This window comes from Apis cerana, linkage group LG7 (genome assembly GCF_029169275.1).
Source record: "Apis cerana isolate GH-2021 linkage group LG7, AcerK_1.0, whole genome shotgun sequence".
NCBI lineage: Eukaryota > Metazoa > Arthropoda > Insecta > Hymenoptera > Apidae > Apis > Apis cerana.
In genome coordinates, this window is record NC_083858.1 from 6,422,202 (window position 1) to 7,575,634 (window position 1,153,433).

General features: G+C 24.2%; 19 protein-coding genes and 9 long non-coding RNA genes across 80 annotated transcripts in view; 17 read left to right on the plus strand and 11 right to left on the minus strand.

Annotated features, from left to right (window-relative positions):
• The window catches only part of LOC107993192 (forkhead box protein O), a 342,583-nt gene extending 302,388 nt beyond the window's left edge, over positions 1-40,195 (minus strand). For 2 of the 4 annotated variants that reach the window (XR_009830489.1, XM_062076958.1), the window contains exons 1-2: positions 40,002-40,148; positions 38,414-38,933 (exon numbers count right to left, since the gene is read on the minus strand). Coding sequence is in view for 1 of the 4 variants with exons in the window: in XM_062076958.1 (XP_061932942.1) it covers positions 38,414-38,872 (459 nt within the window). In the remaining 3 variants the exon portion in view is untranslated. Of the gene's footprint in view, positions 1-38,413; positions 38,934-40,001 lie in introns of all 4 variants that reach the window. The other 2 variants (XR_009830491.1, XR_009830490.1) reach the window with 2 other exon arrangements.
• On the minus strand, positions 32,740-35,640 carry LOC133666399 (uncharacterized). Of its 2 annotated transcripts, none has more exons than XM_062076959.1 (2): positions 34,107-34,631; positions 32,740-33,488 (listed from the first exon to the last, which is right to left on the minus strand). In XM_062076959.1, exons 1-2 carry the CDS (start codon positions 34,112-34,114, stop codon positions 33,152-33,154), a joined length of 345 nt encoding a protein of 114 aa, XP_061932943.1. In that variant the 5' UTR covers positions 34,115-34,631; the 3' UTR covers positions 32,740-33,151. The 2 variants fall into 2 exon arrangements, 1 of the variants encoding a protein (XP_061932943.1); XR_009830492.1 differs by having other exon boundaries at positions 33,357-33,496; positions 34,107-35,640.
• A 15,175-nt stretch (positions 40,196-55,370) lies between the features above and the next one.
• On the minus strand, positions 55,371-411,346 carry LOC107993215 (CCR4-NOT transcription complex subunit 6-like). Of its 3 annotated transcripts, none has more exons than XM_062076962.1 (8): positions 410,954-411,346; positions 88,063-88,131; positions 74,432-74,744; positions 69,930-70,081; positions 64,862-65,092; positions 63,912-64,089; positions 63,679-63,818; positions 55,371-63,563 (listed from the first exon to the last, which is right to left on the minus strand). In XM_062076962.1, exons 3-8 carry the CDS (start codon positions 74,728-74,730, stop codon positions 63,487-63,489), a joined length of 1,077 nt encoding a protein of 358 aa, XP_061932946.1. In that variant the 5' UTR covers positions 74,731-74,744; positions 88,063-88,131; positions 410,954-411,346; the 3' UTR covers positions 55,371-63,486. The 3 variants fall into 3 exon arrangements, with proteins under 3 accessions (XP_061932946.1, XP_061932944.1, XP_061932945.1); XM_062076960.1 differs by lacking the exon at positions 410,954-411,346 and adding an exon at positions 152,896-152,993; XM_062076961.1 differs by lacking the exon at positions 410,954-411,346 and adding an exon at positions 89,047-89,188.
• On the plus strand, positions 55,381-56,385 carry LOC107993159 (small ribosomal subunit protein uS3m). The gene is made up of 3 exons (XM_017049429.3): positions 55,381-55,519; positions 55,610-55,787; positions 55,948-56,385. The coding sequence occupies exons 1-3, from the start codon at positions 55,496-55,498 to the stop codon at positions 56,235-56,237; spliced, it is 492 nt and encodes a 163-aa protein (XP_016904918.1). The 5' UTR covers positions 55,381-55,495; the 3' UTR covers positions 56,238-56,385.
• LOC107993216 (protein YIPF5) lies at positions 66,680-68,386 on the minus strand. The gene is made up of 2 exons (XM_017049532.3): positions 68,065-68,386; positions 66,680-67,952 (listed from the first exon to the last, which is right to left on the minus strand). The coding sequence occupies exons 1-2, from the start codon at positions 68,252-68,254 to the stop codon at positions 67,393-67,395; spliced, it is 750 nt and encodes a 249-aa protein (XP_016905021.1). The 5' UTR covers positions 68,255-68,386; the 3' UTR covers positions 66,680-67,392.
• On the plus strand, positions 233,491-243,834 carry LOC107993166 (uncharacterized). Its single transcript, XM_062077413.1, has 5 exons — positions 233,491-233,580; positions 241,055-241,216; positions 241,821-241,944; positions 242,033-242,159; positions 243,527-243,834. Exons 1-5 carry the CDS (start codon positions 233,491-233,493, stop codon positions 243,738-243,740), a joined length of 717 nt encoding a protein of 238 aa, XP_061933397.1. The 3' UTR covers positions 243,741-243,834.
• On the minus strand, positions 253,838-841,116 carry LOC107993170 (CCR4-NOT transcription complex subunit 6). Of its 23 annotated transcripts, none has more exons than XM_062076966.1 (5): positions 840,933-841,116; positions 839,559-839,874; positions 839,111-839,286; positions 565,962-566,030; positions 478,837-478,859 (listed from the first exon to the last, which is right to left on the minus strand). In XM_062076966.1, the coding sequence occupies exons 2-5, from the start codon at positions 839,864-839,866 to the stop codon at positions 478,852-478,854; spliced, it is 561 nt and encodes a 186-aa protein (XP_061932950.1). In that variant the 5' UTR covers positions 839,867-839,874; positions 840,933-841,116; the 3' UTR covers positions 478,837-478,851. The 23 variants fall into 23 exon arrangements, 21 of the variants coding, with proteins under 21 accessions (XP_061932960.1, XP_061932951.1, XP_061932956.1 ...); XR_009830494.1 differs by lacking the exon at positions 478,837-478,859 and adding an exon at positions 628,273-628,354 and having other exon boundaries at positions 565,550-566,030; XR_009830495.1 differs by lacking the exons at positions 478,837-478,859; positions 565,962-566,030 and adding exons at positions 605,856-606,774; positions 628,273-628,354.
• On the plus strand, positions 278,863-279,294 carry LOC133666375 (uncharacterized). The gene has a single exon (XM_062076922.1). It carries the CDS (start codon positions 278,863-278,865, stop codon positions 279,292-279,294), a length of 432 nt encoding a protein of 143 aa, XP_061932906.1.
• Positions 282,458-282,889, plus strand: LOC133666373 (uncharacterized). Its single transcript, XM_062076915.1, has one exon. It carries the CDS (start codon positions 282,458-282,460, stop codon positions 282,887-282,889), a length of 432 nt encoding a protein of 143 aa, XP_061932899.1.
• On the minus strand, positions 456,947-459,753 carry LOC114576900 (uncharacterized). Its single transcript, XR_003696430.2, has 2 exons — positions 459,122-459,753; positions 456,947-457,324 (listed from the first exon to the last, which is right to left on the minus strand). It is a non-coding gene; the product is annotated as an uncharacterized LOC114576900 (long non-coding RNA).
• Positions 583,572-593,158, minus strand: LOC133666404 (uncharacterized). 2 transcript variants are annotated; one of them, XR_009830502.1, is made up of 2 exons: positions 590,056-593,158; positions 583,572-584,294 (listed from the first exon to the last, which is right to left on the minus strand). It is a non-coding gene; the product is annotated as an uncharacterized LOC133666404 (long non-coding RNA). The 2 variants fall into 2 exon arrangements; XR_009830501.1 differs by lacking the exon at positions 583,572-584,294 and adding an exon at positions 589,486-589,922.
• Positions 584,288-588,953, plus strand: LOC107993172 (uncharacterized). The gene is made up of 3 exons (XR_001765052.3): positions 584,288-584,424; positions 585,950-586,092; positions 588,130-588,953. It is a non-coding gene; the product is annotated as an uncharacterized LOC107993172 (long non-coding RNA).
• Positions 670,587-671,576, plus strand: LOC107993173 (uncharacterized). The gene is made up of 3 exons (XR_001765053.3): positions 670,587-671,053; positions 671,133-671,296; positions 671,461-671,576. It is a non-coding gene; the product is annotated as an uncharacterized LOC107993173 (long non-coding RNA).
• LOC133666402 (uncharacterized) lies at positions 679,343-682,214 on the plus strand. Its single transcript, XR_009830499.1, has 3 exons — positions 679,343-680,112; positions 680,191-680,294; positions 681,155-682,214. It is a non-coding gene; the product is annotated as an uncharacterized LOC133666402 (long non-coding RNA).
• Positions 746,640-753,456, minus strand: LOC107993169 (uncharacterized). Its single transcript, XM_017049439.3, has one exon. The coding sequence runs from the start codon at positions 752,995-752,997 to the stop codon at positions 750,988-750,990; it is 2,010 nt and encodes a 669-aa protein (XP_016904928.2). The 5' UTR covers positions 752,998-753,456; the 3' UTR covers positions 746,640-750,987.
• LOC133666377 (uncharacterized) lies at positions 765,644-766,576 on the plus strand. The gene has a single exon (XM_062076923.1). It carries the CDS (start codon positions 765,700-765,702, stop codon positions 766,138-766,140), a length of 441 nt encoding a protein of 146 aa, XP_061932907.1. The 5' UTR covers positions 765,644-765,699; the 3' UTR covers positions 766,141-766,576.
• On the plus strand, positions 774,442-776,930 carry LOC114576898 (uncharacterized). Its single transcript, XR_009830497.1, has 2 exons — positions 774,442-774,788; positions 775,543-776,930. It is a non-coding gene; the product is annotated as an uncharacterized LOC114576898 (long non-coding RNA).
• LOC133666401 (uncharacterized) lies at positions 793,462-795,008 on the plus strand. Its single transcript, XR_009830498.1, has 2 exons — positions 793,462-793,727; positions 793,806-795,008. It is a non-coding gene; the product is annotated as an uncharacterized LOC133666401 (long non-coding RNA).
• LOC133666403 (uncharacterized) lies at positions 835,063-837,992 on the plus strand. The gene is made up of 3 exons (XR_009830500.1): positions 835,063-835,982; positions 836,479-836,624; positions 837,472-837,992. It is a non-coding gene; the product is annotated as an uncharacterized LOC133666403 (long non-coding RNA).
• Positions 841,117-841,199: 83 nt separating the features above from the next.
• On the plus strand, positions 841,200-847,532 carry LOC107993209 (MATH and LRR domain-containing protein PFE0570w). Of its 2 annotated transcripts, none has more exons than XM_017049521.3 (5): positions 841,200-841,636; positions 841,715-843,502; positions 843,576-843,784; positions 843,845-843,973; positions 844,083-847,532. In XM_017049521.3, the coding sequence occupies exons 1-5, from the start codon at positions 841,615-841,617 to the stop codon at positions 845,988-845,990; spliced, it is 4,056 nt and encodes a 1,351-aa protein (XP_016905010.2). In that variant the 5' UTR covers positions 841,200-841,614; the 3' UTR covers positions 845,991-847,532. The 2 variants fall into 2 exon arrangements, with proteins under 2 accessions (XP_016905010.2, XP_016905011.2); XM_017049522.3 differs by having other exon boundaries at positions 843,603-843,784.
• On the minus strand, positions 846,354-847,383 carry LOC107995198 (U1 small nuclear ribonucleoprotein C). Its single transcript, XM_017052554.3, has one exon. It carries the CDS (start codon positions 847,381-847,383, stop codon positions 846,871-846,873), a length of 513 nt encoding a protein of 170 aa, XP_016908043.1. The 3' UTR covers positions 846,354-846,870.
• A 5,236-nt stretch (positions 847,533-852,768) lies between the features above and the next one.
• Positions 852,769-1,104,597, plus strand: LOC107993186 (acetylcholine receptor subunit alpha-like). Of its 14 annotated transcripts, none has more exons than XM_028664489.2 (12): positions 852,830-852,944; positions 861,032-861,320; positions 939,948-939,992; positions 951,712-951,821; positions 995,203-995,383; positions 1,036,270-1,036,385; positions 1,037,294-1,037,462; positions 1,056,185-1,056,321; positions 1,091,487-1,091,633; positions 1,092,177-1,092,335; positions 1,095,301-1,095,550; positions 1,096,518-1,104,597. In XM_028664489.2, the coding sequence occupies exons 2-12, from the start codon at positions 861,117-861,119 to the stop codon at positions 1,096,707-1,096,709; spliced, it is 1,710 nt and encodes a 569-aa protein (XP_028520290.1). In that variant the 5' UTR covers positions 852,830-852,944; positions 861,032-861,116; the 3' UTR covers positions 1,096,710-1,104,597. The 14 variants fall into 14 exon arrangements, with proteins under 14 accessions (XP_028520296.2, XP_028520290.1, XP_016904969.1 ...); XM_017049480.3 differs by having other exon boundaries at positions 852,862-852,949; XM_062076983.1 differs by lacking the exon at positions 852,830-852,944 and adding an exon at positions 852,983-853,728.
• Positions 967,799-972,496, plus strand: LOC107993188 (uncharacterized). Its single transcript, XM_062076987.1, has 5 exons — positions 967,799-968,183; positions 969,392-969,462; positions 969,536-969,915; positions 971,812-972,197; positions 972,353-972,496. The coding sequence occupies exons 1-4, from the start codon at positions 967,982-967,984 to the stop codon at positions 972,029-972,031; spliced, it is 873 nt and encodes a 290-aa protein (XP_061932971.1). The 5' UTR covers positions 967,799-967,981; the 3' UTR covers positions 972,032-972,197; positions 972,353-972,496.
• LOC133666405 (uncharacterized) lies at positions 972,239-989,583 on the minus strand. Of its 2 annotated transcripts, none has more exons than XR_009830504.1 (2): positions 989,535-989,583; positions 972,239-974,786 (listed from the first exon to the last, which is right to left on the minus strand). It is a non-coding gene; the product is annotated as an uncharacterized LOC133666405 (long non-coding RNA). The 2 variants fall into 2 exon arrangements; XR_009830503.1 differs by having other exon boundaries at positions 972,239-974,794; positions 989,535-989,573.
• An 860-nt stretch (positions 1,104,598-1,105,457) lies between the features above and the next one.
• LOC107993193 (thyrotropin-releasing hormone-degrading ectoenzyme) lies at positions 1,105,458-1,127,979 on the minus strand. 6 transcript variants are annotated; one of them, XM_017049494.3, is made up of 17 exons: positions 1,127,717-1,127,978; positions 1,121,778-1,121,965; positions 1,119,823-1,120,150; positions 1,118,610-1,119,021; positions 1,116,435-1,116,590; positions 1,115,323-1,115,634; positions 1,114,336-1,114,513; positions 1,114,110-1,114,257; positions 1,113,398-1,113,479; positions 1,112,168-1,112,342; positions 1,110,611-1,110,797; positions 1,110,244-1,110,521; positions 1,109,581-1,109,759; positions 1,109,315-1,109,482; positions 1,107,641-1,107,781; positions 1,107,484-1,107,565; positions 1,105,458-1,106,108 (listed from the first exon to the last, which is right to left on the minus strand). In XM_017049494.3, exons 1-17 carry the CDS (start codon positions 1,127,763-1,127,765, stop codon positions 1,105,938-1,105,940), a joined length of 3,234 nt encoding a protein of 1,077 aa, XP_016904983.1. In that variant the 5' UTR covers positions 1,127,766-1,127,978; the 3' UTR covers positions 1,105,458-1,105,937. The 6 variants fall into 6 exon arrangements, with proteins under 6 accessions (XP_016904983.1, XP_016904982.1, XP_061932961.1 ...); XM_017049493.3 differs by having other exon boundaries at positions 1,116,435-1,116,593; positions 1,127,717-1,127,977; XM_062076977.1 differs by lacking the exons at positions 1,110,244-1,110,521; positions 1,110,611-1,110,797 and having other exon boundaries at positions 1,127,717-1,127,979.
• An 88-nt stretch (positions 1,127,980-1,128,067) lies between these two features.
• On the plus strand, positions 1,128,068-1,140,013 carry LOC107993198 (aminopeptidase N). The gene is made up of 15 exons (XM_017049503.3): positions 1,128,068-1,129,536; positions 1,129,720-1,129,801; positions 1,130,155-1,130,417; positions 1,131,509-1,131,715; positions 1,131,783-1,131,938; positions 1,132,523-1,132,852; positions 1,134,266-1,134,416; positions 1,134,479-1,134,605; positions 1,135,198-1,135,288; positions 1,135,919-1,136,102; positions 1,137,407-1,137,614; positions 1,137,751-1,138,028; positions 1,138,167-1,138,366; positions 1,138,764-1,138,940; positions 1,139,096-1,140,013. Exons 1-15 carry the CDS (start codon positions 1,129,502-1,129,504, stop codon positions 1,139,526-1,139,528), a joined length of 2,922 nt encoding a protein of 973 aa, XP_016904992.1. The 5' UTR covers positions 1,128,068-1,129,501; the 3' UTR covers positions 1,139,529-1,140,013.
• Positions 1,140,014-1,143,024: 3,011 nt separating this feature from the next.
• Positions 1,143,025-1,150,740, plus strand: LOC107993218 (uncharacterized). Of its 4 annotated transcripts, none has more exons than XM_062076989.1 (5): positions 1,143,025-1,143,321; positions 1,143,447-1,143,628; positions 1,145,344-1,145,502; positions 1,146,511-1,146,739; positions 1,146,845-1,150,740. In XM_062076989.1, the coding sequence occupies exons 2-5, from the start codon at positions 1,143,452-1,143,454 to the stop codon at positions 1,148,326-1,148,328; spliced, it is 2,049 nt and encodes a 682-aa protein (XP_061932973.1). In that variant the 5' UTR covers positions 1,143,025-1,143,321; positions 1,143,447-1,143,451; the 3' UTR covers positions 1,148,329-1,150,740. The 4 variants fall into 4 exon arrangements, with proteins under 4 accessions (XP_061932973.1, XP_061932974.1, XP_061932972.1 ...); XM_062076990.1 differs by having other exon boundaries at positions 1,146,848-1,150,740; XM_062076988.1 differs by having other exon boundaries at positions 1,146,511-1,150,740.
• A 1,914-nt stretch (positions 1,150,741-1,152,654) lies between these two features.
• Positions 1,152,655-1,153,433, plus strand: part of LOC107993200 (acidic leucine-rich nuclear phosphoprotein 32 family member A) — an 8,638-nt gene continuing 7,859 nt past the window's right edge. Inside the window, exon 1 of the mRNA XM_062076993.1 lies at positions 1,152,655-1,153,005. Coding sequence (XP_061932977.1) covers positions 1,152,958-1,153,005 — 48 coding nt within the window. The 5' untranslated portion in view covers positions 1,152,655-1,152,957. The remainder of the gene's footprint in view (positions 1,153,006-1,153,433) is intronic.

A 1,153,433-nucleotide genomic window follows, 5' to 3' on the forward strand; every position in this document is an offset into this window, starting at 1 on the left:
TACAAGTTATTTGAAATTATTATCTTACGAGATTCACTTCGTATAATCAAATTATAAAAATGTAAATGATTCGGTGAAAAAAAAAATTTGATTAAAAGTAAATAAATACGAAAAATTCTTTAATCTTTTTCTTCCTCGCGGATTCATTCCATAGATTAGCTTATGACAATATGATTCACATTTGCAATTCTATTTCATTAGTTAACAAGATTTAACATATTATTAATAAAAAATTTTATCTTAATGCTCGTTGTCAAAAAAATTATGATTTTTAGATATAAAATAAAATAAAATAAAGTTTCTCTTGTTTGCCTATTGTTTGTTTAATATGGTTATATTAATTATCGATTTAATAGATGTGATATACTTCTTCGAATACATAATACATAATCAAAATATGAAAATATCTTTCTCTTTAAATTATTCCAATACTTTGAAACATGCAAGTTAGGAAAATTTCAACTCATAACCGCATGATTTTGATTTTCATACTTCAAGATTATAATTTTGATAATTAACTTAAAATTATATAAGAATAAATTAATTTAAAAGTATTTGTATAATTTTTTGTATTTTTATTGATTTTAGATTATGATTATAATTTAAAATTATAATTAAAAATATTTTTTTATTTAACTTACAAAAATGAATTTTTTCCATTTTTAAATTCCTGTGGCAACGTTGCCATCGTAATATATTTACGTACGATATTTATGTTGTATGTAACATATGTATTTTCAAATTCGACAAAATATGAATATACAATATTTATAAATACACAGTGTTTCCGAAATATTAAAAACAACCTCAAGTATTTTGCAAATAAGTCAAAGTTATTTTATTAAAAATGAAATAATAAAAATTCTAAGAAAATATTTTAATTAATTGTAAATTATATTTTATCATATAAATAATAAAATATATAAAAACTGATTAAATTAATTAAAAAAAAATCATAAAATACATATACACATTATGAAACAATTAAATTAAACAATTTTTAAATATGAATTAATAATATATCTAATATATGTCGGATATCTATCTAAGACTAATATCTAATATATTATATCTAATATCTATATCTAATATTATTTAAATTTGTAAGATGTGCTAGTTTAAATATATACATATATGACTCATTTAATGATAGTGCATCATCTGAATAATTGAAATTCGAATAATTAATATTCTATTACATGTAAATATAATCCATTTCGATTATTATTCTGAAAAAATAAAATTATAAAAATTCTAAAAAGAAATTTTTTATAGTGAAAAAAATGAGAAAATTTTTTTATTAATATCTCAATAAATTAGTAGAATTCATCCCATAGTAATATCATTTAAACAGAATTTGAGTATAGAAAAATAATATCTATTTATATTTTCAATCTATTATTATAACAATGATTGTTATAACAATTTTTAAGTAAGTAACAATATTTAAGTATTGATTTAAAAGAATATGATAAATTTTTAATATTAATTACAATTACAACAATTTTTAATAATTAAAAAACAATTATATTGTTCAATTTTTATTATCATTATTTTACTATTATCATTATTTTACTATGCATAATAATAATTGAAAAAATTATTTGCAATTTTCAATTATTTATATATGAAAATTATATGTCTATTTAATTTTTCACTATAAATAATGTTGATTTAATTTTATTTTAATAACTTATAATAATTTTTTGCAACTTTTAATATAATATTATTTTGAACATATTTCTAACATATTTAAAGTTTTTTTTTTGTTAAAAAATTTATATTAAATAAATAGACTTAAAATTTTAGATATTAATTGAATGAATAATCGATATTGAACGATAATTTTTTATTTTTTATAAATTACAAATTTTTTATTTTTTTGAATTATCAATTCTTATTATTAAATTATATAAATAAAATAATATTCTCCCTTTTTATTAAATTTTTAGTATACGAAAATAAAATATAAATAATTTTATTTTTATCCATTGTTAATAAAAAAAATATAAATATAACAAGAAATGTTAGAGCAATGATATTGCATTTTTACATATACAGAGTGTTAATAAACATTAATAAATAATCTTTAAAAGATTAAAACAAACATAAAAATTAATATACAAAAATCTTAATTAAGACTCATTAATTATATTAATTATATTAATTATATATTAAATTATAATAAATTGAAGTTTTCATTCGTAGACGAAGCAAGATAAATAGATCGTTTTATTTCTATTATCATAATTCTATTCTTATCTTACTCTATCTAATATGAATTTAAATTAATTTAATAAATAAGTTTCAAGCATTTTCGTATATTAACTTTTACATTTATTTTGGTTTCTAAAATTAACTCTTCAAAAGTACTTCAAGAATTTATTAACATCTAGTATTTGAGCAGAAAATGTATCATATATATATCAATAATTTAAAAAAAATTAAATATAAAATATTATAAAATTGTTTTAAATTAATTTAGCACAAATATATATAAAAATAAATTAAATAATTATTCACTATTCAAGTTAAGTTAAAATTTCTTGAATATAAATGTTTTTTTTTAAATCATTTTAAAATTATAATTTTAAAATATTTAAATTTGAAACGAAAAATAAATCTAAAGAAAAGAAATTAATTCTTCACAATAAAATCAATTATTTACCAAAAAGCATATTATCATCAATGTAAGTTTCAAAATTCTAAATATATTAAGCAGGGTATTGTTTGCTATATAAATATTTTAGTTTTAATATTCGTACTTATTTTGTTTTAATTATAATCTAATTCTATTATAGGATAGAAATAACAAATCATGTTCAATCTACTAATATATCTATCTTAACAAGCTCAAAATAGAAATTATTATTATAAAAAAATTGAAGAAACAAATTTATGCACAATATAATGTGAACATATATATAATATACAATTAAAAAATAAAATAATTAATGAAATAAACTTATGAACAAAATACAAAAAATATTTAATTTCATTTAAAGTCATTTAAATTGAGTATCACATCTTTGATTTGAAATAAAACGTGAACTATTTAAAAAATCTTTTATCGTTAATTATAAAATACAATATTTAATATTGAAAAATGATTTTCTTGACTTTGTTTACGAACTCAAATCTTATTTAATTTTTCAATACATATTTTCAATTACATATATAACAATGGTTTTATTTCACTTTTGTTCAATGATGATTGTAATATTTTTTTTCAATCAATAAATTTTAGATTATTGACATAAACTTATAAGATGGCATTATATGCTAGAAATTTAAAAAAACAATAGCATTAAAGAAAAGCAATTCAACAAATATTTTATAAAGAGAAGATCCTTAACATCATTAACATAATTAATTTAACTGATTTGAACGTTAGATACTTTTCAGAAAGTTTTTTAAAAAATAAAAAAAAAATAAACATATTTCGAGTTCGTTAAGATCAAAGAAAGGTATGTATATTACCACTGCTAAGTATACACGTATATACGTAACCTGAGATGCAACTTCATTAATTATTTTCCGCAGTTTGAAATTATAATCAGTTCAGTAATAATCCACCAACTTGCCGCGAATTCGAACGCAAAGCGCAAAACACGGTTACGGTTATAACGGGAAAAGGAAAGTTCAGTGACGCTTAAGCGAAACCGAATAAATTGCGGCTCGGCTAGAGAGGGATGTACCTATTGTTCAATTTTGAGACAAGAGAAAAACACAACAACATGTAGGACGTGCATGCTGTACGTTACACATGTCGCAAGAAAACAGAGTCATTGGCGTGACATATGAGACGATATCGAAACAGAAATGCCTAATAGAAATATAGCGCCCTTCTTTTAGATCACTTCCCTTCAATAGATACTATTCCAATATGTTTCTGTTTGACAAACACGCGCATAACACGCATCTTATGGATGCCTTTCATCTCATTGTTCAATATAATTATTAGTATTATTATATAATCAGTAGATATTTGAACATTAAGAAATCATGCGTAACGTAAGACTATAAGAAATTAATAACATGAACAGGAAATTCTTGTTTTTTTAAACTTTCACATTTTATATATATTTTTAATTATTGAGTAACTCATAAATGAAAATTTTATATTTTTTTATTAAAAAATTTTATTAAAACTTCAATTAGATCGTCATTACTTGATATATTTTCTAACGATTTACATTATAAATCTACAATTTTATTGACAAGTCCTTTTTTCACAATAATTTTATTGATTAATTGATAATATCTATTAGTAAAACTATAAAATAAATTTCAATTCGAATTTTACTTGAAATGAATAAAAAATATTCAATTTCTGTAATTAATTTGTAATAATGTAATTAATTTTCATTTAAATAATATAAATAATATTATATTTTAGATAGGACACGCAAAAATCATTTTTTCCAAATTCATTTGATTTCCTTTATAAATTCTATCAATCTTCAAACAAATATTGCATACCATTTTATTTTAAAAAATACTTGTTTTTAATGAAAACGTAATTGATTTTTCCCTTCACTTGTAATAAACAATAAGAATCTTCATTGATATTTCTAATTACAAAGTTCGCATATTTATCGAATTCGCGAAATCATATGTTAATAATCGTCACAAAATCATCACGTGAAATAGAAAAACAAATATGTTGAAATATAAATACATTCAAAAATAAAACCTTTAGAACTTTTCGACAATACTTTTCGTTAATAGAAGAATATATTTCTAAGAGTAAAAATTATTTTTTGATAATCATTCTTAAAGTGCACATTTATAAAAAATATCCTTAAAAGTTTTATTTTCAAATATATTTATACTTTAAGCATAAGTCATAGTAGCATTCAAAAATTAGACAAATGCATTTGAAAATAAAATTCTCGAAAGTAATTTTTCATTAATTGACATTGCATTGTAAATTATTCTCGGACAGTCACTTTCAATGAAATGTTTTTTGCAAAAAATATTCTTTAAAATTTTATTCTCGCATGTAAAGAAGAGACAGAATGAAATTTTTATTTTATTTTATTTATATTTGTTTATATTAATAATACAACGGTAAAATTAAATACTTTCGAAAATTTTATTCTCAAATAATTTATAAATAATTTATAAATAATTTAAAAAAATTAAAATCTAGCTTTATCATTAGAAAAGTTAATTATCTAACATTACATCATTCATTTTTTATAGATTTACTTATTTTATTTTCTTTTTTTAAAAAAATATTTTTTTTAATAAATTAATTACATCGAAAGGAATATTTATGAATAAGATAATATAATAAAATAAAATAATATTAACATTGTAAGAATTAATATTTATTTATATCGATTTATTTATACTTTTTATTTTTTCATATTTTGATATGAATAAACGAGTAAATATAGTTGGCGTGTGTTGCGAGGTGACGAGAAGAAAAGCGATGAGAAACAATTTAAAAACAGTTTGAAATGAAAGGCCGTAGAAAAGTTGAATTTATAATTAAATTTATAATAAACGATATTCTTTATTTTTAAAATAATCCTACAATATTAATCTTTTAACTTTTCATAAAAAAGTAATAAAATTACAATGTTATTAAGTTTTATCCTAAATTATATTTATATCATAATCTTGTTAGAATATTTGTAACAAAATTTACATTAAATTTAAAGGACAAAAATGATTCTTAGATTTAAAAATAAAGAGAATTTTTTAATAAAAAATACAACATAATCTTAAAATTAATTAAAACATCTTAGTTAATAATAAAACAAAAAATCAAGTTTAAATCTTTAAATTTTGATTAAGCGAAATTAAACTTGGACGGAAACGTCCCATTCATAAATATGTCATTGAAATTGAAAACCTAACTTATAGAGTTACTACATTAAAGAAACTGTAGCTGACGTTTCACGTTATTACACTTAAAGAAATATCAAATATAATCAAATATAGTAATTAAGAAACAAATTAAAGATTGTTCGAATTTCATAAAATCTTAATAGATTAAAGTAGATAAAAAATTTTAATTGAAAGATGAAATGAATTGAAAAAATCATTTATTAGATTTCAAAGTTTCAGCTTGAAGTTACACACAATTGGATATATTTTATGTTAACTACAAAATATACTTTCATAAAAAATCATTTTACAGTTCCTTTCAAATATCTCTTTCATCTTTTATATTTGTTACACTAATGGCATAACCTAATTAATTTCCGACTACATATATACGATTTCATTGTATGATTATATATGTATGACAACATTCTTGCATTCTAAAAATTAATGATTTTGCAAAAGTCCACTTTTTCAAATCATTCAAATTTTTCAATCACAAATCTGCGATTTGAAGAACAAATTAATTCCAATTTCAAACATTCAACGACGAATACCACACATTGTTGCATCGTACGTATTATCACTTTAGACACGATCATAGAATATTCTCTGTCTCTTAACGCTGTCTTGCGTTGGTTGGCATCTAATTGTCGGAATGTGGTGTAATTCTAAGACAGTTTCCCTCGTCGCGCAAAATAACTTCATAAATCGCACAAATTCCTTTGTATCGTTTCACCCTCACGGCCAGACGACGAAACATCGCTAATTTGCCGGGATGCGTGTAATACTCGGACGTAAAGCGTGACGCGGCATTCGAAAGTACTCGGTCGACCTTATCGGCCCCACCCCCACCACAGTGGCGCATAAAATGCCGCTCGATGGGCTCGTCGTTTATTTTTGGAACACGCTCGACCTCTCTCGGACTCGGTCCCCTTACTTTTCTGTACTCGCATCGTCGAAAATAGCTTGGCGCAAGGTGGGTATACGCGAAAAAGAAACGGGAATCAAAAGTGAGCCCCCGCACCTTTGCATCTTGAAGAGAATCTCACCGACAAGGTTTTGGCCTCTTTTATGGGCACGATATCGAGCGCGCGACACGCGGCCCGTTTCTCGATTCAGATTTTAACTTTTAGCCCTTTAATTCCATATCCTTAACACGAATATTATTAAATATATATATATTGTCATTTAATTGTTCATTTTTATTATTGTTTTTTATGAATTCAAAAAATTATAGTATTTTATATGATCTTATATCAAAATTATATCAAATTATATTAAAATAATTGAATTTAGTAAATTATAATATATACATATACATATACATAATATATACAATATTACATATAGTTTTTTGTCAATATTACATTTAGTTCTTTGTCAGCTATAGTTTATTATACAAAAATTTAATATTTTAATTTTAACAGAAAAAAATATAAGCGTTAAAGAGTTAAAATTCAATTATGCATTAATATAACATATTTATTTTTCTATTGATATATAATTATATTATATTTGATTTAATAATTATAATCATAAAAGAAATTTAACAAGATTTGTTATTTTGTTATTTAATATCTCTTCTTTCGTTATTTATTCAAATTAATGATTACTACATTCTAAAAATTTATATAATATTTATAAAACTAAATATTTATTGCACACAAATAATATAACAATCTATAATATAGAATTGGTAATTGATTTTGGATCAATTATATTTTAATTGTATTATTTTTTGAAAATTCATATTCATATTTAATGATAAAATTGCAAGCAAATTTTTTCCAAATTTTCAAACTTGTTTTTAAAACACTGATTTCGTTCGATCTAATGATTATTTAAAAGAATTTAAAAATTTGAAATCATGCTTCACAAAATTGATTATGATGATTATTGTAATTGTATTCTTATTCTCAATTGTTCTTATTGTAAAGAAAATGTATTTTACACATTTTTTTTAAAAATTTTCATTATTGTGATTAATATATTATAATGTATAAAATAATAATCTTATTAAATAGCATAAAAAATTTTAAAAACACATATTTCCTATTTTGATCTGTAGTTTATACGCATACATTATAAATATTGATATTTAGTTAAAAAATTGAAAAAAAATCAAAATTTTCAATATATTGTATAAAAAAAATAAATATTTCTCATTCAAAAACACAATATAAAAAAAAATTTTTTTTTCATGTAATCTAGTTTCGAAGATATTAAAAAAATGTTTTCAATCCTTAACTTTGTGACTGATTTTATCGCTTTAAAATACATATCAACTGATAAAAAAAACAAATGTCAAATATTTTTTTAAGAATTATTTCTTCTAAATAAATTTTATTAAAATCGGCGTATCATTTCGATAATATTTCTTTGTAATGATTGCATAACATTTGTATTATTTCATTGCTTCTTTCATTGGTCTTTTAATAGATTAATTCATTTCAATAAATGAGTTCGTATTAGCATTCATAAATATCGGGATTACTAATTTTATCGAAATATAAATTAATTTATAAATTAGTAAAAGTAATACGTAAGTATTAAGTATTTTTTTATAGAATAAACAAAGAATAAGTTTAAATTATTTATCAAGGATTATTATTTATCAATAATACAAGAATATCAATAATATAATATTAAAGTATAATATATTTTAATTAATAATATAATTGATAATTATAATTTATAATAAATAAATATCAATTATATTATATTGATTATTATACTCAACTCGAATTAGAGTGTTATATTTGATTAATATTAGAGTAATCAAGTAATTAATAGAGTATAATCAAGAATCAAATCTTTAAAAATTTTTAATAATTTATAAATATTATAATTTCAATAATTTATGAAAATAAATATAATCACTATTTTAATTAATTTTTTGTATTTCATAATTCAATTTATTTAGAAATTATAAAGAATTTGAAATTTAATAACTTCAATGAATCTAATAATTATAAATGATAATTACAAATTTATTACATATATTATACTATTCTATTGCACGTATATAAAGTAATAATTTTTTTTAAATAGATTCATTTTAAAATTAGTTTCTCTTAAAATTAACAAATTATTCTGATAAAAACAATTAAAAATTAAAATTTGTACGAAAATCAAAATATTATTTACTTGAAAATCAAAATATTTACTTCAAATATTCAATAAAATAATACTTCTCAATTTATACAGGACAAAAATCAATATTATACATAAAAGATATTTAATTTTTTGTTATATTGGTTAATTGTCAAATATATTATTTAAATTTATTAAGTAATTAAATTAATTTAAATAATTAACTATTATTTCGTATTTAATATTTTTTTTAATAATTATAACTCCTATTCTTCGTTATAATTTTTCTTATTTAAAAATACCTATAGAGCGTATTTTTACTAAAACAAAAATTTATTAAACATTCTATTTCTTTAACTATTTTTAAATCAGCATTGTAAAATATTTATATACTTTTCTTTCTTTTGTTTATTCTATCTTATTTTCTGTATTTTTATGCATGTGTTCTATGCGTTCTATTGTAACTACTCTCGAAATCCTATTATTCTATTATTACACTATTTTATTTATAAAATCTTACACCTAATCTGAAGGAAATAGATGAATAGGTCGTAATTTGATTCATACGACAGATCAACTCATGTATTTTAAATGTAAATATCCGTTGTAAAAATGCGACTGTTTATATTATTTGAAACTTCCAAAATATAAACGAATTAAATATCTTAATCAATTCTTATTGACATTAAATTATAATAATATTAAAACTTAAAATCCATATGATAAATTCTATTAATATTTCCTCATTTATTATAATGATTATGATTAAAAATATAATGTGAAACAAGAATCGTATGAAACAAGAATCGAATATTTTATTTTATTTGAAAAAGTTCAAAAGCATTTCTTGCAAAGTTTATATAGCATTGATACATTTTATTATATATTAAATTTAATTGATGTACTTGCGTTTCTAATAACTTTATCCAATTAAATTTTTCTGAATATATAATAGAATATATATCGATTATACATATTTACGAATATAATAATACTATTTATATAACATAACACGATAATTTTACAATGAATTGTGCACTCAGATAACAGCAGAAATGTGAATTTTTATACGACGCGACCGCAATTGAAATTGTCATCCATTATCTACCATATACCCAATATTGAGGACATATGAATTTTTATGACGATGATATGTGAGATTGATGATATGTGTCTTGCGATTACAATAATCACACTTATAACGGTGAATACGAAATATAAGTATACAACACTAAAGATAATTAAAGCATGGTAATTTTATTTTATATGAAAGCCAAGATATAAAATGAATACATATTATATGCATAGTTTTATTTCATAATTTAAAAAAAAAATGCTATTATCATATTATTATAATTAATTAATTAAATTCATATATGTTTAATTTCTTTTGACTTGATAAATTTTGGCTTAATTGACTTAATAAAAAATTTTATTATAAAAAATATTTATTTTAGAATACATTCAAAATAATTATGTTGGTCCATAGAATATCAAAGTTTTTAAATATAAGATTAAAAAATTAAAAATTACTTTATTTTAAGAACCGACTTTTATTTAATTATCGCAACGATAAAAAATTATTTAGAGAAGATCTGTGGTGAAGAAAAAGTTATCGCTGCTCTAAATGATAAATATCAATTTTTTATCAACGAGGATTTTATTCTCCTTTCACAGGTTGGTTTTATCAAAGAGCTTATACATGAACATATACATATATTTATTATATATATATACTTGTATATACTTGTATTTATTATATATATATATATATATATATGTATGCAACATATTAAAATATTCAAAAAATCGATTCTAAAAAATCAAAAAATTGATATGTGAAAATGTTAATGAGACTTATTTATTAAATTATAAATAATTCAATTCGCATTTCGATAAAGTGACATAGAGATAGAATAAGATAGCTGTATCAGCGGCTATTTCATTCTATGCTCTGTCTCGCTTCATTTAATGTAAATTTAATATTTCTGTAATTTGATAATAATGAATTCTCTAAAGTATTCACTTTGTATCTACATATATTAAAAATATCAGCATCATATTCTTAAAAAGCTTGTGATAATGCATTAAATATTTAAAATATATAATAATAAATATATAATAATAATATTGTAATAAATATAATATTATATATATTTTAAATATTTATCACAATTTAATGCATTATTAATGCAACCTATAATATAATTTTATTTATTATATCTACAATAAATAAAATATTTTCATTTTAGTAATGTTGTATTTAATTATTTGTTTTAATTATATCTTTTTAATTGTAAATTTAAGATCATTTTTTTTATTTTTTAAGAAAATATTGTTGTTATTTAAATATATTTTTGCTTATTCTATTATATATATTTATTAATTTTTCATTTGTATAATAATGTATAATACTATATTGTTTTCAAATAATCGTTTTTCTATAATATTTTATAATATATCAAAATATTTTTTTAATAATAATAGAAAGATAATTTTATTCGTAAAAATAGAAATTATATAAAATGAAATTTTTCTGAAATAAAATGAATTTGTAATAATTCATTAAATTTATTATATGTATGATAATTATAATGCAATCAATATTTCTTTAATTAATTAATATTTTTTTTATCTTTTACTATATATATACTATATAATTTTACTATATTTTACTATATATATATATACTATATAGTTTTTAAAAATTTTGATATCACTAATTGTAAGAATTTTATGTTCCCATAAGTTCACGCTTACATGTATAAAAAATGCGATTCCTCAATAATTCAGAAATAAAAGTTTTAAATTAATTTCCATAAAATCCAATTGAACACTTGTGATCGGATTTGATGACAAGAAAATCCGATTATGATTAAATCGAATAAAACACTTTTTAAATATTATAAAATGTTTATAGCAGTATATTATAAATTTTATAAGATAAAATTGAATATTTAGTGCATAATATTCTGATTAGAGATTGTTATTAAAAATAAAAAAAATACAAAACATTAAAACAACATAAAAAGCATTAAAAAATATGAAAAATATGAAGGCATTCTTAATTTTATCTATATTCGTTTTTTAATCTTACTTTGTAATAATAAAATCGTATTTTATAAAAAACCGTATTAATTTATAAAATATAAAATTTATTAGCAAAACTTTATAAAAACAATATAAAATACTTGATTATAATAAAAAATAAAAAAATACTATAATTTAAAAAGAAAAATTGATTAAATTACAATTAATATTTTACATTATTTTACATTATATTATAATTGACGAATATATACTTTTTTTTTGAATGTATATAAATATCCAACTTTTTTTTAAATATTTATAATTATAATAAAGAATAATAAATAATTATAAATATTTATAATATTTATAATAATTATTTATTTATTTTTAAATAAATATTAACAAAAAATATGATTGTATTATTCAATAATTCAAAATATAATAATAAACAATTGATTTAATAAAATTTATAAATCATTTAATAAAAATTTTACAAAACACATATATTAACAATTTCCAAATTTAATTTTCTTCATAAAAAATTTGTATTTTATTTATATTATTTCAATTCAAATTTATTTTCTTTTCAAGAATACTGCATATAAGATTATATATGATTTAGAATAAAATCTAGATAGTTATATTAATATAAATAAATAATAATAGTTATTTATTTTCTTAATAAGAAATAAATATCATTTGAAACTCGTGATTTATGGAACATTAATTTCATATCATTTCGCTCATAACTTAATTTTATAGTATCATCCATATTTCGCAAAACTCAGGAGACTAATATTTATCTATAAAGTTTTTTAGAGAATCATAATATTTTTTAACAAAGTATCTGTTAATTTTCTCGCGGTCAATACGTGAAATATTCTCCCAAATGCACACATGCTTTTCTTCCGTTCCGTTGAACGAAGTCATCTGAGTTTATGTAATTACGCGTATTGATATATTGATATAAACATCGAAACATTGGGTGAGTGGAATGCTGTAACTTGTTTACGGAATGAAATTATGTGAATGTCCATTCATTGATCGACAATATTATTGCGCGCGTATAAGCGCACTCGAGTCTCACGTTACGAAATAAATTACGTTTGCCCTACCATATATGGAATATGGTTATTTTCAAACTCGTTATAACGGAACTCCTATATAAAACATAAAAAGAGGAAGAAAAAAAATGAAAGAAAACAAACAATCGCATTCAATTTTATTTGCAACAATTGATACACAATTGAGTTTTAAACGTTTTCAATAAAAAAAAAAAACACATGTATAATAATCCCGTAAATTCATTTTTTAATGTTATATCAAATAGATATTAAATCTTTATTTAAATCTTATTTTAGAAATGAAAAAGTAATCTAAAAACATTTTATAAAAAGATAAAATCTTCAATTGATTATGAAATATCATTGAATATGCATTGTCTTATACATTTCTTAAAAATTCAATGATGCATTTTCAAAAATTTAATTTAGAATTATAGATACTAAAAAAAAATTATATAGTCTTATAATTCTAGTTAATTTGCAATACAATAAAAATGTGAGTATTCTGTTAGGAATGATGAAAAACGTCAAATATAGAATTAAAAACTGTTTCTACAATCGAACGATTCGAACGAATCTTATCTCGAATGAAGATCATCAGACGGAAATAAGGAAGGAGAAACTTTCACAACATGTCCATTCGAGGAATAATGCGAAATCTAATTATCACGCGCTTCGTGTCACCGCGACAGTCAAACGTTTTTCTCTATGTCTCGAAGTACGTATCGCGAGCATCGATCAAACCACCAACGTGGATTATCTTCGCAACGACGACGACGCTCCGATACTTAGCCTTTTCAGCCAATGAATCCCCTCCATCCCCTCCTTTCCTGTTTAAATTCTACGATCGCGAATGTAATCGTTGCGCAAACCGATGAAGTGATAATTCGCAATTACGCATGCATGATCGACAGTCCACGAAGGAGAATCGCTTATACCGCTCACGGATCATAGGTTATCATTATAACTCTGCTCTAACGCGCAGTAGAAGTCGGGCCGCATTTATCAAGAAATATTAAAATGCTACGCGTACTTGGAATGCTTCGGTGGTATATGTTGCGCGAAAGAACTGGAAAAATATTTTTCCAAGCTACTTCTGTGACTTTATGTTGATCGATCTTTCAAAACTTCTCATTGTACGTAACGCTTTAACCATAACGGGTTTCTTGCTTGAAAATCTAATGATTTTGAATACAAAAAAAAAGATTGGTTATGCTGAAAATGAAATTTTACTTTTTATTATCGCGAAAATAAGACAATTGTTATTTTTTTCTGTCATTTAGAAATGAATGAAAAGTATAACATTTTTCTGATAAAGTTTTGTGATTTCTACTTTCTCTTTTATCTTTCTTGAAAAAATTTTAATTAAAAAGTATATAGGAAAGATTGATAAATAAATTACCAAAATTAATTTATATTTCTAAAAAGTTATATTCTATATTATTCATGTTCTAAAAATTATACGAAAATGTAATAAAATTCAATATGATGCTCCATATTAATGACAATCTTTAAGACCAACTATTTACTCATATTCAGTCCACGAGCTTGTCTTTCGTTACGCATTCAAGGAAACAATCAGGATCTTCGATCAGTCGACGTAACAAGTTCTTCAATCAATTAGAATAACCTGCCAATACTGGGCATAGACTTGAAAATAATTAAATCGTTCTCAATTAAGTTGTGCAAGCTATAGAAATGTTGAAAAATTAATCAATCTATAGAGTGTTTGTATCATTAATCAATATTTTTATAGAAAATATTAAATGTTAGAAAAAATTATAGAAATGTTTTAATCATCAATATACCATATATCAATTTTTTATATTTGCAACATTTTTCGAAAAAAAAATTTAATTTCTTTAATTTCTTAAGTGAAATATTTCATATATTTTGAGTATTTTGCATTAATGTAGTTTATTTTTTATTATTATTTACAATTAAAGTATTACTTTTAAAATATAAAACTGATTATAAATAGAAATTTCTTCTTCGAGCTAGGACATGAAATAAATATAATTTTTTATTCTTAACTATGGTAACAATAAAATTATGTTTTGTGAATTGAATTCTAAATTAAATACAGATATTTAAAAAATCTTAAATATTTCTTAATTATATAATTATTTGATTTATTTATTTTAAAGTATAAATGTTTAAAGTATAAACTTTTATATTAAAATACAATTCTAGCCTATGAAAAAATACGAAGAAAATAAATTCTTTTATTTTCTTATAGATCAATTAATAACACACAAATAAATTTATTTTAATTCATATGTTTTTATATGACATAAAAAATATATAGCATTTTATTTAAAAAATTGAAAATTATTTTTATTTCTCAAAAAATATTAAAAATATAAAAAATTAATATATATTATATTATATTCATTTTTAAAAGACTATAAAATTTGTTCTTCTATGATTTTTTTTAATTATTAATTATTTTGCTATTATTAATCTATTATTAAGAGAAAAATACTGACTAATAATATGAATAATCTGTAAATATATTAATTTTTTCATTTGAATTAATATATAATTAAAAACAAAAGAAAAACAATTTTTATATTTTATTTAAATATGACAATATATCATATATATCAGACAATATATCAGATATAATAAAAATGATCTTACAAATATATTTTTGTTCAAATATAAAATTTCATTTTCTGGATTTGTTGAAGACAAAGGTATATTCATACATATATATATTGGAATTTATACAATAAAAATTTATTAATCTTCTTCTATTTATAAATTCTTATTTAAATTATAAAAAATCATTCAATTTAGTATACTTAATTAACGATTTCTTTACATACGATTTCAAATACATACTAATTAAAATTCCATTTTAATAAATAGAACTTAAATACATATTATATATATTTTTCTATTATACTCTAATAACTAAATATTGTCATGAAAATATTCATTCTCCATTCTTTTTAAGTTTTTAATAATAATGAAAATTCATAAAATTCATAATAAGAAGTAAGATATATTGGATGAAAAAGATACAAAAATAAGATAAAATAAGATTTTTGCTGATAAAAACTAAACTTTCAAATGATTCACTTGTATTTATTACGAATTTGCAATCACCGTATGATTAACGATTCTCAAAACGGCCGCTGCAGTTCAATTAGAACCCCGGGAAAGCACGTCTTTTCGCGAGCATCATCTTTACATAACAGTTTCGAAACAGTCACATCGTAGCGTGTATCGGACCCCGCCTATCTACATCTACATCTGAACGTTGTTAAAAAGTATAGAACGATTATGCAAGCAAGCGACCATACGGTACGCCACATTTATGAGCTTAGCTAAGTTTAGAGAGCCGCGATATGCCCGCACCGCCACCGCCACCTTCTTCCCGCGTTCCCGACACTTGTTGGATAACGAAATGACGAAAGCTGTATGCCGACGAGTCTCGGCGAGCGATGCCGAAAACGACCGAGCATGCGCATGAGACTAATGACGATCACGAGTTCTCGGGTGGGAGAGGAGACCGCGAAAAGAGCGGGAAAGCGGTACCACGTTCGAGCGGGGATCATGCTACGCTTTTGAAAATCTTATGGATCACTGCGTTGTCGTACACGTGCGAGTAAAACACATGTCTTAACGCTTAGTAAATCGATTGATATCATATATATTGTCGAGTGTTGTTGAACAAAAAGTCTAGGAAGAAATCGGTAAGAATGATGTAGCAAGAGATGAATTATTTAGAACGATAACAAGAAATCACATGGTTGATATGTATCATAACCGGTATGGAATATGTCAAAGGATCGACAATTTATACATGGTCAGTCGAGCAGCGTGCCATTTAATCATAATGGCATGCTATCCGTTGTAAAATATCCTTTCAGGTTTTGACGTAAACGTGTAATTAAAGAACACTGAGCAACTGCCGTTTGAGAGAGGATGAAAATGCGTAGAGATAGTTCATGATTAGAAATTGTGTTCGAATCAAAAACTTAATAATTCTCGTTGTTTTTCAATAAATAAGTAAGAATAAATGATCTTTTAAAATAATTTTACAGCTTCGTACGAAGCAACAGTGGTATTTGTAATTAATTAGATAACTGTACGAAAAGTTTATTAGAAACAACATTTTAAATATTTCGTAATTTTATTGTATTACTTTCATTAATTACGCTTGTTAATTTATTAGAAAGCTGGTCTTTGTATTTTATGTCTGTTATAATACAAGTCAACATATTTTCATAATCTTCGTAACAAAAATTAATACAAAATAGATAATTTATCTCTTAATCTAAAAGATTAAATATTCATTTTATTTCATCATCGAAAACCGTTAATTTTATGTATAAATCATTTTATACAATAAGTTTTCTAAAAATCTCTTATATTTCTTGTGCAATTTTATATCTACTTTTATGTATCATTAGTTTAAAAGATTAAAAGATTAAATATTTTTACTTCATCGTTGAAAAGCATTAATTTTATATATAAATTATCTCATATAATATACAATAATCTTTTATGGAAATCTTTTATAATATATCCTGTGCAAATTTATATCTATTTTTATGTATCATTTTCTTGTTATTCGATAACATTAATATCTTAAAATATGAAACTAATAAAAAAAATGGATATCATAAATGACAAAAACGGTAAACAAATGACATCAAAAATTTCCAAACGAATATGATTATTAAAATATAATGAAAAACGAATTGTTACGGAAACATTTTCAAACTACAATGCAATTCACCTTCGATAAATTCAACGCGGTCGAAAACATAGTCAAACAGTTGAAAAGTTGAAACTCGTGTAAAATTATGATACGAATAAAATTACAGCAACATTTTCTTTGACATTTTCACATTTCCGCGCATTTATTTCTCCCGCAACATTCTAATAAAGCCACACTCCCGCAAGTTAATTATACATATATTATATACGGAGAGAGAAACACGTGTCTCTCGTTTCCCGCGTAAAACAAACTACTCGCCCTGAGGGTACTGAACATTAATTAGGATAAAAACCATTCGACATGGAAAGTTCCTGTATTCATGGAAAACTCTGCCTCGTCATGATCGATATCACCTACGTTAACAACCCGTACCTGCCATCTGTGGTTACGAAACAACGAAATAAATGCCGCGTGGTTTTCTACGTTACAACTTTCAATCCTCCTACCAATTAAATAATTTTAAGCTCGTTTATAGCTAAGTATGCACAGTGAGTTGCTAAATTTAAAAGAGCCATTTCAAATTATGCAAATTGTATCAATATATATGATATATTGCAAAATAACATTTATCCATAATGATGTTTTTTTTATTTGTTATCATTTAATTACGAAGAAAATTATGATTACGATAATTTTATGAATGTTTCAAAAATTTTAAATATATATATTTTGAAAAGTATAGTCTGTGAAAAAATAAGAAATATTTGCATAAAAAGTTTTTAGAAATAAAAATATTAACAATGGTAACATTTGAATTATCAATCTATATATTTTATATCTTAAGTATATATTGTTTTAGAAAAATTGATTTATTTTTCTAAATTACAAAAAAATCTACCTAATATTTAATTCTAATCTAATATTTATCATATTGATGAACTTGATAATTTTAATATTAATTAAATATTCTTACGAAATTTCATATGTGTGATTTTAAAGATCAAAACAAATTCGATTGAGATTTATTTATTAACTTATTTATTAAATTAGATGAAACGAAGCAAAAACAAAGCGCAATCATATAATAGAAGAGATCATATAGAGATAGAACAATATTTTTTTCTATCGTTTTATTTAATGCAAAAGTTAATATACAAAATAATTGATATATTTTGTTTAATTATTTATAATTTAATAAATATTTAATCCAAAGTAAATTTTTTGTAAATTAACTTTTGTATTTGTTTTTCTAAAGTCAATATTCTAAAGCGTAAAAGAATTTTGTACGTGATGAATCGCATGGTAGACGTACACGTGCCTAGTACACGTGGCGGATGAAAGACAATGCCGAAGCATGGGAATGGTCGACAATCGCGGATCGGTTCTTGGAAGAGATAGGGCGGCATCATCGGAGGAAAAGGATTAAACCAAGAGATCGATTATTAGTAGTTGCGATTTGCAAACTATGTGAACGTGAGAAGAAATCTCAGAATAATTTTCTATTACATAAAGAATATATTATATCCCATGAATATATTATACATCTATATTATTCATAAGCAAAAATCATTATAGATACAGCGGAAATGATAGATATGTATGTCAAAGTATAAAAAATAAATATAAAAAACGAATATGATAATATAATATATAATATAATAATAATATAAAAATATAATAATATACAATAATTATAATATTGCATATAATATAAAAATGTAATGATATAATATATTAATAACAATAAAAAGCCATACCATTGTAGAATATAATTTATTAATGAACCGCAATGTTTGAAAGGTTAAATTCAAATATTTCAAGAAGCTCAAGGCCTACGAGATTAGAGTTTACATATACATAAACTCAAGAGACATAGATTCTTTCTTTGAACGATCTTCAGTCAGTGATCGATCATTTAAAAATGTATTTCGTCAAAAATTCATATAATGTCAAAAATTAATTAAGAACGATCAGCTTCCGAAAGAACAAAAATGTCCGAAGAAGCACGTGGTGAATTATCCACGATCACACATACAAATGTGTGTGTGTGTGTGTGTGCACGCGCGTATGCGTGTACGCGTTGAGACAGTAGTGTCTTTGCTTTTCCCCTCCGGCCACTTTGTGGTTGACTTTGACCCCAAGCAGGCGGACGAGCGCGATCGGTGACAAGAGGAGCGTATAATGATGTACGGGACGAGCTGGTATATACACAACCAAGCGCGTCGATGGTAGCAGCGTGCGCGTACGCGTGGCGAGCTAACCAGTCGGTGGAATTGCGACGTGAGCAGAGAGTTTGGTCGTGCCCCTCTCGTCACACGCGACGATTGGTCTACTTCTCTTCTGTGCCTGCTGCTACCACTCGGCATACTACGCACCATTACAGTCTTGACAAACAATCCGCGTCTTAGCACGAATAGCTCGTCCCCGGCTGAATGGTAATCGCGGATCAAGCCAATTATAGATCAATCCACCGTGGATTGAAATATATTTCGAATGGAGTATTATAAATAATCATTATTTTGCTGGAAATTTTAAGGGATAATAGTTTTGATAAATAGAGAAATCGTCAACTATTTAATAACGATAAATCTTTTTTGAATTTTTGCTTGGAAGAAATAATTCTCTTTCTAATTACTAGAAACTTATCAATAAACGAAATAATATTATATTCGTACTTTTATACTCATAGTTATGTTTTTAAAATTGCTTTGAAAATCAGAATTTTTTTCTTCTTTAAGACCTTCTCTTTATCTATTTTAAAACGAATAGTTCGTTCAAAACATCTATATAGACAATAGTTATGTATTTTTTACGTTTACACTTTGTCGAGGATAAAGTCGATTTGCGTAACCTAGATTGATGTTTAGTCACATGTTATTATGCCCTTCTAATGCGATTAACTTGCTTCGTGACCATGGATCGAAACGTTTGAGGTAATCATTAGATATCAATCGCGTTCGACATCGAAAAACTTATCTACACGGCTAATCCATAGCATATCTTTGCGATTATATATTTGCATCGATTAGAGACTTCCGTTTCCCGATATAATACAATAACGATATGAAAAAATCTTATCAGAGATATTCGTACATCGATATATAAGATATATAATATAAGATATATGTTTATATATTCACGAATCGATTAGAAATCTTAAGACATAAATAGTACGTTTTAATAATAAATAAAAATAAAGAAAAGAAGAAAATAAAGAAATTTGTGCAATTTTTTATAAAAACTATTCGTGAAAGTGTATATCGGATCGAAAGATGAATACGCGTTAAATTAAGATAGTGAGCGTTGTAGCCGTAGTTGATGAGAATCGATGTTTGTCAGACCGATATAAATTATATTTTGTACGACGCACGACAATCTTACGATAAGCGCACAGACGATGGAATATCAACGCGTTATTATGATATTTGTACAGTTGTCTTAACCACATAATATGCAAAATATCGAAAGAACGGTCCTATCATCATGGCCATTTGTTCGAAGTTGATTAATTTTTCTCTACTTTTGACAATGCCAAAAAAGTTTCTCGATACGTGATCAATAATATGTGAAAGAAATCGATTCATCAATTGCATTCATATATGCATATCTTTTTGTTTTGCGAACAACATCCATGTACATTCGCGACAGAGAGGGAGCAAGAAACGCTTTAAACGAAGTTCACACAGATAAGAACGCAGCAATATCGGATGGTTACGCGTATATATATGTTTTACACAACAGACGAAAGTGGCGGGAGTTTATATTCGATTTCCAGTTTCACGAATCTTCCATCCGTCCCTGATAAGAACATTCCGATAGGCAAAGCGCTTGTGCTCGGATAACAGTCTTTTTCTTTTTTTTTTTTTTTTTTGGAAATTCAATCAAATATGTGTAATTTGATTCCTTCTAATCACTGTATACGATAAATTTAAATAAGATACGAAGAAATTAAATTAAAGACAAAAAACATAAAGATATATAATTTATTATGCAATAAAAAGAAACATTTGTGGTGGTTTCCCTTTTTTTTTAAGAAATTTTATATGATTTTTAATTCCAGTTTTTTATACATGCACATGTATAAGAATATTTAAATGCAGAATTAAATTACACTGCAATAAAATACAATACACTGTGATGATAAATTATTTAGTATATTTTTAATTTATTGTTTCTTTCGCTTTAAAAAAGAACGAAATATATATTGAGATAAAAGAGATCGAAGTTTAAGATTTTATATCTTTGTACTTACATAAGTATATAATGTAATGTGGAAAATTGCTTTTTATTAAGAACAATTATTTATTCCATTTTATACTTAATTTTATCGATTTAAAATTATCATATTATACAAGATTTATCGTCTATATTGGCATATAATGAATCACAGAAATATTCAGACGTTGAATGAACTTTGAATTCTATGTTCTGTATCTAGAGTAAATATATTTACTCTTCTTTTTTCGATTATATTTATGTTATTTTATATATATTTCTTTTAATATTTAAATAATTTTTACTAATTAAGTTAAATGTTTTTTTATTTTTTGCCATTTCATATTATATGCTATATTTCAATATACTAACTGTATATTGTAAACAATTTTTTTTACATTGTATATATTTTTCTATAAATAACGCATAGAAATCAAACTGTAACCAATGTAGGAATATTTTTATTGTCCACTATATATTTTGAAATCAAATATTTAATATCACATGTATCAAATATATCAAAAGATTATTTCTTTTATTATTTTTTATTTATATTTTTTTTTATAAATATCAAAATATTAAATATATTTTTAAATAAAATTTTGTAATTATATGGATTTAGATATCATTAAATAACATGAAATTTAATATATATATATATATATATATATATATTGAACTTAATTAATCACACCGTTTTGAAGTTAAGGTATTCTTAGCAGATTTCTATTTAAATGAGGGTAAATATAAAAAAATATTGCATATATTACATTAATATTACATATATGCTTATGATCATTTTTCATTTAAAATTCAAAAAAATTTAGATGTCACAAATATAAGTTGAAAAAGTTGAAAATTTATAAATATGGAGATATTAAAATTGAAAGAAATTGTGCTAATTTGAAAAAAATATCTAATGATAATCGCAAGATCTTGGACATTGTAAAATGTATATAATTCATAAATATGAAAAAAGATACTGTAGAATCATATCAATAGTAATCCTTTGAAGATTTTAAACTAATATAGAATTGCATCTTCAACAATTAATACGAGATTTTAAAATATATTTTTAATGATATTCAATTAAAGATTTTAAAAATAATATAGAAATTATATTATTGCTTATGTTAATATATGTTAATGTACGCATAAATAATACAAATAAAATGCTATAGAAATAAATTTTATAGCCATCTCTATATTTATATATTTAAGAAATCAGTAGAATATTATAAGCAATTAATTAATAAAATAAATAAATTAAAAATTAAATATACAAATATTTCTTAATCATTTTACGAATGATTATCTTACAATGAGTATCTTACAATGTGTGCTATTAAATATATTAGAAAAATATATATAACAAAAATAACAGTTTACTCACAATTAATACTAAATATAGAAAATAAATGTACATTTCACATTTCATATATTCTTTGTGCATTGTACATTGTCTATATAATTAATAAATAACAACAAGAATAAATTCGATTTCATCTTAGAGAAATCATCATAATCTAAATTATATGTTCTCACGTTATGAACATTTAGATTTTATACTTGCACTTCTTGGAGTATGCAGAATGTCTCGCAGAAACGCTCATCAGGTTCGTATATCATTTACGTGTAATTCTAGTAGACATCAAGTCCTGCACAGTCTCATTCTACTACGTATGCCGGTCAGCGTAGTGTTACGTGGTCTGCTAGAAAAAGTCTTCAATCTTTTTCTATAAAGATTTATTATAAAAATATAAAACGTTAATAAAAATTCATTACAGTCAAGTTTTGAAAAATCATTCTATCTAAAAATAAATAAAATATTGTCACTTTTTAATTTTGATTTTCGTAATTGGAGATTATTGATGATTAAAAGAAAAACTTGATAATTTTTGTAGTTTTCTATGTTATCTATTGACTAAAAGAAAATGCTTTGGACTTTGATTTGTAAAAATTGAAAAATTAGAAAACTTGACGTGTTTCAAGATATGAAGTAACTAAACTGATAGAAAGCTAAATAGATTAACTTTACTCTCTAAAGAATTCTAAATTGTTAAAGTCTAAATTTCTTTATGCAAAAATTGCATGGAATCAGTAATACTTTCTAAGAATTTTTTTAAAATTTAATATTTTAAATGTATACACTTATAATAATTAAAAACGACGCTAAAATCAATATTGAAGAATTTTATTAAATATCTTTGAATCTTAAAATAATTTAAACAATTTACATGAAAAAAATTTCACAAGAAATATTAAGTATTGAATGAAGAAAAATTACATACCGTTTTACGTTACCATTTCTAAAGATTAAAATTTTAGTGCTAAAATAGTTAGTGTTTAATTTTTTAGAAATTCGATATCAAGTCTCAACGAAATTACTTTGATTTTTGTGTGATTAACTATTTTAATCATAAAAGAAAATAACTCTGCAAATCGAATTTTCCTTTAAAAATAAAGAAATATCATTCAAATTTTTCTTTTATGATCTTTGATTAAAATAAATGAAATATTTTTTCTTCAAATGGATCAGTAATATATTCTGTCTATTTTAAAATAATTTTTGCATATCATATATATCACAAATTATATTTAAATTTATATAAATAATATATATTTATATTATAATATGTATTACATATTATGTTTGTTATATCATGAGTATTACATATTTATTTTAATTTATTATTAGTTATATTATTGCTATATTATTTTTCATTATTTTATTCTAATATATCATATTAGATATATATATTATATTGAATCATCATTCTGATTAAATTAATTCAATACAAAATTTATGAAATATTCTGAATAAGAATAAACTTGCCATAAATATATGTAGATCGATAACGATTATTAGAATTTCTGCCAACAAACATCAAATTAACATGAATGCTGTTACGACATGATGCAATGATCAATACGTTATTTTCCACTAATCAAAATTTTTTCTACATTCAATCATTTTAGGACATGCAAGTTTGTAATAATCTTGACCAATGAGTTATCTTCGGGAATAAATTTATGATAATTCAACAATGACGAAAAAAAAATCTCGGTTAAATGATGGCAAATTTCATTGAGGAAATTCTTTTCCGTCATCCAAAGTTTTTTCCACAAGTTTTTCCGTAATATCACACTAATGAATAAAAATGAATGAAGAAAATTAATCATCAAACGATGATGTTCCCCTTCCATCTTTAAATAATATCGATGACATAAATTCCATGGGATTTTACGTAATACGTAAATACGTAATTTATTCATCAAAGATTGCGTAACAAGATTCACCAGAAGCTGCTTACTTTCCCAAGAAATCCTTGTTATCGAATTCTCTCGTGTTAAACATTACATTAGTAGATATTGTTAGAATACTTTAAGTTTTTCAACATTTATTAATTACTGAGATATCATCAAAAGAAAGGAATGTTTTTATAAAGATTTTTTTGAAATGAATTCATTAATACTAGAATTCCTTGAACCATCGAAGAATTCATTAAACTAGAGATAACTATTACTATATATCTTACTATTACGCATATACTTTGTCCAGAATACCAGTAAATTGTCAATTATAATTACATTTGCAAAAAAGAGATGCAAAAACAGCTGTACCTGTCTTGCATAGATGTTTCAAATGCGTTCCAAGTTTTTTCAGCCATAAGTCAATTATTAGGTTCAAGATCGTGCTTCTCGAGTATAGTTACGTCATATTTCAATGATATAGCAAGCGGGTGTATGTGCGTACAAGCAACGAAAATATTGTTGCTACAAATTTATGCGAAACATTGTTGCTACAGGTTTGTATGAAACATTATAACTTGCCGCAAAAAAGAGAAAAATGAAGTTCTCCGTGCCAGAGATAGCAAGAAGGACGAACCGAAAGCAGGGAGGAGGAGGAACGTCCGAGAATGTAGGGACAATCCGGTCGAGCGAGAAAGAGGGACGCGAAAACGAATCGAGAGGAATGAAGAGGAGGCGAGAAGCTGTAGCAGAGAAGGGCGACTAAATAGCACGCGAGGTCAGTGCCTCGAATCGGAGATCGGGCCCAATCAGTTTCAAGCAGATAAAACTCGTGTCGTAGTTTCAACCGAGGTCTTTGCTTAATGAACAACGTCGTTCCATATTAATTTTCATATTAAACGTTCTAATGATCCTTCAGACATGATGGGAACGGAAATGAAATTGATTGTTCTCAAAGATGAAATTGAATCGATATTGATGCTTGATTTGAACCTTTGATGTAATAAATAATAAAAAGAAATGAAAAATAATTAATTATTGTAACGAACTTTTAACTTTCCTTTTTCTTTTTTGCGTTCTTTGATAAACACTATCAGTATTTTCATATCTCAACATTTATTATCAAAATATTTTAAACAGATATATTCTCCTTGTACGTTTTGCAAATATATATCGTTCGTTTGCCGTAATAACGACGTAACTAAAAATTTGTAATTATTGGAGCAGAAAAAATTGTTGTTGCTTTCTATTGATAAATTTCCTGTAAGTGAATTTCCAATTTGACGTTTTAATATATTCTTATATATCAAACATGTTTCTAACAATTCTTGACAATATAATTTTCTCTAAATTCGTAAATTTTAGTTACATCAATATTGGAAATATAATATGATAAACTTTACATATTTTTCATTATTTAACCAAATGATTTTTGATTATAGATATATTATAATATGATAATAATGCAAAATTAATATATTAAATGAAAATAATATTTATAATAACAAAGAATACAATTTTAATTATCAAAATAAAATACAAAATAATAAAAAACATTAGTATTAAAAAAAAAATATGTAGTATCATATCTATTACAAAATTATTTACATAATTACTTATATTGAAAAACTTATATAATTTAACAATTAAAAATATATAGAATTTTTATATATATACTTATTTAAACAAACTTCTTCTGATTTCTATTTATTGAAAAGATTAAAGTAAATAAAAAAAAATAATTATTTAAATATTCGCGTCTCTCTAACAAAGATTTTACCATACAGTTGTCTACAGAAAATTGTGATAATGAATAATATTCGCGAGACAAACGTTTTTCTTACGCAAGGTAGGCATCGTTTACCTGACACGCGTGTATGTACGTATTAAGCAGAAGAAATTTGCATGCAATCATTCGAAGGCTTCCGCATTTTTCACCACGTGTCTCTGTTTCCTGGATCTCTGTATAGAGCTGGCTCTATCAAGAAATCCCGCTAACAACTCTTTTCTTCTTTATTTCTCTTCACATGTCTCTCTTTTCATTCTTGCTTACGAATACGTTCTGATCAAGGCCGTTTCCCAGTATACACGCTGGAAAAACTGCCTCCGCTCACCGCGCGATTTTTCATTTATTATATCTCAGCCGACAGCAACGGAACACTCGTTGCCTCTCGTAACCGACGCAGAAAACCTGGCCGAGGCTTTTATCGCGAAGAAACGCTTTATTAGATGCTTAGCCAACGAGCGTATAAGGGGTGCGTGGTATTCTTGTAACAACATTGAGATAAACCGCGACACAGACGCAACGCGGTGGCGGCGTCAACAGTGCCACTCGCACCGTGCAACGTTGTGTCGCTCATCCGTGTGCACCTTCGCCTCAACGTCGCCTCTATATGTGTCTGTCCGCGAAGCGCAACATACGTAACGAATGTGCGATACTCATTAGGAGAGTCAAGGGTATGTTACGTGAAGAGTGCGGTTATGCTCCGTGTCTGACATTACGTCACTGAATGTGCATCTGTCGGTGAACATGCAACACACGGCCGAGTATAGCACGAAGAACGTGCAAGCGCCACCGAAACGCGATACCAAGTTAGTCGGTTGAAAGGGAAAACGTTTCTTTCGCTTTTTTCCCGAGCGTTGCTCGATTTTCATCGCGAACACGACTACGCATTACGCGGCTACCGTAACACCCTTCGCGTTATAACTGCATGGTATTAAGTGCATGCTTCGTTTTTTTACCTTTATGAAACTAAAAAGAAGCGGGAAAATAATATCGTGTCGATTTTTAGGAACTGATTTTTAGAAATTGAACGATTCAATCAACTTTTTTCTTTTTTGAAAAAAAGGAAGAATATTATATTTTTAATTTTCGTTCAATAGTTTTAATTTCTTTTTTTTTAAATATTCTGTTTAGCATAATTATTACACAATTGAATGTTATTTATAATTACTCGTATATTATGAAGAATATGCTTATATACTGAAATTCAATGTGTAATGATTGATATTAGATTAACTATGAATCTTGAGATAGAAAATTAAATTAATTATACAATTTTTATACAAATAAATCATTCGATTTTTTTTATTTGTCGAAATTGAATAATTTTCAAGCGAATAATGATATAGATAAAGAAATAATGATAAAGAAGTAAAACAATTAAAGATAATGAATATAAATATATCTAATGTTGATTATCATAAGAATTTAAAATCTTAAAGATAATTAATATTTATCTAATATTTTAAACTTAATGAATAAATTTTTAAATTATTCTTATTTATCTACATGAAATGTTTATTGAAATTTATATATAAGTATAGCTTTTAATACATTTTAATTTAAAATACGAATTTCGTAACGAAATTAAATTATAAACGATTTATATTTAATATTATTATTTAAATTTATAAAATCATTCTTTGAATGTTATTTTTATCAGTCAATAATAAATTTTATCTTTAAATGCATTTTATGCAATTGTGTTATTAATTAAAATGAAACTTTTTTACAATAAAAATATAATATTAAATATACATATGTAGTTAAATCATTGGAAAGTAGTTAGAAAGTGTAACGAAGCTGATTATACGAGATATCAATAAAACGACAATTGTAAATATCAAACTATACATTCGAAACTTTCAAACGCAATAGAAATCTTGACCATTTAAAAAAAAAAACTTTTCTTTAGTAATTTGTCTTTTGCTTTCTATATTCTTTATATGTGAAATTCAAAATAAAAGAAGATACATATTATTTTGTTAAGCCGGATTAAATTTGAGCATAGATTCAGCTATTTTACAGATAAAAAATAACTACATCACACACGAAACGAAATAATACTTTTCAACAAAACTTACAAAAAAACTTATACAAAGAAAGATAATAACTCGTATCGAACTATATTTCATAAATAAAAATTTAACTTCATCATATAATGAAATAACAAATATAAGAAAGATAACAAATTGTATAATAATTTATAAAATGATTATTACAATATTTAACAATAAAAAAGAAAAGTCAGACGTCAAAATATAACGGACGTTCCCAATCGAGCCCGGCACTTTTATGATATCACGCGAATCTCTGATGTCGCGTTTCAAATGACGTAAGCGTCTGTGGAGTTTCTTGATTACTCGATGGAATATTTTAATTACCCTCTGCCCACGTGTCGCAAAGTCCTTCGCTTTCAGATTTCGTGTCTTCGAATTTATACTAACGACGATTCACCAACAATAGGTAAAAACCTTACAAGACATTATTAATTCTCACTCGTTCTGCGAAAATTAATCATGATTTTAATGTGGAGATAACAAGGACAAAATTACATCCGATTCTACTAATCGCGCGATTTTCACGTAATACCCGTGAAACGTCAAGTTCTTAGTGAAACACAGTCACGTAAGAACTAATGTTTACTCTCGTGTTCTCTCTTTGAATGTAAAATTCTTACCGATTAATTACACGTCACGCATCCGAAACGCCCCCTTTGTAGATATTGTTCCGCGAACGCCATCTAAGCACCGGTACCGAAACGATAATTGAACTTATTCGAGGGTGACTCGCAAAAGGAATATACACAAATAAGCAAAGCAAAAACCTGTCGCACCTTTCAGAGTGCGACCCGAGAAAATCGCCTGGGGCGAGAAATTTTACGAGAGAAAGGTGAACCGTCATTGGATCGAGTGAGGCTGTAAACTGTGGCCGGTATGATTCTGTCGCAATTTACGGCAAGTGGAAATCGCAGCCTTGCTCCAGGCAAGGTAAATAGAGTGTCGACTACCGCGGTCAGTGAACACCGACAGCTGACGAGACGCATTTCAGAAACGGAAGAGAAATAATACTTGCATATGCACTTACTTCCTCTTATCGACCGCGACTTTCCTCTCGCTGCGTGATACTTCGACGGTTTCGAAGGTATGCTCTGAGCTGCTAAACAGGAAAGACAACGGGAAAACGAACCATGATTCGCGACGCGTTACGAAACCAATGCTTTTTGGTTACTATAAAATTTATTGTCGCTAAATATAAAACAGCCGACCTACTATCGCCGTCGTCGCATTTCCTCGAGGGTTCGCGTTACAACCGTCGCGATCCTCCACCGAAAAGATATCTAATCGAGAACATTTTTAAACCTTTGATACAAGTTGAATAACATGATTTTGAATCAATTTTAATTATATGAAAATAATTTTCTTGAGAATTTTTGGAACTGGTCAAGTAATTTTTCAAATAAGTGTACTTAACGTGGATTTGTATATTATTATTTCAAGTGGAAGAAAAAGCAAGAAAAAACGTGATATCTAAGAATTCGTATTTTTATTATATTTGTCACCAATAAAAAATTCTAAAAGATTTGTACATATTTATTTATTTATTTACAATCAGTTTTGTTTAATTAGAGAATTGAACTTATTTTTCAATAATTATGTTTAATATTCATAAATATATTTTCAATAATTACAACTAGAAAATAAAAACTAATTATCTTTTTAATAGAAAGACATAACAATATATAATATATAGAATATAAAAGAAAGCTTTCAGTACATTGTCATAGATATTTCTTAAGGTAATTAAAAAACAAATGTGGATTTTTTTGCATAATATTCGACTGCACAGATAGTTAGTAATCAACTCTTGCAGTGTTTAAGATTTACAAGCTGTCAAATGGTAAGCATAAATTTCTCACTTTAAATGTTAAGTACAATACGTACGGACTAACTCTATGAGTTTGTCAATTTCTTTTCAACAACAAGCAAAAGACGAAAGAACGAGTAAACTTTCTCAGAATTATGTTGATTAAAAATGGTCTCTGTCCGGTTCAGCGATCGAAGCAGGTGGAAAAATGAACGATAGAAAAAATCGGTGGAAGCTTCTACCGGTCCTGATGGAAGTGGGCCCGAAAGTAGGCGGAGGGAGAGATGACCTCAAGATGATGATATCGGCAACATGGTCGTCGCAGGGTCGTATATAGAGATGGCGGTGGGAGAAAGAGAGGGCAAGATCGTCAGCGAGAAGAAGAAAAGAGATCGACAAGGGAGATGCGGCAACGACGCCAGTGTTGCCTCGTGCAAAAATAACGTGGAAAGCCTGCTTTAAACTCATGTCAGCCGACCGCGCTCACTCGAAATATACACAGCGCGCGCGTTTCGTGTTTCTATTAAATCATTTTTAAATCTCATTGAACAGCAGACGATTCGGAAAATTCACATTAATTGTTCTATGGTTCGTTAATGAAGATTATATACACCATGCGGCCAAAACGACGCAGATGGCCGCATAACTGCTTCGTTCCGCGGCCGCGTTTGCGTACACACTGTAAATGGACGCCACGTGAACCGACGCTTTCAAGATCGTTCGGTAAATCTTTGCTTCGAACTTGCTAGATTATTTTTAGATGAATGAATTTGGGGATAAAATCTGTTTACAATCCTTCGTTGAGGAGAATGCATTATCCAGTGAAAGCGAGAACTTAGTTTTGCGGGAACTTCTTGTTGATACGCTTAAGTAGTCACTTTATTTCACATATGCGTAACAACATTTCTGGGAAAATTGGTGTAAATAGCTCTTGCGAGAATTAGATTTTCACGTATTAGAAATCTAAATGAACCGTGTGTTTGAAGATGGAGTGTAAATAAAAAGTATGTATCATTTAAACATTTCTGTGTTTTTTAAGTAAAAAAAAAAGAAAATGGCAAATACAAAAAAATAAAATTTTAATTATAATTATATCAAATAGTAGCAAAATTATATAAATTAACTTCTATTAAAAAAAGTTTTAAACACGATTAGTAATAGAAAAAAGAATAAAAATATGAGATATTCTTTGTATTTTACTATTTAAAAAGTCTCAAAATAGCTACAAATAAATAAATCAAATGAATAATTTTAGAAAATTTTTTATGCAAAAATACTATATGAACATAAATATTATGAATCTTAAAAATTTGTATTTTTGCTTTTTCTAAATTAAAATAAAATCAGATAAGTAACAATTCAAGTAATAATATGATAGTTTCAGTGTTTTATTTAAAAAAAATAAATCATAAAACTACAGAAAATATTAATTCAATATTATATTTCCAGATTTTTCTTTCTTTCTTCAGATTGTTCTGATAATAATATATATCGAATAATTGAAATCCATTTTTATTAAAATTATTAAAATTATACTATATTATTATTAATTAATAAATTATTTTTTAATAAATATAAAATATATATATATAATTATTTTATTTTAACTCTAATTTATAATTTTATTATCTTTCTTTTATTATTTATATATAGGAATTAAAATATATTTTCAAACCGCTATTAGTATTCTGAAACTATGATTATTTTACGATATATATTTAATGTACTTATTTTCTTTTGTAAATCGCAAAATAAATCTAAATAAATTTCATTATATATATTTTTAAAAATTTCCTATTACAACGGAAATATCTATTATAATATCTATTAAACAATATATATTTTTAAAAATTTCCTATTACAACGGAAATATCTATTATAATATCTATTAAACAAAACGTTAATGAAAAACGATGATTAATGTAAAAGGTTATGATTTTCATTTTTACTTAAGTTTTGAATATTATTAAAAATCTCATTACTATATACACACACACACACACACATATACATAGAAACGTTAGTGTCTCATATTTTTATCCTATCTCATATTCTTTCTCCTCGAATTCGATTCACTTTTCACTTTAAAACAAAATCCGACAAATTTTTATAATCGCCGAAGTATCGTCTTGGAATTTTTTATTGCTTCACGAACGCAAAAGATTTATGTGAAAGACAGATGGTACTCTTGAACACCATTTTAAACGGCATAAAATCCAGACAGTGTATCGACGAAATGAGGGACCGTGGTAAAAGAATAGCACGTTCGAGGATACCGGAGATTCTCAGACGGTGTCAGCGCACTGTTACAGATCGTTAGAACACGACCGTCTAATCGTTATGAAAGAACACTGTGTTCAGTGCTTTGTAATAACGGGTATAACTTGCTGTAACTAAAGTACTAAAAACAGATGAACGTGAGCAAGACCTTTGCTGGTTTCTCGGCTCTCGAAGTTTCTTCGTACGGATCCAACAGCTTTGAGAAATCGGGCTTAGTCCGAAGCCAATATTGCTTAAGGGCTTTTTGCGTTTCGAACGAAACCACGAAGATTTTTTTCTCGTTTTCCTGTTTCTGTAATATCCGACAGGTACTTGTATTCTTTCTGGATATCCTTGATTGCTTTCGGGCTTCAAGGTTGAATTTTCAATCAAAATCTTTAACCCAATCCTGGAAATCTTAGCAATAATTCACGAATAAATTAACCAAATAAAAATAATTATATTATAGAAATACTAATATAGCATCGAATATGAAAATAATTAAATTAATAAAATAGGAAAATAAACTTATAGAAAAAGATTTGTTCTCTTTTATGAAATAAAGATCTGTATCTATCCTAAATAATTAACAAAATCAACTGTTTTAATCCTTCTCTAAAATGTACTCACAATATAATTTTTATAATTTTAATAAATCTAATAAAATTCGACAAATTCAAATAATCTAAAATTTTTATAAAATTTAATGCAAAACAGATACACTAATCTAAAAATAATTGGATCATATACATTCAAACACAATAAGCTTAAAATTAATGATATTAATCAAGAACATACCAATACTATCTAAGAATTATTATGTAAAATTCATTCTTTAACATTTTATGATTAATATTTAATATTTTATGTACTAATATTTAATTCATTCGTAAATACATATATACTAATAAAATATATATTAAAAAGTACGGAAATTATAAAAATGAAATGGAAATCACTGAAATTATGAAATAATAATTCTACAATAGAAACTCTGTTAAGATATTGATAATGTACAGTAACAAACCTGAACATTTATATTTCATATGACTAAGAGCAGTAATAGAAGAGATGAATATTTAGACGTTATTATACGATACGATATTCAGCGTCTATAACGCTCGAGCGTGTCGTGAATGCTACTGAAGAATGATATTTGCACGCATACGGATAAATGGCTGCGATATTAGTATCTGTTGAAGCATTACGCGAACGTGTCGCAGCGTGCATCTGGAACTCCTAATTTCATTGGCTGAATTCAAAGATTAGAGAGATTTAAATATGTTAAACCTCCATATTAAAATATGAGAACTGTATTTAAATCTAATAGAAATTAATCAAGATGACTCATTGAAAAATATTTGTTAAACATAGAAATTTTCCAAAACGCTTTATTACAATTATAATACAAGAATTTTAAAGAATTGTAATTTTTTTTCAATAATTCTCGATTTATTTAATAAAAATATTGTCGTAAAGATTTTATTATCTTATCTATAGCAAATTTAAACAAGAGATTAAAAAATAAATATTATATGATAATTATAAAATTAATCTTAATAATATACAATGAAGAAAATTAAACGAGCCATTGTTTCCAGAAAGATTTATACATAAATAGAATATTATGAATCAGGCATTTAATAATTTAACTATATAATAAGTAAGTATATAATATTCATAACATATTATTTTTTTAATAAAAAGTTTTTTTTAGATAAAAGAAATATATATTTGCTAAATACTAAATTATCAAAAATTTTATTTTCTGAAAGTGAAATATATAAATTAATGAAAAATATACGGTTAATTGAATTCAAATATTTTCTTCTTTTTTTTTATATATATATATAGAAATCAAATTAAAAATCTCTCGTAATTCTGTACAGAAAGCAAAAGCTTTCTTTGTTTTGACAAATGGAGTAAACGATGCGACGGGCATTAAACGTTAAATTGTTAGGTCTCAATCTCAGAACTACGGGCATCGTACACAATAGTTATGCACGTCGCAGATAATACGACTATCCTCGTTTATTTATACTCTCACTCACACGCGACCAGACGTGCGTAGAAAACACCACGCCGGAGATACAGATATTTGTACACAGCCACCACGTGATTACACTGTTTCGCGCCTTGCATCTGAACTTTGCAGCTGCACTAAACAAATTTTTCGCAATCGACTTCTCATTTCTTTATTACTTTCTGAACCTTGAAAACTAAAGTTTACATGAAGTACCTTTTATTTTATACATTGTTCCTTCGAAGAAAGTTGAATATATTGACATTTATGTTTGTGACATACTTTTACATATATTTTCGCAAAACATACTAATAAGTCCTTGGGAAATTTCTTGCGAAAAAAAAAATTTTTCGCGAAAAAATTTTATAATATTTTATATTATTTTCTTATTCTCTTATTATAATCACTTTTTTAATATGAATATTTTTTATATAGAATTATAGAAAGAAATTTTTTTTAAATTATTTGAAAAAATATTTTTTATATTTAATTAATTACAAAACTTAAGAAAACAAAATATTATTGAAATTTGTATTAATTAATATTTTATCTTTTTTTCGAGTTTCTTATTTTATTTAAATTGAAAATCGTGCAATAACTTAATCTTTATTTTATTCTTGGCTTATCTTTATTTAATTCTAAGAATCTAAATTGATTATATATCAATATATTATTATTAATTTTATTTGCTGTAATATTCATTCTTATAAATTTTTTCCAATTAGTAAATTGTACAGTATCTTAAATAACATTATTTATAAAAAAAAATTCATTTTTTTATTTAATTTTTAGTTACATAAATATTCTAAATAAATATATTCTATTACAATTTATATCATTCAGAATATTTCTAAATCAACCAGTTGCATATTTCATGATAAAAAAAATTTACGTTTTTTTAAATCAAAGAAAAAATTTTTACAACTCACCAAACATTCATTACTTTTTTTCATATACTATTTCCCCAATACTCATACTGTTTACTGCAAACAAACATGTTTCAAATTTTATCAATCGCTTCATATCTGTTTGATGAACTTCTATAATTCCGAAAAAAAAAAGAAATAATATCAAAATCCGTCAATTGTTGCGTTATACGTGAATATCTGTATCTCGTTGAATATTATTCCAGAAATCGGTACGATAACCACTAACAAAGCATCGCTGTTTACCGGGAGGCGTTTTATTTCCCTCGATTTCAGAACAACTCGCAAAAGTGGTCCGCTTTGAGGGAAAAGTACACCACCGCGGGAAAAGTTAACTTCGCCAACTGTTAAACCGCGTAAATCGATAGTATGCTTTTTTTAAATTCCGATTAACGGAGATGATGCACGCGTGTCGTTAGAAATCAAACCGCGGCTAATATACATATGAAAAGACTGCGCGCATATACGGTTAACCACTATCAAGATCTTGCTCGCGATTTTCACGTTCGTTATTTCTGGTAAATTCGAACGGGAATTTCAATTCTCGAACGTCGAGAAAGTAACTATGTGAAATTTCTATCTGCAAGCCGCATTTTCCATGTAAGAGGGCCACGGATAAATACATTTTACCCAAACGGATTCGATTGTGAAAAGAAACGATAGAAGTCGTAAGAAGGAACGTATGGAAATGAGACGGATAAAACTTAAACGCGAAAACCTGTTCCTTTATTCTATACTTACTTTTTTACATACCGCGAATATTTTCTATCCGTCGTATATATTATACGTACCTACATAAGTACGCGCCGAAAAATCTAAAACGCCTCGCTGGCGCCTTTCTCTTTCTCTCTCTCTCTTTCTCGCTTTCTCTTTTTCTATCACTCGTATTCATGGTCAACGTTTCGGCGATGACGAGAGACACGAGCCGTAGCGAATCTCGTTAGGAATATCGAAACCAGTCTCGAGCGTGACTACGCAACGTAGAAATGTAAAACGCGGAAAATCGTTATCTGATTGGCTATGAAAATTAAAAGTTTAATATCGATAGTCTGTGTAAGATGGAGCAGTTTCTAATTAACAATTATAGTAAGTATATTTTAATGTAAAATATACAATTTTGAAAATACAAAGACAAAAATTTTATATCTTATAAGAAAATTTATTTAATTCAAAAATTCTAATTTTAATAAAAATATATTGAGTACATAATTATGATTGAGAACATAATTACTTATACCTGGAATATTTATATATATATAAATAATAGATAGATCGAAATCTCTTTGAAATAATCAATGTTCGAATTTTCAGCATTTTGTCAAGTTTTGAATACAATTTGATGAAAAATTTGTTAATAATAAAATAGTCAAATTCTGTATTTCGTAATCTAAAATTTTGCCCTATTTTACATTAAAGTTTTCAAAAATTAAAAAAATATTGCGTTGATTTTCTTCAATGATATTTTTTTAAAAAATTGTTTCATAAAATATAGAATTTCATAAAATGAATAATTATTTTTTAATTTTTTTTATCAAAATGTACTTTAAGGAAATCAAAATTTCAATCTGTTTTTTATAATTAATATTTGATAAGAAATAAAGCTAAATTTTAAATTACAAAATATTCAAAATTTAATATTCTATCTTAACAAAAATTCCTAAATTAAATTATATACAAAATATGAAAAGATATCGAAACTGAGAATTTATTTTATTCTTACAAAAAAAATGTATATAAATTTTCATTAAAATTAAAATTTTTAAATGAAATTTTTGGAAATATAAAAATTTTTTCATTTATTGTATTTTATATTATTTTTAATAAAATTTAATCAAAAACGCTATAATCTTATTTAATATTCAAAACAGAATAATTTTGTTTTCGTTTCAACAAATATAAAAATTGTCACTTCAATACATAATAGATTATAAACACTGTTTACAAAAAATAATCGATGTATGATTGATTGAAAATAATGCATAATTCTTGTCAAATATACATATTTTTTTTTTGTAATTTTTTTTTGTAGTCATCGTATAACAAAATACTCTAATGAATATATATTAAGTGTATAAAAGTATAAAATATTTAATTATAAAACGTAATAACTTTATGCTATAAAAGTTTTTATTATATTATTTAACATATAAACTAACGAAAATATTTTATTTAGTATTCGAAGTATCTTGATAAACGCGCATGAGTATTACATAAGATTAGCGCGGGAACGCGAAAACGGAGAAAAGGGCAGATTATGTTATGTACAAAAATAATATATTGATATCAAATTTATGTTTAAAAATTTACGTATCAAAAATAATAAGAAAGGATATTATAAAAGGATTATTATAAAATCAAAAAAAATATATATATATATAAACTAACCTTCCATCCGGCGCTACTGTTGCTTTCTCCCTTCTCCCTGAAGTATGGAATATTCTGCATCATCCATTCGTAGATCTGAGACAAAGTCAACCGTTCATCTGGAGCACTAGTAATGGCTTGAGTAATGAGATCTGCATAACTGTGATTTCCCCAGGCATTCCGTCGGGAGGAATTCTTCTTGACCGGAAGCAGGCCGGTACCTTGGCCGAGAGAACCATGTTGAGGCGGCGTGCCACTTTCAACATCTTCGACGCCCTCTTTTCGAACCGATACGTTCGGCTTCTTATTTCCCTCGATATATTCCTCCGGACTTGGCAGCGGCCACGTGTGCGATCGTGCTCTGGTCTGAGGCTCGAACCCACTCTCAAGATCGTATGGTACCCCCTGCTGTGGTTGCAACCCGGTCTTTGACCCTGACGCAGAAACCGGCACCGAGTCCATCATGTTCGTTTCCTCCATGTAATCCACTTTGACCGCGAGCACCTCGAAAGGTGCTGTCCCTTTGCAAATATCACGCTGCCTAGCGACAAACCACGGAAAAAATATCCGTAACAGTTGATAACCGTATTGCGATTGAAATTTTTAATATTGCCAACACTAATTTCTACAAATTAACAGTACCACGTCGATAATAATAAATTAAAAACAGAAACTCGGATCACTTTTTGTCGTGTTATATTCGCGTTTGTCACTTAATTTTTTTATGACCCACGACTATGAACGAATAGTATTTATATGATATCGTGCACACAGTAACAAAGATATCACTTTGAAAAAATGAAACGGAGATGAACTGTAAAGAAAAGCAGAGTATCGCGGATCACTCGAATCGAACTCTCCCGCAGCTGGCAGCGGACCGACCGAGAATACGCTACGCTGTGCTTACGTTGTTCTGCGTGTCACGAGTGAGCGAGAAAGAAACAGAGAAAGAGAACGAGTGCGAGAGAGATATACAGTGACAAGAGAAGGGGCAGACCACGTGGTCAAACTCACTGTTTACAAGCCGCGCCGTCGGTCACGTGGCCATGTTTTGATAAAGAACTTGGCCCACTGCGAGGAGAGAATCTTCGACTTTGTTGTTTCGCGGTTTCTTCGCGGCAAACTTTCGCAAAATCTTTTGGAGTATCGAAAGTATGTTCGTGTTGTATCGTTTTTCGTGCACAATTTTGTTCGGAGTTTATCGAGAAAATTTCACCGATTGAAAAAGCAATTAATAATATTATTTTCGTCTCTACTCCAAAATGACTATATTTTTTTCTATTTTTCATGGATATTTTCTGAATATCTTTCTATTTTTCTAGTCTTTACCAAAGTAAATATTTTCAATGCTTATTACTCCACGTGTTTTTTTTTTCAAAATCAAGTAAATTGAGTTGATCCAATAATGGCAGACACTTTAATCTAGAGTTTTTTATATTTTTTATAATGACACGATCAAATTTATATAAACAACTTTATTTTAAACTGATAATGCAATTAACAACTGACATATATGCTGTAGATATATTTTAAACTTATTTTCTCATTATACACACGCACTTGTGAGTATTACAGTAATCAAACTATCTTCTTCTCAAATACAACTTACCGGCAATGCAGCGCGGCGAATACTGACGAATTCTTCTGGCCGGCAGTAGGAACTGACCGAGTAAAACTGAAGTTGCGTGAAGTGAATTCGTTGGCGTCTGCCTCCGCGCATTCGAGAGGGACGAAGATAAGATGACAAGCAACGATACGAGTCGGATAGAGAAAGATAATGGAGAAGCGAGCGAGATAAACTGATCAAACGTCCTAACGTGAGAGAGAGAAAATAAGAGGGAGTTCGCGACATAGCGAACAAGCGATCTGGTGGGTGGTTCGTTGGCATGGAAGGGGTAACAGAAAAGGTGGGGGATGAAGCAACGCAGTTGGAGCAAAGGAGAAAAACGTGACAAGCGAGCGAGCTAGGTAGCAAAGAGGTTAGCGGAACACAAGAGGGAGAAAGAGACAATGATCCGGAATAAACTGGATAAAGAGAAGAGGGAAAGAGACAAGCTGATGAAGGGAGGGAATCTGCGAGGGCAACGTGGTCGGTTAGATCGGAAAGATGGGCGGGGAAAGGGGTATATTATACCCCAGGGCCAGATATACTTACTGTTCTCCATATAGTAGCGTGGAGAGGGAATTCGCACGCGGCCACCTACCCCATGCTGATGAGCGTTCAATTCTCTTCTCTCTTTTACAATTTTTGAATAATTTCATTGCACATAATGATCAAATCTTTTCAAATCTTATTTGAGTTTCGTAACAAAAAATGAAATAAATTTGATAACCTACGCAAATTCAATTTAATATATTTTGAGATATGATATATATATATATATATAAAATAAAATTATATAAATTAAAGTAAATTAAGAAAAAATAAATAGTAAAAAAATTGCAAATTCATATTAAATAGATTAAAATCTTGCTTTTTATATAAGTTTTTAAAATAAATATAACAAATAAAAAATTCTATTTTGAATTTTTAAATTATTTAATTCTTTATAAAATATGTATTTAAATAAATAATTTAAATAAATATAATTTTTATATTTTTTTGTTTATCTTATAATTATTTCAATAAATATTTGTGAAGAAAATTATAAGAGAAGCCAAAATTACTGGCTAATTAAAATTTTTTATTATAAAAACAAAATTTTAATTTTTCAAAAAATCACTAATATTAAATAAAATCGATTTTATATGTATATTATAGAAAAAAATTATAAATTTGACATTTTTACTAAAATTATTTTTTACTTAATATCTCTATTTTTCTCTCGTATCTATAATTTTCATCTTGAGCGACGATATTAATAACTTTAATGCTCTTATTGATTTTTTTTGTAATTTCTAGGCTTGGAAACTTTTTTTCTTTGAAAAACTATTTTAATGCCTTCCAGCCTTTAAGATTTAAGATCTTCGATATTCTTTAAAACTACTCTCTTTCTTTTCAAAATCTTTGAAGTTTTTCACATGTACAAACACAAATTACAATAACAATTAAACTTATATAAAATTTTTTATTCTTTTTTGTATTTAATGATTTGAATTTAGCATTAAATTGTATCATAACTAATAGAAAAAAAACTTGGGCACATTAATATACTAAGTTTTATATTTGAATCAATTTCGTAGCTTATTTACCTCATAAAAATATACCGAACTTTTAATATTCTACATACAACCTTTTATGGTTTCATAGATTTCAACGCCAGCAACATGAAACAAAGATGTAGTAGATTGAAGTTTCCATGATAATTCAACGCAAAATACATAAAGAATTATAATGAAATAAATTGATTAGTTGAATTGATTAAAGTTTTAAATTCTTTATTAAAAATATATAAAAATACATAAAAATTCTTTTTTGATATTTAACTAAATTTTATTATATTAACAATAATAAAAATTATTTAATATTATTTTTAAAATAGTTATTATTTTACAATTATTATATTGTTATTATTAATAATAATAATAGTAATTCTATTTTGATAGATTATTAAAATAGACAATATTAAAATTATAAAATTTAACATATTTTGTTTTAAAATAAAAAAATAGTATAAAATTATATTATTTCAAACTTTTCTGATTTATACACCTGTAAAAGTTCTTGAAATATAATAAGATAATTAATGTTATTACATTAAATTATATTAATGTTATGTTGGTATATTAATATTTTAATAATATTAAATTAAATATAAAATGTTATAATATTTATATATTAGTATATAAAAAGATTATATTAAAAATAAATATATGCAAGACAATAAAAATTCTAATCAAATAATTTAATAATAATCAATATATAATTTTTTTAAGAAAAATATAAAAAATTTAAAATTCATGTAAAATTTTTTATACGAACATAATGATTTAAATTACATAAAAAAATAAAATAAAATAAAATAAAGTAAAATAAAATAAAATAAAATAAAAAAAATTTATTATTATTATTAAATTTAAATAATATTTTAAAATGAAAATTATTCTTATAATTGATCGTTTTGTTAAAAAAAAATGTGAAAGTAATTGGGTCATTTTAAACTTTCGTATTGCACGAAATTTTATCGTGTGAAATCGCACATGCGAAGAAAATTAAAGAAAGAAAGGACGTTGGTATCCCTTATCCATTAAATCTACCCGAAAAAGGTGAGGTTAAGCTCATACTATCAATTACGTTACCCCAGTTCTAAAGCTTACTTTACACCAAATTGAATCAAGACGCTCAGGATAAAATATGTTGCGACAATGGATTTACTTTAGAATAAGTCTGCCTATGAGATTAAAAGATTAGTCAATTAGTCATTATTTAATTTTGTTATAAACTAATTGGAGACTTAATAATAATAAGACATATTTTATTAACATCTGATATCATTAAAAGAAATATTTTTTACAATTTAATTTAATTTTAGATATATTATGTCAGCATTTATCAATCTATACATCATCAATATTAAATTTTTAATGGATCGCGAAATGGGAATTGCCTGAACTGCTCCACTATTCGAAATTGCTCGAAACATATCTGAGTTTGAAACACATCCAAACATGCATAATTTTATTTATTTATATAATGTATATAATAACACGAATCCAGAAAATTTTAAAAAATTTATTAATAAATTTATTTAATATGTTCAAATCACAAAACTAATATAATATATTATCATAATAAAGAAATTAAGAAATATTTTATAATAAATAGAAACGAAGAGCCTATAAATATTATTTTAAATATATGATGAATACACCAATAAATAAATTTAGAATGAATAAAAATTGACTTTTTGAATTTTAGAGACTAATAATATTAATATTCGGATAATATAAATGATATAATATAAATATTAAATAATAATATAAATATTTGGATAATTTAAGTTAGATTTTTTAATGTTTAAATTGTCATGTAAATCAGAAATAAACTTTAAAAAAAAATGAGAAATATAATTAAAAAGACAAATATATTGATTTCATCAATGAATGAATATTGTGCAAGTAAATCAATATTCTTAATGATTATTCCTGAATAAACATTATATATTTAATACATAAATAATAAAAAAATCTATTTATTAATTTTATTCATATAATTTTTTATTTCACAAAAAAATTTTTTAAATTTTCGCAATTGAAAAATATTTAAAAAAAATTCTTTAAAAAAATTAAAATTAAAAAAATATTAATTTTATTATTATTATTTTTATATTTTTGTATTATATATTATTTTTATATTTTTTATGTATACTTTAATCTTTATCAATTGTTTTTTTAAATTTTTGTTCATTTTTTTCTTTAAATATTTTTATTTTTTCAATCATTTTTTTTTTCTTTTCATTTGAATTATTTATTTTTTTTCTATCCTTATTTTAATATTTTTAAAGCTTCTCTTTTCTTTGTTTTTCTTTTTCTTAATGGTTGATTATTTTTATTATTTTTTTAATATAATCATATGTTATTTCTATATTTTTTTTTATTACCAATTTTTTAAATGAGTTTACTTATTAATGAAACGTTTACTAAAAATATTACATAATTTTATAAAGACAAAAATAATTTTGATTTTAATTTTTATTAATTTCAAATTTTATTAAATATAAAACCTATAATTTTAGAAAAATATTTGTTTGATAATATTTATATATTATTATGCATTTTAAAAATCTTCTTGTTTTTGTCTATAATTCTTGTCTAATCTGCAATTAAAAACTCATTGATTGTCATTAAAATTTTTTCATGAAAGAAATTTTCACTTAATTCAATAATAAATGCAAATGAGAAAGCAATATTATTAGTGTTTAAGAATAATTAAGCTAGAAAAAATTTTTTCTGTTGTAAAAATTTTCCAAATACAAAATGTTTTCAAATATTATTATCTGACTTTTTCATATCCATAATCGAAAAACAGCATTATAAAATTCAAAATATTTTAATATTTTTAAAACACATAATATAAACAATATCTTGGAAACTGATTGTAGAATTATTTCATATAATATTTCATACAAATTTCTGCCATTTTTATTTTTATTCGTATATTTCTAAACGTTGCAATATTTTTCAGATTATGATACTAGATGTTTTTTCACAATATCTCTAATAATTTACTTTGTTGCACAATAAAATATTATAAAATTTGAAAATTTGATTCAATTGCTAACTATTTGAAAAAAATATGTTTATTTATAAAAGATCTTCCAATAAATTAGAAATCGGAATCATTTAAAAAGAAATTGTGTAGTAAAATAAAATTAAAAAATGTTTAAATAAAAACAAAACAAAATATATAACTATAAACTTATATATAAACTATAAATAAGTTTCTTTAAAATATTTATAGAAAACAGACTAACTTCATCAAATTTAAGATCAAATTAAGATCAGAAAGAAGCTGAAATATAATAAATAAATACGAATATAATAAATAAAGATAATATAAAGAATTTAATAATTTACAATAATAATATACAATAAAGTATTATATCAAAGAAAAAAAGAAATAAATAATTATTAAACAAAAGTTTTGAAATAAATGACATTTAATAATGAAATTTAAAAATATTTTTTAGAAATTTATAGTATATATTTATAGTTATAATATAATAAATTTAGAATTTTTTATTTCAAAAATAAAAAAGAATTGATAAATAATTCGATAAGAAACAAAGCTTTTTATTGTTGTTGCCAATCATGAAAAATATATAAAATATCAAAAAATGATATTATTTTTAAGATTATGGAATTATTACAATATATTTATTTTGCAATCTATGTAATCAAATTCATCTATAGAATAAATCAGTATATTATAAATCATAAGTTATTAAGTAATCATAATCATAGTTATATATTTTTCATTTTAATCAAGAATTCATTCTATCTGTTTTATTTCAAACGAAATAAGTATAATAATTTCTATTATATTCATAGTTATAAAATTTTTTATTATATAAACAAATATATCATATAAATTTTATTATTCTAATAAAAATATGTTTATTTTAATATAATACCAAGTTGATCCTTCTTTTGCTTTAATAGAAATTTAATAAAATAATATTAATATCATTTATTCTTATTTAATTTTATAAAAGTAGAATAATATAAATTATTAATTTCATAAAAATATTAAAACTTTATCAATCAATCCGTTAAAATAATTTTTAATTAATATTAAGAAAATTTTTCTGAATAATTTTGATGTCCAAAAAATTTTAAATGAAATTTTCCTATTCTAAGTCTTATATGTATTAATAATTTTTTTTTTTTAACTTTTTACAAACAAATGTTACAATAGTTCTTTTCTCCAGTTAAGTTAGAGCGACAAGTGAGAATTGTATTTGTTTAATTGACTTTTTTTATTTATTATTAAAGATTTATACTAAAAGGTATATTGATCTCGTTCTTTTTTTTTATATATATTTTTATATATATTCATTAAAAGTTATGCATAGAAAAAAATTCAAATGTAAAATTCAATGTAAAATTCATTTTTGCATTGAATTGATTCTTTCTAAAATCTGTAAATATTCAAATAATATATTCTTCTTATTAATATTAAATTATTAATATTTTATTAAATTTTATTAATATTAAATTATTAAAATATTAATTTTATTAATATTAGCTATCTCTTAAATTCAAAATTTTTATATTTGACAGATTGTTACAAATTCAATTTCAATATTAACTTTTGAAGCATATCTTTTTTTATTGTATGTAATCTATATATAATTCAATTTCTATATATTTCTATATATATTCAATTTTTTAATTTTTTTAAAAAAATATAAAAATATGTATATGATTCTTTCCTAAAAACATTCCTAACATTTTGTGTTTTTTAATATATAAACTATTTTTGAAAATGAAATTTTCTTTATTGCGTGATTATTTTTTTCATGGTATCTCTTTAAAATATTTTATCTAAAGTTATTTTCTTCCTTTTTATTATATTTTATTATATTATATTTTTGTTTAAATTGAGCTTTCCTTCAAGAATTAATATTTAATTTTATAATTTTTTTAATTTACTACAAATAACTCTTGTCATATAAATGATTTTCATTTGTTTCTATTTATTTTTGAACATTTTCATAAATGTACATAATCAATATCTATTATATATATTTATGAAACAATCGTAATTCATGAAAGGCTATGTAAAAAAAGATTTAAATCAGAGTTGCAGAAAATTCTAAACTTTTAGATTTTAACATCGTACTTTGATTTGGAAATAATAAAGAGAGAAAAAATTAAGGAGGAAGTAACACGATTGCTATGCCATCTATCGGGATATATGTGTTAAGATATGTTTTCATATCATAATTCTCTTATGATATGTTATGTTGCAATATCAAAATCAATGCCATGATAATGCAAAAATGACAAAAATCAAAAAATTTATTGTAACCATAAAAATCATAATTTGTTGCATGAAAATATACCTTAATACATGCATCGACAATTGGCGGCGTAGCAATCGCGTTATATTATTTCCTTCAGTTAGTTTTTTTTTGTTCTACTATTCGGATTTACTTTAGGATGTAACTTTAAAAATCTGGAGTCTAACAATTCTGATCGAATCATTGGATAATGAAAAAACAATAAAAATAAATTGTAAAAATTTTAATTATTATATATTTTGATTATCTTACTCTATAGTTAATTCTTAATAATGATTTTATTCTGGTTATTTTAACCATTGAATGTTTCTTAATCATCAGTTTTCTATTTATGATAGACTAAAAATAGTTCTAAAAATCATAAATCATAAAAATCATGATGTTATAGAACTTTTTTTATTCTATTTATGATTTATTATTTTTTTATTAGATACAAAATAATCACATATAATTAAAATTGATTTGTCTTACATCAAAATTATTTTTAATCAATAAAATCCTTGCATTTAATTTAATATATTGAATTATATATCATGCATATTTCTTTTGATGAATCATTGTTGAATGATTGAATTTAATATTGATATCAAATTGTATTATGAATTATCAATTATTATTGAGTTATTAAGATTTATATTAATTTTTATTATATTTAAATTTTTTCTATATAAAAATATTATATGACAATGTAAAGAATATATTTTTTCTTTATATTTTTTTTTCTGAAATATGAGAACAAGTTTTTAAAAATCTTATTAATGATTTTTTTATGGAACTTATATAAGCTAAAATAATAGAATAAAATCTATTAATAGATTTAATCATAATTTATATCAATTTCAATTAATTATCTGAATTTTTAATTATTTCAAATTTCAACATCATAATTAAAAAATATGATTGTATTTTTTCATTTGGTAAAATAGAAATATAATAATTTATTATATAAAAATCATGTAAACTTAAAATTAAATAAAATCTATAATGATCTATAATAATAGTAATAATGAAACTGTAACTTACTTTTCCATCATTTTTTATTTATATTTTATTATAAGATATCAATATATTAATAAAAAGTAGGATTTGCTATTATATTATTGCTGTCGCCAAAACCATTGGATATTATATTAATTATTTTTGTGACAATATTTTCTATGGTTAAATTATTATATTATATATCCGTTAAAAGAAAAAATATATAAAAATATATATAAATATATATAAAACTATATAGTGAATAATAATTGTTTTTATTAAACATTATATACCACTACATATATAAAATGTCAATTATATTTTTTTTTATTAAATTCTTATATTATTTTTAAGAAAATTAATTTATTATTTTTTTTTTTTACCATAGAGACTTATATCTTTGATAAAAGTTTTAATATTTGATATTTTTCTTTATATTTGTACGCATTAAATTAAAAAAAATTGTATTTACTTTTCGTTAAACAAATTGTTTTTAAATAGATTTAAATATTATATATTCAAATAAAATTTTCAAATTATTCATTGTATATTTTAAAATTTTCTGTTTAATGGAAAATTTTGCATATTTCTTTTTTCATAATAAACATTTGTATTTCTTATTTATTTTATGTTCTGATTTTATTAATTAATATAATTTAATATTATATAACTTACTTACTATTATTTAAAATTATTATAATTTATATTTTAATATATAAAATTTACTAATATACAAACTACTGTATATTTATTTATGTATTATTATTTATAATTTTTTTCAATTTTTCTTTTTTACATACAAATTTTATATATTTTTCTGTAAATGATTTTTTCATATTACACATTTCAAGAAATATTTACTTTATAATATATTGATATATAAATTTATATAATTATATAAATATATATATTACTTTATATAATTTAAATAGATTAAGTAATAAATACCATATTAATTTTCACAATAATTCTATTTATTTAATAAAGAAACTTTGAAAAGCAGAGTTGGAAACTTTATGAATAAATACATAATTATCATTCACTAAAACAAATGTATTTTTAATACTTCAGCTATTCAATATTAAAAGATTTTTAAAATAACAATTTTTTAATAGTTTAAAATAAAAAGCTAAATATAATAAACTTTATTAATTAATTAATTTTTAAATTAATTTTTATATTATTTATATACAGAGTTTTATTAATAATACATTTAATATAATAAATATTAAAAAAATATTAATAATTTACTTTATAATAAATAACATTAAATAAACAATAATTCGAAGATGATACTATAAATTTTGAAATTAATAATTTGTAAAATTTATCATAAATGTTATATAAAATAATGAATTTATAATAATTAAAAAAACATTAAAAAATAGCCATTTAGAAATAAAGATAAAAGATATAGAAATAAAAAATTTTTACACATCTTTAAAAAGTATTTAAAGAAGGAATAAAAAATATCTTTATCATTTTTTTAAGAAATGGAAAAGTTCAAAAATTGTGCATCATAATAATATATAATAATAATATAGAAATATAAACAGATATTGTATTATTCTCAATAGTTATTTCGTATTTAGAATCAAAAGAAATATCAGTATAAAAACTGTAAAATATCATTGCGAGAAAGAATCATTTCTTTATATAAAAATAAGTATAGCTATAGAAAAATTATTATATAATAAAATTCTAATTTTTCTACAATATGATATATAATGAAAAGATATAAAAAAAACTTACGTAATAAAAAAAATAACTCACGATCAAAACATCTGATAATGAATGATAATAGATCATAGAAAGAAACAATAAAAAACTCATTTGTTATTGTCTATCAATTAATATTGCGTTTTTATTTATAAATGTTAAACAATAAAAAATATATTCGGCATATCTGTTAAAATAGTCTAAAAAAAACTATTCGTTAATACTAAAAATAGAAAAAAAGAATAAATTTTACTAAAATGTATTTACAGAAATCAATAGAGTTCTAAAAAAAAAAATAATTTTTAGTGATAAATGCAAATTTAATATATTTGAATTTAATAGAAAAATATGAAGAAAATTGTAATGCAACATTTTATTGCAAAATGAGAAAAAATGCATTATTTTTTTATTCGTTATTCGAGATAATTTTTCGTTAACACTGCATTCCAGACTTTAAAGACTTTAAAGAGTCTGAAAGAAATACTTAATTCGGATATTGTTCATAAAAATAAAACAATCTGATTCTAGAGTTTTCAAAAAAAACTCGTGATAATTGTGTTCAAAAATATAACGATTTTCACCAAATCATCAAAAAGATAAAAGCCAAAATAAACAATTATAGATAAAAAAATAAGATTCAAATAGAAACGATTGAATTAATTCTTAAATAATATAATATAGATAATATTTTTTCTGAAAATATATGATAATTTTCAGCCTATTCTCAATAAAGAATATATCAATTGAGAAATGATTTCTAAAACGAGAGATATAATAAGATTCCCAAAGTGAACTCGAGAAAATAAAGCGGTTAAAAAATACTGCCAAAGATCAAAAATTCAAAAATGCTAAAACTTATCTATTACATAGCAACGGATGATTGTCAAAAACTCTTTTTTAATAATAAGATCATTTCTCAATAATAAAAAAAAAAGTAAAATAAAATTAGGATGGATCACCTATGGAGTAAAAACAGCGTCCTTTATAATTTAAAATATATAAGATATTCAAACTTTATGGCTGTAAGATCTATAAAAAAACAAAGAAAGTGTTTATTTAATATCACTGTTTTTTTCTAAATATTGTATATGTTTATATCAGAAAGTCTTTCTTATAAATAATAATTTAAAGCACATCTGAAAATCTCGATTAAATATTATTTCAAGACTTGAAGTAGAAATTGATATAAAGATATTCCAAATTAATAAATTAATTTGAATAGATTATTTATTCAAACAAATTATTGTCGTCAGATTCCTTAATGTTAGAACAATAAGTGAACTATTTTCTAATAAAGTAACTATAATATAACAGAAATTAATCAGAAAGAAAAAATACTTAAATTCTCTTCTAAAAAACAGCATGTGATAGCTTAAATGGTAATAAAAATTGCTGATTTTATCAATTAGTATTACATCAAATATTGTTCTCGATCAGATAGAAAAAAAATTAAACAAATTTAATAATATCATAATGTTTTTTTAAATAAATAATCGTTTTTCTAAATAAATATAAATAATAGATACTAACTAGATAATAACAATAAATAAAAGAATTTATTGTTATTACTTATTGTTATTGTTAATTTGAGTGTTGATTTTTAACTCTGCATAAAACTCTCCTATGCTTGATATTATAAGTGTATTCATAATGGAGTGAAAAAATTAACAATTTGGATTTTCTGAATAGTCAAATATCGATATATTGAGTTAATGTTATATTCATGGGAAATATAATTTTTGATAATATTTTTGATAAATATTAATTTGAATCATAAATATATTAATCTTATGATACAAGATAAATGAATATATAATGTTAGAATTTTTGCAATTTATTGAGATTATGAATCTGAGATTGTTATAAATATATCATACGAATAAATTTAGAAATTTTATAAAGAAACTATAAATATAAGAGAAAAGATATATATATTATATATATATAATATATATATATTATATATGTATATAATAACTTATATACATATATAAGAGAATAAAAAAATTTTCTCTTATTTGATAATAATATGAGCAAGATCATGATATTTTTTTTCGGATCTCATTTACGGAAAATAAAATGTTTCGTGAAATATTGATATCATAGGAGAAAAGTGAATATATTATTGTACGTTGCACATAATTTTTAAAAGAATTTTTAAAAGAATTACAAGATAATTTTTAAAAGAATTTAATACATTTAATAAAGATTAGAAAAAAATCCAAAAAAAGACTTCAACAATGCTTAAAAAGGCCAAAAAAACATGAGAAAACTTATGTTTGCAAGTAAAAGAAAACGGAATCCTATTTTAAAATCATCGAAGAATTTAATCTTATTATTAAATTGAAACGTTCCAAAGAGAGAATTGATGAGTTATTCCATATAAATTTCGAAAAAATCCATTGAAAATTTTTTTCTAAGCATTATAATTTTTGAATAGAGAGACAATAATGTTAACTATAAAAAAATATATAATAATTAAAAAAAGAAAATACTTCAAAGAAAATATTGAGATATATTGCAATCTATTAAATTAATCATAATCATAAAGGAAGATTTGAAATTTTAAACAAAAAAATGAAGCTTTATTAGAATTAGAAAGTTTATAATTTATATTGATTTAATCTTATATATTGACTTTAATCTTTAAAATCAATCAAAGTTACAATATAAATTTTATTTATATAACAACTGAATTATTATATGATATATGATATATAATAAATAAAAGAATTTTATTTTCTTATTAAATGCAATTTTAATTTAAATAAAATAGAGATTTACAATATATTTCATCCAAATAATCTTATAATAGATAATAGATAATAAATAATAAATAATATAATAGTTAGATAATATTTTAGATGCAAATTTATTTAGATACAATATACATATTGCATGTTATTAATGTTTGATGTATAATACATTAAATTTTCTCCATTATAAAAAAATTGAATAGAGAAATCCAGAAATAGCTCTAATTATAAACATTATTTCATAAAAATTATTTCTTTAATAAAAACAATTGCACCAAAATGAGACAAAGATGAAAATATATTAATAAAAAATTGAAGAAAAATTGAAGAAATTGAAGAAAAATTGAATGATCATATATTAATAATTTAAATCGATGACTAATAACTAATAACTTAAATCGATGACATGACATTTGATTACTGCATTAGAATTTGGCTTACAAGCCAAAACCCAAGAAATAAATTGATTAACAAATAGTATATTAGCAATACATATAAAATCGAAATTAATAGCTAAATCACTCAAACAAATCATTGTATTAATCAGTAATTATATATAATAAATTTATGTAATAAATTCACTGTTAAATATCTCAGTATATACATTCAGTCAAATCAATTATTTTATCATGTAAAAACTATGTGTTAAAAGATAATAAAGATTTGTGTTTAATATTAAAGATTATAGTTATTACATCAAGATTCTTTTATATGACTTCAATAGAGACTGTTTTCTTATATGTTGTACATATATGGTATAAAATTTATATATATGTATGAGATTTGCGAGAAAATTGCATATTATCCTGAAAATAGCACTTGAAGTTATATAAGATATCGTATTATTTCTGCTGCTATCCTTTTTACTTTAGAGGATTGTTTCTGGTAGAATTAAAAAACAAAAAAAAAAAAAAAAAAGAATCTGATATCAGATTCTATACAAATATAATTTTTAGCAATTCTATTATTATTTCTCAAATAGAATGAATAGCAAGACAAAATGGCTGCTAGTGAAACTATTATATATAGATATATATAATAATACAGTATATATATATATATATATAAAATTAATTAATAATTAATTAATAATTAATTAATATAATATACAATGTAGAATTGGTTAAAAAGTTAATTTCTTATTAAAATTAAAATTATTAAAATAGTTTGAAATAATTTCATATTAAGTTTATAATTCATACCGAGTTTAATTCTGCAAAAATCATTATACTTATTCATAAAGAATTTAAGCATTCCGTGGATTTAAAGAATTCAAGCACACTATGGATAGATATACCAATATAAATAATATTTATATGTTATATTATATTTATGTAAACAATGAATGAAAAATATTTTGTCACGATTCTGTATGTGGTAGGTAAAATAATCATTGTATATCATCATATATTTTCTCAAACTATTTCATTTCTATATTGAAAACAAAAATGATTTTATAATTCTTGATACTTTCTTCAATAGAAAGATTTTTTTTATCCTATGATGTGATTAGATTTTCTTCTAATCCTTAATATTTGAAATAAATTGAAAAATATAAAAAATAGATGTATTTTTCGTATCTTTTGAATTTTGATCATTTAAATGTTCATCTAATAATTATTTATTTCATTTTATTCGGAAAAATCTATAGAATCATTTCATATCAAGAGCATTGGCACATTGATCTCTTGATTTAAAAAGCAAAAACTGACAGCAAAGCATTGGGTAATGTTAATATATATAGACTAATACTGATTAATTATGTTTAAATAACTTTTTACAATAGTTCAACCGTTATACATTTTAAACATCAATCACTGCATTGTGATATATTTATAAAAATAGTAGATAACTAATAGATATATACTAGCATACATACTGTTATATATACATGTACAAGGATCGAAGCTGTTTTTGCTATACATAATTATTGAAATATCTATTGAAGATTATAAAGTTGAAAAAAACTTAAAATTTTTCGAATAATATTATGTTTCCGTTTTTATATTTTTAAAAAATAAGGAATTAGGTAGGTAAAGAATAGGTAGGAATAGGTAAAATTGGATAGCTATTATTCTACGAAAAATTAATTTTCCAAAATATTTTATTTATTTGTAATTTATTGAAAATAATATTATAATATATAAAAAAAATCACATTGTGATGATATAAAAACGTTTTATTTGTATATCTAAAATAAGTGAGATAATTATGTGAGAAAATACAGGACTTATATATTATATATATATATATATATATTCTATTTTTTTTACAAATATATTTATTTAATCTGTGTTGTCATAAAATTTTAAAATAAGCTACTAAATAATTAGAACAAGAATATATACAATATCCCATATTGTTATTAATACAATATTATATGATTTTATGTAAAAAGTATTAATATATTTAACATCTTTGGAGAATCGATTCTGAAAATTAAAACAATTTAATAAAAGTTTAAACAATTTAAGTTTAAAACAATTTAATAAATTATATATTAAATTTGTCTAACGAAGCGAAAGAGAAATAGAATATAACAGCAGTAAAGCTTCACTTTCTTTTTGTATCATTTTATCTAACGTAAAACTTTATTACAATTAGTATTTAATAAATACAGATAATAAACCAACTTATGTTTATTGGCTTTAACCAACATTTTTATAGTATAATTAGTTATACATCATTATATTTTATACATAACGAATTTTTTTTTTATTTGTTTTAGTTTGTAGAATCGATCTTCCAAAAATATTCCATGATTATATTAAGACTTGATACGATATTTTCAACTTGTTACATGCTTATTAATTCTATGAATGTTGAATCTATCAAAATCAACCAATCAATTAAGATTAAATTAATCAATTTTTACATAATATTTCAAATATTTTACATAATATTTAACTATAAATATATATATTATAGTACATTATATTATATATTATAATATATTATATTATATTATATATTACAATATATTTATAATAAAACAACAATTATAACAAAAATTTTTAGTACTTTTGAATCCATAAAGTTTGTATAAAATTAACACGTAACTTTATTTTAACAGTTTGGTATTACTGTTAGGAATTTATCTTTTGTTATTAAATATATATTATGTAAGAACATATTAAACAATTATTAATTATTTAATTATTACATTGAAAAAAAGTGTAAAAACAATGAATCCAATAACAATACGTTCTGTATGTATTTAATCTAATAAAAATATATATAGATAAGGTACAAGGTAACCTTATCTTTGATTTAAATTAAAAATAACAAATTATTTTCAGATATTAATTAATCAAAATAATATTATAAAGAGATACTTACATATTAGCACAGTACTTAATAAAGTACAATCTGCACGTTATAGATCAAAACCAAAAATGATACAATCACTAACATATGAAATGGCAAATCCTCCAGAATATATTGTTGCTAGAAAATCTTGGAATTCATGGAATACATGTATATAAAATAATTATAATTTTAATTTGTTTTATTAATAGTAATATTTTTAATATTTGATATATGTAAAGTTAAAATCATATGTAAAAATAAAAATCTATATATTGATTTCAAATTTCTTACAAAATACAAAATATAATAAATATATTATTTTTTTTAGCAAATGTAAAAGATGGTAATAGGCCATCAGAAACTGTTATAGAAGATATTTTTATTCGAAATTTTATTGAAGGTACTTGGCATAAATTATTTGTAAGTGAGATAATTATTAAACGACAACATAACATAATTAGGATAGCTGGTATCGTCTTGCGTAAAATACCAGCTATTAGAATGCATTTTCTACTTGGTTATTGTGAGCAATTGTTAAGTTATTGGTTACATTGTCCAGTCAAAATGGAAATAGTAACAATAGCAAATAAAGATGATGTTATATATAAAGTAATATAATTTAATCATTATATAAATATTTGTAAGTTTAGTTTCAATTATTATAAAAAATTATATGCAAATAAAAATAAATCTATAACCATTAATTTATTATAACATGTATACTTTTATTGTACAAGTTGTAATATTAAATATATTCTAAAGGCAACTCTGTGTTGAACCATCATACTTTGATATCATTTAATAATTTTTTTAAATATAATTTTAACAATTTTTATATAGAACTAAAAAATTCATATATTTTATTTTATATGATAATAAGCATGTAATTATTTTACTTTCCCAATATTTTTAATTTATTTTATGTTAGTTAATAAATTGTTACATTCAATCATGACTCAAACGCAGCCCATATACAATCATTGCATTTTCAATAAAAAGTAAATTACATTATTATTTTAAGATAGGTATTTAAATAAAAAGATGTTTAAGTGCAAACTGACAGAGCATTCAAACTTTTATATTATTCTACTAGACACATTCTCTCCTTTAATATGTCTTTACAACTCTTTTCTTCCATTATTCAATCAGGATCGTGTTGCTATATATTTGTACTTTCAATAGATCTTTGATTCAATAGATCTATTTATATAGATATATAGTAATGAGGAATCATTAAAAACTAATTAAATGAAAAAATAAAGTAATATATCTATAATAAATTTATAGTATGTTAAAATAAAAAATAATTATAATTAAATATTTTTATATAAAATTATGAATAGAATTTTAGAATGTATGATTATATTGTACATGATCATACATGATATATTTTAAATAAAAATTATATTAATTTAAAAATATATTTTTAGAAGATATTTAATCATAAAAAACAATTATTAATTAAAAAATTGATTTGAAAAATTTAATAATTACACATTATTATAATTATATTATAAGTTTTCAAAAAAAATTTTATAATTTGTGTGATAAAATTATTTGCAAATTATAATATTGTTTTTTATTATTAGCAAAATAAAATAATAAATTTAATAAAATATTGATTCCAACATTTCCAATATAGCAGGTAAAAAATTTCCAAAAGCATACACGAAATCTGATTGAATTTACAAGATATTAACATTGAAATGTAATTATTTTTATGATGGACGCAAAAGTTTATGTTCCAATGTTTATAATTTTTTATCATGTCTTTATAAAAGTACAGATTGAAATGTGCTGTGCTTGTCTTATTATATTCTAATATAATTCTATTCTTATTTATGGAAGTCAAAAATCGACACTATCACGCAATATTATATAGAATATAATTAATATTGCACTTTGTTCAAGCAAATAAATCACATTCACAAGGCAGTAAAAAACAGAATTATAGAATAATTTATATCAAATTATCTTTGGATTATGTTAGAAAAATTATTTTGTAGTTTGAATTATTATTAACTCTATCATTGTATTATTTCTATCTAATATAATAGAATTATTTGCAAAAACATAATACATGTTAAAAACAACAAGCATATATATATATATATATATATATATATATATATACACATGCTTATGATATTATAATTGATAATGTTACAAATAAATCAATAATTCTATCAATAATTAAAACCTATATCTAAATATAGAATAAAATTTTTTATACGAGATATTATTTTCAAAAGATTAATAATATTTGTTTGATATATTAATATTTAATTTTGATATTTACATTTAATAATTGTAATATGTAGTTAAAAAATCTAGTTAAAAAATTTAATACAAGCAAAATTCAATGGGATAAATATTTTTTTAAAATATATTTTAAAATATAATTCTTTCATTGTATATTTATAACATTTATAATATTATAATAAAATATTTTGAATATCTTGTTTTATTATATGTTTTTTATTATACATAAAATATAATAAATAAATATAATAAACAAAATTAATATAAAATGAAATCTTTTATCCAAAATTATATCGAAATACAATTAAGTGTACATTTACTATACAGAATTTAAAAACTATTTTCTCAAAAATAAAAACTCGTACAAAACTTTATTCTATATTTTTATTCAGTTATATCTTATTATATATATATAATAAATTTATATATATATATAATGACTATAAATATACTGCAAATTATAATATATTGATTTTAATTGATTTAATAAATCATATTGTTTCATAATTGATTCAATTGATTATAAAATACTTATTAAATATTTCAAGATATTAATATCAATTTTTGTATCATTTGTATGAAAATAAAGAAGTATTACATTTTTTTATAAGTAAATAATTATTAAAATGCCTTATTAAAAATGATTTTGGTGTTGTTTAGTATACTATATAGTATAATTACTAAATGCAAATACATTTTTAAATGTTATGTTATATTGTATATATGTATATATGTGTGTGTAATCACAAACTATTTATGTATATGTATATTAATAAATAGGTAATATTATATACTATATTCTGATAATACATAAATTATTATTATTAAATATTATTATAATGTTATAATTTTTTAAATCTATATTTCATTATTTTGACTTAATTTAAAAGCAATATTATTCCATTAATATTGCGTGTATAGTGTCATTTTATATTTATTTATATATCCTTACATTATATAATATGTCAAAAATTACAAAATACAGAAAAGTAAAGACATTGACTACGTATACTTGATTAAATGATTGATAATGTATCAAACATTTCAAATAAAATATTATATTCACATCATACAAGATTGACAATTAACATATTGATCACATAGAAATATTTATTACTTATTCCTAACTAATTAAAACTAATATTGAATTTTCTATGTTAGATGAGCTCAGAAGATTAAAAATTAACATACATAAAAAGATTTATAATTTTTTAAAATATTGGATATATTTTAATCAAAATTTTAATTATTTTTAAATAGATTTATGAAATTAATGATATTAAATTATACGTAAAAATATAATATTTTTCATATAATATCAAGTAAAATTATATTATATTAGTTCGATGAATTCTCATATTATAATTATTTTATTATTTTTCATCTTATTATTCAATGTTTTTTTAATTAATTCTAAACATTCATAACAATTTGAAATATTTTTTTTGTTGCAAAATTTATAAAGAAGTAATACATGGTTTTTATTTTATACAGTGAAATTTTGTTCTAATATAATGAGTATTAATTAAAATCTTAAATATATTATGTTAAAAAATATAGTATCTTAAAATAAAATTAATATGTTATTATTTATATTTTTTATGAATATGGAATGTAAAATGTACGTAAAATGATATAAGTATAAAATGATTAATTTTTTTTATTAATAGCAAAATAATTTTTAATTTATATAATTATTTAACTCATTATGTTTTATAAATATACATTCTTTGTGATCAATATACAATATTTTTCACGGAAAAAAATTAAACATTAATAGTAATTAAATATTAGTTATAACAAAATTTCACATTTATATTATTAAATGAATTGAAAGAAATGAGTTATATTATATATTTTATGAAAAAAAAGAAAATTGTATGTTTAAATTTTTATCTATTAAAAAAAAAATTTTTATTTATTTAAAAGTTTAATTCTATCTAAGTACTCAATTTATTGTCATACTTACATAATCATCTCATTTTGTAAATTATTTATTTATTTTTATCAATTTCTATTTCATCAATTCTATAAATATAAATATAAACAAATATTAACTAAATTCTAAAAGATTATGTATTGAAATAATCTAATTTTAATACATCACTATTTGACTAGAGTTGTACACTTTTTGTTTTAACAGAAGAGACTTTTGTTTGATATTAATGTTTTCATATGTATTCAAATGAAATATATAAAATAATTTTAATCAAATTAATACAAATGTTTATTAACTGTTTTAAATTTTAAACTCCTTATATATTTTTTTATCACATTTTTATCAATTATTAATATTATTACATTTAACTAAATTATAAACATTATATAAACTAAATTATAAACATATATATAAATATATATATATGTATATATTATATATCAGTAATTACAATTTATTAAACATGAATATAATATTTTTAAAAAAATTATTGATATTTATAATATATAAAATATGACATCATATAAATTTTTTTTTGTAATATCATTAAAGAGTAACATTTATATTTCATGAATATTAATTGTTCAAGTAAAAATGAACTATTAAATTTTTATAGAAGAATTCATCGAACTGTTTAAAACATACTGAAGATTTTTGTAAGAGTACTATTTTTTATGTTGAATAAAACTATATACTTTTAAAACAAAAATGACATTATGCTTATTTTTTAAAATGTAGTTCATATTATAATTTATATGAATGCATATCAGCAAAAATATAACAAAAGTATTATTATTCTGAAGAACTTTGATTCTTAATTTGTTATATAATTGTTTAAAATTGTATTGATTTGAATTATATAAATTTTGTAATTAATTATATAATTATATATATTTTGCTATGAATTAGTTAATAAAGTATTTATACTTAATTTTTTAATATTCTTTTTTATTCTTTATATATTAATTTAAATTAATTTATATTGCATATCATTCATTTATTTTGAATAACAAATTTTTTAAGAACCAAAGTATTTCAATTAAAGTACATGGAATATAAGAAATTAAAATATGATATTAATTATAAATCTTTCTGAGCTTTTATTTAACACAGCTATTTTGAATACTATGGCATAGGCTTTATGTTAGCCAAAATGCATGAAAACATGTGTTCATTTACCTAATGCTTTCATCATCATTAAAAGAAATATTACATATCTATTTTATTGATATTTTAAATAAATTACTAATTTTTCTGTTTTGTTTTAATAATTTTATAATAAAATATAATTGTTTATTCACGAATTAAAATATTAATTAAATATCAATTAACTTCATATAAAAGTATATCTTGAAATTTAAATTTTATATTTAAAAATTATACACAGAAATTTTAAAAAATACCTATATATATAAACATGTTATGTATGTATATGAAAACAGTAAAATAATAATTTAAAATAAAATATTTCGAATATTATGCTTTTAAGAAAAATCTATTTTTGAAAATATTAAATATCATAAAAAATATCATATTGATTTTCTTTCACATAGAAGATACAGGTATTTTTTTAATTAAAATATAATTATATGATTTAATATTTAATATCATTTGAAAATTAATACGCATTCAAAAAAATTTTATTTTATTACGAAGAATTTTATATTATTTGACAAAAATAATTTCAGTAATTGTAATGATACATTAGTCGAACAAAAAAATATACAGAGTTTAAAAGTATTGTGAGTACTAACATTTAAAAAAAAATTTGTCTTAAAAAATATTAGCATCAGGTATCATTTACCTCATTAATATTAAGGTAAGTTTTAAAAGCAAATTAAATTCAAGACTTTTTTAATAAGAAAATGAAATTGCAATACAGACCTAAAATTATAAATAATTATCCTAAAATATTTTGTGTATATTTTTCAATTATTATATGTTTATTTGTGAATGCATATACAAATAGAGATTGCCACTTCTATTTTCATTAATTAAAACTATATTGTAATTATCTACTTTATACAACATTTACTACACACATGTCTTTGTTAAACTAATTATGTACTACTTGTATAATTCAGTTGATGTTTGAGATTTTTATCCAACATTAATAGAAGATAAGTGAGAATTATTATTATGAAAATTATACAGTATATCAATAGTGCCGTTTTGTTCATAAGATAGGAACACTAGTCATTATAAATGTTAATAAGTATATAAATACATATAAGTAATCTTAATGAGTATGAAATTAGTGATTTTCGTATACAAGTTTTGTTTTTAATGAAAAAATTAAAATTTCATATGTATATTTATTGATCAATAATTAATTAAAAATAATTTCTATATTTATTTTATAATAATTTTATTTATTGCATATAATATTTTGATATGAAAAAATTTTAATTAAATCTTCTATTGAAAGTCTAATAAAATATTTATAAAATGTTTAAAGAAATTTATTTAGAGCAATAAAATTTATTGTAATATAGTAAATTATATATAGTATATATATGATAAATTATATTCATTATTTATATAAATGACATTGTGTACACTTTCAGTACAGAAACAAATGTTGTATATAAAGTAAAGGAATAAAATTTTAGTAGTATTTTTGCATAAATCATATTAAATAAAAATTATAAATTTTAATTAGTTCATTATTAATAAAGTAATTGTTAATAAAGTAAAAAATTATTATATTTATTATATATATTATAATGCTTATAAATTAAAAATTTAAAGAAAAAAAATATTGGTTTAACTTTATATACATTTAAAGAAAAAAATGTGCAATATGAAGTAACAAAAGAAAATACAAATTTTGCTATACAATTTGCATTAAATGCAACTGAATTAACAAGTAGTAAATTAGTATTGTTATTTATATTAATAACTGGAACTGAATATCTAATGAGTAAATGTCAACTGATTTTCAGAATACTATGAATGATGAACATCATTATATTATTATACTTACAAATACACTCGCTACAATATTATCTATTTCCTTATATAACATTATCATTCTCAATATACGTGGCCAATAAGAACAGATTTGTACTTGCATTGAAATTGTTAAGTTAACTCCAATCACTTCGCACAGCCCAGTATAGTGTGTTTTCATATTTTTTGTTTTTGTTTTGTTTAAAAATACAATTTCTCATTGGATGGCAGCATTCTTATCAAAAAGTTGGCTTGGAGAATGTTGTAATGACATTTAGGAAGAGATTAAGGACTTTCTAGTAGATACTAATTTGTTAATAAATATGTGAAATTGTTCCAATTGTTAATGTGAATATCACAGAGGCTTGATCGGAATATAGTTTTGTAGGAAAATAGGTATCTACATTACGATGATAAAGATTAAAATACTCTTAATATGGGAAAGTTCTTAAAAATGCAATACACTATACATGGGCTAAACGCATTACAACACACCTCCCTTCACCTGGTCATTAGAATTATGTATTCATCAATATCTAATAACTTGTTGAATGTGCGGTAATATGGAGTATTTGTAACATTCGCTATTGAAGTAACTGTCGACTGCGAGTGATATTGCTAGAGCCAGAAGTAAGAGAAAATGTGATGGGGATTTCTTTTTTATTATCATTTAATATTCCCTTATAGTTACTTGGGCCTAGATCGCAGCGGTTGCTACCTGCGTGAAATCAATCCATTGCTTGTTCCTACTGTTGGTGTCATTTCGAGTTCCACTAATAAAGGAAAATGATCTAAAAAAATGTTAATTTGTAATTATAAATATTCAATCTTATGATAAGTTATTAAGTGCATTTTATATATAAGATAAACAAAATTTTTTTTCATTATTTATGAAAAAAACCTTACCAGATGGAACATGTGGATGTGGACAACCAACTACTTTATGTTCTTTAAACCAATCTGCACTTAAAGGACCTAAAAGTCCTAATGGTACCATGCTTTGTTTCGAATAGAAAATGTAATCTATTATACCTTTGAATTCGAATCTATAAAAAAAAAAAAAAAAAAGAAAAAAATTCTTAACTTTTATTTTATATAAAATGAAAAAAATATATTAACATAATATATCAAAAACTTACGTATAATTAGTATAGGGCATAATATCTTCACTATATGCAGATGCAAGTTTAAAAGAATGAGTAAATTCATTAGGTTTATCGCAACCAGAGATCTTTTGTAAGCATGATTTGTAAGCTAAGTCTTTAAAATCACGGTGATCAGCCGCTACTCGTCCCGAAGTAAGAAATTCAATTACACCTAAACAGATTTTTAAATATATAAAAAATATATACATAAAATATAAATATGAAGAAATATGATATATATGATGGTATAATAATAAAAAAAATAATAATAATAAATAATAAAAAAAAATTTTCATATTTAGATATTTTTATATATTTAATAAAACAAATTATATGAAATAATGTTAATATTAAATTTATTGATATTTAAGATAATACTTAATATATTTATAAAATTTTTCAAATATTAATAATTATATACATAAAATAGAACATCTAAAAGATTTCTTGAATAAGTCTTTTTATAATAGAAAAAAATATGTCAAATTAATTTATTTGATTTTCAAAAGAATATAATCTCGATAAGTATAATCTTTTTATAAGTGAAGAATAGTTTTATTTTTTTAAAATTTGAATATGTTTTTGGATTTATTTTCTGATAGATTATCTTTAGATCAACATTATAATTGATATTGAATAATTTATTCATTTTAAAATATAAAAACATTTTATTCGTTTTAAAACATTAGGAACTATAAATAAAATCATAGATTCATAAAAAATTTAAAAGCCAAATTTAAATCATTTAAATTATTTTTTTTATTATTGAAGACAATTTTTAGCCAAATGATGTATTTTAGATGTTCCATATATCAATAATATATATTAAAAGATAATAGATTGTAAATACACACACACACACACACACACACACACACACACACACACACACACACACACATATATATATATTATAAAAAATTAATGAATAGAATATGCTTTACCAGAATCAGGTAAGGAATTGAAATCACCACAAAGTAATAATTGAACATTAGAAGAATCAGGCTTGTGACCAGGTCTGAAAGACTGGCCAGCTTGGTCCAAAATGGAACGTAATTCATTACTGAGCATCATTGTTTGTATTAATTTAACGTCACAAAATTCTGGATCCCAGTGAATGTGTGCTGTGCAAACTAAAATTGGTTGTTGAACTTGTGCTGGATCAGATGGAAGACCTGAAAAATATAAAATTATATATTTTTATTTGAAAAATTTATATATTTATATAAGTAAATAATAGCTGATAATAAATATTTTTTAACATATATAATTAATTATATATGTATATAGAATTAATTATATAACATGACATATTTTAATATTAACATAGTTTGTAATATGATCAGAAATATTGATTATTTCCTAATATTAGCAAAATTTTAAAAAATTTTAGATATATATGATTGAAAAAAAAAGTTATTGATAAAATTCGTCTATCTAGGTAAAAATAAAAATCCACTTGTTTCTTCGTAAAAATATCTTACAGATTCAATAAAAAACGGATGATATTAAATAGTAAAAATAAAATGACTGATTTATCGAAATAAATATAGGTATTCTCATGATAAAGCTGTTGAATTGGCTTATACAAGAATCAATATAATATACATATTAATATGTTTTAAGAGTTCAATTATATAAATGAATTATTTTAATGAAAGAAAAATTGTTAAAAAAAAAACAAATAGTACTCTTATACGTATACTCTTAAGTTTTTGTAATTTATGTATTATATATTAAGAAAAGCGGAATTTAATATCAAAAAAACAATAATTCATCAAAAACATTGTATTTTCGGAATTAAATTCTGATTATTAATTTTAAAAAAATAAAACTATTCTTCACTTATAAAAAAAAATGAATATGTTATGAATATAATATTTTACAAAATTTTTATGGTCAAATAAATATCATTTTCAAATTTTATTTTATTTTTAGATTATCTATATAATAATTATACTTATAATTATACTTTTATTTCATTTATAAAAAATAATTAGTAAAGTTTATTGATTAGTTATTAAGAATCATAGAAACTTTTTTCAATGTTGATTTTAACAATGTCTACAAATTTAAAATTATCATATTTTAATTGTTGAAAAGATATATAGTATTATTATTTTTTTATTGAAAAATGGCAATCAAAAAATAAATATATAAGAATTTTGAAGAGATTTCATATATGATTTTAATTTGTAATAATGAATCATTCGATTAATTATAAAACAATTAATGCTGTATGTATTAATGATAAAAGTCATTATTTTGAATATTTAATTTAATTTTAATAAAATATTAATAAAATAAAATAATATTCCTAATATTAATATTTACATTGATCAAATCTAAATTTTTAAATTCAGTGTTAGTCAATTTTAAATCTATTCAATTTTATTCTAGTCAATTTTAATCTTCTAATATATTAGAATATTTTTCTTCTTGACGTCAAATAATATAATAAAATTGCAATATAATGAGATAAAAAATATATATAGTATTTATAAAAATATGATTTTGAAAAGAATTTTTCATTTTTATATAAGTTTTTAAATAATAGTATAGTGTTCATTATAAGAAATCTTATGACAGAACAAGTAATAGAAATATTTTGAATATTTTTTTTATGATTTCCTTTTTAAATTAATTTTAGTTACTTATTCTTAAAAGAATACAAAAAGAAATTATTAAGAAAATTATTAGTATCTATATGAAACAAAAAAAAAATACATTTAAGGATACTTTTAAAATTAAAATGTTAATAATTTTTTGAATATCAAAATTATTGATTTTATTAAATATTGTAATTACATTCTTTTTATTTTTCTATAAAATAAAAAATTAATTATCAAATTATTTATGATACAAATATTTTTATTATATCAATATTATAAATATTAAAACATGAATGATTATTAAACATATATTTTAAAATTTTTATGAACTTACAAATTAAATTGATAAATAAATAAAAAATATTTTTATATATTTTGTATAAATTCCTGAATATAAAAACATTTACTTTACCAAAATTAAATAATAAAGTATAGATCTTCCTTGTTAATTAATATATCACTTAAACTAATATCTTCTCATATTTTTAAATATTTAATAATTATTAATAATGATTAAATAAAATTTACTTCTTTATATAACTTCTTAAATTTCAATATAAAAATCAATATAATTTAAAAACAAATATTTTTGTAAGAATTAATAAAAAACTTAAAATATGATATATACATTTTAATTGCATTGTCATTATATATAAATCTATATTTATATATTTATAAGAAATGATAATTAAATAACAATTTTAGTTTCCAATATATACTGATTAATACTTATAATTATTTATATTGTATAAATGATATAAACAAATTATTTATATGTATAGTACATATTATATTAAATTATATTACGTATATTTTAAAAAATGAATTTTTTACATAAAAAGTTCTTAAAAATGAATTTTGTTTTAGAATATTATTATTAATGTAAAAACCCCATAAAGTAGACCACAAGGATAAGCAATGAGTAGTCGTTGATTTTCTTCTCCTGACATAGTTGTAAGAAGTCTAGATGCAGAAAGTGTTGACCAAGCAACAGCAAACATAGCAAGAACTAGACCAATTGTAGCCTGTAAAGTTGTGAAAATACTAAGACCAGCAAGAACTACTTCTGGTAATAAACAGTAACCCAATACAGATGCTACAGAAGATAATGTAATATTAGTAGAAGTACTCATTAATGATTGAAGAATATACATAAAAATGCATGAAGTCATTGCTAAACCATAAATATAACCAAAATGTGCTTTTGAACCAGCTAATGTAAGAAATGTAGCAAGTATTAAACAAAATGCTACTGGCCCTGCTAAATCTGAATCTTGAAGTAAATAATTTGCATCATCTATTTGTCCTTTTCTATGAAATGGATTTAATACAGCTAATGTTTTTTGTAATATTCGATCTGGATCTATGCCTAATTCTTCTAAAAGAGGTGGTTCTTCTTCTTCATCTACGAATCCGGTTGATCCTAGAATTTATATATTAAATCTAATAAAAATTATCTAAATAAATGCAATATTTATTTTTTTATGATTGTACAAATTCTGAATTTTTTTTGAAATCATCTTGATAATACCTACCACCAGTATATGCACTTTGTGTAGGATCAAGATAACTTTTTTGCGTGTAAGAAAAATCTCCAGATTGTTGATCATTATATGTTTGAAATTCAAATTGTTGGTTAGGTTGTCCAAAACCAGAGGGATCAAAATTATATTGTCCTTGGGGAGATTGTCCCCAATAATTATCTGTTCCCGTATAACCAGACATTTGTTTGATGTTTTAATTTATATAAATCTATTATTTTTTTCTTAATTTAAACTTGTTTTAATATCCCTTCACCAATCATTCACGTATATTAGGTTAATAAGTAATGACAAATAAGTATTAGTTCTTACATGTGCCACACGATGGCGCGATTTAAAATAAGAATCATAAAAATAAGCAAATAAGAATATATGCAAAATTTCTACATTACCAATCCTAAAAAATTAAATTAATATAAATATTTATTTATTAATAATTTGTATTAATCATTGTGTGTTATTTGAATTTATAACTTTTTTATATTTTATTTAATTATTTAAATTATCATATTATAATAGATAAATTATTTTATTTATTTCTTTTTAGATATTTTTTATATTTAATTATTTTATTCTATTATATATATAATAAAAATTAAATAATAATTATTATATCAGCTATATATCAGAGATAAAAATTTATTATTTATTATAAAATAAATAAGATTTTACATACAAGCAAAATTATTTTATGTATGATTACAATAACGATTAATATTAATATTCAAAATTTAGAATTAAAGAAATGTATTTCATATAAATATATATATATATATATATATATATATATATATATAATATATATGTATAAATATATATATATATATTTTTATACATTTTATTATTATAATTTATAATATATATATATAATATAATATATAATATATGATATAATATATATATGTATAATATGTATATTTTTTTTAATCAACTTATTTTGATATTTAATGAAATATATAGTTTTAAATAGATATGTATATATACACATGTATATATGTATAAGCACACTTTTCATATCAATGATACACGCAAAAGAAAATAAATGCGATAAAAAAAAAAGAAAAATTAAAGATAAATATAAAAATATATTTATTTCTGGATAGATATGTAATGTGTACAAATACATAGCTATTTTATATCATTTTCAGATATTTTTTAATTGCGAGCTAATATGTTCATTAAAAATGGATTGTGTGACATGTACGGATATGTTTACTAGATAGCTATCTGATATAGAATTGGTTTAATATCTATATATAGTTTAATATCTGTATGTCATGAATTATAAGACTTGCTTGAATGTATTTAGTCTACGAACTTGTGTCACTTCATCTTCTTCAGCCACTTTCAAATATACTCTTCGATTTACGCTGATATAAGTATGATTTGCAATTAATTAAGCAATTTTTTCGATATCAAACATCTATCTATTTTGTTGGTTTTACAATTTGAACACTTCTATCATGATAAAAAATGTTATTTGGTATTTAGAATATATTTTCAATTCATTCGAATTATTATAATCTTATAACTATTAAAATAATTATTAAAATAATTGCAATTGCAATGAATTATAAATTCATTTATATGAAAATATTCATTTATTATTTGAAAAATAGAAAAAATCACAATAAAATTATTATAAACTGTTTTTTTTAAAAGCTAAAAAAATATTAAATTTTTTTCTTTTTCTAATCGAATGGTGCAAAGATTTAAGTTACATAGTATATAGCAATAAATTTTTTGAATTTGAGAAGAACAAATTTACTTTTTATTTTTTGTAAACAGAAAATATTAATTTTTTATTATTCGAATCGGTTAAGCTAATTATTAGAAATAAATTTTATAATATTACTTACCGTTATCCCAAGCAGCCTCCTTGGTTCTAAGCAAGGCAGCCAATCCAATATTATCTTTTGGCATGACTCGATTCAACATATTGTCAGAACCTTCCGCATTCGCCATTGCCAATTGGTTAAATTCAACTAAATGCTCTTTTATCAGTGTAAATCTGTTAAAAAAACAAAAAGAAAAAGAAATTTATTAAAAAGATATAAATGTGAAATTATATTTTTATTAAATATATATAAGCAAATATATATAAGCAATAATATATAGTTTTTATCTGATATTTTAGTTAATAAAAATATTAATAATAAAAAATAAATTTAAAAAATAACTTTAAAAAATTATTTATTTATTTATTATTTTAATCTAAAAAATATTCACAAAATTTTACATTAACAAAAATAATTAACAATGAGATTAAGTTGAATCTATGATATATTGTTTTTATACGAATTTTTGAAATGATTAATAAGATTGAATTTCGTTCAGTGAAAAATAAATTTATAATATAATAATTTTGCAATTCGAATACAATAGACAAATGATTTTTATCAGAAAATTTATGAGAAGGCATATCACGTATATCACGTAGAATACAGATTTCTGCTTTTATTATGTGCAGCACGTATAATTGGAAAATATATTCTTTACTGAAACTGTATTACAAGCTATCATTTCTTTTATATCTTTGTGAAAACTCTTAAATAAGATAGAATCAACATTACTCATGATTATTGATATTACATAGATATATTTTTATAAAAGTAGAAATGTACAATGTATAATTTGTATATGTATAATTATATAATATATTTATATAATATATTTGTGAAATTTTCTTGGATAATCGATTTTAGAGATCAAAATGAACATAAAATTTGATATAAATAATAAAAATTTGATATATAAAAATCGATTGAAGTTTATTAATTAAATTATAAATTCTCGGTTACATTGCATTTTAATTTCGTTTTATTTTATCTAAAGCAATAAATCGCTTATAATTATATTATATTATTACTTATAAATAAGTTAATAAACTTATCTGAAATTTTTGTATATCAATTTTTAATATTTAATTCTCAAAGTTAGAAAGAAACTCTAAGATGTTCCGTGAATATTAATATTTTTTATGTGTTCTTATATTTATTTAATATTTTTTAAAAAATAAAAATAATTTTCAATTTTTTAGATAAAATATAATTCTTTGATCTATAGATTCTATTATTTCATATAAAATTGTATAAAATTAATATGTATAAAATTAATGTAGCCAAAATTCATTTTTGAATTAATCTTCTGTTATTTAATCTCCTTTAATTAAATCTTTGTTATTAAATACTGCAACTTTGTTGAAATTTATATAATAGAAGTTATATATTATAACGTTATAATATAGATATTATATAGATAGAGTTGGCAGCAAAAACAAATGAATCTTTTTACGAACTTTTTCTTACATTATTTCCAAATAATATACATATATGTATAATAATATATTTTTTTAATTTTGTTTTTTAATTAAAATTAAAATAACGAAATTGGAAATTTTTTTCAATTAAATTTTTTACATACGTTTTTTATTTTATTTGTAAAAATTTTTATAAAAAATTACATTAATTTTATAAAATTTTACAGAATTTCATTATTAAAATTCAAAGTACTTATATTAATTTTTTCAGATTAAAAAATTAATTTAATTTTGAATAAATGCTAAAAAATTTTTAAATATGAAAAATAAATATTTTGATGTATTTATAAAAATGAATTTAATATATAATATTTTTAAAATCATTTTAAAGATCATTATAAATAAATAATTCCATCTTTATTAAAATTTCAAACAAAATGTAATAATTAAAAGTAAATGATATTTTTAAACGATTTGTTATTAAATAACAACATTATTTATTATAATTAATGTTATTCCTAATGTTATTGAATTACAATAATTATTTTTAATGTTAATCTAAAAGAAAAAATACTAGTAATTAAAATTTATAAATAAAGTTATTAAATTAATTATAAAATATTATTCTAATCATTGTAATATTTTAATATTTAATATTATATTATATTATATTAATATATTATATTATATTAATATTATAATATTTTAATTATTATATTATTATAATATTATAATATTATCTTTTTAGATTTTTAAATTGATTAAATAATTATAATAATAAAATTTGAAGTTAATCAAATATTTAAAACGATGATTTTATAATATACATAATACGGAAGATATATACATTTCAAACAGAATAGAATAAATTGTGGCATCAGGAAGAAAGTACGAACTCGTTAAATAACGGTGGTCTTTCTTGGTCGTCCTTGCAAAGATTAGATTGTTAGTTATATTGGCATCGCATTCATTATGCGATCAGGATTTTGCGGTGAATTAAGTATATAAAATGTCTGACAGTTGCAATGGTTGCGTCGGTCTTTAAAGAAACTCTGCTCTTAGAATCTACGTTAGTGGATATAGTACCTTTCGTTGCACGTTAGTCGTTAACAGAGCCCATTTGTGCAACCAGACCATTTCTGTCTCGTATCTTGTTATCCCCTGAGATGCGAGCGAAGATATCTAATATTTCCACCACTCTCCCTACCTTTCTGTCTTGCGTTACAAAATTTAGAATGAGCTTTATAGAGTTAATACTGACCTACGATATACTTGATACTGAAATTCTATCGTATCGTTATATGAACTCCCAATGAAGTATAATTAAAGAGATTGACTAGATCGTAGCTAATGTGTCATTTGAGAATTTATCAACTCATCGTTCTTTCTTTTTGTTGAAAGACGGTACATTGAAAGAATTGTTAATAAATTCTATTTAATGCAGATAAAATAATTTTATCTAATTTTTTTATAATAGAAAATATATTTCATTATCCAAAGTTGATTATCACGAAGAATATTTTTTAAAATATTCTATTTTAATATAGTATTTCTATAATATTTTATATTAATTAAATTATATACATATATTATTGTTGATGTTAATAAATGTAAACAAATGTAAATAGATAAAGTGAATTTTAGATATACGGAATGTTAACATGTTTGTGAAATATTTTTAAAAGGTTGGTTCAAAAATTTATTTGATATACAGAAATATTAATTGAATTCTAAGTATTTGAAGTTTACAAAGCGAGATATAGATAAAATGAAACTATTCTACTTTCATCATACTGTCGATTCAATATGTCTTTGTCTTATTTTATTTAATGCAAACTTCAACTGTTTATAAATGAGTCTTAAGTACATCATAATATTTTTGTACATCAATTTTTATGTTTATTTTGTCTAGAATCAACCAATAATTTAGGAATATATTAATACATTATATATTCATGAATTTTTCAAACATTTATTGAAATATTTATTTCTTTTCAGTTTATCTTTATTTGTATAATTTTTTGATTAGTTATTTTATTACCAATTAGTAGGAATTATGTATTTAATTTTCTCGAAAATGGAATTTCAAATTAAATAAATATAAATAAATATTTAAATATATCTTAAATACATACATTCATATACATTCATAGCACATTCAGTAAGCATAAATTATAATTTAAATTAAGAGTTTAATAATTTTTCATAAATGATAATAGATCAGATTCAATATAAAATGATAATGTTCTTGAAATTATTATAAAAATCTATAATATATTATATAATTTGGATTTATATTACTTAAATAAATATATAGCATTAATGAAAGAGATGGAATAATTACTAATAATAAACATATAATACTGCATGTAAAGAACTTTTTCTATCTTGAGAAGAAAATGAATAACGAAAAGAAAATGATTTGTTTAAATATTTTGTATATTATGCAATGAAGATTTCAAATAATAATTAAATAAATATTAATAGTGAAATATATTCAAATTATAACAAAGATAATCGTATATATATGTAAGTATAAATATATTGCTTATATAATTTTATATGTTATTAAGTTTATAAATTAATTTTAATTCAGTATTTTTATATTAATCATTTATAATTTTAGTTTGAAAATTAAATATTTCAATTGTATTTAATATTTAACGAGAGAGGAAGGAAGTATTGTGTTGTTAATTACTTCAATTTGTTCAAAATATCAAATTACTATTAACTATTTTAATTCATTGATTCATGACATAAATGGATTAGATTAAACAAAAAATTAGATTCAAAAAAAAATTATTATATATGTATATAAAAAATATAATATATTATATAAAAAAATATCGTGACTAATATGTTGTCATTTTATATTTCTGGAGATCTATTGTTAAAAAAATTTATCGAAATTGATTTTGATTTTGAAATTAAATTAATCAAATAGATATTTTTAATTAATTTTTATATGCATAAGTTATTATATTTCTAAGATAAATTTAAATTAAATTATTATATTATATATAAAAATAATTGGAAAACATTAGAATTAGAATTTAATATCAAAACATAAAATGAATTTTTAAATATATATCTTGAACTTACTTAGCTGTCCTATAAAATATAGCGCAGCCGTCAACGTATTTACGGTCATTTTCCGCCATTGTTTTCGCTCGAGATTTTGGAGAAAAGATCCCATCATAACCATCATGTTTAAGTTCTGGCAGGAAAAAATTATAGAATTGGTCCGTCTCGACCTCCTGCAAGCTGATTATGTCCGCGGCATAATGTCGTATTTCGTCGAGAATTCCTTTCTTTCGATATTCCCAATCAAGCGCCCAACTTGGACAATAACCGTACATCTGTCTTGTCGCGTATTTGTCACACAGTACATTATAACACATTACTGTGAATATACCTGTAACAAAAGACATATAACATATTTATAGATGTGATAAAAGCATTTAATTTATTTAAAATTAAAATTTAATAAAAACAAACAGAAATATTTATCATTATTAACATTACTAACTTTTAATTCCTTTATTTTTTTTTTAATCAGAAATTAAAAAAAAATTATAAAATTTATGTAGTTGTTTATCATATGTAATAATACATTTTTTTTGTTATTATGTTGAACGTTATTAAATTTAGAAATCGCTTTTCTTATATAGAATTTCAATATGAATAACTTGTAACGAATTGATAAAGAAATCAAATTTTTAATAGTTTTATTATAAAATATTAATTTTATTTTTATTTTATATTTTATTTTTTATACTTTTACTAGCCATACTATTCTAATATAATAATTTTTGATATAAATATAGTAATTCTTTATTAAGATCAATTAAAAATTATTCATTAAAATTGTTTATATAATATAATATTCTTTATCTTTGTCAATTCTTAAAATAAATAAAAAATTAAACGAGAAGTTGATGTTCTTCAACTTTATAAGATCAATAAAATAAATTTTATTATTCTATTAGTGAATATATATACATAAATAAGTAAATGAGAAACTGTAATAAATCAGATTTTATTCAGTATCGACAATTGATATAATAATTTGTATATATATAATATTTATAAATCAAGATGTAGATATTACAAATTAAAATCATGTAAATTTTTATACATACGTTTTTATATTTTATTATTTTCTTTAAAATAAAAAATTTACATAAATATATATAAATATAAATATACATATACATATATATTATGTTTAAATATATATATATTAATTATTTATTAAATTATCTATTCATGTATAAGTATGATTTTTATATTCTGATTTTGCAGCTTTATAATAAATTTTTGCTTATTATAAAATATATATATATGTATTATATTAATTATTATATAATTAATTGAAAATATAATTACTATAAATTTCCTCATAAACTTTGTTAATAATCATTTAATAATTATAAAAATATTTATTCAATAACTAATCATCTTAAAAATCAACTTAAAAATCACCATACCAAAATTAATTATTATTCTTTTTTGTATAAACAATTTGACTTGTTTTTATATTTGAGCAAGAGAAAAAAATCTATTCATTTATTATTAATAAATAATATTATTAATGGAATCTATTATTAATAAGGTGGAATCTTTGATTATAACAATTTTAAATAATTTTAATTGAGATTTAATTTTAATTTTAATCCGATTAATTAAGGATCAATTGATATTATTTCTAGCTTATTAAATTTAGATATACGTTTATGTTATTTTAAAAGGATATTAAATGGATTCTTATAATTCCTAATTAGACATCATTTTAAATGATCAAGATTATGAAATAAAATTTAAAACTTTTTAAATATTTTCTTATAGAAAAATTTCTAATCAAATTAAATCATCGTAATTGTATACTTGATGTTAATTTACTAAAATTACTGAAATTAAATATTGAATAAAGAAATATAATTAAATATTAAAAAAAATATTTTTAAATATGAACTTACGAATCAACAATGTTTATAAATTAAAAATTTTCCTTAGAATTGAATATTTAATTATATATTAGAATAGTTAATGAAAAGATAAATAAAAAAAAATTATAATAAAATTACAATAAAAATTATAATAAAAATTAAATAAAATTATCAATAATTTTAAAATAATTATTTAAGATATTATTTAAGATATTTTAAGGAATTTAGAAAATGGTTTAGAAAAATGAATTTAAAAAAGTACATAATCAATGTTTTAATTAAGTAATATTTTAACGTGAATCCAATTGTTATTTCAATTTAAAGGATACAATTGCTTAAATCGATATATATCATTACAATATATATCATTAATGTTGTACCTTTGTTTTCCTTTAGATAGTTTTTATTAAAAAGTAGTCATATTACAAAATAGTGTATATAGACAATAGTGTATATAAGACAGAGCTTATTTTAATGTTCAAAAAAGATAAGATCTCAAAAAATATGGCAAAAGCTCTATAATTATTTTTTAGACATTTTTTTTTGTATTATAATATGATTTTGGAAATTATTAAATAATAAAATTAAGATACATAAAAAGTATTTAAAAGAGCATTTTAGAGATATCTATTAAAAAAATAAAATTTTCAAATTTTTCAATATAAAACTAAACTTTAATTTTAAATGATTTTTTAATCATTACAGTTTTAGAAGCCTTAAAAATTTTAAAGAAATCACAAATAATGAGGTTATTAATCTGCCATGGATTTTTTTTAAATTTATCATTTTAAACATATTCAAAATATTTAGAATATTAAAATCAATATTAAATAATTATATTAAATAATTTCTTATTTAATATGAATAAATTTACAAGAGAAAACAATAAGAGTAAAGTATTTAAATTAATCCAATTAAGATTTTAAAAATTAAAATTATTTTAAAAAAAAATTAAAAATAAAAATATTTATTGAAAGAGAAGATATATTTTTATACTATCTATTATATCATTATATTGTTTAATATGATTACTTTGATTTTTATTATTTACTTTTTGATTTTGTGATGTTATAAATTTATAATCATAATTATTTTTAATTGTAAAAACTATCATGATATATTTATATGTTTTAAAAGAATTAATGAATAGAAATTATAATAATAATAATAATGACCAATGCATATTTTATATATCACAGATATATATGAATAGAAATATGAATAGAAAAAATCATAATAGTATAATATATATATATATATATATAAAATAGTAATAATTTTTTGTATATATTAAGACCGACCGTTGATATACATAAAAAAATATTTAAAATCTTGTCTTCTATAACATATCTAGAAATCATTGAAGAGGAAAATTTTTTTGCAACTTTATCGATTTTATTATTATTATATTTATTATTATATTATATTATTATATTATTTATATATTTTTATTACATTATTTTTATAAAACCACGACGAATTATTAATAAGAAAGATAATCATTTATTTATAATTAAAACATTTTAAACAGCAAAGATTCATATTCAAGAATTGAAGATTTCCCTCTCTTCGAATATAGAATTCTTATTACCTTTTCTTGTAGATAAGAGAGCCTATCGTACCATTTGTAATTATCTGTAATGGATAGTTCGATAGTTTCTTTTAGTTTTACTCTTGCGGAATAAAACTCGACCGATTAAAGATAAAACTTTTTTCACTGTTGTTCATCACATTGATGCGAACAGATTCATAAATCAGGAAAACTATTTTATTATTCCGATATGTTGCAGCTTTCGATCTAGTTTATATAGTTGCAATTGCGGCCAAGTTTTTGATAAAGGAATGCATATATTTTTTGCTTTGAGATTTTAAGTATCTGTTAGCTAACGAAAAAGAATTCGTATTATATGTATCTGGTTTTATCGATCACGTTTGTCTTCAATTCTCATTCTGTGTTTACTTTTATTTATATCGAGTTGCAATGCAACTTTATGATATCATTAACATATCTTTTTTAGATTTAAGTTTTTGGCATAAATAATCATCACGTATAAGAAAATAAATAAGGAGAAATTAAAATAAATATTTTCTTTTTATATAAAAAGTATCAATTATTATATGTATTATTTATTCTCCTTTTTTTTTAAAATAATATAATAATATAGATTAGAAACTTGCAATAATTAATATATTCTATTTTGTATTTGCAAAATATTAGATGATCAATAAAATTCAATTTTTTTTTATGATAGAAAAATATATATAATTTAATAAAAATGTTTTGCAATATATTTTGAAATATAGTATATAAATGCTAGGAAATAAAACTTTTATCTTAATACAGATTGTTTTTTAAATATTTAAAAACTGTTGAGTAAAGTGTTGAAGGAAAATAAATTTTTATGTTACAAAAATTCTCGAATATTTAAGAAATTCAAGTTAAAATAATTAAAATAACAATTTTTTAAAAAAAGTTAAATATTATATTTGATATTTCCTTGAGTTACAATGTTTTAAATAAATATATGTTTAAAATATATTAAAAATTATTTTTCCTAATAATATATGTTTTATTTTTATTTTAAAATTTATCATATTTTTTTTTATTGTTATTTTTCATTCTGTATTGATATTTTCATTGGATGAATTGTTTGCATAAGTTGCATATTGCAACTGCAACTGTACGAAACTTGTTATTTTAATTTAATAACTTAAATGCATACGAATATTTTTACAAATCAAATTTTTCTTTATTTCCTTTATTCAAACATTAAATCATTACATTTTTATTTTTAATATAAAACAAATCATTTTTAGTATGAAATAAATTTTTTATTTTTAATTATATACTTTATTATAAAATCATATTACAATATTTATTGTATATAATATTCATTATATGGATTTAGACTAATTAATTTTTTCCCTTAAGTTAAACAGAATAAAATTATATAATATAGATATAATACTTATTATAATTAATAATTAATTAAAAAATCTAACAGTTATTTTATAATTACTACAGTATCATATTTTTTTAAAAGTTAAAAAATAAAAGATTTTCTAAAAAAAACAGAAGTTAAATTATATCTTGATTAAAAAATATTAATTATGCCATTACTTTATAAAAATATGTATGTATAGATAGCTACTAAGTACTTCACAATTCTATGAACATTGATGAACATAATTAATTTGACGGCTATGATGAATCTTGTTAAATACAAAGATTATTTGAGTATAAAATAGTTAAAAGCATAAATAATATAAAAAATACAAAAAAATGATTTTTTGTTTAATTCGTTAGAATTGAGTTAATATTTTACAAATTTTATTTTTTTTCAATTTATTATTTCATTAATAATAAAAATTCATTTCTTTTCATTTACTTTCTATTTGATTTTATCTGATTTCTATTTGATTGTTCATAGAGATAATGAAACACTCAATTCATATTGAATTATTATTTATTTTGTTTTCAAATTTTTTGACTGTATATTATATATATAAATAAATATTTAAATAAATAAGTAAATATTTGAAATTATTTTCTCATTATATATCAGATCTTCTATTAATATCTTTTATTAATAATTTTTGAAATTAATTAAAAATATTAACATTTATTTATAATTTTATTTAATAAAATTTGCATGAACAAATTTTCTAAGTTAAAAATATTTTGATCTGACTTTTTTTTTAGCTAAAAATTATTTTACTAGTTGATTTAGCAATATAAATACTCGTAGATATATTTTACATAGTTTTATTTTTTTGTAATAATAAATTTTACAAAAAATAAAAATTTTACAAAAATTTTTAAATTTTATAATATTAATAGTAATTTATTTTTTATATTTTGTATTTTATATTTTTATAAGTAATTTTATATTTTATATTTTATAAAAAATTTATTAATTTATTAATTATTATTAATTTTATTATTATAATTTATTAATTATTAATTTATTATAAATTATATTAATTTATATTTATATTTCATTTTATTATCATTTTATTTCATTTTATATATCATTTTATTTATTGTGATAAAATATTATGAAATTAAATATAAAATAATAAAGTTTTCTTTGTCAATAATGAAATTAGATTTAAATAATTAAAAATTCATAAATTCATAAATTTATAAAATTCATAAAATTCATAAAAAATAATTCGTAAATTCGAAGTAGATATTGGATTATTCAATTAATGTTTGAATTTTATTATATTATCTTGCATAATGAAAGCAATTATGAATCAAGTGTGAAATGATTTATTAAATTGTATAAAATACAAATTATTATACATAATAAATTGATTTGGATATATTTAATTTTTATGCTGTAATTTAAAATAATTTATTTATCGAAATAATATTTCTAAGTATAAATAAATATAAAAATAAATAAAATAAATATAGATTAATATAAAATAAATATAAAGATATAAATTACTATAAATATCGAATTTAAATTTTGAAAATAAATGAAAATTATTTGCGGATGCATTTGAAGATCTTATATAAAAATATTATTTTATATTGTAATATAAATGTATTACATTGTAATATTTAACGCTTATATATAATATAAGCGTTATATATAATATGAAATCTTATCTTTAAGCTTTTGAACAAAAAATAAAGATGGCTTACATATGTATATATATATATATATATATATATATATATATATATATATATATATATATAAATTGAAAAAAGAATGATGATTTAAAAATTGAATGTATATTTCTATAACGAATTTTTGATTGAATATGTTCGAATTATATGTATATTTCCATCAACTTTTTGTTTTAATATCTTAATGATTATTTCGAACATAATGAAATTTCTAATCTTGTTATTTATATTATTGTATTCAGTTTTTATTTATTTTTCATTTTTTTTACAAATAAACAACATTTCATTTTTAGCATTCAAATTTTATTATGAGACAACATCATCGATTCGAATATATTAAAAATAGAAACTTTAAAGAAAAATAAAAACAGATTTGAATTTTATATTTAAAAATATATATTTGTAGAGAAACATTGTTGTTTATATAGTCTAATATGTTTATTGAAATTCCTAAATACAGATTATAATTCTTCAAAAATAGATTTCAGTCATTAAATTATCATCATTGTTTTTATTTCGTATTCGATGAAAAGATTTCATGACATAATTTGCATATAAATTATGTAGCTGACAATAACAGCAATGTAAACTATGAAAATGTTTGTAATTCCTTTCATGGTTTAGAAACATTTTCGAAATCATTGATGCCATGATCTGTCTCAATAGTCATCAAAGCCATCTCAAAAAATCTGAACAGATTTATTTAATTTACGTTTTTAATCTATAATCTTCTATTTGCAAGAAGTCAAGAATGTCATTAAAAAGATTTCTAAAAAACAATGATTTCCTAATAGAAAGAACTAATAAAAAATAATCTAAATCAAATAAATTAAGAATATTGAATTTTAATGAAGTTTTAGATTCGCTTTTTCATTGTGTACTCTTTTTTAACATTCATGTTGATAAAACAGATTTTATGCTTATATTTTTATCAAAAATTATCAAAAAATTTTTTTTATTTATACCATTTTTGTTAATTATTTATTATATATAAAAAAATATTTTATTTATTAATTAAATACTAAAATGAAAGAGTATAATATTTCTATATATTTCTATAATATCTTTAATATCTCTAACATATACTATGCATATTATCTTTTTATTTTTAAAATCTCTTGTTAAAATATAAAACAAAATCTGATTTTGTTTTTGTTTACTCAAAAAATTACTGATAATACATTAGATATCAATAATTTAAAATTATTAATAATTTAATTTCTTGTATTATATAATTTATTTAAAAACAATAACAATGATAAATACAATAATAAAGTAACAACAATAATAAAGTTATTAGTAAAAGTTTATGAGATTGAATTAATCATACTGATTGTAACAAAAATGAAAGTGACAATAGTAATGATTACGCGTATAACAATAATTTTAATAAGAGTCTAATTGTGCTGTTATAAACATAGGAATGATAATGATTCATAATTACTTTGTCTACCAAAGAATACATGCAACGACTGCTCGTGTACAGCCTATAATGATTATGATTGTCAGGGTCGTCATGAGAAGTGCAAGAAGTAATTTGCACGGTCCTGCTGGCATAGTCGTTAGTCTCATTCCGCGTTGTTGCACGTACTGACTTATCACGACCAGCAAATTTCAAATAATTCTATGTGTTTCTTCAGGATCAAGATGAAAGATAGGCAAAGATAACGGTATTTTAACAATCAGAGACTTTGAAAAAACCTATTAATTTATTATTATTCGATTAAGACACGAATAAATTGCAATTTATAATTGTATCAACTTTTGTATTAATGAAATGAATAATAATATAATAATATAATGAAATAATAATAAAAATTTAGATAAAATAATAAATAATAATAAAATAAAAAATTTAATCATTACAATACTTAAAATCTTATTAATTATAATATTATTATTATAAGATAAAATTTTATTGGTAAAAATATGTTTTTTTTTATTATCTATTATTATTCCATTTATTTTAAAAATAAAATTAATGACTTTTAAAATTTTCCATTAATATTTTTAAATTCACCAATTAATAAAAATATTTATTATATTGTAATATATGTATATATTATTATATAAATTGATTAGTTAGATCAAATTTTTTATTTCTTCTTTCGTTCTTTCTTTTTTCTTTCTTTTTTTCTTCATATTAATGTTCTTAATCAATCAACTATCTTTTTATAATTTTTTTCTTTTACTATTTATTTCAATCTATATTCAATTTTTCTTATATTTTCACAATCTTCTATTAAACAATTCAAATTTCATTTATTCAATTTATATTTTCTGTTCTTTTTTTTCAGTCAATACTTATTATATTCTTTTATATTTTCACATCTTATTCTCACAATTAATCTTTGACATCTTTTAATAGTTTTATTTGTTAAATATTTCAATCTTTTATTGCTTCTTATAAGTTTATATTTATTATTATATCCTATATTTTTTTATCTTGTCATACGCTTATCATATATTTTGCAATTATATGTTTTCATTTTTTCATTAATTTTTTATGAATGTATATTCTTAATCTTAAGCTCTATCCTTTTTAATTTATTATATATTTTTGTTGTCTTCATTATCTTTTCTTTCAATATTTCTTATCTTTGGTTTTCGTTCTTCCAAATCTTCTATTCATATTATTCTTAATTTTATTCTTAGTTTTTTTTGTCTCATCTAAATTTAATTATCATGTATCTTTGTATTTTTTTTATATTTTTGTTTCTTATTAATTATTATTACTACATTATTTATGTATTGTATATATATTTAATAATACATATTTATAATATATAAAATATTATATTATTATTATAGTTTATTTAATAAATAATAATAAAATTTTAATTTTCATTATATAAAATTTCAATTATCAATCTCTACTTAAATCTCTTCTTCTTAAATGCAAACTCATAATGATTAGTGCAAAACATAAATAGCATTCCTGTCTACTTCTTTCCTAATTTCTTTTATTTTATATTTTTTCATTATTATTTTTCATTTCCTAATATCTCTTTTATTCTTTCTATTAATCTTTTTTTTCTTCCTTTCTTTTTTAAAATTTCTCGTTTCTTTCAGTCTATATTATTAAAAGCAATCCAAAAAGAAGATATTTTATTTTTTTTCTTTTTTATGCCTTTTTTTATTACAAATTGTAAAATATATAGATTATCTATTGTGTATCTAATTTTCTTAAATTCTCTTTTGAGTGTCATTTTAGGATCTTTTTTTTTTATTTCCATCATTAATCTTTCATTCATAATTATTTCGCATAAAGTTTAAAAATTATATTCAATAATATAATTTTTTTATAATTTCTATCATTTTTTCTTTATTTTCACTGTGCTAAAATTTTAATCTTTAATATCTTTCTTATATTTTTTTTGCTTTGTCATCGGATTCTATCTTTTCTTTTATTGTTCCTTCCCCTTTTTTTTATTTTTTTTCTTTTTAGTTCAATAAATAGTAGCAAATAGTTTAACTTTATTTTCTATTTTAAACTTCCTAATCTTCTATTTCGCTATTATATTGTTGTTGTATACATATCTATAACTCTGTTCTCTGTTATATATAAATTGTAAATATATAAATATGTAAATTCTTCTCTATTTTTAATATTTATTCTTTTTATAGACTTTTTTATTTTTCGAAATTTTTCTATCTTATATTTTTTCTTTTTAATTTTTATATTATAAAACATGAAAATAAATTATTAAATGCCATTCTCAATTATTAATTTATTGCTTTATTATATTTTATTTTAATTTCTTTATATCTTTTCTACAATATATAATCCATATGTTCTATGTTTTTTCATTTATCATTATCTCCTTTTATACAATTTTTGTATAATTCTCTTTTTTCTTTCATTTTTCTTTTTTTACTTTCTTCTAATTTTTGTTATAATATTTATTATAATATCTCTTAATTTTTTTTTATCTTTATTGTTGATTGATATTTTCATATATTGCCTTTCAATGGTCTGTTTTTTATCTTTTTCCAATTATTTCTTTCAATTCACGTTTTCTGTCAAAGTCAAATTGGAACTCTTCAATAAATCAAAAAAATTTCTTATCTTTATTTAAATCTACAATGTTTCAAAATAATAATTTTTTCTTATTTTTGGATCTATTCTTTGTTTATCTTCTTTGTTTTTTTTTCTTTTATATTAGATTTTTTAATAATCTATCTTTATTTATATTTATTGATGCTCTTTGCAAATTATATTTACTATAATATAAATTATGATTAATAAATTTTTTTTTCTTTAAAAATGTTTTTTTTCTTTATAATTTTTTTTTATTCTTGCAACAATTGTTTTATTGCTTCTATTATTCTAGTTTAATCTATTTTATAGTTAACTTTCAGTTCCATCTGCATAAACTTTTCCACTTCTTCATACTCCCGCATGTCCAATCTTTTTATCATTATATTCTTCTTTTGTTTTTAATTTTTTAACTTTTCTTATTCATTTTGTTCTTGACTTTTTTCAAATTTTATATTTTCTTTTCTATTTTTTATTGCTCTTGTAAAAGTCTTCCATATTTATTTTATTTGATTTACATATTGTACTTTTTTCTTATGCAAATTTTTAGTACTTATATATATATTTTTTTTATTTATTCTCTCTTTCTTTTAATTCCTTTATCAAGTCATATTTCTTTCTTTCTCTTATCATCTTTATATCATATTATCTTTCTAAGCATATCATTTTCATTTTTTTTTTCTTTTTAATGATTTTATACTTTTCTTTTTGTCTTTTTTATTTTTTCTTTTTTTTTTACTTGTCTTTTTCTTTTGTTCTACAATTCTATTTTACCATCCGAAACTCTTTTTTATCAACATACATTTGATTATTCTGTTTTAATCTTTTATCTTATATCTTTTATTCTATATTTACAATATGTGCCTAAACTTTTCCTAATTTTCTCTTAATAATCCTTTCCTGCTTTTATTTATATTAATACTTATTTAATTGTTCTACACATATATATTACATAAAATCAAATCCGAGTATTTTATTTATACATTTTTTAAATTTAACTTTAAAATGTATATTTTAAGTAAAAAAATTTAGAATTATAATAGATGTTTGTAATTAATTTTTTTTCGTGTAAAATAAAAGTATCATTTATTTTTCAATGAAAACTTTTCTCTTTTCTTTTGAAAAATAATGATAATATGATAAATTAGATTTTAGATTTAGAGAAGAAATTTAAAGAGTTTAATAAATTATACGAAAAGGTTTTAATTATTTTTTTCAATTAATTTTTATAGATTGATAAATGGATTTATGATAGAATTATTATGCTACTTTTATTGACTGATATCGTTGTGATAACAATGTCTATGTTTTCATAAAAATTTAACAGATAAATTGATGTTCTCTCTATATACTGATCTGAAAATTCCTCTATAAAAATCTCGCCAAGAGCCATAAAAATCTTTTGTCTGTTTTTGTTCATGCATATCAAATCTAGGAAGATTTTCATATTTATGAAAAGATTTATGAAAAGATTTATAATTCTATGATCGGTCCAAAAAATTATAGTTTATAATATTTTTATATGTAAGGAATTCGTATGAAGTTCTTAAAAAGTTTTCAATTTAAATGGAATTATGTTTCAATTATAAAAATTATCTAATGAAAGGTCTTATATATTTTCAAATTTTTAAATTAATTGTTTTAATAGAATAAAATAAAAATTTAAGTTTTATTTTGTTCATGTTTATTGCTGTATTTATTTTATTAAGCTATTAAATTGGTGTTTATTTTATTAAATTACTAAAAAATAAAATTTTTTTATGAATTATTAATATTAATTTTTTGAACTTGAATGTTTCAATATTATTATCATAGGTTTTATTTTATTATTTATATAAAAATAAATAAAATATAAAAACAAATATATAAATAAAAATATTTATATCAAAAATTCTTTATTATTAATTTTATTATATATTTATATTATATATTTTATTATATAATTTTATTAAATTAGAAGAAAATAATAAACATTTCTAAGGAGCAAAAATATGAAATATAATTATATAATGAGATGAATTATTTTTAACTCAATGCATATGGAATAAAAAATTGCAATTGTATAATTATTTTTTAATAGCAATATAAATTTGCCTTTAATTCAAAAAATTTTTTAATTTTTTATGTAAGAGATAATTTCTATAAAATTAATTCTTTAATTATTGCAAAATCTTTAAAATTTTAATTTCTAATTTTTTTTTTAAATATATGTGTAAATCTATCATATCTATATCTATCATTCGATTTTTTTGTTTTTATTTTATTTTATTATATTATTATTCATAGTATTTTTTTTAACCTTATATTATAATTTAATTTTATTAATTAATATCTTAAAATAAATATATATAATGATCTTCACAATGTAAATGTGCAAATTTAAAATTTAATAATGAAATAATAATTTTTTTTATTCATTCCATTTACAATTATATATAATTATTTTTATATAAAAAAAATATTATCTTCTGAAAACAAAAAGTAAATTATTAAATATATATTTATAAAATCAATAAATATAATAATTGTTAAATGATTTGTAGTATCTTAAAAAATTTTTATTGATTATATTTAGATATTTTCACAATTTCAAATTTTAATATTTCTATAAAAGATATTTTTTATTCGAGCATTATTAGAAGCCATAAATAATAAATAATAAATAATAAATAATAAATAATAAATAATAAATAATAAATAATAAATAATAAATAATAAATAATAAATAATAAATAATAAATAATAAATAATAAATAATAAATAATAAATAATAAATAATAAATAATAAATAATAATAAATAATAAATAATAATAAAGAATTTTAATCTTATAATTCATTCTATTCTAATAAATAATTGTTTGCAATATTATTTAATATTTATAATAAATCAAATATATAATTATAAATAAATTACGTTTTATAAGAATTAAAAACATTCATATTTCATAGATTTATTTTATTATAGAAATATATTATATATATTAAAATATAGGATAATATTATAGAATATATAATAATGTTTTATTGTATTATTATATTATTATATAATTATTATATAATTATATTACATAATAAATTTATATAATTAAATGCACTTACACGTTGGTCTCGATCTATTCGGTCTTGTCAATGGTATCCATGGTCTCTGAGGTGGATGATTTGCAGTAACTAAAAGAAAAAAATATATATCAATTAATAATATTATAATTAGTATTTAATAAATAATTAATATATTTATATCAATGAATAATGCAATCATAAAAAATAATTTCAATATTATTAAATGCTATTAATAATGATGCTATTAATAAATATTGTAGTCTATTATTAATTATTTTTACTATTGTTTCTAATTTATAATATATCAAAATTTCATGATATATTTTGTAGTTTCAAAAATACAAATTTAAAAATATTATAAAGTATTTATATAAAAATTTTAAAGATAAGAATTCACAAAATTAATCATTAATTTACAATAGAATACAATAATTTTATATTATCATCTTTAAAGATAAGAAACGGTATGTCATAAAAAAATAGTAAAAAAAGTTTTAAATAGTAAACCTTTCAAATATAGGAGAGAGAAATGAAATTTTTCGGAGAATATTGCACATTGTGAAATGACCTATTTTTTGTATTGTAAGGTATTTTTTGTATTGTGTATAGAGTAATAAAATATTCAGAAGATAGAACTGAACGAAATTGTGGAATGTATGAAAATAATAAAGAGTGTTAATGATTTCTCGGAAATGGCGGTAACATCTTTGTGCAATTCACAAATAGCGGTAAATTAGAATGACAGAAGCAAATACATGAAGGTAATCAGAACTAAAAATTGAAAGTTTTAACTCATCTTAGCGATTTTATTCTTAAAAACTGTCGAAAGTGATTTTTTTTCGACTCTTCAATCAATTAGATAGTTGATAGAACGAGTTCGATAGTAATCTTACTGTTGAAGGCCAGTTTAACCGAATTTCTCTCGAGAAACTTTCTTTGATTCTTGACTTGTAATTTGTTCATGTTGCCGCCGTTCGACGCATTTCATTTGTTAAATTCACCATAGATTGTGTCACGACATACCCGCTGTCCTCAACAGAATTCCAACTTCAAGAGCAGTGAACTGGAAATTGGACTTAACTTCCTATTTAGTTTTCACAGGGAGTTTCAGAAGTTCACAAGTATGTAGTAGGATCAATTCCTGAAGGTCTGGAACGTTAGAGAATTCGTTCGTCAAAGAACAACTTTAGTTTTGACAACTTTAGTTTTCTCATTAGTCGTGTGAACATAAACATGAAAAATTTGAAAAATGTTTTTATTACGCATCGATTACAAGCATTGAATGATTTATTTCGTAATTATTTCAATCATTGAAAAATTGTTTTATATTTTATTTTCGCATTCCGCACATTCGGTTTGTAATTATTATTTATGAATTATTAATGATTATTTGATGATTATTATTATTATTGATTATTATTATTATTTATGAATTATTTTGATGATTAGTTCATCAGTTATACATATTATTTAATATCACGATGAGTTTACATCTGATAAGTGAATTGCATACTATCATATATATATATATATATATAGACGAAATTCATTGTAATATTATTGAAATTTATTCTATATATTATCCTTTATAACATATTTCAAATTCATTAAAGTTCGTAGATGAAAAATACATCAACAAGCTCAAAAAAATTATCGATATCATATATTATATCATATATTATTATGAAATATAAAAATTAATTGATCTTTTTAACAATTAGAACTAAAAATCAAATTAGAACTAATATAATCGTTAATTTTCTTGTCTCAAAAAATTTTTTTTCATCTTGTCTTAAACAAATATCACATTCATATTATTTTTGTAATATTTTAATTCTTTGCGTTCGAGACCTTTTGCTTGGTCGAATCAACTCAATACGATACATGTTCGGTGAATTTTTTATAATTAACTTAAAATGATTTCATAAATTATAAAACTTATATTTTAATATTTTATCAATTTTTCAATTTGCATAATTCTTATATACGAAGAATTCAGGAATTTATTCATGAAATATTCATAAAGTGATATTCTAAAGAAATCAAACATAAATAAATATTGTCAAGTTATCGCATCAAACCAAATGCCTGAAAATTACCTCTTGAATATAAAGAGCTAGCATATCCATACATTTATAACATGCAAAAACTTATTTCATTTCACTTGAACTTATTGAATTTCACTCGAACATTTTAAATTATATAATTAAAAAGAAAAATGCGCATAAAAATACATAAGTTTCATATTTGCAAAAATTTATGATACAATAATAAAAATGTATCTTATTAAAATAATGAAAGATTCTGAGTAATGTGTTAAGTACTTAGTATTAAGTAATAATTAAGATAGTAATATATTACAAAATAATTAATTTTTTTCTTTTTTTACTCATTTTTTCTGAAACAAATGATTAATAATAAATTAAATAATAATAATCAGACTATAATTATTTAATTATGATTGATTTTACTTTTTAATTTTTCCATGTCTTTATATTTGATATACATACATCACAATGAATAACATTTTCTTGCTGTTGAGAATGCTATTGAGAAAATTGTTGACTATATTTCTCTAGGATTGAGTAATTTTCTATAGGAATTAATCTATCGTTCAATGGCGTAATATAGTTTATATAACAAATACTATATAATTAACAATTAATATAAAAATGATAAAAAATTGAAGATTAATCGTACTTATATAAATTAAATAGAATAGATAAGCTTATACAACTTAATATTTAATAATGTTGCCTATTCTTAAATATAAATATAGCAACAATTATATAACAAATATATATCCGTATTTCGTGAAATCTTATAAGCTTAATTAAGTTTCTCGGTTTTAAACTGGTTTAATGATATCTATCAAGAACAATGTGGACATAAGTAGAAATGAAAAAAACAACAGTCATCATAATTCACAATACATAATATTTAAGGTGGTTTATTACGATTGCTTATCATGTTACAATTTTTAAGAAAATTGTTTCGGTTGTTCATTTCTGGAAATTCTTATCTTGTACAGATCTAAATGAAGTATGAAAAATAGTACTCTAATTAATGTTCATTTGATCGAAACGAATTTTAATTTAGTGAACCAGAGTCAATTAATGAAGCTTAATTAATTGAGTACACAAATAATATTTTAATTAATTCAATAAATGTCAATAAATCTAATCGATTTTTTAAATATTCCATAATAATTATTAATAAAAACATCGTATTTATAATTTCAATTATGTTAAAGAAACTAAATAATATCGCATTATGCGAACAGATATAGATATATATAAGTGTATATCATACGAAAATTAATGAAATTAATGGCGTAATATAGGATATAACAGTAGATTAAAGCTCTGGTGAAATCAATAATTATATATAATTATGTAACAGAATTATTTATTGTGTCTAATTTTGTTATTTTTAGATTTATTTTTAGATAAATATTTCGTTTATTGTGTATAGCTTAAATTTTTCAATTTTCTTTGAATTGCATTCATAATATTTAAGTAATTTATAATCCTTTTTTCGTTTTTTTAATTAGCAATAATTAGCATTCTAATTAGCAAAAATACTTTTAATTATAATATTGACATATTATTAGATATTAATTTTAATAGTTTTTTAATTCATTTTGTTCACATTATTATTACTATATCTTGTTCAAATTATCATTTAGAAAAATAGATTCAATAAATTATTATCAATTTTTACAATTTTTAAAATTTATTGAAAGTTGTGAAGATTTTTTTCAATAATGAAATAATTTAATTAACATTAACATATTAACATTAATTAAGCATTGTATTTCAGTCAAGATTAATGTATATTTCATTGATGAAATTTGATCATAATTGGTATCATAATTAGATATATTGAATTTCATTAGTTAGCATATTAACATTCTTCGCGAATATATACTTTAATATTACACCATTTATTCATCGAATTGCAGTAATTATGACAAGAGCCAAATCAATTAATAATGTATTAGCAGGGCTATACTAAATGAAAATACATATATATTTAATGAGAAAAGATAATTAAATATCAGTAACATAGAATGCATGATAAGGAATAATGAATTCATTTAATGCTTTGAAAAGATGATAAATTGCAATCGCAATTGAATCAATAAGTATATTTATAGAATAAACACGAATAATATTCAAAATCTATGCATCTTCATACAATTATTCTCCTATTCTTTCTATTTGTATTAAATAGATTTAATAAAATAAATTTAAATCATCTAATATTTTTATTCTAATTTTTATATATTAAATTATTATTGACATTTCTGAATGTACAAATTTTTAGAAAAATGAAAATTAAAATATCTAAAATATATATGAAAGATAAAATATTTAAAATATAAATATGATAAATACATACAAATAATATATATTATTATAATTATTAAATAGATATTAATATTTTAATAATTGATAATTGATAATTTTAAATATTTTAATAATTGATTAATAATTGAATTATTATTGTACAGAAATTTTTTTTATCATCAATATCTAAGGTTATCGCAAAAAAAATTATTGCAAAAAAATTCAATCTCAGAGATAATTACTTTGAAAAAAGATGTAGTTTGTATCGTTTATTTAATTAGGAATACTACAATTAGCACTTGCTCCATTTATATTTATTTTACAGACTATTGATATTTCTTGAATATATGTAACACTTTAATGAAATATGATACATGCATTTATACTCATACACTGTGAGATATGATAGCGAGTTTTTGATGCTCGATTCTAATTTTAAAAAGAGGTGAATTGTGCATCTCTATTTCAATATCATTACATTTCATTATGTTGGTGATATTTTTTATGAAAATGAAACTGATATAAAATATATATATTATATATAATAATTAAAGTTAATTTTAGATAATTTTAGATAGATAATAAAATAGGGATGCAAAAAATTGTGTAAATCAAAATTCATGAAAATATTAATGACAAAAATTTTTTTATTTTAAAATATCACACATATATTCCGTATAATATAGTATAATATAAAATCTTTTAACTAAAGTTACAAAAATTAAATAAATATTTTTATCATTTTGTTATACAAAGTAACGAAGATATTTATATATTTGTCATCGTATTCTTATTTTTCATTTTATGGACTATATTCCTAAACATAAGTGAGAATGAATTATTTCATTGATTTTTTCTCAATCAAGTTTAAAGAATATTAACAAATATAATTATATTATATTCAAAATTATTTTTTTGTATTTTTTGCCTTTTATTATTTTTTGTTAAATTATTTTAACAAAAATAAATTATTTTTTGAATATTTATTTTTAATAGATAGATATTGATATTATATTTATTTATAAATATAATCAATAAGTAGTATGATTTTAACTTCTTTTAACTTAATTTAACTTAATTTAAATAATTATTTACTTAATATTGTAATAGATTAATATTTTTCTTAGTTTTACTTTACAAAAAAAAATGAAATAAATTATTATAGATCATGATTTTTTAAGTTTTTAAAATACACTTGAATTACTTTATTTTCATTAAGCATAATCAACTAGCAGTAATGTCAATCAAACGATAATCGGTTGGCTTATCATCAGTTAGTAGCTAAATCAGAAAAGTTTTTATGTCAAAAAGAAAACGAAGAATCTTTCTTCGCTAAAACTATTGGCAACTAGGATTAGTTTTAAAGTAAGAGTAAGCTTTGGACTCTTCATCTTCTTTCCTTCTTCGTTTGGCAAAATGTTCATCGGTAGATATATCCAGAATGTCTTGATAAACTTTTTACTGTCACCAACTTTTCTTTTCGCTTTCACGATTTCATTCAACAAAATGCGGAAACGTAGAATTTTTTTAAATTCAAAGTTTGTAAAGTAATCTAACTTGAACTAACATGAGATACAAGTTAAATATATAAAAAATACAATACATTTTTATTCAAATTTCCAATATATAGTGTATTTGTTATATTATTTGCTTGTAAGAAATATTTATTTGTAGTTTGTTGATTGATAATATGCAGTATATGTAATTACATATAGATAAATATTTATTTAACATAACATGAATTGTAATTTCACAAAAAAAATAGTTATATTTATAAACTTGTAAATTTAAGTTATATTGAAATATATACTGTAAATATAATTAATAATTATTATATTATCATAATTGAAAAAATATATTTGTATCATATATTCTTAGAGGAAAAATATTGAAATTGTCCTTTATAGATTACACTTACAATTCATATTACTAATTACTATCACATTCTTACTATAAATCATTCTCTACCTATTGCCAATAACGTATTCTACAATTCCTATAGATAAGATTTGCTTTCGCTTGTAAACAAAAAATGAAAATGTTACATGATAACCATTTTGATCGTTTTATTGCAATACCTAAATTTATTAGCAACTAGAATGTTTTTGAAAGCATGATTTGAAACATTTTCTGTATTTAACAAGCGTGAAGATTTTGTCCTTTTGTCAGTGAATTGAACTTGAGCTTAACGAATCCTCGGATGATTCGCTTTCAATGACTCTTATACCATATTTGAGAGATTCTTTTAGATGTTGTGTAAATTAGTTCAAGCCGATTTAACAATTGTAATTTAAAGCCAAATCTAAGCATAAATTCATGTGTAATTATGTACTACTAGTAATATAAGTAGTAAATATTTGAATAATTTAAGTAAATATTTTGGATAATTTTATTTTTCAGTAATTTATATGAAAATAATATCAAATTAAATGATGACAACAGAAAAAAAATTTGAAAAGTTTATTTTTATTAATTTTCTATTTCTTATTCTTTTATTATTTTATGAAAGCAAAAAATAAATAAAAGATATTTTAAAGTTAAAAAATATAATAAAAAAATATAAATTTTGACAGATTTTAAGATTTTAATAATCAATTTTAAAATTATTTATTAATAAAAATTAAAAAATATGATTTATCAGGATTTTTTTTTATAATATATATAATAAGTTAAATTTGCAGAAATAAGTTAATAAATCATATTTAATTATAATTTAATGTGTCTCAAAAAATTCAATAATTATACGAAATTATTTTTATCTTTGATTTTTTTAGATAGGATGGGACTAATATATCAAAAAAATATAAAAAGAATGAAAAAATACATAAAATTTTTTTTCTTTTAGTTTCGTGACACGATACATTGATTTATTTCATCATTCAGTATTTATTTTCTCTGTATTTATTAATTTTTATAATATTTATAAATAAAGATATATAATGTTCTGATATTTGTAAAATTAAATTCAAATTTAAACAAGGAAATTCTTGGAAATTCACCATTTACCATCTGCACTTGTGGTTAAATGCAAATATTTACATGTGCAATTTTAAAGGGGTATATTGGTCTGGTATGTATCATCGACGTAGATCTGATTATTATTTTGAAATGCCGTTCGCTTCAGTTTATACTATTGCTTGCTCCAACGTTCACAAGTTACAATTTCGCACACAATCTAACACCATAAAATTCTATATGTGTTGTAACATAAATTGAATAAAAAAACGAGAATAGTAATAGAAAGGTAAATGTTATATATTGTTATATAGAGAATAAAAAATTATTCGAGTCAAGTCGACTCATATTTCTTTTTACGAAATATTCCAAAATAATATAATTTTACTATTTCTCTGCGAAATATTTTATATTTATAAATAAATTTTAATTAAATCGTATAAAATTACCACTTGTTTCAAGTTTCATAATTAATAATGTGATAACTATTATTCATTAAAATTATTTATTAATTTATTTATAATTTTTATTAATTTATTTATTATTTTTTATTTATTATTGTTTTATTATTTTTCTTTTTCGTTACTAATATTTATTTATTTAACAATTTAATATTTTACAAATACAATTCTTTTTTTTTTTTTTAATAATTCAAAATTATATTTAAGTTTTTTATAGATTAGAATAAATTAAAATAAAAACAATACAAGATAGAAGCAAAATTTTTCTTAAAATATTGATATGATTTCTAATAGCGAAAAAAGTTATCTTCTGTAATATTTAAACTATTAAAATCTAAATCTGACAAATAAATTTTTTAAGATACAACAAACTAATAAATTTATTCAATAATATATAGTAATTGAATTTTTCATTTTATCTTTTATATAATTTAATTTTAGTAATTCAATATAGTGTTTGTTCGAGTAAATTATTTTTCTTTTGATATAAAAATAGGTATTTCGTAATATATACATTTATAATATATATAATATATATATTTTACATAAGAGTTTTAAATAAATTCTATTTTGTTTTTGGTCAGAGATATTTTTTTTTCACTTTGAAAAATTCTTCGACACAAAAAATCATAGGAGTCGAGAAGAATTGTATTGGTAGAAGGTGAGTCCGGAGCGAACCATTTGCATTGAAGTATTGGGAAGGAGGTGGAGAAAGGTTGGCTTTATGCCGTTATATTGTTCCTGGGACCCCTTGACATCGAGCTCCAATGTTTCGCGTGGTGTGAGTTTTTCACAGTTTTGTGCATACACATGTACGTCATCAGATTGTATATGTGAAAATATTCACAGCAAGCACCTTAGTCGGTCCATTTCACCAACAATACCTTCGAAAATCGTATGAGTGCTATACTTCAAACTTGAACGAACCACATATAGTATTGCACTTACCTATCCTCTTGTTGCGTTTGTATATATGAATCTTTGTCATGCTATTATTTATGTAATGTCTATGAATAAAGTGACAAAATAAAAATAAATTTGAAAGTACTTTCCATGTTATAATTCTCATTTTATATCAACAACGAAACTATAATTAATATGTTTATCAAATAAAATATGATTTTATAAACTATTTTTACTAAACATTTCTTTATATTTTTTTATGATATATTTTTTTATATTTTTTAACGATGATATAAATATTATAATGATAAATATTATAATGATAAATTTTTTATAATAATGTACATATTTAGTGCAGTGTGAAATGTCAATATGAAATATTTTATTCTATGTAATAAGAGTTTTATTTATTTATTTTTTTTTAATTTTTAAATAATTTATTTCTTTATTATTTTATTTATATATTCATTAACAATTCAATGCACAATTTATAGATTTTATTTCTATCACTAAAACACATTCTAAATTATCAATTAAAATTACTTAAATTTATAATATATACATGTATATATTATATATGTATATTAAATTCATCATATATATATATATATATATATATATATATATATATATATATATATAATGAGAAAAATTAAAAATTTTTTATCACAACATGAAATATTTCTTTTTATTTAAACAATAGATTTTTTTTATAAAGTATAAGAAACTATTAAATTCTTATTCTCACTTTTTTATATTTACTATATATTTACTATATTATATTTTTTATATTTTATTATAATTATAAAAAATAATTACTATAATTATAAAAAACGAATCTTTTTTTTTATTTTGAAAAACTGGATTGTGATCAAAGAAAGAAATAAATTAAATACATATATTTCATCTTCTTTCAAAAAAAGAAAGTAAATTGCTGATTAATATACATTTATTTACATAATATATTATATATATTTATTTTACATAATATTTATTTATATTTATAAATTATTTATATCAAATTTATTTATATCCTTTTTTTTCTAAGACTTTTTCATTCTCTTTTTTAGTATTTTACAACTATAATTATTTTCATCAGAGTAATTATTATCGATATATGTATATATTGATAATACATATATACCTAAAAGAATAATACATACGGAAAAGAACAACATTTTTTTTATGTATATTTGATGAATTGTTTTGTTTTTGAATTGACGGTTTTTCGTAATTACATCGTAAAGATTATAAGCATCATAGAAAATTGAGTTTATTCAACTCGGAATATCGATTTTCTATTGCAACTGAACATTTTGCATGCAATTTCTTTTTATAAGCATGTATAGTATTCAATCATAGTACATCTTAGGAAAACAGTTTTAAATACGCTAGATCCTTAAGTTATATGCCATAATTGATGCATTGCATTATACTTTTCCATGTTTCTATGCCTTCAGCAAAGAAAATAAATTTTACATTCTTAATATTCGAATGAATATTAAATTAATGATATGTTCTGTACATTTTTTTAATATCATTTAACTTTTTATATATTATAAATCATATATAAGTAATAATTTTTTAATTATAACCACTAACACTGTAATTTTTTAATTGTTTTAAATCTATTTTTTTTTATTACTTTTGTTACCATATATAGTTTTTGTTTCTATAGATTTTATTGTTGTACATATGCTATGCTAAGTAAAATAAAGATTTTTGTGATTTTCTACGCATATCATAATATATATATTTATATAATTATAATTATATATAAAATAGGAAACATATATAAAAAATATTATATATAATATATAATAATATTACATATATATCTATAATACTATAAAATATATATATATATATATATAATGTATTTCTTATTTTTCTAAACATAATTCAGAAATATAACATACAATATAATACAATTGAAAATAAGAAATTGAAATATATTTTATTCGATATGGTATATATAAGAAGAATAAAAAATAATTTGATCATTTTAAATTATTAATCTCATTCAATTTTGATAATAGGAATAAATATTTAAAATAAATAATAATAAAACAATAGGAAGAACTTGTTAATAATTCTTTGCAAGTATTATATAGAGAATTATTGTTCAGCCGATAAAACATAAAACAAAGAAATATGAATTTACTTTCAATAAAAACTATTAGTTTAGAAAATATTTTAATTTGAACTTTAAGAGAAGTATGAAAAAACAAATGTTTTGTGTATTTTCTATTTTTCACATAATATTTTATATTTTATTTTTTTCATATATATGTATATTATTTATATATATAATTATATATATATATATATATAATTCTATTTTCTGTTTTCACTCTTCTTCATAAAAAATTTTTTCAAATTAAACATTTATATAATATATTTTTAATTTTTTTTGTATATAATTTTTTTATATATTTATTTCCAACATGGACCTATGAGAAAAAAATTAAAACACGAATAAAGTAAATAAACAAAACAATAAATAAGAAAAATTAAAATAAAATTATTTTACATGCATTATATGATATATATATATATATATATATATTAAATTTATATTATAATTTATATAAAAAATTAAGATAAAGAAAAATATACTGTTATTATTATCTCTAAGCTATTAGAATATTATTTCATTGATAATTTGAACGATTATATTTCAAAGTTGAAAATGGCCAATGCAAAATTACGATGATTTATGTTGAGGCATGTGTACGCACGGCTGGCGACGTTTTAATCATGAGAACGAATCATGTGCACGTGAGAAAACGTTTCCATTACATACACGAACACTGGCTACTGGTCTTATGATTCAGCACATGCTATCGTAATCGAATGGCAACAAAAATATATGTATTTGCGAAAATGTAAATGGCTACGTCGGCAGTACCATGTCGTATGATCATTAAATGTTACCAGTTAATTAATGAAACCAGGTGGAATTTCTACCCCAGGTTGCTCGTGAAAAATCAATTTAACCTTGATTAAGAAACGAATCAATCTCTGACACTATTTAAATTACTTGTTACTTTACCATTTTTTATTTTCTATTGCATTCTACGAAATTTAAATTGTAAAGTAAATAAAAAGTAATTTGATCGAGAAATTGTAGTTGTCGAAAAAATTTGATAAATATCAGTTATGTAAAATAAAAAATTGCATTTAATTTCTTTAAATCTTACATTAGAGTTAAATTTTATTTCATTAAAAAATTATAAATTTGTAATGCATTTAAATAGATATTAGTTAAATCTTATTTCATTAAAAAATTATAAATTCGTAATAATTTAAATAGATATTTAAAGAGTTAAAAAATAATTAATGCGTTATGGAAAAATTTTAAAAATATAATTTAAAAATTTAAAAAGAGAATTTTATATAAGGAAGAAGAAATACTAACAATATATAAAGCAACAATAATAGCAATTAATACAATTTCTGAATTTTTGAATTAAATATAAATTAAATTCTTACAATTTAATTACAAAATATTTTATGCATGAAATACAATAGTATTATTTTTCATGCTAGTACAATTATCGTTTATTTAATAAATATAGTATTAATAAAGCATATAGTATTAATAAAAATTAATAAAGCATAAAATTGTAAAATTATCTTCCAATTAATCTTTAATAATGTTACGTAGGAAATAAAATTCCATCAAATAAATCATTAACATCAATGTATTATTATACCACCAATTCGTAATATATGTGTAAGTACAATATATACTAACTACTATACATAGATAACATAAACATTATGTTCACGATCATAAAAATTCAGCTTCGTAATTATAACTTGCCTTTATCTTTTATCTGGGTTAGTAAAAATATTATTAACGCGAGATATATTATTCTATCATGTTATTATTACATCATGTTTTTATTTTCATTTATAAATCGAAAGGAAAAGGAAAAATGGAAGAAAGAGAATTGACCGGGAATGCGGGTTTAGTCGCGCGTTTATAAATTACGTACGTGTTAAACATACTACGTGCTACACGGCCATTAAGCATTATCTTGCTGATAATTGCTCGTGAGAAACGAGTTGCCTCAGTAAAGGATCATTCTCTTGATCGCACATAAATTGTACTTCAGATTCGGCACGATCACTGGTCGAACAACATTTGCGTTTATTTATATTTTATTTATTTAGAAAAACATTTTAATTCTTATACATTTAAGCAGGACTAAGGAAATTAGATAAATAAATAGATAAACAAAAATAAGTATTATTTTTTCGAATAATATAATAATGATTTTGTAAATAAATTTTTTTTAAATAATACTTATATAAAGAAATATAATAGAATTAATTATATATATCTGAACTGTTGATTATTCGAATCAAGTTGCAACTGTTGCTGTATAATTATATAATACAACTAATTTTCTTAATATTATGTATATTATTATATATTTTATAGTATGTTCCTTTTTTTTTTATTCATATAAAGGTATTTATATATAATATATGCAATAAATAGATTACGTTTATAATAATTTTGCAATAAATTTATGCAATAAATTTTTATGAAAGAAATTGATTTTAAATAGAGATTTGCTTTATTCAAATATCATAATATATATATATATATATATTGAATATTTTATATTTCTTTATTTTTATAATATTATACTACATTTTAAATTACAGCAATATTTCTGTGACTTTTAATTTTAATAATTATAGAAAGGATAAATATATGCATGTTTCATTATACGAACTGTTTAATTATATTATAATAAACAATTCAATTTTTGGAATTGATTGGGATAATTGATTATAATATTATAATAATTTTATAATATTTTATATAATATTATAATATTATAAATCAATTATTTTAATATTGATTTATAATAATAAAGCTTTATTATAATATTTTAAATCAATTTCAAATAACACAGGATTTTGCAAATAAATTTTTTTTTAAATAATTAATAGACAAATCATATAAATAAATATTTCAAATATTTATTATATTTTAATACTAATTTATATAAATTTTAAAATGGATTGAAATATAAAAAAATAATATTTCAAATAATTTTAATATATTGCAGTTGAGATATTAAAATTACTTAATTATTTTAATTATTATTTGTAAATATCTGAAAATACTGCATAAAAATAATTTATATATATTGCTGATTCATTTCATTTGCTTTAATATATATATATTATCTTTTACTCTTTTCCAGTTAAGTAACAGACGGTTTTCAATAATAAATTTTATGAAACTGGAACATGACATGGATGCAAAGCACTTTCCATTAAATTGCTAATTATTTTATTTTGGTTGCCGCATAAGAAACCTTTTGTTTTTATATCAAATCATAAAAAAAATTGTCACAATTTACATTAAAAAAATATTAATCGATGCATCTACAATTAAGTTAATAGTATATCAAGATAAAGAAAGATTTCAATTTTCTATTAAAATTTATCTTTGTTTATTATATATTTGTTTATGATTCATATTTATTTTATTATATATTATTATATATAATTTTCTTGGAATCAGATTATAAAATTTTTATGATATAATAAATATAAAAAAAATTGTATAAGCATTTTATAATTTTATTATTAATTTATTTTATATTGATAAAAATAAAAACACATAATTCAAACAAATTCTATATTTGATTGAATATTTTATTGTATCTCCTTCATATTTAATTGAACTTATTAAAGAATTAAACGATATGAAACATTAAACTTAACAATTCCGAGTTATACGCTTTAACAGCACAAAAAAAAAAATTAAACGCGTCAATTAGAAGTCGTTAAAAGAAACTTTGTTATTAATCTTCCCTTAATTTAATGGTGAATCGCTTTGCATGAACTGGGTAACATGCAAAATGTAGTGGACTATGCATAGTATCATAATTGCATTGCCCATGAAGGGTTCTTTCAACTTTTTGTAATAGCGCCTCATACATGCACGAGTGACCACTAGTAGCTAAAAAAAGAACATTATCGGTGTTGCGTTATGAATAGGTTATAGTCTAATTTTAATCGTCTACCAGTTCGGTATTAGCATATTCAATCTGTAAGGAAATTACTTCCGATCTTGTTCCATGTTGCGGATACAGTACTTAAGTAGAAGATTAAGTAGAAGGAAGAAAAAGTCGATTATACTAATATGCACTAGCTATACTTCGAGACTTTAAAGGCTAGTGTACGATAAATCATGAAAATAGTCGTTAGTCATAACTCCTAAATCCTGAAGAAAATTATATTTATTAAGAATCAAAAAAAATCATAATATTGTCAAAATTCATAATATTGAAAAAAAAGTAATTTTATAAACAAAATTACAATTAAAAATAACAATTATAATTCTATACGATATATAATTATAATTCTTCGCGATAGCTTCGAATTTCATTGCTTAGTCGTAATCAAGTTTGAAATCTTTAATTTGATGAAATAATTTTTGGTTTTTAAGATGTTCTAATATATGAAAAAATTAATTTTTTCTAATGTTTATTAATTTTTTAAGATTGTTTATAATAGTCAAAAGCAAATCTTAATTAAATCTTAAAATTAAGACTTACATCTTAAATTTTAATGAATATTGTCTTCGATTAATGTTTATTAGTTTTAATTTTTCAAGAGACTTTATCCGCCCATAATAATAATTTATTTATTATGAAATTAGTGAGTTACATCTATTGCAATAAATTAATATTATATACATATATACATATATTTTGAAAGCAATATGAGTAAAAAATGTATATATTTTTTTTTTAGGAAGAGAAAATTGTTTGTGAATTGTTTGTGAATAAAAGAGTTATTAAAAGATTTAACAAACGAATAATTAACAAAATTTCTTGCTCATTTAAGGTTAAGCATTTCCTACATAATGAAATTTATCTCGAGGTTAGTAGAGGCTGATGGATAAGCTGATAGAAGATCAAAACAAGCTAGTGAGTACATATTTTGTACAAAGAGATTTAAAATAATTCCAATTGATCTTGATTTTATTATTGAATCATGAAGATCTTAAAACAAATCTCATCATAAGACAGTTCATAAATCGTAAAGATTTAATCAAATCTTTAAATCTTTAAATTTAAATTATATTTGATTATGATTAGTTAATGAGAAAGCTTATTAAAACAGCTATATTCTTAACTTTTGCTATTATTTATAATTATTATTTGCACATCTTTTTGTACATATGAAAATTTATTGCATTTTTCATTGATTTAATTTTGGCAAATGCTACAATTTTCTGATTAATTATAAATATATTTTTTTTGAGATTTAAGATTAATAAAGCAAAATTTACGATTATAAATCTTTATGATCAAGTTTAAGCAAATTGAAATAAATTGAAATAAATTATTTAAAAATAATTGAATAATAACTTTTCGAATAGTATTTAATTTCAATATGCCATCTAGGTAGATTGTTTTTATTTATTAAAAAAATAAATAAATATGAATATTTTTAATGAAAAATATGATAGAAAAAATTGGAAAATAAATTATTATATTGTTTAAATTCAAAGTTTAATAATTTATTCTAATTTATTCTTATTATTCTTAGAATAAAAGACTCATTTACATAAAATAATAAGTAGTCTTACCATAACTTCAAATTATTTTTTGAATTATTTTAATGAATTACATAGATATTATTACTTCATACGAAATAAAATTATTTTCCTTGCGTTATAAAATAAAAGTAACAAAATATTTTAAATGATTTATTATTTTAGGATTATTATTATTATTATTATTATTTTATTTTAAAAAATACGCTCAAATCTGCAATTTACAAAAAACTATCGATGGATTTTGTAATTTGATGAAAAATTAGGATTAGTAATTATTAATTAGAATTTAACACTTTCTAATCTATTGTAGACCGGGCTTAAATGAAAGGCCTAGTGAATGTGCCGAACATGCCATGAATTCTACATAAATACAGTCACTAAGAGAGAAAGCAAGGGCAGGAAGGTAAGATCAGAAAAAAAGAAAGAAAGAGATGGAAGAGGAGGTGCGTCAGGTGTTATATCCTGTCTTGACGTAATCTAATGGATAGAGGTTAGTTGGGGTGAAGCCAAAACAAGTCCACAACCGCGGGTGGTACGCACATGGAACGCGGAAATGTTAGCTAACGTTTCTCGTTACGGAAAGAGTAATCCTGTTCGCGCTCACTTGGAAAATTTTCCGGACATTTGCATGTTGTTGCGGATAGAATTGTAACTATTTCACTGGTTGAATTTTATATTTAGTAAATAGTAAATATATTAATATTAGAATAAATATAAATATAAATAAATATAAATATAATATTAGAGTAAACATTAAATTATAATCAAATATAAAGTTTAGATTCATAAGTCATAATATAATATATAACAATAATTTATATATAAATGAAATTTTTATATAAAAAAAAAAGAAGATGTCATTAATAAATGGTAAACTGATATACAAGTAAGTAAAATTGTCGAATATGAAATTAAATATAATAATAATTTCATTTTGATATTATAACATATAAAATATAAATATATGTAATACATACATTTTGATGAAAATTGAATAGACTGGAGCATAAAAATTTTAATTTTCTTACCTGAAACAAATAAAAATATATTTTTATTAATTAAATATAACATCATTAAAATAAAAATTAATTTTAATCATATTGATATTTCTTATGAAATAAATATCTTAATTTTAACCATTTTGAAGAAAACACTTTAAATTTCTTAAAAATAAAAAACAAATATTTTTTATAATATTATTAAAAATTATACATAGTATATTTTATTTATAAAATATTTATTTAAAAAATATTTGAAAATAAAATAATTAAAAAAAATAGATAATTTAGGATTTAATGAAGAATGCACATAAAAGATTTATGTCTAATTACATAGAATTTATTAAGTTTAAATACATAAGTGTTTCTTTTGATTTTAAGAATGATAAATGTTCCAAGATTGGTTGATCCTTTTAAGCAGTGACCATTAATGATACATGTTCACCAGCAGTGTTATATTTGACAGATAATTATAGAGTTCAGAATCATAATGTGTATAATTATTAATTGTATCTCTAAGACAAAGATACAATATTAATGTATTAAAAATGTATTAAAAATTAAAAAGACCATATTTCTTAAATAATTTTATTATAAAATAGATAATATTAAGAATTAATTAAGAATTATTATTATATATAATAATGGATATATATAATAATATATATAATAATAATGAAATAGATATAATTTTTAAATTATTTTTCAATAATTATTGTAAAACAGAAAAAATTAATTTCAATTACATATAAGACAAACTCTGAATCATAAAAAATATAAAATTATTAATCATAGAATTGAATAAAGTTCAATTATTTCAAAAACTTTTCTCCAAAACTTCGAGAGAATTAGATAAAGTTCAAAAACTAAAAAGTATCTATTTATAAAATAAAAATATTCTGTTGTATGCCTACGAGATAATTCTTTATTGTTGGATAAAATACAAAAACAAAAGAATATTTCTCACGATTTTTAAATTTACTTTAACTGATATTGAAATATTTAGAATGCTATGATTATATTATTATAATTTCATCTTTTTCTTTAAATAAATCTGATTCAATTAATTTAAATTGTTTTTGAAATTTCAAAACATGTAAAATTTTTTTTGTTCAAATTTTTTTTACTTTAAATTGTTTCAAACAAATTAAAAATCTTGTAAGGAAGAAAAAAATTATATAAAATATCTCTAATCACACATTTATTATAATTGTAGTTAGTATGAATAATATATATCATTATTCAAAAGTTTGGAAACAATAAAAAGTATCAAATAAAAATTATTATATTATATTATATTATATTATATATATAATTATATTATATTATATTATATTATATATAATTAACTTTATATTATATTATATTATATTTATTATATAATATTATATTATATAATATATATATATTAAAAATATAAAAGTTATTGTAAAAGTTACATATAAATTTATTTATAAGAATCAAAATTTTTACTGAATAATAAAAAAACATACATATATTGAAATAAAGATGAAACAAAGATTGAAACAAGAAAAATTCTATATTATGTAGTGTAAGTAAGATATATAATCAATGAAAATAAATAATTTATTTATTTTGAGATTTTTTGAAATAAGGATACAGGTTATTCTATTAAAAATGCATCTAACAAAAACAATATTTTTAATTAATAAAATAAATATTAATTCAATAAATTCTGTTTTTTATTATTTGTTGCCATTAAAAAGATAATTTTTCTTTTATTTTGCTGCAAAAATATCATCAATATAAATCAATTTTCAAATTGAAGATCAAAAATTAAAATAAAAATTTATTATTTCAATAATTAAAAATATATATAATTCAATAATTATTAAATTATATTCTCAATTATATTTTTTGTGTTTTTTTACATTAGTTAAAACAATAATTTTATAAGAATTTTTTTTAATTATCTTAAATATTGTTATAAATTTATAAATGGATCTTCTTCTGTTTTTGCTAGATTCTACATTGTCATTTTCAATTGTTATTTAACATATTAAGGAAATGATCCAATTTATTTATTGTTTGGTTTTCATTTAAAATTCATAAATTGAGTCTCTTTCATCTATTAAAGATATCAATTTTAATACAATTTGAAGATTTTTAGAAAGTACTCAATCTTAAATCAGGATTAAAATTGATCTTAGATCATAGTTTTCGAGATATTGAACTGTTTCCAGTTATATGAAGTAGCGTATAAAAGGAGATATTTTATTCACAGGAAAACACGATAGCCTTAAGGCGTTTCAACTCGATTCTCTGTCGATTAAGGACAAAGGTAGATCATCCAAGAGGAATGAAGGTTTCTTCCTTGAAGTTACATCTAACACAAAGTTTTCAATAATCATTCAACTATATTTATCCAATTAAGTTTAATCACTTTACCATAATCCATTATAACGGCAAAATGATTATGTAAGATATTTCAAAACCGAGATTATAATATCCATGATAAATTACATGATTTAAATTACAAAAAATCTGATATATTAATTCATCAAGATTTAACGATGCATTAATGCAACATTTAATTTTTTTTTCAATGCATATACAATATATAATTATCATATCTATCATATCTATCATAAAAATTTGAATTCGAAAATCGAATTTCAAAAATTTGCTTAATATTTTCTTTATCATTTTTTTTTCTTTTATAAAATAAGAATTGACAAAATTTGTATTATTCATGATACAATTACAAAAATAAATCCCATCACATGGAAATATTTTTTAAAATTCTATTTTATATATTAGTTTCTTATATTATATATTAATATATAATATAAGAAAATATATTATATTATAATATTTATTATTAGATTTTTAAAAAAATTACACTGTTTAATAAATTAGAAATAATTCAAAATCACATAAATGAAATATTTTATTTCAATAAAATTCATGCTAAAAATTTTTTAAATCATAAACATTCATATATATGAATATTGTAATATTTTTAAGTTCATATTGATACATATAGATATTTTCATTGATGAAAAACTATATAAGATACTTTTTTAATAATTGTTGATACAATAATAAAGAATAGATTTTTCGTAAAAAAAATTAGTCGACAAAATTGACAATTTAAAACAAAGTACTTTATGAAAATTTTGAATATACAAATTTTGATATATATTTATGTTCGAACACTATTTCATAAGAAAATTCATAAATTCGAAAATGATTTTAATGAAAATTTTTATGTATATGAAACATAATAGATTACATATAGAAAAATTTTTTCAATTTCTAAATAATTATATTTTGTCTGTCAATATTTATAATAAGATAAATATTATATTTTAAATATTTTGTAATTGAAAATTTTACTTTATATGGCACCATTATTTAAAAAATGAAAAATGTATTGAAACTTTGAGCATTGATTTTATCTTGTTAAACTGATAAAAGAAAAAATTGCTCCATGTATAATTTACTTCGTACTTTGCACAATTATAATTTTATTAAAAATAAAAATAAAAATGAAATTGTTTGTTAAAATTTCATGAAAAAATAAAAAAAAGTTCGAATACTTTCAACACTTTTTTTTCGGTTCACTGTAAGTCGGTCAATTCGATCATAGGAATTCTTTGAATTGGCTGATATTAGGTTAATACTATTTTAATCTTAATCAGATATGCAAGTGGAATGTTTTATGCTGAAGATACCGCGGCAAAAATGTTCTTTTATCGGCAATCTACAACTTCGTTTAATATCTTTTTACTGGGTTTGGAAAGTTCGACCAGAGGGAATCGTTTCGGTCGCTGAATGTGGAAGTTAACGTTTAAATTTCTGTACAGGAAATTTCTTATCTACCCTTTTTAAACTTTGCGTTCATTTGCTATTCGTTGACTAAGAATGACCTGATTTTATCGTTGATAAAAACCTTGAATGACTGCAAATTACCATTCTTTACAGTAACGATTATTAAATAAAAAGGACAAGACAATTACACTAATTTCAATATTTAATTAATAGTAATTTATATAATATATGTAGTATATAGTATGTAGTATATAGTAGTAATTTATATTATATATATATAATATATATATAATATATATTATATTTATAAAATATAATATTAAATAATATAAAATAAAATATAATATTCTTCTTAATGAATTTTTATCATAAAATGATTTAATTCTTTTATTCATAAAATAGTTTAATTATTTTCTGGAAATAGAAATTTAAATTTTTGTAAAAAAATATTTTTATAACAATTTTAATAAAAAGAAAATTAAATAAAATAATAATAAAATATTTTAATAAAATTGATTTTTTTTACATTATATTTTTTGTACATTATTATTTATTATACATATTATTTTTTGTACATTATAAGTAAGGATAAGGTACAAAATTCTACAGATAAAATTATATATTTGTAAAAAATATTGGATCATTCTTTAAAATATATGAATTTTTATATCTATCAATGCCTGTAATTTTTTTGTTTCTGCATCAATTTTGATGAAAATTTTTGTATGTGTATAACTGACATAAATTTGTAAAACGTATTGTTTAACTTTTACATTTTATATTAGATTTTAATCAGATAAAAAAATTGTAAGTGATCTTTTTTCTAAAATTTTTTTTATATATTTTAATAAATTAATGCTTCTCTTATCTTCAAAAAAAAAAAAAAAGAAAAATTCAAATTGTTTGATTCAATTTTAAAAAATTTTATTTAATCATATTATTTTATTATTTTTTTTCAGATCAATAATCAAATATTTTTTGCCAAGAATAATTACAAAATTATTTACATGAAAAATCTGGATATCATTTGAAATAGGACAATTCATAAAAGTAGAATAAAATTTGATTTTTTATACTTTGTTTTTAAGGATAGAATTAAGAATTTTTAAGAATAGAATAGAATTAATAGAATTATTTGAAAATTTATCAATTTATTTAACATAAAAATGGCGAATATCTAATCGAATAAGAATGATTAATCGGAAGAAAATTATTATAGATATCAAAATCAATAAAAATGTGGTATATATTATTTTTATTAAATTGTATTTTTAAATTTAATTTTTAAAAAAAAATAAAGATTCGTATACAAAAAAATCATTTTATATATTCGATTTACTTTTTTTGATGAAAAATCATCGATTTGTAAAATTCGATTTCCAGATTTTTGATAATTTTGTCGATGAAATATATATATTTTTTATTATTCGATATACAGATATTTAAATAATGTATATTTTTATAGGAAATAGATAAAGAAAGTTGGACAAAAATATATTACACTATTAGAAATATAATTCTAAATATAATTCTAAATCTAATTCTATATTTCTTAAATATATTTCTTATTTTACATAATGTGTTTTGCATAACAGATATTTAGTGTACAACTAAACAGAGAAGAAACAAATTAAAATTAGATTAGAAATTGAAATAATTTTATTTTGATAATTGTGATATTAAATGATATTTTTAAGTTTCAGTAGCAAAATATTTGCAATTTATGAATGTATGAATCAATGTCAGATGTTATACGATTTCATACAACATAAATTTGAGTTTGCAATTAACCCACATAGCAGATAAGCACTTGAACGAGACTATAAGGACACCGCGGTTGCGGACTTCGGTCAAGTGAGCTTTCTGTCACGTTGTACCTCGACACTTGTTCACGTTTCGAACATCTATTAAAAACTCTATCCCAAGAAAATTATGCCAAGTTCTTAGATTTTCTGTCTTATACCATGATATAAATCTATTTCTAAAAATTGTGTTTGACTAATTACTAATCTCAAAACTTATACAATTTGATCTTAATCCATGGTTAAACAAAAAATTGATTGCCTTCACAATTTCTAACGAAAATATTTTATAATTGATAATAATGTTAAATCTATTGATTAATTCTTTCCTTATCAATTTTAATAAGTTTAAAATTAAATTTAAAAGACTTCATTTTTTTCCTTTCACATTATTGCCAATCTGCTTTAATTTTTAAGCAAAAAATTTGTGAAATTATAATTCATTGAATTCTACTTATATATTTACATTTATTATGTGTTCATAAGAATGCATATATTATTTTTGACTTCTCAACTGTTTGTATAAATATGATTTAACAGAAAAATTATCATCTATTTAGTTTCCATACTAGTTTAGATATTCTATGAAATCTAATCATAAAAGGAAAAGTGAAAATAAAATATGAACTAATTCCTCTTTCAAAATTATAATAATTTTTTTTATATATATGGAATATTAATATCTTTGAAGGATCGATTCTTTGAAAGACAAAATAAACAAAAAATTTAATATGCAAAAATTAAACCTTATTTATAAAGATATAAGTAATTGAGGTTTGCATTAGAAATAGAGATAAAATGAATGATATCTTCATCATATAGTCGCTTCTATCATTATTGTAAAAAATATTGACATACTCTTTGAAACATGGTAACTTTTTTAATATTGGATTTAATGATTTGAATTGTTTTAAGAAGTTATAAGGATTATTAAATTATGAAAAAATCTTGAAAGTGTCAAAATCATGAAGAAAATAGTGAAGAAATAATGAATAAATTTTCGATTTAAAAAAAAATTTTAAAAATATATTTCTTGTATTATTTGTATACAATACAATGTAAACAAGTTAAAACAATTCATTGAAATCGATTAACATTGCTATAAGCTACAATATAAATTATAGTTATTGAAAATCATTCTTCATAACTTTCAGTTCTAATATCTAAAGATTTTTTAATGCCAGTTACTTATTTCTGTGTCAATCGAAATGAATTATGATAAAATCAAATAAAGATTCTTTACTATATATTATACTTTAGACTATTATATAATATTTTATAATTTTTTTATAATTTAAAATATTATAAAATAATATTATTTAAAATTTGCAATACATAACGATATTTAATCGATTAAATATTTGCAACTTTAATGAAATAAAATTTTAAATAATTTTTCAACTATTATAATTATTTGATAATTATTAATAAAAAATCGCTGCAATATCAACAAGGGAACAAAATTTTTTTCGACCGAAAAAAAAATAAATCATTCAGAAATCTGCAAACAATTTTAACAATTTTTTCGTTGAAATGAAAGCATCACAGGAAGCCATTACATATGTATGTAAATACATGTATGTAGATATAAACGAGAATAAACAGTGAGAATAAAGCCACGATGCAGCTACAACTCGGATTGACCACTAAAATCATAAATTCTCAGTCAGCTCAAAGCTTGATACTCAGGAGAATCACGAGTGCTTCAACCACTCTTGATATTCCCCACGTGCGGACTTCAATATACACCGTGACTTCTCTCTATTAATAATTAGACATATAGAGTTGACTTTGAACAACCTTATTTATTATTGTTTAATAATTATTTATTAATTTCAAATGATCGTTGATAAGTAATACTTTTAGATCAATGTCAAACATAAGAGATTTGCAGAAATAAGAAGAAATATGGTATGAATGAAAATAAGACATTGTATATATTGAATATACTATTGAATAAGACATTATGATTATTTTAAAAATGGAAAATCTTCTTGATGAAATTATACTTGTTTTATAATTACATTGTGATATGTTCAATTTAATTTGAATTATTGTCAGTAGAGAGATATAAGAAATTAATAAAAAATATTTTAATATTTTATATTAATATTTTATTAAAAAATATTTTAATAAAATAAAATTTATAAGCTTTCTCCATCATCAGAATCCAATATATATATATATATAATTATAGGACTATAATTTATAAATATACTTGCAATTAAATAGAAGAATTAAAATAAAAATAAATAAAATAAAATAAAATAATATATGAAAATATTTTTTATTAAAACAAAAGAAAATATATTTTTTTTTGAAAATACCTAAAAATAATATATCATATTATAAATATTGTCATTATATATAAATCAATTATTAAATTAATTGTAATTTTATATTTTAATACTAATTTTTAGTAAACGATACAAAAAACAAATTCAATTTAAATCAATGGATCTGATGATTTGAATTGTCAAATCTCTGCAATTAATAATAAATATACTTAAAATGTTTAAAAACTTATTATTAAAAATATAATTGAATATATAAAAATTTATCATTAATTTAAAAAAATTATATTTAAAAAATTAAAATTATATTAAAAAATTAAATAAAAAGAAAAAAAAATTTTAAAATAAAATTCAAACTTGCAAGAAATAATATAATTATTATAATGAATTACAATATTTAATAAATTATAGAAACTATATATAAAAATTACGATAGATAACAATACATAAATATCATAAAAGCTCCATAAAACGTTCAATAATAGACATAAAAGTTGTTTTGTATTTATTTGTACAAATAATTTATTAAAACAACAAACATATCGAATTCTGATAAATACAATTGATGCTCAGATTTAATCCATTGCCATGAATCGTATTGTTTTTGCGTCATGCTTTATTAGGTCATTCCTGTCCCTCATTCAGTTCTGCATGTGCACAAGGGGTTCCTTTCTACGCTTTTCTTTTTTATCGTTTTTTTTTTACTTTATCGTTTATCTTCCCCAATATTCTCTCTTTTCTCTATCCGATTGTGGCTTTGCTGAGTAGTCGATGCTTCGAATCCGTTTTTTTATACAATGCCTTCGATGGCTATTGTTTTAGTTGAATTTAATTATCTGGTGGACATGAATTGCCCGAGATAATAGGTTGAAATTCATTTTGAATGTATTTCTTTATGTTTCTTGACAAGTTTATTTTGTTTCTAATATGATTGAATTAAAAAAACTTTTATTTATCTTTCAGGATTCCAACATGAATTCATCATAATTGAATATTTTCCATTATTAATTTTTTTAACTTTCAATTCGATAAACTTATTCATAAAAATTTGATTTTATAAAAATTGTAATCTAATTATCAAATTTATTTCAATGATATTTATTATTTTATTATTTTTTTATTTTATAGATTTCTCTATATAGTATTTCATTCATTATCTTTAAAAATTTATATCAAAATAATTGCTATCATCAATTTTAGGAAAGCAACTAAAAGAAACATGCAAAAAAATATTGGTTAAAATATTTTTCTTGAATTATTTAAAAAATATTTTAGGATATTTAAGGGAATTATTGATATTTGAATTATTTTTATTATTTCTGTTTCATATTTTATCCTATATAATTTTATAATTCTGGAAAATCTTGAAAATCTTAGAGATTTCAATATTTTCTAGAATCTTGAAATTTTTCAATATTTTGAAATAATTTCAAGACTCAATCTATTCCGACCGATTTGATTTGATTCGATCTAATTCGATCCAATTCGATCCGATCTCTTCCGACACATGCCAAACATCAAGTTTTCGACATTTTCATTTTTGTATACTTTTATCCATGACATGTAAATATCAGAATTCCCAAAATTTTGAGAATCTGAATTGTATTTTGGAATGAATATTAAAAATGATTGTACAAGTGTTTACAAAAGTGAATGAGTATTTAAAGGTCATTCCAAAATATGTCATTTGAGATATTTTCGAAAAATTGATTTTATTCAAGTATCAAAATTTTTAACAACTTCTCAGATATTTTTAAAAATTATTTCTGTTTTTATCATTTCTTAATTATAATTCTAAAATTTTTTATAAATTCTAATTTACATATTTAATAATATGTTAAGCATTATTTAAAATATTAAACCACATGATGATTGTATATGATATTTAGTAAACTTATAATTATAAATTTTGACGAATATTTATTAAACAGTAAAAAGGAAATCGAATTAGTTAGAACATATGTATGTCGGTAGTACGAGTATTCGAACGTAGGTGTTTACATGCCTCGTCACAGAGTGACGGCGATGCAGCCAGTCGATCCGGTCGTTGGTTCGTACGATTGAAACGCACACTAAGTGGCAACTCGTGGACATTGTAAACGCTTCGAAGCGGCTTAATCAGCCACTGTATATACTGGTATAGCTACACCGACTGTAGACAGTCGGATGCTTGATCGAAGAGTGGAATTCACCTGGCTGGTGAACATGTATTCTCTACGCATAATCAGATTCAATTATTTTTCTCTGTCAACATAATTCTGATTATACAACGAAAAATAATCTTAATAATCTATTAGATAAAATTGATTGATTTCCTATCCTTTATGTTTCAAATTATGCTTCAAGGATATTTCAAGTAACAGAAACGTTTAAATTCCACACAGATTATATTAAAGAATTCATGGCAACTTGTTCGACCGGTTAAACCTTATTTTTATTTGAACTTGAATTGAAATTCAATTCATGTTTGAAATAAATAAGCTGGGTTTATGAAACGAACGTGGTTTTTTTTAGATTAAATTTTTTAAATTTTCTATGCGCATTTATTTTATTATTTTCTTTATTTCTATTTATTGTCCAAGAAAATTTAAATTTGTGAAATTATATTTATTAAATTTCTTAGATTAAAAAATTGTTGAGTTTTTTTTTTCATTTCCTAATAGACACATATAATCTTGAATTCTTACAAGTAACTAATATTGTATTCTAGGTTTTTTCTAAATTACAAAATATATGCATTGCTCTTGCATTTTGATTGCATGGTGAATTGTTTATGATTTACTAACAGAAATATAAAATTCTGTATATATGAATTCGTTCTATTTTATTTTATAAAACAGTAATAAAGATTAAACGTAAAATTTTAAAAATTTACAATGAGAGTTTAATAGTGAGAAAAAAAGAGACAGAAAAATAATATTAAATTTAATATTTAAGAAATTGAAAATAAGAACATATTGATATTAATTATTAGAAAATAATGTAATATGGTCGTCTTTATGTCAAAGATACATAAAAAATGAATGTAATGTTATATTCATTACTATAACTAGAATAATTTCAATTTCAAACAATTTTTTAATCTATTGATTAACAATAATTATATTTTTCCAAGTTAAAACTTAAAACTTTTTATACAAAAAATGTGTAATAACATAATATATTTTTATATTCATATTTTATATTCATATTTATATTTTTATATTCATATTTTATATTCATATTTTTATATTTCTCATAAATAAATTATTATTTTATTAGATCAATCTTTCTCAGTTAATATATTTTAAAACTAATTAAATTTTTGCAGTACATAATTTTTAGAATAAAAATTTATATTTATTTAAAATAATTCTTGTTATGGCTTATTATTTATTTAATATATATTTGAAAAAATAATAAAATGAGTATATAATTATTTTTTTGTTTTTACAAAGAAAATATTTAATAACAATAAAAAATTATTAATTATAAAGTATAATAATCATTTCTGATTTTCTTCTACAATTCTACAATTCTTCTACAAAAATTCTACAATTGAATATAAATTTATTAATATTAAATATTTCCATTGTTTATTTACTTAAATAAAACAAAAATTAAATAAAATATTCATATTTTATGCAATTATCGATATTTATATATAAGTACACATAAAATAGATATATTACATAAAATTAAATTATTTTAAACTGTTTCTTTATATAAAAAATGAAATGGAGATAAAAAATTTCAGATACATTGCGCATCATAAAATGTGATTTACATTGCAAAACCGACCATCATTGGATAATTAGTTATTATGACATTAAGCTTGCATATGTGATCTTTAAGTAAATTTTTATTATGACGTCTGGTATTGTTGACAAAAGTAGTAATTTCATTATCTAATATATTATCTGATGAGAAATACTGCAATGAATCGATAACATTTTATATTATTAAATTTAAACTAATATGTAATAATTAATAATGTAATAATTAATATTAATAATATATTGAACAAGAGATTTTTGAAAAATATAATTTTATTTTATATAAAAATGAAAATCGGAATTTAATTATTTTTTATTTTTTTGTATAAATATACAGTAAATATATTAATAGTATAATAAAAAATATAATATTAATAATATATATAACTTTGAAGTTGTAAAATGATTCTCCAATATCTTCCAAAATAAAAAAAAGATAATTTGTATATTGTATGCTGTAATAATAATTGTTTTATATGTATAGGAATAATAAAAGAAAGTATCAAAAATTGATTAAATAATAATTTTATTATAATTTTCTCATGTATCATTATTAAAAGAAATACAGAAAGATTTATTGAAATATTTTTATCTAAGCAAAAAACAAGTTTATTTTAAATGTCATAATTGATTTGGTTATACATTCAAAAAAAAATATTGAAATACTATGTCTTGAAGAACATTTAATAATAACACTTTGATAACAAGATGAATATATGAAGATACTATTTTGTTGCTATTATTATTTGTTATATATAAGAAAATTTAAAAATATAATTACAATTTAATTTATTATAAGAGAATTTAAAAGTATATTTTTTTTATATCGAAAAATCAAAAATAAAATTTAAAATAAAATTAAATTCTCTATTCATATATAAATAATTTAATACATTTTTTAGCTTTGGTTTTGATATAATTCTTTTAATAATGATACATAAAAAAATGTATTTTTCCCAATTAATTAATTTTTTGATTATTTTTTTTTTTTTTTTTTTGCATTGTTTCTTTTTCTTCTATGTATAAAGTAATTATTATATCAAATGTAATTTTTTTTTAAAGACATTAGATTATTCTATTAATTCATATATACTATTAATATTGAAACATTGTAATATATAAATTATTCTACTTCGTTTCGAGTTATGCGAAATGCATTTGTGAAATAGTAGAGGTTTGAAATAATTTCAAGTGACCTCATATCCATCATTAGTTTCGAGGCTTGCCTCGAGACAAGTTTCATATCTAGTGATGGAAAATTGAGACAAATTTTACCATGTAGCATATAACTACTTTGCAACGCAAAGATTCGAAATAATTCCAAGTGATTTTGACTTTATCATTAGTTGTAAGGTATAACTTGAATCTTGTAAAATATATTTTATTAGATAAGCAAATATGTCATAAATTTTTTACATGTCAGTAACTTATTGAATTTTCAATAGTTTGCCTTTATAGTGATTGAACTTCTCCATTACGATTACCGTTAATAATATATACTTATTATATATATATAAATATATATATACTTATATGTAAAAAAATATTTTAAAATATACATATATATGTTTAGATAATCATGTACAAATTATAGTATTGAAAATTGTATACTTGGATATTCCATAAATTTCTCAATATTAATATTCGTTTTTTAATAATGTTTTTTCAATAACATTTTTGCAAAATAAATATTTTTTAAATATTATAAATAATTATAATATTTAATATTGAATTTTAAATATTTTACATCCATCTAGAATTCAAGTTTTAGATAAACTCGAGGAACTTTAGTGATTCCTTCAAAATCACTTTTTAATCCCGTTGGGAAATCATGTTTCAAAGATAAAATACAAATTGCTGAAATCAATTTCTTCCTTATAAGGTATCTTATCAAAATAGAAAAGTTCCAATCGATTTGTTATCCATAAAATATTCCAATTATTCCCCACGATCGATTCAAGTGGTACAAATCTACTTATCATCATCGTTTAATTGAAATTCGTATTCCACAATCCAGAAATCAAAAAAAGATTTCCAAGAAATTCATCGCGGTTTGTTCTTAGATAGATAACCAATTGAAACGCTCGGGAAACTAATTATACAAGGAATACCAGTTTTCACATCTTGACTAAATCTCTTCGCTTTATTAAATCCTTTTCCCTTTCGAAGAAGGGCATTTCTTATCGATCGAATTTATCTTTCTTTCCATTCCTCTTGCATGGGAAACAGGGACTCGTTAAGGGAGGAGTGACCTACCTAAGAGGCCGACACACGCAGGAGATGCGCCATTCAACCTTCGGTTCACGTTCTGTAATGAGAACATATTACGAGCCGCAATAAAATCTATCGTTATCGCGCGATCCAACGATACGGATATTGGAGAGAGAGGATACTGATGTATCGAGCAACCGATAGAATTGAAAAAAAATTGAAACATATACATAGTCTGTTTCAGTAGAATCTGAAATGTATGCGTGGGGATGCTTTCTTAACAGGATATTCGACGCAATTGAATTTGTTATTCTCAATAAATTTCATAATATATTTAACTTTTTGTCTTAAATCGAGAACGATTAAATTAAAAATGATTAAAATTGATTTGAGAGGAAAGGAGATGAGATTATTTTTATGTTAATTTCTAACATTATTTGGAAAAAGAAATTTTATTATTAAATTTTATTAAGAAAATTTATTTATTTTAATGAAAATTTTTCTATAAATGTAAACCATAATGTATTATATATAGAACAATTTATTTTTCGATGAAAAATCTTCTTGAATATGTGAAATCGATTCTCAAATTTTTACCATTTTTTTCATATTTTGTATGCAATTTCAATTGGAAATACTTTTATAACAAGAAAATAGAGCATTAAAATTATAATATTTTACTTTATCTTATATTACGAAGTTATATTTAAAAAATGAAATAAAATTAAAACTTTAAGGATTAATTTTGCTTTTGAAATGATATTATGAAGTATATAATATTTTTTAATAAAAAATTATTCTCTATGTATATTATAATTTATGTAATTATGATTTATATATTTGAAATGTTTTATATAAAATAGAATTATTGTTATTTTTAATAATATATTTTATTATAATATATTATGTTTATATTGAAGATAAAGATTCATATGAAGATTATCCATGAAGACGTAAGATTAAAATAACGATTTAACAAGAACTATTCACAAAATTATTTAATCAAATTATTTAACATATTTTATTAATAATTTTTTATGCATGAAGAATTTATTCAAAATCTATATTTAGTTAATATTTATTATTATTTTTTATAATCATAATTTAAAGATAAATATACATTCTATAAAGGATCATCTAATGATACGATAGTGATACGATATAGCAGAATATAGATATAGAGAACGTTCTAACTATTGTTTTAGATATCGGATGACGATTCACTTTTATTCAAAATTAAAAATTCTAATTCTCTATGAAATTTATAAAACAAATGATAATTAAACGGAAAATTTATTTAGTGAACAAAGTGCAATCACTAAAGCCACAGGAATCAAAAAGCATAACCAAACTAGAAGACAGATGGAAACTCATGCAGGAAGGAAGGATGAACGTGGTTAGTAGTATGTTTCGAAACTGTTCGGTATAGCACGCATTTCCTCATGCATCTAACTCGGTCAACCAACCAAATGACCAACTAACTCACTAAACAACGAAACCTTCGATCTTCCTGCTCCGTTCGGTCTTTGAAGGATGCTTATTAACTTTCAATGCTGGTAGCTACGTACCGTTGCATTATTGGATTTTGTGCTGGATCAAAAGGATTTTGATGCTTGGAGCCATTTTCAATAGAAGACTGAAGAAGCTTACTCGTTTCCTTATCACTGTTTTATTTAGCAGTAAAGTGAACTTGAAGATGGAAAATTGTAAATAGAGCAATATATACTTAATGCTTTATGTTATGCAACATGAAATTATTAAACAATTAAATAATAAATATAACGATTCGAAAAATTAATCAAATTACTATTTTGCAAAAACATTGATAATTTGATTTTAATAAAAATTTGTATCCATATAAAGTAGAATTATATGTAAAGAATTTTTTTTTTATTGATGCGAAATATCATTAGAATGATAGAAAAATTCCCAAAGCTTCAAGATTTTTTTAAACAATTTTGCATAAAAATTTTTGTTTTTATTTTTATTTTTTGTTTTTAAAAAGTTATAAAGTTAATAAAGTTAAAAAGTTAGAATACTTTTGATATGAACAATTATTATTTCGCATCATTTTAAAATTTCTACATATATATATATATATATATATATATATATAAACTTTAACTTCTTTCATTATATATATATATATTATATATATATATATATAATGAAAGAAGTTAAAGTTTTGATTTCATCTTTTTAAAGTGATATTTTATAAAAAAAAGAAAAAAGAGAATGTTTCGGATATAATTATTTTCTATATATTCATAAAATTTCATCAATAAATTTATTTTATTTTTTTTATTTTTTAAATAATTTTAACTTCAATTCTATAATAATACAAACTTTTCATATAAAAATATGTTTAAGTATTTTATTGTCTAATTGTAAAAACATTCTCAAAAAATATTCTAAACTCGAAAAAATGTAATTTTTTGAGGAGTGATTTTATCTCCTCAAAGATATTAACAAAAAAAAAAGAGAAAAATACTTTAAATAAATATGGAATCTTTTATTAAAATCAAAATTATTGGATTAGATGAATTCCTATATATTTCCCATTATTTCAGTTAACAAATATTAATGTTTAAATTTTAATACATATTTTTATAAAAAAATATTATAAAAAAAAATCTTTCCGTTTTTAATAATAGATAAAATAGAATCTTTAAGGAACTTTTAAAAGATTTATATAGTCCTAAAAATAATTCATGTCATGAATTTCTAATAACATGAAATTTGCTTATTTCAATCTTGCTCTTACTTTTACCTGCTATTACTTTTCAGTTATAAATATCTATATGTTAAAATATTAAAACATGTTATTAAAACAAGATTATTAAATCAATTATTTAATTATTTTTAAAAAATTGCTATTTTAACTTAAATTTATTGAATATTTGAATATTTTTTTAATGTTAAATTTCACCATTATGTATTGTTATATAATACATATTATTTATTGTACAAAAATTGTATACATTAAATGAAAGTTATATTTCTAACTAAAATGAATATTTTAACATATTAAACAATCAAAATTTGATACTAAATATATTTTATTATTTAATTTAATAAAATATTATATTAGTGTTTAAAATAATAAATTTTTTAAAATAATAAATTTTCTTTGTTTAATATTGTTAGTTACTTATAAGTAAATATAAAACAAGAATGAATCTAATGATCATTGATTCTTTAATTATATTTTATTATATATATAAATATAGTGATGATTTTTTATAAGAAAAAAAAAGTAATTTACTTTTAATTAAGAATTTTTTTAAAATTTGCAAATTAATAATAATATTGTATCAAAAAGTTTCAAATGTAACTGTCAATTTTTTTTACAGAGGATTATTTCTTGATATAAAAAAATATCAAACAATACATTGAATTATTGAAAAAAAAATTTTTTTTTTATATATATTATCATATATATTAAAATTATTTAAACAAAATTAGAAAAATGAAAAAAGATAAAAAAGAATGAAGAAGAAAGTGGACAAAAAAAATTCAGATATTTATAATTGTGTATATAAATTAAATATAAAATTTAATATAAATAATAATTATTTATATTTTGGTTTTTGCAATATGCATTGTTGTATCTTTATGTCAGCATAATTAAGAAAAATTTGTTTCAAAATTAAATTCTCATATAATGATATATTTGATAGTTAAAAGAATAATTCAAATATATAGTGATATAAATTAATAATTTAAAAAATTTTATACTTTTCATTGAATTTCTTTTTTAATATATAATAGAATTAAATTTTATAAAGATTATTAGTAAAATTATATATAAAAAAAATAAATAAATATTTTTTTTAATATTTCAAACTATTTTTTACAAATTTGTTTACAAATTTTCAACAAATTTTATCTATGATTTAAAATACTACAAATACTTAACTTTTAATGAAATAATATGATTGTTTATTTAAAAATACAAATAAAATATATATTAAAAAAGCGAAAATAAATTGTATATTTATAATATTATTTAAATTTATATTTAAAAACAAAATTAGATAAAATGTAATGATTAATAATTGAAAATTATCATTAATTGAAAATTATATCATTAATTATGATTTATAATATATTAAAAAAATTTAATCATAATTAATAACATTAAAATGAATTATTAAATTATTGATTAATGAATAAAAAAATAATAAAATCATTATAATCCGAGATCGTAATTAATTCAATAGTCATTAAATATAATATGATTACTTCTAATTATAATTGAATCAATAACTCAATAATAATACTGTAAAATTTTATAATTCAAGTGCAAAATATAATATTTTCTATTTTATAAGAATTATTTTTTTACTTTAAAAACATATAATTTATCATTCAACTAAAATTATAATTATAATTATATTCCTAAAATTAAAAAATTCATTTGAATTAATCCGTTATTCTTTTAATTTCGAATTGGTTTAATTACTCTCATTTTTTTTAAAAATCATATCGTTTTTTCCTTTACATCTTAGTTTCATTAATGAACAACTATACGTAATAATTACAAACTTCATAAATGTTATACAAAATTATTAAATTACCCTCTCATTAATATGATTATTTTCATATATATTCGCTACATACATGTTCAAATATATTCTAAACGTTTATTGTAATACTGGTTACTGACTTTATCCAAAAAACAATCTTATTGCGATAATCAGCAATTCGATTTTATTAATAGAGAAGAACGTATCGACAGCTTCGCGTGTTAATGGATTGTATTCGTGTAGTGGTCGATGTTAAGGATAGTGAGAACCGAAAACCCTTTTGTCTTGTAATCTATTTTCTCGTGGGGGCAGAAGCGTTTAAAGCGGAATCGCGGTGGCCGCGCGACAGCAACCGGTTCCGGGCACGCGGAGGCTGGCATCCGGTCGTTCAGCTCAGTCAGGTGTGCCCGACGAACGCACTAAATCTGCGAGAGTTACGCGGCCGGCGCACAAATAAACGCTCCTGCAGAGATTCATGGAGCAATTCACGGTGACTTGATATTGTTAGGGGCAAGGAATTATCCCGGACCGTGAATACGGAATCGGCGTGCCGTTCATCTGGTGAATCCGCGGTTGGCCAACAACGACTGTGAGAGGTACGCGGCCACGACAATGTTGGTGTTGGTGAATCTTGTAATGGTATTCGAGATGGTTGTAAAGCTGTCCGCTAGTGGTGGACCCACTGTCCACAGACAACGTTCCGAGGACCATCGATATCTCTTGTCCAGAGTAACGTCGAGTGGCCAGCTCGATGGTCGATCGATGAATTACATAGGCTTCTCTCTCTCTCTCTCTCTCTCTCTCTCTCTCTCTCTCTCACCTTCTCACTCTGTTAACTATCACTGCTTAACCGAATCGCTCTTCCTAACCCTCGACCGACACGATCGATTCGATTTGCGAGGCGAGAAACTCTAGTTTCTACCCTCCCTCCTTACCACACCCTAGGGGCTGATCATCGATAAACCTCATCTCCCTTATGTCCTCGAGACGCTCAGCAGAATCTTGGAAATCCGTTGCCTACAGCATTACATGGGGAGGTACAAAAAGGGGGGTGCGATGAAAACGAGAATGTTATTCTCAAGTTGAATGTGCAACAAACGAAAAGCGATAAGAAGTTTGCCGAAGAAATCAAACTTTTCTAAGGATTGAACAGTTTGAAATATTTACTTTTTTATTTATGATCAATTTTATTTTTTCTGTTTTTCTAGGCTTATTTATGGAGATCTAATGAGAAATGTAACTTTGACTTTTGTGTTCTATATTTAGAATAAATATATCTATGGAAAAAAGAAAGATGCTTGTAGTATATTGTACAAAGTATAATATATGAATTGAAATATAGAAAATAAAAGAACTTGTATCTTATTTAATACACACTTTTGTTTAAATATTAAAAAAAATATTGAAAAAATGAATTTTCATATTATAAATATATTATAATATATAACATATACTTAAATTTTCCATACTATATGCAACATAATATTTTATTAAAATATTAAATAATAAATATATCTTTATTCGGTGAAACAAATTTTACTATATTCTTTTTAAAAAATTGCAAATAAATGTTTTAAATTAATAATTGAATAAATGTGTAGAAAAGAGCGTATGTTTGCATTTCATAAAATTTATAGGAAAATATAAAAACAATTCACTAGCAATTAAAAAAACAACTGGTAAGATATTTGAAAAATATTTTTAAAGAAGAAAAATATATTATAGCTGTTTTCTTAATTGCTAAAATAAATAATGATTAATTATTTTTATGTTTTTCTCTATATTTTATGAAATATAATATAGGATACTCTTTATTTAATTGATCAAAAATCAATGAGTTTATTTTTTATATTTCAAGTTAGATTTTGACAAGATTTGAAAGAATTATAATAATAATTTTTTTAATAATTTCTTTCTTTATTAAATGAATCATAGATATTTTTACTACAACCAATAATGAAAAAAATTTATCCAGTATATTATAATAAATGATTCTCAATTTTATTAAGCATCACACAAAAAGATAATATTAGAATTTTTAGAAATAATATAGACACTGAAGATAATAAATATACATTAATATTTTTCACTCATTATATAGTCTATAAGTTGCGAACTTGAGATGATCCATTAAATATTTTAATAGCTATATTATACAAACATATACATGATCTAAATGTTCTTAACGACGTAATGATATTCTAACTATATATGTAAGTCAATTTATGCATAATAATCCATTTAAGTTCCACATGAATATTTTGTTTATAATATCAAAACATATTTTAAATAAAAGTTGAGTGATTTTGACGGGAATACATTTTAATATTATTAATATTTTTGTAAATAAGATGCGTAAAAAGTTTATAAAGATTTTTATTTAATTTTATTTAATTATTGAATGATTAATGTTTTTTTAATCAAGAAAATAAAATATAATAAATAAAATATAATTAAAAAAAAGTAAAAATAAATAATTCTTGTTTTTTTGAAAAATCATTAATTTAGAAGATATTTTAACTTGAGTTTTGTATGAAAACTTGATGAAAGACAAAGAAAGCACAAATATATAAGTATAGTTTTATATCTTATTTTTTCGCACAATAAATTTCAAAAAATTTAAGTTAAAATGTTTTTTTCAAAACTAATGATTTTAATACATAGTTTACATTTTTTTTATGAAAAATAACAAATTGTATCGATCATTGCTAATATTGATATATTAAAAATAATATCATATAAAAATTAAAGATTATTTTTATATCTATCACAATCTCTACACATTGACTACGAAAGAACTAATTATTTTAAATATTTTTTCATTTAAAACATTTTTTTTATATCAAAAATAAATGAAACATTTCAGATAAGATTGGATTATATAATATAATAAATATATTATAATAAAGATTAATAATATAAAACAATATTTTTAACGACGTTTATGATAAAATCTCATATGATTAAATTTCATATATGTATTTTTTTTTAAATAAATCTTAAGTTAAATAAATTGATGTAAGAGTTTTTTGTGATTATTATTAGCTACATTATTAGTCAATATTAAGATAGATTATTAATGAATACAATAAACAAATGAATTTAATATATTAATAAATTAAAAATAAATATATTCAAAAATAAATGGAATATTAAATTACTTTAAATGATAATTCTTCTAAAATTTATGAATTGTAAACAAGATAAATTGTTAACAAGCAATTCTAAATAATCTTTAAATCAATCTAACATATTCAATTCTTTCTAAATATAAAATAAGAATTTTCTTTTAAATACTTAGTAAATTATCTACATACTTTTCTCAGCGTAGCTCATAAAAATTTATACTTGTAAGTTGTACCAATAATATTAAAGAATATATTATATCATATTTTTTTTTAATTTAAAAAACGAAGACAGAAAAATAATAACAGCGATATAGCAACAACATGTCACTCGTTTCGAACCTACTACTAATAGTTATCTCTTATTTATATTGGTTTTCATTGAATGTAGTAATCAATCCTAATTATCACAAAATAATTATCCTAATCATAACAATTGTAAAATATAAATATATATTATTACAAAATGCTAATAAATATATATTATATATTATATATATATTATATATATATATATATATTATATATATTATTACAAGCATTAATATATAATATATAATATATAAGATTATTACAAAAAAGAAAATAATGATGTTAAAATAAATAACTAATAATTTTTAGATAAATACAATGTTAATATAATAACGATACATTCTTAAAAGATTCTAGAAGTCAATAAATTACAAAAATTGATTATTTATTAAATAATTGAAGTTTGTGATTAAATGAAGCGAAATTAAGAATAGAGTATATCAAAGATAGAACGATCTTTTTTCTTCTTGCTATATTATATTAACATTTTGTATAATGTAAGGAAGGAAATAATAAAATAAAAGCTTTCATTTTATAGTATTATGAATGAATCATTATTGAATTATATTATGCCAATTGAATATTTATTTAAAACAATGATAATTTAAAAATAAGTTTCTGTCAATTGTATGATTCAATTTGCGAAAATCTAAACGAAGTAAAGAAGAATTTTAACAATGACAGAATTGTTTGTTAGTTCCAATTATATTTTTTTCCAGGTTTATCATTCCTGAGGTAGGTTTACGGTACGATTAATTCGTAAAAATTCAGTAATAGACGGTATGATTTTTGCTTGACCGAATTATACGGAATCTTGAAGATGAAAGGATTACGATAAAGTCTGAGAAGATATTTTGATTTGGTGTACCGAGCCAAAACTTTAGTCGAAATGTCAATTGAATCGTCTACTTTAAATAAAAGATAGATTCAAGGAAGGATGTAGAAGTGAGGCACGAGGAAAATAAGAAAATAAAAGGAGAAAATACGGTCTGTTAGAAAAGATGGTCTGTTAGTTTCTTCTATGGAGAAGGGAGAGAAGAAATTTTTTTTTAATTATATATCGAGTCGTATTCAAATGGGGTACTGACTAGTAGTAATTGGAGTGGCATAACGAGTAGTTGCTAAAAGAAAAGGCAGAAAACGTTTTCCGCAAATGTTCAAACGATATATATCTACATAATAATACGAATGTTTAAATGCTATCCATTATCGAGAGAGGAAGCTTTATCAATGCCAATATAGACAATTTATCATTTCCACTTTTGATACTTAGTCAGTTATTACTCCATAACTATAATTTTGTAGCAAAAGTTAATTATCCAATACCAAATAATTATATGTATATGTAATAGAAATTAATCATATAATACTTTTAAGAAAAAATAAACATAATTTGTATACGAAGATTGTTGTGCTCTAATAAGCATCAGTTATTAATTCTAGTTTGCAATTAAAAGATACTTCCAAGAAAAATTATGTATCAGATTTTAATAAGTTCGCAAAGTGTATTAAAAAAGTAGCAAATTATTTATGAAATAAAAAAGAAAATCTATTTAAAAAAAATACATATGAACATATATAAAGGATAAAGTACATACATTGTATATAGTTGTGTTTTATAGAATTCTGAAGATCTTAATTATAAAAAAATAATTGAAGAATTCTTATAAAAAATAATATAAATATCAAAATTGGAAAATTTTAATATGATATTAAAAAATATTCTGTATATTGTGTCTATTGTGTATAATTTGGATTTGATTTCATTTTTCAAATAATTTATAATTAAATGATAGAACTGTCAATATGTCGCATATTTTTTTGATGAAAAATATTGTATGTACTAACTCATTCGTTTTTTGAATTTATAATAATTTACTATGTTATATTATTTATATATTAATATAATAATATATTGTATGTTTAATAATATTACTATATTACTATAATGAAATATTTTGTAACAAATATTAAACAAAAGTATTTTCAGTTTATACAATCTTTTTAGAAATAAATAGAATTAACATATACAATGTTTGTTCATAAATTGGCATTCTTTTTTGTAACTGAAAGGTAGTATATGCAAGATTTTTTATATACTATACAATTTATTTTTCGCAGAATTTTATTAATTTTTATAGAATTAATTCGAAAATTTTAATTTTATAAGCATTAATTGTTATATGCATATTATATAATTATATTATATTATAATTAATTATATATTTAAATGAAAATAAAATTTGCTAAATAATTATAAATCAGATGAATCTTTTCTCTTCTAAAAAATATAGTTTTAATTTATATTATTTTCCATAAGAATATCTGAATTATTTTTCATTATTTTTTAAATTATTTTTAAGTTATTTATTTTAATTTCTTAATTTTATTATAATATAAAACAAAAGATTAACATGTACAATATTCAGATATACATAATAATTCGATACAGAAACACATCAATTAGTTTTCGGAATATCATATTTAGAGACAAATTGAAATATGAACTTGATTCGAACAATAGAGTATAGATTATGATTAGATCATATATAGATTATATATGAACAGTATAAAATTTGTTGGATCAATAGTAGGCTTTAGACTTTTGATTGAATTATTGTCACAATTGTTAAAATGTCAATTATTGAAATACCAAAATTTAAATAAAAACATATTTGAAAATTGTTAAAATAATATTTTAAAATATATTTATTATTTTATTTTATTTTGATTTTATTATAATTAATATAAAGATTTAAAAATATATTTTATAAAAATATAAAGATTTGAATTTTAAAAAATCAAATACATAATGTTAAATATTAATTTAAATAAATTTGTTATTTTCTAATCATTGTCTTTTTCTTACTTTGTCTCTTAAAAATAAATTACTATGAATTAATTGAATTTAAAAATTCTTTTATTCAAAATAAATAAATTAAACTTCTATATATTTAGGAAAATTTTATATCTTTTCATATTAATATAATAGAAAGAATTGAACTAATGATTACTATGAGATTTATTTTATATATTGATATATCGTAAATTTGTAAATTGAAAATTTAATATATTGTAATCTGAATTCAAAGAATAATAATTTGAAAGAATATTAATTTGCGAAAAGTATGTGATGAAATATATAATATTCATAAAATTTGGTATAGGTACATATATTTGTAAACTGAACTTAAAGAAAAGAAAAAAAAAAGGATATGCAATATTACATTTAATAAAAATAATGGAATATCTCATAAAGATATATATAATCTCATTGAAATTATCAAAAAAAATTTTTAATAAAAAAGTTTTTTTTAATAATGTATAAATATTTAGTATAAGTATTTTTTATATTGGTAAAATAATGAAAATTTCAAAATCAAATTAATTTTTTGAATAGAACTCTATTTTTTCAATTTTTTTTTACAGAAAAGATATAAGCCATTGGTTCAAAAATCATTTTAATTTAAATTTAATAATATTTTGTATTATTAAAACTCGTGATTGGAAAGACGATAATTGTCTATAATTCTTAATTAGATAATTTTTATAAACACAAAAACAAAACATTTTATTTATTGAATAATCACATTTGTTATTGTTTAATGCATGTTTTGTTTAATTTAAAAAAGTAAAGATCTTAAAATTTTCTTCTCTATTTGACCTGCAAAAGAATAATTTATATTATGATTATGATATTATATTATATTATTATTATTATATATTATTATTGTATATTATATTATATTCATGTGCTCAATATTCATATGAATATTTGCATATAATGATCTTTTCTTAAACAACTTTTGTTAAAACATTTTTTCTGATGATTTCTCTCATGAGATGGCTTTGTATTAAAGGGAAGTATAAAATTTAATAGGGAAAAATCTGTTAAAATACGCAATATATGCAAATGCACAACAATGTCTTGAACTATTAAAATGATACTGTTAAAAAAATGTTATTTTATTATTTAAAAATATCATTTATTCAAGAATGTTAATTTATAAATGGACATATCACATTGATTCATATTATATAAATGTCACTTTAACAAAAATAAATAAAAAAGAAATGCTATAAATCATAAATAAGATTGATTTATTTTGAAGAATATAAATAAAGATAGAATTATAATAAGATTAAACGATTTTTGAACCGATTTTGAGCGATGAATCTTTTATTTGCAATATATTGTACTATATCAAATATGTTAATCAATATATACCAATATATATCATGATAAATGAAGAATGCAAATTTAAATACGATTCATAGTTAATTGTTATTGAACTTTTAAAGAAAATGCATTGTTGGGTTATATATTGTATACATACAGATTATAAAATAATTCGATTATTTTTGCAAATTTTATTTCTGATTTCGAACTTTGTTATATTTGAGAAAATATAACATTGAAAAGGAAATTATATTCATTTCATAAATATTCTAAATTATATTTATTTAATTGTTTTAAATAGCGGTTAAATACATCAAAATTTAATTTTTAATATTAAAAATAAAAAAATTTTAAGAAATATTTGCATCTTAATATTATATCTATATTTAAAAGATAAATAAAATAAAAATTATATTATAAATGAAATAAAATAATATTATTATTTTCAATATTTTTAATCTAAATTGAATATTTAATTTTCTTGCTTTTAATTTAATATATCATTGAACAATTGAATAATATGAATTTCAATTTCTTTATTCAACATTTTTATGTTACTGTTCAATATACCAAAATCAATATTTTTATATATATTGTCGAGACTAAAAAAAAAAAAAAAGAATCAACAAGATTCTTCCACTTAGAAAATTGAAATATTGAACATTCGATTAAATGATGTTGGAAAAAATCAGTTAGGCATACGTATACATCTATGAACTATCAATCCGAAAATTGTTTTGGATACTCACCCAAATTTGTCCAATTTTTTCCAAACTTATTCGAGTTAATATTCAGTAATCGCGTAACTTTAGATATCTTTCACACAACAATATTTGTAATATGAATTTATATGGAATATGTTCAAGAAATATAAGCAAATATATATATATATATACATATATATATATATAATTCATAAAATATAATTCTTTATATACATAACAACTTGCTTCATCAAATTTGTATAATCAATATCGAAATTGTAAAATGATTAATTGAAAGAGATGATAGAGAAGAAAGAATGGACTTCTTCTTGTAATTATTATTGCTTGTAATTATTTCGAGTAAACACATATCTTCATGTTTATATAGGATATTCCATATAAAATTTCGGTATTGCAGCAATGATAAGAATAAAATTATAATTTTTAGTATAATTTTTCGTGATTACATTCAAAGAAAAAATTCAAATATTCGAACCATAATTCAAATTTAATAATTAGATTTGTAATTTGAGCTTTTTATCCCAATAATTACTCTAATAATATTTCAATAATTTTGTTCTTTTACTATTTTTTTCTTTTAATTACATTATGTTACACTTTAATTTAAATAGCTAAAAAATCAAATCATTTATCAAGAAATTAACACTTATTAAATACTGTCATTCATATAAATATAAATTAGAATATATTATTTTCTTGTGGCAGAATACCAATTCTTATATTGAAATTTTACATAGAAATTTTATTCTATAAGTTATAATAATAATTAGTCGATAATAATTATTAAAATGAAAACAATATTCGATCATAAAAGTTTCTTATTAATTTTGGAAAGTAATAATTGGCTAAAGCTAATATTTTGTATTTAAAATCTCTTACTTCCTTTACATCTTACTTTCTCTATAAATTTCATATAGATCGTATATGTACAAATTTATAAAATAATACTTTTCAAATGATCATGACATTGATATTTTGAAAAGATTCTAAGGTTTCTTTATACAATACAAGCATTATGATAGTTGTATGATGAATATCGATTGTATATACAAGATGGAGAATGTTTGAAAGAATCTATTGAGTTTGTATATACGATATCTATATAATCGATATCCATCATATCAGTATAATGATGCTTATATTGCCGTATGAAAGAGACTTTAGTATCTACTTGAAAGCTCTGATCCTATAATATTATCATAACAATGATATTTTTATTCTGATTTTATTGTAGAAAAATTAATGCACCACTTGTCTTGTGTTTGTATTCACTTTTTATTGTATTCTAAATTTTCGATTATATTTTAATAGTATAATCGAATAATATAATATATATATATATATATATATATATATATATATATTTGGAAAACTAGTATTCATCTTAAAATTTATTTGTATTCCCTTCAAAACAACATCTTGCAATTCAAATCACATCTTTCAAATAAATTTATTTTTTTATTTTTTTGTATTATTCGTCGTGAAATTTTTACCTTCTTTCTATTCAAATAACTTTTGGCTTCTGCACGTTAAACGAAAATAGAATGAATGCCATGCTATCGTGTCAAATATACGTCGGGTTGAAAGCGGATAAATAATGGCGGTTTGTACGGGACGAAAGACGAGATTTCAGTGTTTCCAAGTCGAGATGCAACGCGTGTCGGAACGATGCATTACATTTGGTGTCTCGCATCGTCGCGTGAACAATGCAGCTGTGCCATGTTATTCGACGATGCGCTGACTGAAATACTAATATCATTCTTTGGTACATCGTTGTTTACATTACATTGACATGGGATATTTTGTAATGTTAAAATAATACTTGAATTTTAATTTAATATAATGAATTATAATCAAATATTATATTATATAAAATCAATTTAAGTTTAAATTTTAATATTCCAGATTTTTCAAAATTGACAGATTTTTAATAATTTAAATTCAATGGTTAAAATTTTAAAATATTAAATTTCTTTATAATAAAGTATAATTAAAAAGATTTTCTAAAGATAGAAAGTGTTAATATATTTAAGTTTATTCTAGAGATTAAAAAAGATACAAAAATATAGATTAAAATTTATTTATTAAATTACAAATAATTAAAGTTCACATTATATGAAACAAGAGAAATAGAAAGAGGAGTTTTGTTTTCGTTACACTACCTTATTTTATCTTTTTTACTTTACACAAATTTAAATTATTTATGATTAAATTTTAATTGATATTTTTATATATAATTTTTATGTTTTAGGATTTAGAATCAACAAAAATGTTAAATTTATTGATATTCTATAGAAATGCAATAATTTTATTTAAAAATATACTTATTTTTAAATTGTCAATGCTATATTACAACAATTTATTTAGATCTTATTTAAAATTAATTAAATAAACATATTAATTCTGTTTATATAAAATTATATAAATAGAATAAAAATAGAGTAAAGATTATTAATTCATTATCATTTCTGCATAAAAATAATGCAAAAATTACGATATTAAATTTAAATTTTAATATATAAAAATGGATTTATTTTTTCATTATTATAATATTTTAAGCTTCAAATATAATTTTTTTTATTCAATTAATTTAAATATTTAAAAAATCTTTTAAATCTCTATCTCTATCTTTTATTTTTCTATATATATTTTAATGTATTAAATATAGTAGATTGTATGTATATAATTACTTTCAATAAGAAATGTCACAAAGAAATCAGATATTTCAAAATTAATTTTTTTAAGTTTTATTATTATTTTTTACTATTATTCTTTTTTCGTTTTATTTTATATTAAAAATATGATTTATATAGTATATTTTTGATCAATATTTTAATTGTATAAATAAAAAAAATATCTATCGAAACACAATTTTGGCAGATAGTCCGATTTCCGAATAACTTTTCTATAATTTGGAACATTCCAATTTACTTTAGAATGTATAATACCCTGATTTAACATAATCTCAAATGTATTTAACATACATATAACTTGAAAGTGATACTATGCGTTAAAACTACTACTATAATTAACTGAAATACACGGGATAAATATATAACATCAAAATATAGAATGCACATGAACATGTATGGAATACAAAGAAACGGAATTATCATAATTTCAAATGAAATAATTTTTTTGATAAGATATTATTTAAAACTTTTATATAACTTGTAGATTAACTCCTTCTTATTAGTTTGTTGCATATAAAATACTTTTTCCGTAACCGTACATAAGATAAATTTTTCTTATCTTCAATTCATTGTTAATCATATAAAAAAAAAATAAATGTATTGTTATATTATAAAAAATGTTACCAAAATTTATGATATAAATTTCGAATTTTATCAATCATGATTAATTGGTCTAAATCTATTTAAAAACGCAAAAAATTTCATAATAATTGATAAAACATATAAAATATGATATTTGCAAATAAAAAAAAAATCTCATTTGTCGTGTCTTCTTTGCCATTTGATGATACTATCAAATAATTATTTATATATAAATAATTCTTCTTTTCTTTAAGATTGAAAAATTTAAAAAAAATAATTTGAATTTTCCAGAAATTAAATAATATTCAATTATATTCAATAGTACTTAAAAAAATTATTCAACATTGATTTTAATTAAGCGAAGAGAAAGAATCTTTTTTTACGAACCATTGTTATTTTTATTATATTCTTTTGATATCTCTTGTATGTATTTTCTCTTTCTTTTGATAGCATATTTTTCATTTGGCCACAAACTGTTTTTCGCAATTGTTCTCACATTAACATCATTTTAACTAGCTTTGTTAAAAGTCTAAATGTAGTATAAATATATAGATAAACAAAAAAAATAATAAATGAATATGCAACAATTTACACTTATTGTATATTGATATTTATGTTGTATATGTGAAACAGATGTTTGTTATTAAAAATAATATCATTACATTATTTGAAATATTTTATTATTATTAATTCGAAATAGTTACAATATAATTGCTAAGTAAATTTATAATATTTCTAATAAATAAAAAATATAATACACATATTTTTGTAAAAGAATTTTTATAATATCATCCCCTTTCTAAATATAAATTAATAATAAATATATACAAAAAAAAAAAACAAAAAAAAAATTTCAAAAAAAATTAAATGATTTATATATTTATCATGTAATGAATTATTTAAATATATTATATATATTTAAATTATTTGGAAATTGTTATAAATAATCATCTCATTGTATTTCAACACATTTCATACACATAAATATAATCGATTTATCAAGAAAGTTGCAAGTAATATATAAAAGATCGTCGAGCCACTTCTATATGGCAGTATAAAGTTGAAATCATTGCTGATTCAGCAGACCAATTATACACGAGCAAAACATACTACGTTACATATTTATGCGCATAATTGCCTTCCCTACGTATTGCACTTCTCAAATCATTTTCTTCTTTTTACAATTAGTCGTATGTAATCCGATATGCAGATGCACACGCGCATTATCCGCACATTGGAAAGTAAAGAGAGACCGTGGAACAGAGGTGATTCATGGGAAGGTTATGCGATATTAATTGCGTAGTTAAGTGTATAACGACTCGTCAAAATAATAATTGAAATCATGAATTTCTGAAACTTCCGGCCCGGTGATATGTGTATGATATATCATTTATATTTATCTTGATATTAACTTTATGCCTGTGATGTGCATATCGTGCACATACATGGATATATTGCATGGATATGGTAAAATATCTAATCTGGAAATTGCAAAATTTTTTTTTATGGAGGATGTCATAGATATTTTTATTTGCAATTATTTATTAATAGAAAATTTTATTATTTATTCGAATAATATTTTCTTCGAATAAATGGTAACATAAATAAAAAACATAGAAACATTGAAAAACATTAGTGTATAGATATACATTTTCCTTATTATAACAATAACAAACAATAGATTTTATTGGTAATTTTTAATTTATTTAATATAGGAAGAAGCATCTTTATCCATATGTTTTACTGATAAAATTTTTTTACTGATAAAAATTAGCTTTCAAATAATAAATTGTCAATTTATGATTTTCGTGTTGTATCATTATTGCAATGAACAGTGTATATAATATGCATATATTGACAAGAGATCGATATTCATAAAATATCGTTAATTTTCATAGATTTATGAAATATTTATTTGATCGTTTATAAAACAAATTTATCGATAAACCTAATAATCGCATGCATCGTGATTGCATCAAACGCAATCATTCGTAGAAACGGATAAAGATCTTCAACGAATGACCGCATATATGCACAGCATGTATTTTCTTCGAATAAATGACCACAACAGAATGTGATAATAGATGCGAATTCCGTTTACAAACCACAATTTCGTGAATAATTTCCATCGAAAATCCCATAACACCGACATACTGTATTATAATACCGTATTATCTTTGTATAAATATAATCTACAATGCGAATTATCTAATTCTAATGTACTTGTATTAAATCAGACTAGTTTAATTATAAATTATCGGTACGATTCATCAACCGAATTCATACAGAAATATGAATACAAAATAAATTAATAATAAGTTATTCGATTTGTTCCGTCATTTTGATTGTTTAATTTTCAGATTTACAACTAATAACAGGATTAAATATATATTTTAATATATTTATATGTATGTTGATTCTAAAAGCAAACATAAAGTGATATGTAAAAATATTAATTGAAACTTAATTATAATTAATTTAAATTTATATTAGACGAAACGAGAAAAAGATAGAACGATATGCGTAGATGAAACGAGATGGAGATAAAGGCGTTTCACATTATTTTCGTCTTGTTTCATCTAAGGCAAAATTAAATTGTTTATAAGTAATTTAAATCTCAATCGACATTTTTGTATATCAACTTTTGTGTTTAATATTTATTTCAGAATCGACTTTTCAGAATTTACGAATATATTAATATTTTGTATATTGTAAATATTGTAAACTTTTTTATTAGATGATTTTATTGAAATTTTATGTGATTCGAAAAAGTAATAGAAACTTAAATCGAAATAGATCTAAATTTCTCGAAAATATTTCCAAATATTTAACTAAAAAGAAAAGAGATTCTTTCAAATATATATAAGTCTTGATCAAGTCTTAATTAAATATTGAATTTTTTAATTAATAATAAAAATAATTCAACGATAAAATTATTTATTCTAATTATATTATTTTTGTATAATTATTATTTTCAATATTAAAAAATATTATTTAAAATTATCTGTTAACAAATTTTAATTTTAATCTATTAAAGTTGATAATATACATTATACTATACATAATATTATATATATATTAATATAATATACATTATACTATATAATATCAAACTGACAATAATATCGCTGATAGTTCTTTATTTATAATATTGCTTAAATAAAATTACAACATTATTTCAAGAAACTTTTATGTCCATTTAAGTAAATTTTTTAATGATAAATCAATTTAATATTTAATGAAATATCAAAATATGTATTTAAAAATATAAATACTATATTCATTTTAGAAAATGATTCATATCAATAAAGTTCAATTATTTTAATATTTATCTATGTACAATTGAATATCTTTTTATAAATATGTATTTGAATAAATAGAAAAATTATGTTAATATTTGATCTTAATATTATAAATTTCAAATGGCTTGTATATTTATGATAATAAGTTATTCTGTGATATTCTACGTTCAAGAAATATTTCACTCCTGCTTGAATTTAGAAATCAATATAGATTTGTAAATTAAGCAAATGTACTAACACATAAGATAATTTGTTTTCAATTGCTTATATTATACAAATTTAAAGAAATTTTAAATAATAACTATTTTTAACAAATATTTTAACAGAAATATACGTTCAAATGTGAATGAACGTATTGTTTACTAAAAGAATTCATTAAATTTGAATATAAAAAAAATGAATATATGGATATATAAAAGAATAAATAATAAATTATATATTATAATAAATTGGTTTATTTTTGCATTTGCAAAATCAACATTACTTATTATCCAACTCATTGTGTATATATTTATTATGTATATATTTCATATTGTGTTCTACAATATAAATCTTACAAAATTTTTTTAAAATTTCTTGATTTTTATTTTGTCTATTGTATTTAAATCTATTTAATAACATTTACATTAACATAATAATAATAACTTTATTTTATTGTAAACATATATAATATAATAGATTATATTTAAAACAATATTTTCAATAGCAGAATATTATTTCCAAAACTTAAAATTAAACTTTAAAATTTTAATATTCTTTCCGTTTTTCAATATAAATATAACTTTATATTTATATTAGTATAAAACGTATAATATAGTATAATATATATAAAATACAGCAAAATTTTAAATTATATTCCAATAACTTTACTTTATTATTCTATTGTAAAAAATATGTCTAAATGAAATTATATTTAAAAATCGAAAAATTAATGAAAATTTAAATATTGGTTTTATGCAATAAAAGAAATTTTTTTTTCAAAAACGAAATATATATAATATATATAATATATATATATAATAATTTCGTTTATATATGTATAATTTTATATATATATATATATATATATATATATATATATATAATAATTTCGTTTAATAATAATATATATATATATATATAATTCATTACATTATATAAATATATACATTTTCATTAAAATAAAAATTTTCAAGTTAACTGAATTTTTTAATGAATAATTATATAAGTATATTAGTGATTTAATTCTATATTTTCAAATTTATTTTTATTTTTTATTTATTTCATTTGTATAAAATTAATGGCTTAAATTAATAATAAAAATATTATATATTTTATTATACAATTATAATAGTTATTATATTAAATATATTATATAATTAATTAATTCATTATTATATATTTGTATTATATTTTTATGTATATTATACATTATTATATATAATAATCTTATTAATTAAATATTATATATATATTATTAAATAAATATAATTATTTTTATTGTATATTATATTTATTTATTTATTTATTTATTTATTTATTATATATTAATTATATTGATCATTTGATCATTCAATTGATTATTTCATTTTTCTATTAATTTAATAGCATTTAAATTCCATGAAATGATTTATAGAATTAATCTTACTTCTACGAATGTATATTAAATATAATTACTAGTTAGAAATTGTATTGGTATATGTGTATTACATGAAATTAAGATTATGCTTGTGATCTAGCAAGATAATTATTGTAATGCAACGTGCAGTTTGTCAAATGATATGTTTCGTGCAATTTCGTGAAATTCGAGATATCTCAGCAGGAGTTCAAAAAAAAAGACAAAAGAAAGACAATATGAGAACTACAACACGACTATTGTCCTATATTCTACTGATTATTATTTTGATGCTGGTATTTGTCGCGCTTCTGAGAATTTAAAATAAATATTTAATTAATAAACAACAAGAAAGAAATATAGGAATAAAGAAATATATATAAATATTTATGTCATGGAGAACTTTTTTCTAGTTGATTATTAATTCCTTTTAAAATTTATTCTTGTTTTCGTGATAGAAATTTTATTTATTTCTATTACAATTGTATTATAACTGATTTGAAATTAATTTTTACTTGATTGTTTTTCATGAATGATCTTTAAATGTAATTAAATCAGATGTCTTCATGTATCATGAAATTTTTTAATAAATTATATCATCAGAATCAATAATAATTTTATTTTATATTTTATATTATGTACATAAATTATATGGATTTAATTTTTTTTAATGAAATTAAAAATTGTTCAAAAGAATGAAATTAACTTAAAATATTTGTATTTTCATTTTTTTAAATATTTTAATTCATAATATTCACAAGATAAAACAAAATTTTAAACTATAAAATAATTAGGTTTTAATATTTCATTATTTTCATTAAATTTCAGATGAGTATATACAAAATATGAAAAAATTTGGAATTTGATTTTATATACTCAAAGAGATTTTCCATCGACAAATAAATTGTTCTATGCATAATTCTTCATAACTATATATACATTTTTTATATACAATATATACAATTTTCATTAAAATTAGATTTTTAAAATACATAAATTTTCCTATAAATTAACATATGAAAACTTTTATGATTGATTATAGAAATTTTTAAACTCAATTTATTTGAATCAATAGAGAAATAGGAAGAATAAAAATAGAAATAGATTTTGATTTTGATTTACTCTTATTTTTTTTTTGTTTCTTCTTCAATTTATAATAATTATTATTATGAAATTTAGAAATAATTTAGAATCATTATTTATTTGAAATTTTAGAAAAATGGAATAAAATCGTATAAACGATAATTTTTAAAATAATTATCTATAATATAATATATATAATATAATAATTTAATACAAATACAAAAATAAATAAATACAGAAATTTCCTAAAAAAGATAAAATTTAATTTTACGAATAGTAATTTTAATCAGTAGAAGAATAATATTTATTATAAGACTTATTATGTTATAGTTTATTAATTATTATTTTGAATTTTTGATCAATAATTGAATTGAATTGTAAAAATAATAATTTTTTTAGTATTTATATTTATTATATCATATTTATAATATTTATATAATATTATATATAGATTTATTTGAGGAATTATTATACATATATAATATAAATATAAATAATAGTAAAAATAATTAAAAAGTCATTAAATAAAAATTAGGATATTATATATTATATATTATTGTATTTTTATATTTATAATTATACCAGGATTAGAAAGTTATATTTAAAATATAATATTAAAAATTAATTTATTCTAACAATTTATTTTAGATTTGATAATATTAGTTTCTTGCAAATGATTTCAAATTCATCATTGTATGTGTATGTAATCAAATTGCAAAAATTTTAAGATCGACAAATAATTGTAATAAATTGAAAAAAAAAATATATATAAATATATAAATATATATAAATATATATATATATATAAATATATTTTAACCCAAAAAATATATTTAGAATACATATTCTATACCACATATTTTTAATTTCGATCATATCAAACTAAATAAGTGGTAATTTTAAATATTTTGATCACTATATTTCTTAAACATAAATAAATTATTATATAAATAAATTGCCATTGAAATGAATTAATGAATTTTGAAAAAATATTATTCTTTCTTTTATATTTTTAATATTTCTCTCCTCATTTTTTCAATTTATTTCGTAAATGTTACATTGCTGTTAAATAGAATTATGTAACGATTAGTAGATTTAAAAGAGTTTTTAATCTCTCTCTGTATCCAGATCAATTATTGAATTATAGATCTTTCTCTCTATTTTTCTCTTTTCTTATTAATTAGCATTATAATACATGAAAATAATTACACGTACACTTTGGTAACGTAATGTGGATATAATGAATTGTTTTTGAACATAATTGGACTTTCATTATACATATTTCAATCACACATATATTAATATGGAACATGAAGTTCATCATGCAGTAAAATATTTTCCGGTTTTATAAAAGTTTTTATAATTGTACTTAAGATTTTCTATGAGATATAATCACTAATTTATAACTTGTGATTTTAGCTTTTATACTATAATATAATAATAATAATTTAATTTAATAATTTAATAAATATTGATAATATTTTTTAATAATTTTGTTTTTATTGAAAGTAGATTATCAATTATAAATCAATTAAATTTATTTTGTTTTTATTTTATATTTAAATAGTTATTAATTATAGTAATTTCGAAATATTTATAACACATTTGTAAACAAATATTTATAAACACATTTATTCGAATTAAATGAATAATAAAAATTATTTTATTGATAATTCTTTTTAAACATAATAATATCTAAATATCGATAATTTTTATAAGAATACATTGATTAATATTAAAATTATTATATATGTAATTAATATAAAGCTATCTTTTATATAATAAAATTTTCGAATTTCTTGTTCTATCTTTAAAAAAATTTTCGAGTTTCTTGCTAAAAAAAAGAAAGTGGTTTTTAATTTAATAATTTCATTGATTTTTTCCTTTACTTATGTTTAATATTTGATAAAATATATATCTGCCAATATGAAAAATAATAATAATCAAATAAAATCATGATAGAGAAGTAGTATGCATGATAATTTTTGCCATTATTTTATTTTCATGAATCAAATAATGCTAATAACGATTTGCATTGGAAAACATTGGGACAAATCAAAATTTTCATTATTTCTTTTATATTCTCATTAAATGATAGTGTTAAAATTGATACTAGTATCGAATCTATCGATATTAGTGTACAAATTTCGATTCAGTATCAAATTTTTGATATATATTAAAATTTTAGATATCTTTCATTTTAAAAAAATATTAAATTAATATTATTCTGAATCGAAAACATTTTATTTTTTAAATGCTTTGATATTTTATGAAAATTTCGATATTTTACTTTTTTAAATATTATATTATATTTAAAACCAGATACTGATTCAAGCAGAACTCAACAAACTAAATTAGATTTAATTAGATTTAATAAAATTTAAAAATAAAAGCTAAGGAATTAAATAGATATCTTTATAAAATATCAAAGGATCTATATCTTATATTGATAGCTTCATGAAATATTAGACAGTTTTAAATGAATTTGACATCACTTTAAAACATATTAGTATCGAAAAATAACTATACTATACTATACTAAAATGATATATATTAATATTTTATTTAATTTGATATATATTAATATTTTCTATTTTGATATCATAATATTTAAATATCATCAATCTATCAATATCTAATCTATTAATATCTATTAATCCGATTATTATCAGTTTTGCTATAAATATTTAAAATTAAAATTACATAATTCAATATAAAAGCTCTGAATAAAATTATAGATTTTATATGTTCATAATGATTTTTATGACACACTTATAATATTAAAAAAATTAAATCAAAAAAAATTTTCATAAGAGGTCGAAATGACGTCTTTCACTTGATAAAAATATTACTTTATTATTCTTTATTATTCTTTAATTATTATTTTCTTTATTATTTCTAAATATACTTTATTATTCACTTGAAAAATATCTACAGAATTCATGCTATTTGAACGAAAAGAGGTTCGTGATTCGTAGAAATGTTCTAAAAATGTTTAGATTAGATCTAAAAAAAAAAAAATAGTTTCTACCAAACTTAGATTCGTTCTCAGATGATGTTTTACGCGTTGCGGAAATGGGAATTTGCGAGAAAGCGCACATGAAGAAGACGACCGCACATTGTTTTCCATTGGTTCGCAGAAACGATGTGGATGCCATCGAACAATCTAATGAAATGAACATCTCTACCCACAATTCCATTGTATATTGATGCCAAGTAGTATACGAGACCACGCCATGAGTCGTCATTATCGTACATCTTGTCTTCTATCTGTTTTGCATACAAAAAAGTGTGGGCGCATTGTCACGTACATTAAAATGTAAATGAGGAGTACAGTGTAATGACAAGCTTGGTGGTGGATCAAAGTATGATCGGTTTCAGATTTCCACATTATTATCGGTTCATCGATGATTGAATAATGAGATTCAAAAAATACAATGAATGATATTAATATTCAAGCGTCATTATATGTGAGGCGTTATTGATTTATACATTTATTTATAACAGCGAATTAAAGTATTCGTTGAGGTTAGTACAAATATCAATTTTTATCTACACGTTTTTCGCATAATAAGTGATATATCAAATAATGTTGAAATTTAATATTATAAAAATATTTTATTTATTATACAATATCAGCGATAAATTAAATATAGATAAAATACAATTGCTTATTACAGCGAATTCATTTTTACAATTAAATATTTTCTTCATTATTTAATTTATGATACATTGCACGAGAAAAATTATGCGCATTAAATGAATAAAATTTATGTTTTACTAATTATAATAAATTTTTTAATGTAAATTTTTTAAAAAGTAATCAATAACATATAAGATTAAATTTAAATAATATTATTTAGAATAAATAAATAAATAAATATATATATATATAAGAAAAATAAACATAAATTTAATTTTCTATAAATATAAATTATATATATAATTATATAAATATTTATATAATATTATTTAAAATAAATAAATATAAATATATATAGAGAATAGTAATTTTTATTATATTATTATCTGTCAGTCTTTGTGTCCGAATATCAATGAGAATTACTATATTCAATTTCTTAATTTAATACTATAATAGGATATAATAAAATTTCAAATATCATAATTTTGATTGTTCTTATTATTTTTTATTATTATTTTGGTATTTCAGCTTTTATAAATATAACTATATATATATAAAATATTTATTTTCATAGTTATATTGTTCCAGCAAAGAGAATCGAATGCAACAATACGAAAATTTTTAAAAATCTTATAATTTTGGAAATATAAAATGCTGTATAAATATAAAATTCATGGAAGCAAAATCGATTTAATATGAATACAAAATAAGATACAAAAATAATAATTTAAATTTCTATTTATTATCGAAAGAATGAAAAAGAAAAAAAAAATAAATAATATTTTTCTACATATATTTAAATAATTTTGAAAAAAATTTAAATTACATTTGGGAAAAATCAGTTAATTTAAAACCATAAGTTGTATCAAATTATAAAATAAAAATAAATTTCTCAGAATTTCCAAAACTAAACTAAATATATGTATAATAGTATATTCACAATTTTCAACAATTCATGAAAATCGTATTATATTATTATTATTATTATATTAATTATTATTGAAATGAAACGTAATTCGATATTTATTTTAATGTACAATAATTTTGATCACTTAAATTGTTTAATTTTGGATTTCCATAATACATTATGAAAATATATTTATAATTACATCACTATGTGTGCGTATATTCATTATAAATTAATGACATATTAAGTTTCAAAGTTATTAATTAAATATAAATATTAATTCTATTAAATAATAATTAATATTATTTAAATATAAAATATATTAATATTAATATTATTACTATTATTATCTACTATTATAATCTTAATATTGCTCTAAATATTATGAAAAGCATTTTGACTAATTATATTTTCATATAAAACAAATAAATATCTTATTTCATAGTATGTATTTTCATATATATTTATATCTTGCATTCTTTTGAAACTAAAAAATAAAAATAACTTTTGTGATTGTTCAAATGTCTAGAATATTAATTTTGCAAAGTTATTTTACATTTATATAAGTATTTCATTTATATAAGTATTTTTGTATACAATTTTATTTATCGTAAATTAGTTTTTTTTCAAATAAAATTGAAAAAAGTTTAATAAAAAAGTAATGATAATAAAATAAAATGAAAAGATGTAAAAAAAAATTAAAAAAAGCGATAAAATGAAAGAAAGAATTTTAGTAACCGCATAAATGATCCGTATATATTATATTTTAAGAAATGATCAGGATAAAACGACGAAAAGACATTTTGCAAATATGAGTTTTCCACAATTATATAAGTGATGCTTTTCATAAAAACATTCTTGCATATTATGCAATTTCATAACTGTGGATAATGTGTCAAATATTCTTTTTGTAGTTTTATATCTCTGAAAGCTTAAGCCATTCGCAAATTTCATATGTGCCTTCTAAGAATCTTGTTGAGATATTTAAATCAATAATATTGTAATATTGTAATATTGCAATATTAAAAAACACTTGTTTACATTTACTTGGACATATATTTTATTTAAATATATTTTATTTCTTTCTTAAAATATTTATTATATTTAATAATATTTAATTTAATCTTCATTATGATTTTATATATTTTTTAATTTTATGAAAACATAATATAATAATAAATCATATGAATAATATTAAAAACTGTAAATATAATATAATATTAAAAAATGTAAATAAACATTTATGTTAATATATATATATATATATATCTTCTTTTTCTAATTTTATTTATCTTTTTGTAACATTGTATTGTTATCTAAGGTTTAAATGAAGTAAAATTTTAAAGAGTAATTCTACATATTAAAACAAAAATTAAAATTTAATATAAAAAAATGTTCGTTAAAATTTATTTTCCAAAGAATTTAATAAACCTTATAAGCAATTAAATTTTGTATTAGATGAAATGAGTATATATGAGCGTACATCTCGCATATTTTGATACTATATTTTACAGATGGAAATAAAACTGAATCATCGTATAAAAGAAAATTAATAAATGTTTTATTAATAAATTATAATAAAAATACGAAATAAATAGAGTTTTATGATGGCAAGAGCTAATTCATCATGAAAAAATCAAAAAGAAAGAAGAAAATTTTTTCATTTGAAGCTTCGTTTTCGAATAAATCTAATTTGAAAATTTTTTAAATACAAGATAAAATAGCTAATTTTCGATTAAATATAAATGAATTATTGACAATAGATAATTAAAAATTAATTTTTAAGAAAATTAAATTTAAGAACTCATTTAATCGACGTTTTGATTTTATTTTGACTAATTTAATCTCGATTTTCTCATAAATAAATTGATGATGAACAAATTGATTTAAAAAAGAATATTTTATTCTGTATTTTTTTGTTTATTTCTATATATAGACATAATCATCAATCGATAATTTATTCGTATTTATCAAAAATTATCTAATTTATATTTAAGCAATTTTTAAACTTGATTTATTTAAAATAGAAAATTGAAAAAAAATGACAAAAATTATATTCTTTCTTTTTAACTTATTTTTTCTTTTTTCTGAGAAATTTTTTAGAAATCTTTATCTGATTGTACTATTCTATACTATCTTTATAAATATATATATTTCCATTTTAAAGCCTATTTTTGTTACATATTTCTTATCGATATTTATTATAGATTTTATTTTATTGTAATTTTATTTCGTTTCATGCGATAATGTAATGAACTTCTGTTACTTATTATGTTACTTTAGAAGACAAATCAAAACTGAAATTAACTTTAACATTAACATTATGGCTATAACATTATATGTAATAATAATTCTTGTAGATTTACACTCAATTAATTTAAATTTAACCTTAATTTAATTGATAATGAATATATATATAGGTTTATTTAAATTAATATATATAAACGATTAGTGAAAGAAGATCAATAAAATAAAAGTAAAATTGCAAATATAAAAAATTAAAATATAAAAAAAAAAGTTCTGACAGTTCTTTGTTTACCGTGATCTTGTTATATCTCTGAAACAAATGGACAATATATTCGCATGAGAGACTTTTAAAGAGAGTCGTCAGATTCAATGCAATCTGCTACCATTGACACGAGTCTATGAAACTTCAAATTCGTATTTACAGCTATTCATGTATTTCCATCCATGACTATATCGTATACAAGCTAATTACATGTGTACATATTTATTAACTATATTAAATTAATTTAATAATAGTATTAATTAAAAATTACGATATTTATATTTTATTTTCACAGAAATGGTTTTATTATATAATAATATTAAGCAAACAATAGCAGAATTTTATACTATGAGGAATCGATAAAATAATAAAATATCAAATTTTAAAATTAGAATTACTGATTTATAATTTGTGATTATTCGTATATGTTCATATATATTATAAATGATTATAATTAATTTGATATAATAAAAATAAAATGATTTATACAATTATTATTAATCTCAATAAGAATTAAAAATAATTTTTATATTATTATTATATTTTATATTTTACAATTACTATATTTTATATCATATTTTATATACAAAATTAATTATCTTTTTATATGATTATATTATTTCCTTAAATGATTTATCGAATATTTATATATGTTACAATTCATTATTTAGATATAAGTTATTTATATAAGTTTAATGAAAAAATAAATATATTTTTAACAGAAATGCATTTTAAAGTAATTTGAGAAAATTTTTTACAAATGTGCTAAGTTTTACGAAGATAATTTTGTTGCACTCTTTTGTTAGATAAAAAGTTTAAAAAATTAAAGCATAAAAAAAAATATTAGAAAATTTAATGGAATATAATTATTAAAAATCTGTTTTTAACTAAAACCAATTTTTGATACTGACAAGTTTCTTATAAAATTACATTTTTATTGTTTAGAATTATTTGTAATTTTTAGTTTGTATATTTTTAATATTTTAGGTTGTATATTATTAATTATTAATGTAAAAAATTATAAATTTAGAAAAATAAAAAATATCAACAATTAATGAAATTATTAATTAAAAATAAATTTTAATTTTCAGTTTCTAATATATAAATATATATGTAAAGTGAAAGCAATGATTGTTAACAAAATAAAAATCTGAAGAAATGAAAAAATTTCTTAATTCACAAATCATTCTTATTTCTTGCTTCAAAGTTTATATTGTATCTTTCAAGAAATAGATAAAATATATAATCTTAAAGAATTCTTAAATAAATTCCAAGAGTGATTTCAACTATTATTTATTACATACTGTATTGGTAGTTTCGATTATTTATATTAAACATTAAGAAAATTTTATTTTTTTAAATAATAACTATAATATAATTGTATAATTAAATATTATACAAATAAATGTATATATTATATATAAAATTTTAACAAATTTTTAATTTTTGAAATTTTCTAAACTTAAATTCAAAATTAAATCAATTAATAGTATTTAATTCTTTCTCTTATATTAATTATTGTAATAAAATAAATGAAATTGTAAAATTAAAATAAGTTAAAAAATGAAATAAATTTAATAAATATAATTTTACATCGCAATATTGTATTATATAAGCTATTTTAATATAATTATTTTTTATTAACACAGGATAAAATTAACAATTATGATTGCATTTTCAATCCTTAATCGCAATTAATAATTAAATAAAAAATATATACATGTATATAAATTTATATATATTATATAATACAATTATATAATATAGATATGTTATATTTATATATATATACATATATATGTTCAATTTTTATTGTTGATTAATTTCATTTAAAGAATAATTTCAATTTTGATTAAATTAGAATTTAATCATTAATTATAATTAATATTACATTTTCCAATATATTCAATCAATTGAATCAAACAATTAAACCAATCACGATTCTAATCCAATTACACATTTTAATTGATTAATGCTCAATTCTGTGTTTTAAGAATTTCGAATTATAAAAATAATAAATAATTTAAAAATCTTAAAGATATTTTAAAAGATTCTCGAGATCTCTAGTCTTTCATCCTTCTTATTACATATCCTATTATGATTACTGCTATATATATATGAAAAAATCAATCCTGAAATTTTTATTCTCTAACTTTATTCATTTTAATCAAATAAAAAAAGTCATGATTAAAAACATTTATAAAAAAGAAAAAAATAAATAAATGTCTTTCCTAAACCATACAACGAAAAATAAAAAAAAAGAAACAAGAACGATAGTGTTGCATCGATCGAGATTAAACTTATAGCAGCATATACCTACATACATATTAGTTTCATATATATATGGTAGAATCATTCAAAGTTTCTACCAAAGTACGATCACAGCAGATGATTTGACTTGGAAGAACACCCAGGTCGGAAATCAGACAACCTTTTGTATTTCAGTTGTAATGCGAGTTTCGTGAAGGTTGGCGAGTTCTAGTGAATAGAATTGGCACTTGATATCCGTGTTAGCGGAAAAAACTAGAGGTTAATATTTTTTATTCATCGATGATTTTAATATTTAAGCGATTCGTAGATTCATATTGTGAATTGATTATTAATTTTTCGTATTCTTACTCTTTTTGTTAAAATTCTCTCGCATTCTTCGATTATATAAAGATTCGTCACTTTATGTTTGATATATATGATATATTTTGATTTTTGTTATTTACTTTTAATATTAATATATATTAATAACATTAATATATTATAATATATTATTAATGTTATAATATATTATTAATATATTAATAACATTAGTAGATATCATTATAGATATTCGTATCATTGTTTGAATATTTTAATTTTTGTATTTGTAAATTTTGTAACTTCGATATTTCATTTAAATGCTTATTATGTTGTAAAATAATTCATGCTATAAAGATATGAGTTTTCTTTTGTAATATTTAAGAATTATTGCTGATTATTAATTATATATCGTATTATTAATAATACGATATTTATATAAGAAATTATTATAATTAGGAAAAATTTATTATAATTAATAAAATGATTTACATTTTTATTTTATTTAAATTTATTAAATTTATTTTTATACAAAGTATTTATTTTATATAAATATAATCTCTTAAAGAAACAATATTTATATAATAATGTTTATTCAATATAAAAAAAAATTATATATAGTATTAATATTATTTCTATAAATTGATATATATAAATTATATGAAAGTCGATTTGAATTTTTTAAATAGAACTATATTTTTCACCGCATTAATCGATGCAGCTCATTTCCTATATATAAAAAAAAAAAATACTAAGCCATTTTATTTTAAAATTTTAAAATTTTTAGTTTAGGAAATATTTTAACTTAATATTTGTAAAAGTTATATGAAAGACGAAAAAACATGAAGAATCGCAGATATCTTGTCTTTTATATGATAAAGTTTTATAAATTATAGAGTTTATTTCAAGTTATGATAATTCCTAAATTAATGATTTTTTGATATAAATAATTTAAATAATAAATAATAAAAATTATATAATCCAATAAGAAATATAATCTCTATAAGAAATTATTAATATTAATTTTATTAAAATTGTATAATATATATTTCTTCTTATAAACAATTTTTCTAAGAATATTTTTATTACAACATTTTTAAATAATATTTTTATTACACATCATTTCTTCTTTAAAAGATATTTCATTTTATTTAGATAAAATATATACTCTGTATATATATTTATTTTTTGAAATTCTATGAAATTTTATATTTATTATGGAGATTAAAAAAACATATATAGATAAATTAGAGATTAAAATTTTCCTAACATTCACAAGATTAAATATTTTATGATTAAGTTACGTAATAATTATTAAAAAATTTATTGAATTAGTTTTTATTAGAATGAACAAAAAACAAGAAAAATAAATTAAGAGGAAGCGAAATGATTTGTAAAGAAATTACTTCTCCCTTTTCTCTTTTTCTTTTGAATTTTAAAGTTATAAGAAAAGAGAAAATATTTGTATTGACGATTCTAAATGCCGTCTTAAAACTTAAATAAACTGAAAACTTTCTTGCAGTACTAGATTACATAAAAAGTTATTATAGCATATAAAATATTTGCGTACATACACTATCTGTGAATTCTTTACACTAAAATATTTGGTTTCCTCCTAAACGAGGTAAACTAAGAAGGAAGAAACGAAAGGAGAAGCTAAGTAGAAAAGAACACACAATTAAGTTGTTCGAGGTAACAGTTTCCTACTGAAAAGAGAAAATAGCATCAATTTGAATTCGCACACCAAAGAATCAAAAATTTTACTCTCTTCTCTTTTCCTGTGAAAACTGATCAAGCTTTTATAAAAAAAGCTTCTGGAATATGCTTTTCAATTAACAGGATAATTCAAAATTTTACTTTCAATTATCCAAATTGAAACATATAGTGTACCAGGGACAAGTAAGATCTCCTTTTTGACAAGGAGAAAGAGACAACACTATTGACAAACATGTTCCAGAAAGGTCACAATAATGCACACAATTTGTCCACACCTTGTGAGGAGGAGGTGTACGACTGGCATGAACGCACGATAAATCTAGAGTCCTGACCGCAAGTGCCCATTCCAAATCCTCCATAAACTAGCTACAACCTGCAACACAAACAAAGCCCCTGGTATTGATAAGATTACCTACACCAAAGATATTAAAATTACATAGCAAAATTACATTTCATTGCAACTTTACTAAGTCTACAATTATACTTCAAAACGGCATTTTTTTATTCTTTTTTTAAGAAAATAATTTTTCCAAAATCCTGAGAGTATCTGATAATCTTACAAGATTTAATAAACCTAATCAGAAAATCATAAAATATATTATATATTGCAAATAAAATATTTTTTATAAAATGTAAAATATATATAGAGATCTTTTGCCAAGATTATATTTATAATTCTATAAATTCTAAATTATACAGAAGTCACATCTCTGAATCATAAAAAAAACAATGTACATCAAAACAGCATTATGGATTTCGCGTTTAATTTTGCATAGCAAAAAATCTATTATGGAATGAAAACAATAGATTTGTTCATGCATATTTAATTAATACATACTTGCATACTTGAATAATATCTTTTGAATAAACATAAGATGAAATCTTTTGATAATTATTAATATACAATTATTAAAATTATTAGAATCAATTCCAAAAATCTAAATTTATATAATAATGCTTATTCTAAAAATTGATATTCTAACTATTAACAATTCATATTTGAAATTATAGGTGTGATTACATGATAATATAATTGTCAAAATAATTTAGAAATATAATAATGTAACGTTATATTATAAATTTAGTGATTTTTTTTTCTTATAATCATTTCAACAATATAAATTTTTCTTAAAAATTCTGTTAACAGTATTTTTAAAGTACATATATTTTGATTGAATGTTAATTAATTAATAGATAATAGAGTTTAAGAAGAAAACACTGAATAACTGAAAAAAGTATTATCGAAATGTTATTTTTTTCAACCGGAAATTGAAAGTTTTTCTTCACGGAAGCTAAGAGAGCATAGATTTTTCTTGAAAGTGGAAACGAAAATAAAGATAAAAAAAACACTTGACTGAACACTTAAATATGTTACACTATTTTCCTTTTTCTGCCTCCTTGACGATGATTCATAAGAATTTTGCACACATATTATATTTATATCAATGAATATATGTATTTATATATATGTATTTTATTTACAATATTTTTTATATTCATAGTGATCAATTAATAAATCTGTCAATAATTTATTTAGAAATTGTAATATATTGTAATTATAATTACAATTTAATTAATAAATACAATTGTAATATAAATAATAATTTTTGTTTTAATTTTTTTATATTTATCGAATTTTTGTATTTTAATTTTATCGTTATTATAAAAAGGAAAATAAATAAGGAAAAATTTATTTCAACAAAAATTTTTTCATATTTTATTCAAACTTGAGAAATTTTTTTTTTTAGACATAAAGAATATACTAGAATTACATGTATAAAAGATATTTTACGACATCAAATTTTTATAAATGATACATATATAAGTATATATATACTAATATATAATATATACAAATTTCAATAATATATACTAATATACTAATTTCAAAAAATATTTGCATATTCATATTTTAAATGAAGTATCCTTTTATTAAATTCTTTATTTCATTTCTATAATATCAAAATTTTGTTGTATTATAATAAAAAATCAAATCACGTTAAATAAAATAAAATTTAACTTGAATTATTATTCAATTATTTAAATATTATAATAAATGGAATGATGCGTAAATACTATTTATAATCATTATTTTTTCTAATTAAAGTATTTATTAAAGTATTTAAAGTATTTATTGCTTATAAAAAACAAAATAAGAATCATATTCATAGAAAATTGAACAGATATTATCAGAAACTTTTATTTTTAAAGATAATTAAACAAGTTAATTAAAATTTCACGAAAAAGATCTTTAGAGTGGTTTACAAATTTATTTAAACGTTGCATGTTATACATTATAATCATGGAACAAGCAAAGACAAATGTAATTTGCATCATGCGGATTTTCACCGATCTAATCTGATTACATTTCATTATCATATTTCTGAACATCATAATAAATCAGTATACGAAAAACAAATATAAGTTTTGAATTATTTTCAGATTTTATTTTATTTGTGATATATCACAAAATTTTCTTATTTTAAGTCTTTTACATCATTGATTCTCAACAAGACAGTTTCATTAAAAAATATATTCTCTTTTGAGTGATTTTCAGTATGCATGATTTTCTATTCTACGAGTTTCATCTCGGCTCGAAAATATATGAAATTAGATGGCAAGTTTAAAGAGATTAATAGATAATATGTCATTGGCCTGGAAAGACAATGACATAACTGCGAGAGAGATATTTTTCAGAAAATAAAGATAATAATCAATTTTATATAGTTATAAATTATATAATTATATAATTAGTAATATTAATATTATTAAATAAAATTAAATTATTAATAAAATTATGCGATTAAAATTGAAATAATATTATAAATAATTAACAACGGTATTCATTATATTATAATTATTTTCAAATTATGTTATATATATTATTTATGATAATTGATATAATATTGATGTATAAAAATATAATATAATATAAACAAAATGTTGTAATTTCAAGTCGGATCATTTCTATCTAATTCAAGATTATCGAAAGTACCTTTTCTATTTTTAACTAATATTGATGAAAAAATATAATTTAATCTTATGATTCTAAATGAGATAATTATGATCCTACAATTAAATATTTCTACAAAGTCTTTTTTCCTTAAACTGTTTTAAAATTATTTTAATATTGAAACATATTTAATAAAAAAATTTGAATATTTCGTAATAATCTTTTTAATAAAATATTTTATCTATTAAATTACATAAATTATTTTATAATGTCGATGCTCAATATTGATTTTAGTTTTAAATATTTTGGATGCACAATGCTAAATTAAAAAAAGAATCTATAATAAATCTGCTTGCGTAATTTGGAATCTTAACACTAGATTTACAAAACTTGTCAATTTGACAGATTTTCGATTTTGCTTAAAAATTCTGAATATACATATAATATTATTCTTTAAACATTATATATTGGTTTTTAATGATATAATGCAAATATATATTTCTATTCGTTTTCTCTCAAACATTTATATTTTATTATATCTAGATATTGTATATCTATTTTTACGAAAATCCGTCAATTTAACGAATTAATTTATATAGATCATATTTATTACGAAATAATAAAAATAAAATAACAATTAATAACAAAAAACAACATCAAGCAAATGACGATTTAACAATAAATACATAATACAATAATACATAAATACAAAATAATAATCAAACAAGTTGTTTATAATGGTGATATGATAATAAATAATCCCTTCAACGATGAATTTTGCAAAGAAAAGAAATGATTTTTGAAAGTAAATCTGTCTTATTTTATAAAACAAATAGATTTACATGAGAGATAATTTCAACAGTGCGTTTTGTAAAAAAAAAAAAAAATAATAAATGTTATTTGGAAATTTAGCAAAAATTTATTTTTGTAAGTAAAAATTTGAATTTTTCAAAACCTATCCAAAAAAAATATTTTTTATGTTTATATTATTATGGATAAGTCTTAAAAACATGGAATTGATAAAAAAAGAATAATAAAATAAATAAGAAAAATAAAAAGAATAACCAGCATAAATAAAGCTCAATCTGGATCGGATTCTGATATAAACGAATTATGCGAAAGCAAGGAAAAATTTGACAAAATAAAGAAATTGAAGATTCTGACGACAGTGAGAATAAAAATTATCACAATACATACAGTAAAAAAAAAGGAATGAGTATTATTTATGCATATGATTACAGATATTGAAAGCAAAAGTGAAATAAAAGATGCTGATAATGAAAAAAATACTGTGAAAGCAAAATCCCGTTGATAGCCCTTTCGTTTGTTTTATGATTGTTTTTAGATTTAGTAGCCATCAATGCTTAGATTATTATACAAAGAGATCACTAAAGTAAACAAAGTTCAAAAGAATTTTCTCTTTTAATTAGCTGAAAAATTGGGCACTGAATATCACGATGAATAAAATACTAGTTTCAATTCAGTGTCCGGAGTCTAACTATATTTGCATTAAATCTAACAAATATGTATGCGAAAAGTATACATCCAAGATAGAATTTACACGTAAAAAATGTATTAAAGATAATAATAAATAAAAATCTATAGATTTTAAATAAATAATTTACAAAAAATTGCATTTTAACATATTCAAAAAGACGGATTTCAGTAAAAAAAAGCTATATAATCAATATCCATAAATCTAGTGTTAAAAATCCTTAAAGTATTACATATTTTTAGAAAAAATTTTGCAATTCATTTTTGAAAAAAAATTTAAAATTAAATTTTAAGTATTACACTTTTACAATAAATATATATAAATAATTATATATATTTATATATATTTATAAATTATTAATAATTAATTTTCAATGAATTAAAAAAAGAATTACAATAAAACTTTGTTTATATGAACATATTGCGAATATATAAATCTATGTAATTTTTTTTATGGTTCTCTCTCTGATTTTTTGTTAAATTAATAGGAATTTTTTTTAAAATGCACAATAATGTATCAAATATTAAAAATTTTTGGAAACAATTTTGGAAGCATAATAACTAATTAATGTTTAACGAATATAATAAATATAATTTCAAACATATAATTTCAAAGATAAATTTATGTTTTCAATTATGTTATTATGTTAAAAGAATAATTGTTTTAGAGAGAATTTATATAGAAGAATTTATATAGATAATTCAGATAATAATAAACTAAAATAATAATAAATAATAATAAATTAAAATTTAAATAATCAAACACTATTAAAATTTTGTTTATAAATGATTTTTGTTAAAATGATTCGAAATATATATATCAATATTTCAAAAAATAAATATGCAATCAAATAAATAAAAAATATAAATAAATATATACTTTACTATTATAGCGTTCGACTTATGAATTATTAAAAAAATTCGAATATGCTACTGTACTGTCAAATTCCATATTTGTTTAAAAAATACCAGATGTTTCTTGAATAATATCTTTTTATATCTTTTTTTGCATATTATTTCCTTATATAAATTTCTGAAAGTAAAAATTTGAAAATCAACTAATAGTGAGTCTATTTTATTGTATTTATGGATTTGCAAAAATAGCATCTGTTAACACATGAAGCAAACACTTCGAACATTTGGTTTAATTATATATAATTCCAAAATTGAAGTATGATAGTGGTTAAATTAGTGGAATGAAAAAATAATTTTTCAATAAAGAAAACTAAATTCATAAGCTCACAATAAGACTATGATATTCTATGATATTAATTATAATCGATTTTAATAAAATTTTGCAAGTAAAAAAGGAAAAAAAAATCTGAAAATATAGAACATATATTTTTTTTTGCTGTTAATTTCTATGTTCAAGAGATGAGATAATGTTTTAAAGTTGAAAAATTATTAATTAATTAGAATAATTTGAAAACGAATTGTAATAGAAAAAAATAAAAAATATAAAATATAATATAATCTATCGAAATATATCGATATATCGAAAAATTCGATAAATCGAAAAATTTAAATTTTGCAATTATATTAATGTTCTTCCAAATTGATAAACATGTTAATTTATTTTTATGTATGATTCATTCATTATATAATTTATCTCTCGAAGAATTAATATTCGAATATTATTTGAATTATTTTGTCTTAAAATCAATTTATAAAAAAAAATTAATCCTCAATTCATTCAATTTTTACTAGTGTATTAGCTAATATTTCCTACATAACAACAATTGATTATGACAATTAAGAGCAAATTCTTTCACATGTGAGATGCATCGATGAAACGATAAAACGAAGGATTCCAATGTCAGTTGGTATTACTGGTCAGTGAACCAGCGGTTGTTCCATTTGTCGTACAGACGCGTCATCATAAAGTCATATTTCACGACTTATGGTAATTACGATCTACCACCCAGGAGTCACATTCAGCAGCGTGTGCATGCACGTGTATCAGCATGGAAGACTCTTTGTCAAAGACCATGTATATTTATATATGGTCATATATGTGTGTATCAGTTTGTATACGTATGCACAAAATGTATGTACTAATGTGAATGTCGTGTGAAACGATAGAGCGCATGAACCTCGGTCAGGCAGCCAAGCAGCCGCGTATTACGGTTTTCAAGGGACGAATTGTAGCCATTTGTCGGCACAACCGTAATATCAATCTTCAGTATACAGCCCTGACCGCGACACAAATTGTCGCTTCGAATAATAATTATCTGTTGTCTGTTCGAGATGAACGCCATCTTTCCTCTATTGTAAAGTTGTTATGAGACATACAGGTGCTTGGATTTACTTATTTATAAAAAAAAAAATAGCAAATGATAGCATATTTTATTATTTTTCTCTTTATGTATTGTTATTTAGAATGTACATAATATAACCGAACAATGTATGATTTTATGTGAAAAAATAAATTGAAAATATAGAATAAAACTTTTTCAAAGCTTTAGTTTTGAATAAAAAAAAGTTAAAAATTAAATAATGATTAAAATTGATTATTTTTTTATTAGACACAAATGAATTATTAATAAATTACTCTATATAACTAGAAAAAAGAATAAGTAGAATAAAATTTTATCACCTAAGATCTTGTTTTTAAAAAAATTATTGAACGCGTATAATAAAGAAATCATGTAATTTTCAAATTTTTAAATTTATCATTTTTTAAAAAATTACTTAAATAAAAAATATTTATTCTTTATTTTTTGCTAATTTTTATACGTTTTAAATTATTTATTGTAACTTCATTCCTATTTTAGTTTCGTAATCAGAAAATAATTTCATTGTCAATTTTCATTATAAATTTTTCTTTTTAAAATAAAGTTTTGAAAAAATTTTATTCTATGTTTTTGAATTTTTTTATTTGTATTTTTTATCCTTTATCTTTTATCATCTTATCATCTAATGTGTATCATCAGTTATTCTATATATAAATAAATATAATTTAATAATGCATTATACTATTAGAATCTAAATTAGTTTCTAATCTAAAATTTTTAATATTCATTTTTGATTTCAATAATTTTTTTGATAATAAATTTTGGATAATATTTTTATACTTGGAATGTAGATTATTATTTTGATTAAATTTGAAAATTGTTTAAAAACAGAATAAATAATTCATCTAAAGTAAAATAATAATATTTAGATAATTTATTTAGATAATAAATTTCAAAAATTGAGAATAAAATTGTTAAAGTATTTCTTTTTTAAAATCAATTCTTATTGAAAATATTTTTGAAAAAAATTTATTATCTAATGAGATGTAAATATTAATAAGCAATTTTGAATTATTTTAAACTTTTGAAAATCTAAAATATTAAAATTTATTATTAGATCAATTAGAAAACTTATATTCAAAAAATAATAATATAATCTATCTATGCAAAATCTTAGGAAGCGTTTAAATATCCATAAAAATATTATAAAATTAATCAATCTATAAACGTATATAAACATTCGAAAATGTTAAAAAGCATTCGTAATGAATCTTTTTATTAATCTTTTTATTAATAATTTGTTAACATTAAATGGCGTGAATTTCATAATTTATTATTAATTAATCAATTCATTAATTGACAGTTTTCTTTCAATACGTACAAAGAACAAACTTTATTTGAAGTAACAATACTTTTCTGAAACATTTGCAAATATTTATCACTATTTGCATTTATTCGCATTTCTACTGACCGGTCAAATGGCTAGCAAATGTTCATAAACTACTCATGTGGTTAGCAAAGACGCGCTTTTACACATCGAGAACTTCAACCAATGAATAGAAATATAGAGAAGTTGTCTTCAACCTTTTGCACGAAATATTTGTGGCTCGACTAGAGATATTTTGAGAGAAAACGATGTATCAATCAGGTTTATTTGAACTTAACAAACAGTTGTTCACGACAAAGATGAATAATTATATAAGGAAAATTGATATTTATGAAAATTGAAAAAACAAATATTTTACAATATATTTATAAAAAAATTCTTTTTATGTTTTTGAATCGACTCTAAACCTGATCTAAATGAATATTTATCTTTTTTACTATTAATTATTTTAAATAATTTTGTTATGATATTTAATATTGTATTTAAGATATATATTGAATATCAATATTGAAATAATACATTTAGATTCTGGATTTTTATTGAAATATATATTAGTAACAATAACTTTTAAAATAAATTATATTCAAAATTATACGTGTTATTATGGTAACTCTTATATTAAATATCTATTAAAAATAAAATTTGATACTATCAGTTTATATAATAAAATACTTTATATATTTTACTATATAGATTCTTTGAATTATTATATATTTATATATTATTATTAAATATTATATATTATATTATATATTATATATTTATATATTATTTATATATTTAAAATAATTTACACTTAAACATATTTTAAATATAATTATAATAACTATAATAATAATATAATTATATAATATTAAAATAATATAATATATAATAAAATATAATTATAATATTATAAAAATCTTTAAAACAAATTATTAATTCATAGGAATAACAAGAATATAAAAAATATTTTAAACTTTCAAGATTTTATAAATATAAATTTTGTATTTATTTTGGAATTGAATCGATTTCTAATTGTTTATCATTTTAATAATATCACTTGCATATCATTATTCATAATATCTTTATGCTGTAATCTTAATCTTCAATAAAAAATAATGAATAAAGCTTATATTCATAAATCTTATTCACTAGATTTCTATTTTTTCATATTTTATATATTTATTTTTGAGAGATTATCGTTTTTCGATTCAATTGTCATAAAATCAATTATATTAGATATATCAAATATATTTTTGATAATTATTATTTATTATGAATTATTATATATATTTATTAAAATAAAATGTATTTTAATTATTATAGATTTTTTAATATATAAATTCGTTATATTTATATTATTATATATTACTGTATTATTTCCTTTGCTTTCTATTATTTATTCCATCAAATATACTTTTTTCATTATTTATATTATTATTTATGTTATATCATTTATTATAATTAATAATTTTTTTTAATTGTTAAGTTTTATAAAGTGTTAAGCTTTATTTACTAACAATAATTCTTCAAATAGCATATTTCTAAATAAATAGCTAATTTATTTGTGATATAAAATAAAATTATCTGAAAAGTCTATTGATATTATTTATTTATACATTTATTTATTGATTTATGATAATTTATTATTTTTAAATTTACATTTATTCGTAGTTATTAATCCTTTAACATTCTGATTTTTTTAAAATATACGAATTTATTTTTGGAATAAATTCATATTCAGTCATATGTAATCGAAAGTTACTAAAATTCATGCATACGTGACAAATTTTTAAACTAGTTTTTCTGGAAAACGAAGCTTCAAACATAAAATTTTATCCAATATTTTCAACTTATTTTTTCACGTAGAATTCATAGTCGTATCATGAATACCGACACACCCTGTGGCCTATTTCGAATTTTCACACGAAACTCACTCAAATATAAACAATAGGATTTGTACATACAGAATGCCTTATTTGATTTTGACATCTTGATTTTCTATTATTACTCGCGATGAAAAATATTTCATATGAAAATTGGATAACGGAGGAAACATATTATGATATCAATAATTTTTTTAATAAAATAAAGATCATAAGAAGACCAACTCTATTTTTTTGATTTTCCATTTAAAAATTCTTTTTAAATATGTATATATATTTAAAAATTTTTTAATAATCAATTAATGTAGTTCGTATATATTTAAAAATTATGAGTTTAGAAAATATTTCCATTTACAAAATTTATTTTATGAAAAGAACACAAAAACACAAGGAACACAAAAAATAATACTCACTCATGTTTTTTTTTATCTTTCAAATAATAAGTTTTACAAAATTCCAGTTGAAATATCTGCTCATAATTCTCAAGCATATATGGATTAATACTTTTTTATATTGAATATCGATTAATGTATTAAAAAATATATAATTTCATTAAAAAAAAATAAAGTTGATCTTCAGGTAACTTTTACGCATCCATTCGTGAAAAAACTATCAATTACAACTTTTATGCAAAACATTTTTCGCTACGAGTAAAATAATATTGAAATAACAAAGATATCAAAATGAGATAAAAAAATATCCTGTATAAATATTACCAAAGTTTTCGAAATTTAATTTTAATAAAATTTGATTTATAAGCAACGAAACGTTTGCAAATGATATCGATTCAACGATGATTGTATACCAGAAATAAACGACACGAGATTTCGCATCGTTCTTTCCGATCACCGTTTATCCCTTCAGAGAGTTCAATCCCTTCAGAGATCTTGTAAGTCATAGAATGTTGGTGTTACAAGATTGGCCGCTATTGTGCACAAGAGATTTATCGAGACACGTTCCATCCACGCCTTCAAGGAGTCGAAGGGTACCATGGTGTTGTCGTCATTGTCGTCGATGTCAGAAAGTGTATAATTTTTTACTGAATTCGTAACGAATCCACCGCATAGAAATTCAGCCGGTACGATCGGTCAACGATCCGTACGAGTGATATCGAGTGACATCCGGCGTGGTAACGTGCAACGTCATTTGTTACGAGAACGAACGTTCGGCATGTACCACGTCCGATGACAATGAACTCCTTCGGATTGGCTCGAAGGTCCCCGCTGCGCGATCGGTCGTTTACATAGCTCCTACTTGATTTTCCTCGTGTATGGTCCACCGTTTCTCTCTTTCTCCACACGAGAAACGGAAGATGCGGACGAGCCGATTTATCAGTAGAACATGACACTTACCTGGGAGGAGGAAGTGAACGAACGCTGCGCGGTTCATCAACTTGGCGAAAGATGTTAAACTCACCTGAAATCATAAAAATGGAATCGTGAAATAGATATTTCGTGAAAATTTTTTTTTATAATTTTTCTTTTTTTTTGTCGGAAATTTTTATAGAATAATTAATTTTAAGTACGCATTATGAAAATTTTTTGAATGACAATCGAATTGTATAAATTTTTTTCAAGAAATACAAAATATCTAACTTTTTATTTGTATATGTTTTTAATGAGTGTTGCCATTGGTATAAATATGTGCAGTTGTTTTTTGTACGTAAATCAAAAGATCGACATCCACCATCGGAGATTACAATAGCAAACAAAAATATATTCTTTAAAACAAAATAACTTTTTTACAATTGAATGATTTAAATTTTTTTCGACAAAATTATTAGGAGGATTAATTTATTATATGGGTATAATATTTTGAAAAAATGTTGCAATCCGAATCAAGATCATGAAGAAAATAATAAACATTGATTTTTACAATTCTATTATCTGAAAATATGTAATGAAAATTTAAAAGATATATTTAATTTAGATATATTATTATTTATTTATTTATTTATATAAATTTAAAAGATATAGATTTATTTTAATTATATATATATTAATTTAAAATTTTAAAATCAATTTTTGAAATCTGATAATATTGCTAGCTACAAATAAAATAAATAAAAATGATGAAAATAGCAGTTTTTCAGTAATAAATTTTCGTAATAAATCTTATATTTTTCGATCACTGTCATTTTTCTGCATCAAAATTTTGAAATATGAAATTTTTAGCATATATTGCATATAAAATAATATAAATCTACGAAATGAATTTTTTAAATTTTCATAGATTCAGATAAAAAAATTATAAAAAGTAATCTTTACTATTTTTTTCGTAATCAATTAAATTAATTAAATTAAATCAATCAATTAAATTAATTAGTCAAACTAATATTAAAATCATTGAAAATCATAAGATGAAATGCAGAGAAAAAAGTAGATACAGTTTTGATAATGATTGTTCAAATATTATATCATGATATTTTTCTATAGCAATCGTTATTATTTTTATTTTATTTAGTAAAAGTTTTAAATTTTTGTTATAATAAAAGTTTCTATAAATTTATTAAAATGAAATTTATTTTAATTTATTTTATGATTTTTAGATTTTAAAAAAATAAAATTATACTATAATAATCATAGTTTTAATTTATTAATAAAAATTTGAAATATTCTTATTTTTAATCATGATATAATAAGAAAAAACGAAATGACAAATTGTTATAAATATGAAATAATTAATTGATAACTATAAAATTGAAATTTTCCGAAAATTATAAAGATTAAGATAAAGATTAGATAAGATTAATTATAAAGAGTTATAGATATAGTATCTATAGTCATGCCAATGGATTTATAGATTACCATAATTACTATAAATTTAAAAAACCTAATTGTCATATTACAATTATTGCAAATAAAATAAGTTATCTGTCTAATTATACTTATTTTATAATATTTAATATTTTATTATATTTATTAATATTTTGTAATATTTTATAATATTTATTAGATTATTTTATTTTATTTATACATTAATAAAACTTTTTTATTAATGATGTAAGTTTCATAATTTATTTGCTTTAAAACTAAACAAATCAAAAATTTTGTATCAGTCCATAATTTTTATGTTTATGCAACATATTACATATAAAATTCTTCAAATTTTTTTTATTTGATTATTTGATTATTTGATTACTATTTATTATTATTTTTAAACTCTCAACAACAAAAAATAAAATGGATATCTCATATTCATATATATTCTTCTCTTTGCATGATAATCATAATTTTTTTTTGCTATTATTTTCTCTTATTATTTTTCTGATATCATCGTCAAAAACAAGATTTTTAAAGCATTTAAATTAAATGACACATCTACATTGTACGATGCATTATATTTAAACGTAATTCTCTTTGTTACATACAGTATAATGCTTTCTTTCGTGCGAAAGTACCGTTTTCAGTACTTTTGTGGTAATATACTCTTTTTATTTCCTTTTTTGCTATTGAACATTCCCTTTGTATTTCTTTCTATGACAAGTGAAACCGAACAACGTCAGAACGTTGCAGTTTATTTTCAGCAAAAAAAATACAATTTCACAAGATTAAAATAAAATTCAAACATACATTCTAAATTAAAATATTTTATGAATATATAATTATTTATTAAAATAATTTAAATTAGATATATTTATAATTAGATATAATAATTTATATTTTCTAATTAAAAACAAAACATAAAAAAAGATTGAAAAATAAGATAATATTTTACTATAAGTTTCTATTCTCTTTTGTAATATAAAATCTTTTATATTTAAATTTATTTAATTAATAAGACTTCATTAAATTAGTAAAACTTCAGATTATCAAAATAAAAATATTGGAGTTTGCAACAAAAAAAATTTTTACTATATATATATTTATATTTCGTTAATAAATAGCATTTTGTTAATGAAATGATTAAATTTTGAATGTTTTTTTGCTTGTATTTACAAAAATTTTTGCAAAATTTTTTTGATGTTATTTATTCAATATAAAAAGTTGTCTGATATAAGAGCAAAATTCCTTGATTCAAAAATCTGATTTAATATATATACATACATGCTCACATTATATTTAGAAATACATACATATATATTATTATATATTATATCATATATTATTATATATTATATCAATTACTTATACAAAATTCTGCATTATTTATTGATAATATATCTACTTTACTTTTATTGCAAAACTATTATTCTATATTTTGATACAGAATTTCTAATATAAAATTTAGATAATAAAAATATTGAATAAGATTATAAAATTTAAGATAACTAATTTAAACATGTGGTAATATTACAAATGATATTAAGGTAAAAAATCGACTAGTTTAAGATTATTAATAAATTTTTACATCTAGTTACTATGAATTATTAAACCATGTACATGAAATATTATATTTAATAAGTTATTTTTTATAATATAATATATTTTATATAATATATATTATTTATTATAATTGTTTTGTAAATTTACAAAAACTATAAATTTAAAAAATAGCTTCAAAAAAGTAAAATAAATATAGAATTATTTTAATATATTTTTCTTTTTAGACAAGAAGTCATCAAATTTTATATTATATTTATATGTAATTTAGAAAATAAAAAATATAATATGCTTAAAATATTATAATATCAAAATTAATAAATTTAATAAATTTAAATGTAACCCAATTATTTATCATTAGGATTGAAAAAATATAAATCAAAAATTAGATAGTGCAAATAGATAAATACAAATAAATATTTCGAATGATATAGAATTTTATTTTATTTTATAAATTATTTTTTTTTTAAATAATAATTACACGATTATCATAATATTTTAATATTTGAAAACCCGTATAAATATTATTTCGAAATAAAATATTCATATAATAAATAAAATAAAAATAAAAGAATAAAATAAAAAAAAATAACATTTTAAATAAATATTTTTTTATTTTATCATACTATCATACTATCTAAAATCATACTATCATATAATCATACTATTACATAACATAATATATAAAACATAATATATAAAAAAAATTTACTTATGAATAAGAAACGAACAATAGAATCTATTTATTTTTGACAGTTTAAAATAAACGGAAAGAAAATAAATATTTTATTTTTATTATATCGAAAATATAAATAATGAATAGTATTTATGATGTAATATATCTGCAAATAATATTTGTTTAAAAAAATATTTCATTTTTCTAATATTTGATTTAACTTATTTCAAATTTTCTTCAGCTATTTTGACAAAGATTTCATTATAATTTTCAATTAGACCATATACTTAATATATATTAACATAATAGGATATATTTTCATGACATGGGTGCATAGTAGGATTCATGTATCACCTATACGACCTTCTGAACTTTTGCGAGTTGTTTCAAGACTCTAAATGAATACCAGCACGTCTAAGAAAGGCGTGGTCAGGCAATAGTCGAGTCACGATTTATCTCGAGTACGGTCTCAAAAATGATTTTGTACGATATCGTATCTACGTCCATAAGGAAGCAACTTTCTCGTATAACGTGACAGCTAGATCTCTAACAATTATAGGACACATCGAATATCGGTTGATAACTTCACAATCTTACAAAAACTAGCCTGTGTAACCGATAGTTAAGATAAACTATATAAGTATACCTTGTACTGTTTATAACCTTCATTCCTAAATTCATAAAAATTCTCTTAGAATTTTAAAATTTTTGTATCCTTTGCTAATAACACTTTTAATTTTATTATATAATAATATAGATATTATATGATAATTAAGTTAATTAAAAAAATAAATAAATTAAATAAGTAAATAATCTTTCATTTTTAAATTTGTAAAATTTCTCTTAGTGCTTAAAAATTTTTATAAATAATCTTTTATAAAATCTTTACTAATAATATTATTTTTTAAAATATAATTTCAAAAAATAAACTTTAAATTTATTTCTAAATTCAAAATAATAAATAAAATATTATTAATATTATTATTATATTGATAACTTGATTTTTGTCCAAAATAATAGAAAATATGTACATATTATATATGACGAAGATATTATTAAGCAAGTAACAATTGCTAATAAAAATGATTAATCTCATAAATTATTTATATCATATATGTATATGTATACACCAAGACCAAAATTATTGCGCAAAGAAAATGATTATATATGTAATTTATTATTTAAATTATTTATTATCTTAATTGATGTGCATATTAAACATAATATAAGATATATTAAAAATAAGTAGAATAATAAAATACATTAATATAATAAAAATGATTGATATCAATAAAATGAAAAATAATAATAACAATATAATAATAATATAATATAATAACAATAATAAAAAAATTCGTTTCTGTGGATGTATTTTCAATGATGAATTGCTTGAAAGATTAAATCCATATTAATCTTTTATATTTTATATATATATCTATTTTCGAGATAAAATTTCTTCTAAAAATTATTATAATTTTTTCAAAGATATTTCATTGACATTATTATTAAATTATAAATTAGTAACAAATTAATTCTATTAATAAACATATCAATTTCACAGTATGAATTTCACTTACTAATCACAGAGAAATAGTAATATGAAACAATATAACTTCTGAGACAAATTAATGTATGAAATTTAAGAAATTCTCATTCTGTACACAATCGATCACATGGACATTTACTGAATTTATAATTCCAGCTTTTCACTTCAAATTATTTCTGGTATTTAAACGGATATTTAAAATTTATTTTATTATTTGTTATTAAATTTTAAATGTCTTATTTTATACATGTATATCAATTTATCATTTTATTTCTTTTTATGATACAAAAATAAATATAAAATAAACATTACATAAATAATAAAAATACAATAATAATAATAATAAATATAATATATAAAATTAAATGCTCTTTGAGTTGTTATTAAAAAATCAAACTATTTAAACCATTTTATTTTAACTTAGTATTTTGATAATTTTGACATATCTATTCTAATTCTTGAATTTTCTATGAATATTCAATATATAATATTTTTTTGCATTGCACGTGCTATGAGGAAACTTACAAAAAACGATAAACAAAATCGTTACATTACAAATTAATTTGTAGTGAAATTTCATGAATAACCAATTAATATATATATTATAACGAATTAATCATAGTAATTCTTTGAAACTTATTTTATAATAATATATTATATATTATATATATTATAATATATTTAATATATTGTATATAATAATTATTATTATATACAATATTATATTATTTTCAATATAATATTATATTTCTTGATTCTATGATAATCATAAAATAAATTTAAATATATATATAGAAAAATTTTTTTTTGTAAAAACAGAAACAAAAAGTAAACAAAAAGAAATTACAAAATTAATTAACAAAAAAAAAACATTGATAGATGATAAAAATTATTATAGAGAATTATAATTTTTTTTTTTACTTAAATTTTAATCATTATTAAAAATTTTATCATTATATAGAATATTGCAAAATGTTTGTAATACAAAAAAATCGCAGAAAAATTACATATATAATCTAAAAAAATTAAGCATTCTAATTATTTTAATGTTGTATCTTGATATTGTTAAAATCAACTTTTGAATGACTTTCAAAAAAAAAAGTTATTTGTTAAAAAGTATTATTTCTTAAAAAATTATAGACAAATAAACATTAATATTTGTTTAATTTTATATTTTTTTAAATAATTTAATTTGAATTTATTTATATTTATTTATTAATAATAAAAAATGAATGATAATTAAAATCTTTTGAAGGAAATCATTCAAGAGTATATATCAAGATCAAGGTTATTGAAGATACAATGGAGTTTTCCTTATCTATATTCATTATCCTTAGTTATCCAAATATCCTATCCAATATCCAAATATCTTAAAGAAACAAAGATCAATGTCTAAATTTATTTTAAATTACTTTTGTTAAAAAACTTATATGATTTAAACAGTTAAAAATATATGTGAATCTTAAATATTGAAATAAAATATTAATTTTTATTAATTTCTATCTACATAAATAAAATTTAATATAGAAAAAAAGCATTTGTTATATTATCAAAAATAAATCTATTATTTTTCGTCTTAATAAAAAGTTTTATTGTTATAAATTTTTAAATATTAATTCAAAACATAATTCTCTTGTTCTTCTATAATAGAATAATTTCCCATTTATGATCCATTTTTTAAATTCACTTTTAAAAATAATTTATTTGAATTGTATAAAATATTTATTATTATATAAAAATTATTATATAAAAATAATGCATTTATTTTCGGTTTGTCTAATATTATCAAAACATTTTTTTATTCAATTATATATATTTGTTTTCTTGTTAAGCAAACTCTACATAAAATTATATTCTTTTTCACACAATTTTTAATTTTCATTCAAAATATTCTTTTATATAACAAATACTTTATGCATTATTTTAAATAACTATACTATGTGACTCATTATATTTAGATCAAAACCTCAATGTCTTATATTTTTATCTCATTCTTATATTTTCTTTTTTTCTTCAACAAACAATATCACAAATTTTCTTCAACAAACAAAACAAAATCAGTTTTTCTCATTATTTTCTAATTGTAACATAATATTAAGCAACTGCAACATTTTTAAATTAGTCTAGAAATAATGTTTCTCAAGAGTAGCAGAACGAAATATGATGGCAGTACTTATTTCGAGTGTCATCTAAGTGATTAAAAGTATTCAAAAATCGGATATATTCAGTCGAATGAATGCCAGCACGTTTGAAAAAGGTGTGGTCGATCGTATGGCGGCCGGGAGCAGGGTCATGATGATATATCTCGTGTTTGCTACGCTCTCGAAAATGATTTTCCGCGATATCGTCTCGAAGCGCGTGAAGGGAGGTAACGCATGATTAAGAAAGGTGAACACGACAACTTGAAAGAAAAAAGAAACGTGTATTATCCGTTCAACGAATCGAATGATTAGCTGAAAACACGTGGATAAAACAGGAGCGTAATCATAATTCTGACATGGTGAAGAATTTTTATTTTTTTTATATGTTTTAAAAAAATATATATAAAAAAAATAATAAAAAAAATAATAGAATATAGATTAGAAAAAAATTGAAAATGTGAAAAATTGAATTTATTTATATTTTTCATCAAATGTGCAATTTCAATAACTATTATCAGATATGAACGAATTTTGAATAAATATTCAGAAGAATAAAAAATAGTTTAGAAAAGTGAAAGGAGAAAGTTAGATAGAAATTTTTTATTTAGTAAATATAAATATACAATAATGAAATATAAATATAATAATAATATATAAATATAATATAATAATAAAAATAAATAAATATAAATATACAATAATGAAATTAATATAATACATTAAAATAAATATAAATATAATATAACAAATATAGATATGATAAATAAGTAAAAAAAAAAAAAAAGTAAAAAGATAAACTACTATGGTGATATATTTTATGAATTCACCCTTGTTTTCATAATTAATATCAATCAATACTTATGTTGCTTCTTTTATGTACACGATTGTTTTGTTTACGTCGAGCTGATGACTCGAACGCACTGTAGAGAGAACAATTCGCGTCGCACTTGTTCTCTTCTTGCACTTGTATATGTGTACGCTCTTCGGATACTAGTGATTACGTGAAGCAACCGTTACTTCTGCTGCAACCCTGTGCACTATGGATAGTTACGTGCCAGATAGTCGCACATATTCGAGGTGTGTCCGGCTAATATGACTGATTGCAATCTCTCCATGAGAGTAAGGTTAGGTTTGCGACAGCCGGCTGGCAAACTCAGACCAACTCGGTCGGTAACGTAGCAGGCATTTATATACAGATCCACCCATCGAGACTTCTCGTCGTTGTACGCCTGTTGATTCTTCCTCGCTGTTGTCAGTTTCTGAGCAGACATGCTTTAATAAATGGGGTCCACCTGAGGTTACAACCTTCATCAACGAAGATACACCTGATAGCATCGGCAATCTCAACACGCTACCATTACTGAACCGTCTACTGTGCGAATTTTTTATATATATATGCATCTACTATCTATAATATGATGTGTGATCTGTTTTTGGACTCGATAATACGATTGTTCTTGTTTTAATAAATGATTTATACATATATTAATCACAGAAATATCGGATTTTCAATATAATGATGTACAATGATTTTTAAAGCATAATTTGGTATAAAATATAAAAAAAATTGTTTTAAATAAAAAAATTTGATCTGTTTTGAATGAGTTACAAATTACAATATTTATAATCATTATAAAATGTTTTTGTCTCTAAAAGATTAAAATAATCTTGATTTTTTTAAATATCATGATCTATTTTTGGTTTTATAGCATTGTAATTAATATCAAAATGTCAAATTCAACAACTTTATATTATAATTTTTAGATTTTTAAATTTGATTTTTAAAAAATGGATTAGATTTAGAGTTGATAAATTGATAACGATTGATTTAATAGATTTCTATTTGTCCTATATTATAAGGAAATTCATTTTATCAAAAATTTCTGATTTTTCTGAAAGTTTGTATGTGTAAAGTATAATAGATTATTTATATATTATAGATTTTTTGCTAATAAAAAATTTTTTAAAAAAGTGAAATTAAAAAAATTCTAATAAATTTTCAAATTTGATAACAATTTAAAGGATATTTTCACAATAAAATAATAAAGCATTAAAAACATTTAAGAATTAAAAATTTTGCTCTCGTATTATTACAGAGTAATATTTAAAATAAAAATAAAAAAATACTGAAATTTTAAGTGTTGATTTTATCTCCAAAAAAAAAATATTGTGTATGTAATGAACTTCTGTTAAAAAAAAACGTTACATATGTAATTTATTATGTTCTATATATGTATATCTAACCTATATGTAATCTATTAAAAAAGTTTTGCGTTATAAATTCAACAAAATTTCTATCAATTTAATAAAATAATTTCGTTAAATTTTAATTATAATTTTATTGACATTTGACATTTAAAATTATATTTATAATGTATTTGTCAAATAAAATTGATCAATACTTTGCAAAAGATTGTTCTAAAAGTTGTCTATGCAAAAGGTAATATAAAATAATTTTATTAGAATAATAATATTAATCATTTTATTTTTCATATTTGAAAAACATTACTTCTTTTTTTAATATTTTAAGTGATTAATTTCCTACATTTTATATTTTGTCAGAATAAGAAGAGCATTTTAAATTTACATTTTAAACATTTTTGCTTATGTGAATATTTCTCTACAAAATTAATATTTTGAAAGAAAATATCTTCTAAAATAACTAATATTAATTGTATTAAATAAATAAAAATAAAAAGAAATTTTTAAAAAAATGTTTTAACAATTTTTAGCAAATGTTTGTATCTCTTTTTAATAACCATAAATTATCCAACTAATAACTTTTGTAGCTGAGCACATTTTCACATGTTAATAAAATGTATTATCGACCTGGATATAACTTAGACGCTTTGAAATTTTCGCTTATTTACAGTCATACAATTCGATAATTTCAATCATGAAAATCGTGAAATCGATTTTTCTCGATATAAAATTTTAATCACGTTCATTTTTCCAAAACTTACAATGAAATCTATTATATGTATAAATCTATCGAATTATTTTATTTCAACGATTTATTTGACAATTAATTAATTCTATGATTAATTTTATGATTATGATACGTATATAAAATATCAATAGCTGTTCATTGCAATATATTTGCATAATGCCATTATACATATTTTAAAATTTAATAGAAAATTCAAATTTATTCAATTAATAATTATTGTTATATATGTTGCATAAAAATATTGAAAATAATTCTAATAACATTATATTAAAAATTTTTTAAGAAATATATTTGTTAATTAATTATATTAAAAAAATATACTTATAAATAAAAAATCATATGTATTTTAATTTAGTTAGTTTTAGTAAAAAAATAAGAGAATTTTTATTGTAATATATATTATAAAATTATAATTATAAAATTTATATTAATTTGTATCATAATAATTGTTTTATTTAATATTAATTTTTGAATTCATCAGATAATTCATTATTTGGTCATGTCACTGTGATTATTAATACAAATTTATGGTTTTGTGAGATACATAACGTATATTGATGCACCACTTGTTGCTCGTAAGTATTAACAAAATTAAGGTCACTTGAAAATTATAATTTCTAGTATATAATATGTTTAGTTTAAATGTATTATTTCATGATAATTTCTATAAGTATTAAAAATACAAAAAAAAAAAACTAAATGAATATTCTGTAATATTAAAGAAGATAATATCGTAATAATAATATTTTCAATTATCATAAAGAAAATAAAGATTTAAATTCTTATTTTATTATCACAAAAGTAATTTTATATTTTGTTTATATTTATATATAAGTATATTATAATTTATGTTTAATTAATTAATTTTTAATTTATTATTAAAATATAAAGAGATTTGTACAAGATAATTAATATTTTATAATAATATAACTTTCTTGACTTTGTGCAATTTTATTATCATTAAGATAAGTTGCTAATAATATTTTTTTAATTGACTATATCTATAAACAACTAATTTTGATTGTACAATAAATTAACAAGAGTTGAAAAACATTAAAATACTTGAATTATTATTAAGACATTTATATTTATTTAGCTAGATATTTATTAGATATAACAATATATATAAATAATTTATTTATATATTAAATTTTTTCATAATTAATAATATATAATTTATTTATATATTAATTTTTTTTATAATTAATTTATTAAATATATATAATTTATTAAAAAACGAAAACTAAAAAATTAACTTACTATCCTTGATTTTTTCTGCCGAACAATAAACAAAAATATAAATCAAGATTATAAAATTAATATTTAAGTCAAATAAAATCTTGTATAAACAAAAATTTATAGCATATTTTGAATTTACTTTTTTTATAAAACCATATCTATATCTCAGTTATATTATCAATTAAATATACTTTTAGGATTTAATAATGATAATCATAAAACCTAGATTTAGATGATTTAATGTCGAAGATATGTCCATGATTATAACCACTAGGGCAGTATAATTGGATTCGATTGTCTTGAGGATTGGAATATGCAAATCAATTCATATTACTTGATTATATTTCCAGTGACTGCTTCTAGACCATGGAAATATAATGAAAAGTAGAAAGGGAATAACGAATGGAACGTAACAAAAATTACAAAAATGTAATATCTGAATTCAAATTAAATTTAAATTATGAAAAGACCAAAAAGAAAAGCAACAAGTGTTAATGTATATTTGAATTTTCTTCTATAGAGAAAAGATCGTAAAATGAAAAGATATCCGAATCTCAAGCTTCTATTATCTGTTCTTTTATATTATTATTTCTTTCGAATATGTTATAAAAGAAATAATGATAATGATACAATTTTTATTTAATAAAATTATATTAATTATAGATGCTTTTTAAATTCATTAAAAAATATTTTTTATAAATATTTTTATATAAATATATATATTTTTTTTCAATAGAATAAATAAATAAAATAGACATATTATCGATATAAGAAGTATCGAATTAAGAATAACAAAATTTATTTAAAAAACATAATATTTCATGTAGAGCAACCTAATATCTAATATGTAACATGCGAAACAGTAAATGCTTTAATTCAATTTTATTTTCATTCAATTTAAATTAAATATTGTTAAAATCAATAAAAAAAAGTGATATATAAATTATTTATAAATTGGAATCTCTTAAAACTGTACATTATAAACTGTATAATAAAACTCTTGAATTAAAAACTATATTTTTCAAAACAAAAATAAAATTTTTTAAGTTTTTAAATATAAAAAAAGAATTTAAATATTTTGATGAATTATAAGAATTATAAGAATGTTAAGCCAAATTAAAATCAATTAATGAACTAAGTTTTAGAAAAAATATTAAATAGATATAATATGATAATTTTCATATTATTATCTTCTGTTATATTTATTTATTTTTTTTTAAATTATGAATATCAGATAATTTTCCATGCTTTTTGATATATCAGCTTTATTGATTTGCATAACCTAACATTCTTTCTACAATCTTATATATATAAAATAAAAAAAACACTTAAAACAGATCATTTGAACATCTCAATTATTATTGTTAATAAAAAAAAGTATCAAATCTAATATTTATAAATAAATATCAAATGGCATATAATTTGATATAAATAATTTTTTAATAAATTTTTTGATAAGTAAATGTATAAAGATATAAAAAATCAATTTTTTTATATCTTTTTTTAAGTATTTTTTTTTGTATTATCTAATAGAATGTTTTAATGATGGTTCAAAAGTTATTATTCAATGTCAATTCAAAATCAATAAAAATCAACAGTAAGAGAAATTTATTTTGTAAATAAAGAATTAAGAATTTTATTGCTCACATAAAATAAATTAATATTTTTATTTAAAAAATAAAATTTTTCTTCTACGCATTAAAAAATTATTGCCACTTGATATCATGCAAATTTAATCTGACATACATTTTTTTATCACCAATAACAGATAATCTATTTTTCCATCCTATTTCGAGTTATGTTAATAATTTTTTTATCACGAATTAATATTTTTCTAAAATGTGAAACGCTTGACATTAATAGTTTTGACAAATTAAACTTAAAATACCAAATAGATAATGATTTAATTATTTCTTGCTTTTTCTTCTCCAATCAATAGTGTCAATATCAATTCTATGATGAATCATAATTTTATGTTTATAATAAATACATATACTATTTAAAAAATATATATATATATAATTATATATATAAAATATATACCATAATAGATATGACAACATTTCTCGAAACTAAAAAATGAAACTGAGTATTATATTTCTGATAATAATTCCAATTCCGATTTTCCAATTTTAATTTTTGAATCTATATTTTCAAAAAGTTTAAATCGCTTTTCAGATTGATTTTTGATATAATGAAAAGTAAAATTACAAGAATTATATATAAAGGAATATCAGAAAATCAGATCGCAATAAATATCTTAAATTTTTCGAAAATGGATACACTGAATTTTGATATAATTTTTTAACAAATATTTACTATTTTTGAATTTATTATTTTATAAATTAAAGAACAAAAATCATGATCATTTGACATATTTAACATATACGAAATAAATACGAATATATAACATATACGAAATAAATTTTTATATCTAAAAAACGAGAATTATTCCAATATACATAACCTAACTCGAACAAAATGAAATTCAGCTATATATATGTATTCGTGAATACATATAATAAATAGAATACATATATATTTGCATTCAGCAAAAGCTCTCTGACGAGTTCAATTGGAAATTTAATAATAATTCTGGATCATGCAGCATTCTCTACAATTTAGATGATATCGTATCTTCAGAAATATAAAGATTTAATATTAAACATGGAATAGAATCCGGTTTTATGAATTGAAATTGTCACGGTTCGGAAAACTCAATGCAAAGTTAAAAAATATAAACTCACGCTATGTCGTTTTCGCATTCTTCCTTCATTGAATTGATCATCGCTTCCTTCCCAATCCTTGTCCTGCTGTCCTATTTGATTATACGTTTCCACATCGTTATCTGGTAGCTTCTTGCAAGCATTATCTCGGATTATGATGTGTAAATGTAGGTTGGTTACTAAGAAATCTTGATACGATTGAATTTTATGACTAGGTTAATCAAAATTCTCTGGCAACGAAGACGAAAGGACTACATATCATGCTTATATTACTGATTTATTTTTGAGATTACCGATGTATATCCGCAAGCAAGTATTGAAATGACTGTACTTGAGTAATAAGACAGATTTTTTATTATAACAAGATTTTATGCTAGTTCAATGATGTTTCTTTTTTTTTTAACAGAAGATATTAATTTATCAGAAAAAAAATACATGAATAAAAAGAAAATAATAATTGAATTAAAATAAGTATTACTAATTATATACTAATAATAAATTTAATAAAATATATTAATTGTAAAATTGATATTAAAAATGTTTTATTATTGTTGAAAATATTTTGTTACTATTATATTCTTATATGCAATTTTTATATAGAGAAAATAAAAAGTATATAATTTTTTTGTTTTTTTGTTTAGCAAAAATTACATCAAAAACATTTTATATTAACTCTATTCCAAAATTTGCTATTTGAGGTAAACTTATTGAAATATAAAAAAATGTAAATCATTATTTCATATGCTTTAAGCATTTTATTATTTAATTCTATAAGAGAAATAATTTTTTTAAATAAATTTATTTTTAAAGAACTCAATGTAGAAATATATAAAAATTTGATTATTAAAAATTTTGAAGCAAATTAATTTATCTGACATATTATGATGGTATTTTGAAAATTTTTTTTTTTGACAGTGTTTTGGAAAGTAATATATTATTAAACCTTCTTTTTTGATAAAATCAAATTTCGATTAAAATAATAATCAAAAAAGCTTATTATATATATATATAATATTTTCTACAGAAGATATGAAATTATTAAATTGTCAGAAAAAAAAATTGTCAGTTTTTTTTAAGTTTTTGTCATACGAAGCTTATGCAATTAAAGAAAGACTAAAATATGTGAAAATTAATAATGAAAATAAAAAATACATTATTTTTATTAATCCTAAAAGTTCACTTATAACATTTAAAAATATTAAATTGCAAACCCCATTATCAGACAAATTATTAAAAAATATAAAAAATCATTAAAAATAAACAAATTATTGGAATTTTATTTGGATACTCCGAAAATAAAAATTTTATTAAAATTGCGAATCATTAAAAATGATATTTATGAATAAAAATTCAGTTTTATTATTTGATGAAGAGACATCAAGTTATCTTAGATAACTCAGATTACATTAAATTATATTTGATTGATTACATTAATTCTTACATTTTTTCTGCTAAAGAAAAAAGTTAACCAATGTATAATATAAAAAATTTATTCAGTATATTTTATCATAAATTTCAAAATGAAAGAAGAAATATATAAAACAATTGTAATAAAAGATATAATAAAATTATAAATTGCAAAATATTTAGAATTAAGTGTTCTATTATTATATAAAAAGTTATCATATAAAAAAAATTATCAAATAAAATTTTTTAAAATATGAAATTTTATTGACAAAAAAATTGCTCCATATATTATTGCTATTATTGCTCTCTATTTACTATTTGCTTTCATTCAAAATAGAAATATAAATTTCTCTTTAAAATAATGTTTAAATATTTTTGTAAAAAATACTATTCTAGCAGAAAAGACTTGCATTGTACATCAAACTAAAATTTACATGAAAGTAAAATATTATATTGAAATTCGCCATTTTGTTCGCATTATTCAGAAATTTGTTTTTAAAATAATGTTTAAATATTTTTGTAAAATACTGTGCCTAAGAGAAAAAAATCTACATCGTATATAAATTAAATAAAATTTGCATGAAAATTTCAAATCCATTTTTTGATTTCATTCGCTTAGAAATCGTTATTTCTGGATTAAAATACTGAAAGAAGCAGTATGAAAACGTCATCTTATATAGGTCAAGCAATTCAAACTGTGACTATCTTTAAGAAAATATCCAAATACTTTTGTGCAAAATATTGTGTGTATAAGAAAAGATTTCTATCGTGCATCAAACTAAATAAAATTTACATAAAAAGTTCAAATTCATTTCTTTATTCCTTAGAAATCGTCATTTTTGAATTAAAATTTGCATACGAATGAAGAAAGCATCATCCTATATAGGTCAAACAACCACGCGATTGTGAGTTCGACTACCTTTCTTAATGCTTTCCGATGCATGCTGTTTGCCAACCCCGCAGACAAAACCCGCAGGGCAAACTTGGTCGTTGGCACATATTGCATCGTCCGTCGAACTCCTCGCTTTCCTACATTTCATGTGAAAATGTGTATATGTATATACAACACGAGATTTTGTCGGTGCATGCATGTGTACATAAAAATACGAACAAGTGCTCTTCATCGTGTGGCGGAAGGATTTGTCTGTGTGTATCGTGAAGAAAACCACTCAGAAATTCCATAAATTTTTAAAGCATCCTCGTAAAGGCGGACTTTTTCGGAGGCATCGTCGTCGAAGAGAGGAACGAAAAAGAAGAGAGGCGGGGACGGTGACCCGGCGAAAGAATAATTCCTTTGCACTTTAAACCATCGTTCCAGATAGTCTACTGGTTCGTTTTCTTTTCCACTTCCATGTTTCATGGATTTCTTAATATTTAAGCTATGTTCTCTATCGGACGAGCATCGTCAATCTTCGATAAAACTATGGTTACATTAGCAATCTTCTGAATGTTGAATAAATATTCTATTGTGATCCTAAAAGTTTACAAGGAAACATTTAAAGGAAAATTCCATAATGTAATTTGAAGTAAAATAATTTGAATTTTATATACTAATTTTTTATATACTATTTATATTTATATATAATATATATATATATATATATATATATATATATACAAAGCACATTATTTATATATTTATACTTATATACTAATTTTTTTAATTGAAAATGAATTTTAAAGTAAATTTTTAAAAAAATAAATTTCTTGTTTGATACTAGAATATCAAAATGATGAATTTTATATTTTTTATTTTATGATTATTAAAAATGTTTTTAATAAAATTGATAGTTTATTAAATATGTAATTATATATTTATTTTCATGACATTATTTTAATTACAATTATTTATATATAAAATAGATATTCAGATACTACAGCTTTTTCTAATACTGTCATCATTTAAAGAGAAACATTTAGATATTAACATATTAATTTATTATAGTTAATTTTATTAAAAATAATTTTTTCAAGATAGAAAGTAATAATCATAAAATACTATTTGAAATAATTATAATAGAGAATAAAATAATAACAAAATTTTAATTGAAAAATTTCATTTCCTGCTATTTACAATATTCCACAAACTATTGATACACTTGAGAAATTGTAACGAATTTGAGATTTGTGGAGAAATAGCGGCAGTTTCTCGTGAACGACAAAGGTATCTTGTTCCCTGGACAACGAGATGGCACAAAGAGAGCTCAAGACGAAAGAACGAACCATTTCTACGGAACTGTCTGGTAAGTACAAAAGGAGAATCCGAGATTCTCTCCCTTTTACATCGCTGTCTTTTCTGTCGCGGCCTCTTTCTTCTTACCGAGAAAGCATACAGAAAAAGATAGCCAAACCCCGATTTTGTCACTCAGTCACTCGAATACTCTTCACCGATTCCTCGAAGTACAGAGAGCTGTGGTATACCTTAAAAATATCAGTTTCCATCCGAACAGTCGCACCAAGGGGATGGCAAGTCTCACTGTGTCTTTCTTCCGTTTCCTTTTTAAATCGGCGCTTTGTCTTCGTCGCTCTCACGTCACACCAGCCTCCTTAGCCATTTCAATGCGGTGAAAAATTCGCATAGCTACGCGGTTCTATTCCAAAGTTGAAGGGGTCGCACACGTCATTCCGTGTTTTCTGGTTGATGTGACATTTCCACTCGACGTCAAATTTCCTGTCTGTTTCGTAGTATTTTACGCGAATATAACCCGAGTTCCTTTCTTATCCACGGATTTCTTTTATACCGACGAATTTTATGTGTTAAAAATATATATGTAGTAGAATATATATATTTGATTATGCTACTAATTGTTAAGATACTTTTAAAAGAAAAAGCTAAAGAAATGACTGGTAAAATACTAAATCACTTAATGAAGCAAGTCTATTTTTTTAGAGTAATTTTAGTTAAAATAAAATAATAATTTTAATAAAATAACTTTTAACAAAATTATACCTATAAATTTTGTTGGATCCATAAAAGAAAACTATTTTTTAATTAAAATTATATATTGCAATTAAATTTGATGAATACATATATATAATACATATTAATTATATTATATATATTAATATATTAATAATCAATATTTAATTTAATTTGATTTTGTTAATTTAATTACAAATTAATGATTATAATAATTCTAATTCTAATTTTAAGTTATTATTAATCAATAAATTGTTTATATAGATAAAAAAAATTATATATAATACATTTCCCTTAGCATACAGAATTATTAATATTTAATTTGATATACATTTTACAATAATCATATCTAATAATTTCTATTCTAATCTTAATATAATCACATAATCATAAATCTAAATATATAGATTAATACATTAATAAAAAATATGTAGAATATCTTTAAAGGACTAATTAAGTATATAAAGATATATGTTATATCTAATAAATAGATTTACTAATAGTTAATATTTAGTTAATATTTAATATTTAATATTAGCTTAATTAATTTAGTTTTATAACGATATAATATATAATATATAATATAATATAATATACTTTTATAAAGTTGTTAATTTAATTTTATAATATAATATAATAACTTATGATATATATAATGTATAATATATATATAATATACATGAAATATATATATATTTATTTATAATATATAATTTATATGTATAACTTAATACAAATAATAATTAATAATTTACCTTATTAATTAAAATATTTAATTATTATATTTATTTATAATACTTTAAACAAAGAATTGATTAGAATTTTATAAAAAATTTCTAATTAAACAAGAATGTTATAAAAAAATTTCTAATTAAAAAAAAATGTTATAAGAAAATTTTTAATTAATAAAATAATTTTGTACCATATTATATTACATGTTCGTATATTTTATAATATATAAAAATTCATTTAAATTCAATTAAAAACTAATTAACAAAATTAATAATTATAACAATCTAAAAGCTAATCGTTTTAATACTTCAATAAATTATTTTATATTAACATTATTTTATTTTTTTTATAATTTCGTTACAGATACTCTTTAATTATGTTTTAATAAAGAAAATAAAGAATTTGGATAAAAAAATAATCAAAAAAATTAAAAAATACTGAATAATATTAATTATTATTAATTAATAATAAAAAAAGTCGAAAAATATCAAATATTTTACAATAGAATACATTTTCTATTGTATATAATATATATACATTATACATACATATATATATATATATTTTATCATCATTCTTCTAATTCTACATATATTATTAATTGTATTATTAAGTGAATCTATTTCATAACAGCTAAAACAAAGAAAATTTTTAAATTTTTAAATTTTTCGATATGTACCTTTATGGTTACCTGTTTTTCAGGCAATATCTGTAATATTCGACGTTACAACCAACTGTAGTCATATGTTTTGGTCCATGGAGATGGTCAACATGGGATGAGGTTATTCGAAACTTCGATTATATCAGCCATGAGGAAATAACACGTTGAATACGTATTCACCTGAATGCAATCAGCTGGCCATAGTACTATCATGCTATTCTATTTCTACACAGTTTACTTCTTTATTCAGTTTTTGGTAAATTTTACTGGGTTTCTATGAAATTTTTTAAATAATAATATAATATGTTAGAAATATATTGTTCAATGAAATATTTTTGAATATTTTTATATATTTTTTTTATGTATTGTTTTCGAAATAAAATATATTTGATTATTGAGTAAGTATAAAACATTAGTTAATTTTGTGATTAATTTCAAAAGTAAAACGAAATTATAATTACTAGCTAAATTATTAACTATATACTTATTATATATATTATATATATATATATATTACATATATTGTATAGTATATATATATATATTTATACATGTATATTTTATATGTTATTATAATTAATAATTATATAATGTAAATATTTTATTTATTTTGGAATTTAATTAATTTAAAAAGAATAATGATCATCATTGATATTATTGATATTATATTAATTGAATTAAAAAATAATACATGATAATCAATTGATAATGAATTTTTTTGGTTGGGAAAAATTGTAAAAATTATAAACAAAAAATTTCTGTCTTTAAAAATTAATAAATATAATTTATAATCAATTATAATTCTTAAATCATAAAAAAATTTTATCCGTATATAATAAGTTTACTTCATTTAGTTTATACAAGAATATATCAAAATATGTTTAAGTCAATAATTTTAATAAATCATTTATGTTTCATATAATATTATTTTATTATTTTTATTTTATAGATTATACTTTTAAATGTAATCGAAAAAAACAGAAAATACTTTATATAATTTCTTTCTATAAAAAAATTTTTTATTTTACGGTTTACAAAAAATTAAAAATAAAAAATATTTTGTAGAAAATTTAGTTTTAGAATATTGTTACTTTTATTATTATTATTAGTTGCAATATTATTGCATTATATTAGTTGCAATATTATTGCATTATATTAGTTGCATTATTATTATTATTATTATTATTATTATTATTATTATTATTATTATTATTATTATTATTATTAATATTATAAGTTGCAATTTACAATTTGTAATACGTTTCTTATAATAATATTTAAGAAATTTTTATGTTTTTTATATTCAATTCGATATATAAAAATAATAGAGAGTTTAAGTGCATCTTTTATTTTATTTTCTGTTTAAAAAAATATTGTTGTTCTCAAGAAAATAAATTAATTTTCTCTATTGAACTTATATTTATTTTAATACAAATATATGTATATCTAGAAAATCTTTCGTGATAAATTGCGAATATATGATATTCATAAAGAAATCACAACTTTTTATTATAACGAATATACACTTATCATATAAAGGAAATTATCTTTTATTATTTAAATTAAAATTTTAATGAAAAATAGTCGTAAAACGATATTTTAGAATATTATTAAATGAAATGAAAAAATGAAAAATGTTATTTACCTTTGTTTTACAAAATATTATTTTGTAAGAATAAATTTTTTTAATTTATCATATTCTTCTCATGTTCATTAACTTTTGATGTTGTGCTTTGATAATTTTTTTTTTTTTAATAAATTAAAATTATGAATGTTTTATAAGCAATAAAATTTATTCTTCAAAAAAATTAACTGCTATTTGTAATTTTTGTAACATTTCTGTGTTTGACAAGTATATTCAATTCTACTCACAAAAAATGTACATCTCTAAAGTAAAATTAATACAATTTATTTATTAAAATTAATAAAATTAATTAATATAAAATTGCACAATTAATAAATGAAGAATTAATATATATCAGCTAATTATAAGACAAAAATTATCATATATAAAACATTAATTGAAAAACGACAAAAAGAAATAATTATGTACATAACTGAACAAATCATTATAAAGTCACAAATATAAGTAGTACATATATATAAAATATTTTCATTTCATTACAATGAAATATTAAACATATACTATATACAAGATAAATTTACAAGCAAATGCACTCTCTTTAAATCCAATTAAGTTGCAAGTCAACTTCGTCAGTGACTTGGTATCGTATTGCAGAAAAAAGAAATGAACGAGATGAGTAGTCAAGTAAAAAAGAAATATGGTGATATGAGCAAAGAGAAGAAGAGAAAAAGAAAAATATCGATTCGATTTCATTTCTCTTCAGTACATTCCGTACAAGTTCACTCCGTTTGAGCTTTTAATGGTCAGAGTTGGCTTTCGCAATTAAACCAGGACTTGTAACGAGTTCCACTCCCACACGGTGCTAAATAAGTGAATTATTCGCGGAAGACTATGTAGCTATCGTGTGAAGTATGACTACTAGTCAATGCTATAGTAATAAATGAAAGATATTATTAGATCGTAATAGATTGCTCCAATTTATTATTTATGATACTTATAGAAATATTTTTATTTGGAGTTATACTATTATGTCGTTATGTAAAATTTATTTAAATTCTGCCATTTTCCATAAAAAAATTTGATATTTTATGAACATTATAGATATATATGATTAAAATTATTATATATTGTAATAAATACATTTACAATATTGTATTATTAAAATAATAATACATTATATAAATTTATTATATATTATATATTTATATATATGTATTATATGTAATAATAATTAATATATGTAAAAACCAAAACAAATACAAAAACTGATACAAATACTATTGAGTTAAGACTTGTTTATTATTTATAAGTAATTTTATTTTGTATTCGATAAAGCAAGAAATAAAATGAAATATAAAGTAATATAACAGAGATAGAATTATTTTACTTTTTATTTCGCTTTAATTGCTTATAATTTAATAAAGAAATCTCAATCGATATTCTTGTGTATTATATTTTATTTTTGTTTTGAAATTGATTCTTCAATGATGAATATATATAAACATCCTGCACATTTTTATTTCTATAAGAATATTATATTTTATGGAATATTTATTCCATAATTATAAAATAAATTATAAAATTATAAAAAAATTCCATAATAAAAAATTATATATTCATCTTTATTTTCTAATTATTATTATTATTTTTTAATCAAATTTTACATTTGAAATGTTTTTGCGAAAAATAATAAGCAATAAAAACTACAAAAATTATATATGTCTTTATTCTTCAATTATTTATTTTCTTTTTTATTAGATTCTGCATTTGAAGTGTTTTTGTAAAAAATAAAATAATGAAATAAATACCAAAATTAAATGATAAAATTTTTTTATCAAAAATATTATATATGCCAATAGATGTAATATAATTTGTTATTTTTTTAAACAATTTATATTTTTTAATAATAATGTTAAATGATTAAATTATTGGTTACTATATGAATTGAAAAATTTATAAAAATTTCTATTTTATTTTTTATATTTCGATTTTGAAGAAAAATACATCTATACTATTTATTGACAATATATTTCTTAATCTTAAAATATTCTTAATAAAATTCTTAATATAAAACAAAAAAACTTATCACGGAATCACATAAATAAAATATTTTGACAAATATTTCGAAAATACATTTATAACAAATTTATGAAAGTATAGTTTTTTTTTATCCTGAAGTTAATTAAACTTACTTGAAATACTGTCGATTTACATATATTGGGAGCAATCAATTTTGTACGCGGTTAACGAAAAAGAGGGTTACAAAAGGTCGGACCGATAAATCAATTGAATTCCTTCAATTTAATTATCCATGCAAATCGAGTGGAACGAAAACATCAGTTGTATTGAAAACAATGTGAAATCCGGTAAAACAGGCATGCAAAATTGAAATAAACAAACGTTTAATTCACGTTTGGAATAACGAAATTTAAATACTTTGGAAATATAATTTTCTATGTACCAATAAATTATTGATTTATTTAAATTTAATTTTGATTTTCAATTTATTATGGAATTCTTAAAGATAAAAATAATTTTTATAAAATGAACGAATAAATATAATAAATAAATATGATCATTTTTTAAACATAATTTTATAATTGTAAGATATTTTTTTTATTGCAAAATTTTTCATATAAAAAAATGTTTAATTTTTAATGTTCTGTTAAAAATTTCTAGGTAAAATTTCTTACGAATAAAAAAAAATATTTTTTCTGCAATTTATTAGGTTTTACATATACAAAATTTTCATCAAAATCAGAATTATTTGATTAAATGAATTTTCTTATATATAATGATCAGTTTTATGAATCAATATATAATGATTAAATTTGATTTCAAAGATAATCCGATAATGAAGACAATATGTTAATTTGAAAAATAAAATTTAATATTTTTATTATTTAATACTATTATTCAAATTATATATGAATTCTTTGAGATCTTTAATTTTTTTATTCCTTAATAATTAACAAAGGAATTCCTAATAATTAAATAACTAACAAAAAATATTGTTTAATTTTTATGAAATTTTATTTTCTAAAATAAATGTTCGTTAAGCCTATTATCTAAGAATTTAATCACAATTCGTTCGCATAAAAGGAAAAATCAATTCTTTTACTCGAATCATCCATTTAATATAATTTTAATTTATAATTTATAAACAATGGAAGCTATGAAAAATATTTGAAATAGAAATTATATCTTTCTTTTATGTAAAAATCCTGTTAATGATATTAATTTATGTAAAAATTTTTTTGAAAAAAATTTAAATTCCTTCTTCCTTTTTTTCGAAAAAATTTAATTTTTTTCTAATATTAAATATGTAAACATATATTCATTAATTCTTTAATTTAACAATGCATATTAATATATATGATAACAACGAAATAAATATAATTCAAATAAAATAATTTAAAATAATTTAAAAATAAAATTCAAATAATTTGACTTTTTAATAATTTCTATCTCTTTCTCAAAAAATTTTTTATTTTCATAAGAAAATATAGAAGATAAAGAAAAGATTTTTGTTTTTTTTTCCAGAGATAGAACGAGTTATAATGAAATCATAAAACTTAATAAATAAATTATACAAATGATTTGCATAACATTGTTTTCTATTGTTGTTACAAGAGTATTCTTTAACCATTAGTTAGTAACACACATAAATTAATAAATATTTTACACGTTGGATTGATTATACAAGATTTATTACTAGCCATGAAAACAGGTGCAATGCTCATATTTTACAACAAAATTATTAATTATATGTGGATGTTTTCCAAAATAGAATGCATTCACAAGTTATCTATAATAATGATACTCGGATTGATATTTGAATTTTGAATTTCAACTTTGAAATAATTTAAAATTATTTTTTTAGTTTTTCAAATTATGGAGATTCGAATTACTTAATATATAATTCGAATTATTATTAATTTTTATTATTTTAATAACAAATTATTATTTTTTAAAAATCTTGATAAGACTTGTATGATTTAGAAGTTTTGGTAGCTTTATTAATTTTAAGAATATATTTATTAATTTTTATTATACAATACATAATTTTCTTATTTTATAGATAATAGAATAGAAAAAATATAACAAATAAAAAAGAATAATAAAAAAATAATATATGCAAGTCTGTTTTAATATTTCTTTATTTAATATTTGTTATCTTTTTCGATTCTACTATACGATAAATGGTATAGAAATTCTCAAAATTTTTAAAATTATCAAAAGTCCTAATAGACTTATCAAGATTTTCAAAAATTTTAAATTTATTATATTTGAAATGATTCGAATTTTTCGTTAAAGATATATATTTGAAGCAATTTGAAGTATTTCAAACTTCATTTCTAAATCTTAGAAGACTTATCAAGATTTTCTAAAGTTTTATATATGTTACATTTATACAGTTTTATAATATATATATATATATATATATATATATATTCTTCGAGATGTCAAATCCCATTCATTAATTATTCGATTATCCATTTCATGAACATTTAATCTAAACTTAGATATATTTGAGATGAAGTTACTTCAAATATCATTTGAAATAATACTAATTATAATTATATTAATTATATTAAATTAATATAATAAATAAGTAATTATTTTTCATAATTTGAAATTTCTTAAATACTCGCAATTCCATATTTATATATTATGTCTCTTTATATCATCATCATACTTGTATTTTCTATTTGTACAAAATAATACAATTTCGAGTTTATTTTAATAATCATTTGTTTTGACAAATTTGAAATATAGAAATAATTAATTATTTGATATCTTTATTTTTTCAAATGAATTGATATTGTTTATAATTTAAAATTTTATATTGAAAATAATTATATATATTATATATTATATTGAAATAGATTATTTTAAATATTTATTATTTCTTATTATAATTTTAAATATTGTTCAGATATGATTCAACTTTATTACGATATTTATTGTTTTATGAATTTAATAAACTCAACAAAGAAAGCAATAAAAGATGTAATACTTTGTCGATAAACACAATAAAAGCAAACATATGATGGATATTTGCTTTTGTCATATCATATTTGAAAAGAACATAAATTTATCATAAAAAATAATATATAATATTTGTATGAATTCTATGAATTTAGGTTGTTCCAGCTGAACGAGATCATCTTTAAATTAATTAATCATTTCTAAATCTTCATTTATTTTTGATGAAACGAGAAATGTTGGAAATCTAATTTGTTTTAAAAGAATATTATGCAAAAAAAAATTTGTTCGAAAAAAATTTTTTTACAACATTTATGTTTTTTTATAAAAAAATATATAAAAAACTTACTTAGAAAAAAAATTACTTTATATATTATATTAGAAAAAAAAATTATAAATTCATTTATAAATCAGTTTTTATCATTAAATTCATTTAATCAGTTTTTTTATAAATATATGTTATTTAGAAATTAAAAGAAACATTTATTTTAAAAAAATAAAAAACTTGGCACATTTTAATTTTTTTTATTTTAATTGTAAATTAAAAATAAATTAAAAATAAATTCTACATTCAAATCTCTTTTTTTGTAAAAATTCAAAAATGCTTATCTTTTTCTTATATATATTTCTATAAATATATCATCTTACTAATCATGAATTATGACAGTTATGACATTATTAATGATAGTTATTTAATAAGTTATAAAATCAATAATGAATTTTATTAAATATTTTCATTAAATACTTATATTCAATATTTTTATTGAATTAAAAAATATATTTGAGCAATAATATATTTAATATCTCAATATCTCATCAATAAAAAAATTATTGTATATTTTTTCATTAATATGTGCAACAATGCATAATCTTACTTGTATCAATTTTAGAACTTTGACTAACGAATATTAATTTTTTCATTATTTTAAAATTAATTTTTCATTCAATTTATAGAAATTCTCAAAAAATTTTAATATTGCTTTTGGATTTGTTTTTTAAAGTAATCTTATAATTTAACATAAATATATCATATAAACTTATAATTTTAAACAATACCAAATTATTCAATATCATTATTATATATTTATTAGATACATATTTGTAATAGAATTTAATTAAATTTAATAAAATTAAATAAATATTATTTTAATAATATTTTTTTAATAATAATTTATGAATAATAATTTATATCATATATTGGTTGTTTATTACTAGTGTCTATACATAAATATTTATTTATATATTTTTTATATATGAATTCTGTAATCACTGAAACTAGCAAAAAAATAAATATTTCACAAAATAGAAGAATGTGTACAACGAGTTAAAAAAAAAAGTACACCTATTAATCAGTTAGTTTTTATCTTTCATGTTACATGTTGATTTAAATGAGTACTATACATTTATGTATACCATGTAATACAACATATGCATATATGAAAAGAATAAACATTAGAAGGACGACATACGGGATGACATATTTGCATTTAGTGAAACAAAATAGAAACATAAAATTCACTCGATAATACACAGCCCCTTTGTACATTACTTTATATACATAGATGACACTGTTTGATTTAGCTTAATGGAAATTTTGCAAATGCTACGCATTTCATCTTTCTTAAATAAACGTGAATCATTATTATAAATGACATTTCATCGATGTTAAAAATTAATGACTATCAAAGTAATATGAAGAGAAACTTGCTTGACACTGATACTGATTATTAATTTTTCTTCTGTCTATGTTTTTTTGAATCTTATATTGATCTAGTATTTCTTAACATAATTTAATTTAACAATTATATTTTTTTTAATCCAAATTTAAATATTATTATTTTATTATTATCTTTTTATTATATTTTATTAATTTTTCTATTGAAATTTTCTCCGAAATGATAATTCTTGCAGACTTTCTATATATAACAAATATTCTTCTAAATTAAAAAGATAAATTTCTAAATTCAGAAAATGCTTCTAGATTCAAATTCAAAATAATATATATAATATATTATAATTTATATAATATATAAACTTACTTAATTACATAATATTTAATTGCTAATAAATATTAATTTTGAATTATTAATTAAAATTCTTTCGAAAATATAATATAGTCTAAATTGAAATATTCACAGGATATTAATATATTTATAAATCATTTTTAGAGAATTTTTTCTAAAAGTCAAAACAAAAATATTGATTACTACTTATTTTTTATTTATTAATTAAAAATTTATTTATTAATGGTTTTTAAAAACAGTTTATTTATTAAAAAAAAAAAATTAAAAAGTTTATTTCTCATTTCACACTCTTATCGTATTCTAAAACTAAAGCTTCATCTAAAACTTTAAATGTTTATTTATTTTAATTTATTTATTTATATAAATTAAGTTTCTTATAAATAAATCTCAACAGAAATTTTTATGTAACAATATTTGTGTTTAACCTCTAAAATTAATCCTTTGAAAATATCTCACGAATATAATATACTTTATGTATATATCATTCTATATAAAAAATAAGAGTAAAGAATATTACAATATGATTCTACATTTTAAATCAATGAAGATCTGTAAAAAAAAATGCATGCAAAAATTTTGACTTCGAAATTAAACGTCAATTTTTTTTTATTGCATTTCTATTGTATTCTCATCACAACTATAAAAAATAAAAAAAGAATCATAAATTACAACTTAATCATTTTCATAAAAAAACATTAACTTTCCAATAATGTTCGAATTCATTTTATTTATAATTTATTTACATTCTTCGGTCAATTGCAAGAAAAATTTATGTGCTCTCTATTTATATAAAAATTTAATGAAATTTAATAAAATTTTCTTAAATTTTCATATCAATCAATTTGTAATTTCATCGAATTTTACAATAATAAAATACAATTCATAAGAAAAATCTAAGAGAGAATCCCTCGTTTCTAACGCGGCTGTGTTTCCCCGAAATCGACTCGCGTAAACGGCCATGTGCATGCCGGCCGTGTATAATGGCACGCTCCAGGTTCGCGATCCGGTCGGAAGATTATACCACGAAGCCTGCACGATAATCATCTAGATATTGCGTACGTTGCATCCAAATGCCGCGTACATCGGCCAATACGCAGGATCAGATAATTGGCATTCAACTGGTCGGCCATACTCGATGCAATAGCCCGAACCTATCGGGTACGATCTCTCTCTTTAGAAAGTGACTAGACGTAGTCGGCGTACGACAAACATAAAGGGCCAGCGGCACGCACCGTTTCGTTTCAACCGTGCAGAATATCGGCCGAGATAAGGGTTTGCGCATACTTCGATCCTCACTTTGAGCTTTTCATATTGTTTCCTCTCGCGCACCCTCTTTGTATCAGTGGGAATTTTAAATCGACCACGCTGCGATCGAATATTTCCACGCTACTTCGCGCGTCGAACAGGGAATTTCAACGATTCTTGAAAGAGAAATTGCAACGAATTTTCTACATCGTTTGTGCTATCACTTTTTGAAATAGATTTTTGCATTTGTGATGTATGTAAGATGTTAAACTTATCGTTTCAACTTATGGAAACCTATATGAATCAAGTTGAGATTTTAGATTTTTTTACAATTTAACATTTTGTTATAAATAACGTATATCTAATATCAATATTAAAAAATTTTATTAAATACTTTTTAAATATTTAAACAATTTTTAAATAATTTAATATAAAAAATTTTCATTAAAATTTCATAAAGTTATTGCTAAATATATATTTGAAGGATATGTATTCTACTTATAATAAATTCTAATATGACATTTGAAACAGAAAGAGCTTGATTAAGAAATATTTTGATATTATGTATTAGAATAATCTAATTTTTGTTTTATAAACATTTATTTTTCTATGTTTATTTTTGAATATCCTTCTTAATTAATAATTCTCCAATCTTTATTAGCATTGAAATGAAATAATAAAATTCTTTTTATTTTTATTTTAAATTATTAAAATGCAATCAATATATTTTTTAAATCATTAAAAAGTTTATTGTAATTTCATTTTTATTCTTAGCAAATAACATTTTTTATGTATATATAATTTTAAATAAAAAAATTTGGACTAAATTTAGAACAGATTAAAAAAATCAATTATTTCATATAAATTCTTAATTTATTTATATTGTGAATATTGTATATGAATATTTGCTTATTCGAAATAGTAATAAATTTTAAATATAAAACTAAGAAGAAGAAAAAATATTATAATTTATAATAAAAATTTTATTGAAAATTTCAAAGTTTTTGTGGCATTTTATTCTAAAATTTTTGATAGATTTTATTGATAGATTATCTTCTTTTTAGATAGATTATTTTTTTTAAATATTTAGATAAAATCATGTTTATTGTGATATCTAGTAATTGTTTCAACAAATATACAAGAATCAGAAAAAAGATTAAAAAATATGAAATAAAATTCAACTAATCAAATGTTAATTAAAATTTTATTCCAATAAACAAATATAAATGAATACAAATAGAATTCTACTTCTTCTATTTTTATAAAAACGCAATTTGTAATAAGAGAAGCATGGGAACGAAAGCTATAACAAAAACAGGTTTTTCATTGCTTCAAACATGCTTCGAATGATATATCAATTATCACAAAAACTTAACTTATTTTATTTGGCAATTCGTAAATGTTCCTAGTATGCGTACAAATATAAATCATGCACAATTGCTGCATGTGGGTGGATAACTTTAGAGACGCAATAGTACGCCAAATTATTTGCGGTACATCTTGTCTTTGATTTAGTATCACGGTAACTGCCGAGCACATTGTTAACAGCAGGATTTAATGCCAACTGCTGAAACACTAATTATCGCGAGCTCACTGTAACAAGTAATTCCCTATATTTAATGATCTATAGAATGATACGGAGATTGTGTCCTTATTAATCTGCTAGCATGAAAAATTGCATATTTAAAATATGCAACACACATCTGTTATCACTATTTTAAGAGAAATCTTTTGATTATATTTTTAATTATATGAATTTTACACAAAATAAAATCATTCTTCTTAATGTGCATAATTATGTCTGTTGAACACAACAAAATTTTATGAAAATTGATAATCAATATTAGTCCAGAAGACATGTTCCAAAAATATATACATATATTTGCATAGTAGTAAATGTTAATAAATCAAAAAATTCATTATTTTTTATTATTTTATTATTTATTGTTTTATTATTACATTAGCTTTCTAAATATCTATATTATTTATTTTGAATTCATTTAGAAATGAATATATAAATGATCAAATCTTATCAAATTTTCTTTTCATTTGCTTATATTTACTGATTGATTTTTAATATAAAATTTTCAATATTAAAAGTAAAATATAAAAGTTATATCATTTTGTATTAAATTTTCACATTAAACTATATATACATATATTAGATTTGCACAATATCAATTAACAAATAATAAAAAAATTAAAATTTTTCAAAAAAGTTGGAATAAAAATTAATAGAGGAATAGATTATAAAAAACGTAATACTGTGATATAATTTAAAACATTAAAATATTCGTGATTGGTGAAGATAGTTGTTCAAATTAAATTATATATGTAAAATAACTTATTTCATATTTCATACATAAAAACTTTTATAAATAGAAAAATATTATTAGCATTTATGTTTTAATATCAAGAAATAACAAAAAAATATAATAATATTAATAATAATATTAATATAATATTAATAATAATAATATATTAAATATAAATAAATTAAATAGATATAAAGTTATTATTAGAGATAATCTAAAAAATATTATTCTCATATAATTAATAAATTATACTTTTTCATGTAAAATAATAAAAAATCTCAAAATGAAATATCTTAAAAAATAGGATAATAAAAAAAATATTGTAAGTAAATTCAAAATTTTAATTATATTTAATTTATATTTTATTAAACAAATACATCCATAGTTTTCAATAAAATTAAAAAATACAAATTTGTAATGTATTTTCAAAATTGTAATTATTTACATTTTTTCATAATTGTTTTTATTAATAAATTCTATGAATGAACCGCTTGATTTTAATTATTAACTAAATTTAGCTGATTAATTGAAATGATTGAAAAATACATAAATTTAAAAATTCAAGAATGATCTTTAATTTTTAATCTAACCAATTTTCTAACATTACGTTAATTGTTAAATATTTAAATAATGATTGAAAATTAAATAAATTATTTTCATAAGATTTTTGTTAAGCAAAATCATATAACATATTGAAATAATTTTGAAATTATTTTGAAATTTTTGTATATCAATATTATTTCATTATTTTAATTTTAATCATTAATATCATATTAATAAATATTGGATATTAATATTGTCTATAAATTTCCAAATCTGTATAATTTATAATATATGTATTTACAGATTCGAATTTAGAGATTTAAATGAATGCTATAAAACTGAATAATTATTTATAATGTATTTATCTTATTAATTTTAATAACTTTCAAAAATATTAATGTGAAATTTTGAACAAAATTTGCGTAATTGTCACTGAATTTTTCGAAAATATTTGCAAAAATATATTTAATATTAATAAATAAAAAGTAATACAATTTATATTATACTTAAATTATTTCAATGTAATAACTTCAAAATGATGCATTATCAATATTTTTTTGTTTAAATTCTAATTATATAAATTATTATAAATTATTAATATTGTGCATTAAGTTAATGATTATTAATATACACTTGATATTTAATGAAACATGATTAAAATTAAATTATATTTTAATTTCCAATTAATTTTGATTATTGCTTAACTATATTAAAAAAAAATTTTAAATAATATTAATCTAATCTAATTAACTTAATTTGATTTTTCACGAAATCTATGAAATCCATATAATACTATTTCAGAGTGAACAGAAAACAAAAATTTATTTACAAAATTAATTCTTACATAATTAATTAACCTACACAAAAATAACATAAAGATACACATTTCTAAAACACATTTCTCTTTTATCTCAAAATTATTACTCCTCTTTAAGTATTTGAACAATAATAATTATAAAACTCCCAACAATGGCAATTCTTTTAAATCCCAGAAGAAAAGAGTCATATCGATGACGAGTATTCTTTAGATTCATGTGTAGCTTCTAGCTTTTGGTACTTTGTATAAGTTACGAGCTGCTCTGGAAACGTCCATTGAATACCAGTGGTCGAAGACTGTCGGCTGGTACTTTAAGTGGAATTCACGAAGAGATACGCCGATAGCTTTCCTATTCGGCTCGGTGCGGTTCGGTTCGATTCCATTTGAAGGTGATCGCGCGTCACAAGAAGAAAGGCAAAGGGGAGCAAAGGGTGCAAAAGCCAAGGAGAGGAACAGTAGAGAAAAGAAGTACCGACTCGTCACGAGCTACGCAAGTATTTCTCCGCAGAGGGAACCGACTCCTCTCTTTCTCTCGAAGAAGCCCGCTTCTTGGCAACGTACAGGCCGCGTGCACCAGAATTAAGTTGTCGGGGGAGATAGAAACCGAGCTGGCCATGTTATCGCGACACGCGGATCGTGGCATGCGCCCACCACCTGCACCAACAGCAGTGGCGGCCTCGTATCAACTTGTGCGCAACGTTCTCCAAAGAACCGATCTACGCCAACCATCGCGACGTATACGCGCGGTACTTGAAACGTGTTCCTTGAGAATCGAACTACCATCGAAAGATGTTCGCCGGAGATTTCTTTCTCGAAGATTCGAACAGATGATCCGCTTGTGATACGCTTAAGATTTTCGAAAGTCTTAAGGTGGTTTTGTGGCTATTAAATATTAATATTAATATATTTTCTTATCGCTTTGAATCGCTTATCGATGGAATATTCAGATATTATAATTCTATCTTTATTGTCTGCGTAGTGCGTGTGGTTAATATAATTTATAATATTACAGTTTAAGAAATATCATCATTTTTTAATGAAAATGGATTTTAGAGTGTTTTAGAAAGATAAAGTGATACATTTTTAATTTGAATTTTCTGGCTTTTAGTTTTTCGGAAATAAAAGTACGAGATAATGCATCGATTCATTTTAAAAATCGAATTTAACATACATATATATAATCGAAAGAAAATTTCATAGTCATTGTCAAACTATCTACAGATTCTAAAACAAAATTAATTACTCAATCATTATTTCACGAAGAAATATAGAAAAAATTTAAAAAATGATAATATTATTAAGACTAGAAATCATGAAAAAGAAAAAATAAATTTAAATTAATTAAATTAATTTAGAAATTAATTAATAATAAATAAAGATTTTAAAATTTAATCATTTTTAACACATTGAATAATGATATTGTATGAAATATCATGCAAATAAGGAATACATGAAAATAAAAAAATATGTTTTAATAATATATTAAAATAATATTAATTCTTTTTATAATAGTAATGAATGATACTTTTCGCTCGAATTAGTCATTTCTTCCTGTCATTTCTTTGTTATGATTAAGGAAAATCGATAAATAATAGATTTTATTTAAGGTATTATTTCTTGAACTCTCAGGTTTTCTTAAATAAAATATTTAGGTTTTCTAAAAATAAAATATTCATCTTAAAGACATATGTATTTTTAAATCATAAAAAAAGAAGATTATTTATATAGAATTATAATCAAATATTTATCTTATATTATCCTATATTATATATATTTCTATAAATTATACTTTCTAAAATTGCAAATTAATTAGTTCATTAATTAATAATGAATCATATATGAATTTTTCTTCTTCTTAGTTCACGAATTCTTGCAATCGTTTTAAATAATTTATATAAAATAAAAAAAAAGGAAAAAAATAAACTTAAAATAATGCATTTCTAAAGAAAATCGTATAGAATAATTTTTTTTATTTCATCTGGAAGAATTCATTCTTCTACAAGATATTAATATATTTAAGAGATATCTTTGAAAAATTGACTTTAACTAAAATAAATAATTATCTATTAAATTATAATATATATATAAGTTTAAATAAATTTAAATAAATTTTAAATTAAATAAATTTAAGTTTAATATATATAAAGTTAAATATATATAAGTTTATAAGATAAGCAAAGCAAAGACAAAGTAAATCGACGAGTAAATAATTTATGATAGAAATAGAGCTTAATAAATTTAAATTGGTTATAATATAATAAAATCTTAATTGATAGTTTTATATATCAATTTTCGTGTTTAACTTCTAGAATTGATCCTTCAAAGTATTCCACAAATGTAATATATTAACATGTTATATATAATATTAAAATAAATATAATTAGAATTAAAAAACAAAAAAAAAGAAATATTGAATATTCATATTGAACAGATGAATTAAAAATAATGAATTAGATAAAGTTATCTTTTTAATTTAACTACATGTATAATTAACATTTACAAGTGATGAACAACGATAGTCGTTATTCTTAAACAGTAGAATGGAACGCGATTTTATAGTAGATCTTCGAATACTGATAGATCGACTAGCGTTCCTGTCATGGATTAATCGAGCGATAATAACTGTGATGCTGCGTCACGTACCTGTTCTTCAATTCAATAGCACAATCTGATGAATCTCGTCATCCTCTGTCATCTTGTCGTGACACTCACACAATAGAAGTACCAGCACCAGAATTGTACTATCGGAGGTTTACCGATATCACATTGTTATTGCATATTTTAACGATAACAATATATGTACAATATATTGAATTGATTTTTTGAGCTTTCATATATTAAAATTTATTATTCTTTTAAAATATAACTCATTATCTTTATTGGTTTAATCTGAATTAAACTTACTAATTTAGAGTTGTGACTAATTATTGTGACTCGATAAATATTGGTATGTAAAAGATAATTCGATAATATAATAAATAATAATATAATAATAATAACTTTCTTTTTATTGAAATTTATTATTAAAGATGTCATGAGCAATTATTCGTGGATTAACGAAATTTCATTCAGTTTTTGATATATTAATCAACATTTTCTTTCAAGAAGGAATTATTTAATTTTTTGGAAAATATTTATCATAATTCCTATTGTTTTATTATATAATTAATACAAAATATTAATATACTTTTAATATACTTTTCTAAACATAAAAATTGACACTAAAATGTCGATTAAGATTATTAACTTAAGCTTTGTTACATTGTTATCTCTCATAGTTTAATAAATTTAAACTTTAACTGAAATTTTCAACTTTTGTGTTTACTTTAATCTCTAGAATTAATCTTCTAAAAAATTAGATTCTACGAATATATTAATACTATATGTAAGAAACGTTTTTTGAAATTATAACTTCTTTTTTATCATATTTTTGATAATCTCTTATCTTTATTTAATTACAATTTATATATACATATTATACATGAAATTTATAATTTATATTTCAACGAATGTCTGCATCATTCTTGCACGTAATAACTGATACTATGAAACGGTCACGATCCAGTCACTTCAATTACTGTCTTCATTACTTTGCACGCTCGCTCACAGATTGAATGTATTCAAGCAAGAGTGCACTCGAAACTTTCGATGTATTAGTGGATAAAATGGCTCGATAATCAGTAGAGATTTCCGCTCTGGCTCTTTCTTGTCTCTTTCTCTTTCATATTTTCTTTTTCTTTCATCATCTACTATCATTTCTACGCGAAAAAATTTGCTTGAAAAATTTCAATGCATCTGAATTTACTTATTATTGAATTTAAATATATTTTTTAATATAAAGTAATAAATTTCTTCATATACGAGAAATGCATTTATTAACTATTCTTAGAAGATAGATAAGAGAATAAATTATCAAAATAAATTTTTTGATAATTTTTTTTTTAATAAGTTTTCAATAAATTATTAGATAAATTATTAGAATGGTTATTTAAATGAACAAAATGTGTAATTTCAAATTGTAAAATTGTAACTTTTTGAATCATTTAATTAAAAAAAAAGAAATAAAAAAGAAAAGAGATTCAAGTCAATATTTTCAAATTTCAAAGGAGAGAGTTCTACACTTTTCAAGCCAAAAATAAATTGGACTATAAAAATTTCCTTTCAATAAAATTATTTGATATCAGTAATAAAGCAAAAGTTTATTATTATTCATTTATATACTATTCATTTATACATGAGGAGAAAAATATTTAAGTTAATAGTTGATCGGATTAAGTACTTTCTCTTGAATCATAAACCTTCCTGATTATTTAATTATATTATTTTCATACTTTTTCTTGCTTCCGTTGAGTTTATTCCAACTCATTTAATTTCCTGAATTATTATTGATTGCTAGGTATTCGTTTTATGAGATCACCATTTCTATTTTTGACTATAGAGTGATCAACCATAAGTAGTTCTTTTCTATTTTATATTCATAATTTTCATTTGTGCTTTATTTTATTATATTAGTCCTTTATTTTTTTTATATTGTATTTCCTTCTTTTATTTCTCTTTTTTTTTCAATGTGTTCAGCCATTAAATATCTCGAGAACGAATTGTAATCTTGCAATATATATTACTATTTTTTTTTTATGAAATTATTAAATCAATAACTTATATATTTTTCTTCTAAGTAAGAAATTAACTTATAATGACGAAGCAAATAATTAAGTTTTGATTTTTAAATTTTGACAAAATACCATATTATATATTAAATCTGTTAAACTTCTTTTATGATTTAAATAAGTTTTTAAAATTTATTTTTTAAATTGAAACTATCAGTGAAAAGAAGAAAATAGATTGAAAAAATTTCAAATCTAATGAAATAGTTACTGAATTTCATAATAAAAAAATATTTTAAAAAATAGATAACGAACTTCATTGTCGTATTTTATTCAATGTAATATATATGTTATATATATGTAATATATATATGTAATATATATATATATATATATATATATTATATAAATAATATATATAATATATATAATATATATGAATATAAATTTTTTTTGAGATATAAACATTTTTTGTTTGTAATAGAATAATTAATAAATTTTTAAAAACAAAAGAATTTTTTTATAATAACGCATCATCATTATTCTTTATAATTTTTTAATTTATAATTGCTTTAGAATAAGCAATTCAAATAACATTTTATCAAATTTTTAATTTTTTTAATAAGCTGCAATTTTAATATGAAAATTTGCTCTAATACAATACTTATACCTAACAAAAAAAAATTATTGATAGTGTTTATAGTAGATATCTATTCACGTGAACTTTTTAAGTGAATAAAAATGTTTATATTTAAAAAAAAAAGTTATCTTTGAATCACGGATAATTTACTTCGCCAAGATCATTTTTTTCGATACTATATATTTTCGAGTTAATTAATTAAATGAATTCGAATATTTCTCCTAAGATATTTATCTATCAGTAGTAAAATGAATCGTTAACGATTAATTCCACTAAAAGTTTTATTTATTTTTTCATCCTCTTAGAATAGAATATATAACATTATACAAGATTTGACTACCTGTTTCTGAAGCATCCGGTACAACATACACGTGCAATATATGAAATAAGTTAACAAGTTGAATTATTAATAGTTCGATCTTCAGAACAGTTTCAATTTTTAAGTAATGTATCAGCAACATTATAATTTCCTATATTACGTAAAAAAATATATCGAGAGCAATATTAAAAATACGATCCCGTTGTATCCACTGCATCCAAGACACGATTATCACAAGACTCGTTGATAGGTTGCCAGAAGCCTTCAGCAAGAGAAATATCTCAAGATGTCAGATGAAATTCGCGTCGTCGCCTCTCGATGGAGATATATTCGAGCCGTTGGCGATAATTATGTTGCGCTCGATTACATCCTGATTGTTCTATGAATATCAAACCGCGGATAAGCCGTGTTCTCATATCTATCTCGCGACTGTATTACATATATTATACACATCGATTCGATTGCCACTCAACAGCGAGATACTTGCGCGAGTGCTCTTACTTCTACCTCGTTAATTAATTACCAACTTCCTCAAGCGCCTCTTAAGACTTCCCCATTCGTATTTCCTTTAACTACACGTGTCTTATCGAGATTGATTTCATACATGCATGATATTTGCATAAATCGAACAGTCATTAGCGCTTTATTTCTGAACGGATCGCGTGACGATGAGCTACTTATTCATCCATGACTGTAGGAAGGATGAATTTTTCCAGTGTCTGATACAGGTTTCATTTCTATTTATCATTTGGTGAAAAAAAAATCTTTGGCAAAGAATTAGTAACTACTCTTCCTTAATTATTAATTCAGATTTTACTTTTTATTTTCTTGACTATTGAATTATTATCTTAGTCTCATCAGTATTATGATCTGAATCATCTTATCTTATATATCTTTTGTAACAAATCAAAATTGATTCGTTTCTAGATTTTCTTGAAGATTTAAAATTTGCGAAAATTTGGTTTTTGTTTGAATTCAAACATTTAATGAAGTTAATTCGGGAAAGATAATTTTTTTTTGTAAAATGGATAATTTGCATAATTTTGGAAATATTTTTGTTTCATATTCGATCGCTAATTTATTAAAATTTACTAAATACTTCTTTATGTTGCATTTATTTATAATATGTATTTCATCTTTTCAATTTGTGTTGGATATAAATATTTTGTTTATTGAAACTTATAATTTATTTATATAATTATAATATATATATATATATAATTGTAATTTATTTTCAAATTTAATAAATAAGTATCAACTAAAATTCTCATATTAATCTTTATATTTATTTCTATACATAGAATTCTTTAAAAGTGTATTATAAATATATAAATGTGTATAATATATATATAGATAAAAATATATGATATATGCATATACATTGGAACATTCTGGATATATATATATATATATTTATTATCTTATGATCTTCAAAATATTTTTTTTATTTGATATTAATTCATTTTTTTTTTTAATAAAACAACATTTTTAACGAAACATTCAGTTTCACATGTGACGACAATTAAAACAAGTTCACTATAACTGGTTTTATACATATGCGACTGATATATTATGAAAATTAAATGTATTATAGAAAATATCATATAGACACGGATGTAGTATTATAAATTGCTATCAATATTGGAAAACAAAAAATATTTCGTAAAATCTTCACACCATTTCAATAATATTTTATTATTTATAAAATCATGATTACTGATTCATCTGAATATTTTATTTGACATAAAATTATATGATTTATAATCTAATGAAATTGCAACTTTTTAATTTTCTAATTCAATATTAATCAATTTTACAAAGAATTTAGGATACTTAAAAAAAAAAAATTAGAGAATTAAAGAAAATTTGTATATAAATAAAAAATAAATATTGAATATTTCTCAAATCATAATCAAAATCAAATGAAAAGAATTTTTAGAAGAACTTAATTTATAAGCAAAAAAATTTAATATGAAATCAGCATGAAGATATTATATTTCGTTTGTCGAAAATCAAAAATAAATTTTGGTATTAAATCAAAAAAAAAATTGCAACGTATTTGATATAAAATAAAGAAATAACTGAAAAGATATACATAAATCTACATAAGATATACATAAATATATATAAATGTACAATGGAAAGATAAGTAGGAAGGACAGTTGAACTCGACGACGAATTGTCGAAAATTTAAATAATATATATATGAATCTAAAAAAATAGATATATAAAATAATAATAAAAAAAAATTCGAAATAAATTAATATAAATATAAAATTAAATTATTTGAAAGAATAATTTTGCAATTGATATTTAGAAGGAACTCTTTTATATTTTATATTTTTTTTGATAATTGAATTTTATGAACAATGAAAATGTTCAATCAATTATATTATTAAAATTTGAAAAAGTAATTCTTACAATTATAAATTTTTAAAAATATATGCAATGAAGTGGAATAAAAAAATTAAAATTGTTTAATTGTTTATTATTGACTGATAGTAGAAAAAATTTGTATAAAAAATTTTGATACAGAAAATAGTTCCTACAAAATTAATTTTATTGCCACTAACATTTAAATTTTAATATCTTTTATTTTATAATTTTTATATTCATTATATTATTAATTATAATATTTTTTTTCTTAATCTTATGTATGTTAATAATAATATAAAATGATAATTTTCTTTAATTATCTATTATTCTATTTTTAATTCAAATTTCTTTATTTAATATTTACATAAAGAATATTTAATATTGACATAAGAAATAATTTACATTATTTGATGGAAATAAAATTAAATTAAATTATTATAAATTATTAAATAAATTATTTATAAAATTAATAAAAATAATAATATTGAAATAGAAATATTTTAAAAAATTTATTGATTAGATTTAACAGTTTAAATATTATTATAGAAAATAATTTTTACTCACTAATTATAAATAACAAAAAAAAATTTTATGCTCATTTATTTTCTATATTAATAAAATATATTTAAAAAAAAAATATCGTATGAGATGATTTAATTATAAATATAGTTAATATTAAAATAACAAAAAAAAAAAGATATAGACAGAAGAAAAAATGATAATATATTTTATCAGAAACATATTAAATTTATTATTATAAATATATTATATATTTATAGATTTATATATTTACAGTGATTTAACACTATAAAATTATGACTATATTTTTATATAAATTAACTTATAAATAATATGCATATAATACATATAAATCTATGAAGTTAAAAGATCATATATAGAAATTATTTAATTAAATTTTTTATTTTAATAAGAATAGCGATAGAATATCAGGAAAATCCTTATTTTCCAATTTAAATTGGAAAACATTGTTGGCAATATTTTTGTACGTTTTTAAGGGCTAAAAGCTATTAGTTTTAAATGTTCGGTTTGCAATGTTTTTTCAGACAAAATGGAACCCGATAAATTAGATATCCGACTCATATAACGCACACTTTGCCAGAACGTTGTCGAAACGAAGGTACGAGGATGTCAGCGACAGCCACGTTACGGCGGCAACAACGGCAATTCGTTGTTGGAATAAACGATCGGCCGAACCACGGGAAACCCTCGTCGTCGTTTGTCAATGCGAACGACTTATTTACGGTTACTTGAAGGAAGAACACAAGAGAATGAAAGCACGGAGATACAGGCGGAGATACAAGAATTTAAGCACCACCTTCGCCCCGTTACACGCGTCAAACAAAACCGATGATGAGTCTTGAGAACTATTCAAAATATTCGCAGACATGATTCATCTACAATTGCGAAAAGATGGAATTCTTTCATTTTATTTACTATTAGTGAAATATTTATTCTGAGTTGTGGATATTATTGAGATTATTAAAATTAGAAAAATGATCATTTATAAAATCATAATCATTTAAAAAATAACATATAACATATAACATATAACATATAACATATTATTTTATTTATTATGAAAATATTCAAAATATTCAGAAGTATAAATCTTTTATAATTGTGAAAAGATGGAATTCTCTTATTTCGTTTATAAAAGCAAAATATATTATATATGTATGATATTATTGAAATAAAATATTTGAAAAATAATTATAAAAATAATTTATTACTTTTAGTTAAAATATTCTTCAAAAGAAAAATATTATGAATAAAATAATATAAGAGGTATTATTGAAATAAAAATAATCGTGAAAATAATATATTAAATTGTTTGACAATAATTTTCAAATAATTATGTTATTAAATTATTTTTCTTAAAATCGTAATTTTTAAATATTGCAGTTAGGTTTAGATATTTATATATTTCAAAGATATATTACATATTTCCAAAAGAATTTTTAAATTTCAATATTTTAAAATTATTTTGAAGTTATTTTAGAAATAATCAATTTTTGAAAAAATACAAATTGATGAAGTTTAAAATTTTTTTCGTACAAAAAATAAATTAATATATTTCCAATTGAATAATTTATTTTTAGTATTTTGTGGAATAAATAATTTATTATTTATTATGTTATTATTTATTATTTGATAATAATTTTAAAATAAATGAATTTTTGATATTCAGTATCAAATGTTTATTTAATATTATTGCTATTTTTACTAGCACTCTTGTACGCTTATTATGATTATTATTACATTTATTATTCAATATTTATTCTGAATATTATTTTAAAAATAAATTTTCACTTAAAAAATAAATGTTATTTCTTCGAATAATGAAATATCTAATTTATTACTTTCTCAAATATTTTATTTTTTCTCAAGTTTTATTTTGTTTCAATTACTGATTAAACAAAAAATAATTTCAATTGAATTATTTATTAAATAATAATTAACATTAATTAAAATAATTATTTTTAAATCATATTAATATAATTCAATAATCAAATTCGTTTTGGATTTAGCAAATGTGTTATCTAAAAAATGCTATAAAAAATTTTTATGAAATTTTTTCATACAGAAGTCTAATGTATTAATATTTTATATTACTTTTTATTGCATGAATATAATATTATAATAATAGTATTCTAATAAGAATAATAGAATCAAAAATAATTTTTTACGAAAAAATACATCAAAATTGTAAAATAAAATTTTTAAATAAAATAAAATTTCATTTCCTATTAAAAGAAAACAAATGATTTTGGAAATTCATTATCAACACATGCACTAACTATTTTTTTTGATCTAATGAATTGTAGAGTTTGTTATTATTCGTTTTTGTACTTGTAAATGTCAGGAATATTTCTTATCATCGATTTTATCCTTTTTATTGTTATATTTTATTGTTATATATATATATATATATATATATATATATATATAACAAAATAAACAGTAGATTTTGCGTATATTTGATTTAGATTTTTAAACTCATTTTTATTTTTTTTATATCAATTTTGATATTTTATAAAAAAACTTTAAAAAGACTTTATTCTATATTTTCAATTTATTTTTTTCTATCACTCTCGCTATGTATACTGTATAAAATGAAAAAAAAAAGGAAGAAAAGAAAAAATGCAATGATTCATGATAGACAACTCTTCGAAACAGACGATTGCTTTCAATTAAATGTAAAATCTACGAAGAATATCAATTTTATAAAATTAATATTTACGTTTAATTTAAAAACGAAATATGAACATTATCTTTGAAATGACATTTTAGTTACGGAGAAAACCAGATTTCAATGAGACGAGAATGGAACAGGATATTAGGAAATATGAAAACGTTTAAAGCTCTGTACGATATTGAGGGTGATTGCATCGGACTACCTTTGTGGCTAACGCACAAGCTTCACCTCTCGAACGAGCCAACAGTTACGCAACTCGACGATATTGCATCGCATGCATGCCGCTGGAGAATGCAATTGGAAGCCAAAATAGATGCAAATATGGAAACTGTTTGCATCAACCAAACTTTTTACCTTGTACAAAGTTTGGAATGGATATTCGAAAAATAATTATTAACAATTTTAAATGATAGATTTACAATTTTTATGTCTTTATACAAATAAAATAGACAATTATTTGTAAAAGATACTTTTCATCGATTTTGATAACCTTGAAATATGTTATCCATGATTTTGAATCTTCATATATTTCAAGATTTGAAATCTGAAAAATATTCTTTTGTAAATAATTATTTCTCAATGATATCAATTATCTATTATTTATTAATATTAATATGAACGATTTATCAATAGATAATTACTTTACATATAAAAATAAACAAAAAACGTAAAATAAATTTCTCTGTTTTTATTTTTTTTAATCTAACAAAAACTTCAATTTGTAATGAATAAAAGTAAATTGATATTTTTGTAACATTAATTTATATATTTATTTTGATCTCTAGAATATCTTTTCAAAAATGTCTAATAACATATTATACCCAATATAAAATTTATATTATTAATATAAAATATGAAACATATTTACGTGATATGAAAAATATGGATTTGTATAAAAATCTACAATCTAATAATTATATATAAATTTTAAAATGAAATTTCATGTTAAATCGAAAAATATGGTATATTTAAAATACAATATAATATTCTTATAAAAGTCAATTAAATTATAGAAAAAGTCTATTATTTAATTACAATCATTCATATTTATATAATTAATAATAAACTGAAATAAAATCAATATCTGATAATAAAAATCATGTTTTTTCTAGAAATCAATTAAATCTATGAAATGTAAAAAAAAAATAATTATTGGATATTATAAAAAGCTAACAAATCATCAATAATAATTAATATTGAAAATTTTTTTTCTTAATAATAATTTAATAATTTGAATAATTTGAAATAAATTTTAATTGAACAAATAAATGAACATCTCGAAATAAAAAAAAGTTAATTTATTTTAGTTACTATATTTCTAAGTTTTTTCAAAATTAATAATATTTCTTTCATTTTATATGCATAAATGTATAGTAGTTTGTATATCAAGAAAGAACAGACAGTCTATTTTTAATTTACTTATTTATCATATTCCTTACTTATTAAGAAATCGAATATATTCTTCTAATTAAAGATATGAAATACACGATATTTTACTAATTGTATCCATTGTAAATATTTCCATTATTTCAATTAATAACAAAAATATAATTTCCTTTTTTTAAAACATTTGTAATGAAAATTTATATTAAAAATAATATAATTTTTAAATATATATACATTGCATTTTCAAATGTTATTCGTTAAAATAATCAATTTTTGAAATTGACATCTCATTTTCTTTGACTCTTTACATTTTTTATTATATTTTAACATATATGTAAATATAATTATTTGATAATTATTTCAAAATCTATAAATCAAAATTCAATTTAACATTTAATCAATTCGACGATACAATAATGTTAATAGGAAAAAATAATAATGCAAAGTTTTAACTAAAACTTATTAAAAAATTTATTATTATTAAAAAACTTCGTCATAAAATTTTAATAAATTGGTACATGAAACAACTATATAATAAATATGTTTTTTTTAATTATTTATTTATCCATACGATTTGTTGAAATCGAAGATGAATGTAGAAAAAAAATTATAATATAAATACTTCAGCGACATACCTAAAAAAAATTTTTTGTTTAGAGTAAATAAAAAATAAAAATCAAAAAACAAAAAATATTCTATGAATATGTTTTAAATGAATAATTTAGTTTTATTTTGACATCTTTATAAATATCTTCTATTTTGATATCTTATAAATATCTTTATAATAAAATATCAATGAATTTATATTTTTTGATAATAGATAATAATTATGTATAATTATGTTAAAAATGTATTAATAAAGTATTTTCATCATATTATTATATATTATATGTTATATTATATTATATTTTAAATGAAAATAAATATATATTTCTGAATTTTATTACATAAAAATTGAAACATCATAAATATAGAACAAGTTTAATGAATTAATGTTATATCGAATAAAACATTTGAAAAATAATTTTTAAAAAAATTAATAAAATATAATCAATATATTCCATATTTGAAACAGAATGTATTTCCGGATACTTTTTATATATTTAAATATATATATTATATACTTGAACATATATAATAGCTTTAGTTCAAACTCTATGAAATATTATGAATATTTGGATATATGTTAATATTTCAGTTCTGCTATCTTATGGCCATTTGGCTATTTTAAAAATTGTTCTTATCCAAACATTATCCAAACAAATATTTTTATTTCATAAGTATCTCATGAAGGTTTTAGTTATTAAGTTTTCTAAAAAACAAATATAGTATCTCCTGTTATTAATGTGGTTTCACTCGTAATTTTTCATATTATATATAAAAATCATATTTAATAATAGATAATAATACAATAAGAACGATATTTAATGATTAAAGATATCACTTGTTGTTACACTTACAAGAATTATTTATAGAGAAATACATTTTCACCAGATTGTGTATTATTTCTAATAATAAGTATAATTGATATAATTTGAAAAACAAAAGTTTTGCGGCGAAATATATTTCTTATAGATTAAATAAGTTAAAGTGTTATGTGATTGATATATATTTGATAAAAAATAAAAATTTCGATATTTATAAATGAAATTAATCATTAACATTTTCAAATATAAAATTAAAGTTTTTAAAGCTATGCGTGGTGATGTATTAATTCTTTCCATAATAAATTCAGGAACCATAGTATCCTTTTTAATATATCAATATTATTTTATTTTTGAATTTTATTATAATTATACAAATATAGATTCAGGTTTCAAAGAAAATTGTGAATTAAATAGGATATGATGAGTGCTATAAAAAAGTGTAAAAAAAAAATTGAATAGACGAAAATTTATTTTAAATATATATAAATGATTTATATAAACAGAAAAATTAATAAAAAATTAATTGAATTGATTTTTTATAATAATTATTACTTACTTTTGTAAAAATTAAAAAAACGTACTGAAAATTCAATTAAATTTTTTTTTACATTCTTTTATTTTTTATTATAAATAATTTTATTAGTTTACATATATTTTAAATGCAAAAAAAGTAATTTAAATTGTGAATTAGATTTTAAAAAGAAATATAACATTGGGAAAGATATTATATTATATTATATTTTCATCGATCATTCTTCTTTATTCATGTAATTATTTAAGTTTAACAATAATAGAAATATAGGATTAATGAAAAATATAAAGAAGAAAAAAATGATAATTTAAAATACCATCATTGTTTCGTTTTATAATATAAATTTTATATATATATATTATAATGAAATTCTTGAGTTATTAAATTTGGTTATTTATAATTAATTTTTTTAATAACATTATATTAATAAATAAAATGTATTAATATATTATTAATATAAACTTTATTTTTAATTTTAAATAGTTCATTGTTACTTTTTAATTTATTTCATTCCACGTTTCCTTGATCTGATTAAAATTCAACTGGTTAAAATGTTACTTTAATTTCAATTTTGGAAATCAAGTGCAAAAATAAAGAAATTAATTTTTTGAAATATTTAAAACTAAATTATTTAATTATTAATTTTTATTTTATATACATAAAAATTATTTACTAATAATTCCTTCTAGTTCGATTTTTTAAAAAAATATAATAGAATTAAAAATCCAAAATTAATAGCAGAGCATTCTAGTATTAATTAAACGATAATAATAAAATTATTGCTATTAATACAATATTATTATCGTCAAAAGGAATTATCGTTAATCGATAATATCATCGAGCATTAGTATCAATAGCACTATTTCTGTCAACAATGAAAATCTCTCATATTAACTATGATCCATCTCGTGATTAGATAACATCAATAACCAATATATCAAATCAATTGCACTTAACTAATTTGAATTGTAGTGAATTGAAAATCATACATATACATATAGAATGATGTAATTTTTTAATTATTTCAACTATATATGTATTTTAAAAATAGTTAAATTTACGTATACAACAATTATTACAATCAAAATTTTTATTTATTTAAAATAATGATATATTTTATTATACAGAATGTTTCAGAAATATATATAATAATATTTCAAAGGTTATTTTAAATATGAAATTATATATGTATAGAATCAATTAAAATATCGATTAACTTTTAAGACAATATAAGACAAGATAATACAAAATAATAACTGTTCAAGTAAGCTAGTATACATTACAGTAACATATATTAAATATGTTAGAAATATATATATATAAATTTTTAGATATATATTTTAAATATATACCATAACATATATTTAGAATAGCATTTTTTAATATTATTATTTATAAATATTAATAAATATTACTTTTATATATACTTTTTATTTATATTTTATATATATTTACTTTTATAGTAATTTTAATATATTTTCTTAAAATATCTAAAATACATATCAATTGAGAAACATTGATATAAGTTTATCATTAAAATATGAATTATTTATTATTATCTCTTATTATTTAAATAAAAAATAAATCAATTTATAAATATTTATTTTATAATAAATTATAAACAATTTACTTAGATATATTTACATAATACGAAACATAAAACATAATTAAACGCTTTATACTGAAGAGATTTTATTATCAAATTTATAATGCAAACTAAGACACGAATTTTAATTTTTATTTAAAATGCGAACTTGCTATTTTTATGAGAACATCAAATATTACAGCTTAACGTTAACATTAAGTTTGATCTGGGAAAAACAGTGAATGCTTAATGAACATTTAAATGTTTTTCGTTTCTTTTTTAGTAGCAATTGATAATGTGTCACAACCTCGTTCATGAAACAGTGGATACATTATGCAAACAAACATTATTAAATCTGAACAGTTTTTCACTAATGAATTTTCAAAATATATATACATATAATGAACACTTAGAATTTTAAATAATGAACGTGATATTAAATTTTCAATATTTAAATTAAAATAGTTTCTATTATTTGGCATTAACTATTCGATAGCCTTTTTTTATAAAGAATAATAAACTCAATTAAATATATAATAGTTATTAATAAAAGTTATAAAAAAAATTAATTAATTTAGCATTTTCTTTACAATTTCTTTACATTTCTTATTCTTGGAGATCAATAAGTTAGAAATAAAGATAAAATAGAAAGATAGCAGTACGTATACATCAATAAACAATAAAATTTTTCTAAATATGCTTACATAAAGAGTAAATAATATTCAGTCAAAAAAAACATTAAGATTTATAAGTAAAACAAAGTCAAGAAATGTATTTATTATAATCAAATTATAACCGTTATTACGTTATACCGTATATAACCGTTGATTGATTTGATAGTATTAATTTGATTCAATTAGTTTCTATATTTTCATGATTTCTTCCATTTTGTTCATAAAAAGAAAAAAAAATTATTTTTCAATTGAATATAATTCTTTCAGTTTGTTTTTTTAATCAATATAATGCAAAGTTAGGCTTTCCATGGTTTTTATATAATTTTATATTTCCTAGATATTCTTGTAAATATTAATTTTTTTTTTTGAAAATTTTTTACAACATAATTAAACTATTTATCAATCATATTAATTTCTATTTAAATTAATATTTTCATATTATATACCTCTTTTTATTTTCGTCCGTATTTTATCTCATTCCTTCAATAAACTCTATATTAGCAGATTTTAAAAAGAAAAATATAATAATATAGTGAGGAATTATCTCAAGCTCGAGATGATCTTAAGAAGCAAGCAACAAGACTAACTGTCAAAAACAAAAGTCATTTCAGTAACAAGGCGAGAAGTTTGAATATAAATAATATTCGGCCATTCTTTTCTTTTCTAGAATAATATAAAATTTGTATAAAGTACAAATGTACAATTAAAAAAATATTTTTATGAAAATTGCGTCTAATATTAAATATCGTTGATTTGTATGAGATATTATTTTATTAGATAAAGAAAATTAACTTTTATGCTTAAAATATTTTTTTTTTGCTTAAGTTTGATATATATATTAATATTAATATAATTAATATTAATATAATTAATATTAATGAAATAAACAAGATAGCAAACTACTTAACTAATTAAAATTATTTATAAACCATATTATCATTATAAATTCATTCTATGATATACATTCTAGATTATTTTTTTTTCTTTGCTATTAAAATTTTTATAATTGAAATAGAAATAGATTCATAAATAAGAAAAAAAAAAAGAATAAATAATTCTTTTAAGATATAAAGTGTTTCAAGGAGAAATAAAATAACAGAATTAAAATATACACTATTTTCGATGTTGTACAATCACGTCAATTCGAACAATTTCTTGTTATGTATATACATACAAGATACTCTAAGGACCTTCACTACTGATTAATCAGGATTGAAATGAATCTCCTGAGAATGAAACTCTACTAACATTTCGACTAACACTTCCCTAATTAAGACTGCCGAGATTCCTGATTGAACCTTACTGACTGTATACGCTATGATCGCGGAACTTAATTGTTCCGGGGGACCTAACTGTTCCTCGAACCTTCTCCTTGAGGCTAAATAGTTGATCTTTACTCATTGAATCTCTGACTAACAATCAGTCTAACGGAACTTAATTATGCCATGTTAAGTGAATGAATTAAATTGGCTGGGCGAACTGAACTGAAACAATCTTTAACTAATCTTCGCTTTCTCCCATCTCTAGAAGTGGAGAATCCTAGAAAATTACTAATTAGTCTGTTTTCCTAAAACCAATAGAGCAATCCTTCATGAAATCTCTCTCGAGTCCGTTTAAGTATCTATTCTATTGGACAAGTAAATTAGTATTCGTGGAACTAGAAGTTTTAAAACAATAAGTATTTTAACAATTTAGAGATGATTCATGTTTTGAGATATTTAATAATATGAAAATATTTTTTATAATGAAAATATTAAGTAAAAGTATTTTATTCCTATATTTTATTTCTTTTTTGTTATCAATGATGTTTTATATGATTTATGATATCAGAAATTGTAAATTCAATGATTATTATGTAGGATTCTGAGTATAGTAGAACTTTGATTAACTGGTTATTATTTCAATTATCCTGAGCCACGATTATAGAAAAACTCGATAATTCTATCTTCTGTTTACTAATGCCAATAACTTATATCCTATTTTCGAACTTCTATTTTTATAATTAATTTTTTTTTTTCTATTAAATTTTTCTCCATTTGCCTAATTGATAGTTATTAGATAGTTAGAATAATTTTAATAATGTTATTATTAAGTTTAATTCTATATTATTATTCTATATGAAAAAATGCAAAAATAAAAAAATAAAAACAAAAATGTAAAAGAAAACTTGTATAAAAAATATACTTCTAATTTTTCTTCCAGAATTATTTTTTTCGATCTAGTGAATTTTGATTTATCCGGATTTGTCGAGATTTTTATTGTATTTATTGTATATTTTCGCTAATATATTATAAATGATATTGCAATCATTTAGACTTATTATCATATAGACTAGCAGATCTATTATTTCTAAAATAATTATTTCTAAAATATTAAGACTATTCACAATTGTCAATATTTTTCGTGTTTTTAATATGACATTTAATAATAATTTTTATTAAATTAAATTTTATCAAATACAATATTCATATATTTGTTTTCTTCATTTGTTTTTTTTTTTATTACAATCAATTACTAATGTGATAATTTGGAGATTTTTATAATAACAAATAAAGTTTTAAGTAAATTTCATTGTTAATTGTTATTTTATATCGAAAGAATTACTGGAAATATAGTAAAAAATAATTTTAATAAGATATTATGTATGATATTATTTTAATAATATATATGTGTGATATATATTAATAAAAAATTAATAAAATTTATAATTAAATTTCGTTCAAGTTTTTAAATTTTACTAAAAATACAAAAAATTGTGAATGATCTTACTTTTTAGCCAGAAAGGTAAAATTTCTTGTTGTGGAAATGGTATGCTTTCCATTTTTCCCTTACATGCATTCATAAATTGTGCATTCACAAATTGAATCAATAGATACAATCCTCCTTCTTAATGACAAATGCAGGAAAATGAACTTCTCGTAAGCTGCTTAACGTAGTATTACAAAGCAATATAAATCTTTTATGATTTCGGCTAAATATACGGTTGATTGGTTAATTCTATATATCTGAACAAGATGCAATCAATGATGTATCTTTAGATCCATTAAAATTATGCTTTATTTGAAATATGACAAAAATATAAATATAAATGGAATTTTTACATTTGTAGAAATAAGATATAATTATATATTTAGATTATATACAATTATATAATTATGTTCCTTTTAATCAATAACAAGTTAATGAAATCTAGTATGTTAATAAATAAAAAAGTTTACGAATTTAAGTTAAAAAAATTAATTCATTTTTAATAATGTCTCTGATAATTAAACAAAAAATGTTTAACATACATTTTTTTTTAATATATTTAACATATTTTAAGTATTTGATAATTAATAACTCGAAATTTAATATTGTAATATATCAATATGATTTTTATAAATACATTCAGTTTTATTAAATTTTATGAAACGATTGAAGCTTTATTTAATATTGCTTTGTTTCATTAAAATTTTATTATAGATATTCCATTTTTCTTTTGTATAAAGATTAATAATTAACAATATACAATTTTCGTAAGCTCATTCGATTTTATTAAATTTTATCAAACGATTGAAGCTTTATATAAAGCTATTTTATTATATTAAAATTATACCATACTTCATTTTCTTTTTGTATAAAGATTAATTAACAACGATACTTTTCGCACAATCAATATTAATAAATTTTATCAAATATAATACTAAATAATGAAAGCTTTATTTAATTTTGTTTTGTTTGATTAAATATTATCAATTAATTAAAATGTTAAATTCGTCAATATGAAATTTAGAAGTAAAACTGAAAAATTATATAATATTCGATAAAATTTTCTATTTTCTCAAAAACAAAACTATATAAAAAAAATTTATTCTTTTTTTTTATTTATTTTTTCACAAAAAATTATTCTTTATTCAGTTGTACCATAAATAACAGTTAAAATTTTTATGCAAATATAATATACCAAAATATATAAAAATAGATATATGTATATATGCACTTTACAGTTATATGCATATCAAGAATTATTGATTAATGTATATAATAATTCATAAAGAATATTATGAATTGAAAGATATTAAAACTTATTATTAATAAATATTCATTACGGAGTAATTTTATAATATAATTTTAAATTTGATGAATAATCAATAGTTTAATGTATCAATATATACAAGAAATATGTAAATGATATCCTGTAAAAAATATGTAATATTCAAAATATATAAAATAAAATATGTTCTTTTTGAATTTTTAATTGAGAAAACAAATTTCTATTTTGATTCTACTTTTTTATTTTCTAAAAAATGTACACTTATAGTAAATATTTATAATCAAATATTTATAAAAAAATGTTAGCAATTCTATTTTTTTTAATAATTAAACTATTTTCCAACTTTTTGTACTTCAATTTTGACTTTGTTTATTTAAATATTATAATATTAAATTTAATATTAAATATTAAATAGTTAATTATTTAATATACTATGGAAATAAATAGAAAAAAATAAAAATTTAATTAAACTCTTAAAATGTTATATCTAGATCCCAACTTATAAACTTTTTAATTTTGCGATAGCAGATACGATGCATTTGAGATTGACTTATTTCAATCATTAATCAGTGTTCTTGACTATCGTGAATTACTTTGAAAAATTATGAAATAGATGGTAAAATTTACATTTTTTGTTTTACGACTTATTTTTACGAATATTCCTATAATAAAACTATGATATTAATGTCATCTCTATTTTGTTATATATTTAATATATTTAATTTTTTAGCTTATATTTATTATCGAATAATAAAACTTAATCATGCATGATAAATAAACAATTCAGAAATTTTAACTAATATTGAATTAATTAAATTAATTTCATTATTTTTATTTATATTATTATATTTTTATTTATATTATTTATATTATTATTATTTTTTTTTATTATTTCCATTTATGTATTATTATTATTATTTTTTTTTATGAAACTTACCATGTTTGTATTTAAATAATATATCTGATTTTTCTAATTTTGTAATTCAATAATTTCAAAAGAATCAATTAAAAAAAATTATTTAATAACAATTTTGTATTATCAATTTTATTAAAATTTTTAGATAAATAGATTAGAATATTCTTTATAAAATATGAAATGCATAAAACTAACTGTTTAAAATTGATATTAAAAAAAACAAAAAAAACAAAAACTATAATTTCATATATATTTCCATGATTTTGAAATAAAAAATGATACAAAACGATAAATATTTTTATTTATTTTCTAATATTTTTTAACGTTAGATTATTTGTTTTACAAAAGATATAAAAATTTAAATTTTTCAAATATAATATTTTTTAAATAAAAAGTTAAAAAATTAATAATATCTTTCATATAAATACTTTTAAGAATATTTAAAAATAAGAAGAAAATTTATTTATTAATTAATCTGATAATTCTTTCTTAATAGGATAGAATATGCTGGTTAAAAATCTTAATTATTATTTGACCGATATTTCTATTTTTTTATTAGACCAGTATTATTGGAATATAATTTTAAATACAACAAAAGTATTTCATTAAAATGACGTGAATTATAAAAATACCTTTTAAATACTATATGATAAAATTGAAAATATAAAATAATAAATTAAAATAATATTTAATTTTAAAATAATTAATGATTCTTAAATTATGACAAAACCTATCAAATTATCTGCTATTATTATTAAATGTTTAGAAAAACAATTATAATTATTGTAATTATCAAATCATAATTATTCAAATATCAATAATTAGTTAAATTGAAAATAAAATAAAGTAGACCAAAGTAGATCATTATTTAAATATTATTTCGCTTAAAATTTATTTGAAAAATCACGATTTTTTAGATACAATTTATTTTATTTATTATTGCAAAAAATTATCCGTCAATTACAATCAAATTCAATTTTTTGAATTCTCATAAAGATTTGCTCATATTTGATCGCAAATACACATATATATCAATCTATTTTAATTTCTATTTTAATCTATTTTAATTCTAACAATTTGAAAAGTTTTCCCCCATAAATCTAATACAATCTAAGTCGCCCTCTATGTTACCAATCGTTGACATCCTCAAACGCATTGAATGTTTGGTTGGCCGAGTTTTACTTGCAAATTTCATTGTAAGGAAGAAGTGATCGATGAATGACAAAGACGTCTCTTGAACCGTCTTGAGACGCCTTCGATGCTTGATATATACACCCACGTATATTTTTGTGAGTGGCTGTGAAGAACAGTTACATATGATAGAGAAAAAGATTTATGGGTATACGTTCTGTTGATCCGCGCGATATCTCATGGAATATACATAACTATGAATCGATAGATCGATTCTTCTGTTCGATGATCGGTGCAAAGAGTTTTATTGGAAACGATAGTTTATGAAAAGTGTATAATATATATATACCAAAATCTTTCTACCAACATCGTTCACCTCTGTATATTCCGAATAATAGTTCTTTTTTCGATTCTTTTATTCTTGTTATCTCACTTTACATTTATGTACTTGTAAATTCTTTTATTTTTCTTCGTTTCTTTTTGTACTTTATATGATATAATAGAATTGCTAAGTATTTACCAAAAAAGTTTTTTTTCTTTGATATCGATAATCTTAAAATATGTTTAATATTCTGAAAAAATTTTTTTCCTTATATATATTATCATCATTTGGTTTTAGTTTCTAAAATATTTGCAAAAAACTATTGCATGTAACAATGTATGCATCACGACTGGATTAATCCAATAAATTAATCCAAATCTCAATTTGTAAAATATCAATAAACAAGAATCAAATGAAGGGATGAAAGGATCAACGTACACAATGTATATAATAATTTGTATTAATTTATCTAATATTATTAAATTTAAAGTAATCTCGTATAAATGTATCATAAATGTTAAAAGTATCGAATGTATTTTTGTAATTCGAAAAGAAAGTGTAAAATATGTATAAATAAAAGTTATTGAGAATATCAATAATATATTTCAAAGTTATTGGTAAAAAAGATCCATTTATAAATAATTATTTTTTTTATTACTTAAACATCTATTATATTCTAATAATATATTCCAATGTAAATTTTAATAATAAATTTTATTAATAATCGAAAATTCTATTACTGCAAATTATACATTATATATAAATTATTTTCGCAACAATGCTAAATATGCTTGTCATAGCAATGAAAATATAATTTAATTAATAATATATATATTAAAATTTATAATATATTATATATATATATATATATATATATATATATATATATAATAAAAATTCTATTACTGCAAATTATACATTATATATAAATTATTTTCGCAACAATGCTAAATATGCTTGTCATAGCAATGAAAATATAATTTAATTAATAATATATATATTAAAATTTATAATATATTATATATATATATATATATATATATATATATATATATATTATATATATATATATTAAATTATATAATAATAACGAAATTTGCATTTACAAAATACACTATTCTTTAACTGATAATAAAATCACAAATTTTTTTTACATAAATCAAAAATATATATTATAAAAATTATGAAAATAAAGATTAAAAATGTTATCAGAAGCTGGTAAGGTAGGCTGATTTAAATATTCATAACTTGATACTAGATGGTGATGATGTCATGAAACAGAATATGTCTTGAAACAGAACGTGACTAGCGTTTTAATGATAATATTGTCTTTTTTGAAAGTATAGTTAACTTTGAAGATATTTTTTATTATTATCCATCATTCATTTTTATTATAATTTATTTTTATATATATTATATTTTATATAATAAAAATAATAAATTTGAAAAATTTTTTCGTTTTTTCTTTCTTTCTTCTTGTCTTTGTTATAAAGAAACAGATTAATAATTTTTGATAGTATTTTTAATTTATATTGTAATCTTTGTAATATATACTTTCGATTTATATAATATAATTTGAAAATTAAATTCCATTACACCAATTAAATAACGTTTTTTTTTAATGCTAACTATGAAAATGAATTAGAGAAGTAAAATTGAAAATTACTTGCAGAATATATATTCTTTTGCATATTATATTAACAACTATAAACATTACAAATTAATAATTATAAAAACATAAGAATATTATATTGTTCAAAATATATACTTCGTTTCAAATATCTATATTTCATTATCTAAAATATTCTTTTATGAATTGTCTTTTTCTATTAATACATATAATGGAGATTCTATTTGAATTTTTTCTTCGTATTTTTGTTTCTTCAATAAATTTGTCTCTTAAAATGTGAAAATCGCAAAATGGAAATATGGAAATCGTATAAATCGTATTTACGACGTGATCGAAGCAAAAAGAAGCAATTGCCATGTGTTTCGAAGCTTACGATTATAGATATGCGGTACACCTGTGAAATATCGTAGACGATCATGGATTTTTATGGCATTTGTAACGATAAAAAAAAATGTGAAAAAATTTATGATGCAAAAGAAAGTTGCAACATGAACGCGGATTGCTTTCCTTGACGTACAGCCGATAAATTATAAGAAGGATTATTCGCGAATGAGAAAAATGGAGTTTTCGATCTTATAAAGAATTTAGCAACGTGAAATTTTGATTTCATAATCTTCATTTTTAAATATTTAATATGAATAAAAAAATTTGCAAGTTCTGATAACTGTATTATATGAAAAAAATATAAAACACGCGTATAAAATATTTTCCTTCAAATGTTTTGATAAAATAAATTTTTGTTAAAATATTTATAAACCTCGATATTTTATCAATTCATAAAAAAATAGTGTACATGAATAATTAGAAATTTTTAACAATATATATTAGATATAAAAATATTGAAATATATGTTAATAATAAATGCTAAATTATTCCCATCGAATTACAATTTTTATCTAATAACGAATTGTTCTTTATCCTTTATATTTTCCTAAATTTTCTCAAAGAAATTAAAATGAGAAGACATTTTATAAATATATTATCATTATATCATAATTTAATAATGTTTTAATAAGTTAAAGTATTTCATATATACACAGAATCACATATATTATTATTGTTGAACAAATTATGGTAAAATATATATATATATATATATATATATATAAAACATATTATATAAATTGTATAAATTGTATGCAGATCATTTAATTTCAATATTTAATGAGTATATAATTTACATTTAAAACATTAAATATGCGTCAATTGTTTTATATGAAAATGGATATTGTATTTATATCGGAAATTACGAATATATTTCAGCAAACACTTGTTGATATATCCGTTTAAAGACAATATTGATTTTATGGAAAGTTGTTTTTTATTTCATTTTATTATTATTCATATAACAGTGATTGATAAAAGAGATATCGGAAAATACATACAAATGTAAACAATTCAATTTCATTATGAATAATTGAACGAAGAAATCAAAAAAATAAATACGTAAAATAACGTTTCAATAAAGAAATGTATTAAAAATATTTTATGAAATATTATAATATGTTTCGTTATTCATGGTAAGGAAAGGAGGATCTTTTTATAAATAATTATAATTGAGAAAAACTGATTTTCTCCGCGGTAAAAATCCATATTGATCTAAAAAAACTCTTTCAAAACTCATCATAATTTTAAAAGAGATGTGATACCAAAATTCTTCCTAGTTTGCACATATGCCATCGCAAAGACAATAACCAGGATTCTGTATAAGTGCAGCTAATCTTTTCTTACAAAATATTTTTTATTTTTTAAAAAAATATTTAAATATCATACATTCCTTTTATTTTTTAAATGAGAATTTGAGATTATAAATTCTGATATAATTTCCAATTAATTGAAAATTTCTTAAATTATTATTATTATTAATTATTAATTAATATTGCTGATAGCCCGAACACCAAGGATTGCCAAAATCAACGTGTATGTGGTAGAAAAAAATGGGAAACCAATCCTTAATGATATTGATTATAAATATCGAGAAAAGTTTCCAGAACTCAGTATCAAAGAAACGTATTTTGTAATTGTTATGAATAAATTATGTTTAATAAATAAATAAATTATTATAAAAACCGAATTATCTCATTCTCGTAATAGTAATTATAAATTATAAATTCATATCAAAATTATTTAAAAATCATAAAGTTATCTTTTATATTCTATTACGCATTTAATCGCGTAGTAGAATATAAAAAAATTATTCGAATAATTTTATAAATTATCATAAATTATATTAATAATAATATCAATAAACTTCAATTAAAATTTAAATATATGTAGTGAATAACAGTTAAAATCATATAAAAATATAGTTTTATGATAAAAAATGTCAATGATGCCAGGATCAAAAAAATTATGAATATATACCGTAAGTGTATCTACATTTATTATATAATAACATAAAAAATATTTCTATATATATAAAAAATAAAGTTATCATATGAAACATTTTTATGTATTTTTTAGTTGCAATATTCATCGTATTTCTGTGTAATTTATTTAAATGTTACTATTATTATTAAATATTTATTTAAATATCTATTTAATTAAGTAAATCAATTGAACAAAATTCACATTAAAAAAAGTAGAGCAGGAGAAGTTGAATGGATGAGCTCCACCGGAAATTTCAGAAGCAGTACTTTTTATATTTCTATCTTCCTCATTGGTCCATGATTTCTACACGTAGAAAGAATTCGAGCGTCTTTGCTAGCTAGAGAATCGTTCCTTGGAAGTGTAAGACGAATAAGAGGAGGAAGAAAACGAAAATGAAAACGAAAACGAACAAGAGAGGTCCCAGAGGGAGAGTGAGGTGAAAGACCGAGCGAAAAGGTAGCGGTTCATGTCTGAAGCTAATGCATCCGTGGTACAGAACAAAGAGGTTCGGTCAATCTGAATCAGTAACTGGAAAAAGTAAGGAGAACGAAGAAAAGAGCTCCATTGACCCAGTGGCATACTTTCATTTCCATTTTCAACAACATGGATACGTCATCGAGAGAATCCGGCGAAACTCGCACGTGTGACCGCACATACAAATCCATATTGTGCATATGCCTCCACGCCAATAAATATACAAGAATCTGTGCCGCGTACACCCACACCAATTTCCATTCTACGGCCTTTCTTCCCTACTCTTTTGTAAATCATCCACGGGCCAGTGAAATTGTTCTATCGAAATATTCATTGAACGACACTATAGAGAGATACTATTTCGTCTATAGACAGATGCATATAACGATTTTGTAGTAGTGTTATTAATTTTATATAGAAATGAAAAAGAAAGAAAAAATAATTGACGGTGCAATATATTATTTTTCAGGAGATGAAGAAAAATAATTTTATTTAATATAATTAATATAATAATATAATATATATTATATATAATATATAATATATATTATATTAAGGATGAATTATTTCAGAATGAAAATTGAATATTTTTAAACTTGTTAATTGTATAGAAAAAAATTTCAGATAAATAATTTTGAAGAAGATTTGATATAAATGGTTTCTTTATAAATATATTCATGGAATATTTATAGAGATCAAGTTTGACTTTTATAAAAAGGATATTAAACTATTAATATCGAAAAATCATTGATCTGAGATACTTGAACTTGAATTTTATTATATGGAAGAAATATATGAAACAATAATATTTTTATAATGTTCAATAATTATATATTTTAAAATATTTTTTAAACTAATTATTTTTTTAAACATAAATATTTTATTTTTTTTTGTTAGGAATAATTTTATTCTAATTATTCATATTCAATTATATTGAAAATAATTTAATTTTTGTCCGAAATATCTTTCGATATAATTAACAATTTCAAATTTTGCTTTCAGCTTTTATTTTATATTTCACATAGTAAATTTAAAATATTTAAAAAATGTCACGTGCATTATACATGATATTTTATCTAACGCGACAATTTTTTAGGAATTTGAAGCCATAAAAAAAATTTAAACAAAAATTTATCGACTATGCAAATGACAATAAAAATTTCAAATATTTTGTTTTCTTCTAAAATGTTAATTTTCTTTTCTTTATTTCAAATCCATTCCAAATTTCTTCATTAAAAATTATTTTTATATAGTAAGAAATATTATTTGAAAATAAAAAATTAAATTATTGTAAATTACTGAATAAAAATAAAAAAAATTAACAAATATAATAATTTTTAATTTATAATATTTTAAAAAATTTGTCGATCAAATTTAAATTTTATTAATTCTTAATAATATTCGATTGCTTTAAAAATGTACAGATGCCTATTACTTGTTTCTGCATAAAATGATGAAATTTTTATCATGTATGTAATTGACAAATCTACAAAACTTTTTATTATATATTTTTAGATAAAAAAAAATTATAAAAAACGATTTTTATTATTTTTTTCATAATTTTGACTAATTGCAATTGTATTTATTTATTCGTTATCTAAATTAAACGAACTTTAACTTTTCAAAAAAACTAACATAACAACAAACTTTGTTTAGTCCAATTTTAAAAAAATTTAATGGAACAAATTCTTTTTGTCAGGGATTGTGTAGAAGTCATAAATAGAAAGAAAGACTTTTTTCCATATATTTTCTTCTACCCTAGCGAACAGTATATTATAAAATATCTGCCAAATCCCAAGAAAGAAATACTTTCACGTGGAAGCATTTTGTGCAACGTTAGGAAAATTCACTCGGTTGTTTACTCTTTGTATTCATATTGAAGAGACATTTTTTTGAAGTAAAAAGTATCGAAATATTTTCCAAAAATTCAAAAAGAAACCAATTCTTATTCAACTTTGAAAAAGGAAGATCGAGTTTAAGGATAAAGACAGATTTTTTTTTAACAAATCACGACGAGATTATTATTTATGTAATCTCTCATAAATTAAAATTGAATACATAAAGAAGAATCTTTTTTCAATAAAAATACAAGTGTTCAAATGTACAATTCATTCATTTATACAATTACAATATACAATTAATTCATTCATGGAATAAATGAAAACGGTATCACATGATTGCATTTTTTATTAAATTGCAACTAAAATTGTCAAAATATTTTCCTATATGAACAGAGATTACAAAGTATGTATTTTAAAATAAAATAATTATATCTTCAATAAAACAATTGATGAAAATTTTACAGTCATAAATATTACAAGTTTTTATGTCCTTAGAATTATATATCTTAATATTTTAATTCTTTAATAAATATTAAACACATATTAAAAATGACTTAATTAATATGATTAAATTATTGAAAATTTTACAGTCTTGATGTTATGATTATTTTTTTGAAAATTGAATTAAATTAGGATAATACATGTATTTCCAATTATATTTTTTTCGCGATAAAGATGCTTTTTTCAAAATCTGAATATGGAATTTATTATTAAAAATTTTGAATTTTTTTAAATTATAGAATTATTTAACACATATTCATATAATCAAATATAAAAAATATCCTAAATAAAAAACGAAAAATTAATAAAAATGAGATATATTAATAAATGTTTAGATACAATTGACAAAATAGTTACAATTGACAAAATTAAATAATAAATCACATTTGCACTAAACGTAATCTAAACATCACATAACATCACATGGTTATGATTGATGATTAATTTCAAATTAGCCATTTGATTCAATCTCGTGAAATTCGAAATGATAAATTGCAATGGATTAATTTCTAAATTTAAATAAAAATATGTATTCATTAATTATTTATATCTTTTTTTCTTTCTTTTTAAAAAGAAATGCATTTTTTTCAATAATTCTCAAAAAACTTCGACATTTTATAGTTTTCTGTTGTAGAATTCTAAGACAAAGTTTATTCAAGAAAAAATATCTAGAAAGATATAGATCAAAAGAAATTTTCTCAAACTTTTTTCTTTTCGCTTTCATGTCATTTATTTCAAAAATATAATATATAATATATATAATATACAATAATATATATATATATATATATGTATATATATATATATATATATATATATAACATTATATAGATGTATATATATATATATATTGTGTATATATATATATACACAACAAATGTTATTATATTTCTACTTCCTCATATCCTGATAGAGATGGAAATGTAATCAAAAAGTTAAAAGGAAGTTCATATTGCAATCAAACTAAATTGAAATTGCGGTTTTCTCGTTATACCCTTTAAAACTGTTTCGTTATTAATTTTTATGGAACTGATGTCTCGCTTTTGTTGAAGTTACTCTTCAATCATGAAAGCGACTTTATACGAATATACCGTTAAAAGTTTCATCGATATGTTTCGATTTGTTTAAAGAAATATTTATTAATTGGATCTTTCACTTTTTTTGCACTATATCAAAAAGTATATCTATATACTTTCATTTCAAGTATTATAACTTTCATTTTGGTCATAAAATCTTTTAGAAAATTATACATTACATATTATTTTATATGAGAGCTGACAAAGCTTAACTAATAATTTTTTTCTCTTTGCAAAAAATTTTATTTTGACTTTGTTAACGAGTTATTAATAGAAAAACTCTGATCAATCACAAAGTACGTAAACCTGTCGCATCATTTATCGGTAGTATTAGATGTGTCAAATCGTCAAACTCCAACAAATAAATTGAAATAATAATATGTAAAAAAAATAATATGTTAAAGTTAATTACTTTAATATATTATTTTTCATTATTCGTGAATATTACGATATAATTCGATATAATTTTTGTCCAATAAATATTATGTTTGCTTTGACATATTGCTTCGATCCAAAAATTAACAAAATTTTAATGATTAAATTTAAGAATAAAATTACTTTAATAATTTATTATTTAAAGCATCGAATAAATGTAGATAATTATATATATTATATATTAAATACATATTATTTGAATATAAATAAAATTATTATTTGAAATTTTAATTAATTACTTTTTCAACAGATCAATACTTAATTCTGCTTTGATTTGTTTGTTCAAACTCGATAATTCCTTGGTGAAATATACTCAATGTTACCGTGGCGTGATAAATATATATGTTTTGTGATTAATCAATGTTTTTTGTTAATAATTCGTTAATGAAGCTGAAATTTTTGCAAAGGAAAAATTGCTTAAAATCATTACCAATTAGAAATCAAATCATCATCAAAAATCATCAATTAAGTTTTCATTTCTAGAATATTCTATATATATGTATATATGTATAATATACTCCTATAATGTTATACATATATGAATTTTTGTCAAATATATCAAAGTTTAATATATTTTAAAATTCGAGAAAAGTATACATAATTTCATTATTTCAATTATAATAATATATTCTTTAGTATATCAAATTTTTTTTTCTTGAAATAATAAATATTACATAACATTAAATTTACATAAATAACATGATATTACATAACATAAAAATTTGAGAATCATAAAAAGTAAACAAATATAGTTGATATTATATATATTATATTTATAGTAATTTATTCATTAATTATTTAATTTAATTATTGTAACATTACAAAATCTATTTGTCCGTAGTTAATTTCAGTATACATACTTCCTTCATTGCTTTCGAAAGGAATCTCTTCGAATTTAATTCAATGTCATGGAACAACGATCAAAGCTTTCTGTCAAAGTAATAGGCGATTGTTCAGAAGTCACGGGCATATACCGGAAATTCGATTCGAAATTATTGCGCAGAATCCATAGATCGAATTTGATTTTGCTCGAAAACATTTGTCAAATAGAAAAGAATTTTATCAATTAAAAGTTCGATTTTAAAAAATATTTTCGAGGTTGAATAATCTTTTTTACATTTGTATCTTTTTAATGGTTTTAAAAGGAAAATTGAAATATATTCAAATAAATTTTAAATTTGATAAATTATTTTCTTGTCCTTGTAGAGATTTATTATTAACTTTGTATTATACTTTGAAAGAATTAATTTAATTCATAATAATATTTTTAAAATTTTTAAAACTTTTATATGAGAAAATTATGATTTATTGATCATAATTTTTTATATAAATTTTTAAATGATTTTAATTTTTTTCGCGATTCATATAATGGATAATGATCATTCGCGTATGCTCATTCTTATGAAATTCAGAATCGCGATTCCAATTTCATGTATCCTTGATGGTTATTTTGAATCGTGGCGACTGATGAAACATAGAAAGAATGACAACAGTCATATGGTAGCTACAGGAACCATTATAATAAATCGTTCATTCGTAATAGGTTGAACAAGGACAATGTTACAAAATTAGATTCTCAGATGAGAATCTTATGATGCATATGAAATATGATTCACGAGTTGTTTCATAAAAAGATAATAATCAAACGTGTACCGCTTAAATGAATTATATATGCGAATTTTATAAAAGAGAGTTAAAATTATAATTTATTATTATAGAATGTTAATATATTGATGGCATATCTTTGAAAATGGAAGAATCGATTCCAAAGAAGTCAAAATAAAAGTTAGAATAATGAATAAAAATGTAGGTCGAGGTTTATTAAGTAGATTTATTAATAGACAATTGAAATTGCACTAGACGAAGCGATTAGATAGAATAAGATCGCTTTGTCTCCGCTGCATTGTCATTCTATTTCCATTTTCTTTCGTAATAATCATAAATTAATTTAAATTGTAAGTTAATTGAAATTGTTTATAATTTAAATAAACTTCAATCGATATTTTTCGTTTGACTTTTAGACTCAATCTTTAAGAATACAATATATTATTATATTTTTTTATATAGAGTATTAATAGATTCGTGATATTTAAAATATCAATCAGAAGAAATCAAAATATTTTGAAATTGATATGTAAATATCATTTGAATTTTATTTGTTAAATAGTCAATTGAAATTTTAGTTAGCTATTTAACTCTATCTACATTTTATTAATTTAATAAATATATAAAATATTTTTGTTTGTTTTAGTTTTTAGAATCAACATTTAAATTTTATATTCAATATATTGTACATCGAAATTAATATATATATTCGATAAATTTTTCTTTAACAAAAAAATATAACTTACAAATTTATAAAAAATAGAAAAAATTTTAGAAAAATTTATAAAAAATTATAAAATTATAAAAATAATAAAAACTAATATTAGTTCGTGTCAATGCTAAATACAGAAATACAGAAGAATTTGAATTCGTTTCTTTCTCTTCGTTTGTAATATCGCGTTAAAATTCGAACAATTTCTATAAAAACAAGTTACAATCAATGAACTGTCGGTGAAAATGCTTCCTTATCTTCCATCAATATTTTGCAGGAACGATTGGTACGATTGGTCAAGAGGAAATAACATCTTCGACATACAAGCTGAATTGGTAGATCAACGTGGACAAGCCACGACTTGAAATTGTCTTTGTCTCTGGGGAGGTGGCTACGTATACGTGCCAATGGTAAACTGACCCTAGATGTCCATCGTGTCGAGATGAAAAGGCTACGACGGATCTACTTTACTCATGGAGTACCGTTAGATACACCACAACTATCAGAATCTAATCACTGACCAGCATCAAACACTTGGTTTGTTCGACTGCGTCATCCGGTACAAATTGTCGGGAAGATAGGCATCGTTGCCCCAACAGGTCAGCTGATGTAGATATTTGGTTGGAGAACCACGTTTAAATTGGTCCTTGGAATTTTTGCTTCTTAATATTAAAAGTAAAGATAAATATTTTCTATGTAAGAACGAGTTCTAATTAAGTATTAGTACATTGTATCATACAATCATAATTATGCGAATGGATAATTAAGTTTTCTTTTTTATTGATTCTTTTTTATTAATATAATATTAGATTGTGTAATAAAATTATATCTAAGCGTATAGTTATATTTATATTATACAGCTTGTTGCATGTGAAATGGCCAATTCCACAAATATGTAAATCTATTCTAACAATTAAATGTCCTATTAAATTAATAAATTTAAAACTTGCTAATTGAATATAGTTGAAGCTAGTTGAATATAATTTGAATAATATTTTATCGTTTTATTATAAGAAAATAAATTAAAAATAAATATTATAATGAGCTATGCTTTAGTATAGAATATAGCTTTTCTTTTATGAATTTAATTACTGGTGCGTAAAAATTACTCGAAACAGTTATCTTCGAAACAGTTACATTAAAAAAAAATAAACGACTTCCCATTACTGTTAAAAATTTAAATTAGCAAATATAAATATTAAAATAATATTAAAATAAATCAAGCAGTTGTTAATAATAATTACAAATTTTAATTATAATAATTTTAATCTTGTTCTTTAATAGAGACAATAAGATATATTGAATGAATTGAATCAAAATTTGATTAAATTATTGTTTTCAAAAGTATAAATTAAATCTTATTAAGAATTCGATCATTTCAATAACTTAATATATAAAATATGTAATATTTAAATCAATAATTATCAATATTACAAATAATATTATGGAAAATCTTATAAAGAAATTTTTTACGAATTATGTAACAATATATAATATAATATATATTATATAATATATATTGTTCTCTGGATAGATGATTCAAATAATCTCAATATAGAAATAAATAATAAATAAATATAAAAAAAAATAAAAAAGAGTGTGAAAAAATATTTTTACTAAAAATAAGATAAATATAGAGCTGCTTTAATTTTTAATATTTAAGATTTCATATTTGAAAAATTTTCTTTTTTTAAAACTTTGAATTTTGAATATTTAATAATATTTTAAATATTTTATTTTATTTTATTTATATAAAATTTTATTTATATAAAACCAAATAAATTTTTCTAATATTATATATATAGTTTCATCTTTTTTTTTTCTGAATCCAAATACATCGCTAAATATTTTATTGATATTTTTATTAATATGATTTTTATTAATATGAATAAATAAACAAAAATTATATATATTTATTTGAAAATAAAAGAAAAAGAAAAATTTAAAGAAGAAGAATATAAATTTAATTTTCAAGAATATTTTTTAATAATTTTAACTTAATAATAATAATTTTAATTAATTAATAATGTATGATAATATATGATAATTAATAAAATTCATAAATATTACGATATTAATTTTATTATAAAAGGAACTATCTTTTAATATTTTATATTTTAGTATTCAAATGCTTTCATGAATGAATTTATATATCCAAACTTACAAGCACATTATCGATATAAAAAATTCCTTTGATGCAAAATAATTATGATTGATGATAAGTGAAGATAAATTTGAAACATGTTCTCGAATTATCGATGGAAATAAAAATCGAGAAAGTTTATGAACGATGCCTGATCACAGAGATTACAGAGGCGTGAAATTAATTATTTCACGATCTGGTCTTATCGCTCATACCCGCAGACATCTTGAAATGGATGTATGTCTGTAGGCATGTTTCTTATTCTCTTAGGATTCGATCGTTCTACGCGATAGAAGGTATACGATCGAAGGTAAGAAAATAAGCGAGTCTGACCGGGGTGAAGCTGCAACACACGATGAGGGTACGTACACCCAAGATCACGTTGCAATATCTTTGCACTCCTTTATATGTATAACACACGATGTATCTGACAATAACTTGGCCATACTCTACGATTGTAACAGAGTTACATTAAAAGCACAATTCTATGGTCACAATAATTCTTGGTATCGTTTTAAAATTATCTGCACTATATTGTGTGCGAAATGTTATCGATATATTGGTTAATGCACGAAATACATGATACGTGTTACCAATGTTTCACTTGAGGCATTTACTTGAACATTTCGAATATCGAAACTATGGATATGTACAATATAATGATACATGTTTGCAATAAAATATTTTAATATTTTATATTTTGATATTTATATATTGGAATATTATATATTTATATATTGGATATTTATATATTTATATATTGGAATAATAATTTTAATGATATTTTTACTTGTTTAACAATTATTTTAATTGTTATATTTATTATATAATATTTTATATTAATTGTATTAATATTTTATATTATTATATAATATATTGATATAATATATTATAATGAATTAATATAAATTAATTAATATAATGAATTAAAAATATATATAATTAAATACATATAATATATATATATATAAATATTTTTATTTGAAATAAAAATTGTTTGATATATACAGAATAATAAAAAAAAGAATGAATATAAATGATATGAAATAATTTTAAAAGTTTTAAATAAAAAGTAGTAAATATGTATATATAAAATATATATAAAAAAATAATGAAAATAAAAATAAATGTTGAACTTTTTCAGATCTTGTAATTAATATTTATCTATTAATAATATCATAGATATTTAGATATATATGTATAATATATAATATATAATATATAATATTTAGATATATATATATATATATATATATATATATATATATATATATATATATATATAATAAATGACATAATATTTTTAAAATCATCAATTCTAATAATTGTGGATTTAAAAATGGAAGATTGTTTAGTATATTGTTTAGTATATATATATATATATGATCTATATTTTGATATTAGATTATAGATATGTGTTTTAGAATTATAAATTTATATTTAAAAAATGTGTTTTTAATCTATTTCCGTGAATACTGGTATGCCAAATCGTATTGTAGAAAAAGATAATGTATTATCAGATATAATACAATGAAGTTGATGATTAGCACGCGTAATCAGCAGCATGGTAGTTTGGTTCCTGGCAGGTCAGCGATAAGAAAGTATTATAAGGGAACTTTAATGGTTGCTTCGCCTTAATCCGTCCTTGCTACCACGATAAACGATAATAATATCCATTATTGGTAAGTCGAAGAGATAAATGATTATCACTGAGCGTGGACTTACGCGCAAATTAAACTTGCGATTAAAGATATAATCATAGTATCTGTTCTGACCAGTCCTGAAACGCACCAATCCTTTTTACCGAACGCTACTGATTATCTTTGGAATTCATTGTCAGATGGAACATAGATTTAATCAGAAAACAAGCATAAATTATACACGCAAGTATGCACCAAGCCTGAAGTAACTTTTTATATACACAATTTTACATTTATAAGAAACATACTTTTTTTTGAAAGGACTTTATCGGAAATTATTATGGATTATTATCAGATAATATTGATAATAATTATTAATATATATTTATATATTATATAAAGTATATCATAATTATTATATAAGGTAATATTAATTATAGAATATAAAAAGGGCAATCTTTTGTCTTATTGCAGAAAAAATTGTAGGCAAAAATTTTTCATTATTTATAAATTCTATCATCATACCATGTGACTTTTTATCTTTTTTTTTTCATATAATTTGCAATGTGTAATATGTCCTTTTTTTAAAAATAATTCATATACATTATATACAATAATCTTATTAATTTTTATACATTAATTATTTCTTCTATCGTATTGAACAAAAAAATATTACTAAAATCATAAAAAAAATCATGATATTCAAGTTTTTCGAATTATTGAATAATGATCTATATTCAAATACTCAATTGATTTCACACTAATTATCATTATAGCATAATCAATAACAGAATTAAATTTCTTTTGATATTCTGCAATTACATTTATTATACAATAAGTTTCTAATCTTTAAATCAAAATAAATTAAAATAAATATTATTATATATGTACCTATATATACATGAAAAATTATGTCGTCAAAATAAAAAACATCTATTAAAGAGACAAAAAAAATTAATGAATAATAATTGTAAAAAATTATGATTTTTATTTTACTTAGATTTTAATTATTGTTAAATGTATAGAAATTTTGTATCTCATATTTTTTCATTCAATCTTATATTCTTATCATTTTTTCCAATTATTTGAATAATTATCATTTTGAAAAGATTATTTCTGAACATCTATCGATGCTCGTCAAAATAAATATAACAAGATTTAATGTTTTATTCAGAAATCAAAGATTGCCATTGATCTTTCTTAAGCCTAAATATTTCACTATCGATCTGTACTACAGAAAATGAACACTGTCCTGCCCGTTTTTTCATCAAATCGAAATTCATGAGAAACTCTCCACCTTGTTGAATTTTGTATAAAGAACGTAAGAAGAAAATCCGGGACGATGGTGCACGGATTCCGATGCATCTCGCCTACAGCACCAGCGGTTTATCTTTTTACTCGCCCACGGTTCTTCCGTATAAAATAACTTCCAGGTGTGGAGCACGAACGACGCCAGACGAAGATAACGGTATCTGACCCCTACTATCCGCCTTCCTTTGCCACCACTTCTACCTGACCTGATTTTCTGACCCACTGCCAACGGCGCCATCCGTGCTCCCACTTGCAAACATATACAGATTGTATATTCCCTCTTCTAATTGAATTATATCTTTTTACCGGTGAATTGTCATTTCTTTAAATCCGGTTTGCTTCTTTGGTAATTTCTTCCTTTTTTCTTGCTTATAGCACGATACTCGTAATGAAATTGACGAAATTATTTGTTAATTTTTGCTTCTTATTTTTTACTTATTGACTTTAGTTATCAAAACAATCAGTAAATTAAAACGAGATAGTAAATATAAGATATCGTTATTATACTTTGATCATTGGAATTTTGATTATTAAATAAATTTCAATTGTTTTATATTTCATTTTTCATATTCCATAGATTCGTGAAAGGAATATTAAGTATGGTTATATTAGTTTACTCTTATAGATTTTGATTATTGCATAATAGTAAAGAAATACATATATAGACTGTTAAAGATATATACAATAGATAATATATAATTTAATTTAATTTACAGTATCAAAAGAATTTCACTCATATTTTTAAAATTAATAAATATCTGCAGCTAAAATTTTAGATTTTATGTTTTTTCTTGATTTCTTCACAATTTCAAATTATAATTCAATATTATGGTTGAATCATACTGTAATTAGATCATATGTATCTTTTTTTTCAGATTATTAAATAAGACATTAAATAAGTTTTATATTTATAATTATTTTGTGTTATTTGAGTATGCCTCAAAAATAATTTCAATATAATCATTATAGAAATCATTATAGAATTAACAATAGAGTAAGTGCATTATTAAACATTATTATATTAATTATTGTAAAATATCGATTATTTAAAATTTGATTATTTAAATTTATCGATTTATCTCACTTTATCTTAAAGACATATAAAGTAGCATATCTAACAATAGAATATATATATATTCTATACATATATTCTCGGATAATGTCTAAATATAATGCATTTCTCTCACTATATTATTATGTATATATTTTTCTCATAATACATATTTAAAAATTGTTCAAATTTTAATTTTTTCATTTATTAATATATTAATAAATTTTGTTTTTCCTAAATTAAAAAAAAAACTCCTTATTCAAATAAATTTGTTTTCTGAATTGCATAATTCAGATAATTAACATTTTATTTTATTTTCAATATAAATGATCAAAATTTTATTATCACATATGATATTAATTTGAATAACATTGAAGGACATAATATTTGATATTTTCTAAATTTTTTTTTATTAACAAGTCAAATTTCTTTATAATTATTTTTATTAACATATTTATGAATACAATAAAAATAAATATATGTTTAATGTATTTTTTATATTTGAATATAGATATCCGTAACTTGATTGTTCTGTTTTCTGCGAAATGACGTTTTTTTTATTTTTTTAAACAAATGTTTTTTTATTTATTCCGTAGTAGCAGTTTCTTAGAGTTCGTGGAAAATTCCTGAAAAGCATAGTTTCAGAGTTTACGAGTTTTAACCGGTCAAGACTGTTTTTCGAACAACGATTAAGCTGAAATCCAATACTTTTCGTGTAGGATGACTTGACTTCCAAGAAGTAAAAAGCACACTCTTAAACTCGAAACTGAAAAGAAGAAAACTAAGATAGTCAAGTGGCATGCTACCTTTCAACAAACCTGACCAGCCAAACTTTTGCTTTAGTATACTAATCAACGAATAAATCTGTTTTCTCATAAACATAGCTAACAGATATCAATTCGAGAAATTTATTTTTAAGGAATTGCTTAAATAGAATGTTTATCGACATAATTCTGTTTTACCACAAAATTATTGCAAACATAAAACATATCATTTTTTTTCATATGAAAGAATTAGAATTATATAATCAAAAATAAATATTTGGAGTATATTGTCCAATGAACTTTTTTAGAAATTTTTGCTATGTGATATAATATGATATATGATAAATATGAAAGACATTCTTCAAATCACCAGTAAAATAAAAAAAAATAAGATATTTATATTCATTATAATTCACAAAATTAATTCTCAAATGTAAAACTTAAATTAGTTTTTTTTTTGCATCGAATTATGTAAAGTAACTAAAATTTTATCTTTCTTGTTATAGTATAAATATACAAAAGATACTCTAACTTTTAAAACAGTTCAGAAGAATATGCGCCATTAAAAAGATTAATTTTGCACTGGATGAAGTGAAATAAACTGTTGAGGAAAATAAAACTGTCTCGCTATCTTTTTATCTTGTTTTATCTGATGCAAAATTCTTCATAACTTGAAAAATAAGGATTAATATGAATATTTTTGGATATGAATTTTTGTTAATATCAAAAAGTGACTTTACATATTATGCACAAATGGAGTGCCTGAACTAAGGCTACTGCTCGAAAGATCACCTATTACCATAGGACTGTATATTTTTTTAGATTATGAGTTCTGAGCGAACGAATGGTGGTACTTTAACTCTTTGTGGCTAACTGTAATGTGTGGCTAACTGTATTTTGATGTATACTATATCATTGTTGAATTCTATCTGTTTAGTTTTCTATTTCTATTCCAATTCAATTTCAAGACTGTCGCGAGCTTTGGTTTTTCCTCCAATCTTTTTCATATAAAAGTGCATATTAAGAGAGAATTGGAGGAACCAATAGTCGAGTTAGAGAGCGATTTTTAAGGATGGGTGGAGATCCACACCCTCGCGGGGTGGGGATCAGGACCTTTGCGTTCGCTTCCATCACATGGCATGACTCGTGAAGTGGCTGTTGGTATCTTTGTTTAAATTAAAGATCTGGAAAGCGTTAAGAAAACCATGCCCATTCATAAATTATTGTCAGGCTATTAGAAGTACTTGAACTGTTGAAAATAAAAGCCAGGTTACCCGATTGCTTCATAAGTCCATAACAATTTTTGAATTTATTTTAATCTTTAAAATTTCCTTTTAAACTTTTTTCGTTTCAATACTTTGTCTAAGATATCTATGATAAAGAACGATACAATTTATGATTTAATAGAAGACATGATCCAATAATAAGATTCGAAAATTGATCGCCAAAATACCAACTCTAAAATCACTGCAGTTATAATACAAGATCGTGTACTGATCGTTGAATCATTGCGTGTTCGCCATCCGTGATCAGCTTTTGTACGATCTTTTGTCTTAGAAACTTTCGACTTTAGTTTGAACTTCTCGTACTACATTCAGCAAAAGCTCCTTTCCTTTGCCTCTTTCTTCTCTTTCTTTAAGATTACTTTATTCGAAACTTACTTTCCCGACTTAACGACTAACTTTTACCAAGCGACAAAGCTTCTGCATTTTTTAGCTCGTTCAATTCTTTTTTCAATCTCTTTTTCTTTTATTTTTTAAGAAAATAATATTTGAATTATGAGAAATAATAAAGTATTAGAAGAGAAAAACATGTTTTTTAACGATATAGAAAATAATTATCTTCGAATTCGTTTAGAACAATTTAACTACCGAGTATTAATTAATTGATAATAAGACTTTTTTTCACTAACAGACTTTTAGTAACAGAAAATCAATTATTTAGCAATTTATCTCTATCTTTAATATGAATCATTTAATAATATATGTATTATAAAAAGAAATATATAACATTCATTTAATAATGTATCATCGAAAAATGAAAACTGAAAATGGGGTTAGATATGGGTTTAAAGCATTCGATAATTTTGATTTTTTTTATATATTGTCAAAATCATTTTTCTGGGAATATTTAAACAGTTTTGTAACTTTTTAACAAATAAGAAATGACATCAAAAAGGCCACTCAGATGATTATCACGACTTTGATGATATATATCTAACCTAATTTATCTAATATCGAAAAGATTCCTCTTATATATAATTTTTTTTTTTTGATAATTTTTTAATAAATAACGAACTAAAATCTTCTGAAAAACTAAGAAGCTGATCTTGACAACATATGTAAATTTTCTAAATTCTACATTTATTAAAAATGTTATTATGAATTTTTGATTATTTTTGAAAAATAAAAAGTATAGAGATATAAAATTAATGGAAATAAAACATATGACAATCAAAAGATATGTATTAACGAAAAGTAAAAAAGTTTTATTAATAATATACATTAATAAATATATTTGAATTAAATTATTTAAAGCTTTTTTACAAAATTAAAAAAAAAAGAAAAGCTTTATGACAAGTATAAAATAAAGAACATTAAGTTAGAATATATTGCACAGAGAATAAAATATTACTTTATTCTTGCATTCAAGAAATTATCGATATAATTTATGATAATTGAAGTTATTTGAATATATTAATTTGTATTGTAGTATCTAATTTCAGTATACTTACGAAAACACACAATTTCATCCTGTCACCATAATTCTACCGTAAAAAGTTTATTTATTTTTATGAAAATGTACAACAAATTCACAACGAAACAAAGAATTACGTGCTTGAAGATATGATATGCCAAACACAGGTTGTTTTATCTTTTTGCAAAAATACTTTATTTAATTGTTAAGTAATGACTAGGAAACGCTCGTTAATTTGTACAGGTTAGAATCCTATATTATATCATATTCTATCCTTATCACAGTCGTACGTGGCTACGTGGTGTCCTGTGTGTGACAAACGAGTAAGCAACAAAGGAAAAGATACGAACGGTCTTCTTGCACATATTCGTAAATTTCATCCAAAACGTTCTAACCAATATTTGCTTCAGGTAAACAATTTTTTTTCTCTTAAAAATAATCAATTTTATTTAATATTCTTCATTTGAATTATGGCCGATTTGATTGATAATATCATTTTCAGATTTTTATTAATGAAAAAAATAATATACACAAGCGTATTTTTTTAGGTTTTATTATATTTTATTTAAAAAATTTTGTCTTATTTTCAAATTTTTAAAATACCGTATAATAATGTGGTTTAATGGAGCGTATTTTATGGGAGCTTATAAAATTTTTTATTAAAGTTCTACTGAAGTTTATTAAGAATTTTTTCCATTTTTAATATTTTTCTACGAAGCCTTTCAAATATTAACGATTTTTTCACTTCTTTCTTATATTATAATTTTTTCTTATATTTAATTCTTTTGACTAAAAATATTCTTTGTTAAATTTATTTATCATTTATAAATTTAAAATATCGATAGAGACATTCATTAATGTTCTTAATATTAAACTTATTCTTATTGTTTATATTAATGTTTGTAAATAAGAAAGAAGTGTGAAAAGTAATTATTAATGTTATTTGAATAGTAAAATTAAGTACAATTATTAATTATAAACTTATACTCATTATTATATTAATATTTAAACCAGAAAGAAGAGGGGCCAAAAATAACGACCAAAAAAACAGCGTCAAAGATTACAGAACTGCAGTCGTTCGGTAACACAGACAGCAATTCTAAGAAAAGTGAAACAAAAAAAGTTTATGCCACTCGTGGTAATGTTTCTTAAATATGATATAATATCGATCATTTGAATAAATTAGAAGAATATCGAATCACTTACTAGTTAAATCTCTTGTACAGTGGACACATGGAAATCTCATAATGAAAAAAAAATTTGCCCTCGATGTCATAAGGAAGCAATACCGACTCTTCATACTCGAGGAGACAAGTTGACGACTTCTCATATTGGTGCTCTGTGTCTTTTAGGGTAGGTAGAATTATTATTAAATATTATAAATTTCATACAATAATAACAATAATCTTTATATAAATCTTTAATTGGAACCATTAATTTTCAATTATTCTTTTTCATTAAATTATTTTGTTTTTAAATTATTTTTATAAAATCACATTATTCACATTAAAAATATTTCGACGAACTCAGTTAACGAGTTTAAATTTTTACTTGATATGCACGTATGGCGATGATTTGGAATTTAGGGCAGACAGATTTTGGCTGGCGTGCAGGTAACCAACAATTAATTTCACGCTTCCTGTCTGCTCGTTCAGCTTTCCGTGTCAGGATAAAAGATTAATGAGTAACCGCGAAAGCTTCTTCAATTTATTTGCAAATTCATCGTAAATATTCTATAAATAAATGAATTCTATAGAAATGATATAATTTTTGGAAATTTTAATAAATTTCGATAAAAATATAATATCAAAATTTATATTTGAAAAAATTCATTATTGAATTATTACGAATTACAAAAATTGCAAGTAAAAAAAATTTTAACGATGTTTGTATATTTAACGAAATAAAATTTGAGGTAGTAAGATATGAAGCGGAAAGAAAAAAATTAATTTTTAAATATTATATTATAAAATAGTTTCTAGAATAATTTCTGAAGTAAACTTCAGCTTCGGTATAGCGAACTAAAACATGTTAAATTAAATTATATCAACAGAAGCTGCCGTGAACAAACGCATTTATCAATGTCACGAATGTAACTGTTCTGCTTTTCTCGAAATTTTATGGTAGTAAAAATTTGAAAATATATATGAGAAACAAATAAAAATGAGAATAATGCAACTATGCTTCTCAAAAAATTATCATTTTTCCATATATAGTTTATTAAGATTTGTTTCGTTTTTCTATTTTCATTAATTTTTATTAATGAAATATATAAGATTAGATAAATTAAATCTTATATAATTTTAAATATATTGTAATAAAATAATCTCTGATAGAATTTATAGTAATATCAAAATTATTTAAAATAATTCTATAGGAATATAAGATAATTGTTTAGTTTAACTATTCTAAATTTTGAAAATATTTCATTGATTTAGTTTAATCACTCTATGAATATATCAATCATATTTTTTCCTTACTTTCAGTATTTTTGTGTAATAGATATAGCAACAGATTTATTTTGTTTATATTATTTATAAAATTAATACAATTTTTTTATATTTTATAAAAATGAATAAAAATATGATATAAAAATGACAGAAAGATTGTTAAACTAGACATTTATCTAAAAAATAATTAAAATAATTTCTAAAGAAATTTTTTTTTTTTTAATATTTTTAATTTTAAATTTAATTTCATTTATACATAATTCATAATAGATGTTGGCCGCTTTGTTTTGTACCATTGATAATGAAACGTGCGAAGAAAGTTCGTATGTTCTGCCCCCTGTGTGGATACATGTACGGCAATTTTCAATATAAAAACACCGGATTAGCACCATGCAAAACAGATTCCGAGGAATCGCAGACCCGACTTTCATCTCCACCGAGAAGCTTTCGTTTATGTGCAGAAAAAGAAGAACAAAAAAATTGATAAGAATATATTTTGATCGAAAATTCGATTTCGAAATGATATATCCCCCGACATTATAAATAACATTAAATAATATTTTTTTTCTTCTAATAAATCATTATTTATTAATTTATTAATAACATATTTCTATAAAAGAATAAATCATAAAAAATTCATTACATATATTTACAATAATAACATATACATTTCACGTATATGTTATTCATTGTATATGTTAAAATACATGCAAGTTATTTCATCATAATCATTTCTATTTATTTCAAGTAATTAAATTTAATCATTTCAAATAATAGCGTCTCGAATTATAATAGATGAAGTAATTGATAATTATCATTCATGTTTAGTATGTTCATAAAAGTTGATCAATTTTGCAGAAAGATTCAAGATATTTAACAGAGAAAATAGATACGTTCTTGGAAAACTAGAGAAAAATGAAATATTATAATATTAATAAAAAATAAACTATATTGTTTTAATATTTGTCCAAATCATATGTTTTTATTTATTTTAATTATCATATTTTTCAAATTCTGATCATCAAAATCGTGTTTGCAAATAATCAAAAGAATTTTTAAAACAACCAATATTATATTTATTTACAAATATTTCTACAAAATATTAATTATACATAATAAATTATAATATTGACAAAAATTTCTACGAAATATCAATATTAATATTAAGCAATTTATTGTGTGTGTAATAATTATTAAGTAATAAAAAAACTATAGATTATATAGATCACTTTTTACAGATTAATCCAATTCTAAATGAGAATCTAAACATTTCGTTTCTATTCTTTTAATATAAACAAACAATTTGCGACACTATATATCCGCAGCAATTCTATACTTTGTTTACATTCAATTTTTTTGATAATTCATATGAATAGTTTCGTTAATTTGCAGCGTTTCTTGTTCGCTTTCATATTTGGTCAATTTAATCATGAATACAATAATCCAATAAAATCATAAAAAAATTATCTTTATATGTGTTATATATATTATTTAAAATTATATTCTACTATAAGAAAGAGATATTAGGTATATATCTTTATTTATATGCCAAATTTTTCAAATAAATATTTACTTTCATGTTTTATTGATTTGAGAAAAAATGAGACAAAATTTTTAAATTAATTTCATATGAATAAAATCTTTTAATAAAATTGCAAAAATTGCAAAAATTGCAAAAATTAATGAATATTTAATTTCTTGAAATATTTTTATAAGATTGTATTCAATTATGCAATTATATATCATTGTTGTTATTATTGAGATAAAAATGACATTTCTATTATTATTGATATAAAAATGACAATCGAACAAATATAACAGAAAAATTAAAGATAGAAGTAAAAATATATAGACAAATTTTAAAATATTATAGTTAAATAATTGAAAACTTAATACAATAAAATTGAATTATAATGAAATAAATAAATATTATATAATATTATATATAATATAATTACATTACACACACACACACACACATACACACATTTGTAATTATATAATATAATATTATAATAAAATAAATAACTTATAAATTATATAGTATATTTGATGATGTAAATAATGTCGATGATGCAGTAATAGATATATCATGATATATCGCAAATAGCATTTCATATTGTGTACAATGGATGAATTACGTATTGTATAGGTTCAAGTAAGACATCTATCGATTTTAGAAATCAAACATAAAAATTTTGTAAAAATTCGATTAAAGCTAATTTATAAAATTAGAAATAATCGAACTTTATATAAATGAATTCTATTTTTAATTTAGTTCTTTTTTTCTTTAATGTGAAATTTATATTAGATAAAACGAGATGAAGACAGAAGTGAACCCGCGATGTAATAAAGATAAAACTACCTCATTTTATACAAATTTAAATTGCATATTAATTAATAAATAAACATCAACTTTTGTTTTAGTCCTTAGAATCAACTCTCCAAAAATATTTCATGTATATATTAACATCTTGTAAATATATGTTAAAATATGCACGGTGCAATTCATTCATGTATACGGAATCTAAACATTTTCTAGTTATTTATTCTTTATTTAATCTTATTGATGATTTTTATTATTTTTTTTAATTTCATTATATTAAATAAATTTATTCATTAATTATTAATAATCATTATTGTTTATTACTTGAATAATAATTTTTAATTATTTTTAATCAAAACATTCTTTGCTTTCATATCTCAGAATTAAAAATTTTTTCTTATTTAACTGGTCCAAGTTTTATTTCAATTACACTTCATAGAAAATCCTTCTATATTCTTCTTCAATTGTTGTTTGCTCTCCACTTCGTTCCATTTATTTCTTCTTTTCCCAGTTCTTGGCATCGGCATACTTCAGTAAATCTTCGGTATTAAGAATTTGCTCGTAACCTTCATTCTCATAAACTTCTTTCGTTTTATTTTGTACTTTGTTCTTTATATTTTTTTCTTTTTTCATATTTTCTTTTTATCATTTTTTTTATTAATTTACATATTATTTTTATGTTATGTTTTATTATTTTTTTTATTATTAATTTACATAATTATACACTGTCTTTTTTTCTACTCCTTTCTTTATAATAAATAACTCATATTTCCGTATATTGCTTTTAATATTTTATTAAATACTTTATTTTATTCATTTTTTCTCCTATTTTCAAAGATTCTTTTAATTTATTTTTTTTTATACGAATTTTAAAATTTTTTATTTTGGAAGTCATATTCGCAATCTGCATAAAACTGTTGATACAATATTTCTTTTAAACGCTTAATGACTTTCTTCTTACTCTTCTTAGTCGCATCAGCAAGAAATCAACTTGCAATTGTGTCATGGAATACAATGAGCGGATTCTGGTGCTTTTAAAGTGATAATAATGATTCTCCGAGTTATTATAGTATCGTATTTACATTTCGCTTTTTTTAAAGAAAATGACTTATTTATAATGTTATTATATTATATGATAATAAAGAAAAATAAAAACGAATAAGCAATTTATAAATTTATAAATATATTTATATTAACTCTATATATGAGATATACCCATTACACAATGAGAGATAAAAATATTTATATGTCATCTTAAAAAGAAATTCATCTCCTTCGAAAATTTTAATTTTAATAAAAATTTATGTTTTTACACCATATTGATATGATAATTCATTTTTTAACAAAATATCACTTCAAACTGATAAAATCAATTCTCAAAATTGTTAATATTTTTTTCACATTTTAAATATAATTGTTCGAAAATATTTTTATAATAGCATGATAGAATATTATAATATTTTGCTTGCAATATTATAATTATATTTATATTTTAAAATCGAAAATAGATATTTAAACTGTAAGAATTCATTTCATTCTCTCGAAATGATATTCGATAAAGATACAGAATTAATGCAAAAGAGATTTACTTCAAAAAGCATGAATTATCATTACTTGAAGTAACTATATTTTTATAATTACTTTATCCATATTTATATTTTTTTATTCAAAATTATTATTAATAGTGATTACAATAAAACTTAGATAAAAAAATTATATAAATAATACATGCTCTTAAATAATAAGATTGAAAGAAACTAGAACGTACAAAAATGGAATGCTCAACGATTGTTTAATTTTTGTAAGTAAAAATCTTTAGTGATTGTAACTTAGTTTGCTTTCTGCGATACATAGATCTAGAAAGAAGATTCTGTTGAGTAAACTTCTCCGCTTTCGATTTAATCGTTTCTTTGAGTCTTTTTTGATTTTCTTCGTGATTCTTGACTTCAGTATCAAAGAATGAATGCAAGATGCAATATTCGTAATGAAGTTTTGAATCTTTCGTATATATCTTTCGTGCATATATATAAAAATATATACATATACATATATATATATATATATAATTTTTTGAATATTTCTGACAATCAATTTTATTTTTTTTTTTATAAACTTATTTTTCTTGTAAACTATATTATCGATAATGTCTTTAATGTCTTTAATTATTAAAATTAATTTTTTTCTAATAATTTTTTTTAGATTTTATTAAATCTATCGTTAAATATAAATTGATAATTTTTAATTCGAAGAAATTATGAATAAAAAATTAAAATTAAATTTTAATAGGAAAATCTATAAGTTTTCAACGATTAAAATTCAAGATATATTTTTTTATATGTATAATAGATTAAAATATTTGAATACTATTTTATATTAAATTCATATAATTAAAAAATTCTAACTTTGATGAAAATTAGTGTGCATAGTACAACTTTTTTTTAACAAGAAATATCTTTATAAGAATAATCTTTGAATAATCTTTGAAAATAATCTTTGAAATTTTAGAATTTTATCAAATTTTAAATACAAATTTTCTTGAAAATTTTTCAATAAATAGAACAACTAAATTCAATTAAATTCTGAACATTTTTGCTCATATTTGGCATTATTACAAAGTTATATAAGAAAAAGAAAAAAGACAAAAATTGCATTAAAATTTTAAGAATTGATTTCGTTTTCTTAAAATGATATTTCCATAGAAAAATATATAATGTCATTATGTAAATATATATAATTCTATAAAAATATATATCTTAAATATTAAAATTTCAATAAAAATAAAAAATTGTTTGTTAATATTTATCAAAATAAAAAACATTAATATTTTCGTAAACTATTATATTTTATTTATGAAACTACTACTTTTCTACTAAATCTCTCAATTATACAGTATATCAATATATTCTAATATATATTCATGCAATATTTTTGGAGAGTTAATTTTAGACAGCAAAAACAAACAAAAGCTGTTTTATAAAAATTTGTTTATTTATTATAAACAATTTAATCGCGTTACATAAAATGAAATTATTTGACAATAATGTAACAATGAAAACGCAATCTTATTTCTATTTTACTTCGTCTAACGTAAGCTCCTAATAAGCTTTAACTGACTTTATATAAATCATTTTTTGCATTTATTTTTGTTTTTAGAAATGATCTTTCAAGAATATCTTTCAATTTTATTAATACATTAATATCTTATAAATATTATTTTTGCTCACTTCTATACATAAAAATATTATATATCAATTTAGTTTAAATATAGAACAGGATTAAATTAGATTATAACGAGATCCATCGTTGGTACTTATTAAATTACAAATTAGCTATGATAGGTGCATTTGTCTGCAATTTGTACATTACTGTAAAGGTTCTAAGTATATAGCTAAGATTTAACTCGATTCCAAATGGGTGCACATAATCCGTCTGGTACATTTAATGGAGTTAGCCGCATTCTGGTTATGGCAGAATATTATGAATAAGCTTCTCTGTAATATCTTAGCTGCAATTGCTTTGTACAGATATATTTTGCATATAAAGGAATTAAGTATTTAAAATGATGATGATTTCTTGAAGAAGTTTCAGCATAAGTAATTCAGAATACGAAAATAGCGCGATTTAGGTGCAAAATGTAATTTTATCCAATTTTTTAATGTAAATATTTTGTTTGTAGAATTCCAACAAGATAACTTATAAATATTAAATATTGTCAATTGTGTAAAATAGATATCTAATGAACAACGGAAAAAAATTCTCGCGCTTAACTTTACTACGTATAAATAATGATAATAATCTCATCACTGAGAAGCTAAGGAAATTCAAAATTAAGTTTCGCCTATCTTTCTCATCTATATTGCACAATCTCACTGACAATAATGAGCCAATTTCAGTTTAATTAGGCATAGAACAGGTCCTTAGATACAGTCTATGCTTCTGTCTATAGGGAGCTTTGTCGCTTCTTTTTCGTAATCTCTCTACATCGTACTTACTTTTATCGTTTTCTGAGGAATAATAAATTAATTAATATTCTCCTATTTATATAAAACGAATAATTCAAAAAGTTAATAAGATAATAGAATTTAAGTTTTGTTCATTTTTTCTTAAAATTAATAATTAATTTTGTTAATTATTTTATCGAAAATAGAGAAACGCAATCAAGACAAGGTGTAAGATCTCTTCGTCTTCAAGCTCATATTAAATTTTGATATTCAAAACTATAGAGTTTAATTGCAATAAAAAGGTACAATGAATATATAATTGAGAAATCCAGTGCAAGAGAGAGTTATGTCAATGTTGAAAAATTTTCAATGTTGAGATTTTAATTCTGACATCCTTTGGCATCTAATTATTATTGATTTATAATTACGTAGCAAAATTTTTATCTATAATTATATATATAAATGATTGTTTTTCTTATGTATTTTAATTTCTATTCAAGAAAGAGGTTATACGTAAATGTGTTTCTATAAATAATGACAAATTGAAAGATATTCCATATTGCTATTCTACTTGCGTACCAGAATATTTATAAGAAATTTAAATGTAAATTACAAAAAAGCAGTGATAAAGATTATTTTTGGATTATAATTCCTTATCTTATTTAATTTCGAATCAAATATTACTTAATTTCGTTTAAAGTTACTGATTATATACCGATTACCAAAATCTTAGTCAAAAATAATATATAAGATGTTTATTAAAATAGAATTAGAATTCTAGACATCTAATTTAAAGCAAATTTCAAATATTTAGAATTCTTCAACGACGTTTTATTAAATATCGTTTTGATATCTAGAATCCCATATTTTTATAAATACTTTGTATAATGATAAAAATATCAAGTTATTATGAATTATTAATAGTAATAATAGTATTGGAATACAATAATATTTATGATAAAAAACTTTTAAAATTACACGATGATTTTGGATTGAAAATTCATTTATTTTGATTATTTTAGAATTTTAAAATTTTATAAAAACTATATACCGAAATTTTATAATGGAGAATTTCGTATTTGGATATTTGCATATTGTATATTTCTATGTTGCTGAAAATAACAATATAAAAATTTAATTGATATTTGTACACATACAGTGACGTGAGATCAAGAGAAAATAAAATCCGGGACATGTAGCTCGTAGAAATGAGACCATGTTTTTGCTACTTGTTGTAGTGCCTTTTACGAAAGAATTCTATTAGGAAAAAACGTCATAAATTTCACCAACATATTTCAGGATGCGATAAAATGTTGGAGGAAACAACCATTTTGACATTTTCTTGTCACTTCTCTTCGTTCCGTCGTATAAATGCAAATGATTCTCTTTTTTCGTCTCCTCTAAAACTCGAAGTTTTATTCCATTCGAAAATAGTTTCTTTATATTTTTTTTATAAATTTTCAAAATATTGATTCATGTTATCATGTTTTACATTATAAAATTTCAATACAATTTAATAAAAAATTTAAAAAAAAACATGCTTCTATATTTTTATAATATGTATTTTTAAACCTTTTACAATAATATATATAATTATATCGCAAACTTGTAACTTCTATTAAAATATCATCTTTATACTATTCATTATTATAAGAAAAAATATATATATATCGAGGGGAAAAAGTTATTATTGTAAAAATGAAAAACAAAAAACGATACATTTTCTTCTTTACAATAAATAATAGTGGTTTGATAACAATTTTTTTTGTTAATTATGCAAATTATCATGCAATTATCATCATTTTCATAAGCATATGTTATTGAAATTAATAATTAAATTCATTATTAATTATAATTATAATTATAATTAATTTAATAAAATGTTTATTTTTGATTATTTGAATTGTATATTATTTCGTTTTAATATTATATGAATTAATTATTTCATTGCAATTGCACTCATCCTCGTAATGGTTATAAATTAATGTTCATAAATTATTTATTTAATCGTGATTTTTATATTTATTACATTTAACAATGTAATTATTTTATTTATTAATTATTTAAATAAAAAACATTCATATCGAATATTCATAATTGTTAATATAAACAGTAAATAAGTTAACAGATAAAATGATTTGTATAACTTACTGAGAAATAAACTATTTTTGTAATTTTAAAAAAATATTGTTTTTTTTTTACTTCTATCTTTTATCGTACATAATTTTATTAATTTATTTATAATTTAAGCAAAAATTTAGTACAATTCAAATTACGAATTAAATTTTTTGGGAAAAATGTAAAATTAGAAAGCCACATTATTCTGTTCTTTCTCTATTAATAAAATAATTCTTTCATCTTATTTTATTTTATTTTCACATAATAATGAGAATGAATATACATATAGAGATATTACAAGTGTGATAAATATAGAAAAGGTAAGGCTTCCTCTATAATAAACTGCAGATAAAAGTGTCGGTCTCTCAGGTTTAAATTCTACTTTAATGCCCACTTTCAAAACAGTCTTAAGACACCAACAGTTTTTCCAATTTCTTTTATTGTCGAAAGACGGGTTTCGCTGTGAGATAAATGATACGATCATGATAATAGTGAAAAGTATAAAATAGAATCCTGTCTGGAGAAGTGATCTGTAGTTGAAAAACAGTCTTAAACAAAGTCGTTTTAAACAAAGTTTATAATGAACATGATACTTCTGATATATATGTGATATATATAAAAAGTAAAAGTTAAAATTACAAAAAATAATTTTTTTTATAATGAAGAAGAATAATTATGTAGAATAATATTTTTTCTTCCCAAAAGTGGAAAAATGAGTATAATAAGTATAATAAATATAAATAATTTTTGTACAATAAAAATAATAAATTATTGAAGATATTTTAATTTTTATCATCATCTTTTATCTTCATGAATTTTTATTATAATGAATTTCGCTAAAATTCTGTTTAATGAACAAAATATTGTTTAATAATATATATATATATACACATGTATAATAACTAAACATATAATTGTATGAATATGTTGAATAATAATTTTTATAAAAAGATTAAATGCCTTATTAATGTATATTATAAATGTAAAATATACTTCATATTACTATTTTATTATTAATTTATATTACGTTTTCTTTTTAATTCGATTATATTTGTTTAATCTTCGTAATATTCTGAGGTATAAATGTACTTTAAATATATAATGTATAATGTTACATTTTTATCATAATTTCGAAAATAATTTTTTTAAAAAATAAATTTTATACAATCTCCGCTTTATTATCACATATTTTTAGTTCAGAATATAAAGAAATTTAAATATTTCTTTTAAATTAGATAAAAAAAAATGAAGAACCTGAATCTCGACGTCAGACTCGCTAATATTTCCTCTGTGCAATGAATAAAGATAGAAAGTCACGAGACTTACGCATAATATAATCAATTTGTATACGTGGAATATTTTAAAAATATAACCATTTTAAATTTATAGTCGTAGTATGATATTATTTATTCTCTTATCTAATATTTATATGTATGTATTTATATGTATATGTATATTTACTAATGATTATAATAAAAAAAATACTATAGATATAATTATACTTTAATTAGTATTTAACACAATATAAAAAAATCAAAAGAAGTTTATGTATATATATATATATAAAAGAAAAATCGTATATGTGAAAAATTTTTTTTCATCTTTCATTTCTTGATAAAATTCACGACATAACTGTATAAATTAACTACTATTTCATATTATAATGAAAATTCTAATTAAATTTACATTAAAAAATTAAAACTTATGTTTATATAATTCAACATATTGATAACAATAAAATAAAATAGCAAAGAGAAAGTAAAAAAAAACTAAAAATTAGATGATTCGATCACAAATGAAAGAATATAGCGTGTCAAAATATATTTATCTGGCAAGTTATATCATAAGATAATGAAAAACTTATATAAATTAGAATTTACATCTCTAATAATATTACTATAATTTTAATCCTAACAATTAAAAATTTTCCTAATATATAAGATATAAAATAATTAAATTTAATTTTCACTTTATTCTTTTATATTATTAATCTATTGCATTATTATTACCGTAGATTCTTGGAATATTTCAAGATTCTATTTATTTGTAAGTTTTTTTAATTATAATTATAATAAAAACTTAATTATGTTTCATAATCAAAATAGTTTTATTTCATCATTAAATATGAAAGTAAAAAACATTGTGTATTTAAGATTCAATCAATAAAAATTATCTCACCTTCTTTTAATTAATAGCATCCCAATGAAGAGTTCACTTACCTGAAATAAATGAAATAAAAAATTAGAAAATTATGTCTAGAGTTATATCTAGAGTATTTTAATGCAATAATATATTATTAATTAATAATAATTAATATAATTGAAAACATTTATATGGAAAGCAAAATAAATATAAAATTTTTAAAAAAAGAAAGAAAAATCAATTATACAGTTATCTAATTAATTATATATAATTTATTTTTATTAGCTTTTAACTTACTTTTACTTAAATATATAACTAAGAATACATTAGCTAATATGCATATTTTTTATTTAATTGAATTAATTTAGTCAAAATATTGTGAAGTAAACTTTTAAAAAATTAAAACTTGTAAATTCTATCTTTTAATTTATGTAAAATCATTTTCTAAATTTACAAATATTTCCAAATAAATTAATAAAATATAATTTATTAAAATTAAATTAAATTTTATTATTTTAAATTATAACATATCATAAATTACTATAATAATAATGATAATGTAATAATAATAATAAGTATATCTTACTATAATATAAAATAGTATAATAATAAATATATCTTACTATAAATTATAAAAAAATGATATATAGTAAATATGATAAATTGAAAATGTCACATACAGTGTTTATAGTATTTGAAATGTGTAATGCAAAAAAACAAAATATTTCAATTTTGCTATACTTTTCAATTTAATACACTTTCCACAAGAATACCTCAATTCTTTCTTTTTTTAAAGCATCCCTTTTTAAAGCATATTGCTTTCAATATATTACAAAACTCTGAAACAAAGGGTTGGAACACCATTGAATGTTTCTTGGTAAGTAATGACGAAGCCGAAAAGTTAACACAAAGCTTCTACGGTTGTTGACTAGCTAAGCTGGCTTTTTATCGATTCGGCGTCTAGTGTAACGAGTCGACACCGCTTTATGCGAAATAGACGATAGTGGTTGGTTCAACGAAAGGGCGATGAGCTAAGCTTTCTCGTAATTAGTTTCAGGAACGACGAGAACTCCTCGACTAGATTGGCACTGTTTTCAAGTAGCCGAGCAGCCATTGTTCTTTGGAAGACTTGGCGTGAAATGTCGAGAAAATTGCAAACCACCGGAAAAAGAGAAATATAGAAACAGTGAATGGAAACAAATTGGTGACGTGGTAGAATTTCAACGACCAACTTCTCTATAAATATTTATATAAAATGTTAATATATTCTTGAAATTCTTTTGGGAAAATCGATTTTAAAGGACAAAATAAAGATATAAAATGATATACAAAAAATAACAGTTGATGTTTATTTATTAAATTATAAACAATTTAAGTTTAGAATGAAATAGCTCTAGTAGTATCTTCATTATACTACTGTTACACTTTTGTGTTTATTCCTTCCTTTAATGCAAATTATTAATAAATGAGCCTTAACCAATATTTTTATATTATATTATATATTATTTTTATATAATATATAATATGTAATATGTAATATATATTATAATTATATATTATTTTATATAACTTTTTTATTTGTTTTGATTTTTAATAATTTGATACTTTTCAATTATTTATGAAATTTTATTTATAAAATTATTTTTATTAATTAATTAAAATTTATCTTTATTATATAATACATTAATATAATAATAATAATATAATATAATAAAATATCTTTTGAAAATCAATTCTATAAGTAAAAACAAAAATTGATATATAAATATTTTGTTTAAAGCTTATTTATTAAATTATAAACAATTAAAATGAAATTTTATTTTTCTGTTATATCCTGTTTTCGCTTTCATCTAAAGCAAACTTAAATTGCTTATAACTTAATAAATAAATATCAACCGATATTTTTGTTTGTTTAGTTTCTAGAATCAACTTGTTTTGAATCAAGATACTTCATAAATATATTAACACACTGTATAGGAAAATATAATAGTATATATAATTGTATAAAGTGTTAACAATTCATGGGATGTCTTTGAAGAATCGATTCTAGAAATCAACAATTATGAACAAAAATGATAATGAACAAAAATTGATACAAAAATGTCAGTCAAATAATTGAGGCTTATTTATTAAGTTATAAGCAATTAGAATTTCATTTAGATAAATCGAGATAGAGTTAAATCTATTTTACTCGTTTCTAATTTAATACAAATTTCAATTACCTATAACTTGAAATATTTTATACAAAATTATATGTATACAAATTTTTGTGCTTGTTTTAATCTTTAAAATCGATCCTCTAAAGATGTTTGACGAATAATATTAATACTTTATATATGCAAATATCTATATGATCAACTTGTTACACGGTGATCTCTCGACTGTTATTGATAACTCTCTGCTCCTTCGTCATAGAAACTTTGCCACAACTACGCGGACTTGTAACTCTTTCGATCAGGATTTAATACGTGACATGGTTACGTGAATTATCGAGTTTTGATTATGTAACTTTATATTACTCATGGTTACTATCGACACTGTTATTAACTCTTTGAAACTGATGTAATACATTATAATGCTTTGATTAATTATAAAATAAATAATAAAATAAAATAAATAAATATAAAATAAATATAGTATATATAGTAATAATATATATTTCTTATAGCTGAAATTTTTAAATTTTATTAATGTGTGTTCGTTCATTATGCTAAGAAAAAGAAAGGTAAGTGAAAATATTTTTTCGGAAAATATTTTTAGTAATGCTAAGCAGTGATAAGGAAAGCGGAATTTTTTTTTCATTTTCTATAAGAATAAGTCAAACGAACAAAAAAAATGTATTAATAATTGTAATAATAATTGTAATAATTGTTTAATAATAATCCTTCTCTTCGATTTATGAAAATTCAAAAATTCATCTAAATAAATATCTGTGTAAATATCTATTTTTCTATATCTATTTTTTTAAAAGATAATAAAAATTTTTAAATTCCTTTTTATTAATATAAATTATTAATATAAACTGATCATGATTGTTTGTAGAAATCAACAACATATATATAATTAAATTCAATAATAACGATATTAACGATAAAACATATCAATATTATAGATTATTAATTAAATTGGAAAAATTCAGATTAAATTCTGAAGAAATTCAAATATTCTTGCGTTTATTTTTTATTCAAAGTATCGATTCAAATTGATTATTTTTTTAAATAAATGTATTAAAGTCTATCATCTTTCATTTTTCAAAATATATTCATATCTATATTTGTAACTAAGATATATGCATATATATGTTTATGATCATAATGGTTATCATATATACAAAATGTACTAAAAAATGTGAAAACATGGCTTAATTGGGGATTTCTGAAATAATTTTAAATAACATTTTTCTTTGCAAAAATCTTTTTGGCTTTGTTAATGAATTATTAACAAAAAACACTGACCAATCACAAAGCGTCTAAATTAGTGACTATATATTAGTACTGTATCTAATAACATTTCCAATAATCAATTATAACATTTAAAAAATTATTATTGTTATTATATAAAATAACAAAATTGATATGTTTAAAATTCATTTCATTATGCATTATGTAAATTTTTTTAATATAAAAAAAAATTTAATATAATCTTCCTCGATTGTAATTTGATTAATTTTTCATTTACAGTTATAAAAGCTCTTTTATTCTCTAGAGGGATTCAAAATTTCCGAAAGCACTTGTCTAACTAATTTCTTCTACAAATACACATATCCTCTGATCTGACCTGATTTACTGACAAATCTCCAAACAGGACACGTTCTTTCTCTTCCATTTCTTTTTTACTGCATATTTCCTTCCATTCGTTTGTAGAATTGCAACGACCATTCGAAAAACAAATTAACCGCTTATAATTGTAAAACGTATTAACTATATTTGTTTTAAATGTTTTACAATAAAAAAAATTATTTTCATTAATTTGATGTGTAATATATAAATCGTAACGATATGTCGATACAAAATTTGTTCAAAGATCATTTCAAAAAATTGTCATTTTTATCTTTTGCAAATTATCATAATTATTAATAAAAATGCATGTTAAAAGAATAATAAATAGTAATGCAAAGCTATTTTATGCAAACAATATATATATATGTATGTATTATATATTGTCTATTATATATTGTCTATTATATATTCTATATTATATATATATTATATATTATATATTCTCTATTATATATTCTCAATTTCTGATGAAAAAGTTAAATCTTTTTCAACATTTTATCATAATTCTAATAAAATTTAAAAATCAGAATTTAATTGCAGACTAATATATATTAATATATATATATATAATATATTAAATATATGTTTCCTATATGGAAATTAATAATATATATTATAATCATAATACTTATGATTTTCTCTATTTCTTTACTATGAAGTATTTACATATTGTGTAAATGATTCGTATGTGTGATAAACAATTGAGTAAATATATTATATTAAAATATTAGCTATGTATAGATAATAGTGATTGAATCAATGTAATATTTAGATCTCAAAATCCTTCTTGATTTGTTAAGGAATTATGAGAAAATTAAGTGAGAATATTTAAAAAATGAAATAAACTAAGTAAAAAATTAATATAGAAATTAATATAAATGATTAGATATATCAATTGGGTAAAAAATTTATATTATTTAAAATCTTAAAATGTAGTTAATAAATATAATTAATAATTATTAATAAATATCGTTCATATTTTTAAATTTTTTTAAAAATATTGAAAATTACGAACAAAGACTATAAATATTCAAAATTCAAAAGTGATTGGTCGAATCAATAAACCAAAATGACATTTCGCATGATACACAGGCATATATGATTTCCTCGACGATAAAGATATATAAATTCTAAATTCTGTAGCACATCGCATTCTTACATTAACAAGAGCAACATCGAATTCTTCAGATGCTTCCTACTGACTGGAATCTAAGATGGATTTCATTTCTGAAATGCTCTTGAAGGTATTTCAGTTATTTCTTTGCAATTTAGATTCGGAATCTCTATTGCGTGCCACAAGTATAATAAAAATAGACAATATTTGTAAATTAGATAATATTTTAAGGTAAATAGTAAAGCGTTAAATTTGAAAAAAAAGTAGGAATATAGAATTTATAAGAGTAAACACGATATTTGGAAAAAATGCTCTAAGAATATTATTGAAGATATTATTTTTCACTATGAGAACAATAATTTAACTATGAGCTTTCAAAAATGTACTAGAATATAATGTAATAATATTTATTATATTTAATAATGATAGTGTTCAATAAATGATTATTTGTGATAGAAAATAAATAAAATTTTCATTTTTGATTAAATAGTTTTAATATTTGGCGTTAAAAACAATATTAATAATTAACAATATTTTATTTAAATTATTAATAATTTTAAGTCTTTAACATTTCTTTTAAATTATGTATAAGTATTATAATAATATTCATTTAATAATATTTTTTTATATTGTAACAATGTAAGATTAGAAATCCTATTTTTCATTAGTTCCATTTTTATTTTCATTTATTTTTAGTATAATATTGAATCTGAATTTATTCTTCAGATATTAAATAAGTATAAAATATTTTTATCATTTTTATGTAAATTTCATTTTAGATTTATGATTATTCACTAAAAAATTTTAATTAAGTCAAATTTCAATAGTTTTTAATTTAAGCAGTAATTTTAATTTAAATCATTCATTATGAAATATTATATCATTTTATGTTGATTAAAAATATTATGTAGATAGAAGATATACATATCTGTTCAATATTGTAACAATGTTTTTTTATATTTTTATTACTCATTATATATATATATATATAATAATCTTAATCTTATTCATTTAAAAATTATATTAGATCGTTAATTTATCATATTACATTAAAAAGATCATATACATCATATAAGATTATAAATATATGATCGTTTATAATTAAGATATTAAATTAATCTTAAATAATACAGATCTTTGGTTTATATTCGATAAGAGCTAGTACTATAAATTTTAATAACTAGATTCATCAGTTCACTTTCCATAATATAATTCTTGAAGCGAATCAATCTCGCCGAACACGTAGTCTATAAACTTAACTAATGGACTCGTTCCCATTTATCGTATATTGAGTTGCATATGTGCACAGTCTGCTCATAACTTTCGTGATATGGAAACGTGGTTTCGATTTATCGTAAGGGCAGAGAAACTTTATTGTGACATCCGTATTACTCATATATTTGACGAATTATGCCGTTCCACGTCAACTTCCAATGATAGGCAACATGTCTGACGAGTAACTGTATAAGTGAAACGTGAATTAATCATTCAGATATTGGATTATACCGCTCGAACCGTGTCGATTATGTTTCTTTTCGGGATCGTAAATTTCGAATAATTTTATTGATTCCGAGATTCTAATATCATTGATCGTCCGGTAAATTAACCATAACTGATTCTTTCAAATAAATTAAGATTGATTTTTCTGATAATACGATTGAAATGATGCTATATAATGAGATCATTTTTTGAAAAGTTGAAAGGTGTAACTATCGAAATTTGTATCGAAATAACAAAAAAAAAATGTTTTTAAAAATTTTCCATTTATTAATCAAAAATTAACGGAATTATAGTTTAAATTTTTTTTAATTTCTAAATATATTTATTTTTGGAAAAATATATATTCATTTTACTAATGATATATTGATAAATTAATCTTGGTCTAAATTGATTTAAAAATATTTTTGATTGAAGTAAAATGAAGCTTTATTTAATTAAAATAGATTGATTCTGTTTTATATCAATTTATGATTTTAAAATACATATAATATATAAAATACAAAATACATATAATACAAAAAATATGTGTTTGCACAAAAATCTGTAGTCTGTTCGTAAGTAATATTTTTTTTTCCTCTTGACGAGCAAAAGAATATTTCCTTGGATAATTGATATTTCTAATTCTGATTCTACGAATTCTATTTATTTGAAGAATACTATTTAGAAAATTTTTTTAATTAAAATGACAATTTGATTTAAGTTTATATATTAGAATTTTATAATTTATTTCTCAATAAGTAAAGGCAAAAGTGCACTAACAATAATTGAAATAAAACAAACAACGTAAATAACATAATATTTATAAAACCAGAAAATTAAAATTAATTCTAAATTGAATTATATAATTTTAATAATTAAATAAAATTTAAAAAAATTTGTCAAATATAACTGATATGGAAAATATTTCTTTATAATATTCTTCTAAATATTTTTATATACATATAATAAATTCATTTTATATTTGTTCAATTATATAATTCTTTGCATAACTTACATTTAATAGCAATTATCGATATAAAAAAGCATTTAATATATTAATACACGCACATGTTAATACAAGAAAAAAAATGATGAATTGAAATTGTTGAATATCGAACGCTCTTCCGGACTGGTAATTTCAAATTATCCGATGCAGATGTAGCTCGTAAATAAATTGGAACACGCGAAAAGTGACTTCATGATGTATACCAACCAAAGATAAATTATCCACATAACACAATTTCCCAACAAGTATAAACGTGAATAAAATATCGTTTAATCCATAGATATAAATTTCCTGTTGAACTTTGCTATTTGTAAGGATGTATCATTTGGTTATTCATATCGCACGAATAATTGCATATAATTTTTTTTTAAAAAAAGAAACTGCTTTTATTTCGTTAAATTTTTATTTTTATAACATTTGTTTATATACATATATGTTTGTACATGTTTACATATATGTATATTTCTATTATTAAATATATTATGCATAAATATATTATTGATTTCATAAAATGAAATATTTTATAAATTTTGTTTAGAAATATCAAGAATTTTTATTAGTTCTTATTTATATTTTTGAATTTTTTTTTTTAATTAAAAGATCATTTGAAAATGCTAGCATATATGCATAGTGAGAGTTTTTCGATTATTTATATTTAAATCATTGAATATTTTTTTTTTAAATTTTGATATAACAAAATTTTTGAAAAAATATTCTTTCTAGAAGAAATATTTTCATGAATGAATTAATATATTCACTTTAAATTGATTACATTAATGAATATATTTTATAGAATAGAAAATAGAAAAATCTAAATTATCATTGAATATGAAATATTAATATAATAAAACTAATTAAGAAGAATTTTTGAAATTTCTATTATTTTCTCAATATTAAATCACTGATTAAATATGTTTAAAAAAAATTAAATAAACAAAAAAATTTTCTGCATTCTTATATCAAAATCAAATATGTATAAATATAAATTAATACTAATATCTTATTTTATTTTAAATAGAAATAAATAATAATAAAAAAGATTATATATTATATAATGTATATAATGTATTATATATTATACATGTATGTATCTCATGAATGATTTGATATTATGATATATGAAAACATGATGTGGAATCAAATCTCACGACCTGGTTGACGTTATCGATTTGTCTAACCTAGTTATTGTGTCACACGATTCATTGTTCTACGAGTCATTGCATAAATATTTTATACAATATATTCATTTTCATTAAATCAATATTTATTTTTAACAGATTTTGTTTTGAATAAAATTTTATCGCATTTTTAATTCTGTTTTGATTGTTCTTAATTAATTCATTATTACATTTATTTCGAGTAGAATATAAAATTGTTCAATTTAACATTGAAATATATATATTCATGTTATTACTAGCCAGATTTTTTTCTATTAGAAAAAAATGAAAAAGAAAATTGTATTATAATCTTGATCAATATAATGACATATATTACTTTTTTATATTTAAAAAGAAATAGAGATGATCCTTTCAATGTAATATTATATAAATAAACACATGTATGAAAACATGTGTCAAAAGAAATTCGCTTATGTTACACAACAACTTTAAGGTTCCATTAAGAAAAATTAAAATAAAATAAATATTTTGAATAGTTCATTGATTTACAAATATTTCTTATAAATATTTTGTTCTGTTGTGATTTGTTTTTTGTTATTCATTGTCAAAGTTTTTTTCTTTCTCTTTATTTATTTACATTGAATCCGAAAATTCTTCTTGTCATTTAAATTTTTATATCTTATTATCTTTTAATTACATTTCTATATTATCTTTCTTTTTATTGAATAATGGTACACTGCTCGAAAAATGAAATTATTTTATAATAGTTGAAACAGAAATAAAAACTTTAATAGTAAATAATAATAAAAAATAAATAAAATTAAATTTTATCAAAACAAAATCTATTCATAAATATATATTATAAATATATGATATTTCTTATATAATTTATATAATTTATTTTATTTAAGAAATTAAAGATCATTTTCGTTTGCAAAATATAAAAAACTAATATACATATAAAATATTGATCGTGAAAAATTGCAAAACTTTTTTTTCTTTCATTTTTTTTTCTGTTTATAAGAAAAATATTAATAGCTACGATCTAATATTAATGATACGATCATTCAATCTAAAGTTTGATTTTTTTATGTATTAGTATCAATTTGATTGAAATATAAAATTTAAGATTAAAAAAAAAATTAAGATTAAGAAATAAATTATTGAAATTATAGAATTTTTTTATAAAAATTTTTAAAAAAAAATTTTTTTATAATTATAATTAAAAACGTAAAAGAATGTCCTATAATTAAAAACTTACTTGTCATTGATTATAATTAGCTTGAAAATATTTTTTTCAGTCAAAGAATATGATTATAATTAAAACGAAAAAGCAAGGAAGATTTAAATCAGAAATAATTCTAGAATATAAAGAAAATCATTACTAAAATTATTATTATTAAAAATAATTCATTTCATATTGAAAATAATTGAAAATTTTGCAGAAAAGATGATATATCCATATACTTTTTGAATTGTAATATAATAATATAATATTATAATATAATATTATTTATTATGTTAAATGTTATTTTATATATACATATTAATTACAATAATATATACATATTAATTTGATAATGACAAACAATTAAATATATAAAATGATTTTTACATTTTATTAAACAATTAAATAATCAATCTAAACAATCAAATAATCAAAGTATTGTATTTGAATTCTTCTAAAATTTCTTTGAAGAAAAAAAATAAAATTTATAATCTTATGTATAATTATTTTTTTAATCTCATTATTTTCTGTATAATTATATTATAATTAAATATAAAATAATTTTGTTCATTGTAATAAATAAATGCTTTATGAATGATTAAATTGATTAAAAATTAGAATATAGAAAATAATATAAATTTCTATTAATTAAATTTCAGAAAGAAATATTCAATCATTATAATTATATATATATTCACGATATATAAATTCAAAAATTATTTATAAAAAAATATTTGCGCGTATTCCATTTTCAAAACAATTACATGGTCCACTTAAAAATGCCTATATACAGGATATTCGATGCACATGTATCTATACTGAATATGTGATGTTTCAACCAAGTTCTCGTTGATCCTTCATGCACTCTCGATTATGCTTATACGACCTACCAACCCTTTGAAGTGATAAGTGCACCCATGAGACCGTTTTCATGTTTGCAATGTTTACTATCCTCCTATCATTATAAAGCATGGAAATGTTATACATTTCTATTCATATGTATTCATTTAGAAACATAACATTAACAATTTCGACATTTAATTGAAAAAAAAAATCTATTACAATTAAATTCTGTAATATTTATATATTGTTCTAATAAGTAATACATAAGTGATACATAAGATATGAATAACAATGAACATATTTTAAATATTTTAAATACTTTTTTTAATTCTGTAACAAATTTTTCGACAATAATTGGAATATAATTAGTATTTTTTTAATTAATAAAAAATTTTTATAATGTTTTTGAAAATATACAATTTATGCATACAAATAAAAATACACTTACACTTAATAGATTTTTCGAATATAAAATATTTAATTAAGATTTTATACAGAGGAAAGTGTTTGGAGAAAATAGAAAATATATCTAAAAAATGATTTTTAAATTTTTTAGGATAAGACTAAATAAATACAAAGGTTGACACATAAAAATATTTGTTTATCTTTAAAATTACAAACAGTTTAATTTCATCAAATGATATAAAATGATTTTATCTTTGTATTATCTTTTTTATCTAATGTAAAATTAAATTCTTTATAATTAAACTAGAGATTTTTATGGAAATACATATTTTTTATATTATATATGTTTTATACTTTATACTTTATAAATGTAACATAAATATGTTATACATTTTTCTTTTCATATTAATTTTATTAGATTTTTAATATTGATAATAGTTGAATATTATAAACAAATTTAATAATATTTTGAATAAAATTCTGAATTATGATATAATTGAAGATTGAATAAAAAAGAATAGTTCATTCATAGAATAAACAAAAACGATGAACTCTGAATAATATATTAAAGTAATATTGAAATAATATATTTCATTATATCTGTAATTTATTTTTTCGGATAAATAATCATGAAAAAGTATATATAATTTTATGTATAAGTATATAAAAGTATATAAAGTTTTTATATGATTTAAAATCAAATGTGGATATTTTTTTAAAGAATTTATAAATTACATTATTTTAAAATACTTTTTATTTGAAAAATAATCTAGTTTTGAAATAATACAAATATTTCATATAAAAAATAAATATTTAATTATTAACTAATTAAATAATATATTTTTGATATTTAAATTAAATTATTTGTTGTTTGCTTTGATTATTTATTATTTATTATTCTTTATTTGATTTTAATAAAAATAATTGATTTAATATGTATTTAATGTTTATATTATTATTGTTTATTAATTTTATATTATATTGTTTTTTACAGTTTAATATTTATTGTGATTATTATTCGAAAAACAAATTAAAAAATATAAACATTATTTTCTTAAACAATTTTTCAATTTATTGCTTAGTTGACCAAGTAAAGGATATAATACCAATGTAAATATATTATTTAATAAATATTAATTAACATGTTTAAAATAAGATTCATCCAGATTTAATTGCAATGTATATTATAACAAATAAATAAAAAATTATTGATGTATAAATATACATATACATTCTACATAACCATTCTGCATAACATGATATGTTTTCTAGATAGTAGATGCATAAAAATTTACAATCTACATAATTTAAAAAATAATTTTCAACAGATATTTTTGCATACCAAATTTTATATTTTAGGCTGTAATATTTCAATTTTCTACTTTGTTCATGCAAATATTCTATACAGAGAGGATTTATAAGATTCAAAGTATCTAAATCTGATTAATATATGATTATTATGAAATCAGCGATAGTCGAAAGAAAATCGATTTGAAAAGGCACAAAAGTGAATATTATAAAAATTTAATTTTTTTTTTCATACTTTCTATATTACTTAAATTTTTTTTTAAATGTTCGCATGAATACATCTGTAATCTATATATAATTTAGAAAATAATTTTCAACGCATATTTTTCATATCAAATTTCATATTTTAATTCGTGTCATCTCTTTAATTGAACTTTTATTTAATTCCTGACCAAATGTCCAGTACACGGGTAGTCGAGAGAATTTACACGATTCAAAGCATCTAAATCTGAATAATATACGATTATTACGGAATTCGCGGCAATCGAAAGCTAATCGATTCAAAAAGAAAATCCGCGACACGAGCAGACGAACGTAACAGGCAGCAAGTTCAAAGGGCAACGGTAATTGCTCGATTACCATTACCGCATCGTGTATCTCGTATCGAGTTTATGACTTGCGCAAGATTTAGATCCGGAATTCCCACATCCTGGGACACTCAAGTGAGTTAAAGCCAACGCGCTTTAGTTGGGAATTAATGTTGCCGCGTGTTCATCGGTCGCGCGATGCCTTCGCTCATAATTTATCTCGGTTACGGTACGAGTCGTGTTGAGAAGCTGTTTGTAGACCAGACGTAACACGTCGTTCACCAAACAGACAAGAAATTTCAAATTTGTTCGGCAAGGGAGTACAATAAATATTATTTCAACCGCGTGTTCATTCTAGTAATACTGGTTGTATCACCTTTAATGGTTGATATAAATTATGGAGGATGGTAGTTACATAATGGCGGATTAACAGTTGATTAATGGCAGAGTATTATTTTCTACGTGTTCTCAAATTAATGATTAAAACAATTAAAATTGTTATGACATTGTTAATCTTTTAAGCGGTTCTGACTCGATTGAGTTTGTGTGATGGATACGATATTTTTTTTTAATTAATTAAAAAATATTTGCATATTTATATTAGTTAAATAAATTTCACATATTTTTTATTATATATCTATTATTATTTTTTTTTTATTCTAATGTCAAGAAATCTGCCGCTTACTAGTTTTACATTATACATTACATTATTCTTTAGCTTCTTTATTAATTATTAAAATATAAAACATTAGGAAATTGAATAAATAATTCTGATATTGTGAATTAGCAATTCTCTCGAATTTTCGTTTTAACTCTCTTCATTAAATCATCTGAAATCACCGTTAATCGACCGTAATATTTGTTTGGCTTGTTGTAGTACTAATTATTTGCTTCATTTTACTAATTATATGATTCATAAATCTCATAAAATTGTCTACGAATTTTAACAACATCATTTTTTATTAAAAAAGTAGATAACTATACAGTTAATAGGATTATTTATTGCAGCATTTATCATAAATTATTGACATGCAGTAATAAATTCTTATTTAACAAATCTAAAAAAACATGCTACATAATGACCTCATTTTCCTTTTTATTGGCAATAATTTTTAAAAATATTTTACTTTGAATATTTTGTATATTTCTGCATATTATGAGCGATAAGAATTTCTAACTAAAAATTTTTCTTATGACATATTAGATAATGCTAATGTTGATAGCGTTTAAATTTAAAAGTTAATAACTCAGTAATAACTTATGAAAAATATATATATAAATAATGATTTAAATATGTTTCAATATTAGTTACAAAAATATGAAATAAAAAATATAGGATTTTATCTAAAAATTTAATTATAACTTTCATGTTATCTCAATATTCCAATGTTATCTTAAAGGATTATGTATTTTATTAAAACTTAATTTTATTTCATTTCATTTTAGTGTTTAATTTCAATGTTCTTGCAATATTGTATAACTGCATTCACAAGGAATTCACTTAAAATAATCTATATATATATAATAATCTATAATGTATCATAAAATGTTGTATCATATATATATGTATATAATCATTTAACATATGTATATAATCATTTCGAATCATTTACAATCTAAACATTTAGTTTATAGAATTTTCTTGCAAATTTTTATACTTAATATATATAGGTATATTTAAAATATTTAAAATTATAATAAGATTAATATTAAATTATTTTATCGAATATCTTTTACTTTTTAATATCAAAATAACTAAAAATAAAGTTTCATAAGAAACAGTTACTATGAAATATTCCATTTATAGTGGATAGAATATAAATTATTTCTATTGAAGATTTAAATTTTAAAAAAATATGATTTTACTTAAAATGGTCCAAATCTTTTCTTTTTTTCTTATCGAAATATAGATATAAGAAATTACATTTACATCGATTCAAAAATAATGATAAACTATAGAAAATATAAGAAAATTTATCTATATTTTTATAAATTTAAATATATGTATATATATAATAAATATATATTCATTATATAAATTTCTTTGAGAAAATTAAATTATATTTTAATTTGGCTTTACGAATAAAATCAATATTTATTTAGTTTCTATTAAAAATTGTCTTATGTTCTTCTAAATCAGATTAAACTTCATTCTTGTAAATTCGATACATATATATTCTGCAATTTTATTTACCATATTTCATTTCATTTCGATTAATTTATTAACAAATTTTTATTAATCACATGAATATTCTAAAATATAAATTAAATCATTCAATTCAATTTTTCTCATTTTTAAAAAAAAAACGAATTTACTAGTGTCATAATTATTAATTAGTTATCTATGTCATTAGATAAAAAAGATTGAAAATTACCGAGTTAGATTAATAATGAGAACATATTGTATCACGAAAAATGAATTACACGGAATTGAATTACACAGAGAGGAACACAGCATCAATTCATCAATATCTCGATGGATTGTTGACATTCTTTGTACAGATGGTCAGCATCGATTATCTCTTTTCCAAGTGGATGCGAAAATCTTATCAGGATTTGCAAGTTCTTATCTTTCTCCAGAATCGAACAAATCGTCGATTGTATATCACTGGGCGTACACGTATATATATTTTAGAATCCATATTGGCTTTCGCCCCGCCTTGTTTCTCGATCGTGATTCTCACTGAAGAGAAAGAAAGAAAAAAGGGCTGATCATATTTTTACAAAACACGGAATCATTAACCGATGAGAAAAGATCCAAGAGAGGTTGGCCTATTCGCGTAAAAAAAATCGAATGAAGAGAACGTTTTAATCGAACGGATAGTATTACACGCATGATGTCGATAGGGAGGGAAGCGAGAGCAATTATGATGTTAGCCGGCCGATTTATTAAACACGCAATAGCCAGGTATCTCGAATGGTTAATTAGGTTGTCGTCTTTCATGCTACTAATTAAAATCGTGTAAGAAAAATTGAATTTATTCCATCATTCTTGAATTCTTAATAACAAACGATAAATTTTGATTAATTCGTATTAACGTATGGGCTTGAGAACTTGTAATATTTATTTTTAATTGTTAGATGAGGGAATTTTGCGTCAAAAGTGTGTATCTGCTTGTATAATTGAAATCAAATGATGATAAGTATATACTCGAATAGAATAGATGTATCTATTATAAATTCTAAATCTATTATAAATCTATTATAAATTGACAATTAAATGTTTTCTTTTATATTGAAAATATGCGAATTTAATTATTTTTCCTCGATAAAAATTTATACTTGATGAAAACAGAGCAAATACTGTAAATATGAATCAACTATTTTTAAGTATTTTGTTTTATTTTGAAAATGTGCACTTGTTTGCTCGATTATTTTTATAATTTTTCACGATGAAAATACTTGACAAAATTAGAATAAAAACGAAAAAAACAACAATTTACATTTTAAAAAATGATAAATTTATCTAAAGTAGAAATATAAAACATTAGAAAAAAAGTTGTTAATATCTCTATTGAAACATATTATAAAGCTAAATGAATATCGAAGTTAACTTTAAAAAAATTATTATTTTAATTAATTTAATTTAAATTTGTTAAGTGTTCAAATATTTTTTGAAAAATTAGTTCTTATTAAATTTTTAATATTACTTTATTATATGAAGTTAGTTAAATAAGTTGTATATATTTGTACATATTGTAAAATTCTACTAAAATAAATTTAAAATTCATTTCTTTTCAAAATAACGAAGATATAGATTGTTAAAAGTAAGTTAGTATCAGTATCAATTACATTAGTATCCAAATATTTTTATAATTCATTTTATATCTTTATATCTAAATTATCATTATTGAAAAAGTTCAAGATTATAAATTTTCGACGATAAAATATTTGTCAATAAAAATAATTATAAAGATGTTAACAATTTAGAAAAATTTCTTAAAAATAGTAATATCAATGAATAATGCTCTCACCTAATATTATTTTTTAACCGAAAATATGGAATTTTTATGAATAAATAAATAAAAAAGGAAAATAATGTAAAATATTTCCTATCAAATTATTTCTTGTATCGTACTATGTTCAGAAATCGCTCGTAATCGCCTTTATACACGCACACCTAAATCATTACATTAACCATGATTATCGCATCCGCCCATTCCCTTCAATCGCTTCATTAAATGCCATCGTTCGAGAAAACGATACTGAAAATTGTAAAGCCGTTCGATGGATTTTCATGCTCATTTTCTCACGATATTAAAACCACTAACGCAAGTAAACACTTAATAAATACGTATGGGATCTGTCATTACATAAAACCCATTGTTCGGTACAATCATATTTTTCCAGTAATCTATAATTATCGCGTAAATGTTAAATCAGTCCAAACACGAATATTAATCGCTTGAAACCATTGGTTTCGAAACAAAAAGAAAAAAGAATACTTTCAAGATACCGTACGAACATTAACAGGATAATCTAACGTTAATCCGAATGTAGCCAGTTTCGATTCGGCCATTAACGACGCGCCATAATTACTACGAGCGTGCGAATGAATCGAGGGGTCATGCCAGGAAATATCCTCCATTCGTTTCGTTCTACGGTCCGGCGACCAGCAATCAACGAGATTTCGAGGACGATCAATAGCTGTATGGCTGAACGTTCGACGTCGAGGGATTTACTACAGACGTATCATAGTTCATAACGGTACGAAAGGAAGAAAATGTGATGGGGTTAGAGGCGAACCGGAGAATGCGGGAGACCGATTGGTTGAACCTCGGACCGGAAGGGAATCAAGGAGAAAACGGAACGATAGCGTCAACGACAGATGCATCGTGATATGGATGTTATCCGGCTGCATTCTATCTTCCGACATCTTATTATAGCGATGAAGAAGAGAGAGAAAGAGAGAGAGAGAGAGAGAGAGAGAGAGAGAGAGAGAGAGAGAGAGAGAGAGAGAGAGAGAGAGAGAGAGAGAGAGAGAGAGAGAGAGAGAGAGAGAGAGAGAGAGAGAGAGAGAGGTAAAAAGGAAAATAGAATTATATTAACTATTAAGTTTTTTAACAATTTTGTATATAAATATTTTATCTTAGGGAAAAGTTAAATTAGGTTAAAGGAAAAATTAAAAGAATGAATATTTTTCAATGATTTTTTGTTTTTTCTTTGTAGATAGAAAGAATGTGGAGAAAATATAATGAAAAATAGCAAAAAATAATTAATAATTATTGAGATTAAATAGAGCATATCAGAATAATGGAATATTCGAATAAAATGGCGTTGAAAAATATTTTTTTACGAACAAAATGTTATATAACAATTTTATATAAACTTAATAGAAAAAAAATTTTTTTCATTATTACTTTTTTTATTAACAATTTTTTTCTGGCCATTTAAAATAGGATTCAAGATTTGATAATTGTACATAACTCATGCAATCATATAAATCATGATATATACATTACGTACATTACATACAATTTTGTTAATACAACACAATCGGATTTATAATAAAATTTGAAAAACAATTATGTTATATAACAATATATATACAATATAATCTTGAATTATCTATAAATTCTTATATACATTTCTTATAAAACATCTAATCATAATCAAAATATTAATAAAAGATAAAGAATAATTTTTAAAGAAAAATTTATATTTTATTTTCTTTACATAATTATATATATGCGTCAATTTATATATTAATTATTTATTGTTCAAAAAATTCTACTTTAGAAAATTAAATTTTTTTATTATGCATTGCAAACTGTTAGAAAGTTAAAAATTGAAAATATTTATTATTTTTTTAGAAAATTTAATAAATATATTTATTTTGATATATAATTAAAAAATATTCGAATCTATCGTTTACATTATATATCATTATAATAATAATAATAATAAATAATAATAATAATAAATACATTATATAATAATAAAGAAATTTTATCAATTATAATATATTTTTTTTATTTTTTCTTTTTCCTATTTTTCTCTTTAGAATATATTATGTGCTATATTATATATGTTATTATTTTTTTCTGTCTCAGAATTAGAATAAAATATAATTATTCAAGTTTTTATTATATATATATTTGTAGAAATAGAGGATTTTTATTTTTATAGAAATAGAAAAAAATTCCATGTACAAATTTATTTGCCAAAAGGCGGAAAAGTGACAAGATTTTTCACTATATATATATACTTATATATAATTTTATATATGTTGAAATTGTTTAAACTAATGAAATTATTTTTTTTTTATATACGAACTTCTAAAAACTGTGATCTAAGTATATATACTATACAATATACTATACTATACAATACATGATTAATTATGAATGATTAATTAATTAATTTTTATATATATTATTAATTAATTTTATATATATATATATCACATATATCAATTATTCTTTTATATTCATTCTACTTTCAATTAATTAATATCTGTGAAGAAATATAATTTTTCAAAATTTTTATAAATCACATATAAATCGTTAAAACTGATTTTACAATAGAGTTAATTTATCATGTACAAAATTAATAAAAAAAATTAATAAAAAAAAATTTTACAAATATATTTAAAAATTAACAATTTTATTTCATTTTTAATTATATCTTTGCAGTTATTTCATATTAGATTTCTTCTCTTCGTTTTTTTATTCGCAAAGATTGCATTTATCATTAAACATATTTCTACGATTATGAAACAATCTATCTCTTCGGCAGAACTAATTACGTATCGAATGCATCTGATCGAGACAACTTAGTTTGATTAACGGTAATTTAACACCGTTATAAATTATATATTTATCATTTATTACTGAAAATTGTACGATAGATCTATATATTTCGGGATGTTCACTTTAAACAATTAAAATTCAATAAGCATGAATTTGAACCATGAATATGTATTTTCATTTCGGAAAATTGTAATACTAATTGTAGTTCTAAAAGTAATTCTTTTCGATTCAAATTATTATAATTATTATAATTATAGATATTACGAAAAAAATAATCGAAATTAATTGGAGTCATAATTTATACAATATTAAATTGTATAATGAAAATTGATATTTTTTTAAGATTGAAGTTATTATTATTTGCAAGAAAGATTATTACAACTTTTTTATGATTTTTATTTAAAAGAATACTCTTCTCCAATTTTGGCCTTGAAATATATTGTAAAATTCAATATTTTAAATAATTTTTCTGTATATACATTCTTTATTCTTACTTATATTGCTCGTGTTAATTTTTTGAGATATTTGTAAAAAATTGTCAATAACTTCTTAAAAAACTTTATCTATAATTGTAGCAATGTATGTTTTATTTAGCTTTATTAATATTATATAATATTAGTTTCCAATGTTTTACGGCAGTAATTCAAACCTAACTTCACTTTTTGTTTATAATCTATAAATAAGAATCAATGTGGATGAAAACTCTGTGACGTCTATGATAATTTGTATTAAATTTATGTTAGTATTGAATCTAATCTAATCTAATTGTAAATTTATATAAATATGTCACAAACATTATGTAAAAATATCATGTATAATATTTCTATTTATAATTTGAAAAAGAACAAGCGATAATATGATAACATAGGGAAAATATAGGGAATATTGTTCAGAATTATATCATTACTTGTTAACATATTCCAAGATCATCGAAATTGCTGAAAAAAAATTATTTTATAAATAATTACCTTCTTAATAATTTTCTTATTACTTTAAAGTCATTATTTTCGATGATTATATTCTATTTTTAAAATAGATTTCGAATTCTCTACGAATAGAAGAAAGATAACATTAATTTTATATATAATCAATGATGATTTTTCGCAACTTTTTTTGTATAGAAGGATTTTAAGGAAATTATATATATATATATTTATCATATTTTAATTAATTAATAAATGATTTTTTTTTCTTTATAACAATTGTTACCAATTTGCAAGGATTGGAATGAATTATAATTATAATTGATATATTACAATCTTACATCTTCTGAAATGAAATATAAATCAGAGTTACAAATGATTTAATAAAAATCTATCAAATTATATTGTAAGTTCTACTGCACAAAATAATATTAACGAAAAACTTCTATTTAATTGATTCAAACTTCTTGTATCTCTTTCTATTATTCGTATTCTATTATTTAATGTCTAAATCAAGTTAATGAGCAAAGAGTTGAAAATTCGTGAATTTAAATTTGGAAATGAAACAATACACGAGTATATCTACCCTCTTCATTACAATATTCCATTGTCTATGTTTAAATCAAAAAGTGGTGAATAAAGAGTCGAAAAATCGTGCATTCATAAATTTAAATTTGAAAATAGAACAATATACAGGTATACGTACAGCAAATTTCATTTAATGCTTGTGAAAATATATATAACTATTATTAATTTTCGTCCAACTTTTTTGCAAATAAGCGATTCAAAGATAATGATCAAAAAAATACGATTAAATATATTTTGTAAGAAAATCAAAAGATTTTATATTTAAACTTATATATATTATAAAACTTTGGAAAGGAAACTTTCTTAGTTAGAAAAATAAATAATAATTATTTTTCTATTTACAATTAAAAATATGTTTTTTAAAACATATATTTTTTATATAGGATACTTCAAAATTCATGATCTCGAAAAAAAATCAGAAATAACGAAATTGCGTAAGAGGGTTTGTTTTCAAACAAATTAAATCTGAAAATTTTAAAAATACAAATAAAATTAATTAATTCTATATAAACATGAATAAATTGTCGATAAAAAATTATTCTAAATATGAAAATAAAGAAAAAAAACATAAAATACATTTTTTTCCATTTAAAAATTAATTTTTGAAAAATTGAAAATTCATCGATTATACAATTTTTTGAATATATATATTTATATTGATTTTTTTAAAAATAAAAATTTAAACGATAAAATTTTATTTTACATTTGTTGTTTATTTTCACATCAGTAGAATAATCATTTATTAATAATTCATTTGTATCCAATTAAGAATTAGAATTTCATTTATATTTAAGAAAATTCTAAATTTGATTTATTTGAAAATGAAATCTCAAATGAAAAAATTTTATTTTATATTTTCATTTTAGTTTGAGTCATGAAATATAATCTCATTTATCATTACATATTTCCTGTGTATAATAGATTAAATTTTCTATATGTTTTATTATGTTATATGATTTACTATGATTTTAATATATAATATTATAAAATATTAATTTCAGAAACTGCTTATACTCGAAATATTATTTAAAATATTATTTTCTAAAATATATTTCAATAAAATACTTATTTCAAAATAATATATTTATATATTTATATATTTATATATATTTATATATATTTATATATTTATATAAAATGTTATGAAAATAAATATTTGAAATATTATTTAAATACTATTACAAAAAAAATTTATTTGCTAAATCCTGCATCACTTTAAGAAATAAAAAAAAAATTAATTTCTATTTATCTATTATTTATTTCCTCCAGTTCTAATAAATCTATGTATATATATATATGGATAAATATTATGATTATGCGTTCTCTCAGGATATCATTTCCTCTTATTTCTTTTACTTCCATCTATTACTGTGTTTTTTTTCGTAAAATTTCTAGTTCATTATAATATAGTATATTCGTATATATAATGTATATATGCATATATATGCAAAGTACTTTACGAATTAACATCTTACAAGAGCATACAAATAAGCCATTTGGTTACATGTACCAATCTATCTTTTAAAGCTTACTACATCTGTTTTAAATAGTTTCTTCTCTTCTATACGTACAACATTCATGCACGCAACACATTGATGTATACTATAGATGTTGTATTTACTTTCTTTTTTTCGTTATCATGATTGGCCACAGTTATTCTCTCTTCATTTCAATTCAGTTTTTTCTTATTTAATTATTTTTTAACTAATTGGCATTCTAAAAATAATGTAGTCTAAAAATACTAGTATGTAATGTAAAAATTATATGATCTCTATTTTATAATCGTTAATAGCGATTTTATTATATTTTTATACAAGTACTCATTTTTTTACATTATAATGCAAATAATTACAAATAAATGCAAAATAATTAGAGTAAAAAAAAACGAAAATATTATAAATAAAAATTTTTATATATAAAAAGTAATCCTTGACTTTTTAATACATTTTTGTTAAAATTATCACAGTGAATAATATTGTGAAAATTTTACTTAATTATTTTGGTTGGTTTTATTTATTTATTAAAAAATTAATAATTTAACATAATTCAAAATCAATACAAATCATAAAATCAGAAATTAAATTTTTGTTTAATTAAATAATTTATATAATTCTAAGTTTAATTTTTAATCAAAAAGAAAAACTCATGTAATTTAATTGTTAGTCGATTTAATTTTTTAATTTGGTGTAAACGTAACTTAAACTTTTTCGAAGAAAAAAAAAGTTTTTGTTAAATAAATTTTGTTAAAGTTTTTATTAAATAACTTTTTAATGAACGTTAAATAAAATCTGTACAATGTTAATGAAGGTCATGATTAATATATTAAAAAATCATCAAGTTTATAAAATTGGACAATAAAAATTCAATATTACGAAAAAACTTAATTCAACAACAAAAATATAGAAATTTAATATTAATTGTTCCTTATTTTTTTCTTAATCATCATCACAAAAGAATTTGATTTATATACATAATAAATATAATGTAAATAAATAAAATAATAAATTATTACAAATTATATATTTTATTTCATTTATTTTATTTCTTGCAGATAATTAATTGACAATCACTAAAATAAAAGATAAATTAGAAAATGATGAATGAATTTTTGATTGTTGTTTAATTATATATTTAATAAACAATAAATTAATTTCAATTAATATATTTATTTATATTAAAATACTAACTACTAACTTAATTTAAATGAATTACATAACACAATTAAATTATGTTACTATTTTCTTCAAATAATTAATATATCTCCACAATGTTAATCAAAATCAATAATTAAGATATATATCTTTTCTATCTCAAATATATCTTTTAAATGGGCTAAGAATCTTATTTACAATAAATCTCATTTATTTGCATCAATGTAATAGATTTCATAAATAAGCGCTAAAAATAAGAGATGCATTTGAATTTCATCGTTATTTATATATATCGAAATTAAAATTCATTTACAAATGAAAATTTGATACTAATACGATGGATGTATAACATTAGTAATATATTTATGATTATATATATAATGTATACTACTATTAGATTATTTTTATAATCAAAATTTGAAAAAGATATTTAGAAAAAGATATTTCTGATTATTATAGAAATACATGTTAAAATGTACGAAATAAAAAAAAAACATAGAAATAATTAATTTCTTTTTGTAATGTAATTTCTTTCTTTAATGTTCTTTAAATTAGATCAAGCAATAAGATTAAAATGTTAAAATTAAAAAAAAAGATTTAAATAAACAAACTGAATTACAAATAGTATATTACAAGATAGCTTTTACTTTGAAAATGAAAAGTAAAAAAACAATTTAAATATCTCTATTACTTTTTAAAATATGAAACTCATTAGAAAATAAATGAATTTTATATCATATCTATAAATTTTAACAGTAATATTTATAAACAAAGTTCAAACAAATTTTATAATTAATAAATATCTTTAATCATTGGATCTTGACGTATTGACCTTTTATTTATTTATAAATAATATATTTTATATAATTATATTAATATTTAATATTTTATATAATTATATTTATGTTAATATATTTTATATAATAATAATATTTCTCATTTCATAGAGATGTGATAAATAATTAAATAAAATTATTATCTAAAAATACAACAATTTTGTATAATTCAAATGAGAGATGTACTTTACGAATACATCAGAAATGATACAGTGCCATATATGAAAAATAGAAAATTATTTTGACTTATTGATAATTAAAATTATCACATAATATTACAGTTAATTTAAAAATGTGCATAATAAATACAACAATATATAATAATTCATCTATGATAAAATTTTCTGTGAACATATTCTATATATACATAAGGATATCCATTATGTATTAATACTCGAATATGATTGGTCAAAGCGGTAGACCGGAACGAAGCTCCACCCCTTTACCCTTTATGACAAGGGTATATAAACGCCGATTTTTTTACAAAATTGTTAATCGTATTTTTGCATTGATAAAAGCAAAATGGAGTTTTTCAGGAATTTCCTATGTGCTATTGGCGTGCTGGAATCTACTAAGATAGATTTTATTTTTGAACTTCCCTTAGAAGTATCGCAATTAATTCTTCGCCATTTAGATCCAGAATCTCTGTTATGTGCTGCACAAGTATCGCGAAGATGGTTGCGAATTTGTAAATCTGACAAAATTTTGCAACAGACCGCGAGACACCATAAGAGAGAAACGAGCAGAATGAGAAAACAAATTTTTGGAGAAGATTTAACAATTCATTTTTTAAAAAGAATACGGGAATTGAGGAAAGATGGAAACGTGGCATGTACGAGACTCGAAGCAGCTGTTTTGTTTGGGACGAAAGTTGCTTCAAAGATATCACCATCAAGAAATGTAAAAAAAAGTAATTCTGTAGCTATAAGAACTCGAAAATGTATTAGAATGTAATAAAAGTGTAATAAAGTAATAATTGATTTATATTTTATTTAGTTATGGCTATATGTGTATATATGTGTATATATGTGTATAATATGTATATATATATATATATATGTAATGTATATCTAATAACGAGTAAATAAAATTCTTAGTTTAATTATATAATTTTGACATCTTGGTTCCAAGAAAATAAATAAATGTTATGTTGGATATTATATGTTTGGTTTAGTTTGGTTAGATTATATTGATTTTGTTTATTGTATAATTGATTTCATTTCATGTTTTTTTTTCATTTAAACTTCATTTATTGTTAATCGGTTTAAAAATTAAATATGATAATGAGAATGATTACAGTATATTGTACAGTTGTCCCATAAGTTTCTTTCGCATCATATTACGAATGACTTTAACTGGTTATTTTTATATGAATACGCAGACTTGTTTATTAACTATTTATGGCATCGGTTTCTGTCATCCCAGAGCTTTTTTAAGGTACGTTTCGTTAATAATACAGTCTTTTTTAAAATAAAACTTTTTTTACATCATTCAATATGAATAGTCAAAGGAAGTATTTGTGGTATGTTATGCTTTATTGTTTTAAAAAAGATGAATGATTTGTTACTTTGTTAGTACAAATGATAAATTTTCAGACAAGATTTGTAGTGTTTACTGGGAGTGATGCTAAAATTTTTATGATGATCCACAATTGACTTTTAAGAGATTTAGAGATGGCAATTTTGACTTGAAAGATGAAGATCGCAGCGGCTGCCCAGCAACGACGAATACGGACTTTATCAAAGCTATACTCGCTGAAAACCCGCGATATAGTGTCCAAGGAATAATGGATACTATTAATATTTCCAGGAAAACGATAATCATCTAACCAAGATGAGATATATCAATCGATGTGAAGTTTGGGTACCACAGCTATTGACGGAGACTAACATTATGAACGACATCTCTACGAGTGATTTCTTTTTTCTGCAATATAAAAATTTTTTTTTCGAGAGACTTATCATTGGAGATGAGACTTGGATTTTGTATCAGAACGTGTATTGAAAACGCACTTGATTTAAGGACAATAGACTTTCAACTGTTGCGAAGTCTGGACTTCACCTGAAGAAAGTTCTTTTATCTATTTAGTGGGATTGAAAAAATTTAGTCTAGTATGAGCTTCTTTCTTAAGGTAAAACTATCAATTTTATATAATTCAAAATCAATACAAATCATAAAATCAGAAATTAAATTTTTGTTTAATTAAATAATTTATATAATTCTAAGTTTAATTTTTAATCAAAAAGAAAAACTCATGTAATTTAATTGTTAGTCGATTTAATTTTTTAATTTGGTGTAAACGTAACTTAAACTTTTTCGAAGAAAAAAAAAGTTTTTGTTAAATAAATTTTGTTAAAGTTTTTATTAAATAACTTTTTAATGAACGTTAAATAAAATCTGTACAATGTTAATGAAGGTCATGATTAATATATTAAAAAATCATCAAGTTTATAAAATTGGACAATAAAAATTCAATATTACGAAAAAACTTAATTCAACAACAAAAATATAGAAATTTAATATTAATTGTTCCTTATTTTTTTCTTAATCATCATCACAAAAGAATTTGATTTATATACATAATAAATATAATGTAAATAAATAAAATAATAAATTATTACAAATTATATATTTTATTTCATTTATTTTATTTCTTGCAGATAATTAATTGACAATCACTAAAATAAAAGATAAATTAGAAAATGATGAATGAATTTTTGATTGTTGTTTAATTATATATTTAATAAACAATAAATTAATTTCAATTAATATATTTATTTATATTAAAATACTAACTACTAACTTAATTTAAATGAATTACATAACACAATTAAATTATGTTACTATTTTTCTTCAAATAATTAATATATCTCCACAATGTTAATCAAAATCAATAATTAAGATATATATCTTTTCTATCTCAAATATATCTTTTAAATGGGCTAAGAATCTTATTTACAATAAATCTCATTTATTTGCATCAATGTAATAGATTTCATAAATAAGCGCTAAAAATAAGAGATGCATTTGAATTTCATCGTTATTTATATATATCGAAATTAAAATTCATTTACAAATGAAAATTTGATACTAATACGATGGATGTATAACATTAGTAATATATTTATGATTATATATATAATGTATACTACTATTAGATTATTTTTATAATCAAAATTTGAAAAAGATATTTAGAAAAAGATATTTCTGATTATTATAGAAATACATGTTAAAATGTACGAAATAAAAAAAAAACATAGAAATAATTAATTTCTTTTTGTAATGTAATTTCTTTCTTTAATGTTCTTTAAATTAGATCAAGCAATAAGATTAAAATGTTAAAATTAAAAAAAAAGATTTAAATAAACAAACTGAATTACAAATAGTATATTACAAGATAGCTTTTACTTTGAAAATGAAAAGTAAAAACAATTTAAATATCTCTATTACTTTTTAAAATATGAAACTCATTAGAAAATAAATGAATTTTATATCATATCTATAAATTTTAACAGTAATATTTATAAACAAAGTTCAAACAAATTTTATAATTAATAAATATCTTTAATCATTGGATCTTGACGTATTGACCTTTTATTTATTTATAAATAATATATTTTATATAATTATATTAATATTTAATATTTTATATAATTATATTTATGTTAATATATTTTATATAATAATAATATTTCTCATTTCATAGAGATGTGATAAATAATTAAATAAAATTATTATCTAAAAATACAACAATTTTGTATAATTCAAATGAGAGATGTACTTTACGAATACATCAGAAATGATACAGTGCCATATATGAAAAATAGAAAATTATTTTGACTTATTGATAATTAAAATTATCACATAATATTACAGTTAATTTAAAAATGTGCATAATAAATACAACAATATATAATAATTCATCTATGATAAAATTTTCTGTGAACATATTCTATATATACATAAGGATATCCATTATGTATTAATACTCGAATATGATTGGTCAAAGCGGTAGACCGGAACGAAGCTCCACCCCTTTACCCTTTATGACAAGGGTATATAAACGCCGATTTTTTTACAAAATTGTTAATCGTATTTTTGCATTGATAAAAGCAAAATGGAGTTTTTCAGGAATTTCCTATGTGCTATTGGCGTGCTGGAATCTACTAAGATAGATTTTATTTTTGAACTTCCCTTAGAAGTATCGCAATTAATTCTTCGCCATTTAGATCCAGAATCTCTGTTATGTGCTGCACAAGTATCGCGAAGATGGTTGCGAATTTGTAAATCTGACAAAATTTTGCAACAGACCGCGAGACACCATAAGAGAGAAACGAGCAGAATGAGAAAACAAATTTTTGGAGAAGATTTAACAATTCATTTTTTAAAAAGAATACGGGAATTGAGGAAAGATGGAAACGTGGCATGTACGAGACTCGAAGCAGCTGTTTTGTTTGGGACGAAAGTTGCTTCAAAGATATCACCATCAAGAAATGTAAAAAAAAGTAATTCTGTAGCTATAAGAACTCGAAAATGTATTAGAATGTAATAAAAGTGTAATAAAGTAATAATTGATTTATATTTTATTTAGTTATGGCTATATGTGTATATATGTGTATATATGTGTATAATATGTATATATATATATGTAATGTATATCTAATAACGAGTAAATAAAATTCTTAGTTTAATTATATAATTTTGACATCTTGGTTCCAAGAAAATAAATAAATGTTATGTTGGATATTATATGTTTGGTTTAGTTTGGTTAGATTATATTGATTTTGTTTATTGTATAATTGATTTCATTTCATGTTTTTTTTTCATTTAAACTTCATTTATTGTTAATCGGTTTAAAAATTAAATATGATAATGAGAATGATTACAGTATATTGTACAGTTGTCCCATAAGTTTCTTTCGCATCATATTACGAATGACTTTAACTGGTTATTTTTATATGAATACGCAGACTTGTTTATTAACTATTTATGGCATCGGTTTCTGTCATCCCAGAGCTTTTTTAAGGTACGTTTCGTTAATAATACAGTCTTTTTTAAAATAAAACTTTTTTTACATCATTCAATATGAATAGTCAAAGGAAGTATTTGTGGTATGTTATGCTTTATTGTTTTAAAAAAGATGAATGATTTGTTACTTTGTTAGTACAAATGATAAATTTTCAGACAAGATTTGTAGTGTTTACTGGGAGTGATGCTAAAATTTTTATGATGATCCACAATTGACTTTTAAGAGATTTAGAGATGGCAATTTTGACTTGAAAGATGAAGATCGCAGCGGCTGCCCAGCAACGACGAATACGGACTTTATCAAAGCTATACTCGCTGAAAACCCGCGATATAGTGTCCAAGGAATAATGGATACTATTAATATTTCCAGGAAAACGATAATCATCTAACCAAGATGAGATATATCAATCGATGTGAAGTTTGGGTACCACAGCTATTGACGGAGACTAACATTATGAACGACATCTCTACGAGTGATTTCTTTTTTCTGCAATATAAAAATTTTTTTTTCGAGAGACTTATCATTGGAGATGAGACTTGGATTTTGTATCAGAACGTGTATTGAAAACGCACTTGATTTAAGGACAATAGACTTTCAACTGTTGCGAAGTCTGGACTTCACCTGAAGAAAGTTCTTTTATCTATTTAGTGGGATTGAAAAAATTTAGTCTAGTATGAGCTTCTTTCTTAAGGTAAAACTATCAATTTTGAAAAATATTTCAATCAACTTGAAATACGCCATAGTAGAAAAACAGCTAAAATTGGCGAATCGAGGAGGCCATCACAACAATACAAAACCGCATATTGCGTTGATTGTAACTGTTAGAGATTGATTGGGACATTCTATCGTATCTTTTGTATTCCCCAAATTTTGCTCTATCCGATTTCTTGTTTCTATTATTAAAAAAATTCTCTCCATGATAAACGATTCCTAATTCCTAAGCAAAATAAAAAGGCATCTCGAGCAATATTTTGCAAATAAGCCCCAACAGTTTCGGAAAAATGGAATAATAAGACTTCCTAAGAGAGGTGATAAAGCACAGCGAATTATATACAATAAATTAACCTTAAACAACAAATATCATGTATTCACTTCGTATCAAAAAAAAGAAAGAAACTTATGGGACATCCTAATACAATAAATATTATTAATACTTGATCATGATTGCAAATTGAATTCTTGACTTTAAAAATCTAACTTTGTACTTGATTTTAATTTTAAAACTCTGACTTTAAGATTATGTGATCATAAAATTCTTTGATTAAATTCTAACTTTTCTTTCTATATAAGTTTTTTAATAATTCTTTCTTTTTTTAAGAGTTCTTTCTTTTATTATATTCTCAATATAATATTTTTTGAAATAAGCAGTGAGTCATTCTTTTTTAGGAAGAATATAGATAAGTTGATATATTTTGTGGCAAATATCCATTAAATAATAATAATATGGCTTTAGAATTGTCATTTAGAAACTATAAGACATGATTTTATGACGTGATTTTTGAAATATACAAACAGATCATAGTTAAAGACTAAAAGATATTCATTGTTTAATTATATATATAAATTATACTGAACACTCTATCATCTGAGTATTAATATTCATATGATAAAAATAATAAATATTATTTCTCAAAAATAGTAATTTTTATGATTATAAACTTTTTAACTGTGACTTTGTAATATTTGTTATGAATAAATTTATTTTACAATTAAAAACTTTTTAACTTTTATTTTAACAATTATATTGCTAATTATTCGTTTATTCTTAAGTATTAATATTATCTTAAGAATTTTTGAATAAATAATTTAAAATTTAACTTTTATTTAATTAGAATATATATTGATGATAAGAAAAATACATATATAGGAAAAACACAATCACAATAAAAACCAATTGTATTATTTTATTACACAATAGCACATTATATTAGAATTTTTCGAAAAATGGAAAATTGTAAATTTGATTTTTATTTTAGAATTTAAAATCATAATAACATAATTAAGTTTTAGAAAATCAGATATATTCAAAATATTGAAACTAGGATTCAATATCGAACTTTATTTTCAAAAATTAATTTAGTCCTTCTTTGAATTATAGAACAATTTGTGCGATAAGTATCTAGAGTAGCCATGTTTTAACAACATGTAGAATATAAATATTCAATATTTATATAATATAAGATAATTTGTATTATCTATACAAACTATATTGGCATCAATCTGACAAATATAAGTAATTGCACAATTAATTATTAATAAAGGAAATTTAAATTCGTAAAAGAAATCAATTCTTTTATTAATTAGAATTTAATATATTTTAATTAAATAAAATATTAACTATTTCATTAGATCAAAGGTATAATTTAAATAGAATCTTGATAGTATTATCAATATGGATATAATTATCGTAACTTTGATATGATATAAGATATAATATAGGACAAATGTTTCCAATGCAATAATTGATAAATTTGTTTATTTTAAAGTATATATATACTAAAGTGAATATCAGTGGAAGAAAAATATCATTTACGATAAATAAATATTTATTACTCATCGATTGGAATTCTCTTAAAATGCATTTCCATTAAAATATATTTGCTTGTAAATCAAGTACATCAATCAAACGGACATTCTTGTTTTCCATCCACTGCAAATAGTCGCGATTTATGAATGGATAACGATGAAACGACGTGAAATAATTTATAGAATACATGTAGATGTGTGAAATAAAAATATATATTTATATTAATTTATAAGAATCACAATTTTAATATGCAATTTGGATTAATAATGCAATATGAATTAAAATATATAAATAATGAAATAAAATTAAATTAAATTATTATTCAAATAGAAAACATGTATATATGTATATAGATAATATATTCATTTGAAATACTGATTTTAGAGGCTAAAATAAAAATCGATTAAAACTTATTTATTAAGTCATAAGTATATAAATAAATATATTTATTTATATTTATTTATATTTATTTATAAAAATATAAATAAATATAATATATAAATAATATATATAAATAAATATAATAAATATATATAAATATATAAAAATAATAATATATAAATAAATAAATATAAAATATAAATAAATATATAAATACTTATGATTTAACAGAGGTAGATAAAGTGAACCGGTATAAAGTATGAGATAGAATATTGTTTCATTTTATGCAAATTTAAATTGCTTATATCTTAATAAATAAGTATAGTAATAAACAAACATACTTACATATCAACTTTTGTTTTTGTTTTTGTCTTTGTTTGGATTTCTAGAATTAATCTCTAAAGATATCCTATGAAAATATAAATATTCTATTTATATAATGAACATATCCGAGGAAAAATAATGATTTTTGATATTTAATATAAAAAAAAATGAATCAACAAAAGTAATATTCTTATATAAAATAATATTCATAAAAATATATTCCAAAAAGAAAAAAAATTCTACAAAAATAATATCTCTATTCTTGTTAAAAAAAAAACATGAAATATAATAAATATTTGAAAAATTAAAAGAACAAAAAATTTTTTCTTCTCTTCCATTTTATTTTAATAATAAAAATAATAAACACAGCAAAAATTCATACAAATTTATGTGAAAGAGAAATCTTCGATCAATTAAATAACTAGGTATTTTATTTTTTTATGATTTCACGCAGTACCATTAAAGTCATATATATCAGAAGTACTTACAAATATACACATCAAACATCGTTTATTTTGTTAAGTCCTCACCATCTTAGTTCGATGTAATTTCTATCAAAGTATGATAGTCTCGCATCCTCTCGGTGAATAATGGTGAAATCAATTTGCAGATAACGAGATTATGGAGACGTTAAGGTTAATATCTAATCGCTTTTAGACGTACAGCATTCCTTAGAACTAAATAACCTCGTCTAATCGACAATTTCAACTTGCGTGTAGAAACGATTAAAGTTTTATCTTATGTACATATATTTTATTCATTTTACGATCAATTTTCGCTTATATTTTTTTTAAAATAAAATTTTTTAATCAATATTAATGACAATATGTTATAATACGATAATAAAACGATAATATGTTATAATACGATAATACGATAATAATAATAAAGAATATTACATTTTATAAATCATTATTATAAAAAGTTATAAATCGATCCATATTCCATGTTATATTAAGAAAAAGATATCATAAAAATGAAATAACGTTAAAAAAATTAATATTTATTTTTGAAGATGAGCATGTGATTTTTTTATTTTTAATATTTTTTTAATTTTTTTATAAAAATATTATTATAATTTTTCATTTAATCATATTAAAATTTTTTATTGACACAGAAAAATATTGTATCATAAAGTAATTATGTAATATAAAGTAGAAGTATAAAGTAATTATCTTAAACATGAAACATATCTAATTACTTTTTTAAGAATTTGACATTGTATAACATATTCATATTAATATTAATCAAGTTTTCTTTCATCGGTAAATCAAAAAAAAAGTTTTACTTTTGAATTTCATGTAATTAATATAACGATGCTATTAATTTTTTTATATTTACAATATTTTTCGAAAAACATTACTAATTTTCAATTTTTTAAATGAAATGTTGTATATTTTTTCATATGAATATATGTCAACAAAAATTCATCCATGTAGATATTATAAAAAGTTTAAGCAAAGTATAAGCAAAATCTTAAAGTTTAAAAATAAAAAAAAAATATTTTCAATAATTTATATATTAATATGTTTAAAAATAATTCTTGCTAATAAAATTATTCATAATTTTTTTTATTTAATATATACTTATTTAACATAATTATTTGTTACTTATATCAATTTATTACATCTTTTAATTATATTTGTATATTTGCCTTTTTTATAATAATACATTGCATTACTTTTTTCTATTATAATTTGATAATCATGAGTAACAACAAAAAATAACATTGATATTGAACATGTTAAATTTTATCAAAAAAAAATATATCTACTATATATGAAAGCATATTAATATAAAATATTTAAAATTCTTTCACTTCTGATTTTGTAAAACCTTGAAGATCATTGAAAGTTATATAATATAATTAATGAATTTGCTTTTACACATCTTTTTATATGATAAAAAAATGGACAATATTAAAGAAAAATCATATTTGTTTTTTGAAAAACATTATAAATGTGGAAAATTGTTATATGGCAAAATATTGATCTTAAGAGATAGTAAAAAAATTTTCTTTAATAGTTATGAGAAAAATAATGAAACTGATAATCACGTAAATATCTCTATAATCAGAAAATAGATATTTAAAAATATATATCTTTTCATATGTCTTTGTTAATTTTTTATACAAGTTAATAAAAAATAGCTAATGTAAAATTCCAAAGATTTATATGTATTTTTTATATATTACAAATATAAATATTAATATATACTGAATATTAATGCATAATGGAACAAGTCTGATGACATGTTGAACAAATTACAAATAGAAATTTTTTTACATATAAAATAATTAATCTTATACTCTATGATTTGATTACTTGATAACTAGAAATATAAATAAGATGTAAAATACATATACTTAATGCTCAATGTAACATAATATTATGTAACATATACATACTGTATACATACTGTATAATATTACTATCATTTTTTAGTTCGAATAATGCACTTATAAAATTTGAATAATTATTAAAAATTTAAATAATTATTTAAATAATTTTTAATTATTAATATACATCGATCGTTACATACATTTGTTTAGTTTAAATAATATAATTTATCGATTTTAATTATATAAAAAAAAAAAGAAATAACTATATTATTGATTTAGCAGAAGGCAAATACATTCCAAGTAAGTGTTGGATCAAAACACTTTATAAAACATTTATTGCCACTGAGAATTATTGATTTCAAATTGATTCAATTCCAATGAAAACAATGTAAACAATTGCACAAACGGTGGTTATTGTTTTAATTAAGGAAAATTTATATAATACATATTGAACGTAGAATATTAAAAAACATATGGAACAACACCTATAAGCAATATAAAGATAAGAATAATAAAATGAGAATGTAAATTGGCGTGAAGATACGCATACTGACAAATAAAGGGAAACTGTTCAAAGTGGAGGACTATGAGATTTTTAATTAAATCCGAATAACGTTCGTATTATTCCACCCCATTTTATATTCAATATTTACTTTCATCGAGAAAATTACAACGTACAAAAGCAGTTATCTACCACATAATTAACGCGTGTTCGCTGTGTGAAACAGATTACTGAAACTTTTACCTCGTAATAAAGTTCTGAGCGATCCGTTATCGAAACACTAGGGACGAGTTTATTTCTTTTCGAAAGTTAAATTAAAAAAAACTCCGCTAGATGGCACCTTAGTCGGTCAATGGTAAATGGTTCTCTTCGTTATACTTTCTCTCCAAATGATCTATTTTCACTTTTAACTTTCTTTCAGGCTAAAATTATGCAATATATTTCTCATGTTGCCGTTCCTTTGATTAATAAAAAAAAGGATTCGAAAAAAATTTAAATGAAACGGTTCTTTCAACGGAATTACTCACAGCCATTTAAACTTATATCAAGTTCTGATTAATATCTGAAGTTCTTTAAATAACGTAATGGAGCATACTCGCAATCAACTTAGGTTGTATTTAAATTCGAATTCTTTCTAATTTGGAATAATCACAAGAAAATTATAACCTCGATGTTAGCAATTATTCCAACAAAATTACAACCTTAAATAAAGTTCGTAAAATTGTATGATAAAGGCTTGACTCAATTTACATAAATAATTATTATTTACGATACAATATATCTCAAGTTTTCGATTAAAATGTGGATAATATTAATTATATATAATATATTTAATTAAAATATTTCTATAGTGTCAATGCTTAATAATGATAAAGAAATTAAAATTTTATATTTTTAATAATTTTAAATGAGGATATTGAGTGAAATAAAATAAACATTTTTTAATCTAACTACCATAATTACCCATTAAACTATCACAAAATTTATTATTCTATGAAAAGAATAATCAATATATACAATCAATAAATTAAATTTTGATATTTTGTAATTAGAGAATCTAATTATAATTATAATAAACTGAAATCATAATTTCAAAAAAACTCTGTTAAATATAAGTGTGAATTGAAAATTTTTACAAATAATTGAATGAATTTTATTAAATAAAATTTTCAAAATTTTAGAAATTCCAATATTTATGAGATATAATATTATGAGATATTTTTGAGAATAAGATCCAATCTGAATATTGCCGAAATTGATGAATATAATTTTGAATGTATGAAAACACTAATAAATATTTGAAGTTATAAATAATTTTTAATTAAATTTTGAATAGATAAATAAAAAAATAAAAAATTTCATAAATAAATAATTTCAAGTAAACGTTCAATATTTAAAAAATATACAATTTCAATAAAATTTAATAAATACTAATTATATTCGTATCTTTAATAAAATCATAAAATATAATCATACATTAAAGATAAGATATTCATCTATTTCTTGAAATAATGAGTTAGAAAAATTTAAAAATAAAGAATATTTTTAATATATTTTATTTTTACACAAGATATTTGTTCTTTTTTTCTTTGATAATGTAAAAATAATATATAATTATACAAAATTTTATGATATTAATTAAATTGTTCTAAGTCAAATTTTTTTCCTTTATAATTTTTAATAATACATAGTACATATTATTTAAATTTATTTTTTTTATCATAAAATTGAAAAATATTTTATTGATAATATTTAAAAAAATACAATGCTTTTAATTTATATACAGAATTCTTAATAATATTTATAATGATATTGTAAAAAAAAAAGATCAAGATTTTCTTTGTATTCTTTTTTATAATCAAAAGTAAGATTTATTATTAAAAATATTCAAAAAAAATTTACGAAGAATATAGAAGTAAAAATTAATTAATTAAAAAAAATCAAGATGATGATATATGATAAAAAGATTTTTAAGATTCTTATCAATCATTTTTTAAAACCATTAATACTATTTTATTAAAACCATTTTTATTATATATCGATATAAATTGTATAGAATATATTAATAATAAAAATAAAAATATTAAATATAATATTTCAAATAAATAAATTAAAAATCATTATACATAAACGATACACAGCAAAAACTTTAAAAAAATTCTATTATCGAATAAAGACAATATATATTTCAACACATAAATATATATATATATATACATATATAAAAGTACATATCTTTATTTCTTTCTCTTAAAAAACGTATCAGTTCTAATAAAATAACATTTCTCCATCTTCAACTGACTTAATCCCTACGATTCAATTTGCATTTATATCGTATTAATTTAAAGAACGGTGATGGTACAACAAGCTGAATGAGAGAGAGAGAGAGAGAGATATGCCGTTCAAAAAAATCAAGATACAAACCGGTAGACAGAAATAAGAGTATTACAGGGAAAAGAAAGAATGAAATAAAAAAAGAAAGATATTGGATATAATAACGAGGAAGCAGTTTACTCGTTTTGCCGACTTCAATTTCCCGAATTACACCGTGAAAACATCCTGTATTCGTGATCCACGAAACGAGTTAGGGCTTACTTTTTTCCATCTTCTTCCACTATTCCACTATTTTCATTCATTTCCTTTGAAATATATTCCTCACATATCTTTACATCTTCTACATTTGTATTCATTTACATATATCGAAGACGAGAAGTTCACCACAGAATGTCTTGCAAAAGTATGACTGATGTTTCGACAATGCGGACGACCAATGGCCAGCTTTGCCGAGAGATATCTCTCAAAGCGCGAGGATCACACGAAACAACAGTATCAGCATTACGGCAAGCTCGAATGCTTTATGTTTCGCTGAGATAAGCTCGAGACTAAGAAGAATGTTGGCCGCACTTTAGACGTTTGTATTCAAACAAGAGAGTTTACCGGACACACGAAAGAAACACGAGACAACAGAAGTATTCACGTTATACAGAAAGTGATGTAATTGTAGACAAACACGTTAACTTTGAATAACTTTCAATAAGTTTCTTTGACTTTGGTCTTTGACTTCTTGCCGAATGTTCGTAGTAGTTTAGATTTGTATCTAGTATAGTAGTTTAGCTCTATATCGATCTTAATTAATATCGAAATATATATGATTATTGCATAAAATTATATGGAATCTATGATCGAATTTATTTACTCTTTTACGAAATATAAGATTTGTTTTCTAATTATTGTTATTCATTCTAATCAAATTAATTTTTTAATACATCAATATTATTTTTAATATATTTTAATACAAAGTTTTTATTTTTATTAAAGAAGATTTAAACTTTGGAGAATAAAAATTCAATTCGAAAAAGAAAAGAAAAAAAAACTATATTTACGAATACGTATGTGTTCATTATAAAATTTTAGTAAAAATTTACAAAAAATCATCATCTGATAATTCTGTAATGTTAGATCATTACAATGAATTTTATTTGGTATTATTATCAAAAACAGTTTAAATTAAGTATTTTAGTAAATATTTACGAAAAGATATCTTCCAATTTTAATGATCTTTTACTATATTATCAAGATCATCACGTTGAATAATATTTTACTTAATGATTATTCATTGCTCATTAAAAAATTATCAAAAATAGTTTAGGTTATGTTAAGTTAGATTAAGTCGTTTATTAGAAAGTTTTTAATTTAATTTAATCTAACTCAAAACTAATATAAATCATAAAAACACCAATTAATTCTAAGTTTAATTTCACTTCAAAAAATTAAATAATTTTAATTTATTTAACTTATTTAATATATATTTATTTAATTAATATATATCTAATAACTTATTTAATATATTTAATATATATTATTTAATATAACTTATATAACTTATTTAACTATTACTTGATTTAAAGTTTATTGTTAGATATATGATTTATTGTTAGATATATTGTTGATATATTGAATGTACATAAAGAAAAGAAATATGGATAATTATTCTAAATGATTTTTTCTTATCGGCTCGGACTATTTTCAGTTTTTTTCTAATTTTAATAAGAAAAGCTAACTTAATCAGACCGTGCAGTGATATCGAGATTGAGTATCTGACAGAATCGTTATTTCGAATTGTTATTTAAAATACAGTAAAACTATATCTATATGAATCTATTTAAAAGACAAACACATTAACATAACCTGTTCATATAAAAGGAATCCATTTAATTTCTCCATCAACTATGATTTTTCCAATTAATAGGAATTTACATTCATATAGAAAAATTTCAATAAAAATATTTTCTTTAAAATATATAATAATATATTATATTATAATAAATGTAATACATGTAAATTTAATATATAATAAATTAATTTTTTATTTATTTTATAGATCTATATAGAATATATAGATACAATATATTAATTATATTGTATATTGTATTATCATAAAAATGTTCATAAATGAAGTGACATTAATTCAGATAATATAAATTCAGCCCGGATAATCAGATACCATGTAAAATTTCGTTCATATAAATGGAATACCAATATAATGATCAAATCGATATGACAAAACTCCAATAAAATAATAAAATCATGTATTTATATTTCATTTGTCAAAATAAACAAAATTTTCAATCCAAAATTTATGAAATGTACGAAACGATAAATGATATGTAAAAAGTAAAAAATATTTAATCATGCGTAAGATTTCTTAATATCTATTTCTCTCATCAGTATTTTGAAACAATGTGAACAAAGAGAGATTCGTCGGCGCGCGAAGAATAGCCGGTGCGAGGTGGCAACTGCCATATAATTCTCATCAAGGACCCATTGCTTGGAACAGGGGGCATCGTAAACCACACACCGCGGAATCGCAATCAAATTGAAAGCATCCCTCCTCCGACCCTTCAGGTACACATGCAGGATGTACCTTTGACCAGGTTCCATGATGGTGCAGCAACAACAATATGGGGATACGGCTCTGTCCACTGCGAATTACGACACGATAAATCGGTGAAAAGCCAACATTATGACCGCCCCTATGCATTTGTAGAAAGGTTTGTTCCCTTATGTATTATGATGCGTTTATTACATTAACCTTTGTGATATTCGTTGAACGTCATGTATCATTCGCAAATATAAAAATCTTTTTTATATAAAAATTTTAAATTGTTGAATTGAGTATTCAAATAGAGAATTAAAAGAAATTTTTAGTTCTTTTTTTTTTTTAGTTTTGTAATATCAATATTTGTAATTTCGAAATGAGGAATATTTTGTTTCAAAAAAGAAAAATATTTGTATTCGTTATCTTTTGTTCCTTTGTGTTTCTTATCTTTTCAATAAAAAAATAAAGAATAGAGATATTTTATTAAAAAATTATAAGGAAAATATAAAATAATAATAGACTAAATATAATACAAAAACGAATTAGCAATATTTATATAATTTTACTCAAAAATACTGCCAATTATCGTAAATTTATTATGATTATATCAAATGATTTATATTGGCATATTTCTTGCGATAATGCAATAATTCTTCATTAGTTTTCCCTTACTAATTAATTCACAGAAATTTTCGTAATTTATCAAGTAAACATCTTATTTCTTACAATTAAAAATTTTATAGAATCTAATGATCTCGAAAGCCAAACAATTAATCTTTTTCAATTTATTCATCATTGAGGATAACATTCATTTATATAACTATTTTCACGCTTGCACTACATAATTTACATTATTATTTAATTTTTTAACAAGAAATGTTCGTATCTATATTTACATGATTTCTTTTTGATTGTATATTACATAAAATATATCGTCAACTTTTTATAGAAAAAAAAAAAATTTTATAGAAAAAAAAAAAGCCATTTCATATTAATTAATCATCATTATTCGCAAGATCCATTACCCATCTATTATTATTCTATCTATTACATTTCATCTAAAAGAAACATGATTTCTTATCTGTTTTAAGACATTATTATTATTGGATAGTATTTGATTCTGCCTATTCATGGCACTCAGTCATGATACTCGTCGAAACATTGATGTTAATCTAAAGGCAATTTTCGATTCGATGAAAGGCCAAAAAGAGATATAATTGTCTACAAATCTTTTTAACGGAAGTAGCATTTTATATAAGTAATAACGACTTGGCATTTCCCCGTTAAAGAGAGAGCTTGCACACTAGGATGGACACGACGCGGAAGACATCGTTCGGATCGTCGTACAGCTTCGTAACACCCTTGTTTGTGCGTGTCCGTGTGCTGGTGACTAAGATTAAAATGTATGCTTCTCGAATGCGTCGAGAGTCGACTAGTGGCGAGGTCGAGGCCTCCTCATAAATCATTCTTGCTTGAAAATTTCAAGTAGCGCCTAGCAGGAGAGTTTGCTCACGCGAGATCCCTCGTGCTGCTTGCACTTCGATCGATGGCAAGTTGAATATACATACGTATTTTATATGTATATAAAGAGCAACCAAACGATAATGCTAAAAGAGTGAAATAAGGGAGAAAGCCGAGAGACGTATCGACTTTTCAAAAACTTTCAAGATTATGAACATCTTGTCGATATAAACGCAAAAAACATTAGAATGGAAATGTTTACATTGTTATGAATGACTTTTTTTTATTTTATTAAATTATTTCACGAATTATATTTGGAGTTCAAATAAAAAAAAACTTGTTCATATTCTATCTTTAGTTTTATTGTTCTATTTTAATAAAATAAATTATTATGTTATTTAATAAATTGAAAATAATAACGAAATTATTTGAATTCTTTTTCTAATATAACATAATATACTATTGAATGCACGACAGTGACAATTAGTTTCTATATCTTTAGAAAAATAAAAATTATCTAATATTAACCTACAAAATATATTGCAACTTCATTAAAATTTACTAAACTAAAAAAAGAATCTAATTAAATATTTTATTATTTCAAAAGAAGCGAGAGATTCTTTTTCCATCCTACACTACAATTTTTAATCTTTATTTCAATCTCAAACGCTAACATAATTCACTATTAATTTGTGTTCATACATAATTCATACTTTTTAAATCAATTTTCCAATATATATATACACACAACATAAAATGCAAGATTCATCAAATGAATTCATTCGCCATATTCAAAATGTATAGCTCATTTTCTCATTGTACGTCTATATAGTACAGATAGACGTCATACACTTTATATGTGTAACTAATTGGAAAAGATTTGATGTACATATTCATGCACCACTCATAGTTATTTATTTAGCCCCACGTTGCATTTTACATATTACATTAGATCCGCAAGTATAACGTATATCTTAAGCAGTGGAGCGTATCTTCCTTATCTTTCATCATCTTCATTTCTTGCACAGATATTGACAGGGTGCACAAATGGGTCATAGGTCAATCGACATTCGATGCTATGTCCAGTTTATCATGATCTTATGATCTGTATGATGTATACTCTCAATGAAACACATTTATGCGCAATGCGAGATGTTCCTCTTCAGACTTGCGAGTTACGCTTGTCGACACAATACATCCGTGTAAAACGCATAACTTCGTACTTCAACTTATCTTATCATTGATCAATAGAAATATTTAAGAGGCGCAATACCGAGGAATGCAAACGAGCTCTTTAGTTTTTTTACTTCCGCTAAGATTCTAAGGAATGCAATGCTTCAGAAAACATTTTATATGATCTTACTTACTTAGATCGGAGATAGGATGATGTTCGTTTTATGAACTTATATCTATGAAATGAATAAGTTATAATTCTGCGTTAGTAATAATTGACGTATCTGATAATAAAATACAGAATATATTCCTTTTATTTGGTTAAAATAATAAATATAAAAATAATTTTCACTTTTATGCAATTAGATATATTATATTCTATATTTATAAAAATATATATATATATAAAAATATAAAAATATATATATATATATAAAGAAACGATACAAATCAAGCGTTAAAAAAAGCGTGATTATCGAGATATAGAAAAATTCATAAAATTTAAAATTTTTTGAAAATTTTAAATTTAAAATTGGAAATGAAATATTATTAATAGCTTAAAAAAATTCATAAGCATTATGAAATATATATATTATTTCCATTTTGATAGAATAATATTTTTGTTTTTTTTTTCAATATAAATTTTAATTTCATATTGAAAATTTCAATTTTGTATTAAAGTCAAATTTTTGATAAAAATTTTATGTATAAAATGTATATATAAAGTTACATGAAATTTTTTATAGAAATTTCATACATCATATTTTTTGTTTATAAAAAATAAAGAAAAAAATTAAAAAATTATTAAAGTAATATAAATCTTAAATTTACATATTGTCTATTACAATATTAGTTTAAATAGATAAAATTGGAAAATATTGCTTATTAAAGAAAATCTAAAAACAAACTTATATTATAAGTTGTATTAAATTTTTTAATAGATAATTCTTCTTTCTATCTCAATAAAATATAAAATATAAAATATAAAAATTTAATTATTTACAAATAATGTTAAAAAAATAATATTTACTGTTATTGCTTTTCAATATAAAAAATAAATTCTTAATTTTGTTCATTCTAATGAACAAAATCATTTTACGTATATAAAAATATGTATATAAAAAGATATAAAAATAAACTTCTTAAATATATTAAAAATAATAATGATAAGTTACATAATTTTCTAATTCATTTAATTCAATTAAGTTATATAATTTTCTAATTCATTTTTTTTAGAAACATAAAAAATTCTAATTATTCCCTCTTTATTTCTTCATTCTTATTATTTTTTTTAATTTGTTTTACGTCATATCAACTTCTAGAGTTTATTAGCAACATCGTAGAATAAGTAGAAAATGATTATATATTATTTGATTTATCAATTTAATATCCTTTATAAAGTGTCTTTATTTATTAAGTCTTACATTTTCTTGTCTTTTAAGTTGTGTTTAAATGTGTTTCTAATTTGTGTTTATTATGGAAAAAATTGTATTTGATACATTAAAAGATTAAATTCAATAAATATTGTAGAATCACATTTCTCACATTGAGAAATTGACTTTTTTCTGAGTCTGCAAGATGTATTCTGGAATATCCAATTTTTATTCTGGATGGCCACTTGTTTTCTTCTTCTCAATTCGTCTTCTGATCCTCGAAAAAATTATCAGAGATATCCTTGATATGGTTAGAATCCTTTTGTTTCCATTTCTTTTCTTCCCATTGGGAGTCTTCGTTTTTTATTTCGCTTATTAGATCATCCAAATGTAATTTGTATCATTTATTATGGAAATTAGCAGCTTTCTTAGCAGCTTGATCTGCTTTTTCATTGCCAATTATTTCTTTTATGGTCAAGGATCCAGATAAGTTTAATGTGTTACCATTCCCTATGATTTTTTCGTGAATTTCGAAGATTTGAGTTATAATTTCATTTAATTCTGAATTTTTAATAGTCATTGTTGCACTTTTGGAATCAGTGAATGAAGAAGAAAACTATGATTTTTTGATAATCTTTGAACAATTTTAAAAACTTTTAAAAGCTCATTATTTTTTATTATTTTATTAAAAAATCAAGAATTTCCATAAATCTATTTTTTAGATTTTTTAAATATTAAAATGAAAAAAATAAAATTAAAAAAAATTTCGATTTGCTACTTATTTATTATTAAAAAGTTATAAATTATAAATTAAAAGCTGTAAAAATATATGCATTTGTGGAAAATTTAAATATATAAAAATTTACATGTAAATGTGCAAAAAAATATAAAATATATAAAAAAAGATTATGATATTTAAAGAATAGATTTATAAAAAAAACGTGAAAAAAATGAATTTTCATTCGTATTTTTAAATATTTTATTGAAACAATTGTGAATTTCTATATGTCAATTCATTACATTAAAAGTAAAAAATGGAAACAAAATTGATATAACAATATAATATAAATTGATATAAATAATATATATATATATATATATATATATATATATATATATATATATATATATATGGAATCTTTATATTTGTTACTATTCATATTTTTTCAAGAAATCTTTAATATTCATCAAACAATCCGATATTTATTAATAAAAATTTCTCATCGTTTTTACTTTCTTTCATTAACTTCTCAATAAAAGTAAATTTATTCATTTATTTATCGATCTCATTTCAGATTGAAAACAAATTATTTCTTTTCGTTAATTTTTAAAAAATAGTTGATTCTATATTCATCCAATTCGATATTTATCCATTTCTTAAAAATAAATTAATCACGGACAGACGTTTTGTTGTATAATATATACATAATTGATATAACAATACAATATTTCGAACATTCGAATTGCCAATATTACTTCATTATTATATTCCGATATATAAACCGTTCAAGATCTTAGACGCAATTAGAAAAATGAAATTCTTTATATCGACGGTACAATTGAATGCAAGAAGAAAAAAGAAAATCCATTAAAGAGAAGAAAGAAAGCGGGAAGAATGCATCTCGAATCGCACGCAAACAAGAATTTACACAATTGCAGTAAAACGAAGGGATAAGCCAAGTTACGAGGTGGACGTTTCAAATAAAGATGTCCATGCGCGATAAACAGTGGCACCGTCGCGACGCGTTCCACTAAAGATTTCTGGCTTTGGTTTTGATCTCTTTCTATATATATATATCACTTTATTTTCCATCTTACTCGTAGCTCCATCTTTATACTGCTTTTCGATGAAAACGTCTTCGGCACGGAATAGGATTTACGTAGTGAAATACCGGAAGTCCGAGATTTGCGACATTTACTTCACAATGAAAAATTCCAAATCAATCGTGAACGACCGATGAAAATAGACTGGAAAGTATTTACGTTGCGATATAATATTTATATTCTTTAATGGGTTCAGTTCCATTAAAGATTGAAGATTTAATTTGTCATAAAAAGAATTAGTGATTGTTGTTAAAATTTTATTTAAGCAAGATTAATGGCAAGATTACGTATAAAAATGTGAATATTTATATTGTGAATTGTATTTTTATTGTGTTTATATGTAATTGTAAATAAAATTTATAAGTATTACTATTTATAAATTCGATAAAGAGCTAATAACCTAATCTAACTTAATCTTTTAGATCTTAATTTAATATTTCATGTGGATGAAAAAATAAGTGATAAATAAGTGATATATAAAGAAATTAAAGACTTCGATTAATATTCTATTAATTATAAATAATATATAAAATTAAACATTTTTAATAATAAATAAAAAAAAATAATACAAGAAATTTAATTTAATTCTATATTGTATATTGTGATTCTAATATTAAATCATAATTCTATTGCTAAAATGATTACAAAAAACCTAACACTTTATGCTATAATGAATAATCTCGAAAACGTTATTCCAATGTGAAATTGAAAGATATATCAAAAATTAATTTTATTATACTTATCGTAAGTTTTATTATATTTGATAATATAGAATATCTTTGATAATAGAATATTTGATATCAGAATATTTTTATCTTTTTATAATTTTATTATCAATTGATTTATATATTGTGTTTTGAATAAAATTAAATAATATTTCTCGATTCGATATTTCTCAATTTAATTGTAAGAAATAAAATGCTATTCATGACAGAAAATATTCCAATATAAAAGCAAATTGAAATATATAAATTCCACGTAAATATTTTTAATGTAAATAATAACACAAAATATCCTATTTATAATATTTATCCATAAAAAAAATCTTTCATTGCAAAATTTAAATGTAATAAAAATTTTTCATAAAATGTAGAAATATGATATTTTCTTCATTGTTAATTAAATATTTGTGCACGTTTTAACTGTATAAAAATCCAATCTATTTACAAGACAGATATTCAAATATAAAAATGAATAATGAATTATAAAATGTAATAATTTATTACATACGGATTAAGAGTATCCATTCATTCAAGTGAACATTGATTTTGCAAAGTCATTATTTAACTAGCAAAGAATAGAAATACTATCAGGGCATGGTCAGATTTAAACTTGTTACTAACGGTACCAATGATCTACGTATACGTGATACATACAAGAGAGAATCATTTTACATTTAAGGAAGCATACGTTACATAAATGCAAGAAGGAAACCCTCTTGTAACATGACCGAAAAAATGAAAATCTACAAAGATGATATCAAGTTGGTACCTAACATACGAAAAGACACCAAATAGAATTAATGTCTAACGGTAGCTAAGCTTAAACGTGAACTAATGTATTTGTATGTTTTGCAAGAAAAACATCTTGTAAAACAAATATAATATAATATTTCAAGTTTTAATAATGAATTATTTACAATTCAAATGATGTAATAAGAAATTTTATTATTAATTTGATAATCAATGTGATATCTTTATATATGTGGTTACATTAATATTGATATTTGTATTAAAAAATTTTTAATATACCTCTATTTTTTAATTACCTATCTTTTAAACAAAATAAAATTCTAAAATGAAGAATATACACATAAGAATATAGTTTATAGACTTTTATGGAAATATACGTAATTTATATATTTTATATAATTTACATAAATAAATATTTAGTTTATTTTTCTTCTGATATTAATTTGTATAATAATGGAATATTATAAATAAATTTAATTATATTCTGGTTACGATATTATTGAAAATTGAAAAACTATTAAATGATTTATCTATGAATGAGAAGCTTAATATGATACTAAAGCAATATACTGTATGTCTTATAAAATAGTTTCTTTCAAATAAAACCGCGAAAAAATTAGTATAATATAAATATAAATTTTACGTAGTAAATTTATATAATAAAATTATCAATATTTTTCTACTTATATTGTATTTTAAATAATATTTTAAATAATATTTTATACATATTAATTGAATATTTAAACTTTTTCTGTGATATAAAAATCCGTAATCCATACATATAATATTATAGATTTAAATTTTATCCAATATTAATTTTCAGTATAAGTTTAATATTAAAAATACTATAAATACTATAATATCTATATAAATCCTATTTTGCAATTTCTCATATATTCTCAAGTATTAAAATAATATAATTTCTATCAATTATTGATTCGTGCATTAAGAAAATGTAACTATTTTTAAAATGCTTAAAAACTTCTCTACTTGATCATTTTATATATTACGAAGATCCTTTGTTAACTTTGTAATCGAGTCGAAAAGTCAATACGTTCAATAATTGGTTTTATTTCATACGTCATTTATTACAGAAATAACTTATCTGATAATATCCAGGCAAAGTTTCAGTAATTAAAACGATTCACATGATTAAATATCGATCCAATTGTAACTGTATAGCTTTATAAAAAATTATTAACCCCTTCACCTAATCAAATGTAACAATTTTGTATTAATCCATTAATAAAAGGTATATAGCATATATAAAAAACCGATAGCAATTTTGCACATGTAAATTATAGTAATTGTATCTTCTTGATCGTAAAATCATGAAAAATTTGTAATCATTATTATTTATTTTTCTCTTATAATTATCGTAATATGATATTTATATAGAGAATATATTGCAACGTATCTAAGTATAAAAGTTAACCTCTGAAATATAAATTATTTCTTTCTCCATATAAAAAACTAATATACATTCAGTCTTCAGATCGAGTTATTTTAAAGATAGATATTTTCTTAACGAAATGAACCTCTTATCAACCTTTACAAATAGATAACTTAGAAGATTGGACTATATATGATACTGATCCAACACAGTGATCTGTCCCAAAGGTGTGTTCTTTAGTAAATTATACGCGTGTACCAGAAATACGATTGCTCACAACTAAGGAAAGACATCAACTAGCCAAGATAAGGCAACTATCATGTGTGCACGTGTAACAACCTTTCCTAGATGAGTTGTCCTGGGGTGGTAGCTAATTACGCGGAACTGATGAGATCTTCATCGTGGCTCGCATTATCTACTCAGAATCTACCTGCGAAGCTTGTCGCCTTGTGTCAAGGATTCATCTGCCCACGTAAATGTCCTCTACGCTATGCATGAATATGTGCTTCCACTGTGAAATATATTAGAGAAGTTGTTCAACATTGAGTTACTTCTGTTGTATATATTAGATGGAACTCATATTTAATAGAAAGAGTTGTAATATTTATTTGCTTTGAGAATAGAGGACTAATCTGAATACTTATTAATATTAAAATATTGTAAATATTAAAATAAATATTAAAACAAGATATTTTAATTTTTATTTGATTTACTATATATCTATAGTTAATTCTAAAAGCATTCGACCAATAGTATAATTTTGATTTTTATATTTGTTATCTTCAATTATTTTATTATTTTGAATAAATAAATGAATAGGTAAAGTGTATATATATATATTTATAAATGTCGGAAAATATAAATTTTTATAGATTTGATAAATTGTTCTTTAAATATTTTAAAGAAAAGACAAAAGAAATGAATTTTTATGTTACAAAAATATTTATAAAAAAAAACATTTAAATTACTTTTTATTTCTCTTTATTTTATCATTTTATTCTAAAATTTATTATTTTATGTTAATTTTATGAATTATTACAAGATGTAGTTCCATCTTTAATAAAAGATTTGTTATTTTAATTTGATAGAAAAATTTGTAATTTGTTTGAATATTTTTGTAAATTCAAAATAGATATTTTTTCAACTTGATTTGTAAATTGTACCAATATCTCAAAAATGTTATAAATAATCATATATTCAATAAATTTACGATATACTATATACTATATACTATATAAAAAAAATATATGATTCTATTAAAAAGAAAATTGACTATTATACTTTTGTTTAGAAAAGTTACTTGCATCAAATTATATCTTCCTTTAAAATAATTTTCGAAAATAAATTTTTGCAATAATTCGAAAGATAATTGCTTATAATGATTCAAACGAGACACTTTGTGAGAAATACATAAACTAACATAAACTAATAGTTCCAATCTATGTTATTTTCCTTTTTCTATAAAAAAAAAAACTCTGAACAAATACTTTAAACTTTGAGCTTAATTACCACTGAAAGTTGATATTGCAAATCACTTTCGATCGTTGGTTGAAACAACTTTTCGTAATTAACCAAAGAGTACGAAGGATAAATTTCCGAGAGAGAAAAATGCGCAAACAAAACTAGCACAAATTAATACTAATACCCAGGTAGAGAAATTGATAAGCACGGAGCTGAAATTGGAAGTTCAGTCTCGCCTCATCTATCTTAAGATTCTTTCCCAACGAAACGGTTGAACGGCCGCGACTTGCACCTGAAGCATATAATAACCTACGCGCCAGTAATCTCGAAATTACGCGATATTTTAAAATCATATATACGCTTCCAACAACTGGCAAGTGTCATTATGATGCTTTTCCCTGCACCAATATCAACCGCTCCCATTTATTGTACAAGATTATGCACTTTATTATTATCGTTTGAACAACCAGTATAATCCATTCCTCTCCCTATGCCATCTGCTTTCCGGATTGTTGCTCGTGCCGACCGGTATTCCAGCCTCTTCCATGCGGGCGATGAGCGCATAAACATGTTGGCTGAATGGTTTCATTCATTCACCTTTTCCACCTCTCTACGTTTTCTCCCTTCTTTCGCTCTGATCCATTCATTCTATTGCGTTTTTTCCCTCGAAGAACATGCTGATTTCACTTCAAGTTTCGTATTTTAGAATTTTAATGGAATGATGGTTTATTTATATATATCCTTTTTTTTTTAATTTTTATTTTCCTGAAAAATAGAAGAATTTTTTTTGCGTTTTTTTCATGAAGAATTATCTTAGGTTATCAGGCACGCAAAGATATTGGAATACTTGTCATTCTTTGAAAATTTTTGATTTACAAATTCGATTATAAATCAACTTTTTAAAACTTCCACGAATATTAAAATTTTGTACATTTGTACAAAAAAATCCATAAAGTTAATATATAAAAATATCGAATGAGTTTTATTTATTAATATATTATAAGAATTTAAATTTATGTTAAATGAAATAGAGCAAAATGCTGATGATAGAATTTTATTCTATTTTACTTTATCTGTTTGTTTTTTTCTTTCGATTGTATTTAGCATTAATTTAAATTATCATTTATTATTAATTTACCGTTTATTCTAATTTATTTTAACAAATATATATAATAAATATATTTATATATAACAAATTTTATATAATTTCTAGATAGACTTTCTTTATATTTCTCTTTTTCTGACTTTTGTAATGCATATATTTCCGATTTAAAAAGATCTATCAAATTCCACTATCAATTGAATAATTTCCTTATTATAGTTTTCGAGATATTTGCAAAAAATTATTGTTATTAATTTATCAAATTCTTTACGTATCCATGATGCAAACTATCATTAGTTTAGTATCAATAGTTTACATATATATATTATGGCGACTGGTAACAAATATATATATATAACAAAAAATATAATATATATAAATATATATAACAAATATATACAGATAAATTAACATTACTACACTTATCCTTAATATTCTTTAAATAACTTTTGACAAAAATTATGACGATAGATATTAAAAATAAAAAATTAAACAATTCTTATATTGCTATTATTATAATTTTTATTATAATTTCAATCATTCAAAGGTTATCTTATATTTTATTTTTGCATTGTACGGATTTTTTAATGTTTCAAGTTCATTATAAGTTGGAAGTGAGATATTTTAAATCTATTAAAATCAAAATGACAAAGTTTTTTAACCAATTATATATTTTAAAACATACATCATTGTACAATAATGTACAAATGTACATTGTACAATGAAATAGCAGATAAATAACAGCAATTATTTTCCAATCTTTTTTTGATTTTTATATATATGTATATATTACAAAATTAATTATAAAAAATATAAATAATAAATATAAAAATATATGTAACAAAATTAATATATAAAGAGAATGATTACATGTATAGGAAAAAGTTCAAAATATTGATTTAATATATTCAAAAATCATGATTAAACTGATGAAAGATAAGCCTCCTTTCCTAGATAACTTATAAATTACAGTAAAGATAGAGAAAATATTTACACAGCAAAAATTGAATAACTTTGCAAAAAGAAAGGAAGAAAATTAATCTATTTCTATTACCAACATAAAATGCAATGAATAATAAAAACATTAAAAATATTTATGTTGCAAAGATAAAAAAAAAGAATTAACTTAGGACATTACCATTAACAACATGTATAAAACGAAAGAAATAACAAACGTAGAAAGATATCTAGTTTCCGTATATATCTCATGTTTGATACGCTTCTTTTATGACGTATTCCGTTGTCCAATTAAAAACCAGATATATCGGACAGGAAGTGCAAAATGTCTCCTCGAGATCATTCGCCTTTACGTCGATGATATCAACATCGGAAAACACGTTTTCGTTTTAATGAAGCCAATCCTACGCACACATGGTCAGAATTCAGCATTTCGACGAAACTGTATAATAACTTGTGCTACGCCTATGCAGGTATTGAGCGTAAAGATCCGTTTGTTGACATGTACGATGCAACAAGGAGCATAACTTTCGTTATCGCGAATACACGACGATGAATCACGTGGATCGGCGCACAGTTAGTTGTATACGTGGGCACGATACCTATGAGCCGCATCCTCGTGGTACAGATTTATTTCGTTTTCAATCGACCGCACCCGCTTTGTGGTTCTAGAGGTTGAACATTGAAGTTAACTGGAGTCTCGAGGATCGAATTAAAGCCTTCGAGTTGGAGATTTTGTCTTTGTTGAAATTTTCTAATAAAAGAGATAGATGGAAATATAAGATAAAGTGGATAAAGTGAAGAGAAAAAAATGATGAACAAAGAAAGAGAAAAGAGTCTTAATATATTGTTTTAATGTATGTTATGTTATTTTAATATATGGTTATTTTATTTATTTTATTTTGTTAAATATAAAATTAAATTGCTTGTAAATTGAATAATTAAAATAATTGAAGAATAAATTTTAACAGACATTTTTGCATTTATTGTGTTTGTTATAATCTTTAATATTATTCCTTATATTTTTTTAGTTCACTCTATATAGAGATTACAAAAAAATATTGCATACTTAATTAATGATAGATTGTAACAGATAATTATTTGAGTTTTAGAAGTATGATAAAATGATATAAATAATTTTAATAATATAATTTTTTGTTGTTTTTTCTTCTTTTTGTTTTTTAAATTTTCATCAATAAAATCAAATTTTGTAAGAAGTGTTAAATTTTGTTAAAAATAATTGTACATTAAAATCTGCATTATTTCAAATAATACATATAGAAATAAAATATCTTTCTTATTGAGCTTCAAATTATCAAATTTCTTTTTTTTAATACCTTCAAAATAAAAAAACACATTTTGTTTTATTACTTAATATTTCTATGTTTCTACTTCGATGTAATTGTACGTACTATGTGTTCAATTTCAAATAAAATTCTATTTGCATTGCTGGAAATAATGATGGAAAGACGTATATTTACATTGTAAATAGAAATAGTATACAGTTCGAATAATAAAATATTCGAATTGATATTACCATATTTAAATAACGAAAGTTTTACTTATAATCCGAAAAGTTTCCCAATTAATAAATGGATTCTAAAAAGATTCTAGAAGTTCTACTCTAGAAATAATAAAATTAGTCCATTGTTAATACATTTGTTTGTATATCTTATCATTTCAAATTTGATATATAAAAATTAAAACAAGTTTATTTACATTTAGTAAACCATTATTTTTTTTAAGATTTTTCTAGAATTTTTATGAGACCTCGATTGACATTTATTTACAAAATTCAAAAGCATAATAATGAAAATCTTAAAATTTAAAATTGTATAATAACTACTAATATTAGAAATTATTTTAGATTCAAATTTATATTAAGACAACTTATGAGGGAAATACATATAAGAATCGTTCAATATTTTTTTTTAATCTATTTCTATAAAAATAAGGAACAAGTCATTTAAAACAAATGAAATAAGATTAAGTACTTTGGGACTTCAACAATTTCTACTTGATGCATCAATTTAGAATATTGAAATATATAAACGCATATAATATATGTATACAGGATACATCAAATATAATGTTATAAATTATTTTTTCAGAATCTATTTTCAGAATGAAAATATTTATTTTATTATTAATTTCTAATGAAACTTAGCAAATTTTTTGAGGCGAAATAGTATAAAAATTAATTTTTTAACTTTTTTTCTCAAATATAATATTGCATATAATTCTACTATATTTAATCTTCATTAATAAAATAGATCAATGTAAAATCTGTTAAAAAGTGAGGTAAGATTCAATTTATATTAAATGATACAGAAGCTAGTCTTTTAATATGCAACAAATTTTTTTAAGGGAAAATAAAATTATAGCAAATTAATTTTAAAGTTGGATGAATTAAATTAAAATTAAGATTAAAAATAAACGAGATAAGAATTAAATACCAGAAATTTTTCTCTAACATAAGTCTTAAATCTCCAAATCTTTAACTGCATTTCAAGTTTCAATTTTAAATAATTATACGATTTGCGTTCTCTTTTATCGGAACATATACTATTAAATTTAATTCTTTCAAACATTTATTCTGAAATTACTCGGCAGTTTAACTAACGGGTATTTCCCATCGATATATCTTCACTGCTCGAGGCATATCACCAGATAGCAGGTTACGAGACACACAATCTTTTATCCAAGTAGATCCAAGTGTACGTGTGGCATCGGTTCGTCTACACTTTCTATAAGTGGCTCTCTAATATTAGCTTCTCCACGAAAGCTTAATTTGTGGTTCGGTTATCTATCTATCATTTGACTTTTGCTATTGTAAATATGCTCTCGCTTAAAAATTTTAGAATATTTTCATTATTTTTATATATTTTTTATATTTTTTTATTATTATTTATTATTGATATTAATATATTGGGAGATTGTAAATCATAATAGTATCAATTACATGGAAATTATTTATAAGTTTATACTTAGGAATTATAGTTTAAGAAAAGAATAGCTTTTTTATTTTTATATTCTCTGATCTCAGTATTAATTTTAATTTGTAACTAATATATCGAGAAAATTTATTCTAAAAAACTTAAAATGATATAAAATTATAATATTATCATTTTTTATGAATTGAATTTACCACTATGATTCTTATGATTCTTATAAATTTTTTCTTGATGAAATCTAGGTGAATTAATTAATATTAATTATAATTGTTAAAAATAATCTTATAATTCGATTATAAGAATAATTAAAATTAATAACTTTTTATTAGTAGATCTAATAATTCTTGTTTTAGAAATTAATTTTGAAATTATTTTTTGAAAAATAATAATATCGTTAAATATTTATAATAAATATTAGAAAGAATAATACAATGTATAATATTTTTAACACGTAATATATTTATGTAAAATTAATATTAAAAAAAAGCAGATAGATAATAACTATAATATAATACATATTTTTATATTGTTAAAAAATGGAATAAGTAATAGGATAAAAACTGTAAAAATTTTTTTGACTTGTTTATTTATATAATTGTCAAAAAATTCTAATAAAATTGGAAAATTCAATTTCGTTGATTTTATTTTAACTAAAACAAAAAATTTTTTCAGAACAAAATTCTTAATGAATTTTTTAAACTTTTCAAAGATGAATTATTAGTTTATTGAAATCAAACGTAATCAATTCATAACTCTCTTTATAATCATATTATTTAACAAAATCAATTGCTTTTTGTTAATTTGATATGCAATATTGAGAAATTGTAGTGATGTATCAATATTTTATTTAAAAATTTCTATATTCTCAAAAAATTATCATTTTTGTTTGTTGCAACATTACATTGTAACAACATTTTATTAAAAAAAAAATACAATTTAAAATAGAAATTTTGAAAATTTAATTTAATTTAACTTCCATTTTTTGTGACATTAATTATTCTATCTATCTTTCGAATTTCAGCATATATTCAGAATATTTGGAATATGTATTTATATTTTTGTTTAAAAATCTTAAAACATTTTATCTCCATATTTGTTTAGAAAAAATAGAAAAAGAAATAAAAAATCATTGATAGATGTAAATTTGATTTTTTATTTGAAGAAATATTATATTCAAATTATTATATTAACAATATTACCGAGAAACGAATATATTTAAAATTTATAATTTATATTGCATATAAATTATAATATTATAATTAATATTATATAATAATTATATAAAAATATATAAAAATAAAAATGCGTTAAAATTTTATGGAATATTAGAAGATATTCAAGATTTTTAACCGGGAATTTTGAATATGTTAATTATGCATTTTGACATATTTTTGACATATTTATTTGCAAAAAGATTAATAATATTAAACATCAATTTATATTTCAAATAATTTTTATACGAAATTTTTTTTTATATAACATATAATCTATAAGTCATTTGAAATATTTATATTACATAGATTATTCTGTATAATATACTTAAATAATACTCAAATGGAATTTGAACTCGATTTTGCTAACTTTTATTTCAGGTCAATAGAAGATCTGAATACTGTTTCTTTCATTTTTATTATATATATTTCGAGTTGAAATATGCTTTCCAATAACCTTTCGATAACTATAAATGGTTTCGTCAAATAACCCACATATCTTATGCAGTTTATTGCAACACATGTACGTGACGTCGAAATAAAATATTTTTCATAGCAATGTTAGAAAGAAAACTTTCAAAAATTTATTTTTTAAGATTTCATTTTTTAAAATTTTAAAGATTTCAGTTTAGATTATTTAATTTAATTAGTTTTTTTAGAATACTAAAGAATTACATAAAATTATGTATTATAAAAAAATATACAATATTAAATACAGAATATTAATATATTTGTAAAATAAATTTGGAGGAATAATTATAAATCAAATATAAAACTTGATATACAAAAATAATATAATATACAAAAGTAATATAGATTTATTTATTAAATTATAAATCATTGAAGTTTGTATTAAATGAAATAAGACGAAAATAAAATCATCTTATTTTATTTCAATTTGATTTTATATAGTGCTTATAATTTAATAAATGTCAACTGATATATTTATAAATCAACTTTTTGTATTATACTTTTTTTAGTCTCCAAAATTGATATTTTAAAAATATTCTATAATACTTTATACAAAAAGCTATATTGTTTTATTAAATAGAATTCTATTTCACAATATTTCAAAATATTTAAAATTTTTCAAATTTTATTATTTTTTGGATAAACAAATTAGATTTTGTTTTTAGATCTTTTCAAAATTTATATAAAAGATGTTAAAATTTCAAATATTGAAGTACTTTTGAAAATATCTTTGAAAATAAAGAAATGCTAAATAAAATATTTTATTAAAATATCTATTTAGAAAGTCTATTTTTGAATTGAGAGATATTCAAATTGAATCATATCTTAAATCATATCACATTTTAAGAACAATTCAACATAAATTCATATCACTAATTAAGAATTAAAAGCAATATTTTCAAACGATTATTAATATCAAGCATAATTTTATTTATCTTATTATTTATAAATATAATTAGATTTCAAAAAAAGATTAACATCTTATTAACAGAAAAAAAATTTACGAATAAAAAAAACTGTTATTGTAAAAATTTTAATTAACTTTGAATGAATATCATATATGAATATTCATAAGTTGTGATTTGATATAACAAACTATCATTTAAAATTCGATGATTCTTTATTAATTGCAGTTCTATTTATTATTTCACTGAAAACAATTATATTTATCTAGATTATTGTTAATCATTTTATGAAAATAACTGTAAAAATTGTGTCCTAATTCACGAGAAATCGAATGACGAATTATTTGATAAAACGTCTTTACAAAGGAAATACAAAATAGTGTAAAATCATAATGATTACGCTTTTTTTCGTACATGTAATATCTTGTTTCTAAAAAATTTATATAAACGTCAAATATAAAAAAAATATTTGAAAAAACAAAATTGATATTTACAAATCTATTTGACTCATGAAAAAACTAAAAGCATAATGTGCACATTACGAAATATTTAATCTTCATTTAAACATTTATTGCTGCAAATAACAATAATGATCGAAGTAATTACACTCTATACAGATTGCGAAAATTCATGGAAATTCATTTATGGAAAATTTAAATCTAATGATCTATGGCATGTACATTCAACAATATAAAATAAAGTATGTAATAAAAATTCAAATTTGTATTCTATTTGTCAAATATTATCAGAAAAAAAAAATAACATAAAACAAGTAAAATATCTTTATTTATATTCTATTCCATTATATTCTATAGTCATGTTCATAAAAATTTAAATTTGCACGATCATTCATAATTTATTTACACATTTGGATTTTACTTTTACTTTTACTCTTCTTGTCAAATATTGAAATATCAGAAAAAAAAATAAATAAATAAATGGAAAAAAATATTAAATAATTTGTTTAAAAAAATGAAATTAATAATAGACAATTTATTAGTATTTGTTGTATTTGTTGTATATATAACATTAAAAAATCTTATTCATTTATCTATAAATACTAATAAATCTATAAATACTAATAAATATAAACGAATGCTCACGTTTTACTGGTTTATTGAAAATCCCACCTTAAAGAACGAAAAATCGTATATAAGAGAATAAACAAAAAAAAAAAAAGAAGAAAAAAGAGAAAGAAAACAGAGAAGAAAGGAGCGAAAATGGTATTACGTACATTCCGTGGCAAGAAGCGATATCATTGGTGTCATTTGTCTTCACCGGTGAAGAGATTTCACTTTGACTCGTTTTGCTATTCCACCTGCGTCACGAAACTTTCATGTTTATGAAATGGCTCGTCGCGCACGGTAGGAAGCTCAGAAATAACGTAAATCCTAGGGAGCGAAACGAGCCGGAGTTGCAGAGTAGAATGCAAATCTTGCGATGTGCAAGGCGAACCTCGAGCTGAGGTGGATAACCGTGAGGGAGAGCGAACCGTACCGAATCCCTCGTGGCGATATTGAAATCAAAACAACACCCGTAAGACCGGAATTACGGGGCTTGTGCCATGGTTTCAACCATACGCTGACTTGTTGGAAAATTTCTTTGCCTTTCGCCCGATGCAATTCTGACATTTCATGTGCATCCTCGGCCCGCTATCGAAGTGAGAGAAGAATGTTTGCCAAGTTTCGCTTGTTAGATTCGTTTCGAAAGTGTCAGAAGATGTCTGCCTCTGTTCTTAGACAAAATAAAAAAAAAAATTGAATTCAATCTCCATTGTTGAGGAATTAAATAATATTTTCGAACGCATAAATTGTGGCATTTCAAATATAATGAAATATTTCTCTCTTTCTCTAATTCTGATTTAGATAAATCTTTGATTGAAAGTTTTTGATACACATATCCAAAAAAATTATTTATTATTTAAATTATTATTATATATTATTTATTATTGCACATGTATAAATTATTGTACGTATCTCTATAGCTATATGGATTTATTTTATTTTCATTATATCTCTATATTGAATTGATATTAATAAATATCTAAATATAAAAATCTTAAAAATAGTGTCACAAGTGAATTGTATGACATTTTCTAATTCAAAATCACTTTTAAAAAAATTTAATACATTATGCGAAGCTGGTGTTAGCTATCTCATTACATTATAAGATAAATAGATGGTGCGTGAAGAAATGGTTGTTCATACGAATATATAAAATGATGATGTGTGAAGAAAGGACAATCTATATACGATGTATGGAATCTTAATGAAAAAATTTTAAACAAAAAAATCGATAGTTTCATAAAGTTTTCATAAAGTTTCATAAAGTGAAATTTTTTCACATGGAAAGAAAATTTTATACAATATCGATATTTTATGTCATTAATAAAATAAAACTTCTATTCATTTTTATGAAAAAAGTTAACAAATTGAACATTATATTGATTTAGAGTTACATTTTGCAATACGTGTTGCTTTTTGTAATGTAAATAATGTTAGAACAATATTTAGATTCTGCAAACTCAAATTAATCGAAGATTTAGAAGAAAAACATATGTTATAAATGAATTTTTTCATGGAATAATTTATAAAAATCTTTAATAGAATTAGAAGTTAGAAAATGTGCAGAAAAAAGAATGAACAATAATGAGAAACTGGAAGAAAGATATAATTTTTATCATCTTACAATTTTTAATTCATTTTAAAAAATAATTAATTATTTTTATATCTTGTAAAAAATTGATTGAAAACAATAATTTTTATCTATTTTTATATAGACAATAAATTAATTTTTTATCATTTTAAAAAGATATTTATTTTTTAAAGTGGAAAGAGAACATTAACTTTTTCATTACTCTAGTGAATAGTTTTTATGTTTTTTTGATGAAATTTAATGAAATATATCCGTATTCTTTTTCAAAATATCTATTCAATTATGTTCTATCGCTGATATTTTCATAGATTTATTAGAACACGTTTTTTTTTAAAGAACCACTTTTTTGCTCACCAAATCGTTTGTACTTATAAAAGAAATTTAAATCGGTATCCAAATGAAAAATAATTTCAATCAAAAAATAATACAATCATACTTATCAATTTTCACATTTCATAATTTTCAATTTTCAAACGAAGAATTTTTATTCTATTCCGAAAATATCCATGAAACGAAAAAATAACAATATAACATTCGTTGCAACAGAACATCCGTTAATCGACGTGCCTAAACGATTCACTGACACACATATACGCTTTTAATCGTACGATTCACGGATGCGAATGTATTGCGATACGTAAATCCGCAACCTATACAGAGGGGAAGGAGGGAGGAGGGACATTCCTCGATCACGCTTTTGTTGTCCCCATCCGGTAGAAATGATTTGACAGTTGCAGGCCATTTGGCTGATTAGCAGCCACCAGTTATCGACCCTTTGATTGCCGCACAATCCATGCCCTGATTCGTCGATGTGCTTTATTTTCAGGTTTTCGTGGCCGGTGAAATCGCACAGCGTACGGCAATCGTGTTAATTAATCACGATAATCGATAGCCGTGTCTGCGCAGGTTGCACGGTTAGCATCTAACAGCAATAGTTACCTGTTTTATCACCGTATGCTGACAGAGCAAATCGCGATATTCCAACGATCGAATGCACAATTTACAGTGAAATCTCTATCATAGGAATTAATAAATAGATAAGATTGTAAATAAATTTTCGAATAATGGATTGTGGATTTTTCTTAAATGAATTATTTTATATTTTGAAGAAAATAATATTCATAAAGTTGAAATATAACATGAAAAAATAATTTTTGTTATTTTATTATAAGACACAATCTAATAATAAAATTTAAATAATAAATTCATATATTCGTAGATATTATTAATATTTTTTAATCAATGCAAATTCTTGATATCTTGATATGAAATCATTTTCATAAATTATATTTTAATAAAATATTCATTTTTTATATTATATATTTTTTATATTTATTATTTAATTATTTTATGCGCACAGATGATTATTTTAATAAGTGAAGACCAGGCAAATGAAGATAGTATTTATTACGAAATATAAATTATTCCGACGCAATAAAGCACTGATTATTTCATTATTTCGAAGATCGATATAAATTTAACATAATTTATATTCTCATTACGTGAAATGGATAGTTTATTATTATGGTGGACAGATATAATAACACGGTTGTTATTTGTAGAAGATGAGTTCTTAATTTTCTTGATAGCATTGCTTAATTATTGATTATTTATAAATCAATGAAAATGAACTCAAAGTTATTGATTTTATATTTTCAAAAGCGTGTATCATATAAATAATATGCAATTCGATAAACCAGATCGTTAATTTATCAAAGTCTCAAAAATGTATTAATAAATAAATTTTATTCAAAAAAAATAAATTATATTCTCATTTCGTGAAATGGATAGTTTATTATGATAGACAGACACAATAACATAATCAATTATAAGAAATTGATTAAATAATTGACATATTAGATGATATAATATTTTAATTATAGATGAAATATTATTTTAACAAAAAATATCAATTTAGTATGATTTCTTTAATATGATTTTCTTTACTAATAATGATATTTGGATTAAATTTTATTTAAAACTTGAATTAAAAATGAAAGGAATCCATAAATAAATATTTACAATTATATGTTATTTAATATTCAATTAATATTTAGAAAATATCATGTAAAATAAAAAATTCTTTGTAATAATTTTTTTTTCATCTAATTATAAATCGTACAATTTTATTAAATTTGACTATAATATTTAATTTGTAGAATATAATTTTTTTTTAAATTCAAAAAAATTTTTTTCAAATTTAATAAGATAAGATTACGAATTAAAATTGTATAATGAATTATTTATTCTAATATATTTATTTATTTAATTTAACATAACTATTCATTTCAATATATATTTCTTGTATCTTTATAACAATATGTGAATTATTTACATTTTTCAATAATATTATTGTTGTTAAATGAATTAAAATAGATTTAATATTTCTTATTTCTATAATAAAAATAATCAATATCATTATAATCATAACATTTACTTATCATAACATTCATTTATTTCTATATCTAAAACATATTGTTAAGCATTCAGCGACTTATAGATGTAAATATTTTATATATATATATATATATATATGTGAAATGTTAATAATTGAATTTATATATAATTGTATACAATATATTAAGCCTTACACAATACAAAATAATAATTTTTCCCTATTATAAAATCTTATTATTATTATTCCAATAAAATTAATTTAAAAAAGATAGTTTCATATCACAAAACGAATCTAGAATTCATTTAAATTTATTTTGTTATTACATCCTAAATACTAAATCCGTGTTAGATTAAATTTTTTTTTCTTTGTATGAGATATTAGTTTTTCATATAATATAAAATTTCTTCATACATTTTATACTGAATAAATAATATGAGAAAATGTGTAAACATTATTCGTATAAAAATCCGTAGTCCAATTATAACGAATAATTGGACCGATACGTGACATCAAAGATTAATAGATAACTTCAAAGATATATTTATACGACAATTAAATCTCGATATAAGTCGATATTCTGGTCGATAATCTCAACGTTTCTCTTGTTCGCATATAAAAAAGACAGATGATATGATTAAGTTCTTCTATCTCGTAAACATTCCTTACGAGACCAGTAATTAAGTGGCAGATATCGTAATGAAGACATCGTTAATACCTGTGTTCTCGAGCACTGTGTCTTAATTCGTTCTTCACATGAGATTACAGCTCCGTAGCGTTCGCATGTTCTTATATCGATGAATAAATAAAATGGATAATAGAAAACCATCTCAGCTATAATTACCATCAATTTATAAATAATCGATAGATAAGCCATATCATTTTGAAAAATAATTTAGCTAGAACAAGGTAATTTTCATTGGACGAATCATTCATTATACAAAAATTAAAAAGTACTTTGAATGATCATCCAAAGTGATAGATAAAGATTGTTTTCATTTGCATTTCATTTAAAATGAACAAAATAAACCTGTATTTTCGATGAATGGAATGAACAAAATAACATGTGTTGAATAATATAATATGTCAACAAAGTTTAAAAATTCATTTCTATGGAAAGATGAACATTTTTAAAGATATATCGAAATTACGAGTATCTTCTTAATAATGAATTTGAAAATTATCATAAAATAAATTTTCACAAGAAAACATAAATCTACATAAAGAATTAGATTTATCTTAATTAAGTATAAACGATATAATAATAAAAATAAAAATAATTTATATCAATTGATATTTTAAAAACTATGAATCAAATTAATGAATCAAATTCAATCATTGAACAAATATAAAAATTCTAATTTTCATTTTTCATATTCATTATGAATCATTCGCGATAAACATCTAAAATAAAAAAGTATAAATTCGCTTTTCTCATCTTCTATTTTTTCCAATTAAATCGAATACGTATATTTTAAATATTTGCAGCAATATCATTATTTTTTGAGCAATATGCAATTACGTATTGTCAGTTCGTTTAAATAAAAAGGAATAAAATTTAGAAATTTATTTAAATTTAATTAAATATAAAACATAAATGTGATACTGTTTTTCGAATCAAACATGAATATTCGACAATTCGAAGACGAAATGGATAGAACGGAAAGAAGTGCAAAAAAAAAAATATTCACGAGAAATCTTGATACGCATACGCCAATGCGATAAATCGCGAAACATTTTCACCGTTGAATAGAATATATATGATTTATCGCAACAAGATATTAAAGGGATAAAGAGCTTCCGTGATATGGAATCGATCTGCATCCCGATACTTGTTTCACGCGAATTATTTCACGGCACACCTGGTACTTAACCCTTTCATATGAGGAAGATATCTCGCGTCTTAAGTCTTTTAGATGACATTTCTATCCATATAGACGGAGAATTCTTGTTTAATTAAATTAATTTTTGGGAAAAAGTCCATTGGAAAAAAATTTAATTTAAAAATCATTTGATAATTATTTACCTAAAAGTATTTTATTGTGAATAATTCTTTTCGTTACATTTTAATCAATAATCAATAATTAATTTTATAATTTTTGAGATATTTACAAAAAATGATAATTGTTCATTGTTCATGTAAGAGAAATAACCTTGACTTTAATATATATTATCATTTTCAGTAATCTTTCCTCAATTTAATTAGTAAACTTTTTGATCGATATATTTATTAAAAAAATAATTGCTATTATTGATTTTCAAGTATGCACATGCACATGCACATCAACAAAGCGGAGCACAGTGTGATAAATAATAACTAATATTTATTAATATCATTTATCTATAATGAGTTTGAATGTTCCTTGGGATAGATCCTTGGAATTCATCAAAATAACCGATTGAAGTTATGACAACAATATCAGAATAATATTTAATATCTTCTAATTTCGTTATTGTAATTTCAATAAGATCTAAGAATTATATATTTATATATTATATTTTATATTACATCATCGCGTCCCGCGAATGATAATATTCATGGAATGTCTAAAACTAGCATGAATTAGAGTTAAGATGTTTATATAAACAGTAAATAAGCAGCAGTCATATATTGATTGTTAAATATTGTTATGAATACGTAAAATATCTCGAAAAAATCATAAATCAAATTACAAGAAAAAATTCTTAATAACATTGTGTCAAGGTCAAAGTTATCAGATATTCGTTAAAATAAATAATTACGAGTTATTTTTTGCTAATAGGTATTATATTAAGTGACAATCTGAGTAATTGTCATAAAATGTAATTTTTATTCATATTAATATTTTTTTAATGTTTTTGTTTTCTGTCATATATTTCAAAAGAATGCAAAATATTTCGTTTAATTTAAAAAAAATATATATCTGTGATGATGCGATATCATTGAATAATATTCAATAATATTCGATACTTACAATACTTATAAATCAACATATTTTGTAGTTTTTTATTAGTAAAATCATAAATATAAAAATATGTATTTTTCTTTCAAATTCTTATAATTTTTTTGTTATTTTTTATCGAATTATTGAAAATGTTTAATTTTTATATTATCTTTGTAAATTGTTAATCGAACTTGTTATTTTTGTATTATTTATGTAATTTCTTTTATATAAAGTTATTTCAAATTAATAATTTTTTGACCAATTGCTCTATATAATTCTAATTACAAAAGAACAGATTATTGCAATAAACGAGACGAATATCCAGGCCAAAAATTTGGTATTTTTTTTCAACATTCGGACATCTAAATATCTAATGCAGATTTGATATCACGAAAATTCCAATATTGTAATCCAATATTCTTAAGTTCTTTTGCCTTGCACACTTTTTATCGATATGCTTATTATCAAAATGGAAAAGTAATAGAAAATCTAATAGAAATATCTAAAACTAATAGAATGTAATCATTCGAATAGATATATAATAATATAATAATAAAAAAATATATATTTAATTATATGTTATAATTAAAATATATATGTTATAATATATAAAATATATATATTTAAAATATGAATAAATATGTAAAAAAGATAAGGAAGATTAATTACTTCTTTCTTTCTATTGCTAATACATATCAAATTTTTTATTATACAATTTTTATATATAAGTTAATCGATAATGTAATTTATCATGGTAAAATAGATATTAGATAATGTAATTGAAAACGATTTCATGTATTTAAAAATGTATCTAATGTATCTAAATGTATGTAATATCTTATATAATATGTTATTATTTTACAATACTTTAATAAATAATTTTGTTTATAAATTATAGTAAAATCATATTTGTTAGATTAAATAAATCATGTTATCCCTATAAGTTCGCCGTTTTATCCAAGAATCGATTAATAAGAAAAATGATTATATTCATAAATTATTTGTAGATAGATATATTTATATTATTAAAATATGCGAAAATCTTAATATTGTACGAGAAACTTCATTTATTTTTGCTTAGTATCGACAATTTTATCCATTTTTTACTCTATAAATTATTAAAAGATATATATATATATATATTGAAATATATATATATATATTGAAATATTGATTTCAAAATTAACTAGATTTCAATTAAAAAACTTAAACAATTAATCGATTTTTCACAAAAATTGACTTCTTCCAATCAAATCATTCTCTTTTTCGATATTGACTGCAAAAAAAAAAAAATGAAAGAAATCTCGAGAATTATCAGATCTGCGACAGCATGTCCGCAAAACGATTCACTTGGGAATCGATCGTCAAATTGAGTCGATGTACCTTTTCCTCCTCAAGAATAAGCATTTCCAAAATAACGAAAAAAATGAAGAAAATCTCTCTTTTCTCTCGTCTCCGGCAAAACTGGATTCTCCGCCAGATTCAGTTCAATTTACAAGATCTTGAAAAATCAGAGTTGATCGAAGGGAACACGAATTGCCCCAGGTTCATCGAAGAGACAGATCATAAGATTGGAATGGCCTTAAAAGTGTCTTTATACCGTGAATACGACTTAACCGAGATATATTCTTAGAAAAAGAGAGAACGAAAAAGAAAGAAATTAGCAGCATACAAAAAAGTATGAAACGAAACTGGATAAAATATTTGTTTTAAATAGTAAATAATCTTATTTATTTTAAATATCAATAATTTTGAAAATAAAATATTTCAATATTTGATACTATAAGTATTTAACTTATTTACAATAGTATTTGAAAATAATATATTAATTTTGAAGAATATTGAAAATATTTGGATTTTGTCTTGAATTATTTTAAATAATTATTTTAATTCAATATATTTATGAGGATATAATTATTTGAATTCAATACATTTATGAGTATATAAATAATTTTCTAATTTTTCTTTGCATATTGTACATCGAATGCCATATTTACAACTTGTTTCCATCGTATTTATTTATATTTTCATCAATAATAAAACTTTTAAGTTTTAGATCAAAGAGAGATCAAAAAATCGAAAAAATCACATTATAGGATTCAATATAGCAAGATTAAAAAACAGTTTATTTTATTGTCAAATTATTAAAATAAAATATTTCATTTATCAAAATTTTACATGTTTAAAATACAATTTTATTTAAGCTGAACATAATATAAGATATAATTAAAACGTATTTTAAATATATTTAATTCATCCAGTATTGGATTGAAATGTATCTTGATTTGGAAATGGATTTACATAATTGTTTCGACTCTATTTACTTTTCTTATGCCAGAATTGATTTCTTACTAGTTTGAAATTTTTCCACGCGATATTGGATTTTGCAACGAGATGCACGCTAAGAAGTCTGGAATGGACAAAATAGAAGAGAAGAAAGAACTCGTAAAAGGGATGCAAGGATCGCAATATCGGCTGGAAAAACGATTTTGGATATCGTGATTTTGGATCGATCGGTCCTTATAAAGATATATGATATTAGGTGTACTGAGTTATAGATGGCTTGGCTTATCAATAAACCGATTTCGCTCGGTAAAGTGTGTAATCTGTTGCGATATGCGGCAAACACAGAAATCGTTATCGAGAAGAAATTGCGTGTAATGAAACTTCAAAAACCTATTTGCTTTAGAAAAGAACAGATCAAGCCTTTGTGTAAATCTGTTCAATTGGAAAATTTTTAAGAGCTATTATATTAAATAAAATCCAGATGAATCAATTTATCTGTATCCAACCAATAATGATATAAATTTAGTAATTTTTTAAAATAAATTTTTTATTTTTTAAATCAAAGAAATAAAATCGCTAATTATTTACAAGAAATGCTAAAATTATATTAGTAGAATATATAATATTTTTAATATATAAGTATATATAATATATAAGTAATATATAAGTATACTTATAAAATAGAATAATTATAAGTAATATTATATATTTGTAAATAAATATAAATATAATAATAAAATAATCAATAATTGATACTATATATTCGTTTTTTTATAAAAATTTTTTATAAAAATGGAACATTATTTCAAAAAACAAAAACAAGATGATTCATATGATAGTCAAAAATATTTTTAAAAATTCAATTTAAATTAATATTACTCTAGTTTTATGAGAAAATATGTTGATAATAAAATAGATGCATTCATGTACACCATTCTATAGAAAGCCTATTATAAATGAAATTCAATAACAATGCATTAAAAAAAGAATGATTCAGTATTATGACAGAAACAAAAGTATTTTGTATACCAATTTGTTTATTCTGATTTCTAAAATAGATTCTCTAAAAATGTTTTATAAATATATAATATTAATATCCTTCAAATTCTGATTGATTATATATTAATAAGAATAGCATGGAATTTTTTAGATGTTTCTATATGAATATTATCTCTATATGATATGAAAATTCATTTTTAAATTTTTTCTGATATCAATTAATATTTCGTAATTTGAATCTAGAAAACCTGTACTCATATCGCGAAAATAAATATAAATTTGCAGATAAAATTTCTATTTCTATTTCTTTTTTCTATAGATTTTTTTTTTATAAAAATATATTTTACATATTTTTTATATTCTTCAAATAAAATTTAGTTTTTATATAGGATGAGATTTTCATTATTCAACGCTATTCAACTCTTAATTTTCAATATAAAATTTATATGTATAAATTTATTTTTTTTTGTTATCTAAAAATAAATATATATATATATAAATCTATACGTTATGTTGCACAAGTTTAATATCAATGATCATTTCTTTTTTTGTACATTTAGCTTCGTTCTTTTTGCTCTCAATGCTTACAAATTCTACGTGACCAGATGATGAAATGGGTGAATTGTCGTTTCCTTCGCCGAAGAAACGTGTATTCTGCCCTATGGTTACTAACACTATCTTCAACAAAACCTTTATACATATTAGTGAGGAGACCAAAAAGCTAATCGAGTCGTGATACTAATTATACAACACTAATTCCTCTGTTATACATAATGCACAATAAACTATCAGTTTAACTTTTCGCAAAAAGCATCATGAAGAATGGTTAAATATCTTGTATTATTGTGATAGTTAAAAAAAAGTTATTATTAAATTCTTCGATATTAAAGAAAAATATTCAGTAATATAAATAAATGTTTATATTTCTGTTCAAAATTTTAATTATAGTTATTTAAGTATGATTTATTATTATATATTTTTAAAACTTAAGATATTGATCTATATCATTATATAATTTAAAAATATTAAAGATATAAAAGTAAATAATATAAAATTACAAAAATATATAAATACAAATCTTTTTTATAACTATTTATTATTTATTATTATTTATTTATTTCGAAATTATATATTGAAAGTTTTAAATAAAACAGTATTAACAAACAAAAATTATAACAGCTAAAGAAAAAAAACTCAATTTTTGAACATAAATTTATTTATTGTTTTTATGGAAGCGAAACGTGAAAAATGAAAAAAACGAAAAAAATAAAAATACGATCCGTATCGTTTTATGTTATTTGAGACTGATGATTGAAGGAGGATGGAAGGAGACAATATTGAATGATTGGTTCTTGGCATCTTGTGACACGTAGCTACAAACTTCAAATTGCAGAAGTAACTATAATAAAGTTTGACTTACAAAAATAAATTTCAAATTATTGAGGCTATTCTACATTCGAATTATAGAAAAAAATAAAATGACACATCCGAACATGTGTTAAATTCAAATTAAAGTAAATTTTATTTTGATTTATAGAAATCTCAGCAACAAAGTGAAGAAGAATGAACTAATATTAATCTTATAGAGATAAAAATATTCTAGTAGAATTATAAAAACTATAACGATACATAATATCATAAGAGATAAAATTTTTAAATTCTAATAATTAAATTTAAAAAAAAAATAAAATTTTAATTTTAATTTTAATCTTATTTCGAAACAAATTATGATTTTTACTCAAAATTATAAACTTACATGTTTCACGATGAACACGGACAAATCATTAATCTTAAACCATTTCTCCTTTTCAATTGTCGATATCGTATTTCTTAATTACATGTAGAATAAGTTCAAATCGTTCTCAATAATTACGGGGAATTAAGCGCGTTGGTTTACTTCTCACGACCTGTGAAAATTATCCCCTCGATATACCGCAAATTCGGTATAATTATCAAATAACTCGGCTAACCGCTTTTCTATAATGATAGAGCAGGCAAGCTCGTTGCGGCTTACACCGATAGAAAGACGCAAATCTCTTCTCTCCTCTCTCCATCTCGTCTTCCTCTCTATCGGTTTATCCAACCGCCGATACAAAAACCTCTACTTTGCGGGATCGCAAGAGACGCATTTTCTGCTTTCCACTTAAGCACTGACGTTCTCTAAAGAGTTTAATGGGAGCACGGTCAAAGGTTATCCTCCTTTATAATATGTACACATTGCGTTCGAGCGTTAATATACGATTGCATTACATTTGATACTATGAAACCATGGCTCATGCTACTTTATCATGAATTATGAGTCTGGCTTGGCTCAACGATACGAAGAACACTCTATGTTTTCATTGGCGACACGGATCCACGTCACTTCTAGGGGGAAGAGACATGTTTCTTCATTTAAACGGATCCTAGCCCCGGCTGACTAACGCGAATTTATAACGTCTAGAAAAAGCTAGCTATTGAAAAGTGGTGAATGGAGTTGTGTCAACTTATATCATTACGAGTCAATGAAGAATGTTGATTGAACGAATGAAATATATCCAGTATAAAGTAAAATTAAGTGAAAGTATAGCAAGATTATTTAGGAGCAATTGATTTCAAGACTTTTATGGGATACTTTTATGGGATGTATCCTTTGAAAGAAATTGAAGTTATATTAGAAAAATTTGTTAAAAATTGCATTTATGAAAGAAAGTCTATTTAAATTTGTATGCAGATTATTAATAAAAGAATTATTTTATATTTTATAATTCAATATGCAGAAGTATTCACAATATTTAAATCTTAGATTCTAAGATATTGTCTAAGTATTTTCTATATTAAAGAGTAAAATATCTATTCTGTACGTATTTTTTATTTAAAATTAAAATTTTTAAAATTAATTTCTCTGGTTCTATATCGATATAATAATTATTAAATTCACAGATGAATATAAATAAATGAAATAGATAGAATATAAAAAAATTGTAAAAAATATAATATCTTTATATTTGCATGTAAAGATTTATTTATTTTAATTGTTTAATTGAATAAAAATCATTGGAAATTTAATAGGAGACATTAGGAATATTTATTTTATTTTAATTAATTAATATTTAAATGTAATACAATACAATATAATAAATACAATATTTTTTACAATCATTATTTTAATTCGTGCACAAACAACAAATTTCATAGATAAATTACATTATTCAAATAACTATTATCATTTATTATATCAATTTATTTTATTATATTTTTATTATATTTATTATATCAGTTTTGTCAATTTAAATAAAACATAAATATGATTGTGTTAGATAGAAATAAATATATCTATTATTTCAATGTTAAAATTCATAAAATGTTTTTTGCGCGAAAGTTACTTTTCTTATTACAGTCTCACGTCACATATATTATTTGTCAACACGTAGTCGTGCTATACTGCTTTTCCATAAAGTAACATTACATTCAAAATAGTATCTAATATAATATCTAATATAATGAAATTATTAAATCATTCCACATTTGAAAAGTAAAGAAGAACAGAAAATGCAGTATTCAGAAAACATGAATCTAAAATGATAATAAACGAATTGCACATGGAATATCAATTTAAACCGTTTCAATATACTTCATATATACAAATATATTAAATGCATAAATTAATTCTATAGCTTTTTATGTCAAATTTTACTTTTCAAAATATCAAATGTTCGATTAATATATTTGAGATGCATAATAAATATATCATGAAGATTTCTTATTCTATGAATTTCTTTTTCCAAAAAATGTGAGAAATATATATATATGAAAAAGAATTTTTAATATATCCGATTTTTCTTTTGTATAGATAATTAGTACAAATGTTATGGTTTATGTGAACGATCATTTTGAATTTTTTTACATTTTTCATATTTTTACAACTGTTTTTTATACTTATCGAATATCTGCTATTCAAGAACCTTGAATATGTAACCGGTTTCCGATTATCTAGAATTTTGATCATTCAAAGTCTTGATCATCTAGAATTTACATCATTAGGAATACTAATAAACTTGAATTGCTATCGAAAATTATTTTCCATTAAAAGATACTTAAAAAACGCGTTAGATTACTTGATAATAATTTTTGCTGTGAATGCAGGAACGTTAACAAAAAATAATTCTCTGAAAATTTTATTCATAAATGTGTTTATATTCTTATTTTAATCTTCTTTCTTTTAAACTTTTATTTTTATAAATAGTTTTTTTTAATTATTATAACTAATATATTAGATATAATTGTGAATAGATATTAAAAATGTTATAGAAAACGTTATAAAAGAAATCGATTTATCTAATTTGTTTATCTTCTATTTAAATCGAAATCTTATTATATTAAAAGATACATATCAACGAAATTTATTATTTTACACATCTTCAATCCACTTTTCATTTTCCATATTTTCATTTTTAATAAATTTCACGTAAAAAAAAAAGAAATTCTATCTTCAATATAATGAATTTATTGATATTTAAATTTACATTTTCTATCTAGATATTTATAGAGATAAGATAAAAAAATAAACAAGATTTTAATTTTATCGAAATTTTAAAGTTATAGAATAATTCAAATTACAGAGATTAAGTTACATTTTTCTTTAGATACATTCTTGACGAAAACAATTAATATAAAAATTAGTTTGAAACGTTATTACATCATTTCAGTCCCAAAATAATATATAATATAATAAATACGAAAAATGAAAATTTATATTAATCAAATATTAAAATGTTAAATTAATAAAAACAATAATTTATTTTCGAAAAATTATATTAATCTACAAAGATGAATAATATAAATTGACAACTTTAAACTGTCAATTGATTATACAGGCAAAGCACGTTTTCCTCTATTTGACTAGGAAATCGTCCAGTCTGGATTCGACAAGGAAAAATTCTCGCTCTTTTATGTGGAGAAATGTAAATTCTATCGACGAAAAATTCTTAGCGGACGTTTGCGATATTCGTTCGCTTCGTTTCTGTCAAAAGAAACATTCACGATCAGACATGGTTAAGCAGACTACCATGAACTCACACTCTCTGTAACTTGTGCGCACACGTTGCCAACGATCGTCGTTGAACAGGAGAGAAAAAAAAAGAAGAAAAAAAGGGAAAAAAAGGAAAGATTCCGTTTAACTAATAAAAACGAGTGTTTCCTGCAGTCCAGGTTATAATTTGCTCGCTCGAAACATTTATCGACGAACGAGACGCGTGCAACGAACCGGATATCCTGTAAAAAGTAACGTAAAATCGAATGAATTGAAAACGGGAAAGAGGAAAGAAAAGAGAACAAGTCTGGATCAGTTCTGAATAATAATAATATTTGAAATAAGAAATAAAATTATTTTTTCTTCTATTTTAAATAGGACTAATTTGCAATACTAATTTATTTCATATATGTTGTTTAAAATATAATAATACTATTTGAAATAGTTTCGATTTTAGTTTTAATTTTGACTTTAGAAACAAGTATCTTAGTTGTATATTTTTCAATATGAAATTGAAATGATTGATTAAAATTAATATTTTCTTTATTATACATGCAATAATATCTGTATATTATTTTTCCCCAAGCGATGATATGTTAATATTTAAGTTTGTATATTTGAATAATGGATAAATTTACGTAATTCGCATATGTTTATTCATCATTCAGAATATTTTATTTCTCGTATAAATATATTTTTTCTCCTATATCTATTTTCTTAATTAAATTTCCTTGTTAAATAATTGTAAAAAAAAATAAATAAATCAAGCATTTAAAAACACACGAAATATTATATTATACTATTTTAAATTAAAATTAAAAATATTAAAAAATTATTACTTCAATTAATAAATTCATTTAGTATTTAAATATATTCCATTGATATAAGTATTTATTATTATAAATATTAAGTATATTTTTAAAGATTCATTTGTATTCCATTTTAACAAAATTATTTAATAATTTCTTACAAATATTTTACTTGAAATATATTCAGAACTAAATATGTAGACTGAAAAAAACTTAAAATAATTTCATAATCAAATACTTTATTTAATACTTAAATCAAAAGCAAATATTATATTAATAAATATTATTTACTATTCAAATTTTATCGAAAATAAAGCACATAAATTTCAAAAATTAAAAACATTTATTTAATTCATATGTCTATATTCATGTATACATATATATATATATAGAAATCAATCTATAAAATAATGAAAAACACTAGGAAATTATATAGATCTTATATATATATATCTGATATATGTTGCTTTGATTATTCAAATCTCACAACTCACTATTAGATAGTATAATATAATACTATCTAATGTGCTCTATAATTGCCCATTAAATTATTCTTTAACAAATTTGTTAACAAAGCAGAAACGAAAATTTTTATAAAGGAAAAAATTGTTTGAAATTAACACCAACTCAAGTAAACTTAATTCTTGTCGATTGATTTCTAAATCAATTTATGATTTTAATAGATTGTATCATATTATAAAATATTAATATTATATTTCATAATGTTATATTTTTAATAAACTTATCTCAATATAGCATTGAATATAAAAAATATATCTTTATATGATTACTATTTCATGTATAAAAATTTATTCACAAAATTCTATTTCTATTTATCTATCTCAAAAATTTATTTTCTCCAACGCTGCGTGGATGTCAAGAAGAAATCAGTTTGTCGGAAGGGTTGTACAGACGTCGCTTTCTTCGTTCCGTTTGCTGATTACTCGTCACGCAAGGAAGAAGGAAAGAAAATTTATTAACGATAAAAGATACCGATGGGCGTGGATGCGATTCGAAAGGGAAATAAAATGAGGATGAGCAACTTCTCTTCTTCAGCATATTCCCAAGTCTCGATATCAGCGAAGAGAATGGTTATCGCGCTGCGAGGTGTAATTATTATAAATATAAGAAAATGCGAGCTGAGTTATTGCAGCTAGCCACCTTTGTCGTGACTAATAATGCCGCTATATTCAGAGAGATTGCCAACCAATCGAATAATTTATCGATTGACGTTCACTAAGAAATCTTTTTAAGATATATGATCATCAATTGAATGATCTGGCGAAAATAACGAAAATTATTATCATTTTTCTCGAAAAGCTAAACTTAATTTTGAATTATCATTATTTTCTAAACTTTTTTTTTTTATTATTATTATTATTTGATAGATAAATTGTAGAGAGAAATTGCTTGAAAGAAATTAAATCAATAATAATATTTTATCTTTTTTTATTGAGAGAAAATATTAATTATATGTTTTTTTTTCAAAACTAACAGAAGAAAATATTGGAAATAAGATTAAGAAATAGATTGAAACAAAATAAAATTCTTTCTGTTCGTAATTATATATAAATTAATAATATATAAATTAATCGTAATTATATATAAATTATATTGAAATAAAAGTGAATAATTAAGAAATTAAAAAATAAAAAGTGAATATAGATATTCACTAATTGAAAATTATTATACTGTTATTCTATATGCTGAACTTGAATAAATGGCCATTTTATATAATTTAGAATTTTGTATAGTATAATTTAAATTGAAAATAAGATATGAATGGAATTAAAAAATCGCATAATTAATATAAATAAATAATTATTTATTCGGTGTTTCATGATAGATATGTTTAAATTTTTCCGTTATTTGTTCAAAGATATAGTTGTTCATGATATCCTGATCATAAATGTTTTTATATGATACATATTTAACTCTTATTGATTAATAATATTCAATGCAATGAACTAGTATTTACTAAATAAACATTATTTATGTATACATATAAATATAATATTTGTATCATCAAATTTTAATAATATAATGATATTATAAATTGAAAACAATTTTTTATAAGTTAATTTAATAATTATATATACATAATTTTGTATGTAAATTTAATTTCATGATATTTATTCTTTATTTTCTTTCCTTTTATTCCTTTATTTTGCGAATCAAAAGAATTTTTTAAACATTCTAGAAAAAATTTTGTTATGTCTGAAAAGTTCTTATACATAAGTATACAAATAACGCTTATTGTAAATTAAATAATTGTTCTAAAAATATTGCTATAATTGTTTTCTAAAACCACAAGTCTATACTATAATTATAATTGTTATTAATATTTTTTTGATATTTTATTTATATCTATATTAAAAAAATATTTACAGAAAAAAACAAAATATCTATAATATACTTTGAAAATGACACAACATTGTAGAAATTTTGATACATACATGATTAATTTAATATTCATTAATTTTTCATTTTGTACCGTAATATATAAAATCATTGAAAATTATATTTGAAAATGCAATACTAACAAAACTAGCTGTAACTAGAAGAGAAATACAGAAATTGAACGCAATCTTCAATCTTCTAATATAATTACCTAAGAACTATTTAATATAATGAAAATCTGTTTAAACATTCAAGTCCATCAAATATCAGCTCTCAAGTTGATTATGATAATACATCTCATATTATATTAATATCAATTAATATATTTTAGCGATTAAGTAAATATGTATATTAATTAATATATCAAGTTTAGTCCCAAGTTTATTTCATACATAGATAGATATATATACATAATAGTAATATATTTTATTTATTATTCATGTAAATGTACATCTTATCTATTTTATAAATATATATTTAATATTCAGAATAAATTTCTTTTATTTATATATACATATATATTTCTTTTAAAATTCTATATTTCAATATTTTCTCATTGGAAACATTGCAAAATATCGATAAATATTGTTAAATCTTAAAATTATCGATATATCTTTAAATTAAAAAATTAAATTTAAAAATATAATATTAATTAATTTTTTATATAATTTGATTATTAATATATTATATAATTTAATAATAATTTTTGTATATATTATATCTTATATTTTATCTTAAGATTATATTTGAAAAATTATTGCAAAAATAAATATATTTGAATGTTCAACAAAGAATGAATAAGATTTTATATGAAACGATAACAATCTTTAATAATGTATCTCATATTTAATAAATACACGTACTTAATTGTTTTCATTCCTTTTTAAAAATATCAATTTACGAGAATGTGAAAAGCCATAAAACGAAATACATTCAAATATAAATAAAAAATGAAAAGACCGAAAATAAACATGAAATAATTCAATTCTCCTTTGCCAAGTTAATAAATAGAATTATCAAACATCATCCCTGAAACCTCACGCTGTCCAGTTAATTTCACCGTGGAAAATCTTATTCACTGTAGTAATTAAAGCGCATATATATGTATATTTATAAGTCATAATTAAAATTCTTTCATTGCAACTCTTGATTCGACATCAAGGAAGTACGTGTGAGAAAAGTGACGCCTCTATGAAACTGGCTCTTAATCATTAAAAATGTTTCGTAATTAATTTCATTTGCGAATTTCACAACATTGTTTCATTAAGAGAGAAACAATTACGCTTCAGTGAACATTTTCAATGTATAAATTGCGCGAAATAAACTGTTTTCGAACGAAAATTCACGACAATCACCGACAACTGATATATCTTTAATTTATGTTTTATTTTCGTTTCGTTCGTTATTCTTCCGTTCGAGATAAAGATCATATAAATTATGCGTAACATCTTAAAGCACATAATAACACTGTTATTACTGTTATATAGTTCAAGAAAAAAGATGCTAGTGACGTGAAAAAATAAAACGACAATAAGTTATCGAACGAATCACATTTACCATTCAACTCGTTGTATTTTTAATTTTTTTTAAAGAGATTAAATAAAAAACAGGTATAATGATAATTTATGCGAATATCGCATAAATATTTCTGTATGAATATACTGATTTTCTAAAAACTTTGATAATTATATTTGATATATGGTAGAACTTCCATTATCCAAATACAGAGACAAGATTATTCAGATAAAGGAATTTTTATTTTTAAATGAATTATTTTATATTTTCTAAAATAAAACGTATATTTTATCTTTATAAATTAAAACGAAAAATTTGGAATAATGAAAAAAAACAGTTTTTATTATAAAATCAAACATTCTATCTTTTTAGCTATAAAATTAGCTAACAAATTTTTTAATACATAATAAAGGAAATAGAAGATAATTGCATTTGTAAATTAAAATTTTATAATTATTGTATATAAAATTTGTATATAAATATTACATAATATTTATTCTTATAATGAAATTTTCAAATATAATAATTATTTTTCTGATATTAAATTTTGTATATTCAAACAGAGATTAAGATAGCCAATGATTGTTTAAATATTCAAATATTGAATTTCCCAATTATAATGAAAATTTTTAAAAAATGTATTAAAAGTTATTTTCTTTTTTTATAGTTTTTTAAAATCTTTATGATTTCATTTTTCTAAAATAGTGATCAAGATAGATTATATTTACATATTTTATCATTTATAAAATTTTATATATCTTATATACAAAGTATTCTAACATCAAAATTCCATTTTCCTGAAAGATTTACTATTCTACTTTTCCAAAATGATTTTAACTTATAAACTATTCGAGGTATGGCTCTTAATATTATTAAAAGAAGTATATAGAATATTTTTTATAGAAAATCATCAGTTATTATCTTATGACATAATCTAATCAACGTGTAACTTATTTTTTTGTAATTGTAAATTTCTAATATTATTTATTTTGGAAAAAAGCTTTTTTGAAAAATTGCAAAAGTAACAAATTTTAAAAAATAAACTAGACTATTTATATTTTTCAAATTATGATTATCAAAAACTGCATATATTGACATCGAGATAAGCTTCTTTCTCTGAACGAAAACAATAAAACATCAATTATTATAACACGAACATTAAATAAAATCGATAATTGAAGAGAAATTTCAATATGGCTTCCATTGAACATGGATTAGAAAGCATCACCAGGTGTCGATTAAATGAATAGCCATGCAACGAGCCGACCAGTGTGATTGGAAGTCGAGTAACGCGACAAATTGATCACTAATGTGACCGACGAATAAATTTGCCATTCAGCAATCTAACGAACAGTAAATGTCAATTTTGATGCATCATTCTCTATTATCTATTATATACGAGGTAGAAGTGTTTAAAATAATAGAATGCAATAATACCTGAATTAATAAATGCATCTGTTTTCAACTTAAGCTACGTTCAATAATAATAGTTTCATCCCTAATTCTATATATTGGTAACAATGTATGCATACGATTTATTTTTTCTTCACAATGATTTTTCGAAATGTTCAATTATTACATCAAATAATGATATTATAAAATGACAATGACCATATTGCATGAATTAAAGTCTTTTCGTGTTATTAGATTCTCGATATCAAATTTTTGTCGTTCGATTGAAAATGAATGTGAAAATGATCATCGATCGATATAACGATTTTCCACATGTTATCATAATTGAATGATATAAAATATGTATAAAAAAAAAAAATTAAAATAATACTATAATGTAGAAAACGAGCTGATTGATAATCGGTATTTATTTTCAATCGGATAAAAATTAAATAATATTGATAAACAATATTGAAGAGATAAGATTTTATGCATCTATCAAAAGATGAAGTAAAAAACATATATATATATATATATATATATACATACATATACAATATATACGAAACATATATAATGGATAAAGAGCATGAATCGGTCATTGCCAATAAACAACGAACATTGTTCCATTAATGTCAAGTATGAATGAATTAAATAAAGAATAAAGAATAAGAGAAGAAAGAAGGAGCTGAATTGAATGTGTAATACAGAATGTTAAAAAAAAGGACCTAAGATTTTAAGAGCTTATAATACTTGCTAAGAAGAGTAAGAAATGTCCAATTAACATAAATTTTTTAATCAATTTTTTTATCATAAAATTGATTTTTATGGAATATTTGATATCGTAAATGAATTTTTTTACTACATATTGAATGTAAACAAAAGAAATTAATTCAGGAGAACAATGATAATTCAAGAGAATTATTTATTTAATATTAATTAATATTGATAGAGATTATTTTATTGATATAAATATTAGCACAATCATTAACAAACCATTGACAAAACATTCATGAAATATTTGCATTTTCACGTTCGAATAATAAACAAACGTGAATTGATCCGAGAATAATGCTTTTCGATACAAAATGATTTTGAATTGAAAAAACAAGTGAAAGCATTCTATGGAAAATTTAGAGACGAATTTTTGTAATTTTATTAATTAGAAATCAGAAAGCATTTTAATTTTAATTAAAATGTATATGAAAATAATTCCAGTCAATAAATTACCGAATGCTTGCTACTTTAAGCATAGTCTTGTTAATTTATTAATTTGTAAATTTATTTTTTTAATATAGTTAAAAACTTCTATATTTGTGTAATAATTTTTATAAAAAATCTAATTTTAAATCATATAAATATTTTAGTATAAAAATATTCATTATCAGATATTATAATAAACAATCCTTTTTTAAAATACGAAAATTTTAATTAAATTAATGATTCTCGAAAATATTTGGACATTTTTTAAACGAAATGTTAATTTTTAATAAAATAATTTTGAATAAAAATATAATATATCATACTTATACATGAAACAATTTTATACATGAAACAGTTGTTATTGAAATATCATTTTAAGGAAAAAATCAATGTTCAAAATTTCAATGTTTATGTCTTCATTTTTTAAATATAATTTTATAATGCAAGATAAATTAAAATTTTACATTACAATGTATTCAGAAAGTATCTATTCTATTATCTTAATTTTCTATTATTCTTTATCGTTATATTTTATTTATAAAAAAAATTCACAGGCAGAATTGTATTCAAAAAATGAAAATAATCCCTCCCAAAACTTTAAGGATTGATTTCATCCCTCAACTTCTTCAGGGATATATATCGAAGATATTATTACAATATTTTGAAAAGTAAAATAGTAATAGTAAAATATTATCAGTGTTTTGAATTTTTTATTTTTATTATTAAAAGATTCTAAAATGAAGTGTTTTTCAAATGATTTTTTTTTTCTCTTATTGTTAAATTAACTTTAATTTAAAAAAAGAATATACAAATATATATCTAAAAAGATTGAAAAAATTTTCTATTAACAAAAAAATTGTTTCAATTGTATGTACAATTTTTTATTGTATTTTATTGTATAGTATATTTTATGTATTATATACCTATGAACTTTTATTGAAATTAGAATCTTTGGATTAAATGCATTTTCTTGTAAAATAACATTCCTTGCTCGAATATTTTTATAATGCATTGTATGTTTACAAATATTTAATATTAATTTTGCTAAAAATAACTGAAGATATTTAAATAACTTTGAATATGTGAAGTTATGCATTTTATACATATTATATACATTATTTTATATATTATATATCATATAATTATTTTACATAATTATTAATATATTATATAATTATTTTAATATTAATATTTTAATGATAATAATAATAATAATATTTTTATTTCTTCGAATGCAATAAAATTTTGCGAAAGTTACATTAAAAAATAAAAACATAAAAATATATATTTTTATATCAATTTATACAAATATTATTTTGAAATAAGTATTTTATAAAAATAAAAAAATAATATTTCAAATAATAGTATTTCGAATAAATAGTTTTTAATTTTAATATTTTATATAATATAATATATAATATATAATAAAGTGACAGTGTATAATATATAATAATATAGTAAATATAAAATGTATATATAATAAGATATACAAAAAGCTCAATTTATATACATTATATATCATTATACATTATATATAATATATTCATGGAATAACTTTGAAACGAAACATCTTATTTCATTTGATTTAAACTTGAATTGCTTGTTTTAATTTTTTCTTATTGTTTTTATTTTAAAAAAAATAATTAAAATGCAAAACCTCACAATTTATACATTCAGTTACAGCAAGTTGAATAAATATTTTCAATAGAAAGAATTAAAATATAAAATTGAAAAAAAATTTAAATTTAAAAATTACTAAAAATGACTTTTTATCTGAAAATTATATTCTAATTCTTACACAAAACTGATATAAAAATATTATTAAATTTCTAATTTGTAATATTTATTAATATATAATATATAAAATCAACATATATAATCATACTATATGTTATAATTTCATCAATTTAAACTTTTTTTTGTTATGATTTACAAAATCACAAATGATAAATATTTTTATATATTTTAAAAATTCATAAAATTATACAAAATTATACAAAATTTGAATTTTTTTAATTTTGTTAGTTTAATTTAATAGTTAATTTAATATCTTTTTGTTTTTATAAAATAATTAATTTAATAATGGATATACATAATTAATTTCATATAATTAATTTTCTAATATAGAATGATAGATATTATACTAGAATAATTATTTGAAATCATTGTAATGATAGTTAGTTCATAATATTGAAATAGAAGAATTAGCTATAATCATTTTAATTTATTTATAATTAATGAAATATTATTTCCAATAAATAGAACATTACAAAATATTTAAAATATTATTTTTTGAAATTTATTGATGATTAGAGAGTTTGATAATACATTATTTTTCTTTAGAATTATTTGAGAAATTTATATAATTTCATTTATGATTGTTAATTAATTGAAAGTATGCAACAAGTTCAATGAGTTAATTCCAAATTTATTTTTTCAATATATAGATATTTCTCAAGACATTCCTTCTTCCCGATTATATAATAATTTTATGATTTAATTTTTGGAACTTTGCTATATATATATATATACCTCTAAATTAGCTAATGTTATATTTCAATGATTTATACAAAATACAGAAAAATTAAATAGAAAAGAAATATTTATTAAGAAAACTTTTTTGATTTTCGAAATAAAGCAAAAAAGATAGTTTTAAAAGAATTTTAATTTTTATAAAATGTCAATAGAAAATTATTATCAGTTTTCATTTTACTTGTTTTAAATAATATTTTTTAATATTATCAATAAATTCAATATTTAATGCATTGCGAATTCGAAATCAAAATATTAATGCATTAGTTTTATTTAACTATTAAACTAATGATTAATTAAACTAATGATGTATTAGTTTCATTTATAAATGATTATACTTATTATTTATAAAATACTGAGATATTAAAAACGTATCATTTCTAAATAAAAATAAATGCTAAAAATAAAAATTAAATGTTAAAAATTGTTGAAAATTTATATAATTTTAATATTTCTTTCATTATTAATATAATTTAAATTAAATTAAAAATGTAATTTTTTTTCATTTTTTATTCAATATATTTAAAATATTTTTAGGAATTTTTACATTTGTTTTTATTCTAATTATATCTATTTAAATGTGTGTTATAAAAGATATAAAAAAATATATGTAATTATTTTTAATGTAATAACACAATGAAAAAATTCAAAATTGGAGAAAAGGATATTTTTAAAACTTAATAATTTTTCTAATACTGTGTCATTTTTTATTGGAAATAAAAAATTTCTTTTTTTGATGTCATTCTATATAGTATATTCTATTGATTTTATAAATTTTTCGTAAATATTGCGATTTTATAAACTTTAAAATATATTTTCAATTTTGAATATTTCAGAACACGATTTTATCAAATACGTTCTTATTCCAAATAACTTCTTAATTAATGAGAACAGCACGATAGGAAACTATGCAAGAAGGGCGCAAGCGTCCATTCCCCAGGGTTGCAATTGAAATTCTGTTCGTGGAAACGTGAAATGGCAAGCCACATGGTATACGCGAATATTCATTTTGCATATAGTCGTAATCTACCTCTACTGACGTTATGAAATGAATTTTACTCTTTCGGAAGGACAACCGAGAAAGAACAGACCAGAACATCGTTTAATATTCTCGTTAATAGTTCAAATTATTGGATTGATTTTAATCTGATTTATAGAATAGATTTATAAAGTCATTATAAGTAAGTTATTACCTTTCATTTATTTTCTTAGAACTAAAAAATTAATATTTAAGAAATTATGAAAATATAATTATCCATAAAAAAAATATAAAGGAAAATTGTAATAAAACGTATAATATATATTATATATCATTTTTCTTATATGTTTTATTACAACTTTATATATTATATATATAAGTTATATTATATTATATTATATATATATATATATATATATATATATATATATATATATATATATATATAAACCTTTATATATATATATAAAGACAAATTATATATTGAAGATATATATTGAAAATATTCGTAAAAAAAAGCATCAATCAAAATGATAAATTGAATTGAACTAAAATCACATTAGAAGATATTTAGTTTTATTTTGTTCAGTATTGTTATATTTTTAATTAATTTCTTCTCAAAAAATATTTTTATTTTTATAAAGTACATAGTATGAATTTATTACATACAATATGTAATATTATAATATTATTTTGAAAATCAATTTAATATATTTAATATAACTGAATTTATCTTAATATCATTTATATAGACTCTTTTTAAATTGTGAAAAAAGCAATTCATTAATAAATATGCTAAAAATACTCAACATATCTAAAAAATATATTTATAAGATAAAAATGAAATACAAATTTTATAACAAATTTAATTACATAATTTAATTGTTTCATTATAAAAAAATTGAATAGTTAATTAGTTAGTTTATAATAACGTAATAAAATGATTTTAAATATTATATTATAATATTTTTTTTAATATAATAATTTATATACATAACATAAGTATATTGTATCAAAACAAAAGTGATATTAAAAAATTATTGATAATTTAATTTGTTGCAATACATCTTTTAAACAACTAAACAACTATTTGATGACTAAAATAAGAAATATTTATCTCAATTCTTAATATATTAAAATGAAATTCTTGGACATGTTTTATATATTTAATTAATCATTAAAAATTAAAAATTAATCTCAAATTGTAAAAGTTGAATATTATTATACTCTATAGATAAAAATCAATCAATTAAAAAAAAAATTAATAAAATAAAAATGATTTATAGAAGAATGAATTAAATAGCACATGTTAAAAGCTCCTTACTGTTACAATTGATAATGTTCAAACTTTGTTGATTTTATGCATGGCGTGTCAACTTAAACTATTCGGCAAGCTAAGTTGATACAGTAAACGACTAAATTTCATGAATGCCACAACTAGTGGTTAACTATCTCGTCTTCCTTCTCGTAGTTCCTTTAACTCGCCCTTTCCAAAGACAAGAGCAGACCTTATGTTAGTGGATGATAGTAGAAAGTTTGACAACGACACAGAACCTCCTTCAGATATGACTCTTCGATCTTCAGACCGTCAGGAGCAAGCTTACCCCTTGAAAACTTGTAGTTCATAATATTGAATAATTAATCTTTTCTCTACCGAGAATGAAATATTTCAATTTCATAATATCTTAAATATGATGCTACAAAATATTTTATTCTTGTGATATGATTATATATCAGTGATTTTTAAAATTTTCAAACTAGAATATACTCATAATTTTCAATTTTAAGAAAAATTTAAAAAAAATTAAAATATATGTAAATATACAACAATATACAATATATATATAAAAATAATTTCGGTTATTGACTAATAATTGTAATAAAAATATCAAAAATAATCTTCACAATCTTTATTAAAAATTATAGAAAATTCTAATTACTGCAATACTATAATTTCAGAAAATACATATAATTAATTCATTAAAGTGTGTAATTCATAAGTGTTTTGAACTGATTAACCTGTTACTTTGCAATTTAATCAAGAGAAATATTGAATTACCGTTTAATTTCAAAACTTTATATGCAAATCAGTCAAGATGTAATTGAAAATATATGCAGATAAAAATATTTAAAATTGTCGATATTTTCATAAAATATAATAAAATTTTTTTAAATTTAAGAATATCAAAATAATATATTTTAAATATTATAGACAAAATATTCCACGTTTATTACTTTGTATTACAATATGAATTTATTTGAAAATTTATGATAAAAAAACAAAACGTCTAAAACCAAAAATATAAGAATTATATTTCTATGAAAATTTTTATTAAAATATAAAAAAAATAAAATAAATAATATTATATCTATATATTATATCTATAGTATTTTTAAATAAACAATGCTTTTTATTATTTGTTTCACATTCAAGATCAATATTCTATAACTAGGATAGATTGGATTATTTCTCTCAAATAATGCAAAAAAAATTTTTATTTTAGTCTATGATTAAAATACACAAATAATGTAATTCATTTTAAAATTAAATATTTTAAATAAATATATATTATATGAAATTTAATAACAAGTGATTAAGTTTTATCTAAAGAATAGTTTAAGAAAAATAATAGAATCTTTTTCAAGATATTAAAAATCATTTCAACCGAACAAATCATAACTTTTATTCTTTTCTTTTATTCTATGCTTAAAATTCTAATTTTTTTCTATTTATTCTAATTTGCTTAAAATTGATTTTTATATACATAACAAAAATTAAAACTATAATTAATATATAATAACAATAATATATATAATTCACACCAAAGAATTTAAAGACTAATAATATTTTTGATTAAAAATATTAAGACACGCAACAGCAATCAAGATGCTAAAAAGTAATGTAAAATAAGGAAGGGATCGAATTAATCGAATAATAAAATAACTGGCATAGAGAAAGCTGTAATACTTGCAAATGAAAATAGCTTATTATGAGAAGCAGAAATTCGATATAATCTTCGCCCACGTAAGACAAGTCCCAACTATATATACGTATATCTATGTGTTTCCTGGATGTAAGTTATCAATGGTTACTTAGAAACACGTATTGAAATAGTGCAGCCATTAATTTCTGATAGACGAGATACACGTTATTGCGTGATTCCATGATACTTCGATTATTCAAACGCAGTTAAACGAGTATGCGCAGTAAAATGAATTTATTATTCATTGAGTTATAACAGGATACAGTTTCGATTGAAATTTTACGCTTAATAATGTTATTATAGTTATTTTGCTTCTGCAAGTCAGTCTGTAGATGTGGTCAAAGATTTTTCTTGAATCTTGCTACAGTGTTGAATTTAATTGGACGGAATTTAATTCATATTAAAACGGTAACTGCACTTTATTAAAATATTAAAATACTTCTGCTTAAAATATTTCTTATTGAGAATGAAAAATAATTTGACAGTTAATTCAAGTTATAATAACTCATAGTTATAATATTACGTTATTTTTATAAAAACATTATTTTTATAATATTTTATAACATTTTGTAACATTTATTTTTATTTCATTTTTATAACATTTTTATAACAATCATTATTCAATTATTCTTATTATATTTATATTATATTATATTTAAAATTATTCTTATTATATTATATTTAAAAACTTTTAGTATCAAATCTTTTAGATTCAATTTACTCGACCCATAAATTATCTTATGAATCTCTCTTTAAAAAAAATCTAGAATTGTAAAATATAAATTTATGATAAAAAATTAATATTTTATTTGAAACAAAGAAATTACATGTAATTTTGAATAAAATTTTTTTCTTAGATTTTTAAATATATACATATATACGCTTATATTCAATTGTTAAAAGTAATAACAAAAAATATTTACTTTTAAAAAAGATAATTTAATTTCAATATACGATTAAAATTATCGTATATAAAATTAATATACGATTCACATTATCAAAAAATAATTAATTTTAATAAAATATAATTAATATTATATTATATTATTAATATAATATTTAAGTATACACAAATCTCACCAAAAATTGATCATCAATATAGAACATAGAATATTTAATTGAAAAAATTAATTTTCTTTATTTGATTATAATAAATTACTCATTATCATATAATTCAATTACTACCACTATTACAGATATTATGTACCATTCATAATTTGAAATTGTGAAATATTAAATGTGAAATCATTGAAAGTTTTTTATTGCATGAAACAAGAATATGTAATACACAAAGCAAAAAATTATTCATGATAATCTTGAAATAAATTATTCCTCTTTTAACTTATTCTTTATTTTCTTTATATTCTTTATTTTTGTTATTTCTTAGGCATTTTTACGCACTTTTACGCATTCTTAAATGTTTCTACACGTTTTTATACATTTGTTAGAGCAATAGAAATAACATACAAAATAACAACAAAAATAAATAATAATACATTATACATATTTTTTAATTAGTATATATCTTTTTAATATTTGTATTTTTGTAAATTACAAAATTTTTATTTAATTTTTAATTATAATACTTTAATATTTTACAAAAAATATCATAAATATTCTATTAAGATTCTGCGAATCATTAATTAATAATAATTAATCCTTCAGAAAAAGAAAATATTATAAAAAAAATTATACTTTAATAATTCAAAATTAAATATTCAAGAATTAATTTGTAGCAGAGCAGAGAAATATGAGTGAATAGTTCAAAATATAATATAAATATAATTTAATATATAATATATAATAAATATAATATAATATATTTTTGAAGGACCAAAATATTTTCTATGGATCAAAACAAACAATAAACAAAAATATCGATTGAAACTTATTTATTATATAATTTATTATTAATTATATATATTTATTATATATAATTTAAGTTGTTAGATGAAGAGAGGTGAGAAACAATACAATATCAGTTTAATGAAGACAGAACAGTCTCATTCTATTTTCATTTATTAAATTCCATTAAATTTGCTATAACTTAGTAAATAAATCTTAATCGACATTTTGTATTTCTATATTTGTTTTTTTCTCTCAAAAGAGTTCTTTTATATATACTATCTATGTATACATATTAACATTCATATATAAATAAATAGCAGATTTCAATAATTTTAAAATACATTGTTAAATTAAAAACATTTGTTTTATACATTATATGTTTTTTACTATTATATGTATAAAAAATTGTTCAATGTAACAACATATTTCAAAATCATTGAAATCGAAAAATAATTACCTATATGTATATACTAAAACATATAAAATTTTATCGTAAATATTATTTTTTCTTGTGTAAGAGATAAAAAAATTAAGTTTAGTTTCGCTTTGTCCAAAAACAAAACCATATCCAAATTATCAAAAAAAAAAAAAAACCGAAAAAAGAAATCACTTATGTGCTTCTAATAGCATAGGAAAACTCGGATCATAATCGAATCACATAGGTTTTTCTTTTCCTCGATCCATCACACGCTTTAGCTATCTTGAAATCTCAATTTCCCTTTAATCGGTGCCCTTTCCTAGAATATTAAGACTTGAATGCAGTCACAAAGTTTCTCAGTTCAGGGATTTCCATTATAATTGCAATTAAGGATAGTTAACGTTTCACGGTTGTGCCGAATTACCAAAGATTAGAAGGCAAGGTGGTCTTCCGCCCAAAAGACGTCTTCCATCCCTACAACTGACAGTATATGAAATATCTCGTGGTAGAGGAGAATTTGCATCGCTTAATCTTGCCTAATTACCATCTCGATCGACCAGATAATCTTTGCGGTTTACTTTGATTCTTTCTCTCTCGCTTTCCCTCTCTCTTCATCTTTCTCTGTTTCTTTCTATTGATTTTTAATATACACTATGCACAACAAAAATTTCTGACGAATGTTATTCGTATCTCGATACAATACGGAGAACATAAACTCTACGATACCTGCGTTTTCCATGGTATTGAACTCTAACACGGAGTGCTAATATTACGTCTCGATAAACTTTCATACAATGAAAGATAGAAAGGAAACTTGGTCTGATAAGGTGCGTATGCTTGTTGCTTACATGAAGATGATGATCATATCCTGGAGGCTTTGTAGTACATGAAATAGGTATCACTGGTAGGCGTTCCAAAATAAAGTACACTTTATGATGTACTTAAGATTTTTACATGTTTCAAACATGTAATTTTAATGGAATAAAATATCATGGAATAACGCTTTGGTCGATTAATTATCAAATTTAATAAGTTGACATTGATTATTTAAATGTGTGTGGTATCAATTTCAAATATATATGTGTTTGTTATTTAATATAAAGTGAATTCAATTATATTATTTTATTTTATGATTTTTTCATTTTTATTGTTTTAAGAATATACATTGTCACATTTCAGACATTTTTAGAATTTTTGTAGTTTTACATTTGCACATTAAACAGAATAAACATTTAAAATTTTGGAGAATCTAGTTGAGAATTGAAAAATATGGGAAAATATCGATTAAAACTCCAAAAATTTTCCATGAATATATTAATATTCTGTATTCTGAATGAAATGAAAATGTTTAATAAATCTTAATTAAGCAAAAGATAAAATTAAAAAAATTTTTTTTTTAATTTTTTAAATCTATTTTTTTTTCCTTCTAAGAACGAAAAAAATTTTTAATTCGAAAAGAAAAGAAGAAAGAAATAATAATGCGAAGCAATGAATGGAAAGCTCTTCGAATGTTTTGATATAATATAAAAAATCATGAAATAATAAATAAAATTTCCTTTAAATATTTTCAATGCATCATTGATAGAATAAAGTAATTACTATTCAAGTTGAATGAGATTATTAAACAATTGGAAAATCTTGCACTCTTTAGATCCTTTAGATATATATAGTCAAGTTTCGATTTATAGGGTTTAAACACGAAAATACTCGTCTGTACATTGTAAAATCCGATCTTTATTCTTTTATAAAAGATCATATCATAGTATCCTTATTCTGTTATCGATTATTCGAAGACTTGAAAATATATTACATTAATAGTGCATTATTTATTTGATTTATGAGATAAAAGAAAATTTATGGAAAATTATTATTTTAAAAATTTTTATGACATACAATATGAAAAACAAAAATTTTTAAAAATATTTATTTAAATTAATCAAAATTTTATTGCGCAAATTTATTAAATTTTCATTTTAAAAAAATTTTTTTTATGTATAATTGATTTTAGCTTTCAAATCATTCGCAAATTTTTAATATTATATTATATATTATTATTTTTAATTATATATTAATTTTTGCTTATACATATGTTTATAATAATATATTCATCAAATATATAATTTAATAATTAATAATATAATAAAATAATAATAATAAAATAAATATAATAATAAAAATATATGATTTAATAATAATAAAATAAATATATAAAGACGACTAAATAATTATGTAATGGATAATGGATAATCTGATTAAAAATTTATTTTTTTATGATCTTAAACAGAACATTTTTTAAAATTTAAGAAAGAATTATAACAAAATTATAATCTTATAAATTTTCAAGTTTGAATTATCGAGATTCGACTTTTTATAAAAAAATATGACTTTTAATTCTGGAATTATATTTCATGAGAAAGAAAAACTAGAACAAGTTTGTTTTCGAAAACAAACTTAATATCATATCTATGAAAGATGACATTCGAAATCTAAATGTGTTTAGTTCATAACAAATATGTGGATAAAGGATTACTCAATAATTCGATACGACAAAGTTAAACTAGTTTCGTAATTGCCGGACTGTATCTTCCTCAACATTTGAGTGAGATGAGTACATAATATGTATTGAGTTTCAAATTGTGTTTGTACAGTTGTGTCCAAGACAATACATTAATACATTTTGAAATTTAGCATTATATAGAATGTGACAAAACAATATCTCGAATTTTGAAGATTAATAAAAATGATATGATGTTAATCTTTAAAGAAATATTTTTATTTTAAAAATGTGAATGTATATATACTATTTGGTATTTATTTTATTTATAAAGTTGTATCAAAATAATTTATTCGTTTGACTTTCATTCACTAGGAGACTTTAAAACTTTGATAATTTATATAACTTTTGAAATTGATCATAATCTTATAAATTATATGCCAAAAAAAAGGCATCAATATCGTCGAAAAAGATCATTCGAATAATGAAAAATTTAAATAGAAAATTAGATAGAAAAAATGTATCGCGAAGGCTACATTTAGATAATAATTGAAATAAGATAATTTTTTTTGAAAATATATTATTATATATTATTAATAATATTATATATAAATATTATATTATATTATTATTATTAATTTATAATATAATTAATATTATATTATTAATAATATTATATATAATATTATATATTATTAATAATATTGTGAAAATATTTTTTAATAATTTATTAATTAACAGTTTATTACATTCTTTTTAAATCTTCAAAATCTGATAGATTGTTCGTATATGAAATTAACTCAATTTTGCAGCAATTAATTTTTGAAAAATTAAGTTTTAATAATTCTAAATTTTTTAAAAATTTTAAAAATTTTAAAAAATGAAATTAATTTGATTTCTGATGTTAATTTTTGATAATTTAATATATTAAATAAACATATAATACTAAATAAATATATATAAACTCTTTATATTGTAAAAAGAATAAATAATTAATAAACATTGATATTATTTAAAAATTAATATCATCTCCATTTTGAACATTAATCGAAAGAAACTAAACGTAAGACATTTTATTTAATAATATGTTTTACACACCTAATTTATATTTATAAATATTTTATTTATTTTTTCACAATATTCTTAAAACTCTTATTCTATAAGATCTTAATCTAATATTACTCTAAATAACATGAAATCAAAATAATTTTAAAATCCAAACTAATAATCCCAAAATCGATCGGTAAAGCAGTCAATCAACCGCATAATAATCCGAAACGAGCAATATAATGTACATATCGATTCTTGGAGCGAAGGTACGAACACGTGAAGTTAATTAGAGAATCCCGATTGACGGTTAACAGAACACAGATACTGTGTTGGATATACCGCTTATATCGGTAGCATTCGACACTCCTATTTCCGTTATATCGTATTATGTATACGCGGTAGGAACTTCAACGCTGCAAGGAGCGTAGCATACGCATCGATACGGCATAATGAACAAACGTGTCGCGGATATAGCCAGCCTCCGCACCCGTAGGGATGACGATGTAACAACGACACCGTTGCCGACACTACCGACAACGACTACGACACATAACCACGCGATCCTTCCTGTAGATGTATATCTCGCGCCAAACCGGTACACTGACCTACAGTACACCAGACCGCGGCTACTCGTATTGCCAGACGTCCATTATACGGGTTTCGCACGCGATAATTACAAAGAGAGAACGAATACGAGTGAAAGAGAAGGAAAGAGTACGAACCGACGACGGTAGTTTCGATGACAGCTGGTATATCATCGTTACGTTACCAGGGACACTGCGATATTTGCTCCAACTAATCTTCTACGTCAGACATGATTTCGATACGAAAATGAAATTCTATTTTAGAAAAAAAAAAAACAAGAACAAATGAGATGATTATTACAATAAGTGAAATTATTATAATTATATCTGTCTATAAATTATTTTTTTAATTGCATTTAAATGTTTTTCGATATAAAATTAAATTTGATCTCCCAAATTCAGATATCTTGAATCACGAAAAATATTATAAAAATCTTTATTTTTATTTGAAACAAATTATATATATATAAATTATATTTAACATTATAAGCTATCAATTTAGTTTTGATGTTACATATACATATTGTTATGATGTTGATATATATTAATTTAAATTTAAATTAATTGTATATGATATATATTTAAATATATAGTTAGTTTAAATATATATTAAAATATATAGTGATATGTAGTGAAAGAAACACTCCAATCGAGTAATCATAGTCATCTATGATATATCATTTACAATAATAATAAAAAATAAATTCAATTATATACAGTAAAAAATGTAACGTTATAATCAAACAATCATAAGAAACACAAAAGTTATTATTATAATAATTGCATTTTATCGATATAAAATATTTTACAACTAAAAAATCAAATTTCTTTTCGGTACTTAAAAATCATAAAAATTTAACATATGATGTTATCTAATGTTAAAAAGAAGTAAGATATATAAAAAGAAAAAATACGAAATGACGAGAGAGATAACAAGGTCGATTAAACATTGAACATGGTACTGATGCAAGGACCCGTATGTACGACGAACTCCTCGCTATCGTTATCATGGTCGTTGCCACCGCAACGCAACGAATAGGTGTCGACTTCTCCTGGATTCTACGACCTTCTTGGAATGAAATGCTTCGCATAATGTGACTCCGCAAACGGCATTGTGAGGAAGCAAACTCTCCAATTTCTACTATTTTGGACACGGTCCAACCTTGATGAGAAGAGAAAGCTAAAGATATATGACCATTCTGTCGATATTTTCGTCATCGTCCCAAATCAACGAGAAATTCTTTAATTAACATTCAGATTATATCGGTTTTAGCGATAGTAATTTCCTTAAACGTTTCATCTTAGAATTCTTATTATTTGATCAAATTTGTTACTTAAAAATTTTTTATTTTTAAAATAAAAAATATTTTTTATTGTACTTTGTAATTTCATAATCATGCATTAATATATAATGTTAAAATTTTTAAAAGAAATTTTTAGAATTTTTTTTCAAATTCGATTTTGTATTTAATAATAGTTAATAATAATATAATCTTTATAAGATTATAATCAGATTACGAATATTTATACATATGTATGTATTAATTTGTATTAATATGAAATTTAGAAAAATCTATAAAATATTCAAAGTAGATTATTTGTTAGTTAAATAACAAAATAAATTTTTATTTAGTTTTGGTTGATAAAAAATTAAATCAAGAAAATTATTAATCATATTATTTCGTGCAAATTGTTATAATAATCAGATATTAATTAATATTTGTTCGACATAGTTCTGCAAGAAACATAGATATATTTCAGATATCAATCAATATATAAGCAAAAATTATTTATTACGAAAAATGATGTTATATTATTATATTGAAAAAATGAAATAATGATATAAGATATTATAATATAATATAAATATAATATAAATTACAAAATTTTTTGAACATATATATATATATACATATACACATATAATTCTACATATTATAAATTAGTCACTCATAAATATGTATTTATTCTTATTTAAATATATGCTATAAATTCTTCGATTATATGATTATTTAATATTTAATATTGGCATAAAAAGCTACTGTTTTTAGTCAAACAATAAAATTGAGGAAAAAAATTATAATATTTTAGCACTTGCTGCAAGAAACTAACAAATATAATATGTTTACATACTATTTTGTAAAATTTTAAATTTTAATAAAAGTTTACTTATGCATTCTTGAAAAATTTGTATAAATTTGCAAGTATAATCGCTAGAAAATATAAATATATTTTAATAATAGCCTATGTAATAAACAATAATATAATAAACAATAATAAATATACATATTAGATACAGTACTTTTAACCTTAACTTAGTGAATATTTGCTTTGCTGAATATATAACCTGAAATATTCAAAGTAATATCAAAGAATCGAAAATATCAAATTAGTCTTTTATTCTTGAAAAATTAAATTCTAAAAAAAAATAAGTTATTTATTTTAATATTAAAAAAATTCAGAAATATGAACTTTTAGCTTCTGAATAGTTTATATAAAATAAACAATCTATACAATAAATATTTTAATGATTTAATAATTTATGAATAATTGAATAAATGAATAATTTAAAACTATTTTTTAATTTTTCTGCATCAATACTTGTTAAAAATCGATTATTATTTTTCTATATTTATTATCTTTTTCAAAACAAATTTTTAAAATATAATAGAAATATTTGTCAAAATAAATACAAAATAAAATTTAGATATTATGAATTTTAATATAATAAATTTTGTTATTTTACTTACTTTTTTTCTATTTACTACTCTATTTTATTTCTATTATAAAATAGAAACTCTTAACATATATATCTTATGCTGTAATGAAGTAAAATATATGTATGTATATTTTTATAATTTCATTATTTTCTGATTAATCTTTTATAATCTTTCTCTATATTTCTTAACGTAAATAAATTACTATTTTGCCAAATAATATTTTCAATAAATATATAAAAAATTATTGCAACAATAATATAATAATTTATATTACCCCATATTTCTTCTCTAATTTCAAAAAAAAGTTAATTTATTCAATAATTATTATTCAATTATTCAATTATTCAATAATTAAAAAGAGGCACAATAATCATATTTTAGTATTACTAATTTATTACTTGATTATTACTCTGACTAGATATTCAACATTTTATCGAATCAAATTATTATTTCTTCGATATTCAAGATAAAGTTCAAACACCCATCAAAAATAGAAATAAAAATTTCCTTTTCATGCACATCTTATTGTTAAGCTTCTCAAGAAAGCCGTTAAAGATACATAAGAAGAGCACGCAATAATATCTTCCATCGAATAACGGATTATAATTGTTTAATCATGGAAGGCCAATACGACATGGCGTAAAGGACGTGTAAAGAGTTCGCGCCGGTTATTTACATTCCTAAAGCCAATATTCAACGAGTAACGGTTGTGAGACACGTTTCGGGGTACACCGTCAACTTTATAAATAATGATAATAATTCAATTGTCGATTTTTTGATACGACGATCATTTGAGAAATTACGGGGCTCTGCGGCAGATACATTGATTGTATCTGCAATCGGGCAAATGTTGCAAGAGTAAACGTCTTTGTCTACTTATATTAACGGTATTTCGTAGCAGAAAACAAGTACAATTACAATTCATTATTTACAATTACATTATTTTAATCTTGGTATTCGCACTTGCGATTTTACCTCATTGATGTTACAATATTAGAAATTTCGGAAATAAGTTAAATATATGCTATAGTTTCAATCAATGAAATAATTGCAGATATATTAATTACTCAAATGAAAGCATCGAATATCTGTTGTTAATGTAAAATAAAATACATGTATCTTTTTCTTTTATAAATATATCAATCAATTTTGATCGTATCGAGTCTATTATTGAAGTAAAGCATTTGGGAATTAATTAAAATAATATATTTCGTTTATTTAATTTATTATATCTACTTTATAATAATACAATAATATAGTTTCTTACTTAGGACTATAGATAGTTATAGATAATTATTCGAAATAATCATAAGTATTTATGATTTGAATAAATAATTTTTCTTTAGATTACTTTGTTACTTAATAAAATAAGATAATTCATAATAAGATATATAATAACATAATTTGTAATAATTTATAATAAGAGAAAAAAATATTTCTTATCAATAAAATAGACAAAAATGTTCGTATTAAGTATTATATACGTCTTAAATTAAATTAAAAATTTAACTTCTAGTTCCCATTAGTAAGAACAATTCTGTAATGAATAAATATAAAATACGATAGTTAATCAGACAATATTGTAAATTGAAATTTTACTTAAAATATTCAATGAATATTTTAAAGTTTAATTTATTTAATTCTAAAATTGAAATATTTATATTAATAGTAATTTTATTTTATTATTGAAATAATATAATTAAAATAATAACTTTCTATATATTCTGATATCCTATATATTCATGAGATATTTTTGGAAAATTAATTCTAGAAATCAAAACAAATGCAAAAATGCCAAAATTAAAACTTATTTATAAAATAAAACAAATTCTGCCTTGCTTTATCTAATACAAAATTCAAATTATATACTTAATTAATTATTATTAATTTAATTAATAAACCTTAACATTTTTGTATAGCATTTTACTGTTTGCTTTGTTTATAAATTCCAAAAATATCTCACTCTGTATATATTTTACACTTCGAATTTAACATTCTGTATATAATTTTTTTTATTATAATATATTTTATTATACTTAAAAATTAAATTATTATAAAAATTAAATTTAATTTTGTTATAAAAAAAAGTATAATAAATAAACATTAATAGTAATTAGATTTACATAAACACATCCTACTTAAAGATTCATGGCATTCAAATTATGGGAGACGAGCACGTGTCCACGGTATCATTAGCGTAACAGTTGTAACTTATTCGGTTCCACATGGAGGCTTCCTCATAATAACGCCTGTTATTTTATATATACGAGTACCATTATACTTCTCCTATAGTTGGCTGACATTTACAGGTTAGATAGAATATATAAGATTATTCTTATTATCTTCTTTCTTATTTTTTTTATCGCATTATTTTTTTTCATATTCTTTTGAATGGCTTATTTTTTTATTATTATTTTTCTTTTATTCATTATTCATTATTCATTTGTTTATATAGATAAAAATCAAAAACTGTTCATGATATATTTACTACATAGTTTATTAGCTTAGTTTATTATTTATTCATTTAGATATTTTTATAATGAACAAAAGTAAATATAACATTTATTTGTAATATTTTTCTTTTATATACTATAAAATATATTGATTATCTTTATTAAATATTTCATTTTTAATTTTTTTAAATATTTTAATCAAGAAAAAATAAAATTTTTATACATAATTCTATATCATAATTATAATTATAATATTAATTAAATTCAATCTAAATATATCTTATCATATATTCTTTATGCAAATACAATTAAAGTATTGTTAAAATAATGTACTATTAAAGTATTTTATATACTGTATCTGAAATATAATAATAATTAATTAATTAATTCCGAAAATTATTATGTAATATTACACTAATATGCATGTGTTTTTTTCATTTAAAGTAATTTCATTACTAAACTTAAATAAGTAAAATATAAATTAAGTTTTTAAATTCCGCTTAGTTTTTATTCACAATATTTACATAAAAGATTTAAAGGATTTAAGTTGTAACAGTCTTCTACTTCTAATTAGTAATCTTGGTTTTCATGTATAAATTTACATAAAAGATATATAATTTGCAATTTAGAAGAAGGAAAAAGATTTATGATAAAACCTTCTACTTCTAATTCCAATTATTTTACAATATCCATTTTCATATTTCACTTATATTGAAATCAAATTATTTTCTATATTTTTTCATATTTTTGCGTTTTAAACAATATAATATAAATATAATTTATACCTCATTTTTAATATTTTTTAATTTTTTTTACCAAAAATTTATTTCCATAAATAAATAAAAAAATTAATTTATTTAATTCGATTTTATTTTCTTAAGAAGTAGTGGAAAATACAAGAGAGTAAAGTAAAAAAATCAAAGAAATACGAGAGTCCATAATATCTTTATAAAGAAGTGCAATACCAATAATTAAAATTAGTAAAATAAATGACGCATCGTTCATATGAGAATATTATGCGAATATAAATTTGTTATACGCCATTATATTTTTTCATACAAAGATTTATTGACCAAGAATAAGTTAATTGATCTTTATTAGTTTCGAATCCTAAATATTATGAATTATGTTATTATTTAAATGCAATATTAATAAATTATCATTATATTAATTTAATTTTTTTTCCAAATTTAGAATATTTCTAAACTCTATTTTTAATATGAGATTTATATAATTATTAATAAATATAAAATATTGTTTGTAGGTTATTAACATATTTTCCATTGCAATTTTCACTTCTTAGATGATGCCATCGATAAAACGCAAGAACAATGGATTCAGTGCATGAAGTATTATAAATGAGCTTATGAATATTATGCGATTAGCAATGCTATATTTATTTGCACAAATTATCTTAAAAGTAATCATTTATTGATCTTTAATTGTATTATTTATGAAACAAATGAATATACTTATCGACAAAAATTTTAACAAAATTGATTTAAAATACATAGCAGAAATTGTTTTTAATATTGCATGTTAAAATAACAACTGAAGAAATAATTTAAAATTCAATATCTGCAATTTGATTAGCAAATGATAGCAATCAAAATATTGAATGTACTTCTTTAAGTATACTTAATACTTCTTAAAGTATGGCAAACATAAGTCAAGCAAGATCTTATATTAGAAATTCTTTTTTAAAATCATTGATTTTTAAATATTGACATATTACACATTTACATATTTACACATTTTTTTATATTTTTCATATTTTCATCTTTAAAAATATTTGAGCCATTATTTTCATTAAATATATATAAATAAATGGCAAATATATAAAAAAGTAAATGTAAAAAAAATATAAAAATGATTTTATCTTTCTTACTTTCCATTATTCAATATCATTAAATTATCTGTCTCATGTTAAATATCTTTAACTTATTCAAATAAATAAACAAAATTTTGGTATTGAAATTTTGGTATTGAATTTTTATAAAGTCATAATGTTACATTTTTTCTTCAATAACTTATATATTCAATTTCACAGATTTTTTTATCGATTCCTAATGAAAAAAATTAAAATTAAAAATAGGCTTCATCGATTTTATATATTATATTTATCAAGAAAATGGATAAAGTTATACATACATTTGAAATGTGCACCATTTGTGATTCGTTTTATTAATTTCAACTACGTGTGACTTTAAGAAATTGAACACAAAGCTCGATAAACTAGCTTATTCATTTTTCTTTATTTTGCATTCCATTTTATTTCTATTTTATTTTGCTTTTGTGGTTGTGCATTAGCAAGAAACGAGATCAATGTAATTCTCTCAGAGAAATAAACAAACGTAACTATCTTGGATTCTGTATTATAAGCAAAAAACAATGTTGCAAAAACAAAGGATAAATATTTTAAAAATTTTCATCTTATTAAATATTTATATTTTTCTGTTCTCATATTTTTCTAAATAAAAACACATAATTTTGCAGACAATTAATATAAGCTTCATATTTTTATTTTTTTTCTTCATTTTATTTTAATTTTTTTCAAATAATTCACTTCATATACATGTAATATGCACATTTTGTTTCAATTAATAAAATTTACAGTAACAATTAATAACATTTACTGCAGAACAGCAATGTTTTTTGATCATTAGGTTATAGTTATTATGAACACATTTTCGTCTGATATTTAATATTCTGAAAATCTTCGAAATTCAAAAAGTTTTGAGTTTTCGAAATTTTCGAATTACAAAAGTTAAAATTATATGAAATATTATATTACAATAGATTAAATTGAAAAAAATGTTTATTCATCTTTCTCCAAAGTAAAACATACAATAAAACTTTCTATATATTGAACTTTTAAATCAAAAATATGAATATTGTTAATATTTTATAACTCAATTAACCGATTTCAAGATAAGAGAATTCTAAAAATCAAATATTATTAAGATTTCAATAACAAGATAGATATTTACTTATTACATCTTAAATAATATATACACGATGAAATGTCTAGACCTAAAGAGAGAGAGAAAGAGAAAAAAAGAAAAGGTTCAAAACTTTCGAGAATTTTATAAAATAAAATTCAATTTCGGTCCATTGCTAATTCTAATAAGTCAAAAAAAAATTATATGATGGAATAAATAAAATAAATAGGAATTAATAGGATATTTGAAAGTTATTGCAGTGTTTATTGTAGTAATTGTTATAGAAATTTATTTATTTATTTTATTTAACTGCTTGAACTCATAACATACTTTATTATGCTGTTTTCGTTAGAAAATATATTCATAATAAATATATAAGAACTACTGTCTTGTATCTTTTCTTGTAATGATTTGTAATTCAAAGCTTCTCCTTCCATCCAGATATATCTCGTTATGAAATGTGATACTCGTATGATATTAAAATCACAACTTGCTCTTCTATCCAGATTTCTTTTTTCTTAGTTTTATTTCTTTTGTTAGAAAGTTTATTGACATCTTTCATAAACAGAAACATTATTAAGGATTCGCAAATATAGATATTTCTTTTATGTTGTATATAAAAAATATTTATAACAATACTTATAACAAAATATTTTTTATTGAAATTCTAACAGAAATTCTAAAGAAAAACAAGTTTTTTTTTACTTTAGATTAAATTTTCAACATTTCTATATATAAATACCAATTTAAAATAAAAATTCAAAAATTTCAATCATCACCAAGTTATTATAAATATATTAAAATTTGAAATATAGCGAAATTAATTTTTTTCTTTTAAAAATTATTTCTTTTAAAAAATATGCAGAAAAGTTTTTTATATAATTTAAAGAAAAAGAATAAATTCGATACCGTAGAATCTTCATTATTCAAAAATAAGACTAGATAAGGTTTTCGGCCATGGATTTTTTTAAATAAATTATTTTATATTTTGAAAAAAATACTCTTGTTTTAAAAGAGAACTATCTATAAAATAATAATAATAATAAAATTGCTGTAAAAAAGTTATTATTATAGATTGAGTATTTCATATTTTTAGCTATTATAAATATAAATAGTATTTTTATTTATTATTATAACAAAATTGAAATATTTAAGAAATTACAAAATTTTCAAAAATATATATAATATTGGAATATCTATAATCAATAATTTTAACACACAAAAGAATGAATTTGAAATTATTTATAAAATTCACTTTCTTTTTTATTTTATTCTATTGTTCTATCAAAATTATTTTCATTGATTTGTGAAAAACTAGTTTGCATTTTATATGAAAAACTTTTTCTCTGTTTATTTAATGTTTATTTAAAATGCATCAATTCCATATGCATCGAAAATAAACTTTCAAAAATTTTGTAATAATAATAAATTGAATAAATCACAAATTATCCACGTACGTAATTGAAAATCTTTAAATACTTTAGATATAAAAAAAATATTAATCTAAAGATAATAATCTAAAGAAAATAAACCACGCATCTTTTCATAAAATTAATAAAATTCCATTTCTGTAAAAAATATAATATTCTAGACTAGTTTCACTGGTTCAATAATTTCTATATTTAAATTCAATATTATTAATAAAAATACATATCTTTAATATCAAAAAATATTAACGTAATAATATATAAATAAATAGTATAAATACTATAAATAATAATACAATATAAATATATATACAAACATCTCAATATTTTATTTTATTATATATTATGAATTCGTTGTTTGAATTAATAAGTAAATATTTTAATAAATCAACTATATTAAATATATGAAAATCTTGCAATCCATGAAAAAAATGAATAACTTCGCATAAATATCCTCCTCTGAAAGTTTCTATGTATCTAAAAAGAAAAAAAGAAAAAAAAAATGGGTCGAGAACAATATCAAATGCAGTAACGCGATTCTTTAATGGAAGTACTTAGGTTTAGACGTTTAAATTGTGCCGTGGATAAAAATGCGAATCTCGTTTATAACCGGGACGAATGAAGCATCAATTTACTGGATTAAAATTTCCATGAAAATATCGATAACATACCAATTTAATTACAACAGAGATTATAAAACAAAAAGCGAACGAATCAGTGAGCAAGATTTGTCTCACGAGTGGTCTTTGAATCTTAAACATTGCTCCATTGAATTGATTGCTTTTTATGGATAGCCCACTGAACTCAATAATATAAATATAGTTATTGATCTCAACGACATATCAACCTAATTTTTGTCAACGTTATCTTCATACTCTTTTTGTTCTTCTTTTATGGATTGAGAAATAAATATGGGATTGTCTAAATAAAACTTAATGAAAATTTAAATAAAAGTTAACTCTAAATTAAATTTTTTTTTTAATTTTTATTATTAATTTATTTTTTTCTTAATCTTACGATAAAATTAAACTTCATAATATTTTGATATTGCACATCTCAATAAATCCACACATTTTATTTCCAATACATTCGTTAAAAAATTTGAACGATATATATATTTTACATTTTACAAAATATAAATGAATCTTTCACAAAAATATGATAATTTGCGATTGACATGAACTTTTACTTTAAAAACTAATAATAGAAAATAAATAATAGAAAATAAACAAAAATTTCTAACCAAATTATCGAATTGTACGATTCACCATTCATTCCACCCAGTACTGTTCAATGTGCAAAATATACTACATTTCGAATATATAGATATACACATATACAATCTATCCGCACAACGACGAATTTCGACGAGCTATCCTCGAAATCATAGATAGATAAAAAGAGGAGAGAGATAGAGATAGAGGAGAGAGAAAAGAACAATTTTCCAGAAACAATTCAATTTGTTCGTGAAAGTTCACGTCATTCACGTATCCGTGGCACGGATTCGCGTCAACAAAAGCGATATACCGAAAACCAACGCACCCTCGATGAAGCGTTTCGTCAACGTCATGTTTTCATATACATACCAAAAACCATTACGACACTCGCCGCTTCACCCCATCGCCCTCTATGTCTCATCCATACATCATATCCTGTCTCTCGTGCATAGCCCACATAGTATTATGTGGCGGATAGCCATGAATCAAAGGCGTGGTATCTCTGAAAGCGTTTCGTCAATTTTGTTCCGCGATGGGAGACATGGTTGTGAAAGAGAGGGGAGAAGGGAATGGCGCGAGAAGAAAAGGATTGAGCGAAGGGTTGCTCGTGTACCCTGGGCGCATACTACATTTCTCCGCGCATCCGTTAATATTCGACGCTGCATCATTTGCAGTAACGCGCGTCGAACGTTTTAACGGGAACGTTAAAACCATTAACGCTGCAGGTGCAGCGATTTCAAGTTTGTTGAACCGTGGATAACGAGGCGAAAGGGAGGATGCGCCAAGGGGGTAAGAAGGGTAATGACGTGTGATGCGATACGAATGACACGTGTGTGAACGGGTTTTGCATAATAGGGAACTAGCGTGCGCGCTTCTTTTTCACCCCGGAAATGACGCGCGTTGTTAAATGCACCTGCAATGCACTTAACAGTGTTGACAAGAACTGTAGTATCGCTGTATGCCTCGTTTAACCTTTACATTTGGAATTCTAACTACCATTGTACTGGCATTGTATATTTATTGTTTATATAGTTAATTTTTAAACGTTGAAGCGAAGGAAACTATTTCTTTAGGTTTTTAACATATTTTTTTTTTAATTTAATATTCGATAAAAAAAGAAATAATTGTAAAATTAGAAATTTCTTAAAAAAGTAAAATGGGAAATAGATTGGATTCTAAACATAAAATTCTACTTATAGTATGCATTGAATTCTTTATACAGATGTAATTAATAGAATAGTCTTCTACAAAAATCATCATTGTACAATCATCAAATGTACAATAGCCAATTTCGATATTTATAAGATGTTTTTAATATGTTAAAAATAATAGCACATTTGTATAATTGTTTTTTTTCTATTTCTACTATATGTTTAAATTTTTGAAAATGAATAATTAGACTTTTTATAAATATTTAAAACTAGAATTTTAGATAGTAAAGATGATGTAAATATTACGATGATGACAATTATTATTAAAATTATTCTATTAGAATGTCCCATTCTTTCGCACTACACTAATGGAATAACTTTAACTGATTATTTTTATATGAACATGCAGACTTATTTAACCGTTTATGGCATCGGTTTCAGTCATCCCAGAGCTTTTTTAAAGTACGTTTCGTGACACAGTCTCTTTTAAAACTTTTTTCTACATCGTTCAATATAAATAACCAAAAGAAGCATTTGTGACATATTATATTTTATTGCTTTAAAAAAATTGATAATGCAAATGATGCTGCAGACGAGATTTGTACTGTTTACGGAAGTGATGCTATAACTATTACGATCATTTGCAATTGAGAGAAATTTAAGAGATTTAGAGCTGGCAATTTTTTTAACTTGAAAGATGAAGATTGTAACGACCGTTAAGCAACAATGAATACAAACTTTATCAAGGTTATGTTCGATGAAAATCCGCGATATAATATGCAAGAGATAGCCATTTCCAGAAAAACAGTATATAATCATTTGATCAAAATGGGATACGTCAATTGATGTGAAGTTTAGGTTCCGCAGCTACTGACGGAGATCAATTTTATAAATCACGATTTCCTTTTCCAGTGACTTGAAAGAGATCTTTTTTTTAAAGAGACTTGTCACTGGAGATAAGACTTGGATTTTGTATCAAAATGTGCATTGAAAATGCATTTGATTTAAGAACAGTAGACCTCCAACTGTTACGAAGTCTGGATTTCACCTGAAAAAAGTTCTTTTATCCATTTAGTGAGATTGGAAAGATCTATTATAAGCTCCTTTCTCAAGGTGAAACCATCAATTTTGGAAAATATTGCAATTAGATTGATAAATTGAAAGATGCCATGAAAAACGGTCAAAATTGACAAACCGACAAGGCCATCATAATGTAAAATCACATGTTGCATTGACTGCAAGAAAAAAGTTATTATAGCTTGATTGCGACAATCTATCGCATCTTCAGTATTCTCCAGATCTTGTTCTATCTGATTATTACTTGTTTCTCTTATTAAAAAAATTCTCTCCATGATAAATGATTCCAATCCGTAAGCGAAATAAAAAGATATCTCAAGCAATATTTTGCAAATATAGAACCGCAAGAATTTTGGAAAAAGGGAATAATGAAGTTCCCTGAGAAATAGAAGAAGATGATAGAGAACGGTTCATATATAATACAATAAATTATCCTTAAATAACAAATATTATGTATTCATTTCTTATCAAAAAAAAAAAAAAAAAGAAACTTAATATATCCTAATATTAATAATATTTGGATAGTAATATATGAATAAAAATGTCTGTCTATATCTATATAATATGTAAATAATATGTAATATCGAAAGTTTTTCGCTAATATTTCAGAAATTAAGAAATACATAGAACCTAAAATCTACCATCTCTTCAAATTTCGTGTCGATCAACCGAAGCCTTTAAAAATTATAAGATTATTACATACAAATTATTTTATCAAAATGTGTTGAAATAATTGATTGACTACTTTAGATTATTGAAATTGCCATTAAATTTAGGCTAACAAATAATACCAATAAATAATAGCTTGATAATCACAATAAATCACATATTTTTTAATTATCTGAAAGAAATACAAAATTGAAATATCAAAATATAATAAATCTGAAAAGTAAAAGAAAACAAAAAACTTTCTTTCAAGGAATTTTTTTAAATTTACACCAAAATTTATATCAAAATATAAACTAATTGGTTTAATTTTATATTTCTTATTTATGTAAAATTTAAATCTAATAGTACAATTGTTTAACTTCAATTATGATAGAAATATTAAAATAGAATAAAATATTAAAATGTTTTTAAGTGTAAAAAATTAAACTAACTCCTCAATGCACTGTTCTTAGCTAAATTAAATAAAGTAAATGCAACAAAGTTTTTTTTTACAAGTTGCAACAAAATATTGTGAATTTAAATTATAGAACTGTATCAAATTGAGAGAAAAAAACGGAGATTGAAAACTGATATCAATCACTTTCCCAGTTTCATGGATTTTGAATATCAATCTTTGACAGGAAAATTTATCAATTTTATACGCGAGAATAAATATATTCGTGATTTTAATAAAATTAAATATATGTATTTCACTAATTTATACGCGTTTTCCAGACTTCAAAATAAAATAATGCAATAAAAATTATTAAAAAATGTAAAAATAATTTGGATATTAATAAATCCAGTAATATTGTTACTGTTCATTTTTTATTGAATTGAGGAATAGTTCACAAATATTTGAATCTTATACTTAAATTTAAAATCGAAAATTCTAATTTTAATGAAAATTTATATCTAGAAATAATAAGTTTTTTTGTCGATGAAATATCTCTTTAATATTATAAAATTAATGCTTAAAATTTTTCATATTTTAAATATATAATAATTTTGCATGGAAAATTTTTTACAATAAAGCGATAAATTATTTAATATGCATTTCTAATATGTATTTCATTTTTTTTAATGAAATAATCAATGCAATCTATTATTTTCTACAAAATAAAAATATTTATTGTAGGTAAATTAATAGATTAATAGATTAAGTTAAGTTCAATTCATTTAAATTTTCATTCAATCATTTAAACTTTAATTTCTTCCTCAAATTTACTTATATTTACTTTTTACTTGTATAATATTTTTACTAAGAAACTTATTATAATATGCAATGGATCATGAAAATAAATATTTTTTTATTTTTTAATTTAGGAACAATTTTTTATTTCTAATGAAATTATGTGTATATAAAATATGGGCTATAATGGATTATAAGGAACAATATTTTTTTCAAAATATTATTTCAAGAACAATCAATGCTCGAAATTTCAATATATTTTAGTTTTTTAAATTGTAATTATTTTTTAAACTTTGTAATTGTACAATATAGAGTACAATTTTTAATAAATATTTAAAATTTGAAATTTATTGCATTATCATATATTTAAATAATAATTAAATAATAAATAATTAAAAAATAAATTGTATTCAAAACATGAAAAAAAAGAGATTTCTCAACGAATATAAACGTTATATTTTGTTATTCTGTAATCTATTCCCTTTAAATAAAAACTTTCAGTAAAATCAGAATTTTCATATAAAATAACATTCAAATATTTTCATCATCTATTAAATATAATAAAAAATTGATAGATTATAACAATCTAAAAAATCTATTATTGTTCAAAATATTTTTAAATTTTTAAATAATTTTTACTGCAACAATTATTCTTAAATTGTTTTTAATTAATGAATAAAGAATAAGATCATTAAATTCATTAATTTTATGTTTTTTATGTTTTTTTATTCCTTTTATTATTCAATAATAATAAAATTTCCATGATTTACATAATTATAAATAATTTCATGTATTCTATCTTTATATTTTCTAGAAATATGATATTTTAAAGAAATTTTAGAGAAATTTTTGTTCTTTCTACGTTTAAATTATAACATTTATAAATTTAATATAATAAATAAATATAATATAAAATAACTGAATATTTAAAATATATTTTTGAACATTTATTAATATTTTAACAGCAAATATTACCAATTTTTTTTATAAATTATTCTATAGATTTTTAAGAATGTATACGTATTTACATATTTAAAATTTCATAAAATATTCAATAAACGAAATTTTAAAATGTTTTTATTGAAACTAATTACTATAAAAATATTTTTTTACATAGTATAAGATCGCTAAAAAATGATAGCTTAGGCGAATAAATTATATATATAAACCATTATTACATTATATAATAAGCTAGTATAAAACATGTTTAATTCATTTTTAGTATTCTTAAATTAATTCTATCTGCTTAAAATTTCAATATATAATTTTTCAATATATTGTAAGTTTAATAATATATTTAATAATAAATTTCACTTTATTTATTATTCATCTTCTTAAAAAAGGATTCTTAAACTCAATTAATAAGATTTTTATAATAATATTTGAGACATTTAAAAAAATTCAAATTGATTTATAAATAAAAAAAGAAAATATGATTTAATCTTAAATAAATAATAAAAAAAAATTATTATATCCATATTAACATTGTTACTTAGAAAGAATAAATTCAATGATAATAATTGCATTAGTCAAGTGACTTAATTAAAAATAAAGATTATTTCGTTAAAACTTTTTCATTAAAAAAGATAATCTTATTTACGCCAACTCATAATTTGTTGAAACATAATAAATTTTATTCTTAATCTTTTTGTTTTATGTTAATGTTTGAAATTTATTCAGAATAATTAAAAAAGCAAACATTGCAAATTATGCACATAAAATTGGGAAATTATTTAAAACAAAATCATATCTGTTAATATTATTTTCGAAATATAAGTTGTAAAATATAAACTTTCATTTATTCATAAAATGAAAGATATTTATGAGAATCTTATAAAATCAATAATAAATAAATTTTATTTTTTAATATAAAATAAAATGGCACTAAGAATGATGAATTTTTACTTAGTAAAAAATGATAAAATTAAAAAAATATATTTTTGAGTGCTCTTTTTTGCAATATTGAGTTTCTTCATTACTTATTGAAATATGAAAGTAATTATAATTAAATGCATATTTAAATAAATATAAAATAATAAAATTAAATATAAGCGCTTTTAAAAGTATTTATTGAATAAAAAACAAATATAAAAAAAAATTACATTTTTAGCTTAATTTAATATTAAATTACATCAATAATGAAAGAAATGTTAAAATTTAATTCTCAGTAATTTTTACTAATTTTCCAGCATTTTTTTTTTACCCAAAAATGATAATAAGCTTTTAATATTTTGAATCTTGGTATTTTTTAGGTATTGATAAGATATATAAGATATATATATTGAATTTATAAATTAAATTAATACTATATCTATAATATGTATATGATATGAATATGAATTAATATGAATTAATATATCATTTATTTTAATCATGAATTCGCAAATACATTATTCGTTAAAGATAATATTGAAAAAAAAAAAATTTATTCAAAACCATTAAAATCGAAAATGTCACATTATAATGAAATAACAAAATTAAAATTTCTTTAAAATTATATTCTTTGGTTTCAAAAATATCTTTGGTTTATAAAATGTCGAAAAATAGACATTTCTCAATAAATGTTCTTTTTTCATTTAATATCTTTATATCTCAGTAAATTATTGCAAAATTGCTAATTTAGAAACACACATAAGATTGATAGATATTAAAATTTCAAATATTTAAAAAAAGATAATATTTTGAGAAATCTTCATAATCGTAAAAGTTTATAAAATAGTCATAATCCTAAAAGTTTATAAAATATATTTCTCAATTAAAGAGAAATATATTTTAATAACTAAAGAAAATATTTCCAATGGAATATTTCGAATCGTAACATATACACAATAAGTTAAACAAACTTTATATAAATCTACTTAATTACATCTACTTAACTAATTAAGTGCTTAAATACTTAACAAATTTATAATTACTAGATATAATGAATACATTATTTGAGAAATTGTAAATTATCCGCATTAATTATAATATAAGTTAGCAATGCAACCAAATGAAATAGAATATATCTATTTATTTCATTATTTTAATTTGCATTTTATGTACACACGTTGTCAAAGAACAAGAAATAATTATGTTTAAACATTATGAAATTTATTTTTATGAGCAACAAAGTATGAAAATATGAGAAAAATTTTTTATTATACGAATATCTACATATTCATACACTAGTTTTTTCAAGACAATAAAGTCATTATATTTGACTCGTTAGCCAACAAAAAGTACTTTCACGATATGTGCCAACCTATTATTCTTGGCCATGAATTCGTAACGTTTCACAATAGAATCTTTTTTTATTCACTATTCAATAAGATTCGATTTTTGCTAGTCTCTGTAAGATGTATTCATAGCGAGCAGAAATAGAGGGCAGTATAGTAAGAACTTCATAATGGCTTTCACGATAGATCTTCATCGTCTATTGTTACGCTTGAATATCGGTTACTATTCAAAAAGATCATGTTTTAATCTACGAAAATTTTCTGAGTTTGACACTGGTACATTAATGTATAATATTGATGAAATTTATCTATTCTTTTTTTATTTATTAATTTTTTTCAATTATTTGAATAAATAATTTTATTTCTACTTAAAATAAAATATGAATAATCGATAGTTTTAAAATTATTAATATTAATAAATACAGATATATTTTTCAGATTTTCAATGATTTTTCAAATGTTTCATATCTTCCAGATTTTTGATGAATTGATATTATATTTAAAATTAATGTTTAAGAATTCAATGAAAATATTTTTTTGAACAAAGTTGTCTATCGTTATTATAATAAAATATATTTTGTTAACGTCAAATATATCTTATGTATTTGTAGTTTCAAAGCATCGAAATTTACATGAAATGAAGAATCTGAATTATTTAAATTATTTTTATTATTTTAATTATTAAAATTATATGTATTTTCTCCAATTAATTAATATAATTAAATCGAGCAATTAATACATTGGCGATGCTTGTATATCTATATCCTACAGTATTAAAAAATTTTAATTTAATTCTTTAACTGTAGATCTTTAGAATTTTTCTCACAAAAAATCGCGAACGAAACTTTTATGCGTTCATTAAAAAAAAAATTTTATAGAATACACAAAAAAATCAAAATAAGTATCGATCAAAAAAATATTTTTATTTGTTTTTTTACATTTCGATAAAAATGCGAATATAATATAAATATAAATATATAAAAAAATTCTTAAAATTATTTTTATCTACAAGATATTAATATATTCATAGGATATCTTCAAATCAAATCAAAAAACCAAAACAAAAAAGTTCATATAAAAATGTTAAAATTTTTTTATTAAATTACAAGCAATTTAAATTTATTTAAATATATAAAAACAAAAAGAAAATTTCTTATTCTTTTGTCATATTTTTATTTAACATGAACTTAAATTGCTCATGATAAATAAGTGTTGACCGACATTTTTATATATCAACTTTTGTACTTATTTTGACTTTTAGAATCAACTTTTCCACGAATATAACATCTTATATATCTTGAAACATATATTTCTTAATATTTGATGAACGACTTCAAATACAAAATAAAATTTAACTCTCAAAAAAATATAAAATTAGCATTCAAATTCAAAAATTGAATGCGACATTATTTGTGGAAATTAATAAAATATTACACATGGAATTTGATTTCCTTTGTTATTATCATTTAGAAATGAATAATAGCAAATTATTTATGCACATATAGAAAAAATAAAGATATATTTATTACAAGATATTAGATTATTAAAATTATTCATTCATTATATCAATTATTCTATTATATAAATATCATAACTCATAAATTAACTCATAAGGAAAATTAAAAGTATAAATTTTTTGAAATTATGGAGAACGATTCGATTATTTAAACATTAATTGTTCGATATTTAATTATTCAATCAATTATTTGAATACAAAATGAATATATATTTAAATTAGCATATCTAACAATAACATATTTGTATTTGAAAACGATCTGAAAACTGATTAATTTATTTTTTGTAATAATATAATTTTATTCTTCTTATTAGATATATTGTTTTATATAATATTTGAAAATTATTTAATTTTTAATTGTTTGATATATTTATAAATTTGATTCTTTCTGATCCAAAGAATCCGCTTATTCAAATAAATTTATCCGCCAATTATTCAGAGATAATCGATATTCTATCATAACACTTAAATATTTTAATATTTTATTCTTCAAAATATTTACTAATTAAAATTGATAATTGACAATTAATATTTTTATCAACTAATTGACAAATAAGTCCATCAATCATTTTAATAACTAATAAATATAATCTATTTTAATCGTAAATATTAATTAATCAATCTAACTAATATTTTTAATTGATCGATATTTAATATATGATACATGTAAAAATCGATAAATATCTTCACATCAAATTTGTATAATCATTATCTTACATCGAAAAAATTACTATTAAACCCTTTAGAATATCGATCGAGTTTCTTAGATACCGGCAATCACAGTCAGAAATACATTACGAATGATCGAACTTAAATGTCATCGTTCCATAACGGGTAAGAAATAAAGATGAAAGGTCAATAACCTTATTGTAGACGTAGGCGCGGTTGCCTTCCTTTCAAAGGATCTTTTTCGACAACGAAAAGAAAGCGACGAGTGATTCTACATTTCATGATGCGAGTCATTGTCGGCATTGTTAAAGGAAAATATCGATGATCAAAGGGAAAAGGAAAAAATAAAAAATAGAACAAGAGAAACAGAAAGGAGTAAAGAAAGGAAAGAAAGGAAAGAAACGATGGCATAATATCTATTGGAAACGGATCATCGTTCTTCCTCTTTATGCTATTCTCTCTTTTTACTCCCTCTACTTTTCTCTTTCGTTCTCTTTGTCTATCCATCTCTATCCATTTCTCTCTCTCTCTAGCGCATGCGCTTTCTCCTCCTCTTACTAGCATTTTCTTCTCTCGATAAACCGCGGGAATTGAAGTCACACTAGGAAGAGGATAATGGGCCAAACCGTTCTCAAGTGTATTTACCTGCTGTAGTGGGCACGTGGATCGACAGAATGAAGAGTAGGTTCATTGTCTGGGTGGAAAGATCGCGACGCGTAAGGACACATGGGTGCCACGTTGTCTACAGCCTGGACAACCGACCACTTCCTTCAGAGGAAAGAATTAACGATTACCTTCTCTCTTCGTATATAATCAACGTGCATTCAGGATTCTACTCTTTAGTAACTCCGCAGTCACTGTTCGCGCGTACGATAGAATCTATCTATACACACCATCTTAATTATCTTTTCACAATTCAAATGATAGAGCTCGGTTCGAATAATTGCATAAAATTCTAATTTTTTGATTGTTATTATTTTATTACTAATTGAATAAAGTAAAAGTGAATGAAAATTGAATGAAATTGTAATTATTTGTCAACAATTGATTATTGTTACCATAAATTATGATATAATAAATATAATAAATTTTTGTTAAATAATTTTGCTAAACAATCAAAAAATACTTACATTTGCTTTAATATTCACAATATAAATTTAAATCTTTATATTCGAGAAATATTAATTTTTTAAATAAAAAGAAATAATTTAGACCAAAGAAATCATTAATTTTAAATTTCTTTTGTATTTTATATGTTAACAACATATATATATATATATATCCCATGTAACATGATTATTGTTTTTCTATCATTCATGGTTATATAAAAAATATTTTGAACTATATTATAATTTAATGGCATTATTATAATTTAATTATAATTTAATGGCATCAAGTGTAAATTATATAAATATAAAATAGTGATAATTGTTGAAGATAAATATTAAAAATTCTGAAAATATTTTATTGTCATAGGAAAATTAATTGGATAACAAACAAAATCATCGTTTTTTTTACAAAGTTATAAATGATTTTAAAACAAATTTGAAAATTATATATTTATTTTCATTAAAAATTGATAAATGATATATAATATATATTATATCAGATAATTTATAATCCGATAATTTATTATTCATTTATCAATTTAAAATTTAAAGATCTGATCTGGGATTGAAATTTTTCAATTTTGTATTATTGTATTATTTTTTATTGTAATATTTCAAAATTTTATTAGAAAGTATTTATAAAAGAAATATGAAATAGAAAAAAAGAATGAGATGCCAAAATTTTGATTTGGATACAATATTAATAAGTATATTTCAAATACTACAATAATTGAAATATTATCTCATAATAATTGTTATTATTAATTATTTTTAATTAAATAATTTATTTTTAGTTAAATAATAACAATATGAATTTATTTAATAGATATTTTATTTTTTGATTGTGAAAAAAAGTTAAATTTAAAAAATAAGAGAAAGTGAAATTGTTAAAAATAAATTGAATAAATTGTTAAAAATACGAAATACTTAATCGATAGCAATAATTTTTTGAAGAATTCAAAGGCGAATTATAAATACAATGTCTACTATAAAATCATGCCAATTATAAATCTATTATGTTTGTATAATCCAGAAAGCACAATTTACAATTTACATTATAAAATAAAACAAATTATTCGTTTAATTAATTATTTATTATTTATTATTTTATTAATTTATTTTATTATATTTGATATTATTTATATTATTTAATATTATGCTTATGAATCAATAAAATCTTTTTATTAATACAAAAAGAGCCAAATTTGTACTAATTTAATTTTGCTTTTATTTAGAAAAAATACGAAAATTAAAAGTTATGTTTTAATAATATTCATGTTTATACATTCCACATGAAATCTTTCAAATTTTTTCATTTGATTCTCTTTCTTTGATTTCTCTCTTTACTCTAAGATTCTCTAAAAGCAACTATTTATCTGATATTTATTTATATCTATTTTTTCCCTAAATCTCAAATTCACCACATCAGTTAATTACAAAAGATAAATTCGAGAAGGAGAATTGACGATCATTTAAGAATAATTCAAATGGAAATCAGTTTCTTCGTTTCATGGTTATCAACGATCGCGACTACGATGTTACAGAATTGCCAGGCTGGCAACAAAAGGCGTTCAAGTGCTTTTCACCAAATTGGGACTCTCGCACGTGCTACTTCGTGTATAGATGTATATATACACATATCAGGTTCAGACGATGGTTGTATTCGATTACAGAACGAGAGCATGTACATCTACACGATCTCGGTTCGCCCTACTCTACAGAGAGGAGATACTGTTAAACGAAATAAAAACACGGGACGAATAAGAGATAAGAGCCGAGCGAGTAAGTCTGCGTTTGTGGAAAATGTCTCCTTTCGGCGTTTCTAATCGTCGTGTGTCAAGAACCCTTGCAAAAAAACGAGACAAACATACGCTCGATGTAAAATGTGAAATGTAAGTACAGACATCTTTCCAGCCAGCATCTTGATTTTTTATGTTTTTGTGCACCGATCGATATGATAAAACGAAATAATTGCGGGAAGATGACTTTTATTTTTGCTCGAATCAGACTCGTAACTCACTCAATGGAGGAGAATTAAATTGGTTTACTCGTTTTTACGATAAAATTAACGAGAAAGGATGGGAGAAACGCGTTACTTTTCGTTTTTCTTGTTTCTTCAACGGCGCGTGCCTGAAATACCGCTAGTGTTTCCGACAGTTTATTAAATTATTATACTTTCCTTTTTCTTTAATACAATTTTGATTTATCAATCTTTTTTCCTTACTTTATATGGAAAAAAGATGAAAACTGAATGATTATTTTTTAATAATAAAAAAAATTTATCTTTTTTTTGATTTGATATATGAAAGTTATAATTTAAGACAAAAAATGTAAGATATAATTTATATAATTTTAAAATGAATGAAATTTTGGAGGTACAAGAGTTTTGAGATTTTTGGTTTCTTTTCAAAAAATTTTTTTGACTTTGTAATTCTTATTTTTTATTTTCTTATTTATTATCAAATATAATATTTTTTTCTTTTTTTATATTAAATTTATTGATATTTCAACACAAATAAATAAAATGGTATTTATACTATAAATTTATTTATTTCAATTAAAAATGATGAATAAAAAATGATAGTTTTTTTTTAATCTATTTTAAATTCCTTCAGTTTTTCTTATTTAGATATTGTAAAAGACATTATTTGTAAAAAACAGAAATGAAATTCCTGTAAATTACAAAACAAAATTTTAAGTATTTTGCAACATTTCAAAAAATTTGTTGATTCAAATTTTAACAATTTGAAATATTAAATGTTATAGAAGATAAATTTTCTTCAGTTTTGAAAATTATGAAAAATTAGAAAAATACATTCTAGTTCTATTGATACATACAATAATTCCATTTATAAATATAATATATTAGAAAATTTACGAAAAGATAAAATAAACTTCTATTACAAAATTATTAATATTTCTAAAAAAAATCTCTCTTTCTTTTTCTCTCTTTGTATTTTTTCTCATTTGGAATTTTACATTGGAAAAGATCCATCCATTAAAACTTTTTAAAAATTGGAATTCAAAGAATTTTTTTGAATGACATTATTGATTTCAAGATTGTAGAATGATGATTTCGATATTTTGTTTCTATATTTTTATGTATCTTTATAATAATTTTCATTTAATCAAATATAATAATTTTAATCATATATAATAAATAGAATCAAATTACTATTCACCTGTATATATGGTAATTTTTTCGAGAAGAAAATACAAAATAAATGTTAAAATCTATTAATAAACAAGAAGAAACATACTTTTGGTCTGCAATTGTTCTCGTTGAATAAGATAATAGAGAAACGTTTCACACTCGGGATTGCTTCAAGAATACAACGTTAAAATTGGGTTAATGCTGGGGAATAATATTGTTAAGTTTGTTGCCGAAATCCGTATAGTAAAGTAAACAGTGACTACGTAATTCTGCTGACGAAATAAAAACGAAACAGATTTTATTATCGCGGGAAAACAAACTTTCGAAATTCGCATGGTATAAAACTTGTTACATTCTGCGCGAACAATCCTTAAACTTTAACCTCTACACATAGAGACTTTCACGATAAGTAGTCCATGACTTTTTATGTGTATGATATTCGAGAAGGTAAATGAAATGAGAATGAATAAATATTCTGGAAATCAATATCTTCTTAAGATTAAATAACGAAATAAAATAAAACATGAATAGTTTTATTTTTGATTTCTCAAAATTTGGACAATATTTATTATAGTTACTTCATTAAAAATTTTATTTCATCAATGAAATAAGATTTCGATCGAGAGAACTTAACAAAATATCTGTTATATTTTGTTAATTTTCATATAATAAAGAAATAATAACTAATAATAATAGAATTTAAATATAATTTATATTTTGATATAAATATATTAGTTTCGTACACTTTATGTATTTATCAATTTATATTTTAACTATATTTGTTTATTGAATTTGAAATTGAACATAAAATCTGAAATTTCTTAATAAATAAATAAAAAAAATTAAGAAAATATGTTTTAGCTATTTCAAAAAATCAATAAAAATTGTGTCTGATTTTAAAAATGTGAAATATAGTATAAAAATATCAGCAATGAAATACAGCTAGATTTAGGTTAGGTTGCATTTATAATCTCTGAGAATTGTTCTAATTATTCATCTTACATTTTAATGAAATGTTAAAGAAGCTATGATATTGAAGTTACAATAAGTACAATTAAATTAAGTTAAATTAAATAATAATATATAGAATATTCTAATAATATATATATTTATTGTTAATATATCTTTATTCTTAATATTTAGATCTTTAATTTATAATTTCGTTTTATTGACTTGTGGAGAATAAAAATCAAGAGAATTTGTAAGGCAACCAAAATGTAAGCTTAGATTAACGTCGAATTAAATAAAATTAATAGAAATATGATATTTTTCAAATTTTTTTTATTGAAATCTGGTTTTAGTTTTATGAGATAAAATTTTTCTTTAAATAAGAAAAAAATATCATTAAAATTGAGAGAAGTTACCAAACTTATCTAAAATATTTGCTTTAAGAAATGGTCATCTTTTAAAAGAAAGTCACTAAAAGAAATTGTTAGGAAAGAACAGGTGCACGTGTCAAGATGTTCGTTGAAATTCTGAATTGTCGATAACGAATCTTGAATTTCATTCCCTCGAATTCTAACACGATCTTCTATTTCTGACACGCCAGCAGGCTGCAATTCGCAAATTGAATTTCAGATCGCGAAATTGAAACTTCAAATTTGAAAGACGAAAGTTCAAGTGTGAACAACTAATCCGGCCGGTATCGATTTTCACGTGGACTCGATGAATCGAGTAGCAATGTCGCATTGTTCCCTTTCACGGAAGATCAAACAGAATCGTTTCGCAAATACACGATTTCACGGATCGTTAGTATCGACGTATAACGCGCTCAGTTCGGTTTTTGTTCACCAAGTTTTCTTTGCTATGGCTCAGCAACAAGAGAAATAAACCGCAATGGTTTCAAATATCTCGTAACCAGAAATCCTCTTTTCGTATTTGCATTCGAAATATAAGGAATACGCGAACAATCAAGGAAATGATAGTTTTATTATTTATTACGCTACGATCCGGTACAATGCGGTATTCGCATAAAAATTGTGCTACTATTATTCCAATATTATTACTATATTAAACTACTAAATATGATAATCTGCTAAAATTTACAAGTGCAGCTAAAATGTATATTTACTACTATTATATAGAATTTCTTCTATATGGATAAGAAATCTTACAAAAAAATTCATCTATTTCGAAAATTCTTGTTTTAATAAAAACAATTTTGTATGTAGAGCATGTTGTTGTGTAGAGTATAATTTGTTAGATACGGAAATTTATTTGTCGACGAAAAATGAAATCAATCTTTAAAATTTCAACAAATTTTCATATTTTAAATATAATTTTTGAATATTTTGCAATTTAAAATTTTGCTCCATTAAAAAATTATATTTAAAAAATAAAAAGTGTTTTAATTGAACATTGATTTCATATATTTAAAATGATATTTTAATAAAAAAAAATAAAAAAAAATTACTCATATATATGATTCGTTATGCTCTATACTAATAAAATTTCATTAGGAATAACAAATTGTTCATTAATATTTCATCAAAAAATAAAAAAGCATTCAAATATTTTCTGCATAAACATATACCCATCATTTATTCAATATTAATATATGGCAATAAACTTAACTAATTAAGATATAATAAGTAAATCGTTAATCAAATTGAAAATAAAAAATTTATTCCCGCATTGTGATAAATTTCAAATATTTAAATCCAATTCAACTTAAACATAATATAATTATCATGATTATTCATTCATTCGATATGAATTTGTTTTAGTATTGAAACAAAAATAATTTATCAAAATAGTAATTTATTCTAATTATTTACCGGTACTCTTAATATTCATAATAATGAATTGAGTATAGATGTGTTTTAAACATTGTATTTTTATTATAATTTCAAAAATAAATTTTTATATAATTCGTTTTAGTATTTATTATATTATTATTCGTTATTAATTCGTCATATAAAAGTTTACTTATTTTTCTTTTAAATTAAATAATGCAGAATCTGATAAGATTACGTATTGTTTTTTTGTGTTAAAAAAAAAAGAATAGAAAGATTTGCGTAATGTAATCAGATTGCAAAATATAAGAAAAAATATAATTTTTTTAGTCTTTATAGTACTTTTAATTAATTCTTATAGTTAGTAATTATAAAATATTAGAATACAGTAGTATCATATTCGATATCTAATATCATATTATGAAAATTATGAAAATTCATTAAATATTGACAGAAAATTAGATAAACAAATCTATTTATAAAGTTAACTAATTAAAAATTTAACTAAAGTCAAATTTAAATTTTAATTCATAGAAATTCAAATAAATTTGAATAGTATTTTTAAATAAAAACGAAGTATTTTTGAACAGAAATGCAAACCCTTAAAATATCTTAATACAAGAAAAAATAGATGAACATTACTTTTATAATGAAAGATTCTTTTTTATTATTTGAAAACAAATGAAGTATGTACATTTAAGTAAATGGATAAATTAATTTAAAAAAATCGAAATATTTATTTTTTTCTCTAAAATTAATTTTAATGCAAAAACAAAAAATAAATACATTCTTTTATCGTTTTAAATCTGAAACAGAATTTCTGAAGATTCTGAAACTGATCATTTTAATTTCATTTAACTCATTAATTCAGATAATTTCATTCGAGCTATATTCTTTTTCTTTTTTATCTACGATATTAATTGCATTACAGATAACAAATTAAATTAAATAAATTATTAAAGAAGATATCCAATAGTTGAAATGGAAATATAATTTTTTCTTCAAAGTATTTCTTCTTCTCTAAAATGCGATATGAATTGAAGATAAAAATTTTAATAATTTTTAACATTAATATTAAAAAATTATATTATATAATTATATTATATTATATAGAATGTTCTATCTAATTTAATCGATAAATCAATTATCACTTTCATCCCTGATATTCCAAAATATACAAGATATTTGAAAGATATTCCAAATATACAAAACTGAAAATATTTAAAATATACAAAGCTAAAAATTATTAAAAATAATCAAACTTTTTTCTCTTCTATTTTTCTTAATAACACGACGAATCCTCAACGTAATGTCAATACTTTAATATCAATTCTTTGATGTCACGATATTGCAACGACCTCTGATTGATAATTCGTTCCTGCCATGCCATTCTATAGTACAACAAAGAACAGCTTATGCATACACGACAAAGTATGCACGTGTGTATGCATATAGGCTTAATCACCGCAAATTCCATTCATCGATGTGACGCAACCTTTCGACAAAAGGGTCTACTACAGTGCGCGCATCAGGGGTTAGACGGGGACCGACGTTAATCTGGTCTTGGTATCGCAATAACAAGGCAGATCAGAGCCCACGAACCAACGAGACCTTTGCACGATGGTTCACGAGGATTAGGAGGACTGTTAGAAACGGCAGAAACGCCAGAAACGACGACGGATACGTGCTCCACCGACGAGATAGTTGGGCAAGTTGCCACGACGTACCCGGTCTACGTTCCAGGAACCTAGACTAATTACCTACATACTATCAGCGATGGTGGTGGCCTTCGTGATGCTGACCCGACTCTCGTTCCACCGTTTTTCCTTCACGGCGACCGGGAGTAACGGATTCGAGACGGATAGAAACGCGACATGTGTCCCTGTTTATCATGAAAGAAGAAGAAAATCTTTCGGAACGGTGGAACGCACCTCTAATTAATTAATCGATTGATCGATCGATCGATCGATCCGCTCGAGTGAAATTGTGTAATTAATTGACTAATTAATTAGGGCCGTGCCTCCTCTCGTCGTATCCGAATACGGCTGTCGGCGGCTGTTGCGCGGAAGGAACGTTGATTATAACCTCTCCAGATCGATTGTTATAGGTGGTTAATTAATTGATTCTGATATCGGTCGAAATTATATCGTTTTCGAGTGTTTTCGAAGATTTAACGGTGAAGTGGTTTTCAACATCATTGCCTCTCCCTTTTCGCTTATTCGAAACGTGAAACAATCGATCGAATTTGTTACAATTTTATATTACGAGTAAATTATTACACAATTATTCATGTATTCGCAAATTTCGTTTTAATCATGTTCAGGTCAATATGATATATGGTGATATATGTTATTGTACAGTATGTACGATTTAATCGAAAATATGTGGAGAAGAATATAAATGATATTATTGTTTCAAACGAAAATCGTTTTGTATGAAAAGATATATAGTTTTTCTAAAGATTGTAAGTAGATCAACTTTAATTTTTTAAATAGAATTATGTAATTTTTATCACATCTCTTATTTCATAAGAAAATGGAAATTAAATTATTTATGAAAGATGATAAATTTAGGAGATATTATAAGTTGAAATTCATACAACTTATTAAATGAAAAATAAGAGACACACGATATTCTACTTCTACTCATTTCTTATCTTTCATATGTTAAATTTTATAAATTTCACGTTAAAATATCTTATAAATTAAAGATTCTTTGACATAAATAATTCAGTACTTTCTTTGAAGCAAATAATGAATTTTATATGTATTTCGTTATATTACGAAAATTATATGGTTCTATTTTAAAAACTTAATATTAACTTTTAATTTTATTTTTTATATCGTTTATTCATTCTTAACTCATATTTTTTTTGAAAATTTTTTTTTGTTGAACATATAGTATAAAGATGAATCATTTAACTCTGCCACTTAAATTGAATTCGTAATTTTTTTGTGAAATAAAAAAATATTTCTTAATATTAAAGGGAATAAAATAATTGATTATTTTATATATGACTTTTTTACAAGATATGAATATAGTGATTTGAATGTTTTGTAAATTATGTATAACACAATTTTTCATAATATGATTCAAAAAAATTCTATAAGTAAAAAATTATTAAGATAGATATAGAATTAAAAACAATAAAAAGTAATTATGAAATTATATTTTAATTGATTTTTAATTTAAATATATAATGTTCGAAATATTGTAAATTGTAATAAATATTACAAGTAAAAAAATTAAAAATGATTTTCGTATGTCGATAATTTTTATTATCACCCTTAATCAAAAAATCAAAAAAAAACTTTTGTTCGAAGCATTTATATATATAATAGTTTACGAATAAATTTAAATTTTATGATAAATTATGATAAAATTAAATTAGTCACTCTATACATTCTTTAATAATTCAACAATCAATTTAAATATTCTAAATTTACACAGCGATTTTTAATCGCTTTTAACTTTTAAAATGTTTTTATAGATAAGTTTCGTTATTAACTTTAAACTAAAAATCGCATCGTTCGTTCGAGCAGCATAATTTCGAGGTTTTGCAGTTAACAGTCGAGCTGAAAAGCCTTGACGAAGGATACAGTTAACTCAAGAAGTCCGCCCCGAGAATCAGATTACTGTTTGGTCCGAGGTTACCGAATGTAATTATCTTACGATTAGCAAGTCCTCTAGTGCTGTTCCATACCAGGCTGCTTCAACACTTCTGACCACCATTAGAACTTCCTAGTAAACTGCATGAACTATTATAGTCCTTCAGAAACTTGACCAATATCTACATTGCAACTCAATAAGTCAATAATAATGAAACAGATATGAAGATTATTAAATTGAATGAACGATTTGCAATTTAAATAAATTTTTCTAATCTTTTTTTTTAATAACTTACAAACAATGCTTTATGGGGTCAAATATTATTATTTCTGAGGATTAATCAAGGGAATAAATAATCATTAAAAGTTATTTCTAATAATATTTCTAAAAATAAATTAAATTTTAAAAATAACATTACATGTGAATTATATTCTGAAAAATTTCAAACATGTAATGTCTAATCTAAAATATCCTTTATTATTTTTATGAAACAATTAAAAATTATAGATAGTTATTTATATTTTATATATAGGAAAAAATAAATAAAAATAAATAAAAACTTATCAATAAAAATCAAATTATTTCGATTAAACTGTATGAACATAAAAATCAATGCATCATTTATTAATGCGAGATGACAAAAGAAATCATATTTTTCAGGTATAAACAAATATTGTTCCCAATGATTAATTGAATAACTTAAATTTACGTATCTAATAATAATATTTTCTAATAAATTCTTAATTTAATTTTATTATTTATCAAATTTCCTGCGTAACCATTTAAAATATTGTAAACAAGATATACAATAACAAAAAACAATCCATCCGCAAAAAATATTGAAATGGTTTAATTAATTGATACAGTACATTAAACTGCTATGCAGTCGATTTCAAAAAAAGAAAGAAAGAAAGAAAGAAAAAAAAAATTTTCACAAACATATCCACATAAACACGACTTCAAGCAGGAAGTCTAATGAGCGAATACGCCAATTAAAACGGTGCAGTAATTAAATGACTGATCGATGATGGGATTAATGTAATTACGACAAAGTAACGTTGCACTGGACGGTATAATCAATAGATACTCGCTAATGACATCAACGAGGGGTCGATTATATGCTATACGTCCTTGTATTCATTTAATCCGTCATTAACCCGAGACCATGTAAAACGATGGCAGTTGCGCATGGATAATTATAAAGTCAAAATTGATGAAATGTCAAATGTCACAACATGTAAACATCCCCTTTAATTGGATCAATACTTTTTCGCGTTTCATTTTTGTTTTTCTATGATAATCGATTCTATCAAACTGTCAGATAACAGTTTTTCTATGAAACAAGTTGTATTGAAAAATATGTACACACGTATTCTATTATTGATTTTATTATAGCTGCATTAACATTTTGAATATAAATATCCAGAAGAGAATTAATGAATAAATTAAAATTTCCTTAAACCAATTAGAGTTACATAAATATTGAAAAATTGTACTTACCTAGTAGTTCAATTAGGGAAAACCAATAACTAAGCTTCAACTTACCTGAAATAAAAAAAGAGAATATATTATAAAAACTAAAATCAAATTGTAAATAACAATTATATAGGCTGCTCTATTTAACTTTTTTGATACAAAAAAATATTTTAAATAAAAGTTTCATATACTTTGACACAATAAATGAAAAATTATATGAAGAATAATTTTGATTTTTTAAAAAACAAATATTGTATGTTTATTTTTTATAAAATAAATTTTATAAACTTCAAGTTAACATATTTCTAAATTAAATATTTTTCATAAATAGTTAGTGCAATAAAAATGACATGATTTCGTTGTGATATGATTAATAATAATAATAAAATCATTATGATCATATGATATCCATATCTATATATGTAAAAAACTAATCATGTCTGATTAGTTATCCTCTAAAATTATTCAATTCTAATTTGAAATATTTTTTTTTGTATTGTCAATTGTTGAAAAAAACAAATGTTCTTAACTTGTACTTACAAATTATAATCGATTAATCTATAAATCATAAATCAATTGTTTTAAGAACGTTCAGAGATTCAGAGATTCTCAATTTAAAGAGTGAAATCGATGATATATAAAATACTAACTAGAAAATAATCCAAACTATCATATTAATTAAAATTTATTGATATATGATTATTGATAAATTATTTATTCATTGACATTCTTATCAATTTTCAGTGAAAATTTTCGACAATTCACTTCTCTCGATAATTAGTAACGGGCACCATTTCAATGAAAAATAACAAATGTAAAAGAGATGTTTTCCATTACCAAATTTCCGCGGAAATTCGCTTCGATAAGGATGAAACATCCATTTGAATCTTTGTCCAATCGATTAGTTTCATCAGCAATTCACAAAGCGCTTGATAAAATTCAAAGTAACTAGGGGCGGTATCTAACACGACATTAAAAGGCTTATCTGTGATTCAAATTTTGCTTCTCGCTCCGCGTATACTATACGGTCCACTAACTGCATTGCTGCTGGCACGTGCTTCTCTCTTGTGTCTTGCATTAGAGAAAGGATTCGTAATACGGTCGATTTATTTTCGAATGTAACCGTTATCCTCGTTAGATCGAGTAGATGGCCACCGGTATTTAGTCATATCATCTACTTCTGATGCGCGATGATATAGATGATTTTTCCTGATAATAAAGACAAGTTTTACGCGAATCATTCTTCAAGAGTTACTTTACTGAACCGCTAAGAATTTATTTTATCGAAATTGATGAAAATATAAATGTAATAAAACGATAGATTCTCTCTAAATTTCACTTATTTTTGACCAAAAAATATATAGATAATTTTATAAGTCTTATACTAAATGATATAACATATATAGATATTTTAGTAAAGATAATTTCTTTGATTTGCATTCCTTTTGTGCTTGAAATTATATATATTTAATTTAATTTAATTTTTTTTTTTAAAATTACAAATGAATATTTCAAAATAAGAAGGCATCATCAATTTTATTTCTAATGGAAAATTTTTTTTATAAAATTTTTAAAAATTTCATTAATATATATATCTAATTTACAATTAATCATTCCTTATTTTTTGTTTAATCTAATTTAATCTTTTAGTTCTTAAAAAATGTATCGTACAATTAAATTTTGATGAAAATATATACATCGACAAAATGAGTCATTCATGAGAATCAATTTAGAGAATTCATTTCGTGAAATGAATAGTCAGCGATTGGAAGATAACCTTATTCAACAGATCTTCCAGAGAAATCTTTTTGTCTCTTAACTATAAATCACACGAATGCTTACTCATATGCAAGGCGCTAATTATTTGACTCGATGCTTGTTAAAGCTAATGGTTGCGACGTAATAGCGTTGCCACGATGGTGCTGCCGCTGCGCCACATTTCGTCTCAACATTCGTTTCTAAACGGCAATGAACGCCTTGAGGAAAACGGGAACATAACGGATCCGTATAATTAAGTCGACTGGCCTATCCAAGGAAACAATTATAAAATCTAGCGAGTAATTGAAAAGTTCGCTCAAGTTTACTACTACCCTACATACGGGTCAAACATTCCACTTTTTAACACGTCTAGATTAAAACTTTGCTTTTTCACTTCCTCTCTTCTTTATTCTACTAACTTGTGCATTATTCCACTATTATATTTGTTATATAAATAGTGGATATATTAATTCATATTGTCTGTTTTTAATATTATATTTATTTTTTATTCTTAAACTTTAAATGAAGCTTCAGTATCTAAGACAATATTCTATTATCCAAACAGTATGCTTTTTCTATTACTAAAACAAAGAGAATATTGCAAGAATATATATTATAATTTTAAAGAAATTAATAAAAAATATATTTATAAAATTATTGATTGTGTCTTCATATTAAAAAAATACTGATTAAAAAAACATATTTTTATACAATAATTAATAGTATTGAATTGATGAATTTTTATTTTAATTTTTTGAAATTTTGAGTTCCTATTACATGTCAAAAAATAATTATTTTTTGTAAAAAATAAATAATAAAATACACATAATTTACTATTGTTTATTATTGTTTTATTGTTATTTTATTAATTAAAATTGTTTTTTTGATGCAAGAAAAGTAAAGCTCTTGATTATAATTGTACACAATCTTGTATCCTTATTGCACAGAACAATCCAATGGTAAACCAATTATTTTTTATCTATATTTACAATTAATTTCTACCTTTTTATTACATATAACTCATATTTTACAAGATAATTCAAACTATACTATAGGATTAATTCTATAAACCAAAAAATATAAAAATTTATTTCATATACAAAAATGTTGATTGAAACTTATCAACGCTCGTATATTTTTTTCATTTAAACAAAATTCTAAACGAAATTCTGTTGTATCGTTTCTTTCCAAAAATTATTTTATTTTATTTTCTTTTTAACATAGAACAACAATCATAAAATAAAAATGATTTACTACCCGAAAAGATATAATTTAAGTAATTATATCTTCTCATTTGCATATTTCACATTAGAGATTCTGTTTTGTTTTCTGACTGTATTTGTCAATTTTTCTATATTATAATTGTTAGAAAAGCTAACAATACATAACTATAAGTAATCTCATCATTAGCTTACGACGACCATTAATCTGCTTTTAATATTCACATTATATACAACACTAAATGTGTAATTGAATATTTTATATTTTTATTTGTATCTTACGAAAACTAATACTAAGAATTAAAAAAGCATCTTTTCTTAATCAACTAATTAAATATTTCAATTTTATCATTATTATTATTATTATTATTGAAAACTAACAATTAACATAGTGATATTAAATATAATGATATAATATAACAGTTTCAAAGTTTCTATCTTGTAACGTGAAACGTTTAGTATGGTGAAATGAAACGACACGGCGTGAATTTACACAGAGAATCGCGCGATACAGGAAACTCTATGACTTGTAGTTGTTCTCGCACGGTACTTACGATAAGCCAGTGCAGAAACTACATTTAGATACGCGAAAAAGCTTTTTAATGGTGATATCTACAAGTTAAAACATCACATAGTTTACGAGAGAACGTGAAGGTAATCTATCTATGAGAAGAAGGAAGACTTCTAAAGTATTTTGATTTCATAAGAATATAAATTTATGTTAAAATAAACAAATGATAAATTGTATAATAAATTACATTATTATAGCATAACTTCGTTTAATTATATATCATATCTTTTTTTTTTATATAGATATATAGATATATTGATATTTTATCTTTTGAATAATTGATACTTAATCTTTTTTAATATTAAGTATTATTATAATGACATAATTATTTGAGAAAAATCAATTTCTCTATTTTCTATAAAAATTTTATAAATACAATTCATAAAAATAATTTTGTATTACAAATATAGTTGTCAAATTATTCATTCTAAACTATTAATGTATAATAAATATTTAAATATTTTAAATAAATAAATCATTGTAAAGCAATGCCATGAAAATGTATATATTAATGTTTTTATCTCAATAATATTAATTTTTTAAAATATATTTTCATATTTTCAGTAATTATAAAATAAAAAATGTAGAATTTATCAGTTTCATGTATTAAATAATTCTAATTTTACAATATTGAAGCAAAATTGATGAAAATATAATTGAAGAAAATAACAATCAACGATATTCAGAATGTTAATATATTCATGAAACAACGTCTTTGGAATATTTATTCAAAACAATCATAAAAGTTATTATAGAAAAATTTTGATTGAAACTTCTTTATCAGATTATAAAATTTAATGGAAATGAAGATGTAATATAAATATTCTTTGGATATATAAGATTTTTCAAAGAAGTTTATTAATATTAATATTAAATTATTTTAATATCAATCGATGCAAATCTATAATACAATTTAAAATGAAAATTTTAATTTCAAAATCTTTGCATCCGCAAAGATATCACGCAAAATTTAAATTGCTTATGATTTCTCGAATAAGCTAATAATATTTTCGTGTTTTATTTGGCCTGCAAGATTCACTCTCCAACGAATTCATTAATATCTTATACAAAGAAATATATTTATAAATATTTTTCTATTGTATAATTGTATAAAATTATTTTTAGCATTAAAATAGACTGGTACTGGTAAAGAAGAAAATAACAAGAGATCTGTTCTTATAATTAAGTCATGCTAATCTTGCACAAGATTAAATCTTTTTGCTCTCCACACAAATTAAATCTTTTATGTAGATTCTTGCACAAAACGAAAGATACAGACAGAAAATATAATTTTCCAGACATTCTGCTTGAAGTTATGTTAACATTACTTTGTAATCTTGCATCTATATACTCTCAACATACTGAAGATCGCTGATACGGCTTGTATTCATTCTATTCTATCATTCGACCTTGATCTTACTCGTGTAACCACGCAGTCTAGCGTCAGTCTAGTCATATTAGTCATATTCCTGGACGAATAAATTCGTCTAATTAATCATTCGTAAATCTCATACACAATCTTACATTTAAATATTATTATAGTCATATAATTTTACCGTTCAAAAATATTCATAGATATTTTTAATATGATCTCAGCAACATTATATCTAGTCAGAGGAATGTAGTCTTATCTATAAACAGATTAAATTTTGCAAACGTAACTATAAATTGTTCGCTTATTGCAATATCTTTAGTATGTACATATTTCTTTCGTTACATTTTTGAAAAATATTTTATGATTTTTTTAAATAACAATACATTATTGTGAAATTTCTCATGAAATTCGAGAAAGAAGAAACTGAAGTTGATACGTTAAAAAAAAATATATGAAGTAATAGGAGAAAGTACTAGGAAGTCAGCCGCTACAAATGAATGAAAAGGATATCTGAACGATATTGAAACCATGAAACGCAAAACGACGAGTCCTGAACGAAGTTACATAAAGATTTCTAACATTGTTTTCAGCAATAGAAATGCTGCTGGATCAAATGTATATGTAAATATGCATTTGATGAAAAGGAATCACTTCATCGATTTCGATGACCTTGAAATATATTATTTTTGAGTTCAAGTTTAATTTGAGAGTTATATGTAAAAATATATTTGATCAGAATATATTTCTAATATTTTAAATAAATTTAACTTAGTTTGAATTAGATTCAAAGACCAAGACCCAAACCTAGTTAATTAAATAATTCAGTAATTATTTAGTTATATTTCTTTTAGTAAATATAATAATAATAAATAAAAATATAATTATAATTTATATTAAAATTTATTATTCTATTCGAATTTTTCTCATAGTGTTGAAGACATTGCTTCCCTTATGTTAAATCTAATATCTAATGCTAATATTATTTATGCTAATATCTAATATTATTTATATAATATTTGCTGAAATATTTGATGAAATAAAAATTCCGTTACATAATTGGCATAGTGATAAATTATATTATGGAATATTAATCTCCATGTAAATTTTTTAATGTAAATATTTCTATTTATAAACGATATTTATATCATAATCAATAAAATATAAACTATATCTAAAATAACATCCAAATAATCATATATACATATAGTATATTCCTATACATACTTTCCTTTATATATTACGTAACATTTAATTTTATGTGAATATCATTCGGTAACATATATAAAAAGTGATTTTTTCCCATAATTATCGCATTTTACCGATGTAAATCTTTCGAAGAAAATAGCAGATGTAAATCATATTAACTTATTCTTTTTGCTTTCTTCCTTATTATCCACTATTCGCGTTATGCACTCCAGCGAAATTCTCGAGTTTCTCACGCCACATCGAAGTAACAGAAGACGAGCGAATAGAGAGAAGAGGGGCAACGAGAGCGAGAGAACAGGACACATTGTAAAGGGAGCAGAAGCGTGAGAAGACAGAAAGTTGAAAAAAAACAAAACGAGGACAGTATGTAGGATATACGCATAAGGGGTTGGGGATGAAAAGCCATAATGGCTCGAAGAAAGCAGGGCCAAGTGTAAAGGCAAGAAAAGGAAGAGAAGAAGAGAAAAAGGAAAAGGAGAGTAGCGAGTGCAACGCACAAGGAACAAGTGGAATAAGCTAACTGCATCGTCTGTGTTTGAGGCGGTGATGGGTGTCTGGCAGGTCACTTCACTGTTGCAGACCGTGGAAACACCAAGTGGACTTTACTATACTCAACCTTCGGATATTCAAGGCACTCGGTGATGTTGCAACCTCTAGTGTTCCACTCACAGCGCCGCGGCGCTCCCTTGAGCACGTACGACTAACTAGAAAAATCCTCGGGTTAAGCGTTCTCCTGTGCATGATGAAAACCGTGTCGTTAGCAGTTAACCCCTTATTCATCGATCTTCTTTCTCTTTTCCTTCAAATTGTCGCTTTTTTGTCCTCTTCTCTGTCTATTGTTTCTTTCTTTTTTTTTTATCCAATAGCAGACCGATATTGTGTATCTTTGGTAAAATTTCCCATTCGCATCAGTGAATATTAAAGTTTAACATTTACATTATGCAAAGCCATTGGTTTGCAGAATCTTAAAACTGAATAAATCAAGAATATTTTTTCTGTTTGAAGAAAAAAATTTTTGATCATTTTTTCGAATTTTCTATCACTATAAATATTATCTTTATACGAAACTATCTTGTTTTGAATGTTTGGAAGTTAACTGGAATTATTTAGATCAAAAACCTATTTCTCAAAAAATCGTGCTTCGAGATGTTTAAACTTAAAAATTTTTTTGTTTTTAGAGCAATCGATGAAAAGTGTATATACATATATTATAAACTTTATTTTTAATATGGTATAAAAATATATTAAAAATAATGATTATTTTGCTTTTTTAAAAAAATTTTTTAAAAATAATGAAATTTTAAATAGATTATTTTGAAGATGAAATATCAGATGTTCCCATGATATTATAGTTATTAAAAATAATTACATATCGTTAAAAGTATATTTAGACACAAAGAAATAAAGAGGGATAGAAAAAATTATTTTAAAACTAAAAAAAAAATTAAATTCGTTATTTATATTAGTTCAATAATGAAAAAAATAATTATATGTTCATTTTTGTATATTAAAATTTAATTTTAAATCATTTTTTGGATTTTGCAATATTATTTTCGTCAAGAATTATAATAAATTATTATTATTCTTTTATTTCCATTTTATTTCATTTGAAATAAAACAATGTAATAATGCTATTAATTTTGAGATCAAACAATTCATATATTATATAATATAAATTATTACAATATGATATTATTTAGAAATAGATAATGATATGATTTATAAATTATAAGACTTCGATAATTTCTTAAAAAAAAAGAAAAAGAGAAATTTTTCCTCAACTTTTTTATATATAAATTAATTATTGCAATACAATATTGGCAATTTATTAAAAATATATGTAAAATGCAATATAATAAAATTATTTTTCGAGAAAGACTCATATTCTTGAATAACTCAATTGTAAAATGTTTCATAAATAGAACAAGTTGCCTCAACTGCTACAAAACTAAAATATATCTTTCCTCATCAAATTTTTCAATGAATTAGGTAGATAAATATCGAACATCTGATTCCACAAATAATACAAAATAACCTTATATAACATCATAATCGATTGGAAAGTTTGCTACAAAAAAAATTTGAACCAATTATGAAATATCTGCTAATATAAAATGTTGAAGATTTTCTGTGTGAAGAGCTCATGGAATGGAAATAAATGACATCTCTGTATTCAACCTTTTGTCGCACAGCCGCGGAGATGCTGAGAACAAGAGGAAGGAAAGAAGAAATTGTCAGTGGAAGAAGGAGTTGCCGGAAAAGCTTGAGAGAAAAAGTTGAAAACAAAGGTACAATCAAGATTTCCATTTAGAACAAAACAACAGTTAGCTCGTCGTCATGGCCAAGGTTCCTTCTCCTTGTCTCTCGCCCAGTTTCTCTTCTCTTTCCCTGCATCCTTCTCTTTCGGTACTCAAAACTCGAATTACAGCGACACAAAAGTAAATTGGAGGAAGCAGAGGCTAACGAGATGCTTCTGTTGCATGTTAAGTTATAAATGTATCATTGAATTTTAACTTATCTTAAGCCACCTTGCTTTTATACTTAGATTTTCTATAGCGTTATTGTAATTTCACAATTGATTGTTTATAATTTTCCGCACTTGTACATGATACAGAATCTTTAAAAACGAAAAATTTTATTAATCATTATCGTCAAACTGTGTGATTTGCATTTGAATAAAATTAATTTTCACGATAATATTATTGCAATTAAAATTTAAAATATATAAACATATTATTAGATTTTAATATCAATAAAATGATAACATATAAAAGATAAAAATAATATAATATATTTCTTTGATTTTAACTTTATATTTAGCAATACATATTGTATACTGTATAAATTTAAGAATTATTCATGTTTTAACTGTTTAGATAGGTTACGAAGAATGGACTTATACTTTCTACATGTGATTGATTAATTTATTTACAAACTTAAATTTCTTCAAGTCAATAAATATTCATAAAATATTAAATTGATTCACACTGTTGCAATGATTTATTCGTTATACGTGCAAAAACAATGACGCTCTACAAAATATAAAGATATGTTTCCTCATTTATTTTTAGATCTAGAAAAAATATTTTTTCTCAGAATAGTTGTAGATTTATATCTTTTTTATATCTATATATATAAACAAATAGAAATATAAATTATCTTGTCTTACATCTGAGTACAATTGTACTCAATAGTACAATTGCTCCATATTGATTTTTAAACTTAGATAAGAGTAGAATATTTTATAAACATAGAATGCTACATTCGTAAAATGATATTTATCATAAACAACAGTGTAATTTGAAATTATTTATTTTATCGGAATCAGGAACATAATTTTCCCACGAATCCAATAGTTATAATTTCACAATAAAATAATCATGACGAAATAATTTAAGAAAATCAGAAAGGTGATGATAAAATAACGAGGGAATATCTTGAAAAGAAATTGGACAATTACAATACAAAGGATCTAATAAAAAATACAAATATAATAAAATCTCTATTATTCGAATAAAAAAACAATAAAGGAATTTTCAGATAATGGAATACGTACTTTTGTTAAATTAATTATTTTATTTTCTTTTGAAAAGAATAATATAATGAAATTGGAATAATGATATAAAAGACAAAGTTTTTATTAAAAAAATTAAAAATCCATTTTCAAGTATCAAGCAAATTTTTATAATTTTCATAAAGGAATATGCATTTTATAAATCTTTCTGTTTTTTAATAATTTTTATAGTAATTTTAATCAATAATTGTGGATTTTTTAATATTATAAAAATATTTTTACCAATTGTGTAGTAACTCTTACCGTTTTCTAATTTCTTAAGTACTTTCGATTTCGTTTCAATAATTAATTATGTTATTTCGTTATTATATATATAGTATGAATTATGTCAATGTCAATTTCAAATTAAATTCTACTCCCATTATCATAGTAATGGAAAGTTGTTTAATTGTTGCAAATATAGATAGTGTACTATTCGAATAATAGAATATTCGATCAGAAAAACATTTGGATAATGAAAGTTCTATACAAATCCAAGTTCAAAATTTAATTCAAATTTAATTATAAAACATAATATGAATACATAATAATTATAAAACATTATTTCTAAAAACATAATATGAAATTTAAAATATTTACCATCTCTATAATGAATTATATGTATTTTTTAAATATCAAATGTCAATATGTAATATTTCATAATAACAATATTATTTCTGAAATTTTTCTTTATAAATATTCTTTAAATATTCGTCCCAACGTTTCAAATTATAAATTATTTTCTCATTTCGACTTACCTAAACAATGGATAGGGGATAATAATTTGCATTGTGTGTACGCCTTATACAACCGCATAAATCATTGTTTTACGTACCATCGAAGGTTAAATAATGAGCACAAAGTCGGTTCTCGTTCCATAAAGTAACCAGGAAGTGGATGCGTTTCTACAGAGATCTCTTTGCGGCAGAATTATAAGAAAACTAGAAGCCGCGAAGAAACCTATTGTCTGGCGCTACGAATCCCCTCGATCTTCCGACTAAATTGGCGTTTCTTGTGATATAACCAGATACTAATCAATTATATATATCCTGCGAGTTAGAAAATATTGAAACGATTGTTTGATTTTAACAGAATTTCTAGCAAAATTAAAAATACACATTTTGCAAAAATATATTCTATAAATACTTTTAAAAATCCGCGATTCTCACTGGTAATTATCAATGGTACCTGTTTATTAATAATATTGTGAAATCTATTGTATAAAAAATTTTTCAATTTCAATGTTTCAATTTTTTATTTTCAATTGTTAATATACACTTAGTAAAAATAAAGAAAAAATAAGGAAATATGCTAATCATTATTTTTATATTTTTTATCCTTCAAGATGAACATTGAAATTAAAATTAATATAAGAAGAATATAAGAATATATATAATAAGAATATCAAGCAATAAGTTTTTCTTCGAATATACTTGCAAAAATAATTAAATAATGAGAAAAATAAAATAAATTAATAATAATTAATTCATTTCTTCTTTTACTAGAAAATATATGATTTCCTTAATTCTGAATAATTAAAAAATAATTAAAATATATTATTATGAACTAAATATCAATAAAGACATTGATTTTTTTTTAATTGAATAGTATTGCTAGTTTTTTAACGTTCAATAAATGCTTTAAAAGCCATTGGAAAAAAGAATAAACTATTTGTATATGTATTTTAGTACGTAGAAAGTATCATGATAGTATTGAAAATGAAAAATTTTAATTTCAATACAAATGCATGATGAAATTATAAATTCTTTTTATATATTTTTTCTTATACTTTATATATGAACAATTAATTATACATTCATATATAAAATATAAGAAAAAATATATAAAAAAAATAAATATATATTGTATATATAAATAAATACCGATAATTTATCATTCAAAATATTTTTGTAGAATAATATTGATTTGATCGATAAAATTTTTAATCAAAGATAAAAGAAAAAAATAATGTAATAATGTAGAGAAGGGAACAAAATAAATAAATCGTAGTTTCTAGAATTTAATGTTAATGGAACAGAATCCTCAATAATATAATAACGGCACAGTATATGTAGTAATAATGTAATAACGGCACAGTATCATATAATTCACATAGCAACACGATCTACTTTATTATTATTATATTTTTAACAAATGTGAAATTGTTTTCATTTTAACAGTTTTCACTTTAACATACTTTATTCTAAGAATAAAGAATGGTTCTTATCAAAATTTATTAAGTGGAATATATTTTTTAATATTCATAAATAAAAAATCAACTAATTTTTATATTATAATTTATAATTACTTAATTGATATAAATTAAATATTAGGTCATTCCATAAATTATGTCATTTTAAAATCAATTTTTGTAGAAATATATATTTATACATATTTTTAATTGACTAATTACTAATTATTTATAAGAATTATGATTGAAATAATTTTTTAATTTTTTTATTAACAAATTTCATATTTTTTAATTAAAAAAAATATGTTAAATTTCAAATATATTTTATCTTTTATAAAAATTAAAATATTTTCGTAAATCGAAAAGTTTTAATTCTTTGTATCATTAATCTAATTCATAATATCATTTTTTAACATTTTTTGTATATAATTTTGAATATAATTTTTTTAATAATTTGACAATTTTTATTGATTAATTTGATGATATATTTATTATAAAATTGAGTTTATTGGAAAAAGTATTCTTTCAAATAAAAATAAAATTTTTCTAATTAAATGTTTTCTTTTTTGAAAGTATTATACATAAAAGAGTACGCTTAAAAAAAGTTGTTTAATTTCCAATAGACATTCCCTTCCTCCCAAAAAACAAACAAACAAAGTGAACTTCTATATTACCATATTTATCATCTTTTCCTATACATTTGAAAATGAGGATCGATATTGGAAAGATTTGCAAGTAAATTTCTCAAAAGCGTTATAAATTATTCAGACTGTTTTAAAATTAGCAAGGCATGGGACAGTTTTCTCATTGAATAAACACGATACTCGAAGCCAAAAAAATCCGCTACGAGCGAAATGGGAAACTTTGCAGGAAGTTACATACGTTGCCTCTTTGGTCAGATATATGATTCCATAGCATTCTTTCAGATCGAGTTCCCTGACGAATCAAGAATACACATTTACGCAAGCTTGGATGTAAATCAAATTTTAAATGCGATTCAATACATTTCATGTATGTTCGATCGCTTATAAAATAAGAAAAATACATAGATATATTATGAAATCAAATACTATATCTTAACTCAATGTGTCTACAAGTACTTGTACACGCAATGAGATTGAACTTTACATGTCTCAAATAACAGTAACTGTACAATAAGAGAATGTACGCAAGAAGATTTTATTTCACCGATAGTAAAATTTGATACGCGACAATAGTGTGGTAAGATAGTTGTGTTAAATAACAAGAACAACGGGACGCATAATTAAACGTACGCCTTTAACTCTTTAACCTTTGAAAAGAAAATTAAGATAATAATTAAGATTTTCTGAGGGCAAATATATTTATATATTTATATTTAATTGATCAGCTATTAGAAATACAGTAATCTCAGTAAATTTTTGTGTATCTAATAAATTAATAACATAATTAATATACAGAGATGTATATATTAATTAAAAACAACGTGTTTTCTAATATGCTTATATATAAGGGAGATATAAGGGAGCAAATATTTAGTAAATATTTTGAGGAGCAATTAAAAATATTTAAAGTTACGTACTTCTCTTATTAAATATATTATCTATGACTTTGAAATATATGAAAAAACTAACACTGTAATTTCTATTGCGTCTTTATTAGGAAAAATAAAGATTTAATTTTTTAATTAAAAAAATATTAATTGATCATTGTTTGTAGATTATTGCTTCAGAAATTATTACAATTAAAAATGTATTGAATTATTTGAATGTATCTATAGACATTTGTAGACAATATATTATATTGTAAATTATATTCATATATTCCGTTATATATCTTTAACACATATTCATTCGTCTATTCCATCTATAAAGAAAATAAAAATAATACATTTATGTAAAGAAAAGAAGAAACTATACAACATTTTTTGTTGTAGGCAGAGGAAATAATATAATTTCATAAAGTTACCAATTTTGTATTTCTTTTTTTTTGTTTCAGATAAATAAAAAATTATTGCAAAGATTAGGAACAAATAAAATTACATGAAATTATAAAGAAATCAATACATATATTTTCATATATATATATATACCAATACATTATATTTCAAGCTTTGAATAATAAAAAACGTAAAGTATTTGAAACTTTGCTTTAATTAAAAAAATGATTAAAATGACCTAATTAAGAATTTCATGAAGGTGCAGGTAATTTATATTTATAATAGCGGTATTTCAAATTATCTTCACTTCACAAAATTAGAAAAAAAAAGAAAATTTATTAAAATTATTCTCTTAAAATTTAATCAAATCAAAAAATACAGAAATTGTAATATTAAATATTGATTTTTAATCTTAATCTTCATTATTAAAACATAATCAACTACTTGTTTTTGAAATTCTCGTTAAATACATGGCCAATTATTTTGTATATAACTTGGTTAATTAATATTTCTCACCATTTACGAATCTGAGTAATATAGCCTTTGAAATATTCCAAAATTATCTTCATCTTCAATATTCTAAATTAGCAACATTGAAACATAGAAATCTAAAATCTCGTGTCATATATTATATATTCTTGAAATATTTACAAAATTCACACAAAACCATAAAATTAAAATTGCAAATGGAAAAATTAAATGATTTACTTTAAAATTTCAACTATATTTCAACTATAATTTCAATCATTGAATACTTAAATTTTTGAAAATTAACATTTTATTCTTCAGCAAATTAAATCAGAGATATTAAAAATCATAATTGCAAATTAGATTACATACTAATTTTTTAAATATTCCAAATATGCCACGTTTCTTTTACATTTTACAAGCTGAATTTATGACGAATTATATCGAATTATATCCAATTCGTTTCGCTCGTGAATGACGAAATATTTCTTAAAAGAATTAAATTTTAAATCAGCACGGACGTAACGTTACATTATTTAATGATTCGCGCATTCGATAAAGTTTGATCTCGAAAATTTGAGGGCACGAAAGAGCCGAAAGGCGATCCGCTGAAAATCGATAATACACAAGAAACCGTAACCGCCGTGGTTGAGCGATCTCGCGAAATTATTCCTGTAACGGTACCCGAGGAAAGCCTTCGATCCCGCCCTCGGCTAGAGGCACAGTATTAGACAATTTAAAGCGTCCGCTGGAATTTACTGTTTCGCGCTTGCCCGATTTTATTTGCATAGGCGGTGCCAACATTCCCGTCCATTCACTCTGTTTTGTCACGTGGGCGTTTTTACGACGCGCCTTTACTCAGAAATTCCATAAAATCGCGCCCACCGGGAGCATCTAGATTTCAATTATCCCCGGGAGAACCGGCTGTCCATTATATGGCCTAGTCGCTCGTGTAATTGCATCTAACTGTGAATCCTTCGAAGCTCCCTCCTATCGTCAGCCAACGGGGTGGCAATCCTTCCGAATCTTCTCCTTTATTTTGTCGATTCTTTGATATTTTTGATAATTGTGGATAACTGTCACACTCGAAGTATTTAATTTTGAAAAAATTGACTGAAGAAAATTAATACATGTTGAAAATTAATACATATAATTATATACATATGATTTTAATTATATAAATGTATAAAGCAAATGAAAATATTTTTCTTTAAATATCATGTAAAAAAACTTAATGCAAAAATCAAAAGTTATTTATAATTGTCTGAATATAATTAAATATTATATGAAATAGTAAATAAAGATAATTTATTTTTTTTTAAGAAAATTATGAATATAATGATATATAAAATACTATATGAATATTAAAAAAGAAAATTAATAAAAATATCGAAAGATATTTATACGAATAATTGTTTCTTATTATATTTAAATAATGTACTTCTGATTATTAATTTGTAAAATAATTTGTTCAATTGAAGTATCGTTATTTTGCTAAGATTTGGCAAAAAATTTTTGCTTAAGTTGTTTCAAGCTATTGTTTTATATCCACAAAAATATTATTATTCTTCAATTGCATGAAAAATCAACATATTTATCGAATAAGATTACAATAATATTTACTTTGCAAATATTTGTCAGATTTGTATTTTCGATATTGATACATGTATAGAATAACAAAGACAGAGAAGGAAAGAAAAAAACAGAAAGGATAAACAAATTAAACTTAAACAGATAAAATAAATAAAATTGCATAAAAATAACACGGAAAGACACAAACAAATCAGCTAAGAAAACAAATTTTGCTTAAATACACGGAAAAAGAAAAAACAAAATGGTTAAAATCATACCTACGAAAAAAAAACCGCTCAAAAAAAGACAAGAACAAAAAACTGAAAAGAGAAAAAGATAAAACACGCAGCAACGCAATAATAAAGGCAAACATAAAATGTAAACACAAGGTGTAACGTAAACCATAGAGAGACAAACAAAAACCTGATAAAAATAAAGCGGCGAAAAATAAAAGGACGAGTAAAAACGAAACTTGGAAGGCAAAATAGAAGGCAAGAGAAAAGAAAAAGAGAAAGAAAGAAAAAAAACTTAAACCGATCGAAGGAAGGAACGGAAGAAAACGATGGAGGACGAATCGCGAATCGGCAGAAGGGGCAGAGGTGGAATAGGTCGAGAGAAAAGGGGATATGCATTTACGTAAGAATCCACTTTGTATTCCTTGGTCGGCAGGTTGTTTAAAATAATCGTTACGTGGCGCATTGACGACCGTCTTTGGAACGAGCGCTCGCGGGAATGAGCGGCTTCATCGCGCTGGCAAAACGATAGCTCGAAGTGACTGGCTTGAAACATAAGCGGCAGCTGGATAAGAGACTGCGAGTAAAGGGAGCGCGCGCTTGCAGAGGAGGAATAACCCTCCTTGGATTCACAGACAGAGAGATATTCGAGGATTCTTGAGGACACATTAGCTAAGCCGATAATCGTTACGGAACGGAACACCGCATTCAGCGCAAACGGCCGAAAAGCTCTTGCCCTCGTGATGGGGTGCAACGCTCTCTACTTTATAACACAACATGTCTTGCGTACATGGACTGTCTGATGACACGGGCGTCGTATTCTTGATGCCTACGTTCGTACACGACGCGGCTTTAATCCTCTCAAGACGTTCGCGTCGACGGCTTTACAGGGAGATATTTAGGTCCGTGTATTGTCGTAAATCACAAAGATAATACGATAACGCGTATACGTGGTTGAGAATTCATCACTGATGTTATCATTGTCGGTGAGGGGAATTATATTTCTCTGTTAAGATTATTTTCCAAGACATTGGAGTAGTATTCATTTTTTATTTAAAGATAAAGTTAAAAGACTACGGTGGATGCGAAACTTGAAAGATGAATATGATGAATCCCAAATATAAAATTTTTCTAGGTATTAATAAATTTCTGTATATAAATACTCTCTATATAAATATTATCTCTGCTGTAGAAATCGTTATCAAAACCAATTTTGATATATGTTCTATGTTAAAATCTTTAACTGAAAAATTTTATGAAAACTTTACAAATATTGGGAATAATTCTAACCTAATCTGATATTTATCGCTTCAATATTCAAAATGTACTCAAAATAACAATGTATTGTCTTCTATTTTTATACAGTTATACAGAATACTATACTTGATATTTGATAAATTAAATGTGTTTAATTTCTTGAGAATGCTTTATGTGGATTATCAGAGCAGGACATTCTATGGATACTAAAATATAACTAAACTATCCATTCATTATTTGAAATTCGACTATTATTCTTATATTAATAATTCGACCAGATTCTTGTATTAATAATATCTGTATGCAGATTTCAAAGTATACTTTCCGAAGTTTTTCATTAATATCTCAGAAATTTCTCGATTTAATCAAAAATTAATCGAGAACTTTCGGAACTACAACCAAAGATAGATAAGCCTGAAATAACTAGATTAAGTTTTTTAAGCCACAAAACAAGAATCATAAAAATGTCAAAGCCATTAAAATATTTAATATCGGTCAAACTCTATGAAATAAAACGGCTTAAAAATATTGTAAAATATTTTTTAACACAATATATATCTATGGAAAACTAACGAATTAAAAAAATAAAAATATTTTTCTATGATAAAAAGATTTATTTTGTTAAAAATTAGATTAAATTTAAAATATTAGATTAAATTTCATTTTAGAATACTATATTTTTAAAAAAAATTTTTTTTTACTTTTTTATATGTTTTGATAGTATGATAATAGGATAAATGAAATATAATAACTCTAAATATAAGAATACATCGATTCAAAAGTAATGTAACTTTAATATATTTTATTTTTATTCATCTAATAAAATATTATTAAAAAATAAAAAAAAGAAGTTTAGAAAACTTCTTGTCCAAAGTAAAAATTAATATTAAATTTAATGTGATGCAAGCAGTTATAAAATTTATTATTATGTGACTTGTTAAACTAGTGAATACCAAATGTTACAAATAACAAATGTCGAAACAACGTATATTGGGCGTTAATTAAAAATGGAATTTTTTCTACCTTGAAAACACATACAATCACATACAAATACTTCTGAGAGTAGAAATAGCTTACTTAAAGTCTAATGTTGAAAATTAAAGTCTATTTTCAAACTTTTGATTCAAAAAAACTTTTGAGCTAACATTCAAAAATTTTTTATGCAATCGTTATATTTAAAAACTTGATAAGTATTTTATGTCATTATTATGTTATAAGTATAAAAATATTATATTTATAAATATTATAATATAACAAAATTAAAGAAATAAGAAATTATATTAGGATATATTTACGTAATCATAAATATAAATATATAGAAAAATAATATAACAATATAACTGTCTTTCTGTAAAAATTAAAAGATGTAACTTATCGAGCTGTTTTCTTTAATTTTCATTTGTTATATAAATAGTATTACAAATAATATTGGATAATAATATAGAAAATGCAATTTAAAAGATTTTTAATTTATATGTATATTTCTATGGTTCTAATTTGTATATAATTTTATATTTGTATATTTTTGCAGAGGAAACATAAATGAAATAAAATAGCTTCTGAAAAAAATAGCTAAATTAAACGATTCTCATTTTAATTCTAATTAATATCAATAAAAGAATAAGTTATTTTATCAAAATATTAGTAGAAAGCATATTTTATAAATTAATTTTATTAAATATAATAAATGAAAAATGAATTAAATATTTCATAAAAATAATAAAAAAAAATTTATTTTGAAGTTTTAAAATATAAAAGAAATTCATCTATTTTCATGTATATAGCTGGTAACGATAGAAGATATGATGTAGTTTTTAAAGATTTAATATAATTATTTGTAGTACAACAAACAAAGAATTTAATTTTTTCATAAAAAAAATACTTCATATTATGAATAAAATTTTAATCATACCACAAATAAAGAGACATATAAATTCACTATTTTTTAGATAATTATATTATTTCTTTCAAATCATCTCTTATTTTATATTTCCTCTACAATGTCTATTCATCATACGAAATATGTTTAGTTTTTAATTAAAAATGGAGAGAATAAAAAAGAGAATAAAAAATTTTTCAAATAAATATGAAAATTCCAATAAAATTTCCAATAAAATAACTGAAAGATATTCGAAACGACAGAATAATCAAAATGATATTCAAATCTTATTTATTGTACGATTAAAATAATAGATTAATATATTCAAAATTGCTAGATGCAAAATGTCCAGGAGAATGTTAAGCTATATACTTTTCATGGTGATTGAACAATTTACGAGAATAGTCATAGCTAGACTTTTGCCTTTAGACATTTATGAACACTTAATAACACCATGGTGGTCCTTTACTAAAGTTATCGTGAGAATAAACGATAATGACCAAACTAAGATGGCTTGTTAAATGTATTTCCTGTTCCACTCATATATTTTTATACGAAATAATTTATATATTGGAATAGTATCCTTTAGTAACTGAATGTTTTATTATCTGGACATTATATTATTCAAATAGAATATTTAGAGAAATAATTAGAAAAAAATGCAACATATTTAAAATACTTTTTCGTTTAGATACAGAATAGAAAACAGATAAAAAATTATTGCGAAGTCTAAATAAAATTACAAGAAACTGTATAATAGGAAATAATAAATTAATAAATTACTATATTTTAACTCTGAATAAAAAGCATAAAATACTTGAATTTTCGATTTAAATAAAAAATAACAAAAATTAAATTATTTATATTTAATTATATTTTAAATTATTATATTATATTATATTGTATTATTAATTTATATTTAATTATATTTATATTTTAAATTATTTATATAGAAAAAATATTGTTAATTTGTTAATCTAATGAACAAGTTTTAAATATGTATATATATATATATATATATACTTATATTTTTATATATGTTATATTTAAAACTTATTTATTAGATTAATAAATTAACGATATTTTTTACATATATATATATATAAATAACGTAAATATTATTTACGATATTTAAATTTAAATATTATTTTTATTTAAATCAAAATTTCAGATAATTTATGCATTTTATTCAGATTTAAAATATATATATATATATAAATATATATATATATATATATAAAATATATATATATATATAAAATATATATATATATATTTGATATATATATATATATATATATAAAATATATAAAAATATATATATATAAAAATATATATATATATAAAATGTAAAAATAAAATTCTCAAAAAAAAAATTTATTTAAATAGATGAATAAATAAATTAATATTTTTTTAATATTAATATTGAATATTAATATTAAATGTGCAATCACAGCATCAAAAATAAATAATACGATAGAAATTATTTTTTTCTATTGTATATGATATTTTACGACAAAATATATATAGGTGCAATTACGAATATTATCAATCTATTCACAACCACAGCCACAAATATTTACATATCTAAATTATATGATACAATCGAAATTTCTAATTATTTTTGAAAATTCTTTTAATATTTAATTTAATTCAATCTCAACATTTGATTATTAATAGAAACATTAGAGCTTTCAACATTTCTGTCCAATAGCCATATTGTAATCTTATCTTTTATGATTAAGGACAATAGACGTAAGCTAATAGGATTAATTATTATCCGTGATTGACATGCGGACGTACCTTCATCTGACAAGACGTGGATAGCCTGACATGGATAGAGGAAATACGCCTCCGAAATTCTGAATTTTCATAATTGGACATGATCTTCTCTCAACTTGGAAAAAACTTTTCATTGGATCGCTATTGTCGTTATATGACATTAAAAAATTTATGAAAAAGATGGGCAAGATAAGAATAAGTGCAAAAACAAATTAATTAATTAACAGCATTCTGAACTTTAAACAAAACTTTGCATATTGTGTTACATTATGAACATGAACTTTGAATTTCATTGTAATTCTTTAACTTTAAATTTTATCAATTTGTTAATAAATCTATCATCGTAAATAAAAATTGTAAATTTATGCTTATGGCACATAAAATTTTATATATATATATATATATAATATACTATATACTCGATTCTATTTAAAATTCTCATTGTATGAGATTATTTTATAAAATATAATTTATATTACATAAAATTTTAGATAATCGCTCATTCAGAAGCAATTAACATAGCAAATATATAATACATAAAATTATTTATGAAAATCATATATCGATCAAATTTAAATTGTTTAAATTGTCCTGTAAAATCTAATTAATTAAAAGAAAAATTAAATTAAAATTCGATAATTAAATAATTTTTTCATGTAAAATCTATTTAATTAAATAATATTACTATTTATATTTGTAGCATTAATTTTGACTTAATAACAAAATTAACATAAAATTAAGTATAATTTTAACAGAATAAGTATAATTTCAAATTTTTATTCAAATAATAATATCCGTAATTAATACACATAATTACCAATGATAAAACCATTATTTATTTCAGCAAAGTTATTCATAATATTCATAAAATATTTTATAAATTTGAAAAGTATTTAATGGAAAATTATAATTAAATTCAATAGAAAAACATTTTTTTCTGAAATAATTTTATTTAATAAGAATATTATATTAATATTGTAATATGTAATATGATATTGTAATATAAATTGTCTAAATATAATTTAAGAATATTATAAATATCCTATATAAAAACTTTGTTACAATTTTTTATTAATAACTTTTAGAGTTTTATAATCCAAATATATAAAATATTATTATATTAAAAATTTTTTATTATATTAAAATTTTTTTCTTAATATTTTGAATCTATGAATTTGATGAATCACTAAAAATAATCATAACAACATACAATAATAATTATTAAATAAATTAATTAATTATAATTATATGAATAAATTATATAATTAGTAAAATATAAATTTTATTGAAAAATGAAAAATTTATTGTATTGAACAAAATAAAATATTTCATTTTGAATATTATATTTTAAAATAAATTTAATAATAAATAAATAAATTAATAATAATAAATAAATTATTTATTATTTAAAAGAGTATTTTAACCAACTTTGAAATGATTGTTTGTTTGTTTTTTTTTTAATTATTGCCTCAATATTGCAATATTTGCACTTCTTCATAAAAATATTATCATACTAAACACATGTCTTATATTCTTTTATTCTACATACAAAGATTTGTAATTATAATGCGTTGCAAATAATTTCACAAAATTATAGACACATAGATTGCACTAACATGCACTTTAAGTTCTGATCTAATCGATAAACAAATCAGGAGATTCTACGTAATGGTGTGTTTGCATGGAGATCACGTGCGAATACATTATGCGAACACCGTTGGTTGTAAATGTTTATTTAGGAAGCGGCACGTTGCGATATATGGTATTATGATAATCCAACAAGCCGAATCTACGATATCGCGAGTTCACATACCTCGTCTGTCACAAGAATGAATTTTGAAATTAATATTCAATTCATTTTTCTAACACAATCATTTATTTTATTTATTTTAATTTATTTATTTGTTCAAAAATAAATAACGTTATTTGAAATAATTATTTTTAAATTATTATTGGAAATAAATTTCCAGATTTTGATAGAAGCAGATAAGAATAACTTCTTTTATATATGCAAATTATATACAAAATCAAGATACAAAAATACAAAAATAAAATACAAGATGATTAGATGATGATTTTATATGCAAATAAATCGAAAAAAGAAATAATTTTTTTAACATAAAACTTAAAAAAATATATATATGCATAAAAATATATATATGTATAAATATGTATAGTATTTTCATAAATTATATTTCAATTAATCAAAATCTGTCAATCCTTCAATTTTAATTTACCATGTATGATTTAGCTACAAGATTCGATGGAAAATTTATATTTTGCATTAATAATTCATATTATACTTATAATGAAGTAATCCCAAAGGATTTAAGCTACATAACGTATTTTGCAATTGGAAACAATATGAATGTATTACATGATTGAATTACACATAATAATCGTATCCCATACAATTACGTCATTTATGAGTCTCGTATAATTCCGCACTATAGAATTTTATTCTATTTAAGATTTAAAATCTATCGATTATGAATTTTAACATCCAATATAATAAATATTTCCAGTATACAGATCAGTACAGATTTTGTAAATTCAAACTTTTAGTAAAATAAATAATATAATTGCTAATAATGTAACAAATGAATAAATGAATAAAAAATGGAAAATAAATGTAAAGTATAAAAGATAATATTTTTAATAGAAAATAATAATATAGTAATAAATTCTTCAATGTGACAAAAAACATTAATATTAATTTGTCTGAAATTGAATTTTTAATAAGACTTTTAATATAGCATTATCGATAATAAGATTAATTAAAGTTGATTTAAAAAATTTAATATATCTTAACCATTGAAAAAGAATATTAAATCATAAAATTGCAATTATAAAATTTTTAATTAATTGTTATTAATAATTTTTTGCTTCAAAACTTTATCATTCTTACAAACAATTTTTGTATACATAATATTAAAATTTGTTTTTTTAAAAAAAATTACTCGAACTCAATTTTACATTTTTGTAAAATATTAGTCATTTTACAAATGCAGCAAAGTATATAGTTACTATTACATTTCTGAAATTAAAATTATTTACACTCATATCTTAATTAAATTAAAAATCTTATTTATTTGTTAGTAGAAGTGATTAGTAAACACACAATATAAATTTTATATTTATTATATTATATTATTATTATACTATTAATGTAATTAATAGTATAATATTTATCATACTATTAAATTATTTACATTCATATGTTAATTAAACTTAAAATTTTATTTGCAATTGCAAGAAATAAATCATCAATAAATACAATATAAATTAATTTTATATTTTTTACATATTTTTTTAATTTTAATTTTAATTTTATATTTTTTTCACTACATTATTACTACATTATTATTACACAATTTACTTATCATTATTAATAGATATTACATAAAGTCATAAATAAATATAATATAAATTAATTATATATTTTATATTGCATCCTAATAATAAAATTTCTTTTCTTTTATAATTAAATTATTTATTTTTTATAATAATTTGTTCTTTTTAAAACTAATCTACATAATTTCCATGTATTTTTGTGACACTTGCGCTATGTATTAAAGATTTTGTAAATTCAAACTTTAAAGATTTCGAATCTAAATCATGCAGAATTAATTGCAATATTTATTGCAATTTATAAATTAAAATCCAAAAATTTAGTCGATTCTAATATAAAACGTAAAAAATAACTAAAAGCATTTCATATTACTTTTATTAGTATAAAAATATAAAAATCTAATTTTTATATAAAAAATATTATTAAAGATACATTCTTATTTATAATTCTACTTATTTTATATTAGATTTTTAAATATTTCTTACTATATATAATCTGTTATCATAGGTCAAATAATTTCTTGATCTTATATATGTTAAATTGATTAATTGCTAATAGCAAAATTAAAAAATTACACTAATAGATTTAATTATAATTAAAATTTAATTGATATATATACATCCAAGTATCATGTATTTACTTTTAGTATGTTTATAGGTTAGCAAATATTGTAATAGATAAGTTTGATCTGATCCATTGATTTTAAATTAAGTAAAATTCTAATTATTAATTCATATTTAATTTCTGCAATTTAATTAAATTTAATTTACTGTTATTACAAATTGACTAAATTGTTTCAAGGAGTAATATATAGCAATTATTGAATTATTATTGTATCATAATAGTTTGCCTTTTTTTTTACTGAAATGCATTTAACGATCACGATTTTTTCATTTTATTACTTTTATATTTATTTTAATACTCTTTGATACAATCAATTTTCATTATTTATATTGGAAAGAATTTATAATATTTTTGGCTATTGAACGCAAAAGAAAATAAAAATTCTAAAAACTATAAATGTTTATAATATTTATTAATATTATAAAAACTTTTAGTTCAAAAATATATTATAAATATATAAAATGTTCCTATGTCCTGTAAATTTTCTATAATATTTAAATGTACAGCTAAATACTTTTTAAAAATTCGATTTGAATTTGCCAATACATAATGCCATCAGATAAAAGCAATTAATGTTATCATAATCATTGTTTTTGTTAACATTATTCGTTATTATAAAACAATATTTACTCAAGATATTTACTTTAATTTAAAAATGGATGATTTTCTTTATCCTTTTCTTTCGAATGAATATATGAAATATTTTTTCTCTATTGCTCTTTATAATTGATAATAAAAAAGAAAAAAAAATTAGAGAAAAGTTCACTAAGTTCATTGTTAAAAAAATAGCTGTTTACATGTAAAATTATTATAATATTCAAATTTTTGTTTACTTTATTTTTTCATTATTTTTTTAAATAAAGGCTTATACAACTCTGCAGAAAACTTCGAGAAGATTTGTTACTCTTTCTTAGCTTTCGCTAACTCATATTTTTTCTAGAAGTTTCTGATTGATTAACGCCACCAACCATTAGTGTTCGCCAATTTAAAATTCATTTCCGCAACCGGAAATCGCCTCATTCCACGTTGTACATCTTTAACCCATTTTTTTCTCAATCGTGAGGATGTGAATTAGTGAAAAAGTATCGCTTTAGGCAACATAGCGCAACTTTCTTTCGATCCTGAGAATTGTTTCTGGTTTATTTATAGTCTAAATTTAAGAATCTTTTAAAAATTTTGATTTATAATGTGATACAATTACGATTTAAGAATCTATCAAGACCATAAATAAAAAAAATTCTAAAAATGTGTAAAAAAAATTTTAAAATTCCTCAAAAATAAAATTTTTGTGTTTATTGCATTATTTTTACTAAAAAAAATTTATTAAGAAAAATAAATTTTCAAATATTTTATTTAACGATCATGCATATATCATGCACGCTTCATAATATGATATAAATATTTCGCAATTCTTTTAAATTCTTTCAAGTTAAAAACAAGAGTTAAAAACAGGATTATTATTTACATTTAAAGAAAATACAGTTACCTACGATAAAATAAACAAATCCATTATTTTTTATATACCAGTAACAAAAATAAAATCGATAGTCCAATCATTAATAAGCACGTTAAAAAATAATTCTAAACTCGTTTCATACAAGAACACCCATAAAACTAATAAAACGTCGATATGCCGAGAAGCACTTTAGAGTCAAGTCTAGACTAAATTATACGGTGCGCAATTATCTCGTCGATCGCGCTATTGGATGGCCAAGAGAAGGGATAGGTGCAAACGATGCAGTTTCGCTGGAAGAGTGCAAATAAACGAGCGAAAGGGAGATGGAAGAATCTTGGAGCACATTGCGGGAGGCATGCGACATACGCACAATGCCAGTGTCTGGCAACCGTTAAATTCAAATCAGTGGGAGATATAATGGGCCCAGTGGTATGCTCTAACTAGGATGAATGCTCGCAACGCAAGAGATAGGAAAGAAGAGAGAGCTGGAGAGGAAGAGAAGGCTGAACGAGAAGCGAAACGAAAGGCAATGTTGATCTAGTGAAGGGGCAGAGAAACGGTATACGGGGATGGAGAATCAACCGCGGGGGGATTTATAAACGTGTGGGCGAGAACAGCAGCGGCACGTGAGTCGCTCTCAGCGAGGGATATTGCGCACGCGGCATAGTTACCGACCGAGTTTGGATTAATTCCTTCGTAGCACCGCATCATTGGGCTTCCATAATGCGTCATATCGAATTCTGTTGCACGGGCGCGAACCATCAACCTTCCTATTTGCTTCGATTCTCCGATAATAGATGTTCATGATTGTCACGATCATTACGATTGTTTGGATATATCACTATAGTTCGATATGATGATGGTGATCGAAGATGAATGGTTAACTGCGAGCGGAATTGGGAAAATTTGAAATGGATTGAAAAGTATAATACTATCAATATTTATAAATTAAAAGTTATATTTTTACATACATGTAGTGCGGTTATGGAAAATTTGTGAATAAGTATAAAAACGAAAAAATAATAATACACAGAAAAATGGATTGAATGAAAACCGAGAAATTCTGAAGTTAATGAATAAATGATGAAATTAATGGTCGAAGAAAGTAGAAAACAATGCTGGAATTTAATCTTAAGAAATTGTGACTAGGTTATAGTTATCTGCTAATATATTTTTCAATATAAGTTTAATTTTATAAGAAACAATATCTCTTTACCGTATACTGAATATTATTCCTATTTACATAATTGTGAAAATTTGAGATAAATTAAAACAAATACTAAAAAGCTGAAATATTTCTACAAACAAATACCATTTTAATTAATATATGAATCATAAAAAAATATTATTTACTTTCAATATAAATACAATTCAATATAAATGAAATATATATTTATTTTTCGTTTAATTGAAATAATTAAAAGACAATGAAAACAATTTTTATTTTCATTTCTTATTTTATAGAAATCAAACATAAATTAAGTTTTATATGTTGTAATATAAGAATATGGAACAAATTTTGTAACTTCTAAATGAATATTTTGTATTATAATAATGTATTCGATATGTCGTATAATAATGATGTTAAAGTTAAAAATTGCTTATTTAAAATACTATTTTTTTATATTTTATTGAAATATTCATTTAAAAATAATATTTGTATATATTTATATTTATATATAAAGGTTATATATTTGAAATACTGTCTTTTTTTTATATAATTATTTTTTTTATTAAAAGTTTATTTGTAATATTCCATTACTTAAAGAAAGAAAATATAATAATTGAATAAGTAAAACATAAACATTCTTCATATATTTTATAGATTAATTAATTATCGTTAATAGAATAATAGCAAATTACAACTCCATAATTCGATATAATAGATTTGTAAATATATAAAAAACATTTTATATATTTCGAAATAATTAATTTTATATATTTGAAATAATTAAATAAAAATAATAATTAAAATTTCTTGCTAAAATTCCTTTTTCGTATAATAGCAGAAATGACTAATATAACTTTTCAAGAAAAAACAATTTTATATAATTTATATTTTATATAATTAACATTTCGATTATATTAAGTTATTTATGATATAAATTGAATATTTCATGATTAAAAAGCTATTAACTTTAGCACATTTGTTTCCAAACTTATCTTTTCTTTAAACTTATATAAACAATCAAAATAGATTTCAAGTTTTTTTTTAATAATTAAACATAAACAAAAAAGTTTAATTTTAATAAATGTAATAATATACATAAAGCTATTTATTTTAAATATATCATTTAAGTTCCAATATTTATATTTGTATGGTGAATAACAAAACGTAATCAATTTAAATAATTTATAAATAATTTTTATTGCATAAAAAAATGTTTCATAAATTGCATAATATAGAAGAATAAGTTATTAATTTTTTGCAAATGGACATATATAGAATATATATAAGATATATATAGGATATATATAATATATATAATAGGATATATATAGAATATATATAAAAATCATATATTTTGTATAAAAAAAACTATTAAATCTAACTATTACAATATAAAATTATTTGTTTAGAAAATATTTTTAATTTAAATTTTGTGAAATTCATTATATGAAAGATAAGAAAAACATAAAAAGCGAGTTTACTTCATACAATAAATCTTTCATTAAATATGTTTTATACGATTTATGATAAAATATAAATTAAATTTTATGAAATTCATTATATAAAAGATAAGAAAAACATAAAAAGCAAGTGTTACATACAATAAGTCTTTCATTAAATATGTTTTATATAATTTACCTTAAAATATGAACTAAACTAATAATTTTATATTATTTTATAAAAAATTTTATAAAAAGTTATAATATAATTATAGACAATTTAAATTTGCATTAAATGAAAACGGAAACAGAATATAACATTATCTTACTTCAATTGCTTATAATTTAATTAATAAATCTTAACCGAAATTATTATGTTTTGTTTTGATCTTTTGAATCAACTTTTTAAAAATATCTTAAATATATTAATATATCAGAAAGAGATTTTAATTAATTGATAAAAATAGTTTTATAAATAAAATTTCGCATATATTCATAAAATGTATTCATCATTAAAATATATGATTAAATATATGTAATCACTGCACATAGATGGCTTGTATAATGCAATTAGATAGAAAGTAGATACAAATCTAATATAAAAAAATATATATAAAAAAAATGAATAAAAAAAACCAATGGAAATCAAAAATATGTCAAGATAAAAATGTATATGCTTTCATTTAAAAAAACTTGACTTTTTATATATTCTTTATATATCAATTTTTTAAAAAAAAAATCTACATCTTTAATTTTTATATAAAAAAATTTTTTTGTACAATAAATAATTTATAATTATTATAATAATTTAAAAAAAGAGAAATTATATTAGGTTTTATAATATATTTTACATATAAGTATACGTTGTTCTTATACATAATTAACGATCACAGTTATAGCTATTGTATAAATGACAAATTATTTTTTAAATCGATATCTTATGCTAAGTTTTAAGAAATTGTGTTATATTTTAATATTTGAAAACATTCTATATTCGTATCGATCGTATGATCAAGTTACACTAACATTTACGAAATACCAGACACATATGGAATACCTGTCGTTCCATAATAGCCGTATTAATCCCTTGCTGGCAACCACACGGATGCGTTCCATGGCATTCTGTGTTATGCATCGAAATCCATTACCCGTACTGACAAATCAATAGAGGCACGTTATCTAACGTTACTTCTGAATACTGAATCAAGTGACACAACAAACGTGAACAAGTAACATCGATAATTAAATGATGATGAAATAGAGCTATGAATAACTGAAATATCAAGATAATATTCGATAATATAATACTCGATATTACATTCAATTCGATACAATGTTATGTTTCATAAATCTAATAAACATAATTTTGCATGTATTGCTGAAATATTTCGAATGTCGATGAAAAGGTTGTATCAATAATTAGTTTTTTGTAAAATTTCAAATATATTGTATGATAAATTTATTTTGAATAATAATTTAAATGTCAATATGATATGTATTCGATGTGGCAACTTGGTACAATGTTATGTTTGTTAGCTCCAACTCGTACCCGGAACTATGGTATGTAGTAATAAAATTAATTTATTACAAAGTTTACTGTTAACGAAGTTCTATTCTAAAACGATCAAGAACAAAGTTCATATGTTAATAAACGTTTACATTTATCACTAAATTCACAAGGTTCTAAAATTCTATTCGTTCGAAATTATAAAGAGATTCAAGATTCGGAAGATAAAATGTAAAATTCGGAGGTTTAAGAAAGAGGTTACAAAAGTTCTGATGTTCGAAAAATTCTGACAAAATGTTCGTACCCTTTAAAACCCTCTCTATATTCATCTCAGATAGAAATCTTCGATAGGATACATAAGCGGCCAATAACATCGTAGACCAGCTCCCTGATTGAACGATATCTCTAATTTAAAGAAATTTTTAAAATTAGAGAGATTATACCACTCACCAAATCCGTTCTTTTTAAGAAACTGATCTGCGAGTGTTTGCAATAATTCTTCTCAAGTAGAATGAGATTGGTATGTTAGAAAATGTCGTCTTAAGTTCTAAGACCACTCCAACTATATACGAAATGTGTTTCTAATAAATATACAATTCCAAGGGTCCTCGCAGCATCAACTTGTATCATCTGTTCAATGTCTCAACAATGTTTCATGAATTTTTAATGTCAATAAATATAATTTTGAACGTATTTCTAAAATATTTTTAAATTTAATAAATCAAAATTTCGACACACATATTAATTTGAAAAATTTATTTCAAAAGTATCAAAATTTTGTTTATATAGATATTGATCGGTAGAAAAATTGTATCAATTTTTTATTTACATTAAACAGTATAATATTTGGATATAAGATATTTCTATTTTTATATATTCCCTATATTATATCTTATATTCCTTATATTTAAAAAATTTTATAAATGCAATTATCTATATGAAAATATTTTTGAAATAATGTTTTTCAAATAAATATATTCATGTCATGTCAATAAATTTTGATTTACTAAATTTCGTGATTGAATCTTAAATTATAAAATAAATAATACTTAAAAATCAATATGATAGACAGTTTTCATTTATTATAGAAACATTTACAATATTACTACTTTATAATATTTATATAAAATTTAAATGATTTTAAAATAAATTGATATATTTTTTGCATCTATAAATTTGATGTTATTTTTTACAATATAGAAAAATATATATATAAAGAATTGATATTATTTTCGAACCAACGTACACATAATACAAAGAAAATCTTATATTCTTTAAGAAACTTTAATATATAAAATATTTTTGAAATTTATACCATTTAAATTCTTATAACAAGCTTAATTATTGAAATCATTATTAGTGCAATATAATGACTATAATTTTATTTAGATACTATTTAATAATGAAAATTATTATGCAAAAATTTTATATTAATTTTGAAATTTTATAAAAACAAGTTTTTTCATTAAATTTTTCTTCATAAAGTCAATTTTTATTAAATAGTCAATTTTTATCATATGTTTTCACGCGTTTCTAAATATTATAATAAATTTCAAGTATTATAATTTATAATTAGCCAAGAACAGAGATTAGAAATATGGGTATCAAATTTATTAATATAAAAAATATTATATTTTTTTTTTTCACATATAAATTTTGATCCAATATCAATACATATGAAAATTAGATACTTGGTATCATTTTTCAATATCGATATCTATTAAAACGACATCAATTCTATACCGAATCATAAACCATTTGATACCTCAAAGATATCAATATTCGAATATTTTGATACCTATTCGATATCTCAGCTTTTATTTTAGATATTAATCAGATATTGATTCAAAAAAAACCTCAAAATGAGTAGATAATTGTAAATTAAATAGATATAAATTAATCTATTCATATTTATCTCTTCATTTTTGCGACATAATTTAGATAACACTTTTAAAATAGTAAAATACAGCTAATAAAAAAAGAACACTATGTCGATTAGTATAGTCAAAATTTGATATAATTAATTCTTAATCTTGCTTCGTTTATAAGTTTATAAATGAAAGAAATCGGAAATCTTAAATCGTATAACATCAAATAGATATTTTCTCTAGATCGATATCGAAAAATAATACAAATTTATTTAAAACTGCATATTAAATCAACATTTATACATAATAATATCTCTTTAGCATTGAATCATTTGAACGTTATCAATAATATCAGTATCGACCAACAATGACTATCAGATTCGTTCACATGGAGCCAACATATTTTTCCTTTTCCTTTTCTTTCTCTTATTTTTGTAAATAAGAGACACAAATAACAAGATCATAAAATACAAATGATGACAAATATTAAATATGACAGTATAAACTCTTGTAAATTTATTTGAAAATACGAGAAACGAACATTTTTCGACGAACGAAACGAACGAAATATAATAAAGTATAAACAAATCTACAAGTTAATATATTTCATAAGATATCAAGAGTCATTTTCAATTCGTGTCATTATAACGCGAAACGTATGAAATTAATAACAAAAGATGGCTCAATCGACGTAATAACTAACATAATTACGCACGAATCGCATTAATACCCATGATGAATACTATCGATATACGAATTCATTCGATGTTCCCTGTCAAGTTAGTGCGCGCGTGAGTACACAGATGCACCATGAGTACACTGTGTACGTAGCTTGTAGTCGTAAAGGTCGGGACACGGGGTGAATTATCAATGAAATACTAGTTCTCCTTGAATCGTTCGGCGCCCGTTGGGCTTGAAAATGTAAAACGATTACCGTTAAGTTACCCGGGGACATCGAGTGGGAGTGAAAGCTTACCGATGTTCATGTGCATTACGCGGATGTTGAACTGTTATTTCACCAAAGCTGTAATACGGTGATAACAGTGGCATGAATGTTATACGGTTAAGGGGAAACGGTTGTATACACCTTGGTTTAGCTACCGTACGATAGAACCATATTCTATATGATTTTTACTTTTAGAAAATAGAGATTTTTTTTTATTTCACCATTATGTGTCCAATAAATCAAATAGAACTAGTAGATAGAATCGAATTTAAGATACCACGGAAAAATTTTATATAAATATATCCAGGTAAGCGTGAAATTTTTCCACGTAGAATTACTATATATGAGCAAATGAACAATTTTTAAATTGGACGTAATCTTATTATCAGGAAATATTTGTTTTTATATAAGAATAAAGGTATGCAAATAAAGTTTATAGAGTATTACTATATTGAATGAGTATAGTGAATAATTTAGATAATAAATAATTGCATGTTATTCAGGGAATAAATTAATTATATAATGTAAAATTGATTGTATAGTATAAAGAATATGTACAGTACATATCTAATTTAGATTTGTAGATCAAATTTCTTGAAATGTTGAAATAAAAATTATACTTAGACAAACTCTATAATTCAAAAATTTCTATAAAAGTACAAAAAAGTATAAAATAAAATTTTATTCGTCTTTTTTCATTGCGAAAATTTTTATAAATCGAAATAAAATTTATTTTAATTTGAATTATTCGTTACATATATTTATTATTCTTCTTTTCGTAATTTCAATTTACCATAATTAAATCTTTATGTAAAAATTTAAGTTTTTTATCTTTTTTTTAAATTGAAGAATTTCTCTTCTATTTATAAAATATTACAAAATATCAGAAATCAATCATTTAACATTATATTCTTTCTTTTAACTCTTATTAATTTGCTTTTATTGTTTTAAATAATATTTTTTGATTTTTCATGCTATATGCAAAATTTTAATAAAATTTTTATTTATTAAATCTCTTTTACTTGAAAATTTCGATAAATCAAATCAAATCAAATAATTCAATGATCTTTTCATTTAAATTTGATATGTAATATTATAATTAGTAATATTATTATTAATAGTATTAAATAAAATTGAATAATTACTCCTTAATGTTATTATTTTACATAAAAATAAAAATTATAAATATAAAAAGTTTTAAGTATTTAAATATTAACACGAATAGAGAATAGAGAATAGCAAATGCAGTCAAATATTTTTTATTCTCTTAGGTAGTTATCGAATATTTGAATATTCATAAGTCAGATAGTAGATAGTAATTTCAAAATCAAACAAAGTTAATAATCTGGATTTTCGAAAAGCTAAAATATGTAGTTTGAACTCTAAAAATATTTTTAATAAAAAAATATGAATTTTCAAAAACAATTATTTTTCAAGTATTCTTTTAAACATTGATCATAAAATTTTTTACACAAATCAAATTAATTCATTATATATATTATTATTATTATTATTTAAAAAAAAATTTTTTGCTCAAAATTTCTTATAGTTTTTCCCTAAAATTTATCTCTTAAACCTCCAATTTGGATATCCCCTCATCTCAAGCCTAAAATAATACAATGATTGTCGTTAAGTAGAACTAGTATTATCAAACAGGATGAAAAGCGTGTGACGATTCCATCATTTTAGATAGTTCTTACACTGTTATTTCAGAAACGTTGTAATATCATGATGATATGGACCAACACACTTTATAGCTACAGGGGAAATGGATACATGCATTCATTTTGCTATTGCTACTTGGTATATGGTTATAACATGTTTGTTACGACAATCTTTGATATAATCGAATATTTTCGTTATTTACGTATGTACCATTCAATTTCTTCAATTAGAGCGTTTAATGGACGTTTTATCTTCGGAAAGCGTATAATACAAACGTTATAGTAGAATAGGATCGTGCAATTAATAATTTTATAAGATTTAGTGGAACTGGAAAATTACTTATTTATGCCTCATTTAACTTGACGTTCTTTCATTCAACCCTTTCATTTTCAACTAAATTATATACTTACTACTTATGTCATTTATAAATTATCCACGTAATAACTTTATCTTATTTAGTTTTAGCTTCTTATTTTAGTTATCTGTATATTAAGTACACTTTTATTTTATTTGTCTCGTTTCTATTTTATTTTACAGAATACTTCAGAAATAAGTAGTTAAACTTCGAAATAATTTATTATATTCTATTTTTTGCAAGAATGAAGAAATCTTATTAAAATCAGCGAATTGCAAACTTAAGTATCCAAAATCTACCAACATCAGTTTTAATCAATGTATTAACTATATAATCACATATTTTCTTTAAAAATAGATATTCCTTTCATTTCAATATTCCTTTCAATCCTTCAAACGCGTATCTCATGAACATATAATTGATTAAATATATTAATTTTTATAAAATTAAATTTTTTATAAAATTCCTACTAAAATCTTTAATATTCTCTTATCCGAAAACTATAATAAATATGCACGGAAAAAACGAACATTTTCATAATTTTCCTGTATTCAGTTTTCAACTTTTATATTTACCAAAACTCATTATAGGCCAAAAAAAAAAAAAAAAGAAAAATTGTAAAATTTCAAAAAATCAAAATTTTCGAGTTACCCTCCATAATTTCTTTGTAAATTCTTAATCCGCGAGTTAAAATCAACACAATCGCGTATAAGTCTACAAAGTCAACTGGTAACGAGAGACAGTAACGAAAGAACATAACTCTGCGTTACCATTAGGAGCGGCGAACCGAGAGGACGATTCAGGAAACGAATAGGAGCTAAGTGAAACGTATTCGACACGGGTCTCTTTACCGTTACGCTTGTTTGTTGGTCGAGCCCACGCATCAACGATCGTTATTGTAAGCCGGCTACATATAACGTCATTACGTGGCTGCCAGAGGGTGCTGGCCAAGTGTCAAACGACGAATCCATCGCATGTGCACGTTACGCGTCACCATTACGCTCGCCCACCTGGGATGATTATTCAAAATCTCTCTGATGGTGGATACGTGGCCGTGCATACACGGTTTTGCATCGAATGCGAAAAATTTGAATACCACGAGGGAATATGGGATCGAACACGTGCTCATTGTTGGATGTGATAATTAACGTTTAGAGAGCAGATTCTTAAATTCTTTATGAGAGAAAAAGAAAGTTGGTTTTAAATAGATTAGAGTATATTCGAAATCTCTTTGAGAAATGGAAAAGTATTTTCAAATCAAAAATTAAACGAATGATTAAATTGTTTGAATAGTTTAATAGAAATTTTTTATTTATTTAAAGTTAATTTTCTTGACAGTTTTTGGAAATTATATAATTCTTATTGTTTCATAAAATAATAAATATTATTCGTAGTTAGAAATATTAAATATTTTTACATTTTCAATAAAATTATATTGTAAATCGATAATATTTTACTCGTTATTTTAGTTACAAGTGATAAAACTAAAATAAAATATATGTAGAATTATATAAAAATGAAATATAATGTTCGATTCATTTTAATATCTAAATACTTTAATATCTAAATAAATTCTTTAACATTTTCAAGTATTTATTCTTGAATATTGAACCATTATATTTTACAACTAGCATTTGGATATTATGAAACAAATTTTTTGTATTAAATTTGATTTAGATTTATAGTACAAATTATTCTTAAGACTTATAATACATATTATTCTTAATGACAATAATTTTAAATGTTAAATATTTATTTATTTATTATTTATACAGTTAAAAATGATCAAATTATTAATCAAGAGAAGAAACGTTGACTTTGATTTTCACATCAGCAAATTTAAAATTAAATAAATTTCAAGCAGAATTTAATATTTCAATGGAATTAAATTTATAGTTGAAAAAATTGAAATGTCAAATATTGATATTAAATTGATGAAATTATTAATTCTTTAATCTTTAAATACATATTGAAATGATTGTAAGATGATATTTTTGGAACATCTTTGAATTCTATGCTTGGATTTCTAAATATTTGTTCTTCTAAGTATTTGAGTTTTCAATAAACTTAATAATCTTTCTTAAAAAAAGGAATATTTGCAATAGTTCAATCTATCAATCTAATCAATTTATCAATTTTATAAAACTATTTTAATTCTCATCCAATCACTTTTGATCCATGTTTTTGACGGCATAAATAATATTTAGTATCTACAACTCAGATATGGGTCAAAAGTGATCCGGGTCGACCACTCTTTGACCAGTGATTCGAAAGTTAATACGTTGACTGTCACACTTATTTGATTTTAACATATTTTTCCTCAGGTAATATTATATCGTACTATATCATTTCAAAATTTTATTTCATAGTAAAATATGAAATTGGATTATTTATCTATATTTTTTTGATACTTACGTAATACTAGATACATTAATTCTGAACTTAATCTAAATTCCTGAACTAATTTGAATTTCTTTATAATGCAATAATTAATAAATGTAATATAATAAATAATAAATCTAATACAAATTAAAATTAGCTAAAGTATATTGATTATGAATAGTATATTATCAATATGTCAGCATCCAAAACATTAAAATATAAATATTAAAAAATAAATACATGACAAACTTAATATATAATATTAAAAAAAAACGAAGAAATCTACAATATAAACAATATAAACTAATTTATATTCACTGATTGTCTAAAGGTCGATCGATTAAACTTTTAAAAAATATAATAAATCCCTTAACTAACTCTAGTAAAATAATCTTTTAAATCCTATCCCACATTTTTTCTTCTCATTCTTTTATTTATTCGTCCGTTAATCTCCGTCTTCTTTAAGAAAGAAAAAAATAACATGGGAAAATTTGAAAAGAATTTTATTGAAATATCGATCCATGTCTCTATATGTTACTCGTTACTCAATGTTTTACATGTGTTTCGTAACTTCAACCGAATGTGGTTAGAACTATCTGAAACCATGTAAACCTGCCAAAATCAACTAGGATGCGGAAAGATAATTAACGCAAGGTTCAACATCAAGAAACTATTTCTCATAAATGATTAATTGAGATTTTCGCTAATAAGCTAAAATAAAATTATTTAAAATAGTATTTAAAAAAAAGTACTATAGATCAATATTTATAAATTTATAAATTAAAATCTATAGATTTTTCAATTATCATTTGTTTTTGTATCAACTAATTTCGATAAAATATTCAGTATGTATATAACTAACATGAATCTGCAAAACCTGTTTTGCAACGTTATAAGGTTAGATAAAAAAGTTATAAAAAGTGGAATATGGATTTTTTTTGAAAAATAGTCCCATTTTCTATTTGTATCGACAAAATAAAATCATTAAAGTTATTCTGAAATTTTGATATCGAATATTAAATATTTTAATATATAAAATACGTATATGTATTTTTTATATATAATTTATTAATTAACATATGTGTCACTCAGAATAATGATAATGGTAATGGTAATGGTAAATGATATCTCTATCTCTTATCCATTAATGTTCACTTTCATTTTTTTTTAAATAAAATTTCATTTTATCAAATTTTATAAAATAATTATATAAAATAAATATTAATAACATTATATTATTCGTATTTAATTAATCCAAAAATATCTCATTAATATTACAGAAAAAAACATTAAGATTTAAAAGAGATATCAATATGCAAACATAGAAAATTTGAAAAACGTAGAAATTTATTCATTAAAAAAAAAAGAAAAGAAAAAAAAAGATATGAATTTATCATTTAAAGATGAAAAAAAGAATACATAATAAATGAGATCTATTTTTTTAATACAAGAAGAATGAAGACACGAGAATATGTCGAAAGAGTTTGACAAGCAAAGTAGGCACTTGATCAATAGTAATTGACAAGTGAAGTGAACAGGAGTTCGTGGTTTATAGAATCTGTTGTGTCGGTTACGATCGATGTTGTGTTCGAAGAGAAATTGAGATTTATGCGAAGGCCGACAGGGGACCTCGATATCTCTTGTTTTACAGTTGTTACATCTAAAATGGAATTTATTGCAAGGAGGATTGTTGTCGATAAATATAAATAGTCCCCAAAAGCAATTATCATCAATACGCTATGTTGGTGAAAATTCTTGAGAAAGAGGAAACACAAAGACGTGTCACGTAATATATATTATACATTGTATATATATATTTCTGATTCTTTCTTTAAGTAAAATTTTCTTAAAAGATATATATATATATTACATTGACATAATGTATATCAATTTTAATTATTAATAAATACAAATTTTCCTGATAAAACACGAGTACGAATGCCTATTTTAAGTGGTATACGTGCATACTGGGTGTCTTAGATTTTCCTGTGTCACGCTCTCACGATCTTCTGAGACCTTCTTTTCTAGGTCATATTACTTGGATAAAAGTTACTCTATCTCACATGCATCATCAAGAAATTTTAAAGTTTGTTTTATTCTTCTGATTGATTGGTAAGATTCTCGACTCATCAATAATGATAATCCTGAAATTTTACTTCAGAAATAATACTTTGAATATATTATCAACATTTATAAAGATATGCGCAAAAATGTTTTTAACACATATTTAATATTTAATATTAGATATTTTTTTAAAATTTGATTTAAGTTTACATTTCGTTTAAATTAGAGTTTAAGTTAATTTAAGAATTTTAGTTTTAAGATTATTGTCTATTTGACGACATATTGAAAATTAATTGGTAATTGATCGACTAACTGTCATGCATTTAACAGAAGATCTCGGCATAATAATTTCAATTGTCTATACATTTCGTAATAAAACGAAATCGATAAATATTCGTTGTCATCGTATAAGCAATCATATCTTGATCGAACAAATTATGATTTAAATTAATCAAATGCTGGTGTCGTTAAATATATGCATTTCTATTCAAATATAATTAATATAAATATGCCAATATCAATTAGTTGTTGATAAGTTGTGGAAATGCCAAATAAATGACGATCTTTACTTTGTGAATTCTATTGTTCGTGGCAATATTGATTTTTCATTATTTTTTATTTTCTTTTTAAAGAAAATAAAATTATTTTTTCAATTGTTGATATATATCAAAATAAAGAAATCTCATAAAGAAATGAAAATTTTTCTTAAAGAAAGAATCAGAAAATATCAATCGAATTAAATGTTAAAATCAAGATTGCAGCACAATTTTAAGATAAATTTTAAGATAATATTTGATCGAATGTATTTATATTATGTATAATTTCATATTTTTCTTATAATTTTCATAATTTCAAATAATTTGATATTTTTATTATTAATGTACATTCAATTAAAGATAGTAAATTAATGGTGAAGAAAAAACAAATGAGATTTCAAACTCGAATTTGTTATAAAACAACAAAAGCAATCGCATTAATAATACATTACTTTAAGCATTGCAATAACTTCTTTCATAAAAGTTTTCAAGAATCAAATCGATGTTTTTGAAGAATTTATTGCTTCTAAAATTTTATACTTTTAAAATGAATAAATTTATTCTTCATTAGCAAAAATAATATAGATTTTAATTTTAATATTTATTTTAATTAATAAAATTAAATTTTAAATAATTATAAATTATATATATTTAAAATTTAATATCAATTTAAACATTATATTTTTACTAATTATATTTTTAAGTTATTTTAACTCACAAAGATATATTCTTTGGTGATTTTTTGATAATTTTATAATACATTATCAAAATCATCATCCTGAATAATATTATTTTATTTATTTAAAATAAAATGAAGTTAGTTTTAATCAGATTTGCTACTAAATAATTAAGTTAAATTAAGAAAATTAAATTAAATCAAATGTAACAATTCAATTAATAAATGAATATTTAGTTTTGATTTGAAGTAAAATTTAATATAAAAATTAATATAAATCAATTGATGTCAAATCAAAAATTTATTTTATTCCTTCATAATTTATATTGAGAATTAGAATTAGATTAATAACTTTTTAATAATCGAATCTAATCTAAGATCTAACCTAAACTGTTTTTATTAATAACTTTTTTAATAAACAATAATTGAGCTTTTATAACCATCAAGTGTTGATAACAACATATTAAAAAAATCGTCCTTATCAAATAATCTTATCTCTCAATAACATTTTTTATAAAACCTTTTTATTCCTCGATAATTCCTATTTATTCCTTATATATACTCGGTATTCCGCATAAAAGTGCGAAAATACGCATAAACACGTTTACAGGACAAACAAACAGTGCACACAGACGGAAAGTTCATTAATATTTCATAAAAGCGTACACGAAATGTGCTGCAATTTGCATAACGCGCATTAATATTCAAATGCCAAAACTCGAATTCTCATCTAGTGCCAAAATTCCCCGAATCGTATCGTCGCATATTTCGACAGAACGATGCACCGTGCATTCACCATCTGTCAAACATGCGACTTGCACTCCAGTCGAAGATCATGTATTCAGGTTGAGAAACGTGGAAACATCGATGATGCAAATATTATACTCGACAGAGGAGTGCGTAGATACCGGGGGGCGGAACGCATTAATTTCCATTAGCATATGAATGAATTGAGCGGCGTTACAAGGATTACGCACATGCATAACAGGTTAACGTGTTTCATTCATCCCATGGAACACATCCTTTCATATTAAAATCGTGATATATCGATAATTGGAATACACGATGCATTAAATGGCTCTCATTAATTTATCGAAGAATGAAATTTCTTCATTATATATGTTTCTATATATATATATAATTTCTCTAAATTTATTAATTACATAATTTCTATAAAGTACTTGAAGAAATAGATGTCTAACTTTAATGTCGCGTTCTGTTTTCTCTAAGAATGAAGAAGATTACATATGAATGCAAACTTTTTACTTTTCTTTTGTTTAAAATAATTTTCTACAAATTTTATGCAATTTCTACGTTAGTCATTTATTAATTTTATCCTGCTATTCGTATTTCTTTAATTATTGTTTTTTATTGTGACAATCTTTTATAAATATTATATATAGCATATATATAGGATTAAAATTATTTATATAAATAAATAAGTTACATAAATTATATAAATCTATTAGTTACATATTTAATAAATACTATTTATGTAAATTTTATTTTGGATCATAGATCCGAGGAGAATTTAAAAATTTTCTTTTTGTATCTTCTTTGTGTTTATTTATTTTGTTACTTTCTTCGATATTATACTCGAATTGAAATCGAATTATTTTTTAATTTCAATTTTAATTAAAAAAAGAAATAAAAAATATGAAGCATTAAAGACAGAAATTTTAATTAATAATTATTGTTATCGTTATTGATATATGTGTACAAATTTAAGAATATATCAAATTTAATATATCAAATTTAAGAATCATAAAAATAACGCATACAGGCAACGCATTAATATTTTTAATTATTTTTAATCCCAGAAATTACTTTGAAAAAAGTAAAAAATTTACAATCTTACATATCTCATTATTTTTTTATTATATTATATAAATCCAAAAATTTTCTAAAATTCTAAATTTTTTGGTCATTTCAAAACATGAATATATTTGTCATATATAAAATTATGAGCACTGGTTTACATTTTCTTTCATTAAAAGTATAAGTATTATAGTTCTGATTATGATATGAAAGACAATATATTTCGTAGTAAATTATTTTTTATTAGAACAATTTTATTAGAATGTCTTATTCTAATATCTAAAGAACAGATATATATTTTATTTATGGACGAAATAAACAAAATTGTAAAAAAACATAAAATCAATGTAATGTAATGTTGTAGAAGAAAATCATTCTTAAAAATTTCTTTGAGTAAATTTTAAGTATTAAATCTAAAGTAAATAAATATTAAAGTATTAAATCTAAGTATTAATCTAAAATACTCTATTATATAGACAAAAAATTTTCAGATTTATGTTTATATAGTTTTTTTTTATCCATAAGAAAAATAAAATACGGAATCAAAATTTGATTATTTATTTCTGAAGCATCCTGTTTACTAATTAATTAATCTTCAAATAATTTACGTATAAGAGCATACAAACAGGTATTTATGATACTATGTATGATATTTGCATAAAAAATTTATATCTAATCTTATCACACTAAGTCTGCAATTCTTTTTTATTTAAAAATTAAATTCATAACGAAGACAATTGATGATTTTTCATTAATGTTATTATACATGGTTTTACGTAATTAGTAATTCAAAGAAAACTGTACTTAATATAATTTAACAAGTTGTTAACTTCATTTTGAAATTTAACAAGAACTATTTTTGTTTATAAATTTCTTGACTCTTCTATGAAAAAAAATTGATTCATTCGGTAACATAAGCATGATATATTATCTGCTATTCTTCACAATTTAAAAAGAAGAAAGTTGGAAGAAAGTTATTTCAATTCGGTAAAAACTACGGACGCTGAATTTGCGAATTTTACGAACTTTTATCTACTCGTTTCCTTCTCAAACTTAACTTACTTTAAAAAACATTCATTATTAATGTGTATTTTAGTTATAAATCAATTTTCATTTATAGGTTTTCAAAAAAAGTTTCAAATTTTCTAGAATTTTTAATATTGATTTATGATGTATATTATGATGGCATAGAAATAAATAGTCAAACTTTTGTTGTGTTCTCCTTAAAAATTTTTTTTTTTAATAGACACATTTTGTTCGCTTCAAATAGCTGTACAAGAATTATAGAATTATAATTTTCTGTTATAAATGTTACAATTCAATAAGTCATTTTGGCATTTATTTATTCATTTTATATAATTAAAACGTTTATTAAGATGTTTTATTCTAATATACTGAATAAATAGATGTTATTTATATGGATGAAATTAACTGAAAAATGATTTCTTTTTACATTATAATACTAAGAAAATCATTTTATAAATAAGTTTAAAGTGTACCTAAAATATTCAGTTACAACTGAAAAATAAAAATTTTTATGACTTTCGTTTATATGACTTTTAGAAAGAATAGAATATAATTCCAAATAAATTATTTCTTGAATATTCTGCACAAGGATAATACATAATGCAATGTAAGTGTACTTCGAAATGTATTAGCGTAATTAACTGATAAATTAACTGATAAAATATACATGTAATCGAGTATTGTTTGCTTACCAACTAGAAAAAAAAATTATCTTGAAGCGATGAAAACGAAGTTTTTTACATAATTGCTTCAAGTTAAAAAGCTGAATTAAGGAAATTAATTTAGCTTTATTAATTTAGAGCCTAGTGGATCGAATCTCTCGAGAATATGCCTCGTTATGGAAATTGTTAAGACATCCTGATAGACTTACTGCTAATGATGCAATTCAAAATACTAAAAATATATGTATACTTGAGAGCAAACAGGAATTGTGAAGTTATAATTATTCATATTTAAAGAATCATATTTAAAAAAGATAAAATAGGAGTAAAAAATAATGAAAAATAAAGATTAAAGAAAGAAAAATTAGATGATATTCTAATTTTTAATCTTAGAAGATCTTTTCGTTTTTCTTATTATTAGACATTTTATGCAGTTAAAATGTATTCAATTTTTGCTTTTGTTATATTAAAGAACGTTTAAGTAAATACAACAAAATGAATGTTTAAGTAGTATACATATATAATATAAAATGAACATCATTATATTATATAAATTTTCGAATAGAATAAAATGAGGTCTTATATTGAAATTGAATTTTGAAGTAAAAATTGATATCTAAAAATTTACACTTTCATAATATATATTATATAACTTATATAAAATATATAACAAATTATGTAAAATACACTAATCATTACACACATCATAAATTTATCATAAATTTGATAAAATTTTTTTAAAAATGAAATTTAAATTTGAAAATTAACTGCCAAATATTTCATTTCGATTTCTCCGAATATTTGATTCTTTCAATCATCTCTTAGTTTGAATAATCGATTCTATTGTGATATTATTCTATTGTGATATTATTGAAAAATATATATTCAATTAATTAATCATAATTCATATAAATGAAATCATTCTATGGTTCGAAATAAAATGAAAATATGGAATAAAATATAAAGTCTCATTTTCAAAAAGAAACAAAAAAGAAATTCAAAAATATTTTCAGGATTTTCTCAAAAATTAATTTCTAAAAAAAGTGTGAAAAAAAGTGTATTCTAAAATGTATTTCTTACTCATTTTCACAGTTAAAATAACTTTAACTTCTATTATTCAATTCATCCCATAATGAGTTAACTAATTTTCCTTTGACTTGAAAAATTTTCAAACTTGATTTTCGTTTCACTTCGAACCGTAGAATTTTCCTAATCTCATTTCATATCATAAATTTTGAACCACCTTGTATATTTCACTACGCTTCGCCACCACTTCTATTCGTATGATCGTTCATGATATTCACGTAGAAAAAATTTGATGGGAACGATGCCGGATAAATATGCGACTATGATCTTCGACCCTTCGTCTCCGACAAGTCGAGCCGTATTTTCCCGCGGGTATTTTTTTCGACGAAACCCCTCAATTGCGATTCCCTCGCTTCAACGAGGCGTTATGGTTCATTACACCGCATCCGCTTCCAGACTGGACGTACTGTTAATCACTATCGATGGATTATCGACGTTTTGACGATAACCGTAAGTAAATGTAGTGTTAATATTTATAGATTCGTGTTGAATCTAGATAGGATACAGCTTCAAGACGTGGCATTATTCTGTTAAATTCGAAATATAGCCTATGATGTGCAATTAAAGTGTAATCACTATTATTAGCTATCATTAGTTAAAGGATAAACGTTGAAACTTATTGATTTCACTTCTTAAACTGAGTTCAGTTAGAAAAAAAAATTGTTTCATTGTATATATGTATAATTCATTATGTTATATGTTGATACAAACTTTCATCAAAATTAATTTTTGGATTAAATAAATTTCTGAATAATGTCTTAATTCAGAATTTTTTTAAATTGTTTGAAAATATATTTTGTATTAATATAAATTAAAACAAGAAAGAAATTAATTGATTAAATATAATTGTTTTTACATTTATAATATTTGATACATGATGTTGCATTTTGGAAAAAATGTTTCATGAAATTCTCTTATATAGATATAAACTTTTAATAATTAAAAAATAGTTAGAATTAGGTGGATTAGATATAAACAATTTATTCACATGTATAAATTTATTCGTGATAGGATTGTGATGTAATAGAGTTTTCGATTATTATACGTAGTACTTAATTACACCAATTTGTGCAATTTTATTTATTTTCTTAAGGAATAAACAGTTTATTTCTTTTCCCATATTGCTGAATCAATTTCGATAGGGATTCTCATTAAAAAAATAATTATTCGAAAATTACTGCAAATTTGTAATATATATAAAATTGTTCATAAAAAATGGCAAAGAAGTTTCCTCTTTCTCTGTACACTTATCATTTATATGAGAAGTACTCCCTAATAATAACATAACGGACCAGTATACTCTTTACTTCAATATTCTGTACGATAAGTAATTAGCATATACCCGATATTACCGGCAATTTGTATTATCCATCGTTATATTATTCAATTGTCAATAATTATTGATAAATTTATGTTTACTCTATCCCTCGACAGTAATTCAAGTTATTATAATTCATTCTCTATATAATTACAATTTGAATGTATAATATTTTATAATCGAGATAATTTATAAATTTCTTACATACATAATACGGTTTTACATATTTGCAACATAGAATTACAACAGATTACAGATACATCAATGATGTCATGATCGAAACTTGAGAAGTATTTAATACCGTTAACCGATATTGTCGAAAAAATATTCGCTCAATATTTCATTTACTTTATTGATTATTGATAGCTTTAGGCGATTAAAAATGAAATTTTAATTTTTGTTTATGGTTCGTACTCAATTCATAACATTTAATTTTATTCAATTTCAGAAAAAATAATATATACAAAAAAAGAACGATAAAGTAAAAAATAATTTCTATATTATTTATATCATATTTATTTATATATCACGTATTAATAATATTTGTAATATTTCCATTATTAAAATCGGTTATATAATAATATTTGATATATTTAATTATCTATATCTAATTATTATTGATAATTATTGTTATTTGATATAAATTTAACTGCGAATTTAAATATAATCCATAAATAAGTCATAAATAAACCATAAATAAATCCGTTTTTCCTATATATTTTTTTTAAATTAAACAATTTACAAAGTTTAGTTATTCAAAATATAATTTTTCGATAAAGTGAATGAAATTTATTGTTAAATAAAACTTATTGTATGATAAGGAATTTGCATGAACAGTTCAAGTTTTCTAAACTAATTTTTTTCAATATGAATTTTTTTCAAATGAATAAATATTTTTTTTATAAAAAAATAACAAATTACATTAATGCTTTAGAAATTACATAATTCTATTTAAGAAAAATCATCTTCATACGACATATATGTGTCCATTCTTCCTTTAAAAGACAAACATCCTGGACAATACAAATCAACACAATTCATACTAAAATTTTTAATCGATAAAAAGACAGAAAATGATAGGGACGCACTTCACGCTCAGTGCCATCTAATTAAATATCGGTGTGCAATAATCTCTCAAAGGCAAGGTAGTGAAATGCGAGGTTGGAACAGGGCCGACAGATGTCAAAGACAAACCGGCTTGGCACGAATCCCCCCGTCTGTACGATAATCGTGGCGTACTCGAATCCAGGGATGGGCAAAGGAAGAGTATCCGCCGTTCGTCCAGACACGGTGGACTACTACTCGCAACGGAAGAAATTCCCTTCCGTAAAGTGGAAGGCAAAGCGAGGGACCACCGGTAATAAGCGAGGATATTGAGAATCCGGTATGGCGGCGGACCGAGGAGGAGCAGCGGCATCGAGGATTGGGTGCTCGGTGCACTCGGTGTACAAGGCATTATTATACGTTTACGGTTCATCTCGTCGTTTCGTCTAGCGTTTGCTGCCATTCTTCTTCTGCTTTCTCCTCCTCGATACAGAGGGATTTTCATTAAAACAAACGCGCCTTTACTCATCAGAGTTAGAGGAGTGTTCACTAGTTGATGGGATTTGAAAACGCTTCGAATCACTTCGATTTCGAAACTCGATCAGTATCGAATTAAATTGAATATTTGCGTTGAAATTCGTTATGTATATAAAATTCAAAATTTATATATATTTTTTTAAGAAATAAATTATTAGACAGGAGAGATATTATTCTAAAAAAAATTGTGTTTTAATATTTATATGAAACAAAACAAAAATTTATATGAAACAATAAAAATTTTTTGTTTATACCAAAAATAATAAATTTCTTTTTAGTCTTTTTGTCTCTTAACGATAATAATACAGCATTGATACATTTTCTTATGAATTTACAACAATTTATTTTGCTAATTATGCTAACGATTGTATATCGCCCTTGGTAATTAGATGTTAATTATTGATGTTAATTATTGATGAGGAGCAGGATCACAGAAAATTAATACAATTAGTTCGGAATGTTAATTGTCATACTACATATATTTATGTGAAATAATGATGCAAAAATGAAAAAGAACTTTATATTTTATATTTTATATTTTTGGAAAAAATTAAATAAAAATAGTTAGATATATATATATATCTTGTGTCGATATATGAATAATTATGCCGAAATTGTTATTAAATAGGCGACAAATGTAAATATATACATATATCGATTCCATAATCTATAATTTAATTTATATATAATCACGATCAGTTGTTTCTGTCAATCTTTAATTGTTTTTCGATTCTTTGTTCAATTGTCAATATTTGTTCAATAATATATAATATGGTTGTATACTTATACTTATGTTTTATATGTTATAGGTTTTAATATAATTGCTTTCGACGTCAAAATAATTTTCTTGCATTATTTAATAATTATCAATTAAAATTTAAATTAAAAAATTAATAAATTAAAAAATTTATAAATCGTTTCAAATAAAGAAGTGAAATTTCCCTATTCTTTTAGACGAATATAGAATAAAATTTTTTCAATTAATGGAAAAGAATTAATGGAAAAATTAATAACAAAAGAAATAATCATTTTCGATTTCGAAATAAATAAAATTTTAAGCAAAAATTTAATTTTCATTGAAAAATCATGATGAATACGATAAGAAATTGTTAACGATGAATATAGATTTTTGAACGAATATAGCATTTTTTTGACGAATATTGAATTCGATAAATATAGAGGCGGATAAATATAGACATTTCACTGTGATCTAATTTACGAATCGTTGCGAATGTGTTGAAAAATTGTTGAGAGTTTAAAAAGTTTCAACAATTTCTGAAATATTGAAAGTCTTCACCATCGCAAAGATCTCAAAAGTTTCGAAGAATAGAAATTCAAAACTTTTGAATTATTTTATTTTATTTATATTATCAATTTTCTATTCTACTCTTATTCTTGTCTACCTATATCAGATAATATTGACAAGAATGATAAAATAAGTGAAATATAATCGAAAAATTCTCCAATCAAAATTCTTAATATTTTCAAAACGATTAACAATTTAAATTTAAAATTATTCAAATTCACTGAATTTAGCTCGATACGATTCTCGAAACAGATCAAAATCATATCATACGTCGAAGATCCATTACATCATACATTACCAATGAGCTTTTATCCGAACTGGTCTCAACCAACAAAGCTCGGTTTTCCACAACATTGTGAAACTATCGAAATTTTCTTCTTTTCACCGGATCAGGCTGATCGGCCGCAAAATTGAAAATTTCTATCGCGTTTTCCCAACGCATTCGTCCGTGCTGTGAATCCGCTCTTTTTGAAGTCGGTTACACGAATCCAGTTCGAAAGATCCGGGCAACATCGTGCAACCAACGACGAGGAATTTGTTTATCGTATCGCGACAAGCAAACACGAGCGCGTTTTATTGAGCAAGGATGAAGTTGGCGTAAGAGTCCGTTTATACCACGGTCCATCTCACACAAGCATTTTTGGATCTCATCAAATGTAGTATAGCAAGATGGTTTTAGTAACTGGGGCAAGCTATAACTTTGTACTAAGCGAAGTTGAAGAAAAAAATCATAAAAAAAAATGTTATACAGTTTTAACAACAGAATTATTGATTTATAATATCTATTTTGAAAATAAGGTATATCTAATTACATTTTTCTGTCTCAATAAATTACAATGTTAATTTTATCAAAAACGTTTTCACGTTTTCAATAATCGCAAAACAAAAAATATAAAATTTTAGATAAAAACAAAAAATATGAATTATAGATAAATTTTGATTTTAAGTTAATATACTTTATTTATATTTATCTATAGTTTTTTGGTAGATACAATCTATGGATCAGTGCAATTGCATATTTTTTTTAAAATAGAATTCTACAATTTTTATTTTGCATATATTGATTTTTTGTGCCATATATATAAAATAAACGTATAAATAAATTCTTACGTTGTATTTATTTTATATTAAATATAGAAGAATATTTTTTTTTTGCATAAATTAATGTTTCGTATGAAACATAAAAAGTTATTGAAAACTCAAGAGACATTTTAATTTCTTCTACAATTTTGCTTGAAACAGAATTTTAATCTGTCCAAATTATTAGAGCCATTCTGTATAAAAGATGTTTTAAACTGGAGATTTTTGAGGTAATTTTAAAGTAATATTTTCCTTTAGAAAAACAACACATTTGCATAACGTGACGATACAATACTCTTAATTGAAGATATCCAAGGATATTTGTGTGATTTTAGTCAGATCATGCTATATCAGATACTATAAATAGACTTTAATAAATACTATAATTCGATTAAAACAAACCAAAAATATGTTTATCTTCAACATTTTAAGATTCAAGTATCTAATTTGCGATAATATATGTGATTATTGAAATGAAAATATTGCGCTATGCAAAGAATACGAGATTGATGCGAAGATAATTAAAATATTTAGCCATTATTCTATATAATAATCTATTAAAGAGAGAAGCGAAACGAAGCATACAAGTCTTGATTAATGCATGAATAATAAATTCTACAAATTAATCGGATTATTTGTATATGCACTTCTCGAATATCGAAAATACAGTAATTGGTTTCAATTTTATCTTCCAATTATGGAAATAAATAATGAAAACTCTTGAATATATATTCTTATGCTTTCATTAAATTATAATAAAATAATAATAAAGTCTAATCATAATGCGTAGATATATTAGAAAATAAAATAAAATCTTATATTTACATGATAAAAATGATTTTAACTTGCAAAATTTTTTAGCATGTAACTTATATTTCTTCAAATAATGTGCTTTGAAGCACAAGTAATAATGCCTCATCTATTTGTGATAATTAAACAATTAGTATAGACAATAAAATGTAACAAATATTAAATTTATTTTTTTTGTAATAAAGATATAAAGACAATCAATAATGAAATATATTATCTGTGCATTATAATAATATTTAATTCATTATTATATCATAGACAAATATTTTCTATCATTTTTATTTCCTTATGAATTACTGTCTCTATTGATTAAATTTTATTCGCATTTAATTAAAATGTTACATTATTTGATCTTCCATTTATTTATAAGATATTTTTACTATATAGCGATGCTTCAAAAATAAATAATCAAATTTCGTTATCGTATATTATTCTTTCTATAACCAAAAAATATAAATATAATTCTGAAAATTCTTTCTCTTCGAAATAAAGATTTTTTTTTTAATAAATATTTTAGATTTATATATACCGGTGAAAATGATTTCTTTCTGTTATAATAGATATATAATATATGCATCGATTATATACAATTTTTAGATTGTTTATATGTAAAATAAATATCTGCCTATTCGATACTAAAATAAGTCATTCTGAAAAGCTTTTTTTTAACTATTAAATGTTTAGATAGAAGTTGATTTATTATGACATAAACGGCTTTCAACGTCAGAATAGCTTGTTTTATTGCAAAATGTATTTACTTTTAACAGAAAAAAGTGATGTCAGTATTCGTGATTCTACTGAGAGCTTTTTCGAAGTGAGCAAAAAGTTTTTACACGTCAAAAAGGATTTCGAACTTATGTTACATACATAATCTTTTTTCACGCTTAAGAAGAGAAGAATATCTATCCTATACCTTTAATTATCCATTTCTTAAATATATTCCATTTTATTCATTATTTGAATTATTTATTATATGAAATTTAATTTGATCTTTAATAACATATATTGAAATTAACATGTTATATATTGAAAAAATATCGAGATAAATTTTTTATAAAATAAAAAAAAAATCATTTTTATACCTCTGTTATTAAATCTCAACAAATTTAATAAAATATCTCACCCATCTCGAAAAATAAGATTTAACTAATTGAGTGAATTAATTGTTAATAACTAATCATTCCTTCGTTTATTCTTTATAATTATTGTAATTTTTTAATTGTAATATTTTAATGAATGAAAGATTCGAAAATCCTCGTTAAAATTTTCCTTATAAATTAATGTATAAAATAATTATTATATATGATTATATATAAAATAATTATTATAATTATTATATATGATATTAAGAGAATTTTAATAATATTTTATAGGTTATATTAAAATTGCAACTTATACAAAAAATTTGTTGTCAAAATATAATTCATTACAATTTACATTTTTATAATAAACCATTCAAATTATGTTCAATTATTTTACAAATTATTGAAATTATGTGTTTCAAATGCGACAATCTAATACATACTTTGTTGATAAAACTATTTTCTTTGCTATTTTATTCAAAATAAAAACAAATAGTTACAGAATATAGCAAAATGAGAATCAAACGTGCAAAACCAATATATTCACATTTCGATTGTTCGAGTAATCGAACAATTCTTCGATTATATTCGTCGAACCAATCAGGTATCCTCAAGAATGAATCGAACTTCGAAGTCGATTCTCATTACCGGCAGAGAATGTACAGTAGCACGGTTGAGCGCATTACGAAATAGCATAAGCGTTTAGTGGCCATTATGAAAGCTATAAATCCGATTCGACGACACGGAAGTCCCAAGAAAAGTCGTGAGACCAACTTAACTGCAACTCTCAGATTCATCTATTTACGCCTTTCGTCCATGTATGTGTGTATGTGTGTGTGTTGGACGTTCTGTGTGTTAGACGTTCTATGTGTAGAGACCGCACATGTACGTATACTGTTTTATCGATAATAAATGTCTTAAGCTTTGACACTAATTGCATGGCGAATACTTACACAACCGAAGGCAACAAAAAGATCTATGATAATATGAGCTGTGATTCTAGTACAGGAATTAGCGCGAATTTGATGGATGAGAATTATTTAATATTATACAGTTCTATGTAAAAAAGATTTCTTGCTATAATATTCTTTATTTACTTTCTTTACTTATATAATATGATCTTATCCATTTATAATAAAATTTCAATAACGATTAGCTGAACTTCAATCAAATATGCTCTGAGCATATTCATTTATATGAACATCTTTATTTTAATCTAATATAATAATTGAAAAAAATATTTTGTATCTTTGTTAGGTTAATTCATTTAAATGTCAAATAATTATTATTGTTTTTGAAAAATCATCTTTATATTATAACTTTTTAAATGAAATAAACAAACACAAAAGTTGAAATATAAAAAAAATTTGTAAATAATGCAAATTTAAATTGCTCATTAATTAAAATATTTTTATATAATATGAATATCTTCTATGAATCCAATGAATATCTTAATGTTTTGTGAACAAATAAATAAAAAATCATAATCATGGTGGGACTGTAGCTGAACTTTATTATACGAACAAATTACTTATAACTTTGTTTGTCCCCTGACAGTTTTATATGAAGTCCTACTGTATTTCGCAAAATCCAATTTTAAACTTTGGTAGAATTGTAATATACCTTGAGAGAAGTGTAATATTAGGATAAATTTCTTTTTTGCTACAATTCAAACACACCAAGTTACTTTCAACAGTTGCGGGTATCTTTATTATCGTGTTTAAACCTATAAAATATATTTGGTCAATATACAATTACGAAAGAAAAATTTAATTATATCGCCTCCTCTTGTATCATAAAAATTCATAAAAACGTTTTCCATTTGAAAACTCAACAACTCCCCATTTCTGCCGACGAAATTTCGCGAACGAAGAGGAAAGTAATCTCAAGTGGCTATACATTTCTACCTGAAACTTTTTCCTGTGGCTTTTTCTTTTTTTCTTCTTTCTTTTTTTCCTTTTTTTCTTTTTTTTTTTTTTTTTCCAAGCAACCTGAACCACTACTCTCGAGAAAGATATATAATTTACTGGACCTATACCTAGTCGTTTTAATACGTCAGCTTCTCTTTCTTTTTTCCCCCCCCTTTCTCACACCTGGTTTCCTTTTATCCTTTTTTTCCTCTTTTCCCTCTCCCCACATCTCTTTTCCAGAGAGAATTCAGTGGCAAATTAAAACCACGGGGAATTTATTGCCAACTCCCGTCTGACACCGTTTAAGATAACTAAGTGCCGAAGACGCGTATTAACGAGCTCTTCATTCTTCTCGTTATACCGGGATTCTGGGGGCCGAGATTTTTGCTCAAGTTCGGCCGGCCTCGATGACGATGAAAAATGAGGCGCAAAATCAAGATTCCGCGACTCGACAAGTGGCATAACGGAAAATTCATTTCGCCTTGAAAACTCACCTACCTCGGATCCTCTTTAAAGACTTATTTACCACGCGGCAAGAAAAATGGATATTTAATCAATTTAATGCGAGGATTTAATTCCATGTGATATATTTTTCCATTTTTTAAATTAAATGAACACAAGATTTCTGAACACGAAATATACAAGAAAAAATGTGTTTCGTTTAAAAAAAATATAGAAATACAAATGATTTTCTTAAAGTTGATTAAATTTTTTAATCAAAATTTCGGAATGATTTAAATAATTTTTCTTGAAATGTATTTAAAATTGATGAAAATAAACGAATAATGTTCAATTTAATAGTTTATGCATAATTTTTGAATAATTTTAAATGTAAAGTATAATAAGATAATTTTCAAATCAAAATCATTATATTCTGAAGTTAAGAAAAACAAAATAGCGCTTATCCTATTTCTTATTCAAATTATTTGCATATTTGTAGAAGGAACAATATTAATTATTAATATTAACACGGTAATTAGTCGATTTTTTTGCTTCATTTAATGTGTTTTGAAAATTTAAAACATTATATTGCTCTCGCCTTTAACTTAATTTAATGTGCTTATAATTTTATAAATATATTTTAAACAATATTTATTTTGATTTTAAGATAAAGATCTTAAAAATTTTACGAATATTAATGTTTTATAAAAATGAAATTTCTATATTTATAATGAGACAGAATATTATTTATAAATTATAAACCGATACAAGGCAAACTTTTAAAATAAGAAATCTTCAGAAATTAAATATAACAGTAGTTTCAGTTTGGTATTATAAAATAAATATATTTAATGTTTTAAATTAAAATAATTTAATTTAATAAATATATTATAAAATAAATATATTTAAATGATACATACATTTCGATGATTGGGAAAATTAGTAGATTTGCCAGAAGGACATTTTAAATTTCTTACCTGAAACAAATAAAAATATCTTCTTTTTGCATGATGTTCATAAATTGAAAACAAATAATTTATAATTATAATTGTTATTAATATTTTTAATCGTATCGATATTAAAAAATATATAGATATTTATAGCAAAAAGCTCAATATTAAAATAAATAACCTTAATATTTTAAAAACCTTAAAACATTTAAAAAATTTTTTTAAATAGTTAATACAATGTTCATTACTTAAATTGTTATTCTATATCATTATATGATACATCAGTGAAAATTATACATGTATCTATATATTAATAAAATAAGGATATATTTTTCACATTTTTAAGCTTTTTCGAGCTTCATCTCGATCGAGTTCTTTATTTTAACGATTAATCGAATCTTTCTAGAATCAAAATTAGGAAAAATCGCCAAAGTAAACATTTCGAAATTACGTCGTACGTACAATATTTTTCCAAAAATATTTTTCCAAAAAAAGAAAAAGAAAGATAAAAAATAAATAAAATAGAGAACATACATAAAAAAAGGCAGAAGCAAAATCTTGTTTCAATTCAATGTCTCATACTACTTACAAGGGGAAAAAACTAACTTTCTTGCTCTTTTTCTTCAACAATAAACAAAAGCAAAGTTAAGTTCGGCAAGTAATTAGCCATCAAGAGAAAGAGTATACATACTTACACGAACTCGGTCTTAGAGTTCGAGCGAGGTCGAGGCAGAATAATACGGTAGACAAGGTCTGTATGTACCAGGAACACCAAAGACTAAGTGTTACGAAGTTCTCTTTGAGAAGGTGGAGCATAAAGGGAGGCAGGAAAATTCGCGACGTTTCCCCAAGTGCATTAGGAAGACCGCGCAAAGCCCGATGGTCGAGGGTTTTGTACACATCGCTGCCGTGATGTTTGTCCGCAAATAGAATTTCCTCGCGTCTTTATTTACTGATAACTGCGGCTGGCCTATGCTCGTGCACCGGGAACCGGCCTCGAATAGCCCATTGCTACGCGCGAGGGGTGAAACAGCTTTCACCGGTGAATGAATGCAGTGGACTCGAACGCGATTGTGCACGAGACCACAATGACGTTTCGGCCGCGTCTTCCCCGCGGAACATAGCTCGTTATGCGGGATTCACGAGAGTTTCACTTGTCGTTTCCGACCTCATATGCGTTTTTACTCGATCGAACCTTTCTGTTTGCTCGACCGAATTAGTCGCTACTATCTTTCGCAGTGGAGTGGTTGTTTAGTTTACCGATTTCGTGGAAATTAAGCACAACGGCAGCTTGCTTTGTTTACGCGAACATGTCCTCTGGCGGAACGTGTATGTTCACGTAATTAGATTGTTCGTACAGTAAGAATCTATTTAATTATACTACAAGGATCAATTATCACTTTTAATCACATATATATCTGTATTTTTCGTTCAATCAATAGGATTTTATATTCATATAAAGGAATATAAAATTAATCTTCATGAGATATTTTCTTTAAAATGTATTGAAAATAAAATGATTAATAATAAATATTACAAATTTAAAAATAAGCATAATTTTCGTTAAATTAATAAAAGATTACGTTATATATAGAAAAATTTTACGATGATATCAAGTATTATAAATTTATTGGAAATAATTTTACAAAAAAAAATTGTTTTAATGCTTATTAAATTAATCTTTTAGTTATTTCATATCATAAATATAATGCATATTATTAACTATATTATATATTGTTCATTAGGAATTATTCGATAACATATTTTAAAATAATTATAGTTTCTAATTTTTTTAATTTTTGGTAAAAGATAATATATAGATAAAATATAAATATAAGATAAAGATAATTCACAAGTTCATGGTAAATAGAAATAATTGTTCAAAATTTTTTTAGAAAAAAATTTTTTAAGAATTTTTCTAGAAATTAACACTTACTTTTTTTTCAAATCGATAATATATTTATTTATATATTAAATTAAAAATAAATATATTAATGTGTAATTTTTTATTTTTATTAATGTATTAATTTAAATATATTAATTTATTTATTACATGAAATATACTATTATAACATGATCATAAAATAACATGATATGCAGGAACGATATTACATCATCAATATTACATCACCAATATTGCAGAGGAAATTTCTAATTGTGTTTCATGTTTTAGCTGTTGTTAAACGAAATTAATATATTCTAAATCAAATTATCAGTACAATTATTACAATGTTCAATGTTACAATCAAAGATTCAATCGATAAAAACAAATGTATCAATGCATGTAATTTTAATTATATTAATATACGGAACAAATATATAGATAATAGAAAATAAATAAAATAAACAGATAAATCGTTGAGATTAAATTGAGATTAAACAGATTCTTTCCTAATATATATAATATATAATATGTTCTTCTATATTTTTGCAAAATACAATAACAAATTAAAAGATCATATAATTAATTAATATAATAAATTGTTCTAAAAATTTTGTTTGACTCTGTAATATTAAATGCATTCAATTCTCTTTTTACACAAAATTTTTCATCTCAATTTTCATTTCTTTTATGACTTATTTTTAAAATTTCTGTTTGAATTCAGTTCTATTGAAGAAAGATATTTCCATTATAATCATTCATTTTCTAGAGATATGAATGAATATAATATGAAAAGGCAGCAAAAAGTGAATAAAATTTAATTGATAATCATATGCACAGACGTAATAATTAAGTGTTTGAAATAAAAAATATTCTATAAAAAAATTAAATACAATTTATTCATTGATTTTTATGTTTTTTAGAACTATTCTTTTATATTTTTATGTCTATTGTATTCTTTTTTATACTTTTTCGGAATCCCAATTTACTCATAAATGAAGACAATAAAGTCTTCATAAACATAAAAATTATTTAAAAATTATTTTTTATTATTTTTTTTATTATTACTTTTTTTATTATTATTTTATAATTATCACAACTATTACTTTATCAGTAAGTAAGTCTATATGATAACGAATTATTTTATATCAATTATTGAAAACTAATGTATAAAACATAAATAAAAATAATGAATAAAACTTATATTCTCTATATATTGGATATATACACTGCAAATCGTATAATTCTAAAGAAAAGTTAGTTAATTTTATCCATTGAATGTTCTCATAACTCACTCAGTCGGTAACGAAAATCGATCCGATAAAATATACGTTTCAGTCCTTCGAAAACTGTCAACGAGTCTGTTCTCGGCTCGTTCCTCGTCCTCTGATTGGCCCATGGAAGCAAAAACGATCCAATAATAAATCAGTCAGCAGGTAGCAGCCGTAAAGCAGTCGATTTTGGCTGAGACGAGAGAAGGTACGAAAAGGCTCCGTGAATCACCGGGAAAGGACCAGGGCCTAATTATAATATCAATACTATATTAGATTAATTAGTGTCACATAGCCAAACGGCAGCCATGCGCGACGCCAGTGTCGTTAAGATTAATTGCCTTGTCCTCTCGGCTAAGTCTGTCCATAGACTCCCCTGTATCTCTTGAACGCCGCGGAACGCGCATATCCTCAGGCAATCAAGTCTACGTCTCACAATCCCCGTCGATACGTCCATCTTGAATCAGATAAGATGAAACTCTTTGACCATGCGTTTCACAGCGCATGCTGCAATGTGACGGAAGAAATCGGTTTTTCATCTGCGATCGCCGCTTAATGCATTTTTATTTTGACTCCCGGAAACGTGTTGCTTTATATATAGTTTTTTAAATACATTTTTAAATACAGTGAAATAAAGATATACGAAATGATGGTATATTATGAGAATAATTGTTGATCGTTTACGCCGAAAAAATAAATATAATATATTTGTTAAGATTCAAGATAAACTTGTTAAAAAGTTATTAAAATTTCAATGATCTTAATATATTTATAATAATGAAAATATGAGTTTATGTATCTAAATGTACAATTAATACATGATGATATGAAAGTAATTAAATATAAAAGGAGATAATGCTAAAATGAAAACAATTGTGTTAAGATTGAAGATGTACTTATAGAAAAGTTGTTTTTTATTCAAAAATTTTAATGATCTTGAAATCTATTTTTAATATTTAAATTATCTATAATTGAATATAAAAAGAATTCTGGTAATGTCAAATGCTTTAGTTTTTTTTTTTAATAAATAGAAAAAAATACTTTATTCTTTTTATTCTCCTTTATTTAGAAATTAATAATATTAAACATTGAAACGAAATATTCCATATTATCGTGATAATTAACTTAAATTAATATGAAATTTTGATATATAATTTTGAGAAATCATAAAATGGCATAGTTAAAATTAGTAATGTAATTTAGTATAGTAAAAGTTAATAACTGTAATAATTTTAATATAATTTGTAATAATCACAAATATTATCGTTGGAACATTTCGAAATATCAACATAGTCATATGAACTGATTCTTCAAAGTTTAAGTATTGAATTCAATTTTCATTCATGCTTTTTAATGTGAAATCATTTTATTGAACATATCTCAATTATAGAAAAAGTCAAATTTTTTTAATTTCATTTTTTTATGAAATATTCGTTATATCATAATCAGCGTAATCAAAATCAAAATCAAAAAAAATTTCTCTTTTTAATAACTTTCTAATGAATAATGAGCAACAACTAAAACTTTCCGAAAGTTGTATATATATATTAAAATCAAAATTATTGAAATTGAATTCCTGAAACTTCATAATTATTATCTACGCTATATTAAAAATATTTTTGTTAATATATTAAAAACTAAGACCAACTATTTTCTGAAAATTTATACTAAAATCAAAATTATTAAAATTGACTTTCTGAGACTTCATAATTATCTACGCTATATTAAAAATTTTCGTTAATATGTTAAAAATAAAATCAAACCATTTTATCTTAATAACAGCATTTAAATGAATCATTAGGTACATTACAAATTCATTTTATACAATACATTTTAAATACATAAATTGTAATTAAAAAAAATTTATTTTTTTAATTGTGTTACATTTAATTAATGGATTATTATTCACGTAAAAAAATATTATATTATTTATTTAAAATATTTCATGATAATTGCCAAGTTGAATAACGCATTGCAATGTCGATATGCTAGTAATGAATATATTACTAAATGAATATTTTAGCTTAATGCGTATGATATTTAAATCAGAGGTGCGTAAAAATTGTTTTAATGTATAAACGACGTGGTAATCATTCGTCGCAAAAGCGAAATAAATAATTTCATTGATTGGATCAATATTTCATAGATATTACAACATGATCAGAAACGAAAGGATTATTTATTTAATATCAATAGCTACTGGTATTTATGTACTTTACACTAACGATAAAATCCACTTAATATGGCATTAAATGTAGACATATATAAATATGGTAATGCAATATGTAATCATAAACATCCATTTAATTGCTACATAACGAATAAATAAAAGTAGATTTTTATTAGAAGTCATATTATGTTATAATTCTTTTTTATCAACGATATAGATAATTTTATTCAAATTAAAATACGAATGCGACCAGTGTTTATTAATATTAAGCTGATCTACTTACATATATTATACCCTTTATCTAACGTGAACATTTTGTTGGATCAAGTTATTTCTTAAATTATATGTACAATTTTTAAATTTGTTATAATTTGTTTCAATTATATTTAAAAAATATATACAATTTAATTTAAAATCCTACGTATGATATTAATAATTATATATATTTATATTTATAATAAATAAAATAAAAGCGAATAAAAATTTTTTGATTTATAAAAATTGTTATACAAACTAAATTTAATTCAACATTTCTTATATTAAAGATGAAATAATGAACAATTAATAATTAATTGATAATTTTTAATTGAAAATAATTAATAATTGAAAATATTTATATTTATATTTATATTAATTAATAAAATATTTTCATTTTTATTTTTTTCAATGTGAAAAATAATTTTTTCAATGAAAAATAAAATAGCACATAATCATTTATGTACTTATTATGTATTTATATATTTATTAATTTATAATTTTAATATAATTATATATTATAATAAATATATTTAAATAAATATATATATAATTATATTAAATAAAATAATATATTATAAAAAAAGTAATATTTTGTGTTATGTGAAAACAACAACAAAACAAAGAAATTTTTTTGATACAAAACAAAGAAATTTTTTTGATACAAAACAAAGAAATTTTTTTGATACAAAACAAAAAACAAAGAAAGTTTATTTTGTATCAAAAAAAAAAAATTCACAGATTTATTTGTTTACTAGATTTATTTATTGGATAATTTTAGCCAATTAAATTAGTTAAACACATGCAAAATTTTTTTTTATATTTTATGTATAAGTAACATCCAATGATTTGATAATTAAAAGAACATATTTTAAGAATTAAAAAAATAAATTATAAAAATAATGAATGACTTAATGAAATAACTTAGAAAAAAAACGAACTCCAAATTATACTATAATTATTATAATTGTTATACATAATATAGATAAAGAATTTTTAAAAAATTATTTTTTCAAAATTCATCATTCTCTATTTTTTAAAGATTTTTTAATCTTTTAAATATCTTTTATATATCTTTTTTAGTAGCTTGCAAGAAATTTTTGAAAAATCATCTGTTTGAATTACATAAATTAAAACAAAATGAATGATATAAATAAATTCTGAAAAAAATAATATTTTTTAAAATATTCTTTGTAATTATATTATATTACAATATAAAAAAAAACTATATCTTTTAATTTAATTTTTTTCTAATAAATATTCATTTCAATAATATCTTATGAATATCTTTTTTTTAAATAAATCTCTTTTAACAATTCTATTAATAATTTCTTGTAAAGTTAAATAATTTAATATTTAAATAATTTAAGTTAAATAATAATTTTTTGTAAATAATTTTTATCATTCGAATTAAATTTTCGAAAAGTTTCAAATTTTTTCCAAATCTTCAAGCTGTCGTCAAACTTCTCTTTTTAACAGGAAAGGAACTATGTAGCTGCACGATACATTACATTAGATAACATAAAATACTGTATTTTTCGTTTTATACAAAATACACGTAACTTCCCTCTATATAGCACGAACATAGTAAAAGTTTTGCCAGCGGCTAACTAAGATAAGTAAAGAAATAAACGGCTGCATTTCGTTACTCGTGTCGCACGTGCGGTATAGTAATGCCAAAGGTGGTTGGATAAAAGGAGAGAAAAAGATAGGTTGCATTTATGTACATACATAAACAAGCCTAGTAACTGTACCAGTATTATTAACATGGCTTTGCATGGCTTAATATTTAAATTAGCGATCCATAGTTGGAATTCGTTTCAACGATAGTGCATGCTTCCGTAGATTATTAACATGAGCCAAGTGAACTTGGCCAACATGACAGGTGGTACCTGTAAATGAACTTCTATATGTTTCAAAGCGCACTTCATGCAATCTTCTCATATCTGTCGGAAACGAGTCGTGCTTCCTTTTAATTAATTGATTCTGCTTAACGAGCAACTTGGACCTATTAGTCGAGTAATTTTTCTGAACCTAATGATTAATATGCTCGTTTGTCTGCGTTACATTGTATTCCTTTCTCAAGTTATTTGCATTAGATTATTCCTTTTTTGTTTTTTCATTATATAAATCTTCTATATTTTTATAGAATTTTCATATTTATATTTTTTCAAAATAATGAATAAAATAATTTTGATCATATTTTATCATTTTATATAAAAAATGTTCTATCAAAGTTCTGTCTCCCTCGAATTTTCTATTTTATTTTTTGAAAATAGTTCCAACGTATTTTCGAAGTAAAGCAAAATTTTCGAAGTAGTTTTTATATATATACATATTTTAATAGAGCAAAAGAACTTATGCTCTATTTTACTTATAAAAGTTTTGGAATTATTTTTTATGTAATAACAAGCAACTGAAATCTTATGAAATTCATTCTGGAAGAAAATAATCTTGATAATATATATCAAGATTAAGATAATTGAAAATGCATGTTTTAAATCTTATTTGTTTTATACGTTATTTTTTATCGCAATCATTAAAAGTAATAAATGTATAAAAAAAATATGTTAAATGTGAATAAAATGTGAAAAAAATATCAATACGAGTAAAGCGTATAAGCATTAGGCTGATTGAAAGTTGATATTGAATGAGCGTATTGACTACGCGTGAAAGGATAAGAGCGTTCTTGAAAGCGGTCAGTCCATTAAAGAATACAATACATTGAATGCAATGAATGGAAAAATGAGATAATAATGAAAGATTATAGCAAAAAAAGCGAAAAGAATAATTATACTATTTATACATGGTAATGTTATTATTCATAATTTTTCGCGTAAAAAAACTTCATCGTGTATCACGTATATAAATAAAACCATAGAGAAGATTGAAATCATTATGACATACATTTTATTAATTTTGCAATGTATCTCATAATCAATTATTTTTGATGTAATGAAAAACAAAATCAAAGAAAAATAATCGAAATAAGAAAATACTATTTTTTAATTTTGACAATATTTTGTTGGAATATTTCAAATAGTTATGAATTTTATAATCAACTTGTTTTTTACTTTTCTATAACATTATAAATATATTAATTCTTTACACAATCTATAATCAATGATTGACTTTAAAATATAAATTGTGTTTAATATAAATAAAAAATGATTTTATCATTTTATTATTTTATATTTAAATTTTATAATTTTTTGTAGTCGATTTTTAATATTAATATTATAATATTATTTTGAATAATTAAATAACAAAAATATAAATTCCTATTTTTTTTTTATTAACATAATATTAATTGATTTATTTGAATGGTTAAATCAGTAAATAATGAGAATAAGAATAAGATCATTTTTTTTGCTCTTTGTGACGAAAATATAAATGAATTTTTGATTATCTATTTTGATTATCAATTTTCGTATTAACGCAATAATAGAATTCTTCAGATGCTCCTTATACAAATCCACTAGAATGGATTTCATTTCCAAACTTCCTTTGGAGTATCTCGATTAATTCTTAGCAATATGGATTCAGCATCCCTATTATGTGCGCATGAGTATCGTGAAAATGGATGCAAATTTGCAGATCCAATAAGATTTTGAGGCAAATTGCAAGGTATTACAAAGGGAGAAGATTTTACAACAAGATTCACGGACAAAGATCAAATTATCAGGAAGATTACAGAAATTGATGAGAAGTAGAATTGTACATACAAGATTCAAAGCAATCATGTTGTTTGGCACTAAAATTGTTCCAAAGATATTATCAAGAAATAATAAGAGGAAATATATTAAGATATAGTACCTATAATAATATATCTATATTATAATTGTATTATATTAAATTATAACTATATAATAAATAAAAACTACCAAAAAAATAGAAAAATAGAATTAAATAATTCTTCAGCTATGAGATCTCGAAAATATATTATAATTATAAATAGTATTATAAAATATATAATTAATTTATATTTATATAATTTAATGATAACTAGATATACACAATATCAAATAAATCATTAAATTCAAAGAGTAATTTTGTCTTTTTATCACTCTGTATTATTTTCTGCTGTCATTACATTATTGCCATCGATGAATTAAAAATAACGGAAAATAAATATCATGTTTCTTCTAACCGTTATTATCGTAATACGCTCACGAATTTACATTACGGTAATAGGATCTGCGAGGTATTATCAATGAGTGTAACCAATCGTTGAATCGTATATAAAATCGTATCTACATCAAGACCGACAAATCAAACAACAAGCATACGATAAAAACAAAAATGTATATTTCTCTCTGTGGAGAGACAAATATATATAGTATGTGTAGCTGCCAGCATCGAATCGATGTAGTATCGAGATTACCAGGAAGTTTGATACCGTGGCATCTATCACCACTGACATAGATCCACGAGGAATCTTTGTGCATTATCGAGGGACGGTATTGTCCTCGTTTATAATGATCACCAAACGAATCGTCGACGATATATTTCGTCGAGTGACGAGGCACCTGTCGTGTAACAATTCACATTGCACACTCCCACAGACGTATTTTTTTAAACAGCTTTCATTTATCACGTTGCCGTAAACAACGGGCGGTTTATTCAATTTGAGACAGAACGTATATAGATTAGTTGGTTAATTCCCGCTAAATTGGCTTTCACGAATAATAGCTTTGATCTTGCAAACCACGCGATGAAAGTTTAAAAATGATGCTTGACAGTAATGGTATGCCAGCCGCGTTTGAACAAGGACGTTTGCTCTTTTTTTTTTGCTTCGAGCAAACTGAATCCGTTTGCGGTTCTCGTTGATTTGTTCATCCTACTAATTGCTTCCGCCATTCTCTCTACAATTACCTCTGCCGTTGCTTTGCACTAAACGCATAGATTACTTTCTTCTTTTATTTGTTTCAGATGGGTAAGTTCGAGTGAATTCTAATTCATTATTTTCTATGCTTTTTGCGTTTCTTTCTTTCGTTCGTTTGATTAAATAAATCTTATCTAATTTGAAGAAATTTTGCACTTAGAAATCTTATACTTGATATGTATATTTATATATGTATCCTTGATTGTGTATTTATATATGTACATTTATATATGTATATACAATGTATTAAATGTTAAAGGTATCAAAGAATTTATTAATCTGATGAATCTAAAGCAAAAAATGTTATACAATACAATCTATTTATTATTGATGAAATCATCATTTTCAATTATTTCTGAAATAGATAAATGTAGTGCAAATTTATTGAATTCTTTGTTTCATATTTTCTGCATCGTTGGTGGATCAAAATACATTTTGTTTTTTAATGTTGTAAAGGAAAAAATTCATCATCCAGATGATGATCACGGAAATTCTCTATCATCAAAAATTACCTTTACAATTCCTGCCGTAATTCTTTTGCATTCATGAATTTCCAAAATCTCACGCACAAAAGTATGCACACACACACGCATAAAAGAATATAAAATTCGATCATGTAATTTATACTCTGGATAATGCTAATGCTAGTGATATCGTAAATTTTAAAGCTCATAATTTAGGTAATTTTCAATAAAAATAGGTCATCATCCAGTGTTTTGAAAGACGATATTGCGATACAAAAAAATAATTCATTTAAAAAAATTATATTGACTTTAATGTAACCTTGATTTCTTCATTCAAGATTAAATAAATCATGACATTCAATACAACTTTTAAAATCTTAAAATTTTAATTTTAATTTTAAATTTTAAATTAATTTTAAAGTTTAATTTTAATCTTAAATATTTTTTCAAAATATTTACTTTTATTATTTATTTTTAAATTTGTTTAATATCCTATATATTATGTATCCTACATATTTATGTAAAATGATATTTGTTAGAAATATTTTTTTAAATTAAATAATTTATTTTTATTTAGAAATTTTTTACTTTTTCTTCAAAATTTTTATCCATGTCTTTCTTTAACAACTCAAAAATTTTGCTCAAGATCTGATCAAATTAAATATACACATCTAAATATCTTTGTATGAAAATAGTCATGTACAACTTTCATTTTCTTTTTTTCTAAATATATTCTTCTATACAATACTCAAATACAGTAATAATTATAACATTATAAAAGAAGAAATAATATAATGAATAAATTTAAAAAATTAATATGTATTATATATTTTAATCAATTTTAATATTATTATATCATGGTTTGAATTATCACGGAATATAATTATATTTAATATCATCTTTTGTGAACTAATAATAATTTTTCTATTTATTGAATAAATAATACATATGTATATATATATATATATATATATATATATATATATATATATATCACATGAAATTATGAAAAATTATATATATTTCTGAGAAAATAATTTGAACATAATGAACTAACAGGTTTCGCAAAATATCATTAAATTTCAAAAGCATCAAGAATTCGATATTAATATAATGAACGAAAATCTATATTAATAATTTTACAAATAATTTTGTGATTGTATTTAATTGCAGGAAAAAATTATTATTTGTAAATATAATAAAGTATCACTTATTTTTATGTTTGAATATGATTTTTATAATTTGTAATTATATCTTATAAAGGGATAAAATCACTATTAATTAATTATAACATTATATTGTTTATATGACTTATACAATTTGTCTTATCTTTAATCTGATATAAAAGTAGAGTTATGATATTCTATCAAAGTAGAAACATTGCAAGTTTGGAACTACCTTAATTAGTATTCGAATATTGCAGTAAAAATTTTATTCATTATTACTTTGTGTATATAATTATGATTAAATTGCTAAAACGATTCTTTCCTTTCGTTATTATAAAATATATATTCTATTCTAATATAAATTTAATATATTTGAAATATTCAATTGAAAAGCTTTATTTAAATGTTGTATTCTTTATAATATAAAAATATAAATAAATTAGTTATTGATAATATTTTGTAAGTATGCAAATTAATTCAAATAATATAGAAATTTGCATTATAGAATAACTTGATGAATATCTGAATATTTGAATAATATATATATTTTCGTATCTAATATGGAAACAAATAAAAACATACATAGTACACTCCATGATAAAATTATAAGACGTTTTATGATTTTCAATATTTCTCAAAACTAATGTATTTAAATTTTACATGCATACGAATATAAATAATAATTATATATATTATATAATAAATATAAATAATAATATAATAATAATAAAAAATAATAACCAATATAATAATTAATAATATAAAAAATTTAATAAATATTTAAATTTCATATATATCGTATCTATTTATTTTAAATAACACATATAAATTATTTTTTTCTTAATAATAGGAAGAATACATAATAACATCAAAAGTTTATATTTTTTTCTACGAATTATTCATATATATATTAAATTTGGTAATATAATAAAAAATTCGTTAAAATTCGTTAAATTATTCGTTAAATTTGTTTATATGAAAAATATACAAATATATATGAAAAATATACAAATATATACGAAAAATAAAATAGTTGCCATAAATTATATCACATATTTTTTTATTTTGAATTTTTATGAGTATATTTATATTAAGCGAGCATGAAATAAAAATTATAATATTTTTAAACAAATATTTAACGTATTAAACAAATTAATGTAAAAATTTCTATTATTATTCTTCAAGATTGTCTACTTAGAAAATTAGAGATTACATCAACAAATAGACAAAATACCAAAACTGAGAAACAAGTTTCCCGCGTTACTTGAATTTTCACGGTCGAGGAAGCGACAGCAAAAGTCTTCTCCTAGATATGTGTAATATCATACGTACCAGGAATACCAACGAAACGGACAGCAGAAACTTCATAGTCCCGACGAGTTAAAACGAGGAAAAGACGAAGAACAGGTCATATTAAACCGTATGAAACTTTCACATTGAAAATACGCAACGTAATCCGCAACGGCTATTAAGATGCAGCCATCAAGGAAAATGGCGATAACGAGTACGCATTTTTGCGAAGCCAGACTATACAATGTTGCTTGAAAACCGCATCGCTCGTAAAGGGACCTCCTTGTTTATCTTTCGTACGTAAATTCCATAAATTTTCAACCCGTTAACGACAACGTCCGACGAGTAGTCGGTTCTGGTAGGTCGGCACAGAATGTATTTATGTTACGAAGCGGCATAGCGTAAATGAATTTGTTCATAAACACACCGGTAACCTTGACCATTAGTAGCTGAAATTCTTCTGGAGGACTTTCTTCGAGGATGCTGAAGGCATGCTGGTCACTTCGAGATGCGAATCTTTTATTTTCTCTTCTTTAATCCATTAGTGCGTTCTATCCAGGAGATAATGGTTATCGTTATATCTGATTTAAGCGAAAATTTTATTTAATTCGTGAATATATTCAGGACGATATAAGCATTTGGTCTAACTTGTGATATTTTTATTATTTTTTTTATCTCTATTAATTAATATATAGATAAATGTAGAATAATAGATCTCTCAAAATTTGTACAATCTTTTTTTTCGAGTTATTAAATTTTAAATAATAAAAAATTTAATATTTCTTGAATTTTCATCGTCTAATCTTAATATTCAATATGCATAACAAAATTTCACTTTTTGAATCCCTTTGAAGATATTTTTATTTTTATTATAAATCTTTTAAATATTTTTCTGGATAAATTATTATATAAATTATTATAATGAAGATATAATAGAATAATATAAAATTCAATGTGTCTATTCCAGAAATATTTCAAGTTTTTTGAAAACAATAATAACAAAGAAAAAGAAATAATAAAAATTGTAGATATAAATGAGTAATGACATACCAACAGAAAGTATAAAAAAAAGTATAAAAAATGTTTGGCTATAAAGAATTATTTTATTGACACTTGAAAAATATTACATAATCCATCGTTATATATTTTCATTTCTCATTTCTACAATTTTTCAATATTTCTTCTGTAATGTGTCATGCCATAAATATATTATAGTAGAATAAGTATTATAAGTGCTACAATCTTTATGAAATATTTATCTAGTATACATTGTTATACAAGCATAAAGCTATATATGCAAGATTAACAGAGATCGTCAGCCAATCATATATATCTTTTATAAACCGATGTCTGTTATTTCAGACATATTTTTTTACATTCATATTTGTGGCATGAATTATGACCCCAATTAAATAAAGACAAGTTATATTTATTTAATTTCAATTCTTCAAAGTAAAAATTATTGAATATAGTCGAATAATACATAATAATATACGATCATATCAGTAATATATCAACAAATACTTATTTAACAGTAAATACACATTATAAAAAAATATTTTATCTATCTTATATATTTATAGCAAATTTTTAACTTTGTATATTATTTGATTTATTTTCGAATTATACACTTCTTTCTCATAAAGAAATTAAGTTTATATATTTTCTATTATAGATTATGATTTTTATTTAAAACAATTAGAATTTTGTTAAGAAGATAAAAATATTAGATTAAAATAAATTCTAATTTTAATTATTTATCGTTTATAAATATGTAGCAGTTTCTATAAATATTTTATTATCCGAAAATTATATTCAATTATATTCAAATAAATATTTACGAAGTTAATAGTATATAATATCACAATGACTTGTTTCAATAATCAGATTGACAAATAATAGACAAATAATAATAGATTATAATATCTAATAAATGGTATCAATAATTAAAAATACTTTGAAGAAATTTGTATGAAGAATCAACGAAATTATATGCACATAATTCGTCTCTAAATTTTTTTATTTTAAATAAAATAATTAAAAAAAAAAAGAATTGAAAGAAACCGATTTATAGAATTAAAATATAAATTATCTCTAAAACTTGTGCTTCAAATATTTGATTTTTTCTTCTTTATTATTATTAAAAGTTATTGCTATCAATTCTTAATGAAGTCTTATATTTTCTCAATAAGGAGATTTTCTATAGATTAGCATTAATCGAAACTTATTGCGGTCGAGTGATTTTTCAGTATCATTGACAATACAGATTTAATAATTTTAATTGAAATAAAGGAAATGACTGTGCCTCTGGAAGTTTACATCGCGTCAGCAACTACTTAAGCGTAACATAGTATAAAGTTTTGGTGGTTACTCCGCAAGTTAACTGAAAACAAAGCCGAACGTCTTTGGAAAGAGGAACATGGAAGTTCGTAACGAAGTACGAAACTTGGATACAATCTACTTGCATACGGGATACGTACTGTATAGAAAAGTTAGTTAGGAAGATTACTTTGAAACCGTACTACCTTCAAACGTGTCTGGCATAATTTTAACAAAGTTAGTTTATTATGTTTTTCTATAGCCCTTCACTAAAAAAATTTTCTTTCTGTAAACGTTTACAATCTATTGGTGATTAAGTCACGTTAATCATTTGCATTACTAAGATTTTCTCGAATAGTTTACATCGATATAAATTATGATTTTTAATCTTTCTGCTCTCCATATGAATACATAAGGATATCATGTTAAAATTTCAAATTAGAAGATTAGATTTATTTATTTGAAAGATCTTTTATAAAATCCATATTATAATCCAATGAATAATAATTGTAATTTAATCATAAAGAATTATATTAATTCAGAAATGTTAATAATTTTTTTTATAAATTATAAAAATAATGAAATTAATATTCAAATTAAAAAAAAAAATTCAAAATAAAATTCTGAAAAACTATAGTCATTACATAATTCAATACAGAAATTTACAAACATAACAATTTTCCTTCATATATTGCATAAATATCAAATCTATGATATAAATATTATAAAAATACACAAAAATTATACAGAATATTAATATAAATAACAATATTTTAGATTATTTATTAAATTATAATTATTTATTAATTATAATTATATTTAAATTGGTATTAGATAAAGCAAGATGGAAAAATTTTGATAAATAATTGGTGTGATAAAGATCGGATTCTCTTATTCTATCAATATTTTATTTTCTCAAAAATTTCAATTAATAATTAACATTACTTATAACTAACATTTTTATATATTAACTTTTGTGTTTGTTTTTAATTATAGAATTTAAATTATAGAATTTCAAAATCTCATGAATATATTAACATTACATAAAAAACAAATAAATACTATTTTGATTAACTAAATTATTTATAATATACTACAGAATTATTTATAAAACAAACATTTCTTTGATATTTCCACATAGATATAAGTGATTGAAAATAGATTTCATATTTCATATTCATAATTTAAAAGATATCAAATTTCTGAGCAAGCCAATTAAACTTTATGAGAAGCTGTAGAAATTCTCGATAATAAACCATCGACATACTATGAACCAAGCTAGGTTTCCTTCATTTTCATCTATATTGTCATATCAATTTCTAATTAACAAAAGAGATGTTTGTTAATTTTTTGTAAATTAACTTTAGAACTGTTTATAATAAACTTTCTTTTATTAAAAAAAATTTATATTCAATTATTTTATATATTCAACATAAAATTTTAAATTGTGTCCTTAATTGAAATTTTCAAGGATGTAACGAATAAAAAAATACACAAAAAACAAATAAATCGCAATACAATATTCATGGAATATTATATATATAATTCAGATCAGATCAGAAAAGTATTCGAATATTTTTATTTTTAAAGAAATGTTAATTTTTTATTTTTAATTAAACTTTGTTTAGTTAAACTTTGCAATTGTACTCACAATTGTGGATACAATCACATATATATCTTATATATAACTTTTTTTTAAATATCATTTTAAGGATGATATCAATCCTCAAATCATTTTTTAAATATAATTTGATGTAAATCATTATTTATTTCAATTTACTTTAAAAGGTAATAGTAATCAATAATTTATCAAATCAAAATTTACTTTAAAAAGGTAATAGTAATCAATAATAATAAATCATTAATAATTTTATTATTTTATATATAATTTATATTTAATTTATTATATATAATTTATATTATATTATGTTTAAATATAATTAAAATTTTTATTAAATTTTTTATTAAAATAATTAAAAATAATTTTCATTTTCAATAGTAAGTTTATGTGATGAAAATCATACGATTAGTAATTGAAATTGCTTCAAACAATTAGCGTGTTTTCCATCGAATTCGAATGACTAACTGTACTGAATTTCTTCGAAGAGAAGTAGTCAATGCACAAATGGATCGTGTATTTACGATTAGTTTAAACTTCGTCTCTGAAAGTAACACAAGCTTTCCATTTGAACTATTTTCGTCCAGGAATAATCTGCTCGTTCGAACTGAAAGAAAGATACAATAGCTTACGGTTGATCATTTAGAAAGTTGGAAACACAGGTTGCGTAATATATAAAATTTTTTTCACAATTTCGAAAAGTTTCATTGTTTCGATCGATACATTAAAGACAAAAATAAATAGATCAAATTTTATTAAAACTATTCGCAATTAATTGTAATATTATTAAGAATATCGTTGATAAATAATAATAATGATTACATTTTATACAATAATAATAGTACATATTCATAATTCAAAATGAATAATAAATGTAAAATTTATAAATTAGTTAGGTAAAATTAAGAATATCATATTAATGTATATTATAAAAATTATATTCAATGTATGATTTAATCAAGAAAATTTTTATTCATATTATTTTTCAATTAATATTCATTATGATTATTTTGAAATATATCGATTATAAAATTTTAACTCATATATGAATATAATGAAACTTATAAATAATGAGACTTAAAAAATAAATAATGAAAATAAAAAATTTTTATAACATTATTATTTAGATTGAAAAAAAAATTGAGTTTGCAGTAATAATAATAAATTATCATATGAAACTTTTCTTTTTTTTAAAATTGATTATCACAATTACATGAACTAGGATTAGATTACTGAGATAAATTTTCATTTACATAATAAATCAAATAAAAATTTTATTTTTTATTTATTATTTCATTTTATAATAATATCAATGAATAAGAAAGTATTTAAAAAATAAATTTTAAAATTTTACTAGAAAAATATAAAAATATAAAATATTCTATGTTAGAATAATTTTTCTAAATGAAATGAAATTTTTATTCTGAGCTATTTTTTTAGTAGTCTGTCTTTAATTAATTGTAAGTAAATATATCTGTTACTTTTCATTTTATACTTTTTCATTCTATATTTTCTTTATATTTTCCTTATATACTTCGTGATCCAAGATGTAATACCTATTCCTGATTTAATACATATTCCATATATACAAAAAACTTTATTATTTGTTATTTTTCATTTATTATTTGAAATAATAAAGCATTTGGTAAATAAATATTATGAAATAATTTACTTTTATAAATGAATGCTAATAATATTTTAAAATCAATTTGCAAATATTTTTGTTTTTTATTTTATTCAAAATAATTATTTGTTCTTTTATGATTTTTATTTCAAATAAAATATCCTTTTTCTTATTTATCAATATAGATTTCTTATATGTCATATTTTTATTAATATATCATACATAATTAATATGTCATACATAAAATATTTTTAAAAAAATATTTATAAATTTTCATATTCTCTTACTTTAATATTTTATTAAAAAATTCTATAATATTAATATTTAATACATTGAAATGATTTATAATAACTAACTAAAAATCATCTGAAATTTTTTCCATCATTTTCTGTCTATGGATTTATACTACAGACTTGATATTATTCAAATAAATTATTTGAAAAATAATAATCTTTTATTTATATTATTTCTTAGCTACATATCATTGTAATCAATATATATATCAATTTATTTAAACATATAAATAATTTTTTCCTATATTATTTTGTTATTTAAAATTTATTTAAAATAATTTTCTATATTATTTTTTATTGAAATATAGATTTCCATATATAGTATTTTATACATATAAGTCATACACAAGATGAAGATACATATTTTGGAAACATAAATGGATATTTAAAAATAAAAACTGCAAAAACAAATAGGTAAATTGCATCTTTTTGAGAACAAATAATAAACAATAGATAGAATTAAATTTTCCATATTCTCAATTAATTAATTAATTCAGTTAGATATATTATGTCGAAAATTATTTTTTTCAAATATTTGAAAATAATTTATTCAAAAATGAAGTATAAAATAATATTAATTATATTATATAATAAATTATTTTTCAAAATAAAAATAATTCATTATTTCAAATGATTATTTGTTATCTTGTTTAAAATAAAATATATTCAACCTTGCACTATGATTCTCAGCCTACCAATACGAGGGGCATATTTTTCATTTCTCTTTAGAAAATCTTACGCAAATCAAAGCAAAAAACATTTTTTTATTGTCCTGTTTTTACTATACATAGTTTGACTTTCATCGTACCACGAAGTCTCGAAATTAAAGTATACCGTTGTCAAACGATTCAGCGATGGTTTGTCATGCAAATTCAGTTCTTTTTATCGTGAAATCGGTTTTCCAGAAAAAGTCATCGACCGTGGAATATATCTTCTCCACGGAATCGCTCCTTTTGATCCAAGAGACGAAATTCTATGCTTCGATGCCCGCGATTCGCCAACTTTCGCAATTTACGAAACATTCCGTGTTCTTGGAAATAGCGACCATGGTACAGTCGGTTCCCTTTACGATTTCTTTCTGCTTTCTTCTCTGTATTATCCGTTTAATGGCCGGATTATATCCTGTGGTTGAAAGAATACCTCATGCAAAAATCTAAAGACTTTCAACTATTCCATTTTAATAGTTCGAATATTCTTTCCCTTCCGTGGTTTTATAGGATAACGAGGTTGCATCTTTTCGCGAGTTTGCATCTTTTTAATATTTACGATAATTGTTTCATATTTCACAATGCATATTCAGAGAATTTAATTTTTACTTTAACGTTAGATTTAGCGAGAAAGTCGAAAACATTTCTTTGATATCTTTCGATTGTTACTTTAAATCTTTTTTATGTAACTTCTTATTAAAGTGAATGAATTTAAACTTGATAAAATCTAAACTCTTAAATTATTATGCAAAATTGTGAAATTAATATTAATTTGTTTGTTACAATAAAATTAAAATTTATAATATTGAAATAATTTATAAATTATTGTTTTGATGCATTTTATCTATATAATATTATTAGTTAAATTTATTAGTTACATTTATATTAATCAATTTATATTTTGATTGATTATTGAGTCAAGATTCGAAATTCATAAACTAAATTTGTATAAACCAAATTTCGATTAAAATGAATAATTAACTTACAAAAGTTCTAATATAAATCTATATTATATAAATTTAACTTAATTCGATATAAAAGAAACTTGTTAAAAATCTCATAATTAATCTTATTGAAAAAATAAAATTGTTTTTTAAAATTATATTTTTGAAAGGAAATTATGTATAATCAATTTTTATAAAAAAAAATTAATCTTAAATATTAGTTGAAGTTAAATTTGATACATTTTTGAAATAATTAGATGAATTGATGTTAGAACTTATAGAATTATGTTAAAATTGATATTAGAATTATAGAATTAAAATTATTCAATTAACAAAAATTTTTTTCAAGAAAGATATATCAATTTTAACAAAGCGTAATTCGTAATTCATATATTTATTCAAAAGAAAAATTCTCCATTCTGAGAATCTTGTATATTATGTTACAAATAATATTTCTTGTAAAGGCAACAATATAGAATATAAATATGTACATTCATGGAACGAATCTAAAAACGAAAACAAATATAAAAGTTGGTATACAAAAATATTGGTTAATTATGTTCATATATAATTCAAAGTTTTTATTTCTATGTTCTATTTCTTATAGAATAGGTAAAAATTTTTAGATTAATAAATAAGATTATAAGTAAATAAATCTTATCCATTTATGAATAAAAATATAAATAGAGACTTTTAGTTAATTATATAGTTAATTCAGATAATTTTTTAATCAATTCAATTATTTTATCAAATGTGTAATAATATAAAATTTCATCAATTATATCTTAAAAATCCAACTCTTATTTCATCATTTATATAGCTACTGCCAATATGATTCTTTTAAATTTTTATTTTAATGTGAATCTAATTTTTTATTTCACAAAGTGAGCCTTCATTTTATCAACATTTATAATAATTACATTGATTTTCCATTTCTCACAATTTGTTCCCATCATTTATACTCATATAGTACCAAATAACTTATTCTATAGATTATTTCTATTTTTAAAAATTTTTTTTATCGTCAATCTAATCGCCATCATGAGACATCATTAACCAAACGAACACGTGGAAACTTTATTATAAGTATCATACAGTCTTATTGCGCGTAGGCGCAACACCAACATGGCGATATATTTTTTGCAGCGTGTACTCTTCCTCGCGAACGATTCAACCGTGAGTCTCGTTAATTGGACGTCCCCGTTAATTTATACGATCACGCCGGTCGCCAGTATGTGACGTTTCGTTCCGCCGGCTTTTATACGCACCATGTAATCCAAGCCTCCTTTACGAGCAGGAACCACGCTTAGAACCGAAGATATATTTCATCGAGCCGTCGTCACGTGTTTCTCCCTCGAACTTCAGTTTCACTCCACGAGGTGGAGCTCTATGAGCCTGCGCCGTGTCACTGCACACTGTTAAATTTATTTCCTTATCTATTTAGTTTGTGCAACTCATACGAACTATCGTTAGCATTGAAATAAGTATACACACAATCTTCCTTGGGAAGGAAAGAAATGACATTCCGTAAAAATAAATGTTTTAATCAATGATAAAATCGCATGATAAATTCTTTTAAAAGATATGGTAAACTAGATTTATGCTAAACGTAGATTATTTTATATGAAATGGCCGCTGTGATTGAATTTGATCTAATGATTGATTGAATATCTAATGATCTATGATTAAAGCATTATAGTGCACAAATATTTCTAACTGTTAGATGAATATCTCATTGCTTCGCTTTTATTAAGACTGTGATTATCATTTCACAACTGATGATGATGTTAAGACATAATATTACAGATAAGATTAAGATTATATTTGAATAAAAAATTTTATAATGTACATTTTTTGAATAGTTAATCAATTATATGGATTAAATTAAGAAAAAGCTGAAGAATTTTATTTTCTCCAATCATAGAAAATTTCTATTTGTACATTACGAATGAAATTTGAACATATTCGAATTGTTTCAATTAAATATTTATTTTAGATATTTATTCGAAGGGTATTGATGTTCAACTATTTTCTAAAACAAGAATTCAATTGATTGTAAAAAATAGTAAAGAATATCTAATATTGAAATACGTTTATTACCAAGACACTAATGTAATTTACAACTAGCAATCAAAGATGATCTATAAAAGATTTGTTTAATTTAAAAAAAAAAGACTTATAATTATATTGGTTAAATTTCGTTTTGAAAAACATTTTATAATTTAAAAATTTTATAATTTATTTTTATGTCTTACTGATAATATTCAAGTAGAATTCAATAGTATAAATTTTAATATCAGAAAATAATTCTATCAAAAATTACAAATGTTTAAACATTTAAGCAAACAAAACATAAGTAAGATTAATAAAATGATTAACATTAAAAACTCTCATTGTAAATCTAATGCAAAAATCAAACTTAATTCAAAAATAAATAATTCATTCATCTCATTTGGAATGCACAAGAATGAGAACTAAAAATTGTAACTTGTAACAATATTTTATTATAATAATGTAATTTGCTTATTTAATTATCGTAATACATTTCATTAGATATGTGATTATATAATATGTGACTGTATAGAATGTTTTCATCAAATTTAATCATCTTCATTTTTTCAATATTATTATTTGCAGCGAAAAATTTCATATGAAAATTAAATAATGTTAAATTTTTTGTTTGAATATATAAACGTCATAAACATAAAACTTTGTTTTTTTAAATGGAATTTTATATATTTTAATACAATTAATGCTGCTATATAAAAATATATATATAAAAAATTATTAATTTTTGATAATATTTTAATTGGAATTTTATTGAAAATTATATTGCATTAAGATGAGGAAAGCACGAATATCATTTTTTTATATTTCTTATCTCTCATATTACAATATTTATTAATATTACAAATTTTAAATTGAATTATCTATTAAACCAATAATTTTTTGATATATGAATTAATATTTTTTTATAGAAAATATTCATTTTTATTAATTGATATATTAAAAAGTAATATAATTCTATTCATAAAAATAAAGTTGACTTTGATATAACATTTTGCATCTTTACTTACAAAAAAATTAATAACAGATATTATTCAAATTTTTTTTTTACAAATAATAATAATGGGAAATGTCAAAATGAGATGAGAAACCTTGTATATGAATCCAATGATGGTGTCAAAATAAAATGTAAAATATTCATAACTTTTAATATTGTTAATAATATGCAGAAAAATTGAATTCTTAATAAGATTATTGTTAAAATGATTCAACTAATATAATATATTGTTCATATTTAAAGATAAAATAAAAATTATTACAATAAAAATTTGCAATTAATTATTATTAATAATTTCCTGATTTTTTTTAATAATTTTATTTGCTAATTTAAATTTTTAAGATTAATCATACATCATAAATTCTTTTAATTTAATTATTTCAAAAATTCTATCAATAATTTTTAATCTGTTAAATAAGAAAGAATCATTCAAATTCTACAGCTATATAATTCATCATAATACACAATTTATATTTTTATAATAAAATATCATACAATAATTAATACAATAATTAAGCTAATTGAAAAATCACGCGCAATAAACATTATTTAATAGAATATTCAATTACTAGATTCTGAATTTATATATTTGTGAAACCACTTCAGAATGAATAATTCTTCAATTTTTTAACATTAATCCTGTATCATATAATACCATATTCCTGAAACATCATGAATTTCTAATATTAAAATTGAAAGATATTATATAATCTTTAGAAACTATTTAACACAAATTCTATTATACTTCATGAATGCATCATCAATTTTAAACATTTTTACCTTTTTATAATTTTATTTTTATCGATCCAACTCATGATCAAATTATAACGCAAACGATTAATTTTCCAAACATTTTGAATAACACTCGTGAAAAACTATCGTACAAGAAAAAAAAAACAAAATTCAAATTTTAGTTCTCGAGAATCAAATTACAAATTATATTTTAAATAATAGCCTTGAAAAATCCATATTCCACGTGATGTGTTACTTTGTTATTCAAAACTTTTCAAACGATAACTAAACTACCGACTTACGTATATAAATATCAGGCATCGAAGCATCCGTTAGATGAATCAGGAGCGGAAAAATAGAGCGGAAGAGAAGGAAGGAGACGAGAATGGAGCGGAAGAGTGAAGAGGGAGGGGAGGGGGCGTATAAGCATACCACGCGTATTCCCAAACAACGGTGGTTAACCTTCCGGTCGTCGTCTGAGCGCTCTTCCGGGGATTGTCTCTTGTTCACCATTCGGTCACGGTCTATTTCCGGGGCTGGGCGATCGCTTAACGACTCATTGTACGTATGTATTTATGGTGGAAGCGATAGAGAGTCGGTAATAAATACTGTTATACCGTGGCATTAACGTTAGCCACGGTGCACCTCCACTCTCCGTCGTTTCCTCTGTGTCGCGTGTGGGTAGCTGCGCCAGGAGAGAAGGTCCAACCAGACAGAATAATGAGAGGAAGACGAGCGCAATGGGCGAGAGGAAAAGAGAGGAGAAGGAAACGAGAAGAAGACGTACCGACAGGAATTGTGGCCGTGTCTTCGGCTTTCGCGCGCCTCGTGCTTTCTGGGACACGAGAACGTGCTCCCGTTACGCCAAACGCTCGAGCAATTAGTGAGAGAAACAAACGTTGTCCTGTTACGTATATATATATAGGTACGCGTGTAGCTACCGGCTACGTAATAGAGTCGTGTCAAACAGAATACACCTGTAGTAGGGGAACTATGGTATGTGTGGCGGAAAAAAAGGAACATCGGGACGAGCAGACCGAAGAATATGTCCTGGTTCCTTTGTATTCGATGTCTTTTTTTTTCGTCGAGATGTGAAAAAGTTTTAAAGTCTTTTGGATTTTTGGATTATATAAGTATTTGGTAATTATTTACAAAAAAAGTATTATTTTCTAATCTTGATTTTTTATATGTCGTAAAGATTATTTTGAGTATTATTATTTTGGTCGTTACGAATCTTTAAAAATAATTATTGGTAGAAATTTTTCGTCGAAACAATTTAAGTTAGGTTAGGCTAGTTTTAATTTCAATTAATTTGCTAAAAACAATTAATAGTCAACTATCTCATGATATTAATTAGATTAAAAAAATTAATTTAAACTCAATGCAAACTATTAAATTATCTAATAGGTTAAAAATTTTTTACCTTAATTTGAATTTGTGATAAAATTAAACTCAGTTCATTAACATAAATTAATTTATATCAAACAAAATTTATTTCATATCTTTACATTTAATTTAATAGATTAGGTAAAGTCAGATTAATAAAAACACAAAATTATGTATATGAATTTTTTTTAGTAGAATATTACTTTTGAACTTTAAAAGAAAATAGATCTTAAAAATTTCAATATTTTTCTCGTTTTAAATGAAATTATGTTAATATCATTTTCTTATGAGATATTGTAATATAATATAAATATGTAATAAAATAAATAAATAAATATATATATATATATATGTTTTCAGAATTTTATCATTCTTTTATAAAAAGTATTCTCGGATAAAATTATATTCGAAACATGAAAGAATATGCTCTTTGAGGGTGGATTTTACTCTTTCAAAGAGATTTTTCACCGAAAAAAATTGCTTCATATATAACATGGACATACAAATTTTTATTAAAATCAAGAAATTTCGTTAAAAGAATTTTTCTATAAGATATTATCTGAATATTTTCCTAAAATATTGTATATTCTTATAGTAAACATATCGATCTAAAGATTTTCTTTATCGACTTTTATTATTGAGTTTAGAAATTAAACAAATGAAAAAGTTTGTGTACAAAAATGAAAAGAGCTTAATTATTTAAATTATATGCAAATTAAATTTGCGTTAAATGAAATAAAACAAAAATAAAATGATGGTAAAACGGAACTGTCTCCCTTCGTCTAATGCAAATTTTAATTGTTTATAACTTATTAAATAAACAACAATAAGAAGTTAACCAATATTTTTGTGTATAAACTTTTATACCTTTTTTTTATTATCTCTAGAACCAATTTTTGAAATTATTCTACTGATATAATATCTTGTATATATATATATATATATATACATAGACAAAGATTGAAAATATAAACGAAAAAATGGTCAGAAAGAGTCTGTACTTTTTAAACGATCAGAAAATGTAAATATTGTAAATTACGGCAATAGAATATAATTAAGTTTGGTTGGATTCTATTTACAATACTTAAGATTAATCCAATGTTATTTTATATTTATGAAGCAGTATATTACAAAGCATCCAAGATAATTATCTACATTAATATCATATTTTCTAATTTTCTGTTTTTCTTGAAGATATAATATTTTCTCAAATTTCTTCAATATTACATTAAAATCATTAAATTCAAAATTTTTTGAAATTTATATTTTATATTTACATTAAATATGTAAATTTAATTCTGATATTTCGATAGTATTCTAATTATTGATATTATTAAAAATGTTATTTGTCTATAAAATATAAGTAATAATATTAAAATACGACAGATTTATTGATTGATAACAATAAATTTGTTATTTTTTTATATTTAAAATCTCGTTTGTTTTTAATTACATCAATTCAAATAGTTTGATTATAATTTTTTGGAATAATTTATATGTATTAAAACAGATAGAAAACAGAACTGAATTAAATTATGCATTAATTCATTGAAATTCAAGTGCTCAATTTTAATTTTCTATATGTCAGTTCTTATTAGCTAAATCAATAAAAACTAAAGAGGATAACTAATGAACTTCATTATTAGAGCTATTTGACTATATTAACTACTCGTTCTCCATTATGCTCGAATAGAACAATGCAGTCATAATTGACTTCTAAAGTATGTCGCAGTTCAAGTGCTTAAATCAAACGCTTCTTGAAGAAAATAATACATCAAATAATTGAATAATATAATTAAATAATAATATTTTTATTTATCTTGTTATTTAAACTATTTTTAAAAGTAAACTTTGATAGTGCTAAACATGATTCAGAATTAAAAATTATTAGATTATTTTTAGATTTAACGAAAATTGAATAATATTAAGTATTCAAAAGTTCTTCTATTCTTATATCTGTATATCAATGATTTTATCATTTATAAAATTTATTTATATATATATATATATACATACATATATATATATATAAAATAATATATATATACATATAAAATATTTTAATAAAAGCTCAAAGTCTCTGAAAATTTTATTATTCTAGTTCTCTAAAATAATATTGATTTATTTTTAAAATATAAATAAATATAAATCGAGATAATTATATTATTTAGAATAAGAAACTTTTATGGAGAATAAATAAATAATTTATAATTCATTAATATTGTTAAAATCTAAAAAAGTATATGTAATAAGAAGACACATAAATTATTAAAAATTTTAAAAAACTAAATCTATATAAACGAATAATAAATAAGAATAAATATTTCTTAACCATCAAAATTGTACATTAATAAAAAGAATTTTTACAAAAACTTAATATCATTACATCAGTCTATAGATACATTAACTCAAGCGATGGGTTTAATTTAATTGTTCACGCAACTAAAAATGATGTATTGATGTATCAGCATCATATGACCAGAACCATTCACTTAAACCATCGCTCGAATTTATTGCAACACTTTTCAACATCTGTAAATCGCTTTAAGATATAACAATCGTCTTTTCGCAAAAACTGTGTTTTATAAACGTTTCAATTAAGAAGATACTCGTGTTTTCATGGATCATCGATAGAAAAAAAATTCAATCAAGGAATCAGTGATAGAAAAGAAGCGAATAGCCGAAAGAACGAAAAGCCAATTGTCAGATACTACTTGCATCCAATGGCAGTGAAGCGTATCTCACGCGAAACGCCAGTGAATCCAGAGTTATAGCAAACGGTGACGGTCAATCGCCCTAGGATTTATGTACCAGGAAGATACTAGTGCTGGTGCGGATCTACCCATTTATATCCATCCGGCTACAGTAGGAAGTTCGATTAAATTCACGGTTTGAAAGTCTGCTTAGGTATCTTAGCATGGGGACATATCGTTCCGTTGAAATCGAAGATAAACTTATGAACCTTTAATCCTGACTATCTTGCGAATATACATATATAAGTATTTATTTTCGTATCACAACTAGTAAGTTCTGTCAACCAATTCATTGGAAACTTGTTTTCGAAGTTACATCATACGATGTAAATCGTATTCGAGTCTTAGAAGAAAATTTAAAATCTTTGAGTTACGAGAAAATTCGTTTTATTTCGAAGTTTTTGAATAAAGAATGAAAATTCGATATACAGAGACTTTATGTAAGAGTTAATTTTTTTATCCTATTAAGGGAAGATTCTAAGATTGTTTTTCTAGGATATTCGAGATGATTTTAATAATTAAAAAAGATGAGACAGTATCGAATGATTGGTTAGTGAAAAAATCAATATTATTGTTATTATTGAAAGTTTTTGCAAAGAAAAATATTGCTTATATTCGAGAAAATTCAAAATTCAAAATGTGTAACTCTATTTCTCGTAAAATGTGACTTAATCAAATTAATTATTCTTCTAATTTATTCTATCTAACTTATCCAAATCTAATTTGTATCCTTTATTAATAAGATATTTATATTATATTATATTTTATGAAATATTACGATCTTCTCTCATTCATTTCCAGATTTAAATTTTGAATTATTCAAAAACAAGATTTATTTAAAAAAAAGAAATTTTATATTTTTAAAAAAAAAAAAAGAAAAAATAGTTTTTCAAGTTCTTCTAACTGATTCCTCATTTTAATAATGAATATGAATATTTAACAATATCTGTCATCTATAATTAATAAATTTGTTAATGTTCAATAATAATGTATTGTCAGTAATCTCATGGCAGCCGTTAATATTTAAATTAATTTCACTTCATGTTGTTCTCAAATGAGAATGCTAAATGATTAGTGGATTAAACAAACTAATTCAAATTTAACTCAAATACAATATAAACCTTTACTAAATTTAATCCAGACATATCAAACTTTCAGAATATAATTAACATCGAGTATTGAAAATATTTTTGCATATATCGAAACTAAAATCAACCAATATTGATTATTCATTTAACTTTAAATTTATTTATTCAAATGATCAATTTAAATCTCTTGCGCATCTAATATGTATTATCCTAAAACAGTATTTAAAAACAATTTTTTTTTCTAATATTTCTTACTATTCTTTATATTAATAAATCCAAATTATTTACTTTTTACTTTCATGATGTATCATAAATTTTATTTTCTTTGATTATCTGAAGAATCATTTATCAAAATGAATTTGTTTCTCAATTAATTAATTTAAATAATCGATGTTTTGCTCTATAGAAAAAAATTGTTTAAAATTTTATTCTGACAATATATATTTTATTGAAGCTATTCTAAATAATTGTTGAAATTTCTAATAAATAATTTTTAAAATTAATGTTTATTATACTATAAATATTATACTATAAATAATAATTTATTATAATATAATAATATCTTGAATGATTGAAGAGTGTATGTAATTAATTTATTTAAAAAAATGAATGATTAAATTTTGATATCAAGTCAGTTCAAAAAGAGATGAAATATCATACCTTAACACGTATATCAAATAATTTCATTTAAAATAACTTTAAATTTTGATTTGAAGAGATTTTTGATCTATAGTTAAAACTTATAGAGATATAATTTATTATATGAATTAATTTAGAATAAACAAATATACAACAATAACGTAAAAATTTAAATTCTTATTCTTATTCTATTAATTTTATATTATTTTGATTATGAATTTATTTCATTGAAATAAATGCAAGAGGATATTAAAATTGGCGGTGTATCATTATTAAAGATAAAAAGAAATATCGGATAATATTAAAAGTAATTTTGCCTTTAATAATCTTCAACGAATATAATAAATAATATTATCTAGAATTATTAAAGTTATTAAAATTTCTGCATTATTCTATATACCTATTCGCTAAGAAAAAAAAATCGAATAAACATAATTACGTTATTCCAAAGTTCAAGAGCGCGTAGTCGAAGGGAGGAGGGGAGAGGAAATAAATTACAATGTAAACCGAAAACAAGCACACCGGCCTGTTTACTCTCTCGAGTATTTGCTGGAAGAAAATGATTGCAAATACACGAGAGTCACGGGAAGTAACGACATCAAATGATAAACGGGCCGAAAGAAGACCAGCACCAGCTATGCCGCAGTATTCTTGAAGTTTTCAGTTTCACGGTCGGTTGATAATAGATAGAAGTACCCACAAATCCATTCCCCACGACCTCATAGCTAACATATTGTTACAATCCTCCATCTCTCTGGTGTTCGTTATCGAATAACAATAGACGTTGCCTCGCGCATACACCCAACAGAGGCCTAAAGACTCTCGAAGTATATCACTTCGGCGGAAGCACGCGATTCCCAGGTAAAAAGTTGCACACGAGATGAACGACGAACGATAAAAATAAAGGGGAAAAATCCGTATTACGAGGTATTGTTAAAAAGGGATGCGCATCGGTCGGCGCATGATACAACTCGAAAAGAACGATGAAATGGGTTTCCGCTGTTTCCACCGCGAATCTTCGGATCGTAAGGTGGATATGTGTGAATATAGAGTGTCTCAGAAATCATAGTGCAAAGGGCTGGTGATTCTACGAGTTGAAAGAAAAGGAATAACATTTTTTCGTTTAAATTGAAAAAGCTTGAAAAATTATAAGTGAAATTACGATACATATAGTGTTCCAAAAATATTAGAATATCCGCAAACTGGAGATTCCTTAATTTCAAGCAATATTTTCCTTTGCAAAAACTTTTGTTACACCTTCATTAATGAATTATTAACAAGCTGCGATAATAACATTAGCTACGTATCACCGACTGAATATGAACAAATTCAAGCAACATATTTTGAAGAAAATATATTGAATATTATATTTATTTATTGTTTGTAATACAATTCAATTTAATTTTTTATCACTAAAAAAATATTTATTATATTCAACATACTTTCTTCGAGATATGTTGCTTCGACTTAGGTAGGCAGCATATAGCCAATTACATGTTCCATGGTCAATGTTTTTTGGAATTATTAGGAATCTCCAGTTTCAACATTTTTGGGAACATCCTGTAGATTGGATACGAATAAACTATCGATAAAAAATAATTCCACATATGAAAAAATATGGAATAAATTTTTTTTCACTTTAAAATTAATTTCTCAGAAAAGATTATAATTTCTCAATTATAACATATGTTTATTTTCGATTTTCTCAAAATAAAATCGACATAAATGTAAAATAACTATTTATTTAAAGATAATTCATTTCAAGAATTATTTATCTCCACTTGAAACTTGAAAAATTCTTCGAATTTGATTTACTCGAAAACGAAGCTTCGTTCTTTCCTTTTTTTATCGCGCGTAAAATCACCACCCCACATAACTTCTGGAACGCCCTGTATAGAACGTATGTGTACGCGGAGAACGATACAATAAACTTTCCCGCAAAAGGACTCTTGCGAATACGTGTCCTCCTTTCTGCCTCATCGGATGCAAAAGTAAGGTAAGGTAAGGTAATGGCATGGGAACTCGCGGTCGAACCAGACTCGTCTCGGATCCGCTTGACTGGCTGGAAACTTCAACCTGCTGAATCCTTGGTCGTTTATCGGCGGCCGCCGAGTACCGCAGATCAAACGGAAAGTTTCACCCGATCGCTCGATTTGCGCGCCTGGCGAGACGATCAATCGGGCCAACTCCTCTCTCTCTCTTTCTCTCTCTCTCTCTCTCTCTCTCTCTCTCTCGCTCTCTCTCTCTCTTTCTCTCTCTCTCTCGCTCGCTCTCTCTCTTTCTTTCTCTCTCTCTCTCTCGCTCTCTCTCTTTGGATCTGGTCCTCTTGGACGTGACCATGCCTCATGCAAGGTACCGCGATTGCCCCTCGATGAAGAGAATGGTTTGCATAATTGGCTTATCCGATATCCGCTCCTTGGACGCAGGATAATCTTGTAATTGCGACACTAAACTGGCTTTCGACTCGCTTCCCCGGTGCATTGACGCGCGATGGCAAATATCATTGATATTCGTCGAGGGATAATTTGAGAATTATTTAGACGGATTAATTTGGAGAGATATTTATCGTTGATAAGGTGAAATACAATCAATTTATATATTTAGATTATATAGGATTGCTAATTTTCCTCAACATTTTATCTATTGTTTAATGATTGTTTGTTTTCTCGAGTCTGATTAATCGATCGAAGATATATTTTATAAAACGAAATTATGAATCGAAGATATAAATTTTAGGAATGAGGAAAAATATCATTAGAAACTACATATTGTTATTTAATTTAATTTAATTTTATTTTATTTAATTATAATTTTATTTGCTGTTGTAACAATTCATGTTCATAAAGCTTAAATTCAGTTAGTGTGACGAGTAAGAAGAATCAGGGAGGTAAAATGAACGTCTTTCTTTTTTATTGTTAATAATTTTTTTTTTGTATATGAATTAGTAACATAGATTAACATATTATAGATAGATTAAATATTATTTTACGTATATATTATAAAAATTTGACAAGTTAGTGAGTAGAAATTTAAATAAAAATAAGTTTTCTATGGGCAGTTATTTATAAAAATAAAGAATATTGAATATCAATAATTTAAAATAAATTTTAATTATAGAAAAAAGTGGCGAAGATTAAACAATGAATTTATTATTATTATTCTATTATAATAATTTAATAATAATAAATATATTATAATTTACTATTTTAATATAAATTACATTATTGTATTATAATCTAGATAATAGAATTTTATTATAAGATGCTTTGTTCATAATTTTATATAAATAAATTATTCTTTGGATTGGATATTTTAAGTATTTATTTAAATCTAATAAAATCTAATAAATTGTACGATATAAAGTATATAAGGATTAGCTCATTTATATATTGAAACTATATTCATTAAATTCATATAATTATTTTATCTGTACATTTCAAAAATCGAATATGATGACATTGAAAAGATAATTTCTATATAATTTTATATTAAAAATAAATATAAATTATTGTTTTATATAAATATGTATATTTATTTAATTATTTACTATTACTTATTATTTACTAAAATATGTTATTATATTAAAAAGATTATCTTTTCGTAAAATTAAGAATATTTTTTTTTTTATTTATAAACTTATAAATATTTTCATATGACGTAGAGACTGTTAATAATTAATTATTAATAAATGCTATAATTTTACTTCATTATTCATTTAGCAATTAAATAAAATTTAAAAAATGAATTTCCATTACTTTTCATTCATAAATTATAAATTATAATATTTCGTTCACTTATGAATTTTCAACCGATTAAAAATTTAAAGTATAAATTACAATTTGTTCATTAATTAATTAACTTACTTCCTATAATATAATATAAAAATGCAAAATTTAAAATGTAAATTGCAATTTATTTATTAATACTATTTAAATTGTTTTTTCAATTGTTAAAAAAAAAGCTTAATAAATAATTTACTTGTGACAATCGATATTATTATCAACATTTCGTTATCAAAATAATCTAGAAAATATTTCGAAATATTATATTATACATATATATAAAAGTTGGAATAACGCGAACATGTTAAAAATATTATCAAGATTTATCCAATATACGATAATAATTTTTCAACTTCATGTTTTATTTTTATACTTGCTACAATTTTATGCTACAATTTTTCGAAATTACTAAAATTATATTTGACATCGTGCGAGTAATACGACATTAATTCTTTTCAAATTGAAATATAACCGAGATTTCAGTTTTAATCTGATCTCAATAAGCCGTATGGAATTTTGCATAAGCTATTCTTTCCCAAGCTTTCGCTTCGTATCAGTTGCGTATGAGAATAATCTGTCATATCTGGAAAATGTTTGAAAATTACTGGGATTTATTGCAATGCCATATTTGTTACCATTGTATCCATTTTTATAAAATGACATTGTAAGCATCAGAATAAACTTCATCCTCTTTCAAATTTCACATGAATATTAAATTTTCCAATATCATGGGAAATATGAAGAAATAGAGAGAAAATAAAGAATGTTCAATCATAAGCCTGATTGCTCTTATTTGTTTATTACATTTACAAAATGTATCATTTCTTGTATCATATCTTGAGTAATTATATTTCTGTAATATATTGTAATTTACATTTTGTGATAATATAATTGATATATACGTATAATAATATATATATACGTATATGGAAAATGGCCAATAATTATTCGCGATATAAATTGGATCATCAATTAATCATAAATTGAATTAATGAATATATTTGATTTTATATTTGAATATATTGTTCGTAATCATGATTCATTTTTTACCACTTTTTGTATTATTATATTATTATATATATTCATACATAATTCTATACAATTCATAAAAATTTTATATACAATTTTTTTTTATATACATAACACGCAAAAAAAATTGGATCATCAAATAAAAAGAATAATATACTAAACAAATTCACATAAAATAAAAATAAAATATAAAGTATAAAACTTAATGATGAAATGAAAAATATTTTTTAATACCTTATCCTACTATTTTAATACCTTAATATATTTTAATACCTAATGAATCATGATTGAATATCTAAAAGAAAATATTTACTAAAAACTAATACTTACTTTTTATAAAAATTGCTATTTTGGTTATATTATTAAATTTTTAGGATATTTAAATATTTTTATAATGCAAAAAATAATTATGATTTTATATAATTTTTATAATATATTTTTATTATATCAAGTTACAAATTTATATTTGTAAAGTATAATAAAAATGGATAAAGTTAAGCATACATTAATATTTAAATATTTTTGTGACTAAAATTAGACATTACTAATTAAACTTATAATTATAGAGATGTTAGTATTTATAATATTATGATAATTTGTTATATTAAAAGTCTTTTTTGTTTTTTTTACTATATATATTTATCTTTCTAAGACTTTCATAATTTCATCTTTCAAACAGTCAAAGATCATACTTACGTACTTCAATAATATTTTATAAAATTTTATTATATTTTATACAAATATATTTTATACTCATCTAATTTTGATATCTTGATTTCTTTAATTGATTATTTGATTATTTGCAACAAAAATATCAGTGAAATTTGAAAAAGAAATTACATAGAACTGTTATTAGTTCTTTCGTGAACGTAAAGATCATATAAAGGTCAACTTTATTTTTTTAAATAGAATTGTATATTTTTTTAATATATTAATTGATATATAAAAAAATATTAAACTATATATACCTAAAAATTATTAGCAGATATTTCAATTTCAATTTGTAACTTATTACATGAAAAACAAAGAAAGTATAGAATAAGAGTCATTTTATTTGTTTCTTAATTTTTATATAATAAATTTCAGAAAACTGAAGTAAAAATATTTTTTAAACTAATGATTTTTCAATATAAATTGTTTAACGATAAAAATAATAAGCTACATTGATTAATCTATTGAAGAATATTTTGAATTACTATTATGAATTAATTAACAACGTTTTAAAAATATTTTACGATTAAAATATTTTGATTTACAATAAAATTTTGAACTGCAATGAAATTATATTTAAATATATAAATATATGTATACCTATAAAACATATTATCAATATGAACTAGAAAATAATAGAAGAATCAATAATGATAAATATTACATTTAATTCAAATATCATTCTGCATTTTCATTAATAGTGGATATAATAATTAGGTTAAAATACAAAATAGATATTTTATATAATAATATTAAAAATTATCATATTAGCATTTAATTATATGAAATAATATTGCAGACTGTTATTTTCGAATGTGTATTTTGAATGAATAAAATTGTGGACACCATTGATCATCTGTGACATCACGTCATCTGTTTCGACATGCGCATGCATGCAAGCAAAATTAATTTCATATTTGAAGTTGGCAATCATACTATTCTTTTATCCTTTTTCTATTTGTAATCGATAAAAAAAAATATATTAATGTTATTAACATCTTAAAAAATTTATGGAAGAAAAGGCAATTTATTTTATATATGAAGTTCACGATATTGAAAATTCTCCAAATATATCGATAATTTTTCTTTTTTCTCAAACTGTTTTGCTTTTTACCAAAAGAAAACAAAAATCTCTTCTTTTACAATTTTAATCCTGGATAGTAATATCAACATAAAAGAAATATTGCCTCTCGATATTGAACCATATCAAGTATAAAGCATAACTGTGATAGTTTCCAAGAGTTTCGAATTCTCTTTTGTGAAATTTAGAGAGAGTTAGCTTGTCTGTCTTGAAATCTCGAACAATAATTTTTATGGAAACATTGTTAAAATTTTTTAAGATAACTTAATTGATATTGTCTCATAAAAAAAAGAAAGTATTGGTAAATATTTATAGAAAAATATTTTTCTTGATGATTTTTTAATATAATTAATATATCGTTAAAATCATTTTATTATAAAGATTTTTCTTGGTAATCGTAACACGTTAATAAAAACATTTCTTCGAAACAGTTTAAATTAAATCAAGTTAATTTTAATCAGATTTATTGTTACAGACTATTGATGACCAACCATTATTTTTATTTATTCTTGATTAAATTAAGCTTCTTGGAGGAATTAACAAAATTAATCGAACAAAAATTTATTTCAAACTATGATCTAACTTAATCTAATTTAATCTAAATTGTGTAATCTAAATTAATAAACAAACGACTGCCAAGTAAAACCTTCACAACACCATTCAACGTGATGAAGAAATCATCGAGATCAAATAGAGATCAAAAGATCTTCTTGTAACTATTTATTGTTGTGCTATCGTTCAGCACAACTGAACAAACACACTTGACAAAAACACACATCCCTCACAATCTCCTCTATGAAACGGTCAAAGGTTAACGTTTTCAAAGATGTACCGCTGTAACAATGAAGATACATCATTTTCTCGACGAAGCTGGCGCAAGAAGCTGCAATGCGCGCGTGTGAACTTTTTTTTTCAGTGTTGGAAACGGCTCGTGTAAACCGGTCATGAAATCCTTAAGAATGTACGCGCACGGTACGTCCATTGCCCGCACGCAGATTACGCTCATAAAATTTTTCTTTGATATTTTTATGGCCGTAAAGATTTCCCATGTGTCACTGGGATTATTACGGCCCGCGACGATGAATAAATAAAGTTTCCACCGTGCAACGCCTGTTAAAAGCCACATGGCTGAGCAAATGCGTTGAACTGCTCGCGGAATTCCCCCAAGAACTGTTATTAGATGTATTGCAACCTTCTCTTTGTACTCGTTTAAAATTTGAATTTCACGCATGCCTTCGGACAATTTTTTCTATCTATGAGGAGGGTATCATGTTTTTCAAGAAAAACTTGCATGAATTCACCTCGTAGAGTTTGTAAATATTACTGGAATTTCTTTCATTTCCGCGGTTGTTTTCATGCCGCTTTATGAATATCAGTATTATTAAGTCAATGACAAAGTGAAAAACCAGTTTCTCTAACTTACTTTTCTCATTAGAGGATATCGTATGTACATATATCTATAATATTCTCAATTATGGAGGTAATGCATTTCATTTCTCGTGTTTTTAAATTGTCACATTTTACGCCTTGCTTCGATACCGAGTAAATACATTTTAAAAGAAAAAGAATTAATAAAACGCTATTAAAATAATATCAAATACGAATAACGCGAATTGCGAATAATAAAATACGATTCTTTAAAATATCAATTACCGAAGTTATTAAAGTTTATCTTAATCTAGCATGAGTAAAGATTCTAAACTAAATATTGCAAACCAATTGTTATTCAAGTAATTGCAATAATGATGAGAATTTTCCCCACCCTATTCTTAGAATCTACAATGTAAACACATTTACATCGTGAGTGAACGAAAACAATTTAATAAATATATTTATGGATGTTCGGAAGTCACGGTAAATTCAAAGTTTCTGAATAGAAAATATGAAGTTTTAAACTACAGAGAGGAGTTTCATAAAAGTTTCGCAGCTTTTTTTCTTCGGCCATAAGGTGAAGAAAGAAGAATCTCCTGGACTTCTATGTGTTAGTGCGATAAGATATTTTAATACTCGCGGGAATTTTCCACGTGTCACATAGAATATATTTTCCGACGAAAAGCACCGAGTTTCCTCATCTTTCTGGATTATATGCAGCCGAGCTTTCACGGAAGCTTTTAAAGATTTTGCGATTGGTTCTCAGAAGTCACAACCGCGTGTAATAATTCCAGAAAGTTTAATTCTCAGGATCGACACACGATATTAGACGTGTACTACTTTGGTTTATATAAGCACAATAGCACTACTACTTCGTTATTCGAATGTCTTGATATTTGAATATTTTATTAATTGAGAGTTCTTATTTGAACTCTTACGTTATAAATAAACAAAATGCTTCTTCTTCTATCGTAGTATAGAAATAGAGTTTAATTTGAAAGAATAACATCGAAACATAAATGTGTATTTAATGTTATTATATATAACATATAATTATTGGAACGAAATTAGAAAACTTAAAAAAAAATTAGAAAACGAAACAATTATTTAAATATTGAAACGATGAAAGTACTACAAAACTGGCAAATGTACATATAATAATAGTTATAATTAATGGAGTTATAATAAGAATAATAAGAATAATAGTTATAATAAGAAAGTTATAATTAATGGAATTAGAAAACAGGATGAAATATGAAGCATATTTCTTCTATATATTAAATTTATGCAATTCAATAGCTAGAAAAACGATTCTTAATTTTTATAACAGAAATCGTTTGTTGTAAGTAATTATATTCAAAATATTTCTCAAAATATCGAATATTTTTAAAAAATCTGTGCTTAGCATTCCATAATTGACTTTTTTTTTATGCAGAGCATAGTTATTTATTTCTCTATTACAGGATGTCAAGATCGTAATAAATATTAAATAAGAATAAGAGAATATTCATTATTTGTATTATTACATCTTACTTTACGTCATTAATATATATACATTTATAAATACTGATAAGATGTAAAAATATATAAAAATTGGAAATATTTGATATACAATAAATACATATTTTTCATAAATACATATTTTGATTATCAATCAAAATTTAAGGAAATATTTTTTATCTGTACAATTTATTGAAAGAATAATTTTTTTTTTAAATATTAATTCATTATACAGAACAATTTTGTTGTGGAAAATGTTAAGAAATAATTAAGTTTCTATAAAAAAGTTTCTATATTATATTAAATTTAGAAATAAGTAAAATAATGATTTATTATATAATTCATATTGAAGTTTAGTAAATACAATAAAAATTTTTCTTTATATTTTAATTAATATTTCTCTAGAACACAATAATGAATAATATATTAATAATTAACTCTTTTTAAATTTTATAATAATAATAATTAAAAAATATCTCCAAATTATTAACAAATTTTCAAGTTGTTATTTTTAAATGAATTCTGTTAATGTTCTGTTTAATGAAGTTGTTCATTAAATGAATTCTGTTTATTCTGATTACTAAATTAGAAATTTTGTGTAAATACTTTAACCAAATTTGGATTAAATTTATTTATATATTTTCCATATATTTTCATTATTTATTTTGAACAATTATTCTACGATAAATGATCATTTAAATAATATACGTATCTCAATATTATTTTGAAATAATATTTTCATTATGTGAATACAAATTAATTTTAAAAATGCTTTGATTACAATTTCAAACCTAATCTATCTTAATGATTTCTAAAATATTCGATTACGTTAATTTATATAATTTTATTATAATTAGATCAATCCACTTTATACGTTTTATATTCTCTGTTATTTTTTTTGTTTGGGCCAATTTTACGATACATATAAAACTTAGTCACTTGAAACTTTAAACAGCGAGATAGTTTGTACTGTTCGAAACTTGGTAGAAAATATCGGTGTAAGTTCCCATCGGGCAAAGATACTAACAAAGAGAACGAAAAGCTTTCAGCTGGTAAACAATATTTCCCTTTGCCATTATTTTCTCTCATTTCTCAGGAATAGTCTTTTCAAACTCGACAATTTTTTTGCCCCTTTTCTTGTAACAAAGTGTCTGCGAATTCTGGGGGAACCGAAAGTAGAGGAACAAGAAAAGACATAGGAAACTAAAGCGTGAGGAAAAAAAGAAATTGAAAATGAAAGAAAATGGATAATGGAAAAAGAATGGAAAGAAAAAAAGAATTGGATACTTGTAGAGGAAGAGAGGAAGTAAAGCTTTTTCCAATAAAAATTATTTATTTTCTTCGATTATTGTCAAATAAGTATACATCTCAAGAATATATAGTGTTAATATTTCGGATAGTGTTAATATAGGAAAGCTTCGTATGATTTCAAATAAATTATTCTCATAAATTATTCATTTTATGAAAAAAATGAAAAAAATGAAATAAAAGAAATGAAATACACAAAGATTTGTCCATGCATTTCTCATCTTTTATATGATAAATTTTATAAAATTCAAGTTAAAACATCTTCTCAAATAATAATTTTTTAGTTTAAATAATTTAATAATCTTTTATCTTTTAAAGAATCTTAATCTATTAAACATTACATTTGAGAAATTTTTTCTGTAAAAAAAAAAAATAATTAAAACGATCATGTTACATATGATGTATTTTATGATAATATGATCGAATAAATAACGGATTGATATAAATCAAGTTAAAAAATCAAAGAAAAGTTTCTACTTTTATGTAATAATTGGAATGGACTCACCTTCTTGATCCTTCTGAAACAATAAATCACCGTTTTGAATCACCGTTCATCACTTACCTGAAATAAAAAAAAAAACGTGAAATACATATCAAAATCCATTTTCTGAAAAGTTTTAATCTACGAAAATGGTTTTAATTAACTTTTTCTATTCTCGAAAATACGCTTTCATTGCAATTTCTCGAGCAACAGGAGAATTTCGCCGGTAAATGAAACCGTCAATGAAACAAACGACCATCTCCGCGATTCAACAAAGGCAACGCAATTCTGGTAGATTTTCACTAGGATATAAATACACGTTCGTTAGGATATTTTAATTTGGAACAGCATACACGGCTACGAGAGGTTATTCATTACATTCGTTACTAAGCGAATCCAAATTGAAAAGTACCAGTTGTCGAAAGTATTCTTACGAAACGTATAAAAACAAGCGAAATAAAAGATACACGCATCAGAGTTGGATATTAACGGATTGAAAAATTAATTGATAAAATTATTTTGAATAAATTACTTTAATTAATAACTTCAATTAAAATGCTTGGATAATACGAAGAGTAATTACTAATTGTACTAGCGAGTACTGTAGCTGTAGTCATGAATAAATTATAAATTGAATTTAATTATAAATATTTCCAAAAAATAATTGAATTCTTTTTTTGAAAAATTTTTTCTTTGATTGATTATTCACATGGATTAGATTCTTGAACGTTACGCTTAACTGTACTTATTCGTAACGTTGAATTACATTAATCGAAATAACTTTATTTTTATCTTCAATGTTGAAATTTTGCCTATCTCTGACACGCACGCCACATGTGACGTCTCGAATTTCTTTTTCTTTCATTCTTGTGACATTGTTTCGTCTCGAGATTACGTGAGTCGACGAGCTCAGATAAAATGGAGGGCTATGTGTCTGCAACGTATAACTCTTGGTATGCGAGTTGTTCCCTAAAATACTGTTGCTGTTGGGCGACATTGCCCGCGAGAAAAAGGTAATGTACCTCCTTATTTTCGTTGAACTGAATCGTTCTGGTAAAAAGTAATTTTAGTCGGCTTATTTGCTTATTAAAAGTATATAATATAGTGGAATGAAGTGAAGCATAAAATATTGTTATATTCTTTTGTAAAATATAAATTTTAATAGAATAAAATTTATTTTCTTTGGTATTTAGTGATAATTAAAATTCTGCTTCTCAGAAATTCAGAGAAATTCGAAATTCATGGCACGAAGTCAAAAAGATTCTATGATTCGAAAAAAATTAAAAATAATGAAAATATGTGTAGAACTTTGTTTTCGAGTAGATCATGTTTGAAATTTCTTTTCATATATATTTCATATAAATAAAATTATCTAATTGATTAAAGAATGTGAATAAACTATTGATAGAAGATTATTTTATGTGAAAAACAAAAAATATATAAGCAAAGAATGTAAAATATATTTTTTTTATTTAGTTATAAATTATAAATTAATTTTCAATATTAACTTGATTGTATATTCTGCATATTCTATGTCGACGTAGATAATAATCTTCTATTGATCTACTTTCATTCAATCAATTAATTAATTTCAATTATATTTGAAAAAATTTTAAAAATTGAAAAATTTTATTCTATATTTTATTTTATTTTGAGTTATAAAATCTCATTTGTATTACGATTTACGAATTATATATATAAAACTCTACTAAATTTAAATATCTATATTCCAAAAGTAAAAAAAATATTCAATTTCTTGAAATCATTTTTGTAAATTTAATATTTATAACTTTTAAATTTTCTTACTTATAGTATAATACATAAAAATAATTTATATATAAAAAATTTAATATTTAAAAAATATTATAAATTTAATATTAAAAAATATTAAATATTATAAGTAATATTTAATATATAAAAAAAATTTATCGTAAAATAAAGAAATGATTTAGATCAAAATTGAATAGTTTAGAGGGAATAGTTCTTTTATAAATAAAAATGGAAATTTCATTACTTTCTACAATATAATCTAAAAGTAGATACGTATTTATCAATAAATTTTTTAATTCTTTTTAATAATATAATATATCATATTATTATTATTATTATATTATATTAAACAGTATATATGTTTGAAAGTCACATTAAAAAATCCTAATGCATCGTTACACAATTAAAGTAATCCAGTAATCCTTTTAATAATCAGTTAATAACGAATTAAAATCGAAAAATGAAGAAAAATAATTGTAAGAAGAGAAATAATATCCTTTACACGCGAACAATTACGAAAATCGGATATCTGACAGTTGAACTGCAAGAAAAGAGAAAGAAAAAGAAAAAAATCCCGACAATAATGCACATTTGTTGTATTGTTTCATTACGGGGCTATTGATAGATGGAACGAGAAAGCTGTCCATCGGTTTTATTTTTTACCTGTACACGACTGGTAGGCTACACATAAATTATGGCCGGGGGCTGATTATCCGCGATTCAATGACAAGGCATTATCGGCCATTAATAGCCCGGGCCGCATTCACATCAGCTTACCGCCCCAATAGCCAAGTTATTGTTCTCTCAGGTGGTGTCCGCTTTACGAAGCCTGATCCACCTGCAACTGTCAATACGAGCGTGGGGTAATGTCCATTAAAGCTGCTGATATAGTTTCTCAGTCTCGAGCGCGATCGTTAAATCGGACACGGCAAATAGCAGCTCCATGATCGAGATTCTGTGATCACTTTATTATGTAAGGAGAGAGAGAGAGTACAATCAGATCGTTACACATAATTGATGCACGTGTAATCACGCGCGCGCGTGTATGTGTGAGTGAGTGTATATATGTTTATTTTTAGTATGTTAAATATCGCAAATGTACGCGTATACGTAAATATATTAGAGCACAGATGCATGGTAACTGTAAATATGTATGATGTCTGATTTTGATCTATATAGAGTAATATATTCATATGTCTTTAGAGGATTGATTGTTATAGGAAAAGAAAGGCTTATTTATTAAGTTATAAGTTATTTAGCGTTAAATGAAATAAGACTTTGTAAATCTCAATTAATATTTTTATAACGTTTAATCTTGATATTCAAACTTGAATAATTTGAAGAAAAAATTTTAATGATTAAGTTTTATTGAAAAAAAAAACATTTTTGAAAAAGAAAACTCAAGAAATAGTAATAAAGATAAAAATTTTAAAATGAGATTAAATTGATTTTTGAATGATATTTTTTTTTTAAAGTTATAATAATTTGAAATATTGATAATTTTTTATCGAAGTATAGGTTTATACTCTTCATTATATTAAAATAAATTAAAAGAAAAAATAAATTAATTGACTAAAATTATTATTTTGTTTTTTTTATATTTTGGATATATTATATTGTATCAAATATATTATTGTTAAAATAAAAATTTTATAAAAGAAAAACTTTGGTTAAATATATTGCAATTTTGAGACTGTATATGGACTGTATATTTTATTTTAATTTCAATCTGTGTGAATAACAATTTTATTTCACCATATCTTATATGCAGATCACATATTCAAATAGAATATTGTATTTGGGTTGTAACAATATTATTACTTTTTCGCAAGTTATTTTATATTTATTTATATTTATTTACATCAAATAATTATTAATCATAAATAAAATATTTCATTAAAGTATTGATAAATCAATATTTACCAATTATAGGAAGCGATTATAATGCAAAAAAATAAAAAATAAGAGATGAAAGATAATTAAATAAAATTATTATATCGCATAATAAGTCAGTGTAAATATTAAATATAATAGAATGAAAAAGGAAAAAAAAAGCCGAATAACTTGTTCGTTCATCGATGACAGTTGATTGGCAACTGTATACAAGCGGCATCAATGCGACGTAAAAATATTGAAAATGTCACGTCTACGTCAATGCACTTCGGAATATCTTATTTCTCGTTTCACATGGGAATGCTATGAAGTTAACGTCAAAACTTCAGACGAAAAATTTAATAATTACGAATTTCAACGTTTAATATTGTCCTAGTTCTTTACAATAGCGTAAAAATGTTCTCAATCCCTGAATTCTCTTCAATTAAGTTCATTGAACTTTACTTTTATATCGAAATTTGAAACTTCTTACAGTGATTAAGACCAGAGAATATTTGACAAAGTTCTCTATTCTCGAGGGAATCGAGACAGTGTGGTTAAAATTAACAGTGGTCGAAATTTGCCGACGCTTTCATATTATAATTATATCAAAGAGTTCCTCCTTTAGTTTCTAGCAGTGCAAAGAATGTCGTCGAACAGTTTCGAAGTTCCGACACTTTTGGTGGAAAGAGCGAATGAGAAAAAAGCCGAGGGAAAAGAGAAGGAAACGATAAAGGCAAAACGATATTACCGACCGGGAGAGAGAGTCTGCGGTGGTAGAAAATTCACGGGGAATTACGAGGCACAAAATAAAAATGAAACGAATTAAAAGCAACCTGCGGGAAAACCGCAACATCCGACACTCATGTTGTTGCACGATGAAATTTAGTGAGTCATTAGTGCGTGACAGTTTTGGCCAACTGTTAGTACGGGTTAACGGATTGCAATGTTATTTAACAGCAACACTTTCGTAATCCGCTGCGTGTATTTAAAAAAAAATTAGTAATTTTTAAAAAGGAAGTATCGTTATCTATATTGATACGATCTAATCTTTAAAATATTGAAATATTGGTTTAAGTTTCTATTATTGTTCTATTATTGTTATAAAAAATGAGTAGATTCCTGAATCTATATCTATAATAAATGTGCATAAAATAACAAAAATAATATATTAAAAAGTTTAATGTATAAGTGCTAAGAAATAAAAATAAGTTCGATGTTTCTTTTTGTTAATAACATATTTTAAGTAGTTTATTATTAAATAATTATTTTTGTTACCAATATTGCATTTTATTCTTTAAATTAAACAAATTTATTATATTTTAATATTTTTAATATTTATTATTATTTTTATTCATTTGATTATCTAATTTCTTACACAAAAATGATTATATATCTGTATACATCATTATTTTAGTTTAATAACTGAAATTTATAAATTAAATATTAATAATTTGTAAATTTATAAATTTTATTATTTAATATATTTAAACATATTCTTGCAAATTTTAAATATATATATTTTTTTTGGTTTATCTTGTAATCTTGAAATAATTGTATATTAAATTAATAGATTTTTTATTTTTATTATTTGTTATTATATTGAATCATAAAATTTTATAATAATTAAAATAATTATATAATAAAATAAATAAATAATAGAAAAATTCAAAATTTAATTTATTGTTTGAATTAAAAATATGTATTTTTAATTTGCGATAATATTTGAATATATCACAATTTAATTTATCAAAATAAAATAATGAATTTTATACAAAGATATAACTATTCTTATGCAATAAATTGGATAATTATATAAAACAACAATGAATATCATAGAAAAATGATAAATTTGTTTAATAAAGGAATAAAATTCATTCAATAGTTCAATTATCAAAAACAATTTTTAAGTTCTTAAAACTTAATTATAATTTATAATTTAAAATACATTATTAACATATTATAATAATTTAAAACATATTATTTTTTTTTATTATTAATATTTTTTTAATTTTTAAAAAACTTATTAAAATATATTATGAATATCAAAACGAAGATTAAACAAATTAAAACTTTAACGAAAATATTTTAGTTTTTTTTAACTTAAATTTATTATCTGTCTGAATATGTGTTAAGCTACTTTATCAGTATTTTCATATTAGCATATCTCACAAATTATTTCCTTTCACAGATTATGCACGTTCATGAATGTGAAAGAAACAATTATTTTCCATTTTTAGATTAATTTATTCTATATAACAGATGCAAAGTATTAATTTATTCCAGATAACAGATGCATAAAGTATAAGATTGATGGGATATTTACACTTTTATTTGATATATTTACAGTTCTGCATTGTTGTTTATTAATAGAGTTGTTGTAGCGTTGTAATGGAAGGTGAAAGCGAAAGAGGGAACAATGAAAAAGGATAGAATAATGATTTCCTTCCAATGCTTAGATATTAATGGATTCATTAAGAGAGAACAGATGCGGTAATGGAGTTATATTGGATATGTACAGTTTAATAATAAATTTGACATGGAAACATAATATAGTTCAGTAAGCACATCCATACTCGTTAGTATTCCAAGTGAGAAGAAAGCTCTGTACATAATATAATGAGAATGTAGTAATCATCCATTGATAATTATAACTGTCGAGATTTTCATATTTCAATATGCAATAATAATATCAGAGGTAGTATCAAAATTGTCGTATAAATATGAAAACATTATCTATTAAAGCAAAATTAATTGCATCATAAAATTTCTTTTTTCAGCTTTTTATAAAATAACATTGTTGTCAATCAAAATAGATTGTCAATTAATATCATAAATAAAAATTCTTTTTGTTCTATTTTTTTACTTAAAAGAAATTTTAAATAAAATAATATTAATATTATCATACTTTGATGTTTCAATTCACATATAACATATGTAAATATTATAAAAAATTAATCGAATGAGTTATTAATGTATTTTATTTTTTACTAAATATTCTATTTTTTCATCTACACTAAGAAGTTATATTAAATTACAATTTTTACATTATTTTTGCAGCAATATGTACGATCGATATGTATGATCAAATAATGTTATATTTATTAACATATTAACCTAAATTCCACCAACTCGACCAATGAGATCGTGATTCATTGCAGCTGGTCTGCAGTAGGTTGGAAGGGATAATAAAAATAAAGCCGCAACAGTAATGTGCCAATGCAGATTCAACTTGTTTCGACCGTAAAATCATAATGATCAGATCTTGGTGGGCGGTGTATCTCACGGTAAACAGAAATGCATACCGGTATAGTGGTCGTCGGTGCTTACTGTTTCTAACGACGACTTTTCGCACTGTTAGAGGAATAATCGCGATGGCGTTAGTGTCGCTGGTGATGGCAGACGATGAATGTACACAAATGCACAAGGAAACGGCACCACTACAATAAGAATCGTCACATCAGTGGAAAAGGTGGCCGAAAGTGCTTGAGCTGCTACTAAAACGCGGCAATAACAAGCAGGATTACAGCCAGCATGGTAGAATCGCAAAGCCACTCCGCATTGCAATAAATAGCAATTATGCTTAACAATGAGGACGAGGTCAGACCACAAGACAAGTATTCCGCCCTGTTACAAACAACGCTCCTCTATCGGTAACTTTAATCATCGAATTATACGATTCAATTCTTTTGACCCTATTAAATATCAAGAATAAATTTCTTTGAGAGAATTGCATTTAGATCATATGTACCAAGATGGGTGATAATATCATCTCTTTTGTATTCATGGCATTTAACGGCATTTCGTGCGTTTTCATTATCTAGATTTATGTCTCATTTAAATGCGCCTTTTAAAAATATAAAAGTTTAATAACTTTTTCCAATTTTATAAATATTGTTCCTTTTTTAAATTCGATAAATTATTAATTGTAAAATAAAATTTCAATCAAGAGGACTTGAAAAAAATTTTTATTTTATTTCTTATAAACAATTTTCAAGTATTGTAAATAATCCAAAAGTTATTTTTACATTTCATCACTGGTATTTTTATATCAAATATTCAGGATACATACTAAAATTTGAAAAAATAAAAATTTTAAAAATAAAATCTTAAATTTTTTCCAATTGAAATTTTGTTTCGGCAATAATAAAGCTTTAAAAGGAGAATTAAAATAGTAGTATCGAAGAAAATATTAAATTAAATTAGATAAATATAAATATGAATTATCCACAATTATCAACAAGATATAATTCTTATTAAAAAACCGATATCAAGAGCTTCAAAAAGATAGCAATTCTAGTTTCAGTCAATTTTATATCATATCAAAAAAGAAAGAAAGTTATGGATTTTATTTGTTTGAAATTTTATTTTTAATGTATTTTGTCGATTGCTTTTATTGTCATATTTGCATATTTATCAGAATTTTTATTACTCCTTTGTGCTTGCTTGTATCCCACATGTGTAACATTGTTTTGCAAACAGAAAAATAGTCCACAGTGATCGTTCTCAATGACACAGTACATTTAAATGAATGCTTGTCTCTTTGGGAATATAAAATTTTAGGTCGAGGAATAGTAGCGCAAAAGGTAAAATACATCCACAATTTTAAGAGAATAACAAAAATTTCAATGATAGAATTCAAGTTTTTCGAATTAAAATATTGATTTCATTATCTTAATTAATTGTTATATAGAATCGATAAAAAAAAATATAAATATTTTTATTAAAATAAAATTATTGCAAACATATAAACATATACATTATTTTAAGTTTGAAGATATTTTACAATTCAATATTAATTTTATAAATTTAAATGTGAAATATATTTTATTATAGAATATTTTATCAATAAATTATATTTTTTAAGTTATATTTTAATAAATTCAACTTCGATTTTAAATCTATTGTCTTTTATAATAAAATATAACTATTAATTTTCTATTCTATTGTATTTAAAAATAATTTAAAAAATTAGTTTGCTATTTTAAAAATATCATTCTTTTATGTTAGATAAAAATATTTTATTAATTAAAAATATAAAAATATCTATAATAATTTTTAAAACTATAGATATCGAATAATTATTTTTAAGCATAATTTATGTTTTAAGAATAACTGTTAAATATTATAAATATTTTAAAAATATATGAAAATTTTGATTTGTACTTTAGATTTTATTTTTAATATATGTTATGAATTGATTTAAATTAATTTAAACTTTATATAAGAAAAAATTTAATCTTAATTAGGTATTAAGAAAACTTGAAAATTCTAAAGATCTTGGGAATCTTTAATGTCTTGAACGGTGTTCTTACTAATTAGAGGATCATCTATTCAGGCGATTTTATCGTTCATTAAAGTATCCAATACTTTTACGTAAGAATTTCAACGTACTTTTAAATTAAATATTAAGAAAAAATATAAGTAGAGATTACTTATTTAATTACAAATAAGTAATTCATATTTTTTAAAAATATTTTAATATTATTTTAATTTTTATGAAAATATACAAAATGGGTTAAAGTATCACAAGTTATTTCTTCAATATTACTACCGTATATTGATTTTAATACTTCTTTTAAAAATTTTCTATTAAGAATTTAAAAAAAAATTCTCCTTTTTACTATCTTTTTATATCCAAAAATTTTCATTAAATTTTCAAACATTCATATAATGAAAAATTCGTTATAATCAATTATGATACTACAACTATTTTACCAAAGATTCTATTAAAATTATATTGTATTCCATATTCGTTCATTATGTTATGAAAAAACTATTTCACACTGGAAAAAGTTAATTCCTGTTTTCCACCGTTATGTTGATTTTTTTTAAAATCACGTAACTTTATCCTTGGTAATGTTTTGCCAACTTCAAAGGCAACTAAAGTGTTGAAGTGCTTCCATCTAGATACCTTGACTTGTATATGCCTCAGGCTATACAAGATTCACCACGAATGGCGATATGCTTTTTCTTGTCGTTCCTCGTTAGCATCGCCAGTATTCCTAGGCTCGAAGTTGCGGTAAATCGTTATTTTGATTGCGTACATAGTTCTTATTCGGATGTGTGTTATCTTAGAAGTTTTTTTTTTTTTAACTTTCATTTTTGCGTTAATCACTTGCTTGTTTCTCTATGACAACGCGAAGGTAAAAAATTATATATAGGCACGCGTACTCTCATTCGAAAAATGTTTCTAATGTCCTCTATCTTTTATTGCTAAAATAATCCGAGATTAAAGGAAGAAAATGTGTACAGAGGAAATTGTTTCTTTATGGAAATAATTTCATATAACAGAGTAACAGGGAAATGATTCTATGGTATAACAAGTGTATTTCTTTGATAAATAGTGTCGAGAAAAACACTAACGTGAAGTAAAATTGAAGAACATGTTTTCTTTAACACGAGATCGATATTAACAAATATCAGTTGTGTAAACATTTCTTAATAGGTATATACTTATAAAGAAAAGAGTAAGAATATAAAATTTTTTTTTAATTAAGAAGTTTCATAATAGTTGTAAATAAAAAAATCAATATAATAATTTTAATGAAAATAAAAGTTTATATGAAATATATTGCATCAATATATATTGATATTGTAAAATAAATAAATGTTTTTATTTTTTTTAAATTAAAAAACAAATCAAATAATTCAAATAATTCAAATAATTCAAATAAGATAGTATAATATAAGACAATGTAATTTTTGAAGGAAATAAATAATAAAAATATTGTTAAATTAATAAATAAATTTTATTGAAATAGTTACAATAAAAATTGAAAAATTATGATTTATCTTATTTTATTATAATTATATACGTAAATTTTATTTTACAATATTCATTTATTATTATTATTATTATTATTATTATTACTATTATTATTATAAGAAATGAATCTATAGGTTCAAATTTCAGTTTTTTTAGATCTTTCTTTTTTGTCTTAAAGTTTTTATTCTTAACTTCTGAATGAGTGATTAAACTTTATTTTATTCAAATAGCTAATATTATTATCAATTTGCTATTTTATTTCTTTTTATTATATAAATATAATGAAATATACTTTAATATTTATTATTAATTTAAAATTAAATTTATTTTATAATAATTACTTCATTTAAATGTAAGAATAACACTTTTTATAACAGAAAGAAACAAATAGTTATTATACAAAAAACGATTATTATAAAAATTTTCATTTTTCTTCAATTCTTAAAAATCGAATTAATTTTTACTTTATCTAATATTATTATTAATATTATCTAATAATATTATTTATCTTTTCTATTACATATTTTTAAAAGTAAATTTTTTATCACTATAGTAATGTAATTTTTTACATTTTATTTTTTTTATTATTTTTTATTACTAAAAAGTTTTATGAAAAGCTTGGGAATTATTAGGAATTGAATATTTTTATTGGATGGCACAAATAAATATCTAAATAATTCTTATAGAAAAAATTTTAAATTAGTATCATTAAATCAGAGTAAATATCTAACAAATCAATTTGTATATTTATATTTATATAAAATAAAAAAAATACAGTATTTAAATTATTTATAAACTATTTAAACTGAATGCATTTTAAACATTTATCTTAGCAACAAATATTTTCAAATAATACAAATAAAGGTATAAATCGTATACAATTTCAATTCTGCAACAGTATACTCGTACATTTGAATTATGAGTAAAAGCAATTTATTGAGACGTAACTTCGGACTATTTTCTCTCCATCCTCTGTGGTATTAAACTTGATGAAGCTCGAACAATTCTAAAAGTTGTAATCGGAAAAGTTATGTATCCATTAAACTGATCTATTCTGTCAATCTTATGTCAAAGCAGATCGAACAGTCTGTGAAACATCTGCAAAGCATTACTGTATGCTTTGAAAATTTTCTATACTAATCGTTTGCAAATTTATTTATATTTTTTGTCCTGAATAAATTAGAATTGAAAAAATTATATAAAATTATATAAATTATATAAAAAGATAATGGTCTATCTATATTAATAAGTAATAAATTTTTTTATACACAATAATTGCACAAAAATTAAGTAAAAATAAAAAAAAATAAAAAAATTTGCGAATAAAATATATTGTTTATTAACTTTTGTCGATAAATATGTGTAGAAAGATTATTAAGTAAGATCTATTTTTAATTTGCTTATCTATTTTCTGGAAATGGCGCTTGTATTAGTTTTATTATTTGAAGTCAGTAATCAGCTAACTTAGTAACAATAGTTCAGTCATTTTATTGTTAGTTGCTTATATGAATGCTACAATTAATAATGCTGCCAAGTATAAAGTAATATGAAGTATGAGTAATAATCTAGCTCTTAATGGCAAAAAATAATTATGCTAGTGAAATTTATGGGCAAATTTATGATATTTACGAGCAGAGTATTATAAGAGATACTAAAGTGAAACAGTAGTGTCGTTTATTTTAAAAATAAGAATTTTCATGATAAAAAACGTCTATGATCCCGAAATGATTTAATTGAAAAAAATGAATGAAAAAAATTCGGAAAAATTAATGCTTGATACTTTCACAATTATTTAGGTATTTAGAGATTTAAAAATGACAGTGAAAAATGTGTTATTAATTGAAAAATTTTTAAGCGCAAAAATTAAATGCAAAATTTTTTTAAAATGGAATAAAAAAAGTTAGTTAGTTGAAATTATAAAAAATATTATCGAAAAATAATAAATAAATATACTTTTTGTAAACATAATGAACTTTTTATATTATTTACCTTTGTTTTTATTTTAAAATGTATCTTATTTAAAAAAATAACGTTCGTATTTATATTTTTATTTAAAAAACAGAAATACGAGAATGTACAATTTCTATTTTTATTTTTTTCAATATATAGATAATATTTGTTGAAACAATATGTACATATTTAATTTTATCGAATTCTTTATATCGCAATGTATCGTTTAATGAGATACAAAAAATTTTTATATTCTAAAATATTTATAATAAAATATATTTTATAATATTGTTAATAATTTTTGCTAAATATACCAATTTATATTTTCAAATTGAAGCATGAAATTCAATACAAAAATTTATGTATATTTCATCAAAAATCATCTTTTTTTCGTTTCTTAAATATAACTTTATAATGCTGTGAAATTTTCAATTAAGAACAAAATTTTAAATTACAAAATATTTTGAATTTAATGCTTTATTATCCTGTCTGTAAAAAATATTCTGTCTGTAAAAATTATATTTAAAATTTGGCGAAAAGTTAAAATTTTGGAGATTGATTTTATCTTATCAACGAAAAAAATATATATATATATATTATACTACATACACTATATACATATAAAATTTTTATTAAAATTAGAATTTTTAGATTAGAAGATTTCTTTATTAGATCATATTATATGAGGATTATTTTTTTTCAATGTTTTTGTTTTTATTATCATTATATAATTATTATTATTAATATATAATTCATCATTATATAATTATTATTATTGAAATATTATTAAAATTATAATTTATTGCTAATTAAAAATTTATATATATATATATATAAAGATAAAAAGATAAAAAAGGAAAATATTTCATAATAATTTGATGAATTATTTGTTGAATTATATATTCATTTTCAATGAATATTATTTAATACAATTTCCATCTTTTTAAAAAATACAATTCAAACTTTTCAAAATAATAGAACAAGTTCAGGAAGAGCAATGAAGATGAAATTTATAATGACAACTGTTGCGCGAAATCGTGCGGTTATTACACTCTACATATATATATACATATATATATACATATATGATATAATTTATTATTTCAGAATTACATTTTTATAATGGAATTATAAAAATTGTCCATAATATATACGCAGAAGCGAGATATTTGAATTATCGAAAATTTATTTCTCCAATATATCCTTCTCCAATTAGAATTTTATAGAGCACATACCATTTAAATCGATCGATCATTTCAAAGAAAAATTGAGATTATTTCAGTATCGTCAATAGTTTCTTAAAATGTTCGATTTAAATGGAACTCGTATTCATATATGTAGTCAATCGAACTGCTTTCATCTTCCGAAATTAACCATCCACTATACGCAGAAGACGATCTAGATTATTTATATAATCAAAATGGAGAAAGGATAGAAAAAGGAGTGGAGAGAAAATGAGACGGAAAGATGTGGAAAATAACATATGTGATCGTAAATTCATGAAAATTGTTCGGTCAGAGAAGAGAGAAGCAAAGAAATGACGTCGATAAAATGGCGAACGTTACAGCAAATTGCAATTAAGGATGATCTCCTTGGATTCATGAAAAGGAATGTCATCTACCTTTGCGTTTTAAAAACTGCGCAATACGACGTGTATTTGTGCGCCTGTTCTTATTTGGAGCTTCTGACGTATACCAAACTCTCTGAACAGACAAGAGTGACAAGTTGTTCCGCTTTTCACAGACAACAATCTAGTCTTTTCAACTTAATACAATAACGGGCGACATCTGATGCGTCATTATTTTTCAGGTCATTCTATAGAATTGGCATACACGATGTGCTAGACAATGTCATGTTAATTGACGTGTATAATTTATGGGGTTCGTTGATTGTGATCATCGAATGTATGTATATATACGATGTTTTGATGGATTATACTGGTAACGCCTGCGCCAATCGCGTGCAAGACAATGAGTTTGCAGTTTGAACTCTAGTGACTGTATCCTACGAATAATCGCATTATCATAATCAAGAATTTGAATTTATTTATAACACATTTGCAATAATATTTTTAAATCATTTTGAAATCATTCTTTGATCTAATAATTAGAGTATAATTTTATTATTTTAAATATCACTTAATTTGAAATATCACTCGAGTGAAATTTTTTAAATCATATTTAGAAACGAATGGTTTTTTTTTTAATGTCTTCGAAATGATAAATAAAGATTCTTCGCGAGATTACATGAGTTGATTGATGTAGATATTGATTTCGTGAATTATCGATGCATCTATTCGATAATATTTTCGATATTTTTAAATTTCAATGTTGAATTGATTCGATGTTATTTTATTTCCTAAATCTAATAGTGATAGCTTTCCAGATATTTTAAAATCATTTCTATGATTTTCAAATTCAGTAATTTTAATTCATACTTTCAAAATGATATATTTGAACAAAAATTTTGCTCGATTAATACTGTAATCCAAAATTTGTAATTGAGAATCGATTTGTTATAATTTTTTATATTATTTATTTTATACATTTACATTCATTCGAATAATAAGATCTTGCAAATCTAAAAATCTCAGTTATAAATTTTTGAAAATTGTACGAGACATTCAAATGGCATTAGATTTCACTCTAAAATTGCTAGTTGTGTTAAAAATCGAATAGAATTCGGTTAAAAGTATTGGCAGATCATTTTTATTTAAATATATAAATTAGAAATATAAATACACATTTATGATTTATTTGCAAATTAAAAATTCATAAATTAGAACTAATCCAATAATTATCACTAATAATTAGTATTACAATGTATAATAACAATTTTTCCAAAGTTCTTTAAAATAATATCAAGTATTATTTAAAAAAATTAATTTGTTAAATTAAATTATTTAAACGCTGAATTAATTGCTGAATTGATATAAATTAATAATTATTTAAATCTGTTTTAGTATTGCATCACTCTTTGAATTATCATATTATTGCGTATATTGTTACTTCTTTTTTATATATTAATTCTATTATTATATTCTATTTAAAACAGCTATGATTATTTATTATAAAAAAATATTTGTACGTATATACTCGTGTATACACTTGATATTTAATAATACCTCACCTAACATATCACTTATATGAAATATAAAAAGAAAAAAAAAAAGAAAAGGAAAACGCAAAATAATCTGTATAAAAATTTACAGTAATAAATATTTCGCAAATGTAATGAAATTTAATCATTCCATAGCAACACTCTTCGATTTAGCAATCTGTGATTAGCCCAACCAGACATCATTAGATCTCGACGAGTATAACTGGTATATATTGAGAAATCGATTTCATCACTATATCCCGCTTCAGAATCATCGCTTCCCCCGGGTGTAATAAATAAATCCTCCCATAAATAACGTTATAATCTTGACTGCAAAGATGTTCGCAAATTAGGCCCCGGCATTCGGTTACTCGATGTGTCACGAGGACTAAATCTCGATGGCGTCGTTAGTTAGAAATTGCCGAGTGTAAAACTATTCCCGACCGACTGCTTCAGGAATGAACGTTAACGAGTTGTGTTGCTGATGGATCTTCCATCGTGTGGATTGAAAGGAACGGGTATGATTCGCCGAGGTATCGAATGAGCCGTTCGAGAGTCGAATCTTAAATCGATTTACATAGAAATTGAGGCGGAAATAGACAAAAGCCTCGATAAAACGGATTGAATCACATTTAACGGTTTTGAAGCGCACGGACGGACGGCTGCCTTTCCAAATCAAGGATTATTATCCGATGAACGGAACCGTATTCATTTCTCGTCGATCTATCTCTATACCCGGTTTCGGTGTAATATCAACGTCATTCGTCACGTTCGGAATCCTTTCGATAATTGACACATCGTGAACCCTCAATCATGGATAACTAACCTCTTGCGGTCTCGAGAGTTTCTTCTGTTGTTTCGTGTTGACCGATATCGAATCGAGATAATTTGAAAGGAACATTTAATGCTAATGCTTTCTTATTTTGTATTTACCATTGATATGATCTGTGTTAGAGGAATTGTAATGTACATGGAATGATTTAGTTCAAGATGAATAAAAAATTATTGTGGAGTATTGGGAATAAATAATTATAAATTGTGGAGAAATTTTAATATTATTAATCGATATATTCTAAGTTGTATTCATGAAATTACTATTTCATTACGAAAAAGAAACAAGTATTTATCAAAATTATTCTCTTCGCGATCTAATCAAATATAAAAACACAATAGGAATTATAATAATTCCTAAATATGTTAATATAATTATGTAACATAATCAATTAATTGTTTCTCAAAACCTTCTTAATTCTTTGTTAAATATAAATTTAGAATAATCATCTTATAAATTGATTAATCGATGTTTCCTCGTCATTTATTAGTATCGAGATCTCGGAATTATATTTACAAAATTCACACGAAACTGTAAAATTAAAATGTAAATGAATGGATTAAATGACTATTTTAATTCCAATTTCAACGGTTGAATATTTACTGAAAAATTTTTGAAAAAAAAATTGTCATGCATATTACAAAATTTTTAAAATAATATAAGAAAAATTTAATTTTTATAAAATAATAATTTGTATACGTGTGTAGTGATTTATTTCAATTTTTGATAAGATTAAGACTTTATGATACATCATTTGTGAAGTTCCAAAGCTTTATCAAAAGTTCTAGTAAATAATAGGTCTTGTTAATTAATTAGTTACTCAAGTAGTTAATCACTTTGAAATTTTCTCACGGGACAAGTTTCCAACTTCTTTTCAGTCCAAATGAAACCATGTACGATTCTGATAGGATTGTATGTTAAATTAACGACAATAAACTTCTTGAATCCAATTCCTGAATTTCTTTGGCCAGACTTCTGACAATCCTCGGAGACCTACTTCGAAAGTTAAATCTGCACCCACTTTATCATCTTATCCGTTTTTAACATATTTCTTTTGTCTTTCTCATTATTTCTCGTGCACAGAAATATAATTTCAAATATACTTAAATTTATCTTTTTTATTTTTTTATTAGTCATTAGAAATTTAAAAATTTTAGATGATTTCATAAATAATTCTTTTAAAAAAATGATTTGAATAAAGAGAAAGAGAAAAATATAGTGTTATTTATACTTTCAATCTATTAATTATTATTTGTGAGAATCATTTTTTATCATTGGAGTAATTATTTAATTCTTCTAATTCGATAAAAATGATACACATAAAGTATTTAGATTTCTGTGTTAATAATTCATTTTCTCTCATAATAAATTATAAATCAAATCGAAATTAAATTATAAATTTTTTAAATAAATTTTAATTATCACTTAATTTATTTGAATTAAAAAGTTATTTTTTAATTCCGAAATTTTCAAAATTATGAAAATTGATTTGTTAATATAATTTTAATTTTGAAACACAACAAAAAAAGCTTTATAAATGATTTTTTTACAAATTTTTTTTTATATTTAATTAAAAAAGATATTTTGTTCATAAAATATATTTAAATTATTGAATATTTAATATTATATAAATATTATATTGAAATTATTAAAAAGTAAAGTAAATAACTCAATAATAAGGCAGGCAGCATTCCAATGACCTTGACATATATTATCGTTTGAGTAAAGCCAAGAAATTTTAATCATCCTCAGTGTTACTTAAAAACTTATTAATTAATTTTAAAAAAATAAAATACGAAGAATAAAATTTTTAAAAATAAATTTGATATTTTTATTTATTTATTTTGAAAAATCCAGCAATAAAACCAATTTTAGATTTGCTTCCATTACGTGCTACGCAAATGACCAAGTTTTTCGGTTATATCAATTATTGTACGAAAAAATTTTTGATAAAACATAACCTTACTTTCTGATAAGTAAACAATATACGTACCATACAATATTTGATATGATATTCTGGGCACTGCATTCAATAAGAGCCAGTAATTGGTTATTTGCCTTTTGAAACGACAATAATTGGCTTGCAAACTTGTTTTTTACTTTCATTCTTATTTAAAATTTTTTCAACATTTCGCTTCGAAAATTTTCTACTAACAAAAAAAAAAACAATAAATAATATACAAAAAATCCACTTTTCAAAAAAATTTTAAATATAGCAGCATACTTGTAACCAATATAAATATTCGTAATAAAAAAATATGATAAAAATTCGAAAAGAGAGAAATACAAAATCGAAATAAACTATGTTGAAGAGGATTGATGATATCTATCACGCGGGAGTACCGTGGCAAGTACAGTTTGCCATAGGGAAACGAGATTAGGCAAATGTTAAATTTACGAGACGCGATAAAATGCATAACGATAGGAGAGGAACGAATCGATATGATCGAATGGCAAGTCGGACAAAAGGGTTTACAGTCATATTCGTTTCATATTCATGAGTCACGAGTTCCGTGCTCAACATGCTTTCCGACATCTGCGTCCATCTCCAATTTATGCCATCGCTAATTGTCCCCGCAGTCAAACTTGGGCGAAAACCATTCGCCGCTTTACATTCGATGAATGCGAAATATGGGATTACATTTAAGGAGATGTCGTTCGAAGGCAAAGTGAAAAGTTTCAACAAGAATGTACACCATCGTCGTTCCCCAGAAATCTTCTTTTCTCTTCACCCTCTTTTATCCAGGTATAGTAATGGGATCAAGCTCAATGTGTACTCACTGGAATCAGAGTCAAATCCGATACAAAAGGTTTGCTTCGTGGGATTCGATTGCATACAAGATGATAGTCGATAGTATATTATGTATTATGTATTAGTATAGTATGTTTGTATTCGAATTATACATATCGATAGGATAGGAAAGGAAATAATCAAAAATATTATGACTATTTTTTAATAATGAAGTATTAAGAAAAATTTATTTTTAATATTTTGAAATATTGTGAATGATAAGAAGATACATTTTGTAAAATCAATATTTGAAATGTTGCAAGGAATTTGAAGTTTTAATTTTTTTGTTTTTTTTTAAATGTGTTTTTTTATTTCTATTTTGTCGATTGTATAATATTTTTTCTTCTATTTATATTATAAATTTATCGGTTTTTCCTTTAAATGAGAACAATGGAATATTTCATAAGCGATTGAAATTATCAAAAAAATTTTTTAATAAATAAAAATTGTTTGGGTTAGAGGAAGGTACGAAATTTTATTTATTTTTTTTTTTTTTGTAAGTCAAATAGCGGGCGAGAATTTAAGTTGAACTTTATTTTTTTAAATGAAATATATATAATTTTGAATGCATTAATTGATTTATTAATAATTTTTACAAATTCTTATTTATATATTTATATAAAAACTATTAATTTAAGAAATATTTCAACTTGAAATTTGCAAAACTTAATAATATAATTTATTTATTTATTACTTAATATAAAAAACCAAAAAAAATATGAATAATAGAATATCGTATTTCGTATTCTTTGTCTTTTATACAAGTTTTACAAATTAAGTTTCATGAACAAATTATAATATTTTTTAATGATTTTTCAATATAAGTAACTTAGTATTTTTTTACATGACATATTGAAATAAATCGATTAATGTATTTCAAAATTATATGATTTATGTTTTAAAAAAATGAAATTTAAAGTATTCTTTATTTTTTATACAAAAAAAAAAATAATTTAACATATGATATTCTTTCTAAATCAAACAACTTTTGTCACAACAACATTTGCTAACTTCAAACTCTGATGAAATATTCAACACTTCATTTAAGGTAAACATCCTGTGTATAAAGAATATTCTATTTAATTTAAATATTCTAAATATATCGTTCATTTTTTATGATAGAAAAATAATTTAAAATATAAAATATGTAATAGATAAAAAGTTTTCTTAAAATAATTTTTTTCGAAATTTCAAAATAATCACAATTTTTTTAAATAGAATTGCATATTTCTGTCATCATGATAAAATTAAAAATGATTCTAATAACTCATAATATTATGATTTTCAAATAACTGAGTACAAAAATTAATTCATAATAATTAATAGAAGAATTGAAGGTAGTGAGACAATAATTGTAATTAAAATTATCATTTTTATCATTTTTTCTATCATAAAAAAAATAAGCAACGTATTTATAATATTCAAGTTAAGTAATAAATTATGATGAAAGTACATATTACTTGCATTATAGAAATGTGATTTCTTCCTTTTATCAATCTTTTATATTATTTTCTTATATTTGATGTTACCACTATTGTTTACATATTGTTACTTGTTTTTAATACAACTTTTATTATAAATATATATAATTACATAATTATTATTTTAACTTAAATTCTTTTATGTAAAAATGTTAAAAGCATATTGGATTATAATATTTCTTCTATTCATTACATTCTATGATATAAAAAAAGAACTTCTTTACACTTGGATAAAATGATAATACGCGATAAAGATTAAAAATTAACAAGTATCATTAAAGATGCTTATTAAATTTCTTATGAAATTTTCAACGTCCGAGAAAAATAATTAAATCGTTATTTCTTTTATTACTAAATATTCACAAAATAAAACATGTTAACTAAATGTAATGAGCAAAAGCATTACACGAGTGAACTCGTTAACAAAGCTTGATCATATTTCACTTTGAAATGTACCCGAATTCTTCTATTAAAAAAGTTCTTTTGAAATGTTAATATTGTTACCAAAATTTCCTAGTGGAAAATGTTAATGAAAGTTGCTCTTTCAAGAAGTTTTCAGTATTCTTTACATTTTAAATAAAATATATCATTTCATTCTTATAGTAAGTTAAAACATTTTTACATAAAAGAATTACAAAGTCACGAATATAGTCTTTACTTGCTTTTGAATACAGTCCAAAGCACATAATTTTTATATATTTTAATTCATGAAATTATAAATTTGATATTATATTGATGGATGTAAAATTATTAAATGGATTAAATTATATAAATAGTTTGATAAAAAAAAAATTATTTAAAATATTTGTTTACATTAATTCATTACACGTTCTTAGCATAATGTTAGCATTAATATTTTAATATATAAATATTAAACACTATATTATATATTATATATTAAAGGTTTTTTTATTATGAATTAATGGAAACTTTAAGTCTTTAGCCTTTAAATAAAAAATTTTAAGCTTTTTTTATTATGAACTTAGAATCTTGATATTTTATGACTAAGATAATCATTTTTACTATCAATTCAAAGATATTACTAGTGAAATCGAAATTAAAACTGAAAAGCAATTTTTGATCCGTTCTCATATGCGATATAAATAATGAATTATATGAAAATGAATAATAATTTTGAATGAATTTTATATTCTTAAAAAATATAATTCATTTCATATGTATCAATTTAATAATCATAACAATATATCAGGAATTTCATATAAAATTTTTATTCTTATTTCTATAAAATCAACTTATTTATTAACATATGCAACCACAATTTAATTCATATTATACACGGTTATTAAAAAGTAGATAATCTGCATTGTGGAGAAATATGCTTTACTTTAGTAAACAAGGAAGCACATCAAGTTTAAGAAAAATGTTTTGTCAAGTGCAAAACAAGAGGACATTATACAGCAATTTTCATGCTCTACCAATTATGCCAACGTCATCTCATGTAGAGATAGTATATTGATTTCTTTCTCTTATGAAGAAAGCAAGCAAAACGAAAGGAATGAAGGAATGAAAGAATGAAATGCAAGCGGAAGTAGAAAAGATAGAGGAAACGAAAAGCGAACAATGGTTGATCTATACTTCTAACGGAACAACTTTGGCAAATTTCTTGATGCCTTAAGGCAACAGACCACATGGATGAAAGCAGACAGATTATGAGAGCACACATGATGATGAAAATCTTGAAATAAAGAGAAGTCCTCTCTTTCTCTCTCCTTCCTTCACACGTATACAAAATTTGTTTTATTCGTTTAAATTGTAACTTGTATTTATGATTGTTCAATGCAATATTTTCATTTGCTTAAAAATTAAATGAATATTAAAATCTTATTTTTTTCAACATTATGTTATTTCGGGTAAAACAAGTAATTAATTAATGATGAATAAAGAAACATTGTATACATTTTGATCATAGAATAATTTATTCTTTTTCATTTTGATAGAAAGACTCATCTTTGAAATCAAGCAATATAAAGAAAAATATATTATTCTGAAAATTATTAATGAATTTGAAATAAATTAAAATTGTAGAATTTTTTGATAAAAAATAATTAATACAATGATAATACTATGAATGAATAATTATCATATATTATATATGTAATGTTAGTGATCATATTTTAAATATAAGACATTATGAAACCATTCTGATAGTTCAAAAAAATTTTTTTTAAATAAAAAATATGAATGTATAATATAATAATAAAGGAAATAAGAGAATATATTTATGTATATAATATATAAAAATATTTTAAACGTATAGAAATATTATATGGATATATATAAGAAGTCATTCTAGACAATATATAAAAAAAATAAGAATTAGAAATAGTCATTTACTCATTCATCATAAATAGGCGTTAATTATAACTAATAGAATTAAAAATTAATAAAGTATTAAAATATAGGATATTTTCATTGAAATTAAATAGAAAATGCTAAATAATAAATAATTCATTTAATTATAAGAATATCAATTTACTTTTTTGCATGAAATAATATTTTATAAATATTATAATATAATATAATGTGTTATTTCGAACACAGATTATTTTAAAATAATTTTAAAAATTTATATTTAATTTGTTTTACCCTTTAATCATCGTCGACCTGCATAATTGAACATATCAGTATTAATAATTCATTTTCAATTTATTTTTAACTTTTGTTCCATCCTCATTGGAATTATGTCTCTTTGGTAAAATTAATAGTTGAAACAAAACTACAGAAATAGAACTTGTCGTCACGCGAAATCATTAAAAGTTCGACTGTAGCTAAACTAACAATAGCGGACGATAGCTACAGGAACTTGGAAATTGAATATTATCGATTTCGATGGGTTGTTTAAATTGTCGGCAGACGGTGGTCGCGAAAACTATCCTGAACTCTGAGATTTACAGTCATGACACGTTCCACGACTACACAGTAATTTTCGATCAAAAAAGCGATTGCAATATCGAATATCAGATCATATATTAGATTAGCGATTAATAAGAGGCAAATTTTCATGAACGACAAAACTATCTGAAAGTGTAATTTTTTTTCATTATTTACGAGATTGCTAGGGAAGTAAGAAAGAATCCATTAATCTACTAATAGATAATAGAATGACGTGCCATAAATTTGTTTTTAGCTCTATCTTGTAAAATTTAAATTTTGTTTCAAAATTATTTCAGTAATTTCAAATGTTATATGATCAGAATAACATAGCTATCCATTTTATACTTTCGTATTCTAAATGAAAATTTAATCTTTATCAAAATTCCTTTCCATGCTAATTTTATGATTTTCTAATAAAAAAATGTTTTACGATGTAAAATTAACTTGAAAACTTTTGAAATTTTTTTTTTAGAATTGAAAAAATTGTTTTTATGATTTATAAACATTTAACTATTACAATAAATGAGATTAAATTTATTAATTAATTTATTAATTAATTAAACAAAGAAATACATTAGAATATAATTATCGATTAATTATAGTATTAAATGTTAAATAAGTTAACTTGCAGAATGGAAGTTTTTCATTTTGTATTTCTTATAAATTAAAAAAGTTAAAAAGCTGCATATTAAAATATATTTAATAAAAAGAAAATTTATAGATCCTCTATTATTAAATTTTTAATAGAGTTTAAAAACTTATTTTATTTGAATATCATAGTACTTTGAATATTTCGTACGTCATGTACATTCTATAAATTTTAATACATTTAAATTTTCCATAAACGTATAAACGTTCGTAGTCTAATTATAGACAGAGCTTTATCCTATTTTCTCAAATACTTAGAGGAGCAGAATTAATAAGTTTTTATATTGTTAAGTATGTTTACATAACTTACTGATAAGAAAAAGTATAATACTATGGCAATCAAGATACTTTCCGCAAACACCACCAGTGATGAGTAAAGGAATGAAAAGAGGAACGACACTCAATGTTTTCCTTAGGGGAACTTAATTGTGTTTGCGAATACTTTCAAGAAATGTTATTTACATTCCTCTGTTCTGTATTTCAAGAAAACATCGCTTCGTGGAATCCAAAGGAAGAGTAAAAATATTTCATACCAACTTCGTAAATTGAATCGCTACCTGAGCATTGCTATTATCACACATACATGTAAAATAATTTGCCGAAATGAAATGTTTAATAAGATTCGATTTACAAAAATCAGGAATTATGTCTTATATTCTTCGTAAATTTAATAAAAAATGCAATTTCATTTCAATTTTTAACTTTGTATAATTATAAATATTATTTGTGTTCTTTTTCACGTTATGTTCTTATCGTATAAAATATTAAATTGAGTTGATTTTCTTTCGTATTCGAATTATATTTTTGATTTCTGTCAATTTCAATAACAATTTACTTCATAAAATAAAATTATAATATATAATTTATAAAAAGAATTAAAATTGATCATTAATAATATACTTTTATTAAATAATTATACATAATTTATATACATATATATTAACTATATAATTTATCTAATTATATCAGAATTTAATTTATAAAATAATAAGATAATTTTTTTTTCTATTTTCTTATAGAAAAAATTTTTAATGAAATTTAAAAAAATTTTTTCACATACAATCTATCAATTGACAAATTTTTGTTCAATATTTTTTTTGTAAAATTATTGAAAAATGATTCATAACCATAAAACATGCATTATATATTATACATTTCTAAATTTTACATTATGATAAAGACATCCATAAATCATCATAACAAATAATACACATAGATAATGCTTATCATTATATTCTTTATCAGAAACGTTTCTTCTGAGGTTTCGTAAAAGTATCAACGTTACGTGAAAATTCAGCTTAACAAAGTTGCACAGCAAAGCAACATAATAAGCTGATAATGAACGGCAACGAAAGTAGAAACGAAGCTCCTTTCCCCTCGGTTTCTATATCTTTCTCTGTATTAATCTGCGAAACAGGAACTAAGCAGACCAGAGAAAATACGAATGATTGTGCACTAAAGAGAAATTTAATAAGAAGAAAATACCGAGGGGATTGCTTTAACCGATGCTTCTTACTCGAGAAATCAGCATTTCTACAGGGTAATTGTGAGAAAGATTCAGGGTTCAAAGACATGCGGTTGATATTTTAATGGGAAAGAATTATTTTATTCACATTATGCAATAAAAATGTATAATCTTTTTTTTTTAATTATGATATAAGTTATATTTTTTAATACTACTTGGAAGAAATAATAAGAAATCTAAATAAAAATATGAGATACTAAGATTTTGATTTATATAAAATGTTAATATATTTATGATATATTTTTGAAAAATCGATTCTAATAATTAAAACAGACATAAAAATTTATATAATGTTATTTATTAAATTGAAGTATTTGAACAAGAAGCTTATATTAGATGAAGCAAGATAAAAATAGAGTGAATTGTTATATTCTCACCTTACAATTTGCTTATAACTTAATAAATGAACTTTAATTGATATTTTTATAATAAACTTTTATGTTTAATCCGTAGTATTTAATTTATTATATAATTTACAAAAAATTAAATTTATCTTAATTTTGGAATATTAATGAAGATTTAAAGTATATTATATTTTTGATTAAAATATTATGAATTGGTTATAATAACAATAAAATAAATTTCAATCATTTATTGAAATATCAAGAATATGAAGAAAGAAAAGAAAGATATAAAAATATTAAAATTTAAAACTATTTATATATAATTATATTATTATATTTAACATTTATATATTATTAAAATATTAATTAATATTAAAATATTAATTTATTAATACTTTAACAATTTATTTTTCTTTCAAAAATTATATTATCTCATATTAGTATTCGAATTATATTTATCCGATTAATTCATAAGTTCTTCAAAGATTATATTATTTATATTTATCCAGCATATCATATACTTCATATAAAATTTTCTCTTTATTTTTATCGAAATCAGAATTGGAAAAATTTTTTATTATATATTTTTGCTTCATTTCTATCTATATTTCTATCTGTTTATTTTTATTATGTTAATAATGCAAAATCTTTATCAGATTTTTTATAAAAAAGATTATTTTCAGTATAATAAATCATTTTGGATATGAAAAAAATATAAAAAAGAAAAATCTTGTAGAATAAATGTTATCTTATTTTTTTATTTAAGACAGATATATATTGCATTCTTTTATTGCATTATATTTGTTTAATATAGATAGTTAAACTTTCAAAGAGTTTACGATATGGACGAGAATATAACATATTTACAGAGTTATCAATTTATAGAACTGTTATCAGTTAATTGATCACTATTGTCAATGAATTATTGATAAAAGAAACATAAAAATAAAATTTATATATTTTTTATCTTATAAATTATATTCAATATGTGTATAAATATATATTTAATTGTAATATCACGTATTGGACATTAGACATACAAAACAAATTCATGAAATTTATTATTGATGAAAATACCAGAAAATTATGCGTCACTTGCGTTTTATAACATTAAAATTGCACACATGTATCGCATTTCATGTAATAACAGTTTTATTAGATCTGTTATTATATTTAAATAAAAGAATTTTAAAGAATGGAGAGCATATGACGAGCACGTGCACAAAATTGGGAACATAATAGTATACGCTCCAAGTGTTACAACCTTGTTTGCGTTCCAACGAAATATTTATTGATATACGTGTAGGTTGGATAAAGGTGAAACAAGTAAAAAATATTCTGCAATAAAATACAAATTCAATTTGGCGAACAATGGGAAATGGCAGAAACTTCATACACGACTTACAATTTAAAAGCCATTGAATTAACTTTTACTATGAGCACGATGTAGCATGAAGTGTGTACAAAGTTAATTATACTTTTTAAACAAGTATTTTTTTTGTTTTTATTTTTATTACTCTTTACAAAGAGAATTTAGAAGAGAATTTATAAATATACGAATTGTTTATAATTTAATTTTCATATAATTGAATATTTATTTTATTTGTTAATTATGTTTAGATGCATAATGCTTACTGTTAGAATGAAATTTGTTAGCTCAACTATACTCTTATTTTAATGATCTAACTTTTCAAGTGTCATTATTGTTTCAGAGTTTGTTTTATGTAGTTCAAAGTAAAATTTACTTATTTTAAAAATCTACTTAAATCACTGTTCCATTTCTTTCACGTTACAAGAATTCTTTTTTTCTGCGTGTAATGTCTTAAAATAAGTCTTCTCTTTCTTTTATAAGAATATTTTCTAGAATACTGGGTCAAGAAAATAAAAGAAAAAAATAGGAGATTGGTGTATAATATAATTTGTATTATAAAAAAATAGATTTTCTCAAATGAATTATGAATCATAAATTACAATTCATGCAACAATTCTCTTTTTAAGTAATATTTTGTGTAATTAAACGAATTCAAACGATAATATTATCCGTTTATTCATAAATAATACATAATACAGTATAGACATACTAACAATGTTGTTAATTACTTTACAATGATATGATAATATACATAGAAATAATATATTACTCGATAAAGTGAAACAGTTAAACTTCGTATAAAGTTTCATTTGCATATTTTATATTACATTACATTAAGTAAGAAATAGAAATAAAAAAATTATATAAAAAATTTTCTTTTTTTTATTAATTGATTAGCTTTTGGTAATTAAAAATAAAATATTAAAAAAATAAATAAATAAAACAAATATTAATTATAGAAAAAAAATGAATAATATTTTATAAATAGAATAAAATGAATTAAATAGCATAATTAATAATTATATGATATTTTTTTAATTTTTATATTTTCCTTCTTTTTTGGTAAATATTTTGGAAGAAATATTCAAATTATTTTTTTTATAAATTTATTTGATAAATTATTTAAAGTATTGATTGAAACGAGTTACTATTCAGAACGTGTTGATGAAAATATGATGAAATGAATTATCAACATCGAAAATAACTATTATACAATTAAATAATACTGAAATCGGGTACTATTTTTTTAATCCATTAGTTTGGTATTTTTCAAATTTGATATCTTTTTTCATATTTATATTAAAAAATTTTAAAGAAATTGATATTTAAATATCTACGTTTTTAAATTATTACTTAATTAAATATTCGAAAGAAAGTTACATAAGTTTTATATTTCCAATTATTTTACGACATAATAATAAAAATAACTATCCCATTGTACTATTGCAAAATAAATAAAAAGAAAATAATAAAAAAAAAAATATTATTTCTTCTCTTCTATTTTATACAACTCTCGATTCGTAAATAGTTCACCGTATTCCTCGGTACATTAACGAGAGAATGCAAGTTGCGAAATACCGGTTCTCAACGGATGAAATTTTCAATTTCATTCCATGGAAGACAGGTGTTCTACCATCGTGGTGGCAGTTTTTCAAAGTCGAAGGCTAAACTCTCTCCGTTGTGTTTCGCTTCTCGTTTCTTTATTACTACCACCAGCGGCCCATCAAAGCGTTAGTAGTTTTTCGCCGGTTTCTCTCACGCTGGCCCATGCGCAAGCGCTGTGGGTGTAGACGACGGATAGGATACACAGTAGGAGGTTGCCGGCATTCCATCGTGCAGCAGACTACTCAGAGACTGTGACCGCAGAATCGTGACGAAAGCTCATCAGTCGTGCGAAAATCCACCAAGCGAGAAATGCCGTGGCGACCGGCCAAGAAATGCTCGGAGAAAAATGATAATGACGTGAGAGGGAGGGAATCAAAAACGAGAGAGATAGATGTAGAATGAGAGTGAGCAAATAAATAAACGAGCGAGAAAAAGAGAAAACGAGAGGACAGTCAGAGATAGCAAAAGGAAACCGTCCCTGCTTCGTTTTATGTCACTCCTCTTTTCCTGATCTTTTCACGATGACACGTTGTGCGCGTATCGCAGCTACCTAACTGTGTATGCGCATCTTGTCCCTTCTGATGATATCGTGATCCGTTCCTTGGAACCTGCCATCGACGCGGCCAATCGCGATCTCACTGACAATAGCGAAACTCGGCTGACGTTGGTGCGCGCGCAACTTCTTTGTCGGTACCGAAAAGCATTCCAAAAGCAACTCTTCCGTTCTCATGGGAAAACGGCTCGTGAAAGATGCGGTCAGCAGCGAGCAACTAACCGCTTACGTATTACATAACTGACAGAATAGAAATAGAAGGTTTTTTTCCGCGATGAAATGAGATCGACATGCCTTTGTTAATATTCGATTATGTGGTTGGTAGAGACGGGTCGAAATCTAATTATCAGATTCGCGGAACTCGAATATAAAAGTTTGTTGTGAAGATTTAAAACTTCCGAAACCTAGAATGCTTATATTTCGTTTTTTTTTTATATCTATAAGAAAATAATGAATTATTATTTTATCGAGAAATATTATTTTGATTATTTTAAATTTTAATTTCTGAAATTTTTTTAAACTTAAGTTTATAATTTTTTTGATTCGCAAAAAATTCAATTATTATTTTTATATTTTACATTTTCTTCGTAGAAATTATTGTAATGTGATTAAAATAAATTTTAATGTAATTATAAATTTGAATTTATTGAATTATTATTATTTTGAGACGGATTTTTCTTTTCACATGAAAATAATATTATGATAATACAAATATAATAAATTAATAATAAAATAAATTGAATTTAGTTTTCAGAGAAAGATTAATAATCTCATTTCTAAAGTGAGATTATATACATAGAAGACATAGAAATCTATTTTAACATCAAATTTAATAAAATATTAAATTTTAATAGATTTATTATCAGGAAAATTGTAATAAAATCTACATAAAAATTAAAATTTGGAACATAATATTCTGTTATTGAAAAAAAAATTAAATAAAAATAAATTCATATAGCCATAACATTTACATAAGTTGGAAATAAGTTATAAGAATCATAAAAATAGCAAAAACTTTCGAGATTTGTGAATATAAAACTTTTTCAGTTGTTCAAAAATTTTCAAAGTTTCGAATGTCACATTTCTAACATTATATTTAGCTTTTTTTTTCTCCTACTTCTCCTTATCTCTTTTTATTAATTACGCAAATTTATTTATCTTTTTACTGAGTTATCAAAGTTTTTAAATAGAATAGAATAATTTAAATAATAATTTAATAATTTAAATAACAGAATAATTTCTGTTTTGTTAAAATTTTATACAATTTTTGCTTATGTTTTTTTTCAGTCCTTCTAGTATCGTCGAAATTCTTATTGTGTTAAATATTCAAATATGTGGTATTGGATAACTTTTATTGGCTCAGCCTTAGAATTGGATTCCTATTATAAATGGATATAAGAAAACGAAATTATTCCTTTTACCTGACTTAACAACTTTTGGATTACATTCGTAGAGTTTGCGTAGATAATGCAACTTTGCAAGGCTCATTTGTGCAGATAGACTTCAGAACATCGAAAATTGCATAAAGTTTAGCGATAAAGATGGAAGTTTGTTTGAAATATGAAGAGAATTGACCTATATGATATTCTGTTTTGGATTTCTATGGAATTAGAAATTCTATAGAATTGTGTAAAATTGTGATTCTAATTCGATTGGATCTTATAATAAATTACTTATAAATAAATTTATTATACAAATTAACATAAATCTATTATTAATAATTAATATTTATATAACTTACTGAAAAATTTTACCTTTTTAGATTTTTAATGTTATACATTTTTATAAATTACAATAAAATATTTGTTCTTTTTATTTATTTACTTTTTTCGAAAAATATAAATATTAGGTTATGTAAAATAAGTTCATTAACATCAATGATTCGAAAGATTTTGTTGAATAGATTAATGAAAGAATGCTTTATGAACTTTCTTTAGTGATTATATGATAGCGAAAAATAATGTATTTATTTGCATTGTATATATTTGCATTAATTAAAAAAACTATATCCCAGGAATAATTATTAGAAAATAAGTTGTTTTCTATTATATATGATCATATATACATATATATTTTCATGACAAAAATTATTAAAAATTAATTGAAATATTCATACTCATTTATCATATTCATCATTACTTTTTTTAATTTATTTTTTAATTTTTTTTAATTTATATATTGAAAAACTTCCTCAATGAAAAACAATTATATCTTAATATATCTATCATTTATTTTTCTTTTTTTTTAAAAATAGATATCATTGATTATGTAAATTTTATATAAAATTATGATTTAATATACTTATAAATAAATAATAACGAATATTTTATATAACTTAATACATAATATTAGCATATAATAGTAGTCAATATTTATAAAGATTTTAATAAAAGTAATACTACATAAAAATAATATTGAAAAATCAATCAATTTCATAAAAACGATTTAATTTTCTTATTAATTCTCTCTAATAAATAATATTAATTAATATATTACTGATTATTATAGCTTTTACAATTCACAATTTTCATATTTAATGTTATCAAAAATAAAAATGAAAAAAGAATGAAAATGAAAAAACGACACGATTTAATATATTTTTAATATAAATTATTTTAATATATATTATTTAATATATTTAATATATTTCTTTGTAAGATTCAGTAATAAACAAAAATTCAACAAACTTTATATTTTCTCATTTATTATCATTTTGAACAAATTTATTTAATCCTTTCATTAAAACAATTTCTATCATATTGAAATGAATTAAATTTGAATACCATATATTACAAAAAATTTATACAATCATGACTTTATTATAAATAAAATATAGAAGATATTACCATCGAATCGAAATTTTTCTCGAATTAATATCGTGAAATGGAAAGATTTCCTATTCAAATTAATATTTCACTGAACTGTTTTAAAACCAATGACCGAATCAGCAGATAGTGTTTAAAAACATACATGCAATAACGTGTAGTGGTAATAAAAAGGATCGAGCTATCCTTTTATTGGCATGAAAATATATTTGCAAAGCGTCAGATTCACATGACAGAACAAAAACAGATAATGTTGCGCCAACAAAGAGAGCTTATTTCCTTTTCTTCTGTCGTTCCTGTATCTGATTTCTGCTTCTCTGCAATCTTCTCTTTGAGTATCTCGTGAACAATAAATGTGATACATACACATCGTTCACAATGACATTTACATAGATGTCATAAGAAAAAAATGTATGTTCGTGTTTTGCATTGTCGTTTCGCGAGTGAGACACTCTCATTTTGATGCAGCTGTGAAACTCAATGATTTAATCACCCGATATAATTTGTCTGGATATTTAAATCTTTTAAAACGATGTGCATAAATATGTATTAAAATTAGATGAAATTCAGAAATAAATATTTGAAAAGTTATTTTAAATAATAGTTATTACTATTGGAATAATTAATAATAGAAATTTGAAATAATTAATAGTAATAATTTAAATCAAGAAATAAAATATCCATTTTGATTTTGTTTGTTCAATATTTTAAATATATAATAACAATTAAAATAATAGAATTATTGTTTTTATAACTGAAATAACGATAAATAAAGTATTTTTATTTTGATAAATCATGAAATAAAATATTTTAATTTTGTATCTTGGAATGTATGTTTAAAATATTTAATGATTTTATTTAAGAAAACATAAATTAAGCTTTATTTAATTTTTTCAATAAAAAAATTTTCTTTTTCATATAAAAAATTATATTTTTCTGATTAAGCGCAATATTAAATAGTTTTCAACTTAAAAAACTTATTTTCGTCTGTATATTGATATATTCGTAAAACGCGAAACAGGTTTAATTTAATATATTAATACAATGAAAATTGCTTGTTAATTCAAAATAATAAGAAGTTGTCGATAATGATTAATTAAAATAGTTTCCAACTGTTTCTGAAACGTAGAAAATTTAAAATTAATGGGATATTAGAATATTTAATAACGTATCGTAATATTATATAATTTAACAACATTTATTATGGCAATTTAGATCTATTATTGTATTTAAATACTTTTTGATTACTTTATCATGACAGTAATTCGTGGAATATTTTTAAAATAATGAAATAAATATAAGAATTAATATAGAAAAACGTCGGTTGAAACTTATTAGTTAAAGAAGCTTATTAATTAAATAAATTATATATCTCTGTTACACAGCTACTTTACTCTGTTTCATCTTCCTTTATTTAATATATAAAATTATAATAAATGTAAAATTAATAAATTCAAAATTGCTTAATAAGTAAGCATTAATTTTACAACTAATTATTGTGTTTGATATATAAAATTGACTTTTCAAAGATATTTCAGGAATATATACGTATTATAAGATGCATATTTTAATTTAAAATTTTCAAAATTTTATAAAAGATAAATAAAAAGATCAAGAATAAAATAATATTCTTATATCTATCTATCTCTTATCTTTCATAAGTTAGCCATTTAATTAAAGATAAATTAAAGATTAATTTTCAGCACAAATATTCTTAATCTTTCATAAAGAATGAAAGAATTAAAATCATTTTGATTTTTTCACAAATTAAATCACATTTCCTAAAAACGATTTACACAATTCAAAAATCTCTTTCAATTCATAAATCAAAAATATCATTAAAATAATTAACTGATTATATCGATTATGAACCATAAATGTGTGCATGATTTCTAAATGTGTGCAAATCATTTTCAAGGAACGAACCCTTCCCATATTTAATTTTTCTTTACGAACAGCAATCAACTCAAGGCATTAGTTATATACACCCTGTACATTCCCATGCCATTTACAAAGTTTCGAAATTAGTTACATCGTTTCCGCGTGCATACCCGTAAGAGAAAGCTCGAAAGTGGCGGGAAGGAAAACGGCACAATCGAGTATTAAGAAGCCGAGCCGTGGGAGGTTTATTGTCGAGCGAAAGGAGAGAGAGAGGGGGGGAGGGGGAAGGAAGAGAAAGAAAGACAGAGAGAGAGAGACAGAGAGAAGAATCTAGGCGAACGAAGGAACCGTTGACAGTTGCTCCGATTAGAATATTTACTGGTGTCATCCGTTACGAGCCGCATAATACACGGAATGATGCAGTGCGATGTCAAAGAAACTCAAGAGGAAACGAGAGATCGTCCACGAACGTTCACGCCTGTGGAAATGGCCCGTGGGCGAGCTTGATTTCTCCTGGGGTAGGAGAAAGCTGAAGATACGACAAGAATATACGGGTCTGATCCGAAGTGGTTCAGGATGAGAGAAGAGGAAACTGAAGACGGAGGACACGGATAGGGTGGAAGAGTAACGATTCGAACGAGATGGAACGCGTTAAAAGGAATAGAGAGAGAGAGAGAAAGAGAGAGAGAGAGAAATAAAGATTGAAATAAGAGATCCGAAGAGGCAGAATATCTTGAAGCGATGTGACGAGGATGAATGGAAGAAGAAAGAGGGGAGTAAAAAATACATTTGTAACGACTTTAAGAAAATGAAAGAGGATAAAATTATTGGTTTGATCTGAAAAACCTAGATTAAAAAAAAGGAATTAATTTTATTAGTTTAGAAAAAGAAGTTATTTTAGCAGTTATTGAATTACTATTGGTAAATTTTTAAGAAAGAACTTCTGGCAAATTTTTTGCGAATTTTGGAATTGAAGTAAATTTGAGACTAAAATATCAAAGAAATAATTACATTTTGTTAAGGATAAAATTAATTTATTGCTTTATTGTTATTTTATTAATTTAAAATATTCTCTGTCGAATATAAAAAGAGAGATATGCATTCTTATTGTACAAAACTGTTTAAAATCAATTGTTTCTTTTATATTTTAAGATATATTTTTTGGAATAATTAAAAAAAAAATTGCTCTTTCATGCTGCTAAAAATATTTAATTACTATTGCTTTGCAATTTTCAATATTTGAATTTCGAAAATAGATATTTTTTAATAAAACAAAAATATATTATTAAAAGATTTTTATATTTTTAAATGATATATAGTAATAAACAAAAATATTAATAACAAAATCGTTTGTAATGTTTTATATAAATCTATGAAACATATAATTTTAGAATTGATTTTTGTATAAAATATATTTTTGAGTTTCAGATTCAAATATAAACATAGAAAAAAGACAGATGAAGAAAAGTCTTCATAGTTCAATATTTTTGTTGATTTTCTGATTTTTTTAAAATTGTCATCTTATTGAAATTAATAATTTTCTTCGAATGATTTAATTTTTCTATACTTTTCTTCTAATTTTAATTTAAAATATCTAATTAAAAATAAAAAAAATATATATTTATTTAAAATATAAATCTAAAAATAATTTTAAATACAATCATAGCATTACACATGTATAGTACATAAAGGACGACATGTATAGAAATCAGGTTACGTGGTCTGTATGAAAGTAGGTCACTCATCGTTTAAAAGGTTAACCACAAATGAACCAACATCTATCTTATTCAAAATCCCAAAGATTATTGTAAATATATTTAAAGTTATTCTTTTCATCTTTCTTTATAAATACATTATAAACCATATATTCCAAACACAGTATATTCATTAATAATATTATTTTTTATTTAACTTTCTCATAATTTTATTAATTAATTTCTTTTTTATTTTTATTTGCGTCTCTAAGTTTTGTCTAAATACAATATCTTTTAAGAAGAAAACATTATGAAAAAAATATTTTTACAAAAATAATGGACGCATAGATATCATACGAAAGTCAATTTGAATTTTTTAAAAATATTTTACAAATTTTAAATTACAATATCTTCCAAACTAGTGATTTTTTAACATAAATAGTTTAATTCTTTTTTTTTTAAATCATGTTACTTTAATTATTGATGCATTGAAAATTATACAATTTCAATTTAAAGAAATTAAGATCACATTCACGTGTTACATGGTGTTTTTTCTTATATCAAAAAACTTTTACAACTCTTTTACAAAACTTTTACAAACTTTTACAAAACTTTCATAACTCTTTTTTCAAATTATATTTAGATAAAACAGACATTGACATAAGCACAAACGTATTAATACATTATAAAAGTATATATTAAAGATATATATATAATAAATACATGTATTAAAATAAATACTTATATATACAATAATAGAAATAATAACAGAACTGAGCTGCAAATCTTTGCGAAAAGGAAAATAACCATTAGGAAGAAAGGAGCCGCGATGCATCTTGCAAATTGAAATATTACTAGTGCTAGTCAAACCGAACAGGGAGTGGAACATAAACCAACCACAACTGCATTACCAATGTAATACAAACCGCTTGCTCCGCAAACAAATGATCTTCGCTTCCTTTTATACTTCCAATTGGAAAAATAAATTCAGTTTGAAAAAAACGCAGAAACGAAACATCTTTGCTCGAATATCTGACACTGAAATTCGCGTTATTTTTATTCCATCCAAGAATAGTACGTGAAACGTCATACGCCAAAGCGGAACGAGGACATATTTGTAAAAAGGAAAGAAAAAAAAAAAAGAAAAAAATATTCCTTTGAAACATGGGGGAGAAAAAAAAAGAAAGAAACGAAGAGGAACCAAAGGGAATTGAAACTCGCGAACTTTAGACAAGGGAAGCGCAAAGCAGAAGCACAAATAGCCGAGAAAAGATCGTGAAGATAGTGAAACAGCAAAAAGCAAACATACAGAAAGAGAAGAAACTTGAGTATAAAATGCAAAGGGGATAGAGAGAAAAAAAGGAGAAGAACGAAAGAGAAGAGGAAACGAAGAGAAATGAAAACTCTAAAGAGAGACAAAATGAGAGAGAGAGAGAGAGAGAGAGAGAGAGAGAGAGAGAGAGAGAGAGAGAGAATAAAGGACGATGGCCCGGATAAGTTTTGTTTTTCCAACGGATGTGTGGTCCTCGGTTGTACTTTAACAACGGTTGTTGCGCCGGAAGTGAATACGCCTTGGTATCATCTTTGCCAAGGAATAACACGCTAGCGCAGACCCACGAGAGTCATTTCGAAAGAGACGTTCGCCAATTTATCTTGGCCTACAACTGGCTACCTTCCTCTATAACGATGTACCATTGGATACATGTCCTGCGCTATCACATACAATCGGCATACCTCATCCAATCGACGTTTCAACAAGCAAACGCCAGATATTGTTTTCAATATTATAAATCACAATGAGAATATCGTATTACGGTGAACAGAATCAACTTGGTCCAGCTTGAATTAATAATCGTAAGATGGGCGAGTATCCTCGGGCTAAAATTTCTTGCTGGGATGTTTGAAATGCTTTAAGTTGATAAAGTATCTTATGGAGGAAAATAATGTCGAGAAAGATATTGATTATATTTGAGGAGAAGTAATTGAGATTAAAGATTTAATTGTTTCGATGTTTTGTCAATCTCGCTTTTAGCTTTTTTTGATTATGTTCATGAAATCATTGCATAGAATAATGTATATTTAATGATAAAAATTGAGAAATAAAAAATTAGCGAATTTATATATATTTTTATATTCTTTGAGATGTATAAGATGAAATTAAAAATAATATTGGGGAATAATAGTTCATGCATCGATATTTTTTTTTTATTATTAATATTTTTTATTATTAATATTATTAATATTGAATCGAAAAAATAATAAGATTGGTAGAATAAGTTAAGTTATGAAATAAATTTTAATCAAATTGTATCTTTTATTTTTAATATTTTTAGTAAAAAAAATGTGTGTAAATGATTGTAATCTTTGTGATAATCTTAGTAAAATGATACACGATTCTTGAATTTGGTGATTGCAACAGCTGTATAACATTCAAATATAAAATCAAACATAAAATTTAATGTTCCTGATTATATTGTAATGACATTTTGTATTAATTTTATTTTAATTAAAAAAATTATTTTTTAATTAATGTCTAATATAATCTTATAAGTGTTCATTGAATTTAAGTTTAACTGACTTTGTTACTTCATTATATATGTACTTTGTTCAAGGAATGTCTTGAAACAAGAAATTAATTTGAAAGAATATTTTGGCATATTATGGTCTTAAAATAACAACTCCGTTAATATTTTTTCATTGGCAAATTTTGTATGGTATCACATATGGTAACATACAATTTTATTCGTCTATTTGTTTCATGAAAAAATAAAAAACTTTTATTACAATTTGCTAAGAAATACATTAATTAATTGGTAATTAATTGGTTTGTTATTGAAAAAAAATATTTGTTTTTATTTTTTAGTTTATTTTTCAGTTTATTTCAGTTTATTCATTACAAAACAATAAGATTGTCAAAACATATGAAATTATTCATATGACAAATCTATATTTTTTAAGTAAAAAAATCTAGTTCAAAATTACTGCCAATAAAAATAGAAAAACAAAATCATAATTATGTAGTAACCTTTTCTAATTCTTTAATTACTTGTTATATATAACTTTTATATAATTTAACTTTTACAACAATTTAATTTTATTATCAGTTAAATTCATATTTATTATCTTATTTCTATCTCTTAATAATTTACTAAGAAAGCTAAATATATAATAAATAATCTTGTCAATAATAATATTCATGCAATTATCTATTTTTTTAGCAAAAAATAATAATGTTCATGAAATTCATCGACAGTTTTGTGAAGTTTATGAGCCATATATGAGGTAATTAATAATAGTAAAACGTGGCAATAATGCTTTATTTCAAGAATAACAACTATTCATAAAATGACTAAGCAAATGAAGATAGCAAATGATTTAATAAAGAGAATTAATACGAAAATCAAAATTTGATCTACGATATTAGAATTATCTATGGAATTTCTCAATATTTCACGTTCAATAATTGAAGAGATTAAAAAATGTCATCAATACATACTATAAAATAAATAAGAAAAAATTAGTGATGCAATACTAAAAATTAATATTTAATACTATGACTATATGGAAGTAGATTATATGGAAATGTATATGCAATTTTTTTAATAAAAAAATCATTTATATTTTATTATATAGTTTTTATTTACGAATGGATTTTATTATTTTAAAAACAGATTTCGTATCTCTATCAAATTTACTTAAAATAATAGAAATAATTATTTTAAAAAATATTATTTATCATTTGTTGCAATAATACTTTTTATTTGAAGTTATATTTTTATTTGGATTTAAAATAATTTTTTAGATTAAAAAAAATAATAAATTAAAGAATTTTGAAAATTTTCTAAAATAAATTTCATAGCATATAAATTTAAGTAATAATTTCTACAATATATTGAATAATAAATTTAAGCAATATAATTGTAGCAAATATATAAATATTAGTTAGAATGATATAAACATTTAACATACATCGAGAAACTTTCCATCAAAATCAAATAACAAACAATTTATTTTACGAAATATTAAATGAGTAATTTAATTGCAAATATATTTATTTAGTTTTCATATGGAATGTTTCATAAAATAGAATTGTTAAAAAATTTTAAAAACAATTTAATCTAAAAATTCTTTGAAACATCCAACTCTAATTTCCATACTGTTATTTTCACTTGATATTTATTCCATGAAATAATTATTTCGTACCTGTCTATCATGCCTATAGATCGACTTTCAAATGAGAAGGACAAACCCCATGTAACAGTTGCCGCAGTGTTCTAGGTATACGAGATCGCATCTTGTCTCTCACAGGGACAGCCAATGAAATAAGCCTAACCCATATCAAACTTGCGTAACGCATTCTGTGCACGCGTCTCGACAGCTCTTTGCTTTCAGACTAAACATACATACATTACAACAGGTGGTTCGTCGACTGTAAATGATCGACTAGTCATTGAGCACCTTGGTAACCTGATTCAAACCTGATTCACAAATGATCATCATAGCCATGGCATATGATCAGTATCGAAATCACAAATAACTATTTCGAAAGATCGTACAATAAGCCAACCTGTTTTATCACGTTCATTAAAACTGAAATTCATAGCAGTAGGAATTTTGGAAATGTTTACTTCTTGTGAATCCATATTTTGAAGAAGACATCACGTGCCAAGAGAAATCATAAATTATTTCATCGTGTAATGTTTAAATTTCAAATAATGCTTGCGCAACTTTCGTGTTATTTTTATTCAGAGGTGACAATCTTTCAAGAAGAATATATAATACCTTAATGATATTAATATTTAATTTTTAAAATCTAATTTCATAATTTTTTTCTTTAACGTTTATATTTAAAATTTGTTGACAAATTCCTGTCTCAAGTTTTGATATGTATATTCAATTAATAAAATATTTAATATTTTATGCTACAAAAAAAGAAGTAGGGTTATTTATAATATGAGAGATACATTTTGCGTTATACCAAACCTACAGTAAAGTGCAAAAACTAAATAAACAAATTTTTTTAACAACAATTGATCGAGAAGTAATATATATTTCTTATTTTAAAAATGGAAAAATATTTAAGAAAAAAATAGAAATGAAACTACAATTCATTGTCTTCAGAATTATATGCTTATTTTTTAACATAGTTTCTGTTATAATATAAATTTTTCCTATTTTTCAAATTTTTATTATTTTATCATTGAAGTATTCTGGTAATTGATATTAAATTCAAAATTATTTGTTATGAAACAAATATTCTTTTTTTTAAGATATGAAAGAAAGTAATATTATAGATTATCGAATTAAGCGAATATGATCAATTGATTTTATTATTAATTTCTTGTTCTTGTTTAATAATTGCAATATATATAATATGTTTATTAATGTATATATATGTAATCATATTATAGTTATGTATATAATACAATGTATATAGTTAATGGCACTCTCCATTATAAAATGTATTATTCAAACAATTAAAATGAACATAATGATGTTTTATATTAAGAAGAATATAGTTACATTTTGATAACATATAATACTTTTTATTTCAATTACGCACAGTGTGTATTCCAACTGATTCTCGTTATATAACAGAGCATAATGTAAATTTTATTTTATTTTAAAACAACAAAAACGTGAAATATTTTCATTATATTTACAGAATGATTTAAAGTAAAAAGACAAAATTATAATTTAATCACTATCTTTTAAGATTATTTAATTTTCTTCAGTTTTTAAATTTTTTTATTTTTTATTTGATAATCTTTTTAAGCAGATCTTTTTCTTAAGAATAATTTCACAATTTATATTAGTATTTACATACTATTAATTTAAATAACTAATATTTGTTTCTTTCAATTATTCTGATTATTGAAGTTGATAAGTTGGAGAACGCACGTGCCACAATCGCAAGTATTATTCCCTGGATTAAAATTACATCGTTTATACGTCAGAAATTTTCTCATTGGCTGATGCGAATGTCAACGGCACCTGTGCTGGGATAATATTCATTTTCCGTCAGCTGGTCAACCCGACGATAACTTATTATCGTATTTTGCGGTTTCTAACGACACGGCGTGGAAAGGGAAACGAGGCTTTTGCTTCAAAGTAATAGCGAATGTCTGTCGTATATTTCATACTGAAATGAGTAACATGCACTGAACGCTTCCGACACCTGCCAATTAATATGAATCATCGTTAGGGAAACTGAAATACGACGACAACGAACAAGGCTAATGCGAGAAAAACTCTCCTAGGTTTTATCATTTCTACGTGAGCATACGATCATGTTTACGATTATCCATTCTGTTATGTTAATTTTTGGATTTTAAGAATATTAGTATTTTTTTCTTGACAAACATTTTAATTACTTTTCACAATTATTTGTAAATTTTCTTCAACGAAAAAATTGTGATCAAATTTGATTTTAAAACTATAGGTGAATATATTTAGAAAATGATATCATTTTCGTTACATTGAATAACATTGTAAAGATTTTATTTGGCAATTGTTTATTACAATGTTAACAAATTCTTATTGACATCGATTAATTTATATTAATTTTAAGTTTAATTTAATCTGAAATCAAAATTAAATAAAAATTCATTTTAACTATTTATTAATGATTTTATGATTTGCATTTTTTAAATTTGGCTTAGTCTTTTTAATTACTGTGAAATATATGTTATTAGATCGATTATCTAATAATAAATGTAAAATAATAAATTTTAATAAAAATAAATCTAATCTAATCTAAATCTATAAACTATTGAAGAAATATTTTTGTATGAACAATTTAGTTTTTAATGAACAATGATCATCAAATAAAATCTGTATAACTTAAACATATATAATAATATATTTTGAAAAAAATCATATTAAAAAATCATTAATATCAGAAGATGATACTTTTTTGTAAATAATTATTAAGACATTTACAAGATATTAATTATTAGATATTAATTTTAATCATTAGTGATAAAGAAAGAATAACGTGAGTTTAATATTTGGTTAAAAAAATTTTATCATTCGGGATCACTGATTTAATAGTTGGGAAATCTTATTTGCTGAAGAATTTAATTAGGTTAGTCATTGTTTGTAGTGGTTCAAAAACAATTGTTGCGGCTTTCATGTTGAAACGCTTCGCGTGTTTACGAACTTCTCTCACGACAACTAGTTGTAAGTAACGTGAGAACGTTTTGCAAAACGTGTTGAATTAAATGAATGATGAGTAATATATAAATGATGTTTTAAAAGTTTAATTGCTTATATTGCTACAAGTATTCTATATATGATGACAATGTAATTTTGTAATACGAATAATATTTAAGAATATTTGGAAATTGATTATATATTTGATTTGTATATATATAATTGTCTAATTTAATGGATTTCAGTCAATTTTGAATTTTGAAAATATGGCTGTAGTTTTGCTAAAAACTTTATATCATTGATGAAATTAAATTTCAAACAGATGAGTTTAAAGAAATATATTTTTATTCATTTTTATATTTTCACAATTAAAATGTAATTTAATTAACGTGAAATTTAAATTTATTTATCGTACATCTTTATCAAAATTATATTATATATAAATTGATTATATTTCTAAAATGTATATAATCGAAAAAAATAATAAAAAATATATTTTTTCAAGTTTCATTTTTCTAGATATTTATTATTATAAATTTTACTACAATCAATACTGTTTATTATTGTTTAATTATTATTTTTTGTTATTATTTGCTACCATTTATCTAAATTTTTAAATATATAATAATTCTATCTGGTTATGACTATGAAAGGAAAACGTGCGAAAAAAATGAATTTTAATGAAAATATATGAAACTCTGATATGAGAAAAAAGAAAAAGAGATAGCAAATAAATAAAAAAAATAAAATTTCAAATTTTTCTCTAGCAATTACGCATTTTGCGATTTTAAAATGTGAAAATCTCGATATTATTTATCTTATAATTAATTATTCAATCAAATAATTACAATATCAATAATCAAATTCTAATAGAAATTAATAAAACGATCTAATATCGTCTAATAACGAATGACATAAGTATACATGGAAATATATGGGTTCTAGAAATAGTTACGCGATGATGTCTGCATGATAAAACTAATCCACGGAAGTGTCTTTAATGTAAACACTATGAGCGCGATTAGGTAACATGTTACGTTGCTGACGAGTTATGGATCTTACGTTGATCCAATCTTACCTCATGTAAATATATGTACAAGACTGGTGACAATGTGGGCATATATACTAGTTTGGGGCCAAGTAACGTAAATATATTTTTTCGTCCATAAGTATGTCTCAATATGATAATATCTTCTCGTAATCAATATAAGGAATCTAATAAAAGAGGAAGTTATGTCACAAAATGTTGAAAAATAAGATTATTAATTCTGGTATTTCTTAATATCTAGTTATTATTAATTTATTATTATGTAAAAAAATTATAAATAATTTTTAAATAGTAATATAATAATTATATAAATAGTAATTTTCAAATAGTAATTTTTATTTTGAAATATGCATACAATTTTGAAAATAGAATATTTTATTTGATGAAATAACTTTTTGATAAAAATATTTTATTTGAAGAATATCGAAAATATTTGGATTTTATCTTGAAATATTTTATTTATTTTATCTTATTTTCTTTATTTTGAATATTGCTGGAAATAATGGTTTATGTGTACAAATATGTTTCCTTTTTTATATTGTCGAAAATCATGATACAATGGATAAGTTTTTTATATGCAAAAATATTTTTTACTACCATTATTTATAATTTATTCTTAATTTTTCCAATATCTCCATAATCTTAAGTCTGAAATTAAAAAAGTTTGAATTGAAAAAATTATATTATTTATAAGATAACTTAATAAGCAAAATTAAAATATTTTATTTTACATCAGATTATTAAAATAAAATTTATTTTGTAGATAAAAAAATTGTTAAAATAAAAATATTTTATTTTTTGAAATTTTATATCTTGTTTAAAATATTATTTTATTTAAACCGAACAGAATTTAAATTCAATCACAAAAAATTCAATAAATCATCAAAATAATTTTGTTTTATATGAATCATTATTATATAAATCATAATAGATTACTAGTGAAATATTACTTTAAGAACAAATTAATTTTTAAAATATTAGTATTTTCTTTATTTTTTAAAAAATAACTTCGATATAAGATAAAATAAAATTTTAAATTACAAAATAATTAGGTTCTTTTTTTTTTCAAAGCAATTATTTGATATTTGCTTGTACATACTATTTGACTGAATCTTGATTATTATACATATATGTATAAATATTTTCTTTTTTATTCGAAAATTAAATAAAATTCAAGAGAAAAAAAATTCTTCTTTGTAATCTAGACGAACTCGAATCTCAAGAGAGAAAAAGTTTTTTATAAAAATCTTCAAAAGATCTTTTTGTAAAAGTTTTATTCAAATTTTTTGACAGAAAGAAATATAATTTTAATAACAAACAATAATACAGAATTCAAAAAACAGGATCAAGAATTTTTGAGTTGTAAGAATTTAAAAAAAAAAATTCGTAAATATTTTCCTTTGTTTTCAAATATTTTAATCATTATTTTAACAAAAATTATTTTGAAAAAAAAAATAATTTAAATAAATTACTTTGAATTTGAATTGTAGATATAAATTAATAGTTAGAAAAATAATTTCAATTAACTATTATATTTCGATTTATAATATTCTCAGAATGGAAATGAACAAAATTCTACAAATACTTTTTATTTATAAAAATTCGAATTAGAAAAATTTAATTATAACTAGGTAGTGTAATAATTTTTATTTAAAAATTGTTTGTTTCATATCTTCTTGTAATAACATCAATTTGTTTGTTAAATTCTTTTCATGCAAACAATTTTCGACTTATTTAAAATCATCAAATCAGTAATTCCATCTTGTATAAATTATTTCATTTCTTTTATAAAACGCATCTAAATACACAAGAAAATTAACATTTAAATTTACCTTATTTAAATTGTGAGGCAGAAAAAAAGTTTGAAATAAAAGAAGTTAATGTACCATAGAAGCTTACGAGAAAACTGGACAAAGCAACTGTGTTCGTAAATAATAATACAAGTGTTATTCCTCTTTTTTTAGGAACCGTGCATAAACAGTACAACGAATATTTAAATTATATCGTGTCTGAAACTTGATACCAAGTTTATCCACGGTTATGCGTCAACGAATGCTTAAATCCGCTTAAACAGCAATTGCAGTCTGGCTATAAAACACTGAAATAGCCGCGCGAATGCGAGGCCAGTCAGCGAAGTGTTAATATTTATCAGGACATCGTACTCACCTGCGTATATCGCGCTCACAATCAGAATCATTGCTGTGTAACAAGTACAATTAAAGCAAATTTGTTATTCACATTTCAAACGAACGATACGAGGTTAATTAAAATATAGAACATGCCCCATATCGTTTCAACTACGACATTGTTGTTCTGAAAGAAAATGCGCAAATAATAATTGCCTATTCAATAAGTATTTTCTGGCTTCGTGTACAACTTTATGTTCAGAGACGATTGCAAGAATAAAAGAGCTTGTGTAATATGAAATAAACGTTTCAAATTTAATATTAACCATTAATATAATTATAATTATAATTAACCATTTAACATCTCGAAGTTAGAATCACAAAAATTTACATTTGCATAGTTTTATAATGAAATTTAATCTTGGAAAATCTTGGATTTTTTAATAAAAATTTGTATGTTCGTATATATTATAGACTCGTTCAAATATTATAACATCTCTCCTTTCGTTCGATCTTGAAATCTCACATTGATCGATCTTTAAAACTAAATCTTGGAATAAATCGAAAGAATCGTGTCTTTTTAGTCAACAGTACTCGCAATTAGTTAATTATCTCGAAGACGACACGCTGTGGGAATACATTTATGCCATTAAATCGAAAAGAAGGGCGCGGTAGGGAATCAATACGCTACTGAGTTAGTGAAGGAAATCGGTTGCTTAGGAAGAAGGGCGTTGCATCATAGGTACGTTTTACACGATACACCTTTATGGGAATTACAAATCCCTACGTGGCACCTATCAGGCCTTGAGAATACACGAGGCTAAGTATGTCCGCACGAGCCACATTATAAATCCTAATCGGCTACCACATGGTCGACCTCCTTCCAGATCTGGAAATACATGGCATGCTATATTCTATTCGCTTTGCTTCCCCGCACTTGCTGCAGATTTCATCCAGATATCAGTCTCGCCTTTATATCATTGGATAACGAGGTGTCGTAATACATGTTGCTCCTTTGGTATAAATCGATGCCGATAAAAGGATTTATGGAGGAAGGTCGGACGAAAAATTTTTAGAAATTCTTTAAACTATTCAAGGTTGACTGTTTTGATATCGAAGATTTTGAAACTTGAAACATATTACCTTGAGCGAAACATGATAGTTACAACACAGTTTCTGATAGGAAGAAGTTTTATGAATCAAATATACGAAATATATAGTAGATATTTCTGTTAGTCAAAAAGTAAATAATAAGTATATTTCTTTACGGTGAAATAGATGGTGATTAGTACGTTTCATTTTCTTAACAAAAACAATATAAAATCTTTTTACAAAATAATAAATGAATAATCTGAATTAAAAAATAAAAATTAATCATAAGATTTCTAATCTTTTTCAATATTAGGTAAAGAGAGAGATTCATATTTTTTCTGTCTATATAATAATGTTTTTTATATAATTTAAATGGTTTCTAAAGGCAAATCAAATAGAATTTTTTTTAAAAATGAATCATTTGTTTCAAAATCATTAATATTTTTTATATACTTTGTACTATATATTATTATGTATTCATTTTATGTATAAAAGTATGATCTTGACATAACTTGGAATTTTAAAATTTTTTAATTACAATATTATCGAATTTTTGGTTTCTTTTTGAATATCATTTAACATTGCAAATAGAGGAAATATTTAGATGATTATTTTAAGAAAAACATGTGTAATACATTTCAGGAGAAAAGTAATAAAATTAAAATAAAAAGAGGAATATAATAAATATATTTTAACAATGTTAACTTTTTCAATAAATATAAAAAATAATTTATAAATTCGAAAAAAAAAGAACAGATGCATTTCATTAATATTAATTTTTCGTCAAACATAATTTATAAATCATGTTCATTTTGTTAATTTCTGATTTGCAAACACATTAACATATTTTATAACTTGTAATTCATTATGATAATTGATTGATAAAAAAATTTTCTAAAAACACTTTTTTTTAAACAATTTATTAATTATATGTCTTTCTTCGCATTTTTTAACTTTTGATAATTTTTTCCTCCTAATCTCTATTCGTCAAGATAACTTTATCTCATAACATTTCTTGTACAAGTTTCGCATGGCTATTAATAATTCATATTATAAAAAACTTTTCACAAGCAGTCCTTTCCTTTCTAGAATTGAAAAATCAAATTTTCTTTTATTAATTTCACTTCCGCGTCGTCCCCTTTTCTCCTTTCTCAATCCCATTTTATCGCAGGAAGTCTGGCATCGTTTCTCTATCTTGTAAATAAATCACGATGCTATAGGTACTAAACATGTCACCTTCGAACATTTGAACACAGAATAGAAATACCCACCCTGGCATTAACAAGTTTATTTTGAGAAACGAGTTGAGGCTAGTTTATGTAAATTCTAACAATTCGCATGGTTGTTAAGAATTCTTTTTCTAATGGTTACCCGCGTGATTGAATATACAGAGTGGCTCGAAATAAAACGCAAATCAAGAATAACAATGAATTTTCAAATTTGACTTTTTCTTCTAGAAAACTAATTTTAATAAAAAATATATTCTACATTTATATTATTTTTTCACATTTAGAATGACTTTCTATGACATTCATATGCCAGAGAAAATTAGTTAATTTAATTTGAAAAATTTTTAGACTGCATTTCTCCAGTCCAAAAAACTAAAATTTCCATGAAATTTCTGGTCTTATTTCAAGTTATAGAATCTTTCTGACTCTATTTTTATGAATTACAAACCACTCTGTACACGTTCTTTTTCAATTCTCTCCTATTCACCTATGCTTTCATCATTTATTCTGGTCTCTTGCGCTTACTCGCGGCTGATCCCTTTTCCTTCACCTCCAAATCAACATCGTTTTAGATACGCAAAGCTGAGATACTCCTTCGAGCCATCTTATAAATCCTAATCGGCTTCCAATCAAGTTCGACGCTTCTCCCAAGATAGTAACCTTCTCGAAAATTTATTCGACTCGTTTCAAATCCCTTTTACCTCAATCTCTATTCCGTTCCATTCCAGAATCGACTATGAATTATTTAAAATCTAATAGAAAAGAAATGTCGAATCGAGGTCTTTTTTCGTGCTGCTTTCGGATATAAAAATCAAGGAAGCATTTATTTGTTAAAATTCAAGAAATTTCAATTCTTTTGTAATTTTCGGTTTAAATAAAAAATTTCTAACAGTTTTGAAATAACAATAAATTCTAATTTTGTCCGAATAACCGGTTTTGAGTCAGATTTATTAGCTATCATTTGATTTCTTTCCAAATCTATTATACAGTTTGTGAACAGGTTCTTTTAATATATTCAGTTTTTTTTTTTACGATTATCGCTTGCAAGATAGGATTATAACATATCATATATCATTTGCGAAAGATCACTTAAAGAATGACAAAATTTTCGAAAATTCTGTATAATTTGAATATAATAATTTTATTCATATTTTTAAATGTTTATTCTTTTAATGAGCTACTACTAAGAACTAGGAGTAGATTTAAAATAACTCTTAATTTTTAAGAAATCTTAATCATTTAAAATAATTTGTAAATTATTTATGTAAATTATTTCATATAAGATATTACATAGTGTTAAAGGGAATTCATGTATTTCTATATTATTTTACAAATGGACATTTATAAATCATTAAAAGGTTAAATTTATTTTTTCAAATGAAAGTATTTAATAATATTTTTTAATAAATACAAATTCTTTATAAAAAAAAGATAAGTTAATTATAATAAAAAATTATTTAAGAAATAATTTTAATTATTGTATTATTATTTCTTTGTCTTTTTATGAGTTTTATAAAATTTAAATTGAAATATCTCATAAAATAATAATTTACTAATGTAAATGATATATTTTTTAATAATAATATCCAGCATTTTGAAAAGTTCAAGAAATCTAAAATTTCATTATTTTCTTTGCATTTTTTTTAGGATAAATAAATTAAAAAGACTAAATTTTTATAAAGTTAATAATAAATGTTTTCTTTAAAAGATAAAATATGTATAAAATCTAAAATATTACAACATATAAAAAATAAAAAGATGTTAAATAGAACATTGTAATTAAAAGAAAGTAGAATTAGTAGAATTTATAAGAAATAATAATTACTAAAAAATAAATGAATGTATAAAAATCAAATTAAAATATAAAAAAAATAAATTTGATATATCTTATCATGCTTTGAAGAATGTTTACTTACAAAAAAAATTAATATCAAATTATGTGTTGCTTTCTTCATTTTCTTATAAAATGAATAATTTCAAAGTTACTTGAAATTATGAAGAAAAATTAAAAAATTTAAAGTTAAAAAATTATAGTAATTGGTTATAAAACACTTATAATTTAATGTTAAAATGTTACAATTCTAAATAGGAATTAAAATATTCTTATCAAAATAATTCTCAAATTGTATAAATTATTCAAATTATAAATTAATAAAAAAAAATACTTTATAATTAAATTATACAAAATATTAAAATCAAATAACATGTAAATTAAAATATTTGTAATAAAACAACAAAAATATAGATTTTTTTTGTTCCAATTCTTTTGATTATTTTTTAGATCTAAAAGAAATTAAGTAATAACAAAAATGGTTACAAAAAATTATGCAAAGAAGATTTTATGTGATGACATATCATATATTAAAAAAAAGAAATAAAAAAAAATGATGAAACCTAAATAATATTTCCAAAGTTTATATTTCACCGTGTATTTATATATTTCTCGAAAGGTGGTCAAGAATGAGCAACCTGTTGCATAATTTATGCAAAATATATTTTCTCATGAAACAATTTTCTGCCTAATATAAAACTTTAAAATTACATTATTTTTATAGATATAAAATGAAATTTTGAAAATGATTAATTTTAAATTATTAAATAGATAACGAATTTTCAATATTTTTTATATATGTATAAAAATATATTATTGATGAAACATAAATTTTCAACAATACATGAATTTTAAATATTAAAATGTTTTATAATGACTGTTAAAATTTTATGATAATGTCATGAACGATTGAGATATTTTTAACTTCTTCACGAATTCAAATTTTCTAAATATAAAGCAAACGTAAAACATGCTGAAAATTTAATTGTTAGAGAAGCATAAATGGAAAATAGTTCAACATTAATTTGTAAAATTTAAATATAAAATTAAATTAATAAAAGAACAATTTTCAATAGTTCCAAATTTATTTATTATTAATTTTTTATTTTATTATCTATCATGTATAGATAAATAATATATCTTAACTCTATAATTTAATTCTGTCTGATTTACACAATATAACTTTAATTTTATCTTTATATTTACTTTATTATTAGATTACTTATGAACACATTTCAAGGAAACACAGTTTTAATGAAATTGAAATAAAGATTCGTTTCACTTTTTAAATATCATAACATATACTTTTCTTTATATGGCATATCATTCAGCAGATTTTTATACTTTTGTAATTTAAATTTTCTATAAATACATAAATATTCAGACTATTAATTTTTTCAATATTAATAATATTTTTAAAATTTAATTAAATTTCAATATATATAATTTCCAATTTACTTTATATCATAAATAATAAAAATTATCTCAATCTAATAAATTAAAATTTAATCAATACGAAATATTTAAAATCATTGCATATTGAAAACAAATAAAACTGTACATGGAAAAAAATTAAGAATTATAAAAATTATACATGAAAATTAATAAACTACTATATTTTAAAGTTTAAATAAGATTAAAAAACATAAAATAAGAAATATTGGTTTAATTAAAAAATAATACAAATGAAGAATAGTTATATTCCAAATTATCTTCATTTTATAGAAAAAAAGAGAAGAGAATTATAATATTAAAATATTATATTGATTTCTAAAATATAAATATTGATTCTAGCTTAATAAAATTTATTCTCCATTGTTACAACAATAATAAAAAACAAATAATCAATCATTTCTAAAAATATTTATAAATACTCATACAATAATTTAAATACTCATATTTTTTCATTAAATATTCAATAAATATTTATAAATAATCTATGAATATTAATTTTATTTATTTGTAAAAAAGATTGATCGATCTTTTCATTTATTAATCCAAATAGTAACCTTTGAAATATTCCAAATTATCTTCATCTTCAATATTCCTTAAAAACATAATCTTTACTGTACTGAAACTTAAAATCTCGTGTGATATTTTATATTCTTAAAATATTTAAACAATTTGCATGGAAATCGTAAAATTAAAATGCAAATTAATAGATTGAATGATTTACTTTAATATTTTAATTGATATCGATTTAACATTCGCTGAAAAATTTTTTCAAATTCATTCTTCTACTCTACATTATTTCTGATCAAATCAGAAATATTAAAATTATCCTTTCACCCAAATATTACATTATTTGGAATAGTTAAATTTCCAAATATGCATTTCCTTTAATTAACGAATATGAAACAAAACAAAATTTTTTACTTGCAAGTCATTATCTACTAGTAACTAGAATGCGAAAGCATAGCAAGAAAAAGGGAGAATTGTGAAAGATAGTGAGCATTCACGGCGAATAGCGTTAAAAGGAATCCCGGAGCAAAAGATCTCCGTAAAGTCGCATCCGTCGTAATCGACAAGTTACCCTTCCGTGCGCTTTTTCTTTTTGATAGGTAGCTTTTCCTCTTTTATGTCTCGGCATGGCAGCTGGTCTTCCCATATGTGTCACGGATCTGCTTGAAATTCATCCATTCGCGAACTCCGAGATTCTTGGAGCTACGGCGAGAATTACTTTACGCTTCTTTCGCTCTTCATCCCTGCTTTGGTGTTCCTCCGTAGCGCCAGACCTGCTCTCCAAGTATACACACGTACCTACTTCGTTTCTTTAAACGAACATTTACTTGCACGCCGTTCGTTTTCTTTTACTTTTTTTTTTCGGAAATCAACCTTTTTGCTAGTAGTGCTAGCAAAGAATTCTTTTTTTTTTCTATTTTAACATAATCATCATATCCTTATGGAATTAAAAATCAACTTCCATTATTCGAACATTCATTTATATCATATTCAAAAATTCTAATAACACATGTGTATTTTATTTGCTAGTAATGATAATAAATATTTAATTTGAAATTGAATTTGGAATTGTGTTGACATGGTATATATTCAGTGACGAAAATTTTCATATAGTTATTATGGAAATTCAATTAATAAATTGTGTTACTAAATCAACAATGATTTTGTTTTGCACGAAACATTATGATGTAATTATATGTAAACTATAATGGATAATAATATACGGAACAATTTTTTTTATTAATGGAGTATTATAATTTCAATATTATTTTTAATTTTTTTAAATATAACTTCGTAATAATATTAGCTAACATTAGATAAAGTAAAATTTTGAATCATAAAATTTTTAGATTTTCTAATGAAAATTTCCAAGCGAAATTGTATATAAAACATGAAAAAATAATAAAAATTTGAGAATTGATTTTACATGCTCAAAGAGATTTTCCATCAGAAAATAAATTGCTTTATATATAATCTATTATAACATATAAATTTAATTAAAATCAGATTTTTCTTAAGAGATTTTCTTTTGAGAGAGTATATAAAGACTTTTATAGGAGACATTTTGTATAATTTAACATCTAAAAAAATGTCTAATTTTTATAACAAAAATTTTTCCAATTTTATTATATATTTATACAATTTTATTATAAATATGTATTATTTTTCTCAAAATGTAAAATAATTTCAAATTCTCTCACCCGAACAGTCTTATCTTTTTTTTTATTTTAAATAAAATTTCTTTAAATCACATAAATGAAAAATTATTCTCATTTACGAAACAAAACAAAACTATATAAAATTATTATTTTTATTATTAATTCAGAAAAATTTGGTAATTTTTGTAATTTTGATAATTACATTTCATAATTACATTTTTAGACAAATTACAGTTTCGTAATATCTGTCAATTAAAATTTATCACAAATTCAAAATCACAAAACAAATTTAAAATTAAAAGAGCGAAATACATGCCAAAGATATTTCAAGATAAAACCATTTCAATTACATATTCAATTTTAAAATTTGTTCTTCTGGAAAAATTAAAAATTTATCAAATGTAATAAATAAATATAATAAATTTTTCTCAAACATATAATATAAATTCTTCATATGTGTGTTCACAATAAGAAATCAGCTACACGTATCATGGAAACTAAATTAATGTCACGCTCAATCAAACTCGCTGATCCAATCATAGCATCGCTTCCTACGAAGAAAATGACGCGAAAGTTGATTATTATTGACCTTGTTGGCGTCTATCGACGTCGCACCAACCCATATAAAGTTCCTAACTCTCATGGGTAATCCCCTGTACACTTCCAGACACTCTTCTCTCTGACACATTTCAAATATTAGATTTTGAACGTCAATCAAAGCAGTTCCATCGATCGTTACAGTAGCTATATGACAGAAACGGATTACGAGGGAGTGCCACCGCGCTATCGTACGGGAAGAAAGATCCATATACCATGGACGTTTAAATTTTTTAAGCGTCCTTAATGGAACTTGAAAATTGCGAACAGCATTCGATTTGCTTCAAATTGATCTTTATATATAAAGATACGTTCTATACAAAAGAAGAGTTAAACTTAGAGTTAAATTCAGTCAATAAGAAGAAGTCGATAGCTATAAAGCAATATTAAGTTCTTCTTAGTTCTTATATAAAAAGCATATCTTTAATATATTTCTTCCAAAATAATTTTCAAAGAGTTCTATTTGAATTGTATTTAATTACTTGTCATACTTGAATATATGAAGCTTGGATTAGAATTGTTTTCCATTCATTTTGAATTTTGATTATGAGAATAGAAAAAGAAAATATTAACTAAAGTGTTGCTAAATTAAACAAATAAGAAGAATGATTAAATAGAGGAATTTTTTTCTTTTTTAATTAAAAAGTACTGTTACCATTATTGTTACAGTGTATATAGATTTGAGGTAATGCGCAACAATGCATATAAATATCTAATTCTTAGATAGAAAAAGAATTTTTGAACTTAATTAACTCTTTTTACTTTCTTGATTTAATATTATTTTCATTTTAAGAGCTCTTTTTATGTAAATGACGATATATAAATAAAAATATATGCGCAAACGTGATTAGTCGAATCAATGAACCGAAACGAGGCCGGAAATATTATTATCTGAAATATTAATTACATACTACAATAATAGAAAAGATATGAGATTGTAGAAAGGATGTATTTGTGTACTTCTATATCTCTTCTTGTTTTGATAGATGAAAACACAGATAGGAAAATATATTACGGAATCGTAGATAACGGAACTTTGAATAATAGAATGTTTGAATACTATGATGTCTTTAGATATTGGAGGTTTTATTATATTAGTTTAACATATATGTTATGATAAACAGGTCATGAGAATTGCATTATATTACAATAACATATCCATATATTGGATACTTAATATTTAAATATGATTGAAAGTAATAAATTAGAATAAATTTTTAGCATTTATAATGAATACATATAAATATTTTTTAAAGATTACATTCTTGCATTAATAAGCAGCAATATCGAATCTTTTAGCATGTTGAAATCAGCTAAAATAGATTTCATTCTCTAAACTACTATTGGATCTATTTCAATTAATTCTGCATAATTCTGCATAATTTAGATAGGAATTTTTGTTATATGCAACGTAAGTGTCAAATGAGTGGAAAAATGGAAAATTGTCGCATAACGTTTTAAAAGAAATAGCAAAATGTTACGAATAATGAAAGAAAAGATTTTAAATCATCATTCGCGAAAAGAGAAGGAGAATGAAAAATCAAATCGTCAAAAAGATTATATTATAAGAAGAAATGAACATATATACTTTGGAATCAATTTAAAGATACTATTACTAAAAATATGGAGTAAATATTAATAAATAATTCTTCAGCTTAAAGATTATAGCATAAGATTTCAAAAATGTATTAGAATATAACACAATAATTTAGATATTATAACAAGTATTTATATCTATAATAAAATTTTTATTTAAATAATTATGATGTATTGATGAAAAGAATAAGAAAAATAAATAATATATTATATAAATACTTAGATACTTTTTTTAATTATATTATTTGTTTCTATTAATTTTTTATTGTTATATACATAAACAATTTTAAATATTTTAAAAATAAATCTTTGAAATTAACAGTATATTTAATTCTATCATTAGTTATAAACATTTACAAATATTCACTTATAATAATATTCTTAAAATATCTAAAAATAAGATTCTATAATATAAACAATTTAAATTTCAATTTATTAAAAATAAATAAATTTTTATTTTTTTCAAAGCCTATTATTCGTATCATTCGTAATAAGCAGAATAAATATCAAATATAGAAACAAAAACAGTGCAATGAACTTGTGGAAGCAATGAATTATCGATGTCTGATCACGTAAGACAAAAGACCCACCTTTTGTACCTGAATGCATCAGAATATAATACAATGACCTGAAGAAACATCTGCCAGGTCAGAACTTACTGTTAGAGTTGCATGGATAACACGACAATGCATCATGCTACGTGTTCGTTTAAAGCCGTTTCGTGATCCTCATAAACGTCACTGAAGATATAATCATTTCGTTCCGCCGCGCCTAGGTTTGCAAGTCGATTTAATCTTGAGCATAAAAGAAACTCGAGTTTCCTAATGCTACTAAAAAAGATCGACCATGAACTTTTTTTTTGTTTTACAACTCTGCAAACACGAGTACCGTTCCGTGAGGAACATTTTAATCATGCCGAAGTATATTTATAGCTATTGCATTTTCTAAAAAAGATTTTCTAATTTTATTTTGAATATAATATGATAATTTTAGATTTTTTAAAATATTTGCTACAATAACAGAATTCATCTTTCTCTTTTTGTATAAGTTCTATAAGTTGTTAGTTTAAGTAGTTTAGTAACGCAACATCTTATAAATAAAGACATGAATTCTTATTTCAATTTAAAATTTTATTTCAATATAATTTAAATTTTTAACAAAATTTATTTTAACTTAATAAAAAAGTTCACTTTATATTATTTACCAAAAACATCAAAATTTATTATAACAATACATGTTACTGTGCATTTTAAAATTTATGCATATAACATAATCTATATATTATTGTTAAATTTAAAATCATTCACATTCACTGTCATCAATTAAAAAATTGATTATTAAAAATATTAAAATATCAATTTAAAGATCATTAAAATATTATAATAATCAATATATAATTATATAATTAATATTATTATTATAATCAATTGTTTTAATTGTTTTATTACAATTTTAAATTTATATGCATATCAAGAATGCACCATGTATGATAAGCGACAACGTATCGAATAATAAAATAATGAATCAAAATTGCACAAACGATATTTGAACATATGCATAAATAAAACAATTATTATTAACCCTTAGGATTCGACATTATACAAACAGCTTCTAAAATAATTTAAAATATTTTTTTTTTCTTTCAAATACTTTGTAATATTTTACACAATATTTTATTGAGAATTTTTTTAGATCCTTTTTGTAAAATTAAAGAATTAAAGAATCGCTAGATAAAAAAAAAAAATGAAATAAAGAGTGCAAAGGGTCGTTAAAGATATATCATATACTATGTATATGTATAGAAATTTAAAATCTAATGAAATGATTAAAAAAAAAATCATTCTAATATATATATTAATATATATTAATAATATTAATTATTATATATATCATATTATAAAATATGAGTAAAATTTACAAAAACTCAGATATATAAATCATAGATAATTTACACAAACAGTGGAAATAGAAATAGTGGAAAAATTGTTTGAAAGCAAACTTAAAGCAAAATCGCGTGGGCGTAACTCTCCCCTTTCCTTTGTTTGCACCAACCTAACTTCTTGACTCCGGGTCACTGGGAACTCGAGAAAATCTCAGAAATGCGACCTTTCGAACATTTAACCCCCTTCTCTCTGTTTCTCTCGCCCGTTGACCCATTCTGTCTCTGTTGATCGAGCTGCGCCCAGTTTCTCACGCCTACCCACGCACGCGGAGAATGATGAAGCAGTCACACTTGTTGCACGTTTCCCTTCCGTAAGCACCTCGCACAATAACGATTCCAAGTATTTCGACTTGGCTGATGCAATTAACCAATGTAATAGACCTCGATTTCAATAGAATGTGTTTCGAGAACGTCTTTATTTTCCTTCCTCGCGCCGATATATCATTTGACTAATTGACCGACGATTGAGCGGTGAATAAAGATGATGAATGTAAAGAAGTGTCGAGTATTTTAGAAATAAAAAGACTTGGAATATTTGATCTCTCTGGACAAATAAATTGATATTAATGACCGTGGGAATTTTATTTTGAATACTGAGTTTTCGTAATTTTTCTTATTACCGAAATATTTTAAATTTTTATGCAACTAAAACATCAAATTGTTTCTAATTATACAAAGATATATGTAAATATTAAATATATATTTGTGAAACATCAATAATTATGTATACTCACCATTTTATATTACAATATATGACAATAATCTTATTGATTTTCTGATAAATTGATATTGTTTATCCGAATAAAATTAATTTATAAATCATCGTAAAAATTAAAAATCTATGTCATTTTATGTAATGGAACGTAAAATATATTTAAATTTGCTTCAATATTGGATACTCTTCACTCTTTATATGCCATACAAAATTTTTGCAGTATTATATTGAAATTAGAATTTTTATATAGAATATAATTATTTAAAATTAAAAAGAGAAATATATAATATATTTATTATTTCCATTGATTAATTTTTTTATAAACTGATGGAATAGTTAAGATTTTTAAAATCTTAATAAGATAAATAATTTTTATATGTATATATATATATCATTGTTTATAATAATTTTATTTCATAAAGATATTCTACGTTCATAAAATATTCATAAAATATCATTATATTCTTGAGCTTAATAATCAATATAAATAGTTAAAGACAAAAAAAAATTTATATTTTCAATTGCTCATATTGTATTCTGAAAAAAACATTTATTATATGTTATATTTTTGAAATATATGTTGTAAATAAATGATTAGCAAATTTGAAATATCTACAACAAAATGATACTATTATTATCTAAATGATAAAATTATTAACATATCTTATATATAAATTCTACAATATTATACAATATTTATACATAATTATACAAAGTTTAAAAAATTAAAAACATGTAAGTATTTATAGCAATCGATATATTGTAAAACTATTTATTATTATCTATTGTTTTCCTACCAATAATTACACGTATTACAGAAGTGTAAGAAATGAAAATAATTATATCTTTAAAATCTAAAATATCACAGTAATGAAAAAAAGGAGAAGAGCGAATAAAATAACTGTATTTACCAAATGGCTTACAATATTAAACGATCACATCGTTTTTTCTTATTTTCCTAGATGAATTAAAAAAAAAAATTGATTCAAAAATTCAATGCTTAATTACACTTCGTAATGTCTAAAACAAGAAATAAGAAATAAATAACAAAAATAATATGAAACTATAATTATTCGCTGCATCAATCCAATTCTATTGTACGATTACTTACCGACCGAGCAATTGTAAAACATTTCCGTGCAAAAACACGGCGTGCATCGTGTTTACATTGATCGGAAAGCAATTTCGCGAGGTATCCCGTAAAAATTGATTCGATGCGCTTTTCTAACTGATAGTAATTAATCACAAGAATAACTCAAGCAAGCGGTCGTGAGAAACGCTTAGACTCGATGCAAGATAAACGATTTTTTACCGCGCAAGCGTATGTCTTTCCTTGTTTTCCTCATTGAAAATAACAAAGACAAATGTACAACCGTGCGACAAAACGTTGCTCGTCCGTATCAAGCCTTTAACTCTCTTTCACACATTGATTTATATATGATGAATAGTGATAGAAGCGTTCAGTCGATTCTCATAAGATTCTTTTTATTTATTTTTCTTTTTTACTGTTACTGTTATAATAATTTATTTTATCTGAATAAATCGTAAAGATTCTCGATATTAATGGAAAATAAACAAGAAGGAAATATATATATATATATATATTATTTCTTCTTTATTTTTTATTTCTTTTTTCTTATTTTTATTTTAAATTAAAATCTAGTAAATTATTTAATCTTAAGTTCTAAGTTAATTAATAAGTTAATAATTTTATAGAAATAATAGATTAAAAATTGTCAGTATTTTTTATGAAATACTTCTAGATAAATTTTCTGAAAATTTTTAGGCAAATCGTTTGAATGTAAAATTATAAAATTCAAAATTACAATTTTGATTTGTATTTAAGAATGGTCTCATCAGTGACTTTCTTCGAATCGAGGTGACTGACGAAATATAGCAACATAGAAACAAATAGCATTCGCACGATAGCTATATGACGAATTCAAAATAGGTTGAGCAAGAATAGTGTTACAAAATTAGATATTGCATTGGATAATTATTTTGTATAGAGGTTGTCACCCATTTAATAATATGATAGCATCGTAATAAGCAATTTTATACGTCCGTTTTATATTAAGTTTATATGTGATTATTTTTGTAAATATCAGAAATGTTGAAAGCTTTGTGGTATCGAAAAAAATATAATAATAATTTGACTTCGAAATAATATTAGAAAACATTAAATATTTAAATAGAATTCTATAGTTTTTGTTGTACATTTTTATAAATTGAGGCATACTATTAATTTTCAAAGTTTATTTGCCTCCAATATTACCCAATGTATGCATGTTACGAATAGAAACGATTCTGTAATGGATATTGATTTAGGTTAGGATAGATAAGTATAGCTCATATTAGATCTCTGAACATCACGTTTATATTTCTACATGGAATCTTATATTTTCTATTATACTCTTTTGTAATTAATATTTAAAACATTATCCCATATTTTTCATAAATTGTTATTGAATTATTAATTTTCAAAGTTTAATTCTTACTATTAGTGTTGCAATGTATACATTGCACGCTTCAAATAGAAGTGATCCTGTAATGGATATTAGGTTAGGTTAGAATTTAAAAATGGTTTCCATTAGAAAGTTGCTAATATTTGCGATTTTGTAACTGAAAGTTTTACATGGGACATTCTATAAAAGAATCAAAACCGCAGAATTACTTAATAAATTGATAATTGTATTTATCATATTGTACAAGATATTATATTAGTCAATATAGGCAAAATTATATAATATTGAAAATTTTTCATTAATATCTTGGAAAATAATAAATATCATAAGTTAAAATTTTATGTTTGCAGTCCATTCTACGTCTTTTATCTTCTGTCAAATTTTATATAGAAATTTAATAATCTTTTAATTATATATTTTAATATCTTTAATATTTTTTAATAATTTTTTTTAATATTATTTATTTCTTTATTTTATATTGTCTTTTTTTTATTTTTATTTTAAATTAAGATTTAAAAATTCTTCTTATTTAATCATATATTTAATCATATTTTCTTATTATAATCATAAGAAACAATTTATCTTTATTTCTTTATTTACAATTTGTTTACAATTTTTTTATTTATTTGAAGATTTTACATATTGCAATTTATAAATATTAAGACTGACTTTTAAATATTTGATAATCACAGCGAAAATAATCACATTTATAAACATCAACAAAAATTCAATGTATAATATTAAGTAAAGTTTTTCATTAATATCTCGAAAAAATAAATATTTAAAGCTAAAATTTTCACTTTTTCCTACTATTTTTTCTAAAATTTCGTATCATACGATTAAAAGAACATTTTGAAATTTTATAAAGTAACTTTAACCTACTAAAGTAAGTCATTTTATAATTGTGATATGATCCATGTGAGCTAAGCTTAAAGATATATCTCTGTTGAGAATAAAGATACGTTGATATCGATCGACGACCCATCCATCGTCCATCGTCGTTATCGGTGAACATACTCGAGAATATTCTACGATTGATACCTATTGTCTACATACTCTGTTATAGATCGACGACACTGATAACGATACCTCATATCGAGCATCCGAATGTTAAATTTGAAATTATGTCAATTTTCAATACAGAAATTCGCTTTATTTAATATAATATACGTTAAATTGATATAACATGTCTTATAGAAATATAATTAAGATATCTATTTGAATTAGTGATATCTACCAATACTTGATGATTAATTGTATACCTGTCGAATACTGAAATTCTTATCACATTCTAGGAACAAATGATTCATGTTTCGACTGCATTTGTATAATGTATGTACGTAACGAGAGTGATATGATGAAATATGACATCGTTATGTCAGATCAACTTTATGTATGTAAGTAGTTACGATTGTGTCCGATTCGAAAGATTGATTTTACGTTATGAACGTTTTATGTTACGAACCTTTCTGCTTCTGACACAAGGGCACGTCAATATTATACGCACGTATATAATCAATATATATAATCAATATAATCAATTATTATATAATCAAGTCACTGGTATGTGAATATTTTCCAAATTATACGTTTGTTCACTTCGTATTTACTATAACAATATCTCAAAATCGTTTTCATCCAATAGAATGAATAATTCAATTATGTTTTTCTTCAGTTATGGAATCAGTGAGTTTTTTTTTTATTTTTTTTTAAAAGAGAAACATAAATTAAGTTTTATCTTAAAAATATGATAATTTATTATGAATAAAAAATAAATTTTTATTTGTATGTATAAACTATTGTGATATATCTTTATATCTTTTTCCAAGATATGAAACATATTTTCTGAAAATATGTTTCATATTATTCATTAAATAATGTAATTTATTCATCACATAAAATCTAAATAAACCATATTAAATTTAATTAGAGACTAATAAAAAAAAATTTTGTTACATCATATTATATTATGTGATTTAGAAATAAATGCAATAAATATTTTATTTTATTTTTTTTTTTGATTAGTTGATCATTTTTTTAATTTTTTGACAACATATTCACAAAAATTAATGAACATAACAAAAAAATGAGCATAACAAACATAATTAAATTTTTATATATTTTAAAGCAAAAGAAAAAAAATTTTAAAAATATTAAAGAACGTTCAATTTATTAAACTAAATTTATTCGTTATTTATTATTATTTACATAACTTTAATTTAAAAAAATTAAATAGCAATTGCTATGATGATTACTTTTTTGGGTAGATTCGCGAAGAGAAGTTAAAAAAATTTTAAAATAATTAAAGCAATAAAAAAAATGACATCGTTTATACTCATTTTTAATAATTTAAAAAGGAATTAAATTACATTTCTTGAGAGAAAACTAAAAATAAACTGTGAAAGTTAGTAGCTTCTGTTAATAGTATTTTCCGAATTACAAAAATAAGAATTGTGAGTCTCTGAAATTTCAGTAATTACTTCTTCCTAGTAATTACAGATTAATTAAGAAAAATAAAGAATTCATAAGTTTCTCAAAATATACTTATGCAATATATATTTATACAATCTTTTTCATTTAAATCATAATGTTTCCCTCGACATTTTTATTTATTTAACTATTTTAAAATTCCTTAGCTTCTTAATCTTTAAAAAGTTCCTAGAATATATAAAACAAAAAGTTATTTAAATAAAAACAGATAATAGTATCAATTCCAAAGAAAAATGTGGAAAAAATATAATTTATTTTTATATTAAATATTTTATAAAACGATCGATCAAACAAATGATGCCTCGTTTTCATGATTTTCCAATCCAAATTACTCGCCACACTTACCGCAAACTATGGCACGAAAGATCATATTATTCAATTCACTTCAATGATATATGTCACGATATCGATGCAACCACTAACCAATGGCCATTCGAAACAATACGTTTGTATGCGTTGCACCTGTGTTTTAAACCGCAAAAATTCACGTTACGATAGGGCAGATAATAGTCGCCACTGTTGCGTATCGTCACACTTTCATCTTTCAAGCTCGTTGGCGAGGTAAAGTCCATCGATAACACAAGAGAACGTGGGATAAAACTGAATGAGATATCGTCCTTCTTTCGTTTCCACGTGTCACATAGAGTACAATACGAATGCAAGGGACGATACCACGGAAATGATTGCATAAAGGTCATCGCCCACATCGACGAATCGAGCATGAACCGAGCTCGAAATAACTGCACAGTTGAAGCATCAGTCGATTTTATCACTTTTTGATTGAAAGCGATATTTTGTTGGTAAATTAAATATACAAAAAATATATAAATAATAATATGTAAAATGAATAAACAACAATGTAATATAATAAGAATTCCTTTATTATAGACATAAATTAATTAAATAATTACTTATAATTTTTTGTTATTATATTTCGAAGTAATTATTTTTAATTTATTATACAATAGTAAAAATTAAAAACAATTTAAAATTGAGAATATAAATCTAAATATACTTAAATAATATATAAAATTACCAAAAATAATAGATTAAATAATAAATTAAAAAAAAGAAATTTATATTTGACTAGCATTGATTGATCAATTTTATAATTGTTTCCATTCTAATTCTTGCACAAAATCAAATATTTTCTTGTTAAGAGAAAAATTATTTATTAGATGTTTCTTGATTTAAGATTATTAATTTTTTCAATATTATATCTTATATTGATTCGATGATTCGTTTTCTTCAATTATATATCAATTATATTCTGTGTTATTCTGTGCGTGTCATTTCTTTTAATTCATTTATAACAAATTTACTTTGAAAATTACTTTTGTTATTGTATATAATTTGTAATTTCAGAAATTTTCTTTTATTTCTTTATTAAAGAATAGTAATAACAATTGAAAGATCTTCAGAATCATATTTTTTAAATGTATTGATTTTTTCTTTTTGCTATGTTTAAATTAATCTCTTACATTTATTTATTTGTTTCAGTATTATTTCAAAAGAAAAGAAAAATATGGTAAAATCTTACATTTTATTTCAATTGATGTTTTTTATTTGATCATGTAACAAATTGAAAAATTGATCGTTTAAAAAAATAATATTTACTTTTTAATTGAAATTTAATTATATTTATAGAAAATAATTTATTTCATGAAATAACGAATAAATCATTTAATTTCTTTTATTTCGTACAAGAGTCATAAAATATTTGCATTTCTTAAAAAAATTAATTATTTTTCAAATAATAAAAAAAAATTAACTTTAAAATAATGCGATTTAAAAATTCAAAAATGTTCAAGTCTGCAATCATTATTAGCTTGCTCAATCCGTCGATATAGATGGCAATTCCGAACTTGCATCACGTGGACGGCAACATTTGCACGTGGCTGATATTCAGAGAAGCTGATTACCTCGACTATTGAAATTACTTGTGCGTTAATTGCTTCATTCGGTACCCACGTAATTAAATCGATTCGATTTGCACGTTTGCAACCGATCAGTTTGTTAAGTCTTTAATCGGAAGCGACAAAATGGATGCCGTTGAAATTAATGAAATTGTTATATTTAATCGGGACACATTAGAATACGGTAATTTCTTTGTAATTAAACTATCTGAATCATTGCAATTTGACCTTTCCCTGTCAAAGATTATGTAATAGGGGAGATAAAAATAATAATTTGACTTTGGATCATGATTATGTAAAAATTATTGGTGAATGTTTATAAAAAAGATACCATCTTCTTATCTCGATGATTTTTTAATATGTTGCCAAATGAATAATATTGTAAAAAATTGTTTTATTTAATGATCGTAGTTTATTAAAAAATTAACAAGAATGGTTTTATTTAGATTAGGTTTACTGATTATCAAAAGATTGTTAATCCAATCTAATCATAAAATCAGAATTAAATGAATTTTTTTTTATATCAATTAATTTATATTTTAATTTATAATTTTAAGTTTAATTTCATTACAAATCAAAATTTAAAAAAAACTTATTTAACTTATTAGTTGATTTAATTGTTTGCATTATATTTGGATTGATTTTTTTAACCTAATTAAAAAAATTTTTATCTTTTATCTAAAATTCTTTTTCTTTAATCTAGTCGGTCATTAATTATCTATAATAATAAATCTGAATAATATTAACCTAAACTGTTTCAAAAAAATCTTTTTTTTTAATAATTTTTTGATGAATAATGACCATTAAATAAAATTTTTATAATTTTATAAATGGTAATCTTGAAAATATATCAATTTTATTAAATATATATATTAAAAAATCATTAAGATTAAAGTATCTTTTTTTAAATAATTATCAAATTATTATATGTACAACAAAATTTTTGTATTATAATTTTCCATAGCTATGTGATATTATTAAATAATAATTTTACTTAATGTTAAGTTAATTGGTTAATCAAGATTTTATTAAAAATAAATAAAAAATAATTAAATTTTTGTTTATTATTAATACATTAATATTATTAATACATAGTGATAAATGTGTCGCAATTTTTTATTTTATGACAGTTTACATGTATAATCATGTCATAAAGTTTTCTAAGGAATATAAAAGATAAAAAAAAGTTTAAATACAATTGTTGTCAATGTTAAATAATTTTGAATTTTGTTACATTTTTCAGCATTTCACATTGTATATTTTTTGTATTTATCGAAAATCAATATTCACTATCGAAAAAACTGATTTTGGTTTTTGATATGGATGTGTTAAAGAAAAAACATTAAAAAAAAAACGGTAGTCGAAAATATAATTAATATATATAATTTATATAATTAATATATATATAATATATAATTAATATAATTAATAATTCCAATATAATAATTTCAATTATATAAATATATAATACGTGAATATGGAAACATTATAAAATATTTGTAATTATGAATATTTAATAAAATAATATTTATTTGTAAATTCACAATAAAAGATATAAATTTTTCCAGAATTTTTGTCAGCAAAAATTTTTTTTCTAATTATCATTTTATAATTTTCATGTTTTCTAATAGAATAAAAAAATTTTAATATTTTTTTGTATTTATTTTAATATCAACGATTATATTATTAAAGAAAGAATAATAAAATAATGCCAATAGCATTTATAATTTTTTGATACAATGATTTAAAATCTGTGTATAAATTAAAAATCTATTTATTTTAAATCTATTTTGAATACAAAATTTTCATAAAATTATGTAGACTATGACTGTATGAATATTAGACTACATTTTAAGAAAGAATTATGGAAATGTATAAATTGATTGTAATGTGATTCATTAAAATATATTATTTTAGATACATTTGTATGTAACCATCTATTATAACGATTTATTATATTTATCATGCCTAATTTATTTAAAATCAAATTAATCATTAATTTGATTTGTTAATTTAGCTTCATTAATTACAAGAAATAATATTAATTCATTTTGGCATATTAATTGCCAAAATTGTGTATATTGATAATGAAAATGAATATTTTCAAAAATAAAAATGCATTATATATGTATATTTTATTCATATATTTTAGCAAATAATTCACAAAAAATTTGTCTTTATATATATAATAAAAGGAATCATTTATATTCAATATATATATATATATATATATATATATATATATATATATATATATATATATATATATGAAGTAAGTTAATGAATTTAAATTATTCTTTTTATTTTTGGCTGAAATATTTTATAATTATTATTTATTTTCTTATAATCGTGATAATTTTGAAAGAAAGCCATTTACATTTTACACGAATTAAATTAAATAATTGAAACTATTTCGCAATAATTGATGTAATATTATAATGATTTATAAATAAAATTTTAATTTTCTTTGAAACAACATAACAATTATAAGTTGTTATGTGATGATAATTTTGTCATATAGACAATATAATGAAATAGTTTCCCTCAAAGAAAATTTTTGTTAAAAATAAAAAACACAAAATTTAAAGATAATTAAAAAAATGGCAGAGCGTGTTAATTATGAAGTTGAACAGGTACAGTAACTCATAAAAGTATTTAAACGCTTGCTAATAATACTTTAAATACTAAAATTTTACTATAAATAATAAAAGTATATATATGTTTTATATTTGATTTTAGAATAGTAATATGAGAATTACAATAAAAATATAAATATATCAAAGATTATGTATATAAAATTTGAAATAAATCAGATAATATTTATAAAATTTAGAGAGAAAATTTATCGAATATAAAAAAAACGAAATGTTCAAACACATGCATAATTTATTTTTATGCTTTATCTTATATTAATATTTGATCATCTTTTGATTCAAAATAATATCTTTAATACAATATTTTCCATATTGATGTTTGACATTTATAGTGTTTCATATTTTATTAATTTTCTACTTTGATAATGCTTTGTTATTTAATCGATAAGTTCAGTGTTCTAAGAATTTATGATTTTTTTCTCAATTTCACTTTTTTCAGAAAGACGAGAAAAATATTCTTATAAGACTGATGCAAAGAAATATTTCTGTTTTTGCTTCACGATATGCATCTTAAGTTTCTAAAGCATATATATCATGAAGCATATATCTTCAAAAACTGGAGTTCTAATTCCAAAAATTAATAGAAATAATTTTGCGATATTTAAATTATGCAAAAAGTGCATAAGTTAATTAGCTATTAATATATTTTATTTTGAAACTACTTAAATTGCATTTTCCGATAAAAAATTAAAAATAAACTGTATCATCTAAACTAAATCAATCTCACATTGCTATTTTCCGAATTGTCACGAAAATAAGAATTTCTAGAATCTACTACACTTTATTGATAAGGATGACTAATGAAATACTTTATGTTATATTTTTATGTTAATTTCCTCTGTCGATAATATGATTTTCATCAATATAATCTGTATAAGAAATCTTTCATTTTTAACTTAATTTCTTATTATTTTGAGTTTTAAAATATCTTTAAAGAATTCTGAGATATTTATTACAATCTTTAATTTATCATACAAATGACACTTTCTCCAAAAATCTCTTTGCATTAAAAATAAAAATTTGACGTCAAAGACAATAAAAATTTCAACTAGAATTCAACGATCCATTATACCGACGGAGGATTAAAAAAACTAGAATTTTTTAACAATCTATTAAGAATTTCATTTTATTTCAACAAAATACTTAAGTTATAGTGACCATAAATCGTTATAGTCGGAAATTATTTCATCGTAAGTAATCGAACAAAAACACGATCCATTAAAGTAAATTTTGTATAGAATAACAATACGAAATTAGACTATCAATTAAGAAAATAATATGTTATATAAAAATGTAAAAAAAAAATATTCACCACCTTTCTCGTGCTAATAAGTAAAACAGTACATCGATGTATAGCCAAGTGAGAGAACGGCGGCGCAACTGTAAGCATGTCTGCATGCTCACTCTTGTAAACATGGGCGACCATGCATAAGGGGAACTTTCACTGAACATTATTAGATACGCGGCGGAATGCGACTACCGTAAACCAACTGCAGTGGCGTAAGTTGCCCGTCAGGTACCCTTGAATGTTCTCTCTTACTATTCTACTATCAATTGTTATGCAACAACATGTTATGTTAAGAGAAATGTAAAATCAGATTATACACAAAATATTTTCTACTTTTCTGATTTAATTGCAGAATTATAAGTTTTTACAATTTAAAATAAAATAAAAAAGAAATGTTATATATGGACAAGTAATATATATGTATATCAATAGATTTTAATTTATAAAAATTGCTTAAAATACTTAAATTTCAAAATGCAAATTTCCTGTTCTCTGATGAAGATATATCTGTTAGAAAGATATTCAAAATACTTTCATTTGTAATATTTATATTATTCTTTCTTTGTATTGAAAAATTTAAAACGTAAAACGTAGTTACAGTTATCTATTATTTTATTTATTTTCATTTGTGAATTACACTTTTTACATTTTAGTTAAAAAATAGTTAATATATTTCATATATTTTCAAAATCATAATTTATAATATACATCTTAATTGTCACTATATATGAACGAATGATCTGAATTTTAAATAATATTATATTCATATATTTTTATGAATACATAGAATCGTAATTTATGATGACAATTAGTCTAGAGATGATTCTACATATTCATATAAATGAAAATAAAAAATAACATTGATATAAATGTAACAAAAGAAATATATTTTATTTAAATATCATATTTTGAAATATTGCAAATTAATTTTTTATTACGTGATATTTCAATAATACTTTCTTCATTATATTTTCATATATATTTTTATTCAATATTTAATTCAATGTTTAATTTATATAATATTCAAAACTTTTTGAAATATCTTATAATATGAAACAAGAAATTCGTTAAAATTTCTATTTTAATCTTCTGTTTATTCAAATATTTACGTTTAATACAATAAGAAATTAAAATTAATAATAAAAAAAATACTCAAATCAGCTTATTCTTAAATATTTATATCTGAAATTTTATTCATGATAAAAAATTTAAATTAATTATTAATAGAAAAGAAAAAATATATTCATAAGATCAGTTTATATTCAAACATTTATGTTTAAAAATCAAAATCTTTGTGACACAATTCAAGTTGTAAACACGTATCCATGTATCCACGTATCCAGTTTCGATTCAACTGGGGCATAACTTACACAAAAGAGGGAAAAAAGTATTATATAACAGAGGACCTTTTCCGATCTTCCGTTCAAAAAGCACGAAGCGATGCATCCGCACCAAGATCGTCCAACAACGATTTCTTTCAGAATAAAGTCTGAGTTTACTCATACGAACGTAAATCGTCTTATGACGCGAACCGGATATGTCGCATGAAAGATCAGTGAGGAATTCCGCATACAGAACAAACGCGAATACACTCGATATTCCGAGGATCAACTGAATCCAGTGTTAGTCAAATATCGATTACACTTAAGCATGTTACTAAATATCTTTCGTAAACGCATCATTCAGTATAATATATTCAATTATTTAATATAATTTTAGATTTTTCTTTCTTTCAAATTTATTTACTCATAATCGCAATAGTTATACAAAGTTATTAGTTTATTAGTTACATCGATTGGAACCAAATTGATGAAAATATATTGCGTAAACATTGCAGAATTTGAATGACTTAAAATTTTTTTTTCAAATTTATTTATTTATACACTGACAAAAAAAAATCATTCATTTTGTTTTTCATGATTTAAAATGGTTTGAATAAATGATATTTTAAATGGTATTTAATAACAATTTTTATTATTCACTAAATTCTATTAACTATTACTTATATAAATTATTTATATACGTATTAATAATTAATGTTTTCTTTTTTTGCATTAATTACAGCGTATGTTCTTTTTATCATGCACATTTTATTTTTGAATAATTTTATTATTTATTTATTTAAATATGATACATTTTTTCTTTAAATCATCGAGAAATTTCTAATTATGGAAATATAGTAAAAAAAAAATTTATAATTAAATTTCATCAAAAATCGAATTTTTAATTTTAATAAAAACAAGATATTGAAAATTGTAAGTGGTTCTAATTTTTTATTGTAATTATTAATAAATTGTAATTAGTTTATTAGTCAAATATTAATTATATTCATTATATCAACTATATTATAAACATTATAAATTTAATATAATAATTTCAGATTTTTTTTCAGATTTATTTATAATTGCATTAATTAAGTATTGATTACACTTAAATATGTTATTAAATATTTTCTATAAATATTTCAGAATATAATATAATTTTCTTTTTTTTTTTTACTTTTATTTGTTTATTTACAGTTATATTATTTTACTAATTATTAAAAAATAAAGTTAAAATTGAATACATATGTAAATTGATAATAAACTGTTTATATTAATACAATGTATATATTTATTATATATAATTTCTACATCTAGTAGAAATTATATATTTATTATATATAATTTCTACATCTAGTAGAAATTTAATGATTAATTTGTTTTATGTGTGTGTATTAAAATTAGTTAATAATAAATTGTTTTATCTCTAATACTTTGAATTTTAGAAAATTTAAATGAATTTGAAGTAAATTTTTTTTTAAGAGAATGTTATCAATATTTTAAAACAAAATATTAAAATTGTCACTTTAAATCTCATTTTGAAGATAAAAATGTTAAAAATGAAAATGTTTCATTAATTCTTATTTATTATATTCTTTCAAAAAAATTTTTTAAATAATTGAATTAATTTAATATTTAAATATATTTATATATTTCAATCATATAAATAATCATACTAGTAAATATTAATTATATTATATCAACTATACCAATTTTTATTCTTTTTATCTCATAGAAACTTTATTCGTGGTTAATATTTTTTTAATACTTAAACAAATCGATTACTGTTAAAAATTTTATAGTTTCGCTAAAATAAATTGAAATTTCTTTCAATTGATTGATTTGATCAAACAAGATGACTTATATGATTTTTCCTTTTAAACCAAACAATGTTTTATGTATAAATTTGTACAAAAAAATGTATAAAATATTTTTTTGATAATTTCAACCCCTTTTAGGATATTCTAACTATTAAAATGAAACATCTCATATATAATAATTTTAAATTGCACATTACATAGAAATATTATTGACTTCACATGTATGAAATTGAAATAAAAATAACTATAAAATTAAATAAAACACTCACAACTTCTATACAACAAAATTTATTCGTTTGAAATTAAATCTATTCGTAAACAATATCAATTGTGCATTTTGATACTAATTTTTTAACAAGAAGTTTGCAACAAGCAAGTATTCCCATAATTCAACGAAATTGCCTGGGGAGTGAGTTTTGCGCTCTCATGCGACTTCCTAATGCTTTTTGACGGTACTAGGAGAATAGTCAAAGGTTCTTGCGGTATAAAATCAGTACTGAATGCACGTACGATTAAGTAGACTATCTTCGTAGCAGAAATGCATCATACAGGAGATTAAATGTGGAATACGATGTAACAGACGATACGGTACCATCGAAGCAAACCAACACGCAACAACTACTTCCTGGAACTATTATAGTGCATGTCTTCCTTCATAATTCCATCGTGATTCTATAGTACGAATTTATAAGCTATCGTGAATGCAAAGGTACTATACACAATTGTGCGAAGAAAAAAAATATATCTAACATGCTGCCTTTCATTATATATATAGATATCAAGTTCAGTAGAAATACAGGAGTTAATTCATAAAATGAGATAAAAAAAAGAAAAGAATAAATATTTTTTTTTTATAAAATTAATTTTTAATCTGTATCATTTTTACTTTTGTTATAGAAAAGACTTCTCAAAGAGTTTTCTAAAAAAAATTCGATACTATTAAGTTTAAATTTGTTTTTATATAAATATTATAATATAATATAATATATAATATATATATATATAATATATAATATATATATATATAATATTTTATTTAAAAATATTAATTTTGATGATTTATGATCTTACTATATATATATATATATATATATATTATAATATATATATATTACTATATATATATATTCGAATTAATTTTTATTACTTTCAGAAAGTTATGTGAATCTTTTTGAATTTTTAAAATTTAAAATTTGTATAAAAAAATATATAAATTTTCATTCAGAATATCAGTTTATGGATTAAATCGCTTATTATTTGAAATAAGCAACACTTTTACGTTTGTCTAAAATTGATTCTTCTAAAATTATCCTATTAATTTTTATGTTTAATATATTATGATTTTTAATATATAATATAAATCGTAATAGAAAAGTTACAATTATTAAAGTTATTAATATTTTTCTTAACATGATAATAATTAGAAATTTATTGATTTATTGTGAACAAAAAATATAATTTCTTTATTCATATATACAAATCTAACATCATTTGATCTTTAAATTAGATAAACATTAAGTTTAAGTTAGATAAACAATAATAATATATTAACTCAATATAATTATTTATTTAATATCTGAGTAAATATATTAGATTATTGTCTATATTAGATTATTGTCTATATATTAGAAATAAGCAATGTTTAATAAGATGACAGGATATGCAAATTAACTTCTAAATTTATATTATCATAAATCTTTTATAATTGATTTTTGACGTAGAGGAAAGGGAAATCTACGAATTCTTCATTTCTCGTATAATCTTTATGTATCTTGATATCAGGATTAGCATCCAAAAAATTGCTATGTTATTAAGAGTGAATAACTATTGATATATCTAAATCTCAAAAATCATAAAAATATCGATCTACGTAAAAATGAAGTATTTTTTATCAATAAATGAAATGTTAATAACAATAATCATTATATATAATCTTTTTTCAAGCAAAAAAAGTTATTTATAATTAAATAAATTTTAGAAAATATACTTTTTCAAATGATTTGTTAATAAAAATATAAATAGTAATAAAAATTATAATAATAAAAATTGTATTTTCATGAATACATATTTCTACAAACCTCAACAAATCTTTCAAAGTTAATTTTTTATAAAATATAAAATATATTATATCAATATATTATATCAATATATTATATCAATATATTAGAAATAAAGAAATAATAATTTGAAATATAACTATAATTGTAATATATAGAATTGTAACATTATCGCATAATATCGTACAATGTATGTATTTTAATTAGAATATATTAATTAGAATAATTATATTGTAATCCCCTATGTGAATCAATATTGTATACATATTATTAAATTATTATATTATTTACATTATATTCAATATTTCATTTTCTATAAAATATTAATTAATATGCAAAGCTTGTCTTCTTTTTAATTAAAAATTAAAATAATACTTAAATTAAGTTTCAACATTTTCAAGATTATATAAATATTATTAATAACATTAATAATAATAAATATAAGCTGTCTATCAAAAATTGTATTTTTTTTCATATTTAAAAAAAAAGAAGAAGAATAAAATAAAAAAAAAATACAAAATCTTAAATTTCAACGAAATATCAGCAAATTATTTGACTTTACGCGATTATATTTATAGTCAACAGATTGTATTCACAGTTTAACACGACAGATATATTAGATCAAATAACAGTAAATATTTAAAAATGTTATCCTGTATTTTTAGCGGTTTGTGAAATCAATCTTACCTTTCTATTGGCAAAGAAATCATGTTGCAAGTTACAAATTAAATTTCAACACAGACAAAAATTAAATTACGATGTTATCTAATGCTAAGGTAAAAGATCAAATTACGATCAAATTATCTTAAAGATTTCTCTAAAAAATTATATAATCTGTTATAAAAGAATGTTCGATCCATTAATAATGAAAATAATTAAAAAAAAAGATAAAGAATATGAAATATTAAGATTTTTATTTTTACAATGATTAAGTTTTAAATAAAATAAATATTACGACGATATTTTATAATAATCATTAATTATATAATGTAACTAATAAATTTTTTTTGTTGAATATGAATATTCTTTTTCCTCTACAACAAAAAATTTTTAGTGTATATATTAGTGTATTATTTACTCTATATTAGTGTATTATATTTATCCTAATACTATTTAAATATACATACACATTTATACATACACTCAAAAACTTTTTGTGATTTCGAATTGTAATTGTAATAATATTGAGATATAACAATAATCATAGTTTCAAAATATTAGTAATAATATAATTAATAATATATTACTATATATATATTAGTATTATAATAATTAATAATATATGGTAATTAAAATTTACTAATAAAATAATAAAATAGATTTCAATCACTCATTTAAGTCATTATCTCAATTTCATTGTATTATAAATAAATGTATTATTTTCCTCAAAATATAAAATAATTATTCAAATAAATATATTTTATTATATTGAATTTCAACTTGCTCAATTTCGTCTTAATATAAAAATTCAAATTTTTCTTCTATTTTAAATATTTATATTTGCGCAACAGATTACAAAAAATTCTTTAAATTTATTTCCCTAATTTTTCTTTTAATAAGATTCTGACACTTCCTATATCCATAAATAAAAAGCTCTTATCTTCTCTAATTTACCATTACATATTTTTTTAATTTCCGTCCCTTGATTCCATTGCCGTAATAAAATGGCGGCAATTAATGCATACTTCCATCAACACATTTGTTGCACAAAACTCGCGGAAATCTCGTATCTCGATAAGATTCCATGGAACGGGTAAACGCTACAGAATTTCTTCCTCGGTCCTCCATAAATCTCTCGAGCGCGAGGTGTTTCCTCGTAGATAGGTGAAGATCGGGTTAACCGGGGTGGAACGAGGAACAAGGAGAGGAGGGATGGTTTCGTCGAGAAAGGCAAGTTGGAAGAGGAGAGGAAAACATAAGGAGAACGAGTTAAAAGGAGCGGTCGACGTCGTGGAGAAACATTAGAACAAAAGGTCGTTACAGGGTTGCTGCTGTTACCTCCATTTTCCTTTTCACTCTTGCGCTTCTTGCCTCGCGCTGTTTCCGTTCGAGTCGACGAAGCACTCGCTAAACGGCTAATTAGTAATTTCACGCAAAGCTATTTTTCTCTTATGCCCATACACCAAGTTATGGTTTATCCGTTTCTTTTCGTTTTTACGGATCACATCGCAACGGGCTAAAAATGATCATTATTCTACCATTGTTTTAACAATAAACAGTCGAGTGGTAATTTGCAGTATCGATTGTACGTGGCGAAAAAAATTTTTGAATAATTTGAATGGATATTTGAGTGGGTGGAAGAAGGGTGTACTTTGTAAATTTTTACGAAATAAAAAAAGTTTTGGAATAAAGATCGCTATGGTATAGATGACGTTTTGGTAAAGTTTTCAATGGTTGGCAACTGAAAGACGAGAAAAAGAGAATGAATAGTGACGAGAGAGTGAAAGAAGGAGAGATATTATCAAAATTTAATCTAATTAGGAAAAAATTATTTTTATAATTATTTATTTTTAGATAGTAGAAAAAATATGTTGTATTATTAGTGAATAATGAATAATTTTATGAAATGTAATATATGTCCTTTTTAGATTCTTTTAGGTTCAATTATTTTCAATTATTGCCACAAATTTTAAAAATTTTTTTTTATACAAGTATTAAAGTTAAGAGTTAAAAAAATTAAATTATAGTTTATAGTTTACAGATATTTGTATTTAATTGAATAGTTTACATATATTTTTTAATTATTGAAAAATTCTTTTGCTTTTTAATGAAAATTTAAATACAAATTTTATATACGTATAAAATAGTTGAAGGAAATAGAAAACTTAAGAAATGATTTTAGAAATTATTTAATAAACATAAAAATTACTATGTAAAAATATCACAAACTTTGTTTAAGTTATAGGAAACTTAATATGAATATATAATATTAATACATTGAATATCAATTTCATATTACAATTATAGAAAAGACATTAGATTAAGAAGAATGTATGTAAGTATTACATATTTTCTTATTATATTTTTAATAAGAAAACATAGCTAGGAAAATATATTATTTGAATAATAGATTATTTGGATACTGGAATTTTGTATAATAGAATATTTAAATATTAAATCTTAAGATATTAGAAATTTCATTGTATTAGTTTAACACGTATCACGATATATGGATGATAAGAATATATTTTAATTTTTTTTTTAAGATTATCAATTGTGTTTCTGCATAAGAGCAATAATCTTCAAATTGTTTCTGTTTACTATTAACATGTTACTAAAATAAATTTTATTCTCAACTTCTGACTGAAAATATTTCAATTAATTTTGCATAATTTAAATTAAGATTCTTTGTTGAATGCAAGCGTCAAATGGATGAAATTTTGTAAATCGATAAAGTTTAAAAAAACAGCAAAATATAAATTATAGATAATAAATAATAAATAAATGTTAAGTCATTTATGAATATGAATAAAAAAAAATAGAATTTTAGTAAGATTCGTGTACTTGAGACTAAAATTATACTATTATTAAAAAAAGTAGCAGTAAATAATTCTTTAACTGTAAAATTTCTAAATCTTATTGAATTAGAATATAATAATGATAAATTATTATAAATTTAGATGCTACATTTATTTACTAATAACTTTTTGTAAGTACCTAAATAAAATTTTTAATTTAATTAAATAATTCTGATTGTTTTAGTATTAAAAATAAGTAATTTTATTATAATAATATGAATAATTAAATGTTTTGAATTATATTACAAAATAAACATTATGTTTTTGATTATTGAATCTTATCTGAGTTTTGAAATCGATGCAAATATCTTACATTTCTTTCAATATCTTGAAACAAAAGAAGATTTACATCGTTTTCCATATCATTCTAGAAAAATTTTTTTAATCTAGAAAAATTTTTATTTATATTACTTTTAAATTTGTTCAACTTTTTTTATTTTAGAAAAATTTTATATGAAATAAATGATTAATAACACGATTTTATTTTTATTATTCCATTTATTTCAATTTTTTTATTCCGAATAATAAATAATAATGTTAATTTTATACCAACAATAAGCCCAAATATTTTCTGAATTTTACAATGAATCACAGTTTCATAAATCTTATTTTTTCTTTCTTTAATTTCTCTTTTACACGTTCATTTTCCTCCCTGTTCACTGATGGTAATTAAAACGATCACATTTGGGAAATTAATTAATCCGCTCGAACCCTCGTCAAACGACAAAGAACGTCTTTCTCATGGCCCGAAAAAAAAAAAAGGAAGAACATTGTCCAGCTGCGAGATTCAAGATGTTCCAAGTCACCGTAGCGCCGGAAGCGACTGCTGACTCGAAGATTCTTCCGTCTTCGTGAACCAGCTCAGCTAATCCACGAAGGTCCGAGTTTTTCTCGTCTTGTCGACGATTCCATTGAAGAAACTGCCATGGAGTCTACCGTGGACTTCGCGACAAGTAAGGATGAGTTTGTTAAACGACTTCGAAAGACAATGCTTTCGAATCGTTCGTTTCGTTTCGATCGATTCTCGTGGGTCGTGTACGACGCGGAAAAACTCTTAACTCGAGGACCGTCAGTTCGGTTTCCGCTTTCAACTCAAGAATTTCCTTCCTCGAATCTTTCCCAAGATAAGACGTCCCATTGATCGATAATCTTAAAAAGATCCAATATCCTCGAGAACTCTATGATTCTTTTCCATTTCTAGATTAACTTGCCTTTTTATTTTCGAATCTCTTATTTTCCCGCGTTTTTGAATTATCGTTTGAAGGATGAATCATTGGGTATCGTATGCAAATAAAAATCTTTATTAACGATTTTTCAAATAAATTTATGTGAATATTAGTATTTGTATTTTCAAAAATCAAATGATCGAAAGGATTATGGAAATTGAAAAATGTTATTTACTACTAATTTTAATGTTATTAAAATTAGAAGCAGTGATGATTAAGAATATTTTCAAAGATTTTAAGAAAATAAATAATTCTTGAGTTATAAGATCTCGAAATTATATTAGAATATAATAATTTAGATTAATTTTGATAATATATTTATTTAATAATAATTTTTTGTTGATAAATAAATGGCAAATAAATAAAATTTTTAGATTAAATATAATGTAAATTATTTTAATATTTTCGTAACAAAAATATTTTATATCTATCAATTATATATCTACAATTTATTTATAATTATATTATTTTAATTTTATATGAGAATTTCCTATTTCCCTTTTCTACAAAGCATATTTTATGTTTATGAAAAGTTAAATGAATAATTTAATGTAATAATTTAAATAAAATAAGATTATCAGTATTTGTTTTATCAAAACTAGTCATTAGTTATTAAAATTAAAAATGATTTTTTAATTTTAATAAAATTAAGAATATAGAATATAATGTAGAATATAATTATATATTAATGAAATATTATTTTGAAAAAGTGAAATCAATCTTTAATATCTTTTTATTCTTTTCATTTTTTTAAAAATATAATTTCATAATAATGAAAAGAAAGGTATTCTTAAATGAAATTATATTCAATTCATGAAAAAAAAAAATTTTAATTAAACTAATTTTCAATCCGAAAAAATTTTTATATGATTTATTAGATATACAGAAATTTCTATTAAAATTATAATTTTCGATTCAGATTAATTTTCTTATAAAAGATAATGTACAACGATTTTATTAATTAATCATGTTGCAGTAATTGGATATTTTTCAAGTTCTTTCCATTAATATGTTAGAATCTACCAATATAATTTTCATTCCTGAACACATTCTAAAGATACCTCAGTTAATATTTCGCAATATGCATTTAGAATCCTTATCGTATGCTGCACAGGTATTGCAAAAATGGAAATTTGTAGATCTAGTAAAATAATCTAAAGTAAAGCAAAAGGCGTCATAGAAACGACAACCGATAAGGGAAATGAGAGAACAGATTCTAGGACAAGATTAACCAATAAGATTCGAATTGATAAAAAAAATATATAAATTGAAAAAGAAGAAGAGCAGGAAAGACTCGAAATAGCTACAATGTTGAGACCAAGATATCTCCAAGGATATCATTAAGAAGTGGTAAGATAAGTACATATTTAGTACGTACGTAATAAGATTTTAAATGCATTGGAATGTAGAATTTAGTATAAATTAATTTAAATAGTGTATTTATAACTTTATAACTTTATAACTTTGCAACAGCAATGATTTTTATTTTTACATAATAATAATGTATTACATTGATATTTATATTTCATTTTTATATTTCAATTATATTATTATAATATTATTGTATTATTAATAGTACAATTGTTTTTTTTAACTGTTTAATGGTGTAGTTTTATTTTAGAAAATTAATAATTGTATAATATATAAAAATAATATTTTAATTTTCTTTTTATTAAATAAATCATTTATAAGAGAAATGCTGAAAATCAATAAAATACAAATAGAAGATATATTGTGCAGAAAGATTAAATTAATGAAGAAAAATTGCACATTTAAAATAATATTCAGCAGTTAAAGCAATAAAATGTTGAATTATATTTTTCTACTTGAATTGAGTTAATAAAACATGGATAATTCATATCAGATAAAAAATATTTTGATTAAAATATTACATCAGTTTTTGAAAATGAACAATTTCAAAAAGATCGTATGTCATTCACAAATTTATTTTATAAAGATGAAATTCTATAAAAAAATATTCTCTTCTTATTTCAGAAAATAATATTAAATAAATTAAACAATCATTGCAATTTATTGCTCAAATTATAATATACAAATATTTAGAGAAGATATATAAGTAAAACTATTTTTCAGAAAAATATTTGCTATACTTTTAAAATAAATGTGAGCATATTACATACTATAAATAGTTTATTAAATTTGATAGAACATCGATCTAAAGATAAATGATAAAGTTATTAATATACGAAATTTTTTAATAAGCGTTTCAATAAATATAAAAAATCATTTATTAATATATTATATTAATTTTATGATATTTATATAAAATTTAAATAATTTAAAAACTGTACACATTTTATTATTATATTATTTTTATACTCATAAAATATATTACTTTTCCACTAAGCTGATATACATTTTTTATCATATTTAATGAAACAATCATAAAATATGAACTTATATAATACCTGTATCAAAAAGTGTGGGAACGTTGGTTAACTGGAAATTTCTGAGGTAATTCGAACAATATTTTCTTTTGCAAAAACTTTCGTTTCGATTTTGTTAACAAAAACCAATTATAGAGCACGTAGACGTAGTCAAGCCACAATAATAACGAGTTAAAGAAAGTGTGTGAATATCTATTACTACATAGTATATCACTATTATCTACTATACCACTATTATCTATTATATTATTATCTTCTATTGAAATAAAAAGTGAGAGAATTTATATGAAAAATTATTTTCTTTTCAATTCAATCTTTGTTCGAGACATTTTTTTCTCGTTCACTTCGAGATAAATTAATAAAAATTCTCCTTTGTGTATTTTACATCACATGCAAGTAATTTAAATAATATTTTGGATATTACGAATATAGAAGATCACGTGTAATAATTTTAATATAATTAAAATAATTTTATAATATTCCATCAAAAAAGTACATATATACATCCAATGAGAAAGAACTTAATAATTCATACGACCCAATCGATCTCAGCATCACTTTTTGACGTATTTGAAGTATTACGGTTACTGGCCCGACTTTGTCTTATGTTCATTGAAATATAAATTACTGAAGAATGTATGCTCTTAAATTACAGTATCCATTTTCAGCACGTAACTTAATGTCGTAGAAATTTAACGAGGAAATTTCCAACATTAAAAACAAAATTAAGTTACATTGAATATAAGTTAATTACCTATGCAATATATGGGTTACATTAAAATAATTATTTTGATAAGCTGTTAAAGACTTTTAATGTTTTATTGAATGCTCGATAAATATTCTATTTGATAAACAATTTTTTGTTCCTAACTTGAAGAATCTATTTAGTAATTATTAACAAAAAAAACGGTTATTATCAGTTATTTATCAATTGAATCGTTAATATTATTTTATTATAAGTAGTAAAATATATCTTCATTCCACCGAGAAAAGTTCGAATTTCTATCTTTTGATTAAGGTTTTTAAGAATTAAGCAATAATATATAATATATGCAGAATGTTAATATATCCGTGAATCGATTCTAGATATCAAAAACATATAAAATTTGATATTTATAAATATTATTATTGAAATATATTGAAATATTATTATATTTATTAAGTTATAAGCAATTTAAATTGCAATTACGTTAGATGAAGCAAGATAGAAAAAGAGCGAAACGACAAGGTAATCAAAGAGATAGAGATATCATTAATAAATAAGCTCCAACTAACACTTAAAATACTTTCAAAATTCATTGTAAATTTGTCAAATTATAAAACTGATTTTTTATATTATTTTATAAATAAATAATTGTCTTAAATACAATCCATCTTCTTACGTGAATTTCAATAGAAATAAATAATAAAAATAATAAAAATGCTAAAATTTATAAACGATATTTATTATGTTATGAGAACAAGAAATATTTTTTTAAAAATTATCATTTCAAAAAAAACAAATATATTTGTTACGATATTGAAACTTGGAAGTGAAAAATTGAAAGTGAATAATAATGAAACAATTAATTTCTATAAATATAATTATAAATATATTTTATTCATTTCAAAATTCATTCTTGATATCTCATTTTCAATATTTCGTATAATAGAAATCCGATCGCGATAAATATTCCAATAAATGATTTCCTTGGGACAATAACATTCCTAATGGCGCTTTATCTGAAAGATTATTGTGAAAATTAAGAGAACAAAATTATAAATGCGATCGGTACTGTTTGTAGCACGGAACACAGGTTGAACGATTAAGCCGGTAAAAAAGGAAATCATTATTATCGGTAGGACAAGCAATTAACCATTTCCCACTGTACGAATGAATGGAAGAATGGCAGACATGGTTATCCATGAATTACTAAAACAGTAACGGAAAATGGACTACGGTACTTTTCACGATGAGCGGCGAATTAATGGAGTTCGAGACTAGGAAGTCTTGTTTACGAGCGACACAGTTCATCGGAGCATAAATACGAGGAAAGGAAAAGAGAAGATCGTATATAAGGTGGACAGAAATCGAATGGTAAAGTGAAGAAAGAGAAAAAGAGATGGGGATAAAATCGAAACGATCGTTATAAATGCATTACTATTGTTCAGAAACTATTTCGCTGAATCATTACTACTATAGTTATATTGGAATTCAAAGTATGCAAAAACATTCAGTTACTAGACTTTTCGCTGGGAGAAGTTTTTACGCATAAAAATAGAATAGAAGATTTTTGAATGTCAAAATATTAAAAATAAAAAGAGAATAGAGAATGGAAAATAAATAAGAAAATAGAAATAATTATTTTTATTATTTCAATGGAATACTTTTTGCTTTCGTTTAAGTATTACTTATATGAAGAAATTAAAATTTACATTTTAATATTAAGTTATTGAAATAAGTATTTCATTAAATTGTAAGAATAACAGTGTAAATAACAGTACTCTGAATAAACAGTTTTAATTGTAATATAAATATTATTGTAAATAAAAAATAAAATATAATTAATTTTGATGTTCATTTACAAATTATAATTGTAATTTACAAGTAATTATATTACATATCATGTATTATTTAGGATATTTTCATTATATAGAAAATTGAAATGAATTTGTCATTGTCTTCGAATAATGAAGGTTATAATAATGAAGGAATATGATTCAATGATAACTTGATGTATAATTTCTTACTTTAGTTATACGAAAATATCTTGCTAATTAATCACTGACATAATTTCCTTAAATTATACAAGAGATATTTCAGTTTCAAAAGATATTCCATAGCACTTCACTTCGAAGATTAACGATGATAGAAATGAAAATGAAAATTGAAAATTAAATTGCAAATGAAAATTAATAGAATAGAGGAAAGCAATAAAAAAGGATGTAAAGTTTCTATAGAAAAGAAACAATTTGCGGACGTTCTAAAGAGCTCTATAAACGAGCTTAGTTGTCTTTTAAATAGGGAGAAGTACGGTGCAATTTCAATGCAAACTTGAAAGAAAAGAATGAGAGAGGTAAGGATGAGAGAGGTGCTCTTAATGCGGAAAGTTTAATGATATTAATGAAAGTGGTATAGTAGGCTGGGCTGCGTTTTCAGCATGGCAACTTTAATAATGTCTGGTTCATTTACATTCTTTCAAGTGGGAGAGAGTCAACAGATTCCAGTTTAAAACTGGCGTCGATCTGAGGCTAGACGATACTACCCTTAATTATTTTACGAGATAACGGATCCATTCTGGAAAAGCAAAAAATTTGAACAACTTTCATTTGATAAAAGGTAAGAGTTGTTTCATAACTGAGTACAAAGTGTCCCAAGTTTTTTTCGATTAAGGCTACTGGAAACCATACAAAGAAAGTCTTAATTTCATTTTTTATTAGATTGATCGCATGTGAAATGTCGATAGATGTTTGAATTTAATGAATTAATGATTATCGTTAAATTTGGTTTTAATATATTAATATATGCCAAATAATATATTATTTATGCTTTATATTAAATTATTTGTATTAGATATTATATTATGAAATTATTAAATTATTAAAATGAATAAATTTTTTTATCATAATTTAGTTACTAAGAGGTTAATATTCTATTAATGCCATAAATATTATGTATATTTATATTGTGCATTAAAAAATAAGTTTTTCATACATCATATATATTGAAAACATCAATATATGATTAAATATATAATAAAAATTCTCAATATATAAAAACAATTAAATAATCAATATTTGATTTCTTTATATTTGAATTTAAACTTAGAAAAAGTACAATAAAATTGTTTTAAAAAATTATATTTATTTTCATCATTATAGCCATTTTATTAGTCGAACTAGATAATTAGTTATTTTTAATCTACTATTTATTTTAAAAAAAACTATAAGAATTGCATTCGAAAAAATTCAAATTTTTGAATCTAATTTTTATAGGTTTTGTACAATAAAATTATTTGACATGTTTATTAACTATATTAATAATTATATTAAAATTATTTCAACTAAATGTATATGCATAATTTTATTTGAGAAAACGATATTTAATATACATATAGAAAAATATGAAAACATAAATATATTTATTATATGAAAATAAACTGTAATAAACAATGATAAACAACAAAAATAACAACAACATATAAACAATGATAATACAGAACAATACATAAAGATTTACAATACTTGTATTTTATTTAATATTAAATATTAAATCCGTAAATATAATGAAATTTAAATTATTTTTTAAATATTATAAAATCTGAAATTAACAAAATTAATCTTCAAATAAAAGAATTCTATTTTCAATTATTCATTAATTTTTCATATAAAATTATCCTCCTTCTTAAGTGTACTAACATTTATGGAATATAGTTCTATATAACAAAATATTTAATAAGATATTTATATAATGATTGCAAGATATCTTTGAATAAACTGAAGAAAAAAATAAATGATTGAATTTCAAATATAATAAGATTAAAACCACTAATATTCATCGCAAAGTTATAAAAATAATTATACATATATAATAAATCAAGCGAAATATATAGATCATAATATATTCGTGAGATAGTTTTAAAGGTTCGATTTTAGAGTTTAAAACAAACAGCGAAGTTTCTATACAAAAATATTGAAGCTTATTTACTAGGTTATAAGCATTTTAATTTCATTTTGCACAATGACAATGAAATCTGTCTTTTTCTTCTCATATTATATATCAGTTTATTCAATCTTTGTCTCGTTTTCTTTAACAAAAATTCAAATTATTTATAATTCAATAAATAAAATTAATCGAAAATTAATTTTTGTATAGCAACTGTTGTATTTGTTTTCATATCTAAAATCGATTTTTCCAAAATGTCTCGCAAATATATTAATATCTTATATAGATATAATAATATAATACATATAATGATATGAATAAATTAAAGATTGAATTTTAAATGATGAGATTAATTGTACATACTTGTAAAAGCTAAAGATTTCATTCTATTACTATTCTATTCTATTCTATTTATTCTCTTTTCTATACAATTATAAATTCTTGGTACGAATTCGTACACTAAAACTATCAAGATGGTAATAAATTTAAATTAGCTTCAACAGTTATTGGAACTTACAGAATGTTTGATGATAAAAGAAATATCTTGAATAAAATTCAATTGTAATTATTAAAGCAGTCAGTTTACCTGAAACAAAAATAAAATAATAATTAGTTTTCGTTCGTCGATTGCTATAATGTTTTCATCAATTGCATTTTATTTTATCTGAATATTTATGCTTTCGTGAAAATTTAAAACAAATTTTCAAAAAACTTATTTCTATTCTATTTATATTTTTTGATATTGAAATATGAGCTAATTAATTTAAAAAAAAAATAAAATTAAAAAAATCACAAAAAAACTAAAAATAAGAAACTTGTGAATAATATGAACAAAAAAATTTGATAATATATATATGCAAAAATTTCATTATAAATGAATAGAAATAAAATAATACATTAAAATTATCATTATAAATAAACAAAATAACAGATAATTATTTTATAAAAAAACAATTAATCAATATAATTGTCATTTTTTTTCGATGATTTTCTTTCATTATTGAATTATATTTTTATTACATTTATTACCTTTTTTTAATTATATTATAAAAAGAATCACAACAATTTTTGATTTCTCTATTTTTAAAATAAAAATTCTTTAGAAGCTTAAAAAAATCATGTGTCTGCATATTTTGATTGATGAAAAATATAAATATAAAAAAATTTTTATTATTATACATATAACGACAAGAAAAAATTATCGAAAATAAAAAAAACGATTGTATTATAAATAAATTATTTCTGTAACATAATAATTCACTTACTTATAACAAAACTCATCAAAAACGCATGCACGAAAAAATTACACGTATGTACATAAGCTTGAAAACAACATGACCAGTTATCACGATATACACGATTAAAAGAAATTATAGAGAATTCATTCTTTCCAAGAAGAGAATTCTATAATTCTCTTGATAATTCACGTGTTACAGAAATACATGCGTATTAGTTTCTGCGTTTAATGCACAGGAAATCGAAAACACAGTCGTGAATATAACTCTAATATCTTTTATTATACTATTATTATTACTCTCCATCATTTCAGTTCGAGAGAGGATATATTTTAAGGAAAAATAAACAATATTTCCAGGTGCACGGAAGAACGATTGCCTGAAGGGAGATAATACCAGAAAACTGCACGCCAATTTACAGAAGAGATACAGAAGAGTTTGTTGATGAAATTATCGATAAGAGCTGTCGGTGAATAAACTTTATTTCAAACCTAATAGAATATAATAAATTATATTAAAATTGATTTTTTATTGACCATTTGAGATTAAATGAAATAGTATATGTATAAAAATAAGTATTATTATAAAGCAATTTATATACTTTATTTATTAAAATATTTAATACAACGTTATTAAAATATAAATTATGAGATTTTATATAGAATATTCTTTATTATGTTATTTTTATACAAATATATATGATGACGTGTGCTTATTTTTAAAATAAAAAATAACGAGTAAGCAATCATGCGGATTATTTAATAAGTTTGTATTCAACACAAGTGTCACGAAATGAATATAATGCGAGCGAATTCCAATTATAATACTGTCGTTTAAAATTCGAACGCAGCAAGTTTGTAATGAATATTATTCTCTAATTTCGTCGTTCAGAAACTTATAGTAGATTTTGTAAGAATAAAAATTTATTTTTATTTTATTAAGAATGAGAATTTATTTTATTATTTTCACATTTGCTTTATATTAATGAAGTCTTTACATTAATTTAAACTTTTACAATTTTTTTAATTTTTAGTACCAAAATCGTTTATTTCTCAAATTTATGAAATTTAAAGTATTTTAATGTTTCACAAACTTCTTATTTTATTACAGAAAAATGAAAACATTATTTAAATTAGGTTTAAAACACAAGATTAAGATTTGTCACAAAACAAAAAATTCACAAAATTTCATTTAGTAACGATTTATTTAATTACAAATTATAAGTCATTTTTTCTGTCGAAAGGGAATTAGTTCATCAGAATCATAAGAAATGTTAATATAATTCAAGAAAAATAAACAAGAGTATTAGATTTGTTATACATTATTTTAAATCCAGAAAATTATATATCTTTGTCTAAACTTTCTTTTCTTATAACTCTTTAATAACTGGCGATTAAGATTACTTTCAGAATATTAGTCAAGATGATAGTTTTGACAATATATTAAAAAATTGTCAAAATAGAAGATGAATCATTTTTTATTCATGAATATCGAGTATGTATTCTGTATATCGATTGAATTTTATAAATCTATGAAAATTGTATAATACTTATTTCTAAAATTTTATAATAAATATTTTTAACTAGATAAAGATTTCATTCCATTTTATAAATAAATAAATTAAATAAATTGATGCGAAAAATATTTTTATTTATTTTGATTGGTATTTTGATGCATGAACAAGAAGTTAATGATGTAGATAAATACAACAAATATGTTGTGAAACTAGTTAGGTTTGACGAAATATTTAATTTAGTTTAATTACTTAAAATTCTGTCAAAAGTAAATGTGAATTCATTAGATTTAAATATATATTATTTTAATCTAAAAAATTTAATAATAATTTATATTAATTTATTTTTTAATATAATTTTTAATTTTTATTAAATTATTTATTATTATTTTAAAAATTTCATTCTTACAATTGCATATAATTTACATACATAATATATTTAATCTTTATTAATAGGATAAAATATCAATCTAAAATATAATTTGAAATAAATTATTTCAAGTTTTTTAGTATTTTCATAATGCAAATAAAATGAAGAAAATAAGTTCATTTCTTATAAGATATAAATAAATTATTTTTAGAAAAATTTTTTTTAATATAAATTAACATACATTATGATATATATACTGTTATTTTATATGAATCACTGATTTTTCTATTATAAATTATAATAAATTATAATATAAATTATTAAACTTTGAATCTAGAAATTTTTATATATATAATATAAACTACATTTTTCTCTTCAAATTATTATTGCTTAAAATCAAAAAGGTATCTGTATTAAAAGTCAACTTTTATAGCAAATGAAAATAATCTCTCAACAAGAGTAGATGATATAAATAAAATTAAAAATTATTTGACTAATTTTCTTAAAATTATTCAAACGAAAAATAAGAAATTAAGAAATTATTTCATTTAAGATCCAAATAATGAAATAATCTAAAAAATTTTGTTTCTTCATTTAAATTAATGATTCAATAATTCAAATATAATAAAATAACAATTCCTCTATTATATTAATCATAATTAATTAAATTACAAGTATATCAATATCTACAATAATTAATTTTTCATTTCTCAATTACGCCCACTATTGAAATATATAAAAAAAAAATTCGAAATCAAAGTATCCAAGATGAAAAAAAAAAATTCCAAAAAGTATTCCACTCTTACAACAAATTGCGTCATAAATAGTTCCGGCCGGAAATAATAGAGTACTGTTTTCCACGCTACAACTAATACGGCTGAAAAGGAAATATGAATTAGAGCAAGGTGTAACGGTAAAAGGGGACCGTGAAATATGTAATAGACTAACTCTGAAAACTGAGGAAGCGACCGGATAATGCAACGAGGATGACACAGAATATTTGACACTCTATAGGACGATATGCATTCACTCGTAAACAAATTACACATATAGCCGTCTAATTACTCGCTCCGACCTAAATGCCATTCGATAAGTCGCCGCCACGCTAAAATGGTGGGAATGTCGAAATTGCGAAAGCATTGATTGATCTTGATTCGCTCGCTGTTACATCGATTTTTCGCAATTGAACTTTGAATGCCGTAGTATTTTTAACTTCGTCTCAAGCAAGCGTCTCGAATACCTTTTAGACGAGATCATTCGTTCTTTTAATTCATTTCTTTAATTGTATTTATGAAATGGATATATTTAAAATTATTGAAAAATAGAATGATAAATTGAGACGATTACTCAGAGTGAGATGAGAAAAGATCTTTTATTATTGATATATTTTCATAATCTACGCACTAGAAAAATTAAGAAACAAATTAGTCGTTTGTTGAATTTTTTTTATATTTTTTATTCTTTAAGATGAATAGATTGATAAAATTAACAGAGGAAGATAACACATTATAAATGATAAGTTTTTTCAAATTTACTTGCATAAAGATTAAGTAAAATAAAAATTATAAATAAATTTCTAAATAATTAGTTTGTTTCTTAAATTTTGTCAATAATATGCTGTATTACAAAAATTGATTAAATAATAATTCTTTTTAATCTCATTAATTTATCTTCAAATTCCATTACATAATATTATACTGTAATAATTAATCTTGTTTAAAATTAATGATTTATTAATTCTGTTTACATAATTATATAATAAAGTAGATTAAGGATTTTATATTAATAATTTATTATTATTATTTCTGGATGAAAATAATGTTGTAAAATTATAAAAAATTACTCAAAATTATTTTTTAATATGCAAGAACGGATTTATAATTATTTCTTTCTTCATTGATATGATTTAAGTTGTAAAAGAACCACTTTTTCTGTTCAATATTTAAAAAAATTTATTATATTGCTGTTTATTTCTTCATATATAAATCTAAATACTTTTAATAATATATTGCATTAATATGAATGTTATTATTTTTGATATGCAATGTCATAGGAAGATTTGATATCTTGAAAAAAATCATCAAAATCACTTTTTTAGAATAAAGTAATAGTTTTTTTTTATATCATTTTATTCTATATTGAAAATTAAATTTATAAAATACCGTTTTCTATCATTGTCACAGGTTTCTAAAAAAAAAAGAAATTTTAGAATATGTCAAAACACGATTTTGGCAAATAAGCACGAATAACTCGTAAGTTAATATCTTGTTTGACATTTAATGAATTTTTTAATGAGTATTTTTATATTTTTTTTAATTATAAAAATTTTATTATCACATTTTATTACCATAACTAAACTGTGGACTTGCATATAAATTTAAATTTTTATAAACACAACAGAAATAAAACTGAAATAAAGATTCTTTTTTTACTCTCTAAATATAACACGTACATACTTTGAAAATTTTACTTTTTTTTATCATGTTTTCTACATTCTAAACATGACACGATCACGTTACAAGATAATTAATATTATCTCACACAAATGGAATAATATATAACGAAGACAAATTCAAGATAAGAATAAGAAAAATAATTTAACAAATAAGCGTATAATTTTTCATTTCAAAAATATATTGTAAAAATACATATTCTTAATTATAGTAAACAATACAACATTTAATAAATAATAATGTAACAACTTATAAATGTTCATTATATAAAAAATATATCATTAAACTTGCATGTGCACTTAATTATAGGAAACAACACAAAAACCACAAAAAGAATTGTTTTAAAATGTTTTAAATTGTATACGGAGAAAAAAAGAACATTTTAATCGAATATTGATTTCCTTTCACATTTTCTTTCAGCAAGGAAAATAATGTCCGACATTTACTTAGCTATTTCATAGAAAAGTTTCTAGATATATGTTATTGATATTATGAAATAAGTGTCAGTAATGGCGTATAAAGCTGAAAGCTTGTAACGATAAATGTCGAAGTAGGCAGCAAATGTTTTATTTCCTCAAGAGTAAATTAGTTACTCGTGATTTTTTGTTAAATTTTCAATTTATCGTTTACTTTAATCTCATACTTAAATTTAATACTATTATAATACAATGTATCTCTGTTCTTGGTATTTTTTAATCATTGTGTTTGCGTTTTATAATTTGGCATTTTACAAAAAGAAGAAAGTAAATCCATTTTTCAAAGTTTTTAAATTATAATTAATTTGTTGATTATTAGCTACCGATTTCAATTATAAAGAAATAAGTTATAAAAGGCATTTTTTTTTGAGAAATTTTTTCCTTGATATATAATCGATTTTAATTTTTCAGAATTTCAATATTTATGTACAATACTGACTCCGATTTCATTTCTAAAACCAATACAATATATAATATATTTTCATTATCAAGTACTTCAAGTATATCAAGTACTTTTTATTTGAATTAAAAATATTCAAAAGTCTAAATCACAATAATATTTGTAATGCTATTTATTGTTACTAAAAGAAATTGAGAATTTGCAACATTTTATATTGAATTCTATTTCTTTTTATATGTGATTAATAATTCATGCAAAAATAAAATATGAAATAAAGAGAGATGTAAATTATAATAATAATAATTAAATAATAAATAATAATGATGTTATTATTATCATTGAAATGACAGCGATATCGTCTTCTTGCCATTTTCTATTATATGTAAATTATGATAATTGGGAATAGAAGATAATTCGATATTCTATAATTAAATAAATATATTCACAGCAACAATAACAATAACTAACAACAATATAGAAAATGTTCGAAATTATATCTTTCTTATTGATTTTGATGAAATTGAAATATATATTATCAAAGTTACATATTATCACTGCTCGATTTTAATTTCTGATATATTTGCAAAAGAAAGCCATTTATCTTTTAATTTTAATATTAATAAAAATGCATTATTAATATAAATAACATAAAATAAGTGTACGTATAATGAAATATAATGTCTAAGATACATAAATTTGTATCTCATTCGATGATATGAAAGTTAAATATTATGTAATAATATGTACTTTATTTTAAACTTTATACGTCTCTTAGTATATATATATATTTTTTAATTTTCCATAAATGCGTAAAAATAAATAATCAATTATCATAATTCATAAACATATCAACACGTTAACTTACATTTGCTTGACAACTATGCTATACGTGGAAACTAAATTTAATTACTCATAATAATTAATAATTAAATGTGAAAATATAGGAATAGCAAAAGTGCTTAATGTTAATTACTATACATGTTGTACTATTTAGTTATTAATTTATTTGTCCAATAATTATTATCGATTATTTAAAGCAATTGGAAGTTGAATATTAAATTATACTTCAAATACTAATTTTTTGTCTTTATATTTTTTTACGCTTTTAACGAGTTGAATAATTAAAGAATTGCATTGATCTGCCATTCAAGTACCGATATTTAAAATCTTTCGTGTATAAAAATAAGTAAATTTAAAAATATATCTTTCTGATTGAAAATATTACTTGTTCAAAATGTTTCCTGACGCGTACGATCTTCGACAATTGTTCGTAACGATACAAAAGTTTCTTCACAAGCACCGTTAAAACAATTAGCAAGAACCAGAACAGAAGAGCGTAACTACAGAGTTAAAGTTTTCAAGCGTTTCGTTCGCGAAAACTTTGCAACTTTAAAAAGTAATTGGAAATATTATCAAATATTGGAGTTGATACGACACTGGAACGTTGGCAATTTCTGCTGGTGTTTAGTCTTCCTTTTATCACAGCTAAATAGATTAAGCGAAATCCTTTTTTCCTCGAAAATTAATTCGATATCTTTGATTGAGATTTGCTTTTTTTTTATGCTTTTATATAGAAATCTGAATATTTAAATTTGAATTTATGGATTTAATAAGTTTTGTAATTAAAATATTATTTGTTGACAAAAAAATAAAAAAAATTATCTTTTATTTACATTATATTTTAATTTTAATTTCATTAAATATTAAGAAAATATAGAAATTTATAAAAAAAATTTATTATGATATTTATATTTTTCTTCATTAGATTATTTAGTTATTTTTATGCAATTTTTATAATCATGATTTAAAAATACTCAATTCGGTTTAATAATAATTGAAAAAAATTAATCAATTATAAATTGATTAGATTATAGTATCTTTTTTAACAATTATATATTGAACGAAATAATTAAAAGAATTAATGATTTTAAATAAAAAAATTTGATTTTTTAAATAACATTAAAAGCAAAATCTCAAATATTTTGTAAATAAGTCAAAGTCATTTTGAAAAAATAAAATAGTAGAAAATCAAATCAAAAAAAATGAAACTTTCTTTATTTAGAATATTATTTCAAATACTAAGACATTAGAATATATAATTATAAAATAAATGTTTCTAATCAATAAAAATGAAATTTCTTATTCCCTATTATTTAATTTTTCATTTGTATTACATATTATACAATATAAATATTTTCATACAACTTTTTATTATCATAATATTTATTTATTTAAAAATATAGAAGCATGTTTTTATATATTGAATAAAATTTATTTTTTTAAATAAATTAAATTACTTAAGCATATTATTACGATACTTCTAATAAACATATACATGCATTCAAAGAATTTTCATATTCCTGATATGAAAATTCCTATTATTTCCTCAAATATAATGTATTTATCTAATTCATTAAAATTTTTCTTTTGGTTATTACTAATTACATGACATTGCAATTTCAATATCTTTATATATATCTTTACAATATTTTTACATACGTTTAATCATAAATATTATTAATAAATACTTAATAATGAATACTAATTTAGTTCAAAATTGCTTACGCGATATTACACACATTACTGGCTATTACTTTTATATGAAATTTAAAATATAAATAATAAAATAACATTGAAATATATGCGAGGATGATTCATCCTGATCATTTATTCTAAATCATTTATTCTAAATAAATGATCATTTATTCTAAATAAAAAAAATATAAATATATATATACATATATAAAAATAATAAAATAAATTTTAGGAACAATCTATAATCCAATATACTTAATCCAAATATTTAACATTCAATTTTCAATTATTTTTAATTTTAATTTCAATTATCATTTCGTCGAAACCATAAACGCATGTTTTTACAACGTTAATTAAGTAACGCGTAATTCCCCTCTTTAATTCTCTCGAAAGAGCAAAACAAAAGATTCTAATTCGGCCGATTAACGGGAGAAAAACCACAACGAAATCGGGGCGCAACTGTTCCTCGAAAATGTCGATATTTTACCGCGCGCACATTTGAAAAGAGCGGAATGACGGGAGGCCATTATTACCAATTGCGCGTAACAGCTAATTACCCGTAATTATGCCATGCGATATATCAAGCTTTCAGGATAATGGCGGCTGGTCCTCAGCGGCGAACCGCGGAAAATTGCGCCGCGATCCTACTTGACTCGTTCCGCTGTCAGTTTTCATCCTCGTTTCTATGCTCATCCTGATCCTTGCCTCTTCTCATTCCCGACGACAACTTTTTGATCCCCGTTGAGCGCGACTCGAACCCTCGTCAAGCCTCTCTAATCGTAATTACGCAGGAATGCGAACACCACGATACGGCACTGGAATGCGCGCGCGCGCGCCATCTTTTTTCCCGCTGATATAAACGAAATTCCTTACGCGCAAAATGGACACAGGTTACTCGGTTAGGAAGTGAAACGAACGATTTCAGAAGAAGGGAGTAGGAAAGGATACTAAAGTTCATGATTATTTAACAAATAAAGAAGATTAATTTATTTATTTGGATAAATAATGTTAAAAAAGAAAATTGCACAAAATTCAAAAAAGTATCAACGATAGATTGTTATTCGATTGATTATTGATATTTTGTCGATATTTTATTAATATATCGATAATATTAACGAATAGAGCTAATTGGAATTTTTGTTTTTTTTTTATTAAAAGTTATTATTAAGATACGTAAAAATAACTTAAATTAAGCTATTTTTATTCACGTTTTATTATATCTTAACTAACATTTTAAATAAAAATGTGGAAAAAGCCAATAAAATATTTACTCATAGATAATCATTAATATATTATAAGTATTTTCATCTTATCTTATCTTAATAATATAGAATATTAGATAATATATTATTGATACTTATCGATAATTATAATTCTAATTCAATATTCTAATTGACAATTCTAATGATAAGATTAAAATACTATTAGAAAGGAGAAACATCGAACTTTTCTCTTGGTAATTAAATGAAAACATTAAAGATATATTATAATAATAAAATAATAAAAGGATTTTAAAAAATAATAGCAAATTTCGAATAATACTATAAATTTAAAAAATATATGGCACAGAAAGAGAAAGAGAAAGAGAAAGAGAGAAAAATATTTCATTCGCATGATAGAAATAATTATAACCAGCTATGATTAATGATGAGTAAGGAAGAATCATTTTGTAAGTTTATCCTTATTTTACAGTTTATCCTAGTTTTACAGTGTCCACTGCGAGGTTATTCTGCACAGGTGTTCACATTTATGTTTTACGAAATGGCGTAACATCGTATGAAATCGAAAACAGTAAATATCAGTTATCAGCGAATTAACGAACGCACATGCGAATGACATAATTTGTGAATTTGAATTCGTTTGAAAAATTCAAATTATATCGATTATATTGAATATAATAAACCTGTTAAGTTTTTTTTTAACTCTTAAGGCAATAATTGAATAATTTATGATATGAATTTATGATAATGATGAAAGAACAATATCACTTTTTCACAGAAATACTTAAACCATTATCATGAATTGTATATTTATTAGAATACTTCAATTTAATATGCGATTATGATCATAAGATTTCCAGTCACGCCACTCTTAACAGCAATTAGCATCATTGTAGATATTGTAGAAAAAATCCATTTATATAAACTCGATGAAGGACAAATAACTCATAATCGAATAGCAAGTTCATATAATATCTATTCTCATTATTTTTAACTTTTCATTCGAATAATTGCAGGTTTTATTTAAATAAGTAGATTTAATCATTCATGTAATTCATTTTTTCGAATTAACATTATGTTATGTTATAATATTATGTTAAATGCTAGCTTATTGTATTACGTTTTTGTTTTTATCCGTAGTATACGTTCATACAATAAAAACGACGTACATTAATTCAAATAAGAATGCGTTTATAAAAAGCGAGAAGAATAGTGAGAAGTGAGAGTAGAAAAGAGAATTATATAATAAAGTTAGTAAAACGGTGTGATGCATTTTTATGGTCGAGTAGAGACCTCTATCCTCAACCCAAATATTGTTATGAGCGGTTCTCAAACTCAGCATCCTCCAGCTCAACGCATTTATCATATATATTGCTAGCAGAAACATATTTTCGTTTCTTCGTCGTTTTACTATATTTTTTTATAGCAAAAATTTTATTTTATTTTAATTTAATCATACAATTATTTCCTAAATTCCATTTAAAAAAATATGTTATACAAACTTTTTTGTGTTAAAATTGTATTATGATAACCATCAAATTTGTCTAAGCATTTTCGAGATCTAAAGATGACTTTTACTTTTTCTCTTAAATGAAACTATTTTTATTTAATCAAAATTGCAATTCATTTATCTAATTAGTTGATTTTTAAAGTCATTCAAGATCACTTTAAATTGTTTAAATTTTGTTCTATATTTGTTAGGATATTTTCATCGTTGAATTAAATCATTAACATGATACTATTGCAAAACGATGTTTATGTTTATATAAATTATCATTAGATTATTATTTTCTAGTTCTTGTTTCGAATTTTTTTTGAAAAAGTTTTTTCGAGATTCAACTTTTCTTGATGATATAAAGGATATTGCCTTAATAAAATAACAAATTAATTGTGATATTTTTGAAAGACAATTCATTACTTAAAATTATCCAAATAAAATAAATTTATTCCGAAAAATATTGTTTTCCAATGTATTTTCCAATCCTGTGTCATTCTTCCTCCATATTCGTGATATATCGATAAAGTTAAATCGATTAAAGTTCGAATTTCGAAAATATACAACATAGTTACAATTAAAAACAAAAGAACCATTTGCATCGATAAATGTTCCATAAACAAACTAATAGATAGATAGCCGGGATTAGATTAACCATTGTTCGGAAACATCGAGATAGGAACAACTGTTTTCGAACCAACCAAACGCTTACGAAGAGCAATAAAATAGAAAAACGTCGTTGGACGTCGGCGATATTTGTTCGAAATGTCGCGAAAGACATAAGAACCAAAATGGAGGGAATGAACTGATCAAAACTTCGATTGTACCAATATGGCTCCCCATCTTTATGACACCTTAAAATGTTATTCTGTATAGCTACTCCTTGAAATCGAAGATTACACTTTGACTGTAGAAATAATAAATTGTTTGTGAAATATAATTCAAATCATAAATGTTATATTGTTTGTCGAAAAAAAGTTGAATGTATCAATGTATTATTTCAGTTGGTTAATCTGTATCAATATGTTCTATTGTACTTTACATATTAAACAGAGAGATAACAGATTATATTGTTATTTGGTTTATGAATTTATTTAATAATATTTATGATTATTAAATATTTTGTGGGGATAGCTATATATTTTATAACATTAAAATGTTATAATTTAAATTTAAGAACAAGAGAAATATATAATAATTTTTCAATTATAATGATAAAGAAAAAAAATTCAATTTTTAAATTTTATGAATTATTTATTATATACATAGAATAATAAAACCGATTAGCTTTCATGAAATAATTAAAGAGTAAAGAAATAAAGATAAGGTTTAAAACAATCCTGATAGATAGATTAAAAAAACAAAATTAAAGCGAGTTATCTCTATCTTTATCATACTGTAACTCCGTCTCAATTCATTTAATATAAAATTAAATTGCTTGTAACTTGAAAAATAAGCTCTAATTTTTGCATACAAACTTTCGTGTTTTTTTTAGTGTCTAAAACCATCGTTTAAATTTTTTAATTATTTCGTCTGAATATTTTATGTACTAAATGTATTATAAAAAAAAAGTTAAAAATTATGTATGCAAAATTGTTTAATTGATGCACAAATGAATATTCTTCTTGAATATTCTTGGCGAAATATTCTCCAATTTTAATGACTTTTTATACAAACTTTTTATTTCAAGAATATGAAAAATATACAGTACAGTATTTGAACAATTTGAACATGTTAATTGTTTTTAAGATTATAAATATTAGCATGATGAATTTCTTGAACAATTAATGATGAAATTATTATTATTAATGAAATTTTAAAAATCACAAATTATTATTAAAAATAGTAAAAGTTAAAATATTTCATATGAAAGATATGAATTAAATTTTACGTGAATAAATGATATAAAATGTTTTGAAAGAAGACTAAATTCTTTTTAGCATTTTTAAATATTCATGGATTGAGATATGTAAAATCATCGTTTTAATTTAAAACTATATTATTATTTTTAAAATGAAATAAAACATAAATTTGCATGCTCTTCTGAATACAACTCTAAAAGTACAAGCTAAAGTAATTAGGTGACCCAAAAAGATTTGATGCGGTTTCTATAGCATTGAAATAGAGATATATTTTGGTATCATTTCAATTTCTTTAATTATTATTAGAAAATATTCCACTCTCATAAAAATTTATATAATGAAAAAAATTGTAGTAAAAACTTCGATTTCATACACATAGTTTTAATTTACAAATAGACTGCGGATATTTGTGCATTTATGCAAAATTTCAATATGCAAAAATCTCTAGAATGTACATCACATAGAAAAAAAAAACAAAATACTGTATCCATACAATATATTAAGAATAAAGCAATTTATTATTTAAGCTCTATTTTTTTGTTCATAAAAATTTAATTTTACATAAATATCTATAGTTTATTTATAAATATTATTTTTATTAAATTATTTCATATGAACAAAAATAGATTATGATTAAACAATGAAAAATTTAGAGAATATAAAAGATTAATTAAAGTTTTTCAACGAAATTTCAAAAATTCTTTAATATAATTTTTACTATATGTAAGAGAATTTTACGTTGTTTTTGATTTTTCCCACTAAAATAATCATGGAATATTCATTTTCTAATTTTATTTATTTTTTTGCTAATATCTTATTATCTTGTGATTCTTATCATTTTGATATTGAAAATTACTTTTAAAAATTTAAATTTTGCATATAAATTTTAAAACATTTTTTAAATTATTATTAATATATTTTTATCATTCATTTTATTTGAATATTCTTTTTGTGAATTATCGAGCCAATAAGATTCTCAATTTTCAACTTTACGAATCGATACGGTATACTTACACAATTATGCTTTCGCTACACGTATGTGCATTTACGACTGCACAAAAATTATTCTCAACAGATCAATGTTATATATATTAGAGGAAGAGAAATTTATTATTGTTTACATATACGCATAATTACATATAATTAAAAATCTATTAATTTTTTAAAAAATGGATTACTAAATGGAAAATTGCCCTAAAAGAAGAAGGGAATTATGTTTTGCATTAATATTTATATGTAATAATAAAGTTTTAAGACCAAAAATGGATTTTTTTCCAATTTTTTTTTTTATGATGCATATTGTGTTTCAATTTTTTTTATACATGATATTTTATTTATGTTTATAATAGATATTTTTATATATTATAGATAATATACAATATATATACACAATATATATATACACAAATCATCACTGATCTAACACTAAAAGAATACATTTCTTTTAGTTATTATAATTCTTTCTTTTCTTTTAACAAAATAGTATACATCTATTATTAGAAGATGGATTTTAAGTTTGCCTTGTGAACGACAAGAGTAAAAGAATTAACATTCTATCTCTATAGTCTTAATTGCTTCAAAAGCTGCTTCGAAGCTTTAGATATAAAATATATAAGTACAATTAATAATAACAGACGTTTTTCAATAAGATTTTATACCAAAAATATCACGCTGGAGGACAAAGTTTTCATATTAACTGATGTATTACGAATTTAAATTTTTAATAAATTTCCGCCTGAAGCTTAGAGAAAAAAAGATAGTAAGAAATAATAAAATATTTAAATATCAAAGTAATCTCAAATAACTACTTAATACATAAGAAATTGTCAAAAAGTAATCAAAGTATAATTCTAAAATTTATTCATTTATCTATCATAAAAAATCAATTATATATAAAAAAAATGCTCCAATTTTTATTTTTTACATATTGAGATTGCTTAATGTAAATAAGAAATTATAAAAAAAATTAAAATAGTTTAATCATATAATAATTAAATTATGGATTTTTAAATAAAATCAAATTTTTATGATAAAAGAATTGAAATTTATTAAATTTGCTTTATTTCTTAAATATTATAACGTACTATATTTCAATACTTTGTGTTATTTTGTTAAAATTGACTTAATTTAAAAAGATTTCTCTTATCGTTTTTTATTATTTATAACTTATTAAATTAACGGAAATAAATTGATTATATAAAAATATTCGACATAATACTTTCTAATTTCGAAGTACATATATGAACATTGGAATGCAAAGAATTCATTCGAATCGGACATAAAAAAAAAATTATTTTAGAATAAACAATATGTCAATATTTCTTATTATTATTTTTAAATATTTTTATTTTTAAATTCCACAAATTAGACATGAGAAATGAGTTCTCCATCAATCTTGAAATCAAAGACATGATGAAACAATTTCACAAATACAAATATAAAAATCGATCCACTATTCACTAATAAAAACTGAACAAAAAAAAAATAAACGATTCATTATTTCAAGTATTTCCACAGAAAGATAACATTTCGCTTTATAATAACAAAAAAAAATTCTTTCCTCAAAAGAGAAAACGACGAGAGCTATTATTTCTTCGATCCCTCACTTTTCCTCGATCCGCAACCGGCAATTAAACATTTTCCTGTGCAACGAGTGCGAAAGTTATATCTCTGCTCGCGATTCGCCCCGGTTTCTTCCAATCTCCAATCTCTCCACGAGGATTTCTCATCGTGTTAATGCCGTGCCAAGCCACGTATCCTATCGAGGCGAGGAGGAACACTTATGGTTACATAAATAAGATGCGCCGCGGTGATTGGACGATTACGCGAGGAAATCGTTCGCACATCCTTCGCCACGCGAATCGATCGGATCGATCGCCGGTACGCGAATCAGGCTGTGCTCATCGACGTGCCACGGAGAACACTCGCCAGGGAATAATCCAGCAACATAAGTAGGAAGCGTTTCGGCGTCCTCTTCCTCTTCCCCGGATGATTCTCGACAGCCTCGGCGATTTGCGCCAATGTATCCTCTGCGTTCCGCCTTAGGACGCACAACCTCTTTCGTTCGCGCATGACGTTGCAACATGCACACGATTGCCCAATGCTTAATGCTGCTCAAGGAACGAGCAATTTGCGGTAAATCACTTCCCTCGAATCCCTCTCTCTTTCTCTCTCTCTCTTTCTCTCTCTCTATTCTTCGGTCTATAAGTTTTCCACTCTTTCTCAACCATACACCGCGCTACTTTTAACCCTTTTCCTGTCACGCCTATAGTTTGTAGATTCTATTAACCTCGTAAAAAACTAGATTCGAATTTGTTATAAGGAGAGCGTAGTACGTAGAAGTGCATCATAGGAATGCGAGTTTGATTGGTTATCTGGAATTCAATTGTAAAAATGTGTGTATATTGTTCGAGCTATCGGGCGAAAGTGTCGTGTCCGTTTGTTGAGATTGTGATATTGATTTCGATTTATTGAAATGTTTAATAATGTTTCATGTAGTAAAATAATATCGGTGTTAAATATGCAAAGTTTATACCGTGGATAATCGGAAATGATTCCATATGTGATGAAAAGAAAATAAAATTTCTTTGTTTGAGATTTGGAAATTTTCACGAGTACAAAAGAAATTGATTGAATATAAATCAGTAGAAAAAATATTTTAAATTAAATTAAATTTTTTCAGAAAATTGAAAATGAATATATACATATATTTAAGAAATTATAATCGATAATTTTCAAAATTTGATTTCCTCAAAAACTAATTTACGAATGAAAAAAATTTTTTCTTAAAATATTTTCAAATTATTCGAAAATAGTATCAAATGAAAAAATGATTTGTAAGATATCCTACATTAAGAAATAAGAAATTTTGCACTAATATTTCGAATAAAAATTTATCAGAAATTGATGAAAAATTTAGTTTTGCAAAAATATAAAATATTCATAATAAAAATATGTGTATACTGATTTTATTTAATATTAAAATTTAGTGTCTAATAAGAATATTAGATTTATTTTTGGATTATTTTGGATGATTTTATTTGTATTAAATGACAATCATATATTTTATATTTCTCTATTATAGTTTTTCGTAAAAACATAGAAAAGATTAAGATTAAGATTTTCATTTATATATATTAGCAAAATTATTGACAACGAATATTTACAATGATTATTGTCATTAATGTTTTTCATTTAAAAAAATTTGGCGTATATTTAGATAATATTTATTTTGATTTATTTTATAATTTTTAAAAAAAAACATAGATATAAGTTGCTATACGATAATCACTATTTCAAAATATTGTATTTGGCATTAATGTATTTATGTTTTTGATACTTTGAAATTTATTAATAAATAATAAATTGAATTTCATTTACTCGTTTAAATGTCATGAACAAATTTGGAAAAAATGCCTAGAAAAAAATAAAATTTTTAATTTTTTAATCCATTATTTATTATATTTACTATTAATCTATTCTAATTATATAAATGCAATTTAAAATATGTATATGATTATTAGATATTAAATTATAATCATGTTATTATATTTACGATTTGTATGCCATTTAAAATTTTTTTAATGCTTTATTTATTAATTTTCAAAAAATAAAAAATGTATAAATTCCTTAAAATATAATATATTTATACAATTATTTTCACATGATATTTTCCAAAATATTTACAGTGAATTTTTTTTAATTTATTTTTTAAGCCTCGCATTCTTATCATATCGACCTTCTATCGATAATTTTTGTTCTCGCGCAGTTTCGAGATATAACATACACACATAAATCACATTATAAATCTGAGCCGAATCACGTGACTTGATGCAAATTTAAATGCCTCCATTTTGAAACTGAAAACTTTCCAATTTATATCATAACCCAAGAGGGGCCCGTCTTAAACCGTATTAAATTTACAACCTGAAAAGGAAGAACTACCGCGAGCGGCGACAGTTTCTTCTTTAAGAGCGAATGTATTTTATTTTCCGCCGACTTTTAAACTGCCTTTTGCCCGCCACTTTATGTCCTTCGCGTTTTCTTCGCACGTTCCTTGTCCCACTCTCACCTGTCCCTCCGTGTTCTCTCTCTTCCTCCACCGTATTACCAGCTCTGACACATCTCTTACATAACAGTCTTCGCTGTCGTGCACCGTGCAGCATTGCTCTTGCCATTTGCGGCTGCTCGAGCGAAGCGCGCCACAGGCGACATGCACCGCACGTGCAACCTGCGCTTCGTTCAACGACCGTCTCTACTTGCCGTTTCGTTCTTCGTGCACGTGGGACGAACTATTAAGAATTAAGATGTTACAAAACGTAATTCGATATAGTGTACAATATTTATATAAACAATTTTTTATAGATTTTAACATAGTTATTGGCGAAAAAATTATGTGCATTTTTTGGATTCTTAGAACTGGTGAGTTTTTTCTGGTTTGTACATTTTTTATGCTATATAAGAAAAATAGTATAGAAAAATATCATAATCGATTTGAAGAAAATTTCACTATTTATTTTTTTCCAAATTAAAAAAATATGAAATATAATTTAATTATTGATATTTTTATTATTCATTTAAAGGGAAATTTGTAAACATATACTATATATGTAGATTATATAAATTGTTATTAGTTATTAATTATTAATGATTATTATTATTGATAATTATATATATTGGAGTTAAATACTATAAATTCATGTATTAAAAGAGATAATTTGGACGATAACAAACTAACAAATTAGTTTGTCAGCAAAAAAATGATATATCAAAATATATTATTTATAAAAATTTTATGAAAAGGATCAGAATCTAAAAACTACAGAATGTAGTAAGATAACAAAAGAGCCTTGAGATAAGAAAAGGTGCATTATTTACTGAATGTTCTGTATTACCAGTGATACTATGAATAGAATAGTACTAATGAAAGGAGTCAAAAAAAAAAAAAAAATGAGGAAAAACCTAGCCAAACTTTAATTTCTGAATCCAAAAAGGCCTGCTGATATTAATATGAATCTGCAACAGATCATTTTTTTTTTTTGTTAAAAAAATTATAATTCCAACTGAAAAGTATATAAAGCGCTATTGTTGAGTGTTATTATTGCATGTTTTGCTTTTTTATTGAAAATAGTATAATGATATTTTTTTCTTTTTAGATATTCAATTTTTGAAAAATATTATAAAAATGGATTTTGAATATCCTTTTAATCTTGATCATTATTTAAACATATTTATACATTTATAAGCTGCTACTCTTATTCAGAAAAATCCATGCGATACAATTATCATTGTAAAGGCACAAAACATTTATAAAATTGAAAATTAACATTTTTTTTAAATTGACTTTTTCAAAATCTGTTTAAAAAAATATTTTATAGATTTGTAGACACAAATTGTTTCGTGTTATTAGCTGTTACAACTCTCAATTCAAACAAGAATGGAATATTTTACAAACACAAAATAGAATTCGTATGAAATGAATTTATTATAAACAGTAATATACGAACCATTTATAAAATTCTTTCTTATCAAAGTCAACAATCGACACAATTTTCAATCCAATGTTTATCATATCTTTTGAAAATTGAAAAACGAAGTACTATTGCAGAACCGACTTCTTTAAAATTGGAATTATAAAAAAGTCAAAGAGAACTACAAAATTTTATTCGATTTAAAAGAGAATACTTTTCGTTTCATTCAAACCTCAATCAACTTTTTACTCGACAATTTCAAATTAAAATTCTTTTTACAACTTAATACTGAATTTCGTGCAATTGAAAAATAAAAATTCATTATAGCTAGTTACTTTATCGAATTCTATTCGTAACATAATTTATGAGATCGATTCCGTTGTGGTAAATTGATTAAGAATAGCGTGTTTTCTTGCAATTACGCACGTGCAGAAGGTGAACGTAACAGTTTAACAGTTTAACCGGCTTGTTTGCAGCCTGTTATTACATTGGAACGCTTTACGTGTTCGAAATCGAGCGGAGTGGAGGAGATGAATCGCGATGCAACATCATAGCCAAAATTGGATTATTCCGATAAGCAAATGGGCTTCATGAACGTGAATCGACCGTCATGTCATAGGTATTTGACTGTGTATTTGAATTGGAATTTCAGTTCTACGGCAGCTCAAAATTCAATTATTCGAAATACGATGCATTCAATTACGTATTGTTTGCTTAATTATACAGAGTGGAGCGTAACGTATAATATAAATGAAAGAGAAAGAGTTGTTTGTATTAATATAAGTGAAAATATGAGATAAAATATTTGGCAAAACATTTTATTTTCATGACAATTGATTTTTTTCATATTTAAAAAAATCTACTCAATCTAAAAATTCTGACTTCTTGTATTGAGCGTGTGTAATAATTATATACACAATCATTATTCATATTTCATATTTTGAATATAATTTTTCCCAGAGTGAAAAAGTAAAATTAAACTATTAAAATTTAATTATTTTGTAATTTCATATTCCCTATTTTGCACCATTATAAAATTATATTTAACAAAATAAAAAAACATTGAAATCGTAAGAATTAATTTCAAAGTCATATTTTGCTAAAAAAATCATACAATTGTCCTATAAATCATACAATTTGTTAATTAAACTCGCACACGAGAATTTCTGTGTAACAATTGTCTACATACTAATCTATCATATATGAAATTTATCACGTTACAAATTATTACAATCGATTCTTTAATATATTCACATTGATATTTATGTAAAATAATATCCTTCGATTCTTGACGATTAAATTTTTAACTTTGTGAAAATATTTCCAAAGTTTCTTTTATAAGCGTAAAAAATAACAATTACTATCGGCAAAAGCATCAATCATCCAACGAGTCGATTCGAAGAGTCTAACTAAAGAGAACTCTACGAGTGAAGAGGCACATGCGCTGATTTACGTCGTGAGACCAAAGCACGTGCTATCGCGGCAAGCTGAGAATTCTCACAATTCCCCTTCCTGCTATTAACCCTGTTTCTCACCCTTCTCTTCCTCTTTCCATTTTTGTTTTATTTCCATTTCGTTTTCGTATAAATACACTCTTATTATTAGTCTTGTCTTTTTATCCATAATCCTCTTATTATTCGCTTTTTTTTCGGCTTTTGACATTTTTCCCATTTTATCTCTCGCCTTTTATTTAATGCTTTCATTTAACGTATTTAACGTATTTACATTGACTTTAAGCGTGTAATTTGTACAATTTAACGTAACTATTCAATGATAAAATATTTTTTTTGCGAAATAATCGAAGCCATGAATTTCAAAATAGTATAAAGTTTACCGTTTTATTCTCTTAATAATATGTCTAATTTATTCCTTAATTTTTCTTTATTGAAAATGCGAAAAATGTTCGTGATTTGATATTTGATATTGAAGAGAAATAAAAAAAGAAAAAGATTATTGGTAATATTAAGATTATAAAATATGTTTATGTGTCAAATTGTATATTGAATATATCATCTTTCAGTATTATTATTTATCATCTTTTTATATCGCTTAATATTGCATTATATAAATTCTTATTGTTATAATATTTTCATGAAAAATTTTATCGTTTCATATCACAAAAAAAATTTCTTTGATATTAAATAAACAAGATTTTGGAATTTAAATAATCTGAAATATCAATTTAATCAAATAACAAATACTTACAATATATCAAAACAACTCAAAAATTGTGATTAGATAATTTATTATATAATTAATATAATAAATAATATAATTTATTATTTATTTTAATTTCTGTAATGTAATAATTCTGTAATGTAGTAATTTGTAATATTTATTCAATAAGAATTAATAAAAACAATATTATTAATTCATAATATATTATTACATATTATTATCAATTGAAATTAAATGAATTTAACAATTAAATTATTTTATAGTCAAAATATTTCATACTTTTTACAAAATAACTTTTAATTATTTTCTTTTTATTTTTCATACTTTTTTTATAGTTTCTTAATAATGCATTCATGGAACTTTCGTTGGAAAATATTTTAATCTCACTTTTATCTGCATAAACTGGTACGACTAGTAAAGTTTATATAAACCTCAACATACCGTGAATAATTTAAATAGCCATAGATATATATTACAGATTGTTATCGGAAAATATATCAAGTAATCAAGAAGCTATCAGGATCTGGAAAATACGAAGATGAATCAGACGCGAGGAATTACTTGATGTTTGGAAAATATACGAATGATAATTCTGACGTAAAAATCAAGGAATTCTAAGAAGCAGCTTCCTAGGAAGCGGACGAACCTGTTTCAACGCCGGATTATACGAGGATGTTAATTTTCTATTAACTCGATGTAAAATCAAAAAAATCACTCGTTTTGAAGAATCTTATACAAGTGTGAAATTTTATACGGTATGATGCGAAATCAGGAAGTTGCGGAAAATATCAATTAAATCTTGTAACTTGATCGATGAAATTATCGCATGAAAGCGTTTAATTGTGATTATAGAGATTACCGGATAAAATGATGGGTTTTCCAAGTGATTGATTCGATCTTATCAGCAAATATTAATTTCTATATTATAAATTCGATCTTTGGTTATAGGATATATGCGTGTTCTCGCAAATCTAAACGAATAATTAATTATTTTTTATTATATCTCGTTTGCAATCCATTAAAAAATTTAATAAAAATAATAAAAAAATGTATGTAATTAATTTTATTACCACGTTATATAGTTTCTTTCATTATAATTTAATTTTTTATTGTTTTATATGTAATTATTTCACAAAATGTATTTTCTGGGAATTGGTTCATAAGCAAAAAAATTAATGTAAAATCGATGTAGATTTTTTAAATCTTTCATTGTGATTTTTTGATTGATGAGTTCCATTTGTACTGAAAATAATTTCTAGGTAATGTCATCATTGAATAATTAATAAATTGCATTTTCATAAAGAACATTGTTTTAAATTTAACACGAGTATTTGATAATACCTCTTTGAAAATCTATAACTATATTGTACACTACAAACATTAATTTGTATATTATGAATTTAATTTTTGCTTATAGATATGTATTTCTCTTCATAAATTTAAAAATAAAAGAATAATGAACAAATTATGTTCTACGTTTCTGATAAAAGTATCATTTGAATTTAATACAATTCTTTGACAATATTTCTTTAAAAACGATTCATCTATCATAGCAAAAATTAATTTATATATTATAAATTCAATCTTTAGTTATTTTGCTTATTTATATACTTAATTATAATAAAGTTTAATAAATTATGTTATATGATTATTTTTCTATGAAAATATTATTTGAATTTAATTCAAGTATCGAAAATCGTTATATTCTATGAGTATAATTGTTACCTATTGTTCAATCATTTGTTTTTCTTCTTTCAAGCACATTGTGTAGTTGCACTCAATATCTATTTGATTTTTCGTGTAAAAGTTTATTACAAAACAAAGAGAGTGGATGTAGTGTTTCGATTGTTATTATTTTATTTGCTATTAAATTCATGCAGCAGAAAATTTTAGAAACTAACAAAATTGGTAACGTTTGAAAATAGTTTTAACACATTTTTATTTAAAAAAAAAAAGGTAAAAATTCTTATCTAAAAAAATGAATATGCAGGAATATGATTATAGTATTTTTACATTTCTATTATTGAGAGATTGAGAATTTAAAAAATTGCAAATTAGTTAATTCAGTTATTACAAAAGAACTTGCAAATTTAATAGTTTTTCTAAATATATTTAATTACTATTATAAAATAATTAATTTTTTTATTATAAAATATTGTTAAAAATACATTCATCATCATACACTTAATATTAACATTTGATTTTATTTTTTTTACATTATTTTTAATTAATAATGAAGTTGAAATAATGAACTTCAAGCTTCTTGTTTTACTGAAAAAAATACAAATATTTTTAGAAAACTAATGTTAAATTTTATTATATAAATATAGTTATATGTATCCATTTATTTCCAACGTGTCACATTAATTCCACTTATTCATATGCAAAATATTTAACCACGTACCAAAGATCGGTAGTTCCAGTGTTAAGACGAATACTATAACGAGCTTCGAGTTTCAAAGCATTACCACTAATAAGCACGAATCAACCTCGAGCGCATCACGATAAAAAACGACATTATTATAATTGACTAACCGGAGTTGGGCTGCGACTGAGAAGCATGCAATGATTCAGAAATCTGTTTCCCGCGTGTTACTCGCGTGGCACAAAAAGGGAAACGTGTGTGGTAATATTGCGGAACAAGTGGAAGGTAGTAAATGGCAGGTCGAGGGAAGTGGCTGCGAAGAGAGACGAGTAGGGGAAAGAGGAGGAAATGGATGGGGAGAAGAGAAGGAGGAAGAGGGGGAGGAGGAGGAGGAGGAGGAGGAGGAGAAAGACACCGAAATTACCGTGTAACGCGCGCTGTTAATACGCCAACCGGGGTTCAACGTGGCCAGCAATGAGTAGGCTAAGAATACTAATTAACCTGCTTGTATCCGCCAAGTAGAGGAACTTGTGAGAGAGTCGGAGATGACTTGATTAATAGACAACGCATAGTTCGCGTGGAAACAGATGAATTGCAGAAGTGATGACATAATTGCAAGGAATGAACCACTTCGAAAAGTAAGTTTAGGTTAGGTTTGAACTAAGCTGCAGTCCTCGAACGAATAGAATGTTGTCCTCTATTAAAATAATTGTATATGATAAATAATTGTATTTTGCAAAGGTAGAAAAAAAGAAAAGAAAATTGTCGTGAATGTAAAATACCTGAACTAAACGCATACATTTCTGTTATGTATTGGAATTATTGGATTAGCCATATCAATCAAACGAAAAGTTGATTCAATAACTCGTTTCGCGATATTAAATTTAGATATTTATTTCCTTGGTTTCGCGAGCACAACATTGTCTCTAAATATATTCACGGTACGAAAATAAAATCTACATTGTTATTATTATGTTAATACATACTACGATTAAACTGTTTTCCATATATTAAAATAAATAATTTCAACAAGATATTGAATGTATTTAGAAGTTATTGAATGTAGTAGAAAGATGAAAATTTAACATTTTCTGAAATTTCATCGTCTAATCCTAATATTCGAAGTTTAATAACTTCGTGAAAAAAAATTGTATAATTAATTTTAATAAAAAGAATTCAGTGTATTTACAGTCAATTGAATTTTTTAATTTGAGAAAAAAAAGTATATTTACTTTCCTATTTGCTAAATGATTACGATTATTACATGATTTTTTTTAACAAAATTATAACAATTCAAAATATCGACAATTTTCTATCGAATATAGGTTACGTTTCTCTTACGTTGTATTTATTACTCTGTCTCTTTTTTCCAATATTCGAATCATTTTTTCACATTTTTTCACAAAAACAATGTTAATAATTCTCGACACGAAAATTACTGTATCTACTATTATTTGAAACTAATCAATCATCAAAGCATTTTGCAAGTTCTGTTATCCTTCGAAACCTATAACACCATCTCGCGATACACAACGCCCTCTCGTGAGCCTCTCTTAAAAGTACAACACGAGCAGCCCGAATACGCACTTGTAACAGGCCGGTACATCGCAAAAAGACCGTTTCTGCGGGAACGAAATCGAAGCCTGTAAACTGTCTATGAGGCGGATATGCAGAGGAGACTCCAATTAGAATGAAGAAAAACGCCTTAACGTTGGTGTTTGCGAGCGGGAGTCATAAAACGGGAATCGGGTGAAAAACCTTAAATGGAAAGTTCAGGTTGGAGAATCGAAAACACAGCGGAGCGAGGAAGCATACTTTGCGACTCCCCGGAGGAGCGGAAGATTACAGAGCGAAGGGGAAGGATAACGCCGTCGTTACACCTTGCCGGTCGGTTAGAGAGAACACTTTGGGTGAAAGGAAAAGAAGAGGGGGGAGAGAAAAAAAAAGAGAAGAAAAGCTGAAGGCTTCTGTGACGGTGGCGCGGCGCAATCAAAAAGATAACATACTGGCGTGCATCGTGGTCCAGGGCGAATCGGCCGACCGTGCAAACGCGAGTATGTTCTCGCGCGGACATCACGCTCGTTTAATTTGCATAATCCCATAGCGGGGGACCGTTAACCAGAAAATGTTCGCAGTGGCGGGCGGGTCGAGGAGAGTGAGAAGGAAGTAAAGAGCCGGGATAACAAAGCCGCCAAAGGGGAAACGAAAAGGGGTGACGAGGAGGGAAAGGGTGGAAGATTAATGCGCGAGAAGATGTGCAAGGAAAGGATGTTAACAAGTAAGAAATTGAGAAACATTGTAGGAGGAGGGAGGGAGGGAGGCAAGAATCGATGAAAGGCTAATTAGAGGTAAGGGAAAAATGAAAATATATTCAGTTGAAGGGATCGTGACAATAATGATAGGTTTTGAATATATCGGTTTTTTAAAATAAGGACAATTGAAGATATTTTTGAGGAATAAAAAGATTGTGAGTGCCTTTTTATTTAAATATATTATGTAACTATTTGATATATAATTATTCTAAATATTATATTATAAGATTTACATAACGAATATAATAATAAAATGTATATAACAATTGAAATAAATGCAATCTTTTTTGTTTAATCATGTATAGATGATATTATATCACATGTTCAAAAGATTTTTTATAATGAAAATAGTATATTACAAATTGGTTATTAATTAGTGAATTAAATTTAAAGGAAGTTTTATAATCCTGCATGTTTATATAAATATAGCCATTTAAAGTCATTCTTAATGTGATGCGAAAGAAATTTATGAGATATAAAATAATAAATATAGATAAACTTTTAAAATTCCACTGATATCTCCTTTATTATTATTAATTATACTAATGTATATATATGTTAATGTACTAATTATAGAAAGATTACATTATATTATCTAATGTATATATCTATCTACATTAATAATAGATATAATGTATATATATTATATATCTACATTACATGATTAATACTAAATATTAACTGTATCTTTAATCTAAATTACATTAAATGGAAATATGATTAAAACTTAAAAAAAAAAATTGAAATAAAAAGAGCGAATGACGAAGAGAAAAACGAAAAAAGGAGAGATTCGAAATCGGAAGATTAAACACGAAGAAAAATGATGAAAACACATTTACTTACCATTAATCGATAAGCGATCCTTCCTTTTTTCCTTTTTCCATTCCACGACAATGTAATAAACGTGACAGATGTAATTCTCATCCATGCGTTATATATACTCGTTAATTGAAATACTAAGTATGTAATACTATAGATCAATCGTTAAAGACGAAAAAACGCATTTCAAACGAGGTTCAGGAAACGCGGTGTTTGCATTTCAGTTTTATGCGTAACTCCAACATTACACGGCCAGTTATAAGAGATATGTACGGTTTTATGCGCGCTGTAAAGTCCATTAAACAACAAAGTAAATACGTACCTTTGAGCATGATTAGGTGTTTAAGTTAAACGAGAATATTATTGCATCGGTTAAAATTTCAAGATTTTCTTATTTGAAAATTCTTAATCTTTTTATTCAATTTAATGGGAAATTTAGCACAAGTGAATTTTTTTTTTGATAATGAATATTCTAATATTACATTGATAGTCATATATAGCTTAAATTTGAATGATACTTATATTTTTAAAAAATATGTGATAATTATTTTTTAAACTGGATTTTACACTGTAATATGCAAAATTTTTCATTAATTATGTGCATTATTCAATTCCTCAATATAAACTGTTTCTCTATTATCGTATCCATTTAATTTTTTTTTTATCTCTTCAAAGTAATACTAATAAATATCTATGAACTTGTGCGGGTCAGAAATTTTATTTTAAGATCATTTTTTACTATACAAAGAAAGTGAATACTTTAGAAAGATAAATACTGAGAATTATCTAATTTTCTATTTAAATAGTTATCCTACAGGATAATTAAACATCGTGAAGAAACGGCAATCCATACGATGTGTAAAAAGCGAAAATATGTGAAGAAATAGTCTTATGACATTTTAATGATTCTAAAAAAAAAAAACCGAGATAGTTTCATAAAGTTTTTATGTATAATCTCTCCGCATGGAAAGAAAATTCCAACTCTCCAACATCGTTGAGAAGTTAATAATAAAAACAGATAAATGTATATGAAAATAATTAATAGTCTTTTTTAATGCATATTGTATAATATCTTTTTAAGTACGTAATATAATATTATTGTAATTTCATATAAAGTTATATCGTTCTAAATTAATTTATACAATGTGTTCCTGTCTTTTTTCCTGTCATTTTTTTTAATTTATTATCAATCTAGAGCAAGAATTTCCGACATATTGTTTCTTATGTAAATATCTTTCAGAAAGAGATAATAATTTAAAATATGCGAATAATTTGTTTAACGTTATATTCTGTAATATTGTTGTTTGAAGAAAATAAATAAAAAATTCTAGCGTAATTTTTTTTTATCTTTAGTACTTACTTTGCACACAAAAAATGTATGGCAAATATAAATTTTTATGACGCATTTTAAACATGCATTGTGATACTTCAGTTCGACTCTACAAATGTTGGCGCAATTATATCATAAAGGTGGCTCGTCGACGACAATGAGTCATTCAAGATTAGAAGTATTCTCATCATCCTACAAAGTACCTGTTAAGGACTCTTCACCAATCGTTGCACTCCGTACAAGGCATACATTATCGAACAAATGTGTATAACATATCTGGCTGTTGAACAGAATTTGAAAATTCAACGTAATCTCATTCGGCTATTTATGTTGAATCTATTTAATAATTTCATTTAATTCTGAAACATCGTAAATGCCAGAGCAGTATACAATTTTCCTACTAATGGAACTTGAAATTACATTACAAATTAATGATAACGTTTACGTATATAAACATTAAGTATGTATGATGTTGTAATTACACTAAAATAATATTACTAAAATTAATTTTACGAAATATTACAATAAGTAGAGATAGATAAAACATTGTATAAAATATATTTATAAAAATAATACTTATACAAAATTATTTATATTATATATTACAATTATTTATTTTACATTTTATCTAAAAAGATATATCAAATAAGCAAAAGAGGTATTATTTATATAAATATATAGAAATAATATAAATAAACACGTAATGAGTATTCACACAGTCGTATTTTATTAAATTTATAGATGTTATAATTTTCTAAATTTTTACCGTAATCAGTGTGTTTTTTACGTTTATTATAACTATACATAATTAATTAATTAGAATATTTAAAAAAAAAATAGAAGGAATATGATATATTTTTACATTTTACATTTTAGTTAAAAGACTAAAAGAAAAATGAATATAAATATATTGATAAAATTTTTTCTTTTTTTAAATTGAAAATTTTTATATCAAATATCTGTCATCGATTAATATTAGAATTTTTAGAACAAGATTAGAACAAGAATATCAGAACAAGAAATTCTTTTAAATTTGATCATAATTATTATATATTTTCGTGGAATTTTGAACAATATTTTGTTAATTTTTCATTCATAATCCATTATAAATAAAAAATTATAATATATACATATATATATATTATATACATCAAGCTTGATATCTAAATAGCAAACTCAGATGTAATAAATCATATTATCATTTTAATATTATTTGATCTCGATCATTCATTGTCTTTATCTTTTACTAAATTAAACACTTACAAATGAGTCATTATGCAATATGAAGTATATGCAAAAGTAAAAAATAATTTGTACAATATATTAATTATATATATATAAATATGATTTTTATTGTTTTATTAATATATAATTTATTATTCTTATTATTATTTTTATTAGTTATGAATAATATAAATTTTTCTTATTGATTTCGTCATTTTTAAATTTTTATTATTATTCTGATTCTATTTCTTTATTTATTTTCTATGAAAATACACTTTTGCAGTTTATTTAACATCAATTTTTAAAAATGAAAAAAAATTATTAAAGAAATAAATATTCAATCTTTATCATAATGCTAAAAAAAGATATACTTAAAAAATTTATAATTCTTGATCGAAAGATCAAAGTTTAGAGAACATAGTTTCTATTGAAGACGTTAACCAGTTTCGTTCATGCGATAAAATTTCCGCGTCATTACACCTTTAACCCTCTTTAAGACAGCTAAAGCTTCCATCTTATGTTCAAAATCCTTCGAAACTTTCTGTAATTTGTTTTCGATGTAACGACACAATAATGGATGACGAGCACTTACAAAAGTCGTTTCCCTTAGCTCCTAAAATATCGTTGTAAACTCATCATTCTAATTTTCTGTACAATGGGTCATTGCTGTGCTTCAATTATAGCCAACCTGCTTAAAATTCACGCTTTTTCATTCATTTTCAAAATGAATACTCTCCTGCTCACAATATATGCTTTTTCTCATCAGCGCTTTACTAAAAGATGATTGATTTAAAATTAATGAATCAATTTCAATTTTTATATATATATATTTTTTCTCATTTTTGCTACTTAACCCTCTATAATCGTAACATGGCATAACATGATATAAATATTCTACAGATTGAAATTATTTTTTCAGGAAACAATATAATATTTATATCTATTTAGAGAATTATTCTATGAAATCTGTAATTATCTATTTATTATAACGGAACGGAATTGTGGACAATTTAATTATAATTTAATTATAATCTTATACTCGTGCTTTATAATCCTGCTTTCCAAGAGATAGTTCCCAAGAGGATCATGTTGACTAATTGTCGGTTTATTTATTTTAATGTAATTACATTGGCTTATGATAATTATCTTTGATATCTTACAAATAAAAGAAAGAGAGAGACAGAATAGAGAAAGATAAAGGAAATACAAAATGATTTTCTATATAAAAATTTCTGTATCGAAAATCGATATGCTTCATTAATTCTTTGTACGAAATATTATATATTTATAGAACATTAAAAATAATTTTGTATAGATTTTAAAATTATTATAATTGTTTTCCTAATAATGTGTGTTAAGACATTTATCGAAATATAGTATTTCATCAAGAGTAAAATTATTAATTTCTTTTTTTTTTTAGATTTAGATTAAAATTATTTTGAATTATTTTCATTACATTTCGAATTATTATGATATTGCATTCATTGCCTAAAGAAATATATGATATATATTTTACACACATATATATATATATATATATATATATATATAAAACTACTAAATTTTTTTTATCATAGGAAGAATTAGATAAAGAACAAGATAATTTGCACTATAAAAGAAAATTAAAAAAAAACAAATTTATAAACATTGTTTTATATATAATTGTTAATAATATGATATTTTCGAATGTAGTCTTTATATAATAATATATATATATATATATATATATCTTAGACTAGCTTAAAACTGTTTCAATAATTTAATAATAACTTAATTAAATATTTAAATGTTATTTAAAAAATTCTTGAATCACGTTTCTTTTTCAAAGAATGTGAAACGTAATTAACGTCTCAAGATATAATTACGTGATAAGCGATAATTATTAAAAAAATCTTTATTTCTTATTATATTATATTATTACTAAATTATTTAATCTAATATTTTTTAAATTTTGCAGATAAAAATTTTACATTAAGTTAAATTTATAAAATGTAGTTGATAATTAAGAATTAGTTTGTTTCAAAAAAAAAATTAGAATTCGTTCGTATATAATCTACGTTAATGACCATAGACCTGAAAAACTTAAAAAATTAATTTCTTTTATGTGCGATTTTTTTATATTTTATACAATAATTATCCTCGCAATAATTTACGCAATTAACAAAAAGAGGCAAAGAAATATTTCCGAATGAATTTATTATGCTCTTAATCATGCTTTATTATTAGAGACGGATGATTAGAAACACAAACGATATTGCGTGCACCAATTAGTGGAAGTCAAGCCTAATTAGTCTTAAACTCCGTACACTTCGTTTGAAGATCGACGGATTGAGAAATTGAGGATTCGATTATACAAAGAAGATGGAGTAATGGATCGACGATTATCGAATAATTATGTATTAATTGCTCTTTCATCTGGTTCATAACTCCTTTATTGATTATGTTTAATTTGAATATGAAATAGATAGATGAATATAATAGATAGATTAAAAAAATTTTGATACAGTAGAATGAAATTTTATAAGAAATAGAGATTGTCTTCTTTCATTTTTGATTTTTGAAATTTCTTTGTAAAATTAATTTTACAAATTAATTTTACGATCTCAATAACAATCTGATTTATTTTTCGTTTAATTATTCTCTGTGACATTAATAACATTCGTTATATTTGTAATCTACAAAATTGAATTGTTTGATATTTAACTTTAATTAATTATAATAAAGTTTTAATTATGGTAATTAAATTTATATAGACAAATAAGTTACAAATGTATATTTTAATAAAAATTTATATATTAACATGAAGATAATTAAATATTTGAAAAAATTATTTTACAAATAGATTTAAATAGTGTAAAGTATATTCGTATGTTTTTCATTGCAGAAAGTCGATTTATTCAATATTTTTTGATATTTCTCATATAAAAATCTTTCAATTCAATTTTGAAATTTAAAACAAATTTAATCTTACAGTATTTCTATTTATTTTTCATATACGTATTCTTGAAAAATTTTCCATTTACCATAAAAAATTTTTATGTTTTGAAGATCAAATTGGTAGAGAAACTAAAAAAGCTAATCGTTGACTAGTTCTACTTAAATCTCCATGATAATGGATAAAGTCTGGTACAGAAGATTTTCATCCTTCCAAAGATCAAATTTTAAAATTCTTGTCCTCGTAATAACGATTTTAAATTCTAAGAAGCTCTTTCCCAAATTAGAAAAAAAGAGATTGAAAGACTTTCACGATAAACAGATAAAATCTAGCACATAATATTTTCCAATTTCTCTCATAATCACTTTTACCTTTTAAAATTTCCAAGTTTTCAAATTTCAATCGCAGCAAAGAAACAAGTTGATCAAACGTGGCTCCAATCTTTTCACGACACTTCAAATTCTTCTCTTTTAAGAAACTCTTTTTTCCAAGCCGAGAGAAGAAAGAAAAGAAAAAAAAAGAGGCGCGAAATTTTACAGTTTCACGATGAACGGATAAAGTCTGGCACAAAAGATTTTCATCCCACAATTTTTCTCGTAATCGCCCTCTTCCGCCCAAACGTACCACGACGAGCGTAATGAAACGAAACAACAGACTCCGTACGTTCGTCTCTCCTCAAGAAGCATAACGGAGTCAAACGTTCCCACCGATACTTAAACCTCGTAAAACGGTCGGCATGTCGCTCTTTATTTTGCGCTAAATGCCCCGTCATCCCCGTTTCGGGTCGAGAAAACGAGGGGAGGAGAGGGGAGAGAGAGAAGTGCGGAAACGACGATCAGGTGGACCCCTGACGGGAACGTCAGGCAACAACGGAGAAGGAACTGTGAAAAGTGGAAAGGAGAGAGAGAGAGAGAGAGGAAAACTGGAAACGACCAAGATTCCTCGGGTGTTACCTCAGTCTCGGCCGCGCTTTATGAATTTTACACTCCCATTATTATGTGATTACTGTAAAAAGGGGCACCGCGGAGCCGGTGCTACCTTCTCCCCACGTGCGAGGAGCACGTTCGAGCTCGCTCGCTCGAGGCGAGAGGATGAGATTCTAAACTCCCTGAGTCCGCTGGCTGCGCACGCCTCTTTTCGGACCCGTGCCATCCTTGCCGGTCCGCGACCGCTACCAGGAAGTCAATTACGTAAAGTACCAGGCAATGAGAGGGAAAAAAAAGTCGATGCGGTTAGTGTACCATCGTGCTACTTCCTGGTCCAACGAGGAACGCGGCACACCCGAGCGGCAAACCGAGCCGCCGCCCGTCATGCACTCTCACTTCTTGCGCACGAATTTTTTACGATGCTGTTGGATAAATGTCGCCTTGTGTTTCGATGATTAAAACTGATGAATAAAATGTAGCCAGGATGAATCGTTCGCGAGTAGGTGGGAAATATAATATGGATGGTGGGAGGGAAGTAGAATTTTGAAAGGGGACAAATATCGTAGAAGGTGTTTGAGATTTCGAGGGTTTATGGCAGTTCGTAGAGAGGGGCGAAAAAATGTTGAATCAATGTAGACATTTTTAAAATAAAGTAAAATTGACTTTTATCATTTAGAAAATGAAATGAATTTCATTTACGAATGAGAAAGTATTATAGGATTGGTTGAAAAAAAAAAAGAATTTGAAGAAGAAATAGAAATAGAGGAATTAATTTAATTCAAAGTTATATTTGAAGATGTATGATGATTTATGATAAATATAAGTTTTGGATTATATAAGGAAGATACGTATCGAATATTTATAAGAAATTTTTTTGTTTAACAAAACATTCATTCTTTTTTTTTTTCATAAATATTATTACAAGTTTTGAATTCTTTTTTTTTAACATCTTATATATAACAAAGATTCATATAATATAAGTTCATCAATTATTCCCAATTATTTTAATTTTTCAATAATTTTTTAATGATTGAAATCCCAATTTAAATCAAATGCATCTAATCCTATATTTAACACAATTTTTTGAATTATGATATATGATTATTGTATATATATTTTTATGAAGAGTAAAGTGATAATCGTAATACAATTAAACAAAAGATTAATTTGTGCAAGATTTTTTTTGAAGTTTCATTTTCGAAAAAATCAACTTTAAAGATTGAAACCTCAAAGGAAAAATATTATATTAATTTTTGTTCTTATTTTTTCATGTAAAATAACTCCTTATTTGATTGTGTTACAATTAATATTTCACCCTATGTAAAGCCAAGTTTAAAATACCAAATCTAAATATATAAAAATATTATAATATAAATATAAATAGCATGTAAACATAAATTCACAAATTTATAAAAAATGTTACTTAAACAAAAATATTGAATTCGAAGGGAACAGATGTAATAAATTATAATATAATAATAAAATTTAGATCAGCGATATTACGTATTTAGTAATAAAATTAATATTAATAGTAATAATTATTATTAAACAAAAATTGGTATTAATTTAATGATAATAAATAGATAAATAGTTTGTATAAAATTATATGTAATATTTTGTTCTCTTCGTATTTTGTATTTTTGTTTTTTTAGTAAATCTTTTAATAAAACAATAAATGATCTACGTTTATATAAAATTTTTTACTTATTTAGATCCATAGAATATATTGGGAAAATTTGGCAATTTAAAATGAGACACTATTATACATTATTTGACATATCATATTCAAATAATACAAGATTAGACTAGTTTTTAGAATTTTTAATTTATTTGTTGAATGCTAAAATTTCGTTTCAATAAATAAAATTAAAATAAATGGAATTTTATTATATAATAGAACTTTATACGAAATATTGGAATTAATAAATGTTAATAAATGTTAGATTATTATATTGTTAATTCTGATACTATAGAAAATATGCGTAGCCATTAAAATTTTGTTGTATTAAAGATAATTAGCAATAAATAAATAAATAATAAATTATAATGTATTTGCTTATAACATTTATTGAATAAACTAAAATGCACGATTTGATATAATATAGGAAACTAAATTGGATAATGAATATTTAAAACTGGAAATAACTCTAATAAAAATTCTTGTTTTATTTTTAAAGAACTGAAATGAAAAAATATTGAAATACTTCTCTGAAATGAAATAATATATCGTGCTGCAACAATAAAAATAAAGTAATAAAATAAAATAAAATCCTAATTAATTTTTTCGTGCAAACGCAATTAAAAAAAATCCCATGAAATTATGGCTTAAAAATAACGATTTTTGCGATTATTTTTTTATTAATCGCATACTCTTTTAAATATTATTTAAAAAGATTAATAAATGACTAATAATCTAATAAACAGATTACAAAATTAATAGTATGAAAAAAATTCATATAATTTTAAATAAAATATAAATATAAGAATGATAAAAAATTTTCAAACTTTAAATTAGGATAATCATTTTCATCTTTTTTAAAATATAAAATACAAAGTTCAAAATGTTTATCATGTACCATATTCAAAAGAATTTTAGAATACCTTCTCAAAATGATCACAATTTTTAAATTCTCCAAGACAAAATTAAAGAGATCAAAATCAAAAGAATAGAGAATCGCGCTTCTTTGGTAAGGAAATCTAATTGCCTCTTGAATTAACTCTCTGATTATGCGATATTCGATATCACAAGAAAAATTCTTTTCTCTTTGTAAAAGTGTCGTATAAAGACAAATATCGTCATATATTTTCTTCTGCATAATCGTATATTGCTCTAACTTCAAAAGCAGCATTATTTTTGAGCAGCATCATATTTTTAATACTTTTTTAAAAAGTCACAGTTTGAAATCAACGACTCGTGCTCTCAAATTTTACTAAAGCAAAAAAAGATAAAAAGGGGAAAAATTTAGAACATAAGATTTGCACTTTGGACTAAGTAAATAGATAAGATTTAATATTTTTGTGCAAATAAATATAAATATTATTAAACGTAAATTATTAAAATGAATATGAAAATATATTCGTTTAAATAATCTGTAATCATAAGCTATACAATAAATAATTACTTGTATTAAATAAACATCATATATTAAGAATTTTAACATAAAATATGTTGATTTAATTAAATTTTTTGAAGAAATATTATAATATTTTAACAGTAATCACTATAAATATAATTATTATTTTATTTACTTATTATTTTTAATATGATTAATTATGTGCTCACATGTATATATTATTGCCAGTTAATAAGTAGCAAAAATATCTTCAATCAAAATCATCAATCAAAATTATGTTACTTTCTAATTAAAATGTCTTACACGACATAATATTACTCGTTTCACTTGCAATTTTGAGGAAACGAACGCGAATCAGATAAACGATCGGTGTAAAATTTCATTCACCAATTTACTTCGTTTATTTCATTCATACTTAAAACTCGTTTCGAAGCGAAAGCTGAATCCAATATCTAATTCATCCCTTGATCATAAATACGATTAAATTCTACGTCAAATCATTGCGCAAACTGCATCCTTTTCCCCAGAGAAATCGAACATTTCCCTAAACCATACTCAGAATTAACCTCAAATATCATAAGCACTCCTGTTACTCAAATCTGCTAACTCGATTAAGTATTTCAACCCGTTACACGACCGCTCGCTCGTTTCGCATTCATCCTCGATTCATCGAGACCGTGAACGATATTCATAGAAATATATATATATATATATTATATTTATATGTACATATATATATATATATATATATATATATATATATATATATATATATATATATTTGTAACCTGTTTTGTTTTCATGGTGCACGTTCAATTGCCGTGGAGAAGTGAGCGACTCTTGATGCCCCCCTCCCCCCCTCCCTCCCCCCGTGCAACGGTCGAAGAATCGGAAGTAGAACGTAAAAATGAGAAATCGTGCTGAGAACGTTCCTCCTCGCGGCTCACACTTGTTGTCAGCCGCAACAATCAACAGAGCGCCGAGGTACCATTATTACGGGCAGAGTGAGGAATCCTTTTGCAATTTAAAACAATGGAGCGGCTCGGTATCGCGGGATCGGCAATTACAACGTATCGGCCGGCCGAATGTAATAATAGAGTAATAAATAGCCCTTGCAGATGAATCTTTCTGATCACTTTTCACGAGTCGACACGGAGCCCGATCGTTCCGTGATCATCTTCGCTCTGATCCAGAAATTGATTCGCGTGCGTGCATGGGATGGATTGAATGGAATGGTTCGAGTTACGTATTCGCGAAATATCTGATGGAATGATATCACAGCTTTGAATCTTGTAACGAAATTTCTTTGGAATTGTTTGAAAAGTCCGACGTGTTTGTCGATGGATCGATGATTGAGTTCGAGTAAGTACGTGGATGTTTTTGAAATGAAGAAATCAATCGGAGGATATAGGAAAATAATAAGAACGTATATGGGAACTTTTATGTATCGAACGGAAAAGTAAATATCGAAGGAATACTGAAAAAAATTAATGGATAAAATTTCAAAATTAGTGAAACCTATTTAAAAAATATTTTTTATCGCTATTAAAATATATTAATGGCGCATATTAATGATACAAATGATCAAAGGTATTGACATTATCAATATTATATGTATGTTATAATAACGATATCGATACATATATTCTACAATAAAAATAGAAAATAAATAAATATTAGTAGAATTCATTAATGATTTCATGATATTTTTTTATATAACTGTTTATTATGCCATATTATATGTTCTCATTAAAAAAAATGTGTAAAATTTATATTCATCATCATTCATTTGTTACAGATATACGTGTTTGAAATCACATTTTCATTCCATAAATAATATCACTTTAAATTTCAATTTAATAAAACTTAAGTGTAAAAATAAGAAAATTGCAATTGCAATTTATAAATAAATAAAACGAATAATAAAACGTAATTTTAATAAGCTACTAATGAATTTCTTTCCACTATACCAAATTATGTATGTGACAAAAGTATAGAAAAGAATAAATAATAATCATCCAATATCAATATGCCTCAATTATATTCTTCCAATACAATATCGTCGAGTTATCCGTTTCGCCCATTTCTTTATTTTCTTTTTAACCATAAGCGACTCGTCTCGTTCGCAATATCCATTTATTTTTTCCCTTTAAATAAAATTGAAATTATTCACATGATTTATAACCAACAACAACGCTATAAATTTGAACAGGCTACAGCTAGAACCACCGATGCAATCCATTCCCTGCTGCGAATTCCTCTACGGGGGTGAAGTTTGTTAGGATTTAATTAACGGCGCATTATGCCACTGTTTTCAATTGATATGAAGGAACTTGGCGTGTTTGCGCTTCTGCCCTCTGCATGCATCCTGAAACTCGGGTGATCATTATACCGAGCAAACGAGGGGATCTTGCATCTTCGAGCCCGGACTCGCTTTGTCGTAGCCGTACAAGTGCGTCGGTTCGTTTGCTGTTTACGGATCAGTGCAAAGGAAAGGGCCATCCTCGATGTCACTCCCCTCTTATTCCATCGTCTTTACATGGAATTTCCCCGGTTAATATCGTATCTGTGGAAAAGTATAATGCGGTTCTTGATCCGCTCCACGATCCTATTAACGTTAGGTGCAGATGCGCCTAGGTGTTGGCGCGTCTACTATTGCAGAAATGCGTAGTTATCGTAGTGAATATTTTCTTTTTTTTTTTTTTTCCGATTGCGTTATCGATATTCTAACATTGGCAAACGTTCAACACGTTGATTGTTTCTGTTAAATACTCCCATCGATATTTTATTAATAGCGAGTCACTGGTGATGGAAAGAATTATTTCTCGCATTATTTTTTTTCATCATTACATTTCTAACGTCCTCATTTGTCAATTCTATACGAAAAATTTCGAATCTTTGTCGAGTAATGAGTGATATAATTGTTAAAATTTCTGCTCTAATTCGTTCCAATGTCGAAAAGAAAAATGGAAGAGTTATGTCTTACCTGACATATAGCAGACAACAACTTTTTGTTCAAATTGTCTTGACCAATTTCAGCTTTGTAGGATATGATGTAAAATATTCCATATTTGTAAATCTTCTATTTATATAAAAACCATTAAATAGAGTTTAAGGAATTGGAATTCTAATTTTATTAATATCGATAGCAGCATTTATAGATTAATTTTTCTAAATAATATTCTAAATAATTTTTTTAATAAACCATTTTTGCATTACTTTTATAAAAATTTAATAGTAATTTTATTACATTCTGTGGAATATCTTTTCAAATACCTACGAATTTATATAGATCTTTCGTAAGTAGTCAAATAAGCGTGACCCAAATATAGATAATCGATTCCAGAAAAAAGCTTATAAACAAAAGTTAAAGTTAGTACGAATCTTCAATTTCAAAGAGATTGACGAAAAAATTGCACGTGTAATTATACTCGTATTACGGGACACTTTGGAAAATCAATTTTCCGGAGGCCGAAACAAACATATAGATTGAAATTTATTTATTAGGTTACATGCAATTCAAGTTTGCCTTAAATGAAACGAGACGAAAATAGAGTTTGACAGTAAGTGTGACGAAGACATTACTTATAATTTAACATTAATAAATTTTAATCAATTGATATCTTTGTATACGAATTTTTGCGTTATGCTTTCCAAAAATATCTTATAGAAAAATCAAAAACTTTATCAAAATCAGAATTTTCACACTATATCTGTGCGTCAAATAGTTTCGTGAATCATATATACGACTAATACGTTCCAATTATCACGTAACATCGAATCGATTATAGGTATCCAACCCGCAATTGTTTTCTAAGAAATCAAACATTCGATTGTATCCGCCTATCGATACAACGGCCTTTCTTCGGATCATTTTTCTTCAGCTCTTGTATTACGATGCATTCGGCCTGGTTAACCGTTGATTCATAACATTCTGCGGAACGAATGCATTTATATTCGAGACGTTACACAGTTTCGAATAGCTTTCCTTTCAAAAGTTCCAGCGAATCCCACCGATATGCTCGAAAGTGTACCATGGAAGTAAATAGCTCTGGTCATTTGCGAATATATTCATATGGAAGTGGGAAAACGATACGGGCAGGGTAATCCGCCATTTTTTCCCCCCTATTGATTTGTTCTGAAAAAAGAAAAAAATGATGGAGCAACTTCAATGAACGGAGAGAAAAAAGAAAGAAAGAAAAAAAAAATAACTGGAAAAAAGCTCGCTCTATTACAATCGATGCTATTCACGTTTATTCCAAAAACATTTTCACGTTGCTTGTTCGTTACAATATGTTGAACATTATAAAATCGTGCTAGTTTTTGTCTAAAAATCGAATATGTATATGTATGTATTTTTTTATTTTTAATTTGCAATTCATGTAATATATGAACATTCGAAGCTGTCGAAACCGAAACGAATGAAAAACTTGTTTTCTTTCGGTTTTATCGGTAAATAGTTATCCGATTTATTTCTATAATTGTGCTGTCGAATAGGCTCAATGACAGGCCTTGGTTTATATGTCTTTAGAAAAGTAAGAGTTGATCAATATTGACTTATAAAATAGTGTTGCAACTTCGTTAGTTTTGAGAATATGATGAAACTCACAATTTTATTCAAAAAAATTCTCCTGAGATTTTTTTGCATCCAACAATACAATTTCGATTATCGATTTCGATTATCGATTCGTGGAATGTATCAATCAGTATCTGTCTCGTATGACGTATTAAGTTATATGATTGAATATCATGTAATTAATCAATAATCAATAACGGATTATTATTGCGCAATGTTCGTTAATATTATCGATAAATTTTCGTGTAATTGAAGAATACATTTCGCATTTGCAAAGAAGTTATGATTGATCAAAAGATAAAAAATAATATTGCTTTCGATAAAATCTGTAATTATCCAATTTTTAATACGTTTGTAAGATTATTTTATTATCCTATTTTTTTTATAGAACAATTCACAATTTTTTATAGAAAAATTCTGATTTTAATAAAAGTTTATGTACATATAATAATTTTTTTCTTTCAGCGGAAAATATCTTTAAAGAAATAAAACGATTCTTAAAGTTTCAACATTCATTCATTTTAAATATAATTTCGTAGAATATTTTTTATAATAAAATGATAAAGTATTAAAATTTATTTATATTTTATAGAATAACTTTATTATTTGGAATATTTCCTTTGTTTTTTTATAATATTAAAAAATGTTTTATTAAATGTTGATTTCAAAGAGTGCATATTTTGGTGTAATTAGTTTTTCTAGAGATCAATGTGACAGAGATTACATAAATAATTTTTGATTTTTAAATGTTAATCATATAATATTTAATTTTTAATACATTAATAAATATTATTTTATCGTGATTTTAATTTGAATATCATAAAACATAATAAATTTTATAAAATTCAAATTTAAATATCTTTTAAACTAATAACTTTTCTATGTAAATAGCTTACTCAATATTTGTAGAAAATAACAAGTTGATTAATATATTAAAAAATATTAAATCCCATAGAATCAATCTCTTCATAAATTTAATGTTTTTATCTATAAAAAAATTAATGAAATGTGCTCTCGTTAAAATCATTTAATTTTTATAATCCAATTTAACAATTTTGAACCATCTTATATAAATTTCAAGTTTTGTTCTATTTCATACAATTTAAATGTAGTTTGAAAAAATGAAAAAAATATTAAAAAATTAAAAATAATAGATATTTTAATATTTATATTTTTCAATAGAATTAGTTATACAACTTTTAGAACTTAAATATGCCTATTTTTATTGTTAACAATTTTCTTTGTACTGAATTTTCGAATATTTTTGATTGAAGAAAATAATAATTAAAATAATAATCTCATAAAAACAAACATATATATATATATATTGAAAATTAAATTATCGATTAAAAATAATAATAATTTTTCAATTTGATTCAACTCAATGATATTTTCTGATTCTCTTATTCAAATGTAGCATTCAATGTCTCAATAAAGTTGAAATCAGGTGAGTGTGTCTCCTCCCATCAGTTCATAAGTAGAATATTGTCACGTGAGAGATGCGTAGTCTTTAAGAATGTTCTGTAATGTGAACGGTGGCATTGTACTCTTGAAAAATAAAGATATCTCTTGCAACGTGCACGACACTTAATTTGTTCTCATATTCAATTAAAATAAGTAGGACTATTCATATAGTTTTGAACGAATGCGATGTTGGCCTTTTTTTTAAGTAGCCCATCAAAGTGATTCATTTCGATTCGACGACACACTTTTGTTGATTTTTCTTTTCGCATAATGACAATCATTCGATGACAAGTATTAAAATCAAATGAAAGTCTCTTATTGACAATAAGAGAACATCGTTCACTATATTATATTAATATAAAAATATTGTTTATATTCAAAAATTCTTATTATAAACTTCATTATACATGATAATATAAAATGCAAATTTCATATTTTCTTTGATACAGTTATTCTATAATGTAATGTATTCTTGTATTGTAATATAATGAATATTATATTAAAAAAAATTTATCGATTAAAAATAAGTAATTTTATAGAATATTTTTTTGTCTTTTGGATAAAGATAGAATATTTGGATTGCTTTTTTTTATAAATTTTTATCAGAAGTAAAGATTTCAACAAATTATAAGTAATCTTTTAGAAAATTAAAGACAAACAATATAGAAAATAATTATTATATATTATAATTATTAAATATTTTATAATCAAGACTTGAAATTTTTGACATCAGATACAAAAAATTATATTTATGTATTTTTATATTATCTTTTTATTGTAAATAAGTTTTAATAATTTGAATTGTACGTAACAAAAAGAGAATTTTTAATACATTATATAGAATTATTAACAGTTTTCCTGAATCTCTATCAAGATTACTTAATCAAAAAGATTAATTTTAGAATAATTTGAACTTTTTTCTATGTTTACTCTCCACTATTTTTATTCCAAAATAAACATTTACATTTATTTTTAATTATTTCTATTTATGCAATATCTCTGCATTAGAAATAAAAACAAATACATACTAAAAATTCAATGTGAAAGTTTTAAAAAAATTAAATACATGTATATTATAAAAATTATAATAATATAAAAATATATAAATATAAATATATAATATATAATATATATTATAATATAATATATAATAAATATATAAATATATAATAATATAAAAATTATATATAAAAATTAAACATGTAAATTAAAAAATACATGTATATTATATATATATACATAAATATATATATACATAAATATTAGATATGATTAACTTATAAATTACATTTCAAAAAATTTCAAATATATGCATAAAAGAAGATTTAATAATAGCACACGTTATATGCTGTATTTTCTTGTCCACAAAATGTACTATATCATATTACGCATCATCGTAATTTGACTCGATTTATTATCCATAAACGGCGCATTGATTATTCATACGTGTTACGCTCATGCATCGTTACATAAAAAGCTAGTCGACATCACGCCAATGGTGCAAAATGCGACATTAAACGAACAACAAGAAAAAAAAAGAGAAAAAGAAACGATCTCATTTAATAACACGTATATGATGCATAACAACAACATACAAATCTTGATTTCTTTGCAACAAGAGTTTAAAATGTATATTAACAAGTTTATGTAAATCCGCCATTTAAACAGAGCCATGGCTGCCAGTCGATTTCAACGGATAACGAGCTCTTTAATCCGTTATTATTCTAACAGGCCAACTTTCGTTCATTCCAATCAGAGCGATGAAATTATTGGATTGTTACTCTGAATTTTATCACTATGAATATGAAATGTTTAGCAAGAGATGAATAATCAATTTCTTTTTTTATTATTACCTAATAATTTTTTTCTTTCATTCAAAATTCATAATTGAGAATAGTATACTGAATAATATCCTCGAGAATAATATCGAACGATACATAATTGAAATCATTAATTCTCGCTCAGTTTTAATCCATGTTTCCATATAAAGGATATTTAGTATCTATAATTCAGATATAAGTCAAAAATATTGATTCATTTCTCGCTTCAACATCCTCCAGTTTCTCAACATTATAAAATTGATTTACTTCTTCAATCCAACGCTTAATTTTTGTAGCTAAAGTGGAATATAAATATGGAAAAAAGAGTATTACGATTTTTAACACATTCGACATTTCGTCAAAAATCGTTAAAAGGAATTTCCTTGTGACGGATATTGATTTTTGGTCAAGCAGAAAAAATGCTATAAACATTACGACAATAGTGAATGCGTGTGAAAAAGAAAACTCGAATATTTGAAAAGTTTATGATGTGTACAATTGTAAAATATTATAGAACAAGAAATTAAGTTTCCATTAATAGTATGACTATTTTATAAAACGTATTGTGCAAAAAATTAATTAATATTATAAGATTGAAAAATAATTAAACTTGAAACTTAAGGAACAAAATTGAAAATGCTGTCGTCTGAATTACGTAAGAAACTACTTGGAAGTGATATCGCCGTTGTATTAAAATCAAACGATTTGACATTTTCCAAAAGTAAGATTATCTCGTCCAAGCAGTTTAATATCCGGTAACATTTGAGGAAAAAGATCTCTGCAGTGACCTATTGACCTTTTTTTCGGGGACCTCTTATTCACTTCCTTCCCTTCCCTAATTTGTAATTTAGTCGTCCATAAATAATAGAAAAAGGTCTTTGTTGATTGATTTCGATGGATCGATCTATTTTTAATATGTAACTCTTTTTTTAAATGTGAAAACAATATTGATGCTCATTGAAATTTAATTCCAATTTCGCGCGATATCGAGCGAAAAATAATTTAAATAGCGTGATTTTCTTATACGAATTAGATTTTTGTTGTCAGATATGAATATTTAAATTATTAAGGAAAAGATTCGAATATTTTTAAATTGAAATTTTATTTATTGAATAAAAAATAGTAAAAATTGGACTCTCTTATATAATATTCGAATGTTGGTAGTGAATATTAATTTTTTATTTATTTTATTTTTGGATAAGAAACAAATTATTTTTTTATAAATAAATAATTTAGTTTAATCAATATTGTAATTCAATTTGAAAAAAGGATGTTAAAAAATTGTATTTCATTTTCAGTAATTAATATTTTATTTATTTCAAATCAATTATTTATCATGATTTAAATTAAAAAAATTGATTTAGCAGATTATAAAATATTAATGATATATATGATTCTTTTATTTAAACATTTTATAGAAAGTTATTATAATCTTGGATATGAAAATATATTGTTAAATAATATTTGTTTTAATGTTTTAATGTAAATAATATTAAATTTGAAGCTAGAATACAATATGGATAATATTTTATTAATTATTTTATTATAGAAGAAAGTATTAATATAATGAATCTCAAAATTTTTAATTATTCTAATAATCTAATATTTAAAATTCGATGAAAAATTACGAGCAATGTTAATAAAGTTCAAGAACATTAAAAATAAATATTCTGTCATTACGAACAATTTAAATTAACAAAAATAAATATTAAGAATCGAGATATCATTGTAATTAATAACAATCGATAAAATATTTCAATCGTAATAATCTTAACTTTTCTCATTAATTAAAATTATTCTTTTCATTAAAATTATAAAATTACAAAATACACGCATATATACGTATATTAAAAGTATTATTATTTATTTAAACATTTCATTTATAAAAATACAATTCATGTGTATTTTAAACAATTAATATTTTTACATCGTAAGCAACAAGATGTTTCGCGTACGAAATAACAAATTCAAAGATATTACGGTATCCGAATATTAATTGGAGTAATTGTACAGCAACTTGTCACCTTTCAAAATATCTTATAATCTCAAATTAAAAAGCAAGATTCAAGTCAACTATTAATTAACTACGACCGTATGATGAAGTTTTAGTAATAACAGGATACTACTAGCTCTCTGCGCGACAGACATCAAGATCTATGTATGTAGATGCCGCTGGCGTTGAAGGTACATTTTCTGTTAAATTTTAATGACAGTTTCTAAGTTCGGTCATGGAGCAGCCGTTCAACTTCCGCTTCCGGCCATTTTGGAAATTAAATTAAATGGGGTATCGTTATGCCATTCCTCGCAGCTTGCATATTCCTCGCTATTTAACTGATTTAGTTACAAGCAAACGCTACTAATGTTATTTATTGGGAACGTCAAACAATTTCGTATTCCCTTATTCCGAATTCAATTTTAAAATCATTGTTAACAGCCAAATGGACGTCCACCATTGCAAATGAAACACTCAAAATCAATAGTATTTGAAACGTTTACAGAAAATTTTCAAAAATTATAATTTTAGAGTCTTTTTTGAATTACTGTTTTAACAACTAGATTGTTATTTGTGTTTATTTTTTCTATCTTTTAATATTCCTCAAGTGTTTTGTGACAGCTCTTACGTAAAGATTTTCTATTTATTAGTTATGATTAAATTATATCAGCGTTATATATAATTATATATAATTATTATTTGAAGTCAACAATTTTTATAATCGTTTGAGACTGTGATTGATAAAATACACTATATGCATGCAATATAATCATTATATTCTAATATATTACATTTTTCCCTGTCTCAGAACTCTTTCGAATAAAATTTTGAAAGATAGTATTTTAACAAATAATAAAACATATACTTCAATTAATTATTTAGAAATTAGAATGGTAAGATTTTATGTAAATTTAAAAATTTTTAAATATAAATGTCTAGATTTAATTCGTGCAACTTTTTTATCATTGATAAGTATTAAAAAATATTATGGTTTCGTGCAATCCAAATCATTATATATCGTATATCATAAAATGTCACATACCATAATTTTTATACTCTAAAAAATTTTCCAGAAATAAAAAAATATTAAAGTTTCATTCAATTCAAATCTCTGTACATGCATGATATATCACCAAATTTTATATCATCATAAATTTTTCCATATTTTCAGAAAATTTCCAAAAATTAAAAAAATATAATTTTATTTAATTTCAACGAAATACTTTGTTACAACAAAATTAGATACGTAATCTTGTTCAATTGTTAAATTTATTAATCGCCAATTTCTAACATCGATTAATCACTACAAACTGCTCGTGAGAAATAATGATTAAATGTAAATTTCAGAGGAAGAAAATATTGATAAACTTTCTTACGCGAGTGTTTCAACGATCATAATATTTTAATACATTCTACAGCGAACAAGCCGAACTGATTACTGTGTACCACTTCCACGTTCCTGATCTACTTCAATTGAAAGCAATTCTCTCCACAGGTTATTTCCCACAAAAACAAAGGATTCCTGTGACTATGCAAGAAACAACTAACCACATTCAATGGCTAAACATCCGCGCTATTTTATTTCTCGGTGAAATGAACAAATTAATTGAGCACGATAATCGTTCCAATCTTTCGCAACTTAATCGAACACAATTAAAAGGCGATAAGTTATTGAAATTTTGATACTTGGAATATATTATTTCGTAGATAATAATTACTTCATTCAATTCGATCTGCGAAATTATACGTCGAAAATTATAGAAATCATTATTCCGTATTTGTTTATTCTATTAATTCTAATGATTTGTTTATTTCAATATATTATAATTAGTAAAAAATTTATTTATTTAGGCGAAATTTAAAATCAGGAAAATTTGTTATAATTTTATTAATAGTCTTTTTAACATGTTGAAACAATCGTTATAAATTGTTAATTTAATTTAATGTACATAATGTACATACTTTTAGATTTTTGAAAAAAAATTAATATATTAAGCAATATATTAAATAATAATGAAATTTAATATAAGGAAAATATTCACTTAATTAAGAAATTTAAATTAAAAGAAAATTAAAAAAAGGAATTTTTTTATAAAAGCTAAATATTGAAATATTTCCTTGATTGTATAATAGATTTTAAATACTTTATTAAATTAAATTAAAAATTATTTTTAATCATATTCAATAGACGTTATAAAAATAAACGTTTAAGAATTTTGAAAATACGAAGCTAATGTGAATTCCTAATAAGAATTAAAAAAAAATATTTTAATAATCAGTATATAATTAATACTCGATAATTAATATCGTTTACAAACAATTTATAACAATATATTAAATTAAATAGTATGTAATAGCAAGAAATTGAATTTCATTTTTCACGAATTAATAAAATTGTAAAAATAAAATTGCAACGATGAAATTAAAAAAAATTATCCACTAAAACGTCGTTCGACTTTCGTGAATTTGTGCGAAATTCGTCGAGGAACTTTTCATTCAGAGAGGTGCCATTTTCCACTCGATTTATAAATTGCGGAACGATATCGAAACGCAGTCGTGATCGTTCGCCAATTCCAATAAGATTCGGCACCTGGATTTTCATGAAAAGCGTACTCGAAGGCGATTGCATCGTCAAAATCGACGAAAATAGTTTGGACGAATCTCGTAGAAAGCGCAATTTTCTTATTTAAAATCTTCTTTAAATTTCTTTATGGAATAATAATTCTAGAAAAATTACCATTTCTCTACTTTTTATTATTTATTTCCATAACATTAAGAATGAAGATTTTTTTTACATTTTCGTATTGAAATATTTGATTCTTACGATATTTTAATAATTTAATAATTTTAATCGATATCTTTATATTCTATTGATTTGTTTACAGAAACACGGGATGAAATATAACGATTAAGCAAATAGTGTGAACTATTTTAGCATCAATATGTATGATATATTAATTGCTTGGTCTCAAATGACAAGTCTGATAGCTCGTTAATTTAATGTCAAATGAAATGAAAAGCTGCACCCGTTATAAATAGAAACAAAAGTGATAGAAATGGTATCTAAATTATATCGATAATAATTATGCACATCAAACCTTTAATCTTCCTAAAAAAAAATCTAAGAATCAAATAATAATTAAGCTCAATAACATTTAATTAATTTTAATTCCAAATGATTCCTGTCAAAAAATGACACAACTAAAAATAAAAATAAAATTATGATTTATAGAAAAACGTTGTTCGAATGATTTGTAGTTGTTACTTTTCAAATTATTATTATTATTAATATATATATATTATTATTATTCTGATATAATTAAATGAAATATAATAAATAGTTATTAACTATATATAAATTAGTGAATGAATAAAAAGAATATTTGAATATGAAAGCAAATAAAAAAAGAAAAAATAACTGACATTTTAAATTTATCTTAAGGCATATCTCTAATAATACTACTGTGAAAATATGTAAAAACATCATATTAAAATATTAAACTTGAAAGTTCAGAATTAGAAATTCGTTTGCAGTATTAAAAAGTGTAAACAATAATTAATATAAATTATAAATATTTAAACTTTCTTCTTTTTTCATGAAATATTGATAAACAACTTTTTATTTGCTTTTTAAATATGCAATCTGATTTTAAAAAGTTAAAATCAAGGCTAAAAATTTCAATACATTTTGATCTTTTCAGATATAAAATTTTATTTTACAAAATATTATATTAATGTTTACTATTCTATTCATTCTGTTAAAGAAAAATTCTTCCAAACAAAACACAATAATTTTTGTTTATTCAAAACACAAAAAGATATTGAAAAACTTTGAAGGTTAATTTTCTTTTTGATTAAAAAATAAAAAAATTTATTGTACTCTATTACGTACATATGAACTTTCATTAAACCTTATTAATAAATCTTCCCTTTAAAAAATTTTCAAAATCACCTGTATCATCATATTTGTCAATTTTACATCCCAAAGCTCAGAATTTTATCACCAATTACCGAAATGAAAAAGTGAATGATCAAAAATATTGATTATTATTTACATAAGGATTCAAACAATTTCCTTGTTCAACTACTCTCAAACAGTCATTATCATATGTTATTATTTTGAATCCACCAAGTCCACACGTGTCAAAGGCGATACGAACTACGTTCATAATAATAAGATCAATACACTTTCCCGCTTTTGTGAGGACCATATCGTCGATAAAGGACCAATTGTTTTGCGCCAATGCGCGGTACGCGAATGCCAAAAATGAGCAGCGCAGAATCTGAAGGTCGATGGAAACGGGTAAAAGTTGGCACGCTACTTTACGACTTACCCTCGAACGAGGAGGAGGGATAGCCGTGAAATCGTCGATGAAGGCAAAGTTACGCCGCTGTTAGGTTTGTAACCATCGTCGCAAACACACGGGACAGAGGGTGAAATCTCGTAATTAACGAATGGAAGTAGACCGAGGGCAGTAAATCTGTCAGGTCTCGAATAACGCTTCAAGTTTTTACTGGTGGTGGCCCTTCTCCCCCCTCCCTCTACGTACGAAATGGTGGCTTAAGTGGCGCGAATACTCTTTCCAAGTATGTGAACGCCACGTCGTATAGAGTTAGTCTAGCGGAACACTTTGAACGAATCCTATTACGTTATCAAACGTGTAACTCGACGAATGTGTGCATGTGTGTGTGTTTATACATTAGCATGTGCGCGGAACGAATTAATTCATATTCGTGCGCCTTGTTCGAACGAACGAAGTTTTCTTTAATCGAGGAATTCCCCGATTCGTTTCGATCAAGTATTTTACGATCTTGTCTCTGTAAGAGAATTACATTACAAGCATACACACGTGTATATGCGCGTAGAATTACTGTAAAGGAAGTAGATAAAGTCTCGTACGACTTTGTTGTACTTCTATATTACGAATTAAAGATCGCACTACTGTCCTCGTATAATGTAATTACGGGAAAAAATACGAAATTCTTCTTAAGGAAATAATATAAAAAGATATGTGAGATATATATAAAATCTTTGACGTAAGTTTTTCGTTGATTTTCTAGTGAAATAGAAAAGTTTTCATGAGATTGTTCTTGGAACAATTAAATAGGAATAACGTTACGTTATTGATATTTATTTTATATAAAGAATATAATTATTTTACAAATTGTGATAAATGTATAAAAATGTAGATAAATTCTGAAGCCAAAAAAAATTGGACTGGCAAATGAAATCTGTATCCAAAAAAATAATATCGATAGAATTTAATAAGCAATTTTAAGCAATTTTGAAATAATTAATATTATTTTTGCATTTCTAAATTATTGATTTCATATAATACGAAATTCGCATCTCTCGCGTCATCGAACAATAATTACTGTTAATAATAATAGATAATAATAGATTAATAGAGGAAAGAATAAAAATATGAGATAATATGAGATGTATAATTATAAAGTAATATAAAAAGTAAAATATGACATGAACACTGTAAACCTTAAAAAAACTTTAATTTTTTTTCTTTTTTCCTATATTAAAATAAAATCGAGCAAGTGGAAGTTCAATAATTCAGATAACATAACTTTTAAATTAGGAAACCACGTTGATAAACAAGTTTTAATGACATACAAGTATCAAATACGGAGGTATAATTTAATTTGTTCTACAATAATTATATGTTAATTTCGTTTTACATAATTATAATGGAATATAATAAGCATAAAGTTTACGTTGCAATGAAAACAGTAAATATTCATTAAACAGAAAAAATAGACGGTCATTATCTAAAATTGTTATGATTCTTTATTTAAATTTTAATCATTATGTTAAATATTATGTACAAAATCTTGATATCTCGTATTTTTATTTCATTTTACATGTTTCCTATTCTAATCATTTTTATTAATAATTAACAATAAATTAATAATAAATTTCCTTTGGAAATAATCATTGAAAAATCAAGCTTTAGAGAATTCTTTTTTAAAAATAAACTTTGGAATATCTTATTCTAACGATCTATTAAAAAAAAATTTTTTAAAATTTAATCGAAAATTAGGGATTATGTTTTTATTTATGAGAAAATCGATTTTTAAATATATTATATTCTAAGTAATTCACTTGTATAATATTTACACTATTTTTTCATTGATACTTATTCGCAGTTAATGTAATAAATAACAATATAAAAACATAATAAAAATGATAACAATATTAAGCTAATAAAATTATCAATGTCATCGAAAATAACTTATATAATAAACAACAAATTAGCATTCGATAAAATTCGAAACTTCCTGCTATATATATATGTATATAAAATTGAATCTAAATAATATAAATTCTTTTCATATTTTTTTTCTAACTATTATTTGCATTTATTTGGATTTTTTTGAATATTATCCCTTATAAAACAATTTTATTTGTTCCACATACTTTTTTGAATTCATCCAGTTGTAAATTTTCAAATAAAAAAAAAACATATGAAGCGACAATGTGTGCAAGTATTTTTCATTTGTAAACGTCGCAAACTCATTCGAGCTTCGGCACTGAAACGTCACGCCGTTAAAATCAAGTATAGTTGGTGCAAGATAATACGAGATGATTAATATGCAAGAAGGATAAACTCTGTTCGTTCGATGAAAAACAAAAGGACATAATAGTTCCACACAACGGGAATGTGTATATACGGGGAACAAAAGAACATTCACATTTACGTTCTGGACGTAATAATTAAAATCTGTCGCAAGTTGGAAACAAAGCAGATGAAGTTGTAAACGGCGATAAAGGGCAAAGTTCAATGCAAGGAATAATTGTTATCACTCGATGTATTGAATATTGTTTTATTTATTCGATATTTCTGACATATTCCTGCAGTTCGATGCTAATGCGTTGTGAAAATGTTAGACACGCCATGATTTTGAATCCCCGAAATTGGTGTTTTTATATCGCGTCACGTATCGTTGCAATCGTATTTTATGCATCATATTTTTATATTTTATAACGATATTAAAATGTCAAACATTAAAATTCGCCGACCGTAATACAGGTTAAAAATTTGTACAGTTGTGACGAAACAAGCCAACTGTGCAAATATTGATGGAAAAAGGGATAATGTACTCGTAACTCGGTTAATTTTTACTGAAATTTGCTCGGTTAAATTTTATACAATTTCCGTTGCTGCCATTTTTCGTGTAATTAAAATTTGTCACTTCTGCATCGATGAAATGTAAATGCTCGCGAAACATAAAAATTGAACAGATATAACAAGAAATAAAAATATTCACGACAGGAATAGGAAAAAAAATTATTTGCTTTTGCTACTTATGATTTCTAGTAAGAAAGAAAAGACTACTATTTAAATTCTTAATTCAAATTTTAAGATAAATTGTTTATATATAGCAATTATTGTTAATAAAAAATTATTGTTATCAATAATTTAGTAAATTTTTTATAATTTACTAAATTAATATAATTTTATAATTTTAATTTTTGTTAATCCAGAAAATGTGTATCTTTCTATATATATTAGATTTAGAATGAATTACAAAATAAAAATCGTTTTGCGAGATTATCTAATTTATTCATTTGTGATAAATAAATAAACATCTTATATATACATTTGGAAATATCAATAAATTTATCATATTAAATTAAGAAACAATATATTATAACTGATAATATAATAAAAGAATAAAAATTAAATAGCTAAAAGCTATGTTTAAAAATATGTTTACGAAAAATGAAAAGATTAAAACTTGGAATATTTTGGGACACGACAGAAAATTTGTATGATTAAAAATAAGCTTCTTTCTATTGGACTAGAAAAAATAATCTATATATAATTTTAATCTTTTCATTCCATCCTAACGCACATACTATGTCAGCGACCGATATCCAATATAACTATACCAATATAATTTTATTAATAAATACCACACGTTGCGAAGTATCGTACCATGATCAAAGTAGCTATTTCATAACTTTTCCTTCCATCTTAATAAAAATGTCAATCACCAAGTTTCTAAAAATAAAAATAACTACGATATTATTTTCAATTTGAATAATTTTATTATTACTAATTTAATTATTACTAAAAAAAGAATCTCTTTCTCTATTTTATTTAATTATGAAAAATAATATAATTATTCATAATTATTATTGCAAGATGTGTAAAGATAGAAAAAAATGTATACGTTCGTTAATTCTGCGAATTCCCTTTTAATTTTTTCACATAAATTATTTTAGGAAACCTTTACTTTTAAACGATGAAAAAAATTCGATTTTCCTTCACAAAAAATATTTTTACAAAAGAATATTTTTACTTCGTTCGAAGGGGCACATATGATGTAAATTATATTTTTAGATCAAATAATAAGAAAGATTTAAAGATTAATTTCATCTTTTTCAATAGAATCAATTTTGAATACATTAATCGATTTATTTTATTTTAATTCGCTTTTTCAATTAAAAAGTTCGGTTGCTGAGAAAATGACAATCGCCAGTAATTGGCTACAGTTCAGGACAATTTTTGCAAGCAAACACATAAAAACGAAACACACGCATTTCTTTTATTGAACAAATGGTCTCATTTAAAGTTTAATTCGTATTTCGTTTAACTAGAAGCGATGAAAAGGCAATGGAGCAAAGCTCATAAAGGAAATCGTATGATCTCATTTAAAAAAATAAAATTTACTTTAACATTTTACCCATTATTCATCTTGCAGATAATTTGTACTATGTGAAATCACCTTTCGGATGAAATAATTTTCGTTAAAATATTTTTCTAATAGCATTAATTTCTCGTGAAATATTCTATTATATTAAAAGAAATCATCTTACATATATTAATTTACTTATATTTTCGTATTCGTATTTAACATTTCATATTTTATTTTTTATCGTACATTTATCAAATTAATATTTTCGATTTAATGAAATATATTTACTCTGTACATTTTGATTTAAAAAAAACATGTATCAAATTTATTAAGATTGATCAATAGAATGAAGAATCATAAAATAATTGAAAATGGAAAAATTTTACAAGCTAGAAATCATAATGAAACGTCCAGATTAGAAATCTCAGGTTATATGCATTGCTATTCTTCCCTTTTCTGGGATTTTCCCATATCCTGTGCCTCTGCAGACTATTCCAACCTTCACCATTTCCAAACTTCACTTCCTCCTACAAATTTCATTTCGATATCCAATCATCTATACCAATATCAATATCCCGATTTTTAATTCCCTCTCTCTACTTCCTCTAACCAACCAATCACCAGTTTAACAGATATTATATAACCTATTTCTGCCATAAATGAAAATCCATTATCTGCATTCTCTATTATTCGAATATATTATCATCTATATATTCTATTATTGTACAATCCTATTATGTGCATATATAGTCTATATATGTTTTTATTTTCATCTATTAAAATTATTGAAGTTAAGTACAAAACAAAATTTTATAACAATATCCCAATATGGTATTTACATTCAGAAATGTCATCAAAATAAAAATAGATAGTAGTATCAATTGAAAGGAAATATAAAATTAAGAAATTGAAAAACACTGAACATGCAATAAATTTAAATGATGAAATATAGTATTGGGAAATCATCGATTAATTATATGAAGAATAAGAACAATTAAAAATTAGCTATGAAATATAATTGACTTGTGTAATACATTCGAAAGGAGAAATAACAAAAATATCTATGTATTGATGGAATTTTTCAAAATATTAAAAAAAATTCTGAATCGAGAAATTTTTTTATATAAATATCCTGTTTGATATTAATTGATAAGTGTATCGTTTTTTTATAAATATCCTATTGCATAATGTGGTTAGTACATATTATGACACAAAGGATTTCTAAAAATATCTTGTTCATGTACAATAATCTAAGTATCTTATAGAAATTTATTCTATCAATTTTAATTATTATATTCTTTCTTAAGAAATGTATTTTTTTTAATTTGAATCATTAATGAAATTCTTAACAAATGAATAATTACTGTAATTGTAATTTGTAGCATTAAAAATGTTAGAGAATATTTTATAATTTATGAAAATTATAATTAATGTATCAGCAATGTAAATTAAGTAATGTAAAAAAATTTTATCATAATATCTAAGCTAACTTTAATCAAATATGTTTTGCACGAAGAACATCTAATGGTTTCGTAATTATAACATAGAATGAATTTTCAAAAAAAAAAAAGTTGAAAACTTCATTCCATGAATATTTCTGATGTTTAAATTATATTAAATTATATTAAACTATATTAAATTATATTAAAAAATTATTAAAATTATTAAATATTAAAATTATTAAAGTTCATTACTTCTTATTGACAAATTAAAAAATATATTTTAATATTATCCAATCCAATGAAAAATATTTAATACTTATACTTAATGATCAGAGTTAAAAAAAAATAATTGAAATAATTTTAAGCAAAATATTAATATTTCCATAAGCAAATTTTGAAAATATATTTGAAAATACGAATTTATTTTATTAATAATTAATATTAATTTTTATTATTATTTAATTTAATATATTTAATACTAATATATTTACTTACTATTGTTTAATACTAATATATTTTATAATACTAAAATATTATATTTAATACTAATACTTTTTACTATTTGAAAATACTATTTTATTTGTTTAAAATCACAGATATATTATTACTTATTACTATTTACTACTTACTAGATATAAATAAATATAAATTTCAAATTAAAATATAAAATTAATTTCTTTAAACATAAATCAAGTTTGTTATGCATCTTAACTATTACAATATAATAATATAACTTTAATATATTATACCTATAAAATTAAAAATTGATTATTTGAAATACTATTTTCTTATTATTTCAATAAAATACTTAGTTAATATAAAGTATAAATAATAGTATTAATTACTAATATAAATAGTATTTGCATATTGAATAGATATTAAAACATATATTTGAAATTTATTATATAATATAAGTGTTATACAGCAAAATCTGAAGAAGTATTTTTCCAAAGAAATACTCGTTTCTATTTATCTCTTTAAGAATCTATTTCCCTCTTAATGACGCGTATAAAGGCGTATCATTAATAATATGCATTATTAAAAAAAAAAAGATGTATAATAAGTGAAAAAGGAATAATTCGAAGCAGTAACCTGCACGCCATTTTAATTGCTGCGAATCGTAATATGAGAAAGTGCTAACGGAAGCGTGGAAACAGTGAGAGAGAGAGAGAGAGAGAGAGGGGAAACGGATAAGCGGACAAGAGAAAGAGAGATGGCGCATAGGATAGCGATTACATCGGAACGTTGATCACGCATTTAAATTATCAAAGTTACAATTCACCAGTTTACAGGTGATAAATAACAAGCGCGTTCATAATGAAACATTTTCAACCTACCACGCACCCGCTAAATTTCTCCACGAATGAAATTTATTCAGTCACAATTCAGAACGCGGAATTTATTTCGCGTTTACGTAATCGCGATATTTTCTCCGCGGCCGCAGGAAACGCGACAAGGGGTCTACAGGGCATCGGGAACCCTCGTTCGAATCGCAATAACTGCGGCCATATTACGAACAAGTTCCGGTGACACCTATAAATATAAGTAAATATACGTGCGTATCAGCCTATGTATTAACTAAAGATAAATAAATCAACCTGACTTACCTGTTTCTTGTAATTATACTTGTCAGGGAGGAATATTTACGTATTCGGTTACGCTTGTGATTTCGTTGAAGAGGATATTTTCTAGTTTGGTTTTTTTGAAAAATCTAATTTTATTTATTTTTTTATTTTATTTTATTGTTTGTTAATAAAGATTTTTAAGAGGATTTTTGTAGAAAGGTTGGAAGGGAATTCATAAAATTGTACAAATTTTTTTTCTTCTATGTTAATTGAAATTATTACTAAGTAGTAATAATTGGAATGGTTATATTATATTTTTTTAGAAACAGAGAAAGAAATTCTTCTTTCTAATAATGAATATTAAAGTGAAACGAAAAGTAAAGTAATATTGTGATATTGTAATATTGTCAAATTGAAAACAACATAATGATATTTGATTGTATTTTTATTTTTAGAATTTCATCTTTAAGTCATAAAATGAAAAGGATAGTGTGATGCATTGAGTGTATGGAATTTATTTAATGAAATTATATTGACACATCTATTACATATATTAAATATTACATAATTTTTTGCGTTAAGTAAAAAGGAGAAATTAAGAAATTAAGAAATTAAAAAATTGTATGAAAAAAACTTGCTTTTAATGGTCCATATTGTGTAAATCTTTGTAGCACCGCGAGAATTAATTTTATAGAAACTATTTTTTGCACAAACAATCTTACAAAATAAAATCATAATTAAAAAGCCATATAAATAGCAATAATAAATAATTACAAAAAAAAACTTATTTATTTCAATTCATTTACAGTTATTCAATCATCTTCTTATTTATTATTATTATTATTAATATATAAAATAAAAACAATTCGATTTGACAAATATTAACTTCATAAATATTAACATATTCTTCTTTTCTAGTGGTTGCATAAATTTCAGTCAATAGTCAATAGTCAAAGAATTAACAATGAAGTAATAATATAATATGTACATATATGCTTAAGGAAAACTGAAAACAACGTAAAGTCAAATTCTAAAGAAACAACATTTCGAATGTATCGATCTAATATTTAATCGCGTAACATTAAAAGATACATTAAAAGATATATTATTTTAATAATAAACCTGATATATTTTTATTAAACAATTCAATTTTACTTCCAATTTAAAGAAAACATACGAAACATACGAAATTTTTTCTTCCATAAAATCCGAGATAAATCGTTTAAAACAAAGCGCATGAAGCGAACGAAGAGGTTGACACTGTTCACGTTCGCGTCGTAACAATTTATCGACAGTAGAACAAGGCAGAAAAACAAATGCATCGGGCACGTACGTTCGCGGTCTTAATTACAATTTAAACGGTAATTAAGTTTCCGATAGAATCACAATTCTACTTGCGCATTGCGCCAGCGTTGCGCTGCGGTTCGTTCAGTTCTCTTTTTTTTTCCTTTTTCTCTTCTTAATGCCCAGACTTCCCCTTCCCAACGACATTGTTTCCAATCGTTTCTAAGAATTCATTTCGCTCTCGCATTAGCTACGCTTAATTTTCCAAGTTTGCTTTTTACCTACCTTACGAAAGATCTAGTATCTAAAAATTTTCTAATGTAAAATTTTTAGTGCAAAGATAATCTAACGATTTGGAATAGCGATAAAATATTATAAAAAAATTATTGACCAAATGCAATAATATATGAAATAACATTAATATTTCATTGAAAATAATTGTAAATTGTATGAGTTGTATCTAAAATATTGGTTATGGTATAAATATTAAATATATTAAAGATATTAAATCGATCCAATATGAAATAAACGTAAAAAGGAAAATTTAATTTCAAAGAGAAATATAAAAATAAAACTATAGTTGGATGTATAATTAATGACTTGAATGCGAATACACATAATAAAAGCATTGTATGTGACATGAATAGGAAATATTTAAAAAAATAATATTTATTTCTTTGTGGATTCATAATGAATATTTTTTCTATGAGTTTTATTGCCTATCTTTCAACTATTATTTCGTTTTTTCACATTCATTTTTTTGCAATGTAACAAAATTTAAATTATTTTTATTTACTTTATTATTTTACTATATTATTTATATCATATTGGTTTAACATTTTTATATGTTTTTATATATATATATATATCATAATATTTTATACTTCAAAGATTACAAAAGTATTTGTTAGGAATTTTATTATATTTGATCAAAAAGACATTATCTTTTATCAGAATAATCCTTCAATTCTAATAATTACAAGATAGTTGAAGTAATATATAAAATAAAAATTTATCTCTCTTTAAAAAGCCAATGAAAATATTGAATATAATTTTTTCTTTTTTTTTCTGTAATTAAATGATATATAGAAAATAATCTTTTGATATGCAAGATTTTTTAAAAATAGTTGTTAAAACTTTTACATTTCAAGTTCTGATATAGATATATCTGTAAATACTTATAAAAAGAGATATATAGAAGATATCTTGATAATATTGGAGTTTTTAAATTTTGGCATTAATAGTACATATTTATAGAGATTAATAATCGTTGATTTATATGTATAATATATAGAGATTCCAATTTTCTAGATTTTTAAAAATCGTATTTTATTAGGATTTGGATCACGATTGGATCATATATTGGCAAAAAGATTAAGAAATATTGCTCTAGAATAATTAAAGAAATAAAATTAAATAAAATAAGTAAAGAATATTTCTATTTATTTAGAAAATTTAGTTGTTAATCGAACTTTTTGAATTTACACAAAAATGAAAAATATTTGTAATCTAATGTTTCAACATAAAAAATCTAAAGTTACACTCAATAAATCACATAGATTTATCCTTTGAAATGAATGTGACATAATGACACATTTGAATTGAAAATTTTACAGTTCGATATAATCGAGCCCATAAATTTAAAGTGATATCAAATATCGCGAACAGATACAAGTGAAAAAGCACGATAAATAACATGCACTGACACTAAAGAAAATTAAATACGATAAAATATCGATGATTAAACGGATAAAAGTGGACAAAGAGGCTAGAGATTTTATTTCGTATCATACGATAGTTTGTAAATGTATATTGCTTGTCTCGTTTTAAGGAATATTTTAAAAGAGTTATGCTTGGCAATAACAATATTCTTACTGATATCACGATAATAGAATTGGAAGAATAAATATAATTCGTTCAATGAAAAAAAAATACCCAACGAATGTCGTGTATTTCACGATGCTAATTTGACACAGTTGTCAAGTATTTTGTTGAATTAAACGTTTATAGATTTTTATCGATTCTATTCTCTTACAAAAATATCCGGCATTCAAAGGCCAAATAATCACGCGAGATCGATCTCCATTTTTATGAAGCATAAAACATGCAGAAATGAATATACATGAATGTACATAAATGGTTTTGAAGATATCGCAATTTCATTCGAATTTAATTCAATTTGATCAAACGAATAAAATAAAATTGAAAATTAAATTTACCAATAAAATTTATGTCAAATATATTTTATTTTAAGTATGTGCTAATTTTTTTTTTAAATATACAACATGTCTTGTGTTCACCTATTATGTTTTTTATTTTAACAGAAATTTAAATAATGGATATCATAATAAGGGACATATGATATAAGAATTATTTTCAATTTATGTAATATTAATTAGTAACTATATTATATTGTATTAATCATATATTTTTTATTAAAAATAATATATATATATATTATTTTTTATATATTGTTAATAATTTTTAATATCTTTAATAATTTTTCTTTTTATATAATTTATTTATAATACTTTGTAATTTTTATATAATTTTTGCGGAAATTCTGAATTCATTGAAGTTTTATTATCAGTTTTATTGCAATTATAACAAATTAATAATTATATATTACAGAAATTAGAAATTAGCACATATGTATTAATTTTGTAATTAAAATGAAAAAAATGATATTACTTTGTCGTATATGTTTTAAATATAAAATTAGTTATTCAAATTAAAATTAAAAAATATGTATTATAAAGATTTTTTATATTTTATGAATAATACTTTTTTATTTTGTAATTATTATAAAAAAAAAGTAAATAAAAACACATACTTACCATTATACGACGGAATACATAAACTATAGATACGTTTACAATAATTATGTAAGTATCATAGATCAAGGAAAACTGCACATACCTGAAACAATATAAAAATAATATTATATTGATTTTTTATTTATCATATGTTATTAAATGGTTAAAACAGATGAATGAAATAAATTTTTATAATTAATAATTGTTCTGTAAAATTAGTAATTTGTTTTATAAAAGACAAACTGAAATTTAAAATTTTTCATATTATTCTTCTATTGTTTTGAAAATGTAAATATTTTTTTAATTAAATGTCATATTTTATTTCCAATACATGAAATATTAAAAACAATTTTAATATTAACAATATAAAATATAATATGTATTAAAACATAATATACGATGTAGTAATTATTTGTTGTGTATGTCTTTCCCTCAATCGAATGTTTTTTAATATAAATTTCGATATTGCAAACAAATGATAGGTAATGATGTTTACATTTATAGTTATACAAAATAAAATATTATAATAAAATATTATAATATAAATTTAAAAAAATTTTTAAATATTAAAATATTAAATATTATATTTTATATTCTGATTATAAATAACATAAGATATTGTATTGTGTAAGATATTATAAAAGTAATATATTATAATAATAATTTTAAATAAATAATTTAAATCATATTTATTTAAAATTAATATCAGAATAAAATTTTTCTTTTACTGAAATAAAAATATTTAATTATCGAAAAATTGATTTATTAAAAGATCATGATATTGATATTAATAGGTTAAAGAATATTGAATAAATTATAAAGTAATTTGAAGTGAAAAACGTTTAAACAATTATGGAAAACACATAAATATATAATTATATAAAATAATTATAATTATAATTATATAATTATATAAAAATATATATTATGATAAAAAATTCGATATAAGAATAAAATCGATATAAGAATTTTAATTATTAATGATAATAACGAGATATCTGTGCCATTAATATTGTTTCATATCAATAAAATAAAATATTAAATCTTTTTTTATTCTGTATCTTTATTTTCTTATATTTTTTTATAAAAATGTTTATAACATGTATTTATGATATTTTTTTTATTTTTTAGTAATTCTAAAAAAACTATATCCTAGTTATTTATTTTCATTTCATGTATACTTATAGAATTATTCTGAAATAAATAATTATTCTGAATAATACTATATTTATAGAATTATTCTGAAATAAAAATTATAATTTCACTGATAATGATTCAAAGAATATTTTTTTGCAGAAATCATAAATATTACAATAATTATTTACTAATTATTGTATTTTTTTTTGTATATTATGCTAATTTAAAGTTAATTATTGTTCAATTCTTATTTTTTGTTATTTATCTTTAGTTATCATTAGTCATTATCTTATTATATGAGTAATGAAATATCTATTATTTTTTTTTATTATAAAACATTATGTTTAAAAATAATTATATATTATTATTTTTTCTAATGAATCATATTATTTTTTTCCAATGAGTCATATTATTTTTTTCCAATGAATCGTATTATTTTTTTTAAAAAAAATTGTAGAAACATATATGAAATAAAATAATGTATAATGCATTTACTTTTTCAAAGTTTTAACTTAATTTTGTGTTACTCTTATAACTGAATATATATTCTGTTCAAATTTCACTATTTAATTTACTTTGAAACTTTGAACTTTGAATTAAAATTTTATAGGAGCAATTACGAATTTCATTAGCTTTGTACTTTCCTAATTGTACTTGCATTGTAACATTTCATACTATTGTCATTTTCGTAACACTATACACTATTTTGTTTAATCCTTGAAACTTATAATATATTTTTAAGAATAATAAAAAATTTTTGAAACTAATATAGAAATATTATTAATTCTATATTAATAATATGAATATTATTCTTTTATAAAACATCATTGAGAAATCGATTTCATAAAGCTTTTTCATAAAAATAGAATAAATATTCTGATTCAAGGAAAAAAATATTTTGAAATATAAGAAAATTATAGATATTACTATTGAAATTTTCGACAATTGCTATAATAGTCTTAGAATCCTATAAAAATATAAACTTTATAAAATGATACAAAAAATATATTTATTCAAATTATAAGAGTTGACGTTGAAACAAAAATTTAACAAAATAATTTGCATATTTATATTAAAAATCGTGATATTATATGTATCACGATATTTAATTAAATCACATATAAAATAGCAAATTCAGAGACAACACGGAATACTAATAATTAAGATTACCATTTGTAAGATTTAACCTAGAAAAGAATATTAAAATAAATTTTTTTGTCTAAACATTTTTAACTATTTCTTATATTATTTTTACTGGAACAAAAATGCTAACTTTTCAACATGGATTAATGTGTCCAGTGATCAATATCGAAATATTTCTACAATTTAGACATTTGGACATTTGTCTAAAAATTGATCGTAACAGATATAAAAAATCAATAATGTTCTTGCATTATATTTATTTAGCACTTATAATTATTATTCGTTATTTTCAAACGTCTTTTGATTGAGGAAATCAAAACCAATAGTAAAGTGAGTAATAGCTAACGTTAATACGCAATAGACCAACACTGACGAATTATTAATGTACATAAATTACTATTGGTATATATACTATTATTGCTAATTGCTATACGTTCAAATATGTATGCTAATGTAAAGACAAAAATTATAAATTTTGAATATAACTAAAAAATTAAAATAAAAAATATAAAGTAGCAATTTCATTTTTAAATCTTACACTAAAAATATAAAAATATAAAAATTATAAATAGAAAATTAAAAATAACTGTTATATATATCTATATCTAAAAAAAAATTGGAATCTTATCAGACTATCACAAATTCTCGTAATCAAGTACTCGAGTTCAATAAGTTATAATCAAAATTAATATTTCTATTTTAGATAATATATAAATATGTAGACTATATGATTTTTTTAATTAGAAATTACTATTTTGAGAAGATGAAATTAAAATTTTAGTATTATTTTCGTTTCTTAAAATGTACATATGATAATATGAAATTTTGAAATATTCAAGTTTTAATGCTCTATTATCATGTTTCTAATTGAAATTACATACAAATATGAAAAAAATGATAAAAATTTGAAGATTTAATTTCAGATTTTTCATCGAAAAATAAATTATTCTACGTATTACGATTTCCATCCATTACGATTTACATACACATAAATTTTCATTAAAATTAAAATTTCATAAAATTGTTCAAAATAGATAAATTTTCTTATAAACATGGAGAATTTTGCAAATGATATATAATATTCAGAATGTCTCGAAAAAGAATATGGATTAAATAAAAATTTCTTAAATAATTTCAAACAATATCTTTCATTTTTCTTTGCAAAATTTTATTAACGAGTTATTAACAAGAAATACTTTAAATAAAATCTACATGTTGCAAAGATCACCGAACATTCCAAAAAAACAAAGAAAAATCCAAAAAAATCCTGAAATAGTTCTACGAATAATCATCAAACTTATCCATTATCGAATACGATACAGCCTATTTACCAAACGCGATACCACTCGATCATCGTCTATAACAAACCCTTATAACTCTTTCGTAACATGGACAAAATCTGATATCGAGGAACGGTCGAAACCCTCCATCCTCCATGATATCACTTCAAAAGATTTAAAAGATGACGAAAAGAAGCGAAACACTCAAAAGCGAGGAATAGAAGCGAACGTCAGAGAACGTCTGGAACGTCTTCACGTTCATTGTCTGTTATTCGTCTTCGGAGACAAACAAGCGAAACAAATATCGCGAGCAACGAAGATGAATCGCCGCGGTTGGGAGCCGCATCTGGTCTCCTCTAGCCATCTCCCGTAAGAGTTTCTCATATCTCGATCGTTACCCCCAGGTTATGTGTGTGTATATAGATATACGTATCAACCTCCGCTCGGTTTTGTGTCACCTGGTTCAAGCGTTGTAACAACGAAGATAAATGATACCGTTCTGATTAAGACCTCGATACTCGACCAGACTCCCCCCTTTGTCCTTCGCCTCCTCCATCGTCTCGTTCCATTTCGTAAGGTTTTGTAAGTCTTTTCTACTTGCCGAGGAGAGGACTCAATGCAATCAGAGTAATCCTGATCCCTCGATAGGAGGAAGCAACCTAGCACAAGTTGAGGATTTTGTTTTTCTCTGTGTGAAGCTTATGAATTTTAATGAGCGGAGACTGGTTTTCAACGGAAAAGCGTGTTAAGCGCGACATTTACTGTTTTGTCATTCTTAGTTTACCGAAATTTTTCGTGTCAGGAAGAGATAAAAACAACGTTAAGAGGTAAACGAATGTCGTTACCGGTGATATTTATGATAACGTTTCGAGAAACTTTATGATAATCGGCAGCGTTTTTTTATTCTTTTCTAGTGAAAATTTAGTGAAAAAAAAAACGATGCAGCGTATATTCTGTGAATCTTTGATGGAAGAAGATAAAAAATTGATAAAAGAATGGAAATTAGAATACGGAATATTTAAAAATATGGGGAACACTTTTGGATTAATTTTATAAATTAATTTAAGTTTGTATTAAGGATTTAGAAGTAAGAATTGGTGTAAGTTTAAAAGTCTTTTTATCGTATAAAGTTTAACAAATTAATCAAGTAGCTTTAGTCATAATTAAACTTTTCAAGCTAATTATTTAATTAACTGAAAGTTTAAGCCATTCTTGAATTACGTGAACTATTTTCATAGATTTATAGTAACTTCTAAATTTTATATATATATTTTGCAAATTTATTATACAAGTAAAATATTTTGAGATAATATATCAGAAGAATCATAAATATATTTTCTATATGAAAATTCTTTGCTAGCAAATATTATAAAATACTTATTTCCATTAAACGATACATTTCATAGAAATATATAATGTGTCTAATTTACTAATTATTTATTGATATATTTATTTTTATTATATATTTATTAATTTATTATATTTATTTATATATTGATATATTTATTTTTTATTATATATTTATTAATTATATGTTATTAATTATTTCCAATAAGAGTAGTAGATTTTAGAAAAAATGAACAAGCATTTTACAAATCTTTTTTAAAATTATTATGATAATTATGAAATGATATTACCATGATTTTTTTTTTAGTTGATATTCATATTGCTGTGAGAAATTAAATATTTCAAAGACTTAAAAGATATTTTTTATCTAATCGAAAATTAGTCAATTTTTATTTGATAATTATTTAAAAAATTTTCAAATTTGATTTGAACTTTGAAAAAAAAAACTTCGAATAAATTTTTCTTCTTCCTTTTTAACTCATTCCATGATTATTCACGATTCATGGGACACATTTTATATATTATTATATAAAATTAAGGCAAAAATTAATCTTAATGATGATAGAAAATTAAAATTTAATAAATCAACGTGAAAAAAAAAAGAAATCGAGAAAGATATCCGTTAGTTATCATCTTAAATACAAATACTTGCAAAGCAAGCGATATAAATAACTGATTTTCATAAGATTAGCGGTATCATCGCTTCATTTGTCCTTCTTTTGAGCTAAAACTTGTCTTCTTATCAGAAGTATTTATATATTTAAACGCAATCTTGTCAATAGATAAACATTCTGATAAAATGTTGATAAACGTGATGAAACGAAATTCTAACAGGCCTTAAATAATTCTAAAATAATCTCTAAATAATTTTAAAATAATTCCAGTGTTGATGCAAGAATAATAAAAATTTCGCTTTTATAAATATACATTCATCACAAATTGTTAAAATTGCTGTCGAAAATGTAGAAAATGTATAATATATTCAAAGTGTAATAATGTATCTGCTTGTAAAAACGTGTATTGTAAATTTGCATATTTTGTATAAATTGCAAATTCTTTAATCAAAAAAAAAAAAAAATAATACAAAATATAAATAGATATTAATTTTTTTGTGTAAAATTTTCTATATTTCGATTATTGTTTTAGCAAATTTATAATTTTTGTAAATCTTTTTTTTTGCATTTTTATTGATAAAATTAGATGTACAAAAATAGAGGAAGAAGAAAATTGAAAGTATAATTTAAACTATTTTACTTACGTGTAACTAATATCGTAAATTCACTTTCATTTTAAGAGGTAAAGAAAATTTTAATACTTTAAGAACGACTTTTGCATAAAATTCGTATAAGAATTCGTATATAGCTATTTCCTTTAAACTCAAGAAATTCTTTAATGATGGCAAAATTTAATTAAAACGAGAATAATGTTGAGGATTAAAAATTTCTATAATAATAGTCTGTACTTCATAATGTTATAAACTTTTATATAAAAAAAAATAGAAAAAATAAATATATCAGAATATTTAGAATATTTAATATTTAATATTTTTTATATTTATATTTTATATTTTTCTAAAAATTAAATGTCGTAGTTTTATATGCCTTAAAAAACATTTAACAGGTAATTTATTGTTACAAAATATAGTACAATAAACTTAGTACAATTGACAAGGAAAAAAAATTTTTTTTTAGAATAGCTTTTTACTTTGAAAACACAAATGCTTGTTATATTTATAAAAAAAAATTATAAAAAAAAATTTTAACAAATGTTGATAAGTAAAATAATAAATAAGTAAAACTAACTAATTTTTAACCTTAATTTTTAAATACAATAGAGACATACTACTTTTTTTTAAATAATAAATTTATAGATTTAATAAATAAATCTTTTAAATTACAGTCATATATACATTTATATATATTGTTTTTCTTATAATTTTTTAATAAAATTTCAAACTCAATTTATATGATTTATAACTCAATAACATTTTTTTATTCATAATTATTCAACGTACCGAAAAAATTTCAGAAAAATATGTAACACAACGTATATAATTTCGTTTAACTGGAAGCACTAGAAATATTTTATAAAGGCAAGAATATTTTTTCTTCATTTGATAATAAAAAAAAGTCATACGACAGAAATAATTTTCCTACATTTAAAGTGGCAGAAAAGAATTTCTAGGTCAAGCTAATTTTTTTAAATAGACTTCTATATCTTTTTATGTGTAATATGATAGCATTTGTCGAGATGAATACAAAAACCTGCCGTGTGAGATCATTCTATGACGTAGGAAGACAAATTAGCGAGATCTCAAGGAATCACACATTGTGCTACATATGTAGATACTTGTACCAGAATATTTACTCGATTAAATATTTCTGGTTCGGAAAACATGGCAATATTGAAATAACAAGCAACGAGTAACGAGCGAAACGTATTTCCAACAAAGAAGACACACTCCTAAAATTGAAGAAAAATCAACTGTGACCTTGAATCCTTTTTAATTTTCTTCCATCTACAAGAAAATTAAATTATTTATTCAACTTAATATTTGATATAAAAAGATTTTTATAAAATCATTTGATAAATTCTAATTTAATTCTTCATGAAATATTTCTAGCATTTTCAATTAAACGAAATATATAGTTGTTGAAAATAAGTGAATAAAAATTTGCATTTATTGAATTATTGGTATAGAAGAAAATTATCATTTTTTTTATAAATTAAAATAGAGTAATTATTGCATTGTACATCATTAATAGTAAAGAACTTTTGCTCGAAATATTTTTTTTTATACAGGAAATAATTTCCACGTAAATAATAAAGTTAAATGATTCACCCTGTATGTGTAAACTAGAGGTAAACGAAAATTTATGATTTTACATATAATTTTATGTATAAATTTAACGAATTAGAACGAAACTAACAGATTTTATAGTATTAAATTAATTTAATATTAGTGTATTGGTATGAAACGAGATTTTGGTTGTCTACGGTAATTAATAGGATAACGATCAAGCTCTAATTATCTTTTCCGCCCTGTTAACTCCCTTCGTGCTCGATTAAGCCAAGTATTACAATTGACCGTACAATGAAATACCGTTATACTTTACTAATTGACGAAACTAAGTGAAGAACATATGTGCCACACACACAGGATACATACATGTTACAAAAGGATTTAATTATACAATATGTGTATGAATACTTGAATATTGTTAGATCATTTTGTGAATAATGTTAATGTCATTTTGAGAACATAATTATAATAAAATAATAATAATATTTATCTATGATTGAGATATTTTGATTCTGCTTTGAATAAATTTCTTGTCTTTTTAATTAACAGGATTTTTATTTGATATTTGAAAATTTTGTTGTTAATACTCTATATGATCATATTATCATAATGGAAAAAATCTTTATTATTTTTCTGCATAAAATTTATTTCCAAAACTGCATATTGCCCATTTAATAATTCTTCGTTAACTAAACTACAATCGTGATAATTTTATTTTAAAAATTTGTAAATGATTATTTACAATTAAATTTTTGAAACATCATTTAAGAAATAAAATGAATAAACAACATATCTGCAATATTAGCTTTTCATTATCGTCTTATTTTAATTTTACTACAATTAATAATTTCAATTAAAATCAAATTGACTATTATATTACACTATTAATTAATAATTATATAAGTTTAAAGTTATTTTATAAATTTAAAATTTAAGCAATAATTTTTTCTTATAAAAATCTTCTATTTGGTGAATAATTTTACATATCTGTTTAGATTAATCTTATCTTCAAACGTACTTATTCTTGTTCCATTGTAAGCATATGTGCTTTCAATTTCAACTTTGAAGTTAACTACATATATCTTTCCTACACAATCCGCACTGTCGATACTGGTAACAATGCTGTTAAGATTACATCACAATGCATTCCATTGCCATGTAATATATATTTCATCGCATGACTATAAACCTTAATAAGCAATAATTTGCACTTGTGCCGCATATTTATGCTTTATCATTGCGCTTTGTTATTACGTATCATTTTTTTTTCTTGTTTATTTCGAGAAAAAAATTCATAATATTCAGTTGTACAATACATTATTATATGACTGCATACGTATTATAACGACAAGATATACGAATTCTTGATCATCGTTTCATATGTAGGATACTATAATTATATTTTATAAAAAAAACTTTGTTGTTAAATAAATTTTAAATTTCGAAAAATTTGCCATGTTCAAATTTTTTTATATTTCTGATCGATTTCGTATATAGATTATTTCAAAAGTTTTCGCTTTTCATTATATAAATCTTTTTTTTTTAAATTTTCGTAATTTTTCTAAAATAGTAATTTAATGATATTTTATCATTTATAAGATATACTTTATGAATACTATGTTGATTTTTCAAAACATTTGACTGAAATATTCGAAAAATATTTGAGATGGCTTTCAATATTATATTGAAAAAATCAAAAAATAATTTTTTCTATGGAGAATCACGAAATCATCCAAGTATTTCATTTGATTGCGTAATTGTAAAGAAATATTATATTAATTATAATTTAATCAATCGTAAATTGTTAATTTCTTAATATTATTTAATTTTGCAAAAAAATTTAGAATACTGAGAGAGGGAAAGAGAACTGAATGTTTCGATATCAATAAAAAATAAACCAGATAAAAAATAAACCAGAAAAAAATGTATATTTAAATATTGACAAAAATCGCACGGGTAGATAACGAAAAAAATTCTTGGGACAAACTAACATTATCATTGGTAATAAGTAAAAAAAAATTATACCATAACATATATAATATTTTCCAATATATTACAAAATCTGATTATATTTATTTCAACTATCTATGATATAATTATAATATCTTAATAAAAAAAACAGAATTTCATTTAACAGAATTTTATGATATATAATATATATTCTACATATCATAATTTTTTATATCAAAATAATGACAATATCAAAAATCATTTAATTAAATGATAAATAAATTCCATTTTTCGATTGAATACCAATCATCAATAATTCTCATAATATTTCAACATATTAGAATTATAATTTCGATTTAAAAAAAAAAGGGTAATACTTTATATCTGCAAATATGTTAAATATAAATAGAAAAGAAGAAAAACAGATATGCAGATTCAACAACGACGGCTCAGCTTTTCTATATCATGTTTGTCTGGTATGTGAACGTCATTTATCGTCCTACAGAATGCAGTGACATAGATAAGGAACACGAAGTCCAGAACGAAGGCGAAGCGACATCTGTGCTCATCATATGAAACATCAGGTTTGTCGTCGTTTCATTCCCACATCTCATGTCCATAATATCTATGTAATCATGAACATAGTATACTCGGAGACTAACGCTTTATTTCTTTTCTTTTTATTTAAAAAAATATGATTGATTGGCATCGAGCGCCACATATAAGATACATTTAAATATGGATAATGTTGTTTGATAAACATTAAATTTTAATGTCACGAAGAAAGAGATCGATAGGCCTTCGTCCATATTTTTATTTTTTCATCAATGTTACTTACTTAAAAAAAAAAAAAAAGAATTATCTAGCGTACATCATGTTTTAAATAATTATATCCTTTCTCTACGGTATACGACAAATTGAAGTTATAAATTAATCAAGTTAATTGTTAATGTCATTAATGATCAAATACTTATTTCAATCGTTAATCGCAATTTTATATATATATATATACACACATATCGATTAAACATAAAATTTCATTGTCAATGGAGATTGATGGCTCGTGCAATTTCACACGACTCTCCACTTATAAAAGACAACATCAAAATTTCTCCATTGATAATAATAACTACATGAATGATGTCAATATCAAGTAAGACACATGTCATAGATAAATGTTTCTGGGAAAAAAACGAATATCCAATTCGATACATAACGATTTCTAAATACAAGCTTTCGCATAATGCATAATCCACCATGAAACAATAAAAAGGAATCGGCATCATTTCATGTGACACTAATGCGTCTTTGTAATTATATATATATAATAAAACGTACACACATCGATTTAAAACAAAAATTTCATTGTTCACGATTTCTGCAATTTCACCCGTGTCCACTTACGAAAGAGCTTATTATCTCTTATTAACTCCACCAAAGATGTAATTACATATCAATATAGAAAGAGCTCTCCTCCAAACCGTTCAACTTTCATTCGAAACGTACATTTTTCCCTATTGATAGTGTAATATCGATATGAACGATATCAGATGAGATGCACATCTCGTACGTGTACATACAGATAAACGTTTCCAAAAAAAGAAAAAAGAATACGATTTTTAAATACTCTCACGATGAAACGTTTGCGACACGAGGCGATGGAAAGGTATCATTTCACGTGACTGGGGATGCTAATGCGTTTTCGAGAACCCGTTTTCTAAGAGTGGCGATACGCTATCGATGGGATGGTCATTGGTGGCTGAGCGTGAAGATATTTATTCCAATTCATCGTTGCGAAAACACAACCCATGTCCTTGCGCTCTCGATCGAAGAAGTCGCACGCAAAACGGAAGCAAAAGTAAGAAGGTAATCTGGCGGGAGAGATTGGTGAATATGCAAATGAGGGAAGCGGAAATGAAAGCTCGAAGATGGAGGATGGCCGAGATAAAAATGTTCGTGTCGTTTCGCGAGATGGAGCGTCGCCGGGACGAGATGCCATGGCTTGTAAGAAAGAAAAGAAAAAGAAAAGAAAAGAGAGAAAAGAAAGGGAAGGAGTCGCTAACGAACGCGCGCGAGAAAATATGGCGATAAAACAATGAAAATCTGCAGATGCTCTCTGGTCGAATATTAAAATTTTTTGATACCATCGCCGAATATAAGGAATTTGAAATAATTTAATAGCCTTTTTGACAGATGTTTAACGATTTGATAGAAATATAGAATAGAAAGTTGAAATATGAAATAAGGAAAAGTAAAAAAATATCTTTAACACTAGATTTATTTTCACACGGAACTCGCCAATTTGACAGGTTTCGATTTTACGCTTAAAAATGAATATACAAATATTATTTTTTAAATATTGGTTCATCATATATTGGTTTTTAATGATATAAAACAGCAAATATATATTTCTATTCGTTTTCTCTGGAACATTTATATTTATATTTCTAGATGTTATATATCTATTTTTAGGAAAATCTATTAATTTAACGGATTAATTTATGTAGATCAATTATTGCGAAATAATAAAAATGAATAAGAAAAAAATAACATCAAGCAAATGACAAATGTTTAACGATACATAATCAAACAAATTGTTTATAATTGTGATATGATAATAAATAATCCCTTCAACGATGAATTTTGCAGAGAAAAGAAGTGATTTTTGTAAGTGAATCTGTTTTATTATTTTATAAAACAAATAGATTTACGTGAGAGATAATTTCAACGGCGCATTTTGTAAAAAAAAATAAGTATTATTTGAAAGCTTAGAAAAAATTTATTTTCGTAAGATGAAGATTTGATCTTGATTTTTCAAGATATTTTCAAAACCTATTCAAAAAAATATATTTTTTTACATTTATATTATTATGCAAGTCTTCAAAAGACATAGAATTGATAAAAAAAAAAATAATAAGAAGAATGAATAACCAACATAAATAAAGACTAATCTGGATCGGATTCTGAAGATTCTGACGATAGTGGGAATGAAAATTATTACAATATATATTGTAAAAGAAAAAGAATGCGTATTGAAAGCGAAAATGAAATAAAAGATGCTAATAATACCGTGAAAGCAGGATCCCGTAGATGCCCTCTTCATGTGTTTATAACCGTTTTTAGATTTGGCACCCATCAATACTTGGATTATTATACAAAAAAACTGGAGTAAACAAAATTCGAAAGAATTTTTTCTTTCAATTAACTGAAGAATTGATCATTACGAGGAACAAAATACTAGTTTCAATTCAGTATCTAGGGTCTAACTATATTTGTATTAAATCTAACAAATATATACGCGGAAAATATACATTTAAGATAGATTTTATGTAAAAAACATGTTGAAGACAATAGTAAATAAAAATCTATAGATTTTAAATAAATAATTTACAAAAAATTTTAATATATCCGTCAAGAAGATGGATTTCAGTAAAAAAGAAAAAGTATATAATCAATGTCCGTAAATTTGTATTAACCAAATTTAAATTAAAATTATTAATTCGGTTGTATATATATAATTTATGAAAGAAATGAATCATAAAATAAACGAACGATCCGTTATTTCTTGTAATCTTCTCCTCTTGTGTACTGTCTCCTCATTCTGTTTATTTTACGTTTCAGTGCCCGTGTGCTTCCATCTTCCCAGTTGACGAATTTTAACCGTGATGCGCGAGGGAGCCAGGGCAACAATGCAATTTCTTTCTTTACCTTTCCTCGGCGGGGATATAACCTCTTAAAGAATTAAACCACCTTTGGAAAATACACCGCGGAGAAAAAGTCGGTGTAACAACCTCCCGGGAAAAAGAAGTGGCAGCCACGTATCAGATTTGATATAAGTTGAAAAGAGGAGAGCGTAAGCTCGAGGTCCGGTGAAAGGGAGCGAAATTCCAAGAGGTAGTAGCGAGAAATCTCATCGTTCATGGCATCGCGTCGAAGTCTTTCAAGAGAGCCAAGAGAGATTGCGTTCATTTCGAGAAATCGGATCGCGTTACGTCTCAGAATCAACGATTCTTTTCTTTCTTTTTATTTATTTATTTATTTAAGATTAATCCGATAACGATGTTATTGCGCTCACTCTTGTTAGATTAGATTAATAATCGACGAGAGACGAGAATAATTATTTAACTGTCATAATTTGACAATAGATAAGAAATCATAGATAGACATTTTAGACATTTTTTTTTTTTTTTTCATTTTAGATTCATTCCGATATCGATGTCTATGCACTTAGATCAGATTAACCGAGGAGGAAATAATTGTTCGGTTATGAGTAACAATTTGATGATAGATAGATGGGGATGTAGATATCATATTTTAGACACTGATTTATAATGGATGTAAAATGATAAAAATACTAAGAAAGAATTGAATTGAATTCTTCACGCGAGGAAAACTGACAATTAATGTTGATGATCTGGTGATAAATAATGTTACGTAATATATCCACGACTAGCCTGGGAACAGTATGCGATCTGCCCGTAGAATGTAAAGTATTTTATAGATATGAAAGGAGATTCAAATGTATATATGCGCTGCGCTTGAATCATTCGTGTGTTACGTTTAATTATTTTACTTGCCCGGCAATAAATCATTCTATTTCGAGTAAAAAAATAAGCTCAATCGTGGAATGAAAGACTTGATTATCGGAATATAAAATAGAATATTATACAATTTTATATATTTTGAAGTAAATGTTGCAAACAAAGAATATCTTTTATATTTTATATTTTTTTTAATAACAAATACAACATATTCCAACAGACGAACAATCTATTGTTAAAACTTATAGTTGTATTATAATTTGGGCATATATATAATCTAATTTTTAAAAACAGTAAAAATCCAATTTATAAACTATTTTTGAAAATTTCAAATCGAATAACAAAATTATGAGTGACATCTGATACTAAATTACAATGATAATAATTCGGATAATAATTTTTCAATATATATTTATTGATATGAAAATAATAGAAGAGAAAATACAATTGAAAAAGAAATTTTTTTTTAAAATTATTTTAACACTATTTTATTCATTATTATGTATATTTTATTCAGTTTTATGAATGAAATTTAAATTCTATTTTTACACATCTTTTACATTACCATTGTCTTTTTGTGATTTTGAGTTTATTTTAGAAATCATAAGTAAAAGTGAGATAAACGATAATTTGAAAAGTATTTATATCTCTCAACTAAAACCTTAATTATATATGACATTCAAGTCTTCTTTGTACCAAAATTAAAACGCATTAGAGAAAACAATCATTCGAAAACATCATCGATGCATAATCATTATTATAGTACAAATAAGAATTTTATTGCATACTTATAAATCAGATAATAATAATACCCAATAATAAATAACAAGAAATGGCAAAATTAATAAAAATTGATAAAAATCTCTCAAATAAAATTTATCGATTTATTTTACAGAATACTTTTCTTGCATCCCTCAATTGTCTTACGATAAAAATATTGATGCTTATGTACTTTAAATTTTCTAAACAAAATATGATTATTAATATTATTATATTTACCAAAACTTGTAAAATAATTAATAACATTACTCATATTCGATTAATCCAAGAACGTCTCTTAAAAGCTTATTTTTCTCACAAATTAATCGAGAAAGAGATAGAAAGAAAATCTTAATCTTATAGAAAGAAATACAATACATCTATGTATCTAACCAAAAATTATTACATCAGAAGAAACATGTCATATATCATTATACTCGCCATTTCTTTATATTCCATTCAAAAAAAAAAAAAAAAAAAAACAAAAATCAAATCGAATCATATACTCCTCCACTTTTACGAATCTTATATACACACGAGATAAATGTCACGGAAAAAAATTCGCGTGCCAAAAGTGCTTGGACAAAATCGTTATACCGTTCGAAAGCAGAGAAAAAACAAGGGCAACGGGGGAAAATAGATTTTTCGAGAGCACTTCGTCATTCTATTAACCAGCAAAAGGCGTGGGAACGGTGGAATTTCCTATCGAAGCCAGCCAAAGTCGAAAAGTCGAGCTCGCTTACCGATGATGTCGATGAACACTGGACACATATATGTATATATACACACACACGTATATATACACGTATAGAGTAAAATCAACGACGTTAGTTATTTCAGAGTTAGATTGCCAGTTAGTCGCACACATGCATGAGCAATAGGTGCATTTTCCAAGCCGTGCAACCCGATCACGACCTGCGCCACGGATGTGAAAATCATTTAGCCGAGTCGTGTATCCGCGTCAAATTTTAACTGCGAATTGGTCGGCCCGATTGGCATTCATGGAATTCGGCCAATTCGTACAAGTCGACAAATCGATTCGGGGGGGACCGAATTACTACTTCGTTTTTCAAAACCTGGAATTCGCTGCGGAATGCGATTCAATAGCCCCTTTGGAAAGACGTTGTTGTGTATTATAACAATTCTCGCGATAAACCGAGTTATTATTATTACTTATTAATAAACATAGAAAACGTTTCGATGAGAAATCTGTCTTTTCTTTTTGTCGATTTCGGTGACGCGTGTAATTCCTTTCGAATTATCGTCGTCAAAGGAACACTTTGAGAAACTTTCTTCTACACGTGTTTGGTAAATGGGTTGGATTAGTTCTTCAGTTTTTGGATTAACCTTCTTTTACTCTACGATTCGTGTAAATGATCACTATATTAATAATGTAATAATTAGTACGTTGATGTGGTAGAATTCTTGCAAATGTAGGAAGAATATATTTTGTGCCAAGACTTTGAAACGCATGGTTATCGCCTCGTTTCACATTTAATATGTTTTATTCGTTTTCTTCGTCGATTCGATTTCGACCAATCGCAGAGGATAAATGTGAGGTGAAAAAGTGATATCGTAACAGCGCTTATGCGTGTACGATTATTCTTTTATGCGATGATTCATGAATCATGATTCATACGTTGATATACGCGTTCGATCATAATATAGTCGTGCAATATCTAATTTCGTAGCATCGTCTTTGTTCATTTTACCACGAATGACTATAGTTTGCTATGCGCATGCTATCATTTGTTTTTATGTTTCATCAGCCGCTTCGATTCGAAGAAAATTTTGAATCGTTATGATGGCATGCAGATTTCCGAGAAATCTTAATGAAAATAGATCTGAAGTTGAAACCTTGAATAACTTGATGAAGTTGTATTTGTATATTCGTAAAGAGACTGATTTAAGTTAAACAATCATTTTGATTCTAATTTTAATATTTTATTATATATTATAAACATCTGTTCAAAAGTATACGAATTCTCCAGAACTATTATTGCAACAAACTAAAAATTTTGTTAATGTACAAAATTACAACTTTAAAAAGATATAATTTAAAAGTTCGATAAATAATTTTTATTTATAAAAATTAACATTCTCTGTTTATTATATAAACAAATCGCATCGAAAGAACCAGTTAAAACAGCTATTTCTTCTTCAATTATAACAAATATCTCGATCCCAACTTACATCGAGTTTGAGCATAATTCATCACATCTCGACAAAAATTTCGACAATATAATAAATGCAGACAATCGTTGTATAATACGAATGTTTCCATCTCTGATTCTCTGATATTAGATTTCGATAAAACACGAATTAACTACTGATTGCGTATGTGATCGATACCTTGAACATTTCACGGATTCACCGAATTTTGTAATATCCTTTCGACTCGAAATAGTTCGAAATAAATCGTACATTTCAATCGTACATTGCGTAAACGACAATTTTAAAACAGGGGAAAGATAAAATGGATCAAACGCATCGGGTAAACAACACTTATGAACGGAGAGCACGCTTTACAACTCGTTCGTTGACACTTACCGGTTAGTACACACATTCAAACGCGTAAACATTTTAAAGTTCACTTTCTAAAGTGCACGATGCAGCAAGGGGAACAATGGGCCAGACGTTGAGAGAGTATCTCGTCAAACGCATAGGGTTTATACGGAGATAGTTTACTTGGAGGGGGAGGGGGAAAGGAGGGGCGATAGATAAAAACGAGCAAACATCTTTACGTATACTTTAAAGACCAGAGATGCGTTTCTGTCGACGGATACACGTACTGACACGAAAATATTGCGCGTTTCCCCATTCGATATTTTCTTTCACTTAAAACAATCTTCTTGACGTGACGCGAAAACATTTGCAAGTTTGCTCGAATAAATTTGTATATTGTGGGATGGATGGGGAATTTTGATCACTTCTCGGATTTCTTTAACAAGTTTCTTTCTAAGGAATAAAAAGGAGTGAAAATAAAGTGAAAATAAATGAGGAAAGAATAAACGAAAGTCATGTTCGGGTATCGCTGCAAGTAGTAATGGGATCGAGTAGATTCGAACATTGATGAACAAACAATTTTTTTTATAAGTAGAAATTCTCCATCGCATTTAAAGTCACATAATCAACATATAAGAATTTCTTATAGAAATAGCCAAGAAAATTGATTTTACATATGATTTAAATAAATTAAAAGTAATTCTACATATTACTTAGGTATAACTATATATTTGTTTTATAAAACAATATTATTTTTTTTTAATTTGTTTAGAAACATATATTTCTAATGAAACTATATTATAAATCAGAAATCAAGTACATCGCAAGTGAATTGAAATATTGACAGATGAGACTCAAATCTCTATAAACATCTCGAAAAAAAGAAGCAACATGGAACTTTGAATGATTCAAACATTTTATGAATTCAAAAATGAAATGAAGTGAATATTCACTTCCAAGTAAAATAGGAATAGAAACATTAATCGAACGAGATCAAAAATTTTATCGGAAACTTTCTATTTATTTAAAATTAATTTTCTTGGCTTATCAAAAACTATATTATTACTTTTTCACCTCCAAACTAGATTTCTCATTTCAATAATAAAATCTCCAAACTACCATTATAAATTTATATTTACATACTTATTATAAACGATAAATATAACGCGTATCACGTTTAATCACACAAGCACAAGGCCTGTCCGTAACGCGACAGACCGGTTATTCGTATTTTTTTTTTAAACGATGAATTACCGTTTAACGAACGAAATACCGTGCTCGTAAATCGCGGATCGATTCCTTTATTATCTCGATCTAAATGACACTGTTTCGACCACGATGCCCCGCCTAACCGTGTAACATTCAGAATCGCGGTGATGGCCGGTCACGCGCAATAACACGGCCGGCGTTTTAAAATAATAAGGCCCACGGTTTCAAGCATCCGTTTCACCGATCTAAACAGTTGCAAATTGTATTCCCGTGAGGGGAAACACGTGCGTTCGTAGATAACGGTAGATAAGAATACGCGTTGTTACAACCGCCTTTTTCGCGGCCTCGTATAAACTTATATATATATATATATATATATATATATATATATATATATCATCCGCTCCTTAGCGGAGTGGATTTTGCGTTACGTCAAAATGCGGTTTCCTGTTGCACGGTTAACCTCGTTTCGCAGATGCTCTCTCGTTAGAGACGAAGGAGGTCGCGAAAAATGGATTAGGTAGAACGTACTACACGCAGAGCACGAGCGAGCGCCCGTTCGGCCCTCCTCTCGCTTAACAAACGGTGAGAAAACTGCAAGTGAAGGGGAGATCCCACCGTGAACATCTATTTCCTATTTATAACCTGTGAGTGGAGTTCCAGCTTACGAAAGCTCGGCCGGAATACGTGAGAGAGCGCCTTCGCGATACCAACCTCCTGCTCTTTCCATTCTTTTTTGCCCGGCGTCGCAGGCAGCGTTGTGTCTGGCGATTTGTCGACAGCATGACGGTGATCGCCGTTATTTCTCCACGACTTTCTCCGATTTAACCGTTCCTTGTAACGTTAAACTTCCCTTTTGAAAATTTCACGCTACGGGAACGATATTGGGAAAATTTCTTGCCGGGGAAACGTTTTATCTTTCGTGCACTTGCTTCAGTTTAGGCGAAAATTTGTCGTTTTTTAAACATTTTTGTTTATATTTTTCTTATAAATTGTGAATGTTCCAAGTATGATTGTGTGTGTGTGATGGTTTGAGAAGAGGGAATAAGATTTCGTGCAATTCGATTATTAATTATAAATTGTTCAATCTTTAATGCTTTATTATCACGATGTTGTGAAAAATATGTTCAGATGAAATTATATCCATGTATAATCCGTGATACATTATATATAAATTTTTAATAGAATAAGAATTTTCGATTGAATTTTCTTGTAATGTATAAATATTTCTGTAATTGTATGCATAAATATCTTTTTTTAAGGATTTGATTTTAAGAAGGAATATTTTTAATGAGAAAAATTATAAAAAATGATGAGTGAAATAAAACTTATTTATAATTTGCACTTTTGAATTTTATCGATGAATTTAAGAATGTGAATTTAATAATATCATATATTTTGAAATTTAAAACATTTATAAATATTTTTTAAAATAATTGTTGTTTTTTTTCGTCTAATGATCTTTTTAAACAAAAGATTTATTTCACGATAAATTAAACGTTTGCACGTTATTCTGCTTTTCTGGACTGGAATTATTACGCTTAAAATCACGTGAATAATTCTGTAGTTTAAAAAGTGTTTTCAAGTGGAAATTAAAATTGAATTCCGCTGACAAGGGACACGATAAATGCAATTCCATCGTTTATGTTAATAGTCTTTTTAACACAATACTCCTTCATCCCTCATTGTTCATGATTTGGACGTATTATTAAAAACTAATAATCAATACGTAACATTGTCATCGAGAAATACTCTTATTGTACGTGAAATAACAATGTGTGAAACAGCGCATATCGTAAAATTCAACTGCGAAATATTTTTCGCGTGCAAACTCGTAATATGTATTATTGAATCGTTGTATAATAAATGTTGCTTTTAGTCGACATTTCGATTCATGATATATCGTATAATTATTAATATCAATATTATATAACGTTATATAAAGAAATCTTTTTTCATGTTTTTAAACAATATGTCCAGAGAAAAATATAAATCAACATCTTACAAATCTTGCCAATTTGTCATTTCATACTTTAATTACGATTCACATTATTTCTTTCATTTTTTATTAATATATCCAGAAAAAATAACAAACACACACAATAATAATTAATAACTGTTAAAAAATTTTAATACAAAGAAAAATTGCCTAAAAATTTTTGAATCAATGATATTTATTTATTGTATAATTATTAATATTAATATTATATATTATATTAATATCAATATTATATAATAAAAATATATAAAGAAATTTTTTTCATGTTTTTAAACAATATGTCCAAAGAAAAATATAAATCAACATCTTATAAATTTTGCCAATTTGTCATTGAACATCATTTTATACTTTAATTACGATTCACATTATTTCTTTATTTATTATTTTATTTTTATTAATATATCCAGAAAAAAATAATAAACACACAATAATAATTAATAACTGTTAAAAAATTTTAATACAAAGAAAAATTGCCTAAAAATTTTTGAATCAATGATATTTATTTATTGTATAATTATTAATATTAATATTATATAATAAAAAATATATAAAGAAATTTTTTTTCATTTTTTATTAATATATCTAGAAAGAAATAAAAAACATAGAATGTGAGTATAGAATAGTTAATAACAACTGTTTATTAAATTTTAATATAAACAAAAATTGTTTAAAAATTTTAGAATCATTGATATTTCTTTCATCCTTTAACAATATATCTTGATCCAAATCGAAATCTTGATCCAAATAACAATTTCTTCGAATTATTCAACATTCGTGAATAAACTTGGCCAATATTTCGTTCATTTTCCAACGAGAAAAAATAATTAATAACCAACAAATCTTTACAAATCTGAATTTCAAAAAAAAAAATTCTTCCTTCTTAAATTAAAAAAGGAAAGAAGTTTTACTAGTTGTCATTCGTTAAATAACGTCTGTTTACCGTGTTCTCTCTCTCTCTCTCTCTCTCTCTCTCTCTCTCTCTCTCTCTCTCTCTCTCTCACGAAAATATCGTCCCTCTTCGTCACGCAGGTTTCCGGAGAGACCGGCTGTCAGAGAAATTACACGGTTTCGATGTTTCACTCGGGGCGGTTGACGTACGCGCATCACTCACCGACCAACTTCGAGACGGTCGCCCCCTCTGAATTCAATCTCGGGAATATGCTCCGCCGGAAAGTTCGTCTTGCTGCACGTCCTCACGGCACCCCCGCCGCTTCCGGAAACCAGCTCGAGCGCGCTCAAAACTTTTCCCCTGGCTGCAACTTCTGCGTTCCGTGACATTACGCCCGAGTATTTATAAACCGACTGGTTGCGAAATTTGCGCAAACTGTGTTGAAACCGAACGTTTCAACCGATGGGAAATACGACGATCCAACTGGAGCGTTTCTGTTTTACTTTATTGCCGATGACGAACTCGAGAACCCCTTTGTGCACGGGCGAAATCTTCACTTCCGCTCTTCGAATTCATCGACCACTTCTATTCAAGAGTGTGTTGGTAGGTTGCTTGAAAATAGGCGTATCGATTTTGGAAGAGTTTTAAGCAATTTTTCAGTACGAAGGAGATGGATGAATTTTGAATATCTTATCTTCGGAGGGAGTTTTGTTAAGTCGAAAATATAAGAAATATTTGGAACGAATTTAATAACTTGATCTTAACAATTCTATCTTTTTGTAATTATGATATTTAAAAAATCGAATATATTAACACATATTTTTATCGTGTTCAAAGTTTCAGTAACGTTTGGAGATTTTTTCGCAGGTAATAAAATTATAGATGAAAAAAGAAAAATATTATTTTATATAAAATTTTTGGAATGAATCGTTTCAAACGAAATTGAATTTTGAATTAAAATTATAAAACTTCACGCGTAATTAATATTTTAAACGTCTCACGTATTCAATATCAAACATTTCATTACAAGGAATTAAAATTTACAACGACTTCCTAGCATTTTTCCACGTAAAGACAAACATTTAGTCGTATGCACAGATTGACAAGACGAATTACAACGTTTTAAATTACGACGGTCGCTCACGAGCTTAAGAAAACGGAAAAGTCTATCAAAGAAATAAAACCGTTACCGCTAAGTGCGCGACACGCATGTAAAACTAACGTACGATTGAATTGCATTTGATAGCATTAAATTATACTTTACTTATTGCTACATGGATAGTCTACTCTGAAAAGATATATTTAATGCGCGAAAATCTAGCTTAATCTCTTTGCAAAGTTTCACAACGAAAAAGAGCGATTACCACGCTATCCTATAAAATATATAGATTGGTTTAAAAGTGTACAAAAACTAAAGCAAAAGGATTACCAACTAATTCTAGGAAGTAAATTTTAACCTAGTATGAATGTGATAAAATATTGGTGAAGGAAAGGTATTATGGGTCTTTGCTAGCCAGCTTTTCTTGTAATTTTCATGTACAAAACGAAAACAGCAAATGATATCGTGTTATATAGCTTCATTTATTGATTGCTTAAAGAAAAAAGCTTTTTTGCATTTGATGGAGCATCATTAATGATCAGAAAATAATCTCATTTGCATAACGAAAGTTATTTTCGTTCTACCGAAAAATAATATTCTTTTAAGAATTAAAAAATATATATATATACCACTTGTATATATTATTATAGCTATTACTTATTTATAAAACGTATTTAATAAAAGATACATGGAGATATATATTTTCAAATATAAAAGTTTCTGAAATTATGGGTCAGGATAAAAAGGATTTTTCAAACATTGAAATACTTCATGAAACTTTTAATAATATCTTCAATATGCGTTATACGTGGCAGATATTATTCTATGGATCAACTTGAAATATGAATTAAACGGTTCATTTATAAATTATGGCCACAAATGCAGTTCGTGTGAAAAATAGGACTATATGATTTTTTTGATAGTGAATTCTAATTATTCTAACAATTTAAAAATAAAGATAAAATAGTAATTATAAATATAACAAAACACAAACTTTATTTGTAAACTTTATTTATAAATATGCAATACAGATTCAAAAATATATGTATATATCCAAGGAAATAATCCTTCCGGATATCCTTGAATTGAATGCTCTAGAAACTGGGACAAATCCAAGGAAAGCCAGACAGATGATAATTCTAATTACATAATCTTATTAATTTATCTACATTTCAATTTCAATTTATAACGATTTATAACAATGTAAATTACGAATTTAGATTGTAGAAAAAAATGCAAAATTGGAATGTTTCATGCCCCATATTGACATCTTTTCCTTTATAAAAAATACATGATTGCATGTATAATTTTCACTTTCTCCAACAGAATCAACGGATTGATTCTGACAATTGATGTCATATGCAAACGATTATTATCTCAATAAATCTTTACTGACTATTAAGTATTGATAGATTCACCAAACAATTTGCAAACATGTGAAGGAATATAATAGTTTCTTCCACTAAACATCTACCTATGAACCTTGTCACGTAACAAAATTATTTATAAATCGATAAAAAAACTAAATTTTTTATCGTTTTTTATACTTCTTTATGCAATTTCTTCTTGATCTTTGCTCCATGCGATTAAATTAATCTTAACAAGGCACAGGAAGGACAGTACTAGATTAATATTTATTCATTTTTATTTTCTAATTCCTTTGTCTTTTAAGGAAAATTTATTGAAATAATACAATATGAATCTTTCATACGTATTACGTATCTTAAAAATTTATATATCGTGCATAAAATATATATGACTAATAAAATATATATATCTTTATTTATCGTCATTCATATAATAATTCATTTTATCTAAAAAAAAAAAAAAAAAAATGATTAACGATAATATTCTTCTAGTAATTTTAAATGAACTGACAATAATATATTTTATCGTCACTTTTCGCTCGTGACTTGCATAAAAACTTTTTCGAATTTACATCTGCATTGAATAAACATGATTTCACGTTCCTAATATTTATTCCACATTTGTACACTTGTGCATAATACGTTTAGATTCACATTACAGTTCAATAGCTGGCTTAGAGATCCGACGTTAAAATATTCCATATAAAGGAAGCAGGCGTTCCATTTGCATCCGGTAGGGAACGAATTAGGTATAGCGGTTAAAAATATTTCCTCCGTATTGTAATTAGGAGCCATCAATTTCGACGTTTTCAGATTTCCTCGATTGGCGCCACGTTGTGCACGCAGAAATCGATTTTAACCTAAGATTTAACTGCTAATGCTCGTGCACCGGGACGTTTATAGTGGGAAATGATACGTTTCTTGGCAAATATGCAATTCCTATCGAAGAATAGAGAAATAATAAACGAACCTATAACGAGAAACGCTTACGTATGGCATACGCATGCGCGCGCACATGCCTGCCGTCCAGGCAAGGTTAGTGCGCCAATTTCGAATGGTATTTTCCTACGTTGCGTAAAATAATATTACGTTGTAGCCGTTACCCGTTTCCAACGATGACCATTTATTACAATGGCTAAATAGACATGTTCCGGCAACAGTGGAAAAATAAACGGAACATGATTTATTGGTTTTAACAATAAAAAGATCGTAGCTTCATTAGGGGGTGATCCAGTATCGGCGCGCGAGAGGACAATAAATGATCGTTTGATACGAACCGGCGATGGATCGGAAGAAAGATTGATTGAATTTCGTTGCTGCGTGCTCCAACTATTAACTATAATCATACTAGTCGGGGGAGGTAAAATCGAAACATCCATCATCCCTGTCAATGAGTATAAATGCAAGCCACGAAGGAGCACGGCGACTCATTCCCCGAGTGAGACCCGACGCGAATATAAATGGAATCGTCGATGCAAAGTAGTCGAAAGGTACTATAATAGCTGGAAAGGATCTCGAGTTATTTCGCCGTACAATTTATGGAGGAGTAAAGTGAAAGGCCGATGAACTTTCGATCGAACGAATAGCTCGCTCGTTCCGTGCAACTTTTACACGCGATAATACCTCGACGCATCCTGCCTTTTGTCCGCCGATAACCAGAAATTAATAATCGAAAATACTTCTTCGATTGACCCCGTAATGAATGCGCACAGCTCCGGGTGTGATTTTAACAATGAATTCACGCGAAAATTAACATTTTACATTTCGCAAAATATGTAAAAATATTACGCATTTCGCGATAATTGTAATTAAAACTTCGATTTTGTTATCGCATCGTATAATTTCCGTGAAATTTGAATGATAAAAAGAATGATACAAAAATTTTAAACGAAATTCGTATGAAAATGTAAAAAAATTCGTAATTCGTAGTTTCTTTAAAAAAAAAAAAAGTAACGTGCATATCAGAATATATTTTACCTCTCTTATAAATAATTTAGAAATTTCCCAGCTTTCGTTATTACTTATATTATTCGTAGTAGAAGTTTCATCGGAGTAAAACGCGTGTAATATGAGAAATATGAATTTGCATGTAAAAATCGTGATCATATAATGATTTTTGATTATAATAAAATACAATGGCAACGTGAAAAATATTATATCGCGCCAATATAAATAAAACAATTTACGATTCCTACGACGAACTATGATTTTTCTTTGGAATAAAATATCTATCGTAGTAGCATAACTAATTTATGAAAAAAATGTTTTATGCAAGAGAAAATGAGATTACTTAGATCAAGGATCATTAATGGATAATACTATTGATTGTGAGAACGTATCCGCATATTTTTCCTTCGCATGTTGAAAATCAGGCCACATGGGTCAATAGGTGTAAGGTCGCATATCAACATTTTATATATGATTCCCACTAGTGAATATGATACATGTACAATTACTTGATAGCTTTTCAATACTGCGCAATGGTAGTAATTTAATTTTCTAAATTCTTTTTCTTTTTCTCTCGTACGGATTAAATGAAAAGATTAATTTGTTTGTTCACTTTCAATCTGTAATTAATATTATTAACAGATTAACGGTTAAGGAGAAAAATTTCGAAGTATTAAGATTCAGAGGAAAATTGAAATTTAAAAGAAATATATTACAAAATTAATTGCTAAACTGTTGATGATTAATTTCTTTTTTTATTTAAATATCAATTTATGATCATTAATTAATGTATCACAGTTAAATTATATTGTACAAAAATTTATACAGTACGCGTTATGTTCCTATTATTCGAATTCATGAAAGTTTTGTATTATTTTCTTGTGAAAACATTTTCCAACACTGTATATTCTTGAATAGAACTTTGCTTATTATTTACATCTTTTCGATTCAATACAATAATCTATTGGTGGCGAACAAAGGTTGCATATCGAAAATTTCATGTGAATGGCGTTCGTTTCAATCAAAAAAAAAAAAAAAAAATTAAAAAGAAAGAAATAACAAATATAATAAGAAACATAGTTTCTATGTCAAGAACTTTTCTTAAAATGATTTTTATCATTAAAAGAGAATACTTTGTCCGACTTATCTTGTGAAAATAAGAGAGCAGTGAAATTATATTAAAAGTTCAGATACTTGTATAAAGTAAAAAATGTCATGAATTTTTTCTCAATAATAAAGAAAAGGATAGGAATATGAGAAATATCGTATAAACATGAACATCGAATATTGAGAAACTTGTGAATTTTTTACTGTTTCTGAAAGAAAGAAAAAAAATCAAATAAATAGTGGAAATTCAAATAGTAATATGATAAACAATGCAATTTTCAAGAGAAATAAATTACGAGACTATGTTAAAATATTAACAAATAAATTTAAATGATATAAAAGTTTTAAATAGAATAAAACTTTATTTTGTAAAAAATTAATAAGCATTTACATTAAATCATGATTTCAAATTTCAATAATTTTATACTTTTCTTCCTTAGAATTTATTTATTAATAAAGTTCAATATAAAATTCATCTTTCTTTATATTGTTTGAAATTAATATAGCGAAACCATGATTATATATATATATATATATATATTTTTAAAAATCACAAAATAAATTTCACTTAAATATGCCTATAAGAACTTTTTGTTATCAGAGAAACAAAAAAAAACACTAATAAACTATAATGATTGTTATGAAAAGTCGTTATAAACCTTCATCTTACTTAAGTTTTAATTATTGTTAATGGTCTCACCATATTATATGATTTATACTTAATGTCTCTCACGTCTACTCCATCTCATATTCCCACCTTCTCCTCTAATAATGAAATAACTCAGACTTTCCTTTATTAAAATTTAACTTCATCCACAACTTTCTCAGAATGAATATATCGCCACTTACCTCTCCAATCTCTTTTTCCTTTGATAAAATAATTCCATATTTATACTCGATATTTCTATAAAATACTTTTTCTCCTAATGAAATAATACCTCGATTTTTTAATAAACGTTCCTCTATTAAAATTTAATTCCATCCACGATTTTCTCAGAATGAATATATATATATACTTATCCCCAATCTCTTTCTCCTGTAATAAAATAATCCGATATTTATACTCGATAAACTTCTATAAAATAAATTTCTCTTACGATGAAATAATATCTCGATTTTTTTACAAACTCGTTTTAACAGACTCTATTAAAATTTCCTTGATTAAAATTTAATTCTATCCACAGCTTTCTCAGAAACGAATATATATCGCCACTTATAGGATCTCTTGTTCTCCTATCTTCCGACTAAAATACACTCGATATTTACACTCGATATTCATGCCCTCACGATACCCCCAATAAAATAACTCGATCTCCTAACAAACTCGCACATTTCCTTCATTAGAACTTAATTCCACCCGGAATTTTTCCAAACTTTCGAGAGATATTCCCATAAGTCCCTTTTTACTTTCATCGACGTTCATGAACGTTTGAAACGGATCTCTAATTGGAAATTCATTCGTAGCACTTCGTTGATTCGGCGTTAAAATTCGACAATCAAGGCGGAAAGGGGAAGTTGGTTAGTTTTGCACACAATGACGCGCAATCATTGGCGGAACCACTCGGTGTCGCGTGCACACGAATTTGCCATTGAGGCGAGGATAATTCGTCGACATAGGAAATGCGTCCAAGGAACGAGTTGGAACGTTTTCACGTACGGGTACGTAAGCGGGTAGCGCCGCGCGCACTCGAGAACGAGTGGATCTCGAGTGAGTTTCGTGGACTACTTTGAAATTGAACAGCGATCTCCGGGCTATTTCCGTGCAATCTCGTGCCAGCTAACCAGATTGTAGTGGCATCGCGCACGTAAGTACCATGGAATACGATATATATTCACGGGAGGAAGCTGTTCGCGGAATTCATCTTGGCAGAAAACGGTACCAAGAGGTTCCTCGATATTTCGTGATTCCTGTCTATCTCGTTACGATAACGTAAAAATGATATTGATCCCGAAGACACATCGGTGCACTGGTCTTCCATCATCTCGTCGCTTCCCCTCGAAGAAAATTCGAATAAACCGAAATTTCCAGGTTGATAATTTTTTTTTGATATGTTGTCAAGTATATCAGCTTGAATAGAATTTTGAAAATTTTGCTTCTTATCTTTGAAGTTGCAAAAAATAATTTCTAAATCGATTCGATGATCCTCAGGATCCTCCATCTTGATAAGTTTTTTTTAATATATCGTCAAGATTACATAGCCTGGATAGTGTTATAAAGATTTTATTTGGCAGTTATTATCTGTGATATATACACTTTTGTACTTCTACTTGATCAATGGATCAGTTGCAAAAAATAATTTCTCTTGATTTGACGATCTTCAGGATACATTAGTGCAATGGTTTTTCTCCATCTTGTTGTTTGCCTTCGAAGAATATTCGATAAATATTTATAGAAAGATACCATCCTTTGATCATATTTCAATATGTTGTTAAGATTATTCTTCTGAATAGCGTTATGAAGATTTTATATTTCATCTTATATATATTTGATGCGCAATCAATTGCAAAAAAAATCATTTCTCTTAATTTTAGATTTTTGATAATTTTCAATTTTCTTGTTACAAAATTGTATTCGAGTCAACTCTCAAACTGCTCAAATAAATTTAAAATTTTGAAATAAATTTTACAGTTGTTGAATTTTTGGATCTCTTTATTATTTTTTAATAATAATAAAAATTCTTCTCGTTATATTTCAATATCAATACGATTCGATATTCAAGTGAAAACTAAACTGATTATTGAATATTGGTTCAATTTATCATACACGTATTTACATAAATATTAATAATCTTGGATTTAAAATTTTAATTTAAAATAAATAAAGAGAAAATATTAATGAGGAAAAAATAGTGAAAAAAATATGTATAATTGTTTAATACAAAAAGATAGTATTCTTTGATCTTGATGATTTTTTAATATGTCCTCAACATCATTATTTTGAGCAATGCATAGTTTTATTTGACGATTCTTTATTATAAAAAAATTATTAAAAACGTTTCTTCGATACAATTTAAGTTAGATTATGTTTTGATCAAATTAATCGCTTATCTCATGACGGCTATTATGAAAATTAGCTCAAATCTAATGCAAATCATTAAATGCAAATCGGCTAACAGTTAAATGTTTTATTTAATTTTGATTCGACGTGAAATTAAACTTGAAATTAACATAAATTAATTGATATCAAACAAAAATTTATTTCATATATCCTAATCCATATTGGATTTAGATTAATCACTTTTTAATAACCACTTGGTTTAATCTAATCTAACCGAGACTATTTTTGTAAATAAAATTTTTAATAAACAACAAATGCCAAGTAAAATTATTTAAATATGATAAATTTGACAATATATTAAAAATATTCGTCGAGAAGAAGTAAATATTTATCGAAAATTTGATTATGGAAAGGCACCGATATCATTGACAGAAACGAGATCGAATAAAACTGGTTGCTAATGTGACGGTTAATGTGAGCTTTTAATTCTATTAAGAAATGCCATTAAAATTTATGATACGGTCAAGAAAATTATTATATTCTTGCATATCTACTCAGTGAAGGCAAGGTAAGTGATATTTATTCGAATGATTCCTTGCTATTTTGAAAATATCAATTAATATTTTCATTCTATTTCACGCTTATATATAATACAATGTGGTTTCTCCGGTTCTTTTCGATTTTTATATAATCATTAAATATTCGATACCAGTTCGAATAATTTCGATAGTTTTGACAGCTCGATATTATGGCACGTCGATTCCATATGCCATTGCTGAAAATATAATTGAATATTCTGCTTTTTTTTTCAAAATTGGTTTTAACTTAGATATTTGAAAAATACTCGTGTCTTTTAACATCATCGAAAGAGCAATCCATAATTTAATCGATTTATATAACTCATTTATTATTATTTAATTCTATAAAAGAATTCGGATTAAAATTAAAATTAACGAAAAAATTAAAAAATTGGTGAAAAAACGGAATGTCTTAATATGAAAAATAACCAGCAAACTTTACATTCCTCGAACGAGGAAAAATCCGCGCGTGCAAAAAATGACCAATATATGGTAATACTTTTAAACAACGTATAATAATACTTCTCGATCAAGATGATTCTCCAGATATTTATTAATCAACGTGCATCACGTGCAAAATTTATAAAACCAATCGACCGTGAGATCAATCGAGAGTAAGAACCAGATTCGCCACGGTTAATGGTGTTGAAATCTTTCACGAGGAAAATTAAGAATTCGTAATGATTGAAATACAACAAGTGCAAAATTTTCTCTCGAGATCGATCAATCCGATAAACGTACGAAATCGACACATGTTTTTTTCAATTTTATTCTTCCCTGCACTCTGTAATTAATATGATTAACGCTCCATTAACCGCATCAATGTTGACGAGAAAGTATATATTCTAGTCTAGATATGAATTCTGGTCTAAATGTGTCAAGGCGGCGATCGATAAACTGGTAAGTAGGAAACGGTACGAGGGAAGATGCAGCCACTCCTACTTATCGGTCACGACCGGTCCATGTTTGTGTGTCCTCATCTGTGTGGCACATGCCAGTTTCATACACAAGTTCGTCGTGCCACCCAAAGTATCATCGAACGGGTTTTTCGAAAATTTATGAATACTTCGTTCGGAGATAATGTAAATTTGGGGCTCGTTTTATCTGGACTGGGTATATAAAGTAGGGTTGAAATTATTTATTATGTACAGAGTGTTAATGCACTTGAGGGATATCTTTGATAGATTAGAAATTAAAACGAATAGAAAAATTAGCATGAAAAATATCTTGAGTTATAAATAAGTTTAAATTTGTATTAGATAAAGAGAGACAGAGCGAGCATGGAACGGTGGTATGACAAAGATGGTGTTTCTTTTGTGTTTCGTTTCAAGTTAAATTAAGCGATTATGATTTATAATAAATAAATTTATGATTTATAATAAATAAATTTCAATGTTTTTATAATTTTTATATTTGTTTTAAGTTTTAAGTTTTTACAATCGATCTTTTAAAAACGTTAAATGTATTTATTGATATTGAAGATTTAAAGATGTATTAAAATGAAATAATTAATGGATTCAGTGGAATTTTAATTTCAAATCAACATATATTTTTTGAAATAAATGTTGGCCACGATCTTTCCAAATATATTTTCTTTCTACTTTTGAGAAAATAAAAATTTTTTATTTATACAAAAATATACGAAATGAAAGTTTTAATAATTACACTTAATTTCAAAATTTCTTTTTTCTTCAAACGGAAAAATAATAATAATCAAAAAATTATTATTCTTTCATAATTAATTAAAGATTTTAATATTTTATTCTCTATTCATGTTTATACTAATCTTAATTAACCTGGCTATTAATTTTTTCATTATTTCGCAGCTAATATTTTGTCATTCATTTCACAAAAAGTAGATGTTTTTTTAATTTTTATTATATTATGTTTAAATGATCATATGATGATATAAATTTTCAATAATAACATTCAATAATATTACGTATTATAAGATAATATAATTTCACACAAATATTATTTTATAATAAAAAAAATTTTTTAAATTATACATAGGCATATTTTTGTTACTTAAATAGAAACTGTAATAATATTATGATATTTTTTTCAAGAATATGATAATATTGAAACTGTAATAATATTACGATATTTTTTCAAAAATATGATAACATTGCATTGTATTTTATACTGATTACAATAATCTAAAAGAATACATTTTTTCTCCAGAGAATTTCTTTAAAAAAATTGCAATGTACAGATTAGTTTAATAATTAAAACAGTGAAGTTCGTAATTTTTTCCAACGTTAATAATTATATACTGTAATTTTATTTGTGAATGTATGTGCCATGAAAATTTTCTATTCAATGACGATTGACGCGTCATGAATTTTTCCAAGAAATGTGGAGATAAAAAATAATTTTCTACATACTTCAATTTTCTTTTTGCATGTCTGTTTTAATACATGTATTGTCGTTAATTGTATTTTGGATTTTTTGCATTTTTCGTATTGATATCTTGATATTGTGGATTCCTTTTGATTTTTGGTACTGCATTGGATATATTATATTTAAAAATTGACTATAATATATAGCTATATAGAAAGTAGATTTTATGAAATTAAATTAAACATGAATGTATGTAAAAAATTTTTGAAAATTCTCTTTTTCAACTTAATATCCATGTACATTTCCAAAAATTTATATTTTTACATTTCAATTTTATATTTCAGCCGTCATTGTGTATCGTTGTATTATATTTCATTTCATTTTTAAATATATAAGATTACTTGAATCTTCTTATAAAATTATCTTCCAAATTATTCGAAAAATGTTTCAAATAAAACTCACTTTGTTTCAGTACAAGAGTTTTATCTAATTTCAAGAAGTTAGAAATGTCTTCGAGATTTCAAAGGAACCTCTGTTATAAAAATACATCATAAGTATTATCGTTTAGCTAGGCATGTAGGCCATTCCGAGACAAATTCATTGACCTATGACACGTTGGTCTTCCATCACTCAAGACCATTTATGAACGTTTATGAAACTTTTTCTTCGTTGAACTTCTATAACAGTGTTTATCAACCTACTTTGAATCTTTTTTACAACACAATCAAATATGTTATAACTCTTATCTGTTTTTATTATCATTTGTTAGACAAAATATTTTTGATAAAATAAAATAAAATACATATACATATTTCATTTTTAAAATTGTGAATTAAAAGTGAGAATTAAAAACATATATAAACATAAAAAATCTGTCGCAGGAAATGATTATACAACGAATCATCAATATTTTTTAATATACGTTGAGATGAATTTTTATATTTTATTACATTTTCGCGTGAATAGTTATATTGAAATAAACAAGCATTGAACGTTATAGTATATAGGACAAGGATACAAGTTAACATACAAATATATCGAAGACAGAACTTTTAGCTTATAAAAAGTTCTATTTATATTTTTCTTCTCACATAAATTATAAATAAATCGATACCAAAATCGTATCAATTAAAATGTTAAAATCCAAGAATAAATTCACATTATTAAAACAAATTTCGTTTATTTTCGTTATTTATGTATATCCATATATGATATATATATATATGGATTTCAAAAAAATAATAAATAATTTTCGAAAACTTAAAACTTTTTTAAATTCCATCTTTAATTTAAAATGTGTATTTTCACAGACACAAACAAATGAAAATGTAATTACAATTTTTTTAGATGAAACAGTGTAAAAAGAATATCGTAAATATCGATAATTATATTGTGCGAGATTTACTCGGAAACCATATACGTACACGTAATGGTTCGTTCTGTAATTTGGCGCAATCAAAACATAATAGTCGAGTGTGCACAAAGAGGTACGGATAAGCGCGTAGTACATGTGAAAATAATCTGAAATCAATGTGACGCGAGCAATGGTTCAATTATACGTAATTATAGCGAGCGAAATTAGATTAAAAATAAAATATAAAATAAGAAAAATGATATTACGTATCTTTATATTTTGTATACAATTTCTCTTTCATTTTTTTTGTAATTGTAACAAAAAAAAAATATTCGTCGATTACGTTCTTTAAGAACATTTAAGAACTAGAATTTTTAATTAACTTAATATTTGTTTATTCAAGAGAGTGAATCTAAATCATTAAAGAATAATTAATTTTTCAGAATTTTTTTTCCTGAAGTATTTTTATAAAGAAATAACTAATATTTTGAAGTTATAGAATGAATCATCAAGAATCGATTGAGGATTAAATTACACGTTTTTTATATTGAATATTATGTTTTAAATTAATTCTTATTTTTGTAATTATTTTCATTTTAATTTCGATTAATCGAAACGGTATTTATTCAAAGAAATTGTATTTTAATTATATTCATCAATACCAGTTCATATAAATATTATTTTCAAATAGTAAATAATATTATTTTGAAAATTTCATTGAAATATAAGAAAATAATATTTCATATATATCAAATATATATTCGAACGAACAGTTTTGAATTTTATCATTATTACAACATTCCGAAGCTGTACTTATATTTTAACATAACATATAAAAAAAATCTTAATCCATCTTCAATATCTAAAAAATAAAATAGCAAATTTAGATGATCTATACATTAAATAAATATATTATTTTTAAATACATCTGCAACAGATCCACAGCTATCGAATCATTAATTATAACTACACAGATTCACACTGATCGATCGATTCACAATATTAACATCCAGAAATTAAATAAAATATCATTTTTAAACAACATACTCGCTCATGGAAATATTTCAATTTTCCATCATTTATCTTAACTCGTTTCAAATTTTTCGCATCTTCTGCAACGGATGCACAGGCGCCAAACCGGAACATCATTATCGATAAGCAATAATTGCACGGATTAACCCGTGGCTCGTTCCTTTTATATATATACAGATAGATCAAAATTAACATCGAGAGCAAAGCAATCTTGGTGTAAGTAATTTCGTAATAAAGTCAAACAAATGCGTGGTCCACAGTTACAGTGGGAAGGTGAACACGAAGACCGAGGCGTGCCTCGTGCACACCTGCTCATTGGCACCTAGCCGTGATAGGATCGGAAGCAGAGCTTAAATAGCGTTGGTCAGGGACTTCTAAGTTTATCGCGATTTCACCGACGATAGAGCGGAACGAGAATACTTAGGGCCACGGCCGTGCCGGTTAACTTATTCGAATTTACCTTTAATTGCGATACGTCAAGCATTTTATGGTATGGCATCCTATAATTTAGTGGCATTATCTTGGTATGCGGGGGCAAGTGCTCCTAGTTCAATCAATGTCTGCCTCACCTCTCTCGGCTTATCCGCGTTTCTCACTTGCACTCGTGCGTTCTCCTTTCATTAACTCGTTTCATCCTGTTCCCTCAACGCCAACGTTTACCTCCTTTCTCCCGCCGCTTTGTACATTCTCCTCTCCTAATCTAAGTGTTCGTATTCATGGAATCGTATAGAAATACACGATTGGGATGTTGATATATATTCGTGGAATATCTTTGAAAGGTTGTAGAGGCTGAAATAGAGTTGGTATACAAAAAATTGGTGAGCTAAGGCTTATTTATCGTACTAAGTTCTGGGCGATTTAAATTTTTATATAGGGTTGTCTTGTTCTATTTCCCTCTTACTTCGTCGGGCGAAAAGTTAAATTGCTCATAAATTTATTAAACGAGGCTCAATCGACATTTTCGTATATCAAGTTTTAACCTTTAGAATTGACTTCCAAAGTGTCTTATGAATACATTAACATTCTGTAAATTGATCAGATCGATTATTAATGACGTTATGTTTATTTTTAGGAAAAAACTGAGAAAATAATTTTCATACAATTTCGTGAATTTTTTATTTGTAAAAATTCTTTGGCCAATTAAAAATTTATTAGAAAATAATTTTGGAAATCATTCGTCCATTATTCAAAGTTTAAAACTTAAATATATACTCGTAAAATAAAAAGAGATTGTAGAGTATGTACAATCTAATTTAAGAGAAATGCGTTATCAATATGTAAATATAAATATTATTTAAAATAAATAGTATCTTGTTTTTTGTTTTCTAAGTTAGATCAAAAATAATTAATTTTCATAAAAAAAAACTTATATAACGAATTCACAGTCTATCGATATTTTTGAGTCAATGTAAATTCTTAAATATTCGAACACGAGAAGAAATGGGTTAACACCATTTTCATAATAAACGGTCTAATTATACATATATGCAAATATGTGCGCGCAACACAAAGACGCGTAAATGTATACATTCTGCATATTCACGAGCGGTAATACATGTCAATCTTTAATCATTTTACGTAATAAACAGTTCTGTATTCAACATTATACCGGGTTAGATCTCATAATTACTCATTTTTGAGTGCATATTATATCGTAATGAATGCATATTATGGCGTTAAGAGAACAAACGATTTAATTCAGTTCAGGGTACGTGTATTTACACATGTAATTACATAAATATCCATTTTACTCGTTTGTTAAGTAATACCGTGATGAGATAAATAATTGATCATTATGGAACCATTAACCAAATAAAATTTAAAATGTTTAAACAAAATATTAAAATTAATCATCCCAATAAATCAAACATCTCTCGCCTTATTTCAAAACATTTATTTTTTCTCTCGTGTTCTCTCAATTTATATTATTAAACTTTTCCCTTGTACAAATTTCGTCTATCAATTTTTACACAGAATGTTTCCAATTTTTCTAGCTTAAAAGTAGAGTGGAACAACATAATCCACAAATAAAAATCGCAAGAATTTATTATATTTTGTTAATAAAATTATAGATAAATATTGAATACAACTTGAATACATAAACATTTGAAATACGAAATACAAATGATGTTCTTTTTTTCTTAATTTAATTTATGAAAATCGTCTAAAATGTTTAATTTTATAGAGTGCTCGCGAATTAAAATCATTTTCTTAACATTTTCTTTTTTATTTTTATTACGAAAAATTTAATCGAAAAAGAAAAAGAAAAATAAGAGCCATTTTATAACGCCTCATTTCTATTCTCTCTATATTCATTCAGGAAAAGTTGTAGCGTAACAAACTAAATGGCAAATATACGGTACATGAATTCGCAATCAGACGTGCGCAGATTTGCATACAGGAGCGAGGACAACAGTTTCAACAATTCTGTAATTGGCGCAATAAATTATCGTTGATTAAACGTCTTCTTCGCACATTCTTGTATCTACCAACTCGTAAATATCGCGTAGACATTGTGCATAAACACGAGAATCCTTATTGTACACTAATACGATTATTTAATCGTAGCTTTTGATTTAATATCAAAAAAAAAAAATCCTATTTTCGATTCTAAAATATCGTATTTTTAATTCGAATATTAAAGCGAATAATCGTGTCTTTAGCTTAAATATCAATATGTTAAGTTGTCAAAATCAGAATTTAACAGCTCGCTCACTCAGAATTCATTTAAAATATGAAAGTAGAAATGGTAATTTCTTTGTGTATCAATAATAAAGTATTGCAATTTTTTTATTAATTGTGTCACTGTGAGTGAATAATACATTTATATCACATCGATGCATGTTAAAATATAATAACTTGCGAAGAGTATTAATAAAGCATTCTCAAGCCATTATGTTGTCACGTTCGAAAATATCCTTTTATAAATTTGAAATAACCATTCTCTTTTTAATTGGAAAAATACAATTTAAAATGTCACAGTTTAATCTACGACAATTTATAGGTGAACTTTAACAACATGTCAGAACGATATATTTTTGACATTTAAAAATATTCTGAATAAAGAATGATAAAGAAAAGAATAAGAGGCACAAAAAATGTTTGCATCTATTCAAAATTTATTGAAAGTTTATATTGAGAATAGATTAAGTTTATGTGAAGAATAATCATTCGTATAGAGTTTTTCATCAATCAAGTACTTAACAATTAACCTAGAATAAAATTAATTAATTTTTTATGTTCTATCTGTTTTATGATACATTTTGTACATTTTGATGTACAACATAATTCATATATTTGATGTGAAAATTGCTTAAGTGTTTATTGAAAATATATTAATTTAAATGATATTTTAGTTTTAAGTTTACAAATAATAGCATATGAGAGATTAAGAAAAAGAATGAATGTTTTTTTTAATCAATATATTATCTTGTTTTTTCGTACAAGAGATATTACACAAATTGAAATATCTTTTAAAATTTTCAACATAAGTATCTTCTTACTTTTTTCATAAAAAAATAAAAGTAACATTCAATTACACGAAACTTTGTACTAGTAAAAAACCAACTATAATGTTAATTATACACTCCTTGCAATTATATTTTATTATTATATCAATGCATCTAATGTCCCATTAAAAAAAGAAAAGGGAAACAACTATTAAAAAAAAAAAATTTTACACTACATTAATTTATCGCGTAACGAAAACGTACAAGCAGAAAGTATCGTAACTTCAAACCCCTGATTTCCTCTGGTAGATACCAGTACTTCTCTAATAAGGTTAATTATAATATACTTAAACGAGAAGATAGAACAATTGACTTTAAATCTTCGTGTAACGTAGAACATGCGCTAGTTAATCGGCACGTATATACGTAATAATTTATGGACTCAACAATAATTATCCGCGCGCAAACACACACGCATTGCCGCCCATAAATATTTGTGTTCATTCTGAAAGTAATTATTTGTATTACTGTAAGGTAATAAATGTCACGAACGGATAAGTATAGAATAAATGTAACCGGGTTTAATCTATTTTCCACAGTACATCCAAGTACAGAATAGTGTAGATTCGTTTATGTAATCACTGGCATTCTTCGTAGTAGTTGAGCAATCTAATAAGAGCTATTTTTCCAAGCAGATCTTGCTCTTACATCACGCGAATACCGATTTATTCGAATTATTAGGAAATCTCATTGAGAATTTTGTTCGTTGCAAAATCATTATTTTAACGTCAATAGTAAACGTATACTTTTTTGTATGTAACAAAATATTAATTTGGTCTTATTGTAAGATAAAATATATAAATTACAAATATAAATATTATACGATATGTTCACGATTTATTCGTATTTCTCATCGCGATCTTTATGGGGATGAATATATTTTCAATATAATTTTACTTAAATTTTAATATTATTCGCGAATCATTTTAGAAAGCAAATAATAAAATGCAAATTATGACTATTGTAACGACGTATTGTTTTTAAGTTAACATTTTATAATTAAAATTGTATCTTTAAGCACCTTCGTGTTAAAAAGATTTTGCAAGACAAACTTTTTGATATTTCTGTAAAATGTCTTTTTTTAATTGCTTCAAAGACATAAGCACATTTAGAGAAAGAAGAAGAATTGTTTTTGTAAAAACGTGAAAATGAATAGAGAATTACTAACAAGAGGTACTCTAGAAGAACAGTACTATCCAAGGAAGAAAGGTAATTACAAAAAAATATGAAATAAAACTTTTTATGTTCTTAAACAGTTGGGACATTTTGTCAATATATTACTTTGATGTTAAATAATGATAAAATAAAAATAAATTTTATTAAAAATATTAATTAAAAAACTTACAATTTATAGACGTATCAAATAACAATAAGAAAAGTAATAAAATATTGCATTATTCTATCATTTTGTCAAATAGATTTTTTAGATGCTTTAGAATCCACGGTTGATGATGATGAAAATGAAAATCCTTAAGAATTTTGCAATATATTTTGTCAAGAAAATAACAATTCAATTTATTATTAAATTTAAACGTAAAAATAATTACTCGCAAGGATTGAAAAATCAAATTCTTATATCTTTAAATATACTTTGCATTTCCTATGAAACGAACATAGTCAATTCACTTACAAACGGCAGTGGTTATATAGCATCGTCTTTCCCATTTTTAGCCACGCTTCTCCGCTGTATGCTGGATGCTCACGGCCAATTCAAAGTCCGCTACCCGCCGTCGACCGAGATGCAAACCGCTCAATTATGGAATGGCCTCGAGAGCAGAAGGACTCCAAGCAACAACACTCTGCCACGATTTGCCTCCTGGCTTTCGTCCACCCTTTCATGTGTTCGTGCATTAAACAACATCGCTATGTTTCCGTAGACTTAGAGCGCGATATCATATCTTTTTATTTTTATTTTCAAACAATTTCAAATATTCGAATAATTATTTGAAAATTCATGATGTGAGATAAAATAGATAAGAATCGATAAATAAATTGTACGAAAAATGGAATATTCCATAATTGAAGAAATGAATTAAAATCGATATATTTTGACGATGTCAAAATCGAAATTATATTCAAAATTGAATATTTAATAAATGATTTTCAATGTTGTGTAATGCAATATCTAAATTTTATATACGTAGTCATATTCTTTGTTTGATATGAAAGATTTAGCAAATGCATAGAAGATGTAAAAAATAACGAGATCCTGGTTCTTGACATTTAACATTATACAAACGCCATTTTATTATTTAAAATATTTATATCTTTGCTTTATTCAAGTATTAATTTCAATTCGATTGGGATAACAACATTACAAATGATTTGATAACGAATTTTATGAGAGTGTATACTATTACGCAGAAATAAAATAATAACATGAAATAATGAGCAGCGTTATGCAATTTTTTCTTGGTTAAATTCATACAATTTTTTTTTCTTCTCGAAAATCAAAAGGTATCTCATAAACAACGCATCTAAAATATTAATTAATCGAAATTATTTAAAGTAGTTCCAACATTACATTATTATCAAAATTAAGAAACCACTTTATAATTGTATAGTTTCTCAAAGAAAAAAACTATAGAGAAAAATAGCAATATTTTTTATAGAATACTGGAATTATATTTTTTTTTTACATTTTCTTTATTATTAAAATGCCCTCTTTCGATGTAATAAAGCATCAACGAAATGGAATGAAAAAAAAATAGTAGAAGCCATAGAAATAATGTGTAAACTCTTAAACATATACCATGCTAGTTCAAAGCTTGATGGACATTGAGTATTATTGGATATTATTGCAAATAGTTATATTTTTATTTAATTTCACTTGAAAAATGATATTATAACGAAAATAGCTTGATTAATAAAAGAAAAAATATTTTTTATTTTTTTACAAAAATAACTGTTTTTTAATTAAATTTTTATTTAACTTTATATTAAAAGTAAACAATGATATCAAAGTAAACAAAGTACGAATAAAGTAATAGCAAATAAAGAAATAAAAAAAATAATTTTTTATTTATTTTTTTTATTGTTATTAAAATATTATATCTATTATCAGTATTTTATATTTGAATTCATATTTGATTTATCTCCCTTCGATATCGACAGTTGTTTAAAACGTAATAAATATACACGACTGAACAATATTACTTATTGCAATTGATCCATAACTATATCCCATACTTGACTATTTTTCTCCGCTTAACATAAAAGATCCAAAACAAGAAAATCATATCATTCCTTTTTCACCAAGAATCTCGATAAACATCACGGTCCATCACTGGGAGCAGACCACGATCAAGCAAGCGCGATCGTCGTCCTCGATTGCTCTATCGGGTTTCGCTGATTTATAGAAAGAGAGGCGACGCAATGGAATCGAAGGTGGACCGGTCAGCGGAGAAACTTGGCGGGAAACAATGTTTCCCGGGGGGACAGTCCGTTGGAGAGAATCCTCGGGACATTCTCGTTAGCAGTCGATCTTCCACGCTGCACTTTGAACGCCGCCGGACTGAAGATCCAGTTTAACGGCCGCGACGTTAATGGGGTGTAATTTCTGACCTAGTTCCCCTGTACATCGCTGAATAATCAATTTCGTACGTCGTGGCGTTGTGATTATTTTATAATCGTGGCAATACGGCCGAAACGTAATTTCGTTATCAATTCTATGCTTTTGCTCGAGGGATTTATCACCGTTGCGAATACTCGTTTGTTTGATCTGCACACTTGAAGAGTGTAACACGAAAAATGGGTCGCGATAATAAAATCGACCAATAGCGCGAAACGGATTTTCTAATTCGGTATTTATGGAGGACTGTTCAGATTATATTTATTACGCTTATCTTTGCCACGTTCGTGACATATTAATCGTCACGGTAAGTATGATCCACCAAGATTAAGAAGGTATGCAGAATATTTTTCCGATTTTTTTTTTTTTTAATTAAAGTTTCATCGATTTAAATTATTCCGTTTTATTGCATAGGTTTATTGCGGTTTCGATCCAAATATGGTATGATCCAATCATTACATTGAATGGAATTTTCGAGGAGAAAAGAGGAGTGGAACTCCAAATATAAAATTTTAGCTGAGAGCGTATTTAGTTTTTGATATTAATGAAAATCTTTCTGTGACACACTGGTGACAAAGGTATTTGATCATTGCTTATATATTATTTATAAAAACATTAATTCAATGAAATTAATTCGTCATAATTCCATTATAAATTCAAGCGTTCAAAAGTTGTTTTATTTTTTATTTTGAATATCTAAGCTTTTTACGAATATGACATTAATTCACTTGTACATTTTCAGTGATAATATTTGTATTATACAAATAGTAGATAAACAGTGGTCACGGACAATATTCAACGTATAATATCGAAATTTTTATTAATATTTTTGAAACTAATAAATATTCGCGAGTAAAATTTTATGTTTGAAGTTTTTTCCCCTTCCATTCTATATCGTATTTTATTAAAATCTATTAGAGATTAACAGTATCTTTTTATTACATTTTTGTGTAAAGTATATCTATTTTATGTGTACACAACATATTTCAAGAAGGATTAAAAGTTTAAAAAAAAAAAGTATAAAAAATATTCATTTAAAAAGTTTTTTGATAAAAAAGTTTTTATGAAGAGGATATAGTTTCGTATGATTAACTCGCGGCATGATTTTAATGAGCTTGAAAAGGGCTTCATTTTATACAACTTTCTCCTTTAAACATGATCGACAGTCAACTTTAGTTTTCGAGTTATTAGCAAAAAAAAACTTTTGATACTATATCAAATGAATTCTCTTCTTATACACATGAATCTGTGATAATACATACAATCATTAATTAAGAACGACTGACAATAGTCATATATGTATATATTTATATATTATACATATATATATATTTAAAGGAAAATTAATCTCAATCATTGTAATTTCGATCGATCAGGAATTATTTTGTATTTTGTATTTTTCACTCTCTGTGAATGAATGCTAAGTGTGATGATATTTGTTTATCCGTTATAACCGTGTTTACACAAACAGTTGAGAGATGGCGATCGTATATTGACGCACATACGTGTGACGTGTGAAACGAAAAATATGTTTACTACACGATAATCATTCTTGATTCTTTGAAAACTTAGACGAAACTGAAATTTCGTAGAAAATTGGTAAACTTCATTACATGTGAGTGTTTACATGTTTATTATTACGAGACTTCTAAATACAAATATTTTTAAAAATAATAGCCAACCGGAAGTAAACGTACGTGATGACGATTTTGTAAATTTATCATGGCCTCGTGAATTTAATTATCATATTACGTATAAAAGAAATATAAATAAATAATAATATAATAAATATAAATACATATATCATTATATTATGCGTAAAAAAAAAATATAGAAATTTATTTAAAAGAATTAACTTGAACTTGAAATTTGTCACAATCTTTCATCGAAAAAGAATATTTATACTTCGTATTAAAAAATTTTTGTTTAAATATTTTTATACTTTCTTTAATGAGAAGATATCTAAATAAAATATTCTGTATGTTTACATTTCTATTAATATTTCTAATAACATTAACCTATATATTTTTTTCTCCTTTTAATTTATAAAAAAAAATATTATATAAAAAATAATTAGACAATTTTTTTTTCGTTTCGTTTAAATCGCAATATAATAATCTCTTCTTTGTTAAATTTTAAAAACATGTAATAAGAAACGTAAAATTTAGAGGTTATATACGTAGGTTAGTTATATAAAAGATAATTGAACGATTTCCATTTCAAGTCTTTTTTAAATCGCGATGAAAATATAAAACAATAAGTATCACGAAGAATAAAGAGATTGCTCAATCATCCAAACGTTTGTCTCCCAGTTTCAAAAGAACGAAATTCATGACTTATCACGAATCGGTACGATGAGTCGTTTCCTTATCGTGCTTCACCTTTTGACATTCAAAAAAGAACACAACAAATCTGAGCTTGTAATAACGTCAAAAGAACTCTGTAATCTTTGATCATAATTATGCAAGATTCTTAAAACCGTACAGATGTATCGACCTGAATCTTTGGTAATCATCAATTACTGCCTCTCGAAATATATAAGAACGTCTTTTAAGATAGGATCGAAACGAGTGTATTCTTGATGCCCTCGATCTTTGATCAACGTCCACTTGCTATAATAATATATACGATAAATTAAATAACATTGATCCTATATTACTTCTAGATTATTTCGAATCTATCAAGGATATCTGTAAATTATCTAAAAGGTAAACTTCGAATAATATTACGTATTTAAGCTGTGTTCAATATATGCACGTGTAAGATTTCAAGTATTACTTGAAATAAGAAGTTTAACTCGATTAGAAATTATTAAAGTCAATCGAGTTACGATTGAAAAAACTTAATAGACTTGAATTAAATTAAATAGATACTTTATCAAAAGTAAGGATCGAAGATTTTTTATATAAGTTAGATAATGTATACGAATATTTATAATTGTATAAAATATTTTTTTGTTTCATGCTAATCTTTTCGAAAGCTATAAATATTATATATACCATATTGTCATAAAATTTAATTTTGAATTATTAAAAAAAAAAGAAAGAAACGTTTTTGAAATAATACAAAACACAATAATATAGAAAATTCGTTCAAATTCAAAAATAAAAATTAACTAACTTTTTTTGAAATCTAAAATTCTATCATATAAATATCAATCAATTTAATATATACAAGAAATATCTGATAATACAAGAAGCGGAAATAATCTTTTTTTTTTCGTTAAAGAGAAAAACAGTGAAAAAAATAGTATAATTAATAATTTCAATTTCAACATGTATAAAAATTATATATAAAAACGTTATAAAATATTAAATAGGAAATATTTTCAAAGATGTTTATTTCTTTGTGAATAAAAATTAATTTTTTTTAATACTTCCGAAGGTTAAATATTTCTTTTCGATCATTATCTTTGTTTTCTCATTATATTCTTAATAACAATACAATATTAAATTTTTTTTCATTGCAAATCAGAAATCGATTTAACATTACTCTATATCTAATATATTATACCATCTAATATATTATAGGATACATTATTTAAAAAATTATAGTATTTTTAAAATATCGATAAAATCTCACATTAGATTAGTTTCAAAGTTCGACAAATGTAAAAAATTATTTATCATTTTAATTTGAATATTAAATACCATTTGTCAGAATTATATTAATCAAAAACATTTTCAAACTTACGATAGGAAACATTTATTACCTTTTAAACAAATTTATCGTATAAAATTCAGATAATTGGTAAAACGATGTACATCGAAGAGAAAATTAAAATCGCAATAGTTCCAAACATGTGTTATCGCGCGATATCTTCAAGACACAACAGTAGAAACTCCAATTAATTCGCATAAACGAATGCGCAAAATAAGGAATGTTTCTACGTTCGAGTAGAACAATAGATAGCGTCGAGTAATTGTTTCTGCGCCTTGCAATATTATCGTAGGCCGCATTGTAAGCGTGACAAAACATTTTTCCCTTTCTGTCTTTCCGCATTTACCGGAGCGGAAAATGTTCCCTGTACATACGTGCAAAATATGTCATACCGAGTGGAATAGAAAGCGGCAAAATGCCTGTATCATTGATGTCGCCGGTTTAAAGCTTTAACATGGACTCGCGAACCTGTATAAAACGATCTATCTAACGGGCTAAAATCAAATTTTTTTGAAAAAAAAGAGAAGGAAAAATAAAAATGAAAATTCGAGGGAAAATCGTGTAATACTGTTCTGATGAAACATTCTGTATTGTTTTAGTCATATAAGTGGCGACACGTTGATAAAAGCGACAGATTCGAATATTTTTCATGTGTCATCTACAATTGTGATGAAGATATTATGCAATGATGTTTTGCAAAATCAAGTTTTCATGAACATGATCAAAGAAATGGAACTTAATTAGAAATTTACTTTAAATATCACAGATTTTGCAGATTATTTTATAAATTTTGCATTATAAATATATAAATATATAGTGAATAATAATCTAGTGAATAGCGATTAATAGTAATTTGTAATAGTAATAGTAATTTGTAATAAAAAAGATTCAATTCAAAGTATTATTTTGTATATAATAAATACAATATCTTTGAAAACTACGAAACATAATCTTCTTAAATCTTTTTTTTTCTCTAATAATTTGTTGATAAATTAAGATAAAACGTTTTATATGCAAGAATTTACACGTCAAATATTATTTTGATATTCCACATATTATTTACATATCTATATACATTCTAACGTATTTATTAATTATTACCAGATAAATTTAATTTATATACTTATATATAATTAATAATTATTTATATTTATCATCACAAAATTAAATAATTGTTTTTAAAAAGTTAATAATAATAGAAAATTGGATATAATATTGATATTTATATTATTGCCTTGTATAATTAAATAACAATTATTTCAGTATACCGTTGTCAAATCAATAAGGATTTTGATCAATAGAAGAAGCCATCCCAAAAGGATGTGTAACATATTTAATAATTATAAATAATTATATAAATATACAGATTAATTTACCATTAATTTTTCAATTTAGACTTGAAAAATAAAATTTCTACTTACTTAAAATTTTTATTCGCGGTATACCTAATCACCTTCAGATATAAGCATACACATACCTGTAAAATTAAAAAAAAATATTACATTATTTTAAGTTATAATAGGAAAAAACATTTTTTCTAATACTAATTTCTAATACTAATTTTTGCAACTGAATACAAGCATTAAAAAATAATCCTGCTCCTGTCATAGAAATAGTAAGATTGTCTTATTGTTTCTGCTAACATATGAAATCGTATTCGATTGCATTTTCGAATAACCAATTTAGGAATCTATAGGATTCGCGATATTCTATTTATATAGTTATAAACTGTCCGCATCCTGACTCGATTCAATGCAGTAATTTCCGTTACGCTACCCGCATATTCCTAGCAGTAACAAGTAGCAAGTTACAATAGAGTTCTATTAATCAAGAGAATCCGTTTTTGAAACGGATTTGTTCCCGACAGAAAAATCATAAAAAAGAATAAAAATCTTAAAAAGCTATAATCAAATCTTATGTATAATAAAATTAAACAAGAAATTTAAAACAGGCAATTCAGATAATAATTATAATAGAACGAATGGTATAGATGAAAAGCAATATTTAACATCTATCGCTAGAATTGAAATCTGAAATCCAATTTGTTATCTATTTCATTTACTTGCGTGTGTTTAAAAAAATTCAAAAGGTAAAAAAATTATGAAAAAATGTAATTTATACTCATTTTCAAAATTGCATGGCGGATTTTGACGTCATTTTCCCGACAAAAGGTATTAAATTTAATGGTTCATTTCAGCTATTAAGTATATTGAAAAGTAGAATATTACGAATTTTAATTTTTAAAAATTTTTTTTAAAACTAATTTGAGAAATATTCCTTATTATTATTATTCGAACTAAGTTAAATCGAAATCAGAAATATTTATAGAATTAAAAAGTGGTGAAAGTGCTACAAAATTAGCAAAAGTACTTATATAATATTAAAAAACCCATTACTATTTAAAAAAAATCTAAAATTAAAAATTATTTGCAAGATACATTCCTTTGTATATTAAAAAATTTACATATGAATATGAATGAATATAATTTTTATAATAAAAACTGTTTTTATATTATTATTGTTATATCCAATTTTTTATAGACATTTTATTTTCGAATTTCTCAAAATATAGATAATTCTCTTATCCAAACAATCTTCTTTTAATAACCAATAAATTTAAAACACAAAATCTATTCTTAATTATCCTTAACACCTTTCTTTTTTTTTTTTTTTTATAACTCATTACAAAGAGATCTGTTATGAAACATTTCACCGGAATCAATCGTGCACAATTTTACAAATCTTCCACTTTCCCCCGTAAAAAAATAAAATCCGAAAGTGCAACGACAAAATCAGGACAAGTTGTTACACATGTGCTACTCTGATTCCATTCCACGATTCAATCTAAAATCGTGGATCCAATGGAGGTTCTTTAGGATGAACAAATTAGAACGATAGAAAGAGAGAGAAAGAGAGAGAAAGAGAGAGAGAGATGACAGGGCACGAAGCGATTTCCGCCCTTAATTCAGAACATTTCAGCTTGGTTCCCAGCAAGTTGTAGGTAATGTCGGGAATACCCATTCAGGAAATTGACCCATCTCGACTATCAACGAAGAAGCACCGGAACAACCCTCCTCGTTTTTTTTCATGGATCCTCAACCTTTTCTCAAAGGTTTCTTGCTTCGATTTTGCTTATACTAAGTATATATATATATATATATATATATATATATATATATATATATATATATAAAATACTAGTAAGCCACCAATCTAATAAATGGAATTTTTCCAATATAAATATCGATCCGTTGAAAGTGTTCAACGAGATAACAATACGCTGGTTTGAAGAAAATTAAGGATGAACAGGATATTATCGTTAAGTATATTTATATGAGAAGCGAGAATAATGCGTTGTTAAATTACATACAATGTAACGTGCAACCGGTTATTTTAAATATATGTTATAAGAATAATATGGTATAGCGGATGCATGATAAATGTTCGTACGTATATAAAATAATGATATTTGAGTTGATTGGAAAGTGGGTTTTGTGAGTGTAGACATAAATCAATTTTTAAACGTATGTTTTTGTTTCTAAATCGTTTGAACTTGTATAGACATTGTAAAACCGTTATTTGGTCTACTGGTAAATGCCTTTTTTTATATCTTTCGAGTCGAGAATACATGCGTGTCAATAATTTTATTGCATCCAACATAGGATTTCTTAATGAAAAAAAAAAAATAATAAAAATAAGATTTTTTTGGAGATTTTGTTTTTCAAATTCAAATTGAAATATTGAACTAAGACTTTCATCAGTCGACCTCAAAAGTTGACTTTTATATGATGTTATGCAATTAATAAAATATGCTCGTCTTGATATTCAACTTTTATCTAAAACATGATGTCAAAATCATTGATTCATTCCTTTTGTAACATTGTATAACCTTAATGGTTATTAATTCTCGAAGAATTTTTATTATGTCTTAAACACAGATCATCCATATTAAAAAGAACGATTAACAAGAGTTACTCATTATATTTTTACATTTTTCTTTTTTTTACTCTTTTTATATTGTATAAAATTAATATAATCGATGTTTCTCTTTAAATAACGAACATATTAAAAAAAAAAAGACTTCTATATTTATACATATAAATATATTGTTTCATTTTAATCTATCCACACTTTATGCATTATGAATAGATTACAATCTTGGTTAAATAATAATAAGTTCAAAAAAACAAAACTCTTATAGATAAATCTGATTTAAGCAAACAAGACATCTTCCTTGATTTTCGTACGAAACATTTCTTTTTTTAATAATTTAGCGGACAATTGCGCGTATTAAAATCAAACAGATTCCCTACACATACACAGAATATATCTTTCACAGAAATTTTATCATTAATTTTCCTCAGCGTGGAGTACGCATACGCGTAGAAAAATTGCTCAAAAGCTGTATCAATAAGTTGCACAAAGTAACTGGAAAGACTGACTTTATAAGCGTGATCGCGTCGATCCACACGGTGCCCGCGGCGAAGGTTTCGATCGGGACCGTTAACGAAGCTGGATGTAAGCCCGCCATAAATCGAGGTTGCGTTCCAAGATGAAAGAAGCCTGACAACGTGCGATTTATCGCTGGTAATCGATGTTGTTTAGCCGTCAAATCGCGAGGTGTGCAAGCACGTTCACACAACCGATCGCCTCCCCGCCTCGAAACGGGGGAACGTCTCTCGACGATGAGTCTCTGTCAGCCGATGACCTTAAAAGATGACAACTGGTATGTGTACCTTCGAGGTGGCACGAGTCGTACACGTGCGTATCGAAATCGCGTGTTACAAGCATCCGTGATCCCTTGGGTGCTAAACCTGATACCGTGCCTCGTGGCTTGGCTAAGATTTGTCGGCGGATATCGCAAAGGAGAGATAACCGTGACAAATCCCGATTCGTAATCTATCTATAGCGATGTAGATATATATATAGATGTATACACTACTCCACGAACGACCTAGTTTCGCGGACTTAAAAGATCGAAGTGTTGGAAGAATTAAAGAAAAAAGATATTTAACGAGCTTAGTTGATACGAGATATTGCGCGACGAGTCGATACCTTCCATTTTTGCCAGACTTTTCTGAGAATTTTTCTTTTATCGATGAATGTTATCTGTTTGAGTGAATCTTTGAAAAAACATCGATCTTTGCATCGACAATTGTCACGTGTGTATTCTTTCTTTCTTTGTGGATAAATTATGATATAATTTGCAAGTAGAATCGAGCGCTTAATTTGATTTTACGGATAAGCTTGATATTTTTAAGTATCGAATATGAAGAATGTAATGGAACAAATGGAATTAAAGGAAAAGATAAGTCCGATTTTTAAAATAAAATTTCTATCTTTCGATGATCTTTTTATGAGAAGTTTCTATAAGAATATTATTCTATTGAGAAGACAATTTTTAAATTTATGCAAATAAATTTTTGATTAAGTTTTCTATTCGTAATTGGATATCAAGATTTAATCAAATCATCTTTCAATAAATTGTTAATTAAAGAAAAATGCTTTAAACCTCTTCAATTGTCATATTTGTATGATACCAATCATCTGAAAGATCCTATTAAATTTATATATTATTATTATGATTATGTAAAAGAAGTTTTACAACTACAATGTAACGAATATTTAGTAATATTAATATAAATCATAATAATTGGATAAAGTAAATTTCAAAAAAGAATTTAAAATCTAATTTCAAATAAAAATCCAATAAATAGAAAGTTTTACGATAAATGTAGGTAATTCTTTTTGTTAATAATCAAACTTTCGTAACTAGAGCTATGAAATTTCAGAAACGTTATTAATTATTCAGGAGTATACTCATTGTCTTGTGAAAGGAAACTAATACGGAATACAATCTTCCCTTACTTGAGCTTCGAGTCCAGTCACGTTCATGCACGGGGACATATTGAAACGGTAAGTGTTGATGGACTCAGCCTCGCAGCAGTTCGTTTGCGTTCCCCATATGCGTATGTCATCATCGCAGACGACATATTAGCACGTCGCTGTATGTAGCTGGAATCGGGTCTTTGAATTACTTGAGTACTCATGTACCTCATAGCTTTTACCAGAAGAAAAAATTTTTCAAATATTTAATAATCATGAAATATTCTTAGTTATCCTTAAATAGAATTTGGAAAACTATGTTTACACTACGTTTGATAGAAAGTTTTTGGATGCAAATGCAATATGAAATTCATTATCAAAATACTGTAATTTTTAAAATGTAAAATACTATTGTATTAATATAAAATAGAATAGAATGTGTGAGATATGAAATAAATACAAAAAAAGATAATTTAATTAAAGGTAATTATATATAATATGTAAAAATGAAAATTTAAATAAAAATAATTTTATATATTATGAAGAAATGAAAAATAAAAAGGTAATTGGAAGATAATCTTTTGATTGGAAGAAATTCTGAAAAAAATAATCTTTATTGTGAACTTATAAAAAAATAAATATTATCTTTAGTAATATTTCTTATCTAATATTTTATAACCGCTTTGATGTATAATTTACTAAAGTTACGTTCTATCTGTTAAATGTTACAAAATACAATAAATTTCATCTCATATGTATCTACGTATAATCAATTTTAATTTCATTTAAACACGTCAATTCATTAATGACAATAATATGTTCAAAAAATAATTTAACGAATATATAATATTTTAATTAAATAAGTTACTAATACTAGTCTCTACTTATAAAAATTACTTATAAAGAGGAATAATAGATTGAAAATAAATAACGAAATCCGTCACATATAGATTCCCATCAGCACGACTCGGTCGATAAGTGACGAATAAGCGACGTCGCAAAGCGCTGAATATGCAAGCGCAAATTATCTATACGGATCGATCCAATCCTGTCGTTCCATCTGGCCAGCAAGGAAAGATTGCGAATTCGTTTAACTGACGTTAACGAGCGACGATAAAATATCAATCTAGCCGGCAGTCACGCACGCAGCGCAGAGATATTAACGACATATTAGCACGTCAGATCTTGAGGTAGCAGGACACGGGACATTGCAAATTTCCCGTTCCGGCGTCGAGTCCCACTTAGCGGGCCACCGAGGATTTCCACGTCAGTTGTAACTAGAACGTGGCACGGTAGCAGGCAAACGACGGCGCACACAGGCTTTGTTCCTGTCAGGGCGGAGTCGTGTGTTGCATACCACAGGTTTGCAGCACCTGTACAAGCTGTTTCTTTCGCCCTTTAATGCGACAACAAAATTCGAGCTTGGCTACGATTTATAGGAAATCGATAGATTCTCTTCTTTCTCTCTCTTTTTGTATCTCTCTCCTGAAATTACTTTTCATAAATCAGATAAAAGGAGTTGAGAAAAATGGAAAAATGGAACGCGCGAAATTCAAATGTTTTCGAATTTTTAGTTATATTTAATGAAATAATGAAATATTATTATTGTCGTATTTGAAATAATTAATTCAAAATCTATTATCGATATAAATTAATTATCGAAGTAACTATTTTAAATGCTTTATTACGAATAAAATATCGAAAGATCGATCGATACGAAATTTGGAGAAGTGATAGAGGAAGGCGAAATATAAAATTTTAGCTTTGATTACTTATTAATTTCCAAAATATTAATGAAAAATTTTGTTAATATATATTCTTCTTACATATCTGAATATTTATTGAATTAGCTAGATTTTTTATTATAAATATTTATCAAAAATTGATACGTAATAATATCTAATTGATATCTAATTGATACTTGACTGATATCTTATAATTGATACTAATAATTGATATCAATTTGACTCAATATCAATGACTCATCTATATAGAGATGTTAAATCTCAATTTATAAATATAAATTATTTATCATTATCCATTATATACAAAAAAAAATAAAAATTAAATGGTTTCCAGATAAACATTATTTTTTTTGTAAATAAACGCATGAATATTTTTTTAAATGGAATTTTTAATGAAATTAATTGAAATAGCTATTTCCAAGAAATTATCTTATCTTTCATCTGATTAATTTATATTGATTTCTAACTTCAGATAAAAGTATGTTTTATGAATATGAAAATATCATTCATATAAAATAAATTTATCATGAACAATCATTTAAAAACTATTTGATATTTAATATTTATCTTATCATAATAAATATAATAATGAATTGTTTGAATATATAAAAAGTATAAAGAAAATTAAAAACTTTAAACTTTATTTGCAAATAAAATTTATTTAAATTATTTTCATAAAAAAAATTATATTATGTAAATTAAGATATTATTGTAAGTACTAATTTTTTTTCGTTTTGTAATTCAATTAATGTAAAAACTAATTAATCTTCTTTCAGAAGATAATGGATTAGTTGTCGCATGATAAATTTAAAAGACAAAGAAAACAAAATTTGAATGCAAACATGTTTAACAAAAATGATGATCAATTACAATCTCTATTATAAAGAAAATAAATATTAAATATTTATTAATTATAATTATAGAGTCATTAGCAGATATATTTTTTAAATAATAAATAATAAAAAATAATAAAAAATAATAAAATAATAAAAAAATTATACTGCAAAATTTTTTAAATTTAGAATTTTTTATATATATGAAAAATTTAAAAATAAAATTCAAATATTAATATTATAAAAATATAAAAATATAAATCATCAAACAAAAATCGTGATACGATTTCAATAATTTTCTTACATATTTACAAATATATACATACTTGTATGTTTATATTCACAACATGAATAGAAAATTTATCTTTTATACATAAAAATATACACATAAAAAATTAAAGAATTTTTTTATTTAATAAAAGATTTTAAGTTACAATATTTATTATATGTAAATATATAATAAATCAATTATTCGAATATCGATTGTCAATACAGATTATTTAAATACAAGACGATTTTGTTTCCAAATTATTAAAATATGAAAATATTTATATTTTCGAATAGCAAAAATGATTAATTTATTTTTTACAATTTTCTTATGAAATATGTACTCTTTTACATGATAAATATCCATATCCATTAAAATCTTTTAATAAATAATTTCGTAATATATTCGCAAATTTAATTTTTCCTATTCAATTATGTGAAAAAAATGTATTTTTTAATTAATTCAGATAATCGAACATTTTATTATACTATACTATATTATATTATACTTGCATGATTCGATAATAAACCTCTTATCAAAAATCAGAAATAATTATCCATCTTCTTACATCATCCCATGTAATATTTACGTAATATTTAATAATAACGTTTAAATATGTTATCGAAAACGAATGTCATTGCGAATAACCACGTTAAAAATGCAGTAGACATCGAACATGATAGTCGAACAAAAAACGTTAATAATAATCGATTCGCAAGTTTATAATCGATTTATTTCTTTTTTTTTTTTATGTTTTGCAAAAAAAAATATACGTAACCGCATACACGCGAGTAAAAAAGCACCGTTAAATATCTTCTTAGAAGAGGAAGTATACATATATATACCATATATCCGCGAACCGCACAAGGGAGAAAATACGCCGTGGATGATCATGCGATTCGTTCTAATAATCCGTTCGTTTATTTTTTGCGGGGTAACATAATGACATACCGTAATAATTTTTCCTCTCTTTTTTTCGTTCTCCCCTTGGCTTGCGTGTCAGGGCTCACAATCCACACGCGAGGTTTATTTATAAAGAACTAACGAGCTTCGGCGGTAGGTAATTTTACAGATGGTTACTTCTACTTGGAGATTTGACCGTATGGGGGAGCCTGCTACAGTTTCGCTGCTGGATTTTGATCAAAATGGCCTTGCGGATATAATAACTCGCGAGATCCATGGCGTGGCCGTTCAAACCCATTGAAATTAAAGGTCTACTGGATCCCATTCATTTAATTATTTATTATTTTTTTTTAAAGTATAAATAAGAAGGAAAGTGTTGAATACACAAAAAAATCTATTAAAAAAATTCTCAAAACGATAGAAAACATTCGTGATTGTGAATTAAATATTTGTTCTATTTGAATTTTTTTATATAACTTATTGTCTCAAGAAAATGAATCGTAGTTATTTCAGAAATTAATTTTTAGAATAGAATTTAATTTGTTTCTTGAATTTTATGGTTACATGGTTACATATTTTATTTAAATGGACATGTTTTCGACACGCAATGACGAAAATTTTATATTTGGTGTAAACAACCGTAAATTTCACGTTAGTTTGGCGACTCCTTTACAGAGGCAAGATAGCCGTAATAGCTTACTCGAATGTCATGAACGAGTTGGAAGGTTGGAGGTTAGGTTACCAATGGAAGCTTATAAAGAGCAACTCAAGATTCAAGCGTAATTCGACGATGGTTTCTCGAATATCTTAAACGTGATATTACGTTGCACGTGTTGTCACCGAATGTATCAAATACTCAACGATACAAGAAGCATTGTATAAAGTCATAAACTAGTAGTGATAGTATCGATATCGTAAACTTAATCTTAATTTAACCTAATCTTGACATAAGTAATTTCAATTGAGCATTAGCTTAATATTTAATGCGTTTATGACCTCATTATTACTAATCTATGTATTATGATCTATATGGTTTTTGAACAACTTGAAATAAATCACATTTGATTTTTTTATGCTGAAAAATTTTCCCTTATTTCGGATATATCTATTCAAAATTCTTATACTTTTATAGTCTATTACATTGAAAAAAACAAAGATGACATTTATAAGTCATAAATTTCAATCGTTAGAATAATATCGTCCATATATAAAAAAAAAAAAAGAGAAAAAAAAGAAAGAAATAAAAAATAATAAAAATAGAATTTCTCAGTGGTAATTTTTAAGATATTTATTATTACTATAAATCGAAAGATATCAGGGGATGCTAATTTATATTCTCAATTATTTTGGTTCGAATATTCTTAATAATATTTTTAAACAAGAATTATTATAATTATAATTATTATAATTTTCAAAAAACGAAATATCATTAGAGTCAATTATAAATATAATATGTATATTTCCATTTGAACAAAATTAAATTAAATATTTTTCATCATACTTAAATATCTTTTCTGTTTTTAATATGGCAGAAAATACACAAAAAATGTTGTGGAAAATAAGGAATAAAAGTGCAATAAAAATAGAGCAAGTCGTTAATCGTTTTTGTATTATTATGTAAAAATACAATATAATTACTTCAATCATAATTCATTAATTAATAAATAAAATAATTATCTCAAATAAAATTAATCATTTTATGAAAAAACATTTTTAACGAAAATTATATAGAAGACAATAATTTGATATTATTAATTTTTATTATATTTTTGTTATATACATAGATATTTAGAGGATATATGAAAGTAAAATTTATTTTTCTTTAGTAAATCAATACAAATTATTATATCGCTTATAAAAAGAAATACTAAACCACTTATATATATATAATATATTCGTTTATTTCAATCTTTCATGATCCTGTTGTAAAAAATATTTTCAAATAAAATCGTATTCAAAACACAAAGAATATCGAAAGAATAGGTTTCAAGTATCATCAAAGATTCTATTTATCATAGCAAAAAAAATTGCGAACAAAAACTAATATTAAAAACAATATTTTCGAATTAGATAACTTAATAATTCTAATTAATTCGTCTCTCTGATAAGATAACGTTCGAAAATTTCCATATTCATTACGAATATCTATCGTGCGCGTGTGGTACACAATTGGCGTGGTTAATGAACGAAAGAGTAAACGCTTTTCTAATAACAAGCGAATGATACGGAGCTTAGTAAAATAATAGACGAAGCGGTTCACAAAACATCGAACACGCTCCTTATCCCGAGAATGGATAAACACCATGGAACGATGTGCAACTACAGGATATGGAAAATACTGGCGGGTGAACGAGCGGCGGGGTTATTAACAATATCGCGTAGCCCAGTAATTCTATTGTATCTAACGTTCTCCCTCTCGCATGCTCGGCATACATACCCGAGACGTATTGTTCCTGGATTCCACGAGGTTTTCACATAATGATACGTGGACGCAACTATGTACACCGCGAACTGAGACTACATACCGCGCACAATGGAACGATCTCGCTCAGCCTACAGCTAAGCTTCCATGATTCATATTAGAGGACAAGGTTTCCTCGGTATCTCCGCCTTTTTGATACGTTATTAAGATATGTATCGCGCGGTTTAAGCGTTCCATATATACGCTCGTTTTTTTCTCTTCTTTTTCTTTTGGGCTAATTTTATTATTCTATTATTTATAAATCTAATAAAATTAGATTTCGAAAGAGATTATTGACTGCTTGGTAAGTATCGCAATATCTAATGGACAATTGATTGACATCGGTATATTTACTTATTGTATTGTTTAATAGCATATTGACTAGCAACTTTCAGCTAATTATATGTATCATATATTATCCCGTATATTATTATGCAATAATAACAACATACAATCATGGTATCAAACGAATAGAATAATAAAAGTCATACTTTTCTTTATAGCAGATGCAATATTATTTATAACTAGTTAATTATGTATCTTTATAGACAAACTTTTCTTATAGATATTTGCTAAATGCAATTAACAAATTAATTATTAATTATTGATTGCAGATGAATTTAATTTACACGAATGTAATGATCAAACGAATGCAAATTGATGTACAAATGTATTATGACTTAAAAATAAAATTAAATTATTTAGATTTTTACAATTTCCAGTATTTATATATTTATAAAAGAAAATTAAAAAAAATATGTAATTCGCAAAATGTATTCAAAATATAATATTTAATAAATTGAATATATTTCTATCAAAGTTCCATTTTTTATAATTATTCAAAATAAAAATTTGTATAAATATCTGCAGTATAATAATATTTTAATTTTATAATAACAAAACATTTTTCCTTTTTCTTATAAACATTAAATAATATGCTTCGTTTTTTTAATTTTAATTTCTATTAGAGAAAAGGAAAGAAATAACAATACATTTTTTATCTCCAAAACTAAATCGATAATAAAACACCGATCAAATATTACACGAAACGATATTTGAAATGCAAAGAATTAGAATAACATGGGAATTTTTTTAAATTCAGAAAAATATATATGAAAATATCGATTGAAACGAATGAAAACAATTAAAAATTGAAATTAAAAAGTTGATTCCTCTTGTCACGAATCGATTTGCAATTTCCATGCATTTCGCTTCGTTATTTTTATCTGATTCCGTAACGTGCAAAACATTTGATATAACGATCGACATACAGATTGAAGAACGTTAGAGAGATCGTTTATACATATATATCTATCTGGGAACAAAGCATTATTTCTGTGCAAATTACTGTTTCCTCTATAACGATGCAGAAAAAATGAAAGGGAAAACTATTACTGTATTTTCTTTTTACATCAAAGTCATCTTAAGAAATATTACATCTGGTAAACAGGAACAAGTTGAAATACTTGATAAAACGATAAAAACTTCACATATTAGAGAACAGAAAAGTAATTTTCATTTTTATCTTTTTCTTTTTTGTTTTATTCGTATATATTAATATTGGCAAAAATGCTGATATCCTCGTGGTAATATTGGAAAAGTTGGACACAATAATTTAATTGTTCGAAACGATTTAATTTGTTCAATGTTAAAGAGAGATTCTTAAAGGAATCTTAATAAAGAATCTAAAATGTATATTTAAATATGTATTATACACGGAATAATTAAATATTTAATAAATTTTAAGTATCAATAATAACTGCCAAAATTTAAGTTGTTAATAATAAAAAAAATTGAAAAAATTCATTAATTAGTGATTTTTATAAATATATCTAATCTTAAAATATTAAATTTTTGAAAAATTACAAAAATATTTAATTTATTAAAATAAATATTAAATTTAAAATTCATTATTATTCAATAGCGTGGATTAAAAAATGTGATTTTCGATTTTAACAATTTAAAAAAAAATAAAATAAAATAATACCGAGTGTATACGTTACACAATTTTTTTTTTTACTATAAGAGAATTTAGTATAAGGGAAAAATATTATACATTCATGTATTCATCATTTCAATATAATCCAAATTCTTTTGTATATATGTATATTTATGCAAATATCATAACTATAAGCAGATTTAACTTTTATATTAAGCAGAAAAATTATCTATACATACAGAAACGCGCGATCTCGAAGCACGAGCTGTATAAATTCGATAGAAAGTTGAATCGTAAGTTCGAGCAATATTGTAGGCTAACAGGATTTTCCGAAACTTGTTCAGAAAAGTGAACGAGATAAATGACGGTATCGGTTTTTCCTACACACCGTTGGGGAGCGTGTGCGGTGAATGTGTTCCTTTTTCAAGCTCGTTTTTCCACGATCAACACATACCAACCATCGTGCTTGTTATAAAAGCGGCCAGCCTGTCACATAATGTTTTTTCTACGTCATCGAACTCCCGCCCCGTTAAGCGACCTTCTTCGCATACCGCAAAACCCTCTATCCCGTATAACACGTTTCAATCTCCGCCCCATCGATGCTGCGCACCCGTGCTTGTGTAATATATCCTATTCAAGGACCCTTCCGCCTACAGTGACCGATGTTACCAACGGAATCGCTTCGATCGACAGGCAAATATATACTTTTTCGTAATTACCTCGCGTTCTATTCGAAATTTATTTATTTTTGTTGTGAATAAGTAAAAAAAACAATATTCCAATATTTGGTCAATCTTTCATCGTTGTAAATTTTATTAATCTTAGAGAAGCGTAGAGAGAAAGAGAGAAGAAGCGTTATTCTAAATATTTTTTTTCTTTATAGTTTTTACGGTTTTTTACGACTGGCTTCACTTTTTGAGTTATATTTGCACAAAATTTTTGTAATAGACTGTTGGATTCTGTCTACGTGTATATTTCATCGTGTTTTTTCTTCGATATTATTTGATTTCTAAATTGATAAGTTAAGTTAGGTTATGTATTGGTAAATAAGTTAAACAATGTATATTTTAGATTAGGTTAGATAAATAATGATCTTTTAACGGTCTTTGAATTGAAATATTTTAAAGATAATAATAAAAAAAGATATGTTGTTAAAATAATTATTTTTTTCTAAATCGAATTTTATATTCTGAAACATAAATTTCGAAATCATATAGTGATTTTATTCATTGAATATTTTAATGTTTTTAAACAAATAAGAACAAACGATAAAAAAATAAAAAAATTATACAATTTTTGAAAATTAAAAAAATTGTTAACAATTTATTCTAAATAAGTCATATTTTTACATAACTAAACTACTTTCATTTTTTTTATATAAAATATTTACATTAAATAGTTTTAATATGAGACAAACAATAAATAATTCTGGAGAAAATAATAGTTTCCTAAATTTTTACTTTAACATTAAATTGCAAGAAAAACCAATTGAGTCTTCAACTTATATTTTTGTAGAATCCTAAATTTAATAATATTCATTTTAAAGTTTTCTCTAAATATAAAAAGTTTTCTCTAAAATATAAAAAGTGCTTCAAAGGTGATCAAATTTTGATATCGTATTCTATTTTATCTATCCATGAAAAAAAAACAAAAACTTTTTTCCCCCACGATGTATAAACACTTTTTTATTTAACATTATACGAATAAAGATTACTTTAAAAGAAAATATCATGTTCTCTTTAGAATAATACGTTTTACATTAAATTAATATATCATTAAATTAATATAATATATTTTATTATATTAATATATAATTATTATAATAAAATAATATATTATCATATAAATCAAATTAAAAAATTAAATTATTATCATCATTTCTTATCATTCAATTATCTTTCCTTGCTAGTTTTCAAATAATTTTAAAAATCATCAAATAAAACAAAACACAAGTAATTTAAATAATAATGAGATCAAAAAAAAATGAAAGACGAATAAAGTTTTTCATTTGTTCAATAAATGCATTTGATAATATCTTCTTACTTCAATTCCATCAAAAGTTAGAATCGCATATACATATTCTCAAGTGGCACATATTCAACTACGTAATAACGTGTTAATGCTCGAAGTTAGATGATTCTGGCATTTACAACTTGATCATGACTCCAATTTTCAAAGCTGGCTATATTAACAACTCTAATTCAAATATTCTCAATCTCTCTCTTTCACAAATTGTTCTTCCTCCCTTGTGATTTTCGACCGGAATAGCATTCTCGTGTTACCGATTAAAGTTATTATTAAATTTCCTAGAAATAAATTAATGTTTTTAATAGTTGTACGTTTAGAATCTCGTATTACAAATGTTAACTTCATGTATATTACGCGATATATATTGTTTTAAAGCACGAGTATTACATTATTATTATGTAATAAATTCAAAAGTCAATTTAAATAAATCAAATTTTCTTTGAAAATAATTTACAGTTATTTTTGGGAATTTCTTTAAACCATCAAAAATTGAACAATCGATTAAGTCATTTCGTACATATGTGAATATAAATTCTTTTTTGTTAATATTGATAAAAAATTTTTATAATTAATTTTAAAAAATTTTAACTATTACGTTAACTTGAGAAAAAAAATTAAAAAACATATAAATTATCATATTCTATATTAAAAATAATTTATAAATTGCAAACTTATTTTTAAAAAAAGTAATATTTCGTCAAGATAAACATTTTTTCTCGTATTATACGATACAATTTAGAAAGAAAAAAATTTGATCTTGAAAATCAAAGTCAAGGCTAATTTTTTTGCGATCCATTTTTTTAACAGATCTCCATCGATTCAAAAGCGTAGAAGTTATCTATATTAACCATGACAAAACATTTCTTAATTATCATGATGACTGTACAATATTAAGTATTAATTACATTGCTTCATAAAAACATATAGAAAACATACAAGAATGTAAATTCATCTCGAATATACAGTCATCTATATCGTTTTTTGTTACAGAATAGATATTTCATTCAATATCTTCATGGCCAAGTAGGTCAAAAATAATTCAGTGATATCATACAAGATAGATCGCTCAATTAACAGTTTTTGTTACGAATTTGCGAATTCGACCATGTAAAAATAAAGTATTAATTTTCCTATAATAATGAACATAATTGTATGTAATTAATGTTAATAATATTATTTTTTTTATATTATAATATATTATATTTCAATTTTTGTAAACGATATTTAATGTATAATATGTATAATATACTATAACTCGAAATATTTGTCATAAATAAAAACTGTTACAAAATTAATAGAACGATAAAAATTATATATGTAAATTACAGTGAAACGTCGATTATTCGAATTAATAAGGAGCCATTTCAATCTATTAAAGATAGTTTCAATATAATAGAGGACTTTTTTTATATATAATATAATATAATATGATATAATAGACTTTTTTTAATAAATTATTTATAATTTGAAAAAAATAATGTACTCATTATATAAAAAATTGAGATAGACAATAGTGTAAAAAAAAACAGTTTTTATTATAAAAATTAATAATTAAAAATTCTATAATTGTCAAATTTCATGAATTTTTTATTATAAAAAATATATATCTTGCAAATAATTTTCAATTCTTGTATTTTTGAATTTTGCAACAATTTTATCACCTTCTAATTTTTCAAATATTTCCAATTTCATTTTAACATCAACATAATTTGCTAATATTTAAATATTTAAATCGTTAATATTGATGCGAGATGAATCAAAACTTGAAATATACATAAAATGTTTGGATAAATAAATTTATAAAAATAAAAAAATGTCTATAAAGATTTTATTTTAAAAAGATTCTTCGTTTCACGTATAATCAATTATGCTCCATACAACATTCAAATTTTAAAGTCAGGATTTTTCGAGTTTTTTTTCTAACCTGAAATGTAAAACATTCGAATACTTTCATAAGCTTCTGTGTCATTAACGAATATTCTCAGTGCATTTGCATCAATATCTATGGACGAACCGTTGGCGTTTCATGCTGAATGCATGATATTTATTCAACGAAAAATACAATGAGAGAATGCTTTTTTTGTAATCACTTATTATACAAATTTTATAAAGGAAGTTTCTTTCATGGTCAAATTCTTTTTTTTAATTTCGTAACGAGACAAATTTTGAACGTGACAAATTTCGAAATCCAAAGCATAGTTCTCTATATAATATTTCTTTATTTATTTGTTAAACTATTCTATTTGTTAAACTATGAAACAAATCTAAAATATTCAATTTTTATATAAATATTATTGATCTATAGAAAACGAAATATACTATACTTGAAATAGCTTTAAAAATACATATTTAAATTTTCCTGGAAAAATTTGGATTACCTGGATATTTACCTTGGGGAAAAAAACGGTAAACTGATTTGTTTAACAATTATAAAACGAAGCGTATAAATATTGTTTTCCCTCAATATTTCAGATTTATTCAATATGGCAGATTTGTTTTGTCTGATGCATTGTAAGTAGGCGTGATTCTCCTGTATTATCACTTATAACACACTACTGTCTGTTTTATCTAAATTATCTCATCTAAATACAATGAAATATTTTTAAGGAAAAAACATTATGAAAAATGTTTTTATATAATTCAGACTACGATAATTCAATATTAATAATTGTTTTGTAAAAAATGATGTCAAAAAAATATAGATTAACAGAATATCACTTACAATTAATGTATTCCTCTTTTATGTAACTTGAAGTTACTAAATCTAATTTAGATAAGAAAAAAAAAAGATAAAGCCATAAAATTGATAATTCTAAAATTATCCGAAGGACAGAAAACTTTACAAAAGTTGATATACAAAATTAATCATACAATATATTAGTTGAGATTTAATTATTACATTTAAAAAGATTTAAATTTATATTAAAAAAAGTAAAATAAAAAATGACATACAGTTGTCTCATTATATTTTGATAAACCTCAATTAAAATATAATTTTTACATATAAAGTTTTGTGTTTTCAATAATATATAATCTCTAGAAATAATCCTTCCACGAATACATTAATATTTGTCTATCAAAATTAAAATACGATATTCTATTTAAAACGTATGATCTTCAAATGATTTTGAAAAAAATGCTTCCTTTAAACTATTATATTTTGCATAAAAAATAATACAAAAAAATTCTTTACATAATATTCGCAATTATTCAACAATTATTTTATAATTGACAGTTTTTGGTGGATATATTATATATGATTTAAGATAAACAAAGTATTATAATTTTAAATAAGTGATATTATAATGACACTTAATGATTAAAATTGTCATAGACGATGGCATCATGGTGTTATTTTTGCCTGTGATGATACATTTGATCATCTGCAAATAATAAATATACATACATTTTTTTCTGAATCTGTTGTTGATTTATATTCAGAACATTTAAACAATATGATTTAACTGAAGAATTATATAAATAATCAAATATTTTAAATAATAGTGTTATTTTATATTAATCTATATTATCTTATCTTTTTTTTAACAATTAACAACTAATTAATATTTGGCAAATGGCAATAATTTTATTCAAACGTTTTATTATTCTAAATGCCAAGAGAATGGGATAGAAAATCATGTGTATGATTATACATTTATTATGCATTTCAATAGGAAAACTATCTATCTATATTAAATATCGCTATTCTAAATTCTAAATTTAATTTTTCATATAATAGTTTTTTTTCATTTCTCTTATTACGTATATTTTCAAATATCATTATATAAATCCTCCATCTTTATTATATTGGCGTATACCACACGTTAAATAAAATAAAAAATATTTGTCGTACAACGCGTAATATAGATATGTACGTACAGGACACGTTTAAATTAAAATTCTGCGGAAGACAAAATGCCACCAATGAATCAGAGGATCCGACTCGTTAACGATTATTGGCAATTCCTTCAGCTTGAACACAGCTGTTTGGCATTCGATGATACCGCATTACGGCTGCTCATACATTGATTAAATTTCACGACATCGCGAAAAAGAAAAAAAAAACGGGACGAAAAAGGCTAGAAAACACGGTAATAGCTTGCTCCATTAGCTTCACAAGGGGATTTTCCAGTAGCGGCGACCGAGTGTGGTTGATCGCGTAGACGCTCTCTTCCCAACCGTTAGAAAGTTCTCCCCGTCTCGAAGGAGAGTGCAATTCGAATTCCATCCGTGTCTCGGCAACAACCAGGTAGGTAGAAGTCAAGATAAATAGCATGGATCCGTGTCGTAAACTATCTGGATGCGAATATGGTTACGAGCTATCGTTCGGGAGGATTTAGTACGCTCGTCTCTTCCTAGTTAAAATCAATAAATAAATCGGTTTAGCCGGCCCTACGCATCTCGGTCGGTTGTTATTTTCTATCGAAACTACCCGTTGCGAGAGCCACTATTTCCCGCGTGGAATTATCAATAAACATCCATTACACAGTGATCCGTGAGAAGAAAGTTTGAATTTTCAAGCAACGTTACATGCATTCTTCGACGTTTCCGTTTTTCATTCTTTTAATCACGATGAAGGGGATGCTACGTGAGGAGATAAGCGATGTAGAAGGTGTCGAGGAAATAGATGGTACAAACTTTGATATCATATTGGAAGGAAAAAGTGTTATATCGAGAGACACTTAAATCACGATGAAAATTTAATGTGTGTAATTCAAAAATTTCTTTATTGTTTAAATTTTCTTAGTTGATATTGATAAATCAATTAAGTAAATATCAAGTTTTTTAAATCCAATTGATTTGTTAACAGAAAATTTAAATAATAATGAGATCTTTTTTCTATCCACATCATTTTTTTAGAAACGTTACACTCCTTTTCGACATATGATGCAATTAGAGATCATAAAGAAATTGTTAAAAATAATTTTCTTCTGTTAATATTGAAAATTTCCTTTTGAATTTTTGAATATATTTCGAGTCTTTACAACGTCGATGTGAAAAAATATATGCAGAAAGAAATCATTTTCACCAATTTCTTTCAATAAGTTTTAAATATTCTTAAAAAAAAAAATCTTTTAAAATAATCGGAATATCTCCATATTTCGAAAAGGAAAAATTTTCGAATTTTTATTAACTTTTTCATTCTTAGAGATACTAAAATTTGGCTATTTCTATTTATTTCCTTGATAGTTATGCAAGATTCTACACAGTTGATAACTCAATCGATAACTTATATCATAATCATCACAATGATCTGGATTTCTGCAAATTTATAATTACAAATATGATAACAGATATGATAACAAAAATTGTTATTACTATTACGATGAATTTTTACACAAGGAAAATCGAAACGAATCTAACACATTCTTTTTTAACGTATGTTATAAAAATATAGATGGACCGAAATATGATTTAACGAATTATAAAAGATCGAGAAAGATCGGGATTAAATATCGGTAATTTGTAATTTTTATAATATCAAAAGTTTTAATTCAGAAGAATTTATTAAACTATAATTAAACTGGAAAATCGATCCCTCGATTTTAATCTCGCGATAAGATTGTTCTTTTTTATTTAATTGACTAGTTTGAAATTCAATTACACTGAAAAAGAGAATTATATGCATATATGAACATATAGCAGTTCCAATCAACTTTTTCATTTAAAACACAAGTGTTTGATTTTTCATTCTGGTTTTATATCAAGAGAATGAACTTTCAGTAACCTCTTAGTTAAATGTCCATTAAAATTGCAATTAGAAACTAGTTAACCGTTAAGCACTTATATATATAAAATACGAATTCCAATTTTCCTTTATATGATGGGATATTTCTCTATTCTCAAAACACATGTTCCGTTAGTTACTTTTTTTCGTATTATGCTCTTATACGAATATATGTGTATCAAGATATTTGGAAAAAAGCAACTAAAAACTATTGAAACTATTATTTATATATAGTAAAATGCATAAAGCGTGACAAACTGTTTTTTTTCATAAACCATCGCGGATATTGATGTACTTGTTTCTTTAAATTAAATGATTTCAGATTATCATAACATATTTTTAATGAATCTCCATCTAACTTAAAACATTGCTCTTTCCTCATTTAAATCACTATCCAACATAGAAATATTTTTCAATTAAGCAAAAATTATATTAAGTGTAATTTTTTGAATATACCAATTGCCGACAGAGAGAGTTGTACTATAAATGATATTACTTTATGCGTTGTAAAAAGTAAAATTAAATTATGCACATCATTGTTTAAATCTTTAAAAACTTAAAAATTTTTTTTTAAGTATAATTTCATAATAAAAGTAGAAATTTTAATTATAAAATGTTCAAATTTTTACGTTTCATTATTAAAAAATAATTTCAGAAATTGTATTCAAAAAATGGAAAAATTATAAGAATATTATTTATATACACACAAATTTTCGTTAAAATTAATAAAATAAATAAAATTTCTTGATAAAAAAATGAAGACTATGTATGAACAATTTTTTTTTTATTTCCACATTTTAGAAAGACCACTATAAGAAACATTGCACGAGGAACTGAAAAGTAGTACCAAGAGGAATATTTTCACCGTCCAGATGAAACGAAAGAAAATGCCAAATTGAACGTGAAAGAAGTTCTAGCTGAAACTGAAGCAAGAATAAAAGAATTGAAGATGAGCAGGGAAAAATACTGAAACTACCGTCTAGACTCAAAAATGGTTGATTAAGCTTGATAACAGTTGAAGTAAGGAAAATCTCGAGTTTAAATATAGACTATGACTTTCTCTTGGAACAATACTTCTACAATTGCTTTTTTTAATCTAATAATACCGATGAGCATCAGTTAAATTTTTTTACGTACAATTCTTTATATTTTTGAATAAAACCTTAACTACTAAATGCATTATTATTAAAATAATTAAATTTAAGTAAGAATGAAATACAGGATTGTAAAAGGATGGTTAAAAGTTAAAAATTAATAATTTTTTAAGAATTTTTTCTATTTTGAATAGCACTTTTCTATTGATGTAATGTATAAAGTTTAATATTGCAAGAATTTTTAAGAAAATACCACATATTTTTTTTTACTATAATATAAAATATCAAATTAATTTAATTAAATGATTAACTTTTTTTTAATTTTGGAAGAAATATCTTTGGAAGAACACATCTTCCAATACTTTAACTTATATATTGTATTATTATATAAATATACATTATTATTGTATTCATCATAATTTTACATTATACCAATAAAATAACAGATGATCATTTTCGTTAATGTGTAAGTTTTTTTTTCAAACATCTAATTATATAGTTCAAAAATAGATAGTTGGGAACATATCGATGAAATTTTTCAAAATTCTTTTACAAATTTTTTAAAAAGATACATTATAATTATTAAAAATCCAATGTATCATTTAATGGACTTAGCGTGAAAAATAATGTGGCATAATGTGCAGAGTTAATTAAGAATTACTGAAATAAAGCAAGTTCGATATTATTCGAATTTAAAAGGAAATAGGTTGTTACGCTTTACATGTCTCATTCTGTACCAAAAATTTATTGTGCCAGCCAAAATTTGCCAAGCACGTTTTGCATAAGAATAAATTAATAAAATAAAATACAAAATTACTGAAATGAAAACTGCAGATCCGCTTGAGAATATTCATATTATGCAAACGCAATGTACAATATATTATAATTACTTTAATACAGATATGAAAATTCTCAAATCTAAAACCTTTTTAAATATTGCACACGTACTAAAGATTTCCTTTATCCGTATAATATTGTATTTATATTTTCGTAATATATCATTATATTTATGAATATTTATATTGATTAATAATAATATAAAGAAAGAATTCGAATGCAATAATAATAATTTATTTTTGGTTTTGAAGTAATTTATTATTTACAGAGATAAAATATTAAAAATGATTTATTATTTGATAATAATGATCAAATTGTAGACAATAAAATTTAAAAAATTAAATTTTTATATAATTTTTTTTCAGAATCAGTTAAATTTCTATCATTTTATGGAATGAAAAATTTCATTTTCAAATTTATTTGATTCCTTGAAAATTCAGTTATGTATATTATAAATAAATATTCAAAAATATTTTATGAAAATTTTTATATTTTTTCATATAAAATATAATTATGTTAATCCATTTAAAGAAATAAATGATCTTATAACTAAAAATAGAATTATTTCACTGTTTGATTATAGATTAATTATCATTTGATTATAATTTGATTATAAATATTAATTATCATTCTATCATTTTTATTTTGCTCACGACATGATCACGATATGTATGTGACAAAGATAGAGTTATCTGCTTTATTTTGAATAGAATTTTATATTAGAATTTATAACTTATTTATTAAGCTTCAATCGAAGTTTTTTATCCCAATTTTTATATTTCTATTTTTAGCTTCTAGATTTCCATCTTCCAAAGAAATATATGTAATATCTATATACATAATTTTTTCTTTAATTATTTCCAGAAAATGAGAAATAAAGAAAAAGTTGAAAAAGTTTCCAATTTTTTATATAAAAAAATAAAATTATAATTTTTTCCATTATACGAACTAAGAATAATCGTTTTATGAATGAGATTTTTTTCATTTCTTACACTTTATTTCTCTTTTATCCTTTACGAGAATACAATGAAATTTTGTTGGTTAATATTTTTCACTGTCTAACCTTGTAAGATAACGCAAAGCGACGAAAAAAAGAAACAATTTATCAATTACCAACTGACATCAATTAATCTTCAATGAACGGTTAATATTTCTACCTGAAAAATATGAAAATGAAAAAATATGCTTGACAATGAATATTCCTTAAAAAGATAAGTTGTATCTACGTACATTACTTGGATAAAAAACCGTCTTCATAAGACGAAACGAAAAAAAATTTTTTTTTTTACTTTTTTACGTTGAATTTCAATTATTTAAATATAATTTCATTTTGTAATCTAGTCCTTTATCGTTACATCAAGATTTTAAAAGCAATATTTTATGTCAGAATATCATTTATATATTGTAAATATGTTTAAAATATCATTAAATATTTATCAATAACTTGGAAAAATTATTTTGTCTTTTAGCTTTTCAATTTTTCATTTTACTGTTGATTAAAATTAAAATGTCTTTGTTTACCTATGAACAATATTTATTATTTTTTTTTTTTTAGTATTTTTTATTTTTTTTTTTTTATATGCAAAATTTCAATAAAAAATAAAGAATTTCCATATAAAATTACAAACATATAATGTAAAAAATTTCAAATCTTATTTAAATAAAGCTATAAAGTTATAAATTATGAATCTAGAAAATAAATTATAATTATCATTAAATTTTATTTTCTTGGCTTTGTCATGCCATACCACATTATTCGTAAAAAAGATAAGAAACAAATACGACAAAAATATTAATTCTCATTATACGTATACATTTCATTTATTAATAATGAGATATTTGCTAAATTTTTAAATATATTATTTATTAAAAGAAATTTGTAATAAAATTTTATAAATTTTATTATTACGTTTTGTTAAAAGTATATAATTTATTTCTTGTTATTGCAAAGAATATTTCAATTTCATTTTATAATTATGTTTATCAATCGATTTTAAATACGTTTCGTAACTTGGACGAGAATGTATTACAAAGTGAGTCATGTAACGTGACTATTTCAAATAATTCATAACTGTAGAAGGGGATGAAATTTACTGTTATTAACTTTTCTTGCATATAAATATAAAAGAGTTATACAGAAGGACAATTCTTTTTTTTTTGATGGAATTGTTTTTTAATAGATAATATGAACCAATATAGTTTATTATTCTCTATAAAAAAAATTTATATTAAAAATCAGTTACTATAATTAGTTACAAATTTAAGAAACAATATTATTTATAATATTAATTAAAAGATATTTTCACTTGAATTTTATAAAGCTTAATATATTTTCTAATTATTTTCCATTATTTTTTATTGGACGATCAAAATTAAAATTACAAAAATTGAAATATATAACGATAGCGATATTAACATCATACTTAATATCAATTATAACTTCGACCAAGGATTATTTTAGATTTCTTCTATCGTATTCTCGAATTCAAATATAATAATGGTGATATCATTACCCATATTTGTATAAACACAATAACACTATTAACATATATTAAATATAAAATCCGATTCAAAAATATTTTTATAAATATCTCGAAAATTAAAATCAAATACACATGCATATATTTCAAGCTCATTAAAATATATACCAAAACTCGAGAACAAATCGATCCAGTCGCCAAAATTATCGCTCTATTGATTAAAAAAAATGTTGCCTTTATAATTGACCGAACTGCCACTTACGGAGGCATTACTAGTATTCGAAACGATCGCTTTACGTAACTCATCCTGTACACGATTCTACACGATTTCAGTAACAATTACGTAATTAATTACGTAATCCACACATAATCCACCGACTCGACGCACACATATCTGCGGGTATCTTGTATGGGGTTTCAGGGAAGGAAAATAGAGGGCGAATGAGCATTACACGAACATTTTACAATTGACCATATCGACCGACGTCCAGTCATACGAGTGATATCAGGATTGTATAGGGATTGTCGGATAAAGGAGGCAAGGCTGAAAGCCCCGCTCGGTCGATGTCAGCCTGGACACAGAGCCAACCTGCGTTTAATCTCGCGATAACATTGATTAAGGTAAAGGGTGCGCCTCGTCCGCCAGTCACTCCGATTTTCTCTAACACGGGCCCGATCCTCTCGTGCTCGTCCGCGCGCATCCATACAATAGGGGCAAAATAGAAGGGGAGAACGAGCGCGCGGCTTATTCGTAGCGAAAATCCACGAGATCCGCGATACACTTTGCACAAGCTGCAACACGCCGTGAAATCAAAGCGCAGATTGGGCGTGACTCACGAGAGACAAAAATAATCCCTGAAGGATGACTTCTGTTGTCTATGGCAGAGTTTCTCAACCTGGACATGATATTAAGTCGCAATAAACTTTTAACGGATCTCATGGATTTTCGAAATACGAAATAAATAATGTATGTTTTTTTTTATCATCTTTTTTGTATTTATCAATAATTATTACGAGTAATTATTTACGAGTATATTTATCGTGATTATATTTTTATTGTTCTGGATCAGCAATTAATTGAATTTTGAAAATCATTTCTCTGTTTCGTTACATAACTGATGATTCAAAATATTTAAAAAAAAATAAAAATTCAAAGGTGAATAAAATATAATAATTGTCAGGAAGTTTCTAAATATTTAGATCGTTACGAACTAATATATTGGATCGCACGACGAAAAGGTTGAGAAATGCTGATCTATGGGACTTTAAACAAAAACACGACTGTCATATAATATTTGAGCGATGAATAAGAGCGAAAAAGATAGTATGATGAGTATTTTGAAATCAGCTAAAGGTAAAAATTAAGATTTATTATTATTATGAGAATGACTAAACATTTTCTGGCATCGTTGCAACCATATTTCATCGTCATTTGTATCACTTTAACGACAAAAGTTGATATTGATACGCATATTTGTTCTCTTTTAATATTTTATATTTTATAAAAACATTTTCATATATTTGTGAACTCATCAAATGCTTAGATGACACTTCTCTCAAATCTATCTGCAAATTCTGTTACTTTCTAAAGTATGTATGTAACAGCAATAAAATGAACACTAATGGATGTCGAAACAGGTCAAATTTCAAGTGATAATCACACGCTAAAACACACTTTCTAAATCTTTTAAATTAAGAAATTTTATTGCACGTAATTTAAATTAAATATTTTTTGTTTATTTTTGGTTATAATCAGCAAATAATTTAAATTATTCAGTTTTTGTACGACATTCCAACTCGCATTTGAATCTTTCTCGAACACTACTTTATCCTGTGAGTATTCCAAAAATAAATCAATTGCAAATGAAAATGAAGACAATAGTCCAAAAGTAAATAAAATTTGTTCATAATTTATTGGAAGAATTTATACGAAGAAAGACGATTAATAAATTAAACAAATAAATAAATTAAATATCGTTTTAAAAATAACTAATACGAATAAATTAGAGCCCATGTCCATGACAATTACATTTTAAATAAATTGTTAAATGTAAAAATGTAAATATAAATATCTTGAGAATGCAAATAAAATCGAGGCAATAAGCCAATAAAAATATCGCCGAGATATTGGAATTTTCCAAACTCCAAACCAAAAGATTGAACGTTATTGAAATATCGTAAATTCTTATTAACAACTATAAAATTTCTATTTTATTTCTGTTTTAGTTTAAATAATTGTTATTTTTTAACAAAATCCTTTTCCTACATAAAATTTCCTTATTACTCAAACCACCATAAAAAGATACTTAACTACATTCCTTGTTGACGTATCTTGCATTTCTTTATATACAAAAAACTAAATATTCCTCATCCTTCATATTTCATTATTAGTTGAATCAATAATTAATTTTTCCAAAAATTCAATCGAAAACAAATTTCTTATTCAAAAACATTCCTCTTTTCAAATCTGTCAATTCCTCATTTCATCCTTTAAACAATCAATCCTTCCTCTCCCCATTTCCATTCCAAATAAAAATCCTCCCTCTCTTTCGAACAAATGAAATTCGTCGATATCGGAATTATGACAATATCCTTTTCGTCCGCTGAAACGACCAGGAAAATATTACCTCCGGCAATTAAGTTTATCCAGCCGACCTAAATGTGCCGAGCCGCGATACCGCCTTATGGGAGCGTCATTAGTATAGCTCCAATTCCAATTTAACGGCGAGTATACTGTGACCACCGAGGGAAGCTATCAATGCCTGACGTGACACAGGCAGATATCTCGTTACAAATAATGCAACGCCCTCTTTGAACAAGTTGGCGGAACAGGTCGAGCATGAGAGAGAAATCACGGGGAAGAAACAATAATGGAGGCAGAAAGCCCTTGCCTCCATCAAAGGAGCAACTACACGTATATACGTGTTATATACGTTGGAGAGACATAAGCGGTCTGAGAAGTGCAACGCGATCCCGTTCGTTGGTTTTCTCGTGACATATCACGAAAGGTTTCGCCATAATGCCACAATGTGCCTCGACACGGCCTCACTCGCTTATTATAGCCCGATCGAGTTAAAGGGCAATCCTCCAAAGCGCAAATCGGTACAGTTTTGCGAAACCTATTTGGTTCACGTTGAGTCCCCCCTCCCCTCGTAAATCTTAGCGCTTAATCAGAGGAGATTGGAGTTAGAGGCTTGTGCTCTTATTGAATAAAGGCGTGTTTACATCGGGCAAATGTAAATCGATGGAAATTTTAGAAGAGAATTGCGATCGGTCGATCATCGAATTAATATGAGTATCTTGTTAAGGCATGTAGAAGTATTAGAGTGTCGAAAAATTGTATCGAGATATACGACGAAATATAAAAAGAAAAAATTGGAACCTTTGATTATTTTTATTCGTTACGATATTTATTATATTCGATAATTAACGATAGCGATTCTATTCAGCTCGACCAAAAATAGACAAATGGGCTACTTCTGATTGAAAGATCGGGTCGATAAAAATAGACGAATGGACTAGTTGGTTCGATCAGAAGTCGTTTCAATTTGGTTGGCATTTAGACGGCCGATTGTGAACGATTTAACGTTTATAAATTGAATTGTTCAACCTATAAGAAGAATTTGGCCGGTGCAGCAGCACTGAACACACGTGCGAGTGGATATCGATATCGTTGAGACAAAAGAATCTACAATGACATCACGAAAACGATAAATGAAATGATTATTTTCGGACCTCTTCATTCACTATCTGAATATTCTAGTTGCGAACTCAAGTATTCCTTGGCTACAATCACGGATATTTATTATATTAATTCGTAGGATATCTTTGGAAAATCGATTATAGAAAACAAAACAAACGAAAAGTCGAAGCTTATTTGAATAATACAGCTTTATTACACTCGTATCGAAATATCTCTATTCTTTTTCCCTTCGTTAAAAGAAAATGAATTATTAACTTATCGATTTTCGTTTTGATTTTTTTTGGATTTTTAATTTCCTTCATATTTTTTAATATATATTCTATCATTCACATTATAATAAATTAATCACATTCTTAGTAAATTATTGTACATATTAAATTGCTATATCACAAATTGAATCAAAAATTGTTTGATGTAAACGTAACTTAATACATGCATTAACATCGATCGATTATAGTGATATGTAACGTATTTAATCTCTAGTATTTATCTCATTTCATCAAACGTTAAACTTTGACGAATTTGTTCATCGAAATGAATCAATGAAATGCATTACTGTTGAGAATTAATTGATGCATCATAATGCGTCTCATTATTACAAAGTAAAAAAGGAAGAGAAGACGATTAATTAAAGAAGCTTTCAGAAAGAAGAATGTAGACATTTGATTAAAGAATATGAGAATAGAAAAAAACTGCAAAAAGATATTTCTTTTTTCCCCTATAATAATTTAATCGTTTCGTTAAACAAAAATGAAGATTTTAAAAAATCATGTATTATTTAATCCTTTGCGAATCGAAATAAAACTTTCTTACTATTAATTATTTATATCAAAGATATTACAAAATGATAAATATCGTAAAAATAATTTTAAATGAAACGTTAACGATTCATTTAAAGATCAGTCGATTAAACCAATCAATCAGAAATTGACGATTAATTTCGTCAAATCGATTACATCAATTTTACAATGATACCGATTTTTTTAATTATAATCAATGAATTAATCAAATTAAAAATTTTAATCAATTTTATTCATCATATATACATTTAATCGATGCATATATACATATATATATATATATACATCTACTTGTTACTCAGTTAATTAAGAAATCAAGAAACTTGTTACAAGACGTTTATTTTCTGAACTAAATTTGAGATCGGGTTCCAATCGTTATGAACCATTATCGCACAACTTTCGATTTTCAAAGTGTAAATATAAATACACGTGTAAGTACTTACACGTATATATATGCAGAAATGGAGAACAGAGATGCAAAATGTTAAATTGCTACGTGGAAAAGCTCGTTAACGATGAAAAACTCCTTTTGCTAAATCGGAATTCGACCGTCCCCGTTCAATGTGTGTGAAACGCTTCGGATAATTTTCATTTCCTGCATTCTGCCGTATTTCTCCATCGGCCTGTGCATTTTAAAATAAACCATCGTGCTTTTGCGCGCTGTGATACGGAAATTTACGAATTCACTTGAATTTTTAACCGTACAGCACTCGGTTTCACTGCGTATGAAACGTCGATTATACCGTAATATTGAAAAAAAAATAATAGTAATAATTTATACGTAATGCGGTACCGTGTCCATTTAAAGTAATCTTTTATGCCAATGCACGTACTTAATCGTTCTTCTAAAATGTTATATTACGCGTTGTTATTACACGGTCAAAAATGATGTAGAAAATTAATATGGGATAACGAAGGCAATGATTAGATAGCGGATGTTTACGCAAATTCGAAATACGATTTAGAGATGTGAAATTTAAATAGAGATCTATCTCATTTTTCTCAATACCGTGAATATTATATTCGGAATATTTCGAATTTTTGCACATCATATTCACTCTATAAATTTTTGTGCATTCAAGTTTTCCAATTTTCCAAAGTTTAAAATTATTTTCAACAAAAAAGCTTTGTACTCGGCTCTGTAAAATGCAAATATATTTCACAGCATTACACTTCGAATCTGTTATTTTTAACAGATATTTTTTTCTTGTATTCTTGTAAAATAATAGTATCTTAACACAATGAAATATATTCAATTATTATCTGTATACGACGTTAGAAATTAGGTCATCGACAATCGGTATTCATACATTTGTAGATTTTTCATTAATATCCAATTTTTATAGCCTTCCAATTAGTTATTGCTATTAAAGACAGCTTCGAGTTTGATAATTTACCAGTAGGACGATTAACGGTGTAGTCATGAGACTAAAGTGGTTGCGACAGCGTTAGCTACAACTGCAGTTGCTCTGCCCACGCTTCGTGTCTCAGATTGCTGACAAGATTGAAAAAAAATGCTCATCGTCACATTCTGATTTGAAACATCGAGTAAATACTTGTTCGTTATATCAACACTTTCCAGAAATAAATATATACATGTATAATCTCATTATGTACAGCATGTACGATTATGTAAAGAAAATTATTAAAATTATTAATGAATTCTACTAAACTTTGTGTATTTTATTTTGAAATGTATTAAAAGATATATTTTACCGATGATGATATTAAATATCTCATCGATAATAAAAAATAATAAATTTTCAATGTACAATATTTTTAGGGGTAGTTAATAATAATTTTGTATTTAATAATAACTTTTATGATAAATAAATTTTCCTTCTTATTTTGATTTAGAATAGTTCCTTCATTATTAAAATATATAGTTATGAATTTTTTTGTTACATTTTTATTATTTTCATTTTTATCGTAAGATTTATATTTTTAGATTAAGAATGATTGTAGAATAATGAAAGAAACGCATATAAATAGATTTATTAAAAAGTATTTTGCCTTGATGTTCAAAAAATAATGTATACCTTTTCATTCTATCAGTCTTTTAATTAAAGAAAATAAACTTGAATTTTCTTTTTACCTTTAGCAAATTTGAACAGGATGATTAGAAATAAATTTTTTACAAACAATGACACGATATATACATTCTTCTTTATTTAAGATTGTTTATTTTATCAAAATTAAAAATCGATATAATTTTTTCCATTATCTCAATGCTTTGATAATTCGATAGATAATTCGTAGAGATTGATTTACGAAAAATTAATTAATAGTTAATCTGCAAGATTTGAATGTCACATGGCAAGCTGGTGCAAACATTAATAAACATTAGTCACGTTAAAAGAAGGAAGAAATAAAATATTCAGAACAGTAATTTGAGCATAATTGATTGACCTGATGTCAGAGTATGTCAATTACAACATCTGCGACGCAATAAAGAGAGAGATCAGCTATCTGAAACGTTCATAGGAATTAGCAAAATATAGAAAAACAATTTTTTTAATGGTTTACTTTTCTTAATAGTTTTTAACGTAAAGAATAAACTTATTTAAGAAATATTTAACAATTTAAAAGTTTTTAATGTTTTGCTAATTAATTAATTAAGATTTGTAAATGAATTGATTATTTTTCTTCGTTTATTTACTTTTTTTTTATCTTCTATCTGAACAAATAATTAAAAATTGAAAAGAAAATATTAATTAAAATATAAAAGAAAATTTTTATCACATTTACAGAATACTATGAATTTTTGTTGATATTTATAAATTTTCATAGAAACTTAATATTTTCAAAACTCTTAACTTTTTATATCTTATTATAATGAAATCTTTGTTAATGGTATCCGTTTCTCAATACTTTCTCTAACTAGAAAATGGATAAATTTATGTACTGTTTCATGGAATAATATCTTCAAATATTTTCCATACATTCTTATCGTACGAAAAGAATTCTTATCGTGATTAACATAAATAAGTTTTATCTAAAAAATGTATTCATTTAATTTTTCTTCGCGATTCGCTTCCAATTTTTTGAAAAATTAATTAATTGTGCGATAGCACTGAACCACGGTAATCGAATCGTTTCATATTTAAAATTAATTAGCCATTTTTTGCGCGTATTATTAACAAGATATTCCGCCTATAGATACATTCGACAAATTTTTCACAACCATGTGTAAAATCGATAATGTAGGAATCCCAATTATTAATTAAGCGTTAATAATACAGCTTTTACTTTGCCTAAAAAAAAAATATATATATATATATACATATACTCGATCTTCTCTTCAATTGTGCAACGAGCTCGTATTTTTCCCGGTACAATTACACGATTTGGAGGGAAAAATTTTGAAGAAAAATTGTTGTTATTATTATTTTTTTTTGAATAGCAGACTGCAGCTACTTCGAGAGATAAAAATAATGCACACATGCATAGAGTATTCGTAATCGCAAAGATTCAGTAATTACATAACAGTACATAAGCTGTACATGGCATTTTATGAGGCGCGTGTATACTACACTCGGTAACACGGTATCAACATAACGGACAGGGCTAACTGCTTTGCATATTCTAAGGCAACCATGTCAAACAAAATGTTCGTTCGTGTCAAAACTCATCCTTGCGAGAGGTGCTCCTGGAAAATTTTCACGGAAAATCATCACGTGTTAATTTAGTTTTTAACATGCGCTCCGTAACCTCGTTCTCAAACACCCTTATCGCTTCGTGTACGATAATTATCCGACGCTAAAGCATCTCTAATCACAGCTGGCTACAACGTGATCATTCATGAATATAAACCAGAGAAATTTTATTACATTAATTGAATCACGTGATTATAAGTATCGATACATCTGTACATAATTGAAGTAAAAAAAAAAAGAAACGCGATATTTTTACAGGAAAATTTAAATAGCGTTGAGAGATTTTTCCGAATTCCGTTATACGTTGAAAAACAGGGCAATAAGGATGTGAATTATTCAGCTAAAATAGCCATGGAGAGCTTTATTAATGACACAATGATAATAGACTAATTGCGTGTAATTATGCATTATTGAAATATAATTGAAATTCCTTGTCAATTGTTTTTCGTTTCCTAGAAAAAAATAGAATAGAATTAAATTTTCTCGAGAATTTCATTGTGGATCTCGAGATTTAATCTTTTATTTTTGCAGAATGTTCCAATAATATGGAATAAATAAAAGAAAAAGAAAAAAATGGGCTGAGCCTAACTTTCAAAACGGAATATGTAATCTCATTTCTAACAGAATTTTATATTCCAACAGATCTCTTTTATCGACCGTGCCGGAAAAATTATAATAACTCTACAATCCTCGTGAAACTTACTAGATCATTATTATATATCCTCACAATCTCAAAAAGAGTTAAAGAAAAAAAGATCATTTTACCATCAATATTAAAGGTACAAAAGGATTTATCTTTTTCTTTTTCGATGTCGTACAATCGAATCCTTTTTTTAAAAAAAAATATCTACCATCATAAATCATCATAACGGGAAAGAAGTTGAATTAAAGAAATTTCGCAAAAGTCAACAATGTCTTCCTCCAATATAAAGGCCCTTCAATTTCCAGAGATCCAGAATTCACACGAATTGATTTCGCGTCTTTTAATTTCGCTAAGCACCATCGTTGGAAGTACACATATAAACTGACCGCTTCATTTCGCCGGAGTAATTGCAAGCCAATGGGGCGTTACCGCGGAAATTACAGTCGTAGTCGTCCATCATCGTCATCAGTGACACAGGCCGCACACCACAGGGCGACGTATCTTTAAGCGTTGGGACCGGTAAGTAGGATCTCGTACGTGATAGCCTATGTAGAACGTACGTAGCTGTACATGCGGTTATTATAAGCGAGATCTGTGCCCATATACGATAACTGTGCCGCTCTCCAGTTATGGCTCCTCTCTTTTCTCCTCTCTCTACCTTCCACCACGGGTTTGTATACTTCTCTTGTTGCCTTAACGTTTCTTTTCGTCCATCGAACACAATGTATAACGCGTCGTATATATATATATATAATCGCGTACGTATTTTTATCTCTCCGTGTGAACGAATTCGGTTGAAATAGAAACTCGAGCGGTATAACAGGAAGTGATTTTATCCTATCCAGGATTGGCAAAAATTATGGTAGGTTAACTCTTAGGACTCCTATGTCGAGTGTGGCTCGACATCACATTTCTCACATCAGCTAGACTCGACATACAACGCAGTTTCTAAAATAATTTAAAATGTTTTTTTTTCTTTCAAATACTTTACGCAATATTTTATTAAGATTCTCTTTTTAGATTCTTTTTGTAAATGAATTAAGGGATTGTTGTTAGGTAAAAAAAAAAAAAATTAGAGTGGTTAAATCAATTATGTGACGATTTTATGTCACGATCGTTGAAAGTAATACATTATAGTTGATTGGCAATGCTAATTTTTAATTTTAAAATTAAAATGATTAAAATCATCTCGTACTATTTAAAAAAAAATTTTCATAATAAATAAAGATTTTCATTTAAACTTAAATTGAGAAATTTCTTTCATTCTGTATATTTATTGCAAATCTTTGCAAAAATGGGAAAAATAAGTGAATGGATATCTAAAAGAAGAATAGATGATATCTAAGATGATATCTAAGTATGTTATAGATTCTTCAAAATGATTTCTCTTTATACGACGAAAATCTTAAAATTAAAAATCAATTATATTTCGCATTTCTAATTAATATCTATTAAATCTTCTCTGTAAATGTAAATTGTAAACTGTCTATTTATTTTATTATTTTCATTATTCATTGAAATTCAATAATAACTTTGAATGAATTTAATTTACCTCTTGTATTTAATTGAAATTATTATTCATATATGCACAATTTAATTTTCTTTTGCATTGTCATTGTATAGAAAATGCAAATAATCGTATTTCTGCTATATTACCATCACAAGTTTACCATTTTTCAGGCTATAGAATTAATTCAAGAGGTTAAATTTATTTGAAGGAAGAAACGATAATGGAAGAACATTAACCAAATTTTTGCTATTTTAAAATTATAATTTAAGAAAAAATATGATGTAAAAATTAAAAATGAAATTTAATCATCTCTCTGATGCAATTTTAATCCTTCAAAAGATTATCGATACCTTGTTATTAAATTAAAATCGTATCATATTTTTCATATCCAAACTTATCAAAGAAAATATATATCGCATAAACACTCTGCAGATAATGATATCTTGTCGATAATGTGATTGTAATACATAATCCTGCGTAATCCTTTGGAAATGTGTGTTAAGACAAGTGAAAACGTCGAGTGTCTCGAGGTCGTCAATACCGGTTACGGTCAATGAGAATCGAATTCTCTCTACAGGTTTTCGAACCTGAGTAATCCGGCATGTCTGCATTTGTTGTGAAAAGAGGAAGACACGCGCGACAAGTTCAATACACTCGTTGTCCCATCCTTTTATTTCCTTTTATGACGAAAGCTAGGCTAAAGCTACGTAGAGATTGAAGTACAACTGTCGGATGCTATAATATCTTGACTTGTCGAAATACAACTTGGAAAATCAAGAATCGTAATGGCTTGTATAACAAATTTTGATTTATATTTATATTTATATAACTTGATATTTAAAAAAAAGGAACAGTTTTTCTCCTATATATTTTTATATTCTTCGATTTATTTGTGTCGATTTTAAATCATATCATGTTGAAACAACTTATATCAGGTGAATCAACATATTCAATGTATCTGACGTATATGTCATGAGAATTTTCTCTCTTCATGAGAGTGACGCGTATAAGAAAAGTCGCGTCATGGACTTTCTTTTAAGAAATTTAAGAGTTTCCAAATATCAGATTTTTATTTTGCATACGCATTTAATACATGTATTATTATATATACCAGAATATTTCTTGCATTTTTTACAATTATTTTCTGATATTTATCAAAAATATCCAAAAACTATTCGATTTTTATATCAAAAATATAATATGAAATTGTTACATTTTCTATCGATTGATTTTATTTTGATTATTTTATTTTGATTCTGAAATAATTGCCAATCGATTTAAATAAGCCGATATAGATATTAACTAATATTAATTAAATATATGTATATATAAAATATTAATATATCAGAACATATTGTTTGAAGAATTAATTTTAAAAATTAAAACATACATAATAATAAAGCTTATTAAGTTACAAACAATTGAAATTTGGATAAAGTGAAACAAAATGCGACAACGGAGTGGAAATAAAGACAGAGCAATTTTTCTTTCTGTCTCACTTCATCTAACGCAAACTTCAATTTCTCAAGATTTGTCATTGATCATTTATCAAGATTTTGAAATCAACGAATGAAATATTTATAATAATTGTATTTCAGTTTGTAAATATATATTTCTTTCTGCAAGATTGCAGCAGTCGTCCTATTTAACTAATCCTATCACAATTTAATCCAAAGAGTAACGTTTTCGCTTAAACATTTTTCCAAGTTTCAAATGAAGTTTCATGGGACCTCGTTTATACTCGTTTCCACGGCCTTTAAATCTTTTCCCCGCAAGTTTTCACAAGCCTTTAAATTTATCGCCATTGTTCCAAAACGATCTATTACTTTTGGAAATCGCGGAGACAGCTTGTTTTTTCTTCTTAAACAAGATAACGAGAGTCTCTTTAATAAATCTACAATTAAAAGGAACACAAGATAGATACTGATGAAGTGGAATTTCCCGTCTTTCCACTCGTATATAAATCTTCTTTTATTCAGAGAATCCTTTAATCTTTTCACTTGCTGCTTCGAGCGAGATAACTCGCGTGACATTTCGTTATAGTGTTAAAGATATTTTGTTAAAAGATTGAGTAAAACAATGTATACACGTGAAGATTAACTTAACGTTAAATATAAAATTTATCATATTTTTAAAAAGAAAAGTTTCTCTGCATGGAACAAAAATTGTTCGTACACAATAAATGTTTAAAATATGCAGAAGAAAAGAAATATGCGAAAAGAAAAATACTGTAAAAAAATAAACTCTGATTTTTACGTATTTTATTCTCGAGCACAGACAGTTAAATACAATAGTTGGATTAAAGATATCTCACACCAGTTGATTCTAATTATATTCCTCATCTAATTAACCTTATCTTCGTTAAATGGATTGAATCAAAAATAATCGTAAGGATTATTGAATGAAAAATTCGGATAGCATCCAAGGGGTTCATCTTATTTTACATCATTATTATGCAAATTAATTAAAAAAGACGAGTAATTTTAAAAAACACAAAATTTTATTAATTTTTTATAGACGAATAAAGTTAAGGTAAAATGTTTATTTTAATGATTTTTTTTAATTTTAAGAATATTATTATAGTATTTTTTTATTTCATCATAAAGATGAGATTTCAATTCGAGAAAAATATTTTGTATTATTTCTTCCATTATATAGACATTAGAAACACAATCCAATATAGAAAATAAATAATACTAGAATAAAAATTCCTAGAAATCATAAACAGATTTTAATCTATTAATATTCCACTGTTATCGTTTTCATATTGTCAAAATATATTTTAAAATCCACTTGAAAATCATAAAAGTAAATAAAAATATGACATAAAAAAAAATTCAAAGTAACATCGTCAAATTGAAAAATATCACTAAACATAAATTGAATAAAACTTATCAAAACTAACATTTAATAGTTTTTATTCAAATTATTTTTCATTATTATATATAATAATGCCATAAATCAAAACGATAATATATACCACTCTCTACAAGATATCAATAGATATTGAGAATAGTCGATTTTATAGGTCAAAAATAAATACAAAAGTTACATAAGTATTTATATAAAAATATCGAGTTACGATCACCCTTCTTACTTCGCTCTATTTTCATCTCGCTTTATCCAACGCCTAAAATTAAAACTTAAATCGCTCATAAGTGAATGAATAATCATTTTTCTATATATAAATCGACGTGTTATCAACACCCAATATATAACAACGTAACAACATATAACAATAGGAATATAACAATAGAAAGAAATAGTTGAGAAATGACTGCGCGTAGGCGCGTGCGTGTTTCGTGACCGCGTAATCGTTACGGCAACTGGGTGCATTTGCGTGCGTAAGCTGTTCAATGAACGCGCGGAAATTGAAACATCGAATTGCTTAAGCACAAGTCGCCGAGGGAAACGAAAGAAGGAGAACGTCCCCGCGACGCTTACTACGCTCCATTAATTTTACTACGGACCACCGAGCACGCGAATTTCCTTGTCTGTGCCGAAGAGAGAAGATTGAAGTTTCTCTTTCTCCTTTCCCTACGATTATGTCTGTGTTCTCGTTTTAAAACGCGCGGAATATCGTTAGTGGTGGGACGATAAATCCTGCCGCGTTGAATTTTCCACGAGTGGAAACGGAAACGGATAGCAGGCTCGTGTAAAAATTTCACAACGAGCTGACCGATTGCAATAATTCTCAAAGATGGAACGTAACCGCGATGGCAATAAAGAGACAAGGATTATTAAACGGCGCATTGTTATACGCGTTTCGTTGCCTTTATATATGTGATAGCCTTGACTTTCGTCGCAGTTGAGTAGTACTTCTCTCAAGGACTTTCAACGATACATGCTACAAATGTGACATTGCAACGTAATAAGCGAACTCATAATACGCTATTTCTATTGCAAAAATTTTAGAATTATTTGGAACATTTTGAATACTTTTTTTCATATTTAATTTCTAATAGATTTTACAAATAAAAATAGAATTAAGAAATTTTGTCTTGACTAATTTCTTCGTTTTTAAAAAGAAACGAAACTGAAATTAATTTCGTAGTTTGTAATTGTTATAAATCTATACAAACTGATACGTATTAATAAACATGATTAATATATATTTTGCACTGAATTGAAAAAATCTTATTATCTCGTTTTTTAATTTTTCACATTTTTGATATAATTTCTTAAATATTTACATGTTGATTTTTAAATGTATCTCATTAATTCTCATTACTTATCATCGATTCTAAATTTTTAAATCTTAAACATTTTCAATTACGAACAAATTGTCTTATTATTTAATTATATTTATTTAATTTAATTTCTCTAAAATTGTAATTTTATCTTGAAAAAAATTAACTGTGCATTCGCGTCAATGTTTGAAATTTTTGAATTACATTATTTATTTTTTATATTTTAGCAAGCGATGGATTTCACGTTTGTAAATAGATTGTTTTTTCAAAAATACGCTGTATTTTTATTTTATTATTTTTTCAAAAATATTCTATTATTTTAACTTTATTTGCGTGTTGTTAATTAATTAATTATTTTTTCTGAAGCCCAATAAAATGCACGCAAAGTAAATATAAGAAGAATCATACGGCGCAGAAATTTTTTAAATTCCAGGCTATATGCAAGCGTGCCGAATATTAACCGTCTCTGCTCGATGTTTCTACAGATTTGCGGTAGTGGAACGGCTAATGGACAATAATACCGGAGGTTTCGTGGGTGGAAAGTCAAACGTGCCAACGGATCGTCACGTGCGGACAATTTTCATATGCGCACATGTGACCACCGTTAACCGTGACATCCATAAATAATAATGCAAAATGATTATTCTTAAAATCCATAATGATTAACCTTCAGCGGGCGAATATAAGTCCAATCAGATTCGTTTTTATAAATAGTTGCTGATAGATAATGATAGTATATTCAGAATAAATTTATGAATAAAGAATAATGATAATTTGATTTAAAAAATTTATTAAAAAATTTGCGAATCAAAAATTTTGAAAAGTTTTTCGAAAATTAGAGCGTTTACTTTTTTTTCTTTTTTTTAAATAATAATATTTTATCAAGAAATATCAATATTGGTTTCAAATCCTTTTTAAATCTTATAAATTCCAGTTTGTAATCAATAATATTCTTTTAATTTGTAAAAAATGAAATGTTTATTCATAAAAATTATTGTTATACAAATCTAATAATTAGATTATTACTAATTTCAATAAAAATAAATTCACATTCTCGTCAATTATAAATTATAAAAATATCATTTAAGTTATTATTTATTTTCGAGAGTTTGGAATGACAAAAAATTTTTAAACTACTTTGTCAGAAAACGGCGTACCTCTTAAATTATCCGCCATTCGAAATGTGAAATAAACGTGTTCGCGGTAGACAATCTTATCGGATTATCCGGATTTAATCGGGATTGGTAGTTACGTAACTAACGAGCGGTACGTAGTACGACAGGAAATGAAGGCATAAGCGGTTCGACATTCGGAATTTTCAACAAAGTTTACATCCTATCTACGCGAGGTCATGATGACAACATATCTCGTAATTTCGCGATTGTTTCGATGCAAATACAAAATAAAGAGATGCGAATCGGTGAAACATGTTAATCGAGCGAAGGGAGGCAGCTGTTTATGCGTAAAAGTCCGGAGTGGACTGATTAATGACGCATCAACATCATCGCTCATTACATTAGCTCGTAGCGAATGATGAAAGCGTGCCGTGTCAAAGCAAGTGCGAAATCAATCGTCGGCCAGGTCGATGCACCTGCACGACCAATCAGGATCGGTCCTGCACTCTCAATAATGTGCAACCATAGACCTGTACAGCACATGCTGTAGTGTGCCGACCGGTCGGTCGAACAGTTACCATTATTTCCGATCGTGAATCGATATCACCTTGTTTCTTTTAACAAAAAAATCAAAACCTCGTCATGATCATTTATTACAATAAATTGTACTCACTACGCGTCGTTCTTTGCAAATTATACGGGGTGTTTCAATATTTATGATACAAAAAGGGTAACTATGAATGTAAAAAAATGGAATAAAAATATGAGATTTTTCAAATTATTCGAACATGGGAATGATTATATGTTTAAATTATATAAATATGTTTATACATATCTTGAGACAATATTTAAATGCGATTAATTTTTTTTAATAATTTTTTTAAATAGATAAGTACAAATATATAATTGGATATTTTTTAAATTATTCTTTTATATAATAAAAATTCATATTTGAAAACTGTTTAATTTTTAATTGCTTCAAATATGTATAAACAAATTTGATTTTTTCTGATTATCTGATGAATTTATCTGAACAGATTTATCATTCCAATTAATTTGAATAATCGACGTTCTATTATATATCTGCCATTTAATACAATCGTATTATATGCTGAGCTTTGGGAATTATACAATGCCCCAATATTTGTGATACGAATAAAAAAGATAAATCGAAAACATGCAATAAAATTCATTTGTATAAAGTGAATATACGAATGTATGATTTCAAAATTTATATAATTTTTGATTCATTCTTAATTCTTAATAAAAAAAAACAAGTGAATCGTAGGTAAAACAATAAAAATAATTATATATAGAATAATACTTTTACTCAAGTTTCTTTAATGTACTTTTACATTCAATTTTTTCCTTTGAAATGAAAGAATTCTATTTTTGCACTTTCATAAATTAAAAATTTATATTTATATTATATTTAGAAATAATCAAATTTATGTATTTATCTATTCAAATTTCATAATGACAATTTTGAAAATTTAAACGAACAAATTTTATTCTTTTTTTTCACATAAAATTATTCTTTTTTAGATAATGCAAATACTAAGAGACTCCCATATTTTTATTCTGAAATTACGCGTGTTTTTACGAATTTAATATCCTTACTTTCACATTCAATGTTACCTGTACTTTCACTTTATTTTTCTAGAATCATCGATTATTAACTGCTCAATCAAATTTACGTATTATATACATATTTAATCTTCTCTTAAATTTTGTGTGTACTTTTAAATTAAACAAATGTTATTTCATAGTTTTCCATTTTACACATTTTCCCATAGAATCGCTCATTTCTCGATTGTGCACCATCCACATCCCATATTTTCAATTTACACGTTTTCCTGTCGATGGTAGCGCGATTTACGGAACACCCTGTATACCCGGCGGCATAGGGCAGCATAGCGTGGAAATGTATGGCGTGCTGTGCCGTGCAGATAAGTCGGGAAGAATCGCGAATAGAGATCCCAACGTGGTGAACGAACCGCTTCAATTTCAGTTCGCATGCGTTCGATAATTACATTGCTGATCACAGCCCGAGCGAGTAGATTTAAATCACGCGATATCCAATCACCGTTTGATACATTCTGTTAATAACCGAACGTATACCTCAGACGAGTACGTGTGTTCCGCAACCGGCCGATAAAGCTCCAGACCCAAAGAAACTTTTAATCGGTCCTCGAAATATAGACGTACGCGCGATTCCATCTACCGGCTGATACGTATTTTTTTCGAGCTGGCGGAACTTTAATCAACTGAATTTAAATTACTATACGAGATGTTTTTACGCGGTTCCGATTTCAACGATGAGATTACGCGTGTTCGTAAAATTTTCGCTACGTTCCCCGGCCTCGTCACGTTCGTAACCATTGTAAAATATGATGGGAATTCGTTTCGAAATGTTCATTTTCTAGACGAGTTTTAACAAATTTCGTTCGCTCGGTCGAAATGGAATTCAGATGAAAAAAAAAAAAAAGATCGCGCCCTGTTTTATCGGCAATAAAAAACGATTTAACTCGGGTAGATTAAAATGTAATGCATTTGGTTAAAGTTAAAATTTGGTGGAGCGTGTAACGAATTTAATTGGACGGAGATTTATACGATCGCCGAATAAAGGATTGCAATTTGACGTAGTTTTTTCGAATGTTTCAACGATTAAATAGTTTTTAACGCAAATTTCAGCGGAGATAAATGTACTTTCGCATGATGTTTATTGTCCAATTTTTATATTTTTGCGGTTGCTAGAATCGTATAGTTATTTTCGAAAGATTAATATTAATTTTTATTGAAATTCCAATATTGTTCGAATTTTATTATAGTTCAATCATTCGTTGTTGTAGATGTTTGTATTTGGATAAAATGAAACATAAAAATTTCTTTTAAATAAAAAATATGAATAAAAAGATATTAATACGAATCTAAAAATTACGACATGAATCTTAAGTTATTTTGTAATTGATCATTTTATTATGAAAATGTTTATATAAAAGTGTTTTCTAACAGATACTAGAATATAAGAAATTTTAATGAAAGTTTCGAGAGAGATATAATTATTCTTTCAATTATTGAAGAATCATTATAATAAGTAAAAACATTACATTTTGACAATGTAACCAATTTTTTTAAAATATTATATCGCACGCACGTATGTGTATGTATTATGTGTGTGACAAAATGGAATTCTTAACTCAGCTAATACCTAATGCATAGAAAAATAAAAGTGCTGCTTTTTATAATGTACAATTATTCTTTTTTAAAATTGTTATTGAATATTAAATATGTTAATTAGATTTTAGTTTTTAAGAAAATTAATTTCAGACATTAATTATTATGATTTAATATCACAATTAATTATAGAATTAATTTAAAATATGTATATTTTTTTATTTCAAAAAAATAATTTAAATTTTGTTTAAATTATAATAAATAATATAATTATCGATATTAATATTCCTTATGCACGTGAGAATATCCACGATGACAAATGATTTCATTCTACATTGGTTTTTTGAAAACAAACTTTTAATTATTACAATGATAATTAAAAAAAGAATATTTTTTAATCGTGGACAATTTCTCTTTGAAAAAAAAAATTATTCATATATTTGTGATTTTTGTTCATATAAAATTTATCTATCTCTGGATTTATTTTAATTTTAATACTTTTTGTATTACGTTTTTGATTATTATGAATATATAAATATATTAATATATTCTTTACTATAATTATAACATTTATTATTATATTTATAGTTATTTTATATAAATCAATAATTTTCATTTGAAGAAAATAAAGATTTTGTAATTTTAAATAATTTTAAATGTTTTGTGTTATCGTACCATTAACTCTTTTATGTTTTGTCAAAGCACTTCAATATCTTTGAAAAATCCCTCTTTCCCTTGGTAACAAAATATTGTTTTTAAATCTTATTTTCTCATAGTTAAAGATTCTTAAGAATAAATGTTTTTGCTTTTTGTTTTAGATGGTTAGTTTCACGATAAGAAGTTACTTATATCATTTATAGATAATTATTATTTATAGATAAAATATATCTATCGATTATCTATATAGGTAATACAAATATGTTATTAACGTAATATATATTTACTTAGTCACGAGTGGCTTACTCAATCATTTTACAATCTTTAATTTTTTTCAATTTTAGATACATGCATTTCTATAATATTCTTAAAATTGTTTAATAAAGATTAAGGTTTTATATTACATATTTTAAAAAATGAAGATTAAATGAAACAAATTAACCTTAATATCATAAATTATAGTAATTTCTATCGTCATTAGAAAAAAGTTTGATCTTATTGTGGTAGCAAAATAATTTCTCAATATATTAAAAATATATTAAAAATCATATATACAAGTGATCATTTCTCCTATAATTAATAAAAAGCGCGAGATTGGAATCTTTTTTGTCCAAAAATCGGTCCATGTTTACAGTTTTTTGTGTTAACATCTTTGTTGTAATTACATCATAAAAACTTAAGATTCATTGTTAATGTAATCGATCTATTCGGCATATTGAATCATTTTACTAATTTTAAATAATTTTAAATAATAATTTTCAGGAAAAACTTTATATTTATTACATAGCACAAAAAGAATCATTGATAAATTAATGACAATAATATACTTATAGATTTTTAAAAATTTTTTAAAAGGAAAATTCTTTAAGATTTTGAGATCTTAATCTTTTTTTTTAGTAAGTAATAAGATGCAATAAAAGAATTATTTTATGAGAGATGTTTACAACGGACTTCATTTGCATTGTAGCAAAATTTCATTTACCTGATTTTTTAAATCTATACGCTTAATATTATTTACAAATTTATAATAATTCATGATTCGTTCAATTTTTTCACGCATTATGCGGCGTTATTGACTCTTCCCTAATTTTTCAATATTTCCAAAATCAAAATTTTCAAATTTTTATGAATTATTTTGTGTAATATATATGTGCCATTACTGATACAAAGGCAGTGCCACAAGTACGAAATAAGGACATATTACAACATATGTTACAATCAACGCGGAAATGATGGCAAATGTACGGGTTTCAGATATCCGTCGATTGCAATATTGCAACGAAACGGACACCACTTTACTATTATCATGCAAAATTCGTTGAGTCACTCCTTCACATAGATATCGTCGAATCACGTTGTATTGCAAAATTATCGATATTATCCGAAAATTTTCTATTCTATTAGGAATACAAAAATATATAATATTTCACGCTTTTAATACTAATAATACATATTATGGCCCACAAAATTCTAAACAGAATATATAAAGTCAAATGAGTGACAGAGAAAGCAACTGATATTTGAAAATATTATAAGAAAATATTATAGTATATGGTAATTATTTTAAGAAATTTATACTTATAAATTAATATTTTAAAAAATCATAATATTCTTTGTATTTTCTTTTTCATTTCAGTATGTATTTAATTTGTAAATAAATTGAGAAAATTGACATTGATTAATTTAAAATAATATAAAATTATAGTATCCAATTTTTATTTTCTATCGGATACATCATTATAATTCTCAGTTTTTTATTTGTTATTATAAAGTTTAACATTATAGATGAACATTATTATTAATGCATTTTGATTATTATAATTAAAATTATTATTTTAATTATAAATTATAAAATTATTACTATTTAATAGAAATATTTGTATTTATCTTTTTATAATAAATCTTTTTTTTCGAAATTTAAAGATTGTTGATAAATATTTGACAAGAATTTTAAATATACATATATAAATAGGCGTTTACAGAGTCTTATTGAGTATCTGCAACAGTCAAATATTACTTAAAAAGTTCATAGTCAAAAAGAGTTCTAAAAAAAAAAAAGAAGCACATTGCTATCTTCTTTCATTTAAAGTTATCCATAAATCATCCGAAAATTTCCAGTGAAGTCCATGAAAACAAGAAATCATAAATCTTTACATTCGTTCAAAATCGTTTAGTGACAAAGTGAGTGACATGTCATTCTATTCTTTTCTAAGGAAAATAACATTTGCTCGATCGACCATTTTATGATTTGTCACTATTTGGATTCTCTTTCATTCGTTCTTCGTGTCTTCTCTCATCGAGAACAAAGGAAAACCGAATATATTTGATTCTCTCTCATCTGTCTCTAAACAAGACAACGAATAACTTTTTTAGAACAATATTATATTGCTAAATTATAGAGGAAAATAGAGATTTTTTGTATTTTTAGATAGTAACAAATATTTTGCATTTACGTAAACGAATTTTTAAAAATTATTTATTAAAATGGAAATTTATGTGGATTTGTCATGAAATAATTATTTAACAATTACTCCTTCGTAGATATGTATAATTATTTGAACAGAATTTGATCAGAATTTTATTCGGAATCGTACATCAATTATCTGAAAATAATTTTTACTATATCGGACAAACCGAAATAAAATGCATATAAATTAACATTTTATCAATTAATAATAAAGAATTTAAAAACGTAGATAAGCTTATCGTTCGAAAATATATTACAACGATACGATGTAACTTATCAAATATAGAATACTCGAATATGATTCTGTGCTATTCGTAGAGAGAGAATAAAAAATTAGATATGCATTTTTCGAAGCAACGAATTTATTTGATGAATTTTATATTTATTGATAATGAGTTAAAAAATCCCGAACAAAATGATTATCATGAATTAATAATTTTTTTTTTTTACAAATTTAATCTGTTTATGTGAAAAATAAGAGAAATAAACAGAGATAATGATAATTTTGTTATTTGAAAATGGAAATTTTTCACATATGTTCAATATGAACATAAAAACGATGATAAAAATTGCAAATTATGCTAGATTTAAGATATACATGAATAAATTATAAATTAGTATTGTACTTCTCTTGTAAAATCAAATGTGCGAATCAAATATATCGTTATATCTTGATAAAAAAATTCTTGTAGTGAAAAATCATTGTCATACGATGTTATAGGAGAAATACTATTTTAAAATTATTTCATTTTTCAATCTATTAAAAAGAAATTTTACGAAACTTCAAGCTTATTTTTTTCAAGTAGGAAGTTAATGGAATGAAAATACGTGTTATGTTTTTTCAAATGTCAAGGCTAAACAGAGTCTCTATTCGTCGTATGCATTAAAAATGAAATAATTTCAATGGTACGATAAATAACATTTTACAAAAGAAAACTAATACTATTAACCTATTTAATTCCATTTCCATTTTGCTTCACTAAATTATGTAAAATTAAATCGCTTCTAACTTAATAATTTTATATTAATCAATTTTTATTTGATTATGAATTACTTTGATTATATACTTTGATTATAAACTAGAACTGATCCTAAAATCTTAAAAATTAATATACCCAATATAAATTTATTAACAAAAATTTCTTTACATCTTTTATCTTTATTCTCACCAACTAACTCATTTCATAAGAATAACAAATAAATATAAAAAATAATTTTAATCGTATTTTAACATATCGAATATTCGAAACACAAGATCGAAAAATTAAGGTACTTAATTTTTGCACGATCAATTAAGCGTAGGAGACTTGGATTTGTCGTCGTTTAGTGGGCTGTAAGGAATGCGACAACCATTGGATGCAAAGGGGGATGACGGGGTTGGAAAGGAAAGGGGAGGATGAAATTGCAACTGAATGGAATGGTAATGAAACGGAGGTGATTCTATGTGATAGGAGGAGGACAGGGCACGGTTGGAGAATAGGCGGGTCATACAATCACCTGATAATACGACAGTATATAACTATATATGCATAATGCCCTCGAATGCACCGATGCATTATTAGAACGCTTTATACGAGAGTCAAAAGCGGTGGAAATTATCTGGAGATTTTTTCGCATTCTGTTTGCCAATATCCGTGTATATGGTACAATGGTAAATTTGTAAATGTTAGGATAAGGGAAAAATGATAATCGACCTAGATTATGAGAAGAATGATTAATGAATTGGAATTTTATTTACACGAGAGAACGATTTAAAATACACAATTATCTTTGACAGAAAATATTGAATCATATTTTATATCATTTTTTATATTTATAGACTGTTATATCTTTTGATGGCTAATTATTTCAACAGATTTCGATTTTCAGCATTTATAATGTAATTGACATAAATTTGCAAAATTTGTATTTAGATGAAAAAATTGTAAAAATATCAATTATAATTTTTCAAAATTTTTTTATTTTACATGTTATCTAATTAATCTTTCTAATTTCTTGAAAAATGTTGTTTGATCCAAAAATTATTCTATTTTAAAGAATAATCGATTTTTTTCGCCAGAAGTTATATGTATCTTTGACATATCTTATTTTTTTATTTTACAATTTAAGAGCCTCTGAATTAATTTCAAAACTCTATGTATAAATTAATTAAAAATAAAATTTTAAAGAGATAAGTAAAAAGAATTGATGATAATTTTGTACAATAAAATTTGCAAAAAGTAGTTTTCAAAATTTCGCACTAGAAATGACATGTTATAAAATAAAAGATTAAAGCAATGTTCGTTTCATAATTTTTTTCTTTTATTACCTACGTTTTCTATTATCACTCTAAAAAGTCATTTAACTGCCAAGGAACATGTGGATATTTTGGGAAATCAAATTCATGGTATAAACAATATTTCCTGAAGATAATGGAATTTTTTAGGACGAGAATGCTCCTATCTATATAGCCATACAATCCTGGTTTGAGAAGCATGAAAACAAAATAAAATGTCTTCCGACACAATTGCCAGACTTTAATATCATCGAACTGTAATGGTCAATTTTGAAGAACAAAGTTAGAGGCAGATATTCTCTTTTGGTTTCACTTGAAAAACTATTATGCGAAAAATGGAATAATACTCCACTAAATATTGAATATATTTGTTGAAGATGATTCTATTTCGAAGAAAATTCAAACTGTATCAATGACGATTCTACATGATAAAGAAATAAAGAATAAAGAATTTTTTATTTTGTATAATATTATTTTGATATATATAAATGTATCAAAAATATTTGCAGAAATTTTCGAAAATTAATCTTATTAATCAAATCTCATGGAAAAGACTATAACCATTTATGTATTATTATATTTTAAAGTCGAATTAAATTATAAAATCACTTTAATTTTTATTTACACGCAATTTTTTAACACTATTTCTTTAAACTAAAAATTTTATTTAATATATATATATTTATTATTGAATTGATTGAAAAATGATATCGATTTTAAAAAATATAGAGTATAAAGTAAAATTCATATATTCAATTTTTTAATTATTTTTCAACCAAACTTTGTACAAATGTTACAAAACTATTGTTTTCTAAAATTAAATATTTTTTATATTTTTTAAAAAATAACATATATTAATAATTTTATTTTTAATATTTTATAAAATTATACGTATATTTATTTCAAAATATAACTATTTTCCTAATGCATAATTCTTATTTATACCTTATATTTATACATTCATTCTACTTTTAATAAGACTATGATTATTTCATAAATGTGATTGATATCTTCAAAAAATTACTTATTATAAAAATGATTTATCCAATAAATAATTTATCCAAGAATATTCATTTTTAATTTAAAAAAAATTACCTATATAACATATAAAACATATATATATATATATATATATTATAAATAGATACAATATATAAATTATGCGCGATGAAAATCTGTACTACTGATCTAAGCTAACCTCCAGATAAACCATCCATAAAAATATAATACAAATCTTACCTAATATAAAAATATTACTGTATTTTCTGCAACTTATATGTTACATTCCTCGTTCACCAACCAAATTTGAATTCAACATCCAAATGATAATGTCTTTACAAAATTTATCGCAAAAATAAAGTGTCTTGCATTTTAATTTTGAGAAGAATGGGCATATCGTAGGTTGCAACTTACGAAAGTTAAACACGTATCCGTTGTTTTTTTTCCGTGTTGGTGGCGAGAAAACCGAGCGTGGTAAGCGTCGTGCATGATTATTTGAGCGGTGAGTTCGCACGTGTAACACACGAGCGACGCGTGCGCGTATTGTTTGAAATATCGTAACGAGAAAAAATAGCCGCGGGGACGAATTCGAATTCCGCGTGTGGTTTATACCCATGCACGTGAGAAGAAGGTGGTATGAAGGGAGGAGATTAATTAAACCGTGGAGTTTTAACCGCTCCCAGCAAGAATTACAACGAAGGACATAACTCCAGTATGTTTTTGCTATGTATGAAAGTATGCCAGAAGTGCTGAAACATTGTGGAACATGGCTATTTTCTTGCAAGTACATATATGTATAACCACACGAACGATTTTGAAGTACTTAATACAATATGCAAAGTCGTTTTTCAGATTGTTATAAATACATTATATACCTTGTTATATTATATTACTTTATTATATTAATCTTCACACAAAATCAATTGTATTTATTATAAAAAGGAAATTTATTTATTTCAAAATTATAATTAAAACTTTTTCTTTAAAGAAATTTATACGAGTATTTTATACAAGATCTTGACTACTATAAGATAATTATTAATACAATAAATATATTAATATTTGATAAATTGAACTTTATATATATTAATTTAAGATTCGCTGTAAAAAAGACATTATATTTTATCTTTATGTGTATAATTATGTATTATATTATACTATAGGAGGAAATGAAAAACGTTATAAATCAGCATTCATTTTCCAAAATTATTCAATCGTACAGATTATGATATTTTTATAACTAATCAGTTGAGAAATTTTCTGAAAAAATAAGACAAAAAGTAAATTGAATATTATATTAAATTATATCAAAAATTCTAATTCAGTTTTCACATTTTAAATATAATAAAAAGAAAAAAATGATGTAATAATAATTATAATATTAGTTAATTAAAAAAAATTATCAAATAAGAATTTCAATAAGAAATCTCTTTTCTAAAAAGTTCCTCAATTCATTATCAATGTATAATAACATATATCATAATTATCATAAGATGTGTGCAATTTTCAAAACGTAAAGCAATGGAAAATTTCTACGAAAAAGTGGAATACCTACTTATATACATAAGAGACGTTCGATTAAATCGACAAACGTATCGAATGGCGTGCCAAAATCGATGCAAAGAGGACGATGGATTAGCATAAATCTTTACCAATGCATGCCATACATACACAGTCGTGCTCGCTAAGGATTCGAGACGGGGGAAACGTTTCTCTCCCATTAATGTTGAGAATTTCGGTTGAAATTCGTTCGAAATGATACTAAGGACGGATAAGAGAATTTTTTTACTCGATTCGTATCGATTTTCGACAGGATGAAAAGATTTCAAGATTCCTCGCACCGCGATGTTCGCGCACGTGCTTCGACCGGAGACAAAGAATTAAGTCCACTGTCGACGCGAGGACACGCGTCGAATACAATAAACGAGACAGCTTAAACGGAATAACTTAAGCATCTGCTTCGCGTTTAGAAATTCTCGTCTGGTTAGCGGTGACTTGTGCTTATCGATTGTTTCGATACACACGACGGATATTAATCGATATAGCCTCGCGTGGCAATTTCTTCGATTGAGGGGGTACAATGCAGGAGAAAGTTATTTTACATAGTGAAATATTTTATAATTTTATAAATTTTATGATTTTGATATCTGGTTATTATTGATGTACAATCATGTGTATAATTAAAATTCCTGTATTATAACTATATATTCGAATGATTGTTTTCTCTATGCATTTTAATATTAGAAAAAAAAATTATATCATGTAAAATTGAAGAATTTGTGGACATTATCGATGAACGAAAATATGAAACAAGATAATAAATTAAACATTTATAAAAATAAATATTAAAAGGAATATATTTGAACTTAATTTTATTTAATAAATATAGCTGCTGTAGAGGCAGTTATTTAACTGTAAAGGACAAAAGAGAAATGTGCAATCCCACAAAATATTGAAAAAATAAATTTTTATTTATTTCTTGATATTTAATTATTATTGTTTGGTTTATAACTATGTAATAAAATTAATGCCTGTATTTTGAATATAACTATACATACATTCGAATAATCGTTTTTCCTGGGTGCAAAGAAGAGTTATGCTACACAGAATTAAAGAATTTAGTGCAAGGAGTTATATCATTACGTATGATTTCAATTGTAATTTCTATTATTATTATTCATTCAATCTGCGTACCATGATTTTTATAAAAAATAAAAAATTATAAGAAGATAAGATAATATAAAAAATATATAAAAATGAAGTTTAAATTTTACTTACAAAATTTCCAGCTCGTTTATTCTGGTACTTGTAATAAATTAGTGATTGCATAAGAGTAAATCGTCGTCTCGTTGATTAAAAATAAAAAAGAATTTATTTTCAAAGTTCTATTCTTAGAATCGACACACATTGTTACCTACATACTTCTGTATGAATAAAAAGATTTTTAAACTGAGAGAATATATTTTAATAATATAATAATATTAATTATATTTATAATAATAATATTAATATTTTAATAATAATATTTACTTTAATAATAACTTTAATATTCTTCTGAATTTTTTCTGAATTTCAAATAGATTAAAATGTCACTTTATTAAAATAAAATTAAAATTCTTCTCCATTATCTAATTGAATCTCAAGGATCGACTAATAATAATAATTTTTAGTAAAAGACATTTAACATGCAAAAATTTTACATGCATAAGTTTTGATTAAATAAATAATTGAAATTGTTTAAAGAAGAAAAATCTCCTGATGTTATTTTTAAATCCAAACCACTCATCTCAAAGCATAACGAACATAAATTCCTAAATTTATTAGTTTGTTTCTAATTTTTTCAATAAATATACATTTCACATTAAAAAATTGGTAATAAAAATCTGACTTATAAAAAGTTTCGACTTGTAGAAATCTGATTATCTCGAATTATATATATAAAATAGCACATTTGGATGTAATATTCGGAACATAAACGGAAGAAAACGAACAAAATTGTCCCTCTATAGAGATTAGAGTTATAACGGTTCGACTGTAATAAAAATCCGATAATCACACTTCGATAATAATAAGATTTTTATTTTCCCTTAAAAGAAAGCAATAAAAAAAGAAAAACGATAAAATGAATTGGAATGTAAAGTAATGATAAACCATACGATGAAACTCGAGAAGTGCATGACTGTCTTGAAGTGAGCATTTAGTTTCAATTATAAAATAATCAAGAAAGGTAATAAGGAAAACGATCCAAGTCTATGAATTAGCGCAACGAGTCTGCGCGCAATAGACCGTGTTAAAATCTCGTCTATGGTTATACACCTTCCTGTTTCTCAAGCATACCTTCTTTGGTATTTATTTACTTGTCCTTTTTCCATTCGCTTTCCATTCGCCGCATCTTTTCGTCAACTTATTCTCTCATCTAAACATTTGTTTACTTCTTTTTTACTTTCATCGAAGATTAAAGGCCGATTAAAACGTTCGTTAATGTTCTAGACGAAAAGTGAAAAATAGCGGAACATTGTTGAATTTCTTTCAGGCAGCTGGCGAGATATCTGTTTACATCGGACAGTAGGAGACGCTTGCTCTGCAATCTCTCCACGCTTGATTCGTTCCGCGTGTGTACGCGAAATTAACAATCCCGACAGGCCACTACCGGCCAGTTTACAACGAAATCTCTATACGTGAAGATTTATCACGGGCGAGACCATTTTGTAAAACCTGCTCGTACGAATAATAACCGAGTCTATCCGAATAGAATGGTTGTGTACCATTGTGTATCGTTACGTAACACAAATGATGTATACGTGTAAATACGTGTAATTTATGAGAAAAATAGTGGCTAGTATCCATCACTATAAATTATATTATTATAATTCATATTTTTAAATTTAAATATGTTAATAATACATTCTGAAAGTGATGTTTGAGTTTAATATTTGGAAAAAATTCCAAGAAAGTTTTTGAAAATGTTTTTTAATTAATAAGTTGTTTTTAAACAAACAATAAGAGAATTGGAAAATTTGTTATGAAATTGATATCAATAAATTAATTAATCGTTGGAAAAAATATATAAAGTATATTTAAAATATTGAAAAATTGAAAAATAACATTTATTTAGTTAATTTAAAAGATTTATAATATAATTAAATATTTTTATACATGAGTTACCTAGAATCAAAAATAATTTCAAAATTATTGTAAAAAAAAAGTTTTAGACAAAAAAATTGAATATATATATATAGAAAGAGAGAGAGAATACGAAGGTCAAGTTTATTTTTTTAAGTAGAATCACATTTTTTATTAAATTTTAATCATAAAGTTTTAATTTAATTTTGTAAAACCTTGTAAAATGTACAAAAAATAAGAACAAAAAAAACATATTTTCTAAAGTAATGGTTCCTCGATACATAAATATTTTAACATTCTTTCCTTACAAAAAATGAATTGATTAATCCATTGAAAAATATTCGTTCCTTTAAAAAAAACAAATTTAACTTTGATATATATCTCACGTATCTATTTATAAAAAAAAGAATTATATTAAATTATGTTTTTTTCGAAACCATTCAACTTTTATTTTTTTCGACACAATTAACTATTTTAAAAATAGTTATGCTTCTAGTCTTAAATGATTTCAGCCTCTAAAATAGTTAGAATTCTATAAATATTTTTATTATAATAAAACTTTATCAAACAAACTATTAAATAAACTAAATAATTTTGTTAAATAGAATGAATATAGAATATAAATGTAAAATAAAGGTGGCTTCTTATATCAGAGGTTAATCACCGGACGTCAAATCTAGTTTACCGATTATTCATACACTTAATTAGCCGGTTGGCCGTTTTCTTGCACATGTTGGCACAACTAGCGTTGGCCACGGCACGAAATCATTCAACCGCGCTATATTTCTGCACCTTCCTTCGACATCAACCCGTATTTCTCCTTTCTCCGCCTCGTTTCTAATACGCCACTTCTATTTCAACACGATTTTCTTTGCTTTAGCAGCAGTCTACTCCGTACATCAGTAAACGAGCTACACTTGCCAAGAAGCAGCTAAGAATCCACTGCAATGCGCCCACGCTTTGGTTAAATCCTTTGCTGCAATCTTACTATTTAATTAACTCCGTGATATCGCCTTCCCTCCTTCTCGCCCAAACCACTCCCTTCACCATTTTACATTCCTTTGTTTCATTTCCTTTTTCTTATCAAACTTGCGAATAATTTTAATTTCCAAGCAACTATTATTTAATATTAATTGTTCACGAATGCAAATGTTACTAATATTCTTTGCAAGTGATTTTACGAGAGAATTTAATTAATCTGAAAATTTTAGTTTTAATGAAAAATTGTACATTTATTTATAATTTAATTTTACACTAATATATATGTATATCAATATATTGTGGAAAATTTGATTGATTCGAGTGAAATTGAACTTCAAATTTTCATAATTTTTTTATCTTTTGAATGAAATTTTGTATAGAAGTACTTTCTTCTAACATGGTAATAGAACATTTTATATGGCATATCAATATATTTGTGAGACCTCTGAATGATCGATTTTAGAAATTAAAGTAAACACGGTAATAGATATAAAAAAATATATAAAAAAAAATATTTATTGAAAATTATTTTTCGAATTCGAATTTTAAACAATTAATTTTTTACATTTAATAAAGCAATACAATTCTATCTCTATTTGCTTTTGTCTAATTAAATTAAATTATTTATAATTTTATAAGCCAGAATTGATTAATATTAATTTTAGTTTTTTGTTTCATTTTCTTTCAATTTTCTATTTCTGATTCAAAATTTTACATGTAATCCATTATGCTTTATATATTCACAATATTTCACGTTGGACAGAATTATTGTTGACTTTGATAATATAACTTATTGTTTGAACTCACGTAAGATATATAAAGATTTTTATAAATGACTCTGGAATATTTTAACTTAATACTTAACTTATTTTTTTAAGCTATTTTTTTTTTATTATTTTGCGACATATTTTTTAAGCATATATTTAAAAAAATTCTTTCATTATTCATTTAAATTTTGTATTTTTATGCAATGAAATTTTTTTATTAAAATATGTTTATTATATAACTAGACGTATTTTTCACTAATCAATATACATATATTTAAAATATTATTTGTAATATAATATATAATATATAAAATGAAAAGAATATTTTTATATCTATAAGCAAAAATATAAATTTTTTTAATTTTTATTAATGAATATAAATATTCATTTTTCTAGTCAATGAACTATAAAATATTATGCAATAAATATTTGTATATAAAAAAAAACATTTCAGAATAGTTAATAAAATTTATGATATTAATGTATTATAAAAGATAACATTCATAAATACAATTTAAATAAAAAAACGATATTTTTTACTTAATTTACATCTAATCTAAATATCTAAAAACATTAACAGTAAGTAGTAATACTATTTATTTTTTAATCAATCTTCAATCAATAAATCAAATCAATTTTACATTATCTATAATATCATTCATTTAAACCATTCATAACTAATCATAGACAATATTATAATAGAAATCTATTTACATGAAGCATCGAAGAAGGAGTATATATATTCATGTAATCTATATTCATCTAATTCTATCTCATTCTTCCAACTGTGATTTATAATATAATATAAATTTCATATAAAAAAATATTACAAAACGTTTTCTTTAAAATACATTTATAATTTATAATAAAATTATATATTTATAATAAAACAATTTGATATGTATAGCCTAATAAATTAATTTCTTTAAAATATCAAAAATATAATATAAAATTACAATTCTAATTGTATTACATAAAAATGTTTATATAAATAGATTTAGATAATTAGATAGATTTAGATAATAATAGCTTAACTGAAATTCAAATATAAATTCTATGTAAAATTTTATATATAATTAATATATTTATGAAATATTTTTGAAGGTTCGATTTTAGAAACGAAAAATTTTATTTAAAGTTTAGCAATTTAAAGCAATTTAAGTTAGAAAAAATAGAATGATTCTATTTCTGCCACATTACTTATTTCATTGTTTTCACCTCAGTTCAACTATATTGCGTTTATTTCAGTTTTTAAAATCAATCTTTCGAAGATATTCCATAATATTCCAAAATATATTAACATTTTACAAATGGAATTCATATAAACAGAAATGTTTCATTGCAAATGTGAATAAATAAATTTCAAACAAAGTAAATAGAAAATTTAAGATAATCTAGAGATTAAAACAAAATTGATATGCAAAATGTATTAAATTATAAGCAATTTCATTTAAAATTAAATGAAATGAAATATAGATAACATGAGTATGAAAATATAGCTCTGTCATCTAATATAAAATTAAATTGCTTATAATTAAAATCCGGATGTTTTTATTCGCAAAATGCATGCAAAATTTAAATATATAAAAATCAAGAAAATGCATATTCAAGAAAATACAAAATATGCAAAGTATGTGCATTATAACATTTGAAAAATAAGATATTTATTTACTTATAACTTATAAATTATATTTTAACAAATATTTTATCAATATTTCTATTTTTTTAATTTCAAAAATCATCCTTCAAATTTTCCATCTATTCCTAACATTTTGTACAAAACTTGTATTATATAATGCTGTATCCAGTAACTACATTGTGTTTCATATATTATATTCTTTTTTTTTCACATCTTTCTGATAATTAAGAAATATATGGCGTCAAAGAAAAAACGAACATTTGCATTTTAGCGCGAAGAAAAAACAAAAAATAACATACAGAAAAGATAAGATAAGCAAAAATATAGATCGTAGAAACAGAAATATCGAAACTCTTTTTTCCAATAATACGAAGAGAATGAAAAAAAAAAGAAGAAACACATAATTGAAAAATCAAACAATCTGAAGGATGCGTGAAGTTTAATAAAGAAAAAAAATTTAAATCCTTTGAGGCTTAACAGAAATATGTTAATCAACGTTCCACACGCATAAATATTTTCCAATCTTGAAAAATTGAAATAATTATAAATACACAAATTGGAACTGTTAATATCCCATCCTATAATTAAATATTCATTTAATTCATTTTTCAATCGTACCATTTAATTATTGAAATAATTATTATTATTTTACTTTATGCATCTTATCAAGACAAAATTCTTGTGCAGGACTTTTTTTTATAAAAATTTACGTTTCAATGAGTTAAAGCGAGCGAAGATTCACATAGAAACAAGGTATAGGTTAGGTCACGTTTTCATAATTCAAGTGCATCGTTTCCCGCGTAAAAATGATCAATGATTTCCTGATGTTTGCCCGTTACATTCCAAGGTGGATGTTTCGAAAGGTCGTCACGTGCAGGAATAGCGGGAAGGACGAGTTTTATTCAAAAAATGGCTGATGCGTCACGCACGTATTTACGTTAAACCGAAACTCGAGAGTTATAATACACGTTATGGTGAGAGAAAATAAACACTGTCAGCGGAACGATTTAAGAAAAGACACGGGCTAACAATCGTTAACCTTCTGTAACTTTGTTCGACGCTCACGTGTATCTATATTTTTTACTTTTTTGATTTACTTTTCATCGCATGATAATTTTCTACTTCGATGATCTTTCTTTCTAATTTTGATAATTCGAAGTAATTCGTATTTTTATTTGAAAATTTTAATTTAAATACTTGTCATATGATATTTTTTTTTTTTTGTAAATGGTTAAAAGTAGACATTTGTATCATTCTAATGTAACTCGCGTGATAAAAATGATTTTTTAAGATGTATCTTGAGACTTACAATAAGATTGTAATCACTTTTCCAAGCTTTGTCTTGTGTATACGGTGAATATATAATCTTTGGACGGATTTTTATGGATTTATGAAAAAATTTACAATGCACATGATATGCAAAAAAAAAAACATAAAATATTTAAAGTATGTATTATGATATTTGAGAAATAAAGTAAATTTTAATTTCATTTTTTAATCGTGTTTAAGAAAATTTTGTTGTTTAAGTAAATATTCGTAGTTTTAATGATCATGATTGTTTGGCTAAAATTTTCATTATTAAAATTATGAAGTTGAATAGATACACTTTCTCGTATTATCGAGAATGCGAGTATCGTAGAATTATTGTCTCTTTGAAACAATCATTTATTCTTAATTTTCAAGTAAAAAAAAGGAAGAAATTAATTCAATAAACTTTATTACCAGAACTCTTGCTTATTTTTTTAAATTTTACAAAAAAATAATTCGACGATCAGGAATTGTATGAATGATGACTAATGGTGACTGTAAAATTTAAAAAAAATCACTGGACATTATTTATCATTATCAGTGATGTTGAATACGTTATATATTCGTTCTCATGTATGTTCATATATCACGATTTACATATAAAAGGTTAGAACGTCGTGTAACATGATAACACGGTTGTATAATCGTGGAAAGAATAACGACACAACGTGACTAGTCATTCGGTAATTCCATACATCTATCTATTTACCGAGATATTGTAATATTACACGTATAATCGATGCATACTTTCATATAAAGATGCCAGTAATACTTTTAGATAGTCCGGCAAGTACTAGCGATGATATATTTCGAAATATCAGCGCGCCATTAATAATCAGTAAAGATTTATCAAGCTCTATAAAACTTGGAAAAGTGTTTCCATTAGTTTCAGTCGTACATTTCTACTCCACGTTGACCTCGTACAAATGTAAAATATCGAAGTGGACATTTTAATGGAAATTTTAATTATGATAAATAACAAATTAATAACATTAAAGTCTTTAAATCGTATACAGAGTTTATTTAAAAAATGTTTCAGGTAAAAGTTGCGTGAATATAAAGGGGAATTTAATTAATTTTTTTTACAAATAGAGATATAGAAGATATATGAAGGTCAATTTCAACAAGGTGAATAATGTGACACGACATGACGCAAAGAAGTCGAAGAACGAAACAATGTTCTATACATTTAAAAAGTAACCAATAGAGCGTAACTCTCTGAATACTCACAATGCCTATCCAAATTTATTAAGATAATTTTACGAAAATATTTTTTGAACGTTTTATGTATCTTATTCTATGGAAAAATACTGGAAAGTTCTTTCTTTTTTTTCGCAGTGTGTTTACTCTTTATAAACTGTTCCCTTCCAATTAAAAACGTGAATGTATCGATGTTATTGTTCTATCGTGACAGAGCAACATTTACAAATCTACTCTTTTGGGATTCGAGATTCTTTCTGCTACAAACAAACGTGTTAATTACTACATCGCGATGCACGTTCCGGTGCCCTATAATTCAACCTGGTATGTTTGTTGCATACAGTCCATCTGCATGAAAGACACTTTGATTGCAAAATATTTTTACAACAGTGAAAGAAAAAAAAAGCAATCAAAAGATACACAAATAAAATACGTAGATTGAAAAGTAGAAGTTACGATGAAAAATTAAAAACAAAATTTTTTTTTTATTAAGCAAAAGGTGAATCTTTCTCTTTAATGATCTTGAAATGTATCACAAAGGACATCATTTTGAACAATTTTTTCTTGTATATCTAATCGCTAATCACCTTTAGTTTTTGAGATATTTTTGAATTGAATTTTCGATCACTATTATAGCGAATTCTGTTTGTACGTGTTGAATTAACAGCAGCACGTACTACAATATACAACTGTCACTTCTCAATTGTTTGTATAAACACGATTTAGCTGGTGAATAAAGATCAATACACTTAGTATTTATCCAAATGGTATATTTGGTCATTCCACGAATCTCTTGAATCCGTGGAATGTGAAAATAAAATATAAAACAATCCATGGTCGTTCGAAATTAGTTTTCTATGTATACATGTCTCATCGTATTGAGAAACTATCTCAATAAATTTATACATGAAAATAATAAAGAAAAAGTTAATACGTATGCTCTATTTAATCTTTTTCACATCACGTAATTTCGAGTTATAGTGAATTTTATCAAAAGATAAAAATGGTTAAATTAATTTCTCTACAAACGGAATTCGATATCATACGCCCATTGATATATTTCGTACAAAAAAAAAATTAAACAAACAAATTTAACAATCTATCCAGAAAATACAAATGATATTTGAAAATGATAAATCAATAGTAAAACCAAGCTTGTGCTCGAATCATTTTGAACATCTCTGATCAAGATATAGATACGTTAGAAAAGAATTCATTATAACTGGAAAACAAGTCAAATAAAGTATATGAATTTTTTAATTCTTTTCATATGATTCATCCATCAAAATGATTTTTTTATGAGATACGTTGTACGTCATAAAAAAGATTAAAATCATTTAAATCCATGAAAAAACACTTGTTATATGTATGTATATATGATTATATTTAATTTTTGATTTATCAAAATTAAAATTACTTAAAAAAAAAATTAATCTTTTAATAAAAACAAAAAATTCGAAATATTTTATTGCTTATATTATAAATATAACGTTGAAGAGATTGTAGATAGAATTCGATGAATAATAACTAAAATTTTTATGAATTCTTAAGACCATTCACGAATTATATATATAAAATTATATACATAAGAAAGATGTGTAAAAATCATGCTCTCAATAATAAATAAATAAATAAAATCATTGAAATCATTTTATATTGCTGTATCATATACGTGCCATTTTACACTTGAAATTAAGGGATATTTAAAGTTTTTCAAATTTTCTTTCACAACTGAAAAAGACAGGAAAAATGGTAAAAATTCAAAAGGAGGCATAAATGTCAAATTTAATAAAATCTATTCATTTAATGAAAGATAATTCCATCTTAAATTTAAACAAAAATAACACCGATGATAATTTCACGATACTCGAATATATTTTCTTTTGCTGTTAACGCATTAAGATCCATTCGAGCGAGTAGCGTATATTATCGCTCTTATAGTAATTGGTATTCATTACTAAAGTTACTTTTTTTGCTCGTGTTCAGGGCTGACGATGATCGTACTTGAACGAGCCAACCGACTTTCGTGTTATTCCGAACAAAAACTATTGCTACTGTAATTTTCGTTAAATAGGATACAATAAGAGGATCGATGAGAAATAGCCGACGATATATCTTCGTTCGACACATCCAGCCGGGGAAATAAACGATGCAGCAAGGTCATGTACGTAAATTACAAATTGTTACGTTCTTTCAAATGCAAATAAATTGAAGGCCGATCGGTAATTCGTGAAATACATACACACGTACGTTTAACCCGATGAACGTCGATACGTTGGCAAAGAACAATGTGGAACAAAATTATACAACGATATGCAATTAGACTCATTTAGATTATAGATAACCTTCGTGGAATGCGATGTATATTTTGTATACGTATATCACGAATATATTCAAACATCATTCCAAGATAATAAAAAAATATGTTAGACTTCTGAAAGTATTATTTATAATTAATATGAGACATAAATATCGAGATTATACGTATATGTATCGATATAAAAATTGGTATACAAAAATTATGATTAAGCTTTATTCGTGAACAATTGAAATTTGCTTTAGACAATGAAGAGTGAGATTACACTGTCTTTGTCATACCATTGTCCCGCAGTATTTCTGTCTCGCTTCATCTAACGCAAATTTGATTTGTTTATAACTAAGTAAATAAGCCTCGATATTTTTGTATAACATCTTTTATGTTTGTTTGACTTCTAGAATCGATTCTCAAAATATGTTCCGCGAATATCTTAAGATAATGATGAAAGAAACCGACGAATAAGGATGTTAGACATCAAAGACAAGCCGCTCTCTTAAATGGAAACCGCGTTCTTTTATTAAAAACATTGCCGAATTGTCGGCAAGCACTAAGGCAATTTTTGAGTAATAATTTCGGCTCTCCATGAATATCGATTTTCAAATTATTCGATAGAAAAAATTCTATATTTCTTCAAATATAACTGTATAATACAAAGTAAAGAAAAACTTAAAATATTTAGATTTGACTTTATCAATTAACCTTAATTTTTTAAATGTATAAATCGATGAAATATTCTTATAAAGAATTTTAAAAGATCATTAAATAAAATTCATATCGAAGTTCAAAGGATTCATTGAAAAAAAATTTCAGAAATAAAAAAAATGACAAAATATATCTATTTACGTATTAATATTTAACAACTATTTTATTAAAAGAAAAATTCTTCTTTATCAATTATTAATGAGTATATATCTCGTTTTATCTATAAATAATGTACTAAAAATCGTTCTTAATTCTCATCTATCTCCGGATTGAGCTACCATTCAAAGCTCGAGCAACGAAGTAAATTTGACCAAATTTAAAAGTACGATACATTATATGTAATTTTCATCCACGCATTATGTCACGTTACAGCATATGTATGCAAAGACCAGTGAAACAAACGAACGAACGAACGAAACGAATGCGTTATGATAAAATTATTCGCGTTTCTCTGCATACCATTTATTACACAATTATGTCAGTACACGGAAAATGGAAAAGTAATGCGGTGCACGATACAGGAATAATGGGTGTACAGCCTGCTTAATGATGATGCAATAATTTAAATTGATATTATCAGGTTGTTGATTCAAACAAAGATTTCAACGAATCGTTGGTAAGGAGTACGGTAATATTGGCGGAGAGAGAGAGAGAGAAAAAAATAACAATCTGAAAATGGGATTGCCCCAAATTACCCAGTTTTAAATGAATGAATAAAAATGAATGTGAAAATGGCATAATTATTTAATGATCATTCCGTTCTATCAGACTATAAAAATGAATCGTGCAATTTAATCCTGCAATAGCGTGTGCATTTTGTTCGATTCATTTGATACGTATCTTTCGCTTATTTGCATCGTGCAAAAAAAAAAAATTTCAAAGACATTTATTGGATCAAATGTTTCAAAGGAAGTTTTATATTTTTTTCAACGAATTTATGTATAATAAATAATAAAAAAAGATAATGATATCAAAGAGATCATCGAAGAATTAATTATATTTCGTGTAATATTTGTAAACGTATAAAAATTAAAATTTTCTTTTGCTTAAATTATATTATTTAATTATGTAAAGTATTTTTAATAATTGAAAAAGAGTCTGAATAGAAGAATCACAAATATCTAAGGAATAAAATTTTGTTAAATTTCATGATTTTATACCGAATTACACATTTTTATAGAGGCATAAAATATGTTTTATAAAATAAATTGAAATATTTTAATGTGTCTCTCACATTCATTTCCATCGGATTATGATTTATTTTTCGCTCCATGAAATAATTTAAACGACCGGGAGAAAGTCTTCCACTCTTTGAAAACTTTAAAAAAAATTACATTATTTTGAATATTATTAATTTTATATAATTTATTATATTAATTTATTATTTATTTATTATTTATTTATTATATATTTTTTTATTATTTATTATATATATATTATTTATTATTTATTATTTATTTATTATAATTAATTTTTTATAACAAATGAATTCAATTGCTATTATAACAACAAAAACGATTAACGATTCAAAATGTAATTCAAAATATAAATGAATTATTTTTCGTAAAACGACAATCTATTCACTCATAACGAAATCTATTAATCCTTTTAAAAATTAATACAATAATATATCGCGAAATAAATTTTTTAAAAATTGTCAAATTGTCTTTTTATTATTGTCGTGAATTTACAAAAACAGAATTATAAAAAATTGGAATTGCATGAAATCGATTTTAAAAATTAAAATCAGCATTTTTTTTTTTTATTTATTATAATCCATATTATTATAACATACTGTTCATTATTAAAATAAAAACTTATATATAATAATTAGAAAGAGTTACAACTTACGCACTTATCTAACGAATAAAAATTATTGTTTATTCTTTTCCTTATTTATATTTATATTTTAATTTGATTCGCTGAAGATATCAAGTATAGGAAAAAATAATCGTTATTTATAAACAGTACATTTTACTTTGATATACGCTTCACAATTTATATTGATCGAGAGAAGAATCTAATCGTGAAACAAGTAAAAAAACACGAATGCAAAATTTCAATGATTTCAATAGTTCCACCAATGAGAACAGAAACATTATGAAACCAGTGTGCGCATATCAATATCGCAAATTCAAATCGATCATATCGAGTCATCGATCGAGGTCTCCGATGAATTCGTCCGTGGACGTTCATGTTTATTTCTTCCACGCACCCCTGGCGTTCTCTTTCATTCTGTTTCGAGGAAACATTTTCTTTACGGAACAATCTTTCGAAGAAATCTTAATAAAATGGAATATTAAAATAACGAAGAAATAAAGAAGAGTTGAACGAAGATATAATAATAATTTTAAGAAATTATAGAAGAATATATTTTTTTAATAATATTTCCCATGAAAAGGATTCAACGAAAATGAAGATGAATTGGATATTCTTGATTACTTTTTTTCCTTTCGCCAAATTCCTTGGAAACTTTTATAATAAAAAGAAGATTTATGACAAGTCACTTTCTCTAATTTTTATTAAATCGATCCCTCTTAATAACAAAAACTCTTATTAGTTATTAAAATTTTCTCATATATTCTTCAAACAGCAAACATCGTTGTAAAAGAAAAAAATTGAAAAACAAAAACAAGTTGCAACAATAAAAAAAAAAGTAAAAGAATTTTGCGAAACTAAAAAAGAGAACGCACAGGTTTAATTTTTTTTTCTTTTTTTAATAAGTATTTATTTTTTCATTTGCAAAAGAAAAAAAGAAAAAGAATATTTTGTGAAATTACTTTCAGCGCAAAATACGATTATTCGGTTTGTCACTCTACGATTGTACACCCATGTCTTTGCAGTTTCTTCTAATCATAATTATTTACTATCACAGATATCTATACCGTTATAAAATCTATGATCCAATACATTACGCTCGCAAAACGATCGCATCAACTCTGTACAATTGATAGTCCTCACTACTATTAGTCATAATTTAAAACACGTTTTTCTTCGTTACGAAATATCTCTCTCGAAACTTTTCACTTTCGTTCACGATTTCGTCCGCTTATGACTCATTGTTGTTACGCACTTCACTGTATTAATACGCAAAAAAATCTTGTAATCGCTTTTTCAACCCTGTATTCGCATATTTTTCATTTCTGCTTCATATTTAAATACGATGTATAAATATTGATGATTTTTTCAATATCGAAGTCATCACATTGAATAGCGTTGTGATTTTACTTGACAATCGTTGTTCATTAAAAAGTAATTAATAAAAATAAATTTAGTTGAATTTCTTAAATTGGTTTATATTAGATCATTATTAAAAAATTATTAATCTAATTTAATCTAATTCAAATCCAATATAAAATCATAGAAATTAATTTTTCATCATTCAATTTGATATCGATTAATTTATCAGATTTCAATCATATCAAGTTAAATAAAATTTATTTGATCTTAATAGTTGCAACTTAATAGTTTGGATTTGAACTAGTTTTCTTAATTTGATCATCGTAAAACAATCAGTCTTAATTGTCTGTGTAATTACACAATAATCTGATTAAAACTATCTTAAACTATTTAGAAAAAATATTTTTGTTAATAACTACTTAATGAACAATGATTGTCTCCACAAATATTACTCAATATAATGACGTTATATTAAAAATTATCATAAAAATCGAAGATTATTTAAAATTTTTTTATAAATAATTATTCATATTTTTCCAATTTTTTTAACACTTTTCTTTTATTTATCTTAGATTAAAGTTTTTTGAAATCTCATTATAAAAACATCCATTCAAATATGGCAAATTAAATTAATATTCATTAATTATTTTAATACCTTGATCATCTTGATATTCAAATATAACGAAAAAAATATTTTCCGTTATTAAAAAGAAATAATAAAAAAAAAATCCAAGAGATTAATGACAATTTACAACAATTTACAACAAAACCTTTCATTTTCAAAATTACCCGGCATTTGTTACCATTCAAATACAATTTTGTGAACAAGAAAACTGAAAATCCTGAGAAATTGAAAATCAAGAGAAATGATTTTTTCCTTTTTTTATAAGTAATTGCGCGTAATATATATATTAAGTAATTCACTGATCAAATAGAAGGATAAAAGTGTACATTACTTTAAAGATAAGGAATAACTCGTCGGCAGAAAGCACATACCCCATCGTTAGAACGGAAAGGGAGCCATTACAGAGGATTATCTGCCAGTTTAATCGCCTCTCTCCGCTTCAACAAACGTGAAGATTAATCGCTGTAGTACGTTAAACGCACGCGTTTCCGGTCCCGCTCGTACCGCAACTTTTACTCAACGGCAAAATGTCTCAGGGAAAAAAGTTAGATATCATTTCCTTTTATCCTTTCTTTCGCGCTGTTCCTCGTCTACCAGACATTTATATTTTCGCAATTAACGAGCCTGTCATGTATGATAAACACATAGACGCATACACATTTCCAAGCTGAAATACGTATATTTAAAATGAAAATTCTTTACAATTTCCTAATAAATTAACAAATTGTATATAAATTGTTCCGAAAGTTTTTTTTATTAATAGAGAGGGATATTATAAGTGTCTTATATTTTTTTTTTATTACGATATTTTCGACTTTATTTTTTTTTAGAATAGTGATCAAGGAGAATCATATTTATATATTTCGATAATATCTTATTATTTATGAATTTTTATTTATCTTATATCCGAGTGTTTTAATCTTTCATCTCCTTGGAACTTTCACTATTCTAAAATGACTTTTGACTTATTTGCGAGATATTCGTATTGGCTTAATATCGTTTAAAAAAATCATTCTTTTGTGAAAAGTCATCTGATATAATCGTACAATTTAACCAATTTGTGAAAAATAAGACAGTATTTCTCGAATCGCAAGCGTACATATAAATAATGAAAATAACTTTTGGAACAATTTAATACATAATTATCAATTATTAATAATTTCGTAAGAAATAAATTTCAACTATTACATATCTTTTAATCTTCTGATAAATAATTTTATACAATTTTGAAAGAATTTTTTGTAATAAAATTATTAATTCTAATTATAACAAGATATGAAATTTCACATAAAATTAAATACATGTGTTTAACATGTCATATGATATCAATTAAAACCAAGTCAAATATGTAGATGGGTACAAGTATTTAATGTCAAGAAAAAAAAATTACTGAATAAATATTCTTCTACTAACAAGCACACGATCGTATAACTTCCAATTACAAGTGTTCAGATTCTTTTAAACGATTCTTCTTCTCTTATTTTTACAGCGTTGATTCTTGATAACGACAACATGAAATCCATACATCAGCAAACATATTAATTCTATTATTTCTCATAGCAATATCGATCATCGAATATTATAAATTGAGAATAGAAAAAATAAAAAAAAGAAATATTTTTTTTAAATATAATTAATTTGATTAAAGTAAATTTAACGTAAAGCTAAAATACAAAGATAAAAAATAGTCATAAAATTATAAGATATAATTAAAAAATTATAAGAAGCAAAAATTATTTAATTATGTATCAATTAAAAATTTTATTCTTTTTTCAAATAAAAATAAGACAAAATGAATATTAATTGAAGAGAGATCAAGTGAATAATTAATTTTAACGAATTAGGAAAAGAAATTTTTGTTGTAACTTTAAATTTTCATGGTTTCTGACGAAAAGAATTTTTATCGCAGACTACTCAAGATTAGTACTGTATTGTATGCTTCTGATGTTCTCTTGTTAGACGCATCGTCGTTCTCAAACAAAGTAATTAGCTAATTGAAAGGCTATGCTGTCAAACAATACGTTGATCAGTTAATTAACTACCACTCATTACGAACGTTAATTCTAAGTCAAAAGGACATTCTGTTCTCTCTATTTGAATTTGTTCGACAGCTGATTAGTTTTGACCTATATTTCGAAAGATTATTTTTTTTCTAAAGATAAAATTCGTAAAGAAAAAAAAAAACAAATATGAAAAAATAATTGCATAGAAAATGATATATAATTGTAACAAAACGAAAAAATATATTTCTGAGTAACAAATATCGTAATGTGTGATGTCAATTGAAGATAAAGAAGATAATTTGAAAGAAAAATGGTAGACACTTACGGAATAATGAGTCATGTAGCATGAGTGTTAACTTTATTTTTCCTATTTCTCCTCGTGTGTTTATGTGATGTATTTTTTTAACAAAAGATAAAATAAACATTAAAATACAACGTATATACACGTAATAATAATTAGAATTAGAATTATATAAAAACTTCATTATCAAGCAATGATAATAAAATAAGCGTAAAAAAGATTTTAATCTTTATCTATAATTGATTTACTAAAAGAATAACAATTTAAAAATCGTCAATTTTATTTAAATCAATTTTTATACAAAAATTGATTCTAAAAATTAATTATTAAATTATTAGAAAATAAATTATATTATTTCTTATCAGGAAATATTTATTATAATTCAAAATAAAATTGCTTTAATATTCGATAAACGATATTATTAATTTTTTTTAATGTAAAATCATTGAATAATTAATAATTTTCTAATCGTAAATATTATGAAATTGATTTCTCGAAAAAATTATTTTTCTTTTTTAGTTGTCCATATTTAGTCATTCTTTCTGTAAAGCGACGATATATGCATAGATCAAACGAATATCATACGTTCCCGAGAAATGTTTGAAAAATTTCAAGAAATAGTAAAAGAGACGATGAAAAGTATGCAGATGAAGTAGATATATTACAACGTAGGAGAATTATAACAGTTTACAACCCACGCAATCAACGTAGGCGCCATTACTCAATTGAAAGATAAGAAAGAGGTCGACAGTATCTAATGCATAACCTAACCTAGACTGGAATAAATTTAATTTTATTGCAATCAAAGAGATGTGCATTTGAATAAACGAAAGTATTATCATTAATCACGATCTAACGAAAAATAAAAACACAAATTTGATAATTACCGAGAAAATGAGAGTTCCGGAAATTATTAATCAGATCGTTACTTCGAACTGCGAGGAAAACAAAAAATTTATCTCAATTTTTCGTTCAAACGAGATTTTCAATGAATATTTATACGTACATATCCTGTTTTATTGATATATAAAATTGTTCTTAATAAACAATGAGAAAACGTATAAATAAATGATTAATATTTTCACAAAAATTTGAAATATCAAAGATATTATATTTACAAGCAACGAAAAAAAAAAATTAAATTATAATAAAAATACACGTAATATCGTAAATTTTACGAAATAAATTTATTACTGTTTATTATCTGTGTTGTGTTTTTATGATAATATTTGAAGGAGTATTAAAACAATGGGTACCAATAAAATTCTGAGATATGCAAAATTAAATTAATGACATTTTTTATTGAATTTCTCAAACAATTTGAGTTAGTGCAGTAAAGCACTATAGCGACATTGGTTGATCGGCGTTGATCAGTCTGGACGACGAAGCAGAATTGAGTGTATCATCGTTTCGTTATCACAATACCTGTATCGTCAAACAACAACGTTTAAAATAAAAACATCCATAGAGAGAGAGAGAGGAAGAAGTATCAAACAGAAATAAAAACGATGAAAAGTGAAAAAAATAATAATAAAAAAAAAAAAAAAAGAATCGAATAAAAGAAAAAATAATCATTCATGAAAACAGATTGTAAAAAAAATATCGAAATATTATTCATAAAATAACGTGAAATCTCTTTCAAAACATTTTTCGACAATTTTCAAATCTCTTTCTCTCTCTCTCGTTCTCTCTCACTTTTTTTAAAGATCAGATAGCAAAAAGCACAATTGATAAATGATCACAATCAACAAACACAAAAAGCAGAATAAAACCGAGAAAAAGCATTCGTCGAAATTCAATATGATCGGTATAAACTAAAATCAAATTTATTTTTCGTTGAATTCCGACTCAATTGCGATCGAATTTTTTACAGAAGGAAAACTAAACATCGAATATAATTTTTCATCTTTTCGTTTCTTAGTAAAGAGTCGCTGGATCGTTTGATTAAAAAGCATACCGTTAATTCTTTCATCCCTACACGTTGAAATCATTTTCACCAACTTTCATTTCAGTTGCATTCTACAAACATTTAATAATACAAAACACGAAGTTTGCATACCATTGCTCGCTCAATTTCCTAAAAGAAAAAAAAAAAAAAAGAAGAAGAACGAGGAAAAATAAACTCGACAACTCAATAACGAATAAATTAAACATTTTCTCGTTCGTGAAAACTATAAATGGACAAGCTTCGGGTGCGAACAATATTATCGTTTTGAATTGTATCGAGCTACGAAAACTCGTTCCATAACGTGTATCCGTTAGCGACGGCGATGACGATGCGTTCTCGAGCGAAAACCTTTCTTCCGGAAAGACGGATTACAAGTGCAATCTGATCGTTTTTCGACAAACGCTGCCAACGAATAATGCACTATCTCGATATATATGTATATATATAAAAAAAAAAGAAGAAGAAGAAAGAAAGAAGGAAAAATATAATATATTTTTAATGGAGAGAAAAAAAAAAAAATAAGAGAGAAAAGTCGACACAAATTTATTGGTAAACGCTATACGATAGGGTAACACACGCTTTTGGTTACACAAGAGCGAACGTGATATCATCCGAACGACATTATACTCGAAGAAAAATATCAACGACGATGTTATTAAAGCAGCAACAATTATCTTTTCTTTCGTATTTGATACGCGGTTAGTGCTGCTTTAACAAGTGTCAACATCAATATTTATCTGTTGCTACTTAGCAATAAAACTTGCTACGTACTGATGAGAGCCAGCAAGAGAGAAATATTGCCAATATGATTCTTCGTGTAGGACTTTGCATCTCGTTGGTTAAACCCTCTCGACACGAAGCACGCACGCGCGTTAAGCCTAATTAGTCGTCAGTAATTCTCGCGGCTCGCTCTTTCGTTGCCTTCGAAATTGCCGCATCGTCTTAATATTTCCTAACGGTCCAAGTAGTAAATAAAAGGCAGACCGATTTAATACGCGATTTCTCTTATACACATATAGACAATGGTGATAATCTAAGTGAATCGCCTTGTCATCTAGGCTTATGCAGTCTAAATGAAAAAAAAAAAAAAAAGGATGGTGGGTGATAGGACACGACGTTTGCCTCCGTGTGTATGTGTCTGTTAAATATGTATACGTGCCGTACATTTTTCTTCGCGTTTCTTCGCGTGTACGAAACGATGAAAGTTCGCGGAATCCGTAATGGCCTCGTCCTAAGTCGAGAAATCGTTCGGCTGTAAACCGAGAAGCGTAGCTCGGTTTATCGCGAAATCATCACGCGATGCCCATATAATCGATTCGATCGATACTCAAGTACGATTAATTGATTAGCTCTACTGTTTTACGTTTTATAACTCATGAAAATTCGCGCGATATCCTTTTGCCGTAATAAATAAAAGTCTCTCAAGGTTACACGTCTGAATCACCGTTGATAATTAGATCACGTTCCATATTTTCGATTACGTGATCGTTTTGATAACATCGATCTCTGAAAAACAACTTATAAGGAATAGCTGGCTAAACAGAGTCATTTGACAAATAATAAACGATGAATAACGAAACGATTAAAATTAAAGTTTCACAGAATCTGTACTCTAGTTTGATTTAATGAAAATTGTATTAATAAAATAAATTTTGTTTCGATTCTAGGAAAAGATCTATCTCACTTCTGATATCGATCAAGCAGATTTTTAGTTTTCAACGTATTGCAAAGAAATAAAAATTTGCTCTCTAATCTGTTTATTATGAATAAAATACAAACTCAGAAACACGCAAGCATTTAACATGATCGATATAAAAACTTTTGAGAGAAAGAGAGATCACAAAATTTATTGAAAATTGTATTATCATAAAGAAATAATATATATATTATATAATTGGAAGATACATATATTCGTCAATACAACTAAAATTTAATCAATCTGATCATTCGAAACGATTTACTCAAAACTTTATGCTTAGAACTATATGAATATAAATTGTGCACAAGCTTTGAAATAATCTCAAATCAGTTAACCATATCCTTGTCTATGAATTTATATGTCGCTAAATGCGAATAAAAGATAATTAAGATAACATTTTGTTAATCACTAAAAGAAATATTCTAGAAATAGCAATGATTTTTTTGGAAAATAGCATCAAAATACATTTCAATACATTTTTAAATATTGGAATATTCGTTATAGAATTTGTTGAACACAAATTTCATATAAAGATGAAAAAATTAAAAAAAAAAGGATATAATAAAGTTAACCAAATAGAGCCGGGCATCGCATGATTGTGGTAAAAAAATATAGAATACGAGTTCCTTTGATGATCGGCGTATGATTCATCGTTGCGTCGTTTGATTACTACGTTACGATTTAAACAGTCACATCTCTATTTGTCCGTTCACGATGGTTGGCGGCGAAGAGAAGCGTTATCTCATTGTAAACGTTGAAAGTTAGAGAAGTATACGACGCCGAAAATAAAGCAGTAAAATCGGGCCGATAAACGGTAGAAGAAAGAGGCGAAAAGAAAAGGGAAATGATTAAAGGTGCATAGAAAAACTAGAAAGCAGTGGTGTATAGCACGAGCCAAGATATAGCGTGGTCGTAAATTAAATCGAGTAACGGTATCGAAAGACGTTAAGACTTGTACTTTTTTTCTAAAATTCAACAAAATAAAGAGGAATTTGCAAGTAAGAAAAATGCAAATATCGATTAATAATTCAACAAGAAGTTGAGAAACGAGAAAAAGAATGTATAAATATTGTTTGCTCTACGGTTTAAATCGATGATTATACGTCGATTATCCGAACGCGATTACTTTAATTAGTAATGTATCTTTACGCGTATCGTGCTATATTTTTCGAAAGATTTTTCTCTCGTGCGATAGAACTCCAGGTTGCTAGTCAACGCCGAGCTTATCGTTTAAGTCGATTCGCTTCACGACGCGAGCCAACCACCGTTTATTAGTCGTATGTTGTCATCGATAAGCAGACCGCGTGTATTCCCGACGTCAAGGTACGATCCTTGCAGACCTACTCTCGTGCGTGCTTCACGAGTGCACGCACGTCACGTATACTACGTGTATACAACGTACACCGTTAGGAAGAAGAATCGTTCGACACGTAGTTTTGCTCGTTACCGTCAGTTACACTTGTTAATCACCGAGGTGTGCTAGCAACGAGGGCGTCATCGTGAAGACAAGTTGTGAAGGACGAGGAGAAGGGAGAAGAAGAAAGAGGCATGGAAGAAGGGGAGTCGTCGTATTTAATCACACGCACGTTACACACTTCGTCGATACGTCGAAGCAAAAGAACCGATGATTTTTGGAACGCGGATCGTTAAATTGTAAACGCGACCAGCTCCTGTCTCACGCGGTCGCGCACGCGTCTACGCAAGTCCGTTCCAACTTTGTTCCCTCTATCGACAAACTAATTGAATCTCCAGAGCCACCTTTCTTTCGCTCACACTTACAATTTTCCCTCTCTCTCCGTCCTTCTCACTCGCTCACTCTCTCATGTCGACGTGTATTCACGCCACTGCTTCTTTTCCCCTCGCGTAACGCACACACGAATCTGTCGAAGAATTGTATTCAAGCACGGACAGGCGCGAATGTTCTCTCTTTTCACCATACAAGTCGGACCAGCAGACACATCGAAAGAGAATCCGTTCCGTGTTCATTCTTCCGCTTGCAGTAACGTGCGGAAATCCTGTTGCAGCTTCGACTCGTGATAGCTCCAAATATCGCTGAAATCTTCCTCGTCCTCGTCCACTTCTTTCTCGAACATGCCCTTCTCTTCTTCGGCCATTGGTGCATTCGGCGAAGGCGAGTAGAATTTGATCTCCAAATCTCTGTGGCCGTTCGGCGACGTGATGATTTCCGTAGAGACCTCGAGCTCTTTAGGCGATTGCACGCCACCATTCACATCCATACCGGATAGTCCAATGTTATTCACAGGTATACCGATAGATTCACCGCGCCATAGCGTTCGACGTTTCCCACTCTCTGCCTGTCCCCTATCACCGATCACGCCAACATCTTTGCTGGGCGTGCTGATCTCTTCGCTGAAATAACTGGTCGGGTCGCTCCAGCTGCGCCTCAACACAACACCGGTGCTACCGGTGCTGTCCCTTTCTTGGTGGGTTCGAGGATTATCACCGTTGAAAAGCCTCTCGATAGTTTGCTCCTGACAACCAAGACTCGGCCGAGACAAGAATAGCGGCATCCGAGAAAAGTGGCCGGGACAGAACTCGGTCGACGGCGACGGGGTCAAGAAGGGCGAGTAACAGTTCTGATCCACGTCCCATATGAGAGCCGAAGGATCACAATACCGGCACTGACACGGCCCTAATTCCTCGTTGATGCCCTCTTCGCAACCCGTTGTCGTCGTAGTCGCCGTCGTCGTCGTCGTCGTTGCCGTCGTCGTCGCCGTTAGATCGTTATATTCATGCAGATAGCGCGGAACATTGTTACTACCGGCGTGGTTATGGTGGTGATGATGACCGTTATGTCTATAACCCTTTGGCGGAATGGTACGCATTTGCGCAGGCACGACGTTTCTGTTGTCGTCCAACACTTTCACTTCCACGTGCCGATGTGGATACCTTTGCCTCGCGTCTATCTCTTGCGCCGACATGCCAGTTGTTTGCACTCTGCAACCGTACACGCCGCTTTCCCTCGCTATGGGTGGCCTTCTGTGGTTTCTAAGGTAAGGCGGTGCGATATCGTAACGTTGCTCGTAGCAGGTCGGTACGTATGACTTTAAAGAAGCTGCGTTCGATTGTTCGGTAATCGCGCCCGAACTCGACTGTTGTTGCTGCTCCTCGTGTTTCGTTACTTCCGCGGAGGTGACCGCATTGTTCGGCGGTTTTCTGTCTTTCTTCCTGCGCTTTCGAGGTTTAATGATACGTGGCAAACTGTTCTCAGAATTATTCGATCCCGAACTTTCATCGCTCGCGATACTCAACGAATCGATATTCGCAATGTTTCCTGTTCCCGTTGCGTCTTTGGTCGCCGTACAGTCCGACGATTTCTGATTCGTTTGCTGCTTCTTCGCAAGCTCTATCGGCCTTTGAGGCCGCGAGGATGGTGGACACCTGACCGTATTGCTCATGGTACAGTTCGATGTCAGGGTATTCACATTATTATTGTGAACGTAACTATTAGCCGCGCCTGTATTATTGCAAATCGTATTAGTAATGCCATTAGCGTTCCCGTTGTTATGTATCTTGCCGCGATTGTGAAACCGATTGGCTAGAATCAACGGCGCTCCCTGCGTGTGAATGGCTAATCTAGAAAGTGGATTCTTGTGTAGATGAGCTGATACTTGCTGCTCGCAAGCCTGCTGTTGCTGTTGCTGCGGTTGCTGTTGTAGTTGCTGCGACGATGATGGCTGTTGTTGTTGCCCGAGCGACGGTGATGATCTTTGATTACATCTGCGTGGACTGGATGTCATCGATATCAAAGGAGCGCCCGTCCAACCACCAGGCCCATACTGCACCTGGCATTGTTCGGTTCCGTTCGGAAAATTTTGGTTTCCGTAACAGCCTCGCGTTTTCCCGCGAATTACAGGTTCCTGTTTCCTGCCGACGATCGGTTTATGGGGTCCTGGTCTGATGGTTGACGATATCAAACAACTACCGATGTATCGCTCCACCTCCACGCCGCCTTGGGAGGCTGGGCTCATCTTACAAAACCCGCGATCACTTATGTTACCGACACCGTTATATTCCCAATTACGACTATCGGCAAATTCTTCACCTCACGAATATTCCAATCGATGTGAAATACGTCACATTAACACGTTATTCCATTGACCCAAATCCGGATATAACGTTCTCGACGCTCGAACTGAATATCACCGGTTTAGCCCATTGTCATGGCGAACCTCTTCATATCGATTTCACAAACAAACAAAAAACTTGGACACTGATTCGATCGATTTTGGCTAATGTGAACGAAGACTTTTTGTTTATACGCGCGGCATATGAACGATTGTGTTCCAGACGGCGGAAATAACCGGTAATTATTACGGCGAGGACGGTTACGTAGTTGAAACACAGTATCGAAAGTCGAACAACCGTACAGAACCGCGGCTGAAACGACACTGAACCTCGCTCCGCCGAACGCGCCTACACCGTCTTTCGAATTGGTCTGCGACGTGGAGCTCCCCCCACTATTCTCGTCACTACCCCCACCACCTGTACCACGCTCACCACCGACATATCCCCACCATCTATACCTGCTACCACCTTTCTTTACAATGTACTTCTCCACACCGTTCAACTTTACCATGCGCGAATATACACATAACATTGTTCCTTCCGGTGGACGAGTCTGTCACAATTTAGCAAGGTATCGGAGAAAGCTGAGTAAGGAAGGTGTAAGTTGCGTCGTGGTGGCGTTAGTCGCTGGAAACTTTTCGAAGGCATCGACAAATTTCATCCGGTCGATTTCATTGTTCGTGACTGACTACACGCATTTGTAAAAGTAAATTAAAGGAAGTTGAAGAAAAATGAAAGTTAATGATTTTTCAAATTTAAAATAATTCAATTACATTCAGTGATTTATACGGTGATGTTTCAAATGTATCGTCTATGAAAAAAGATAAGATAGGATCTTTTTCTCGTTGTATTAATTATTAATATGGTCGTTACAAACAGAAAATTATGAATATGTATTATATTCTTATGCTTTTTAATAAATAAATCAAATTTCGATTTTTAAGTTATTATATCTTTACATATAATTTATATACAGATAAAAAGGACGTAAAATAATTACATATTATATAATTTTCACATAAAAATTCTCACATTGCTATCTCTCACTATAAAAGAAAGGAAAAATCGTAAAAGAAAAAGATCATAAAAATATGAAATCGCGTATAAATAATCATTAACGAAACAACGGAAGAAAACAATCGGAAGTTGTAATTTAAAATGATTTATCACATTTGAATCCTGTCAGAAGCTCAGAGCTCTGAAAGGCGGCTCCTTCAAGAATAACATGGAAGAAAAAACACGAGAAAGAAGGATAAAACGAGGATTCTACGAGGACACGAGTTATGTTTCAACTTTCCGAAGAATCCTCATCCGTGAACTTACTTAGATGGGACGACGACGAGACTGGAAAGAGTAAAGGAATAGAAAACGAGGGGAAATAGTCGGTTGGTAAAAAAGGAAGGAGAGGAGAGAAGTCTGATATCTTAGATCAGGCTACGGCACCCTCGCATCTAGGTCACAAGCCTTTAAAAGTGGGTCACAAGTCATCAATCGCCTGCAGCACGCTACCTCAACTCGTAGTTGAACCCTCGCATACGACCCATCTATTCTCCTCTAGAACGATTCTCCTCGCGACTCATCTAGAGCGAAGTAACGCTACGTTCGATCCCTCTCCTTCTCTTCTTCCCCCGAACACAACGCTTGTTCGCCAGCAGTAGAAAGCACGATCACGAAATTCTACGCCACCCAACAAGAAACACGGCGACGAAATTAACACGTTACCAAGTAACAGCTACTGCGCGCAGCTGTATAGTTTACTATTTTCTGAAAATTCTATGTAATTTTCCACTTTTTTGGAATATACTTGAAACTCATATATCAATAATATCAATAATTAGAGAAAAATATTTATTAATACTTATATCTATTATAGGAAAATGTTTATATTTTTAATGTATTCATTTTCCATTTATGATAGAGGAAAGAGTAGGAATATTCTTTCTGTTTTTTAATCTAGAGAGTAGCGAATATTCATTAAAAAGCTATATTCTCGAACCGTAATTCAGGTTATAATGAATATCCGGATAGTAAGAATACTATTTTTAGAGAGGTTTTATTATTAAAAGAGCTATAAATAAACAAATCAAATGAATAATTTTAAGAAATTTATACGAAAAGTATTATATATATAAATACTATAAATTTTAAAAAACTTTTTAAAAATCGGTTAAAAAGAAATTTCATGTTATAATATGATTGTTTTTAAGAAAATTACAAAACTATGTTAAAAACTTAACGAATATAATTACAACGTTTAATTAATCATATAAAATAGTCATAAATTCCGAGATTTTTATCGATGAATAATAAATAATGATCATTGATGCTCAGAAAAAATAAAAATAATAATGCTTATTCGTTGAATTCTTCGATACTTTGATCAACATGATTCCTGCAAATGTATCCAAGCAATTTGTAATACATAAGAAATCAATATGAAACAAACACACGATCTTCTAATTTCCTTTGCGAGCCAAGGCAAACTTTGTTGTGCTTCAATAAACTTCACTTTGCATACGAGTATTCGATGCAATAAACGATATTGAGTATATCAAACAAATTTATGTCTTATTCATTAGTTTCGATTGATAATCAATATCGATGAAAGTCAATGCAATATATCATACGATCGACAATTGCCAGATGGAAATCTCGCTTTTGTAACACGTAATGATTATTTGCCTTTTAAATGGTATAATCGTCTTTGCGATAGGGAATAAATTTTAGAAATTTTAGAATAAATGGTCCATTTAATGAAAAATTTAATGATTTCAAATTTTTTAAATGCTCTTAAATTCGAAGATTTATCTTTCAATTTTAAAAAGAATTTCAAACTCTTAAATCTAAAAGTAATTTTTAATTTTATTTTACATTAAAATTGATAAAGGGATAATTAATAATCTTTTTCTTTCCCTTCATTTTTTTCTGGAAAAATTGCTAAAAAATTAAATATTAATCAAAATATAAAATAAATACATTTGATACATTTATCATATATTATGAACTTTCGATAATAAATTGTTATTTTATTTATTTCTAATTTTATATAATATAAATATATAATTTTCATTTCAGTATGCTCTGATTAGTTCTGGATAAATTGCACTGTTTTACAAAGAAGACACTTTTCTATATTTTGAAAAAAAGTTTTATCTCAAAAATTTAATAATTTAATTATTTTAATTTTTAAAAAATTAATTGTCCGATGACTTGCTCATTTAATTAATATGTTCAAATTTGCTTCAAAGATTTCTAAACAAAAATTTCGAAACAAAACATTTTGATCGCAAAAATTAATTTCACGATAAATTCGAGGGAAGCAAAAATAGCCGGCCTTAATGAAACGCGATACATTTCCCAGGTGTATGGATGACGCGTGAACTTGTAAAGAAAGCTTTCTCGGTTCGTCATAAATGTACTTCTTCCTATGAAATTTATCATAATTTTATAAGCCACGCGAGTCGTGAAACTCATGGACGTCTTGGCACACTTTCCTAACGGGTATTCCGTGTAAGAAACTAATCATGCCTGACATTATCGGCCCCCAAGTTGAAACGTACGCCTTCGAAACAGCGATACGTGGCGTTTTTGTGAAAGAGAAATGACGCATATCAAAGAGAGCAGAGGAGAAGTAGACGGCCAAGCGCTACGTGAAAGTGCGCCGCGTGACCGTTGTGAAAATCTCGGTCGATACATACGTCTCTGAACGAGTGATTTTACGGTGAAAGCGATACATTGAAATATATTCACCAATACCACGCGATGGCGAAACGCTTTCGTTTCTCGCTTCGAATTTACAGACGATCAAATGTTTCTTAGCTGTCCTATATTTTACAAGATGTGGAAAAGTGGTTTACAGTTCGAGTGAATTATTTTCGATATGATAAAAAAGAACAATTAGATTTCTTAGAGAATTGATTTTTGCTAATCATTCATTTTCTTTTATCGATGGAATTATATAACGTCGATCTTTGAAATTATTATTTTTGTTATGCATTTATGCTGAAGTTATTTCTGGGATAAATATTTTGTGACGTATTAGAATGTATTATTTATTAGAGTGTCCTAATAACAGACTTAACTTGAGAATTGTGTTACGTTTGCTAATGCTAAAAAAGATGAGTGTTCTTAGAATTAAGGTCTCGTGTTTTAGTGAAAACAAGAAACAATAAACTTGAGATAGAAAGAATAGAATAGAAAAAACACGATGACTTTGTGTATATTATGAAAGGAAAAAGGCGTCTACTATTTCGTAATTAAGACAGCATATTAATTATATTGATTTATTTGTGTTATAAAATTGAATGATATTAAATAAAATAATATATAATTAGATTTAGAATTTTTACAAATTCATGTTTTCATACAAATATATATTTTTTTCTTTTCTAGTCTTATATTAGTTTTTTTTATAATTAAATATATACAATAATATAAACAAATTTTATCATATTCTAAATAAAAATTTTGATTGTGAAAAAATATTAAAAATTGCAAAAATTTTGAACTTCATAAAATAAAAAAGTTTACGATTTTATTATTATGATGTAAAATTATCTTTTTTAATTCAAATATTTAAATTATTAGAATCATAAAGAAATTAATGCAAGTTATAAGGATATTTACATAATAAAATAACATGTGCATGTATCTTATATATCTGAAAATAAATTTTAAATAACGTGACATTTTATATATGAATTAAATATTTAAATATTTTACTTGCAAAAAAATTTACAATCTAATTATAACTTCCTTTCTGAAATTAAAATTTACATTTTTATATTTTACTCGTTATATATTATCAGAATACATAAAAATAATTAAAAAAAATTGCATCTTCCAAAAGTTTAATCAAATTAAATATTAAAATATTTTTTCACTATTTTTTATAACAAATATTACAACGTGTATCATACACAAAAAATATTAGAAGTTTTCAAAGAAAACAATCATTATTATACTATAAATAAGCACAATAAATTAACCGGAAAATATATACTATATATAAATAGTCAGTACTTAAATGCAGTTGTCAAATGAAACGTGATAAATATCTTTACAAAAGGCACAATCGCATAATTCTCCATGCAATCTTAGAAACCGATTAGCGAACAATGATAATTTGAATATTGTAGTTAGTCGTTAATTCATCTCTATTATTGCGAGTATTAAAGCGTTTTACGATTAAGATCGTGAGATATGTCAAGAAACCTGACGACAGTATTCTTTTCACGAAATATGGCGTTTATGGTTATATAAGTTATGTAAATAATTATGGAATCTTTTATGGAATGTGGTTTTAAGTAATAAATATGGAATCACGAAGAATTTCATAATCGATAATCGTTCTGATGAAATTCAATATTTTGTTCGTTAAATAAATTATTTTGAATGAAATGATCGAATTCTTAAAATTTTTAATTAGTTTATTAAAACTAATAAAATTTAACTTAATTTAAATTTAAGTTATTATTTAACAATTACAATTTTTGATATTAATAAATTTTTGGATTTATTTTTTATCTCCATATTTGTTAATTTAAATTTTTCAGATTGTTTTTCAATTCTTATGAATTATATTAACTTTATTTATATAAAAAATATTGTAATAATTTTGAATATATCATTTTCAAAAAAAAAAAAATAATCAATACAATGCATTATGATTTAACTCATATTCATTAGCTTTAAGCATTAGATCAACAAACAAATTTTATTTGTACGTTTAATCACTATATTCTGAATAATTTTATATAGAAAATAGAAGAGAGAATCTAATATAATTAATGTAATTACGATAATAAAATTATATAAAAGTTACGAATATTTCTATATTTTTTAGATTGACAAATAATAATTCATTTCACTTTTTCTTCACACTGAATCCTATTTCATTGAAATAACAAACCTTGAATTATCGAAGTGTGTATTTCCTGGAGAAAGTAAGGAAGGTTTAATAATATGACATTGACATATTTTATATCGTGCAAATATTCTGTGAAATGTGATTGGTTGCTACTTTTCTCGATCATATCATTATCATGACACAATTTAAAACAAGATATTATACAAATTAACATGATGTAAATAATATAATAAAATTATATAAAATCATTCATTATATATATTTTAAAAGCCAAAATAGAAATTCCATGTTTGCTGTGTTTGAACAAAAGTGAAATTGCAAAAATATAGACTGAGAATTATGAAGTTATAAGCAATTTAATTTTGAATTAACTGAGGTGAGATAATGATTCCATTTTTGTCACATTGTATCTTTGTCTCGCTTTTTATCGAATGAATTTCTTCTAACTTGAAAAATAAATTATCAGGAGGAATTTTTTTATATACCAATTTTCATAAAAATTGTAATTTCTACATCTTCGCATCTTAAATTTACTCATTTTTGCAAGGAATGTAAAATTCAAGCTCAAAAATTTGAATTACTCTTTATTTTATAGAATAGAAATTATTAACATATAGATATCTTGTTTGAATTTTATCACAATCAAAACATCAATATATAATGAGATTTTATGTAAATTATTATTTATAGATTAAATGATTTTGAATCAAAACTCGGAATCAATTAGTAACACAGTAATTATAATTAAAAAATAATAATAATAAAGATTCTTGAACTATTCAAGTGATCGTCAGAAAATATAATTTGATTAATTTCTGAACTCTCCAACGCAAGAGAAAAACCAAATATATTATTATCGCAAGGCAAAACGAGAAATAAATGCGTAAAAAAAGATTTGCACGTATATTTCACAAATTACTAGTTTTAACCAATTTCATATATGTTATTAAAATTCATACGAATCAGTCTGTCCATACGTAGAAATTAAAATGAAAAATCAAAAACCAGAGATAGTTTGTTGAATGATTTATACGCGAAAAACGAATAAGCATCGATATATTTTTGCAGGTATAAAATATTTGATTTATCGTTCATAAATATCTCGATTTTACAAATAAATACTCCATGGTATTAACCGTCATTCACTATCGAAGCGTTTAAATATTAGGCGATTTCAGGAAAAATTGACCATCCATGGTCTCTTCACGGTAATCCATTTCCCGATAATACAACCCCCATTCCTATACATCAGGTGAACTACAGCTTGAAAACTGGTCGAACCACTTCACGAATTTTTGCCATTTTATTTTTCAAAACGTTGACTAACTTCCGAACCAACGATTTATAGTATTCCAATAATTACAAAAATATTTCATCGGTTTTATTCCGGGGAAAAAATGGATTCGTTCGTTAGGAATAATTTTTTAACGCTTGACCATTAACCGAACGCGGTCCGCTGTTTTTCAGGTCGAGAGAAAAAAGTAGGGAGAGGAGGGGGAAGATGGGCGCAAAAAATAGGAGAAAAGAAAGACGAATAGGGGGAAACGCGGACCAATCCTGGGGAAGAAAGCTGGGCAAGTTAGTACATCGATTACGAGAAGTGTCGACCACATGCCTCGGTTCCGCACCAAAAACAACACAGACCTTCTACCTTTTGTACTGCCGAAAACAACCACCGTGGGATACGTTTCCGCACACTTTCTCAGATCTGTCTCCACGGGACCGGCCAAAAGCTTCATCTTTTTTTTTCCCCCCTTCTTTCCCTTTTCTTTTCCTACTCTTTCGCTTGCTCCTTTCGAGGGACGATTATTACACCGAAACGACTATAACTTTTCCTAGAAGGTATCCATTATCGTGATTGTTCGCGGGTTTACGGTCGACAGTGTAGAGAACGCAACTATTTCGCGAAGGGAGAGAAAGAGAGGGAGAGTGTGACGAGAAACTACTGTTTGTGAGTATCCGGGTACTTTGTCAATTTACGTACTATTTAGTGGTATTTGAACTTTATTAAAAGTGCGTTTAATTATTAAATTGACAAGTAGGAGCAATATTATCGTTTCTTTAAACAATTAAGAGATAGTTTTATTATCGAATATTGATCGAATATTGAATTTGCAGTATCGATCAATTTATTACTTTTATTATATTAACAAAATTATTTTTTTTTAAATAAGATATATATATTTTATATATGTGTTGTTGTATATGAAGCGAGGCAGAAATAGAATACGATGGCAATGTGAGAGAGACAGATTGATTTCATTTTATTTCCATTTTGTTTTTTCTCAATTTTTTTAACACAAATATAATTTATAATTTATAATTTGATAAATAAGATGCTATAACGTCCATATTGAATATTGTGAAAACTGTTGTATAAACTCGTAGCAAATGTTCTTTATATTTTTTCAAGACTTTTTGGAAAATTTTAAATTTAAATATGTATATTAATAATTTTACCACTCATATCGTCTTCACTTTATCTTCGTTTATATTTTTAATTTCAAAAGCAAATATGTTTTTCTGTTTCTTGTATTTGTATCTTTTTTAATATGTAATATGAGCACGGAAACGAAAATTATCTTCTTTTATATCTAACTGTAATAGTTGCTTAATCTAAATTGATTTCTAAATTCAGACAAGGTAGAATACCATCATTTGAGCGTAGAATATTATTCTCATAAATAAAACGAGGATAAATAAAAAATTATTCTCATATCGATAAAAATAACAAATTCATTTATAACAATTTTAGGAAAATTAAAAAAAACTATAAACTTTAAAATTATTATTTTAATTTCATTAAATAATTAAATAAAGAATATTAAATGAAACAATATATATTTTCATACAATATGATTATAAGTTTTTCAAATTTAAAACTATTTTTGACATGAATTATCAAAATGTTAGCAATAAACGATAAAATTTATTGATAATAAAAATTTTCTATTAGATCGGAAAAAGAATTGAATTTTAGAATTGAATTTTATTGCCCAAAAAGATCATATATTTTTATTTGTATTTAGTGTTCTAAAATTTATTTTTTAAATTCATTACACGATATAACTCAAACACGAATTTGCTCTTTTCTCTTGTAAAATTTTCCATATATTCGTAAATAAATATTTATATTGTCATTTAAAATTCTTCATCTAACCAGTATCAAAAGTCAACATAATTTTTTTAAGCTAATAAAGCATTTTTATTACGATAAGATTTTGCAATTTTTCGTATTTCATTGCGAAGCTAACATATTCTATATAAATATAAATGAAAATTATTTCGTTTCATATATTAAAAAACAAATGTGTTATTATATTATTATGCCATGTTATAATTTAATTGAATAAAAATCACCTCTTTATAAAATACATGGCATGTAGATAATAAAAACTCCTGAAAAAATATAATTTAAAAAAAAAAACAAAGCTTTTTCCGCGTTATTATTAATTAATTTTGCAGACGTCACATTATTCACAATATAAGAGCAAATTCTTTTATATACTGTATTGTAATTAAAATACATTTTGTCAAAAAAAAAAAAAAAAAGACATGGATATATTCGAATATTTCTGAACAATGTATAAACGAGTATTTTGAATGGATTTCGATTTCCATCGCGTTAGAAAGCTTTGACCGAGTTGAGACACGTGTTACCGGGAGAAAGCCGGCCATTCGACAGGTATACATCAAAGATTCGAGGATCATTGAAAATGAAATAACATTTTTGAAAAGGATCTATTTAAAATTTTTATTATCGATTATCGATATTTTATTGATATATGGAAGTGATGTTTCCTATCTTCTTTTTTTATTGAAAATTATTATTAAGACATATAAAAATATTATTTATAATAAGTTGCGGTAAAAATAAATAGATTTTTAATTATACTTCTATTCCTGTTATTGATATCTTAAAGATATTTTAATATCGCTTATTCTTAATTTCTTTAAATCTACTAAATTTAAATTTAAAAAAAAAAAAGGAATTCTAATTATTTTCATCTGTTATCGATATTTTAATGATATTACCAACATATCAATGCATCGATATTTATCGACAAGGAAATCAATAGTCAAATCACAATTTTAATTTACGTTAAGATTCTGTTTGCTTACCAATCGACAATTTTGAGATTCGTGTCGACGCACTGGAACGTTTTCCAAGCTTGGGGGAAGCTGGTGCAAACAAAATCTGAACAACGAGCGGATTCCGATCTACTAAATATTTCGAATACGTTCCATGTTTCGATTGGTTTAATTGGAAGAAATAGTGAACAACGTATGAAACTCGTGATTCGATTCGTCCATTCTCGTCGTGAAAATAAAAGGTCGTGCTTATTGGACCGACGATAGGACAGATTAAAATAAATACGATTGTTCCCAATCTACAGCTCGGTCAAAACAATGCCATTAAAATATATATATCTTATAATACGTTGAAATTAAAAAATTTTTTTTCTAATCGATATGCTTGAATTTATTATTGATTATAATAAACAACTTTGAATTATTAATTGATATATTTATACGTACATTTTCTTGACAATAAAATTGATATTTTTATTATAAATATATACGAAAATACAATTTCAGTGAAAATTAAAAGAAAAATAATCTATTGAAATAAAAAATAAAGAATAAAGAATAAAAATCTATTTCTTCATAGAAAATAAAAAATATAATTTTACTAAAAAGAAAGAAAAGAGAAATTTGAGAAAAGAACACTTTGCTAAAATAAAAATAAAGATAAAAATTTTCATATTTATCAACAATAATGTAAAGTAATTAATTATTTATATAAATATATGTAATTTTATAAACAAATTATTAATATTTTCATCTTTTTCGTAAATATTGCAAATACGAAATATTGAATTAATTGTTATATTAATAATTTATTTTTAACTAATAAATTATGTTATGAAAAATAATTTTAGGATATCAAAATAAATCTGGTATTCTTATTTAATTAATAATTTGTTGTTAATTACAATTAAACGGTAAAATAAATCACAAAATCAAAAGTTCTAAAAACTACAAAACCTTTTCTATCGAATAATTTATTCTGAATCTCAACTCATGCGTGTCGTTATATTGAATATAGTTAGAATATAATTCGTTAATAATTTTTTCTTAATTCGGTCAGTTGATTAAGTGTTACAAAGCAGTTTACTGCAAACGTTGCATTTCAAAGCGACAGAAAATCGATGGACGCCAATCTAGTCGTGTTCTATTTTTGTCGTTTTAGATGCTCTTCTCTTTCCAACGATTCTCGTATTACTCTAACTACTCTCTTTCGAGGGAAAACTTCGTTTCCCCAGAGTATTAGCCAACTGATTGACGAAGATTCTAAGTTCACGCCCAAACAAACGTACAGTAACTAGACAAAATCAAAAGTATCTTCTACTGGAAAAAAGTAATTTCTACTATACAAAAAAAAAATCCTTTGCAATAAGATTTTAGATATGTCTTGTCAAATAAGTGAATTTAAATTCAACAGATTTATTTTAAATTTCTTTCAGTTTAATTTATTTCAATATTAAATTAATTATTTCATTTCCTTTCGTTTCACGTTAAAAATATTTCTCCCTTACGAACACAATAATAATAATTTATAAATTTTAATTTATATATAATGAAATTGTTATTCATAAATATTATAACTCAAGTAGCTCAAAGCTAAAAGAAGGTCGAGAAAGTAACAAAATTTTCGATCAAATGGAAAATGAAAGAATGCAAATATGAAAGTTTTCTCTCTGTATAATTTCTCCAACTTAAAATATACTTCGAACAAGGCCGTAAATATTTCCAACAAAATCATTTAATCCCAGTGCAATTTTGCAGCGTCATACTTTGTCGATTCAATTTTTACCATTTTTCGTATATTGTTTTGTGCAGGATGTTAATATATTTTTGAAATATTTTTGGAGAACTAATATTAGAGAAGCAATAAAAAAGTTGTATGTCATGCAATAATACAAACAGTTCTTATAAACAATAGAATGAAGTAAGAAAGAGACAAAGTAAGATAATATTATCTTTCTTATGCAATGGTTTCATTGTGTCCCAAATTTCGTTTCATCAAATAACAAATTAAATTGATAAATTACAACTGATATTTTTGTAAACTGATTTTTTACATGTTCTAATTTTTAAAACAGATTTAGATTCAAACATGTTTCAAGAATAATGATATTGTGTATAAAAAAGATTCATATAAAAAAATTTCACACTATGAAGATTACAAGATAATTCATCATTTCATTCTATTTTTCAATCTCGAATTACATTAAAGTCAATTTCTTGTATATTTTTGTTTTATTTTTCAAAACAAATTGAAAATTGAAATAAAAATTGAATGTTATCATTTCGAATTGTTAATACTAATTGTCCATTATATTACGTCTCTTTGCTATAATATAATTAAGTTGGTAATATTATTGTCTTGAAATAATTTTTCTTTGATATATAATAAATACTTCAAGTTATAAATACTTTTACTCATTATTTATTCAAGATAATTATTCAAAATACTATTCAAAAATCTATTACTTCCTATGCAAATACTTATGTAAAAAGAATACTACGTGGTCGAACGTGATTGGTTGAACCAATGAACCGAGGCCCAATGAAACGAGGCCCCGCCCCTTTTATCTCGATGCAAAGGGTATATAAATATCCAAATTTTTGGAAAAGTAATCAATCCTGAATCTGCATACATAAGAGCAACATGGAATTTTTCAAGAGCTTTCTACAAGCTATTGGCATACTGGAGCCTACCAAAGTGGATTTCATTTCTGAATTGCCACTGGAAGTATCACAGATGATTCTTCGCAATTTGGATGACGAATCTTTGCTGTGTGCTGCTCGAGTATCGCGAAAATGGTTGCAAATCTGCAAATTCGATAAAATTTTAAGACAAACTGCAAGGCTCCATAAACAACAAATCAGAAGAAAAATGAGGGAACAAATTTTTGGACGAGATTCACCGTCAAGGATTGAATCGTTAAGAAGAATACAAGAATTGAGAAAAGATAGAAATGTAGCAAGCATAAGGATAAAAACGACAGTAGTCTTTGGTAATAGAAGAATCCCACCACCAAGAAATATAAAGGTAAGTAATTCCTCAACTAGAAAATCTCGTAATATAAATAAATGTATTAGAATATAATATATTAATTTAGTTTAGGTTAAGTTGTATATTATAAATTTAAGTACATTTATAATTTTCTGAAGTATTTAAATTAAATTTTTAATTAAGTTAATTTTTAAGAATTTGTGATTAAATGTAATTTCGATGTTTTAAGAAATGTTAGCGTTAAGAAAAATAAATATTTGTATTAGAATAATATATTATAAATTAATATTTATTGATTTTATGCAATGCATAATAATAAGGTTTTTAATTTAATTAGGAATCTTAGAATTTAATTTAATGTATTTATTTTATATCTATTAAGTATTTTTTATATTTGTAATTTATTATGCTTTATATTTATATTCAGTTACTATATTATTTATGTTAAATTATTGTTCAATATTTAATTTTTTTGATATGTATATCCTTTTTTCACAATTTATGACATACAAATAATTGAATCTTAATGTATACAAAATGTGAATATAAATTAAAATTGAAAAATGACCTATAAATGATCAAAATAAAAACATTATTTTTTTCTAGTAAATGCAAATAAATAAATTATATCCATCAATAGAAAGTGTCATATGTAAATATAGAGTACTTATTAAAATTAATAGTTGATTGTTAATGTTAAATAAAAATAAAAAATGGAAATAAATATAGAAGTTACCAAATAATAAAAATGATCACAAAAAAATAAGAAATATTTTCAAAAAGTCAATAAAAAAAAAATATTTATTAGAAGAAATACTTATTATAATGAAATTTCAAACACGAAATTAAAGATATATAATATAAATTTATACGTATAACTATGTGCAACAGAAATGACTTTCAAACATGTTGAATAATATATTATCAAAAAATAAATATTACGTTAATATTGAATAACAAACGGATTTATTGACCAAATATCTTGATAATATGATTAACAATGGAATGCCATCATATTAAATTCAAAAATAGATATTTTTTGTGTAAATATTTTTTTTCTTTCTTCGTTTTGAATAATATCACGTTTGATTACGAATATCGAGTTGAACAGTACTCAGAACAGGTTCGAAGATTATTTGATCAAACAAAATAGGGGAATGTTTTTAGAAATACTAGCATTACAAGTTCGATAAACCTTTGTGTCAACAAATGGTAATCGTCTTCTGCATGTATTTGGAAACTTATTACTAGTTATCATGATCTAGTTTCTAAATTCTACACTTTCTTATTCATTTATGTACACAGCCGGATGACGTGTACAAGAAATCAAAAGATAATTCTTTATGAAAAAATAAGAAAAAAAAATAATAGAATAAAATATTTTCGTTCAAAAGAAAACAAAGTTTAGAAATTTTTTAAATTCAAACGAAATTGGATTTTTGCTTTGATTGGATACAAAACAAATATAATGATCGATGTTATTTTAATCGTGAAAAATAAAAATAAAAATGAAATTTTATTGTTCTTTAAATCCTTATTTTTCAAATCAAGAAATATAGACGATTATTCTATAATTCGCTTTTCTGAAAAATTAATTTTTAAACGAGGTAAAATTAATTCTATTTCTCATTTTCACGTATCAAGAATTAACCAATTTCAATTGCACTCGAAAAATTTTCAAAAAATTCTAAAATTTTTATTTCCTCGAAAACGAAATCTTGAAAAAATTTTATTGTATTTCTTTTTCTTACTTTTTCATAAAAAATCGTTCTATGCCCGATTGCATATATTATTCAGCCAAATCCTGTGTATTTTGGATTTTTTTTATGCGAAGCAAGATCAAGTTTTCAAGTCGCAGTCATATAAACAGATAAATGATCTTGGAAATCCTGACAAAGAATTATTGAAAACGATAGATAATATTATGATTAGCGCATATCAAAAGAAAAGTAGGTCATAGTGACATCAGCTCTTCGGAACAAAGGAAATCTGCATGATGCAGATCTATGACCTCACTCGGCGATAAGAAAGAATTTACATATCAATTTAATTATAACAAAGAAATCAGACCAGTTGCCTGTTTACATCTTATAAATATCATTTCAGGATAGATATCTTTAATAAATTAATTCGAAGTAATTAACATAAAATATTACAAAATATAACTCGAAATTTTTGGAAAAAAAAAAAAATCTGCATTTATTATTCAAGAGTCAAATATATATATAATCAGTACAGTTTCAACATAACTTTAAAAGTGAGTCGAAAATTAGTTATCCATAAACTAACGAATGCAATATCTTAATGGATATAACTTCAACAACATAGAATCAGACTTTCTATAGAATATAACTAAACTATTGAATAGCAAAGAAGAGGATAGTAAAGTCATTGTAAATCGTGAGACATTGTGAATAGAATACAGATGTGTATACTAATTGACCTGTGTTTCAATACAGATCTCGTTCCACCGAGGAATATGTATACAATCGTACCGTTTAATCAATATGAATGAATTGACGAATTATCACAGATGGATTTGATTTCCTGGCGGTCCTTTGCTCTGGAATGCACGAAGACAATATCTCGTGACGAAAGTTTTATGAAAAATAAAAAAAAATTGAACGAACCTATACCAAAAAATGTTTAACATATTCGGGTAACACTTATTTGACTACTTATGAAGAATCTTCGTAGGGAAATTTGGAAAGATATTCCATAGGATATATTAAAACTATTAAATTATTTATTATAAAAATAATAAAAAAATAATTTATTGAAAAAATTATTTTGAATGTAAAATTGTAAAACATTCTATAGAAAACTGAAATTATATCCGGACAATTTGAATAAAAAATTGTTATCTTTTTTAAATTCCTTCGTGCGTTTGATCGATCCATTGTCCTCTTTTATTTGAATAATATAATTTGCATGCACATCTAATATTTATACCAGAATTATTTTTCCGAACGGCGGAAATATTATCCGTTGAAGGTTTTGACAAGATCTTGTTGTATTTTCAGATAATCCTAATAATTTTGCAGTTAATAATTCTCTAAATTCTCTAAAACCTGTTATTTTTTTTATATTTTTTTTGTTGCAATTTTGTAAACTATTAAAGCACTTACAACTGAAATCCCTAGAAGAATATCAAGTGATGAGTATCATGTTTTCGATATCATTTGATTTCTTTTTTAATTGTACTAGCATAAGAAACTATTATCAATACAATTACTATTATCGATATTTCTATTGCGGATGCGAACACTAATGATGAAAATAAATGATGCAAGATATCATTCTTGCAACGATCAGCACTCATATTATTAAAATATCGATAGAAATATTGAAGTACACTTGATACAGAGACGCGCGTGGCAATCTACGTATTAAATATCAATTAAAAAAGCAATAGTGATATTTACGAATTTTGTATAATTACTATATGCAGAACTTAGAAAATTAACACAAAAGTTGGTATTTTAAGTTGGTAAATTTAAGTATATTTACAATTTCTTAAAGTATTTAGGTAAAATTTTTCGTTAAGTTAATTTTTAATAATTATTAAGTTATTAAATATAATTTTGACATCTTAGCTCTAAGAAAAATAAATAATTATATTAGAATAATATATGATATAAATATTACAAATTAGTATTTATTGACTTTATGCAATATATAATAATAAAGATTATAATTTAATTAGAAATTTAAGAATTTACTTTAATTGTCATAGTCACATCATTAAATTAAAAATGTATAATACAAAAATTTCATATTACAAAAATCACGAGGTAATTCATCATATTTTATGTTTCAATTTTCGAAATACATCAAATTTTTGTATTTATCTTTCCAATTTTTCATAACAACTTTGAAATTAGAATAAAAATTGAATATTATTATTTCGAATTTCTAATACTAACTATTCAACTAATCTAATACTATATCATTAAGATAATGATATTATTGTTTTCGAATAATTTTTTATTAAATATAAATACTTCAAATTAATTATCCATTATGAAACTATTATATCCAATATTACAAAATTATAAATATTTTTATTAATAATTTAATAATATAAATAATTTAATGTACATGTATAAAAAATTGTAATCATGAATACAAATTTATAGGATGATTTTTCTATGTAATTGGTTATGTACTAATAATAGAACGTGGTCGAACGTGATTGTATCTTTTTGTCTCAATGAAAAGAGTATATAAATATTCAAATTTTTGGAAAAATTATCAATCGTGAATCTGCATGCAAAAGAGCAACATGGAATTCTTCAAGAGCTTCCTACAAACTATTGGCATATTGAAACCTACTAAAGTGGATTTCGTTTCTGAATTGCCATTGGAAGTATGACAGAGAATTATGTATCACACACATAATTCTTCGCAATTTGGATGGATAAGAGAGTTGAGAAAAAACAGCAAATATACGTATTGGCAATATACATAAAATAGCAATCTACGTATTAAATATCAATTAAAAAAGCAATAGTGATATTTACGAATTTATATATAATTACTATATGCAGAGCTTAGAAAATTAACACAAAAGTTGTTATGCAAAAATTTTTGTTGAAATTTATTTATTGATAATTAAAGTTTACGTTAAAGATAAATAACTTAAATTTCTTATATTAAATGTTAACTCAGTAAATTTATTCGATAAATATTTTTATATTTACTTTGGCTTCTAGATTCGATTACCTTTCCATATATATATATAAACCTCTTTTCATCGTTTTTTATATTTTATTTATCTAATTTGACATAAAAAAATGCGATTATTTATTACGTTATAATTTAAAAACGAATTATTTGCAATGTTGATTAAAATGGCGTGCTTTATAAGTTCAATGGCGATTGTAAATCGATTGTAATTTGAGCTAAGAGATAACTCGATCGAGATGAGTAATAAACTAATATTATTGTTCACGCTTTTGTAAACTTTATTATCCATATCACGCATCTCCATTCCATTTTCAGTTAACGATTTGTAATTTAACAATATTAAAAATAAAAATATAATATAATAAGTTAAAAATAATCCCAAATTAAAGATATTCGAATATTTCTATATACGATGCAAAAAAAATTTTTGGAAATATTTAGAAAATTTAAAAAAAATTTTCCATCATACGTATCCTGATCGTGGAATATTTCTACGTAAAGTTTAGACTAAAATTACAAGATAATTTTCTGCCAATAGCAACTTAGGACAAACAGTAATTCAAAAGCATCATCATCTAAATAGTCGGTGATAACCTTGCTTTCGTATACATTGATCTGTCGAGGTTGAAGTCAAAACCACGACACGAAAACATCTATTTTATAATGTTTACAAATCATATAGAAACATTGGATTATCCCTATTATTATCTAATTCGTTCAAGTATGAAATAGTGGAATTTAAAATTAATTATGGCACGATTACAAAATTTTGCCAAACAAAAAAAGAAAAAGATAGTCGATGAAAAAGAGATCAAAGAGAATATTTTCAGTGATGAAAACCATGTTGGAATGAATAAGTATTTGTGCCATAAATTGTAAATTATCTCTATGAGTCTAATAACAGATTTTCTGATGATTTCTTTTCAATGAAAAATTTCCAGTTTTAAAGAAATGAATTTCTAATTAAATTCTAACAATTTTTTATATTTTCTGATGGTTTATTTTCAATGAAAAATTTCCAGTTTTAAAGAAATGAGTTTTTAATTCTAACAATTCTAACAATTTAAATTCTAACAAAGAAATGAATTTTTAATTCTAAAAATTCTAACAATTTTTTATATCACTAGTATAAAAATAAAAGTTTAATGGAAAGTTAAAAGATATTACGTTTATGTATATAATAAATTTATATTCCAAGAAAATAATAATAATAATATGATATGTATACATGTAATGCTTACGTAAATATCAAAGAAATATCCATATTTTAAGAGAAAAAAGCTTTGAAGAACACAAAATACAATGGTACAAAGCTATTCTATTAATTCTTGGAAGGAGCTGACATACGCATATGTTTTTAGAAACGTAAGATACATAAAAAAACAAAAACATGAACATTTTTTTTCTAACTCATAAGAAATGTTTTCCTTTTCTGCTTCTCACAAATTAGTGAAATCGATAAGAAATTTTCAATTCTCAACCAACATTTCTCTTTCTGTTTTTCGTCTATTAATTTGGTATCATTTCAATACTATTTTTATTACTAATCACATACATGTATAATATTAATATTTTGAATAATTTCTAATTTTCTGACAATAAATAATCGAGATGATAAAATTAAAAAATGTATGTTTATCTGTGTGTATATTGTAGAATCTATCTGTTTATTATAGAAAAATATAAATTCATGATTATTTTTATGGAAAAGTATACGAATAAAAATTATTAGTTCTTAATAATCAAAGAAAACTAAAAATTATCTGGAAATAATAATGTATTTTGTATATTAATTCATAAAAAAAAATTAGAAATATCAAATTATATCTTTTTTTATAGAAAAAATTTATAAATTTGAATAACATTATGTAGTTTCCTCTGCATAGTTCCAATATATACACGAATAATTATAAATAACATAAATAGATCTCTAAACGAAACGTTATCGTTTATTGTCAATAATAATCTATTTTAAAATAACAGTTTAATCAATTGATTGATGATTCAACGTTTGACAAACTACATATTTAACAATAAATATTCAATTTTTTCTGGATATTTAAACGAGAAACGAGCACTGATAAGTATGCGAAAAAAAAAATAAAGACTGAATTAGTCTTTTTCAAATTCACCGATTCGATGTTAAATGATTTGCACACAATGTATTCCATTACCTTTGCATGGTGCATATAGACTAGAAAATCGAGTTAACAAAATGACGAAAAATTTCAATGAAAATAACCAAAATGAAAATAACCAAATGTAAAAAAGAAAAAGTTTGTGACTCTTTATTATTTATGCAAATCGTACTTTTATTAGATATAAATATACAGATAATGTTGATGAATTAGGATTAATAAAAAGATAATCAGTTGTTTCGTTATTACGTTACATTGTTAAGAGAAACTTATTATTTTTAAACGATATTTAATTAATATTAAGAAAAATAAAAAGAGCAATAAAACGTTTATATTTTTGGTCTCTTCGATAGAAGGAAAAAAAGATTTGAAATGGGCTAAAAAAATGACATTTTAGATGAGAATACTTTTTTGATTGAAATTTTTTTAGATTAGAATAATTACATTTTTAGAATATTATTATTAGTATTAATATTATCAATAATGAATTAAAGAAAAAAATAGACTAAATTGGATTTTTAAAATAGGATATATATAAAATATTAATATAATTGTAAAATATTTTTGATGAATTACTAAATCAAATACAAAGAGTAATATAGAAATGTCGATTCAAATTTAATTATTAATTAAATTAAGTTTTTTTGTGATAGATGAAATAAGATAAATAAAAATAGAATGAAACAATAGCACGATAAATAAATAAATCTACGAATCGATATATTCAATTATAGAATATATTTTTGTGTTTGGTTTCATTTCTAGAATTAAAGATTTTCTATAAATATATATGACAGGATTTATGTAATTCTATTTTTTCATTGGAATCCTATATTCTATTTTAATTAACATGAAAACGATAAAATTATTAATATTTATTTTAAAACATATAGTTTTATAAATTCTATTCGTTATTTAATTAAGAAAGTATTATTGTACGATTATTAATTGAAATCAGCTAAATATACAATTTGGTTGATATTTCAGAAATATATTGAATATCAAATTTCTTCTATTTATTCAATCATTTCCTCTATTTAATTTATTTATTTGAAGAAGAAATTAAAAAGTAAAAAAAATTGAATATTACTATTTTGAACTTATATAAAAGTATTTAATTCCATTATTCATTAGATTATTAAGATAGTGAAATTATCATCTTCGAATAGTTTTTATTTTACATAAGTATTTCAAATTAATTATTTACTAGGAAACTGAAATTACCTTTAATCCATATTAAATAATAAATATTTTTACTTATTAATAATCATATTAAAAATCAATTTATTTTCATTAATTTAATAATTCTAACATCAAGAAACTATAGTCATGTATTGTATAAATTCATTCGATTTTCATATTCATTGCTAAAATAAATCATACTTTAAAATAGAACCATAAATAACAACATATCAACAATATCTATCTAAATGACTTATATACAGATAATAATTTACATAAATATTAAAGCTCGAACATGATTGGTTAAATCAATGAACGAGATCCCGCCTTCTGTCTTACTGAGAAGGGGCCATATAAATATTCAAATTTTGTGGAAAATTATCAATCGTGAATTTGCATTCATAAGAGCAACATGGAATTTTTCCTACAAACTATTGGCATATTGAAATCTACTAAAGTGGATTTCATTTCTGAATTGCCAAGTGTTGTGAAAATACTTGCAAATCTACAAATTCAAAAAAATTTTAAGACAAACTGCAAGACTTCATAAACGACAAATAAGAAAATGAAGGAACAGATTTTGGGACGAGATTCACTGTCATGGATTGAATCACAAGGATAAGGAGTTGAAGAAAGATAGCAAGTATAATGTAGCTGGCATAAGATTAGAAACGGTAGTAGTAGTTTTTGGTAACAGAGTTACTGTTAGAATCCCACCACTGAGAAATAAATGTAAGTAAAGTAATCCAATAGAAAATATATTAGAATATGATATATTAATTTAGATTAGATTAAGTTATTATAAATTTAAGTACATTTACAATTTCTTAAAGTATTTAGGTAAAATTTTTAAAATTTAACTTAAAGTATAAGTATTTAAAATTTTTAGTTAAGTTAATTTTTAATAATTATTAAGTTATTAAATATAATTTTGACATCTTAGCTCTAAGAAAAATAAATAATTATATTAGAATAATATATGATATAAATATTACAAATTAGTATTTATTGACTTTATGCAATATATAATAATAAAGATTATAATTTAATTAGAAATCTAAGAATTTACTTTAATTGTCATAGTCACATTATTAAATTAAAAATGTATAATACAAAAATTTTATATTACAAAAATCACGAGGTAATTCATCACATTTTATGTTTCAATTTTCGAAATACATCAAATTTTTGTATTTATCTTTCCAATTTTTCATAACAACTTTGAAATTAGAATAAAAATTGAATATTACTATTTCGAATTTCTAATACTAACTATTCAACTATTCTAATACTATATCATTAAGATAGTGATATTATTGTTTTCGAATAATTTTTTATTAAATATAAATACTTCAAGTTAATTATCCATTATGAAACTATTATATCCAATATTACAAAATTATAAATATTTTTATTAATAATTTAATAATATAAATAATTTAATATACATGTATAAAAAATTGTAATCATGAATACAAATTTATAGGATGATTTTTCTATGTAATTGGTTATGTACAAATAATACTACAGTCGAACGTGATTATATCTTTTTGTCTCGATGAAAAGAGTATATAAATATTCAAATTTTTGGAAAAATTATCAATCGTGAATCTGCATGCATAAGAGCAACATGGAATTCTTCAAGAGCTTCCTACAAACTATTGGCATATTGAAACCTACTAAAGTGGATTTCGTTTCTGAATTGCCACTGGAAGTATGACAAAGAATTATGTATCACACACATAATTCTTCGCAATTTGGATGGATAAGAGAGTTGAGAAAAAACAGCAAATATAGTGTAGTAAGCGTAAGAAACAGTTTTTGGTATAGAGCTACTGTTAGCATCCTACCACCGAGAAATATGAATGTAAATAATTCTTCAAATAGAAAATCTTGTAAATGTATTAGAATATAAAATAATAATTTAGATTATTTTAATTTAAAATAATATATATTTAATTAAATACTTTTTGAAATAATTATAACAAAATAAAATTTTTAGTTACGTTAATAATTAATTAAATAATTTTGACATCTTAAAAAATGCTAAGAAAAGTAAATAATTGTATTTATAATAACGTGTATAAATATAAATAATTTAAGATTTATATTTATTAATGACTTTGTGCCAATGCATAATTGTAAAATTTTTAATTTAATTATTATTCAATTGTAAATTATATCTACATCATTGTATGATTATTGATCGAAATTAGTTAAATACGAACCTGGATAACTAGCTCTTTGAGCCTAGTTTTTATAAGAAATGACGGGTTCTCAGGACATGGGACATTAGCACCGACACGTCATTAAATTTCTTTATTATACGCTCATCTGCTCGAAATCATGGAATTCTCGAGCCAAGGTACCGTTTGAAACAAATAAGTGACTTACCTGTAACGAGAAAAGAAAAAGATATTAGATCGAGCGCAGTGGAATTATCTTAGATTTAATTAAATATTACGAAAATTTATACGACTGTAAATAATTGGTGTACGTGAATAAACTTTTTAAGACCTTCATAACGTTAAGTTCCATCATATAATTGCATGAAAATTATTCGAGATTCACACTTTTATAATAGTAAAAGTATTCTGGAAAGTTAAAGCTTTGAAAATACGATATGGATTCGTCATTAGTTACATAAATCTTAAAGCTATGAATATTGTGGAAAAGAATGGAAACCGGTTGGTTGTTGCTGTTTTGTTTTATCTGATATGAGTTGTTAGTCTACAGCAATTTCCACTATACATGATTATAGGTTAATGATAAATTTAATTTTGTATAACAGTTTCAAATTTGTTATATAAGTGTTCACTCTTTTGTGGAATTGTTAGAAATTGTATAATAAATAAATGAAACAAAAAAGAAACGCGTGATAGTGGAATTGTTTTTAAATTCACCATTCCAAAAAGTATTTATAATATAGATATATATTTTCTCGCGCATTATCGAAATATTATTGAAAATATATCTTTAAAATTTTTTCTATATTTATTTGAAAAATTATATCATGCTATGTATAATCAATCCTCTTTTAATGATACAATATAATATATGATAATGAAAACACGGTTTCGATATAACGTAATGCAAAAATTACGACAATTTCCTATATGACATCTTTATAATACAATTTCCAGATAACACGATTTAATAAAATTGGACAATCGTCGACAATATAATAGTATGAGTGTATTACACTTTGTTTTTGTTGACATTTTCGACATTCCCTGATTTGTAATAGTTCGATACAACATGAAACTAATTAATTGTAGGAGAGTTAGTTAAATTAGATACGCATATGTATGTATTACATCTTCATTTATTTTAATATCAATCGGAATAGTTTTGTCCTTTTTAGTTTAGAAAATGATAGTTCAGGTTTAATTTATCTCAGAAGAATTAAAAATAAACAAGAAATTTTATCTTGTGATAACAATTTTTTTAAAAATGTTTAAATTCAATGTAATTACAATTCATTATATATTTAATTTTAACTTTCAATAAATATTTGTAGCTGTTTGTCTAAAATAAATTTTATAAGATTTTTATTTCATTATATTCCTTTAAGTAATTTTATTTTTAAAAGCATGATTTCAATAGAAAATATAATAAAATATACTTATGTAACAACTTTTATACATATGTAGATTATACAAGTAATTTTTACTTTTTACAAATGAGGCAATTTTTTAATTTCCTTTTCAACAAATTTTTTGTTTATTTTTTTCAATTAGAAAATTTGTTTAATAGTAATTTTTGTGATTTGTATTTCCTTTTCAAAATAACAAATTCTTAGATGCTTTTTAATATTTTGTATTAATTATATTATTATTCTGATTATACATGGTCAAATATTTTCATAATATATACATATATAATACATAATAGAAAAAACATTTTTATACTAAAAAATAAATTATACTAGCATATAAAATTAAAAGAGTTACTAAATTTTCGTTGAAAAATTATTTTTTAAACTATTATAATTTTGTAATAAAAAATCAAGAATGCATGGACTCATTTTCTTTTCATCATGTAACAAAGAGAGAAAATCAAAAATCCTCTTTTCTTCCTAAAATTTTTCTTATTTAAATTTTTTAATCGAATTCTTTTTTGCAACGGCTTCTATTGTATGACTTTCCATTGCCGTTTCATCGAGCGCACACGATTGATGTACAGAATACACCTCGATATACATTTCTCTACAATAAACATATAAAGATATCCACGATGCATAATAAATTCAAATAAATTCAGAAAAATTATATATACACAAGGACCAACAAAATACCACCGTGTTCGTAAATAAAATCATAAATACAACAATCATGGAATTCGATGAGAGAGTCGGAGGTAAATCGAATCAATTAAAATGACAGGGAATTGGAGGGGAAGAGGAGTTTAATCAAGTTGTCAAGGAAGGGACGGGATGAAATGGAGATGGAGCGCTAACAACGTTCGCACATGCCATCAGGAAGGAAGGAAATTCGTTGTTCTCGAGGAAATCCGTTCGCATGGAAAATCATGACGGAGAAAGAGAAACGGGGGCGAGGGAGAGAAGCAGAGAGAGAGGTCGAGACCTTACGCCACCACGTTCATAGATCGCGGTAGCGCGATACGGGCTATTAAGTGTATGCAAAGCAGAGTTAATTTCATTGAACTTTCAGGTGGTGCAAAGTTTTGCCCCGCGGCCGTGAAATGTGGGGGTTTAAACGGCCATCAGGGGAATGCATAACGAGGATGAGAAAACTATGGCCGGGGAGAGAAAATACCTGACGTCCTTGCGCTTAACTTGTTGGTTACGTGTCTTCGGTTGACGGAAGTTGCCGTGTTGCATTATGGAGAGGCGTTGGAGCGAATTGCGGAATGAGTGTTCTTCCGTGACGCTGTTTCATCTCGCGTTACTGGCCAACGACCGCGAATACTTACAACGTATGCGAAATAATTTAATAATTTTCAGAAGAATTTCTTAATTAAGCATAGTCAAAGTTGATCAAAGAGGGTAAGTAAATGCGTAAAATTGAAGGTAATAAAGCGTATTGCATGCACTTGATATATTTTTTTTAACGATAAATATTTATTGGGGATTACAATTAAGTACAGTTTGATTTTTGGTGGAATTATCTTTCTTACACGAGTTTCTTATACGAGATTTTGTTCCTTTTTTATATAAAATATATATGTCTTATATAAAAGATAGGATGGAATATCGTTTTCATTAGAATTTCCTAATCGAATGTCAGCATTGCAAGTGTAAGGTGAAGGTAGCGTATAAAGCAACAGGCGTATGATAAACTAGAGTTGCTTTGATAAGAAAAATGTGTACACAATTTTTATGCTTGAACTTTGTAATGCTGGATATTGGAACAATTTATAAATTTTTAAAAGAAAAACTGACTCTTTTATCCAAATATTTTTATAAAATATGTTTCACGTGAGTATAAGATATTGTTTTTATTAAGAATTTTCTAATGAAATGTTGAAGTTGCACAAATTTTTAAAGAAAGAAATCTTTTATTTTAAAATTCCTGTTTTAAAAGTAATTAATTATAAATTTATCATTTAAATGATAGTAATAATAATTAGAAAATAAGATTTAAAAAATACGAGATAGCATAAGAATTTAATTAAAAGTCGAAGTTAAATATATTTATTTGTTATTTAAATTTGCTTTTTACAAGATTATTATTTTTCACGGAAATTTTAACAATTTTCAAATTTCAATTTTTTCAATATCACAGTTGTATTATAAATACTTAACATTCATATATTTCAAAATTAAATATATTCATAATCAATATACGAGTCATTCAGAGATCGATAAATTTTCGAAAATTTTTTAATTTCAATATCAAAATTTCTAATTAAATGATATCATAATAGAAACTAAAATGAAAAAAAAAAAAATAAAATCTATCGAAGAAAAACTTTTCTTTCTCTCGTCTTCTCTGAGAATCGTTCGCCTTAAATAACAAAATATTTAATAAAATATATTCATGTATGGATTACAGGTGGAAAATAACCAGAGCCCCAAAGCACTCGATTTAATTGGCCATCCCACGTCTTGCTTTTGCCGGTCTTGGCAATGTTTGAAGCGATTTAACAAGCAGTCACCGACTACATGCACCATCGATTTTTCCTTCGCGAACATTTATTAGAAGTATTCCCCGTTTGCGTACACGAAACCCTTTGACGAAAATTCTATCCCAATGAAGCATTCGAAAAAGGGGAGGAATCCTTCATTTAAATAATAATACACCTTTCACGATCGTGTTTTCCATTCCCTCTTCGATATTCTCGCGCTCAAAAACATTGCAAAAGTGCGGTGCATTAACCCTATATGCGCACGTCGTTTACCGGCCATTATTCTACCCACTTATGCAAATAGGATCTAACCTGTATAGAGGGGGAGGGGATCGAATAAAAAGGGCCGGCCGCGGAAAAGCGATGGTCTCTTAAAGCCAATACTTGTATAAACTTCGATCCCGTCACGTCGTAAATCGAAAACTCGCGGACAGTTTAACGCGTCGCGCCGCCTTTCCATATCGGGCTCGCACTTTATGGACTGAGAGTTCTTCCCCTGCATGCTTTGTGTTGCCCGGCACAGTGCTTTATCACCCCTTAACATTTATTTAATGTTATGGAAAGACATCGTGGGGAATCATCGATCTACATCGCGGCTATAAACGTTGAATTAAAATTTTTGTTCGAATTTTTCCTCGGCAAAAAAATGCAGTTGAATTATATTTATATTTATAGTCTTGGTTGAAAATACGTATTCGTTTGTTATTTAATTAGATACAAGTATATTTGGTGGAAATTCAATATGGAAAAATTTGATCTTATAAAAGTGAAATATAGAAATACTTAAATTATTATTATTCTTAAATTGTTAAATTTGATTAACAAATTTTTTGAGATATCGGTTTAAAATTATGTATTTTATTTTATAATTATTTGTTTGTAATTTATAGCAATTTTCAAGCTTTCAGCAAATAATGTTTCTCAAAAATAACATTTAATTTCGAAAAAAATTTCGGTTAGATTTATAAAGAAATCAAAGAAAATTATTACTTCGCAAGAATTCTTAATTTGTTTATTGTGAATGTAAATGTCATTTTATATATTTATTTTGAAATATTAATAAATTTGTAATATAAAAAAAAAAGATATTATACTGATAATATATTAGATATTCATTAAAGTTTTTATCGTTTTTAATTAAAATTTAAAAAAATATCGGAAAGTACAGATTTCTAAATATTTGATAACAGAAATAAAATTGTTTTAAAAATTTTTGCAACATTTCAAAAATTAATTTTAAATTTTTTATAAACTAAATATAAAAAATAAGAAAGAATCTTTCGTTATTAAAAAATAATCATACAATATTCATTTTTTAATTTTATTATATTATATAATGTATATATTATTCGTATATACATGTTACTTCAATATTAATATAAAAATTCAATGAATTAATTCGAATATAATAAAATATCAAATAAAGTTTAAATTATAATTTTTGTCGAAAGATATAATATAATTTGTATTAATAAATAGAATATAAAAATAAATAAATTCGTTTTATTTTCAAATCAATATCTCGTATCTACCAAAATTTTTACGATACTAATAGATTTTCCTTCCTTTATAATTATAAAATATTTTCATAGTGATACATCGTTTCAATAGAAAATCTTTATCGACAGACGATAAAAAAGAAAAGATAAAATGAGATAAGAAAAAAAACATTTTAAAAAAGCAGAAAATTCACTTTACAATCGATTCGTATGTTTTCACGTTTATATCGCATGTGCTATTATCCAGTAAAGCTCGTCACTAATCAAAGAATCTTATATCATTTTTGCGTTTTCGCGTGCCGATACACCATTATGAAATCGATCGATATGGATCGTTAAACATACTACATCTGTCAAATGCAACCGCTATATGTGGATGTTCGATTGATCAATCTAAGGATATTAAGATAGAGATAGAAAATATATTGAAGGATCAGATAAATTGTTTAATAATTTAGAATTTAATTCGATATTTTTATATTAAATATTATATATAGCAATAATGTATTGAAATATAAAAGATGTATAAAGTAAAAGTTAGGTTATAATAAATATAATAATAAATAAGTGAGATTTTTCAATCTTTAAATTATCCATACAAACTATTTCCAGCATTAATTAATTTCTAAAAGTGATGAATTTGAGAGAAAAGGATAGTTTATCGATCATATAACAAATCTTTCGAATACACTTTGAAAAAGGATAAAAAAATATTTGTACTTCGAACCAGGAAATCCTCTCGCATGTGAATTATTCATAACTTTATTTTACTTGATTGTCGTACAAAAAGAAGGTTCCAATATTGATAGACATTTTACAAATATTAGAAAAGATTTAAGAAAGCGTTAAAACGACTTCATTATCAAAATCTTGCCAAAAGAAAATTATCTAAAATTATCCAAGATAAATAAACAGAATAGAGTCACGAAATTAATAACAAATATTCCAAAAAATAATTATATATATATATATGATTTTTTTAATGAAATGTAAATGATAATTTCATCTTTAAAAAGGCAAAAATCAATTTCTCTAGATCTAATTAAATTGTAAATGGGGGGGACTTAGCGGAATATAAGATATGAAAGAGAGTTGAATGAAGAGGGAAGGGACGCAGAAGGGTCAAATACAGAGATAGAGAGAGAGAACGAAGTATAGTATGCAAAGGGAATAGGAGATTTGGCATTCTATTCAGATGGTTTCGTGGGCAGGTTGGAGCATACCTCGTTGAATAACTCCTTTGAAAATACCGAACGTAGGTATCGATGGTCGCTACTGCGTACTGGCACGTGCCTCGAAATCATCCTCTAAATACCATCCTTTTGGAAATGTAGCGTCGTGCCAACCTAGGCCTTATCTGTACGTCGAATATTCGATGGCACGTAAATGCTTGCAAAGCTGTATCGTTAATGGATTACGAAACGAATGCTTTAAATTTTTTACTTTTTATCCGATTCTTCTGCATTTCGTATTTTATTCGTTTTACCAATGAAAAAATTTAACAGTGCTATGCGATTATTTAAATAATCGGATAATTTTAATTGGTACCGAAGAATTGGCATTTTGCATTTCGAAGCGTTTTATTTGTAATTAAAGGATAAAAAGGATCTTTAGGATAAAAGTTGTACAATTATGTTTAATTCATTGCACTCGAGAGTCGATTATCCGCTAATTGATTTTATACAGGGATTCTTCATAAAGTTTATTATTTTCCAAAAACTATAAGATCATTTTTGCAATTTGTCGAAAATTTAATAATACTTATAATTTTTTATATTTTACAAAATTGCAATGTTTTATTTATATAAAAATGTTGCAAAATTTACTTTCAAATTTATTTGCACAGTTTCGAAAATTTTAATTATTGTAATATATATTAAAAAAAAAAACTTAGAATAAATTAATATAGTATAAAACAAAAGATTTTATCAATTTATTAATATTTATATTTTATAATGTAGTAATATTATATAGCATTTTTTAAATTCTCTAGATAGAATTTGAATCTTTTATCAATTTCTTTTGCCTTCTTTTTTTCTCTCTAAGCTTATAATATTTGAAATATATAATTATAATGTTTATATCATAATCTAGATATAATTATTTTTTTATTGCATATTCTTTAATAACATATAAAAATCACAAAGAGTATTTGAAAATCTCAAAAAAAAGTTTTTTGTATCATAATATTTTCAGATATCAAAATGAATATATAATTTCAATACAAAATGGATATTCTAAATGTAAAAGATTAAATTTAATCATTAATTCTTAAAATATTTTAATATTACACTATAATACAGAATTTATAGAGCGACAATTCATAAAAATGAATAAAATGACTTTTTTTTAAAAATCTATTGAATTTGTTAGAGCATAATATGATGTTGTTCTAAATTATCCGCTAGCAACTTCTTTATAGAATTCATCTTTCTCTAAACCATGATAATAAAAACTAGCGAAACAATTGAAATTAAACTTTTTCTCGTTAGAGAATAATACTTTTTTTCATTCCATGATCCAAGATTGTGATCCTGGCGAATTTCATTCTCTGACAGATGTGTTTTGCAGTTACCGCAACTTTTGTTTTTCAAGCTTGATATTTAACAGTTGAGTTGGTTTTTAGAAGATGCCGGATCTTACGAATTGTTGTCGGTTGTAATCCCGACTTTTGTAGCTATAAAACGAATAGAAAGATCCTTTTTGTTCCAGAAAACTTTAACATAGCACTACTTCAAATTATTTCGATATTTTTAATAAAATTGTTAATCGAAGTGAAATTTCTTTAAAGTTATTTTGAAGTTATTCTATAAGAAAAGTTCATTTATTCTTGATTTTCAATTTATAACTAGCTCATGATTTTTCATGATTTATTTCAATTAGTTATAAATGAAACATAACAATGCATGTGTAAAAAATATGAACTCCATTTATATGATGTCTAGCTGAACATTTATTAATTAATATTGAACATCATTTCACTTAATTATATTATACTAATATTATAATATTAGTAAATTAATATAATATAAATTTTTATAATATAATATATATATCAATTATATAATTGATATAATATATCAATTATATATTTAAAAAAATGTTTTTGAAATTAAAATCATTTATATGAATCATTTATATTACTGCTATTAAATAAATAAAAAATTATAGCAGAAGAGGAGGAGAATCAGTAAATGTTATATAAATCACTTAATTATATACTTATCTCTTGAAATATGCATATAAAATCAGTTTTGCTACACAAAATTTCTAATTACCTGAAAGTAAATGCTGAAATAATTTTGAAACTGTTAATTATATGAAAACAGTCAAGGAAATCATAATTTAATGTTTTTTTATTTCAGATTTCCAATATTTGTTTTAATTTATTTCAAATTCTTCGCAGCACTAGTGACATCTACACGATATTACAATTATTTTAATTCGAGTTAATGTTTTCGACAGCAATCAGTTTGAAAAAGTGATATATAGATTTTTCAATTAAAACAGTTTTTCATAAATTTAATATTTTGACAATAAACAATTGAAGCGAGTTGTTTTGACGATTACATTATAATATAAAATAATCCAATATTTGGACATTGATAACGACGTTAATTGTCCAATTGTTCGAAAATTAACACGTTCATTCATTCACCTTGTACCAATTTGTTTAATATTAATTCCCATCAATATCAATTATTGATATTAATCGAAAATTGATTATTAATTATTCATCTTTACTTAGTAAAGATTCATATTAACAATTCCAAAAAAGGCAAAATTTATATAGTAGCTTAATATAATATTATAAACTATATAAAAATTATTTGATTTCATTGTTATTATTCAATTTTAATCAATCATTTCATAAGTTAAATGCTTATTTGAAAAATTATTGATATTTTGATATAATATTTTGAATTAAAAAATGGTTTTAATTAAAAACCATTCAACATTTTTCATACATAATTTTTTTAATCCCTCATGTACTATGATTGAAAACAATACATCAATAAAAATGTATTTTACAATAATATGAATTTTTCATTGCTATTATTACTTTATTATTAATATTTATTTTATTTAATTTTATTATTATTGTATTTAAATGTTATTATATTAACCTCTTCATTATATTATATATATATTAAATGAAATAATACAACAATTTTTATATATATATATATTTAATATATATATCTTTCTTGTGTTATGATGACATAATCGTTTAATATGTTTACTACTATACATCACATGCATATTCAGATTTTATTTACTTATTAATTTTAACGAAATTTTTTTCTATTCAACAAAAACAATTATATATATTAAAATTATTAACTTTCACTTTTTTCATATCATGTAAATTCTGTGTGTGTGTGTGTTGTGTGTGTGTAAAATGTATTAAGACAAACTTTGATCTTTATTTCTTTAAAAATCAAAACAGTAGAATACAAAAACACAAAAACAAATTTTAATATGTATCGAGACCTGATTCAAATTTGCAATTTTTGTTATTCAATATTGTATTGAAGAAATATATGAATTTAATTTTCATATTTTTACGAAATATTCATCTTAAAAATCTTAGAATACCAAGAAAAATTTTTACAGATGGATGATACGTATAAAATCTATGAATAATAATATTTAACTTCGACATTTATTTTAATATTGTTTCCCTGTGTTGGCCATTCTCAAGACGATACAATCTTTGAACGTTTGTTTACGTATAACTTGAACATGTGAATTTAAAATGAATTCAAAGTATATAGTCTTTAACGAAAAACAATACTATTGCGATTAAAATGGTAATGGATACAAATTTATTTAAATCGATTCAAATTTATTTTTTTCTTCTCTCCCAAAACCGCCATGGGACAAACGCAAATTTGCTTTTTCCAGGAATCTGATTGTAAAAATTCGCTTAGAACAACGATAACTCGTTCTCATGCAAGAACACAGTGGACAATGCAACCGGCATAACAGAATAGAGCTGCATTTTTTTTTTCTTTCTTCCTTTTTTTCCTCCTCAAGACGAAGAAACATTTTACAAGGAATCGTTGGTATCAGTCGAAAATCGTGCATCTCCTAGTAAAATGTTGGGCGATTTCCGGGCAAATTGTAAGCCATAAAAGCGACGCGAGCGCCCAAGCATGCCAACCTGTGAGGTCGTAGAGGGCGCGCATATGCAAACACAAGATGTACGTGCTCGGATTTGCGTATACGGTGCGTTTGTTTGCCTTACAACCTTGGCATTGGCGAATACACCAAAGGGGAATAAGCAAAGTTGAAAGTAAAATATTCTAACCTTCGACTTGTTATGTATAATGTGTTGCAATTCTTTCGAGGAGAAAGGAAGAAAGTTTAAAGACTAACGTTATTTTTAGATATTCGTTTTTGTATAAATTTCCATTCATTGCAAAAGCAAGCAAAGAAGGGAAGAATATTGTAGCATTATCGTTTGAGTAGGTACCGGTGAAATTTTTGAATGGTAGAAAAAATTTTATGGACTGTAAATTAATGTTTTATGTTCGAAAGGCAATTGTTGATTGGTCTCGTACAAGATTCGAATTAAGATTCAGAGGCAAAATTATTGCAATGCAATAAATCGTTGATACATAAATCCTTTATATAACGATTGTTTCGAATAACAATTTGAAGAAAGAAATTTGTGAATATGTTAATTAGGAAGAAGTAGAAATTAAATGATTAACGATGAAAGAATGAAAGAATCTCGTAAGAGAAATGCATTACAAAAGAATAAATTAATTTGAATAATAGACGAGTAAATATATTTTTTTAACAGTTAATTATTTTGGCAAAACTGATCATTTAGATATTTTTCAGAAGTTAGACTATTTTTTGCATTTTTATAAATTTTAGCATTGATATATATAATTCCTCGTCTTCCAAAAAATTTTTTTCTAATTTCTTCAATTTATAATCAATTAATTTATAAAATCTATATCTAGAATTTTAATAGAATAAAATAATATTTGCATTATTATGTAATACTGAATTTATTTGTATAATTTCAAAAGTTTATAACAAATATCTGCAAATGCAAAAGGATTAATATTGCAAATATTTCAATTTTAACGATTATACAATTTAATTAAAATCACTCGCAATAGTTTCACTTTTTTGAAATTTAAAGTGAATAACTAATAGTTTTTACAAAATTTCTATTTTAAAAAGAATAATATTAAGAAAGAGAAATCTAATCTTAGAAAAATAAAATATATTTATTTATAATTTGTAATTATTATATATCATTATTGTCTTTTTTATCACATTATTTACCTTTGTACACTGAATATAACTTTCAAGAATAATTAAATAACTTACACATCATATAAAGCATAAAATTTCAATAAAAATTAACCACTATTATTCAATAGACTAAAGTTGCATAACAGATATTTGTGTCATTTATTCATTTAATTTTATCTGCAATTATCTGTATTTTAGTTGTCTATTATCCATTGTGGTAAGACATCACATGCACTAAGTCAAGCAAAATCAAAAGCAACCACTTTAAACACGTATATTGTGATTTCAAAAGGAGAAAACTACTGACAGGATCAAAGACAGGAACAGTCATCATCTTGAATAAAACGTCTAAAATTGTAAAATATTTCGAAAAAAATAGTCAAATATTTTCTTATTTTAACTAAATAAAAAGTTTTATATTTATTTGCACATAAATAATATAATATTTAAATAATTTAGATTAATAAATATTTATGTTTTACACTTGTTTCAAATTTTATATCATAGTTAAATATATACATACAGAATGTTTGAATATTTAGAGGCAATTATCATCAAAAATATTCATTATTCCAAAATATATTATAAGTAGAATTTATTTTGTTTCGAAAGGGATATGATGTGCTACATACAATGGTTTACAAAGTACTTGAACATTATTTTACAGGGAAATTCATCTAATTCGAAAATTTTGATTTCAATGAAAGTTTGTACGTATATAGAATGTATTATAGAGCAATTCCTTTGTCTCTATTTCAGAGAAGAAAATTAACCCTCAAAATTTTAACATGCTGATAAGTTTTAAATATAATTGCCTGAAATTTTTTTTTGCAACTAAATCTTGTTCTATCTGATTATAAAATTATATTTAAAAAAAAAAATGAAAACTCGAAATATAAACTTTAATTTTAATTCTTTAAAATTACTTGTTGGTCAATAAGCATTGCTCCATATACAACCCATTGTGTTCTACGCAATCATAAAGTTTTATTAAAATTAAATATATATATAAAAAATTTCAGTAAAAAATAAAAAAAAATTGAATAATTATAAATAATTTTTTCCTACGTAAAAATATAAAAGAGATATGAAAATTAAATTTGTATCTTTATATAAAAATCATATTAAATATTATTCAAAAATCGAAATTTTCATTTTTGTTTAAAAACTTTTATCAAGTAAGAGTCAAGAATTATTTTGCAATTTCAAAAAGTACATTTGTAAGACAATATATGTTTACAGGATTTGAATAAATAAGGTTTACTTCATAAAAATAAATTTAATGCACGAATGTTGTAATTCAACGAAAGTTTAAGATTAACGATAAAAGTAATTAATGCCAAGATAACATTGTCTTCATAAAGCTTTCTAAAGCTCGTATCAGAGATTTAATCCTTAGCTTAAAGAATAATAAGTGAACTTTTCTCGACGATTAATAATTATGTTGTTATTCGTGTACATTCGCAAAGTTTTCTTTAAATGGCTACAACTTTATTAAAAAAATATTTTGTTATAAATAAAAGTTTTGTTTATTTTGGAGATAAAGAATCATACTTTTCGATATACAGAAATTGTGAAACTTGTCGCATGCAAATTTGTCTTAATTAATTAAAATATCCTAGCATTTTTTATTTTTCAAGATATAATAAAATATTTTAAGTTCTATACACTCTTTTTTCTTTCTCTACATATTTGTGAAGTTAAAAAATCCTATATATTTTTTTTAGAATCAGAATTTTTTAATTTTTCTAATTAAAGGACATACAATGATAAAAATTTCATTTTCTACTTATATATGTTTCGAAATATTAAATAAAGTAATTTTGCAGGAAAAACATGAACGAAAAATTTGTAGAATTTAACAATTCCATTTAAAAAAAATTTACTTTTTATTTAGAGGCTTAAATATAAAATACAACAAAAGAATAAAAAACTTAATAATTTTAAGTTAAAGTTTAAATTGCAATCTGTTTTTTTTATTCAAATTTAAATAAAATCATAGAATATTGAAATTTCACAATTATTCAATACTTATTATTACAAATTATGCAACAACTTCCATTTTTAGTATATTTTACACTCAATTTTAATGTATTTTACGTAATATTTATTTTTTGATCGCAATTATTTAATCATAAAAACTGAAACTGATTTGTTGAGCAAGCAGTGAAAGCAGATAAATCTCAGGATAAATCGATCAAGCAAAGACCACACAAGTATCGAAAGAAATAAAATAAAAAAGTTTCGCAGAATCATCGTGTCTCGTTATCGATCTGAAAAATGCGGAGAAGAAGGTGCAAGTCAGAAGAAAACACACAACTCGAATACAAGGGAATACTTTAATAAGTGTACTTGTGTAATGGTGTGCGCCAATAAATGAGGTTCGTCCATACATCGGCGAATGAAGCGAATAGTGGACAAAGAAAATTCGTGATGCGTGAAATTCATGATGCACGACGGCGTATAGAGAGAGAGAGATATTTTGAGAAAATCTATTGGAAATGATATATGTACGCGAGATCCGTGATGCATGACATTCATGATGTATGAATTGAAAAAGATACATCGAGGTAACATTTCGATTTGCTTTATGATAATGACATGCAAAAAACATTGTCTTGCAAAGTACGCGTCAAAACGTGTGAAGAGCTACCGTATGGCCTTTTGTTTCACGGATATCAAAGGACGTTTTTATCCGTTTAATCTGCAAACTTGGAAAATTAATGTTTCATGGTGGATCGAGACACGTTCAAGATCAAAATCTGTATTACTTTGCATTTCATTGTTTTCCTCGTGCTTAATAGCGTTTTACGCTATTACGTTTTCACGGATACTAAAACTGGACGTGTGATCGATAGATATAGTTGAAATAAAATTAAAACGGAAAATATCGATTTCAAACAGGTTTTCAAATAATTTTCGTGCAACTCGATTAATTCTGTTCTATCAACGTGAATGATAATTTAATACAAATTAGATGCGCGTAAATAAAAATTAAAAAGGAGAAAAGTAAATATGGTAAATTGTTTCGATAAATACGATTGAATAAATACTCACATTGTGTATATACGTTATAATTGATCATATAATAGATATTTATTGAAACAAACTATGCTGCTCACATATACAAGATGTTAATATATGGAAAATTTTTGATGTGAGACCGTCGTATCATCTGTCTTATTCTATTTTCATTTCATCTAACGTAAACTTAAATCGTTTAACAAATAAATTAACTGACATTTTCGTATACAAATTCTTATATTTGTTTCGAATTGCAGAATCTAAAGATATTCCACGAATATAACAACATCCTGTATATGTACATATTTTATTTATCGTATGATAATTGAATGTTATAAATCATGTTCTAAATAAAATTTCTGATTAAGATATAATATCGAAAGATGGAAAAATTTTGGATAAATTTATCCATAGAAAGAATAGATATCATTTTTTTTTCCAAATAAATAACAATTTACTAAAAATATTATATTTACGTAGAATAAAATTAACATTTTGCAAGTATGGCACGTATTTTAAATAACACATTCTTCGTATTAATTTCTTGAATAATATATAAACCTGTTTTAATGGCATGAAAATTCCCAGTCTATAACTTACAGACAGTATAACACATAACAAAAGACTTTTACGTGCAATTTAATAATCGTAATGCGTTTTAATATCCTATTTGATCATCTTTACTTTTACATAATAAATTACAAACTCGCAACGTTTAATCATCGTATGCACTTAATTTAGATAAATTGCATAGTTGCATAATTCTCTTTTTTTACGTCGAATTTTCCCCTCTTGCATACATTTACGCCAATGCAAATGCAATTTATTTTAATAGATCACGTTCCATTGTACACTTTTTACGATGAATTATTTTCTATCGCGTCGTTTTCATTACATTAATCGCTCGCGCTTACCATCACTGTTTAAAATTAATTCAAGCCGCGCCGAGTTTTCAGAGCTTAATGCAACTTTCAAGCAAAACGGTTTCCACGTTATCTCGTTTACCAATATTCCCCATTACGCGTGCCTGATAATTCGTAATACTACCAAGAAATATCTCACGCGAAATGGTCGGAATGTTTAAATGACAGGCTTATAAATGTGTAGCCCCACGTGTAGCACCCACTTGCTACATTGGAACAGCATACCTTAGAAAATTACGAGGCGTTTCGAAACCTTTGATCTGTACAAGTATGTGAAAACATACACCGGGCAAATGATCAAGTGACGAAATTTCGAGAATTCGAAACGACTCTGTCGCTGCAACTTTGTTGTGTGTAAAAAAAAAAAAAAAAACTACGCGATGAATGAAATGGAAATTTTTCACCGGAATTTTCACAGGAATTTTCACGGGAACGAAGACCAAAGATTTTCAATGAACGATTGCAATAAATGTAAAAATGTCGAAGAATGGAAATCTGACTTTCGAAGACTCGAAATTCTCGAGAAATCTGGAATATTTAATTTTTTCTGAGAAATAAATTATTATTATATTAAAAACTCAAATACAATGATTTTGTTAAGGATTAGATTTCAAAAAAAAATTATGATTGTCGGGATTTTACAAACTCACGCATATAATAGTAAGATTTAATTCTTTGTTAATAATTTTAATATCGAGTTGTTCCCTCTAAGAGGATACAAAAAGATTACCTGTAGTTGTGGATGAAGTTATGTAAGCGTAAAATTTATGTTGATATATTTTTCCTTAAAATTTTCCATTCATATTATCAAAAAATAAATAAAGAAATGGAAAATATCCGATATACGTAAATCTTCACAATAGCACTTCTTTGTAATAGGAATAAAATCTTAAACACAAGTAGAATGAATCTTAAACACAAATATAATTGTATTATTATTAAAAAAGTAAGAATAAATTCATTGTTAAAATATTCTCTTATTTATCTAAATTATTTTTTACATTCGAAAATTTTTCGAATTCCGAAAAGATTTCAAATATTTCACGCTTATACAAAATTCAATTTTTACGCTTTATTTTTTCGTATCTATCGTATTTTACAATAAATTTAGAATTTAAATATAAACTCGATTAGATTATTAGTTAAATAAAAATCAATATCCTCAATGATTTTTCTATATTTCCAATAATCTGTAAAAATATAATCTCCATAATAAAAACACGCGAAGCACTTTTACATGTATTTTCAAAACTAAGATCTCTATTGTCCACATATCAATCATCGCTAATCCACAAGCAAAGCCAAAACAAGATATTTAAAGAAACAAAATGCCGATGAATATCAGATGTAAGCAAAATTCGTAACACAATTCGAAGGTAAAAAGAAACTCGATAAGAATCGAGTGTAATGGTCATAAGATAAGAGACAAGAGTGACATTTCTCGATTTTAGGCGAGGAAAAAGCGAGGATCGCGTTGCGCCGCTTGCTTCGTCGTCCGTGAAATCGAGTATTCCGAATTTTCCAGACGAAGTCAACTACCTACGACATCTATGCTGCGACACAGGACATTACGTGCAGGTGCTTCCTCGAGTAGCTGACTAAGCTTACTTCGTAACGGCCAATGGCCATTCGTTCTCGACTCTATCGAGCTTACGCGAACGATCCTCTCGGTGTCAAGTGGTCATCTAGCGAGAGTTAGGTGTTTTAAAAGAGGATAAACTTAAGTGCCGAACAGAGAGCAAGTAGCTAAGTGTCCGTGATCGATGACGCGATGGTTTCATACGATCCTCATTGTGTTCGTTAAATACGTCGTAATTTAAAAGTTCGATTGAAATCGTCAGAGAAGATGAATCCAAGTGAGTACTTAAATACGTTTGTTTAAATACGATAGGAGAACTACTATTTGGTTAAAACTTAATCCTTTCGTTTTTTAGGTTAGGAAAAAATCGTTCAAACGTGAAAGTTGTTAAAAAAAGATAATTTTAAAATAATTGTAAATATATATGTTCACACTGTGTGATAATGTTATGTCTATAATGTATAAAGGTAATAAAAAAATGAGATATATTATTTTTTAGAAAATTAAAAATAGATCAGATACACGTATACACTTATCTAAGAAACGAACAAATGTGAATGAAAACAGAGAAAAATATTTGAAACGAACGTTTCGAAGAAGCACAATGATATAATATTTGTTTGACTTTGCAATGATCTTGAAAAAATTTATGAAGTGTTATTTTCGAGATGTTTACATGTTTCCAGATAAATTATTCGTACTAAATGCGATGCTTGGAAAACAACTAATATGTCACGTATGTCATGCGTGTTAATGAAAGTATTAATTGAAGTATTAAACAGGAACGTTTCATTGATTTTTAATGAGCTATAAAAACAGAAATACGATAGAATCTGTATTATTTAAATATTCCAATATTCGAAAGTTATAATAATCGAACAATTTATCAACAAACTTCACTTGATATTTGCAATATTAACAATGTGAATGTTTTTTTCTTAATATAATAGAAATGGGATTTAATTTAAAATTGACATTATAAACGCTCATATGATATAGGCTTTTGAGTGAGAGGAAAGAACATCTCATAATTACATAAAGAGTTAAAATTAAAAAAAAAGAAAATTTTTAATAAATTATTTTTTTGTAGGTAGATTTTAAAATTAATTTCATTCTTTTAAATGGAACCATTTGTTTAAAAACCATCGATTTAGGAGATATTTAAATCTAAATTTAATCGTTTTATGTTATTAAAACCTGAGAAGATAATCACTTTTAATTGACTCGATACATAAAACATATCTATTTTTTTTATTATGGTGAACAGATTTAATTGATGGTTAAGAAAAACTCATGAAAGCAAAGCCAATAATCCATAAAATTTATATTCTGATTTTGATAAACTAATAATAAAAAAAATTATTTTCTTTAATGGCTATTGCTTTTAATTAAACAAAACACGAAATTACGATATACGGATTGAGCAATAATAGATGCGATCATTCGGCATGGAATGATGCACAAGGATGATAGCTCTTCGACACAAAATAAATCAATAAACACATTCAAAATTATATTGTTTCGTTTAAAAAAAATAAAGTTAACCTCGAAAACCTAATCGAAAATAATTATTTATTTTTTTAATAACCCTTTATAAAATATTTCATTGTTATTTAAACAAAATACCCTATATATTCTCTTATATATTAATTATATATTTATCCATATTTGAGAAGTTTATTTAATTTCTATTTACTTCGTGACGTATTCACGAAATCTGATTCTTCCCAACCGATTGTATAAACTGTATATCCATTTCAAAACATTTGTTTTAATTCAATTTGTTTTATTGTGAACAGACGATCATAAATATTCGATAATTCGATACGTTTGAAACGTGAATCAAATCAAATCAATAAGAGAAACCATCTGTCCCTTCGATTAATACAGATAAATGCAAAAGGATAAAACAACAAATACTCGATCAAAAATCAACGACCAGATCAATCGAGCTTTAATAAAGAAAGCTCCAAGTCTTCTTGTTTCGATTTCAGATGATATCTCCCTCGTGAAAAACACGTTGGGGGTTGGGGGCATCAATATGTGCGAGCTGTTTTTGCGATGCAAGTGCATATAGTCGCAGGATGCGCGTGCGAAGCGCAGGTCGCACACATGCATATATTGGAAGGCTGGCCGCGAACGTGTTGGCATTTGGCATTGCGCCGCATATTATCCAAGGATGCACGAAATGCCTTGCCATTTGCAAACGGGACACGCTCGTTCGACGTTGTCGTTGTTGTTGCGTTGCTGGTGTTGCACGTCGTCGTCCCAGCCTCATTCCTGCATGTTCAGGGCCTTTGACAGGGCGCGTTCCAACTCTCTTGTCTCTCGCCAAATGAGACAAATGCACCTTTTCAATAACGCTTTTAAACAACTTTCAAAAATTCTCGAGTTGCAAATGATGTAGCCTCTTCCTTCTCCTTACAAAATGTATATACCGTTATAGGACTAGAGTCAATCCATTCGAGCGGAAATAATTCATAGAGTCGATCGGTGGCTCGAGGAATAAACAAAAGAGTTTGAATTTTTAGTAGAAAATTTTTTTTTTTTGGCTTTCGATCGATCGATTACATTTTTTTAAAAAAGATTACTCGAAATATCGTTTGAAATTGATCCACTTTTAACGCGTTCAAGTCGATGCAGAGCATAAATGAATCGATGTTTAATGAAAAATTTGAAAAGTTTAATCGATCAGTAATGTAAAGTCACTTGATTTGGAGTTAAAAATGTGGTTTAACGTGTCCAGTTTGAATATACAATAAAGAGCATAGGTGAATCAATACTTTGAAAAATTTAATCGGTTTGTCGGTGATTCTTCAAAATTTGTTCTATGCTTTTTCTTTTTTCGCTACGTTATTGAACTTTGAACATTAAACGATGAAAATTTCAAAAAAAGCTATTCATAGCTAGTATAATATACTTTGTTTATTTATTTGGTTATCTGCAGTAAAATATATGTTTAATTCACATATTCAAATTTATTTTATTATATGTTTTATTAATATATTTATCTGGTAATTCGAATAGAGATGCATGTATTTGAACGCATTTAGGTAAATGTTCTACTTAGAGCACCATTAACCTGTTAATCTTGTTAAATTATTGCCAAAACTGAGTGGACTTAATCACGTTGTAAATTGGTACAAATCCATGGCTACAGTTAACCCAAGATGCAAGTTATCGCTTTTGAATCGATCAATCATTCGCTAACGCAATAAGGAATATCTGTTATGAGTGTTTAAAGATAAATTATAAATATATATATTTATACACGTAAAATCGAGGAACCGTTTTTTTGTTTATTTTTTAAATGTATGCAAATTTCAATTTTTTTAATCCCTATCACTATTATTTTCTATGTTATTCAATTGTGAGATATTGCATTTCAAATAAATCGATATCGGCCTTTCAAATGCACAAAAAGGCTGGAAAATATTTCGATAATTGGATAATTATGTATAATCTGAATATTGAAAAAAAAGATTAAAACTTTTGCACACGCATATTAAATAAATAAAAAGTTAATTACCGTAAAATGTTATCGACATACACTATATACAATTACTTTTAGCGTGTTCTAAAAGATTTAACGTATATTTAATTTCATTTGAATTATCAAGCTAATCAATAAAATGTAAAATTGAATGTTCATTAATCAACTTATTTATATGAAACATTATATGATAAATATCAAATTCCCTTAGCAAATATTTAAATAAATTACGAAATAAATAATTTAAAAAGTAATTTATCATTATGAAAGTGTGTTCAAAAATAATCTATAATGTATATGTAAAAGCTTAAACGTAAAAGGGAATAGAAAATAAAATAATTTAAACTAGATCGCAAGAAATTTAAACGCGATAGAAATAACTTGATTAAAAACGTAATTGTTCCCTCACATTTTTTCAAATTATATACATCCTGTAAAACTTGCTTACTCACCGTACCAATCTTTGCGGACACGAATTCAATCATTAATATTCTGGTTTTAGAAAGCTTACCTGAAACAAGAAGGAAACAGTACTTCAACATTGCATCTATGAACATTTGTGTGTGTTTAATTATATATAAATTTAAGCATTTAGATCAAGTATATGCATACAAATATTTTAAGAAAAATATGTTATTTAAGTTATTAGAACTTATGATTATACTCTAATTATTTGTCATTTGAAAAATATATCATAATTTATCGTAATGACATTAATATTAACATAATTTTATAAAAATTAAATGATAAACAAATGGTAAACATTTATATATATATAATATAAATATATCTATAATAAATTTTATTTAAAATCCAAAGAAATAAAATGCAACTAACTTTTCAATTAATTTTCAAATTAAAAATTTGCTAGGAAAGATAAAATTTTTATTTCGTGCTTGTAAAATGGTTTCTTAAATATCTTAAATCCTTTAAATAAAAAAAAAAAAAAAAGAATATATCAAATATAGAACTGATATATAATACGTACTGATAAAATAGAAAAAAGATATATATCTAAATAAAATTAATCTTATTCTTTCATGTAAATATTTATATTTATAATTATATTCAAATTATACGTCTTCCATTTTTACTTGTATTCTTGGAAAGATATAACAGAACAAGATTGTTCAGATGGTGACATAAAATATATCCGCGAAATAATATGAAAAATTTCCATTTAATTTCCATTTATTAATATGAATGTGAACGGGCGTAATATGTTCGGCCAGCAGCAACATCTAATAGATGAATCAACGATGCGTTGGAACAAATGCATCATCTACATGTTGATCGGGGTCGAACACCTGTGACCGATCTTTTTAACAAATTGCAGAAATTCGTCCATAATCCGTTGTGACAAACTACTCTTCAATTATTGATTTCGGTATCATTAGCAATTGGAAATTATTCGCTATTATCTAATGTACACGTAATAAAATTATTGCTGAATGGATCATTTTCTATTTTATAATCAAAATTTATTGAACATTATTTAAAATTTAATAACAATTTAACATTACAAAACTTGATGTAATTATAATGATATTTATGTTATACAGAATTGTTAAATTCGCTCGAATATTTAGTTTCTTTGTTTTTTTGTAGATATAGAGGTCATATAAAGGACAATTTTAATTTCTTAAGTGGAATGATTAATTTTTATTTTTTAAGTAATTTTAATATGATATAAATTTTACATGCTATTAGATATGTATGATATTACAATAAAAAGAATTTGTATTTCAATTATTATTTTAATACGTGTACATCGATACAATTATTAATAACAATTTCTTCGAATCCATTTCTCGATTTAATTATTCGATTCTTTTAAAAAATAGAATATAATTTCTCAATAGATGCGCAGTTTCATTAGTCAGAAAAGCTAAGATCATGAATCATGGTTGAAGACAGAAGTGTACGGTATCGAGTGCAAAGGGTCGTGCGAAACAGGTCTAAAAGAAATGCGATTCATTTATAGACCGTTGAAGATGACGCTCCATCGCTTCTAATCCTTCATTTCTATTGCTAACAACGTTCGTACCACGATATCAAAATCGTAGCTGGACATAACGGTACCGATTAATTCGCAATAAAGCGTTAGCACGATCCTATCGATCACGTGATGCATCTATCGGACGTACAAGTGTTTCTGCTTCTTGAATAAATACGAATCTTTAATGAGAGAGAGTGGAGAGTATAGAAAGTGTATTGTAGTAACAGCAAATCGTTATAGTATAACAATCAGTTATTATATCCTGATTAATTAGTAATATTCTTAGCTTATATTTTCACATAAACAAGATCAAATTTTAATTAATACGTGAAAAATGTGTCGTGTTATATATATTTAAAATACATGTTGAAGTATATAGTAGTTACAAAAAAAGTAGGTAATTTTCTCATGATTTTCTTATAAATTGCCATTTTATATGGAAAGAGATTATGAAATTGAATTTTCTATTGCTTTTCAACTATTTAAAATTTTTTCTATTTTCAATATTATATCATAATCAGAATTTTTATTTAAAATATAATAAATTATATAAAAAAATCATTGTAAGAAAATAGAATGGTAGAATTACATATAAAAGTTAATATAATCTGATAAAGTATTTATAAATGTTTTGAACTCATTCGAGAATATTTGAAATACTTTAATTTTTACTAATTTCATCTTTTAAAAGGTTATGAGAAAAGGCTTATAAAAGTTTCGAATCTATTTGGTCTCCATGAGTTTAATTCTGCTTCTATCACTGTGCTGTACAATAAATTCTCAAGTTTTTTTGATTTGTCAATTTATTTTATGCCTTCTATAAAAAGCCTTTTAACAAAACATAATCTTATTTTATATGCAAATGTATATAGTATCTGGTATGGTATACAATCATACCAGTTAATGGAAGAACAATAATTAGTTTTTTTCTTTCTGAAATCAATATTTGTTCATAATTTTTTTTCTTATTTTCATTGTTGTTATTCAAGATTATTTTAATATTTATATTGAAAAATAGAAATGAAATAGGAAAATATTTATTTCAATAAAAAGTTTGAAAGTAACAACTGGTACAAATGGCTACATAATTTTCTAAGAGAACAGGAAAGTATAAAACTACAACAAGGTTTTCAAACTATTCTATACTATCGTAAATTCGAACTAACATTCGCATTCTAAATTCTCTGCATGCTAAACTTTTATATATTATCATTGTACGCAGTTTCGTGGTATAGAATTCATGTATCTTATGGAAATTGCAAAAATACGTACAAAAAATAAACATTCAAAAAATAGAAATAAATAAATACAATTAAAAAATAGAATAATTTTCGAATCTATGTTTATTTGATTTTTCCAACCTTAGAAAAAGTAAAATACGATATCAAAATGTGACTACACCTATTTTTGAACGTAAATACTATTACCAAGAAACGTTTAAAAATGATAAGAAATAAAGATTAAGTTTACTGATTTTTCATATTTAACTTTTCAACAGCAAATTTTGTCAAAGATTTTAAAATATCGGTGGATCTTCGTAAATAATTCGAAAATTGAAACACGATTTGGTAAAGTGCCGAGTTGGAAATTTCAAAAGATGTCCCAGAATGCATCATCATCTCTCAAACTCCCATCAGCACGATACGTTTTGAAATTAATGCTCGAGCGTACTATCCCTTCTGCCGTGTGATATGAAATTCCAGAGTCGAATAGATACGTTTCCACCCGTAGAACGGAGCATACGTCTGGATGCACCAGCTTCGCCTGGTAATATCGTCTCAGTGAACTTATCACGAGCACGAGATTCTTCCTATTCGACGAATGCGCAATCTTTGAATAACATCAACTCGGTATTCGTGGATCTTGGCCGACACCATTTCCAACCGTAATGGACTGGATATAATTAAAAATAAATCCGATCCGTGATGCTTCTTTCCGAGATTCGCGCGAATATTTTGTTTTTCATCGAGGGAAAGTTACGTATTATTATGAGATTGTGAATATTAAGCATAAGATTCTCTTTACTTGACGTATGGAATGAATATTTCATACTATGATCGTCACAATTTCCATCGTGACGAAAATATATTAACGATAAATTTAACGAAATTAAAAAAAAAGTTTTTTTCTGTGATTCGGGTAATAACGATTCGTATATATCGAAATATTTGAGTTTAAAAATTAAAAAAAATAATAAGTTATTATATTTATCATTGCTTAAGATTAGAAAACATGCGCAGCTATTGCATTTTCGATTTTTATTCACGGCTAGATTCGCAAATTATTCGTTTGCATTTTTTATCAATATATGTCAGTACAATAATAGTTAACAGAATGTTAATTCTGTCATTGAATTCTTTCTTCATTGTCATCAGATTACGTCGACCGTGAATATTACATTAATACATTCGATGCCAAAATTCGAATGAGGATTTCCAGCGGCGAATATTGATTTTTGCGACAGGTAAAGAAAAAAATAATTGAAGAATGCAATGAAATATGCATTGACAATACTTCTAGTTTAAATTAGGTTAGATTATGAATAAAAAGAATATTGGTTACGTTCACTTAATATTGTTAGTTCTGAAACTGATGCAAATATTCAGACAATTGAAATTTGAGAGAAATTTAGAAATGCAACGTTCGTAAAGAATGTTTTTTTAATGATAAATATAATAAACAAAATCTGTTTTTTAATTTACTACAGTGTCAAAAGCCACTATACTTGCATTTCTTTATTAATGCTCTAACGAATGGTATTTGTTCGTAGAGGTCGCTCTACATTGCATGTAATGAAATTTAGCCCAAGATAATTTCCATTGTGATGGATTGTTTATAATTAAATTCGAAAGTAATGACGAAAGTCGAAAGGATGATCACGATATTCCTTTCTCTCTTTTTTCCTGTCAGAGAAAGGAGAAAGTTACGTGGACCGTGAATATTAATTTCCTCAGCAATGGTTAAGGAAAATTTCGGAGGAAAATGGAGGTTTGGGGTTGGTAGGTTAATTAGATGGCGTGTATTTAATAGCTGCCCAGCTCTTTTGTCAGGAAATGATGGGTTGTCTATAGTACGTTATTAAACGTAAATTCTATGGAACAATGAAACGATATTCTGAATTAAATTTCTGATAGATTTTCGACATAATAGCACTTTGCGTTGTGTAAAATATTTCCAGAAGAAACATTAATTAACATGATATCCGATTTGGGGATGAGTTAATATTGAAGGATTGAATGGCAAAAAAAAAGGATTAAACGATTAATTAAAATTGGCAATAGTGAAATGAAAATTTAAGCATATTTAAAACAAATTTTCTTCATTCGTTGAATATTTACTTTTCTTATTCTCTGCTCATAAACTTTGATAACGTTATTTGGTGATACAATAGAAGATCAGTAATTGAAATCTCAGAAGAACAAGTAATATCGTCGAATTAAAGAGCTTCCGTCTTATTAAAGTTTTTAAGTAAAAGAGATTTAATAAACGAAAATTTAATATACAGAGATTTTACATAGGGATTAATAATTTTTTAATTACAATAAAAAAAAAATTTCCATCTTTCTTTGTTTTTGAGTATTTAAAACAATTTTAATAATTGAAATAAAAAAAATCAAATGACTTTATTATATGTCATTTATAATATACCTACATATATAAATAATTATAAACAACAATTAACAACAATAATAAATAACAATAATAACAACAATAATAAAATAACAATAATATAACAATAATAAAATAAATCTGTAAGAATAAACTTTATATATTTAGAAATTTTTTTCAGAGAAACAGAAAAGAATGATTGACAAAAGAGAAATTATAATAAATATTTTAGGTATAAAAAAATTTTTCAATATTCTAAAATCGATATTTAATTTTATTTTTATATTGACCTAGTTTTGACTTGATATTTATTTTTCATAGTTGTATTTGATACTATTAAATTTAAAGGATTCCAAAGAATGATATAAGAAATTCCAATGTTTATTTTTCCTTTTTAGATCATAAAAAAATAAAAATTCTTCTCTGAAAATTTATCATGAGAATATAAAGGAGAATGTAATAACACTTTGTACGTATATTTTCATCTTCTTTATCATTCTTTCATTATTACTAACTTTTTTACTGTTCTTTATTGTTGTTTACTCCATTTTAATCGATTCATTTCTAAGAAATAATAAACTATACATTTGAAAAATTTTTCTGGACAAAAATAAGTATCAAAGATACATTGAAATTTTAAGATATATTTAATTTTTGATGAAAAATCACGATCGAAATTTTTAAAATTTAAAAATTCTTACAACTTTCAAGACGTAGAATGTTTATTTTTTTTAATATAAAACGGAAATCTCTTTATACACGTTGAAACATGTTACGATTCATGCATAAATTCAAACAATAAGTCAATAGTTCACGATTAGAACCATTTTCCATTTATTTAAATTTACTTGATGCATACATCGCAATATGTTTTGATGTCTATAAGTGTCTAAATTAGTGATCTAAAAAAGTGATGTAAAAAAAATTAATAGAATATCTTGGTTGTCAGTGATAATTTCGATTTGTGTTAATTTTCTTTGAAAATAACATTTTTTTCGCATGTATATCGAGAGATAGAATGTTTTTATGAAGATTCATAAATTGATTAACAACATAAGAAAGAGAATCGAAAAGAGATTATTTGATTATTTTTATATTTTTTTCATTTTCTTTTTTTATATCTTTTTCTTTTTACACTAATCTAATTTCATCAAGAATTAAAATTTTAATGTACTTTGAAAATCTTCAAATTTAGTTCTTCATCAATATATGGACTAAGAAGTCATTCTTTTGATTAACAAAAGATTTTAATTGTTATGTATTATGGCATTGTAATAATTAAAATAAATATTTAAATTATAAACTCAATAAAAATAAATTCATATTATATATATATATATAAAATAAATAATTCGTTCTTTAATTAAATTTCGAGAATTTCAAATTACAAAAAATTATTAATAATAAAAAGTTTCAAAAATTTCGACTCGCTTATCTTTCAATAAATATTTATTATAATTTTTACAATATATTTCTTTTCTTGACTAATATGTCAATCAAACATTTTCTAAAATTTCTCGATCAAACGGAAGCACAGGCAACGACTAAATTCACTTTACGCTCCTTAGTCTCAAGAGTGTGTTTATACAATATTCCTCAAGGGAAGTGACACGAAACTGCTCAAATCAATTTGTAGCGATATAATATTCCATATACATGAGCAAATTTTGAACAAACGAAGAGATAAATTGTGGATAAGTCAATATTTATAATACTTCGTTGAAAAATTAAAATCCCCATATTAATTTTCCACTGTAAATCTGAAAATCTTGTTGCAAGGTTAAAATTCATATATCTTACACGTCTTGATCAGCAGCGTATACATAATGAACGAATAGAGTGAATCAAAGATACACCGCAGCTACCTTCATTATCCTCCCATACCAAATGAACTCTATCGTCATTAATTTAGCATTCAAGATTATAACCAGTACTCGTGATAGTGTTACAAGAGGATAAAATAATGTGGAGTGTAAAATAATGTATGGTCCGTGTCGTTACACTGCGCTATGCTGAAATATAGAGTTCGAATTATCGCGCGCGCGCGAAAGTGTATTTATTTGCAAGGGAAAAGTTGTTGCGTGTTGAATGATTTAGTCGTGATGCAATTAGAAAGAGAGTGAGATGAAAGAATAAAAGTACGAAAATAATACAAGAGACTTTTTTCACTCATGTTTTGTAAAATATTATTTCCATTAACTATTTAATTATGCAAAATGGTAAAAAATATGAAAATAAACAAGAATACATTTTTTAATTTTAATTAATCGATATTTCTCTGATTTTTAAATTGGCAAAAATAAAATGGTATGTATCTATTATTATATTAATAAATTAAAAATTATTTTTTTAGGTACGGAAGAAAAGATAGAAAAATGAATTTTTTAAATCTAATATTTTAAAAAATTAGAAAGTTAATGGTATAGATAGTCAGAATAATCAATTAATGATGAATATATCCAAATAATTTTTAATTCTAATTTTTCAAAATTATTTCATTAAAAATTTTCATAAAATATTTTATTAATTTTTTCTATTTTCGAATAATGCTATTATAGTTTTGACAATAAAATATAATATTTATTTAATCTTTCTGACCTCAAAGTGAAAAATTTGTAGTTTATTGGTTCCTGCATCGTTTAATATAAAAAACGAAAATCTATAATAACCAATATATTATTTACTCCGTGATAAATATATCATTTCCAAAAGAAAATTTTCTAAAATTTAACGAACGGTATCATTCACCAAATTCAAATTTCTAAAACTACAATATCTGCACATAAAATCAACATAAATTTCAACTATATTATCGAAACGAAATATCAGCAAAAGAAGAGAATATTAAAAATAACAAGCGAACGTACATTACAAGGAAATCTTCATAAAAAGCAAGAATAAAGAAAGTATTCCACGGACGTTGAAATATAAGAAACACAGCACAAAGAAATTACAGCGAAGTTTAGAAAACGTACAATACATCATTCGAGTATCACGAACAAAGGTATCCATCACAATAAATAATTCGTACGAAAGAGGAGCTGCAGAGATAGAAGGCCGGGAGTATGGAAATCTCGAGGGGTTGAGAGAGAGAGAGAGAGAGAGAGAGAAAGCAGCCTCCTACCGTTTTCGTCTGCTTTCTCTCGCTTTCTTGCTTTTCACCTCATAAGGGGGCAGGATGGCGAGGCCGTAACAGGCACAAAACACCCGGAACAGGCCGAGTGGATCTCCTCTAAGCACACGTTCAAAAGGAAGCGCATTTATTTCAGAAACGGTGCCTGCATCTTGTAATAGGTTGGCCTATTGTAGCAAAACGCGCTACGATCCCTGAATAACGCGCTTTGCAGCCGTACGTTCCTTCATTTTTCTCTAGTCAACTATTATGCACACGTTTGACGATGTCCTTGAACGCCATGGGGACCACAATCTCCGCCACTGGCTCGATTCCCCTGCGATGAATCAGGAGGAGAATACGTGACGTCACATTACCCCCACTATCATTGCTAGATTAGGTACATCACGCGACTAGGCACCAGTCAAAGCTAAGCGTCGCATTATGTCACGTGGCGTACAGTAGCTGATAAAAATATAAATCTATTCTTTAAAACGACTTGAATTATGTTGAGAAGTTAGATTGATTTACTTACTATAAAAGATGTCGTATAAAAGAAATTTTGAAGAAATTGCAATTAATCATAAAATCGTAAAATCCCGTTTTATCTTACTTAATAATGAAAATTAAAAAAATATATTTTATAGATTTATATCAATTATAAATATATAATAATAGAAATATAATAATAAAAAGTTTCTATATTAAAGTGAAATTTTAAAGAAATAGATGAATTATATTATAATAATTTTAATATATCAATGACGATTTAAAGTATTTGTGTTTTTGATTATGATATTGATGATAATACGATAAAAGAAAATGAAATAATAATTGATATGAAATACTTGAGAAAAAATATAATTTGTACATGTAACTATTAGAAAATAAAATAAATTGTTTATCTAATTAAGATTATTTTATTATTATATGTTTGATATTATTTATTAGGTTTAATATATTAATAAAATCTTATTATTAATATTTTAACACAATTTATAACTTATTTCAAAAGTAATAGTGTCATTATAATTATTATTATCCAAATTTATAACAATGCGATTTTACCTTTATTTAAAAAAAAATAAATAAAATGAATATCCTACATTCGTATTCTTTTCTCTATATATTGAAAATTTCATCGAAATTATTTATCAATTAACGATATTATGAGTTACAAATAATTAAAAATGATGAAAATTGTAAATTTTTCAAAACTTTCCTAATAAATCTAAATGCCCATTATTTATTTCTCTTATTTTAAGGAAATTTTCATCATATTATAATATAACTGACTATAAATCTACAAAATATATATTTCAAATTTTCATTACAGGCTTAGATAAAAAGATCTTAATATAAAGATTTTGATTAATTAGATAGTAATAAACTAATCCTTTCTCGAATAAAACTTCAACTCATTTGAACGAATTTTAAGAAAGTTTTAGATTTATACTTTCGTCCACCGGTACGTGTCACGTGGTATGACGTGCGCTTGACTTTGGTGAATGTCTGGTCACGTGACGTGCCTAATCTATCGCAGTGGCGGTGGGGGGGATAATGTGACGTCACGGTATTCTCCTCCTGCGGAAATTCGCCGCAGGGGAATCCACTCGAGTGGGGATAACGCTCGTCGTCTGGCAACTGTGACGGGGACCAAAGGCATCCTCCACGAGACTCAGTATCACACCTAATACACGTTCTCGACCAACTCCCGTTGCACGTTCTACACTCAAAGAAATTGTCACCTCGTGAAATCGCGCTTCCTCCGCGCATAAACACACACACACACACACCACCCCTTTTTAGTTTCTCTCCTCACGACACCGCCGGATTTCCGTCTTCCATCGCGGTGTCGCAGGAAATAACACAGGGCTCCGGAGGCACTTCGCGGTGTCTGCCGCTTTGACGATTATAGAACGTGCGTGAATAACCTACTTATTTTCTCCGACCACGTTCGCACTTCACTTTAATAGTCGGAGCAGCCGCAATTTCGAGAATGTGTGAGTGTATACGTGTATGTAAACGTATAACCGGGAAGCTGCATGGGATTACACGCGACCGCGCTCTCGTCGTCTTTGATCTAGCCGGGGAATTAACTTGAAACTATCGTCCAACCGGTGGCAATTCAACAATTGCTCAACAAAGCAAACATTAAATTAAACAGAGAATACTTTTTTCGTTCATTGTCGACTTCTGTTTTTTCAACTCTTACGTAGATCGATTTTTTTATGAGAGTCTCTACAAGTCTATTTTTGGAGAGAGACTGACAAGAGAAACGAACGATTTGATAGATGTGTAATTTAGTGAAAACTTTTCTATGCGTTTACTATTTATGTTTATGAACGAAAACGGATTGAAGTTAGTTTGTTATAAAAATCGTATGGTCAGATGCACAAGAAAAAATGAATTTTTTCATGAAAATCTTTTCATGAATATTTACTTAATTCTTTCATGCTAGGATATATAGAAAATATAATCTTGTATATATGTAAAGTAATTTGATTATTACAAAATTAAATGGAGAATATATTTTCTTTTATATATAAAAGAAAAAATAAATATTACATTTTTACATATTATTTTGTACATTGTGCAAGAATATATATTTTAGTAACGGAATAAAGAAACTTGCCACGCGAAAAATTTACATTCTTAAATAAAGATTTATTAAAAAATAAATATATATAATAGGATTCTATAAAAAGATCAAAATGTCAAAATTAAGTACACCAATAAATGATAAAAAATTTTATTAATACATTTTTTATATGTATAACTCTATTCTAAAAACCAAAACAAAATTTGATATATCAAAATGTTAGTTAAAATTTCTTTGTTAGGTTGTAAGCAATTTTCATATTAGACGAAGCAAGACGAAAATAGCAATTTCAATCTATTTCCATTTTGCTTTGTTTCCATACATTTCATTTGTATTTTATTAATATTTTATACATTATAGATTAACTTAAACATTAAAAAAACAAGTAAAATTATAATTTACTTGTCAAAATCGCTTAAAATTAAGTTTCAACTATATTTTTAGGATTTTTTATTAGCTTCAGAATATATCTATAATTTGTAATATATTCTATATTCTAATTCTTATGAATCATACTTTCATTCCTATTTTAATTTTTTTGAAATATCTTTTTTCATTTTTGAAATATAAACAAAATGTGCATCACTTTCAACTCTATGTAACTTTAAACTTTAATATTTATTCTATGTAAATTACAAGTATTTTACAGTTGCGATATAAATTTCTATCAGATCCATTCGAACAGCAATTTCAATATATACATGACTCTTTCACCTATTCGATAAATAGATAAGAGACGGAAAATGGAGGTCGAATCAAGAGAAAATAAAAATACACAAAGAGGGGAAATCTATGAGCGAACTGGGAATATAGTAGAAATACATAAAAATCTTCGACTCGATAATATCGCGGTTAGTGGGACGATCACCGGAGAAAGTTACCTCCCCCTTTCCCGTCTCCTCCCTAACTGACCCGGCTCCTTTCCTGTGTGCTCAGAAACCTTCTCCGCTCTCGTCTCCCGTTGCCCTCCTTTTACGGTTCACTCTATGTACCTCGAAACGCTCCGTTTCCATTTAAATGAAATGAGTTTTATACACCTCGAAATACCTGAGAAATACCTATTACGCGGTTTGAATTTTGAAATTTGTTAAACTTAAGCGCGAAGATCTAATCCAAATTTGAGGAATGTTTAAACTTCGTTATCGCTTCTTTTTTAAATTGTTCTTTGTATTCACTGATGGTAAGGAAGGAATGGTAAGGAAGAAGATAAGATATTCTTTTGTCTTAAAAAGTTTAGGAATAATTGAATGAACGATTTCAAAAAATTCCATTTATAAATCTTAAGAAACTTTTCCAAATTAAAGTTAAAAAGATTGGATAAATAGAAATTAAAATTATAATAAGTACATTGGTAAGTAGCAGGGAATGTAATTTTTGAGAGAAAAAAGTTATTAAAAATATTAAACCGTTAATAAACATAAGTTTTAACGATATAAATATTTTAAATGTATTATATTTTTTAATACAATTTATTGTTTTGTATAATTTTTTATAATCATGATATATAAATTCCAATTTGCACAATACATATATTACAATAGAAATCCTATTTCATTATATATTAAGTACCTCATATTATCACCATTTTGTCATTTTATTACAATATTTATTTGTGTTTTTTAGAAAACAATATACTTGAAATACTCATTGTTATTCGTATAAACTACTAAATTATTATGCATAATTAACATTCTTTAATTTTTTAAAAATCATAAAATAAACAGAAAGAATTTCATTCAAATATGCATACATAAAACTTCTGTTGTTGTAATTGCAGAAACAAAAAAAAAAAAATACCCATCAAAGAAACATTAATCGGTAATTGATGTTATGAAAGATGTTATAAATCTTAATTTTTATTTTAATCATTAATAATGATATATTATGTATTTACATGTTTATATAAATTAAAATCTTAGAATTTTTATCTTCTTTACACGATAGAAACGAAACTTAATGATTTTGAGAATTACATATTATTAAGAATTATGAAAGTTATCAATATCCGAATATCATAAGAAATGTTTAAAAAAAATCATTTAATAATATCATCACGTCATTCGACAACGGAAGTGATGCTAAATATTCGCACAATTCTAAATTCATTAATCTAAATCCATCATTTGAAAACGATTCCTTTATTCTTATTAATTCCTTATTCTGAATAACTTCACTTGACCTAATCTAACTTGATCTAAATCACATGATACGATAAAAGTTAATTTTAAATTCGCATAACCTTTGAAACAATGAATTCCTGGATTTAAAACCGATATATTTCATTACTATTTATCGAGTTTTATCAAAAAATACAAAGAAATTTAACGCATTCAATGCGAACATACATGTTATATGGATTTTCTATTCTATGGCGGTTGACGTGAACGGTCGCGTCATGAATTTTTCCAGAAAATGTGAAAGATGTAAAAGAGTTTTCCACATATCCGGCTTTCCTTTTGCATACACGCTCAGTACAAGTATTGTCATCAGTATTCAAAGCCATTTTGAATTTCGTTGCATTTTACGCCGTTTTACGACTGTTTCTTGTATTCATCGAAAATCAATATTCACCAGAGATCTCCTTTTGATGCTGCATTAAATCCAAAAAGACACGAAGTTTTGTGATTGTAAAGTTCGTTAAATGTAAAAATTATCGAAAACTAATTCTATATTTTTCTGGAGAAAAATCACATAAATTGTATAGAAAATTGGATAACGATTAATTGATTTTTGAATATTACCAAATACTAAAGCAAGATAAAAAATTATTTAAAAAAAATTGGAAACGACAGTTATCGGAAAAATAATTTTCAATCGCATTTTAACTTTAAAAAACGTGTTATATGTATATGTGATTTAATTACATGCACATTGGTTTCCTATTCGTACTTCGTCCCGATGTAATCTAAATTGAACAAGGTCTTGGCGAATCGATAAGACATTGTATTCTATCTAAACACTTTCCGTTATCGAAGAGACGGACAATGAGAAAGCTGAAAATTTTCGAAAAACGATATTTACATGTGTAATCGACAAGTAGTAAGATAGGACTTGTTAAAATTTTTTTGGAAAAACAATTAATTCGATGTGAATATTTAACGTTACAATAATTCTTTATATGTACGAGAAAGAATACTTTGATGAAGTAGAAAATTTTATTCAAATTTAATTTTTAAGTTAAATTAAAAAAAATTGTTAATAATTTATGAAAAATAAGATTTATCTTGCATAATAATTTTTGTGTTTGTTTTAATTTTTAAACACGTCTTATATGCATTGTTCCATTTCCTTAAATTATATGTAATTTATATATAATTAAAATGAAGATACTATTTTAACATAAATATTCAAATTTCCTAACTAATTCATCACATTTCGAGAAAATGCTATAGTTTTCGATGGAATAATATTTTGTCAAAATATTGTCAAATACAGTTTAATCGATAAAGAACTACAGTTTATCTTAGAAATATTTTAATATTTGTGACAAAATAATAAAATAATGTTAATAATAGAAGTATATATATATTTTCGAGACTTTTTTTTTAAATAAATTTATAATTAATAAAATTAAATATTTATTTAATTCATCTGTTAAAAAATAAGTATAATAAAAGTAAGATTTTGAAATTTATTTTTTAAACGAATCCATAATTCACATGAAATTTTCTAGGAAAAAATTCGATCGAAACCAATGATACCACACTTGTTACTTCTCTTCACAAACTTTCACCGTTGTACCATTTTAACAAATTTATAAATACATTCGAAGGATATATTTTAAAACTTCAAAAAATGTTCGCTCGATCATTTTATTAAATTCATTTGGAGCATATATAAAAAGAGGGGGTAGGGGGAAAAAAGGACAAAAAAGGAGAAATGCACGAGTGAAATTCTGCGTTTTCATAACAGAGGAAAAAGAAGGGAAAAAATAAAAACGCGGAGAGCAGTGAATTTTATGAACGACATAAAACCCCGCTAGAATTCCCATGAAGAAGATAGAAAGCTGAGCGAAAGCTGAGAGAGGTACTTCAAAGCTTAATGACGCTTGCCTGCCTCGCATTCTTTTTTTTTTTTTTTAATTAAATTACGGAACCTCCAACGAAATTAACCACAACTCTTTAAAATTTTATTTTTTTTTTCTTTTTCGACAAATTTAATCGATCGAAATCCTGAATTTCAACGATATAACGATATAAGATTCGAACGAAAATGATAAAAAATATCGCAATTAATAAAAAGGAAAGAAATGCACTGGCAAAAACTCGAAACCGAACATGGAAAACAAATTTCTCCAAATAAAATAATTATTGAATCGACCTAGACTTGTGGAATGAAATTATGGAGCCTATATATTATTATATTATATGGAAGCAAATAAATAATACATCAAATAAATTATTATATCCAGAACCCAGAATAGTAAATGCATGGTATAATGATTAAGATAGTCTCAAAGATCTCATGATCAAATCCATAGCTGAAGAAATAGAATATTTAAACCAAATAAGATTAAAAGACTAGCCAAGCGGTTTGGCCAGAGTCTATATTCGGAAAATTTATGTAAAAGGCCTTAGAGAAAATATACCAGCTATCTCTTTTGATCAACTATCTCTACAACTTGTAACAAAGTTGTAAAGAGTATTTGTACGGATGCTTTCTATTGAGAAAACGTGTACATATAAAGGAAATGTAGTGTATTTGGAATATTATTTTGTTTAAGACGAATAAAAAATTATCGAATAAAATTGGGAATAAATAAAACTATGTGAAATTATAAGGAAATTAATAAATTATTATATTTCGACTTTTCTGAATAATATTATAATAAAAAATATAAATTTGAAACTTTGTTTTCATTAAAAAGTAACGCAAAAATTTCACTTAACAAAATTAAAAATATTGAATAGATTAAAATTATTCTCTTTTACGATCAAATATAAAAAACATTGGATAAATTTTGATTCCCAATTTTAATCTCCATAAAATTTACTCTCTAAATTACAACATAATTATTCAACCATTCTGTCAAAATCTTCATTAAATTATTCATAATAAAATTTAGTCCAAGGCCAATCATTTCATTTTAATCGTTATCTTTTTATAATATAACAAAATACAGAATATTTCAAATTACCTTCATCTTCGATCTTCCGCATTAACAAAATTCACACGAAATCATAAAATGAAAATACAAATGAACAGATCGAACAATTTACTTTAAAGTTTTCTATATTTTAATCATGATACGTGATAAATTTTTTCTCTTCTATTCACACTTTTATATTGCAAATTAGACAACGTTTCGACTCAATTTTTATAATAATAATATTCCAAATATCCTCTCGATACTGCTATAATCTGCCTATAATCTTCCATCTGAGCAAATTGTAAATAAAAATAAATAAATAAAAAATAAAAAAAGAGAGTGAAACCGGCCGAGTACAAGATGCATCGTCATGAATCGTTGAACAGGCTAATTGGAAAAATCTACGATCGAAGCTCGCGATTTCCGATCACGTAGCACGTTTGTTTCCACGGGGAAAAATATCCTTCCGTCGTCGAACGTTTCGTCGCAATCGGAGCTACAAACTCTGCGCGCCACGTGCCGTAATTCGTATTCAGAGCCGCGAAAAAGAAACGGAAGGACACGTGGATGCTTTCACTCTCCCTCGTTTCGCCGCTTTTTCTCCACTCGACGAGAAATCGAAATCCAATTCAAACTGGGATGAGCTTTCTTTTAGAAACGGAATCGTCCTCAAATACGATACAGCGATAAAAGACACAAATTTGACACTTTTCTTCAATTTGATTCTTGCCTTCAATTGTATTAGACTGACCAGAAAAGAGGAAATATTAGAGGAAAAATAAATTATCGTTTTGTACATCAATGTGTACGTAGTTGGTATTGATGCGGCGTTTAATTATGAAATATATCTATTTTTATCTATTTCCTAAAAATTAACATCCAATTCTTCCAATCTATTCATTAATCCAGTGTGTATTTATACGTATAAATTAAATTTAAAAATAAGAAAAAATTTATTTGCTACAAATATAATAATTCGTTTTGATTCGTACTTTCGAAGTTTTGAAAATCTACTTATAAAATAGTATTTCATTTGTAATATAATTCCATGAGAACTATGAATTTTAATGACAAGATATTCATAAAGTTTCAAATCTATTTTTAATCAATTTTCATTTGTATTTGGAATAATTTTTTCTTCCATTTGTAAAATTATTTATAAAGATTTTGATTCTTCTGCATTTATTCGAGCGTATTTAAAATGATTAAAATCTGATTTACCAGTGAGCAAATAAATTTAGTAGCTTTATAAGTTGGCATAAGTCAACATGCCATTTTAAAAAACGCATTAAAAAGATCATTAAAATAATATTCACCTTCTAAACGAGCTGTACAAGTGTGTAAAGAAGATTATAAAGTTTCGAATCGAAATTTGCACCACAAATAACACTTTTATCGTATTTCACCGTATTTTCTCTAAGTGATATTGCTTTGTCTCTCGAGGGTCACGAAGAAAATTAAACTTTGGAATTGTCGCGGTTTAGAGAGAGATTATTGGGAAATTACAAAAGTTTTCCATTCCTCAAAGTTTGCGACTCCATTGACTTAAATAATCTTCCCTTGAAACTGTTCAGAGTGTTGACATATCTGAGAATTTTTTTTTTTAATTTTTATCAACGTTTTTTAATACTTCTCCATTAAAAATCCATAAATAACAAATCAATGATAGATATTTATAAATTGATATACTCTCCATTTCGATGAATTTTAATACATGTCGTTATTACAACGAATAATAATTTTGTAAAGTTTTACTCGATGGCTGTTGTTTATTGAAAAAGTTATTAATTTCACCTAACCCAATTCCAATGTAAACTACGAAACCAGAAATTAAGTAAATTTTCGTTTGACATTTCGTTTGAATTAATTTTTGTTAATTCTAAGTTTAATTTCATCTCAAAATTAAATAAAACCTAAATTAAAACCAACCTCGTCTAAACTACTCTTCGAAAATACATTTTTGTTAACATTCTTTTAACGAGCAACGACCGTCGAGGTAAAACACGATCCACGATGACGATATATCATCCGTCAAATATACCAATCGTTATCGATATTTCTCTCACGAAGAGTCCTAATTACCTTCTTTCATTATCCAAAGAATTGAAATCATTGAAAGAAATTCGAAGAACCACCATCCATCAAAAATTGTTTCCTCTTCTCTTTTACACACAAATTGCTTCCCTAGTGATTTCTACGGTATCAAAGAATCTATTCAACGTTTCTATAACACAGGCAAAATCCTTTGCATTCATATAGCCCGAAGGTGAAACGGTTCCGAAAGGCTTATGCCGTGGCACGAAAAGCGAATCCATCGAAGAAATTTCGAATTCTCGGAGGCAGCCGATCGCAAAAACTGGTCCCCCATTGGTATCAACCGCCGTAGGAAGTTGCCCAAGAAAGATGTCACGTTCGGTAAACAATTCTCTCGGTTCGAATCGGAGGAGGCGGATCCAGTCGTAGAAATTCAAACGGGTATTGTCTTATGGCGGGGGAGGGCAAGTTTGCCGAAACTTTGTCCCCCTCCCTCTGCCGATTTCACGGCTTAAATTATCGCGTTTTCGAAGACAAAACATTAAGTAATTTGACAGTTGGAACTTGGTAGATTATAAAGGATGGAAAATATATTTATGATTGCCGTACAACCTCTAGTATAAATATTTAATAAGAATATTTATTAAAATAGAAGGCATAAGAAAGCTGGAAGAGCTTAACGATTGAAAAAAAGGATATGCATGAGTTATAAATTTCGAGAGATACGTTTAAATTCGATAGTAAATTTGTAGATGGTTAACTTCAATTTCTAAAAGTCTATTTTAATTACTCGAATTGCAAAGATAATAAAATAATCGGAGTTGAAGTAACTTTAAGAAATAATACATATCATTGTAGTATTATCAGATTTTAATATATATTATATACATTTGCAAACTTATATGTATGTCTAAAATTTCCATATTGTATCAAATATCAATATTTATGGAAAGCGATGCTATCAACCATCGATTTTCCAATTTGTACAATATATTCCAATAATAGTACAAGCAATTACAGAAACCATCTTTGCTTGTTCCTAAACTCTGCGATTTTCTTTAAAAATTTCGTGCATGTTTTATCCAAAGCGCATTTGGTGACTAATCCTCTCACGAGTTTTTCGTTTCTCTATTTTTATTTCTGCTTCCATAATCCTATTTCTATTTTTTTGTCTCTATTTCCTGTCTTGTCTTCAATGTTTCTTTACAAAATTCCAGTTTTGGATCCAGTTGATAACCGGAGTTATCCCCAGTGAGTTCACTTTCTCTTTATGCTTTTTCGCTGTCTCCTACTTTCCTCTATTTTTTTTTCTTTCTTCTTTAGTAAGTAGTCTTTTTCGTATCTTTGTTTCAAGAATCTCTTGCATTTTTCAATTTCGTATCAATCTATCGATGCGTAATATTAAAATGATTATCATTATTATTTTTATTACATTAATATTATTGTTAAAGTTAAGGAAAGAATTATCTTTTTTATTCTTTTTCCTGAATATGAATATGTAATCTTAATATATTTTAGTTTTTGAATTATTTAAACTAAAATGTTCATTTTTCAGTAATTGTTTGCATTCAAAAATACTTATTTGTCGAATAATCTTGATTCCATTTTTTCTTAAAATTTCAGAAATTTATGGATTTAGTTTAAATATAAATTTATATATATATTTTATGATATTTAAAAAATAAAGTAAATTTTTAATTCTAGTTTTTTAATCATTAATAAAAATTCTACTTGTTATATATTTAAAATTTTTGACATCATTTTCAATTTCCATTAATAAAATTGTAATCTTCAAGTCTAAATCAGTAGCACATAATAATGATCCAATTTGAAAATAAAAATTAAATAATTCCATACTTCGAAAACTAAAATATACATTTTTAATTATTTTAATAATGTATAGATTTAGTATAGAGATGGAATATATTTCTGAATTAATATATTATGATATAGATACATATTTACATTAGCACGAAATAAAAAGTTTTTGTTAATCTACTCTCAAACGCCATTTTATCTGTTCGATATTAATTTAAACGAATATACAAAGTCGATATTTCTGTCTTTTTTACAAATATAAATTCTCTTTGTGCAGATTAATCTGCTCGTTAATTTTTTTCACTTTAATGAATGTTTCAGTTACCTTTTCATTGTCAACTTTTCTCACGGAAAAATTGTTTATTGACTGATACGAGTGACATTTATTCTTCAAAAACCTTAAAAATAGACAAACTTTTAGTCGTAATCAATATAAACTATATATTTGAAATTATAAATATCTTTGTCTCTCACTTTAAATATTAAAATAATTGAGAATAAATAAAATTAGGATAAAGGAAAAATTTTTTGCTTTATTATCGCTTAAAATTGCATTTCTCAGTATTTTATTTTTTTTCAATCAAATACATTTACTAATTTGTTTCGTATTATCAAGTTACATGAGTAAAAATTCAAACAGAAAAATGGCGCGCTTTAATCCGACCTTAAACTTTCTAAAAGTTAAGCGTTCGAAGTTAAATCTGTCGATCTACCAAGCCGATAACATTGTTTCTGATCAAATAATAGCAATCTACCACTTGCAAACGTGAAATATCAAGTTTAACCACGCTCAAGGATCGGCGGCATGTTAAAAGTTATATTCTATAACAAGTTCACGGATTGCTTCGTAACTTTCCAACTGCAACCGCGGATCTAACAATCGAAATTTTGAAGTAATTTGCAACAATCTTCCTGCGAACAATTTGGATGATTGCGCGTGGTTACAAAAATAAAAAAAAAATAAAAAATTCAGAGATGTTCCAGGCATGTTGAAAAGTAAAGTCGAAAAATGGCGAACGAAAATACGAAATAAGGAGCAAGAAACGAATAGAGATATTTGGAAAGACGTGTTTAGCAATTTATTATATAAAAATAAAGGCATTTATTTCAGGAATAGTAACAATTATTTTAAATCGTTTAGGAGATATTGGACTATTATTAATTATAAGTTTAATAACTTTTTATGGAAGATGAAATTCCTTTTTCAACATGATTACCAATGGCAATAATAGCTCCTACACCTGTTTCATCTTTAGTTCATTCATCAACATTGGTAACAGCTGGAATTTATTTATTAATTCGTTATGTAGATTTATTAGAATTTAATTTTAAATGTTTTATTTTATTTACATTTATTTATTCATCCAATATTTAAATCATTAATATTTATATGTGCTGGTATATACATTATATGAATAGAAATCAAGATATTCGTTTATATTATGGAATGTATTATATTTATCCATTAAAAAGAATAATTTTAGTTTTAACAAGAAAATATTTAATAGTATAAATATAATTTATTTAAAAGAAGATAAAATTATAAGAATTTCAATATTAATAATAATAATTATAACTTTAATTTATAGAAAATTAATTTTTAATTCTAAAGAAAAAAGGGGAAAACCAGAGCAGAGAAGAATGAATTTCATGTCGACGCGCGAGCGATGGATGCATCTAAACTTTTCCGATTGCGGAATAAACCAAGTTCTGTAAACGTTCGAGTACATATTTCACAGGCGGAAAGATTTCGAGAAACAGTTGGCGACAAACAAAACTCTTGCGGATCGGATGTGACAAGGGGGAAGAGAGGAAAAGAGGAATGAATAATCGTGTTACGAGGATTAGATCGCAATCCTCTTAACCGCTCTTGGAACAAGTATATGTACACGCATTTCATAGATGCGCGTGGATTTCTGTACGCCAAGTAAGGATACGTCTGTTCTTAATTATATTGTACAATTAACAAATAATGAACATTTACCATAGTGCTTTAAGCTTACGTATGTAAGAAATATTTGTTACAAGTGACTTTGTTATTATTCGGATTAATTAATCAAGTCTTTGAATATAAATTATATAAATATTTCGCATAATTTTTTTTTTAAGTGTAGAAGTATCAGGTTCGTTTATTTATTTATTTTTCTATCAAAATATCGTACAGAATGCGCAAGAAGAAAGGAAAGCAAAACTCGTATTTTTAAACTAGAGATAGTAAGTTCCTACAATAACAAAGAAAATTTGTGCACAATGGAATTAAAATCATTGTATTGTTTTATTTAAAATAACGTAACATAAAAATATCTCTTTTTATTATGTTGTATTAATCAAATATCATATTGTAGTATATTTTCAACGAAAGAAGATAGTAATTGCAAAAAATATAAAATGAATATGTTTTTATATTTTATATTAAATAGTTAATTTAAATTTTAAATTTTGCTTTCACTAAACTGTAATAAAACGTAATATTTTCTCAAAAAAAAAAAAAGAATTAACAATATATTTTTTGGTAATAGAAATAAAAAAGATAATTATACTATAAAATATTATTTTTTTAAAATATTAATGGATTTTGAAATTTACTGATTTGCCACAAACAAATGTTTTCCTCCATATTTGAGCAATATAAACATGTCTACCGATTTTTATCACGAAATAATAAAAAAAAAAGGATTTAAATGATACTCTATCTGCCATTTATTTTTCCTCACCTAACAGTAAATATATTTTATCTATTCATTTATGATCGAAATTGTGTATCTGCATATAAATAGATGAATTTCTCACTGTGTGATAACCGCTTTTATCTGCATTTTCATGAATCCCTGATAATTACATTACAGATATTTATAAAAAAAAAAAAAAAAACTTTCGTAAACACGAGTGAACGAAGAAATGGAACTTGAATTGAGATTTTTCAAATATCAAATAATAATTTTACATTTTTTCGCGTATCATGTGTGTTTTGGATTTAAATTTTGCATAAATGCATAAAATCGCTAGCCTGCGATTTAAAAAAAAAAAAAAAAGAATCGAAAGGACAGATCGATAGAAAAATAGATGCCAAGTATAAAATTTTAGTTTCAGCCGATTATTATTTTCCAAAATATTAACAAAAAAAACTTTCCAATACGTTTTCCGTGACGAAAATTCTAATTCTAATCCAAATCTACGCAAGTGACGATGTTTGATCAAGTATGATTAATTCTTTAATAACGAATAATTAAATTTGAAAAAAAAAATAGTAACAAATCATTGAAATAAAAAATTCGAAGATACACGAAAGATCGACGAATTGTAACAGGATGACCAGATATTGAAATTTTATATGGAATTACATCTTATAACGCTGTAATAGCATCGAATATTCGATAATGAAGCAGCAAAGACAATTAACAACACCTGGACAAACATTATTCGATTTATGAAAATATTTTGCCAATCGTAAAATAATTATTAAATTCAAAATTTCATACTTGAATTCTCCACCTTCTTCATCCCTACCTTCGATACTTTCGTATCGATCGTGATCTTTCGACGCTACACCGAAAAGGACAGAATCAGAGATCGAATCCATATACAGAGCATCAACAGCAGTGCAAGAATAAACGAGGCCAAGTTTCGTCGTTCGGCAACAATAATTTCGCGACTGAAATTTCAATCGATTCATCGAAATCGTGATAAAGGTGATCGGTGCCATATCCGGGATGACACGCACGAAGGGAGCGAGAGAGAGAAAAATGAATATTCATCTTAGCCGAAACGTGCGCGGGAGACAGCTTTGTTGCCGATCGCTGATTATCGATTCGCGTCACGCCAGTGGAATTGGCCGAGGAGAAAGGTGAAGGGAAGCGGGGGAGGGGCGAAAGTGTGTCCATAAAAAGAGAGGGGGAGGCAGGAGGAGGAGGAGAAGGGGAAGAGGGACAGGTGGAAAAACGAAACAACCGATGAGATACGCGTTAGCCTCGTAAAACGAGATACGAAATTACCGATAAATTTTTAGGATAGCACGCGGCCGGAAATTTATCGTGATTGATAACACCCGTCCCATTCGTTATCACGATTTTGTCAGCTACTGAGAAAAAACAGGTCTCGCGTTACTTTTCGACTGATGTCCGATACAATTTATGATATTGCAAAACCAATGGTTTCGCTGCGTGTTTGACAGAAAGAACTTCCAAGGATACCAGATATTTTTTTCTTTCGTTCTTTTTTTTTTCTTTTTGTTAAAATTTATCGAAATATCTTAATCTAATCTTGAAAGGAACAGAGGTTTTAAGGGAAACAATCTTTGTTCAATTTGAAATCACGAGGTAAGTTTGTGATTATATGATAATCAATATATAACGATTATCATAATATGATTGATTCTAACATGGCGATTTTGAATAGCTTATTATTTACGGTATCAGAATGTGTTTGGATAGGAATATAGGATTTTCAACATATGTATAAAAATTTTCCTTATCACATATAACTTTAATTACGAATAATCCAAATCTCTTAGAAAGCAATGAATTTTTTAAATTAAATGTTATTAATTTTTAACGTATAACAATTTTTATGTACATATACAAATATAATATTTCAATGTACTAGAATTTGTGAAAGTTGATTTTGGTGATTTAAGAAGAAATTGAGAATCATAAATAGAGAAAAGTTTTCAATTTTACCACTATAAAATAAAATAATTTACGATGTTATGTGTACGTAATATATTAATAATTTTATTATTTATTCTTACATGATATTATTTTATATTCTTATTCTTTATATTCGATACCGTTCATTTACGGTATAAAAATTATTTTTCTCTAGAGAATTTATCGATTTCCAAGCACGAAATATTGTAAGTATATAATAAACGTAATTATATGAGATTTATTTGTAATTTTAATGGATTAAAATCTGTTTGAATGGAAAAACAAAGAAATTTGCTCGTTTTTCGAAAGGAAACAAAAATTGAAATATCTCTGTTACAAACTTTCCAATTTCTATAAACTGCAAAAGAAGTCATCGATTCAAATCGCGTGGGCGTTCGAACACAGCCTTATTTTCTACAATTGCAACATTCTACAGCCACGAGTGATTTACGATCCAATTCAACCAACCAATGTTCGTCCCTCTTGAATCATCAACCTTACGTTCGATTTACCTTTACCGAATATTAACATTTTACCTGTATTCTGCGCTACTTCCATATAATATCCTCGACTTCACCGTACCATTTACAGCGCAACACGTACAATTAAACCGAAGATTAAAATCTCTTAGGGACGTTATTAGCAGAATTTAATAACGTCCATGTTAATATTCATTGTTTAATCACTATGCACGGTATAATCTTCGACAATTCAATTAACGTCCACCCGGGAAAAAAATAGCCGCGACGGATGCCTATTTTCCTCTCCATTTTAATTAAGCTAAATACGAGCAAATAATATTTAAACGATGACTCGTTACATCCTTCTTCCTTCTTTGCCATTACTTGTATTACGTTATACGTGAAAAGAGATTTTTCCCTTTTTCTTTCGTAAATGAAGCTAATCGCTGTCGTATCACGAATATCCAGACAAGCGGCCATTAATTGATAATTAATTTCGCAGGAATCGATGCAGTTAAATACGAATATTATTATTGGCGCGCTGCTCTAAAGCTAGGAAGAACGGCTCGATGGAAAAGAAAGGAATGTTCCGTAAACCGTATTCCCGATGTTGTAGCGCAATCAGTGCACGGGGATAAAAAGCACTCTTCGAACAGTAAAGAACGGGTAAATCGATGCAACTGCAACGCGAGGCAGAAGTCTCTCGTAAATTTTAATCGAGAACGGGATGCAGCCGTTTTTTATGTGGCTTCAACGCGATAAATGAACGACATCGCTAACTAACCTCGATTCGAGTTATGAAAATTACATAAAACTGTGATATTTTTAATAGATCCTTAATTTCTCTTTATTAATGTCTCATTATTTCAATCATTGTCAAAAGAATAGATAGTACGAAGTATATAATTTAATTTGCTTCGTGTTGCGGCGAAGAAAGAATATTAAATTTAATCCTGGATTAAGTTCTTTTTTTTTTTTTATGATAATTAACTGTACACACCTGTACAAGTATTTTAATTGCGAAATATATACAAGGTGTCCCATTATTCGTGATACAACCGGATCGAAACGAAAAATGTTTAATAATTCTTTTCATTCTTTCTGAAAATTAATTTTTAAAAAAATTCAATTTTAAAATTTTCCGATTGTACGACTTTTTGAGTGTGAATGATTAATTTCGATTTTCTCAAATATAAAAACTTTAATGATAAATTTTTATTTTTTTTTATTTTCATCTAAATATGAAATCATCCTCTGCTCGAATATCCTGTATAAATATTTTTTCAATAAAGATTAACAATAAAATTATTGTTTTGAATTTGCATCTCAATTTTCTTTTATATATTAATTTACAATTTACAAATAAAATTTCCATTCATTTTACAGATTGAAGTTTTCAATTTATAAGATGATTTTGAACGATGATTTTGAGATTTATCGACTTATGATCAAAATCTATCTAACATGATTTTAACGAACAATATTGTATCTAGCTAATATAAGTTAAAACAGTACGTTGTAACACTGTAACAACTTATATTAGTTTAATATCGGTAACTTTGATTTCAATATAATAAAATAGAACAAATACATATCAGCTTTATAATTTTCAGATAATAATTTAACACGGAGCTTTAAAGATTAAAAATATATCGCCAATAAGTAATCTGGAATTTTTGCAGAATTTTCAAAAAATTCGGGAAATTTAAAAATTTGAAACGAATGAAACGAATTCAAAAATAATCGATAATCGAAAAGAAATTCCAATAATTTTTATCCTTGTGATAATTCGAAAAATACTCGTTTCAAGATATTTGGAATTTAATATTCTGTTTAAAAATGTAATTTAATTTTTAAATAAAATAATAAAACAACCCACGTTATTAATTTTTCTTTAATTTTTTAACTATTATTAAATTTTTAAATTTTATTTTAATTTATGATTATCGTAGTATCTATGTAATACAATCACCATTTATGGAAAAAATTAGTTTTTAATATCATAGAATTCCAGATTAATTATTATTATTTTTAAATGTAATTTTCTATCTCTACAACGTAATTTCTTTCCAACTTCCATTATCATAATTCTAGCTGGATTCTTTATTTCAATCCTGTTGATTGTTTTTTCGTTCATCAGAAAAATAGAACATGCAACTTTTATTGGTCACGTATATGAAATATATAATTTAATAAATATTTGCCTAACAATAAAAATAGAAAAAAGGAAAAGAGAAAAAGGAAAAAAATAGTAAATTGTATTCAAAGCGTATTACGTAAAATAAACCTAATAAAAATTAACGATCACTTTTTTTTCTTCTTTCCCTTTCAGTTGTTTCGTTTCTACAATTTCCCTTGTTACATTACCTAACTTGCTACATTTTTTGCTCGTTACTATTTCTCTGTCGTGACTAATTCGATAAATAATTTTCGATTTCTACCGATCTGATAAATCTTGTAATAATATGTTTTTAGGTATTAAGCATGAAAAGGAAAATCTAATTTTCAAATTCGAAATATTATATGTTTTTGTACGAAAAGTTCTCGTTTAAGTTAGATTAAATATAAATTAGGTTATGAACGGAAAGGATATTAGAAGACATAGAGTGAACTCAGATTAAACTAATTTTAAAAACTACTTACGATTGAAATCCACGAAGAAAAATTCGAGAAAGCACGGATCAATGGAATTGATCGATTCGAATTATCAAAGAAAATCTTTTACGTAAATCTAAATTAAACGTAATAAATAAAATTCATTTTGTGACTTTCTGCACAAAATTATTATTATACTTATATTTCTCTATCTATTATATGCTCTAAAAAATGATGCTAAAAATATCACCAAGATCCCTATAATATCACAATCACTTAAGAATATGAACTTGCTATTATAATAAAATCGTTACGTGCATTATTCCAAGATTTCTAGATCGCGTAAGAACAATGATCCCTCGTGCAGGAAATTCGGCAGAGGTATGAAAGTTCGATTGTAAGACTGGAAGAGCGATCTTGTTGCTTGACAAGCCGTTAGCGTGACAGGTGAAACTCTGTCAAAGCGTCGTAAAATCGCTTCAGTAGGGAGCGCAGATTATAAATGAGGTTTCGCCTCGCTTTCTCAACCCTATGTAACTCGTGTTTGTCCTCGCCTCGTGTCCTGACGGCCGATTCGAGAACTTGCTTAATCGATAGTTACAAATGATGCTTGATTACTCTGATAATCGATCGTTATTTACAGGCGTTAGCGAATACTAAAGGTAATCGCGTGTCTTCGATATATATTATGGCCACTATCATAGCTACGTTTGATCTACATTTTAGATTATACATTGCCGAATCCATTGATAATGCGACGTATAATGCATCTGTAATTAGAATTTATTCGAATGTGAATTTGGGATGGTGTTAAAATTTAAATTAAAATTTAATTAACAATTTCTTAATTCAAAATTATATACAGGTGAAAAAAGATATCATTTGATTAAACAGCGTGTTCTTTCATTAGAATTTTAACGCGTAAAGATTTGTTAAAATAATTTTAAATTGAATGAAACGTCCGATCTGAGAGAGAGAGAGAGAGGATATAGTGAGAAATAAGGAAATTTATTTCAAATTTTGATTATTCTTTTTAATTTAATTATCAACAATTTAATTTTTTGAATAAATTTTTGTAGATATATAATAGTTAATTAATTTCGTGTCGCCAATATAATTTAAGTTGGCCACATTAAAAGAAATATGATTAATGTTCTAATTATACGACGAATAAAATAATTCTCTTAGTAATTCATTTCATAAAATATTGTATATAATAATTTCATATATATATTTATATAATTAATATAACTTTTACATAATTTCTTTTATATTCATTAGCGATGATCGTTAGATCGTTTAATGCTATTGAAAATTAATTGCAAGTTCATCGTATGTATATATATCACTGAACTGCAAGAAAAGAAAAAAGATAATTTTTATTATCATTTTTAATGTGAATATTTCAACACTTTTTTTTTCTGTATTCGTTATATTATAGTATATAAATTGAAAATTTTTATGTAACACTAATAATTTTAAAATTTATAATATAAAAAAACTTATAAAACACTGTATATTTTCTATTATTTACTACAATTAAAAAAAGCAAAATTTCACGTTTAATAATTCTTATAAATATAGAAAGAGAAACAATGAAAGTAGATAATCATCGAAAAAAAGATAATCATATTTATATAGAATCGGAATTTTTATATTCGTCGTGAAAATATAGAATGAATCAAAGAATATCTTCTATTCGAGAATATTTGTGTACTTGAAAAATTAATGAAAAAAAGAAATAATTAGTTTTTAGCCTCGAATCGAATCAATATAAAAATTTATTTTATAGAAATTATTGAAAACTTATGGCAGAGAACAAACGATATATTAAGAAATTTTTGGCAAATATAGAGACGAACGAATATAGAAGTTTCATTATATGATATTTTAAAATAACTACATATGGTTAAAATTTTATTTGAAAAAACAACATTTCCTGATATGGAATGTTTCAAAATGAAATCGATGAGACGATTTTCATGCAAAAATAGATCAAAAGAAAAGAATACAACTCTTTCGTTTTCAAGTAAATCAAATTTGAAAACTTTTCCAGTTTAAATAAATTTAATTAATTCTTGATTTGATGTGAATAAATTATTCGTAGAAGATTATTTTACATATGGAGATAAGCGAAAAATGTAAAATAAAATTTGTTATTTAAAAACTAATTTTCGAATAAATTGAATTTTAAAATTCGTCGGATATACGAATACATAATTATCTCTTAACCATATATGTTCAATCTCGATTTTCTCAGAAATGAAGATTTAAATTGATAAAATTTTTTTTTGTATTTTTTATGTATCTTCACATGTAAATTAACTTCGAACCTATAATTCATTCGCATCTGATCAAGATAATCAATGAGAATAGTTAATTACATTCCTCAATTATTCCAAAGCTTTAGAAATGGATGAATCCTATATACATAATTTGAAAATATTTGAAATAATTTGAAAATAATTAATTTACATCGTAATTGTAAATAAAAATTTATTTAATTAAATTGTACTTACGTAACATATAAGTATTCGTTTTATTAATTTCAATTGGACACAAAAATTTCTTATTTCTCTCTTGAATTATAAAATTTGTTTAAAAATTTCATCTTCATGAAATATACATAATATTTTATTGTGTTTTTCTGTATAAAATATCGATTTAAAATATTTTAAATGAATAGACGAAGGGTTGATTAAATCTGAATCAGATACGTACGAATTGATTCTTGGAAAAAAATAACAGTAAAAATTAATATGAGAAAGAATATGTTGGACAGATTATAATATAACAAAGAAAATAGATGAAATAATTGTGAGAATGAAATATTCGATTTCATAATTCATCTTAATCATTATATGAAAATTGCATAAAATATGAAGATCAAAAAAAAAAAAAAAATTTGGAATAATTAAGGTAAAAACGTCAAATTATAAAGTCTTTAAGTCTTTAAATCTTCTCCGTTAATTGACATAATTCAAATTTTAAAAAGAAGATTTATTTCTCCCGACATTATCCTAATTTAAACTTTTTTAAAATTACTCTTCTAAATAAATTCTGTCTTAAATTCTAAAAATCTTTTCCAATTCAAGTATTTTAGCACTTTTAGCATATTTTAATTTTAGCATATGTTCAACATATGTATTAAAAAAAGTATAATTTTTATTATTTTATTTTTGCTAGAAAAAATAAATCTGATCTGATTTTTTATCTTCAAAAAGAATAGATTTCCTCAATTTAAAAATTAAAATTAATAAAATTTAATTTTTAATAATCGACATCTTTTCATTTTATCAAAGAAAAGAATAAATTAAATTTTGGATAAATTTATAAAAAAAAATATTTATAATAAAAATAGTAGCAATATTTATAAAACTGATTTATTGAATATTAAAAAAAAATAAATTTTACTTCTTATAAAATTATTTTTATGCTATTCAGTATGACTGATGAATTGGCCAATTTGTTAAAAGTTAATATATTGTAAATTTTCTAATAATAAAATATTTTTAAAAATAAAGAAAATACTACGTAGAATACTTTATCTAGAGAAAGATATAATAAATCAATCGAAACAATAATGTACAACTAATTAAATAACGGAGTTAAATCAACAAAACAAAAAGTATTAAAAGAAACAAAGAATATTTTTTTTAACGATTAAAATTAAGCAGACGAAGGCCATTTCCCATTTTTATCGAACCACTATTTGAGCAATTTCAATTGCTAGAAAAAAATCTGCATAAAAAAAGAAAGAAAGAAAGAAAGAAAAAATAACTCGAATGGAAGCTGGATTTCAAAGGTTTTTCATCGCGGCTTAATTGAACCGAACGGTCTGCGAGAAACTTGCACCCGTGCAAATTCATTCGTGTACACCTTACAGTCAGCATTATTTTCCATCACCGATACAACCTCGTCTGGGTTTAAATACAGAAGTGCACTTAAGTTTCGTCTGAAATACTTTATCTCTGTGCGCCTCTTTAAATGAACAGGACGCGCAGACAAAGGAATTTAAATATGTCCCTTCGTAAAACTGAACTACATACATACATTTTTCATATTCACCTTTGCCGATGCTGCAATTTCTTGATAAAGTTCATTTTACAAGCGTACAGAATGGAATCGATTAAATTCCATCGAATCGACATCTCAATTATTAAAGGAAGATCAACGTGTTATAGAAAAAAATTTCGTTTAATATCCATGTTCAATGTCCTAATAAATTATTCAATACTTCTATTGCTACGCTTTTTATTGGAAAAATTTGGATCAGCATAATAACTCTGATTTATATACGTGATAACTGAAATAATTCGCTGAATATTTCAATATTCTTCCGATTTCAAAAGACTTTATTATTAAAATTATATTGTAATTGTATTGAATTTATATTTAAATAGCTAACGATAAATTTTTTATATCTTTAATAATTACACCGATATTTTTATTTTTATAATAATCTGTTACTTATTCGCTTACATACTAAAAAGTCTTTTAACTCTGTCGTATTTACATTTAAACAACGTATCTCGCAATGCAATATCACTCATACGACCCTTTGAATAGATATCTCATGAATCAACATCGTTCGTCAACATGTTCTCATCAAAATTTGAAATATTTTACGCATAATTTATAATAAGAAGAAATAAAATTAAACGTAGAATAAATTTGTATAAATTAATTTCTTTTATTTTTCTTTTATAAAATTGAATTCTAAATATTGGAAAATGAACGAAATATTTCATTTATCACGTACTATACACAGCAGAACTAGTTACATATCTGGAATCACCGAGGGTCAGTTCATATAACTAGAGTTCATATAATTTGCGATTCCTCCATTACCTATGATTTCTCGTTCAAACAGCACGAATGTTTAGATAAGTGGATTCAATCAGTAGGATTTCAGTTAATCGAGCACTATCTAAAATTTCGTTATAACAAATGAAGCTCAGATAAACGATATTACATCATAGAAAGATATCTCATTTATAACCTAGCATGAATAAAATTACGTTACAATATATGCACATACATACGAAGAAATGAAATTAATGAATTTGCGAATATTATTTTCAGAATCTTAATTCCCAACGATCTACTTTCTTCATTAATCGAAAAAAATTTATTTTAAAAAAATTAGATAAAAAATTAATTTTCTATTTCCCTCTTTTTTTTGCATTTCCTAGTAATTTTATATCATTGTGATCCGAGAATATATAATAAATATCGATAAAAAAGATGGTAATACTTAACATGTCATAAAATTCTTATAAAAATTAAAAAAATTTTAATTGAATAAAAATAATTAATATTTTTTAAAAACTATAAATTATGTCAAGCCTTGCTACTTAAATACGAATATTTCAACCCTTATATCAATACCCAGTTATTTTAAGATTTTAAACTTTAAATTTCCCATTAAAAGATTTTCAAACCGCAATCGAATCGCTGTTATTTGACATATCTGTTATTAATTCGGATTATTAAATCTAATGTTATTTTTTCACTGAAAAATTATGAAATCAAAACTTGAATGATGTTTTGGGTATGGACATAAGGGTTAAATAAAACTCCATCGCAATTAAACAATTTATTTCAACGTATACATTATATATAAAATTGAAATCTAACATTACTAAATCTACTATTTAAATTACTAAATCTAAAACATTTAAATCTGACAAATTACGTAACGTTCAAATCTTCTTTAATACAAAAAATAATCGTCGTCTAAGCGATTCTTGCGGAAGAATCGAAAGGAGGTATCCACGGGTCGAGTCGCGGTTAAAAAACGCCGAGAAAGAAAAGCCCCTCGTTAAACTTCACCGAGACGATAAAAGAATCGGTGGCACGCAAAACTGGTGGTCGGTTCTAAAGCTGAAATCAGAAAGATTCCAAGAAAAGAGAAATGGTAATGAGAGAAACTTCGCGTGGTGTTAAGTTTGATACGAAAATTCAAGCTATCTTTCGGTGTTGTTCGTGCAGTACGAAGAAAACGCCCTCTCTGATCGCAAGAGCAACAAAACGTGGGAAAGAGCGGTGCCGGTTAGTTCTCAGAGATAAGGAGTCTCGTTTATAATAGGTGCTGCCCACTGCCCACATTCGCGTCTTTGGTACGGGAGTGTGTATGTCAAGTGAATGCCTTATCGTTTGATTCGCTTCGTTTGCCGGGTTCGCTGGGCTAGTAGAGAAAGGCAGGAAATCGCGTATGGTTATGTCCATGGCACACGTGCGCGCGCATATGACCCGGGGAATACACATAACAGAATTTGTTGAACAGAATAGATTCGATGTTATAGATCGCACGGCATCACGGCAAGCAGATCTCGTGACCAGTTTGAGAAAGTTGTCGACAGAAGCGGGCTAATCGGCCGTACATTCGATTCCATTACGGGAGAAAATTTGAACGACATTAATTGCATGGCGTTGGTGACAGTTTATGGATAAGATATGACAATCGTAGAGAAAGCGAATAATGGATTTGTTTTATAGTATTGAATGCCATATTCTTTCAAAAGTTTCGAATACAGTTATTGAAAATTATTTTTGTCTTGTATTTATTTTTATTGTATTATATTAGGTCGTCTCTTATATTGTTATTTTAAAAATATTTAATCTTAATATAAAAATAGCAATACGAATAGTAGAACGATTAAAACGTTATATGAATTTAGATTATCAATGATCGATTATTCAAATGTAAAATAAGTTTAATATTTAAATTAAGCATATCTGAGAATATTTACTATTCTAACAATGTATTTTAAATTTAAATTATAATTAATTTTTAGTTATTTTTAATATAAGAAAAAAAATATAAAAATAAATTTTTTTGAAATTGAAATTATGAAAGTTTATTTAAAAAAAATTGATAAGTACAATAGTAAAAGAAAAATGCAGATTAAAGCTAATGAATGATGAATTATTATAATTTACAAGTTATTAACTTTTAATACAATATGCATATATTTTCAAATTTGAATTTATATTTTGCAATTAAGTAGCAAAATTAAAATATCTTATAAATTTCTTCCTTTTGATTTATTTAATGAAATATAAGATGCAAATTTAATTCTAAAACAGATCTGAGAGAAATTTATTTCAAATAATAATTCGAAAATAATTATTTTAAATAACACGAATTACCGATAAATAATACATTTCAATTGAAGTTGTTTTTTATTTAAATAAGTTAATAATAAATGGAAAAACTGATTTCTTTTGATAGGAAAAAACATTTATTTTTTAATTGAAAATTTATTTTTGAAATAAATCATTCAGAATAATTATTAAATATTACGTTATAATGAATAAATAATAAATAATTTATTTAATGAAATGACAAATAAATCATTTAATTATAAATATATCAATTTATTTTCTATGTGCAATGATTTTATAAAATATTTATTATTTCAATTATTATTCTTTCAAAAGTACATTATTTTTTAAATAATTTTAAAAAGCAATTTCAAAATAATGAAATTTAAAAATTTTTCAAAATGTTGAAGTTTGAAGTCTAGAACGATTATAATATTTTAAATGAAAATATAAAAATAATAAAAAACAAGAAATGATCATTAACATCATTAATCATTGATAGTTACAGTTAATTTTATGTATTATGAAAGGGAACATTATTAAAGAATATCAAGTTCTAAGTCAGACACATGTTCCTTTTATTTTATTGTCCAAGTAATCTCTGATAAAAACGAAAGTATATTTGAACAACATAAAAAATTATTTTAAAAAATCTATATTTTTTTTTCTTTTAAATTCTATTTACATCACATAAAATTTCTCTTATAAAATTATAATAATAATGAATTTGGTATCAGAATCAAATATGATTCTTTATTAATATCATAGGTTATTACTGATATATATTCCATGATGGCACGAATTTTCCATCGCTATAATATTATATTATTACATTATATTATTATTATATTAATCCTTTATCTTTATTATATTATATTATCACATACATTATATCCTTTTATCCTTATTATAATTATCTTGACATAAGTAGATATATATATATATATATATATATATATATATATATATATATATATATATATATATATATATATAACACATGACATAACCATTTAACCATTTAAAGATTAAATGGACACGAAACATCACGTACCTATTACCAATTCACGCTTCATCGAAAAATGCACAGTTGCAAATAGATGAATTCAATTCATAATGTATCGAATAAAAGAGCATCTTTTGCATCGTTCACGATACACGTTATTCGCAAAAAACTCGATATAAATAATTCATTGACATTTCAAGAGCAGTTTGGATTAATGAATTCCCAGAGAGAAAAAAAACTACTGAGTAGTAATGACGAGAAATCAGTGATCGACGATAATAAGAAAAAAAAAAAAGAAATGCACGAATGCCCTTTAACCACGGACGTCGGCGGCTTTGAGAACGGCGATAAGTTGTCGAAGAAAACAAGCCAGTGGTTACTCTCCGTGAAACGATTTAACGGCGAATTTACTCGTGGTTAATAATAGTTCGAGCAAGGAAAGTACTTGGACAGCCTATTGGGTGGCACGGGTCAGGTGGCTCGTAGAAAGTGAACTGTATACTTGGAACTCAAGAACAAGAATGAGAACGTGAACACAACCTGCGTCTAGTTGGCGTTGCTATCGAAACGTATCCCACTATTACAGTCGTCGTATGATTCCGCCAATGATCGGAAGGAAACGCCATGACGAATAGAGAAATTCAACGTACACGTAACGAATTAATCGTTTCGTTATCGTTCAATGAACTCATGATTCATTTTTCGTCGACGAGATAAAACGTGACCATTGCATTGCGTGGCATGCAGATGCATAATCCTGTATATGGCGAACTTTAATGAAAATTATTAGGGGACAGTTTTCAAACTCGTCGATCTATACAAATCGCTCGGGTGGAAAGTCCAAGCACATAATTTTTTTTTACAAGCAAACCGGTATAACCGATACAATACATATATACACTCATAGATCGACTTTTGCGTCGTTCGATATTTATTCCCGAAAATTACACGCGAGATTTTTTTACAATGTTTTTACGAAAATTGTTTTTCTTGGAAAATACATTCCACTATAAAATTATATACATATATATACAAATGTTTTTTAATAATATAGAAAAAAGTTAATTATAGTTTTTTTTACATTTTTTTATAAATTTTTTTATAAATTTAACTTGTTTATGCGAAAAATTGATAAGATGAAATTATAAGACAAATTCGATAAAATATATCAACAAAGTTTTATTATTTGAAAATAAAATGATTTCTTATATTGACATTTTCATAATTCAAAGAAAAATTACTTGACTCATTAAATGAAACATGAATACAAAAATTTACGGAATATAGTCAAACAAAATTTTTTTTTTCAATTCTATCAACTATAATATAGTAATATCCCCATTGAAATCAAATTTGACTTATGATAAGATTTTCTTTTTAAATATGCAGCTTGGAAATTACTTTAGAAATATTGAAAATTATAGAATAGTCATAATTTTCTCAACGTATAATATATATCACGTTCAATTTGAAGATTTCAATGATTTAATTGTGAAGCAGTTTTTATTCGTCCAAGAAGAGCAGGATCGATACATTACGCAAAGTTTGAAAAAGCAACCGCGTTAGCGTGTAACGTGAGCGAGAATCGATGTAATTTTATTTGAAATGAACCTTTCAACTTAACGAACGAAGTAATTTTGAACGACCTCCGGAAGGAGGCAATAAAAAGCGTTCAACTTTCAAAAAGAAGTATCCACCAAGGAACGTGCAACGAGTTTTCCGCCTGAAAACACTCCACGCTTTCCCACGACCGAATCGTTCAGCGAATCGCAAAAACCACAGCAAATGCGATTCGATGCGAAATACAGAGGCGCGGAACGTCTATAAAAATCAAATAAATACGATATTTGCATTTCTATCATCCAAATCTATTCAAATTTATCCATCCATAAGCATAATAACACAAGATAATTTAATTAATGAGATTACATTAAGCTTTTGCTTCGTCTAATTTAATTTGTATCCAATATTTTAACATTCAAAATCAAACTATTAAATTAAATTAAATGTACCAAATGTACATTAATCCATGCTGCTATATATATATTTTGTTTAAAAAAATTATATGTCATTGTACCATTAATGGACTATTAAAAAAATGAACATTAAAACAGTTGAAGAAAATAATAAACAAAAAACAACTATCAGTCAAAATCTATCTGTCTGTGGAATAAATGTATAATAAAAAAATATGGATTTGAGATACTTCTCTCTCAAGATTCTTAAGAATTGTAAGAGTTTCTGAAATATATAATTAATTAATGTACCATATATTTTTTTGATCTCGATTCATTTGAAATTCAATACAACCCGGAAGTGTTTTTTCGAAACATTGTGTTGTTCGCGTCCCCAGTAGGGAGAAAAAAGATGTCAAGAAAGATATAACGGAGTCGACAAGAAGGTATCGAGACGAATTCGCAACGCGTGTCATCACGATTCACAGCTCGTGTGTTTCAATGGCTAACCGAGTACACATCGTACACACCGAATAACGAATGAATCATAGGAACTCTCGGCACACTGTACACACGAAACCGCGGTTCACTTTCTCCTCTCAGAATCGTCCTCAATTACACGGAGCCGAGACCGAGGCCTCGTGTAATTATACGGGTGAGGTAGCACCGGGCAACCTAGTGAATCGCGCATACATTTTTTCTTTCCTCTTCTTTTTTTTTTTTTTCAGACTGGGAGAGACCCCTTTCACTCGTCTCGCGTCACCGAGACCTAGTTTTCTTTTTCCCGAAAAGACTAAAACGAACATTTTCTTATTTGTTTGTGACAAGCGTTTCTCTGCTTTCTATTTCCCCACTATGAATTGAATATCTTCCGTGCGTGTTCCTCTATACGTACTACAAATATTGAAACTTGAGCAACATTGCTTGATAAAGAGGATGAAGAGAATAAAGGGAATATTAGCGAAATGAAAGAAACGAAATGAAATAGAGATGGATTAATCATGTAAGTTATTAACTTATCAATAATTTTAAAAAATTTATGTAACTTTAATAATTTATAATGATATAAATCATATTTTATTACAAAAGAGAGTTCTTTCTAATGTTTCTACATCTTCCTGTATTAAATTTATGATATAATTTAAAAATTTTATTTTAATTTTTTAATTAGTAAATTTTTAAAGAATTTATTTCATAATTAAAAATAAATATTAAAGTAATAATTAACGAGATATAAAATTTAATTAATATGTTCAAAGAGAAATTGAAATTTATTCACAATAAAAATATATTTTTGAAAATTAATTAAATGATACTATGTAAATATGTCTAAATAAATCAAAAAAATTTTTAAGAATTTTGATAAATATTTTAAAAGAAATATTTATTATCATAAAATATTATAATAATTTAAAATAATAAGAAATCAATTATAATAAAAATAATTAACTTTACTTGTGCACTAATTATTCTGACTGTTTGTAATGTCTATTCGAAAGTTTCATCATAGGCTGAGAACTTTCAACTTGATTTTCCTGTTGAGAAACAAATATAGATATTGCGGTACACATGAGTTACAGAGAATTACGGAAGAAGGAAATTTACGTACACACAATTCTTCAATTTATCTCATCAAAGAGATTGAGTAAGTCAAAAATAAATAAAGTTTGCATAACTGTGTTCATGTATGAATATTAAAAGTAAAAATATAAAATTATATTTATTATAATTTATAATTAAAATAAAATTACATATTTATATTTAAGAAAAATTGAACGTAAAATTTAATCTTAAAACTTTATCGCAATATTCTAATAAAAATGTACTAAATATTTTTTATAGTATAATACATATTAATCATACAGAATTTTTTATCGAGTAAAAAAATTAAGTTAAATTTTGAATATATTCACAAATTTAATTAAAAAAAAAAAACATTTGAATAATTTATAAGAAAACAACTACTTCAAAAACTTGACTTCATCATTATCGTACAAAACAAAATATGGATTTAAGCTATATATAACCTATTCAGTGAGCAACTTTACCACATTAAAAAGCAAACAATAACAAATCAATTTACTTTTACAACTTTTTTATAGAGCTTATTATAAGTTCCAAGTAGCTAGCTCTTCTGAATATTGAAATTTTATTTGTAAACTTTTAAGTTGCTCATGGAATATGATAGCAACTTAAAAGATATATTTTGCGAATAAATAACTCGAATTAAATTAATGGTACATGGATGGTAACATAGATTGCATAAAATTGATATAATATTGATATCGTGTAAAATATGAAAAAATCATTATTAGTAAAATTTCATATATACATATAGATAAGTATATATGAAAGTGACACAAAACAAATTTCAAACACGAAGAATTAAAAGATGCGAATCCATAAATATTTAAGAGAATAATTTAAATAAATTTTAATTTTTAATATCCTTTTAAAAATAAATAATATCTATATTTTTAATATGATTTTAGATACGAAAAACGATATTTGACATAAAGAAAGATGAAGCGAAGAAAGTGGAGGACGATAATGACGAGGTAGTATTCTCTGGAAGAGGAAATGACAGGCATAGGTACTATGGTGCCGAATAGTAAAAGTCGGAGAACAATGGATAAATGGAATGGTACAGCCGAGACCTTTCAGGCAATCGGGTAACTGGCAAAAATCGTGAAACACAATGGATAGAAGAACGCCTTCCCTTCTGGTCCGCTTTGCAATTCCCCCACGTTTCACCGAGCATTCCCTAACGTAACCACTCGCACAACCTAACGCGCCTGCGCCCCGGCACACCCACTTGACCCCGAAGTTGAAAGAAATTAAATTATATAGGCTCTAATGTGTTCTCCAAGCCACTAAATGGTCCCCATAAGCCTTTAACTTTTCCAAATTCCATCAATATTGCGAAATTTTTACGATCTTTCAAATGGATCATTTTGTATCAACAATATTTTAATTCTAAAATTAAATAAAATGTTTTATCATCGCATAATAATGTTTATGTTAATTTTGCAATCGATAACAATGATGTTTATCATAAATCATTTATTAATATGATCAATAATTATAATAAGCAACATTACAAACATGAATAAATAATATAATTTAAAATTATTAAATTAGAATTATATTAAAAGATATTTAAGATTTTAATAAAAATTTCTATTTTGTATTTAATAAAATCAAATATATATTATTTAATAGCATTTTATTATTATATTGATATGATAGGATAATTTATTATGTATTACTTTAAAAATTAAATATGAAATTATATATAAAAAAATTATATATAAAAAAATAAATGGATTAATTAATAATTTGTATAAAATTAAATCTAAATTTTTTATTCAAATTTCGTACATACTAATTAAAATAATCTACATATATGTATATAATCTGTCCAACGAATCTAAGCAAGAGATAAATAAAATTGATCACATGATGCATGCAATACTAGCTATTGGTTACTAATGAATTATTATTTTTAAGAATAATTTTTTATTATTATAAAAAATATATCTACAAAATGAATGATATATTTGGTTGAATAGTATTGAATAGAATTGAAATAAATATATTTATTCTATTTAATTCATTGGATATAATTTCCTCATATAAGAGAATTCTTCGATTTTTATCATGCATTTTTATTTACTTTTGTTTAACTTATTGGATACATTACTGAAAATTGTTTTCAATAATTATAATTTTTAAATAAATATATCACATTTTATATAACTTATTTTATATTAAACTATATTTTTTAATTTGCATAAAATTTAAAAATAAATCACAATAATAATCTCAAATATATCTATTTAATTTTTATATTATATATTATATTTTCATAATTATAACTCGCTATATTAATAAGTTACAAAGAAGTAAACATATACAGCCATCTAGCGGTACATTACTCAAATGTAAGAACGGTTAATATCGATCAACGATGACTTTAAAATGTCATCGCTCACAATACTTATCATTAAATGTTAATAGCAAATAATATTATATTATACTAATGTATGACAGAAAAAACTTTAATATTATTAAATTTTTTTGTAAAATTAAAAATAATTCATTAAATAAACAAATATTTTAATCACATACCTTGTAAATTGTCCAGCATATATGATAGCAGCTTGTGAGTCCCTGATGGTTCTCCATATAACGCCAATATTTCCTTGCTGAGTGGATTACCTTGAAGTCCAAGCACTTGTAATTGAAACAATTTTCCTAATTCATATGGTAACACTCGGAGGTAATTTTGGTTTAATAACAATTCTCTGAAAGATAAACAAAATATAAATTAGCATACAGAAATATAAAAGATATACATATATATATATATATATATATATATTACATATATATATATATACATATATATATATATATATATATATTAACTACATATACATATACATATACATATATATGCATATATATACATATACATATATAACACATACATACATACATATATATATATATATGTGTGTGTATATACATTTAGTATATTTATATATATTTATATAAATGCGAATATGAATTATACCTGAGATAGATGAGGTCCCCCAGTTCAGCTGGTAAACTGCGTAATTTATTGCTACTGAGATCTAAAGCACGTAAATTGACTAAACGTCCAATCTCAGATGGTATCCTTTGTAAACTATTATCATTGAGATACAAAGCTGTTAGATGAGTTAGTTGCCATAAATTTGGGCTTAAATTTCTTATACTGCCTGTTATCTCCAACTCTGGCCAATAAGATTTTTTCCCAGAGTTTGCATCCTCCGTAGACATAAAAGTATGTGTACGCCGTGGGTTGGAGTTTTCATACTTGTCTTTATGATTGCGAGACATTTTAAATCCTAGACAGATATATCAAAATAATATTTAAAAGAATCGAATATTATAATTATTTAGCTATGAAATATATAAATTATAATAAATATAATTACGTAACTAGATTTTTTTAATATTTAGATAAAACTTCTAATTTATTTGCAATTATGTACTAATATATAAATATAATTTATTAGATTATAAATAGATTAATTAATCTAAAAGATATAATCTAATCTAAATAATTAATTAATCTAAAAAAAATATGCAATATATGAAATATAATTTATTACAAAAATTAAATTATAATATAATTATAAAATATAAATAATAAATAAAATATAATATTAAAATAATAAACAATAATATTTTTGTATGTTAAATAAACAAAATTATAATCATATTAACTGCAAAATTTTTTTATTATAAAAAATATATATATATATATATCCTTCAATACCTCATAAGTATTATGAGTATTATGACCTACAAAAAATTACTTAATAATATAAATAATATAATTAAGAATAAAACTGCTTAATGTTTGATTATTGATATAATAAATTATCTAATAATTTCTTATTACATACACAATCATTGAACTAGTTGTAAAATTATTTTCATAAAAGACAAAGTATTATACATACATGTTATTTGTTTTGTTCATATTCTCTAACATAACTAAATCATATTTTTTACAGGGAAGAAATACAAATTATTTCACATTTATAACTAAATGTTTTATATTATTTAAGAATAATTTATTCAATTTGAAATACATCATTTAGTAATACTATGAAAATACATTCATAACCTATGAAGTAAAAATGCAGATTATTGAGTGCTTGATATTCAAAAGATAATCGTATTATTTCTTACGAACGTATTGAACAAAAAGTGTATGAGAAATGCTAATATAATTTTTAAGTAATGCTGTAAAAAGCAATGTATTTTTTGTGAATAATCTTTATCTCTAAACAGTTCATATGCACGACAAATTTTCGCATTAACATACATTTCTCTAACCGGATAGTTTCCCTACCTTTTAAATTTAATACGAAACCCGAAGGAAACTGTTACGCACCTTCATCTACCTCTTAGCACACACAAAACGCACGATGTGTTGATACCGAATGAAAATTTACGCGTAAACAAAACTACCTTGACAAACACAAATCCTCCATTTATCAACTGCACTGATCGCAAACTATAAGTGATCGTGATTGGTCGCGTTACCTCCGAATCTTCCCGAAGCAGCCGACACAACCAAATGATCATCTTACATTAAAATTGTACTAAACAGAGCACATCTAGGGATTTTAATGAATATCATATTCACAATATATATACATAACTTTTTAAATTTTTTTTATTAATAATAATTGTAAGAATGAGTTAAAATAATAATCTCATATTGAAATAAAGAATATAAACACTTTTATTATTAAACTATTTCACTATATATATACATGTGTGTGTATGTATATATTTAAGATTACTATAAGTGCTCTCTATAGGAACTATTAAGATACTATTTTACTTCAAATATTGTGAACTTTACCTTTGTATTACTAGATAGCAGCTATTTTATACAAAGAAAAAGTATGTAAGTATAATGTTAATGTTACAGAAGATAGGCACGTGTGTTTTTGTTAAAAATGCATTAATGTTTTGTTAAGAACATTGATTTTTTCATTTCACTTATATTACAAAATATACTTTTACTCAATATAAAACTTTCACGCGTATCAAGTGCATGAATAAAGATGGAATATAATGCCTTTCGAGGTAAGAATATTTTCCAATGTAACCTTTATTAATTTCACGCAAATAAACAGTCTTAATAAATTAATGTGAAATTTGCAGATTATTGTAAAGCTGAAAATAGCGAAGATGAAGAAATGAATCATGATCTACAATCACGATTATATGCTGAAATTTATTATAGTTCAAATGATACAAAGAATGTGGATACAAAAATAAATATTAAATTAGAAGATATTAATAATGATGATAAAACGCTTCATAAAGATATAAATAGCAGTCAAATTAGTGATATTCATATAAAAAATGATCCTGATAAAAAAACTTGTCCAATAAATGAATCGGCAAATAATTCAATATTGATAGAAAAAGATAATAAACCAGATATTACATCTATTTGCATTACAAATGAAGTTAATCAATCATTATGTGAGGATGCAAATAACAAAAATAATTCAGATATATCTCATGTGAAAATTTTGAAAGAAGAAAATATTGAACCTTTAAAAGATAATGAACAAGTAATAACATGTCATAAAATAGAACATGATGAAAATAATTCAGATTATCAGAACATTCATAATATTGAAAAAGATATAAATATAAGACCAAAATCAGAAAATGAAATTAAAGAAGAATTAAAACCTTTACAATGCTTAAATAATGAAACAATTATAAATCAAGATACTTTACATTCTACAAAAGATAATATTGAAAATAATAATGAGAAATGTCATGAAATTATGAATAATGGAACAAAAATTGATAACATTTTTAAAAAATATGAATTTTCCAAATCATTTATTAATAATTTGTATTTAAAAAAATATGAAAATCTAAAAAAAAGACTGCAAGAAATAGAAGAAGAAAAACAAAAAAGTTTAAGAGAAAATGAACGTGTTAAAGAAAATAAAGAAAATCAGCAGCAAATCATTATTGAACAAGAGTTACATGCAAAATCTATAAATGACGTAGAAGCAAATACAAAATATGAAATACTTACTAGATCTGACAAGTTACAAAAGAAAGTTAATTATTCAGAAGAAATAACATTGCTATCGTCAGATACAGAAAGTGATTCTGAAGAATCTATTTTAGAAGTTCCTATTCCACCAAAACCTCAACCACCTGTCATAAATTTACAAGATTCAGATGAAAATTCTGAAACATCAAGTGATAATAGTGACATAGATGAAGAATCTTCATTTATTATAGAAAAAAAAAATGATTTGGTAGGAAATACCAAAAAGAAAACTGTTGTAATTGATCAGAATTCAGATAATAGTAATTCAGTCATAGATTTTATTGATGATACACCAACAATAGAAAATATAGTACTTAATTGTACAGAAGTACAGAAAGGTGCTTCAAGTATAAAAGAAATAATGGAAATGAGTAAAATTGTTCAATCAGATCAACACTTTAATAAAGATACAAATTCTTGTGAGAAACATAATTCTTCTAATGAAAAAGAAATTTATATTAAAGATTTTAATAAGTCTGATGATTTATTCATATCTAACAATGATAAAGACAATAAATCTAATTTTCAATCATCATCAAAAACAATTAATGATAAGAATATTATGTATGAAAGAGATAAGAAGGAATTAAATAATTTTGCAAACGATGTAATAGTATCAAATTTCGTTAATTCCAAAGAATTGATTTCAAATAGAAAAAGACATCATGAAAATGATAATGAACCTTCCACGAGTGAAAGTAAACGTTCTAAATTAAGTTGTGAAGAAGATAGTAGTAAAGATAAAACTAATGAAGACTCATGGGCAGAATATTTTTTTCGTCCTATGTCACAAGATCTTAAAGCTTTTTATGAATTCCAAGGACAAGAAAACTTTGATATAGGAGAAATTCAAAGTAAAATGTCAAGTGAGTTATTAAAAATTAACTTTATTTATAAATTTATTATTTTTGAATGTTTTATATTTTAAATAAATTATAGAGGACCCAAGACTTTGGGCTATTTTAGATGAAGACCTGATGCCGAATTTATTAAAAAATAAAAGATATTGGAATATGAAATGTACTAATTGTCATCAACCAGGTCACCAAAAACATAATTGTCCAGAGCCATACAAACCTCTTCGATGTTATATGTGTGGTATTCAAGGACATATAGAAACTCGATGTCCTCAAAAAATGTGTCTCACGGTATAAGTATGTTATAAAAAATATATTATATTATAATAATAACATATAAATTCTTTGCAGTGCGGTAGAAAACAAAATACATTTAGAAAAACTTGTGAGTCTTGTGTTGTATTATATTGTAATACATGCAATGCTATAGGACATGAATCAACTGAATGTCCAGATCTTTGGAGAAGATTTCATCAAACAGTGAGTTTATATATAAATGTTATATATAAATGCTTTATACAATTATACAATTTATACAATTATAATTTAAATGTCTTAATATTTTTGTTAATTTTTGTATATATTATAGACACGAACATCAGAGATAAATATACCACAAAATTTATCTGAAGTTATGAAACCTGCAGACTTATTATATTGTTGTAATTGCACGAAGCGAGGTCATGATTCTTCTACATGTAATGAATATCGATGGTCACAACATTTTCCGACACCAGCATTTGTATCAGATTATACAGGAAAACCAGAAGAAAAATCCAGTCAATCAGAACAAACAACCAATCAAATTTCTGTTCGTGAAAATGAAGACATGATACCATTAACTAATAAAAAAAATAAATGTATGATATTTCTTGAAGGTAAAGATGATCTAGAAAATTCTTTTGTTGTATACTCATATGGAAAATTTTATACGAAAAAGCCTAATGGCGAGGAAATTAAACGAAAACTTTTGGGTGAACAAATTCAACCTTCTCATATAACAAATCTTTTAAAAGGTCGAGTTTCTCCACATTTCTTAGATGAGTTAATAAAAATAATTCAATTTGAAATTAAAATATATTATAATTCAAACAAAGAACTAATGTTAAGAGTTCGTACTATAGCAAATAATGCTGTAAATATAATAAAAATATTCATTTTTTGGCTTAAACTTAATGATGAAGATAAGAGTCTAAAAATGCATATAAATTTACCTCGTAATAGAAAGAAATTACTTAAGTTTTTGATACAAGAAATAGGTGAAATAAAAAGAAATTTAAAAGATCCTAATCATCTTTGTACTGAAATAGATCAATTAAAGAAATCAATGACTGAGATTCAAGATTCTGCAATATCCATTTCTACTTCAAAAAAAATCATAAATCTTCGAAGTGAATTGCTAAAAATATTTCATACATTACCTAACTATAATCAATTATTTAAAAAATTAAAAAAAATGATTAGATATTTAGATAAATCACCAAACAATGATGTAAATATAGGAATATATTTACATATTATTGTTATTTATAATCAAATATTTATACCTCGTGCATTGACAGATATTGAATTAAAACGTCTTCTTAAAGTACATTATAAACAGAAAGAAAAACAACTTAAAAATGAAAAAAAAAAGATTCAAACTAAAAAGCCAAAAGACAAGAAACTTTCTTTTTATGAATCATTCATAGAAAGTTTGCAAAAATTTAATAATTCTAAAAAAACATGTAATATCACAAAAAATAGTGATGCATGTTCATCAAAAAACGTTGAAATAAAAGATAAACAAGTACCTACTATTCTTTCTGTAGAAAATATTCTGGTAAATAAGATGCAAACGTATAATGCAGAAAATGTTTCTATTAAAATACACAATGTAGAAAATAATATTACAGAATCTACTGATAAGCCTATACAATTACCACATAATCAGAATATCTCAAATAATAATGAAATAACAAATCCTATACAAAAATCAGATTTAAAAATTATTTCATCAAATTTAATTCCTATAACTCTTCAAAAATCTATATGTACTAATGTAACATCAAGGACATCTAAGAATGTACCTTGTGCCAAAATAAAACCCTCAGGAAATACAGAGAAAAATTTAGAAATAATGAATAGTAATAATGAAAAAGTAAAAACAAGTAATTTACAACAACAAGATAATATAATTGATTCTGAAATAAATATTCTCAAAAAGAAAAAATCCAAGAAAGCAAAAAAGGCAAAATTAGATCTTGAAAATAATTCAGATATTATAGAAGATCAAGTAGTAAATGTTGGTACATCTATAGAGAATAAAGCCAATGAAATCATAAATGAAGCTCTTGAATTTAATGTACCATATATGAATAAAGCTGTTGAAGAGATTAAGAAAAGAATAAATGATAAAAATCTTAAACAAGAACATATTGATACTTTAATAAGACTAGTAAATTTGGAAAAAGATCACAGGAAATATGTAAGTTCATTTTGTAATTATTTGCAATAAACTTTATTTTTAAAATAAGAAATAATAGTCTTTATTAAAAGCTTTCATTATATACTGATATGCTAAATGGATAAAATAAAGATCTATTGGCATTTTAAATAAATAAATTTATAATTTTTTTTCAAATATCCTTTAATATTATTAATATTCATAATTAAATAAAAAATAAAATTCATTTTTAAATAATAAAACTGCAATAAGCCTTACATTGTATGCAATTATCATAGTTGTATTCTCATTTAAATTAGTATCTTTATGATTAAATACCTTTTACTAAAGATTATACTTACAATATTTTTAATTCAATAATATTATTCAATAATGCTTAATTTATATATTTAAATAATAAGTTTAAAATAGGTATAAATATAAATTTTAAGAATTTATTATTAATTGACAGTAATAATAATCTCAATTATAATACATTTATAATATTAGTTTTTATTTAGAATAATTTAATATTTTAAAATATTAAGATAAAAAACTTTAGTACATATAAATTATATCTTTGTCTATTTTTTTTTGTAAATAAAAAAATTTTGTTTAGATAAATATGTATTTTATATTCCTTATCCTATAATTATATTATAATAGAACGCTTTAATGCTATTTAATATATATAATGAATTATTATATTAATTATAAAAATAATGCTAATATTATATTTATATTTAATTTTATTTTTAGTTTTTGGAATTAATATCTTCTGTATCTTAATGTTCCAAAAATATATTACGTATTATGGAAAGGAATTCAAATTTTTAATGAATCATATGTACATACACATGTTAATATCATGCTGTTTAATATATATAATGAATTGATGAATTATTTATACTAATATAATTAAAATAAGAGTTAAAATTATATATCTTCTTCATTATTTCTTCATCGGTGGAGGTCCTCCCATAGGTGGTGGTGGTCCATTCATTGGAGGCCTCATTGGACCCATAGGTCCCATAGGACCCATCATTGGTCCCATTGGTCCCATAGGTCCCATCATAGGTGGTCTCATACCCATCATAGGTGGCATTGGTCCATGTGGTCCCATCATCATTGGACCTCCAGGACCCATTGGACCACCAGGATGCATGCCTGGAGGTGGCATCATACCTGGTGGACCCTGTGGTGGTACCCCAGGTCGTGGACCAAGATTTGGAGGTGGTGGAATTGCTGCTCCTTTATTTGCTGCAAAAGGATTAGAAGCAATTTTTCCAGCTTTGAATGCTGCTGTTGTTGCATCAATTAAATGTTGTGCTTGTTCTTCCATCCATTTTTGATAAAAATATTTAACATTGTCCTTATGTTTACGACCCTGACAATGAGTTTTTCGTACACTCGGTGAATCATGTGTTAAATACGTATCACAATAATCACAATAATATTTTGGCATGGTTCATTTAAATTAATATTAATCAAATAACATAAAAAGTATGTTTTTTTACAATATGTTACACAATTTTTTATTATTATATTAATTTTTCAATTTTAATGGTTAATTATAGGTTATATACATGCGTCTTTTATAATCAAACTTCAATTATAATTTTAACTTAGACGAACAAATTACATATGAAAATCTTTTCTTTTAGCTCCATCTATCGACTCATAAAATAACATATTACTGTGACAATTTTTTTTTATTTTTTACTAATATTTTATATCAATATTAAGTAGTAAAAACATTGTTATAATATAACTATTCATATATAATCAAATATAAACAAAATATATTTCATATTTCATATTTCTATATATCTATATTTATTGAATTGAATCACTGAACATAAACAATATCACGTGATCAAAATCTAGGGGAATCAGGAACGTTTCATAATCTTGAAATATGAAATAGAAAGTATACTTATCTATATATTAGTTTATTTATGGATTTATTGCGTAATATAAAAATAAACAACATAATATAAAATATAAGTTTTTTGAATTAAAAGTTCATAAATTTATTTATTAAAAGTTTTATTTTTTTTATATATATAATTAAATAGATTTTTTCACAAAAATTTCTATTTTTTATTAATTTAAAATTTATTAAGATTTCTAAGAACATTTATATAAATAATTTACAAAATTAAATGATTTATTTTATTTCCTTTCTTTTATGGCATTTTATACAAAGTTTTGGGTTAAATAAAAAATATTGAAATATTATATATAATTAATATTTATAACCTATTGTATTTATATGTTTATTGTGTTAACCTATATTGTTTATATTTATGTTACTTATATCTCATTTGTCATGTATGTATACATAATAAAAAATTACAAGATAAATATGTAAATAAAAAACATAGATGAGTTACACGGAAAGTTCAAACTTGGAAATTTGTATTTAATTAGTATGTAGTTCGTATAATTATACAAGATCAGATATTTATCATTTGAATAATTGTATCCATTTATTTTTAGTACAACAAAAAATTATTAGATTAAATTTATTTGTTTTCAATTTAATCCAATGTTGATAATATAATGATTGATATATATAATTTTTTATATAGATAAGGATTTATAAAAGATATGAAAATTTTATTTTTTTAAAAGAATGATTTTTTTTATTCACATTTTGATAGAACATTTCAAGATAGACAAGAATAGAATAATATATATTATTTAGAATCAATTATGATAGAAAAGAAATTGTTTTAACCAATTAAATATTTTTATCTTATTTATCTTATTTATTTTATGTAGATTTATATCTTGTTAATTAATTATCTAATCTATGTTTATCTTGTTAATTAATTATCTATATTATGATTTTTTTATTTTTATTTTTTTTATAAAAATATGAACATGCATATATAAACATTAATATATTTTAGAAATCAAAATAAAAGAATCAATTGATATATAAAAATTTGAAGTTTGCATGCAATGCGAAACGAAATAAAGTAAATTAGTTCTATTTCTATGATATCACTGTTTTTCTTTATCTAATGCAAATTTAAATTGTTTTTAAGCTAATTAAGATTTATTTGATATTTTTGTAAATTAATTTTTGTGTTTATTTTGGCTTCTATTAACATTATATAAATTATTATAAATAATAATTTATTAGTGCAGAAATAAACAGTTAAATCTAATGTTATTAAACAAATTTAAATATATTTCTAATTGTTTTATATTTAGATCTATCAATTTTTGAAAAGTTTAATTGAATTTTAATTGTTATATTAATTATGTAATCATTCTAAATAAAGATTTTTAAAATCGAAAATTTAATAAGCATATTGTATTAATATTAATCAAATTTGAATGAATTTTTATATAATATTATGTATTTAAAAAAACAATTTTATATAAAGAATACAAATTTATTAAAGATGTCATAACATTCTAATGTTATATTATGCTATATTTGTTTTCGTTTAAAAAAATATTATATTTTATTCATTATTATATATATATTAAAATTATTACATGTATAACATTGAAAAGTAATAATTGCATTGAAATTTTAAAATTAAATTCTCTGAACATGTTTGGACGACAGCATATTGGCACTGTTCTTGAATTCTTAATTTTAAATTTGCAAGAGTTTTGGGAAAACTGAACTTACTAGGATAATTTATCGGTAGCCTCTGTTTGGCACCTGCAAACTCGTACTGCAGTTCTCGAAGATTGCCGAATCACTGCAGAAATGCCATTTCTTGCCTCTTTTTCTCCACAGGATAAATTGTATATATATATATATATAAAACGTATATTTCACTTTAGCAGCAATGCTTTAATGTTGATTTATGACTTTTTTTTAATAATTTATATCTGAAGAATAATTAAAATTTAAAATTATTTTTATCCTTATTATTTATATCACTATATTTATTATTATTAAACATGAAAATTATTCATTACAATTAAGATATTATATTTTTTAATTAAGTTATATTAGGTTAGGATATTTCGCATTATATTAAAATTATATTACAATTATTTATTACAATTAAGATATATTAAGATATTAGATATATTATAATAATAAAATATATTATCTTCTTAAATATTTTTAAAATTTTAGTATTAATTTTAATAAAATCACATAATTTGTAATTATTCCATATTTTATATTTAGTTTAGCAAAGCTTCAAATATCTTTTTATTATATTGTAATTATTTTAATCTTTAAATTGTATATATGTATATATCTGTTCATTCACATAACAAATGTAACTTTGAGAGTAGTTTGTAAGTTTGTTAGAAAATGGTGTATATCACACTCAGGCAGATTTTGGTTCGTATATTCAGTCGAAGTACCTAGTGGTTACGTCTGTGAACATAGGACTAACTATTAATTTCAAATGTTATGTATTTCACTGACAGAAGTTTAACTTTTGGTTAGATTAAATTATATCTATATGGCAGATCAATCTGAATAATTTAATTATTATTCGAATTATAAGATAGAAAAAAGTTTGTGATTTTATTTCATAGCTAAGATGAAATTAAAATTTTGAGTATTATCTATGAATAATTTTAGATATTTTTTTATTAAGCAATTTTATATTGATTGTTTATTTAATTAAATATAATAACTCTAATAAATAGATGCAATAGATTAAATTATATAAATTTTAAAGATTTAAGAAAATTAAATTAACTCAAATTCATAAGATAACTTTTTCTTTAAATTTCTTTATTTATAAATCTTATTCATCATTATGATGGAATCGATTAAAATAAATAATAAAAATTTTAATCTAATGTTTAGATTATTATTATTTTGAATTGATAGCGTAATTTAATTCATTTTTGAGTTGAATTGCAAAATGTTATCGATAACAATGATTCAAGAATTATTGGTAACTTGTCAAGTTTTCTTCAATATCGGCTTATATTAAAAGCAATATCTTTATCAATCCATAATCACTTGAATTTTCGAATAATGAACAATGCATATAATGAGTTTGTGTGTTTTAAATTTTTCGAAATTATTTAATATATCTGAACTATTTTTATTTTAAAATAAATAAAAATATAAAAATTTCTTTATTATATTAAATATTATTTAGTATCACATTTTTATAGAATATAATATAGAATTATCAATATTTTTATAGCATATATATAATATATATAACAATCTTAGTATTTTTATTTATTTTTATTTTTATGTAACAAAAATTACATATAATATGGGAAATTATATATAATAATGGAATATCTTAAATTTTATGTATATAATATTTAATAGAAATGTAGAAACATAAGGATAAAAAATAAGAAAAATAAGAAGATATAAAAGAAAATTATTCTATTTTTACCAATTATGAAACGACGCTTGAAATGAAATAAACTCTAATTGTTCCAACCCAATTAAAAACTGCAGATTGATTTACGAATTTGAACTCATCGATTTTCAGGTCAAACCAGGCCTATTCTGCAGTTTCGAAGTACAATAGCCGCCGGATGAATTAAAAGAACTTTAATACTTGACAAATAATTCGGTCGAACTTCCCAAGTCTTTCCACCCTTCATTTTATGCTTACCCTCTTTTTTTCTATTTCTCGATTCGCGGAGAAGGAGATTGGCATTCGAGGTTCAATGATAAATGAGCTGCGCTGAATTGGAACGACCCTTCCTTGCTATTTTCTCTTCTAGAGTTTTCTCTCACTTCATGAACTACTCTTACTTTGTTACTTATTTTTTTCTATTCACCTTAATTTGTCGGTTTGGCGGCATATTATTATTTTAAAGCTGAAAATTTTTAGTTTCAAAGTTTTTTTGTTTTTTTTTTAATAAGAATTTATACTTAAGCAAATGATTATTCCGAATTTTTTTTTATTTTTTTTAAAAACATCTAAATCTTATTTATTTATATAAAACAATTTTTTATAGATAGTGCGTAGATTCAAGTTTTACAAGTTTCATAAAATTATTCCAAGTTTTATAAAATATACGAAGTTAAAGTTACTTGTTATTAACTTTGTTATTAATACAAGAAAATAAAAGGTAAAGACCTGGCGAGTATCTAGATTAGTTTTTTAGATTCCAGGATAAAAAGTTAGATCAAAGAATATAAAACTATAATTATGTCTTTATATTATAACTTTTGAACGAAATTTATTCAAGATGTTTAGTTGTTTCTGGAATTTGTCATTCGGTAAATATTTTAATATTTTATAATTTATTATTTCTTTTAATTATTATTGAAAATCTTAATTTATTTAAAATTTTTGAAATAAAAGATAGGTATTTTTTTATTTTTTATCAAAAAAACATTTTTAATTAAATAATCGTATATAAAAAATTAGATAATAAAAAATCAGTTATTAATATTGAAAATTATCTACTTATCTAAGCGAAAATATAAATCTTATTTTTGAAACCATACATCTATCTATCGGAATCGTTTGAAACGAAGAAACGCATTTATTCTGATCCTAATAAGATTTGGATTTTTCCTTCTAATAACATAATATGCGCGAAAACTAAATCCCATTATCTCTTCCTTATTCTTCACTTGTTAGTGATTCAATTACTTGTGTCGTTTCCATAGATCAAAGAAAAATGCCTAATCCTTTCAACAACGAAGCCTTTCGTGGGCGGAGCATCGACACCTTTTTTCGAGATCACACCTTGCAGACTATCGTATATTGTACCAATACATATTTCGTTTTGCGTGCATGCATAGAGGGATCGTTTATGCGCGCGCAAGATTGGTCCAGATTCCTGCTCGAGTCTTCGTTGTCCTTTTCCATTTCTATCTTTCTCTTTCTCTGGTTCTTGGTGTTCTCCTGTTACGCTTCCGCGATTCTCCTGGTACGTGTGCATGCCTAGTGGCGCCGCCGATCGGGCAAAATCCTCGAACCCTAGAACGAGAGACTCCGAGACTTGGATACCCCCCGTTGTTCAGTCGTGGGTGCAGTGCGTGCGGGTGTGCAGTGGTTTCGGGAGCTGCTTCAACAACCGGCGTGGCCTGCAGCGCGCGAGGTTAGGTCAGTGTTAAATAGTCAAACATCGTTGACATTCGTACATTCGTACATCGAATTTTCGCTGACTTTTTTCACGGTATTAATATTATCTTTTTGTCATTTGCCATTCGTTTTCTCTAAAAGTATACAAATACAACTTATGACAAGGAACATTTAGAATTGGAGCGAATTTCGTGTGTTTGATAGTATATAACTTGATAATATATAGCTATTATTTTTGTACGAGGAAGATTCAAATAACCGTTCATTCTTGATGAGGATACTTGCAACGATTACTTTCGAGAACGGAAAAACTGTTTTGTTAAATCGTTGAAATTTGATAAAAATTGAATTCCTTTACGAATTACGATTCTTTAAACGGTCAATCAAATTTGTCGAGAACTTTATTCATCTATTTTTCGGTTAATCCATGCGATTAATCTTTTTGAAGAATCGCGATACATGTATTTGTGGAATAGCGAAGCGCGCCATAAACTTAACGTATACTACGTACGTGTATATTTACGTGGTGGCGTTCAGGAATCGGAACACGGCGGAAGAAAATAACTTAAAGTGTTCGCGTGAGACAAGTTAGAACGAATTGCAGCGCATTCGTGTGAACATTGTTGAGACGTATGATTTTTGGTGTTGTGTTATGATGAACCAAGTCATCGCGCGGTCCTCGTAAAAGAAGGTCATCTTTTCTGCGGGCTGCGATTATCCGAAATAAAATATCATTGACCCAGTTAGCAGCGCAAAAGTAATTAGACATTCGTGGTGGAGTAGCCTAACAGGGACCGTAGGTGAGAGCATAGTGTTGATCGATCCTTCGTCGTTGTCGAGCGCATGTACACGATCCATCGTAAATTCACGTTTCCACTTGTGTATCGGTGCGTGCGGTGACATCGGCTTGAAATACGGCACGCGGGCCGCCCATCGGCAAGTTACGATGCCTAGAAGAGGAGGAAATTTAGTCTCGTACGGGTAATTCAAATTCCCAACCAAGTACGAGACGCGAATGAATAGCCGGATTTTCTTGCTAACGACATTCATATTCGTTACTTCGCTCTCTCGTTTTTCACCTCTTTTTGTCCCTCACGGTTGATAGTAAAATCTTGTTTCCCTCATCTGATCGTTCCACTATCGATCATGCATCTTCGATTTCCATTATGACATTTTACGTTGCGCATTTTAAAAGTCTTTTGGTGTTTTCAGACCGATCAAAGACATTTTTATTTATAATTTTGGTAATTGAATAATGTTTTTTTAAATTTTATATCTATTTTGTCTTTACTTATATGATAAAATAAAAATTTGTGGATAATTTGTTAAATTTATTAGAACTGTGTTTAAGTTGTTTTAAAATTGTATTTATTGTTGAGATAATATATTGTTTATCTGAAATAATATTTATGTACTTTCTTTTCTTCTAAATAATTTATAATTTATAATTGTTATGCAAATCGTAAAATATTTGAAAAGTTGAATTATTAAAATCTGTGTTAAATAATTGAAAATGTTATTCAACGTTTTATATCTATTAGTTGTTAATATATTTGTGTTGATTAATTGAACTGTATTTCCGTGATACGCTTCATGGTAAATGTAACAAGCGAATTAGTTTAATCATAATTGGTGCATCAAACGTCATAAATTAGTCGCACGGAAGTTTCAGCTGTTCGAGATTATCTTTATTCATGACAAAATTGCGATATGTGACAAGTGATTTGTTAGTAAAGGATGGAAATTATTTTTCGTAGTGATTATTAATCTCGTAAAATTTAATACATATATACACATACATATATATATTCTTTCTGTGGTTATAAATTTGTTTCAAAATTATATTCTTTAACTGAAAAAATTATATTTTTTGATTATGCATTCATACGTAATAATATATGAGTAAATTATATAAAAATTTATTAAATCATATATATATATATATATATAATTTATCTTATCATGTTTTTAAAATATCATGATTTTTAAAATATTTATTATTTTTTAAACGTTTTAAAGTGTTAATATGAAATATTTGTTTATTCAATATTTTTTAAAAAATTACATTGATTATTTTAAATTTGATTTTAATTTAATCTTCATACATTTTTTTTTACATTTAAGAATTTTAAATAAACTTCATTAGAAAATTAATTTATTAATTTAATTAAAAAATTATATCTTATTTTAAAAATGTATTTTTATATTGAAAATTAGAGATAATATGAAATTTAATTTTATGAATAAAATATTTAATTTCTCTGTTAAATATATATGTATTTAATAATTTTACTTATTATTATGTAAAATAATTATTTATAAAAGTTGATAATATTTTTAATATTTATGAATACATAAAATAAAAATATATCATAATTTTAAATATACCAATTCATCAGATAATAAATGAAAATTATATATTATATTAAAAAATTTTGAAGAAAATTTCTTAATTTAATGCAGATAAAGCACCGCAGAAAATTACACACGCTTGAAACTTTATTATTCTATTATTTATTTTTTATTCAAGTCAGCCAGTTAGAAACATACAATGACTCGTGAAAATATTTAAGAGTTATTTTACAAGAAAATTCATCCAACTCGAAAATTGTGATTTTAATGAAAGTTTATATGTTGTAGAAAAAGTAGATTACACAAAACAATTTTTTTGTCGATGAAAAATGTCTTTCAGGAGATGAAATCAATCCCTAAAGTTTCAAAATTTTGTCAAGTTTCATGTATAATTTCGTTTAGAGATTTTTTTTATATTTTTCTTTATTAAAGTGATACTTCGATAAAAAAAAGTTACTTCATAGCTAATCCATTGTGCTCTGCACAATCAAAAAATTCTATTAAAAATAAAAAATTGTCAAAAATCAATTTATATTTCAATAAAAAATAAAAAAATCTTCGAATATTTTTTTGAGCTATTATAAGTTTATTGTTACGTAACAAATGACAATGCAATAGAGGAAAACAGTCAAATATAGAATAAATATGGAATATATATATATATGAAATATATTGTTTTTCGAATTTTTCCAAATCAATTGCAAGAAATAAAAGATTTTTGTAGTGTTTAATCACATATTTATTTTATATAAAATTTTATTTTTATTTTAAACCAATTTAAGTTTATAACATTACAAATAATTATCAATATTAAAGAAAGATAAATTGAATTAAATGAAATAACTATCTAAATATGGAATACTAATAATAATTAATATTTTCACAAAAAACGAACAAAAAATTCTTCTTTTTATTATAACATTTATTACAAAATTTTACTTATATCATATTTAAAATGAAATTAAATAGAAAAATAGTTACTTGTAATAAGTGTATTAAACTTTGCAGCAGCTAGTTGTGTTAAAGTTATATATACGTGCATATTAGACACATGAACTATGTTTATTCGGACCATTTTTATGGCTTCAACCGTTTTTTCTTCATTCCATAGCTTTTGCTAATGCTTCGTTGCATTGGATTTCTAATAATAAATAAACTATAACAAAAAAATATAATCTAATTATAGAATTATAAACACATCAACAATATTTTATTAAAAATATATATATATAACTTTATAAATACTTTATATTAAATATATTTGGGAACTTTCATTTCCAACGTTTTTAATTTTTATTCGATAGACAAATCGCAATAATGCAAATTGAATGAAGCAATTCACGACTAATACGAATTCATACTAATACGTAAATCTGTTAAATATTCTTTTCAGATTCTTAACCATTTCACATTATTATATATTATTTCATATTTGGTTACTTTCATTTTTATTTAAGAATCCCCATTTAGCAATCATTTTATCATCTCCTCTATTTATCTGTTAAGCAGCTATTCATGATTCGATATTGTTTTCCCGTTTACACGAATGCTAATCTATAGTGTAATTTGTAAGTGAAAAATGCACGAGTTGCCAGCTTGATATTCAAGTGGAAAATCCATTGAGTTAATCCTAATCCCAGCACCGATGAGTGGTTCACCTGGACTGATCAGACTACCTGCATAACGATCGTTGAAAATCGGATTAAATGCTGTCAGGTGTAGGCTTGAATTTACATCCAGCGGTTATCTCGTTGAATTGCAACGTACTTTCCTCTAATGGCCTTTCGCGAAATACGCGAATCAATCAATCGCTTGCCAACTCGCAAATGTAGCACTCGGAAATGACGAGCACAACACTTCGTTGTCCTTTAATACCGACGCTTAAACTCTTATTTGTTTCATGATAAATTAACCGTATCTTCCTTTCCCACCTTCGTTTCCATTCCACAATCCTTCGCGATAATTGTTTTCAATCGAGGAATCATTCGTTTAAGATGTAATTTAGAAAGTATTAATTTCTACTGCGTTTGAGGTTAGGTTAGATTATTGTGATTTCTAGGAAGTTTTCATTTTTATCATATGGATAGTGTTTATTAATTAAGAGGTAATTTATGTTTTATAATTAAGTAATATTAAAAATTAACCGTATCTTCCTTTCCCACCTTCGTTTCCATTCCACAATCCTTCGCGATAATTGTTTTCAATCGAGGAATCATTCGTTTAAGATGTAATTTAGAAAGTATTAATTTCTACTGCGTTTGAGGTTAGGTTAGATTATTGTGATTTCTAGGAAGTTTTCATTTTTATCATATGGATAGTGTTTATTAATTAAGAGGTAATTTATGTTTTATAATTAAGTAATATTAAAAATGGATGTAATATCAGCTAAAACATGTATTGTTTTCAACATCTATTGTTTATTTGATTTATGTGATTCTAAATTAGTTCGATCAAATCATTTATTTCTATCTTTTTTACTTTGAAAATTCTCAAGTTTGAAGAAAATATATATATAGAATTGTTTGTGTTTTCGAAACAAGATTGAAATATACGAATGTAAAAAATGGTTATTGTGTATAAATTTGAATTGAAAATAATAAATCATGCAGATTGAAAAATCTTCTTTTTTTTAAGTATAAAAAAAAGAATTTTAAATAAGTTGGATGATTATAGTTTTTCTTTGTAAAATAATTAATGTAATTACGAATGATAAGTTGATTCCAAGTATCATTGTGGAAATTTTATTATAGCGCAGATGCATAGCAAATGGAACAGTCTTGAAACTTAAAGTAAGCTGCACGACAATATTAATAGCTTTTTAATGTCAGGGAAAATATGATTACCGCAACTCTCTTAATATACATTAACGCGAACCCGATGTGCGATAAATTAAGTTATTTAAATTATATTCTAGAGCATGCTAGGTATCTAATTTTGTACCTTTCAACGATAGACGAAGGGGTATTTTGTCTTTCCTTTTAATCTCACTCGCCCTTCCATCATTTTATTTCTCTTCGCGGCACGAAGACAATTTTCTTCCATCTCACCTTGTGCTTCGTTTCAGTCGTTAGAATATGGTGAAATTATATTTTTATTGATTTTGACGAGTATAATATAATTCACATTTTGAAAATATCTCAAAAATCTGTATTTACGTTATAAATATAGATTTTGATGTAATAACATCTTTAATATATAATACATCACATACTTTGCCGATAAGAATAGAACAGCTATTGAGATCTTTGCTGCTCTTATGTTAAGTATGCTTTACTAATTAGTCGGTAATCTTTGATGTATAGTAAGTAAATAAAGTTAAGTATCTTAGATCTTACCGTATTCGTTTTCTTAATCTTATTCCATTTTGAATGTTATTTTTAATTTATTAAGTAATTATTAAATAGTTTTTTAATATTTGGACGATCTAGAAATATATTTACCTGCTATAATCGAATAACAGATCACAGTAAAATATTTCTCTTATTACATTATTTATCTCTTAAATAATATATTATATATTAAATTTGATGCATTTATGATAAAAAAAGGAGAAAAGAAACTGTAAATACATTATTACTATAAATATTGATATATAAGGCATTAAAATAAGTAGTATAAGTCAATATATACGATCTCTGTCAGTCAGTCAGAACTCTGATGTGAAATAATCTTTTTTAATGATCTTATAAACAAAATATTTTTTTTGTGTATTTTCATTTATTGAATAAGTTTTATATATTTTCTTCTTATTGAAATTTGGATTGAAATTTAACAATTATTCTCTCTTTCTCTCTTATTTTTGATATTATTTTTTATGAATTTTTAGAGATATTTGGAATAAAAATTTTTTAGATCTTAAAAATGAAACGTTTTAATTTCTAAAAGATAAAGCGTTCAATTGAGATAGTTCTTTTCTAGTACTTTTTTAGCCTGTGCCGTGGCCAATAAAAAAGATAAACCATTCGATAGTTCTTGCCAAGTTTTTTTCACTTATCCTGTACGAGATTTAAATTCAGTTTATCTCATAAAATATGAGAATAATACTTTCAGAAAAATGTTGTCAACATTCTATACCGGAAAATTACCGGACAAAAATCGATAATATCAAAATCATATCATATTACAAATATACCATAAATATTATGAATAATAAATTGATAAATTTGTTTATTTTAATTATATATATTCAATTAATTGTTCTGTTTTATAGTTATATATGTTACGCTATATGTTAATATCTTATAAACTTATAATTTAATTTTATCATTTTGCAAAATATTCACATGCATTACTTGTTTAAGACAATAATTACAGGATTATACATATAACTATTATGTGGATTATCTTTTGATGATACATTGTAATATAATGATGCAATATAAACAGATATTATAAAGTATTTACTTTGTATATATATTTATATAAATTTAAGGTTTTATTATTATTTTACTGTAATATTGTTATATCTTATCGAATATGTAAGATCAATGAAATATCTTCATAAATTGAATCGATACAACCAATATCATTGCAGCGCTATTTAAAGGCATTGGAATTCGTGCATTTCATAGATACTTCAATACATTCCACGGTTAGATTGATCGCACACCCATCATACCAATACAATCTGGAATCATGACAATTCAGATAATTGGAGAAATACTCTATATCTGTTGCCTATCTCTCTTGTCTATGAATCTCGTCTAATATTATTGAGATATTTCTTTCTAGAACGGTTATTATTTCCAATCTAAATGTATATTATGCGTTCATTTTTGAAAACTTATTGAAACTCTTCTTTGTAATCATTACAAATATATATAAGTGTATTGTTTCGTGTATATAACTGTAAATATAATAAATTAATGCTGTAGAAAACGTTTTATTTCAAAAGGTGGATATTTATATGCAACGATATAATATAAATATTTATAAAACCAATTTTAATTATTCTATTTATCTGAAAATATCAAGTTTCCTTTTGCATAATATATAGCGATATATACGTATACAGGGTGTTATAATATATTCATCCAAATGGAGGTTTAATTTAGATCGATCATAGACGTTAAAAATATCGATTAAGGCTTATTTATTAATTTTAAATTTATTAGGTAAAATAAGAACTGTATTATTTTCGTTACTGCATTGTGTCTCATTTAACAAGCAAAGTTCAATTGCTTATAATTTATAATAAATCCATATTTTTATCTTATATTGTATTACCAACTTTTGTTTTAGAATTGACTCTCCAAAGATGCCTCACCAATACATTAAAACTTTGCATATATTGTTTTTCATATAGCCTCAACAATATCGGGGATATAATACTCGATTTAATACTGGAGGAGCGAGAGGCGTTTCCGGCACTTTGTGTCGCGTTTCTTAGATTGTTTCTGCCTGTTGTATATCCTTGAATATCGTTACTGTTAAATTAATTATTGCAAATAAACAACAATATCTATTACATTTATTTCAATAGCTACATACGAATCAATATATTATCCATCGTATTTTTACATTTATAATTTCCTCTTATAAATAATACAATTTTCTTTCATCCAAAAATTTAACATTCATTCATTCTCTTTTTGAAATTATCTTTTAAATATGAACTATAAAAATATATTATTACTTTCAAAAAGAATCAATGCGATCGGTATTTAATATTTTAAACGTTGTTTCTTTATTTTTAAACGTTGTTAAAAATCCACAGAAATTAACGCACGTTTCATTGAACATATTTCACAGATTCGTGGTCCGCGGTTAGTGTACCCGAGCGGGGGCTCGAGGGGGACTAGTGCGTCGGTCATAGTGGAGGAGACAGGGGTCCACGATGCCCCCCATAATAGGGGAAACGTTGCGTGTATGGTTCCTCTCGGCGTTGGTGGTTCATGGTGCTGTCGCTGGCAATCCGGACGCGAAACGCCTTTACGACGACTTGCTTTCTAACTATAACAAACTAGTGCGCCCTGTTGTGAATACCTCGGACGTGCTACGCGTGTGCATCAAGTTGAAACTCTCCCAGCTCATCGACGTGGTGAGTGAAAATCTCATTCTTAAGCATCCACTGAAGCGATTGCATTTAATTTATGCCTCGTACAACTTAATATCAGCGTCGTATAAAAAAAAAATTAAATCGATTAAAAGGAATAAAGCTTGTTTAAATAGTAATAAATATAATTAATAATATTTGTTCGTAGCTATCATTCAGCAATAATTTTATTTTCAAATCTAATTATTATATAAATTTAAATTTTGTATATATCATCTGTGATACATATACGAGCTATATATCGATTTAAATCCATGGATCTTAACGTGTTTTAATATATATATAGCTTAGTTTTTATTCGTAGCTTGCATTTTCTATAAGTGGAATAATATCGCGCATTAGAGAGTCTGTGCAATTAATTTCTCCATATGATAATGATAGTGAGCGAAGAAAAATTGGAAGAAAGTTTCCTTACACTCTCTGTCGGTTGGTATGCAATTTATCATGCATGTAATCGGTCGCCAACGAGAGGAAACGGGGAATCGTGACGATATCCTGTGGTTAAAATCGTACATAGCATTTCCGTATTTGGGTTAAAATGGATAGATACGATTATTCGATTACACGGTTATTATGTCATCAGTCATCGAAATGAATTTAGTCGTTGATTGTACATGCCTGGCCGGTGAAGACTAACTAAATATTGAAAATTGATTGGAAATTACGTGACGTTACCCATTATTGCGTAATTTTTTTTTTCCTTCCTTTTTACATATTTACGATCTGATGATGTTGAATGTTTGATAAATAATTGCTCCTTTTTTATTCATTATTTCATAAAATGTAGTGGACTCGTAGAATTTGTCATCATGTAATAGCAGTTGTAATCAGAATTGGATATATTTATTGAAATTATTTAAGTTATTGTATTATGTTATTATTATTATTAATAAGTTCATTACCATATGTTTTTTTTAACGAATATTAATTTTTATGAAATTTTGTTTTGCACTTAATGAATAATTATACATATTGAAAAGAAGAATTAATTAAAATTATGTAAAATTAAAAATAAAAAATAATCAAATTATTTGTTAATATGTTAAATAATATATTTCATTCTGATAACAATAATATTTTTATTAAATTTTAACATTGAAAACGAAATTAAAGTACATCATAAAATATTTTATTATTATTTTCGTTATAGAATCAAATACATAACATTATAAATTTTAAATAATTATAATGATGATATTAATGAAAAAGATATTCTTAATAACGTCGTTTATGTCGATTCTTTATTCAATCTTATTGTCAATTTCCATTATACTTTTATTTCTTGTTGGAGAAATTAAATTCGCAGATTATCTAGATTGCATGATCTCTAGTATTCATTTCGTAATAATTTTCCACTTGAATGCGATTTTCATAATTCACGAGGATGAAATGCTGCATACCAGAGGTTTTATCGGGGTTTAATCGACAGGGGAAGTCAACCTATTTACTTTTCTCGATACAAAATCACGAATCTTGAAGATTCAGTTACTTTCACTGATGAATTGGTCATAATTTTTCGACGAAAAATACGTCGGAAAATAGTCGTAATAAATAACAATTATTTACATATTTAAATATAAGTTTATATAAAAAATAGAATTAACTTTAATTGTATATAAGATGTTATTGATGTGTAAATTGATCTTAAATATCTCGAGAACTATCGATAATAGTGCAGAATAGATAAAAATTTAATCGTTTCAAAGGATACATAATTTGATATAAAAGATTTTTTTCTATATAATTTTTTCGATGTAGATTATAGACGACATTTGAATGTCAATTTTATTTTTTTAAATATTATCTTAACGTTTTAATTAAATATAATTTTTATTTTTAATTAATAACACATGAATTGATACTTTTTTTAACTTTAATTTTAAAATTTGAAAGATAAGAAATATTTTTTCTTCTTTTTTAAAATTTATGTTAAAATATAATCTAAAGTGATTCTTTGGCATAAATGACTTCGTAATTTTTTATAGACATTAACGATTCATCGATTTAAAAAGATAAAATTGACATCCAAATGTTTCGGACATCTCGAAAATATCTTTTATATCAAATTATACGTCTCTTTAAATCATTAAATTTTTATTTAAAATATTTTTTAATATTTTCATTAACAATTTCTGAGATATTTGAATTGATATATTACCGATTTGGTGAATTGATTTAAATGGATTTCTCTTATACTGTTATTTCTACATCATAACATATAGTATAAATAAATTATCAATCAAATATACGTATATATCAATTGTATTATTGTAAAATGAGAAAACAACGTTATATATAATTTTCCATTAAGATTATAATACGTACATACAGCAATAACATTTTTTTCTATTTTTTCTTCGTACGTAGATTATACTCCTATTTGAAAATATAACTATTATTACAGATTAGATCATACATAATTATATTTGTTTTAATGTTAACGAATTAATATTCGATATTATTTTAACTTAAAACGCGTTAATAAAACGACCAATATAATGGTGAAAAAGTTTAATGGTTTCTCGATGCCATCGTTGACAAAGAGTATCTCGAGAAACATTGAATGCGCCGAAGAGAAAATAAATTGCGGATCAAAGAAGAATTACGATCCTTTTATGAAGTATTAAGTTTGAAGGAAGTCGCTGAATTATTTCCATTAGCATGTGCCGGTTATTCGGATGGCGTGGCAGCAAATTGCGTGGCTGTATGCCACATATATACGTGTAAATTCTACAGCTAGATTGCGTGGTTTCTGCTTGCTATTACGTCGATTTGGGGAAAGCATTCGCATGACTTCTGATAGCTTTCCTTGGAATTTTCCTTCCCCTTTTCTTCAAACTTTGCGTTAAATTATCCGATTTTTACGCGCAACATTTAAAATCCTCGAAACGATACGGTAATGTATAAGCAAGATATCGATGTGATTTTTAATAAGGAAATTATGTTACTTCGTTTTTATATTTTTTTAAAATATAATATTAACGACATAGATTTTATGCAACTTATTTTAACAGGAAATAGATAAAGAAACGAAACTTGGAAAGGAATGTTATCATTAGACGATTTTAAAAAGGGGTTTTTTATTTTGTGTATATTTTTGGAATATTTCCCTCATATTAATGCAAATAAATTTTATTAAAATTAATTTTAAAATTTTGCAAATTGTAAAAAAAAATTTGGAAAAAAGTGTGAATTTTAAGTGAATCCGTTAAATTAATTATAGGTATGAGTAAAAATTTAGAATAGAATTTCTGTTCCATATTTAAAAAGTTAAAATGAAATATATAAAAATGTAGTTTATAAATTATATAAAATTAATAATATTTGTAAAATTTACCGTTATTAATGAAAAGCAAAATTGTCACGATATTGGAAAGAATAAAGATATACATTTATTATGCTTTGAACGAATATTTTACAAATTAATTTTTTCGGATAAAAGATAACAATTTATTATTGAAAATATAGAAAAAATTATAATTAGCTATTGTGGTACAAGTAATAAATAACATCAGTAAAATAATTCATATATTTTATATTATATCTTATTTTCTTATATTTGAATAATATTTCACATATATCTTTACATTTTGAAATATTATAATTGCATAAACAATATATTAATTAATATTTAATATTCTTTTAACACTTAATTTGCAATATCTCCATTTCGCTGTCAAAGTGTACAAAATTCAATTTTTTATACAACAGATGATTTATACGAAATTTTAGAATTTTTGTCACTTGCATCTCCTATATTTTTCTATTTTCATATTTTTTTGGAGAATAAAGCCAATCGATCATTTCCATCTATCATCCATCCAAACAATGTGTGTATTAAAATCATTTCTATCGTTTGTTTTATAATTTCGTGATTTTTGAATAGAATTTATATATGTTATTCATACATTTTTAAATTGATTAAATATAAGTTAAACATGATAAAAAATGCGAAAAGTTTTATATTCTTCCCACAGAGAAATTGGTAGTTCACTCTGAAGTTTCACGACTTTGTATTTCAAGTTTTGCAGAAGTTTCTTCGCAGTATGTATTATCATTTAAAATTTACATATTTCTCTACTTTGACGAACTTTCACAATAACATTTGATTTATATGAATTTAAATAACAATGAAAATTTATAATAATAAAATTCGAAACAAAAGAAAAATTGTTAAGTAAAGTTTTGTTATAAATTTATTTTTACAAAATATTTATAGTTCAGCTGTAGTTTATTAAATTTTCCATTTATAATATAATTATTGGCGCATCATTAATTAGCTTTAATCTGATTAGAAATGGATATTGTTTCGACCTTAAATTGTAACTGATTTATTAAATTATTTATTCAGTACATTTTGAAATTATTATTAATGAAATCATATCAGAATAGAATGAAATTATTGTTTTATTGTATTTTATGGTAAATATTTGGAATTCATTTACATATATATAAGTATAAAGAATCCAAGTTTCTAAAATATATATTTATATACATATGTTTCTTTTTAATAATTTTTTTTATGATAATTTTCAAAAATGAAATTTAATCAATTATTACTATTACTAATATTATTTCATAACACAAAAAATATATAAACGTAACATATAATTGTTTCAATTATTTATTATAGTTATTAATTTATTATAAATTAATCATTTGCAAGATTGTTTTTAGAAGACAATTTTATTTTATTGCGTATAAAAATTAATCTATCTGCGTGCGATTAAATTAAATATAAATATTAGTTTCTAAAAGACATTTTTTGCATAAAATCTTCGAATCATGAATAAAACAATATACGATGGAATTCCATTTATTGAAATGAAATTTTAATTAGTAACCGAACTAATTAATTTTAATTGGTAACCGAAACCTTATCGATTGAATTTACTTGCTGAACGTGAACTCTTATTATGGGAACTGTTTTTCTCCAAATTCAAAGAAAAAATAGAAATTCTTTTACTCTTCTGTTATCTATTATTTATTTATTTATATAATTCTAAAATTTTAAATAGCAAGATATTAAGAAATTTTACATAATTTATATCGTGCAATTTAATGAATTTTATGTTATTAAATGTATATAACATAGTATAGTATTACAAATCATTTTTTCTAAAACTATTGTAGATATGATTTTTTCTTCTTTTAAATTAAATAAAAATTATAAAATTAAACAATATAGAAGATAATTTTTATTTTAGGTGCAAAGAATTTCTCGAAATGAATCTTGAAATAGAAAAGGAATTATCTTTATTTTTTTCTAAATGAAATTTTAATATTAATTATTAAATATATTAATTTTTTGTTATTTAGATACTTTTATATAGAAAGAAATATTTCAAATAAACGTTATTAAATTCGATAGCAATTATTTAAATAGCAGAAAATCAATATATTCTATTTAAAAGATGTGGCAGTAACGTTTCTTCCATTATTCTGATATTTGTTCCTAAAATTTTTATTATATATCTATTATCCTAAACTATAATAATTATAATATAATTTCAGTTATACCATTTAATTTAAAATAAAATAAAAATAATCAATGTCGATACCTGCAGTAGTTTCAAAAAAATCAGTTATTTACATAATATATATATATATATATATATATATATATATATATATATATAAGAGAAAGAGAATTTAATTTCTAAAGTGCAAAAAAATAGGAAAATTCGTCGAAGACATTTTCGAGAAATTCTATGGGGTTTACGAAGAACATATCAATTCACACACGTACACACAGAGCTATTTATGATGCTGGTAAGGTACTAGGAAGCTCTATTATCACGATGATCTATCATAAGCATTGTGCTTTATCCTGGCAATATATGAGCCAGGTATTCGCAACACGAATGTGTCGTCGGAGTTGAAGTTCTCGAGGACTGCCGATTGAATTCCATTAGTGTTCATTAAGACGTATTACGAAATCCCTAGAAATTTCCTGATAAAATGATCCATCGATCCTGAGTCAAAGAAGTTTATCAGGAGAAATAATTGAAAATGTAAAGTCGAAAAAATATCTATTTCTAAACAGAGATGATCAAATTATATATATTTTTTAGTCAAATTTTTAAATAGGCTTGTTTTTAAAAGAATTAGATTAGTTCATAAATAAAAAAAAACTATAAAAAATATAATTATTAATATATTCATAATTTTTTCTATCCAAGTCAAATTTGCCATCTTACATCATATATTAACGCATATTGTTCTTTGATTTCAATTTCTGAATGTGAAATATTGAAAGAGTCGATAAATAATTTTAATATTGTGATTTTTTTCAAATTTTCATTCCATGTTAAATCATTCGTCATCATTTTTGATCCACTACTTCCTTTCTCATTGTGTTTGTTTGCCTTTCTTAAATAATCATTTTGCTATCATTAATTATATTTAATAAGCCCTCTCAAAGTTATCTCTGAATTTAGTAATATTACTGTTTTTTAATGATAAAAAGAAATGGATAAATTGTACAAATATAAGGTTAAGAAAAAAAAAATTAGAAAAAGATATTATATAATTGTAATTTTTCATTTCTATTGCTAATAATTTTAAAATGCACCTTATTAAAAAACATGCCTCATAATTTAGATTAGTAATATTATTCATATTAAAAAAAATAAAAAATCATATTAAAATCAAATATTTTATTTTTACAAATAAAACTTTAATTGGATATAATTTTTCAAAATGTATAAATTATTATATCGATTAATTATTATTCGATGTTTTAATAAAAATACACAATATCTCATTCACTCTTCATTTAATTTTCAATCAATCAAAAAATTTCCAGATCATTAGCTTAATTCAACAACTGTTACGCAGGTTCTTATCTCTTGCACGGTAAAACAACAGAAATTGTAAAATAAAAAATCTACAACATTTGCAACAGATATATAATTAACCAATGAAGATAAATTAATTTCATTAAATTGTCATTTTGGAAAATTCATTTTAATTTAGTTAATTCAAGCATAATTTCATATTCCATTAAAGCTCGTAATTTCAATTTATATTTTCCGATATTTATGTAATTTGAAATATGATGGAATAATACAATATCTACATATTATATTTTTTAATATAAACTCCACAATAGAGATTTTACAATAAAATCTTGTAAATACAAAGATATTTGATACTCAATTTCTTCAATTTTTTTTAATTATTATATTATTAATTGTTATGATATCGATAAAAAAAGAAATGAACAAAAATAAATACTAATTATCACCTTCGTTAGATTAGATTCGATTTCTACACATACACATACAATTCTTTATATATCTCATTCAAATTCAAAAAGTTATATTATCAAAATCAGCAATATTTCTGTTTCACGTGGAATTCTAAGTACATAAATTAAACATTTATTACAGGGAGCGAAATGTTCCTTAAACTTTCAATATTATGTTTATTTTTTTAAAACAAACATCTAAGCACTTTATGCATCGTTATGATATAACTTATGCTCTGAATACGCATAGATACACGTATGAAAATTTTTATGACTGATTGTATTTCTACTCGTTTATTCAATATTAATATATCAATGCCCTTTGATACACGAAATGATAACAAAAATAAATAAATAAAGAATCATTGTAGGGCGACAAAAAAAATCACTCTCAAGGTTAAAAAGGTTAAAAAAAAATCAGAGAAAATTCATTCGAGTAAATATTTTGTTCCACGATATATAAAAATCTTACTTTATAGATGCAGTTTTCGCGCGTATCATAAGTTTTCCTACGAGAATTGGATACTTGACTCTCAACGAAGGAAGGTTTCCTTGACAAATCGTTGACAATCTAGAAATGCAGGTGCGCATTCGTGATACTCCCAGTACCATATACGTTAGAGAACTTTCCCCGTAACCATTGTTCATTCAGCTGACACATACGGAAAGCGTTCTTTGTTTATATTTCTCTGGACAATTTACTTCTCTCTCTCTCTCTCTCTCTCTCACCTCGCTTTGTTCCCTCCACTCCTTTCACTCCGATTTTTCTCACGCATGCATTTTCACCGTCCATGTTGTGTGTGTTGGCATATTTTCAAGGGGTTTTAAGCACACATCTGAAACGAACGTAATTTTTGTCGCGGAGTTTTATTATTTCGTCCCCAAAAATTTCTCTGGTCAACTAAAAAAACCATAATCGTGATTTTTATACATACAGATCAATCAATGAGGGTGAATTATCATCCCGATTTTTATCATTGTTCATTATCACATTAATAATTTTTTTGTAATCATATATTTTGTAATCATGTATTATATCAGTTGATACAACTTGATATTCTTTACAAAAAAAAAATAATTTATTTATATCCGAAAATCGTTAGTTTAGATTTAGAGATATTTTAATTGGAAGTTGGTAAAATTGATAATATATAAAAGGCAAGGAATGCACGAAACGATGGTATATTTCTTATTTATTTTGTACGTAATGTGTAAAAATTAAAATCTATAACAGAATATTTTTAAATATTTGGATCTAATTTCTTTTTCTAATTTCTAACATTTCTTTTTCGTATATTTAAGAGATATTTGTTTTGACTATATATAGTTAATTAATCACTTTCTCTTAAATAAAAAGTGCTTACATACGTTTACCATCGACCATTTAGTAACAAAAATTCTCAACTCTCGCAATAATATATCAAACTTCATCAAAATAAATTATTTGATCCCTGAAAAATTAAACTTGTAAAAAACTAAATCGATTACTTCTAAATTAATAAATTCGATTAAAATAACTTTTTTATGGAGATATGACCATTAAAACGAGAAAATTGAAATTGCACGATTCTTTTTTCAATATTTTTCAATATCACGAACAAACGTATTCCAGACGACTGCATTATTTTATAGATACGCATTATCTCTTGTTTCATCTGTCAAAAATTCTTTCCTATATATAACGTTCGTAATAAGAAGATGCCTATCGAGAATATTTACATTATTCATAAGAACCTCCCCAGTGTATCGACTAAAACTGTAGAAACTGTCAATATGGTCAATGTATCGAAGTTTCAGTTGAAAACTGTCGCGCGTCAATATTGGCAGTTGTCCCTATTAATAGCTTATTAACGTTAAGTAGGGCAGAATAATCGAATTTTCAATATTTTGATCCTCGGCCCCAAGATTTATAAACTTGGCACGAATTTATTTCCATTATTACGACGATCATTTATTAGAGGATAGCGTGCGATATTTGATATTGAGAAAGGGCTATGTAAATATCACGGTTGATCACGATCCACTATTAAAATTGCAATCGTTGAAACGATTTCCTAACAGTCGCGTATCAATGCTAAATTGCAAATTGATTTTTTCCACAAATTACAGAACGTTACCTGGATTAAATTATTCGAGAATTTTGTAACTATACACTTATTTTATGATATTTTATTCGATAAAATGTACATTTATTCTATCGAAATTTTCATATTTTATGATTCTGAAAATTATAATAATTTGCAAAACAATTCGATCGAAAGAAGATTAAAAAATTTTGTGAATTTTTAGAAATTTCTACAAACGTGTTAAAATACATTTAAAAATATACTTCGTTCTTCTCAATTGCAATTTCTGAAGAAATTCGTAGAAAGAAATTCGAATTGATTTAAATGTCTTCGAATAATTTCCAAAGAAAGTAATTACATCATAATTTGTAATTTCTTATTTTATGATATTTTATTCGATAAAATGTACATTTATTCTATCGAAATTTTCATATTTTATGATTCTGAAAATTATAATAATTTGCAAAACAATTCGATCGAAAGAAGATTAAAAAATTTTGTGAATTTTTAGAAATTTCTACAAACGTGTTAAAATACATTTAAAAATATACTTCGTTCTTCTCAATTGCAATTTCTGAAGAAATTCGTAGAAAGAAATTCGAATTGATTTAAATGTCTTCGAATAATTTCCAAAGAAAGTAATTACATCATAATTTGTAACAATAATTGATTCAATCGTATTCTTCGAGACTGCGTATTCAAAAGTATCTCATCTCAGCACGTAGGGAAATAAATGTAAAATGTATAATGTAAGAATTGTTACCGAAGTTGTTTAATTAAATGTTTCGAAATGAGATCACGATTAATGCAATTTCGTTACGTAGCAATTCGAATGAGAGCTTAGGAAAATATGGGGGGGGGGGAAGAGAGGGAGGAGAAAAGAAAAAAAGAAAAAAAAACGTTCGATTGTGCCGCCTACGTGCACAAGGGGATAACCAGGAAACGAAAGAGGAAAAATAATCTGGGAGAACAATGACTGCCTGTACGTGGAACAAACGAGCAGCCAGCATGCAAACAGAAAAGTCGTCTGACAAATACAGTTAAGCGACCACTTAACCTCCTCCTCTGTTTCTTCTTTCAGATTGTGGCGAGCCATTACAATATTATTAAATATTAATAAAACACTACGATTCGAGGGAATAAAGAGGTTTACAAGTTTGAGGATATATTAGGTCATCGTATAAATGTGGAAGAACATCGATTATGCGAATTAATCGGGAGACAAATCCTTTTATAATAGTCAGTTAGGAAGAAAATTGTGAAATTGTGAAACGAAACAAGTTAAACGATTTTCAATCACAAGCTTTTACTATGTAAAAGTATATATATATATAAATTGTTTTCCAGAATATTTTCAAATATGTCATTTATAAAAAAATAATTCTCAATGTATAGAAAAGTAAAGATAATATTTATTGTTATTTACAAGAATTATTTCGTATAATTGAGATTTTAGAAAAATTCTTGCTTTCAATGTGTAATGTTAATTTTTAGAAGAATATATAATGGATTGAATATATTAATATCAGTTAAGTCAAATTTTTGCTATTAAAAATATTGCTTCATATCGTATGATCGATTATTAAAAAAAATCAATATATCAAAACTATGCATTGTTTAATTTTTCAATATAAGCATTTAAAACTTGATGATCTTTCACAAATATCATATTCAAAAACGTAAATTATCATCATTTCTCATATTATTATCATTTTGAATATATATATATATATGGTTTCGAGACATTCAACAGATTCGTATATAATTTTCCAATATGAAGTTTCGATTTTATCGAAAATAATAGAGTAAGTTGATTTAAATATGGGAACCACTCGCCATTTAATTGGTAATTGCACTTTGTTTCATTAAAAGTACGTCAAGGTAACCGCTGCTTTATCGCAAGTAGACCTTGATGGCTACGTCCACTTTAACGATCCGAACAGCCGAACTCACGTTAATTAGCCGAGATTCACATCGCATGCTCTGGCATTCAAGAACCCTTAAAGGAGTGATCGCTTGCCGAGAACTATTCTCAAAGCTATGGAATGCTCGCAATCAAATCTTTTCTATGTGTATACAGAATTATTTTAGTCGTTTGACAGTTTTTGCTTTGATCACTGTTCCTTTGAGCTTGCTACAAATCAAGCTTTGCAATTAACGAACAATAATTTTAATTTTGTATCTTTTTATATCGTTTAGCATTGAGATTGGTTTCGTTAATAACGTATTCTAATAATTTGACGTCTCGATAAAAATTTAATTATGATCGCAATTACAAATGAATATGTATTTCATTTGTTTAAATTTATTGGATAATTTTGTTGTACTTTAATAGTTCAATAGTTTGAGATTATTGTCGAAAAGAATTTTCGACGAATCGTTGTTAATTATATAAGGCAATATAGGAAATTATGTACAATTCTCTTTTGTCAAAGAGGCAGCACACGTTTTACTCTATTTTATTAGTTACTTACAGGTGGTTTCCTTTAACTCGATGGTATTTTAGGTATTCCTCAAAGGATAATTACCTTATAAATTCTATCGGGAGTTGAGAACGTTACCTTGTTCATTTTTCGTAGAAGAAAACGAGGTGAAACGCGATAAACATGCAGGGAATCTAAATTGTTCTATCAAAGTTAAATTACTCTTTATACATTCGACGTGTTTTCCGGAAAGATGTACAAGTCGCAAAGAAATTATCCCTGTTGAAATTTTCGTATTTTCAATATGACCTATATATACAGTTTACAATATTTACAATGTTACGAATGATGATATAAAATACACGAAATTCAAGAAATAAACTTTGTTTAATATGTAAATATTTTAAAAAATAAAACTCGTTTATTTCTAGATTTTTATAACAGAAATATTCAATCTGAATAAAACATTGTTTAAAATATTCGTATAGCAAGAAATAATATATGATTATGTACAAATTCATATGTACGTAAATTGTTGCATGAGCAATAATTTTTTCAGATTCTGATGCATATGTTATTTAAATTTTAATTAAAAATACATAATGCAAATAATAAAAGACAATTAATCTCTGATACCAATTAAATACAAAAATATCAATTAAATGTATCTTTGATTGACATTGATTTTTAATTACGATTTTTGCCAAGTTAAATATTTTCACCCTTTATCGCATCTTTGATCATTAATCTTATAATGAAGTTACAAAAATAACATTTTCTTCGATATTTAACGTAATATTCTGCACTGAAATCATAGCAACTGTTACTGTATAACAATGTGAAATCGCATTAGATGCCAACTCCTTCTGTGTCTACACCAGGATGCGTTAGAATCGCACCGAAGACTCATCACGGCTAAATTGCCTCTGAAACGTCTCATACGAGGCAAGGAGATAACCCTGTATCGTGCTCTAACACTCCACGCCATTTACTATAAGGGAGAACGAAGGAAGGACGTCGTACTTGCAATATGATGGAAGAATATATGCGGTGTTTGCTTCCTGTTACAGATAGTTTACGCTTAAGTCGTGATAAAGGTTAGGAAAAAGTAAACTGTTGATAAGATATAAGTTTATTATACGAGGATAAAACGATTTCAAAATCGTTCTTTTTAAACTGTTCACTGTTATAGCAGAAAATGTTTCGAATAAATATTGCGAATAAATAATACTTTTGGAGAAGAAATTATTTGATATAATTATTTGATTTTTGGAAATAGTATTTGAAAGTGAATTTTTTTCAATTGAAATATATTAATCCGGTTTATTATTTTTTTTATTAAAAAAAAGTATTAAGCTGTTTATATAAAAAAAAACCACTCAAAACAGTGAATTTGTTATAACATGTTTATGTAAATTCAATACTCAATTTTTATTTTTTTATATATTCAATGTATAAGTATTTCAATCGTAAAAATTTGCTTATTCTTGATAAATGATTTATCAATTCTTTCTAAGATGACTATAAAAACAAAAAAGAAATAGATGGATTTTTGACGAATCCAATAATCTTTCGTATTCAAATTACAGTACTTTTGAATACTTAAGAAAGTTTAATATTAATAATAAATTTAAATATTTTTCCAATGAATTTTTAGTTGTATAAATTTATTTATTTAAAAATATATAATTTCATGGAGAAAAAATACAAAATTGTATTTATTAAAAGTTTATACTAAATTATTTTTTTTTCAAAACCGTGTGTAATACCTTATTTTGCGAACTGTAAATTCTTTATATTCAGAAATTTGTATATTTATTAATCTTGTATCGTTTTGCAATAACATCCGTTTTTCGCATTTCAATCTGCGTGATTTAACTTCGTTTTATTTTCGAAAATTCAAAATCTTCGCTTCATCGTTTTTCATACGATTGAAGAGTTGTGATCGTCCAAGTAAGACTTTTAAGGATGGAAATTTCCAACCTTGCTCCAAGAAATAAAGAAAAATATCTCTATCGTTGTATCGTTTCCCAAGAGAACTGCTTTGAATACGATCACTTTGATTCTTGAAAAGTCCAGAAAATACATTGCAAATGTAATCTTACTTTTTAAAAGATCGTATGATTTATTAAATCGTTGAAAATTTTTTTTTATTTATTTAAGTTGAATTAATTGTTTGATTAAAAATAAATAATAATAATAATAATAATAATAAAAGTCTTCTTTTTTTTAGTCAATAATTTCTAAAATAATTTCTATGTATTCTGCTATTAAAAAACAAAATTATCGAAATTTATACGAATTACGATAGATAAATTTATTTATTTATTTTTGTTGTACTTTTATTATTATATATTTTGTTTTTCATTTTTTTATACCTTGAGATTTTTAACGAATTGTGCAAAAATAGATATAAATTGAAAAATCAATTGATTAATTTATATATAAAATATTATAAGTATCGATTGGTAACATAGTTGTATCAGTTTTTGATTTAAATATAACAATTTCAAATAGTTTACTATGTTATTTTTTATAATAAATTCATTTTATAAGAATAATATTTCATTAAAAAATATTTCATTAAAAATATTTCATTAAAAAATATTTCATTAAAAAATATTCTACTTTCACTTCTACTTTCGAACTTAAAAAATAATATAAATTAACCAATTGTTATTTATAAAATATTTTGATTTTCAGTTATTTGAATTTAAATTTAAAGAAAATTTATTATAATTGTAAAGTTATATTATATATTATATACATTATATAATAATATAAGATATTAATTATACTTTTGAAATAAATTTTTTTGAACGAAGATGTATTGATTTATTGCATTCATTTTTAGCATTCAGAAAGTCAACATTATTTTTAAGTTAATATAACGTGAATATCCAATAAAATATGAAAAATAATAAAAATTACATAAATTCAACAAATAAGATACTCATTTTTTGAAATTATTAGAAATTATTTTGAAACTAAAGTTGAGTAATCTACTTGTTGTGTATGTGTACTTCTGCAACTTCAACGAGCTTTGCCATATAAGTTTTACACCAGTCGTAACATGTAATTTAGAATTTGGAATGCAGAGAATTTAGATATGAGTGTTTGGATTTTAGCACAGAAATAGTAATTCAAGACTTCTTTGTGGTTTTGTAATATTCCGTTTTGAATTAATTCTAATATATTCTAAAAAAAGATTAAGAAAATTAAAAATATTAATTTTTTAGAAAAAGAATTTTATAAAAGAATCAATAATTTGGATTTGTGTCAAAAAATGTTTAACATACTTGCCTTTATAATAAACTATTAAACAATTTTTTGAATTATATGTAAGTTTAATGTATTCTCTAAATAGATAAATAAGTACTTAGATATTTTTTTAAGTCAATATATATATATGTATATAACTTATATATTTTATTTGAGATTATTTGTTTAAGAAAACCAATACAAATATCGAAAAACTAAAACATTAGATAGTACTCATTACATTATTATAATTTATAATATATTATTATATATTTATAATATACATAATATTTATATATTATTATAATTTATGATACATATAAATAAACACAAAATAGATATGAAATGAAATAAAATTGACATGAACCTTTCAAAAGATTGTTCATAAAGAGAAATGTAAAGTTTATTAATCTTTAAGTATTCTTAATAAGAAAAGAAATTTAATGAGAATCAAATGTTCAATCATTCTAAAGACCATTACTCGATTCATTAATAACAAAAGGATTCATTAATATTTACATAATATTTATTATAACCAATATTGTAAATAATAGATCATGCCTTCATATTATTTCTACTTAATATGCAAATAAAGGTAAAATAATTTTTCCTCGCCAACCAATAACGTTCCAGTCTAACCTCGATTAATCATCCTTCTCATCAAAATTCATCTTTTCTTACACAGTAAAATAACATAATTCAAAATCTAGCTTCACAAAATCATTCATCTTATCCAAGATAAAAATCATTCTTATTCGTTACAAACTTTAAAATTTCTTTTTCTCTGTCAAAAACGGAATAACAAGAACGAAATAAATAAAATAAAAATAGGAAGAAATGGATATTGATGAAGCGAGTGAAAGAAAAAGTGAGAAAAAAAGTGAGAAAATCCTTATGCGAATAACCGATTTGAGGAAATATCAATGGACATGGGAGCAGAAGAGGAGCGGAATGATAGAAGAAGATAGAAGACTCGAGATGGAAACTACAGTTGGGAATCCTGGCTAACTGAGAATCGATAGAAATTTCCACGTGAGCCACGATATCCATTTCTCTGAACAAATGGCCCAGTATCGTAATCTTTTTCAAGTGCTCTTACTCTCTCGTTATTTTTCGATATCCGACTGCCCCGGAAGTTTGACCTGAATCGGAGACAGGGAGGCAAATAGAAATAGATCCTTCCACGGAACTTTCGAATAGGTGAAATTTCAACGTGTAAATACTTTCGTTGCGCTTTGTATATAAAACAAATATTTTAAATCGCATTTCTTTCATTCACAAATCACAAGAAAAATCCTTCTTGAAAAATTTGAATATATATTAATAACTACGAGAAGATGTTGTAACTGTGAAAAAAGTAAACTTGGTCACTCGATATTTTGGAATCTTTATTTTATTTTTAAACTTTTTGAATTTTGTAAAATTTCGTTTTTGTAAGTAAACATTCTGAAAAAGTTTATAAACATGTATCCTATGGGGTAGAATATATTTTTTTCAAAATTTTACATTCAATACAACATGGGAAAAGAATGTAAAACATAAATTACATTTCATCCTCTGTCTTAATAAGAGTACTAGATTGAAATTTGAAGAAGAGTTTTTTTTGACACGTATCAAGTTCAATTTGATATTTTTATCATGTTTATTTGGTTAATAGTAGAATTAGTTTTATTCAAGATATTTAAAAAAAGTAAATCAGAAGATTCGTTTCAATTTTTCAAATTTCAATTAAAAATTAAATATTTTGTCTTTCAAAAAATGCTTTAAGAATAACTAAAAATAAGTAAATTTTATCTTCATTGAAAAAAGAGAAAGGAAAGAAGCTATAAGATATCTTTTTATAAGTTGCATCCAAAAAATATTATCGATGTTGAAAATAATACTAGCTTTAGAAAACGAATTTATTTAAGTTTCAATAAATTAGAATTAAATTAAAACGATATTAAAAATTTCCAATTGTTCGAACGAAATTTTAACCGATGTAACAAATAATTTTGTATTACATCGATATGTTCTTATCATTATCTTCATAAAATTGCGAAGAAAGAAAGTAAAAATGAAAATATTAAAGTGGAACACCATATATTCTTTTATAACCCTTCACAAGAGTCACGACCGTCGCAGAATTAAGGTTAATCTAATTTTCTCTAATGGAACTACATATTTTTCGTTCTGTAATTGGTACACTTTTTTCTTTAGTAGAAAATATTCAGGTGTTCGTATCGTCAGATTTAATTAATTAAGGAATTATATGTATATCTAAAAATAATTTTCATGTTAAATATTTCTTTTATACTATTTTTACAACTGCAATGCAATATTAATGATGTTGCTGAGGACATTTAATATATAATAATACTAATAATTAATACTAATTTACACTATTAATCTTATTTTGGCAAGATAATTAACTCTTCGAAGTGTGACTCGATTCGATCAATTTTGTCGACAACATTTTCAATAAAATATAACGGATATTTAATAAAAAAACAATATATATATATATATATAAAAAAGAAGCGATACAATAAAACTATTTATAAGCATAATGAATTTTTTGTAACGGGAATTTTTAAAGTCTTTCTATCTCCTTCCTCGAATTAGTTAACTCGTAATTGCGACAATTTAATTAATCAACGCTGGCAAGATAGATAACAGGTAAAGTCGAATCGGTGATCAACGTGATGAACGAGTATTTCCGACGACTGCTTCAGCCCGCAAACGATTAATTTTGTAGATTAGTGAGAAGCATTGGAAACGAAGCGTTACACGAGGAAATAGGATTTAAGGAAAACTGTTTTGTGTGCAATTCTATCGGAGAGCTACATTAATTGTATCGTTTCGCAGAGTAAATTACATTTCTTATTAAGATAAAAAAATAACGAGAAAGGGATATTTTATACATTTTTAATTATTTTTCTTTTAAATAATAAATAATTTTTTAAATATTTAAAGGATAAATAAAAATTATTTTTAACTGTTATATATTTATTCGAGTTTTAAAACGAATAAAAGTATAATTCGAAAAAATTAATATTAAGCACATATGTAATAGTTTAGTCAAGAAATGTCAAAGAAATAGAGATTGAAATTATAAGAGTTAATTTCTTTTTTTGAAGAAAAATTATATAAATTACATTTTGGAAAAAGATTCTAATAATTTTCTTATTTCAAAGAGAATATTTTAGGTGGCTTAAGCCAGCGAGTTTTAAACGCTTGTCTTCTTTACGTTTTTGATAGCCGTGAGGCAGTCGAGAAAGAACAGGCAAAAAAGGTGGCAAAAGAGAAATGAAATGTTCGCGCTTAAAGCCGCAGTTGTACCACGTGAAATCTCTTCGTTTTCCTTTCGCTCTCCGCTTATTATATGCGCCTTTCCACCATACTTTTCTTTTACTGCGCTAAAATAAATTTAAAAAATTGGTTTTGCATTTCTACGCTATGTATGCATTAGCCTGTCGCCCATTTTAAGAAGATTTTGCATAATATTTTTGTTATTACTTAAATTTTTCTTTAGATAGATACATATCAATTGATTAGAGTCAAGAGGAATCTCATTTTTACATCTGAGAATAAGCAGTTTTAAATATAATAAAATTAAAATACAAGTTTGAGATTTTGTGAGGAATAAAAAATGTCAAATTTATAAATAACATAAAACACATGGCTACACAAATATATATATATATATATATATATATTTTTGTTAATTTTTGAATATTTTTTACATCCACTATGGATCTTACAATCAATCTTTTTGTTGTAGAATCAACTTTTATTATTTATAAAAATATATAAATTCAATGTTTTGAATTTCTTCGTATTGAATGTAAATAATAATAAGGAAGAATGGAAGGAAATAGAATAGAAATAGATTTAAAGAATATATTGATTCAAAATTTTCAACGCAAGATTATTAACATGGACAATTATTACATATATTAGAGATTAAATATAAAATGTAAAAAATGTAAATATAAATTGAAAATATTTAAAAATTTGTTCAATTGAAGCTTTATTATCGAAAAAATTTATTTTCAAAATTTATCAAATGTACGTGAATTTCGAACGTGAATGAATGAATAATGAAGGAAAGCATTCTATGAAAATAAATGTGGAATAAGATTTTTTCATTTAAAACTTCATTTTCAAGAAAATTGAATTCATCAAGCATGCATAAATTTCGCTAATTTCAGAATAAATTTAATTTTTTTCCATTTTCCTGAAAACGAAATTTTAAATAAAAAAATTTTATTTTACTCGATTCTTCTAATTTCCACTTTTAATTTTTTTTTATTTATTTTCGCATAAAAAATAATATTTTTCCTAATTACGTCTACTACATCTTTTTTATATGTATATTATTATTATTATTTTTTTTTATTATAATTTACATAATAATAATAATTTTTCAAATATTTTAAATTATTATTAATTATTATTATTATTCTTAAACATCTTCTATTTGCTCAAAGTTTATAATAAAAATCGTAAGAAAATTCTTTTTTTCATATTGTTCTACTTTTTACTTTATACATTTTTATAAAAAAAACAATTAATCAATTTTTAAATACTTTTAAACTATAATCATTGAACGAGTATTTTCAAAAAGAAGTAATTTTATGCTCAAAATCTATTGTTTTTATTACTAAATAATTTCGTATTACGTTAATAAATATGTAAAGTAAGTAAATAAATATCTAATGTTATTTATTTTTCAAGAAACTTTCCTTCTGATGTCACATGTTTCCTTGCATAGTTACGAACATGGAGGCACGCATGAAAAGTCACTGCATTCTTAACCAACTTGCGCATTTCACCTAACAAGCTGTGTAACAGAAAGTTTATTACTTCAGGCAATACAGTATTACTTGAATATATTTGCACAAGTCTGCAATATACTTGGATATATTTTATTTCAAAGGTCGTATTTTTTATTTGAATTTTACGAGGTTCTATAACTGGGAAGAGAACCTGGGTTATTAAGTTTTAATCCACCATGAGTGTAAAAAGTAATAAGCAAACTAGAAAACTTTATTCATCTTAAATCAGAAATTACAAAATACATATTATTTCTTTAAAAAAAAAAAGAAAACAGAACTAGAGAAAATTTGATATGAATTAAAATATATATTAATAAAATAAAATATTTTTATAAGCAACTGTTAAATCATTATTTATTATTTACTTAAATTTGTATAAAATATTTATTTTTCATTTAATCGAAATAAACATTGAAAATGATTCTTTCAATTCTTTGTTTATTTATTTTATATACAATAGTCAGTTTAATATATTGCACTATAATAAAATATATGATAAAAGTTAAAATAAAGTATTTACTTAAAATACCATTATTTTCTTATATTATAATAAATTATAAAAAATATTACAATAAATTTCGAAATAATATTTTTATCAGTTATTATTAAAATATATATTTGAAACACTTTCTTGATGTAATTATTATTTCAAGGAAAAATTTATTTGCCAAATTTTGTATCATTCCATGAAATAAGAATATTTTTATTCACTATAAATAAATGTATAAATAAATGTGTATAAATATTCTTTACTAGAGAATATAAAATCTCATTTCGAAATATAAATTTGAACTATCTTTATAAATTATAAAAAACATTAGATAAATACAAGCAAAAGAATAGATTTTTCATACAAAATATCTTCAATATCGAATTTTCTAACAAAGAATTATTTAGAGAATTTTTGTACCATTTTTTTTATTTTTATTTGTAAATTATATTTCTCAACTCTCAAAGGAGTACATATATCTATTTTCCAATTTGGAACAGAGCATTGTATTCAAATCGTATAGATATAATACAATTTTACAATTATAAATTGGAGATGATGATATAATTCATATATTAGCGTTAAATATTAGAAAGTTAGAAGGTTATTCTGTGATTCCTCGACAATCGAAAATTTTCTCAGAGGTATTTTGAAGTGGACCTCTGCGTCGTTCGAGAAAATGAAGCCCAGAAACAAAGCATACTGATTACCAGCATGGTCAAAAGACAATGCAATGTAATGGGAATGGTTGGAACAATGAGAGAGGCCAACAACTATCACAAGGCGAATGCCTATCAACGTGCACTTCGAAGTGCATAGTGATAGAAGAAACGTACAGACGGCGGCTAAATATTACTTTTTGTTTCAGGGAATATTTTCTTCTCTAGGAACACAGCAATTTTTTTTCGTGTTTACTCTCGGGCAAAACTTAATTTAATCATAATAATAAACGTTAAGAGCTAAGTAATTAAAAAATTGTGATAATAATCGTTGATGAATCGTATATAATTTACTTTCGATACATCGTCTTACAAGGGTTTCGATTTTAATGAAATTTTGTGCGCATGCAGAGCGTAATGAGTTACACGTGGAGCAATCTTTTAGGCAGAAATGTCTCTTTGATGTGGTGAAATCTACTTTCAAAGGTTCTTTCATGTTTTAAATATAATTTTGTTCTAGAAATATTGTTACAGCAGAATGATGGAGTATTAAAGTTTGAACACTTTATTTTAATTTTATTTTAATTTTGCTCACCATTAAAAAATTCTGCTCAAGAAAAGAAAATTCGGCAAATTTAAGGACTTATTTCACTTAACTTTTATATCGTTAACCAAATTCAACATTATTCAATTTCTGATTTCAGTAATTTTTTTTTTGCTAAGAATATAAATCAAAATAATGATTGAATTTGAAAATTTTTTAAAGATAACAAATTTTTAATTTTACCTTAAGTTGAAGATCAGGTATTTATCTGGATATTAAACAATGATATCTTGTTAAAGAAATTTATATGTATAATTTCGAATACATTGTGACTTATTTATAATAATTACAAAAATATTTTTAGAATTTAAGTTTAATATGTATATATTTATTATTAACAGTTTTATTTATAGAATATTTAAATATCTTCAGAGTCAATAAATATCTGTTTATCTGTTCTCACTAATTCTTGGAAACGAAAATTCAGAATAATCTTCAAGTGTGCCGAATGAGATAAATTGCTGAACGAATTCTGATCCTTCATTATTCACATTTTATTCATATTCATTTTCTCTCATTCGAGTTGAATTTTCAGAGTCCAAATAAGCATCCGGATTAGTCTAGACGTTGAAAATGGGCATTGCTAATAGTGCCTATAAACTATGCTATTCACCGATTTAGATTTCGTGTTATTCACATGTTAATATATGCATTTCCATACTTGGCAATGGGACAATTAGATTGTCCTCGATATTGTTCGGTATAAATTCTATAGTGCCCCATATATCCGCGCATCACGCATTTTTCTCCCCCTTGGTTCTTATTTTATCTTCCATAAATTGTTGTTTTCTAAAACGGAGATAGGCGTTTTAAAGGAATTTTCAAATTGCATTATTTTTAAATTAATTTATATTTTTAAAATTATTCGAGAAATGTTTTATTCTATTTCGAAATATTTCACAAAGTATTTCATACGAAAAGCAAATAAATATATTTTCAATTAAATGATTTATTTAATATTTCACAAAATAAATTATTTATTTTTTATTTATCATATTTATTCAATACTGAAAATTATTTTAAGAACAAGTTTTCCATTAAGAAATACATATATTATTATTATTTCTTTTAATTAAATATCGTAACTTCAATTAAAATACACTACTATCACAAATTATAATTATTTAATACCGTTAATCATTAAATATATTTGAAATAATTAATTCAAAATTATTATTTGAATTATAAATTCCGTCCAAGTTCCAAAATTTTTCTATTTTTCTTCGATTATCTACCACATTATTTTCTATCCGTTTAATTCCCTATTTGATTTTTCTCTCTCTCGCATATACCACGGAATGGGATAAAATCGTAGGTATAAAAAGAGGTGTTTGAAAATTGGTAGTGAAGCGCAATCTACGCTTGTGCAAACAGAAACACGCGAATACACGGAGGAGTACACGAGTCAACGGGTAGAAGAGATTGGGTTTACAGAAACAGGTTAGGTAAAGGGATACCGGTATAAACACGCGTGAAATATTTGTAGAAATGCAGGCATGCATTCGACCACGAAAAGGACACGGCGTTACGTTATTGCACGCTTGTATTAGTGTGTATCGAATGTATGTAGCTTCAACCATTCAGGCCAATGTTTCCTTCAACTTGCCTCGGGAATAATGTTTCGGTATTTGCTCCAGAATTGTGACAGTTTTCGCACGTTTGTAATATCCTTGTGTCAGTTGTGTAAGAAAATACGTAACGTCCACTGAATATTCTGTATGGAATATATGGAATTTCAAAATAAATATCATTTATTTAATGGAATATAAATTTGGAATAATATAATTCTTTTTCGTGTTACGTGGTTAATCTTTTGAAATTTATGCTTATCAAGTATTATGACAAGTATTTGTATGCATTATGATGTTGTCAACAGAATGAAAAGGGTGTACGTATTTCAATCTGTTTTCTCTATCGATTTGACGAAAATTTGAATTTACACATTTTCGTATTCAATCGTATTTATCAAACGTAATTGATGTTTATATCTCAAACTTACTTCAATTATGTAGAATAAAAAAAATGTTTCAGATTGAATGAGAATAATGGAAAATTAATATACAGTTTCTAATATATCCAAATTTTAAATCGATATTCAATTATTAATTTTGATTAATAATAAAATTATAACACATTATATGATTTATTCTGTATAATAATTAATAATTAACTTGCGAATTTTGTCAGTTACTTTTTAAAGATTTATCTGAAATTATCGAATTTATTTTTATATATTTTAATTATATAATATAATTAAAGTAATAATACAATTTTTCGTTTAAAAGTAAAATTTACAATTAAATTATTTGTTCGATATAAAAGATATTATTTAAAAAATGGAAAATTGTTATTTAAAAAATTCGATTGAATTTATTTTCGAAAAGTTATTTATCAAGTATTATTATGATATAATAATAAATATAATAAGATACATCGAATTCTCTTGCATTAGTAAATTACAGTTTTGATCTTTGAACAAAATCGAGATTGAAATATACATATAGCTGTAATTAATGATGTGATCGATTCTAGTATCGATACTAATGATACTTTACGAATTATTTCGATTTGATATCGGACATTAAAGACAAAAGTATCAAAAGGAATTCTCTTCGAAATATATTTATAAGCTACATATTCTCGCTAATTATATTTTCTATATCTATTTTTAATAAATAAAATAAATTCTTTTCAATCTCATTCAATATAACAAATTTGAAAATTAATATATATATAAATAAAAATGATGCCTGATTTATGATTTGTATATCTATTTTTAATAAATAAAATAAATTCTTTTCAATCTCATTCAATATAACAAATTTGAAAATTAATATATATATAAATAAAGATGCCTGATTTATGACTATTTTTAATAAATAAAATAAATTCTTTTCAATCTCATTCAATATAACAAATTTGAAAATATATATATATATATAAATGATGCCTGATTTATGACTATGAAGTCACAAGTTACTTACATACTTTTACTTCAACGTGTGAAAATATCCGTAACACCACTTTATAGGTATAAACGTTTCCTGAATTTTTCGGCGAATTCTGCATTTCAAATTTTGATTCCCAAGATTTTTCTCGCTCATAAATTGACAGATTACGAATCCGTGATTCAAGCTTCTTTCCTCAAAAGAGCAATTGAAAATGATTGATATTTCTCTCAACGGTAATTGCGTAAACGAGCCCGGTTTCATTGTACATCTGTCGTTGATTCCGACTGTGCTTTAAGGCGAAACCGCGTATTTACTATCGAGCATTTTTATCGCGGTGTCACCCCGCATTGAATCGTGTTATTGTCGTCCCAGTTGGAAATTATCCAGGGTACGACCCCAACCGATTTAACCGAGAATCTGGGAACAACGTGAATATCAATATCTACACGTATAATCGCACACTTTTCTATAGGGATCAGCGTTTCATTGGTATTAAAGATATTCGATACGAATCGAATTGCAGGACATCGTTTCGGGATAAGTTCATTCGTACTCGTGGATTGCTCTGATAATCCTTTGCCTTGTGATCTTGTGTTATTTATTTTCTAATTTTGTTTTGTCCACACCATTTCGTTTCATAAATTCAAATCAATATTTTTATTAGAAAATTATCCCCTTCTAAATTTTTTTAATAAGAATTCGAGATAAGTTAAATATCGATATAACGATTATACTTGACGTACTTTGAAGAGAAAATATCTTTACAGAAATGTAGAGTAAAATTTTTTATTAAGATGGAGAGACGTTTATTTGAAATTCTTATTTAGAGAATTTTCTGTGAATATGTGATAAATTCGAATTGAGTAGAAATCCTGCCTTCCTGTTTAATTCGTGAAATTCGCAAAGGTTAAATAGATCTATTTAAGAAGAAAGGAATTCTATTTCGTGAAAAAAGAAATGTCAACGTTATTCAGAGAAAATTCGAACGAGTTTGAAAAATAAATCGAAACCATCTATATTTTTATAAAAATTATTTTTTAATTCTGATAGCTTAATTTGAAATTTAAACGCTAAAAGATTGAAACTCTTTCATTCTGTAGGAGATTTTACTACGACTGGCACTCTTACGTTTTCGCTGACTCAGTCCTTTTGACTCAAGCACATGAGGGTAACCGGAAACATTTTCTGGGTTTTACTGACCCAAATCAACGGAAAACGAACGACCGAGTTGCAAAGCTCGTAAAATTGTCGCATAAGATCTTCTCTTTGGTAATATCCAATATCTATGATCTCGTCATCCCATGTGTCTTTTACTTCTTTCTGTTTTTTATCTTTTCAGAAGATAAGTCTCGTTTTAAAAAGAAAATTCCTATTTTCTTAATTTGTTTAATTACAAAATTCTTCCATAATTTCAATATATAAATTCGAAAATTTTATAGAAATCCATCTATCTTTTTTTAGCGATTTATAATATTTATTTAACACTTAGGAAAAGTTGAGCAGAAAATTTTTGAAATTGTTTCCAAATTAAAATTCTTATGATTTTTGGTTCAATTATCATTACTTTAATGGATCATTTAGCAATGTCCAGAGCTATTTCGAAACGAACTATTAAGTTGATTTGGCGCATCACGATTCTTTTGGAGGTAATATTCCATTTTACTGTTTTAATTATGAGAAATTATTGCAGCAAGGTAATTATTTCCATTACGTTTGAATCATTCTTAATTAACTGTTGCTTTGTTTTTATCGGCGAGATATTATCTTCTTTCGTTCGCTATCATTAGCTTTTTGTTATTAATAGGTCAATATTCACTTTTCATTTAATTTAATTTAAAAAAGAATTTCCATCGATCAAAGTCAGACTCGTGATTGATGGAAAAAGCAATATAATATAATTTTTTCTAGTTGAAGTTGTCTTCATCGATTAATATAATATTTCAATCTCTCAAAATCATCTCTCGAAATAAAAAGAAAAGTTATACGATTGTATTGATTTTTTTTTATTAATTCTAATTATCAATTAATAACATTATTTAATTACATTTAATCGTATCTCTTTCTTAACATTTTTATCAACATTAATATTCGTATTTATCTATCAGATTTTATTAATTTATTAATTGACTAAAATTTAATTCTGTCATATACATGTATAAATATATATATATTTTTTTTTTTTAGAACGTAAATGTAGGATTGCATATTTAATTATAAACTATAATTGTAATGATTTAATTTTGTTTTAAAAGCTTGCTATAAAATAACACCACTTAATTTTTTATATTTTTGAATTTTAATTGTATCATATAACATCATAAATTCAAACAAATTTTGCAGATAATCTTGCATACCAATGCAATAGGATTTTTATTAAGCAATTTAAATAACTAATCAATAAATAATTCAAATAAATTGAAATTTATCGGATTTTTTATAAAATTGCTTTCCTTTATTGATTTATAATATAATTCTCTAATAATTTCTTGCTAATGAAAAATTACTATTCATTAAGTTAAAAAATAATTCTTAAAAACAGAAAGTGATCCAGTATAATCGCGATTAATTAAGATCCTAATGTAATTTATTTTCTAATTTTGATTTATCATATCGCACGAAATATCGAATTTTTGATTTGGTGATTGTTCTTTCTGTTTTCTAATGAATTTTACTTTTATTCCAAACTCCAATAGATTTTCAGAAACTTGAAACCATTCTTACAAAGCACTGACAAAATTACAAGACTATTCTTCGAAAAAGGATAATTTTTCAAAAATATAAAAATTCGATAACTAACGCATTCTTTTCGTTTTTTTACTTTAAACACAGCACGTTTTATCCGTACACGTTTTTCCCATTGAAATTATTTAAGTCGATAATAAAGCAGGTCGAGGTGTCGCAGTCATTTTCCTTGCACTTGTTCCCCGTCGTCAGACGCAATTTCTCTCCATCCAGCCTGAATCCTTTCTTGGCCCTCTTTAACGTACACACAGTGAAATTTAATTACTGCGAGCGGACACTCGCCAAAACTCCACTTGAGCGTGTAATAATTTCGTCGAGAGAAATGCCGAGAATGAGGAGGATTCGGAAAGTAAGAAGACCTCGAGACTCGAGTCGAGATATTCTAATCCTTCTCGCCTGCTTTCCTCTTTTAATCCCTGCCTCGTTTCTTATCCCCGCGATTAATCGAGTTCCCCTCTTCGACGGTTTGGAGGGGGACAGTTTGGGTTTTCTTCTTCGATTAATGACGCGACAATTTCGGAATATTCAATATTATAATACGTATGTACAATTTGAATGGAAATTTAAGTAGATTTAAATGTGGCGTGATTTTAAAAAATTCTTGATTTGATTTTGGACGAAAGAAAAAGTGAATCTATCGAAAATATTAACGCGAGTGGTCGAGGAATTCACAGAAATTTTCCTCGATAATTATTGTAAAAAGAAGGATTATGTCGAAAGATTTCTCGAGAGCGATATCGTGGAATGCACTTGTAATCTGCTCTTTCGAAACTGTTGTTTCGCGTAATTCCAGAGGAGGAAAATTATGGACTTTAAATCAAGAGATCTGGGCGAGCATTCTAGAAAGCCCCTACCACTATGGCCAAATTATATTTGTTCAGAAAATTCTGTATATATAATGATCATTGCGAAGTATTATCATGTTAATAAATCTAGATTGAAGTAAATTTGACTTTTCGTTTTAGCGCGAGTAACTTTATGATGTTTATCCTGTCTAATACATCGAAATGTTTCGAATCGTGACAGTTATGAATGTATTTCGTGTTTTGTTTCTTTTTTGCAGTTTGTTGATACCTCAAAGAATTATCGAAGAAATAAAAATGTAAAAATAAAAGAACGAGTATGTAATAGTGAATGAAAATGTGCAAAAATTTTTTTATAAAATATTATTTTGATGTGATATTAAAAAAATATATATTTTTTTATACAGTAACTATTAATTATTCGGTTAATCAATATTTTGATTTCTATTTTTGCCAAATTTTTCAGATTTCAATGTTCTATCATATTGTTATGAAAAATATTTCTAAGAAAAATTATATTTAAAATATAAAAAGAATAAATTTTAAATCAATATATATATATATGTATATACGTGCAATTAACTCTTTGTAATGTTATGTAATTTTGAATTCTTTTTTGCTAAAATTTAAAGCATTTTTATACCGTTTCTTTATAATGTCTATTTCTAATATCTCGTATTTTCTATTTATTATATCAGAATATTTATTAAAATTAGTTTCAAGATTTTTTCTCAAATATAAAAATAGATTGAGTTATAAATAAAGTAGATTTTTTTATAAACATAACTTATAATTGACTACGAGACATATAACTATCATTATATTGAATTATAATTATTAATTATAACTTATATATGAGATAATAATTAAACAATAATGTAATAAAATAATAATAAGAAATTGTCAAAAGTAGATTTGCACTGTTTTTGTTACGGAATCTTCAATTGTATCTAATTATAATAGCATGTTAAAAACGATAATAAATAATTTTAATTAAGAAAAACAATTTTTGAGATGTGTCAATCATATTTTTTAGTGTATCGTTGAAATTTATATTATATAAATCGGATTTAAAACACAATAATTAAAAAAAGATGAAAAAATTTCTAAAGTGAAGTTATTTCAAAGGATTAAAAAACAACGTAGAAAACTTTGAAATCTTGACGAAGATTTGTGATCGAGAAGAAGAAACATGTTCCCACGTATGTCATGAAAAATGCACTGGCGGAAAGTGATACATGGAAGATATTCTGGTTACAGCACCATATTGTGGTCACGTATATCTGGGAAGAAAAAAAAAGAACTAGGGAACAATCTCCCCTTCCTGTCATAGTTCATGGCTCTTAAAATGGACTCTGATGTCTAACCGAAGTAATAATTTTTCTTAACGGTTACTTTAACCCCATTCGCCCTTGTTTCGAGCTTTTATTTCGATATAGAGTCTTTATTACTTTGGTACCATTCGAATCGATGGAAGTGTTATTTAACAACGAATTCTGTCACGATTCAGAAATAAAGTCTAAAAGGGATTAATTACTTATCTTTTTATATTTTTTCTTGTGTTTTATCGTTGTAACATGAAATAATTTATTTTACTGTAATCTTGTGAATGAGATATTTTCTTAAAAAAAAATTGTAAAGATATTTTTCGGATTTAAATTATTATAAATTTGATTTAAATATGTACAATAATTGTTTGATATTTTTATTAATTTTAATATTTTAATTACTATTGAAATAATGTTCATACAAAATAAATACAAAATGATTTATTTTAAGAGAATTTAAGAGAAAGAATGATTTTATGTTACAAGTAAAAGCTAATTCTTTCTATTTCTAATGCAATCCAATTTATTCATTATTATATAATTTTGTTCATCGTTATAGCAAATATTAAACGTGTAATTTTCAATAATATATACAATTTAATTTTATTCTTACGAAATATTTTTAATTTTGAACGATATATCTGTGCAGAGAATAGAAATAGAAATTCTGATCGTAGAATATATGGAACGCATCGTGATATTATAGATAGGTTTTGTTAACATTTCGATCACCCAACAATACATCCAATTCTATTTCCTCAATTTAACACGATTTAAAAAAAATCCAATTCTTCTTTTACACGATTCAAACGATGCTTCTTTATTTGAATTTAACTTTGAATAAAAATATTTCCATCCAAATTTTTCAATTATTCCGTAAGAAAAATTTCTACAATTTCTAAAACAATAATATGTTAGAGATTATTTAAGTAGCTTTGATTCTGAAAATATATTTATACATAATATATAAACAATTGAAGGTGCTTTAGATGAAACGAAACAGTCTGTCTTCCTTTAAAAAACTTTAATAACTCAATAAATAAATTTCAACCGAAAGATTTTTACAAACTTTTGCGTTCATTTTTATCTTTAGAGTTGCACAAAAATCTACAACATTAAATAATTAATTAAATGGAAAAGTGTTTCCAAGAAAACACCATAAGCTGTAATATGTACTCTCGATGAATCATTAAACGAATGAAGTCGTGTTTTTAAGCTAAAAAAAAAAAAAAATATTGGCCACCATTCTCGTTCTTCTCATTACTTTCTTTCCTTCTTCCTTCACCATTCCGTGAATCAACATTACCAACCCGTACTAGCTTCTTATCAGTATAAAACAAAGAGATCAAATGGATTTAACGCGATTCTCCATTTTTCTTCCTTTTCTACTTTCCACCGTTAAGATGGAAAATAGATGAAAACATTGTATCGATCGCGTGCGTGTATAGGGCAGCCATAGTGGCAAACTTCGCAAGCTTTGAAGATTAAGTTGCGCAACGTTGCCATAGATCAAAAGATTAACCAGCGAAAAAGTTATAAATAACATTGTGAACCCGAGTGAACTGTCACAAAAGTTTTCCGTGAAAAACATTCTTTTTAAACAACGATTTGAGGAAGAAGCTTTACAAGAAATTTACAAGAATCTATATCGTACTTGTGTCTATTAACGAGATTTGTTTCTTACTAGCCATACGAAATTATGCAAGGAGGTTAAGACTAATATCATCACTGCACAATTTCGATATCTAGAGAATAGGATTAAACCACGTTTCGAAAATGTAATTGAAAATTCAAAATAAGAATTTCTTCGTATTTTAATCGAGAATTAAAAAATCTCGCATAAAAGATATGTTTTATTAGTATTAGAATTATTAGAGATTATTTGTACATAAATGGAAGACAAATTCGTTTGGATCAGGAAGAATTCAAATTCGTGAATGTTGAAGCAATTAAGGATTAAATAATTAAATAAATTAATCGTTCGTAGATGCTATCGATATACGTGTCTCAAAATGTAAACATTGTTAGATACGTTGTTAATTGAAATACACGCATACGTGAATTTCAGTCATTTTGGAAGTTCGGATAAAATCGATGTTCCGTTGTATTAATAATCGTTACATTATTAATTCTATTGTTATAACGATCGGTTATTATTTTTCGCAGAAATCGTGAAACGCATGGCAAATATAATTATTTAAGAAATTTCGAAATTCGATAATATTTATTTCTTCTTATTGTAAGAGAAATACGAATTACAGTGCTTTTGATTTACCCAGATAACATGTATCGCATCTGTTTGATTCACACAAGTTGCACACGGTACAACATGCCATGCCGAGTAGAGGTTTACCTGTCATCATGTATATTCGCTTAATTAGCTGATTCTCGTTCCGCAGATGATTAAATTGCCTCCATCTGTGTGAGAAAATTAATAGCTTCGTATGAAACCAATTTCTCTTTTTCTTTTCATACTTTTTATTAAATAATATATATTCCATTATTTCGTATACATATTACGAGATATTAGTATTATAATAATTCACAAAGAAACTCGATTCTATATAAATATAAAAATATTAAGGTTTATTTAGTGAATTGTGTAAAGGGACGTGGATAATTTAATTAGTTGTAACATAATAAATAATTGTTCTTTTAGAATCGATATTAACACTCTATGTACACAAATACAATATATTATATAATTTTTTATTATTTAGTACAATTCTATATTATATTCTTTTTATTTTTTACTATCTATTAAATATTTCATCTTATGCACGAGTGAATTTTCATTATAGAATCTTGGAATTTATAATATTTTTCATAGAAAAAATTTGTATTTATATTTGATTTTATTTGTTGAATAATAAGTTTGAAGAAAAAATTGTTATAACTGAGTATTCAGTATATTATGTCCTAATTGTAAAACGTTTAGCATAATCAAACAATATAATGAAAAGTCAGTGTAATTGTACGAGCATAAATAGCTATTTAATAAAAATCTTTAATGAAACTCGAGAGAAGTCTCAGTTCTTCAGAATTAGACAATGAATTTCAATAAATGTGTTAATAATCCAATCCTTTAACTGATCAAGATTCTAACTATCTTTAGAAATCTTATTTTTATCTGATTACAATTGGACATACTTCAGATTATTCATCTTTGTGGCTAATCTTTGCATGACATTATAATATATATTAAAGTAAAATGGAGATACAATCACTGGATAATATAAATATTACATGTATTTGTTAAAATAAGTTGTTTAATTTAATTTTAAAAAAGAATCTAAAACTTTATAATGATATAATTTATAAAACGAATTGTATAAATATATATACAGAAAATAAATATATGTGTATAAGAGTGTAATAAAATTTTACGTTTCAAAATATCATGGTGAAACAAATTTTATGAAAATCAATCAATATAATATTTCTTTTTTTGAACAATTTTATATTTATAGTTTCGTTTTAATAAATTTATTATTTAGAAATATATATATATATATTTTTATACATATATTTTTATATGTGAATATAAAGCTAATAAAATAAAAGTATATTATTATACTTTGTTATTATTGGTGATAAGGTTATATTTCAGAAAGTTGCTGCAATAAATTCTGGTGAAATATAATTTATATCAGTTTAACATAAAATTTTTATTCTTCTCCCAATTCATATTTTTATCTTTGTAACTTAAACAAAAATAAATTTCTATTCGTATTAAAAATCCATATATTCCTCCATTTTAATAGAATTGTACATTATTTAAATTAATTTATAGAGAATATTTAGAAAAACATTTTTGAAAGATAGATTCTATCGAAATTAAGAATAAAATTCACCTATATCTGTTAAAGTTTAATTAACGAGTTATTAAAGCATTTTAATTTCACGTCAGATAAAGCAAGACGGAAACAGAACGAGACCTGTTCTCTTTCTCCGTTACACCGCCGTTGTATTCTATTTCTGTCTCGCTTAATCTAACGTGAACTTAAAATGCTCAAAGCTCGTTAACTAAGCCTTAACAGACATATGTGCGTATGAACATTTTTCATCGTTTCGATGTCTAGAATCCACTCTTCCCCCCTTCCTCTTTCCCAAAGATGTCTTACATTTTCATAAAGATTCTATACATATATTTTAAGATATTCTCAATATGGATGACATGAACATACGTGTCATGGGAATTTTCTATCTTAGTTCAGTCGTGACACGGACATTTTCAAGAAATGGGAAAAAGAAAGTTTTTCACTTTTCCGGTTTCCCTCTTGCATACGTAAAAATGTTGTCATCATTTTTTTACATTTTTCGCCAATGGTTTTCTTACAATTTTTTATTATTTTTATTCATTCTGTAAAATTAAATTATTATCCCTTTTTTTTTGTTAAACACTTTTCAAGTTCTAGCTTTAATTAAAAGTGTTATTAGCGAAGGGTAAATGGATACACAAAGAAAAATTCTTATACTTATAACAACGAGTTTTTGCGCTATCAAGTCTTGAGGATTAATAATGTTACTGGAACAACGAGAGTAAATGTGGCTTATGCATATAAGGCCTCGAGACCGAGATAAGGTTGATGATCTATTCAAGGGAAACGCGAAGATGATGGCCATAGAGATTGATGCGGTTCAAGAAGAATATATCGCGTATATTGTAACGAAGAAGGGTGTACATAATGCTTGATTAAGTACTCTGTATAATATCGATGTTGTTTAATATTTAACTACCTTTTAAAATTAGATCAGATACTAATTAGCAAACTGCAGATTTTCGTATACAAATACGTATTATTCGTATTCGTGTGTTTTACGTATCTTGCATAAATGTATTTTTTTATTTTTCATATCAATAGATATTACATTATTCAAAATTTTTTAATTGTCCTTTTATATTAATTTATTTTTCCAATAAACATTTCGTGAGATTAGTGATTCATTATATAACGATAATACATTTTTATGGAATAAAAAAAATATTAATAAGTATAGTTTGTTTGTACTGAAATTTTTATATTTTATTATTTTGAAACTATAAACATTTGCGAAACATTTTCTACGAATTTACTATTTTTTTTCATATAAAAAAATATACAATATTTTTCTCGTGTTCGAAAATAGCCACGTTATTTTACAATGCAACAGATGTGGAAAATACGATTGATAAAATATTATCTGCTCAATTGAAGCGTAAATTGTCGATGAAAGCAAATTCGTATTGAATTCTTGGAATGTATAATACATTCACAAAATTTCTGTAAATTTTCATCGGACAAATAATAGACCATCTACGATGCTTTATATTCAATTGTAACGAAACATATTATTTGTATCGTGGAACAGTACAGTGAACCGTAACACCGTTTGCGATCTGTTTCCAGTGATTTATTTGCATAAATAATTACTCGTTGAATCACTGCCCTAATTTACGTAACAATTCCGTAACAAGCATCGATTGCATTAATTTATAGCGAAATTATGCGTTTTCACACCGAGAATACGTTTCAATGTTAATATCGGATAAAAATATAGAAATCTTTGAAATTTTCTTTCAAAATTTCTACTTATTTTGTTACTTTTTACATTGCAATAATAATAATTAAATTGATTTTTGGAAGATTATAAATGAAAGATATACTTATATACGAATGTTGAGAAATATTAGAATAAAAAAATATGCAATGTCTTTTGCATAATTATAAATAATTTTAGTGAAAATTGAAGAAAAGTTTTAAATTGTTTAATTTTTGAATATTTTATGAATTTTTAAATCCATTTCATATTCTCTTGTAACAAAAATTTCATAGTGATGATTTTTTTTCAGCATCGTTACATTTTTTTATTTTATCAAAACACATATAAAAGAATAAAAATTTTCCTTACAGAATGTACATTGAGAATCCAAAATTGCTCAAATTTTATCGACGCCATTTCAAATGATCATAAATTTTTCTGACCGCTTAACGAAAAAAAATTTCTGCACTTCAAAGATATCGAATCTAGTTTCAACTCGTGAAGAATGTTTCACTCGTAATACATCAATAGTCTGTCAAATATTAAATCAAAAATTTCCGCAAATTTTCTTTGAATCGATCGATTGTGGATACTCGATGGCTTTCATGTTCTCCTGATCTTATATCTAATTTTTTTTTTTGACGTGTAATTGATCCATTCACGTCCATTTTTTAAATTTAATTTAGCGTGATTGCATTTGTTGCAAAATTTCATTGAAAAAATCTTAAATGAACATATTTTTATTATCGTTAAAAAAAAGGTATATTTAATATGAAATTTTCTTTCATAATATTCTGTAATATTTATCAAAAACATTCTTTAAACAATTAGTATTAATAACTCTGTAATATTATATTACATAATATTTATAAAATAAATGTATATATATACCAGCAAAGAAATTTATTTTATGATGAAAATTTGCTGACTATTAGACACTTGCTTTTACAAATTTACTAGTTTGTTTTGAGATTAGCAAATGTTCGAGATCGATCAACTATGTTAAAGTTGACAATTGACTATATTTGATAGATGATATGATTGATTAATTATGTATGTATCATGATCAAATATCGATAATTGACTACAATTAGAATTCAATAATATTATCGTGATTGGCAGTTGACTGACTTTTCAGCTGAATTTGACGACAACAAATTGTTATTTAAAAAGAAAAAAAATTTCTTCTAAGGTGCTCGTTAAAGGTTCAGAAAAGAGAATAATTTCTCTCACGTAATTTTTCCATCACAAGGAGACCTGGAGCTCCTTGAAGAGGACATTTTCTTCACGTGAATGTCCTCCTTGGACCCAGAACTGATGCTATTGGTTTTTGATCTGAGAACATATGTATAGCAACGATTAGTTCTTGAGTCTCATAAATAGCAATTTTAAATAACAAATAAAAAAATAATTCAAAATAAAGAAGAATATCTTGACATTTCACACAGATGAATAGCAATTGAAATATTTTATATTTGAGTACAAGTACAATGTTAAGTCAAACCAATAGTATCATCAAATCATTTTAAATAGTCATATTAAAAAATATTTTGTGTAATATCAATTTGAACAGTTTTAAAGTTGACACTTTTTTTTTGGAATGAAAAACAACAGGAAAATAATTTTTGACTGCACATTCGTTTCACTCAATATGTTTCCATTGGGAATCATAGGTGGAAATTGATAACCAATGTACGTAAGTATCGAACACTGCTAATATTGAAATACGAGTAGTCAGATGTACCTTTACTTGTAATAAATACTCGATGAAATATCATTCGTATTACGTTCCATTTCATCTGTGTTGAATTTCGGTGAGAAGATAAAACGATACATTTTTTTTAACGTGTATTAAAAGCAACGAGTTAAAGTCGTGAAACGAGACGTTTCAACGAAATTTTTCTCGATTTTACATTTATATTCAATGCGCTTCAATTGTATGGCAGATAAAAGTGAAATTTAAAATTTCGGTTCGATTAAAGAGAAGATGACTCTTGGGGAATATTTAACAAAGTATCGACAATACTTAATCGTATTATTTCAAAAGGCAAATTGTTATCAATGTGCTAGAGAACTTTATTCGTCGAAAATTTTAAAATATATTTAAAAAAGACTTTAAAATGATTCTTTTATCATTAATGTAAAAATAATGTAAAAATAAATTAGCATTCTGTGAAATATCAGAGAAAATGGAGAAAACTCGAATTTGCAATAATTAAAATTTTTTGGATTCTATATTTTTGATTATATTTTTTTAAAATATTTTTATATCTGATTATTTTTTTAACCAATCAGATAAATATATGCATATTCAGACAATTGAATTGTATAAAGCTTTCACTTGGCTTACCAACACATATCATCTTATCTATCATTCATTATCTTATCCCATTTGTTCGACTATGACGTTCTTATATCACTTGTCTGATCACAATTATATTATACCACTGATCAAATCACGATTCTCTTATTCCGACTATGATTGATCTATTTCACTTGTCCCAAAGTGATTCAATTACCCTACTTGTCCGTTCACGACCTATCTTTCCCCATTTGTCTCAATTATTTTCTCACCTTTTCTTTTTTTTTTTTTATCTAATTACTCCATTTTTGATTTTCTCCATCTTTTCACCATTTTTTCCACATATCCGATCATAACCACACTAATTCAGATTATCTCATTTTACTTCCTTAATAATTTCCAATTGGCCGCCATATTATTTAATTTTAATGATTCAACATTTAATTGCTTAATAAATAATTTATCTTTTTATAATAGGGTATCTAATCCTAGTTTTTTATTAAACTTTACAATTTCTGTAAAAATAAATTATAACTATTAATTATTAATTCTAAATTTCACTTCAAATCAAATATATTTAATTATAATTTAAATTTTACATATTAATTTTATTAGAAAAAATTAATTTATAAATCAAGTTTAACCGCTATTGCTAGCACTCATATTTATCTTTATTAAAATTAATTTCCGAATTAAATATTCATTCATTGTTTCAGAATTATTTATTAATTTAAATTTTTATTTTTAATAATTTTATATTTTATGTACAATTAATTTCAAAACTATAATACAATTTTTATTAATAAGTAAAATTGAAAATTAATAATCTATAATAATTAAACTTATTATTCATATCTTTTAATTTATAATCATTGATATTAATATAAATATATTATATTTTAATAATTAATTTTTTAATTTAGTTTATATATATATATATTAAATTTTATACTAATAAAATTAATATTGAATATGTAAACATGAATAATAGAAATATAAATAATAACAATATATATATAAAACAAATTAAGAAATTTCTCTTCACGATTCGCAAGTAAAATTAAACACTACGTTGAAACTTAATTTCTTTGTTATTAGACGTTATTGTTAAGAGACGAGCTTTAATTTCGTTCATCTTCATAATTAATTAATTCGCAAGAAACTAACGTGCGCACCTCTCCCCCCTCCCTCCTTTTCACGCGCTACTCACGCATTGACTCGAACAAGGATGGGCGTTTTAATCTGCTCTCTTTGCGGTGCTGCACTTTTGCCCTTTCTTTTGTTCATTTTGTATTTTTCAAGGGAGGGACGATGACACACTTTCTCAGACATTCGCCGGCCATTCGCCGCGCGACAGGATCCTCGTAGGGAGAGGATAGGTTCGCGAGACATACTCAAATTTCTTTCATACTTCACCTTTCTGCGGTTTCTCTTTGAAATCGCGCTTCATCGCGCTTCACACGTCCTTTCGCTCCCTTCGGGGAGCTGAGTCTTTGTCGCGAAAATAGTAGTGTCCCTGGATGAATTCAATTTGAGCTATTGTACGGAACGTTTTTTGAACGTTCTTCGCGCGGATGTAATATAGGGGAAAGGTATTGTTGCGAGAAAAATTGACATTAATATATCAAAATAGTAAAATAGGTTTATTTATTTATCTTTGTTTATTTATTTTAATGATGGAATATGATTTAACGCGTTGACACGAAATTTGAATTTACTCGTTTTATTTATCTGGATTTAAATTATTATTACGTTTCATCTTTTTTTTTTTTTAATAACGCGAGATTGGGCTCGATTTATGATCGAGTGGTAGTATAATAAAATATAAAAATTGGTGGATGATTCATCGAGTGTTCGAATCGACACTCAAGTGATTCGATTATTGATCTATCGATCATTTTTTATTATTATTATCCTTCTCAACGGATAATACGTACAGTTTTTGGTACACAACAAATTACGATCATCCACAATTTTCAATTTGATTTTCGTATTTTTTTTTCAATACGACATTTAATAAATTTGATCAACTATTATTTTAATTATTAATCATTAATGTCTCTGTATAAATATTTTAAATAATATATTACTAATAACTTGTACGAGCAACAGAGATAATACGAGCAACATCTTGAATAAACACAATGAAAGCTAACGAGATTCTCTCAGCCAGACAGACTTTACCGTCTGTTTTTAATTCTTCGTTATCCAGCTTTAAGGGAAGGGGGGTCATTAAACGATTTAGAAGAAGATGTTTTTCGACGCAATTAAATCCTTTATCCAGGCGATATTGCAACGACCGCTTTAATATTTCATGAAAGACCGCCCTATACACCAGGACTCGACAACGTCTCCTCGTGTAAAACTCGAGTGGTAAAGTTTCGAGAGCATCGGCGACGTGAGACACGATGCGACGGTATTAAAAACTCTGCTCGAGTCTGTTAACAATTTTCATTCTGCGCCTCGTGCATCTGTGCCCCAGTTTCTCTGAAGCGCGCTTCGGTTCGGCTATTTGAATTTATATTAAAAATCGACGATACGTATATATATATATACATGGAAATCCGGCTTTACCGACGCGATCAATCGGAGATGTTCCAAATCATCGTATAATTGGACCTGTTTCAATGTACTAATTGAAGTGTTATTATTACGAGGGATGCAATTCCGTTGTCTTCCTTTTTCGCGAATCGAAATTATTCGAATTTTATATCGAGGGTATTATTATAATTTTAATCCGAATGTGATTGAAGGGGGACGAGTTCGTGCTTGGCATGCACGTAACGTTATCGACAGAGATAACGAACGGCGGATAATTGTTTTGTAATTTAATCGCGTCCAACGAATTTAATTTTTTATCTTTATCGTGTACATTGTTGCACGATCGATTAATATCGAAAAGGCGCTGTTGCTAAGATTTCTCTTTGACCGTTTTTTGAACGTTTCTTGGATTGTTTACGTATTTATTTAATTTAATACAACAGTGTACAGGATGTGTTATTTAAGTCGACTCAATGAAACATCTAGAAGATAATTAATTAAAATTGGAAGAGTGATTTTGAGAAAGGATTCGAGTGAAATTGTGTGATAGAAAATTATATAATAAAATGCAGGAGTTCAAGGAAAAAAATATTTGATTATCTTTCACATGTAAGTTTTATAAAATTTTAAAACAATGAATTAATTTTAAGCGAATTTAATAATTTTATATTATGAGTGACATAATGGCTTTTCGTTTCTTTTACAGGGAACATTGAGTAATTTAATTTGCATTGAATAATTTAAAAAATTCACAATTGATAATAACAAGTTATATTTATATGATCTTTTGTATGATATTTATATGATCTATTTTGAATATATTTCTATATCAAATAACATTTAAGAATATATTATTGATATAATATCTGTATGTACAATACTTGCAATAGCATTTTATAATTCCAATTTTATAAAGAATTTAAAAAATATATTATTTCACAAGTTTGGAAGGCGAAAGATATTGATTTACTATGCTATTGTCTGATTGTTCGCCATCTGTATGACCCAGTGATGCGATTGATAGAGGATTCTTTTGTATTTCGATAAAATAAAAATTTCGATTTTTTCATTCAAAAATAATAACAATTTTTTTCATGGCAAACAATTTATATTGTGCTCGAGATATAAAATCGTAAATAACATAAATCTATAATGAAAATACACGTTCCAAGGTGTGCTTAAATATTTTATATAGTTTGATATTAAATATGAATTAAATTTTACATTTGCCATTAACAAAAATATCTCGAAAATTGTTCTTCGAGCTTAAATAATATTTTTTTTTAGAAACTTCTATACGTGTTCACGTGAGAAGTAGTTGTATTTTGTTGGATGTACGCGTATTAACTTTTTAAACCAGTTACTAACTTCAAACACCTATCATGTTCTAAAATTCATTTCCACGAGATAATGCCAATATTTGTGTGTTTTTAAAACTTATTCTCCAAGTGCTTGAAACTTGGTTTAACTTGGTAAACTTGGGTAAAAATAAATATTCTTAAGTAAACGTGGGGAATTTGTTTCGAAAATACATACAAACTTTACTTTTTCGAAAATTTGATGATAGAATATTCGTTTATCTGAATTATTCTATTGTTTCGTTCAAATAACTAATGATTATTCGAAAACATGCACAATCGCAAAATTATTCACATACGTTATTTCATAAAAGAATTATTTTGTATTATGAAAAGTATATAATAATTATATATATATTTATTTAAATATTATAAAAATATTAGTATTATATAAATTTATATAAAAAATTATTTTATATATAATAGAACCATTATATCTAAATATTCGCAACGTTTTATATTATTATTGGTTTTGATGATATAGCAATTATTACTCGAATTTACACAAAGTATATAAATATTTTTTTTAAGTGTATGAATTTAAATGTACTTATAAATATTCCACTATATATATATTTCGAAAAAATTGAATCTTTAAATATTTGAAAATTAAAATTGCAAGATCCATAAATTTTTATTCGAAGTATTCATAAAATTTATTTTTGAACAACGTATAAACGTATTTCGTTTATTCTAAAGTATGGTTTTTCTTTGCCAAGGAGTATTTGGAAGAAGTTTGAAACTTTATTTCGTTAGTAGCTTGTATTTTGCTTAAAGTAAGAGAATTCATTGTGTTCAAGTGATGTTAAAGTGAGCAATAGGTGCTAACTTTCGGTAATAAATATATAACTTGGCAAAATTAATGGATCAGAAATTTAATAGTTCTCTAAAAGTCGATACATGATTATATATTATCGTTTTATTACACTTTTGAATGAAAAATTAACGTTAAGACTGAATTTTCAATGAAAATAGAATTCATCAATTAGTATTCGAAAATCTGCCTTGTCAAAATTCACGTGAAAACATATTTTAAAAAGTATTTTCGAATTTAGAAAAAGAAAAAAAAATGTGATTTAGAAAACATAAAAATAAAAGATAATAAAATAAATATGGTTTAGAAAAAATGTTTCAAAATTGGATTCATATTTCTCGCATATAAATTTTTTCGTGGAAGAAATTGAAAAGAATTTTGAATATGTGGCAAAATTAATTGCAACAGTTGTAAAAATTGCAAATGTAATTTTTTATTTCTGAAATTTTCTTTGGTCCAATTTTTTGATCTCTCTCATCTGGTATATTTTTCATCGTTTTAAAAATTAATAAAAATAAATGGATTGAATCAAAATAATCGATGAAAAATTCGATTTCGATATGCATGGTTCAATTTGACATTGAAATGTATGGAGATTCGAGAATTAATTTAAAAACATATCATTATTTGTAACATAATTAAATTATTAAATTATATAGATTATTAATTTTATTATGTATTCATAAATTAAAAGTAATTTATTCTTCTTTAATATTTTAGTACAGATATTATGGATACAATTATTGCGAATTTTGAAAGGCCATTATTTACTTGTTTTCAAACTAGATGGCTCTATTCGTCATCGTTATCGTTCCAAGATTTCATCTTCAGTGATATTAATCGTAACAAAAATTCTTCAGTATCCACTTCTATAATTATAAGTTTTTCCTTAATTAACTTACGACTAAGCGATTACCTGTATCTCGAGTAATTTATCTTTTGCATTTTAGTTTCAAAGTAAGACATTAACGGATAACATTTTCCGCGATATTACGTTTACAATTCTCGTAGAATTTCTAATATCTCGTAGCGTTCATGAGAGACAGAAAAACGTGAAAATTATACATCAAGGTAAAAATTTTCTGAATATCAATAGAGACTAAGAAATGATACTCTTGTAGAGATATCAGAATAAAAATTATTAATAAAAAGTGTAATATTTTATCCTATCTTTATATCCAAATAAAAATCAAATAACTTTACCAGCATATCTGATACATTACATTAAATAAAAGGGAATTCATTATAGATTTTAGTTAGTGTACTTAATTTAAAAAGAAAAAGAGAAAGAAAGAAGAGATTTTATACGCGTAATTGGAACGAAACGATAATTTTTTATCTTCAATATATTTTAAACGAGATATTCAAAAAGAAGATCCTCTTTAACGTATGTAAATTTATTCATCCTTCTAATGAGTGTTGCCACACTGCATTTGAGAAATTTTATTTCTGATTCCGTCGCCAGCATCACCATATGATTGCACGTATTGTATGAATATTAGAAGAAAAGGTTTTTCAAAAAAAAAAAAAAAAAAGACTTCCTATGAAATCGAGATTTTGCTCGCCCTCTATAAGAAAAATTTGATTCCAATACGATGAAGTATCATCAGGTATCGAAAGAAACGTCACAACTTTTTAAATATCCATCATCCAGACAGATGATGGGAAGGTGATAGGAAATCTCGTTCATTGGATTTAATCCCGTTGTTCTTCTGGGATTATATGAAATCGAAATGTGTAAAGCAATGGTAATCCAGGAACACGTGAAAAATTACGATACTGGGCACTGATTCAAGCTGAAATGAAATTTTTCCACGTTGAATAATAAGAGTAATGTTTACCAGAGAAACCTATGAATATCTCAGTTTCGAATATATGTATGTAAATAATAAAAATCGAAAAATATATAAAAATTAAAAAATTGCTTTGGAATCGTTTTTTTCTTTTTTTTTTTATAAATAAATCGATGTGAAGCGAACGAACATTTCATAGAGCACATGATTTTTTTTATTCGGAATGAAATGTACATTATTTTTTATTTATACAGAGGCAACTAAGATATTGCGAACATAACGATTCGTGAAAAAAAGTGATATTAATAATTATTCAGTACATTTATAATAATATAATTAGACATGAAAAATCAAAATAAAAAAAAAATCATTGGAAATGTCATTAAATTATTATTTACTACGAGATCAGTATATTTACAATTCCAATTCCATTTCAAAATATCTACCATTCTGTTTGTTGAAAAAATGTTCGTCGAAAACAAATTCAAAGTTTTAAAGAATTTTTAATTTTCTATCGTTTCTGAATTTATATTAACAGGAATATAATAAATTTATATTATATACAAATGTTTTACTTTCTATTTTATTATCTTTCTATTTCTATTATATAATGCACATTGTTACGTCATATATATATTTATACGACATTTTTTTTCTTATTTTGATTCATAGAATTTTTATCACTATTATTAAATTAAATTTTTTAACGAATAAAATCTTTATATGTATACGAATAAACATATCAATAATGTTTACAAAATCTTTGCATAATAAAATCATTCATCAAGTAGGTCAACGCATAACACAATTATTTGTGGAACAATTCAATTGTGGTACAATCGATAGAAAAATCTATATATTTCTTATATGAAAATTGTGAAGTGCATCGTAAAAATTACATCGAAACAAAGGACGATACATTGAATCGAAATGCTTTTAACATGGTGACACAATAATTCATCTGAAATGTCAAATGTATTTGTAAAATGATGCACCGCGATCAAGTATTCTTTTGTTTTTTTTTTTTTTTTTTTTACATTTATTTATATAAAGTTGCACGCGTGTTATCATTATACATAGTTTCATCGAGAATTGTAATATACGTATGTGAATTTCGAATGAATTGTATAACGCGTATGAAATTTCCTATTGATATTTAAATGTTATTACGCCATTATGATTTGTGTCAAATTTTATAGATGCATTTTGACGGGTTCCTATAATATATGTAAATTTTTCCACGAATATTTCTGGCATAATATCGTAGTTTTTCAGGCAAGCTATATACATATAAAATTTTTCTGTGAACATTCGAAATATGAGGGCGCTTGTAGATTATTTATGTGCTGAAGAGACATTTCCATTTGAAAATTCCAGATACTGGATTTTGATATAACGAAGCTATTATTTGAACAAATAAATTTAGTGCTTGATTTTTCTAATAGAATCGTTTTCTTATTAATATTAGAATTAGATTAAAATATTACGATGACTAGAATATATTTGAATATTTTCCTATTTTTCAAAGAAAATTTTTTTTATCGAATTCTATTATTCATTTTTACAGTATTAAATATTTTTAATTATGTAAGAATTCTGCAAGATGATATATAAAATTTATTTAAATGGTATAATAAATTCAATGATGTATAAATACAATTATTTTTAAATAAACACACAGAGAACAATAAATAAGAATCTCTAAGTCATCGTAATCTTCTTAGCCATTGTATCATTGATTTTACAATGTTTTATGCGGACAAAGATATTTATTTTCCAAATATTTCTATATTATTATTATTTGATTGTGAAAATTCTGATTATCTAAGAAGAAACTATGCGTCTATTGAATGTGGTTGAATTGGGATTGCTGATGTGAGGATATTCGATTATATGAGACTGATTGCATGTAACTGATTAAATAACCGCATGAGAATTTATACATGCAGGATATTGCGTCTATATATGCAGGTAACTAGAAGCATTCTCGGCATTCCTAAATTGGAGGCATGGTTAGCCCAAATTAGATTAGATGCTTGGTTTAGGTTACTAGAAATTGAAATTTAATTAATATAAAATGAGTATATAAATTGGTTTAAAATTATGTTCAAAATTCTTTTTTTTTCTAATTTATGTGCTGCAATTTTTATAATTTTTTTTTCAACAATTATTGGATATTCTGTTTAATTTAATTTTAGTTGAAAATTTTCTATATAATAGAAATAAATTTGAGCACATTTGAAATATTACTTTAAATAATATCATTTTATAAATGTTTACAGCTCTAATAGAAATCAGAATTTAATTTAATTTCTAATAATACTTACACATCGTTCGTTTGTACAATAAAATATCATGTTTTCTCTTGTTTATTATTCTTTTTCTTATTATTATTCTTTTAATAATTTAACAATCAAAAAATAACTCTTTGTTTCAAATGAAATTATTATTATTATTGTTTGAAATAAATTATAAATTGTTCCTTATTTATAAAAAAATATTCAATTCTGATATACATAAAATTGTAATAATATTATAATATTTGATATTAGTTGAAAAATATATATATTATATATATATTTATATTCAAATTGATATTAAATAGAGATTGAAAAATTATAAATTATTTTTCACCTTGTTACATTTTATCTTTTTTTTTATAGAGGATATTCGAAATAAAGGATGAGGATAGAGCAGAGAGAAGCCGGAACTATCTTGAAAAATCTTCCTGCTGAAAGCTTCCTCGCTCTTAACCTCTTGTTACAGTCGCCGACATCCAATTTACACAAAAATTGCCTGGAATTTTTCCTTTTTTTTTTTTTTTTTTCGTTTTGCACAGTCGTTGAGTATTCTACGGTATAATGTGCGATGCAAATGACAAAGGATTTATAAGTTTTCCTTCATTTACGAAACGAGGGGAACATCTTCTTTTCTTCTGCTTCTATTAAAGGTAAAATAAAATGAAATAAAATATTGTTATTGGTGCATATGAAATATTGTTCAAATATCTCAAATTAAATTTTAATCACAGCTTTTTCGAAGCATCATATATTTAATAAAAATAATTTCCATATAATATTTCAATATTTAAATAAAATTGAATAATTTTATTGTTATTAATTCTGGAATTGAAAAATTCTTCGAATCTGTTGCTTATATATTTAGAGAAGTTTAGAAAATTGTTTAATAAATTATTCAAACTGCTAATCAATTTTAAAAAAATAAGTATATAATGTAAATTATAATATTTTATAATAATTTTTAATTTTAATTTTTTTCATTTTAAAGATAAAATAATTAAAATAAAAAAGTAAGATTTTGATTACAATTATGTATTAAATGTTTCTTTTTGTATCAAAAATCGAATTAGATACATTTTATTCACATATTCAAAATATTAAGATCGAATTGAATTAAATTTTTCAATAAAGTCTATTTATTTTTATATATCTTAATAACTTTCGATAAGAAAAAATAAGAATTTCAGTTATTTCCATATCTTAACATAATTTTGCTTGCATTGATAAAGATAATGAAAACATAATTCTTAATTCGATAAAATTATTTCAAATGTATAATTAAAGAGTATTATCTGGTACCATCGTATATCCTCAAAGAATTAACGATCGTGTTAAATTAGAGAGTGCCATGCTTCTTGGAAAATTTCATTACGTAGAACAGTTCGAAATATGGAATATAAATGGATCGAAATAACAGTAACTCATTCTTATGTCTCTCTGTCACGGTGCAAATTACGTCAGAGATTCTGCGAAATTATGTATATAATAAATCTTTCAGAATATATCTCGAATCTGAGAGAGATATTTTGGACATAAGAATTAGTTTAGAATTTTTGTCAAATTAATCTAATTTTAATTTTTCTTTTTTCTTGAAATTTGAATCTATAAATAATACTTATATTATATGCATAAAATATATATTGTATACAGTTTTTAAATTTGCTATAATTACGATGTAGTATATGCTCTGTATGCCTCTTGGAAATTATGCTTGTATAGATGTATGCATCGAATTTCGTATTTTCATTAATGAGATACATTATATAGGATGAGATACATTATTTGCTCGTTAAATTCAAAACTCATTGGCAAAATTTATATATTCAATAATAATAGTCCTCTTAATACAAATAAAATTATATAAATTATATAAAAGTAATGAAATAATAAATAATGAAGTAATAAAATTGTTATGAAAATTTTGGGTTTTCATATTGTCAATTAAATAAAATAGAATAATATTTATCTTTCTAATCATAAAGAATTAAGAGATAACAATTTTTAATTATATAATTTTCTAAATTTAATTGTTTAATTATTATTTTATTTATTATTATTATTTTTTATAAAATTAAAATTCTTTATACTTTTAAAAGTTTAAATGCATATGAACTAATAATCCTTTGATTATTTTCTTTTTGATTAGCTCGTATCATATAAAATTATTATATTTACAATATTCTGAATAAATAGAAATAAATTGTTATTTATTATTGTTACGATTCTATTATAGATTATTTAAATTTTTTTTCACGTTTCGATATCATTTTCCTATATTTTTTTATTTATAAAATTGTTATTTGCGATTATTTAATTGTTTTTCACGAAAAAACAAAATGGTGCCTGAAAAAGAATTCGTTCAATTATATATCGCAAATGTTACACTTATTACACTAATTACACTTATTATCATTATTTATCAGATCTTTTAGATTGATTAAACTTCATCTTTTTTGCGATTTACAAATGTGTTTCTAAAAAATAAAATATATTCAAAAATTAGCCAACACTAAAAGAATATATTAATTATAAAAACAACTTTTATAAAAATAATATAATATTTTATATATGTATGTAAATATATTTTCGTATGCATATTCAGTTAATATGTTAAATGTATATTTTGAAACAAGGATTATCGTATCGAAAATCTTATATCAATTTATAAAAACAGAAAATAGAATAAAATAAAAAGAAAAATAAGAAATTGATGAAAATAAATAAATCTTTAATTTGGAAATTCTTAAGATACACCAGAAAATTTTCATTTAATTTTTTCAATCGTTTATCTAATTAGAATTATCTTACCAATCTGAAATTTTCTTTTATCTTTTTTCCCCAATCTACTTTATTTTTCTCATTTCTTATCATCTACCAAAATTCATTACAGTCAATTTTATTTTAATATTTAATAATCATATTTAATAATACAGTAAAACTTTCATATTTGTTATCCTGAAGAATGGACGAATATCGAATTAGACGAAACGTAGGATCAATTTTTCCAATAAGAATTTCTAGAAAGAAAGGAGAAATAATCGATTAGAATATAGAATATAGAATTAGAATTAGAATCGATAGAATAAGATTGAGTTACGAATATTAAATTTTTAAATATCGAAGTATTTTCTTGTTGTTGGATTTGTATCAATTGAATACAAAGGTACAATATAGAAGAGTGAATATAATTTCACATTGTATTTAATAATTACAAAACACGATGAAGAAATATATAAATTTTAATGATCTTCGATTTTTCTTTTCCAATTGTTTCACTCGCTGTAGAAGGAGATAGGCATATGTGTAGATACATTCTATTCACGAAACGGATACCTATTGTTTCACATTGTCCGTTATATGAAAGTGAACAAGTGATGTTTCTTGGCGTATAATAGTGAAAACGATATACTGCTGTCGTAAAATCTGCCAGTAGCTAGATTTTACAATTTCAAGAAGTCAAAAATATGAGATCTATATTATATTTTGAGATCGTATAAAACTTGATTTTCTTCTCATATTGTCTTATCGTATGGTCGATAGTTTTTTCAAACATATTAATTATTTATTTTTATTTTGATTTCGAAATCACATTTACTCTAAATAATATCAATCATCAATTATGACGATATAAATTCGAATTAAATATTTTTCTATATTATAGAATAAATATAAATCTACTTAAATTAGAACTAGTGTAATCGAGCAAATACACGAAAAGAAAGTATCAAAATTTATAACAGATTATTGTGAAAAATTAGAACACTAAATAGAGTTCGTAAAATATTATATTAAAATTCCTTGCGTTATTTTCATTATAAAAGGTACAAGAGCATGCTTGATATTTGCGTAATTATTGGGCTATCCATTCTCTTTACTATCCACCTGCAACTGTTCTCCGACATTATCTCATGGTTTATGTATCATCATTAGACGACCATTGCTTATACGATCAATGATTAGGACATGTACGTAGAACCATTATGTTCATTAAGCTTGTTGGAGTTTGTTTTATACATTTTTTTATTGTATACTATTTAAATATGGAAGAAGAAACTTGAAAAATGAAAAACGTATTTCTATATTTTTGGATAATTTAAAATTTTTGTTTCGATGCTGTACAGCAATCCGTGATCAAAATTTAATAGTTGAAGTTAAATAATAAAGTTACTTCGATAAGTTATATTAATAATTTATTGTTCAAAACATAATCGTAATAATCGTAATGATTGTGCCAAATGGCCAAATGACCGAAATGTTATATGAAAAGAAAATTAATTATAATAGGTATAAATGTTATTCCAGCATTTTAATAAGTAATTACTTAAAATAATTTTATTCGAAATTTTTAATTAATTTACTATTTCAATTAATGTCCAATTATAACAGCAGCAAAATATAATATTAACACGAATAAAATACTTATATAATTCTGCTTTAATGAATAAGAGAAGCAATGCATTATAAAGTATTGTTTTTAAAATAATAAATTCCTTCAAATCTATATTGCTTTTTCACAAATCTTCAGTACTGTGTTTTTGTTAATTTTCAAAGCATTAATATGAAGTATATTTGATAAAAGAAAATTTTGATAAATTTATTTTTTCTTTTTTTTTATCATCTAATAATTAAAGGTATAATAAAAGTTGAAATATAAAGTTTGAACAATTGGTTCAAAAAATAAAACTTAGCATTATTTAAATAATGTTTTATCGGATTTTATTCATTCCAACTGTTATCCAGTGAAATCTCCTGTGTGTTTTAAACCGAGCCAGCCAGAAACAGATAACAGGAATAATTCCTACTACAGTATCTGCACGCTTAATAGTTGCAGGATTAGTTCCAATCATATGCATTACTGTACACATATTTTATTGATTAGTGAAAGATGTGTTACATTGCAATATATATACATATATCTAATTTATATTAATTGAATTCATAACTGTTTAGATTTAATATCTATACTGTAGACAAATATTTTATTTCAATTATAAATGTCTAAACTTTATGTTTGTACTAGACATTGCAGATTTGTAAAATATTTTCAATAATTATCACGTATATTTTAAAAACTTCAACGTGATATTATTTTATTATCTCTATATTATTCTATAGAAACTTGTTCTTTTTAAACATTTTTCATTATATAAAAAAAATAAAAATAATTAATTAATATGTGTGATATATAATTAAAACGTGTTCAATTAATATATAAAAAATATATCATATTAAGTAAAACATATGTTAAATGATACAACATATCCTTATATTTTTTATACTATTATATGTTACATGATAATAACAGATTCGTTATAAATATGAAATTTTGATTTTTCCCATAAAAAAAGAGAAGAAAAGATTCTATTATCAAAAGATATTATTAAAAGATAAAGATAAATTATTTTTCCAGATTTCAATCCAGAGATATAAGTTTTTACAACTCAAGAAATGAATGACTTAATCTATATTTTTTCCTGAAAATATATATATCATTTTTCTAGGAATTCAAATAAGCGACAAGGATGAAAATATAAACGATCAAAAATTGTTCTTTTCTTTACGACGATATCTCAGAAACCGGAAATCGTATCCGAATAATTAAAAAAGTGTTTCAAAGAGAAAAGTTTTGCCCTTTTAATGACCTTTCGTCCATAGGCCGGAAGTCAGTATCTTTAAAATTATAGGTTCAAATTTTTTCCTTCAAATTAGTTCAAATTTTAATAGGATTTAATTTCGTTTAGAGTAAATGGTCGAAAATTATTTTCTCTTTACAAAATGATATCTCAAGAATTCGATCTCGTACGCTCTAAATTGTAGCGATTCAAAATTTTCTTAATTTTAATACAATTTAATTGACTCTTAAGACAAATATCTTTATTTCTGATAGAACATTGCTCATAACTATTTATCAAACACGTTACATCATATACATTAAAGGCTTTAAATTGATTTAAAAAGAATTGGATCTTTGTTCAATTAATCTTATTATATAATTACAAACAATCGAAGTTTGACGAAACGAATCGTCTTACTCAATAAATAAACCTTAACAATTACGAATACCAACTTTTGCGTTTGTTTTAAACCCCTAGGATTTTAAATCCTCCGGAAAATATCCCACGAATATATCAACACCCCGTGTATTGATTTCTAAGCTCAGACAATACCACGATATTTTACGACCGCGGAAATTTACCACGCTCAATAAAATAAATTTATCATTTTATCAACGATGCATGGCCCATCGCGCGTTCAAATTTTGTTTTTGGCCAGGCCAACAGTCGATGAAATTCATCTTATCAAACGAATCAACCTCGATCGACGAAGAACAATCGTACAGAGTCGAAAAGTGGATGCACCGATACGTGCTCGTGCATAAATGAAAATCATTTTCCCAAGTAAGAACTTTCGACCCGTGTGGAAAGCGGCGAATATTAAAAGGGGTGAATGCGCTAGGCCATGATCCTAGAAGGCTGAAGGCAGAGAATTCGGTGATGTTATCTCACGATATGAATACCTAATGCAGGTTTGTACGGTTGCTGGCCGAAGTTATAGGTACACAGATGAATGTGCAAAGGCTGGTAGTAATGGAAAGCTGGTGGGCACCGCGTGCTTCCAGTGGCCTATAGGCGGGATTATACATTATGGGACAGTTAATACGCCGCGTTTATGGAGCAAAAGCCGGCTAGGATTAGTTCTCCCGGTTAATAACCGCATCGATACCGGATGGAGTTTTATCGTTTTCATCCGCAATAGCGGAGTATTTGCTTTTTTCAAACACGGTGAAAATTAGTTTCATTGATTGAAACCATATATATTTGCTCCTCGTTTCTACTTTCTTTAAATTGAGGCACGTGTTTCGTTACTTATAATTAGTAAACTTTTTTATTTTTTGGCTAAATAAATTTGTTGCGTGTAATTTTAGTTTTAGTTCAAATCGAATTTGTTAAAATCAAAAATAACTCAGATATTTGGATATTTAAATATTTAAATATATACGTATAGTTAATTAAACATTGAGGTTTAATATGATTTCTTTTCACAGCTATGAAATGATTGGAAACTGAAATTACTATTTAAAATTTTTTGTGATGGAATTAATTAGTATTATGCACTATATACATATACAATATACCTTTTTTTTAGAATATTGAGAATATTTTTATCACGTTTGGCGGGCGAATATCCCACAGTACAACGCCTCTGGTTTGAAACCTCCCTATATGCAAGAATCGATTTCGTCTGCGAATTTTTACCATGGAAATTTCAATCACATACCTTTCGTCCCGATTGTTTTCGGAATAAATATCGCGTTTCGAATACGAATACAAACTTTTAATCGTATATGCATGCAACAAATTAACTTGTTATGACTTGTATGACGTGGAATACGTGCATGGAATATAATAAATGATGTTGAATATTTTTACGTATCGTTGTTGTTTTTGTATTTTTTTTTTTTTTAACTTTTAAATCTATACAAATCTGGATTACCATTTTGATTTACACGCTGTTCCATTTATGAAGAGAAATGCAATTATCTACACTTTGGAAAATGTAACGTGAAATTAGAGGGATTATCAAAAACATTTTTTCGTTAATTCTATTTGGAAAGAAGTTACATCTTGAATCTTCGTATAATCTAATTAATTAGTGCAGTTAAATCTTGGTGACTCGAGAGAAGAGAGGAAATTTTCGAACTGTGAAAGTTTTGTTTTATCAAAGTTGTCGAGTAAGAGAGATAATATTAATGTTATTTTATATCGCTGTTTTTTTTTAAATTAATATTTATTTAACAATTTGTTTATTTAATTACTTACTTCAATATGCCTTTTAGAAAAAAGAATGTCAAGATTAAATAGTAGAAAGGATAAATTTTTGAAAATTGATTGAAAAAAATACAAGTATGTATGATAAAAATGTTATAAACAATTTGTTTGTATTTTTATTTGCAAATTTTGATGATGTAAATCAAACAGTAATAATAAATCAACAAACTTTTTATTTTTATTATCTATATTTTCTATTGTAAAATGATATATAATATATAATTGTATATATAGATAACTAAAAAAATAACTGAAAAATCTGATTTATAGTTTCAGCACTAAAATATAAATCAAAGGAAAATATATTTCTAATTTATAAATATAATCAAAAATACCATAAATTAATGAATCTTGTGCAATTGCATGAATATTTATAAATTACAATTCCTTATTTTACTTGTTTTACTGTAAATTTTTTAAGTTGAAAATAATTGTGATTTTATTCAACTTTTCATATTATTTTATTTCGTCAAGTTAGTTAAACAAATTGTTCATATTTAAAGGTAAAACAAAATCGAGAAAAATAAATTTGAATTCATTTCTTCTACAATTAACAAAGATGTAGATCGTTAAAGTTAAACATATGCTATAATGGCTGAATATTTTTGCGAGTAATTGTGCATGATAAGTAAGAGAGACAGATATATCATGCGACGTTAAGTTGATAAAGTACTTATCTGGATGTAATATTAAAATCGTTATACTTCAGTCGCGTGTCATTTAAGTGTCCTTTACCCACGTCAAGAAAATTCATGTATGCAAAAGCGTGAATAAGGTGACATAAAATCCATTTAAGCTTATCTTCAAAACTTGATCAAGTTTAAAAACTACTTTAATGACATTTTTAAACTGCATATAACAAATTGAGATCTCTACGACAAAATTGATTCGTTAACATTAGCTTATTATAAGTATATAATATATAAATAAGAGAAATTTGTTAAGCATGTTTGCGTTGGGAAGTGCTTAATGAATATTTATTTTCCTATAGTGGTTTATAGTTTAACTTGACCAACAATTTCAATTTTACAAACTACTATTATAGAAGGAAATTATACTCGATTATAACTCTTGATATTAGTATTTACGAGGATTCTACATTATTCTATATTACGAGTAAATTATATTATCGATTTCTTTATGTTATTGGAAGTAATCAATCATAAAATTATTATAAAAATTAATATCTCTTTTTTATAATATATCCTTTCGCAGAATTAATTTTATTATTTATTCTATCTTAAAATTTCAAAGAAATACAATATGCAATATAACAGTTTTGGTTCAGATATCATTTTTTATTTCTATAACAATTATCAAAAAGGAAGGATTTGAGGGTTTATAATATTCAAGAATGAAAGTTTTATGATTGATCGTAAAATCGATTTTTGTTTATTATTTTGTGTAATATGATATAGAAAATTTTCGATATTTTGGATTCTTTCTTTCGAATGCAATGCAAAATTTATATATATGGATTTTTATTTCAATTATTTTTCTCGATCTTCATATTTTATATGCACATTAATATGCAAAAATAACTACGCTCAATGCTAAATAAATTCAAAACGAATTTCTTCAATCTATCCTTTAAACCAATAAATATTTAAATATTTTTGCAATATGTATGTATAAAATTATTCAGAATCTCGACTGTGATAATACAAATAATACCAAAGTCGATGAGATTAATCACTAGATTGTAGATATTTATGCATTTACGTAAAATTTGAATATGCAGTACGCCGAACACATGCTACACAAAAATAAAATAAATTTAAACTTTTTATATCATTTTTTAAATAATATTTATTAAAATCTGATTTTGCGTAAAATTTTATCGATTATCTTACAAATAATTATATATATTTTTCAAACAAATCATAATTGTCGCGAATATTAAATCAAATTACATTTACCAGCTCTTAAAAATATCTAAACAATTTTTTATTTTATCACGAAAAATAGTTTGAGTTTTTTAAGAAAAGAAAATTTACAATCATTTTCTTTTCTTATAATTGTTAATAATACATTAATATTATGAAAACAATAAATTGTTAGAAAAATTGTTTCTAATGCAAGCAACAATATCTAATCACGATATGTGGACAAAACACATTTATTCAATTATAATAAATAATTCTAAGATAAATATAATTTCGAATATATAAAACGTGACTTTTAAAAAAGTAATAAAAATTAATCTTGATCGCGATATTTATGTTTAAATAACATTTATTCCAATATATCTTTCGAAAGAGGAGTAATTTTTTAAAAGACGAAAATTCGATAAATCGAAATCCGTATCGTTTGCACACGTGGACGGTGTTCGTTTCGCAAGGATCGATACGAAATCCCATCGAGGCCGTATATTTTGCCAGAAAAACTTCTAACGATTCGGCGAAAAAAGGAAACTTTTACTGGCTGTGATTTACTCGTAAATCATTCCACGCCCCTACACGTCGATCAATTAAGGAAACGAAAGGCGTGACTGGAGTGGCGAAATAAAGAAAAAAAAAAAAAAAAAAAAAAAAGAAAAAAAGAGAGACGGAGAAAAAAATGAAAGAAAGAAAAATCGTGGTGGAAAGCATAAAAAGCCTCGCATCGTTGGAATTACGTTGGCTTGTTGCGGTTACGCACGACGTCCGTAAGTTGAATGAATTTCCATCCGAGTTTCTACGTTAGTTAAAGGAACACACGCCAGCTGCTTTTGTTTGCTCGGAATAATTTCGAACTACAGTTACACTCTACTTGGAAAAATCGTAGATATAATTTCAAACTCCATATTTCTTTCGGTTTATTTATTCAGCGAATGCGAAGTTTCTGTTAAGAAATCCCATTTTTTTTTTTTTGGGCGGCGAATATTAAGAAATAATTTTACAGAATATGTATGTAGAAATATGGTATTTAACGTGTTTGAGAATATTGGTATTAGATGAGTATGAAAAAATAGTCTTAAAATGGCAAAAAATCGGAATCGCAAATGGCCGTGCATACTGAACGTATATGCAAAAGGAAAGCAGAATGTATAAGTGGAAAATTCTGTTTTATCTTTTACGTTACTTGGAAAAGTTTGTGACTGTACTACCATAGAATAGAAAATTTATATAACACGTTTTATTTCGAATGTGTTAACGATCGCTAATGTTATGCGAGATAAATAAAAATTGATAATATTTTTAGTTATTGAAAATCTCCATTATCAGTTTGGATAAAAATATTTTGGATAAAATGTTTCATTTTCAAAATTAAACATAATGTACCGCTTTTCTTCTTAGTAAGAAATAAATATTTGTATTGATTATTGCGTCTTTTATTTATTTATATAAATAATGGCAATATTATTAAATCAGAGAAAATCAATATTTAAAGAAATTTGAAAATAGAATCTTTATCATTAAGTAACAGGAAGAAACATATCAATTTGGATAATAAGATATGGTTTCTTAGATGAATTATTTTATATTTTGAAGAAAATAAAATATGCTTATTTACAACAGAATTTGAATAATGATATAAGAAAACAGTTTTTATTATAAAAAATATTTACTTTTTTTAATTATCAAATTGCATAAATTTTATAATATATTTTGTGTATCTTGCAAATAATTTTCAATTTTATTTTCCAATGTTATATAAGTATTTTTGTCAATTTTGCAGTACTCTCATCTTCTTATCTTTAAATATTATAGGTTTATTTACAACAAAAATGTATAACACATGAAAAAATTTTTATGGTAACATTAAGAATTATTTATTTTTTTAACCATCAAATTGTACAAGATATTTAATATACAAATATTTTGTATTACGTTTGAACTTTCAAATCCTTTTTTTTAGTTCCTCGAATGCTTCAAAATGAAAAAACACATTCCGATTTTGTTTCAACACTTAACAGTTTACATTTTATATATACGTTTTTTATATATTCTCAACGTCGACTTCAATATTCTATTTTTGCTGCTACGAGAAAAAGAAATATCGTATTGGGAAAAGAAATAAAACACAATTGAAATAGAATATTTAATAAAGAATATTTAATAAAATGTTTAGATTTATATATTTAGATATTAAGAGATAATAAGATTTCTTGTATTGGAAATTCTATGTATTTGCAAATAATTTTTTAATTTTTGGAAACTCTAATTTTACAAGAGATATAAGATTTTTAATTAATGTAATTTTAACAAATTCGAAGCACTGTAATAATATTTTATTAAGTGTGTTTAATCCATTTTTTAATGAAACACATGGTGATATTATGGCGTTATTATGATGATAAACCTTTCAAACTGGAAATTAAATTCTGTTGAATGTTACGTAAAACAAAGTCTCATCTGTCGATACCAAATAACGGAAATATAGGACAGCATGTTATTTCAGATATTAAAGTCTTTTATATTAGTTTATCATATAATGTACAAATCCAAATTAATTGTGAAAATTATAATAAAACATCATTTTTATAGCATATAACAATTGATAGCTTTTTATAAATTTATTTTTTTAAGGATAATTAGAATGAAGGATAAGAATATTTTATGTACATTTGCAGATTATTCTTCTTTTGTTCTAAGAAGTTATTAATCAATGTAAATCAAAATAAACTACTAAAAAAAAAATATTTACTATGTTATCAAAATAATCAATTATATCAATTGATGCGAAAAAATGTAAGACAAGAAATTATAAGATCATTTTTGATTTGAATAGACTATTATTATTAAGTCTTTGGGACTTAGGTTCTAGTTTCTAGTATTTTTACAACTTTTTTCATTTTCATAAAATTTTGTTTGAAACGAAAATATTTTAGTTTCTTAACAATTCAATTGTTTTAATTTATTTAACGATATTGCGAAATAATTATTATAATAATTGTCAGATTGCTATATAATAGTTTAAATAAATGCTCGTATGAATGAATATCCTAAAAGAAAAAACATTAATTATCAAAGGATCAATAAGTAAAAAGATGATAAATTAATAATTATAATATTGAAATTTCAAATTTCAGAAATCATGTAAACACATTATATTACATTAATTTACTTTTGCATTCATTAATTCACGAATTAACGTTACATTCCCATCAACCCAGTAAACATAGTTCAAAAAGTCATTAACCTCTTTAAGAATACCTCTACAAGACATCAAAGGCACCATTACAATACTTCCAAAGCAATGATTGTAAAAAAATTGTAAAACAACCTTACCTTCGAGTTTTTTTATTTTTATCATTAAAACGTTCTTCTTTTAAAAAATATTTTTCTTTTATCTAGAATAATTTTAATTTAAAAACGTATATGTCAGCATCAAGTTGAACTAAACGTTATTCACATTGCCCCCCTCTCTCCAAAAAGGATAATCATAAAAAGTGCCATACGTTTTGATCAAAGTTCGTCAAAGTTTGTTTATACCTCAATCAGAGAGGCCAGTTTTGTTTTGGATGGTAAGAAATTCGAGGAGGATCCATAGCCTCGTCACGGATAGCCGGATCAATCGTTGAGTGGATTTTCGTGTAACTCCTCTGGCTCCCTCTGGAACAATCTAAAATCCTGCTATCTGTTCTGCAAACATTACTTTCCTGGAAACTGTTTCATCTCCTTCTGTCCTGCGATTCATTGATCAAACACTGCCCATTCATGCTCATTCCCCTGTGTATACCTTGTTTTAAACCTCCTCCACTTATTCTGACTGCTATCGACACTCGTTGTAATCTCGTCCCTACACCTTGTCTCTACTTAACCTCTACCCACCACCAACCTTCCACGATGCCAACGCACTCTTAAGTGGTTTATAGTGATAATTACAGCCAGCTGGTGGGGCCGGTGCGGGCTCTTATTGCCACGAGCACTCGTAATTACGATTAATTAGACCACCCGATCTCGCTGGATTTGTACCGTTTGCGAGTCTTTGAGAGAAAGTATTTGTACGTTGCAAAGGCACTCGAGAAAGCTGGCGGAAAACAGGTTGTGAACGTGTATGTTCGACTAACTTGATACTCTCTCCGTGTTTTTGTTTCTTTTCTTTTATTTCCTATGCAATGCAATATTGGAAATTTTTCTTTTTTTCCTTCTTCTTTTTTTGAGACGATTTACAAGGACTTCAAACTGAAGATTGAACGTTGGTTATATATTGGTTGAAATATCGTGGAAAACTGTGAAGTGAATGGTAAAATTGTTTTTCTTTTTGTAATGTTTCAATATTTCTGATGGTATATTAACCAATGAATTTGTATTTCGTTCGAGTAGTTTATAGCTGAATGATGAAATTACCAATTAAACGTGGAATCTATTTTATTTTTTATTAAAATTTATACAAATCGACTTGTACAAATCTTATTACAGAATCTAAAAAAAATTCTTAATTTCTCCAAGATTATTTATTTCCTCTATTCAAAGTAATAATTATTATAATTATGAAATAAAATTTTAAGAATTATGAAGATTTCTATAGAAAAGAAATAGTCAAGAGAATTTTCATATTCTTTGTATGTGTTTGATTAATATTTTGCACTATCAATAATAATTATTTTTTATTATACAAAACTTTGTTTGTTAAGATATATAATAGATTATACAGAGAATTAATACATTCCAATACAATATATGAGACAGTTGATTCTGCAAGACAAAATAAATACAAAGCTTGGTATATAAAAATATCGAGATTTATTTATATTTGTTTTAGCTTTTACTATCGATACTCCAAAGGTGTTCTACAAATACCTTATAAATGTATAAAACAATTTTTTCATTGACAGAATATCACTTCAAGAGCTTAAAAATCAATCTTTAAAATTTCGATATCTTTTTCATTTTTTTTTTTAAATAAGTATAATTTTTTAATATTACAAGATACAGTTAAATTTTAAATATACAAAAATTTTAATGTTTCATAATACGAAAAAATTAGGTGATAAAAAAAATTTTCCAAAAGAAATTGCAGCATCACATGATACACTCTCTTTAAAATTAGGATTTTCCAGTTTCAAGATTTTCTTGCAGAGATAATGATGACGAAGCACGCATAGCATATATGTATATATACAAGCATACACAGCATATATAACTATGTCGGTTAGATACGTTATGATCGAGCGTTCCTTTATCAAAACCGTAACATTAACGGATTTCAATGCATGGAAGACGTGATTTTATTGTGCCTTGTACAATACTATACGCTATACAGAGATTCTCTGCCTCGGCATTCATACAACTCGTATCTGCAACTATAATAAAGATATGCAAATACACACATTGCATTTGTCATATACATATATTTGTACATTGGCTGCAGTAATAAAAAAATTAAAAATTACAATTTTTTTCAAGAAAATATTGTCCCTGGTTATTTCCATATTTTGAAATCGGTGAAACATATAAGAAAAAAAAATTAACTAACTAAAAATTCAGTAATCTCAAAAAACGAATCTATGCAAGTGAGATTATTATTTTATTCATTATCTCAATTAATTTAATTTTAAATTTATAATAAAAATTTGTAATAGACAAATAAGAGAAAAAAGGATTTTTTAAAAATTCAATGAAAAAAAATAACGAGTTACAAATTATACTATATATTAAATCATTTTTAAGAAAATACAGATATCTTATAATGATTACAAGTGTATTCAAAATGTTATATGTTATAAAAAATTTATATATCCTGTAAATGAATTTGATGTTAACAAGAAATATGTTGCAAACACAGAATTTATTTCAGAATTTCGTGTAAATTCGTGTAAATTCTGAAAGCATGTTTCCTTGGAAAAATATAGTTTATGTTATGCGAAAACAGAATTTAAATGAAAACCAAAACAGCTGGGATATCACTTGACTTTTATGCCTGAGGTGTCAGCAGCATTTTGCGTGGTTCTTTACCTACATTTGGGAGAAGTTCCAAAGTGTTGGTTGAACACGAAATAGAAAAATGTTACAAATTCTTTTCAATTCTTGTGACACATAAATTGACATCTGAACTAATATTTAAAAAATGTTATTTTTAGGTAAAGTATGGTAAAATATGATAGAAATAAATCGGAATTTCTTTATAAAAAAATCACAATGATTTGCAGTAATATTCGAATAGCATTACATATGAAAAATTATTGTTTTATATATTTGTTTATTTTTTTAATACATTAAAATACTTGTTTTATTTGTATAGAAATATGAATTTTATTTATTTAATTCACATAATTATCCACGTGAGATATTAAGTGACGAATTAAATATTGGCAAAAATATTCGGATATAATTATTTATTTATTGTAATAAGCTATTATATTAAGTTTATCGTTGATATACATTGTATTTACATAAATATATATAAATATCATATTTATTTAGCTTATTATTGCCTGAATATTTTTCACGTTGAATTTTAATTTATCTCTTATTATGAGAAAAAAATACACGTATTAAATAAAATTTCTCTTCCTATTTACTATAACAATTGTCTTAATATGTTGAAAAGTAATCAATTCGTAACACCATCACACTATTGAATAATTTAATTTTTTAAATTTTAAATTTTAAAAAAAAGACAAAGATAAAATATCCTTTCAATTAAGTTTACATGATCAAATAAATAAATAGAAAAATGCATTTAACAGCAAATATTCTTTCTTATCATTTGTATCTCAAAATGTAATAAATAAAAATATCGAAAGGTAGCTCAATATCGATTCTCGATCGCCATTTCGATTTTCCTTCTCAAACTTTAGCTTTCCATATACATAGAGTGACTGTTTTATTTACATACAATCGAATATCTCACGAAAGTGATGAAAATAAAAAAAATTCAGACGAAAATTGTTTAGTACGAAGTAGAGAAATATAATAATTTTATCAACAAAAGATATATCAAGTTATTCTTTTACATATACACATCCTTTTTCAACTAAACATTTTTATACTATAAATTTTTTTCTTGAGAGCCTAATCAAGCTAACCAACAACTATAACCATCAACTATAACTATAACTTCTCTTTTCATAAACTAATAAAATTGGTATCAATTAGTTTACAAGAATAAATTTTTAAATTATTTAATCAAAAATTATTATATTATTTAAATTTATTATAATTATAAAAATTATTACAATATTTAACTATATTATCTATCCTCTCCATAATTTCTTATGAACGAAACAACAAAGAACCGTTAAATCTACCTCGATCGATCGATGTAACCATTCTTCAAAACTTTTATTTGACTCGCGTGTATCGACTTACAAGAAAGGAAATACAAATTTCTAACCGGCCGTTTCGCAAAGCTGTAAGCTCGTCCACGAAAAGCCGTACTAAGGATCGCGAATAGAATTCGTTACCGATTCATAGGATATGACGTTTTTCGATTTTCGCATACGGGTAAACGAAAGCAACGCGTCACGCCACTCGATTCGTTTTGCATTATTCATAGGCTTGGGTCGTTGGAGTAACGTTGCGCCAGCCGCGCTGTGTTGTATCGCGTTGCGTCGGGTCGTCTCCAGTGATGGGATCAAATACGAGATCCGAATCTGGCTGGATAGCCTCGAATATTTTATGAGTACTTTGAAAACCTGCAACGAGTACACTTGTTTAATATACGTGGTTTACGGGAAAATCGGCGGGGCATTGTAAAATTTGCTAAGGAAATAACAAAGGTAATATTTTTGTCGTTTAATATTTTGGATTTTGTTGAAGCGGTATTTAAACAGGAGATAAAATTCTGGATAAAATATTCTCATTTTAACAATTTGTTTTCAATCTTGTCAAAAATTCAAAATGCAATAGAGAGACAAAGATATTTATTTAAGAAAAATGCGCGTTAATATTTTAAAAAGTATTTAATTTTATTTAATTACAAAATGTGATATAATGTGCAAATGGAATTTCCTCTGCTCTTCTTTCGATATAACTGTCTTTGCAACAATGTTCAATAAGGACGTTGACACGATTGACGAATCAATGGCCATCTTATTCCCTTGGATAGTTTGCCCGATTCACGAATCTGTCTCAAAGTCAGTAAGCTAAGGGTGTAAGTCAGACCCAAGGGAGAATACTATGGCCACTGATTGCATCGAAGTGCTGAGCTGCGGGTTTATGACATCGTCCCTATTGAACATGTGAAGGCAAAAGCTGGATAACTCATCTAGCTAGCTTCCATTCGAGAAATTTCTAACTCTTGATTTCAAATTTAGAAATTTTCCGTTACAAAAAAATTATAAATAATAAGTTTTAAAAAATTTGTAAAAATTACATCATATCGGTAGATATTTTAAATTCAAAAATCTGAATTCAACATAAATTTATTTGAAATATTTGACCCTTCGTCTAATAATTATTTATCATTAAATTATTATGAATTTTATGTATAATGAATTTAAAATTATTTCAAAATCTAAAAATCAATCTAATATTATTATTTTTATTAGATTAATAATTTATATTATAATTTTTAATATTTTTAGTTTAATTCCATATATTTTTACATTGACGAGACATTTATTATTAAATATAGTTTTATCATTAACTTTATGATTTAGATTCTTGATTTATTTAATTTATAATAATTATATTAGATTTTCAAGGCATTTAGTTCCATTAAATTCTATTGATTTTAACACATTAAAAAACAATTTTAATATATAATATTCAAAAAATATATGAAAGGAAAAAGATACTTGCAAATATAATCGAATTTTTTATGAATATTGTAACAAGAAAAATATTGAAATTTTAATTAATCATATGTCAATGTGATGTAATATTATTTTTTACAAGAATTACTTTTTTAATGTATTCGCATTTCTTTTTTAAACAATGAATTCAAGCAAAATCGCATTTTTCAAAGTTTTCATACTAATTTTACAAGATTCAATTTTGTCAAATGTTTCAAAGTATTTATCCAATAAATATTTATTTCAATATTTGAATATACTTTGCAAGAAATTATTGTTCTATATATTTGTTTGTTATAATTTAATCGAATTCATTGTCTTTTAATATATTAAAACACTCCTTCTAGAGAGAATTTTATTTATTATCCAAAAGTTATATGCAAAATATCGATTCCTTTTAAAACGATAAGAAAAAAATGTAGAATAAAATTCCTGAAAATTTTTTAATTACGAGCGAAATTGAATTTTAGATGTAAATGAATATTTTTAATAATAGACGAAAAAAGCAAAAATTGTTGAATAAAATTCAATCATTTGAGTTCTCGTTTTTAAGAAAATCGAGATCGAGCACATACAAAAGTTATTAATGTAAAATTAATGTATTTTCGAAAACTAATTTTTAAACGAAATAAAATTAATCCTATATTTTCCACTACAATTCATATAAAGAATAATCTCCTATCGATAATTATACATACAATTAAATCAGCCAATTTCATTTGCAAATTTTCACAAAGTTCCAACGAGAAAATTTTACTTTATTCTTTTTTCCTTATCCTTTTACAAAAAAACCATAAAGCAATAACGAATATTAATTCCAATCGCTGTATCTTTTGTACAGGATTTAATCTGGTTATTCGAATGTCGAAATTAATCCCATCATGAGCCTCTCCTTGCGCTTTCCACGTATCGTATCTGCAAGTGTGAAAGCAGTATCATCTCATTATGCCCTTTCAACCGAGTTTACAGCTTTCACGTTTACAGGGTCAGTCGTAACGATTCCATATCGACGTACATGCCTTCGTCCATAAATTACAAGTCTGATATTATCGAACCAGCTTTCGTATCCGCATCCTGTATCGATCCTGTTTCGATCCGTTTTCCCGTGGTTTTATCGGCGCACGAACGATTCCATCGCCTTGTAGAACTCGGGATATTGCTTACTTTTCTTTTCTTTTCTTTTTTTCTCCCTCTTCTTCTTTCTACTTTTTCCGTTTACTGCGTTTGAAATGGATCCTTGGTACATTTGTTGCGGATTGACATACACCGTGGTGGAGATCCGGCCGTGTAAAGGCTGCGATTTACTAACTTTTATGGAATACTGCTCGAATAACGTTCTGCCTTTCAATGTGTGACAATGTACACATCTTCTTGGATATTCTTGCCTGTGTGTTGTACTTTTGTTTTACGCCGTGGCACAGTTGACATTGATCTTTATTAGAATCTTTATTTATGTGGAGAAATGCTGGAAAAAATAATGAAAAAAATAATCTTACGATATTGCGATATTTTCAACGTTCAGAAAATATGTATGATATTAAAAAGGAAATGATATTAATCTCGATTAACATCTCTCTCTTTCTCTCCCTTTACGAAAATTTTATTAAACTTCACGTGAAAAATAGATTGATTTTTATAAATTTTGACTATATTCGCGGAATAAATTAGAATCCATTTCCTAAAACTGATATGTAATTTTTAACAGATTAAAATTCACGAAATCACACAAAAATGTGTACAAAAGTCGTCCATTTTCTTAAAAGAAAATATAGAAAGATTTAATTTGTAATTGTTCCTGCAGTATATTTTTATTAACTTATTGTTTTCATTCTTGGGTGTAGAATGAATTGATTCGTTGAAAGTTCGTTGGATGATTTGAAATTCTGTGTGTGTAGAATGCGTTGAAGAGTTGTATCGGTGTAACAGATCGTTGGAATCGCAGACAAGTCGCGACATTCACAGAGACTCGCGTGCCAGTTCCATGGATATTAAACTTTGCCGAACAAGTTTCTTCTTCAGGTATATATTGTGGCAGCTTTACAAGTTTCAGACTACAAAGTTCGAATACGGAAATGTGCCCATTAATCAATCTGCTTCATGGTTTGCAAATTGCTGCTGTTCAATTTCGGCATTGATAATTGGATTTCTATTGCAACTGTATTGTGACGAGAGTCAAATTTTTCACCAATTCTTTCTTCTCAAATATTTAATATATACGCGATTTAATTTATCAATAGATCGATTGAGAAATTTAAGGTCGATTAAATTTTTCTTAACAAAGTTTCTTCTTTTGTAAATCGTGAAATTATTTAAAATTTAAAATTTGTTACTGCAATTTTGTTGTTCAATTGAGATTAACAAAAAATAAATTTTGATTCGAGAACTCGTGAAAAGAGGAAAATTTCTGTTTTGTTATCCGTGAAGTTTCAAATTTATGGATAAAGTTTTAAGAACTAGTATCCCAAATTGTAGTATTGTAAATTGGAAACTTTGGTATTCTCTTTCTTGGCTTTCGAATAAATTTAATTCACTTCTAAAAGTTCGATATTACGAATAAATTAAAAATTTTAACTTCGGAAAATATCGAAACAGAATTTAGATTCCTTTTATATTTCTGTATTACACTGAAATCTTCTAGTATCCAAAAATCTACTTTTCGAATATTCTAGTATCCGGACATTTCAGTAGCAAATGTTTCATTATTCGAATATTATATTTTTCTATCTATGATTTTTACCTTAGACAAATTATAATCGTAATGTACGTGAATATCATTCTTCTGCATGTACATATCTTCCCTATTCAAATAGAATGACAACATTTAATGTTAATTGAAAATTATTCGGATGTCTGTATAAATAAGACTTTAATGGAAAAATATAAATATAAAATCTGGATTTTGCTATCAATAATTTTTACAAATCAGAAAAAAGAAAAATATTTCATTATATTTTACTATTTGCAATATTTTATTATTCTTTTTGAAATATACAATAACTATGAGAAAAATTTTACTATTCAAAAATTTCTTTAATCAAATAATCATATTTTTTCTTCAGATATTAGAAATTCCATTATTTTAATCCAGAATTTTATTTATTTAAAAATATAAGCAGCGTTAAAGATAAAAATTTGTATAACACGATCGGTTGAATAAAGTCAAATGACGATGGCTCAGGAATTTTGTTAAAATTATACGAGATTCGAAACGTCTGTTACAACACATGACAAAGTTTCCAATTGGGCAGTTGGGCACCATATAATCAATGTGCCATTAATGGCATAAACCGAATTGAGTTGGTAACAGGACATGGATCAAACGCATTCGAATTAAATGGCCAATTGTGACAGCCCACAAGGGAACTTAGCCAATTCGAAAATTCTAATTATTTTGCCGGTTTGAAAATTCGTGAGATATCTCGACAGATGCAATGAAACTTTTTAACGAATGTTATTAGATACTCGATTGTTTCAGCATTTAATTATTTCAAGTATTTGATTATTTTTATACATTCGTGTAATAATATCCTATAAGTAAATTTCTGCTATTATATTCATATTATAAATACTGGTAATGCTATTTGAATCAATTTTTAATATTCTAATTTTATTTCTTATAATTAATATTTCTTATAAATATAGATTCCTTAGATAGAATAAATGAACAATAGGATTTATATAGGATTTATCTTAAAAAAATATATATATATCATTTTGTTTGCTAATATCAAGATTTTCTCTGCAACAAAGCATTGATCAAATTCTCCATTGAAAAAATTTATTTACTATTACAAAATTCCAGATTGTATTCTATGATTCTCTCCATTATTGAAATTTTGTTCTCTTGGCATTTTTAAAAGTAGGTGATTAAATTTATGTGGTGAAAAAATTTATTTACTAACTATTACAAAATTCCAGATTGCATTCTGTGATTCTCTCCATTATTGAAATTTTGTTCTCTTGGCATTTTTAAAAAGGTGATTAAATTTATGTGGTGAAAAAATTTATTTACTAACTATTACAAAATTCCATTCTGCATTCTGTGATTCTTTCCATCTTTGAAATTCTTTTGGCATTTTTAAAAGTAGGTGATTAAATTTATGTGGTGAAAAAATTTATTTACTATTACAAAATTCCAGATTGCATCCTGTGATTCTTTATTGAAATTCTCTTGACATTTTTAAAAGTAGATGATTTATGTATAAAAATGTTACTTCTTATTAGCAAGAAATTAATCACAGACACCAAAAGAAAATAACTCCCGTGAAAAATTCAATTTTAAATGAGTTTTTTTTTAAATATTGTCATAAAGAAGACACTTTTAAAATTGTTTCATTTATTTGTCCTATTCATAGGCAAACATTTTTATATTAATTTCAGGTTAGACGAAGAATTCAGTAAAATCATTTACACGTCTCGCCGGAAAATCGATTTGCTATGATCAGAAAGCGGAAACGAAATTAATTAACGAATGGTATAATCGCGTGGTATCTTCTCTGTAAGAGAATTTGGTATCGACGTAATTAAATTTACTTTTGTAATCAGCTAACTCGAGAATCGTATTATCAAGCACGCTTTTAGTAACTTGTAATTATTTTTGCACGGGTTGATACGTAATCCTTATAGAAACAGGAATAAATGAATTATGCATGTGGATTAACTTTACATCTATTTCATCAATGTATATTATATTTTGTTGTATTTTTTCATTATTATAATTGCTATACGTCGATGTTATATTATTATATCACATAATGATGCCTGTTTTATAAAGGAGTTTAATTGAACGTTTTTATTGAAACTTTTATTGTATCAATATTTAGGTGGAAGATTCGAAGATATTCTAAATGCAAATTTTTTCTTCAGAAAATATGCGCTTGATGGAGTGAATAAATGAACTGGATCGATATGATATTTTTAAATTAAATCGTGTAGAATCATTTGGGATGAAACAAATTTGGTTAATTTAGAAGATTGAGAAGATTGCTCCCATTTTTTTAAAGGAAATGTTTAATCTCTTGTTATATAAATAACTGTCAATTTAATAATATTTTGTATATAATTAAAGAACAATAGCAAAAAAATACTTTGCTTAAGAAAAAAAGAATTTATATTAGTAGAAATATAGAATATAAATTTTTCTCTCTATATTTCTTTATACTTAGTATTCTTCACTGAAATTTATTATGTATGCAGCATAAAAAGAAAATGTAAGATAATAATTATCTACAGAAAAATTAATGACATTTAAATATTAAAAAATGAGTGGCACTTTTTCATCTTCGACAAATTTTATATCCTAATTTTTTTGCTCCAGTTTAATTAATAATAAATAAAAGAGAAATTGATATCTGTAATACTTAGGAAGAAAATGACTTTTATTATTTTATTCACCAGCATGTTATTTCATAAAACATTCTTAAACACTTTAGAAACGAATAGTTTCATTTCTAGTATTATCATACTATTGCTCGTTCTTCATGCAAACTTCAATTGTTTATAATTTAATAAATAAAGGCTCAATCAATATTTTTATATACAAATTTTCGTTTATTTTGAAAAATGAATTGATTCTTTCCCAAGAATATATTAACACGAATATGTATATATGTGTATATATATATATATATTCTGATTTCTTCTCACGTTTCTGAAAAAGTTCAATTATTAAAATTTGTGTAAGCATCCTCTACCACTAGGTCGAGAAATATTTTGATCATTTCAGAATGTATGTGGTACCTGACAACAAGAAAGATGTCCAGTATTTTTTATATGAATGCGTCATATTTGACAATCCGTAAATTAGTAAGATTTCTTTTGTTTTTGTTGATTACTTATTTATAAATGACGATTGTTTTTTATATCATAATGACTTTTTATTTTATGTGATTAAATATAAATATGAAATCATTAGCGTAATTCAGAATAAATCATTTATCAAATTATACACTGTTTTTCTTCTTTTCAATTCAAGTTGATTTTAATACTCTTTATGCACTATCTTTATTTTTATAAATATTCAGAAATAAATTCAGTTAAAACTTCTAAATTAAATTAAAAAAATATAAAAACTAATGATAATTCAATTGAATTTGTGTTTAGATTTTTAAATATACTTTATTAATTGATACAATAATTGTAAAATAGTAAAAATAAAAAATAAATATTAAATTTTTTTCAAATGAAAAAATATTATTAGTGGGTAATTTCGAATCTGAATAATGAATTTGAAAAATTCCAGATATAGAAATTTTATAAAATTTTAGTTATTTTTTTAAGTTAAAAAAACAGATGAGTATCTTTTTTAAAAAAAAAGCTATAACGTAATGTCACGCTCTGTAGATACGTTGATCGATCAATTGAGCATTGCTGCTGGGTGATTATTATCATGATCAAATGTCACACAAAAGCCATTGTAATCAGTCTGTACGTTGATTTGTGGTACCAATCACTGCCACTAGGTGGTACCAAGCACTATCATGTTTCTCGTTGGCATTATTTACACTATTAGGTAGATTAATCATGAGACTAAACAATTGACTGATTCATCGTATAATAAAGAGATAATGACTCGATTGAAACAAAAATTGTATTTCATATGAAAACCTAAGGATAATGATTATAAGGTTTATGCAATAAATCTAATCGCTAATTGTAATAAATCATGTTACCGTAAAATAAAGTAATTTAAGTAAAAAATAATCAGTTTATATAATATAAAAGTAGTTAAATATAGAAAAATAATTATATGTCTAGATACTTAAATTATATTGAAATTTTAATCATAATTTCTATCACAAAAATCTATCTTAATGTAGCTAATTGCTCATTAATATTTCTTACATATTGAAGAAATGGAAGCCATGCGATTACAAAGCTTTTTGGATTTCAAAAGTATTAAGGTTTTTTTTTACAAAATTTCCTGAATCTAAAAATCCGGTCTTAACCTATATCTAATAAATATTTTTTAAACTAAACTTATACTTATATTTAATGATGGAACATATTAATTAATTTCCTAAAATATTCATTCAATTTTTTTTCTCAACAATGTACAATAATCGAATTATCACATTGTTTAATAATAATAATAAAAAAAATAATATAACAAAATACAAAAAGTATGAACGTGTGTATAGGATTAATGTTTCGTAGAAATAATTTCAATCTGGAAGGAATCTGACAGACAACTAGATACATGTTGTCAGTGCATTAGTACAGATATAATCATATTCATTTGGTATTGTTCACAATCTTCTACATGAAGTGAGCACAAAGGCTTTTCCTAATCCACGAAGATTAATGACGTTAATATCTGAGATTTCCATGGAACATTATTCGTCTCGGTTATTTCCTTCTAACCAATTTTCGTTATAAACGAATGATCCTCTACGAATAATACTCTTTTCTCTTTTTTTAAGTTTCAGGCGTATTTTATTTTCGAAGGGTATAAACGAATTGAAACGAATATATACGCGAAACTCCGATCAATTTATATAAACTGGAGTTATATTTTGTTTTACATGAATAAATTAAAATTGTTTTCTCCTGATTTAATTTTCATTCGAAATTAAATATCACGTATAATATTCCTTTTCCTTTTTTTTTTTTTGCCACTTGCTTACAGAACTATATTTATAATCGATACGAACGTTTTAAATCAATTCGGTTGTACGGTTTATGAATATATAAATATAAATATCCGTGATTCTGTTTTATATTAATAAATTTATCGAAAATATTGAAATTATTTGAAATTAAATAAATAATGTTGATTTTCTATATGTAAATATTCATCACGTGTACAATTGTCTAATATATTTTCTAATATATAATATTCGAAGGATCATCACTAATTAATTGCGATTCAAGTTTATTCGATTAATTTACAAAATTGCTGTGATAATGCTTATTAAAGCTTCGATTGATCTCTTTGACTTATTAACACGTTATCAGCCACACGTACAATGGCTCATGAATATTATGAACTATTTTACAGAGAAATTCATCTAATTTGAAAATTCTGATTTTAATGAAACTTTATAGAAATATGTAGAATATAATATGTAATATATGGAATACTTTATTGTCGATGAAAAATCTTTTTCAGGAAATCAAGTTTTTAACATTTTTTAAAATTTTTTATACAATTTTATGGCACGATAAAGAATTAAATTTTGGATATTTTGTTAATTTAAAATTTTGTTCTTTGTTCGACATCATTATATGTATATATAAGAAACGAAAATTTATATATAAAATTTTGAATATTCATTTCATTTCTCTTGAATGACATTTTGGTAAAAAAAGGAATTGTTTCATATACAATCTATTGTGTTCTCTGTGTAATCATTTAAGTTAAAAAATTTTATTAAAAAATAAATAAATGATTATCAACATTTTATCAAAAAATAAAAAAGTATTCGAATACTTTTTTTGAGCCAATATGACGAATCGATTTTCATTGATTTGTGTAATTCATATGTGTGAAAGTTATTTTTCGAAAAATAAACAGAGATAAGTCGAAACCTGATTTAAATTTGCGAAATTCGAGGTCTCGAAAATTGAAACTTTCAAAGATTATTAATTTATTTATTTTTTCAAGAATTAAAATTTTAATAAATTTTTATCTTTAAAATTCTTTAAATTCAAACTCGTAATCAATCATAGTTATTCTTTTGACTTATAAAAAAATTAATCAATTTAAATAAATTATTATTTATTTAAATTTCACAAGTTTGGAAGAATTATAAACAAATTTCGAAATTCGAGAGTTTAATTGTTTGAATTTCGAGGATTTCAAGATTTTGATCTATCTCTAAAAATAAATCATTCATTTTTAATGATTTCTTTTTTTCGAAAGAATTGGACTAGAGTGACAATAATAAAATGTATTAATTTTTTAAAATTCACGATTTAACTCCAAATTTTTCTTATATAACTTTCTTAAACATTATTCCATGTAATTCTATTTCTCAAGTTCTAATTTAAATAAAATTTCTTCCTAAATTAAATTAAATAAAAATTGAACACAGATTCCACATTTTCGTTTAAATAAAATCACTCGATTCGATTTTCGAAATAAATAAATAAATTTATCTTCTTGCATGTTTTAATGTTTTAATCATAACACATTAAAACTATGATTATTACAATATAATTTATCTATTCTAATTTCTCTAAAAATCACAAAAGAAAGACAAATAAATTTCACTTTGACGTCAGAAACTTCTTCTTTATCAAACAAAAAAAAAAGAAAAAACAATAATTGCTATGATACATTTCATATTTCTATCTTATATTATTCATACCCTTTCCTGTATATACATAAGATATAATTTTCACATAAAAATAAATTTCATCATTCCACATATACATTTCCTATGATTGTAAATTTTTTTAGATTTAAATTCTGTACAAAATTCAAACTACGTTTAGTGCAGAATAAGGAACGAATACTTTTTTTATATTGTTTGTGTAAACGATTGGATTGGCGCGGCTCGTTAATATTATTTACGCAGTGAACATCGATTTAAAAACTCTTAGACCGTGCATTTACCGTGAACGATAAGCTGTAACTGCTGCTCAAATCGATCGATCGAACGTCGTTAACGGTGACCAACCAGCGACAATGAGATTCGCGAGCTCGATCAAAATTCGCTAGGAAACTATTTCGAGCGCCATCGCCTGAAACGTGCGACATGTAGTCATCGTAATCGTGTTACCCGCCGATAGAAATGTAATTTGATCTGCGATGCAACTGGGAGAGCATTGGACGATGAACGATTCTTAGGATTGATTTTAGTGGAGATGATGAAATTTATAGTGACAGATTTTACATTTACATTGTGCTTCTCTGTTTAATTTTTGTAATGTTTTGTTTTCACACTTTGTTAGGTTAAATGAGTGGTTAAGTGTAAATAATGATAGTTTCTGTATAAATGATAAATAAAAATAAAAATCTTTGTTGATGCTTAATTAATGATTGAAGATACTTGATATTAGATAATTTAGATAATTGTTCTATTATCTATACGTAAAAGAATTCAATAGGGTAAATGTATTACAAAAGATCAATTATATGTTTGTTTTTTAGTAAATAATCTTTACGAGTTAATTTAAATAAATAAATGTATTGACATTTTATTATATTGTATGTTGATTTATTCTTTCATATGACAAATTGTGATAAAATAAATGTTTAAAAAAATTTTATTTATTATAATTTTTATTTTACGATTATTATTTTATATTCGATTTTTTTTCAAATTTTCAATATGATTTTTCAGTAAATTTTATCTTCTTAGAAAATTTAAGGAATAGGCAGAAAATAAAACTTAAAAAATAAAATAATTTTTCTTAAGTAGCTAAAATCAATTATTTTTTTAAGCAAATTATTTATTAAAATTAATTTTAGCTTCGCTTCTATTATCGCACAGCAAATATTTGAATTTTTCGTGATATGTCAGTTGCAATATCTTGCGAAAAATATTTTAGTAAAATATAATCTTACTTCACAGTAAGTAAACAATATACGAAGCACAGTTTCTAGGACAAAATATCCAATAAGAGAATATTTTGAGAGTAATTGACGTATAGTAACTTTATCGCTTTTTAAAATTTACATAGCATAGTTTCAGCATAGCTTTTTTTTTATTTTTATGTCATTTTACCTGTTACCTATCATTTTATTTGCGAAGAATGTTTACTAAAAAACAAAAAGAACATTAAATTGTACAATTAAACAATTATACTTTGCATTGAAAGAAATGATAAAAAATATATTTTAACAAAAATTTTTCTAATATAAATATTCTAAATATTATTCTTGATCTTGCTAAAAAATTTTTCAGGATAAAATTAAAATATTTAAAGAGATATATAATCTTATGATATAAATATTTTTTTAAAATATGAGGAGGAATTGCTCTTTTTTTTTTCTAATAAATTTTTTCTCTCTTGAAATGAAAAAAAATGAGAAAATGAAAAAGAAAAGAGTTGAATAGTCCCTTAGGATTTGAGCTAGTATGTTGGTGTGAAAGTGAACTAAAATAGCATGACCTAAGATACGACAACTTGGCGTTGACGATCGAGGAAGAAGTTTTATCGTAAATCAAATATTACAACGTTTCGGTTGAATAAGTGACTAGTCGACTAGAAGAATATTTGTTCCTTTTCCAAGCTGACGCTGCAATAAAAAATATTAAAGATGAAATAATTTTGGGATTTTAATTTTGCAAAGAATGTGCGCAATAACCACAATTTATCTACGGAATTTAAAGGATGATTATACTTCAGAGAAAAAAATTTTCTTGTAATACGTTTCATAAAGTTGTTTAATGTAAAAAATATTTAGGTGAAAAATTAATAATAAAAAAGAAGAAAGTCTCTTAAATTGTTTTAAAGTTCGTTCATTGAAGCAATGTCTTTACACGATTCTTGTTCCTTTGGTGCCTCTGCGGCATTTACATTTCACAGCTGTCGTTCACTTTCTTGAAGAAGAGCAGATACCGAACTCGTTAAAACTTAGAACAGCGACGGATTTAAATTAGCAGAGCAAAAAAATATTTGAAATGTTTCGCAAAGACTGATTCAAAGAATGAATAATTTACAAACGAAGTTAAATCTATAGTAAACTTTTGATTAATCGTAAATTTATAATTATTATTTCATTAAAATCTTTTAAAGATGCACAATACTATTACAATTATTAATTGCATTTAGTAATTATTTTATGATTAATTAATAATAATAAATTGAAACTTGTATCTTATAATTCATTTTACATAAATTATATCACATTAATTATAGAAATAATTCATTTTAATCCAAAATATAAAATTATTTACATTAATTTTTTCGCTTGATCTGGTCTGCTGTTTTTTCAAATTAAACTTTCAAATAAATCCTCTTTTATTAAATATAAAAGAGTTTTGTTCTAGCAATTCTATGATTAAAGTTAAACTTTAAATAAATATTATGTGATTATGTATCAGAATAATAAATGAGATTTTATCGATATATATTTTATAATGTTTTACGTAGGAATAAATATTTTATTTTGTATATCATGAAAATAATTTATCCTTTTCCTTTTCCTCTTTAAATTAAAGTACAATATTAAGATATAGTATGCTATGCCAACTATGTATAATTAATACAAACTTAATATTTTTGCACAATATATTGAAACATTTTTTATTAATTATTTTTTAAGAAACAATGAATGGCGATTGAAACATTCTACAGATTAATTAGGAAGATTAGAAGAGGTATCTTATGTATATTGAGATCAAGATTGGTGAAAACTGAATTCTTTAAAATGTATAATTATTTACAATACATAATATTAAACATATTTTTTAATATCTCGAAAAATAAAATCGAATGCTGATTATATATATATAATTATTCAAAAGGTTAAAATGAAATATGTTTTTTTGTTATTAAAATTACTAAAATTTTTTACATCGAATGATATATTCTTTCAAATCAAATTTAATTTTTCAAAACAAAAATTTTAATATCATTAACAATTTCCGAAATATTTGACTCATTTCGAACGTATAATAATTAATGTAATTAATTTATGTGTATGAATTTATTAATATTTTTTTTCTAAATAAAAAATAAAATTATTGCATTTTCTACATATACAATACTAGCTATTATTTTTTGTAATGTTTCCAGTTTATACGATACTGATATAATTGGAATGATTACACAACGCAATGTTCTTGATGCGTTGTACGTCAAATTAACGAGTCGCTGATTGATGATTCACGATCTAAAAAGAAAGGGGATAATCATGTGTTGATTGGATTCAAAGATATCATCTTCATACGCAATACTATCAATTTCAAGCGCAATTGGCGAAATTGTATATGTAATAATACGAATGTAATTGTTGTAATCGTTATAAATTTGTGTAAAAACGAAAATCGTTCAAGATTATTTGACATTTGAACGACTAGTAAAGTTTAAAGATTGTTTTGAAAGAAGTGTATAGTTTTAATAAAACATAAACAAATCATCCAATAATACATCAATAATATATTATTAAATCAAACTTCTTTAATTCCATTAGATTTCCATTAGAATTGTTTTTAATTTCTTTATTTTAATTATAATGTCTAATCATCATGCTCTGTTGACATTAGCAGTTGATCAACTTGTCATTAATATATGGTATTATTGTTAGCTAGCTCTGTTCATGATCAAAGTAAGTAGCCACATTGAAGTTGTGATAAGTTTACACCGATTATAATACCGATTATTGCTACTAGATGGCCAGAGCGCCACCTCGATTCTCGTTAGCATTATTTATATACAGAAAATATAAATGAACTGAGTCATTTATCAAAAAGACATTTGTACGAAAGTAAAATTGATTTTATGCGATGATATATATTATTGCATTAAATTAAATTGATTTTTAATAGTAATTAATTAGTTGGAGTTAAAGTGACTTAGTTTTGGGAAAAAAAATGAAGATATTTTTATTAAAATTGATCAGATAGATGATAGATAAAATTTATCGATTTTGTAAATTCTAATTTACAACAAGGATAAAGATATTTTTTATATTATGGTACAATTTTAATATTAACAAATCAGCATTATCCATTTTCGAAAAGCCAATTGCGCGCTGTTCATAGGAAACTAAGCTTGATCCTGTATGCATATGGTAATGTTAAGCATATATACCATAAGCCATAGTAACAGTTGAGTATAGAATATGCATCATAGAATAAATCGATTTTAACAGTAAACAGTTAGTATTGAATTAGTTTTAAAAAGAAAATAAAGATACATTTATCAAAATTGTTGAGATTTGTTTGCTCACATTTAACAGATATTCAATTTTTACTAATTGACTTATTAGAATATTTAAGATAGATTATAATTCTATAATAATAAATATAGGCAATAATGAAATGGATATAATAAAATTTCTTAACTAAATAATAATAATTAATAAGCAAAACAAAATAAAAAGACCAAATTTAATTCTTATTTAGTTACTATGTAATTGATAAAAGCTCAGATAATGAATATAATGAATTATCTTTTATTATGTGTTACAGAATTTGAAGAATCAAATCATGACGACGAACCTGTGGGTGGAACAGGTGAGTGATATTAATTTACTTCGTTTAAAGAAATATCTATTATATAAAATAAATAAATTAGATTAATACCTTAATCTGTCGTGGAACAAATTATTAACCGTGAAATTTGAAATTTTTCAGAGCGAAGTGACTTAAATTTAATTACTATGATGTATTCAAGATTCATTTTCACAATTTTATGAGAAAAAAATATGTTAATTTTGTTTTAAATGAAGCTCATTAGCAAATTGAGAATTTTTATACAACTAAGATGTATTTAACTAATAGAAAATACATCAAATAAATTTATGTACAATATGTATATGTATGCAACAATAGTTTTTTATATTTTTTTTAATAAATTAATATTATTAAACTGAGATATAATGGAATATAGCACTTAATTTATCGATTGATTATTCATAAATATGATAATAATATATAAAAATGCAATATTTTTTATAAAAATATAAATCGAAAAGAACAATTGAAATATTTGTTAAAATTTTTCAAATAAAATTGAATAATTTATAATGGGATACGAATATATTATCAATAGATGAAATATATAGAAATAAAGCAAAAAATATTTTTGAAAACTGTAATATTTATAACCAAAAATTGTACAATTCATAAAATTTATTTTTAAATGAAAGAAAATATTCTATATTTTTTTTTTATTTTCACACATAAAATTATCATTAATTCATTTTGAATTACTTTAGAATTTAGAATAGCCAATTTCATTTTTCAAACTTAATTTTCTCAAAATTAATGAAAAAAATATTATTTTTTCTTTTAATCTTTCTTGTTTATATAAACAACTTCATTTTATAAACCTTACTCAATATTCAATATTATGATAATTTTTATAATTTGTCAAAGAAATTTTAATTGAATTATCTCATACAGGATCCGTTGAACTTGTGTTTCAAAACATAAAAATCTCTTTCTATTCTATTTCCATTTCTAAAAAAATCTACACGTTCATTATTATATTATCTATTAAATTGGCAATCTATTCCCTAATGTCACAAACGTTAACAAACAATAAACTCGTCGATCAAAGATTTTGAGAGAGATTCGAGAAAAAACAAACGAACCAATCGAACAGAATGAAGATGGGTATAATTCGTACGTGGAAAATAACAGACGTTTAGCTGTTTCGAGTCATTCGTAGCGGTAACTGCAAATTGCTTGCCAAGTAATACGTACTCGTGTAACTGCGCATCGTTACACGGCTTTTTGCCGGAAAGAATCAAGCCAAGGAAGAACGAGAGGCGAGACAGTAAGTTGCAGTGGCAAATGTAATTGAAGGATAATTAAGCGAGACCAATTAACATCTTATTCCTCGTTCCGTGGCCAACTTGAAAAATGTCTTCAAAGATAAATCCTGCTAAATTCGTTAACTTATTCGTATAAACATGGAATTTACGCCCGTGAAACGTTCACGTTCTTAACAGCAAATTTAATTTCTTGGTCAAGATCTTAAGACTCTTTAAGAGTCTTAACGCGAATAATTACTCGAGAAATTGTTATTCCTTCCTTTCGCAAAGTTGTTGTAATTTTTTCTTGTTTTAAATTTTCGAGGTCGATTTGTAAATTTTTTTGTTAAAATATTTTTCTCTATTTTCATAAAATAAGGCGTTTGTTCAGAAATAGGCTTGTTTTTATTTTTTATATCACATGAGTTGTGAATCATGATAGAATAATTATTGTTAATAATCGTGAACGATTCTAACTTGTACAAACGCAGCATTATTTATTTATTCTTAAAGCAGTCTACGTTGACTAAAAGTTTTTGCAAACTGCTATTTTAGTAATGCAAGAAAAGAATTTATTTCAAATGTAAAAGTTTGTAATTGTCGTTTCCTTAGTTCTTTTCTTTCTTTTCGAATTTTCCTAGGATATTTTATCATTTACAATTTCATATTATTTAATTTTAATTGTAACCAGAAACATCTTATATGCTGAATTAATAAAGTTAAGAAAATACCAAAGAAATACTCTGAAATTCGAATATGGGACAAAAAAATACAGATCTAAAGAAAAAGAAAACTTATTTAAACATCTTCCACGATACACCAATTTGTTCTTTTATAAACTTAATCTCATATAACTTACACGATAAGTTATAATAATAAATTAAATAAAATTATATAATTAAAATAATAGTATTTTAATAAGAATTTAAGTATAAAAATGTAGGAAAGTGAATAATTACAAAGTTCAAAGTTTACGTTTAGTTTTTACATTTTCTTCTTAACAAGTTTTTTTTTGTTTATCTTTAAACAAAGCAGAACGTGTTAATTATTACTTTTACGCCAAGATAAGTTCCACGAAGCAAGTTACATAGTTGAAAAATTACTTTCCAAGCTAAAAGTTTCTGTCAGCATTACCTACTCTTGTGTTTTTATTAAAACGTATTAAAGTTGCGATGAGGGAAGGGAGGGAGAACAAATATGGGGAGGAAAGTTGTTTTCGATTTATTTTGAAAAATTTAATCAGTAACGGGAAGAACACACATGATTGGAAACAATATTTTCATAGAATATTTTCATACAAAAGCTCATTATTCTGAAAGCACAAAGAATATCGATCTCATATCTCTTTTAACGCACGAGCTTTCTGTTTTCTGTTTTCTATTCCAACATTGATAAACAGTTTCATAGTTTCTGCAAACCAACCTCCTGCACTCATTACCGATGCACACTTCGTTTTCTTTCTTCGTATTGCCTTGCTCGTTTCTCTTTTACTTTCGTATTATTTTTCCTCGTGTACTTCATTTTTCATCTTTTTGCACATCTCTCTCTCATATTTATTTTCCCTGTAAAATTTGCGTTATTTACTTTACTCTTATTTCTATTATCATTTCTCTTTTGTACAATTATAGGATAAAGATATACGTAATGTAAATAAAACGTTAAGTCGAAAGTTTCAACTTTTTTTTCGATGATTCAAAAAACGTAAAACATAAAAAAAAAGAAAAAAAAGTATAAGTTTCTATATTGTGTTCGAAGATATATATTATTACTATAAAAATATAAAAATAAGTACATATTGGAAAAATAAATATTATTTCTTATACCTCCCCATCCATAGCAAATAAAACGTTACAACTGTAAGTAAGATCATATTAGAGAAATATCGAGAGAGGAAAAATACAGACTCATGATAGAATTGTTTCAATGTTTTCATCCTTACCTATCTTTCTTATCTTTCACACGCTATATTTTACAAAATTAAAGTTAAAACTAAAATACCAAAAAAAAGAAATGTTCTTAGATGCACGTTGCTCATTAATTTTTATAGAAAATAATTCATCCATTCATTATAAATATTATATATCCTTAATATATCCATCTTCCTCGTTCCCTTTCCCATCCCATTTTTCTTCCTTCTCCTTCTGCACGGAAACAAATTTAATCGTTCCCATTTACAGACGGCAAACTTGTCTCGCGGCATTCCGTGACATCTCTCCCCTCCACCTGCAATTTTTCACAGGCGACAAGCAAGCATCGTCACCGGTTGACGATTCGTATAACCGTGCCGCACCACATGCTGAACACTTGTTTAGTCGTGACGTTCGATAAAGACAGGATCTGAAATCGAGAATAGACGTGGGCGAGCTAGGGGAGGGGGAGTAATGTTACAGATCGTTACACCGACAAGAGTCACATCCGTTTCCACGTGTGTACTTATGCGTGTACGTGCGCTGTGAGGTATTCTGGACGTGTCTCCCAGCGACACGCCATCCTTCAACGTCGAAACCACCCTCTTTACCTTCCGACCAACCCTCCGTTTGCGACAACCTACCAGCCACTACGTACAACCGGTTTGCCTTCGGCTAGCACTCGACACGCGTTGCACGTGTAACACAAGGTAATGACACGGACCTCGTCCATCCTCGAAACGATGCGCTCTCCTCTGTTTCCTAATTTCCTATTTCTTCTTTTTCTTCTTCTTCTTATAGAGCAAATTTGTTTGCGTGAAGGATCGTAATGGAAATATCGTTCTTTGGGATGGATGGTGAAATAATATCCATGTTTGTGTTGCAATTGTTTTAAATTATTTTTTTAATGTTTAAATATTGTTTCGTTTATTGCAATTTGTCGTATAATGTAATATACTGTTGTTGTTTTTCTGAAAGATTTGCGTACAAAAGGATTGATATATCTCTACGAGATTCTAAAAGTTGGAATAAATGTAAAATAATAAGACAAAAATTTTATAGATAAATGTGAATTAAAATTTTTGTGCTTGTTTTAATCTCTTAAAGAAAGATTCTTTTTCCGTATTCGAGAGAATACGTTTATTTCAAAAGCGTAGAAAATATTGTCTCATCTCGTGTTCTCTCAATTGTTTAATTCACATTGATTTAGAAATTAAAGATTTTTATAGTTACATCATCTTATATTTAATTCAATCTGCAAGGATTTTTTAATAAATTGCTATTTCTTAAAGTTCCCTTTTCATTCTCTCACATACAGAGTCTGTTCTAAATCCACCAGATTTGTATGTTTTAATCCATTTACAAATGGATTAAAATTGATTATCTTCTCACAAAGAAAGAATAGAATCAAGAAAGCTTTAGACCAAATTAATCTCCGTTGCTATAAATTATTATATTTATCATTTTGCACATTTCGAAATTTTCCTAATAATATTTCTTAAAAAATATTTTATACCTTAACAGTGTGGATGAATTAATACACAGTGAATTAATTCATATAATGTTAACAAGCAGCTAAGTACAACGATCGGAAGTAAACTTTCCAAGTACAATGTAGATTAAATTAGCCGATAAGTTAAATATCTAATGTTCTTCGAAATGTTCATCGATCCGAACCATAACCAAAGTTCCTGAAAATGGTCGAAGCATTCTCATGTAACAAGTATGATTTCGAACGCTTTCTACATAACGAACGAACGGATTAATTTGAAAGATAAGTTAGAAACGGATTACGAGAAAGAGAAGAAGATAATCGAGACGAAATTTTAATCTGATCTCGTAAATAACGAGAAGGAATCATATCATTTGAATTATTCCCATTGAAATTCTCTATTATTCGAAATGGTAATTCAGGTGGCCAATTTGAAAGGCCTTTTCCCTTAACTTTTTCAATTTCGTTGCAATCCACTGTAAAATCGAGTCTATTCCTAACCATGAAAACGGAAATGGTGACAAATTCATTTCTCATTGCGCGCGCTGAAAGTCGATAAAACGACAATAGGATCCCGCCTGTTATCTTGTTTGGTAGAAAATTGACAATTACGCGCTTTTCCCTATTTAATTTGCACAATTCTTCCCTACCCCTCGTATGGATGACGCAGAGGTTTCGCATTATACAGTATGAATTAAACTTTGCTAATTTAGAACACTTAATTGCTTTCAAAATTGCACAACTAATTGCATTATATCGTATATTAAATTAATTAAATAAGTTATATATTATATTAATTGTCTATGTGCATTGCCAATACTAATTTGTGGATCGTATATGAAAGATAGTGGAACAATTTTCTATTCGTTTCGAATCGACGGGGGAAACAATTTTTTCTTTTAGAATATAAAATTTTATTTTTATTCCATTTCGAAAATTCAAATTCGTTTAAATCGATCGACTGATACGAATTTTTATTCCAATTTTCGATTTGGATATCTCTTAATTGATATTCGTAAACTTAAAATTTTAAATAATTAAAGAGAGTGAAATCATTTTAACGTAAATTTCAAGATCGAATAAAAACTAGATAATATAATATTTTCATATTTTTCAAACCTCACGTTACATTTTCAATCTCTAAAATCCACGCGAATTGTTTTACGTGTATTTTTTATATGTGTTCATATCTTATACATCATTTCGATAAAAATAATACTTAAATTTCACCTTTTAACCAGCTCGTCCATGCTTTTACTCGATCAAATTCTTCCCTGAAATTTGAAAAAACTAAATTAAAAAAAAAAAAAAAAGAAAGGAGAAAATTCTACAACTTAAAAATCTCATTTCGTCGGGGTACAAATATCTCTGGTTGGGGAGTCTGAGCGTAAATTGATCCTCCGAGCGCAAATGAATTTCTTCGTTAGACATCGCCCCGTCCTCGTGATCCAGAGGTACGTGGAAATTAATATTTCACCGAGCCTTAATTACATTTAGTTTCGCCGAGTTGTGAAACGATCGAAAATCTTTGACACGATTCTCGAGGCAAGTGGATGTAAGTAGTCGCATCTGCGGTCGACAGGTGGTGGAATCGATAGCTCGTAGAAGCTTCTGGGGGGGGATTCACAATCACATATCGATGACGGCATCCCTTTTAGCGGGCAGTCAATACATCGGAAATAAATTGATAACAATAGCAGCACACCGGTGCCCCTTCTATGGACATATCTCGACTCCCTTTTCCACTTGATATCTCTGTTTCCTTTTTCACCAGTATCGGTTACTTCCCTCTTTGTGCTCACCTTTCTCTTTCTCTCCCTCCAGCTGCGTTGCCTCTCCCCTTTGAACTTGGTCATCGCCCTGAATCTCGCGTCTCAGTTCTTGCTTTTTCAACCGTCTTGGCTCTATCACACTCTCGTCCGTTTTTCGATATTCGATTTCTCTCTCTATTTTTCCCCCACTTGTCAAAGAGAAGAGAATTGCACTTTGTCAACGTTTAGAGTTTAAAGAAAGTCTTTATGGTGAAATAATAGTAGAATAGTATAATGAAGATATTTAATACAACACGTAATGAATAAAATAATATTAAGTAAAGTAATTTTGTGATATAATGTTATTTAAAAAGGAGAGTGAAATATAAATTAGAGAAAATTTAAATATATTTTGAACGATGTCTCTTACGTTTTAGCTACGTAAAAATCCACAGATGATAATAATTATAAAATTATTGGTTTTGTAAAATAGTAATCTATGTATCACAATATATATATAAAAGATATTAGTTAAATTTGCAGAGAAAAATAATTTATTCAACAAATAGAATAGAATGTTATTATCGATATTGTCGAACGTTTTAACGAAATCGGTATCATCTTCATCGTTTTTTCCTCGAAATATGATGTTTCAAGATTGCGGTCGAGTGTCACTTACAATAGCAATCGACACATACGATATCGACAGAATTTTATTCATTTCACCTTTTTCAGTATATCAAAGTTTTAAAATATATTCGTAAACTTTTTTTTTTTTACATATCGATAATATTCATACCTTCTTTCAATTTTAATCCAGTTTAATATCCAATCAATTATCGTTGAGTTATGAACGATAATTTGATTAATTTTTGCTGATTGATTTTAACCAAAATTTTTATTCCTTTAATTTCTTTTTCTTCTATTTTTTCCTTCTCTTTGAATAATATATGTAATGGCTACGATGTATGAGTATTTATATACAGTAATAAATTTGAATATCGAGAGCGCAAAATTTGTCAACATGTTATTCATCGTTATTTCTTCACACCTCGACTACTTTTATAACTTTCGCCAAGTATCTTTGGAAAGAGAACTTGGCAAATTCTCGTATTTTTATGAATAGATCGTAAAAAAAGCTAGTGCTAATGCATGAATTTTTTTATAATTTACGAAGCGAAGATCGAGAAATTTCGATCCAGCAAATTTTCACGTATTTTAAAATGTTTCTAACAACGAGACTAATTCAAATTTTTATTCAATCTATGTCGTTCTTTTTTTTTAAAACACCTTTTCTTTATCGAGAATTTTATTTTATCAGATTTGATATATCTATAGTGTCATAATTATAAAAAATAATTGAAATCATACATATCCTATTTATAATATATTTCTATTTTATATGTAAATTACACTAGATTAATTAATTTAAGGAATTTAATTAAATTTTAGGTTTAATTTATAATCCTTGACAAAATATAATGATAAAGTCATGATACATTACATGTAAATGTACACCCTGACTAATATTTTATGTATCAAATTTAATGATGAAGTAAACAATGTGAAAGATTGCAGCTAAAGATAACTCGAGTTCATATATGTGATCATACAATATATTATATTAAATTATTTTCGAAATTTAATAAATTTCTCGAGTCAAGTCATGATGTCTTCTAATTTTCCTTACGTCTAATATTTCATTTAAATTTTCAAATTTATTTTATACAATTAATTTATATCCTAAGATTTCTCGTTTATTTAAATATATATACAATGAATAATAATATAATATATTTAATATGATAATTAAATTAAATAATATTTTGGATTTATTTTCCAAAAACTTATTAAAAAAAAGACAAATCTTATTTATATATCAATATTTAATTAATATACTCTTGTCTTTCATTTCTCTCTCTTTCTCTCTCTCTCTCTCTCCTTTCTCTTATATTTACAACTTTTTATTCTTTCTCTTCCTTTTTCTTTCTTTCTCTTTTTCTTCCACGTTTATATCTCACTCTTCCATGCATTCCTTAACGATCCCTCCTTACACATTATATATATCATTTTTCCATTCCATCATGCGTGCATAATATTACGTGCAACACAGAAAATCGTAATAATAAGTTTTGTTTACAAACATTCATGCTGTTTACAAAAATCGAATTTTTCGACCAACTTTTTAAGTGAAACATATTATACGATTGACTTGTTCCACTGGCCAGGCCATGACTGTCTTCTTCCACTTGCCCGACCTTGACTCGGGTCTATTCCACTTATCTCCCCGCAGAAGAAATAACAAATTCATATCGTATGTGGGTCATTGACGAAAGAAATAAATCTCGATAAAAATCGTGATTTCGCGGTTGTTTATGATCTATCAACTTTTGCTAATGGCTCTTCCACTTTTCTGGCCACCAGGCCACGAAAATGAAACTTGGATTTATGTGTTTGCGCCGCTGTTCCGCGGCTAGATCGCAGAAACAGGGAACGCCTTTGTTTCCCTCCAAGTGAAATAAATCGATAAGACCTCTTGCACGTTCGAGTAATTAATTAAGTGAGCTACGTATGTAATATGATATTTTATTCCTTGTCTTGGAGGCGTGCGCTAAATTGACGTACATAATTCCCTGATATTTTTTTATTTTCACGTTTTTCACTTGGAATACATGGAAATATTTAATTATTTAATACATGGATTTTCTTTTTCCTTTATCATAATATATATACAAGGAATTTTTTTATTCGATACTGGAACTTTCGTGATATTAACTTCCTAAAACTTTCCTGAGGTAGTGAAAATAATAAAACTTGGTGAAGCTTTAATAAAACGAATATTTTTTAGCGAAATGTATACGTGCTGTTCGTGACTCTTAATTTCTCTTAATTAAAATTAATTTATAATTGTAAGAAATTATTGACAATTTTTTATTCGAACGTCGAATCATATATTTCGAGTAAAATATAAGTAATAATGTGGCAATACCTTGGAAATTAAATTATTACGAATATAACTTTAACGAAAACTTATTTATTATTCGAATATATTTTTAAAATTACATTTTTATTCGACGTACAAAAAATGATTCGCATTTATCTGTACCATCCGGATAGATATTTTGCTCTGTCCTCTACCGTCTTCCCGACTAATTTCATTAACCTACTTTTCTAATAAAGTATTTCGGGGATCGATAAAAATTTTAAAGTAGAAATTTGTTCTCGAATTTACTAGAAGGAATTTTTTGTAATAGAATAAGTTTAATGCAGTTAGGATTCTTATTAATTTTGATAACAAAAAAAATTTCCTTATTAATTCAACTTCAATTCATAATCGAATTAAATAAAATAAGTAATAGAAAATATTGTTTTGAAAATTACATTATATGCATAGTGAATCATTCGAGATTTTTTAATTTATTATTTATAATATGAATTAAAAAACGTTTATGTTTAAAGACATTTATCAGACAATTCAATTTTTATATTTTGAACATCAAAAATAATTGATAATATCAATGTTTTATTTAATATATCTTGTTGAATTTCTTTTTTATCATGAAATTTCACTAAAAAATAGATATAAAAAATTAAATTGCATCCATGAGATAGCTATCTTCAAACACAATATACAATATTATCTAAAATATTTTTTTACGGAACCAGTATTATTTATAATTTATAAATCTGATTATTATTATTATTCTCAAATTCACATAATATGAAATTATCTATTAGAGCATCAGACTTGATACGAAGATCTACGCGATAAAAACATATCCAGCTCGAAACTCAAATTCCAAATGTGCATTATCCAAACGAAATTTTGCGAAACGAGAACACAAGGAATGTTGAAAAGAGAAAATTTAAATGCAATCGCTACAGGTGAACGCTTTCTACGCGCGGCATAGAGTTACTTGGCAAAAGAGAATCTCTGATTGGATCCTCTGTGAAGAAATTCTGGGCGAAGTTTCGTACCCGTGAACCCCTGCGGGATAATTGGCCACTAATTAATGGCCGCGGGGCAATCGAATTTCCAGCAACTTTCTCCCTTCGCGTGCATAAGAGTAAGCGATACGACTTCGTCGTTTCCCATCCAAAAATTAAATTATTTTCGTGGAAGATGAAGTCTTGCTTGGGTAATCACCGTTGCATATATCCTTTCTTTTAATATTCGAGAATTAATTCTACAAAAAGTGCGCGAATAAAATTTATTATTTCCTCTTTTTTTTCTGTAAAATCAATAATTTTATAATTAACATTATTTGTTTAAGATTATTAGTGGGTTCGAAATATATATTACACGGTTATTATGCGTTTTTTATTAAATGTGAATTATATCGAATTGATGAGGAATAAAGTTGGTTTTGTGAGTGGAAATTTATTTGTTCAAAATTAAAAATGAATTATTAAAATTTTAAAATAATAAAAAAAATATATCACGCACTTATGAATTAAAGAACGATATTGTCATAATTAATAAATTAAACGTAAACTATGAAATATATTATTGATATTGAACGAGAAAGAAAAAAAGAAAAATAATTTTATAATTAACATTATTTGTTTAAGATTATTAGTGGGTGCGAAATATATATTACACGGTTATGCGTTTTTTATTAAATGTAAATTATATAAACAATTGATGAGGAATAAAGTTGGTTTTGTGAGTGCAAATTTAAGTTAATTTATTATAAATTATCTATACACCGTTAATGTTAATGCGTTTATAATGGAATATCTTTAAAGAACGATAATTTAAACACAAAAGTTAACAAATATAATTTAATTAATTTCTCTTTATAGGATTGGTCTGTTCAAAAATGAATTATTAAAATTGAATAATAAAAAAAATATATCACGCACTTATGAATTAAAGAACGATATTGTCATAATTAATAAATCAAACGTAAACTATGAAATATATTATTGATATTGAACGAGAAAGAGAAATGTTTAAGTAAGAAATAAAAAATATCTTCCAAATTAGAATATATTAAACAAAAATTTATCATAGTGTATTGCGTTTTATTAAATAAAAAAATAAATTATAAAAATATTTAATTAACAATATAATTATGCGTAAACATATAATTAAACGTAATAAGACATTTTAAACGTTTCTTCACTGGACCATAAGATTTCAATTTTTAATTATACTCCAATGAATTTTAGAAAAATATTTCCTTCCTTTCCTTTCGATTGTACAACTTTCGAAGTACAAAGATATCGATAAATATTTTTAAAAAATTTTTGTTTAAAATTAAACGCAATAAAAAAGAGAGACAATAATATGGTTATATTTTTTGTGTTGGCTGTTTCAAGTCATGGTACGATTACAAGCTACGATGGGAGCCGAAGGAGTATGGAGGAGTTCACATGTTACACGTGCCGTCCGATCACATATGGCGGCCGGATATAGTCCTCTACAACAAGTGAGTCTGTCTGCCGTTTTTTTGTTCGATATTCTAATTACATCTTCTATAGTTCCACATTACATACATTCTATACATATAGTAGTGGCACAGCATGCTGCCAAGAGATTGGAATCAGTTTGGACATTCATTTCTTTGAGAAATCGTCGTGTCGTCGTTTACGATGTAATTTTGTTGGTTCAACATGAAAACAAGCTAAGATTGAAGAAGAAGAAGAATTTTGCATTGTTCGCATCTTATCTTTCTAAAAATACCCGATAATCGTAAAAGACCTTGTCAAAAGACGAAGAAAAAAAAAAGATGAAAAAGAGAAGCAAGTTAATATCTCCAAAAAAAATTAGAAACTCTTACCGATATTTACTTCCGCTATGTGCGAGATTAATCTCAATTTCTCAATTATTCTAAAAAAAAAAAAAAAAAGGAGAGAATGAAAATTTGCCTGTCTGTGTAAATATATCTTTTTCCTTAATATGTGTTTGCGCGCATGTTAGATTATAACAAACAAACAAACGGAAAGAGAAACGAGTGTCCACTCGACTTAACAAGAGAGGTACCATCGTCGTGCATATTGCATTTCAAAGTAGAACAGTCTATTTGATGTCAGAGTGCATCTCGTATCGCGACGTTGTTTCGAAAGTTACGGAAAAATGTGTTATATTGTTTGTCTCGAGAAAGATTTTCCAAAATTCAAACCCATCGTCAAGATTTACACCTTAAATTAATCTCAGATTTATCGATGTCCCTCATCTATTTCCAGCATTATTATTGTTTGTTCACCCTGTCCAAAGTTTGCTAAAGTTGGTGTTCGTTTGCTTAGAATGTTGGAGAGGACGAAACACTTCTACGTAAATATTTACTGTACGAAATAAAAGGACTAGTTTTGTGACCGAATCCAATCGAGTCTCGTTGATATCCGTATTATGTACTCGAGTTTCTTCGATATATAGATACATGTATATATCGCATCTCTATCTAAAATATCGTGGATTGTCGGGAAAAAATCAATTATTTGTATATTTCGTTAAATAAAATAGTTAATTTCAGATTAACAATTTTTAAAATGATAAAATAATTGAAATTTAAATTTTCTTTTTCTTACTTTCAGAATTTTATATTCGAAAATATAAAATTATTGCCAATTGAACTTGATTAAATTTCATTTTGAGGCACGATTCTTTTCTAAATTTTTTTTTTTGAATATTTTATATTAATATTTAAATAAAAATATAACAAAATAAATATATTTCGTCTTTAACTATCGATTGCTGTTGGAAATTACTATTATAAAAGTTTGAAAAAATCCTAGTTCATTTTTAATAATATTATTAGATCATTTGAACGATAATAATAATATCGAAAATATTTTTATTTTTTCCACACAATGAATGAGTTTGGAAATATATTGATTATTTATTTCATATCTATTGATTAAATATTGTCACAAAATGTAATAAAAGTTTCGAATCACTTAATAATCAGATCGATCATTCTGACAGAAGTGATGCCATAAATATTCACATAGTCGATCTCCAAATTTATCATCATGGAAACGATCAGTTTTCTCTCGTTCAGTTTTCTACGGAATGTCAATATGGCGTCATAACCTCACCTGACCTAATCCAACTTAACTTATGTCGCACAATTTGCTAAGAATATCAAATTTTAAACTTGAACCTATTTTAACTTTTAGACCAATATATTTCTAGATTCAAAAATCAATTTTGTCTTTATTTTGTTTCTGTCAGAGAAAAAAAAGTTTAGAAAAAAATGATGCCCTGAAACGAAGCCTTGATATAGAATAAACAGGATATTTCCTAATTTTCTCAAATTTCAAATTAATAGAAGTTGTAAATAAAAATAAGAAAGATATGTTAAAAAGTTTTTCTATGAAAATTTACACGAAAGAAAATTTTTTAACATCTAATTTGTTATGTACATATTCAAAATTCTCAATATTTAATTATATAATACCTTGATAACGTAAAAGGTAACAAACTTTACAACATTTATCTCTTATTTCCACTCATAGATTATTCTTCTTTAGCCACGAAAATTTCATTTTTAACGTTGCATCAATGAGAATTCATAAACTGTGCTATACAATACTATACGGATGCAGCGAATTATCTGCTGAAATATTGAAATACGCTTTACAGATCATTATTTTCCCATTACCAGCATATTTATGTAGCTCGAGAACGCCCCTTTTATGCAGCTATCACTGATACCAATCATCGACCTCGATAATACGGATATCGTAGATTCGAACAATTCGTTCACACTTCTGCCCTGAATCCGTCTACTCCAATGAATATCTCTCAACGAACACCAAACACACACACACACACATACACACACACAAACACAGAAGAAGAAGAAGAAAGAAAAGGAACAATAATAAAGCAAATCGAGGAGGAACAAAGGCACCAATTCTAAATAATAATTTGAAATCTTCTCCTTTTGCTCCAATCTGCACATATTTGCGTAACTTTTGCCCTGTTCGCTGATAAACGAGCCAGAGCCAACGAGCTTGTTCGAGTCCTTTTTTTTCCTCGGTTTTTGGCTCGGTGTTCGACAGTCACGGCGAGCTCTCGATGTAGTTACCGGATAGATTATTATTCATATCGCATGAAACATGGGCGCTGCGGCGAATGTTCGTGTAAATGGTTCTTGACAAACGGGTCGAGGTCACGAGAGAAACCGTTTCCGCTCGTTCGACGCCGCGGTCACTTCCGAGAATCTCTTAACGATCGTGCACAGTACGTTTCGAGATTCGAACTTGTTTTTCAGCTGACCGTCTCTGGGTAACATTTGGGATTGGTTGTAACGCGATATTGTTGACATTCATTGTTGATCTCTAGCGTGAAATTGTATTACGTATGGAATGGCAACGAGGAAAGAGTCGTTTTCTTTATCCGTTTCTATGTTCTTCCAATTGCGGAGTTTGTAATCGTTGTAATTAGATTGTGGCTTTTTGTGCAGTCTAAAACACGTTATCGTGTTGTTCGAATTGGGCGGAATAACAGAATAACATCTCTAATGAGAATTTCAATGAGATATTGTTATCATAAAGGGTTTTAATTTTCGAGATATTCGTGTATATTTTATTTCTCAATAAATTTAAGAGTAAATATTTACAGTCGAAATATTGAATGACGAATGTTGCGTATTATGCAATTATAAGTCAATTTCTTCGAGCTATTTTTATTTATTTATTTGTTTGATAATGCGTTTTAAGATCATTGGAATCAGAGATGTGTCTGTTGTTCTGCGTATTATTTAAAATTTTCATTTTTAAATAATTTAAATAATTTGTTTATTTGAAAATATTTAAAAAAAAGGAATCTTTCTATAAGTCGTCATATGATACATTGTTATCAAATTGGATATTGATACTTGAAAAAATTCTTCCAATTTTCGATATTATTACCAATTTTATTCAGAATATTGAATTTCACAGTATTCAATTTTTGTATTAAATAGAATTAATTTGAGAATAAAAATATATAATGTATTCATTTATGAAAAATATATATTTGCATAAAAATCCGCAGTCTAGTTTCTATTTCAATTCGATGCTACGCGATATTAAATTTGATAAGGTGGGTATGTGTAAAATTAAAATATATCGATCAATATTCGATAACTATTTTAGATGAGGTTGGATTGTGTAAAAAGTGAATGAATAAGAAATGGGCCCTTATTTCGATCTGTTAAATAAAAAATTGTTGAAGAAACAGACACACGTATCTTTAGTATTTTCGTATATTCATGAATTGAAAATTATATATATATATTGATTTTTTTTTCAAATTAGTATTTGATACTTCATTGACATTTCTTAGATATGTTTTTTCTTTTTTCTTTTTTTAGATATTAAATATATATGTTATTTTTAGATTGTAAAATTGAAGATTATAGATATTAAGTTTTACTGATATTTCTATGTAGAAATTTCTGTACTTATAGAACAATTGATTTTAAATATCGAAAAAGGAATAAAAAATTGTATAAAGAAAATAATTTTCATAGTTGAAATTGCTTCGTCATGTCTTCCCTTTGGATGTAATTTAATTTTTAAATTGATAAGTGTTAGAAATCAGAAATGACAATCTATTTTTCATATTTTCATCAAAGATAATAAAAATATTTTATCAGATTTTTAGGATAATTTAAAAATATTATATTTTATTGTTGAAAATTCAATTTTAATAAAGTTAAGAAAGTTACACGAGAAATACCAATTTGGTTCCCTAAATTACACAAAGTTTGCAATTCAAACACGATACAAACTTCCACACAATCTCGATAACAAATTAAATAAATATTTAATTCTTCTCCTCGAATCAAGTCTATATTTAACTTCAAATAAAGCAAATAAATTATCTTATCTTTAATATCATCTTTAAATATCACAAAAACAAAATCAAATAATATTATTGATTGTTCCTGATATGAAATTTTTTTCAGGACCAATTAACAAGTTTTAAATTTAATTAGCTAATTTCCAATTGAATATAAATAAATTATCAAATAGAAGATTATTTTAAAATGTAAAAATAAACAAAAAATGTAGCATCAATTTCGTTTTAAAATTGATTTTCGAAAATGCGAATTTTAGAAATCGCATAATTTCTTTAAATAATTTTATTGTTAATTCTCTCATTTCAATTTTAAAACTTTCGATTTCATCCCGTTCTTTCTCTTTTCTTTTCCCTTATTTTTTTCACAAAGAATCATCCTGTATCCGTTTATTACTCTATCCGATCCAATAGAAATAAAATTTCTCAAGTTCTCGATATAACTCTTCTCCGATGGTCCTCGAATGGCGATCGTTCTTTTTTCTCCCGATCGAAGAATATGCCACGGTGGCTTCCTTCCTTGAATTCCTTTGGCAACAGATTCCACCATTCCTACTAACTTGATTTCTCGCGGTTCCATTAGTCTCCCGCTTATTTCTCCTTTTGCTCTCGACGTTCTCGTTCCTTATTTCTCCCTTCCTCTCTGTCTCTGTTTCACCCACTATTGCTTGTCTCACGTTCATCGCATTCATCCTTTCCTCCTCTTCCCTCTCCCCACTTTTTCCAGCGACTTTCGCCGCCTACAAAGGCGAAGATTTATCGCATCAACGTGAGACGAGATTCATCGATTGATATCGGGCCAAAAAAAAAAAAAAAAAGAAAAACGAATGAAGATGAAATCGTTAACTTTAGAACAGCTGATAAATATCTGGATATCCAATTGATTGGTGGGGAAGGAACAAGATCGGGGCTTCTTAATTTGAAGATTATTAATTTTTTTAGGATTGATTCTTTTCTGTGACAGCAAATGAAAAAACATTGGAAAATATAGATGAGACATGTAATCTTCTGATGTGAGAAAAATTATAACAGTTTCACGATTGCATACGTTACTTTGAAATATATCATTAGTCTTTATAAAGTTAAAAATATATAGACAAAGAAGAAAAAATATTTAACGTATTGTATATTATTTCCTAATTATTAATCTATTAACTATTAGATTACACTGGAATTAAGTATAATCCTAACCTAACAAGCTTTGTAAAAATTTTTTGAGAATATCTCGAAAATAAGCAATAATACATATAGAGGAAAAAATTTACTTGGAATAATTTTAGCCAACATGAATGATCTGATGCAAGCTATCGAATTAAGTTCTATAAATCGGTTAAAGAGGGCACTAGTGGTGTTTTCCTAGTTCTTTTTCACCAACGTAACGTCTCTAATATTGTTCACACGTATATAAAACAAATAAATTCATCTACACGTTATTGAAAAGATCTTTTTACAAATTTTTCAAGAAAAATCCGTGCACTTTGCCTCACTATCAAAGATCGAGCTTTTACGCGAAAATAAGTGAAGCACAGCGTCGTAATTACGATATGAAAAACGTAAGTTTCTCATTTCCGAAATTTTCGATGTACAAAGGCGTAATTCTGCTTTAATTAAAACGCAGGGACGAAAGGGAATCGCGTTTGTTCACGATGGATGCGCAACTATGTAAAACATAAAACATGGCACTTGCCTTTACGGCCTGCAGCACAAACGACACCGGCCAATCTGTCCAACTGGTCGTCTCCTCGAAATCGATGTTCCGTTAAATGGAATAGTGGCTCGAAAAGCATTCGTAAAGGTTGTGCACGAGGTATTGTATCGTGGTGTGGTGTATCGTGGAACAGTTGTCTCCTATCAGACCAGCGCCAAACGCGGCCTCAGCTTAGCCCTCGTGTATTAACGTAATTTAATACGCCGCCATAATGCAAATTATGCACACCACCACGCATGCATTGCCGCCGTTAATGTTTTTCTACGCGATGCGATTTACATAATTTACGATTTATAAATGTAATAAATTGTAATTCGTATTATCTGGAATCGCTTGTTATTGAGACGACAACGTAAAAATTGAAATTTATGAAGGAAGTTGCGTTTCTTTTCTTTTTTATTTCGCTTGTAAAATGTTTCATCGTATAGTGTATTGTTGGTGAAACAATTTATGGAGGAAATTGTCTTCTTTTCTTTTCTAAGATGTTGCAAATTGTTGGTCGAATAATTTATGAAAGAAAAATTGTATTTTTTTTACTCTGCTTTTAAGATATTTCGTTGTACGCTGTCAGAGAAGATAATTTATGACGTGATATATCTTTATTTAACTGCATTTGTTTTAATTCATTTTTAGATAATTTTTTGTAGAATATATATCATATAGGTGTATGAAATGGGATTTCATTTTTTGAATAATATATGCATTGTTTCGTACAAAGGAAACGATCGCATCAAGCTTTCTGTTTTAATCCATTTGCAGCTAATTTTACGGGGGAAATGTGTACATCGTATGGATGTGTCAAATGAAATTTCATTTTTATAGAATAATATACGCGTTATTTTGTACAAAGGAAACGATCAAGCATATTTTAAATGATATTTAAAAAAGTTTTATATCGTAGTTTTATATTATAACGTAGAATTATCCACTAACGTTTATATTTGTACAGATTTACAAACGAACTTGCTCCTTTGTTATTTATAGTAATTGAAGTAATATAAACCCACTATGCGCTATGTATACGCGAAATGGATACTTCGTCATAACCTCGCTAATTACTTCTATGCGCCAAAATTATTTTATTATATGGAACAATTTTCAAACATTTCTACTAGTTTCTCAACAATCCAATATAATGAAAAACGAGTGGATAAATATTAGATATAATGAAAGTTAACATTTTTTTATCACGTTTCCAACTGGTAATTCAGAATCATGAAAAGTAATTAATATTCGTAACGCATTTACATGCGGGAAAATAGAACTAGTCATTTTCACTAATAACGTGATAATTATATATCAAATTTTGAATATAAAAATTTTTACATTTTTTATAAATAAATCATTGAAATCTAAAATTAAATTTTTAAAGAATTAGATATTAATTGCATATGTCTTGAAAAAATTATATTAAAACTATGATTTTATTACGAAATTTATATGAATTATATAATTAATTCAATAAAAATAAAATATTTTTTTAATTATTACATTTTAGTGCATTTTGTATGTAATACATCAAATGTAAATAAATAAAGGTTAGAAATCAATGAAATGTAATAATAACTTTCATAATATTATTTAATTTAATGGATTATATTCATTCATAATTTTTTCACTTAATTTACCTCAATCTCCTCGAACAATTATAGTTTGAATAGTTTAATTTTTCCTTCATAATTATATGTTTTAACATATAAATCTTGTCATATTCATTCGTCATTGTCTGAATTATTTTCTAAACAGAAATTTTTCTATCGATACAAATATTGCGCAATTAATTTTATGAGCATCAACTATAAAAATCTTCGCATAAAAATAAACTTTTTATCTACAATTTATTCCAAATTAACCAAAATATCATGAATTACATACGTTCTTTATCGAGTTATTTATTTTTACAATCCATGAAAAAGCTTTATGAACCTAATCTCTTGAAATTAATTTTTCTTATGGATATGATTACGACTAATCGAATTTCCCGCCTAATTAATAATAGGAAGAATAATCATAATTTTGAAAAGCATGATACAAATACTATAAGCAAAAAATATTGCAAATGAAATATTCTATCTTATATCACAATCTAACCACATACCTTTCACATATCTATATCCTCGATATCTCTCCCTCCATCCATTTCCAAATATTCCAAGCTGTGAAACACGATCATTTCGCATGGAGAACGTTCTGTTCTCGGAGGATTAAAACGAAATGATATAGATGTTGATGGATCTTGATGGATCGGTTTGTTGGTAAGTTGGAAGGAAGGTGTGGATCGTTAGGAAGATCAACACGATGGAACGGCCCTCTGGCTCACCTCGAGAATCGGATTGACGACGGTACGTGGCGGTGCCAGGCGCACGTACGAAAGATAACACGCCCACGCATCCTCGACTGCATACGGAAATGTGCACACACGTTCACTTGACCGCTCAAAGGTCATTCTGGAACGCTTATATATCGATTAAGGGCCAACTGACCTGAATATTCGTCTGCATGGTCGCGCACAGGGCTACGTATTCCATCGAATAGTACGGCATGTCTGCCGTCGATGTCTCTCAATGTTGTTTCCAAGCCCGTTCGCGACGATCTTGTTCCGACTCGACAATAAAGACTAAAGTGTGGCGATTATTGGGGAAAATTGGCCGTTCGTTTTTTCCATGTTTCCTTTGTGGAAAGGTTTCAATTGGCGTTGGATTCATAGGGGATTTTGGATTCTCTTTGTTTGGAAAATAGGTATTTTAAAGGAGATATTGAATAAAGAAAAGTTTAAAATTTGTTTAAAATCTTTTTATTATTTTTAGGTTAATCGATCGAAAGATGATATCCATGTATCGATGCTTACATATCATATTTTTCTTTGATTTTTCAATTAATAAAAACAGATGAATCGGGAAGATAATAAAATTTGCAATAACAAAAAGTTGTTTACATCGGATCTATTGGAAATAACTTTGATGCCCTCTGCATTGAGTGTAACACAGCACGTTGATTATTGCAAGATATAAATACAAAAATATATATTATTATGGAATGAATTATATAAAATAAAAATGTAACGATTTTTCATTTTCATTACTTTTTTCTTTTTTTTTTTTTTTGACAAATGTTTATATTTTGTTAAATTTATATTTTTATGTATCTGTTCTGTATGGAAATGGTCATAATTATCCGAGAAGAGTTGCGATCTCATTATAAATTTCAACGAGATTGTTTGAATATAAGAGCATTAACATTAATAATCTTTTCGCATTAATAAATTCGAGCTTTTCATACAAGAATGAAAGTTCTGGCATAAATTCTTTTTCGTTTAGCATGGAATTAAATCTGTTCTGGAAATTTTCTTGAACATTTTCCGAGTCTTAAAAACTTAAATATGCATCGAGGGATCGATTCAAAGCGAGATTTTACGATTGAAATATTTTATTTTGCTTTAACACGATATCACGCATCATTAAATCAAGTACAATGAGCGATAATCGTGCTGAAAGAAAGAATAATTCGCCTTAAATAATGGAAATTATACTTAAAAAAATATTTTAAAAAGTCATATATTTTAAAAATCATTTGTACGTACAAATGCAAGAAAGAAACATTACGATAATCTCAATATAATGTCTCGATGACAAAGACAAATTATTCCCCTCCCTTCCTCTCCCACATTTTAAAGTAAGTAACGAATTTCAAAATAACTCAATTTCTATAATTATTTCACACCACTGGCATTTACATAACAACAATTGGAACAACATTCCTTTCCATTTCAATAATAACAAACATGTCTTCCTCAGCGATGGCTGACCTACTTTCCTCCATAGATGCAACAGCTCTCTTCACGATTGCTACCTCGTAACCGGGATTTTACCTCCCCCCTCCGATGTAACATTTTAGCCTCCTCCCTCTCCCTCACCCCCAACGTTTTGTTTCGCCAATTGAAAAGGATTGGATCCCATCCCATATTCCGTTTATTAATTGTTCATCGAGAAGTGAGCTTCTTCATCGATTCCTCGACAAAAAAGAAGAAGAAAAGAAAGGTGGTGGAGAGAACAGGGCTCGCCCCGGACCGATATACCTTTTTAATTAAGATTTTTCTCCTTTTATCGGTCCTTTTCCCTTTCGTTTCTCGAGCCGACTCTCAAGGAAACGGGAGACGCCGAAACCAACACCGAGATCGCTATAAGGATTTGCTTTTTTTCCCTCCCCACCCTCCCTCAAGTGCTTCCTGAATTCTGAAGAAGGCAATCGAGTTTCCACGAGAACCTTCTTAGACGCTTAACTTTAACTTAATCTTCTGCAGTTAATTCAAATCCTACGGAAAATCCTCTTACCTCGGATAATCAGATCCGGCACTAATGATAAGACGTTCGATCTATATGCTCTAAATTATTAAACATCGACTGAATACGTGATTTTTCTTCCTTTTTCCCCTTCTTATCTGGATAGGATACGACTCGATTTGCATGCTAATTTGTCGATTAGATATTATTGACGAGAATTTCGTTATTATATAATTATAGATCGGGCAGATTGGTCAGATTTTTAAAAATATCATTCGTTGGTATCATTGTTGGTGAAAATTATTATAATCTGTGATCTATTATTTATTCAATGTATATAAATAAGCATGAAATAAAATGTATGAAGGAGTAATATGATACTGTTGTGTTGTAAATATAAGGTTTAGTGTGAATATAAACATAAGATTTTCCTTAGAAGAAAATTACTGATGATATTGATTAAATTGTGCAAATATTTTTATTTAAAATAAGTACGAAAAATAAAAGGATTGAATAATTGTTCGAAAGAAAAAAAAATAAATTTTTGTCGAAATAATAAAAGATTTGCAATTTTAATTTCTAAAAATTTGGAAACAAGTTATTTTCGAATAATTTATTCGAATGTTTGATTCTTTTAATAGATACGAAATAAGAATCTTATTACAATAAATTATAAATCAATGAAATTCTTTATATATGGAAATATCAATCGAGTGAAAACGAAAAAGAATCCAAATATAAGAAAAATGATTTTAAACAATAGAAACTTGACATAGAAAAAAATCTTATCTTATCGATAAAGAATACTTAAAAATTTTTTTTTACTTTATTCGAATAGAATATAATTTCTTATTCAATCTTTATTTCTAATATTTCAATACCAAAATTAGTTATTTTCGATACTATATATAATACTATTTTACAATTATATTCTTTATGCATTTTTAGAAATCAATTTCTATAAAGAAGAAGAATTATTTTTGAGAATATAAATAATCGAAACCTGTGTCCTCATCCTGGACAGATATATCGTAAACTCGTTACACGGTGTACGAGCAAATCGTGTGTCGCTTCTCCTTGGATCTAAATCTTCCATTTATCTGCGCCACCACCTTACAATCTCTGAGCTGTAGAAGTAAGATAGATGGAATACTTGGGATTATTAATCGAAATTGTTCGACAATTCTATCTTATCTTATAATTTAACAGTTGTAATTTAATAATTAAATTATGTTCATAATAAACTAGTATGAAATTGAAAGATAATGTATTACATGGACAAAAAGTGTATGAAAAAATTGATGAGATTATTAATTTTTTATTATTAATTCAAATTTCAGGATTTATAATTCATGTAGATCTACAATTTTAGTGAAACTTGTTCTTAGATACTTATTCTTCAAGCATTCACTTTTATTATTATATCTTCAAGAAATAGTTAAAAGATATAAATTGTTCATTCTATTCTACCAATTTAGAAATTAAATTATTTTAAACAGAAAATATCATGAAACAATTTCACAGATGATGAATATAAAAATCAATATATCATTCATTATTCAATGCATTCACTAAATGTATAAATAAATGTATAAATAAATTTAAAAAATATATTAAAATATATATAAATATATAAAATATATATAAAATAATTATAAATTAAAAAAATTAAAAAATTATGTCTACCAATTTAGAAATTAAATTATTTTAAACAGAAAATATCATGAAACAATTTCATGATGATGAATATAAAAATCAATATATCATTCATTATTCAATGCAATCACTAAATGTATAAATAAATGTATAAATAAATTTAAAAAATGTATATCATCTCTTGAAGATAGAAAATTAAGAATAGTTATTACTTTGAATTGAAACAGTTTTAAAACATTATAAAAATAGAAAATTAATTTACCCACTTATACATTAAGGCCCCATCTTTTCAACATAATATCCTATAAAAATTAATTTAAAATTATTATTTGTAACGAAAAACAATTCTCATTTTAAATAAGTATACATATTTTAAAAAGTCATCTTTATATATATATTCAAAAAAAAATAGAAAATTTTACTATTATTTGTTATTAATAATTTAAATAAAGATTGAAGATATCGCATAACAAAATAGCTACAATATCGCGAGAATAATGACAAGTTGCTGATAGAAGATGATCCCGTCTAATTCGCATGGCTTACATAGCTATCCTAAATAATCAAGTGTAATTACAGGTTTGCAGATTAATGGTGGCTAAGGGAGTTAAGCGTCATCCTTTGACTCCCTTCTACCACATCAATGGGAACAATTTGCATTATTCGTATCGTGCAAACCGATTAAAATTTCAATATCAAATTGGCCGCTTTTCAGCTCTGATTACTCTGCTACTCTGCTTACAACCGATACATTACCTATACGTTGTGATAATTTTCATTTATACACAGTTATAAAAATACACAGTTTGTAAAAATAAAATTAAAAAAAAATTTAATCTGATTTGTAATAGAAAAAAAAACATACTTTAACATGCAAATATTCAGGTTATAGAATAGAATTGATATATTGTATTATGCGGTAGATAGATATAATAATATTTGTTTCAAGAAATAGTATTTGCATTTGCCGCTATATACTCTGAAATCCACTTAATTATAAATATTCATGCGACTTTTATGCAAATTCTATGCAAGCTATGAATACACGTTCACTTGAGACTGAAGAGTTCCATAATCGCCATTTATGTACACAAAGCTTAAAATTATCGAAGACAAAAATTTTAAAGGATCATCGGGAAATTGAACGATGATGTATTTTTATATTATTCTTATGTATATTTTTAAATAATTCAAATTAATTGAAAATATTCCTTTAATTATTTTGCATATGAAACTGTTATGGCAATGTGTAAATAGAGTAAGTTTGAAACATTTTTCGAGGATTCATAAAATATTTGAATGAATATTTGAACAAGACAGCTCCATCTCTCTTCAACTCAAATTGCTTATAACTCAATAAACAAACTTTCCAATCAACATTTTTACATATATGTATTATCAACTTTTGCGTTCGTTTTTATCCCTGGAATCGATCCACGAGTTAACAATCTCCATACAAGGTAGGAACCGTTTTAACGAAGGTACGTGTCGATGGAATACCAATTGTCTTCTTTTGTCATCCACCATCATCGTCATCACCTTCTTTGTTCACCCCGCGAACATCCACTTCGCGTAATAGCGTTCATTACACCCGTGGATGTTCTTGCATGCATTAGCGAGATGAAAATCACTCGCGTAGCCTTCGTTTTACGCCCCACTTTCGCCGTTGTCCTTTTCATTCCTCGGTGGACCTTTCGAGGCCTTCTCCCGCTCGATTAAACGATATCCGCTGCCAAGAAAAACCGGTTCGTTAATATGGTGGCGACGTGGACAATCAACTGCAGCCATTAAAAATTCGCACTGCATCACATGGATGCGACGTATCGATTTATCGTTTAACCCTCTAACGAGTGCAGGAAATGATCACTTTTGGATCGAAAGACGAGTATTTTCGTCCTGCGGAAAAATAAATAAATAAATAAAACGGCTTTTGTTATAGGAATTGAAATTATTGAGCGACGAATCGAAATCATTTCTTGCGAAATTATTATCCTCTCAAGTCTGATTTCTTTTCATTTGCATTGCATAATTTATTATTGCACTTTTGTTATTGTATAATTTAGATATTTTGATGTATAGATATCTACGGTAAGACTCGATGATGAAAGTTGAACCTTTTAGAAAAATTACTCACTCCATTTCGTTTCATCTAATGCAAACTTCAATTACGTTTAATTATTGTAGATTTTTAAAAGAAATGGAGCTTAAACAGAAATTACTTTAATCGTTAAATATAACGATGAATTTTTGAACAACAAAGTTACGGACTTTTAAACAAATTCATAATATATTCCGTTTTTATATAATTAATTCAAATTTACAACAAATGCATTTATTTTACGTTCGATTTCATAAAAATAGGCGAGCAAAATTTGAAAATTAATGAGATATCGGTTCTTTTTCTTGTCTCTTTCCAGGTGGATCTGATCACAAGCGTTGATTAAAAATTGTCCACTTATTAAAAGGCGGATCGGCAAAGTGACGATGATCGCGAACTTCGAACACGCCCTATGAATTTTCGATGCAATTAGTCATATCGAGTCGATCGATATCTGGCACTTCCTTGTTGTCATGAAAAGTTCCCGTGAAAATTGAGTACGTGCCACACGACTGAATTTCGAACGAGTTCAACGGGGATTTTAATCTCTAATAATTTGCCCACGGGGGAAGGGAGAGTAATTGTGAATCGATTTGTGAAACGTTTTCGCGTTTCTCGAAGTTTTATAATACTCGCCAATTACGAGTACAAATTGTGTAATATTTATCCTCTAATGTTATACATTATTATTATTATACATTAGAAATATATCTTAGTACATTATTTTTGTAATATCAAGATGTTATCGAAGGATCAGCTATTTTATTTATTATATTTATCTTGGTAATTGTAAATAAATGTAATGCAATTTTTAAATCATTCGAGTGTTAATTGGAAAATCGTTATTATTATCATTATTTGTTTTTTTCAATATTTTCTGATGTTTATTGAGAATTTATTACAGGTATTACATTAATCCTTTGCACGAGAGGTGATTATTATTCATTGGTCGATTTTGTATTAAATTAATTTAGATTAAGAAAGTAATCAAACTGAAATTGTTAAAAACTATTAACTACAATAAAATAATAATTTAACCAATTTTTCTTCGTTATAAATTATTCAAAATATTCTTTGAGAATATCTATCTATCTATATCCGCGCAATATTATTTATCGAGAAATATCTCTACTAAAATATCATATCAATTAAACGGGACAATACGTTAAGTTCGTACACTGATTCGTCGTATTATCACGTATATTGAACGTAATAGCTATAAATACGATGCTATATAATTCTTCGTAGATAATACATCTGCTCAGCGCTCTTATCGATTGTTTCGCGAACGTGTCGGAAACATAATGAAGGGGTTCAACAGTTTTTCAATTGCCAGGAGGATGGAAACGAGAATATGCGTGCGTATATACGCGGTTCTGACAGGCTACAGATTTTAAATTAATTTTATTAATGTCGCGTTGAAACATAGCGAATTAATATTTATCAAAGGGCACTACGGTTCAATCGGAAGCTTACGTAAAATTGGAAAAAATATCGGATAAAATCGGATTTAAATATAATATATAATATCGGATAAAAAACACGAGATGTTTGAAACGGCGAAATTAACAATGCGGAAAGTGGAACGTGTCCCATATTTCTTTCTCCGCGAACTTGTTTAAATTTTTCGACGTGTGTGTGTTTGAACAATAATTTAATTAGCCCACGTTTGTGCGGATTGCCCGACGTAATTCAAGCGTAAAGCTGCGCGATCGATCGAAAACGCGCCTCTCGTTATAAATGTTCTCGTTAAACGAAACGCGACACAAGTGTCAGAGGGGCGCGATCATAACCTTTCGAGATTGAATAGAGGCGTCGATCTCTCGAGAAACGTCAAAGGAGGAGGGGGAAGAGGGGGCAGGGGGAGGGGTTGAAACTTGCATCGAGTCGAAGAACACCGCTTTAAAGATGACAAAATCTTGAAAAAACACAGTGACACGAAATCTCGAATCCTTTGTCCCTTTTACGACACTAGTGTATATATTATACATACATACATATATATATATTTTTTTCTTTCTATATATCATCGGTTCGTTTCGATTTTTCAAAGAAAAATGACCAGTCTCGATGATCACGTAATGGTAGATAACCTAGAATACGCCACATCAATCATCTCGCGAGTGGGGAATCTTCGCAAGGTCCTTCGAGAATTGCGGAATGCTCTTCGAGAAGAGAGATTAAATCTTCATCAAGAAATAGAAATGACAATATTGCAAAAGTTTATCGACTTGCAACGTAAATACGATAGCTTAGCAGGTTATCTATTTCCTCCTCTATAAATATAAAACTTTTTCGTAAATGATGAATGTAATTTTTTTTTCTATGTTTTTCGATATGCTTTACATCGTGTTCATAATTTTTCTTATTATTAATGATTTGTTTAGTTAATTTTTTAATTTTGAAGTGAACACAGTTGAGATAAAAGTGTGTGTTATTTTTAAATAATTTTATAAAAAATTTTAAAGAGAATGTTTCATTCTAACTAAGAAAGTTTTTTATCATTCCTTTATTATTATGTTTCAGTGAAAAAATTTTTGGAAAAAATTTTCATAAAATTTATGAATAAATATTTTGGATCGTTATATACACAATTCTGGACAATCGTTTTCAAAATTAAAAATATGTCGTAAAACAATTTTTTATTTCTCGAAATTGTGACTTTTATAAATTTGATATTTATATTTTCTTTCTTTGTTAGTAACTTTAAGAGTTTGTTAGTAATTAATTCAGTCGGTAAAAATGTATTTTTCATCATAAAAAAATATCAAACTTTCTTAGTTACCTGATATATCTAATATTCGTTTCTATATATTCCTATATATTCCTATATTATAATGAATTTTCTAAATCAAAATAATTTCATAGGATAAGAATTAGATAATTAATCAATTTATTATACTTAATTCGTATTACATACTTTTGATTAAATTTCATAATTTGAGATATATGTATCGATTACTCTATCCGTTTCAATTTCAATTATTGCAGATTTGAAAAGATCACAAAATTAATCAATTTTCCTATTTTTGCAACTCCATTTTGTTCTTAAGCTTTTTATTACAAAATTGAAACATTGTTTTTGTGAAATTAGAGAGAAAAAAAAAAGGAAAAAGAAAACGAATATCTCTTAAATCCTTAATTGTAATAATTAATTAATAACACAAATAATTTGACATTGGAGAATTTATTTTAAAAATTCATTACCTTCGATTCGATTTATCATCACGCGAAAGGATACAAGCGCGCAGTAATCGATATAATATATCCATTCTCGCGAATCGTTATTAAAAGAACACGCGAGCATTACGTAACTCGGTCGATATTAAAGTTAGACGAAATTTCGATAAGGCCGATCTGCCTTATCGAGCAATAATAAAGCTGGAAAGGAATTAAACCGTTGCATTTTGATCCGACCAACGATTTGCCCGATAGGAAAGTGTATGAAACAATTACTCGGCCCGCAGATCACACAAGATATAACTCATGGATTCTGGCAACCCCGTCGAAATTACACCAGAGAGTGAGCTCGAAAGGAGTAAGTTGTGCAAGTTCCGCCTCCCCTCCCCATGTAGCCCTGTTCAGTAATCCATATTATGAAATCTGATCAGAACATGGCCAAGATCAAGTACCTCGCATGCCTCGGCAGCTCGATGTATCAGAGAACCGTGGACGAGTTGCAAGACGAGCTGAACTCGTTCGAGCATCGTCTTTCAACATCGGCGACGACCGCCTTCTATAAAAGGAAAATTTACGACCTCGAGGCGATCTGTTGTGCTGATCTAAACAGAGTGAAGTCCAGGTTCGTGAGGTCCCTTCAGGCCTTCGAGAATACGATTGACTCGATCGAGGAGCCACGCTCGCGGAGGATCGGCGCGGAGGGCTGCCGTTGCTCAAAGAACCATCTAACCGGCTATAACGTGGACGCTTACCGGCATGAAAGGCCAGCCACGAGGAATGCCAAACACGACCGATCGTTACCGCGTTCCAAGTACGTTCGAACACGCACACTATGCACTTTTATGCGGGGAAAATAGTTTTATTGCTCGCGGCAATCAACGAATTATCTTTCACGTGAGTTGAAAGGGATTGTTAGCGCTTTGTTGCCGCGAAGAGTTCACTTATTTCGTATCGATTCATTTTTAATCGTTGCGTTAACTCGTGCAATCGTACCTCGGTCGGACGAGCAGATTAGAGGTTTGGTCGATATATATGGTTTGAATTATACTGACTCGCGAAAGTATTCGAATGCTTATTGTCCAGAAAATCGAAGGGGAAATCGAAATAAATTTAAATAATTATACGAGTATTTTGAAAATGTTATTTATCGAATATCATTGAAATTGGAGATGTAAATATTACAAAAAAGAAATTTAAAAATTAGAAATTTTATCTTAGTCCGTATAAATAAATTAAGATTTTTATAGGTTTTATTAAAATACTAAAAATTTAATACGTTATTTTCTTATATTTCAATAAAATATTTATTTCAAACTTGAATTTATATGAAAATATAAATGTATTCAGCATACTATTTCAAGAAATATTTCTCATAAATTTAATATATTTCTTATTATTAATAATTTTATTAAATTCATATATTATTTGTAATTACTCTAAGATATGGATATCGAGATTATGAGAGAGTAAAATGGATTCTTAAAATTTAAATATATAAAATGTTCAGATTTTAGTGCTTTATTATTCTAAAATATTTTTAGATGGAATTATACAAAAAATGAAAGAATGTTTGAGGATTATTTTCACCCCATGAAATTATAAAGTTTTTTTTGCAACATTGATAAATACAATTTGTACACAATTTTATTACAACTTTCATTAAAATCTAGATTTTGAAATTAGATGAATTTCTCTGCAAGTAAAGTATTCGAATAATTTCGTGAGCTAATATAAAGTAATTTGAAATTATTATATAAAAATTGAAATTGCTACAAAGTTATTTTTATTGAAAAAAGTGATATTAAAGTATCAATATATATTGAAATATATTTATATATTCAAAGTTTTTTCAAAATTCATAATATTATCATAATATGAAAAAATATATTTCGATGTTTACGATATTCACTTTTAAACTTTGAGACGTACAACGTTTTGCTAGAATTTCTTTCGTTTTTTTTTTTTTTTGGTACATTTCTTTTCCACAAAGTGGAAAAGTTTGATGATAACATATTTATTCTGTATCGAAATTCATACGAAATAAATAGGATCAAATGCCAAATTGATATGAAATTTAGACGAAATGTATCGAAAATTTAGCTAGATTTTCCCGATGAATACAGAAAGAACCAAGGATACTTTTCTCAAAGACCGAATCATTTTAAAATCTCATCCATTTTGTATTGATTCTCTTATCCGTGCTTCATGTAAAATGGAACGTAATATTATTTCGACTTTTATTCTCTCCTCGTGTAAACACGATAAAGTATTACATTCAATTCTAAATTCTCGTATATATTTTATTGATTTTCATTATTTATTATATTACACTTAATATACATATTTATTTTTTTCAATTGGTTTCATTCTTTTATTTATGATAATTCATTTACATTTTTCATCGTATCATGTTATTTCATATACAGAAAAATTTAAGTGAATTTAATATTGTTTAAATTTATTTATATTATTTACGATCAATAATTATTAAATAAAATTCATCCTATATAATTATTTATTATTACATGCATTATTATAATAATATATCTTTTATACGTGATTATAAAATAATATTAATCAAAATATTGAAAAATAGACAATATACTCTATATACATAAATGAATTTATATTTATATGAATTGAATTAACGTTTAGAATATCAATAATTATTTCCTTAATAAATGATAAATAATTTTATTTTAAATAGGTCAGTGAACATGGAAACCAATCGTAATCTGTGGCTGACGTATATGTGTAAGAAACGGTACAGTGACAGTGAAATGTATAGCAAAACTTACAGATCTATGAAATCTTTTGAAGATCCCCAAGCAGCAGATATTAATGACTTCAATTATCGTTTAAGATTTAACAAAAGTTTCACCATGATTTCTTCGAGTAATGGGGAAATTTCTAATATATTATTTTGAGAACAAGTTTTGAAAAAGATCGTTAAATCATCATTAATAAATTCTATTTTATGAATTCGATCCTGGAATCTATAGTTTATTAACATAGTATTCTGCAAGCTTGAAAATTATACTTCGTTAAGAAGAAGCCTGGGAGCAAAAGGATAATCATCACAACACTAAATTAGTATGTTTTTCATAAAAAAAAAACAAAAAACAAAAATACTCTTCATTTTAAAGTTACATTTAATGCAGTTATATATTTTTTGTACATTTTTCTCTCTCTCTCTCTCTTAAATTATTTATTGCAATTATAATTTATATTATATTTTTATGTTACAGTGATTCTCATGACAATCCCTAGAAATGTCTTAGATTTTCTTGTCCTCTTCAAAGTTAACGGAAAAATAATATATGTCATCAATTTTCCATTGCCTCAGTTTTGTAACCGCAATATTTTATTATTTATAAATTGTTTTGTCATAATTTGCTTGTTTAGTTTTATTTACATTATTCACGTTTTCTTTTTTAAACTAGTTATTAATTTTAACAGGGTGGAACGATCAAATTCTATGATTCTTGCAATAATGAATAAAACTCGCTTTTTATTTCTCAGATTTCTTATTTAAAAAATAGTTTCTGAGAAATCAAAAGCAAAAATTTCGTAATTTTCTTTTATCATATTTCATTATTTTTTATCATTTACAATATTTTTTTTTTTTTTGCTTTTAATTTTATTAAATTATCGATATTTTAAATTGAATATGTGAAACGATGAAATAACATGCACGTATATAAATGAGCAATCTAGAAATTTTTATAAAATAACAATTTTTTTTATCATAAATAAATTTGTATTTCTTTTATATTATTTTAATTTAATAAGAAACAATATTTTCTTATTTAGAAAAAAGAAACTTTAATTATATTATTGAATAGAAATCATTGAAATCATTGCATTTAAAAAAAAATATTCAAATTTTAATGGTTCAAATATCACATTAAAGATATTTTTTTTATAAAATATTAAATATCTATATTTATAAAAAAAAATCATGTCCTCGACATTGTATCCCTTTCTCAAATAATTCTCAAATTTCATCCTTTCTACATTTCGTTCCGCCCTAATCTTTATCTAAAAATTTGCACGAGGTGGAAGAATAGGCGGTCAATGGAAGAAAAAGGAACAATGCTCGCGATAAAAACGTTTGGATGTGTCATTTTCGAATGCGCGACGTAAATTCCAATGAAAAGCGACGTCCCCCTTTCACACACGTGTTTCCATTTACGTGATTCTTCTTTCCCCATCTCAAAATTGTTTCCCTCTTGAGACAAAAAGGAAAAAGAAAAAGAAATAAAGAGGAAAAAAAAAAAGAAAAAAAGAAGAACAATTTCTTGCAACGTTCCAAATGTAACTTTTGGCACCTTTCCTATCGCATTCTTGCGCCTCGGAGAAAAGGAGAAAGAGAGCGGGAAAGTTGAATCGTTCCTCGTAAAGAGGTCGCGTTAACTTACAAAGGACTTTGCTTGTACCTCGGCTTTTCTCTTCCCTTAAAGTTGAGGTTCGAAGTGGTTCACGAGGTGCGGGCGGACATCTCGATCCTCTTTTATTTTCGTCACACTGTATATAGGGAAGGAGCCAGGTGACTGTCACGGAATATCTCGAATATGAAATCGAAGGGGGACGCGCGCATTCCGATTCAATACCCACGATTCTCGGCTCCTTTCATAAGACACTGGATGGTAGATATTGATACTTCAAATGAAGTGGAAACATTCCTGTGAAATTCAGTTTCTATCTTTCTCTCCCGTTAAATTCGCGCTGCGCTAAGCATTCTGACGAACCGTAAATTCGTAAACCTTTTCAAGGCTTGAATAACAAATTTTGGACGAAAAATTCGTTCATTTAATGCAACGTTTTTTTTTATTGGAGAGAAAATTTATAGTTTCTTCGTCAAGTGTTTGGAAAAATATTGTTTTGTGAAGAGATATTACTTTGTAGTCGTGTTTCTCGATCGAATAAAATAAGTCGTAAATTAAATAACCGAAAATAAATTTTCTTTTCTTTTTTCTACTAAATAACAAGAATGTAATATTACTTATAATTTTATGATAGAAATATGTGGATCTATTTTAAAAAAACTTGGATAATCTTAGAATCTCGATGAAAATCCTTTCGTAAAAATTTTACTTAAAATATTACTCAAAGTATTAAGAGAATCTTTGTTGAACATTTAATTGTAAATAATAGGAAGATATATTTTAAATGAAAACCATCTTTCTCAGCGCGATATAATTGCACTCGAGGAAAGAAAGAAAGAAAGAAAGAAACGACAAAATCGTGACTCCATTGTTACGAGAAAAGATGTTCTCTTTCCACGGGGAATATTTCATAGATAGTTGAAAATGGGCTTCGTTCCCATAATCCTCACACCCCTCCCCCCTCGTGTTCCACCATATTCGTCGCGTCACCACCTGAAATTGAAAACGAAACGGCGTGTCGTCGAGCGAAAAGAAAGAACAGAAGGAATCCCATTGGCAGTTCTAGTTCTGGAGCCTAGATGCTCGGTCATCCGGAAAATCTTCAACTCGCAGTATCGCGAGGCCAACTCGTCGAATATACGAGGCGAGTGTAGTTTCCTCTGAGCGCGAAGAACTCAGCTCCTCGTGCATTATTCCACGATTCGAGAGGGATGCAGGGCGCAACTTTCTCTAGGGAAAGATCCCGGAATTCTTCCTCGTAATCGCTCCCTTGAGACCAGAATTGGTCACCAATCTGAAAAACTTAAAATAAAGTTGCATAATTTGTAATTTATTTATAGCTGTTACAAATGTTTGACAGTTATCGTTGACAGTCTGCAATTATTGGAAGTTTTGAGTGGTAAATCGTCGAAGTAAGTTAAGATTCTGATCCTTTGACAGAGGAAACTAGTGTTGTTTATCTTGTCGATCATTTCTTTGTGTATTATTGTTTGAAACGAATGAAAATCTTTTTTTTTTAAAGAAAAAGAAATAGAATATAATTCTGAAAACAATGGAATGGAGGGTTAGAAAATTTATTATTTAAAGTAACTTTATTCGAAATTTTAATTAGTTCTTTTTTAATGCCCAAGTTTGATAAAAAAATAATTCTGATTTTGATTTATACGATATTTGTGCAGTATTATTTTTTAATTTTTTTATTAATATTGTAAAACTGTTATGAAGGTATATCTATATTAATTAATCTTTTTTTTTATTTAGATAATTTGTCGAAAGTTATCTTTTTATTGATTTTAATGATTTTGTTAAGAATAACATTTTTCTTTACATAAATATTAGCTTTAATTTTTTAATTATATGCAAAAATATTTTTCATACTATGCATTATTGTACAAAGTGTTAATATATTTATGGAATATCTTTATAAACAGTTAAAGCTACAAGCAATTATTTTGCAAGTATTTGTTAAATGAAATGAAAGTGATAGAATCAAACAATTTTATCTTTATCATAATTTTATTTCATCTTTGTCTCACCCAATGTAAAATTAAATTGGTTGTATCTAATTTAATAAATGAATCTCAATTTTTGTGTTTATTTTCACTTATAGAATCGAATCTCAAATCATATATTTACATATGTAATTTTATATTTTTAAGATAATTGCATTTTTTGATATAATCAGTATATATTATGTTAAATATATTAAAGGATAATGATTCCAATGAAAAAAATAAAATTTGTCTAAATATATCTTTTTGGAGATTCTATACATTTTTCCTACAAATTTATTTCACACATGAAATAATTCCATAAATGTTGAACTTATCTTAATATAAGTTTCACGTTACGTTATTATTATATATTCAAAAGATACAATACAATGTCTTGAACACAATCTAAGTTTCTATGTTTCTTTACAATGTACACATTACAAGATTTACAAAATAAATCTTCTTATGTAAACCTTATCAATGTATCGATCGATCCATCAACCGTTTCACAACCAAAATAAAAAGGAGAGAAAGAATTCATTTTTAATTGGTCGATTAATCGAATATTAGCTTGCATTACACGGAAAATACTCGAAGATACAATTACTTGCTTAATCTTAGAACTCGAAAATGGAAAAAAGAGGAAGGGAAAAAAAAGCAATCTCTCAGAAACAAGCAACGCAATTATTGCCGAGCCACGAGTACGTGGAATAATTACATCAGGTCCGAACCAAAAAAAAAAAGAGAGAGAGAGAGAAAAAAGAACACAAAGTTACGTTTCATTCCGACGAGAGAAGAATAGGAGACGTAACTCGTGAACAAACGACTTTGAAGCTACAAAACACCGCCAACTGTTTCCTTCTTGCGGATATACAACAGAGAGGAGAATCGAAGAGACCGGAGTGTATTAGATTCGCCAAGTAAGCCTTTTACAAGAGTGGAAACCGAGTGACAAGGGGAACAAAAGCGGGACTCTGCCTTCGACCAGGAGCAAACGGGTGAAATGGGAAGGCCACCGACACGAATGTATATACACCTGCATACGAAATACACACAATCGTGTACGATCATGTGTACAGGGCGTTTAAAAAATGATGGAGCATCGGTTAATCGATGATTCTCGAGGTAATTTCGAGCAAAATTTTGCAAAAATTTTCGTCACGGCTTTGTTAACGAATTATCGACAAAAAACCACTGATCAATCACGGAGCGCGTAGACCGGCGATTGGTAGCGTTGGGTATCGACACTGGTCGAGTTCGAACAAACAAATGGAAAAAAATTATATCCTATTCAGGAAACAATAAATAAATTAATTAATTATTGTAAGATGAATAAATCGAAAACAATTCGTCAAGTAAGGAAGTATAGTTAAGTAAATAGATAAAACGGTTAGGATATTCTTTCTTAGGATTACGGATAAAACATTATCAAAAAGTAATACGCACAATGTATTAAATCGTATCGAAATTTGTATTCGTTTAATTTATTCGATTGTTAAATATATTATCCCGAAAATCTCTCAGATTTTCATCTTTTCGGAAGAAATCTTTTTGGGATTATTCCTTTTGCGTGTCTTTTCATTAGAATCCAAATTATAGTTGAAAGAATATCACATTAGGAACATTATAAAAATTCTACATTCTACATATGACACTAATATCACCAAATCAATGTATCTATCGTATTCATTTCACCAAATACTACTCATTTGTTACCCTGGATTTTTGGGACACCCTGTACACACGATATACGTACGGTCGCGACCTACGAGCATTTCACGTGTTTGTAGACGCGTGGATACGCGAAAATACATGGACACACCTGTGAGAAAAGGGGTTGGAATACCGCATGGCGCTGTAGCATCGACCCATTGTACGATGCAGAGTGCACTCTCTGCTAAATCAGCCGCTCTTTTCTTCACTTTTTGCTTCTTTCCGCCTCACCTTCGCTTGGTGTCGCGCTTTTTCATTCTCTCTCTCCTTTCTCCTCCTCCTTTCTCCATCCCTTCTGGGGGTTCCTCTTCAATCTATCCTTTGGCACGTAACCTTGGCTAAGACGGAATGTCGAAGCGAGACCAAGGTAACGAGATACCTCCCCTCCCCTAAGAGACGTCTCTTTTAGTCCTTTTTTCTCATTTTTTTTTTTTTCCTCCCAGGTTCGACGGCCTCCTTCCTTCCTTCCTTGTACATAACCTTCCAACCCCGATTGCTCTCGTTTTAAGCGCGAGAGAACCGGTTTTCGCACGCCTCAGCAAACTTCTCTCCAAGTTTTCCACGCTCGAGCTTGGAAAAGTTTATCGTCTCGGTGACAGGGCCACGCGAGGTGCCATGTCGCCCCATTGTGCTCCCTTTATCCTCCCTTGTTCCCGAAAATTGATATCCCGAGAATTAAATCTGCTTACAACGTGGAAATCGAATTTCCACCACCATCGTTATCGGTCGCTACGTGATTAATTACGCCGATGTTGATCACGAAGACGGGATCCTTTCAGGCCAGGACGAATGATGGGACGCGAGAAAAGGAGGGGACGCGACGTTACCTTCTCACCCCCTCCCCTCCTCGCCACGGTGTTTAATTACCGTCGGAGATTCTGTATTTGCCTCTTTGCATTGTCGTGGGGCGCAACGTTTGTCGAAATTAACTCCCTTAATTGGCGGAAATTAATTTACTCGCGAGAAGTTTACAGACAGCCGAAGATGTCGTGCTTATTATGGGGAGCATCGTGGTTAATACGGTGGTAAATGTTCTGCCGATAGGGAAATTTGTACGAAGAAACTATCGTTTCTCCTCGAGTGAAATTTATATATTTTAATGTAATTATTTTAAATCTTAATGAAAAAAAGAAAAATGAATAATTTACGTATTATTTATAGCGCGAACTTTTTAGTTAGAAAATACTAGGTATTTAGAATTTATATTTAATAATATTCATATTCTTTGATCTATGTAAAATAAACGTTAATAAACGCATAATTGTTCGTGTTGAAAGAGTTTATCTTTTATAATTTAATTAAATATTGGATAGGTTAGGATAAATAAAATTATGGAATATAATAAATATATCTATAAGGTAATATCGATGCTAATATATTCATCAGTATTAATATATTCATTAAAAAGTGGATTCTAACGGTCAAATGTAAAAGATAATACAAGAAATGTTTTTTGTAATCTTATATCCAGCGTAATGGGTTTCATTTTAATATGTCCAATGTTCAATGTATTTAGAAAACAGTTTTATTTCAGCAAATCTGTTTAAATCGTATGTTCAGATTTATTATAAAAGTAATATCAATCATCGTATATATTTTATTTAACGTATTTAATAAAATTATTGTATAATATTAACGATTTTTAAAACGTATACATTATATATAATAATATATAATTTAAATTTAAAGATTAAATTAAAAGTAATGAATTTTAATAAATTTAAAAATATGTAGAACATTATTATATCAAATTAAAATAATGAAAATAATAAAATATTGAAAATATAATAATATAAGATGAAAAAATTGTGAAATCTAAATAAATAAGTTTAATTTAATAAAAATAATTAATTAAATTTCAATATTTGTATCAAACAATCATTAATCTAAATAAATCTATATTAATTACATTCGTTTATTACATTATATTTTTCATATTTTTGCAAAGTCATTTAGATTGATATATTACCTTCAAATCACAAAATGATTAATTATGCGTCATATTGTAATCATGAAATTCATAAACGTCATTTTATAATTTATATATAATTTTTTATAAAAGAAATCGAATATAATTTATTAAAAGTTAAAAGTGTTTTATTAAAAAAAATTTATTTTTCAAACCATTTCTTTTTTTTTTACTTTTGCTATATTAAATATTTTATCAAATTATATCTTTCTATATAAATGAAATTACAGAAAAATTGTAGAAAAAAATTTATTACTATTTTAATAAATATCACCTTTTTTTTTATTATTGAACTAGTAATATATTTATTAAAGTATTTTCTTTAATAAAATTATATAAATTTTTTCTGTAAATTATTTACTCATAAAGAAATAAATATAAAAAAATGTTTAAAATATAATAATAAAACTGTTTATATTGCTATTGTAGTCTTCTTGAAAAATAAAATATGTTGTAAAAAAATAAATTATATGAAAATTAAATAAATACAACACAAAGAATAAATAATTATTGTAAACAAATCAAAGAAATCATTTTAATTTTCTTGTTACATGTAATGTTCATATTTTCCTAGAGCAATGTATTAATTATTATAATTTTGTATAATACTCAACACAATAAAACAATTTAATCTTATAAACATATATAACATAATAACGTTTGAATATAATAACAATTAAAAATTCATGAAACACATTGATGGTAATGATAAAGCTTTAATATCCCATTCGTTAACACTTTATATCCACTATATCTGCTTCGATGCCATTGACGACTCAAGCACCATCTATGAAGTAATCGCAACGGTTCAAAACAAAAGAAAAACCTGTCAAATTGCTCGAAGAGAATAACGCTCGCGCACGATATCTTAAATATAGAAAGTGTGTCACTCTTGGAGACACAAGAAACGTGCACCCTGCGGATTACCGGAAATAAATCGTGAGCTTGAATCGAGACTAATACGCTCGCTCGCTCAGTGTCTGGCCGTAAGAAAAATTTATAGTTACCTCGTGAACGGGCAGTTAAAGGCGAGTAGTTTTCCGTCGATGAGGAAAAGCTTGTTCCAATTCATTCCCGGCGAAATGGACGGGTATAGCATGCGCCTTGCACTTTTCCAATACACTTAACATTTAGTTTCGTTTATCTCTGAGAAGAGATAGTACGTATTGTTTCCAAGTTGCACGTAATATACTTACAAGGGAAATTGTCCGTATTGATCCCTGATGTATCTGTGAACAGTTACTATTCGCCGGAAGTACTTCTTCGCTCTTCTTTTATAGCCATATTGAATTTATTCTGTTATAGTACACTATTGGTCGAATTACTATCGTTGTGTTGATCGTTATTGAGACGTTTCGATTGTTTTTGTCAGAAGATTGCTTTGTGAAATTATATCATATGTAAGTTATACTGACGATAATTGGATTGTTTTGCAAGAAATTTAATCTAACTCGAAAATTCTAATTTTAAAAAAAAATTTTTGCGTGTATAGAACAATTTCTTTTTCCTCGATCGAATATTATTTTCGAAAGGTGAAATCAAAGTTTTAGTGCGTTTTCCATTTTTTTTTAAATAGAGCAAAAATTTAAATTACAAAATATTTCACTGCTCTTTTATTTTTTATTTCGCTTTTTTATTTCATTATAAAAAAAAAGTCCGTAGATAAAAGTAAAAATTTTTCGGATAGAAAGATTGTATCAAAAATTAAAAAAATATAAAATATATTTTCTTTAATGAAAATAGATCAATAGCAGTTTATATATTTCTTTTAATTGTTGTTTTGATTAACTTGATTAATTGTTTATGAAAATAGACAGACAAAGTAATAGCAGATAAAATATAATACATCAAAATGAGATTTTGTTGTTTAAGAATAGAAATATTTCTTACATATATTGAATCTGGCTATAAAAATTGTTGTAAAATTTTTATAAAATCAAATTTGATTTATAATCATGATGATTAATCTTTTTTTTTTTTGCTGATATATACAGTTTCAAAACTATTCCATTGAAAATTATAGAATGTATTATTATTTTTTTGTACAATTTTTTTCTATCTGCATTAAATTTGCGATTTTATCAAGCGCTGAAAGAAGTTTCTCCATCATTTATAACATTCTTGCATTCTTTAATTTCAATAGAGAATACATCTATTGCTTTCATTGTTAAATATTTTAATACAACATTAATAATTGTCCAAATAACTAATTTCTCAAACTTTTCTAATAAAAAATTGTCAATAAAACTTTCTTTTATATTTTGTAATATTATATTTTTTTTACAACTTTCATTTCGTTACACAATATGTATATTTAATTAAATACTTTTCATCGTTGATTCTCTATTGTCAATGATATTTCTTACGTTTCAATCTCTTGGCCATTTGTTTCTCATTAATTAGAAGTTGGTTTTCGTACGTGTACCTTTCCTGTTTGCGTATGAAACATTTTAGTATTTCAACGAGCTCCGGCTTGTAAATTCCCAGTTGACCTTACTGGGAACACGATTCTATCGCAAGGATTGCCACCGAATTAATTTTGAGAAACTAGTTGTGAACGGAGGAGTAGCGAATGATAACCCATAGTCGACTGTGCGCTGTTTGTTTCAAGCTATCTATGTATCGTGGATCGTCGTCTCGAATGTATAATTATTGGCTGAACTCTTGATTGTAAGACTTCTAAATTGTACACGTGAAAATTGCCTCAAACTTGGATATTAAATTTCACTCTGATTTCGATTCTCTTCCATTGGTAAATATTCTGAGGATAGAAATTTTTTTATCATATTGCTAAGATGATGGCTTCTTTAATCTCTTCAGGGATAGTGAAATAAAATATTAAAGAGTTTCATGTTTTTTATTATTAAAAGATTTTGCAGTTTTAAATTAAAATGAAGCATCTGATGTTTCTTTTTTTTGACAGTATTTTTAAAGTTTCTTTTTGAAAATATTTTATTTGTATAATAATCTACCATTTTTTAATTCGTGACTTTAAAAAACAAAAAAATCATGTCGAACCTGTGATTTACAGACTATCATAGTTCTTTTTTCTTTTTGTCTGCTTAGAGGAATTGTGTCGTTGTATAAACACAAAATTTGATGTATAATTTCTCATTTATTAATCATATCATCTGATAAAATATGCATAATTTTTCGATTATGTTTCATTTTACAAAAAAAAAAATTAATGATAAAGTTATATGAATCCATTGAAATTTCTAGAGTATCTCTCTAGTGAAGAGAGTTGTCTCTAACTAACGATAGATGTAATTTTCTAAAACCAATTGCGAAATAATCTAGAAATTTTTCCTTAATTTAAAAAGAATCTTACCATTTTATGTGTTAAAGATAGATTGTTTGGATACATATACAATGATGTTTTATGTAGAATAATATTCTTAACAATGTTAAAAATAGAAGAAATTCCATAAAACGAGATTAAATGGCATTACAGCACTTTATTATTTCTATGAACTTGGAGGAAAAGCACGTTCGTATAATCAGGTTGTTATAATAGAAGTGCACCTAATACCTTCTTAAATTATGATTTTTCGTTCAATTAAGAGGAGTTCTTATGAAAGGATTTTTTTTAAAACAATATATCAAATATTATGAATTTAGAAATAATTGTGCAAGCGCGATAAATACTTAATAAATTCATTTTGTATCATAGTCACGATATACGTTTTTCTTCAAAATGCATAATATCAAATAAACAATGAATAAATAAAATATCGATTCTCTTGCACAATTCAAACATTTTCTATCTACAAAATGAGAGAATTACTTTCAAGACGAAGAAATAAGTATCATTATCGTTTGCAACTTCAAACTAACTAGAACTTACTAGAATTTACTAGAACTTACTAGAATTACAGACATTCGACATTTAAAGCACGATTCAAATTACAAATTACATTGAATATATTCTGTGTTTCGCAACAAGGAAGATTCAAATTGCAAATATTGTTACACCTTGCATTTCAATTATATATATAAATCGTGTTAATAAATATTCAAATATTTGGATTAAATAATATTCGCATAATAAAGATTTCATTGTAATATATTGCAGAAATTTAACTTACATGCATATCGTACAACACGCAAAATAAAAAAATTGTCGAAAATTGTTCGTTAAATATTTCATATTTATAAAGATTAAGAAGTGTTTTCAAACTGCTCGCTGCAATGATAGAGCTTTTTGTCTGTGATGCTAAACTTTATAATCGACTTTGAAACTAAGAACGAAAATTCATCTGTTCCTGAATAATCTTTTACGAAGACCAAATTGGACTTTGGAAAAGTTCCTGTAGTTTACTTGTACTACAAGTGCAAAAATAAAATCTATAATTTCGATTAATTGATGTTGATATTATATAGCGAAATACTTTTATATAGAAATACTGTTATAAATATTAAATTTTTGTAATTTGATATTTTTGTAACGATCTTTTTTTACTCATCGAATCATAAATGTTTCAAAATTTCTGAATAAGTAATGCAAATAATAAATATGAATTTTATTCATCCATTATTTTTCACGAATCATATTATCGTCTACTTTTATCCATCTGTAAAAATTTCGTTCATTTATTTGACTAAATATAAACAAATTATATAGTGTATAACAAAATGACTTAATAAATCAAATATCAAAAAAAAAAATATTAATTCGCTAATTTTTTCTCTCGAATTATATAAAAACTGATATTTGTACACAATCGATCAAAAAATATTCAAAAAAAATAAATATTTAAATATATACTAAGAAAAGGTATCAATAACATATTTGTTATATTCATTATTTATACGATAAATAATTCATATTCGAAATTCCTTTCCTTTGTTACTTGGAAAATTATCTTAACATTGATATTTTTCAAAAATTCTACATCTACAATTTTCATTAAATCTATTAAATTTAATTTTTTATTAGAAAATTTCAATAAATCGAATCTCTCTCATGAAATTCAAATTATCAAGATAAGAAATTCGAAAAATTTCCAAACAAGACGAAAATGAAATATCACGCGTACTTTATATTCTGAAAATTTTTTTAAAAACCTCGCAACATATTTTTTTTTTTATAAACCTTGAAAATTCGAAAGATTGTTTCGTACAGTACACTGTATTAATTTTTCATGACAGTTGCCATTTTGTAACGTTCCACGTTTAATTTACAATCGACTGACAACGTCAAAGAATATAAAAATTCAAAAAAAAAAAAAAAAAACGAGGAGAATCAAGAAGAATAAATTTCGAATACGACTTTGATATCGCCAGAACGCGATAGAATTTTTCCTTTTCATTCTTTCCTCCGTCAATTATCTCCAAGTCTCGGTGGTCATTAGTATAAGCAGCGATGTCGATTACAAGGGTTCTTAATTACGACGTAACTCGGGGAACTTTTTTATTCGTCTTTTTTAGGCTAGCATCTCAATTTGTTCTCAACCTTCTCCCTTCTTACTTTTAAACTTCACTTCTTGAAACTTTTTCCCTTTGGCGAAATCGATCAATGGCCTGAAATTCACGCCAACGATACTTTCTTTTTCTCGGTATGGAAACAAATTAAACGAAACTGGGTGCTAGGATAAAAAGTTTCGCGTGGATATTCAAAGTTTGTGCGATTATTTTCTGGGAAAAATTTGCATCTAATTCTTCGAGATTTTAGATTCAAAAAAAAGCTCAAGAAATTAAAATTTCAAAATCTTTCAACGGTTTAAAAAATATTTTTATATAATTTTTGTCAAATGATAATTTTCTTTAGTTTATTCCAAATCCAAATTTTTTAATTCAAAAATTATCTTTTCACAAAGTAAGAAACATTATTTACTCGTCACAAAAATTGTAAAGATTATAAATTATCGAATGGACGAAAATTTATAAATCAATAAAAATAATTTTTTAAATGAGTTACACATTTTGCAAACATTTTGCAAACTTTTAAATTTTAGAACAGGATAAATAGATTCGTATTGAGAAACACTGTTACATTTTATAAAAAACAAATTATAAAAATAATAAAGTTGTTTCCTTTTTACATCTATAATTAAAATAACTACGTTCTTTCTATCTTTTCAACACCGATACATTGAAAAATATCTAGATTGAAGTTATTAAATTAAGAAAAAATCTATTTATCAAATTTCTTTTCTATGACACTTTCGAATTTTTAAATTACAATTATAATTTTGTAAAGTAAGCATTGAATCAAATCTGCAAATGCGAATTGGATGTTATATTCAAAGACATTTATGTGTTTGGCCATATATTTCGCTCAAAATTAATCGCTTTTCCGTTATCGCTAAATATCGTGCTGTGTATTGGAGTATTTCACAAGAGCGTAATATATGAGAAAATGAATACATCAATAAATACGGATGTGGAATGATAAATTTGATACAGGAAATACAGAAAGCAAATTGTAAATTAATGCTGTACCTTGTATAGTTATCGTTCTATGCATTTACATAAAGGCGTATGATTCGTTGTTCCGATTTATCATTATCATGTCGATTCTATGATAAAGAAAGGAATGTTATGCGTAGTATGGAATTTGTGGTATATTCTTGGTTTCGATATCGCATAAAATGTTCTATGCGATTGCAAAATTTATACGAAATTAAATAAATTAGATAGAAATAGTTACAATAAATATTCTATGTAAATGATAGAATAACTTATTTGCAAAATACTTTTACAAATTTTCGTTTTAATTTACCAAAGAGATAAAAACAATATATATATGTATAAATAAGATGTTAATTTATTCGTGAAATATTTTTGGAAGTGTTAATTGAAGTTATTTATTAAATTATAAGCAATTGAAATGTAACAGAAATAATCTTATTCTATCTTTTCATTTTTTTCATTTACTGCAAATTTAAATTGATTATTAAATTAATAAATAAGTTTCAAATAATATTTTTATATATTAATCTTTATTTTGATATCTAGAATCAATTTTCCACGAATATATTAACACCTTATATTTTATCGACTTATATTTATATTAACATTTTATTATTCATTTATTATGATTATTTCCTATTTTTATATTAACTCAAAAAACTGTGACCAATCAAAAATATTTTCTCTTATAAGAAAACAAAATAAATATATAGTTATAAAGAATTAAAGAAATGCGAAAAATTTTATTATTCTGATACATTTCTTTTAAATTTTAATTCAACGGAAATATTTCTAGCAAAGCCAAGCTCAACGTCGGTGTGTCATTACCGGTTGGATTTTGACGTGATTAATACTTTTGATTACATCGACTCGCCGTCATTTTTCCTCTTCTCGTGTCTTATACTGGCATCTGTTATTTGCATGCAAGATTAACGAGCAGAATTTCAAGGGAGTTCAAGTCCCATGTCACTGAAAAATATTACGTGCCCATGCCACTGGAAATCAGTGAACAAGGTCTACAATCCGGATTTTCAAGGTAACGACACGAGTATTTCCCTCGGGAGTATACACGTATACCATGGGCAATCACTTCGATTGGAAGATACCAATTTGTTCTACGACGCGATTTCTTAAAATCGAATTCTTTCTATCTGCGGCACAAGTTGTACTTATACCGTTGAAATGTATCGTTGTTGAACAGGACGAATATCAGGAAAACAATGTTGAACGTTGTTAAAATAATTTCGAGGCAAATTGGAATTTTTGTAATTTGTACAATCTAATCTTGTTAATTTAGATTTCTATAATTCGAAAACACTGATTAAGATTTTAATTTTGTTCACTTTCTTTCACGATTTATTGTGCAAAATTTTTGTAAATCGAAATACAAGAGAATTCAAAATTCCAAAAATTCAATTTCACTTTTTCGATATGCACCCATTTATATATTTAGAAAATTTCATTCAAAGATAAAAGAAATTTTTTAAACAAATTTTTTATTTTACTAAAAACTTTCTATTAAATTATTGTTTAATATAATAAATGGACATTTATGTTATAATATTTTTTGTATATTATTTATATTTATCATTTTTACATTTTTTCAATTATAGTATATCTATAGTCGTGAATGATAACGAGTATAAATTTATGAGTTGCTGGAATTTAGTTATAACTGATTCATGAGCAATTGATTGCAAACAAAAAGATACAGGAACCGATCATTTATCTGCTTTATTAAACGGAAACAAGTTAACATTTTCCTTTGTATTATTAACGAAATAACGAATCGTATTGATTTATATTCATTCGTCAAAATTCATTAATATTATTTCGTATTAGTCACAGTACGATTGTCACATGCAAATCCGGATTAAAATTTAAGCTGGATTGTTTCTAATTTCGACTCAACGAGAAACATGCTTATTTGAAATTTTTCATTTTTTATTTGTGCAAAGGATATAATTTATTTATTACGTTATAATTTGGATTAATATAAATTGTATGATTTATATCATATGATAAAGCGAGTAATTTAAATATTAAAATATCAATAAATATTTTATTGCTATATAATATCGATATTATTTTTACATTCGTTATTAATTTAAAATATCACTGAGTAAATTATTTATATAAATTAGTTTTAAGATTAATTTTTTTTCAAATTAATTCATAACTGATAAAATAAGATTTGATAAATTTCAATAATTTTTATTTTTACAATAATTTACAAAACAAATTGCTAATTTTTTAGAATTTATTTTTAGTTTATTAAAGAATGCACTTTAAATAATTTTCAAATGTATAATACATCATACAACATATATATACAATATTTTTATATTCTTATATTTATTTTTGTTAAATTGATTTTAATTTTTTTGAGAGATTCTATGGATTTATATCTTTTCTTTACTAAAGTAACTAAATTATTATTATTAACTAAGTAACTAAATTATTATTATATTTACTTTTTTATTATAATTACAGATATAAAAATATAATATAAAAAAGATTTTAAACATTTTAAACATCATTAGATAGTTTATAAAGGAAAAAATATTCTAAAAAATTAACAAAACTTCTTATTTTATTGTAAAAAATTATTGAATTTCTTAAACAAACTTAATTCTTTCTTTATCTATAACACAGTTTGCAAATTTAGATTGCTTTCACTGCATAATACGAGTTCAGAATTTCTCATTTCCGCGGATATGAATTAAATCTTGTTTTGATATGAATCTTCTGTTTGTCCACTTGTGATTTACACATTCAGATTAGAAGTGTATACATATAAAACTTATAATATTATATTATGCATTATTCATAATATTCTACACTATAAATATAATTAGAAAAGAAAGTATACTTTGTGTAAATTGCTTTATTACACACAGAAGATTAAAATTTACTTATATATATTTAATTTAATTAAATATATTTAATAAAAAATCTAAACCTAGAAATTTTGATTGATATTTTTTTTAAAATTGTTTTTCAAAGTTCTTTTTTAAAAATCATAGAAATATTAATAAATAATTAGTACTAGAATATTAAGAAATGATAAAATGATAGCTCTACTATGATTAGATTAAAACAATAAATATACAAATAAAATATATTTGATTTAGAATCTAAATTGAAATACATAACAAGATTTGAACTACAATATACAATCTTTTTAGATTTTAAATAGATTTGGAAAAAAAAATATATAAGTAGAATAAATGTTTAAAAATACAATACATAATAGAATACAAAAATCAGATTCAGAATTGAGAATTAAAGTCAAAATAAAAAAAGTACTTTATATATAATATATTATGTTCTACACACAAACTTTTATTCAAATCAAACTTTGTAAAATAACATAAATACTTTCATGAATCGTTATATATTTATATAATATGTTTCACGTAAAAATTTCTTTCATTTATAAACATTCTTAAATTCTCCAATTCAAAGAACAAAAAGTATACTTCACATTTTCATTTCCTTTTTTTTTCTAAATTTACATAATATACTTACAATACTGTATGTATTTTGTAATACTAAAATCACAAATTTTTTCGTACATACAAACACGTACATACAACACACGCGTCTAAAAAGAAAAATTTCACAAGGGATTCTCTTGCTGAAAGCTCTCGACACTCAACACGAACACGTTCATATCGCTTTTCCATTAAGACGAAGGAAGAAAATAAACCGGACGAAACGATCAAAATTTCTCAAGTCTTCTTTCTCTGGAAGAGTAAAGAAACTTCTAGAAATAATACCGCGAACCTCGTGGCAGAACAACGACAGTTTAAATAGTAATGTTACGAAGTCGAAAGAACGATGAAAGCGTTGAAGAATCGTGGTGGGGATAAAAGGAGGCGGATAGGGTGGCGAGATAGGTAAAGAGAAAGAGAGATCAGAGATTAAGTGAAATTGAAGTTGAACCTACTGATGAAAACGGCTTGCGAGATCTAAGGTGGCGGGGGACTGCTTCGCAATAGTTTCGTTTCCTTTTAATCTCGGTAGGGGTCTCTGCCAACCATAGCGGGAAGACTGTTAATTCCGCTTCCATTTTTCGCGAGCAGAGGAAGCGAGTTGAAAGAAACTTGCACGCGAATCTGTACATTTTTTCCTGTGTGGTTGTGTTAATCTTGCACCGTAAAGAGAAAAACTGAAACGAGGATTCGTTAATCGAACCATCCTAACGATCCTTCTAGGAAGAGAACGTGCATTGGTTCAATTTCTCCATTGTTGGAAAATGATTTATAAGTTTGCACGTGTTCGACCGGCCATTGTTGTTTCCCGGACATTTTCAACGTTCCATTCAAGAGATATTGTGTTTACCACGAACAATATAAACAGAGATTAACGCGATATGATTGCACGCACGATTTATTACTATGTGTTTCGATATCAACATAGTGTCAGGTATTTTGTCAGATATATTTAATGGGAATATTTAAATATGAATTTTGATGAATTATTTATTCATAAAAAATTATGTAATATTTAGATCTTTTTATTGAGTTCTTTGATTAGTTGAAAATATATTTTTATATATTTATATAAGTATGTACATATAATAACATATAGATTTAAAGAAAATATTATATATTTTATATAATTATACTTTTTTTTGTTAATTCTGTGATCAAATATCTATATTATTTTAGTTATCTTCCAATATCTATCCAATATCTAGCAAATTTTTGTGCTTTAATTATAGAAATAAAATTATATCAAGTTTTCATATTTCATGGCAAAATCGAATCATTCTCTTTCATTCATAGTACATTTACAATTTTTTTTCATCATATGATATATGATTAAATCAATAATTTTATGACTGTTAAAATATTTGAATAAGTTTTTTTAAAGAATTATTTTATTTGAAAAAAAAGTCGTAACTATACCAACAAATACATATTTGCGCAAATCCTATGCATGCGAATGGGGTTGACCATAAGATAATATGTAAATTATTGTATACATACAAACACATGATATGATATGATATTTACATTTAAAATAAATTCTGCGTATAACCTTTATATAAATTATCTTTTTTCCAATATTTACAATAAACTTTATAATGTTTATATCGTATCTTTAAAAAAGATATAATTAATCATTCAATATTTTATATATGATATATATGATATAACATATATTAATAAAATTTCAATTTTTAATCTCTTTAATAACTTTTTGTTTGAATATATGAAATACTTTAAACACAAATGGAAAAACAAAATATTCTGTCAAATGATATGACAATATTTAACAAGTTAATAGCATTGAATTGCATTTTTCTTTTAAAAGAAAATTCTATGAACGTTCACCATATGTTGAGAAATAATCGTAGTTCTAGCGTGTTCGCAATCTTTCTCGTGTTAGATAGGTTTCAACGATCGTAGAGTGTTCTTTTGATAAAGGACTTACAGAATGTAGGGTAGAATGTTTGATCGATGATTTCAAAGAAATTGAAAGTCTCAGTGAAATAAAATTCCCGTCTATAGAGTATAAAGTGTACTATGGACCGCAATGTAGTAGATATTAAATTAAAGGCAATATAACAATAAAATGGGATAAAATCAATTTATTATTTACAGTTAGCTCTCTTATATGTATATAATATAATAGATATTTTTAAAACATGATTTCGATATAATACGATATAGAAATTGCAATTTTCTCGAAATTTTTCTATAATATGATTAAACTTGATATAATTAACTTTATAGCAATATTTTTGTCACATATTTCAACACATAATTTGTATTAATTTTTAAATTTCTAAATTTTGCTTCAATATACTTTTAATACGATATAAAATAAATTAACTATATCATAAAGTTATGAATAATAGCTTTGATAGAAGTATTAATAGAAATGATATCAAATTATATATTTTCTGTAAAGAAAAAAAGAAAAATCTTTGATTTGGATGTTCTTCGTAATATATTATTTAAAATTTATCATCTTTTTGTCAAAAAATTTTCATTTCGATTTGGATTTTTGTTATTTGAAAAAATTTGATACTGTTACATGGATATTGCACAAAACACGTGCAATAATGAGTCAAAAATCTAGAGTGATTGCGTGTGATACAATTTCGTGGTTTTGCTTGTTCTAATGCGGATAAGTTATCATTTCTTTCAGTTTCATTTATTAATTTCTATACGAAAGAATTTAAATCAAAATAAATTTATAACAATAAAATGAATGAGATTTATATGGAAAAATTAATTAAATTTTTTGAATAAAAAAATAAATAATTCATGATTCAATTCAAATTCTCTGAAAGAAGATATTTAATAACAGATTTTAATTAATTAGAAATTTTACTTTCAATTAATACTAAATGAATTTTTATTTTTAATACTAAAAAAAAAAAACAAATAAATACACAAATATATATTTATGTATTTTTGTTTTTGTTTAATGTTTTACTATTTCAAATTTGATGGTTTATGTCTTTCTTAGTAGTTATGCTAGTAGAATATTGCACAATTGTATATTATTTTTTAATGCATCATTCTTATCAGAAGTATCTATCTACTTATTTCTATTTAGAAATTTTCCATTGAAGTGTAATTATATGTATATTTCGTTTTTTTTTCTATCTATAATCTACATATTTTCATGTGCAATTTATGTTAGTTTATTCTCATACTTATTAAATATTATCTTTCTCTTTCTATTTTTAAATAAACAAACTAATACAAAATAATCCCGAAAACTGCTTCACAAGGTATTCTGCAAATCGAGGACAATCAATTCGAAATGATTCTTTATGCAACAATGAATCGAAAAAAACGTACAATTTTTTCATTTTTTTATATATAATAACCTTGAAAATTTATTTAAATATTTTTATAATAAAAATGAAAAAAATGAATTGATTAATATTTGATTGCCCGATTGGATATTATCGATAGAAGGTTATTGCTTATTATGAAAATAAGCAAAAAGTATAAAATAAAATTTTATCTCTTAAATTCATATTTTTGAGAAAATCGAAATTCAATATGTGTATACAATAAATCATAAATATAATCGATAAAATCTACGTTTTTTGTTGATTCTCAAATGTAAAATAAATTTCTATCGATGTTCATTCACGTAATTAATTTAGCCAATTTCACATGTGTTCTGAAAAATGTCCTCAAAACATGATTTATTCAAAAATGAAATCTCCAATAAAAAATTTTATTTTTTCTTTTCGATTCAGTATTGCACATAGAATTATTTTCATTCTTTTTCGTCTACCACTCATTCTGCATAAACACTTTACTACTTACTTCGATTCTTTTTACATATTGACATACCTGTTGCTATTAAACGAGAAAGAAATATTATATATAATAGACAAAGAAGATATTATTAATTTTACGCACCGCGATCGATATATTCTCGTTTGTTTTCACGATGCATGTACACATATGCATCGATGTTTGTTTGTACACTGAAATATTCAACGAAACTGAGTGTACACTAGAGCCGGTAGGTAAACAAAGGCAGTTCAGGCTAGATTGTTAATAGGCATGAATGCCCTAAAGGATAGCATTCGAGTCCTCTCTCGCGTTTCGAATACGAAAAAGAATGTATAATTCAACAGAAAAACAGAAATAAATTTCCATTTTTCTTCTAAAATTGCAGAAGATGAAACAATTTTTTAACAATATATAATTGTAAAACTTATATAAGAAAATTGTTAAAAAATTGTGAAATTCTATTAAATCCGGAAATTCTATATTTAATGAAAGTTTGTGTATATATAGTGCATAATTGATTATTGTTGTTACGTCTCTTCATTACTTTTCCGTTACAGAATTTCATTTGGAAATAATTTTTAGTGATAGGATAATAGAGAATTGAAATGTGAATATTTTGTAATTTAAAATTTTTTTCTTTTTTGTATCGTTATAAGATTATATTTTAAAAAAAAGAAAAGAAAAAAATTGGAAATTTTAAGATTCATTATAATATTAATAAAAAAATTGTTTCATATATATTTGGAATATTAAATATTAAAATAATTTGAACGTTAAATTATAAAATTAAGTTATAAAATCTATTGCAATTTTTATGCATAAATTTATATTTATCTTAAAAATATTTTTGATATTGTTTTGACAATAAGAATTAAGCTATAAAGTTTATTTTAAAATTTTAATTGCAATATGCTGCATTACTTTCATGTTACTTTATTTTCTTAATTAAATATCTAATTTTTATTATTTTATCAATAGAAATATGTGATCATTTTATTATTAATAATACAATTTTAAAATATGATATAATAATTAAGAAATAGTATTGAATATATATATATTATTAAATCATATTACAATTATTTTTATATTAAATGAAAAGAGTATAAAATAACTATAATAATATCATATAATAAAAAAAGAGAATACAATAATATAAAATTAAAATAATTTCAGTGTAATTAAGGATATAATTAAGAAACAGTAAAGTTTGAGATACTTACAAGTTTCTTACTAAAATGTACTAGTCATAAAAAAAGTTTTTAATACTTATCAATACTTTCGAACAAATTGTAAACAGTTATACTTTCATCAAAAATAATTTAATTACATATGAAACTTTTCTAAACTTTACACGAGTGCTTAATTATAAATAAAAATATGAACGTAATATATTTTTTATATTTTTTTATAATGTTAATAAAATCCAAAAAAAGTATTATCACACTAATTTATTATTTTTACAAAAAAATCTAAATATATCATTCTAGTCAGACACGATCGAAATAAGAGCCCTTCTTCTATAATATTTACAATTAATATAAATATCGAAAAAAATCTTTACAAATATCGATAAATTATTTTTCGAATTAAAACAAAAAGTGAATCAAATCAAACACGAATTTTTATCCTCGTTCATATTTTTCAATCGGAATATATATATATATATTTTTCTATTCTTTCACGTTATAAACAAATCCTTCCAATTTTACCATTTATTCGAAATATATTCAAGTTTCAAAGTAAATAATCACAATGAAACATATCGCAATATATTTACATTCGAAAAGACAGAAACACGCGTAAAACTTCACTTTTGCCCATCGATACGACGAAGAAAAGTGAACGCTCGAAAATTCTGCAACACTCTCGGATAGTTTGCTTTCGGTCTTGTGTTCAATGCGCGCGCTTGTATTTATCCGATGGAACCTCGAAACTACTGAAAGCCTTTCGCGTTCGCCCGTACGAAACGAATATTTCTCGCGCGACTCGAGTTTCGTTTCCTCGTTTTTCTTCTCGATATCCTGAAATAATCGTGCGAAAGGGCGCATTCCTCATTTTACCACGTCGCAATGTTAAAAAGAAAAAGCACATGTGCAACAGTGAACAAGTGAGCGAGCGAGTGAGCGAGCGAGCGAGCGAGAGAGAGAGAGAGAGAGGGAGAGGGAGAGAAAGAAAGAGAGAAAAAAAGAGGGAGGGAAAGGAGAAAAAAAAGTGGAGAGAAAAGAAAAATTAAAAAAAAAATAAAAAAATAAAAAAATACGGCTTGGTATCGAATCGGAAGTACAAAGTAAGCTCGACCGCCGCAGCGCCCAGAACCACTAATGTGCTCGCTCGCAGCGCGGACGGCAACTTCGAGGTGACCTTGGCCACGAAGGCCACCATCTACCATCAAGGATTGGTCGAGTGGAAGCCCCCCGCCATTTATAAATCATCCTGCGAGATCGACGTGGAGTACTTCCCATTCGACGAGCAGACCTGTGTCCTCAAGTTCGGTTCGTGGACCTATGACGGCTTTAAGGTAAACTTGCATGGTAGCCGCTAAGTTCGTGGCAGATAGAAACGGTGGATCCCCCGCGACGTGGAACGACCGCTCGCGATGCGTCGGGGACGGATCCACCTTATCATAGCCCTTAAGATTTCTAGATTAGACCCGAACGATCGGCTCGTCGCGTGGATTTCTAAACTCCTCCCCTGCAATTCCTTGAACATTCCTAGCTTTCGAGTCTCGTTGAGGGGGAAACCCACGCCAGGAGACGGATGCTGCCAGCTTTTCTTCGATTTTTTTTTTACGCGAAAAAGAAAATACGTAGAGACACGCTACGGAGGAGGGGGAAGATTTAAGAGCGAGCGAGTTGAACAGAATGCTAAGGGAAATGTTCGAAAATTGTGGAGAGGAGTAGAGAGGGAATGATTCTGCGAATGTTAAGAGCGAGACAGAGAATTGTTGTGCAGCCGGGCAGCATCCGGCGCTCTCTTGAAAAGAGGAGCCAATCGTGATCACGCTCGGCTCGTTTCTTCGGTGATTCCAGCGCCGACGGGAACTACGAGGTGACGCTGATGACCAAGGCCACGGTCTACTATTCGGGATTGGTCGTCTGGCAACCGCCGGCCGTATATAAATCCTCCTGCTCCATCGACGTTGAGTTCTTTCCGTACGACGTACAGACCTGTGTTTTGAAGTTAGGCTCCTGGACCTATGACGGTTTTAAGGTGCCACGCAACAGCAACGAGCACGATCGCCAAGATTGAACCTTTTTGCTCGTCTCATATATATATATATATATGATCGGTCTTTCCCAGTTTATCTTCCTTTCGTTTTTTTACCACTTTTGTTTTTTTTTTTTTTTTTTATATATATATATGTTCGATCAATGAGAATGCCACCTTAATTACCCGTTATCGTTTCTGCGATGCGCTGGTCTTGGACGTCATACGTCATATTTATATATTATCTATATATATATATTATACATATATATAAATATATATATAATATTTCAATATTGTTACTTGATGTGGACTGCAGTGTTATTTTGATTGACAATTCGTCGTGATATCGTACGGTCAGCTCGTTTTTATACATATGTATATATATATTTATATATACATATTTATATACTATATATATATATATATATACATATTTATATACTATATATATATATATATATATACATATATACTTTCTGCGGTGTGCTCGAACGATCCTACAGGCTCGCATTATATTCAACGCGATCTATTAAAACGGCTCGCGTCGTCGTTTTTGCGAGGATCTGAATTATCGTAGGAAATTCAGACGGATTGTGTCCCGATAATGTTTTTTACTAATCATTTTTTTATTAATAGACCTCTCGTCGTTCGATGTTTACGTATTTTTTTTGCTTATAAATACGCGATTATTACTTTTACTTTCTTTCTTTCTTTCCGCCTTTCTTTCATCTTGTGTGAATGTTTCTTATTAAGAATGTTAGTCCGATCCTCGCTTCGACGAACGACTTGAAAGAGCGATACGTCGAAGGTTTCAAAGGATGCCTCGATCGCCAACTTTGAATCGAGGTGAAAAGAATCTGCTTCGGAGCGTATCCAAACCCGGTCAGGCGCCTCTTTTTTGACACTTGCACCTCGATCGAAAGATCGAAACATTTTGTCGCGGGGATATTTCATTATTTCTTTTGACCGTCACTATCCGTCAAATAATTTAGGTTTTCCAAGTTTCTCAGGGCTGCCACTGTACATGACACATGAGGGAAAGTTATGGAACATTTTTCGAGTGACACGCTGATCGTATGAAATGTATTTTAACTTTTTTTTTTTTTCAATTAAATTAAAAGGAAAAATCCAATGCAATGCAAAGACGAGATTGAGATGTACGTAAAAATAAAAACTTTCTTAACGATCTTAATGTTTTTTGTTAAATTAAATATTAAAAAAAAACATTCATATTTTGTGTGTTTTTTATTTAGGATTTTGTACCTGTCGATTTATCTGATTAGATTTATAATCCAGTTATATATATATAACAGGTCTACAACACACATGTAATTATATAGTAACTGTTGTTCGAATTAAAAAAAAAAAAAAAAAATAGTAGAAATTGAAGAAATATAAAATTTTATATATTTTCAAGAATTTTTTTTTTCTTTGTCAAATATGTGTCATCACAGCGTTTTTCGTAATTGAATATAACTCTTATTGAATTAAAATTTGTGTTCTAAAATGCGAAAAGGAACGCTACGAAGTTCGATGTTCTTTTCATTCGTCAATTTATATACCCTTATATACACACACACGCACACACACATACATACACATATCTATATGCATACATCGCATGAAAATGATCGAGCATGTTTCATGGAAGCATCGCTTATAAGCTAACTGTGTAGCCAAATGAAGAATTGAATGTAAGAAAAAAAAAAAAAAAAAAGAATTTCGAGGAAATCTCGAGCAAAACGAATCTATTCTCGCTCCCTTTGTCTTCTTTCGATTCCGGTTTTATTGTTGAAAAATTTATCGCGAAATCACGCGCGTTTTCTTTCCGCTTTCCTTTCGTGCTCGTAAAACTCTATGTGAAATACGTAACAAATCCCATCTAATCGGTTTAGAATTTGTACGGTTAAAAAAAAGATTTTAAAAGCCTATAATAATTATCAAAAAGAGGAAAAACTGTTTTATCAACAGTCGAATGTAAAGTTGATTTTTCATCATTGACGAAATATTCGATGTCGAATGAATTTCTTCACAACACATTGAATGTAAAAAAAAGAGATTTCCAACAAAATTATTAATATTAACGGAGATTGCCTCGTAGAATAAAGTAAAAATCATTGATTGACTATACAAAATGAAACGTTTCATCATAATTTTAATATTCGAATAATAAACGGATGTGAATTGATTAAATGAGAATAACTCTTTTCACGATATTAAATCAATGAAAATTTCTTCACTTTACGTGTACGCAACGATCTCTCGTTAATATGAATTAATATCAATAATAATTATGACAATCATGAATTTGTATTTGTTTATATTCAATGGCGTTGCGAAGAAATTCACTCGCGATATCGAATGTTGGTTGAATGATAAAAATAAATTTTATGTTGAAAAAATTGGTTGCAGGTTTGTATGTTGATAGAATATCTTTTGCTCCTCTTAATGAATATTTGAAGATTGGAACTTTTTTTCTTAATTTTCTGCATAACGTTATTTCCGTTTATCGAATTATCAAGATTATTATAAAGATAGGGGAATCATAATTAAGTCGCTATCACGAGACGTTTTAATTCTATGCATCTGATAAGAGCAATGTTGATAATTTGGCAGAAAAATGTCGATTTTATTTACTCGACGAATTCAGAAAAATGAATTTCTATTTTTAATAGAAATTTTGTGTAAAATTATTCTGTAATTAATAATTTTTTTTGTTCTTTATAGAAATTTTAATCTTGTAAAAATATTATTTCATTGTTAGAACAAGATTTCAATCAAAAAAAATTTTAAAAATATCATATTTTTATTAACTTTTGAAATAAAGAGAAATTGAAATGTAACAAAACTTTTAATGTAAATTGAATATTGATCTGCAATATAGCAAATTATAGCAAATTTGTAAAATAAATAATATTTGAAAAATCATTAAATATTGCAAATAATGTTTGCAATTAACTAAAACATTTTGCCATTCTTATTCTTCAATTATTTCTTTATTTCTTTAACATTTCTTAATTTTCTTAAAATTTTTTTAAAATAAACATTTTCGTATATATCATTTTTATAATTTACTTATTGATAGAAAATTTCTTGCAAATAAAGAAAATCTCAAATAACAATAACAAGAAAAGTTTATGAACCAGTTACTGTGCTTAATATATTATGATCTAAAAATATAGGAAGAGACATTTAATAAATTATAGAATTATAGAATTAAATAATAATAATAATAAACAAAAGTTAGTATAAAAAAATATTAAAATTAAAATTTATAATAAATTGCTTATTGAATAAGTTTCAACAACATTTATGTATATCAATTTTTGTGTTTGTTTTTATATTTAAAGTCAATCTTTCAAAATTGTTTTATATTAACACTCTATACATCGTATAGTAGATACTTTATATATTTTATCACAAAGTAAGGTTATGTTTCGCCAAAACACTTTTCATAAGAGGTAACGAAAAGACTTAACTTAATTTAAATATTTATTTTACAGCACAATAATAGGAATAAACATAAAATTTATTTTCGTTATAGAATTGTTTAAAGATATTATAAAAACTATTACTAGAAGAAACAACAATATAATATTTTTTAAACTTTCTCGAATGAAATCTTGTTTCAATGATAAAATAAATTTTAAAGAAAAAAAGTAGAACGATATTATCAAATGATTAAAAAAAACCTTTTCTCCACTTATCTCTTCCGCCATTTGCGAATTAAAGGTCGAGATAAAGCGATCTCCATGACAAAACCATAAGGATAACGAAACGTGATTCCCTATTCGGTTTCCGGCCATTTTGCAAGAATAAAAGATTGCCATTTATTACGAGAAAAATGTAACCTTTTGACCGTTCAAACGCATTTTGAAAATATACCGGATTTGTGATTATGAAATGCTCGTTGAAATTTAATCTTCTTCACGATTATAAAATATGGAGTTAAATATTCATGACGTTGTATGAATTATCGATCGGGTTTTCGAATAGGATGAAAGAAATGTGTTGAAATATTCGATGATAATAACGTAACACGGTATGAATTGCATGTAAATATGGTATAAAAACGAGAGAAAAGAGAATATAAGGATGGAGCATGAAATAGTACATTCGATAAAATGTCGAATTACAGAAAATTCTTCGATCGAAGTATTTTTAGCTCGTAAAGTATTTATCTTGGTTTTTAATTTGATGTCATCTGTGGTAGTATAGCGGTTCGTATTTACGTGTATTTCCAATTAATTAGATTTCGATGTTGTTGATGAGAAATGGTATCATAGAGGAGAAATGTGCGGCGTGAAAGATATTTCGATTTAGAAGAAAGATGCCTATGTGGATTATGCTTTAGAATATTTTTGCAGCTTTTATATTTGCCAATTATGAGACTGTTTTAAATTAGTGGAATTACGTTAGATTGTCATTAAAAATGTAGAATAAATAATATGAAAATAATCGTTGTTACATCTTTAAGAAAAAAGGGTGCATATTTATGAAAAATTTCGTTAAATTTCTTATATCTGAGAAATTTTTCTAAAATATATGTAGCATAGTCTATTCAAATATTTAACAACAACTTTTATTATCAAAACTTTTTAAATAATATGCTAATATGCATATATACATGTAATGAAATGCAATAATATAATTTTAAATTTCAGAAATGTTTATTTGTTTATAATTTATTTATGAAGCCAAAATAATCGAGAATAGGCACATTGAAATAAAATATTTGAAAAATAATTATTAAAAATACACATACTTTCACTTCGATTGGACATAATTCTCTGAATTATTTCATTCTCAAATGAAATTATTTTTTATTTCAATTCATTAAAATAATTTTTCAAATATCTGTCTGTTATTATCAAATTCAGACACATATATTTATTAATAACTACAACGATGAATTTATTATAATCTGGAAATCTTTCTAATTAATCGAGAATAATTCTAAACGCAAATATAACTACATTATACAAATTTTAAACTACTTGATACATAGTTTACTTATTCATTAATTTCTTTATCGTGGTTAAAATCAAATAACGAATTATTTGGAAACAAATTATTCATTTATATCTCGCACTAAATAAAAATAAAAATAATTATATACTTCATGAAATAATTCATCATTATTATTTTTCAAGTAAACCGTGCCCAAAATATATATCGAAATATCGCGTTAAAGAAATATATATACATACATACGTAGCATAATTTGCGACGTTATAACCCAAACAATCGGAGGCAAAGTTACGTTCAGTTCGTACACAAACAGTCGTATATCGGAGAACAAACGATGAATCGAATACGCAATATATCCCACCCAGTTCCCAATCACAAATTTCACAATGGCGGCAATGGTGGTAAAGAAAAGATTCAACGCGTGTCATTTAGTTTAAACAACTCGATTATATTTCGAATCTAAGCGAATGTTCTGTTATACTATCACACCGGTTTGTTCGTAACGTTTTCCTGCCAACCATGGAAAACGTGTAATTAAAAATGCCAACAAAAGCGATTGTTCAGCGAAGCGCGACACGATTAAAGAATTTTCTCCTCCCTTTTTTGGCATTATTCGATTAACGAGACACGAAGGATAGAAATTAAAACGCGAGTGCGTAATGAAGCGGTTGAATTAAATTAGACAGATTTTCATGCTCTCTTGTTAAGAGCTCGTTTTGCCCACTTAAACACATAGATTGGCACAGTAAAAATTCCTTTAATTAGTTGGATTAATTATATCGTGTTAAATAAAGATACATACGTAGAATCAGATTTGTACAGATTTTATATTATAATGGGAATTAAAGTTTATTTTTTAATAAAAAGTGGCTTTGCTCGTGTAGGTAATATAGATATAAAGGAAGAATAATTGTAATGATTAGTAAATTGACAAAAAGTATAAATTACAGATTGAAATTCTTTTTGAAACTCTTCGTAACAAACATTTTTACGGTTTCCTCGAAAATAGGGATTATATTGTATTTAACATGCTTTTCAATAAATAAATGTTTTTGAAAAAAATCTAGAAAAATTTAAATGACATTTTCAAATATTCTAAATTTTAATTTATTCTAAAATTTAATCTAGAATAAAAAATTTCAGAATTTGTTTAAATGAGTTATCATTGCGAATTTTCAAAATAACAAATAAGGATTAAAAATATTTCTTTTTAAGAATCGTTGTTTCACAAATATTTTTTTCTTTTCTATTACAAATTACAAAAATTAATAAAATTTAAAGATATTCTTTAAGAGTCGAAAATTAAATAATTCCAAGCATCACTCTTACTTAAGAAGAGAAATATCGAGATGATTTATTTTTATTATAAATTATATATATAATAGTGTTATACTTTCGTATACCAATTGAATTGATTACATAATAGTGTAATTAGATCTTTTAATAGGGTTGAGATATAATAGAATTACGTGAGAAATATTAGTACGATATATCCAGTGTGCTATGCAACCTATTAACACGAAATATATTAACACGAAATTCTTGCTTTAATGAGTTCTGCTATTGAAACAATAACGTGTATACGTAATTTTCCTCGTATCGTATTGTAGCACGTTCATTATGAGGTTACAAATTTTAAATCAAATATATTAAAATTCCCTTATAAATCGCTCCTCGTTTTGTACATTTTACAAATTATTTTGATTTAAAATTGGACACCATAAATTGTACAAACAAACTGCATATCACATCATTAAAATATATTTATATTTCATTCATAAAATTCAAATAATTGCGGTTATAATTAATGATGTGCTTCTTTCCAGAAATTTATATTATCCGATGATATTACGTCATCCCATAAATAAAAGGATCATTTATTACAAGCTTTTGGGATAAAAACAAATCACGATCACGGCAATTTATGCGAAGCATTAAATAGACAACATGCCATCTTAATAACGTAATAACGTAATGATTATAAAAAAATAAGATAAAAAATAAATTGTGTAAACGTTATCAAAGAATTAACTTTATTATATTTCGCGCCATTATACGTTGCCTTCATTAAATACAAATTTTTATTTCGATTAAACATCGATCTTTCTTATTTCTAATTATAATATCGTCTTCATTGCTGAAAGAAACGAGTCCAATTTCCAATATTTCTTATTTTCAAACTTTTACATTTACATTTACACTTACGCTCAAACAAAATTCAAAAAGGCGTGTGTGTACGTTAACGTGTACGTTTAATCAGGGGAAGGAAGGAGTAAAAGTTGCACACCTTACGGCTGTAGGTGCGATTTCTCGCGTCTCTCCTGGCGGCGCAATAAAGGGAAAATCGATATTCCGCCACGTACCTATACGAGGGAATCCTATACACTTGTACGAGAGCGTATCTCTTCCGACCAGACTGCCAGTCGTCGAGGCTTGAAAGTTTTGGCCACGCGTGGGAGGACACTCGAATTCGGCTTTCGCATCGAGGGTTTTCTATTAAATTTACCGGAACACCGTAATCCCCCGACAAAAGCCCCCGTGGGTTCTCGTGAATAATTTCAACCTCCGTTACGCAGTTATTCCGAACGTGCAATAATTCCGCTCCCGTGCCCTGTGCATATGTTTGCAACTTGTTAAAGGGAAAATTGATCGGCTCATTTATACCGGGCTTTTCATTTTTTATGAAAAAAGATACGCGTCGGTGAATTATTCGAACGTAAACATTAGAACAAAGCGTAATAAGAAATTTGTTTGATGGAAATATCGCGTAATATGCTTTTCGAATTTGCGGTCGAATGTTGTTTTGATCCGAAGAGAAATGGATTTTGAATTTTTATTTCGAACAATGCGTTAGTGAATAACGAGAGAAAAGAAGTTTAAGGAATCAGAAAACATATTACACGATATTTTTATATTATTAACTCATTATTAGTATTAGCTTTACAATATTTGTTTATTTATTCACATCGCTTTTCACAATTGTGTATTATGCTTCTCTTTTGCAAAAAGTTTAGAAAGATTCATCGGATATTTTAATGTTTACATTCAATGATTCGTTAGATGTATACTGCTTCGAAATGAAATATATTAAGAAATGATATATCGTTATTTATTATTTTAAATTTAATATCGAGATAATAAAAACATCATATAATGTGCCTTTTGAATTTAATCTTTTATAATTTTGTGAAAAAAAACGATCCTGTTGATATTATCCGAGTTGTAATGCCAATAAAAAACAAAGTATTTAAAAAATTTTTCATTATTTATCGTATACCATTAAAATATTTCCATAAATATTATTTCGATATTACTTGACAATGAACAATTTAATTAATATTCGGTTTCTTAAATTCTTATTTTCATTAACGAGGAGATATAATCTGAAATTATGCATATATTTATATTATTTCTAATTTATAATATTTGATAAACATCGAAATATTGATATTAATATTTGCAATATCTTTATCATAACATCTGTTATAGATGTCTGTCTGTTAGAATCATATGTTAATATTGAATTCAGTAATTATTACGATTTACATAATTACACCATTAATATTTGCAACCACAAATTAACTTTAAATAATAATTATAGCCGAGAATATACTCGGTTGTTTTGAATATTGCAATTTCGCTGTCATTAAATTGTTCAAATTGTTTTTTTTTTTTTTTTTTGGAAACAAAAATTCACGAGTGCATATCATATTTTTTTAATTACTTTTATAGCAATTTAAATTTATATATTCATTATATTTCAATTGAATCAATTGTCTTTTAATATATGAAAATATGTTCGTTCTAATTAATAGATGATTTTATTTGTTTAATGGACTATAAGCGACGAATTAAACGATAACAAAATTTAATATTGAAAGAATATTCAAACACTTGATAAATTTAAGTTAATTATAAAAGTCAACAATCATTTATCATCAATAATGGATTTTATTTCCTTTTTTATTTCCTTTCTCGACAAATTTATCTTTCATTTTTCTTTCATTAGAATGTATTAATGTATTACAAAATAATCGATTCAATTAAATTATAATAAATATATGAAACGGTGTTTTTTTGCAAATCGTTATATCCGAATGTTAATTCGCATGTATTTTGAATTTTGAATAAATAAATTGAAAATTTAAAAAAAAATCCACAAAGATTCAAAGCTCTTGTTTAAATATTCCATGGCGTAAAATATTTCAAGAATTATTATTTTTTTTTAAGATCTGTTAAAATAACGATGGAGTACCTGCCAATTTTCTCTAATAACATTCAATACCAAGCAGAGTTTTCATAAATATTTTCTTAATAGAAGATACCAAATCACTTAATAAAAAAAGAAAAGAAAATTTCTTCTATTATTTAACTTAATATTTCATCTTTTTCAGAAAATTACGAATATAGTTGAATTCTTCAATGAAATTAATAATAGTTGAAATTATTTAAAGAAACGAAAAATTCTTTTAAAAATTATAATTATACAAGGTTATATTAATTTTAAATAATTTTTGTCTTTATTTTATCATCATATCATTTTTGAAATTATGTTTTCTTCAGCTATTAATTACTTATATTTATTGTTAAATTAAAACTTTGGTATCTCATATTTCTATCTTCATTCCTATTCTTTTCTAAATTGTAAATAAATTGATTCAACATATTATCCACTAAAAAGCAACAATAAAATTATTATATTACTATTAAAACCTTTAATTTATTATAGTAAATCATTGGTTCATTTTTTATTTCTATATTAACCAAATCAAATAATAGCTCTTATAACATAACCTCTCATAAGATCCTCATTAATATAAAAATTTTTACTCATTATCTTAAATTTTAAATTTAGAGTAAAGAAAAAGATATTCGAATTTTGAAAGCATTTTAAAATTGACAAGATATTACCAAAAAATAAATTTAACCATCAAATCATTTTTATGTGCAATTTAATATTTATACAATAATATTCTTTTTCACACGTGTCTATATTCCTTCGCGCATACGTTGAATATAAACACTTCTCGAATAACTTCCTCTTCTATTAATCGATCGATAAATCATTAAGTTCGTCGATCTAAGGGCTAATGTAGTTTGAAACTGTTCAATCTATCATGCGAGCCCTCTCGCACGAGAATACACGCAACCGGTAGAATCGAGTGCAAAGGGAACAAGGAAGCTTCGAAACAAGTGAGCAAGCAAAGACTGCTTGCTGCAGCAACATTTGCTTTATCCTCTGAACAGTGTAACAAAGTACATAATCGACAACGTACCGTGGCGATCCTGTTAAGATTAATAATCGAAGGAATTAACACAACAAATAATTCCTGTAAACTTGCAGAAAACTTCTCTTCGATTTCAAATGATTTTTAAATATATTATAAAATATTAAATATTATTATAAAATATATTATATTATAAATATAAAATGGATGAATTGTAATGAAAATATTTCAATTCCTTTCACACCAGTCGACAGAATTTATCATAATGTTGTTGATATTTATTCTTAGAGATAATTATTCCAAAGAATGCAAAAATAAAATATAAAGCAATCGTTAAACGAAATAATGATAGCGATATTGTAATAATTCACTCGTTACATGTATACAGATGTATGGAGAGCATTTAATATATAATATGGAATTTCATCTCAGAAATTAATAAATATATTTGAGATTCTGTTTTTCTTCAAAATTTCAATATGATGATTGAATACTAAATATGATAATATTAGCTCATTCTTATGCATTTTGGATATCAATAATGGATATGTACATTTGTATAAATAATTAATATGCTAATGCACGCTTTATCTGTATAGAATATTTCATGTAGCAATTTTTTTTCTAGCAAATATCTAGAAAAGTCGAAGAAAAGAAATGATTTTTCTGCAAAAAAAAAAAAAAAAATAGTGAAAAATCGATATAAAATTTTTTTTATTGTCACGAAATTTACACATTTTACTTTCGAAATCTTGGAAAGCGTCTTTACGATATTTTTGTTTCATAAATTGTGACATTAATCGGTTCAGAAGTTCATATATACATGCAGCTTGATTGATTGTGAGCGAAAGTGGAAACTCGACCTAAAATCTAGGCCAGTGTTCCCCAACGTGGAGCACACTCTCTACAGGGGATAATTAGTTAATTGATGTTGCATTCGTCGCCTCATCAGTGATATATTCATTGGTTGATTATTATCCTGATTCTCCCTTCGAAAGTACTGTCAAAATATCGCTACGAATGTAAATTATTTCCATGTGATATCGTGAGCAATATCAATATTTATCAGTACATCATTAATATACAAATGTTATTACGATATTTGAATAATAATTTCGTCCATTAAAAGATGTCGAAGCATTTCCATTAATCTTTATACATTCACGTGTCAGAGTGGCTGGATTCTTTTCCTTTTGATTTCTTTTTAAGTAACTTTTTCTATTATTGGCATTTTTGCAATTTGCCAATTTTTACAATATCCATAGCCTTTTTCTAATCAGATCATTTCTCTGATAGTCTCTCTGATAGTCAGACGTGATATATCAATTTTTTACTTTTTTGATAGTGTTTGGATTTTCTTCCCTTCTATAAAAAAAACACAATTTTTAATATATGATTTTATGAAAATCTTGATTGAATTATAAAAACAAAAGTAAACAAATTCTAATCAAAATCACTCCCTTTTGAGTAATTCAACGAGACAAAAAGAAGAAGGAATCAGAATCTTATTGTGATTAGATTCAAAAGATTTGTAAAATACCTTCAATTATATGTAATCTGAATGATACGTATAACTTATCAGACAATGGATAAAAGTAAAGATTCTAAAATTTTTTTTACCATAGAATATGTAGAAAGAACGAATAATCATTGAGCGTTAAAGTGAAACGAAATGCAAAAAAAAAAAAAATAAAAGATTGGAAAACATTGGTTTAAATGGAGTAAGAATCGGAAAATGGGTGACAGAAGGATTTATAAAGTACTTTCAACTGTCGATCGACCAATTGCAATGTGGGACTTCTGCAGCTGCAGTCACTTAGGTCAATGAGAGAAAAGCGCCTTAACCGAAAATACAGAGCGATTTTCTCGCTGCTCCAAAAGGCAATGTCTATGTATCGATCATATGCGACGTGGACTCTGTTCATTATGATAAATTTGAAATACGATTCTGTTATGTTCTTATGTGTGAAACGAAAAAAGAATATAGAAAATTGGTGACATTGTTCTTTGGATAATAAGAGAGAAAGAGGTTATTAAAGTCTGTATATATAGAATGTTATATAATTTATTCGTGGAATATCTTGAAAAGTTGATTCTAGAAGTCAAAACAAGCCCAAGAGTTGATGTACAAAAATGTTAATTGAAGCTTATTTATTGAATTATAATTTGAGTTTGCATTAAATGAAGTGAGGTGGAGATAGGGATGATTCTGTTTATCTAACGCAAATTTAAATTGTTTATAGCTTAGTAAATAAGCTTTAACCAACATTTTTATATTTTAATCTTTAAAATCAATTCTTGAAAAATTTATTATATATAAGTATAATATAATGTATATTTAAGAAGAAAAATTAGAATAATAGAGAAAAACTACTTTCAACATTATTAGCTATTACTATTATAAATCTATAAGATAAAGTTTTACAGTTTTAACGAATTGTAAAATAATATTAAATATTTTTAATCTTTTCTTACAAAAGTATGTACAAATATTAAATCTGGTTTTGAAACTTGTATAATTATACATATTTATTTTATTCTTTCTTGAAAATTATTTTGTAAATAGATAGTTTGTTGTAAAAAATATTTTGTGATTGTATTATCAATTTACAAAGCGTTCTTTAAAACAATTTACTTTTTTGCAAGAGAATTTTCAAGTAAATTTTAAAGTATAATAAGAATTTATAAACATACAAGTTTCAAAAATAATTAATTCCATAATAAAACACGTAATCAGGCAAATATCCATACAGTATGTTTCAACAAAGCAGATTTTATGTAAAAATGAATGAAAAAAATGAAAGAATAACATTTTTTCGTTTAAGACTTCATTTTCATGGAAATTAAAATTGAATTAAAATGTGAGATATTTTATATTTGAATTTCCAAATGAATGATTTCTGAAATTCTTTTCTGAAATTAATTTATTCCATTAAAAACAGTCATTATATTGGAAAAAATTCATTAATATCATTAGACAATGCGAAATTTTTTGTTTCATCAAAGATTAACATAATTTTTCTTAAGAATCTTATTTTATTTTTCTAAATGATTTAAAAAAAATTAGTAATAACGAGTTAATAATTTTCTTCCAGAATTCAATTATAAGTTTTATAATTCTGGCTTAAATTGTACGATTCAAGGATTATTATCTGGCAGATAATATAATTGTTTCACGTTTATTTAAATATTTATGAATTAACTGAGAAATCCTCTGTACAATATTCAATTTGCGATTCTTTAAGAAATGCTCTTTTAATATTAACATTAATATTAAATGCGTGCAAAAAATTTTAATCAATTTCTTTATAATAATTAATATTAATAATTATATGTATGAATTATATAGTCATGGCTTTGATGATCCTTTTATCGTTATGAAATTGAATTTCTTTATTGAAATAACTTGAAAGATATTAAATTCATGTTGTAAAATATGTAAATACGTAATTTTTAAAATTTTTTAAATTCTGGAGAAAAATATTTGTAGAAAATAAAATAAATAATAATATTAAAATCATGTGTAAATTGGGGAATATATTAAGATATTCACATAAATATTCTTTTTATTTTTATTTTATGTTACCATAGAAATGTGATTTGATATCATTTTGACGAAACATAACATATTTTGATTTAAATTTTATTTTATTTGAAGCAATTATTTCTTCTATATTTCAAATAAAAATTTCTGATCCAATCTTAATACTTACTAATTAACAAAATAAATAAAGTCATTCTTCACTAATCAAATACTTACATTAATTATCAATGCAATATATTGGAAAATAGTTCATCTCAGGAAAAAAGAATTTATTTGTAAATATCTATATTTTATATAAATTTATTTTTCAATTTATTTTAAATTAACGAATATACATATTTCCTATTTTTAAGTAAATTTACAAAAAAATATTGTCACGTTATAATTATTTCACAATTTTATCGTTTATTTTTCTTGGTTCATGTTAGAATATTGGCTTCAACGAATCTTTGAGTCGCTGTGTATTTATAACAATTTGGAAGATCATTGTCGAGCATATTTCATATGCTCGATTAATGTAAGAGTGGCGTGTCATAGATGTAGCGAATACCAGTCCGTTTGTGACCGGGTCACGTTGACACGAACCACTCAACAAGTCAGCGACTTGCCGTTGCCAACTTAAAGCCGCGACTGCACTATATTTTCCCCTAAGGGCCTCTTAAAGGGGATCTTCGCATCGTGCCACTAAAAAGTTATTTTCCATATAGACTTCTTTTGAAATGGCTATTTTTATCGATTATCGATTATGAATTTGTATATTTTCGTCGAAACGATCGTGTTTAGATTTGGAACGAGATTAAAAAGTTCTTTAACTTTGGGAAAGTGTTCGCTTTTACACTCATTAAATATGAAAGTTTTATTCGAAAAAGGGGAAAAGAGAAAGAATAATAGATTTATAAACGTAAATTATGATAAGTATGAAAATTAAATATATTAGTATTATATTATATGTATTAGGTAACATTGATAAAGATAAAAGTTATATTTATACTAATTTGCAATTATGAATTGAGAATTTTATATTTTTGTTAAAAGATATATATACATATATTTAAATCATAATGATTAATCATTTGGTACTTTTTAATTACATCTTTATACTAATTTAAAAAGAAATTATCCAAGTACAATTTTAACGTTACATTAACATAATATATTTTTATTTATTTATCTTTATTTTAATGTTAATTCTGTGCCAATGTTACATCAATCGACAGTTAAATAATAACAATTAGATAAAAGCACTTAATATATAATATATAATAGACTATTAAGCATAAACATTTTTATTTTTATATTATATATCAAAATATCAAAATGCCAACGTTAAAAAAATTTTTAATTTTTATTAAAATTTATAAATTATAAATTCTCAATAGGAAATGATTATATCGTTATAGTTGCCACTAATTCACACTATCAGATGCAAAAGTGAACAAATGATTTTAACAGTCCACATTATTTCTTACTGATGCGATTAATTTAGTAGATGCTAACCATTGATACTCGTTAAATGCTGAATACCCACAATGCGATACAATAGGTATTTAAACGACTGTCCATCAGCTCTCGAACATTTACTCATTCTCACTTGAATAGATTGTAACATCAACGTAAACATCCGTACGCAAATTACATCACGGTTGTTGATTTTAGTGTAACGATCAATTCAAATGATTCATTCGAATACGCGAATGCTCGAAAATTGCTAGGCGTACTTTGAAATTTTTTTTTTTTTAATAGCATTTTGACGTCAAGTGTTGCATTCATTCGATAAATAGCAGCAGCATCGCCCCAGTTATTATTATTAAATGCCACGTACAGAAAATTTATTTTTATCTTTGTATATGCCCTTATACCAATTATTCAATTACATTCAATCATTTTATCCGATCATTTGATCAATTTTTAAATTTGATTTTTTCGAAAACGATGTAATTTTGTTGCTTTTAATTTTTGTTTTACTTGTCAGCCATTATGATAAATGTGTATATGTATACAAATGTTTGTACGTATTATTTATACAGAGCATTCGCGTTATTATTATTCTGGTTTTTGTAAACAACATAATGATTTATTAATTGTATTTTTTCTTTTTTGCATCTTCAATTTTTTTAAATGGAACGTTGTAAAAATTCTTTTATATTTTATATGTACTTCTAAACAAATTCAAGTATTCAATGAGCCTCAAGATCGTTAATGAAATGAATCGATCATTTTTCATGATTTGTCTTATTGACAAGTTTCGAGCTATTTCTGAATCGATGAGATCGTTATTTTGTAATTCTACGACATTCTATCTGTCTATGAGTCAATATACGATGATAATAAATATATCTGCTGGAAAAACAGTCCCAAAGCTAGTTATCGAGAAATAGATTGCTGTCATTTTAGTATTTTAATATGTTTCGGTATCTATTAATAAAATAAAAATTGTCACATCATGAATATTCCAAAAAAATTTTATAAATTATTTATATCTTATAAATTAGATAAAATATAAAATAAAGAAAATTTATTTTTAAATATTCTTTTTTAAAATTAATTGTGATTCTTATAAATTAAAATATGACTCATTAAAATAAAAAAAAAATATTTCATATATGTGTTATATAATCTCAAAATTTTTGCATTCTAAAATGCAAACTTCTTCTTCATTTGAATCATTTAAAAAAAATAATAATAATTTATATATAAAATTTATTACAATCAAAATAATCTCCATATAATTCTATCCATTTTTCAGAAAAATAGTTAAGTTATAACGCAAATTTTCTATGTATAATGTATTTAAATATATTGTAAATTTGGTAAACATTAATAATTGTTGTGCTTTAACCTCGTTTCTTCATCTCGTTTCATAAGCCCATGGGATGTTGTTTCTGGTATTTCTTATTCTTGAAGCTAAATTCAAGGATCTCTCTTGTACCAGCAAAAGTATGAAATTCATTTTTAATGGAATTGCTCCCCTGTAACTTGTTCCAGACCGGATTAATTTTGTACGTTTCTAACTCGCCTTAAGCTGCTTCCTTCTTTCGTATATTTATTATTGTTAAGGCAATTAAACATTGAGTTAATCGCGTGTTTAACGATAGATGATAAAAATTGTATAAAAATATAAATTATAATACGATAAATATAAAAATTTTATATTTTATTAAATAATATTTATCATATTTATTTAAATAATTCTTAAAAGTAATAATAAAATCTAAACATAAAAAAGAATTTTTTTTATCTACAGATTAGAAATTATTTTGAACGAAAATGTTTACATATATTCGTTTTGATAACATTGATCTAACCTCCCTTTTTACCTTTTATTTTGTTCGTCGTAAAATCTTTTTAAATCGAAACGATAAAATTTTATTTTAATTGACGAAGAGAAATTATTTTCTTAAAATAAAATCTCCATTATTTGAATATTCAAACTATTCCTATTATTTTTTCTCATAATTTAGACAAAACACCTTTTCTTATCCACAAGAGTGGAAACAAAATATAATTTGAAAATGATATTGGACACGTTCATAAATATATGTAATATAAATATGTATAATAATGAAACGTTAATTATTCGAAACGAAATGTATCTTTTTACTTTAAAACATTCGAGGCATTAGAGAAAAAGCACTTCAAAAAAAAGACTTGGTTTGAAATTTTATTCATTTTTTTGTATATTAAGGGACTTGTTCAATTTGGCAGTTTAAAAAAAAATATGGAATCTTTAATTAACTATTTTTAATTGAAAATTATTTATTCACCGCATAAATTAAATATTAAGAACAAAATTAAAAATTTTAAAGAATGATAAAAATCGTATTATCACAATTTTGTTGCAAATAAGTATATTTTCTTTCCTTTTAAAATATAGAATAATTTATCTAAGAAAATTCTTTTATCCAAAACTACTTTGTCTTTCTATTAATTTGTATAATAGGAATTCTATTGTAACTAATTTGTATTTTGACGAAGAAATGTACGGAGTATAAAATGATTTTTGTATAAATATATATCCGTTCTTAATCGAAAACTTGGCTCAATCGTTGCCAAGTTTAACAATATAGGGAAAAGGAGAAAATTCTTCAAACTTTTTTCAGAGATTCATATTTTATTTTAGTTTTCCGGTTTCTATTGTCATTCTATTTTTCGATCAATCTCATAACATTTCTTTATCCTTTGAACCGGATTCTCGCTTAATTTCGGTTTCAAACTTGGTTAAGTGAATATCAAGCTTTTATTATTCTTTCACTATTTAAGTCTCTTTTTGTAGCTCTTTCATTGCTACAAATAATATCTTTTTTTATAAAATTAATAATACTTTAGAATTTTTAAGAAAAAGTTCTTAAAAAAATTTTAAAGTTCTAAATGTAATAACAATTTTAAGTAATATTATTTGATATTACTTTCTTTTTTTATAAAATTTAAAATATATGTACTTCTTATCCATCTGTTATATACCTGTTTTTTTTAGTTACGTCTGCTATATTACTGGAAAAAATTTATTTATTCTATTTTAATAAAAAGTCTATTTTTCCTAATTTTATCTTATGCTATCTTTTTTACACATGCATGAAACGAATAAAATAATATTTTTATATATTTTTTTTTTATTTTCACGATTTTATATTTGATCATCGACGAATCGTATCATAATATAATCATTAATGAATTAAACATCAAAATTTCTATAGCTGTAGAAAATATTGCAATACTTCTAAGAAAGAAGTTCGTTCAAGGTCGATAAACAGTAACGAACAGGAAGAGAAATTCGCAATGTAAACAACTCGAGGACTCAATATCCCAAAGTTTGAAAATTCTTTCTTCCCTTTCTTTTTATTTCGTATATCACATTTTCTGCAAGTTCATCCTTATGAACTATTCTGTTCGATGTCGGTTTGATTAAACGAGAGAGGATGTGTTTTAAAATTAGAGACGACAGGCAAAACAAATGTTGTTATCTTTTATGTTATTTTAATTTTCAAATTTTGTTTATATCCGCTAATTATTTCTTTTATATAGAATCATTAGATATAAGTTTTATATATAGTATTATTCTTTCATTATTTTTCACTTTTTACATATTAATAATATATTTATCTTTGCTTATATATTACAAATTATTTCATAAGCAATAAAATAGTAAAGTGAAATTTTTTAAATAAAAAATTTGCTCTATTTTATCATTGTAAAAAAAATTCCAGACAAGAATATTTATAAAATTTTGAAAATTGTTTTCATCCTCTTAAAAAAATTATTCCAATATAACAATATATTTCATATATATACCCAAACTTTCATTAAAATTAGAAGTTTCGTTTTAAATAAATTTGCTTACAAAATTTATTTTTACATTCATATTGTATTCATATACTATTATATATATATATATATATATATATATATCAGAATCAAAATTTACATCCACAAAACATCCAGAAGTTTTGTACCTTCCAAATCTTCTCCAAATCTCCCCATAAGGCGCGCTGATATCGAGAATCGAGAAAGGATTCAAATAAATCCATCAATTAATCAAACTGAAGGGGAGAAACGGTTGAAATCGCTTCGTCTTCTCGCTAAAGATGGCAGCCTTTCTCAAGGTTCGATTATGTATACAACCGTGAATGGCAGAGCTCAGTGGAATAATGCGAGTTTATTTATTCAGAGGAGAAGAAAAATGGTGAATATCGACCAAGGCAGGATTACCAAGGCAAATAGCGTAACACGGATTATACATACACACATAACAAGACCAAGACTTCGAAGCTCACCGCCTGCCATTCGTATCTGAATTCCCTACAATCTCGCAGCACCATCCCGCCAGGTGCTTACGATCTAATCTGATTCGTGCACGCGGACTTGTACACCCGGGTCGGCGACCTACCGACACAATTAGGACTATAATAATACCGACACCTTGGCAATGTTATGCTGGAAAATTCTAGGTCTAATTTGGATTTTGACAATCTATTAAATTTAATTTTGAAAATTATTCTTATGATTAAAAGATAATTTCAATTGAGGCAATGTTGGGAAAAAGTGTTAGATGTTTGAAAAATTATTCTTTTCTTTTTTATTCAATATTTTTAATCGAGCTTTATTTACTTCTGAGGAATTAAATTTTTTAAAAGTAATAATTGGAGAGGGTAAAGGAAAAGTGGAGTAGAATTTCTTTTATTTTGTTTCTGATGCACTAATGGAAAAGTTTTAGAAAATTAAAAAACGATTGAATCTTAATATGGAAAAGAAATTAAAAGAGACAACGTATTAGTTAAATATTAATCGTCAAAAAGATTTGGAATTAAGGAATTAATTATTCAAAAATTGATATTAAAAGAATATTTATTCGTTCACAAAATATTTCGAAACGTACAAACAGGATCAAATTATTTCGTAAAATAAATAAAAACATTTTTTTTCGAGCTTCTATAATCTATTCGTTTTAGTGATGAAATGAAGCTTTAAAAAAATGAAAGATTGATTTTGTTAATATTGGGAGAAATTACTAGAATCTACTAGATATTTAAATAGATATTTAAATTAACTGGTTTGAATAAAATAATAATTCAAATAAAAATGTAGTATACTCAAAATTTAAGATGAGTTTCAATAAATTTAATTTTTAGAATATTTATTTTAATATAAATATAAAAGAGAATTTAAAAGTAAATCGAAGTAATTTCTTTAATTGAAGATAGTTTTAAAAAGTGTACAAATCGCCTGTCAATTTCATTTAAAGTTGAAACGAGTCGTGACATAGTAAAAATACTGGAAAGTGTTTTTGAATTTTTGAGGTATCAAAAATATGAAACTTTTTATTTTAAAAAATACATATTATCTGAGTTTTATGTCACATTAATTCTTTTTGTGATTATGTAATAATATATTTAAACATATATATGAAATAAAATATCTAACAAGAAAATTTCTTACATAATTTGTTGACAACTTTAAAAAACTCACGTTTATTACTTTATGTTATTATGTTTCCTTAACACATAGAATGCCAAGGCGATCTGCCAAATCTGCTATATTGACTTTGTGCCAAAAATTAGTTTTCGGTATTTGTAGGTCTATTTAGTCTTGCAATTATCTTTAATTGTCATTATCAGTTGGACTTTTAATTCATTTGATAATAAAATATCGAATCATAATTTATAAAATATAACGTAGTGAAATAATACCGTGGTTGTAACGAAAACAGAAAAATAATTCAAAGTTTGCCTCTCTGGTGTCGAGTTGGTTCAAAGATTATAATTGTATCTAACTTTTCTTGTTCAACTATTGTTATTTCTTGCTTACTTTTACTTATTTCACTTCACGTTTCATTTATATAACTTTTGGAAGATGAAATAATATATAATACGTATATCTTTATTTAATATATCTATTAAACTTTTCCTCCTAAAAAGTAATTTAACTGGTTGAAAACAAATAATATGAAATAATCATTCATAACGATTCTCTTATGTTTTATCCAATTCAATTTAGCTCTCATATATTTAACAATATTGTCTTCACACATTTTGATTTTTTATATTTTTAAACATTTATTTAACTAATTTACAATATTCCCTAAAATCAATTATTTTAATATTGAAAGAAAAATTGTTACACAAATATTTAATGGAATAAATAATTGCCCGAGCTTTTATTTCTTCCTATCGAATCCTTTCTGTCATTCTAAATATTATCAATAACTAATCTATTTATTAAGTACACAAAATAACAATATTCATTTATTTCATTTCCAATTATTCGAATATCGAGAAAGACAGGTTGAATAAATAAATATCGTCACTCGTTTCGATTGAATTTTCTATCGTTTTAAATTTACTCGATTAATTTTCGATGCCTTCTTGAAATCGATTATTTATTTATTAATATTGTATACGCAAATAACGATATTTACCTTTATTTTATCTCCAATTATTCCATAATAATGGGAGATAAATTAAATAAATATTCGAAAGGCAGGCAGGTGAATGTTGACGTGATCGTTAATCAACAAACAGCTTTCACATCTGACACACGTTGTCCACGTTTCACGGTGTGTAAAAACCAAGCCATAGACGTTTAGCATCTGTGAATCTTCCATAACAAGAGTAAAATGTAGGTCGCTCGATAATTCCGCTTGATCGGACGAAGCTATTTCAATGTGGAATTCATTAACTCGATTTATCTCGATCTGCAGCTTCTGTCAGCGCTATTTCCGGCAGGTTACTTCCTCTTCGCCCAGTGATGCATGTCCTGTTCTTCGTATACTTCAAATAGAAAGTCGTCGAGTTTCTCTAACGTTAATAAAAATAAGATCTGTTGTCATACAAATATTTGTTTCCCGAAGAATATCGTAGAATGACACCAAATAATCTTATATTTTTTCTGATTCGTAACTTAAATTGTTTAAAATTCTTGAATTGAATTGTAAATTGATAAAGATCGTGCAACAATTTTTATAACGTGTTGTGTAATTATTTTTATTATACCTTTTATGAAAATGAAAAATGTGCAAATATAATTGTGCACTAATGATTTACAACTTTTAATCATATTTTGATTTAATAATCTCTTGCACAACAATTTGGAATCATCAAGGAAATAGCCAAGATAGTAAGTTTTTATTTTGAGAATAACCATTTTATACACATTTTATTTGTGAACAATAATTAAATTTAAATATTCTTGATCAATATCCATTGATGAAAACAGTTTTTCTTTTATATGATTCATTGCCCTGATATTTTCATATTTTCTTCTGTGAGAAAGATTATTGTCATATGCATAATAATAATAAAAACACATATTAGATAGAAAATGTTTACAAATTTATTACAAATTGTAGTTTTATTATTGACATAATACGCGTTGATGTGTGTCTAGAATTAAATGAGAAATTTTATTTTCGAAAAAGGAAAAGAGGGGAAAAAATATAAGTTGTTTTTTATTAATCTGTTTGAAATGAATGTCACCAACAAATGTTCATGCATATGTAGTTGGCACGTGCAACACAAATGAAGGTAAACTCCGACTCGGAAACAAATATGGGAATGTCAAGTAAATTCCGTTGTGTTGCGAAGAACATTAAAACGAATTGTTAAAGTTTCGTGGAAAATATTTTAAATTTAACTTTCATCAAACCTACGTTATACTCGAATATAAAATCCATTATATATTTTTCTATAAAATTCTACTTTCTTATAATTTTTTATGTTCTAATAGAATTTGAAATAAATTTAATATTTTTTTTTAATCGAGTGATCGAGATAAATCATACTTATGTAATAATAACAAGTAATTTTAATGATATTTTATTTAAAATTTATTACTTGAAATATTCAATATTCGTTTTAATCGTGTCATCTGATTATTCCATTTAAAATAATGCAATAATTACAAAAGAGTAACTTGTAATTTAATCTTATAACTTGTTAATTTTCTAATATTATTAGTTGGTTCTTCAAAAGAATATTCTTTTCTATTTTTTGAAAAATTGAATCGATATCAATGAAAATCAGATTATTCCTCGAATCATTATTAATCACTTTTGAAATAACCTATATAATATAATAGATAATATGCAAATTTTAAATTTTAAGAAGAGGTTTAAAATTAATGTTTTAATTTTCTAACGAATATATCTCAGTTATGGCTTATTTATCATCGAATGCAAAGATATTAAAATGCATGTCGAAGTAGAGCGTTACTTTCAAAACCAGATAGTATTCTTCATCCCTCTTGAAAGGACGCGCTGAAACTTTCCCTTTGTGGCACCTTGCTACGGATTTTTCTTCCGTCTCTTCGACTTTTCAGTCTTCTTCTCTCATAACTTTTCGTATTTCGTTTCTAAACTCTTCTCATTTTTATCACTAAAACTTTTTCGGTATATCTACTTATCTCTCTCTCTTTTTCTCTCTCTTTCTATATTAGGTTTTCTTCTACTTATACTTATAATTTATCAATAAAAATGAATAATATTAATATAATAATTGATATTTTGTCGCATAGAAAGTTTTACAAATTGCGAATTGATCACGATATAATTATTGATGTTGAATTCGAACAGAATTAAAATTTGTATAAACGTAGAAATGGATGTGGAATAAAAATCAGTTTTAAAATAATATTCGTAGATTTTTTCGCATTTAAATTTTCCACTAATTTCCACTTGCATATAAAATTAACATATACAATTCTTTTTTATTATTCAACTAATTTCTAATAAATTCGATCAACAAAACTACTGTTTCCATTAAGTTCATATATTTTTCTTCGTATATGTAATTCAAATTTATAATGATTTATTTTCAAAGAATAATGTTTTATTTTATGTAGAAATAACGTAGGGTGAAGAAATTTGGATTAGAAAAAAAATTAAAGAAAAATAAATCCATTGATATATCTCTTTTTTTTCGTCTCAAAAATTAAGTTTATAACAAAAAGTTTATAGAATAACAAATATTCTAAAATATTTCTTATTTTATCCTTAATACACATCCATGTATTATTTGTCTAGCAATAATAATTATATCATAGGAATTAAACGAAAATTTCGTCTGACAATTTCTTCGTTCCTGCAACACACATCGCTTAATAAAACAGTGCTTAAAAATAAAACAGTCTTACATTGACGGCCTCTTGAAAGAAGCTAGTAAACGAAAAAACGTTCAACCAATCATTCTTTAACCGAATCTGTCAGAGATTGATTTTATTCGTAAAGAAATCTTCGTTTCAAAAAAAAAATTATTTAAATACTCGTCCAGCAAGAGTGTATCGAGCAGAGATTACAGTTATCTACGTTAATCTCGATTGTGATGCGAACAAAGTAGAGGCATTAATAGGGATACTGGAAGGCTTGGCTTATCCGCCGCCATATTACAACACACACGTTAAAAAGCTGTTGAAGGTGCAAGTAGTGGCGAGAAGGGATCGTGGAGGAAACATCGAGTTAAGTTGAGAAACGTGTCCTCCTCCCATTTTCTTTCTTGCTACAAGGAATACAGATTAACTCGATTCTGACTTTATTGGAATGCTGCGCTTCGCAGATCTCTCATTTATCCCGTGTTATCGGTCTCCTCCTAGAGATTGAAAAGTTCGAGTGCATGGAAAAGAGTGAAAAAAAAAAATTTATTACTTTCTTCTTCGAATTAAGGGAGGTGAAATTAAATTCCGTCGTTTTTTGGGGGGAGAGGGGGCAGTTGTGAAACGTAGGCTGCGGAATGAAAACGTGGGAAGAGGATCGTTAAAGTTAATTTCCATTTTTGGTCGATTAAAATTTATTCTTCCTCGATTCGAGGGTAATAAATACGAATATTACCCTCACTCGTAGAATATACAATTTTCGGAACTCGATCGACCCATCAAATGCAATTTGTCGCCCGTTGAAACTAAGAGGAAAACTGATAGGGGAGGACTTGGGAGGAAAAACCGATAACGACTTTTTTAGAATTCTCGTTATAAATGGATTTTACGCTTTTGGCTACGGTTTAGTTGTAGACGTCACTGTGCGAGAATTAAAATTCATAAAACTTTTAAAAATGCATATATATACGTGATGTGGATAACGTGTATGATGATTCATCACATGTATTAATATAGTAGGTAACAATATGTTATAGGAATAGATTTAAACTGTGAAAAATACGAGTGAACGAGGTTTCGTTCGTTCGTTTATTTTTTCTTACGTCATTTATATTATTATATACGAATGTTTAAATACTCGAGTTATTCTTTTTTAAATAATTTCGTGTTGATAAACGATATTACTTTAGAAAAAGATTTTGATATTGCTTTACATTTGACTTTTCCAGAGAGAAAAGGAAGAGAGTCCCTCGTTCAGATTTTTCTATCGTTTTAAACGAGCATTTCCAAAATATTTTCGCAATTATACATCAGAATAAAGAGGAAAGAATAATTTAAGTCGATTTAAGAATTTTATCGTGAATTTTCGCAGAAAAATAGGAAACCGTGGCAGAATCGAAGTCACATCCGTCATTTGTTTTCCGTAATTCATCACCAGAGTTATTCCACTAGATCTAGTGTACCGATGACAAATGCCAAGAGATCATAAACCACTCTTTGTCGCCGCGTATTCATTCCTCGTGAGCGGAATGGAAAAGAAAAAAAAAAAGTGATTCCAGAAAAGAGCTCATTTTAATCCAAAACGATGCAAATACGCTTCAAATTTTTACGTGATTTCCCTTGAACAAGGCGGGAATGAAAATGTTCCAGAGAATCGGAGCTTTAATCAGCTGTGAATAATTAAAGAGGAAAAACTGATAAAAACCCTTTTTGAATAATTATTCTCGAAATATAACGAGTATTGTCGCGTAATTGCGACAATTTGCTTAAAAATTTAAAATAAATATTCTATTCGCGTTTAATATATTAAACTTGTCAAAAGAAATTTTAATTGAAATTCGATCGTTTTTCATAAAACAAGTTTGCATCGAACAAGATTTCCTCGAATTATCTAAAACGTGAAATAATTTAAAACTTATTATCACTTTCTTTTATGCCCTTCTAAAAGCATTTTTTATTTTCAAATAATATGGAAAATGGAAGGATAATTATATATAGAGATACGGTGGCTCTTAAAAGTATTTAAAAAAAATGGATTTCTTACGCGAAGCCTGGATTTTTCTTTTTTTTAAATATAACTTTGTCACGCGACGAATTTTAAATTACGAAATTATAAAATTACAAACATTACGTTTTAGAGGTTTATTGCAAAAAAATTTTAACTAAAATTGTATTCAAAAAGTGTGAAAGGTATGCATATTGAAATTTCGAGGATTGATCTCATCTTTTCATAGAAATTTCTCTACAAACTTTCATTTCAGATTAGATGAATTTCTCTAAAGATATTATTCGATTATTATTCACTGTATTTTTTACAGTGACAAATCAATTAAATTACTTACAATTGAATAATTATTTAATCGATTTGTCAACGGACAGTTTAAATAAAGAGATTCTTGAATTGTTCGAGCGATCTCAATAAACGTGATAATAAAATAATAAATATAATTAATCCTACTAATAAATTTATAAGCAGAGTTTTTAGACAAAACTTTGTCAGTTAAGAATAATAAAGTTGCCTCGAATAATTTATCATTCCAAGCATCGAATAACCTCAAATAACTTTAATAACTCGAAACCAAATTAATAACTAAGGACAAAGCTACGAATAAATGTTATTTAAAACCGCTTTAACAAGTAATCACTCGAAGTAAAACTTTTTCACTAGTTCAACTGGTAGCAATTATTATTGAAAAAGAAAAATGTTTTGTCGCGAGGAGCATTCTTTCTCTCCGCTCCAGCGACAAAGGACAGCAAGTTTATTGCTTATTTACAGACGCGTAACACGTAAACAATACTTGGCGGAAGTTGACTCGTCGTTCGTCGTGATGCAAGCGAATTTAAAATTCTAAAATAGCGCCCTTTATTTCCTCTTCTCGAGGCACGCAGCCAGCCACTGCCTCTCTCTCTACGTGCCTCCATACGGAGTTTAATTGTTTGCCCTAACCTTTCCTTCCTTTTTTCACCTCTTTCTATCTCTTTCTTTCTTTTTTCTTTCCTTTCTTTTTTTTTTTTTCGTTCGCCCCGAATCGATTCCACGTGAGTCGCATGCAGTCCGAAAAACCTCGTCGAAAACTCTTTTTATACATTATATATTTTTTTTTGAACCGAAATTATATTTATAGGTCGAATAACAGGACGATTTTTCTTCTGGAAAAATAAGAGAGAAGAAATAATAAGAATAAAATTTTTTCGAACGAAATTGTATCGTTTGAGAAATTTCCATTGATTTAATTCTATATTTTATTTTATTTTTCAAAAGAAAAATAACGTGTTCATTCAATCGGATGATGAAACGTCTTCTATCGACATAAATGTTTGATCACACGCAATCTCGATTAATTTCTGAACACTTCTGAATTTAGTTTTTTTTTTGGCATGATTAATTGCACACACCGTTGCCTTAAATCCAACTTTGACGCTATTTTCTAGCGTGTTAAGCCTCTATGACGGCGGCCGACCATCGTTGAAGTTCATTAAAATTTTCACTGCGATGAAAACAATCTCTCATGCGCGAACCTTTTTAATTAATTCAATCCGTCTCACTGCGTTTTAGTTTACCATACGATGGCGAACGCCGTGTTAAATCGTGGCGACAAACGCCACGGAGAGGTAGCGATGTAGGTACATTTATCATTTTTTAAACGTCAAATTGCATTTAATTAGCTTGTGAAATAAGTGAAAAAAATAGTGCATAATGTAAAGCTATTTTTATCATTTTTTACGACAGCCGATATTCTGTAACACTCATTCTCAGAATTTTTGTTGAAACGAATTTGAATGTTTCATTTCTTTCCTATATTGTTCAAAGTTTAATCTTTTTTTATTGGAAATGTTTTACAAGTTAAACGTTAAGATAAATTCATGATGAAAATAAAAGAAGAATTAATTAATGGAAAATTATTTATTCAATTATTGGGCTTTTATATTTATGTTCTATATATTTTTCATTTATTATAAGGTGAGATTATATTTTTACCAAAACATTTTTCACAAGAAATACATAAATTTGATCATTTGGATCAAATTAGATCATGAAACTAGAACAGTAATAGAAGCAAATTTAAAATTGGTTTTAATTGTTGAATTAAAAAAAAAGAGTATCAAATTTATTTCTAAATAATTTTTTAATGATTTGAATATTTATTTAATGTAAAACAAAAGCGTCTTATTTCTAAAATATTGTTTGCTTTGATTGATTTTTTTTTCTGACGATAAAATTGAATTCGAAAATTTGATATCGTTCAAAGTTCGTTATAAACGGCTTTGAAAATGGATATAAATAAATTTTTTTCTAGAATTTTTCTAGATACACGCAAATAAAATAATTGAGATAGAAAATGAAACTTGAATTAAATATTTTTTTTATTCAAAACTCAAAATTTAAATTATGCTCTTTATTATAGCATACTTATAAAATTGTACGAATATACAATATATGGAAATATATAATATTTTGTGCTCTCTAAAAATATAATGACTATAGAAAGTATATATATTATATATTTTAATATCAACTTCTTAAAACATATTAAAGTAATAAATAAAACTAAATTTCAATCTTCGTTTCTTCTAAAATTACAACAAAATATCCTTTTTATATTAATTACAATATTTTGAAAGCAAATAGGTAAACTTTATCATGTGTAATCATAGAACAAATCAATATAAAGAATTAATTAAATACGAAATCTAAGTTGAATTAATTACATACTAAAAATAATGATTTGAATATTATAATAAATGATTGTAATATTTTATTTAGAAAATATTTTTTAAAAAATTATACAATTTTATAAGAGATTTATATTTGATTTAAATTTTTATTCTCAAATTCCATTTTCTTTTTTTTTCATTCACAAAATTCACATCATCATTCACATCATATTAAATTACGATAGAATAACGCTCGTATTATTTGCACCATTTTGAAAAGTAACCTCACCTTACGTGTGTAATCGTGAAACGCGAAGTCGATTTAATTATTCGTGAAATCGAAAATGAACGTGTAATCTCATTTATTTGCAGTGTTTCGTCTATCCGGAAAATTATAACGCTGATACGCAAGCGTTAAATATGGAATGTCTAGCCTCTGTATGTTATTTACACAACGTCATTCAACCAAAAGCCTGTGATGTGGCTCATAAAGCAGTATATACCTGTTGAGTGGTCTCAGGAGGCTTGTTACGTTTACTACGGACGTGCATACGTCTGCGGTTCCTGGCAGAAAGGAACGCGATTAATTTCGGTTTGACTTGCGAGGCAAAATTCACACCGATGTGAATCTTGCGCGAAAGTCTGCCAACTTTTGCGGTTTCCTATAGGGTTTTGGCACCGGGACCTGGACAAATTATCTCTGTACAGGTCTCTTCGTTGAAGCTGAATCGTTCTGCATTTTTAACTCCGATAATGCGATAGTTGATGAGGGGGAAAAAAGGAGGGAAAAAAATATGGTCGATTAATCTTTTGATTGAGATTGAAGTGTTGAAGAAATTAAAAGAATCGTTGTACTTTGAGATATTACTATTAAAATGTGGTTGTTTGGTTCATGTAAAGGAAAATTTTATGGTTGAAAATTAGGATAAGAAAATTGAATTGGATGTATACTTTTTGAAAGAAATAAATGAAATGTGTTTGAAAATAAATGAACAATTAATTAAGGGCTAATTTTTAATTAGATGTTAGATGTAGAAGCAAATAATTAATTGGAGGCTATTTTATTATAATGAAAATAAATAGAAATTGTAAAATAAAATTTCTTTATATATGGTTTAATTTTTTTTAAAAAATTGATTTTAATTGCTCATTCTATGTGAGTATTTTTAAAAAACGAAAAATTAATTTATAAAAAAACTTTTATATTATTTATAAATTATAATATTATGTAATTATTTTGTATCATAGTACTTTTATCTTTATAATTTTCTCGATAATTTCAATTTCTTTATTTGATTTTCGTCTTATTTTAAGAATCGATAAAATCTCTTGGAAAGTAAAGAATTTATTAACAAAGTTTCATCGAATAAAAAATTTTATACAATACAACGAACATATCGATTAATAATAGTTGATTGAGCAGAAATATTCAATTTTCTTCTAAGTAAAAATGTATTCTACAAATTGATATTTAAAATAACGAAAATTTATTTTGAAATATTCCTAAATGAATATAATTTTTATTTGTCTTTTTATAACAATTATTTGTTTCATTTGATTGCTTAAAACAATTTGAAACAAATAAGAAAAAATTGATTTATTGTAAAAATTATGTCAAATATTTTTAAAATATTTGTTAATAAATTCTATATTTTAATATAGTGTTTTTCTACATTGCAATTTCTTTTTTACAATACTTTAATCAACCATCCTTTTTTTCATATAAAATAAAGAAAAAAATAAATATACAATGTTACAATTTATTTTTTAAAACTATTTTAACTACTATCTTCTACTTTTATTTGGAAAACAAATTATATTTTTATAACTTGTAGAATAATTTAAAAAATATGGAAGGAAATATTAAAATAATTTACGTTTATATATATATTTATTAATAATTTTTAACGAGAAGAATATATTATAAAAGAGAATTATAATTAATATGAATATTCATAATTAAAAAGTATATTACAATTAATAAACTTAAATTTTAATTATAAATTATTAAAACAAATGAATTTTTTTCACGATTGAATTATCTCGTTATTAATTTATCGATAGGATCATAACAAGCATGAATAAAATATAAACTAGGTTGTTGCAAATACCAATAAATATACGTATATATTTATATATTATGTACTGTCACAGGTTGAAATATATGACACGTATGCTATTATTTTTCATGATGTATTCATAGCTTTCTAAATTTCACAAATGAAATGTAAATATTGCTTTTCATTAGATGCAAAGTTAACTTTAATTTCGACATTTATCGAAGGATTTGTAAATGAAGGGAAAATAAATTGATAATGAATATTCAAAATATGTTTATCAATGGGATATAAATAAAAAAACGTAATTTTAAGATTTTTTTTCATTTTTAATTATTTATCTTATTCATTTTAATAAAACGTGATTAATTTAAATATCTAAATTAAATTGTTGGAATTTGTAAAGAATAAAAAATGTCCCATCCACTTTAAAAAGTTGTATTAATGCGTGCAATACTGCACTTGACAAAAATTGAATTTATAATGAATGCATATATATAATATAAAACGAATAATTTTCTCTAAATTTAATTACATTTTAGGAATTTCAAATATTGAAAACGATTAATAAAAAACTTGAATATCAATATTATTCTAACCATATAAAATCAAGAAATCTTATCGAAACAATTTAATTAAAAGGAAATTTATTCGTTCGAAAATTCACTTTTATTCATAATGATAAAATGCATCTATGGAAAATATTTATTTGCAACATAATTATAAAATTATTAATTGAAATAATAATTTTTTAAGATGTATTAAAATTATTTGAAATAATATTTTTTATACAATTTGCACTAATTATTTCAAATATTTTTGTGATGTTTAGACAAAAAAAGGTATAAAGTAAATATAAAAATATATAGTATAAATATAATGTATTTAATCCTTTATTATTCATTGAATCTTATTATTAAGGAACATAATAAGACATTTATGAAACAAAAATAAATTAATTTTTATTTTTTAACGATCTCATTCATTTTGACGATAAATACGAAAAAATATTTTTCAATAATATAAATATCTATAAATATGAATATTCTTTTAAAAGAAATTAACTACCAAAGCTACGTTAAGATAACATAGCAAACCTAACCTAAAATATCCTTTTAAAAGAATACCAAGACACTAAAACGTTAAGATAACGTATAGCAGACACAACGCAAAATAAAAATTTCATTCGAATTATTTCAAAAATTAAGATAAGAATTTAAAATAATCCCGATATTTGGTTCAACTTGGTCCAATCTTCCCATCAACACGAGAACTCGTCGCCCAACGATGGCAAATGTCTCTGCATTTAAACATTCGGATATCGCGCGGTATTGTTGAACAAGCACAAACGTTTAATTCCACGATATCACGTTTGGAACAATCGATTCGTTATTGGCCGTACGATTTCGCGCAATCCATACCCTGTTTAACATCAATGCGAACAACACTGTAAATAAGCGGACGCCGCGCCACGCCGCACTGAAAACGGAACGTACGATCGAGCTGGATGGAACGAGAGTGGGGGCGACAGAGAAGGATGGAAATTCACGGTAATTCGCCTGATGCTCGAGAGAAACGTATTTGAACTCCTCGAACGGAGTGAAAGTGAAATATTCACCGGGGCGGTCGCATGTTCCATTTAACGGGCGATTGTGCAGTGTGCGGCCATGGCCGGCAGAGATTGCACCCAAACTTCAACGAGAGATCGCAATTTTCGCCTAATGATAGCGACAAAGCGGTGATAATGGATAATTTTCGCGAAACTCGTTACGTTGGCTCGTCGAAAAACCTCGCTATCGGCAATGAACCGAAAATGATAATCCGTGAGCGTTTTATTCCCCATTACGAGGAATCAGCGATATTCGGCTATTTTATTTCGATGAGAATCGAAATTCTCGAATTGGCGGGAAGGAGATATTCGGCTAATAAATATCGGGATATTTAAATTGGGTGGAAATTGAAGTTTAATGCATAGGTATTTGCAATATGTTGGTCAATTTGGTAATTGTAAATGTTATAAAAGTAAAATTTACAATTGGAAATTGTGATAAAATCGCGATAGAGATTAAAGTATCGATAAAATTATTTGCAATGCATATATTTGTTTATAAAGTTTATAATTAATATCGAATAGAGATAAATTTTAATAGAATGATCAGAATTAATATTGAAGTTAATATCGATTTTAAGTGGCATTATTTTAAAGTATTATAAATATTTATGTTATATATTTTATTCATATTTTAGATACATTATATTTTAATCTTTGTCATTATAATTTATTCAATTTTTATCAATGTTTTATATTTATGTTTTCCTATTGTTTTTTCCATTATTTATTCAAATTATGCTCTATTTTGCTTTCTTAAACTTTTATATATCAAATGTTCATGTAAATAATCTAAATATTTAATAAATTGGATCCGAAAATTCTTGAGTTCTTGAATTCGGAAAATGATTTCAAGATATTTTTTAATTTTTCTTTTCTTTCTTTTTTTCTGAGAAAATTATTTAATACTTTTAATATTCGTATAAACTTTTGTACCATATTTATAATCATAACACAATTTTTATCTTATTAATTTTTGATTAATTATTTCTTATCACTTTTCATTTCGAGAAAAGAAAAATTGAAAAATCCAAAAAGTAACGATACATAATTTAACAACTCTGCTGGAATTTTTATTAAAGAATATTAATGAAATAGTAAAAATGTTTATTTATATTCATATATATATATATATATGTTTATTTATATTCAAGTTTTTCATCTTATTTCATTCATTTTTCTCCGAAGCACAACTTTCACGTCATACAAAAATTTCCTTATTCATCATAAAATGAAGACGAATGTCGAAATTTCAGTCGAAATGATTTATGCGCCGTATTCCTTCTGTCAGCATTTATAATCGTTTGGCAACATCGATCATTCCTGCCTTCACGATGTACGAAAAAAAAAAAAAAAAAGAAAAAATCAATTTCCAATCTGATAATCGTCTTTTTTTTATTTTCCATATTCTATGCATCTCAAAATGTTTCACATCGTTTTTAATGTACGATACAAAAAGAATCAGAAGAATTTTATCTAAATATTGTTAATAATTCTGAATATTGTTAAATTAAAATTTGTTTTCGCTTAAAACAAGTAAAAAAAATAATTAATTAACATTTATAAAAATACATGATACATCATTTAAATTTGAATCACTATGAGAAACTAAATTCGTTATTATTCATCATGGATAAATGCATAATATATTATTTACTTTCATCACAGATATTTCTATACATCATCGCACAAATTCTCTGACATTATATCTGACAATATTCTCTGACAATATATTATTTTTGATTATTTTAAAGCCTCGATCGACAAATTTGAACTGTCAACAACAATCTCTTCTCTTAAAAAATTTATTTTATTATTAATTAATTATGTTAAATTATTATTGTAGCAAAAAAGAAAAATAAAATAACTTAGATAGAGGCATAATTACTATAATGATTAGTTATTAGAAAATACATTTATCCTCAAAGAAACATTCGCGAAAGAATATTGAACAAATTTTAGATTAAAGACAAATTTTGGAGCAAATAATAAAGAAAAAAAAAAAAAAAAAAAAAACAGGAATTGGCAGAAAAATTAAAATAGATAGTGAAAAATAGCGATCGATTAGATTGAAAGAATGTAAATGAGCGAGAGAGAAAAGCAACTTAAAGGTGCAGGTTAAGCGAGCACTCGTTATGACCGCCAAAAAAGAAGATAAAAGTTTGACCCTTGGGCAAGTCGGCAGCAATTAGGATACTCGATGTCCTATTAAAAGGAAAATTTCAAACGAGAATTCTACAAGGTATTTGTACTGTTGAACTGTAAATAATCCGAAAAAGGTCAATTTGGGATTTAGATAAAAAAGAAAATGAAAATGTGGAATAATATATTGTTGAATAGACCAATATTGAAAATGTTCATCGAGTAAATTTGTCGCGAATGAATGATTGCCATCATTATTGAAATTTGCAAAGTATAAATGAAACAAAAATATCGATGTATTTTTATACAAAGGTATATAATGATGCATTTTATTTTTAATTTTGAATTTTAATATAAATTACGTACGTCGATAAAATTATCCTTATTGGCATTTAATGTTAAAAAATTTATATTGTAGTTTATGATTATCGTGTCTGCCCTCCTCTCAGTTATCGAATAATTAATTAATTTTTTAATTGGAAATTAAAAATAATTAAAGTATAAAAAGTATATATTGTTTAAAATAAAATTTAAGTCTTTATTACCTGTATTAAATTATTATAATAACGTTTTTTCGAAATATTTGATGAAAATTTTATAATATGATCAAATAATTTAATTTGTGTTATGGAAGATGCTAAAATATAGTTCAACAGTATGATCGAAAATTAATGAAATTAGAAAATATATAAGTAGAATAATACTTTACTAACATGTCAAGTAATTGCAACAAATTGTTGTAGAAAAATAATTATCAACTTTATAAATTTTTTATAGATCTAAATACAAATTAGAGAAGTTAAAAAAATATCTACAAATTATTCAAAAATTATTAAATCACTAAATGAATCTTTTGTTCTTATTTAATATTAATTAATATTTAAATAATTAGGAGAGAATTCTATTCCAGAAAAACATTTTACTTCATCCAACTAAATATTTAATTAACTAAAATATACAATAATAATTTTTACATACAAAGCATGAAATAAAATTTTACACTTAATATTATTCACATATTGAATTTATTATATTTCAATTTTCATTTCAATTATCTCCTAAATTATTACAATTCCTCGGAAGAAACTCATTGTCACTAAATCATTTCTTTCTGCAAGCAACAATTTTAAAAATTATATGGCATGGCGAGATTAAAATGGAACATCTCGCGCGAAAAGAAGAGTAGAACAGAGGGAGAAATATTGGAAAGAATATTGGTACGAAACAATCGATAAGATTTGCAGGCACCGAAAAAAGACATTTGGCAAAGTTGTCGGGCTCCAAGTGCTTTCACCCAAGATGAAAGTGCTTTTCGAATCTTAGCGGAAAATCTGTGAAAAGAATATATTCCGAATATTTTTACCGTTTCATCTCCAATATCGATTCGATGCGAGATTCTGGACTTCGCTTCCGCGCTGCTGATGCGAATCCATTCTTCGGATACATCACGATTGAACAGAAATCCAAGAATTCGTCGATAGATAGATACACAGAATGACTCACGGATGATGGCACGATCATGGAGGAAGAGATCTCTATCTCGTGGAAAAATAAGTTGAAAGTATAAATTTTTTTTATTTGAAAAAATTCAAATTTGAAAATTTTTCAAATGGAAGTAAAATTAGCTAATTTCCTGATTGGATAGGGATCGATATTGGAGTTGCTCTAAGTGTGAAAATAAGCAAAAAATGTAGAACAAAATTTATTTATCGTTGAAGTTCTACTTTTTGTGTTTTCGAGTTTTTCAAATTTTCAATTTTCTCGAGAAATTTTTACAAAGTGGAAAAAATTTTATTATTTTCTTAATATATTTTATATTAATCGTGTCGATGATTGATTCGTATGTCAAATTTGATAAATGAGTATGTCAAAATTGAAAAACAGATAATTTCATTCGTGAAGATGAAACTTGAAAATTTTTGAAAAATGATTTGATTTACTCGAAATCTTATGAAAAAATTCTATATATGCAATTTATTTTTTCATTTCTTTCACGGTTGCATCATCATTGATGAGATATCTTGTATATTTTTCTAAATTGTCGCAAAGTTTCCATAATTTCAAATTAACAAAGAAAAAAAGAATTTTTAAAAGAGTTTTTAACAAAGCATTATGAACATATAGAATATATTTATTATTAGAAGTTTTTTTTAGTTGTTATTTAGAAGTTACTTTTTTCAGTAATTTTGAAATCATTATCATTTGTAATTTTATTAAAAAAGTATTTGTTAAAAGAAATTTCATGTTAAAATGATCTTTTTGTAAAGTAATACACGAAAATTTTTATAATTGATAAATATAATTTGTAAGTAATGTTTGATAAAAATACATATATATATAAACATATATGTATATTCTATATATCAAAGAAATAATAAAGTAATGAAAGTTGAAGAATAAATTTAAAAATAATAAAATGTTTATATAATTGTGAATTTTAAAAACATGATTTTATCGTCAAAATAAGTTTTTTTAAATTCTTTAGTGAAATAAATTAAGATCAATCGAATTATAAATTAAGAGATATCAATTTAATTACTGTAATTTCGTTCAAATTATATCTTTTAAATAATCGATCAAAAACTGTGGATAAATTGGATGGAAATTTAATTTCGATATAAATACCTTTATTTCAAAGTGTATTTCTTCTTTAAATATAATTTCTTTCTTAATAAAATACTATTCTCTTCGTGGTTTGCATAATGTTGAAAATTAATTAAATATGAATATATTAAATAAATGAATATTGTTGTAGAATTTATTGTTAAATTTTAAAAAAAAAATAAGATAAAAATAAATATTAAATACATCATTAATTATTAAAGTAAAGTATTAATTTCAATTTGAACAAATAACAATAAAAAACAATTGATTCGTGTCTCATAATTTATTTTCTTTAAATTTCAATATAAATTTTAACAGAAAAATAAAAATTATTTAAGAAATTATGCGTTTTCGCATGCATCCTAAAATATTTAGTAAAATTTTTTACATAGAAGTATATAGGGTGTTACTAAACTGATGGTACAAGTTGAAAAGAAATGATACGAAATAAAACGAAAAAGATAGAATTAATTAATAATATTCTATGCATAATAAAGATATATTATAGAGATTTTAGATTTTATTATTAAATATATTTAATTAATTTAAGATCCACGTCGATCTGTCATATCGACAGAATGACAAATGAAAGTTTGACTTTGATGATATTCATGGCATTCATGAATGTAACAAAAAATTTTTTACGAATATAATCAAATATAACGAATAATCTTTAATATCGATTTACTCGGAAACGAAGCCCCGTTATTTTTTTCTTTTTGACTTATTTTTATATATAGATCCATTCCTTTGTACCATCAGTCGGTAACTCTGTATATTACGAATATATACTTGACATTAATGATTAAATACGTATCGTTACGAAAATTTACATTTGTTCGAAATATTCTTTTTAAATTCTATTTACATGTATCATACACCATCCGAATTTCCCTCTAGTTTCGAAATGAAGCACACCGCTTCGTTTATATTTAATTATTGAACGCCGATAGCCAAGCAATTGCATACAAATTATTAATATTATATATTACGCTAGTTGTGCGACGTTCTTGTGTATTATCGTTGCTTAAGATTTCTCTGTCGATACTTTTGTATGTATGAAGTTTTGCTTGTGTGCACCGTTTACGTGCATACAAATATGTTTCTGAATGTGCAACGTTGAAGGAATTAAACAGTTAGCGAACAACAATACCGTGCAAAAACATGATCGATAAAAAGATATATGTCATTCCACTTAAAAAAAAAATGACAATATTTGTAAAATAATAATTGTAAAATACTTTTTGAATGATGCACTGATATTATTTACGGAATGTTTTGGAATCTTGAATTATACACGTTATCATGTTAAACTCTTATCTTTTATCCATTACATTGATTTAGTTCACAATTATTTCTATCTTCAATGACAAATGAACGATGATTCGCACTTTTTAATTAAATTAAATTATTATTTAATTAATTTTGCACCAGTTTAAGTGACTAAAAAATGTAAATATTCCTTCTTAATGATAATTGCATCTTGCATTGCGTATGAAACGAACTATTGTTACCATATTTATATTTCTTACATATCTCTCATATCTATTTGTTTCTCGTTCAAACATCAACGAAGATAAACAGCAATAATTTTGCACGGTATTGTGCATCCAATTTTACCGCTTTAAATTCGAAGCATTCGCTTGAAATCGCTTAGAGAGAGAAAAAAAAAAAAAAAAAGCTCTCGCAAAAGAGATCAAATCGAACGCTGAGAAATCATGTAATAAACGACATGTAACGTGTAGTCATCGATACGTTTAGTTTAATTTTGCCGCGTAAACCCGATTAGTTCAAGTGTATACGCGATACAAATCTCGATTGAATGGAAATGAATAAAGTCAGGATTTAGTTTCTTAAAATTGTGATTTAAAAAAAAAAGAAAAATGAATATAAAAAAATAATAATATTCGTTTCTCCGACAACAACAAATTAGGAACTCTGCTTAGCGATTAGTTTGATTTTTTCAGTGTCGAATTTGTTTGTTCGTCATGCTGCACAATAGTTGAAAGCGAAGGCATAGTTAATGAGGACGTTCTGCTGATAGTTGATTATTATATAGATTCTTTCTGGGCCTTCACGATTGAGCGGTCCATTTTCATCCAGACTATTTATTAGTGTTTTGCTCCCGTTGCGCTTTTGCGAACACTAAGTGCATCACGAGACATGCACTTTAACTTTCATTTCGGAATTTATTGTTCGTACTTAGCCCGTAACAACTAACTTGCAGCCAAGGAGACACCTTTTAACGTGCTAGAATTAATTCTGTGTCTCTTTCTAATTACGATAGAGTTAATTATTTAATAAGAAAATATTTTATAATCCTTTTATTGTACAATTAGAAAAATTAGAAAAATTTATTTTCGTATTTTCTTCTTATTTTAATACGTGAAAATATTTGTTTATTGTTGCATTTGTTATAGCGTTTAAATATTAATGAAATAGATTATTATTATATTTGATTTAATAATTTGATACCATAAAATATGATAAAAGAAATATTTAATTGAAAAATAAATGTATATTTGCTTTTGATAAATTGACTCTCTCATAATGATAAAAATACAGAAATAAAAATAAAAAAGAATCCTATTTTTAAAAAATTCAAGTATTTTAATTTTTTTCGATCTTTCAATCGATCGAAACTACCCTAATCCACCAATAATGAAAAGTAAGAAAAGAGTGTCGTCGTCCAGGCTGCAGGTTCGTCTGTTAAAAAGTAAACTACGTGGGCATGAAAATTAATAATTTAGAAAAAAATCTTTGCGAGAAAGATGCTAATGCAGATGACTCCTTTGTTTCGAGCAGGTCGATCTAAGGCATATGGATGAGAAATCGGGAAGCAATGTGGTGGATGTCGGTGTCGACCTCTCCGAATTCTACATGTCGGTAGAATGGGATATTTTAGAAGTACCTGCAGTACGGTGAGCATGTTATATTCATAAATATTTCTTACGTATTTTCACGATTTTTTAACTTTCATTGCATATAAAATAAAAATAACGTTCACTTATTTCAAGTTGATCGAATGTTTAAACATTAATTTGAAATCAGTTACGAAAAATGTTTATATCTTTTCATTATTTTACAAGAACATTCCCCTAATTTCAATGAAAAATTTTAATGAAATTTCGTAAACGAGTGAAATGGTATGCCAAATACTAAAAAATAATTCCATATTAACAATAAGAAAAGATAAAAAAAAAAAAAAGAAGTATAAAAATGCGAATGCTGAAATTTTTACGAAAACATTTTGGCGTTTATTAAACGTTCTTTATCACGGTCTGGCAGGCGACCGTTGTCACAAGCAATTAAACGTGTCCAGACCCAAGGAAAATCCGATGTCTGATATTTTTGCGAGTTTTTTTCTTTTTTTCTCTCGAAGGATGACGTGACATTCGGTCGAATAGGTTTCTGTTAGATATTTAAACGACTCGTCGCGTAAGTGGAATATCGTTGCTATGGTCAGACAGTCGGAGGAATGGTCAGACGCTTCTAAATTGCAACCGGAATTTCAATCGATCGAGTGAATGGACGAGGGAATGGACATCTTGCATGTCGTTTGACAGAATTTCGCTGTAAAAAAAAAAAAAATCGCCGTCCGTTAGAGAAGCATTAATGAAAAATTTTCAATATAAAGTTCGTCTAACCACTTTTTTTTCCGCGAAATGAAACAATATTTTCTTTACACAAGATTTCCTTACAATTTACAAGAAAGTGATAAATACGAAAAATCGATGGACAATAAAAATAATTTATTTTTTAAAATTTAAGTAATTCGTCGATATATTAATTTGTAATGCTTTCCCATTTTCTTTTTCTTTTTCTGCAGAAACGAAAAATTTTACACCTGCTGCGACGAGCCGTACCTGGATATTACATTTAATATAACGATGCGAAGAAAAACACTTTTCTACACTGTGAACATAATTATTCCATGTATGGGAATTTCCTTTCTTACGGTACTGACGTTTTATCTACCTAGCGACAGCGGGGAAAAGGTAAGTGCGATATTTTCACGAAAAAATTTAACGTCGAACGAGCGAATCACGAGAAGACGCGAATTTCAAACATTTTTATTGTATTTTGACTCAAACCCTTAAACTATCTTTCTTGTTTCTTGCCATTTCAACGGCAGAATTTTTTCCATATTTTATAACAAATATGTAGAATATTATATAAATTCGTAAATGTGAAACGTATGTCGAATAGGTTAAAAAGTATTAAATTCAATAATGTACACCGTTCCTCTACAAAATGTTTAATCGTTTATACACGTGAGAAACTTGAAAACGTTGTCGTCTAACGATAAATATTCCGCTAAATCCTTTTGCGCGTGCATGTGAAAAAGTATTAAAATGGAAAGCACGAACGAGAATGAAAAATAACTGAAGAAACAGTGGGTTGTTTGAATAGTTGAGAACAACGTGAAAAATGTATATAAAGAGGGGAAAAGAATTCTCATTACTGAAATACGTATTTCGACGAAAATTTTTGATATTTTCGTGGGAAGAAGAATTGATCAAAAAAAAAAAAAAAAGAAACGAAATTTAAATAATAGTTGAAAATAATGTAAAGAACGTACATAATGAAGAGAAAAGAATTCTCATTACTGAAACGTATAGATTGAAAGGGAATTTTTTGGAGAGAAAAATGAAAGCTTAAATACAGAGGGTCTAATTATTTGTAATCTAATCAAACAAAAAATGAATGTCAAAGAAAGAATAAAAATTTTTTATTTATATTTTAATATCTTTTCCACTGGAATTGAAAGTGAAGACGAATTTTTAAATTCAGTTTCTTCGAAAATTAATTTTCAAATGAGAAAAATTTATTCCACATCTTTTGCCTATTTTTATAGAATTATTTATTCTAATCAAAAGTTAGCCAATTTGAAAAATTGAAAATTCAAATTTACTCGAAAATAAAGAATGAAAAAATTTTATATCTTCAATCATCTCTGATTAAGAAACACGAATATACGAGATCTAATAAATAATTTTCGTGAATTTATAAACTTTCAGAATTTTAATCTCGATCACGAAACACCGCACAATTTTTCATTTTCCGTCGAATAGAGAATTGCTATTTCCCCAATTCAAGGCTTGACAGGCGGAAAGTTTTCATCAAAAACGATCGTTCGCAGTTCGCAATGGTGAATATTTCAATCTGGCAAACAATAAGGAAGGCTGCATTAAAGTATCGATCGTTAATTAAAACAAATATTCGAAGATATATCCGATCCCTATGCCTACTTAATATCAATCAAGACCATTAATGATCGTCGTTCGCAATATTACAATAGAAATCCGTCGATCATCCGAACTAATTATGAGAGAAACGTGGATATGCGATTTTTTGAATGATCTATCGGGAAAAGCCACATTCATCGATCCATCATGAAGTAAAAAATGAACAGTTTATTAGATAAAAGAATATATGCATAATAAAAGAAAATATATTGAAAAGAATAAATTATATTTAGACGTTGTTATAAGATAACAATTTGAATATTCTCGCATTCGAATAATAGATGTTTTATTATTATTTAATATAGAAACGATTAACTGTAAATTCCCAATTCATATCTGTTTACCAAAAGTATCAGATATTTTCATTCCATATTCTTCTCTATATTTGATATATCGCTGTACAGAATACGTGTATGATCTTGAGATTCGATTCTTTTCTATGTACTTATTCAAGTGAAGACATTAATAAACATTCCTATTTTACGATCAGCAGTATAGCTTTATAAATTTTTCCAAAAAAAATTCGCATAATCGATTTTTCGTTATATATTTTTCTCCATTTTACAACTGTTTCTTGCACTCGCAAAACGAAAATCAATATCCGTCAGGCCTTCAATCTTTGGTAGAAAAGTCTGGAATGAAACAATCATTCGTGAAAGGATATCGCCAAGGCACGTTCTAAATGCATCGTAAAGTTAGGTTAAGTTAGGTTAGGTTTGATACAACGAAACGTATTCAACGACGAATGAACGAAAAGACAGTAATTGCTTGCTTCCTAAGTTTTTTTTCGCGTTCTCTGCGGAAGAGTGAACCAGTGCAACGAATATAAATCCCCGATGGAGAAACTTTGAATTTATGGCGGTCGTTAATCATCCCGCTAAAAGTTTCACTGGCAGAACTGCATTTTCGTGGAATGCAAGTTTTATTGAACCGAATCCTGTCGTGGTATTGATCTGCATGTGTTTCGAATAGATCCGCAATACGATTTTTGTGGTAGTTTTTGTTTTAATTCTTTTTTAAACGTTGATAGACCATTCCCTTAAAATAATTCGATTTTTATGTGGCAAGCGTTAAAAACGTTTTTTCTTCATCACAATTTGTATTGATATAAAGTACGTTTGAAAATTCGATTTTATAGGGCAAAATGAATGCAAAAGTTGGTAGGAAAATTTCATTTGCGTTAGATAAAGTGAGACAGCTCGATCCTCGTCGCAGCGCCATCTCAATCCCTTCGAAGGAATTATTATTGACAAAATCTTTCAAGCATCTGTCTTGTGCGACGAAATAAAAATTTGAATGAGCATCTTTTTAATTTTCAAATTTGATAATTGATAACAATCATTTGTCTAAGAAAAGTTTGAATCGTTTATAACTTGGTAAATAAGCTTGATCGATTAAAAATTCTTCTGTGACGACTTTCACATTTATTTGAATCCTCCAAGAATAATTCCTCACGAATGTATTAATACTCTATAAAGCCGGTTCAATTACTTTCGCTATTAGTGGAACGATCAAAGACTTTCTGGTTACAGATAATATGATTTCAAAGAGGTTCAAAGTGATGCCAGCGACATGAATGTGCAAATTCTCTCTTTGAGTAAGCATACAGGAACATCGCTTTTTTTCTCCTTTTTTTTTTTTTTTTTTACTCTTAACTTTAGACTACAGCGATGGCGAAATTGAACTCTGATATAAATACTGGAATTTCTAGGATAATAACGATTTCTATTGAATAAAAATTCTATTAGATCTTTATGTACATCGTGTATATAAAAATAATAGATTGATAGAAAGATAGCATAGTATTTAGAATTTTGCACATTAATCTATCTTTTGAAACCAGCACGAACTCATAAATATTTTTTCATTACCATCATCATTTAAAATTATTTTAATATTTTGCTTGGTAAAAAAATGTCTACAATAGAATCTTGCTTATGAATATCCATTGTGCTACCACGAATGTTCATACGAACGTTATAAAATATTTATATTTCCCTCCATAAGATGAAATTTATTCGTTAAACAACAATGACGAATATGGATTACTCACGAAACATTCGTATAACTTAAAAAAGAGAAAAAAGAAAATTTTGTTTAACCTGGATACATTTTTATTCTTTTTAATGAAACATCAACGAACGCAAATTTATTACTTCTCACGAAATTTCTATTCAAAGTAACGTATATACAGCATAACATATAAGCCGCACATGCGAGAAATCAACAACGCATTACAAATGTTCGGAATCTCTTTATTACGGGGAAAATTCAAAATTATATTTTAAAAAGTACGAATTTTCTCTCGAGATTAAAAAAAAAAAAAAAAACGAGACAAGACTCCCATCCCAAAATCCTTTATTTTTAACAAAAAAAATTTGATCAACGTCGAGGGTCGCCTAAGCAAACACACGGTGTGTTTATTCAACGCAACGCGCGGAAACAAGGTCTCTGGTTTCTCGGAAACGAGAGGCATCGAAACCACCGCGTAAACATAGACATAGAAAAATATCGGGCGAAAAATTGTCAGATGCCAGTCACGCGGCCACCATTGGACAGTTAGGTCACCGAAGATTCGTGCGAGCCACGAGAGGGGGGGCGCCCCGGGGGCAAAAAGTCGGTAAAGGTTGAAAGGAAAAAGACGGATGGGGAACGGAGGGGCGATGCAATTAATTCCTTTATCCCGAGGAACGGTCGTGCTTACCTATACTTAACGTCCGTAAAGCGGACGTGTGTGAAATATGCGCCGAATTAGTTCCCCCCACGCGGCTGTCGGCCTCGTTATTTTCCCTTATCTGTAGGTAGGAGCTGGTAGTTACTTTTGGCTCGAGACTATTTTTCATTTCCACCGCCGACTCCTCTCTCTCTCTTCCTCCTCATCGGCTCTCCTCCTCACCTTCGACCTCTTCTCGCCTCATCGTTTCATCCATCCAAGGATTTCTCGCCTTCGCCTCCCCGTGTCCGTTTCTCCCCCTCCCCCTTTTTCTTTTTGCTTTCTTTCTTCTCTGGTCTCTTCCTTCTCTCCCTCGAAAATCGTTGCCCCCTCGAGGCAACGATCCTCTTTGTACTCCAGGCCTCCAATACGCGACAGAATAAATAGAGGAAAGGAGGAACCGCTGAACGCGGTTCCGTCATTGATGCTCTTTTTCATCTTCACCCTTCGACAGACTCTTATCTCCGGATCTGGATTCTTTGGGAGGGAAAACCGCGTGGTTTTTATCGACGTGCTCGGCGAGAGGAACGCGCGCTTCGACGCTCCTCCACCTTTCTCTCTCCATCCCCTCTCGATCTTGCACGAAGGAACACGCGTCACCTTTTTCGTGTTTTCTTTCTTGTGCTTTTTTTTCCTTTTTCTTTTTCGTTTTTCGTGAAATCAATCCGCTGTCGCAGTTATTCCTCGAGTTTTCTTTTGAACGGAAAGGAAATAGCTGTGCGCGAGAATAAGAAACTTTTTTTTTTTTTGATTTAAGAGTAATTTTAAAAAACGTGGAGGAGAAAGTTTTGTTGTTGATATATTGAGATTTTGGTTCATTTTTAATTGAAAAATTGAAAGTAATGATAAATGAATTGATGTAAAAGTAATTGGTAGTTTTGATGGATTTCGTTAAAAAAATTGTATCGGTATAAATTATATTGTAAACAATTAAATTATTTCTATTATGGGTAAAGGTATTCTATTTTTCATCAAAAAGAATCAAAAGTGCAGATTTGACACGTTTTCGTATTATGATACAATTCGTTTTGTATTAATTGATAAAAATTTCGATTGAAAAAAATTATTGACAAATGAAATAAAGTGATTTTATTTCATCAAAATAAGCGCTACGCTTGTATTGCAATCCAAAATAAAAGTTTTGTAAAGTGAATTGGAATATTATTTATACATTCGTTATATTCTGAGATAGTTCTGTCAAAGTATTATTTATTTCGTTCTCTGCAAAATATTTTGAACAGGAACAACCAAATTCCAATCTTTAAAAACTTCGAAAGATCACACTTTCGCATTATTCTTCTTTTTATTCTACTCTTAGCTGTAAATTCTCAATAAATTTCTCAACTTCAAACAGAAGTGATATTTTTGACACTTTTTGGAGCACTTTTAAAATAGAATTGTTTCTACTTTATTCTCGTTCAAGAGTTTTATAAAGTTTGAAACATATTGAAGTTTTAAAAGAATTGAGTGAAAGGAACGACAAATACATTTTCAATTGAAAAAAAAATTTCGAGTCTTATCGTGCTCATATTGATTTTCAGTTATCAATGAAATTATCATAAGATGCTATGGATAATATATTTCATCAAACAATGTCGTTCATAAAATGTTATGAATGAGATATATCGTTTTACAAATTATACTGTATATTGTTCTTGTTAAACAACAGAATTTTTTCTCTTAATTTTTTTTAATACTAGACTTTTACATAAAAAGTTTTAAAGAAAATTTCTAAGACTTCAAAAATGATATTCATCATGAATTGTAAGTATAGATTGATCAATACCACAGTATCAGTATCAGACATGGCAGGAAATTATTATTATCACCGAATTTTTGTTTTAATTTTGATAAGAAATCTTTTTTCCACCGATATAATGATATTATGAATAATATGAATAATATAAGTAATTATATATCCTTTACACGAAACTCTTTTAAAGAATTATACGATTATTATATTATTTCACGTAAATTTTGTATGAGAAAAAATATTTTAATCAATCCATTTAACGTAAAATCGGTTTTCATTGCTTAATTAAATATTCGAATATCTATTTTTCACAATATATTTCAATATATGTAAACAGAGAAATTATTTTATTAAAAGTATATTTAAAAGTTAATTTAAATTGTCAATATTGATTATTTTATAGGTGCAAATGTAGTATAAATTTTATTTGTTGTATGTAAATGTTCAATATATCACTGTTCGATTCATAGATAAACATGCAATATATATTGCACGAGAATAATGCTTACCACACTCAATAAATACTACAAATATGCTGTATTTGTATGCTATTCTATTTTACTATATTTGTGTATAAATATACGTAAATATTTACAACAGATGCATATAAAAAGAAACTATATAAAAAAAGAAAAAAAACAATATACGTCTTTTCAAAATTCTGAATGTTCAGAATTTTGACAGAATTTTATTAAGTAAATGAACAACGCCATCTGAAACACAATTTTCCTTTATCTACATCACAGAGGTAATAAAACTGTTCTTTGAATATTTGTCGACTTCCTCGGTTTGAGGATAAAAAGAAGTGAGAGGATAAAAATCTGTGAAAATATCGTGTAAAAGCTAGAGAAAAGGCGGTAAGAAAACCGTGTAAATAAATAAACAAATCGTATAAAGATGAATAAAACGCGGAAAAAAAACGTGTGAAAGTGAAAAAAAAACAATTCAATGTAAAAACGAATAAAACATGTTTAAAAAAAATCTATGTAAAAGAGAATCGTGTAAAGTAAATGCATTATAAAAAGAATCCCAGATATATTTCACAAAAATAACGTTTACCATGATAAATGAATACTAAAAACTACTACATTTATGCGTATTAAATAAAAAATTTTTCTATGTTAATAATCGACAACATTGGATTATTAACATATTTATAAATTCCCTCGTTTTTTATATACAATGTTTTGCAAAGAAATTCACTCATAATGTCGAATATAAATAATAAAAATTTGTTTATTTTAAAAAGGGTTGCTTGACGTTTTTTGCTCCCTTTGATATTATAAGAATTCAAAATTTTGGATTCTTTTGTTTTGCGTTGTATAATAATAATCTTTAAATGTGAAAATTTGTCATATACAAATTGTAGAATCATAAAATTTTTAATGCATTTTAAAGTGATTTTGTGATTTTATAAGATTAAGGAAAAATATATTTGCGAGGCTAAAACGATTTATGAAATTATGACTTCATGTGTGAGATTTGAGAAATACATAAGTAGAGAAGAAAATGATTTCTTAATATAATATCTGTTCAATAATGGTTGGTGAATATAGGGGAAATAAAGAGGAGGAATTGAAGATCGGGGTAAATGATTAGATATTGAAATGAAGTTTCTTTCCAGTGTAAGAAACTGGCTTCTCAAAGTGACATATAAAAGAGTGGAAAAAGAGGAGATGATGGTGGAAATAAGTTTAGCGGGATAACAGGTTAAAGTAAATTTTTCAAAGATTTCAATTTTAATTTATACTCATTTGAGTCAATTTTCACTATTTTTTTTTTATACATTTTTTGCATTTTTTTAACTTTAGAGTTATTGCAAACATGCTATTTACTTAATAAAAAAAAGAAAAAAAGTTTATGAAATAATGAATTTTTAAAAGAATATATTTATAAAATTATAAAAATATATAATGAAAAATATACGTGTAGATCGAAATTTATTAAAATATTTAATTTATTAACAATAATATTAACAATATTTATAGTAGTGTACATAAATTCATTATATTTTTGCAAGTATAATATAAAATTCAAAAATGTATAAACAACATTTATTAATAACTAAATGCATATAATTCATAGCAAAAATATTTTTATATAATAACGTAATAGATTAATTTTTTCAATTTTTGTCTCCTAAAAGCAAAAAATCTTAATCCACTAATATATTAAAACAATTATTACAATAATTATTAAATTGTGCATAATACTTTCTTACATATTACATATATCTATGTATATGTATATTTAATTAATGAAAAATTTTATGTAATTTATTTATAATATATATCATTGAATGTATATTTACACGTACAAATGAAATTTGTTTATTATACATTCCTTGAATTATTTTTTATTACATATATTTAAATATTCGTTTTGTTGCTCACTATACGTATAAATATAAACTTTCTTTCATTTCATTCGAATGTATATTATCTCAATTAACTACATCGTAGCATGTTTCCTTTTTACAACAATTAATGCAAAATTCTCAATCAAAGTGTACCAATTTAGAAGATTTAATGTACAGCGTTTGATACTAAAGTTTCATGAAACTAACTTTTGTTTGAATAGCTGTCGAGCTCAAAGGATTACTGATGAACCATCAGTGATGATTAAAGAACAGATTTTCTGTAGCGAGGCAACAATCAATGGGTTTATCTATTTTTCGCATAGAATTCTTTCGTTAAAATTCTCACGTTATTCCAAAGTTTTTATATGAAATTATATTATATACACGTAGAGAATAATCTCATAAATATTTCAAAAATTACATATACAAAATGATATCATTATCTAGGAAACACAAATCGTACAATGAATTACTTTAAACATAATTATTTATTTTATTTTGCCAGTTATTTTTATCTAAAGTATCATTCATCTTTTAATAATTTCCAATTCTTTACAATTTAATCCACCATCCATAGGAAACAAATTTCTTTATATTTTAACAGTTTATTTCTATTCAAGATACAATCCAAAATAATTAATTGATTATTCTAATGAATAAACGTTAAATACAACAGATCATAATAAAATATAATAAATAATAAAATAAAAGGCGATTATAGATAGAAATAAGATTGGAAATAGACGTGGAGAAGATTGGGAGTGATGGTGGATTTTTTCTGAAAAAAAGAAAGATGGAGGATCGAACGCGTAGCTATTTGGCCCTTGGAGGCATGTCAATCAATTCGAGAGAATCGATAAGCAATATCGCGGTCCGGTGATTGACCCATAGTCAGCACGGTCGTCGAAATTGCATGCACCATACTTACCTTCGTTTTTATGGCGATATTCCTGATGCAAAGGATACAATATCATGGCTGGTTAATAACCTCTGATTGTCCCCTATTTGCTCTTGATGTACAGAGAAATATTCGCGTTTAGGGGATCCATTCGAAAATTCTGATTTTGTATTGGACGAAAGTATGTGGATCTTTTTATCGATGGAAATTTCTTTCTGAGAGAACGAGATGAGCTCTCGAAAGTCTCAAAAGCAATTTTTTCAATCTTGAATACAATTTCATCTGTGAATATCTTTCACGATTTCAGGCTGATAGAAAAAAAAAAGTTGAAGATTTTACGATTTAAAATTCTGTTCTATCTTACGTAAGTTATACGTAAATGGATGGAGAAAAGTATTGAAACTTTGATTTCATCCCCTTAAAGTGATATTCCATTGAAACGAGACAGCATTTGCATTCGTCTTCATTTTAAAATCAAATTTTAAAGTAAGTTTGTATATTAATCTTCTCAAATTGAATAAAGGTAAATAAATAAATTTCGCTAGATTGATAAATTAAATTTTCTATTATATAATTTATGATAATATTAAATATAAGAATTTATATTTAATTAACTGATTAATAGTAATACAGTTTAGGATTAATATGCAACAAAATAATTTTCCAGTTGTCACGAATATTATTTAAACTTTCGTCACATGTAATCAAAGAGAAGAAATGTTTATTGTTTTATATAATTTATTCGAGAAAGCATTCTGCTGAGTTGAGGAATATCGAAAGAGGGAAGAAAATCGTTATCAATTTTCCTCGTTACGACATTCAGCTGCTAAACATACTTTCGAGATTGTCTGTGAGAGAGACTTTATACATAGACTTTAATTTCGTACAAAATGATGGTTGCACAGGAACTCTGTGAACGTGGTGTAACTTTAGAAGTATAATGCAAGTCGTGATGATAAGAATACTTTATATTTAAGAAGTCAATCAGTATGCACATAATATAAGTACATTTGCAAAATATGTATATACAATATACAGAATATGTAATACAATAAGTTTTCAAGACTTTTGTAATAAACGATAAAGTGGTATTTTTTTTAAAGGAATCGTTTAAAATATATTTAAATTTCTTTCATTATTGTATTATATTATTTTTTGAATTTTGTATTACAATTGAATTAATGAATTAGTTGTAATTTTTTATTATAGAAAATGTATTTATTGCACAATTGATATTATTAAATAAGTTATAATAAAAAGTCCAATAAGTAATATACAATTCATAAAGTAACGTAAATTAATAAAATAATATCAATAATATTGATATTAAATTATGATAGGCAAAAATATATAATATAAAATATAATATATAAAAGCAAAAGTTGGGAAAGTAGAATGGAAAATGAACTTTGTAATTTATGGTTGCATAACAAAAGTTTAAAAAGTATTCGTCAGATGTCCTTTTCATTCATCTTTCAAGACTGGAAGATTATTTTATATTGGATATTGGTTCTTCAGCTATTTTGCTTTGGTTATATCAGAAGTAAATTTCCTCCCTGTCATTATTTTAAATCAAAATGAATTTATTTTCTTATCGAGACAAGAATAACTTATTTTTTATCATTATAAAATACAATATAACATAAAACAATAGTATTAAAAATAATATTTAAATAAAGGGTAAAAGATGAATAGGAATATATTTCGCACTGACTGTATAACAATATTGCCTAATTTATGAAATGACAATTTGATGAAACTATTCTTCATTTTCTCTGTTCCATTTCTAGAGATTCTGTTTCGTGGTTTACATTATATATTTACTGTATTTGCAGGAAATTAAACATACATATTTCGTCTGCTTTATTAGAGATGAAATTAAGTTATTTGCTATTAATTATATTTGCTTATGTTGTTATACAATATATTATATTTAATCGTTTTATTCCAATCAATATATTATTAGCGAAATAAAATAATAAAAATTCAATCGCTTAATCATTTAAATGTCAAAAACATAAAAAGAAATAAACTAAAATTTGTGAAAAATGTTGCTACTATTATTGTAATTATGATTGTGCAGAACATATATAATTATTAAAAAATAAATTCTGGTCATGTTATCATATATTTGGTATTTGTATAAAATTAAAATTAAAATTATTAAAACTTTTATTAATACATAATTTCTTATGTTTTTTTATACTATTTCATATTATTATCCAAATTTCCTATTTTGTTTGAATAAAAAGATTTTCTTAATATTTATTTCATATTTCATATGAAATTTTCTACAATTATTCAATCAATTTTTATTTAATAATTTTGAATTTTCCTAAAAAAAATAAAACTAGAAAAAAATCTTCCTATTCTCCTCTTAATTGAAAATCAATAGAATTTATTCTCAATAATTTGTTCTTATTTATAAGTAAAAGTGTATTAAAGCAAAAAATTTAATGAATTGTACGAAAGATTCAGTTAATCATTTAACAAAACTATTTATAAGACACATATATTTAGATGCAAAAAAAAAAATAAATAAATAGATCTTATTTTGTAGAAATATTTCACTCAATCGGAACAAAAAAGACAGAACAATCTTGTCCATACAAAGTAATGAAACAATTCTCAAAATCATCCTACATTCGGTGTCCCGATTCCACAAATTTCTACCTAGAAAAGGGATCTCGATCGATGGCCACACCCCAGAAGTTGCAGGAAAGATTTCGAATGTGCAGTCAGGCGTGGAATCGTTTGACATTTCCGAACAGACGAGTCAAATGTCACGACATTTTACCAGACCAACGTCTTCCAAGTGTCTCCAACATCCTCGATGTTCGAACTCGCTTATCGCAAATTACGATCGTTTACGCTAATCGCCGTTGATTAAACGTGGCGCAAGAAGCGCGACACTGGCGCCACCCCGATAGTTAGTCTTAACGACCGCTCGATTTACAAAAGCTCGAATCGCCCGGATTCTATCGCCGTCACCGCCAATTCTAACCTATTAACGTTTCAACATTTCATGGATTCCATTTCGTTACCGCTACACCGTGTAGCCATTACATCCGCGATAACGTCGTGGCTGCGGTTAGCGCTTGGTTTCATTTTGTATTCGTAGAGCGTGACCTAACCTAACCTAGGCGAATAGGAATAGGAATTTCGGTGGATAATTGAGTTCGTTCATTAAAGCTGATAGAGGAATGTCGTTACATTGATTAATCAGTTGGAATCGGCCACTGATAAGTTTAATGACTTGTATGAGACTGTGTTAATATAACCGCATATATATATATGCCAATTGGAGTTTCGGCCTGGGTACACGATGCTTTTGATTAATTTGATTGATTCGATTGTAGTTTCGAAAATTCGAGTATGTAATGTGGATTGATGATGAATTCATTTCAGAAATGATTGATATTTGTATAAGAAATAATGAGGATAATAATAAAATATAAGACAAGTAAAATAATTGAAATAATTGTCTAATTCATTTAATTTATATATATTTGCTAATAAAATAAACTTTGAGTTGATAGAAAATCATTGGATAAAATATTCGTAATTTTATTATTAAAAAATATATAACATCTTATGAATAACATTATATGTATATCTCATTAATTGAATTATAGGATCAAAAAGTGAGAATGATATATTGAAAAAATTATTTAAAAATATATATATAACTTTTTCTTTTGTTATTTCAAAAATAATAAAAAAAGTTATTTTAATTGATATTAAGTATCATTTTATTTTAACTTATTTTTATATAAATTTTATTATAATTATCAAACAAAAATTACAAATAAATATCTATATTAGTATAATTGATCTCGTTATGATCGCAATATTTTTCTTATTTGCGAAATCTTATTTTAAAAATTTGTTTTATACTAAATACTAAATATATGTCGATTCTTAAATTTCTAAATTTTTCCCCATTTAACTCAGTTTCCTGTGTGTTGAACGTTCTTTTCAAAGCCTAAAATTTTCAACGAGAAACTCTGCAAACTCGTGATAGTAAATACAAACTATCACAATACACTTTGCCAAGTATAAACCGAATATGTATGTTTTGCGACATTTGTTACACTGTGACCAAGTCGAAACTTACAAAATGTAATCTTTTATATCATTTCATAAGAATCGTTCTGAATGTTTAATCAAGTCAAAAACTAATATTAATATATCTTGTTTATTAAAAAATATCGTTCTAAAAATGATAACATTAATATCTTAAATAAATGAAAATTAAGTAAAATTTATATGATAAAGAAGAAGAAATTTTTCTTTTCAAAGAGAAAAAAGAAATAGTGACGAAGAAACTATTTGATAAATTTTTTCCATTATAAAATTTATTTAATAATATAATATATAAATCAAAATTTATTTTTTCATAATTTCATTTTTATTATAAAAAAATGATTTTCTTGATTATCTCATAATTTAAAAATTATTTTATTGTTAAAATTGATAAGTCAATTAAATAACTACTTCGATAATTAAGTAATGATTTAATTGATTTATCAATTGAAAATTCAAAGAATCAAAATATTCTTGAATTATGTGATCTATTTTGTTTAATACAGCTTGATTGATTGGCTTCTGAACCTTCCTTGTAATTAAAATATTATTGGTATCAAAATTTTCCTATGTTACAATTAATAAAATTCATTTAATATCAAACATATTCAATGATCTAGATATAACGTATATATCTTTTAAAATTTATACAAATTTTATTAAATTATATTCTGAACGTAAAATATATTTAAATAAAAAAAAAAATATTTAAATATATCCTCAAAATAAATAAAAAATTCAAACGTCAAATTGCAGTTCTGACTAAATAAAATTTGGAAATTCATTGTTTCAATTATTATAAAATAGATTTTGTTAAACTGTCTAAGAATACAATGTTATAATATTAACAATCGGTTCTCGTGACTTCTGATTAACTCAGGTAACTCAGGTAATAGGGGAAAATAGACAGCGACGTTATCACGCGAAGGCTCACCAATCGTTCCGCAGTATCGTGCCACACCCATGTGCAAAATGCACTGTCAGTTAACGACCATTGCTGTTGATGATCACGTAGCATTTAATGGCGATTCCGACCATAACACGTAGCGATGTAATCCTTGAATATGAGAATATATAGATATCGGTAATTTTCAGGTTAATTTAGTTGCGTTCATTCTTCATGTTGACACGTTCCTCGTGTATCATCGTGTTTCATAAAAGCGCGGGAAATGTGATAAGACAGAATGTCTGCTACTGAAAAGAAAAATGTAAATAAGAATGTAAATTTAATGGATACTTCCTTTCAATTTGCATTGATAAAATTTATAAGTTTTTCTTTTTCTTCGTTGTAATACGAGAGGCATGAAAGTATAATTTGTAAAATAATATGATGTTTATCGTGTTAAAAGTGATATAGAGTTATTTTTCGTGATCATTTTCGTATCTTTATATCGTCAATATTCAAAATTTCTTTATGAATGACAATTGTCCATTTTGAAAATGATAGACGTTTATTTCTCGTGCTCTGATTAAGTGGATAAGTTTCGAAATAAAATTGTATATAAAAAAAAAAGCGATAAATTAATAATTTTATGTCAAATAACATATTATTTCATTTTTTATTCTTGTTTATAAACAGAGACAATTTAAAACATAATTGAAATTTTTTTTAATTTTTCTTATTCTATTTTTTTTAATATTTATAATCGTATAATGAATATATGTTCTAAAAATTAATATCGATTAATTCTTTCATATTCTATGTCTGACCAATTACATACTCGAACTACAAGATTTATCTTGCATTTATCTTGCAAAAAAATGATTAAAATCGTTCGTTCCAATTAATCCATACTTAAAAGAACATGGAAAAATTCCTTAATACCGTATCTTTATTTTTGCAACACAGTAGACGATTTAATAACGATACAAAAAATAAAATACTCTTTCACGATCGATTTCGACGTTTTCATTTCGTTAATCGACTTAATAACGAAATAAAAAAAGAATATCTCTTTACAATAAGATTCACCAATCATCCAGTTCAATTCTTCCTTCAATTTATTACTTTCTCTTCTTACTTTGTTACTCTCGAAGAAAAAAAAAGATTAAAACATTCGAAAAATGGAGGGAAGTTGAACATCTCCTTTGCTCTTCTTTCCTTTGCTAAACGCTTCGATTATTCCGCGACATCGAATAAGGAGCACATCTTGACGATAAATCGAATTACAAGACCGTCCCGCAAATGTGTCATACGTTCAAGTTTAGCAGAATGGTGGTGGTGGTGGTGGTGTTCTCTTTATTCCCGATATTAGACAAGATCCAATTTACCGTGAGTTCGGAAGGTGTGTCAACTATCAATATAGAACAATATTGACCCAATTGTAACGGTGAAGACATTCTGTGTGCTAACGTATTATAAACCCGATGGATTCTGTTGTTCGTGGCCGGAAACGTAACACGGAAATTCTGGATTAATAACGGCGAAACGTGTCGCGACGAGGTAACTGTGTAAGATATTCGGAGTTTCTTGTTTTCGTGACCGCCGCATTACTTTTTCAGCAAACATTTCTTTTTTTTTTCTTTTTTTGTGACTTTTTAATTCTAAGAGGAGATAAATTTTGTAAAATGTTCGAGGCTTGAATAAACAATAGGTTTTAATAAAAATGGTATAATAAATTAATGAAAATGATTTAGGATAATATTTGTTGTTTATGCAAATGAAATATGTTGTATATATGTATATATATGTATATATATACTTTTAGTTGTGATATAATATTGAAAATACTGAAACATTCTGACAGGTTTGTTTATAAAAGAATTAAGAGAGATTCCAATATGATATAACGATATGTGTTGTGTAAAAAACAATTTTATTTTCCTATTTATTTTAGATAAATTATAAAAAATTTAATAGAAAGAATAAATGGAAAAATTAATTTTATACCATTAGTGCATAAATCAATTGCATAAAAATTTGCAATTTATTCATAAATAACGTTGATACAATATAAAGTCATATAAAAAATAAAAATAAAAATAGTAAATGTTTATAACAAATATTCTTTGTTATAATAATCTATACTATGTAAAAATTAATTTAGCAAAATTTTTGTTTAAATAATTATAGATTTTAGTAATTGCAAAAAAATGCTAACATAATTTGACAGAAAAAAAATCTAAAGACTTTGTTGTATAACATAAAATTGCAATCAAAAATTATTTTTATGAAAAATATCAATTAAACATATTATGAATATTCATCAAAATATTTCTACAACAAACAATATTCTCTTGTGAAAATAACAATCCTCGAAATAATGAAATATCATATGAAGTTTGCAACTTTCCATTAATCAAGAAATTTTTTTAAATTACAAAATTTTCTATTATAATTGCAATGTTTCTTCCTCTTCTTCGTTCTTTTAGCCATCTATTTACAACAACTCTCATTAATATAAAATTTGTATTTATGACACGAATAAAGAATATGAAATAAGAATAATGAGTTTGAATGAATATAAATGAGTAAATTTAACGAGAGAAACCGAGAAAATTAGCAATATTACGTAAAGTTATTAAGATTAAAATTCTTTTTAATAAATGAAATGCAATGATTGATATTAATACATGGTGTACTGATGATTATTGATATATGCAATAATACTCTTTAATTGTCTTTTAATTTTCTGCTTAAGCAATTACTTAATTAATACATTTGAATTACAATAATTTATAATTAGTAAAAACGAAAATATTTATTTAATTAATATTTTTTCTACAATAAACAATATATAATGGCAAAATTTAACATGAAAATATGAAATTGTTTCAATGCAACTGTAGTTAAACGACTGCAGCAAGCTGTTGTATTCAGTTAATTATATAATTAATTTATAGCATTTGAAAATATAAATATGAAATTTATGTAACTTAATGATTCTCTAAATACTTAAAATTTATGTTATTTATCTGTTTATTTGATGTTATAAAATTGATAATCATTTTATTTATTACTTATTAGAAATTAAGTAAATAAAATTTTTGGTTCTACTAATTAAAATTGAGAATTATAATACAAAAAACAATAATATATTTATTATATATAAATATATAGAATAATAATTTCACATTATTCGAATATTAATTTCATTTACTAAATAATTGAATTGTAATTTTAATAACTTTACTTCATTATCTCATCTTCTTTGTTTCCTCTGTTTATTCTATTTCTGTTTCATACTCTTTATTCGTATCACAAATACAAATTTTCCAGCCCACTACATCTGCAATGTCTTGTTTGAATAAAATTTAATTTGTCTCTTGTCAGAAGAATTGTGATAAAACAAGAGAAGAATGAAAATTCATCTTGATATAATTGAGAAAATTTTTTTTAAAAGAAAAATAAATTAAATATTCAATTTGTATACATTCTATTTATAAAAAATAAAACTAAAGTCACAATTATAAATAATAATAGTTAAATATTATAATATTTTTTTTTAAATTAATTTCTAACATTATCTTAATTATAAAAATAGATATTTTCTTGAAATAAGTTATATCAGTATAATAAATATTTTGTCTTTAAAAACATTATGCTAGAAACATAATTTAGGAAACAATATTATATCTTATATTTATATTTTTCAATATACTTATTATATATTGAATAGTTTAAATTGTAATTTTTGTTTCAGATATTAATATTTTCATATTATATTAATATCAAGACAATATAAAAGTAATAGATAACATTAATATAAATCTAATTATTATTTTTAATTAATAAATATTTAAAATATAAACGAAATAAATACTTATATAAATAGTGATTATAACATTAAATATTGATTAATATATGCAAAGTGGGGCAATAATTCTGATCATCTTGAATATCTCCGTTATTTTTAGAATCACGAAGAAACTTTGTTTACAAAAAATTACATGGTAGAAAGGGAGCCATGAGACTAAAATAATCTTTTTTTTGTGAGTGAAGAATTTTCGAAAATACCAAAATTTCTTTATTTATTTTAAATATTATGTTTCTCTATTATTAATAAAATAACAGGAGTTTAATCTAGTCAATGATTTCTAATAATCAGTGAAATCAATTATTTGGCAACAAATAAAAAAATAAATCTAATAATATCATAGCAATAAATGTATGAAAAAATATTCACTATCTATATAACACTGAATACCTTAATTAATAATTGATATTCTTGGTAAATGAGAATTTCATTTTCCCTTTTTAATTCAAAATTATCAATGAAAATTATGGCAAAATTCGCTTCGAATAATGAAATTATCGTATAAACATTTGCTGTTTAACTAAAAATAGAAAAATGAATATAAAAAAATGAACTTTGAAACCTATAAAAACTCTCTATCTATAAAAAAAAATTACTCCCATATGATTACCTTCTATTTACCATACAACTTTTGTAAACAAATTTTTCTTTTTAACTCTAAATATAAAATAATATTGAACGACCTACTTCGTGAAAAGAGAGAAAAATAATAGTTTAATTTATTTTATATATAATACATAATATTACTTCGTACTTTTCTTAAAAATAGTATTTCACTGTACTTATGTAATAAAACAAACATCTCTTTTTATGGAAAATTATTACAAAAATCTGTCAATATTTCCACAATTAACGTTGGACAATTCAAATAAGATAAATTTTAATCGAATAACTCATCGTTACAGGTCACGCTCTCCATTTCCATTCTCATCAGTCTTCACGTGTTTTTCCTGCTGGTCGTCGAGATCATTCCACCTACGTCGCTGGTCGTGCCGCTGCTTGGAAAGTACCTGATATTCGCCATGATACTCGTTTCGATAAGGTAAGTGTTCCAGACATATTGGAAGCAACTCAAATAGCCATCTGTTATCGAAGATGACTTCTCGGGTGTACTACATAAAAAATATGCATAAAAAATCCAAAGTGTTTTTCAAGAAATGCTTGAAATCGATCAAATGAAGATGCGAATGTCGAGTTAACTATTTTTTTTGTTAATATCATCATATAAAATCAATTTGTACAATATTTATAATTTTCACTCAATGGATATAATTTTTAATGAATTAATATTGGGATTAAAAGAAAATGTACATTATATGTCGATAATACGATGTATCATATTTTATTCAATCTGAAAGAGTACACGATATAAATATCATTTAATATTAATATTTATAATGATTTGCAAATATTTAAATTTATCTCTTAAAAAAAATGAATACATCTTCGATTTATTTCATCCTTTTTCCCACTCTCATGGTAACTGTCGCTCATCTTCTTGATCAGAAGCAAACTTCTATATGTACGTATGTACATATTTCGTGTACAAACATTCTAGAATTACCAAAGGGAAGAAACAAGTGATAGTACATTTTTGTTGCTAGTCAATTTCTGTCTGAATTTATCAGTAAACAAATATTTCTTGATCTTACGATAGCGTTGAGCATAGTGAATTAATAAAAATATTTATTTCTTGCTTTAAATCGTCGATTTTATGTATTTCGAGATTGTCGAATATATAATAAATTTTCATAGAATGTTGCATTCTATATTCCTTCGTCTGTTTTATGCCTCAACTTAATGAAATTTCGTGTTTATTTTAAAATGTTAAATAAATCGAGAGGGGATTAACGAGCATGAAATTATTTTGAAATTTTCTTGCACAGTCATGTTTGAATTTTGCAACTCATTATTCGATATGAAGTCCACAGAAGATATCGTAAGGGGTCAAGAGAGCTCAAAGTACTTACGGGAGTCTGCTTTAATATTTAAGATGAAGATCAAACTTGAAATTACCAAGAGCAAAGATAATAAGCTCTTTGACTTGAATTGACATTATCGAAAAAAAGTTTGACCGATTAAATTCGAATTTACGAACGCAAAAAAAGGATCTGTCCAACGTTAAAAATTTCTAAATTTTCCAAGAATATTTCTTAACGATCGTTTCAAGAAATTTTTTATTATTCATGAAACGTATTTGCGAAGAATAATTTATTTATTATACGAAAAAATTTCTCTTTTGTCACAGTATCGTTTTAAAGTGATGAATGTTTAAAATTTCAATTCCATATTTTTTTTAAATAATTCTGTAAAAACGTAAAGTAGAAAAAAATTTTAAATTACAATAAATATTCAGAATTTATCACTCTTATCTATGAAATAAATTCCCAGACAAAATTTTAATAAAAAGATTTGGTTTCACTCTTTTAAAAAAGATCAACAAAAGTCAAGAATTTTCGAGTTAATTAAAATAAATTTCTCTATAACGTATTATTCGAAAAACTTTTTTTTTAATTTTAGCGAGCTACTATATTTTATGCATCTCTGTGTATATCTTTCCTGCGTTTTAATTTTCGCGTTTCTCTGTTTTTACAACCGCAATTACATTTCTCATCGCGATATAAATTACAACACGTTGTAAAATAAAGATTACAAATTTGCATCGCACGAGAACTATGCAAATCGTAAAAATTATTCCTCCCTCTTGGTAAGAAAGGAACAATACACACAGGTGGGGCTTCGTAACAACGATTGTCATTTGCCTTTACAGGGGAGGATTTATGACCGAGTTCTTCCCCTTCGATTTTCCGCCATTCGTCATTCTATGACGTTTTCTTCTGCATAGATTCTTCGCCCTCCTTATTATTGAAATTTTTCGTCGTACGCCAGATGTACGGATTCCGTCACGCGTAATTAGACCCAGACATGGTTCTCTAAAACGAAATTTCATGTGGACGAGATCAAATTAAGCTCGATGCATCGCTCACGATGTGTGAGCTAATCTGAAAATGAAAGATTTCAAGTATGCTCTTTTGAAATTATTTATATTTGTATACAAACGAATTACATTGAACTTATATTGAGATTATTGATTACTTGGCGAGTTATTTTTACATTTGTAATTTTTTTTAAAATTCTAAATTTTGCAAATGGAGTATCTCTTTGAGTCGGTGATTTATTAATGGAAAAAATTATTTATGTAAATGAATAATATTGTATTTGTTCAAATTACATACATGAAATTAACGAAATTAAGTTTCTTTATAATTAATATCTTTAAGATAAATAGGTTGGGAAAATAAAAGTAAGAAAAAGAAATATAAGAAGCTAATTAAAATGAAAAAAACTATAATAAATTCGTAAATGATTAATTATAATTCTTCACTTCAGCACACGCATCATATGATACCTCATTTGAAACCATTTAATTTTCCCTTGCAAAATTTAAATTATTATTATCTTCTTTCAAGATCTTTGGCTCAATTACACGAAATAATTTGTACGTATCTCGACACAATTTAATGGCACGACGTTCTCACGTCGAATAATCAAAACTTTTCACGGCAAATACGCCAGATTTTACAGTGATCTTTCTACTTTCCATGCGCACGCTGTTCCCAGCGAATTCAATCCCGATTGGACCGTATAATATTTAAACAAGATACCAAACATGCCACGTTCTGAGCATGGAACTTCAATTTCGTCATTTTGTGAACGTGTAACAAGGAACGATAATGAAACTGTTTAAAGATACGATTTTATCAATTTGTATGATAATAATTTTATAAAGTGTGGTTAACCTGTTTTCTCCAAAATTAATATAGTTTTTAAATTAAATAATGAATTACTAGAACGTATCCTAACTTAATGAGACTTAAAATTTTCTATTTCTAATTTTTTTAAATGGAATGGTTTTTATTTTTTATTTTTTACATTCACTTCAGAAATATTGTTTTTCGATTCTTTATCTCGGTTAAAAAAGATTTGTAGTAAAGGATATTTTACAGAGAATTTATGTGTATACGAGCAAAAATTTGTTATGCTCTGTCATATTTTTAATTTAACAAAATAGCATGTGAAATATCGATGCTAATGTTTAGAATAATTCCATTTTGTTTATTGTTTCCATTTTCGCATCATACAATTAAAAACCCAAAGAATACACGATTAAAAATACTGGTTAAAATGCAAAGAAAAATATATACATATATATATTTGATAAAATATGAAGAATTCTTCGTTTTCGTACATACACGAGTAAAGGCTTTGATTAAAGAAATGTAAATATGCATATATTTGTGGGGGAGGAAAAATGGCCCGATTTCATTTGAAACCATTCGAGGTTTCATTTCCTCGCACCTTATCGAAGTTCTCGAAAGTCTTCCTGATTATCAAAGTGCGTCATCGTGATATTCAACCGCCAAACAAAAGGTTTTTGTTTTCGGATCTGGGTTATCACACACAAATGGACCATACGAGCCTTATTCTGAACAGGTAGGCAGGCTAGTTGGAGTGGAACGTTTATAATGTGCAGTGCCGATATTAATTCAACGTGGATATGTCAATGATCGAGTTCTAAAGGTCGCATATGTACTATTTTCCATTCCAGAAATATTAGGTTATTCGAAAAATTCTTTTCGTTCTCATTCCATTGATCTTCTCTATCTCTCTAGAATTTTTATATATCTATTTGTTTTATTTTCAAAATTTAAAAAATCGTTACAAGTGTTATACATCTTGAAAGAATTTTTACATATTATTTATATTCTAATTAACGTGCAATTTGTTATTAATTGCAAAGAAGCTTCGTATGAAACTACTGATATATCTTATATGAGAATAATTAGGAACTGAAATTTTTATTAAAAATTATGTATTCTTTAAAAAAGGTATGATACTTATTAATTAATAAACTTTGTCCATTTTTCTTAACCTTAGTTCCAAAGTTTTTATTAAAAAACACGTTCATTACAATTAACAAAAGGATATTACAAATATATTCTTCTTAATTTTATTGCAATCAAATCGCACAAATTGAGAATATATTATAATAGTAAAAAATTATTACGAATAAATAACGCTATTTTTACATAAGTTCAATTTTGTTACTTTTGAAACCTATAAATTCAGACGTGGGTAAATACGCCCTATCCTTGCAATAGAGTAAACGCGTCTCATCCAGCCAGAAACAAGTTTTAGGATTAGTTTCATGCTAGTTCCGCCTAAAGGTGATTACAGGCCGTAATTTACAGAGCCATGATTTGAACATGGACCACAATTGCTCCGTGGAATTTACGTATGTATCACGGTCGATTCGATAAATCACAAAAATGTTCTCAAAATTATAAGTAATTTAAATGATAATTATATCTTCGCAATTCGTAAAATTTTAATAGTGTATTCGAAATCGAAACGTTAATGCGATAATTAACTTGTATTGTTTCGAAGCAAATTATTTCCATTAATTTATCATCTATTATATTAAGTGTTTGAAGATATCTTGTTGCTTGATCGATTAAATTATATTATTCAGTACAATTCGAGAGAAAAGATCAAATATACACAAATTCGAGATCAATTCATTGATTTCAATGAGCTTGAAACATGTCGTCAAGGATATAATTTCAAGTTTTTCTTTATATCTGATAACTTTTTTTAAATATGTTATACCAATGCAAATTATTTTCAGTTGCAACTTTAAACAATTGAGAAATTCAATGCATAATTCTGAACCGGTAATTTCCTCATTAATTCTCTTCCCATTCATCAATCGCTCTTCCTCATGAATATTCTCCCTTTTCGAAACAAAATTAGCTCGTAAAATCCCCCAATTTTATTTTTCATCGATAAATCAATTTCTTCGTTGCTATAACGAATGAATAAAACGATACGTTTTAAATCAAATTATTTGAATTTATTAATTGAATTAAATGTATCCAATGAAAACATACAATTATTATCACTTGTCCTGGTCTAGTGCATTCGCCATCATGGATTTTCATGGATTTTCATCACGTTTGTAATGTTACAATTGTTGCGTTAGAAAGCGAAACCAAAAAATATTTATTTTCTTTCAAATCAAATAATTTACCATGCCATTATAATTTTACGTCAATTCAATTCGCCATTTCTTTTTTCAGCACGTTTACCAATTAGTGGAGGAGATGATTTATAGTTATTTCGCAGGGATTAGAGGAGATATGACCGCTTCGAAACGAAATTAAAAGCGTCTGGGCAAAAAAGGGGACGAAAGTTTTCATATCACGGGGGAAAGCTTATTTCGTTGCGTGTATCAGGGACATTGAACGGGTGTTCCTCCGTTTTTACGGGTGCAGTAAAATAAACATCCGTCGCGGGAGACAAAGAAGGGACGATAAGAGAGATAAAATTGGGGGAGATAGGAGGATGGAAAGGGAATAATAAAGGACGACGATAGAATCCTCTGAAAAGTCCTGAAACGTTAATAACGAACGAGTGAACACCGGAAACCGGAGAAATCGTTGCGCCCCAGTTTACGCCAGTTTGTTGCCGACTTTAAAATCTTAGTTTTGTATGAGCGGCTCTAACAACGAGAAACACGACCGGTAGTTTCTGTAGGTTTGGAGAAGATCCAGCTCCATGGTTACTCACTCTCTTTCTCTTCCTCCCTCCTTTCTTTCACTCCGCCTTCCACTCCATAAAGCTAATGTCTTGTTTTACCGCTTTTACGATTCGAGGTCGTCTCTTCGCCATCTTCTTCGTACGTCGAAGGAGCTAAATGTCTGCTTTTCATCTTCCTCCTCGCTAGCTACGCCCTCTTTATCCTTAGCACGCTATCTCGCCACCGACAGGATTCTTTTCTCCTCCATCTCCTTTTTCAAATTCCTCCTTGGCTCTCTTCTAATATCGTCCAATCTTCTTTCTCTTCCTCTGTTATTCTTAAACCCTATATCTTTTACATTAGTCGTTACATTAGTTATTTATTTGTTCTCGCTGTTTTATCATCATTCTGTCGAACCCCTCAACTCCTAACTCAAACTTGCCGCCGACGATTTATTTCTCGTTTCATCCTCCCTTTCCCCCGCCGCGAAACTGTGCCACCTCTGACACAACGTTCTTTATTTTCTTTTTCTTTTTTATCTCTTCTTCGTCCATTCGTCGCTTTCGTTGCAATTTCCTCTCCGTCTCTGGGGATCGCTTCCCCTTGAGAAAGCGTTTTAATGCCGTTATAATGAACGCCCCTCGCGACTGATACCGACGCTAAAGCGAAACAATGGGGGCTGGCCGATCGATCGCGCGTGCATCCCGGTTACGCTTCTACGCTCACGCTCTGAGACAATGGAAATGAAACGGAAGCCGTGTCTGCCGCGGCAGGAAAAAAATTTATGAGCATTTGCCGCGTGCTTACCGCGCGAATTGATCCGAAACGGTCGAACGCCAATGGAAACGTGGCTTCGATGACTGGGGACGATGAAGCCGCGCCTCTATTGCTCTACAGATCCTGTTTAGTTTGACGGTAATTAACGATGCACTCGTGTTGAAATGGAAGGAATTGTTATTGTATCTGTTTCTTCTTCTTGATTTTTTTCGAAAACGTTCTTTGGCTTAGAGAAAATAAATGTTGTTTGAATTTGGAGGGGTTGATAGTAAGTATTTTTTAATAGTTCTATTCTTTGATTCGAGGGATTTCTAAAAATTCTTAAAATTTGCTTGCGTAAGCAATTTGTTTATTTGAAACGTCTGTATCGCTTGTTTAATTGTTTGAAAGAATTTAAAAATCATTTTACAAGTGTTTGCTTTATTATTATTATAGTTAAATTTGGATATTTTCAATCATTTTATTCTTTGATTCGAAGCATTTTTAAATTTCTTAAATTTGTCTTGTTAAACAATTTATTTGTTTGAATCAGATAGGGGAGGATTAGTTGGATCTATTAGTTAAAGATTGATAGGGATAAATAATCAGATTTTTCATCTTCCTCTATCAAAATAATTTTTGAAACAATATGACGTCTATCATTCATTTATTTGTGTTTGCTTTATTATTATTATAGTTAAATTTAGATATCCATTTTATTCTTTGATTCGAAGCATTTTTAAATTTCTTAAATTTGTTAAACAATTTATTTGTTTGAATCAAATAGGAAAGAATTGGTTAGATCTATTAGTTAAAGATTAATAAATAATCAGGTTTTTTATCTATCAAAGTAATTTTGAAACAGTATGACGTTCAATTTTTGAAACAATATGACGTCTATCATTCATTTATTTGTGTTTGCTTTATTATTATTATAGTTAAATTTAGATATCCATTTTATTCTTTGATTCGAAGCATTTTTAAATTTCTTAAATTTGTTAAACAATTTATTTGTTTGAATCATAGAGAAAGATTAGATTGATAAATAATCAGGTTTTTAATCTTCTTCTATCAAAGTAATTTTTGAAACAGTATAACTGTTCATTTAATTGTTTGAAAGAGTTTAAAAATCATTTTACTCGTGTTTGCTTTATTATTATAGTTAAATTTGGATATTTTCAATCATTTTATTCTTTGATTCGAAGCATTTTTAAATTTCTTAAATTTGTTAAACAATTTATTTGTTTGAATCAAATAGGAAAGAATTGGTTAGATCTATTAGTTAAAGATTAATAAATAATCAAAGTAATTTTTGAAACAGTATAACGTCTATCGTTCATTTATTTGTGTTTGTTTTATTATTATTATAGTTAAATTTAGATGTCCATTTTCAAGAACATTACTTTTTTGTGATATATTATAAAAAGAAATTTCATTCGATTATAATTCAATATTGAATTAATTAATCTACAGCTTCTAAAATTATTGAATATTGAAAAATTAGTTGAATAATATTTGTCTAAAATACGTGTTTCAATATAAAGCAAAAGAAACAATTTATTAATCTATTTATGATTAGCAATAATTGGATAAAGCTCTTTAAATCCAAAAAAGATTGAATGAAATTTAAAATTGGCTATTTTATAATTTTTAACAAATTTCTTAATACGAATGTAATATCTTCCATAAAGTTTAAGAAAATCGTTTTCGTGTGAAAAAGCTTCATTTGATAATAATTCAAATTTCTAATATAACTTGTGTGTGCGTTTCTTTCCCAATTGTGCTTTATTAACGCAAACAGCAGAAATAAATTTTATACGGTACAATGCCGTGCCATTATAAGGTAAACCACATTGCTCTCATTATAACGCTTTTTAGTGGAATCGTATTGGCGAGCATTAAATTCACTGAAAGTTTATTGTTCGGAATTTCAATTATAAAAGTGGAAACAATAAACGAGTGTACACTCTTATATTCGTATAACACTTTTGCTTACATAAACATATCTTTTCAGAGATGTAATTCAAATATGACGATATATGAAATTTACAAATTATGACAAAATTTTTAACATTTTTATTTAACCTTATTGACGAATTTTAATTTATAATAATTATAAGAATGAGAATGTTTATGCCAGATCAAATTTTTTTAAAATATTTTTTAAATTTTTGCGCCTTTTTTTCATGTTATGTGCATTCTAGATTTTTGCACATTTATATTTTTCGTGAATTCGTGAAAATCTGTAATCTACTTACAACGTTTCGTAAGTAGGGTGGAATTTTCTAAATTATGAAAAATATTTTAAAATAAAGATGCAAAGTAGTGATATTAAATTGTCTGGAAATTAATTGTGGTGCTTTCTGTGGCGCGATGATGTTTAAAATTGTAATAGTTTTGTACAAAATAAATTTATTTAATTAAAATAAAAATTATTACAATTTATATATATTTTCGTTAAAAAAAAATATAAAATATTCTATCGCATTTTTTAAATATTTGGATTTTTCTTTTTTCTAATTGAGAAATTATGCCAAAAAATTTGAAATGTTTAAAGTTAATTAAAGTTAATTAATTAGAATCATGATATTAATGAGAAATATACGATTTTATAAACTTATTTTTATTAAAATGAGTACAATAAAATGAGATAAAAAAAGAACGATTATTTTAATAAAAATAACAGAATTTTAAGATTTTTTTCAAAAATATCAGATTTTCTCGTGAAATTACATATAGAAACCGCAGATTTTATTTATATATTTAGCTGCATATAAAAAGAGATAAAAGATTTTTTTAAATAATAATTTTTATATATTAAAATTTAATAATCTTGTAAATAAATGATAATAAACTATTAGTAATGCATTATTTAGTTTTGAATGAGATCTAAATAAATTATTGCAATATAATATCGAGACTGTAACAAAAAGACAAGATTGTAAATGAAATTACACGCTTTAAATATTATTATAAAAATTTCATTTTACTTCCTTTCAAACTTTCAAACTTTCAAAATAATGGATGATAATATCTAAACGATTCCTTTTAAAAAAAGAAAAGAAGAATGGAAAAGAAAACGAAGCAAAGAGTAATAAGAAGAAGAAGAAGAATATGGTGGCCGAATCGATGCTCGTCTCGTTATTTAAATATCGCCCATACGAGAGGCCGCAAATGCTGCTATTAATATTAAACGGGGCCCGGTGCCAGTTTCAAAGAGATTTCCCTTCTCGTGCGAGGCAGGCAGCGCCCTTTGAAAAGAGCCCCTTACGGGCCAATGAACCTATACAAGGGTGTGAATAGAAACACTTCTGAAATTAATGTTCCGGAATGTCGACGACCGGCTGACCCGTATATCGAACGCAAATCTGTGTACTTAACTGGAATTTTTTTAACCGAGGTTAAATTAGGGGTTGGGAGGAGTTCGTAATGAAAATTGTTTCACGTCGATATTCGAAATTGAATCGATGTGCAGGGTGTTGAAAAGGATTTAACAGGTTTACAGTGATCCTACTCGTAGAGTTGGAAAAATCCAATTCGTATTCTTGGAAATCAATGGATTTCGAAAATGGATTTAATTTTGCGATTGATGATACGCGATACGAATAATAAACGGATTTGAATCGAGAATATTCGTTTTCCATTAGCGACAAATATGTTGATACAATATTCCTTTGAATCGATCTTTCTTTATATCAAATGTTCATAAATAAATCACGATAAAAATCGAAAGGATCAATTTACAAATTTATCTTCTTTTTCTTGAATAGTTTTTGTGAGTAATATAAGCTCTTAAAATCTTGGACTTTGTTCTTTAACACCCTGTATACACGCGGCGTTGAAGAGCAATTTTCTATTTCATTAATCCACGGGATAATGAATTCTTCGATAATGATAGAAATTTTTTTTTTATATTATACAGAGTGTTTTAAAAATGTTTTGAAATCTTGAATTAACTATAAATTCTTGCGATTCTTAATTTCAAAAACATTTTTCTTTTCTCTTTTTCTTCTTAGACTTGTACCAAAGCGGTAGCGATAGATATGTGTCGTGATCGAGCTCGAACAAACAAGTAACATGATAAATTTTTTATCGAAAAAAATTATAATTTATTCACACAATGGATAAAATAATTCGAATCGAATTTGGCTGAAAATAAAAGAAGAAAAAGGAGAACACTTTTCCTTCTACACAAAATTTCTCGAATAAACAAGTTTCAAACGTTAAAGGGATATAATATTTAAAACAAAACAAAATCACCATCGTATCGTAGGAATAATTTATCCCTCGAATGCCCCGCATAATAAATAGAGGCTTGATCGGAGAATGTTTCGCGACTACGTTCACGAGTCGTTCGTTTAACGCGCGTACGTACATATTAGCGTTAAATACTCTGCTCACGTTCCTGGGAGATCGCTCTGATTACTGCATTGTTCAACGGTCTCCGTGAGCGGCGCAACGGTTGCAGGAATGAACACGAACGTTTTAACACGCGAGGCTGGAAAACGCCTATCCTAAAATTCCCAGAATGTAAATGATAATTCATCCCTTCTAACGAGTTTTCGCAATTTAATTTCTCGCCACGTTGCATTACACACACACACTGCATAAACAAAGCGCAGCGATGTGTTTTATCCGGGTCTTCTTCGTGCCAGGCCGCGATGGCATAGCTCAAGCTGAAAGTAACGAGAGGATATCGACATGACCGAGAAGTATATGAAGGTATATGAGTCAAAAATGTGTCTATCTACTCTTTTCACTTGTCTGGATACGTGGAAATGTCTTTCGTTTTTCTAATTTTTGAATGCAATGGTTGAATGCAACTTGGATATTTCTTATTACGAAGAAGCGTATTGTGATGCATCCTTTCTAATCATTCACTTTGTTATTATTTTTTGTATTCTCTATACTTTATTAAGCATGAGCAAGAAATGATAGCGTGAATATAAAATGGTTCAAACTAAAAAATTAAAAATTAAAAATTTTGTAAAATAACTTCTTTGATAATTTTTTATAATAAAAATGATGATAAAATTTCCGTTTATAAATATCTATTGAGAGAATTTAACCTAGGAAAAAAACTACAGCGATTTAAACAGGAAAATAATAGAAAGTAGAAAACGTCAAAACGGGAAAAGAGAGACAAAGCAATGCGAATCACGGAAATGTAATAAAAACCTGTTCCTGTTCGCTATCTGCCAAGATTATTGTTGACTGAGAGGAAACGAAACAACTGAAATATCCGTGCAGCCGCCAGAGACTCTTTTCGTAATCGTAAAAAGGAGAAGTTTGATGGAAGAATCGTGGAATAGACTTTGGTCGTGGTTTTAACGTGCTCGTAAAAATTGACTCTGTCTCTATCTCGTTGTGCAGTAGTCTCGAAACTTTTATCGAACTACCCATTTTTTCTCTCTCTATCTTTTATACGTAAAATTGACAACAAGAGACAATTTTTAATCAAAACATTCGTAATTCCCTCAATGGTTGGGATAATCGATGTAATTTAAACAGCTTTAGATTTGCTGGAGTAATATATTCAATATATTCTTATTATTTCGATAACTTACGTAAGACACGGACGACTGGCCATGATTGGTCTATTCTACTTGTCAGTACGTGACTGGCTTATTCTCTTTGCCCGGTAAAAGCTAGTTTATTCTACTTGTACGACTAGAACTGACCCAGTTCACTTCTACGATTATAAACGATCCATTCTACTTGCCTGATTAGATCATGCTTGCTGCACTTATCCTGATTTGCTACTTGTTAAAATCTACCCTAACAATTTTATTCCACATTTTCAACGCGAGAATAACAAACTTTGACTCGAAAGAATATTTCTTCAACTTGCTGTTACCATTTTTTTTATTCATACGAAAAGCAACAAGAAGCATTACAACGCGATGAAGAGTATCGGATCGATCCATTTTTTCCGCCAATAATTTTGACAATCGCCGAGAACGAGTAACGAAAAATTCAATTTCACCGCCAAATTGATACACCCTCCCCCTTGATACACTCGGTGCGTATCCGAAAAATCAATTTCCCTTTGTACCACTTGGTGCGCGCATACGTACACGCAATTAAAACGAAAAGAGGGAGGGGCAACTCTCGTTTAGATTTCCACATCCCCCGTTGCCATCAACGCCATCAGTCGCCGGTTCCGGTTGATACCACCAAGTCGGGAGCGGTTTCCAAAACCGCTGGCTCCAGCGCAACGGACCCCGCCACGGATCCTGAATTCTATATACGAGGATCGTTCTAAATATCGCGGCTTCCTCCTCCTTCTCCCTCTCTCCTCCGCTGCAGGAGGGATTGGAAATTCCACGAAGACGAAGGAAGTGCCAGGAGACTTCCGTTTGCCAACCGCGAACCCGTTAGCTCGGCTACCCCTTCGAGAATAGAATCCAATTTAAGCATGGCACGATTCCCAAGTCGTGATACCGACTCGGCCTAACTGGCGCGCACACTTTTGCGAAAACCCGAAATTCGCCGTATATGTATACATGTATGCACGTATTGAAATTCTGAGAGAATGTAACGCGACAACGAAAAGCGAATTATTATATTAGGTGGAAACGATATTGGGAGCGTTAAACGCGTTTTTTAAAGGCCCATAAAGCGATTTAATTGTTAATAACGCGTGGGGGGGAAGGTTCGTTTGCTTTGCTTTGAAATTCTTCTTTGTATACGTGATCATACCAATGCTATGTTACGTTTAATAGTTGATAAACGGTATAATTGTTAATGATCGATTCTCTTTTGTTTATTCTCTTTCTTTTTCCTCAAATCCTTAATATTCTGCTTACGAGTCTACGCCAATGCATAGTCATACGCCTTAAAATTCTTGCTTTCGAGGGAGGAAAAATTGGAAGCACTCAAGATTTTTAATATTTTCCTTTTTGATAAAAGAGTTTTATTTTGCAAGAAAATAATTGATTTGCAGACGAAAATCATGTGACGAAGGATATGAGATAAAGTGAATCAAAATTTTGTGAAATATTCTGTGTGAAAAAGAATTCTGAAAATATATTATAACACGTTATACTTTATTATTTTTTTATTTTTATTTCAGACATAATCCAACTGAGCTGATTTAAAGAAAAAAAGAAATAAGTAAATAAAAATAAGAAATTCAAGCTTTACTCGAATAATTTAGAACCAATTTCTCTTCAAAGCAATTGTTGTCAATGCATCGATCTTAAGTAACGCATATTATTCTCCTTCATTATTGATAACGACAGCCACCTATATCTAGCTAATATATGCATAATTCATTATACTCAATTATACACAGGTAATTCAACCGAGTTTATAGTGCACAAGTTAATGACCTATGATAAATCTGTGCCAGTGACTTCCTAAATCCACTATTTGAACTCGTAACATTACGTGAATTGTGTCAATCTATTATGATTGTTTGGAATTATTAATGTAAAGTAAATCACTAGTAAAAAACTAAATACTAATCGAATTATCCTAAAATAATATATACATTTAAATGTACGTATCTTCTTGCAAGGAGAAAAAGTAAACAAACAATTTGATTCAGAGGAGAGATCGAGTAGAATTTCAATGAACGGGAAAGTTTGTCAAACTCGAGAACTTTCCAGCTCCGATGTAACAATCTACTTCGTAGTCTCGAACGATTACACGATTTTCTTCAAAGACGAGAAACTCGACGAATTTCAAATTACGAACGACGAACCTTACCACGAATTCCAGCACGGTTAATGATGATAATTCCGTGATTGTCGAACGGAGAAAGAGATTCTCTGCATCTCTCGAAGGCGGCAATTTAAGAAGAATCTTTCCTTTGAGTGTTGAAGAAAAATCGTTCGAGATTCTTATAAGGCTTCAATACAAAAGCTTTAATAAACGTAGCTCGAAAACTCAACTTTATAGCGGAATATTGAAATATCTTATCGACTGTTTAGTTTGTCAACACTAGTTTACACAAGAAAAATTATATTTAGTTTTAAAAAGTACAATTACTTTGCAAATACATCGATGTACAAGAATGCATGAGATTAATATATTTTCTATTTCTATAAAGATACAATGAGACACCCTGTATATGAAATAGATTTTTAACAATATAAAATAACTCGAAAAACAAGATCATATCTATTTTTTCCTTATTTTAGTTCATGCAGAGACTGCATCTGTTGTACTTTCTGCATATTATTGAATACACGTATAATTTTATGCACCAAAATGTGTATGCTTTTGCATTTCCATTCTTTCTATTTCTGTTATACTTTCCTTCATTTAAGATTGAAATTTTGGAACATACACAATGGCAGAAATTGCACGATTTCTATCTCTGTTATTTTTTTTGGATATTATTTGTATCCAACAGCTTTTGATACTCCATTTAATTCTATTCCTCGTTGAAACCTATTGTCATGATGAATATCTCTCACTGGATATCGCTATATATTTTGATTTGATTAAAATACATTGTCAAGTATGAAATACAAAATAAAAGTATGATATTTATTGATATCGTGAATATAGAAAATTTTTGTATTTCATCTGTCAATTAGTTAAACAAAGAAACATGAAATTAAATGAAGAATAATCTCTTTTAATGGATATAAATAACTTAACCTAAAAATGAAAGTTTTTATGAGTTATGAAGTTTGAAAAAATAAATATTTCTTCTAAATTAAATAAATTAAATAAATTAAATAAATAAATATAAAATAAAATTTCCAAAACATGCTGATACATGGATTTCTCATAATAGAGGCCAAGAAAGACAATTCAGATGTTGCTGAACAATGTTGATGCAGCTTAATCAAAAATAAGTAAAGAATCTCAAAATTTATTTTCTTTTGGACGTTTAATAATTCTTTGTGCAACTTCTGATATAATATGCATATGCATTATTCTATAAATATGGCGAATTATGAATTAAATCCTTTATTCATGTGATTTATATAAGTACATGTGATTTTTACTTGTTATAATAATGGAAATTCAAAGAATTGATTCACAATATTTATTATATATTATTTAATTCAATTGTTTTTCTTATCATATTATTTTTATTAATTTACTTACACTTTAAGCAAAACTTTAAAACAATTTAAATTAGATTTTAAAAAGAAATGTAAAACTTGGTATTACTTTTTTCTCTAGTCTAGAATAATAGCTGCACTTCAACAATGAATATATTAAACTTATCGTGTAAATGAAAAATTACAACAATTAATATCTAATGGAATTTTTATATTAAATTGTATCTATTCTTACAAAATTTCATCTTTTCATATTTTCAAGCTTAAAAAAAGAACACACAAATCTAAAATATCGTTCTATCATCCCTCTCTTTTACTTACAATAATTAAAACGCATCCCTATCTTTGAATTTGTTATTTGATTAAAAGGAGCGCAACAGTGATAAATTATAGAATAAAAAAAAAACAACAGAGACAAGTATGTTAAGTTTTCTCGAAACATCTGAAATGAGTGAAACGTGGGACGACTAAGGAAATAATACGCGTTGAATTTCCATAAAGTTCAACGGACCGAAGTCATAGAATAATAATTGAATTTAATTTCCACGAAACGCGGAGAGAATGATTGGAAGGAAGTAGAGACTAGCAGGCGGAAAATAACATCTTTCCGCGTAAAATCTGCGATTATTCGACGTGCTTTCGCTCTATCGTAAAATTGAACAAGAGAATTTCGTGCTTTCTTCTCTTTCGTCACTTCTGTCCCGTATTATATAATTTTATTCAGTGCGTCGAATCAACCGTTTTGTAGTAATTTTTTTTTGTAGTCAAAATTCGATTAATATTTTTTCTATCTTTAAAATATTATTCTCGATAAATTGTACAATAATCTGATTAATAATTATTTTCTGATAAATAACGTGTTTGTATATCACTGATAATATCATTGCCTTGGTGTAATTATATCGTGCGTAAACGAAATGGCGAATTAAATCATAGGGATTTTTGTTTCTGCGCAAAATTTGATAATGTTTGTTTACTTGATCCTATTGTGAACAGTCGTCCATCGAATTAATTTCGATTGATTAAATGAATCGATGATTGAATATCGTTAAATAATATCATTGCGACGATATAATGACGATATTAATACTAAAAGTGAGATATTAATTATTCCATACCGGCTTCACGAATGAACGTATAACGAAATGAAAGAGTACAGGGACATCTTGTAACAAAATCTTAATATATTTGGTATATAAATATTTCAAAGGAAGTCTTTCTTTGAAAGTTGTAATGTATCTCCTTGTAAGAAGGAAAAGAAAATAATTATGTATGATATAAAATTTTATTATTAATATTTTTTTTTAATTATTATACGTATTTAGTATACTAATAAAATACTACTTCTTTTTTGTTTTTAAATTTCTTTTAAAAGGAATAATATAAATTTTTATATATTATTGGAAAAAATATTTGATCAACAAAAATCTTAATAAAAGAAATACGTTTAGTAAGAATTTAAATTTTCTTTTTCTTTCTATTGATATATTTATATCATACTTTTTAAAAATATATTTTTTTAAAGAATATTTTATTATTGCGTTTGACACAAAATATTTTTTATCGAATACACAACTTACTTCTCTTACTGTTATTTATCAGTATTTTTATATTTAAATATAATACTATTAATTGAAATATTTTACATGTTCTTATCATTTAATAAATTCGACACATTTTTATTATTTCTTAAATAGTACGAAAAGAAAATGTAATAATCAAAATGCTGAAGGATGTAATTCAAAGAACAATTATCGTTTTCTTTGATAAAATTAAAAAAACTAGAAAGTGAATTCTTAGACGCTACTATGCATTCGATCGATCGTTCAGATAATAGAAGGAATTCGTTCGAGCAATTTCAATCGACCGTCTTTGACAATTTCTCGATAATGATGATAATGGCGTTTCAAAGGGGGAAAAGGCTTTTACAAACATCTTCTAACCTTACTTAGTTTCGATGAAATTTTTTTTAATCAATTTATCTTTCACATTTGCTAATTTATTTTATTTATATTATATTTTTATCTATTTTTATATTATAATTGAACAATTATGGTATGAAATAGGAAAAGAAAGGAAATTGGAAAAAGTAAAAAATTGAGAAAATTATTAAAACTATCTTAATTTTACATATATGTATTCGAGTATTAAATAATCATTCCATAAATCTCGTCAAAGTGCAAAAGCAGCAATTGTTTATTGAAAATATGATGGAATATGATGAATGGAAAAATTCAAATATTATTATAAATAATTATCGAATAATATCAATATTTCGAATAAATTTAGATAATATACATGTAACGATATATCATATACTTTGTATATCATTCAATAATTTTGACACGTTTTATCGACATTTAAAAATTATTTAATATACTAGATTTTAATTTTTCGTATATTATATGATATAATATTTATTTATCAATTAATACCAATGTAATAATTATACCATTAGAATTAATTGAATCAAAAACTGTGCCAAATTTCTCTAGCAACAAATCTAGAACACGATACAAATCCTTGAATGCACTTGCAACTTTACTTTGTATCGTGAATGACTGACGTTTCTCATGGTTAACAAAAGAACCAGTAAGATTCTCTCTGTGATAAGACAAATACACGAAATGATCATTTTCTTTCACAGTGAAAATATACTCCACCATTAAACTAAAATACACGAGGGAACTGAGTGGTAAAATACAAAAATTGAAAGTAGTTGTACTTATTTGCAAAAATTTATGTAAGACTACAAGATGTAAATATTAATTAATATTTATAACGTATAGTTTACCATAAAATCAAATAATATAATTTTCTACACCATGCAACTTTTACATGAAACACTTTCTGACAAATTTACGACAAATAATTTACTATTTATCTTGCTCGAAAAATTTCAAGTAATTTATTATTCTCTCGTAAAAGGGACTGAATAAAATCTAATTTTCATCGAATACTTAGTAAAGAATATTCTATTCGGCAATTCAGGACGTGGCGTAACTTTTCTCATAACTCTGAGATTACATTTAAGCGGATTTTTTGCGGGAAGGTAGCTATCTTCGAAGAAGATCGTTTCAAGATCTGGAGAAAGGACCGGAAAACGAGATACCCGCCTCTGATCAGTAAATATTATTAAGGTTTATGTCGAATCGTGGTAGAGATGAGTCAATCTCTGTCACAAATGGACATTCTTCCAACTTGAAATACGTCTTTTATGTCTTTGAATACATTACTTTTATAGGCAGGTACTTTTAACTTGCCAGTTTATCACCGTTTTTTTTTTTTGCGTGGGTAGAGAAAAATTGTTCCCTTTGATCGTTTCAGATATTATAGAAAGATTATTCAATATGGGATGAAACGAAGAATTTTTGTGGCAACGTTTGAAGTTTTTTTAAGATCATATTAAATTGGAGTAGAACATATTGAAAGAGATATATTTTTATATCTAATTAATTATGAATTTATCTATGTTTGTATAGATGATGTGTGAATTTCATAATTAAAATTATGAGTACTGTTGAAATTCATAGACAATTTTTCAAAATTTATTTATAACTATTTAATTCTACATTTAAAATATCACATTATTGGCTTGAAAATAATGAATTAATGATAAATAAAATTCTGTAAAAATTCTCTTTACGATATTAAAATTATAGTCTATATATATAAACATTTCTTAATTAAAAATTATCATTTATATCTTATTGGTTGTTTTTTTACTTATGAATAAATCTTACTTTAATACAGAATACAAAGAGAAGTCATTCAAAGTGATATCCATCATAACATATTTCAAGATTTATTGAAATCGATGAACTGTTAATTTGTTACAAATTTGAAATTTCCTTATATTATTCAGCATCAAATAATCGAGTTTATCGAATAATAAGATACTATCATTAAATGTAATTTAATAATTATCAATTGTTAATAGAATTAATTTGCCTTACTTAAAATAATTCAATCTGTTCCATATCATTATCATATTAATGCCCAATAAAATATATCAATTTCAATAAACTATATTTTGTTATGAATTATACAAGATATAATTATCGCAAATTTAATCGAATGGAAATGTACAATGCCAATATAATCAATTCGACAATGTAAATTAAATACACATGATAAGATAAATAAGAAAAAATTTTTGTTATCCATCAAATTATGTTTAAAGGATCAATTTTAAAGATCAAAACAAAAGTTGGAATACAAAATTTTCGATTGATGCTTATTTATTAAATTATAAATATTTGAAGTTTGTGTTAGATGAAGCGAAACGCAGATAGAATGACAGCTCTATCTCCGTCACACCACACACGCTTTATTTCTGTCTATCTTCGTCTTAAATTATAATTAATAAATAAACTTTAATCGATTGCATTTTTGTATACGAACTCTTTTGTTTTCGATCTCTGGAATAAAAATATTCCACAAATATTAATATTAATATCCTGTAGATTTTTTTGACATTGAAATGAAAAAATTAACGACATTATGAAAATTTCTGTAAACTACGTGAACAAATAAATGTAGAAATATTTTTTTAATTAAGAAGAAGGAATCATATTTATGTCATTTATGGTTCTTTTTTTTTCTTTTTATTTATAAATGGATCTTTAATCAAAAATCTTTACAGATATACTTATAGAAGAGATTTTAAAAATTTTAGAAAGGAAAAAAAGAAGTTTTAATCCGAGAAGAAAAAAAGTATAAAAGTTTTTGAAACTCTTGAACTTTTTAGATACGCTACTCCGTTTAAAAGTGATGGATGAGAAACGTGTAAATATTTTAACAGAAGAAATTGTACTTTAGAATATATTTCATTACCGACAAAAACTGCGTCATATTAATATTTTAAAATACTGCTCTTTTTTAAACTTTGAAAGTTAACTAAGCCATGTACCGTTTTTTCTACGTAAATTTATAAAAATTTAATAACAAAATTTATTGAAAATTGTATTGAAAATTATATTGAAGTATGATTTTGAATATTAAAAATGTAATAATAAATCTATGATATACAAGTTTATTTTTATTTGCATGTAAAATCTTTTTAACTTTGTTTTAATTCATTCGAGATATTTTTATTATATATATTGTTTTTAAATTTACATTTACATCATGATTCATTAGCAACAACGTTATATTAGTTTATAATATCTATATGACTTGAAATATTACATTACGAAATTGGATCAAATTAAATGAATTAAATTTATACGTTTCAAAAATTCCAGTAATTTTGTACAAATATTTATATTATTTAAATCGTAGCTTATTTGATTCATTCTTCCTTAAGAATTGCCATTCTTGCTTCCATCCTATTTAAAGCAAAATGTAATAATAATCTTGATATCCATTTCGGTATATCGTATTTTAAATAATACAAATCAAAATATATTTCGAATTCCATAGTTATAATTCTATGAATACAATAAAGAATACACTATAATGATTAAACATAACTTTGGAAATTTTCGTGTGACGAAGATATCTCGAATTTTAAGAAAAAGCATTCATAAAATTACAAAATTATAATTAATTGGCTAACGAAAAATTAATTAAAATCTCACGTTAAATAAGAATTAACAGATTTTGAGATACGTTTTAAAAAAATTCTTTTTTCTTAAATTTTCAAATCTTTCCTTTTTCGATAAAACGTGTTAAAACAATAGAGATAAAATTTCGTAAATTGTGGAAAGATTGTAAAAATTAAACGAAATCGATTCCTATTAAAAGATCAAGGCAAAGTTATTTCGAATCTAGTTTACCGTATTAAATGAACCACGTAAATATTAATGCCTTGACACGTGACTTAATACCGTGAATTTCTTCCTCTCTCTCCCTCGCCTATTGTCTCTATTCAGGCCACCGTCTCTGTCATTTTCACTGGCATTCCGGTTCAAGTGGGCAATAACGTCGTTAGTCGTGCTAACAAGTAAATTTTGTCACCTCGAAGAGTCGTTCCCCTTCACTAGGCGCGATTCAACTAACGGCTGCATAGACTATACATCCATTATGCTTTCATTACACTTAACCAGGATGAAATACGTCACAAAATTCTGTTTGTATTGATTAAACGAGGGATATAATAATCTATAGAGATATAATATAATGTAATATTCAAGTATTTATATTCGTTTTTATCTTAGAAGAATGTTTTTTTTAAATGAGAGATGAAATTTGTTAAAAAAAATATTTTGTTGATTCATGAATGAATTTTATAAAATTATAAACAAGTATTTATAAGTATTAAAATAAATAATTAAATAGTTAAATAATTTTCAATTTTATTGTATTATGATATTATCTTTTATGGAAAATATTTAATATATATTTGATATATGAAAACATATTGAATATAATAATTTATACGAGTAATACTTGTTAGAAAATTCGTAACGCATAAAAAAGAAAAAAAATTAAAAAGAATTTCTATATTTCTATATTTACACAGAGCATAAATCTCAAACTTTTAAAAAAAAATTGGAATATCTGTCGTTTCGATTAATCTGTTCTTCCAATAAAACATTTCCAATTAAAGAAAAAAGCTTTGAAAAGAAATTTACACGTTTCCATTGAATATTCCTCTGATGAATACCGTGTTCAAATACTCTTATGATGAGCAAACTAAGTGATCAATCGAAAAATAATTTCTTTTCACCAGAATCAATATTTAAAAACTGGCACGACGCTGTTTAACTTGTTAAATAGAAGAATTCTTTTTCTAATTAAAGAAATTATTATCAAAAAATAAATTTATTTTTTCTTTTGAAATGAAAACTTAGCTTATCTAGAAGATAAATTAATATGCATTTACAACATTTATTAATACTTTCTGATCTTCACCGACCCAAAGCTGCAACATATCAATGCATTAATATCAAACTTGATTAATGATCATACGTTAATTCGTCATATTTTTGATCACTCAAGGATTGGTTTATATTTTATTTTTCCACAATAGTACTACAAATAAAATAATTCGAAAACTAAAACTAACTGTTTATCATAAAAAATTTCCTCAAAAATTATCCAAACTTCATGATCACAACTATACATACATTAAAGCATATAATTTGCACAGGGTAAAATATTTGCAGAATCAGTGATAAGAATTAAATTTAAGAAAAAAAAGAACGTTTAAATTAAAACTCGTTGACCGGGTAAAGTCGAAAAAAAAAAAATGTTTATCGAACCACGCTCTCCTCAGTTTCTTAAGAGATGGCGTTCCACTCTTCTCCCCCCAATAGCATGTTCGAGTGGACAGTGACGTCGTTACTCTCGCTAAGTAAATTTCATCGCCTTGAGTACTTACCTCGTTGGTTCTCGACTTGTCACGATTTAAGCGGGAGCGATTTAGAATCACGATGTCAAAACGTGGCGACCGGGGCACAAAAGTCGACACAAAGGCGCATTCACTCCCGCTGGATCTACCCCAAGGGGTAGAGGACAATGAGTGGCATTTACATTTAGAAGGATCGCGATGATGTAAGTGTGAATGTAGAGGAACGATAAAGAGACGATAGTGTACTGTCGGGTACGATTATGGAGCAATTAAAAAATTCCTCCATGAAGATCGTGTCTCGTTCATTTGAACATTCATTCCCTTTTTTCTTTCTTCTTAAGTGGAATTCTCTATGGAAAATTATTAAATTTGTAAAATTTATAATATGAAAGATAATATGGATAAGAATAGAATGTCATTTCCTTTATAAAGATTCAAATTATAAAAATCTTTTAATTACTGATAATATTATTTATTTACTTATGAAAACAAAGTCGATTTTCATATGATCTTAATCTTCAAATAATCTTTTGTAAGAATATCTTTTTCAAAAACTTTTCATTCTAATTTGACCAGGTAAATGTTCGTTTGAAAATTGTTTTATTTGAAAATTGGTTTAAAAGTAAAAGGAACTCTTTAGAATTAGTTAAGAATAAAAATAACTACATCTATCATTCTATCAGTCTTTATTAAATAATTGTACTGAAATTTCTAAAGAGTCTTCAATTTTAATGACATTACGAAGAGGTTATTATTTTATTTGAATTCTGTAGCAATTGAATTATTTCGATAATTTGAATGAATAGGGGAGATTGAAGAAAGATACTCGAATAAAAATAAATGTAATTTCATTATTCTTGCACAAAGAAACGATATCACATTTTTATCGTGTGACATATTTCAATGATACAAATAAAAATAAAAATAATTTTTTAATTGACTCTCTTATAAAATTAGAAACTTGTAAATAAATCTGCCATCTTATTATAATAATTATTATTATCATCATGCTGATAAATTCATCGTATCAAATTTATCTTAAATTAATATCAATATCTAATTCTGCTCTTTATAAATAAATTTAAATCACCAAATTTTTATAAACTCGAAATTGTAATTTCGCGTTAATTTTCTATTTTATCACATACGATAATATAAAGAAAAAAAATCTTAATATTTGAGATATTGAAGAATTTCAATTAACAATTATCAATAATATATATCAATAATTCCGTTAATTTATTAAATTCAATATTACGAAATCTCGATTCCCTCCATATTTTATTCGTTCAGAGGATCGATTCGGGGCCACTTCTCTCCTGGAAATGTATTCGCGACCCATTGACATAGAGCCTTTTTCCATATCATAACAAACGGTATATGAAAGTGATCAATGCCATCTCGATACAGCAATAACGATTGAAAGTGGAGATAAAGAAGAAAAAAGGAAGAAAAAAACTCGCAGGTCTGGCTAATCGAGCTCTGATCCGGTCACTGTCCCGGTTAAGATTCAATCGAGGGGTGGTGCAGAGTAATCAACCAACTCCACCTCCCAGCGGAGCCGAAACGAACGATTTGCAAGTTGAACACGATTTAACTTTCAAATGGTTACAGCAAGATCGGCCTCGTTTATTCTTTCCCCTCCACGCCCCCTCCCCCTTCCCCTCCCCTTCCCCCCCGCGCACCGTAAGAAAACTAATCTTCCTTTAACTCGAGAATACAAATGCTAAATTTATCATTATTCGAAAAGCTTTCGTGAATTAATCGGTTTGGAATAGTAATGGAAAAGTGAAAGTAGTGATGGGGACGTTGATATTGCGCTGGGGGAAAAATTCACTTGACCCGATAATTCTGATTTTAATAACTTGGTAATTAATAGGTCGATCGGTTGATAACAGTTGGCATGCAAGTGTATATCTTTGAGGAAGTGAGATCAAACCTCAATTGGATAATTATTTATGCAATTTTGCTTGATAATTTTTTTTGCAACAGGATGATAGAGCATTAAAAATAAAATTTTTGCTGTAAAATTATACATTCTTTAATTATATGGTCGCAAAGCTTTATGAAAGAAAAAATTAAATAGTGCAAAATAAAGCAAAACATTTCCATATAAAAAGAAAAACGTTGAATTGACGGTATATTATTTTGTTGTGAGGAAAATTTTTAATTTTCATTTTTAAAATTTTAATATTAAAACGTGAAAAGATGTCGCGAGAATTCATTATTCTTTATATTACAAAAATTTGGAAAATCAAAATTATCGAACTAGATGAATTTCTTTGTAATTGATTTTATGAATATTATTTTAGATTTTTTGCAATCTTTTGTTAATTTAAAGAAAAAATAAAAAAGTGTATATTATTGATTCTCATCAATCCTTCTTAATGAATAATATAATAATTCGTTAATGTAAATATTTTTTACAATTGATATTATTCATTAGCATATTGTTCTAACTTAGAGAAAAATTTTCTTTATTGGAAACGAACAAAAGTTACAATGAAATAATCCGAAATAATTCGTATTATATTTAAATAATTTATAAAATCGCGTTAATTAATCATAAAGAAATTATTAAATATCGCTTCGAAAAACGCAAAAATCCATAGTGTTTCTATCGTTCTGTCGCGAGATGTCAGCAAAGTTGAAAGGAAAAATGAAGAACGAATATAATCGAAAGCACGCCGTTGCGTAAATCGCAATTACATGAAAAAAAATTTTCCATTTCTATTTTCCTAACTGTCATCCATAGGATTCCATATGGATAGTTCAAGGATTTCCAAAAGTTGGAAAACAACGTCATTATCCACTCCATCCTGTCAATTGTCATTCGCACAACTATCCTATCCTGCGTAGGATAGCGCGATACGAAACGAGCGAATACACATGCATAATACATACCGAGCCTCGTATAACGATGGCAGTTGGATTCAGACCGCATAATAAAAATCGCATTATGCAAGACTCACTCGGTTTATATCCTAAAAATATCATATAGTTATATCAAAACTCTGCACAAGTAGCGCATTATACGTGTATCCAGTTACCCGTGAGTATTTTGTACGTAATGATAACATAGGGTGTTCCAAAAATCTAAAAACTTTTTTATTCGAAATGTGATCGATTAATTTTTCAGAAAAAAAGACAAGAAATGAAAGATGAAGTAATTAAATCGATTTATATATTTACAAGATAAAATTCGAATCTTTTTCAAGATATGAAAGATATTTGTTTCTTTCTTAAGATAAAATTGCAAAAATTGTTTCTATTTATAAATTGCTGAAATTATTATTTGACGAAGTAATTGTAATTTATTCGTTCTTATGATAGAAAATATTTAAAAAATAATAATAAAGATTTAATTGTATTGTATGGTGTACAAAAATTATTCCAAAAATATTAAATTTCTGCGTTATGAAAAACTAGGAATAAATACCTCTTTTTATTTTTTCTAACGAATTATTCCAACAAAATCTATTTTTAACAAAAAACAATATAATTGATAATACTTGTAATTTATAATAACTATTTTTAAAAAATTTCAAATTAAAAAAGTATATTTATATTTCAATATTTCTACGTTTAAATATGTCTTTTCCTCGTTATTGGAATATAATACTAAGAAGCTATTATAAAGCACTCTGTCCAACAATAATTTTCTTATTATAAAAAATCACTTGTAAAGAAAGTAAATTAAAGTTATTGAAAAACAATTATTGTACATGCCAAAAACTTTTAGGACTTGTAGTTTTAAAAAAAAATGGCGCGTGAAGGAGCTTGTTTAAAAAAAAAACGAAGGAGAAGGAACTTATGGCAGGGAACATAAGCGAAGCGCGAAGAACGAAGATCAGAAAAAGGAGGAAAAGGGTGGAAAGAAAGTTTTCATGCAATTGATAGGACCGCATCCGAACTTTAAACAAGTTCGAAACTTGAACATTCGCCATGGCACCTGTTCGGACGTCATTCGTTGTATTAAATGGTGAGACGAAGGTGTTGCGAAGTTTTACAATTTTTTAGCACGAACTTTCATGCTTCGGTTAGATCTTTTCTCTTTCTTTCTCTCTCTTTTATTCCTCATGCTCCTGTTCCTTCTCCTCGATAAAACCTATTTGTTTTGCACGAGATTTGTATTTGCTACATTTCAGTCATGAAATATCTTAGCAAAGGAGTTCAATCAATTATTGAGCTATAAATTATTTTTTTTTTTTTTTGATTTGTTTCAGAGTCAAAGTCAGAGCAAGACATAGATGCATTGAATATTTAAAATATTAATCCATCTAATAACAAAAGATATTCATCTTTTGAAACATGAATTTCGTATATAACAATAATAGTGAATATATTTTCTTCTCTAAATATTTCTTTAATTTTTATCTATATGAATCTTACTTATAATTTGAATTTAATTGAATATATTATTAAATAAAAAGGAAATTACGTTTAATGCAAATGAATATCAATCTCTAGAATTGATTTTAAAAAGTATCTCATCACTTAAAAGAAATACAATCTGCTCTTCTCTATATTCATAAAGATTCATCATGTGCAACTTGTCATATTACTCGATCATATTATATACAGCTGTGTGTATACATTGATTGGTTGGATAAGTTAAGTACAAGTTAAGTCACCAAATCTGAATACTATCTATCTGTTCCCAAGCTTAATGATCCTAATGATGGTTCCCCAAGTTCGTGATCCGACTACATTAAGCCTTCCTTACCACCATACTGTCTCGAGCTTAATTGTCCCTTTGATATTAATCATACCATTGTGATTTATTCGACTTATTCCAAATACCATATTCCATTACTCTGTTTGAAGTTTGCTCCAGGTCTTGTCTAATCTACAATTTCTATCTATAGTTCTAACGTTTCCATTAATCATCCCAATTATAAATTGCATTATTAATTATGATATTCAGAAATCTAAATAAACCTAATCTAACCCTCTTCCGTTTAAATGCTTTATCCAGAGAGTAACCTTCTTGTCTTATCAAATTAGCCTGTTTCACGATGAAATTCTATGAAGCGTTGGCAAGTGTCAATCAACTAGCTTTGGAAAGCTATATGGATCTTGGCTTGATCTATGCTCTATTGTACCTATGACAAAACACAAACTCGAACCTGTGTGCATTGTAGCTTCTTAGTGAAAGCTTCGATGTCAGACGATCATCTTCCCTTGTAATATCATTGCACTTTGTGAAGTGAAAGACAATATATCAGACGTAACGGTAAAAAAGGGTTAAATGAATCCGAATATTTGTTGACACTGATCCAAATATTTTATTATCTACAATTTGTACTTTTTAAAGACACTCGAATCACTGTGCATCGCATGAATAAATAAAATTATGCGTATTTGAGCGTGGTCTGTGTTTGTGGGTAGTTCTCACATCTATCATTCCGGGGTTCATTAAAAATTGAACCGATATTGGATCCGGTTATCTGATTCATAAATTGAAAAATATTGATAAATATAGACCACTGTCCATAAATATTTGTTTTATGAAACTTCAAAAATATAAGATTTTTATGTTTTTCGTATTTGAATTTGTTTCATATTTATCTATATTTATAACATTCTTACAAACAATTTTCTTGCATTGCTATTGTTAAATATTATTAAAGAATATTATTAAAGAAGGGGAAAAATATCAAGCCTTTCGATTCTATTGAAGCAGTATCGCTCTCAATTGAAAGGATGTCGTCTGGTACAGAGACCATCCCTAGAAGAAGTGGAGAAACTCTCCAACAGTGGCAGTTATCAATTTATACGAGTTCGTGGAAGGAACTTTCAAGATTTACAGTCTTGTACTTTCCAATCCATTACATCAAATAAAATTAAGTAGTTGAAAACTTCCTTCTCTTCACTCGACACCTGAACGCATCAGATGTTCCCCTATGAATCTCTATTCTTATTGATACAGCAAAGAAAAGAACATCTTGTCACTAGAATTTTTACATTCTGAATTTCATATTCTCTAAGTTAGACCAATCTTTGATCCTTTCGTCGTGTCAAATGAGCAATCTTGACTTTCAAAATCTTCTTTTAAAAATTGTAGATTGATTTAGAATCCATTTTGATGAAATTTTTATATTAATTTTCGTGTTGCTAAGAATCGTATACTTGTGAGAGGAATTAGACGTTTAAAATCATCTCAGAAATCTTCAGTTAAGCCTTCTCTGAGACATTCTAACAGGATTAATTACTTATTGTTAAGAAAACAAATTTATAAATTATTAACCATTAATAAATTGATAAATTTATGCTTAAAATTAACAAATTGATTAAAGATGAAAGTATCGTTAATTTTCATTTACAGTAAGAAAATAAATGTATTAATTAATTTTCCTAATTAAGTATGTTAATCAAACATCGTAATTTCATCAATGACGGGCATAAAATTTTCCATTCACGTATTATATCACGAATGAGACAAAAATTACTCATTACACATTTATACAATCATGATTAATTTTAATTAACAATAACTGAAACGTGTAATGCATGACAAAATGTAAATCAATCCGGGATGAAATCAATTATATTAAATCCCTTCACGATTAATATTAATATAAAATAATGTTATTAGGTACAATTGATAGGATCGAAATAATCTCGGCAATAAATATGTTAATAAATATAGAATGTGTCTCACGTTACAATTTTGACATTTTGATTTCTTCGCAGCAAAGAAACATTTCAGATGAAAAACTTGAATAACATTAAAGTGAACATGTTCGTTAATTCATAAAAGAAACGAACAATTACTTCAAAATAAATTTTAAAACTATTAAAATTATTCATCAATGTTCGTTTAATAATTTTTTAAGCATTAATAAACACCGTAATATACAATTCCCCTTCAACACTTTTCAAACTTCCATAGGAAAAATATCTCATTGCCATTATAACTAATAATATTGAGAAAATTAAAATGTCAGAATCAAAATAGGACACCTTGTATAAAACGTATAACCTCCTCCATTCCTCGACAAAAAGGAAATGCAGCTCGCTCACACGTGAGAAAGCAATTTCAAACGTGCTTCAATTTACAACCAACGTTTCCAACGTTTCTCCATTGACAAAATACAGAGGCAAACGGGTATCCCGTTAATGGCAAGAACACCACTGTAATCACTGCAATTATCCTACTTTCGAGGATAATTAATTCACACTTAACACGTCATTTGCAATCCTACATCCTCTCTGTATCGATCGCATTAATTAAACTGTATTTTAAAGCAAGAGGGGCCACCCCTTTTGTAACAAGTATCGGGAAACAATCCGGATAAAAGCGCTGTAATCGTTCCTCGCCCTCCATTTTCTTACCCAAGATGGAGGAGGATGTGAAAAAGAAAACAAAAGTGCAGCCTGCTTATCCGTACACCGTTAAAACTTTGTCGAGAAACATCTCGCGGATTTGCTGGCTGCCAATCCCTGTTATCGCCATAAGTTCCCTGTTTGGCCGAGGTTCTCGGTGTGGCGCTCGTGAATTGGTTTTCTCAAACAAGTTTGAAAATGAAATTTCGACAATGGAAAAAAATTATGGAATATGAGGAAGATTCATATGGATCCTCGATATATACACGTTGGAAGATTAAAAATAATTATAAAAATATTTTAAAATTAAATCAAACGATTTGAAGGTTTTTGGAAAAGTTAGAAGGTTTAGGTTATATTATGCGATTTCGAAAGAAAGGTTTAAATCGATAGTTGCAATCGATAGGGATTTTATAGATTTTAGATTACAAAAAAATTTTTATTATAAAGAAACTGTAATTTTTCGATAAAATGAAATATTACGTAATTGACGTAAAATATATCTTTGCCATTTTCTTCGTGATTTCGATCAATTCAATTTTTATACGTCGTATAATAAATTAAGCTTTTAATAATTTAAAAAAAAATTCACATCACTTGGTCCAATTTTAAAAAAGTTTAAGTACAGATTTATACTATATTTGTTCGTTGCAATAATGAATTCATTCGTGATATTTATTTCGAAAGTTTTGTAGGAAAAAGTGATATCTCGACTAATCTAAGATTAAACTTGTACGAATAGTGATATATTTCTAATATTTTAATTGAACGATGTATATATAAACGAACATTTATAGATTCGCATCTAATCAATATCTTTTATTTCGCAAGAATTGAAATAGGACGATGCACGATGTAGTGGTAATCTTGCACAATTTATATTAAAGTCACGTAGAGAACTTGGAAAGTACTTAAATAACTCGAAAACTTACAAGTATTTCCCATTATATAAAAGTAATTTTAAAAGAGAAAGAAGCCTGCTACATGTTCTAAAAATTTCATTAAAATCAACCATCCAAAGATATTAGATCTCTCTCTTTTTATTTGTTCTTCGAACTTTTTTTCAATCACTTTGTAATTACATACTAAATGAAATTTTCAATAGCTAGCTAGCATGCTTGTAATACATTTTATAATTTTTTTTTTTCGTAGCATGCGATTCGTGATACAGTTGTAATCTCTTGTTATTAAACTGAAAAATTAATTTGACGATATTTTTTTAAACGAATAATATATAATAAATATTTATATGCATATTTATTTTAACAATAATAGTTGATAGAGTATAATAATAGATATTTAAAAGTTATTTTTTTAAAAAGAAAGCAGCGGCATGTATGAAACTTAACGGTCCTTTCTTTGAATGAACTCACTTCGCGTTCCATATTTCTTTGAAACAGAAGAAACCTTTTTAAATTGAGAACTCTTAAAAAAATTGAAATATTCCTATAGGGAGAAAACTGCCATTATATTATAAATTACGAAAACTGATTCTTTAAATATATCGATTATCAAAAATAATTTTTATTCATTCATTCGTTATAAAAATATTGTAAAATTATACATTATTTATCAATGATTGTTTTAATAAAATAATATTAAAATAAATGAAAGAGATATATATCATGCATATGTCATTTAAACTAAAAAATAAATATAATTTACAGAATAAATATGGAAATAAAATTAAAAATTAAGATCAATTAAATTTCAACAAAATTAATTTATTATTAAATCAATTTTTTAAATTCAATTCAAATTAATATCCATTTAATTTAGAGATTAAATATAGAAATACGATCAAAAATTAAACGAAATAATATCATTATTAAATTTATTTATAAAAAAAATTAATTAGTTGTATGATTCAAATCCATTTCTTAAATTCCAAATTAATAATCATTATTAATTTAACTTCTTTACAAAATCAAAAATTAAGAAAATCGTCTCAAAATTATCTAATCGACTTATAAAAATTTATCTATCCCGACAAATTTCAACTCGAAGTAGCATTCGAAAAATCGATTTAATTTGCAAATTTGTCATCGACGCGATTCGAGCAGAAAAAAAAAGCATAAAATCGAATTTATATATAAAGGAATCGACGCATGAACGCAGAGTCGAGGCCCGCTTGTTATGCATAAATCGTCTGGTTGGTGGGCGTAACCCGTGATAAAGCGATCGATGGATCTGGACACTCGATTCAGCATTTTCGATCGCACAATGCTTTTTACCCTCCTTGCCCAGAGAATTTTCCACGTCACGGGGAAGAGGCGGTGTCCTACAAATTTCCAAGTCGCTTCATCATCGTTGCCCATCAGTCATCAAGAAAGAAACTCTTCAGTGGCGAAGCTTTGCAAAAAGTGTGGAAGAGGTAATGAGTAAAAAGAGAGAGAGGGAATGAGAGAGAAGAAATAAGATAGGAAATAGACGAAGGTACCTTAGGGAGAGAGGAGATAAAGAAGCCAGGAAGAACAGAGTGATTGTATTGATGAATAATTAAGTATTATGTAAGTAATACGTTGGATAGAGAGGTTTTTTACTCTTCAACGATAAATTGTTGGTGTTCTTCTTTTGTTCGATTAAAAGAAAATGATGTATATTAGGAATATAATAATAATTAGATATTCGGTTTCTTATATAGAAAAAAAGACATTATTATATTATTTATAGCAATTTTTCATATTATTTTTCTCGTGTTAAAATATTTTAAAACGAAATCACAGTTATACAGCTATAATAATAATGATATCGAGTTTAATTATACATTTTGAAATCATGCACAAAACTGTCTTCTATAATTAAAAAAATTTTTGATCTTAAACCATTCTTAGAAATTTCACGCGTCATTTTTATCTTTTAATAAAATCCAAACTATCGAACAAATTCAAGAAAATTAGTATATTTCGACATCAGAATATTTTTTTAATTCGTTCTTTAATTATTATTTATTTTGATCGACGATTTTCCATCATCAAGCAAATAATTTTTAATTTTTCTTTCTCTCTCTCTCTCTAATATATCCGCGACGATATATTAATACATTCAATACATTCGAAGGGCGGGAAGATGCAGTAGGTGTGACACATTAATCAGTAGCAGCATCGACCGAGACTTGGCTCCACCGGAGGCCAACCAAGAAACCGACCCCTTTTCTTCGTTGAATTTCAAGGGGATGGCCGGCTCCCTCGTGCATTAAGCCACACCGTTATTGCTTTTTCCAAGAAAGGCAGAGGCATTGTGCCGCTATTAAAGCCAAGATCGACCGCCCTATGTTCTTGTCGAGTACTTCTCTTAAGTATTAAAACAGCTGACCTATTCCTCTGAATTATTATTTCGTCTTAATGATACTGGAGCCGAAATGAATAAAGGTGACGTGAAGATTAGCGAAGGTAAAAATGAAATATCTTTCGAGGGAACGCAAATATAATTCATGAACAAAAGTTTTATAAGTGCTGCCAGGTAAAAATATTTATCAAGGTAATAAAATTAATTGGGATTAATCAGTTTTTGAGAGAAACTATTTTTGCTTTCGTTGTATAATGTTTAAGGGAATAATATATTTAAAATGTTGTAAATTAAAAATTTCATGAATAGATGATAAAAGTGCTGAGAATGAAAAATGTATCAATTATCAGCCTATCAAAATTATTCGTTTTAATTTTAAGTATTGTCGATCATCGAGCTTTTTAATAATTCAAAAAATATCAGCGTGAAGTTTTAACATCAAATGACAAAATACAATTTACAAAATAATTACAGAGTAAGAGAAATTCTATATAGAAAAGTAGGAATGATATTTTTTTCGTATAATTTTAATTCTTTTACACGTACATAGAATCATTACCACGGTCCGATTCGCAAGATAAACAATAAACAAAATCTAATTAGAAAAAGTTTTAATTAATTTCATCACGAAAATCTCATTTTCTACAAGTTACTACCTTTAATAATCCGCGTTGCATATAAATTTCAGACAATATTAATAATAAAATTTCCTCTACAAGTCGTACAAAATTGACACAGTCGATTGGCCTTCTTTTCTTGAAAAAAAAAGTTATTTATCATTATAATTTCTATTGCTCGCTGCACGATTACACTACACGAATTTATCGTGTGAGAGAAACATTGGAGGTTTAATTCACTTCCGGCTAATACAATTTCGAAAAGGAAGACAAAGAGAAGGGCGGTAGAAAGAAGGCGTTCGAAGATAAACGTAGAAAGGCGAGTTCGGTGGCGATAAATGGTTCCAAGGAACTCAAAGGATGCTGGTTCGATTTAAATCGTAGTTTGTCCCTTAGTATCTGCTGCTAAGCCCAGCCATCCTTGAATGGATCTCCATTATGAATGGCCTCGTGAGATTTACATTCTGTCGCTCCACCGCAACCATCCTTAGTTATATGTTATGGCAATTTGCCTTATTCCAAAGATTTTCTCTCGTTTTCCCGATAACGTGTCAAGAGAAAGAAAGATTGAGGGAAATTCGAGTTTTACGATACGAGGAGAAGAAAGATTGGAACGTTCTCATAGGAGAAATTAAAAATTTAAATTATTCACTTTTTCATCGAATATTAAAAATTAAAAATATATGTATATTATTATATATAAAATTCTTTATTTTTAATGCATTAAAGGATATTTATTTTTTTGATGCTAAAATTAATTGAAAGAATTTCTTCAAATATCAAAGGAAGATCATTGAAAATCCTATTTTATAAAAGAGTGAATTTGTAAGGGAATTGATGGTAAAATGAAATAAATAAATATATCGTTCGATCGAAACAAAATACTATATAAAATACATTATGAAAATATCAATTATTTCTATAACGAAACATGGAACGATATTGAATCAAAAAATTTCTCTCCGTTGATTCTAAAGTGAATAAATATTGCAAAATTTCCCAGAAACACTGCATCGTTACTTATAAAATACTTAAATATGAAATAGTGTTCATCAAGTCAAAAATTTCAATTACTTGCCTGCGCGCTTATTAAAATTTTAATGAAAAGGTCGGAACGCTTGTTAACGTACACATTTTCGTGATCAAAACATTCGAAATAAAATAAAGATAATTAAATGAACGATAATTATTTTTGAACATTGTCCAAAAATTCTTCCGACTTTGTTTTTAAATAAAGAAATAATTTTATTTTTATAACATTATACGGTTTTAAAAAATACTTATTAAATCTTCCATTTCTTTATTTTTTTACAGTATATGCGTGACAGTGGTTGTACTTAATGTCCACTTCCGATCGCCACAAACTCACAAAATGGCTCCTTGGGTGAAGAGAGTTTTCATCCATATCCTTCCTCGCTTGTTGGTCATGCGAAGGCCTCAATATAAATTCGAAACAAATAGGTGAATATTTACAATCGTCTATAAATGATAAATTATTATCATTAATGATATATTGTAGCAATATCTTAAAAGATCTTAAATAAAAATTATATTTTTGCTTTGACATATTGTAGCAGTATTTTAAAAATACACTTTTTTAATTCATTATAATAATATTTTAAAAATAGAATTCTGTTTATTTGAATATATTGGAAAATAATTGGTTTATACAAATTCATATGATAAAAATATAATCATTCATTAAAAATTTCTTTTTAAAATCATGTATCAAACATTACATATTTGGGGATAACTTTGCAAAATAATAAAATATCTCAGATCATTAATTAAGTCGAAAAAAAAAATAGACTTGAAATATAATATCAGAAAAATTATAACAATCCTTCAATCTTTGTAAAAGTTACTCTGAGTTCTATTGTTCTATTAATATCGAGGATAAAAAGGATTAAAATCTATATAATTTGTAAAACTGTTCCTATTATTTGAGAAATTTTTATATCAAAAAAAAAAAAGGAATTAAATTTGATCAATTTATATTCACAGATATAGTTCTGGCAGAGTATTAATGAGAACAGTCAGAGGAAAGGAAAAAACTTGTTATTATCCTTATCATCCATCTACTCAAGAGGATAGCGAAGAACACCTAACGCCAAAACGATTTCATAGTCGTGCCGCATCAAAAGAAGATCTTTCACCTTCCAGGTATCAATCGTATTCTCATTATTATATAATTTTTATTCTTTATGTATTGTATTTTCAAATATATATGAATATGAAAATTATATATTGAAAATGATGAATCATTTAAATAGATCTATTCAAATATTTTCTAAATTGTTTATTATTAACGTCATTTAAAACGTTTCAAATTTGTATGGTTTAAAAAGAAATAATTTGTTATATGATACATAATATGTGACTATAGAAAATACTTGAAAGAGTTGATATTAAAAGTTGTATGAGATAAATTATTAGGATATAATCAGAAGTAATTTAGTATTCATATTGAAGAACGTACTTTTGAAAATATTGAAGGATCGTTTATTGCCATTATAATAAGTACAATGTAATACAGTAGAACTTTATTTATATGAATCAATTAGAAGATAAGTAGTTCATGTAAATAATGTAGGTCAGAAAATTATTAATTTCATCTGCTATTTATGATTTTTCATTCAAATAAGTAAAGTTTAAGTTCATTTAGCTCATTTTTCAAATTTTGTAGCTCATCAATTGTATTATGTTTTTATTTTTTTTTAAATATTCATATAATCGAAGGAATTATTCAGATAAGAGTTCGACTAAAGTTCATTCAGTAAAATATTGATAGTTTTGTTTTAATAAATGGAATTCTATTTTATTTTATTATATTCATATGTCTTTTAATGAATAATTTCTCGATGTAATTAGCTGGATATTCTTTTATAGGAAATAGTTGGTGCATTTAGAAAAATACGATAATATTGAAAAATATAAAATTCAAACACTGTGTGTGCATTTGACCACAAAAAATTTCATCAAATTATTTTTCTCTTGAAATCATACAATTATTTTCCTTTTGAAATCATATAATTTTTATAGGAAACGAAAAAATTAAAAAATTAATATTCAAATATTATCTGTACATTTATTAACAAAAAATTTCATTATATTAAATTATTTTCCTCTTGAAATCATATAATTTTTTTGAAACATTGTTTCATATAACAAATAGTTTTAACGATATGAAAAAATTGATTTAAATGTATGTAATGATATGTAATTTTTCCGTATAAAATCATACAATATTTCAAATATTACATCTTTATATTCATTGATTTAAAAGAAAGATTTTTTTTAAATTTATATTTTTGAAAATACAATTAATAATTATTATTAATTATTGAATTATTATTTTGTTATTAATATTGTTATATAAAAATAGAAACATAATATAAATCTTATATTCAATAAAAGTACAATTTTTATATTCAATTTTAATGCTATAAATAAATAATTATAATTATAATAATAAATATTACAAATATTTGTAAAAAGGCATTATATATTATTAACAAAATAATTACTTCTAATAATAATAAATTAATAATTTTCTGTTTAAATATAATTTTAATATATATTGATACAGTATAATACTTTGATACTCGCATTAATTATTAGTTTACAAATTAATATTAAATTTTATAATATAATTATATAATTTATAATATTGCAATTTGTGAATGATTTTTTATCCATCAATGATTTTTATTTTCCAAAATTAATTTAAAATTTTATCATATTGTCAACAATATAACTACTTTGTTTTTTTCTATTCGTTGATATTGTGAATTTTTCAAATTTTTTTTTTGTTTTCTATTTAATGAAATAAATTGCAACAGACGTATATATTTTCTACATATATTTTTTATTCCATTTCTTTATTTCTAATTTTTATTCTGTTTCAATATTGTTTAAACTGATCTATTAATTAAGAATTTGCAATAATAATCATACATTATTGATTATTGATTACATTCTCTCGATGTAAATCACTTTTAAAAGATAATTAACCGACTAATTGGCAGGATGATCAATTGTATCAAAGAGATATACTATTATGAGGTTTAACTAACAAGATTACACGATCAAAGTCCAGTTCAAACAGCACCATAAAGTTGGAGTACCATAAAGAAACTTCTGTAACTTGCATAAGGCATAAATTGAGTTTGTAATGAATATAATCAAGCACATACAGACTGAAAATCTAATGAATCATGACGTGGAACGAAACTTGTGTTATCCTCCAAAATTATACTAACAGCAACTTTTAGATACAATGGGATTTCTCTTTTATACAAGATATCCTAAAAGTCAAATAATTTTTTTTATATCTAGTATGCATAGCAAATCTATCAGTTAATCCATCAATACAATAAAATATATATATATATATAAAATGGCTACAAAAAGCCACTTGATCATCAATTATATTAATTAAATCCAAATATATTAAATTTCTTATCATACTTTAATTAATAGTACTTTCATATATACATGTTATGATTATTAAAATTGTAAAAAATCCATATTTATATATTAATTAATTAAGATCCAGATATATTAAACTTCTTATTACTACGATCATTAAAATTCGACATTAATGATTCTCTTATTGGAAAATAAGGATATATAAAAATATTAGCCTCTTAAATAATAATAATTTAATTTAATTTATAATTATAACATATAATTGGAATATAAGTGGAAACTTCAATATCCCGAATTAATTAGTAAACACTTGAAATTAAAAAATTTACAGATCCATTTTCAGAACACTCGTCTTTCCTCGTGATTATAATTCTGTATTTATTAAGAAAAATAATATAATAATTGTAAAAGAGTAAGATATATTAAATAACGTTACAAAAATTGTTTTATTGATTTAACAATAAATAACAAATTCCCTACTATACTAAAAAAAAATTATTGCAATTCGACAAAAGCTAGGAAATCATCATTTATATTAAAAATAAATTTAATTGATAAAAACAAATATAAATTCGTTGAAAATAGCAATTTTAACGTACAAAAGGAAGACGTGCAATTTATTCGCGCATTAAAAAGAAAAAATACCTGTCCAAAACTATTATTATCCTCAGCCACCATTGTCTTGTTTGCAATTTAGTCTCGCTGATGGCGCAAGGTTCGGCGGAAGTTGCTTAATCCACGGGCCGCCATTACCACCGCTTCCTCTTCACACGGAATGCGAAGACCTATCTGTTTCCGGCGAGGCAGGGATCGAGGAGGTTAAAAGTCCTGTACTTCGAAGCCCTCCTGCTTTCTCGCATTCGCGCTGCCCTCCCGAAATTCACAAATCCTGCATCTGTGTGCGCTTCATCGCGGAACACACGAAAATGCTCGAAGACTCGACAAAGGTAATTTTAAAAAGTTTATTACTAATCAAATCAAACGAAACTTGAATTGCAGTCGTAACAATGATTACGAATTATTCAAGAAAAAAGAAAAGAAAGAATATTGTTGGAGGAGAAAGTAGGATACCTTGTATGAGACATGCATGAATATAAATAGATTCTCGAATTTCGAACTAAAGTTTGAAATAATGTAAAAATTATTAAATTAAATATTACATAACATTTTAGGAGCTTAATTTCTTAGAAAGATTATATTAATAAACGATGATAAAATAAATTCAACAAATAAATATTTTTACTTATATATAATAATTGATTAATAGATTTTATCTGCAATTTAAAAAATTTAATATATTTGAAGATTGATTAATATTATGTATATTGATTTTTCTTTGGAGAAATAGCAATATTATTTGTTTTTTCTATTTTCTTACATTTTTCTAAAACGTTCCATTACATTGTCATTACACTTTTTTATTCGAGTTCTAGTTTCGCAGTCCGAGTTTTCTTCAATTCGAGTTTCAATTCATTCGAAGTTCGAGGATGTATTGAAAACCTTAAAAAACCTGTGAATTTTTTTATTTTTCCTAAATGAAAAAAATATCGAATAGGTAGAAATTCAAATAATAATATGAGATAGTGTAACTTACAATTAGATTCAGTAATTTTTCAGACTTGTAAAGAATCAAGTTTTTATCTTTCTATTTTTTTATTATTTTACATAATGTAATATCATATTGATTGAAATGAATCTAAAAAACTCAGTTGTATCTAAATAAAAATAATTTCATATCGCGAACGAACAAATTACATCAATACTCTTTACTTTCGAGAAATAGCTGGAAAATTTTTAAATTTTTGTTCTCCTTCTTGCACGATGAAATGTATGCGTCTACAAATAAAAGTTGCCTCCGTATCATAGCAGGATTTACCTGTAGAATCTAATTACGCACAATTTGCAAAAAAAAAGGTGAAAGAAGACTGGAAATACGTGGCGATGGTCTTAGACAGGCTGTTCCTTTGGATCTTCACGTTGGCGGTGCTGGTAGGCACAGCTGGGATCATCCTACAGGCACCGACCCTCTACGACGACCGGGTACCAATTGATAAAAAATTCAGCGAATTCGCAACCACGGCGGTGGTAAACTGTCCGCCACAATAGTCCATGCCCGAGCCCTGCACCGTAGAGAAAGACTAAGGACCAACATCCGGATGTAATTTGCTATCAACCCGGAATCCCACCCTAGTCTTAGGAACTTTCAACTTCCATCGTTGTCCAATAACGAAATTACGGTAAAAGGGCTCCATTCCCACGAAGCGATTGTTAAGTATACGACATGCACATAAATGTTTCACGAAAAGAAATGGAACGACGAATGGTTCGAGGAAAGTAGTAGTGCGAAATCTTTGCATTCTCGTTTGGACACGAAATTGACAAACGAGGAATACAATAGAACGTCGATTACTTGAATTTAGGTTATTCAAATGATTGATTGACAAGAAAACTCTGGTTTCGATGAAAATTTGTATAAATAGAGCGAGTAACGAGTTATAACTAAAATTGTTAAAATTTTAGCATTTTTTCGTTTGTTTTGAATTCAATGTTGCCTGAGAATTTTTTTTACAACGGGATGAAAGAGCGTTAAAAAAATGAAATGTTTTTTATATAAAAAAATTTGCTCCATTTCACGTCATTAGAAAATTACCATTATACTTGAAAAATTAAAATAATAAGCTGCTCGGTTTTCCTATTATAAAATGAATTCCCAGGAAAAATTACATTTGAAAAAATTTGGAAAAAAAATTTAGCGGTTGATTCTTTATATATGCAGAAAAAATTTCATTAAAATCAGAATCATCGAATTAAGTAACATAGTATATGATATTATTTATTTAATGTTTACGTTCTATTCTGGGGCAATATTAATTTTGTGATGCATCTTCTTTATTCTTTATTATTATTTCTTTCTTTATACACTTAATAAACATCTATATCTAAAAAATTACTCGATTTCATGACTCCCCAATTAATTCGAATAATCGATATTCTATCGTAGTTAAATTCTACCTATAACATAAAATACGAAAGAATACCTATCAGAGTTATTTTCAAAAAAAAAAGAAAAAATATTCCTCGAAATTTTCCCAAGTTTGAGTGTGCATCACCGATATAAGCAAACGAGCGAGCTGCTGCGACACCTGTCGGCCGTTTCAAGACCTTGGATCCATTCCTAGCTTCGTTCAAGTGTCGCAATTGTGAAGTAACCATCGGCGCGTCGATACATCGCGAACAATTATTGAAACAAAACGTATATCTACATAGTATGCTCAAGTAAATCGTAAAATGAAGCTGCCACTACTTAAAAATCGGATTAAATTAAAAACAACAAGCTAATTAACTGTAATAATAACTTAGCTAAACCCTTGGCGGTTTAAACTACCGGGATGTCTGAGAGAAATGGGAATACGTGAGGAAGGGAAGAGAAAGAGAGACGGGAAGAGGATCGAAGTGATTGGTCCCGGACTAGGAGTTAAAACTTTCACGAATAAACTGTCGTGCGGCCGCGTGTTTTATATATCCTGTTTACCCGACATATTAAGAGAAATTATTCTAGGTATCACGATCGTAGGTAGCTCGTTGTACGACACGAACTTAGCGTGTAACTTATCGTATAATCGATTATAGTTTTAAAACATTTAGGAAAACGTACCCATTTGTACGAATGTATCTATAAGGAGAAGGAGGAGGAGGAGAAGGGAAGAGCAATGATTTGAATGTACGTGCATCCAAATGTCGCTTGAGATTACTGTTCGTAACGTCTTATCGTTGAGATGTTTGTGAAAAGATAATATGCGTATAATTTTTTTTTTTTTGAGTTTCAAATAATTGATCTTTAATTTAAGAAAAATACGTTTAATTTTTGAATAATTTGGAAAGTATTTTTTTACGAATATGTAGAAAACAATGCAATTTAGGATGGAAAGTTAAAAAATTACTTCATAATGTACATATAGAGTAACTTTCAAAAGTTGAATTGATGATTTTTGGATTTAATTTCAAAAAATTGCTCGAAATTAATTCAGGAATCTAAATTTTGTCAATTTTTGAATCACTTTATGTACAATATAATAATAATTTTCAATGAAATTCAATATATTAATATTATTCTTAAAATCAATTTTAAATAATTTTAATAGAAATGAATCATAAAAATATTTTTTTTAAGAAATTATTATTACGTTTGTTCAAATAATGTGTAATTAAAAATTAAAAATAGAAAAATCTCTTTTAAAATTCTTGTGGAAACAAATAAAAAAAATGTTAACTATCTTAAGTTGCAAAAGAATATTTATAAAAAATATGATATATTTATAGATATAAAAGCATGCAATAATGAAACAAAAAATATTTTTATTAAACATGCTTATTTTGATATCTCATAGAATAGTATAGTGCTATATTTGCATAATTTAATATAAAATGAATAAAAAATATAAAGAAAAATATCTTTGAATATCAAATTTTATTTTCAATATAATTAATTAATATAATGGATTTTTTTCTGTATTACTAATATTCATAATTTACAAAGGGATTATTTAATACGATACAATTTTTCGTTATTAATAGATCAATTAACATTTTTTTTTTTTGAGTCTCTTTTGAAGTAAATTTTGATTTTTAAATTTCAAAATCACCTTTAATTTTTTCCAAGTTTATAATTTTTTATGCTCGAAACAATATTTATTAAACTTCAATATGGTTATATATAAAAATATTGAATTTGAAAATTTATTTAGAAAAAGATAATAACATTAATTATAAAAAAAATTCATGAAATTTTTTTCGATAAAGTATCTACACTTTATAAATACGTGCAATTTATATTAAAATGACTAATAACCTTTTTTTATAAAAGTTAAATAATAATTTTGATATAATTTTATTTCTTAATATATTTATTAATAATACATTCTTTTTTCCGTAAAATAAACAAATTTTATTTAATATCGTTGCTATTATTTATTATTTTTCTTTCTATTCCAATTTTTTGGATCAACATATTGGATAATATATATAATATATCATATATCATATATATTTAGATTATCAATATATTGGATAATATATATAAAATAATAAAATAAAAAAATTATAAAATATATATATAATCCTGAAAATAATCTATGACAAACAAAATTTTTCGACCGATCTATTAATAATGAAAATAATCGAAATGGTCATGCTAAATATCTATCTCTTATAACAACACCAATTTACAATTTATATTGACCATTTGACAAATTCGACGATCTCGAGGGACATTTCGTTGCACACGTGTTATACTTCGCCTCTGTAAAAATATTGTATTTTGTAACAAGAGTCGAAACCCGCGAAACATTACGATAATAATAACCGATAGTTCTGTAAGAACAAGTAAAGCATACGAATTCTAAAGCTGATAGATAGTAGCTGATTGAACAACCGTTGACGTTGTTGTTCAATGCTGTAGTACGTGGTTGATGTCACTGTGAGTTGTCTTATATTCTTTTCTCTCGTTTTCCTTCTTTTTTCTCTTTTTCCTTTCATTACTCCTTCGTTTATTCTTTTTTTTTCTTTTTCCTCTTATTTTAATATAATCACGCGCTATATTTATAAACATGTACTATCGCGGTTAAAACGATTGTTAGTTACGCCTCGTGCGAGCGGACTGATATTCGCGAGAAATATAAAACTCAATGTCGGAGAATCTGGGATCCCTCGGCAAAATTAATAACACGATGACGATCGTTAAATCAATTACGATTAATTTCTTTCGAGACGAAAAAAAAATGAAGAAAAATCCGATCGAATCTCCGCGATGAATCACCAATTCTCCGACGTCTCTATCGTTAGACGTAATTCATAGCTGGGAATGATAATTTTAACGCATCCAAGGTACGATGCCTTACGTCACGTTGGATTGTAAATAAATTCGTAGCGTGAGAAGTATTGGATTCCGTAAATACTGCCATTAGAAAGCGTTGTTAGTGTGAAAGACGTTTTTTGAATCGTCGATAAGCTCCACGGTTCCTACTCAATCGGTAACTAACTCTGTTCTCGAGAAGTCATTTTTAACCTAAATTACTATCGAAGTGAAAAAAATTCGATCGATTAAAATTTCAAATTTCGACCAACGATTAAAATCGATGATTAAGATGTAATTTCAGTTGCTGATTGAACCAAAGAACCGAGCTCGTAGTGTCGGAAAGACAAGTTAAACGTATTTGCTACCTGATTGAAAAATCGTCCAGTGAACGCCGAACGTACGTTAGAACGAGTGGGACATTCGCATAGTCGATCTCAGATGTCGCTGCAATGCCCCTTAAGCCACACGATTAGAGAGCCTCCTTTAGAGGAACGAACGAGACTAAGTAAGAAATTTTACTTTGCACTAAAACGATAGGGAAGAACGCACACAATTTTCTATGATAGAGTCGGTTATTTGTTTACACCGTATTATTAAACGCATTAGTGTGTCGAAGCAGCTGTATTCGATCTGTAGGTCTCGTTCCCGCAACCCATCGATATTAAAGGTCTCACCTCGACAATAGTAGATTATTCCATCGATAGTCGGCTATTGTTACTCTGATATTTTAACAGTTGTTAAATCGTAGCTGTTTAGTTATCGTTAGACCGCGGATATTTATGCATATTTTTGAACGTATAAAAATCTGTATCAAAATGCAAGGGGAAAAAAACATAAAATGTTTAAAATATTCGAAATAAGAAAATATTCGTTTCTTTGATTTACAAGAATGATTTGATTTTGCATAAAAGTCCGCAGTCTAATTGTCATTAACACGAGGCGATCAAAATAATAATTGTCCAAAATCGAAGGGAAAAACTAAACGTTCTTGAATGGGAGAATAAGTGCGCGGTATCTAGTAAGAAAATAGCGAGATAGAAGAAATAAATATATATATATATTATACATATATATATACCTGTAATTTTAAGATGTAAATAATGTGTACATAGCTAAACGTAACGTAAGCCAAAGATTATAAAGCGATTGAAGTTTTTTTACTATTGAAAAAAACTGGGATCACATGTTGCACAGATGAATCCCATGAAATTGTTTAAAAAAAAATCGTTGTAACGCGACGATGGTCGATAAATGAAATTCATGAAGCGAATGTCATTTCGTTTATCAATGACAACGAACTGGTCGAGATAATTTCGTTCGAAGTTATTTCGTAAAATAAATATAATGAATATATAACGTATCATTTTCGTCTAATTTTCATTATTGAGATTTTAATTCGTCATCTATTTTTTTATATATAATATAAATTTCAATCGACGTTTAAAATTAATATTACGAATATACAGTCGGATCTTAATTCGAATCTCAAAGATACAATTAAAATTTTCGAATTCATGTGGCTCATTTTTGAATAAAAGAACAAATTCAAAAAACGAAAATTTGATGCAATTATAATAATTGAAAGGAAAATTTAATTACGATTATATTATAGTTATTATATTATTATTAGAGATAAATTCATCTCGACAAATATATGCAGCAAATAATTCGAGTTATAGAAAATTTAGATTTCGATTTATAAATATTTTCATGGTGAAGAAAGAAAATGAAGAAAAATTATAATTTTATTGAGATTCGACTGTAATATTTTCATACACGAATAAATAAAAGGAGGAATTCCACTTTAATCGTTGTAAACGATGGTTCATTGGATTTGTCTGAAAATTTATCTAATAATTAGACCGCGGATTTTTATGCAATTGAAATAAGATATCCTGATATTCAAACTCTGATATATATATATATATATATATCAAAATACATCTTATTATTCAAAATGTACGTTAAGTTTATGAATATAAAAAAATTTTCTCATTAATGCTAAATTATTATTATTCATCTGAAAAAATTATTCAGAATTTTCGATATTAAATCGTAACCAAAAACTTTTATTCAAAATATGATTTTAAAAATTTGTTTACAATTTATTCAATTATATTTTAAATAATCGTGAAGTAATGAAATGAAACGTATCCAATACGAAAAATATGTATCCGCATAAAAATCTGCAGTCTGCCTATAATAATTATTCCTCGCGACATAATTTCTGTATTTAAGTTGATTCGACGATTAATTACAATTCACGTGTCGTATATTTTCATTCACGCAACAAATATATATATATATATATATATAACGGGTCTCGTTTAACTATATAATCCTAGAATAAAATCGCAATGCTGCAGACGATAATTCGCTAAGTGAGATCATTGGTTATCGTGGCCTTCGCCTGGAACTTATACTTAAAAGGTTTTTTCCAGCGTCAAAAAGAGAAAAAAAGGAAGAAAGAAAAAAGAAATTGATAACGTGGCGTGTCGCCGACGAAAGAAAAATCGACGCAGATTCAAATCGTTCCTCGAAGCACAATTTATACAGGATTTAAAGGGAGTGCTCGAAAGGATGGAATACGGGCTTGCTTGTTTGCCCGTAACTCGATCGATATTTAAATAAAACTGCATGTACTTCGAAAAACGATCGTTATGCGGGTGTTACGAGAGGACTTTGGTGTCGAAACTTTGCAAATTTTGTATATAATTTCGTTTAACGAAAACTTCGTTTTCATTCGAATTCGTTTTCCTCGAGATATGCGAGCAATTGAAGATAGTAATGGTGTAATCTCCATGATTAATTTTTCAAGAAAAATAAATTTTTCTGGGAAAATTTCTTGGATCAATTTAATTAAAAAAAAATTTATTAAATACTAAAATAAATAAAAGCGAATATATCAATGAATAAGATTGGAGATACATTTTATTATCTGTAATATCTCATTATTTAAAATATTAAGAATTTTTTTAACATCTTTTTCTATTATAAAATTTAAGTTTGTGAAAAGTAAAGATTCGACGATGATGAACAAGCGTTGATTAGGCAAAATGTCAAAGAAACGTTTCTCTAGAAGGCTTGAAAGCTTCTGATTAAAAAAAAAAATGCCATGGAATTAAATAAACTAATCGAAACTCATTAGAAGTATCGTATCATTGTTAAATAAATGGGGGAAAAATTATTATTATTATTATTATTATTATTATTAAAGTTAAGGAAGAGCGGATAAATTGAATTTTAAAAATCGTACGTATGTATACACATTTTCAACATAATAATAAGACATCGCATTTTTTATCTTAAAAAGATTCGAATTTCCATATCTGATACCATAAAATGGATTAAAATGGATACATCGATTAATTCCTCGTTTTTACGTGTATTCGTATATTGTTACAGTGCCAAGTAGACGAGCATAAAATCTCATAATGACAATAAAGAACACCTAAATAGATCAGTCATCGTGAAATCTGCTCTTTTCGATTCTCTCTCATTTATTCAAAAAAAAAAAAAAGTCGAGATATAAATTTGAAACTCTCATTTGTGACTCTGAAAGCGACAAAAAAAATTGTAAAATCATTTTAACAAGATATTCAACGGATAAAAATAATTTGTCGTTACCAGAAATTTTAATGGAATTTATCTTATAAATTATAAGTTTGACAGTAAATGATCAATTTTCAATCGACACCCGCGTCCCGATCTTTGACCAGAGACACTTGACACACGTTTTAATGCGTAACATTTAATGAAAAGGTAGCTTAAAAAAAAAAAAAAAAAATTCCATAAATTGAGAAATATTAGCGACTTAGGCTAAGATGAGTAAGAGATATGGTTACATTATAACGATAATTAATAGTAAAGAAAAATGTACTGTATAGCAATAGTGCTATTTAAAAATGAAAGAAAAATAACAAGCAGAAAATAAATAAAGGATGAAAATTATCCGAGTATTGGACTACTATCGTTAGATACAACTACTATGTATATCGTTTGTTAAATATGTACCTATAAATTATTGACGACCGTCGTTCTAAGACTATACGATGTAAGAACGAGAATTCTTGTTGCTTGGTTTTGTAATCATGCTTGATAAAAGCATTCGAAGAATAAAACTTGTTGTCGTAGAAAAAATCTTTTTTCGATCATTCTTTTAAAAACCTACTCATTCCTCGATAGAGAAAAAGATTATATTTATTATGTAATGTCTTGATGGTAAGTTGATCCTCTTATGGTTTTTATATTTATAACAAATTCAATGAAAAAAAAGGAAAATTTATTTTACATCAACTCTTTGAAAACAGATTTTTAAAAATAAAATATTATAATGAAATATAGTAAATTAATTAAAGATAAATCGAATTAAATTTTCAAAACGAGATTAATAGTTTCATTTTTAATAGAATACTATGTTTCGATAAATCTTTTGTTAATAATATTACCATAATTATAATAATTTTAAAATCCATGTTTTTTCGTTGCCTAAATAAGATAATTATTTTTGTTAAAAAAAAGAGATAAATATAAAACTTTTATAAATTTTCTTTGAATAAGTAGAATTTCAAATAGATATTTGAAAATATATGCATTATGCAATTAAAAAATTGCAATATGTTAAAAAATATTTATGAATATATTTAAATAATTTTTCTTTACGTTATCTAATAAAATATTCTTTTCTAAAAACATTTTTCCTGTAAATTTCAACATTCACTTATATTTATTTATTGTTATTTCTTTATATTTTTGATGTTAATTTATATAATGATTAATTATGAAAAATGAGGATTATAATATTTATTTTAAGAAATCGAGTATTGAAAAATATTTTTTTTTCATAGCAATATATATACTATTCATAAATGATAAATGTATTAGAATATATTTCGTTAACTTAATAATATTAATTTAAATAAAATTTTCAACATATATCATTCAAATTTAACTATATAATATATACATACGTTATTATGCGAAAGAATGAAGACAACTAATCTTTTTCACAATTTTCTTTAAGTATGCTCTTTTATACATTCTCATAATTTATATTTTGAAATAAAAAAATAATGATAGATATAAAAAACAGCTTCTATATCTTAATGTTCATGCTTAATGTTATGTATACGCAATGTAATATTTTATTAGTTATTATCATTAAATAACTAAACAACGAACTTTATTTTAAGAAAAACAGATTTCAAATTTTAATATATTCTATTCTTTTTTATAAAAAAAAAATATAAGAAATTTTTGTCATTAATTGTATTTTCGTTATTAATAATTGAAAAGAAAAAATTTTTAATTTTGAAAAAAATGCTTAAAAAATATTTTTAAAAAATGTGTAAATCTAAGAAAATATAATTACATTACAACGATCAATAAACATGACTATAAGTCTTTCAAAAACTATTTGTTTGAGCTTTATGAAATAAAATTCTTGGAAATATTTATTTTCGCATTTTGTGCAGTAATATTCATGCAATTAAACTGGAATTTTTTTGCATTTCTTCTTTTAATATATTTTCAATTTGAGGTAAAGAATTCTTGAACCACATTCTTACAAAATTTCCATTTGCTTCGACAAGCGCAGCAGCGTATCTCGTTCCCTTCATACTGTCATAATGATTCTCTCTGAATATTTGAAGCTAAAATAATAACAAATACATTACAATATACATGCGTTCATACATAGTGTTAATACATTTGTGAATCATTTTTGAAACATTTTTGTTGGTCAAAATAAATCTTTACGTAACTAAAACTTATACAACTAATTAAATATAAAATTAAATCCCTGTATATCTTACAACAGATCGTTACATTCATTCAAAATCACAAATAAAACTTCAACTTTCTGTACAAAAATTACGAGAAAAAAAATCTGTAATTAAAATCCACTCAAAAGATAGAAAAAACCGTATCGTCAAAGTCACTTTTTGTTTTATTCCGATATCACAATCCATTACCGAGATATAAGCACTCATAGTATTTAAAAACGATCCAGAGATATGAATGGGCCCATGACCCAGTGATCTACATATTTTCCCTGAAAACGAATGCTACTTCCAAGAATTGTGTCTCTCGCTTGTCTGAACCTTGAGAATGGTTAGTTAAACGAGATGCGAGAAAGAGGTCCGAATAAGCAACAAGGATGAAGATAGGAAACGATCAAAAATTACACTTTTCTTTACGCGATGATATCTCGGGAACCGGAAGTCGTATTAAAATAAATGAAAGAGCATTTTAAAGGGCAAGGTTCCGCGCTTCCAATGATCTTTCATCCATTGATCGAAAATCATTATTTTCGGAGTTCCAGCGATTTAAATTTTTTCTAATTTTAATAGGATTTAATCGAGGTTTTAAGATAAATTACATAAGAGATCCAGGTGTCCGACAAGGATAGAAAACGATTAAAAATTATTATTTTCTTTACAAAATGATATCTCGGAAACCGGAAATCATATCGGAATAAATGAAAAAACATTTTGAAGGGCAAGGTTCCGCGCTTCTAATAGTTTTTTATTCATTGACAATTATTAAATTATAGAGGTTTAAAAATTATAGAGATTTAAATTTTTCTCAATTTTAATAGTATATAATTGAATTTTAAGATAAATTATAAAATAAATATATTTATTTGTGAAAGAATATTATTTATAACGATCTTATTAATGATATATTAAAAGCTCTACATTTAAAAATTACTTGCTTGAGAAAATAAAATATCGTTATTTAATTGGTTTCAGTATTAATTATATTAAATAATCAAACAATTTTTATACATTTTTTAATTTTTGAGTATCTGTATCTGTAATTGAATATATAATATTTATATAATTTATATAAAGAGTGGCAAATTCTTATATGTAACATAAAAAATATTTTCGCAATCTATAATTTAATAAATAAATATAAACTAATTTTTGTATAGAAAGTTTTGCGTTTCTTAAAAATAACGTCTCAAAGTATTAACACTCTGTATAAAAGATATATATATTGAAAGTATTAAAAATTACTTACGTCCTCCAAATCCTGTTCGGTAGTTAATCCATTAATCATAGATAGTACGAAATATTTTAAAATCGTATAAGATCCTGAAAACCTAGATCAGAAAAGTGATTTCGTTACCACGTTCTATCTTTTACACTGAATTTTTCCACAAAAGAATCCAAAGTACCTCTGCGCAATTTCCTGCCAATTTGCTCGAACGAATCGAGATGCAACTTGAGCCGCGGCAGGATTTTGTGGAAATGCCTTTAAAATTACTGATATTTCGTCCTCTTTGAATCGTTCCGCATGAAGTATTTCGTTGAAAATACTGTTTTCCAAAAGAAAATGTCAATATAACATGATACGTGTAAAAGAAATACAAGCAAATAAATTAAAATATTTTTAAACATAACGTAAGTATCTTGGATTTATCTTACGTACAAATTTTTCAAATATTCATTTATATAAGATTTATATAAGATCTAAAATCAACCCTTATATTAGTTTTTTTGTTTCTCTATTTTACACAAATATCATAATTTTCTTAGCAACAATATCTCCATGTTATTTTAATTTTAATTTTTAATTTCAAATTTTATACTACAACGTTATTAAAATGATTAAATTAATACTACGTCAATTTAATGAAAACAGAAAGAGACGGACAGAGAATTTCATGCAATTTCATTCGTGGAATGTATATCTTGCTGTTTAATTTTTTTTTTTTTTAGAAAATATTGCTAATGCGAAAAAAAGAAGATACACGTTAAATCTCCAACCACAAGCAATTTTCAAAATTTGCCTTGCAAAACTGAAATTTTTGTTTTGGAATATAAAAAAAAAAAATATCTTTTATTTATTTTCTTATCGCGAATATCGCGTTCAACGTAACGTTAAAATTATTTTTCACAATTCGAAACATCGAGTATAAGCATTTCTTGAGAACTTGAATAATTGACGAGATAATGATTTTATACATACATCGAGTATAAAATAAAATTGAATCCAAAAGAAATATCGACGTTGTTTAATTACACTTGAAACTCGTTGCGACGTGATAATCGTATTGTCCGCGGAAATTAACGGTTGAAGGATTAAAACGTGAATTGAATTAATTATAAAACCTATTTTTATCAAAAGACAGTTGCGATAAAATATTCTTGATTAAATAAATTGTAAATAAACGTTTTTCGACGGTAATAATTTAATCTTTGCTTTATTTAAAATATACAGCAAAGAGCTCTTAATATAGCGATAAATGTTCGAAAAAACGCTTCCAAATAAAATGGGATATTCCTTTACATCATTTCCATTTTACTCCTCTCCATTTAACCGCTTTTATTCGTTAAAGAGCAAAAAGTTAAAAGCTTACAGAGATTTGTAATGAATTTTTTTTTATCAAATTATTGAAAATATTATAAAGGAATTCCAATCATTGCTTCAATCAAACCGAATTTTTAAAATTGATTCAATTGATGTGAGAGAGAGAGAGAAAGAGGGAGAGAGAGAGAGAGAGAGAGAGAAAGAGGGAGAGAGATATTAAAATTAAGAAATTTGAATTTGGATTAAAATAATTTTCTGAATTTTTTGAAAATAATAACTGAAATTAATAATTAATAACATATTATTTTCGTCAGAAATATTCGTCAAAAAAATATATTATCCTTAAATTTGATGCATTTTCTAAAAAGCTTATTAATGTTGTTAGTAAAACGCTGTACAAATTTTTAAATAACTAAACTAATAACCGTTAATTCTCAATTTAATTATTAATAGAAAAAAATAAAAGAATTGGAGACGAAATCTGTGCAAACAACGTCAATACGAAAGAAAAATACGCTTTAGAAAAGTTTTTACTTACGATTGTAAAATCCAAGAAGCTTGGAAACAAGAGAATGACGATAACAAACGTTTCTTTTCCTCCTCATCGGCTGTGGAAGATAATTTTTCCGTGAAATAGTTCCATTCCTTTTTTGTCCCGTAACGAGCGATAGTACAATAAAACGTTTCGCGAATGTAAGAAGGGATTCTAGAACAATTCGATCCTGCTATTACAAATTGTTGATTGGTTCGAATTAGCCGAGGAAGAGATAACATTTGTAATAATTTCTCTAAAATCCCACTTACATTTCCTGGATCTCGTTATTGGATTTGGCATTCTCGAAAATATTTCTCGACCAATCTAAACACTTCGTGTGCTCGAACGTGCATGCCAATTTTATGGCAATCATTGTCAAATGCGAGCCTTGCTGCAACATTGATCCTACTTCATCGTACAAAGGAGAAACGAATCTCACTACGAACTCCTGAAATTGAACATCGATGATATATTTTTAAATAAATTATTTTAATTAACTGTCATATTTAGAGTAGTGAAAATTTTAATTTTGATAAAAGAAAGTCTAATCATGAATAACACAAAAAAGTGAACTTTTTACCTTAGTTTTGACGTGTATATAACAGTAAGATCTTAATAATGATTAAAACTTGGGAAAAATAAAAATTGTCAAATGGAATATAAAATAATGTTGTATAATAAATATAAAAAAAATTAACATCGAGGTTGTAATATATATCTATATATCTATTCTAAAGTTATTCATTTTATTATATTTATTTATCTAGTTAGATCGAAAATACAAAAAATATTCCTATGTATTCTCTGTTATTAATTATCTTATTATTACAAATTTATAAATGTTTTAACATTTTGAATTTCTTTTTTAATAGAAGGTCTGGTCGTAAATAATATTATACTATTAATACTGAAATCGATTAACATTGAATCACCTGGAAATCATTGAAGATGGAAGTTTCATATAAAAGCCTATTTAATTTGAACAAGTGTCTCATAAGCGCGTTCCATGGTAAATAATGCCTCTCTTTCATTTGCATATATTTAATAAACTCGAAGGTGGCCTCGTATTTCATTAAACCTATCGCAGCTAGATTAAAAATATCGTCTATGATCGAGGCTCTTGTTTCCGGTGGGAACGACTCGTGATTTTTCGAAAAAGCCATTTTTAACAGCATCCAATTTCTTTCGTCGTAATGAACACGATAATATCCTTGTAAATAAATAGATTTTCCATTTTAATTATTGTATCAAGCAAAATTTAATGAAAATTGAATACAATTATTAAATTGAATCACGTACCAGTCTTATTTATGTTAAAAAGAATCCAAGACTCGTTGGAGCCAATATCGTGCAAATCGATTTTAGGCTCAGATGGAAAACATATTTTTATTGGATTCGACCAATCGCCGTCTTCGTTAACGTAATTCAATGGAATATTCCAGAATTTGGAAACGCTTTCTGACGGTCGATCGATTGCAAATTGTTCCTAAAACAATTATTCGATTACCACTTTTCTCGATTTAATTACTTAAAAATCCTAATTTTAATTATTATCAAATTATTAGCTATAGTTAAAATTGCGTAAAATTCATATAATCGAATAATATATAGAAAATACGTCGCATATATGTCATTGAAATATAAAATAAACGAAATTATTGAAGTTAAATATTGAAATATAAGGATTTAAACTATTCATAACTTGCTTCAAATAATGCAAATTATGAATGAGTCGTAATAATTTATTTTTTTTTCCTGGAAATGAGTCTATATCTTTCTAAGAATTAAACAAGTCTATCACTAAATTTTGAGAATAGTCAGTTAAACGAAGAAAGAAGTCGAATAAGCAACAAGGATGAAGATAGAAAACGATCAAAAATTACACTTTTCTTTACGCGATGATATCTCGGGAACCGGAAGTCGTATTAAAATAAAAGAAAGAGCATTTTAAAGGGCAAGGTTCCACGCTTCCAATGATCTTTCATCCATTGATCGAAAATCATTATCTTCGGAGTTCCAGCGATTTAAATTTTTTCTAATTTTAATAGGATTTAATCGAGGTTTTAAGATAAATTACATAAGAGATCCAGGTGTCCGACAAGGATAGAGATAGAAAAATTATTATTTTCTTTACGCGATGATATCTCGGGAAGTCGTATTAAAATAAATGAAAAAGTATTTTAAAGGGCAAGGTTCCGCGCTTCCAATGATCTTTCATCAATTGATCGAAAATCATTATTTTCGGAGTTCCAACTATTTAAATTTTTTCTAATTTTAATAGGATTTAATCGAGGTTTTAAGGTAAATTACATGAGAGATCCAAGTGTCCAATAAGGAAGTAGAAAAAAAAATAGAAAATAATTAAAAATTATTATTTTCTTTACACGATGATATCTCGGGAACCGGAAATTATATTAAAATAAATGAAAAAACATTTTAAAAGGCAAGAATTCTCACTTTTAACAGCCTTTTATCCGTTGATTAGAAATTACTATTTATTAGATTTAAAATAAATGATTAAAATCGTATTGGAATAATCTTCAAAGTTATATCAATTCAAAATTGTTCCAATTTCGAATTAATTTAATTAATTTAATTTTAAATCAAATTTATGATTAAATACGATTGTTCGCATTCAGGGATATTTAAATTCATTTTTAATGATCAATAACAATGTTAAGAATTTTGAAAAATCATACAATTGAATATCTTTATAAAATATGCAAAATATTTGCAATATATATTTACTTAAAAAATTTTTTGCAATGTAATGTTAATATAATGTACGAAACATAAAATAAATAATATATAAATCATAATACGCAAAAATTGTTATGCGTTATTTATTAAAATTACCTGATAAATGATGGCGGATCCTTCTTCGTAATTTCTTATAACAGTTACGAGTGGATATCCACCTTGAAAGATCCAAGAATTTATTGTTTCTTCCAACGAGACTTCAAATGGAAATTTAATTGCATCTTCCGCTAGAATATTCACGAAATCGGCTACATCCGTGCTGTTATATTTCCTGATCAAATAATGAAGTAATTTTTAATACAATGAAACTCGTTCAAATTAACTTATAAATAAGAGAGAACGAATTAATTTTGTCCTGCGTATCACTGATATTTTGAACTGTATATTTAATTTATCGTTTCAGATATCTTTTGAAATTATTAATACAACTAAATTACAATTAATTCTCTTTTCTTTAATTTTTAATTCTACCGTTTAAAAATCATTTTCACCAAGCATCAAATTACAAAACAGAAAAATGTTGCGTTATTGTGCAATAAAATAATATAAAATAATCTTTACAAATTGAGGAAAAATTACTACAGAAGGATAAAATTCTTTTATTCTCTATTCAATAATAGCAAATTCACTTTTTATAATATAAAGTTGCAAAAATATAAATTTGATGAGTAAATTTTTCAATTTAATTTTTGCATTCAACAAATAACATTTCTTGCCAAAATAAAAGTAAAAATAATTTTTGATGATAAAGAAATTTGAAATAAACTTATATATAAAAGAGAATTATCTTTTATAAATTTATAATACAACGTCTAAGAGAGAAAGATTATAATTAATAATAAAAATCAAAATTTGAATCCGAAAAATCAAGAAATTAAAATTTCAAATTCCTCTTATGACATTTTAATTTCTCAGAAACTAGCTTTTACGAATTATCTTTATCATTATCACAAAATCTAAGAGATAAAAATTTATTTCGTTCATTAAAAGATTACAATCCTAATTATTTTCATTTCCTCCAATTGTATTTATTTAGTATCCAGAATAAGTAATATATCGCTTTAATAGAATATTAGAAAAAAATATACATATATAAATGCAAAAGAGAATGGAGAAAAACGGCGTAAATAAGAAACTTGATAATCTCGAGGCAGGCGATTAATCACAATTAGCTTCGAGGCGATTTGATTATCGATTTAACTTGTTTTCCATCATCCTATTTAACCGTCAATTCCCATCAAATCTCCAACTAATTAAAACCCATGCCCGTTCAAGCGATATCTAATCATCAATATCGAGAACATAAAACGCGAATAATATACCCACCACCTGTTTATCAGTTTCTTGTAGTTGTTCCTAAAGTCGGTATCGTTTATCGCGCCATGCAACATGCGTATCAGGCATGCACCTACAAGAAGGAATTGAAAATGCAGAAACAATTCTCTTCGGCTATCCGCGAGTATTTTTAAAAACGTGTGGAGGAAATGCGACATGTTTGGAATATTATTGGCGATTAATTTGAAATGTAAAAAAAAAAATCATTACTTAATTCGTAACAAAGATGGGAAAATAAAAGTGTGTTAATTTTACAAATATAAAATTGGGACACAAGAATTCAGATTTCAATGCCAAGTTATTAATATTGAAGGTGAAGGTAATTTGGAATATTCCAAGAGTTACAGATCAATAAATGATGAGGAGAATATCGATTAACCAACTTATAAACAAAGTGATTAATCATAAATCTGTATTTGAGAACTAATTTGATTGTAATAATAGAGAAGAAATTTTATGAAGATAAAGACTAGAAACCAATATTTATCTAATATTTTTTTTTTTGTTTTAATTTCATAAAATGAAGACACACCTTAAAATCCTTACTTTGCGTTATTTTTTAATTAAACCAAAATTTCAGATTAAATTAATTCGTTAATTTCATTTAGTAGTTTTATTTCTTCTCCTCCTCCAATAATTTTTTTTTTTATCAAACATTCCAAATACGCTGCATTTCGTCTACGACTGAATCAACCTGATTTACCTTTCGCGTGTTCGTCGTTAAAATTCTGCAACAGATGATAATTGATGTTCTCGTGAAGAGGCCTCGAGATGCTGTACCCGTCGGTGTCCATCACTTGAAACTCGACATCCACGATGAAAGAGTTGCTCAAGCCCAATGACGAATCTATCTGAAAATGGAATTTTATTACAACGGTTTACGACACCAACGGTTTCCTTTTTATTCGGGTATCAATTTAATTGCTTGCCTTTGGAACGATCTCGTGCTGGATGTATATGAGAAAACTTTCGAAGATCCAAGCATCCGTTCGATTCGCATTCATAAATTCGTCGAGCCATTGCTGCCCCATTAAGGTGACTAGAATCTTCAGAGCGTTGTTCTTCGTGACTAGTGGCGATTCATCGGTCGTATGGAATATCGACTGCCTTGGAAATTTAATCGTCTTAGGTTAGATTCCTTGATAGGAGTATTTGAGAGATAAAAATATTTGCATAGAAATGTTCAATTCATCGTTTCTGTTCTTAAGTTAAATGACATTTGAAAGTTAAATTAATAAATTTCTTCATTAATGAAATATCTGTGTTGATAAAGCAATTGAGATTATATCTAGAAATTTTTACTTATAGTACATTAATTGTATTTAATACATGTGTAATCGATATGTGTTAGTTATATATGAAATGAGACATTTTTGAAAAATTGATATCTGGAATTCACTTTTTAATTTTAAATTGTTTGTAATTTAATAAATAAAATTCAATTTTTTAATTTAGCATTTTAGCAAATTAATTCTGAAAAAGTATCTCAAGAAGCATCTCAAGAATTAACACTGATAACATCAATTCATACGTTGATCAAAAAATATAATTCTTCAAATTAATATTTTTTATTTCTGCTTGTCTCTTCTTCGTTAAATGTATGTCACAAGAAATGATAATTAAAATAATTACATAAAATATTGTTATTTCGAATAATTATTTGTAATACATCTTTTAAAAAAATTATAAAACAGATTAAATTTTCAAAATATTATATCATTTCGACAAAATTGTGATTAAAAAATTACCATTAATAAAAGATTCTGTAAAAATATTACAGACATATCGTGAAATAATTGCAATAAATTAAAGAGAATGAATATGTTATAAAATATAAAAAAAAAATTAGAAAAAAATTAAAAATTGTTTTTTATCTTAGAATTAAATACAAAGTAAATAAAGCACAAATCTCTTACTTGAGTGCGATTAATCCCAAACTTCCGATATTCTCGTCAATCCCTGGAGGAAGGCTTACTATATCTATCTTAGGCAAGGGATAAGACGTCGAAAATACGTCGATTAGGTTAACGACAACTGTGTTCAGTTTGTCGATTAAGTAAGTCTCTTGTGAGCTTCTGTTCGAATCACACCAGAACGTTGCCAAGACTTCAGTGTCTCCCACAAATGTCGCGTTTATAACCTCGATATGACCCATAGTAAAGGCCAAATTATGCGGGGACATTGGCGGAGAATCGTCGAAAATATTAACTGCCATTAAAGTGTTTGTCCTTAAAAAGAAAAAGAAAAGATAAAATTGTGGAAATAAATTTGAAAACAAAATCAATTATTTCTTTGAAGAAGAATATCTTGCCTCCATTTCTAACAAATATATTTATTTATTTAGATACGATTAATTTGAAATAATAAACTTATTTTTATATTAAATAAAATGTTATTTCAAATATTTAACTCAATTTATATATCTTCTAATACAGATTTAAGATTTTTTATAAACGTAAATTTATAAATAAAATTAGAATTAAAAAAATGTTTTTATTTATCTTATTTTTGTATCTCCATATTTCTGTATCTTTGTAATTATTTATAAAAAGAAGAACTTGAGTAATAATTAAATCTCTTATTCATACACAAAAGTATTCTTTCTTATCTACAAGTATAATAAAATTCAAATATCTATTTATAATACATATATATAAGAAAATTCTCTCGAATATTTATTAAAAACCAAAATAATGTATATATAACGAAATATAATTCTGTAAACAAAATTTCAACGAGCAATCTTCCAGAGACATTGGTCATAAAGAGAATAAGGAATACAAACGCACGCAAATTTCATTTCAAATTCATTATTCAAAATTCAATTTATCTATAAAGTGAATAGTGAAGGAACGTGAAACTTTGTAATATACGCAATTCGAAATAAACATTAGTTAAATAAAAAAAATACAAACAAATTTTCATAATCTATTACAGAGAGATATGTACAGAGATTCAATTTAAACGTATCTTCAGGGCAGATCATTTAAAAGTATATCTCGCGAGAAGCATAGCATGAATTACTTACGCATCCCTTAAAGTCCTGAGGGGCATATTTGAGAGGACTATCATTTCTTTGGAACGTGTTATGGATACCGAGAAAACTGACTTGTGCACGGTATCGCCGAAAACTGGGAAAAGACATCGAGCACCGGACTGTTTCAATTTCGTCCCCATTAACCATCTGCTGTGAAAACGTGGACTGTTAATAAAAATTTCCGTGACGTGAATTTTTTTCTTGCAAATCTGTCGGAATAACAAAGCAATTTTGTGTATATGGATCGAATAAGAATGTTTATATACATATGTGTATATCTATATTTTCGTATCACTGTAATTCCATCGACTTTTATTTCATTTAAATTATTTTCAAATAATTTATCAAATGTAACGTGTTTTAACTCGCTGAGTAATGTCGTTTGTTAAAAGCTCAATTGAAATTGCAAAGAATCATTTATTACAAGCTTTTGAAACAAAATTAAATCATGATGATTGAACGTAGTTGAATGTAAAAAATTGAATAGATTATATGCAGCTTTGCTTTGAAAATTAATTAAAAATTTTTAATTGAAAGGAGAGTAAAAAAAAATGATCCTTGAAAATTCTACTTATATCGATTAAAAGTATTTACAAATAAACATTACTTTTGTATTAGATAAAATTACGTTCTTCAAAATATAGTATATTGCTTATGATCCCAATACTTAAATCTATATCCATAATAAGAAAGAAAGGCATCTTTATATTTTCACAAATCGTTCATATAAATTTTATCAACTATTATAATAACAATTTACGAGTGCTTTCATACTTTTGCTCTAGAGACGTTGAATTCTGTTCGAATGCAGCCCATCATTAGCATAACACTATTTGGTGAATACCAAGCGTTAGACCAATCTCGACTGTTTATTTTAAAAGCCAGGATATTCATTAAACATGTATTTCTACCAAACATTTGCAGAAATGGCCATAACGTTACAGAATATTGCCAAATGCTCGCAAATAAAATCATATATTCGTGTCGATCCATAGAGCATTGTTATTTCATACCTACCTATTTGTCCCCTATTGAATATAAAGGAATTTTCTTTGATGACCGATATAGGACCTGGAAACACGCAAATTGTTTTGCATCCCCACACAGGTAAATGTACACACAAATATATATATATATATTTCACATGGCAAATAGATAACCACGGTCGAGATATCTGTTTCCTTCTCTTTGGAAAGAGATACCTTTTCAAACGTTGCAGCAGACGAGATAAAACGAGCCATTGGACGATTAATTTTTTCTTCTTCTTTCTTTTTTAGTTTTGTTATTTTTTTTTTTTAATTAGAAAATTAAGAAAAGAAGCGATTAAGTCATTATTTGCGTGGAAAATCGTTAAATCGTTCGCTGAAAATTTATTATTCTACTGAAATTGAGTTATTCAAGTGTTTTCACGATAGTGGAAAGTGTTAAGAAACAAAGATTAATTACGATGCAAATTAGGATGCAAAAAGTTGTTAAAAAGGAAGTATTAAATTTCTATATTATAAAAAATTAAGAAGAGACAAGTAAAATATATTTATCATTAAAATGTTTTTTCGTTTCTTTCATTTGTTAGCAATTTATTTTAAAAAAAATAGAAAAATAATCGATGCTTTACAAATTCGAAAAAAAATATCCTTAAATTATTTAAAAAGTTTCTATTTTTCTAATCGTCGTGAAAACGAATCTAGATTTTAATTCAATCTCGATTCTTTTTTTATTAGATCGTATCTATAATTGAGACAAAACTATATAATATCTTTAATTATTTATGAACAATAAATTAATGAAAAATTTTACGTTTATCAAAGATATACGACTATATTACCCTGTACACAAGTTTCATAGCAGTAAACACGATGCATTGACAACCTATTGTAAACCTATTCCCTTTAGAGTCTGACTTCTCCATTGATGAACTCCCAACCCTTTGATGAACTAAGCAATCACCGAACCAGGAAGGATTTTCAAAGGAAGGGGAGAGTTATTGATTAACTAATCTATTCTTCGATCGTTTTTAAATGAATATTAAAATTGAAAATTTTAAAAAGATTGCCTAATTTGCAATAACAATAATTCAACAAAATTTTGAAAATTTACAATTAATAAAAGAGAAATAAAAATGTCTAAGAATAGCAAAAAAGAAAATAATAATAAAAAAATACTTACCTCTCCTCGCCAGATGTACTATAATTTGCGATGAAGAATACATTTTCGTCGATTAACGCCTCGTATTCGGCCTCAAATGAATAAACTCCTTGATATATCCGAGTTTTCAATTGAATTGTGTGAACTTCTTTATCCTCGTCTATATTGTATTCTGTGATCTGTATTTCATTCGAAGAAACACTCTTGGAAGAGTCATCAGGTGTCATCACGGATTCATACTCTTTGTCATCCACGTTCGAATTTTTAATTTTATCGATATTGGAAACAGAGGCGTAATTTACGGAGGAAAGCTTGGATTTTTCAATGGAGGACACGTTTTTCGACAGATGCTCGATATTTTTCTCGTACAGAATCGTTTCGTTTTCCGTCAAGCTTACCAAAACATCATTTTCTATGGAATATACACTACTATCTGGAAATAAATCGAACGTACAGGATGATTCATATGACGTGATCGCTTCAAATAACTTGTAATTATTTAAGGAAAAAGATATTTCAGTGCAAAAGTTGATGTAGAAAGGAACTCGTTTTTTTAAATGGAACCATGTAATCGAGAACAATTTCGACTTTTTGTTATTTTTTATTATTTCAATTTTTCATTCCAGCATACAGCTTCTTGTAGTATAATAACACGAATATTTTATTCAATAGAAAACAAAAGCTTGAAACAAAAATATGAGTATAAAATATTTTTTTAAAAGTTATGAAAATATGGCGTGTATATATTTTTCATTGAGCATTGGTTAAGAATTGCAAATTATTGCAAAATTATTAGATAGGAAATATTTTAATTTAAATGTTGTAAAACTTATAAATTTTTTTATTTATCTATGCTTTCCTTGCATACAATAAATTTTATAATACAAAATTTGAATTAAAAACTCAATTAGTATTTTTATTATAAGTGACTTAATAATTTTAAAAAAAAAATACATGATTCTATTTAAATTACCTTTAATTTTTGCAATTCAGGCACGCGAAATAAGAGATTTTATTCTTTAAAACGAGCACAGATTGACCGTTATATAATTAAAATATATATATTTGGGACAAAGTTGATCTTCACACCTGCATTTTTTCATATATCGACAAATAATTTACAATTCATTTGAAGCAATCGAATATTACATGCACGTTGTATTAAAATTGTAACTGTAAAAAGAAGATTGCAACATATCGTGCAATTGCAATTATAACGAATAAAATTAATTACCAGACATCGCATTGTCATTGACAACATCATTGCCTCTTCTTCTTCGTCTTTTTCTCGTCGTGTTTTTTTCTAAATCCAACGATGATAATTTATATCTTGTCACCGTAATGTTCTTCGCATTTAGAGAGAATTTATTTAAACCCGCTGTATCGTTTACGAGAAAATCGATAACCATCCGGCCCATTACCCTTGATGGACCGTTAATATCGATAATCGGTGTTAATTCGAGACGATATTTCAAGGGATGAATGAAAGGTGAAACCGCATTTTCACCGACGATCTCAATATCCTCGATTTCATCGTTGAGCAAATCTAGAGTTGTGAAAGGCTGACAAATACAGATTTTGTTAAGATATTTGAGTCAAGAATTGGGATTTCTCGACCTATACATCGTTCAGATAATTATTCGTTTAAATACTGCACTGCATAGGCGTAGCTAAAAATGGAGCAAATTGTTGTATTTGTTATAATATTTTTCAATCATATTCAATATTCAATGAAAAGTTAAAAGCTGAAAATTTTGACTTTGTTTAAATATTAATATCTGTAATAAAAAGAGATAAAAAAGAAATTAAAATTTTGCTTCAACATTTTTATTTTTCCTTATAAAATATTGGCCACGCCTTTGCTGAGACAGAGCACGAAAAATTATTTCGTTGTTACTTTGTATTTTTAAGAGTGCATTTTATTGTTTATGTATGTCGTGTTTTCTCTTATTTATCGATATTAATAAAACCGTATTTGCCGTTTGAAAAATAAAATAGTGAGAATATCCTGCACGTGAAATGCGATTCGTTAATCGCATTTAGTTAATCAATATTCAACGATACGAATAGCATATAATTATCGAGAAATTATAATTAAATAAGTACGCTTTGATTATTGAATTATTCACGTGAATTATAAAATTAATAACTAATTCGTAATAATCACAAATCAAAGGAACTAATATTATTTTTTTATATTATAGTAATTAAGTATACCGTGGATTTTTATGCAGCTAAAATATATTCAAATATGCAATTAATGTATAATAAATGTAACATATTATTTAAATTATACGAAAAATATCAATAATTTTATCATGTATATTTATTTATTATAATTCGAATTATATTTTTTCGTAATTTTTTGATCTGTTGCTTTATCTGAAAAAATTAAGTTAAAAAATTGTATGTATTCTGATTCTTCTATATGTTCACAATTTTCCAATTTTCAATAGTCATTTTGGAAATGCAAAATGTTTTATGGAAATGATATACAACAGAGCAGAAGTAATTCTACGTGAAAAAATAAATCGAAAGTATAAATAGAATAAAATTTTTTCGTTTAAAGTTTCGTTTTTCAATGAATCAAATAATATCTAAATATAAATGAAATATAAAAATATAAATTTTCAATCAGAATGAAATATCAGCAGAAGATTATTCTACAATTTTAATTTTTGAAAAAATCAAATTTGAAAATTTATCAATTATAAAATTTGATGATAAAATTTGTTTGTTTATTTAAAGTAAAAATAATAATTAATTCTAATCAAAAAATAATCAATTCTAGTTACTTAAGAACTTATTATTATTTACTTGAAAAAAACTCTTAATAAAACAATTTCTATATTTTCGACTTATTTTTTTTTTTTACGTATAATTACCATATCACCAGTAACAGGACACCTTATAAAATATGCAAATTATATGTAATATGCAAGATATACCTCTGCATAAAAATCCGTAATTTATATGCTTATGTTTAAACAAACAGATGTCGCTAATGTGCTCACAATATATAGGAAAAAATAATATATAGAAGGCCAAAGTATTAAAATATGAACGTGTATGTACTTCAATTACACGTTTCCAAAAATAGTTGCAATCTTGAATTATTTACAATGTTTTCCAATCAAAAATGAACTAATGGACTAATATTACGATTTCTTTTTTTCCCATGTTACTTACTTTTTTCTTGGGTAACGAATTGATGTACCATCCAAGAAATCCTGCGGCAACGACACCGATAATAAAAACTACGACGATTCCCGCTATCTTTGTGTACGATAAAAACCAACCATCGCCTCTTTTACACTCGATGTCATCGCTAGTCATAAATTCCACGGGAGCGCCACTAAATTGTGGCATAATTTGAGCTACAAGAAATATTTGAGAAGTAGGTATAAATTCTCGCAAAAATACCATGGCGGATATATATAAGTTTTAAAGGGCGTATCTCCGATATACACGAAATTGATTAATTTTTAACTTGTAAAGGAAGAAAATTCCTGTATGAACAAATCTCATTTATAATATATATTATTATTGTTACATCAAATCATAGATTCAAACCTGGGAAATATTTCAAGTAATAATTTCAAATAATAATTGATTAGTATCCTGCTATACTATTATTACAATTTTAGCATATCAATTTTATATCAATTTATTATATAAAATTTTATTATATAAAATTTATTATATATTATATATCAATTTTATATCAAATTTTATATCAATCACACAATTTCATATCAATTACTATAATTGTAATAATATTACATCAAGAAACCAACAAATGATTATTTTCATTAAAAGTAACGAATAAAACGAATAAATCGTTTAATCACGTTATTGTCCATTTTGAATACTTCAAATATTTATACCCTTCGTAAGTAATATTGAAAAAATAATTCAAATCAAAACAGGTATGGATTCTTCGAAATATTCTTCCATAGAAATCCACAGAAACGTTCCGCTTCGAATTTCCGGTTATCGGTCAAAAGTGATCCGATAAATCGATATTCAGAAATAACGTTGACAGTTCGAAACGACGTTGTCATAATCGTGACGAATTCGCGTTATCATAATATTCGGGGCGCGTATGAAGCATCGTTGCTGAAATTGACTTCTGCATGCGCATCCCATAAGCTAGTTCGATTGTGCACGCTCGTAAATACGATCGAGAAACGTACCTTGGCTTTTCAAGGTCCGCCGTGTATATCCACGTTAACTGGTTAAGCTATTAGTATGATCGTTTACCAAACTGACTGAAAGCTATAGTTTTTCTTCATATGCGTTAACGATAAGAAAAATTTTATTCGTAGTAAGAAATAGAGATTTTTTTTAAATGATCGATGGAATATTTTATGGAATGATATTAAATATGTATATTAATATTCATGAAATTGGTATATTGCACAATACATATCTTTGGGATTGTATAGCTGTACACTTGAACGTTATTATGTTACAAGTGCAAAGTTTATGGATGTTTTTAGAATCTCATGTCTTGAATGATGTAAAGTTATTTATACCTTTATCCTAATTAATATAATCGTATAATTTTATTTTTAAAGGTGTATTTAAAGATCAAATTACGTCAATTATTTCCTTTAATATTTAAGAATCAATCAATTTATACATGTGTTCATATTAAGAAAAGTTGAGGCATAGATTGGATGTTGCATAAAGATGAGCAAAAATTAATTTACCATTCAAATGTTATTTAAATATTTATTTCTGAGGAATGTCACAGTAAATTGTACATAAAAATAGCTAATTTACATCTTTTAAGAATAAATCAAATCATCAAATGGATTGAATAATATTTTATAGAATCTTTCAAGAAACAAAGATTTTCTAACAAAATGAATTTTTTTTATTAAATTTACTTTACATATAAGATTCGTTAAAAAAATAAAATATATAAAAGATTCTTTTGCATCTTATTATTTATAAATAAAATATTGTAATTGACGTTCACATTAACAATATCATAATGTTCAGTTCTCAAGAATTTGAATATATATCATAATATTGTTGGTGCACGTGTTCAACTATTAATCAATATATATGTGCATGCACAATCCTGAATACCATGAATGATTATTGGCCTGTATAATGATCATATAATGCATCATGATTACGTTTCAATATTTCAAATGACATAATCTTTGAATTACGAATTGTAAATTGATATAACTAATGATTGTAATTTGTAATTAAATTGTCGATAAATGTTAAATTTTATATTATTTGAAAACGTGATAAATTTATTTATATGATAAAATTAATAATATTATATCTTGTTATTGCTATTATTATCGCACTTTATTTGCCAATTCACTTGCTAATTGCTAATTATTCTTAATTTTTGAATTAGTAATTTCAACGGATAATTAAATATTAATTTTCGTTAATCTACTTCTATTCTGTTATTTATTTATAATAAATTACTTACTAATACATATTTTGACTTGAAAAAACGAATGCATTAAAAATTTTATTTCTTACGCAATCACGCAATTCGTATTCGTAAGAAATGAAGATGAAAATACATAACTCGTAAGAAACTTCAAAATAATTGGCAACAAATTTTACATAATCAAATATTATGCTGAATACCTTATCAAGATTAATTCGACGTATGATAGTATAGATTAATAATATAATTTACTTTTTTTTGCATAAAGTGCTTGATGCATGTTTAATATTTGCATGAAATTCACTCAATACTAAGTTATTGAACAATTTTAGTTTTCTAAACTATGCAGTAAATGTATCACATGACCTAGTGCTAATCATTACGAGCAGCCATAAATCAAATTCGCGATTACTAATATCACTATACTTAATATACTTCCTTTAGTTCGTTTCTACAGCTAATATTTTATTTTCTTAATCCTAATTTACAGATATAATCCACAAAATATCATGATATTATAATATTGATTGATCCATACTTTCATATTCAAAATTTTAATATTCTGTATTCAATTGGATGATATGTTACAAGATATATTACGTACAGTATGTTTATAGGATATCTTTCAAAGGTTGATTTTAATTCAATTGAAGTTTATTTATCAAATTATAAGAAATTTTATCTAACATAAATATTTTGATCAATCGATATTTTTGCATTACCAACTTTCATATTTATTTTCACCTCTAAAACTAATTTTTCCACGAATATATTAATTTTTTCTAATTACCTAATTAGCTCAAATCTATGAATAATTAAGAAATAAATATTAGGAATATAATTTAAAAAGGTTATATTTAACTTTAAATCTCAACAAAAATAAAAATTTATCGCACAAAAAACATAATTCATCATAAGCACAAGTTTTGTGAGGAAAGAAATGTGTACTTTCGTATGACATTGAATTACTTCGACCAAAGATACATCAACAGCGATAACGCACGCGACATGGCTGAAGGTTACTACAGTGCTTCACAGGATTACGTATGCGAATAGGATGTATAGTTTTTCACGGCATATATACGCTACGAGATTGTGTTACATGTTATGTCACACAGTACGTGATCAATCTCTAAACAAACGAAACTCAAATTCTCTCCAATTCACGTTCATCTAATTATTTACATCGATATTTAATAAACTTTAACGTTAAGGATAACGTTGAGGATGGCAAAACTATGAGAATCGTATCGAAGTTAGTATAAATGGATTATATCTCTTCTACATTATAATAAACTCTGTACTTCACGAGAGACTTAAACTTCACGAGGAAGATCCGTATTAGTAGAATCTCAATTAATTGATGGCAATTGATTGGCTCATATTATTACAAACACTAATTATTTCTTTAAATGAAAACTGTGATATTTTAACAATTTTAAAGTGGAAAAGAAAAAGAAATAATCTTATTTTATTTTAATTTAATTAAATATTGTATGTAATTAAATTTGAAAAAAGAATTTATTTTTTTTTTTAATTTTTACAGTAACATTTCACGACACATTGAATTTTGCCTTATAATTCATTTCAAAATTGAAAATATTTTAATAAAGGAGATCACATTGGATGTTGAAGTACTTTGATATCGAGTACACAAGAAAATTCTTCCACTCGCATATACATGTAACGCAGAGATCATCACAAGTACTTACAAATTATGCCATAATAACTACGATCGTACGTTTCCTCTGAAGATTATATACGATTCGTATTATGTACTATGAATCTGGTTTCTTCCACTGATTCATGATTGTATACAATTCGTATTATGTACCACGAATCTAGTTTTTTCCATTAAATCCATGATTTTTTTCATACATACACACTTTTGTAAAAAGAAGAATCAAAATTAATTTTGACGAAGAATGAAAAGAATAATAGAAAAAAAAAGAAGCGATTTTTAATGATAGCCACTATATGCGGGTATCAGTTACGCTTCAGAGACACGAATGTACTTAAGCAATCAAAACGTAAAAAAGTAGTAACTAAATTGTTCACGAGTTTGACTAATGTTTATGTTTGATTGATCCTACTTCAAGAAACCATCTATTTTTATGGACATTTATGAATTCATAAATAGTAAAAAAAACAAATAAATATAACAAAAATAATAATTTTGACATAAAAAGGAATTAATTTTGATTAAGGAAATGAGAAAAAAATGAAAAGAATTTTTTGAATGAGAAAAAAAGACAAAAATATATGAACAGTGATTTTGAATCAAAAATTTCTTAAAAAAATAAGTCAAAGTTCATATATTATTGTAATGTAGAATGTCCCAGCTAAAAATTATCTAAATATTTTATTTTTTAATAACACAAAAAATATTTATGATATTTAAATGATTTGAAAGAAAAACGATGTAAAACAAAAAGTTTTTTGTATTATAAATAGGTATATTTCTCTATTTAAAAAAAAATAGTTTCAATGAATTTAAAAAAAATTGATGATGCAATAATTAACTGATTTTAGTTTCCTTTAGTTGAGACATCCTATATATAAAAATTCTTTATTCAATTTTCCTTTTATTTTTACTTATTTTTATTTTTTGTTTAAAAAATAAAATTAATTATAAACCTAATATATTATATATTATCTAGTTGTAAAATGTAAATAATAAGTTATCGACATAAAATTTTGTCGAAATAAGAAATAATTTTAAAAATAAATTTAAAAATAATACTTCGTGTAATGAATATATATTTTATGAAAAAGAATTTCTTAGTATATTACATTATTTAAATTCTCAATAAAATTTGTACGTATTTCTTGCAAGAAAAGTAATAAAATTTATAATTATTATAAAATTTAATACATCTCTATTATTAGTTAATTTGAAAACTTATAAAACGATAAATTATATTGAAGAGAAAAAAACTAAATTAACATGTTCGAATACATATTCAAGAATTAGAAAAATATTGCAAGTCATAAGTATTTGTATCAAAATAAAGTGTCATATTTCGTTTGGTTCAAATAACTTTTCAAGGTTGTTGTATTTGTATCATTTTATTAATATATTTATTTTTTTTCGTTCCCATCCATTGTTACAAATTTTTTATTCATTAAAAAGAACAATCGTTTCATGCTTGCTACATGAGATCATGAAAATATAAAGAGATCATTGAAAGATAAAGTGCAATCATCGTTATTACATTCTTAACTACTTGATGTTAGGATTTAATAGCTACCATAGAATAGATATTCTGGTAACTATACACATTCCTTGAATAGCAATAAAAGAATTTCAACGATACTTTGTTAACAATCATAATTGAAAGTGATTTAAAATATTTACTTTTTCGTGTTCAAGATTACAAGTAATAATAATAATAATATAAAAAAATTGATCATACAATTTTACACATTACACTCTTTAATTAATAATTATCCGTTTAAAAAATAATAATTTTCAAAACGTGATAAAAATAAACAAATATAAACATAGAAATAAATAATCCAATAAATACCATTCGTAAAAACTTTAGTTTGAAATCTGATTCTATCACCTTCATCGATACATGATAAATAAATAAATATAATATAAATAACGTACGAATCAATGGATATAAATGAACAGATAATTAAGAAATGAAAAAAGTTAAAAAAAAAAAAAAGAGCGAAATCACAATTCACTCACAATTTCTGCGTCCATAATCCTGCCAACTGGAGATGGATCCTCGGCTCATGTGAACAACTTCCGGTTCCCTCGGTCTCGAAACCAACGAACGATATCGTGAAAACAAATCGCGGACGGGAGAAAGCGGAAGAAGGAACCGTGACGAAAAAAGGACTCGTCCCGAGAAGATTAAAATTATATGGCCACGATGGCGCGCTTCGTTCGTACAGGTGCAACGCAATTAGTAGTTCTAGCTACAGTGCAACACGCGAATACTGGCCAGAACTCTTCCAATGCACGTTGTACCCCCACTTTTTTCAATCATTGCCTTCGCATTGTTCTTCATTCTTTCTACACCGCGTGTAATTTTTCGTTTTTTTCTCTCTCTCTCTTCTCCTTGTTCCATCATCGTCCAAGTTAAATACGTTCGAAGTCAAGTATGATAGGAAATGTACAATAAATTTATTTATTTTATCGATGATAATTGCGGTTCTATCAGGGCATATCTATCAAATGTATTCGAAAGGAAAATTCAACAAGATATATCTGCAAACAAGTTGCACGAATAGTTACTTCTTGACAATTGGTGAATATACGTGAAATGAAATAATTGGTTTGATTCTATCTCTGTTTCGCTTCATCTAACGAAGCGAACTTAAATTGCTTATAACTTGATAAAATAAACATCGAATTGACATTTCTTCGTATACATCAACTTCTACGTTTCAGTTTCTAAAATCTGAAAGACGTCTCTTTAAATATCGTGCACGTAAAATTGAAAATTTTGGAAAATCCTCACCATTTTTGCTAATTTATCAGAAATGATTACAATTTTTTACAAAATTTTAACAAAACAACGAAACGAACGCTGTTGTGTTAGCTTGTAACATAAGCTGCTCATAATTGCTTTATTTTGCTCGATACAATTTATTTGGGGCGTCGCAAATACCCAAAAGGGAGGGCACGATTTCGTACGCGCACGGTACGCACGCAACACGGTTAAAGGGAATTAGAATGATCGTCGTTGCTCCAGAAAGGAGGTCTCTCCCTCGCTCGACCCACCCTCAAAGTCGGAGGAGACAAGTGGCACGGGTTGAAGTTGGGGGTCGAAGAAGAAAAAAACGCGATACACAAAACCTCCTGCCCCCCCCTCTCTCTTTCTCAGTTCCAATTGACACCAAATCGGAAACGAAGTCGTCGGTTGTCCGCTGAATTGGCCGCTTTTCAAACATTAAACGAATACACAATGGGTTCCTGGTTGCAGAAACGGTACCAGACTCGGATGGACGCCACAGAGTAGGCTCGTGGCATCTCAATTTCCATTGATGCTTTCGGGATTGGCCATTCACGTTACGCCTCTCCGTCCGTCACCGACGGGTACAGGCGTGATTAGGCCCTTTTGTGACGTCTGCCCGATGGAATTGGATAATGGACGATCCACCGATTACGCGGCTAAGTGGATCTAAGCGCTTTGAACACCGTGCTTCGGACACCGATCCGGAGGGGTCCTCCTTCCATCACGTGGCCGTCCACGTTTTCTCTCCATTCTCTGTTGCAATTTCTTTTCCTTTTCCTTTTCTTTTTTTTATCTTTTTTGCGTCTTTTTCTTCGCACAATCCAACCAGGCCTGGCCCTGGTTCGAAAGAGCGGAAGGTTGGACGACAGTTGGCCAACGACTACGTTGTGACACGGATATTGGGATCGCGGTATCAAGGTCAAACGTCAGCACGCCTTGGTAGGCTGCGGGTCGAAGTGGGTGATATTCGAAAATACACGAATTGCATCGGTTAGATCGTTGTCCACCGCATGCAAGTGAGGACGTGTTGGATAAGGATCGCGAAGTAAGTGTTCGATTCGGTAGAGGCAGATCCCGTGCAGTTCGATTGTTAAGATCGATGCTTGATAACTCGTGGTGGCCGATAATAAAGAGATAGAGTGTTTGTTACTTTTCACCATCCAGCTATATCATATCTTTCACGATCCATTCCCGTTGAAATAAATAATCGTTTCGACTTACTCCACAGGAGAACTATGAGGTGGATAGCGGCTATCACTGGGCTCTTCCTGATATTCATTTTTCCACAGGATACCAAAGCTTTTTCTAGTGTAAGTAGTTTTGTTATTAATATGATTTGTGTGTGCAATAAAACATCGATTTTTATCATATCATTAGATTCACGTAATAAATAAAAATATTAATTTTAAATATTATAAAGCTTTTGGAAAGTAATTGTAACTTGAAATAGTGCATACATATATATATATATTTATGTTCATTGACTTTCTTTAAAATTAAATTCGTTTTTTTTGGAATACTATTTCCTTGATCGAAATTTTCGTCATTCGAAATGTTGATATATATTTAAAAAATGTTTGAAAAATGTATCTAATCCCGATCTACGTATTTCAATGATACAAAGGAAAGGTTTCGAGATGGAGAAATAGAAAATAATTTACAGATACCATGGAAATCAAAACGAAGCATAGATCTGAACGACGTGTATCTGTCGAAAGTAAGCCAGCGCAGATTGCCAAGGGAAGTGGTGCCGACCAGCTACCACCTGGAACTTCAACCTTTTATTGGGAACGATAAATTCAAAGGTCGAATTAAGATCAATGTCACTTGGACAGATACCAGCGACACAATTATTTTAAATGCTCACCCACATCTTGACATCTCGGATTATAATGTTAGGGCCACAGAGATGTCGTTGGAGGAAAGGTAAATTTACTGAATGAACGAACAGCAAGTATTAACTTTGAACAAAACTTTAAATGATTGGTTAATTAATACGATAGAAAACAAGTTGAAATATGAAATGGATAATTTTGTTTTTAAATTGAATTATATTTATTATTTATATTTATATTTATATTATTATATATATTTATTATTTATATTTCATGCAATAATTTTGAAATAAATATTTCGAACAATTTTTAGAAAGATAAAAATATAAATTGTCGATTCAAATTTATATTCTCTTGTATTGGATAATTTTTATTTGATTTTTTTTAATAATGATAATTTTATATTAATTATTTGTAGTATATATTGTTAAAGAGAAATTTCCTTTGTGAAACGAATTTAAATTTGGAACACGACAGAATATTAATAAAATATGATGGTTAGTAGAATAATATATTTATTAAAGAATGTCCAATTTTCCAAAATATTGATTTAAGATTTAAGATTTAAGATTTAATTAGAGTCTTTTGCTTGTAATGTGATACATTGAATGAATTTTAAACTAACAGTGCTCAATAAAAATTGCAATACTTTTCTCTGAAATAAAAAATCAAAAAGCAATTTTTAATAATTAAGTGAATTCAGTTTGAAGTTTAAGAAATTAGTCAAAATAATACAAATTTTGGATAGAAATCATTGGAAATTTTTTAAATTGATATATTCTAAAAATTTAATAAAAAATTTTATCGAAATACATACATATATTGACTTTTATATTTCACCAAGATAAAATTGACATCAAGAATTTAATTAAATGAAATTCTATATACGAATACTAAAAATCAAAGTTAATAATTATTATAACATCAACTATATTTTCTCAAATAAATCTTTAATACACAATTTCTGGAAAGCATTATATACGATCAAATTTAATTCGTGTAATAATTATACGAATTAAATTACATACGTAATGTAATCTCATATTTAATCGAAAATAATTTAATTCCAAATAATTAGCTAATTTTATCGCTATTTATGATTTAAATGTAATAATAATTTATGGTTTAAATTATCTCTCGAAACTGAACTAATATCTGTTCATTAAAAAAATAAATAAAAAGGGAGAAAGGCTTGCCACTGATGGATGTGAACGTTGCGAGAATCACTCGTCCTAATTCATGGCCATCTTCTTACGCAATTCATCTCGAGCAGATGCTAAAAAAGGGAAGTAGCTGCGAAGTAGATCTCATTTTCACCGGAAACCTTACCACCGATGAGAGCAGCGGTTTCTTCAAAAACGAATACATCGACGCCAATGGAAAGAAACAGTAATTGCAATGTTTTACACGTAATCTAAGTGAAAAAGAATCTCGCGTAATATATCTTCTTTTCCAGTCCCTTTGTGGCTACCAATCTCAGATTGGATAGCGCGCAAACTGTCTTCCCTTGTATGGATGAACCTCCTTACAAAGCGACCTTCAAACTGAGCGTCTTGCGGCCGAAAAATATGATTGCCCTTTCGAACACACCTCTCGAGAGCAGTACGGAAATGTAAGTAATTTGTAAATCGCAATATTATTTAATCTTTTGCGAACGAATAAATTTGTTTAATGGCAGCGAGTCGAGGATATTTTTTATAGACGAAATTATGAATTAAAGAATATTTCAAATAAAATACTTATCGAGTTAAGAAAATTTACTTTGAAAACATTGTATTAAAAGTTGATTTAACTTAATTTAATTTTATTTGATATTGTACATTCACCTGCAAATGATTGAGAATCGAAAGTATTCAAAAATTTTAAATATATTAAATATATATTTATAATTTTATATTATTGTACTTTTCTAGAGTACAATGATGAAATTTGAAAGTTTGAAACAAAAAGTTCCCCAAGTTCTCGCGCCCGATTCATTAGATTATAAGAAATCAATATCAGTTAAATTCGATAGGCTAATATCTAATTAAAGTGTATATAAAGGATGATATTTCAAATCTCTTATACGAACAATATTCTTGTCATTGTTCCATTAATTATCGAACACAATCACTGTTCAAAGTTTTTGATTAAATAAGTATAAATACTTTTCAATTGTGTAAAAGTTTACAATTAAAATACGTTCTTTTTACTCAGGGATGGAGAGCCGGATTTAATCTGGGATCATTTCTCGAAAACACCGGAAATATCAACGTACCAATTGGCTTTGATAGTATCGGACTTCGAGAGTATCTCGCCCACACAGGAAATCAATGAAATGGATGGAAGAAAGCTCGAGATTAAAGTGTGGGGTCGGAAGGAGTATTTGGACTCTTTAAAGGACGTACCTGACAAAGTAGTCAGGATTATGAATTATTTACAAGAATACTTCAACAGCTCGATTGTTTTGCCAAAACTCGACTTGGTAGCGGTTCCTTTGTACAGTGCTACCAAAGCATCTGACAGTTGGGGTTTGATGTTCTTTAAGTATGTATTGTTTATCACACTTTTTTCGAGCATGAAAGAAACGTTATTTCAGTGTTATATATTTTTTTGTAAACAATAATATTAACACTTTTCCATTGCATTATTGAAATTTATTGAAAAATTATAAAGAAACGAATAAAAATTTTAAGAGATAAAATTATAAAATTTGAAAAAGCCAAAAATTTGATTGTTCATTTATTTGCATGCTAAAATTAATATCATTATATTATAAATTTTATTTAAAAATACTGATCTTCAGATACGTTAATAAGTAGTATTTTCTACTTACTTAAATAAATCATTAACGATAAAATTTATCGATACAAATCCAATAAGGTTATTAAAAAATAATAATATATAATTTATGAATTATAATTTCATATATTAATTATTTAATATACAAAATATATATATATACATAGTATATGTATATAGTAATATGTATTTTATAATTTTATTAAATAAAAAAATTTTTATAATTTAAATTTTAATTATAATAAAAAAGCAATTGTGGAGAAATTTATCTCTTAAAAATTATTATATATCTTTAAAATTTATATTTAATTTTTTCAAAACGGTATATTTTGTAGATTATTCGTAAAGAAAATATCAAATATAAAAAGTATAATATTAAAATATGAAATAAAATTATATTTAACATTTTTTTGAGAATTATTTGAAAAAAAACGAAACATATATATATATATAGGAAAATAATCAATAAAGTATTATATAAAGTTTTTTTTCGTTGATAAAAAGGATTTGATATCACCGACCGTCGAGTAATAGAATTCGGCAGATTATTCAAAATTTGAATAAAATGTAAAATTTAACTTTTAATTTTGTAAAAAAACCATGTCAAATTTTTCGATTCGTTGAATCTATTATAATTTCTATTAATTTGTTAGTTCTATTAATATTTTTTTAATGAATAACCCTATATCGATAACTGTATTATAGACTAATTACCAACAAGTATGAATCAACCATTGAAATTATGGTAACCAAAATTATCTACATTCGATTCGCAATATAAAACATTGGTAATTCGCGCATAATTTTGTACTTAAATAAATAATTCTTAATATTATTAAAATCGATATTAATTCTCTTCATATAATTTTATGAATCACTTGATATATTGTATTATACTATTAAATATGCATAAAACACTAAGCAAAAATAACTATAAATACTAATAATTTATTTAAAAATAAAAATTATAGAAAAAAAACATATGATAAATCGCGTTTTCTGTTAAATTTCTATATAAGTCTGAATATTATACATATATTTATATTCTAATTATTTAAACAAAATTTTTATATGATAATAAGCTAAAAATTATTAAATTATCTATTGTAGGTACAAAAAAATAAATCTATAAATAATTATTTAATAATTTGATTATAGGGAAAGTGAAATAAGCAGTCCTTCAATTTGGAATACGGCTTATGAACTAATTTATCAATGGATTGGTCAATATATTACGCCATTCCGTTGGAGTGATGCACCAATTAACAAAGCACTTAATTCGTTCTTAGCTTCAATGACCACCGTGAATGTACGTATTATAATTCGTGCACGTACGAAAATTAATTTATGAAAGTGATATATTTATTGCAGCTCAATCCAGATGAAATGGAAGGAAAATGGCCAATGACTCTGTTATATTCTCTTTATTACGAATTTGGAAAATTTGAACCTTTTTCCAGAGTTGGGGGAATCAGGAATGAAGCTACGTCAGCGAAAAGTAAATTTTAATTAAATTATTTTATAAAAGCTATCATTAATAATAATTATTTAATATATAATTTAATATATAATACAATGCATTAAAACAATTGTATATATATATATATTTTTATATATTAAATACATTTTAAAGAACATTCTATAACATGAATTATGACTAGATTTTTTTTATTTAACTTAATCTTTGCAGATAAAAAATATTGTAGAAAATAAAATCAAATTACGCAGATGTATTTTTTTACGACTCCGTTTTTCTTTTACTGATAAACTGACTTTTCAGAATATATATATATATTAATATATACGAAAATTTTTATAAAATATTTTAAACTTTTCGTTTATCATTAGTCATTATAAATAAAGAAATATTATTTATTAGTACTTTAAATGATTTAACAAAGTTTCGAATATTAATAAAAAAGAATTATAAAAGATATTTAAGATTATAAAAGACTCAATAATTTTTATTTAAATAACCAGTTTGAAAATTTTAACAATTTTATATACTATAAAAAAATTATCGTGTAATTAACACATCAAATTGCTACTAATTGTGTAAGTCTAATTACGTTATTTTTTTCTTCTTATAGCGGAACTGGTATTCCGGATGTTCAATTACACCCTTGGAGAGAAATTATTCCAGAAAGGCGTTAGAAATTTCATTCAACAGAATTCAGAAGAGTAGTAATTGTTTTTATCAGTTAGCCGGGAAGCAGATTTTAGATGCAAGTTTAATAATTAAATTCTAATAAATGTTATTTAAATTAATGATTATCGAAAAAATTATAATAATATTCTTTATATTCATATATCATGGACAAAATAGAAATTTCTTGCAATCTCTTTAATTACATTCTAATGTCAAATAATTTACAAAATAATTATTTTTTTATTTTTTTAATTTACATTATTTCACAAACATTTAGAAAAATCATTACAGAAAAATTTTTATCGGCTTTTTATCTTGAATTTAATTTCTCCTATATTAATCCATATTATCTTTTACATTACTCTCTCTCTATATATATATATATATCATTTAATTTATTAGCATTATTTTGAACTTTGCAAATTCTCTCAAAATTTTCATACAAGACGCACTTTTAGTTATTTCAATTTTATTTTCGTTTCTATCTTCAAACAACATCCTGTTACTTCGATAAACATTTGAGAAGAAAAATAATTTTATCTTGAAAATAATTCCCCATTTTATTATACTATAAATCATTTTCAGAAACACTGTTTCCCGGCTATTTTTCCCGACTGAATTTTTTATTCACTCTGTTCACCCGCCAAATACAATTTTTTCAGGAACCTACGAACCTTTTTTGCAGATGACATTTACAGCCGATTAAACGATGTCGCGAAAGAAATGAACATTTTGCCAGAAGGTTTGACAGTGAACAGCATTGCAGGTCCGTGGACCAATCGAGATAGGGTACCATTAGTCACCGTGATTCGCGATTACGAAACACAAACTCTTACACTTAGCCAGGTATGTGTACTTACAATTATTGCTTACAATTTTAAAGCAGAAACGTTGCTTACCTCAGAGACGCAAAAAAGCATAAAGATAGTGATGATTTTCACACGGATAAAGCCATCAATGAATACGAAATGTAATCTTGTGTTTGTTTATGGGCGCTTTGAATGAAGTCGGTTCTCCTCTTGCATAAGTACGTAACGATGTGGATATGCAAATCGAGAGTAAACGCAACAAAAGAATAACACAATCAATTGCACGATCAATAATATTTATTTTCTAAATAAATTTGAAATTTTATATAACGAAATCATTCGATAAGTCAGAATTTTTTTCGTATCTTTTAATTTTAAAAAAATGTTATATTTATATGAAAAAACATTAAGAAACGTGATACACTTAGGTCTATTTTTATGAAGTATTTTTTTATAGGATTTTCTTTACACAATTTTTTCAATTTTACTTACTTCAACATGCAAAAAACATATATTAATAAGTTCGAGGAAAATATCATGGAAATCATGCATTTATTTTTTAATTTCTTTAAAATACTTTTTGTACATTTAAAAATAAAATATTTTTATTGAATATATTTCTATATTTTAAATTGCTTTTTCTATTTTTATTAAATAATTTAATTTAAAATAAATTATATTTTGTTACAAATCAATTGTTATTAACATTTTGTATTGACATATAATTTTTTTTCTTAGTATAATCAAATATATCATGAACAAAAATTTAGATGTATTATCTTAACGTAATTTTTAAAAACATTTTTTTTTATTTATATATATATATGTGATATATGAATTACAAGTGGCTATATAAATTCCAAGGTTCGTTTTTAAACAAAAAATGAGTAGTTTTTAAAATGTAGAAATAATTTAAACCGGACGGATGTGCAATTATCGCATGAGCATAACAATACAATGAAGATTTTACCCTTGAAGAACGAAAAAATGCTGTTCCATCTTTAACAAAACCATTAAAGTAATCTTAACGGTATAATCCAAATAAAAATGTACAATAGAATACATTTACATACTTATATTCTTTAGTTCTGGAGATAACATCATTTCATTATTACGAAAGAAACAACAACACAAATAGTTATAATTTGTACGTGATAATATATTTGTCATGATAGTTGTATATATGTAAAATACCCAAAATAATAAATTATTTTTAATATTTTAAATAATAAATTATTCTTAATTCAAACTTAATTCATTATTATTCAAATATTTCGATATATTGTTCGTTTCTAATTTAATTAGAAAGTTAATATCGTTCATATTGGGATATATTTATAGAAAGTTTACCTCAGGGAAACTACGCGAGACTCCGCACCCAAAGTTTCTTATGAATGGGACATACCGATAGTGATAATGACCCAAGAAAAATTAACATTTCAAGAGCCTTGCCACCTGTGGTTGACGAAAGGAAATTCAGCAAAAAATCTCACTGTTCCAGATAACACTAATGAAAATCATTTTATCATTGTCAATCCGGAGGAAATAGGTATGAAAATGGCAATATAAATTAAAATTAAAATAATATAAATCCGTCTCCTTTCTTCGATAATTTTTTATCAGATAATTAAATCGATTTAACGAAACAATTTCATTGTATGATATTCGACAAAATGATTTTATAGGCATGTTCCCGGTAAACTATGATTCCTGTAATTGGAAAATGCTATCACAATTTTTACAAAGTCCAAATCGAGAAAAGATTCCTGTTTTAACAAGAGCAAAACTTCTTCACGATTCTTGGAATTTAGCATATTCCGGAGAACTTTGTTTCGGAATCGCGTTAAATATGACGCTCTTTTTGAAAGAAGAGAGGAGCCACGTTGTATGGGAGCCAGTTTTTATGATGATTGATCACATAGGTAGACGTATCGAGGGAACTGAAGTATATCCTAAATTCGAGGTAAATATTTCCTATTTCTCTGTGCACTATGTAGTATTTAATATAAATTACTTTTGTTGCAATAAAAAAAATTAAATTTTTATAAAAATGAAAAAAAAATAAAATCAGTTAATGAATGAAAAACTTATTGTCACTTAGGCATACATACGAACATTGTTGAAGCCTTTGTACGAGGAACTTAATAAAAATATTGAGACAAATGAACCATCTTGGAAAACTCATATGCGAGGAATGACAAAAAATTTTCTTTGTCGTGCTGGATACGAACCATGTGTTAATGAAGCGCGGGATCAATACAAAAAATGGTTGACTGATAAGGAACCGGATAAAGGAAATCCGTTCGTAAACTTATTATTTTTATTATTATTTTGAAAGTAAAAAAGATTATAGTTATTTTATGTGCAAGTGATAATTAAAATATTTAATTTTTAACATGTATTTATATTTAATGCTATTAATTATTCAGAAAACAATTCTTCGTATAATATTTTTCTTAAAAATTAAAAGACAATTGTGATCTCGATTGCAATATTAATATTATATTTTAAAATGATTTAAATAAATGATTGAAAATTATATATTTTATATAATTATATTAAAACTTCAGATATTATCAATCAGATATTATTATATTTTAAAGATTAAATTTCATTAATTATTAATTATTATTATGATTACTATAATCAATTATTATTGCGATGATAATAATATAAAAATTAATTATTTATTTTATAGAGTCGCTAATGAATTTATTTGTCCGGTATTCAAATGGGGTACTGAAGAAGAATGGGAATTTGGACTTCAACGTGTTATAAATTTCCCTCAGAACAGTCCAGAAAGGAAACAAAATGAACGAACTTATCTTTTAAAATCTTTAGCTGGTTGTCCAAAAGATACGTATAAAATCGAAAGGTAATCATAAATAATTATGTTCCATTAATTCATTAAAATGTATCAAAACATTTAAAAAATTTTGAACAATAAAAATTATACAATTATATTATATCTTATATTTTTTTCATTTAGAAAAATAATAATTATTCATTTTCTTAATAATAATATTGCAGGTTGTTAAATGTAACAATTCTCAATCAGAATGGAAACTTTACTGATTCAGACATCCAATTAATTTTTGTTACATTGAGTGGTGGTGCAGCTGGTTATACAACCCTCTTCAACTTTTTAACAGATAATTGGGATACTGTGAAAGAAAGATTTGACGATAAAAAACATATTTGGTACCGCATAGTGGAATCTGCAATTTCCTCATTTAGCAATCAAAAAGGTTTAGATATATTGCGTAAATTGTATGAAAGTCATTCGGATGAATTCCCACCCGATCTTATGACACAAAAATGTTGCAAAATGGAAATAAAAGAATGGAGTGAAAAAAATCTTCCAGTAATTGATGCTTGGCTTATGGAAAATCTGCCAAAAGAAGAATTAGAAGGTATTCAACCTTATATAGTCACTACTACTATAGTTCCTAGCACGGAATAAATTAAAAAAGAAAGCTCATAATTGAAAATTAAATGAAAATGTTTAAATATAAATTTAGAAATTGAAAAAAAATTTTACAATTTCTGAAATATTTATAGTTATATATTATATCAATCATTCATTGCTTAGAATTTAAATATATAAATAAATTTTTGCAAAAATAACTTTTAAAAAAATTTTTAAAAATAAATTTCAAATTAATAAATACTTGAAATAATCAAATTAATAATTTGAAGATGTAATAATAATTTAATTATAGCTTATATTTTCTTTATTTATCAAAAAAATATAAAGCTTATACAAATGTACAATTACTATTAGATATGTAATATTTAAATTTGAATAAATAATGTAATTATATCAACTATTATTGATTTAAGATCTAAAAAATTATTTAAATAATTTTTGTTTAAACTATATAATACCGTTTGTATCAATTTAATTATCTGCTTAATTAAATAAAACTTTAACAATAATACAATAAACAATTTTAGTTCCAATTTTTGCAATTTAATTATAAGAAAATTCCTATTCCTTTAAAATATTTCTTTTATTGTTTGGAAAAATGCATAATATTAAATATAATTTAAAATACATAATATAACTTCTATTTGTGTGTTTATTAAATGATTGATTTAATCAATTGACTTATAAAATTTGATTGATCAATTCATTGACAGACTATATCAAAATAAAGAATGAATTTTGGCATAAGTTACACAGTTATAAAATATTTACTATTTTAAATACTTTTTTTTAATCTAATTTAATTAATTTTTACTTTAATTTTTTGAATATAATAATTTAATATTTTTAAATAGCTTGTTAATAAAAATTTCTCATTTAAATTGAAAAATATGATTGAAAATCATTATAATGTAAAAAATCAGATAAATTTGACTAATACTCAATCAATTTACATATACTTAATAAATATACGTTTATCGCTAGTTAATTTAAAGATAAAAGAAGAATTTTATAAAGTGAAATCTTTTTTATTGTATCTTTTTTATTATAATATCACATTTTTATGATATCAAATCTTGCAATATATTTCTAATAATATGTAATATTATTAATGCTTTTATTATTTGAAAATGTCTTGAAGTTATACGATTTAATTATAATCTACTAGTATTATTATATTCAAATATTAATGCCAATTAAATATTTTTCTTAAATAATATAGACATTTTAATAATTAAATTTTAAATAATTAAATAATATATACATAATTATTTAATTATTAATATATAATATTAATATATTAAATAAGTATATTATAATGAAAGATATTTCATATAATATATCGTTATATCTATTTATAATTTTAATAGAAATATCAAATCTAACACTTTCTTTATATGATATACTTGAAAATTATGAAAAACAAACTCTGATTTTGATATACTTTAGAGAAATACTTTGATATTTATTTCAGTTAAAAAGTCTTATTATACAAAGTTTTAGCTGTATATATTTATAAATAATTTGTCAGTTTGTGCATATTAATATAATGCAAAAATACTTCAATATAACAACATAAAGCATAAAACATTGAAATTTATTATTTATCTAAAAACTATATTATAAAAATCTATTAAGATAGAATACACATATATTATATTATAAATTTTAAACAAATAAAAGACTTCATATGATTCATTTGTATTATTATGCCATATTCATTTTCATTAATACATTTTCATTAATACAATACAAATACAATGAAAAATTAATGAAAATAATTATGAATAAAAGTATTTATAAACAACTAAAACATTGTAAAATAAAATTTTATAGCATCAAATAAAATAAAGATCAAAGTATATTTAAATATACTTTTTTATTTTTATTTAACCTCATAAAATATAATATTTAATAATATGACATATTTAAAATATAATTTATTATATTTATATTTAAGATATTATTAGGATCTGCAAATAAAACATATAATATAATATATTGCATTTTAAATTAGTTACATATTTAACTATAATACTATACTCTTAATTTTACAAAATATATATATATATATGAAAAAATAAGATTTTCTGTTAAATCAATCTTTTAGATTATTGTTCATGCTAAACCAATTTTTTTCAATTTTATCAGTAATTAGAATCCAATTTCTTTTTCTTTATTTTTCCATTATATATATATATATTATAATTTTTAAAAATATAAAAAAATTTTACTATTTATTAACCAAATGAATATTTAACTGTTAACAAGATATGCGTATGAAATAATTTATATAATTTAAATTAAAACAGTTTTTTTACATTTAATTTTTTTTTTAATTTTTTTGTAATTAATTAAATTAATTACAAAATTGTAATTAATTTTAAAATATGGTAATTAATATTTTTTTATTATTTATTAATAAGAATCAAACAAGTATCAATTTTCTACTATACATACCTTCATGATTAATTCATAATATAATTCATAATACAAATATAAAGGTAATTTTTTAATGTTTTAATGTTTTTTTAATGTTTTACAAATAAAAATAATTTTCTGTTATAATTTATTAATTCTTTTAATTTCATCATTTATTTATCGAAATGAATTCATTAATATATCATATGGAATTTTGCATCTCATAATTATATTAGAAATATTCTCTACACATTCTTTGTTATATATATTTCTGTTAAGACTGAAATGATGAAATCAAAAGCTTTGAAACTCAAAGTATATACATTGTGAATAGTGTATAGTATGAGATTACAGTAAAGATAGAGTCGATTATAAATGTTTTATAAGTACATTGTATATTGAATATTTAAATTGATTGACAATATATTACATTACAATATTTTTTAATTTTTTTTATCTTTTTTTTTCAACAAATGATAAATACAATAAAAATTTTTTTTTAATTTTTAAAAAATTGTTTTTATATAATATATTTCTTTATATTTTATAATATAATTTTAAATATAATAATAAAATATGGCAGCATATTATATAATGAAATTTATTATATAACAATGTATGAACATGCGTTTAATTATATTATCCAAATTTAACTAAATTTAAAACTATTAAAACTATAATTGTATATTGTGTAGATTAAACATGAGTTATTATTTTTAAATTCATTAATTTTAATCGTTTATTACACATATAATATAAACAAATGTTAAAATAATTCTTTTTTTTTATTTTTTTATTTCATTTATTTATACTTACAACCAAAACTTTTAAATTAATTAAATTAAATTTTAAATTATTTTTTTTCAATTAATTATAAATAATATATTAAATTTTTATTATTATTAAAATATGAATATATGAAATCTATATGAATTATATAAATATTATTAAATATATAATGTATTTTATATAAAAATATAAATATTTTTGAAATCATTCCATAACTCATTACGTACGAATATACTTTGTTAAGAGACGTAAGATGGCACCACATTAAATTAATTTGAAATCGTTCAAGATTATCTCATCATTGCTCTATATCAAACAATATATTCATAGGTTGAAATATCTATATCGTAATGTAAGATGGCTAATTTTTGAGTTTCGTTTACGTCCTAATTTTGTACATTTCAATACGTTAGTGAGCAAATGTTGTGTAAACTCGGTGATTTTATAAACCGACATTCCCGGTGGTGCTTCATGAAAGTCACTAGAGAATGTATAAAGGCGCTATATCATTATCTATCATTAATCGAAATTGATTGCATACATTTCATCAAAGGTTTCAGTGCTTTTTTTCAAACTACTCTCGATAGAGGAAGATTAACATTTTAATCATATTTCGGTATGTAATTTTATTATTTATGAAATATAATATAATTTGTTGATTAAGATATAAAATTATGTTGATTTTATATATTATTTAATTTATATTATAATTCTAATAGCTTTCTGTTTCAAAATTTATAGACACAATGGTCGAAAATGCTAAATGTTGTGTCCTACAATGGACTGATCATCCAAAATATATTACAAAAAAATTTAGTGGACTATTGGCACGTCAAGTACTTGTTGATGTAACACTCGTATGTGAAGACCAGAAGCTACGTGTTCATAAACTGATTTTAGCATCAAATAGTATATATTTCGAGGTATGCTTAAAAAATATATTTATTATTTATTAGTGAAATTTCTGATAAATTATTTTTAATATTTAATAGTTATTTTTAATAGTAAAAAAATACTTTTTAAAGCTATATTATTAATATAGCTTTTTATTTTAATTTCAATATTATTTATTTCAAGAACAATAAAAATATATAATTTAATTTTCTCAACAAATTATTTGTATAATGAATTATTTACAATTATTATATTAATTATTAATATGTACAATTATTATAATTAAAAAATATTAATTATCTAATAATATTATTAATATCAATTTTAATGTTTTCATATATTATTTTGCTGTAATGAATATAAATATTATTTATTATTTTTTTTCATTTTCAAAGTTTATTGTATTTTAAAAATAATCAAATCAATAAATATTAATTGTCTTATATAATTATAAATTACAGAGATATAATTTCATTCAAAATTAAAATTAATTAAAAATAATTTTTAAATTATATAAAAAATAAAAACAATTTTATTCAAAATAAATTTATATTATTATTATATTATAATTTATATTTATATTTAATAAAAATTATATATTTTTATAATTAAATAAAATATTAATCCAAAAATATAAAATATATAAAATATATAAAATATTACATTTATATATTTTTATTATCATATGAAATCATTTATCAAAATTTCATATGAAATCATTTATTAAAATTTTATTATTTTTAAAAATTATGTAAATTCGTATTTACAAAATTGAAATTAATTTTTTTTTAAATTTAATATTTGTAAATATAATTTTAGTTTCTAAAATTCCTTTTATTATAATTAGTATTATATATAATTAAAAAGAACACATACAATAGTGAAAATACTTTTATTTACATTATAATTATCAATGTATAGTTAATTAATATTACAATATATTTTAATTAAATATCAAATATAAATTGATAAAATTTCAAATTTTAATCAATTGTTTCTATCATTACATGTATATATATATATATGTGTGTGTATATGTATATGTATACATATATAGAAAATATAAAATACTTATAAAAGGACAATTTTACAGGGATTATGTAATATTCATGTAAAATAAAAAAGCCTTATATATTGGAATTTCCTTATTTATTTGCAAGTATTTGAAGAAACCATGTTTGTGGGATATAATTTTTACAACTTATGAAGAAGATCTATTGAATATAAAGGTATCAAAGAGTTAATTTGTATGGAATCAAAATAGTAAAATAAATATATAGTATAATTGTAAATAGTTTTCATTCATAGGAATATATTTAATTTTTTTTTCTTTACCAAATAAATAAAAATAATACCAAATATATTTTAAAATATGCATGTATTTATTTATAATTTATATTTATATTATATTATATTATATTACATATATTAAACTTTTGTTATAAAAAGTTAATATTTTGTTCTTAAATGAAATATCAATCTATCTGATATATCTATATATCTAATAAAAATATTTTTTAATTTTTCTAAGAAAAAAATTAAACACTATTAAAAGTGTTCTTTGCATATTGTATCAAATTTTGTAACATTAAATATATTATAAATTATAAAAACAATTAATAAAAAAATAATAAGGTAGTAACAGAATATCATTTTTTTATTTTTATCATAATTTAAAAAATATTTATATGAAAAATTTGTGTCTATTAATATGTTTTGTTTACTCTACTTTCTGATGTAATAGGAGATTCTACAACAAGATTTGGGTCAAGAACCAGTTATATTTTTGAAAGACTTAAACTTTGAAATTTTGAAGGCCATGGTTGAATTCATGTATTGTGGAGAAACAAGAATTTCTTATCAATTATTATCACCTTTATTAACTGCCACGAAAAAATTTAAGGTTGGTATTATAATATATATTATAATTATTAACAAAAATTATTTATATAAATATAATTTTATTTCAAATAAAATTATAATATACATTTAAAAATAAAAATTTATATTGCACATTACAATATTTATTATTAAATAAATTATATTATTATTATATATATTATATTATATTATTAATTAAAAATATTATATTATTATATAAATTATATAATTATTATATACAAATATTATATTGAAATGAAAATTTATTATAAAAATTATAATTTAATATATTCTTTTTTATTTCCATTTTTTTTAATCAGTTTCATTTTGTATTTAATTGTATTATTAAATTGTTTTAATTTTCCTTTGTGAAATAAAATGAAATAATAATGAAAAATTATAATATTTTATTATATATCGTAATAATATAATTATATTTAAAATAAACATTGATATGAATAATTAGTACTCTAAAAATTATTATAAAATTTTTTAAATGTATAAAATGAATGAAAAAAATTTTTTAATTTTATTTTAATGTATGATAGAAAACATTTAAATTCATGATTATTTTTGAATAAAAATGAATAAACATTTATTATAAAAAAATTGTAGAATCTTTAATAAATGTTATAATAATATTTTTTTAAATTTATGAAATATAAAGTTTTAACAAAATAATATTAGAAGAGGACTATCAAAATAGCTATGTAAAAATTAGAATTTGATTTTCTGTTTAATAAATAGTCATTTTGTAAACTCATTCAATTAATCTATTTATTTAATATTTATATATAGGTTAAACATAAGAAGTTTTATTACATATATATCAATTATTTTTTGTTTGTAAAAAATCTATATTAGAATAAAATATTTTGTGTCCTTATTGTTGAACTTATTAAATATTTACTATAATTTCATTTAAATTTTTAGAGAACTAATCATAAAATTTTTCTGTAAAAATCAATTTTTTTTTATGAATTAAAAAAACTATTAATATCAATATTAATAATTTTTTGTATACATATAGGTTAAAGAATTGACAACTGTGGTTGATGCCATGATGAATTCTAATGTAGGAAGTTTTGAAATCAATGATGTGGACAAAGAAGTTACTGAAACAAAGATTATAAGCAATACATGTAATAATACAGATTATATACATGTAAAGTGTAATGAACTTGTTAAGAACGAGTGCTTTGTACTTTGTAATAAGAGTAATAGTGATGTGAATACAAGTGAAAATCAATCTTCAGAAGGTAATACAATTAGTGATTCTCCTGAACAAGAATTAGAACATATATTGTATGAAGAGTCACAAGATTTTGAAACTAATGCAGAACAAACTAATACATTATTTTCAGTAGGTAATTCTACAAAATTAATGGGAAATGAAAATTTAATTCTATTAACAAATGATAAAATGAAAGAAATGTCAAATGAGGAAATAGAATGTCCTGGAAATAGAATAATAAATAGTGATACTTTGTGTACAAATAACGAATTAAAACCTATATTATATGAACAATGCTGTGATCTTTCAGATATTGATGAATGTGAAGAAAGTTCTATGTCATTATCACAATCTTGCCTTCAACAAATTGAAAAAGACTTTGCACAATATAAATTTGAAGGTGCTGATGTTCCTAATAAAGTAGGAAAATGTATTAAAGTTTACACTCATAAAAGACGAAAATCTATAGATGAAATAAAAAATAAATTAACAGATATGAATAACATAATTCAGAATCCACCATCTACTGATTGTATAGACTTATTGGATGAGCCGTCCACTACTGATATACCAGTTACACTTTTAACATCACTAGATATGGAGAGTGCTGAATATATTATAAGTTTAAATACTAAAAATATTCAATCTATAGTAGGAGCTACTTTAACAGAACAGCATACATTAAATAAATGTAAAGAACTAGAAGAAATTATTGAATGTAATGCACAACAAGATAGTATAAATAAAACAGAATTTAATACTCAAGATACTGAAATTTCTAATTGTTCAAAACCAATATTACGAAGAAGTTTACGATTAAATCAACAAGAAATAGAAGAAACTATAAATAATAATGAAACTATTAAAACTTCTACTGAAAGAAAAGAACATTTTAAAAAATCAAATTTTTCAAATAAAACGGAATTATGTATTAAAAGAAAACGTAAAATAAAGGACATAGATCGTAAAGTTCCAGAACAAGTTATTAACAATGTAATACAACCTATTAAGAAAACATTTAATAATTCTCGTAGAAATACAAAATTAATTGTTAAAAAAAATAAATGTATAATATCTAATAAAGAAAAAGATGAGCAAACAGTTAAAATAACAAATAAATTAAAATGTGGCATATCAGAAACAACAAATATTGATTCCATTTTTACATTACCTAAATTAAATACAATAGAACATATAAATCGTGCATTATGGGGCGATATGACAGATTTTGCGGAAGATTATAAAAATAGAATAAATTTGCTGGAAAATTCATCAAATACAGAAATTCCATTTGCAGTTGGTTTATTACCCTTACGTACTGCTTTAGAAAAAATGCAAGCAACACCAGATTATCAACCTCGCAAAACTCGTTCATCTGTAGCACCAATAAGACAAGAAATTAATAATCTTAAGAGAAAAAATTGTACTCATTTAGTTAAAGTTACAGATTCAAAAAAACAAAATATGTGTATTAATGATCCAAAAGAAAATGCAAAAGCAGTTTGTCATATTCAAATTAGAACAGCGCCATCACAGTACGTACGAACTCGTAAAAAATATCTTTCGACAAATATAAATTCATTGGAATCGCCAATTATAATTAATAAAAATTAACAAGTATTAAAAAATTACATAATGATAATAATTCAATATAATATTCTTGAATGTGAATGTCAAAGTATAAAAGAGAACGCATAATTTTATGCATGTTATTTTATATTTTAAAAAACATATTTTTAATATGGAACTTCTTGTATATAAAACACAGATATAAAAAATAGATATGCGATAAACTATTTAGGTACATGTAGTTCCTTGATTTCTATAAGAATTCAAGATATATTTTTTTTATTTTATTTGAGCGTGTATACACGCGTGTGCTTACTTGGCCATATTTTTTAATTTATATTAAATATTTCTATACGTGTATTAAATACTATTAAGAAAATAAATATAACTATTTTTTTCATTGAATGAAGAAATATTAACTCAGAAATAAATATTTTTTGTAACTTTCAAAAATAATTTGAATCGTGTATATTCATAATTCCTTTACTATTATAGCTTCTTAAAATTCTGTGATATTTGTTATTATTATTCTTATTGAAAACTCTACTTAATTATACAATTGTTCAATCCATTCAAATGTTTAAAGATTTATCATCAAAAATAAAAAACTCTGAAGAAATTCGAAATAAAATTTTATTTTGCACATAAACAACATATTATAAATTAATTATAATAAATTAATATAAAATAGTTACAAAATATTTTTTTTTTTATTTTACTCTTAAAGTTAAAATTTCTTAATATTTAATTAAATTAATATTTGAAATAAGGCTATTAATTAATCTGTATTCTATTTAATTAATAATATAAAATAATATAATTTTATTATAAATATTTGAAATAAAAACGCATTATTTGATACACGTATAGTTTTATATATATATGTATAAATAATATGTATATATACATAATGATTTATTTCTAGAAATATTGTACATAAATATTTTGAACATTTTAGTTTATTGTATTTAAGTAAAACTTTAACAAATTTTTTTTTGTGTGTGTGAAAAATGCATACATATCATTTACAGTAATGTGAATATCTTAATACTATAAATTATGATTTGTTATATGCCTTTAAGAGAGAATGAAATCTTACATATTTTATATAATGATTTATTTATAATTTTATTCATAAATATATTTTTTTTAACTCTCTATAACTAGAATTTTATTTTCTTATAAAGAAAAAATTATTATTATAAATAAATTATTATATTCTCTGTAGTGCTTTTGCTTTTATTGAAAATTTAAAAATTAATTTTGCTATTATTTATATTTATATATATATATTATTACTTATAATATGTACTTTTAAAATGTAAGCTCTGAATTTATTGCATAATATAACAATGTAAAATGAATTATTTACTGCCATAATTCATAAAAATATGAATGCAATAAGATACAAATAAGATTTAAAAATATACATATGTGAATATGTATAATTTTCAAGTGACATGTCGTTATAGAGGGTTAATATCTTTATTTCATGATAATTAATATTTCATAATAGTTATTTCATTTAATAAGTAAGTTAATTCATAATAATCCAGTGTAATAATTTCTGTTATAAAAGCGATTACTATGAAACTTCAAAACTATAAATTGTATAATAGTTTATCATGTATTTTCTTATATTGTTTATATTTTTTAAATAGATATTAAATTGAAACAAAATTATTTGTATTTATATATATATATATATACATTATATATTATATATTATATAATACATATATATATATATATTGTAGTATTTTGAAATGTAACTAATTAATGCACAATGTAACAAAATGGATTGTTTACTGCAATAATATATAAGTATTTTTTACATGAATTTATGTATACATATACATTGACAAAGAAATATATTTTTTTTTTTCTAATAAAATTTTTGTTGTATAATTATACTATCTTTAGAATATTTATACTTTCATTATATTTATTATAAAATTCATTTGTATTTCTATAAATAGGATAAAATATAAATAGTTGAAATTATAATTAAATTATTATATCGAATTGCGTAGTTATATTTTTATGCTTCATATTTTCATTCGATATTTTATTACTTTATAGACTGAATACATTATATATTACCTGAATGATCATAATAAGAAACTATAATCTGTACAGAAATATATAATATACTCAATATGTTCTTGACACTGCGTAGAGGACGAAAACAGTCTATAAAGAGAGAGTGCCATGTTTATTTATAACTAGTAATTTGATTGGCCGTGTAATACACTATGATACATACATACACAATCAATATGAGAAAAGTGTAGTTTTCATAAATTTAGTTCTCTAATTTCTAATGGAATTGACAGAAGCCAGCGAAATAAAGAGCAATAAACTGTTTTTTATTATTGTAAAATTAAATATCTCAAAATAACATTGATGCTCATGTATTAATATATTTGATTAAAGAGAGATTAAAAATTATAAAAATATTTAAAATCTTTATTATTAAATATTATGTTTCATTTAAATAATCTTGTTCATAATAGTGTTTTTTTAATAAATGAACAATATACATATTGTTCATAACTAATATACAATCTATATTATATGTAAACATTGACAAATCATAGATGCCTTCTATATCATGTAAAATATTTTTTTGTATATGTATATATATATATGTATATATATATATATATATATATATAAACAAAAATCGAATAAATATAAGTATTTTAATCAAAACACATTATAAAATACATTTATACGTAATTTTTAATCTTATTTAATTATTTATAATTTAATTCATTAATTATTAACTTATGAATTAACTAAAATATATATACATCATTTAAATCTATAACATGCAGATATATACAATGTAGTATATTATAACATTAAAATATTTAAGATTTTCAATTTAAAATTTTAATATAATATTAAATTATATTACTATTTATACTATCATTAAATCAAATAAATAATCAAAAAATAATCTTATAAAATATTTGACTGCTAAATTGTTCGTTATTAATTAAAAAATATATTAAACTTACATGAATTATTTGTATGTAACGTATGATGATCGATGAAACAGGTAGTTTTAAAATTATGAAATCTTCTTTGCTTATCACATAGGGGCTGTATTAACATGAAAAACATACGGCATCTTACATAGCATCTTATAACGCGTATTTTTTTAATTATTGCAATTCAATTACAAATGTTAAAAGATGCACGCAGGATGCAACCAAGCAAGCAGATAGGTACTACATGCTTAATGTTTAGTGCTATAAAGAAGATAAATTCGAGACCGACGCAGCGCAGCTACAGAGCAATCAATGAATGCATATTGATCTCAACCCTTCATGGATTCTATACTTGCAGGGGCGGATCACATAAGCACCAAATATTATGATTTGATTAAGAATATCATATTAAAATGCATACATTACAAATAAATGTAATTTCTTCTAATTTAAAATTATTATTAAGTAATAGCACTTAATTTTTTATATTATGTTTTAAAAATTTGTTTAAATAATTAATTTATAGCAGAAATTATATTATTAAAAATATTTAACAATTCTTAGTAATACTAAGTCTTTAAAAAATATTTATATATAATATTTATTTAATAATATTAAAAATAAATCTATAAATAAAATAATATAATAAAATATAAAAAACAAAATTTTTTTAATTTGTTTTTTTATACTAATATAAAATTTACAATATTATTTATGTATATACATAAATATATATTTATATTAAAAGAAATATTTTAATATCATATATTATAATTATATTAAATATTTTAATTTTATTATTTTAAAAAATATGTAATTAAAATATTAAATAATAATAATTAATAATTAAATAATATGACAAAAAGTATGAAATATACTTCAAATTATTTCTTTTTATCGATATTTGAATTTCGATATCAATTTCGATACCTCGCATATGCAATTGTTTAATATGATCAAATACTAGAGTAAAGAGTATTGCTTCATTTTTATGTCAAATTGTCAGTTGCTCGTAAAATTACGACGGATTTTCTTAGGTGATGTTACATAAAATAAAGTAAGCATAAGAAATTTCATAGTCTAACACGAGCGCCGGAAGCTTCAAAATGATTGCGGTAACGGGTGCAAACTACTAAATTCTTTCATCATTAATAAAAAAAAACGAAAGTCTTGAAATATTTTTTCATAAAATTAATATTTGGATTGGTCATAATAAAATATTTAAGTACTAACTATAAAAGTGCTCGATCATTGTATAAACGAAAAATCTATCGTTCTAATCAGCTATATAAAGGAAATGAATTTAGGCGCGTTAAATTAAAGTTGTCTAAAAGACCGTAAGATGTCAAGTCGATCGGTACCGCGAGCGAACAAAAGAACAGGATTGGTCGCTTCGAAAGTAGTGCCAGACATGTGTTTCGTTTCCCGCCTCGTGGGTTGTTATTGTGTGGGGGCTCCGCCAGTCCGGTGAGTCGAGTGTAGAGAGCATAGGGCCTAGGCCAGAATCGAACCGCCGTTGGGTTGGCTCCTCGGTACGGTGGTGGCTCTGTCCGACTAGTGACCGACCGTGGTCCGTCCGTCATATTCCGGGTTTGAAAGCAAGGTTGCGACTAGTTGTTGCGACGCAGGAAGGTGTAGTGATCTGTGTACAGAGCTACGAACGGGTCTGCCGGCCATGGAGAAGCGGATAGAACTCGAAAAACGGGGAAGAAACCCCGGTGAAGTAAGCCGAACCCCATTTATTTTATTATATTGCTTTGCTCGACACGAGACGATACCGCGGGTTGTTGCGTGCTTGGTGTTCTATCGTGTGCAAGTTTGAGAGCGAGTGTAGAGAGAATTGTGTTCCCTCGCGCGACACCGACACCACGCACTCGCTCTGCGGCACGCCACTGGCTACTCGAAGACGCACGAGAACTCGGATTTCTTGACGGCGACCGCGTGGCTCCGACGATTTATCGGACAAGAAGACGTGTTCTCGATGCCGACACGAGATGCTACGATTGCCACAAGAGTAACAGGCATGGCGTGGTTCGCTTAAATGGCCTGTCTCCTTGATTTTTCATTACTTCGTTTCGACATGACGCATTTTTTTCTATTGTTTCCCTTTTTATTTTCTTTTTATTATTTAGAATTTGTACTATGTTATCG

What these genes read in the sequence shown, in the direction of transcription:
- LOC107993159 (XM_017049429.3), top strand. Translation starts at nt 55,496, where the DNA reads ATGAATCCAATAACAATACGTTCT. An exon ending in ATCCAATAACAATACGTTCT is followed by an intron (nt 55,520 to 55,609) that starts GTATGTATTTAA and finishes AATTATTTTCAG; the next exon opens with ATATTAATTAATCAAAATAA. An exon ending in TTGGAATTCATGGAATACAT is followed by an intron (nt 55,788 to 55,947) that starts GTATATAAAATA and finishes TATTTTTTTTAG; the next exon opens with CAAATGTAAAAGATGGTAAT.
- LOC107993216 (XM_017049532.3), bottom strand. Translation starts at nt 68,254, where the DNA reads ATGTCTGGTTATACGGGAACAGATAATTATTGGGGACAATCTCCCCAA. An exon ending in ACAAAGTGCATATACTGGTG is followed by an intron (nt 67,953 to 68,064) that starts GTAGGTATTATC and finishes TATAAATTCTAG; the next exon opens with GATCAACCGGATTCGTAGAT.
- LOC107993215 (XM_062076960.1), bottom strand. Translation starts at nt 152,965, where the DNA reads ATGGGCACTTGCGGTCAGGACTCTAGATTTATCGTGCGTTCATGCCAG. An exon ending in ATATTTTATAGGACAGCTAA is followed by an intron (nt 70,082 to 74,431) that starts GTAAGTTCAAGA and finishes TTTTTTTAACAG; the next exon opens with ATTTACACTGATAAAAGAGC. An exon ending in ATGCCCTATACTAATTATAC is followed by an intron (nt 63,819 to 63,911) that starts GTAAGTTTTTGA and finishes TTTTTTTTATAG; the next exon opens with ATTCGAATTCAAAGGTATAA.
- LOC107993166 (XM_062077413.1), top strand. Translation starts at nt 233,491, where the DNA reads ATGCCTGATCACAGAGATTACAGAGGCGTGAAATTAATTATTTCACGA. An exon ending in GCAGACATCTTGAAATGGAT is followed by an intron (nt 233,581 to 241,054) that starts GTATGTCTGTAG and finishes TGTACAGGTTAG; the next exon opens with AATCCTATATTATATCATAT. An exon ending in GGTGCTCTGTGTCTTTTAGG is followed by an intron (nt 242,160 to 243,526) that starts GTAGGTAGAATT and finishes AATTCATAATAG; the next exon opens with ATGTTGGCCGCTTTGTTTTG.
- LOC133666375 (XM_062076922.1), top strand. Translation starts at nt 278,863, where the DNA reads ATGGAGTTTTTCAGGAATTTCCTATGTGCTATTGGCGTGCTGGAATCT.
- LOC133666373 (XM_062076915.1), top strand. Translation starts at nt 282,458, where the DNA reads ATGGAGTTTTTCAGGAATTTCCTATGTGCTATTGGCGTGCTGGAATCT.
- LOC107993169 (XM_017049439.3), bottom strand. Translation starts at nt 752,997, where the DNA reads ATGAGCCCAGCCTCCCAAGGCGGCGTGGAGGTGGAGCGATACATCGGT.
- LOC133666377 (XM_062076923.1), top strand. Translation starts at nt 765,700, where the DNA reads ATGGAATTTTTCAAGAGCTTTCTACAAGCTATTGGCATACTGGAGCCT.
- LOC107993170 (XM_062076963.1), bottom strand. Translation starts at nt 839,866, where the DNA reads ATGTCTCGCAATCATAAAGACAAGTATGAAAACTCCAACCCACGGCGT. An exon ending in GGGGACCTCATCTATCTCAG is followed by an intron (nt 839,287 to 839,558) that starts GTATAATTCATA and finishes TTTATCTTTCAG; the next exon opens with AGAATTGTTATTAAACCAAA. An exon ending in TATGCTGGACAATTTACAAG is followed by an intron (nt 797,455 to 839,110) that starts GTATGTGATTAA and finishes TTCTTGTTTCAG; the next exon opens with GTAAGCTTTCTAAAACCAGA.
- LOC107993209 (XM_017049521.3), top strand. Translation starts at nt 841,615, where the DNA reads ATGGAATATAATGCCTTTCGAG. An exon ending in GGAATATAATGCCTTTCGAG is followed by an intron (nt 841,637 to 841,714) that starts GTAAGAATATTT and finishes TGAAATTTGCAG; the next exon opens with ATTATTGTAAAGCTGAAAAT. An exon ending in GGAGAAGATTTCATCAAACA is followed by an intron (nt 843,974 to 844,082) that starts GTGAGTTTATAT and finishes TATATATTATAG; the next exon opens with ACACGAACATCAGAGATAAA.
- LOC107995198 (XM_017052554.3), bottom strand. Translation starts at nt 847,383, where the DNA reads ATGCCAAAATATTATTGTGATTATTGTGATACGTATTTAACACATGAT.
- LOC107993186 (XM_028664489.2), top strand. Translation starts at nt 861,117, where the DNA reads ATGCCCCCCATAATAGGGGAAACGTTGCGTGTATGGTTCCTCTCGGCG. An exon ending in ATGATACTCGTTTCGATAAG is followed by an intron (nt 1,056,322 to 1,091,486) that starts GTAAGTGTTCCA and finishes ATTTTTTTACAG; the next exon opens with TATATGCGTGACAGTGGTTG. An exon ending in GAAGATCTTTCACCTTCCAG is followed by an intron (nt 1,092,336 to 1,095,300) that starts GTATCAATCGTA and finishes TTTGCAATTTAG; the next exon opens with TCTCGCTGATGGCGCAAGGT.
- LOC107993188 (XM_062076987.1), top strand. Translation starts at nt 967,982, where the DNA reads ATGACCAGTCTCGATGATCACGTAATGGTAGATAACCTAGAATACGCC. An exon ending in TAAATACGATAGCTTAGCAG is followed by an intron (nt 968,184 to 969,391) that starts GTTATCTATTTC and finishes CTCGGCCCGCAG; the next exon opens with ATCACACAAGATATAACTCA. An exon ending in CGATCGTTACCGCGTTCCAA is followed by an intron (nt 969,916 to 971,811) that starts GTACGTTCGAAC and finishes TATTTTAAATAG; the next exon opens with GTCAGTGAACATGGAAACCA.
- LOC107993193 (XM_017049493.3), bottom strand. Translation starts at nt 1,127,765, where the DNA reads ATGAGCCGAGGATCCATCTCCAGTTGGCAGGATTATGGACGCAGAAAT. An exon ending in CAATGACAATGCGATGTCTG is followed by an intron (nt 1,119,022 to 1,119,822) that starts GTAATTAATTTT and finishes ATTTATTTCCAG; the next exon opens with ATAGTAGTGTATATTCCATA. An exon ending in CCGAACAGGATTTGGAGGAC is followed by an intron (nt 1,106,109 to 1,107,483) that starts GTAAGTAATTTT and finishes TTATTATTTTAG; the next exon opens with CTTCAAATATTCAGAGAGAA.
- LOC107993198 (XM_017049503.3), top strand. Translation starts at nt 1,129,502, where the DNA reads ATGCAAGTGAGGACGTGTTGGATAAGGATCGCGAA. An exon ending in GAGATGTCGTTGGAGGAAAG is followed by an intron (nt 1,130,418 to 1,131,508) that starts GTAAATTTACTG and finishes ATAAATAAAAAG; the next exon opens with GGAGAAAGGCTTGCCACTGA. An exon ending in CTTCAATGACCACCGTGAAT is followed by an intron (nt 1,134,417 to 1,134,478) that starts GTACGTATTATA and finishes TATTTATTGCAG; the next exon opens with CTCAATCCAGATGAAATGGA.
- LOC107993218 (XM_062076988.1), top strand. Translation starts at nt 1,143,452, where the DNA reads ATGGTCGAAAATGCTAAATGTTGTGTCCTACAATGGACTGATCATCCA. An exon ending in CAAATAGTATATATTTCGAG is followed by an intron (nt 1,143,629 to 1,145,343) that starts GTATGCTTAAAA and finishes CTGATGTAATAG; the next exon opens with GAGATTCTACAACAAGATTT. An exon ending in CTGCCACGAAAAAATTTAAG is followed by an intron (nt 1,145,503 to 1,146,510) that starts GTTGGTATTATA and finishes GTATACATATAG; the next exon opens with GTTAAAGAATTGACAACTGT.